The sequence below is a fragment of the Schistocerca nitens genome, chromosome 9 (assembly GCF_023898315.1).
Source record: "Schistocerca nitens isolate TAMUIC-IGC-003100 chromosome 9, iqSchNite1.1, whole genome shotgun sequence".
Classification (NCBI taxonomy): Eukaryota; Metazoa; Arthropoda; class Insecta; order Orthoptera; family Acrididae; genus Schistocerca; species Schistocerca nitens.
The window spans coordinates 68,263,073-69,416,505 of record NC_064622.1 but is presented as its reverse complement, the minus strand read 5'-3'; the positions used below and the strand labels follow the sequence as shown (position 1 = coordinate 69,416,505).

At 43.3% G+C, this 1,153,433-nt stretch overlaps 2 protein-coding genes, 2 non-coding genes and 1 pseudogene across 4 annotated transcripts; 2 read left to right on the top strand and 3 right to left on the bottom strand.

Annotated features, from left to right (window-relative positions):
- Positions 1-293,367: 293,367 nt before the first annotated feature.
- On the top strand, positions 293,368-853,080 carry LOC126202982 (nuclear pore complex protein Nup88). The gene is made up of 15 exons (XM_049937171.1): positions 293,368-293,615; positions 587,470-587,639; positions 807,614-807,739; positions 811,837-811,969; positions 833,664-833,782; positions 836,458-836,650; positions 837,278-837,441; positions 838,123-838,208; positions 838,858-839,147; positions 839,512-839,625; positions 840,762-840,841; positions 845,519-845,665; positions 847,762-847,921; positions 848,519-848,607; positions 852,849-853,080. The coding sequence occupies exons 1-15, from the start codon at positions 293,403-293,405 to the stop codon at positions 852,910-852,912; spliced, it is 2,148 nt and encodes a 715-aa protein (XP_049793128.1). The 5' UTR covers positions 293,368-293,402; the 3' UTR covers positions 852,913-853,080.
- LOC126204788 (5S ribosomal RNA) lies at positions 496,584-496,700 on the bottom strand (annotated as a pseudogene).
- A 9,469-nt stretch (positions 853,081-862,549) lies between the features above and the next one.
- On the top strand, positions 862,550-862,624 carry Trnat-ugu (transfer RNA threonine (anticodon UGU)). Its single transcript has one exon. It is a non-coding gene; the product is annotated as a tRNA-Thr (tRNA).
- A 97,229-nt stretch (positions 862,625-959,853) lies between these two features.
- On the bottom strand, positions 959,854-1,146,538 carry LOC126204013 (sarcoplasmic calcium-binding protein). The gene is made up of 6 exons (XM_049938442.1): positions 1,146,425-1,146,538; positions 1,003,140-1,003,259; positions 978,899-979,066; positions 978,565-978,705; positions 967,661-967,741; positions 959,854-960,268 (listed from the first exon to the last, which is right to left on the bottom strand). The coding sequence occupies exons 1-6, from the start codon at positions 1,146,536-1,146,538 to the stop codon at positions 960,119-960,121; spliced, it is 774 nt and encodes a 257-aa protein (XP_049794399.1). The 3' UTR covers positions 959,854-960,118.
- Positions 1,112,923-1,112,995, bottom strand: Trnag-acc (transfer RNA glycine (anticodon ACC)). Its single transcript has one exon. It is a non-coding gene; the product is annotated as a tRNA-Gly (tRNA).
- Positions 1,146,539-1,153,433: the final 6,895 nt, after the last annotated feature.

The following is a 1,153,433-nucleotide window of genomic DNA, read 5'->3' as shown; positions in this document are numbered from 1 at the left end:
ATTTTTCTAAGGGGAGGTTTCAATGTCTCCTAAAGCTCTTTTAAATTTTGATTCTAATACTGGATCCCCTATCTCTTCTAAATCGACTCCTGTTTCTTCTTGTGTCACATAACGCAAATCTTCCCCATAATAGAGGCATTGTGCATTCTTTCCACGTATCTACTGCTACGTACCAAACCTATATCAGGCAGCTGGCCGCAGAATTTCATAATTGCGTGACCTGGTTCAATTTGTGTCGCTTGCGGGAGTGTCAACAAGCGCGACACGAACCGACATCGCTTCATCAAGTTAGCAGGTCAGACGGAAAGCTGGACATCGGCGCTTTGCGCAAACTGGGAGGAGATTAGAAAAGCGAAATGAATGAGAAGTATCACGTCAGCTTGTTACGTGAAGTAAGAAGCCGCTTCGCTAACGCAAGAAGGGGTACCGAATATTATTACGGACCAGTCTGTTGGTGTAACAAATGTGTCAAGCAAATAGGGCGCGATATGAATCGCTGATACATTCGTATTAGGAAAGCTTATGCGCTCATTACAAGTGACGTTGGGTCAACACCAGCTGATATTTCACACTGTAAATACTCCAGTATTTGAGTTCAGAGGGGAGTCGGCCAGAAGGATCGATGGCGTAGAGTATGCGGGTACTCGATTCTCTGACACGGTAATAACGCGGGGTATAAGTCTTTTGTACTGCTGGTACTGAACACCGCCAACAGGTGCCGGAGAGATGTCTCCGTAAGCACCAGTCAGGAGTTCGGCGCTGCTGACAGCTTCCAACGCAGAAGGGAAGGCCTGGGGGTCTTCCGTGTCGACTTGGGCCAGGACACCAGCGTTCCTGACACTTTAGCGGAGCCACGGGGCCTACCTTCTCGGCTGGCCAGGGTCGACGCACTTCTCTACCACGTGACAACCGTCATCGCGGTTCAGTGGGCGGAGATGAGCCACAGTTACGGGAGGGGGTGGAGGACTTCCTAGGCCGGCGTGTACAAGCGACATACGCACGAGCCACCTTCTTCGAGCGCGTAGGGTGGAGACACAGCATCCACTTCCTGAGTAGCTGCCGGGCGCTCGCGACGCACCAGGTCAAGTAGCGGCAGAGGACCACCGTTGCATCGATATAGGAGGGATGTATTGGCGGAAATAAAGGGTTAAAATTCACACTTCTTTTACTGCGACCACCGGTGTGCACAGGCTACAACCACCTCCTCTTCCCTGAGGAACTTGCAAGTGGCGAACTGGGACAGTGCCTCCTGACATACCGTCCATCTGCCACGCCTCCCAATAGCAACCACCTGCACAGAACACCCCTCTGCATTTAACAGTGGAATCTCTGTTGCACCCTTAGTTTTACCACCCTTGTTTTTAGTTTCACTCAAGGTTCTTTTGACTTTACCACATGCTGAGTCAGTTCTTCCGACAATCATTTGTTTTTCTATTCCTTCACATTTTTCATGCAGCCATTTCGCCTTAGCTTCCCTGCACTTCTTATCAGTTTCATTCCTCAGCGACTTGTATTTCTGTATTCCTGAATTTCCCTGAACATTTTTGTACTTCCTTCTTTTATCGATAAGCCGGCCGGTGTGGCCGAGAGGTTGTAGGCGCTTCAGTTTGGAACCGCGCGACCACTACGGTCGCAGGTTCGAGTCCTGCCTCGGGCATGGATGTGTGTGATGTCCTTAGGTTAGTTAGGTTTAAGTAGTTCTAAGTTCTAGGGGACTGATGATCTCAGATGTTAAGTCCCATAGTGCTCAGAGCCATTTGAACCCTTTTTTTTTTTTTTTTTTTTTTTTGTCGATAAACTGAAGTATTTCTTCTGTTACCCATGGTATCTTCGGAGTTACTTTCTTTGTATCAGTGTTTTTCTTTCCAATTTCTGTGATTGCCGTTTTTAGAGATGTCCATTTCCCTTCAACTGAACAGCCTACTGAGCTATTCCTTATCACAGCATTTGTAGCCTTAGAGAACTTCAAGCGTAACTCTTCATTCCTTAGTACTTCCATATCCCACTCCTCTGCCAATTCATTCTTGCTGACTAATCTCTTAACTTCAGCCTACATTTCGTCATCACTACATTGTGATCTGGGTCTATATCTGCTCCTGGGTGCTGTTGACAATCCAATATCTCTGCCTGACGCTGATGTGATCTATCTGAAGTGTTCCCGTACCTCCCGGCCTGTGCCAAGTACAGGGTTATTACAAATGATTGAAGCGATTTCACAGCTCTACAATAACTTTATTATTTGAGATATTTTCACAATGCTTTGCACACTCATACAAAAACTCAAAAAGTTTTTTTAGGCATTCACAAATGTTCGGTATGTGCCCCTTTAGTGATTCAGCAGACATCAAGCCGATAATCAAGTTCCTCCCACACTCGGCGCAGCACGTCCCCATCAATGAGTTCGAAAGCATCGTTGATGCGAGCTCGCAGTTCTGGTACGTTTCTTGGTAGAGGAGGTTTAAACACTGAATCTTTCACATAACCCCACAGAAAGAAATTGCATGGGGTTAAGTCGGGAGAGCGTGGAGGCCATGACATGAATTGCTGATCATGACCTCCACCACGACCGATCCATCGGTTTTCCAATCTCCTGTTTAAGAAATGCCGAACATCATGATGGAAGTGCGGTGGAGCACCATCCTGTGGTACGTTTAGCTCCCTGCTTGCTTTATTCGTCGACTTCCGCGGGCTACGCGTGAAACTTGCCCGCACGCGTTCAACCGTTTCTTCGCTCACTGCAAGCCGACCCGTTGATTTCCTCTTACAGAGGCATCCAGAAGCTTTAAACTGCGCATACCATCGCCGAATGGAGTTAGCAGTTGGTGGATCTTTGTTGAACTTCGTCCTGAATTGTCGTTGCACTGTTATGACTGACTGATGTGAGTGCATTTCAAGCACGACATACGCTTTCTTGCCTCCTGTCGCCATTTTGTCTCACTGCGCTCTCGAGCGCTCTGGCGGCAGAAACCTGAAGTGCGGCTTCAGCCGAACAAAACTTTATGAGTTTTTCTACGTATCTGTAGTGTGTCGTGACCATATGTCAATGAATGGAGCTACAGTGAATTTATGAAATCGCTTCAATGATTTGTAATAGCGCTATACATCTCTTCCTCTTGTGATTCTTGAACAGAGTATTCGCTTTTACTAGCTGGAATTTATTACAGAACTCAGTTAGTCTTTCTCCTATCTCATTCCTAGTACCAAGCCCATATTTACCTGTAACGCTTTCTTCAGCGTCTTCCCCTACAACTGCATCCCAGTCCCTCAGGACTATCAGATTTTCATCTCCCTTTACGTATTGCATTACCCGTTCAGTATCGTCATATACTTTCTCTGTCTCTTCATCTTCAGCTTCAGCTTGCAAAGTCGGCATTTATACCTGAACTATCGTTGTCGATGTTGACTTGCTGTTGATTCTGATGGGAACAACCCAATCACTGAACGGTTCACAGTGACACGCTCTCTGCCCTACCTTTCTATCCATAACGAATCTTACTCTCGCTATACCATTTTCTGCTTATGTTGATATTGCCCTATACTCACCAGACCAGAAGTCCTTGTCTGCTTTCCATTTGACATCAGTGACGCTCACTATATCTAGATTGAGCCTTTACATTCCCTTTTCCAAATTTTCTAGCTTCCCTACTTCGTTAAAGTTTCTGACATTCCACGCCTCGATTCGTAGAACGTTATCCTTTCATAGGTTTTCAATCTTTTCCTCAAGGTCGCCTCCCCGTTGGAAGTCACCTCCCGGGGATCCGAATGGGGAACTATTCCGGAATCTTTTGCCAATGGAAAGGTCGCGAAGAAACTTTTTCAGTTACAGACCCCGTCCTGTGGACACACGTCATGTGTCTTAAATGCACTGGTTTCCAGTGCCTTCTACATCCTCATGCTGTTGATCATTGCTGATTCTTCCACCCTTAGCGGCTGTTTCCCACCCCAAAGGCAAGAGAGTGTCCTGAACCTCTGTCCGCTCCTCCACCCTCTTGACAAGGCCGTTGGCAGAATGAGTGTGACTTCTTATGCTGGAAGTCAGCTGCAGCCAATGCTGATTATTGTTCCAAATAAAAGCGGTGGCGGTGTTCGAACCTGGGACCGAGGACGTCTTGATTACAAATTAAAGACGCTACTGCCCCCCCTTTTTTTTTGTTTACCTCATTTTGTTCTGGTAGGACGTCCCATGACACACGTTCAAGTTCGTCGTTGATTCTTTCACTCAGCTTTTTTCATTTATTTTTATGTTTTTATTATTGTTACAGAGGGCAGCTAGCGCCGTGACCAGACCCACTGAGCTACAGTGCCGGCACCCCTTGACCACGGGTATGTCCTTATTGCCACACGCGTGAAAGATCTCTTGAGCACATCGTTTGGTGAGGACGGCGTGCTCAGCGGCCACTTCCATCGTGCTTGGCCTCCCAGGTCCCCAGACCTCAATCCGTGTGGTTGCCGATGACATTGTAATTCTGTCAGAGACAACAAAGGACTTGCAAGAGCAGTTGAACGGAATGGATAGTGTCTTGAAAGGAGGATATAAGATGAACATCAACAAAAGCAAAACGAGGATCATGGAATGTAGTCGAATTAAGTCGGGTGATGCTGAGGGAATTAGATTAGGCAATGAGACACTTAAAGTAGTAAAGGAGTTTTGCTATTTGGGAAGCAAAATAACTGATGATGGTCGAAGTAGAGAGGATATAAAATGTAGAATGGCAATGGCAAGGAAAGAGTTTCTGAAAAAGAGAAGTTTGTTAACACGGAGTATCGATTTAAGTGTCAGGAAATCGTTTCTGAAAGTATTTGTGTAGAGTCTAGCCATTTATGGAAGCGAAACATGGGCGGTAAATAATTTGGACAAGAAGAGAATAGAAGCTTTCGAAATGTGGTGCTACAGAAGAATGCTGAAGATTAGATGGATAGATCACATAACTAATGAGGAGATATTGAACAGAATTGGGGGGAAGAGAAATTTGTGGCACAACTTGACTAGAAGAAGGGATCGGTTGGTAGGACATGTTCTGAGGCATCAAGGGATCACCAATTTAGTTCAAAAATGGTTCAAATGGCTCTGAGCACTATGGGACTCAACTGCTGAGGTCATTAGTCCCCTAGAACTTAGAACTAGTTAAACCTAACTAACCTAAGGACATCACAAACATCCATGCCCGAGGCAGGATTCGAACCTGCGACCGTAGCGGTCTTGCGGTTCCAGACTGCAGCGCCTTTAACCGCACGGCCACTTCGGCCGGCTACCAATTTAGTACTGGAGGGCAGCGTGGAGGGTAAAAATCGTGGAGGGAGACCAAGAGATGAATACACGAAGCAGATTCAGAAGGATGTAGGCTGCAGTAGGTACTGAGAGATGTAAAAAGCTTGCACAGGATAGAGTAGCATGGAGAGCTGCATCAAACCAGTCTCAGGACTGAAGACCACAACAACAACAACACATCGATTGTGGAGGTACCTGAAGTCGCAAGTCTACCGCTATCGTCCGGCCTCATCAGGATAGCTGAAAGACAGCATCCGAACAACCAAGCTGAACATATGTTTTAAAGAACATCATCTTTGCTGAAAATGGTTCTGGTAATTATTGCTTTTGGTCATATGAAGCGCCAATTGTTGGTCATTTTTTGCACTTTCTTTGGTTTCTATAAAATACCAATTCACTTCAAGCATGTGTGTCAATTTTTACCTCTCTTTCTACATTATTCCGTTGAGAATCGAATTCTTAAATGTTAATAGACTTTTGGGTCACCGTGTCTGTGAACACGTGCTATCCTGCGGCTAGTGGAGCCCTTTGGTCGGGCACTCCTGCAGGGCAAGTGCGTCCCCTGAAGTTGCCGATCGAAGGCGGCGATGTGTCGGCGACGTGGCACCGCCTGGGGGGGGGGGGGGCGGCGGGGGCGGCGAGGGCGGCGGCCGTCTAATCGCATCAGCATCGACGGAGCGCCGCTGGGCTGCGCCGGTGAGCGTCCACCATGATTGGGGAGTGAGGCTGAAGCCTGAGGAGCGGCCGCCAGCCGAGCAGAAGGGGCCGCCCACGCCCCACGCAACAACGAGCGTCACAGCGTCAGCCTCTTCGCTGCCGCCGCCGCCTCCGACAGCCAAGGCGGGAGATCGTGTTAACACCAACTAACAGCAGACATCTTTGATTTGCAACAAAAATAGAAAGTTCTGTCATTTGGACCAGGTGATGCCCCACGAATAGTATTAGGAGAGCTGCTCAGGAAGTAATTATTTATTTATTTAGGTCTTACTGTTGTGTTGTTGTTGTGGTCTTCAGTCCTGAGATTGGTTCGATGCAGCTCTCCATGCTACTCTATCCCGTGCAAGCTTCTTCATCTCCCAGTATCTACTGCAGCCTACATCCCTCTGAATCTGCTTAGTGTATTCATCTCTTGGTCTCCTTCTACGATTTTTACCCTCCACGCTGCCCTCCAATACTAAATTGGTGATCCCTTGACGCCTCAGAACATGTCCTGCCAACCGATCCCTTCTTCTAGTCAAGTTGTGCCACAAACTCCTCTTCTCCCCAATTCTATGCAATACCTCCTCATTAGTTATGTGATCTACTCATCTAATCTTCAGCATTCTTCTGTAGCACCACATTTCGAAAGCTTCTATTCTCTTCTTGTCCAAACTATTTATCATCCATGTTTCACTTCCATACGTGGCTACATTCCGTACAAATACTTTCAGAAACGACTTCCTGAAATTTAAATCTATACTCGATGTTAACAAATTTCTCTTCTTCAGAAACGCTTTCCTTGCCATTGTCAGTCTACATTCTATATCTTCTCTACTTCGACCATCATCAGTTATTTTGCTCCCCAAATAGCGAAACTGCTTTACTGCTTTTAGTGTCTCACTTCCTAATCTAATTCTAATCTAATAATGACTAGCATGTGGAAAAGGGAGGAAACGAGCGTTTTGAAAGAATTAACGTAGGAATTTTACTCCATTTCGTAAATCTTGCAATCTACGAGGCAGCTGCAGCCGACAACTGCCGCTGGAATACGTTGAGGCACACGTACCGTACGCACAAGTCCCATAGTTTCTGAGCGTTCGCCAATACGTTGAAATAGGCACGGTCAAGGTTGACGTTCGAAAGCACGGTCCCCATGCCAACGGCCTTATATGCCCTTTCAAATCTTGAAGCTTCGTTTCGTTTCCTCCTCGCCTCCTGAGTGCTTACCTTTCTGTCAGGCAATGCATAATAAGAAACTGAACAGTTTAAAAGGGAATGATAAACATTAAAATTCAAAATAAAATAGAAATCAATATTAAATAGATAAAAAAATTGGCTCGTCTGTATTTAGCATATAAGTTGCTCATAAGCCTGTAACAACATCTCTAAAATTTTGATACTGTGATTATTGGACACTTGCTACACAATACAAAGAAAATTAAGAAAACGGAGGATATTCTAACAAATATTTGGTTGAATTTGTAGCTCTTTCCTTAAACGGAGGCCTCGCCCACTTCACCTAACACAAAAGTTTCCGGCTTTCACTTGAATAATAACACTACGAACACGGAACTTAGAACGTCACCCTAACTCATAATAGAACTCCTAACTATCTAGAAGTTACTTTAGACAGGACTTCAAGCTATAATGAGGAACACCTGGCAAAGACAGCTGTAAAACTCCGTACAAGTAACAATATTGTATGGAAGGTACGTAGCGTCATATGGGGCTCTTCTGTATCTGCATTACGAACAACAGTTTTACCTCTGGTTTACTCAGTAGCAGAATATTGCTGCCTCATTTGACTTAACATCTCCCCTATGAAGCCCGCATCTCGTGGTCGTGCGGTAGCGTTCTCGCTTCCCATGCCTGGGTTCCCGGGTTCGATTCCCGGCGGGGTCAGGGATTTTCTCTGCCTCGTGATGGCTGGGTGTTGTGTGCTGTCCTTAGGTTAGTTAGGTTTAAGTAGTTCTAAGTTCTAGGGGCCTGATGACCATAGATGTTAAGTCCCATAGTGCTCAGAGCCATTTGAACCCAACCCAACCCCTATGAAGAAAACAAACATCGAAGTAAATCACACAACGCGTACAACTACAAGTCATAAGTCGTTTATCTCCGTCACGAGTCAATCAACAGCTTCCTTTTCATTTTTTCTCTGAAAACATAGATATTAAATTACTTTTCTCTAGAAAATTATTTTTTTCGGAAGCTATACGCTTAGAAAATAAATTTGGATATTGCTGAATACTGAAAGAGCGCCTGGAAACATACTGGAAATGTGGCTCCCAAGAAATTCTGATATATCTCCAAAAAACGTACTAGCTTTGATCTCCCAAGAAAATCCTGGGTAATTCTAAATGAAATTATAAGCAACCACGGCAAATACAGAGACTCATTGTATAACAGGAAACTGAAGACGTCTCCGAAGTGCGACGGTGGTGCAGAAAGGCAGACAACCCGGCATATAGTGAAGACATCTTCACTAAAAGCCTGCAGGGGACAATTTGAAGCTCTCCTGAATACGACTGATATTTCAGTTGACTATATTTGTAAACCAGGTGTTTCTTTACCGATGTTGTTCTTAGTTTATGTTCATTCATGTTAACCGTAATAATGTCGTATGAAAAATAAATTAGGCCAGTGTGAGGACAGTATGTTTATTAAATAGGGCTAGAGAAACTGGTAACAGATAATGAATACGTCTTTTATTAAGAATTATATGCTCTGGGATCGTATCAGAGCATGGTACTATTGCACAACTATTCTACCCACCGCCTACGTTAAGCTGCTTGTAAAAAATAGTGGAAAGGGCTCAATATTATCTGTTGTAGTCTTCAGTCCAGAGACTGATTTGATGCAGCTCTCCATGCTACTCTATCCTGTGCAAGCTCCTTCATCTCCCAGTACTTACTGCAACCTACATCCTTCTAAACCTGCTTAGCGTATTCATCCCTTGGTGTCCCTCTACGATTTTTAACCTCCACGCTCTCCTCCAGTACTAAATTGGTGATCCCATGATGCCTCAGAACGTGTCCTACCAATCGATCGCTTCTTCTACTCCAGTTGTGCCACAAATTCCTCTTCTCCACAATTCTATTCAGTAACTCTTCATTAGTTACGAGATCTACCCATCTAATCTTCAGAATTCAACTGCAGCACCACATTTCGAAAGCTTGTATTCTCTTCTTGTCTAAACTATTTATCGTCCATGTTTCACTTCCATACATGGGTACAATCCATACAAATACTTTCAGAAAGTACTTCCTGACATTTAAATCTCTACTGGATATTAACAAATTTCTCTTCTTCCAAAATTCTTTTCTTGCCCTACGTTCTATATCCTCCCTTCTTCGACCATCATCAGTTATTTTGCTCCCCAAATAGCAAACCTCATCTACTACTTTAAGTGCCTCATTTCCTAATCTAATTCCCTCAGCATCACCCGACTTAATTCGACTACATTCCATTATCCTCGTTTTGCTTTTGTTGATGTTCATCTTATACACTCCTCTGAAGACACGTCCGTTCCATTCAACTGCTCTTCCAGGTCCTTTGGCGTCTCTGACAGAATTACAGTGCCATCGGCAAAACTCAAAGTTTTTATTTCTTCTCCATGGATTTTAATTCCTACTCCAAATTTTTCTTTTGTTTCCTTTACTGCTTGCTCAATATACAGATTGAATGGCATCGGGGATAGGCTACAACCCTGTCTCACTCCCTTCTCAACCACTATTCTCCTTTCATGCTCTTCAACTCTTATAACTGTCATCTGGCTTCTGTACAAATTGAAAACAGCCTTTCGCTCCTTGTATTTTACCCATGTCACCTTCAAAATTTGAAAGAGAGTATTTCAGTCAACATTTTCAAAAGCTTTCTCTAAGTCTACAAATGGTAGAAACGTAGGTTTGCCTTTGTTAATTTATCTTCTAAGATAAGTCGTAGGGTCAGTATTGCCTCACGTGTTCCAACATTTCTACGGAATCCACACTGATCTTCCCCGAGTTCGGCTTGTAACAGTTTTTCCATATGCCTGTATAGAATTCGCATTAGTATTTTGCAGCCGTGACTTATTAAACTGATAGTTCGGTAATTTTCACACTTTTCAACACCTACTGTCTTTGGAATTGGAATTATTGTATTCTTCTTATATTCTTATATTATTTACAGCACCTGAACTCAACAGACACATTGCGTTTCTACTTCAGGCCTGCTTGTCAACTCTGCTGCACATTCTGCTGTCCAGCAGATCGTAAAAGGTCTAACTCTCCACGTCCTTTGCCTCTTCTTCCACATAACCTTGTCAGGCTTCTGTAAGACATTATTTATTGCTTAATAAATGCCTCAACAAATGTTTTAACATCTTTTTACTACACCATCCGTCTCCTCCTTCCCACTCTTCGCAGGACCTTTTAATTCTTTCCGCTCTCCATGCCACTTATTCTTCAGATCCTCCACCCTCTCCATTCTCAGAAGCCTTTATCCTTATTCTGTCTTTTGTCTATATTGTTCACTTTTCAGTGTCATACAGGTGGATACAGCATACAAAACATTTTATCAATTTCTCCACAAATCTCCGGCCATAAAAATAATGAATTCTCTCCCTTTCTTACAAAATACATGTTTTAATTTTTTGTAGTGCCCTTCCTGTCGCTTTCTGTCATGCTTTTCAAGTATTTAAAACTTTGTACATGATCTCAGTTTTACCCTTTCAGCATCATATTTACCAGTTTATTTTTGAGATGGCCAATCAGAACGTAATAACAGTTTTAAAACGAGGTCCAAGGGGACATGGAACGGCTCGCCAAGGATCAGTGAAAGCAACTTTCGCCCTTTATTTTATACACTTTATTTAAACAAGACCGAAAAATTTTAATAAAGGGTTTGAAAACAAACAAATAACAGGTGTAGCATTGGTGGACTGAAGTTCTGCATACGGCACCGTCAACCATAGGAAGCTCATGGAGAAACTATACTGTACATTTAAGGATCATCAGTTCACAAAAATCATTGAATCTCTGCTGCAAAACAGACAGTTCTATGTAATGCTGGACGAAAAAAAGGCGATGGCGTCGACAAAAGAACGGTCTCGCCCAGGGCAGTGTGCTGGCCGCCCTACTATTTAACCTATACACCAATGATCAACCAACACCGGAACTTACTACCCATTTCTTGTATGCCGATGATCTGGCCATTACAGCGCAAGGAAATAGCTTCGAGGAAGTAGAAGGGAAATTAGAAAGCTCGCTACACGTAATGTCTGAATATTATAAAGAGAACTCCCTCAAACCAAATCCATCTAAGACACAGGTTAGCGCTTTCCACCTCCGCACAAAACAGGCAAACAGGAAGCTGAACGTCACCTGGAATGGCAACAAACTGGACCATACGGACAAACCAACATACCTTGGTGTCGCGCTGGATAGATCACTGACGTACAGATATCACTGTGAAAAAACCTGCCAAAAAGTTGCTGCCAGGAACAATATTTTAAGAAAACTGACGAATAGTAAATGGGGAGCCAGTCCGACTGTATTACGAACAACTGCTCAAGCACTTTGCTTCTCCACGGCAGAATATGCATGCCCTGTATGGTCTCGATCCACACATGCCAAAAAAGTCACTACAGTACTTAATGAACCATGCAGGCTAACAACAGGATGCATGAAACCCACTCCACTTGGGAAAATATACAAAGCAGCTGGAGTATCATCTCCTGAACCCCGAAGAATTGCGCACGAACATACAGAAAAATTTAAACAGATTTTCGACGAGCGCCACCCGCTGCATGGTTCTTCATGTGGACGTAGCGCACTTAAATCCCGCAAGAGATTTCTCAATAGTGAATTGGAGCCTCCGAAGGACTACCCTGCCTCACGAGAAATACCCAGCGGCAGTACATCAAGCTGGAAGATTTGGAGAACACTGAACCGCATCAGAACAGGCGTAGCACCAGTTAAAGCAAACCTAGTCAAATGGGGCTTCAAGGACGAAGGAGACAACAAATGCGACTGTGGTGAAGTTCAGGATATGGAACACCTTCTACAGTGTTCCATCTGCCCCACAAGGTGTACCCTCGACGAACTATGCCTTCAGAAGAGAGAAACATTGGACTTGGCCCGACATTGGGCTGAAAGGCTTTGAAACAAATCTCCGGACACGAAAAAGTAAAGTAAGTTTAATAAAATAACGTTTCCATATTTTAGTAAATATAATAACAAGGTCTGAAGAAATTAAATTAAAAACACGTAGGGTAATTACAGGCGTACTAAAGCGCTTGAGAAACGTTTGCAACTATCCAGTGCTTAAAGGTACATAAGAGAAAAAAAACCATATAAGAGACTCTCTAAAAATGTGTTTTCAAATCCTTTAAAACTCTCAATGTGTCCAGAATGTTTAGCTATAAACAAGCAACAGGAATTTTGTAAAGGTATTAACCATTTAAGAAAAACAACCATTTAAGGGACACCTCAATGTGTTTTGAAGACAAGCTTCCCATTATGTACAATTACTTTAAAATATTAAGGTCTCAGTGATTCTGTCCCGGCGTAACACCGAGCGCCGGGACGTCGGCCTGGAAATTAACCGAACCAATAGAACGTCGACTAGGACGACACCACGACAGGAGTGGCACCTATACGAAGATAATGTAGGCGCCGCTCCAGCTGGATTCAGCCGCACTGGAAGACGAGTAGTCATCCTAACTCTTTAGTCGTGTCTTATGTTCTGCTTGCATGTAAATTGTATATATCGAAGGACACTGATTATTGGCGTGTAGCCAGTTGCTTGCAACACCTGTTGTAAAAAGGCAAAGTTAAGTATTGTCACTTCAGTTAACTGTAATAAACTCCATGAATAAGATTTGCTTGTATGTTGTCTAGCTATCCGAGGAAACAGCTCCCTAGGCACACTATGCTACACGAATGGGCAGGTTCCCACAGATTCCACCACGCTTAATAAAACCTTAAACTCTCTTTCAATTAAACAAACACGAAAATTCTTAAGATATTAACCATTTAAGAAGTAAACAACCATTTGAGAGACAATTTTACAAATGGTGCGTTACATAACACTCGATTCGGTTAGCCGGTTGCAGAGGCATCGTCCCTCGGTTGTGGCAGATCTGGGCGCCCTTCCACACCGTCAGACCGGCGTCCTTTTCTGCAAGGCGTGGCCCTCACGCCTGCAAAATTAGAACACACTATAGCGTGTGTTAACGGTCGGTTCCATACCACTTGCCCAAAAATAGTTCTAGCAAACACAGGCGGGAGGGAAATATGAGTCCGGTACGAAATAGCTCAGTGCCTTTGTGAAACTACAGACTGTATGAAAGCACCGAGCTACCAGAAGCTCAAAAGGGAACGGGCAGAAACCAAGACTCGCAACCCCCACGCGGCCGTATCGAACCAAACCACAGGAGAAACGCTGTGGAGACACAGAACAACTCAAGAGATGGCACACAGACGCAAAGGTTAAACCTACTTAGGTCAACTCTGGAGAAGACAGCTACCTGCACGGTTCAAGGGTGGAGTTTAGGGATACACACCCGTTATCTCAAAAAGGTGGAGTTTAGGGATACACACCCGTTATCTCAAAGATGTCAGGAAATATCTAGAAGAGAACGCCAGGCGAGGCTTCAGATTAACTGAGTAAACATGAAGCAACTGCTACCAAGGCGACACTATCCAGGGTCATTCTTTCAGGAATTCAGCTAAGCCACCAGTCAGAGTTTTGGAACTGCGATCAAATTTGTGTCCGGGATCACAGCACTACAGCCACTCCACCGAATACCAGAAGTTAAAGAAGATCAGTAAGTAGTGGAAAGTGGCCAGGGCGGACGATGATCCCTTTCAACCGAACGCAAACACCTGTGGGCCTCTCGCTCTGAAAACCTTTCGGGCATCCTCCTGTCCATTCCAGTAGCCGCGTCTTAACTCCCGCTCACATTTCTGTCAGACGACCAGAGCCGTTCTATCAGACTCCCCTGCATCGATGACTGCGGCCGCAGTACTGCAGATCGCGCTCTCACGCGGCCACTGTTGCCGAAGTCGAGCTGCTGCCTCGAGGCCAGCGCCTCCACCAGAACCAGAACTTTTCAGAAGCGAACAAACAAAGAGGATTCGGAGGAAGTTGGGCCATATGGCTTAATTTTACTAACTTCTTTTATTTCTATGGATTTTCATTCCACAGTTCTTTGCCGGCCGGGGTGGCCGAGCGGTTCTAGGCGCTACAGTCTGGAACCGCGCGACCGCTACGGTCGCAGGATCGAATCCTGCCTCGGGCATGGATGTGTGTGATGTCCTTAGGTTGTTAGGTTTAAGTAGTTCTAAGTTCTAGGGGATTGATGACCTTAGAAGTTAAGTCCCATAGTGCTCAGAGCCATTTGAACAGTTCTTTCTGTTACGGGGTACTAGTATGAATTAAACCCCACGAATATTACGTAAGTATTATTTAAGTGTTCTGGAAGTTACAGCGTATATACACTGTGGTGGAGCGAATGGTCTGATTTTAAGCTATTCGGCTTTGTCCTAGTATGTTCTCCACTGTGCGATAAGAACCGGTACGCTACTGAGATAGGTATCCTGCGAAGAGTCGTAAACGAGTTGCGTGTATTCCTGTTTCCCACAGCTGAAACAAAAATTCTTACTTGACACTGTGATGTCTTGAAGATGCAACTGATGAAATAATTTAACCAAGAAAGGATTCATATATTGACATCTCATTTGTAATTCAAGCACAAAATAATAATGTTTCAGCTAAATATTATTGTTTGCTTCCTCCAGCAGCCATCATAGTTCGAAATCAGCACAGTTTTACAAATTCTTTCTCTACCAAACATCAGCCGGCCTAATCTAAGATACTTTAGCTCTCTTAAAGCGGAAAATTTAACACGCCAGTCGCCACCTACTTTTTGAGTACGAGTGGCACTGAAACACCCGTTAAACAGGAACAAATGAGGCAAATAGCTGTCTAATATTCACTCAGACGTTCAGTTTTATACAATTTGAATCAACCACGGTCTCAGTCTCTCATGTAATAACTTACAGTTTCTCCACATATCAAGAGGCTCTGATAGAATGGGTTAAAAAATTGTGGTAAGATCTTATGGGACCAAACTGCGTAAGCTTACACACTACTTAATCTAACTGAAACTAACTTACGCTAAAAACAACACACACACCCATGCCCGAGGGAGGACTCGAACCTCGGACGGAGGGAGCCGCGCTGACCGCTTCCCCGCGCGGCGATAGAATGGGACTCATCCGATATCCGACCCCAAATACTGTGCCGGACTACCTATACGAGTATGTCGAGTAACATAGTGCCGATTGCAAACGAAACACTACCTTCTCACCCGACAGTGCACCCAATCATGGACAGAACACTTAAAAAATGTAACAGACCTACTAAGGAGACTGCCTACGCTACGCTTGTCCGTCCTTTTTTAGAATACTGCTGCACGGTCTGGGATCCTTCCAGATAGGACTGATGGAGTACATCGAAAAAGTTCAAAGGAAGGCAGAACGTTTTGTATTATCGCGGAATATGGGAGAGAGTGTCACAGAAATGATACAGTATTTGGTCTGGACATCATTAAAAGAAAGGCGTCTTTCGTTGCGACAGAACCTTCTCTCGAAATTCCAATCACCAACTTTGACCTCCGAATGCGAAAATATTTTGCTGACACCGACCTACATAGGGAGGAACGATCACCAAGACAAAATGAGGGGAATCAGAGCTCGTACGGAAAGCTGAAGGTGTTCATTCTTTCCGCGCGCTATACGAGATTGGAATAATAGAGAATTGTGAAGGTGGTTCGATGAACCCTCTACCAGGCACTTAAATGTGATTTGCAGAGTATCCATGTAGATGTAGATGTAGATGTGCCTGAAAAGCAACCTTCTGGATGCGTTCAATTTATATTGTTCCAAGAAGGATCAAATTTACCTCAGATTTTCCCTTCAGTAGATAAATATTTAAAGAACAAATCGCATAAGTTTTTACTCTCTATGCTAGTAAAGATAGCTTACAAGATTTCTTCAACAGAACTTTGAGTAGCTATTGTGCTCTGAAATGCGCTTTCTGTCGTATCTGCACCCACTGTAGCGGGTCGGGGTTTTGTGACACTACAGTAGTACAAGTTTATATGACTACTAGCTCTGCAGATGACGAAGAAATTAAAGAAATGTATGATGAAATAAAAGAAATTATTCAGATAGTGAAGGGTGACGAAAATTTAATAGTCATGGGTGACTGGAATTCGGTAGTAGGTAAAGGGAGAGAAGGAAACGTAGTAGGTAAATATGAATTGGGGCTAAGAAATGAAAGAGGAAGCCGCCTGGTAGAATTTTGCACAGAACACAACTTAATCATAGCTAACACTTGGTTCAAGAATCATAAAAGAAGGCTGTATACAAGGAAGAAGCCTGGAGATACTGACAGGTTTCAGATAGATTGTCTAATGGTAAGACAGAGATTTAGGAACCAGGTTTTAAATTGTAAGACACATCCAGGAGCGGATGTGGACTCTGACCACAATCTATTGGTTATGACCTGTAGATTCAAACTGAAGAAACTGCAAAAAGGTGGGAATTTAAGGAGATGGGACCTGGATAAACTGAAAGAACCAGAGGTTGTAGAGAGTTTCAGGGAGAGCATAAGGGAACAATTGACAGGAATGGGGGAAAGAAATACAGTAGAAGAAGAATGGGTAGCTCTGAGGGATGAAGTAGTGAAGGCAGCAGAGGATCAAGTAGGGCTAGTAGAAATCCTTGGGTAACAGAAGATATATATTTAATTGATGAAAGGAGAAAATATAAAAAAGCAGTAAATGAAGCAGGCAAAAAGGAATACAAACGTCTCAAAAGTGAGATCGACAGGATGTGCAAAAATGGCTAAGCAAGGATGGCTAGAGAACAAATGTAAGGATGTAAAGGCTTATCTCACTAGGGATAAGATAAATACTGCCTACAGGAAAATTAAAGAGACCTTTGGAGATAAGAGAACCACTTGCATGATCATCAAGAGCTCAGATGGAAACCCAGTTCTAAGCAAAGAAGGGAAAGCAGAAAGGTGGAAGGAGTATATAGAAGGTCTATACAAGGGCAATGTACTTGAGGACAATATTATGGAATTGACAGAGGATGTAGATGAAGATGAAATGGGAGATACGATACTGCGTGAAGAGTTTGACAGAGCACTGAAAGATCTGAGTCGAAATAAGGCCCCCGGAGTAGATAACATTCCATTGCAACTACTGACGGCCTCGGGAGAGCCAGTCCTGACAAAACTCTACCATCTGGTGAGCAAGATGTAGGAAACAGGCGAAATACCCACAGACTTCAAGAAGAATATAATAATTCCAATCCCAAAGAAAGTAGGTGTTGACAGATGTGAAAATTACCGAACTATCAGTTTAATAAGTCACAGCTGCAAAATACTAACGCGAATTCTTTACAGACGAATGGAAAAACTGGTAGAAGCGGACCTCGGGGAAGATCAGTTTGGATTCCGTAGAAATGTTGGAACACGTGAGGCAATACTGACCCTACGACTTATCTTAGAAGAAAGATTAAGGAAAGGCAAACCTACGTTTCTAGCATTTGTAGACTTAGAGAAAGCTTTTGACAACGTTAACTGGAATACTCTCTTTGAAATTCTGAAGGTGGCAGGGGCAAAATACAGGGAGCGAAAGGCTATTTACAATTTGTACAGAGACCAGATAGCAGTTATAAGAATCGAGGGGCATGAAAGGGAAGCAGTGGTTGGGAAGGGAGTGAGACGGGGTTGTAGCCTTTCCCCGATGTTATTCAATCTGTATATTGAGCAAGCAGTAAAGGAAACAAAAGAAAAATTTGGAGTAGGTATTAAAATCCATGGAGAAGAAATAAAAACTTTGAGGTTCGCTGATGACATTGTAATTCTGTCAGAGACAGCAAAGGACTTGGAAGAGCAGTTGAACGGAATGGACAGTATCTTGAAAGGAAGATATAAGATGAACATCAACAAAAGCAAAACGGGGATAATGGAATGTAGTCGAATTAAGTCGGGTGATGCTGAGGGAATTAGATTAGGAAATGAGAAACTTAAAGTAGTAAAGGAGTTTTCCTATTTGGGGAGCAAAATAACTGATGATGGTCGAAGTAGAGAGGATATAAAATGTAGACTTTCAATGGCAACGAAAGCGTTTATGAAGAAGAGAAATTTGTTAACATCGAGTATAGATTTAACTGTCAGGATGTCATTTCTGAAAGTATTTGTATAGAGTGAGCCATATATGGAAGTGAAACATGGATGATAAATAGTTTGGACAAGAAGAGAATAGAAGCTTTTGAAATGTGGTGCTACAGAAGAATGCTGAAGATTAGATGAGTAGATCACATAACTAATGAGGAAGTATTGAATAGGATTGGGGAGAACAGAAGTTTGTGGCACAACTTGACAAGAAGAAGGGATTGGTTGGTAGGACATGTTCTGAGTCATCAAGGGATCACCAATTTAGTTTTGGAGGGCAGCGTGGAGGGTAAAAATCGTAGAGGGAGACCAAGAGATGAGTACACTAAGCAGATTCAGAAGGATGTAGGGTGCAGTAAGTACTGGGATATGAAGAAGCTTGCACAGGATAGAGCAGCATGGAGAGCTGCATCAAACCAGTCTCAGGACTGAACACCACAACAACAACAAAAACATATTGAGCGTCAGTGACATGACAGAGGGGAGCATAGGTCATTCTTTGGTCAGGGATTGGGAATGGGGGGGGGGGAGAGGGAAGGCGACACTTTGTGGGCGATGGAATGGGTTCTTTCCTTGGCTCTGTGCGTGACGTATGAGTGAAACGTTGGTGGCTCCACTATAGACATTTATTGACACATAAGATCCTTTAAACAAACAGAGTAATACAATGTGTTTTAACTCGCTCACTTTCCTGCAGGAGCGGTGCGGCGCAGAGTCGTAGTGTGCAGCTTCCAGTGATCGCTGATACGGCTACGTCTCATGCTGCAGTGGAACGCCAGGAGGCGTATTTTTCCTTTCAGTACCGTGCCCGTGACTCTCTGCGGCGGCGGCACTGTCTTCTCCTAGTCAATTCGCTCGTTGCGTTATTAACAAGCGGCTACGGCTTAGTGCGGAGTGCTCCATCCCGGAATCGAACCAGCGACCCTAAGGTTCGGCGTCTTCTGGCGGAGTTCGCCATCCTCTAGGTTCACAGGTGAGCCATTTGGTGAGGCCGCAGTCCCTTCGTCCCCAAAAGCCACGTGGGTAAGTAACACACGAACTTCTTTCTGATTCCATCTTTGTGTGAACCTACTGGCGTGGTACCGACAACTTCTTCTATCTACACCTACATGGTTCCTCCACAATTCACTCTTAAGTGCCTAGAAGAGGAATCATCAAACCATTTTCATACTACTTCTCTACCATTCCACTCTCGAATGGCGCATGGGGAAAGGGAACACCTAGATCTTTCCTTTCGAGCTCCGATTTGTCTTATTTTATGATGATAATCATTTCTCCCTACGTAGGTGAGTGTCAACAAAATATTTTCGCATTCGGAAGAGAAAGTTGGTGTTTTAAATTTCGTAAATACACTCCTGGAAATTGAAATAAGAACACCGTGAATTCATTGTCCCAGGAAGGGGAAACTTTATTGACACATTCCTGGGGTCAGATACATCACATGATCACACTGACAGAACCACAGGCACATAGACACAGGCAACAGAGCATGCACAATGTCGGCACTAGTACAGTGTATATCCACCTTTCGCAGCAATGCAGGCTGCTATTCTCCCATGGAGACGATCGTAGAGATGCTGGATGTAGTCCTGTGGAACGGCTTGCCATGCCATTTCCACCTGGCGCCTCAGTTGGACCAGCGTTCGTGCTGGACGTGCAGACCGCGTGAGACGACGCTTCATCCTGTCCCAAACATGCTCAATGGGGGACAGATCCGGAGATCTTGCTGGCCAGGGTAGTTGACTTACACCTTCTAGAGCACGTTGGGTGGCACGGGATACATGCGGACGTGCATTGTCCTGTTGGAACAGCAAGTTCCCTTGCCGGTCTAGGAATGGTAGAACGATGGGTTCGATGACGGTTTGGATGTACCGTGCACTATTCAGTGTCCCCTCGACGATCACCAGTGGTGTACGGCCAGTGTAGGAGATCGCTCCCCACACCATGATGCAGGGTGTTGGCCCTGTGTGCCTCGGTCGTATGCAGTCCTGATTGTGGCGCTCACCTGCACGGCGCCAAACACGCATACGACCATCATTGGCACCAAGGCAGAAGCGACTCTCATCGCTGAAGACGACACGTCTCCATTCGTCCCTCCATTCACGCCTGTCGCGACACCACTGGAGGCGGGCTGCACGATGTTGGGGCGTGAGCGGAAGACGGCCTAACGGTGTGCGGGACCGTAGCCCAGCTTCATGGAGACGGTTGCGAATGGTCCTCGCCGATACCCCAGGAGCAACAGTGTCCCTAATTTGCTGGGAAGTGGCGGTGCGGTCCCCTACGGCACTGCGTAGGATCCTACGGTCTTGGCGTGCATCCGTGCGTCGCTGCGGTCCGGTCCCAGGTCGACGGGCACGTGCACCTTCCGCCGACCACTGGCGACAACATCGATGTACTGTGGAGACCTCACGCCCCACGTGTTGAGCAATTCGGCGGTACGTCCACCCGGCCTCCCGCATGCCCACTATACGCCCTCGCTCAAAGTCCGTCAACTGCACATACGGTTCACGTCCACGCTGTTGCAGCATGCTACCAGTGTTAAAGACTGCGATGGAGCTCCGTATGCCACGGCAAACTGGCTGACACTGACGGCGGCGGTGCACAAATGCTGCGCAGCTAGCGCCATTCGACGGCCAACACCGCGGTTCCTGGTGTGTCCGCTGTGCCGTGCGTGTGATCATTGCTTGTACAGCCCTCTCGCAGTGTCCGGAGCAAGTATGGTGGGTCTGACACACCGGAGTCGATGTGTTCTTTTTTCCATTTCCAGGAGTGTAGATCTCGCCGCAAAGAAAACCGCCTTTTTTTCTGTGATTGCCGCCCCAATCCGCGTACCATATCAGTGACACTCTCACCACTATTGCGCGATAACACGAAACAAGCTGCCCTTCTTTGCAGTTTTTCGATGTCCTCCGTCAGTCCTACCTGGTAAGGATCCCACACCGCGCAGCATAGTTGCTAAGACACTGCAGCACATTATGATGTCCGCTGACTAACCATCGGTCCGTCCGTCCAGGCGACGTTTCTTCGTCCCCCTCAAAGTACCCCTCATGCCCGTTTGTCGGAGGTTTTTATTAGTTGTTTTCGCCAACGTCGCGAAGTTTCTAGGGGGCAGCTACTCACTCTGCGGTAGTTGATCTATGCTTCTCACGTTGGGCAGAAACGTGACCATCGTCGACACACGTTCCGGCTTGCTTGTTTTGCCTCTATCCTGGCGTGATCGGGCATGGCCCTACAGTCCTCCACATAGCCAGATATGCCACGCACGTGAGTTCAGTATGCTGACAGTTCCTGGAACATTCACGGCCGATGTGCGAACTGCACTGGTCGTCGTTCCCCTTCGAAGCATTGCCCATCTGCTTAGTCGTTGATCTGTCGAAGTGCTGACTGCTGCTACGCAAACTCCGCTTGTCATTGGCCTCCTTGTTGGACTGCTGCCGCTTCCGAATATTGTGGCTTAACGTCTCACAGTCTCTAAAACGTTTCGCTTAATCTGTAATAAGTCACTACGTATTTTTCTGCTGGATCTCTGCTTTGAATAACCATGAATACGACAAACGTATTATACAAAAAAAGGTTCAAATGGCTCTGAGCACTATGGGACTTAACATCTAAGGTCATCAGTCCCCTAGAACTTAGAACTACCTAATCCTAACTAACCTAAGGACATCACACACATCCATGCCCGAGGCAGGATTCGAACCTGCGACCGTAGCGGTCGCGCGGTTCCAGACTGAAGCGCCTAGAACCGCTCGGCCACTCCGGCCGGCCGTATTATACACAACCATAAATAACGCATAATTATTATACGTAGTTGTTATACACCCTACACCACTAACAATACATTAATTTCCTGGAAACAGGGCACATTTTTGTCAGGTTATAGAGAGAATATGGTTCTGTAATATCTAGATCACAACTTATTTCTAAATAGTAAAATAAATAATAAATATACTACGTTTTCTACCAAAATCCAAAATTTTTGGGATAACTTTGAAAATATTGGACATAATTCTATAAAAGCTTCCAAACGATGTTTTTACGCTTAACACCCCACTATTTCATTTCACCTCTCTAGCTTCAGATTTCAGTGGATCTAAAATTTCGGTAAAGCGTCGAAAACTTGTAAAATACTTAGCAGAATGCTACATAAACTGCTACATAATGCTTTTATACCGAAGCACGTGTGCTATTAAAATTTCAGCTTTGTATCTTCAGATTTTAGCGGCATGTTGAACTGAGGAGGTTCAAATTCTAGATTAATTACGTTTACATGCATCTAAACCATGTTAGTAACAAATTTTAAACTAGAATGAAATTTTCACTCTACAGCGGAGTGTGCGCTGATATTAAACTTCCTGGCAGATTAAAACTGTGTGCCGGACCGAGACTCGAACTCGGGACCTTTGCCTTTCGCGGACAAGCGCTCTACCGACTGACCTACCGAAGCACGACTCACGTCCTGTACTCACAGCTTTAATTCCGCCAGTACCTCGTCTCCTACCTTCCAAAAGCCAAAGGTCCTGAGTTCGACGCTCGGTACGACACACAGTTTTAATGTGCCAGGAAGTTTCAAATTTTAAACTATCAAAGATTTTAGCAGGCTTGAAAAGTCCCCTTAGAAAAATTATAAAATGACAGTGCGGATAAACCTCTTACGTTATTTGATTTTCAAACAGCTGAGCAAAACTGAACGTACTCAGACATTTCTCTCTTTAATTATTCTGATCATCACTAAACTGAAACACATTTTTTTAAGCGCAACGCAATCTGACTTTCAATAATCCCTACAAAAGAATGGCCCTGGCAAACAATAACCTATATCTTTCATGAATCACTTACCTCACAAAAATCTTCGTTACTCGAACTGCTGCAATACAGCGAGTGCCAATACCGCCAACTACATAAAAGATTTTAACTACTGAAGGCACTAACTACTGATAGGCATAGTTAGCAAATGAAAAATTTTGATAGAGAACAAAGAATGTATTTACCTTAATAGTGTTCAAACGTCATATATATATATATATATATATATATATATATATCAGTTCATGACATCCAGTCTTACAAATTTCCTTTTTCTGACGGACACACGTCGAGATCGTCCGCTCTTAAAACTCTGCCATCTCTCTCCCCACGTCCACCACCAGTGCTGGCGGCTCCCCTCCAACTGCACAACGCTACGCGCTGTTAACAGCCAACTGCCCAACACTGCACTAGCGAATATTACAACAATGCCAACCAGCCACAGACTGCACACAGCACAGTCAGTGATTTTACATACAGAGCGCTACGTGGCGTTACCAACACAAAAACCTACTTACAGGCTGTTGCGTAAGAGTATGGCGAAACGTCCAGACAGTAGTTTGTGCTGTTAGTTCATTGGGGAAGATGGGCGGAGATAGTCCCACTGCCTCCCGGTTTTAATTCGCACCTGCTATCCAACGTACTTGCTCCCCAACAACCTGCTGATAACGGTTCACTTTTTAAACCATGTCCTCAGTGTAATTTTATGTCCTGGTCATCTGCCTTCTGACATGCTCGGATTTACGATCGCTGGGAGATCCGGAAGGATCATGGAATCGCAGCTCTTCCTCAAATGGTTCAAATGGCTCTTGGCACTATGGGACCTAACATCTGAGGTCAACAGTCCCCTAGAACTTCGAACTACTTAAACCTAACTAACCTAAGGACATCACACACATCCGTGCCCGAGGCAGGATTCGAACCTGCGACCGTAGCGGTCGCGCGGTTCCGGAGTGAAGCGCCTAGAACCGCTCGGCCACGACGGCCGGCCAGGTCTTCCTCAGAATCCTTTTTATGCCTTGCCTGCTTACAGACAATACTGACTTCAGGTGGCGAGGGCAATGAACTGCGCCGTTTGGGACATCCCGCGGGATGCGCCGACCTGTCAAGAATGAGTCAGAGCCGGCGGTGCGCGCTGCCGCATTAGCGGCACACGATTAATCGCAATCAGTCAGCGCTGCCCGTCCATTAGGTAATCATCGCCGCCTGCATCTATCTCTCTCTCTCTCTCTCTCTCTCTCTCTCTCTGACGCTTCGACACAGAAAAACGGCGCAGGCCGGCGCGGATCGCGTGACCCCCTTCCTGCTTTGGGCGCAAAGCTCGCGCCGCTAATTGACGCCTCTTCCTGGCGCACTACGCGCCGTAATGGAGAGACCACGCCAACATGCAGGCGGGGCTGCCTCCAAAAACAGAACGGGCAACGTGGCAATAACGATTTCTCGCATGCCTTCAACACGCACTTCATCGTTCACGATATTACATTCTCTTATGCCGACATGGAATAAACATCTTCTCTGTCAAACCACGTTGTTCGACCACTTTCTAGACTTGTCTATAAGCTGAAGTCGCCAGAGGTATGGGGATGCTGGAATAGAGGCTGCGGGGCGGGGCACAATGCAGTACATGGCTGCAGAGAGACGCCGCTGTAGCCTGTGAACATTTCATTTTCCTTTGCCTCAGGCGGAGAACAGGCCGCTGTGACCGCGCGGTTCTAGGCACTTCAGTCCGGAACCGCGCTGCTGCTACGGTCGCAGGTTCGAATCCTGTCTCGGGCATTGATGTGGGTGCTGTCCTTAGGTTATATAATTGCGTAGGCTTCCGCGGCCAGAGTCAGTCGACATAAAAGTTTTCTGGGTTTGGTACCGCGTCATAATGTAAAAACTACTGCTGCTGGAGAAAAACCAACGTTTCGGCCACGATTTCGGCGGCCTTCTTCTGGGTCTAATGGTGCGTACTAGCTATGCAGTGGCCTTTATATTTTGTTGTTAGTGTTCACTGCGCTTGCCATTACGTCATAATTTTAAAAGGTAGTTGGTTACAATGGTCACTTAAGGAAGAAGGAGAGGGAACTTTATTTTAACAGTTTACTGCGGTGGAGGGAGAACGTGACCTTCGTCGTCTATTGGCTCTTGTGTTATGTGCCATGATTGGTGGTCACCGTTGCGAGGTGCCGGGGCTAGCAGTGTATTTATCACTAAATTCCACTAGAATCCACATGTGTAAATCATGCTCTAAGCCCCCCCTATTCTAACTCCGACTTTTGCTGTTGCACAAGGATAAAAAAAATACGCGAACTGACTCTAATCAACCCTGCCAGTGGAGTAGAAGAGAGTTTGGCACCTGCAATAATTTAATTTGATAAATAAGTTAAATAAACAAAAGTTTCATTAGCATAGTGAGGAATGATAGGGTTGCTCTATCGATTAACAGAATGAAAGTTCTGTCCAAAATAACAATAGGATTTATTAAGACTAATCACAAAATAATAAACAAAAACACAAACATTTACAATAAATCAAATTGGCTCAAATTTGATACTCATACAAACACTGTAAAGGTGAAGTTGTCCCTGAACTAGATTGTGAGGTTTAAGACGAAGTGGTATGTGGAGCCAAATTCCTTGCCACTCAAATCTGAAGGGAGACAGACAGCTAACCTAACAATAATTGCTGCTACTCAAGACAGAACACAGAAAAAAAACGAACAGGCGCGCTCTGCTGAGCTCTGATTATCACCTAGGAAAATCCCTATCTGCCGGTGCTGCGGACATACATTACCAAAACTGTCTTCTTGGCTGCCAGAACACGATCTGGCGTACCGCAGGCGAGGGCTGGTTGCTTCGACGTCCTCGACCGAAAGGCGACTGCCGACCACCTAGAGCACCCGTACAGGCCGAACACACAACATTCCCGCCCCCACGACAGTGGCCGTGGTTACGTTCCAATCAGCAACTCGTAAACCGGCGGAAATTCCACTCCATTGCCGGAGCACTACCATTCCACCAATGGAGATTCTTGGCGCCAAGTTCTGTGCTGATTTTGCTCCGTCACGGAGCTATGCCCTGAGCAAGCCAATCACAGTTCCTATTTTGCAGAAAGCGCGGGAATTTTCCCGCCACAGCTGCCTGGGTACATAATTCATTCCCACGCCTCGCTGGTAGCCCGCCAGAAAGTGTTTTCGCTAAGCTTCTGCGAAGCAACGGAACCTCCAGCCCAGCCGCCACTTCCGGCTCCCGCGGGCGCGTCTCCTGACAATGTCGGCGTCCGGAAAGCATTCACTCGACCCCCCACACCTGTCGGCCTACCCTTTCAAAGTCAGAAGAGCCCGCCTGTCACTGGACCACCCGGGTGGCGAGAGACGCTGCATGGGAAGTCCGCGTGTGAAGGAATATCAACCCTCCACCGCATGCAACTAGAGAGGAGAATCGTAAGATAGAAATATGAGAGGGGGCTCATGCCACCTCTCACCGTTGAATGAGAAGTTTTCTGCTGTTTACCAACTGCTGGAAGTCGGCCGCGTGGCGGCAGTTACTCGCTGATAGTGCTCATGCCTCGTGTTGGCAGTGCGGTCTGTTGGGCTCTGACTGCTGGCAGCCAAGATGGGGCAAGCCTGAGTCCATCCTCCCTGTTCGTGTTGTTAGGGTGTTGGAGTATTTCGATGGCCTCTCTGCTTTTGCGTTTCGTCATAATTGGCTGCTTGGCCAACACACAGGCTTCGCTGAATTTTATTTCTTTTCCGCAGTCATGGTGATGTTCTGCCACTGCGGATTTGTTGTGTTGCCCTAGACGAATATAACGCTCGTGTTCCCGAATGCGTGTTGCCATTGGCCAGCAGTCTCGCCGATGTATACCTCTCCACATTCGCATTCCACCTTGTAAACGCCTGCAGTGTGTAATGCATCCACCTTGTCCTTGGTGGAGCCTAGCACGTCCTGGATCCTGCGACCACAATAAAAGAAAGGCTGCACCCCAGCGCGGTGAAGGTGTTTGCCTATTCGGTCAGTAACATTTTTCACATAAGGTAAGCGCACTGTTGCCTGCGGTTTGTCTATTTCTTGCTTATCTTTCTTACTTGTGTTCGTCGACAAGGCTGTGTGGATCGACTTATGGCTGTGCCATTGGCTAGAAACGTTGTGCGTAACCTTTTAAGCTTAGGTGTGATGTTTTGAGCATTACTTAGGCGCTGCGCACGGATTGCCAAAGAGCGGATGACAGACTTCTTCTGCGCTGAGTGGTGGTAGGATTGGGCGTGCAGATACCAGTCTGTATGTGTAGGCTTGCGATATACTCTGTGCCCCAGTGTGCCCTCCGTTCTTCTGATACACTTCGACGTCTAGAAATGGGATAGCACCATTCGTTTCTACTTCCAGAGTGAACTGTATCTTCCCGTGCATATTGTTCAAATATTCGTGAAACTTGTGTAGCTCCGTTTCACCATGAGGCCATATAGCGAACGTGTCGTCCACGTATCTGAACCATCAACGTGGGCGTAAAAGAGCTGAACCGAGGGCCGTTGCTTCAAAGGCTTCCATGAATATGTCGGCTGCCAGCGGAGATAGGGGAGACCCCATTGCTACGCCGTCTGTCTGCTCGTAGTATTTTCCTTGTCATTTGAAGTACGTTGAAGTAAGGCACAACCAGGTCGCATATGTCTGGCGGGGCATGCTCCTGAAGGATGCGGATAGTTTCATCTACTGGCACGTTCGTAAATAGTGATTTCACGTCAAAGCTGGCCATGATGTCCGTAGGTAAAATTGTTTCTCCCTTTAGGCGTTCTATAAAGTCTGTCGAGTTCTTCACATAAGAGTCCGTCTTGCCAACTAGACGTCTTAGTTTGCAGGCCTCAAAGGACAACTTTCCTTATGTATCTTTGGAACACCGTAAATTCTAGGAGAGACTGCTACTCTGGGAATAAGACCCTTGGCTGTTGTTGTTGTTGTGGTCTTCAGTCCTGAAACTGGTTTGATGCAGCTCTCCATGCTACTCTATCCTGTGCAAGCTTCTTCATCTCCCAGTACCTACTGCAACCTACATCCTTCTGAATCTGCTTAGTGTATTCATCTCTTGGTCTCCCTCTACGATTTTTACCCTCCTCGCTGCCCTCCACTACTAAATTTGTGATCCCTTGATGCCTCAAAACATGTCCTACCAACCGATCCCTTCTTCTAGTCAAGTTGTGCCACAAACTTCTCTTCTCCCCAATCCTATTCAATACCTCCTCATTAGTTATGTGATCTACCCACCTTATCTTCAGCATTCTTCTGTAGCACCACATTTCGAAAGCTTCTATTCTCTTCTTGTCCAAACTAGTTATCGTCCATGTTTCACTTCCATACTTCCATACTCCATACAAATACTTTCAGAAACGACTTCCTGACACTTAAATCTATACTCGACGTTAACAAATTTCTCTTCTTCAGAAACGATTTCCTTGCCATTGCCTGTCTACATTTTATATCCTCTCTATTTCGACCATCATCAGTTATTTTACTCCCTAAATAGCAAAACTCCTTTACTACTTTAAGTGTATCATTTCCTAATCTAATCCCCTCAGCATCACCCGATTTAATTTGATTACATTCCATTATCCTCGTTTTGCTTTTGTTGATGTTCATCTTATATCCTCCTTTCAAGACACTGTCCATTCCGTTCAACTGCTCTTCCAAGTCCTTTGCTGTCTCTGACGGAATTACAATGTCATCGGCGAACCTCAAAGTTTTTACTTCTTCTCCATGAATTTTAATACCTACTCCGAATTTTTCTTTTGTTTCCTTTACTTCTTGCTCAATATACAGATTGAATAACATCGGGGAGAGGCTACAACCCTGTCTCACTCCTTTCCCAACCACTGCTTCCCTTTCATGCCCCTCGACTCTTATAACTGCCATCTGGTTTCTGTACAAATTGTAAATAGCCTTTCGCTCCTTGTATTTTACCCCTGCCACCTTCAGAATTTGAAAGAGAGTATTCCAGTTAACGTTGTCAAAAGCTTTCTCTAAGTCTACAAATACTAGGAACGTAGGTTTGCCTTTACTTAATCTTTCTTCTAAGACAAGTCGTCAATTCTCGAGGCCGCGATAAAGGACAGCAGCAAACTTTTCATTCGACGGTGACCACCAATCATGGTACATAACACGAGTGCGAACAGAGAACGGAGGTCACGTTCTCCCTCCACCGCGGTAACCTATTAACATAAAGTTCCCTTTCCTTCTTCCTTAAGTGACCAATGTAACAAACTACCTTTTAAAATTACGACGTAATGGCATGCGCAGTGAACACTAACAACAAAATATAAAGGACACTACATAGCTAGTACGCACCATTAGACCCAGAAGAAGGCCGCTGCAATCGTGGTCGAATCGTAGGTTTTTCTCCAGCAGCAGTAGTTTTTACATTATGACGCGGTACCATACCCAGAAAACTTTTATGTCGTCCTTAGGTTAGTTAGGTTTAAGTAGTTCTAAGATCTAGGAGACTGATGATCTCAGATGTTAAGTCCCATAGTGCTTAGAGCCATTTGAACCTCCGTTACGGAGGTGTCCGTCATCCCACTCAAGTCGAATTCCGCTCGCTCGGCGGTTTAGTCGCTGTGCTTTGCCGAGGACGCAGGCCCGTTTTCCCGTGGCCCGGTCTCGACAGCCACGGCGAGGCACGCAACCCCAGCTGCGAACTCTTCAATGATGACCGCGCGCCGGCCTTCGCTGACAAGTCGCACTCGCGCCACACCGACCCGCTCTCGAGTCGGCGTAAAGCGGATGCTGGTGAGTGGAACTCCTCTGGAAGCAGCCGGGATGCGATCCCCCTGCCTCCGGACAGGAGTCGACCGTGCTGCAAGGCGCGGTCTGGCCCGCTGTGGGCTGGCTCCGAGTCCCTTCAGAACTCAGAGGGTCCAACCATGGCCACGCCACACACTGGAACGGCGGTCTCCGTCGGAAGCTTCATATGGTCACCCGTGTAACACCGCACCGTCGTCCAAGAGAACCATGACACGTGACTTCCCCCTATTTATACTCGGCATTGAGCATATGTCTTCGAATGCACCTACTCAAGCCACGCACTGACACGCATTACATGTAGTAGTTTGATAATATAATCTAATATTTGAACAGGGGAGGTGGTTTGAACAGACTACATTACATCAGCGCCAGTGCGCTGGTTTCGAAGGCGGCTTGCAACAACAGTTACATGCAGCTCACCCGCTCTGCTAGCCTCGCAGTCTAACATGCTGCTTCCCGAGCGGGAGGGCGTCCTTGTCCCTGTGAGGCGTAGCCCCTTCGTATCGCTCCTGTCACTTGTTAGGCATGAGTCATCGACAGATGTCACCAGCTGACATGGACCTGAGTTACAGAGCTGCACGTAGTTACACTAGTAGGCAGCAGAGGTCAGCAGTTGACGTACAGTGCTAGCAGTCGTAGTCAAAACAATTTTGTAAAGTTATGTTTGATTACTATTTAATGTATTTGCATAATTATAATTGTTTTATATGTGTAGTAATTAGCAGTGTAAGTGTTGCATGAGTGAAGAAGAACAGAAGTAAATGAAAATTGTTTTGTTTATTCACGAGGTACCAGTTAAACCACACAGGGGATTTACTATAATTAAATGTGCAGTCAGTTTATGGTACTAATAAATCGTGAGTAGAACACAAATTAATCGGTAATTTCAGAAGGAGTAATTTTATATTTGATACTTTTCTAAATTTATTTATTTAGCAATTGACATAGAAAGAAATGTTTTACTATGGTTGGTCATTGAAGTAAAGCGCGGGTTAGCGCGGGATAATACTGCAACCTGATTTGCTGTTTGTGATATCAGCCAATCAGGAAAATGCAGGCTCGCGCCAATCTATGCTGGGAACAAAGCCTTTGGTGTGATCTAGGGGGGGTCGGGGCTGAGGGTTCGAACTAGTAACATCTCATTGAAAGCAGCTCCGACGAAAGTACTGTAAAATTGCAGAAAAATGCTAATTACAAGTTAGAGAAATAGTACAAAGTGTTGTTAAGTGAACCGTATAGTGGAAGTCGTGTGGAATTTCGGACGGAATATCAAAATTATTGCTTTTGACTGTTACTTTAAAACCGCGTGGCGTGTTGTGCGATCTAAGACTGGAACAGGTATTACGTGTAGAGCAGATTGCACAACATTTGAGCGAGCATTTTCATAACTAAACGATCCGGTGAACTCTATTAACTTCGGTAACGAATGTAAATACCATAAACTGCCTACGTGTGTGATTGTGGTGTGCGTGGGAACTTTACATTGTGTTGCCACTTAGTACTGACTTGGCAGTATTAACTGTGATCTTTATCGTAAAAATACACCTGAAAATTTACATTGCCAAGTTAAAACTTTTATTTCAGTAGCAAGCCACATCCCGTTTACCGGACAATTCTATGTATGTTGCGACCTGCAGTAGACAGTAGTGGTCTAGTGTTTTCTACTACAACTTTTAGCTAGATAAATGAACATTGCTGGACACTGGCAGGGCCGTAAAAAGTAGCGTGCCGCGCCACACTCGGCACGAATCCACCCGTTGGATTAGCGTCGAGGTCCGGTGTGCCGGCCAGCCTGTGGATGGTTTTTACGGCGGTTTTCCATCTACTTCGGCGAACGTGGGCTGGTTCCCCTAATTCCGCCTCAGTTACACTATGTCGGCGATTGTTGTGCAAACACTGTCTCCACATACGGGTACACCATGATTACTCTACCACACAAAAATTTGGGATAACACCCGTTTGGTATGAGACGTTCCCAGGGGAGGGGGTGGCGGTGGGGGGGGGAGGTGTCCACTGCGGGCCGAACCGTACAATAACCCTGGGTTATCGTGGGGCGGCGGTGGGGTGGGTGGACTGCTGTGGCCTGTTGTAAGCTTGTGAATCATCGAGGGCTTCGGTGGGACGAAGCCTCTTCGTCGTTTCTAGGTCCCCAGTTTAATACACAATACATGCAGCCGTCTGAGCACGCTGTTTCGACAGCTCTTACGCCCATGGCTCGACATACCTTGCTACTTCATGTTGCACAAAGTTATTATCAATATGCCCACCCCTAACTTAAGAGCACGGCTGTAACCCACTGCCGCAAATTCACACGAAAACTATCTTCTGCGGTGACGCCGCTACAGAGGATGCCTTCGCTGGGGAAAATATTAATCACCCGCTTGAAAGAGCAAGTCCGTTGCTCTGGAGCGTCGTAAGCGTGCTAGAACTGGTAGCAGGTGGTCATGCAGACCCCCACCGCAGACGTGACTAACAACAGTGAACTGGTGCGTGTATGTGCGAGGCAGTCGGTTGTATAACGGTTGAGTCACACCTGTTTTCTCTATTTCCCCCTAAAATATTACATCCGAATGTAAGGCTAAGATAATGAGTTTCAGTTGTTTGCTGGGTGAAGGGAGAAGGATGACAAATGGGAAGAAAAGCCTTTTATTAATCATTTTAGTGAAAATCTCTTTCATATCCTCGCCAAATGTCGTCCGAGATGATGCACAGCTTTTTGCTCTGTGGAGAGAAGATACCTGGATGCCGCATGTGAAAATCGAACATGGGAAACCGCCTAAAATCCTCACTCATACTGGGGCTCAGTTCAGCCCCTCTCTCACAAGCTAGTGCGCTACGAATAGGCGGTACGAGCAGATGCAGTCGTGTTATTCAAATAGTTACGTGTTTGAAATATCCTTACTGCTGATTGGACCGAGTAGCAATAGAAGTTAAGAAAACTACATTTTCTCCGCATGTATGAGCTACAGCCCAACCACCAAATTGACTTCTTACACCACTTTCGCCGCTACTGCTCAGTCTGTACGACGAAGAAGCAATAATGGAAATAAAACAAAGGTTCAGGAGTGGAATTAAAATATAAGGTGAAACGATATCAATGATAAGGTTGGCTGATGACATTGTTATCCTCAGAGAAAGTGAAGAAGAATTACATGATATGCTGAATGGAATGAACAGTCTAACGAGTACAGAGTATGGATAGAGAGTAAAGTGACGAAAGACGAAGGTAGTGAGAAGCAGCAGAAATGAGAACAGCGGGAAACTTAACATCAGGTTTGATTATCACGAAGTAGATGAAGTGAAGGAATTCTACTACCTAGGCAGCAGAACACTAATGACGGACGAACAACCGACCAGTGTGGTGGAGTGGTTCTAGGCGCTTCAGTCTGGAGCCGCGCGACCGCTACAGTCGCAGGTTCGATTCCTGCCTCGGGCATGGAGGTGTGTGATGTCCTTAGGTTAGTTAGGTTTAAGTAGTTCTAAGTTCTAGGGGACTGATGACCTCAGATGTTAATTCCCAGAGCCATGTGAACCATTTTTGAACGGACGAACAAGGAGTACATCAAACTGATACCAGCACAGGCAAAAAGGGAATTCCTGACCAAGAGAAGTCTGCTAGTATCAAACATAGGCCTTAATTTGAGAAAGAAATTTCCGAGAATGTACGTTTGGAGGAAAGCATTGTACTTTAGTGAAGCACTGAGTGTGGGAAAACCGGAACAGAAGAGAACCGAAGCATTTCAGATGTGGTGCTACAGACGGATTTTGAAAATTAGGTGGAATGGTAAGGTAAGCAATGAGACGTTGCTCCGCAGAATTGGCGAGGAAAGTAATATATGAGAAATACTGATAAGGAGAAGGGACAAGATGATAGGACATCTGTTGAGACATCAGGGAATAACTTCCATGGTACTAGAGGGAGTTGTAGAGGACAAAAACTGTAGAGGAAGACAAAGATTGGAATATATCCAGAAAATAATTGAGGACGTAGGTTGCAAATGCTACTCTGAGATGAAGAGATTGGCACAAGAGAGGAATTCGGGGCGCATCAAACCAGTCAGAAGACGGATGACCCAAAGAAGAAAAAACAAAAACATCCGAATGTAAGGCTAGGATAATGACTTTGAGTTGCTTGCTGAGTGGCCGGAGAAGGATGACAAGTGGGAAGAAAATCTTTTTATTAATCATTTTGGTGAAAGTCTGTTTCACGTCCTCGTCAAAGAGCTTCCGAGTTGATAGCTAGCTTCGCGCTCTGCGGAAAGCAGAAACCTGGATGACGCATGCGGAAAATCGAACATGGGAAACCACCTAAAATCTTTACTCATGCTGGTCTATATACCAGCCCACAATCGTTCATCCGTGGCTAGATTCGCGTCCCATTCTCGCAAGCTAGTGCGCTGCGCATATGCCGTACGAGCTGATACAGCCACGATAGTCAAATAATTATGTTTTTGAAATATCCCTTGAGCTGCAGCTAAACCAGCAAATGCCCTTCTTATGTCAGTATTATCAACCATTCAGCACTAATATGGGACTTGTTCTCTATAAAAATAACAGGGTCGAGAAACTCCGCTTGATATTAAAGTGAGAGCGGAGTAAGAGACGTTATCTGGCGCGTGCGTAATAAGAGTTTGATTGTATACGTCTCGCGCATGCGCGCCCCCTCTGTGAGGCAAACCGCGAAGCCCTCGCGGTCCGCAGCCTCTAGTCACACGACGAGGCCCATACAACGGGCCTAAAGTGAATTTGGTTCAAATGGTTCAAATGGCTCTGAGCACTATGGGACTTAAGATATGAGGTCATTAGTCCCCTAGAACGTAGAACTACTTAAACCTAACGAACCTGAGGACAACACATTCATCCATGCCCGAGGCAGGATTCGAACTTGCGACCATAGTGGTCGCGCGGTTCCAAACTGAAGCACCTAGAACCGCTCGGCCACACCGGCCGGCTTAAAGTGAATTTGCTACAGCTTGTTTAATAGAAGTGACAAAACCTTATGGTTATGGATCAAGTTTTATAAAGTTGACTTAGGACATGGCTTGTTTTAGGAAAGCATTTAAATAATATTTTATGTAAGTATTACACGTTGCATCCTGTAGGATGACCATATCTAACATAATTTACTAGCACATTATAATATTAACTTTTTGCAGGTTCTGAAGAAGACATTATTACTAACGTTGAAACCTAGGTAAACGATAAAGTTAACCTGCAACTGTAGGCTGTATGTTCTTATATAAACAATATCAGTTGCTGTCGCTACATAAAAATGTTAAAAAACAGCTACGTTTCCTCTTTTTCCCCGCTTCTCTTCCGCATGTGCACACAGTGCAATTGTGGTACATGCAACTGCTGTTGACAACAAGTTGTTGTTGTCAGCCATCTTGAACACTGACGAAAAATATGACGACAGTGTAATATCCCTTTTTAGCGCCACGTCAAATATGTTTGACGAATATTTGATCACATCTATGATCAAATCTTTGACAAAGAAATTAGATAGTGTAATACCGGCCTTAGTCAGTTAGTTAGATGTTCCATAGATCTGTGCCGTGACCTCCTGCGATGCTCTTGCTTTCACGTCGTTTTCTCTGTCTAAACGATATGCTTTGCGGACGCTGGTTGGCGAGAGTGCTCCCCATATGCGAGGCCCGGCGCTCTGCAGAAGGAAGGAGCAGGCAGAGGGTCTGCACGGGCCTTCGTAGGGGGATCAGTTCCCGCGCGACTTGACTGCTGTGCCGTGCTGGCAGTCAGTGGCTGCTGGCGAGCGGAACTGCATGTGGCTGCAGTCACAGTAAACGTAGGCCCTGTTCAAGAGTCGTTCCGCCTCTGCGCCGTGACGAGACCCCCAGAGTTTGGCCTGGCTTCTACATCTACGCCCGCTCCCTGGATTAATTTTCAAATGGTGAGATCGTTTTCAAACCGTGATCGCTCCGTGTGGCCGCTCTGTTTGTTCGAAGGTTGTCTAAATCGCTTGAGTGTTGAGTCTGCATCTCTGTTAATCGCGAGTGGAATTAACTGACTTGTGCACTGACTGATTTTGCTGTCAGTTCTTGTTGCTGTCCGTTGCGGCCAATATTTCCCAAATTTGTAACTTAACTGAGTGAACTGCTACTTTCACGCTTTGTCAATGAACTACTCGACTGCGTGCTAAACGTTAACTTTCGACTGAATTTAAATTTCCCTGTGACGCTTTCCGCCTGTGGGCTGTTGTTCAAAGGTCTTTCCGAAAGTAATGCCTCCAATTTTTATTCATGGAAGCTGCAGGAAATAAATAAATCCCAACAGCACAGCTAAACAGAGCAATATTTCAGCTACAGACTGTCATTTTTGCACTTAATCACCACCATTCTTTATGCATTTTGCCAACGATGAACCACAGCCAGTCGGGAACAGCGCGACCGCTACGGTCGCAGGTTCGAATCCTGCCTTGGGCATGGATGAGTGGGATGTCCTTTGGTTAGTTAGGTTTAAGTAATTCTAAGTTCTAGGAGACTGATGACCTCAGAAGTTAAATCCCATAGTGCTCAGAGCCATTTGAACAATTTGAACCAGAGCCTGCAGTCAGCACTTGCAAAAATTGGAGCCAGCTGAGGCTCATAACCTCCTTACAGCTTTGACAATAGCATCTAAGTCTTGACAGTGTTCGCCATGTAGTCCATATTTAAGAGGACCAAAGAGATGGAAGTCTGAAGGCGCTAAATCTGGACTGTACGGTGGATGTTGTAAGACAGTCCAGTCGATTTTTGCTGTGGTCGCAAACCTAGTGTGGGGCCTGGCGTTATCATGTTTCATGCGAAAGTTGGTCTTCTTCTCTGACCTTACCCTGGAAATTTGGGCTTTTAGTTTAGTCAGTGTCGTCTTCTAGCGTGCTGAATTGACAGTTTCTCCAGGTACAGGACATCCAAGAAAATCACACCGTCGCTATCCCAGAAGACTGTGCATATAACTTTGCCTGGAGACGACTGCGTCTTGATTTCCTTCTTTGACGGAGAATTCGCATGTCGCCATTTCATGGACTGTCTTTAGGATTCAGGTGGCGATGCTATTTAGAAAATTATCACCTTCAGCTTCATATTGGTCCATCAGATCCCGACAAATTTCCATTCGAAGAGTTTTTTGTTCTTCTGTAAGCATCTGCAGGACCCAACTCTCACAGACTGCGTGATAACCAAGATGTTCCAACATTGTTTCCAAGGCATTACAGCCGACATTCAGCTTTTCACACAATTGTCTGGTCATTATGCGCCGATCAGCATGGATGAGATGATCAAGGCGCTCTTCATTGCGGGGGGTGACAGCTGTGCGGGGTCGAACGCGCCGTGGCTTGTCATGCTCACACTTTTCACCACCTTGAAAATGCCGTACTCATCGCCTCACATTGCTCACGTCTGTTGTATCGTCGATTGATTTCTATCGGCGAAATTTCCTTAGTTGGGAGGAATTCAATGAGACTTCGCCGTTTATTACGCGCGTCCATATCAGATTCCATTCTGGAACACTCTTCTGGTGGCATCAATTACCACAGAACAACGGAACCACCTGCAAGGGGAAATAGGAAGGTTCAAGCATTATCATTACACCAACGATATCTGGCGCGTACATCAAAAGTCACTACAAAAAATAGGAGCCACTACTTTCGGAATGACCCTCATAATTTGTTGAAAACATTGTGCCGTCAAAGCGTGGTATTCTTAGTACACACATCAAAAAAAGTTTTGCATCACGTCGGATCAGAGAGTTCCGGAACCCGTACAGAAAGTTGCAATAGAGGTCAACATAAACATCATTTCCGCCCTTTTTATTGTTCATGAAAACCACACATTGCATGTTGGACCACCATACAGCGAGACCTTCAGAGGCGGTGGTCCAGATTGCTGTACACACCGGTACCTCTAATACCCAGTAGCACGTCCTCTTGCATTGATGCCTGCCTGTATTCGTCGTGGCATACTATCCACAAGTTCCTCAATTCACTGTTGGTCAAGATTGTCGCACTACTCAACGGCGATTCGGCGTACATCCCTCAGAGTGGTTGGTGGTTCACTTATTCCATAAGCAGGCCTTTTCAATCTACCCAGGCATGTTAGATAGGGTTCATGCCTGCAGAACATGCTGGCCACTCTAATCGAGCGATGTCGTTGTCATCAAAGAAGTCATTCTCAAGATGTGCACGATGATTGCGCGAATTGTCGTCCATCAAGACGAATGCCTCACCAATATGCTGCCGATATGGTCGCTCTATCGGTCGGAGGATGGCATTCACGTATCGTACAGCTGTTACGGCGCCGGCCCCACATAATGCCACCCCAAAACAGCAGGGAACCTCCATCTTGCTACACTCGCTGGACAGTGTGTTTAAGGCGTTCAGCCTGACCGAGTTGCCTCCAAACATGTCTCCGACGATTGTCTGGTTGAGGACATATGCGACACTCATCAGTGAAGAGAACGTGATGCCAATCCTGAGCGGTCCACAGGGCATGTTGTTGGGCCCATCTGGACCGCGCTGCATGGAGTCGTGGTGGCGAAGATGGACCTCGCCATGGAAGTCGGGAGTGAAGTTGCGCATCATGCACCTATTGCGCACAGTGTGAGCCGTAACACGACGTCTTGTGACTGCACGAAACGCGTTATTCTACATGGTGACATTGCTGTCAGGGTTCCCCCGAGCCATAATGCGTAGGTAGCGGTGATCACTGAAGTAGTAGCCCTTGGGCGACCTGAGCGAGGCATGTCATCAACAGTTCCTGTCTCTCTGTATCTCCTCCATGTCCGAAAAGCAACAACCGTTGGTTCACTCCGAGACGCCTGGACACTACTGTTGTTGAGAGCTCTTCCTGACACAAAGTAACAATGCGGACGCGATCGAACCGCGGATTGACCGTCTGTAGGCATGGTTGAACACAGACAACACGAGCCGTGTACTTCCTTCCTGGAGGAATGACTGGAACTGATCGGCTCAAAAATGTTCAAATGTGTGTGAAATCTTATGGGACTTAACTGCTAAGGTCATCAGTCCCTAAGCTTACACACTACTTAACCTAAACTATCCTAAGGACAAACACACACACCCATGCCCGAGGGAGGACTCGAACCTCCGCCAGGATCAGCCGCACAATCCATGACTGCAGCGCCCTAGACCGCTCGGCTAATCCCGCGCGGCGAACTGATCGGCTATCGGACCCCTCCGTCTAATAGGCGCTACTCATGTATGGTTGTTTACATCTTTTGGCGGGTTTAGTGACATCGCCGAACAGTCAAAGCGACTGTGTCTGTGATACAATATCCACAGTCAACGTCTATCTTCAGGAGTTCTGGGAACCGGGGTGATGCATAACTTTTTTGATGTGTGTAGGTAACACTGTGTGCAGGTTTTCGTTCCTTACAAGGTCAGAGTCCTGAGTGGTTCTGCAGATTACCTTTTATGAATGTTAATTTGGTTCAGGCTGTCCGAACGGCAGAATTTACGTCAACTGCAGCTGCAGTTTATTACGCAATACCGAATGTAAGAAACTTTGAGCCGAATCTTATCTCCATCTGTTTTGCTGCCTTGATGATCCTGTATTTTACCGTTGTTATGATTTGTTAAGTGAATTGTAAATTAATGTTGATTTGGTGTGTGTTATAGAAACTGTTGTCAGTGTACAGCCCGTGCTGGTTGTTGTTTCCGGTCGGGTCTTGCCCATGAAAGTCCGCAGCTCGTGGTCGTGCGGTAGCGTTCTCGCTTCCCACGCCCGGGTTCCCGGGTTCGATTCCCGGCGGGGTCAGGGATTTTCTCTGCCTCGTGATGACTGGGTGTTGTGTGATGTCCTTAGGTTAGTTAGGTTTAAGTAGTTCTAAGTTCTAGGGGACTGATGACCATAGATGTTAAGTCCCATAGTGCTCAGAGCCCCTTTGCCCATGAAATTCAGACGCTCGGCCGAAGTCGAACGCCAGCCGTCAATAGCATGCTAATTTGTGTTTACTCTTTTCAGGCTGCTGCATTATGTTATGACCATCTGATATTTGTTTTTATTCTTTTCTCTGTAAATTGCAGATTCTTTGGTTAGTAATCAAATGGTTCAAATGGCTCTGAGCAGTATGGGACTTAACATCTGAGGTCATCAGTCCCGTAGAACTTAGAACTACACCTAACTAATCTAAGGACATCACACACATCCATGCCCAAGGCAGGATTCGAACCTGCTACCGTAGCGGTCGCGCGGTCCCAGACTGAAGCACCTAGAACCGCTCGGCCACTGTTTAGTAATCAAGTTGCTCAAATGTGATAGAGACTTTTGCTGTTAAGACGATTTACATTTGAATAGTTTGAAACCTTGCTTACTATAAACTGTGTTGCCGATATTTGTTGTTATGCTTTTCTCTATAAGTTGCAGATACGTTGTTGATTAATCAGGTTGCTCAGATGCGATAGACTTTTTCTGCTAAGCCAATTTGAATAGTTTGAAATCTTGCTTGGTATAAATTATTACCGTATTGACATTCGTAAGGGATTATCACCTGGATCAAAATTCGTTCATTCAACTTACATCACAATGTTTTTTTTTAATTTTAATTTTGAAGTTAATTCTATATAATAGTAATACAGTTTTTTTTTTTTTTGAAGTTTTGGGCCGTACCTTCCATCCCTTCAACAATTATTTGCTTCATGGACTGTAAATTTTTAAAAATTTTGTTTTATTTAATCCTATAACCATGAGTATACCACCGGCTGCTTATAATAGTATTATTCTGTAACTGTGTGTGTGTGTGTGTGTGTGTGTGTGTGTGTGTGTGTTTTTTTTTACTGTATTGTCAAATTGTGGTTCAGCATTCCACTCCAGCAACGTTGAGACGTGCTCCCTATCTTATCAAGATCATTTGAACGATTCTTTTATCGAAATGATGTGTAACGGGTCAGTTAACAGGATAATCATAGACCTCGCTCATGTCGGTGGGGTGGCTTGCATGCCTCAGCGATACAGATGGCCGTACCGTTGGTGCAACCACAACGGAGGGGTATCTGTTGAGAGGCCAATGAAACGTGTGGTTCCTGAAGAGGGGCAGCAGCCTCTTCACTAGTTGCAGGGGCAACAATCTGGATGATTAACTGATCTGGCCTTGTAACATCAACCAAAACGGCCTTGCTGTGCTGGCACTACGAACGGCTGAAAGCAATGGGGAAACTACAGCCGTAATTTTTCCCGAGGGCATGATGATGGCATCTTATTGGGTAAAATACTCCGGAGAAAAAATACTCCTCCGGTCGGATCTCTGGGCGGGATCTACTCAGGAGAGTGTCATCAGGAGAAACAAAACTGGCATTCTATGGATCGTAGCGTGGAATGTCAGATCCCTTAAACGGGCAGGTAGCTTAGAAAAATTAAAAATGGGAACAGATATATTGAAGTTATTTGTACTGGGAATTAGCGAAGTTCGGTGGCAGGTGAATACAAGGCTATAAATACAAAATCAAATAGGGATAATGCACGAGTAGATTTAATAATGAATAAGAAAATAGGAACGCTGGTACACTATTGTGAGCAGCATAGCGAACGCAGTACTATAGCCAAGATAAACACAAAGCCAATACCCACAACTCTAATTCGAGTTTATATGACAACTAGAGTCGCACATGGTGAAGAGGCTGAAGAAATGAATGAAGAGATAAAAGAAATTATTCAGGTATTCAAGGTAGACGAAAATTTAATTATGATTGGGGACTGGAATTCGTTAGTAGGGAAAGAAAGAGAAGGATAAATAGTAGGTGAATGTGGACTGGGCGAAAGGAATGAAAGAGGAAGCTGCCTCATAGAATTTTGCGCAGACTATAATTTAATCATCGCTAACACTTGGTTTAAGAATTCAGAAGGTCGTGTATCTGGAAGAGACCTGGAACGCTAGACGGTTTCAGATAGATTATATAATGGTAAGACAGAGATTTCGTAACCAGGTTTTAAGTTATAAGACAATTTCAGGGGTTTATGGTCACTCCGACCACAGTATATTGTTTATGAACTGTAGATTAAAGCTGAAAAAACTGCAAAAAGTTAGGAAATTACGGAGATGGGACTTGAATAATTTGAACGAAACGGAGGTTGTGGAAAACTTCAAATGGAGCAATAGGCAACGGATGACTAGAACAGGAAAACGAAACACAGTAAAAGGCGAATGGGTTGCTTTGAGAGATGAAATAGTATGGGCAGCAGAGGATCAAACAGGTAAAAAGACCAAGTCTAGTAGAAATCCTTGGTTAACACAGGAGATATCTAATTTAATTGATTAAAGAAGAAACTTTAAAAATGCAGCAAATGAAGCAGGTGAAAGGGAATACAAACTAAAAAATTAGGTTCAAAGGAAGTGCAAAATGACTAAGTGGGAATGGCTAGAGGACCCAAGTAAGGATTTACAAGCAAATTTCACTAGGCGAAAGATAGATACTGCCTACAGAAGAATTAAAGAGGCCTTTGGAGGAAAACGAAGTAGCTGTATGAATATGAAGAGCTCCGATGAAAAATCAATCCTAAGCAAAGAAGCAAAAGACTGAAAGGTGGAAGAAGTATACAAAGGATCTCTACAAGTGAGATGAACTTGAAAGCAATATTACAGAAAGGAAAAAGAATGTAGATGAGGATTAGATGAGAGACATTATACTGCGAGAAGAATTTGACAGACTAAAAGACAAAGGTCAAAACAAGGCCCAAAGAGTACACAACACTCCATCATAACTACTGATAGCTTGATAAAATTATTCCACCTGGTGTACAAGATGTGTGAGACAGGCGAAATACCCTTCAACTTCAAGAAGATTGTAGTAATTGCAGTTCGAAAGAAAGCAGTTGTTGACAGACGTCAAAATTACCAAACTGACAGTTTGATAAGTCATGGATGGAAGATAGTAACAGGAATTTTTTACGTAAGAATGGAAAAACTGGAAGAAACCAACCTCTGGTAAGATCAGCTTGGGTTTCGTAAAAATTCAGTAACATGCGAAACGATACTGACCCTAGGACTTACTTTACAGGACAGCATAAGTCTACAGCGTTGTCTACAAACGCTATAAACTTATGCTGTCCTGTAAAGTAAGAAAGGTTTTGACAGTGTTGACTGATATACTCTCTTTCAAATTCTGTAGTTAGCAGGTATAAAATACAACGAGCGAAATATTATTTATTAAACCAGATGGCAGTTACAAGAATCGAGGGGCACGAAAGGGAAGTAGTGGTTGAGAAGGGAGTGAAACAGGGTTGTAGCCTACCCCGACGCCATTCAATTTATGTATTGAGCAAGGAGTAAAGGAAAAAAAAGAAAAATTTGGAGTTGGAATTACACGCCAAAAATAGTAAAACGCTTGAGGTTTGCCGGCGACATTGTAATTCTGCCAGAGACGGCAAAGGACTTGGAAGAGCGTTTGAACGGAATGGACAGTGTCTTAAAAGGCAGACAAGGATAATGAAATGTAGTCGACTTAAATCGGGTAAGGCTGAGAGAATTAGATTGGGAAATGAGACACTTACGGTATAGATGAATTTTGCTATTCGGGCAGCAAAATAACTGATGATGGCCGAAGTAGAGAGGACATGAAATGTAGACTGGCGATGGCAACAAAAACCTTTTTGAAGAAGAGACGTTTGTTATTACTGAATATAGATTTCAGTGTTAGGAAGTCTTTTCTGAAGGTATTTGTCTGGAGCTTAGCCATGTACGGAAGTTAAACGTGAACGATAAACAGTTTAGACAAAAAGAGAATAGAAGGTACTGAATGGAATTGGGGAGAAAAGAAATTTGTGGCACAAACTGACTAGAAGATAGGATCGGTAGATAGAACATGTTCTGAGACATTAATTTGTCACTATTTTAGTTTTGGAGGGAAGTGAGGGGGTAAAAATCGTAGAGGAAGACTAAGAAATAAATACAGTAAGCACATTCAGAAGGATGTACAATTAGGTTGCGATAGTTATTTGGAGATGAAGAGGCTTATAGGGGAACGAGCAGCATGGAAAGCTGCAACAAACCAATCTTCGGGCTGAAGACCACAACAACAACGTACACCATTAGCGTTAACATTAATGAAGACATCATTTTATTCCTACTCAAGCAACTACACTTAATTTTTTTATTTTTATTTTCTTACTGGCAACCAGTATTTAAATAGAAATTCATTAATGGAATACAAGGAGTTGTCCAGGAGAAATAATTTTAAATTATATTTAAAAACCGCTTCGCTAACTGTCAGAAATTTAATGTTGTTGGACAAACGATCAAATACTTTTATTGCTGCATAATGAACTCCTCTCTGGGCCATTGACAGCTTCAACAATGGATTATAATTATTCGTGTTGGGATCCGTCACTGCGGGTTTTAACACCGTTGTCGTGTCGCTTGATAACCCAGGGTGGGAGGCAAGGAAGGCATCAAGGCATCATTGGGTCAGAGTTTTATTCATGAACACATTCAAGAATTCATGGGCACCGAGCCTGTCCGCGAGACGTCCTCCAAGAAAATGGCTCTGAGCACTATGGGACTTAACATCTATGGTCATCAGTCCCCTAGAACTTAGAACTACTTAAACCTAACTAACCTAAGGACAGCACACAACACCCAGTCATCACGAGGCAGAGAAAATCCCTGACCCCGCCGGGAATCGAACCCGGGAACCCGGGCGTGGGAAGCGAGAATGCTACCGCACGACCACGAGATGCGGGCCCTTCAAGAAAGAGAGTGTGTTCCAAGGCAGTGAAGGGTGAAATGGGGTGGGAGGGGGTGAAGGGGGTGGTAGCGGAACAAGGAAAGAGGAGCATGGAGGGGGAACGTGGGCCCGGGACAGGGAAGCTCCGAGCCTCGGCGAGTTATTAAACCGACACGACGACCGGCGTACACAGCGATGCGTGGGTGGTAGGGGTGGAGATAGGGAGGGGGTAGGGGGCTGCCAGATGATCGCGGGGGTGGGGAGTGACAACGAGGCAGCGACGGCGGCGCCGCGGTGGCGGCAATAATAATTATAAATTCCAGCGGGCGCTGCCGCGCGCATCTGGAAACTCCTAAAATTGTATTCTAGATGATCGCGCGAGGGCATTTCGCGAGGGTCGCACTGTCGCGTAATACGCGTGCACTATATTCTCATTTCTACTGGAGACTGTGTATAGGTACAGCGCTGCGTACACGCGCGCGGGTACACACTCGCACAAACGAGCACGCGCAAGCGCGCGACTGCTGTCTGTACCCTCGCACGGCGTTTGTTTATGAGGACCGAAAGGGGCCGCTACACTGCGTTAAGGGAGGGTGGCCGCCCGCTGCTGGCTGCGAGAGAACAGAAGAGAACAGCGCCGGTTTTTTCGGCAAGTCCAGGTTTTTTTTCCCTGGTGGGAGGAGGGGGGGGGGGGGGGGGCGGAGTGGCGGAGAGCGTTCGATAAAGCGCCCAGGGAAGGTGATACGGGCAATTCTGTGGTCGGGCCGTAACCTCCCCAGGCTACGCAAGTGAACCTCCACCCCCTCCCTACAGTCCCACTTCCGCCCTCGTTAATGTGTGGCCGTCGAGCTGCCACCCGTACGAGAACGAAATTCAGATTTGAATGTTTTAAACAGGTAAATTGAGCGACGCCCTCGCGGCGGGGGCGGGCCGAAGCCCGCGGTCAGCGGAGAAGACGGGGTGGGCGAGGAAAGGTCGTGTGCGTCCGGGAGAGTGAGCGCGCGAGAGACGGACGGCCGGCGACCGCATCGGGGATTATGGTTAGTTAAGTTTATGGATATCGCATTTCCATACGTTGCACGCGTCGCCCGGCCCGACCGCTATTTTCTTTCCGCGGCCAGTGCAAACACGTAGCGGGCGGGCGGCCGTGGCCGCGTGTGCCGGCCGGACGAAAGATTGCTCCACCAGGGCCCCGTTAAAAAAAAAAATTATGTATCTCGGCCGCGGTTTATTAAGTCCGTCTGAGTTACTGCGCTACGTCTCACTGTTCCATTATAAAAATCTGTGCGGAAACAATGTGAGAATTACGACTTTGGTTCGTGGCAGCAACGGTGGAGAGGAACGGAAAAGGTGGATGAGGCTTTTTGAAAAAAGAAGTAGAAAAAAAGCAAAACCGTGCATGGTGCTTGTGCCTGAATAGCTGGGTTGCTTTTCGAGGCGGAAATGTAGCGTGTGCACTGGTGTGGATTTCGGAAATGACGGCACCGACTTTTCTGCTTTACGACGTCTGCAAGAGACTTCTGAACCTCACTTGCTGTTTAACGTCACGACGTCGTCTTCCACAAACGCAGTTACAGAGAGTCCTCAGTTGTACACTAAACATGTAAGGTGAACTTATTCTTGCAGATATTTTGTGTAGGCGGTGGTGAACAGCTTTAATAAAGGATGAGAACTGCGTCACGCAATACACAGTTCTTTTTATTCTGCTAATCGATTTAGTTGATAATCTGAGCACCCTCGGGTCCTACAAGACGTATTTAAGTGTCCATTTCACAATTACAATAATTAATAAAAATTTTGAAACATATAATTTTGATGTAGCGTACATTAACTGATCAAAAGTATACGGAAACATATTAGGGGCCATTAATACGGGTCGCGTCCATCGTTCGCCTTTATAGCTTGCTGAACTCTGCTCAGGCACTTTCATTGAGGTATCTGAATGCTTGAAGAGAAATGACAGCCCATTCTTTGTCAAGAGCCGAATATAGAAATGGTAGTGATAGCCGCTGGTGTCTCGAACGATGTTCGCGTTTTAATTGATCTCAAAGGTGATCCATTGGGTTTAGGTCGGGACTCTGGGCAGGCCAGTTCGTTTCAGGAAACAAACCGTTGACTCACAGACGCTGCTTCATAACAATGGTGCACTGTCATACTGAAACATCCATTGCTTCCCAGTTATCCCTCAACTGTATGCAGTGGGCAATATTGTCAAATATGTTCATATCCTTCCTGATTTAGCGCTTTCTTAAGCTCAATAAGGGAACCACACACTTGCGACGAAAAAATACCCCATACTGTAACACCTCCTCCTCCTCCTTTACAGCCGGCTACTGTGACCGAGCGGTTCTAGACGCTTCAGTCTGGAACCGCGCGACCGCTACGGTCGCAGGTTCGAATCCTGTCTCGGGCATGAATGTGTGTGATGTCCTTAGGTTAGTTAGGTTTGAGTAGTTGTAAGTCCAGGGGACTGATGACCTCAGATGTTAAGTCCCATAGTGCTTAGAGCCATTTGAACCTCCGTTACATGCCAATGTAATGGCATGTCACGTTGTCCAAGCATTCGCGAATCCTAAACCATTCCACCGGATTGCCACAGGTTAGAGCGTAATTTCATCACATCAGATCATTCGTTTTCAGTCATCCACTATCAAGTGGCGTATATCTTTACACCACCTCAAGTGACGCTTACCGTTAACTACAGAAATGTGTGGCTCATGAGGAACTGTGTGGCCACTGTATTCCATTCTTTTAAGTCGTTACACATCCTCAGTATTTTTCTCACGGTCACCTCCTCATTGTCAGTCCCCTCCTGGAGATCCGAATGGGGGATTATTTTGGAATCTTTTGCCAATGGAGAGATCATCATGAAATTTTTCATTTACAGGCCACATGACCTATGGATACACGTTACGTGTCTGTAACGCAGTGGTTTCCATTACCTTCTGCGTCCTGATGCCATTGATCATTGCAGATTCTTTCACTTTTTAGGTTCAGTTTCCCACCCCAGGACAAGAGAGTGCCCTGAACCTCTATCCGCTCCTCTGCCCTCTTTGATAAGGCTATTGGCAGAATGAGGGTGACTTCTTATACCAGAATTCTGCGCCCGCTAATAAATTAATCAAAATCTAAGCAGTGGCGGGATTAAAACCCGGTACCGAGTACGCTTTGATTACTATTTCTTTTTATATATTACGTTGTTCGTCATTGTTCGTTGCATTTGTTCGGAGTGGACGTCCCGTGTCACCCGTTCAAGTTCATCGTTGGTTTATTCACTCGGGTTTTTTTTTTATTATTATTACAGAGTGTAGCTAGCCCTCTCACCGAACACGCTGAGCTACCGTGCCGGCTAATTCAAAGAAGCTATCTCTGTACCACGGGATATCGATTATTCGATTCGCTGATGACATTGCTGTACTGAGTGTAAGGGAAGAACAATATGATATTGAATGGAATGAACAATCTAATGAGTACAGAGTGTGGACTGAGAGTAAATCGAAGAAAGACGAAAGTAATGAGAAGTAGCAGAAATGAGAACAGCGAGAAACTAAACATCAGGATTGATGGTCACGAAGTAGATGAAGTTAAGGAATTCTGCTACCTAGGCAATAAAATAACCGATGACGGATGGAGCAACAAGCGTATCAGATACTGGCAAAAAGGGCATACCTGGCCAAGAGAAGTCTACTAGTATCAAACATAGGTCTTAATTTGAGGAAGAAATTTCTGAAAATGTACCGGGTGATCAAAAAGTCAGTATAAATTTGAAAACTGAATAAATCACGGAATAATGTAGATAGAGAGGTACAAATTGACACACATGCTTGGAATGATATGGGGTTTTATTAGAACCAAAAAAATACAAAAATTCAAAAAATGTCCGACAGATGGCGCTTCATATGATCAGAATAGCAATAATTAGCACAACAAAGTAAGACAAAGCAAATATGATGTTCTTTACAGGAAATGCTCAATATGTCCACCATCATTCCTCCACAATAGCTGTAGTCGAGGAATCATGTTGTGAACAGCACTGTAAAGCATGTCCGCAGTGTGGTGAGGCATTGGCGTCGGATGTTGTCTTTCAGAATCTCTAGAGATGTCGGTCGATCACAATACACTTGAGACGTCAGGTAACCCCAAAGCCAATAATCGCATGGACTGAGGTCCGGGGACCTGGGAGGCCAAGCATGACGAAAGTGGCGGTTGAGCACACGATCATCACCAAACGACGCGCGTCTAGCAAAATGGGGTGGAGCGCCATCCTGCGTAAACATCGTACGTTCCAGCAGGTGTTTATCAGCCAGACTGGGGATGATGCGATTCTGTAACATATCGGCGTACCTCTCACCCGTCACGGTAGCAGTTACAAAACCAGAATCACGCATTTCCTCGAAGAAAAAAGGCCCGATAACGGTAGATGTGGTAAATCCAACCCATACCGTGACTTTCTCGTCGTGCAATGGAGTTTCCACGACAGTTCTAGGATTTTCGGTAGCCCAAATTCTGCAGTTGTGGGCGTTGACAGACCCTCGGAGCGTGAAATGAGCTTCATCGGTCCACAACACGTTACTCAACCAATCGTCATCTTCCGCCATCTTCTGAAACGCCTACACTGCAAATGCCCTCCGCTTCACTAAATTGCCAGGTAACTGTTCATGATGCCGATGGATTTTGTACGGATGGCAATGGAGGGTACGCGTAAGTGCCAACCAAACAGTAGTGTATGGAATGCCGGTGCGACGTGCGGCTGCACGAGCGCTGACTTCCCCGTGCATAGACGACCCCGCTACAGTCTCCATTTCCTACTGAACTGTCTCAACAGCATTACGCCTTGTGCTCGGTCGGCCACTACGGGTCTATCGTCTAAACAACCCGTGGCTTCGAACTTCAAAATCATTCTCGCCACAGCTGCATTTGTCAACGGACCTTTACCCGTTCGAATCCCCTTCCTATGGCGATAGGATCGTAACCCTGAACTAGCACATTCCCCATTCTGATAATACAGCTTCATTAAAAGCGCGTATTCAGGTAACCTCAACACGCTGCGACTGCTGGAGCATCTGATTCTCTCTCTCTCATTACAGCTCCTTTTATACACGATTGTCATGCGCAGTCACTGACGTTTTGCTGTCCAGCGCCATCTGTTGAACCTCTTGTGAACTTTTTTTGTTCTAATAAAACCCCATGTCATTCCAAGCATGTGTGTCAATTTTTACCTCCCTATCTACATTATTCCATGGTTTATTCAGTTTTGAAATTCATACTGACGTTTTGATCACCCGGTACATCTGGAGTGCAGCCTTGTATGGTAGTGAAACACGGACTGTGGGAAAATCGGTACAGAAGAGAATCGAAGCATTTGAGATGTGGTGCTACGGACGCATGTTGAAAATTAGGCGGGCTGATAAGGCAAGGAATGAGGAAGTCCTGCGCAGAATCGGAGATGAAAGAAATATGTGGAAAACACTGATAAGCAGAAGGGACAGTATGATAAGACATCTGTTAGGACATGAAGGACTGACTTCCATGGTACTAGAGGGAGCTGTAGAGAGGAAAAATTGTGGAGGAAGACAAAGATTGGAATACATCCAGCAAAGAATTGAGGACGTAGGTTGCAAGCGCTACTCTGACAATGAGATGAAGAGGAGGTTGCCACAGGAGAGGAATTCGTGGCGGGCCACAACAAACCACTCAGAAGACTGATGACTCAACAAACAAACAAAATAAATAAATAAATAAAAACGCATGCACTGCTGATGGCACTTTGAAACTTACGTGTGATTCTCTCCTCTGTGACACTCTGGAACTCACATGTATTTCTCTCCTCTGATTTCATTCGCTATTTTTTTACAATGGCTTCATTCGCCATTTTTTTCTTTTTTACACTGGCCCTCCGCAATGCTCGACAGTTAGTATCGGTCATGTTGTGGTGGCTTCTGCCACCGAATATATCAGGATGACCAAATGTAGCGGGAAGACACCAAATGTAGTGGCTGCGTGCCAGGAGGTGCAGTATTAAAACTCGGCGAGAACTTTCCAAATGATTTATATGCTTCCACTACGGTGCTCCGTTCGTCTCTGTCTGTGTCACAGGGTCTAGCATTCTGCGTGGTGTCTGTTTGTTCTAAGTCGTGTCTCCCTACCACATTCGCGCAACGACGCTCTGAGCGTGTTTTTTAGGGAGTTGACTAGTTTGAACCTGGGACCTGTTGCTGGTAAGGAGACGCCAGACCACACATGACATGTAGAGTTCAGAAGAGTTCAGTGAGACTAGCAATGATATAATCAAATACTTAATGATTTCAGCATTAGCTCCACTGCACTCCCTGTAAAAGAATCTTAATACTAACTAAATTTACTGGAATGGGTTCAAGGTTTTCCTATTTTTAGTTAGCTGGTAAAATAACGTCGAGAAAGTAGTTAAGTTTACCATTGTGATTTTTATTCTACTCACAAAACATTGTTTATTAATTGCACGATTGATAAAAGGAAATATTTTAATACAGGACGATAAAAACCAACTGCGTTCAACAAAAATGTGAACGAATATTCCCTGAATGGGTTTCCAAGTTCTACAATAGATCGAAGGATGACCTATGCCATATCACATCTATAATCTAGGTTTAAGTTAAATTTCATAAAAGAGAAAACTATCAAAAATGGTCTACAGTGACCCTCAATTATCTTTAATTACTTATTTAACTTGTCGTAAATTACAGTGGCTGATGTGGCTTCTCAAAAATTATGTAACAGAAAAATCATCGCGTTTCAGATTTTTAACTTCTAATAGCAAATGTGAATAGCACAAAGTTTAATTGACGATCGACACTAGCATTACGCAGAAAGGGGATGTAACAGATGAGACTTCTGCAGTTCTGAGTGAAGCCTTATGCGCTATTATGCGGCATCGCATGCGTTCATTACCTTGTCGGTGGTTAGTCAGCGTCAGGGGGCGGCAGGCGGCTCAGCTCCACACCTCGCCGTCTCGGAAGCAACTCTTCTCTAACCTCTCCTTACTACAATTTACCGAAGTTGGTTTAAGAAAAGCTATCTGGCTGTGTTTTCAACTGACCAATCAGGGTCTCAATGTTAACTTTAAGCTCCGCCTACAAAAATTCTGTCTATCCAATGGGAAACGTTATACTTTCCGTGGTGGGGCAATGTTTTTAATGTTTGCAACGTAACAGAGGCGCGTATAGTCTCACGCTAAAACTTTCAGCTGGTGTGGCCCTTTTAGTGTTATTGTAGATCTACACTGTTCTTCTGGATGGCTCTATCTTTTAACATGGGCTGGGGGGTGGTCTTGGCGGTCGGCCGGAGATGTAGGTGTCCGTCCCTTATCGTAGGGCCTTCTAGCTTAACACGGTTCTGCTCTCGGCTTCTGTTCTCGTTTCTCCCCTCGGAACTGCGTCTGTTTCACAGTGGGAAGGTATGACATGCATTTAGGCGTTCTTGTGTTAGTCTGTGGTATTCCATTTGCTTACTCGTTGATCGTATTACTTTGGTTAATTTAATGTCAGGATTTATTCGGAACTATGTGACATACTGTCGGATTTGCTATCATGTCATGGTTTTCATGGAAGGTGTTGGATTATCTCGACACCTTACAAGGGCCCCGCAACACTGAGGAAGCACCCCAGCGGCTTGTGCAATGCAATGCTGTGTCGTCCCCGCCTTGGCCGGCTCGCTGAGTTCCGATGATGTCAGGGTGGATGCGCCAGCAGCCGACTCAGCAGGCCGGCCGGAGTGGCCGTGCGGTTCTGGGCGCTGCAGTCTGGAGCCGAGCGACCGCTGCCGCTGGCTGGCTGCGGACCCCACATCAGCCTCAGTGGGTCGAACCAACAACCCGCCGTGGACTGGGACGCTGGCGCCCCATTTGTTGCAGCGTGTAGCCAGGCAGTGTGAGACGCCCCGCCGTCCAGGAGAGCTGCCACACTTGAATGAGTCTCATTGGAAAACGGCACCTATTTATATTCGGCTGTGCTCCTCTGTTTTGTCAAGTGTGCCGCTTCGTGTCACATATGCATAACACTTAGGTTGGCCAGTGGCCCTCTTCTGCCTGTGACTCGCGCCATGGAAACTGCTGTGTGCACCCTCTAGAAAAGCAGGCGGTGAGACTCGGTAGGGAACTCGTTGTGGAGACTTTTGGACAAACAGGGTTTTGAAATAGTTGTTTATTCCAGACAGGACTACCTAATACACTGGAAGCTAGTTCTAGGGTTAGAAAAAGCATTAATAATACTGTTGGAAACGAAGCCAGAGCAGAAGATCGAGGAGTGGATGCTAACCACAGTAGCAAACACTAGCAGCATCTTCAGGCAACAACTTAGTTGCAAAACAAAACATACTGAATGTGACACTGTTCACTGAGGCACTCCAAGACAGAGAGCAGACTTACGCGGAGCTGCACGGAGGCTGGAGTCGAAGAACGCGGATTCGGCACCCAGATCGTCTGACTGAGAACTCTGCCAAAATGCGGATCAGGGGTTTTAAAGAGTCGCGTGGGGGCACTCTTTTTCCCACTTAAAGCCACCCAGCCAAACCCGTAGGTCTCTTGCAGGTTCCTGCCAATCATGGTTTAGTTTTGTCCCCTCTACTGCTCCTAAGGCGGGGATGTTAATGCAGTTGCACGAAGTCCGTATTTGGTATCAACATTGTTCAGCTGAAAGCTAAGCGTAACTGCTCTGCCAAATAAGGCTTGCAACATTATTGTTATACGTTATTTAGCACCGCCCCTGGGGCTCCCCGGAATAGGGACTGCTAGGTCAACAGTTTTTGACGTTTCCGCTCTCTTTCTAACCCTTGTGAGCCTACTGACGTTGCTGTTCTCAGGGCTGGTATCAAGCTGGCTTTATACGCTAGTACGTGCCTGTTGGTTACAAAGTTCTACGGTGGCAACCCACCCCAGCGTCTAAACGACACATGATGTTACATGTTAATTCCTTGAAGAGTAACTAACGCCCTGGAACCGCGTCTGGGGGCGTCTGCGTTCTCGCAAGGCTCTCCTCTTACGGTTTACTTCATGTGACAATATCTCTCTTAGTTTCGTCTGCCCTCAGCATCGTCTCTGCTTCTACGCCTCGGGGCGCCTGTCCTCCTTTCTCACAGCTTCAAGATAACAAAAATGGCTCTGAACACTACGGGACTAAACATCTGAGGTCATCAGTCTCCTAGAACTTAGAACTACTTAAACCTAACTAACCTAAGGACATCACACACACCCATGCCCGAGGCAGGATTCGAACCTGTGACCGTAGATAGATAAGACCTCTCGGGCAGACGAAAATGTAGGCTATAAAGTCTTTGAGTAATTCGCAACTCGCGCGTCGATACATAACACTTAAGGCGTTTGTAGCCGACGGCATTCATCATTTTTCAAGGAAGTGTCCTCTGTTTTCTGTTGCGCAGAGTAAGGTTCCAGCTGCAAGTGGACTTCCGCCTCCGGGGTGACTTCCGAGACTCGGCATTTCCCCCACCGGGAGCGCTGCGTCCGTCGACGCCGACATATGAGGAGTGGCGCCGGCCGATCAGTCACTGCTCGGCGCAGATGGTATCGGGCGCTCGCCGGCCCGCCCACAATCGCGCCGACGGGAGACACGCGAGGCGTGGGCGCGTCACGCACTGCGTGTCACCGGGGCGGGCGCGCAGTTCCGCGAGCGGCCGCTTCAATTACCGCGGCGCTGCGGGCAGAGCCGGCCCCGCCCTGGCCACGCACTGATTACTGGCGACGGCGCCGGAAGTCGCGACACGGGACTGCTGCGCGCTGGCGACGCGCGACGAACGCACGAGCGCCGCGCTGCAGTCGGCGGGGAACGTGCACTCTAGGGCAGGGCTTCCCAACGTGTGGTCCGCGGACCCCTCGCCGGCCACCTATCACCAGATCGTGTAAAATAACGAGTAAAATTATTGAATAAAAATGTGAAAATCAAATTCTTTTTTTTTCTTCGAAAATCATGAGTATAGCACTCGAAAGTTGGCAATAACATTCGATCTTTGGCAATAATATTTGACAGTCGGCAACCCAAACCAAAACTATATATACGAAGACAGTAACTTGTTCTCGAAAGAACAGTTACTGTTGATGACCGTGCAGCTTTTCCCTGGAATAAGTTATGACTAACTGAAAACCTCAGCTGCCGACAGCTGTTGTTGATATACCTCGATGTGGACAGCTGAAAATATGTGCCCCGACCGAGACTCGAACCCGGGGTCTCCTGCTTACATGGCAGACGCTCTATCCATCTGAGCCACCGAGGACACAGATGAACAGCGCGACTGCAGGGACTTATCGCTTGCACGTTTCCCGTGAGACTCCCATTCTCAACTGTCCACAATTCTACATATGTATTGTACCTTATAGACATAACTATATATAGTTAAAGGCTACCCAGCCATTGACCTTCGTCTGTGCGAATGCGCACAGGTTGCCCAAACTCTTACAGGAATCGCCAAAGCGTGCGCGAGTAATGAGTCGTTCGGCAAATGTCTATAAGGTACAATACATATGTACAATTGTGGACAGTTGAGAATGTGGGTCTCACGGGAAGCGTGCAAGGGATAAGTCCCTGCAGTCGCGCTAGTCATCTGTGTCCTCGGTGGCTCAGAGGGATGAAGCGTCTGCCATGTAAGCAGGAGATCCCGGGTTCGAGTCACGGTCGGGGCACACATTTTCAGCTGTCCACATCGAGGTATATCAACAACACCTGTCGGCAGCTGAGGTTTTCAGTTAGTCATCATTTACAAACCAAAACATTGGTGCGGCTCCCGCTGTCGGAGGTTCGAGGCCTCCCTCGGGCATGTGTGCGTGTGTGTGTGTGTGTGTGTGTAGTCCTTAGCGGAAGTTAAACTTAGGTTAATAGTGTGTGAGACTAGGGACTGATGACCTCAGCAGTGAAGTCCCGTAGACTTTACATACATTTGAACATTTTCTTCGGATTTCACGAAAAACCACACACACACACACACACACACAAGACTGTTACGGAATACGCCTCCTCCTTACACAACAGTTGCCAAACAGTGGAAGTGAACAGACCACAGGCGGTAGCATGTCAACAGCGAACAAAAAAAAAATGGCTCTGAGCACTATGGGACTTAACTGCTGTGGTCATCAGTCCCCTAGAACTTACAAGGGAACCTCCCCATCGCACCCCCCTCCGATTTAGTTATAACTTGGCACAGTGGATAGGACTTGATAAACTGAACACAGATCAATTGAGAAAACAGGAAGAAGTTGTGTGGAACTATGAAAAAATAAGCAAAATATACAAACCTAGTAGTCCATGGGCTACATAGGCAACATCAAGGAGAATGTGAGCTCAGGAGCGCCGTGGTCCCGTGGTAGCGTGAGCAGCTGCGCAACGAACGGTCCTTGGTTCAAGTCTTCCCTCGAGTGAAAATTTTACTTTCTTTATTTTTGCATAGTTATTATATGTCCGTTCGTTCATTGACGTCTCTGTTCACTGTAATAAGTTTAGTGTCTGTGTTTTGCGACCGCATCGCAAAACCGTGCGATTAGTAGACGAAAGGACGTGCCTCTCCAATGGGAACCGAAAACATTTGATCGCAAGGTCATAGGTCAACCGATTCCTCCACAGGAAAACACATCTGATATATTCTATACGACACTGGTGACTGCATGTGCGTCACATGACAGGAATATGTTGTCGCCCCACCTAACTTGTACACTTGGCGAATGGGTAAAAAGATTCTTCTACCTTTCCCGATTTAGGTTTTCTTGTGGATGTGATAATCACTCCCAAAAAAGTGATGAAAACATAATAGTTTGTCACATAAACTGAAAATAAAAAATTAAAGTTCTCACTCGATGGAAGATTTGAACCAAGGACCTTTCGTTCCGCAACTGCTCACGTTACCACGAGACCACGGCGCTCCTGCGTTCACTGTATCCTTGATGTTGCCTGTCTTCCCATGAACCACTCAGTTTGTATATTTTGCTTATTTTTTCACAGTTCCACACAACTTCTTCCTGTTTTCTCAATTGATCTGTGTTCAGTTTTTCAAGGCCTATCCATTGTGCCAACTCATAACTAAATCTGAGGGGGTGCGATGGGGAGGTTCCCTTGTTAGAACTACTTAAACCTAACTAACCTAAGGACATCACACACATCCATGCCCGAGGCAGGATTCGAACCTGCGACCGTAGCAGTCCCACGGTTCCGGACTGCGCGCCTAGAACCGCGAGACCACCGCGGCCGGCGACGCAGTTGTCCTCAGTATACTCAGCATGAAGACTATTCTGTAAGAAAGAGTAGCATTTGGTCTCTGAGAATTCTACTTCATCCTCCTGAATGAGTAGGCCTAAGCTGTGGTACGAAAACACCCCCGATACTTCATACAACTCCACCCTGAACAACAGCCTCCACACGCTGCTGTTTAGAAGCCCCAATGGGGCTCATCATCATTTAAAAAGGCGCAAAGTCGTGATACGTCGGACCGCTCTTCTCATTCCCAATCAACAGATGTCCAATTTCTGTGTTATTTGGCTCAATGCAGACGTTGCGGGCCACTCGACTTCGAATATCCATTTCATGCAGTACGATACACTAGGTAGGTGGTCGTCTCCACAAACACTGTCAACGAGGTGAACGGCGGTGGAAACGTGCAGCGCGATAGGAACGCAGGCTGGTGCGAGCAGTGTTACGCTATGGGAGACATTGTCCTGCGCTTGCGTGGGACCTTCGTTAGTAATCGTAGACACGCTGACAGCTGCGAACCTCCTGCATCCCTTCTTGTTTGATTCCTTCCCCGACGGCGACGTCATCTTCCAGCACCATAACTGTCCGTGTCTCGGAGCCAGAACGCTGCTACAGTGGTTTAATGAGCACTATAGTGAACTCACACTGATGTCTCGGAGACCAGTTCGCCTGAAGTAAATCCTACGGAACCCATCCTGATCGCTATCGAGCACCATCACCGAGTACACATATCAGCCGCCCGTTATATACGAGAATTAGATGACATGAGCGGAGACTTGTAACGCCACATATTTCCACAAACATACGAACAAACTGTCGGATCCGTGATATGCAGAATCAGTGATGCATTTCATTCCAAAGACGGACAAACAAGCTATCAGGCAGGCGGTCACAATGCTTTGCTCATCAGTGTAATTGGTCTCTTGTGGTGAAAGGAGTGGGAAACTTTATTGTGATTGATTAGTGTGATGATTTTTGTTTGATTTGATTTATTACACATTTAGGACCTGCTGCCTTACATTTTATAACAGGTCGTTCATTTCACAGCTTTTCATGTAGACTACAAAACATGTTTCATATTATTGTTGCTGTCGGCAACCGCAATGAAAGTAATAATAATTTAAAAATTCATTAGAATTTGAAAGAAATAAACTACAAAAAACATTAAGATATAAAGAAGATATGATGATAGATGATAGGAAAGACCTGATTAGAAAGAGAGAAAGAAATGTTACCCTATATGAGCCAGCCTGGTCTGAAAGCCTAGGAACTACTTTCATCTTTGCAGTCCCAGTTCGCTACAGTTTAATTTACTGATTAATATTTCTAAACACTATTTACAAAAGCCGTCCGGAGTGGCCCTGCGGCTCTAGGTGCTACAGTCTGGAGCCGAGCGACCGCTACGGTCGCAGGTTCGAATCCTGCCTCGGGCATGGATGTGTGTGATGTCCTTAGGTTAGTTAGGTTTAATTAGTTCTAAGTTCTAGGTGACTGATGACCTCAGAAATTAAGTCGCATAGTGTTCAGACACATTTTTTGAGCCATTTACAAAAACACTGTAACTATTATGTACATCGTGAAAAGCGCAGTGGTGTGTGAGTATAAAGTATGTTGTTTCTTGGGGTTATTAATTAACGTTCAGATCCTGTATTACGTGTCTTGAATTTTACCTGTTACGTTGCTTACATACGAAGTGTTCAGTTACGAAAGTTACATCCCAACAGCGGTGTAATGATTGCGGGATGGATATGTCTGCTGTTTATACCTAAGCGAAAACAGGTTTACAAGATTGATTGCATTACACTGTTTATTCTCATGCAGTTTAATTATTTTACATGTTGTGTAAGGTTGTCTGTGGTACGTTTTGGTGAAAGTACACTGCTGGCCACCGTAAATGCAACACCAAGAAAGACAAGAGGTAGCACAGCAAAATTTATTTTGTAGATAACATGTTTACCAAGTATCAAATGATTAAGTTTACAGACGTCTGTGACATGTGGTTCCTGCCAGAATCAGTAGCCAGAGTAGCCGCCATTGTTGGAGATCACCGCTGCCACACGTCTCGGCATTGAGTCAAAGAGACGTTAGATGTGTTCCTGGGGTACAGCAGCCCAAGCAGCTTCCACACGTTACCAAAGATCATCTGGTGTGGCAGCTGGGGATGTAATCTGGGTCACTCGTTGAGCAACCATGGACCACATGTTTTCTATCGGCGAAAGATCCGGAGAGCGAGCCGGCCAGGGAAGCAATTCAATCTGGTTATTGACGAAGAACCTTTGGACAGTGCGTGCCACGTGTGGTCACGCATTATCCTGTTGAAATATGGCTGTGGTCGAGCCCTGAAGGTAAGGAAGGACAACTGGCTCCAGCACCTCGGATATGTAGCGCCGGCTATTTAAAGTACCGGCAATGCATACTAGAGGCGTGCGAGAGTAATATCCAATACCGCCCCATACCATAATACCCGGTGCAAGACCAGTGTGGCGGTGCATAATGCAGCTGTCCAGCATCCTCTCTCCACGGTGTCTCCACACTCGAATCCGACCATCGTGGTGCTGCAGACAGAAGCGTGCCTCGTCAGTAAAGACAATGTCATTCCATTCTGCCGTCCACATCTGTCTGTCATCACACCATTGGCGATGGAGACGTCTGTGGTTCTGCGTCAATGGTAGACGAAGCAATAGACGTCTTGCGGACAGACCACTCTGCTGTAAACGGCGTCGAATGGTACGCGCAGACACTGGATGATGCGTTACAGACGCAATGTGCTGTGCTGTGGTTCGGGATGTCACTGAGCGATCCGTCACTGCCATGCGCACAATTTTCCTATCAGCACGTGCAGTGGTGCACCGAGGTGAATGCGATCGACCACGTCGGTCCGTCGTACCCTCCTGCATCCAACGGTCACATATCCGCATTACAGTTGTTTGGTTTCGTCCAACACGACTAGCGATTTCTCTGTATGATAATCCACAATCTCGGTAAGCCACTATCCTTCCTCTGTCGAACTCGGATACTTGATCAAACGATGTTCGTTGTTGTCTACGAGGCATAATTGATCGTCTTGTGAAACAACCACAAGGTAAACACACGTGCCGAACGTACACTCGACGAAATAGCCAAGCCTTAAATGGCGCTATGAGGTGGCGCCACAGGCGCGCGTGATGTGCGTCTGCGCTGAAATTCTAATCAGTTGCATATCTCATCGCTGCAAACCCATGGTGTAAATTTCACTTGATTCGGATGCTTCCTTCAGGGTGTTGCATTTACGGTGGCCAGCAGTGTATTTGCTGTTTGAGCGTGTGTTTCGGGCGCTGTCTGTGTTGATGCATGAATTGGAACTGTTGTCTTACGTGCTTCGTGTGTCTTACATGGTTCTGTTAAACGACGTGTCTGTCTGTATTCGTCACGTAATGTGCTTTGTGACACCGTTAGCGATTTCATTTACTATTTCCCACTCGTCTTTGTCTCTTATTGCTCGTATCTTGTCATTGTTTTACTGCTTGGGTGTCTAGTGTGCCGCTCTGTATCGGTGACGGTGAAAAAGTATGTGTTCTAGGGATCCATGTTCCCCACATGTACGCAGGTGGTGCCGTGCTGTCACGGCCCTTGATATTTCCGCAGAAAAGGCAAAAACGTCAAACTCAGGGATGGCCGTTGCATCACCGTGCCGCCTGCCCCCAGCTAGACAACGCCGCTGGATCCTTCGACTATGGGAAAATTTGTAGTAAGTTCCTGCTAAGGCCATCTGTCCCTCGGCTTACACACTACTTTAACTTACGCTAAGGATAACACACACACCCATGCCCGAGGAAGGACTCGAACCTCCGACGGGGGTAGTCTCACGAACCATGGCAAGGCGCCAAGACCGCACGGCTACCCCGCGCGGCTGACTGTAGGACAAAGTAGGCAACAGCTTCACTTCCGCAAAGTAGGCAACAGCTTCACTTCCGCAAAGTAGGCAAAGTAGACAACAGCTTCACTTCCGCAAAAACTGCCTGTCGCTCGTGGGGAGGTGGGCTAAACCTAATGCGATTCACTGACTGCCCTCTGCTGACGCCGGCCGTGGTGGCCGAGCGGTTCTAGACGCTTCAGTCCGGATCCGCGCGACTGCTACGGTCGCAGGGATGTGTGTGATGTACTTAGGTTAGTTAGGTTTAAGTAGTTCTAAGTTCTAGGGGACTGATGACCACAGATGTTGTCCCACTGTGCTCAGAGCCATTTGAACCATTTTACTCCAGAACACTACAGACAGGCTTAGTAGATTTGCTGTATCTTTTTCTGTGAACAAAGCCCAGTTTTTGGTTCGCCTTCCCCACAATATTTTATTCTTGATAGTTCCAATTAAAGTTGTTAGTCACCAGAGGCAGTCCCTTCCGATCCACAGCAACCCACGTCATTAGTACCGACATGAGTCATGATCTGCAGTTGGCTGCACCCTGTGCTCTGCATGACATCCGTTCCACATCCGAGATGGTTCCCTCAAGTATCCATACGCAATGTATTGATTTTTACCAACAGTCCAAGACGGGGTGCTTCTCTCACGGCGGAGACAGCAACGGTTCTTACACCGTCGTTGTCCTAGTTAGCTATCACATCGTCTACAATTACCTTCATGAGCTTAACCTTAAAAGTTTTTAATGCAAAAAAGTCATTCATTAGTCAAGATTGAAAGTATATACATTTTTTAAAACTGATCACTAGTTTCAGCTGCATCAATTAGCCGTTTTCATATTGAAGTTTACGAGACCTTTAAGTGCCATCTGTAACAACAAAATCAAACACTTCCCACGTGCGCATAGTGACAAAGTGAGAACATAACTGCAATGCATATGTTATTCTGAAGATATTGCACCTGAACAAATATATAATGTTGACTCCATTACAACTGACGGTGTTTAATGTAGCCGAAATCAGTTATCAGTATAAAAAAATACATACTTGCGAACTTTACTAATAAGGAAATTTTTTGAATCCACAACTTTTAATAAACACTGGTAGCTTATCTCCAATGTGACTATGTCATATAACACACAATAATTCTACGATTTCTTCCCTAAAATGATTCATCTGATTTCGTAATTTTCAAGTTCGTAATATCATACTGTTACAATTTCGCTCTAACAGACAGACATCGATCTTTATTTCACAGTAGCGCACCCGACGATGCTTCTCAATTCCTAGATATGTATGGGAGTTGGATATAGATCTCCCCCATTTCTGATATAGATCTCCCCCATTTCTCTATACTTCTGCTTCTACCCCCCTCCATTCGTCCATCTCCTCCACCCCCTCCCCTCAACTCTCCCCTTCACTTTTCCCCCGCTCCCTGTACATCTCTTATACGACACTCTCTCTATCCACTTCCTCCGGCCTCATCTCGATATCCATATCTTTCTTCCCCTTCTTCATATCCATTTCCCTTTCCCTTCTCTGTGACTGCTTCATGGCAGATTAAAACTGTGTGCCGGACCGAGACTCGAACTCGGTTCCCGATGTGCGTTGTCTATTTGTCAGTCAGTCATCCAGTCAGTCAGTTGGTCGAGAAGGTATTCATCCAACCAAATCTTTCCTTGAAACTTCATGGCAGATTAAAACTGTGTGCCGGACCGAGACTCGAACTCAGTGACTGGATGACTGACGGTCCGGCACACAGTTTTAGTCTGCCATGAAGTTTCAAGGAAAGATTTGGTTGGATGAATACCTTCTCGACCAACTGACTGACTGGATGACTGACTGCTTCATGGCAGATTAAAACTGTGTGCCGGACCGAGACTCGAACTCGGTGACTGGGTGACTGACGGTCCGGCACACAGTTTTAGTCTGCCATGAAGTTTCAAGGAAAGATTTGGTTGGATGAATACCTTCTCGACCAACTGACTGACTGGATGACTGACTGCTTCATGGCAGATTAAAACTGTGTGCCGGACCGAGACTCGAACTCGGTGACTGGATGACTGACGGTCCGGCACACAGTTTTAGTCTGCCATGAAGTTTCAAGGAAAGATTTGGTTGGATGAATACTTCTCGACCAACTGATTGACTGGGTGACTGACTGCTTCCTGCGATTTCTTGTGTAAAGCGAAAATGGCTTGTCTGTAGTAACAACACATGTTCCATAATTCCTGTTAGGTATAACTCCAATTGCAAAAGTGCGATAAGAAATAATGTCCCTCTCGTTGTAGGCTTCCAATCCTTCAAGAGGTTTCTCAGTACCTCTCAAAACAGCAATTGTTAACCATGCATTACCACTGACAACTTCATTTGTAGTACAAGAAAACTGTATCTTGCAACCAACAAAAGTAATAGGTCCTTGCAATAGCTCCTGTTGACCAGTTTCATTTGGTGTCATTGAAAAAGTGTCCACTGTCTTGTACACTGGTAGTCTGCTCCTCCTCGCGTATCTTCTACGACGATAACCCATGGCTGTGTGCTACGTGCGGCTGCCTCGAGTCGAATGAGCCTGCTGCTGCCTCAGAACAGGATGTACTTCCTGCCCCCCACCGCGACTGCTAACCACAACTTCCGCCCAGTTGCGACACAGTCCTTATCACCAACTTGATTTTTGGGAAACACGGGCCTAGTAATACTAGGGCCCGTGTTGCCCGGCTGCCTCGTCCAGCGGCTAAGTCCCACTCAAGGTCACGCGCCTTACACACAGAAACATAACTCCAATACACACAGCCATGGTGTGTATTGGAGTTATGTTTCTGTGTGTAAGGCGCGTGACCTTGAGTGGGACTTAGCCGCTGGACGAGGCAGCCGGGCAACACGGGCCCTAGTATTACTAGGCCCGTGTTTCCCAAAAATCAAGTTGGTGATAAGGACTGTGTCGCAACTGGGCGGAAGTTGTGGTTAGCAGTCGCGGTGGGGGGCAGGAAGTACATCCTGTTCTGAGGCAGCAGCAGGCTCATTTGACTCGAGGCAGCCGCACGTAGCACACAGCCATGGGTTATCGTCGTAGAAGATACGCGAGGAGGAGCAGACTACCAGTGTACAAGACAGTGGACACTTTTTCAACGACACCAAATGAAACTGGTCAACAGGAGCTATTGCAAGGACCTATTACTTTTGTTGGTTGCAAGATACAGTTTTCTTGTACTACAAATGAAGTTGTCAGTGGTAATGCATGGTTAACAATTGCTGTTTTGAGAGGTACTGAGAAACCTCTTGAAGGATTGGAAGCCTACAACGAGAGGGACATTATTTCTTATCGCACTTTTGCAACTGGAGTTATACCTAACAGGAATTATGGAACATGTGTTGTTACTACAGACAAGCCATTTTCGCTATATATATTTTACTAGACCCGTGTTTCCCAAAAATCAAGTTTGCTGATAAGGATTGCGCAACTTCCGGTTGCGGTTGCGCAGTACTTCCGTGTTAAGAGTTAGTTCTTAAGAGACAGGCGGCTGGGCAACAACACGGGTCCTAGTATTACTCCGCTGCAGAGTGAAAATCTCATTCTGGAAATCTTTCCTTGAATGTCTGTGAATCGAAACAAAACATTTTCAGTAAGAAGCTGTAAAGATGAAAACTGTTGATTTGTGAGGCTCGGTAAGACTTTGTCAATCGGTGATGTTTGTTTGTGTGATACAGTCGAAAAATAATTTACCTTAAAAGTGGGGTTATAATTTCGTTCTTCGGTAATATTCGCCCCAAGTGCTGTCTTTAGTAGGAACTGATATCCTTTTGTATATTCTGCAATAAATGCTTCGATCGTGGTTCTTTTCCAGAAAGCAGAGATGCCAGTGGCTTTGGTGGCGGTGTCAATTGTGGTAGTTGGACCATTCCGCTAGTACAACACAGTCTTGGCGGTTCGTGTTGTTGACAAATATTGTTCATTGTTTTATAGTCGACGAATACAACCGCGGCGTAATCGATTGCTGGATCGTGTCTGAAGGCCAAACGATCAGTTCGAATTGTCATTTGACATTCTAAATCATTGTGAGCGTAAGCTCCAAGTGAGAGAGTTGAACTCGACTGTAACTGTTGTTCCGGAGTCATAATGGATCGCACCTGAGAAATTCTTATTCGATTTGCCTCCACACGCTGTCTACACCCTTTGTCAGTCCCTCTGACTCGACGATCATGTTTCATGTTGTTGACTTAGGTTGCGCGTACGCCGACCAGTATTTCAAAACCTCACTGGTGGCATTTTTCCAAACAAATACACCACCAACTGAAATCAATTGAATATTTGCAACACACCAAATTACCAAGAACTGACGTCAATTTAATCTTTGCAACACACCAACGATTTGATTACCACCGATAACGCACTGAAATATCGCTGTCAATCGTATTCTTTTTCGCAAAATATCAATGCTGAATGCGGAATCCCTTGGTACGAAAACATATGACAGCAGAATTTTCAAACGAACCAACCATCACATTTCTTTCATTGAGATTTTCAAACAAAAATACCATCCAAATTTCCGACTTTTCCTGTGGATTTTTCAAAATTTTCTTTCATACAAATTTGTGCTGTCACATAAACACGTGAAGAAATCAACCAAATCGATCGAACCGTTCTGAAATGACGATTTTTTTTTATATTGCGACAACTGATTTTTATTTATAAAGATTTCCAGCTGCCTATCATAGCATATAATACAGATATACTGTAAACTCTAAGGAAATAAATATTTACAGTATGTTTTCCCAACGTCTCCCACAGTATTACCACTGCTAGACAGATTGCAGCCAGGAGAGCACAATAGAAAATGTGAAACGAATCTTCATACGGTCGGAAAAAGCTCTCCAGCTACGCATACGTAACACAAGAAATATCCATTTTAATGGGACTGGCGCTAATGCTATTTGCTTATAAATCACACTCGCTTAAAATATTGCAAGCACTTCTTTCATTTCCACCGATATATCAGAAGAGCTATCGTAATATTTTGTCTCTGCATACATAATATTCTGAATTCCATAATGCACTGTAAACAACAGCACACACGGCCGCCATCCGCTGTTGTCAAACTTTATTATTATTTAATGTGCAAAAGGACACAAAACCAAAGTCGTTTCGGCCGCTTTCGCGTTTTTCTGGACAGGAATAAAAAATATCGCCCGCACAGTGGCTGAACAGTCGGTGGGGGTCGGTATTTACTCTGCCGAATTAGCGTCCGACCGAATGCTGGAATTCGGGTCTCGCTGTGGCCGGTTTAATAACTTCCGGAACCAGAGAGACTGCGGGTAAGTTCCAAACACATTTCACACGCGATTTGCAGGTCTACCCGTGAGATGAAAGCAAGTCCCTTGAACAAGTGCAAGCGGGTATGACTCTGCCTAGATTCGTACCCTAGAAGAGACAGAATCCGACGTGGCGCTTATCTGAGTTCTTTTTTTAGCCTCTTGAAATCAATTTCCTACTTCCTTGGTTATGTTTCCGATGTAGTAATTGCAGGAGAGTCATATGAACTGAAATCGAGTTCAAGGGAGCCACGATAAGTTAAACAAATGTTACGAAGATTTTGCTGCTATCGTGGTGCCACTCCGTTGCCGGTGGAGAATGAACCTCTGTCAATGCCAGTACGTCAAAAAAACCGTTAATCAAACGTTGGTAGAACATCCCTAGACAAACGCCAACGCGCAATACGTACACATATATTTCTGACAACTGTAAAATTATTATCCCTTGCAGTTCACTCGCGACGAATTTAATATTCCTTTATTAGTAGCATGACATTAGGTCCAATACAGGTTGACACCCAAAAAACAAGCAAATGAAAGTCGTACTAAACGTGACACTTCTCCTCAACAGTGGATCCCCTGCTGCAAGGAAAAAAAAATCGTTTTTTCTGGATCACTCAGATCATGTTCCTTCAAAGTGAAGTTTGGTGCACGAAAGAGCTTACAAGTGAAGTAATGAATGTAACAAATATAGAAAAATAGAAACTCGGTGCATTTGAAATGTACGACACCGAAACGAAGTGCGCAGAATAGTGCAGAGTGGAGTGATATTCGAAAAAAGGAGAGACGTATAAAGGCTGGAGGCACTCGTACTATAAAATTCTGGACTTGCTAATTTGTGTATAGATTGAACATAACATCTTAAAAAAGGCTAAGGAACATGAATGAACGGAATAAAGGACGAAGAGGTTAGCGCAGAAATGGAAGAAATCGTAGACAGAATTCAATTTAACAGAAGTCTAATGACGAAAATAAAGGAAAAGCGTCATGCGCGTATGACGTGAAGTATTAGGGAAGGCTGGTTACTAAGAACATAAGTGAATATGGGGTTGTAACTTAGCTCCACAGTTATTTAAGTAGTGTGTCGAAGACGCAGTGATGGAACTGGAAATAAATTTCTGGATTGAGTACCATACGAGATATAAATACTAATGATAAGATCCGCTGATGATATAGCCTTAATCCAGAGTGTAAGAAGGTAGAATATTAAAGACAATTCACAGGTTAAGTGGCAAAGAATTTCACACAGCATAAAAAAATGAAAAATGTGTCCTCACTTGGAAGTAAGAGTAGACGAGGTAACTACTGCATGGGATACATCATAAGTAAACTGACGCACTTAAAAAAATATTTCTTAATTGAAAAAGCTTCACTGGTGTACAGAATTGAGCTGGAGGTCTCCTAAAAATAACTTTCGTAGCACAGAATTATACGAATGTGAAATGTGGGCCGCGGAAAAATTGGAGAAGCAGAAACTAAAAGTATTTGAATAATAAAGCCATAAGAAGAAGCCTAGGTCAACGTTTTGTAGAAGAAAAGTAAACATGAACTTTCAGACTACTTTCCTTTTCCGTCATGTTAGAAGAGATAGTATAAGTCTCCAGTACATGTGGTGATAGACTTATCGTCAAAAAGGAATACTTAATTCTTAACTCCATTTTAAGGCGTAAACAGGCACCGATTTTAATGTCTATCTGAACTGCTTGAAGTGACATTTTTCTTAAAATAAATTTGTGTCTGAGTTGAAAGTTTTCTATTAAGAGTTCTTCAATGAACAATATTTAGAAATGTGAACACTATGATCTGTAACGTACTTTAATTGTACTTCCAGGATTACACATGGCTACTAACAAACATGCGTAAAATCACAGTGCATGGAAACCAATGACAAAGAAACTGTCAAACCCTAGCGTCTCTGCAAAGAACTCGTATGACCAAGATGTACCCACTGGACCCTACGCCACTGTCAATGGACCTCCAGCAGCCGAAGAACCAAACTGCTATACACAGATCGACCGACTCCAAGCCAGCCAATTATATCACAACTGATATCTACGAAGACATACAGAAGTAGCTAATTTTGAACTAGAATGAATAGTGTAGAGGAAGAATTCCAGGTGCAAAGATTAGATTGTGCGGATTATTTTCTTGGGGGTAATACTTCTCATGGCCTACACCAGAATATGAGGTGTAAGAATAAGTCACCAATTCTGTTACCATCAAACATGAAGGAGTCAACCACTAAAAAAAAGGAAAATCTTTGTGACTATTACCGTCAGGTGAGACACAGACTTTATGTCAAATTCAGAATTCATACAAACAGTATTACAGGAATTCAAATAACTTCCGGGAATTCAGCCGGGTAACACTTTCAGCAACCGCCGATATTTCGGCGGGAGAACGCCCCGCCATTTTCAAGGCAAACTGCAACGGACAGGTGGCGTACATGCAAATTTAATACCTCGGTTCTCCGACAGAAGCAGGAAAGATAACACACACACACACACACACTGAACACTAGTGCCACCAAAGATGACCAAAGTCAGAGCTATCGATAGTGAGACTATGAATTCGCAGGTGAGGCAGCATTGACTCTGTTCCTCTGTTTTTTGACAAGGGAGAGAGCCGGATTCCAAACAGAGTTTAAACAGAAACCTCCATCCCTGTTAACGAGGTTGCTCGCTAATTTAATCTCAACTGCCTCCCTAATGACACTGTCCCAATAGCTGGACGTGCATGCCAATATCTCGGTGATATTATATAACATGGGGTGACCAGTATCCAAGCAATGTTCGGCAATAGCAGATCTATTTGGCTGCTGTAATCGTGTGTGCCGTTTGTGCTCAGTACATCTGTCCTCCACGGTCCTGATAGTTTGACCAATATATGCCATGCCGCAGCTACAAGGAATACGATATACACCCGCCTTACGCAGTCCAAGATCATCCTTAACGGAACTCAAAAGTGCTCTAATTTTAGATGGAGGTCGGAAAACACATTTCACATCGTATTTCCGTAAAATACGACCGATCTTATTGGACGTGTTTCCTACGTAAGGCAAAAAGGCAGTAGAATTAGGTGTTGACTCAGAATTATCAAAAAATGGTTCAAATGGCTCTGAGCACTATGGGACTTAACTTCTATTGTCACCAGTCCCCTAGAACTTAGAACTACTTAAACCTAACTAACCTAAGGACATCACACAACACCCAGCCATCACAAGGCAGAGAAAATCCCTGACCCCGCCGGGAATCGAACCCGGGAACCCGGGCGTGGGAAGCGAAAACGCTACCGCACGACCACGAGATGCGGGTTCAGAATTATCATCAATCACCCGATGTACAGTTGGTCGATAGCGCAACGCACGTTCAATCTGTCTATCACTATAACCGTTTTGACGAAATGCAACTTCAAGATGGGACAGCTCAGCTGGCAAAGTCTCAGCGTCAGAAACGACATGTGCCCTGTGTACCAAGGTACGAAGTACCCCTTCACGCTGAGCCGAATGGTGACAACTATTAGCTTGTAAGTACAAGTCGGTGTGAGTACGTTTACTGTAGACTGCATGTCCCAATGATCCATCATCCTTCCTCCTAACCAACACGTCGAGAAAGGGAAGGCAACCATCCTCTTCCACCTCCATCGTAAAACGAATGTTCGGATGGATCGAGTTCAGATGTTCTAGAAAGACATTCAAATTCTCCCTACCGTGAGGCCAAACAACGAAGGTATCGTCAACGTATCTAAAGAAACAGGCGGGTTTTAAAGGCGCCGACTCCAATGCACGTTCCTCGAAGTCTTCCATAAATAAATTTGCGATCACAGGGGACAACGGACTACCCATCGCAAATCCATCTGTCTGCTCGTAATACTGGTCATTAAATATCTAGCATCGTGTTAGAAATATTATTCACCCCGTATGAAGTTTTACTTTTTAGAGTGATGACAATCTTCCTTATTTCAAGCCGGCAGGAGTGGCCGTGCGGTTCTAGGCGCTACAGTCTGAAGCCGAACGACCGCTACGGTCGCAGGTTCGAATCCTGCTTCGGGCATGGATGTGTGTGATGTCCTTAGGTTAGTTAGGTTTAATTAGTTCTAAGTTTTAGGCGACTGATGACCTCAGAAGTTAAGGCGCATAGTGCTCAGAGCCATTTGAATAATTTTTGAACCTTATTTCAGATGAGGATGTGAATTCATTTTTATTTCACTAAATATCTACTCCATTGTTTCTTCTGTGTACTGTTTTGCTTTATCTTTTCAACTGTATGCATCAATTTTCTCAACTATCTTTACAAAGTAATCATTACAAATGTCTGTTATATATCAACTGTCTTTGACAGTGCTTCCTTTCTCTTTGACAGAAGTATTGTCGTTTTCTGTGGCATCTTTCTCTGTGTTTCTTTTCACAGTATTCCATATTGATTTGATTTTACTGTTTCTTCAGTTTCAATCTGCAGTTCATAACCAATAGATTGTGGTCAGAATCCACATCTGCCCCTGGAAATGTCTTACAATTGAAAACCTGGTTCCTAAATCTCTGTCTTACCATTATATAATCTATCTGATACCTTTTAGTATCTCCAGGATTCTTCCAGGTATACAACCTTCTTTTATGATTCTTGAACCAAGTGTTAGCTATGATTAAGTTATGCTCTGTGCAAAATTCTACAAGGCGGCTTCCTCTTTCATTTCTTGCCCCCAATCCATATTGACCTACTATGTTTCCTTCTCTCCCTTTTCTTACTGACGAATTCCAGTCACCCATGACTATTAAATTTTCGTCTCCCTTCACTACCTGAATAATTTCTTTTATCTCGTCATACATTTCATCAATTTCTTCATCATCTGCAGAGCTATTTGGCATATAAACTTGTACTACTGTAGTAGGCATGGGCTTTGTGTCTATCTTAGCCACAATAATGCGTTCACTATGCTGTTTGTAGTAGCTAACCCGCACTCCTATTTTTTTATTCATTATTAAACCTACTCCTGCATTACCCCTATTTGATTTTGTATTTATAACCCTGTAATCACCTGACCAAAAGTCTTGCTCCTCCTGCCACCGAACTTCACTAATTCCCACTATATCTAACTTTAACCTATCCATTTCCCTTTTTAAATTTTCTAACCTACCTGGCCCCATAATATCTAATGTTCTTAGTCACTCACATAAAGCATCATTGATTCAGGGTGTATTCCAAGACAGTTTAAAATGTTCCATTGTTAGCCTCGCTAAAAGGAGAGTAACTCCACAGATGTAAACAGCTTCGGCCTAGTGTCATTCCTCACATGATTTTTTACAACAAGGTAATGTATTCCAGGGTTGTTACCTACCCATGTAGTAATGGGACCCTTGGCCAATCACAGTTTGAATTTCAAAAGGGCCCCCTACTCAGAGGGCTGCTGACACATTTACTGTACACATAATAAAAATCTTAAAATGCTAAAACATCACCAGCTGGGTTCTTCTGTGAGTTACCAAAGGCATTTGATTGTGTCAATCAGGATATTCTATCACAGAAGGTAGGTTTATGTGGAATGCAAAGTTCAGCTCGTGCCTAGTTTAAGCTTTGTTTACGAAACAGAATGAAAAAACTTACCATTTGCTTCCGAGAAATAGAAAAAGGTGCGGCGTATTACCTCCATGGGGAATCCCACAGGGTCTGATCATTGGCCCACTACTGTTTTCGTTTTATGTTTATGCTCTACCATTTTATTTGAAGCACGATACAAAATTAGCACTGTTTGCAGATTGTACAAGCCTTGTTATGAAGCTGAGTAAACAGCCATCAAAAGAGAAAACAACAAACGGTGTTTTGGTGAAAGTTACTGACTTGATTCTGCACAAATGAAGTAGCTTCAAGGTTTGAAAAAACATAGCTCATCGAGTTTTGTACTACCAAAAATATCTCACCTCCTGTTACCCTAGAATATCAACAAGCAATAATAAACAGGATAGAAAGTTCTAAGTTCTTAGGTGTGTGTAGAGCTGAAATTTTAAACTTTAAAACCGTATAGTGGACCTCCTAAAACATCTAAGTTTGGCTACTTTTACTGTAAGAATAATTGCCTACTTGGGGATATAGAAATCAGCAAGTTTACATATCTTACACATTTTCGTTCACTGATGTCTTATGAGATATTCTGAAATGGCTCCTCACTCAGTCAAAAAGTATTCATGTCATTAATGAAAGTATTACGATTTATACATACTACAGACTTGTCTCTAAGCAACTGGGAATATTAACCACAGGATCGCAGTACTTTTATTCACTTATGAAATTTGTAACTGATAATTCATGTGAGTTTGACAATAACAGAGATATTCTCAAGTACAATACTAGGAAGATAAATGATCTGCAATACCTTAAATGAACCCAGCATTGGCACAGAAACGAGTGAAGCATGCTGCTATAAAACAACTGACAATCTATTCTTGGAGATAAAATTTTTGGCAGACGGCGGACGTTTTCTCCAATATAGATTAAAGATGTTTCTCCTTCTATACCATAGAGGAATTCTTGACTAACAATAATTAGCCGTTTATCCGGAAAAAACTGTAATTGACCAGTATGTAATCACTTTTTTTTAATATGTGCTCTATGTTTGTTCAATCGCTACCTTCCACTTCATAACGTTTATCGTGAATTTCATGCGTGGAACACGGAACTAACTAACAGTACAAAATTTACAGATGGTAGAAATGACAGAGTCCAAAGTTGCGAAAGGAAAAGTGTAGTGGGGTAACGCTACTAGTAGATAACGAAATCTGATAAACATTGTTAATACAATACAATACCTTGCTAACATCGTAAGCCATTCCCTGGGGGGGGGGGGGTGGATAAGAAGAAAGGGTCACTATTTTGTGGTAGAACTCGTCCCCTGGTCGGATCTCATTCCTTTTCTGCAAGCACGGCTTTATGCAAAGTCCTGTATTGAAACGTTGGTCGAGAACAGGGTCTCCGGACCGGAATTTTTGCTTTCTGTGATATTTTTCGGTCAGCACTAATAAAATCAATTGGAGCAAAAAATTACTGCATGGAGTCACATTTTATTATTATTTTCACTGTACGTTTCGGAGGCCCATACCTCATCATCAGGTAGATTTATGTCCTTTAATAAGGCACGAATGTATTGTATGTACGCCTTTTGTGTTACATGTGGCACTGTCTTTTAGTCGTCAGAGGCTGCTCTCCACTCGTATTTACACCAGATGCAGTTGTCCACGACGTCACAAGTTCCTTTGCTGTCATATTTACATAACATATTGTCTACTATACGGAGTACATAATACTGTAAAATGTGTTCATATATTTCCACATTTAGTGTTTTCTAGAAGACAATGTGGGGACCAGACCCAACCAAGAGAAACACCCCCACACCGTATCTTCACCTCTTCCACGTATCCTCATTGGAATGCTACAGGGAACAGCGTGAGCCATCAGTCCAAATCATTTGTTTCTAGTTATCCACTGACCACTAGTGTAGCTCTCTGCACCACCTCAAGTGTCGCTTGACTACAGAAATTTGTGGCTCATGAGGAGGTGCTCGACCATTGTAGCCAATTCTTTTTAACTCCCTACGCACCGTAGAAGACAATACGATACTGCGTGAAGAGTTTGACAGAGCACTGAAAGACCTGAGTCGAAACAAGGCCCCGGGAGTAGACAACATTCCATTAGAACATTGGGGGGAAGAAATGAAAGAGGAAGCCGCCTTGTAGAATTTTGCACAGAGCATAACTTAATCATAGCTAACACTTGGTTCAAGAAACATAAAAGAAGGTTGTATACCTGGAAGAATCCTGGAGATACTAAAAGGTATCAGATAGATTATATAATGGTAAGACAGAGATGTAGGAACCAGGTTTTAAATTGTAACATTTCCAGGGGCAGATATGGATTCTGACCACAATCTCTTGGTTATGAACTGCAGATTGAAACTGAAGAAACTGCAAAAAGGTGGAAATTTAAGGAGATGGGACGTGGATAAACTGAAAGAACCAGAGGTTGTAGAGAGCTTCAGGGAGAGCATAAACGAACAATTGACAGGAATGGGGGAAAGAAATACAGTAGAAGAAGAATGGGTAGCTCTGAGGGATGAAGTAGTGAAGGCAGCAGAGAATCAAGTAGGTAAAAAGACGAGGGCTAATAGAAATCCTTGGGTAACAGAAGAAGTATTGAATTGATGAAAGGAGAAAATATAAAAATGCAGTAAATGAAGGAGGCAAAAAGGAATACAAACGTCTCAAAAATGAGATCGACAGGAAGTGCAAAATGGCTAAGCAGGGATGGCTAGAGGACAAATGTAACGATGTAGAGACTTGTCTCACTAGGGGTAAGATAGATACTGCCTACAGGAAAATTAAAGAGACCTTTGGAGAGAAGAGAACCACTTGTATGAGCTCAGATGGCAACCCAGTTCTAAGCAAATAAGGGAAGGCAGAAAGGTGGAAGGAGTATATAGAGGGTTTATACAAGGGTGATGTACTTGAGGACAATATTATGGAAATGGAAGAGGATGTAGATGAAGATGAAATGGGAGATAAGATACTGCGTGAAGAGTTTGACAGAGCACTGAAAGACCTGAGTCGAAACAAGGCCCCGGGAGTAGACAACATTCCATTAGAACTACTGATGGCCTTGGGAGAACCAGTCATGACAAAACTCTACCATTTTGTGAGCAAGATGTATGAGACAGGCGAAATACCCACAGACTTCAAGAAGAATATAATAATTCCAATCCCAAAGAAAGCAGGTGTTGACAGATGTGAAAATTACAGAACTATCAGTTTAATAAGTCACAGCTGCAAAATACTAACGCGAATTCTTTACAGACGAATGGAAAAACTAGTGGAAGCCGACCTCGGGGAAGATCAGTTTGGATTCCGCAGAAATGTTGGAACACGTGAGGCAATACCAACCTTACGACTTATCTTAGAAGAAAGATTAAGAAAAGGCAAACCTACGTTTCTAGCATTTGTAGACTTAGAGAAAGCTTTTGACAACGTTAACAGGAATACTCTCTTTCAAATTCTGAAGGTGGCAGGGGTAAAATACAAGGAGCGAAAGGCTATTTACAATTTGTACAGAAACCAGATGGCAGTTATAAGAGTCGAGGGGCATGAAATGGAAGCAGTGGTTGGGAAAGTAGTGAGACAGGGTTGTAGCCTCTCCCCGATGTTATTCAATCTGTATATTGAGCAAGCAGTGAAGGAAACAAAAGAAAAATTCGGAGTAGGTATTAAAATTCATGGAGAAGAAGTAAAAACTTTGAGGTTCGCCGATGACATTGTAATTCTGTCAGAGACAGCAAAGGACTTGGAAGAGCAGTTGAACGGAATGGACAGTGTCTTGAAAGGAGGATATAAGATGAACATCAACAAAAGCAAAACGAGGATAATGGAATGTAGTCAAATTAAATCGGGTGATGCTGAGGGGATTAGATTCGGAAATGAGACACAAAGTAGTAAAGGAGTTTTGCTATTTAGAGAGTAAAATAACTGATGATGGTCGAAGTAGAGAGGATATAAAATGTAGACTGGCAATGGCAAGGAAATCGTTTCTGAAGAAGAGAAATTTGTTAACATCGAGTATAGATTTAAGTGTCAGGAAGTCGTTTTTGAAAGTATTTGTATGGAGTGTAGCCATGTATGGAAGTGAAACGTGGACGATAACCAGTTTGGACAAGAAGAGAATAGAAGCTTTCGAAATGTGGTGCTACAGAAGAATGCTGAAGATAAGGTGGGTAGATCACGTAACTAATGAGGAGGTATTGAATAGGATTGGGGTGAAGAGAAGTTTGTGGCACAACGTGACTAGAAGAAGGGATCGGTTGGTAGGACATGTTTTGAGGCATCAAGGGATCACAAATTTAGCATTGGAGGGCAGCGTGGAGGGTAAAAATCGTAGAGGGAGACCAAGAGATGAATACACTAAGCAGATTCAGAAGGATGTAGGTTGCAGTAGGTACTGGGAGATGAAGAAGCTTGCACAGGATAGAGCAGAATGGAGAGCTGCATCAAACCAGTCTCAGGACTGAAGACCACAACAACAACAACAACGCACCGTAACTGTGCGACTAACACTTTGTAACCGACAAGTGATTCCTCCGACTGATTCCTTGTATAATGACAGGTCCGCCTCTCGTAAACCTACTGGTCAATTCCACATTTCATAGGAGTGTCCGGATGATATTTATCAGATGATGAGCAGTTGTATGCAACCCGTGATCGGTGTAAACACGACCGGAAAAGTAGCCCGTGGCTACTGAAAGACAGACCTACAGGTTATCCAAAAGCTGTAAATACAATACATACATAAAGTCACCTGATGATAGTTGAGGCCCGCTGAAACACGTACTGGAAATAATAATAACTTTGAGTGGTTACAGTAATTTTGAGTGGCAACAGTATCCTCAGTTGATGTGCATAATGGTGACAGGTAATCATAACCTACAACGTTTGCATTTAAAATTTGGGAAATTTTGAACGGACTCGATAGAACATAGTGAGACCATGACTTGTCTGCATAAAATCTGTAGGATGCGGCATTGAACAAATACTTCTGTTGTAGAACCTTATGTAAGTTGTGTAGCTAAACAAAAATTTTACTTCAAATTCTAACACCTTCACCATTCCGTTGTAAATTTCCGGACCGGGTTTCTCTGTCTGAGATTTGTACATTTATCCTTCCACACTTCTCCTGAAGGTTTATACGCACACCAAGAAAAGTTTTGCATCACCCCAGTTCTCAGAACTCCTGAAGATGGACGTTTACTGTGGATATTGTATCACAGACACAGTCCCTTTGACTGTCCAGAGATGTCACTAAACCCGCCCTAAGATATAAACAACCATGCATGAGCAGCGCATATTAGACGGGGGGGGGAGGAGGGGGGGTCCGACAGCCGATAATTCCCGGTCATTCCACGAGGAAGAAGGTACACGGCTCGTGCTGTCTGTAGTTCATCCATGCCTAGACAGCCAATACCGCGGTTCGACAGCGTCCGCATTGTTACTTTGTGCCAGGAAGGGCTCTCAACAAGGGAAGTGTCCAGGCGTCTCTGAGTGAACCAAAGAGATGTTGTTCAGACATGGAGGAGATGCAGAGAGACAGGCACTGTCGATGACATGCCTCGCTCAGGCCGCCCAAGGGCTACTACTGCAGTGGATGACCGCTACCTCCGAATTATGGCTCGGAGGAACACTGACAGCAACGCCACCATGTTGAGTAATGCTTTTCGTGCAGCCACAGGACCTCGTGTTACGCACAATGGGCTGCATGATGCGCACCTTCACTTCCGACGTCCATGGCGAGGTCCATCTCTGCAAGCACGACAGCAGATGGCCCAACAACATGCCGAATGGAGCGCTCAGGATTGGCATAACGTTCTCTTCACCGATGAGTGTCGCATATGCCTTCAACCAGACATTCATTGGAGATGTGCTAGGAGGCAACCCGGATAGGCTGAACTCCTTAGACACAGTGTCCAGCGAGTGCAGCAAGGTGGAGGTTCCCTGCCGTTTTGGGGTGGCATTATGTGGGGTCGACGTACGCCGCTGGTGATCATGGAAGGCGCCGTAACGGCTGTACGATACGTGAATGCCATTCTCCGACCGATAGTGCAACCATATCGGCAGCACATTGGCGAGGCATTCGTCTTCATGGACGACAGTTCGCACCCCCATCGTGCACATCTTGTGAATGACTTCCTTCAGGATAGCGACATCGCTCGACTAGAGTAGCCAGCATTTTCTCCAGACATTAACCCTATCGAACATGCCTGGGATAGATTGAAAAGGGCTGTTTATGGACGACGTGACCCACCAACCACTCTGAGGGATGTACGCCGAATCGCCGTTGAGAAGTGGGACAATCTGGACCAACAGTGCCTTGATAAACTTGTGGATAGTATGCCACGAAGAATACAAGCATGCATCAATACAAGAGGACGTGCTACTGGGTATTAGAGGTACCGGTGTGTACAGCAGACTGGACCACCACTTCTGAAGGTCTCGCTATATGGTGGTACAACATGCAGTGTGAGGTTTTCATGAGCAGTAAAAAGGGGAGGAAATGATGTTTATGTTGATCTCTATTCCCATTTTCTGTGCATATTCCGGAACTCTCGGAACTGAGGTGATGCAAAACCTTTTTTGATGTGTGTATGATCATTTTGGAAATGCCTCGTACCGTATGAGCATGTAAGAAAAATTTAAATTTTTGTATTTACAAAGTGAGTTTTCACTTTGAGTGGAGTGTGTAATGATCTGGAACTGCCTGGCAGATTAAAACTGTTTGCCTGATCGCGACTCGAACTCGGAACTTTGTCTTCGCGATCAGTGTTTTCGCCGGCTGAACTGTCCTGTCATGACTCATGACCCGCCCTCGCAGCTGTACATCAGACGGCAAAAGGCAAAGGTCCCTGATTCGAGTCTCGATCCGGCACATATTATTTAATCTGCTGTTGTTGTTGTTGTGGTCTTCAGTCCTGAGACTGGTTTGATGCAGCTCTCCATGCTACTCTATCATGTGCAAGCTTCTTCATCTCCCAGTACCTACTGCAACCTACATCCTTCTGAATCTGCTTACTGTATTCATCTCTTGGTCTCTCTCTACGATTTTTACCCTCCACGCTGCCCTCCAATGCTAAATTTGTGATCCCTTGATGCCTCAAAACATGTCCTACCAACCGATCCCTTCTTCTAGTCAAGTTGTGCCACAAACTTCTTTTCTCCCCAATCCTATTCAATACCTCCTCATTAGTTACGTGATCTACCCACCTTATCTTCAGCATTCTTCTGTAGCACCACATTTCGAAAGCTTCTATTCTCTTCTTGTCCAAACTATTTATCGTCCATGATGAGCTTAATCTGCTATGAAGTCTCAAATCAAGGCACATTCAACCGCAAATTGAAAATTTCATTCTGAAAACAATCCTCTAGGCCAGGAGTCACGAACTTTTTAGCTTGCGTGGGCCACATTGGAAGAAGACGAGTGTTTTTTTGTGTCGCACCTAATATACTAAACATTGAAAACAAACTGCTGAGAGAAAAAATAAAAGAAATTAAAGATGATGGTGTTGGTTTGTGGAGCCCTCAACAGCGCGGTCATCAGAGCCAGTAAAAGTTCCAGGTCTTTCCATTTCCAGTCTGGGCACTTCCCGAGTCGTGATAAGATGACGAGGACTACATAAATACCGAGTTTCCAGGCGAAGAAAATCCCCGACCTGGCCGGGAATCGAACCCGGGAGGCAGCAACGCTAGCCACTAGACCACGATCTACGGACAAAAGAGATAAGAGAGAACAGCGCCGTGTGGTGGCGTTTCAAATTGAAAATCTTCAATATCACAACTTTAAATAAACGGAATTTTATGGATTTTTTCCGATCGTATGATGGAGGTTCACTTCTCGGGCCGCACTGATACTTGCTTTGGGCTGCGTCTTGGGCACCCATGCCCTAGGCTGTGGCTAATCGATTTCTCCGCATTATCCTGCCTTCCAGGAGTGTTAGTTCATTAGTGTATGCAAAAGAGCTTCTGTGATGTTTGAAAGATACGAGCGAGGTACTGACGGAAGTAAAGCTGCGGGGGCGGTTATGAGATGATCAAGAAACTCCCGAGGCAGATGTGCACGGCGGAGATGTTTATTGTTCAGTTTCCGAGAAGGTGGCCCCGTGGGGTAGCCGCGCGGTCTGGGGCACGTTGCCACGGTTCGCGCGGCTTCCTCCGTCGGAAGTTCGAGTCCTCCCTTAGGGATGGGTGTGTGTGTTGTCCTTAGCGTAAGTTAGTTTATGCAGTGTGTTGTAATATTTCTGGCTTATTCAGCCATCATATTAGGCTCCAGGAAGCTATTCCCAGGGCAGTGGAGATGCAAGAAGCATAGAGATGGCACAATGTGGGATGAGGTGCCGGTGACAGATGTTAGCTTCGGTACCATTCCCGTGAGAAAGACCGCCTGCATGATGCTGCTGCTCTGTGATTGGCTGCTGTGTTCGGCGATAGGGCACCAAAACGTTAAACTTTAGTTGCTATAATTAATTAAACCTGTAATCCAATTTTTTTAAAATAAACATCTCTCAACAGCCAGCTATCACCAGTCATTTCAAAATTATTAAAATCAAAGTATTACTAAAACAAAAGACTGACGATATTACTGCCGATGCACTTCGGTGGCGTTCGGGTCACGCCTTGCTGGCTTGGCGCGCGAAGTGTCTCGGGCAGTCCGGCTCTCCAGTTCTGACCGTTCCAGTAGACAGACATGTTGTCTGTTATAGCAGTATTTGTTTCATGCAATTTTATTTACTACAGTTCCGACCGTCGCTAGGTACAGACATGTTGTCTGTAATAGTAGTATTTGATGCATGTAATTTTATTCTGCAGTTCTGACGGTTCCAGTAAACAGACATGTTGTCTGTGGCAGGGTGTATTTCATGTTATTTTAGCCAGATATAATGACTGTGGAAATATATGTTCAATACGCTGTGATCAAGAATAGTTTCTCGTGTCTATAACAATAAAAACGCGAGTGGCATCCCAAATGAGTTATAGTTTATTCGTAGCAGCAGTTCCTTGCGAAGTTAATTTCAGCGACATCATCATCATGAAGACAGCAGGTTAGTGAACTGTACAAGAACGTATGTATTTCACACAGGGCAGTGGAAACAACTAGGCACCTAACGTGTACTGCATGCACAGTACGAATGTGCTCAGTGACACGTCATCTGCAGTAATGCAGAGGAGGTAAAGTAGGATGAAAGCATTAACACTATCTCACTTTCATTCCTTTTTCTTGCCGTAGTGTAAACCTAGGGACTGATGACCTCAGCAGTTTGGTCTCATAGGAACTTACCACAAATTTCCAATTTTCCGAGAAGGTACATTCGGACGTACATCTCGCGATATGACGACGACGAGAAAACCATAGAAATCTGGGCTTATACCGAGGTTTACACACTACGACTTATCTTAGAAGCTAGATTAAGGAAGGGCAAACCTACATTTCTAGCATTTGTAGACTTAGACAAAGCTTTTGACAATGTTGACTGGAATACTCTCTTTCAAATTCTGAAGGTGGCAGGGGTAAAATACAGGGAGCGAAAGGCTATTTACAATTTGTACAGAAACCAGATAGCAGTTATAAGAGTCGAGGGGCATGAAAGGGAATCAGTGGTTGGGAAGGGAGTGAGACAGGGTTGTAGTCTCTCCCCGATGTTATTCAATCTGTATATTCAGCAAGCAGTGAAGGAAACAGAAGAAAAATTCGGAGTAGGTATTAAAATCCATGGAGAAGAAATAAAAACTTTGAGGTTCGCCGATGACATTGTAATTCTGTCAGAGACAGCAAAGGACTTGGAAGAGCAGTTGAACGGAATGGACAGTGTCTTGAAAGGAGGATATAAGATGAACATCAACAAAAGCAAAACGAGGATAATGGAATGTAGTCAAATTAAGTCGAGTGATGCTGAGGGAATTAGATTAGGAAATCAGACACTTAAAGTAGTAAAGGAGTTTTGCTATTTGGGGATCAAAATAACTGATGATGGTCGAAGTAGAGAGGATATAAAATATTATACTGGCAATGGCAAGGAAAGCGCTTCTGAAGAAGAGAAATTTGTTAACATCGAGTATAGATTTAAGTGTCAGGAAGTCGCTTCTGAAAGTATTTGTATGGAGTGTAGCCATGTACGGAAGTGAAACATGGACGATAAATAGTTTGGATAAGAAGAGAATATAAGCTTTTGAAATGTGGTCTACAGAAGAATGGTGAAGATTAGATGCGTAGATCACATAACTAATGAGGAAGTATTGAATAGGATTGGGGAGAAGAGAAGTTTGTGGCACAACTTGACCAGAAGAAGGGATCGGTTGGTAGGACATGTCCTGAGGCATCAAGAAATCACCAATTTAGTATTGGAGGGCAGCGTGGAGGGTAAAAGTCGTAGAGGGAGACCAAGAGATGAATACACTAAGCAGATTCAGAAGGATGTTTGTTGCAGTAGGTACTGGGAGATGAAGAAGCTTGCACAGGATAGAGTAGCATGGAGAGCTGCATCAAACCAGTCTCAGGACTGAAGACCACAACAACAACAACCGAGGTTTACCGACGATTTCCTCGCGACGCTGATGAATGGGACAGGGGTGCATGAGGAAGTGATAGCGGTATCAGGACTACTCTTCGCCACATGCGTAAGGTGGCCTGTGGAGTATCCTATATAAAAAGTTATCCTGATTCTTTACACACACGGAAGGATCCACCTTAAAGGAAGCCGGCCACGGTGGCCAAGAGGTTCTAGGCGCTTCAGTCCGGAACCGCGCGACTGCTACGGTCGCAGGTTCTAATGCTGTCTCGGGCATGGATGTACGTGATGTCGTTTGGTTAGTTAGGTTTAAGTAGATCAAGTTCTAGGGGACTGATGACCTCAGATGTTAAGACCCATAGTGCTCAGAGCCATTTGAACCATTTGTATCTTAAAGGAAAGTTTTGCCACTTGTTTTTGTTTCCGAGGCCACTTGTTATGCATATACGGATAGTTAAGGGCGCAGCGCTCGAAGTTGGGCAGTGCCTGCGTGCTCGCGCCGCGGTAAACAGCTGCGCCCGCTGTACAGTTCCCCGGGGAGAGTCGGCGTCCTCGGCAGCGGCTGGAGTCTCCAGGGCGCCGCCGGTCGTTCGCGCCTGGAGCCGGTGGCCAGCCAGCCTGGAGCCGGGGCCAGTGAGGCGGCCGGAGTGCGGATCGCTGTTATCCGCCAGTTCTGCGCCGCCCGCTCTCCGAACTCCTGCGGCCCGTATCGCCCGGCCGGCCCACGCCTTTCGACCCTTAACGCCATCCCGGCGGTCCGGTTTCGTTTCGGCCTCAGAGGCCCGGCCGACGTCAGGGGAAATTCATCGGCCGCTTCGCCCCGGCTGCCGGAGCGACGGCTCATATGCAAAACATTTCGCATCCCCGCAGTCCCCCGGGGGCCGGCCGGTCGGTTCCTGCCGCAGGCGCCGCCGCCGCACTCCAGCTTCGACGCTGTCCGGCCGTCTGGCCCCTTCTGCTCCTGCGGCTTTCGCGCCGTCCGAATGCCGATGCCGGAATGTGGAGCTCGACCTTGTACATCGAAGAAGGAATGATGGAAGGGGAAAAGATTTCCGGAGAGGAAAAAAGGAACAAGGGGACTGGACACTGTGCTAAGAACTCCAGAGACATTCACGTAATAATCCAGCTGTATGTTGTAACAATACGAGTCAAGATAGATGTAACGGAACTTGAATAGCGTATTTGCCTCTATTGCTTACGGTAGAGAAATCGATCTTTCCGTCCTGTCTGTATATTTATATATAATATTGCATGAATAAAGGCTGGGCGAGTGTAAAGCTATCGTTAAAAACGCACGCCGCGCAATTTGTTACCATTTGGTCTGTCATAATAATAATATGCTTCGAATACAATTAAAATATAACGGCGATACCTATTTAGTGTTATTGGAAATAATATGTAGTAAATTAATGAGTATGGTAGCCGGTCCTATAAAAAGAGTTAAAATTGGGCATATTAAGGTGTTTTGCTTTGTATCGACGAAGCCGATGATACGGCGTCATTTTCTTTCGTTTACTCTTGGAAATAAACAAGTAAAGAAGTGCTAATTGTGCGTTGTGAAAAAATATAGGGGCGAGTTTTAAATAACTACGGTATACAATCAGAGTAAAAAAAAGGACATTTAGTTACAAGAAATCGCGGATAGCGAAGTGTGTTCATTAAATTGAGTACACCTACAGGGTGGTCAATTCCGGGATAAATCTACACGAATCTCACGAGGGACGCGGTATTGAGACCGCTTTTTATTATTATTATTATTATATCGCGGAGAGCGGTTCCAGTTTATGAAAAGGAGAAAAACTGTATCATTATCATTGACTGTTGGTGTCGAGCAACCATAACTGTTCATCAAAAGGTTTCGATGGAACTTGGGAGTTAGGGTTCAGGCACTCGCATATACTCCACATCAGAGTGTGAATGACTAGTGAATGCGAAATAAAACTGTGAATAAAGTTAAGTTAAATAAAACAGAAGAAACAAGGCAGTTTGCTCGTATCTGTTGTTATTCCATGAACTGTAACATTTCTTATCGTTGTACGAAGCCTTTATAGACGATCGATATGACAATTTGCTTCGAAGGGATCTCGTTACGAGTTAAGTTTTGGGGACCTGGTCAAGAGGGGGTAGTTCGTAGATCCTAACTACTGCAGCTATTCTGGAATCAGGTGCTACCGTGACCGTCGTGTGTTGTCAATGACTTAAGGTTACTATATCTCATGCTCTAAGATCGACGCGCCTTTCCGCTTGGTATAACGGTGCCTCACGGTAACAACGACAACGCCGGCGACGAAGCAAGATACGGTAGACTGTCTTATGTCCAACCGTCAACACAGTCCCAGCTTTATTCACCCCTATCCATTTCCGTTTTTTTCTAACATCGCCATTGGACGATCATAAGAAAATCCAAAATGATTTGTACACAATTTTCACGTGCTTCAATGAATGGTGGTTCTATTTAAACGTAGATTAATAAAGAGTGTAGCTAGACAGCTCATTGATTAAGGTCCTGTCAATAGATGTAAGAGGACAATAGCTCAAATTCATGTCCGGCCATCCTGATTTAGGTTTTCTGTGATTTCCCTAAATCGCTTCAGGCAAGAGCTGGGGTTGTTTGTTTGCAAGGGCACGGCCGACTTCCTTTCCCATCCTTCCCCATTCCGATGGGACCGGTGACTTCGCTGTTAGTCCCCTCTCCCAAATCAACCAAACAACCAATAGATATAGAAGACTGGTGTTCAATTCCCCATCAGTCCTATGATTTATATATGTACATTATTACTTGTTTTACCCCTGGCAATGTTTCTTAATTACACTACTGGCCATTAAAATCGCTACACCACGAAGATGACGAGTTGCAGACGCGAAATTTAACCGACAGGAAGAAGATGCTGTGATATGCAAATGATTAGCTTTCCAGAGCATTCACATAAGGTTGGCGCCGGTGGCGACACCTACAACGTGCTGACATGAGGAAAGTTTCCAACCGATTTCTCATACACAAACAGCAGTTGACCGGCGTTGCCTGGTGAAACGTTGTTGTGATGCCTCGTGTAAGAAGGAGAAATGCCTACCATCACGTTTCCGACTTTGATAAAGGTCGGATTGTGGCCTATCGCGATTGCGGTTTACTGTATCGCGACATTGCTGTTCGCGTTGGTCGAGATCCAATGACTGTTACCAGAATATGGAATCGGTGGGTTGAGATCGGTAACACAGAACGCCGTGCTGGATCCCTACGGCCTCGTATCACTAGCAGTCGAGATGACAGGCATCTTATCCGCATGGTTGTAGCGGATCGTGCAGCCACGTCTCGATCCCCGAGTCAACAGATGGGGACGTTTGCAAGACGACAACCATCTGCACGATCAGTTCGACGACGTTTGCAGCAGCATGGGCTATCAGCTCGGAGACCATGGCTGCGGTTACCCTTGACGCTGCATCACAGACAGGACCGCCTGCGATGGTGTACTCCACGACGAACCTGGGTGCACGAATGGCGAAACGTCATTTTATCGAATGAATCCAGGTTATGTTTACAGCATCATCATGGTCGCATCCGTGTTTGGCGACATCGCGGTGAACGCACATTGGAAGCGTGTATTCGTCATCGCCACACTGGCGTATCACCCGGCGTGATGGTATGGCGTTCCATTGGTTACACCTCTCCGTCACCTCTTGTTCGCTTTTGACGGCACTTTGAACCGTGGGCGTTACATTTCAGATGTGTTACGACCCGTTGCTCTGCCCTTCACTCGATCCCTGCGAAACCCTACATTTCAGCATGCACGACCGCATGTTGCAGGTCCTGTACGGGCCTTTCTGCATACAGAAAATATTCGACTGCTGTCCTGGCCAGCACATTCTCCAGATCTCTAACCAATTAAAAACGTCTGGTCAATGGTGGCCAAGCAACTGGCTCGTCACAATACGCCAGTCACTACTCTTGATGAACTGTGGTATCGTGTTGAAGCTGCATGGGCAGCTGTACCTGTACACGCCATCCTAGCTCTGTTTAACTCAATGCCCAGGCGTATCAAGGCCGTTATTACGGCCAGAGGTGGTTGTTGTGGGTACTGATTTCTCAGGATCTATGCACCCAAATTGCTTAAAAATGTTATCACATGTCAGTTCTAGTATAATATATTTGTGCAATGAATACCCGTTTATCAGCTGCATTTCTTCTTGGTGTGGCAATTTTAACGGCCAGTAGTGTATTCGAGTTGCATCGTCGTTGGCGTCCGTGCTAAACAGTGCGCCACCCTACAGCTGACGGTAAAAGTCTGTTCAGACACCGGAGGAAGGTATCAGTTCTAATAGGACCTTTCCTAGGAAAGCACTATGACGTTGAAACCACCCATCGTGTCCGCCTCAGCAGCTGCAGGATCAGGTCAGCAGATTGTTAACCGAAAGGACCCATGTACGATTCCCGACCGGATCTGAGATTTTCTCCGCCTGGGGATTGGGTGTCATGTTGTCCTTGTGCTCGTATCGTCATAACTGCAACGAAAGTCGCCTCAATCACACTGTCGTACAGTCTTTCCCCTGCTAAAATGACTCTATGGGGACAAACTGAAAAAAAATCTTCAGGCTGATCACAGGTTTACCTTAAATACAATGCCTGTAACAAAGAGAAATAACCTCATAGAATGCAAATTACAATGTGTAAGTATTTAGGTAGGAAGTATAATGACCAACTCGCGAGAGACGGGCATATGAGCTAGACTCGAATCAAATCCGTGGAGTTAGATTAACAAATGATGGTCTGGTAGACTAGCCATCCTGAGGATGGTTACTAAGTGGGTTTCCACTCTCTCTTAAACAGATACTGGGCCAGTTCTCAACCTCAGCCACAATAAATGAAGAGTAAAAATATGATAACATAAGAAAAAGTTTCTAACCATTAAAGATACCCTTATGTTAACTTAAGATTGTGGCGACAGGAGGAGCATTCACCCATATATACAGGGTGTTACAAAAAGGTACGGCCAAACTTTCAGGAAACATTCCACACACACAAATAAAGAAAAGATGTTATGTGGACATGTGTCCGGAAACGCTTAATTTCCGTGTTAGAGCTCATTTTTATTCGTCAGTATGTACTGTACTTCCTCCATTCACCGCCAGTTGGCCCAATTGAAGGAAGGTAATGTTGACTTCTGTGCTTGTGTTGACATGCGACTCATTGCTATACAGCACATGAGTACGTAGCATCAACAGGTTAGTGTTCATCACGAACGTCGTTTTGCAGTCAGTGCAATGTTTACAAATGCGGAGTTGGCAGATGCCCATTTGATGTATGGATCAGCACGGGGCAATAGCCGTGGCGCGGTACGTTTGACTCGAGACAGATTTCCAGAACGAAGTGTCCCGACAGGAAGACGTTCGAGGCAATTGATCGGCGTCTTAGGGAGCACGGAACATTCCAGCCTATGACTCGCGACTGGGAAAGACCTAGAATGACGAGGACACCTGCAATGGAACAGGCAATTCTTCGTGCAGTTGACGATAAGCCTAATGTCAGTGTCAAAATGGTTCAAATGGCTCTGAGCACTATGGGACTTAACATCTGTGGTCATCGGTCCCCTAGAACTTAGAACTACTTAAACCTAACCAACCTAAGGACATCACACACATCCATGCCCGAGGCAGGATTCGAACCTGCGACCGTAGCAGTCGCGCGGTTCCGGACTGCGCGCCTAGAACCGCTAGACCACCGCGGCCTGCGTCAGTGTCAGAGAAGTTGCTGCTGTACAAGGTAACGTTGACCACGTCACTGTATGGAGAGTGCTACGGGAGAGCCACTTGTTTCCGTACCATATACAGCGTGTGCAGGCACTATCAGCAGCTGATTGGCCTCCACGGGTACACTTCTGCGAATGGTTCATCCAACAGTGTGTCAAACCTCATTTCAGTCCAAATGTTCTCTTTACGGATGAGGCTTCATTCCAACGTGATCAAATTGTAAATTTTCACAATCAACATGTGTGGGCTGACGAGAAGCCGCACGCAATTGTGCAATCACGTCATCAACACAGATTTTCTGTGAACGTTTGGGCAGGCATTGTTGGTGCTGTCTTGATTGGGCCCCATGTTCTTCCACCTACGCTCAATGGAGCACGTTATCATGATTTCATACGGGATACTCTACCTGTGCTGCTAGAACATGTGCCTTTACAAGTACGACACAACATGTGGTTCATGCACGATGGAGCTCCTGCACATTTCAGTCGAAGTGTTCGTACGCTTCTCAACAACAGATTCGGTGACAGACGGATTGGTAGAGGCGGACCAATTCCATGGCCTCCACGCTCTCCTGACCTCAACCCTCTTGACTTTCATTTATGGGGGCATTTGAAAGCTCTTGTCTACGCAACCCCGGTACCAAATGTAGAGACTCTTCGTGCTCGTATTGTGGACGGCTGTGATACAATACGCCATTCTTCAGGGCTGCATCAGCGCATCAGGGATTCCATGCGACGTAGTGTGGATGCATGTATCCTCGCTAACGGAGGACATTTTGAACATTTCCTGTAACAAAGCGTTTGAAGTCACGCTGGTACGTTCTGTTGCTGTGTGTTTCCATTCCATGATTAATTTGATTTGCACAACAGGCATGCTGTGAAGGAACAGTATCAGTCTGCTTTATCGACCTGCACTACATGACAGTCTGTACGTCAAGTTAAAACAACGGTCAACATCGCAATAATATTTTATTAACGGCCAGTTTCAATTTTTCAGAAGTCGAAAGCAGTCAGTAATAAAGTATTGTTGTGATCCAGACTGTTATTTAACCCATTTGCATCACCAAATCGTGATACTCCTCTGGACCACGTTGTTTAAATTTATGGACTGTAGATCAGGGGGAAGAACCGGTTTTCGAGTTCCCAATGTGTTGGCTGCCCTGCATGACAGTGACTGTTGTATTTGTGTTAGTGTAGTAGGAGTCTGTATGGAAGGAAGGATAGGGAGAGATAGAGACAGGAGGGGATGGATAGTGAGCAGGGGGAAGTATGGTAGGGACACAGTCGGGGGGAGGAGGAGGAGGAGGACAGAGAGTGGACGAGAAGGAGACAGGGAGAGAGTGAGGAGAAGGAAACGCTGGACGTCACGGAGAGGTGGTGGAGGGGATGGACAGAGAGAGGGGTGGGGAAGGGATGGACAGAGGGATGGGGAGGGGGAGATGTCGAATAATTTTGTGGGCGAAGGCATGGAGAAAATCCCAGTTTGAAACATAATAAATCTGCTAAATCATGAAAGCAACGGAACCCTTAAGAAGGATAAACGCCAACAAAGGGTCCAAAAGTTAGGAAAGACATTAAGAAGCGGTATGAAAAGAGACGATCAAGCAAAATCAATATTACGAAAGGCGAATGAAAAAAGTACTGTAGTTGAAATTTTTCTGGGAAAGTTTAGACATACGCTAAAGGAAATAATTACAAGACGGTAATACGACCAATTCTAAGGTTTTGTTCTAGTGTTTGGAAATCCTTGTCAGTAGGTACAACAACAGGCAACATACAAATTTAGACCCTGATTGCTACATTTCAAAGAGATCGGTACAGTCCATGTGAAAATGTAGAAGGGATGCTCGGGGAATTTAAAAAAAGACGACGCAGTTCTTATCAAACCCTGCCGATGCAATTTAGAGAACCTGTGTTCGAACAATATTATGTGACCATTATGCAGCCACCATTGTATTCTCACTGTCGTTTACGGAGCCACAGAAAAGTGACCACGACATATGTTAGACGTCAACATGCAATAACCACTTACAGACTGCAGGTGGCAGCACTGGCAGCGGAAGGTATATAAAGCGAGTCGGGGGATGTGGACAGCAGCGCAGTCGCCGTCGTAATCCGGAAACGGAGCGATTTATCTGGCGTCCAAAAGGGCATGGACGTTGGCTTTCGGGTGAAGGGTGGGAGTATTTCCAAGACGGCTAAGTTTGTAAACTGTTCGCATGCCGCCATGGTAGAAGTATAATGTGCATGGCAAAATGGCGCTACACGAAATCGGCGCCGAGGCGACTGTAGCGCACCACAGGCCATAGTTGACAGAGGTGACTGACGTCTGCGGAGAGGTGTACGGTGGAAGAGATGTGCAACTTTTGAGCAACTGACCGCCCAAACGTACCAGCGGTGTGCCGTAGGTCTCTAGAAGAGCGTAGCGTTCCAAAGGATTGGAAAATGGCACAGGTCATCCCCGTTTTCAAGAAGGGACGCCGCACAGATGTGCAGAACCATAGACCTACATCTCTAACGTCGATCAGTTGTAGAATTTTGGAACACGTATTATGTTCGAGTATAATGACTTTTCTGGAGATTGGAAATCTACTCTGTAGGAATCAGCATAGGTTTCGAAAAAGACGATCGTGTGAAACCCAGCTCGCGCTATACGTCCACGAGACTCACAGGCCCATAGACACGGGTTCCCAGGTAGATGCCGTGTTTCTTGACTTCCGCAAGGTGTTCGATACAGTTCCCCACAGTCGTTTAATGAACAAAGTAAGAGCATAGGGACTATCAGACAAATTGTGTGATTGGAGTGAAGAGTTCCTAGATAACAGAACCCAGCATGTCATTCTCAATGGAAAGAAGTCTTCCGAAGTAAGAGTGATTTCAGGGGTGCCGCAGGGGAGTGTCGTAGGACCGTTGCTATTCACAAAATACATAAATTACCTTGTGGATGACATTGGAAGTTCACTGAGGCTTTTTGCGGATGATGCTGTGGTATATCGAGAGGTTGTAACAGTGGAAAATTGTACTGAAATGCAGGAGGATCTGCAGCGAATTGACGCATGCAGCAGGGAATGGCAATTGAATCTCAATGTAGACAAGTGTAATGTGCTGCGAATACATAGAAAGAAAGATCCCTTATCATTTAGCTACAATATAGCAGGTCAGCAACTGGAAGCAGTTAATTCCATAAATTATCTGGGACTACGCATTAGGAGTGATTTAAAATGGAATGATCATATAAAGTTAATCGTCGGTAAAGCAGATGCCAGACTGAGATTCATTGGAAGAATCCTAAGGAAATGCAATCCGAAAACAAAGGAAGTAGGTTACAGTACGCTTGTTCGCCCACTGCTTGAATACTGCTCAGCAGTGTAGGATCCGTACCAGATAGGGATGATGGAAGAGATAGAGAAGATCCAATGGAGAGCAGCGCGCTTCGTTACAGGATCATTTAGTAATCGCGAAAGCGTTACCGAGATGATAGACAAACTCCAGTGGAAGACTCTGCTGGAGAGACGCTCTGTAGCTCGGTACGGGCTCTTGTTGAAGTTTCGAGAACATACCTTCACCGAGGAGTCAAGCAGTATATTGCTCCCTTCTACGTATATCTCGCGAAGAGACCATGAGGATAAAATCAGAGAGATTAGAGCCCACACAGAGGCATACCGACAATCCTTCTTTCCACGAACAATACGAGACTGGAGTAGAAGGGAGAACCGAAAGAGGTACTCAGGGTATCCTCCACCACACACCGTCAGGTGGCTTGCGGAGTATGGGTGTAGATGTAGATGTAGAAGAGGGCTATCGACATTGTCTCCCACACGACCGTTCAGCAAATGTTGCTGCGTGTGGGGATCTGCAGCTGGCGCCTGGTTGACGCATCCACGCTGAATGCTGTTCCTCGGCGCAGAGGAATTTAACGCCAATACAGCTTCTAGACGTCCACTGGTGGCGACAGATGGCCTCCTCAAATGAATCGCGGTTTATGCTCCACCGGACAGATGGCCGTTGGCGTGTATGGCATGAAACGTCGGAAATGATTTGTGTCTTTCTGGTAGTATGTCATTCTCTTGTCCGACAGAATCGTTACGAAAAATTGCTTAATACAATGTTCGTGTCACTGACTTTCCGGTAATTCCAGATGTTGTTTACTGAGGACTTCAGTCGGAAGCCTGGTGTGCTGCAGGTTTCCCCGCTAGTCTATCGTGTGTAGGCCTCTTCGCCTCTGCATAACTGTTGCAACCTACATCCTTTGAATAAACATATCGACAATTCCTTGATGCTTCTGGATGTGTCCTATCCAGCGATCACTTCTTTCAGTAAAGCTGAGTCATAAATTTCTTTTTTCCCCATTTCTATTCAGCATCTCCTTATTAGCTATCCTACCCACCAACATAATCTTCAACATTCTTCTGTAGCATTACATTTCAAAAGACACAATTGTCTTCTGTGGAATCATCGCCAGACACCACACTTGCTAGCTGGTAGCCTTTAAATCGGCCGCGGTTCGTTAGTATACGTCGGACCCGCGTGTCGCCACTATCAGTGATTGCAGATCGAGCGCCGCCACACGGCAGGTCTAGTCTAGAGAGACTCCCTAGCACTCGCCCCAGTTGTACAGCCGACTTTGCTAGCGTTGCTTCACTGTCTACATACGCTCTCATTTGCAGAGACGACAGTTTAGCATAGCCTTCAGCTACGTCATTTGCTACGACCTAGCAAGGCGCCATATTCAGTTACTATAAGAACTATATTCAAGAATGTATTCTTAACAGATAATATTGTGAATCATGTACCGTCAAGAGCGACGTTCATCATTAATGAATTAAAGTTAAGTGTCAAACTAATTATGTCCGCTTTCTGAATTCTCATTGCTTGTCATGTTCCAGACCTCACGTCAGTATAGTTCTTCCCTCCTCACGCCACCCTGCGTGAGCTAAAACGCGTGCATTTTGGCCTTCACTCGTAACACGGTGTTGGCTCTTCTGCCAACACAAAATCTATTGTCGTCCACGTTTTATTTCCGTGCAAGGCCACAACCCAACCTAACACTTTCAGAAAATACTTCCTAACACGTAAATTCACTGTTGGGGGTGTGCTTCGACTAATACAACTAAATGAAAGGTTGTTTGTCTTGTACCGTGCGCGTTTCGCTTCTTTTCATTTGTGAAAGCGTATTACATACAATAAACACGCCAAACAAAACACAGTGAACAGAGGAAGTGAGGCGTTATGTCGAAATGTATGCATAAAAAGCCGAAAATCAGACATCCTAGTACGCCGACAAATTAAGTACAACTCTAGGACGCCATACATGCGATGATAAGTCTACAAGTCGCCACTGAAAATGCGTCACAAATAAAAAGAAACGAAATGCGTATGGCACATTATAAACACCCCTTCATTTAGTCGGCACTGCAGGTCTTGGTGATGTAAGCTTGTAACCCAGCTAATACTTCATTGCAAATTACATATTTAAGACTTCTGGAAGTTTGCTGTGCTGCCTAGTCAGCAGATTAATTGTATTTTATCGTGTCTGTAAACTTTTTCATGTTACTGAGGTTTCAAGGAAGTAAGGCCCATATATTTCGAGCAGCTTCTTGAATTTGTATCACTCCCAAGCTTAGTGGTCTGGTGCAAGTTTTTACTAGAAAAATTTAATCTTCATTCAGTAATTCAAATTTGGCCTACCTCTCCGTGCAGTTACCGCAAGTTTTCCCTCTTGCATCTCGACTAATAAGTTGTGTATCCTAAGTCTACCTCCCGTCCTAGTTGTTAATGTAATTGCTTGTGTGGGGCTACCTTGCTTGCGTTATTCGTCCACGCATGCGTCACTGAGATGGTCGCGCTGGCCAGTCCCCACATCTGCGACCCCAAAGAGACACTTAGACGTCGGGCGATACACCTTCATATGTGTGACCATTTCACAGGGACTCCGTCTGTATATTGTGCCTGTTGCAAATAGTCCACGAACTAATTGGCAAAGTCAAGTTATTGTTCACTGTGGTTGGAAACTGGCTACTGGCCTTTGACATTTCTTGTAATAACTGGAAGTTATCTGTTTTTGATGTTCCAAGAAGTTGCTTACTCTGCTGTTGTACGTTCTTGCATCCGGTCTGTTACCGTGTTGATTCATAGTTTTCGAGGCCTAGTCTATCCTTAATTTTATATTGTTCTGACTCTTATTTCTCTAAGGCAATATTACTAATAAAATTTTAATTATTCTTGTAATTTTGATCTAGTTAATTTTCGTATAGGGTGCAATTTTTGGTTAAATAGTTCCACTTAATGGGCCGATTCCCTGTGGTTAATGAATCTGATCCGTATTTCTTAAAAGAAAAAAAATTAATTATAGTTTTAGTCTGAACATTAGTTAAACTGTGAACCTTGATTTTGATGTTATTAATTAGAGTCACGTCACACAGTTTTGAGATTTTCAAAGCAATTCTGGATTAATTGATGGTTTAAAGTAACCTTCTTTTAATTCATTAATTGTATTGTTGTTTTCTTTATGGTTATGATGTATACATATTTGTGTGTGAAATTAAACGTTGAATGTTGTTGAACAACTTGGGGTCAAGTCCTTCCATTAGAGTGTTTTCGTAGAAATTCCTCGGGGCGTAATTTGCCCATTTCAGAAGCCACAGCCATTCTGGCTCGAAGTGAGTGATTCTGCTTAACAGACATTTACCAACAAAAGCCACTGTTTCCACTACAGATATTAGAAGAAGCCTTTTAGTAATAAACACTTTCTTACAACAACATCAAGACGCAAGAAAGTAGTCATTTCAATAAACAAATGAAAAATGTTTAAGATAACGAAGTTGTACGAACAGTTACGATGTTCCACGAGATCTAGACTGTGCACGATAGTCACCAGTCACCGATAGTATGCCTTTCGATCTAGTTCTGTCGTAAGACCATGCTCTCAGAAATAGCTAGTTTTGAGGTAAAAGTGATGGATTGTTTCATTATTGTCAGATAACGGTTTTTACATAAATAAACGCAACATAGGGAAGTACAAGAACATTATTTCGACTAATATAGCTTCCTGCTTCATCGCTTAGAAATTCCAGAGTATCCGATGGCGCTGATATAGCTTCTGTGAGGGATATCAACTACGAAAGCTTTGGGCCAGAAGAGCTAGGAAGAAATCCTACGAGACGATCACTAAGATAATCCGAGGACGGATTCTCTTCATCACCGTACGTTTTGGATGGAAATGCACGGTCAGTCATACTCTACGGACTCCCTAACTAAACTTAGAGAAAACGTACGTGTAATTGTTGTCTGTACTTGCGAATTGGAGGACAAAGTACACAGATACTTAAGGACAAAAGAAACTTTCGCATGATGTATCACTGTCAAGTAACATAGCCACTGTACATGGTTGCTGGCAGAGAATGTGCGGTCGCAAGATCGGACTCCGGAAGGTCATGTGGCATCACCGAAAGCGAAGACCATCGTGTTCGGCGTATGGCTCAGGCGCATCGTACAGCATATGCAACAGCAATTTGAACAATATTTGGCACCACAGTGACACAACGAACTCTGATGTTGCTTCAGTGATTGCTCCGAGCCAGACGCCCTGCAGCGTGCATTCCACTTTGCCAAAATCATCGCCGTTTGCAACTTCTGTGGTGTCGGCGAGCGTTCATTAGAGGGCAGGGTGATTTTCTGTTGTGATTTCTGAGGAAAGCTGGTTCTCCCTCGGTACCAATAATGGCACTGTGATGGTCAGGAGGCCAACTGAGAACCTGCAACCAGCCTGTCTGTGTGTTTGACCAACACCGACTCAAAGGAAGGCCTCGGCCCTTGTTCGTGACGTCACGTCAGCTAGGTACGGCGAACGCCAGGTCTGTTGCAGGCATACTCATAATGGTGGTGTCTCCCTCTCTGACACAGGAAAATGTGAAACTATTGGCGGTAGTTGGCCAACACACATTGTTCTGAGAGATTTCTGCAATCAATTAATTGTGCAATTCATTATACTTCTTAACAAATAGTGTACTCCTGAACTTAAATTTCCACCTGTTTTAAGGATTTACATACAAAAACAACTTCATGGTCCAGCAGCAACAGAATTCGTGCTCCTTTACCTTATTTGTAAATCTGAGAAAGTTACGTCTGTACTGAGTTGCTTTTACAAGAAACTTTGAACATATTGGTGCTCTTCTTTAGGTATCTCGGTTGACTATGGGGTTAGGAGCACTGAATGTTAATGAAATATCTTGCGATTGTACACGTTGGGGGAGGGGGTGGGGGACAGAAGAAGAGGCAAAAGAGAGATACTTGTTTTATCAAATAAATTTTTTTTATCTCATAAAGTTTCTCCTTTCAGTTGCAAAGAGGGGAATATTTATTTTTTTCTAATGTGCGTGTTTAAAAAAGTTTAAGCTCAGCAGTATTTTCGATGTATGAAGCTATTTTGTTTCCTGTTTAGAATTCCCTTCGTTGAAAACGACAGTAATCTAATGACTGGCAACAGTTGGACATTTACACATGTAAATTAGTTCACATTTCCAGTGACGATGTCAAACGAAAATAAATAAATAAATAAAAGAAACGAGTTCATTGTAATGGGGTTGGGGTAAGTTTCGATAACAAAATGGATCAAGTAAATATAGTTACTTGAACGTAAAATTTCCGAAGCGTGCAATGGGGCAAAGCGTCTTCTCATATTGAGCTACGTTTGTTTCGACAGGATTCAGTAATACAGAAGTATGATCTTCATTTGTAGCTTTACGATAGTAAGAAAACCTTTCATCTAAATAAAACTGCAGAATCCAAAACAATACCAAACATTTTGTCCAAAAAGAAGAGATTTATAGTGATAAGCACGCCCAGGCGTTTCTGCCTGCAACAGACCTGGCGTTCGCCGTGCCCAGCTGACGTGACGTCACCAGCAAGCGCCGAGGCCTTCCTTTGGGTCGGTGTTGGCTAGACGCACTAGACGTACACCCGGAGCTAGGGTCTGGGGTGCGACCTCGTATCACGGCAGAAGCACTCGCGTTGTTATCCCAGGTACCCAGACGGCAAATCTGTACGTCAGTCTGGTGATTCGACCTGTTGGTCTGCCATTTGTGAACAGCATTGCACGGGGTATTTTTCAACAAGATAACGCTCGCCCACATACCGTCGTTGTAACCCAACATGCTCTACAGAGGGTCGACATAGGGCCTTGGCCTGCTCGATCAGGGACATAATCGGACGACTACTCCATCGTCATCCATAAACACCGTTAAACGTCCCTGTATTGACTGACCAAGTGCTACAGGCATGGAACTCCATCATACAAACTGACATCCGGCACGTGTACCACACAATGCATGCTTGCATTCAACATTTTGGCGGTTACACCAGTTATTAATGTACCAGCATTTCACATTTCCAATGGCTTATCTCGTACTTACATTAACCTGTGATCTTGCAATGTTAATCACTTAAATAAGTTACCTAGACAAATTTAATTACTCTGCATTCATTAATTTTTTGGTGTCCGGTCAATATAATTTACAAATAGTTCATATTCAATTTTTGTTTTACTAATCTTCAGTTATTATTAGAACATCATGTCGAAACCTATTCAAAGAATTGGGCATACTAACCACAGCTTCTCAGTATACTTATTCCTTAATGAAGGTTGTTGTAAATAATATAACTGTTTTTCCAACCAACTGCTTAGTACACAGTATCAATACTAGGAATAAAAACTATACAGGGTGTTACAAAAAGGTACGGCCAAACTTTCAGGAAACGTTCCTCACACACAAATAAAGAAAAGATGTTATGTGAACAAGTGTCCGGAAACGCTTAATTTCCATGTTAGAGCTCATTTTAGTTTCGTCAGTATGTACTGTACTTCCTCCATTCACCACCGGTTGGCCCAATTGAAGGAAGGTAATGTTGACTTCGGTGCTTGTGTTGACATGCCACTCATTGCTCTACAGTACTAACATCAAGCACATCAGTACGCAGCATCAACAGGTTAGTGTTCATCACGAACGTGGTTTTGCAGTCAGTGCAACGTTTACAAATGCGGAGTTGGCAGATGCTCATTTGATGTATGGATTAGCACGGGGCAATAGCCGTGGCGCGGTACGTTTGTATCGAGACAGATTTCCAGAACGAAGGTGTCCCGACAGGAAGACGTTCGAAGCAATTGATCGGCGTCTTAGGGAGAACGGAACATTCCAGCCTATGACTCGCGACTGGGGAAGACCTAGAACGACAAGGACACCTGCAATGGACGAGGTAATTCTTCGTGCAGTTGACGAAAACCCTAAGCGTCAGAGAAGTTGCTGCTGTACAAGGTAACGTTGACCACGTCACTGCATGGAGAGTGCTACGGGAGAACCACTTGTTTCCGTACCATGTACAGCGTGTGCAGGCACTATCAGCAGCTGATTAGCCTCCACGGGTACACTTCTGCGAATGGTTCATCCAACAATGTGTCAATCCTCATTTCAGTGCAAATGTTCTCTTTACGGATGAGGCTTCATTCCAACGTGATACAAAATACTGACGAAACTAAAATGAGCTCTAACATGGAAATTAAGCGTTTCCGGACACATGTCCACATAACATCTTTTCTTTATTTGTGTGTGAGGAATGTTTCCTGAAAGTTTGGCCGGACCTTTTTGTAACACCCTGTATACATAAAGATTTAAAATCATTTATTCTTGCCCAAAAAGTAGTCCAGTATTCAGCAATGCATATTTTCAATAAGTTACCAGCAACCATTAAGTGTTTAGTTTCAGACAAGGCACAATTGAAACATAATTTAAAAGAATTTTTGGTGGCCAACTCCTTCTATTCCATCCATGAATTTCTCAGCAAGTGCAATAGACCATTTTAATGAAAATTTATTATACTTTAATTTTTGACAATACTTGGTTGTAACAGGCAAGTAACTACCTACTGTGTGAGTGATGGATGTATGGAAAGCAGATGTAAGTCTTAAGTCTGTAAACAGTGGAAGTTTAATTTTAAATCTCGTACATAATTTGACTGTTCGTAACTGAGGATCATTGAAATGAACAATTTACTTTAATTTTTGACAATACTTTGTTGTAATAGCCAAGTAACTAGCTACTGTGTGAATGATGGATTTAATGAAAGCAGATGTAAGTATTAAACCTGTAAATATTAAAGGTTTAATTTTAATTCATGTACATAATTTTAATGTTTATTGACTGAGGATCATTAAAATCAATGAAACTCAACTTTTGCTAATTACATTTTTGTAATGTGTTTATCTGACATGTTCCACACCCAGGAGGATCCCCTCTTTTGTGGGTCTATGGAATGAATAATTAATCTAATCTAAAGGCAGTAAGCTGTAATCGTGCTTCCAACATCCCAGTTTGCTGACGCAGGGACACGTATTTCGATGTATTCCCGGCGAACTCCTCGGTTAATTGTATTTATACAGAGACTGCCAGGAGCAGGGGGACATTTACTGCCTCGGATGGAGGCAGCCGTCGTTAAAAGCCGTCTTTTTTTTCTGTAGCCCAGGCGCTGACCTCGCGGGTCCCAATCAGCGGAGCGCGTAGCCGTCAGGCCTGATTACAACCATCGACCGGTCGACTGCGAGCGAGTGTCGACTGATAGACTGCTGCCGGCTCGTGGGTCTGCCGTGAACACAGGCACGCACCTGTGCTGACGTCGGCAGGGGACTGGCTCTCAAAGGCGCCCAGTGCAGACTCCGACACGAGACCCGACGCCTGCTCCGGGTGTTTACGAGCCGAACGGGTAACTAGTTCACTGTCCTCTGGAAAGATTTTATTAAGGATCATTTCTTTCTGTCGGTGAGTAGAGCACACATCCTAAATGAGCTGCTCTTTGCATCAGGGGAAATACTTCTACGTATTCGATGTCGGTTCCTGGTCGATTAATGTATTCAAACCTCAAGCAGCCAAACAGGAAATTAAGTGCAAGAATTGGGGTTCACATCATTCACCATTGTTAATTAAAACATATTTACTTAAAAACAATAACCAAATTCAGATAGTGACAATTAGCAGGATTAAAAACAACACTCTGAACTTTTCAAATTTAAGAAATTACATACCTTAGTGTAGTGAAAATTTACATAAGCTAATAGCTAAAGACCAAAAGCAGTGTCTGACAGCGGTTCTTAATCTGAGACTCAAAACTTTCACCTTTACGAAACACAGATCAGAAAATGCCTCAACAAATGAACAAATAATTAATATTTGGAAACAGATGCCTCTTTAAGACATCACAGAAGCACAATTCGTTTCAAAAGGTTAAAAACTTAATAGTTATACAGGAAGTCAGAGTAACTTGCGGCTGCCTCGACACAACTAGGAAAAAAATTCTTAAAATACACCTCCAAGGGCATATAGCTAATTTAATAACGCTAACAGATGCACAAATTTATAGAGCTGCCTTCAGACAGACAAAGCAAGTTTCTTTAAATCTGGCCCCAATGAGCAGTTAACTAATTAATAAGAGAACGAGTGTGCAATTATTGATATAACTGTCACCTGCCAGTGAAAATCCTGTTAAAGTATATCCTAGAAAACACTTAATGTGATTCAGTAAGTTAACGATTAAGCATAGCAGCTCAAGAACGCCATTTAAAAAGGAAGAGAACAAATAATTAGTAATCAGAACCGACTTGTAGCAAAAGGTAAATATATAAACAAATAAATAAAAGGTGAGGGAAAGTGAACCTATGAAAACATTTAAATAACAAATAGTTGAGCAATTAGATATAGTAAGCTGTAACTAGCCCTGAAAGAGAGAACAAATTTCTTTTACTCTTCAGCTTACAAATGGCTAGCGAACTAACACATAAGTAACCTTCATAGCACAGTAATACTTAGCAGTTTCACACCCTTTTCCTTTTTACACCCGGTGAACCTCAAATGTGCCAGTTATCAACGGGCTGTTGTTGTGGTCTTCAGTCCTGAGACTGGTTTAATACAGCTCTCCAAGCTCCTCTATCCTGTGCAAGCTGCTTCATCTCCCAGAACGTACTGCAGCCTACATCCTTCTGAATCTGCTTAGTGAATTCATCTCTTGTTCTCCCTCTACGATTTTTACCCTCCACGCTGCCCTCCAGTACCAATTTGTGATCCCTTGATGCCTCAGAACATGTCCTACCAATCGATCCCTTCTTCTAGTCAAGTTGTGCCACAAACTCCTCTTCTCCCCAATCCTATTCAATACCTCCTCATTAGTTACGTGATCTACCTATCTAATCTTCAGCATTCTTCTGTAGCACCACATTTCGAAAGCTTCTATTCTCTTCTTGGCTAAACTATTTATCGTCCATGTTTCACTTCCGTACGTGGCTACACTCCATACAAATACTTTCAGAAACGACTTCCTCACACTTATATCTACACTCGATCTTAACAAATTTCTCTCCTTCAGAAACGCTTTCCTTGCCATTGCCAGTCTACATTTTATATCCTCTCTACTTCGACCATCATCAGTTATTTTGCTCCCCAAATAGCAAAACTCCTTTATTACTTTATCTACTTTATATGTCTCATTTCCTAATCTAATTCCCTCAGCAACGCCCGAGTAAGCTCGACTACATTCCATTATCCTCGTTTTGCTTTTGTTGATGTTCATCTTATACCCTCCTTTCAAGACACTGTCCATTCCGTTCAGCTGCTCTTCCAAGTCCTTTGCTGTCTCTGACAGAATTACAATGTCATCGGCGAACCTTAAAGTTTTTATTTCTCCTTCATGGATTTTAATACCTACTCCGAATTTATCTTTTCCTTCCTTTACAAGTGCTCAATATACAGATTGAATAACATCTGGGAGAAGCTACAACCCTGTCTCGCTCTCTTCCCAACCACTGCTTCCCTTTCATGTCCCTCGCGTCTTATAACTGCTATCTGGTTTCTGTACAAATTGTAAATAGCCTTTCGCTCCATGTATTTTACCCCTGCCACCTTCAGAATTTGAAATAGAGTATTCCAGACAACATTGTCAAAAGCTTTCTCTAAGTCTACAAATGCTAGAAACGTAGGTTTGCCTTTTCTTAATCTAGCTTCTAAGATAAGCCGTAGGGTCAGTATTGCCTTACGTGTTCCAATATTTCTACGGAATCCAAACTGATCTTCCCCGAGGTCGGCTTCTACCAGTTCTTCCATTCGTCTGTAAAGAATTCGCGTTAGTATTTTGCAGCCGTGACTTGTTATACTAATAGTTCGGTAATTTTCACATCTGGCAGCACCTTCTTTGTTTGGGATTGGAATTATTATATTCTTCTTGAAGTCTGATCGTATTTCGCCTGTCTCATACTTTTTGGTCACCAGATGGTAGAGTTTTGTCTGGACTGGCTCTCCCAAGGCTGTCAGTAGTTCTAATGGAATGTTGTCTACTCCCGTGGCATTGTTTCGACTTAGGTTCTTTCAGTGCTTTGTCAAACTCTTCACGCAGTATCAAATCTCCCATTTCATCTTCATCTACATTTCCATTTCCATAATATAGCCCTCAAGTACATCGCCCTCTATATACTCCTTCCACCTTTCTGCTTTCCCTTCTTTGCTTAGAACTGGGTTGCCATCTGAGATCTTGCTATTCATACAAGTGGTTCTCTTTTCTCCAAACGTCTCTTTAATTTTCCTGTAGGCAGTATCTATCTTACCCCTAGTGAGATAAACCTCTACATCCTAACATTTGACCTCTAGCCATCCCTCCTTAGCCATTTTGCACTTCCTGTCGGTCTCATTTTTGAGACGTATGTATGCCTTTTTGCCTGCTTCATTTACTGCATTTTTATATGTTCTCCTTTCATCAATAAAAATTCAGTATTTCTTCTGTTACCCTTATGATTTCTACTAGCTCTCATCTTTTTACCTACTTGATCCTTTGTTGCCTTCGCTACTTCATCCCTCAAAGCTACCCATTCTTCTTCTATTGTGTTTCTTTCCCCTATTCTTGTCAATTGTTCCCTTATGCTCTCTCTAAAACTCTGTACAAACTCTGGTTTAGTCAGTTTATCCAGGTCCCATCTCCTTAAATTCTAACCTTTTTGCAGTTTCAACAGTTTTAATCTACAGTTCTTAACCAATAGATTGTGGCCAGAGTCCACATCTGCCCCTGGAAATGTCATACAATTTAAAACCTGGTTCCTAAATCTCTGTCTTACCATTATATAATCTATCTGAAACCTGTCAATATCTCCAGGCTTCTTCCATGTATACAACCTTCTTTTATGATTCTTGAACCAAGTGTTAGCTATAATTAAGTTATGCTCTGTGCAAAATTCTACCAGGCGGCTTCCTCTTTCATTTCTTCCCTCCAATCCATATTCACCTACTACGTTTCCTTCTCTTCCTTTACCTACTGTCGAATTCCAGTCACCCATGACTATTAAATTTTCGTCTCCCTTCACTATCTGAATAATTTCTTTTATTTCATCATACATTTTGAAACGTCCCGTTAGAAAAATTATACATGACTGTGCTTAAACTGACACACAATATTTTTTTTAGCGCAACGCAATCTGATTTCATTAATCCCTACAAGAGAGTGGCCCTGACTAAATTAACCTATACGTTTCACAAATCACTTACCTCACAAAAATCTTCGTTACACGAACTACTGCAATACAACGTGCGCCACTACTGCCAGCTAAATAAAAGTTTCATACGACGGAAGGCACTAATTACTGATAGGCAAATGAAAGATTTCAATAGAAAACAAACAATACATTTACCTAAATATTCATAATATATATAGCAGTTCATGACATCCATTCTTACAAATGTACTGTTTCTGATGGACACACTGCATGGGGGCTTAATTCTATGAAATGCAAATAATTTTAATTTTTGCTTTAGTATATGTCTGTCCGTTTACGAAGTCTCGTAACGGTTGGCCCTGACTAGTATTATTACGCTATCTGACTGCATAGAACAACAACAAGGAATGAAATGGAAATTTTCATTAACACAATTAATTAATTAATTAATTAAGTCCCCAGCAACTATAAAACCTACGAAACCAAAGCACAAGTATCACTGTTCTGTGTGTGGGAGTGTGACTCAACGTACACATCTGGCACGGTTCTTCTTCAAAAGACAAGAATTTCAAATACCATTTATACTGAATTAATTAAAGAAAATACAAATACCATAATTACTCAAGAGAACCACAATTACACTCTAATCCAAGAACACAAGCCAGATGCTTTGTTGACTGAACCTGTAATGACACATTATTTAAAACATGGAAATAATGAAAAATAAATCAAGTTTCGTTACCTTCATATATTGACCAAAATCACTCTCATAATTACAATATATCTCCACACCGACTCGCTATTACCACATCTCAACAAGAACCTTTCAGCATCACATCTCAGCAAGCACTCCCCACTAGCACATCTGAACACGAACTGACTACCACGAGTCCTCGACAAGCACTCACTACTACGAGTTCTCAATAATCACTTCCCGTGGAGGCGGCGGAACAATGCTCTCTAGCGATCTCTGTCGCTGTGGCTCAGTGTAGCCACCGCGATCTCTGTCGCTGTGGCTCAGTGTAGCCACCTTTCATATGCCCTTCCTCCACGGCTAGAATTTGATGGTATTTTTGCCAGCATTGGTGGTGAAAATACCACCAAATTCGTCAAAAAAATATAGACAAAAATAAAAGATAATATTAATACGTAAATATCATATAACTAGATAAAATTTTGGCTTTGCACTGACCTTTCAATAACCTATTATATAGAATACAGTAAGCAATACAAATTCTTTCATACATGTGACTTTACATAATAGTTTACACAAGTATTATGTGGTTAAACAATTCAATCAATAGCGTCAGCAATGACGAATATGTGCAGGTAAGAGTCTCATAGCTTTCCACAAACAGTAATACACAAAAAATCAGTTTATACAAATATTCACATAAACGCTTTCCATAGCCCAAGAACAAGCAGTTGACAGTTCCAGCAGTAGCACCCAGCAATGGTCAACAGGTGCAAAAACCAATAAGTAACATTTTTTCAATAGAAGCAGTCCATCAGTGGCACCCAGCAATGTTGAGTAGGTGCACACAGCAACAGGTGACTTCATTTCAGTAGAAGCAATCCATCAGTGGCACCCAGCAATGTTGAGTAGGTGCAGACACCAACAAGTAACACTATTTCAGTAGAAGCAGTCCATTAGTGGCACCAGCAATGTTGATCAGGTGCACACAGCAACAGGTGACTTCATTTCAGTAGAAGCAATCCATCAGTGGCACCCAGCAATGTTGAGCAGGTGCAGACATCTTTTCAGTAGAAGCAGTCCATCAGTGGCACCCAGCAATGTTGAGTAGGTGCAGACATCAACAGGTGACATCATTTCGGTAGAAGCAGTCCATCAGTGGCACCCGCAATGTTGAGTAGGTGCAGACACCAACAGGTAACACCATTTCAGTAGAAGCAGTCCATTAGTGGCACCAGCAAAGCTGAGCAGGTACACACAGCAACAAGTCACATTTCTCAGCAGAAGCAGTTCCATAAAATACACTGTCACTGATCACACTGTTCATCAGAGTTTATAAGCAGAAATTAAACATGTCCTAGTGGCACCAATATTGTAGAAAAAGTACAAGTAACAGTCCATAATTTTTTTTTACAATCACTGATCACACAGTTCATCAGCAGAAATTAAACATGTCCTTGTGGCACCAGCATTGTAGAAAAAGTGCAAGTAACAGTCCATACTATTCACCATAACTACTGAGACAGTTCAGTCATGAACAATAGTTTGAATGCACATACAATTTCTTTAACAAATTATTATCAATGCTCTTACACTAAACATACAAATCATAATAAACACACAAATGATATCAGGTAATTGTCACATTAACTATTACAGTACACAATAACAGTTAACCTATAATATTTATGGGTGTCAGTGCAAGCCACAACAAACAAGTGAAATAATATTTAGGAGATAGGTTGGGATCACTTCTTTGGGATTATAAAAGGAAAACACAAAACACACTCACTCATCTTTCATCCACATTAGTGCTACTGTGTAATTGAATAGTGTTAACTGTGTAAATGCAATTCTGTCAAAATTTTATGTTCATCATGTGTATTAAGTAGTAGTGGCAGCAATGTATAACAGTCAATAATAGTTAAGTCAACGTCATAGTCATCATGTCAAGACCAATGTTTTCCAAGCCAGATCAAAATGTACGGTTGCTGAACAACTGTCAGTGTACCAAGATATGCAAATGCTTCCTCTCCCAAAAAAAAGTATATACTGCTTATTGATTTAACAAAGTGTGTGTGTAGACAATCTTCTTTGTACTTGAGTGTTCTAGTCTGCCACCTTCATCCTCCTTGTTCCATATAGACCAACAAAAAAAATATGCTCCTCAATTACTTCACCTCTTATCCACCAAACTCCAATAATCATCAGCATTACATAATCTCAATATTTCAATAATACCTCATTTACCTTACCTCTTGTCCACGAAAACTCCAATAATCATCTACTTCACCTAATCTCAATACCTCAATAATACGTCGATACATATAAACCTCAGCACCAATATCATTTCACTTCCATAACAACTCTTTCCTCTAGTCAGTCTCCTCGAACAAGTACAGACAAAATCCTAGTGCAACTTCAATTCATCATCCCATACAATCCGAAGACACAGTGTCAACACACAACCTCTGTGTAATCCATCTGACCCAAATTTTCTACTCATTATAAATTATAAGATACATTTTGGTTCGTTGTCCATCATTAAATAAAAGAAATGCATACATGACCTCTAACAGACTTAGTTATAATAACTCTCAGTAATTAAGTACGATTACGGAGTGTGAATGATCATAATATTTCACAGTGTGTACACCACTTCCAGAATCATAGCAGAAGCAAACGTGGAGTATTTTTTGTGTCAAGTGTCACTTCCTATTTCAATTGCTCACGAAAAATGCAGTGTAATAACTGTCAATGGTCTAAACCTAGTTTTGGTATGTCATGTCGTTAGCTTCCTTCCTATTAGCATAAATTTATACAGCTTCCATAAAACCTCAGCTCATGTGACTTCTATGAAGTTTCTTGTACTCATGTCGTTCGTCGAATTATAGCAGTTCATTTTCTTATCTTAAAAATATAAGGCACTGAGCGTAAGCAAAACAAGCAATAGCGAGTAAATATACCAGTAGAGAACAGAATGTCAACAAGTGGATGCAGCACAATCCCTACACGAGGCTCTGCCAAGCGAACAATCTACAATTAATACCATAGTGTGACCTAAACTCTATGTACGTACACAGTATATCAGCATTTCTATATTCTAAATTGAAGAGTAGTTATGACAAAAGAACAGAAATGTGTAAATATGCAATCCATACGCACAGCAGCAAACATGCCTTACACAATAAACAGGTCATTAGCATCACATCGACATAAGCAAATAAATGTTCATATGTAATCTTTGTAAGTAAACATGAAGGCGCAAGCAGATAAATCACAAAGTATAACTTACAAACATAACAGCACAATTAATCAGGTGACAATTATAATTTGAATAAATAAGCACAGCAGGCACATAATAGAAAAATATGACATCAGTGAAAAAGCATAGCAGCCAAGCGATGCATAATATATACAAATAACAACCCTGTTCATTAATTAATCATTGTCAAAATCAGTTAATATGCGTAAGCACGTCGCTTCACTAGTAAATTCATAGAACATGAAATTAGCACAAAGTATGAATCACGTAATCGCAAGCAGCAAATTACGTCTAAAGTACGTACCTAAGTGGAATTATGTTACCTGAAAAATAAACTCAATTAATCGTTACCTTTTTAGTTTATTAGTTTCATCTTCGAAATTACATTCTTCCTGAAATTTTCTCGATAGTAAGTCCTCTTAACGTCGGACACACACAGAATTTACCTGAAGGTCTTAAATATTTTACACACCGTATCCTGAAAAATACTGAACGTTAATAACATAATTTTTGAAGTCATTATAGCTTTATACTGAATTTAGTCGGAGAAATTAGACTGTGTATTTGTTTACGTCTGTCAGTGCATTCGCACTGAGCGCTCGATCAGCTGTAGGCGCGTGACGTAGGAAGTGATTGTTTGCGGTCAACGACTGCCTTGTGCGGCGCGCAGACTGACTGTTGCTTTGAGTACGTGCCGCCGCCAAACACAGCGCGGTATCCTTGTACTCTCTCCATGTTTACGTAAACTGTTGGTTTCTCACAAGTATGTCATTCCACAAAAATTTTTACGTTAGATATGTGATGTATTCCCTTAGAGCGCCGAGTTTTAAGAGTTCCTACTTCAACAGTGTTATCATGAATAATTTTGCGAACTCTATATGGACCGTTATAAAGCAGAAAAAATTTGCGACACAACCCTTTTCCTTTATGAGACAAACGATGAGACTTAATTAACACCTTTTGACCAACTGACAAGATTTTTAAACGACCAGGACGTTTAGCTGATTTCTCTCTTCTTGCAGCCGCAGACGCAATATTTCGTAGAGCCAGGTTGACAACTTCAGAATGCCGCAGTTTCCGTGAAGGCGGAAAAGGAACGATTTCAGAAATGCGATTTGTTGGTACTTTATTTTTTAATATCAATAGAGGCGGTAAAGAAGTTGAGTCATTAGGAAGTTCATTCAGAATGTTTTGAAAAATATGAAGATACTGATCCCAAGTTCTGTGATTCTGATGACAATAAAGACGGCACAATTTATTGATTTCCTTCATCCATCTCTCTGAAGCATTAGATTGAGGGTGAAAAAGTGAAATGAAGATTGGTTTAATTTTACGACGCCGTAGAGTACGAAGCCAAATTTTAGAGCGAAACTGTGATCCATTATCTGATATAACCTTGTCAACATGACCAACTTCTTTAAGAAAATGTTTGATGAAAGCGTTAGATACTGAACGAGCTGTTGCTTTGCGTAACGGTGTAAAACACACATATTTTGATGTTAATTCCACTGCTACGAAAATATACGCAAAACCATTAGTAGAACGAACCACTGGACCGAACAAATCGACTGCAGCCATCTCCTTTAATTTCGCTGGAATGATAGGAAACAACGGTGCTCTGTGAGAAACTGTTGGCGGCTTAGCCTTTTGACATAATTTGCATTTGGCAAGAACAGATCGAATACGTTTTTCCATATTACTGAAGTAGCAATTTTCTCGTAATTTATGAAAGCATTTTCTGGGACCAAAGTGCGCATAACTGAAATGTGTGTACCAAATCAATTTATTGACCCACTCATCAGGAATACAAACTAACCAAACAGAGTTGTCGACCGATTTTCGTTTGAAAAGAATATCATTGCGAACTAAATAATACTGTCTGATCGCTACGCTTTCCTTTCTCCTCCACTTCTCCTTAATGTCCTTCCAGATTGGATCCTTATTTTGCTCCTTAGCGATGTCCTGGAGCGAAGACGAAATAAAGTTCTCAAACGCAACACCTTGAATGTACATCAAACAATAATGGTTTTCTTTGCCGTCCTCTTCGGCACTTTGTTTCAAACCCATAGGTGCACGTGATAAAGCATCAGCAACAATATTTGAAGATCCCTGTATGTAAACAATACTAAAATCAAATTCCTGTAGGTACAACGCCCATCGTGACAATCTGCCGTGAGTTAATTTTGTCGACATAAGAAATTCCAGAGCTCGATGATCGGTGTAAACCTTAGTATGTCTGCCAAACAAAAATGTGCGAAATTTTGTGAAGGCCCAAACAACAGCCAAAGCTTCAAGTTCCGTAATCGAATAATTCTTTTCGGATTTAGAGAGAACACGACTTCCAAATGCAATAGTCTTCTGTACTACAACGCCGTTTTCTTCTCTCTCTTGAAATAAATGTGCACCTAGGCCTTTGTATGATGAGTCCGTCGCCAAACAAAAATCTTTAGATAAATCCGGATGTGAAAGAAGTGGGGCAGCAACTAAAGCATCACGAAGATGTTCAAATTCTGACTGAGCTTCCTCATCCCAACACCAATTAGAATTTTTTCCAGATAATTCACATAAACGAGGTGTGGCCAAATTGTCCAATCTAACAAAACGTCTAAGAAAATTACAAACACCAAGGAAACTACGAACATCACGTTTTGTGGTAGGAACAGCATAATTACGAATAGCGTCTAGTTTCTCTGGATCAGGGAGAATACCTTCTGTAGAAATAATGTGACCGAGAAATTTCACCTGAGAACGACCAAATTCAGATTTTTCCAAGTTCACAGTAATGCCAACTCTTGCAAAAATACGTAATAATGAATCCAAAATTTTGTTGTGCTCACTCCAAGAACGTTTAGCAATAAGAATGTCGTCAACATAGGAAGTAATATTGTCACGAAGACAAACAGGTAAAATTTCATTTAAGCTACGAATGAATGCTGCTGAAGATACAGTAAGTCCAAACGGTAATTTCCGAAACTGGTAACAGTTACCAAAGGCTAAAAAGGCAGTATATTTTCTACAATCAGGGTGGAGTTCTATTTGCCAAAAACTTGCGCGCATATCAATCGTGGATAAAACTTTAATTCCATGGAAATGTTGAAGAAGTTCATCTAAATTTTGTGGACGGTCAGTTTCAGGAATAATAATATTATTTATCTGTCTGGAATCCAGAACCAAACGAATTGACCCATCCTTTTTAAGAACAACGTGTAATGGGCTGGTATAAGGGCTGACTGCTGGCTCAATAATGCCCTGTTCTAACATGTATTGAAGTTCATTCTTAACCTTGTCTCTGTAAGCCAAAGGAATAGCGTACGTTTTCCCGCGAAATGGTGTGTGTTCTTTTACTTTAAATAAATATTGTAAGCCTTGTATAGTTCCTGTGTGATGACTAAACACTGTAGCATGTGAAGTCAAAATGTGGTGCAGCTCTTCTTTTGCAACGTCATCTGGCACTTCAGCTTTCTTAACCTTTTCATTAATTAATTCTTCGCTACTAATTATATCCTCCATCGCGTCTCTGTATCTATTGTCATTGTCATGAATAAACACACTGTCGTCATAATGCTCAACGAAAGCATCAGAAGTAAGAAACCTTAAACATTTTGTATCTGATTCAGATCTTGCTAAACACTCGAAAAATTTCAAACATTTCGGCATTCCGGCAACAGTCAAATTCACACTTCCTTCTTTAAAGTTCAAAATTGCCTTATGTGTGTTAAGAAACTCCATACCTAATATAATCTGTGTACTGAGTAATGGAACAATAATAAAATTAGCAGAAAATTCGTATCCTTGACAAATGAAATTTAGGTTGGTCTGTTGTTTAACTTCCACACCTTTTCCAGAAATAGCGCCTCGAATTGTAGTTTTAGAAATAGGTAACACAGGACAGGCAATAGTTCTTTTACATATATGAAAAACTGATTCACTAATGACGTTCAATGGGCTCCCAGAATCTAAAACTGCAGTGAACTTATTCTTACCCACACATACTTCAATAACAGGATGTAAAAATGCGTCTACATTATTTTCCTTTTCATCTAGCAAAATGTCTCTCATGTCTTCCAGGCGTACGTAGTGTAAAGTCGTAGTGTCATTACTTTCTGAACCGTCTATATTGCTGCCAGAAGCCGAAGCTGCTAGTCATTGTCGATTGTTTGCGTCACGTCTTTGATTATTCCCGACATTTCGCGGACCAATTTCTACTATTTCCACTTGTCTCTCTGAATTTCTGTCACGCGGAGGATGCCAATTAGGTCCTTCCTGTCTGTTAGATGCAAATTCTTGGTTGTGTCTGTTATTAAAATTTCTGTTTTCCTGTCTGTCTGCATAACTACTTCTTGTATAATTTCGACTGTCACTTCTGAAATTATTGTTAGACCTACTACCCTGGTTATTTCTGTAGTAAGAGTTTCTATTATTGTATGAATAATTTCTGTCTTGATGATACCGATTACTGTTTCCGTATGATTGATCATTCCGGTAAGAATTACCGCTATTATAATTGTCTGTGTAATCTCTGTTAGAACGTCTGTTATTGTCATAAGGCTGGTATCTATTGTCCTGTCTGTTACGTCTGTCATTCTCAAAGTTACCCAAATAACGTCCGTTCCGATCACTATCCCTTTTCTCTGAAAATGTATTGTAATTACTGCTACTGAAAAAATTACAAGAAGTCCCGTCGTCGTTGTCATACTCAAGTTCTTGTAACAAAGTCTTAAAAGTCTCAATGTCGTCTTTACATCTTCCAGCTAAAGCAATTTGTCTTATGGATTGTGGCAGCTTAGTTAAACAAATGCGAATTAATTCAGTCGGGCTATAAGGGTTGGAAAGGAACTGATTCTTTCGAATCATGTCTTCAAAATATTCCGCTGGCGTGCGGAATTCAGACTGTTTGAAATTACGCTGCATAATAAGACTGTGTTTGACTCTGTCTTGCGTGTTTTCGGACCAATATGCCGATAGAAATGCATGATAAAAATCATTCAGATTATTACAATCTCTAATGAGTGCACGCATCCGCGTCGCCGGTTCGTTTTCTAAATATCCACACATAAATTCCAGTTTGTGACTTAGTGGCCAATTTGGTGGGAGTGCATACATAAATTGATCTAACCATGCACATGGATGTATGTCATTCTTAGAATTGCGGAAGATCTTAAATTTCCGAACAGTCAAAATGTGTTTATAGTCAAAGTTTTCGCCTCGTGGCGACAAAGACCTACCGCGTCTGTCCCAGTCCCAATGTCGATTATTGTCAAGTTCGCGCGCCTGGCGCTCTCTTGTTGCATCCCGTAAATGAAACAAATTACTTTCTTCAAACCCCTCTGCTACCTGTGATTCTAAATTTCTTTTGCTGTCTTTTCCTACAATTTCACCTTCGATTTGTTTGACTTGCTTTCGTAATGCCTCTACTTCCCTTTTAACGCGTTCATTAAACTTTCCCTGATTTTCAACATGCTTATTTATGTTCTGGTACTCTTCGGTTTCTGCAAATGGTAATGGAGCTGTATCATCCGAATCTCTGTCCCCATGTAAACTAAGATTTGTCAATTTATCTGAAATTTCCTCACCTCTTTCCGATAAGTCACCTATTTTTTCTCTCTGTTTACCTACGTCTTCCGTAAGTGTCGCGACTCGGGTTTCAGTGTTGACACATTTGGTAGTTAACTGTTCATATTGTTGTGTTAGGTTATTTATTCTGTCATTTGGTACGGATTCCTCGATTCTCTCAAATATCTCTTCCTTATCGTGTGCACGTTGTAAATTTAACTCTGAAAATTTTTGTACTATCACGCGATCTCTTTCTTCCTGTTCTCTATCCTGTTCCCTTTGTCTAATCTCTACTGCAACTAATCTACTATTGTGAGTATTCAAAATTGGTTGTACTTCTTCTCTGATTTCTCTCTTTAATTCATCTTTCATATTTTTAAAACAAGTCCCTATTCGTGAATCTAACCGTGTTTCCATTGTTTCCATCTGTGTTTTTAATTCAGATCTAAACTGTGTTTCCATTGTTCCCATATCATTTTTTAATTCAGATCCCAAAGTTCCCATCCGTGTTTCCATTCGTGTTTCCATTGTTCCCATATCATTTTTTAATTCAGATCCCAAAGTTCCCATCCGTGTTTCCATTCGGGTTTCCATTGTTCCCATCTGTGTTTTTAATTCAGATCCCAAATTTAATATTATACCCATCAACTGCTCCATTTGATCTGGTTCGAAATTCTTTTCGCCCCTATCATTTCTCGCAAAACCAGTTTCCTTCGTCATAGCTGTATAGCCATCTGTGTTCGATACTATTCCAGAATCTTCTGTCGTTAGTCTCGAATTCTGAAAATTTTCTAATTGTGAAAAGTTTTGAATTGGTTCCGGACTATTTTCCCGACTTATTACATTGTTTTCCACTTCATTATTCAACATACTGTTCTCTTGTGTTGGCGAGTTCGCCATGTCAACAATTTCATCATTCTCACTATTCATCATTTTTGCCTTTTTCATTGATCGCGTAATCATTTACAAAACAAACAAAACTCGTCACTGTACGAAAATTACACACAATGACTCTTTATCATCAACAATACCATTCACTCGAAATGTTTCCCTCAAACACGATTAACGAACAATTGAAATAATTGCACTAAATCGTCAAACGCGTATACAAGACAACAAATCAAATTCAGAGAAAAAATACCATTATAAGAATGACAATTACCAAATCTACACATGCAAAACAGACTATAATTACTAAACTACAAGTTACTACAACAATGCTACTGTCTACTATTTTTACAATCAGAAGATTCCAAGGGACGATCCGAAGCAGTGGTCGCCACGTGCATGGGGGCTTAATTCTATGAAATGCAAATAATTTTAATTTTTGCTTTAGTATATGTCTGTCCGTTTACGAAGTCTCGTAACGGTTGGCCCTGACTAGTATTATTACGCTATCTGACTGCATAGAACAACAACAAGGAATGAAATGGAAATTTTCATTAACACAATTAATTAATTAATTAATTAAGTCCCCAGCAACTATAAAACCTACGAAACCAAAGCACAAGTATCACTGTTCTGTGTGTGGGAGTGTGACTCAACGTACACATCTGGCACGGTTCTTCTTCAAAAGACAAGAATTTCAAATACCATTTATACTGAATTAATTAAAGAAAATACAAATACCATAATTACTCAAGCCCCCCATGAACCATGGACCTTGCCGTTGGTGGGGAGGCTTGCGTGCCTCAGCGATACAGATGGCCGTACCGTAGGTGCAACCACAACGGAGGGGTATCTGTTGAGAGGCCAGACAAACATGTGGTTCCTGAAGAGGGGCAGCAGCCTTTTCAGTAGTTGCAGGGGCAACAGTCTGGATGATTGACTGATCTGGCCTTGTAACATTAACCAAAACGGCCTTGCTGTGCTGGTACTGCGAACGGCTGAAAGCAAGGGGAAACTACAGCCGTAATTTTTCCCGAGGACATGCAGCTCTACTGTATGATTAAATGATGATGGCGTCCTCTTGGGTAAAATATTCCGGAGGTAAAATAGTCCCCCATTCGGATCTCCGGGCGGGGACTACTCAAGAGGACGTCGTTATCAGGAGAAAGAAAACTGGCGTTCTGCGGATCGGAGCGTGGAATGTCAGATCACTTAATCGGGCAGGTAGGTTAGAAAATTTGAAAAGGGAAATGGATAGGTTAAAGTTAGATATAGTGGGAATTAGTGAAGTTCGGTGGCAGGAGGAACAAGACTTTTGGTCAGGTGATTACAGGGTTATAAATACAAAATCAAATAGGGGTAATGCAGGAGTAGGTTTAATAATGAATAAAAAAATAGGAGTGCGGGTTAGCTACTACAAACAGCATAGTGAACGCATTATTGTGGCCAAGATAGACACAAAGCCCATGCCTACTACAGTAGTACAAGTTTATATGCCAACTAGCTCTGCAGATGATGAAGAAATAGATGAAATATATGACGAGATAAAAGAAATTATTCAGGTAGTGAAGGGAGACGAAAATTTAATAGTCATGGGTGACTGGAATTCATCAGTAGGAAAAGGGAGAGAAGGAAACATAGTAGGTGAATATGGATTGGGGGGAAGGAATGAAAGAGGAAGCCGCCTTGTAGAATTTTGCACAGAGCATAGCTTAATCATAGCTAACACTTGGTTCAAGAATCATGAAAGGAGGCTGTATACATGGAAGAAGCCTGGAGATACTGACAGGTTTCAGATAGATTATATAATGGTAAGACAGAGATTTAGGAACCAGGTTTTAAATTGTAAGACATTTCCTGGGGCAGATGTGGATTCTGACCACAATCTATTGGTTATAAACTGCAGATTGAAACTGAAGAAACTGCAAAAAGGTGGGAATTTAAGGAGATGGGACCTGGATAAACTGAAAGAACCAGAGGTTGTAGACAGTTTCAGGGAGAGCATAAGGGAACAATTGACAGGAATGGGGGAAGGAAATACAGTAGAAGAAGAATGGGTAGCTCTGAGGGATGAAGTGGTGAAGGCAGCAGACGATCAAGTAGGTAAAAAGACGAGGGCTAATAGAAATCCTTGGGTAACAGAAGAAATATTGAATTTAATTGATGAAAGGAGAAAATATAAAAATGCAGTAAATGAAGCAGGCAAAAAGGAATACAAACGTCTCAAAAATGAAATCGACAGGAAGTGCAAAATGGCTAAGCAGGGATGGCTAGAGGACAAATGTAAGGATGTAGAGGCTTGTCTCACTAGGGGTAAGATAGATACTGCCTACAGGAAAATTAAAGAGACATTTGGAGAGAAGAGAACCACTTGTATGAATATCAAGAGCTCAGATGGCAACCCAGTTCTAAGCAAAGAAGGGAAGGCAGAAAGGTGGAAGGAGTATATAGAGGGTTTATACAAGGGCGATGTACTTGAGGACAATATTATGGAAATGGAAGAGGATGTAGATGAAGACGAAATGGGAGATAAGATACTGCGTGAAGAGTTTGACAGAGCACTGAAAGACCTGAGTCGAAACAAGGCCCCGGGAGTAGACAACATTCCATTAGAACTACTGATGGCCTTGGGAGAGCCAGTCATGACAAAACTCTACCATCTGGTGAGCAAGATGTATGAGACAGGCGAAATACCCTCAGACTTCAAGAAGAATATAATAATTCCAATCCCAAAGAAAGCAGGTGTTGACAGATGTGAAAATTACCGAACTATCAGTTTAATAAGTCACAGCTGCAAAATACTAACGCGAATTCTTTACAGACGAATGGAAAAACTGGTAGAAGCGGACCTCGGGGAAGATCAGTTTGGATTCCGTAGAAATGTTGGAACACGTGAGGCAATACTGACCTTACGACTTATCTTGGAAGAAAGATTAAGAAAAGGCAAACCTACGTTTCTAGCATTTGTAGACTTAGAGAAAGCTTTTGACAACGTTAACTGGAATACTCTCTTTCAAATTCTGAAGGTGGCAGGGGTAAAATACAAGGAGCGAAAGGCTATTTACAATTTGTACAGAAACCAGACGGCAGTTATAAGAGTCGAGGGGCATGAAAGGGAAGCAGTGGTTGGGAAAGGAGTGAGACAGGGTTGTAGCCTCTCCCCGATGTTATTCAATCTGTATATTGAGCAAGCAGTAAAGGAAACAAAAGAAAAATTCGGAGTAGGTATTAAAATTCATGGAGAAGAAGTAAAAACTTTGAGGTTCGCCGATGACATTGTAATTCTGTCAGAGACAGCAAAGGACTTGGAAGAGCAGTTGAACGGAATGGACAGTGTCTTGAAAGGAGGATATAAGATGAACATCAACAAAAGCAAAACAAGGATAATGGAATGTGGTCGAATTAAGTCGGGTGATGCTGAGGGAATCAGATTAGGAAATGAGACACTTAAAGTAGTAAAGGAGTTTTGCTATTTAGGGAGTAAAATAACCGATGATGGTCGAAGTAGAGAGGATATAAAATGTAGACTGGCAATGGCAAGGAAATCGTTTCTCAAGAAGAGAAATTTGTTAACATCGAGTATAGATTTAGGTGTCAGGAAGTCGTTTCTGAAAGTATTTGTATGGAGTGCAGCCATGTATGGAAGTGAGACATGGACGATAACTAGTTTGGACAAGAAGAGAATAGAAGCTTTCGAAATGTGGTGCTACAGAAGAATGCTGAAGATAAGGTGGGTAGATCACGTAACTAATGAGGAGGTATTGAATAGGATTGGGGAGAAGAGAAGTTTGTGGCACAACTTGACTAGAAGAAGGGATCGGTTGGTAGGACATGTTTTGAGGCATCAAGGCATCACAAATTTAGCATTGGAGGGCAGCGTGGAGGGTAAAAATCGTAGAGGGAGACCAAGAGATGAATACACTAAGCAGATTCAGAAGGATGTAGGTTGCAGTAGGTACTGGGAGATGAAGAAGCTTGCACAGGATAGAGTAGCATGGAGAGCTGCATCAAACCAGTCTCAGGACTGAAGACCACAACAACAACAACAATTACTCAAGAGAACCACAATTACACTCTAATCCAAGAACACAAGCCAGATGCTTTGTTGACTGAACCTGTAATGACACATTATTTAAAACATGGAAATAATGAAAAATAAATCAAGTTTCGTTACCTTCATATATTGACCAAAATCACTCTCATAATTACAATATATCTCCACACCGACTCGCTATTACCACATCTCAACAAGAACCTTTCAGCATCACATCTCAGCAAGCACTCCCCACTAGCACATCTGAACACGAACTGACTACCACGAGTCCTCGACAAGCACTCACTACTACGAGTTCTCAATAATCACTTCCCGTGGAGGCGGCGGAACAATGCTCTCTAGCGATCTCTGTCGCTGTGGCTCAGTGTAGCCACCGCGATCTCTGTCGCTCAGTGTAGCCACCTTTCAACACTTCCAGATTATCCATTCTCAAAAATCCGCCATCTCAGTTCCCCACATCCACCACTGCTGGCGGCTCGCCTCCAACTGCGCAACGCTACGCGCTGTTAACAGCCAGCTGCCCAACACTACAATGGTAGACAACAATGCAAACTAGCCACAAACTGCACACAGCACAGCCAGTGATTTTCATACAGAGCGCTACGTGGCGTTACCAATAACAAAACCTAAATAGCCTACTTACATTCCCCCATGCTCTCCACAAAAAAATTTACAAATTGTTTTGGGCACTGGCCAATACATATTTGTTAAACTTTTTTCACAATTACAATAACAAAGAAATCAAATGCACACACTTATTGATACAATGCTGGTCAAAAGCTAAAATTTTCTCACAGTCCATAAAGACAGTACTGATCGTTCATCACAGTAAAATAGCAGTGTTTTTCTCAAAGTCTGAGCAGTAAAAGAAAATGCACACGAAAGTAGTGGATTCCCATGCAGTCTTGAAGAAGTAGTGTTGTCCTTCCAGCGAAAAGACAGTGCTGACTCTCGACATGCAGACAGGTAATGTGCCACAACAGAGCAAACCCACAGCGGAGTCAGTCGAAGTTTTGAAGAATATTGGTAGGTAGGTCATCACAGAGCAGACCCACTGTAGTCCTGGTAGATGGTATGGTATTGGTAAGCCACCAGAGGTGCAGACCCACTGCAGTCCTTGTAGAAATAATGGTATTGATGGGCCATCAAAGATGCAGACCCACTGTAGTCCTTGTAGAGACGGCCAGCAGCCATCTGTTGCAACTGTGCAGGTGCACAATCACCATTGAAGAGTCTTGCGGAGAATATAGAAAGTCCAGAAACCACCACTTGTGCACTCACAAAGTTTCTGGAATTGACCTTAGAACCAGCAATGCTGTTAATCAGTCCCTTGCTGAGTTATTAACACACGTCCAAACACTAACAGTCCCAACTTCTCACATATTTTGCATATACTATGACCATCAGAAATTTGATGAACTGGTGTCAATTACAATTTTATAACTTGAGAATACAATAACAAAGGTACAAAATACATTATTAAAGAACATAACAATACAGATAAATTTGTAGTAATACAGGCTTTACAAAAGAATAGAAATAGACATATACAGCAGTGTTACAGGAATTATGACATAAGTGAATATATAAAATAATGAGAATAATGTTCGAAACATTAATTTCACACATGAGCATTAAAACAGAACAGAATAAATAATGTCTAAACATCTTTACAAAGAAAATAACATAGTATTTGAAAAATTCTACAACATAAATCTTATTAGCTAAACACTTAAAGACAGGAAAAAGACAAATACACAAGGATACATAAACACATAGCGGAATAATACAAAAGGAAAGACAGGGTTCGTTTTCAGGGTAACATTTCATACTGCAGTCGAACCCAAAACTTCATTTCATAGATCTTTCGTCTTATTTCGACATTTGTTTCGACCAAAAAAATCCAATCCAAGTTTGCTTTCTGTATTTATATGTTCACATATTTCTTACCTCATTATTTATTTTCCATTATCTTACCTCATCATTTATTTCCAAGAAAATCCTACCTAAACCTGTTGTACCTAAACCCTACTTTTTTGTTCATATCCTCTTTCAAAATACTTTTTGGCCAAACCATTTTCTTATAGCTTCTCAATGCATTTCTTCCAATTCATCACAACTCGTTCTCTTATATAGCCTATTCCATCTTAAGCTAACTTAAACCTAGTGAGATCAGATGCTAAACTAAGGGACGAGGCAATGCAGCAGCACAAAACAATTAACACAAACAGCAATGACAAAAAACGCAAATTGGCAAAGCAAACAGCATAAATTAGCAAAGCAAATGCAATATTACAACTAATATAAGGCAATGCGCAGCAAACAATAAAAATGAATCAGTAGTAAAACTGGCTTAACAGAGTAATACAAAGTCAAATTCAGTAACACTATGCCTGGCAAACAGCAGCAGCAAATGCAATAACTTATACCTAAATATGACATAGCTCAAGCAGTAAAATATTACAGTAAAAATAACAATGCAGATAAGGGAAATGTCTATTCACATGTTAATTTCTATGTAATTAAAGTGGTGCACCACAACTTATTCTACGAAAAATATTACCAAGTAGTTGAAAAGAAAATTATGTATGCAAGTCCTGTGAAGGGAAATGTCTTTTTGTGCTCCTTCGTTTTTTTGAAGTAGATCATAAAGTTATTATTTACTGGATCTGTAGGCATAAAATATCTATATTAGTACATCTATAAAATTTTATTTTAACCAATGCTGCAGGGCAGTTAGAAACTAGATATTAAACAAAATGAGCAAACTCTCAACTATGAAGACAATAGATGTAAAATGTTTCTCATCATTTCATTAGGCATTTTAGTAAATATCATAAATTAAGAGCTCCACAGTGTAATCATATGTTTTTAAGTTTGAGCGTGTCGTAATTGCGATGCTTTCTACAAATAAATGCCAATAGCGAGGATAATGGCCTCTTTTTTCTCCACCTGTGCCTCTGAAAGGCACACACTAATGGCTTTTTTCCAGGCGACTGTCGCGCAGCTGGGTGCTTACAGTGACCTACCTTCCTTACCGAAATATTTACACCAGTTTGCACTACAGTGACAGTCTCATATAAAAAATTTCCCAGGTCGAGAATTTGCGTTGCAAATGTGTAGAAACAAAATCCTATGAATATAACAGTGTGCAAAAAATTTTCGCATGCATTGTGATACATTCACACATTTGCACACATTTCATAACTCCTAAAGTACGATTCTCAGCTTATTGATCATAAACATACCTCAACAGCATAATAGAAATCGTCATCGTAATAATAACATCATAACAGATCAATCACATCTCAGAATCATCGCAGCTTCTTTCAATAATTTCAAGACCTTCAATAAAGTCATCTACCTCAAACGTACTTCAAAAATCATGATCCATTACCAAATACATCATTCAAAGCTCTCATAGTATCACAATGGTTCCGAAAAAATATGAACAGTTCACAAAGTGCAGACAAAATACAGTTTCATAAGTGTGAAGTTATCCAACTGTGTAATTACGTAAACATGTGTCACTGATGTAGTAAAAAGAAATGTTTCTCTCTCAGTTAAATGATCAGATAGCTGTGTAATTCTGTGTTGGAGAAATATGGTACCAATGTGTAAAGTTGTATAAGCAAATACCATATTAGCTAGGGCTCCTTGTGCTTGCCAAACGCATGGTACACAAAGTAAGCGTGTACCCCTCTGAGGATTAATGTAATTATACCCTCAGGTGTTACAGATTACAGCAATGGAATTAAATGTATCACGGAAAACCTTTGTATATTTGTAATTCAAAAATCTTTAAAAATAAATGTTTTAAGTACAAAATTAATCACTCAAATACGTGTACTGTAGCGCTAAACTGTGTGTCTTGTTGTAAGATAATCTCTGTGGAAGTATCGTAGTTATCATCCTCTGTAAGCAAAGTTCTGCTGAAATCAATGTACTTACCTCATCATAAACGCAAGTGAAATGCTTTGCGTATAAATATCGTAGTTATTATGTACCTTACCGTGATCAAGAAAGTACTATAATGTAACGTATTGTTGTGCTACGAAAAAGGCTGTCTCATTGTAGCTCTACCACAAAAGTTACTACTACAACATGTTTTACTTTCCAGAAGAATTCAGAAAAACTGTGCAGATATAAAACAGAAACACTGCAAAAGCAGCATTGTAAATGGTCACTCATTAGTAGCGTCGTGATAAAATCGTGTAGCTTTTACATAAACTAACCACTGTGTCATCTGGTATCTCACAGAAAGTACTTTAAATCCAGAATGTATTCTCAAGTAAACCAAAATGTTGCATTAAAATCTCGTCAGCAGTACTGGTATATGCTCTAAGTATGTGAGCCTTATAGTCGTTATGTAATCATACAACTAACAAGCAAGAATGTACATGCACAATAACACTGTGTCATCTGTTCACTATAACAATGCATTCGTAATTACTGTCTAAATATATTAACCAGGTTCTAGACTGGATAGTTAACTTTAAAACGTAGTTGCGTGTTAACAGTTTCTAAGTCTGACGAAGCGTACTAGTAACGTGAAGTGAAAAATCTTATAGCAAAGGCTAAGTTAAAAAGCAGATTATCTTTCAATAAACGGTTTTACATGTGAAATATGGTGTAAACTTTAACTCTTCCTACTATGCAGAGCTCCAGCTTCAATGGAATTATCATGTGGCATATGGTACATCGGTAAAGAATGCTCAAATTTTTCTCAAGGTTAGCATCTATGTTATTTTTCTCTGAACCAGCCGGCGCACGTGGCTGCCTGCGGTGCGAGTCATTGTCTGTCTCTTTGTTGGCGTGCGTCGTTATTGGGATTTGGAGGTCTAACTTCTACAAATTCACCTTGTCGAGAGGGCCCTGCCCTGTTTGAATCTCGCCAGTTCTGACGAAATTCAGGTCTGTCGTTACGATTATATCGTCTGTCGTCATGTCGGTAGATTCCATAGTTTCTTTCTTGCCGGTCACATGGTGGAGAATTTCTTCCTGAATCGTAACTGCGCGCTGAACTATAGCGTCTGAAGTTATTCTGTCTCCCTTGATAATAATTGTTTTTGTTCCCATATTGTCTGTTTCTATGTTATCTCTGTCATATTCATTACTACGGAAATGCGATCTTTATCTGTGACTATTATTACTCTGCCAGTGGTTGTCATATGGGTGGTGTCTGTTTTGGTCACGATTTGCGATGTAAGACTAGACTTGTCGTGTCCAGTTATTGTTTCTGTCGTCGCGGAATTGTGACGGATGTGACCTGTAGTGATTGTTTTCCTGTTTTCGCATCCCGCGACTGTCTGTGTCAATTTCTAATTCTTGTAAGAGTCCCTGAAAAGCTTCAATGTCGTCTTTGCAACGTCCTGTCAAAATAATATGTCGTAAATGTTCAGGTAATTTGATTAAGCAAATGCGGATGAGTTCTGAGGGGCTGTATGGGTTTGACAGGTACTTAATCTTGTGCAATATGTCTTCAAAATATTTCACAAGACTGGAAAATTCAGATTGTTCGAAATGTTTCATCATTATGAAGCTACGTTTTACTCGGTCTTGTGTAGCTTGAGACCAATATGCTGAGAGGAAGGCATGATAAAATTCTCCTTCACTGTGACAATCGTGAATGACCGATCGCATTCTTTCAGCTGGTTCATTCTCTAAGTAGCCACACATAAATTCTAATCTGTGCTCTAATGACCAGTTGGGAGGAAAACAATGAGAGAATTGATGGAGCCACGCTTGTGGATGAATGTCGTTGCCAGAATTCTTAAATGTTTTGAATTTACATGTAGTAATGAGCAGCTTATAGTCAAAATCATCGTGTCGGCGAGTAGCATATCGGTCATTGTTACATCGTGTCGGCGGTTCCATCTCAAAATTCGGTGCACCTTGCCAATTTCTTTCATAATTTCCGAAATGCCCTGTGTTATTATTTTGTGGCTTTTCCGTATTTCTAATTCCCTCTTCCCGTGTTGGAGTGCGAGTGTCTTCTGAAATATGTAATTTTTGTATTACTTGTGCCAACTGATCTTGTACTTCCCGGATTTCTCTTTTGTATTGCGTATTAATTTGTTTCTGATTTTGTTTGAATTTCTTAATTTGTTCATACTCTTCTGTGTCAGTGATGGCTACAGGTCTTGTGTCATTCAGATCATCATCTACCTTTGCAGATAAGTTAGTGAACTGATCCGAAAGTTCGGCTACTTTCTCCGATAGTGAACTGATTTCCTCAGTGTGTTTTTCTGAACCAAGTTTAAGAGTGTCCATTTGTGTTCAAATCGTATCTACTGTGTCCTTTAAGTTTTCCTGAGTTTTTGCAAGTTGCGTAACCGAAATGGTAGATGCAACTGAGTCAATTTTAGCTTGCAAGGTCTCATGATTTTCATGAACAATAGTTTGCAGTTCTTTTATGGCTAATTCGTGATTCTGTAATGTATTTTCATGCCACGAAAAAATAGGTTGGAAATGCTCACAAATTTGTGTTTTTACGTCATTACAGACTTTTTGACATTTAGATTCGATTTTATGTAACTCAGTAGTTAAATCTTCACGTGTTTGTTCAAGCGTATGTTCCACTGAGTCAAACTTTTGAAGCTTTTGTTCCATTGAGTCTAACTTTTGAATCTTTTGCTGTGTTTGTCTCTGATTTTGTTCCATTGTGTGTAACTGTTGTTGTTTTTGTCTCTGATTTTGTTTCATTTGTTGCATTAATTGCAATAATAATGTATTAGTGTCTGGAATCTGTTCCTCTATGCTCTTCGGCAGTGCATTTGCACCAGCAATATTCGCATTTTGAAAAGCAGTAAATGTGTCTTGACTTATTTGAGAAAACGGTGAGGACGCAAAACCTGAATCTACAGTATTTGCAAGATTGTGTCCTGTCATTTCAGATTCCTGAGGCGAGCTGTTGCTGACCGATCGATCGATAATGCTTCCCTGTTCACTAATTGTTTCACTGCCTACACCATTATTTGCAGCCCGCTCCATTTCCCTATGCACAATTACCAAATTACTATGTTGAATATTAGTTAATTCATTACTCGGCGGCGCTAAAACACTGCTTTCGTCTTCACTGTCATTTCTCAGTTTACTTTGCAGCCTAGTATTACGTTTTTCACACGCCATTATTGTCACAATATTTCACACAACAACACAGAAAACCACAATTTTAAGAGCAAAATAAGAAAACACATTAACATAGCATTGAAAATAATATCTCGTTAATTGCAAGCGCAGCTGCGAAATACTTGGTGCAAATCTACATGCATGCCACAACTGTTTTACTGTACAATAATGAAAAACTACAACTACAAAGGAAATTCTCTCTACAATTATGTGCTAGCAATAAACAAAGGCTGCACTAATTACACAAACTACAGGAAAAAATCAGAAGATTCCAGTGAGGTATCCTGGCAGGGTCGCCATATGAAACGTCCCCTTAGAAAAATTATACATGACTGTGCTTAAACTGACACACAATATTTTTTATAGCACAACGCAATCTGACTTTCAGTAATCCCTACAAGAGAATGGCCCTGACTAAATTAACCTATATGTTTCACAAATCACTTACCTCACAAAAATCTTCATTACTCGAACTACTGCAATACAGTGTGCGCCACTACTGCCAGCTAAATAAAAGATTCATACTATGGAAGGCACTAACTACTCATAGGCAAATGAAAGATTTTAATAGAGAACAAACAATGCATTTACCTTAATATTCATAATACATATAGCAGTTCATGACATCCATTCTTACAAATGCACTGTTTCTGATGGACACACCTCCAGATTATCTATTCCTAAAAATCCGCCATCTCATTCCCCACATCCACCACTGCTGGCGACTCGCCTCCAACTGTGCAACGCTACGCGCTGTTAACATCCAGCTGCCCAACACTACAATGGCAGACAACAATGCAAACTAGCCACAGACTGCACACATCATAGCCAGTGATTTTCATACACAGAGCTACGTGGCGTTACCAATAAGAAAACCTAAATAGCCTACATACAATTTCTTCAATTTCTTCGTCATCTGCTTAGCTAGTTGGCATATAAACTTTTACTACTGTAGTAGGCGTGGGCTTCGTGTCTATCTTGGCCACAATATGGCTATATTTTCACAATTCCAGACGGCATCGCAATATAACACGTGCGATTCATGTACAACCTACCAACATGTGGCTGACCGAATGGAGCTCGACACTACATTCAACAAGAGGATCCAACAAGACCAGTTGAGACCACAAAGCCCAAAACATTAAAATATACACAATTTAATACAAAATTTCAAACAATAATTTACGTAGCTTGAGTGAAGGCAGCTCAAGTGTAACCGGCGGCGGTATATTCCATGAAACCGGTGTACAGAGGCGATGTTAATAGCCGCAATACGATGAGCACACAGAGAGTCCAGGTACAAGACAGTCAAAGCGTGCCACAACAGTAGAAAACTGGAACAGACTAAGGGAGCGTTTAAATTCCAGTGTCATTCTCATTAACACAACCCCATGACCACTGTTCTTGTGCAGATCAACGGACACTTCAGATGATGCTCTTAAAACATTTGGTCTAAGGCGAAACATGGTTGCAATTAAAACAATGTACAGAATTACCAAATCATCGAATCCACTGCTGAAGGTGGGGAATTGAACTGCAATAACAAGTGTCTCCGGTTGATACACGTTACCGTAACCTCTTCCAAGGTCACGTTTCAAGGTATTAAGTCGCGCCACACGACTCAAATCAGGCAATTTATCGGGTCGGAGAGCTCCTTGCATAACGTGACTCCCATCGAGAAGAACCGACAGCAAATTCAGATACCCAAGATCAAACAAATGTTCCGTTTTCAGATAACACCCGTGCCCACAACTATTAAATAGACAACACGTTTAAAAGGCTACCGAAGAGTCCACGACACATCAAGTTCGGCCGAACGGCACATACTGCCAACGCTCCTCACCCTGGGGTCCGGCTTCAAAACACTGACTGCCCGTGCGATCGGCTGCCGCTCCTCGCTGCCCAGCAAGGCTTCACCAGGCCCCTGGAGATAACAAGCTCCATGGGTCATGTACGTTGAGGAGACCATGAACTCTGGATTCCCCAGTAGCTCTAAAATCATACACTACTGGCCATTAAAATTTCTACACCAAGAAGAAATGCAGATGATAAACGGGTATTCACTGGACTAATATATTATACTAGAACTGACATGTGATTACATTTACACGCAATTTGGGTTCATAGATCCTGAGGAATCAGTACCCAGAACAACCACCTCTGGCCGTAATAATGGTCTTGATACGTCTGGACATTGAGTCAAGCAGAGCTTGGATGGCGTGTACAGGTACAGCTGTACATGCAGTTTCAACACGATACCACAGTTCATCAAGAGTAGTGACTGGCGTATTGTGACGACCCAGTTGCTCGGCCACCATTGACCAGACGTTTTCAGTTGGTGAGAGAGCTGGAGAATGTGCCGGCCAGGGCAGCAGTCGAACATTTTCTGTATCCAAAGGCCCGCCCGTACATGACCTGCAACATGCGGTCGTGCATTATCCTGCTGAAATGTAGGGTTTCGCAGGGCTCGAATTAAGGGTAGAGCCGCGGGTCGTAACACATCTGAAGTGTAACGTCCACTGCTCAAAGTGCCGCCAATGCGAACAAGAGGTGACCGAGACGTGTAACCAATGGCACCCCATACCATCACGCCGGGTGATACGCCAGTATGGCGATGACGAATACACGCTTACAATGTGCGTTCACCGCGATATCGCTAATCACGGATGCGACCATCATGATGCAGTAAGCTGAACCTGGATTGATCCGAAAAAATGACGTTTTGCCATTCGTGCACCCAGGTTCGTCGTTGAGTACACCATCGCAGGCGCTCCTGTCTGTGATGCAGCGTCAAGGGTAACCGCAGCCATGGTCTCCGAGCTGATAGTCCATGCTGCTGCAAACGTCGTCGAACTGTTCGTGCAGGTGGTTGTTGTCTTACAAACGTCCCCATCTGTTTACTCAGGGATCGAGACGTGGCTGCACGATCCGCTACAGCCATGCGGATAAGATGCCTGTCATCTCGAGTGCTGGTGATACGAAGCCGTTGGGATCGAGCACGGCGTTCCGTATTAACCTCCTGAACCCACCGATTCCATATTGTGCTAACAGTCATTGGATCTCGACCAACGCGAGCAGCAATGTCGCGATACGATAAACCGCAATCGCGATAGGCTACAATCCGATATTTATCAAAGTCGGAAACGAGATGGTACGCATTTCTGCTCCTTACACGAGGCATCACAACAACGTTTCACCAGGTAACGCCTGTCAACTGCTGTTTGTGTATGAGAAATCGGTTGGAAACTTTCCTCATGTCAGCACATTGTAGGTGTCGCCACCGGCGCCAACCTTGTGTGAATGCCCTGAAAAGCTAATCATTTGCATATCACAACATCTTCTTCCTGTCGGTTAAATTTCGCGTCTGTAGCACGTCATCTTCGTGGTGTAGCAATTTTAATGGCCAGTAGTGTATTAACTACAGCAACGGTAACGTAACCCCCCCCCCACGGTCAACAATATCTTTGTCATTATTATTTTTATCGATTTTATTTTCAGAGGTATCTGTGTTAATATTGTATTTATACAGTCTGTCAGGAGCAGGGAATTGTCTATAACACAGATCTGAGGCTGCTGTAAGACCAAGCGAAATTCATCGTGCAGTATTATCTGGCGGACTCGTTTTATAGCACTTCTAGGCGTTCATCGTGGACATTTTGAACTCTTGGAAGACTCATAATAACAGACACACGAACTGTACGTTAGTTACGTGTATGCTTACTTTTGGTAGTGTATCCTCTTCCTCCGGCAATGGCAGAGTGGCTTGCGGCGCTGCTCTCTTGTCACTGATTGATAACGTGTCAAAGCGTTATGTCGTCCTTCTTCGAAGGCTCTTCCTTGCTCCATAGAAAGCAGTAGTAGTTTAATTTAAACAAACAAAGAAATACAGTCGGTATAATAAGTCGGCACCTGTTGTTGTTGTGGTCTTCAGTCCTGAGACTGGTTTGATGCAGCTCTCCATGCTGCTCTATCCTTTGCAAGCTTCATCTCCCAGTACCTACTGCAACCTACATCCTTCTGAATCTGCTTAGTGTATTCATCTCTTGGTCTCCCCATACGATTTTTACCCTCCACGCTGCCCTCCAATACTAAATTGGTGATCCCTTGATGCCTCAGAACATGTCCTACCAACCGATCCCTTCTTCTGGTCAAGTTGTGCCACAAACTTCTCTTCTCCCCAATCCTATTCAGTACCTCCTCATTAGTTATGTGATCTACCCATCTAATCTTCAGCATTCTTCTGTAGCACCACATTTCGAAAGCTTCTATTCTCTTCTTGTCCAAACTATTTACCGTCCATGTTTCACTTCCATACATGGCTACACTCCATACAAATACTTTCAGAAATGACTTCCTGACACTTAAACCTATACTCGATGTTAACAAATTTCTCTTCTTCAGAAACGCTTTCCTTGCCATTGCCAGTCTACATTTTATATCCTCTCTACTTCGACCATCATCAGTTATTTTGCTCCCCAAATAGTAAAACTCCTTTACTACTTTAAGTGTCTCATTTCCTAATCTAATACCCTCAACATCACCCGACTTAATTCGATTACATTCCATTATCCTCGTTTTGCTTTTGTTGATGTTCATCTTATATCCTCCTTTCAAGACACCATCCATTCCGTTCAACTACTCTTCCAAGTCCTTTGCTGTCTCTGACAGAATTACAATGTCATCGGCGAACTTCAAAGTTTTTATTTCTTCTCCATGGATTTCAATACCTACTCCGAATTTTTCTTTTGTTTCCTTTACTGCTTGCTCAATATACAGATTGAATAACATCGGGGAGAGGCTACAACCCTGTCTTACTCCCTCCCGAACCACTGCTTCCCTTTCATGTCCCTCGACTCTTATCACTGCCATCTGGTTTCTGTACAAATTGTAAATAGCCTTTCGCTCCTTGTATTTTACCCCTGCCACCTTTAGAATTTGAAAGAGAGTATTCCAGTCAACATTGTCAAAAGCTTTCTTTAAGTCCACAAATGCTAGAAACGTAGGTTTGCCTTTCCTTAATCTTTCTTCTAAGATAAGTCGTAAGGTCAGTATTGCCTCACGTGTTCCAGTATTTCTACGGAATCCAAACTGATCTTCCCCGAGGTCGGCTTCTACTAGTTTTTCCATTCGTCTGTAAAGAATTCGCGTTAGTATTTTGCAGCTGTGGCTTATTAAACTGATAGTTCGGTAATTTTCACATCTGTCAACACCTGCTTTCTTTGGGATTGGAATTATTATATTCTTCTTGAAGTCTGAGGGTATTTCGTCTGTTTCATACATCTTGCTCACCAGATGGTAGAGTTTTGTCAGGACTGGCTCTCCCAAGGCCGTCAGTAGTTCCAATGGAATGTTGTCTACTCCGGGGGCCTTGTTTCGACTCAAGTCTTTCAGTGCTCTGTCAAACTCTTCACGCAGTATCTTACCTTACATTTCATCTTCATCTACATCCTCTTTCATTTCCATAATATTGTCCTCAAGTACATCGCCCTTGTATAGACCCTCTATATACTCCTTCCACCTTTCTGCCTTCCCTTCTTTGCTTAGAACTGGGTTGCCATCTGAGCTCTCGATATTCATACAAGTGGTTCTCTTCTCTCCAAAGGTCTCTTTAATTTTCCTGTAGGCAGTATCTATCTTACCCCTAGTGAGACAAGCCTCTACATCCTTACATTTGTCCTCTAGCCATCCCTGCTTAGTCATTTTGCACTACCTGTCGATCTCATTTTTGAGACGTTTGTATTCCTTTTTGCCTGCTTCATTTACTGCATTTTTATATTTTCTCCTTTCATCAATTAAATTCAATATTTCTTCTGTTACCCAAGGATTTCTACTAGCCCTCGTCTTTTTACCTACTTGATCCTCTGCTGCATTCACTACTTCATCCCTCAAAGCTACCCATTCTTCTTCTACTGTATTTCTTTCCCCCATTCCTGTCAATTGTTCCCTTATGCTCTCCCTGAAACTCTGTACAACCTTTGGTTCTTTCAGTTTATCCAGGTCCCATCCCCTTAAATTCCCACATTTTTGCAGTTTCTTCAGTTTTAATCTACAGGTCATAACCAATAGATTGTGGTCAGAGTCCACATCTGCCCCTGGAAATGTCTTACAATTTAAAACCTGGTTCCTAAATCTCTGTCTTAGCAATATATAATCTATCTGATACCTTTTAGTATCTGCAGGGTTCTTCCATGTATACAACCTTCTATCATGATTCTTAAACCAAGTGTTAGCTATGATTAAGTTGTGCTCTGTGCAAAATTCTACCAGGGGGCTTCCTCTCTCATTTCTTAGCCCCAATCCATATTCACCTACTACGTTTCCTTCTCTCCCTTTTCCTACACTCGAATTCCAGTCACCCATGACTATTAAATTTTCGTCTCCCTTCACTATCTGAATAATTTCTTGTATTTCATCATACATTTCTTCAATTTCTTCGTCATCTGCAGAGCTAGTTGGCATATAAACTTGTTCTACTGTAGTAGGTGGGCTTCGTATCTATCTTGGCCACAATAATGCGTTCACTAAGCTGTTTGTAGTAGCTTACCCGCGTTCCTATTTTCCTATTCATTATTAAACCTACTCCTGCATTACCCCTATTTGACTTTGTGTTTATAACCCTGTGGTCACCTGACCAGAAGTCTTGTTCCTCCTGCCACCGAACTTCACTAATTCCCACTATATCTAACTTTAACCTATCCATTTCCCTTTTCAAATTTTCTAACCTAGCTGCTCGATTAAGGGATCTGACATTCCACGCTCCGATCCGTAGAACGCCAGTTTTCTTTCTCCTGATAACGACGTCCTCTTGAGTAGTCCCCGCCCGGAGATCCGAATGGGGGACTATTTTACCTCCGGAATATTTTACCCAAGAGGACGCCATCATCATTTAATCATACAGTAAAGCTGCATGCCCTCGGGAAAAATTACGGCCGTAGTTTCTCCTTGCTTTCAGCCGTTCGCAGTACCAGCACAGCAAGGCCGTTTTGGTTATTGTTACAAGGCCAGATCAGTCAATCATCCAGACTGTTGCCCTTGCAACTACTGAAAAGGCTGCTGCCCCTCTTCAGGAACCACACGTTTGTCTGGACTCTCAACAGATACCCCTCCGTTGTGGTTGTACCTACGGTACGGCTATCTGTATCGCTGAGGCACGCAAGCCTCCCCACCAACGGTAAGGTCCATGGTTCATGGGGGGAATTCGGCACCTATAAACATTAAAATGTACTTGTGTCGTCATAAAATCCTCCGTATGGCCCGCTGCATAATATATTTACTAATTCTCGATATAATCTGATCAGGAATATAGGATGTTTCAATAAGGATTTTACCGTTTTAAAAATTCGTATAAGTTTATTGAAAGAAGATGTATAAGATGCTGTGGTGTACGGGAAGGTGTCGTCGTTGAGTGACTGTAGGAGGTTACAAGATGACTTGGACAGGATTTGTGATTGGTGTAAAGAATGGCAGCTAACTCTAAATATAGATAAATGTAAATTAATGCAGATGAATGGGAAAAAGAATCCTGTAATGTTTGAATACTCCATTAGTAGTGTAGCGCTTGACACAGTCACGTCGATTAAATATTTGGGCGTAACATTGCAGAGTGATATGAAGTGGGACAAGCAGCTAATGGCAGTTGTTGGGAAGGCGGATAGTCGTCTTCGGTTCATTGGTAGAATTTCGGGAAGACGTGGATCATCCGTAAAGGAGACCGCTTATAAAACACTAATACGACCTATTCTTGAGTACTGCTCGAGCGTTTGGGATCCCTATCAAGTCGGATTGAGGGAAGACATAGAAGCAATTCAGTGGCGGGCTGCTAGATTTGTTACTTTTAGGTTTGATCATCACGCGAGTGTTACGGAAATGCTTCAGGAACTCGGGTGGGAGACTCTGGAGGAAAGAAGGCGTACTTTTCGTGAATTGCTACTGAGGAAATTTAGAGAACCAGCATTTGAGGCTGACTGCAGTACAGTTTTACTGCCGCCAAGTTAGATTTCGCGGAAAGACCACAAAGATAAGATAAGAGAGATTAGGGCTCGTACAGAGGTATATAGGCAGTCATTTTTCCCTCGTTCTGTTTGGGAGTGGAACAGGAGAGAAGATGCTAGTTGTGCTGCGAGGTACCCTCCGCCACGCACCGTATGCTGGATTGCGGAGTATGTATGTAGATGTAGATGTAGAGCCGGGTTTAGTGTTATTTTGTAGGGAAACACGTCCAGCCTTTTACCTTAAACTAAAGATGTTATATGTGGCTTCCATTGGTTATCCTGCACACATCCCATCGGAGGTCAATTTCTTCCCAAACTCGCTGTAGCATTGCAGGTGTAGCTTGCTCAATGGCGGCGTAAATTCTTGCTCTAAGCTCAGGTAGAGAAGCAGGCAGAGGAGGCACAAAGACGATATCCCTGATGAATGTTCCTTAAAAAAAATCGAGTGGTGTCAGGTCTGGGGACCGTGGGGACCATGCAATTGGCGTATCACGGCAAACGCATTGACCTGGAAAGCGGTCACTGAAAAAATCCCGGACGTTAGCCAGGTAGTGGGGTGGTGCACCATCTTGCACGAAGTAAACATTGCGTTCTTGGTCATCCTCATCGATCAGTGGTATCAAAAATTGTTTAGCATATCCAGTTACACTATCCCGTTGTTGGTTCTCTCACGGAAAAAAAGTGGCCGTACACTTCGTTCTTGCTCAGTGCATAAAAAACCTTCAGTTTAGGACTATCACGAATATGTTGCAATGTTTGGCGTGGATTTTCACTGCCCCAAATCCTACAGTGATGTGGGTTAGCCTTGCCACTCCCGTGGAAAATCGACTCATCAGAAAAGATGATTTTGTCCAAGAAATGTTCATCCTCATGCAATCGATTTAACATATCAGCACAGAAGTTCTTGCGAGCAATTTTATCATTGTCTTTTATTGCTTGTACGATCGTCAAATTGTACGGTTTCAAATGCAAAAGGTTTCTCAACACAAGCCAGAACAGTCGTAAGTGGGATCTGCAGTTCACGAGATGCACACCGGGTCGACTTCGTAGGGCTGCTGACAAAACGATGTCTCACTTGCTCAACGACGTCGTCAGATGTGCTTGGACGACCTGATGATTTCCCGTGTCTTACTGAGCACCCTGCTTCTACGAAACATTGAGACCACTCATAAACTGTATGCCTACTACATGGATCTTTAGCGTACTTGGTATGGAAATTACGCCGAACTGTTCTCACCAACTTCGATTCCTCAAACCAAAACACACAGCTGTCACGCTCGGGTCAGGTGAAGGCAGCCATCTTTAACGCATCTGCCGCTAGCGCTCCTTACTGTGCGATTCGGCACTAGCGAACTACGCAAGACAAAACTTGATTTATTTACCACAGTCTAACTTAACAGTCACGACACTTCGCCTCGATTTTGTTGCCTACCGCGCCAGCACCTCCCCAAGCGGCCAGTAAGTTAAACTGTGAGTTCGGCGCGATCATGAAAGCGAATAGTGGTTGTTTGTTTTGATTTCTGGAATGGTTTTTACAAGCGGGAGCGTTTGTAGCGCAATAAATTGCAGGATCAACAGGAAGAAGACACCACAGCTTTTCTTTTTTTTTTTTTTTTTTTAGGTTTCCTAAGAATCCTGAGAGGTATATACCACCATGTTACTAAACTGTATCGTCAGGATTCACTTGCAAACTACATGTGTATTAATGATTAATATTTCGTTTTAGGAGCAGAAAATGGCTTGTTAATAGCAGACGAGAAGAACTTATGAAAAAAGATCCAGTTTACCTGTATAATAATATTAGGTTTTGTTCGCTACATTCCGAACAAAACCAGTTCATGAATGCAACAATAATAAACTGGTGTGGAATGCAGTACCCACACTGTTTGACATCCCAAATAAGCCACCTAAACTAACGATGAAGAGGAAACGGCCACAAAGATTCGACAATCCATCTAAAGCTGTAAAACAGTCGTATAACACAGAAGCAGCTAGTTCAACTCTCCATGTATCAGTGACAGATTCGTTTGAATCGTCAGCACAGACCTGCTTTGACGGTGAAGTGGTTAGATTAAGTGGAGTTATTCGTGTCTTACAAAAGTGTGTGAAGTGGCAGAATGTGCAGATCGGTAGACTTCGAACAAAACTATTACACGACGGCCGGAGTGGCCGTGCGGTTATAGGCGCTACAGTCTGGAACCAAGCGAACGCTATGGTCGCAGGTTCGAATCCTGCCTCGGGCATGGATGTGTGTGCTGTCCTTACGTTAGTTAGGTTTAATTAGCTCTATGTTCTAGGCGACTGATGACCTGAGAAGTAACGTCGCATAGTGCTCAGAGTCATTTGAACCATTTTGAACCAAAACTGTTACCTGAAAATGAAAATGCCTACAGACAGCGCAGAAATTGTTATCAGAATAGTGAAGTGAACAAGGACAAACGAATGTTGAGGTCTGTAGGTATGTATTTCATTCACTTCTGTTGTTAGTCACTTTATTTCCCTTGCTCCCTTTGCGATGACATTTTTTTAGCACCTTGTTCACTGACAGATTGTTTGAAAATTATTCAAATATTTGGTTTTGCGTGAAATGTAATGTAATCAGCACATTATAAAGTTTTCAACATATTTCCTCACTATTTGGCAGTTGCTTGTCCCACTTAGAATAATATAAAGATTTAGGTCGTGCTTGTGGCAACAGGCGACAATGACAAACACAGTAGGCTTGCAGAACGATAAATGAGCTGTCGATCGCTTTCGCATGTAGAGGTACATGTCTGTGCTTCTTACCCGTGAATCTGTGTGTTTATATTCTTTTGATATCAACGTGGTAATTTGCAGTTCTGTCCAACGTCACAAGTGTTTGCTCACGAATGTGTCGTAGCTTGCCACTCGATTCATGGTTTTTGTCCATACTTGCGCTTATTTTAGAATCATTTTTGCAAACATATGCGCCTTCCGATGCTACACAAACTCTTGGAGGCAAGAAAATAACTCAAATATTTCGTAAATTACGTAGGAAAAGGATGCAAATAAACATTATGCTTACGACACGTCTGACGTTCAACTTACTAGCCGCTTGGAGCGCTAGTGTCGCTCCATCTGTCAAACGGCAACAACTTTTACACCAGTGAGCGTCCAGACTGTTATGTTAGACTGTGGTATTTACCTATAAATTGACACTACAATCACCCCTGTGTACTACGAATTAATTTATATGAATTTTCAAACTTGTAAAGTCCTTTTGAAATGCACTGTATACGTATAACACTGTGTAATGGTAATGAGGAATTGTCGAGGAGAGGCAAACGCGCCAATATAACAGGAAGCGGGGAGTGTTTTACTACACATTCTACCCCTCCGCCGGTGTGCTCCAAGGTTCCGTCCTCTCCCCTCTTCTCTACCTTCTGTACACGGCGGACATGCCGCCGTCTTACACCCCCCGGCCACCTTCTCCAGTATGCCGATGACACCGCCTTCCTCGCCCTCGCCCTCAACCTGCAACGCTCCCAACACCTTCTCCAATCCCATCTTGACCGGTTCACCACTTGGTGCAACCAGTGGCTGCTCAAGGTCAATCCTTCTAAGACCCAGGCGATCATTGTAGGCAAAACCACCCCTTCCTTCCGCCTCCTCGATTTCTATATCACCATTTATGGCCGTCCTATCGCCCTCACTCCCACCCTTAAGTAACTTGGCATGACCCTTGACCGTCGCCTCTCATGGACCCCCCATCTCCGGACAATCCAAGCTAAGGCACGCTCCCGACTCCATCTCCTCAAGCTCCTTTCTAGCCACACATGGGGTCTGGATCCCTCCACCATCCTCCACACCTATAAATCCCTCATCCGCCCTATCCTCTGCTATGCCCACCCTGCCTGGATCTCCGCCCTTCCTACCATTTACAAATCCCTTCAAATCCTAGAACGCCATGCTCTCCATCTTACCTATCGCATCCATCTCCCCTCCCCCACGCGGATCCTGTACGACCTTATTCCATTCCCACACCTCCTCCTTTTCCTCGAACGGATATGGATCCTCTATAGCTCCCGTAAACTTGATCCCCCTCACCCACTTGTCTCTCCCATCCTCTCCCACCCCTGTCCACTGCCGCGCCTGTATTCCCACATCCCACGTTCTCTCCATCTCTCCATTCTCCATACCCTCACCCAAGGTGGCTTCCGCCAACTCCCCCTCCCTAATGATGCCCTCCTCCCCTCCATCTACCCCTCCTACCAACTTTGATCCTCCTCTTCCACATCCTGTGTTTTTACCTCTCTCCCTTCTCTCCCTCCTCCCTTCCTCCCCCTTCTCCCCCCTGGGCTTCCCCTACTCCCCCATGCCTTCTTTCCTCCCCCCCCATCTCCTCTGCCACTGGCATCTAACTCCCCTCTCCCTCCTCCCCACCTTTCCCCTTTTGGCAGGTCCCCGGACTCGCACACGTCAAGTGAACATTCGCGCGCCGGAGATCATCGCCATCGGTTCTGTGTGTGTGTGTGTCGTCGTGTTAGTGCTTCAGTGTTTTCACCGCCCACGCTCCATCGTTCACATGTGTCATCTCAATCATGTGTTCGTGTACAGTGCTGGCCGTTATTTATTTTTCTACGCCTGTGAACGGCTTCGTGTTTTTTGCTCATGTGTCTACTGTTTTTCTCCAACGTTATGTTTCATGTTTCTCTGTTTTCCTCGATTCTATTTGTACTGTCTGTGGCCGAAGAGCGGCGTAATTATGCCGCTGCCGGCCCACCTTTTTATGTAAGGTGTTAAAATAACAATAAACAAAAAAAAGTATTTTACTGTCAGTGGAGAAGCAATAACAGCAGAGTTGGACTGTCAGATGAATTCAGCGACTTCGAACGTGGACTAACCATTGCATGTCACACCCAAGCAACTAATCCAGCAGGGACTTTTCAGCCCTTCTAAGGCCGCCCCAGGCGACTGGTGATGTGATTATGAAGCGGAAACGTGGAGGAACAGCCACATCTAAAGGAAGACCGGGCAGATCCCATGTACTGACGGACAGGAACCGGCGAACAGTGCAGAGCGCGGTCGTAAAAACTCGGATGAAATCAGTGGAAGGAATGCTACCGGCAGTTCACCTAGCACAAACACTGTGCATAGGCAGTTCAAAAGAACAGGGTACAGAGGTCGAGAAGCTCCTCGTAAACCACACATTTCTGCAGCCAGTGGCAAGCGACGCTTGAGGTGGTGTCCAGAGCGAACTGCGAAGGTAGAATATTCAAAATTTCTTGGTGTATGCATTGACTAAATTAGCTTACCACGCCTACTTTCATTCTCTGCTTTCGTATGACATATTCTGGGGTAACTCATCATTGAGTAAAAGAATATTCATTGCACAAAAGCGTGTAATCAGAATAATTGCTGGAGCTCATCCAAGATCATCCTGCAGACACTTATTTAAAGAGCTAGAGATCTTCACTGTAGCCTCACAATATACATATTCACTTATGAAATTTGTTATTAACAATCAGAACGAAGTCAAAAGCAACAGCAGTGTACATGGCTACAACACTAGGAGAAAGGATGATCTTCACTACTCAAGGTTAAATCTAACTTTGGCTCAGAAGGGGGTAAATTATGCTGCCACAAAAGTCTTTGGTCACTTACCTAATAGCATCAAAAGTCTGACAGATAGCTATATAGCATTAAAAGAATTTCTTAATGATAACTCCTTCTACTCATTAGATGAATTTTTGGATATAGTAAGTGGGTAATTTCCCCAACACCCACAAAAAAAATTAAAAATATTGAGTGTCATGTAATATTTTGTGTAATGTAATATCTTGTATAGACACCTTTTATTAACCTGACACGTTCCATATCATTAAGAAGTGTCGTATTCATGATCTATGGAACAAGTACTAATCTAATCTAATCTAATCTAACGACTTGGAGTGATGAAGCTCTCTACTCCACGGTAATCTGATGGAAGAAAATGTTCAAATGTGTGTCAAATCTTATGGGACTTAACTGCTAAGGTCATCAGTCCCTAAGCTTACACACTACTTAACAAAATTATCCTAAGGACAAACACACACACCCATGCCCGAGGGAGGACTCGAACCTCCGCCGATACCAGCCGCACAGAATCTGATGGAAGGGTTTGCCTTCGACGAGTGGCAACGTTACCCACCAAGATGTGTGGTGCCAAGAACAAAGTACGGACGAGGTGGTGATATGGTATGGGGATTTTTGTGGTTAGTGTGTGGTCCTCTTATTCCACTTAACAGTCGGCCGCGGTGGCCGAGCGGTTCTAGGAGCTTCAGTCCGGAACCGCGCGACTGCTGCCGTCGCAGGTTCGAACCCTACCTCGGGCATGGATGTGTGTGACGTCCACAGGTTAGTTAGGTTTAAGTAGTTCTAAGTTGTAGGTTACTGAGGTCCTCGGATGTTAAGTTCCATGGTGCTCAGAGCCATTTGAAACATTCCACTTAACGAAACGCTAAATACGGAAGAGTATTGTTTGTATCCACATAACAATGCACCGTGTGATAAAGAAGCATCTGTGACCCCACACCCCAACGTCCGACATTACTATATTCTCTGCTTCCGGCACTTCAGAAAGAATGGCCTACCATTACTCCACAGACATTCATATCTGTCATATTTTTATCAACCTCTATTTTCTTTCAATTGAATAATGCTTTACTTCACAGTATACACAAATGTTATCCGACGTACCCGGATTGCGTGTAGTATATCTAAACTCTTAGTGTCCATTCTAAAAACAAAATTATAAATCAAGCTATTGCTAGTTCTCTGACTGCTTAGCAATTTGTAAGTAGGCTGTTTAGGTTTTATGTCGGTAACGCCACGTAGCGCTCTGTAAGAAAATCACTGACTGTGCTGTGTGCAGTCTGTGGCTGGTTGGCATTGTTGGAATATTCTCTATGGCAGTGTTGGGCAGCTGGATGCGAACAGCGCGTAGCGTTGCGCAGTTGAAGGTGAGCCGCCAGCAGTGGTGGAAAAAAAATGTGTGTGAAATCTTATGGGACTTAACTGCTAAGGTCGTCAGTCCCTAAGCTTACACACTACTTAACCTAAATTATCCTAAGGACAAACACACACACCCATGCCCGAGGCAGGATTCGAACCTCCGCCGGGATCAGCCGCACAGTCCATGACTGCAGCGCCCTAGACCGCTCGGCTAATCCCGCGCGGCAGCAGTGGTGGATGTGGAGAGAGAGATGCCAGTTTTGAGAGGTTGCTATAAGCGGACGATCTGGAGGTGTGTCCGACAGGAAAAGAAAATTTGTAAAGATGGATGTCTCATATATATGATGACTCTTGAACATTATTAAGGTAAATGCATTGTTTTTTCTCTACCAAAATCTTTCATTTGCTAACTATGCCCATCAGTAGTTAATGCCTTCGTAGTTAGAACCTTTTATTTAGCTGGCAGTACAGAAATATTGAATTTAATTGATGAAAGGAGAAAATATAAAAATGCAGCAAATGAAGCAGGCAAAAAGGAATACAAACGTCTCAAAAATGATATCGACAGGAAGTGCAAAATGGCTAAGCAGGCATGGCTAGAGGACAAATGTAAGGATGTAGAGGCTTATCCCACTAGGGGTAAGATAGATACTGCCTACAGGAAAATTAAAGAGACCATTGGAGAAAGGAGAACCACTTGTATGAATATCAAGAGCTCAGATGGAAACCAAGTCCTAAGAAAAGAAGGGAAGGCAGAAAGGTGGAAGGAGTATATAGAGGGTCTATACAAGGGCGATGTACTTGAGGACAATATTATGGAAGTGGAAGAGGATGTAGATGAAGATGAAGTGGGAGATATGATACTGCGTGAAGAGTTTGACAGAGCACTGAAAGACCTGAGTCGAAACAAGGCCCCCTGAGTAGACAATATTCCATTAGAACTACTGACAGCTTTGGGAGAGCCAGTCCTGACAAAACTCTACCATCTGGTGAGCAAGATGTATGAGACAGGCGAAATACCCACAGACTTCAAGAAGAATATAATAATTCCAATCCCAAAGAAAGCAGGTGTTGACAGATGTGAAAATTACCGAACTATCAGTTTAATAAGTCACAGCTTCAAAATACTAACGCGAATTCTTTATAGACGAATGGAAAAACTGATAGAAGCCAACCTCGAGGAAGATCAATTTGGATTCCGTAGAAATGTTGGAACACGTGAGGGAATACAGACCCTACGACTTATCTTAGAAGAAAGATTAAGGAAAGGCAAACCTACGTTTCTAGCATTTGTAGACTTAGAGAAAGCTTTTGACAATGTTCATTGGAATACTCTCTTTCAAATTCTGAAGGTGGCAGGGGTAAAATACAAGGAGCGAAAGGCTATTTACAATTTGTACAGAAAGCAGATGGCAGTTATAAGAGTCGAGGGTATGAAAGGGAAGCAGTCTTTGGGAAGGGAGTGAGACAGGGTTGTAGCCTATCCCCAATGTTATTCAATCTATATATTGAGCAAGGAATAAAGGAAACAAAAGAAAAGTTCGGGGTAGGTATTAAAATCCATGGAGAAGAAATAAAAACTTTGAGGTTCGCCGATGACATTGTAGTTCTGTCAGAGACAGTTAAGGACTTGGAAGAGCAGTTGAATGGAATGGACAGTGTCTTGAAAATAGGGTATAAGATGAACATCAACAAAAGCAAAACGAGGATAATGGAATGTAGTCGAATTACGTGCTACGGTCGCAGGTTCGAATCCTGCCTCGAGCATGGATGTTTGTGATGTCCTTAGGTTAGTTAGGTTTAACTAGTTCTAAGTTCTAGGGGACTAATGACCTCAGCAGTTGAGTCCCATAGTGCTCCGAGCCATTTTTTTCGAATTACGTCGGGTGATGCTGAGGGAATTAGATTAGGAAATGAGACACTTAAAGTAGTAAAGGAGTTTTGCTATTTGGGGAGCAAAATAACTAACTGATGATGGTCGAAGTAGAGAGGATATAAAATGTAGACTGGCAATGGGAAGGAAAGCGTTCCTGAAGAAGGGAAATTTGTTAACATCGATTATAGATTTAAATGTCAGGAAGTCGTTTCTGAAAGAATTTGTATGGAGTGTAGCCATGTATGGAAGTGAAACGTGGACGATAAACGGTTTGGACAAGAAGAGAATAGAAGATTTCGAAATGTGGTGCTACAGAAGAATGCTATAGCTTAGATGGGTAGATCACATAACTAATGAGGAGGTATTGAATAGAATTGGGGAGAGGAGGAGCTTGTGGCACAACTTGACTAGAAGAAGGGATCGGTTGGTAGGACATGTTCTGAGACATCTAGGGATCACCAATTTAGTATTGGAGGGCAGCGTGGAGGGTAAAAATTATAGAGGGAGACCAAGAGATGAATACACTAAGCAAATCCAGAAGGATGTCGGCTGCAGTAGGTACTGGGAGATGAAGAAGCTTGCACGGGATAGAGTAGCATGAAAAGCTGCATCAAACCAGTCTCAGGACTGAAGATCACAACAGGAACAACTGGCGCTCGCTGTATTGCAGTAGTTCGAGTAACGAAGGTTTTTGTGAGGTAAGTGATTCATGAAACGTATAGGTTATTGTTAGTCAGGGCCATTCTTTTGTGGGGAATATTGAAAGTCAGATTGCGTTGAGCTACAAATATTGTGTTTTAGTTTAGTTGAAATGGTTCAAATGGCTCTGAGCACTATGGGACTCAACATCTTGGGTCATAAGTCCCCTAGAACTTAGAACTACTTAAACCTAACTAACCTAAGGACATCACACACAGCCATGCACGAGGCAGGATTCGAACCTGCGACCGTAGCAGTCCCGCGGTTCCGGACTGCAGCGCCAGAACCGCACGGCCACCGCGGCCGGCTTCAGTTTAGTGATGATCAGAATAAGTAAAGAGAGAAATGTCTGAGTACGTTCAGTTTTACTCAGCAGTTTCTGTATCAAATAACGTAAGAGGTTTTCCAGCACTGTCATTTGTAATATTTTCTAAGGGGACGTTTCAAATTGTTAGATACTTCCTTCTCAGAGAGTGTAAGTGTTAATGTCCTCGCCAAGACAACTCAAACAATTCACGGCACAGAGGACAAAAAAATAAAAAATAAAAAAGCATCGTGGAGAAAGAAGGCACCTCATCGTGTGATAAGCCGTTCCCGTGATCTCTTAAGCGCTTAAAACGGTTTATTAGAGTAACTAAATTATCAGATTTTCACGCTTTATTATTTTCGCACCAGAAAGAACCCTTTTTTGTGCTTGAAACGTTAAATCGCGCTTTAGAGGCCGCGCCTTAATTGCCAATAAATCCGGTAAGGAGCCGAAGTTTTAAATCTGCCATAGATTATTTCAGCGAGCACAGACGACGTGCGCTAATGGCGGAACTATATTAATACAAAAAAAAAGCCATGGCCAGGGGGCGAGTAAGAGAGGTGTAAAAAATGTGAGGTGGGCCGACAGAGGCCAGTGCACGCAGGAGGTGCGGCAGCCGCAGTAGGACCCACCTACACACACACACACACACAGCCGCGCGCGCGCGCGCTCACACACATGATGTCAGTGCGGTCGCGTAATATTGACTCTGGTGGCCACAAATCACGCACCCATGAAGTGCCCGAACCGAACCTCCAACCCACCCCCCTCCCCACTCCGCGAGCACAGGAAGATTTAGGTTGTGTGTACACGGCTATTTTCGCACCGGGGTCGTTCGCATACGCGAGAGAAGTTTGCATAAGCGGGACCGTTCGCGCATACATACACGTGCGTGTATGTGTGTTCCTGTGTGCGTGCGATCGCGCTTGCCTGAGGGACAGAGAGAGAAAGGAGAGAGAGAGAGGGGAAGGAGGAGGACGGAATTGGTCAGTGAGAGGGGGATGAAAGGGGGTGAGGGTTGCTATAAGCATCGTGTTAGGGGCTGCTCCGAAGCGCTAGCTAGCCCTTCCTCTTTTTTACCGGCACCTACAAAAAATTATATAATAAAAAAAACTGTCGGCCGCGGTGGCGCATATAAAGATTGTGTTTTATATTGTGTGTGCGGCGGTTCACTTATCACGCCGAGGCCACACGTACGGCGACCGTGATGGACGCCCGCGCTCGCATTAAAAACGATTATGGGTGCGGCGCCGGCGACGACCCGCCTCGGCGCTTATATTAGCACGCGGTCAGCTGTTATTTATCGGCGCTTTTAATGAGTTCGCGAACCTCTTTGCAGGGACCGTTGCCCCCACCCCCACCCCCTCTCCAGCGCACCTGCTTTGTCCGTCGTCCTCGCTAGTCAGTTCGGCGAAACACCTGCAATCTGGCACTGCACTGCGTAAATCTCGCTTAACTGCAGTCCCGACCTTGCACGTATTATTGCCCGGACCTTACATCGCCGGCAGAGACTGCACCGCCTAAAATACATATAGCGTCCCCAGTGCTATATTACGAAAAGACTTAAAAAACGGTATTTATAAGGAAGAGACATTTAAAAATTGAATTATATATATATATATATATATTATATAATATATATATATTTTACAATGACCCGTAAAATAATAATTTATCTGTCTAAGTTTCGAGTGCAAAGAAATATAACAAAATGATCTAAAGAGACGACAAGATACGTTCTTTTGTTAATTTTTTAGTCGTCTTCAGTTCTTCTCTTGTCTTGGTTGTGTGTAGACGGACATCTTGCGAGTGCTGGCAAATGTAAGCATATTTGTTCTAATTAAGCAGATAATGTATTGATTTAATGTCGTTGTTCACTTTTAATCCCGACTTCATGTCCGCCTTCCTTTGAATTAATCTGCATTCGAGTAATTTACAGTTCAACAATCGCAGCGGCCGATGCAGCCAACGACGCCATTACATGGCGATATTAACTTATAAAAAATTAGCGGAAGCGAAAACTCACCCGCTATTGACGCAATATACATTTTTCTCTACAGCCGCCCGACGTTGCAGAAAATACGTAGCTTTTAGGTTCTTATTTTCAGTGCCACAGCCGAGAGCGAGAGCCAGGACTCCGACTACACTGTAATGGTTAACAGAGGTAAGAAAAAATACTCTTGCGCGTGTGTGGGCCGCAATTGTAATTAATAACTAAAGATTTTTTGCTTTAAAGTGAACTGACGAACCAAGGAAATTAATATGAAAAGTTTATTCCATTGTTCAGCTTATATGCTAATGTCTTAAGATTCAGCGAGTCTAACATTCATTAACGTAACACATAATTTAAGATTAATGTTGTTAAAAAGGAGAATTTCACAAAAGCATTTAACAGTAAATCAAAATTGAATGAAATATAATTTTTATTAAGGCCCACCACGTAAGTCGGCGACAATCAAAAATAATAATAATAAAATATTAAATTACGACGGCCGACGGACGCGACATTACACTGCGAAATGAACTTGGCTTTCCCTTTATTAAAACCGCATTCTCCGACAGCTCAAAAGCTACGAGATGGCGACAGTGTGTGGCTATTTCAGCTCAGTAAAAAGTACATTGTGAAAGTTGCCTCTAACGTATGTCAACTGTCAGCTTCTACTCTAAATGTCGTGTGACTAGTGCTTGAAACGCCTGGGCATTGAGTCAAACAGAGCTTGGATAACGTGTACAGGTACAGCTGCCCATGCAGCTTCAACGCGATACCACAGTTCATCAAGAGTAGTGACTGGCGTACTGTTACGAGCCAGTTGCTCGGCCAACATTGACCAGACGTTTTCAATTGGTGAGAGATCTGGAGAATGTGCTGGCCAGGGCAGCAGTCGAACATTTTCTGTATCCAGAAAGGCCCATACGGGACCTGCAACATGCGGTAGTGCAATATCCTGCTAAAATGTAGGGTTTCGCAGGGATCGAATGAAGGGTAGAGCCACGGGTCGTAAAACATCTTAAATGTAACGTCCGCTGTTCAAAGTGCCGTCAATGCGAACAAGAGGTGACCGAGACGTGTAACCAATGGCACCCCATACCATCACGCCGGGTGATACGCCAGTATGGCGATGACGAATACACGCTTCCAATGTGCGTTCACCGCGATGTCGCCAAACACGGATGCGACCATCACGATGCTGTAAACAGAACCTGTATTCATCCGAAAAAATGACGTTTTGCCATTCGTGCACCCAGGTTTCTCGTTGAGGACACCATTACAGGCGCTCGTGTCTGTGATGCACTGTCAAGGGCAACCACAGCCATGGTCTCCGAGCTGCTGCAAACGTCGTCCAACTGTTCGTGCAGATGGTTGTTGTCTTGCAAACGTCCCCATCTGTTGACTCAAGGATCGAGACGTGGCTGCACGATCCGTTACAGCCATGCGGATAAGATGCCTGTCATCTCAACTGCTGGTGATACGAGGCCGTTGGGATCCAGCACGGCGTTCCATATTACCCTCCTGTACCCATCGATTCCATATTCTGCTAACAGTCATTGGTTCAAATGGTTCAAATGGCTCTGAGCACTATGGGACTTAACAGCTGTGGTCATCAGTCCCCTGGAACTTAGAACTACTTAAACCTAACTAACCTAAGGACATCACACACATCCATGCCCGAGGCAGGATTCGAACCTGCGACCGTAGCAGTCGCGTGGTTCCGGACTGCGCGCCTAGAACCGCGAGACCACCGCGGCCGGCAACAGTCATTGGATCTCGGCCAACGCGAGCACCAATGTCGCGATACGATAAACCGCAGTCGCGACAGGCTACAATCCGACCTTTATCAAAGTCGGAAACGTGATGGTACGCATTTCTCCTCCTTACACGAAGCATCACAACAACGTTTCACCAGGCAACGCCGGTCAGCTGCTGTTTGTGTACGAGAAATCGGTTGGAAACTTTCCTCATGTCAGCACATTGTAGGTGTCGCCACCGGCGCCAACCTTGTATGAATGGTCTGAAAAGCTAATCATTTGCATATGACAGCATCTTCTTCCTGTCGGTTAAATTTCGCGTGTGTAGCACGTCATCTTCGTGGTGTAGCAATTTTAGTGGACAGTAGTGTAGTTAGTTAGGCTTTTGACAGGTGGTCGCATTAATGTGACTGGGCCGTGTATTAGAAGCTGTCAGTCCCCGGTAGCTGAGTCGTCAGCGCGACAGAATGTCAATCCTAAGGGCCCAGGTTCGATTCCCGGCTGGCTCGGAGATTTTCTCCGCTCAGGGACTCGGTGTTGTGTTGTTCGAATCATCATCATTTCATTCCTATCGACGCGCATGTCGCCGAAGTGGCGTCAAATCGAAAGACTTGCACCAGGCGAACGGTCTACCCGACGGGAGGCCCTAGCCACACGGCATTTCACCCCTGTCATGTATGGCCTGAGGTGCACAACAGTTGCCTCGGAACCGGTTTGGATAGCGGCATTTCGCCATGCACGGTGTACTTTAAGAACGGCAGCACGCGAACAGTTTCCAAACTCACACGTTGTAACCTTCTTTAAAAAGAAAGGTTTAGGATTACTGAGGCGTGCATGGCTCGTGTTCCCGCCATCATCTATTGTAAACCCTGTTTTTAACGTACTTCCACCTCAGTACGTTAATTTAAATTACTTCTGTCACTAAGTGGCCGCTTTGCCTGACCGTGAGCGGCGTTAGCAGCGCGTATCGATATATCCCCTCTCGTAGTATCTTTGTTTGACTGCTATTACTTCGCCGTCGTTGTCTGTCGTAACCCAGTTCGGAAGGGCAGTTCGTGTCGGTAGTTCGGGTTGGGAGTTCGGGTCTTCCAGTCAGTTGGAACGCGTCTGGAGTGCAGTCCGGAGCTGCCCGTCGGGGAGTGGCAAAGTGGCACTAGGGCAGTCGGGTTGGAACGGCAGTGAGGTCTGCATCGACATGGCCCACCCGACCATTGCCGCCATGCATTACTTGAGCCGGGCCGCGGTCTTGGTGGATCGTCGGTCGGTCGCCCTACCGGACGATGCGCTTTGGCTCGCCGGTAGTTCATGGCTATGTGCAATGTGGCGCTGGTGCAGTCGGGTTGGACCGGCAGTGAGGTCTGCGTCGACATGGCCCGCCCGACCATTGCCGCCACGCATCACCTGAGCCGGGCCACGGTCTTGGTAGATCGTCGGTCGGTTGTCCTACCGACTGTGTTTGGTGCTCGAAATATGCCCCATAGATATCACGATCAAATACAGAACTGCAAGCTACTGGTTAAAGGTGGGGAGACCAGATAAGGTACACACAATAACCGGTGTGCCGATAGAGACGATACGTCACCTTAAAAGTTGGCGTTTGGATACATGGCAAGGTGAGTGGGATGTAAGTGATAAGGGACGTAGACTTCACGACTTCCTCCCTGACATAAGGGAGCGGTTGGGAATGAGACATATCGATCCCAGCCGCGGTATTGTACATTTCGTAACCGGACACGGACCTTATCCCACGCACATAAACTGCGTAAGTCTGAGGCAGGCACCTACATGCACATGTGGGGAAATAGGTTCCCCAGAACACACTGTCTTTTTCTGCTGGTAATACGCGAACAATAGACGTACACTACACTTAGACTACACAGATACAGACATAGATATATACACAGCAATAAGAGACGAAGAACAACGGGCACAATTAAACGCACTGACAAACAGTATTTCAAAAACAACACATGAAGAGTACATGCGGACACGACATTACAGACATGCCTATGTGCAGCGTAACAACAATCTCCAGAGGATGGACGGCGATACCCACAGTGACAGCGAAAATAGTGACAATGAGGAGCATCAGGAGGAGGAAGCTGAGATGTGACAGTAAATAACCAAAAGTGCTCGCGATCTAGCCAAGAAAACACCAAATGCTGTACATGGATGGGCACCTAAAGTAGTTAATACATAGGATTAGTGATAAATAGGATAAGCAACATTATTTCTCTACTAATAACCATTTGTGTGTGTACATCGACTCCCGATTTGTCTTCGTGCGTGTATAGTTACTGTTGCGTATCGTTCAGGTCTTTGTGCAAGTGTTTGTCAGGTTGTGTGTGTAGTTGGTGTTATTTCCACTGATGACCATTTGAGATGTTGGCATTCTGAAAGGAGTCGGTCGGTTGGTGGGGACCAGGGAGGATCTCCGTGCGGTGCTGTCGGCTGGGTCTGCTGCCGGTCCCTGAGCAGTGCCGGAGAGTGTGTGGAGCTCTCCGATCGCTACGAGCTTCGTGGCTCACCGACCCAGGACGCCAAGGTTGAGTAGTGGTGTCAAGTACCCAAGCCCCGTCCATTCATGTTGTGGTTCATTTCGGTGGTTCATTGTGGATAATCACGTTTGTAACCTTTCCTGTTCGAGTTCTCGTGTACCGATTGACGGGAATCAAGTCGTTGTGTCGGTCCGTTCCTGGCTGTCCCCTGGTTGGGTTCCGACGGATCAAGTATAGCTGGGCTCACCACCTGTCTCGCCTACGTGAATGAGGGCTGACCGACACCTCCCTAGAGGCTTTCTGAGTGCCGCCGGTGTTTAATTATCTGTGGTCAACTACCTTAAATTATAGGCTTATGGTTACTTGTTTTGTTTTCTTAAAATTTTGTAAATTTCATTTTTAAATTTATCTTTCAAGCGTAAACACTGCGGCCTTCTACCTTTAAAAGATTATGGTAATATATTATAAAATTTTGAGGTTTAACTGTGGCCTTCAGCCATTTGTATTGCACTTTGCACTGTTCCCTTTTTTATTATTTTATTCCTGTCTTAAATGGTTTTTTATTTTGTTTATTTTTAAGATTTCTTGTTGTTAAAATTCTGAAATTTAATTGTGGCCCTCAGCAATTTTTATTGCACCTTGCATTTGTTGCTTTTTTTTAAATTATTTTAACGCTATCTTAATTGGATTTTTATCTTGTTGATTTGTTAAGATTTCTTGATGGAGGCCTTCAGCCGTGAAAGAGCTGCATTCGGTTAAGATCCGGCTATGTGCCGCTTTAGTTGTAAAGGTTATTAAATTACAATAAATGGCAATTAGAAGGAGAAACTGACCTCAACCTTCGGCCCCTTTCCACAATCCTATTACCTGTTCTGCCCAGCGGGTTTAGCGGACGTATCAATTACGTTGAAAGATAGACTGAACTGTAGAATCGATACTAAACTCGAATTATATTGTAGCGTGTTGTGACTAAAAGTCGTGTGCTTATTCTGTGTTATTGTTAGCAAAAGCTTCATACGCTTTCATTGGGCAATGCAACTGCCAGTACCAATAACGAAATAGTGTCACTGAAACGTCCCCTTTTTACAATTTTACACAGGACTGTGCTTAACCTGACACACAATATTTATAGCGCAACGCAATCTGACTTTCCACACACAATATTTTCTTAACGCAACGCAATCTGACTTTCAAAATTCTCTACAAGAGAATGGCCCTGACTAACATTAACCTGTACTTTTCAGAAATCACTTACCTCACAAAAATCTTGGTTACTCCCACTACTGCAATACAGCAAGCGCCACTACTGCCAGCTAAATAAAAGATTCAAACTATGGAAGGCACTAACTACTGATAGGGATAGTTAGCAAATGAAAGATATTAATAGAGAACAAACAATGTATTTACCTTGATATCATGACAAATTACAAAACTCCGCCATCTCTCTCCCCACATCCACCACTGCTGGCGGCTCACCTCCAACTGCCCAACGCTACGCGCTGTTCACAGCCAGCTGCCTAACACTACAATGGCTGAGTATTACAACAATGCAAAGCAGCCACAGACTGCACACGGCACAGCCGGTGATTTTCATACAGAGGTGGCGTTACTAATAAAAAAACCTAAACAGCCTACTTACATAGCCCCCATGCTCCCCACAAAAAAATTTTACAAATTTTGTTGGGCACTGGCCAATACATATTTGTTAAAATTTTTTTTCACAATTACAATAACAAAGAAATCAAATGCACACACTTATTGATACAATGTTGGTCAAAAGCTAAAATTTTCTCACAGTCCATAAAGACAGTCCTGATCATTCATCACATTGCAGTGTTTTTCTCAAAGTCTGAGCAGTAAAAGAAAATGCACACGGAAGTAGTGGATTTCCATGCAGTCTTGAAGAAGTATCGTTGTCCTTCCAACGGAAAGACAGTGCTGACTCTCGACATGCTGACAGGTAATGGGCCACAAGAGAGCAAACCCACAGCGGAGTCAGTCGAAGTTTTGAAGAGTATTGGTGGGTAGGTCATCACAGAGCAGACCCACTGTAGTCCTGGTAGAGATTACGGTATTGGTGGGCCACCAGAGGTGCAGACCCACTGCAGTCCTTGTAGAAATAATGGTATTGGTGAGTCATCAAAGGTGCAGACCCACTGCAGTCCTTGTAGAGATAATGGTACTGGTGAGTCAGCAAAGACGCAGACCCACTGTAGTCCTTGTAGAGACGGCCAGCAGCCATCTGTTGCGACTGTGCAGGTGCACAATCACCATCGAAGAGTCTTTCGGATAATGTAGCAAGTCCATAACCACCACTTGTGCACTCACAAAGTTTTTGGAATTGTCCTCAGAACCAGCAATGCTGTTATCCAGTCCCTTGCTGAATTATTAACACACGTGCAAACACTAACAGTCCCTACTTCTCACATATTGTCCATATACTATGACCAATAGAAACGTGTGCAGTGAAATGTAACTTACAAGTTACTTAATTTGATGACCTGGTGTCAATTACAATTTTATAACATAAGAACACAATAACAAAGGTACAAAACACATCATTCAAGAACATAACAATACAAATAACAGTTGCGGTAATAGGGGCTTTACAAAAGAATAGAAATAAACATATACATCAGTGTTACAAAAATAATGACATAAGTACATACATAAAGATCAGAATAACTTTTGGAACATCAACATCACACATGAGCATTAAAACAGAACAGATAAATGTCTAAACATCTTTACAAAGTAAATAACATAGTATCTGAAAAATTATACAACATAAATCTTATTAGCTAAACACATAAAGACAGGAAAAACACAAATATAAAAGAGTACACAAACACATAGTGAGATAATACAAAAGGAAAGGATAGGGTTCGTTTTCAGTGTAACTTTTGGTACTGCAGTATTTTGCGAACAAAACCTTTTTTGTTCTTGGAGATCTCCCTTCGTTCATCATTATTCCCAAAAAGTCCTATCTGTACCTCTTTTCTGTGTTCCAACCATATTTCTTTCAAAATAGTTAGTTCTTAGTGCACAATACTCATTTTTTGCCAAATCTGTTTCTTATATAGTCTACCCCTCTTACGCTAACTTAAATCTACTGAGCTCAGATGCTAAACTAAGGGACGAGGCCATGCAGCATCACATAAAACAATTAATATAAACAGCAATGAAAAAAAAACGCAGATTTGCGAAGCAAGCAGCATTAAGACATTAGCAAAGCAATTGTAATATTACAACTAATCTAAGGCAATGTGCAGCAAACAATAAAATTAAATCATTAGTAAAACTGGCTTAACAGAATAATACAAAGTCAAATTCAATAACACTATGCCTGGCAAACAGCAGCAACTTATACCTAAACATGACATAGCTCAAGCAGAAAAAATATTACAGTAAAAATGGCCATGTTTAAAACTTACGTCACATCTTAACACTAGAGTGATGCATCACAAAAACTTACTCTACGAAAAAAATTAACAAGTAGTTGAAAAGAAAATTATGTATGCAGTTCCTGTTATTAGTCCCTTCTTATTGGTCTTTCCATTCCAAGAGCTCCTTTTTCGAAGAATGTGGGTCATAAAATAATTATTTAATAGATCTGTTGACAGAAAGTGTCCACATTAGCAAATAAATTTTTTTTTATAAAACCTATCTTGCAACACAGCTGGAAACTAGATATCAAATGAAATAAGCAACTATGAAAGGCAAAGCATAAAAATATCATTCAATAGTCATGTGACATTTCATAAGTTAGTGGAAAAATCTCTCAACTAGAGAGACAGTAGTCATAATCAGGTGTATAGACATAAAAATATTTCTCGTCATTTCATTAGGCATCCAGTGTAATCATATGTTTTCAAGTTCGACGGTGTCGTTTTTGCGATGCTTTCTACAAAAGAATGTCAGAAGCGAGGTTAATGGCCTCCCTTTTTGTTTTTCTACCTGTGCCGCTGGAAGGCTAATGGCTTTTTTTTTTTTTTTTCGGGCGGCTGTCGCCCAGGTGGGTGCCCGCGACGCATTACGTGCAGGTGGTCACTTAACTTTCGTACGGAAATATTTACGACAGCAGTTTTCGCTACAATGGCAGTGTTACATAAAAATATTTCACAGGTCAAGAATTTGGATTACAAATCTGTAAAAACAAAATCCTATGAATATGACAGTGTCCAAAAAATTTTCGTCGGCATTGTGATACATTCACGCATTTACACACATTTCATAATTCTAAAAGTACGATTCTCGGTTTCCAACATACGTCTTCACAAGGCAGAGTTCCTAACCGCTACTCATTACTCCTTACCTTATTACACATATACAAATTCGTCTACGCTTCTTCAATACTTCATCATTAGATACATAGCATAATCAAATTCTTCATATAACATTAGCTTATTAATCATAAATATACTGCAACAGCATAATACACATAGTCATCGTAATAATAACATCATAACACCTCAGTCAACTCTCAAAATCGTCGTAGCTTTCTAATTTCAAAACCTAAAAAAATTCTCTGCTCATGTCAAAAGTGTCATCTGCCTCAAACGTACTTCAAAAATCATGATCCCATATCAAACACATCATTCAAAGCTCTCATAGTATCACAATGGTTCCAAAAAATATGAACAATTTACAAAGTACAGACAAAATACAATTTCATAAGTGTGAAGGTATCCAACTGTGTAATTGCGTAAACATGTGTCACTGATGTATTAAAAAAAAACTTATCTCTCAGTTAAATGATCAGATAGCTGTGTAATACTGTGTTGGAGAAATATGGTACCGATGTGTAAAGTTGTATAAGCAAATACCATATTAGCTAGGGCTCCTTGTGCTTGCCAAACACATGGTACACAAAGTAAGTGTGTACCCCCCTGAGGATTAATGTAATTATACCCTCAGGTGTTACAGATTACAGCAATGGAATGAAATGTATCACGGAAAACTTTCTTTGTAAAAAAAAAAATCTTTAAAATAAATGTTTTAAGTATAAAATTAATCACTCAAAAACGTGTCCTGTAGCGCTAAACTGTGCGTCATGTTGTAAGATAATTCTATGAAACTGTCGTAGTTATCGTCCTCTGTAAGCAAAGTTCTGCTAAAGTCAATGTACTTACCTCATGATACACAAAAGTGAAATGCTTTGTGTATAGATATCGTAGTTATTACGCTTATTGTTGTGATGAAGAAAGTACTGTACTGTAACGTATTGTTGTGCTACGAAAAAGGCTGTCTCATTGTAGCTATACCACAAAAGTTACTACTAAAACATGTTTTACTTTCCAGAAGAATTCAGAAAAACTGTGCAGATATAAAACAGATACACCGCAAAAGCAACAAGGTGAATTGTGTCACACATTAGTAGCGTCGTGATATAGTCGTGTAGCTGTCAAATAGACTAACCTCTGTGTCATCTGGTATCTCTCAGAAAGCACTTTAATTTCAGAATGTATTTGCAAGTAAACCAAAATATTGCATTAAAATCTCAAGTTAAAAAAGCACATTATCTCTCAATAAACGGTTTTACGTGTGAAATGTGGTGTAAACCTTTGCTCTTCATAGTACTCAGAGTTTGAACAATGCAATTAACATGCGGTATACGTCGTTAAAGAATACTGGAATTTTTCTCAAGGTTAGCGTCAATGTTATTTTTCTCGGAGCCAGCCGGCGCAGGTGTCTGCCTGCGGTGCGGGTCATTGTTGGCGCGCGTCGTTAATGGGATTCGGAGACCGAACTTCTAGAAATTCACCTTGCCGAGAGGGCCCTGCCGTGTTTAAATCCCGCCAGTTCTGATGCAATTCAGGTCTGTCGTTACGAATATATCGTCTGTCGTCATGTCGGTAGGTTCCGTAGTTTCTTCCTTGTCCGTCACGTGGTGGAGAATTTCTCCCTGAATCGTAACTGTGCGCCGAACTGTTGCGTCTGAAGTTATTCTGCCTCCCTTGATAATAATAATTGTTTTGGTTCCCATATTGTCTGTTTCTATGATTGTCTCTGTCATAGTCATTACTACGGAAATGCGATCTTTCTCTGTAACTATTACTACTCTGCCAACGGTTGTTATACGGGTGGTGTCTGTTTCGGTCACGATTTGTGTTGTGAGAATAGCCTTGTCGCGTCCAGTTATTATTTCTTTCATCGCGGAATTGCGACGGATGTGATCTGTAATTGTTGTGCTCGTGGGTTCCGCGATTGTCAGTGTCAATTTCCAGTTCTTGTAAGAGTCCTTGAAATGCTTCAATGTCGTCTTTGCAACGTCCTGCCAAAATAATGTGTCGCAAATGTTCAGGCAGTTTGATTAAGCAAATGCGGATGAGTTCTGAGGGGCTGTATGGGTTTGACAGGTACTGATTCTTGTGCAACATGTCTTCAAAATATTTCACAAGACTGGAGAATTCAGATTGTTCGAAATGTTTCATCATTATGATGCTATGTTTTACTCGGTCTTGTGTGGCTTGAGACCAATATGCTGAGAGGAAGGCATGATAAAAATCTCCTTCACTATGACAATCGTGAATGACCGAACGCATTCTTACAGCTGGTTCATTCTCTAAATAGCCACACATAAATTCTAATCTGTGTTCTAATGACCAGTTGGGAGGAAAACAATGAGAGAATTGATGGAGCCACGCTTGTGGATGAATGTCGTTGGCAGAATTTTTAAACGTTTTGAATTTACGTGTAGTAATGAACAGCTTATAGTCAAAGTCATCATGTCGGCGAGTCGCATATCGGTCATTGTTACGTCGTTTCGGCGGTTCCATTTCAAAATTCGGTGCACCTTGCCAATTTCTTTCATAATTTCCGAAATGCGCTGTGTTATTATTTTGTGGCTGTTCCGTATTTCTATGTCTCTCTTCCTGTATTGGGGCGCGAGTGTCCTCTGAAATACGTAATTCTTGTATTACCTCTGTCAGCTGATCTTGTACTTCCCGGATTTCTCTTTGGTGTTGATTCAGATTTTGTTTCAGTTTCCTAATTTGTTCGCTCTCTTCTGTGTCATTAAAGACTACCGGTTTTGTGTCATTCAGATTTTCATCTACCTTCGTAGATAAATTAGTGAACTGATCCGAAAGTTCGGCTACTTTCTCTGATAGTGTACTTATTTCCTCAGTGTATTTTTCTGAACCAAGTTTCAGAGTATCTACTGTGTCCTTTAAATTTTCTTGAGTTTTTGCAAGTTGCGTAACCGAATTGGTAAATGCAACTGAGTCAATTTTAGCCGACAAGGTCTCATGATTTTCATGAACAATGGTTTGCAGTTCTTTTATAGCTGCTTCGTGATTCTGTAATGCATTTTCATGCCGCGAAAAAATAGGTTGAAAATGCTCACAAATTTGTGTTTTTACGTCATTACAGACTTTTTGACATTTCGATTCAATGTGATGTAACTCAGTAGTTAAATCTTCACGTGTTTGTTCAACCGTGGAGTCTAACTTTTGAAGCTGTTGCTGTGTTTGACTCTGATTTTGTTCCATTTGTTTCTGATTTTGTTCGATTGTGTCTAATTTTTCAAGCTTTTGTTGTGTTTGTCTCTGATGTTGTTCCATTTGTTGCATTAGCTGTAATAACAATGCATTAGTGTCTGGAATCTGTTCCTCTACGCTTTTCGGCAGTGCATTTGCACCGGCAACATTCACATTTTGACAAGCAGAAAATGTGTCTTGACTTATTTGAGAAAACGGTGAGGATCCAAAACCTGAATCTGCAGTATTTGTGAGATCGTCTCGTGTCATTTCGGATTCCTGAGCCGCGCTATTGCCGACCGATCGATCGATAATGCTTCCCTGTTCTCTAATTGTTTCGCTGTCTACACCATTGTTTGCAACCCGCTCCATTTCCCTATGCACAATTACCAAATTACTACTTTGAACGTCTGTTAATTCATTACACAGTGGTGCTGGCAAACTACGCTCGTCGTCACTATTATTTCTCAGTTTGCTTTGGAGCCTAGTGTTACGTTTTTCACACGCCATTATTGTCACAGTATTTCACACGACAACACAGAAAAACACAATTTGAAGAGCAAAAATAAGAGAACACATTAACATAACACTGAAAATAATATCTAGTTAATTGCAGCTGCGAAATACTTGGTGCAAATCTACATGCATACCACAACTGTTTTATTGTACAACAATGAAAAACTACAACTACAAAGGAGATTTTCTCTAAAATTACGCGCTAGCAATAAACAAAAGCTACACTAATTACACAAACTACAAGAAAAAATCAGAAGATTCCAGTGAGGTATCCTAGGCTATGGGTCGACATATGAAACGTCCCCTTTTTAGAACAATTATACACGACTGTGCTTAGACTGACACACAATATTTATAGCGCAACGCAATCTGACTTTCCACACACAATATTTTGTTAACGCAACGCAATCTGACTTTCAAAATTCTCTACAAGAGAATGGCCCTGACTAACATTAACCTGTACTTTTCAGAAATCACTTACCTCACAAAAATCTTGGTTACTCCCACTACTGCAATACAGCAAGCGCCACTACTGCCAGCTAAATAAAAGATTCAAACTATGGAAGGCACTAACTACTGATAGGGATAGTTAGCAAATGAAAGATATTAATAGAGAACAAACAATGTATTTACCTTGATATCATGACAAATTACAAAACTCCGCCATCTCTCTCCCCACATCCACCACTGCTGGCGGCTCACCTCCAACTGCCCAACGCTACGCGCTGTTCACAGCCAGCTGCCTAACACTACAATGGTTGAGTATTACAACAATGCAAAGCAGCCACAGACTGCACACGGCACAGCCGGTGATTTTCATACAGAGGTGGCTTTACTAATAAAAAAACCTAAACAGCCTACTTACATCACTGCAAAATACATTTAGCCCCTTAGGTACTGAATCCTCTGGTCCTGTTAGAAAATGATAACTTTGTTCGCTGTGCACATAACAAATAAATTAAAGTGTCTTACCTATAAAGCCGCAACGGTGGAACGCTATATATTCTGGACTCTCATGAAAAAAATATTAATATGCTAGCTACTGGCTCAGCGATGTGTAATGCTGGATGCAATACTTCGAAATGCACATGAAATTGTTTTGGCTGATAAATAAAAACATTTATGAAAAATCCAACTTCTTTGAAAAACACATGACCTGGACAGGGAGGCGGTACTGATTGTGGTGAATTACTAACACTGATGTTTTTAGAAAAATTACATTGCAAATTAAGTTTGTCTTTTCAAAGCATTTGACAATTGAATTTGGTCAGAAAAATACATCTTATTTACTAACTGATTTACGAACAATGAGATTTATACAACAAGTATTATCTAACCTCACTAAACCAGCATAAATGCAGATCATCATATTACATGTATCCCTGTTAACACATCTTAAAAACATTACAGAACTGAAATATCTAACTACCCTTTTTATCAAATGAGTTTACGTACATGCTGAGATTACTCAACAATTGACAGCTATCAGTCCACTTATCTATACTATCGCGCTGGCAAAACAAAAATCATAATTATTTAACATTTTTACCTTGCTCGTGAGACTACTTCTGATTACATGTTCTCGTAATTCCTTCATTAATCTAACACTTGGTGGCTTCACGCAGCACACCACAAAACTGCCTACTCCATAGTCTTTCGCTCACAGACCGCTACCTACAACTGTGCGCCAGCCCTCTCTTACTCCAACACTACAATCTCAGACCAGAAGCAGCATCTTTGACTCTGCGGTCGTACACAGACAGCAATCCGCGTTATAAAGCCTATCAGAGATATACATCGTTTGTAATATCATAGTTCCATCTTAATTTAAGTTAATATTACTGTCATATTCGGGTGTCACATACTTGTAAGCCCCAGTAGACTCCTTTCACAACAAATTTGGCATATATTTGGAAGCACTTTGTACAACAAATGTGTGGTAAATTTATCGCATTACTGATGAATAATTATCTTGAGTGTTATAAAACCATTACAGTTATGTCCTAAGGACCATTATAAAGTAACATGTCATGGTTGCACAAAAAAAATCTAACTGTATAACATCATTTAACTTGAAAGATTTAAGAGTGCACAGATGCACTAGTGTTAATTATAATTTGCCTATAATATGAGTAAAATGTCTCATAAACAAGGTTGCTGATAAATAAATCATGTAAAGCAGAATCAGTATACGATTCTAATCGTCAGAATAATAGTATGGAATTGGGCAAGGGAAAGGAAGAGTCATGGCTAAAGCCTATGAGCATGATGAAGTGACTAAATCATAAAGTCCATTTCTTTTTCTTTTGTGCAGGTTCAACAAATGAGCAGTGACCAATGTGGATTGCATTCAGTGTACTAAGACATCTGAATTCTGCATTATTTTCCTCAGGCATGTGCAATGATATAACAGGTACTCGGCAACCAATTACCAACAACCATAGTTGGCGATTATCAATATATCAGTAATGTGGTGACCATCATCAACATTGCTCTTCATAGTAGAGATTCTTCTGAGATCCAAACGACATATATAGCCACTTATGTTGAAGTATGAATACCAGTAATAAATTGCTCCAATACCATGAACAGAGGTAGGAGAATGGATAACGGAAGGTATGAAAAGGTAGCTAAGATAAGGTAATGGAACATGACCATTTCTACCTATGTCAACATCGAGCAATCTATTTGATCAGAAAAAGTTCAATATCCTAATGAAATTACAGACTGGATGAAGCAGCAATGCTTTACATCAGAGTGAATACACAAAATTGAAAGTGAACTCTGAATAAGTCAATCAGTCAATTACACATAGAATAACATAAGATGACAGAGAACATCATCTGATTCATAACATTGTACTGTGGCTCTCAGTGGCCTTGTACGTGCAATATTGAGATATAAATGTTTAAGAAAACCTAACAGTAAAATCAGGATTTGAATGGCTCCAGGTGGGCTTGTACTTTGAATACATGGAAATCTTAATAACTAAAACAATTTTAGAGAAAATGTCAATCAGAGGTTCCAAGTGCTAATTTTAGTAGCTAAAAATGTGACAGAAATGATCTTTTTGACTCAAAGTGGCCTATTTTAACATAGCATATATGCCAAAGCTGAGAAAGCATCATAAAATGTCATTTACTAATAACTGTATGTGGCACTCAGAAGCCTACTCGTATGCATAATTCATAATGAGAATATGCAATTCGATATGGCTTTAACAAGAACAAAGTGCATAAATAGCAGTATTATATAAGAGTATGGCTCTGTATGGTCTGTATGAGTGCATATCAGACAAATAGCATCATAAAATCCAAGTATGGCAATGTATGAGTGAAAACACAATATTTTTAAGTTGTGTAGCACCCTCAGGACTTCATAAATTTCAGTATAGTGAGTGACCTATATATCTAACAAGGCGCATAGCTAGAGGGAAGGATACGGGATAATGGCAGTGCACTTTATCTGTAAAAAAAATGCTGAACAGTCCATCGTCATTCGTCTTGAGTCAAGAGGTGCTATGGCCAAAGCAAAGAAAAAAATGTGATTATAGTAATATGCAAGCATAAAGGCAGGAATACTAAGAGCAATATAGCTTACTGACTAGATAAATGTAACATATCACAGTAAATTACGAGATAAATGTACAAGGATGAGGTGAATTGCAGAAATAGGGGAACCTGCATATGTGATCAGTAACCTAAAAAAAAGCACTTACACATGCTAACATAAGAAGGTAGTATTATACGCAATCTCATAAGGAATGGTGAAAATATGTTCTTAGGTGCAAAGCTTCTGTGACAGTCTTCCACAAAAACCTTCTGTCATGTGGCACAAGGTAAGACAGATATTCCTAGAAAGGACCCAGCATACACAAAATACATATTAACATCATACAATATCGTTATAGAAAAATCATCAATATAATCTTCCAAAGATTAAAATGAAGCTAATTTCAAGAAATTACAGAAAAACACAGGCAAAGAAGATAGACAGATTTGACACGGATAGCTGATGTCCAATCGAGAGTTCACTCGTTAACTGGGAAGGGTTGCAACAAACCCTGGTCAGAACAGCAAAGAAAACTGTTCCGCTTCTGAAACCGAAGAAGCATGCTTGCTGGGACAGTGATTGTGAGGCAGCAGTGCAGCAAAGACAGCATGCGAGGTAGATATGGAATGCCAAGAAAAATGAAGCTAACAAAGCTAACTTCCTTGGTGCTAGAAAACATGCTGCAAAGGTCATACGGGTAGTGAAGCGTACATTTGAGAAAATGCAGTTGGCACAAATTCAATTGCTGAGCTTTGGGAGTATGCAGGGGATAAGGTAGTAGATAAACTAACAGAAATTATCAACCAGATTTGGGAAAGTGAAAGACTCCCACATGGATCGAATTCTGCTCTAATTCATCCTCTTCATAAGAAAGGCGACAGAGCAGATGTAAATAACTATCGTGGTATCTCTCTCATATCAAGAACCTATAGGATTCTATCGAAAGCTCTGCGAACTAGGACAGAAGAACAGTTAGACCCACAGCTGGGAGAGTATCAAGGAGGGTTCAGGAAGGGGCGATCATGTGTGGAACAGATAATGAACCTCAAATCCATCCTGTCGTACCTGAAGCTCAGGAGTAAAAATTTTGTTGTGACCTTTGTGGATTTCAAAAAGGCATACGACTCCATTGATCGTAAAACTCTGATCAGAATTCTAGAAGAACTTGACCCAGACAAGAATACCAATGAGATAATCCAGCAAACACTAACCAACACAACCTCAAAAGTGACATTTGTAGGAGAAACATCAGAAGCTTTTGAAATAAAGACTGGAGGGAGGCAAGGAGACGATCTCCCACCTCTGCTCTTCGACTGTGCCCCCCTCGAAAAGGTGATTCGTGAGTGGCGCAAAGAACTGGAAAACCAAGGAATTAAAAATGGTGTTAGGCTGGGTTACAAGAAACAAAATTCTGAAATCGATTGTCCCGCTTTTGCAGATGATCTCGCAATTTTTTCTGATTCCATGGAAACAGCTGAGGGATAGATTAATGAGCTTAACGTACAAATACAGAGAACTGGGCTCCAAATTTCAGTCGAGAAAACCAAGTTTATAACGAACGTAAATTCACCACCAAGGGAGCTTGTAGTGGGTCAAGGCAAAATTAAGCGAGTTTAAATATCTCGGGGAATGGATAAGAACCACTTTATCAGAGAAAGAAGCCTTCGTATAAAGCATGAATAAAATGACATTCCATTTAACCAGAAACGTCTACAACAAAAGATCAGTGTCGTTCAATGTAAAGTTAAGGTATTACTGCAGTGTTGTCTGTCCGGAGGTCTTGTACGCTTCTGAATGCCTAGTAATGAACAAAAAAAGGCCTAATCGAAAAAATGGAGGCCAAGGAAAGGAAGATTTTTATAAAGATGTCCCATCGAAGAGAATGGGGAATATAGAAGACATCATAATCATGAACTGCATTCCCACATAGAGAAGATAACCGATACCATCCGGAAAAGAAGGATTATGTTTTATGGACATATGAGCCGAATGAGCCCTGGAAGACTCACCAATCATATGATCACCTACTTTCAGAAGAAGAAAAAATGGGTCAGGTTCACAGAGATGGAGAAAGATCTTAAAGAAGTGGGGCTCACCCGTGATGACATCTTGGAGCGTGCCCCACTCAAGGAGAAACTTACGGCCGTAGCAGTGTTTCCAAGACAAGCCAAAACCAAAAACAGGAAAGGCTTGGACCCAGGAGAGGAAGGAGCAACACCGAGAACGAATGCGGGAACACTGGGCAAACATCAGAACACGTAAAGTAAGACAGTTGAAATAACGTTTCCAAAGATAGCCCATACGAAATGAATAATCCTCATTATTGGAGAGCAGCCCAGGACATGAACACTCACCACACATCAATATTTCATCATTATTCCATAAAACTGGTGCAGCTCAGGGCATGAACATTCATTAAATAAACACTACACTTATATCTAACATAAAATGCAGAGAAAAAATATCCTAAATCTTTATAGGTAATCTGCCGAATTTACTTAGTACACTAACAGGAAAAAGTTTATAAATGTCGGCCAGGAAACAGAGTGAGGAGTGTCAATGGTGTTTAGTATTCCATATAAGTTGCTTATGTCATGCTTTCTACGTAATACAGCTCCTGCACACCTTTACGGGGGGCGCATTTCACTCTTTCATGTGCTTCTATTTATGAGCATAATGTCTCATTTAGATGCAATTAGACTTCGGTACATTGGTTGTTGCTTGCATGAAGACTTCTGCTTCCATGCTCTCGTAATTCCTACATTAATTTAACACTGGATGGCTTCACAGAACACACCACAAACGCTGCCTATTCCATCGTCTTTCGCTCACAGACCGCTACCTACAACCGTGCGCCAAGATCTCTCTTACTCCAACACTACACTCTCAGACCAGAAGCATCATCTTTGGCTCTGAGGTCGTGCACAGACAGCGATCCGCATTATAAAGCCTATCAGAGACAGACATCGTTTATAATATCATAGTTTCATTTTAATTCACATTAATATTATTGTCATATTCGGGTGCCACATACAATTGTACCCTAGCAGACGTTTCGGAAATGTTTCATACTTGGTCCCAAAGCCAATGGTCGTGCTCTTTCCGTGTTACAACGACTGCACTGTTTTCCGAGTACGCCCGACACATTAATGTGGCTGGACCGTGTATTTACCACGTCTGCAAAGTCGCGAGCACTTTCGTTAAGACAATCTGAGCCCAGTAATCGACGTCCGAGGTGAACACAGTATGTGCTCAGTCGAGACGGGCTGTCCAAGCGACGTTCTTTGGCGAGCTGTGTGTGTCGGCCAATAAGAGAGCAGCGCAGCCGGCGTCGGTGCAGCGTATTCGAACGGGACAGAAAGAATCTGGTACTGTCCTTTGACTGTGGCTTGCATGTAGACGGACAGTTTGAGTGGCAGTTGCTGCCTGCGCTTGTATGTGAATATTTGCAACGGGGAGGACGACGGTTCAATCCCGCGTCCAGCCATCCTGATTTAGGTTTTCCGTGATTTCCCTAAATCGCTTCAGGCAAACGCTGGGATGGTTCCTCCTCAAGGGCATGGCCTACTTCCTTTCCCATCCTTCCCTAATCCGATGAGACCGATGACCCCGCAGTTTGGTCTCCTCCCCCAAATCAACCCAACCCAACTTGCAACGGAATTTGCTTCATGTATTGTTACGAGCTACGATTCCTTAGATAGCGCACTGCATAGCACAGCTTGGCGTGTAAGGTGAGGGCAAACAATTCACGTCCGTGCTGAGCCATTATACAAGATAGTATTCAATACGTTTCGGTTCACATAGGCCAGAATCCGTTTTCTCTGTAGTATATATATGAATCACAGGCTAACTTTATAAATCCCCTCTTCATTCAGCTAACGATTCTTGAAATTTTTGTCAGTTTCTTGAACATTTTGTGGGTAAATTATTTGTTGTGCAGTGGTTCAGGATACCACATATTTCATGTCAAATTAACAGGTGTTCTTTCATTCATAAGACCCGTATTGACTTGAAATAATGAGCAATTTGCGCACGAATCTTTGTGCAACTGATTCATACAAGAGGGCGTCACTCTTTCGTATGAATCAGTTGCACAACGATTCAGATTCACGGTATCCAGTTTTATGGCACTATGCCATAAGCTTGTTGATACGATAAAAGCGTATGGGGCCTGAAGATGGCAAAGTGAATTGCCGAAACTGGTAGCGTTCGAAATAAAATAACCTAAAGTATACGGCTGTTGGTAAATTTTATTGAATTGAGAAGTACGTACCAGCCGATGTCTCCTGGCCATAAGCCGGCCGCTATGGCCGAGCGGTTCTAGACGCTACTTGTCCTTAGGTTAGTTAGGTTTAACTAGTTCTAAGTTCTAGGGGACAGATGACCTCAGATGTTAAGTCCTATAGTGCTCAAAGCCATTTGAACCATTTGAACCTGGCTATAATGGACCGACAGAAACTCCAGGAGTTGTCATATTTGTGAAATAAACGCGTGTCAGGTCTGAAATCATGTTAAACCAATTGGTGATTTCTGTTGTAGAATTCAGTTACTAAGATGACGAGCCTAGAGTTCGAAAATGATGAAGAAACAAGATAGTAAAAGAATACAATAATTTTTTTATCTCAGGCAATTGTGGATCTTTAACTTCAGATACACTATATAAAACAGATGAAGGTCTGTTTTATTGTCATCATGATGGCCAAGGTAAGAAAGTTTCTAGAGACGCGTGCACCTTTCTATACCATTACACTGAGAAGTGTGTCACCAAAAACATAAGAGAGCTCCACTTGTTCAGCAATGCATGCGAAGACCAAAATCGGAATCATACGGTTACAAGAACGTCATTGATCTTAACAGAGAGTGATAGATCTAAAAAAATCTATCATTAATTCCCCATTAGAGGGCACTCTTATCTACCACCTGACTGTGAGTTTGGTGTCGTGTAAAGGAAGTTGCAAATGTAAGACCAAATGCTCACTGCAGATCAATATACCGTATGCCACTTATCACCGAATCCAGCAACGTTGGTCGCTTTAAAGTTTATTCAGCAAAAACAAGCGAAATAGTGGATTTTAAATCATGGTGGATCCCGTTATGCAAAAATCTCGCCATATCAGATGAAACCATGGGAAAAAGGCACTAGAAAAGGACAAAGTATTGTTTGCTCCCCAGCAGTCTGCCCTGAGAGTCCAGGAGCAAGTGGTTCCTAAGCCCCAAATCGGAAAACTCGAACCCCACACCGCAACATTACAGAAAGCCAGGACGTATTTTTTCAACAAGAACATTGGGCTTCCTCAAACAGAAGTAGACGATGGGAAAGCTCCCATAAACAAGGAAAAGAAATATCTTTTTGGAAAATAGTGTGTTACAGATCCACAGGGTCAAGTCTTTTGAAATTAGTAGAAAAGACAGACTCCCACAGGAGCGGGTGAATTTGACTGGAATGTGACTAGAACTAGTTATCTTTTTTAACACATGTGGTATTTATTTATGAATAAACTGAAGACAGTTTTCTGAACAAGCGGCCAATCATCTTTTCTAACATGTTTTGTGTTCATTTCTGCACCAAATTACGGAGGATTTCTGAATACTTAAGAGCTATAAAGTTAACATTTAACATATTTGTTGGCTTAGCTTCAAAAGCATTAAGAAACAGTAAGTCCTTTCGTTATCATTTAAAAGTACTTAACAACGTGATTATTTACGGTAATAATGAATTTTACTGTGTAACATTACGCACAGGACAGACGTATTTACCTTATATTATATTTATTGCACTCAGAATACTGTCATTCCTTAGTGACAAGTTCTTATTACTACGTAATTTTAAAAAGTGCCTTCTGGAATATCCGCTATCTCATTTATTGCTGTAAGAGGAGAACTCCAGGTGATAAAAATAACCACTGCAGCTACAGATATTTTTCAAACAAGTTAATATTAGCCTTCCACAGTCGAGAAAATGAATTGTTTTACACGGCAGAAAGAACTTCACCATTAAATTTCTGAACAAATTATGTGGAATGCTTTTATTTTTCTTTCTCGTGAATTATTTATCAGTCGTGAATTGTGTCGTTTAAGAAAAAGTGATTCCATTCAGACTAGCAGAGAAACCAGTTTTTGAAATGTGTTGCTGTAGAAGAAAACTCCAGACTAAATGTGTAGATCGAATAACAAATGACGAGGAATAGTATCGAATTCGGTAAAAAAGAAATTTGCGGCACATCTTGACTAAAAAATGGGATCGGTTGATGGGGCACATTCTGATACATCAAGGAACTGTCAGTTTTGTAATGAAAAGTAGTGTGGGGTGCTAAGGATCGTAGAGGGAGACCAAGGCTTGAATAGCATAAGCAGATTCAAGTGGATGTAGGGTGCGATAATCATTGCAGATATGAAGAGGCTTATACAGGACAGACTAGTATGAAGAGCTGGAGCAAACAAGACTTCGGACTGAAGATCACAATACAACAACAAGAAATTTACAAATGACCTCGAGTCTGTGAAAGATGAGAAACATTCGCGCCGAACGTCATCAAGCACAAGTTCATAAACGATTTCGAAAGTGCGTTAAATACCTCACGAAGATAGAATGCAGACAATCCGAGATGTTCGTGAAATCGTTGGAATTTCGTACGGAACACATCTGTGCATTCTAGCCGATGAATTGAACGCAAAACGAATTGCAGCGAAATTCGTTCCGCGACTTTTGAACTCTGACGAATAAAACTACTGTGTTCAAGGGTGCACTAAACCGCAAACAACAGTTCGAGCTGATTCAGATTTCCTATCCAGGGTCATAAGTGCCGCAGAATCAAGGTCGTACTGTTATGACTTTCGACCCTCATACAAATCAGTAATGTTCGCAGTGGAACACACGATCCTCTCCGTAACGAAACAACTCGCGCGACGTTCGAGGCAACATCAACGCTTTTCTTCTTCTCTTTTATCTAAGGAACTCCGTCTACACTCCTGGAAATGGAAAAAAGAACACATTGACACCGGTGTGTCAGACCCACCATACTTGCTCCGGACACTGCGAGAGGGCTGTACAAGCAATGATCACACGCACGGCACAGCGGACACACCAGGAACCGCGGTGTTGGCCATCGAATGGCGCTAGCTGCGCAGCATTTGTGCACCGCCGCCGTCAGTGTCAGCCAGTTTGCCGTGGCATACGGAGCTCCATCGCAGTCTTTAACACTGGTAGCATGCCGCGACAGCGTGGACGTGAACCGTATGTGCAGTTGACGGACTTTGAGCGAGGGCGTATAGTGGGCATGCGGGAGGCCGGGTGGACGTACCTCCGAATTGCTCAACACGTGGGGCGTGAGGTCTCCACAGTACATCGATGTTGTCGCCAGTGGTCGGCGGAAGGTGCACGTGCCCGTCGACCTGGGACCGGACCGCAGCGACGCACGGATGCACGCCAAGACCGTAGGATCCTACGCAGTGCCGTAGGGGACCGCACCGCCACTTCCCAGCAAATTAGGGACACTGTTGCTCCTGGGGTATCGGCGAGGACCATTCGCAACCGTCTCCATGAAGCTGGGCTACGGTCCCGCACACCGTTAGGCCGTCTTCCGCTCACGCCCCAACATCGTGCAGCCCGCCTCCAGTGGTGTCGCGACAGGCGTGAATGGAGGGACGAATGGAGACGTGTCGTCTTCAGCGATGAGAGTCGCTTCTGCCTTGGTGCCAATGATGGTCGTATGCGTGTTTGGCGCCGTGCAGGTGAGCGCCACAATCAGGACTGCATACGACCGAGGCACACAGGGCCAACACCCGGCATCATGGTGTGGGGAGCGATCTCCTACACTGGCCGTACACCACTGGTGATCGTCGAGGGGACACTGAATAGTGCACGGTACATCCAAACTGTCATCGAACCCATCGTTCTACCATTCCTAGACCGGCAAGGGAACTTGCTGTTCCAACAATGCACGTCCGCATGTATCTCGTGCCACCCAACGTGCTCTAGAAGGTGTAAGTCAACTACCCTGGCCAGCAAGATCTCCGGATCTGTCCCCCATTGAACATGTTTGGGACTGGATGAAGCGTCGTCTCACGCAGTCTGCACGTCCAGCACGAACGCTGGTCCAACTGAGGCGCCAGGTGGAAATGGCATGGCAAGCCGTTTCACAGGACTACATCCAGCATCTCTACGATCGTCTCCATGGGAGAATAGCAGCCTGCATTGCTGCGAAAGGTGGATATACACTGTACTAGTGCCGACATTGTGCATGCTCTGTTGCCTGTGTCTATGTGCCTGTGGTTCTGTCAGTGTGATCATGTGATGTATCTGACCCCAGGAATGTGTCAATAAAGTTTCCCCTTCCTGGGACAATGAATTCACGGTGTTCTTATTTCAATTTCCAGGAGTGTATATCACCAGACCGCCACGGGTAAGTTCTACTGTGATTTTTGAGGAGACAGAGAAGATGTTAGACGCAAGCGGCCTGAGAGTTGACAGAACAAAGACTGGTTGTTGCATCACAACAAAGCAGCTGCAGAATTCCCCGCAAAATCCAACACGACAACTCTACCTCAACTACTACTTGCTTTACACTGACGTGACAAAAGTCATGGGATAACTCCTAATATAGGCATAGTACAGCAACTCAATGTTACATAGACTCAACAAATCGTTGGAAGTTCACTGCAGATATATTGAGGCATGCTGCCTCTATAGCCGTCCATAATTGTGAAAGTGTTACGGTACAGAATTTTGTGAAGAACTGACTTCTTCAAACCACACGCCAACAACTGTGACCCTGTGAAATGGAGGATTGTCATCCATAAAAATTTCATCGGTTCCATCGTTATTTGGGAACATGAAGTCCATGGATGGCTGCAAGTGGTCTCCAAGTAGACGAACAAAACCATTTCCAATTGTAAGGTGTATGCTTCACCGGCGATGGGCGAGGCATGACAGAATCTCTGACCAGAGAGTAGTTTATTGTTAGTTGTTGCTTGTCGCGAGTCTGCGCTTGTCTGCGCGAGTCTGCAGTAGTAGTCAGTCGGATACAGTAGTAGTCGGTCGGCTTTAGTAGCGAGTGGACGGTTGTAGTCGGCGGGAGTCGGCATGCGTCGGCTGTGTGCTCTGCTCGCGACTCTGGTCAGGATTCTGGACGATGAGTATTGTTGTAGAAGGTAAAGAAGCAGCATTGCGCATATCTAATAATGTATGTTAATTGTAATCTAATTTGTTCAAAAATATGCCCCAATAATAATTTTTATAATATAACGTAACTCTTTTGAAGAAAAAGCATTTATTTCAATTTAAAGAATTTTTCCAATGCATTATCATTGCTTCCAAGAATCCAAAAAAATATACGCCAGCATTGCACGAAGCTGTGTCGAAGAATGTATACATAAGAGCAGATATATAATTGCAGTTTTATTGAGGTAAGAATTTTTGCTTGTTTTATTCAGAATACAGGGCCGAAGGTCAGCGCTGCTGTCCTTATAAAATTTACCAGATATTATTATTTCTGTTAGGAGGTTACATTTCGTTCATGGTTCATTATTTAATTAATATTATTGTGTGGTTTATGGTCAATTACCATTCCTTTTAATTCTGTGGGGAGTTTACGCTTGGTTCCATTTCAAATTGTCATTCATTAATTTTCTGCGGGGAGGTTACACTTGGCTCCATTTTCATTTATTATTTAACACTTATATTTTCTGTGGGGAGGTTACACTGTAATTACTTTATAAGTGAAACAACAATACTGCCACAATGAAAAATATGTAAATAGCTAAAACACTTTATACAACTGTGAGAAATAACAATTATGTAATAAACATAATGAAATATACTCCAAGCAAAAAGAAGTTGTACAGTATAAACTCACAAAAAGGTTATAACCATTCAGTCAAATTTTTAATAAACTACCCTTAGATGAATTAGGTAACATAGGCCACAGCAATTACAAGCAAGCATGTTATTCCAGTAATAAGCCGTTAAAAGTCTAAAGTAATCTCTTATTCGCTGTTACAATTAACATAAGACACCTTGCCTAAGAGCAGAAAATTAAATACCTGCTCATTTCAAATTAACTTATTGATATTCATCTGGAGTATTTGCATCCATTAATGTTGGGAAAAAAGCCTTAAGCAAAGGAAACAGTAATGGCACCATTCTCTCTCCCAAGAGTACATAAACAAACAACATAAAAATCTCTTCAGTTATGCAATGCACATTTGAAAGTTCTTTCTATTTACTTCTGAGTAATCAAAGACCTACATCATGCCCTCTTCTGTGAGTTTATGGTGGTAAATGAAGATACATTTGTAGGCCAGTTTCTTTTATTATATCAAATAGAAATAATAACCACTATCATATTATTAAGTGTTCAGGGTGAGAGTTGTACAGTATGACTTTCAGTCACAAGACTCCTGAAATGAAGACAGGCAGTTTGTAGTGCCAAAAAAAGATCACTGGTATTGTGATACAGCTTCTGTCCACATATGCACAGCTTCATAGAAGTTCAAATTTTTGATACATCAAGTTCATAAATACCGTTAAGTCTAAGCCCACAGTGCATTTGGAACTGAAATACATAGTGCTGTGTGAAAGCTAAACTACTACTGCTACATCATTTGTTTTGAATGTTCTAGTCACACAGGATCATAGGGTAACTTTAGGGGGAGGAGACTGTGACAAGTTGGAACTCTGAGTAAGTGTGCAAGAGGTTTGTGGGTGGAATAACTGGCAACACTGTGTTGACAATAGGCAGGGATCTTGATACAAACCCTGACCTGGCAGACAGTTTGAACTTGTCACATACATTTGTCAACTACAGCTGCAACATGAAATATAAGAATTTGCCATGCTGTTGTTGCTGCTTTTAATAAATTTATTTTACTGTTTTTATATATTAGATCAGTTTTTGTTGAAATTGTTTAATAAATTTAGGACATTAGTGTGTGTAAAAGTCTCACTGCTACATTAGTATAGTAATCAATTAACAGATTACAGAGAATAAGAGATAGAAGTATTTAGTAAGGGTTTTCTAGAATAGCGTCTGGATGTACTTCAGAACTGTTGCAGTTGAAATATTTTTGAGTTTTACATTACTACAACAACTATTGTTGTGATTATTAAAAATCTCACTTAAAGAATCCATAGTCTTACAGATATACACTTCTTCACAGTGCATGTCCATTTTTCTCAATTGATGTCACCACCACCTTCAAATAATGTGTAAAAATTATCACTGATACACTAACTTGAGCTGCTATATATGAATTTTGTGTTTATTCATCCACATATTGGCAGTGACAGTAACTAGTGACAGTAGGATTAATGAGCACAAATAAAAGAAAGCTATTCTGGTCATTAATGCAGAAATAAACCCATTTTAGACCTATACTCTTGATTATTCCATATCCTAAGTAGATCCCAATAAATTTCACTTGCAGCAATGAATATAGTAATTATTGGCACTCATTGCCCAGTTACAAACCATCAGAAGTCATCATTCAAAACAGAAGCTAATGAAAGGCATTGTATTAACATAATTCACTTAATTATAATAATCATTGGCATCATAGGTAATCTTATTACAATAAACAGTGGCATTCATTGGCCAGTTACAAAGCATTTTTTTTGTATTATTCAGAAGTCATTACTCAAAATGAGTTAATTATTGGTATAGCATTTATACATAATTAATCTAATTATAGTAATCATTGGCATCATAGGTAATCTTATTACAATAAACAGTGGCATTCATTGGCCAGCTACAAAGCATTTTTTTGTATTATTCAGAAGTCATTATTGAAGTGACATACTATTCAGAGCTGATCAGTATTACTGAGAACTCTCTTAAACTAGTAGCATTATTTGGGACTGGTAATTCCTTTGTTTGTTTTTGAGTTATTGCTGCAAATGAAGATGTGTAACGTCATTCGTCATGAGTCAGCTGTAGCAAGGTTATGAAACAAGTAGAGTATATGTGATCACATTCATAAACGACATAGGTTTAATAAACAACTATTTATACCACATTAATTTCATGAATAATTTCTCCTTCAAAATATACAAAATGGATTATGAAACTGAAAGAAGAAACGCATATTATGCTGAAAAGTAGTGAACTTCGAATTAACAGGTAGTGAAATGTGTATAAAAATATATATGTTCTCTAACTGTCCTTTCCAAAACCTTCAGTCATCATACCATGCGATATAAGACATACTGTCAAAACGAACTGCAACAAATACTTAAACAACTACATAGCATCTCTTAACTAACAGCAAATATATAAACTTCATCATTATTTTCATCTGCAAAGAAAACCTTCATTATCCATATCACCATAACTCCATTATTATCATCACCTGTAAAGAAAAACTTCATTATCCATAGTAGCATATTTTTCATTATTCATCACCATTCATTATCATCTGCAAAAAAATCACTTCATTATTCATTATACAACTATTCCTTATTTCTAGCATGTCTCATCACTAAAACTAAGATGTGTAGTTCTGTCTGACAGCCTGCATAAATCGCCTCGTATTCTGAAAGAAAAAATTAGTTAAGACTACTATTCTACGATGTGTATAGTATATTCTTGTTAATGCTTGTTAATTCTGATCCATTTACTCTTCATCACGAGGTATTGCATCCTCTTTCGTTCATTCCGAAGGTGAAATAACCATTTCTGTTTAATTTATTTCGTTTACACGTTATTTCTTTCTGAAAATGACGAACAAAGATTAATGTCTTGCATTTAATTCATATACCCATTAGATAAAAACTGGTTTATAGTAACATAATTGAGCATACAGCATAGCATGACAGAAAACGTAATATGTTAAAAACATTGACAGTGTGAGAAGCAAAAATGTACACAGTGTATCACAATGTAGCAGCAAAAAAAAGTAAAGTAGTTACGATGTTTAGCTATCATAAGGCAAAATGTTAAAGTCAACTGGTGTTTGTTATATCTTAAATATTTCATAGTTCATACAAAGAAAACAGCAAAACAATCATACATACATAAAAATGGAAAATATGCACGGTCTTGGGTGTATAACCCAAGAAATGTGATCTTGTTTGTGTACAGCTTGTATGTTGTGTAGTTAATAGAGGCGAGAATTGAAGACTTTAATAGAGAGAAAATTTGATAAAATTAATATATCACTAGATAGAATTGCATAATTATTCGTAAGATACGTAATTTTATCTGGAAAATGTGCACTGTCTAATGTGTAACGACAAGAAAAGCGACCTGCTAACCTTACCTTGCCGGACACTTGCCAAGAAAAGAAAATGCGATAATCATCAGTAAGTAGTCACATAAATATAATTGCATAAGTGGTCATAAAATGTGTAAGTTCATCTGGAAAAATATGCACGGTCTGGTATGTAACGATAAGAAAAGCGACCTGCTAACCTTACCTTGCCGGGCACTTGCCAAGAAAAAATGCGATAATCATCAGTAAGTAGTCACATAAATATAATTGCATAAGTGGTCATAAAATGTGTAAGTTCATCTGGAAAAATATGCACGGTCTGGTGTGCAACGACAAGAAAAGCGACCTGCTAACCTTACCTTGCCGGGCACTTGCCAAGAAAAAATTACAATAATCATCAGTAGGTGTTCATGTGAATATAATTGCATAAGCGGTCATAAAAATTAGGAAATGGCATTACATATTAAATCATAAAGTATTTTCATTCAATAAAAGGTTTGACGTTCGACACGTGGTGGTTCCCTTTGGTTTTTCTGGTTCTCAAAGTTTCAACGTGTACTACATTGGGGTGAGGAATGCTGCGAATCCGATATGGACCTGCGTATAGAAGCTCAAATTTACTGCATCTACTCTTTCCTTTGTTGGATAAATAGTGTGTACGTACTAATATCTTCTGTCCAATGTGAAATTCACGGCGTGTACAAACCTGTTTTTGCTGTCTTCTCCGGCGCTCTGCGGCACGTTTGATGTTGTTCAGCGCAATGTCAATTATTTCATGGTTTCGTAGTCGACGAGATGTAGGAAAGGTTACTAATTCTTTAATTTTGTTAGGTGGTTCAACATTTTTCAGTATAACAGACGGAGATAGCATAGTAGATTCATTCGGTATGGGATTAATTACATCTTGGAATGAGAGTATGTGTGTGTCCCAATCAATATGTTTTTATGGCAGTAAATTCTACACAGTTTACCAATTTCTTTCATTAATCGTTCACAAGGGTTCGAAGAAGCATGGTACCTGGATATATATATCGGAGAAATGTTTCTAGCTCGTAACATACGTGTCCATATAGCAGATGGAAACTGTGGTCCATTGTCGGAAATTACTTTCAACACATGCCCTACATGAAATAGAAAATGTTTTACAAATGCTTTCGAAACAGTTTTAGCAGTAGCTTTGCGTAACGGAGTGAAGGTAACAAATTTTGAAGTGGTTCAGCAGCGAGAAAGATGTAGCAAAAAACTCTATTACTTCTGGGAATCGGACCAAAAATGTATACAGCGGCCATATGTCTCAATTTAACAGGTACAATGGGATGTAATGGAGGAATATGTGAAGTCGTATCTGATTTAGCTTTCTGGCATGTTTTACATGACGCTAAAACTCGTCGAATACGCTTCTCCATGTTGGTAAAATAAAAGTTCTGTCTCAGTATAAGAAAACATTTTCTAGCTCCGTAATGTGCGTAACTTAAATGAGTATACCAGATTAATTTGTTAACAAGTTCGTCAGGAATGCATAATAACCAATTGTTGCTGTCAGGTTTAGAGCGGCGAAACAGAATGTCATTGCGTACAGTGTAATGGTTTCTAATGGTAACATTATTCCTATCTTGCCAAAGGTGTTTAATCTCTTTCCATACGTTGTCTTTATGCTGCTCTTGTGCTATGTCTTGTAATGACGACGAAATGAAATTTTCAAATGCAACTTGTTGAATGTACATGACGCTGAAATTTGCTTTGCAGAAGTTGGTAGCGATGTCTTGCTGATTGTTGTTAAGAGAACGGGATAGTGCGTCTGCTACAATATTTTGTATGGCGGGAATGTGAACAATTGTAAAATTAAATTCCTGCAAATAAAGTTTCCATCTACTTAATCTGTCGTGTGTAAATTTAGCGGAAAGTAAAAACTGTATCGCTCTATGGTCTGTGTAAACGGTGGTATGTCTTCCATAAAGGAAATGCCGAACTCTCGTAAAAGCCCATACAACACACAATGTTTCAAGTTCAGTAACAGAATAATTTCGTTCAGCCGGTGACAGAATGCGACTCGCAAAAGCTATGTTTTTAATTACTGTACAACCATCTTCTTCAATTTCCTGAAAAATATGTACACCTAAAGCGGTGTTAGAACTGTCGGTGGTAATGGAAAAATTTCTGGTAAGATCTGGGTGCGATAAAAGTGGTGCATTCAACAAAGCATGTTTCAAATAAAATTCTCGTGAAAAAGATTCTGCGTATCAAAAGTATCGCTTGCGCTACTGGAATATGCAACCTGTACTGTACCTAGTCAAATTCTATTTGACGTGTTATTATTTTCGGGAGGATGCTGTGGTATTTCCACTATTTGTACTGTTCTGTTATTTCTTCCTGACGTCTTACGTTCTGGATGATACCTACTGTCTGGTTCATTCATGATAATATGTTGTTGCTGATGTTCTTGCTGCTGATAAGATCGACTGTTATTAAATGTACGCTGAAAATTGTGCTCATTACTTTTACGTCTGTCATGATAGTCATTTCTATACGGTGCATTGCGATAGGAATTGAAATAGTGTGTTTTCTGTACGTACTGATTCCCTTGTTGCTGTGCGTTACTATTTGTTGAGGCCGACGCTATACGTGTACGCGGCGAAACATTAAAGCTTGGTTGACCTTGTAGACGGCATTGTTGGTTAGGTATGCTAACCGGCTGGCTTTCATGCTGTTGCGGTGAAAAAACTCTATTGTTACTAAAATGTGTTAGCTATTGCTGATTATTTTGACGATAGCTGAAAATGCTGTACATACTGATGATTACAATTTAATCTGTTATTAAAGTTCTTGTGGTTATCATTTCTGGAGCGTCTAATGATAAATTGTCACTTTCGGTAAAAACTTGTCATATCGGGTTTTCTTTACACTTTTATTAATACTAGGTAGAGCAATAGTTAAAGAGCTGTTTTGATAGATATAAAAGATAGTAGAAGAGAAGGCAGCAGTGCAGAAAACTAAAGATGAAACAGCACTACTACGGCTCGGGGCCCTGTGCACGCTATGGCACATATTCGTAAAAGTGTAATGAATCCCCTGAGGTCAATTACGCGCTACAAATAAATTTCAGCTTTTGCGTTACAGGCAATGCCGGTGAAAATTCAAAAATAAATTGCTCTATCCATGCTAATTGTAGTTTCTGCATTACAGGTAATGGCGATGTTGTTGTTGTGGTCTTCAGTCCTGAGACTGGTTTGATGCAGCTCTCCATGCTACTCTATCCTGTGCAAGATTCTTCATCTCCCAGTACCTACTGCAACCTACATCCTACTGAATCTGCTTAGTGCATTCATCTCTTGGTCTCCCTCTACGATTTTTACCCTCCACGCTGCCCTCCAATGCTAAATTTGTGATCCCTTGATGCCTCAAAACATGTCCTACCAACCGATCCCCTCTTCTAGTCAAGTTGTGCCACAAACATCTCTTCTCCCCAATCCTATTCAATACCTCCTCATTAGTTACGTGATCTACCCACCTTATCTTCACCATTCTTCTGTAGCACCACATTTCGAAAGCTTCTATTCTCTTCTTGTCCAAACTGGTTATCGTCCATGTTTCACTTCCATACATGGCTACACTCCATACAAATACTTTCAGAAACGACATCCTGACACTTAAATCTATACTCGATGTTAACAAATTTCTCTTCTTCAGAAACGATTTCCTTGCCATTGCCAGTCTACATTTTATATCCTCTCTACTTCGACCATCATCAGTTATTTTACTCCCTAAATAGCAAAACTCCTTTACTACTTTAAGTGTCTCATTTCCTAATCTAATCCCCTCAGCATCACCCGATTTAATTTGACTACATTCCATTATCCTCGTTTTGCTTTTGTTGATGTTCATCTTATAGCCTCCTTTCAAGACACTGTCCATTCCGTTCAACTGCTCTTCCAAGTCCTTTGCTGTCTCTGACAGAATTACAATGTCATCGGCGAACCTCAAAGTTTTTACTTCTTCTTCATGAATTTTAATACCTACTCCGAATTTTTCTTTTCTTTCCTTTACTGCTTGCTCAATATACAGATTGAATAACATCGGGGAGAGGCTACAACCCTGTCTCACTCCTTTCCCAACCACTGCTTCCCTTTCGTGCCCCTCGACTCTTATAACTGCCATATGGTTTCTGTACAAATTGTAAATAGCCTTTCGCTCCCTGTATTTTACCCCTGCCACCTTCAGAATTTGAAAGAGAGTATTCCAGTTAACGTTGTCAAAAGCTTTGTCTAAGTCTACAAATGCTAGAAACGTAGGTTTGCCTTTTCTTAATCTTTCTTCTAAGATAAGTCGTAAGGTTAGTATTGCCTCACGTGTTCCAGTATTTCTACGGAATCCAAACTGATCTTCCCCAAGGTCCGCTTCTACCAGTTGTTCCATTCGTCTGTAAAGAATTCGCGTTAGTATTTTGCAGCTGTGACTTATTAAACTGATAGTTCGGTAATTTTCACATCTGTCAACACCTGCTTTCTTTGGGATTGGAATTATTATATTCTTCTTGAAGTCTGTGGGTATTTCGCCTGTCTCATACATCTTGCTCACCATTTCATCTTCATCTACATCCTCTTCCATTTCCATAATATTGTCCTCAAGTACATCGCCCTTGTATAAACCCTCTATATACTCCTTCCACCTTTCTGCCTTCCCTTCTTTACTTAGAACTGGGGTGCCATCTGAGCTCTTGATATTCATACAAGTGGTTCTCTTCTCTCCAAAGGTCTCTTTAATTTTCCTGTAGGCAGTATCTATCTTACCCCTAGTGAGACAAGCCTCTACATCCTTACATTTGTCCTCTAGCCATTCCTGGTTAGCCACTTTGCACTTCCTGTCGATCTCATTTTTGAGACGTTTGTATTCCTTTTTGCCTGCTTCATTTACTGCATTTTTATATTTTCTCCTTTCATCGATTAAATTCAATATTTCTTCTGTTACCCAAAGATTTCTATTAGCCCTCGTCTTTTTACCTACTTGATCCTCTGCTGCCTTCACTATTTCATCCCTCAGAGCTACCCATTCTCCTTCTACTGTATTTCTTTCCCCCATTCCTGTCAATTGATCCCTTATGCTCTCCCTGAAACTCTCTACAACCTCTGGTTCTTTCAGTTTATCCAGGTCCCATCTCCTTAAATTCCCACCTTTTTGCAGTTTCTTCAGTTTCAATCTGCAGTTCATAACCAATAGATTGTGGTCAGAATTCACATCTGCCCCTGGAAATGTCTTACAATTTAAAACCTGGTTCCTAAATCTCTGTGTTACCATTATATAATCTATCTGATACCTTTTAGTATCTCCAGGATTCTTCCAGGTATACAACCTTCTTTTATGATTCTTTAACCAAGTGTTAGCTATGATTAAGTTATACTCTTTCATTTCTTCCCCCCAATCCATATTCACCTGCTATATTTCCTTCTCTCCCTTTTCCTACTGACGAATTCCAGTCACCCATGACTATTAAATTTTCGTCTCCCTTCACTACCTGAATAATTTCTTTTATCTCGTCATACATTTCATCTATTTCTTCATCATCTGCAGAGCTAGTTGGCATATAAACTTGTACTACTGTAGTCGGCATGGGCTTTGTGTCTATCTTGGCCACAATAATGCGTTCATTATGCTGTTTGTAGTAGCTAACCCGCACTCCTATTTTTTTATTCATTATTAAACCTACTCCTGCATTACCCCTATTTGATTTTGTATTTATAACCCTGTAATCACCTGACCAAAAGTCTTGTTCCTCCTGCCACCGAACTTCACTAATTCCCACTATATCTAACTTTGACCTATCCATTTCCCTTTTTAAATTTTCTAACCTACCTGCCCGATTAAGGGATCTGACATTCCACGCTCCGATCCATAGAATGCCAGTTTTCTTCTTCCTGATAACGACGTCCTCTTGAGTAGTCCCCGCCCGGAGATCCGAATGGGGGACTATTTTACCTCCGGAATATTTTACCCAAGAGGACGCCATCATCATTTAATCATACAGTAAAGCTGCATGTAAAGCTGCATGTCCTCGGGAAAAATTGCGGCTGTAGTTTCCCCTTGCTTTCAGCCGTTCGCAGTACCAGCAAAGCAAGGCCGTTTTGGTTAATGTTACAAGGCCAGATCAGTCAATCATCCAGACTGTTGACCCTGCAACTACTGAAAAGGCTGCTGCCCCTCTTCAGGAACCACATGTTTGTCTGGCCTCTCAACAGATAACCCTCCGTTGTGGTTGCACCTACGGTACGGCCATCTGTATCACTGAGGCACGCAAGCCTCCCCACCAACGGCAAGGTCCATGGTTCATGGCGATGAAAGTACAAAAATAAATCGACGTATCCAGTTCAATGCGTGTACCTGTGCTCTGTTATTTTCAAATACCTAAGATTTTTTTACACATACAAATTGCTTATAATCAACGTTCTCGTCACTGAATGTGTGAACAGATTCACGATTGCATAAGAATCTGTTTGTCTGTGTCACTTCTGATTTTAAGTTGCGTAGTCTCTGTAAATTACTTAAGTTACACTGGCTGTGTGAGTGTGACAAATGTTCGGAATGTGCCGTATGCTGTGATGTATTAAACGCTGAAACATTTTTCATCTCTGTTACCTCTTGCTGTAAAGTTGACAATTTTCTACATAATGTATTATTAGATGAATCTATCTCACTGATCGTCTGCTGTAAATTTTGGAATTCAGGTGTTTGATTAAACGAAATCGGCGAAGTATCGTCTGATTTGCTGTCATTATTACTTTCAATAACGTCAATACCACTGGCCAATTCATCATATTTTTCAGTCAGTATTTTTACCTGATCATCGTTTTTAGTGTCAGAAGCATTAATTTGTTTTTTTTATTTATGTGTAGTTTCGTTCAATTTTTTAATGTCAGCTTTGATGACATCGGAATCCCGTGTTAGTTCTAATTGTTCAAGTCTGTCGGTCACTGTCTGAAAGTCTACTGTGTGTGTATCTGTTTTTGATTTAAGATCGGAAATTTCATCGCGCAATTCGGTGTTCAACTGTTTGATGGTATTAATTTCGTCTGATACAGTAGCAATATTGTTGTCTACGTATGTTTTTGCTTTCGCAAACAATTTACGTTTATCTTCCTGTCTCTGTGCGGTAACTGTTTCCATGACTTGTCACTTTACTTTATTCTGTTCCTGTATAAATTTACGGAAACGCGTTTCACTGTTTTGTAGGTGGTGATTAAAACGTTCGTCAATTTGACTTTTCATAGCTGATATTTTATTCTCTTGGGTGATAGGCTTGGGAGAAAATTATACCTACAGTTCTCCCATGAGTCCCAGAAGACCACATGTTGCCAAGAAACAAAGGAAAATGTTTCTGATAATTGTGTGATGTTCTTTTATTAATGTAGAATCATGGCCACATTTCTTGCTTTTGCTAACACTGATAACAAAAACCTATGAGTGCCATGTACAAGCAGAAGTCAAACAAGAATGTTAAAAACCAATATTTTTGTACTGATCTACAAGAAATTCATTATTTTTTACTGTTTTCCATTGTATTTGAGATAAGTTCTCCAATGTATATAAAATGCTTGAATTACTTACAAAATGTGCTTAACAGTAGCTTATGTTTACATTGGCATACTTTGTGATCAGAACTGCTCCTTCCAGTAACTCCTTTGAGTAGCCTAAATATGGAATCACAGGCAGTGATGTGTAATGAGTATTGCGGATAGAAAGAGACTTGCTGATTGCAATTAATTAATGGGAAATACAAGGCCTTACCTGTTGCAAAACTACTTTTTCAGAAAGTAATTGAAATTTTGTTTGAGGCTGAAGATGGACATTTATGAAATCGGAATAATGGTGTAGGTGTAACCATTCAGCACTAGTACTTGAAGTACGTGCCTTGACCATATTCATAAAATTTCAGCATAATAATCACTGAAGACAATGGTTTTATATTTTGAAAAGGAGTAACACCATATTTTCCTTGGTTGGGGGATGTGAAAAGGGGGAATCCACTTTTCTCCAGTTTTCACTGGGTTGTATTTTTGAGAATGTGATTGATAGAATGCATATCTGAAATTGATCATGCATCTTTACACTGGTGTAATGAAGACATTTGCATGTCAGTGCTCTATTGACACCTTTGGACAGCAATATAATTAAACACTGTGAACTTAAATAATAATTACATGATACTTTGAATTTTACTTACAAGCTTGAAACTTTTTCTAGTGTGAATAAATCTCAGCAAATTGTATTTTCAGTAAAGTTTTATTCATTGCTGCAAGTGAAATTTATTGGGATCTACTTAGGGTATGGAATAATCAAGAGTATAGGTCTAAAATTGTTTTATTTCTGCATTAATGACCAGAATAGCTTTCTTTTATTTGTGCTCATTAATCCTACTGTCACTGCCAATATGTGGATGAACAAACACAAAATTCATATATAGCAGCTCAAGTTAGTGTATCAGTGATAATTTTTACACATTATTTGAAGGTGGTGGTGACATCAATTGAGAAAAATGGACATGCACTGTGAAGAAGTGTATATCTGTAAGACTATGGATTCTTTAAGTGAGATTTTTAATAATCACAACAATAGTTGTTGTAGTAATGTAAAACTCAAAAATATTTCAACTGCAACAGTTCTGAAGTACATCCAGATGCTATTCTAGAAAACCCTTACTAAATACTTCTATCTCTTATTCTCTGTAATCTGTTAATTGATTACTATACTAATGTAGCAGTGAGACTTTTACACACACTAATGTCCTAAATTTATTAAACAATTTCAACAAAAACTGATCTAATATATAAAAACAGTAAAATAAATTTATTAAAAGCAACAACAACAGCATGGCAAATTCTTATATTTTATGTTGCAGCTGTAGTTGACAAATGTATGTGACAAGTTCAAACTGTCTGCCAGGCCAGGGTTTGTATCAAGATCCCCGCCTATTGTCAACACAGTGTTGCCAGTTATTCCACCCACAAACCTCTTGCACTCTTACTCAGAGTTCCAACTTGTCACAGTCTCCTCCCCCTAAAGTTACCCTATGATCCTGTGTGACTAGAACATTCAAAACAAATGATGTAGCAGTAGTAGTTTAGCTTTCACACAGCACTATGTATTTCAGTTCCAAATGCACTGTGGGCTTAGACTTAACGGTATTTATGAACTTGATGTATCAAAAATTTGAACTTCTATGAAGCTGTGCATATGTGGACAGAAGCTGTATCACAATACCAGTGATCTTTTTTTGGCACTACAAACTGCCTGTCTTCATTTCAGGAGTCTTGTGACTGAAAGTCATACTGTACAACTCTCACCCTGAACACTTAATAATATGATAGTGGTTATTATTTCTATTTGATATAATAAAAGAAACTGGCCTACAAATGTATCTTCATTTACCACCATAAACTCACAGAAGAGGGCATGATGTAGGTCTTTGATTACTCAGAAGTAAATAGAAAGAACTTTCAAATGTGCATTGCATAACTGAAGAGATTTTTATGTTGTTTGTTTATGTACTCTTGGGAGAGAGAATGGTGCCATTACTGTTTCCTTTGCTTAAGGCTTTTTTCCCAACATTAATGGATGCAAATACTCCAGATGAATATCAATAAGTTAATTTGAAATGAGCAGGTATTTAATTTTCTGCTCTTAGGCAAGGTGTCTTATGTTAATTGTAACAGCAAATAAGAGATTACTTTAGACTTTTAACGGCTTATTACTGGAATAACATGCTTGCTTGTAATTGCTGTGGCCTATGTTACCTAATTCATCTAAGGGTAGTTTATTAAAAATTTGACTGAATGGTTATAACCTTTTTGTGAGTTTATACTGTACAACTTCTTTTTGCTTGGAGTATATTTCATTATGTTTATTACATAATTGTTATTTCTCACAGTTGTATAACGTGTTTTAGCTATTTACATATTTTTCATTGTGGCAGTATTGTTGTTTCACTTATAAAGTAATTACAGTGTAACCTCCCCACAGAAAATATAAGTGTTAAATAATAAATGAAAATGGAGCCAAGTGTAACCTCCCCGCAGAAAATTAATGAATGACAATTTGAAATGGAACCAAGCGTAAACTCCCCACAGAATTAAAAGGAATGGTAATTGACCATAAACCACACAATAATATTAATTAAATAATGAACCATGAACGAAATGTAACCTCCTAACAGAAATAATAATATCTGGTAAATTTTATAAGGACAGCAGCGCTGACCTTCGGCCCTGTATTCTGAATAAAACAAGCAAAAATTCTTACCTCAATAAAACTGCAATTATATATCTGCTCTTATGTATACATTCTTCGACACAGCTTCGTGCAATGCTGGCGTATATTTTTTTGGATTCTTGGAAGCAATGATAATGCATTGGAAAAATTCTTTAAATTGAAATAAATGCTTTTTCTTCAAAAGAGTTACGTTATATTATAAAAATTATTATTGGGGCATTTTTTGAACAAATTAGATTACAATTAACATACATTATTAAATATGCGCAATGCTGCTTCTTTACCTTCTACAAGAATACTCATCGTCCAGAATCCTGACCAGAGTCGCGAGCAGAGCACACAGCCGACGCATGCCGACTCCCGCCGACTACAACCGTCCACTCGCTACTAAAGCCGACCGACTACTACTGTATCCGACTCACTACTGCTGCAGACTCGCGCAGACAAACGCAGACTCGCGACAAGCAACAACTAACAATAAACTACTCTCTGGTCAGAGATTCTGTCATGCCTCGCCCATCGCCGGCGAAGCATACACCTTACACAGTCAATGATCGGTTCAGTTGGACCAGAGCACCCAGAACATTCCATGTAAACAAAGCCCGCACCGTTATGGAGCCACCACCAGCTTGCGCAGCGACTTGTTGACAATTTTGGTCCATGGCTTCGTGGGCTCCTCGCTACACTCGAACGCTACCATCAGCTCTTGCCAACTCAAATCGCGACTCATCTGAGCAGGTCACCATTTTCCAGTCGTCTTGTGTCCAACAGATATGGTCACGAACCCGGGAGAGTCGCAGCAGGCGATGTCGTGCTGTTAACGAAGGTACTCGCGTCGGTTGTCTACTGCCATGGCCCATTAAATCAAATTTCGCCGCACTGTCCTGACGGATACGTTCTTCGCACGTGCCACATTAATTTGTGTGGTTATTTCACGCAGTGTTGTTTGTCTGTTATCACTGATACCTCTACACTGAATAGGAGGGTGTCGAGGTCCATATACGAGGGCTATTCCGAAAGTAAGGTCCGATCGGTCACGAAATGGAAACGACTATGAAAATCCGATAAAGCTTTGCACAGATGTGTTGGGTAGTGTCTCTAGTATAACCCCAGTTAGCATCACGTCGCTCTTCTCATTTCTGAGCTCGCAGTGAGTGCGTAAAGATGTCTAGAAAATAGTGTCTGCCGCCAAGTACGGGGGCCTGGTGAGAAATTTCCCCTGAAGCTATGCAGCTAACATTACATAACTGTCGTGCTGTTTCGTCTTCAAGACAATTCTCAGCCGCATTCTGCAGGGGCAATGAAGATGCTCCTGCATCGTTTTCAAATGGAAATGTGAGATTACCCACAATACAGCCCGTAATTGTCTCCCTCTGAGTTTCAGCTCAGGTCACATGAACCGCTGGTTATGAAGACAACATTTCCGCACAAGACAACGAGCCGTAGGCCAGCGTAGAGAATTGGCGGAGAGCACTGGCGGCTGCCTTCTATAGCGAGGGTATGGGAAAGTTGGTACAACGCTACGATACACGTCTAAGTCGGGTCGGCGACTATGGAGATAAGTAGCTGCAAGGTGTATCTAACTGTTGCAAATAAAACATTTTTGATTTTTACCGTGGTTTCCATTTCGCGACCTATCGGACCTTACTTTCGGAATAGCCCTCGTACATGACACTGATTAGACCTCTGATGACGTACGCAGCTCCCGTCTGGGGATATGCAGCCCCTACACGACTGCGCCGCCTGCAGATCATAAAGAACAAAGTGCTACGAATCATTAGGAACGCTCCACGCTACACACGCACCGTGGATCTTCACCATGAATACCGCCTTGATACCCTCAAGGAAGTATTCAAAAAACACGCCACACGACTATACAGGAACTAGAGACAACCCTTTCATCCTCACTCTGGGAAACTACGATCACAACCATAGGTGGAAGCACAAGCGGCCACAGACACTGCTAGCTAGGGCATAGCCACCTATGGTAAACTAACATACACTAACAAGCGACAAACGTCGGCAAGCCCCTGCATATCAGCAACACTGACTGGTAATTACCAGCTGCTATTAGAGCCGACCAACAGGCCACAGCAGGGACACCGACGAGCTCTCCCACTGACGCACAAACAAACCGCCAACGTCACCCTACACTGTGCGTCCGATATATGACCTACCGGACACAAAAACGATAATAAACCTGACTGTTGCAGGTTGCTGACGCTGAACGAGGACTCTACACCAGCACCCAGCGCCAGCCTCCGAGCAACACAACCGCACAACGCCAAGGTATCGGCTTACATGATACCCACTACTAACAAAGCCTACCCTTGCACGACCTATCGCAGGTAGCAAGACAACGGCTACTGCTCTTACCAGCCGACCTAACTATCGCAGAGGTTTTTTTTCCCTTGGCTCTTGCCTAGGCACTTTTTTTCCTCTGCCCTTCAAACCGCTACCCTTCGTTCGATTTCGACCGAATCTATCTCCAGATGAGCGCGTATTAATGGTTAACCTTACTCGCGGTAGCGTTCTCGCTTCCCGAGCACGGGGTCCCGGGTTCGATTCCCGGCGGGGTCAGGGATTTTTCCTGCCTCGAGATGACTGGGTGTTGTTGTGTCGTCTTCATCGTTATTATTCATCCCCATTACGGTCGGAGGAAGGCAACGGCAAACCACCTCCATTAGAACCTTGCCTAGTAAGTCGGTGCGGGTCTCCCGCATCGTTCCCCTACGCTCTGTAAAGAAGCATGGGACTTCATTTCCATTTTGCCATTTAACCAGACGTACGCAAACATCGCAGTACCCACATCCTGCGACACCTCACTTTAGTGAAAACTAACCCTTATGCACAGATGGCAGTAGACCTATTGTGTTGCTGTTGTGGGCGTGGAGGGGCACCACCTCTTGTAAAAAATAAATAAATAAATAAATAAAAACTCTACGCAAACGCCGCTACCTTGGGTCGTTAAGTGAGGGCCGTCGTCCGCTGCGTTATCCGTTGTGAGAGGTAACGCCTGAAATTTTATATTCTCGGTAGACTCTTCACACTGTGGATCTCGGAATACTGAATTCCCTAACGCTTTCCAAAACTCAATGTCCTATGCTTCTAGCTCCAACTACCATTCCCGTCATGCAGCCATAATCGCAACGGAAGCCTTTTCCCATGAGACCTGAGTACAAATGACAGCTCCGCGAATGCACTGCCCTCTTACAACTTGTGTACGAACTACTATGGCCATCTGTATATGTGCACATCGCTATTCCATGACTTTTGTCACTTGAGTGTACCTAGCCCGTGCGATTTCTTCCTTTTCCCAAAAATGAAACTGAAGCTGAAAGTGCGGCGTTTTGACTGCACGGAAGAGATTCAAGCGGAATCACGACTAATTCTGAGCATGATTCGCTCAGAAGAGTTTCCAGCATTGCTTCTAACAACATAGAAGAAGCCGGAAGTGTTGCTTACAAGAAGCGAGGAGTCTACTTTGAAGGTGATGTTAGAAATCAAACAGTAAGTTCTCTGATTTTTACGGGAATATTTTCGGAAATCTGGCGCTGCATCTCGTATTGTAGGAAGAATACGCAACTACATTTGCAGGATGTCAGGCTATACAGGACGCGAAATTTAGTACACAGAGCTGCAGCCACGAGCGTCAACAATGACTCTGTCCCAGCTGAGCATCAAGCTGAGTTTGTACGATAGAGAAGGGTACGTAAATCTATGCTACTTCTTCAACTCTATGACAGAACTGGTGTACTGTAGACGCTGAGGAGTGAAGTAGAATTACAGGATCTTGTGAATGGACTGAACAGTATAACGAGTAGAGAATACGGATTGAGAGTAAATCAAAGAGAGACGAAAGTAATGAGAAGAAGCAGAAATGAGAACAGCGAGGAACTTAACATCAGAATTGACGAAGTTAAGGAATTCTGGTATCTAGGAAGCAAAATAGCGGATGACGGACGGAGCAAAGAGAACATAAGAAACAGACTAGCACTCGCAAAAAGGGCATTCCTTGCCTTAATTTAAAGAAGAAAATTCTGTGAATGTACGTCTGGAGCGTAGCACTGGGTGACACGTGGACTGTGCGAAAACGTGAACAGAAGAGAGTCGAAGCATCTGAAAAGTTGTGCTACAGAAGATTGTTGAAAATTAGATGCACTGATAAGGTAAGGAATCAGAAGTTTCTTCGCAGAACAGGTGACGAAAAATATGAGGAAAACATTGACAAGGAGAAGGTGCAGGGTGATTGGACACCTGTTAAGTCAACAGGGAATAACCTCCATGGTACTTGAGGGAGCTGTAGAGATTAAGAGCTGCAGAGAAAAGTACAGATTGGAACACATCCAGCAAATAATTGAAGATGTAGGGTGCAAGTGCTACTCTGAGATGAAAAGGCTGCCACAGGAGAGGAATTTGTGGCGGGCCGCATGAAACCAGTATCGAGGTAGATGAGGAAAGCATCGACTTCATACGAGATAAGATCTTCGCAACAATTGCTCAACAGTGACGGGCTCCCATAATTAATAAAAGACATTTCCAGTTCACTTCATGACAGTTATACACAGTCTTAATTACAACATAGGAACAAAGACGTATACGGTGTAATATACCGTTAAAGGATGTGTTATAAGGTACGTTATAATGCTCCTAGTGTATCTTGGGACATGATTTGTTCTTATGTTAAATTCATCAGTGATACTAATGCATTCAATGCAAAATGCTTCAGTTTTAGATACTTGAAAATGGCACAAGGAAGAAATTGTACAATCGCACAGCAAATAAAGGAAATGTCAGCTGACAGCATCGCAAAATCATTTAAAACACCCACCGCAGCTGCAGGCCTTGTCACAATGAAGATTATATTCAGAGTCATTAAAATGAGCCAAGTTATAAAGTAATAAAAAGGCTAAAATGTCCGACGTGTCTGAAGTGTTGTAACGGCCTTCCTCAGGATGTAAAGTATTTAGCTGGGGAATGAGTGCTTCAATATGCTGTGTTTATATATGTCTCATAATATTATCGACGTCAAATGGAGCCAAAAAAGCTAAGAAATTTGACACTCGTGGTGTTATAGACCGTTAGAAACGCATTATACAGAGTAATTCTAAAGTCATTATACATTTTGTACTTAAAGAAATTTTATTAACCAATATGCTACTGCAACTTACGTTACAATAGGACATAATTTCAGTACATTTCAATGTGACCACCTTTCATGTCTAGGCACACCCCCTAGCGCTCCACTGTAGACCGAAAAACTTGCCCAAGCTTATCTAGTGTAATCTCAGCAGCAGCTGCGGCTCGAATCCGCTGTGTTACGTGTTCAGTCCTGCAGATCTTCACCTGGTAAACCTTAGACTTGATAAACCCCCATGCAAAAAAGTCTAAGGGTGTCAAGTCAGAAGAGCGGGGTGCCCACATCCGTGGAGAGGCACGACCAATCCACCTGCCGGGAAATACTTGATTCACATAATCCAAAACAACGAGGGCAAAATGTGGTGCGCCATCCTGTTGAGGAACAACAGCATCCGTAATCCCGTCAGATATCAACTGGGGCTCCAAAAACTGTTCCAACGCATCTAGGTATGTGGTTCCAGTAACGGTTTGTTCTGCGAAGAAGAAGGGCCCGTACACTGTTGACCTGGTTATCCCTAACCACACATTCACTTTTGTTGTGTCCAGTTGCCACTCCTGCAGCACACGTGGTTGTTCGTCTGCCCAGATCCTGCAGCTGTGTCTGTTCACATGTCCACAGGTATGACATGTAGCTTCATCACTGAACAAGACATTTTGCATCAGATTATCATTTTCCACAGCTTGTAGCAGGTCATGACACATAGTTGCGTAGTCCTCCGCTTCAAGCTTATGTACGACCTGGATATGGTACGCACGTTTGTGCAGCTTGTAACGAAGAACTCTCCGTACAGTGGTTTGAGGAATACCAAGCTCCCTACTCAGTCTCCTGGTAGATGCGAAGGGCTACGTGTGATCGCATCCTCCACATTTTGCACGGTGTCTGGCGTTATGGCCGGCCTCCCTGGACATTCTTCATCTGCAACACTACCAGTACGCTAGAATTTATTGACGAGGGTCTTGATAACAAGCCTGGTAGGGCCTGTTTTCCGGAATCGACGGGCAAAGTCTGTCCGAAGACGTGCAGAAACAACAGCGATTCTTTCTTCTTTGGTTAGCATTCTGTCGCAGTACCTGCAAGAAACAAATATTCCGTTACTATATCACTGAAATCTACAGTGACTTACTATATCACTGAAATGTATAGTGACTTTAGAATCACCCTGTATTGAAGATCACACTCCCCAGCTAACTTAGTCAACGCCCTGACGCAGATACACATGCAGCCCGTAAGCCTTTGGGTTAGACTACGTCGTTCTGATTATCGTCTCCATCCACTTCAACGTATCAGCCCCGCTCTTTTTGTCCTAAGTTACAATGGCACTGCTTTCAGTCATTGTTCTGTCTCGTTAAGTGACAAATTTACTTTAGGATCTTGTTCCGATGTTGCGTCCCTCATCCACGCTCACAAGTTAAAACTGTCACGTGAAGAAGGAGGTAACACGACGTCATTAATAAAGAATAACCATTTAGAGGAGTTGTTCTTTTTCAGCGGCTTAACAAAGACCTTTTAGTCAACATCAGAGTGTTACAAATGTGGCCAACTCTAAATATTCGAAAAACCACATTCAGATATTTTTCATTCTTCTGTCGAATATCACCCATTCAACCAGACTATAATACGTGAAGATTCGAAGCAAAATATTACCCAGTTACATTCTGATGGGAGTCCTATATTTACTCGCACGTCTACGCACACCATTCCCCAGCCTGGCCCCCTCATACGCTCTTCCTCCCTCTCCATACATACACAGACAAAATCATATTGTTAATACAACACTTTAAACATTATATTACTACTGATCCACTAACTATTTGTGTGTTTTGTGTTGTTACTCACAAAGCCTTCTTACCAATGGGTAAACTACGACAAATGTTTTAGTGACACTGCACTTTGTGAACGTTTGGTCGTCAATGCATCTTATGACGTATCGCAGAGATGAAGAGCTTATATCTTACTAGGACACCAACCAACAGACGTCCTAGAAGAAGGATTGGGAAAAATTATTGAACATCATTTTGTTACCAAGTACTCTTTAAAACAATTTACCAACTAACAATATCAAGCTCAACTAAGAAAACAAAGAAAACATATTACAGATTAAAACTGAGCTTTCACCTTTTAAAAAAAAGCATTAAATGTGAAACACCAGAAGCAAACAATCTAGATATTCTTTGTATTTTTTGACAAAATAATACAATTAATCTAAACAATAAATTTCAATAATTTGCCTTGAAAGCCGTGCTGAGACACACCATAACCTGAACATTGCCATTAAGTAAAAGTGCGGCCCCACGTCAGGTCTGGTCACAAACCCGGAGACAACACGTCGGACCCCAGACGTAGACATAGGGACCCAGCTCCTCAGCGACAACAGAGCTCTCTTGATCAGTGATCAGGCTTAATGAAACCAAAGCTTTTGCCCCGGCTCTAAAAGAAATCCAGAAACTACTGTTAAGATAAAGCACCACTGAATATTAACTCGCTTCGTGATAGTGGTTGAAGTTAACAAGTTCGAGCGAAATACACACTTACAGTCGGAATTACTACCACCCAAGGATCAAAATTACTAGTATCTAAAACAGGGCGCGGTTTTGAGCGCGAGTACTCGCGTCTGCTCAGGCACGTGCTCGCGAGCAGGTGCAAGGTCACGGAGTAGGGAGGGAGGGGAGGGAGGGGAAATGCGCGCGCATGTTTGAATGTGATCTCGCGTTCTTAGCAGATTTAACTAGCCATCTGAATGCTTTGAACATTTTACTACAAGGCAAAGATCTGCTAATTACTCATTTCATAGATAGAATACGAGCTTTTAAAATGAAATTGACACTTCGGGTGAGTCAGCTGGAAACAGGAAACCTAGCTCATTTTCCTAAATTATCATCCATGCAAGATGTCCACAAAGACTGTGAACATTACTCACATAGTTTAGTTGTATCAGCGCTTTCAAGATCTGACAGCAGTGATTTTGATCTGTTCTCTCCATATTCAGCGAATAGATTCGTCCTGAGCTGCAGCAAGAAATTATTGACCTGCAGTGTGACAGAGAATACAGAGACAAATTTCAGAACAAGAAAAACATTTTGGAATTCTACAGACACTTCCCTCAGGATAGATTTCCTCGTTTGCACAAACTGGCGGCTACAATAATATCAATGTTCGGTTCCACGTATGTTTGTGAAAAGCTGTTCTCTGCAATGAAATGTAACAAGACGCGCCTGCGAAATGCATTGTCTGATCGAAATTTAAACTGCACGCTGCGCCTAAAATGCACAAGAACAGTTACTCCGAACATAGACGCAATTGTAAAGGGCAAAAAGTACAAGTTAACCGAGAATCCCACACCTCAGTGGCACCTTTTATTGTGTAACAGTTCACAAATTAATGCGAATGTAGAGGCATACACTAAGCTAATAAAATTATGTGGCGTGAGTACATTCTCCTTTATTTGTTTCATTTGTCGCAGTAATAATTCGTGAGTGATATCCCTGCAGGTGGCCGCGGATTTACATTGACTGGCGGCAGCTGTTGTTTGCCCCACATGACTTTCCCCACTCTCCGCTCTGGTCCGGTAGTGGGGGTAGCGTGCTCGCGCTGCTCCGTGCTCGCGCCTTGCTGCTCACAGCTTGCTCTGCGAGCACGTATGTTGTGAAGCCCTGATCTAAAATGTAGAATCAATATCACCACAATATCACCTTTAAACTAGCATCAATAACCCAAGATATACCAGTGACCTATTGTTAGCTTAAGGGGGGTTTACTATCTTTAGCCCGAAAGAAGCATGTTCTTTGAGAATTTTTTTCTCGCGATGTGTTATATATATTAATGTCAAATTTTGTCAAAATGTTTATTGATATTTCCTCTACAAAGCAGAATTTTTTCGACCGGAAATGTCGAAGAGTAAAGGCGGAAGTGCCGTCGGAACGAAACAAAATTTCGATGTAGACCTCCACGCGCGGTGTGTCACAGGTCATCCGGCTCGTCTGAAATAAAAATTGAGTTGCATTAGCGAAGTATATAACATTCTTTAGGAGTTGTACCTCGCATAAGCTATTTGGGCCATATGAAACAAAATGGCGGCCATTTGAAAAAAAAATAGGGGATTTTCATCGATTTTTCGACTTCGTTCGCCAAGTAAAAATATTTATAGTAGATGGATCGGAATAAAAGTGGTACAACTTCTAGACAATTTAGTTAGCTTCGTCGGAAACAAACAATGATGCCAATCGGTTCAGTAGATTTGAAGTTACCATACCGCGCGATAAAAAACGTCATTTCGAGAAAAACGGGTGTGAAGCTTTAACTACATATAAATGCAATATTATGGAATGTAAGTTCAATCTGCTATTCCGCGTCCATAAACTAATCCTTCCTGTTCCCCGCAGAGGGAGTTCGGCTCGATCTGGGCCATCCTGCGCTGCTCTAGAACCGCTCGTACGGCCGATGACAAGCGGTTTTCGGCCAGTTGAATCCGGTGGGCATCCGAATGCTTGGCGAACTGCGTCGAATAGAGTCCCAGGATGACGTCCATCGTTGTCATGGTCTTCAGAATGGCTGAATACCCTTCGTTGAAGCTGCTCACTGCCAGAAAAGTCGCAATCTCCACAGTCGTCGCACCAGAATGCAAATGTTTGGGGCCTAACTTCCAAACACACGCGTTCAAACTTTCATTTGAATTTTGTGTGTTTCCTCCCAAGCAGCGGTACAACAACTCGTCCTCCGAAAGAAAAAACTGGTGCGTGAAAAAGGCCGATTTCAGGCAGGTGCATTTTTTTGTTCAACTGCGAATAACAAACATTACCGTTCCGTGTTCGGGAAAACCATTCCAGGGGTGGATTCTAAACACTTTTATGGATCCAAAAATGCAATTTTTTTAAAACAAAATCGGTCTTTTGAACCAAAAGATAGTAAACCTCCCTGTAATGATCAAATCAGAGACTCTTAAGAACTTCAATTGTCCTCGTGGAATTTTTTTAGCACAGTGTACATACAATGTAACAGAGGCAGGCATCATTTAAGCATCATATGAAAAAATGCACTTATCTTTCTTAAAGTTTGTAGTGGTATCTAAGGGAACAGGCCTCAAGGCCTTAAAACCAATCACCCAAAAACCACAGTGTGCACTTTACTTTAAACTAGGAACCCAAAATTTTTTAAAAACATTTGCTCTAGGCATATGTAAATTTCCCCACCCGAGCGAGTTAAGCACGTGCCGCAAATCCGTTCGAAATTACATTACGGATAATTGGGAGAGTGAGGCGCAATCGAAAATTGAAAAACGAAGCAGAAGGCCAGCGCCAAGCTGGTTCAAGCACAACCAACAGCGAGCGATGAGCGTAGGGAAGCGGAACCGGGCTCTTTCCTCTATCAAGGAACCCAAAGAAGATGCTGACTCACTGCCCGGCAAAATCCTGCGGTGAAGGCGTTCCGTGATCTTGTGCAGAAGGGGACGCGAGAGATGGTCTTCGCCGAATCGCGTCAGAGTCTCCGGGAGGAAGTTGGGTAATGCGCGAACAAGTACGCCAGGACAGGACTAGGGCGGTCCTGGTCCAGCACGGAGAACGCCGACCGCCAGCGTCCACACCAGGAAAACAGTGCTCCAGCAATCCTGACCAAGTGCTCTCCAGGAGTTCCCTACGTTCCACCGGACACACCATCCACCGTAACCGACCAGTTCCGACTGCCCTTCCTCTTCCAAAAGTCCACTTCCTCTCTTCCACCAGAGAGAAAACCAAAAACACTAACCGGCAGAGGCAGTGTTTAACCCACCGGGCGCAAGCTATCGACTCGACACATGCCTGCGCGGGGTAGCCCGCGGTCGAGGCGCCTTGTCACGGAACGCGTGGTACCCCTCCCCCCCCCCCCCTCCGTCATAGGTTCGAGTCCTCCCTCGGGTATGGGTGTGTGTGTTGTCCTTAGCGTAAGTTTGTTTTAAGATAGATTAAGTAGTGCGTAAGCTTCGGGACCGATGACCTCAACAAAATGGTTCAAATGACTCTGAGCGCTATGGGACTTAACTGCTGAGGTCATCAGTCCCCTAGAACTTACAACTACTTAAACCTAACTAACCAAAGGGCATCACACACATCCATGCCCGAGGCAGGATTCGAACCTGCGACCGTAGCGGTCGCGCGGTTCCGGACTGAAGCACCTAGAACCGCTCGGCCACCCCGGCCAGCTGACCTCAACAGTTTGGTCCCATAAGAACTTACCACAATTTTCCGAATTACCACTCGGCACAGGGCTCATAATGTGTAAAATCTTAAAATAGGCAACGTATGACCGAAAGTGGCTGTGATTGCGCATAAATAGACAAAAAGACCCGTTATTATATAACTGCACGATTGCAGAACAATCATTGGAAGCTGTCACATCCATAAAATATTTAGAACAGCGCGTAAGGAGTAGTTTAATGCGGAACGACTACATACAACTAATTACAGGAATGGCAGATGCCAGACTGCGATTCAATGGAAGAATCCTCAGGAAATGTAATCCACAGAGAAAGAAAGTAGCTTACAAAACAGTGGTTCGACCAATACTTGAATATTGCTCGTCGGTAAGGGATCCATGGTAGATAGGACTGATAGATAGTACAGGAAATCCAAAGAAGAGCAGCTCGTTTCGCTACCGGTTCGTTTAGTAAGCACGATAGTGCCTGCCATTGTGGCCGAGCGGTTCTAGGCGCTTTAATCAGGAACCGCGCTGCTGCTGCTGTCCCAGGTTAGAATCCTGCCTCGGGCATGGATGTGTGTGTTGTCCTTAGGTTAGTTAGGTTTAAGTAGTTCTAAGTCTAGGGGACTGATGACCTCAGATGTTAAGTCCCATAGTGCTCAGAGCCATTTGAACCCAGCACGATAGTTATCATGGAGCGCCTCAGCCAAATACAGTGGCAGATGCTGCAAAACAGGTGTTCTGCATCACGATGCGGTTTACATTCCTAGGAAACCGGTGAATAACGCGATGGGACGTTTCCTCAACAGCCAAAATACTAAATTCTACTACCAATGTCTTCCGTCACTCCACCACGTCATCCATTGTTTGGAAAAAAGTGCCACTTTAAAGGATGAACATGTAAAGAACGGCTAACACTGTCACTAATTTCATGATCGGAGCCAACACTGCCTATTAGGCGTACCAACGGGTTGGTGCTGACGGTAACTCTCCCTCTCTGACCGAGAAGAAGAATTAGATTGACAAAGAAAATTAAATATGTTTTGAGAATGCGAGTGTGTAGACTAGTACTGCGCTCCCAGAATAACATACTCTTAGTTCCAAATTCACGATTGTGCGAATATTAATTATTACAGGGGAACCAGCTTTACACGCTCTTCGACATAGTACCTCGTAATAAAGGAATAACTGCAGGTTCTGGTAAAGTTTGCTAACCGTTAGTAGCGAGCGATATGCCTGAGATGTAGAAAATGACTACTAATTGTTCGTCGACAAACCTTTTATTCCTGAAAGTATTACAAGTACTTGCAGGCACCAGAAAATTTCGTCTGTCAGTTGCGAAAACGTTGCTAAATAGTTTTACAATAAATATATGTACACTATCCCCAGTTAATTAATTCCATTATTTAGTATTTTATCCATCCTCAGCAACTGAAGTCGTGTTCGACGAAATAATAAGCAACCAGTAATTTCTTTACTGGTTTCGGACAGTTAGTGCCCTTCTTCAGAAGGTTATACCCATCACATGGGCACTTAGCACCATTCAGGAGAAGGTTATACCTATCACATTAATGCGATAAGTATAATCTAATGAAGAACGGCACTAAGTGTCCGACACCAGTAAAGAATTAAATATCATTTATGGAACTGATTGCTTATTGTTGTTGTCGTGGTCTTCAGTCCTGAGACTGGTTTGATGCAGCTCTCCATGCTACCCCCCCTGGGCAAGTTTCTTCATCTCCCAGTACCTACTGCTACCTACATCATTCTCAATCTGTTTACTGTACTCATCCCTTGGTCTCCCTCTACGATTTTTACCCTCCACGCTGCCCTCCAATACTAAATTGGTGATCCATTGATGCCTCAGAATATGCCCTACGAACCGATCCCTTCTTCTAGTCAAGTTGTGCCACAAATTTCTCTTCTCTCCAAATCTGTTCAATACCTCCTCATTAGTTATATGATCTACCCATCTAATCTTCAGTATTCTTCTGTAGCAACAGATTTCGAAATCTTCTATTCTCTTCTTGTCTAAACTATTTATCTTCCACGTTTCACTTCCATACATGCCTAAACTCCATACAAATACTTTCAGAAACGACTTCCTGACATTTAAATCTAAACTCGATGTTACCAAATTTCTCTTCTTCAGAAACGCGTTCCTGGCCATTGCCAGTCTACACTTTATATCCTCTCTACTTCGACCATCATCAGTTATTTTGCTACCCAAATAGCAAAACTCCTTTACTACTTTAAGTGTCTCATTTCCTCATCAAACTCCAGCAGCATAACCTGATTTAATTCGACTACACTCCATTATCCTCCTTTCGCTTTTGTTGATGTTCATCTTATATCCTCCTTTCAAAACATTGTCCATTCTGTTCAACTGCTCTTCCAGGTCCATTGCCTATTATTTGGTTGTAATTATTATTGTCTAATAATCACAAATGGTTACACACCCAATGGGGCAGGAGAGAGCAGGCCAGCTGAGGAAGAAGACGAGAATGACAGTCTATCAAAGACAAGTGATGTACAACTTACCAAAATTCAGAGATAACATTATGTTGATTTTTCTCGCAGTTATTGAGATGTACATTAAGTTTGCCTTATCTGGCTTTGTGTTGTGTACATAGTTCCGCGCAGTCAAAGCATACACAACTTTCCCACTAGAGCGCGCCCCGCTAAGCACAACAGCGCAGGCGCAGCACTCGTCCGTCTCTGCACTACGAGATGGCGGTGCCTTAGAGACGGACCAAATTCTGCTTCCGCCGATCCGCGTATTCATATGTAATGTAACCAATGAGATTGCTGCTAATGTAGAACTTTTTCTCCTCGCGGATCACACTTGTGCAGTGATACCTGAATGCGTGATGTATTATAACGAGTGTACAGACCTCCGATTAATTAGTCTGCATTAGTCTGTACCAGTCTGCATTTGTCTGTACCAGTCTATAGTCAAGTTTCAGTCTGTGCCTAATAAGATTATCATATTCCTGTACATAGCCATGAAGAGAAATGTATAGACTCTTTGTCAAGTATGAGAGATATGTGAGAATAAGATTAACGTTCCAAGACCAAAGGAACTTCAGATTGTCAATTGTAAACAGCATCCAGAATCAAGTTACGTAATGTCTAGCCATGAAGAGAAATGTATAGACTCTTTGTCAAGTATGAGAGATATGTGAGAATAAGATTAACGTTCCAAGACCAAAGGAACTTCAGATTGTTAATTGTAAACAGCATCCAGAATCAAGTTACGTAATGTCTATGCTTTTTATTATTTTAATAAATGTGTGTGGAAATTAATCAAGTTCTGTTTAAAGTTGGTCACCGTCAATCTGCTACTCTAAGCGTGCAAGTGGCATTTCTATCGTCTGACCTAACGGCAGAAGACAAACACGCCACGATAAGACCACAAGACATATTGCTGACACTCGCCTACTTCGTTAGAGCGACAAGTCAAATAATCTGATGGTGTGAGTACTGAAGGTCTTACAGTACGCACACCACACTTTGCATAAAAGGTCACTGCATTACTGATATTAGAGAGCATTTATAATACAAAATATATAAAACTTTAAGAATCGTTTGACATACACAGGAAAAGAAATCGATGCGTCGTTAGAAGGTTTAGAATCTCTTTTTGGTTGAGGAGGATCTGATTGTGTGTAGTGCTACGCAGCAATTCGTCAATGTTGCTTTCGGAAAAGAGATATCTGTGTCAGGGCGGGCAGAAGACGAGACGCCTCCGATCGCCCAGTAGCACCTACACACACACACACACACACACACACACATACAAGCAGGGGAGAGACAGCTGACAGATCGCGGCCGCCGACGAAACACTTGGGGCGCCCATCTGGAGGGCCTGCAAGAAAGACGGCGGCGATAGGTGCCGGCGCGGGGGCGGCGGATCCATTAATATCGGCCGCATCGACACCTGTGCCCGCGTCTTTATCTCCGTCCCGCGCGGGCAGGGCCCGCAATCCGCTATCCGCTATCCCTCCTGACCGATGATTCGGCCGGCCCGCGATCAATCACTGCGAGCGCCCCGTCTCCGGCGTCAGCTGTGCTGCGCCACACGCCGCTAGCGGCCCAGCCCGAGGCCTCGCTACGCTGCACCCGTCTTTACACCTCTCTCTGTACTCAGGGTGGTGGGACAATATGTGGTGAAATTTGGCTCGCTGACCATCTGACAGAGCGAATACCTCTCTTGTATTCGACGACGATTCGATTCCCTGCCAACCTGCTATAGAGAGCCGAGCGGAGAAACCCTGCGTAAAGGCAGGATAGCTTTTGGAAACCTGCGATGCGTCTTCGTCTCTAGTAAACCATTATTAGATTTCAGTTACACTACTGGCCATTAAAATTGCTACACCACGAAGATGACGTGCTACAGACGCGAAATTTAACCGACAGGAAGAAGATGCTGTGATATGCAAATGATTAGCTTTTTAGAGCATTCACACAAGGTTGGCGCCCGTGGCGACACCTACAACGTGCTGACATGAGGAAAATTTCCAACCGATTTCTCAAACACAAACAGCAGTTGACAGCCGTTTCCTGGTGAAACGTTGTTGTGATGCCTCTTGTAAGGAGCAGAAATGCGTACCATCTCGTTTCCGACTTTGATAAAAATCGGATTGTAGCCTATCGCGATTGCGGTTGATCGTATCGCAACATTGCTGCTCGCTTTGGTCAAGATCCAATGACTGTTAGCAGAATATGGAATCGGTGGGTTCTGGAGGGTAATACGGAACGCCGTGCTGGATCCCAACGGCCTCGTATCACTAGCAGTCGAGATGACAGGCATCTTATACGCATGGCTGTAACAGATCGTGCAGCCACGTCTCGATCCCTGAATCAACAGATGAGGACGTTTGCAAGACAACAGCCACCTACACGAACAGTTCGACGACGTTTGCAGCAGCATGGACTATTATCTCGGAGACCATGGCTGCGGTTACCCTTGACGCTGCATCACAGACAGGAGCGCCTGCGATTGTGTACTCACAGACGGACCTGGGTGCACGAATGGCAAAACGTCATTTTTTCGGATGAATCCAGGTTCTGTTTACAGCATCATGATGGTCGCATCCGTATTTGGCGACATCGCGGTGAACGCACATTGGAAGCGTGTATTCGCCATCGCCATACTGGCGTATCACCCGGCGTTATGGTATGGGGTGCCACTGGTTACACGTCTCGGTTACCTCTTGTTCCCATTGACGGCACTTTGAACAGTGGACGTTACATTTCAGATGTGTTACGACTCGTGGCTGTACCCTTCATTCGATCCCTGTGAAACCCTACATTTCACAAGGATAACGCTCGACCGCATGTGGCAGGTCCTGTATGGGCCTTTCTCGATAGAGAAAATGTTCGACTGCTGCCCTGGCCAGCACATTCTCCAGATCTCTCACCAACTGAAAACGTCTGGTCAATGGTGGTCGAGCGACTGGCTCGTCACAATACGCCAGTCACTACTCTTGATGAACTGTAGTATCGTGTTGAAGCTGCAGGGACAACTGTACCTGTACACGCCATCCAAGCTCAGTTTGACTCAATGCCCAGTCGTATCAAGGCCGTTATTACGGCCAGAGGTGGTTGTTCTGGGTACTGATTTCTCAGGTTCTATGCATCCAAATTGCGTGAAAATGTAATCACATGTCAGTTGTAGTATAATATATTTGTCCAATTAATACCCGTTTATCATCTGCATTTCTTCTTGGTGTAGCAATTTTAATGGCCAGTAGTGTATTTATTCACAATGTTTACAAGTCGACGTTTTCCGCACCAGGCTCGGCTGTTGCTCATTCACCTGCGTGTTGGATTCTAGCTGACACCTGTCCAACCACCCCAGCGGCTGCGCACCCACGCCAAGATGTCAGCGAGCCTGGTGCCGCGGCTGACTGCTGGCGAACAGGCGCGACTGTTGCGTCCTGGCTACTATGGTATCATCGGACCCACTCCGAATTCTACCAATCCGCGATGTCCCTAGTGCCGGTAGTCGATTGGTCGTGTGATCCCCGCCCTACCTTTGGTAGGTGTCAGCACCCGAAGGCGCTTGTGTGTTGAACAGGAACCCGGACCCCGAGAGGCCCTTTTGCTGGCTTCCGCATTGAAGCCCGTCACTGGCAGCAATCATCGATGTGGTGCTGTCGAAAGACGCCAGTTTCTCCGTCAGTAGATAATGGGCGGCGAGCAGCATGAAGTTGATCAGTTATTCAAAATGACAGTCACAAATGCATTATTTATTTTGCCGCCACCGGTTTCAACCGGCGATGGGGTCATCCTCATGGCAATTTACACTGTAAAGTTATAATATTAGTAAGTCGTTTCCGAAAGTATTTGTATGGAGTGTAGCCATGTATGGAAGTGAAACATGGACGATAAATAGTTTGGACAAGAAGAGAATAGAAGCTTTCGAAATGTGGTGCTACAGAAGAATGCAGAAGATAAGGTGGGTAGATCACGTAACTAATGAGGAGGTATTGAATAGGATTGGGGAGAAGAGAAGTTTGTGGCACAACTTGACTAGAAAAAGGGATCGGTTGGTAGGACATGTTTTGAGGCATAAAGGGATCACAATTTTAGCATTGGAGGGTAGCGTGCAGGGTAAAAATCGTAGAGGGAGACCAAGAGATCAATACACTAAGCAGATTCAGAAGGATGTAGGTTGCAGTAGGTACTGGGAGATGAAGAAGCTTGCACAGGATAGAGTAGCATGGAGAGCTGCATCAGACCAGTCTCAGGACTGAAGACCACAACAACAACAACAACAAGTTATCATGTACGTAATCTACAAGCAATTAGTCAAAATTACATAAATAAACGGATTTTATACTGCTGCAAACGTCGTCGAACTGTTCGTGCAGATGGTTGTTGTCTTGCAAACGTCCCCATCTGCTGACTCAGAGATCGAGACGTGGCTGTACGAAACGTTACAGCCATGCGGATAAGATGCCTGTCATCTCCACTGCTAGAGATACGTGCCCGTTGGGATCCAGTACGGCGTTCCGTATTACCCTCCTGCACCCACCGATTCCATATTCTGCTAAGAGTCATTGGATCTCGACCCACGCGAGCAGCAACGTCGCAATACGATAAACCGCAATCGCGATAGGCGACAATCCGAACTTTATCAAAGTCGGAAACGGGATGGTACGCATTTCTCCTCCTTGCATGAGGCATCACGACAACGTTTCACCAGGCAACGCCGGTCAACTGCTGTTTGTGTATGAGAAATCGGTTGGAAACTTTCCTCATGTCAGCACGTTGTAGGTGCGGCGTCAACCTTCTGTGAATGCTCTAAAAAGCTAATCATATGCATATCACAGCATCTTCTTCCTGTCGGTTAAATTTCGCGTCTGTAGCACGTCATCTTCGTGGTGTAGCAATTTTAATGGCCGGTAGTGTATAATGAAACATTGTGGTGAAATTTAACAGTTTATTATTTACTGTTTTTATTGTGTATTGAGTTCACGAAAAAGTCCCCTACGTCGAACTAGAAGTTTCCTAACTTTACTGGATCACATACACTATTCGCATTTTCACTTAAGTTAACCATTGCTCTTTAAGATTTCGTTCGGCCGCATTGAAGAAAAAATATAATTGTTTCATAATTGCACGATATTAGCCGTAGAGTAAATTCTACGCTCCCCAACTTACCCAAGCGTGGGGCTGCACCCCAATCCCTATTTGCTCACCCGACGAGAAAATTTTGCAGATTAACCGTCTACGTGACTTTTTTGCGGGCAGAAAAAACTCATCCCAGCCAGGGTTGCCAGGTCCAATAAATATAAAAGCCTTACTCAGAGCTATATTTAGTGGAACATTTATCCAAAAAGCCGCTCTAGCTATTTCAAAAAGAAATTGAGGTTTTGGGTATTTTCAATCGTTTGTAAATAACCAGTTACAGTCAATTTGTGAAATCAACCTTAAACTAAAAAACAATAAAAAGAAGTCACAATTTGGCAATAACGATAGCAACTAAGTGCCCAGGCTTCTTAATTACTTAGTCATCTTCCAAAGAAAATTTTACGCCAAAGTAAACTCGTCATTAAGCAAAATAAACAATTATCTATTATTCTAGGTCGGAAAACGGAAATATATTCAATAACACTGACCATTTCAATTCAACTTATAAAGAAGTATTAATGGAATAGCCTCGTGATGCGAATTGAGGAGCTACTCGACCGAATAGTAGCGGCTCCGGTCAAAGAAAACCATCATAACGACCGGGAGAGCTGGGTGCTGACCCCACGCCCCTCCTATCCACATCCTCGACTGAGGATGGTCCCCGTGGGCCACTCGTGACATGAAGACAGAGTGCTAAGAGCTGTTAGTTGGCAAGGCGCACGAGTCACTCCTCGTCACATCATCTCCCACACTTGCTCGTCCAAGTCCAGGGATGGTGCTGGCCAGGGAAGTTGCCACACGTCTTGCTGAGCACGTTGAATTCCAGGAGCAGTGTCGTACGATCATTATCCTGTTTGAACACCACATCACCTTTGTGTTGCAAGAACAGGTCTAACAACATTCTGCACATACCGAGTGCTATGTATAGTCCTCTCCAGAAGCAACGGAGGTGAAAGAGAATTGCAACTTATCGCACCCCAGACCCATGTTGAACGAATGCACTCTACGAGGCAACATTCGCCTGTTTTACGTCGCATGCGCAAACGACCATCACTTGAGAGCAGACAGACTGTGCCTTCATTGCTGAAGTCCACGGTGCGCCATTCCATCTTCCAAGCGATCCCCCGAAGGCACCAGTCGAGCTGTGCTCGCCGATGCTGTGGCACGAGTGGAGGACGGACTAGAGGAGTGCGTCCCAGTAGTCCCACTACTAACAACAGGTTTGCAACAGTTCGTGTCGACACGTATGGGCTCACAAGCCCTCTTATCTGCACTATGGTAGCTGTACGGTTTCCTGCTGGTAGCCTTACGACGATCCTGCCGGGCGTCTGTGCAGCGTGGCCGTCCTAAATTTTCACGTGACAACTGATACGCGCATCGTTGTACAATAGACGCATGGGACATTCCATTTCAGAAATAGTTAGGGAATTCGGCATTCGGAGATCCACGGCGTCAGGAGTGCGCGGAGAATTATCCAACTTCAGGCATCATCTCTCACTACGGACAACGCAGTGGCTGACAGTCTTCATTTAACGACCGAGACAGCGGCAGTTGCCTAGAGTTCTCACAAGGGAACCTCCCCATCGCACTCACACTCTCCTTTGTCTTACATATCTTGCACATGGACTACTCAGTTTGTATATTTTGCTTATTTTTTTCATAATTCCACACAACTTCTTCCTGTTTTCTCGATTGATCTGTGTTCAGTTTTTCAAGGCCTATCCACTGTGCCAACTTATAACTAAATTTGAGGGGGGTGCGATGGGAAGGTTCCCTTGTCAGTGCTAACAGACAAGCGACACTGCGTGAAATAATCACAGAAATCTATGTGGGACGTACCACAATCGTATGCGTTAGGAACGTGAGGCGAAGAAATTTGTCGTTAATGGGTTATGGCGGCAGACGACCAACGCGAGTGTCTTTGCTAACAGCACGTCATAGCCTGCCGCTCCTCTCCTGGGCTCGTGACCACATCGAATGGGCCCTGGGTAACTGGCAGACTGTGGCCTTGTGAGATGACTCCAGATGTCAGTAGGTAAGAGCTGATGGTAGGGTTCGAGAGAGGCGCAGATCCCACGAAGCGATGTACCCAAGTTGTCAAAAATGGTTCAAATGGCTCTGAGCGCTATGGGACTGAACATCTTCGGTCATCTGTCACCTAGAACTTAGAACTACTTAAACGTAACTAACCTAAGGACATCACACACATTCACGCCCGATGCAGGATTCGAACCTGCGAAGGTACCCAAGTTGTCATCAAGGCACTGTGCAACTGGTGGTGGCTCCATAGATGTGTGAGCTGTGTCACATGGTATGGACCGGGTCCTCTGGTCCAACTGCCTGCAAATGGTTACAATCAGCTATTTCGATACTATCTACAACCATCCATGGACTTCATGTTCGCCCGCATCTCGTGGTCGTGCGGTAGCGTTCTCGCTTCCCACGCCCGGGTTCCCGGGTTCGATTCCCGGCGGGGTCAGGGATTTTCTCTGCCTCGTGATGGCTGGGTGTTGTGTGATGTCCTTAGGTTAGTTAGGTTTAAGTAGTTCTAAGTTCTAGGGGACTGATGACCATAGCTGTTAAGTCCCATAGTGCTCAGAGCCATTTGAGCCACTTCATGTTCGCAGACAACGATGCGCCACTGTTGTTTGCGTTTGGTTTGAAGAAATTTCTGGACAATTCGAGCGACTGATTTGGCCACCCAGATCGCCCGACATGAATTCCATGGAACGTTTATGGGATATAATCGAGAGGTCAGTTCCTCACACAATCCTGCCCCGGCGACACTTTCGCAATTATGGGCGGGTATAGAGGCAGCACACGACCACACCGCCGCCCGAGAGATCGATCCGCCGGGAGCGATTCTCTCGATAAACAGAAGAACGGCTGTGTTAGCCAAAGAGTACATAGCCAGTCGCAGTACTTATGCTCGCCGCGAGGCGCTGCTAGGCCACTTCATGTGCAGCAGGAGAGTAGTGCAGTTGTGCCAGTCTAAAGTTCGTAGCCGCGTTCAGTGGTCAGCCAGCGCCTATGTTGGTCATCGTCTGCAGCTCAGTCATTGCTGTCACCAAGTCTTTGTAGTTCCGTTCCAAGTTAGTCTTCAAATTCACCGGATTCGACATTCAAGATTACGAGAGATTGATTCGTCACTGCAAGATTTGTGGCTTGTAAAATTATGTCATTCGACAGACGCTTAGTCTAGTCGCGTCTTCTAAAATTGTCAACCAACTGATCACGGACTAGAGCAAAGTTAATTAATAAATACTTTCTCATTTTGTACTCCTGCCAATTACTTGTGTTTTCCTGTTGTAGCTACCAAGCAGTCTTGGTATAGCAGAACCCACGTTTCCACCTCCTTGGCTACCTCATATTTGCCACCTCATGTTGATGGACTCGATTATGGTCGAAGATGGAGAGCCATCACAGGGGACATCGAACGACTTGTTGAGTCCATGCCATGACGCACTGCTGCACTACATTGGGCAAAGGGAGGTCCAACATGGTATTAGGAGGTCTCCCGTGACTTGCGTCGTCTCAGTGTATACGGATCCGTCTCTAGTGACATCCAGTCGTCGATTCCGCATTACATAGGGCTGTCCGGATAGTTTTGATCGCTTTGAGGGAAATGCAGTAACCTATCTGATCAGGAAGATTCTCTACATCGATCTTTTCGAACAAAAGAGATAGGTAATTGATTTATTTTTGTAGTGAGCCGCTACACTATTGGCCATTAAAATTGTTACACCAAGAAGAAATGCAGATGATAAAACGGGTATTCATTGGACAAATATATTATACTACAACTGACATGTGATTACATTTTCACGCAGTTTGGGTGCATAGAACCTGAGAAATCAGTACCCAGAACAACCACCTCTGGCCGTAATAACGGCCTTGATACGCCTGGGCATTCAGTCAAACAGAGCTTGGACGGCGTGTACAGGTACAGCTGCCCATGCAGCTTCAACACGATACCACAGTTCATCAAGAGTAGTGACTGGCGTATTGTGACGAGCCAGTTGCTCGGCCACCATTGACCGGACGTTTTCAATTGCCGAGAAATCTGGAGAATGTGCTGGCCAGGGCAGCAGTCGAACATTTTCTGTATCCAGAAAGGCCCGTACAGGACCTGCAACACGCGGTCGTGCATTATCCTGCTGAAATGTAGGGTTTCGCAAGGATCGAATGAAGGGTAGAGCCACGGGTCGTAACACATCCGAAATGTAACGTCCACTGTTCAAAGTGCCGTCAATGCGAACAAGAGGTGACCGAGACGTGTAACCAATGGCACACCATACCATCACGCCGGGTGATACGCCAGTATGGCGATGACGAATACACGCTTCCAATGTGCGTTCACTGCGATGTCGCCAAACACGGATGCGACAATCATGATTCTGTAAACAGAACCTGGATTCATCCGAAAAAAATGACATTTTGCCATTCGTGCACCTAGGTTCGTCATTGAGTACACCATCGCAGGCGCTCCTGTCTGTGATGCAGCGTCAAGGGTAACCGCAGCCATGGTCTCCGAGCTGATACTCCATGCTGCTGCCAACGTCGTCTAACTTTTCGTGCAGATGGTTGTCGTCTTGCAAACGTCCCCATCTGTTGACTCAGGGATCGAGACGTGGCTGCACGATCCGTTACAGCCATGCGAATAAGATGCCTGTCACCTCGGCTGCTAGTGATACGAGGCCGTTGGGATCGAGCACGGCGTTCCGTATTACCCTCCTAAACCCACCGATTCCATATTGTGCTAACAATCATTGGATCTCGACCAACGCGAGCAGCAGTGTCGCGATACGACAAACCGCAATCGCGATAGGCTACAATCCGACCAGTATCAAAGTCGGAAACGTGATAGTACGCGTTTCTCCTCCTTACACGAGGCATCACAACAACGTTTAACCAGGCAACGCCGGTTAACTGCTGTTTGTGTATGAGGAAACGGTTGGAAACTTTGCTCATGTCAGCACGTTGTAGGTGTCGCCACCGGCGCCAACCTTGTGTGAATGCTCTGAAAAGCTAATCATTTGCATATCACAGCATCTTCTTCCTGTCGGTTAAATTTCGCGTCTGTAGCACGTCATCTTCGTGGTGTAGCAATTTTAATGGCCAGTAGTGTAAGATGTCTTTCATTATGTTCAAATTTTAATGGTCAGCAGTGTACCTGTGGAAAGCCTCGGTGAACAGACGCCCGGAGCCTCAGAATGTCGTGGGCAGGCAGAGGGGGCGCAGCCGCAGCGCCGCCGCCGCCGCCGCCGCTGCCGCCGCCGTGGGCGACCCCCGTATCACGTGACGGCGTCGTCGTGATGGCGTCGCGTTCCCGGCCACGGCCACGGCTGCGGCGTCGGCGTCCAGTAAATTGTGTGTTTAATTACCGTCGGCCGCGGGCTGCTTCCCTGGCCCTAATTTATTGGTCAGCGGCCGCTGGGGCGGAAGGACCGCCCACCCCCCTCCTTGAAGGAGCCGTCCGAGGAGCGGCCACGATTTACACAGCGCAGCCGACACAGCCGGGCAAACAGGAGCGCGCCCTGTGCCCTGCCGGGCTGCCTACCCTGGGGAGGGCGCCGCCTCCTCGCTCCTTGATTAGTTATTAGTTACGTCTCGCTGGCCACAGCCTCGTTTCTCGGGCGATACACGTTATAGATACTTCCGGATGCACTCAAAGTAGTGCAAGACGAGAAGTGGACACCTACAGAGGCGCGACGGAGAAACTCTACAGGGTGAGTCAGAAGGAAAGGTATACGTTTTGAAGGGTGATAGTGAGTCTGAACAAAACCTTAAATGGAAATTCAGGGTGTCCGAAAAGTCTTTCTCTGATTACATAAATTGATAACTCAGTAAGATACAAATATGAAACTAATGTCTAATTGTTTAAAAACTATCAAAGTTTTTTTCTTAGGTTCGCAGTACATAAGTAGTGGATGAGGTGCAGTGCCCAAGAAGCCATGTTAACCAATCAGGAGAAGGCATAATGTGTCCTGTGGTACCATGATTTAATATTTTTTTTGTCACGGTCGCCAAATTTAATATTTTTTTGTGGTATTCAAAAAATTTAAAAACCTCTCTCACACCGGCCTGATTTAGCTTCACTGATCAGGATAGTAAAAAACATGCGAATGTTAAGGGAATTTCCATTCATAAAGCAGGCTTATCACACTCACACAGTTCAATACTGTTCTATCCTGATTAAATTGAGCTTAACTTAAATTCCATAAGGCAGTGAAGCAATTTCGAAGTCTCTGTGCGACGAAAATTGTCAGTCGATCTCCTGAAAACATTTGTAATAATTATTAACTTTCGGTGATCACATGGGGAAGACTGGAGATCTGCTGGTAAGACCGTGTTAGCCTATTTATTTCAAGTAACTGGATATCTTGAGCATAAAAAACGGCAGGTTCGTCCAGTGTAAATCAGACGTTCCCCACTGATCCAGTGCAACACAGCGTAGTAAGCAGACACTGTCAATAATAATCAGTTAAATAATACGCGAACACACTTACTTTAGTTTAGTTCATGTATTAAATTCCTTCTCATACAGAACCTCATCAAGATGGCGACTAGCTCAACAATACATACATATTCATCCTCCTTCTTTCACGGCTAATCGGCAAGCATTGCCTCATTCTTTTCATAAGAGAAAACAGATAGCAGAGAAGCTATTCCATAGAGTAAATGGACGCTCCAAGGAATAATAGGGCTTGAAACTGCTTTGCATTGATAATCATCGTATATTAAAGATTAGGAATCGGTAAGATAAGAAGAGATATTTCAAGATATGTACTGAGTTATGTAATTTATAAAATTTCTGAAAATATCGCGGAGAGACCGCTGCAAGAGACATTACAATGAGACACGATCATCAACCACAGTGCAGAGACACTTCCAGACAACATTTGGAAGGAATCCACCTGGTATGAGAAGTTCAAGAACACAGGATCGGTTTCTGACCTTCCGAGGTCTGGACGATCAAGAACCTCAGCAGACAGGGTGGAAGCTGTAAGGCAGTCTTTTCTGCCAAGTCCGAAGAAATCGGTGCGCAGGGCCTCACGTGAATTACAGATGCCAAAAAGCTCTCTTCATGGCATTTATAGTTTCGTGCATACAAAGTGCAAATCGTGCAGGCCTTGTTGCCCAATGACAGTACACGTCGATATGAGTTTGCGGTCGAAATGCTATCACGTATTGAGGACGATGATGGTTATCTCAGACGAATTGCCTTTTCCGACGAAGTGACCTTTTTTTGCCAGTGGAGTAGTCAATCGCCATAATGTGCGCATGTGGGGTTCACAACCTCATGGTGAGGCCATGGGGTGCACCAGAGACAGTCCAAAGGTGAATGTTTGGTGCGCGCTATTGCACGATCGAATTGTCGGGCTATTCTTCTTCGCTGAGGCTGCCATCACATCTGCAGTGTATCTGGACATGTTGCAACTGTATGCTGTTCCTCAGCTGCTTCAGTATCACCCCGATGTCTTGTTTCAGCAAGACGGTGCACCGCCTCATTGGGGTTTGGACGTCCGTGCCTATCTCGATATGACCTTTCCTGGGCGATGGACTGGTCGTGATGGGCCAACGGTTTGGCCTCCACGCTCTCCTGACATAACCCCATTAGACTTCTTTTTATGGGATTATGTCAAGGACGAGATCTACCGAACACGTGTACCAGATCTTGAAACCCTGCGGCAACGGATAACCACAGTCGTTGAATCGATCCCTCCAGTGATGTTGGCTAATGTGTGGACGGAAATTGAATATCGCCTAGATGTTCTACGTGCTACCAAGGGTGCTCATGCGGAAGTTTACTGATGTGTGAAAAAAACGTTGATAGTTTGTAAGCAATTAGACACCATTTTCATATTTGTATCTTACTTCTAGCCTGAGTTATCAATTATTGTAATCAGGGAAAGACTTTTCGGACACCCTGTATGTCCTATTCCAACTGGTTTCCAAGATAGAACACATTTAATATAATTTCTGTACGTTTTTCTTGAATAACTCGAAAAAATCACAGTCCAGAGAAAACATGTCGCATTATAGAATTAAACTACGTTATATTTCCTACAACAAAAGCTCCTTTTCATTTTTTCTCTAGGGCTAGTAGTTTGCTCGAAGAGCGAGAGAGAATACTGAAAATATCGTGCGACGGCATGCGCTGTACATTAGGTAGTTCCTGTAGGCCTGTCTGAGGTAGTTTCCCGACTGACAGACCACAAGTCTCCGGTATCAAGACTGTCCATCTCAACTTCCTACTGTGGTATGTTGTTGACAATGATAATGTTTGAATAATACAGAAAATAAATAACAATGCCGGCCGGAGTGGCCGAGCGGATCTAGGCGCTTCAGTCTGGAACCACGCAACCGCTACGATCGGAGGTCCGAATCCTGCCTCGGGCATGGATGTGTGTGATGTCCTTAGGTTAGTTAGGTTTAAGTAGTTCTAAGTCTAGGAGATTGATGACCTCTGATGTTAAGTCCCATAGTGCTCACAGCCATTTTTTTAAATAACAATGCCGGCCGCGGTGGTCTCGCGGTTCTAGGCGCGCAGTCCGGAACCGCGCAACTGCTACGGTCGCAGGTTCGAATCCTGCCTCGGGCATGGATGTGTGTGGTGTCCTTAGGTTAGTTAGGTTTAAGTAGTTCTAAGTTCTAGGGGACTTATGACCACAGCTGTTGAGTCCCATAGTGCTCAGAGCCATTTGAACCATTTTTTTTAAATAACAATGTACATTAAATGTGTTCTACACTTGCGCTATTTGATTGAAGACTTGCTAGCAAACTTAGCTGTGTGTCGCTGTATGGGCTGAACCAGAACTCCGACAAAAATTTGTCGGTTTTTCGGAGGCATTTTGTGAGTATTTTGGAGTAAGGAATCTATTGTCGCTGGCAACTAGCCACAGACTTTTCGCATTTCATTTGATTTCTTACCGCCCCCCTCCCCTATCTCCATTACACAAAAATATTTAAACCGCAGTGCCATTGTCGCCGATATGTGCTGAAGGTCTTGTTTGGAAACTGTAAGGGTACAACTTTAGGGAGGCTATATAAATATGTAACTTTCATTATATAACGCATTACGAGCCCTATGTACCAATGTTTTTAGAACCCGTTCCTACGTCTCGGGTGGTGGCAGCTGTCAGGATGTAGGTATAGGTCAGTCTACGTCTTCTTCTGGTGTACGCTGTGGCTCAAAGTGCCCTCCGTTCTTCTTCTTACTAGGACGAACAGAAAGGGGAGCATTCCATCCACTTCCATTAATGTTCTGATGCCTGCAACTGAGATGAGGAAATCATTCAGCTTGGCTCTTCATGTGACCATATGACATCTACATACCCGAAAGATATATCCCACAACGAAATTACTTTTGGGGCAGGCGGAACGAGATGCTGCCACCATGTGTCTCTGGGCAGGAACCAAGAACGGTGCAGCAAATCGACTGTAGAATGGCCGGGGGGGGGGGGGTTAGCAGATAGGAGGGAGTGAATGGGCAGAGGGATGGCAGAAGAAATGAAAGCGCCACGCAGAACCTCAAACAGTCACTTCATTGGTGTGCCCGATGGTGGAAATGCCCGCTGGACACCGATATCTGGCCGTTTGCCGTTATATATTTTTTTTCAATCTGGCTAGCTTTGCCAGCTGGGACAATTCAGCTGAAGAAAAAAATCTCGAACAGAAAAATCAGGCAGTTTTAGACACCTAGAGATACTTGCCGAAGTTTAGATTAGTAACGTCTCAGCAACAAATTCCACTGCTGACACATTACATATCCAAAATTTCGTTTCAGCTACACCTACGATAAGCAGCAGTACAAAATATTAGAGAGCAACAGCATTAACGATTCTTTCGGAAGTAAGTACCATGACAGATATACAAAAAATTGTCATTAATTACAAACAGATGCAGATATATCCACTAACAACGCCATGTATTTGAAGATAACTTGGTAATGGCCTTTGAGCCAAAATAATCTTATAGCACCAAAAAAGGAAATATCGTAAAAAAGTCTTTATATATAGCAGTGTTTTGGCCTACTAAACATATAATTTCATTAAATATGTTTTATATTTTGGAAGAGGTGTATAATGTTTAAGAATTTCAACTCAAAAAGTGATACACTTGTAACAACAACAACGCTGTACTATTGTACATATAAGTAAATTTTTTTTCCATCTGATTTTTCGATAAATTAGTGTAATTGATGTTCTGATTTCATTTGGTTTTTTTTTTTTTTTGTTTCGAGTCATTGTGTTAAGAAAACTGTAAATAAGTTTCAATGTGAATATTAATGTTTATGTCAAATGTCAAGCAATATTGTAATAGAATTGAAATGTAACAAATGTTGAGACTGTTGTAAGATGTTTAAAATTGTAACTGTGCGTCTGGTCCATACGTAGGCAATGTGTTAGGATATGTAGAATGCAAAACCTCGGGTGAATACCCTGTCTGTAAGGGAGCGGTAAATGGTGGATGGCAGGCGAGCGCGGGAAAATGCACACGGGCGCTGCACGGCACAACGGGCTCAGCAGTAGTAGTTGGAGTTTGGCATTGGTCTGAACAACACGTTCTGGAGCGAGGAGGCTCTCCTGGAAGACGTAGTTTCATTGAGCCTCGGGTATGTCGTTCCAACGCCCACACAGCATGGCAAAATTCCATAGGCACTAAATGGAAAAGTACTGCGACGCTATGAAGAAATAAAGTGCCGATACGTCAAGAGCCATAGCTGTGGTTGTATGTGTGCTCTGTACCTCGCCATCTCGCCGCCCGCCAACCGCCGCATCGATACAAGCAGGTTGAAACTTTTAGTGCTGTATTCGTATGGACCAGAGAGTGAACTATTGAATAACACTTAAATTTTACCAGAACTTTCCTATCATTTAATTATCCTCACAACTAACCTAGATAGGGTCCTTACCAAATGTTGTGCAATCCGAGTGTCCCGAAATGAAAAATTAAAATTTGTGTTAATAATGATTACTTGCAGACCTAGTTATGTTAGAATGGTGTTTAAAGAACTGTTTTGTTAATGAACCAGTAAATGAATAACGAAGGTCTAACGAAGTTGAAAGATAACTTTAATATTGATATAGTAATGAAGTTTAATTATTTCGAGACAGATATAAAGGTATTTAAATGAGCAGTAAATAAGATAAAAAGAGTAGTAATTCACATACTGGAAATCTTGAACGCATGATAATTTCAGTAATCAATTTTTTTAATATAATAATCATAACAGTTTCAGGGTCCCCCCCCCCCTTTTATTCATTTGAATTCTGAAGTGTTCCACTTTGGTTTGACCAGCAAAAGTTAAAGTCAATATATATGTCTAAATTTATCAGTGTTTTATCTTTATCAAAATTGACATTTTGTGTGTGGTTCGAAAGTGCTATTTCTAGGGTAACCTATGCCAGATTTTAATCAGATCAATAGACAGTATGAAGTTTTGTAGTATACATTATAGTGTAGTTTTATGTATTCATGGTTTTTCAATATCAGTACAGAACGTGAAACTATCAGTTCAATAGATTTTCTGGTTCTAAAATTTTACTATATTATGCAGTGTTACTACTTGTTGCTTTGCACGAATATCTGCCAACTTGTACAGGGAAGAAACTCAGTTAATGCCTAATTAGGCTGGCGACCGTATTATTAACAAATTGGTAGCATCTTCTGTGTTGCTTTTTGTCCGTCCTGACGTGTAGTTGCATTTCGGACTTACTTGACGTATCATTGTTATCACAGAGTGGGTGTAAGTCTGATTTGCCACCATTCAGGTACACGCGGTCAATATCTGTACAAAAATCCTGTCTCGTAAGGTGAACCCAACTCACTTACCATAGTACAGGCTTTAAGGAGTATTATGTGCCCCACTTGCATGTTACAAGTGGCTCCCGGTGACCGGACATCCAGTTGTTGTCGGTCACAAATTAACGTGAATACCGAACAGTGGATGTTCAGTGGCACGAATTGCAATATTATTTAGTAAAGTAAATAGCAGTGAACGTCAAGTACGGTAGTGAGGTGTAATTTGCGTTCAGTATGGACAAGAACGTAGACACAGTAGATGGGACGAGCGTAATGGAAAATGCGGCTGGGAATGACAGGAGTGTACGCAGTCAGATAACAGATGGCGTTAGCGGAAGACAATTGGCGTACATACAATATCACGAACATGTTTACGAACAGATTGAAATGTCGAGATTGCCTAGAACACAGCAAGGAATAAAACAGGAAGTAGAGGATGACTTTGTAGATGAGAGTGGGTATGTGAACGAATCCACTGAGATGTTTGATTCACCACAGATAAAGAAAGAACCGAAAGAAAATTTTGATGTAGGATCGGAACACACCGATTTCGTAGAACAAAACAACGTGAAAATTTTAAGCATGAACGATTTATTTGAACAATTAACCAAACAAATTGCAGGACAGAATGATCAGCTTAAAATACACGTTGACGAGCACCTTAAAACACAAAGTAATCAGCTCAAAACACAGAATGATCAGCTTAAAACACACGTTGGTCAGCTTAAAGCACAGGTCGAAGAACAAGGAATTAAAATTAGTAAACAAATAGAACAGGTAGAACAAAAAGTGGGTAATTTAAGCTCTGTAGTAAATACTATGAAGTCTGAAATTGACACAATTAATAAAAATATGAATACTATGCAGGGGGAAATTGACAACATTAACAGTAGGTTTGATGTTGAAATTCTCAACAACCAAGAGAAAGTAGAGCCTCTAGTTGAAACAAAAGTAGACGAAAAAGTTTTCGGTCTTAAAACTGAGATCGTAAACGAATGCCAACATGGAATATCACAGTTGAAAAAGGCAGTTTCAGACACTGAAAGAGATTTAGGCGAAAAAGTTACCGGATGTGTACAAAAGTGTGAACAAAATGCATCGAAAATTCAAGGCAAAATGTTCGATCTCGAGAGTAAAATCAACGATAGGCATGGCGTGGTCTGTAATGGCACGCCACTTACGAAGCTGTTGGAAGGTGAGGAACGCTTCGATCCCGCCAAAAAACAGAACGGATGGCATCCGTTAGATTTCATCAAAAATTGCGAGAGGATGTATCCTAAACACTTGTCTGGTCAGGAAAAGATAAACGTAGTAATTAGCGCCTTAGCAGGTGATGCTAAGCGCTGGGGAATTAATTTGAATACCGAACTAATGACGTTCGAAGAGTTTAAATAAAAGTTTACGGAAGAATACTGATCCGAACAAAAACAGGATCATTTGTGTCGCGAGTTTATGATGGCCAAACTTCATGATAACAGGGGCAGGAATTTTTTGAAAGATTTCTGCAAATATTGGTACCAAAAGTTGACACACTTAAGAGGGAGAAGATCCGATTCTGAAATCATATTGGAGCTATATAAAAAGCTTCCAGAAGATTCGAAGAGATATGTGGGAAGCAATCATCGCAGCTTCCAAGCGTTTCTCGAAAGGGTCGAAGACGAAGACCACTGGCGCGAAAATCGTGCCAATTATCAGAATTTTAGTAACAGAAATAATCGCAATAATGACGAGAGAAATGACGGCGATGGGTTTTGCGTCAACATGATACAGAGAGGTAGAGGCAGAGGAAGAGGAAGAGGGGGTTATCCAGGTCGCGGTAGAGGGTACACCGCGCAAAATAATAACGACGCGGGAAACTGATTTCCGCGAACGTTGCGGGCCAAACGGAAGCGGACAGAACATACCGGCCCCGATTTAAGAAATGTTACCGGACCGACAGTAAAGTTATGAGACAGCTTAGAGACAGGCGTGGAACGACGCAACGTGTTGTTGCGAAACAAGCGTCAGGTGCGAGCGCAGATGACTCATCTTCGCCGCGCAGAGTGCTACATGTTAACAGGCGAGTGGAGTATCAGAGGGCAACGGCCCAGCCTAGCAGAACAGCTGTTCAGAGAGAAGCCGCTAGCAATGCGGCAGAATTAGGTGCAAACATTGCCGTAAGAGCTGGCGAATACAGTACGAGTGGTAATTCCGTGGCGAAGGAAATAGTAGATGGAACAGTGGATACACAGAGAGGTGCGGTTAGCAGTGTTAGCAATGAAGTAAATGGCGAGAATGAATTAGCAGAAGTAACTGATTGGCGTGTGCAGATCGACGATCTGTACAAGGGCCTCAAGCAGTGTGAGTGGAAGGATTTTAAGGAGGAGTATGAGGCAAGGAGGTTAATTAGTGAAAAAGGAGATAGTAGGGACGTCGATAAGGTGACGTGGCCCGAATTTAAAGAGGAGGGAGTAAATAGCGCCGCGCAAAGTACGCGTGCTGTCGATAGGACGAAGGTTAAAGATAGAAAGGAATTGGAGGATGAAATCCTAAGCATTGACGAGGAAGTAACTTCTGTTAATGATCCGCCAACAGTACAAGCTGTTACCGAAATTCCCCGTGGGGAAGGGGCAGGTAATTACCTACGAGTAACGGAAGTCCACGAGGATTACGCTAAATATGAAGTAACGTGGATGTGAGTAAAGCTGATAATGAGGTCGTTTTGTCAAAATAGGATACTGAGTTAAAATCAAAGCCTGACGAAAATGCAGAGGAAGAACTTAGTGCCTGTCTCAGAAAAGCTTTTATGTTGGAACCTGAAAGCGATCCAAAATGGTCGGATTCTGACGATAGTTCAGATGACGAGTATTTCGGTACTAGTGAAAATAATGGGAATACAGCTAATTGCGATATCGTACCTACTGATGACGAAGTTTCAAAACAAAACCCAGATGTTGAGACTGAACACAGAAAAAAGGAGCCACCGGACGACTCAGTGTCAATGTTACAAAGATTTCAAGTAATTAATGACTTTGAACTCCCGGAACCAAAGAAACCGCCAGATATAGGTGATGTGAATGTCAAAAGCATATCTTGGGACGATGTTATCGTCGACCCGGATTTGCTTAGGGAAGATCACAACAATGAAAAGCATTTGACGGTTAAACAAACTATAATACCAGTTGAAATTTATAATGTGAAATTGCAAGTACTTCTTGATACTGGATCTCAGATAAGTGCAGTCTCCCAGTCGTTTTTCGAACACATCTGTGATAAGCCTGGACTAGTAATTATGTCAGTGACGGGTGTAAAAATTGTTGGTGCTACTGGCAAGACTAGCAAGCCAGTAAAGAACCAGATTTTGGTTGAATTTAGTATAAAAGGACAAAAGTTTGAACACGATTTTTTGGTTGTGCCAGACTTGAGTACTGAAATGATTCTGGGTATAGATTGGCTAGATAAAGAAAAAGTTATTATTGATTGTAGCCAGGAATTGATCAAAATTAATAATGCATCTATGAATTTGGAATTAAAATATGAGGAAAATGGGAAGGTGTTCGATTCAGAAATTGGTTCTTTATTATTGGAGATCGACCAAGTGTATGATGGTTTGACAAACATGTATGAATTGTACCATGTCCAGAGGTTAATAGATGAGAGTGACAGGCAGGGGCATGAATTTAACGAAATTGTGGAAAATTTGAAGGAGATATCTCATGATCAGAAAATAGAATTGCTTGATCTTTTAGAAAGTAATAGCACCGTATTTTCGGACAAACCTGGCCTAGTTAAGAACTTTGAATACCAGACTGAGACATTAGAGCATAAACCTTTCTTTGTAAGACCGTTTTCGGTACCCATATCAAAGAGGCAGGCTGTTCAAGTGGAAATAGATAAAATGATAGAATGGGGTATAATCGAACGGAGTAGCAGCGAATATAATAGTCCCCTTATCATCGTGAATAAAAGGGATTGGGGAGTAAGAGTAGTCATTGACGCCAGAACTTTGAACAAAATTGTAAAGAAGGAAATAGACAGACCTGAAAATCTGGACGAAATGCTCCAAAAATTTTATAATGTGAAGTACACTCCTGGAAATGGAAAAAAGAACACATTGACACCGGTGTGTCAGACCCACCATACTTGCTCCGGACACTGCGAGAGGGCTGTACAAGCAATGATCACACGCACGGCACAGCGGACACACCAGGAACCGCGGTGTTGGCCGTCGAATGGCGCTAGCTGCGCAGCATTTGTGCACCGCCGCCGTCAGTGTCAGCCAGTTTGCCGTGGCATACGGAGCTCCATCGCAGTCTTTAACACTGGTAGCATGCCGCGACAGCGTGGACGTGAACCGTATGTGCAGTTGACGGACTTTGAGCGAGGGCGTATAGTGGGCATGCGGGAGGCCGGGTGGACGTACCGCCGAATTGCTCAACACGTGGGGCGTGAGGTCTCCACAGTACATCGATGTTGTCGCCAGTGGTCGGCGGAAGGTGCACGTGCCCGTCGACCTGGGACCGGACCGCAGCGACGCACGAATGCACGCCAAGACCGTAGGATCCTACGCAGTGCCGTAGGGGACCGCACCGCCACTTCCCAGCAAATTAGGGACACTGTTGCTCCTGGGGTATCGGCGAGGACCATTCGCAACCGTCTCCATGAAGCTGGGCTACGGTCCCGCACACCGTTAGGCCGTCTTCCGCTCACGCCCCAACATCGTACAGCCCGCCTCCAGTGGTGTCGCGACAGGCGTGAATGGAGGGACGAATGGAGACGTGTCGTCTTCAGCGATGAGAGTCGCTTCTGCCTTGGTGCCAATGATGGTCGTATGCGTGTTCGGCGCCGTGCAGGTGAGCGCCACAATCAGGACTGCATACGACCGAGGCACACAGGGCCAACACCCGGCATCATGGTGTGGGGAGCGATCTCCTACACTGGCCGTACACCACTGGTGATCGTCGAGGGGACACTGAATAGTGCACGGTACATCCAAACCGTCATCGAACCCATCGTTCTACCATTCCTAGACCGGCAAGGGAACTTGCTGTTCCAACAGGACAATGCACGTCCGCATGTATCCCGTGCCACCCAACGTGCTCTAGAAGGTGTAAGTCAACTACCCTGGCCAGCAAGATCTCCGGATCTGTCCCCCATTGAGCATGTTTGGGACTGGATGAAGCGTCGTCTCACGCGGTCTGCACGTCCAGCACGAACGCTGGTCCAACTGAGGCGCCAGGTGGAAATGGCATGGCAAGCCGTTCCACAGGACTACATCCAGCATCTCTACGATCGTCTCCATGGGAGAATAGCAGCCTGCATTGCTGCGAAAGGTGGATATACACTGTACTAGTGCCGATATTGTGCATGCTCTGTTGCCTGTGTCTATGTGCCTGTGGTTCTGTCAGTGTGATCATGTGATGTATCTGACCCCAGGAATGTGTCAATAAAGTTTCCCCTTCCTGGGACAATGAATTCACGGTGTTCTTATTTCAATTTCCAGGAGTGTATTTAACCAGTCTGGACATGACCGCCGGATACTGGCAAATCCCATTGAGCAAAGAATCCCGTAAATATACCGCTTTTCTATTCGCCGGGAAATGCTATCAGTACAAAGTAGTGCATTTGGGCTTAGCACTTCTGTGGCGGTATTTATTAGGGCACTGGACTAACCATTTACGTAGATGACTTACTGATTGCTACTGAGGAATGGCAAGAGCATTGTGAATTATTGCAGAAAGTTTTTGTTGCTCTACATGCAGGAGGCATGACACTTAAGTGGAAGAAATGTGAATTCGTGAAGTCGGAAATAAAGTTTTTGGGGCACATTATTACTACTACCAGTATTGGCAAGGACCCGGAAAAGTTAAGTGCAATAGCAGGGTGTCCATCTGCTGGAAAAAGAAAACAGTTGAAAGCCTTTTTAGGTTTATGTGGGTTCTATAGAAAATTCGTCAAGGGGCAAGTTTTTAATAGTCCTCATTTGAATAATCTACTTAAGAAAAATAGTGCTTTTGCGTGGACTGAAGGGTGCATGAGAGATTTTGAAAATTTAAAAAGTGAACTTTTGAATGACAATATTTTTCATCACCCCATACTGTCAGAACCTTTCCACATGAGTACTGACAGTAGCGCTTATGGAATTGGTATAGAAGTTTTCCAAGAAATCTGTGATGGCAAAGAAATCGAACACAGGACTATCGCATTTGCAAGTAGAACTCTAACAAAATACGAGAGAAACTACACTATATCAGAAAAGGAGGCTTTAGCCATTATATGGGGATTAAAGAAATTTGGGAATTATCTGTGGGGCAATAAGCTCATCATACATACTGCCCACAAAGCTTTAACTTTTCTTAAGGATTATCGTTTACTTAATGGCAGGTTAACTCATTGGGCTTTGTACCTACAACAGTTTGATTACGAGATTTGCTATGTTAAGGGTACTGAGAATTACGTGGCAGATGCTTTATCTCGATTGCCTAATGGTATGAGTGAAGTGCCCGATGAAAATGGTGAAGAGGGTACTTTTCAGATAAGGTATATGAAAGAAGTTTCAGGAAAAAGGAAAATTGAGCAAATATGTAAAAAACATGAGGTACCATCAGAATGAGGATCCAACATGGAAATCTGTGAAGGTAAATTTTGACAGTGTGCAGTATCCTCAAATTAAGAAATACTACAAAATCTTTAAAGGCATTTTATATAGGAGGAAAGATTTAGTCACTGAGGAATGGAGAGTATGTTGGCCACACCAGTTTGATACTGATGTCATAGACTATTTTCATTTAGCATTGGGGCATAGTGGGCCAAAGAAATGTTTGGATAAATTGAATAATATAGTAGTGATTGCTGGTAGTGTCAGTAAGAAGGTAAATGAACGAATTAAGTCGTGTGATGTCTGTCAAAGGGCCAAAGTATCGAACAGAACTAGTAGAGGTACAATGCAAAGTACATTACCTGAGGACACCCTAGAATTATTATCAGTAGATTTGTATGGTCCCCTCCCAAAGACTTCAGGAAATTGTGCATATATTTTAGTAATTTTGGAAGTATTCTCAAAGTTTGTGAAATTATACCCCTTGAAAAAGGCAACAGCAAAAGCTGTATTTAGTAGGATGGTCGAATACTTCAGAACCATCGGGAAACCCAAGGCACTCCTATTTGATAATGGACCCCAGTTCATATCCAGAATTTGGAAGGAAGGAATGGAGCAAATTTGTGTGGAGGTTAAATATATCTCAGCCTACCACCCAGCTAGCAACCCGGTTGGAAGGTACATGCAAGAAATCGGGAGATTGTGTAGAACGTACTGCAGTCATAACCATAGAGCCTGGGGCAGATTTATATTGAACTTTGAGAATGTCATGAACACAGTACATCATGAAACTACTGGGTTCCCACCGGAAGAAATTTTGTTAGGCAGGAGAAGTAAAAGTTCAATCGAGGAAAAACTAGAGTTTCCACCTTGTACAAGCTTGGGGTTGAGTCAAAAGAAAGAATTAGTCAGAAAAAGGGCAAATCAAAAAGCTGAATCTAGATCAAAAGACATGATAAATATCTGAAAGTTTCAAAATTTAAAATTGGGGATTATGTTCTTTTAAAAACCCACAAAAAATCTAGTGAACTGAACCATGAAATTTCCAAATTTAAATACATTTATAATGGACCGTATATAATACAGAACATTCCACACGATAATGCTTACTACCTGATCTACCCAAAATCCAAGAGACCTTTAGGTGTAAGAAACGTTGTGGACCTGAAACTGTATGTTCCTAGGAGTGAGTGACCTAAGTACAATCAGAAAGCAATCTGCAGTAAATGTGCTGTATCTTATACTGAAACTATTTTATTCTAAATGTAACAAATCTTTGTAAATGTATGTATACCAATGTCAGTGTGCTAATTTACTTATGTGAGTTTCAGATTACCAAATGTACTATACATGTAAAGATGTATGGAGAAAAGGGCTGAAAAGAAAGGGTAAATGCTGCAAGCCAAATAAAAGATGGGACTGTCAAACACCAAAGAGGGCAGATAAATAGTCAAAGGAGAATTGTAAGTGTGGTGCAGGTGATGTGATAAAAAGATGCGAAATGGACTGCCCAAATCTGAATAATAGGCAGCAAATATATATAGTGATTTTCTAAATAGTATTGTGTGTTTATTAGTAAATAGGGGAATGATTGCCATTCAATGCAAGCAGCAACAAATTGTTTTATAGTGTATATAGGTATTTGTATATGCTTTGAAGTTAAGTGTTTGTGTTTCAGATTTTGAATTTATTTCTCTGAGAAATTTAATAATAAGTAATTTGCTAATTTAAATTATATTGTGATAGGAGGTTGGACTGTGCCAAAGGTACTTAATTAATGATAGGTAAATGTTCTCGATATATTAAAAATTATAGACCTATATGATGTTAGTGAAAGGAAGTTTTGTGATATAAAATTTTATGATGGCACATTCACACAAAGATTCAGAACCCCTGTATAAATACAAAGTTCAGTGTTCCCATCAAATTTGCACTTAGTGAAATTTACTGGAAACAGGGGCATGTGTAACAACAACAACGCTGTACTATTGTACATATAAGTAAATTTTTTTTCCATCTGATTTTTCGATAAATTAGTGTAATTGATGTTCTGATTTCATTTGTTCTTTTTTTTTTTTTTTTGTTTCATGTCATTGTGTTAAGAAAACTGTAAATAAGTTTCAATGTGAATATTAATGTTTATGTCAAATGTCAAGCAATATTTTAATAGAATTGAAATGTAACAAATGTTGAGACTGTTGTAAGATGTTTAAAATTGTAACTGTGCGTCTGGTCCATACGTAGGCAATGTGTTAGGATACGTAGAATGCAAAACCTCGGGTGAATACCCTGTCTGTAAGGGAGCGGTAAAAGGTGGATGGCAGGCGAGCGCGGGAAAATGCGCACGGGCGCTGCACGGCACAACGGGCTCAGCAGTAGCAGTTGGAGTTTGGCATTGGTCTGAGCAACACGTTCTGGAGCGAGGAGGCTCTCCTGGAAGACGTAGTTTCATTGAGCCTCAGGTATGTCGTTCCAACGCTCACGCAGCATGGCACACTATATTATGCAGTGTTACTACTTGTTGCTTTGCACGAATATCTGCCAACTTGTACAGGGAAGAAACTCAGTTAATGCCTAATTAGGCTGGCGACCGTATTATTAACAAATTGGTACCATCTTCTGTGTTGCTTTTTGTCCGTCCTGACGTTTAGTTGCATTTCGGACTTACTTGACGTATCATTGTTATTACAGAGTGGGTGTAAGTCTGATTTGCCACCATTCAGGTACATGCGGTCAATATCTATACAAAAATCCTGTCTCGTAAGGTGAACCCCACTCACTTACCATAGTACAGGCTTTAAGGATTATTGTGTGCCCCACTTGCACACTGTTTCTTTTCTAGTCTACGCTGGTAACTGCATAATTAAATACAATGTCATTTTAAAGCAGCTTATACTCTCTAACAGTTGCAGTTTTTTCGTCACTGTTACTCTTTTTCTTTCAAAAATACAGACATGTTTTGCGATTTTATATCGTATTTAGGTCATGTTACCCTACAGACAGACTGGAGCGTAACAGACGCCTTCCTAAGTCTGCACATAACTGTAGACAATATTAATACAAAATTGTGCCTGCTAATATTCATATAGACGTTTTGTATCGACAAACTACCAGGTGCCACTGAATTTTCCCACCGACGAACGGCACACGTCATTCACGACGGAGAACAGTGGAGAGAGAGAGGAGAGAGAGAGAGAGAGAGAGAGGGAATGTGGCTGGGCTGTTATTAGCCGGTAAACGAAAACAGGCTCAGGCAGCCAGATAATCGGCCCCTGCGACCGTCATTCTTTCCCCCGCCGCGCCACTCTGTTTTTTAACCTCGCAAAGCACGGGGGAGGAGTTCAAAACCCACGGCAACGGCGGCAGTCTGTCACTTCAAACAGCTCTGCCGCCCCCTCCCCGTCCCCTCTGCCCGTCTATCGGCGGAACCGCGGCGGCGGACGACGACAATATCGCCGCCGTCGATTGCTCGGCTGTTTCCGCGGCAGCAACGGCAGACGCCGGCGCCACCTGCGCCGCACCCCCCGTTTCACCCCTTCCCGATCCGGGCGCCACCCCCGCCCCTGCTGTCCCCACCCCCGCTGGCGCTCCTCGACCCCCTACAGAAGCCGTCGCCGTGGCTCCAAACTCTCTGTCGGTTCTCTCGCTAACGCTGCCGCCAGTCCGCCCACCCCCCGCATATTAAAAAGTTGCCAAGATCGATTCTGCGGGATTAGCAATTGAGCCCCGTTAATGCCGGGTCTTTGTGCCTTGTATTAAATTTCGTTGCCAAGATTGATCGGACCGCGAGTGGAGCTGCTTATTAAAACACGGGTTGGGGCGGCAACGCCGGCGCACAAAGACACTGCAGCAACTCGCGGACGCGGGGGAAACCGGAGAGACAAATAAAAAAAAACAACGACACTTCTTGCAATTAAACCTGCGTGTCCCTAATTCACTCATTTCTAAAAGTAATATATTTTGCCGCCGATCTCTCGCACAGCCGTGCTCGTCTCTGTGTCACGTTCGTTCCGCGCAACTCCCACCAAAGCAGGCTCTTCTGCCCTTCCCTTTTATCATTTATTTTTTTCATTCTAACCTCCTTTTAAGTGGATTTTCGTGCTTTTTTTCCAATAAAATTTCAATTTGCATTGTCTGGGAGAGGAGATTGGAGCCGTTAATTTCGAATTCTCTTAAGAAATATTGCGCGCGTAACATTGCGGTTTTCCTCTGTAATCCCCTGTCTTCCCCGCCTCCATCCGCTCCAAATCCCCGCGTCACATCCTCTCGCGCGGCGCACGCCTTCAGCCTGCTTTTCCGACTCGTATGGCAGACTTCATGTAATGAATAACACGACTAATCGCGAATTATAATGAATCTTTATACGGCAGCGTCCTCAGAGAACTTTTAAAAAAAGTAAACAAAGAGAAAGCTAATACGTGAAATAACAACCCCGTAATAAAAGTCACAGGGAAACATGGACTTCAAACATCTGCGTACAATAGTGGCATTAATTCTGGACGCTTTGCAGAGATTTACTAAATATTGCATTCAGGAGTGGGAAATTTTTAGAAACAGGGGGATTCCATTCCATGTTACAAGAACTGTAAAGGGTTCTTATAAAACTAACAAAATAAAAATAAAAGTACCAGGCAACAAATATTATGGCTGCAAAAAAAACAAGGAGTTAGAGAATGGTGTCCCCTCTTACCCACTCTTTTGTAATATGTATGTCGACGATGTTAGCTTGGGTGCCGGCAATGAAACATTTTAAAATTAACGATGTGGATGTTAATATACTACTTTTTGCAGCCGATCTAGAAGTTGTTAGTCACAATGAAAATGATTTACAGGGAGCTGTCTTTAAGTAAAACAGCCGGAGAAGACAATCTGAATGCTTCCACCACAAAGACAGAATCAGTGGTATTTTCAGGACACCAATCCATGAGAATTAAGACTGAAATTTGAACAAACAGATCATAGAGCATATTAATACATTTAAATATGTAGGAAGCAGTGTTATATACAGGGCAAACAATGAAGTACAAAGTAAGTTATAACTATTTAACTATTACTGTGGAACTTTACACAGAACACTAGGAAAGAAAATTCACAGAAATGGTTCAAATGGCTCTGAGCATTATGGGACTCAACTTCTGAGGTCATTAGCCCCTAGAACTTAGAACCAGTTAAACCTAACTAACCTAAGGACATCACACACATCCATGCCCGAGGCAGGATTCGAACCTGCGACCCCAGCGGTCTCGCGGTTCCAGACCGCACCGCCTAGAACCGCACGGCCACTCCGGCCGGCTCACAGAAATACTCTACTAAAGTTGTAAGTAGGCTGTTTACGTTTTTTTTATTGGTAACGCCACGTAGTGCTCTGTATGAAAATCACTGGCTGTGCTGTGTGCAGTCTGTGGCTGGTTTGCATTGTTGTTTGCTATTGAAGTGTTGAGCAGTTGGGTGTGAACAGCGCGTAGCGTTGTGCAGTTGGAGGTGAGCCGCCAGCAGTGGTGGATGTGGCGACAGCAATGGCGGAGTTTTGAGAGCGGATGATCTGGACGTAAATTTGTAAGACTGAATGTCATGAACTGCTATATATATTATGACTTTTGAACACTATTAAGGTAAATACATTGTTTGTTCTCTATCAAAATCTTTCATTTGCTAACTATGCCTATCAGTAGTTAGTGCCTTCAGTGGTTAGAATCTTTTATTTAGCTGGCAGTATTGGCGCTCACTGTATTGCAGTAGTTCGAGTAACGAAGATTTTTGTGAGGTAAGAATTCAGGAAAGGTATAGGTTATTGTTAGTCAGGGCCATTCTTTTGTAGGGATTACTGAAAGTCAGATTGTGTTGCGCTAAAAATATTGTGTGTCACTTTAGTGAATGTCTGAGTACATTCAGTTTTGCTCAGCTGTTTGAAAATCAAATAACGTAGGGGTTTATCAGCACAGTAATTCATTAATTTTTCTAAGGGGGCGTTACATTTGTCGACCCTTAGCCGAGGATACCTCACTGGAATCTTCTTTTTTTTCTTGTAGTTTGTGTAATTAGTATAGCTATTGTTTATTGCTAGCGCGTAATTATAGAGAGAATTTCCTTTGTAGTTGTAGTTTTTCATTGTTGTACAGTAAAACAGTTGTCGCATGCATGTAGATTTGCACCAAGTATTCCGCAGCTGCGCTTGCAATTAACGAGATATTATTTTCAATGCTATGTTAATGTGTTTCCTTATTTTGCTCTTCAAATTGTGCTTTTCTGTGTTGTTGTGTGAAATATTGTGACAATAATGGCGTGTGAAAAACGTAATACTAGGCTCCAAAGTAAACTGAGAAATGGCAGTGAAGACGAAAGCAGTGTGTTAGTGCCACCGTGTAATGAATTAACTAATCTTCAAACTAGTAATTTGGTAACTGTGCATAGGGAAATGGAGCGGGCTGCAAATAATGGTGTAGGGAGTGAAACAATTAGTGACCAGGGAAGCATTATCGATCGATCGGTCGGTAACAGTTCGCCTCAGGGATCCGAAATGACAGGACACAATCTTGCAAATACTGCAGATTCAGGTTTTGCGTCCTCACCGTTTTCTCAAATAAGTCAAGACACATTTTCTGTTCGTCAAAATGTGAATGTTGCCGGTGCAAATGCACTGACGAAAAGCATAGAGGAACAGATTCCAGACACTAATACATTATTATTGCAATTAATGCAACAAATAAAACAAAATCAAACACGTGAAGGTTTAACTGCTGAGTTACTTAAAATCGAATCGAAATGTCAAAAAGTTTGTAATGACGTAAAAACACAAATTTGTGAGCATTTCCAACCTATTTTTTCGCGTCATGAAAATGCATTACAGAATCACGAAGCAGCCATAAAGGAACTGCAAACTATTGTTCATCAAAATCACGACACCTTGCAAGCTAAAATTGACTCAGTTGCATCTACCGATTCGGTTACGCAACTTGCAAAAACTCAGGAAAACTTAAAGGACACAGTAGATACGATTTCAACACAAATGGACACTCTTAAACTTTGTTCAGAAAAACACACTGAGGAAATCAGTTCACTATCAGAGAAAGTAGCCGAACTTTCGGATCAGTTCACTAACTTATCTACAAAGGTAGATGATGATATGAATGACACAAGCCCCGTAGCCTTCACTGACACAGAAGAGTATGAAAAAATTAGAAAATTCAAACAAAATCAAATTCAAATCAATACACAGTACAAAAGAGAAATCCGGGAAGTACAAGAACAGTTGACACAGGTAATACAAGAATTACATATTTCAGAGGAGACTCGCGCTCCTACACGGCAAGAGGGACTTAGAGATACGGAAAAGTCACAAAATAATAACACAGGGCATTTCGAAAATTATGAAAGAAATTGGCAAGGCGCACTGAATTTTGAGATTGAACCGCCGAAACGAAGTAACAATGACCGATATGCGACTCGCCGACATGATGATTTTGACTCCCCTAAGTTGTTCATTACTACACGTAAATTCAAAACATTTAAGAATTCTGGCAACGACATTCATCCACAAGCATGGCTTCATCAATTCTCTCATTGTTTTCCTCCCAACTGGTCATTGGAGCACAGGTTAGAATTTATGTGCGGCTACTTAGAGAATGAAACAGCTGTAAGAATGCGATCGGTCGTTCATGATTGTCACAGTGAAGGAGAATTTTATTATGCCTTCCACTCAGCATATTGGTCTCAAGCTACACAAGACCGAGTAAAACATAGCATCACAATGATGAAACATTTCGAACAATCGGAATTTTCTAGTCTTGCCAAATATTTCGAAGACATGTTACATAAGAATCAGTATCTTTCAAACCCATACAGCCCCTCAGAACTCATCCGCATTTGCTTAATCAAATTGCCCGAACATTTACGACATATTATTTTGGCAGGACGTTGCAAAGACGACATTGAAGCTTTTCAGGGACTCTTACAAGAACTGGAAATTGACACTGACAATCGCGGAACGCGAAAACAGGACCACAACAATTATAGGTCACATCCGTCACAATTCCGCGATGACAGAAATAATAACTGGACATGACAAGGCCATTCTTACAACGTAAATCGTGAGCAAAACAGACACCACCCGTATGACAACCGTTTTCAGAGAAGTAATAATTACAGGGAAAGATCACCTCTCCGCAGTAATGACTATCACAGAGACAATCAGAGAAACAGACAATATGGGAACCAAAATAACTATTATCAAGGGAGACAGAATAACTTCAGACGCAACGGTCCACCACGCAGTTACGATTCCGGGAGAAATTCTCCATCACATGACCGACAAAAAAGAAACTATGTAAACTACCGACAAAACGACAGACCTGAATTTCATCAGAACTGGCGGGATTCAAACAGGGCAGGGCCCTCTCGACAAGGTGAATTTGTAGAAGTTAGGTCTCCTAATCCCAATAACGACGCGCGCCAACAGAGAAACAGACAATGACTCGCACCGCAGGCAGCCAAGTGCGCTGGCTGGCTCAGAGAAAAATAACATAGACGCTAACCTTGAGAAAAATTTGAGCATTCTTTACCGATGTACCATATACCACATGATAATTCCGTTGAAGCTGGAGCTCTGCATAGTAGGAAGAGTAAAGACTTGCACCACATTTCACATGTAAAACCGTTTATTGAAAGATAATCTGCTTTTTAACTTAGTCTTTGCAATAAAATCTTTCACTTCACGATACTAGTATGCTTTGACCTAGAATCTGTTAACATGCAACAATGTTTGAAGTTAAATATCGAGTCAAGAACCAAGATAACTTATTTAGACAGTAATTACTAATGCATTGTTATAGTGAACAGACGACACATCGTTGTTATTTGTACATTCTTGCTTGTTAGTTGCACGATTACGTAACGACTATAAGGCTTACATACTTAGAACATATACTGCTAATGAGTTTTTAATGCAACATTTTGGTTTATTTGAAAAGATATTCTTCATTTGCAGTACATTCTGTGAGATTAAAGATGACTTAGCATTTGGTTTCTTTGACAGCTACACGATTATATCACGATGCTACTAATGTGTGACACAATTTACATTGTTGCTTTTATGCTGTATCTGTTTTATATCTGCACAGTTTTTCTGAATTCTTCTGGAAAGTAAAACATGTTGTAGTAGTAACTTTTGCGGTATAGCTACAATGAGACAGCCTTTTTCGTAGCACAACAATACATTACAGTATAGTACTTTCTTGAGTACTGTAATGTACATAATAACTATGATATATATACGCATTGCATTTCGCTTTTGTCTATTACGAGGTAAGTATATTGACTTCCACAGAACTTTGCTTACTGACAACGATAATTACGACACTTGGCACATTTTTTACCAGCGCTACAGTACACGTATTTGGGTAATTAAATTTGTACTTAAAACATTTATTTTTAAAGATTTTTGAATTACAAAGATACAAAGGGTTTCCGTGATACATTTCATTCCATTGCTGTAATTTGTAACACTTGAGGGTATAATTACATTAATCCTCAGGGGGTACATGCTTACTTTGTGTACCATGTGTTTGGCAAGCACAAGGAGCCCTAGCTAACATGGTATTTGCTTATACAACTTTACACATCGGTACCATATTCCACTAACACAGAATTACACAGCTATCTGATTATTTAACAGAGAAACAAACATTTTTTTTAATACGTCATTGACACATGTTTACGCCATGACACAGTTGGATAACTTCACACTTATGAAATTGTATTTTGTTTGTACTTTGTGAACTGTTCATATTTTTTTGGAACCATTGTGATAGTATGAGAGCTTTGAATGATGTATTTGGTATGGGATCATGATTTTTAAAGTACGTTTGAGGTAGCTGACACTATTGAAATGAGCAGAGAATTTTTTTTAGGTTTTGACATTATTGCAGAAAGCTACGACGTTTTTGAGATTTGACTGAGGTGTTATGATGTTATTTTTACGACGACGATGTGTATTATGCTGTTGAGGTATGTTTATGATCAATAAGCTGATGCTATATGAGGAATTTGATTATGCTACATATTTATAATGATGAAATATTGAAGAATGTCGACAAATATGTATATGTGTAATAAGGTAAGGAATAATGAGTAGTGGTTAGGGACGCTGATTTGTGAAAAAGGATGTTGGAAACCAAGAATCGTACTTTAAGAGTTATGAAATGTGTGTAAATGCGTGAATGTATTACAATGCCGACGAAAATTTTTTGGACACTGTTATATTTATAGGATTTTGTTTCTACACATTTGTAACGCAAATTCTCGACCTTTGAAATTTTTTATGAGACTGTCACTGTAGCGCAAACTGCTGTCGTAAATATTTCGGTAAGAGAGCTAAGTGACCTTGACGTAATGCATTGTGGGCGTCCAGCTGTGCCAGCCGCCTGGAGAAACAGCCATTAGGTGGAGAAAAAAAGAGGTCAATATCCTCGCTATTGACATTTCTTTGTAGAAAGCATCGCAAATACGACACGCTCAAACTTGTAAACATATGATAACACTGTGGAGCTCTTAATTTACGATATTCACTAAAATGCCTAATGAAATGATGAGAAACATTTTACATCTATTGTCTTTCTAGTTGAGAGATTGCTTATTTTGTTTAATATCTAGTTTCCAGCTGCACTGCAGCATTAGTTAAAATAAAATTTAATAGATGTACTAATATAGATATTTTATGCCTACAGATCCAGTAAATAATAATTTTATGATCTACTTCCAAAAAAACGAGGGAGCACAAAAAGACATTTCCCTTGAAGGAATTGCATACATAATTTTTGTCGTTGACTGGGTAACTTGTTTAGTAGTGTAAGTTAAGGTGATGCATCACTCTAGTGTTAAGATGTGACATAGGTATTAAACATGGCCATTTTACTGTAATATTTTTTCTGCTTGACCTTTGTCATATTTAGGTATAAGTTATTGCATTTGTTGCTGCTGTTTGCCAGGCATAGTGCTACTCAATTTCACTTTGTATTACTCTGTTTAGCCAGTTTTACAACTGATTTATTTTTCTTGTTGCTGCACATTGGCTCATATTAGTTATAATATTGTAATTTCTTTGCTAATTTATATTTATTGCTGCTTGCTTTGCCAATTTGCATTTTTTGTCATTGCTGTTTGTGTTAGTTGTTTTGTGCTGCTGCATTGCGTCGTCCCTTAGTATATATATCTGAGCTCTGTAGATTTAAGTTAGCTTAAGAGGGGGTAGGCTATATAAGAAACTAACTATGGAGAATAGGAATACAGAAAGCATGCTTGGATAGGATTTTTTTTTGCAGGAGCATATGTTGAAATAAGAGGAAAGATCTATAAAATGAATTTTGGGTTGGACTGCAGTACCAACTGTCACACTGAAAACAAACCCTGTCCTGTCCTTTTGTGTTATTACGCTATGTGTTTGTGTACCTTGTGTATTTGTGTTCTTCCTCTCTTTATATGTTTATCTGATAAGACTAATGTTGTAGAATTTTTCTAATACTCAGCTACATTCACTGTGATGAGGAATACTGTTATCCTCAAATATAATTTGCATTTATAATATGTTATTTACTTTGTAAAGATGTTCTGACATTATTTATTCTGTTTTGTTTTAATGCTCACGTGTGAAGTTGATGTTTCGAAAGTTATTCTAACCTTTTATGTATTTACTTATGTCATAATTCCTGTAACACTGATGTATATGTTATCTCGATTCTTTTGTAAAGCCTGCATTACCACAAATGTTATCTGTATTGTTATATTCTTTAATGATGTATTTTGTACCTTTGTAATTGTATTCTCATGTCGTATATTTATAATTGTATAGACACCAGTTCTTCAAATTAAGTTTCATTTCAGTGCACACGTTTCTGATGGTCATAGTATATGCACAATATGTGAGAAGTTGGGACTGCCGGTGTTTGCACGTGTGTTAATAATTCAGCAAGGGACTGGTTAACAGCATTGCTGGTTCTAAGGACAATTCCAAAAACTTTGTGAGTGCACAAGTGGTGGTTTATGGAGTTGCTATATTGAATGCAAGACTCTTCGATGGTGATTGCACACCTGCACAGTCGCAACAGATGGCTGCTGGCCATCTCTACAAGGACTACAGTGGGTCTGCTTCTTTGATGGCCCACCAATACTGCAATCTCTACCAGGACTACAGCGGGACTGCTCTGTGATGACCTACCTACTGCCTACCAATATTCTTCAAAACTTCGACTGACTCTGCAGTGGGTTTGCTCTGTCATGGCCCATTACCTGTCTGCATGTCAAGAGTCAGCACTGTCTTTCCATTGGAAGGACAAGACTACTTCTTCAAGACTGCATGGAAATCCACTACTTACGTGTGCATTTTCTTTTACTGCTCAGACTTTGACAAAAACACTGCAATTTTACTGTGATGAATGATCAGGACTGTCTTTATGGACCGTGAGAAAATTTTAGCTTTTGACCAACATTGTATCAATAAGTGTGTGCATTTGATTTCTTTGTTATAGTAATTATGGAAAAATTTTTCAAATCTGTATTGGCCACTGCCCAAAACAATTTGTAAAAATTTTTGTGGGGAGCAAGGGGGCTATGTAAGTAGGCTGTTCAGGTTTTTTTATTGGTAACGCCACGTAGCGCTCTGTATGAAAATCACTGGCTGTGCTGTGTGCAGTCTGTGGCTGTTTGGCATTGTTGTAATATTCTTTTCCAGGTTCGAATCCCGGCAGGGTCGCCATATGTAACGTCTCCTTAGAAAAATTAATGAATTACTGTGCTGATAAACCCCTACGTTATTTGATTTTCAAACAGCTGAGCAAAACTGAATGTACTCAGACATTCACTAAAGTGACACACAATATTTTTAGCGCAACACAATCTGACTTTCAGTAATCCCTACAAAAGAATGGCCCTGACTAACAATAACCTATACTTTTAATGAATTCTTACCTCACAAAAATCTTCGTTACTCGAACTACTGCAATACAGCGAGCGTCAATACTGCCAGCTAAATAAAAGATTCTAACTACTGAAGGCACTAACTACTGATAGGCATAGTTAGCAAATGAAAGATTTTGATAGAGAACAAACAATGTATTTACCTTAATAGTGTTCAAAAGTCATAATATATATATAGCAGTTTATGACATTCAGTCTTACAAATTTACGTCCAGATCATCCGCCATTTCTCTCCCCACATCCACCACTGCTGGCGGCTCACCTCCAACTGCACAACGCTACGCGCTGTTAACATCCAGCTGCCCAAAACTACAATAGCAAACAACAATGCAAACCAGCCACAGACTGCACACAGCACAGCCAGTGATTTTCATACAGAGCGCTACGTGGCATTCCCAATAAAAAAACCTAAACAGCCTATAAGGTTGTGGCGATACCAGCGCTACTGTATGGATGCGAGAACTGGACTCTTAAGACGAGAGATGAGAGACGTGTGGAAAAACAAGTTCCTTAGACACGTGGCTGGATACACTTTGTTGGATAAAAAGAGGAGTGATGACATCCGCGCTGAACTGAATATGCAAAACATAACTGGCATAATAAAACAATATCAGTTAAAATGGAAAGAACTTATAGACCGTATGCGAAGTGCAGGAATCGCTAAAGCTGTAAAATAATATACACCAAGAGGCAAAAGATCTTTAGGAGGACCACTGAACAGATGACTTGACCAATTTCGAAGGAGACAGAACGAACCAAAAGGCGCAATCCTTGATGCAGATGACGATGATTTTATTCTAGCTGAAATATGCGTTATAATTTATAATAAATTTTCATGAAACGTTCCCTGATGTCCGCTGTTCCAAATTTGAGATGAAATATAAAAATTTAATTACAGTAAAACAAAATGCTTACAACCCAATAATTTCAGAAAGTTACAGACTGTTTAGTGCAAAAATTATTGCTATTTTAGATAACATGGTTGGAGATAAAACAGCGATTTATTACAGATTATCACTTAATGTAACAGTCAAGATCGTAAATAAACATTTATTTAAAAATGACGTCCGGTTTCACCGTTAACGCTGGCCGCCTTCACATCTAAAGCACCATGTGGCTGAAGTTCGCAGTGCACAGAATGTTGGCAAGAAGACACTATCGTTTACTGAAGTATCCGTTCTGTGCACCAACCACTTCAACCATATGGTGCTTTAAATGTGCCAGCACTAAAGGTGAAAATGGTCATCACTTTTAAATAAATGATTAATTACGATCTTGACTATTCCATTAAGCGATGTCTTACTGTTATGTCTCTCAACATTTCACGGAATATCCTTTTGATTTAATCACTGTCTCGATTCTGTGCAGCACCGGATCTATCAAACGTCGGAGATGTCTGGCTTGATAACTCTGAACTTGACTCTTGTTACCGGGATTCCGTCTTGGAACCATAATTTTCAGTGAAACAAATAGATGATAATCGGAAGGAGCCAAGACTGGAGAATAAGCCGCATGCCCTAGTATTTTCCAACTGAACGCCTCGATCGTTTGCCTGACCCGTTTTTCTGTATGTGATGGGGCATTGTCATGGAGCAATATGACTTTGTGTTGTCTTTTTCCATATTCTGGTTGTTTTTCACGTAATTCTCGATTTAAATCGATCATTTGCTGTTGGCAGCGATCAGTGTTAACGGTTTCACCAGGTTTTAGCAGCTCATAATGGATGACACCCTTCTGATGAGAAGGCTAGGATTCTTAAAATATGTCAATTTTTCATTATCTATCACTATTCGATGGAGAAACGACTTTCTTTTGTGTCTGGCGAGCAGCATTTCACAAGTGGTCTAGCGTTTTGCTTGCTGTCGTTCATTCAGTTCATGCGGAACAAATTTTCCCACATTCTGCACCTTTTCCATAGCTTTCTGCGTCGCATTCAATTGCTGCTCGAGTTCCTGTTGAGTTTGAGTATCATCTTCATCCCATAAGGCCTGCAATTCGTTGTCTTCGAACTTTTTCGGTGGTTTCCGCGCTCGTCGATTCTCACGTCAAAATCACCACTTCTGAATTTTTTGAACCACTCGAAACACTGTGTTTTCTCAAGCGCACGTTCGCCGAAAGCTTCGACAAGCATTCGATGCGATTCTGCAGTAGTTTTCTTCAAAAAATAACAGAAAACCAATGCTGTCCGCAAATCGTAAATCGTAGGCACAAAACTCGACATTTTTATGGGTTTGAAACAAGTCCAGTTAAGAAACTTGGGTTACTGTGTGTTGACATTCGCTGTCAGCCGTTACAAGAAGCAGATGGCGCTGCAGATACAGATACCTAGCGCCATCTATAGGGAAATTCTGGTTTCATATTTCTATACCCGGGATATCGTCTACACTTCTGCTATCATCAGTGATTTTGCTGTCCAAACAACAAAACTCATCTACAACTTCTATTTTGTCGTTTCCTGATCTAATTCCGTTATTTTAATCGACTGAATGCCACTGTCTTTCATTTACATTTGTTGATGTTAAATTTATAAACCATTTTCAAGTGACTATGCATTCTGTTCAACCCTTCTTCCAAGTCCTTTGCTGTCTCTGAGAAATTTACAAGTCATCGGCAAACCTCTTAAGTTTTCATTTCTTGTCCGAGAACTTTAATTCTCTTTCTAAATGTCTCCTTGGTTTCCCTCTCAAGTAACACTAACCAGAGTAAAAATACATAGTACTATTAAGATAATGACGAGTATGAGCGTGGAGTGAAGTAGGCTGCAATTGTTGTCTAATAAACAGTTATTTTAATTATAAGCGCATTTGATTAGTTACTAAATATAATACAGTACATTTCACTATCTAGTAAATTTCAATGACACATGCTGCAAACGACAGTAAAAGACACAAACAGAAACATGGAATAATTACCGATGGCTTTTCACTAAATTTGCCACCGCTAAAATAGAAATTCTAGATATAGGGAGAGGGGAAGGGGTGTTACAATAAAACTAAATTTATGAACAATAAAAAACTCTCTTAACAATCATCAGCAACAAAACATCTCTCAGTCTTGGGCCACTTCTTTTTAAAGCATCGAAAGTTATTTGTTGCACTCTAAATGCCCGACCTTAAAACTTTGCAATTCGTTCTGCCACAAGCTCCAGCCCGCCACAATAACTTTTATTTTTTCCAGCCATCTTCCCCTTGGTTTCTTTCGATTCTCACCTCTTTGCAGGGATCCATTTCAAATTATATAAAGTAGCCTCTTCTCTGATAACCTCCTCGTGTGATCGTGCCATGGTAACTTGCATCTGTTCTGTTGCATAAATGTTATCAGTACTATTTTTCTCATAAATTCATGCTAATATTATTTCGTATAGTCAGTTACCACCATCGTCTCCAATTTCCACACTGATTACACTGGTCCAAAAGGGATTTTCCTTTTTTTAGAAGGAAAAGTAGACGAATAATGCAATTAAAATTGTCTCCTAGTTCAGGGTCACAAGTAATTTGCGACTTTATGGTACACGTATATTGCTGTCATGATCAAGAAGATACATACGTTAATTGAATTTACCTAGTTTACTCACAGCGTTTCTTTGCCTTCCTCTACATCTATCTGTAGTATCCAGCACAAATCAGGCGACGTAGTAATAGTCCACAGTCCTGTGGACCACTGTTCGATGAGAGAAATGTCCAACAGCTGACATATCTGTGAGCCAATAAATATTCCCTTTGGGAGCTTCACTTTGCTACGTCATGGAAAGTTCTTAAACAAATACTGAAATGCTGCTTTATCCCGGTGCACAGCCTTAACGAATGCTGTCATGAGACCCAGCTTAATGTGCAATGTTGGGAGAACAGTTCTGTTCGGCTTCACTAGAGGTTCTTCGACAATATTTTTTGACCCAGGTACCAGAGCTGTTCTTGAAGCCCATTCCCTCTTTGTGTAGCGTTTTTCTCTTACGCGACCATCCCACTTACACAGGTAGCAACAGTACTTAATATAGTCTCCTTGCAAATCCAACAGCATCACAATGACTTTGAAATCTCCACATACCAGCTATTCATGCTTATTGTAATTAACACAGTTTACAACACGATATAACTTCTTTTAGCTAAGGCAGCATAGGTGACAGGGCTGAATGGCCTTTCATTACTATTGTGTAACGGCACCGCATTCAGGCTTGTTCTCGAGCCGTCTACAACGAGGCTCCACTCGTCTTGTTTGAGTGTAGTGTTTAGGTCTTTCAACAAACCTCCAATGTCTCTGCAAAATGGAATGTCGCCTTCAGTACTGAAATGACACTCAAGTATTTTTTCTGACGCTTCCGAAACTCAGACACTTGTGCTGTGTCAGCGACCAGATTCCACTGCCGTAGTCGGGAGGCCAAGTGATTGGCTGTACGCCTCAGAAGATGTAATTCATAATCAGATCACGAAGTTCACAATGTATGGTTTCGGGTGGTTCTCCAGACGATGACGATGATTTAAATGTAGGGTCAGTGTCACAGATAGATGGGTGAACTTTCATATGTTGACTCAGCATCATCCCTATCACTGATTCACTATTCAATGGTGGTACATATGGGGGAACAGAAACTGTCAGTTCTTCGCCACGTGCCACAAGGTGAATGACAGGACTTTGAATATTTCTCTTCCTCTTAGTATTGACTCATTTCTTTAAGGGCGGTTTTTGTAAACTATCGTCTCCAGTTTTGTAAAGGCCTCGCCGCAACTGCTGTGGAGACCGAGTTGCCACTGTTGTTACTGAAGGCCGAGTTTGTGAAAAACGGCTTTTGGTGCAGTACACCCCTAAGACAATTTCTCCCTGCCACCATTACACAGCTGTGCCGCAGAGTCAGGTAACAGGATAGGATAACGATGGTTCTACAACGCTCCAACAACTTAGTAACAAAGTCACAAATGAGTTAAAAGGTCTACTTATCTTTGTGACTTGTTGAATGGTTAAGTCTGCAATCCTGCTTGTAATGTGACACAAGAAAAGCCCTCAACGGTTAATTGCAAATAATCGTAGGTAAACTTGACAGTACACAGCAAATCCAATTTATAACTACTGTCTGTTCACTTCTAAGAGTGTCCGCCCCCGGTAGCTGAGTGGTCAGCGCGACAGACTGTCAATCCAAAGGGCCCGGGTTCGATTCCCGCTTAGGGACTGGGTGTTGTGTTGTCCTACTCATCATCATTTCATCCCCATCGACGCGCAAGTCGCCGAAGTGGCGTCAAATCGAAAGACTTGCACCAGGCGAACGGTCTACCCGACGGGAGGCCCTCGTCACACGACATTTCATTTACTTCTAAGGGTTCACTAAACGACATTCCCTGTCTATGTCAGCTCTGGAAGATCATCTATGGCGAGAGCTGCTCTACTATCTTCCGTGTAGGCTACTGTGCGTTGGCCAGCCATTGGCGGATTGTACTCGGCCGGCAATTGGCCGAGGCGAAGTCGATATCTTCATCTTCAGCGCCGCCCGTGGCGCTGGTGGTACTCGCGAGTCTCTATGACACCGGCACCAGCTCGCATCTTTGCGCCTGTGGTGCTTTTGCCCTGTCTTTGTCTTGTTCGGACGACACAGCAGAGGTACCATACGAAACTAGCCATCTGATGTATGATTTGTGGCTTCACACCAAATAGCAGACACAACAAACTTGACAGAGATGTTTTTACCATGCGCCCAAGCATTCAGTGTAGCCAAACACGAGGTGGAACTCACGCGTGGAGCCCACCATTTATCTTGGCCTTCATCTCGACACCCGAAGTACAAGGCGTATACTCGTTTCACTGTTTTATTAAATGTTGTCAGGTCTGTTACTGCACGTGTGGCGTATTTTTGTGGAAGTGTACTCGTGCATAATAACACAGTTAATCAATTATAATACTTCACCTTGCAACACTTACAGGGTGAAAACTATTTAAACCGACAAACTCTGGGAGGTTGTAGTGGACATCAAAACAAATATTTTCGCTAGTGTCATTTTTTCCTATGAGGAGTATTTAAACAGGCAGAGGAAGATTTCTCTGGTGGCAAATTAATTAAACGAACAAACACTTTTCCATTTTTTATGACCAAGAGACAACACATTAACACAACCCAATTTCAATTACAGTTGATTTTCAAAAATGCTTCCATTGACACGTAAACAAAGGTTACGCCGTCGGACCATGTTGTCTGACACGGGCAAAAACCCCAGGAGTATCCTGAATTGTTCCTGCTGCTGCTACTGTCCGGGCAACCAGATCCTCTTCTGATGCAACAGGAGTTGCTTAAACAAGGTTGCGCATCTCTCCCCACACAAAAAGTCCAGAGGTGACATATCTGTGGATCGAGCAGGCCATGGTACAAGGCCACCTCTGCCAGTCCACGTTTCTGGGAACCTTCGGTCCAGGAATCGACGCACAAGACGACTGAAATGTACAGGCGCCCCGTCATGTTGGAACCACATGCGTTGTCTTGTAGGGAGCGGGACGTCTTCTAGCAATTCTGGCAATGCTCTGGCGAGAAAATTGTAATAGTGCCTGCCACTGAAAGGCGTAGGTAGCAGATACGGCCCAATTAAACAGTCCCCAACAACACCGACCCACTCATTAACGAAGAACCGCACTTGATGAGCGCTGGTAACTGTAGCATGTGGGTTATCCTCACTACAGACATGAGAATTGTGCATGTTGAAGACTCCATCACGCCCGAACGTTGCCTCATCAGTAAACAACACAAAGAATGGAAATGTAGCATGCATTTCACACTGTTCCAGGTACCACTGCGAAAACTGTGCTCTGGGTGGATAATCAACTGGTTCCAGGTTGTGGACACGCTGTAAGTGAAATGGACGTAACAATTGCTCTCGAAGGACTGTCCTTATATTCGTCTGACTCGTCTCCATGTTACGTGTAATTTCACGAGTGCTGATTGAAGGATTCCGCTCCACATGCTGCAAGACAGCTTCCTCAAATTGCAGCGTTCTTACCGTGCGACGGCGTCCCTGTCCAGGTAATCTGCTAAATGACCCGGTCTCATGCACACGTTGGTACACAGCAGAAAAGGTCGTATGATGCGGGATACGGCGATTAGGATATTGTTGTTGATAAACCCTCTGTACAGCTCGTCCGTTTTGGTGCGCTACGTAGTACGCACCAACCATGTTAGTGTACTCACTCCATGTGTATCGCTCCATTAGTAAACAGAGAAAATGCACTACTTCACTGATGGACAGCAGTTGCCTACAACTGAAGAGCGTAATACGCCCTCTAACAACTGAAGATAGTAATACGGCCTCTAACAACTTTAGAGCGTAATACGGCCTAAACCGGTTTAAATAATCCTCATAGGAAAAAATGACATTAGGGAAAAATATTTGTTTTGATGTCCCCTACAACCTCCCAGAGTTTGTCGGTTTAAATACTTTTCACCCTTTATATCGATAGAAGTAGATTTATATTATGTAACTGTGTATCTGCAATTATGGAGTGTGTATTCTTTGTTATTTAAAGTCCTTGATATGTGACAGGAATCTTAGAGTTTTCTAATGTATATATTAGAAAAGGAAAACGATTAGTTAAAATCATAAATTATTATAATATGTGTATGTTCACAAAAAGAAAACGTTTATTGAAAGCTGGTTCATGCTTAGGGCACTTGTATCTGTAATATATTCTTCCGCAACGGAAGTGGCATGGCGCGATGTAAAAGTTGGGTTTGGCGGTCGAACTGAGCGGCTCCTTGGTGTGAATGGTAGGCAGTATGTGGCTAGCTGTAGCACGGTTCACTTCGACGGTGCCAAGTGACGCAATTGGAAGCTGCTTTGTAAAGGAGTTGCCTCGGTTGTGGATCTGGCTATTATTAGGTATTCTCTGCAAAAAGAAATGGCTCTAATATGGTAAAAATCCGACCTCAAGAAGAGATTTATGGAGCACTCGAACATCAAGAACCGTGAGTACAGTTAGCCGCCATGTCGCTTGCCACCAGTCTTCGCTACTACTTCACTAACTTCATACATTCAGTTATGTATATGGGCATGGACCAGTAAATTTGTGTGTGGTTTTAATAATAAGCGCAAAAGCAAATTTGTGTCCAGAACAATATTTTCTATCCTGATCACAAATCTATACAGGGTCCTCACCAAACTGCTGTTAAAACCGAGTATCCTGATTTAAATGAGCAATTCTTGCATTCAAGTGTTTAGAAGTAATTTTTGTTTAATGTAAAAGGAGTAGTAAAAGTTAAAGTTAAAACAACAAAAGTCAAGTTAGATAGGATTTGCTAAAGTATCCTTAGTTTATTACAAAATATAGTTTTGTAGGAATACTGTGCAATATTGTGTAAATATTATTGTCTAAAATAACGGCTTCACAGGTGATAAAAAGGCAAATAAGTTAAGCTCATTTTCAAAAATAGTGTGGTTTCGATTTCTATCATGAATGGTTCCTTTTTTGAAATTAATTAAGTCCAGTGTTGTGTTTTATTGCCTTACAAAGTAAATTATGAATCACTCCAAGCGAAGTGAATGATTATCATTTTGAATTAGTCTTTTTTTTTTACTGTAATAATCAGAGAGAGTTGACCAGAGAAACTATACCAGTTTATGGGTCCCCATCATATTCTCTACTTATTAGGAAAAAATTGGACTATTGCTGTTGCCTAGAAAAACTGGTGTATGTAGAGGAGTTTAAACTGAGTGTTTATGATATTATTCATCTTTATTTGTTTTTGTTTTTTTCATGTCAGTTAAGATAAAAGCCCCTCATGTCCAAATTTAGTTCTGCACTTCATGCAGTAACATTTCAGTATTTCATTAAGTAATGATCTTGAGTGTAGCTGTCATTAATATGAGCTTGGTGCAAATTTGCTTCCTATAATTCACTGGTGTGTGCGTTATTGGTAACTGCTGCTACACACAGTTCAGAGTGCACTGTGTCAGTTTGTATCCTGTGTGCTATTCAAAGGAAAATATCAACGAAAGTAATTTCAATAACCAATATTCAATTTTCTCAAACATATGTTTCCAAATTAATGTGCCTAATTGGGCTGGCGACAGTGCATGAATTTTTTTTTTCATCCACTTATGATTTTACCACTTTCATTAACTCACAAGGTTAAAGTCCATTTAGGTTTTTTTTCTGTTAATTCGAAATTATAGTCCGATACCTTTGTTCATTAGTCCCACGCTCGGCCAAAATTCGAAATCCTCTCAGAGGCTAACATTAGCGTGTTTCACGGCAAGTTAGTGTTATACGTGGCTTTTCCCGTAAAAGGACTAAAGGTTAATCTGTTAGGGAAGAGTAACATATACTTTAGTGTTATAAGCTCACATACATTCACTGTGAACCGCCACGAGACTGGTTTCAGTAAAAAGTGAAAGAGCACGCAGCCGTGACAAACGACAATTAAAACCGCTTCTGGTTTCTATGGCAGAGCAATGCTTGTCACAATGTCTTTGCGTGAAGTTCTTATAATGCACAATAAGTGTGACTTTGAAACGCAAACATCTTATTTACTTGTAACCCTGAGCCAGGAGACAATTTTAACCTTGGTGTTCGTGTTCATCGGATCTAAATCAATAATATATAGCTACTTTCATTCCTGTAAAAAAATAAAAAGTGAAAATTTATGGTCCTATGTTATTCTTGTTCCTTTTTTTCAGTATTCTGTAAAAAAGAATATAGCTGTATCGTTATTTTTTTCCTAATCTATTTGAGCTGTTACCTATGCTATTAGCGTGACCCCCAGATAACAGAATTGACATTTTTTTCCATTCCTTACCAAGTCTTCGTCTTTTTCAGGTCCCCAATTAGTAAATATTTTATTTTTTCCATTTTAATTTCTAGACCCCAACAAGTACATTCCGTAAGTTTTCTCATTATATATTCAATATCTTCTAGATCTTCAGCTAGGATAACGTGGTCGTAAGAAAACACTAAATCCATACTAATATCATAAATGCGGAAGCAACACCATCTTCTACCGCTTCACGGCGAAACTACTTAACCGCTTGTGGTGAAATATGGCGAGATAGCTTCAAAGCAAAGGAAGGACATAGGCTGCTTTAGAAAGGGTGTAATACAAGTTATTTATCGAATTGAAGAATACTAAAGAGAATGAAGGAAAATGTTTACTCTATGAAACAGCTGTTTACTCTTTGACTTTTGAACTTATATTGGTTGATATCTTCTATACAATACTATTCAGCGGAATGAATGTAATGCTTATACCATCCTCAACGTGTTTAATCCACACTTCCATTTCAATATTATTAAGTGCAAAAATAACTCTGTTACATTTTCACGATTGAACAGCTTAAGCGATTTTGATGAAAGTTGGCATGGGGACAGCTTCAACTCTGTGGAAGGTCATTGGCTACTTTAAAAGGCGGGAACTAGGTACTGGAACATCTCTTTTTACATCAGTAAACCTGAAACGTGTTAAAAAATTATTAAATTCGTTGCATAGTGTAGGCCCATATCTACTTCAATAGCACGATGGATAGAGAAGTGCTCTTGCCCATGATCCCACGCCCCCACATGCATTGTTCGACAGCGACGCTGCGCGTCCTGCGTTGAGGCAGGGGAAAGCGGTGGGGGAGGCGGGGGGAGGTGGTCAGCACATCACGAACGACACTCGCCTGAACAAGAGATTGCACTTACAATCCCTTACTTACCATCACTCATCATATCAAAACTATTGATATGCGAGTGGAGATGTGGGTAACCGCTAGTTTGTACTCGTATACAAAGTGAACCAAAATTCGTGCACTCGGATGCCATAGTGCAGCTCCTTACATAGTAATAGTACAAAATGTCCGCCGGCCGGGATGGCCGAGCAGTTCTAGGCGCTGCAGTCTGGAACCGCGCGACCGCAAAGGTCGCAGGTTCGAATCCTGCCTCGGGCATGGATGTGTGTGATGTCCTTAGGTTAGTTAGATTTAAGTAGTTCTAAGTTCTAGGGGACTGATGACCTCAGAAGTAAGTCCCAAAGTGGTCAGAGCCATTTGAACCGTTTTTGAACAAAATGTCCCGAAGACAATTTCATCCTGTGCGTACATTCGGTAGAACATCGTCGTCAAGGCAGTTTAGCAACACAAATCACATATCCTCATTCAATAATGTGTAGTAGCGTTGCACAGTTATGCGATAGGTGGCGTTTTGCGCTAGAATACCTGAATTAGAGAGTTGGTGCATCCTGCACATCCATTTGTGTCGTAAGTCCACAGGAATTTCATTCATCAGAGGCCGCTGTGATTTACAGTTGTGAGAGCAGCTTCTGAGAAATCTAATCGCGAATAGGTAGCAATGTCTGCTAACCCAGAATCTCTTACTTCATTTTCTTGCTACGCAGAGGGAGACAGGTCGCCCTCTTTCCTATTCTTGTCACCAACTGTGGCAGAGTTAATCTCTGCTGGTCCTAGCTGAGGCACTATCAACTACATAAACGTTTCCCCTCCTTGAATCACTATTTCAGGGTACGTGGAGGGATATGTTAATGAATTGAGACCACAGAGTCTTTAAATATTCAGTGAAATCTTTGGTGCTAACGGATAATTGATGCTTACCTGAGATCTTGATCGCAGTGCGTTTCATGCCGGAACATGAATCTGAAAGAGAGCGAAATTGTGCTCCGGCTTGTAACCAGTAATCGTACTGTGAACTAACTTGCTCTTTCGCATCATCTAGTACAAATCATCTAGTACTAACTCTCTGGACGTAATAAAAGAGAAAGACCAGATTTCAGTTGTTGATTACAGACAAACTATAAAAGAGAGAAACACATTGCGTATGTCACTGGATAGGGGATGGTTGAGAGTTTTCAGACATTTGCGCAGTTGTTTGCTTATAACTGGTATACAACTTGCTTCAAAGTTGGTTGTCTAAGCAAAGAGAAGAGCACTGGTCGGCTCCGCACCTCTGATGAAAACGTCAAGCGTATCCGAGAAGTTAGTATCAATGAAACTCTCCAACAGCCGTGTAACTGAGGTGCTACACTACTGGCCATTAAAACTGTTACATCAAGAAGAAATGCAGATGATAAACGGGCATTCATTGGAAAAATATATTATACTAGAATTGACATGTGATTACATTTTCACGCAGTTTGGGTGCACAGATCCTGGGAAATCAGTACCCAGAACAACCACCTCTGGCCGTAAAAACGGCCTTGATACGCCTGGGCATTGAGTCAAACAGAGCGTGGATGGCGTGTACAGGTACAGCTGCCCATGCAGCTGTAACATGATACCACAGTTCATCAAGAGTAGTGACTGGTGTATTGTGACCAGCCAGTTGCTCGGCCACCATTGACCAGACGTCTTCAATTGGTGAGAGATCTGGAGAATGTGCTGGCCAGGGCAGCAGTCGAACATTTCCTGTATCCAGAAAGGCCCGTACAGGACCTGCAACATGCGGTCGTGCATTATCCTGCTGAAATGTAGGGTTTCGCGGGGATCGAATGAAGAGTAGAGCCACGGGTCGTAACACATCTGAAATGTAACGTTCACCGTTCAAAGTGCCGTCAATGCGAACAAGAGGTGACCGAGACGTGTAACCAATGGCACCCCATACCATCACGCCGGGTGATACGCCAGTATGGCGATAACGAATACACGCTTCCAATGTACGTTCACCGCGATGTCGCCATCGCAGGCTCTCCTGTCTGTGATGCAGTGTCAAGGGTAGCCGCAGCCATGGTCTCCGAGCTGATAGTCCATGCTGCTGCAAACGTCGTCGAACTGTTCGTGCAGATGGTTGTTGTCTTGCAAACGTCCCAATCTGTTTACTCATGGATCGAGACGTGGCTGCACGATCCGTTACAGCCATGAGGATAAGATGCCTGTCATCTCGACTGCTAGTGATACGAGGCCTTTGGGATTCCGTATTACCCTCCTGAACCCACCGATTCCATATTCTGCTAACAGTCATTGGACCTCGACCAACGCGAGCAGCAATGTCGCGATACGATAAACCGCAATCGCGATAGGCTACAATCCGACCTTTATCAACGTCGGAAACGTGATAGTACACATTTCTCCTCCTTACACGATGCATCACAACAATGTTTCACAAGGCAACGCTGGTCAACGGCTGTTTGTATATGAGAATTCGGTTGGATACTTTCCTCATGTCAGCACGTTGTAGGTGTCGCCACTGGTGCCATCCTTGTGTGAATGCTCTGAAAAGCTTATCATTTGCATATCACTTCCTCTTCTTCCTGTCGGTTAATTTTTGCGTCTGTAGCGCGGTATCTTCGTGGTGTACCAATTTTAATGGCCAGTAGTGTATTTAATTTTGACGGCTACCGGTTTCGGCACACCACCACGCCATCTTTAATCCCCATATGCATCTCTCCAAATAGTGTCATATAGTGCCATATATCTCTGGATGTCGTGAATTCAACCGTTTCACTTGTCTTCATTCGAAGACTTGATTGCAACTTGAAGACTTGATAGTTGCTATCAAGTCTTCGAATGAAGAACTGGTGAAACGGTTGAATTCATGACTTCCAGAGGTATATGGTACTGTATAACATAATCGTTTATTTGGAGAGATGAATATGGGGCGTGAAGATGTCATAGTGGAACGCTGATACTGGTAGCCGTCAAAATAAAATAGAATAACATCCCAGTTACATGGCTGCTGGAGAATTTCATTGATATTGTCCCTTGTCCATAATGGATCAACAGAGATATCCGAGATGCCTTCACACGGGGCCCTCGATAGTCTACAAGACTGGCAGGCCAGGAACTGCAACTTCCTCAAACAACGGTGTGGCGTATTCCGAAACGACGCCTGCATATGGAGCCTTACAAGTTGAAGATACTGAAGCAATTATTGCGTCCCGGCGACCATAACAGAAAGTACGAATTTTACATTTCAGCTCTTCAAGATATGGAAAAGGACACTTTTTCCGGACGACTCATTTTTTCGGACGAATCGACGCTTCATCTATCAGGTAAAGTAAACCACCGTAATGTAAGAATTTGGGGGTCATAAAATCATGGTTCAAATGGTTCAGATAGCTCTGAACACTACGGGATTTAACATCTGAGGTCATCAGTCCCCTAGAACTTAGAACTACTTAAACCAAACTAACCTAAGGACATCACACACATCCTTGCCCGAGGCGGGATTCGAATCTGCGACCGTAGCAGTCTCGAGGTTCCGGACTGAAGCGCCTAGAGCCGCTCGTCCACCACGGCCGGCATAAAATCCTGGCGTCGTTGTCGAACATAAAAGAGACTCGCCGATATTCAATGTGTTTTGTGCCCTTAATGTTCACAAATTTAATACACCTTTCTGTTTTGTGAAGGAAACTGTGACAGGAATGTCATATCTCCATATATTACACAACTGGTTGTTTCCTTAACTTCAAGAAGATTCCAGTAATTTCATTTTTATGGATGACGGCGCCCCGCCTCACTTTCACCTTGAGATGCGGCGTTATCTTAACAACACCACCCCACAACGCTAGATTGGAAGAGGTGGACAACAAGATCTTGCCCATTGCTTTTGGTGTCCCAAGTCATCAGACCTCACACCTTCCAAGTTGCTTCTGCGCCGGTACATAAAAGACAGTCTCTGTCCCACCTATATCAGTTGCTCTTCAAGACCTCGGAAGTCGAATTGTTGAAGCTGTCGACGCAATAAATATGGACAAATCGATTCGTGTGGAATGAAATGGACTACCGTTTCGACGTTTCTCGAGCAACGCATGGTGCTCATGTTTGGTGTATGGCATAGTGTCTGTCCGAACATAAGACTTTGAGCCTTCCTCTGTCCAGAGACAAGCGCATAGTTTTTAATAAACAACTGAAATCTGTTCTTTGTTTTTGAATCATCCTGTATGTTCACACATACGGTCTGTTTTAATTTTTAAAAAAACGGAGCTGCGGACATAAACATCATGTGATGATTAAGTACAAAACAAATCTACAACAAATGTTAGTGAAACGTAAGAGGAGGATAATACAAGCCAGAGATAAATTCTGCCGAAATTTTTACAAAGGTACAGACGGTGTTTAGGAAGGATAGATTGCATGCAACCGGTGGTGGGGTGTTCGTCGCTGTTAGTAGTAGTTTATCCAGTAGTGAAGTAGAAGTGGATAGTTCCTGTGAATTATTATGGGTGGAGGTTACACTCAACAACCAGGCTGGGTTAATAATTGGCTCCTTTTACCGACCTCCCGACTCAGCAGCGTTAGTGGCAGAACAACTGAGAGAAAATTTGGAATACATTTCACATAAATTTCCTCAGCATGTTATAGTCTTAGGTGGAGATTTCAATTTACCAGATATAGACTGGGACACTCAGATGTTTAGGACGGGTGGTAGGGACAGAGCATCGAGTGACATTATACTGAGTGCACTATCCGAAAATTACCTCGAGCAATTAAACAGAGAACCGACTCGTGGAGATAACATCTTGGACCTACTGATAACAAACAGACCCGAACTTTTCGACTCTGTAAGTGCAGAACAGGGAATCAGTGATCATAAGGCCGTTGTAGCATCCCTGAATATGGAAGTTAATAGGAATATAAAAAAAGGGAGGAAGGTTTATCTGTTTAGCAAGAGTAATAGAAGGCAGATTTCAGACTACCTAACAGATCAAAACGAAAATTTCTGTTCCGACACTGACAATGTTGAGTGTTTATGGAAAAAGTTCAAGGCAATCGTAAAATGCGTTTTAGACAGGTACGTGCCGAGTAAAACTGTGAGGGACGGGAAAAACCCACCGTGGTACAACAACAAAGTTAGGAAACTACTGCGAAAGAAAAGAGAGCTTCACTCCAAGTTTAAACGCAGCCAAAACCTCTCAGACAAACAGAAACTAAGCGATGTCAAAGTTAGCGTAAGGAGGGCTATGCGAGAAGCGTTCAGTGAATTCGAAAGTAAAATTCTATGTACAGACTTGACAGAAAATCCTAGGAAGTTCTGGTCTTACGTTAAATCAGTAAGTGGCTCGAAACAGCATATCCAGACACTCCGGGATGATGATGGCATTGAAACAGAGGATGACACGCGTAAAGCTGAAGTACTAAACACCTTTTTCCAAAGCTGTTTCACAGAGGAAGACCGCACTGCAGTTCCTTCTCTAAATCCTCGCACAAACGAAAAAATGGCTGACATCGAAATAAGTGTCCAAGGAATAGAAAAGCAACTGGAATCACTCAACAGAGGAAAGTCCACTGGACCTGACGGGATACCAATTCGATTCTACACAGAGTACGCGAAAGAACTTGCCCCCCTTCTAACAGCCGTGTACCGCAAGTCTCTAGAGGAACGGAGGGTTCCAAATGATTGGAAAAGAGCACAGGTAGTCCCAGTCTTCAAGAAGGGTCGTCGAACAGATGCGCAAAACTACAGACCTATATCTCTGACGTCGATCTGTTGTAGAATTTTAGAACATGTTTTTTGCTCGAGTATCATGTCGTTTTTGGAAACCCAGAATCTACTATGCAGGAATCAACATGGATTCCGGAAACAGCGATCGTGTGAGACCCAACTCGCGTTATTTGTTCATGAGACCCAGAAAATATTAGATACAGGCTCCCAGGTAGATGCTATTTTTCTTGACTTCCGGAAGGCGTTCGATACAGTTCCGCACTGTCGCCTGATAAACAAAGTAAGAGCCTACGGAATATCAGACCAGCTGTGTGGCTGGATTGAAGAGTTTTTAGCAAACAGAACACAGCATGTTGTTATCAATGGAGAGACGTCTACAGACGTTAAGGTAACCTCTGGCGTGCCACGGGGGAGTGTTATGGGACCATTGCTTTTTACAATATATATAAATGACCTAGTAGATAGTGTCGGAAGTTCCATGCGGCTTTTCGCGGATGATGCTGTAGTATACAGAGAAGTTGCAGCATTAGAAAATTGTAGCGAAATGCAGGAAGATCTGCAGCGGATAGGCACTTGGTGCAGGGAGTGGCAACTGTCCCTTAACATAGACAAATGTAATCTATTGCGAATACATAGAAAGAAGGATCCTTTATTGTATGATTATATGATAGTGGAACAAACACTGGTAGCAGTTACTTCTGTAAAATATCTGGGAGTATGCGTGCGGAACGATTTGAAGTGGAATGATCATATAAAATTAATTGTTAGTAAGGCGGGTACCAGGTTGAGATTCATTGGGAGAGTGCTTAGAAAATGTAGTCCAGCAACAAAGGAGGTGGCTTACAAAACACTCGTTCGACCTATACTTGAGTATTGCTCATCAGTGTGGGATCCGTACCAGATCGGGTTGACGGAGGAGATAGAGAAGATCCAAAGAAGAGCGGCGCGTTTCGTCACGGGGTTATTTGGTAACCATGATAGCGTTACGGAGATGTTTAGCCAACTCAAGTGGCAGACTCTGCAAGAGAGGCGCTCTGCATCGCGGTGTTGCTTGCTCGCCAGGTTTCGAGAGGGTGCGTTTCTGGATGAGGTATCGAGTATATTGCTTCCCCCTACTTATACCTCCCGAGGAGATCACGAATGTAAAATTAGAGAGATTAGAGCGCGCACGGAGGCTTTCAGACAGTCGTTCTTCCCGCGAACCATACGCGACTGGAACAGGAAAGGGAGGTAATGACAGTGGCACGTAAGGTGCCCTCCGCCACACACCGTTGGGTGGCTTGCGGAGTATGGATGTAGATGGATGTAGATGTTGAAGTGCAAAATGTATGCTCGAAATACATTCAACTAAAGTCATATGTGTTCATAACTTTTGTTGAAATTATTTCAAGCATAAATTTTGCTCATATCTTACATTATTCACCTCAGCACAAAGCATTCAAGAATAAGGGAACTCTCTAAACGAAACTCACGAAGTGTATTTTTCTTCCATTTTTCATTCAAATCGGGGTCGGATTTTTCTCTGCCTCGTGATGACTGGGTGTTGTGTTATGTCCTTAGGTTAGTTGGGTTTAAGTAGTTCTAAGTTCTAGGGGACTGATGACCATAGATGTTAAGTCCCATAGTGCTCAGAGCCATTTGAACCATTTTTTTTCACTCAGATCACGCATTCAAAAAAATCAAATTAACAATAGAAACTGAAGGATAAACCATGTACAGGTAATACTATGAAGCGAACCTACAGACTCTGCAACATCCTGCACACACTCGCCATGAAGACCTCGGTTTCACACAATTTACAAAATAAAATCACCTCGAAACTGAGTCAAGTAATCCTAGTTTCTGATACATGAGAGAGTATTCTGATCTCGTAGAAGCACCACAGATTCCGCTCTCAGTCATACCTGGTCAGACAAAACAGTTGCCGCCCGCTGTGGCCGTGCGGTTCTAGGCGCTTCAGTCCGGAACCGCGCGCCTGCTACGGTCGCAGATTCGAATGCTGCCTCGGGAATGGATGTGTGTAATGTCCTTAGGTTAGTTAGATTTAAGTAATTCTAAGTTCTAGGAGACTGATGACCTCAGAAGTTAAGTCCCATAGTGCTTAGAGCCATTTTTGAACAAAATAGTCGTGGCTCACTAGCAACCATGTGACAAGTAAAATCTCGAATTTACGACGCATTTCTTCTCCAGGAAGTTACGAGCACACCACACAATGCAAAGTATCAAATTACCTAACAGTTACGAATTAAGAGTCCGAGAAGCGGGCACAAAAACAGCTTCCAAAGGAACATGGCGTCAAGCTCCGAGTGAGCACGCTAATTTACAAAACATTGTATGTACGGAAACACATAAAACATTGCAAGACAAAGACTTTATGAAATAAACGAGAAAGGTAATATCAAAAGTGACTAGCAGCCGAGGGCCACGTGGGCTTTGAAGGGGTCTCACTCATGAGATTTCAACTCGCAATTTCTGAATCACATTATGAAATTCATTCCAGTAATTAAACGGAGAGGAGACTTTTTTCTTTTGAGTTATCAGGTATGACTGTTTCATGCTGCCCGTCACGAATTTCTTTCCTGCGCTAACCTCTTTCCCTGAGAGTAGCACTTGAGCTCTAGGTACTCAGTTATTCGTTGAATGTATCCCAATCTCTGTCTTCCCCCGCAAGTTTTACCCTCTACAGCTCACTCCAGGACAATGGAGGTTATTACCTGATGCCTTAACACATGTGGTAACGTCCACTCCCTTCTTCTTGTCAACATTTTCCATATCTTCCTTTCTTCGCCGATTCTGCAGAGAACCTCCTCATTCCGTATCTTATCAGTACACTCCACTGTTTATGTATGAGAAACCGGGTATGAATGCTCTTAAGTTATGCTTATTCAAGTCTAATTTATGAGCAAATTCTTTAAGCCTACTCTTACTGGCTATAATTTATGATCCAAATACTGGCTGCCTGCCCTCCCCCACTCCTTTAGTCCAATTGGGTGATCATATTGGTGGGATTTGACCCCAATACCAGCCTCTCCCAACCCACACACACAACTCATTCTGATCTGATAGCTATCATCGTGTGATGGACTCATCATTCATGCTCTGTACGTCGCTCGATCGGTATGAAACAGCAGAGATGAGCCAGAGCCCACAAGCAGTAGATAAATGAAATTCAAGTGATGTTTCCAATTTCGTTTTCGCAGTTTCCAGCAGAGTATTGTGGCCAACGGCATTTTCCGCAAGCACTCCCTCTGATTTTTACAGCTTCAAACGATTCTCTGCAATTCTGCGAATTTTCTCCCAGAATTCCAATATTCACTTTTTAAGATCATCGTCTAAAGACACACACAAAGATCTTCGTAAACATGAGAATTTAAATGTTCAACAATTATCACCACAGTGCATTATATAAGCAAATACGTATCAAGTCGTTTCATCGTTAGGAACTTGTCCCTGCACTATTAGTGTGATAAGAACAATTGTCTTCACTTCATGATATCACTATCAGACTGTCTTAGAGGACTCTGATACTAGAAGATTATAGTAGAGTCGTAAATAACGGTGAGTAATCAAAAAAGTTCAACTAGGGACATTTCTGTAGACAAGAACATACGAGGTGCGACAATAAAGTAATGAGACTGATTTTCTTTGCAAGATGTGGCAACCCTGCAGGCTTGCATAGGCACAATATCTTTGACTTTGGTCTATAAGCTGCTTCTAGTCCAAGCGGCACAGCGATGCAACTGCTCAGTCGTGAGTTGTGCTGTAATAAGTTAACACGTGTTTGTGTCTCTAGTCACGGAAATGGAACCGCATAATATTGCGCAACGGTATGCCATTTCATTTTGCGTTAAATTGGGTGAAAACGCGACAACTTACGATAAGCTTCAGAAGGCTTTTGGAGAGGAGGTTATGTCAAGAGCTCAAGTTTTTTGCTGGCATAAAATGATTAGTGAAGGCAGAACAAATGTTGAAGATGAAGACCGCAGTCGACGACCATCAATCTCACGGACGGATGTCAACTTGGCCAGGGTGCGTGAACTCGTACGATCTGATCGAAGATTATCCGTAAAAATGATTGCAGAAGAACTGAACATCAATCGAGAAACGGTTCGTCTAATGATAACTGAATATCTTGGTATGAGAAAGATTTGTGCAAAAATGATCCCCAAAAATCTCACACCACAACAGCGAGAATCACGGGAAAATGTGGCAGCCGATCTGTTAGAGCAAACAAAAATTAATCAAGAATTTTTGAGCCGTGTTTTCACTGGTGATGAAAATTGTTTTTTTCAGTCCGATCCAGAGGCAAAACGCCAAAGCTCGCAATGGCGCTCAAAGGAATCACCCAGACCAAAAAACGCATGTCAAAGTCAAAAGTGACATGTATGCTTGTGTGCTTCTTTGATTCCAAGGGAATTGTTCATAAAGACTGGGTGCCTCCTGGACAAACTGTTAACCAATATTACCACAAAGAAATTTTAGAAAGAGTTCGTAAAAGAGTTCTTCGTGTCCGTGCCAACATTGTTGATAATTGAATTCTGCATCACGATAATGCGCCATCCCATACTGCTCTGTCAGTACAGCAATTTTTAACCTCAAAACAAATTTCAGTACTACCACAGCCACCTTATTCACCAGATATCGCTGATATGAAACTTCCTGGCAGTTTAAAATTATGGCAAAAGTCCAAACTTCGAGTCTCTGTCCGGCACACACTTTCAGTCTTCAAACAAAAAGTATGTTCCGCGATCCGCTTCATATGTGCAAGCGACCACTGCACCATTCGTCTGTAGCCACTGTGAGAGCCAGCCTGCCACTGCCACGGCCACCACTGCTGCTGCCTCCGAGTCTGACAGAGGTAACGTGTAGAATGATTCAACAGCGCGCCCAGCTGCAGGATCATGCGGGAGTGGGGGAAGACTTCGGCCGACACATGCATAAGCAAGGAGGAGATGGCATAGACAACCCTTTGTTCCAGTCGTCAACGCTGGCCACCACAGGAGTTAGCCCAAGCCAGCAGTATTAAACGAACTCTAACACTCAAAAAACCATAAATAATGCTTAATAAAAATCGCTCTAAAAGTTTCTTTCATCTTAGCGATCTACACTGTTCATACACTACGTGCCCAAAAGTATCCAGACATATACTAGAGGACATTAATACACTACTGGCCACTAAATTTTCTACACCAAGAAGAAATGCAGATGATAAACGAGTATTCATTGGATAAATATCTTATACTAGAACTGACATGTGATTACATTTTCACGCAAATTGGGTGCAGAGATCCTGAGAATTCAGTAATCAGAACAACCACCTCTGGCCGTAATAACGGCCTTGATACGCCTGGGCATTGAGTCAACCAGAGCTTGGATGGCGTGTACAGGTACAGCTGCCCATGCAGCTTCAACACGATACCACAGTTCTTCAAAAGTAGTGACTGGCGTATTGTGACGAGCCAGTTGCTCGGCCACCATTGACCAGACGTTTTCAATTGGTGAGACATCTGGAGAATGTGCTGGCCAGGGCCGCAGTCGAACATTTTTTGTATCCAGAAAGGCCCGTACAGGAACTGCAACATGCGGTCGTGTATTATCCTGCTGAAATGTAGGGTTTCGCAGGGATCAAATGAAGAGTAGAGCCACAGGTCGTAACACATCTGAAGTGTAACGCCCACTGTTCAAAGTGCAATCAATACGAACAAGAGGTGACCGAGACATGTAACCAATGGCACCCCATACCATCAAGCCGGGTGATAGCCAGTATGCCGATGACGAATACACGCTTCCAATGTGCGTTCACCGCGATGTCACCAAACATGGATGCGACCATCATGATGCTGTAAACAGAACCTGGATTCATCCGAAAAAATGACGTTTTGCCATTCGTGCACCCAGGTTCGTCGTTTAGTATACCTTCGCAGGCGCTCCTGTCTGTGATGCAGCGTCAAGGGTAACCGCAGCCATGTTCTCCGAGCTGATAGTCCATGCTGCTGCAAACGTCGTCGAACTTTTCGTGCAGATGGTTGTTGTCTTGCAAACGTCCCCATCTGTTGACTCAGGGATCGAGACGTGGCTGCACGATCAGTTACAGCCATGCAGATAAGGTGGCTGTCATCTCGACTGCTAGTGATACGAGGCCGTTGGGATTCCGTATTACCCTCCTCAACCCACCGATCCCATATTCTGCTAACAATTATTGGATCTCGATCAACGCGAGCAGCAATGTCGCGATACGATAAACCGCAATCGCGGTATGCTACAATCCGACCTTTATCAAAGTCGGAAACGTGATGGTACGCATTTCTCCTCCTTACACGAGGCATCATAACAACGTTTCACCAGGCAACGCCGGTCAATTGCTGTTTGTGTATGAGAAATCGGTTGGAAACAGTTCTCATGTCAGCACGTTGTAGGTATCGCCACCGGCGCCTCCCTTGTATAAATGCTCTGAAAAGCTAATCAATTGCATCTTCTTCCTGTCGGTTAAATTTCGCGTCTGTAGTATGTCATCTTCGTAGTCTAGCAATTTTAATGACCAGTACCGTATGTATACACAGCCCAAATCACATACTGTATTTTAAAAAATTGTGACTGGTGAGATTGAGAGCTGAGTGTGGGATCTGCAGTGCATTGTGTTTCATGTGTTGCTTGAGGCATTCCCGACGGACTAGTTGTAAATATGATACGTTGTTGCAGTACCTGTGTTACTCTGCGATGAAAAGTTCCTTTGAACTTTGCATCGTAATCAGAATAACGCTGGTATTTACCTGCCGATACCGGGCATGCGACTTTCAAGTACGACGTCTGACCTGTACGGGAATATACATAACGGATGTACGAGTGCAGGTCGCAGACTCGTGGTTGACGAAGTGCGGAAGTTTGGGTCTGGCCGTGGGTCGTTCACGGATAGCCAAATGGTGGCAATCTCCTCGGAATGCCGATGTCTAATACTTAGTTTTTGTAATGTATTTCCTACAGTCGGCCTTTGTCTGTGGTGAAGCGCACACGCCTTGTTTGCTTGTCGCGTGTTGTGCTGCCTGCGTGCGAACGCGGCCTCGTTTCCTTCCGCGTAGCGGCTTGTCGCAGAGTCCGACTTCATTTACCATCATGGCGTTTTCTTACCGCCGAGCCACAATTAAATTAATTTTTCCGTTAGATTATGAACAACCGAAACCGCATGACGTTGAAAGTTTTATACGGGATGAAATGGGTCTACAGCCACAAGATTCTCGGGATACATTTTTCGATCCTCAGTGCTACTGTGTACATAAAGACGGCGAATGACGATCTGTGCGCAGACGTTGTGCGGCGCCACGCTAACGATCTCAAGTTTCGGTTCTCCGACGGACTGTCGTGGTTGACCAAGCTGGTTTTGGCCTCCGGACGTTGCGGGTTATCGAACTCTTGTTTGAAGTACCGGCGCCGGCCGCTGTGACCGAGCGGTTCTAGGTGCTTCAGTCTGGGACCGCGTGACCCCTACGGCCACAGGTTCGAATCCTGCCTCGGGCATGGATGTACGTGATGTCCTTAGGTTAGTTAGGTTTAAGTAGTTCTAAGTTCTAGGGGAGTGATGACCTCAGATGTTAAGTCCCATAGCGCTCAGAGCCATTTGAACCATTTTTGAAGTACCGGCGGACGTTGTGGTGGCCGCTTTTAAATCTTGCGGCAAAGTCGTAAGTCGCGTGGCTGAAACGTGGGAGACGTTCGAAACGTACCGTGTCCTCAATGGTGTCCGTCAGATCAAAATTAACTACGGAAACACGTGCCTTCCTTCTTGGTTATTGCCAGCTGCAGAGCTGTCGTCATTTACAATGGCCAGTTGAAGTTGTGGCCACGAAAGCCGCGTCCATTCTGAATGTACCCGACGTAGAATGGTTCAGTCGCCGATGGGAGACGCCGCTCCTGCTGCGGCGCCCAATGTGTTACCTTTGTCCTATGCGTCTGCGGCGGTGCTGCCTGCCACGCCCCCTCTTTATCAGTCGGTACTGGTGCCGGCTCCTCTCGACGACGCGATGGACGGTTCACCTAGCTCTCCTACACCCTTGTCGGAGGCAATGCAAATGAACGACAACCGTCAGCAAGCACAAGCTGTCTGTCCCGACCACATTGTTGTTGATCATGGAGCTCTATCTACCTCCGCCTTTCTGCCATTTGGCCACCCGACGCGGTACAGAATGTTAGGAAGCAAAGGTCGCCGAGGAAACGGAAGAGACAACGCCGTACCCCTTCTGATGAGTGCGTCCATCGGAAGCCTGCACATGATGACGACCCTGCTACTTATGGTACGCTGTCCTCTGGCGCCCTGACACCTTACAACCCGACGTCTTTCCTCCATCCATCCCCATTGAGCGTCCACCTCCTGACACCGACCTTCCCCTGCCTGAATCTGATGTGGTTGCCTCCCTTTCTGTGTCTGACGCTACCTGTGGGCGCACCTCTGATAATCCACTGAATCGATGCTGAGCATGAACATTCTGGACGTATACAGAACGATGGACCTCCCTTGGTGGGTTCGGCTCCCTCCCCCTCACAGTGAGGGCCTAACAGGGAGTTCCCTGTGCTTCCCCCGTGTTTGAATCGCCTGTCCTCTTGGCGATGGCTGCTTTTCAGATTTATCGCATAGCTACAATCAATATCAACACTATTTGCGTACGCCGCAAACCAGCTTTACTCCGTGACATGCTGTATGCCGCGGAAGTTGACGTTGCTCTCCTTCGGGAGGTGCGTATTGCAACTTCTTATGCTCCCCATGGTTTTACAGCATATGTCTCTCATGCTTCCCCTGCTGGTAGTGGGGTGACGATTCTCTTACGTGACGGTATCCAGCTGGTTACCCCCTGATGCCAGAGGTATGACTCTCGCGTTTAGTGGCGTCAGGATCGTCAATCTCTATGCGCCATCTGGTTCGGGTCGCCGCCGCGAACGTTCCACCGTCGTCTCAGAGACAGTCACGCCTCTCTTCTTGGGTCTGCAGGATGCACCAATCACGGGAGGCGATTTCAACTGCACCCTGGTGCCCAAAGACCAACTACCACGTCACTCTCCGTGCGTGGCGCTAGCGACAATTCTCCAGCACCTCAGCCTAGTGCATTCTTGGAAGCATGTTCGTGGCGACCGTCCGGGGTTTATGCATTTCACTAGCCATTCTTCCAGACGATTCGTTCGTGTTTACATCTCCCGCCATATTGTCAGTGGGGTGCAGGCTGCTGAAGTCCGGCACACTGCGTTCTCTGACCATGACGCGTATTATCTGCGCCATCAGTCTCTGCCGCCAAAGGGTGTGGCGCGGTCGTCGGCCATGGAAACTGAGCACCTTACTTCAGCCGACTACCGGCAGCTCACCGACACGACGTGGGCAGATTTTGTCTTCGACGCTGCGATGCCTGCCGGTGTGCCCTGTCATTGTGGGTGCTCTGTGCAATGCCTGCTCTCTTTCAGGGCCTTGACTGGTTATGGAAGGGAGGTTGCGGCGTGGCAGCAAAGGAGTCACAAATTCTATTTCACCATTCTCCGGGAATATACTATGATGCCGTATTCGCCAGAGTGCCAGGCAATGGACAATCCTGCCAAGCCACAGCTCACGTCCCTCTCTCGCCGCTACTTTGAAGGAGCTATGGTCTTGGCGCGCACAGTGCGCACACGATGGATTAGTGCAAGAGCGTCGACCTATGTATCATATCATAGCGGGACGACGCCACCGTCGGAGCAATTTGATTAATGTTCTTACGACTGTTGACGGGCAGCGTTTTGATACCCAACAAGATATCAGGTCTGCCCTCCATGCACATTACGTTACGGTGTACTATGAACGACGTCACCTCCCTGCCAACATTACGACGGTCTCCAGACTCTCCTTTGGCTCGGTTCCCGTGGATGCGACGATGGATCTGAATGCTAACATCACAGAGGAAGAAGTCCATGACGCTATCCAGGCGGGCTCCACGAACAGGTCGCCTGGCCCTGACGGCCTCCCACTGGAGTTTTATCAGACATTTCGTCCCCTTCTGGCGCCAGTGTGGACGCCAAATTGTCAGGACCTTATGTCACCTCTCGTGCCGATTCCAGGCGGTTTCCTCGATGGTTTCCTCATTCCCATCCACAAGCCTCGGGGTACCTCACGGATATGCTATTACGGCCCCTTGACGTTACTCAACAGCGATACATAGATCTTTATCCGGCTGTTGACTGGGCGACTTAAACGAGTAGCTCAGTACATGTTTTACCCCCGATCAGACTTCTTTGGGAGGTACCAATGACATCCGCACTGCCCTCTGCCGCTATCGGGACATAATCGCTCTTGCTCACGCTCGTCATATGCCTGAACTTTTGGCAGCTCTTGACTTCAGTCAGGCGTTCGATCGAGTCGATCGCGACTTTTTGGAAGGGGTGGTCCGCAATATGGGCTATCCTGATACTGCCGTCGACGTCGCAATGCGTCTCCTTCGTGGAGCTACTTCTCGTGCGCTCTACAATGGCCGTCTTACTCCTCCCATCTCGATCCGTCGATCAGTGCGTCAAGGCTGCCCACTCTCTGCACCGTTGTATTCATCCGCCGTGGAACCGTTGCTATGCAGCCTCCGACAACGCCTCTCTGGGATGTCTCTCGGTGACCGTGTATTAAGCTGCACTGCATATTTAGACGATCTCGTCATCGTTCTTCGTACCGGTGCTGAGGTCAGGGAGTCTCTGGCAAGGGTTACCACCTACAGCGAAGCTTCTGGTAACTGCCCTCCACAAATCGAGCGCCATGGCTATAGGTGTGGAACATCCTGAGGACAGTGCTGCTCCTTTGCATGTAGCTGATACTCTCCGATGCTTAGGACTCGATTTCGGAAGTGATCTGCGGCGGATAATTGCCCTCAACTGCTGACTTCTACTTTCTCAACTACGAGCTGGGATCTTAGATCGCCGTTTACGAGCACTGCAACGCACACAATACGTAAATGTATATTTGGCGTCAGGTATCCCCCACGTGGCACAGACACTTCCTATTCGGCCATCTATGGACCACCGCATGCTAGCGGCATTGGGTTCGTTTGTTTGCCACGGCTTTCTGTTCAAGATAAGGTACGGAAACCTCACCCTCCCGCGGAGCATGGGCGGTTAGAGTCTGTACCATGTGCCTGACAGAGCGGTAGCCGTTTTCATTGGCTCTCACATGAAGTTGTGGCCCCGTAGTCCTACGTGCCTTACCAGCGTATTGCTGGAGGCCCTTGCACTCCACTCTCTCTCATCACCTATCTGTTCGGAAGTCTCGCCGCCCATTTTTTACTTCCGCCACTTTTTCCTTGAACTGAGCTTCGTCCGTACTGTGATACTGCCGGCGCAGTTGACATCCACAAAGGCGATCTGTGGTTTCCTTCAGCAGCACAGGTCACCGAATTTGGTCGAGGGGAAGCTTCCCCACGTCGACTGGCGTGCCGTTTGGTGATCGGTTTGCGCTCCCTATCTTCACACTGACGTCCAGTCTGCATGGTACCTTACTGTCAATGGGAGGCAAGTGTGCCGCTCACGCCTTCACAGGATTCACACGCAGACAGCCCGTTGTGTGTCGACTGTGATGTTATGGACACGGACGAGCACCGCCTGGTGTGCAGATCGGCGAGAGGTGTCTGGTTCTTGGTGCAACAGATGCTGTCCCTAATTACCCGTACAACTCCTCATCAGATGCCTACTCAACTGCTCCTCTTTCCGGACGCGGGATACTTCCCGCAAGCGAAGACGAGCTCTGTGAGGTGGATTTGTGGACACGCAGCACACTACTTGTTTGCTGATGGCGAGAAATGTGTCCTTGACTTTTGGCAGTTCCTTAATGAACGCCAGTGTGCAGTTGTCCGAAATCCAAAATACAGAAAATTTTTCTCCAGTTTTCTCTGCAGTGTCTTCCTTAACCCATCCCAGAGCTGGGGTGTTCCTATCATGAACGTTGATCCCCACCTCGTCCACACTTAGAACCGAAATGTTCACTAGTAATCGGAATGTTCCTCTTAGTCAGCCGGCCGGAGTGGCCGAGCGGTTAAAGGCGCTACAGTCTGGAACCGCACGACCGCTACGGTCGCAGGTTCGAATCCTGCCTCGGGCATGGATGTGTTTGATGTCCTTAGGTTAGTTAGGTTTAAGTAGTTCTAAGTTCTAGGGGACTTATGACGCCGGCCGGTGTGGCCGAGCGGTTCTAGGCACTACAGTCTGGAACCGCGCGACCGCTACGGTCGCAGGTTCGAATCCTGCCTCGGGCATGGATGTGTGTGATGTCCTTAGATTAGTTAGGTTTAATTAGTTCTAAGTTCTAGGGGACTGATGACCGTAGAAGTTAAGTCCCATAGCGCTCAGAGCCATTTGAACCAACCATTGGACTTATGACCACAGCAGTTGAGTCCCATAGTGCTCAGAGCCATTTGAACCATTTTTCCTGTCTGACATCTTCCTACGCCCTCCTCCTCGGGTGACGCCAGTTTCCTGATATTCTCGGTGGCATTAATGCCAAAACTAAATAAATAAATAAAATAACGAAAAGAAAAATAAATAACGAAACGATGTTCATTGTACCTCTACTGAACGTTCCTTGTGCTTTCCTTGGTATCTGGAGAGTGGAAACGGGACATCGTGGCCAGGCCTCGGGTTGAGACCTCTCCCCACTTTGCCCTCAGACCTCCCTTTGCGCGCCGGGAAGGTTCCTTTAAAAAAAAAATAAAAATGGTAAGGCGACCGCTCGCGATTTGCGGGAAATCCGGATTCGAGGCCCGGTTAGACAAACATTTTCATTGTCGTCATTCTATTCTTCAGCTGATGGTTTTCCTCATTCGCAATTACGAATTCATTTAATGCAGTTATAAAATGGTTCTAGGGCGAGATGTCGGATGTCGTTGTGAAAACTCCACAATATTTCGTTTCGTCAGCGCAACTGATCGAGATCTTCAGGTGCGGCGAATACATTGCTCAGACTACTGTTCCTCTTTTTTTTTTTTTTTTTTTTTTTTTGCAGCCCGTAGAATGAACAACGACAATCCACACTTCTTGGTGTAAAATAGGGATGTTTGTTCACTTTATTTATTTGTTAAACTTTTGGGGTTAACTTACCAGGGTCTTTGTATTGGTCCGTAAGATGCCCCCAGCTAATGCAGTAATTCATATTTTCATTTTAAGCTCAGGCTGTGACCGCAGCCTCCTGTTTATGACAGTCAGAGAAGACACGGTGAGGGGCGTCAGTCATACCGCCCCAGCTCCCTCTGTCAGGAGCCTGTCTGCCGACATGGCCACGTTGGCGTACCTGCGTCCTCGACATTGTCAGCCAAACATCTATGTCGCTAATGCAGAGTCATCCCTCGTACGACCAGCAGTTCTTTTTTTGTGGTCGCTGTGATTTTAACATGGCCAGTGCTGGTGTCCCCATGCCGTGCTGACTTGGTGTCCTGTGTCCCTGTTAAGCAAATTAATAGAGCTGCGAATTTCCAACGCTTGTTTAAGAATGCTGTCCAGTAAGAAGAGTCGATGACAGAATTTCAGTGTTTTTGTATTCCGTCCAATGTCCTGTACTGAGGCACTGTTCGGCCACTGCGGGCTGGCTGGTCCAGGCACGTGTATCGTCGAAGTTCTACACATCTGTCCTCTATGGTGCTACAGGTTTGTCCAGTGTCTTCTTAAGCCAAGACCACTTTTCACTGAGCCTAAAAGAGCTTTGAGTTTCATTGGACACGAAAGACACATTTAATTTCATATTTCTCCAATAATCTCCCTATTTTCGAAGAAACTTGTGGTGTGCGTACTGTAAGACCTTCGGTACACACACCATTAGATTATCTGACTTGTCGCTCTAACGAAGTAGGCGAGTGTCAGCAATATGTCTCGTGGTCTTATCGTGGCATGTTTATCTTCTACCGTTAGGTCAGACGATAGAAATGCCACTTGCACACTTAGAGTAGCAGATTGACGGTGACCAACTTTAAACAGAACTTGATTAATTTTCACACACATTTATTAAAATAATAACAAGCATAAAAATAACTTAACTTGGTTCTGGATGCTATTTACAATTGACAATCTGAAGTTCCTTTGGTCTTGGTACGTTAATCTTATTCTCACATATCTCTGATACTTGACAAAGTGTCTATTCATTTATCTTCATGGCTATGTACAGGAATATGGTAATCTTATTAGGCGCAGACTGAAAATTGACTATAGACTGGTGCAGACAAATGCAGACTGACTGATCAGAGGTCTGTACACTTGTTATAATACCTCGCGCGTTCAGGTATCACTGCGCGAGTGTGATCTGCGAGGAGAAAAGGTTCTACGTTAGCAGCAGTCTCATTGGCTACGTTAAATATTAATACGCAGATCGGCGGAAGCAGAATTCCCCCCCCCCCCCCAAATTCTATAAGTCCCTCCAGATCCTTGAGCGTCATGCACTCCGCCTCGCCTTCCGTATACGCCTCCCGTCCCCCACGCGGATCCTCTATGATCTCATTCCTTTCCCCCGTCTGCTCCTATTCCTCGAACATATCCGCATCCTCTACACCTCCCGCCGTCTTGAACCCCCTCACCACCTGGTTGCTCCTCTCCTCTCCGATCCCCGCCCCCTGCCACATCTTCACCATTGTGTCCCCCCTACCCTCCATCTCTACACTCTACATCTCCTTTCCCAAGGTGGCTTCCATCAACTCCCCCTCCCGGATGATGCCCTCTCTCCCTCCATTTATCCCCCCTATCAACTCTGATCCTCACTCCCCCTCCTTTCCTCTGTCCTTTCCCTGGGCTCCCTCTTCCCCCCATTCCGTCCTGTTTTCTCCCCACTACACCTCTCCCTCTCCCTACCTCCCTTGCCCCCCCCCCCGAGTCCTTTTGTATTCCCCTCCTCTGCCTACCCCACTCCCTGTCGCGTCTGCCCAGCGCCCCCCACCCCTCTTATGGGTCCTCATCCTCCATCAGCTCCTTTCCCGGTTCCCCCCCCCTTTTTTATTTTCCCATCATCTGTCCAGTTTCCCCCCACCTGCTCTCGGCTGTGGTCTGTCACATTTGACAACTTTTTAGTGCAGTGTTCCAGTGACTGTTCAGTGTTGTTCGTCTTTCTCGTGTTGCGAACAGAAACCATGCTGTCGCTGGGTGTGAATTTTATGTCTTTTGCAAACGGAAACCAGACTGTCGCCGTGTCTTTTTAATTGTCTGTCTATTGTTTTACCTGTCTGCTTTGTATGTATTTTCTTAGCGTCATCATCCCTCTGTTCTTTGTTTTAAGTTCCACGATTTCTGTTCGCCATGTTACTCTTTAAGTCTCCGATTTTATCGCCTGTTTTTATTATTTATTCTCTTCATCTTTCTAACAAAGTCTGTCGGCTGAAGAGCGGCATACTAAGCTGCTGCCAGCCCGCCCCCTTCGGGGGGAATTGAAATTCAATAAAGGAAAAAAAAAATCAGAATTCGGTCCGTCTCGTAGTGCAGAGACGGACGAGCGCTGCGCCTGCGCTGTTGTGCTCAGCGGGGCGCGCTCTAGTGGAAAAGTCGTGTACGCGCTGACTACGCGGAACTATGTACACAACAAAACTCCGCCGACTTGTGGCAAAACGACCATTCCTCTTTGTTCATCACTTTCTTCCAGCTCCTCAGTTTTTCTCTAACACGAGCCGGACGTAAGGCATGAAGAATCTCCCGTTCAGAATATCCATTCTGTAAAAATAAGTTACGGAGGTGGCGTGGCTCATCAGAGAAGCTGTCAGAATTCGATCTGGCTAGTGGTCTGTGGACCAGCGTCCTAAGCACGCCACCTCGTTGTGCAGGATAGTAGCAGCTGGTGGCCTGTAAAGTCCGCGTGTGTAAGTTTAAGGTACACTGTGTGACGCAGCTGCCATCCTCTTTTTTCATCACCAAAACGTCCAGGGACACTAGTTCTCCACTTTCTTCCACCGCCATCGTGAATCTTATGCCTGAATGAAGAGAATTTAGGTGTTGTGTTTCATACGGGGCGTACTGCAGCATAATATTCTCAAGGAATGGCTCTGAGCACTATGCGACTTAACTTCTGAGGTCATCAGTCGCCTAGAACTTAGAACTAATTAAACCTAACTAACCTAAGGACATCACACACATCCATGCCCGAGGCAGGATTCGAACCTGCGACCGTAGCGGTCGCTCGGTTCCAGACTGTAGCGCCTAGAACCGCACGGCCACTCCGGCCGGCTATTCTCAAGGAATACAATCACGATGCAACAGTAACATTCCGAATTGCTTAGCGTGTTTCGTCTTTGAAATAACGTCTCAACATAAACAGAAACAGGGTAAAATAATGTGATTATCCTCCAGAGCAGCGCACAGTTCACATGAAAGGGGCAGGATAAGACGGTTTTTCATCACCACAACACCTCAAAGATGCAGCAAATCTATACTAAAACGAGATTGCCTACACCACACTTGTTCCGCCTCTTCTCGACTACTGCTACACGTTACGGGATTATTGCCAGATAGGACTGACCGCTGACGCCGGAAAAATAGTTCAAATAAGGATAGGACAGTGCCAAGAATGACAATTCTTTCCTCCGTAGGCATGCTCACCATTCAGCGGTCGATTTGCTTGATTGTTCTTATTCGTTTCAGTGAATAAAAAATATGCACTTCAGGTAAGATTTGTGAATGGATTTAGCGAAGTTCCGATGGATGGAACTCGAATACACGGCCAAAATTGACAGGTACATCTGTAACGGTACCTGATCAAAAGTATTTCGACACCTATTAGTGGATGTTAATGTGGACAAAATGCGTCACTCTTCGTTGAATCTTGTCTACTTCTTCTATTACCCTGAACTGATAAAGGTCCCAGGATAGCGAGCAATGCTTAAAACTCGATCGGACATTTTTTTGTAAGTCACCTCCTTTGTGAATGGATTACATTTCCTTAAGATTTCTCCAGTGCATCTTAGTATGGCATCTGCTTCTCCTACTATTTGCTCTACGTTCTCATCACATTTGAGTGCACCCCGGATGGTTACTTCCAGCTGTTTTACGATTGCTGCTGTTTCTAGTGATTTTCCATCAGTAGTGTAATGGAACAGTAGCGGATCTCTTTTCCTATTTATGCACAGTTCATTACATCCACTGACATTCAGCTCCAACTCGTTTCCCTACATCAGTCGTCATTTCTCTGCAGGTCTTTCTGTAAATCGCTACAGCCTACTGGTGTTGCATCCCTGCCGGCCGAAGTGGCCGTGCGGTTAAAGGCGCTGCAGTCTGGAACCGCAAGACCGCTACGGTCGCAGGTTCGAATCCTGCCTCGGGCATGGATGTTTGTGATGTCCTTAGGTTAGTTAGGTTTAACTAGTTCTAAGTTCTAGGGGACTAATGACCTCAGCAGTTGAGTCCCATAGTGCTCAGAGCCGTTTGTTGCATCCCTCCCATAGAGAACATCATCACATGGGAACAGCTTACATCTAAACGCATATTCAGTAAGGCAATGTACAATGCATTGAGGGAGGTATATCATAACAGTGTTATCGATTTGCGTTCCTTTTCCACACACGTACTGATCAAGGAAAAAGTTATTATATTATCTGTAAGTATCATAATCTCTTTTATCTTGTTCTTAAGGTCGCGACGCCAGATATACGATGGTGACAGCATAATAGCAACACAGTTTTCGTTAAACACAGTTTCTTGAAATTTAACCAACAACGTTTCACGAGAAAAACGTGATTTTTCTCTGAGCTTTTCTTTCAGAGTTTTTTTTTTTTTTTATATGGATTACAGCAGCCTTATGACACTTCCTAACCCAGTCACAACTAATCACGTAATGCGGTTTTATTAGTAGTAGTGTTCTGTAAATCACTTCTATCGTGGATAATTGCATTTCCTTAAGATTTCGTTCAGCCAGGTATCTTTTGTTATTTTTTGTACCCATTCCACTTTAAGTTGCATTAAATGCGTACTCCTTGGTATTTTACGGCAGCTACTGTTTACAGCAACAGCATAATAGAACAGTACTAGTATTCTTCTCCTGTATATGCATAATATGTAACATTTATTTAGATTTTTGGACAACATGGTTGTTGAGAGAAGCAGCGATTAGTATGAATAATCAATAATTCAAGAACAGTCTTAATCTCATTTATAAGTATTATTATACCGCCAACCGGTTTCAACCCGACGTAGGGGTCATCTTCTATTGGTCGACTGCTGGTGGTGTCACTCCTGTCTACAAAACGACAGGAAACTATCAGACAGGAGTGACAGCACCAGCAGTCGACCAATAGAAGATGACCCCTACGTCGGGTTGAAACCGGTTGGCGGTATAATAATAATAATAAATGAGATTAAGACTCCAGAATTAGATTTTCACTCTGCAGCGGAGTGTGCGCTGATATGAAACTTCCTGGCAGATTAAAACTGTGTGCCCGACCGAGACTCGAACTCGGGACCTTTGCCTTTCGCGGGCAAGTGCTCTAACAACTGAGCTACCGAAGCACGACTCACAGCCGGTACTCACAGCTTTACTTCTGCCAGTACCTCGTCTCCTACCTTCCAAACTTTACAGAAGCTCTCCTGCGAACCATGCAGAACTAGCACTCCTGAAAGAAAGGATATTGCGGAGACATGGCTTAGCCACAGCCTTGGGGATGTTTCCAGAATGAGATTTTCACTCTGCAGCGGAGTGCTAGTTCTGCATGGTTCGCAGGAGAGCTTCTGTAAAGTTTGGAAGGTAGGAGACGAGGTACTGGCAGAAGTAAAGCTGTGAGTACCGGGTGTGAGTCGTGCTTCGGTAGCTCAGTTGTTAGAGCACTTGCCCACGAAAGGCAAAGATCCCGAGTTCGAGTCTCGGTCGGGCACACAGTTTTAATCTGCCAGGAAGTTTCGAGATTAAGACTGTTCTTGAATGATTGATTTATTTAGCCCCAGCCTCTGTACCAGTTCCTGATCCTTTGCGTTTATAAAAATTTTGAAAAATGCATAACTGTGCTATCTGTAATAATGTTATTTTTATTGTGCTACAGGTCTCGGTTTTGAACCATCATGGACGGCAGGAAAATTATCACTGATATATTACATGTCTTACATGCTTTAACATAAGTTACCACAGGAAATCATACCTGCCAAGATAATATACACAAATCAAAAGAAGTTTTTCATCGCCTCGGTTCCGAGAGTCCCGGAACCTGCACAGAAAATTGGAATAGAGATCAACACAAACATCATTCCCGCCCTTTTTATTGCTCATGAAAATCACACATTGCATGTTGTACCACCATACAGCGAGACGTTCAGAGATGGTGGTCGCACCGGTACCTCTAATACCCAGTACCACGTCCTCTTGCATTGATCATGCCTGTATTCATCGTGGCATGCTATCCACAAGTTCATCGAGACCCTGTCGGTCCAGATTTTCCCACTCCTCAACGGCGATTCGGCGTAGATCCCTCAGAGTGGTTGGTGAGTGACGTCGTCCATAAACAGCCCTTTTCACTCTATCCCAGGCATGTGTGCTGGGGTTCATGTCTGAAGAACAAGCTTGCCACTCTAGTCCAGTGATGTCGTCACCCTGAAGGAAGTCACTCACAAGATGTGCATGACGGGGGCGCGAATTGTCGTCCATGAAGACGAAAGCCTCTCCAATATGCTGCCGATATGGTTGCACTATCGGTCGAGGACGGCATTCACGTATCGTACAGCCGTTACGGAGCCTTCCATGACCACCAGCGGCATACGTCGACCCCATATAATGCCATCCGTAAAAATCAAGGAACCTCGACCTTGCTGCACTCGCTGGGCAGTGTGTCTAAGGCGTTCACCCTGACCGGGTTACCTCCAAAAACGTCTTCGACGATTGTCTGGTTGAAGGCATATGCGACACTCATCGGTAAAGAGAACGTGATGCCAATCCTGAGAGGGCCATTCGGCATGTTGTTGGGCCCATCTGTACCGCGCTGCATGGTGTCTAGGTTGCAAAGATGGACTTCGCCATGGGCGTCGGGAGTGATGTTGCGCATTATGTAGCCTATTGCGCACAGTTTGAGTAGTAATACGACGTTCTGTGGCTGACGCAAAGCATTATTCAACATGGTGGCGTTGCTGTCAGCGTTCCTCCGAGCCATAATCCGTCCATAATCCGTAGGCAGTGGTCATCCACTGCAGTAGTAGCCCTTGGGCGGCCTGAGCGAGGCATGGCATCGACAGTTCCTGTCTCTCTGTATCTCCTCCATGTCCGAACAACATCGCTTTGGTTAACTCAGAGACGCCGTGTTGAGAGCCCTCTCTGGTACAAAGTAACAATGCGGACGCGATCGAACCGCGGTATTGACCGTCTAGGCATGGTTGAACTACAGACAACACGAGCCGTGTACCTCCTACCTGGCGGAATCACTCGAACTGATCGGCTGTCGGACCCCCTCCGTCTAATAGGCGCTGTTCATGCATGGTTGTTTACATCTTTGGGCGGGTTTAGTAACCTCTCTGAACAGTCAAAGGGACTTGTCTGTGATAGGATATCCACAGTCAACGTCTATCTTCAGGAGTTCTGGGAACCACGGTCATACAAAACTTTTTTTGATCTGTGTAAAATCAAAAATTGTAACAAGATGAAAAACCGGTAGCAAAATAAAATAACATTATTACAGTCAGCACAGTGTTACGCATTTCTTAAAGTTTGTACTTGCAGTTGACAATCGTCTATGCAAGATGCTCAGTTTATTGGCAAACCGTTGCAATTCGCTACCGTCCAGCAGGACTGCTAGCTTCTTCTTACAGATAACCGCAACAGCTGTGATCAGCCTTTGTGTATTACGATAAGCAACATACAAGTACACGTGCTTTGCTCACCTATCTTTACTCCCACTCAAAAGTCCACATCTAGGGAAGAAATTTGAAGGTGTATACGTAGTAAAGTGACGCTTATATCCTAGTTTGAGTTGTATAAAGCATTCTTAAACAGTAAAGAGATACACACTGCAAAACCCCAAACTAGCTGCAACGTTTTGATGACTGCTCAGACAGGAATCACTGACTGACTTGCGAAGTGTTCTGCTCGCTCCTTAGAGAAGCACACCACTACCTAATTACAATCTGATATCATCTCCCTCCTGTATTGTCCGTAATCTTATTTGACAGCATGTGCTTACATAGTTTATTCGGCCCATGCAGGATATAATTTGGATGAATAACTTAGAATGCTTCATCATCTACTCTCTATTAGAGTATACACACTTGGCGTTAACTCCATCTCATATCTACTACAATGGTGTACAAATCTTAAAGAAGAAAATAACTTTCGCGTGATGTGTGACTGCCTAGTAACATAGCTCGATGAAACTGGACCTAGATAAAATGAAATGCTACATTATGGTACAGAAAGAAACTGAAAAAAAATATTCAAAGAGAGAAACAAAACTGATAGTTTTATTCACAGACAATAATTATACTGAAGCCACTGCAATTTGTGATGGTCCCCTGAGCCTTATAAACGGTAGGACATGGTTCTTTCAAAATGGTTCAAATGGCTCTAAGCACTGTGGGACAACATCTGAGGTCATCAGTCCCCTAGACTTAGAACTACGTAAACCTAACTTACCTAAGGACATCACACACTTCCGTGCCCGATGCAGGATTCGAACCTGCAACCGTAGCAGCCGCGTGGTTCCGGACTGAAGCGCCTAGAACCTTTCGGCCACAGCGGCCGGCCATGACTCTTTACAAGGAGTGTGACCACCACGGAGAGCAACGCATGCTCTGTAACGTCCTCCCATGTTGACCATGAGGTTGGTAAGGAGTTACTGTGGTAGGGCAATCCATTCATCCAGCAGTGCGGGATGGTTGCTGGTGAATGTGGACGTGCTATAGTACGTCTCCCCAACGCATCCCACATATGCTTGATGGTATCTAAGTCAGGGGACGAGCAGACAATTCCTTTCAGTTAATATTCTCCCGTTCCAAGAGCTCCCCTACCTGCGATGTTCAGCACGGTCGTGCAAAACAGGGCAGCTCGTTTTGTATTATCACGTAACAGGGGAGAGAGTTTGGCAGATATGATACGCGAGTTGGGATGGAAGTAATTAAAGCAGAGACGTTTTTTGTCGCGGCGAGATCTATTTACGAAATTTCAGTCACCAACTTTCTCTTCCGAATGCGAAAATATTTTGTTGAGCCCAACCTACATAGGTAGGAATGATCACCAAAATAAAATAAGAGAAATCGGAGCTTAAACAGAAAGGTTTAGGTGTTCGTTTTTCCCGCGCGCTGTTCGGGAGTGGAATGGTAGAAAGATAGTATGATTGTGGTTCGATGAACCCTCTGCCAAGCACTTAAATGTGAATTGCAGAGTAATCACGTAGATATAGAAAAGGAAGTCAGTGCTGAAAGCAACCTTTAAAACCACAAATGGAGAAGGCGTACGGTGTCATAACAACGTTGATCAGCAAGTGTACCGTGTGCAAAGATTTGGTGGTCAGTACACCTACGCACATTGCGTCTCCCATCAGCATAACACTGGGCCACCACAACGATCGTTTTGTACAATGTTAGATGTACCTTCATATGGCGAGAGGTGGGAACACGTAATGCACCAGGAACCCCCATGATAAACCAACACTTGTACAAAATAGTGTTATTGGGCAAAGTGTTTACAATTGTATAAAGTCATTTTGTCAAACACTATTTCCCTGTGTTGCCTACATCTATAAGGTGTACAACTTTACTTCCGCCGTTTGCCGATAGGTGGTGACAACGGTAAGTAGCGGTCGAAAGAAGCAGGTTACAGACGTGAGGCAGTTAGCGTGGACCTCAGTCAACATAACCTCTTTCAAACATTAGTCGATTTGTGTCTGCATCATAAAGTTGTTCTTCATTGAAAATGCCAGTTTACGTGCCTAATTCTCGTCATTTGAGGGATGAGTTAGTTTTGTTTCAATATCAAGGGAACACTGGCTGAGTCTCATCGAATGCTCTCAAGTACGTATGGTAAGGACGCTATTCGTGAAAGAACGTGTCGTGAGTGGTTTCAACGCTTCAAGAAGGGTGATTTTAACGTCGCAGACCGGGATAGTGATGGAAGAGAGAATGTTTTCGAAGATGCAGAATTGGAGATATTTCTGAGTGAGGACTAGTGTCAAACTCAAGAAGAATTGGCACGATTAGTGGGAGTGACACAGCAAGCCATTTCGAAACGTCTCAAGGCTATGGGCATGATTCAGAAAGAAGGAACTTGGGCCCCGTGTGAGCTGAAACCAAGAGACGTTGAACGGCGGTTGTGTGTTTGTGAAAAGTTGCTTCAGAGGAAAAAACGGAAGAGATTTCTGCATCGCATTGTGACCGGGGACGAAAAATGGTTTCATTACGATAAACCTAAACACAAAAAATCATGGGGATATCCCGGTCATGCTTTCACGTCGACGGCCAAACCGAATATTCACGGCTCCAAGATCATGCTCTGCATTTGGTGGGACCAGCTCGGCGTCGTGTACTATGAGGTGTTAAAACCAAGTGAAATAATCACAGGTGCTCGTTATCGAACGCACTTAATGCATCTTAGCAGAGCATTAAAAGACAAACGGCCGCAGTACGACGAAAGGCACGATAAAGTGATTTTGCAGCACGTCAACGCTCGATCCCACGTTGCAAAAGAGATCAAAACGTACTTGTAAACGTTAAAATGGGAAGTCCTACCCCACCCGCCGTATTCTCCAGACATTGCTCCCTCTGACTATCACCTGTTTAGATCAATGGCACATGGCCTGGCTGACCAACACTTCCGATCTCATGAAGAAGTCACAAATTTGCTCGATTCGTGGATCGTTTCAAAAGATGAACAATTTTTTCGACGCAGGATTCGTACACTGCCCGAAAGATGGGAGACAGTAGTGGCCAGTGATGGAAAATACTTTGAATGATACAAGTGTAACCAATTTGTTTCATTATAGTCTCAAATGTTGGAGAAAAAACGGCGGAAGCGAAGTTGCACACCTTGTAGGATCTTTAGAGTATATACTAAGCTTTGACAGCTTCATTTCATCACTGTTTTGTGTTATTGTTATACAATAAAGTCTTTGCCTTTGTTAAACAGTCATGGGACGACATTTTATAAGAATCAGTAAGCATACAGCTGCGTGTAAGGTAGCTGTCAGGTATTTAACATTTTAATGTACTCCTCCTCCCCAGAGCCAAGGTCCTTTAGTTTACACAACGGCTGACTTTATAATTAGCATTGGTATGTGTTCAAGGAAGTTTTTTCTGGGTAGACATCTGGAGGAAGAAGAATATATGCTCCTGCAAACATGTTGTATATACTCTGGCTTGGTGAGGGAAGCAGAATCACTGTTGGACGCGAAAGGAACCAACCCACACCTGGCAGGATGGCGAATTCTTGCACAAAGGTCTTTATCGGTCATTGCATATATATAGACACAGATAATACGAAAAATTCCGGATGCAAATGGGGAATACGGGATATCTACAGTTACTGCACGTATTATAGGAAAGTAGCCACATATGTTATCATACTTGCAAAAAAATCTTATTCTCAGGGAGTTTACTACAGTAAGGAACATATGAAAACTGAGTTTATAAATCTCCAGCGGAAAACGCAATAACTGCTGTATTTGTCGAAAAAAGTTGTCACAAAGAAAAACTATAGGCAGTTACTCGATAAAGAGCAGGTCATTACAACGTGCAAGCAGGGCTTACAAATTACTCTAAACACAGCATATACAAAAAATCTGTGTACAAGTGGTGGATATAAGATATCTCCAAGCACTGTAACTACTAACTGAGAATTGTGTACTTGAAGAAAAATCATGAATTCGAGGGCATTTAGCACATGCACATTAGTTTATATGATACTTGAGTTGTATGAAAGATAGGAAACTTTTAAATGTTCTGAACAGTTTACGTAGCAATAGATGTAAACAACCGTAAATCACATGGTAATATTAGCTAAAAAATGCAGTGTAATTACATACACACAAAGCATGTGGCTGTTTTCATATCAAACTTTTTCCACTCCATTAGGTTGGCTAGTACAGCAACCGAATAAAGAAAAGTAGCTTTTTTCTTAAAAATGATGTACTGCATATCAGCATTCCATATCAAGACAGATGGGCAACTCTTAATATCAGAGATATGATTACAACTTGATCCTAACATATCCTTCAAAATAACTGGTTAACATTAAGGAGCCATGATTTTAGTGCTAAAACGTAGAAGTAACAGAAAATACGACCATTTGTCGACATACACAGTCGTCCATAAGGTTCAAAAAATACCATTTTATTCCTTGCTCAGTGCTATTGCTATCACATTCATCTACTAACAAGTGCTTTGCGATGTGGGAATAGCCCACCAGCTCCAACTTGTACACTCCGCTAACCTAGTAATCACTTGAGGCTGCAATGAGATGTATACCATGCGGATATCAGACTATGTTTCACAGTAATTATAATTCGTTGCCCATGCCTACATGTCAGGATCCTTTAGTAATGCTACACTTATTTTACAGAGACACCTAGTAAAAGCATAAAACAGTGAAAGTACTCGGAATTTGTGGTTGAAGTTGTTAGTACTAGATATAAGAAAGGAATGGCACCACATATCTATACCTTAATTGAGGAAAGGCGATACATTCTAGAGACTTGATGTCAAGACGAAACTATAATTTCTTCCACACAGAAGCAATAATGTGAGAGCAAGAGGTATGTTATCAAAAAATGGTGAGCACTGCGGATTCTTCCAAGGAAATCTGGAAACACCATATAAAATTGAATTGGCCAACATCAAGATCAACCAGCTGCCTGGATTATTACCACAGCTTCGAATAGATGACGATTTGCTTATGGACGTGGATACAACATAGGAATTTGCTACAATTTTTAATAAAATTCAGATGTGTCAATACCAAATATCGAATCACGACTTCTCTGTGCAATAATTGGACTACCATGGGAATAATAATGTTATTGTGAACAACGATAAGACTGTTTAACATGGATGAGGTCAAGCTGTATATTAAGGAATTACAACAAATTTATTCGTCAAAACTCAACCCCAGGAGCGAACAAAGTTATCAGTAGCCATATTATCAATTTTAAAATGTGCTCTGACACACATCTAGTAGAAACTTTAATATCTTCCTTCGCTAAAGAACACGACCTTAAGCTAGAATTTATAACCATGGAATGAATTGTTCATGTCTGACCTTGTGAAAAACTGCCTAAAAGTATTAAATGCCTGTGATATGGAAGTGTAACATGAAATTGAGAGAAAAATTTTCTCAATCCAGAACATTATTCGCCACAGTACTGTCAAATATAGAGATATTACCAAATTAGTAAAGGAAAATATGTCCCGTAGTGGGCTGTAACACTCAATTAATTGCTCACTCAGCTGATTTCTATGTACATACATTCATTCTTGCTACATAGATCACGAATACGACATTTCGTAATGATGTGCAACATGTCCCTTTAACATGTTTTCTTTACACAATTTTTTTTACTGTTACTACTTCATATCTAAGAATTCATCTATTGAGTAGAAGAATTTGTCATTGAGAAATTCTTTTAATTTGCTTTTAAATGTTGTTTGGCTATCAGTCAGACTTTTAATACTATTTGGCAAATGACCAAAGATTTTCGTGGCAGCACACTTCACCCCTTTCTGTGCCAAAGTGAAATTTAATCCAGAATAGTGAAGATCATTCTTTCTTCTAGCGTTATAGCTATGCACTTTGCTGTTATTTTTGAACTGGGATGGGTTATCAATGAAACATTTCATAAGTGAATATATTTATTGCGAAGGTACTGTGAATATCCGGAGTTCCTTAAAAATGTCTGCAAGGTGATCTTGGGTGGGTTCCAACTATTATTCTGATTACATGCTTTTGTGCAACGAATACTTTCTCTCTTAATGACGAAAATATGATGCCATATGAAAGCAGTGAATGAAAATAGGCATAGAAGGCTAATTTACTGATATGTTTATCACCAAAATTTGCGATAACTCTAATAGCAAAAGTAGCTGAACCTAACCATTTCAGCAGATCATCGATGTGTTTCTTCCAATTCAATGCACACATTAAGAAATTTTGAGTACTCTGCCTTAGTAACAGACTTCTGTTCATAGTCTATATTTATTAATGGTGTTATGCCATTTACTGTACAGAATTATATAAACTGTGTTTTCTCAAAATTTAGTGAGAGTCTATTTGCAGAGAAGTGCTTAATAATTTTCTGAAAGACATTATTTGCAATTTCCTCAGCTGATTCTTGTTTATTGGGCGTGATTACTATACTTGCATCATCAACAAAAGGAACTAGCTTTGCATCTTCAAGAATACAGAGTGGCAAGTCATTAATACATATTAAGAACAATAAGGAACCCAAGACTGAACCCTGTGGGACACCATTCTTGATAACTTCCCAGTTACAGGACTTTGCTGGTTTTTGTAGTCTATCTGTACTGTTAATTTCAAACTTCTAATTCTTCCAGTTAAGTATGAATTAAACCGTTTGAGCACTGTCCCACTCATACCACAATACGTAAGCTTATCTAGAAAATTTCACGATTCAAACAATGAAAACCCTTCGAGAGATCACAAAATATCCCAATGGGTGATGTTCAGATATTCACTGCATTTAATATTTGATCAGTGAAAGCATATATAGCATTTTCTGTTGAAAAGCCTTTCTGAAAACCAAATTGACATTTCATTAGTAGTTCATTTTTACAAATATGTGCTGCTACTCTTGAATACATTACTTTTTCAAGACTTTTGGATAAATCTGTCAGAAGTGAGACTGGCCAGTGGTTGTTAGCATCAGATCTATCCCCTTTTTATGGTGGTGGTGGTGGTGGTGGTGGTGGTGGTGGTGGTGGTGGTGGTGGTGGTTGTTAGTGTTTAACGTCCCGTCGACAACGAGGTCATTAGAGACGGAGCGCAAGCTCGGGTTAGGGAAGGATTGGGATGGAAATCGGCCGTGCCCTTTCAAAGGAACCATCCCGGCATTTGCCTGAAACGATTTAGGGAAATCACGGAAAACCTAAATCAGGATGGCCGGAGACGGGATTGAACCGTCATCCTCCCGAATGCGAGTCCAGTGTGCTAACCACTGCGCCACCTCGCTCGGTCTCCCCTTTTTATGCAGTGGTTTAACAATACCATATTTCAATCTGTCTGGAAAAATGCTCTGTTTCAGTGAGCTACTGCATATGTGGCTAAGAATCCTACTTGTTTCTTGGTAACAAGCGTTTAGTACTCTGTTGGAAATGCCATCAATTCCATGTGAGCTTTTACTTTTCAGTGAATTTATAATTTTCAAAAAATGGTTCAGATGGTTCTGAGCACTATGGGACTTAACTTCTGAGGTCATCAGTCCCCTAGAACTTAGAACTGCTTAAACCTAACTAACCTAAGGACATCACACACATCCGTGCCCAAGGCAGGATTCGAACCTGCGACTGTAGCGGTCGCGTGGTTCCAGACTGTAGCGCCTAGAACCGCTCGGCCACTCTGGCTGGCATTTATAATTTTCCTTATTTCAGTAGGAGAGGTGTGTTAATTTCAGTTTTATCAAATTGCATAGGTACTGACTCTTCCATATACTGCCTTGCATTTTCTAATGAATAGCTGGATCCTATTTTCTCTACATCACTTAAAAATGATTATTAAAGATGTTTACTACTTCTGACTTCTTGTTAACAAACTTTTCATTATGTCTGATAGAAATACAGTCTTCCTGTGCTCTCAGTTGCCCTGTTTCCCTTTTAACAATATATTGGTGTCATTGTCAAGTACCTAAAATAAAACCTACCAACTTGTAACACATTCTAAAAAAACACTTCGTACAATGTTATATTTAATTTATGCCATTATGATCTTACATGTATGGTATATGTATTTAATGCCTGTTGTATGAATAATTAAAAACTTTTTGATGACTGTGATGGGAGTGATATTCCATGTAAATCACCGACTCTGCATTTTTATAAATATTCAGTGAAGGTCTAGCCATCATGAAATATGTATATATTACTTATGGCCATCCCCATCTAACTATGGAATGCGCAATGTATACATACATACATATACATATGTTATTACATGTCAGACATCGATTTACTTATCAATGGATATGCAGACATATGTCTTTTCTATGGTAAACGTTTAATTAATTTTTATTGTGAAATGTATCAGTCCAACTAGAGCCTTTTGATAATATAGTTACCTGTTTTGAATGTAAAATTGACAGGATATTCTGATGTAATGGAAAGAATATAATTTAATGGATGGATTAGCCGAATGTAACAGTATTTTCGTTTTACCTTTTACAATCTATGGCATACTGGGTCTTATGTGATTGGTTTTAGACGTTTGTGTGTCTTGAGTCACCTGTTCCCTGTTTTGGTATGTGTGAAGTTTTACTTTTTTGGTGCACCAGCAAAGATTGTTAAACAATTCCCCGATAAAGATTTCGAGTATAAAAACACGTATTTAGTGCTATTTAACTGTTCTGTAACAGCAGAAAAGTACATATTTCTCATACTAACAGTATGCATACAATAGTAAGCACAGTTTCTGCAGCCTGCCCTTAGTAGATCTGCTGCATCTTGTAAGCGTCCCGGTAATAAAACGTGGCACTGCTGTGACATACAGCAATACACTTTGATTTACACGATACTTTGGACATCAGAGACATAAAATATAATAAAAGGTTTAGGATGTGCTACATGGTTTACATTGCATTAGAATAGCAAAGTCATAGATGCTATGGTAGGGGTAGCAGAAAATGTTATATATTTATACACATTTAAAGTATGTAGCTGGTTTCTGTTAAAGTGAAACATCAACATTCTACATTTAGACAGGTAATACCTAGATTTGTCAACTCTTAATATGATGGCTTTGATTACATCATGATTATTCGTTGATAATGCTTCAGAGATTTCAGCGATTTTAGATGAATACTTTACAGCTTTGACTAGCACTGTGGATATGGCCAGTCTCCAATGCTAAAATCTAGAATGCTACAGGAAAGTTGTCCGAAGCAATCCTGAATGAAGTAATACTACTTGTGTAATTTAAGCATGTAGTCACAGAGCACATTTTTTTTTGTTCAGAAACTCAGTGTTAATATGCTAATATGTGTAGATATTTTTGAATTTGTTGTGATGTAAATTCTGATTTGTATCACATAAAAATTCACGTGCAAAAAAAAAATCAGCAGTAGTACCGTTCTTAGAGAAAAAGGAGCTGGTTATGGGAAACTCTGAACTTCAGAGTAGTATTGAACCCAATAACAAAAAGAAGTATGAAGTATAAATCTATACATTTTCAGAGTTAAAAGGAAAGTAGAAGGAGTATGAAGTAAGGGAACCAGGAACAGACATTTTGGAGGCAGATGAACAGATGATGGTGGAGAAGGTGCTATCCTAATGGAAAAGTGTAAGGGATTTCTTTGGGCTTTGCGAAGCTCCACAGTTGAGCAACTGTGTGCACCTGAGCTGTACAGGACAATTCTTCCTTTTCTTGTCCTATTATCTTTCCTTCTTGTTTGAGCTATAGTTGTTTTTCTTTTTAGTGTACACACAGGCATCAGAAATATTTCCATGAAGTAATAGGTGGGGATGTTATTGAAGTGGCAAGAGAACATGCCAAGTTAATAATAGGGGGACATAGTATGATGAAATGTAGCATGAAAGAAGTGAAGTACTAAAGTTAGATCATTGTGAATAGAGGTCTGAAGTTTAGGGAAATGAACAAAGTTGATTTTAAGCAGAAATGAGGCATAAGTCCAAATAAACCAGAAGACTGGTAGCAATATTCTGAGCTACTTATGTATTAATAGTGTTTCCACAGTTCAATATTAAAAGGTTAAATTAAGCCTACATATAAAGGAAATGCAGCTTGAAACTAAGGTAACAGTACGAAATGTAGGATATGTACAAGGACGGAGTTCTTGTGTACAGAACATGAGTGTTATGTGTCGTAAACAATTGATTAATCTGTAAATATTATGCAGCAGGCTGAGGAAACAGAGACTGAGCAGCACAGAGCGCCAGTATAGGTGGAGAATAGCTTTTGCACATATACAGTGGGTTAAAAATCTATCCAATGTATAAGGGGATGACTGTACGCATCAAAATAACAAAAAAGCCTTATGACCATGACAATGCAAACTATATTCTGACATAACCACTTGTTCAGAGGAGGTGCTCAAGATGATGTTCATTCATCTCAGCATATGCTTCTGTTCTTAGGTGTAAGGACTTAAGCACTCTTTGAAATCCCCCTTGTTGGTTCTGAATGTGCTGAGATGCACAGAAGACACAATTGTGAAATGTCTGAACGTCGTTTATCAGAGTGGCATGGAACAATTACTTCATGTGTTTCCATAACCTGAAGTCTAGTGAATTTATTCCCAGGTAACGAATAGGCCAAAGCATGGGACTTTCCCGGCCAATCCACCAGTTTTCAAATGTCCTCGTCAGGTGCCGACGCACAATGCAGAGAAAATATGCTTTTGCGCTATCAAGCATAAACAAAGTCTGCAGTTTGTCCTGACATGGCACATCCTCTAGCAAAATAGACAGTATGTCCTTCAGAAAGTGATGATAACCAGCCCTGGTTAATCTCTGTGCTAGCACGTATGGCCTTAGTAATCTATCTCCAAGAATGCCTACCCACACATTGATTGGTAATCTATCCTGATGCCTTGCTTCTTGAACCACATGGGGATTTTCATCGCCCACACATGCTGATTAAGGAAATTTACACTGCCATCTCATGTAAACACCTTACTTCAGTAAACAAAAATTCGAAGGCAAATTGTGGATCTACACCAAACTGCTGCAAGAACCATTGGCAGAACTGCACTGTGGCAGATCGGTCTTGTGCCCTAAGGGCCTGGACGCGCTGAACGTGGTACGGACACAACAGCTGCTCATGAAATACCACCCAGACACCCCAGAGGATGACTAACACCTTCAGATGCTGCTATTCATCACACACTGGTTTCAGGATTGTAGGCCACTGCAACTAGAACACTCTCCTCAATTTCAGGCATGCGAACTTAATGAGGCCTTCCACTGTCCACTTCATTGGGTGCTACAGAGCCTGTTTTCCCAAGACGTGGGAACGATCAGCTGAACAGCTTAACAGATGGTACCCAGCATGTTGGAAATCGTTCAGTGTACAGGCTCTCAGGTTAACTCCATCTGCTAAACCACAGCAGTAAATCATGTCTGCCATTTCCCTTGTGGAATAAAAGGCCTCCATTGCTAGGTAGTGTCAGAGTACCTGCAAGAGAGTAAATGTGTTGTACCACACCATAAACATCATAATAACATGTACTTTAAACGTGACCTGTAAGTACGCTAAATATCACAGTATGCATCCGGAAATAGAAGAAACGTATGTGAACGCAAACGGATGTAACAAGGCTACAGAACAACCACACAACATAAACGGAACAACTCACTGCAGACCACTGAGCCAACCAGTGTTCCCATCGATACTGCACAGCAGTATCCCTGTAAGCTGTTGACCCTGGTATGATACGGAGCGCGGATGCAACAATGGTGCTCATATCCGCAGCCATTTTCGTGATGCCTTTCTACCTTGTAGTATTCCATGCCAGAGGTTGTAATTAACGTTAAATTTCGGGTAGTCGTCTTTAGTAGAACAAGTAATGCATTACCATCCATGACATCACAACAGCACCTCCTATGAACATGTGTCCATGTCCTATATCAGAACGTATGCCTTGTAGGACACTTGATCATAAGACATTTTTATCTTGTTTTGATGTATACTATCATCCCCTGAAATATTGGGTAGTTTCTTTAACACCTTGTATATGCAGAGGTCTAGAGATTAAGCACCATGAAAGTGCCATATTCAGTCGATAAGATTAGAATGGTACAATAACTGATGGAGAAAAGTCGATGCAGTTGAGAGTTGTAGTCATTAGCCGGAATATACCGTGATGATTACTAGTGGCAAACTTCCAACGTTTTCCTGACCGTCCGAAAGGCTATCCTAGAACAAGGGAAACCTGGCTCTAGGTCGGAAACAAACTTTTTTATGTGACAAGACAACTGGTGCCCTTTTGGCACCATGGCAAGGCCAAAATCCTGAGATTTGTAAACTAGCCAACAACTGAAAAAGAGAGCTATGGAGTAAGGATTGCAGCAGGTAGTAGCAGTAAAGAGGAAGGAAGCGACATCGTTGCAGATATGCAGTACACGGCAGTACCGTCCCGTGTTCTGTGTTATTGATAGACTTCAAGGTGAAAAATCAGATTCAGTCTCCCTATGTCTTTTTGATCACTGTACCAACACTAATGTGTGAAACTGTATAGTGATGCAAGAGCAGAAGTGTTAAATACTGTGACAGAGTAACAGAGAAAACTATACACAGACAAAGACATCATCTTAGTGTAATTTGGTGTGTTATAATTAAGCTTGGTGATAGATACATTTTATATGGAATTAAAACTGATGGTGATAAGTATCATTTGATGTTTCCTTGCAGTCAGCAGAGTTAAATACTGATGTAATTTATAAGAAATTGTTAATGCTAGCAAAGGGAATATAACCACCAGAACCCAAAAAAATTGAGTACAGAAAAAATATTTTGGTTAAATCACAGTGAAATATAGCTACATGATAGAGTAATAACAGAAAGAGGAATTTATGATATTGTTATTCGGAACTCATGAAAGTTTTGGAAACAATGGGTGGGTGGGGGGGGGGGGGAGAGGGGGGCCAGACATGGCAGTGGAATGTCTTTCCAGCCACGGTTGCAGAGAAGAGCGTGGACGCCCATAAAAATGCAAGTGAGCATGACGGGAATTCAGGCTAAGACTTCTGGAAGTTTGAAGACTGGGATAAAATTACTAACAGGGAATGAAACGAAAATACCGCAAAGCTTGCAGGAACAGTTATGCCTCAGTTAAGACCTCATTGAAAAGTCCAAGGGAACCTATAAAGTTACGAATTATCATAGTTAGGATGGAGGAGAAATTACGTCAGGTATCATTCTGAGAGCGTCCCCAGTGCAGCCGTCAATTTAAGCTGATATCATATTAGAAGCATTAATATTTCTAAAGTGGGTGGTCTGTCACTGTAGTCCAGGATGGGCAGCAGTAGAAGTGATGCGTCACTGTTAGTGAGAACGTGGTTGGCATTGGTATAGCTCACGTCAGACATGCGGCAAATGTCAGCTCCAGTTCTGTGGCCTTATAAGCTTTGTTTTTGATCATGTCTAATGAAGTACCGTTGCGTAAGAAGTGAATGTGATTGGTGTCGACAGAATACATACTGTATTTACCTTTGACAGTCTACACAGAAGAGGGTAGGTAGCAAACAAAGTTTATGCTAAGGCAGATGATATCACTGCAGCTCATGTCGGTGAGTAGGATGCTATCACTGTCCCAGCGTTGTGACTTTATCGTCGCAGATGACTACTTGCTCAAGACGCTGGAATTAGGTTATTTTCATGTGTCTTGAAGACTGTAATGTTATTAGTTCCCTGCAGATCCTACAGAATCCTGGCGCTGTGGTCTGAAGTACCACCTCGCAGACAGCACAAATGATTTTCTGCACAGTAAAGCAGAGTTGTGGCAGCTTAGAATTGTAAATCCGTACGTGAGTAACTTTTTCTGTAGTAGTGTCGTGTTGAGAGGAAAGATTTACGGTTCTGATAAAAGCACTCGTAATTTTGTGCAACTGATGTAACTAATGTACCCCTACAAAATAGGGGGACACTGGGCTTCAACAATATATTAGATTTCACCAGATTTGTCTGTTGTTCATTTATGGGTGGACCAAGTATTTTGTCTTAGAATAACTCATTATCAGAGTTCATATAGCGGAGCACAACGTACTAGCAGGAGCACTGTAGTCAACGTCAGGTAAGTTTAACAAGCCGAAATTGTGCGGATGGCCCTTGAAGATGCAGGACTAACAGAAAGATCCGCATTTCAATTGAGTCACACACCTCTGCTAGGTTTCCGCTTCCTGGTACTGTTAGGTTGTTCACGATACGTTGTTGGTTAGGATTTAGACTATGGCTATTTTTCTCTCGATGACAGTTGTCAACCAATATGCTTTGTTTCGATTATTACCAAAAATGGAAAATCAGATTAAGTTCAAATACGAGAGGAAGTAATGCAGAATGTTTCAGACTAGCTTCACTTACGAAAACGTATATTTTCTGTTCTTTCTCCCCTTCTCAATATGCTGTCTATAACTTTTTTCTTTTTAACAGTGGTGTCTCTACGGACATACCATACAACAAAGCAAGTTTAGTTAAGCGGTTTTGCCCACCGTGGTTTTCGACAAAGTATTTATTAGTTACAGTGTGGAGAATGATATTTCTGCTGTTGCAGTTGACGCGGGAAGAGAAAAAAGATCAACATTAAAAATTTACTTGAAGGGAAATTTCTGGAGTGCAACATAGCAAACACTCAACTGCACTGCTTGATGGAAGTGTTTTGTTTGCATCTTACCTTTTCCATTTTGGCACCCGCAGCTTCATTTCTACCTTCAGTTGAGGAATACAGTCACTTTCATCACCTCATTCCCACTCTAGTACTTAGTTGCCACAGTTTCTTCTTTCCTAATCACTTACTCCATGGACCTTGTTGAAGATGAGCAGACTTTTGGTAGAAGTGTACACAGACTGTAGAGACTGACAACATTTTTGGAGGATCTGTTTTTTAGATCGGGGTTTATTGTGCCAAGCATAGGGATAAACATATTCACCCTAAAATAACATTCCATAGCACATGGAGTAGCGTTAGGCCTGTTAACGTGTCGAGATGTGATACTTTGTGTTTGAATGGTGCTTTCTGTAATATTCGCATGTTTTATGGTCTTGATTATATATCAGGCTGAACTCTGCAACCATATTTCCTCGTTTTGTTTCTAAAACTGAGAAAATATCAGTCAAGATCGCAGTTGCATTGCCAACATCAATAGTCTCTTGTTGGAAAAACCTACAAAGAGGCACACGAGAGGTATGCTGAATTCTCCACCACTGTTTGCATGTAAAAGGGTCCTAGTTGTTACGCTAGAAGTGTCACTTGAAAAATTTGCCCACTGCTATATTTCCTTAGGACATGAAAAGCTTTTTTTCAAAAAAAAAATATTTTTGGAGTAACGTTACAGACAAATGCCTTTCATCCCACATGGTTTCATACATGGGGTCTAGCTGATCCCCTATATGCTTTATGAGTACAGCATTTCTTTTTGGTGAAAGTATAAAAAACAGACAACTTCTTTAACGATCACAATTGAATTCTGCGCTAGTTGCACGTCAGAGCACCTGGTAAAGACAAGTCAGAGCATCCATCGACTGCAATACCAATGCATTTACCAAGAGCGAGATTAAAACTTCTCATAGTACTTACCACAGTTTTACCTAATTTTTCTCTAGTCATTCAGGGATCTTTATTCTTTTCATCTGTTTTTTTTGTCACAAATGTTGGCATTTTTGTCACGTTCAAAAGACTCCCCTTGGCTACTGCCACTTTCACAAGTTGAAGAGTGATCTTTGTTTACTTTACACCTGTGCTGAACTTTGAGAGATTGTTCCCACAGATTTTTTTCTGTCTTCCGCAAATTGACAAAACATATGAAATCTTCTTTGATCATATCTTGGTAAACAAATCTCAGAAAATGGTCAAATGAGTTTTGTGAGTATTATCAGTGGTCCCAAAAAGCCGAATACTGTAGAATCAGTTTTCTTTGGTTCAGTGTAATTTTTGCGAAATAATTTCTTCGTCACCGCATTCAATCAAATACTTTTGTACAGCTTCACTGAGAAATGTAGCTATCTCTTTTAATATACTGTGTGGCTAATACAATATCTCCACATTATTCGAGACGAAGTTTCACAGGATTTTCGAGTTACCTTTATTTGACGGTTTGGGCGCATTTTCATGAAAAAGAACCATCATCCCGGTGCCCTCTAAAAGATATATTCTACCTACCAAGAAATACAACGTGTTGCAAAGGAAATGAAAGGTTTTTTCGGTTTATATTTGCTCTTTATATTCTGTACATGTTCACTTGGCTTTCTGTGGATTTCTTGGAGTTTTGGTAAGAAACCAAACGTTCGTTAGCACGTTGTAAAGCTTCCTGACGACTTAACGTTTTGTAGTGTTTTTTGAAGTATTCATCTTTTCCTAGAAACTTAGAGAATTTTGCTTCATTCCTCTATGACGACAACCCTAACGAGCAGGCGCAAGAGAAATATATACCTTGCAAAACAGGCTGTGTTTTGATTGTGACAAAGATAACAATGATTTGCAGTTATCTAAGTATTCTCTTTCCCAAAATCTATTTTCAGCCTTCCCTCTCTTGTTGTGATTAGAATGCGGAAATTTGTATTCAGCAGGAGGTTCCCAGTTACTGTGATGTATGTAGCAAGTATTCTGTCTGAAGTATTTGTTCGAATATATAGACTAGTCTCGTTTTCATAATGCCTGAAACCGAAGTTTAACCTGTACGTAATGAAGCTGAAGGACATCTGATCTAATCATCTTGGACCTGCGATGTGTCGGTCGTTGTAGGCTCTGAATCCTCAACATGTTCATTTGGTCTGGAACAAGAAAGCATATGTAGCGTTAAATTCATAAACGCTATGTGTTTAGCCCTGTCACCAAACAGACATGTATGTACGCATCGCAGTTAGCACCCCCAAGTAGCTACTGGTCTACATGAACGCCCAGAGTTTAGCACAGTTGACCAATGACGCATCCAGAATTTTTCCCTGCGGGGGAGCTCGATAAAAAATTATGCTCTATATCTTGCGCTTTTCAGAACATTATGCTTTCTGTAAAAAAGTAATTGACTACTTAAGTTTCCTATTTAGGATAAAAATCCGGCAGCACGTAATTTTATTTTGAATTCTAATTAGAATTGTGGCTAATCTGGTTATTTAAGGCTAAGGGTAAAATGGTAATTATGCATACGTAATGAAAAGGCATCATTGTCAAAGTGATAAAATACTCGTAAAAGGAGACTTGCTGTGATATATAGTGACATGAACGTAGCGTACCTAGATGTCACGTATAAATCAGGATAACCAAATACATGTGTGCCAGAAAATTTCCACATATTTATTGAAGAAAACGAAATTATCAGAAAAAGGAAAATATTCAAGGAAGATACCATTGTTTTACATAATTATGTGTAGCTATATTTATGACGGTTATGTAAACGAAATCACACACACACACACACACACACACACACACCACACGTCACACTAAACGACGCACCGACGCACGATCTGATGGATATTCGGAATAACTCAAGGTAAGATATGCTACAATTGGCTCAAGACGACTCATTACATCAACAAATACTTTCGCCCGTGAAAGCTCACTTTTCTCTGCCTAAGCAAATAAAATTAATTTAATTTTGTCAGTTAGTCTGATCCATTTAGCACCTAAAGATGTTGGGTGGTCATCACAATACTCTGTGCTTACCACGTACGGTGACTGACTCAGAAATACTCTCTACTTTCTATTTTAACTTTACAGCCGCAGCTTCAAAAACAGTCCACTGTGGACGAAAACGTACAACTGGTAAATAATCTCCTTTAATAATTAATAATTAATTCCGAAATTAATATAGGAACAAAAAATCATTGGTCCACATAGCACGTGTGGAACCGCAGTCTTATGCTATGGTAGACTTACATGACGTCTTCTGTTTCTTAGACAAGGAAGCTGTTATCGTTTAAACTCGTTTCATGACGCACAAAACCGAAAAACTCGACACCATCTGGACGGACTGTCTGGACAGGCTACTGAATTCTGTGTGATCCAACAACAGCAGCAATTAAAATAATGGGGGCAATGCAAATGACCTGAATTGGTGTTGGGCCGACGCGAATCTCCCGCTGCCGTGGCAGATCGGGAAATCGTGCTAGTATTTGGCATGCACGATTGGAGAGCCGAACAGGAGGAGGAAGCACATGCTACTGGTATATGAATATAGTACATTCTCCCAGGCCCACAAAATATGGTGGCTAGGGGAAATGATCGAATCTACTGACCAACACTTTAAATCTCCTTGCTTAACTTCCGCACTGATTCGCATTTGAATTTAGTTTTACCTCTCGGGGACGAGGAACGAGAGGCGATCATCCGCTCCGCCCCCCCCCCTCCCCCCCGATGAATGCATGAAAATTACTGATAGAATTCCTTTATGAAGTATTGTGACACGTCAAACTGCAATAGCGGGTCTCCACGAGTAAATAAAGAATACGTTTTCGGCAATATCTCGGATACTTCCTTCCTTGTCAACATCGAAGGACTAACAAACTACAATGAAGAAAAGAGTCGATGAATTGCTCTAGTTCCTGAATGTAAATTCCAGTAATTTGTGTAGCAGGGGTGAGGTCATCTGAGAAATTCCTAACTGTTCGAATGAATAACAGTCTGTGATAGAAATGATACGACTTCGGATATGGCCTGCAATACTGTTTTCACCTGTCATACATGTTTAGTGACGCATTACACTGTATTCCTGAGGATTAGAAATTGAAGCAGTAACTGTGAAAATGAATTTACAAATGCTGGTAAGTCGCGTAAGTTATACATATCCAGATGGTATTGAATCCTTTATTGTGCTCATGGTCGAAAATCAAGACAGGTTTAAAAGATGCTGCAGGTGAGGTGCTGAAACCAATGGAGAAAAGGAGGAAGAGCAGACGATAGTTTAATGATAGGTGTGTAGATGCAGTCACCAAGAGAAAAGCAGCGAAACTGTTATGGCTGACAAACGAACAGGATGAAAGAACAAGGCTGGGATACATGGAAGCAGCTAGAGAAGCAAGACAAGTCCTTCGAACACAAAAGCGAGAGTTCATAAACAGTAAAATAAAACTAGCAGAAGAAGACTGGACAGTAGGAAATACAAGAGACTTTTACAGGACAGTCACGTTCTTCAAGAAACGATACAATTCAAGGATTGACGTGATCGGAGGTCAAAATGGTTCAAATGGCTCTAAGCACTATGGGACTTAACATCTGAGGTCATCAGTTCCCTAGAACTTAGAACTACTTAAACCTAACTAACCTAAGGACATCACCCACATCCATGCCCGAGGCAGGATTCGAACCTGCGACCGTAGCGGTCGCGCGGTTCCAGACTGAAGCGTCTCGGAGGTCAAGAAGGACAATCACAGATGAAATGAAAGCTATGGAGGAATGGAAAAGGTACTTCGAAAACCACATGAATGTGGATATAAACACCATACGTGCTACAACAGAAAATGAAGAAGAAGAATCATATAGAGAAAACAGAGATACTGTACCAGTGGGGGAGTATGAACTACCAAGAATGGAAGAGGTAAGAGCGACCATAAAACTGCTAAAGAGGGGAAAGGCACCAGGAATAGATGCCATACCTGCAGAGATGCTGGAGGAGGGAAGAGCTACTCTACAACTGAGACTATACCACTTAATCTCCTTTGTTTGGAAGAAGGAAAGGATCCCAGAAGAATGGAAGGAGTCTGTCATCTGCCCTATACTAAAGAAAGGAGACCCAATGAGATGTAGCAACTATAGAGGAATCACATTACTATGTGCAGCTTATAAGTTCTTGAGCACCTTGTTACTAAAGCGACTGACACCACATGTCGAGAAAGTATTGGGATTCCAACAAGCAGGTTTCAAAAATGGAAAAGCAACTGTAGACCTTTTACATACAATACAGCATGTGCTAGCAAAGAGCTGGGAATTCCGCAAAAATGTTTACTACCTTTTTGTGGACTTCCAATAAGCATATGATCGTGTGAATAGACAAGCAGTATGGCAAGGACCCGAAAGGGCTCTAGTTCCAAGAAAACTCATAAAACCGACACAGATATACACCCAGGAGATAACATGCATGGTGAAAGTAAATGGAAACATATCAAAGAACTTCAAGGTGAGAACTGGAGTGTGACAAGGAGACTGCCTCTCCCCTCTTCTGTTTAACCTGGTACTGGAGGGAGTCCTGAGGAAGGTAGCAGGCCTAGAGACAGGAATACAGCTGGGAAGAAGGATCAACACCCTAGCCTATGCGGATGATGTAGTTTTAATAGTAGAGAAAGAGCAAGACCTGGTTCAGATGACAAAAACATTAATGGAAGAGGCAATGAGAGCAGGCCTGAAGTTGAATATGTATAAGACAAAATACCTCGTAGTTAGCAGAGAAAATGATGAGAGACCCCTGAAGATGGAGGACAAAGTCTTTGAAAGGGTAAAAGACTTTAAATATCTTGGGGCTATAATCAATTAAAGGAACGAGATAGACCAGGAAATTAGCGCACGAATACAAGCAGGAAACAGGACAAGGTTTGCTCTGGGAAAGCTGTTAAAGTCCCGGCTCCTATCGAGATCCTCAAAGACCAAGATCTACAAGACAATCATACAACCTGTAGTCTTATATGGAACAGAGGCCTGGACCATCAGGCAAAAGATGGAAAGAAAACTCCTGAATTTGAGAATGCTATCCTCAGACAGATTTTTGGGCCAGTGAAGGATGGAGATGACTGGAGGAAAAGAAAGAATGTGGATTGCAGGAGCTATACAAATCGATTGACATCGTGGCAGTGATCAAAGAAAGAAGGCTGTAGTGGTATGGCTATGTAATGTGCCGAGAAGGCCAGATCATCAGGCAGGTAGTGGAGAAAGATATTAGAGGCAAAAGACCACGGGGAAGACCACGACTCCGATAGATCGATCAGGTCAGGGAGGATATGAGTACGCTGGGGCTGTCTGAAGAAGAAATGCATGGTCCGAGGACGCTGAAGGAGGCTGATTAGTGAGGCCAAAGACTGATTGCGGTTTGTGTGGCCACCGCAGTAAGTAAGTATTGTGCTCATGACACGTTTCGGGCATAGCTCATAATGAGATGGCTTGGCAACAAATAATAAAGAGTAGTGCAAATAAAGATATTATACAATACGGTTTTACCAAAGAAATGAGATTACATAAATCTCAAATGAAATTAATTGCGCACAATTTTGAAGAGCCATCATACCATCTAGGATCATTATGCGCTGACAAGGTCGTTGAATAATGTAAGTACAAACGTCAAGCAAAACATGTGCCGTCGTATACAAGAAGTAGACGTAGCCAGTAGCTACGTGACAACGCACCGCTAACGGAACCATAACATAGCGGTACCAGCTTTGTAAACGCTCCGTTAGCAGTACCTTGACACTGTAGTTGTCTGCTGCTGGTTAGGCCTACTTCTTGTATACGATGGCACGTGTTTTGAATGACATTTGTACGGACATTATTCAACGTCCCTGTCAAATCATATACAGTAATGACCTTAGATGGAATGCACTTATATTATTCAAAATTTGTATAATTAATGTGAGATTTATATAAATTCATTTCTCTGGTAAAGCTGTATTTGCAGTTCTTTGTTATCAGGTCATCTGATGATGTGGCTGTGCCCGAAAGGCGTCATGAGGACAATAAAGAACTCAATATCATCTGGTTCCGTATTACTTGTGCGACTTCCCAGCATTTTAAAATTCACTGTCATGGGTACTGTTACTATGATAGCACACCTCTACCAGGAACTCAGGTCCGTTTTACAAATTATAAATGTAGTTGTTCTTTAAACAAAACTATTTCTTATACTCACAGAAGGAAGGTTTCTTCGTTTACAAAAATATTAAGTGAATCTCTAATTAAAAGTTACAATGAGTCTTTCTTCTCCTTACTTGTGACTTCGGATAACCTGTATAGCCATCGGGAAAAGTATAATGTTTTTCCTCTGTTCATTATCGTTGGCAATCATGTAGATTTAGACTCATTTCTTTAGAGAGCACTGGACAACAGTTGGCTTCTGCTGATTTCCGTTGGCAGCACTGCTTGGCACGCACGTTGGAGATAGAAGCCAAACAAACATGGCGCTTCCCGCGGATAGGCTCGGTTTGTCAAACCATTATCTTTTTATAACATTGCGCGAACATCTGAAAAAAGTAAATTGCAAAACACAGAACATTTTAGAATGCAAGGACGATATGCTTTACGTGTGGAATCCCGAGGAAAGTTGTGTATTGACGCTGAACTTGAAGCTTTGCAGAGATGAAGAACCGGACAGACCGCTCATGCATCAGGTAAATAATTGTTATTTATACGTTGTAGAGGTGCCAGATTTCCCCGGAATGTCGTTTCATCCTTTATAACTGTGTGTGATTACAGTACAGTCTCGGGAACTGCGTACATACGCATTGTTTACAAATCGTGCTAGTTGTTTACAGTTCTCAGTGTTATGTTATCTTTTATACAGTTGCGATGGAAAGGCATATCGGTTGTTATGACTGTAATATCAAGGATAATTTATCAAAGGTCAATTGTTTTCTGTGTATTTAGATTTTGCACTTATTTTGTCATTATGTGTGTCATTCGTGATTACGATGGGGGCAGCGAAAAGTATTCAGTTGTTTGTCGAAAGAAGCGTATTTATATAATAATAAGGTGTTTCTGTTGAATGAACTACTGTTAGTTACAAAAATTCGACGTTATGAATACTTTGATGGGTGTTACACAACAAGTAAGGTAACTGGGCGATATTTATCTCTACTTTACTTGTTGTAGCACCATCGGTTGTGTAGTAATTCCCGCTCTGTACTGTTGTTATTTTGTCAACTACTTGCTGTTTATTCCTGTGTCTTGAACTTCATAATGAAAAAGCTACTGCCCTAGATAAACATTATAAGTGGCAGGATTTAAATGTCAGTTGCTCACTTTTAAAGCTAGAGCTTGCTTTTCAACTAGCACCATGTGTAATAATTATTTTTATAATGATTAAAGGTTATTGTAACTGTTTTGTAAGTTGTTCAGTGTGATTTTTCTACATCTCAGCAACAGTACAGTCTAAAAATACAGTGTTATTTTTATTCTCAGCTAGATAGTAGTTTTTAATTGCATTTCTGTTGCATTTGTAGCATGAAACATAAAAAGGGTAATATTTTTGGCCTCATAGTCCTGTTACCTTATCTCATAATAGGTCTATTAATGAGAAATAGCCTGTGAAGCAAATTTGTGCTGTGAATGAGATCACACACAGAAATAAGCAAACAGAAAACATATCTACATGTAAATACAGTTTCCTAATTCAGAAATATGCAGCTGCATGGAGATTCAATAAACTAACAAAATAAAGCTTCGTAGGTGGTAAAGGTGATATGTGAGGCTAAAGGTTTTCGTATGTCATGTAGTAGGTGTCTTGCCTCTGCCCATTATCATGTGCGTTATTTGGATAATAGTTTAAGGGCATGAGTGAACTTCTGTTGTGGAACTTCTTACAGAAAATAAAGGAACTCTTCTTAAAGTGGCATAGGAATACCTTGACACATGATTTTATCAGTTTTATTGCCATTGGAATATTTCTAAAGGTGTTGTACATTATATATATATATATATATATATATATATATATATATTAAGGAGTAGAACTGTTGCACTAAGTAGCCTAAATAATCTTACATTTAATGTTATGACAGAAGTTTACTTGAAACATTGTTTGTAGGTCATAAAACAATAGCCAGCATTTGAATTTAGCTTTTTTTAAAATCTTGGTTAGGAAAAATTATTGATATGATAAATAACCAAGCTGTAAATTATTAGTCACACATTTTACATTTTTACTCTGAAAATCGTTATACTATTTGGCAGATGGAACAGTTTATTGTTGACAAATATTATTAATGGGGGTGTCAGTGGAATAAAAATGTATTTGTGTTTCTGTTTCATCCACTTCATGAGTTGTTTTGTTTATGTTGCCGTGAACACCACGTTTTATCATTCAGTGAGTGATGTTCAGTGCAAGTAGTTCACCGTCACTCACATATGGTCTTACAGTTGCTTGTACATGCATGATGTGGATGAGACTTTTTTTCTGCTGTGCAGCACCTAACCATGAAATTTACTCCTCATCTGTTTGCCCATTTTACTGAATTTGTGATGCTTAGAGGTATACCGTACCTAATGTTGCAACACAGACCGAGCTTCATTTTGAATTTTTTCCTTGCATTAGCTATATTGAGGGAAGGGTGGTGGTGTGGATGAGAGTAAGTAAAATGAGAGTTTCTCTGTACACTAGTGATCACCAAGGGAAAGTGATCAAGATTGTGATTGCATATCAGTAGCAAAGACTTTATTTTGCATAGTGGTCCTTACAGGAGCTAAGTTTACTTGTTCTGCCCATACGAGTCCTGCGTGGCAGAAAGTTCTTCGTGTTTTCGTTTTCCAGTTGTGAATTGTTCGTGGGAAGAAAGACTGTCGGTAAGCTTCTGTGTGAGCTCCAGTCCCTCTAATTTGATCTACATGGTCTTTTCACGAGATATGCGTAGGACAAAGCAGTAGGCCTATATTGGTTGACCCTTCCAAGAACATACTCTCTTGGAAGTTTACAATAGGAATGTTCTAAGCAAAATTATATAGGGAGAACATTTTCTTTATAAACCATCTGTGTACTTTTAACATCCAGTTGCTGGATAATGTGGCCAAGTAGAAACCTGTTGATATGCTGTAGAGTTGATTCTGTCCCATCCTTCAAGTCAAACAATAGGTACCCACACTTCTAAAGTACGTAAAATACTGTGTTGTGCTGAAAAACTGCTGGTTATGTGATCTTCCGTATTTGTATTAAATATGTAAAGCATCATTAGCTGGAGACATTTTTCCAGAGAGACCGAAATATCCCTCCATAAAAGAGATGACAGGCGAGATGTCATTATCTACCAACCTCTTTCACTACTGACACATTTTTCCAAAGTTTCTGTGGGGGTGACCTATTCTAGAATAGTAACCCAACTGAGAAACAATAATGTTCTCAAAAATCACAGTTTGGATTTCAGAAGAGGTGCTCTACTGGGAGTGCCACTTACACCAACACTCACCAAATTTTACAAGTGTTAAATAAAAAGCAATGCTGGTTTTATTTTCTGTGACCTATCCAAGGCATTTAGCTGTGTGAATCACAATATTTTCCCGCTTAAACTGAAGTTTTATGGAACTGATGGTATAGTCATCCTGTGGATATTATCACATTTAACAAAAATAATGCAAAAAGATGAATTTAGTAATTCAACCATTGTAGTCAGGAGAGCTTATTATACCTGGCAAGATATCACATATGGGGTACCTGAAGACTCAATCTTGGATCTACTATTGTTCCTCATATATGTAAACAACCTTCCGTCTAATGTGCTACGACCAGGATTATTTCTTTTTGGGGAAAACTAGTATTGTAATCACAGAAGATATGTTATACAGTCTTTTTAAAAGCCTCACTCTCAATTTTAAAAAGACACAACATATTCAGTTCTGCACATCTGGAGATACTACACCAGTGACAAGTGTAACGTATAGTGAAGAAAGAAGGAATTGGATGGCAACTTCAAAATTCTTGAATGGCCATTTTGATGAGGATTTAACCTGGAAAAAGGACATTTTGGAACTCCTAAAACAACTTAGTTCAGTCATGTTTGCACTTAGAACCATTGCAAAGCCTGGGGAGAGAGAAGCCAGTAAGTCGACATATTTTCATGTGGTAGTGTCATATGGGGTAATGTTCTAGGGTAACTCATCTTTAAGAAAGAAAGTCTTCAGTGTTCAAAAACTTGCTGTGCGAATAGCATATGGTGATCACCCATGATCGTCTTGTAGACATCAAGGATTTATGCATTTTGTCTACTGCTTCACAATATATTTATTCCTCGTGAAGTTTGTTGCAAATAATCCACTGCAGTCAAGAATGAACAGTAAGATACATAATTACAGTAACCAGAAGGAAAAAAAATGACATTTATGGCGTCTCATTAAGATCGTCTTTAGCGCAAAAAGGGGTGCACAATGCTGCAACCACAATTTTTGTTCACTTACCTAGTGATGAAGAATTTCTGACAGACAACAAAGTGAAATTTTAAAACAAAGTGGAAAAATTTCTCCTTGACAACTCATTTTGTTCCATAGAAGAATTTTTATTATTGTAGCATGTAAATGGTGGTGGGTAGGAATCACTGACTCATAAGTGCATACTCTTTTTTAGTCATGCAAATAATCCATGGAACATGAAACCAAGTACCTCTGGGACCTTTTTTATTATAGCAAAGCCATTCACCCTTAGTAGCTATCAAAAATAAATTATAGCATTTGTTGTTTGTTTTGCACAAATTGTCAGAGCTACCTGTAGTTTCATCAAGTGTGCAGATTGAAAAATCTGTGCTGTATGATAGTCCCATTGCCTAGAATTTGTTGTTACCATTGAATGTGAAGCTGACTGTTACTACTTAATGCTGAAGAATTGTGAAAACTAATTAACTTCTTATTATCATACATTTGTTTCTGTTCTACTCAAGGTACAACATGTATTCTTCTTGTTTTAGTAAGTGGAGGCAAAAGTATATACATTTTAAACCTCAGCACATGTTAAGGGTTTTAGGAAAGTATGTCTGATTATAGAAATGAGTTAAATATGGTAGGAAAGTTTTGGCAGAATGTAAATAATTTAGGAGTAAAAGGGACCACCACCCCCTCCCCCCCCCCAACACACACACACACACACACACACACACACACACACACACTCTCTCTCTCTCTCTCTCTCTCTCTCTCTCTCTCTCTCTCTCTACTACATAGTGCTGATTGTGTGTCCAGGCATTACCATGTAGGGGCACAGACATATGGGGGGGAGGGGGGGGGCACTCAAGGATTCTGCTGTTCGGTGAGTGGTCTCTTTTTAAATTATATACAGATGAGTTTTAGTTTCTTATTGTATTCAAAGCTGATACACTGATCACATTTTTATTGTTTTATCCCTGCCCCTTATTGTGCTCCATCTTTTTACTGCTGGAACATCTAGGAACTGTTTATAAACAAATTAGTTATTTTTCATGATTTTGCACATTTGACAGTCATTCTATTGTATATTTGTAGGTTCCATCTGCAATCAATTATGTGAGTTATGTATTCATGTAGCTAAAAAATTACTTTATCCTTGTTGTCTTGATGCCATCCTTCCTATGTTTTCATTTGGTGGGCAGGGGGTGTCCTTCCACTCTTGCAGCCCTACCAATAAAATTAAATTTGTCAGCTGAAACTGCAGTATTTTCACCATGTCACTAAATAGGCAGCAACTCGCTTGGTGAAATTTGTGTTTGCTTGCAGGCGCGTTGAAGTGATGCATACATTTCTGGGCATACATCATGATTATAGTTTCATTATTGCCCTCTGTTTCAACTGCTACCCCAACTGTGGCCAGAATGTTACAAGAATGTGAAATCCTCCACCCAGCAGACTGCCTTAGAATGAATGTATGTATGTATGTCTTAAAACTTGGAGACATTCTGGAAGATCCCATAAAGGTGACAGGTTGTACAGTGACTTTGGGAAGAAAGTATCATTCTTTTAACCTTCGGATTAGATGAGTAAAATCCAACCTAGGTGCATCGATCATTCTACAACAATAGATAACTGATCAAATTGAAGATTGAACTTGGAATCTCAGTCAAATTATATGTTGAGAAAATTGGGAATATACTACCTATGGTCCTTGTTTCTAATGAAGGCGAGATCATATTGGTGCAATTTCGTGTGACTTATCTTTCCCAGTAGACTTCAGGAAAGAAATTGTATACCTTATTCCCATGCATTGGTCATTTATTGACGGAAATAGGAAGGGTGCATTGGGTTCTGGAAAGTCCACTGTGTCGTTTAGCTGTATACTTTATTTCTTTCTATACTGGACAATAAATTGTCATTTTTCATCATCACTTTTATACAGTTTTTCAAACATCTTTCATTTTTTTGGGTTTATGTCAGTGTATATAGGAGATGAACAAAAATATGGGAACACCACAAGAACTGCACATTTGAACATAGATGTAAATGCTAGCGATTCCTACAGGGGGAGAGGGGTGCTGCTGTAATTGACCACAAATGGCACCTGTACATTGCAAGTGTCAGTTGTGGTTAGAACAATATTCTGTGTAATTGGGAGTGCATTGTGTCAGAGCTAAGTGGATTTGAACCTGGGTAAAGTGTTGATGCTCTTATGGTGGGTGCTTTCGTAACCAAGGTAGCCGATGTGTTTGGTATTTCAAGAAGCACCGTAAATATCGTCTGGTAAGTCATAATGTGAATGAAAATGTGTTTTGACTGATCACATGTGCATGTACCCTGCAAGCTGCTGTACAGTTGCTTGGCGGAGGGTATCACGTACTGCTGCTAGTCATTCCCTGTCCTGCCTGTTCCACTCACAGATAGAGTGAGGAAAGATAACTGACTTAAGCGTCCGTACAACCCCTAATTTCTGTCATTGTATCTTCATGGTCTTTATTCAAAATGTATGTTGGCAGCTGTAGAACCGTTCTGCAGTCAGCGTCAAATACTGCTTCTCTAAATTCCCTCAGTAGTGCCTTGTGATCATGATAGATCATCATTGAAGACGATTGTGATGAAAAGTAAGAGGATGACGGCTGCAAAAGTCACTGCAGATATGAAAGTCGCACTTGCAAACCCTGTCGGCACCAAAATAACAAAATGGTAGCTTGCAGTATGAATACACATCAGTGATGCAAATGCCTGTAACAGAAAAACAAGATGCTCAAGCCATAAGACTGGACTGCAGGGCAATGGAAAAAAGTCATTTGGTCAGGTGAGTCTTGTTTCACACTGTTTCCAACTTCTGGTCAAATTTACATCTGAAGTACCGCATCTCAAGCCTATGATGCAGACTGCTTGCTGCCAAGAATGTAACATGAAGGTGATTCGGTGATGGTTTGGGCAGCCAGTTTATGGTGTTCCTTGGGCCATGTAGTGACTCAGCAATATAGGATTACTGCCAAGGATTATGTGGTCTGTTGGTATGATCAGGTCCATCTCATGGTACAATATTTATTCCTCAGTGGCAGCAGTGCTATGTTTCAAATTGACAGGGCCCCTGCTCACACAGCTTGCATCATTCAGAGCTTTTTTTGTGTGTGCTGAGGGATAAATTGTTGCATCTCCCCTGACTGTCACAGTCACCAAATCCCAGTATTAATGAGCCTTTGTGGTTTACTTTGAAGAGAAGGGTGCACGATTGCTATCCACCTTAACTTGCAATTGTTTTGCAGGAAGAATGGTTAAGATTCCGTCGAAAACGACACTGGACCTGTATTTATCCATTCCAAGACAACTGGAAGCTGTATTTAATGCAAATAATTTTTGTACATCATACTGGGCATGGTAATGTGTCGTTTTTGGTGTTCCCTTATTTTTGTCCACCACCTATAAATAGATTGTGACATAAAATTCTAGGGAACCAAAAGGCAAAGTGAATAATATGTACTGTAAAATTAAATTCCTTTGAAAAGTATTTACAATTACATGTCTGAAATTAAAATCCAGTTTTTACAAGGGCTGTTATGAATAAGAAAGGATGTCATAACATTCCACAAAATAATGTGCAACAGAATGTGAAAAGCCTTACTGAGCTATTTAGGTGAGCCATTTTTTCAGGCAGTGCGGTAACTTTTTGAATAGTGAACAGAAGTACTTAAGTATTGAGGTCATAAGAAAGCAGACTATATAACAAGTTTCTTCAATGATTGGAGAAGAAATTGATTATGTGCTGCTGAAGTCATTTTGGAAAATTTTAAATGCCAAGATTTAAATTTGACTCTTAAAAATATTAACTGGCCAGAATTTTACCTATAAGTTATTCTGTGTGATTTGAGCTTAATAATGTGATAGGCTGTTTGCCTCACAGAAGGCAACTTAAGTGCAAATGATTTGTGGATTTTTATATACAAATGAACACTTGCAAACATTGGGAGATACAGTTAAAAAGAGAAGAAGCACGGCAGTGGTGTGAACCTGTCTCCATGGTCAAGGTCACTAGACGCACCCTTATGCAGTAGCACTCGACCCGGGGGTAAGCTGGTTCGAATCCTGGTGTTGACAAAAAATTTCATTGACAATATTTGGCTTGAAAGGGGATGAGAGGTGGTGGTGTAAACTTCCTGATCATCAGACTTTGTGGCAGTTTCCTGGTTCAAATACCAACCCTCTCCAGAGTGTCTCATGAAGTGAAGACTGTGACTCTTTTGACTGTGATCCGTCAGTCGGTGGGGGACATTAAGCTTGATGGCCCCCTCCGTATTATTCACAAGCAGTGCCACCACTGGGTCGCACCCTCTCCCTTCTATCATCATCATCATCATCATCATCATCATACCACACACACACACACACACACACACACACACACACACACACACACACACACACACTTCGTATATATTTTAATAATCAAACATATAGATACAGGCTGATAAATTCTACTTTGCAAAACACATTATCATCCCATTTCCATAGTCCATGCAGCGGAAGATGAGCCCTCACAGTTTAGTGATTCTTTGGGTGAGTGCTTCGTGCAACTATCACAACGAGTGTGTCATGTGATTTTGCATACGTGAGTATGTTAATACCTGAGTGCTGCAGCTACCGAATAGATGACTTGTTTTCAGCTACATACCTTCAGTATCTCCAGCAGCCTTTTGTGCTTCACAGTTAAAATTGTGCAACAGTGCTGCCTACTATCAGAGCTCTCTTCTGCCATACAAAGTATAATTATGTTTGAGAGAAATTTCAGCTGACCAGTACTAATAATTGTCAATTTTTGTTTACTAGTTAGATGACTTTCTCGGGCATAGTCTGAGTGCCACGACCACAAGATGAAATGTGCAGTGGATATTTAAGTTTGTGATCAGCGTTCTCTGTAGTGAAAGATTAAACAGATCAACATATTACTTAGGTAATGCTAGTTGCAACAAAGCCCATTCTCGTCGTCAAAAACTAATGATGCACCCATTTTCTCTGTACTGGCCATATGGGATGTTAAAGTAATCTTCCCTCTTATTCATATAATTTACGGCTTCTCAAGCAGTGTGTCACACATACTACATCATGATTGCACTGAATTATAAATGATTATTGCATAGAGGGCATGGGAATGTCAGCATGACATCTTATAGGTCAAATCAGCCATTCTTATTTTTGAGGTTCGTAGTCATATGTTTACTCGTCTTTCCTCCTTGCACTGGTAATGTATCCAGGTGCTTAACAGCTCGGTAGTTTTTTGTGCTTTTCCCCACTTGCTTACCAATTGAAACAACTACACACAAATGTAAATTGCTGTGTAAAGGTAAAAACTCTCATGGTTTTTATACAATCATTAGTTGTGTATAAGGAAACTGAGTGCATCCCTTTCCTGACCTATCCACAACAGAAAAATTTGTCACTGGGTATTGAACGCAGGGGGCCTGCATCAGTAGCCAATGACATGAGCCACTGTTAAAGTCCCAACAGTGTATGTTTTAGAAAGAGGCAAGAAACGTATTACTTCCATCCACATGTATCTAACAAAATTACAATGACAGTAAACTGAGAGGAATTCGAGCTCATATGGAATATTACATACAGTCACTGTTTCTGTGCATCATTTGCGGGTAGAGAGAAGACAGTGATACATACACACAAAATTCAAACTTTCGCAACCAACAGTTGCTTCGTCAGGAAAGAGGGAAGGAGAGGGGAAGATGAAAGGATGTGGGTTTTAAGGGAGAGGGTAAGGAGTCATTCCAGTCCCAGGAGCGGAAAGACTTACCTTAGGGGGGAAAAAGGACAGGTATACACTTGCGCGCCCGCCCACACACACACACACACACACACACACACAAGCTTGTGTCTTTGTATGTGCGGATGGATATGTGTGTGTGTGTGTGTGTGTGTGTGTGTGTGTGTGTGTGTGTGTGTGTGTGTGTATACCTGTCCTTTTTTCCCCCTAAGGTAAGTCTTTCCGCTCCCGGGATTGGAATGAATCCTTACCCTCTCCCTTAAAACCCACATCCTTTCATCTTCCCCTCTCCTCCTTCCCTCTTTCCTGACGAAGCAACCGTTGGTTGCGAAACCTTGAATTTTGTGTGTATGTTTGTGTTTGTTTGTATGTCTATCGACGTGCCAGCACTTTCGTTTGGTAAGTCACATCATCTTTGTTTATATATATATATATATACAAGGATGATTTGACTTATGATGTGACTTACCAAACGAAAGCGCTGGCACGTCGATAGACACACAAACATACACACAAAATTCTAGCTTTCGCAACCAATGGTTGCCTCATCAGGAAAGAGGGAAGGAGAGGGAAAGACGAAAGGATAATCGCTCTTTTCACTCTATTAAATTTTGGTTTCCATAGGAGCTCCACTCAGATTACTGATAATGATGATGATGACAATGATGTACATTAAATGCTCTAAATTAAATATAGATGTGACTCATTGTTCAGATTACGTAAATCTTCAAATATGCTCAAGCAAATGGAGAAATTTTGTGTTTGCATATTGTAATGAGCAAAAAAAGGAGGCGCAGTGCATTACATGCAGTCTGTACAGATAATTTACTGTGGATGTTTTTCATAGTAATAGCAATAACTGCAAGATTAGCCTAGTCCCTGATGCAATGTGTTCAGTGTCGCACTAAGACATATGAAATATTTGTGGGGCCTGTATTCACAATATTTTACTAACATTAGTACTGAAACTTCCTGGCAGATTAAAACTGTGTGCCCGACCGAGACTCGAACTCGGGACCTTTGCCTTTCGCGGGCAAGTGCTCTACCAACTGAGCTACCGAAGCACGACTCACGGCCGGTACCCACAGCTTTACTTCTGCCAGTACCTCGTCTCCTACCTTCCAAACTTTACAGAAGCTCTCCTGCGAACCATGCAGAACTAGCACTCCTGAAAGAAAGGATATTGCGGAGACATGGCTTAGCCACAGCCTGGGGGATGTTTCCAGAATGAGATTTTCACTCTGCAGCGGAGTGTGCGCTGATATGAAACTTCCTGGCAGATTAAAACTGTGTGCCCGACCGAGACTCGAACTCGGGACCTTTGCCTTTCGCGGGCAAGTGCTCTACCAACTGAGCTACCGAAGCTGTGGGTACCGGCCGTGAGTCGTGCTTCGGTAGCTCAGTTGGTAGAGCACTTGCCCGCGAAAGGCAAAGGTCCCGAGTTCGAGTCTCGGTCGGGCACACAGTTTTAATCTGCCAGGAAGTTTCATATCAGCGCACACTCCGCTGCAGAGTGAAAATCTCATTCTGGAAACATCCCCCAGGCTGTGGCTAAGCCATGTCTCCGCAATATCCTTTCTTTCAGGAGTGCTAGTTCTGCATGGTTCGCAGGAGAGCTTCTGTAAAGTTTGGAAGGTAGGAGACGAGGTACTGGCAGAAGTAAAGCTGTGGGTACCGGCCGTGAGTCGTGCTTCGGTAGCTCAGTTGGTAGAGCACTTGCCCGCGAAAGGCAAAGGTCCCGAGTTCGAGTCTCGGTCGGGCACACAGTTTTAATCTGCCAGGAAGTTTCATATCAGCGCACACTCCGCTGCAGAGTGAAAATCTCATTCTGGAAACATCCCCCAGGCTGTGGCTAAGCCATGTCTCCGCAATATCCTTTCTTTCAGGAGTGCTAGTTCTGCATGGTTCGCAGGAGAGCTTCTGTAAAGTTTGGAAGGTAGGAGACGAGGTACTGGCAGAAGTAAAGCTGTGGGTACCGGCCGTGAGTCGTGCTTCGGTAGCTCAGTTGGTAGAGCACTTGCCCGCGAAAGGCAAAGGTCCCGAGTTCGAGTCTCGGTCGGGCACACAGTTTTAATCTGCCAGGAAGTTTCATATCAGCGCACACTCCGCTGCAGAGTGAAAATCTCATTCTGGAAACATCCCCCAGGCTGTGGCTAAGCCATGTCTCCGCAATAGCCTTTCTTTCAGGAGTGCTAGTTCTGCATGGTTCGCAGGAGAGCTTCTGTAAAGTTTGGAAGGTAGGAGACGAGGTACTGGCAGAAGTAAAGCTGTGGGTACCGGCCGTGAGTCGTGCTTCGGTAGCTCAGTTGGTAGAGCACTTGCCCGCGAAAGGCAAAGGTCCCGAGTTCGAGTCTCGGTCGGGCACACAGTTTTAATCTGCCAGGAAGTTTCATATCAGCGCACACTCCGCTGCAGAGTGAAAATCTCATTCTGGAAACATCCCCCAGGCTGTGGCTGAGCCATGTCTCCGCAATATCCTTTCTTTCAGGAGTGCTAGTTCTGCATGGTTCGCAGGAGAGCTTCTGTAAAGTTTGGAAGGTAGGAGACGAGGTACTGGCAGAAGTAAAGCTGTGGGTACCGGCCGTGAGTCGTGCTTCGGTAGCTCAGTTGGTAGAGCACTTGCCCGCGAAAGGCAAAGGTCCCGAGTTCGAGTCTCGGTCGGGCACACAGTTTTAATCTGCCAGGAAGTTTCATATCAGCGCACACTCCGCTGCAGAGTGCAAATCTCATTCTGGAAACATTAGTACTGTTGAGAGAACACTGTAAAATTTTGTAAAGATCAGTCAATGTGCTTTAATTTCTGATGTTTTCATTTGTATTCTCAGTCACAGTAAGCCTATATGTGTATCCAGTAACTGACTGGTGTTTCAGAAGTATAGAAGGGAAAATTGAAGAAAGTGTTTAGACAATGCATCTGTGCTGGAAATATTTCATTTCGTGCAATCAAGAGAGTGCTTGTAGGGCAGTATTTGCTAAGTACACTACCATCCTATAGTAAAATTTAATAGTATTCTAATAGTTATTCCTTCTAATGATTGGCTTCTTTCCTGACCAGGGTATTAAAGAACTATTAAATGTAGACTAAACAGGGTGTCATAGTTTTGGAAATGTCGCTGGCGGGTTTATGTTGGTTGATTATGAGTGTGATCTGAAAGTTCTGTCCACCCAGAAATTCACAGAAGGACTTACGGAACTTTGTGTGTTTGGCACCCTGATGTAAAAATCACTATTTTTTTGCTATTCAAGTGCGTCCTTTTTTTTATAAGGAGGGGGGGGGGATATGGAGCCGTCTTCTAGTTGAATGCTAGAAATCTCAGGCGCATATGTTGCCATTGGTTGCCTCATTGTCCATAAAAGAATGTCCCATTTTCTGTGATATGTTGTAACAGTTTTAATTTTGACTATTTACAACAAATTTTACATCAAATTGAAGATTAACTAACCTAGTCTTTCTTATACAGATGTGCAGTTTGTGCACCTTTAGTTATACAACAGATGTCCAACCTAAAATTCAAATCTTCGCACACTTATAACAAGTCTGAAGTAATGGAAGTAGTAGTCTCTTCTGCATCTCAGGTGTGGTAAATCGTTAGGTGGTGGCTGAATGTAGAAATGACGCTGAATGTAGACATGACCTGTTATAAGCCCCCTAGAGAAAAAATTGTATGGCATGGTTCAGCCACATTTTTACTTATTGCGAATCATGGGGAGAGAAAAATACAGGAAGTTTTTTTGCATATTTTCATGTGGAATAATGTTCTGAGGTTACTCATCTTTAAGAAAGAAAGTCTTCATTGCTCAAAACTGTGCTGTAAGAATAATATATGGTGCTCACTCATGATCATTTTGTACACATCTGTTCAAGGAGTTGGGTATTCTGACTACAGATTCACAGTATATTTATTTGCTTGTGAGATGTGTTGTAATTCAAAGTTTATCGAGTTAGTTGAGTCACATTTGAGCAGTTTCTTCCTAAAAACTTAAAGACTTTTTCATTTGCTGCATCCAGTTCCCACCAGGCTCACTTTTCCAGTTTGCGTATTTTTTCGGAGCAGTATCAGGTTCCTTAGTGGCCTTTGTAATTCGTGCTTTTACTTTATACCACTATCCTGATCTGTTTCAGTACTCGTCTTTCATCGTATAGCTATCGGGTCTTTAATTTAGCCTGACGAATAGTTTTATACAGGGTCTTTCAGCGCAGTGGTTACAAATTTTCAGGAGACACAGAGAACACCTAGACGTTGGAAAATCGCAGAGCAATGCGTAATCGAAAACGCTTTCTGTTGAATTCCTACCTAGTCGTCGAATATGGGGCGTGCAGGAAACCTGCTTTTTCGGATCTCTAGAGAACATTCAAACAAATCGTATTAATGAGCTTCATTACGAAAGGAAAAAAATACAATACTTAATTTTGTGCTGTACAGATGAGTCGCAAGCAAAGGACGACAGACAAGATAAGAAATCCCTTCAGTATAACAGTTCCAAGTTTGAGCTACGTAGAAAGTACGAGGAAAGTAATGAGTTTTGACGCTTCTATCTAGTTGCTAGTCTTCAAGGTGCTTTAGAACGTCTTTGTTTAGAACTGGGCTGCGGCCAGTCGGGTTTATGTCCTCTTCGCATAGAGGCCCCTGCTGTCGCGTTGTCGTCCTGGAGAGGTGTCGGTCAGCGTGCGGTTGGCTGACGTCTTCTTCAGCCCTCTCTGATCTCTCGTTCCCCATTGGCGTGCCGGCGTTTGACTTTACGCCGTGACACTTTCCTGGCACAATAGTGACGACACCAAACACAAGAAAGGATGGGCACGAACAGAGTGAGAAGACCGTTTTGTATGCTTCAAAGGGAACCTCCCCATCGCAGCCCCCTCAGATTTAATTATAAGTTGGCACAGTGGATAGGCCTTGAAAAACTGAACACTGATCAATCGAGAAAACAGGAAGAAGTTGTGTGGAACTATGAAAAAATAAGCAAAATATACTAACTGAGTAGTCCATGTGCAAGATACGCTCATCAAGGATAATGTGAGCCCAGGAGCGCCGTGGTCCCGTGGTTAGCGCGAGCAGCTGCGGAACGAGGGTTCCTTTGTTCAAGTCTTCCCTCGAGTGAAAAATTTATTTTCTTTATTTTCGCAAAGTTATCATTTGTCCGTTCGTTCATTGACGTCTCTGTTCACTGTAATGAGTTTAGTCTCTGTGTTTTGCGGCCGCACCGCAAAACCGTGGGATTAGTAGACGAAAGGACGTGCCTCTCCAATGGGAATCGAAAACATTTGTTCGCAAGGTCATAGGTCAACCTATTCCTCCACAGGAAAACACGTCTGATATATTCTAAACGTCACTGGTGACGGCATGTGCGTCACATGACAGGAATATGTTGTCGACCCACCTAACTTGCACACTTGGCGAATGGGTAAAAAGATTCTTCTACCTTGTCCGATTTAGGTTTTCTTGTTTATGTGATAATCACTCCCAAAAAAGTAATGAAAACATAAGAGTTTGTCACATAAACTGCAACAAATGAATGCAACAGTTTCACAGTCGCACAGTTTTTCCTGTGCCCTGTCAAACCATATGTTTTTAACGTTTTCAAGTTTTTCCGTGTGTAGACCGTCAAATCCTGCGTATGTCCAAGCAACTCTGAACATGTCCTGGAATTTTGGAGAGCGAAGTTGATTATATAAAAAATTAAATTTTCACTCGAGGGAAGACTTGAGCCAAGGACGTCTCGTTCCGCAGCTGCTCACGCTAACCACGGGGCCACGGCGCTGCTGAGCTCACTCTCTCCTTGATGTTGCCTATCTTGCGCATGGACTACTCAGTTTATATATTTTGCTTATTTTTTTCATAGTTCCACGCAACTTCTTCCTGTTTTCTCGATTGATCTGAGTTCAGTTTTTCAAGGCCTATCCACTGTGCCAACTTATAACTAAATCTGAGGGGGGTGCGATGGGGAGGTTCCCTCGTTAGTACAGCAGAAAGAAAGAAATAAGAACAAATATAGGCAACGATCGTCATCAAAGAATGTGTTCGAAGTTGCGACCCCGGACCGTGTTACAGGCCTCACATCTCCAGCGCCTGGAAGATCTTACTTTCTGGAAAATAACGGGCGTGCGACAAGTGTGTCAACAAAAGCCGTCGCAGCGTTTTAGCTGTACTAACAAGGGAAACTCCCCATCGCACCCCTCTCAGATTTACTGGTAAGATGGCCCAGTGTATAGCCCGTCAAAAACTGAACTGTATCAAAGATGAAAACACGAAGGAGGTGTTCCAAACTGTGAAAAAAGAAGCAAAATAGAAACAGTGAACGGTCCACGCTTACGATAAGCAACATCGGCGTCATGGTCGTGTGTTACGATGTTGGACTGCGAAGTGGTAGAAACGTGTTCAAATTTGGCTTGCGTGTGCCCTCAAAATTATGAACTGGCCATACGGTCATGGACGAATCTGTTCGCTGTACTTGTGTCTGTGTCGTGGTGTACATCCGTTTGCAGCAGCGAGGTGTAAGGAAGGGACCTCCAGACGTATGTACCTCCTATTTGGTCTATCCACATGCCACATGTTATGACTCGCATTACGTTTTGGAAGCTTTGACTCTTGAATTTCTTTTTTGTAGCATAGTTCACACCCGTTTATTTGTTGTATTCATTTATGTGAGAGAGCTAGGCGGTATGTCGCCTGCTCTCACTATTCATAACATTTACTTTCATCTACATCTACACTCTGCAAATCATGTTTAAGTGCCTGGGAGAGGATTGATCGAACCGCCTTCACAATTCTCTATTGTTCCAATCTCGTATAGCGCGCGCCGGCCGAAGTGGCCGCGCGGTTCTGACGCTGCGGTCTGGAACCGCGAGACCGCTACGGTCGCAGGTTCGAATCTGCCTCGGGCATGGATGTGTGTGAAGTCCTTAGGTTAGTTAGGTTTAACTAGTTCTAAGTTCTAGGGGACTAATGACCTCAGCAGTTGAGTCCCATAGTGCTCAGAGCCATTTCAACCATTTTTTCGTATAGCGCGCGGACAAAAGCGAACACCTATATCTTTCCGTGCGATTTCTGATTTTCCATATTTTATTCTGGTGATCGTTTCTGTATATGTAGGTCGGCGCCAGCAAAATATTTTCGCATTCGGAGGAGAAAGTTGGTGATTGAAATTTGGTGAGACGCAATGAAAAACGCCTTTGTTTTAATGATGTCCACCCCAAATCCTGTATCATTTCAGCGCCACACTCTCCCCTATTTCGCGATACTACAAAATGTGCTGCCCTTCTTTAAACTTCAATGTACTCGGTCAGTCGTATCTGGTAAGGATCCCAAACAGCGCAGCAGTATTCTAAAAGAGGACGGACAGGCGTAGCGTAGGCAGTCTATTTCGTAGATCTGTTACATTTTCTAAGTGTCCTGTCAATAAAAGGCAGTCTTTGGTTAGCCTTCCCCACAACATTTTCCATGTCTTCCTTCCAATTTAGGTTTTTGGTAATTGTAATTCCCAGGTATTTACTTGAATTTACGGCCTTTATATTTGACTGGTCTGTCGTGTAACCGAAGTTTAACGAATTCCTTTTAGCATTCATGAGGATGACCTCTCACTTTTCGTTATTTAGGGTCAATTGCCAATTTTTGCACCGTGCAGATATATTTTCTAAATCGTTTTGCAGTTTGTTTTGATCTTCTGATGACTTTATTAGTCGATAAACGACAGCATCAACTGCAAACAACCTAATACGGCTGCTCAGATCGTCTCCCAACTCGTTTATGTAGATAAGGAGCAACAAAGGGCCTACAACACTACCTTGAGGAGCGCCATAAATCACTTTTGTTTTACTCGGTGACTTTCCGTCAGTTGCTGCGAACTGTGACCTCTCTGACAGGAAATCTCGAATCCAGTCACATAACTGAGACGATATTCCGTAAGCACGCAATTTTCTCTACAAGCCGCTTGTGTGGTACAGTGTCAAAAACCATCCGGAAATCCAGAAATACGGAATCAATTTGAAATCCCTTGTCAGTATCACTCAGCACTTCGTGCGAGTAAAGAGTTAGGCGTGTTTCACAAGAACGATGATTTCGGAACCCATTTTCTTAGAGGTAATTCATAATGTTCGACAGTAATATATTCTTACCACATGACTCATATTCTACAGCCAGTATATAGTATGAGAATTGCCATGACTACGGAAGGAGAACAGATACATCAATAAACGGACGGAAAGTTCATAATTATGTGGAAAGAAAGGACACGATTGAGATTTGACCACGAATCTGCCGCTCTGCAGTCCAGCATCGCGGCCACACAACCACGACGCCATGGCTCTTGCAGTTTGCTTGATGTTGCTTGCATATCTTGAGCTTGGACCGTCCACTGTTTCTAGTCTCCATATTTTTTTCATAGTTCAGTACACCATCTTCGTGTTTTCATGCTTGATCTGTGTTCAGTTTTTGACGGGCTATCACTAAAGCTGAGGGAGTTGCTATGGGGAGCTTCCCTTGTAAGCATGTTGTTGTTGTTGTTGTTGTTGTTGTGGTCTTCAGTCCAGAGACTGGTTTGACGCAGCTCTCCATGATGCTCTATCCTGTGCAAGCTTCTTCATCTCCCAGTACTTACTGCAGCGTACATAATGAAGATGTTTTCTCATATGTTCTTGGCTTTCCTACCTTGTGTTTTTTGCCGTCACTACCATTCCAGGAAAGCATTTCCGACCATTCACTTTACGAAACCGTCTACCTCTAGTATCTAAGTGAAGGGATATAGCAATTGTGCTGACTAAATCAACTGGAAGCTGTTTCACAGACACCATATTTAGCTGGGCTAACAAATCAGCTTCAGACCTTAACATGTAAATGAGACAGCCAAAAGCGGTGTCCGAAATTTGGTTTTTGTCTTTCCGAAGATGGTCGCATGTGAATGTAATTATAGATTCCTAACATAGTTTTCACAAAACTGGCCGTATTTAGTGCTATAAACGTCAGCAGCAATTAAAAAATGACAACATATTTGCCTTTCTTTAAAATCCTGTGGACCCTGGGAGGTATGAGGACAGTTTATTTACGATTATCCTGTTAAGCTACACAAATTAGAGGATTTGAAACGTCTAAAACTTGCGTGGAATGGACTAACTACATTATTTAACGTACCAAATAAGCCACCACAACTGAAGCTGAAGGAAAAACCACACAGATGTGATGTTGTTGTTGTTGTGGTCTTCAGTCCTGAGACTGGTTTGATGCAGCTCTCCATGCTACTCTATCCTGTGCAAGCTTCTTCATCTCCCAGTACCTACTGCAACCTACATCCTTCTGAATCTGCTTAGTGTATTGATCTCTTGGTCTCCCTCTACGATTTTTACCCTCCACGCTGCCCTCCAATGCTAAATTTGTGATCCCTTGATGCCTCAAAACATGTCCTACCAACCGATCCCTTCTTCTAGTCAAGTTGTGCCACAAACTTCTCTTCTCTCCAATCCTATTCAATACCTCCTCATTAGTTACGTGATCTACCCACCTTATCTTCAGCATTCTTCTGTAGCACCACATTTCGAAAGCTTCTATTCTCTTCTTGTCCAAACTAGTTATCGTCCATGTTTCACTTCCATACATGGCTACACTCCATACAAATACTTTCAGAAACGACTTCCTGACACCTAAATCTATACTCGATGTTAACAAATTTCTCTTCTTGAGAAACGCTTTCCTTGCCATTGCCAGTCTACATTTTATATCCTCTCTACTTCGACCATCATCGGTTATTTTACTCCCTAAATAGCAAAACTCCTTTACTACTGTAAGTGTCTCATTTCCTAATCTAATTCCCTCAGCATCACCCGATTTAATTTGACTACATTCCATTATCCTCGTTTTGCTTTTGTTGATGTTCATCTTATATCCTCCTTTCAAGACACTGTCCATTCCGTTCAACTGCTCTTCCAAGTCCTTTGCTGTCTCTGACAGAATTACAATGTCATCGGCGAACCTCAAAGTTTTTACTTCTTCTCCATGAATTTTAATACCTACTCCGAATTTTTCTTTTGTTTCCTTTACTGCTTGCTCAATATACAGATTGAATAACATCGGGGAGAGGCTACAACCCTGTCTCACTCCTTTCCCAACCACTGCTTCCCTTTCATGCCCCTCGACTCTTATAACTGCCATCTGGTTTCTGTACAAATTGTAAATAGCCTTTCGCTCCCTGTATTTTACCCCTGCCACCTTCAGAATTTGAAAGAGAGTATTCCAGTCAACATTGTCAAAAGCTTTCTCTAAGTCTACAAATGCTAGAAACGTAGGTTTGCCTTTTCTTAATCTTTCTTCCAAGATGTGATGATAAAACATCAAAAACAATAAAACTGTTTACAATGCAGAAGAAGCCAATTCCATATCTTTTGCTGCATCGAGGCCACAAACGGCATGAATCTTCAAGACATGTGTTTGAAGAAAAAGTAAATACAGTAACAAAAATATTCCTTTGTTACAGAGTCGAATGGAGTGTAAGAATATGTGTATCATTAGACCCCACACACAACTTTTGTGGCAAAGGAAGGGCCTATCACAGTAAGAACAGATAGCAAGAGAAGTATATACTTCTCTTGCTTTCAAGCAGAGAAAGTAACACACATTCGAAAATATTTTTTGAGGAATAAGCTGTAGCTTATGTCCACGGAATCAGTGAAATGCGGCTGTTTTAGGCCCCGATAATTTGTTAATACTTGGAACCAAAACTATAGTAGCTGTTTCTTTAATGTAGTAGAAAAATAATTAAAAACAAACATTGTTTTCTAACCGATGACTTCTCGGGCGGTCGTATCGTTCCAACTGATAGACGGGAACAATTTCAGCAGCAGTGAGTGTCGCCGACTGCGTATGTTTGCAAGTCTCTATGGACGCAAAAAATTCTAGACTGAATGGAAAAAAGCTAATCACGCACTTATTGTGCAGTAAATTGTGCTCCTTTATTAACAGTTTTGTACTCTGTACGGTCACTGTTTCAAACAAAATAGTCGCAGTGCTATTTGGAAATCTTGGCGCTGTTAGTATGCCAAGTGCGGCAGTACATCGTTTTATGCTTCCTACTAACGGCGTCAACAGTCGCAGCGAAATGAGTTCTTCTTTTGGAAATGAAGCACTATTTCCTGTTTCTCCATTGGAGGTGTTTGGAAAGAAAAGACTAAAAAATTGTTTTATATATATTTTTTTAATTTTATGGTCTGTTCCCCTTATCTAGGCTGTTGGCCAGGGGTACTTGGGAAGCGCAGGGATGTGGGTAGGGGTGCGGCGAGGAATAGATATTCCACATTGTACAAAGAAAGTAAGTTTACCTCCAGATGCAAATTTTTATTTCCTCAATTAGGTAGTTTCTGGGTTTCACAAAGTCGCAATTTTCAGATTATTATGTTGTGAAATCCCGAACGTCGTATTTCAAGGGATAAAAATTTACTTCTGAAAGCTGACCTTTTTTTTTATGAAGGTAAAATTAAACAGGTGCAGGATAAATGCTGAAACCAGTACCACTGCCAAGATTCTCAAGATGTTCCGCAGTTCTAACTTACACAACTCGTAATTCTTACCGAACAGATGCTGCGGTTGAAGTGACACAGAAGTATCAGTGTTCCATAAAACCGCGTTACAGAGACGTTTATGCACATCTGAGGTGGGCTGTTACTCTCATTTTTCTGTCACTATTTTGTAACTCTCTCTCTCTCCTTTTTCGGTGCTGAAGCCAGAACAAAAAATACTAATGCTACAGTTACACACCCCTCAAAAAAAAAAAAAAAAAAAAAAAAAACTGTTGAAGTTTATGTTAAGGCTAAAGGAATTGAACTCATCTGCGCGAGCTCTTTATCCTTAATTTTCAACATGTGAACTAACAACAAAGACAGAAACACAATCTCCTCCTCGGAAGTTAAGAATGTAAATGTGGAAGTAACAATGTTACTGAGATTACAGTGGACGCACTAAAAGTTGTCTGATTGGCCCCTGGTTTCGGTCGTCACATGCCGATCCCGCTCGAAGCACTTTGCGTTGATTGGTTTCTGTTCACGATTGTTGCTAGCGTCAGGGTTTCCTGAACAGTGGCTATTTTTCTTCTAATCATTGCGTTGTATCGCAACAGTTGTAACTTAGTCGACATAAAAGTTTTCTGGGTATGGTAACGCGTCATAATGTATAAAATACATGTAAATATACATCATGACGCGGTACCATACCCAGAAAACTTTTATGTTGACAGACTCTGGCCGCGGAAGCCTACGCAGTTACATTAGCTGTAGTTTAATTTACGTTATTTGCTCCAAATAAGTATCGCATTTGAAAATGGATTGTCTCGTAATGCGTATTCTCGAATCTGTGTTATATCTGTGCTAAATTTGTACCTTATGAGTCAGCAACTCATCGGCAATTAGGAGCGCTAAGCTGCAAATATGTTAGTGTTTCCCCCATCACGTATTTTAGGCTAGCGGTGACATACGTATACACTGCTTAAAATTCATGCAGGTTGCAGCTGTTTTAATTTCTTATTTTGTAATTTTTCTTTTTTGTACAAAAGTCTAAATTTTTGCCTACGTCTCTACATTTTGGAAAAAAGTTCACATGCGTAGGGACGTGCCACTACTGTTGGCAACTATGATGCGTTAGACTGTGGCTCTTAACTATGTTGTGTTGTATGCTGTGTGCCAATTATTGTTTGCGAATGTACTTTCTCTTGTGTTGGCTTCCGTTCACTCATGCATAAACGGGGCTTAACATGATAGCAACGTGAGATTTAATTGCCACCATATTGGTAACTGCGTTGATCGAAAAGCTATCAGATTCGGCGGCTTTGTTTCTTCTCGTGTATTCAAAATGAGGATGTAACTTTTTTTTAAGTTTTAGACCTCGTGTCAACATTCGCCGTTGGCAAACGTGACTGGCTGTGTGATGATAGTTCAAAGATGTAGTTTTACTATCGTAAAATTTGAATCTACACACTCATTTGTTATTATATGACTTGGTCAGTACCTTATTTAATCTTTATATCCTCGATTTGTATTTAAAGTAAATGTGTGTATGAAAGATGGTTTTATGGCGAAAAAGCCAAACCTAATATAATAATAATAATAATAATAATAATAATACCCGTGGAGGCCCGGGAAAAGAATAGGCCTCCGGTATGTTCTGCCAGTCGTAAAAGGCGACGAAAAGAACAAACCACTAATAGGGCTAACCCCCCTTTAGTGTGATTAGTTGGTTCAGGACAGAACTAAAGAAGCCTCGGACAAGCGCCGTCATGGTCGGGGACGACGCTTGAACCCTATGCCCGCCCACAATGGTAACGACACTGCTAGCCAACTGGAAAATGATTTAAATCCAAATAGAGGTGTTTTGCAGGATATGCTTCCTGCAACCACCCTAGAAGGAAAACAAAGACAGAGGATGAGATGGTCACATGAAGTTAATCGACACCTCATGTTCTGTTATTACCAAGCAACAAACCTAGAAACCAACACAACTGGATACAGATCACAAGTATACACAACATTTATTACCAGATACCCAGAATTAAAATTTTGAACAGAACAACGACTAGCTGATCATATCCGTGTAATAATCAAAAATAACAGGATACCCCAGTCAGAATTAGAAAACATCAAACAACAAGTACAACAAATACTGGAACAAAATAATGTGCAATCAGAAAAATAAGAAGAAAATACAGTAATTGACTCAAACATCCCAGAACAAACAAACTAAGAACAACACGCATCAATTAAACAATCAGAGGATAACGAAATCTTAAGACAGCCACCAGAACAAGCACAAATAGAACATGAAGTGACACACATGTTAGATAAAGCAGAAAAATTTCAGCTAACATATATAGAATACAAAGACACAAATACAGACATTAGACCATTCTTGCATAGACCACCAAATAACCCACAACTCGAAACAACAATAACAACTATCAACACAATCATACACAACAAAATAAATGAAAATACAACTATGGAAGAGTTACAACTACTGGTTTATATAGGAGCACTTACTACACTAAATATACACACTAGGCAGAGATCAGAACAAACCAACACACAGAAGAAACCCACAGAACCAGCATGGTAACACAGGCTACAGATCAGAATAGAAAAACTGAGAAAAGACATCGGACAGCTAACACAATTTATAAGAAATGAAATCTCGGAAAAAAAACGAAAAAGGTTAGGTAAAATCTCACAACAAGAAGCGACAGAGCAATTAGACGAAAAGAAGCAGAAATTACAAGCATTAGCCAAACGACTCAGAAGATACAAAAAAAGTGAAAATAGAAGGAAACAAAACCAAACATTCAACACAAACCAAAAGAAATTTTACCAGACAATAGATAACACACACATTAAAACAGACAACCCACCAAACATAACAGACATGGAACACTTCTGGAGCAACATATGGTCTAACCCGGTACAACATAACAGGCATGCACGGTGGATACAAGCAGAAACAGACACATGCAAGATGATACCACAAATGCCTGAAGTGATAATTTTGCAACATGAAGTCACCCAAGCAATTAATTCTACTCACAATTGGAAAGCCGCTGGAAATGATAAAATAGCAAATTTCTGGTTAAAGAAGTTCACCACAACACATTCACATCTAACTAAATTATTTAACAGTTACATTGCAGACCCATACACATTCCCTGATACACTTACACATGGAATAACTTATCTGAAACCTAAAGATCAAGCAGACACAGCGAACCCAGCTAAATATCGCCCCATAACATGCCTACCAACAATATACAAAATATTAACTTCAATCATTAAACAGAAATTAATGACACATACAACACAGAACAAAATTATAAATGAAGAACAAAAAGGCTCTTGCACACGAGGATGTAAAGAGCAACTGATAATAGATGCAGAGGTGACATATCAAGCTAAAACTAAACAAAGGTCGCTACACTACGCATACATTGATTACCAAAAAGCTTTTGATAGTGTACCCCACTCATGGTTACTACAAATATTGGAAATATACAAAGTAGATCCTAAATTGATACAGTTCCTAAACATAGTAATGAAAAATTGGAAAACCACACTTAATATCCAAACAAATTCAAATAATATCACATCACAGCCAATACAGATTAAGCGTGGAATATACCAAGGAGATTCATTAAGTCCTTTCTGGTTCTGCCTTGCTCTGAACCCACTATCCAACATGCTAAATAATACAAATTATGGATACAATATTACTGGAACATACCCACACAAAATCACACATTTGCTATACATGGATGATCTAAAACTACTGGCAGCAACAAATCAACAACTCAACCAATTACTAAAGATAACAGAAGTATTCAGCAATGATACAAATATGGCTTTTGGAACAGACAAATGTAAGAAAAATAGCATAGTCAAGGGAAAACACACTAAACAAGAAGATTACAAAAGCAAAATATAGACAAAGACTAACAACAATACTGAAAACAGAATTGACAGCAAGAAACAAGACCAAAGCTATAAATACTTATGCCATACCAATATTGACCTACTCATTTGGAGTAGTGAAATGGAGTAACACAGACCTAGAAGCACTCAATACACTTACACGATCACAATGCCATAAATATAGAATACATCACATACATTCAGCAACAGAAAGATTCACATTAAGCAGAAAGGAAGGAGGAAGGGGATTTATCGATATAAAAAACCTACATTATGGACAGGTAGACAATTTAAGAAAATTCTTTATAGAACGAGCAGAAACTAGCAAAATACACAAAGCAATCACTCATATAAATACATCGGCTACACCACTACAATTTCATAACCACCTTTACAACCCTTTAGACCACATAACATCAACAGATACGAAGAAAGTAAATTGGAAAAAGAAAACACTTCATGGCAAGCACCCGTATCATCTAACACAGCCACACATCGATCAAGACGCATCCAACACATGGCTAAGAAAAGGCAATATATACAGTGAGACAGAAGGATTCATGATTGCAATACAGGATCAAACAATAAACACCAGGTATTACGGCAAGCATATTATTAAAGATCCCAATACCACAACAGATAAATGCAGACTTTGTAAACAACAAATAGAAACAGTAGATCACATCACAAGCGGATGTACAATACTAGCAAATACAGAATACCCCAGAAGACATGACAATGTCGCAAAAATAATACATCAACAGCTTGCCTTTCAACATAAACTTTTAAAACAACAAGTTCCTACATACAAGTATGCACCACAAAATGTATTGGAGAATGATGAATACAAATTATACTGGAACAGAACCATTATAACAGATAAAACAACGCCACATAACAAACCTGATATCATACTCACCAATAAAAAGAAGAAATTAACACAACTAATCGAAATATCCATACCCAATACAACAAATATACAAAAGAAAACAGGAGAAAAAATTGAAAAATACATCCAACTGGCTGAGGAAGTCAAAGACATGTGGCATCAGGATAAAGTTGACATCATACCAATTATAGTATCAACTACAGGAGTCATACCACACAATATCCACCAGTACATCAATGCAATACAGCTACATCCAAACACATATATACAACTACAGAAATCCGTAATTATTGATACATGTTCAATCACCCGAAAGTTCCTAAATGCAATATAACACATACCGTACAGTTAATAGGAAGTGACGCTTGATCAAGGTCCGCGTCACTTTCCATTCTCAACCAGACTTAACGTCTGAGAAAGTAAAGAAATAATAATAAAAGGTGTACAGTACTATTCAAAGATTCTAGTCAAACATTATTCTTACTTTATAGTATAAAATCATTGACTAAATACTTCAGAAGAAACGTGGCTGCAGATTTTCACCTCCGTCCTTTACACTGGATGCGGCCTTGTAATTACAGTTCCTCGTCTTTTTGTTCCAGAATCTCTGTCAGGTATTTATGATCTTGGTATCAGATTTCATTTATCACGACGAGGTAATTGTTTCGCTTTTGGTGTGGCCGCCGCGGGATGGGCTAATTACTCAATTAGGGAACCTGGAGGTGTTGTCAGTCTCACGGCACGGTTGGCCATCTTGTATTGAGTATAAAGTCCTCATCATTCTTAATCACACGCTCCATTACACCTATCGAGTCATCAGCTCGGGGTTGCGGTATCAGCATTTCTAATTAAATGATTAATTACCGCGAAATTTCCTTTTATTTCGAAGTTCAAAGGTAAGCTTCTTTGCATCTGAATGTTCAGAAAAACGGTGCGTGCCTTTGACAGAACGACGTTCGTGTGTCTTCCGCCAAAAAGATGTACTTTTGTGTTCTGAAATATTTGCAGTAAGGTACGTGTCTTTAATAGTGATACAGCGCGCTGTAAATCTATAATATGTATCTGTTAAATTATCACCGTTGGCTTCTGATGCTTCACATGTATTTCTCTCTATTGACAAGGATAGTGAAGAATCGGTAGTTCTTGGAAGCATGACTGCAAAGACAGTTATGAAAGTAGGTACTTCTATTTAAAATTCTATGTGAATTATTTAGTGACCGCGTGTGGCAGTGTAAATATCGCGCGACGGCGAGTAACAGAGCACTCTCAACTGCTTAACAGGGATAAACAGAACAGGGTATTGGAAAGAATTGAACGTTGAGGATTGATAGCACATCTTTCTCACCATGCTGCAATTAAATTAATAGTGGGTCAAATGAAAGGGAATTGCTGTCGATCCCGTAGTGATTATTACATTTTTTTTTATAAACTTCGGCGTCATTTCGTAATTCTGCTCGCTAGCTAATGAATAGATTTGCTGGGTGTCTCTTCATAATTCACTGATTGTTGATTAATTAGTCTGCGACGTAAGTATTAATATTAGACTAACATGTTGCGACCATTGGGTTAAAACATTTTGAAATGAAGCTGTTACTTGCCATAAGTGTCAAGTCGGCACTAAAAATTTTGTGGACCATAGCCATAATGTACATATGCACACGTTAAGCCGGTAAGCTACTGTGTGTGTGTGTGTGTGTGTGTGTGTGTGTGTGTGTGTGTGTGTGTGTGTTCCGGGGAGGAGAGAGGGAGGGGATAGAGCGGGGGAGAGATTGTTAGTATATGAAAAATGTGTAAAAAGAAACCTGCCGCCAGTCACGTTTTTAAATTTCCAATACGATGGCCAATATCGTGCTAATCGCTGGTGTACGCTCCAACTACCTTACGCCAATTGTGATACCTGGCGTTCTCTGCTTGATGTTCGCCTGATGTTCTAATGTGCCATGTGGCATATTTTATGAACTGAATGTTTTATGAAATTTTACAAGGCAACAGAATGAAGAGTTGCCTTGAATGCTGGACACTTATTACAGGTTTATGCCCATTCTGACCGTGATAAATTAATTATGAGAATACACGGTGTTTGTGTTTCTCGCATGCGGCATGAGAAGAGCTAAAAATTGCTGCGAGCCATGCCGCATGCAGTGTGGTGTAATGGTTAGCGTTGTTGTCTAGCGCGATACGGGTCGTCAGTGCAAACCCGACCACCACCAGTTATTTGTTATTTAGTATTTATCATTTCTGGAAGGTTCTCGAAGTATTTTATGTTTATATGTTCTGGAATATTCGATGTTTGTGGAAGTAGCAGCACTCTTCCCCCCCCCCCTCCCTCCCGCCCCCAGGAGTTCAGTTCTGTTGTTACTGTAGTCGATGTTCGCGATAAATGTGTTTTCAGTGCTAAGTGTTGTATTTCATTGAAGACACTGCTTTTGGATTTCGACTGTTGTGGTTACGACATGACAATATGCTGTGACGGTGATTGCCACCGAAACTAAAATAGACAAGCACGATCTTTCTAGGTTCTGCAATTCCATTAATTTTACCAAATAATGCTCTTAAATCCTACAGTCTTTCCTTAAGTATCAATTTTGTAATAAATTCGAAGGCTCTGTTTCTTGCTGCACGCTCATTTCCTTGTAGGATCACTTTCCGTTTCCCATTTGTACGGATCGATAACAGTGAAGAATCCAGACTTCATCCACTCTTCTATTTCCCTATAGACGTGGCCCCTTGTGGGACGCTGTGTCTTCCGAAATCAGCCATCGGCTTTCAGTACTTCTGAGATTGGCTAAAGCCTTCGTATTAACTCCCGTATCCTTGAGATATTTGAAACTATTTCCACAGCCTACAAGCAATGACACGATTTGCAAAACTTGTTTTCCTGAGGGGAATCTTCATTTTAAAAGTTGATCCGACACTGTTCAGTTCTTACCAAGCCATCTAACAAAAGCGTTAAGAAACTTAACTGATAGTCATTGTTCATGCAGCACATCTCTCTTTATTCTTATATTTATTATTGTCTGGTATTCAGCCTTTGTTGAATTACTGATTCAGTAATTGTTGAAGAGTCTTGCTCTATAGTTCGATTAACCGAGGCAAATGAATTACACTACTGGCCATTAAAATTGCTACACCAAGAAGAAATGGAGATGATCAACGGGTATTCATTGGACAAATGTATTATACTAGAACTGACATGTGATTACATTTTCACGCAATTTGGGTGCATAGATCCTGAGAAATCAGTACCCAGAACAACCACCTCTGGCCGTAATAACGGCCTTGATACGCCTGAGCATTGAGTCAAACAAAGCTTGGACGGCGTGTACAGGTTTAGCTGCCCGTGCAGCTTCAACACGATACCACAGTTCATCAAGAGTAGTGACTGGCGTATTGTGACGAGCCAGTTGCTCGGCCACCATTGACCAGACGTTTTCAATTGGTGAGAGATCTGGAGAATGTGCTGGCCAGGGCAGCAGTCGAACATTTTCTGTATCCAGAAAGGCCCGTACAGGACCTGCAACATGCGGTCGTGCATTATCCTCCTGAAATTTAGGGTTTTGCAGGGATCGGTTAAAGGGTAGAGCCACGGGTCGTAACACGTCTGAAATGTAACGTCCACTGTTCAAAGTGCCGTCAATGCGACCAAGAGGTGACCGAGACGTGTAACCAATGGCACCCCATACCATCACGCCGGGTGATACGCCAGTATGGCGATGACGAATACACGCTTCCAATGTGCGTTCACCGCGATGTCGCCAAACACGGATGCGACCATCACGATGCTGTAAACAGAACCTGTATTCATCCGAAAAAATGACGTTTTGCCATTCGTGCACCCAGGTTTGTCGTTGAGGACTCCATTGCAGGCGCTCGTGTCTGTGATGCAGCGTCAAGGGTAGCCGCAGCCGTGGTCTCCGAGCTGATAGTCCATGCTGCTGCAAACGTCGTTGAACTGTTCGTGCAGATGGTTGTTGTCTTGCAAACGTCCCCATATGTTGACTCAGGGATCGAGACGTGGTTGCACGATACGTTACATCCATGCGGATAAGATGCCTGTCATCTCGACCGCTGGTGATACGAGGCCGTTGGGATCGAGCACGGCGTTCCGTATTAACCTCCTGAACCCACCGATTCCATATTCTGCTAACAGTCATTGGATCTCGACCAACGCGAGCAGCAATGTCGCGATACGATAAACCGCAATCGCGATAGGCTACAATCCGACCTTTATCAAAGACGGAAACGTGATGGTACGCATTTCTCCTCCTTATACGAGGCATCACAACAACGTTTCACCAGGCAATGCCGGTCAACTGCTGTTTTGGTGTATGAGAAATCGGTTGGAGACTTTCAAAAAAAAAATGGTTCAAATGGCTCTGAGCACTATGGGACTCAACTGCTGAGGTCATTAGTCCCCTAGAACTTAGAACTAGTTAAACCTAACTAACCTAAGGACATCACAAACATCCATGCCCGAGGCAGGATTCGAACCTGCGACCGTAGCGGTCTTGCGGTTCCAGACTGCAGCGCCTTTAACCGCACGGCCACTTCGGCCTTGGAGACTTTCCTCGTGTCAATACGTTGTAGGTGTCGCCACCGGCGCCAACCTTGTGTGAATGCTCTGAAAAACTAATCATTTCCATATCACAGCATCTTCTTCCTGTCGGTTAAATTTCGCGTGTAGCAATTTTAATGGCCAGTAGTGTAGTAATAAAACGTAGCTTCATCACGTCAAAGGAATTGTGATTTGTTTGCTTTGTAATGTGGACGCCATTTAGCTTCTTAGCTGACAAGTTATGGTGAAACAGTAATAGGGTTCAGGAGAAATTGTTTCTAAATTCTTGAGCCCGAACCTTGGTTCTTACAGCTCTCTACAGCTGTGTGTTGTGCAACACTATAACCGTTATTTACAGTCTGATTATGAATCGGGCGTCAGCTGATGACGTTTACCACAAAGGCTTTTATATTACTATCGACCACCAGAAAAAAATAAGTTGAGAGTATTTCATTTCTCATGCCAATTTTTCGCTGCCTTGTGGCTAATCGAGGACCGAAATGTCCCGAGAATCATCTTGTGGGTATCACGCCCGTTCTCAGAAATGGATGAAAGCGGCTCATGACGCTCGGGGAAATGTATAACTATTGTTCATCTGATACGAAATTCCAAAAAAAAAGAAGAGAAAAGACCCTTTCGCAAAGCACGGGAAAGAGCAGCCGAACAAATATACGGCGGCATTAAAATAAAGGCGAAAAAGAGCGCGCTTTACGGGCGGCAATAATCTAAAATGTAGGCAAGTATATTTCAAACCCACATCAAAAATCATGACTGACAGGGTGAATGGAGCGCGGCTCGCACATCTGAAAGACATAAAATAACGCCGGAGCTGAATGCAGTGTGGGAGGCGAGGGAAGAGCGAGCAGAAAGGAACTATTCCCAGACTGCGGCAGCAGAAATAAAGAGACTGGTGAGCGTATAGAATGCCGGCGAGTATTGTCTATAGAGCGGCGCCACGCCGCGCCGCCATGTTCGCAGTATATATATACGGGAATATTGGTCTCTGAATTCACATAAACATTCTTGCCACCCTCCCTTACCAACTCTTAAGGGAAGGCTCCGCGCTCGTCGCACACCCCGCCGCCCCCCTTTCAATATTACCCCCTTGGTGGTGAAAAGTAGCGACGTTCTTCCTTATTTTGCATATGAAAGGTGACAAATGTCTGTATTTCGAGCACGGGGGAGGAAGGCGAAATAGTCTCGCGTACTGGCGCGCATGTGTATGTATGGGAATAAGATGCACGGCGGACGCCTCGGTGAGGAGAGAGGGAGAGGTGGAAGGGAGGGGTGGCGCGAATTTGGGCCGAATACGAAATCGCGCGGAGGGGAGCGACGTGCGTCTACCGTGCACACGTGTCTTCGCTGAGGTGTAGAGGGCGGGGATGTGCTGGAGTCGGAATGAGATGGCTCAGGCAGTAAACACCGGGCACGCGCCACACGTGGGAAAGAATTCTGCGTTTGAAACGGGCCCAGAAACAGTCAAGAAAGCTGCACTTTCGAGATCGGAATGCAATGAGAGGGAGGTGGCGTCGTAGAATTTCCGCAAACTACATATTTACTTCCGCTGTGTCTCCTAAAAGAGGAAGCCGTATGGCATTGTTGCCTGGGAAACCCCGAAGGCCAGGTTCTGCCGCGTAATTGGAAAGTTTTTTTCTGTCCTTCGCGCACATTAGTACCTTTGCGTCGCGAAGTGTGACAGCGATGTGTTTAAGTGTAATTGTTAGTCTTGCTATGTTTGTGCTGTATGATAATAAGAGAAAGGAGAGGGTGAAATCTGGTGCCGACACGTAACCTACTCCTCTCCAATAGTATAAAGGGGCAGCCGAGCTCAACGTCCACATCCAATGGGCGGATCACCATCCAAAGCGTCATGTGTCCTAGCTTCGTGAGACATTGCCTAGAGGTTTGGAATTTAACCAAGGACATTGACGTCTCTTCTGGTGATCACGAACTTTACGCCAAAGCAGCCAACAGCACGTAGTTACAGCAAGACGATTGCCCGTGCAAGTACTGGCCACGCCCGACGTTGCTTAACTTCACTTCGGTGATCGGGCAAGAACCGGTGTACGAGGGGGTCCTTTGAATTGTGCTGCAAACCAGTCATCTGTATCCCTTCGGGCTTTTTCAAAGTTTCAGAAATCGCATGCCATTGAGATGTTTCATGGGGTTTGGGATCAGATAATAGTCTGAGGGAGCCAAGTGAGGTGAACTGGGTGGATGGTTGAGGATTTCAAAGTGAAGGTTGCCAGTTTTGCTGCGCGGTAGCCGCTTCTGAGGACGGGCATTGCCTTGCGGAAGCGAGATTCCTTTTCTCGGCTTTCCTCGACGTTTGGAGACCCAGTTGGTGCTTCAGTTTGTCCAGAAGTTCAACAAAGTACATTGTCCTGATGGTTTTACCAAGTTGTAAGTAGTCATTAAGTAGGAGTCCACCTTTATTCCAAGACAGAGATGCGACCAACTTGTCTGCTGATCGTTGTAGTTTGAACTACTTTGGACATGGAGAACCATTGTGCCCCCACGCTTTGGGATAGTTCTTTGGTCCCTGGATCATAATTGTATAGCTATCTTTCGTCCATGATGACGAGATGACACAAAAATCCCACAGGACCCTTCCGAAATTGGACTGTGAAGCAATCCCTCGTCCACATCTTTGGTCTGGATTGAGGCATTTTGGAACCTGTCTGGCTGAGAGCTTTCTCTTGGCCAGAATCTCGTGATTAGAATGACCCATACGTTCTAGGTATCTCATATCTTTTTGGCAGTTATTCTCCGATCATCAAGGATATGGAATGAGCAGCACCCACAGTTTCCGGAACTGTGACTTGAATTGGTCTTCTAGGACTCTCTTCATCTTCAGTGCTGAAATGCCCTGTTTTTAATGCAGCAACCTAATACTTGATAGTGGAATATGAAGGGCATTTACCACCCAATGTAACCAGGCATATCATCATAAATTTGTTTGGTCGTGTTACCTTAAAATACTTCATCTCATCTGGACTCTCTTTCACTGCGAATTCTGTTTTCTTATGCACAGAAAAATAAAAACCAATGTTACTGCTACGCAATTACCACCACATGTAGTGTAAAGAACTAGGTTTAATACCAAAGCATCATAATTAATCTATATCAGTTTTAACTAGGAAGATCTTACCAGTATCCCGCCCTATTCAGAAAGGTAGTGCCATTGACTCTCTGTCTCTTGAAAGTGGTGGAATCAACGATACGTGCATCCGTTAGAAAATAATGATAGACCATGAATTTCAGGTAATCTAAATTACAGATGTACGACGGGTGATTTTATACCTTGGCACGCGCTGCTGTAAGGGGATCGTTATTGCCCTGATTCCAATATATAGTGTTAATCAGAACTGCATCTTTGACATTAGTGTACGTTTACAAGAAGGGTTTTTTTTTCATGTGCTGGGTGGAGAAAAACATCCTGTTGATAATGTCAAAGCAGGTAGGGAATTTCGAATATAGCGAAATTTTCCAAACAACCATGGGTTGGAAGAGCATCGTTGTACATTTGCGGTCGTTAAGCGTCAACCAATCAGAGACAAGCACATTGAAGAGAGTGCATCTAAACTAACTTGCCCCGGCTTATACCTATTACGCCAAGGAGTACAGTTACTAATTAAATTAGCTAAAGTTATTGGATTCATCTGAACAGCCAAAGCTAGGTAAATTTTAAATTTCTTGGTATGACTGGTTACGCTAGACGCAAATTTGCTGTTATTTCTATTGGGTAAAGTTGGCAAGTCAACTACGGTAAAAGTACCTTAATGCTATTATGTCTGCTAAGATAATAAATAAGCTGTATTGCAGAGACAGCACTACAGCAAGGTGGTGACATGTACTGTAAGGTGCAATGGTTTTAAACATGGAATCTAAAGTTCACGTGTTTCAATTTCTCTAATGCATAGTGAGCATGAATGTAGATTTATTTTAACATTTACTGTAGCAGTAAGTGTGAACGAAGATAAGTGGAAAAGGAAACAGAAATTAAGTTTTAAACAGTTTTTTCTGAGACCACGTTTTTTTACAGCAAATACACGAAACGTCTGCCTCTTGCATTGTTGATGTAGAGCCAGCGCGGTACTGCAGCACACGCGAAAGTGCGTTGGAGCTCAACAACCATAGCATAACACAACGGCAGCTCAGGGTGCGTACGTGCTTGCTCCCAAAGCATCCGATCTCAGTACCCGAACATACAGACTTCGGAGGACGGTCGGCGGAATCCATATAAGGGTTTTTTTTCTGTCGAATCGGGCGACTTGCTCACACGCAAAACAAGGATTGCGAGAAACTTTCAAGTTTATTACAAGAAGGAAGAGATTTGGAGGATCCTGAAAATGAGAAACGTAACACGGATATGTCTGTGGAAATGTATGGTCCGAAATCGCGCGCGTCCCTACTCATGACGATCCTTGTCGTGGTTGTGACGTTACAATGTATTCTATGAACCTGGCACTTCATTTACACAAGTTCTGCCAAAAATAAGCTGTAGGGTCAGTATTACCTCTTGTGTTCCTGCAAACTGATCTTCTCCGCGGTCGGCTTCTGCGGCTTTCCATTCTAACCGATATTTCGCTTGTATACAGACTTGTCAGCCACTGCCTTTTATGGAATTGGAATTATTACAATCGTCTTGAATTCTGAGGGTATTTCACCCGTCTCATACATCTTGCACCCCAATAGCTTTGTCATGGCTCTCTCTCCCAAGGGTCTCAATAATTTTGATGTAATGTCGACTGCCGCAGATATCTAGTCTCAATTAGTTTTTTTCAGTTCTCTGTCAAAATCTTCTGTCAGTATCGTATTTCCCCATCTCATATTCATGTATTTTTGCTCTTCCCTTTCTGTGATATTGTCTTCAAATTATATCCCTTGTATAACCCCTCTATATATTCCAATTACAGACTTCTTCTTGCATGCCATCTAAGCTCTTAATACCCATACAGATGCTTCTCTTTTCTCCTAATGATTCTTTAATTTTCATACAAGCCCCATGTATCTGTCCATACTCATACAAGCTTTTACAGTCTTGCATTTTTCCTCTAGCCATTCGTGCTTTGTCATTTTTCTCTTTGTCAGTCTCAGTTTTTGTGCGTGTAAATTGCCTTTTGACCATTTCACTTCCTGCGTTTTTTTTATATTTCCTACTTTAGTCACTTACATTCAATATCTCGAGCGTTACCGAAGGATTTCGATGGATCTGTAGCCGTTCGTGTTTTGTTGTGTCACTCACCCTTGTTTCAGTCAGTCGTTGCCTAATACGCTTCCTTTGAAACTCTGACAAACCTCTGGTTCTTTTAATTTATTTAGGTGTCTTCTCCTTACACTGAGGTGACAAAAGTCACTGGAAACGTCCTAGTATCGTGTCGGACTTCTTAGTACAGCAACTCGGCGTGGCATGGACTCAACAAGTTGAAAGTCCCCTGCAGAAATAATGAGTCATGCTGCCTTTGTAGCCGTCCATAATTGCGAAAGTGTTGCCGGTGCAGGATTTTGTGCACGAACTGACCTCTCGACTGTGTCCCATAAATGTTCGAGTGGTGGCCAGATGATTCGCTCGATTTTGCCAAAATGCTCGTCAACCCAATCGCGAGCAATTGTGGTCCGGTGACATGGCGCATTGTCGTCCATAAAAACTCAACCGTTGTTCGGGAACATGATGTCCAGAAATGGTGCAGATGGGCTTCAAGTGACCGAACGTAACAATTTCGAGTCAGTGATCGGTTCAGTTGTACCAGAGGACCATGTAAGCACATCCCGCACCATTATTGAGCCACCACCAGGTTGCACAGTGCCTCGTTGACGACATGGGTCCATGGCTTCTGGGGTCTGCGCCACACTCGATCCCTACCATCAGCTCTTACCAACTGAATTTGGGACTAGGCAACTAACATAAAGTGGTCTAGTGAGGTCACGAGCTAGGAAAAGCGCTGCAGGCGATGTCGTGTTGTTAGCGTAGGTACTCGGGTCGGGCGTCTGCTGCCATAGCCCATTAACTCCAAATTTCGGCACACGGTCCTAACGAATACGTTCGTCGTACCTCCAAGTTTGATTCCTGTGGTTATTTCACGCGGTGCTGTTCGTCTGTTAGCACTGACAACACTACGCAATCGCCACTGCTCACAGAGCCGGCCGCTGTGACCGAGCGGCTCCAGGCTCTTCAGTCCGGAACCGCGCTGCTGCTACGGTCGCAGGGTCGAATCCTGCCTCGGGCATGGACGTGTGTGATGTCCTTAGGTTAGTTAGGTTTAAGTAGTTCTAAGTTCTAGGGCAGGGGTCTCCAAACTTCGGCCCGCGAGCCGAAACCGGCCCTCGACGGCCGGCAAACCGGCCCGTGTTAGCTGGCCGGACATCTCCGGTATCCGTCCCGCCAAATATTTGAGGTGGTACCTGTACTGCCAACAATTGAGTTTCGAGGCCTATCGCGACCAATACACCGCGACATTGGCTCTGTTACTCGCTACAAGACTACATAACTAAACTTATTGTTGCGCCGCTTGAAATAACAATTCGTTGACATACTCTACCTCTGTTACGTCTTGCAGCGCCGCTTGAAATAACAATGCGTTGACATACTCTACCTCTGTTACGTCTTGCAGTAATGGTGTTGATAACAATGATTTTGAGATTTCGTTAACTTGGCAGGACGCTTCCGTGAAGAATGTGCAGTGACATACTTTTTTGTCGGTGAAATTCGCCAGAATTTCGGTCGGGTACGTCCACCAATCAAAATTATGTAATTAAATAAAAATCGTAGTTCGTTTCAGTGTTAGCTATTCCCGCAAAGTTAGATTTTTGCGATTTCATCTTTCCCTTAGCCTTACATTACGGTGATCATGGAGTGCTAGGGTGCTTTAATCCCACTAGGTATATCTTGGCCTTTATGACTTCGTGGAGGAGTCAATGTGGCCCGCGGACTAAAAAGTTTGGAGAACCTTGTTCTAGGGGACTGATGACCTCAGCAGTTAAGTCCCATAGTGCTCAGAGCCATTTGAACCATTTGAGAGGCAATGCCTGATGTTAATGGTACTCTCGGCACACTCTTTTCACTGTCGATCTCGGAATATAGAATTCCCTAACGATTTCCGGAACAGAATATCCCATACGCCTAGCTCCTAGTTATTTTAGCGTCGTAAAACAAACAAACAAATAAACAAACAAACATATGTCTAGCCCCGACTACCATTCCGTGTTCGAAGTCTGTTAATTCACGTCCTGCAGCCATAATCACGTCGGAAACCTTTTCACATGAATCTAGTAAGCACAAATGGTAACTCCCGTCAGTGCACTGCGATTTTATACCTTTGGTGTACGCGATACCGCCGCCATCTGTATTTGTACATATCGCTATCCCATGACACTTGTCTGCTCACTGTATACTAGGGATTATTGATTCGATTTTTTAAGGTGTTGGCGGAGAGGGGTGGAGACCGCTGCCGGCCGCCGGCGACATCGGCGTCTGCAGCGAGCCGAGGCGGTGACCACGGCGCCGCCCCCCCCCCCTCCGCCCCCACGCCTGCCGCTGCGGCAGCTAATCTGATTGATGCGGCCTCTGCAGGCCCGCCCCCTTCGAACGTTGCTCTCCGACGACAATTACCGCCTCCTTTTCCCCTGCTCCTTAATTCTGCCGGCGCTCGTCCCGCTTGATTACTATTCACCGGCCTCTACTTTTGTCCGTCAGTTAATTCTATTTTGCGTTGCAGTTAATTTGCCAGCCGCCTCGTGTTGTTCCTCGTAGTCTTCCTCCCGTTCACTCTCAAGGAACATAGAATAAAAAAGGTATGCCAGATTGGCTTAGTGCGCTCTCATTGGTCAGCGACTTGTTACGTCACCCGGCAGCCAGACGGCAGCAGTCTCCGTTTGTAGAATATGAGAGATTGCAAAATAACTGTTTTCACGTCTCTTCTCATATAACGTAAAGTTTCGCGCCCACAGGGTTGAACACACTTCATGTTAATATTATATACAAGGTTTCCGAAGGAAATGCGTTAAATATTAGTAGCAATGATGATATATCGCCACGCTAAACTAGTGGCCGATGTTCGCATCCGCATTCATGCTCGTGTTTTAGGCATCTGTCTACGGTAAATGTTTTACAGTTGGGTACTGCCGATTTTACACATGTTTTTGTAAATAAAAAGATAGTAATCTTCGAACTTGCCTTACAAAGCTGATGCAGAAGCTACGTCGAAGATGCTGAAGGCGACGCTGACCAGAGCCGATTCTTCCTTGCCGAATTCCGTTTCATTGCATCAATTTTGGCTCTTTTGTTTAAATGTCTAATCCGTAAAAAAGTTCTTGTTCTGACATATAACTGAACTATTTTGCTATTAAGTTCGGGAAATTTCGCACTTATATGATCTGCTAAGGTTGCCATGAGAAATATTTGATCCATGAAAAGCAGCAAATATAATTTCTAACTCACGTATTTTAGCAAACCAATCAGTAGAGGGAGAAATGAGGTCCCCTTTTGAAATAATGGTAATCCAGTCTTGCTTCAGACTTAATTCTGTATCAACAACACACTGCCCTGCTGTATTTCCCAAAGAACTGTCAACGTTTTTGCACTTGAATGCTATATATCCTGCTAGATATTTTAGAGAATCGTCATTCACGTCTTCACTGGTACACACTGAATCATTGAGCTCGAAATCTAAGAGCAAGTTTTCGTCATCTGTAGCGACGTCAAATGATTTATCAGTTACTCTTATACATAATTCACTCGAGAGGAAACGTGCAAAATCTTCCTCAGTTTCATCAGCTGGTGTCGGGTAGTTTTCAGAAGCAGAATTCTCATTTCTGTCGTCTGAAGTCGAAGCACCAAAAGACAAAGGTATTTCACTTGCACTTCCAGTCAGTATCAATAAACGAATTCTGTTTTTCACCTCGAAAGGAGTGGGATTGATGTAGAAGACACCAAGGCCACGGCTTCTGGAAAAGAAATTTTCCAGACAATCTTGATTAAGTCTGGCTGTCAATATATAAGTAGCTCCGGAATTTTTCATATCATTGTAAAGTCCAAAAAGTGAATTTATTGATATAATGAATCCCTTCTGAAATGGGAGAAGACTGTTTCTTTTTCGTAGTCGCATACTAGAGCTTTCAAGAAATCTTTTTAGAGAGTTTTCCTGACTTCTGATATGAAACCCGTAACCACTTCTAAGGGGAGCTTTCTCATCTTGAGGGTATCTCGAATTCAGCAAATCGAAAACATCGTTCACGAGCTCGATGAAGCTTCCTTCGCGATCTTTATGCAGAACATATCTCACAGCTTGGGCAGTGCGACGTGAAAATATCTGTGCAGCCCTTCGGACATTCTGATGGTCACGTCCACTAACGTTAAGATGAACCTCCGATATGTGGTGATTGATCGAAAGATCGCCTTTCTGATGTCGAAGAAGATCTTCTATAACCATTTTTGCTATCACAGTACCATCAGGCAAAGTGATTCAGTCATCAAGAAAATGATTTCTTAATAACTTAAGCAAATGTGGAACATTAAAAATAACCCAAACTTTTCTGCTGTGATCAACAGGGTTTGAAAAGAATGTCTTGGATGTAGACACACCAAGTTGCTTCCACACATTCATATTTTTTGGTCCCATGTCACACGTAACAGCTACAATACGGATTCCTGCTGTTTCAACTTCTTTTATGACATTCTGCAACGAATCACTAGACATTGCAACATCAGAGTCATAATACAGGGGCTGCTTCCATTTTGAAAACAAGCTGGGAACCATGACGACTTGGACATTGTTGTGTGGTCCGAGTACTACATCGTCGGACGAATCGTAAGTCACATGACCGTCAATGCTCATCTCGTCGGAGCTTAGGACACCAATCGCCTCTAATGATGTGAACATTTCTGACCTACTTTTAATCAACTCCAAAACTGGTTTCAAAATACCCGGTCGGCACTGGAATTGTTTCGTCCATGTCTGGAGTGTTGACCTGCAGGGAAAAGGATAATTCTTTCTCCTCAGGTAGGCATATGCTTTAGGAGACAAAGCTCTCAATGTGAGAGCATTTGCAATGTCCTCTGAGCACCACTTTACTTGCTTCCTCTTCTTTAACAGACAACGAATTTGTCCTGGTGTGAAACACTGAGAAAGTGTACTTCTCACATCCGAGCATACACATTTGTGCTTCTTAGTGTGAGACACATTAGGTTTTATAGATGAAGCTTGCTTTATAACTTCTTGCATGGACTTAATTCTTTGTTCCAGTCGAACATTTTAAATCTTCAAACTAACCAATTCTTTCTTCAGTGCTTGAATTTCCTGGTCTTTAAGTGAAATTAGCGGATCAGTAGTAACATCTGTGTTGCTGGATTTGTCCAGCTTACTTTTCTCGGGAGATAAAGTTTTCAACGTTGAGAGAGCTCTTTTTTTTTACTGTTCTAGTGTCACAGCGACGTTCTCTCTCTGTTAGAACCCTACCGGTAACATCCGTGGTGCTGGGACCTGGAACTTCGAATTCATTTCCGTGCCAGTTTGGTAATTTTAGAGATGGAACAGCATTATCCTGTAGCAGTTTCCGTGTAGGTAGACCTAACAATTCACTCTGCAAGTCTCGTTTGTAATCGCTTTCACAAAAATGTTCAGAACAAACTCTTGCATTATTAACATTAATTTTGTCCTCTCGTTTACAACGAGCAATCCACTTACGCTGTAGTTCAACATTTTTTGGAAAACGATGATAAATTACGCCTTCAGTCTTACGTCCACTATTACTACATTCAGCAACTGCACAATACGACGTATTTGTAGACATAATTCCAAGAACGAAGCTACAAGACTCACGGAACAATTCCTTTCCAACTGAACACTCGGCAGGGCAAGAATTACACACAAACTAACGTGTAACACGAACTCGCATGCACGCCTTCGATAGAAACATTAAGCGACACCGTTGTAAACAAACTGTAGTAGCTGCCAGGTGACGTCACAGCTCGAGATTCATCATGGCGGATAAAGGAGTGGGAGGTCGCATTTGCACTCCCGTGTTCACTCTCTTCTGCTTCTCGTGCCACGCGTGGTGGGACTGTTAAGGGGGGGGGGGAGGAGTAAGCGGATAGCAGAGTGCGTACGCGGCCACAGCGCTTGTCGGTACTGTCAGTTGCCGGGTACGCTACTTATTGTCTCGCCTGTTAAAGTAGTTGATACTGCACCAGTAAATCGCAAAAAAATATTAGTCACCATTTTATGTCATTTAATAGTCACTCCAGTCTGTGGAGAGAGTTCTATAATAAGTCTGTGAGAAGCGACTCCTCATGCTTTCCTGGCGCATGTATTGTAAATAGTCTTCAGGGGTTCGCCGCCGGAAGACGTTATGCAAATTCTACAATATTTCCTCGGAGCAACTGTACGTCATCTTCAGATGGCTGAACCTTGCTGATGGCTAGGTACGACTGGCGGTATCCGCTCGTGTCATCATCCAGCAAAGACCGTCAGGCTGCAAGAATATGTGGCTGGTTTTCTTAACACCTCCACATTCTGTTACATCTCGACTGGCGTCCCCAAATCACCTGATTTGAACTACACAGAAAATTTATGGAGCATGTTGGAACAGCGGGTAAAATGCTGCCATCAGTGCCTCTTCATCTTGGTGAAACTGCACAGTCAGATCCTCAGCGAATCGGTTAACATGGATGTGGCATACCCGCACAGCCTTGTAGACTCAATCCCTAACCAGATCCAGGTGATTATCAAGTCCAAGGCAGAACTGCAAGGAATTAAATGACATATTTTAAGTACATGTTTTTGCTGCATTATTTATTTACTCATAGTGATACGAGGTGCATGATGAGCTCATTTCAGTGTTCTACCACTATCAAGTGTATCTATGAAGATGGCATTATATATATATATATATATATATATATATATATATATATATATATATATATATATATATATATATATATATATATATATATATATATATATAACGTTGTTCCTTATGTCTATGTTAGTCTATGAATACATATGGCACCTTATGCTTATGTCTTAGTTTGTATGACGTGGTCCATACGGCATCTTGAATGGTAAATGTCGGTTGTCTTTTTGTTATGATATGATATAATATAATAATATAATGATACGTGCCTCTGTATGTAGAACACGAGCGCGAAGAATGCGCAGGCGCGGAAATCAAGCGTGCGCAATGATTGGCAGATAGATGGCGCCATACTCAAAAGCCCTCTTCCGGAAATCGCAGAGCGTCCCTCCTGTGCGTGCGCTGTACGCTATATTTACTAACAGTGCGGCCAGATGTCATTAAAAACCTTGCTAGACCAGTTTTATGACAGGCCTGTTATCGAAAAATCTTGATTTTTCTCGTCGTGATTTAATAGCTGCCAATGCAAGGTTCCACGCTGTTCTCATTTCAAATCCCGCATCTCTGCTGATGAGATTATCAGCTGTACGGATATGCATTGCTTCCTCAATGGCGCAATCTGAGAAAGATGACGCTGACGACAAAACTTCCGTCTGGCCATAAATGTTGCGATGTCCTGCATTCAGACGGTGTTCTACAACTGCCGATTTCTCCGGTTGGCGTAGGGTTGTATGACGCTGACGTTCATCGCAGCGTTCTTTTACTCGCCTATAGACTAATGACCTCAGAAGTTGAGTCCCATAGTGATCAGAGCCATTTTGTACTCGTCTATATATGCCGCTCCACATTGACAAAGAATCCTATACGTACCACGTTTCGTCAGGCCAAAATCGCCCTCATCGAACACAGCAGGTTTCTCAGTTTTGCAGATGGATCGAAAAACACACTTAACGTCATATCTTCCGAGGATTTTTCCGATTCTTCACGACATGGCACCAAATATTTTGTGGAGTTTGCACAACATTATCCATGGACAAACCCGTGAAAACTATTTACAGGGTGTGAGAAGTTAAAATTAAGGGTGCAATTCTTTTAGCCTTTTCTTTTTATTTAAAATGTGCTAAGATCGCGATTTACGTCATCGGGGTCCATCGCATCCCGGCGCTCGAATGGAATGCAACAGATGTAATACTGTAAAGTTACCGACAAAATGTGGGTCCTGTTAGTTTCGGATAGTATCACAGAGGGCAGTAATATCAACTAAAATACTATTTTCAACAAGGTTTGTCTTCGTAGCATTATTCGTTTGTGGTAAACAGCCGGCCGCGGTGGCCGAGCGTTTCCAGGCGCTTCAGTCCGGAACCGTGAGGCTGCTATGATCGCAGGTCCAAATCCTGCCTCGGGCATGGCTGTGTGTGATGTCCTTAGGTTAGTTAGGTTCAAGTAGTTCTAAGTCTAGGGAACTGATGACCTCAGATATAAAGTCCCATAGTGCTTAGAGCCATTTGAACCATTGTTTTAATGGTAAACAGTATGAAAGCACGAGCTTGTCTCGCGTCTGCTCAACTAGTCGTTTCGCTTCTTTTATATACGAAGTAAAACTTGAATGCTTGAAAATGACAAACTAACGTAATTAACATACGGGTAGAAGAGGTTCGAAAAGCGAACTAAGTTTTGCAAAAAACGTTTCGGTTGGTAAGCGGAAGTCAGTTCATCGATTTAACTTCGTCAAAATGACATTTTTTCGGCATTGGCGAAACCAAGTCCAACTGTACAGTGCAGGCATTCCGATTAAAGGTTTGGCCAATTTTAATATTGAAAAAGACAGATTGCGACTTTAAACGCTTGTTTTAAAACATTTTTCAACTTGACGGGACCTATGACTCGTGAAATATGCACTGATGAGCCAAAACATGAGGACCACATGTTTGTCCGTGTGTTGAACGAAATATATCACTGATTCTGCGTACACGGATCCGACAGTTTGTTGGTAGGTTTGTGGAGGTGAGTGCCGTTAGATGCCTATGCACTGGTCATGTAATTCGTGTAAGTAACGGGCAGGTGATTTGCGTACGCGGTGATGGCGACCGATAGCGACCCAAATGGGTTCCATAGGATTTACATCAGGCGAATTTGGCCGCCGAGACATCAATGTGAGTGTAGCAAGGTTCTGGCTCCGAGAGAGAGACAGTTATACTGCTGAAAGATGACATTGCTGTCGGGGAAGACATAAGAATGAAGGGATGCAGTTGGTTCGGAGCTGTTTTCGATCACTACCACAGGTCCCACAGAAGCGCAGGAGAATTTATCTGATAGCATAATACTGCTCGCACCAGCCTGAATTCGTGGCGTGCTGCACGTTCCGAGCCGCCGTTCACCTTGATGACGGCGTTTGTGGAGACGACCACCGACTTACGGTTCAAATGGCTCTAAGCACCTTGGGACTTAACATCTGAGGTCATCAGTCCCCTAGACGTAGAACTACTTAAACCTAACTAACCTAAGGACAACACACACAACCATGCCCGAGACAGGATTCAAACTTGTGACTTTAGCAGCAGCGTAGTTCCGGACTGAAGCGCCTGGAGCCGCTTGGCCACAGCGGCTGTCCCACCACCGACATAGTGAAACAAAAATTTGACTCACACGAAGAGTTGAACATTCTCGTTGACCGATGGTCGAATCTCGATGGTCCCGTGCCCACTGAAGTCGGAATTGACGATGTCGTTGGGCTAGCATGTTAACACATGGGGGTGGTCTGCTATGGAGCTCCATGTTCAACAATGGACGATGAACCAGAATGCGTCCACCAGCATTGTGCTCTTTCGACAGAGATGCCACAGATCACCATCTATCATACTCTACAGAGCAGACAAGCCTCCGAACCCCACGTTCTGTGAAGAGTCGTTGACGTCCAACTGTTTAGCGCCTAGAGGTAGTGCCGCTGCCCTAGCTCCTTCCGTAGGTGCTCACGACAGTAGCACGTGAACACTCGACCAGCTTCGTCGTTTTCGTGATACTCGTTTTCAGGGTCTGCATAATACGAGGTGCATTCAAGTTCTAAGGCCTCCCGATTTATTTTCTAACTAACTACTCACCCGAAATCGATGAAACTGGCGTTACTTCTCGACGTAATCGCCCTGCTGACGTACACATTTTTCACAACGCTGACGCCGTGAATCCATGGCAGCGGCGAAGGCTTCTTTAGGAGTCTGTTTTGACCACTGGAAAATCGCTGAGGCAATAGCAGCACGGCTGGTGAATGTGCGGCCACGGAGAGTGTCTTTCATTGTTGGAAAAAGCCAAAAGTCACTAGGAGCCAGGTCAGGTGAGTAGGGAGCATGAGGAATCACTTCAAAGTTGTTATCACGAAGAAACTGTTGCGTAACGTTAGCTCGATGTGCGGGTGCGTCGTTTCGGTGAAACAGCACACGCGCAGCCCTTCCCGGACGTTTTTGTTGCAGTACAGGAAGGAATTTGTTCTTCAAAACATTTTCGTAGGATGCACCTGTTACCGTAGTGCCCTTTAGAACGCAATGGGAAAGGATTACGCCCTCGCTGTCCCAGAACATGGACACCATCATTTTTTCAACACTGACGGTTACCTGAAATTTTTTTGGTGGCGGTGAATCTGTGTGCTTCCATTGAGCTGACTGGCGCTTTGTTTCTGGATCGAAAAATGGCATCCACGTCTCATCCATTGTCACAACCGACGAAAAGAAAGTGCCATTCATGCTGTCGTTGCGCGTCAACATTGCTTGGCAACATACCACAAGGGCAGCCATGTGGTCGTCCGTCAGCATTCGTGGCGCCCACCTGGATGACACTTTTCGCACTTTCAGGTCGTCATGCAGGATTGTGTGCACAGAACCCACAGAAATGCCAACTCTGGAGGCGATCTGTTCAACAGTCATTCAGCGATCCCCCAAAACAATCCTCTCTACTTTCTCGATCATGTGGTCAGACCGGCTTGTGCAAGCCCGAGTTTGTTTCGGTTTGTTGTCACACGATGTTCTGCCTTCATTAAACTGTCGCACCCACGAACGCATTTTCGACACATCCATAACTGCATCACCACATGTCTCCTTCAACTGTCAATGACTTTCAATTGGTTTCACACCACGCAAATTCAGAAAACGAATGATTGCACGCTGTTTAAGTAAGGAAAACGTCGCCATTTTAAGTATTTAAAACAGTTCTCATTCTCGCCGCTGGCGATAAAATTCCATCTGCCGTACGGTGCTGCCATCTCTGGGACGTATTGACAATGAACGCGGCCTCATTTTAAAACAATGCGCATGTTTCTATCTCTTTCTAGTCCGGAGGAAAAAAATCGGAGGCCTTAGAACTTGAATGCACCTCGTGATAATCTGTCCTTTGGCAAAGTCGCTTATCTCAAAGTATTTCCTCATTTGGAATGCATTTCTTCGTTACAGTGATCCAACATCCGTGTCTGTTCCGCTTATATACTTCTATTACTGCGTCTTGTGGCCGCAACGCCACTAGGCCGTATCCAACGTTGCGGTGGGCAGTGGCCATAATGTTTTGGCGTATCAGTGTACATGCAATTGTATTATACTTCTCTGCAATTTGTGAGTCGGCGTTTTTTCTGCTGTCGTACGTAGGATTTTTGTGATGTACTTTAATTTACAGTTTTGATACAAGTTCTTATATCGAATTTTTGTCGAAAAATTTGACTTTTATTTCTGTGTGTCACCGTTTTGTTAAAATCTATTTCTTAGATATTCCTATGTAATACGTTGAACAATATCACCAGTTCCAAAGCACTTTCTGAAATGTTGTCCTAGGTCAGAGGTTCCCAAACTTTTGTTTGTCACGCCCCCCTTCTGCCGAAAAGAAAACTTCCGTGCCCCCCCCCCCCCCAAAAGAAATAGAGATTTTTATTAATTATCAAGAAACTATTGAAAAATTTGTGGTGGTGACGTCATGTAACATGGTGGGCTGTTAATGTATCGAGTCGTAGTTATTACGTCATCAGTCTAGTCTGGTGATTATAAACCACTCCTAAAGTAAAGAAAGTCCTTGGTAAAAAAGAAAAATATTTGTGACCTTTGCAGATTAGTGGATGCGAGCCATTATTTTAAGTTGAGTGTAGCTTATTACTTTCACTCATTATCAAAAATAGTCACTCAGTCACAGTGTTAGCGAACATCACTGATTTGTACGCCTATAGCGCTCCCCATTGTCATTGCGCATAGGTTGGCATTTATGTCAACGACGACAGTTACCGAACGGTGACAAAGGCCCAGTTCCCAGAACCAGACAAAAAAAAATAAGTTTTATGAAATAATTTTGCAGAATACACAGAACTTTAAAAAATATGAATAAAACAACTTCCTTACCTTGATTACATTCCCATGCTGCACACAATTTCTTCACCATTATACGATTTTAGGACTACTCTTCGCTTGCCGTATCTAGGATAAACTTTCGCTGTGTCTTCATCCAGAAGAAATACATTAGTAGTTGGAATAACATACCACATGTAACATCAGAATCCATAAGTATCACACGCAGTATATTTTATATTGTTTCTTCGAAATAGTTTTTTATAATTTTACAGTATTACCTACATGTAAGGATAGTTAGGAGGAAAATAACAAGTTCACTTAATTATCATAAAAATATTATTTCCACACACATATGGCAAGAAACAAACAAATAAATCAATGTGAAGAATGAGTTTGCATATTTTTTACAAGATGTTGAATTCTTGGCTGAATAGTAGAAACTGCGCAACGTAAATCATTGGCAATACTGAGGTTGCTTCTAAGCTTATTTTGTAATGTCACTACCGCTGAAAATGCTGTTTCGCACAAATAAGTGCTTGAAAATGGTAAATACAGTTTCAGTGCTTGTTCTGCTGTGCTGGGATACACCGTGAGATATTTCACCCAAAATAAAGGCTTATCCGTCTTCTCAAAGTCATTCTTCGCTGCAGAATCATTTTTAATTTATAATGCTTCCTCTTGTAGTCTTTCTGGCAACACATCCACATCAACGTGAAATGGATCCGTCGCTAACCTATAATAAATTTTATCATCACACCTGTTAGGGAAGTATCGTTCGAATTCACCAATGAGGTGCTGCAAATGGTTCGATATTTTACTCTTAGTATCAGTATCCTTAAAATCGCTTTGAAATCGGGCTTCTTCCAGGGTTCCAAACAATCTGGGAAAGCAGGAATAATTGCAGGCTAAAATTTTACGTTTCCATACTTGCAACTTATCGGTAAACGCTTTGATGGCATCCCGATGAAAAACTATGTTTTACTCTCCACCTTGTAATTTCAAATTCAATATGTTTAAAGATTCGAAAATATCTGACAGATAAGCCAATGCAACATGAACACCAGGCTTTCTAAATTTCACATACAATTCAGTTTGTTTGTTATTTTCCAAAAACTGCATGACTTCGTCTCGAAGTTCAAATAATTTTCCTAGCATATTTCCTTCAGAGAGCCAGCTTTCTTCTTTATGAAATAAAAGTGTTTTATACTCTGCTCCCAAGTCTTCACAAAGAGCCGTAAATAACCTGGAATTTAACGCACTCTTTTTAATATGATTCACGATTTTGAGCCGGCCGAAGTGGCCGTGCGGTTAAAGGCGCTGCAGTCTGGAACCGCAAGACCGCTACGGTTGCAGGTTCGAATCCTGCCTCGGGCATGGATGTTTGTGATGTCCTTAGGTTAGTTAGGTTTAACTAGTTCTAAGTTCTAGGGGACTAATGACCTCAGCAGTTGAGTCCCATAGTGCTCAGAACCATTTGAACCGTTTGAACCACGATTTTGATCCACAATTTCAAGACATCATTGAGTCCCTTTGGAAGTATCTTAGCTGCCAATGCTTGGCGGTGTATTACACAGTGGATAGCAGTAACACTAGGGTTTTTTCTCTGACCATCTGCACGAATCCTTAGCGACATCCAAGCATTGATGGGGCGCCATCTGTGCATACACCTATCAGTTTCTGCCATTATAACTCATTTTTACAAAAGAATTCAGAGACGGCTGCCATTATATGAATTGCTTTTGAAGTTTTCTTTGTGGAAAACAGCAACTCTTCTTTAATTGCTTCATTTTCTACATAGCGAACGAAAGCTAGCAGTTGGCAACATTTCGCAACATCGGTACTCTCGTCTAACTGTATTGCGAAAAACTGCGATTGTTTGACGGCCGTAACTGATTGATTTTGTATGTCTTCGGCCATATCATCAATCCGACGTTTCACAGTATTGTCAGAAAGCGGTATTTGTGAAAGTTTTTGTTTACTTTCTGATCCAAGAACAATATCAGCAGCTTTCAACAAACAGGTTGACTAGTGTCTCTCCGATAATATGGCTTTTCTTGGCCCTTGAAATAAGTAGCGATAACTCATACGAGGCTTCCAGTACCATTTCTGATGTCTGAGCGAAGGATCCAGCAGTGTCCAACTTCATTCGTCTCAAATTATCACATTTTGCAGCGAAAAATTCCTTCGGCTTCTCTTTCAATGCACCATGCTTTGCCCACAAATGGCGTTCCAGACGAGAAGGTCTCATGGAATCATTGCTCAATACCTCATAGCAAATAACACATTGCGGCTGGTCAACACCATTTTTTTTTGTATTTGATATAATCATCATTGTATTTACGTTTTTTCGCGACACTCATGGTGAAGTAAAAAGAAAACAAGAAGTTAACAGTATAATTTCGCACTAACACTGATTTTACTGAGGCACAACTGTGAAAGATTCATCGCGATTTCAGCAAAATCCAATACATCAGATATGTCAACAACTGCAAGCAACAGACTGAAATAAAGGAAAGCTACTGTCGGCTGTCGGCACCTCAGATGACTACCTGTGAGGAGCGGGGCGAAGAACGGGGGAAGCCCAGCCGCAGCGCAGGTAGTCAGTGCACTGTCTGTCTGCGACCTGGTGGCCGAGCAGGGCTCTTGCTGGGAGAAACGGGCTTTTCCCGGATTAGGGTGGAAACAGCCCACAGGCACCTTAAGAATGTGCTGTTCTGAGCAGTGCAGCCTGGGGTTTTATGCGAAAATCGTTTTCGTGCGCTTATCTTTCGTTACTTATAAACGAAAGTTTTGAGATAACATCAATGAATTGGTTGTCAAATTTCCCAGCAATTAAGTAAGGTCATAGATACACCTCACACATAGCTGCAAACTGCACAGTGCCAAGCAGTAATCTCTGTACTCGTACCAAAAGAAGCCATTGTCGCAGCAAAGGACGTATTTCAAAAAGGCAGAAGAAAAATAACTGTTTTGTCAGATAAGTAATCCGAATGAAAGAGCTGTAGTACTGACCGTTCGATAAAAAAAATAGCCTCACTAATAGACTTCATTGTCTATCTAGCTTGGTTATGTTTCATTGTTAGGAGTCACGACAGTGTTTCCAGAACGGCGTGAAGTACTCTGCTCAGAACGAACACTTGTACTTGTTTCGCATTCACGTCGTGCACATTTTTCTGGTGACAAATGGCATAACCCTGGCGTCCAAATTACGAACCCGCCAGTTCATTTGAAGCGTATACAGTGTATTAAAATCACTGTAATCACATCACATGGGAATCCGCGGGTTGACAGGGTAATAAAACGGCATTTTTGCAGTTACGCAGTATAAGTAATTATTACTCTGATGAACATAGCCTACTACGACTTAAAGTTATAACATGATTACGTTCAGTTCATGTGTACAAATGTATGGAATAGTTAATACCTGACTTTTCTGTTTTCCAGTTGTCAGAAGTAAGTTGCTTACAAATCTGATATATTAGAATTAACGCATATCGTCTTCGTAATTTTGAGAGTTTCTGTGTGTGACATTCTAAACGTGTTCTTCAAAAGCTGTAAGTTCTAGGATAGGTTATTGAGATAGGAATGCGGGAAGTGGGACGCCAAACGATTGCATTTAGCACCATAATCTATCATTAATACCTGCACATTCATTTTTATTAAAAATCGGTATTAAAAAGAAATATTAAGTTTATACTGCTAACTCCACCCGCGCCCCCCTTGCAACATCATCACGCCCCCCAGTTTGGGATCCTCTGTCCTAGGTTGAAAATTGTGGCATTCAGAGCTCCCACCAACTGGAATTTCATTCTGAAAAAGCCTTTAGTCGACGTCATGTAGTGTGCTCTGGGTGCAAGTTTCTTACCTAAAAAAAGTACGTAATACAGTCTTAAGGGTGTGCTCTGAAGATCTGACGTCCGTCTTGTAATTTGTTTGTTATTTTATTGTAAAAAATTCGTGAATATCGATTGCAAAATCGAGCATCACCCTTGTCTGTCCCCTTTACTATCTTTTGGTTAAAAAAATTGATTTTTTAAAAATTGCATTTTTGGATCTATAGAATTGTTTAGAACCCACCCCTGAAACTGTATTTCCGAATACGGAACGGAAGTATTTGTTATTCGCGGTTGAACAAAAAAAATGCACCTGCCTGAAATCGGCCTTTTTCGCGCACCAGTTTTTTTCTCTCGGAGGACGAGTTATTGTACCGGTGCTTGGGAGGAAACACAAAATTCAAATGAAAGTTTGAACGCGTGTGTTTGGAAGTTAGGCCCCAAGTATTTGCATTCTGGTGCGTTACACTTCCGTCCAAGGATACATTCCAGACAAATAGTCTCAGAAAAAAGTTGAAACTTAAATTTCTCTTCTGAGATCTAATGACAGGGAAGTCGCATTCGCAAAAAAATTGGTTCAAATGGCTCTGAGCACTATGGGACTTAACATCTGAGGTCATCAGTCACCTGGAACTTAGAACTACTTAATCCTAAATAACCTAAGGACATCAGACACATCCATGCCCGAGGCAGGATTCGAACCTGCGACCGTAGCGGTCGCGCGGTTCCAGACTGAAGCGCCTAGAACCGCTCGACCACAACGGCCGGCTCTCATTCGCAACTGAGACCATGGTACCAAGGTTTTGCTGTTACCGTTGGCGTTACCGTGGCCTAGCTTCTTTCCAGTGTCATTATGAGGGCCTCCCGTCTTCTCCTCACACTTTTTTCTAGCAACCTGCTTTATCTTGTGCAGGAAGTGTCGCAACGGTATTAGTTTCTGTTCTTTTACATCTTAAATGGATTTCCTCGCAACAGCGTCACGCATTTCGTTACTTGGTACGTTGATCCTTCAAACTTCTAGGCAGGTCAGTATCAAGTAGGCTATTAGATGGCTTGAGCATCCCTTGCTGACCTTTTTAAGCAAGGTGATTGCAGATTTGGAGTCGCACAGAAGAAGAGGCGTGCTTGTCTGTTAAAAAGTGAGAATACTTTGTAACTTTCGAGGTGGCAGTGGGCACTGCAGCAGCGTCATTATTCAGTTTGTCTACCCCTTCGAACTTGTTGAATGTTTTTTCTCGGCGCCTACCAGCCGTAAGACGCGATCGAGCACCGTCGTGCCTCCCCCTTGCGGGCGGGGGCTGAGGTTGCGCCGGATTAGCCGCCACTGCCGGCTCCTTGTGTATTAGTTAACATTCAGCCTCCGGCTTGCGGAGTCGCCCGCGGAAGTACTTCTTCAGGCGTAATCTTCTGTGTCGGGTTAAAGAAGTGGGAATGACATGCTAAGGTTCTCTTTGCTGGGCTCGCCCCCCTTCCTGCACGCTCCTTGCCGGCTTTGCCTCCCCAGTAACGAGTCTCCCAGCGGCGTGACCGAGCCGGCTGTTGGGGGAGGGGGAGGCGCCGGTTTAGCCTCTTCCCTCCCCCCCTCCCGCCCTCCGTGCTCCTTCGGCCCCTCTTAACCCCCTTTCCCGACGCAGCCATCCACCGCGTGTCGCCACTTAAACCCTCGCGTGCCACCGCCCCTTCGCCCACCCCTCCCCTGCCGCCACCCCCGCGAGCCTTAGCAAGTGTATTTGGACGTGCTTCCCATTTAAACACTAGTTAAAAATGCCATCAAGGGTCGACTTGAGGACGAGTCTCATTACCCTGGGCCGTCTGCTAGACAGCAGCTGCCGCCCCCGCTGCTGTGTCCTCTGCCCAAATAAAAATTGCAGCAGCGCCGACGGCGGAGGCGTCGTGCTGGCGCCATCTTGCTCAGCAGTTGAGACGCCGACGCCGTATGGTCGCAATTACTGTGTACTGCCCAGCAGACGCGCCTGCCTGTTCGTCTTCCCGCGCCGTCCCAGCGACAGTTTAGCCACATTGCTTTACGGCCGCTAGCTGACTTGCATCGAGGCCACAAGTGGGGCGAAGAGACCGCACAGTGTCACGTTTGTGTTACAACGCCCTGTCGCAGATGTTCACTGTTACAAATACGAATGCTCCTGTATTTACTTTTAGCCTCCCCAAGCCTCTCTACCAACTGTCTGGAATGTCTGCTATTCACAATATACATAAATAACCTTGCAGTTGCCCGCATCTCGTGGTCGTGCGGTAGCGTTCTCGCTTCCCACGCCCGGGTTCCCGGGTTCGATTCCCGGCGGGGTCAGGGATTTTCTCTACCTCGTGATGGCTGGGTGTTGTGTGCTGTCCTTAGGTTAGTTAGGTTTAAGTAGTTCTAAGTTCTAGGGGACTTATGACCACAGCAGTTGAGTCCCATAGTGCTCAGAGCCATTTGAACCATTTTTAACCTTGCAGATGACATCGGAAGTTCACTGAGGCTTTTTGCGGATGATGCCGTAGTATATCGAGAGGTTGTAACAATGGAAAATTGTACTGAAATGCAGGAGGATCTGCAGCGAATTGACGCATGGTGCAGGGAATGGCAATTGAATCTCAATGTAGACAAGTCTAATGTGCTACGAATACATAGAAAGAAAGATCCTTTATCATGTAGCTACAATATAGCAGGTCAGCAACTGGAAGCAGTTATATCCATAAATTATCTGGGAGTAGGCATTACGAGTGATTTAAAATGGAATGACCATATAAAATTAATCGTCGGTAAAGCAGATGCCAGACTGAGATTCATTGGAAGAATCGTAAGGAAATGCAATCCGAAAACAAAGGAAGTAGGTTACAGTACGCTTGTTCGCCCACTGCTTGAATACTACTCAGCAGTGTGGGATCCGTACCAGATAGGGTTGATGGAAGAGATAGAGAAGATCCAACGGAGAGCAGCTCGCTTCGTTACAGGATCATTTACTAATCGCGAAAGCGTTACGGAGATAACAGATAAACTCCAGTGGAAGACTGCAGGAGAGACGCTCAGTAGCTCGATACGGGCTTTTGTTGAAGTTTCGAGAACATACCTTCACCGCGGAGTCAAGCAGTATATTGCTCCATCCTACGTATATCTCGCGAAGAGACCGTGAGGATAAAATCAGAGAGATTAGAGCCCACACAGAGGCATACCGACAATCCTTCTTTCCACGAACAATACGAGACTGGAATAGAAGGGAGAACTGATAGAGGTACTCAAGGTACCCTCAGCTACACACCGTCAGGTGGCTTGCGGAGTATGGATGTAGATGTAGATTATTATTATTATGTTCGATTGGACCTCATTGGATCACAAGATTCAGTTGTCTGTGTTTCCTTGCAGCTCTCGTTTTAGGATTCCGTGTCTCTGTCTGTAAAAAACGAACCCTAATAGGATCACTTTCTTGTTCGCCCGTCTGTCTGTCTCTTAAGAACTCTTTTTCTTCTGAACGGGTAGTCATATCAAGTCAAATCTATGTCATATATGAATATCTATGGTCTCTCGGATGTGTAAAAAATTTAGAACTCCTAAGTTACTACAAACGATATACTGGGTGATCAAAAAGTCAGTATAAATTTGAAAACTGAATAAATCATGAAATAATGTAGATAGAGAGGTACAAATTGACACACATGCTTGGAATGACATGGGGTTTTATTAGAACAAAAAAAAAAAATACAAAAGTTCAAAAAATGTCCGACAGATGGCGCTTCATCTGATCAGAATAGCGATAATTAGCATAACAAAATAAGAGAAAGCAAAGATGATGATCTTTACAGGAAATGCTCAATATGTCCACCATCATTCCTCAACAATAGCTGTAGTCGAGAAACAATGTTGTGGACAGCACTGTAAAGCATGTCCGGAGTTATGGTGAAGCATTGGCGTCGGATTTTGTTTTTCAGCATCCCTAGAGATGTCGGTCGATCACGATACACTTGCGACTTCAGGTAACCCCAAGGCGAATAATCGCACGGACCGAGGTCTGGGGACCTGGGAGGCCAAGCATGACAAAAGTGGCGGCTGAGCACACGATCATCACCAAACGACGCGCGCAAGAGATCTTTCATGCGTCTAGCAATATGGGGTGTTTCTAATAAAACCCCATGTCATTCCAAGCATGTGTGTCAATTTTTACCTCTCTATCTACATTATTCCGTGGTTTATTAAGTTTTCAAATTTATACTGACTTTTTGATCACCCAGTATAAGAACATTTATGTAACATTTTTGACACGCTCAAACTTTCTCATCAAAAGCTATAAAGCTATAGAGTGCTTCACGTTGACCTAGAATCATAGAAATTCGGCAAGTTGCACGGTTTCATAGTACAAGTAAAGTAAAAAAGAAATGTTAAACTGTAATTATCTCTCATAAAAATATCCTTTTGCCATTAGAACATACGTTGCATTCATTATCTGTTAAAAGCATAACAAACGCACATTACTGCATGAAAACATAAAATGTAAATTGTAATCGTGTTCTAATTAGTTAAAAAAATGTTTTACTGAAACTTCTCTCCCTCTGCATGTATAAATTGAACACCGCTCCTCGCTTCTTTTTGTATGTCCCGGTTAGTGCGAGGAACTACTGTAGAAATTTTGATACGGTCTTGCAATTCCTGGGAACAATATCTTGCCAGTATCAATAACAGGCAATAATCGTGGAGATTTTAGTTTCCCATGGTGCATAGAGAGTCTGTATACCTAATTAAGTTGTACAGAACCCTCAGTGCGCGAGATCTACTCGCACGTGGCCAGTTTTGTCCGTGAATTACTCTTCTTCCTTCAGTCCATTTTCTTTACAATGTCGTTCCCAGTTGCACTTCCCATCTATCAGTTTTTTTGTCTGTACGCTTTTCTCTCTAAAACTTTGTAGGAGTTTATCTGTGCCTATTTTTCCTTCGTGATTCTAGAGGCCAGTTCTCAGTAGTTCCACGTATTTTAAGTTTTTGGGTAAGTCTTGTTACTGGGAGTCTACGGATGCATTCATAAAATGTTAATCTTCTTTTTTTCCGTATGTCTGACGATACTGTTTAATTTTTCAGATGTTACAGCGGTTTTAGTTTGTAGCCATCTTCTCTTCAATTTCGATGAAGAATTTTGAGTTCCTCTTTCAGGACTTTTTCCATGACGCCTTTCTTGTGAAGTATGAGAGTTTCGCTAGCATACACTGCTTCTGATTTGATAAGTGTTGTGATGTCTCATTTTTGTGTGTGTCTCGAGAGACATTTTTGTTGTAGATGTGCCGGCCGGAGTGGCCGTGCGGTTCTAGGCGCTACAGTCTGGAACCGAGCGAACGCTACGGTCGCAGGTTCGAATCCTGCCCAGGCATGGATGTGTGTGATGTCCTTAGGTTAGTTAGGTTTAATTAGTTCTAAGTTCTAGGCGACTGATGACCTCAGAAGTTAAGTCGCTTAGTGCTCAGAGCCATTTGAACCATTTGTTGTAGATGTGAGTTCCTCCGTAGGCCTTATCGAGTTTCTGTAGACAAACTCTGAGGTGTATTTTCTCTTCCAGTAGATCCTACAATCTTACAATCTTTGATGTCGAGTGAGTCCAACATGGAGTCGTTGAAGTAAGGTGGTGTAGTTAATTTGGTCCATAACGAAAATATTTACATCCGTGACTGTAAAACTACTCAGTGATATATAAATGCATCCTTCGATCACAAAATAACGTTTATATTGTTTTCCAAAGCTGTAGACACGCCTTCAAGTGCTGGTTACAATTACACGGCATTTTATGCATTGACTTTGTTGTTAAGTAAAGATTCCTTATTTACTATGTTTATTCTATGAATTTTGGATGTACCTTGAGGTTACAGATTTTCTCTTGATGCCAACACTTGCAAATCTATTTTCGCACATTTTTAGAAGCTCAGTTCTTATGCTTTCGTATTTACGTTTTTTTATTTTTTTATTTTTTTTAAATCACTGCTTGTATGGTAAGGATATCTAAGATATACAGTTCTACTTGTTGCTATAATTACTTTCTTTCAGCGTCGATTCTGGAGCGGTATCACCAAAGTATTCAAAAGGGTTCACGTATTATTATTGTGGTTGTCCAGTTTCCCTTTAGTCAAATGCATTTCTGTAAAATAATTAAATAGTCTTGTTATATATTATTATTATTATTATTATTATTATTAAAAGTAAAGGTAAAGCTGTCCTATAACTTGACCGCCACATAGCTTTACGGAGCGAGGTCGTGTTTCTTCTGTGTTATGGGCTATCTAGTGACCTCATAACACACATTACGGAAAAACTCTGCTACGACGCATGACGGTCAACTTCGCAGTCAATGCAATAATACAAACTGTGGTAACAACTCATAATGCTCATGAAGATCTTATTCCCTTGGTTTCACACGATCACAGCACTGAGCTTTTCAGCCAGTTTTTTGGGTACCTGCATTGTAACGTGGACTGTTTACCGCGGCGCAAGTAGGTATTCCTCACGTGAGAAACATTGCCAGAAGCGAAAGAAGCGGTCAGTAACAGAAAAAATGCTCAGTACCAGCGAAAATCGAACGCCGAACATACGTGTCGGTAATCGGACACCTAATTAATCACACAACCACACACTTTATTATTATTATTATTATTATTATTATTATTATTATTATTATTATTACCCTTTCTTTTCTCAGACGTTATGTCTGGTCAAAAACGGAAAGTGACGCGGACCTTGATCAAGCGTGACTTCCTTTTAACTGTACGGTATATGTTACATTGCATTTAGGAACTTTCGCGTAATTGAACATCTATCAATAATTACAGATTTCTGTAGTTGTATATATAAGTTTGGATGTAGCTGTATTGCGTTGATACTGGTGGATATTGTGTGGTATGACTCCTGTAGTTGATAGTATAATTGGTATAATGTCAGCTTTATCCTGATGCCACATGTCCTTGACTTCCTCAGCCAGTTGGATGTATTTTTCAATTTTTTCTCCTGTTTTCTTCTGTATATTTGTTGTATTGTGTATGGATATTTCGATTAGTTGTGTTAATTTCTTCTTTTTATTGGTGAGTATGATGTCAGGTTTGTTACGTGGTGTTGTTTTATCTGTTATAATGGTTCTGTTCCAGTGTAATTTGTATTCATCATTCTCCAGTACATTTTGTGGTGCACACTTGTATGTGGGAACGTGTTGTTTTATTAGTTTATGTTGTGTGGCAAGTTGTTGATGTATTATTTTTGCTACATTGTCGTGTTTTCTGGGGTATTCTGTATTTGCTAGTATTGTACATCCACTTGTGATGTGATTACTGTTTCTATTTGTTGTTTGCAAAGTCTGCATTTATCTGTTGTAGTATTGAGATCTTTAATAATATCTAGCTGTAATATCTGGTGTTTAATGTTTGATCCTGTATTGCAATCATGAATCCTTCCGTCTCACTGTATATATTGCCTTTTCTTAGCCATGTGTTTGATGCGTCTTGATCGATGTGTGGCTGTGTTAGATGATACGGGTGCTAGCCATGTAGTGTTTTCTTTTTTCAATTTACTTTCTTCGTATCTGTTGATGTTATGTGATCTAAAGGGTTGTAGAAGTAGTTATGAAATTGCAGTGGTGTAGCCGATGTATTTATATGAATGATTGCTTTGTGTATTTTGCTAGTTTCTGCTCGTTCTAAAAAGAATTTTCTTAAATTGTCTACCTGTCCATAATGCAGGTTTTTTTATGTCGATAAATCCCCTTACTCCTTCCTTCCTGCTTAATGTGAATCTTTCTGTTGCTGAATGTATGTGATGAATTCTGTATTTGTGGCATTGTGATCGTGTAAGTGTATTGAGTGCTTCTAGGTCTGTGTTACTCCCATTTCGCTACTCCAAATGAGTAGGTCAATATTGGTATAGCATAGGTATTTATAGCTTTTGTCTTGTTTCTTGCTGTCAGTTCTGTTTTCAGTATTGTTGTTAGTCTTTGTCTATATTTTGCTTTTGTAATCTTCTTGTTTAGTGTGTTTTCCCTTGACTATGCTATTTTTCTTACATTTGTCTGTTCCAAAAGCCATATTTGTATCATTGCTGAATACTTCTGTTATCTTTAGTAATTGGTTGAGTTGTTGATTTGTTACTGCCAGTAGTTTTAGATCATCCATGTATAGCAAATGTGTGATTTTGTGTGGGTATGTTCCAGTAATATTGCATCCATAATTTGTATTATTTAGCATGTTGGATAGTGGGTTCAGCGCAAGGCAGAACCAGAAAGGGCTTAATGAGTCTCCTTGGTATATTCCACGCTTAATCTGTATTGGCTGTGATGTGATATTATTTGAATTTGTTTGGATATTAAGTGTGGTTTTCTAATTTTTCATTACTATGTTTAGGAACTGTATCAATTTAGGATCTACTTTGTATATTTCCAATATTTGTAGTAACCATGAGTGGGGTACACTATCAAAAGCTTTTTGGTAATCAATGTATGCGTAGTGTAGTGACCTTTGTTTAGTTTTAGCTTGATATGTCACCTCTGCATCTATTATCAGTTGCTCTTTACATCCTCGTGTGCAAGAGCCTTTTTGTTCTTCATTTATAATTTTGTTCTGTGTTGTATGTGTCATTAATTTCTGTTTAATGACTGAAGTTAATATTTTGTATATTGTTGGTAGGCATGTTATGGGGCGATATTTTGCTGGGTTTGCTGTGTCTGCTTGATCTATAGGTTTCAGATAAGTTATTCCATGTGTAAGTGTATCAGGGAATGTTTTTATGTGTCTGCAATGTAGCTGTTAAATAATTTAGTTAGATGTGAACGTGTTGAGGTGAACTTCTTTAGCCAGAAATTTGCTATTTTATCTTTTCCAGGGGCTTTCCAATTGTGAGTAGAATTAATTGCTCGGGTGACTTCATGTTGCAAAATTATCACTTCAGGCATTTGTGGAATCATCTTGTATGCGTCTGTTTCTGCTTGTATCCACCGTACATGCCTGTTATGTTGTACCGGGTTTGACCATATGTTGCTCCAGAAGTGTTCCATGTCTGTTATGTTTGGTGGGTTGTCTGTTTTAATGTGTGTGTTATCTACTGTCTGATAAAATTTCTTTTGGTTTGTGTTGAATGTTTGGTTTTGTTTCCTTCGATTTTCACTTTTTTTGTATCTTCTAAGTCGTTTGGCCAATGCTTGTAATTTCTGCTTCTTTTCATCTAATTGCTCTATCGCTTCTTGTTGTGAGATTTTACCTAACCTTTTTCGTTTTTTGTCTGATATTTCATTTCTTACAAACTGTGTTAGCTGTCTGATGTCTTTTCTCAGTTTTTCTATTCTGATCTGTAGCCTGTGTTGCCATGCTGGTTCTATGGGTTTCTTCTGTGTGTTGGTTTGTTCTGATCTCTGCCTAGTGTGTATATTTAGTGTAGTGAGTGCTCCTATATAAACCAGTAGTTGTAACTCTTCCATAGTTGTATTTTCATTTATTTTGTTGTGTATGATTGTGTTGATAGTTGTTATTGTTGTTTCGAGTTGTGGGTTATTTGGTGGTCTATGCAAGAATGGTCTAATGTCTGTATTTGTGTCTTTGTATTCTATATATGTTAGCTGAAATTTTTCTGCTTTATCTAACATGTGTGTCACTTCATGTTCTATTTGTGCTTGTTCTGGTGGCTGTCTTAAGATTTCGTTTTCCTCTGATTGTTTAATTGATGCGTGTTGTTCTTAGTTTGTTTGTTCTGGGATGTTTGAGTCAATTACTGTATTGTCTTCTTATTTTTCTGATTGCACATTATTTTGTTCCAGTATTTGTTGTACTTGTTGTTTGATGTTTTCTAATTCTGACTGGGGTATCCTGTTATTTTTGATTATTACACGGATATGATCAGCTAGTCGTTGTTCTGTTCAAAATTTTAATTCTGGGTATCTGGTAATAAATGTTGTGTATACTTCTGATCTGTATCCAGTTGTGTTGGTTCCTAAGTTTGTTGCTTGGTAATAACAGAACATGAGGTGTCGGTTAACTTCATGTGACCATCTCATCCTCTGTCTTTGTTTTCCTTCTAGGGTGGTTGCAGGAAGCATATCCTGCAAAACACCTCTATTTGGATTTAAATCATTTTCCGTGTGGCTAGCAGTGTCGTTACCAGGCGGACGGGCATAGGGTTCAAGCGTCGTCCACGACCATGACAGCGCTTGTCCGAGGCTTCATTAGTTCTGTCCTGAACCAACTAATCACACTAAAAGGAGGGTTAGCCCTATTAGTTGTTTGTTCTTTTCGTCGCCTTTTACGTCTGGCAGAACATACCGAAGGCCTATTCTTTTCCCGGGCCTCCACGGGGTTTATTATTAGGAGTATGTTGACTTACAGCCTAATTCATCTGGCACACCATAGTGAGACAGAACCGACCATTGATGAAAACCACGTGAACGCCCGACACATTATATTGTGGCTAATAGTGCTGATGGTATCTTACAGTATTCGGAGCTGAAACTTCTATTTCAGAAAAGTGTTAATACTTTCTGTGTCCCGTTATGTGGGGAAAGTTCTGAGCATTAAACATAGAGAAAACTACGCGGTCTCCCCTCTTTATTTAATTTAGTAAGACGCCTCAGAAGTCTTATTTTACTATCGTAAACCGTTTATAATATGAGTGGGACACGCAGTATGTATTCGGAGGGGAAACTGTTTTGCTTTTGCAGTAAATGAAACTACGGCATATTACTCCCTATTATTCTGTTAGTTCAGTGGGTTATGCGGTAACCAAAAAATCAAAGGCGCTGGTCCATGGTATGGATATTTTTCATTATTTAAAATCATTTATACTGCTGGCAGTGCTTTGTACACAAGTTTCACCAAGTTCAATTTTCAAGGATGGCGCCGAAAGGAGGAGATACAATTCTCGATTCGGCCTGTAGCTTTGTGAGGGTGTTAAAACCTTCGGGGTTGTTGCTTTTTTGTCGTTGTTGTCGACTACAGTCCGAAGACTTGTTTGATGCAGTTCTCCGCGCTAGCCTGCCCTGTGTATTTCTCTTCTCGTTTGCATAACTATTGCAATCTACATTCTTTTGAACCTGCTTTCAGTATTTGTGCTTTTGTCTCTCTCTACAAGTTGATGCCTCAAGGTGCATCCTGTCGATCAGTCCATCCTTTTGGCAAGTTGTGCCATAAATTTGTTTTGTCCCCAGTTCTTCGGGTTAGTGGCCTTTATGTTTATGACGGCGAGATGTCAGCTGCGTGCGATGAAGTCTTCCACTATGCAGATCTGGAGCCACTCTAGTAGGAGGGTTCCAACTTCCTCTCGCTGTGTCGCAGCGAAGGTCCGTCTCGATTTGGTCCGACGGTACGCTTCTGTCCTCCCGTGGGAGGGACTGCACCAGCCTTTATCCTCTGCCGCTACCGCCTGTGTTTACAGGAATGCCAAACACGGCCAACCGCGGCCTGATCACAGAGAGGCACAGTGGGATTAATTTGGATGACCCGTTCTTATGCGAAGGCGGCGTCTTTCGTTCACTGAAGACAGAGTGCTCACAGTCGCTTTATTGCTCTCCGAATGCGGTGTTATTCCTGGGAAAACAAGTGCTCCTAGTCGGTGTTCTCTCGGGCGTTATACAGCGGACAGAGGTCGTATTTACGTTCCACAGTCCGCTGACGCCGGAGCATCGGAGATTACCACAAGCCGTATTTAATTGCCCCGAAGAGGTGAGTGTTCAAATGAATGTACCGTGAGTAGAAAGGCTAGTGTATTCTAACGACAGGCGTTTAAATACTGCCTTAAAGACCAGTGTAAGCTATCTGTCATACAGAAGAATAAACCGCGTGAGCCAGAGACGGGAAAGAAAACGATATGCCAGTAGTGTATAAGATCGGTCGAATCGGGTCGGGAAGTGAATAGGACCAATTCTAGGAAAACCCGCCTTGTAGTCAACTACGGAGTGTTAAAGAAAGCATTACTCTACAGTGACTTTTGGATCTTGATGTATAAGTTAAGTGGAGGACATTGCCAGGTTCCTTCATTCCTGCATTGAAGTTGTGGAAGATTTTCCGGCGAATCGGGTCAGTACAGTGCATTTGAAAAAGGTTAATATTAATTTATTTATTATCTGTTTCCGGCTGTGGCTTAGTCAGGTTAAATGGTAAAGAAAAGAAAAGAGAAAGCACATGTTTCTAATATGTGTTAGATTTGGATGTGCGTCCCTAATCCACTTCTCCCCCTCTCTCTGTCCATTTCTTGTAATCCCCCCCTCTTTGCCCATCTCCTCCTCCTTTCCCCTCTCTGTCCACTTTCTATTCCCCCTTTTCTCTCCCCCTCCCCCCCCCCCCCTCTCTCTCTCTCTCTCTCTCTCTCTCTCTCTCTCTCTCTCTCTCTCTCTCTGACCTAGAGCGTCGTTTATTGTTACTGCGTATTCAAATTCTGTGCAGTATTCAAATCATAAGCCGGTAAGCCATAAATACAACTTTCCCGCTTGCTGACAACGTCCAACTATTATATGTTTTATATTTACATCCCATATACATTAAAAATATATAGCCTGTGTCCATCCGTATGTTAATTAGCGTATTGTGTGAAAATTAAAGTAAACCGGTCAAGATTTTTCTGAGATTTTTGGAAGGATAACGTTTCCCTTTTAAGTATTACATATTTATTTTTATCTTATATATTTAACAATAAATGTATAAAAACATGCGCGTATTCGAGTGCAAAGTTTCGTTAAAATTTCAAAGCAATCGGCGAAGAACTTTCGGAGATTTACGATTTTGTACAAACGAACATTTACATTTTTATTTATTTCCCGTATAATTATTAAGTAATATATATATATATATATATATATATATATATATATATATATATATATATATATTATGCGGCGCTCTAGTTGGTATATAGAAATACGCGCGTATGCGAATGCAACATTGTGTCAAAATTTCAAAGCAATCCGTGAAAAACTTTGGGAGATATACGAGTTTGAACAGACGAACATTTACATTTTTCCAGAAAGAGATTTTCACTCTGCAGCGGAGTGTGCACTGATATGAAACTTCCTGGCAGATTAAAACTGTGTGCCCGACCGAGACTCGAACTCGGGACCTTTGCCTTTCGCGGGCAAGTGCTCTACCATCTGAGCTACCGAAGCACGACTCACGCCCGGTACTCACAGCCTTACTTCTGCCAGTATCTCGTCTCCTACCTTCCAAACTTTACAGAAGCTCTCCTGCGAACCTTGCAGAACTGGAAACATCCCCCAGGCTGTGGCTAAGCCATGTCTCCGCAGTATCCTTTCTTTCAGGAGTGCTAGTTCTGCAAGGTTCGCAGGAGAGCTTCTGTAAAGTTTGGAAAGTAGGAGACGAGATACTGGCAGAAGTAAGGCTGTGAGTACCGGGCGTGAGTCGTGCTTCGGTAGCTCAGATGGTAGAGCACTTGCCCGCGAAAGGCAAAGGTCCCGAGTTCGAGTCTCGGTCGGGCACACAGTTTTAATCTGCCATGAAGTTTCATTTACATTTTTATTTATATAGGTCTGTTTATTTTTTATTTGCTTTTGAAATGGGTAAATAGAAAAGAAAGACCAGTTGTTTGTGGACCGAAAATTACATGCTAATCTTATCGTGAGGTGGAATTATTCCCGATGCCTGACTCCCTTCTACGAAGCCAATTATAGAGCGGAAAAGATTACGCAACAAAGGTAAAAGGTGTTGAAACAATCTTTAGTAAGGGACAATAAAGATCAACAAATTCCGATTTGGAAACATTTCCAGTGGTAAACGGATCAAAACGATTACAGGAAATGGGCTTCATTCTACAAGCGTTTTCTGAGTTAGACATTTGGGAGAAACAACAGGTTAAGAAGGAAATGCACGTATAGGATGAATCATCACAATCATCCGAAGGAACAGATGAAGATAATGACATATCTTGTGAGCTCTGCAAGATTAAATACGAAAATCTAAGATCTGCGGAACATGTTGACTGGATTCAGTGTGAAGCAACGGCAAGGAATGGTGCTGTGAGAAACGCGTTCTTGCAGTGGAGGAGAGGTTTATTTGTAGAACATGTGTTAATTTAATTAGATACAGACATTTTTGTACTGAACGTGTAGGCTGGGCTTATGATCCTACTCTCCTTACTTGAAGATTAATTTTGTAAAATATGAACTGCATTTATGTAGTGTTGTATATTAGCATGTGTAGGAAAAATGCGTAGTTGTTGTCTTGTATTTAGACTTCATAAAATTTTGACCCGATTCATTCTACCTTGTGCAGCATATCCGACAGCTGTTACTGCTGTTTTGTGCAGAATACAGATTTTTTATCACACACACACACACACACACACACACACACACACACACACACACGCCTGTCTCTGTGGAGCTGTGAACCTGTATTGATTAAAAGTTTGGTGGGTTGTAGTTAAACCTGGTTCCCAAACAGCGAAAACTCGAAGCACAAATTCCTTTGTGGAAAAAGATAAGTTTTATGTGGATCTAATGCAGTACATAGAAAGGAAACTGTGAACAGGATCCGAAGGTTATTGATTCCTCGAGTAGCCGGTGCAAATGCGGTGTTCAGCCAGCAATGATTTAATTGTTGAAGGAAACTAGTGTGCCTTTGATGTCAAATGCACCTTCCATGTGCACGCAGTTTGTTTTGTATTAAACAACATTTTCCGTGCTCTCGCGAAATTTTATAGTTCAGTGCTTTCTGTAAGAGCAGCACATACTTCACACTCCCCAGAAGAGCTGTCTTTTGATGTTTCTTCGGGATTTAGTCTGGCACTGACTCTTTTTTCCGGTAATTTTTAGAAGTGCGTACTCGTTCGTTTGCTACAATGTGATTTTCTAAATTTACATTCCTCATACGGCTTTGGTTCATTACAGTCATTGGTAAAATATTTAGACCGTTTTGCTACTTCATATTCATTCGACATTTCCACTGTTGATTTAAATCATTTTCTTCTTTGTTGCAGGTACCTTCACTGCATAACTCCCTGCTTTCTTTCGATGTTGTCCTGTCTCTCCTTCTGCTGCTGGAAGAGTAAGTTCGTAAAAATTGAAGATATTCTTGCAGTGATACGCTTGATCCTGGTAACGCAAATTAATACATTCGTTATTGAGATTCTTACGACCTTCTCGTACCGGCCGGTTTCTCACGCTTGTTAAGGCAAATGCTGGGCTGGTTCCCAAATTCCGCCACGGAGAATACTGTACACAAACAGGTAAAATGCGTTAACACACAACAATGTTTGCACGACTCAAAGACTGATTGTGCAGCGGAGTTCGGTCGCTTAGGTTACCTTGACGACGTGGCGTCAGGAAGAGCATTCGGTCATAAGGTTAAATTAAAAGACCCCGAATCCTGAAAAAGCGGGCTTCTTACTAGACAAGGACTAGACAGAAGGAAAGAAAGTTATTTAGTGACTTCCACTCTGTTGTTTTACTTCTTAAATTCGAGAATGTTTTGTACTGTATTTTACTCCGAGCAAGTATTCGTGCGGGGCTCCAACTTGTAACATTTTTCTGTGCTGCTTGGTGCTGTATATAGTATAAAACTTGTCGTGATAGTTGTCTGGAATATTTTGAGCCGTGTTCTTGTTGTTGTGTAAGTAGCCAACAGCAGAGTGTAGTTTGGTATGCCCCTTTTTCTGAAGTTGCGTAAGTTCGTTGAGGTTATTGTGTATTCATTAAATGAGATTGCTGCCGTCTCATACACATGACTGGGGGCAAGGGCAGAGGGTAGACGTAAACAATCAGTCCATTTGTAAAACCCCGTTGTGTGTGTGGTACCGGAATAATGGGATGCTCAGACTCCGTCACATACCCATTATGACCCAAAGATCAATTTTCAATGCCCAACGGAATCATTAACTCAGAAATTACCCTAACATGGAAACCTTAGGTGGAGAATTGCTATAAAAGCCTGGTGAATGATTATTTTTACTCAGTCTACGAATAATAATATTAATAATAATAATAATAATAATAATAATGAATTAAAGTAAAATGGTTCAAATGGCTCTGAGCACTATGGGACTTAACATCTATGGGCATCAGTCCCCTAGAACTTAGAACTACTTAAAGCTAACCAACCTAAGGACATCACACAACACCCTGTCATCACGAGGCAGAGAAAATCCCTGACCCCGCCGGGAATCGAACACGGGAACCCGGGCGTGGGAAGCGAGAACGCTACCGCACGACCACGAGATGCGGGCTGAATTAAAGTACAAGCTACTTCAAATGAAATACAAATAAAATTTAACTGATGTTTTATTATGTTAAAAGCAATGATACAGAAAGAGCCGTGTGTTGTCGCATTTGAAGAACCAAATCTCGCTCATCAGGATTCGGACACCGTGAGGTGTTATCCACCTTCTGAACTCAAGAATCCTCGACGTCTAAAACGTGTGACCTTTCACCTTCCACATCCAAACCTCGAGTGTTCATCTTCACGTGTCCGCTCCCGACTCTGGTGTTTGTGCCGCTCCGGCCGCAACCACTGTTCAGGAAAAATGTTACTCGTTTCCGCCAACAGCGCGAATACCGACACGTTTAATGAATTCCCATCACATAATGTCTTCAGAAGCGGATCAATAGGAGCACGTTTTCCTCGACAGTTTGCTTCAGAAATTCCAGTCTCAGGTCAGTAGGCGGTGGGCGAATCAGAGCGTTGTTTATACACTTCTCAATTTGCGGAAGCCTGCCGAGCGTAACGGGAACTGCGCGAAGCATCGCCACCAAACGCGCAGGCCAGGACATTCCGGGATGTGGGATTCCCAACATAAATTATTTGGTGGCATCCAGCAGTTGAGACTGCCGCCGTCAGACTTCTACAGAACCGAACCGTGCCGAACACCGCGAACCCCGCCGTAGCTTGACTGACAGAGGAGTTTGGTGAGCCCTCTCAAGGTGGCTTCTTGACACTCGTAAGTCAGAACAAAGCCTCTGAATGCCGTGCGGACTCATCTGCCGCGAACTCACGCATTCGTGGAATGGAACTAAACGCCTCGGCCTATAACCACAGCAGTTTTCTAAAATACATCCCCCAGCATTAGGTAACGCAATGAGCATTTTAGCATGGTGAAACTAAAGTATCCTGCTTATCGCCAGTCGTAACAAGAGGCAGATGAATTTAGCATAGGAATGGTGGGAGGCAGGACGGGCGGCTTGTAATCTTTCATAGTTTCGCGTCAGTAATGTCTCTGTGATTTGCTATTTTTGCTGTGTTTATCAGTTAGACAGATGTATAAAGTTTTATTCATGTTGCCGAGTATCACAAATATTTTCTACCTGAAAAATTGAAGAGACAAGAAACGAATTACTTCGATTTTAGTTGCGAAACTACATGGACGCAAAAAAGTTTAGAAAAGACGCTATTTCTGTACTCTAAAGAAAACGTCGTTTTCTTTTGGGTTATATGGCTGACACGGTTACTTGGGTTTCAGAGCATTTTCAGTTTAAAAATCCATCCATCCTCTACTAAAATGTGCAAGTGAAACCCACAGAGCATAGAAAACACTAACAATAAATATTATGAATGAAATTCGCCAACAGCCGTGTAATTGAGATTTTATTTCATTTTGACTACCAGTTTCCATTGCACCATCTTCAGGCCCCATACGCATGGCTCAAAACGAAATGATATTGCCATACAATGCCGTTTATTCCTGGAAGACGTGAATTCACAATTTCCAGTAATATATCGAGAAATCAGGACTTCCAGGAATATATGGCCCTGTATGACAATATCATTTACTTTAGAGAGATGCATATGGGGCATGTAGATGGCATAATGGAATGCCGATACAGATAGTCAAAATAAAATAAAATAACGGTTCTAGGCGCTACAGTCCGGAACCGCGCGACTGCTACGGTCGCAGGTTCGAATCCTGCGTCGGGCATGGATGTGTGTGATGTCCTTAGGTTAGTTAGGTTTAAGTAGTTCTAAGTTCTGGGGGACTGATGACTTCAGATGTTAAGTCCCATAGTGCTCAGAGCCATTTTTTAAAATAAAAATAACATGTCCCCTGTTGATCGTGGTTCAACAGAGACTAACAGTACATGTGAATTACGCGTGACATTGGCCTAACGCCGAAATTGCAATAGCAAAAGAAAAAAATAAAAGAAAAAAATAAAAAATGCTTTTACAGCCTTTTTTAAGCGGAAAATGAAGCCGCTTAAACACTTCTTGTTGCTCGTTTCCTGTGTCCACTACAACCCTCCTGTGGAAGGTGCCATCTGCTGCCAGGAGTTCTCGCAAGTCCGTTTGCAATACGTGCTGGAAACAGCTATTGTCGCGGGGAAGTCAATAGCGTAGTAGGCTCCGACAACTGCCAACTTAGGCGACTGAAGGAAAGACCAGCTCTGGGCTAGACAGAGAAACCTCCTCTTCCACCAGATGTTGGGAGCTGCCTCTCGATGTCCTAATAGCCAAGATGGCGACACAACCGCGCAGCTGCTAACGACATGTTAGCCATCAATTGCTTGTTAGACCTGTTGACAGTCGAATAAAATTGTTGCAACAGTCACGCTACCAGCCGCGTCGCCTTACGTTGTCTCTTAGCTGTTTACCAAACTTACTTTCGCGGAAGTAGTAAATGCAGATTGGGCGAATCGTAGCGTTATTGAGCTGGAACGCGAGCGCTCTACCTCGCAGTGAAGAGTCCCCCCGCATGGCGCGCGCCCTGAGGCGACGGCAGCGGCAGAAGCCACGGAGCCCTCGCCGGCAGGAACCCTTGCCGCCGCCGCCGCCGCCGCCGCCGCCGCCGCCGCCGCCGCCGCAGCCCCTGTAATTGCCGTTCTTTGTGCTGCCCGCATGAGCCGGCCCGCCAAGCTATCTGCTACAGCGCACACACTGGCGCGCTCGCTTAGCTTAGCTAATTGTTCCTAGCCGGCCGATTGTTTCTCTCTTATTAAAGTTTTCTGGGCGGACGAACAGAACTGTTAGTTGGCCGGCGCACCCCTCGCGACTGCGGGTAGCGGCCGCTATGCGGGGCGCGGTCCTTCCGATGATGTGGGCACCCCCAACAGCCGGTGTTTAGAGTCCCCTTTGTTCTCGGCGCACTGCTTGACGAACGCGGCGGCTTCCAGGTCTCCGCGCGCTCGTCTTTGGCGTTATCTGGGCGTGCCACTGGCGGTGCGATTCCAGTCTCGTATTTTCGGTGCACGGTCATCGTGAGACTGGTCAGGCCGCAGCGAAATTTACTGGAGACAAGAGATACTTCGACGTAGACTAAACGAGTAGTGATACGATTGGCTGATATTCGTGATAAAATGGTGTCCTGTTCATTTCTCTGCCTTAAAGATTAATCAATAGACCAACATGCCGAATGGTCGCCGAGACATCAACGCAAGTTCATTATAATGGTCCTAAAACCACTGTAGTTCGATTCTGTCTACAAGACACGGACATTTATATTGCTAAAAGATGATACCGCCGTTGGGGAAGACATCAAGCTTGCAGGTGGTTCACAGCTGCCAGGTCTTTGATTACTACCACAGGTCCCATGCAAGCGCAGGAGAATCTCTAGCATAACATAATACTGTGCCCACCAGTCTGAGTCCGTGGCGCGCTGACATTCCGAGCCGCTGTTCGCCTCGATGACGGCGTTTGTGGAGACGACCATCGACCTAGTGTAGCAAAAAATGTGATCAACCCGAAGAGCCGACACGTTTCCATTGATCGACGGTCGAATTCCGATGGTCCCGTGTCCACTGCAATCGTAATTGATGACGTCGTTGGGTCAGCATGTGACCTGCTGCAGAACTCTATGTTCAACACTGTATGATGAATTGTGTTCTCCGAAACATTTGTGCGTGCACCAGCATTGTGCTCTTTCGGCAGAGATGTCACAGATCACAATCTATCCTACTTTACAGAGCAGACATGCCTCCGAACCCCATGTTCTTTGATGAGCCGTGGACATCCAACCATTTAGCGCCTAGTGGTAATTTCACTGCCCTACCTTTTTCCGTAGATGCACGTGACAATAGCACGTGATCACATAACCAACTTCGCTGTTTACGAGGCACTCGTTCACAGGGTCTGCCTAATAATAGTTTGCCCCATGTCAAAGTCGTTTATCTCAATGGATTTCCCCATTTGCAGCCGATATCTTCGCTAACGTGATCGCCTGTCTCTTTCTGCTCCGCTTACATACTTTCGTTCTCGCGTTATGCGCCCGCAACGCAACCAGGCGGCCTCCAACGTCGCGGGGTGGGTAGTGGTCACAGTGTTTCAGCTTGTCAGTGTATTTATATTTGTGGTGTCTCTCTTGTCGGGCATGTCCGCAATAAACACACCATACATACAAATACGTATAAAGATAATTGATTCGGTACCTCTATAGTTAAAGTGAAATGGTTCAAATGGCTCTGAGCACTATGGGAATTAACATCTGAAGTCATCAGTCCCCTAGAACTTAGAACTACTTAAACCTGACTAACCTAAGGACATCACACACATCCATGCCCGAGGAAGGATTCGAACCTGCGACCGTAGAGGTCACGCGGTTCCAGACCGAATCGCCTAGAACCGCACGGCCACACCGGCCGGCCTAAAGTGAAAACAAAATGCTTTCTTCGTTGCACCGTAACATTCAGTGCTGGGGAAAGAGATTGTCAGATTGAATCGCAGTGAGGTGTTATCTGGTATTTGAGTAGATTAGAGCGCATCTCCCGAAAATCACGAGTCGTCAGTACTCATGTGCAGGTACGTAGACTGAACTTAACAAGAAGGTTTTTGCTGCTTGCTTCCCTTAAGATAAAAATTCGCTTTTTCTATGCTTTTCGGTTAACCCCATGACGAATCATTCAACTTTGGCCATACAGCTATATCCACGTTGTCCATTTTCAATTGGCTAGCATTCTTCGATATTTCACAACGCAGTTCGTATACCGTTGGACATTACTTTGGTTGCTCTCCAAGCTTAGTTTATAATTTGATGCCATTTGCTCAGAATTTAAATACTGCTATCGTAATATCGGCTGCAATTCAATTTTTTAAAAAGCTTTAAATTGCATTAATTTCCAAGTATTTATCCAGTGCATCGATAATTTACTCATGGTCTAAAGAAATATTTAATGTTAAGGGATGTAGTTCTGTTTTGACTATTATTCGTACAGTTATGGAGATAGTCTCACTGTGGAATCATATAAAGTCTGTAGTGCCTGATGAAACGCAAGAAATGGCAAACTCTCCATCAAGAATTGCACTTTTCTGTTTCTTTCAAAAATTTTGGTCAAGCTGTGGCGGGCACACAAGTGTTGTTACACCTTACTATGCGCTCGATCGAGTTAACACAATCGATTAAATTAATAGGAGTCTATTGGCATGTGTGACAGGACTGTTTCTCACGTTCCAAATATATCGAGGGATCATTGTGTTTTTGGTTGGTGCGAACTCTCTTCAATTGAAGAGACAGGAAATCTCGAACGAGGTAGCGCTGTAATTTGCGACACTTAAAAAATGGTTGTGGTTGTAGATGTTCATTTTACATACCCACTGTGTTTGTTGGTTTGTAACTAACGTTCCAGTCTCTCTGTTACTATTCATTACGAGTTTAGATGCCTACTAATGCCGTTTAGTCTTCTAAGTGTTAAGTAATAAGAACTACGGAGTATGTTCCTTAGAAAATTGCCAATTTTAAGTCATGGTTTGAGCGCTTCTGGTTTTTTTTTTTAAATCCTCAGTAAACAAACGAAGAAACATGCTTGCTCGTAGACTTAAATGATACGTGTAGTACAATATATGCTAAATGCGATTTTGTTCCGATCACAAAATAAATGTTATGACGCACTCTACAATTTTATAAGCAAATAAATTTGGTGGTATCCTTTATGGATGACTAACTGCAGCTGTGATTTACACTGACGGTTTATTAGGAGTGTAAATATGGCTCGAAAACAATTTAACGGTGCAGTAAATCGTATCAAAAATCCAAGAAAGTGACCGTTTACATGTTTATTCCCAAATAAATCACATAATCAGTTTTACCCATTTTAGATAACCAGATCACTAGTCAGTGTAGAGCGCAGCGAGTGAGAATCTTACAGTGAACGGCGGTAAGTCGATAACCAAAATTTAAATAAAAAATAGAAAGGCAGAACATTTACCCAATGTGCAGCAGGCTTGGTTGCGTATTGCGGGTGTGCGACTTTGTTGGTCCTCCCTAACTGTCATTTTTCGAGTGTTAGGACGTACTTCTGGATCTTTTTATCGTGAAGAATCCGACATTGGAATTGCTCCAGTGTTTTGAACTGCTTACGAGGGTTGCCACTTATTTGTCGGAAACACTCCAACTGCAACATAAAATACGTGCCCCCGTGGAAAGTGTATGAAATTATTCGATTGTGAAGAACAGAAATTACTCCCCGATTTGGTGTAGCATATAATTATCCGGCGTTTAATCTCTTCCGCGGTCGAGCAGCGGCGCAGTTCTTAAGCGTCTCCCCAGGCCCTCGGGGAACAATAGCGGCCTCTCCTCGGAACGCTCTGAGAACGGAATTTGCTCTCCTCGTGGCCGCGGAGAGGCCGCAGCCGCGCCGCCGTCGAGCGGACGATCGCGACCTAATTGCCGCGGGCCCACCTGCACGATCTGATCCCGCGACAATGGCGCCGCCCTCGCCCCGTCGCCACCTCTGTGACCCGCTGTCGAGGGTTTACTCGACGCTGCGAGCTGTGTAATTGCTCCCCCGCGCCACCTCGGCGCCGCCGGGCATCGTTATTACGCTGGCCGTTTCTTTTATTCATCCGGGCAGCGCCGCGCACGAGTGGTCGCTGCTAAAGATTCCTCGAACAAGCGGGCGGCGGGGGCGCGCCGGCGCTCGAGTGACGCCCTCCAGGGCCAAGTGGCCGCCCCCACGGCCCCGTGTTCGGGCCCCAATTATCTCGACGCCCGCCCCGCGGACTCTCGGCAGCGCCCTTTGTTCTCTTCGACCGAGCGAGGTGGCGAGAAACGTAAGACGCGCGGCGCTCGACCCAGCGACCCGCAGTGGAGATTCTTACAATTTGCACCGCCCGAGAAAAACTGGATTTACAATTTGGTGGTTCCTCTCAACTCCACAGAGAGTGCTTTATCAGAATATGGCGTCATTTCGCTGCCACCTGGTGCCACCAGTGGTGTCATCAGAACGCTAATCCAGCTACACTGGGCGAAGCAAGTAAAACAGGTCCTTCCAACTATGCGCAGAAAGAGTAAGTACGAGGTGCATGAGTTCTAAGGCCTCCGATTTTTTTTCTAATTAACTATTCACCCGAAATCGATGAAACTGGCGTTACTTCTCGACGTAATCGCCCTGCAGACGTACACATTTTTCACAACGCTGACGCCGTGAATCCATGGCAGCGGCGAAGGCTTCTTTAGGAGTCTGTTTTGACCACTGGAAAATCGCTGAGGCAATAGCAGCACGGCTGGTGAATGTGCAGCCACGGAGAGTGTCTTTCATTGTTGGAAAAAGCCAAAAGTCACTAGGAGCCAGGTCAGGTGAGTAGGGAGCATGAGGTATCACTTCAAAGTTGTTATCACGAAGAAACTTGCGTAACGTTAGCTCGATGTGCGGGTGCGTTGTCTCGGTGAAACAGCACACGCGCAGCCCTTCCCGGACGTTTTTGTTGCAGTACAGGAAGGAATTTGTTCTTCAAAACATTTTCGTAGGTTGCACCTGTTACCGTAGTGCCCTTTAGAACGCAGTGGGTAAGGATTACGCCCTCGCTGTCCCAGAACATGGACACCATCATTTTTTCAGCACTGGCGGTTACCCGAAATTTTTTTGGTGGCGGTGAATCTGTGTGCTTCCATTGAGCTGACTGGCGCTTTGTTTCTGGATCGAAAAATGGCATCCACGTCTCATCCATTGTCACAACCGACGAAAAGAAAGTCCCATTCGTGCTGTCGTTGCGCGTCAACATTGCTTGGCAACATGCCACACGGGCAGCCATGTGGTCGTCCGTCAGCATTCGTGGCACCCACCTGGATGACACTTTTCGCATTTTCAGGTCGTCATGCAGGATTGTGTGCACAGAACCCACAGAAATGCCAACTCTGGAGGCGATCTGTTCAACAGTCATTCGGCGATCCCCCAAAACAATTCTCTCCACTTTCTCGATCATGTCGTCAGACCGGCTTGTGCGAGCCCGAGGTTGTTCCGGTTTGTTGTCACACAATGTTCTGCCTTCATTAAACTGTCGCACCCACGAACGCATTTTCGACACATCCATAACTGCATCACCACATGTCTCCTTCAACTGTCGATGAATTTCAATTGGTTTCACACCACGCAAATTCAGAAAACGAATGATTGCACGCTGTTCAAGTAAGGAAAACGTCGCCATTTTAAGAATTTAAAACAGTTCTCATTCTCGCCGCTGGCGGTAAAATTCCATCTGCCGTACGGTGCTGCCATCTCTGGGACGTATTGACAATGAACGCGGCCTCATTTTAAAACAATGCGCATGTTTCTATCTCTTTCCAGTCCGGAGAAAAAAAATCGGAGGCCTTAGAACTTGAACGCACCTCGTATATCGAGGCGCGGTTTTCGCTAAGTTACAGCGGGCAGTGTGGCGAATTGTCTGACGTACGCAAGAGATTTTTAACATTTATAGCTGTTGAATAATTAAGACACGTTATTGACGTGAAAACGTCTATTCGCTCGTCAGTTGAACATTCCCGTGTTACAAAATACCGTCAGATTTGAATCGCTAATAACTACGAGACCAATACAGTGTAAACAGTGTTTGACCCCGCAACAGTCTTTCGCGCAGTTCTTTTTTGCCTGTGACGTCAACGTGCCACTGTAGGCACACGCTCGTGATTGTTACGAATTAGCTATTTGGGAAGTTACAAACTGATGTAGACTAGGAACACGTTTAGCTGGGGCTTTGATTTTTGCCTGGGACTTTGATTCTCGTGTCATTGTGAAGAGACTGCGAAGCAGTACTAGGACACAGAGCGACGCAAAAAAATTCTCCGCAATATAATTGAAAATAGGCATTAAATTGAAAAGCACATGTAATGAAAGATGTTGTCTCAGATGACTCGTACACACACGAAAAAAAACGTTTTGCATCACCTCGATTCCGAGAGTTCCGGAATCTGTTCAGAAAATTGGAATAGAGATCGACATAAACATCATTTCCGCCCTTTTTATTACTCATGAAAACCACACATTGCATGTTGTACCGCCATACAGCGAGTCCTTCAGAGGTGGTGGTCACACCGGTACCTCTATTACGCAATAGCGCGTCCTCGTGCATCGATGCATGCCTGTATTCGTCGTTGCATACTATCCACGAGTTCATCAAGGCACTGTAGGTCTACATTGTCCCACTCCTCAACGGCGATTCGGAGTAGATCCTTCAGAGTGGTTGGTGGGTCACGTTGTCCATAAATAGCCCTTTTCAATCTATCCCAGGCATGTTCGATAGGGATTATGTCTGGACAACATGCTGGCCACTCTAGTCGAGCGATGTCGGTGTCCTGAAGGAAGTCACTCACAAGATGTGCACGATGGGGGCGCGAATTGTCGTCCATGAAGACGAATGCCTCGCCAATATGCTGCCGATATGGTTGCACATCGGTCGGAGGATGGCATTAACGTATCCTACAGCCGTTACGGCGCCTTCCATGACCACCAGCGGCGTACGTCGGCTCCACATAATGCCACCCCAAAACAGCAGGGAACCTCCGCCTTGCTGCACTCGCTGGACAGTATGTCTAAGGCGTTCAGCCTGACCAGGTTGCCTCCAAACACGTCTCCGACGATTGTCCGGTTGAAGGCATATGCGACAGTCATCGGTGAAGAGAACGTGATACCAATCCTGAGCGGTCCATTCAGCATGTTGTTGGGCCCATCTCTACCGCGCTGCATGGTGTCGTGGTTGCAAAGATGGACCTCGCCATGTACGTCGGGAGTGAAGTTGTGCATCATGCAGCCTATTGCGCACAGTTTGAGTAGTAACACGACGTCCTGTGGTTGCACGAAAAGTATTATTCAACATGGTGGCGTTGCCGTCAGGGTTCCTCCGAGCCATAATCCGTAGGTAGCTGTCACCCAGTGCAGTAGTAGCCCTTCGGTGTCCTGAGCGAGGCATGTCATCGTCAGTTCCTGTCTCCCTGTATCTCCTACATGTCCGAACAACATCGCTTTGGTTCACTCCGAGACTACTGAACACTTTCTCTTGCTGAAAGCCCTTCCTGGCAGAGATTAACAATGTGGAGACGATCGAACCGCGGTACTGACCGTCTAGGCATGGTTGAACCACAGACAATACCAGCAGTGTACCTCCTTCCTGGTGGAATGACTGGAACTGATTGGCTGTCGGCTCCGTCTAATATGCGCTATACTCATGCATGGTTGTTTACATCTCTGAACAGTCGAAGGGACTGTGTCTGTGATACGATATCCACAGTAAATGTCTATCTTCAGGAGTTCTGGGAAACGAGGTGATGCAAAACTTTTTTTGATGTGTGTACATCCGCTCAGAATTATACAAAACGCAAGTCAGAGGAAAGCATCGTAAGGAATCCAAAAAGGCCTTAAATACCCAGTGCCGATTTAATGCGAGAGATACACCAGCGTCGAAAAGAGGGTGAAAAAAATTGCGCAAATGAATTACTGCACAGCTGAACACTACTGAGAAAGTTTGGAGAACCGGCATGTGAAGCTGACTGCAGAACTGTCCTACTGCCGCCAATGTAGATTTCGCGCAGGGACCACAAAGAGAACATACGAGAAATTAGGGCTCACACGGAGACACATGGACAGGCGTTTTTCCCTCGCTCCGTCTGGAAGAGGAAAGGAAAGAACTAATTGTGGTGAAGAATACCCACCCCCACGCATCGTACGGTGGCTTGCGGAGTATGTATACAGATATAGATTGGGCGTATTGCAGCCAGTGACAATGCAGACGTCTGGAATCATGTGCAGGTGTCGTTGGAAGGCAATAAAGAAATAATAATATAGACATAGATGGCAACGTGACAGCTCCAGACAAGTACGTATCGCGACCGCCAAATATCGTCGTGTTGTCGACCGACGTCGACTCTCCGGGCATCCGCGGCCAGTGGTCAGCACATTGGACTCGAACTCTGGAGGACGAGGTTCACTTCCGCGTACGGCCATACTTATTAAGTTTTTCGCGATTTCCATAAATCACTCAAGGCAGATGCCGGATAATTCCTTCGAAACGGCGCAACCGACTTCCTCCCCAGTGCATGAAACATTCCGAACATGTACTCCGTCTCTGATGACTCGACGTTAAACCCTGATCTTCCTTACTTCCTACGTCGGTCATCAGTGCGCGTACGTTGGAACTTGAATTCGATGCAGTATGATGTGTAAGTGTGATGCTTAAGCTACAACAGACCATTGATATCATTTCTTCCTGACGTTTTCACGAAAAATCTACGGCGCGGACCCAAACTGCCCACACACAATCTTTGTTTCCTTAGAGCTAGTTGTCAGGGATGGGGTCGTACCTTTGGCTGGTGACTATGACTTTGTCTTCCTCTAATCATCCTAAATGGGTTGTGTACAGGACCAGCCAAGCTAAAAGGCGCGAGTAGTTTTTCCCATTACGGCCAATGTTTTCCTACGCCCGATGGAAAGAAACGCCCGGAAGTCCTGGCAGGAAGAAGCACCTTAGAGGAAGTACTGTTAGCTAGAGCAGAAAACAGTTTTAAAAAATGTGGATGATTGGCTGAAAGGCGAAATTTTAAATAACATAATAGAGCTTGCGAAATCGAGGAGCTGGCAGAAGACCTTCGTGGGTTTAGAAGAAGTCGTCCGCCCTCTGGGACGCAATGGCTGCTTGAAGGTTTGCACTTGGGAGTTAGCCATCTTTTGAGATCAAAAGAGTTGCTTTCCAGACATGGAAAGACTACAAGAATGGGACGTAAGTTCCCAGGCGCGGGCATGGAATTCTATTCAGTGATTTTCCGGTTTTTCTAGGTGAGTGTTGCGCTTTAGTGAGCGTGCAAATGCCAAGTAGACACAGACCTTGTATCAGATTGCTGTTTCAGTAGCTAGCCGAAGGTGCAGTGCAGTGAACGAAGCGAGACTGATGAGATTTAATTGATGCCAATAAAGTGCATCTATTTCCCTGGAATTTTTGAGTGTGTTATTTTGAGTTTTGTTATATGGGGAGCAAAATAACTGATGATGGTCGAAGTAGAGAGGATATAAATGTAGACTGGCAGTGGCAAGGAAAGCATTTCTGAAGAAGAGAAATTTTTTAACATCGAGTATAGATTTAAGTGCCAGGAAGTCGTTTCTAAAAGTATTTGTATGGAGTGTTGCCTTGTATGGAAGTGAAACATGGACGATAAATAGCTTGGACAAGAAGAGAATAGAAGCTTTCGAAATGTGGTGCTACATAAGAATGCTGAAGATAAGATGGGTAGATCACATAACTAATGAGGAGGTATTGAATAGAATTGGAGAGAAGACGAATTTGTGGCACAACTTGACTAGAAGAAGGGATCGGTTGTTAGGGCATATTCTGAGGCATCAAGGGATCACCAGTTTAGTATTGGAGGGCAGCGTGGAGATTAAAAATCGCAGAGGGAGGCCAAGAGATGAATACACTAAACTGATTCAGAAGGATGTAGGTTGCAGTAGGTACTGGGAGATGAAGAAGCTTGCACAGGATAGAGTAGCATGGAGAGCTGGATCAAACCAGTCTCTCCAGTAGGTACTGGGACATGAAGAAGCTTGCACAGGATATAGTAGCATGGAGAGCTGGATCAAACCAGTCTCTGGACTGATGACCACAACAACAACAATTTTGCCCTTCTCGCTTTGTTCTTTATTGCTCATTTCTTGTTACAGAAATTATCGGTGGAAGTTGCTAGCGGCCAGTTGGAGGCGGTGTACGATTTGTTAACGAAGACATTTCCCAGGCTGGGATCGGGTCTCTGCACCTTTCTGAAAGTAGTAAGGTAGCTACAGGGCTCTCAGTCTGTGCGAGGTTGGTTGCCTTTATTTTGATAGTGTAGCATTGCTGAGAAGTAATCTGAGAACTAATCCACCAATAAACACTTAGGAGTAGATGTGGCAGTGCTTGGTGTAATTCGTCTCGATTGCCCCACGTCGTGTAGACTGCGTAGAATATGTGTATGCTGGCCGCAGCTGTGAGTGGGACATCGTGTGAGGCCCCGGAAGCTCTGACGACGAATGAAAGGAATGTTTGACGACATAATTACTTCTTGTGGGATCTGAGAGTACCTTCAAAGAGGACTTCGACGATAACATTTGTGGATTTGATCAAATGATAAGATAAAAACGGTACAAACGTCTGCCCCTACCTCAGAACGACATGCCGCACAAAAAATCTCCCCTACTGTACCAAACGTAAGCAAACAGTTTTACTTTCATCCTTACAAAGTAGCAGTGATGCGACATGTAAATGTTCAAGACTACACAGAGTGCATAACACTGTCCGAACAAAGGTGATGACTTAAGATTTATGACTTGGTACTATCGTCTCCTACAGTCTTCAGGAGAGAACTGGGCGGAATACAGTGGTGAGGACCCAGTTACGCTCGAGAGCTCCAGCAAAATATCATTGATAACACATTTATTAGGCTGTGGAACAGGTTTGTCTTCCAAAGCCACAGCCGGTCCGGCGGAGTAGCGCCCCGTCAGCGGCAGTAGGTCGGCCTGTGCCCGTCTTGCAGTACCGCCAGTACTGCGAAACGTTGCTTTAAGGAATCGAGCAGAATCACACCTTTCGCATCCCAGAATACTGTGGCCACAACCTTTCCTGTGGAGGGTGACACTTTCGGAATTTTTCCTCATTGGTGAACTGAGATGCTTTCACGTCACTGGAGCTTCCTTGGATTCTGGGTAGAGTGGTGCACTTATGTCTCGCAGCCTGTGATAAATGTGAACAGAAACTCATTTCCCCTCTCGGGCGTACAGCATCAGGTGATCGAGGCTGATTCCCATTCTTGCACTCTTGTGATCTGGGGTTATGTTTCTCGGCACACATCTTTCGATGGCCCAACACATCATGGAGCATTTGGTGGTGCTGAGCGCGGCCAATATGCAGTGTTGTACCACGACCGATACCGCTATGCGCCTGCCCTCTAATACCACGCCAATGCTGTGTTGTAATTCGTGGCTGCTCGAAAAATGCACCGCACTAAGGACGCAGGCCGGTGCTATGCTATAGGGGACACTCACCTGGGCTCCCATGGGACCGTTTGTAGTAACGGAAGGATTCATGACAGCTGTAAACTAAGTGGACGTTATTGCGGACAACTTGCACCCCTTCATACGAGATGTCTTGGCCGAAGGCGATGACTTGTGCCAGCAGGACAACTGTCTGCATCACAAGGACAGAGTCGTGCTTAAAATGGTTTGACGAGTATGATGGTGAACTTACGTTGACATCTTGGCCATCAAATGTGCCTGATGTGAACCTGAATGAACACAGCTGGGACGCCCACAAACCACCAGCCCTCAGCTTAGGTGAATCGCGTGACCTGTGCGCAGACATCTGGCACCACATACCTCCGGAAACCCACCGAGCACTTGACGAATCCGTGGCACCCAGCATCGTTGTTGTATTGCCATCCAAAGGTATTTAACAGATGACCATACTGTTTTGGTTCGTCAGTGTATGAACTGCACAAGCCACCCTACAGTTTATGGCGGTGGATATTTCTGGCACCACTATGATTGGTTTCCTTTTCTTTTTTCACTCAGCTATGGTGTTACGGAAGAAGAACTGTTGGTCAGGCTCCGTATGAGCTTTTATTTAGCCCTATATTTGGCAAATGGTGAAAATAAAAACAAAAAAAATTTTCAGTGCTTATATTTATTTATTTTGCTTAAAGAAATACAAAAATTATAAAAATTATGAAATGTTGCTTGCAAGCAACATTGCCAGCAGTAGACCACATTTATACATATTATAGAAGAAAAGTGTTTGCCAATAATCTCAAGCAAAAGATTTCCTGTAAGTGAATAATTTAATTTATGTACACATTTATGCATTCCTGCTGTGTAATAGAACTGTTTCATTTTCCCTTCTAGTTCTTCTTGCAATGGAATTTTTGGAAACAGTTCCTCTTTGGAACGAAGCACAATACTAGATTGCATTTTGAACACGACTGTAGAAAATCCAGATCGACAATAACGACAACGACAACGACGTTTGGCACCGTATACAGGCCAATACTCCATATTATCAAATCGGACATCTTGTGTAACAGTCGGAGCTGTTGGCTTCCTCCTCTTATTTTGTGGTTGTGTTACAGGGTGTGGTAGATAAGTAATGAGACTCAGTCTAGAAAAACAAATTTATTGATCCAATTTGTACAAAACGTTGATATTCTTCAAAGTACTCGCCTTGGGCGTCGACACAATGTTGCCAGCGCGTTTTCCAAGCTTCATAGGCCCCACTGTAGTCCGTTTGAGTTATCCCAGTTAGTGCCTTCGTGACAGCACGTTGGATGTCCGGAATATCGTCGAAACGATGACCCTTCAGGTATCTTTTGACCTTCGGAAATAGGAAGGAATCAGGAGGACTCAAGTCGGGGCTGTATGGTGGCTGTGGCAAAACTTCAACTCCAATTCGGGTCAAGTAGGAGGTCACGAGGAACGCTGTGTGCGCTGGAGCGTTGTCGTGGTGGAGACGCCAGCGTTGAGCAAGGTCCTGTCGCTTCCGTTTGACGGCTCTATGCAATCGCTGAAGGACTTCTTTGTAGAATTCGGCATTGACAGTCTTCCCCTGAGGGACAAACTCTTTGTGAATTAACCCCCGCTTGTCGAAAAACACAATCAGCATTGTCTTGATGCGGGACTTTGACATTCTTGCTTTCTTCGGCCGCGGGGATGCCGGTGTGTGCCACTCCGTGCTCTGGGCTTTCGTCTCCGGGTCGTACTGGAATGTCCACGATTCGTCGCCTGTTACTACGTTGTCTAAAAAGTGTGGATTATTTTCCAAATCATTCAACATCTCACGGCAAACGTCCACTCGTTGTTGCTTTTGTTCGGCGGTGAGCACTCGGGGAACCAATTTTGTGCAAACTTTCCTCATCATCAAATCTTGCGTAACAATTTGGTGAACCGTAAATTTATTCACGGAGACCTCATCGGCGATCATTTTGAGACTTAAACGACGGTCGGAGTCCAGGAGTTCTTTCACGTTGGCCAACGTTTCATCTACACGACTCGTTGAAGGGCGTCCAGATCGTTCCATGTCTTCAACGGATTCCCTCCCGTTTTTAAATTCATTAAACCACCGGAACACTTGAGCTCTTGGTAGGGAGTCTTCTTTGTAGGCCTCCGTAATCATAGCAAAAGTTTCCGAAGCAGTTTTGCCCAAGCGAAAGCAAAATTTGATTGCATACCGCTGTTCTATCGAGCGATCCATCTTCAGCGTTTTCACAAGTGTCACGGGCACACAAACAACGTAATACGCGAAGCTCGACCCTCACTGCACCAGAGCTCCGACGCGACTGCGAACCGGTTCTATTGTTAGCTCAGATCCCCCACCACGTGACGTACAGGTGGTGACCGCCCTGCGAGCGACTGGGGCGCTGCGCGGCGGCCAGTCTCATTACTTATCTACCACACCCTGTATGTCTATTGAGGGCCTTCCTACTTTCCTTTTCTCTGAAAACATCAAACCATTGGCAATATCTGCCCTGAATGACTTCAATGAGGTCTTCTTGTCCAGAGATTCTCTTCGAAATACCAGCCAGGCATTTACAACACTCAGATCTAGCATAAATCCAAACAATCTCATGTACCAACACCTAGTTTTCATTGGTACTCTGTAGAGCTCTATCAACATACCAGCAAGATCAACTCCTCCCATATGCTTGTTGTACTGGCGTACAATACTGGGACAGGGCACATCAATTCTTCTTTTTTCATTGCTGCCCCATCATTTTACTGTTGAGAGTGGTTGGACGCCACAAAATGAGCTTGAAAGTGTCACGATTTTATTGTTTTGAATATTCGCCATAAGCATATGTAATATACTAATGGCACATGTCCCAACTATGGGCAATGTTGCTCACAGACAACATAAAGGTTTTATACTATTTACGTAATTCAAAACAAAGTAGATTGAAATATTTCTGATGTAAACTCACCTCTGGGTATTTCTTGAAGAAAATGTGCTAAGATTACTGCCAGTTTATTGAAATCCACTCTTGCGGAACCAAAATAAGACACCCCTGTTGCTCACACGAGGAGATCTCTGTAACACCACTGCATAAACTGCCATCTCGTGAGGAAAACCGTGAACTATTACAACAACTGGCAGCGTGTAAAGGAACGTTGCCTGGGGGCAACAATGCAAGTAAAAGGTGCTGGGAAGTGTTTGTTGTCCCATAGGACCTATGTAAATTTGATGTTACTTGAGAGCAACACTGCCAAATAAAGGGTTAGTGCGCTTTTCCCGTCTGGCAATTTCCGAAGCATATGCTGTCTGACTTCTTGGAGGTACGCTCCTGGAATTTCAACAATAAACTTCTCCGTAATGTACAACACTTAATTTGCAGCGACTGACAGTTGAGTTTCCTAGCCGTATTCGTAAAGGTCTCGTGCTTAATAAACGAACCGTTGAAGAAACGCGACGTTCATCTTTTGAGCTTATCGCTCTCCTCTGTTAATTGATGTAGTCTAACAGTCCATCATTTTTACGTGCAGTAAGTTACATTTATCTACGTCTAGGGTCAACTGTCAGTTCTCACAGCAAGCATAGATAGTCAGCAGGTCTTCTTGCGCTTTGCTAGTTTCTTCTGGTGCTGCAGCGTTGCCATGCATATCATTTGATTCTCTTACAATGTGAAGTTCTGTAATCTTAATTCTTTGTGGTTTCATATGTACCCAATCTATGGCACAAAAGTTCATTTCAGTCACTTAGGTCTTTCTCGGCCGTGCAATTTTGACGAACGCCATTGCTTTTCCGCAGGCACGACTAGCCACTCGGGACTAGCTCTCGGTGTTCGCCGAGTTAACAGAAATTTTAGTGCGGTGTGCCACACAATGTTGTGATGAATAATGCAGGCGCCCCTAAAAGAGGCGAAGCGTAGCGTAGGGGGCTGCGCGCAAACAGCTGGGCTGGCCACTTAGCCTCGCCCGCAACACTTGGCGCGTGTATTCTCCAGCCGATACATAATTAACGGTCCGTGCCTGTATTATGGACGAGGCGGGACTTGTATTGCCCTTCTGCAATACGGGATCCCCGGTTTGTTTATGCGAGTTAATTACTTCTCAGCATTTGCTTGTACGACTCATACGAAATGCTCTGGTGTAAGGCCCGTTTCGCTTGTTGGGACGCATGCACTGCTCTGTATAACTTAGGCCTAACGTTCGCCAACGCAGATCGTGAAAGCCTGAGCGCCACTAGTTATGTACAAATATCTCCTGTTTCTACTACTCAACATTTCCCCCAATCAAATGAGAATTTGTTGTAGCCACAGTTGCATAAAATGAAAATTTTGTCTGTTGGGTGCTCTGTAACTTGCGTAACTTTAAGTTCACAACCATAGCATTGATTTTCTGCACCTCTCTAAGCAACATGATCGTTGGATCCACATTTGCAATTACAGACATGTATCGTGCCCTAAGTCCTGCGATCCTGCGGTATCTGCCTCATGTTCGTTCCTCTGTGTCATCTTCCATTTTTAACCCACTCCCAAAGATTACAATATGGCGTGCAGGAGAATTTCATGTCTCAGTATATGCTCCACTCAAATGCGTTATCGCTAATCATCTCCGAAAGCTACGTCATTTTAATTAATAAATATTTATATATTGGTGTTAATTACTATAACAATACTAAAAACTTAGAGGAAATGGCACGTAACTCATGTAGTAAAAAATGCACGGTGTACCTAAGATTAAAACAAACCAAATCTTCTTACTTCAGATGAGATGAGTACAAGCTGAAGTTTGAAAACGCGGAAAAAGGATGAAAAGGAGGTATTGGATCCATGACACAATTTTTCAGTAAAGCCAAATTTATTTGCAGATAGTCAAGCAATTTACAACACAGAGCTCGCTCATCAGTATTGTTTGTTCGTGCGGAATAAAATATGTACAACACATATTTAACGAGGCTCTAAAAGAGAGAGGGAGAAGAAAGAAAATTATGACATTAGAAGGCAACTTTCCAGATGTTCCAGAGATGGGTTTTAAGGGCTTGTAAAAGTACACACAATTCATTATGTAGGGTCTAAAGCACCTTGCGTTAAAAATAAGTGATGTGCATAAGAAGTCAAATTTTAGACTATTTGTGTTGTCATTGCATGAACGTTGAAAAATAAAGCAACGCAAGTTACAACAGTTTAATAAACTTTTTACTGTCATTAGCGTGGCGTATAAGTTTCAGGCAGCAGAATTGCGCTTAGATAAGCAAAAGTTTGCACGGAGGTAGATATACTCAGCAATAAATATAGGCCGGCCGAAGTGGCCGTGCGGTTAAAGGCGCTGCAGTCTGGAACCGCAAGACCGCTACGGTCGTAGGTTCAAATCCTGCCTCGGGCATGGATGTTTGTGATGTCCTTAGGTTAGTTAGGTTTAACTAGTTCTAAGTTCTAGGGGACTAATGACCTCAGCAGTTGAGTCCCATAGTGCTCAGAGCCATTTGAACCATTTGAATAAATATAGTTTTTGAATGTCGAAAACGAAAACGTGCCTTAATGGAACGAGGAAGAACTGGACGCTCCGAAAAAATGTCTCCCAGCAAACGCTGTTCATAGCTTCCATGTCCAAAACGTAACGGCAGAAGAGACATATGATAACCTTCGTAACGTTTCGTAAATATCTGCCAACTTGAGCAGGTTATAGCCTTGAAGTGGTATGATAAAGTTATTGTGGAATTTGAATGGCAGTTTTCTTGTTGTCAGCAGATTATACGGACTCGATCAGAGAAAAAGAGGATTGTTATGGAATTAGTGTCTATAATGTAATAAAAAATATGTTTATATACATGGAATTAATGAGATTAATTTTTCAGCGCTCGGACAAGCACAGTAAGATGGGCTGTGCTCGTAAATGAGCACATATTAGTTCTGCATGGACGAAATAGTCTTTCTCTTGCTGTAGATTTATGCTTACCAATTAATAATACAACGTCCGATCGCCGTATCCTCCTACAAAATCTTGACCGTGTCCATGATATGGTAATCGAATCTTCGTGATAATTCCGAAGTACAGTACTACTTGGAACAATAACTCAGTTTTTCACTAACGAATTATGAGTGTATTATTATTGACACACACAAAAAATACAGACTTTTCACTTATTCCCATAATCAAAATGGCTACCGCCGATTACGCTCTGAAATAACGTGCGTTTACCTCCGTTCATTGGCAGAGAGCGTGTCCTTCCTCTTACCGAGGCACAGGGAGAAAATTCTTATGTTTTTAACATTTGAAAATCAAAAATACATGACGGTAGGCGCAGGCTCTACGCTGGGCTACGGCTTCACATTTTCTCTTTGCCTTTAAAGAAAACGAAAATATGAAAGCAAGAAATGTAAAAGGTACATCATATGCCCCGTAAATGCCTTAAGATTCTTGCAGTCCTCGTAGCTTGTCTTCCCCTTTGGAGCTTTCCTCTTCACTCTCATTCGGGATCACGACGATTCAGATCCCCGTCCGGCCATTCGCGTGTCAGTTTGCCATGGTTTCCCTAAATCGTTTAATGCAAATATTGGGTTGTTTCCTTCAAAAAGGACACATTTCATTTCCTCCCCCAGTCCGAGCTACTGCTGGATCTCATACGACCTCAGCTTCGATGCTGTGGTGATACCGAATTTTTCTTCCTTCCTGTTAAATATTTCATTCATACGGTGAACACACATTCCGTTTTCTTACTGAATAGTATCTAGAGTATCATTTAGTTTAAAATTTGGAACAAAAAGCTGCGACAGGGGCTCGAATCCGGATACATGCCTTTCGTAGGCCGTGCGCTTCTACCCGTTCTGTCTGAGCGCTGCTCAAAAACAGAATCAAAAGCTTCAACCTCCTGTTGGCTTCTCTCCATACCTTCCAAGCATGACAAGAATCTCCCTCGCGGTGCGATAGGACCGACACCCATGGGGAAAAAGGATACCGCACAGTTCGACTTAACCAAAGCGTGAGAAACATTGCTAATATGTAGACTGAAGGGGGATTACTGCTGTCAGCTTCAGTTGGATATTACGCGGATTCAGCGGCGACGAGCGGAAATGTGTGTCGGACCGGGATTCGAACCCCGCCCGACAGTGCGCATTCATATAATTGATAAGGCTAGCTGTGCAGTGGATCCCCTTTCTTCAGTGCGAATGCACAAATACATCCTACCTTCTCTTGGAATCTCTGAGTAGCGAACGGAAGTTTAATGGACAGGGGCTGCGGGTTGGTGGCGCCCGGTGAGATTGTGGATCGGCCGTGAGGCGTACCGAGGTACTCCGTGCAGTTGCGGTAACGCTGTGTCCCGGATGGTAAAGAGGTTACCGCACCTGCCTAGTAAACAGGAGATCCCGGGTTCGAATCCCGGTCCGTTACACATTTTCGCTCGTTCTCGCTGATTCCGCTTGATGTCCCGCTGCAGCTGATAGCAGTGATCCCCTTTCAATTTACTTATAATGTTTCATAGCTGCGGATTCTGCGTGGTATCTGTCCTTTCGGACAAGCGTTCATATAAACATCACTGAAATTGAAACTTCCTGGCAGATTAAAACTGTGTGCCGGACCGAGACTCGAACTCGGGACCTTTGCCTTTCGCGGGCAAGTGCTCTACCAACTGAGCTACCCAAGCACGACTCACGCCCCGTCCTCACAGCTTTACTTCTGCCAGTATCTCGTCTCCTACCTTCCAAACTTTACAGAAGCTCTCCTGCGAACCTTGCAGAACTAGCACTCCTGAAAGAAAGGATATTCCGGATACATGGCTTAGCCACAGCCTGGGGGATGTTTCCAGAATGAGATTTTCACTCTGCAGCGGAGTGTGCGCCGAGTCGTGCTTGGGTAGCTCAGTTGGTAGAGCACTAGCCCGCGAAAGGCAAAGGTCCCGAGTTCGAGTCTCGGTCCGGCACACAGTTTTAATCTGCCAGGAAGTTTCATATCAACGCACACTCCGCTGCGGAGTGAAAATCTCATTCTGGATTACTGAAATTGTACATTTTTACTGCTTAGCGGAATATATGTGGCTCAGGGGCCAAGAGGGTAAACGGCAGATTGCAAAGCAATACCTCGTGGGTCGATTTTCTTCCGTTACTTGTTGCTTCTGTCATTTCCGTCAGTGTGTGTGTGTGTGTGTGTGTGTGTGTGTGTGTGTGTGTGTGTGTGTGTGTGTGTGTGTGTGTGTGTGTGCGTGTGAGTGAAAAATTCCCAGTAGCTCCGTGATTAGTAGTCCACCTAAAACTGCAGGTCCCCCAATAACTGGTCATTTCGACGTCTGAGGAAGGCAAGTGCATCCCACCTTCAGCATGGCCTCCTAGGAAAAGGCTGTGATATTCTGACTTATTTACAGATTGATGATAGCTTTTACGTTACTGAACCAGAGGCAGAATGAAGCTGTGAAATTCACAGCCCACGAATTGCGGGACTTCAAGGTCAAGTCCCGATCCCGGGCACGGTAGTAACTGCTCTCAAATCCTCGTTGCAGTGTACTCTCCGCTGCAGAGGAAACTACGAGATCTGCGTATGAAGTAGCGACCCTCGTGACGAGAGCGTTTGTGAGCCAGCAACCGGCATTGTCTCCGTCCCCTTCATACTGCCCGCCTTTGACCGAGACTCGGTGAGGACTATCAATGTCCGCATGCGGGTCCAGCTGCTCGACCAACTGACCGAGGAACGTCGAAGTCCCCCTGTCGCTCAGACGCGGCGACGCAACTAACGGGGGCGAGTGGCGATCATGCGGGCAGTTCAGCTCTCCACTCCGCAAGCTCCCCCGCCAATACACACCGGTTAGTGGACGCCCTCTTCTGACTGCAGCTGTCTTGAACACGCATACTGGACTTCGATGGTATTTTGCACCCATCTTTCAGGAACTGACACGTAGCAGACACTTAAAAAAAAATTCTTTATTACAAACCATAGTAATTACACAATGTTAACCCACTTCCTTATCTGATTAGTGGGTCATAATAATTATACAACTGATATAATTATGTTGCAGCTAATTACAATTACAAGTGAGCTACAGTTGGTATTACATACAATGGGAATTTAATACGAAAGCACAAAGGATTAAGAGTACAGAACTTTACATTATAAGGGAATCAATATGATATGCGTGGCAACGCTGCAGCACCAGAAGAAGCTAGCAAAGCGCAAGAAGACCTGCAGAGTATCTATGCTTGCTGTGAGAACTGACAGTTGACCCACGACGTAGATAAATGTAACTTACTGCACGTAAATAGGCGGGATGATTCACTACTGTTATACTACACCAATATTTAATACCTACGGCTTATATCTATTTCTTACAACTAGTTCCTATCGCCTGCAGCGTCACATGTGTGCCAGTGAGATATAAACCTACTTTGATAGCCTTGCTCATCGAGCTAAACCCGAAGAGCGTGCCCCTGGCACTGGGCAGGCCACGATGTTTATTCGCTGCAGTTCCCTAACTTAATTTTCCTAAACTAAGTCCTACATACTAACTTATCCTATGTCATATCCGGTGCATGTCCTTATCGGTAGCATTGACCCCCACTCCCCCTAATCCTGCACGTGGCGGATTCCAACTATGATGGAAAATCGGCCAGTCCACGCACAGGCGGTATGGGAATAGGGCTCGGGACGCAATCGGTGTTGGTTGTCTCAGTTATTTAGTTCATGCCCCTCAAGTACTCTGTTAAAACTTTCCGTAATACCTCGTTAGCCAATGTATTTAGCAGTTGGAAAGTGTCTTCACGACTAAGCAGTTGGTATGTGTCATGGTTTGGAAGTCTGTCTCGAAATGTAGTCGCAACATCATTGAAGAGGGGGCACTGGTAAACCACATGGTCGGGAGTAACCTCTGACACGCCACAGTCACACGCGGGTGTAGCACTCTTCCCAAATCGACATAAGTATGTCGGGTAGGGTCCATGACCAGTGAGAAAATGGATCAGTCCTTGTGTTGGCTCAAAATATTTCATATCCAAGCGCTCCCTCACATCTGGTACGAACTGGAAAGTTCTACGTCCATTTTCTTCTACCTCCCAAGACCCCTGCCAAAGTTCCTCCCCTCTTTTCCTTATTTCCCTTTTGTCCTTCACCCTCACGCCCATGATGTCTACAATTTTCTCATAATTCCCCTTTTTTGCCCAGTACCAAGCCGCTTGTTCCCTTATTTTGATGTCCAGTGGTCAGAGCCCCATTATCACTAATAGGGTCCCCCTGGAGATGTTCTGAAGGCCCCCACAGATCTCAGTATCATACTTCTCTTGAAGACACTTATAGTATTTGGGACGAGAGAGATAGAGAGATTTAGCATATGTGAAATGATGTTGAAGTACTTCCAGCTCGCGGCACTTTCTCACTATCCTTGAACCATATACTCTGTATTCGGCATAACAGGGAAACCGTTGACACCAGAAAGGACCAGATTTCCAAGCGGAGATCATTTGAGCGTCCTAACATTGAAATGGTAGCACAGCAGCATCGCCAAGACACGTAAATACGTGTATGAGGTAGGACTGCAAAGATTAAATTCTCTGGCGTATAATTGTATATATAATATGAAAAAGGTTTTAATCGTCTTGAGGTGGAAGCTCTTCTGTCCACGTTTGCTTATAAATCGATTTCTGTTGGAGAGGGTCCGCCGTGAGTAAAACGCAATTTTTCTTTTACTTTTTATACCCCAGATATGTCCCGGTGAAGTTTCTGCGCCATCATTAGGTTCTTTATTGCCTTTCCATAAAACTAACGAATGTTGAAAATTAGGTGGGGTGATAAGGTAAGGAATGAGGAGGTTCTGCGCAGAATCGGAGAGGAAAGGAATATGTGGAAAACACTGGCAATGCGAAGGGGACGGGATGATAGGACATCTTTTAAGACGTTAGGGAATGCCTTCCATAATGCTAATGGGAGCCGTGAAGGGCAGAAACTCTAGAGGAAGACAAAGATTGGAGTACATCCAACAAATAATTGAGGACGCACGTTGCAAGTGCTACTGTAAGATGAGATTGGCACAGGAGAGGAATTCCTGGCGGGTCGCATCAAACCAGTCAGAAGACTGAAAAAAAAGGGCAGGAAAACGCTCTTTACTACTTGTACACATATAAATTCGAGTTTTTAAGACAATATTTATACATTTTAAAAACAAAGTTTTCTATGTATACCTTGTTACCGCATGCTGCGGATTTCATGGATTTTTATGTTGCGCCCTCAGCGTTGTGTTTACTCGACCCAGTACACCTCTGTGGCGTTCGCCTAGCGACAAGAGCTTTTAGAACGAGTCCAGTGACCAGCGTCCTTGTGGAAACCGGAGTGCCTCCATTGCAGGTTAGGCATGCAGAGCTGCTGGACAGTTACATAGCACACGTTCGCAATTCTCCTGCGCATCCTAATTACCGTCTCCTTTTCCCACCCACGGCGGTTCATCCCTCGCATCGGCGGCCCATGTCAGGGCTTCCAATTGCGGTTCGTGTCCGATCCCTTCTTTCTGAACTGGAGTCCTTGCCTTTACCACCTATACTTGAGGTCCATTCACGTACACCTCCAAGGAGTACACTTAGGCCGCAGCTTCGCCTGGACCTTTCACATGGCCCTAAGGACACAGTTAACGCCGCGGCTCTCCGCTGCCACTTCCTCTCGTTTCTTGACAAGTACCGAGGCCACGAAGTGGTTTACACCGACGGCTCGATGGCTGATGCTCACGTCGGCTTCGAGTATGTCCATGGAAGACATACTGAACAGCATTCCTTGCCCGATAGCTGCAGTGTTTTCACTGCCGAGCTGGTGGCTATATCTCGTGCTCTTGAGCACATCCGTTCATGCCCTGGGGAGGCGTTTCTTCTGTGTACTGACTCCTTGAGCAGCCTACAAGCTCTCGACCAGTGCTACCCTCGTCATCCTTTGATAGCAACCATCTAGGAGTCCATCTATGCCCTGGAAAGGTCCAGTCGTTCAGTGTTGTTGTCTGGATCCCAGGTCACGTCGGAATCCCAGGCAACGAACTTGCCGACAGGCTGGCCAGACAGGCTACGCGGAAACCGCTTAAGCCCGTCTCACACGGAGCAAGGTTCGCCGCAAGTTTGCGAGATGGCGTGCTTGCCTGCCGGCTTGCAGGGAAAGGAGCCGGCTATCTTCCATGCCGAAGCTCTCCCACGGTGCAAGATCGGCAGCTAGTTGTGTTGTGATCGGCTGCATGTTGTATCGAACGAAGATGGCTGCTTCAGGTACAGATGTTCAGAGCAAACTGGCGTTATTAGCTGTTTTGATGCTAAACTATGCAGAAATGCACGTTAATGGGAGAAGAAGAAAGAAAGAATGGATGAAAAACTGGATTAAGAGGAGAAACGCTGGAAATGGTGCGCTCTTCATGCTTCATAAAAAGTTGAGGTTAGTTCGCATAACACCTACTTTTGTTTGAAAAGTATCACCATTTCATTACTGTTTGACTTTATAAATATACCAATAACGACTGTTATATACGACTTTATTTTATAGGATAGAAGATCGTACATCCTTTGCAAATTTTATACGAATGGATGTATTGGTATTTTGCTTCAATCGCTTCCTTGGACCACTGCAGTGCCATTATTTAATAATTATAAGAACTTCCTAGCGCACCTCACAACAGCAGAAAAGCTGCTATCGACAAAGGCTTCCCGCCCAAGCTATCCGCGTCTGACGTCACAAACGAAACGCCTCATGATTGGCCAACGCAGGTAGCATGCAGGGAACCTTGCAAGAAAAATAGCACCGGACCTATCCTGGAAATCTTGCAAGGTTCCCAGCAAGGTAGCCCGCTAGCAGACGACGGAGCCCGCAAGGTAGCCGCCGCGCGAGCCAGCAAGGAAACTTACAGCGTATCTTGCTCCGTGTGAGACGGGCTTTATGGAGATCGGCTTCTCTGCAACTGACCTGCATTCAGTACCACGCCGCAAAGCTTTGCGGCTTTAGGAGACGAAATGGCATAACCTCAGCACGCACAACAAACTGCGACTACGAATGTGTGGTAGTCGTCCATGCGGGCCTCTCGCAGGGACTCTGTGGTTCTCAGCCGGCTCCGCATTGGCCACGCTTGGGTGACACACGGCTACCTCATGCACCGTGATGACCCACCTCAGTGTCGGTGCGGCTCCCGGCTGACAGTGGCCCATATCTTGGTGAGCCGTCCTTCTTTTGCTGCCCTGCGACGGAATCTTCAGTTACCGGAATCATTGCCATTAATTTTAGCTGACAACGCCTCATCGGCTAATTTAGTTTTACGTTTTACACGCGACGGTGGGTTTTATCATTCTATATAACTTTTAGCGCATGTTCTTTGTCCCTTTGAGTTCTCCACTCTAATGCTTTTAGGGTGGATGTTTTAATGTGTCGCAGAGTGGCTGCCTTTTCCTTTTTATTCTCGTGGTCGGCCAGCCACGGTCATCTGCTCTCTTGTTTTTACCCCCTTCTACCTGTTCCTTGCTTCTCTCTATGGTTTTCTTTTCCTGTTTTTGTCCATAGTAGTGTTGGTTGGCCTTCTGGTTCTTCCTTTCTCTTGTTATTGTGCTGCATGTCTCCTTTCTTTTCTTCTTTCCGTTGTGTAATTATTTTGCTGGGAACAAGGGACCGATGACCTCGCAGTGTGGTCCCTCCCCCCCTCCCCCTCTTTTAAACAAACCAACCAAACAACCAGCGTCAGGCCTTATCGATAGTGAAATATTAATGAACAAGGTGAGCAAGTTGCGCTAGCTTTGTACCTCTCTCATTTGACCAGGGAGGGATGCAGGATTCCAAGCATAATTTAAACAAAAACCTCCATCTATAAGGTCGCTTGCCAGTTGAATAATCTCAGTTGCTTCCTTTAACACTATCCCAATAGCAGGAAGTGCACGCAAGAATCTCTGTTGTTATATATATATAAACTATTCCATAGGATGACCGGTACAAAGGCAGTTTTGTGCACTTGCAGATGTCGTAGACACCCGCCAACCGCCTTACGCAAACCAATACCGTGCTTTAAAGCTCCGTAAAGGGCTCTGATCATAGATAGTGGTCGAGAAACATCCTTCTTACCCTGTTCCCTCAGATTGCTATTAATCCTGTTAGAAACACTACCTGCATTAGGCAAAAAGCTACAGAATTAGGCTCCACCTCATTATCCTCAGCATTCACGGTTTGACGATAGCGCAACGAAGTCCTGACCTCCGTCGCTTTATCCGTTATGGCCATAGATAATTTCGAGGTGGGCTAACTCAGCTAACACAGTAAAAGGAAGGTCAGCGTTGGTCGTAATATTGATGGTTTATTGATAGCAAAATCGCTTTTCAATCACATAGTGCATCATCTTCAGTGCTGTGGTGTACAAATCAAACTCATAGGCACTGGTATCAAGTTATCAGTAACCAAAACTGAGAAACGATCAAATGGTTCAATGGCTCTGAGCACTATAGGACTTAACATCTCAGGTCATCATTCCCCTAGAACTTAGAACTACTAAAACCTGACTAACCTAAGGACGTCACACACATCCATGCCCGACGCAGGATTCGAACCTGCGACCGTAGCGGTTGCGCGGTTCCAGACTGAAGCGCCTAGAACCGCTCGGCCACCAGCGAGAAACGATCCTTTTAATTTAACATATATGGTCATTGTTCACACAGCACTCCGTGGAGTCGCCAATCAGCCAACACAGTTTCATGACCTGAAATGACCAAGGCTGTATGAACCAAGGTACGCATAACCAAATTGTGACAACTATTTGCTTGAAGATAAAAGTAAGTTGAGTTGGGTTCCTGGAAATGGAATTTCCCACTGCACTAAATCCTTCTCTCTGAGCAACACATCAAATACTGGAAGTCAGCCATCATTTTTCATCTCCAGAGCGAAGCAAATATTCGGCGAATTAGATCGACGTGTTCAGTAAAGCTGTGCAAATTCTCACTGCAACGAGACTAGTGAGGCGGTTGTCGAGGTCATTAAGGAGTTCTCGAACGTTCCAATGAAATTGCCAAACCGAAAATATATTTACTGTCTGAGGACGCGCATTGGGCAGATTGGTGGCCTCAAAAATATTGTCAGAATGTTTGAGCGTGTGTGGTCGAGTATTGACGGTTTGACGATATTCTCAACTGAGATGTGACACAGCTTCATGAACCAGCCACACCATGTTGGTGTGTACTGTTTATTATTTCAGTTCATGCGTATCATACCCTCATTCAATTTTTTAAATACTCTTTTGAAACAAAATACTTTAAGTAGGCCTATACCAGGGTAGTCGGTGAATTTGTCGCTTTAGGACGGTGAGTAGATGATTCACTATGGTATTGCTTTGTTTATTAAGACACATTGTTTTCCTGTTGCACTACACAGGTGTGAAGCATATGTAAAAAAATTCTACTTCATACATAGGGTGTCCCAAAAAACACCTACACTCTCTAGGGGCAGGTTCCTTATACAGAAATAAGTAAAAAATATCTAGTAAACATGGTCTCTCAAATGTATACCGTAAGAGACATGAGGACTTGACCTTCTTTGATACTACGAAACATATCTCTTGTACAGCAAGGTCTTTGCTTTCCATATTTTGGGAGGAGAAAGTATTGACCAAGAAAAGAAAAAAAATGTTTGGTAAACATGGAATCTGAAATGCATTCTTTAATAGCTATTAGCACTTGTTCATCTTCACTATAGCGAAACACGTCTCTTGTACTCAACAGGTGGTCATGTCTTTTAAGATATGCGCTTTAGAGCCCACGTTTACTATAAATTTTTTTCTTGTGTTGGTGTAAGGAACCTGTCCCTAAAGTTTGTCGGTGTTTTTCTCTTCCTTTTGCAGTGACTAGTAAGAGCTCTACGAAATGCGTCAGTCTTGACATATTCTCTAATTGTGTTTGCAGATATAGATCACTAAACTTTAAGCGTTCGTATGTCCTGCCTGTTGCCAGACCCTAACCGCTCATCGACTGCGATCGCTTCTCCCATTAACGCATTTTGCTTCTCAACCTTATGCCTTGTAAACAATGATAAAGTGTTGCACAGTGCAGGAATTGTGTGAAAGTGTAAGAGACCTTTCGGGTCCGTGGTTTTAATTTCAGCATGCAACAAGTCGGTTCTTTAGAGCAATTCTCAGACCAATTTCCTCTCTTTCATTGTTTTCAATTTTTGTTGCCAGCTATAGCTAATAAGCCAAGAGCAGTGGTAACATCGGTTCTCTTCAGGTCGCCGAAGTTAAGCGCTGTCGGATTTGGCTAGCACTTGGACGGGTGACCGTTCGGGTCTACCGAACACTGTTGGCAAACAGGATGCACTCAGCCCTTGTGAGGCCAACTGAGGAAGTGCTTGATTCAGAAGTAGGGGCTCCGGTCTCGTGAACTGACATACCGCCGGGAGAGAGGTGTGCTGACTACGTGCCCCTCCATATCCGCAGCCAGTGATTCCTGTCGTCTGAGGAAGACACGGCGGTCGGTCGGTACCATTGCGCCTTCCGAGGCCTGTTCGGACGTAGCAGTAGCTAATAAAATTTCGGAACACTCTTGGGTGTTCGACGTCATTCTTGAGGTTCTTAAATAGCGTTACCAATTGACGTCCGACAACATTGACAATTTTTTGTGGTTTAACAGTCGGTTGAAGGTTTGACAAAGTAATGTTGTTAGTAAATGTCCAACATGCACCCGGCTGCGTTCCACGAACCTCTCTCAACATACTGTGAGCAGGTAGACATGGATATATCGTGCATCCACAACACAGCGAGTCGCAGATGTTACCAAGGTTCCACAACTGGTGTCTAGTGGTTACCGTTCCTGCCTCTGGATCACGGCCTCCCGGTTTCGATTCCCGGCCGAGTCGGGGATTATCTCCGCTCGGAGACCGGGTGTTTTTGTTGTCCTCACATTTCATCATCATTCAGGAAAATGGCGAGACTGGACAGTGAGAAGATGGGAAATTTGTATGGGAACTGGAATGAGATTTTCATTCTGCAGCGGAGTGTGCGCTGATATGAAACTTCCTGGCAGATTAAAACTGTGTGCTGGACCGAGACTTCCGTCCACCATTAAACATGATGAATCAAGACTCGAAATCGGGACCTTTGCCTTTCGCGGGCAAGTGCTATACCAACTGTGCTACCCAAGCACGACTCACGCCCCGTCCTCACAGCTTTACTTCTGCCTGCGAAAGGCAAGTTTGAGTCTCGGTCCGGCACACAGTTTTAATCTGCCAGGGAGTTTTGTATGGGAACTGATAACCACGCCGTTGAGCACCCCACCACGCCACTGAGCGCCCCACAAGCCAAACCTCATCATGTTGTTACCAAGGTTCGTGAAGGTATTGCCCTCTGATGTGGTGAAGGTGACAGACTTTTTATACTCTGGACCTCCATGTTCTTACCGTATCTTGGCGATTTTGAAAACGCCGGAGGTGATTATTAACAACTCTGTTTGTGGGGTAGTTGCTGTGCCATTCCATCCGGCAATAGAAGACACGAAGGAATTCTGCGACCAGTGGTAGCCGTCAGCTGGCCCAATACATTCTTGCATGGCAGAGTGGTCGGAGACGAGCACAGACTGCACGGCCAGATCAGGGAGGGCCTAGGGGGAGCTTGTGTGCGTCCCGAGGGGCAGCAGCCGCCGCCGCCTCCGCTATATAGACGTTGCCGAATAGCTTCTGTCTTAACTCAATTTAGATTAAGTGGCGGCATTTGTTGGCACCGGCCCCGCGCTCCGCCCACGCACTTCCCAGCATTTTCTAAATCGGCGATTTCTCTTCGTCGCCTTTATGTTCGAGTCCGTCCCGCCGCGGCGTCCTGGCCCCCTAACTAAGCTACTCATTTTTCACACCCGAACTTGCCACGAAGGCGAAACTTTTTTTTACGTCCTCCCTTTCCCTGAAACGGGGAAAAAACTTAAAAAACTGCGAGCGATCCCGACCCCCGTTTCCATCTTATACTGTGAACGAAAAACAAAATAATTTATCAGGTAGGCCTTCCACTACTTCAGCGGAGATGCGCTCGCGCTACGTGAGTGGGAGAAGCGTCGAAAATATTTCAGACTTTAGAGCGACAGCCAATTTTCGCTTCCTCTCGATAAGAACTGCGAGTTTCGAAGCGGGGAGTACGGCCGGTGAAGATTTGGTATCTGTAGCTTTCTGTTTACCTCGGGTACGGTGAGAGAGAACGTCTTTTATTCCTGTTAGTTCGTTTTTCGTCAGAATGTAAATAATGACTGTCGTAAACATGATTATGGGCTACATTTGACTACACTTTTTGGCATTGTAATACGCAGACACTGGCCTCGTCTTTGGCGAAACTGGGGTGCAACCCCAGACCACCTGACCTTACTGAGATTACATGATTTCAGATAAATGATGGTACTGTTACCAGAAGGACACCACTGCAGGTCCACTCCCCCTTCAGTAATTCAGGGAGCCCAGAACTTACTTTCGTACATTTCTCCAGTGATAACTCCTTGCTCTCGCATTCTGGAGGACGACGGTTCAAGTCCCCGTCTGTCCAGCCAAATGTAGATTTCGATTGGTTTCCCACAATTGCTTAAGGAAAATGTCGGGACAGTTAATATGAAAAGCACACTGCGGACTTCTTTTGTTGTCCTTCCAAAATCCATGCACGTGCTCCGTCTTTAGAGATCCGAGACGTTAACCGCTACTCTTCCTTTTCTTTTTCTAACGTTCCTTCATTTTCGAAAGTTATCAAATGCAAAAATTGATTGCCCCCTCACTTCTGTTTTCTGGTAAATATGTTATGAGTACGTGAAATAAATGGTCTAGCGAAATGTCCTTTAGTGCACACCCCGTGGTATACACATTGTGAGGAAAGGGCACGCCCTTTCAGTCTTGACGGTTGGGTAGTTGCGACAAGTTCATTGCATAGTCCCGATAACGCACCGGGTAACTTCATTTCGCTTTCAGATCCGAACGAACACGTGATTCGAAAGACTTGCAGACCCAGTTGTAAAAATACGTTAGATAGCAAGCATAGAAGAAAGGATCATATTCACGTTCAGAAAACATTTAGAGATTGATGTTCATTAAGTGGTGCAGGTAACGAAACGCATAATCAAGACAACTCTCAAGATTCATTAAGATCGTCCGGATGCACTCTCTCACCTGAACTCTTTGCGGGAATCCAGCGTGATGCGACCAGCAATAGGTATGGTCGACAAGGAACGCTACGTAAGTAGTGTGCGACAAGATGAGACGGAAAGCTTGCTCGGTTAGCCGAAGCGGAAAGCGGATAATCTGGGTTCGAGTACCGACCCGGCGCAAATTTTCACTTCTCGCCTCTGACTTTATTTCAGTCCCCAGTTGCGGCTGTTGTCAGAATTTATCTTATTCCATCTTACATATTTGAAGATAAAGCAAAAATGTAGTGTTGCCCTACTGTCCTCAGTTTACGAACAAATTTTCTATAATTACAAGCCAATTGACGATACAGTTTGTGGGCGACACGCGGCCCATCGCTTATTGCCACTTGTTGCTAAAGAGTACGACTGACTGGGATTCGAATCGTCAGATTTAATTAATAATGTCATCACTTTAAAGATAAAGACTAGCCCGCGCGGTTAGCCGTGCGGTCTGACGCACTGCTTTCCGGGCGGGAAGGCGTGCCGGTCCTCGGCACGATTTCGCCAGGCGGATTAGTGTCGAGGTCCGGTGTGCTGGCCAGTCTGTGGGTGGTTTTTATGGCGGTTTTCCTTCTGCCTCGGCGAGTGCGGGCTGGTTCCCCTTATTCCGCCTCAGTTGCACTATGTCGGCGATTGCTGCACAAACACTTTCTCCACATCATTATTCTACGACGCAAAAACTAGGGTTACACTCGTCTGGTGTGAGACGTTCCAGGGGCTCCACTGGGGGGCCGAACCGCACAATAACCCTGAGTTCGGTGTGGGGCGGCAGTGGGGTGAGTGGACTGCTGTAGCCTGTTGTGGGATTGTGTACCACTGAGGCTAGGCGTGGACGAAGCTTCTCCGTCTTTTCTTGGTCCCCAGTTCAATACGTGGGTAAAACTAACTGCGGTGGTGGTGGTGGTTCCAGCGCTGTAGGGACATAAATTAAATGAAGGTCATTAACGAGCAGTTGCTTAATATGGGTAAAGGTAGCTAATCAGGCAAGGAGTCGTGTTGCATAAATAAGCAAATAAATGAAATTCAGATGAATGACTTCTTCGCCCTGAGTTGTTTACAGTTGCCTATTAACGGGAAAGAAACCGCCAGTTACTTTGAGCTGTTCTAGATAGAAATTGTCGTGAATAAACTAAATATTGCATTGAGCTATGTCGCCTTGCAAATGCACCGATAGGTACCTTTCGCACACGTCGTGCTGCTTCCGGTCATGATATTCGGACTACAGGGTTTGCGCTTCTTGTGCGGCAAGGTAGAGAAAAAAATATCCAATAGCTTGTACTCGAGCATGTCCATTCAGCTATTTTATTTATAGTATTTAATTTACCTGATCGTTTTCTAAATTACACGGTCTCATCTTCTGTGATTGTAACAGTTCCTTTCATTGCAAGATTTCGAGTACATAAGGTGATCCAAAGGCCGTACATCGAAAACTAACATAATAACGTAAACAAAAAAATGTACCAAACGTACATTACGGAAGTTTCACTCCTTTGTGTACACAAGAAACGGAACATCTTATTTTTTCTATAACCTACTGATGTTCGATGTGGTTACATTTTGGCTCAGTTTACACTCAGAAGTTTTCGGTTGTGTTGGAATACCGCAACGAGGACAGATGATGAAATTTTTAATTTCAGAATCGTTCGTTTGATCTAATACATCACTAAAACAGCTGAATAGGTTATCAGATGTCAATGTGTTAATGAAATACAGCGGGATGCTGATGAAACACTCCAAAATATGTGTTGTGCCATGTTGACTTAATTTGCAAATCCATTTCGGTAATACATACAGTGTTGGGAGCGTATACTCGGGCACATTGTATTTTGATGGCGAAAGAATAATTATTCCTTTAATGTCGCCTGGAATGCGACATTCTTCACAAATTAAGGTTTTAGAGCGAGTTGATGGTTGGAAAAAAAAAAAAAAAATTCTGCGTAATATCTGTAAACCATAGACAGTAAGAACGCCGAAACTAAATGTTTCCAGTGAAGGTAGTAGGCATACAGGTATCAATAGTATACTTAAAGGATCGAATCTACCCTTACTCTGTTTGCTTGAGCGGTGCAATATCGCTGACGGGAATGTCCCAGCATTCTAGAATGGACATGTTGGCACCTGAAGACCTTTCAGCGTGAAGAGATGAGTCAGTCGAGTCTGAGGAAGCCAGCAGGGCTGGTCCCGAGAGCTCGGAGTGCGTAAGAAACTGAGTTAGTTTTGTGATATTGCGAAATGTTGTAAGTAGAGCCGGAGCATGATTGCAGAGCAGCTCCCGAGTGTGTAAAAGTGATGGTTTTGAAGTCAGATTTAAACTTCGTATCGACAGACTTGTTACGTAATGAATATGCGATCGTACGGTAATGAACCTGCAGTGGTAAACTCATACAGGCCCCTGATAAATGAGACTGCGTTCGTAGAATGAGCGCAATCGGAACAAGTAGGGACGTTTTATGTGAATTTAAAGTGGAATAAAATTGACTGAGTCGTACAGACGTGTTCTCTTCATTATTTATATAGTATTTTGGAAGGGACAGAATCGTAGAACAGTGTAGGAGAATAGATAGGGCCATGCTTCGTAGGCTCGGGGTCAGATCTGTAATTAAAAAATGGTTCAAATGGCTCTGAGCACTATGGGACTCAACTTCTGAGGTCATTGGTCCCCGAGAACTTAGAACTAGTTAAACCTAACTAACCTAAGGACATCACACACATCCATGCCCGAGGCAGGATTCGAACCTGCGACCGTAGCGGCCTCGCGGTTCCACACTGCAGCGCTTAGAACCGCACGGCCACTTCGGCCGGCTCAGATCTGTAATTAGTAGTGTATATACTCGGTAGTAAATTCCCTCTCTATAATGGGTTACTTAGTGATATCCAAAGCCCAATTTTCCGACCATCAGGCTACAGCAAGGAGTAATCAACTAAAAAAAGCATATAAATATTACGGGGGCTTACAAGTTCTCGCGCATTCATCAGATGGTAATACTGCTGTGGAAGAGAACAGCGTCGCAATAAGACAACACTAGAACTGCTTGCTTGCTTGTAGCTCACGCGGAACTTTGTCGTCTTTCCCCCTCCGGGAAGACCTGAGGAATTGTGGGCGGAGGGATGGAGAGAGAGAGAGAGAGAGAGAGGAATCCAGGCTGCGACGGATGCGAGGAAAATTGCATTATCAGCGCGCCGAGGTCCCCACGGGCGGCGCTGATCAAGACAAATACCGATACATTGTTTACCGCGGGGCGGGGAGTCCCCCGCGGCCGGATTATTACACGTCGGCCCTGATGACCGCGCCGGCGCGCCATCACTCTGCGCTCTGTGCCGCTCGCTTTTCTTCATCTGGGATCTGGGGGAAGTCCCGACCCGCCCAGCCGCTGCCTGTGGCCACTTCCTGTCTGCTGCTAGCTCACCTAATTCCTTCAAGTGCCGACAGCGAGGCCGAGGCGACCAACCGCTGCAACGAGAGAACATTGCTCGGCGGAAGCCCTCTACGCCTTCGCTGCATGAGTCGCCGCATACTGTGTATAGTGGGAAGTACTCATTCCCCTCCCTTTCTCTTTCCCGTTCCATTTGCCAACCAAACTCGGAGAGATTGATTACCTTTTTTATTTCCTTACGACGTATTCACAAAAACGTTTCACAATACGCAGCCGGTTTCTTTAGAATTGGTGATCACGAAGTGGACTAAGTTAAGGAATTCTGGTACCTTACAGGCTAAATAACCCATGATGGACGGAGCAAGGATGACATAAAAAGCGGACTAGCACTGGCAGGAAGGGCATTCCTGGACAAGACTAGTGTCAGACATAGACATTAATTTGAGGTTGAAATTTCTGAGACAGTATGTTTTGAGCACTGCATTTTACGTTAGTGAATCGTGGACTGTAGGAAAACCGGAACAGAAGAGACACGAAGCATTTGGGATGTGGTGCTACAGAAGAATGTTGAAAATTGCTAGACTGTTGTAGGTTCTCTGCAGAATCGGTGAAGAATGGAATGTATGGAAAACACTGATAAGAAGAAGGGACGGTGTGATATGACATCTGTTAAAACACCAGTGAATACACTGCACTCGCATTCGGGAGGACGACGTTTCAATCCCGCGTCCGGCCATACTGATTTAGGTTTTCCGTGATTTCCCTAAATCGCTCCAGGCAAATGCCGGGATGGTTCCTTTCAAAGGGCACGGCCGACTTCCTTCCCCGTCCTTCCCTAATCCGATGAGACCGATGACCTCGCTGTCTGGTCTCCTTCCCCAAAAGACAACCCAACCCCAACCAGTGAATAACTTTCATGGCACTAGAGAGAGCTTTAGAGGGTAAAAAACTGTGGACAAATACAGAGATGGCAGTACATCCAGCAAATAATTAAGAACGTAGTTTGCAAGTGCTACAGTGAGATTAAGAGGCCGGTACAGGAGCGGAAATACGTGGCGGCCCGCATCAAATCAGGCTGAAGACAAAAATCGGTTTCAACCTGCCAACAGTCTTCCTCAGACTGTCAATCGATAAAAAAGAAGAGAATCATTATAGAACATTGAAAAACTGCGATGTGGCTACCTCTATAATGAAGAAACAAGAATAAAATTGTAAAATGAGATTTTCACTCTGCAGCAGAGTGTACGCTGATATGAAACTTCCTGACAGATTAAAACTGTGTACCCGGCCGGAGTGGCCGTGCGGTTCTAGGCGCTATAGTCTGGAACCGCGCGACAGCTACGGTCGCAGGTTCGGATCCTGCCTCGGTCATGGATGTGTGTGATGTCCTTAGGTTAGTTAGGTTTAAGTAGTTCAAAAATGGCTCTGAGCACTATGGGACTTAACAGCTATGGTCATCAGTCCCCTAGAACTTAGAACTACTTAAACCTAACTAACCTAAGGACAGCACACAACACCCAGTCATCACGAGGCAGAGAAAATCCCTGACCCCGCCGGGAATCGAACCCGGGAACCCGGGCGTGGGAAGCGAGAACGCTACCGCACGACCACGAGCTGCGGAAGTTTAAGTAGTTCTAAGTTCTAGGCGACTGATGACCCCAGATGTTAAGTCCTATAGTGCTTCAGAGCCATTTGAACCAAAACTGTGTGCCAGACCGAGACTCGAACTCTGGACCTTCGCCTTTCCCGGGCAAGTGCTCTAACCATCTGAGCTACCCAAGCACGACTCACGACCCGACTTCACAGCTTCAATTTTACCAGTATATTTCAGTGACGGAACGTTACCTTTGCGTTATCGAACATAACTAATGGAACGGTGGGTAGAAGTCGATGTTTTACGAGAGTAAGAGGAGTGAGTGGTTGAGCAATAATTTGTGACGGTTCTAGCAGAATGTTATACGAGTGAGAAGTCAAACTTTGTGAGTGACATTTTTCACTTTTCAGTGCTTCTGTGTTTTCGGTGCAGTGTTGCTTGTACGTAGACATGTTCCGATTGTCAAGTCATGGAGAAAATATTTCAGTCATTCGTTACAAGGTGACAGTTGGTCTTTGTGCTAAGCAGTGGCTCACTCTGGCTTTGTAAGTGCCGTGGGTCAAACTCTCCTCCATTTGGTTGATATACAGCTTGTGTGATAACTAGAGTGCATATAAGCTTTTGTTTGCATCAGTAAACATCTTTGTATCGGAAGGAGACAAATTGGGTTTCAAAAATAGTAAGAAAAGTAAAAAGGCAGCATGACTGCAGTGTCTTATACTAATCCATTTGAAATAGCTTGTAAAAATTCTTACTCTGAAACAGAAGAATGGAAAAGTTTATTCAAAAGAGGAAAGACGATGGCTGCTGTATGCTGTACCGTACTTCATCTGTAAAATCAGCCGTGTCTGTCAGTTGAAAAACAGAAAACCTATTGGCAATGTTGCCATTTTTTTCTTAACAGTGCGGGGAGTTTTGCAGTAAACTTATCATCATCGTTTCACAAGAATGGGGATGTGTAAAAAAAATCATTAAATTAAAAAACATCAATACGGAAAGAATTTTTTTCTTGGATTTAATTTTGTTATTCAGGTGTGAAAATTTAAGAGATGTGATACAGGGTTTTGGTCGGCTATAGTTCTACACGGGAAAACAGAAGTGCTGTTTTTTTGTTTTTGTATTATTACAAATAAAATGTAGTGCCTCAGTATTAATGGCGTTTGAAACAAAATCCTTCTTGTTGGCACTTAGAATCAGTGAGTTCCTTGATATGGGATGTGGGACGTTCTTAATAAATTATTTATTTTCTGATTTGTCTCATTAGTTATTGCAGTGATCAGGCGAGCAGCAGAGAATACCTTCTCAATTTTTTGGATACAAATAAATTATGAACAAAAAGAGATACACTGTCTTTAACAAATATGAGATCTGACATTTAGAACGTTTGGCCTTTTGCTTCTTCACACTAATATTGGTGGTGGTGGTGATTATGTTTCAGGGCACTAAACGGTGAGGACTTCAGCGCCATTTCCCTCCGAAGCGTACTTGACGAGTGTGGCCGATTTCAGGGATTGATCGTCGATAGTATGGTCAAATGATACCTTGGTTATGTTTGCATGCGTTGTATTTCTGTGTGGTCAGACTTTTTACCAAACGTTGATCAGATCCGAACCAGACGGCCGCGGTGTTTTCGGTACACGAACGCTCTTACTGCTGCCAACCCACAACATTATAATAATGTACTTCTAGACAGATGTCAAGACTGTAACTCAAGCAGGTCCTTTTGACGGTTTTATTATGCATTCCTCAATTTAAAAATGGCTACACGGCCAAAACTGTTTAGCAGTGGAGTATCCAAAGTAAAAGAATATTTTAATTCAGCCAACGACAGCCAATGCGGCAGATTGCCGAAAGTGAGAAAATTTGTATCAACAGTTTCGCTTCTGACATCTCGTTATAGAGAACTGTGTAGTGGGTCCTGTTAAGCTGGGTACTATTGTAACTACGGTGTTACGAAACCGACGGTCTGCTGCTACGACAGCTGCTCGGTCGCGTTGGTGACTTTATTGAGAAGTAAGCCAGAAATGCATTACCTTGCTGTATCAGGGATTCTTCGATACTGTCGCCTGGTTCTGCCTCTAGCGCTAACGAGTTTATGGGAAATACACGGCTCGTAGTTTCCTGGTTACTTTTACTGTCGCACTGTGCACGGAACAGCTGAGGATATTAGTCCGAGGGAAAAAGGGAAGCAGAGCACGGTGGAAGCACCTGCAGCCGTTACTCCATTATTGATCACGTTGGGCTAGGAAGGAAGGAAGGTTGCTTTCCGCGGCGCCCATCTTCGGCCGCAGGACGAGCCGCTCGTAAAACCGGGAAAAGGATTAGGTAATGTGTCGGCAGCACTCAAGTATCTGATGACAGTAAAGGCTTCCCCGGCCAGGCGCGGCCGGCGGATTGAGTGTTTTCCGGCAGCTATTACGGGTAATGGCCAATGAAAGCGGCGGTAACATCGGCTCTGGGACCCATCACGGAGCCGCAGCCCCCCCCCCCCCCCCCCAAAATCCCGAGTGCTGGGCTGGGCTGCGAGAGGATCTCGATCCGGCAGCTCACTCGCCCAATGCGCACGTGCGTGTCGCGTCGTGCACGGCGCAGGCGAAAAGTGGGCACGGCGTCTGGCGTGTCCTGACCACCGCTCGCTCGTGACGAGAATGTGATTGGCGCAGTAATATCATCGTGGATACCTCCCCCCTGCCCCCCCCTCTCTCTCTCTCTCTCTCTCTCTCTCTCTCTCTCTCTCTCTCTCGTGTGTGTGTGTGTGTGTGTGTGTGTGTGTGTGTGTGTGTGTGTGTCATATGTATATAGGTTGAGCCGCGTAGAATACGACACGCTTTTATTTCGTGAGCGGTTCAAGATAACGAAATGAGGTTTTTGTCAAATGACGGTATGGAAAGGGATAAGTAATTTTGTTGCATGTGTAATCTGCTTAACTCTTGTATCTTTTGCGATGTTAAATAAAGTATGGTGTTTCTTCCATAGGACCACTTTTAACGGCATTCGAAAGCTCTAGAAAGTAAGAGTACGGCACATTTTTGTTAATTTGCACGTTCAAACGTTTAGCAAAAATCTCCGAGAAATGGGCTCAAATTTAAAGTCGTATTGAGGATACCTCGTATATTCTCCTGATGCTCCGTCACCATTATTATTGTCGCCGTCGTCATCACCAACTACTACTACTACTACTACTACTACTACAAAGAGGCTTCACCGATCCCTGTTTTGTATCACCCTCAAGTAATATTCCATATCCATCTTTTCTTTGGGAGTTAGAGCTGCCTTTTTCCTTGTTTTGACTTCTACGAGGGGCTGTCAATAAGGAATGCGACATCTTTTTTTCTCAGCCAATTTAAATTTTAAAAAAATCGCGCCATTTGTTGCGGGACATCTTGGAATATTCCCGCTTCAGCCCCAGTTTCGTGAAGTTTCGATAGGTGACGGCGCCTTTCGTAATCTTCATAATGGCGTCTATAACGGAGGTACGTTCCAAGCAGAGAGCTGTCAGTTTCTTTTGGCGGAAAACCAGAGCATCGCAGATATTCATAGGCACTTCAAGAATCTCTATGGAGACCCGATAGTTAACAAAAGCACGGAGAGTCGTTGGGCTAGGCGTCTGCCATCATCGCGCAAACCTGTCCGATCTCCTGCGTGCCGGCCGGCCGCACGCAGCAGTGACTCCTGCAATGTTGGATCGTGCGGACACTCTCATTCGAATTGATAAACGGATCACAGTGAAACAGCTCACTGAACAACCGGGCGTCTGTGTTGGTAGTGCTGACACACTCTTCCACCACTTGGGGAGCTATTTGCCCGCTGGATTCCTCGCCGTCTAATGGAAGACGATAAAGAACAACGAAGGACCATCTGCGGAATTGCTTGCGCGTTGCGAGGCTAATTGTGACCATTTTTGTCGAAGATCGTCATAGATGCAACACCTCGAACGGAAAAAAACTGCAATCGAGATTTGGAAAATAAATACACACACACACACACACAAAACCATTTTTATAATATGTATGGATTTGTGGAATTTTAGAAGATTGAACTAGTCTCATTCTTGCAGCAGGTAATTTTGTTTTTTTAATTATAGTGTTATGTCCGTATACAATTAATTAAGGAAACATCAAATATTATCACTTTACAGGTTACTGAATGTTTAGCTGAGTGTTTGGGGGGGGGGTCTGAGAACTAAAAACAAATATTAAGTATCCTAATAACAGTCATAGGTGGAAAAGATTAATAAATAGTTCATTGTACTTCTCCTGATGATGAACCGTAAGTAGCATCCGCAAGGATTCTGTCGCAGACCAGCTTATTATAAAATTACATGTCTGAGGCTGGCATGTAGCTTTTGGGGAACGTAAAGACATCGCTATATTTCTCAGATGTAAGTGGCAGAGGCCCTTTATAAACCTTATCCTCAGGAAAAGTCGTCGATTTTGAGGCTTTCTTAATCACCGAAACCATGATAGGTAAGTTGTGTAATAATACACAACAGCGAACTATTACTCGTGTCCAGTGGAGTGTCAGAGAACCTGTACTTTGAAATAATGAACTTTATATTATCAGCACTCTTAATGCTAGACTGAAAACAGCCTTTTTTGACGGGACGAAAAGTGTAAAATATATCGTGTGTAACATCAGCCACAGAGAGCTTCTTGCATGTGTTTCATATGCCAGAATCTCACTACTGTTTCGTGCAATGACAAGGAAAGCCTTGGACATGTCTGCTACTTGGCCCAAACATATGACGTTGACAGGTCCACATCGTATGCTATTTTGGCTTGGCTCCATAGACAGGTCTAGTTCTTACATCATACACTACTGGCCATTAAAATTGCTACACCAAGAAGAAATGCATATGATAAACGGGTATTCATTGGACATATATGTTATACTAGAACTGACAATTGATTACATTTTCACGCAACTTCGGTGCGTAGATCCTGAGAAATCAGTACCAAGAACAACCACCTCTGGCCGTAATAACGGCCTTGGTACGCCTGGGCATTGAGTCAAACAGAGCTTGGATGGCGTGTACAGGTACAGCTGCCCATGCAGCTTCAACACGACACCACAGTTCATCAAGAGTAGCGACTGGCGTATTGTGACGATCCAGTTGTTCGGCCACCATTGACCAGACGTTTTCAGTTGGTGAGAGATCTGGAGAATGTGCTGGCCAGGGCAGTAGTCGAACATTTTCTGTATCCTGAAAGGCCCGTACAGCACCTGCAACATGCGGTCGTGCATTATCCTGCTGAAATGTAGGGTTTCGCAGGGATCGATTGAAGGGCAGAGCCACGGGTCGTAACACATCTGAAGTGTAACGTCCACTGACCAAAGTGCCGTCAGTGCGAACAAGAGGTGACCGAGACGTGTAACCAATGGCACCCCATACCATCACGCCGGGTGATAGGCCAGTATGGCGATGACGAATACACGCTTCCAATGTGCGTTCACCGAAATGTCGCCCAACACGGATGCGGCCATCATGATGCTGTTAACAGCACCTGGATTCATCCGAAAAAACGACGTTTTGCCATTCATGCACCCAGGTTCGTCGGTGAGTACACCATCGCAGGCGCTCCTGTCTGTGATGCAGCGTCAAGGGTAACCGCAGCCATGGTCTCCGAGCTGATAGTCCATGCTGCTGCAAACGTCGTCGAACTGTTCGTGCAGATGGTTGTTGTCTTACAAACGTCCCCGTTAGTTGACTCAGGGATCGAGACGTGGCTGCACGATCCGTTACAGCCATGTGGATAAGATGCCTGTCATCTCGACTGCTAGTGATATGAGGCTGTTGGGATCCAGCACGGCGTTCCGTATTACCCTCCTGAACCCACCGATTCGATGTTCTGCTAACAGTCATCGGATCCCGACCAACGCGAGCAGCAATGTCGCGATGCGATAAACCGCAATCGCGATAGGCTACAATCCGACCTTTATCAAAGTCGGAAACGTGATGGTACGCGTTTCTCCTTCTTACACGAGGCATCACAACAATTTTTCAGCAGGCAACGCCGGTTAACTGCCGTTAGTGTATGAGAAATCGGTTGGAAACTTTCCTCATGTCAGCACGTGTAGGTGTCGACACCGTCGCCAACCTTGTGTGAATGCTCTAAAAAGCCAATCATTTGCATATCACAGCATCATCTTCCTGTCGGTTAAATTTCGCGTCTGTAGCACGTCATCTTCGTGGTGTTGCAATTTTAATGGCCAGTAGTGTATATTCTAACAGTTTTCAACCTACACAATGACAGTAAAACTTATTTTCGGCCAAAAGTGGACACATCTGATAATTGCAGTTCTTTAACGTCACTGTCATTTTCTGGTGTATTTAGATAACACTAATTTGCTACATCCACAAACAGGTACATCGCTCTTGTTGTAGATAATCTATTCCCGCCAAAATCACTCGCTCGTCTACAAAGGTGTGTTTCCTAGGAACGTGCGGCGCCGCACATATTGGAGGAAATTGCGATTTTGCAGGAGAACGAAGATAGATGGGGCACGGTGGTGGGGCTGCTGCGGTGCCTGATATTGTTATACGGCCCGGCGCTGCCGGCTGATCGAAGCGCTGGCGCCAGTGACCGAGCAGCGCCGCGCGCGCTGCACGTAGCCGGCCGCTTAGAGCGCGACAATATGCTTCCGCCCGCCGGAGCCCATAAAGAAAGCCCTTCGCCGCCGTCATAATCTGTTTTATACCGCGCCGCTGATGGCGCCCTAACCCCGTTACGCCCACCTACTTGTCAATAAGCTATCGCGCCAGCGAGGGGCACGTCGACACTCGCTGCTCCGCCGCGCGCCGGGAACAGCCAATAAAAGGCGGCGTTAGACAAGTGTATTATTGCCGCCGGATTTATTAGGCGCGCCTTTATCCCGGCCGCCCCCGCTTCCTGCCCTACCTGCGACCCGGGCGCCGTCGTAAAACGGCGTGCGCCGGTCTTCCGGACCGCAACGTGTTCCGCCACTAGAGAGCCGCCAGTGGTGCGGCATTCCAAAATATGTAAATGGGCGCCACGCTCGCAAACTGGCCGCGTCTTCCTCGTATCTGGTGTCGTAGACGTCGTTTATGATTTGCGCCGCCACGCTGGAAGAACTGTTTATAATACCGTACGGGCTTAACGAGTGCACTCAAATAGAGAGGACCTCTTCTCAAACTGCGGGGAGAGGGGGAAAAAAATAACGTGTCGAACAAAAGAGCTTGTTTAGAGTGTGAGCCACCTTAGCCGTCAACCGAAAAAAAAGAAAAGGAAAAAAGTTCGCATCGATAAGAATAAAGTAACAAAGGGTGGTGCAATAAGAGTGCAAGATATGAATTCCACACTTTTTTGCTGTCACGATTCGATTGGTCGATAATTGTGACAGGTCGATAATTGTGACAGGTCGACTGTAGACAAAGCGTTAATAAACAACTTGTGCCAACAGATCACCGTGTATCGAGGAGAGTTCGCCAGTCTGATCTTGTGAACAATAAGAAGTGAATGCTGATATGTGGAGAAAATCGTCTTCAGCGACGAGCCCCATTTTCACTTCAGTGGATTCGTTAGTAGGCGCTGTTGCCGCATTTGGGGTGTAGAAAGTTCACAAGTGACTGGGGAGAGGGGGGGGGGGGGAATGCATCCACGACGTGTCACTCTTAGGTGTGTGTTATAATCTGGAGGAGCCATTGGACCATTTTTCTTTGGAAACGATCCAGGTTATTCATTTAACGGTATAGCTAACGTTATTATAACATGATAACCCAGTTCTTTGCTCCTCAGTTGGAAGATACTGCTCGTGAAGACGTATGGTTTCCCCAGGACGGCGCCGCTTGCTACACCGCCCATAAAACAATGACGATCATGCACGACTTACCCTAGTCATATCACCTCCCATTTCGGTGATCAGGACCAAGTTTACGCCAACAAGACTACAACCACGCAAGCAACAAATGCCGAAACTGACCGCTGTACCATCGAGACACCACGGCATTTATGCAAAACTGTTATTGAAAATTTCACCAGAAGAGTATGCGTCTGTCCCCAAAGCCGTCGCGGTTGATTGACTAGATGTGTTCTTCCATATCTAATTGCCAAATGTCTGCTGCTGTTTTGCTGCTGAAAACCATACTTCCCTAAAATTTAAAGCATCTGCTATATTATACACTACTCGAACGATGGCTTTTTCTGTGCTATGTGTACTGAGATGTGGAAGTAAGTGTGAACTTTTTAACTGCCGTTCGACGGACGCTATAAAGGAAAAGATTAATGATGTGGCTATTCAAGTGCATTGTACTGAAACACGTCGCAAAAAAGGCGGCTGCCGTGAGAGTATCTGGACGTAGTTCTTTGATATGTTTTTTGCCACGTAAGCAGCGGCTGTAGAGTGGATTCTCGGTAACATTTTGGTGCGACATTGGTGACATACCCGACTCGCTTTGGAGGAGATGTAGGTTCTTTCAGACGTCCGGCTATGAATATGCTGTTGACACGAAAAAGAAGTGTTGGAGTTCTTGCTTTGCGAAGCGTACGGTCGGTTTCCTTTCGCATCTCTGTTTGTTCCGGACTCCTGCAAACTTAAATCACTACGTCGTGGAGCGGATGTAATACCGTAGTCTTCTTCTTCGTTAATATTTTGATTTAGATACTGTATGGTGTGTCTAAGTCATTGCATGTTTATGGCGGGATGACTCCTTCAAACAGGACAACCCGTGACTGCTTCCGTCACCGCTGTCCAATGCAGTTAGTACCCCATCTCTAACGACCTTGCGGCCGAGGTAAACTTTGAATCAGCCCGTTCACGCTTCATCCATTTTGGGACGAACAGGTTTCTGTACCCCTGTGCCCAACCTATCTATCCATAATATTTCCCTAAATAGCTTCAGGCGAATGGTGACGAAGTTCCTTTCTCCTTTGAAAGTGTCACTCTGAAGGAACTCCTGACGTACAGCATCATTGTACAAACAGTAAGGCTCCTGCACACTGTTGGCAGCTCTTTAACATTTGGAGCGCGGTATTGTGTCACCAGGTGGCACGTGTACGTCAAGATGCGCGGAAAAAAAATGGCTTGACCGCAGAGAAGGAAGCATTGTCAGTTCACTGTTACAAAACAGATACAGGTACATCTACTTTGATTTACATGAAAGTGAAGTAATATTTTAAGCATTGGAATGAACTGCTTGCTTCTGATTAACGTACTATATTCTTAAAATGTATTACAATTTATTTTTATACATTTTTAAGGACTATATGATGCTACTCAGGAGCAAGTAGATCATTCCAGTGATTAAAATGTTACTTTATTTTTATGCAAATAAAAATAATGTACATGATTTATAAACGTAAATTTGTATACATACATCACGTTCAGCGATCCCCATATTTGTCGGAAAAATACTGAAATATTTCTTCTTTTTCTCTTTTAGCATTGCTAAATGAAGAGTTAAATAGTACATGGTCATTTATTTTCACCATAATTATCTTATGTAGTGCTCTTTTTGTAAATATCTCACGGACGACAAGTCGTTAATGGCTCAACTTACTCTTTCCCACCATTCATTCATTCATTCATTTCTTGCGTCACCATGTAGATGTTTGGAATGTGATCCATAACATTGGCGCCCAGTCTCCTGAACAGTAAGTGAGCATAGTCTTCTCTGCTCCATTTTCTCATCATGTCACGACGTTGACACTACCTGCCATCATCGCAGGCCGAAACGTCTTTTTACGCAGCGACCGCACCGCGACTTGTGGGGTGTCCGCGTCAGAGAATGCTGTTAATATTGAGGAAAGACGAAACAAACAAATAAAAACTATTAGCAGGAGTTACTTAAATTGCAGGGGTGCAAGACAGTGCGAATCGCCAGTGTAGTAAGGAGGCTGTTCATATTATTTTGAGAATGAAAACGTGGTCCAGGTAGACAGTATTCTTTTTATTATCTATGCGATTGGCCAATTTCAATCTTTGGTCATTTTCAAGCACTTATCTTAAGCGTCCAGCTTCAGTCTACCTGTTACAGTTTCCAATACACCGCTTGCTCGGAACGAATGGTTCCATATCTAACGCTTTAATGCACTGTCTACTTTACAAATAGTTCTGTCTTATTGTATCAGTCTTCTTGTACTCGGAGTTACGTATTTACTTAACATACAATTATCAAAATACGTTCTTCTCTGTTAGCACTTTCTGCCGTCGACTGCCTTGAATTAGCCTTGTGGTGGCTGAGCGTCAGCGATTATGTTATTATAAAACTTTTCATTTTCAGTCTCAGTCGCAAAAGTTTGGCAACTAATGGCGGTTTCGACGTTTAACTCCTTATCAGATACTCGGCGCTTGATCCGTCTTCACTAATCTTTCGCAACTGAACATGCAGGCAGAACAAGTGCGTGAAGTGGAAACAACAGGTAATCCGACAAAAGCCGCGCGCGCGATGGCACATTCAGTACGGAGACCGGCGCCAAGCGGGCACTGCTGCGGTCCGTACACGCGGCGCGCAATCGAAGTCCAAAAGCCAACGATTCAAAAAAACTGTTTATCGGGATCACCGTGCGGCGCGAGCTAGTGAACGCTTCAACAGCTGGCGCATTGAAAAGTGACGGCGCGAGTAATCCCGCGGCATTGCCGCGCCCGGTCTCTCTTTTTTCTCCTTTTTTCATGGCACTGCCAAAGCGGTGGATGAATAAAAATGTGGCTGCAACACGGCATGACCGGGTGTGAACGTTGGGGGGAACTAATAAATCTCAGAATGGGGAAAGCTGCCCCGCAGTTCCGCCCATAAGCCAAGCGGCTTTTACTGTTGCTCTAAATCCGATACGTTATAAATGGCACGCCAATAAATAACACGGCGAGAATAAAAACGAAAAAAAGGGGGGACGGTGGACCTGCGCCGTGTTATTGGATGGAAGGGAACAGTATTTTTAATGTCGGTTTATAAACTGTTGGGCCACACAACGAAATAAGCTGCGTTAGTAGATGAGCGAAGAGGGTGCCAGGGAGGGGATTGCCTCGATATAAAAGGGGACAATAAAAAGAAATTTCTTCGCTGTTCTACAAATCAAGAATTTGTAGGTCTGTAACTTGAATGCAAACATCATGTAAAAGAAAATCGAGGTAAAAGTAAACTGATGGCCCACAAGGCCTAATAATGATAAATACAAATGATTTTCACTCGATGAAAGTCTGACTCGATTTCCACTTGTTTAAGTACGTGCGAAGAGATCTCTGTGGTCCTAAAACAAGATGTCAATTCTCTGCTGTAGCAAGAGTCAGTTGTTAAGATACTTCGTTTATTCGCCCATAAATATTTGACCGAAGACTATAGATCTCGCTCACGGATGTCCACTATTTAGTGATAAATTAATTTAAAAATATGTGTAAGTCGTATGGCATGTTTCTTTCGCGTGTAGTCACCTTTACTTCGCGAAGTTTTGTGTGTGTGTGTGTGTGTGTGTGTGTGAGAGAGAGAGAGAGAGAGAGAGAGAGAGAGAGAGAGAGAGAGTTTGTGAGAGACTGAGGAGAGATTTGGAATTCAGTACATGAATTTATATATGTTCTGTGTGTGTGTGTGTGTGTGTGAGAGAGAGAGAGAGAGAGAGAGAGAGTGAGAGAGAGAGAGAGAGTTTGTGAGAGACTGAGGAGAGATTTGGAATTCAGTACATGAATTTATATATGTTCTCTACTCCAGCTGATGTTATCTTCATGTTCAGACTTTGCCAGTATAAGGCGTTCCACCTCCACCCATTCTCATTGTGTCAGCTTCTCTGTAATCTCTGGTCCATGCCTTCAAATTACTCCGGGAACGCCTGACCGTATGTGGGTAGGATAGAATAACTTGTCGCTACGATTAAGACATTGAGCGCATACTCGATAAGTTCAGATAACGCGCCTCCGTCCTTATTTAAGTTTTTTGTGAGGCGACTAATCACTTAAGACGAATTCCGGAATAGGTGCCCTACGCCAGGAGGAGGCAACAGGTCCCAGTCTCGATCGTGGTGCACCACTAGCATCTTGTCGTGAACACAGTATGGGGCCTCCCTCTGTCACGGAATTTCTTAAATTTGGTCTTTGAGGTCAGGCCTACCTCCTCTTCTCTCGGGAGTTTCGTGTATCATCTACGACCTTTCTCAAGCTGATTGTAGAGATACTCCGGATATGTGTTTGCAGCTGTCCTCTGGTGCGGCTGCTTGGCCTCCCGTCAAAGTTTCCAATCCATATTTGGAGTACGTGTTGGACAGCTGCAGTTAGAACACGAATTTCTTAAATACACACCAGGTGTCAGCGAATCAAATTGCGTTCGAGACGCGACTGTCGCTACTCTGTCGAAAGTCTTTTAGGTTTTACCTGTGGAGGGGTTCAAGAGATGTGCGCTGCCTTCATTCGGGATACGGCCATTGATGGGACTACATGGAACTTTTTTTGGAGCGCCCGAAATCACCGCCAGCGGTCTGAGATGATGACGCGTGCCCGTGTTGCAGGCCGCAGCGAGCGCGTTTGGAGGAGGGCGATATGCGTGCAATACATGTATGTAGCGGCGCTGGGCGCGTTTCCTCGAGTGTGTTTTCCTACCACTCGAGCGCCGAAAAGAACTCGCCGACAGAGTCGGTGGGCAATAACCGGACGCGCTCCACCACCGCGGCTACTGCTACGGTTGCGTGCGTGTCCGTCTGAAACACGTACGGGGGGGAAGGAGCCCGCCGCAGACCGCCTGTGCACTTTCATGGAGCGTCGTTCAAACGGAAAACAGCGGCGAGTTTCCTCGCCAGTCCGGAGTGTTTACACTGGACACAACCACGTGATCGGACTGAAACAGCAGTCATCATCTTCTTCTTTTTTCTTTCCTTTAACTAAATAATATTTCGACAGTATGTTGACAGAGCACTGAAAGACCTGAGTCGAAACTAGGCCCCCAGAGTAGACAACATTCCATTAGAACTACTGACAGCCTTGGGAGAGCCAGTCCTGACAAAACTCTACCATCTGGTGAGAAAGATGTATGAGACGGGTGAAATACCGTCGGACTTCAAGAAGAATATAATAATTCCAATCCCAAAGAAAGCAGGTGTTGACAGATGTGAAAATTACCGAACTATCAGTTTAATAAGTCACAGCTGCAAAATACTAACGCGAATTCTTTACAGACGAATGGAAAAACTGGTAGAAGCCGACCTCGGGGAAGATCAGTTTGGATTCCGTAGAAATGTTGGAACACGTGAGGCAATACTGACCTACGACTTATCTTAGAAGAAAGATTAAGGAAAGGCAAACCTACATTTCTAGCATTTGGAAACTTAGAGAAAGCTTTTGGCAATGTTGATTGGAATACTCTCTTTCAAATTCTGAAGGTGGCAGGGGTAAAATACAGAAATCAGATGGCAGTTATGAGAGTCGAGGCGTATGAAAGGGAAGCAGTGGTTGGGAAGGGAGTGAGACGGGGTTGTAGCCTTATTCAGTCTGTATATTGAGCAAGCAATAAAGGAAACAAAAGAAAACTTCGGAGTAGGTATTAAAACCCATGGAGAAGAAATAAAAACTTTGAGGTTCGCCGATGACATTGTGATTCTGTCAGAGACAGCAAGTCCTGTAATCTGTCAGAGACAGCAAAGGACTTGGAAGAGCAGTTGAACGGAATGGACAGTGCCTTGAAAGGAGGATATAAGATGAACATCATTAAAAGCAAAACGAGGATAATGGAATGTAGTCGAATTAAGTTGGGTGATGCTGAGGGAATTAGATTAGGAAATGAGATACTTAAAGTAGTAACGGAGTTTTGCTATTTGGGGAGCAAAATAACTGATGATGGTCGAAGTAGAGAGATTATAAAATGTAGACTGGCAATGGCAAGGAAAGCGTTTCTGAAGAAGAGAAATTTGTTAACATCAAGTATAGATTTAAATGTCAGGAAGTCGTTTCTGAAAGTGTTTGTATGGAGTGTAGCCATGTATGGAAGTGAAATGTGGACGATAAATAGTTCAGACAAGAATAGAATAGAAGCTTTCGAAATGAGGTGCTACAGAAGAATACTGAGGATTAGATGGGGAGAAGAGGAGCTTGTGGCACAACTTGACTAGAAGAAGGGATCGGTTGGTAGGACATGTTCTGAGACCTCGAGGGATCACCAGTTTAGTATTGCAGGGCAGCGTGGAGGGCAAAAATCGTAGAGGGAGACCAAGAGATAAATACACTAAGCGGATTTAGAAGGATGTAGGCTGCAGTAGGTACCGGAAGATGAAGAAGCTCTCACAGGATAGAGTAGAATGGAGAGCTGCATCAAACCAGTCTCAGGACTGAAGACAACAACAACAACAACAACAACAACAATGTTATATAAAACCCCAGTCCGCCTCCGTAGCTGAACGACCAGCTTGTCTGAGGGCCACGCGGAGGCCCTGGGTTCAGTTCCCAGTACTTATAATAGATTTTCATTGGTTACTGGACTCTGACGGCTTACAGTCAGCCACGTGAGGCTTAGTGAATGACAGTTGTTAGCAAGTCCAAGGTTCGGAGAACTGACAACGACCGAGAGAGCGGTGTGCAGGCCATACGCCCGTCTATATAGCGTCCAAATGATGCAAGTGGCAGTCGGTGACGCAGTGACCCTTCGGCATAGCGTAGTTTTCAAGGAGTGATCGCTGAGTTCGGTTACCAGAGTACACTAATCACGATGGCCGGGCATCATTTTGTAGCCTGCTCAATAAAAAAACCCATTCCAATACCTTTACCGCTATGCAACCTCACATTACACTGTCCTGTGGAATAAAGTACCTTACCGCAACAGTAACCGCAGTAATTTTTCCTATGGAGCTCGAAACACAGGACATGGAACTACCTTACGCTCTGATATCTACCAGAAATTCGCCCAGGCAGGCAGAGAAAGTGTCCCGAGTTTACTACGCAGCTCAGTGACGAGTGAACCTTAGATGGCTGACATCAGCAGCTTAGACGAGTCTTCACTGTGTAAAGAGGTTCTGCGAGCAGCGTCCGATTTCATTATATTTTTATGCACTATCGCTCCCCGAGGTACACAATATCGTGACAGAACTTTTCACCACCCTTGTTTCACGAAGACGATCCATGTGTCCCACCATGTTAACGGGATGTAGATACCTTACCCCTAACAACTAATTTATATTATTCAGTTGTCATCTTGAAATGAAACACATACGAGGTGCGGCTAGAAAAAAACCGGACTGATGCTGGAAAAAGCATTTATTTACAATTTCATGTTATCTCCTTCAATGTACTCTCCTCCTCGGTCTCTACACCGCTCCATACGAATTTTCCACTGTTCATAGCAATGCTGCAGATCATTTTCGGTAAGTCCATACATTACTTCCGTCGCTTTTTCTTTTACTGCTTCAACAGTCTCAAATCTAGTTCCTTTCAAAGCTGACTTGACTTTAGGGAGAAGAAAAAAGTCACAGGGAGCCAAATCAGGTGAGTAGGGTGGATGATCTAAGATGGGAATGTTGTGTTTTGCCAAAAACGTCTTCACTGACAACGCACTGTGAGCTGGGGCATTGTCTTGGTGAAGGATCCATGACTTTTTTCTCCACAAATCGTTCGTTTCTCCGTACTCGCTCACGTAGGGTAGCCAGGACGCTAATGTAGTAATGCTGATTCACTGTTTGTCCCTCTGGTACCCAATCAATGTGCACAATCCCTTTGATGTCAAAAAAAAACAATCATCATTGCCTTGAATTTCGATTTTGACATTCGTGCTTTTTTTTTTTTTTTTTTTTTTTTTTTTTTTTTTTTGTCGTGGAGAATAATAACATTTTGTAAGAAGGTAGGATCACTTTCAATGTTTTCCAGGATGTCAGAACAAATCATTCTTCGGCGTTCCTTCTGTTCAATTGTGAGACACTTTGGAACCATTTTTGAACACACTTTGTTCATGTTGAAACTTTCATGAAGAATCTGCCTAACACTTTCCTTGTCAACTCCTGTTAACTCAGACACTGCTCTGATTGTTAAACGGCGATCTTGTCGAACAAGCTTACCGATTTTTTCAATGTTTGCATCAGTTTTTGCTGACAATGGTCTGCCAGTGCGAGTGTCATCACTGGTGTCTTCGCGGCCATCTTTAAATCGTTTAAACCACTCAAACACTTGTGTTCGCGATAAACAATCATCGCCGTACACTTGTTGTAACATTACAAACGTTTCACTTGCAGATTTTCCTAGTTTGAAACAAAATTTGATGTTAACACGCTGGTCTTTCTGTACACTCAACATTTTCCGACGCACAGACAAAACGTCAACTACTTAAAACAGACGCCACGGGCAGACTGAGTGCAGGAGGCAGATGAAACTCGAGCAGTAGGCGGAGCGAGAGTCACGTGACAGGCCACGCGACTTTCAGCCTTATTGCATTCGTTTTATTGTTTCACCAGTACTAGTCCGGTTTTTTTCTAGCCACACCTCGTAAGTGCCTAAATACATCACTTAGAAAGGAGTAAGTGAGATAGTTAGGCATGCACTAACCGAATCTCTATCAATAGTGGTCCAACTAAAACATTCATATTTCTTTACGTACTACACGAATATGTAAAAAAATGCGGGTTCCAATTAAAAAAAAAACCGCAGTTAATATCCGTTTGACCTATGGCAGCGCCATCTAGCGGGCCAACAGCGCCATCTGGTTTCCCCCTTCAAGCTAGACAAGTTTCGTTTTTTGTAGTTTCTTCTTTTGACGCTTATTTCGTGAGATATTTGGCCCGGTCACGATCAGTGGTCCACCCTGTATATTGTTTCAGGGTATCATCTCACTGAAGATGCCTTGAAAACGCGGTGTTTTTGGTATGAGCTGTTCTGATAAAATCACGGGAAACGACATATCGGTGGTAAAGGCTATTCATATTCTACACTTGCGTGGTATTAAAGTACGCCATATCAAGGTACATGTTCGATGAAGATAAATAAAAGAACTCACGGGTTTTGGAAAATTGGAAATTCGTAGTAAGGTCTTACGTGACCAAACTGCTGAGGTGATCGGTCCCTCAACTTACGCACTACTTAATCTATGGTCAAAACACACACACACACACACACACACACACACACACCACCATAAACATTTAATGAAAGGCAACTCCAGTTGCTGATATATATACTTTGAATGTACGATCGGTTTCGGCCTTCCATTCCAGGAAATTTTCAAGTGGATTTGAAAATTCTCCTTTTTTTTATTTTCAGAATTTTCATTCTTGGGGAATGCCAGCCCATTCTTTACGGAGTGCTGCACTGAGGAGAGGTATCGATGTCGCTCGGTGAGACGTGAGACGAAGTCGGCGTGCCAAAACATCCCAAACGTGTTCTGTAGGATTCAGGTCGGGACTCTGTGCAGTCCAGTCCATTACAAGGATGTTATTGCCGTGTAACCACTTCGCCACAGCTGTGGCTGTCCTCGATCGTGTTGAAAGATGCAGTCGCCATCCCCGAATTGCTCTTTAACGATGGGAAGCAAGAAGGTGCTTAAAACATCAATATAGGCCCGTGCTGTGATAGTGCCACGCAAAACAAGGGGTGCAAGCCCCCTCAATAAAAAAACACGATCACACCATAACACCACCGCCTCCGAATTTCACTGTGGGTACTACACACGCTGGCAGTAGACATTCACTGGGCATTTGCCATACCCATTCCCTGCCTTCGGATCGCCACATTGTGTACCGTGATTCGTCACTCCACACAACGTTTTTCCACTGTTCAATCGTCCAATGTTTACGATCCTTACAGCAAGCTAGGCGTCGTTTGGCACTTACTGGTGTGATGTGTGGCTTACGAGCAGCCGCTCGACCATGAAATCCAAGTTTTCTCACTTCCCGCCTCGCTGTCATAGTACTTGCAGTGGATCCTGATGCAGTTTGGAATTCTTTTTATGTGATGGTCTGGATCGAAATCTTCCTTCCTATTACAGATTACGACCCTATTCAACTGCCCACGGCCTCTGTCAGTCAACAGACGAGGTCTGCCTGTACGCTTTTGTGCTGTACGTCTCTCTCTCTCTCTCTCTCTCTCTCTCTCTCTCTCTCTCTCTCTCTCTCTCTCACACACACACACACACACACACACACACACACACACACACACACAACGTCCAATGACTACTGAGGTCGCTGATATGGAGTACCTGGCAGTAGGTGGCAGCACAATGCACCAAATATGAAAAAAAGTATGTTTTTGGGGGTGTCCGGATGCTTTCGATCACATACTGTACCAGCAACTGTAGGCCTTTCATTAATTGAATATACAGTTGCAGAAAAAGGAATGTTCCGAACGTGGAGAAATTAACAATAAACATTACGCGGCGAGGCGCTTTCGCGGGTGTTTGAAAAATATAAAGTGCATTGGGCTGGAACTACTGCCTCAGAAGTTCCAAAGCAGTTCTGAAATTCGCGCAACATGCTTCACGTTGAAATACGAAGCCGAAAACTTCCTCTGTACTAGCTCGTTTCTGTGCGTGAACCAATCACATTCGAAACCACCTTTTTCGTGTTAAACGTCGAGAAACACGTACCTTGTGAGGAAGGCATGCACCTGCGTGTTGCGCGATTTCCTCTTTAACATACTGTGCCATCGTCATCCGGCGATAGCCCCCGCAGCGCGTTCCTCGAGGGACGGAGCAGCTGCCGGAGTAATCTTAGTCCGGACACGCGGCAGCGGCATCGGCAAGAAGCCCCGGTAATCCCGGACGTCGGGAACGGAGCTATCGAGCCGATCCGGCCGGCAGCCGGCGGCTGTTTGCGTGGCGGCCTGATCCGCCCCTAAGCCTCGTCCGGCGCTGCTTTCCGATCAACAGGTAGCGCGCACGGCCCGTGGCAAGTGTTCGCGGGCCCAGCGATAGGCTGTTTTTGAAAGACTTTTAGCAGGTGGAGCTAAAATTTGTCGGATGTGAATCTGCGCCTAATTGACCCGCGCAGATCGCGAACCAAATGCGGGACACGGGGGAGGAGTATTCCTTGGATGGAACCCGCCTCGCCGATTAAAGACGACGTCAGGCGGGCCGGACAGCGTGGACGTGGTTTTTAGGGGGTTTCCCACACCCAACTAGATAAAAAGCTGACTGGAGCCCACGTGCCGCCTCAGATAAGCATTGCGTAAATACTTAGAAAACATTATCACAAACACTAGAGATGTATTGGACGCAGACATATGGGGTACATATATTCCCTCCTGGAGAGAGTGGTGGCGTGAAGAAGGCGTCCGACGACCAAATGCCACTAACACTGCCGCAACCGATATACAGGGTATCATCAGCCAGTACCTACTGCTTTTATGCAACCAGCAACGCCTTCAAACACCACGTGCAGATTCTCATATTCTCTAGCTCACTACATGCAGACTATTAGTCCTACAGAAAAAATGAACAGGACCTTTTTGTTGGAAAATTAATGTAGTTAAATTTTGTATTGGGATACATTTTCGCTAGAGGCCGTAGTTTTCGAATTATTCAAGACAACCCGGGTTCCCGGGTTCGATTCCCGGCGGGGTCAGGGATTTTCTCTGGCTCGTGATGGCTGGGTGTTGTGTGCCGTCCTTAGGTTAGTTAGGTTTAAGTAGTTCTAAGTTCTAGGGGACTTATGACCACAGCAGTTGAGTCCCATAGTGCTCAGAGCCATTTTTTTATTCAAGACAAACGTACAAAAGTGACCTTGAAATGAGTTTTTCTTGAATAATTCCTAAACTGTGGCCTCCAACGAATCAGATTCGAAGAATATGTCAGCCAATCGAGACCCATTCCAGTGGCCTCTGGGTACAGAGAGCCATAATGCGGTCCCATAAGTGCTCCTGTACGACATCATACACTCTCGTGCTTCTATGGGGTCGAGCTCCGACTTGCGTGAACCACATCTTGTCGGAATCAGGGTTGCTTTACATAATGGTGATGAAATCATTTTCCAAAATCTTCATGTACCGTCTGGTAGTCACCGTGCCATCAAGGAATCGCACCGATTATTCCGTGCCTGGACATTGCACACCACACAGTCACCCGTTGACGGTGAAGAGACTTCTCGATCGCGAAATGCGGATTCTTAGTCCCCCCAAATGCTTCAATTTGCTTATTAACGAATCCATACAAATGAAAGTGGGCTTCGCCGCTAAACCAAACCATATGGTTATACTAATTCCGATCACGCCCCGCGGCCAACCGCGCAGTTTGAACGTCCTAACACAAACTGATCAGAAGTTATGACGATTTTATTTCATATAGTTCAATAATTGTCACCCTGTAGATACTTCATCAGTCTTGGGAATCGAAGAGTTCCGACGTTTTTTGCCTGTTACTCATATCCATAATGGGAGGAATTCCAAGACTTCGAGAATGGGAAATTTTTTTTTCATGTGATATAATCATAAATCAACCATTTTTAGATTTTTTTTCCTTCACCTGTACTGCGAAAACCTGTTTCTTGACAAGTTTCATGATTATAGGTAAACGGGAAGTACCATACAGATTTTGATGAGTGATTTTGCGAATATCAAAATATGTGACATAAATGGTGGTATCTTTTGATTGCTTTGACCCAAAAGCTTAAAATTTAAACGGCGCCAAGGTACAATACATCTTATTATATGACATAAATTTTAACTTGATACGTCAACCTGTTCCTGAGAAAATGTCATCGTAATAGACGGACAGACAGACCATCGGTATAAAAAATGATAAATATTTTTTTCGTGTGATACAATTACAGATTAACGAACTTCGATTTTTTTTCCTTTACTTGTACTGCGAAACCTGGCTTCTTGCCAAATTTCATGATTTTACGTCGGCGGGAAGTACCCTATAGGGTTTGGTGAGGAGTATCAAAATGTGACACCTTTTGATAGGGTCTATAGACCTTAGTATACGACATAAATTTCAGCTTGATACGTTCAGCTGTTCCTAAGAAAAAGGGGCGGACTGACAGACAATAGAATAGTCCTGTAAGATTTCCGTTTTTACCGACGAAGATACAGAACCCTAAAAAGGAAAAGAAAGAATGCGCACCTGATTAATCACACAAGGATGTTTCGACATACACTTGCGTATAGCTGGCCTGTCTCACTGACCGTTACCACAAAGAGGAAATAGAGAAGTTTGCAAGAAGAGGAGCGCCTTTCGTCGCGGGTTCGTTTTATATACACGATAGTCACGGGGATGCTCACTGAAGTCCAATGACAACGCTACAAGAGAGCTCTTTTGCACCATAGTGCGGTTCACTGTTAACATTTCGTGACCTTACGTTGTCAGAAGAGTCAACCAATGTATTGCTTCCTCCTATGTGTATCTTGAGGAAGGACGGTGAGGATGAAATTAGAGACCCGAGCTCATTCCGATGCTTGCGTACAGTCGGTATTGCCGCGCACTGTTCGCAATCGCCACACACCGTAAGGTGGCTTGCGTAGTGTAGATGTGGATGGGATCGCCTTCGCTGTTAAGGAAGGGCAGAAACACAGCAGTCAGTCGCAGTACCACTGTTTTTTTTATTATTATTCTTATATTATGTCCACATTTCTTATATCCAGATTTGAGCTATAAATAGCCATCTTCAGTGCATTTGTGTGAGTTACTATCCAACAAACTCGCAGCAGTACATGTCACCATATGAAACTACTAGTGCAGTGGTTCCCAACTGGTGGTCCGCGGACCCCCAGGGGTGCGCGAGCTATGCCAGAGGGGTCCGGAAGATGCTATTAGAATAAAAAATATATTAAATATACTTCGTATGATAACGGATTTTTTGTTTTGGCCGCTCAATATTTTTTCAATAACGAATATGTCAATGTTTTTTCCAAGTGCCAAAAAAAAGAAAACGTATAAAAGACTCTCAATTTGGCTTTTTTAGGTACTTGATACTGGGATATGACAAGGTACCTATCATGCTCGATGAGGTGGTCCTCCAGAAAATTTTGTTGGGAACCCCTGTACTAGTGACTAGGCGGAAAACTCCTTCGCTATTTACTGGGTGATCAAAAAGTAAGTATAAATTTGAAAAATTAATAAACCACGGAATAATGTAGATAGAGAGGTAAAAATTGACACACATGCTTGGAATGACAAAAAACAAACACCCCATATTGCTAGACGCGTGAAAGATCTCTTGCGCGCGTCGTTTGGTGATGATCGTGTGCTCAGCCGCCACTTTCGTCATGCTTGGCCTCCCAGGTCCCCAGACCTCAGTCCGTGCGATTATTCGCTTTGGGGTTACCTGAAGTCGCAAGTATATCGTGATCGACAGACATCTCTAGGGATGCTGAAAGACAACATCCGACGCCAATGCCTCACCACAACTGCGGACATGCTTTACAGTGCTGTTCACAACATTATTCCTCGACTACAGCTATTGTTGAGGAATGATGGTGGACATATTGAGCATTTCCTGTAAAGAACATCATCTTTGCTTCGTCTTACTTTGTTATGCTATTTATTGCTATTCTGATCAGATGAAGCGCCATCTGTCGGACATTTTTTGAACTTTTGTATATTTTTTTTTTGGTTCTAATAAAACCCCATGTCATTCCAAGCATCTGTGTCAATTTGTACCTCTCTATCTGCATTATTCTGTGATTTATTCAGTTTTCAAATTCATACTGACTTTTAGATCACCCGTTATTTTTCATTGAGATTTCCTGAAATAATCCTACGAAGTTTTTACGTCAGTCAGCTGATCCGTGACAGGGTAAGAAGTGTCAAAAATGGTTCAAATGGCTCTGAGCACTATGGGACTCAACTGCTGTGGTCATTAGTCCCCTAGAACTTAGAACTACTTAAACCTAACTAACCTAAGGACATCACAAACATCCATGCCCGAGGCAGGATTCGAACCTGCGACCGTAGCAGTCGCACGGTTCCGGACTGCGCGCCTAGAACCGCGAGACCGGGTAAGAAGTGTCGTCGTAGTGATAAAGGTACATATGTAGTGCACAGGGCGCTACTGAGAAAGAGAGCTGAAGTTCTCATTGATTTCATGCAGGTAAGGAACAAGCACTCGGATGGAGTTATGTTATACAGGGTATTACAAAAAGGCGAGGCCGAACTTTCAGGAAACATTCCTCACACACAAAGAAAGAAAATATGTTATGTGGACATGTGTACGGAAACGCTTACTTTCCATGTTAGAGCTCATTTTCTTACTTCTCTTCAAATCAAATTAATCATGGAATGGAAACACACAGCAACAGAACGTACCAGCGTGACTTCAAACACTTTGTTACAGGAAATGTTCAAAATGTCCTCCGTTAGCGATGATACATGCATCCACCCTCCGTCGCATGGAATCCCTGATGCGCTGATGCAGCCCTGGAGAATGGCGTATTGTATCACAGCCGTCCACAATACGAGCACGAAGAGACTCTACATTTGGTACCGGGGTTGCGTAGACAAGGGCTTTCAAATGCCCCCATAAATGAAAGTCAAGAGGGTTGAGGTCAGGAGAGCGTTGAGGCCACGGAATTGGTCCGCCTCTGCCAATCCACGGGTCACCGAATCTGTTGTTGAGAAGCGTACGAATACTTCGACTGAAATGTGCAGGAGCTCCATCGTGCATGAACCACATGTTGTGTCGTACTTGTAAAGGCACGTGTTCTAGCAGCACATGTAGAGTATCCGTATGAAATCATGATAACGTGCTCCATTGAGCGTAGGTGGAAGAACATGGGGCCCAATCAAGACATCACCAACAATGCCTGCTCAAACGTTCACAGAAAATCTGTGTTGATGACGTGATTGCACAATTGCGTGCGGATTCTCGTTAGCCCACACATGTTGATTGTGAAAATTTACAATTTGATCACGTTGGAATGAAGCCACATCCGTAAAGAGAACATTTGCACTGAAATGAGGTTTGACACACTGTTGGATGAACCATTCGCAGAAGTGTACCCGTGGAGGCCAATCAGCTGCTGATAGTGCCTGCACACGATATACATGGTACGGAAACCACTGGTTCTCCCGTAGCACTCTCCATACAGTGATATGGTCAACGTTACCTTATACAGCAGCATCTTCTATGATGCTGACATTAGGGTTATCGTCAACTGCACGAAGAATTGCCTCGTCCATTGCAGGTGTCCTCGTCGTTCTGGGTCTTCCCCAGTCGCGAGTCATAGGCTGGAATGTTCCGTGCTCACTAAGACGCCGGTCAATTGCTTCGAACGTCTTCCCGTCGGGACCCCTTCGTTCTGGAAATCTGTCTCGATACAAACGTACCGCGCCACGGCTATTGCCCCGTGCTAATCCATACATCAAATGGGCATCTGCCAACTCTGCATTTGTAAACATTGCAAAACCACGTTCGTGATGAACACTAACCTTGTGATGCTACGTACTGATGTGCTTGATGCTAGTACTGTAGAGCAATGAGTCGCATGTCAACACAAGCACCGAAGTCAACATTACCTTCCTTCAATTGGGCCAACTGGCGGTGAATCGAGGAAGTACAGTACATACTGACGAAACTAAAATGAGCTTTAACATGGAAATTAAGCGTTTTCGGACACATGTCCACATAACATCTTTTCTTTATTTGTGTGTGAGGAATGTTTCCTGAAAGTTTGGCCGTACCTTTTTGTAACACCCTGTAGAGACAACCACAAATTTTGCAGAGGGATTTGTTTGACGGCGCAGCCTACCTGGCGGGAGGCGGGACGGCTGCGCCGCGCCAGCGCGACAGGTAGCGGCCAGCGGCCTCTGCGGCCCCATCCGGCTGTCGGCGACGCCGCGGCCGCCGCTGCGGCGTCCCTCACGCTCGATTGCCGGACACGGCGCCGCCCCCTCATCGCATAGCCGCATACATATCGGACAGGCCGCATCCGATCATTAATTCGGCGACCTCGCCGCCGCCGCCGGCCGGTAACAAATCAGTGTTGCTCGGCGGCGGTGTCGCGCGCGCCCCGCATGCATAATGCGGCGCCGGGCACTGTCGCCGGCCCGCAGAATGGCCGCCCCGAGGCCTCGCGGCCGCTGCAGCCGCCTCACAGATTGCGGCCTCCATATGCATACCGCGGAATTCGCCGCTGTAGTATTAACGACCACCTTATCTGTTACGACGTCTGCTCGCCCCCACCGGTGCTGTCGAGCTTTGTTGATATTGGTAATATTTGCCACGGCGGTACCGAGCAACATCGTGTGATCGTATTATAGTAATGCACAACACAGTCCCACTCGAACACTAACATTTATTCAGTCGTGTCGGTTTCTGAGGTCAGTGCTGCACAGCTCCAGTGTACGAGTTGCTGATCGTAACTGACCGTAAAATAGTTCATTGAAACTATATGCATGCCTGCCAACTCCCCCAATTTAGATGGGAGACTCCCAATTTTCGACTTTTTCTTCCGCCTCCCAATTATTCCATTATTTCTCTCGATTTTTGCTAATTAACGTCAAACCTAAGAAATTTGTTTTGAAAAAATTTCAGTTTTTTTTTGCCAGTGGTGCTCTAGTCAATTTTAGTCTAGAACTACTGACAGCCTTGGGAAAGCCAGTCCTGATAAAACTCTACCATCTGGTGAATAAAATGTATGAGACAGGTGAAATACCCTAAGACTTCAAGAATAATATAATAATTCCAATCCTAAAGAAAGCAGTTGTTGACAGATGTGAAAATTACCGAACTATCAGTTTAATAAGTCACAGCTGCAAAATACTAACCCGAATTCTTTACAGACGAATGGAAAAACTGGTAGAAGCAGACCTCGGGGAAGATCAGTTTGGATTCCGTAGAAATGTTGGAACACGTGAGGCAATACTGACCCTACGACTTACCTTAGAAAATAGATAAAGGAAAGGCAAACCTACATTTCTAGCATTTGTGGACATAGAGAAAGCTATTGACAATGTTGACTGGAATACTCTCATTCAAATTCTGAAGGTGGCAGGGTAAAATACAGGGAGCGATAGGCTATTCACAATTTGTACAGAAACCAGGTGCCAGTTATAATAGTCAAGGGACATGAAAGGGAAGCAGCGGTTGGGAAGGGAGTGATACAGGGTTGTAGCCTCTCCCCGATGTTATTCAATCTGTATATTGAGCAAGCACTGAAGGAAACAAAAGAAAAATGTGGAGTAGGTATTAAAATCCATGGAGAAGAAATAAAAACGTTGAGGTTCGCCGATGACATTGTAATTCTGTCAGACAGCAAAGGACTTGGAAGAGCAGTTGAACATCAACAAAAGCAAAACGAGGATAATGGAATGTAGTCGAATTAAGTCGGGTGATGCTGAGGGAATTAGATTAGGAAATGAGACACTTAAAGTGGTAAAGGAGTGCCGGCCGGTGTGGCCGTGCGGTTCTAAGCGCTTCAGTTTGGAACCGCGTGACCGCTACGGTTGCAGGTTCGAATCCTGCCTCGGGCATGGATGTGTGTGATGTCCTTAGGTTAGTTAGGTTTAAGTAGTTCTAAGTTCTAGGGGACTGATGACCACAGATGTTAAGTCCCATAGTGCTCAGAGCCATTTGAACCATTTGGTAAAGGAGTTTTGTTTGCTATTCGGGGAGCAAAATAACTGATGATGGTCGAAGCAGCGAGGATATAAAATGTAGACTGGCAATGACAAGTAAAGCGTTTCTGAAGAAGAGAAATTTGTTAAGATCGGGTATAGATTTAAGTGTCAGGAAGTCGTTTCTGAAAGTATTTGTATGGACTGTAGCCATATATGGAAGTGAAACGTGGACGATAAATAGTTTGGACAAGAAGAGAATAGAAGGTTTCGAAATGTGGTGCGACAGAAGAATGCTGAAGATTAGATGCGTAGATCATATAACTAATGAGGAAGTGTTGAATAGGATTGGGGAGAAGAGGAGTTTGTGGCACAACTTGACTAGATGAAGGGATCGGTTGGTAGGACATGTTCTGAGACATCGAGGGATCACCAATTTAGTATTGGAGGGCAGCGTGGAGGGTAAAAATGGTAGAGGGAGACCAAGAGATGATTACACTAAGCAGATTCAGAAGGATGTAGGTTGCGGTAGGTACTGGGAGACGAAGAAGCTTGCACAGGATAGAGTAGCATGGAGAGCTGCATCAAACTAGTCTCAGGACTGAAGACCACAACAACAACAACAACAACAACGTATCGATGTTTAAGAAACCACGAAGTGCGCCCGACCTGTACATCAATTATACTTGTCCTCTTTCCGTATTTCCATTTGTATTTTTATAGCCTTTATATAGCTATGTGACGTCATAGAGAAAGACTCAAATCAGTCTTGAGTTTATACAAAAATGAGCCGCAGCTTTTTGATCATTCATATCTCCTGGTTTTAAAAACTGAATCTCCAGATTTTTTTGTTTTTGAAGGATAGCAAGTATGTATATGGTTCCAGAGACGTTTTCAAGACTCTCATACATCTACGATTATACGCAGACCGAAGCACGGAGTGAAAATTTGTACCATGGCCGGGGTACAAGTTTTCAATCGACGCTTCAGTCGTACGTGTAAATGAAAAATATTTATTAAAGTTATTGCGTCTTACCTAGATGCCCAGTGAACTGAAGAAGAGTTACAGAATGTGGATTGAGATTAAACGGAAATAAGACGAAACTAATGAGGAGTAGCAGAAATGAGCTTAGCGACAAAGTTAATATCAAATGTCGTAACCTTGAAGAAGATGAAGTTAAAGAATACTGCTACCGTGGAAGCAAAAAACACACAAATGTAGGCTTTCGCGACCGCTATTTGCCTTTTTGCTGATACGTGTTTTTTTGAGCATAAGGCCGTGCCCAAAGACATTACTCTCTGCCTAATGTTTCATCGAAGGCTTTAACGACACGAAAAGCAGTTACATTCTCAAACAAGCCCAGCAAGCGAAACTGTTTACATCTGCCCACGCAGCAGTCTGTTCCTAGCATCATCATGATGATGCAGAGGGGCCATAGGAATCCATAAGCATAAAACCAACTTTAATAGAAAAGAAAAACGATTGGAATCTGAAATGTTGTGGGCTGTAGTGCTGAATAAAGCAAACAGTCTTCCCCACTACAAGCTCCATAGCACACATCGGGCCGATTCCCCGATCTTAGGTAGCTGGCCCACGAGAAATACGGGCCCCGCGGTGAACTTATGACGTCATATTAGTCGGCTTGTCCGCCATACTTCGCGATCGCTCTGCTCCGTGCAGGGCCCACGGGAAGTCAATAAGTAATTGAAAAGGTATCCACCAAAAGTCATAAGCTGGGGTCGCGTGCTGTCGAGAGTTTGCATGCGTTTAAGCGCGTAGTTAAAAATTATTAAACTCGTCTAAAATAGTTACTCGCTCCACGCCGAAGATGGCTGCTGGCATTCGTAACACATGCACTGTCACTGTCTTTTTCGTCGGCTTCGGGAAGCGGTGTGATGATGACACGAACCATCAGTTGCGTGGATACGTGTCAACAGCTCGGCTAGATGAACTTTTTTGAGACTGCAACTGCTTTCTGAGGCTTAAAGCCTCTAATGATGCCGCCAGCACTGGAAGGCGGAACGTTAGCCAGGCAAGTACGCGCTGGACCATGGCCTTACGTCCATAAAACAAATATCAGCAATAATCCAAAATAACTCATCACAGACGAAGCGAGGAGGACATGAAAAGCACACCAGCACAGGCAAAAAGGGCATTTCTGGCCAAGAGAAGTCCGCTAGTATCAAACATCGGACTTAATGAGTGGAAGACATTTCTGAGAATATAGTTTGGAGTACAGCATTGTATGGTAGTGAATCATGGACTGTAGCAAAACATGAAAATAAGACAGTCGAAATTTTCGAGATGTGGAGCTATAGAAGGATGTTGAAAATTATGTGGATTGATTATGTAATGAATGAGTTGTTTTCCGCAGAATCGGCGAAGAAAGGAACATGAGGTAAATACTGACAAGAAGAAAGGACTGAATCATAGGACATGTGATAAGACATCAGGGAGTAACTTCCATCGCATTAGAGGGAACTATTGAGTGTAAAAATTGTTGGTGAACACACCGTTTACCATTAGGACTGTAAAATTGTGTCCAAGACAGCAGCGGTACCTCTCCGTAAGCAATTTGTTGTGCTTTCAGTTTTTCCCGCTCGCCCAGTCTTCCGATCACATAACGATAGCGTCGTAGTTGATTCTCGCAGTTTCAGTTCTTCCTTGAAAATGCTGCGAGTCTCTCTTCAGCGGTCTCTGATTTAATGAAGTAAACGTTCCGAATATTGTGAATGAAAGGGTGCGTATAGTTGAATCTTACGTTTGTAGTGGCCCATTTAAGATGATTTTCTGAAGCCTTTCATGAACAAATCCTGAAGTCTAATATTACTGCAAAAAGAAATGTTCAGAAGTCGATTATAAAGTGGCGTTCCAATGGAGATGTCTCTATTTCAAGGGGTAACCGTAAGACGTAAGTTCGAACTTCGAATTTTCTTTGAAACCAGTGCCATTACAGACGTTTATCTTCAAATTTTCGAGAATGTCTGCTCTCAGATTATCGAACACATATAGCTATTGTTGCTTTTGACAGCAAGATGGAGCCACGTCTCGAGCATCGCTCTCTCCTACACACGAAGCCTTCACAGAAGAGCGCAGAATAAGCAAAGTTTTGGTCCGCTTCGTTCGGCGGACTTGGGTGCTTGTTATTATTTTTTATGGAGATAGTGATTCCATTTCGAATCCATAGTCTTTCCGAAATTGGTAGTTTCCGTCTTTAATCAGTTTGTTAGCTTTTCCTTTTACAGGTCTTATGTTCTTTTTCGTGTAGCACATTTATTGAGAATGACTGTGCGTTTGGGATTGTCTGTTACGAAATCTCCAAGTTACAAAACGCCTCTGCTTTACGATTCACTTTCGTTCTTGTTCATACTGTTTGAGCGATCGTAAGTACCCTTCCTTCCGAGGATCATTGCTTTTATTTTCCTGATTGTTCTGTTGGTTGATTAGCTTTTTACACTTGGCTTCCTTTTATTAGGTTTTTTAACGTAAGTACGTCTTGTGTTTTGTTAACCGGGTAGCAAGTGTCAATGTCTCTGTTACTGGTTCTTAACTTTTATGAATTGCCACGGTAACAGGCTTCCATTGAGTGCAGCATGATTTGTGTAGTACAAAACCGGTTTCAGGATATACACTCCTGGAAATGGAAAAAAGAACACATTGACACCGGTGTGTCAGACCCACCATACTTGCTCCGGACACTGCGAGAGGGCTGTACAAGCAATGATCACACGCACGGCACAGCGGACACACCAGGAACCGTGGTGTTGGCCGTCGAATGGCGCTAGCTGCGCAGCATTTGTGCACCGCCGCCGTCAGTGTCAGCCAGTTTGCCGTGGCATACGGAGCTCCATCGCAGTCTTTAACACTGGTAGCATGCCGCGACAGCGTGGACGTGAACCGTATGTGCAGTTGACGGACTTTGAGCGAGGGCGTATAGTGGGCATGCGGGAGGCCGAGTGGACGTACCGCCGAATTGCTCAACACGTGGGGCGCGAGGTCTCCACAGTACATCGATGTTGTCGCCAGTGGTCGGCGGAAGGTGCACGTGCCCGTCGACCTGGGACCGGACCGCAGCGACGCACGGATGCACGCCAAGACCGTAGGATCCTACGCAGTGCCGTAGGGGACCGCACCGCCACTTCCCAGCAAATTAGGGACACTGTTGCTCCTGGGGTATCGGCGAGGACCATTCGCAACCGTCTCCATGAAGCTGGGCTACGGTCCCGCACACCGTTAGGCCGTTTTCCGCTCACGCCCCAACATCGTGCAGCCCGCCTCCAGTGGTGTCGCTTCTGCCTTGGTGCCAATGATGGTCGTATGCGTGTTTGGCGCCGTGCAGGTGAGCGCCACAATCAGGACTGCATACGACCGAGGCACACAGGGCCAACACCCGGCATCATGGTGTGGGGAGCGATCTCCTACACTGGCCGTACACCACTGGTGATCGTCAAGGGGACACTGAATAGTGCACGGTACATCCAAACCGTCATCGAACCCATCGTTCTACCATTCCTAGACCGGCAAGGGAACTTGCTGTTCCAACAGGACAATGCACGTCCGCATGTATCCCGTGCCACCCAACGTGCTCTAGAAGGTGTAAGTCAACTACCCTGGCCAGCAAGATCTCCGGATCTGTGCCCCATTGAGCATGTTTGGGACTGGATGAAGCGTCGTCTCACGCGGTCTGCACGTCCAGCACGAACGCTGGTCCAACTGAGGCGCCAGGTGGAAATGGCATGGCAAGCCGTTCCACAGGACTACATCCAGCATCTCTACGATCGTCTCCATGGGAGAATAGCAGCCTGCATTGCTGCGAAAGGTGGATATACACTGTACTAGTGCCGACATTGTGCATGCTCTGTTGCCTGTGTCTATGTGCCTGTGGTTCTGTCAGTGTGATCATGTGATGTATCTGACCCCAGGAATGTGTCAATAAAGTTTCCCCTTCCTGGGACAATGAATTCACGGTGTTCTTATTTCAATTTCCAGGAGTGTACGTTTATAATAAAACTGGAAATTTAAGATATTTCTATGTTGTGGCTGTCCCGTTTGTTCACTAGTGAGGGCTTTATTTTCGTGAAAATCGCTAGTGTTATGTCACAGACGATGCTCCGTGGTATTCCAGATAGTCGTTAAATTCTGCCACTGGCATCGCTGGTGCGATCGACTTGACCATTTATTTTCTATTGGGGGGAATATGATGGGTGCAAAGCACTGTGTATAAATAGACGCTGTAGAGCGAGAAGGATAGTACGGACTGTCTGCGTTAGCAGTGCATATCCAGCTGCGACTGTGGTGGACCTGGCTTAAACGCACTGCCTCGTCTCTCTCTCTGTACCTTTATTTTTGCCCTTCACACAACGGTTTCACTGTGGTGCGATTTTTATTGCATACCAATGGAAAGAGAAGCAAAAGAGAGCAAGAAAAAGCAGAAACGGCTACACTAGCAGCCCCGCGCTGGCGATTACAGCGATAGCCTTTCATTCAATCGCGCACTGCGGTGTGGGACACACACACACACACACACACACACACACACACACACACAGACGCACCTCGCATTTCACTGCTTCGTTTCATCGACTCCGAAAATTGAAAAGTACTTAATGATTCTTTGGGTAATTTAATCTTTCAGCCTTTCCCCTCTGCAGCTGGCATTTTTTTAGATAATCGATCGCTATGTCTCTCTCTCTCTCTCTCTCTCTCTGTATCACATAATCTATTCCAGTTGTACGCACACTGTTGTACACATCCGTGTATGGAGGTGCACGTATGGCCTGCCCTGTAAAGCCACACAAAACCCCTTGTATTCGTTTTTAAATGGTTCGGCACCGAGCATTTATATTGTGCGTCTCTCCCTCCCTCCCTCTCTCTCTCTCTCTCTCTCTCCCTCTCTCTCTCTCTCTCTCTCTCTCTCTATCTATCTATCTATCTCTATCTATCCCTCCCCCCTCCCCTCCCCCTCCCCGCCTTGTATTTGCGTGTTGCCATTGTCGTAGTGTTTTGTTTTCCTCCTTTTTGCAGGCGTCGCGCTGGCAACGTGTCGAGTTTTTAAAACCTGTTGACGACGAAGGTTTCTCGCTCTTATGGCGACTTTATCATTTACAAGGCGGGTGCTTTGTACCATATGTTGTGCAGTAGTGTGTTTTACTTGCAATGTTTCTCCACCTGAGATTTACTTATAGCGCCTGGCTCAGTGATTATTTCGACCGACTGTCCCTGTGCGGCTAGTTCAAATACATGAATAAAAGACGGTCGCCAGATTCCTGTCACTCGACGAGTCCTCAGAAAGATTACCGCCCACATCACTCTAAATGGTATTCACGTAAATTTTCTGGACGGAAAGGCAGCTGTTCTATCCTACTTGCAGGATTATACAGCAGTATTGTGACCGTGCGTCAATTCCAGAATTGGAAGGTTTACTGGTTATTCGAAAGAATTTATTGCACTTTTTGGAAGGCGATTGCCAAATACTTGTCTTTTATGATAACTTCTGATTCATCTTAGACTATCAGCACGGTATCTGCATACATCTAAACAAAGCACGAAGCAGAAATAAGTGCACAAAATCCAGTCAGTCATATGTAAGTGGTATGAATTATTACTTACAAACGATCAAATATTAATCACGCGTCATAGCATATCATGTCAGTATGGTAATCGGTATAAGTACCGCCTCATATGAACTGCTGAACGCGTGCTGAACCAAACAAAAAGTGGTATGTCCAGTTTGAAATCGCACGTACAACTGATCAACAACGATGTGTAAACATATCCAAGAGTATAGAATCAACTATGTATGTTATGAAGACTAAACTAAGGCAAAGACGTAAGTATTTTTTTTCTTTCTTCTTCTTTTTTTTCCGTGCATTCCTTTGTTTCACTTTTACATCTGAGATGTTACTGTTTTCCTTTTTCATTATATTCTTGTACAGCTGGATTGTAATTTTATAGAAAAAATTTTCTGTTCATGTGTCTAGAGTCAATTGTTTACGTAACATGTTTAATAACTTGTAACAGTGAATTCATGAAGAAGCATTTGTTATACCTTTTCTTTGCTTTGTTCTTCATAACAAATATCTTTGGTTCGGTGGTCTTTTATATGTTTACACGTAGCTGCTGCTCAGTTATAAGTGTGATTTGAAACTGTAGAAACCAGCTCTTGTTTAAGAATATCTGTTCGGTTCTGTAGATGGGGCATTTACTATGTGGATTGCCATGTTGATATGATATGAGATGGCATGTGATTAATATTGTAAGTATTAATGTGATTAAAACTGTAAGTATTAATTTATACTATCTGTGTGTAATTGACTTGCCCGCATCTCGTGGTCGTGCGGTAGCGTTCTCGCTTCCCACGCCCGGGTTCCCGAGTTCGATTCCCGGCGGGGTCAGGGATTTTCTCTGCCTCGTAATGGCTGGGTGTTGTGTGCTGTCCTTAGGTTAGTTAGGTTTAAGTAGGCCTAAGTTGTAGGGGACTGATGACCATAGATGTTAAGTCCCATAGTGCTCAGAGCCATTTGAACCATTTTTGTAATTGACTTGGCTGTATGTTTTCTAGTTGTTTCTTGTTTTGATATATACAGAAACCGTAGTGATGGTCTAAAATGGAACCAGAAGTTACAATAAAAAACGGTTAAATAGCTGCCTATCATGCAGTTAAAAATTTTATGGGCATGGGGAGTCTGGTAAGAACTGCGTATATTCCCAAGGAATTGAATGCGCGAACTATAAAACGTACAGAATTCCTTCACTGCGGGAGAAGTCAAAAGAAATAACGCTCCAGGGTTTTGCTATCCAAGGAGAGTTTGCCTGTCTACTGCAACCTGCTTTGCTGCAGCGATTGTGACCTTAAGTGATGCTTGGGACCGGCATTGGAAGCGGAGGCTCGCGTTTTTTAGTGATGGTACGCATACATGTCTAGGAGTGGGCTATTATTCCACTACGAAAACCATTGGCACTACTACGACATTTAGCTTCAGAATGTCTTTTGTAATCTGCAACCCCCCCACCCCCCACCCCATGTTGCCACGCTCTTCCCTCGGTCTTTAACTGGTTTGAAACTCTTTCTGTAAATTCGTAATATGCCGCACACTTTCCTCGAGCACCAAAATGATCATTCCTAGATTGTTCAGGATGTGTGCTATCAAGCGATCCACACTCTTAGCCAATATTGTCCCATAGATGAAATAATTTGATGAAATAAAAGAGTTTTAGCTTTGCGAGAATCCTCATGTGTACATTGGCAGATCAGGGGACAACTCCAATATCTATTCTGCAGTAAAATGAAATTTCTTAATTTCGTTTCCAATTGGTCTCTGTTCATTTCCATCTCGGTCCAAGGAGTTTTTGTCGCTTACCCCTTCTTTCATGTCTGGCTCTGATTTGTAAATGTTGAATTATATTGTGGTTCGGGGTCTTCGTTCAACTTTAGAGTCCCTATAACTTCCTAATTTCTATACGATAAGTACTGCAGTCATACAGAAGTGTTTAAACAATATATTAGCCAAAAAGACTGAATTATTTACTGTCTGTACTGCCCATCAGGTTGTCACTGGAGTATACTTACAACCAACATAATAAGCGTTATGCCATACGAGTACAAAGTTGATAACATTAAATGTGTAATTGTTGCACAATGAAATAGTAATATAGTTTATGACATAAATAGCCTTATTATTTTGATATGGTACGTTCAGTATATATTGTGCGTTATTATTTCTGTTAGATTTCGTTATTATTTCTGTTAGATTTCGAATGTGAGCGAATATTTCGATTATTAAACATGAGAAAAGTCAAAACAATTAGGGGATCGGGTGAGATATCATACACAATAGACATGAGGTAACGTATTTTATTCAGATATCGTTTTAATTGTAATTTGTGTGCGATACAGTACAATTTGCTGTGTCAGCTCTTTAGTTGAGGTTTACATGGCTTTTTCGTAGAGCGAGGCACCATGGGGCTACCATAATAGTGAAACTGTCATCCTCGTTGCTCTCTAATACGGTGTGTGATCGCCTCGGACGGCCAATAAAGTTGCACATCGGTGTGCCATGGACAGTATTAGGGTATCAATCAGCTCTTGAGGGATATTTGGCCATTCTTCCATGAGTACAATATCCAGCTCTGCAACCATTGTGGGAGGTGCTGGCCTGGCTGCAATGCGTCTGCCAAGTGCATCCCAGACATGTTCAATCGGGTTTAAGTCCGGTGAACAAGCTGGCCACTCCATTCGTTCATTTCCCTCAGCTTCAAGCATGTTGTCCACCAGTGCAGCTCTGTGGGGACGAGCGTTTTCGTCCACCAGAAGAAACCTTTCTGCTATAGCACCAGCGTAGGGCACAACAAAAAGTCGAAGGATCTCGTCTCTATACATCTGAGCAGTCAAAGCGCCGTTGTGGGGTCCGTACGTCCGCCAATACTGACTGATTCCCACACCATTCGTTCATCTCCATGATATGGTGATGTTACCTCATAAGCAGATTGTTCCAAGTTCCACGTTCTCTCCAGATGAGGGAACGACGATTGTCCGGCTGAACATAAAATCTTGACTCATCTGTGAACAGCACCCGGCGCCGTGCGTTACCACTCGAATCCTGATGTTCCTCCGTCCAGTTTCTGTGGGCTAAACACGGTGTCGTAGTTTTAATGTGACACACGCAATAGGCCTCCGTGCGTAGAGGCCACATTCCCGAAGGCGATTTCGAACTGTCTTTGTTGATATTGCGCGTCTTGTTGCTACCTGGATGGTGCGTTGCAGCTAAATTGCATTCAGCCTCGTGTCTCGACGGGCTGTTAACCGGAGATAACGGTAATCTCTTGCTGATTTTACCCGTGGACGACCTTGGTCTTGCCTTCTTTTAACGGTTCCTGTTCGAAATCGCGTCCATGTCCCGGAAATTACACTCTGGGACACTCCAATAGCTGCAGCCACCTTCCTATGTGTCTGTCCCGCTTCCAATCGTCCTATGGCTCTCCATGAAATAGCTTCGGGTAAGTCACATTGTTGTTGCATTGCACTACCTGCTCACTATACTATCTGAACCCATCTGCTTGTGTAATTCGTTTAGTCGTGTAAAAACAAGTCAACAACAGCTGCCTGAACCGTCAAGTTGGGCGATTCACAAACAACAAGCCAAGTACACACATGTTATTCCAAAACGTTATCGTGGAAGTACGGGCCAGGAGGTACTGGTGAAATAACACACGCTGCTAAGGTTAACTTTTTATTTTAAAAGGCTTTCTCAATAATAAATTTTTAAGTCTGGCATTTTAAAAAAAATTCAAAAACAATTTCGAATAGCTGACAAATTATCATTATGAAAAGGAGATTGCCAGGTATGACGTTAATAACTTCCCAATCATATTTTACACTTGTTATATCTATAAGAGAACAATTCCTTTAGTTGTCTCTTGCCAGTTAAATAACTTATATTACACGTGTCAGTTGTTACAAGATAAATGTGAATAATCCAGCACACAAACCTTCACATTAAAGGGAGTTCCCAAAAAAAAAAAAAATTTCCTTAGCTCGGTGAGGGTGTGACACGTGTAAATGGACCCAAATCAGAATAGGCGGAATAGTTGATGGTCTACAGGGCCACAGCAGATCAGCCCCAAAACTTCCATTACAAGCCACCAACTCCCCGAATTACCCAAAACCAGAAGATGTAACAAGGGCGGTGCTTGTACAGACCCCGAACCACAGAGACACGCGACACCGACCCTAAAACACCCAATCGAGGTGTGAATGAAACGGCCCGACCAAGAAGCAATTATCACATTCCCGCGGACAGGCAAATGAAAAATGTGGTGGGAAGACCCCAACAAAACCACTGGTGAAGAAACTCATACACTTCACTAGAACTTGAGAAACCCCTTAACTAACAATGTTACGTAAAAACAGTACTCAATTTGTCACACCCCACCACAGCGCCGGGAATACGTTGCACTTCCAAATGCTCGTCAGAGCCAACCGCTGCCAGTGGTTTCAACGGTCGATAAGATCTCCTGATCTCCTGCACCGCGGCTTCTAAGCTTCATAAGCCACGTACATGCGGGTAAGGCAGACTTAGCCCCTGACAGCCAAGAGGTCAAGCAAAGCACGTGGCGAGCAGTTGACGACCCTCAACAACAGGCAACAGGGCCACGCTCGCGCCACCACCTCTCTCGGTCACCACCCTGTACGTACTCCTCGATCGTCACGCGACCGTACACTTACCCTAGTGATCCAAACAGCGTGTCAAACCGAAAGCGCCGCCGCAAACACTAGACGCGAAGCGAAAGCACTACGCCTGGCGCGCTTTTCGAAGAGCCAGACACAACTACGGCTCACCCCCTCTGCAGCAACTTTCCGTTATTACCACTATCTCGGTGACTGTAATGTTGTTGTCTCCACTCCGTAAAACCGACAGAAAGACGTCGAACCATTTTAGTTCATTCTGCCGATGACAATACTTCAGAACCTAGACATCTCAACTGATCCCCTAATTGTTTTGACCAGTGTACATAGAGGAATCAATCAATGAAACGCACTGTTTGAACGATAAGATCAATAATGTTGTGTCTTGTTCATACAGCATAGACACAATGAGGTAGCTAGGTGCACGCTAAACTAACGCAGACGGGCTTGAAGTTCTGGAACATGAGACTTATTAATGAATAAGAGGAAAAATAAGTAGATGCGTTTAATACTTATCTTTATTCTCTTGTTGGAATACATCTCTCTTGAATATTAGTAAGCTATAAGCACTGATACAAATGGCGCCTTGCTAGGTAGTAGCTATGGACTAAACTGAAGGCTATTCTATCTGTCTCTCGGCAAATGAGAGGAAAGCTTCGTACGTCTGGTCGCAAGCTATGTCGTCCGTACAACTGGGGCGAGGTCTAGTCCGTGTCTTGTGACCTGCCATGTGGTGGCGCTAGGTTTGCGATTACACAGTGGCGACACGCGGGTCCGACATGTACTACAGGACCGCGGCCGATTTAAGTTACAACCTAGCAAGTATGGTGTCTAGCGGTGACACCACAAATTTTACGTTTGTTTAAGTTCAAAGATAAGGAATCAATAAATAATGATCATCATATACGTTGAGAGGAAGAGAACAAGGCAACCTTGGTTCATGAAATTAGCACAATAGTTAGTATACTATGTTTCAAATATTGTTCTAATGAGAATACCCGAAAATTTTATTAAACGATGCTAAGAATTTCCTTTTACGCAAGTCAGTTTGTTCGTTCCAAATCGCGTTAGGATACGTTTTATGTGCTCATAGATCTCATTTTCCTCTAGTATATTGTTTTTCCCCATCTTAGCAATGGGTAGAAATTGTGTAGTATCTGTTAGGTTTCCAATAACATTATGTCCTGAATCTCGTAAGTCTGCATTTAACGTCATGTCTGTGTGCGATCATTCTGACGCACCTCACGGAAAGTCTGTTGAAGGATTGTCCGGTCTGATCTATATAATTATCGTGGCATGGCCTAGAAATGATTTTATAAACACCTGATGTAGCCTGTGCATCGACACAATCCTTGGTGAGTCTCAGTACGTGTCTAAAGTTGTTCGCTGCTCTGAAATTTATATCTATGTTTATGGTTACAAACAGGTGAGAAATTTTATGCGACACTGTTCCAGTATAAAGTATCACAGAACATTTCCGCTAATTAGCCTTTTTTTTTCATTTCTGGGCGTAATTTCTCTATATACAGCGTACATACTTTCTGTCCTATAAATGCTTGTTGTGTTAGTGCTGAATACTGTAGTGAGCACTCGAGAATGGTAAATTCCGAAATTGGACAATAATAGAGCCATAAATAATTCAATAGTTTCGTCGAATGTGTAGGCTAAGCCTGTCAAAGGTTGGAGGAAGACAACGACATACCATCTGAAATGGTACCGTGCTTTTTATTTACGCGATGTTCAAACCATGTAGATGAAGGCTTTGCCTTTATTCTAATGACAGGTTAATCAGCAGTGGCATACGTCGCTGTAGACGTATGCCACTGTATCGAACGCCGGCAGCGTGTGACGCAAGAGATACAGTAGCGTATCCGGGCGCGTCGCCTGGAATATTGGAGGCGCCTTGAGAGGAAGGGAAGGGTGGACCGCGCAGGCCCCGAGTTTGTCGGGCGGCCTGGCGTCCAGGCGCTGGTGCGCGGCCACAGCATCGGAAGCGAGATGATTGATGAACTCATCGATCCTCTTCCAGCGGCAACGCCAGCCAGGGCAGGTAATTAGCGGCACCGGCAATCAATACGGAGCACGGCACGCCCCCACCCTCGCCAGTGTCGTATCGCATCGCGTCTTGAGGCGGAGGCGTTCATCAAAGGGCCATCCGCTCCGCTCCCTAGTTCCAGCGGTGGCGCGACCCTTCCGCACCTGGCCTCCTGCACCTGTTCCACAATTCGTGGTGTGTTCTGTATTGATTGCAACCTTTTGGTCTCCAGAGCCCAGGTGCATACCAATAGTACAGTTAACTGTTCCAAAAGTGTCTCAGATGTAGGCTGAAAATAATGAGAAATTTTGTGCTTCGGTCGTTTTCGTGGAATTAAACAAAAGCCAGACATCATAACACAGCTGTAACACAAACCACACAAATGAACTTACACGATATTTCCAACCTCTCATTCCACAGTGTCTCACGCTGTCACATTTTGGGATAAACCATAAAGCCAAGAGGCCAAGAGCGTTACATAAATTATTTGTGGTGTGAATTAAAGAATGTCTTGCAGAAGCCTGTTCAGTGTAATCGCTAAGCAGTCTATTACTTCTCAGTGTATTTATGTCTTAATGAAATCCCTCTTCTAAATCAACAGCTCGGTTCACGGAATCAATACCAGAAATAAGAACATTCTTAATAAGTACTTTACACTAAGGTCATTCATTCTGGTACAGGGTGTACATCGTTCAGAAATTCACATTTCCGATAGGTTACCAGCAAATTTATGCATCTTGTTTACTAATAAAGTACATATTGAGAGTGCCCTAACGATTTATTGATATCCTGCATCACTGATAAGTTTCTTAATTGCTCCGGCTGATATGTGTATTATTAATTATCTCACGAACCGTGGCTAGGCGCCCTACACCACACGGCTACCCCGTACGGCAACGTTGTTTGGCCGTTGGCACAAGTAGCCAAAAGGCGTATTGGAATCCTTAATAAAAAAAACGTGATTTCAGAAAAAAAGTGTTGGATTACTAATTGAACGCTTCTCGTACATAAAATCTCATTTAGCTGCATTATACGGCTTTGGTAAATTACTGTTTCCGACATAATTGATTCACGTGAGTTCTTGTGTTTTTGCGTGATCTTTTTGTAAATGTTGTTCAAATAAGAATAGTTGGTAGTGAGAATGAATGTCTCAGAACCGTCATGTGAATAAATAAGCAAAAAAATCCTGAAAATGGCTGCAGTGCGATTTATTCAATGATTTGTTTATTTTGGATAGCGTATGGTATTCCATTTGTAGCGATGGCGTTACGGATGGAATACATTATGATTTTTGACGAGGACTGAAGGAAAGAAATGACTGGAGTCTTGTTGAAGGAAAAGTTCCAACACTCAGTTAAATTGGAACCCCATATGCGAGTAGGCGCCTATTAACCATATATTTCTCCTGAATTCTCAGTTTGAACATTGCTGAGAGATTCGGTTAGAAGAATGTACCACTTTCAACCCCATCGATATAAAAGTTCTTGGCATATTCAAACGTTGTGCAAGACCGGGAATGGAACCTGGTCCACCGCCTTTTTGCAGGCTGTGCTGTGTCGTGCCGTGCTTTTGTATCGACTCTGTTTTAATTTGTCGCAAAATTCAATTACAGTGTACACGGCGCCGCATGGTAAAAGGTTGCTCCTGGAAATTGACTAAAGCGAGACTCGCCCCGGTGGCGAAGCTAAGGAGAGGGATGGCGGCCGGAGCCTTTTGTGTGGCCGGCCGCCGTCTGGAGTGCAATAAATTCCGGGAAATTCGATGCGTGCGGTGGCGGCGGTGGCGGCGGCGGCGGTGCACGGAGCGGCGCAGACAGCGATTATAGCCGATAATGCCCCGGCGCTGATATATCGCGCGCGCCGCCGGCGGATACCGTGTTAATTTAATTTGCTGATTTCAATTAGCGGCTCCGGAGGTGAGTTGTAGTGTGTTTATGGGCGCGCGCTGGAATGCCCCGGGAGTTCATTGCGCCATTGTGCGCGCCGCGGGCCGCTTCTGCCCGCGCGATTTGTGGCCTCGGGCCCTGGCTCCCCAGCCCTAGCTAGAACACTGGCTAGCAGCGGTTCATTTCCGATATTCACTGCAGGCGCCGGCAAATTGTATCCTGCTGATTTACTACTGGCTGCCGAGTCAAGACACTGCCTAAGCAAAACGTACTTTAATGGCCTTGTACTTTCTAACCTGCAGAACGTTTTGCTGTAAGCTATATTCCTGCTTAGCCGTTTTCCCAGAAAGCTGTCCTTTATTCTAGGCACCTTCTTTCTGAGTATGTGCCTTCCCAGGTAGTTCTAGGCAGCTTCTTTCTGACCGACTACTTTTCGTTTTTGCTGAGTAGCTGATTTTCTTGCCAACTATCCATCTGGTACTTCATCCAAAGTACTTAAATATCTGGTTTCTACATGTGTTGGAAATATTAATAGGGAAAACTGAATTTTTCTTGAGTAATTATAAAAAAAATGGTTCAAATGGCTCTGAGCACTATGGGACTTAACATCTGAGGTCATCAGTCCCATAGAACTTAGAACTACTTAAACCTAACTAACCTAAGGACATCACACACATCCATGGCCGAGGCAGGAATCGAATCTGCGACCGTAGCAGTCGCGCGGTTGCGGACTGAAAAGCCTAGAACCGCTTCGCCACCGCGGCCGGCGAATAATTATACATCACGGTTTTTGACTGCTGTAAGTCACTGTTATTAAGATCAAATTTTTTTCCCTGATGTTTCATTTTAACACTTTTTTTCCATTTCAATCTTATCTTTTGAGACAGTCAACAGAAGTATTTCTGAACCACTTCTTGAAAATCGTGAATTATACAAGTATACCCTTTTATAGTCTACAAGCTGTAGGCTATTTTGAATATCGACAAGAAAGCATAAAATCTGTTAGATCGACAACAAATTCTCAACATTAGACAAGCTTTAGGACAGGGCCAGAACTGTTCATTTCGGAAATAGTCATTGATAAATGACTTGTTCACAGTATGTTTAAAACATTCTGAACAAGAAAATGAGAATCCCTCACAAAAGCATCTGCAAAGTGAAACAAAATTCGCCAAAGTATAGTGACACATCTCGTTAATCGATATATCTAATTTTTAGAGGTGGAGCTACCTATTTCGAATCGTGGTGGAATAATAAATTTTGTTCAACAGTATACAGCTGCATATAGTTCCTGACAACCAGACTATTTGTGTCATACTTCAAGGTCATTTATAAGGACTGATATGACAGCGAAATAAACAAAAATTACATATGACGTTTAAGTTTCAGAAAAAAATAATCAGCAGAAAATATGAGAATGTAACAAGTGCAAAACAATAGTTTTTTTGAAACTGACACTGCAGTATTTCGGACATACTACGCCTTTCAACAGGAAGTCGGACATTAGTGGCTGCATGTGCCCGGTTAGCATGTTTGGCGAGTAATTAGGACTAAGCGCTGTAAATCACAGCGACGATCAATTCTATTTTTCCGCCGATTCCTGTTTGCATCCAAGGATATGGGAGAGACATCACAGGAAAATGGTAATGTTATAATGTGCTGGAACAAGATGAAGAAAAACAGGAGGATAGGAGGAGGGAGAGGAAAACCAAGAAGCCCCTGATTAGAATCCATTAGCGTCATGTGAGGAACTGTGAAAGAAACGAACAGAATCGTTCCTCTCGGTAACACGAATCGGAAACGACTTAAGGAAATGTATCAACACGAGCACTCGCATCGTTTTATCGGAAACTATTTTTAGTGGTGTTCTGGATAGTACTGAGTGCGGCAGCGGAGTTTTTTTGTCGTATTCGTGTCCGAGTGTCGTTAGGCATGTTCGGCCGCGCAGCTGGCCCCAAATGCGCCGTTCGCTTAGGGACGTCCGCTGACCTTTCCGGAGGAACCGCGTGGCGGCTCCCCGACAATCAAGACGCCCACCACGTCACCCTGACGGATTGATGGAATAATCGATAGGCTATTTGTGTATCCTCCTGTGGCCGCGCCGGAGGCTTGTTGTGCCGCCTGTAATCAATAACGCCCACCCACACCCGCTGCCGTTTCTGCCCCTGCCCGGCCGATACTCCTTATTGGCGGGGCCACGGATGAGGGAGGAATGATAAAGCAGCGTCTGGGGGCCGCCGAGTGAGGGTGAAGGAGCGCTTGTCACGGCAGAGGAGCAAGACGCCAGGACAGCTCCTTGTCAACACGTGTCGCCGCTCGTAAAGAACCCTCAGCAAATGCTGTGTGGCGGCGTCTTTACTGCCGTCTACACCTCTGCAGGAGGTAATGCGTGCAGCACTCGAGCGTGCCCCAGTCTCCTGGTATCGTACTAGAGGGAAGAAGATAACCAGTCATCCATACTTGAGCTCGTATTTTCTTACCAACTTGTTAACCTTTCCGTTTACGTGTGTACATTTCGTCAGTACTACGCCGCCATAAGTGATCATCGTAGCGAGGGAGATAATTACCATTGTTAGCCTAGACGTCCAATGAAATATGGCCCACCGTAGAACATAGCGAATCTCTCGCTTACCGCAAAGATCCAAGCGACTGAAAAAAGCACAGATGATTCTTTTATATATTAAGAGCTAAAGAACGGACCCGCAGAATTACAGACCAATGTCGCTAACATTAGTTCGCTGCAGAATCCTTCAATATACTCTCATTTAGTTTGCCCTTTCCACTGCGGCTTTTGATGAAGGGCAACAGGCAGACTCCGTATTTCTAAATTTCCGAAAAAGCATTTGATACGATGCTCCACTGCCCCGTTGTTAACGAAGGTACGAGCTTATGAAATAGGTTCCCAGATACGTGAGTGGCTCTAACACTTCTTAAGTAATAGAACTCAGTATGTTGTCCTCTACGGAGTGTGTTCATCAGAGACAAGGGTATCGTCAGGAGTGTCCTAGGAAAGTGTGATAGGACTGCTATTATTTTGTTTATACATCAATGATCTGGCGGACTGGGTAAGCAGCAGTTTGCGGCTGTTTGTTGGTGATGCTTTGGTGTACGGGAAGGTGTCGTTGAGCGACTGTAGGAGGCTACAAGATGACGCAGAAAACATTTCTAGTTGGTGTGACGATCGGCAGTTAGCTATAAATATAGAAAAATGTGAGTTAATGCTGACTAGAGAAAAAACAAACCCGAACTACACCGTTAGTAGTGTCGTGCTTGACACAGTCACGTCGTTTAAAAATCTGGGCGCAACGTTGGAAAGCGATATGAAATGGAGCGAGCATGTGAGGGGAAGCGAGTAGTCGACTTCGGTTTATTGGGAGAATTTTAGCAAATTGTGATTTATCTGTAAAGGAGACCGCATGTAGGACGCTGGTGCGACCTATTCTTGAATACTGCTAAAGTGTTTGAGATCCGTACCAGATCGGATTGAAGGAGAACATCGAAGCAATTCAGGGGCGGGGTTCTAGATTTGTTACCTGGAGGTTCGAAAAACACGTTAAGTGCTACGGAGATCCATCAGAAACTCAAATGGGAGTCCGTCAAGGCAAGGCGACGTTCTGCTCTAGGAGCACTGTTGAAAAAATTTTGAGAATCGGCATTTGAAGCTGACTCCAGAATGTGCTACTGCCCCCGATATATATTTCGCGTAAGGACCACGAAGATAGATGTGAGAACTTAGGGCTGATATGAAGGCGTATAGAAAGTCGTTTTTCCGTCGCTCTATTTGCGAGTGGAATAGGAAAGGAAATGACTAATAGTGGCACAGGGGGCAGTACGCCATGCACTGTACGGCGCCTTGCGGATTATATACGTAGATGTAGATCGTCCACTGTAGCTAATGATGTCATGCACACAGTGTTATGCTGGGTGCCACAAGAGAACACTCATCGACCCTCTCGCATGTCTACGAGGATACTCCGTACATCCATATCGTGGTTATTAGGACACGAGGTCCGCGAGGAAGGTGATGTGCTCTGCCTAGGTAGCGCTGCAGAGAGGAGCAGAGTTGTCTATTTCACGCAGTGCGGCCCGTCGACGAGTGGAGTGACCGTGGTCTGAAAGCCGAGGAAAAGCTAATGATCCTCCAGGTCAGGCCAGGGATGCCTACGAAGACGCTGCAAGCTCGGGCAGGATGTTGCGGTGGAGACTCAGTGGGGGCATCTCTCCTCAGAAGGCGTCTCGAGTTGTTTCTTGTGACGCTCTGCGGCGCCGCCGATTTAATTCCGCCTGCAATTAACGAGCAAGTTCTGTGTACTACTACCGACGCGAGCCGAAAATGGAGACAGAGACAGAGAGAGAGAGAGAGAGAGAGAGAGAGAGAGAGAGAGGGGGGGGGGGACTGCCGGCAAGGCAAGGGTTGAAGGAGGCAGAGGAATTCTTACTTGAGCAGGCAGCAAGTGCCACCTGCAGATTGAGCCAGATTAGATTGCAGGCCCGCCAGCCGTAACGAACCGCCCGCTAGCGGCTCCGGACATTTGTCAACCGCAGCCCAGATATCACGTCCCGCAGTAATTAAATTGTCCCCTCCCCCGCACGGCCGCAGTTCTCTCTGCGCGGGAGAGAGGAGCCGGCTTTCGGTATTTATGTTTGCTGTCTGTCGTTGGCTGGCGGCAAGAAAGCACCGGGCCCGGCCCGGGTAACCGGAGCCACCGCATTGGACAATCCTGCGGCAGCGGTGGCGCAAGATACCGCTTCTCCGCCGATAGCCCGCCTCCAAGACGTCCGCTTCTGCCGCGCAGCTGCTAGCCAGCTCATCTGGCAGCGACTAGGATTTCAGGTACCTGTTAGTGTGAAGGAGGTTTTTGTCTAACAATCAGGGGACTGTACAGCTTATTCATCAAGATGACTCAAAAAATGTTGTAATATTACGTGGCAGTGTGATTAATAATAAATGCACCAAAATGCCTAGATCCCCCAGTAAATTCAGCTACGAAAAACTTCGATTTGTAACTTATAGGTAGACTGAAATCAGCTGAACTGAAAGAATCTGAAGAAAATGTAATGTAATCTGTTCTTCTGAAACGCCGGATGGAGTGGCCGAGCGGTGCTAGACATTACAGTCTGGAGCCGCGCGTCCGCTACGGTCGCAGGTTCGAATCCTGCTTCGGACATGGATGTGTGTGTTGTCCTTAGGTAGGTTAGGTTTAAGTAGGCCTAAGTTCTAGGGGACTGATGACCACAGCAGTTAAGTCCCATAGTGCTCAGAGCCATTTGAACCATTTGATCTTCTGAAACTTGAGTTCCGACGTTTTTTCCAACAACTTACGGCAGTGCAGCCGGGCGACTTTTTCGACAACAGGCCTATATTTCGACAATTGAACATTTGTATCATTCGAGCTTGAAAAGTCCTATAAAGAAAAAGATTCAATGCACTTGCGGGAATCGCAGGGTGCCAGGTGTAATCCGACGGCGAGTGCGTAGCCGGCGTCAGGATGGCCGCGACCACCGAATGGGATGTGAACACAGCAGCATTACATTGTATTGTAGCCAAGTGTACCTAGTTTAAAGAAACGGAAAGCTTTCTGAAGTAACAGCGAGCACAGGGCTACAGGAAGACTTTCAGAGAGAGGTGGTCTGGAAAGGGAACCTATACGTCATGTGAAGCCAATTGCAGAAACCCAGTATATGCACATATCCCTCTCCCCTTCTACCCATCCTGTGGAAAGGTACTAAGGACGTGTGCAAATTAGAGCCAATGAGTAGGCAGCAAGCCTTGAGCATCGCGTCATGTCAAAGATAGACGGGAAGGGGAAAGGCCAAACAAAGCTTAGGAGCACGGTGCTGCTTAAGTGACTCTGAGAGAAATGGAGACTTAGTCAGAGCAGCCGAAAGCTCGCAAAGGGCCTAGTGTTGAGGAACTGTGTTTCTTGTAGAGTAGGTACAGTACCAGTTAACAATGATATTCGGTATAGACTGAACGGTGCCATCAAATCACCGTCCCTGCATAAAGAATTTATCTTTTTGGTTACGAAGCTCAACCAGTAAGAGCAGCAAAATAAACTAAAGCTTGCTCAATCCGGAGATTGGTTTGAACACTGCGGTGCGTTCTGCTCTAGGCATGTCCCAATTAGAAATAGTATGCCAATGTCTTCCCCCAACTTTTGAACAGACCTTTCCAGTCAGTTGCTGGTGGACCTGCAGTTTAACGTGGGTGCCCAGCGGCGGAGCACCTTTGCATTTCTCACATTAATAAATCATGGTCATAGATGAAAGAGGCGATAAGTGACCTGCTTAGGGACTTTAGGAAGGAAGTTACACATGTCCCACACTAGGACCATCGTGCAGCACGAGTGGCGGTCCGCTTCGGCAGCTGCGCGGTTAGCACCCATGGATTAATTACCAATTGAAGGGGCCCGGGTTCGATTCCCGACCGGGTCGGAGACGTTCTTCGCTCGGACTGGGTGTTGTGTCGTCCGCTGATAAAGTCATAATTGACATTCCACTAATGAGATGGCTGAATAGGTACATTCCAAAAACCAACAAATTAAAAAATATTTATAAAAAAGAGTAGCACATTGTCAGGATGAAGTGCATGTACCAGGTTCAGGTTTTCAGCAGATTTAGTTCTGCTGCAGTACAGAGAACAGGTGCGTAACACTATGCGAGTGAAATGGCGCGACAACTGGAAAAGCGACGCCAGAGCTGAAGTACACAGGACTGTACGATTGTCGAGGGCAAAACATCTAAATTACACACAGCTTCACAATGAAATTCTGGGGGTACAGGGAACAAACGCAGTGTCGCGTCCAGCCGTAGTGAAATGGTGCCATCAATTTGACGAAGGCCGAACAGACGTGTTTCATGGTGATGGGGAAGGAAGCCGTTGGATATCGATCACAGACGACAATGTCCAGGCTATCGAAGAGCTGAGCCACAGCCGTCTCAGAGTAATGAGGAAGTTTATACAATGGTTCGAGAATGGTTCCCGCCGGCCTTTTGTAGCCGAGCGGTTCTAGGTGCTTCAGTCCGGAACCGCGCTGCTGCTACGGTCGCAGATTCGAATCCTGCCTTGGGCATGGATGTGTGTGATGTCCTTACGTTAGTTAGGTTCAAGTAGTTCTAAGTCTAGGGGACTGATGACCTCAGATATTAAGTCCCATAGCGCTCAGAGCCATTTGAACCATTCGAGAATGGTTCCGTTACCAAGAAGCGGATCTCTGTAGTCGACGGACTGAACGATTCGTATAACGTTCTTATCGTTGTTCACAGAGACTTGGTGACTATTTTGAAAAATAGTATCTTGTAACTGTGTAACTTTGAAGCATGGTGTGGCATTCAGTGAAGGTTATTTCGACTGCCATAATAATGGGTAACTTACTTTTCGAAGCCCTCTCGTAGCACTGATCGAAGACTGGACCCCGGACCAATGTATTAGTAGTGATATATTCACTGAGCATGAAAGAATAAGGAACTAAAAATTTAATTTCTCAGGTAAGAATTATTCATGGAAGAATGATAATTGCTCCATTAATGGTGAAGCTCCATCTTGAAGTGATAAATTTGATCATGTTGCGATTGTAAATTTCTAATAAAAGGTCAAACCTTCATTTGTAGAACACAGAGTATTTTGTACGATTAGTAGTTGAATCTCACAGCAATCAGACTGGGTCGAGACTGGGGCAGAAGAAACGCAAAGAGCCGATTCTAGTAGGGAAAAATATTAACGGAAAGTACAAAGAATTACTTGACCCAAAGTCTGCTGCTATAGGGTGGTTATAATACTGTAACAGCCAACGCCAAGCTGGTTGCAAAAGGAACTATTGGTACGACATGTCTTAAGTATGGTTTAATTGCCATCGTAAGAAATAATGTGGATTGCAAGGGTATAGCATTTCAAGAATAAATTTTCGGTCGGCACCGGAGTTTGCATCGATATGAAACTTCCTGAGGGATTCTAACTGTGACTAGCACCAGGATTCGAATATGGGACCTTTGCCTTTCGTGGACAAGTGCTGTAACCACGTGAACTACCAAAGCACGACTAACAATCCGCCCTAAATAGCTTTACTGCCACCAGTACCTCGTCCCCCACAGTTCAAACTTCAGTTCTTCTCCATGCCTTGCGGTACTAGCTTTTCTGGAAGGAAGAATGTTTCGAAAAAAAGGCGTAGCCACAGCCTTGGGGATTGTTTTCAAAATGAGTTTTCACTCAGCCGCAGTGTGTGCGCTGATTCGAAACTTCTTCGCATATTGAAACTGTTTTAATCTGCTAAGGAGTTTCGTTTTAGCGCTATGTGGTATCGAATATAAAATCAGAAGAAACTATGAGACGTATATGACTAAGGGCGATGTGGCAGTTCCGGTTTGAATAAGTTCCCTAAACCAAAAGGTTGTGGCTACGTAATCTTAGAAGTGGGACTGAGCAGCAAAGAGGAAAATAAATTCTAAATTGATGTGAAGTACTGTAAAGAATAGACACGAGGAGAGGACGCTGAGTGAGGAGGCCAAGGCAGCCGATAAGACGCTCGTCTCGCATCCGGGAGGGCGACAGTTCAAACCGACTCCAGTCGCCCAGTTTGGGTTTCCCGTGGTTCCCCTAAGTCACCCAAGACAAATTTCAGCATGCTTCGTTCGAAAAGCGTGTGTGAAACTTTAATTTCTGACACTAGAAACAATGCAACACACATTGTGCAACAACAAGTATGAACACCGAATGGTTGTACGCGTATGCTCTTGCTTGTATATTTGAAGCGGCACACGTCATCCGTATGAACTAAATTACATCAGATTGTCGAAATCGTAGGCACTATTCTTTTTCTTTTTACTGTGCTGTGTGCATAAATTGTACGATTTAAACATAACAAATTATGCTTATTAAATTGCCACAATATAGACGGCTACCTTTATCAATGAACTATGAATCTTGACTGACAGTTTTTTGACTTTGGATTGCGACCTTGCACTGTGATCAGCTTCACGAAAATCAGTCATCTCTTTTTTACGGGTAATATAATTAGTCGAGTAACACATACCTGGAAGCGATTACGAAAATTGTGTTCGTGATACGTTTTCCACATCAAATAGTACAGTCATCAGTAATAAGAGCTTTTACTGTCCCTGGAAAAAGGCCATTTTCAAGAAACACTTTAATCAACCGAGTTCACCTCCTGGGTCACAACGCAGATGGGTAGAACAAGATGTTATGCCACCCGTCATCCCAAGAAAGTAATGCTGAATTATAGAAAATGGCATACTACATCGGTTATTAGGATGTACCTGGGACACGCTTATAATCTGAGCTATCTCCATAGGCTAAAAATTAAATACGTCCATATACCTCGAAGAGTCCTTTCAGAAGAGCCAAAATCAGCCATATCATTCTGGCACAGGAAAGAACAAGAGGAGCTACACACGGAATATGGAAACCAAGGAGAAATATTTCGCACTTGAGTATCTGTAGCCGGCCGGTGTGGTCGTGCTGTTCTAAGCGCTTCAGTTTGGAACCGCGTGACTGCTACGGTCGCAGGTTCGAATCCTGCCTCGGGCATGGATGTGTGTGATGTCCTTAGGTTAGTTAGGTTTAATTAGTTCTAAGTTCTAGGCGACTAATGACCTCAGAAGTTGTCCCATAGTGCTCAGAGCCATTTGAACCATTTTGAGTATCTGTTTTAGTGCACGGACACAATAACAGCATTTACGAAAGATAATCTACCTGCTTATCTTAGGCAAACGTTACTGTACCATTTAATAAATAACCAGACAGTATTCGAATATTAAGCCATATAGAGCGAATCTAAAACGAACTTCAGTCGTCATTAGTCATCGAACATTTAACACACGTCTTGATTCTTTGACTTTAGCGTTTTATGTTCACTGTTTCAATGATTGGTAAAGAGGGCATTAAATAAATCGTCCTCTTGCATCACTAACCACCTGTCATGACTGCTATCCGTCCTTTCTAATGACGACTTTCTTTTTTGTTTTCAGGTACGTTGGATGACTGAGTATTTACGTCTACCTCCGTAAGGTAAAAATATTTGAGCATCTACATCGTGTACTATAAAAATAAGAAGATTTAATGCGTAATTGTTTTTTTTAATGAAATAGTAGCCTTTCCCCCACTGCTTCACCTGCCTACATATACGTCACATGTATTGCGCACATCTCATGGTCTATCTTCTTCTCCCCACTACTGTTGCCCATCACCTCCTTGCCTCCCTTTTTTCTGTCCATGACCATCATCCCCTCCCACTGACCATTTCATCCTCCCTTCTCTCTGTCGATCCCCTCTTCCCCCTCTCTCCTTGTCCATCCCCTCTTGCCACCCTCTCTCGCCGACCATCCCCCCTGCCCCCCCCATCTCTGTCCATACCCTCCTTCCCCTCTCTTTCCGCCCCTGCTCTCTCTCTCTCTCTCTCACACACACACACACACACACACACACACACACACACACACACACACACAAGTACAAGCACCTATCCATCCCAGTCTTTCCCCACGTATCCAGCCCCTGCAAAAGATGTCGATAAAGCAAGCTGGTAGTACACCCACAACGTGCCTCTCATGCAGCACAGCATATATGCCAAGGATTTGCACACACTTTTTGTCCCATGATGTGTAAGCTGCCATGCAAAGCAAGCCGACACTACTCTCACATAACATGCCTGTTGTGCCAGGCAGCCTGTGTGTCAAGGGCTCGAAGCCTGTTTCTTCTCCATGACGGGTAGGTTGGTCTGTAAAGCAGATCGAGAAGACAGGTCGTTACGGTTCCCACACAACACACCTGTGAGGCTGCCATGCAAAGCAGATCGATAAAAGGAAGGTCAATACTATTCCCACACAACACACATGTCACACAGGGCAGCCTGTATGATAGGGGTTTAAGTAACACACATGTCTGTATCTCTGTAAATATTAGAGAAAGAGCCTTAAAAACCCTCCTTTGTTGGTCGTCTTGTGGCAAGAAATGTGTGTGTGTCAGATTTGGCCAATTTTCGTCCATGGGCCTTGGAGTCGTTCTTACAAATACTTACTACTTAAGCTCAGCTACACGCGCGCGCGCGCGCGCGCGCGCGCACACACACACACACACAGAGAGAGAGAGACTAGCTTAGTGTCTGCTTCTTCGCTTTTGTAGACTGTTTGGCCTGCGAAGATTTCTTTTGTTTTTATTTAATCGAATTTTTATGTTGTTGACAAAATGCAACACCTTCTAATTTTTCACGCTAATTGAGACCATATAAGCATGGTTTCTTCCGAATGTACCTGTAAAGCGAGTGTGGTAGCTAAAGTCCAAAGTTTTTGTTAATGGTGCCTTTTGCGTTCTTTTGGAGATATTTACATAGCAACTTCCCTTCCCTAACAAATATTTCATTATATCTGACCAAGAATCAAAATACGAAATTTCATAAATTTAGCGTTAAATTTTTTTAATGAAACGAAATATTTTATGAAAAATTCACTTCCTTAAGGGTTGAATTTCCAGAAACACTGAATGACACATTTTTTATTTGTAACCGAGAAGTGTTCATAGACGTAGCTTCAAAAATATTTTATTAGTTCTTTAATAATAAAATATTTTCAAAAAAAACTTTCACCCACTGTTTCACTGCCATAGGGTTAAATTTCCAAAAATTCTGGAACACGTATTTCTTTATTTCTGACCGAAAAACCAAATGCCAAATACCAGTTTTCGTAGGTCTAACTTTAAAATTGACTTAATAGCGACATTTTTCAGAAAAAATAACTTTCATCCCCTGTTCCACTCCCCTGGTCGAATTTCAAAAAATCCCTTCTTAAGCGACGCCTACAGTAAAAGGTCGAAACCTCCATTGAATATAATGCGCCCGTTGACGAGAACCGGTGTTCTGGAAAAGCGGCAGCCTCCTCGCGCCCCAGGCGTACTGAGGAAGTGCTGCTAGTTCATCGGGAGGGCACGTACTGAGGCGGCACGCCCCGGCGCACTCGGCACACGCTACCCGCCCCCGCCCCCTCCACCGACCCGCGCGCGCCATCTTTTACTAATCGGAATTCAATTAAGCCATTAGGAAGCTGTGCGGCAGTTGGCGTGGAGCTTGCGGAAGTGGTAGCGGCGGCGGCGGCACTAGCTGCGTGGGTCCCTCCGGTTCGAGCGGGACGGAGATAAAGGTGAAAGCGGAGGAAGGCCGCGAAGAGGGAGAGGCGGAGGCCGTTTGATTTATCGGGCGGGTTCCTGCCGATGACAACACCGCCTCCATAGGTTAATAGCGCCGGAAAGACGAATCGCGTTGCGGCGCCGCGGGCGGAACTCCTAGCGGAGAAAGGGAGGAACCAACTGCGCGCCGCAGACGCCCGACACGTATAGACGGCCAGGTCGCCCGCTTTGTTTGTTTGTAAACAAGACGCGCGCGGGCACAATGGGTGTCGGTGTTGTGTTTGCCGGCGACGTACACGAGCCATTGAGCGGTTCTTGCTCCGCGAGTTGTCGACGACGCGTTGGCGTCTCAGAACAGGCCAACTCGCGGTCCAACTCCACTACTGCCGAACGACTGCTCACGCTCCCCACAATAGCCGATAAGGCGTGCTTCATTCACAGCGGCTGCCTGGAGGTGACAGCGGCAGCGATTTAGGTCACTTACGAAGGTCAGGCCACTAACTTGATGTACGGTGCAGCCAGACGACTTCAAGGGTATCCCCGGGAAGTGTGTAGGGACCCACACTTTTCATGCTGTATATTAACCTTCCCACCACAAGGCGGTGTGGCATCCAACACGTCTTGTTTGTTTTTCATTGCACAGGAAACAGCGCTAGTGTGCGCTACTGTGTGTTTTGCATGTAATCGAAATGAACGGTTCTAGGCGCTGCAGTCCGGAACCGCGCGACTGCTACGGTCGCAGGTTCGAATCCTGCCTCGGGCATGGATGTGTTTGATGTCCTTATGTTAGGTTTAAGTAGTTCTAAGTTCTAGGGGACTGATGACCTCAGATGTTAAGTATCATAGTGCTCAGAGCCATTTGAACCATTTTATAAGGGGAAAACGTTTTTCAGCCAAGTGTCGAATACGACACAGCCTTGTGACATGTGTCCCGATATTTCACCTTGTGGCACGAAGACTAATGACCTGGAGAAAATCGTAACGTCACACTTTCTGCAGAGGTACTGTCGGGGAAAAAATGCATATATTGAGTCAGATCTTCGTAACATTTCCAAGTGGCACAAAGATTGACAGCTGCCTTTAAATGTTCAGAAATGTAAAATTTTGATCTTTCCAAAAAGCATAACCGTTGTCTTTTATCACTGGAATATCAGTGACTCACAGTCAGAATCAATAAACTGGGTGTAACAGTTCGTAGTGATATGAAATCATCTCACATATTCAGTCGTCGGTAAGGTAGATGGCAGACTTCGGTTAATTTGCAGGATACTGGGAAAAGAAACTGACGGTACAACGGTGATTGCTTACAAAAGACTTGCGCGTCCTATCTTAGAATATTGCTCAGGTGTGTGGGACCTGTATCAAATAGTAGGGGTGTTGAACGTATGCAAAGGAAGGCAGCACGAATGGCCACAGTCTTGTTCGAGACGTCGTAAATGCTTAAAAATTTGAATTGGCCGGTGCTTGAAGATATACGACACGTATCGCTTGAAAGCCTGCTTACAAAGTTTCAGAAGCAGCGCTAGTAATACACTACAATCCTCGACGTATCGTTGACATAGGAACTATTATTCTGGCCGCGCTCAAGATGTGAACGGATCGGCAAAAAGCCCTAAGAAGTGATCACTGGGAAGTACCCTCTGCAATGCACTTCACAATAGTTAGCAGGATGCAGATGAAGATGGCAGACGCACAACATGGGTTTGATGTTGTCGGCAGTTTCAATCTGCAGTACTGCGGGTTGTATAAACCGGCTGTTACAAACTGAAAACTTGTGGCGATACTTCATAAATATTTTGCTTTCGTCGAATAACATGCGTCATGTGCACTTCAGTGAAGTTTTTAAATTCCAGTTCAAACATAATTAAGTAGTATTCTTTTTATAATTACATACACCACTAATTTTTTATTATCATTGATGATTTTTAATTGAAGATACAGGTTTGTCCATGGGAAGCTAATCACGGAAGATATTACCCTATTTTTATATTGTACTTAGCGAACCGTTTACAGGCGCTGGCTGACGAGTGATGGAATCTGCAGCTCTCTCCTTTGACGACGAAAAGGGTTCAATATGAAAATGCCTACTTTTGGCAGAAAAATCAAGACTGCTACCAAAGATTACCTTACGAAACAGTCATTCGGCCTTTACTTTTGTTCAGTATGGGATCCCTACGAAATAGCATTAATAGAATGGGTACAGAAAATCCCAAAACAAGTTATGCGCTTCATCGCAGATTCGTTTAGTAAGCTAGGCGGCGTTAAGGACATTGCCAGTCTCCACAGGAGAAGCGTTGTGCATTACGGAGAAAGTTACTGTTAAAATTCCAAGGCCATGCACACACGAAGATTCAGTGCACAGATGTGAAACATGGACGATAAATAGTTTGGACAAGAAGGGAATAGAAGCTTTCGAAATGTGGTTCTACAGAAGAATGCTGAAGGTTAGATGGGTAGATCACATAACTAATGAGATACTGAATAGGATTGGGGAGAAGAGAAGTTTGTGGCACAACTTGACTAGAAGAAGGGATCGGTTGGTAGGACTTGTTCTGAAGCATGAAGGGATCACCAATTTACTATTGGAGGGCAGCGTGGAGAGTAAAAATCGTATAGAGGGACCAAGAGATGAATACACTAAGCAGATTCAGAAGGATGTAGGTTGCAGTAGGTACTGGGAGATGAAGAAGCTTGCACAGGATAGAATAGCATGGAGAGCTGCATCAAACCAGTCTCAGGACTGAAGACAACAACAACAACAACAACAAGAACAACATGTTCTCCCACAAACGTCTTTTGAATTACCATTCTGGTAAAATAAGAAAAATGTGATACAAAGGCTTAACAACAGCTGCTTTTTTTTCCTGTCATTAGCGAACAGAAGAGGAAATTACAAAACAGTGTTAGTTTCGATCACAGTCGCAAACAAGTTTCACACCAGTCGCCGGCATCGACGTTTGTCATCTTCAGAAAGTCATACCTATTTTGGCTTTTTATTCGCCTGGCGTTATTGTCTTTCAATAATCGCCGGCAGCTGGTCAACTTCCTAACGGGAAAGGGTGAGGGGGAGGGGGGGGAGCACTCTAACCGTGCGTAAGGTGGCGTACTTAATCGATATAAACTTGCGATAAAAATTATCTCGTGAATGAAACATCCCGAATGATACAACTGACTACAAGTATGTATTCCTGCATCATTAACTGAACATCGTTGGATTTCAAAGTTATTCTCTCTCATTCTCGTTTTGTACTTTATGTGAAATTATTCTGCAGTGTGGTGGGCAAATCGTTCGCTGAAGATGGGTGATGGTTGTAAGACGATCCCAGTTAACGTTGCGTCACAGTGAGACCTACCTCTCTTATATTGTGAACTTAACATAACGTTCCATATTACTCGGTTAATTGAGCGTGACCTGTAAAATGTGCGTCGAGTGCATACTATATTCACACGAATGTAAATTAGCAGATGATCAGCGGGAAAAAATAGTTCTGAACGATCACAATTTAAAGAAATTAAATTCTAGACCAGTTTAATTAAATCCACAGAAATCAAATAACAGAAATGAATGGAGATGAGTTAAGTTTACCTCAAAAACATGAAATCGTGAAATGCTCTGAGAGGTGCCGAACCTCCAGTATACTGAATATATCGTGACAAATGTCAGTGTAACTGTGTTCTTGGTATCCATTTCGAACACTACATTTGGAGGTTGGGAAATGTGGGTTGAATTCAATCCTGTAAGCCACGGTCGTCCACCAGATTCTCCCCCGTCCAATCAACCCCAATCTCCCAATGATACTGTTTTAACTTATCGCTTTGCATAACCTCCTGTTATAATTTTCGGAAGTAATAGCAGCAAACATCAGTGACAATGCTTCAGGTCTGGAAGCGTGTTCAGATAGCCTAATGGTTCAGGTGATTGCACTCTATAAGCTGGAGATCCGATTCGAATCCCAGCCTGGCACAAATTCCCATTTTTCACGACATATTCAGAAGTATGCCTGAGATAAACACTGACGGAAAAAATCGTGTCACCAAAACATGGTTAATGTAGAGTAATGAAATTTCGGGAATACATTTATGTAGATAACTTTTTAAAGTGATTAACATTGCAAGATCACATGTTAAAGTAAGCGCGAGACAAGCCATCGCAAACGTGGAATGTTAGTACATTAATAACTGGTGTAACCGCCATAATGTTGAAAGCAGGCATGCATGCATGCATTGTGTTGTACAGGTGCCAGATGTCACTTTATGGGTTGGCGTTCCATGTCTGTTGCACTTTGGTCCGTCAATACAGGGACCCTGCAGTTGTTGTCCGATGTTATTAGGCTTGTGCTCGATTGGAGGCAGATCAGGTAATCGAGCTGGCCAAGGCAACATGTCGACACTCTGTAGCGCGTATTGGTTTACAACATCTATATTTGGCCGCGCGTTATTCTGTTGGAAAAATACCCCCTTGAATACTGGCCGTGAATGACGACACAACAGGTCGAACCACCGGGATTGATGTACAGTTTTGCTGTCAGGGTTCGTAGAATAACTGCGAGAGTGGTCTTGCTGTCATACGAAATCGCACACGAGACAGTAGCTCTAGGTGTAGGTCCAGTGTGTCTAGCACGAAAACAGGTTGGTTCAAATGGCTCTGAGCACTATGGGACTTAACATCTGAGGTCATCAGTCCCCTAGAACTTAGAACTACTTAAACCTAACCAACCTAAGGACATCACACACATCCATGCCCGAGGCAGTATTCGAACCTGCGACCATAGCAGTCGCGCGGTTCCGGACTGAAGCGCCTAGAACCGTTCGGCCACCGCGACCGGCTGCAGGGCGTGAACTGACCTCCTGGCAACCAACACACGATCGTCACTGTACCCGAGACAGAACCGACTTTCAACAGAAAACACAACAGACCTTCATCTTGCCCTCCAGTTAGATCTCGCAGGACACCACTGAAGTCGAATGGTGGTAGTTTGTGGTGAGTGGAATGCACGTTAGAGGACGTGTATCTCGGAGCTGTCAGTGACGTAACCGATTTGTAACAATTCGTTGTGTGACTGTGGTGCAACTGCTGCTAAGATCGCTGCTGCAGATGCAGTACGGAACGCCAGAGCCATACGCAGAACACGTTGGTCTTCGCTCTCGGTAGTGCCAAAGAAGGACCATCCAGCTACTCGTAGCCGTATTACGCGACCTGGTTCAAATTTGGTGTCATTGTCGCCTTAACGTCAACTCGGTACGTCCAGTCTCAAAGGTGAATCATGCTGACGTCCGTTACAGCGTTGCAGTCTCATCGTGGCGCTACTAGCGCCACTCTTATGCGGCTGGCACAAAATTTGAATAGTCATCATCTTTCAGATGTAGAAACACGCCTTCCAACTTTCGTTTATGTCGCGCAACTCCTTCGCAGTGTTGCTATTTTTTCCGCCCCTGTTTGTGACTGATGGCTGCTATAGCAGTACGAACTGCATTTGATTTAGGTTGTCGTTAGTTTCCCCAGTGCACTTCAGGTGAAACATGAATGGTATCTTGCAGAAGGCCACGGTCGATATCCTTCCTTCCCCTGTCGTGGCCGCTTCAGTCTGGCGCTTCAGTCTGGAACCGCGCGACCGCTACGGTCGCAGGTTCGAATCCTGCCTCGGGCATGGATGTGTGTGTTGTCCTTAGGTTAGTTAGGTTTAAGTAGCTCTAAGTTCTAGGGGACTGATGACCTCAGATGTTAAGTCCCATAGTGCTCAGAGCCATTTGAACTTTCCCGTGTCCCACTGACCTGTTTCTCCCCGCCTTTTGATCTCATTGTGGACTGAATGTCAAGTGGTGCGTGTCTTCGTCCTCTTCGTCGCGCTGTAGCAGACACGGCCCTCGGAATGAAGTCGTGGAATGCAGAGCCTCCGTCACAGGCAAGTCGACGGCCGTGCATCGATCGCTTCTAACGCCCGTGGTGACGAATGGCGGTGAAGCGGCAGTTATCTGGCGGGAACACCCGTGCTCGCCTAATCAGGCGCGAGTGCGGCCGCCCCTACCTCACCAGAGTCATCAATTCGACTTTCCAGCCGCCCTGCCGTGATGGGCGCGGCGTCGCCGCCACCGCACAGCGCAGCGGGGCCCAAATTGTGACTGATATACGACTGCGAATTTTTCATCGGAAAATATACACGCGCGTGTACGTCAGATATTCCCGGCGCAGAAATGTCGCGCTGGCATTTCCGCCTACGTGAGCGAGTGGAGGCGTCGTAAGCCGCTCTCCCGTGGCCGGCGATTGCGCCGACTCCCCCCCACGGCCCGGACCACAATCAGGGGTCCGCAGTTTCTCTCTGCTTCTCTCGTAAGATAAAATTTTGACGTGTACGTCCCCGTCGAAGTCTTTATTCCTTTTTTCCCGCTCCGCCGCTCACAGCCGCTGATACACTGTTGGTATTTCTGGTGTCTTTCCTCCTGGCACCTCTGCTCATCTTTGACCCAGAAAAGTAATGTTCAAGACTTATTTCTTCACCTACGATCCTCAACAATTCGTTTGTAAATCTCTGTCATTGTTACGTGGTCAGGCCTAGTGACAAAATCCGCTGTAACAAGTACAGGTGTTGGTCAAGACTGTACTATCTGGCACAGGAGAGATTGTTTGTAACATAGTGCAGTTATTTTCTGTTTTTTCTTTGTACAAGTCTGGGAATGTTGTGATGGGCATCATTTTCGTCGTTGACTGTCAGTTTAATTCTAGTCACCAACATTTCAGTTTCGACTTCATGGTTATTTTCAGGTTCAGGATTTTGTCCCTTCAAAGATGTAGTGACCATAGCTGGTGCAACTGCTCTTTGTTGTAATTGCGTTGCTTGCTGTTACAGCTAGAGCAGCATGTCGCCACCACACTAAGCCAATGATATTACCGAACGCAGAACGCCATGGTGGCACTGCAACAAATGGACTATGTGACTCCTGGGGCGTGTGCTCAAGAGGCTGGCCCCGGTGTTCATAAATAGTGGGCGTCCAGCCGGCAAGTAGCATCGAATGAGCGATAGGGATGGGGAAAACCGGCCGGTTAAAAGCGATACCGGTATTTTTGTTTTTTCGGTATTTGTTTGATCTCGGTGATAACAGGTCTTTTTTTATTTTTTACTAATAACTGAGTAACGAAACCGAAATTTCAATTACCCGTAGCAGAAGTGCTAGAATTGTTTATTCAAAAACTTTTTTTTAAAAAAGGAGTAATTTTTGTTCGTAAAATTTTCATTAGTTTCAAATAGTGCGTTATTATAGAAAGTGGAAAAATCGATCAGTGTTATTTTGATAACAATGCCGACAGAAACAAACATATTGCACAAAAATTGGTACAGCATTGCTGAGACTATAATGAACGTGTTGCCGTGTGCCATGGCTTAAGGCACGTGTGTACGTGCAGTGTGCAAGACTAGCGCCACCTGGTCTGTGCGGTAGTTTCTCGCTGTCGCCTGGCATCCGTTGTATTGCAGAATGGCACAAACCCAAGTCTAGAAATATTTCTACGAAGTGATGTAGGAATGTAGTACAATGCTCCATTTGTTTTAAAAGTTTAAGATTTGTCTTCCACTTCTATGAAATAATAAAAGAAGAAAAAAATATGGTAACATTAGTAATTAAAACACTTAACAATTCGATCTACACAATATGCCTTTATTCCATGTAGCCCATAAAAACGTACAAATTAACCCGAAAAACGGAGTTCTTCGATCTCAGCTGTCACCCTTTGGCTCTGACTATTCGTCATGTCCAAATAGTGGTATGATCCTCGATTACAACATGATTTTTGAGCAGAGTTTCAAAAAATTAAAATCAGTAGAACACTACGTGTGATTTTTTGCGGTATTCGACCATTTACCAATGTTCTAGAAAAGCAGCGAACGGAAGACGGACTAAGTTGTCTTCTATTTGCCTGTTTAATATTTTGATTCTATGTATCTTGAATAGAATTGGGGAGAAGAGGAGTTTGTGGCACAACTTGACTAGAAGAAGGGATCGGTTGGTAGGACATGTTCTGAGGCATCAAGGGATCACCAATTTAGTACTGGAGGGCAGCGTGGAGGGTAAAAATCGTGGAGGGAGACCAAGAGATGAATACACTAAGCAGATTCAGAAGGATGTAGGCTGCAGTAGGTACTGGGAGATGAAGAGGCTTGCACAGGATATAGTAGCATGGAGAGCTGCATCAACCCAGTCTCAGGACTGAAGACCACAACAACAACAACATCTTGAAAATCAGATAATCAAAATTTTTCAGTTGTTGTTCGATTTCTACTTTTAGTACAGGAAATTGCAGGAATAGAAAACCGAAAAGCAGTTACTTCAGAAACTGGTTATTTTGATCAGTTTTGATAGCACGCTTAAATCGACGTGGAGAGAGATCAGTATAACCGAAAACCGGTTGTGTCAGCGATGACTGCCTTGGCTAATGAGCGACCTCTGTAGAACGGACTACCGGCGTAAGACCGTCGTCGCTCACCTTCGATCCCCTGGAACAACTGCCTCCGTTCGCCATCCTATGTGACTGTCTACTTGGAGATCCAGCCACAGCACAGTTGCCCGAGGATCGAACTTAGGCTCACCCAGCTGCCGATCCGCTGGGCATCCATCGCCCCCATGCGCCGCCTGCCGGACGTGTGGGCCAGAATTCGCGCCCCGGATGTTACGCTTCCATCATTCCTCACAACTGGGGCAGGCCTTCCGCCCGCCTTAATTGCATCATAGCAGCGCCAGCATCTGACGTAGCGCGCCGCCCGGCCTGGAATGCCTACACCGCAACGGCACGTCGCTCCTGGGCCGCACTGGGCGTAGCTTGTGCAGGCATCTTGACTACGCACCGGGCACCGAGGGCCGTGGGTTCGACGTCCACCCACTGCATATGGGCACGAGTCTTCTGTGTAAACTGTCGTGAATAAGTAAGTCAAACAATTGTCTCGAAGCTGAAAAGTGACTGGAGCTGCCTCGCCTATCCGCTAGAGCAGTGTTTTTCAATCTGTGGGACGCGACCCGGGGAGGAAGATGGGGGGAGGAGGTTTGCAAAAGCCTTGGTAAGGGGGTCGCGGTAGCAGGAGAAAGCAATTGCAGCATTGCTGGTAACGCGGCAAAGAATATAATTATACATCTCTGCCTGCAGCAGAGCACTGCAACCTCTTTTCACATTGCACTCGATCAGATTAGTATCATCATCATCATCATCATCATCATCAGTGGTCTGCCTAAAGGCAGGTTTTCACATGGAAGTTCTCCAGGCTGTCCATTCTTCTGCCATCCCCTTCAGGTCTGCATAATTTCCTCTTCCCTTTATGTCGTCTATCACATTGTATCTCCTCCTTCCTCTCAGTCTTCTCCCACAAACCAATCCTTCCAAAGCATCTACTAGCCAGCACTCCCTTCTCAATGAATGTCCCAACCAGTTCTTTTTCCTTTCTCTTACAACCTTCAGCAGACATCTTCTCTCACCAACCCTTTCCAATACTCTTTCATTACTCACTCTTTCCATCCAGCTTATTTTCTCCATTCTCCTCCACGTCCACATCTCAAATGCTTCTAACCTTTTTTCATCGTCTCGTCTCAGTGTCCATGTTTCTGCCCCATATAGTGCCACACTCCAGACAAAACATTTGCCAAGCCTTTTCCTTAGTCCTTTATCTAATTTGCCACATAAGAGTCTCCTCTTTCTGTTGAATGCCACCTTCGCTATGGCAATTCGAGTTTTCACCTCCTGGTGACATCTCAAGTCTTCAGTTATTGTGCTTCCGAGATATTTCAATTGACTTACTTGGCTAATGGTAGATTGTCCTATTTTAATATTGGACAGTCTGCGTCTTGTACTGATGACCATACTCTTTGTTTTTGCTGTGTTTATTTGCATCCCATATTCCACACAAGCTTCATTCATATCTTTGAGCATGTTATTCACTGTCCGCTCACTTTCTGCCACTAATGCCATGTCATCAGCAAATATTATACATTCTATTCTCTTACCACCAATACATATTTCTCTTTTTCCCATCTAAACTTTTCGCAATAATCTCTTCAAGGTATACATTAAACAACAGTGGGAAAGGCATCAACCTTGTCTAACACCTCGTCCAATGCTGCTTCCTTCTGACATTTCATTTCCAATCCTTATCCTTACTTTCTGGTGTAAATATAGATTCTGTATCAGTCGTCTATTTCCAATCTACTCCTTTCCTCTTCAAGATATCCATCAGCTTGTTCCACTGCTCTGTCAAGAGCCTTTTCTAAGTCTATAAAGACAGCATAGATTTCTCTACCCTTTTCCGTATATCTTTCCCCTATAGTTCTTAGCAGGCCAATAGCATCTCTTGTTCCTTTTCCTCTTCTAAATCAGTAGAAAGAAAATTAAAAACGTTTCCTTTGAAATCGCTGACATACTTTTATGATGGTTCTGGGGTCGCCAGAATGTTTTTACTTGGAAAGGGGTCGCGTATTCAAAAAGTTGAAAAACACTGCGCTAGAGAACCCATCCGTCAAAAAATCGAAACTTTACCGCTGTTGGATTCCTCCACGTGAACTGCGACTATAAAAAGAGTCGAATGTCATTGTTCGCTGAGAGACCCCTTTGGGTAGATTCAGCCACATAATCGGAAAGGATTTTCGTGCTCCGCGCACAGTGACTCCTTATCTCGCGGTGTGTAGTACCTTACGCGTATCTCTCGAGTACAGATGCCAGTAACGGAGATGCATATACTGCGGTGTCATGTAAATGTGATGAGAGAGTGAAGAATGTAAAATCCCTAACCAGTAAATAGCCTACTCCATTCGAATAGCACTAAGGGAACGTAGCTAAAACGACACGTTTTCGAGACATCCTCAAGTTGCTGTTGCCTCCGTGTACTCGATGAAAAAGAAAGCCCACAAAATACGACGTTTAACGCCGTACACTATGGTGGCTCGTATGTTTTGCTTGTGACGGAAAACGATGTCGCATTTCACTGGCCACATTGCTCTCCACATGGAAAATATCTGATACGCCATATTCTTGATTTCACGCTCCGCAGTGTAGTGGAACGTGGAATTCCACGCTGTGACGTCAGCAGCTCCTCGTCCACGTGTGTTTTCACGTCCTGTGAGAGGAGCTGGAAGCCCATCGTGAAATGCTCGCCTAAGATACTGACAATTACAGCGGCATCAATAACGTTTATTTATCGCAGAAAAGGGAAAAAAGACTGCCGCATTCATTATAAGCATCTACCACTTACACTGCATGCGAAATAACATCGCAGTTGAGATAACTAATGCAAACCAACTATTTATTTTTCTCCTCGCCTGGTGAGGGGAAGAAATTCGCATTATTCTCGTCTTTATCGTAAAAGGGTGGGCCCACTAGTCTTCCGTATAGGAAAGAAAGAGGCCTTGTTAGGGAAAAAAATGTCGTAAATAATGTTTCGATGCGTCTATATTTCGTGTGCGGCGGAGAGATGGGCTGCGGAAGGGGAAAGCGACGCGCCGCCTTGGGAGAGACGTTCTTCACGAGAGACGGCCGGTTTGAGTAATTGGCGTAGCGGCGCCTGCTCGGGGAAGAAAGCGCCGATGATATCGGCAGAGGGCTCCCTTCCCCTCCACTCCAGGGCGTCGCCATACTTCAGACGTGAAGAACCGCGACCCGTCTTTTTAGGCAGCTGCCATCCCACAGAGCCGAACAGTTTCCATAGGATAGCCTCTCCTAATACGAGGTGCACAGCGATCAGAACAACAAACGATTCTGTATACATACAGGGTCATACGTAATGAATCTGTCAACATCATTAACAGAAACATGCCGAATGGAAGAAGTAATTTCAGTCATGCAATACAACTACGTAAATAGGCAATTACTTCAGTGTGTAAAACATCGGTAGACCTCATTACAACTTGAAAATAACTTTCGACAAGCGACCCCCTCTTGCCTGCCTGCACTGCTAAAAGGGTCGCAGGGAGTGCTTCCAGAACACCGAATGGAATGCCAAGTTTACTGTTAAGTCACCAGTTTTTTATTTCCACAAGAAGTTGCGAAGATTCAAACCTCCATCATCAGGTGGATTTATGTGGATGTACCTGGCATGTATGTGTGTGTCTAACGACTTTCGAGCAACCTGTGGCACTATTAGAGAGAAACAAAACATGATTTCAGTATATGACGCAAGACTATGGGCCAGGTTCTGAAACAGTGTTTTGTTTCTCTCTGCTAGACAGTGTCAGAAGTTTCTCTAAAGGTGTAGCACAACATATACATGACATATTAATCCCTATAAATCCCCCTGATGACAGAGGTCTGAACCTCCGAAACGCGTTTCGGAAATAAAAATCAGTGACTGGTAACACTAAACTTGTTGTTTCATTCGATATCAGTAACAGTCACGGTAAAGCGTAAGCACATACTTTTGCATTTAAAGTCTCCCATAACACGCTATAACATATCCTGTGGAATGGCGCTTATTTCACAGCAAATCGCAGTGTTGCATTGACATTTAAAGTCTCCCATAACACGCTATAACATATCCTGTGGAATGGCGCTTATTTCACAGCAAATCGCAGTCTTGCATTGATCAGTGGTCCGCAAACGATTAGTAAACGCCCAGTCCTTCACATAACTGCATAGCAAGTAACACGGAGCTGTTAAATGTGGGGAACAGGGTGGCCGTGTCACATCGAAAACCGGGATATCACAAGGTTTGGAAACTTTTGCCAGAATGTACATGGGCGTACTGTGTCACCCGTTGCACCATCCTGCTGAAACCAGATACTATCCAGCAATCAGCATGCCTGCAATTCCAGACTAAGGAGTTTCTGCAACATTTAATAATACCGGCCGCCGTTCACTGTTGTCCGAAGTCATCTCAGAATAAAAAAGTAATACTTAGCGATAACCACACACATGCCTACTGCACACCATACCAAAATTTTTGAAGTCGCATGGACTTTTCATGTAGACGTCGTGGATTTTCCCGAGACCAAAGTACTTTCCTTTTTTAGCATTTCCAGTCATGAGAAAGGTTGCTTCATCGTACGTCAACAGTTGATATAGAATCAGTGGTTCTCGATGAATCATTGCAAGAATGTTAAGTGTAGTTGTCGAGTCAATTCCTGAACCACGTGCTGTTTATACGTCTGAAACATAAAATGATGCAGTAAGCGACCCAGTCAACATCACGACAGTTGTCATGCTTGTTTATCTCGTTGAGCTGAAAGTTCGGCATAGTGTTCAAATGATACGCGCTCTCGTTCCACACGGTCTCACACATCCAAACATTTCTTCTCCGGCCTGGTGACTGGCGCTTCAAAGCACTACCAGTGGCTCTTCACCTGAGAATACAGTACATCTCGGGTAAAACCAAATGCCGATCGTTGCTGTTCCATCGCACTGTCCGCTGAGCTGTCGTGACAGAATCACTTCGGACAAAATGCTTCCACCGCTGCAATTCGCATCACCATAGCATACTAATTGCCTCATAACCACATGTTACGCGATATACGTATGTACAACATTTAACTCGTTTTTAATCAGAGTTGCCAGCTGCAGTTGGTAGATGCGGTACTTCGAATGGTTCAAATGGCTCCAAACACTATGGGACTTAACATTTGAGGTCATCAATCCCCTAGACTTAGAACTACTTAAACCTAACTTAACCTAAGGACACCAAACACATCCATGCCCGAGGCAGGATTCGAACCTGCGACCATAGCGGTCGCGCGGTTCCAGACTGAAGCGCCTAGAACCGCTCAGCCACTCCGGCCGGCAATCGTATACTTCAACCGGACACATGCCATTCACCTTCAGGTGAGCCACCGAAGTCTTCGATGGCTCACGTGAAGACGACAGATAGGTGTCCAGTGGACTGAAGTTAACGACGACCGGCTGCAATCCCGAAATCTCTTCGAAAATTTAATTCGCCGGGAAAATTTTACATTTCACATTATCTGTATTCCTACACGGTAGACGAATGGGAATGAGAGAAATGATTGGCCGTATCTCAACACGTACCGTTCTTCTAGTCGGCCTCAGTAGCTCACTGATCAGCGTGTCTGGGCTGCTATACACTACTGGCCATTAAAATTGCTACACCAAGAAGAAATGCAGATGATAAACGGGTATTCAATGGACAAATATATTTTACTAGAACTGACATGTGATTACATTTTCACGCAATTTGGGGGCATAGATCCTGAGAAATCAGTACCCAGAACAACCACCTCTGGCCGTAATAACGGCCTTGATACGCCTGGGCATTGAGTCAAAAAGAGCTTCGATGGCGTGTTCATGTACAGCTGCCCCTGCAGCTTCAACACAATACCACAGTTTATCAAGAGTAGTGACTGGCGTATTGTGAGGAGCCAGTTGCTCGGCCACCATTGACCAGACGTTTTCAATTGGTGAGAGATCAGGAGAAGGTGCTGGCCAGGGCAGCAGTCGAACATTTTCTGTATCCAGAAAGGCCCGCACGGGCCTTGCAACATGCGGTCGTGTATTATCCTGCTGAAATGTAGGGTTTCGCAGGGATCGAAAGTAGGGTAGAGCCACGGGTCGTAACGCATCTGAAATGTAACGTCCACTGTTCAAAGTGCCGTCAATGCGAACAAGAGGTGACCGAGACGTGTAACCAATGGCACCCCATACCATCACACCGGGTGATACCCCAGTATGGCGATGACGAATACACGTTTCCAATGTGCGTTCACCGCGATGTCGCCAAACACGGATGCCACCATCATGATTCTGTAAACAGAACCTGGATTCATACGAAAAAATGACGTTTTGCCATTATTCGTGCACCCAGGTTCGTCGTTGAGTACACCATCGCAGGCGCTTCTGTCGGTGATGCAGCGTCAAGGGTAACCGCAGCCATGGTTTCCGAGCTGATAATCCATGCTGCTGCAAACGTCGTCGAACTTTTAGTGCAGATGGTTGTTGTCTTGCAAACGTCCCCATCTGTTGACTGTGGGATCGAGACGTGGCTGCACGATCAGTTACAGCCATGCGGATAAGGTGCCTGTCATCTCAACTGCTAGTGATACGAGGCCGTTGGGATCCAGCACGGCGTTCCGTATTACCCTCCTGCACCCACCGATTCCATATTCTGCTAAGAGTCATTGGATCTCGACCCACGCGAGCAGCAACGTCGCAATACGATAAACCGCAATCGCGATAGGCGACAATCCGAACTTTATCAAAGTCGGAAACGGGATGGTACGCATTTCTCCTCCTTGCATGAGGCATCACGACAACGTTTCACCAGGCAACGCCGGTCAACTGCTGTTTGTGTATGAGAAAACGGTTGGAAACTTTCCTCATCTCAACACGTTGTAGGTGTCGCCACCGGCGCCAACCTTGTGTGAATGCTCTGAAAAGCTAATCATTTGCATGTCACAGCATCTTCTTTCTGTCGGTTAAATTTCGCATCTGTAGCACGTCATCTTCGTGGTGTAGCAATTTTAAGGGCCACTAGTATAGTAGCACTTATACACACTCCGCGGAACACAGTCCGGGAAATCCTGGTGTGAAGTGAAAAAAGATGAATTTTCTAGAGCTTTCCGTGTGTCACTTTAAAAACTGTTTCTGCAAATAAGACTAATATGGAAACTTAATGCAGATTATCCAGAAGACACTGGTGCCAGTTACGCTTTTGTAGATTGGACAGTTTACGAGTTGGAGTTGGAGGAGACGTAAGATTGCGCGTGTGTTCTGTGCCGTATGTGGCAACTATGCTCAGCGCCTCCACTTGTTACTGCCGAGGCGTCAATCGGGAAGTCATTCTGAAAAAGAGTGTAGGGATCACACGCCCCCTTAACACGCAGGCGGTGGAGAGGCGGCGCGTAGTATGCGGTCTCACGAACGATCCGCTCTTTGAAAAGCAGCTAATACGAAATCAGCCGGCGGTGACTGGGTGTGTCCCCTTTGCGTTTGAGCCCTGCTGCGGCCACAAATCTCGCCACGGCTGTCGTGAATGCCTCTAATTGTCACCAAAGAGTTGTGCAGCGGGGCGGGGCGCCGCGTCGCTGATTTATCGCCCCCGCGTTGTCGAGGCCGCCGAAGAATTAGTCGGCGCCTCTAGCGGACGGACGGCCTTCCGGCAAGCCGTGCCGCGCCACTCGCGGCCCGAACGGTTATTACCGCGGCCGCTTTGATGTCGGCGCGCAAATTACCGCCTCCTCTTTTTAATTGTCCATCGTTTTAAGGCGGCGTTCTGTTTGACAGGTATTTCTCTCATATAATTATCATCTGGGCGTGGTTCATTTGCCTTATAAGGTTTCATTATCTCCCTGCCCTCTCGCCGCCTTCTCCCCTCGGCCTGCTGCCATGTCACGGCCCTCCCTAGCCGCCCCCCCCCCCATTTCGAGCTCCTGCCGCTCCCTTTCCCTCCCCCTTTTTTTTGTTTAACTCATTAATTAATTATAATTTTAGCGTGACGTGTGTCCGTGAGCATATAGATATTAGCTTCTATCATTGTGGCTTGCCACACCCAGTTTGGCCGTGTCACCCGACGCTACAGTCACGCTCAAATATTTTTACACTTTCTAAAATTAAAACCGTCCGGTTTATTTGTGGCCGTGCATCAGCGGGACTTCTTGTTGTAGTGAACCTGCCTGCACCGGGACACGCCCAAAAGCCCTACCGTTGCAGTCGTAACTCTTTTGATCGTGTCACGAATGCAACTGCAGTTTCATTTATCTCTACTGATAACTGTAAATGTATTACTACATACCTCGTCACAACATTACAGTGAGTAACTGAATAAGCGGAGGTATTAAACACACACGGCGTCCTTATGCTGCGGTAGTCGAAGCGCGTTAAATACGTGCACAGAAATTAATAAGTAATTAAGAATTATTCGATTTATTTGTGTATGTTTTGGGACATCCATTCCTTTGACTCTTACATCTTACAGTACGACACTTATATTCAGGATGACGGCGGTTCAAATTTGCGACTGACCATACAGATCTAGCTTTCCGTGTTTCCCGTAAATCGCTTAAGGTGAATGCCGGAATGGTTCCTTTGAAAGGGGACGGGCGATTTCCTTCCCCAATCCGAGCTTCTGCTCCAACTGTAATGACCTCTTCATCGATTGGACGTTAAACCACAACTGTTTTCCTCCCTTATCGATATTTTACCCTCTACAATATTCGTCACATAACAGCCGGTTAGTCCTATTCGCTGTTTATCATCATTCTTTTGCCTTTTGAAGTTTTTCTTACGTCTTCTCGGGAGTTGTAACGTCTCTTTAGGTTATTTTGAATTCGTTCTTCCGTATAACTCCTATTGTTCTGTAGATGCCGAAATATTTCGGTAGTAGGACTCCGTGAGCTCTCTTGCGTCAAAACCTATTATTTTTCAATTAACGGGTGGATTCCTTGACTCAACCGAAAACTCCATTGCCTGTTCACTATACCTCACGGAGAGTATCTCCAGACTCGTCGTGCTCGATCCTCTCTTGAGGCATTACTTTTACGTTCTTCCTCCAAGTTGTCTCTCTGTACATGTTACTTTTTCGCCATTGTCTCTTGTTAATGGGCGAGGTAACCATTATACACGATTTTGTAATTTGTATCCCATTATCGATTGTTCCTTTTTTTTTTTTTTTTTAGTTCGTATGGTCAAAGATTCAAGGCGTCATTATTTCTATTAAAGGTGGAGCAGTTGTTAACGAGGAAATAGCTAGTGTGGAATTGGGATATTTATTTGCAAAAACGAGATTACCTTTTTATCCTGTCTTAACTGTCGCAACACGAACATTATAACAATTTTGGATGTGGCATTCGAAGTTTCTCAAGACATTATGAGAACCATAATCGAAGTAAAGCCTGTGAACAACAGGTCAATTACAATTGCCTTGAAACGTGTACGTAAAACGTACGCATTAATTAACACCCATGTACCTAACAACCAAGAAAGTAAAACAAACCCAGAAAAAAATACATAAGACTTGGCAGGCAGCAGAAAATACAATTTCTAAAATTCCAAAACACAATGTGACGGAGCTTTTAACGCGCAGTTAGGGAAAGCGAGAAAATTCAGTAAAACAATTGGTGACGTCAGTGATAAATCAGAACGGAAAGAGACTTGTGAAACTGTGTAGAAATTTCACCCTCAAAATTGTGTCAAACCATTTTAAGAGAGAACTTCCAAACTGATCATATTGCAATTTCGTAATCACATCGCAAGGAAATGTTAAATGTTGACTTACGCAAAGCAGCAGATACTGACTCAGACCATTACCTAATCCGAGTAAAAATAAATGTAAAATACCAGAAATTCAGCAAAATGTCAGTACTTTCTAAATTTGGTACTACTAAAATCAAACCATGGCTGTTAACAGACTAACTCGACAAAGCGCAAGGATGAAATTGGTAACAAATCAAACAGAAGCTCATCAGAACTGATCAAAACGTCATCTACAAAGGCTGAAAAAGTCATCTACAAAGACAAAAAACCGCTTGGTAGAATGAAGATACGAACAGGCGGTATAATCTCGATACAAGACATTCAAAACATAGAATAGTAACAGATCAGAAAAAGTACATGAGTGTTTCTGTCAGGTAGAAAAGACGCTACAAAATCTGGCAAATAAAGACAATATGAGAACAGTCAACTCCGTGAAATTAACGAAGATGTCCATTAAAAAATGACAGGACTTTTTATAAAATTTTTAAAACAAAACCTTGCTTCAGGAAGGCAAATGCAAATATCTGTAAAAAAAAAACTAATTTCCCTGAAACCACAGAAAGATTTTTATCAGAAATTCGAGCAGGCCCAAAAACTTGAAGGCAAATCATGTAGGTCATGCAAAACGTTTAGCATACTAAGAAAATTCCGGATGGCTAGAAAATTACATCTTTACACCTCCCACATAAAAGGTGAGTAGAACTAATATTTATAATTATAGAGGGGTTTCCCTTCTTACTGTCCCATACAAAATTCTATCTCTCTGTCTCCAAGACAGAGCACAACAACGACTTGAATGCAGATTTGGTGAATATCAAGCACGCTTCAGACCAATATGCCCAGAAAAAATTTAGTTCTGAAACTAATACTCAGGCATCAAAATATTTGTAGTAAAAAAGTACTTTGTACGTTCATAGAGTGAAGAAAAAGGTATGCGTTAGTGTACCGTTACTTTCTCTTCCAATTCTGAAAGAACAGTGCCTAGACCTCAAAACGACTGCAGTTACTAGCGAAACAGTAAATGATACAAAATCTCAGGTATATATCAGGAGAGAAATTTCCGGAGCAGTTTTAAATGGGAACAGGAGTGAGACAAGATATTGGACTCTTGCCATTGAATTTCAACTGCGTAATTCAACAGTGGCGAAAACTTCCATGAGAGCTTAAAACTGACGAAGCAATTAAATTAGGAAAAACCAAGACTGCTTAGCTGTTGCAGACTACCGGCGATTCTATGCCAGGGCACTGAAACAGCACAAAGACCAATAGAAATTCTTAAAGAAACATCAGAAAGAGTAGAAATCCAAATGTCATTTGAAAAAAGAAAATACAGGTTTAGCAATTATCTGGCGCCTAAACGTCTAAAAACTAAAAACCGATAAATCCAGAAATTTTCTCGGTTCCAATATTTAGGCGAAACGGTTGAGGAAACTGACCTATAAAAGATTGGTTACGAAATTCGTTGTCACAAAGTGGGAAAAGCTTTCAAGCGTACGGAAGATATCTTTAAAAAAAATGCTGCTCCGAACACACCACACTGAAACGCTACAACACAGTCGTCAAACCAGACTGTCCTTATGGGGCTGAAACACTCCGTTTTGAAGATTCCAAAAAAGAGCACCAAAAGTAATAAGAAAAATTCGAGGTCCAATTTCTACTGAAGAAGAAACATACAGACTAAGTGCAAATGATGAAATTGAGAAATATACCAGCATTTATTCGGATATGAAAGAAACGCAGGCCATAGTTCTGTGGGCTTAATGAAAGACTGTTACCAACCAGGTTAACTATACGGATTGTGGAATTGTATGGAAACTGCACTAAAGCTAAATTTCAAAGAAATTGAATGGTGCAGTAAAAGAAGAGTGGAAGGAAGCAGGATAAACACAACTTTATTTATAGACATAAAAATTAGGCCGAAAATTGACTGATCAGTTGATGTGGCAGAAAAACCCAAGGTGATCGGATTAGCTTGATCTGACGAGCGAAGATGAGCCCATTGTAAGAGAATGAAAGTAACATGGGCAAAAAGAAAAGCTGAAACAAATCTCTGAAAATGCTCAGTATTGCACATTGCGTGGTCCAGTAGGGCCCAAACATGATGAACAAAAACAACGATAATAATAATAATAATAATAATACCATTTACTGGTACTATTACACGTGCAGTACGTACCGACACGATACGTGTTTACGGGGTTGTTAATGGTGTTGCTCTTTCTGACGGGAAGCAGCAAAGTGCGGGATTCTAGAGTTGTTTCTTGTGTTTACAGCTGCTTTCTGAGACTAGACTGGAAGAGTTCTCAGTACGCGCAGTTCTTCTGAAGGCGCACCTGGTGGAATAAAAGGATCAAGAAGAAGTCATTCTTCTGGTAGTTGAACGTAGCGTTATGAGTGCTACTGAATTTCTTCCACGTTAGAGACTTGGAGGCACAGTAAGTCAGGATGAAGCACATACTTTTGATAAACAGCAGATGTAAAGTGCTTTCTCAGGCTATAAGGCTTGACAGAATTTTGTCGCTAATCTTCTTCTTTATGTACCCTACTCGATCTTTTAAATAGTGACAGCCATTTAGAAGAGAACCATCTTCCTTAAATTATAATTTATTGCTTCTGGCTCGCCCAAGACCCGTTAAAACGAATTTTCCACCCACCCATCCTTGAACTCACTGCATCACCCATTAAATTTGTGAGCAACAGCGGACATAGTTAAGGAGAAGCGCGATCTATAATAGTTCACCATAAATTTGTGTTGAGCGCCATAACAATATGAGGCTGTTTTCGGTTCACCCCTACTGGCAATGTGTCGCAGTATTTTATAAAATGCCTGTGGCATTAGGAGACAGAGTACGTTATTGTGCATGAATTTCAATTTTTTTTAATTATATGTCTTGCTTGAGTTTTACCAGTGTGATTTCTCCTACTGATAATTATTTCCGTATTATTAATTGTAGTTTTGAAGGTGGCTGTTCGATAACTGAAACAAATTATGTAACTGCTTCTTAATATTGCGACCAAGACAAATTTGTATGTGTAATGGATTATATTTATCTCTTTATACTTCGTTATTGTTGTAGATTTTCATATCATTACATCAAATTCATTTGCTATATCGAACATATAAAGTAAGGCCGGCATTTAAAATCGACACCCATTCCAATGAAGGGGTTCGAACCTGTCATATAAACTTAAAAGTCGACGACGATGCCCATAGATTGAATTACTTTGACTCTATTAAAAGAAACATGAATTCAGCGGATATGTAATTTTCGTACAGTCTATGATTGTAATTAGTTGCCTTACTGCCTTAAAATTCTCGTGTCTGGGCACATCACTTCTCATTTTGCGAATTGACGCGATGGGAAACCCGAAAAATATGACACTTGGCTGCATTAGAACAATTTATTAATTTATTACCGTTTTCGGCCACTGACCATCATGTGGCACGGAAAAATTGGGAACTGCAAGTCACATATCGATTATGCTGAACCATCCAATCGTTTTAAACTGTCAGTTTCATGAGCAATAATATAAAGACCAACACTTTTCGTACAGCAACGACCTGCCTCATGCACGCACAACAAAATGGAAATGAGCGTTGGAAACAGGCCATTGCTGAATTGTCCTGACTAGATATGGGCAGATTCAAGTTGTTTGTGCATGAGGCAGGTTGTTGATGTATGAAAAGTGTTAAGTCTTGTATGTTATTGCTCATGATACTGACAGTTAATACGATCGCAATCGACGTGTGACTTGCAGTAGCCAATTTTTTCGTGCCAGATGATGTTCAGTGACCGATAACCGTAATAAATTAATAAATGTGTCATGAATTTCCTGGAACATATATCCGCTGCTGACATTTTCCTGAAGGAAACATTTGAAACACGAAAAAATTTTATTGCATTGATACGCTGCGATAATACTGATTTGCATAGTTGTCTCCCTGTTCTTCCTCAACGGAGAACTTCATTTGAAATCGAAGCAGTGGTAGATATAGGGTGGTTCCTGCAGTCGACAAACATTTAAATTGCTGATGGCCGATTGGTGTCTCCAAAGTGTAGCATTCTTTGTGGCAAGAACAGACATGCTTCGAAATAGTGTACGGAAGTCACGAGGACGGAGCACCGTTTCTTTGTCGTTTGTTCACTTTACCCACGCGCCTCCTCTGAAGGACGTAGCTGGTCAGGAGGACTGAGCGAGGTCAGAGATCCCGCGGCTGCGTAATGCCTGCTGGTTTCGCCCCGGTTCATTCCGACCTCCGTCCCGGCACCCCCTCCCCTCCCCTCCCCTCCCTCGCCCCTTGCCGGACCATTTCCACCCCCCCCTTCCCCCCCGATTCCGCTTCACCTCCGTGCAGGGCCCTTCTTATTTCACGGCCTTACCCTTCTTTCGGTATTTACTCTCGGGGATAATCAAATGTAGTTTGCATACGAATCGCATCACTGAGCCTTTGGTGGACGATAAAGGGGTAGCGGGAGCCATATCTTCAATGCATGTTGGATTCTAGTTTTAATCGCGCCGCCACCATCACCTCCTCCTCCTCCTCCTCCGTCTCTCTTCCTCTTTCTCCTCCTCCACACGGCTTCCTCACGCCGCGGCCATCTCTCCAGCTTCCTGTATCTGCAATACGAATAATGGGTATTACTTGGAACAAAAGATAATTGTAAAGGATGGCACGAAGACAGAGAGGGAGAGAACCTCTGCAGAATTACGACCGGCCTACACTGGCGCTGCTCGCGGGAACAGAGAGGAACGAAATTGGAGAGAGACGGAAAAATAAACACACATACTTATCTCTCGAGCATTACTCAGAGTGGCGGCTGTAGGGAAAGGAGTCGAGAGTAAAGGAATCAAAAAAGCGAAAAATACCGAGGCTTCTCTTTCTCATGGAGTGACGCACCCCTTTTGTTCCTCCTATCTCAAATTCGGATCGATTAATTACTATCTTCTCCCTTGTCGGGGACTCTCCCGCTACGTCGTTTTCTTTTTGTGCGAATGAAATTTATTTTTACGTGGCGACCGTATTAAGGAGCGGCTTGGGAGTCCCAGGGGACAGCGATAGCCTCCCGTTTGTCCTTTTGTTTCGAGCCTCTGGCTCTACGTCACTTTCACGATTCGACTCCATTGCCGCGGAGACTGATAACGCACCATTTCGTGACTGTTCACGACCCTCAGTACAAACAGGGGTTACGACCGGGAGGGATTCTACTACCCTCACCCAATCATACAGTGAAGCTTACCTCACGGTTGGTATCCCAGTCGTATTATAAATGATTACCTAAAGCACAATTAAAGGATTTTTTAAAAAAGTTCGTGTGTGTGCGTTTGTGCGCACGCGAGAGAGAGAGATAGAGAGAGAGAGAGAGAGAGAGAGAGAGAGAGAGAGAGAGAGAGACTCCATTTACAGTTTCATTGTTGAAGACCTCTAGTTGCTCGGCAGAAACAGGTTGACGGGTAATGTTTACATCATTGAAGTACAAGACGACGTTTAGCCAATATTTAGGAGTAGGGTTTCATGTGTATTTCCTTTTTGGTTTAGGGTCACGGAAACTTAATGTTTAGGGAGTGGAAACATAAAAGTAGAGAACTTGTTGTGGGAAACGTGTATGGACCTCATGTGGCACTCAAGAATACCTTAAGTTCCTTTAAGGTGTGACCGTTCGTAATGAATAAGTAGCCTGTATATACACACATAAAAAAAAATTAAAAAAATACATCACCTCGGTTCCGAGGGTTCCGGAACCTGTACAGAAAAATTGAAATAGAGATCAACGTTGTACAGGATGGCGGGTATGGGCAGGCGGTGGGCGTTATGGAATAATAGAGTAATTTTTAGAGAAAGGCCATTTATTGGCTAAAGCATGATGAAAAGGGGCTACATAGGCCAAGGGAGGTGAGGGTGAGCCAGAGCTTACAATTTGGCGAACATTGTTCGCGAAGCTACCGAAAGTGGTTGTCTGCCAAAACTAAGTCCACAGTGCCGCAGCACCGGGAGAAGCGGGAGATGTTCTGTGCTACAGGGCGCGCATCCGACTCGCGGGTGAGCAAGAATACAAGAGAGCGGGCCCGGCGACGGGCGGCCGGGTATATTCGACGCACCACGCGGCTTCCTCCACCCTGATTGGTCAGGACCGAGCAAACCGTGCGGGCGGCATGGAACTTTCCAGAGCGTTGCCTGCTAAGCGACGCCTGGGGCGGCGTTACCTCGTAAGCACATCAGAGAGGCGCGTGATCAAGGTGCCCTTCGTCGGTGCTGACTTCCTGTTACTAGACCGTGGGACGAAAGAATTTACAGGCAGCTAACACTGCCGGCCGTGGCTTGGCCGTAATGGAAAAATGAAGTTAGCGGTTTGAGGCTCATATAATAAAGTAAAATCTCTTATTGTCTGGCTCATCCTTTACAACGTAAACATCATTTCCGCCCTTTTTATTGCTCATGAAAACCACACACTGCATGTCGTACCGCCATACAGCGAGACCTTCAGAGGTGGTGACCACACCGGTACCTGTAATACCCAGCAGCGCGTTCTCGTGCATCGATGCGTGCCTGTATTCGTCGTGACATACTATCCACAAATTCATCAAGGCAGTGTTGGTCCAGATTGTCCGACTCCTCAACGGCGATTTAGCGTAGATCCCTCAGAGTGGTTTGTGGGTCACGTCGTCCATAAACAGACCTTTTCAATCTATCCCAGGCATGTGCGATAGGGTTCATGTCTGGAGAAAATGCTGGCCACTATAGTCGAGCGATGTCGTTATCCTGAAGGAAGACATTCACAAGATGTGCACGATGTCAGCCGAATTGTCGTCCCTGAAGACGAATGCCTCGCCAATATGCTGCCGATATGGTTGCACTATCGGTCGGAGGATGGCATTCAGTATCTTACAGCTATTACGGCGCCTTCCATGACCACCAGCGGCGTACGTCGGCCTCATATAATGCCACAACAAAACAGCAGGGAACCCCCACCTTCCTGCACTCGCTGGACAGTGTGTCTAAGGCGTTCACCCTGACCAGGTTGCCACCAAACACGGGTCCAACGATTGTCTGGTTGAAGGCATATGCGGCACTCATCGGTGAAGAGAACGTGATGCCAATCCTGAGCGGTTCATTCGGCATGTTGCTGGACCCATCTGTACCGCGCTGCATGGTGTCGTGGTTGCAAAGATGGACCTCGCCATGGACGTCGGGAGTGAAGTTGCGCATCATGCAGCCTATTGCGCTCAGTTTGAGTCGTAAGACGACGTCCTGTGGCTGCACGAAAAGAGTTATTCAATATGGTGGCGTTGCCGTCAGGGTTGCTCCGAGCCATAACCCGTAGGTAGCGGTCATCCACTGCAGTAGCAGCCCTTGGGCGGCCTGAGCGAGACACGTCATCGACAGTTCCTGCCTCTCTGTACCAACTCCATGTCCGAAAAACATCGTTGTGGTTCACTCCGAAACACTGGACATTTCCCTTGTTGAGAGCCCTTCCTGGGACAAAGTAACAATGCGGACGCGATCGAGCTGCTGTATTAACCGTCTAGGCATGGTTGAACTACAGACAACACGAGCCGTGTATCTCCTTCGTGGTCGAGTGACTGGAACTTACCGGCTGTCGAACCTCGTCCATCTAATATGTGCTGCTCCTGCATGATTGTTTACATCTTTGGGCGGGTTTAGTGACGTCTCTGAACAGTCAAAGGGACTGTGTCTATGATACAATATTCACATTCAACGTCTATCTCCAGGAGTTCTGGCAAGCGGGGTGATGCAAAACTGTTATTGATGTGTGTTTGAGACACTCATCCTCCCTATTCAGTCAGCGAAAACGCTAAATATTTGTTAATGAAAGGCAAACACGTATTCGGAATGAAATATCCTTGAAGTTTTATGAGTTTGTTTTATATTTTCTCCCTCGTTATACGTTTTAATAGGAGGAATAACATTAATAAAACAAAGCGGCGTGAGGTGTAATTTTGTGTATTTTACCATTTTGGAACTAGGGTGGATGAGTAGCCAGAATTAATTTTTGAAGGTTCAAATGGCTCTGAGCACTATGGGACTTAACATGAGGTCATCAGTCCCCTAGACCCTAGAACTACTTAAACCTAACTAACCTAAGGACATCACACACATCCATGCCCGAAGCAGGATTCGAACCTGCGACCGTAGCAGTCGCGCGGTTCCGGACTGAAGCGCCTAGAACCGCTCGGCCACCACGGCCGGCAATTTTTGAAGGGGTGAGTAAACTGTCAGTTACTTTTGCCTATTCGTAGCTCGCGAAAATATACGAGAACTATTCGTAAAGTAACTCTCGTTTATATTTTTTTAATGTGATTATAGTTACAGTATTTGTTTCACAGGACTACGAAAATACACATTCTAATTTATTGTTCCACCTTGTTTCTAGCCGTATTGGGACATACGTAGTGGCGTTTGGCGACATTTGAGAGTCCGCAGTCGTAGAATTCTGCCGCCTTCACCAATCTGGTAAATTTCTGATAGCCCAGATCTTCGGTAATGAGTGAAGAAGGTGTGAGACAGGTGCCGTATATTAAAAAATGGGCGAACCAGTGTCCATGATGAAGGTAAAAGTGGTTGACCGAGTATCTTGAAAGCAGATCTGATTCGTTTGGTTGATGAGAGGGTAAGAGAAAGCTGCAGATTCACCATCTTAGCCTTCGTGTTTATTTTCCACAGCTTAGTCCCTCTATTCTGTACAGAGTGATTACCGAAGATTTGGGTTGCTGTAAATTTAATGCCAGATGGGTACAGGTTGCGGAATTCTACGATTACTGAATTTCAAAATTACAACAAATGTCTCAATGCAACTGGGAGCAATACGGAAAATTAAATTGGTGTGTGTACTTTCACAGTAAAACAAATTCTGTAATTTCATTAACATTTTTTTAATAAACGGACATTACTTTACGTGCAGCCCTCGTAGATGACTACACACGGTACGCTTCAGAAAACAAGAGAATTGGTTATATCTGTGCAAGTTGCCTGCCGATGTACATAAAATTGCTTAGAAAGGAATATCTGCATATTTAGAACGTATTCTAAATTCAAGTAGATCATCGAGAATTCTGATTGGTAAATGTAAATGGTGATAACAAAGGTTGTTCCCAGCATTTGCACATGTCTCCCACCAAGTGCTACAGTAGTTAGCTATATCTCTAAGAACGTACTGAGGATAAATGGTTGATACGAGTATACCAGACGCTTCCTGTAACTTACATAATAGTGTGTGATGCTTCATATCGTTAAAGGATAAATAATCATGGACGTCCAGTTTCATTACTGTGTCTGCTGTAGATTTTTTCCTTGTGTCGCATTATTACAGGTTGCCATCTCGTTAAGTCTTTACAAGAACATCTACAACTGCCGATATGCTGTCCGGTATATCGGCTCAAATTCCACAAATAACTGAATTCCCATAGAATTCCTGTTATATCGAAAGTGATAATTATGTAAGAATACTTTTTTCCCTTGCAAACAGGTATGTAACGTCTTTCTCTTCGAACTTCTAGCTCCTATTTTGTACGTCACTCAGATCTTTTTGTGAATGTGCTTATAGTTACGAGATTCATTGCTGAAGTGCTCTCTATAATGTTCTCGGTGAATTATTGTAAATTTTTCGTGATATTGCTAAATCAGTTACTTTGCCAGTCCCTGGTCGTAAACGGTCACTAGCTAAACAGGGCAGATTTGGAACGTCCCAAACCCATTGATAACGTATTTGAATCATCTGTGCACCTGGTATTTCCTAGCAGAATACAGGGCAATGCTACATTCCTTCGTATTTTAAGGTTATGCTTAGTAGGACTTGACGAACAGTGGACATCAAAGTGAACAGTTGTAGAAAAATATTTTGTAATATTTTTGTTGTAGCCTTCACACACTATCGATCGAACCAGCATCCGATACATAATATTCTACAAATTATAATGTATTATATTTTTAGTAACTTAAAGACATAAATAAGTCACACATTATGGAAGGCCAAGTAACTTACATTGAATTATGCACTAGATTTCTATGTACCATAGACACATGACATATTTTTCAACACAGTCACTATTTTTCGACATAGTCACTGTAAACATAGTTTGTATAAAGAAACGTCAGAATGTTGTACCAGTCGTTCAGTTCATCGACCATAGAAATCCGCTGCTTGGTCATGGAGTTATTTAAGAACTAATGTGTGAACTTACTCATAGTCGGAAAATCTCTTTTCCTCAGACGTTCTTTCAGCTTGCCGAAAAGATGGAAATAGCATGGTGCAAGATTTGGACTTCCCAGTTGCCTTTACCTCTCACGGCTGAGCGGCATTGGTCAAATTGTTGGCACCACTTCGCTACGGCCGGATATTTCATTGATATACCGCCAGAATTTCAAGGTAAAGCTGTGTGCGAGTTAGACATTTTTATCCTAGAAAGTCATACTGACCCGTGTACTTTAACTTTGCAGTACGAGGGTCATACGGAAAGTGAAGAACGCTTTTTAGCAGAAATTTTTATTTCCATATAATTAAACAAAACTGTATTTTACATACAATTTGATAACCAAGCTACTTTTCTACATAGTCACCGTTCAAACTTTGGCATTTGTCGTGCCGTTTTACTCGCTTTTCTATACCTTCTGCATACTTAGTCCGGACTGTATGGCGGATGTTGAAACATTTCCCATGAAACCGCTAAAGTATGTCCTGTGTCATTCCCGCCGCATGTGGACATGCGTTTCGTTAAGGAGTATTCCGCGCCGCTTGTGTTTATCGGTGCGCCGAAGTCGTTGAAGCGTCCGACATTAGGCTGCTGCATTTACGGTCTTACCTCTAGGCAAGTAGTCGATGAGCAGGACACCCTTACAATCCCAGAACACCATAGCCGTAATCTTTCTGGTGCTCAAAATTTGTTTTGCTTTTTTCGGTTTCCCTCGGCACTGCGAATGATGCTGTTATATTGGCGCCTTGTTTCTGGTGTGAAATTTGATCTCCAAGTCTCATCACCAGTGACCATGTGATTCACAAATTTATAGTCATCCTTTTCATAGCGACTGAGAAATGTCAATGAATCTACCATTCGTATGCTTTTGTTTTCGTTTGACAAATTTCGAGGGACCGACCTGGTACATACTTTTTTATAGCCCAGATCTGCTTTAAACAATCTCATGAAACAAAGTTCTTGAAATGTCTGGAAAGAATTAGTGTAGTCTACTAAATTTGAAACACCTGTCTTCTTGGATTTTTATTTGAGTTCTCGGTTTCAGTCGATCAGTCACTACTGAGGGTCAGCCCGAGCGATTTTCGTCGCGAATACCCTTCCGTCCACCGTTAAACATGATGAATCACTTCCGAACTGACACTTCGTTCATCACATTACCGTAGACCTTAGCTATCTGTATATAAATTTCGATGGATCGGACTTTTTGTGCATTTAAAAGGCAGAAAACACTGCGCACCTCACACTTGGCGGGATTGTCAATTTTGTCACTCATTTTAAAGTCTCACAGCTAAGCAGTAAGTTGCATCGTAGCTGCCGCCGAAGCGAAGCGCATGAGTACTGTAACACTTCTGACACTAAATATAACTGGGTTTTCTCTTTTGATGCTAGTCATTTGCCAGGATGAGCATTACTGCAAAGGGCATTTGATTCTAAAGCATTATGTCGGGTGAAAATACTAAATAAATTAATTTTTCTCTCTTAACATCATGTGGGCAGGGTGGGTTCTTCCTTGGCTAGGGTATGAGGTAGAATGAAACATCATTTTTACATAAGATAACTTTTATTGAAAGTTTTGTACAACTGTTTCCTTACTGGATGTTCTGGCTCGGAGAGCGGCAGCTGTGTCGTTTGCGAAGCCTTCTGCTGCGGCAGCGGCGGCGTCTGATTACGCGTGGCGGTGTGTATCTCGTGTCGCCGTCTCGCCCAGTTGACTGGAGACCCCGCATCGTGCTGTGGCCCGTTTAATTATTGAGAACGAAGTCGTGAATCGGATGGTGATACCTTGGATGTGGCGTCCCAGTGTTTCTCTTCTCTAAGCGGCCGCGTGTGTCAGTGTTGTGCGTCGGCCAGCGGAGCGGCGCGTCGGTGGAAGGCCAGTGCCCCGGACTCGAACAACGGACTCCTTCTTGCCAGTCATCGGCTGCCAGGTCTTCATCCCAGCTCACAGGTGACTGTTGATGTGAGGCCGTCTCCTTCCCGTCCTCACGAGTGACCCGGGTACGTAAAAATCAGTCTTCAAATACCTTCTGTCTTCTGGCGGCGAGGCTGCTGCTTGCTATTCCATTACAGCGGCGGACTTGGTGCTTCTCTGTACGATGTAGTCTCTTCTTGCGTGATGGTCTTCAGCACCGAAACTGACTGAAAACTACTGCTGCTACTCTCTCTCTCTCTCTCTCTCTCTCTCTCTCTCTCTCTTCTCGGGCCCACTTCGTCTCGCGTATTTATTCACTTCAGTTCACTGGAAGTGAACGACTTCACGGTCGTTGCCTCCTCTGTTACGTTGAAAAGCTTCTCGATAATCTTCTTAACGTCGGTCATTGGCACTTGGAATGTAGGCGAGGGCCTGTGATCACATGTGACAATTGAGAAACACGTGAGCCGGTCGGGCGATGGCTTCTCCGGAATGTGCTGACTTCACGGTCATTGGCTCTTCTGTCCCTGCTGCTCTGCCCGCTGTTTGCCAGTGTGTAGTTCTTCTAAACTAAACTAAGTTTTCCACTTATTTTCTAATTTCTACTTCACTTCACATTGGTTTCACTAATTTATTTACCTATCTTAAGTACCACTCAACAGTACCAAAGTCAGTGGTCATTGGCGGTAGTGGGGGGGGGGGGACGCGATCACGTGTCGTAACAAAACGTACTTTACCTGCCGAATGACGCTTGTATGTCACCGGCCGCTTGGTAAAAGTATATAATAGCGGCCTTTGACCTCAGCTACCACGAGAAATTGAGGCTGACGTGGCCGTGCAGGGGTATGAACTTTCTTCATCCTTTGCACGTCTTAACCACTGTGACGCAGGAAGCTGCTCGATTGTGCTGCGCCTTTCTTTAGCGCAAATTAATCCTATTTGGGCCGGTCGAGCAATCCACAGGGATGAATTTGCAAAAAGAAGCACTCGTTTGGCGCGGTGCTCGGTTTCTTGTGCAGGACGCTGGCTGTAACCGGTCCGCTCGCGAGAGGCGGGCGCGAGGGCGCGCAGATGATACAGATGTGGCCCGGCGGCGGTGGCGGCGGCACAGTACGGCAACAGTACAGGTTTAATCTGTCCCCGCCGCCTCGCCCCACCCCGTCCCACTGCGCGCTGGTCGGCGCGGTACAGCCTGCGCCATAATTACTGCGAGCCGCGGCTGCAGCCGGGGATTGCCTGCGCAGTTGCCCCCCACCCCCACCCTACCGCCTGCCCCCTCCTACAGTCCCATCTTTAATTAAGAAGCGGTCCCCAGGACCTCGGAGCCCCGGCCGGGAGCAGAACAAGACGATATCGAGATTCGGGACGGCCCGTTTGTCTCGGAGACCGACGTCCAACGGTCCCTCGCAGCCACTGCCGGCTGCTCCTCCTCCCAACGTCGCCTCCGGTATTCCGTGTTGCCTCCGCAGGGCACGCTGCACAAGATTCATACCGCGTGCTAGAGTGAGCGGTGACGTTGCTGGCGGCTCCTAGAGGTTCGGACGTCATGCGAACAGAACGCAGCATGTCATTCTCAATGGAGAGAAGTCTTCCGAAGTAAGAGTGATTTCAGGCGTGCCGCAGGGGAGTGTCGTTGGACCGTTGCTATTCACAATATACATAAATGACCTTGTGGATGACATTGGAAGTTCACTGAGGCTTTTTGCGGATGATGCTGTGGTATATCGAGAGGTTGTAACAATGGAAAATTGTACTGAAATGCAGGAGGATCTGCAGCGAATTGACGCATGGTGCAGGGAATGGCAATTGAATCTCAATGTAGACAAGTGTAATGTGCTGCGAATACATAGAAAGATAGATCCCTTTATCATTTAGCTACAATACAGCAGGTCAGCAACTGGAAGCAGTTAATTCCATAAGTTATCTGGGAGTACGCATTAGGAGTGATTTAAAATGGAATGATCATATAAAGTTGATCGTCGGTAAAGCAGATGCCAGACTGAGATTCATTGAAAGAATCCTAAGGAAATGCAATTCGAAAACAAAGGAAGTAGGTTAAAGTACACTTGTTCGCCCGGTGCTTGAATACTGCTCAGCAGTGTGGGATCCGTACCAGATAGGGTTGATAGAAGAGATAGAGAAGATCCAACGGAGAGCAGCGCGCTTCGTTACGGAATCATTTTGTAACCGCGAAAGCGTTACGGAGATGATAGACAAACTCCAATGGAATACTCTGCGGGAGAGACGCTCAGTAGCTCGGTACGGGCTTTTGTTGAAGTGTCGAGAACATACCTTTCCCGAGGAGTCAAGCAGACCGTGAGGATAAAATCAGAGAGATTAGAGCCCACACAGAGGCATACCGACAATACTTCTTTCCACGAACAATACGAGACTGGAATAGAAGGGAGAGCCGATAGAGGTACTCAAGGTACCCTCAGCTACACACCGTCAGGTGGCTTGCGGAGTATGGATGTAGATGTAGATGTAGAAGTAGAACAGTTAACAAAAATAACGGTTGAGCAAATCGGTAGAGTCACAACAGCTACATAATAATCGCTATGATGCTCGTCATAATCAGGATGCGGAAAGAAACAACTTGCCGGCCGGTGTGGCCGAGCGGTTCTTGGCGCTTCAGCCTGGAACCGTGCGACCGCTCCGGTCGCAGGTTCGAATCCTGCCTCGGGCATGGATGTGTGTCATGTCCTTAGGTTAGATAGGTTTAAGTAGTTCTAAGTTCTAGGGGACTGATGACCTCAGATGTTAAGTCCCATAGTGCTCAGAGCCAATCCAACCATTTCAAAGAAACAACTTATAGTTTTGTATCCCGCCTGGAAGGCGGCGCGTGGGTTGGATCAGGAAAAGGTAAAACACGTCGGTACTGCTGTATGAATTTAAATCCCCTTTACTCAGGCAATGAGAATACATAACTTGGGGTACGAAGCTGAAGCGAAGTTTCCTGGCTGGCTGTACCTGATGAAATGGGCAGAATCGGTAGCGATGCTCGTAGAGCTCTCCAGCGCCGGCTAGAGGGCGCTGTCGTCTGTGTCGGTCTCGAAGTGCCAACTTAACTGGCACCTAATCCGTGGCATCGTAGATATCGATACTACATATAGTAAGGTCAGAGCAGAGTAGATAATGTCCAGTCGAGCAAAATTTGTCTCGCAACAGCAGGGCGGAAATGCACAGTTGTGGAGAGTGACAGCTTAGTAACGATGTGCTCCTAAAACAATTGACCAGAGCGGATTAGCAGCACTTTAAGATTGTTCGCTGCGGGACAGTTTGGTCAATGGACGATCTAAGTAAATGCAGAAAGACTCGGACAGACTTTGTCTTGGTGTAATCAATGGCAGCTTTATTTATATGTGGCTTTTGCAAGCAGAATCTACCAGGGAGAAACTGATTTTAACAAGAGGAGAAACCTTTTCACATCCAGCTCGTTATATGAACATCCCACAGTGGTCTAATAAAGACTATCGTTTGAGTGTGCTGATGTACGGACTTGAAACATGGACACTCGGAACAGTAGAAAAATACACAGTAGTAGCCATCGAGATACGGAGCTACCGCAGAATGCTAAAGATTTCCTGGGTGGACAAGGTATCAAATGACGACAGGCTCCAAAGCTGTGGAAGAAAAGCCGTGTACTCGGTGTGTTTATACCATCTTCAGTGGGTCGTGTGCATGACAGGTGTCTCCATTTATGTATGGTTCAAATGGCTCTGAGCACTATGGGACTCAACATCTGAGGTCATCAGTGCCCTAGAACTTAGAACTACTTAAACCTCACTAACCTGAGGATATCTCACACATCTATGCCCGAGGCAGGATTCGAACCTGCGACCGTAGCGGTCGCGTGGTTCCAGACTGAAGCGCCTAGAACCACTCGGCCACAACGGCCGGCTCTTGCTGTAGTGGTCTTCATTCCGAAGACTAGTTTGATGCTGCTCTATCCTGTGCAAGCCTGATCGTCATCCAATAACTACTGCAACCTACATCCTTCTGAATCTGCTTATTGTATTCATCTCTTGGTCCCCCTCAACGAATTTACCCCCCTCCCCCCCCCCACACACACACACACGTACACTTGCCTCCATATTAAACTGGTGATTCCATGTCTCAGAATGTCTCCTATCAACTGGTCCCTTCTTCTAGAGCCACAAACTTCTTGTGTATCCAGTTCTGTTCTGGTTTCCAGATGCCATCGAAACAAGGATGGAGCGTTTGAAATGCCGAGGATAGTGTCGTCGTGCCGCTTGGGATGGCGATTGTCGGTGAAACAACCGCTTTTCGGTTATATCGATTATTTTCACGCTAGTTTAACCTGGCCGCCCAAAATAACCGATTTCTGAAATAATCTTTTTTTTTTCATTCTTATTATTTCCCTTAGTAAACGTAGAAATCGAACAGGGATCGAAAAATTTTGACTCTCTGTTTCAAGATACATGTAATCAAAATTTTAAATAGGCAAGAACTCTACAAAAAAATCACCTGTTTTCTTCTATTAATTCTATTTTTTTGGAATTCTGCTCACAAATCATGTTGTAATCAGGGATCATGCCACTATTTGGGCTTTACGAATAGTCAGTGCTACAGGGTGAAAACTGATGTTGAATGTGGTGTCACCGCTAGACACCACACTTGCTAGGTGGTAGCTTAAATCGGCCGCGGTCCATTAGTACATGTCGGACCCGCGTGTCGCCACTGTGTGATCGTAGACCAAGCGCCACCACACGGCAGGTCTCGAGAGACGTACTAGCACTCGCCCCAGTTGTACGGACGACATTGCTAGCGACTACACGTACGAAGCCTTTCTCTCATTTGCCGAGAGACAGTTAGAATAGCCTTCAGCTAAGTCCATGGCTACGACCTAGCAAGGCGCCATTAACCATATCTAGAGAGAGTCTCACTTGTATCATCAATGAATGCTGTATACAAAGGAATTAAAAGTTAAGTATACGAGAAGCTCCGTTCTTTTCTTTATAGCTTTCATCACGTATCCTATTTCAGACCTCACTCCATCCTTCGTGAGTTAGCGCGTGCATCTTGGCCGCCTCTTTCAATTAGTGTGCGTAGTGTTGGCAAGTCTGCCGACACTACATTGAAGAACACTGTTTCTCGTGTTAATTTGTCCATTTTCAGTGGCTATAAGCAGATAAAGGCGTATTTTGTAGAAACAGGCAACAAATCAGTTAATTTGTGTCTTTATGGTATCCTATGGATGAATTGTTAAGTTTTTAATTTATTATTGTTACCGTAATTTCCTTCATCTTTTATTTTTTCATAGAAGTGGCAGAGAAATCTGTAATCGTGTAAAAGCAAACGAAGCATTGTACTTCATTCTTACGCCACTTCGTAAGAATATTTCCAGACTAGCATTGGTACCATTCTGCAGTACAACGGGTGTCTGGCGGCGACATTTTGATACTACCGTATAGACCCAGGTGGGGAAAAGAGTTGCCCACTGCACACACGTGCGTATCTTAAGCCACGACACATGGCAACTGGGGCAGCAGTATTCTACCAGTTCTTATGTCACGCGTTTGTTGCTCGTTTCTTTCGATATTGGTAGTAAAATAACATTGATATCTTTTTCCCATTTTTTGTAATAACGCGATATTTCAAACCTACGCATACTTTAGCTCGGCTATTAGTTCAAAATAAAAAGACACCTGTTATAACCGAGATCTAATACCGAAAAATGCAAGATATTCGGAACCAAAATAACGGTATCGGTTTTAACCGGTCGGTTTTTCCCGTTCCTACCTGCCGCCAGACAGCAACCAGTAAACGTCGACCTCGCTACCAACAGTTGCCGTGGAGACGGTAGCAGTACACGCGTCCGCCCTCTTCCCTTTCCGCTGGGTCGTCGGCCGGCGCGCGGTGGCGTTTATCGGAGCGAGGCGCGCGCATCTACATAACTAGTACCCGCCGCGCCCACCTGTACCTAGGCGGCTGGCGTCTCTTCACGGCCGCCGGATCAGCCACTGCCTGGGCGCCCGGGTGGACCTCCGTTATCCTCTGCCTTCCGCTCCTTTCTCCTCGCCGCCACGCCCCCGCCTCCCTCACCCCGCGTGTCCTTTTTATTTTTGAGCGGCTCCGCCATTCGTATGCAGATTTTCTTGAACGTTCGCATCCGCGCGCTGATTGGTCTGTCTTCCTTCCTTCAGCTCGCCGAGACTTTTTTATTCTGAAGCCGTTGTCGTTAAGACTGTCTCCATTGCGGCGTGGGCTCTCTCACTGTTCCAGCAGTCGCGTCCAGTTAAAATTTTTTGGAGGATACGACTCCCGGACGATGTTTCGCTTCTTTTCGAGCAACGAGACCCTCGGATCCTTCCTGTGTCCGACTGCGCCAAAATGACGCGCCGTTTCTTCTCGCACTAAATGTGTTCCGGAGCGCTAAATCTCTCGAGTACTTCATTGCTGAAGACGTCTGCGCTATTCACTGGAGTACTCCCGTAACACTGTGCTATGAGTAGACGACAAAAATCTCCACCGTGAATAGTTCCCGCTAAATAGTGCACGATTCATTAGCTTTTCGTTTAAGTGTGTGAGTACATTGCACACGCCGGCCGCGGTGGTCTCGCGGTTCTAGGCGCGCAGTCCGGAACCGTGCGACCGCTACGGTCGCAGGTTCGAATCCTGCCTCGGGCATGGATGTGTGTGATGTCCTTAGGTTAGTTAGGTTTAAGTAGTTCTAAGTTCTAGGGGACTGATGACCACAGCAGTTGAGTCCCATAGTGCTCAGAGCCATTTGAACCATTTTGAACATTGCACACGTGGAATACAAAAAATTTCTGTAACGAGTTACTTGCTCAAGAGCATGTGTTTCCCATCACTCAGATAATATCTCTTTATAAACTCTGAATGCACATCTGCAGATTTTATGTGTATAAATGAAAAAGTAAATATTCGTTTGTACAAAATCGTAAATTTCCGAAAGTTCTGCACCCTTGATTTGAAAATTTGACATAACGTATCGTTCTAACACGCGCGTTTTTGTTTACTGAAGCGCCACACGGTATATAAGTACACACACAGGCGCGAAAGAAACTTGTATAGGTATGCGTATTCATACACAGAATATACAGATAATGTAACCAAGCAGAAGACAACGCTGCGGTACGCAACGCCTATATGAGACAGCAAGTGTCGGGCGCAGTTGTTAGATAGGTTACTACTGCTACAATGGCAGGTTATCAAGATTTAAGTGAGTTTGAGCATGGAGTTGTAATCGGCGCGCGAGCGACGGGACACGACCTCTCCGAGATACCGATGAAGCGGGGATTTTCCCGTACGACGATTTCACGAGTGTGCCGGAATGTCAGGAATTCGGTAAAACATCAAATCTCCGACATCGCTGCGGCCGGAAATAGATCCTACAAGAACGGGACCAACGACGACTGAAGAGGATCGTTCAACGTAACAGAAGTTCAACCCTTCCGCATATTGCTGCATATTTCAGTGCTGGGCCATCAACAAGTGTCAGCGTGCGAACCATTTAACGAAACATCATCGATAAGGGTTTTCGGAGCCGAAGGTAGGAAGAGGTCGCCACCATCATACTAGTCGAAGAACGGTTAAAACAAATGCGGTATTCTAAGAGATCCTGGAACTACACTTTTCCCTGCATAAGTTAATTAATCTTTTTTTATTTTTATTTATTTATTTATTTTTTTCACCTCGTAATTTGACTGGTTGACCGGTGTCTTTCAGGCAAGCTATGGTCTTCACTTTACATATCACAATGTCGCTGTTACCACTAATTTTTTATCTCTGAACATCGAGGCGAACCACCTCTGACAGATGATCGCCGAGTATTTTCCGCTTGTTAGAAGCCTTTGAAGTGAACTGATTACTTGGGAAACAAGCGAGGAAAGCGCAAATATTGCGTCACCTCGTCGGCAGTGGCTGGGCGCGCGATAAATCGAAAGTTAATGCGCGGTATCGGCGGCGACCTCAAGTTCCGGCGAGTGCTGCAGCGCGGCCACCTTAAAGTTTGTTTATGGGCCCGGCTGAGGTTCAAGATAAGCTAGTTATCCAAGTTGTGATGGGATAGGGAAGTAGCAGGTGCGAAGTTTGCTTGTTTAGGCGCGAAGACTCTCAAGACATTGGCTATTCCTCAGCGGTGGGCAGAGCGCCGTTACGCGATTAATGCATGGCTATCAGCCCGCCCAAAGACAAACTCTGGCGAATTGTCCTCGGCCGCAGAGGAGCTGCCGAGACGCCTGTGCACTCGTGAAATTCTGGCGAACTAGTCTGCAAGCGGCGAGGGCGAGCGTGTACCAGCCACCAGCCGCGGACAAAACACCTGCAGAATCCTGCAACACACACACACACACACACACACACACACACACACACACACACACATTCCACCATTATTGCAATTGTCAAGCAGATATTCTTCGATCTCACTCTTGGCCGCATCGATGCGTGTACAACGTACGCGGCCACTTACTAACACCTCGATGCAGAAGAAACTAGACTACTCGCGTTACTGAAGGGTTGTCGGTCGTGGCGTTTTAGTACACGGCTGGTTTTTGACCGTGAACTTCATCGTTACGCAGTGACCAAGTCACTGGCATTGGGCAAGCAGTTAAGGACATATGTGTTCTTACGCTCTACCAGAAGCCAGAAACTGCGAGGGCTCCAGTGCAGCCGCAAGGAGATTGCGCAAAAATTTGAAGCAAATGAAGGAACACATCCGGGCGATATACTACTGAAATGAGTAGTATGTCGTGGCCAGCCATTTGCACGGCTTTTGCCGGCCGAAGTGGCCGTGCGGTTAAAGGCGCTGCAGTCTGGAACCGCAAGACCGCTACGGTCGCAGGTTCGAATCCTGCCTCGGGCGTGGATGTTTGTGATGTCATTAGGTTAGTAAGGTTTAACTAGTTCTAAGTTCTAGGGGACTAATGACCTCAGCAGTTGAGTCCCATAGTGCTCAGAGCCATTTGAACCATTTTTGCACGGCTTTTGTAAACAAAATTCTGTGTTCAGTATCTAAAATTCTTCGTATGTACAAGCACTTTTCGCATTTTTACAATAAAAGAGCAGTCTGGACAAGTGAATACACTGAAAATAATGGCGCACCCTGAAAGATTATCCGAATGGGACGGAAATCCATAGATGTGATTTACATGCACAGACAGACAAATCATTACAGTTTCTGAACAATTGGACGCTTTATTCAAGAGAAAGATCTTCACAAATTGTGCAAGTCAATAACGCATTGGTCCACCTCTGGCCCTTATGAAAGCAGTTATTCGGCGTGCCATTGATTGATGGAGCTGTTGGTTGTCCTCCTGAGGGCTATCGTGCCGAATTCTGTCCAATTGGCGCGTTAGATCGTCAAAATGCCGAGCTGGCTGGAGGGCTCTGCCCTTAATGATCGAGGCGTTCTCCATTGAGAAGGATTCGGAGACCTTCCTAGCCAAGGTAGGGTTTGACAAGCACGAAGACAAGCCGTAGAAACTCTCACCGTGCGGAGGCGTGTATTGTCTTGTTGAAATATAATCCCATGACGGCTTGCCATCTAGAGGAACAGAACGGAGTGAACATTGTCGACTTACCGCTGTGGTGTAAGGTTCCACGAATGACAAGCGAAGGGATGCTGCTCTGAAGAGAAATTACATCCCATACCATCACTCTTGGTTGGCGGGTGACAGTCAGATTGGTACCCTACCGCCGTCCGGGACGTCTCCAGACACTTCTTCGGCCTGTAATCTCATTGATGGGAGTAGAATTGTCTTCTGTGATGAGTCCTGCTTCGAACTGAGCCCCGATGACCAGCGTGGATGTGTCTGGAGATGCCCGAACAGCACCTGGATACCAATGTGACTGCCGCCCGCCGTATGGCCCGACATCCGGGAGTGATGATCTGAGGTGCCATTTCTTTTCATAACAGGACTCCTTTGGTTGTCATCCGCGGTAAGTCGTCGATATTCTACCCCGTTTTATTTCCCTTGATGACATGCCATCCTCCTGAGTTTACACATCAGCAAGATAATAATCGCCCGCGCAATGCGAGACTTTCTACTGCTTTTCTTCGTGCTTTTCAAATCCTACCTTGGCCAGTGAAGTCGCCGGACCTCTCCCCAGTTGATAGCTTTTGGAGCATTATGGGCAGAGCTCTCTAACCACCACGTGATTTTGACGATTTAACGTGCCAGTTGGGCATAATTCGGCACGCTATCCCTCACGAGGATATCCAGCAACTCTGTCAGTGCCAAGTCTGCCAAACCTTGTATTAGGGCCAGAGGGGGACGAACGCGTTATTTATTTGCTCTAATAGTGAAGCTCATCCTCTTGAAGAAATCACCCATTTTTTTAAATGATGATCATTTGTTTGTCTGTACATGTACAACAAATGGCTCTGAGCACTATGGGACTTAACTGCTGAGGTCATCAGTCCCCTTACATGTACAACACATCTGTGGATTTCCAATGCATTCGGATAATTCCTTCGTGGGTTCTTGTCTTAGACTGAACATTGGTTCAGTTAAGTGGCGTTCGTGACCTTCCGCTGCGTGCAGTGACGCAGGAGTTTATCCTGGGCTGCAGATTCCTTGTCAAAAATTGGACTTCAACCATTCAGTCTGCCCTTAACACCCTTTCCCGTCCAAAATATTTCATAAATGGATCAACACATGAGCAATTGAACTTCGTGCAGTTTTACCTGACTTTCGATGTCTCACGAACTGAACACCTCATTACAACAGCACTTATCAATTATCGTGGTGAAACATTCCCAAACGATATCAATGAAAAAGTGCTAAAAAAGACGCCGAAACCAGTTATTTCGCGGAAATCCTCTTTCACACCGTATCGATTGCCATTCCGTTTTAATTATATTCTTTCTCGTAAGATCATAATTTTTTTCTAAATTCCATAGATAAAAAGCTTACTTTTTTGTATCTGGTTCAGTTTACGGTGTATGCGGACGTACATAATATAAGCTGTAACTTCATCATATGACTTAGCGTCTTTCATGTTATGCATTTTGCGTTCGAGGAGGCGGAAAAAAGTATTCAAAGTTGACGGCAGAAAAATACCATGCGCACTTGTTTCGAAATGACACTCTAGTATGCGGAAGGCAACTGTGTCTTAAAAATGTTGTGCGTGGGGCAGTTCTAAAGTTCTCAGTGTTACCCAGGTCTCCAGACTTACATCTGCAAACAAACAAAATTCAGTTACGTGTTTTTATATTTTCTAAGTGCTAATTAAAATTTAATTACTACCCCTCATAGATAAGGCCCTTCATCTCAGGAGATAGCCTGTCGTTTGTTCGATTTAATCGTGTTGCCAGTATTGGTCGCACAGTGGAAGTCCGCTATAGACGGTGCCAGGTGCGGATGACACTGTGATGTGCCTTTCGCTCGGTTTTGTTGTTTTGTTCGCGTTGGGCAGTGATGTATACTGCTATTTGCGTGGCCGATGACACCGCCTCGCCTCGGCGCGCCGTCCTCGTTGTCGGCGACAAGTATCTCGGGCGCAGCGCCTGAAAAGGATGAGTAAGAGGGACAGAGGGCGCCGTATAAAACGGCCCAATCTCCCGGGAGCACGCCACCGCCGCTGGCCGGTCACGCATCCTCCTCGCTATCACCTTCCGCGCAAGGAAAATGGGCCCATAATTTCTTTCCGTGGCGTGCGCAGGATGAAACACGGCGGCCGACTCAATTACTGGTCTTTGATCCACTGTAATTACTTTTCTTGGCTGAATATTTCGTTTCATTACTGACAGTCCCCGTGCTGTCATCGTATCCGGTGCTTCTGAGAGAAATAACTAAGTAACCTGAGCTGATGACACGGCATGGCTGGTGGAAACCGCCCTCCAAACATTCTCGTTTCTCCGTCACCCACCTTGTTTCCACATTCACTGACTGGTACAGGAATCGAATCGAAATTCTAAGTCAGTCTCTCACGGTCGAATTCATTGTATTCCAAGCAGAAGGTGGCATTCGTGACATCAATTCAGAGTAGTGTCATAATGTCATTTCGTGAATGTATTCATGCAGCAATGGTCAAAGAGAGGATGGCAATCATTTTCCTCGTACTTTGGAATCCTGTTCCTCATTCTGGTACCTGTATTTACGTTGGAAATGTACGGGGCTACTATAAATTATTAATTCGTTTTCAGATATCTGTATTTATCAAAGTATTACATGTACAGGTATAACTGGCAGATGAGCAGAGCTGTGAATTCACCAAGTTCGCATTTTGCGCTTTACAAATGTTCCACGAGTGCTCCTTGGGTCGCACGACACAGGTCCAAGCGGCAGTCAGATTCGTTCCATGCTTTATGTGGCAACACCTTGTCAATAGTCATCACAGCAGCATTGATGGTTTCTCTGAGCTGTTCCAATGTTCTTGGTAGTGGAGGTACTTAAGCACAGTCCGTAATATGTCACAAGGGGGGGGGGGGGGGGGAATAGAGCCCCATCATCTTCACGACTCTGCCACATTCAACGATACGGAAGTTCTTTTTTTAAGGTAGCGACGAACATCGATTCTCCAGTGAGGTGGTGCTCCGTCTTGTTGGAAGATGAAATTCTCAGAATCAGCAATCAGTTGGTGGAAACGACATTTACAACATATCAAGGTAAGAGGTACCTGTCACAGTCTTCTCACAGAAGAGAAAAGGCCTATACAGTTTCTTCTGCAATAGTGCACAGAAAACATTAACGTTCGGCGAATCTCGTTCATGCGTCGCAATTTCATGAGTGGGTGTTCTCAGCGTCTCATTTTCTTACGTTGTGACGATTATCCTTCCCAGGTAAATGGAAGGGTGCTTCGTCGCTGAATATCAGGTTGGAGACGAAATATTCATCCTCAAGTGCTTCTTGCATTCTGATGCAAAATGGAAGGTGCCGGCCATAATCTCCTACTTTTAATGTTTCACAAGCTGTAGAAGGTACGTCGCAGAATCTTCCACATATTTGGATACAGTATTCAAAAGTTCGTAGCTTGTGCATACCGTTGAATTTTAAGGACTACTCTCATCCTCTCCACGGTTGCAGATGGCACACTTGGTCGACCGGTATTGTCGACGCCAACGCACAAAGCCCTGCTTACATGGCGGTTCTTTTGCATCATTGTTTCCGAATGCACAGAATGTACACTGCAATGTTAGAACAGATAAAAATCTCGTACTTTCTAACACACAAAAAATCTTTTCTTCCTTTGATGATGTCATTTTGTCAAGACACCGCAGTAGCAACACCAGCCGATGAACACAACACAAACTGTGAGTTTACGGTTCTGTTCGTTCGTAAGTCATATTTGTACATCTAATACTTTGGAAAATATAGGGCTCTGAAAACGAATGAATCAATTATAGCAAAAGCAAGCTCTCCGTCTTCAGGCCATCCAATCCTCAGTTGAGGATGCGGATAGGAGGGGCGTGTGGTCAGCACACCGCTCTCCCGGTCGTTCGATGATTTTCTTTGACCGGAGCCGCTACTATTCGGTCGAGTAGCTCCTCAGTTGGCATCACGAGGCTGAGTGTATCCCGAAAAATGGCAACAGCGCATGGCGGCTGGATGGTCACCCATCCAAGTGCCGGCTACGCCCGTCAGTGCTTAACTTCGGTGATCTGACGGGAACCGGTGTATCCACTGCGGCAAGGCCGTTGCCAATCAATTATAGTAGCCCTGTATTATGATTCTTGATGTGTCCTCTATTTCATCTGAAGACAGTATGGTGATACCGACCAGCGGCTGGGTGAATCGGTAATTGCATTGTGCAATGGTGTAATTCTTGTGGTAAGAAAATAAAAGATTAAAAATAATTCATCAAATAATCTCAGTTGAAATTTTATCCTTTCCCTTAGTCTGCTTTCGCAGGCAGTCCAACATGTTTCCTCGTTTTGTACCGACTCACATAGCGCAGGATTGTACAGTAGTAGCGAATCTACCCAGAAATGCGCAAGTGATGCTCCCTCCCTCACTCTCTCTCCCTCACTCCCTCCCTCCCCTCCCCTCCCCTCCCCTCCCCTCCCCTCCCCTCCCCTCCCTCCCTCCCTCCCTCCCCCCTCCCCGTGATGTACGCCCAAGTGAATCTTAAGTACCCGAAGATGAGGAAAGCGATGATAATGTGACGTGGATCGTAAGTAAGTAAGTTTATCTTGATACTGATGGTGACTTTCATGAAGTTACCGTAGTCTGCCCCTGAACTAAGATTCTCGTTTCTTCACATACCGCTCGACCAATAATGGAATTCGAATGTTTTCGCCCAGAGGCAGTACAAAAGGTGACTCCACTAAAAAAATAAAAGATTGAAAGATTTATCATCGCAAGAAGTGAAGGCACTTCTCGGAGTAATATGAATGCGAAGGTCGAATCGGATGATTATTTTACCGAAGACTGTCGTGGCGACCAGCATTCTTCTAGGATGTATTGTTTCGCCTTACAGATAACAACTGCGGCTATTACCTACCCAGGAACAGCTGGGAAGAAAGTGATTGGCAAAAAAATAGGAATAGAAGTAGTTACTGGATGAAATTTGTAGCTTCATATATTTCAGCCATTGTTACCGCACGCTGGTGAACAGCATGGCCAAAGAAACACGTGTGAGGGATGGAGCGCGGGTGCCAGGCGTCGTACGGCATGAACCAGCCCAGAAGCCTGGGGAAGGCTGGTGCTCGCCGTTAGGCTGTCAGCCGGCAGGAGGCGCGACAAGTACTGGCTGGCTGCCCGCGGGCCGTTTCTGCTCCTCCTGCTCCGGCGGTTGGTGGGCACCCACGCCGAAGACGGCAGCGCGTAATGAGACACGCCGGCTGGGGGATTACACTCGGTATTAACGGCACGGGGAGTGTTTCTCCAAGGTGACGCATAAATACGGCCCGATTATTGTCGTCCGCCGCAATTACTGGGCCTGCGAGGGAAGGGGGGTGGGGGGGGGCGTGAGAGTGAGTGTGAGGGGCGGCGGCTTCCGCCACGCCTACGCCGAGCGCTCCCTTTACCCTGTGCGGCCTCTGTATCCGTCCGTCGCGCCTATCGACGTACCTGTCGCTTACTTGGGACGGGCAGTAGCAGCGAAAAAAAACATTGTAACGTTTACTTGAGTGGGCCCAACGCTGGGTGCTAAATTAGTTGTGGTTTTACTGGCCCTGCAGTGATAAACCGCTGTTATTTGAGTCTCCTGTCAAGTGAGTCTAGGCGCTACAGTCTGGAACCGCGCGACCGCTATGGTAGCAGGTTCGAATCCTGCCTCGGGCATGGATGTGTGCGATGTCCTTAGGTTAGTTACGTTTAAGTAGTTCTAAGTCCTAGGGGACTGATAGCCTCAAATGTTAAGTCCCACAGTGCTCAGAGCCATTTGAACCAATGAGTCTTCTTAATGATTGCTGGCACAAAACCACAGAAGTTAAACCAACAACGACCACATTTAAAGAGCTGGGAATCATATGTAAGGTGGTTAAAAAATTGTCACATATTCCTCCAGAACGTAGTATTTTTTAAAACTGGAAGAAAAGTGCCCATAATGATGCGCCCGGAAACCAGCACCGTGCTCTGTCCCGAAGAGCCAATAGGGACATATCGTCCGTCTTGTCATCCTTGGCCAGAGACATAATGCGGATGCGGTATGGAGGGGCAGAGGGTCAGCACATCGCTGTCCCGGCCGTTGTCGGCTCCCTTGACCTTGGAGCTGTTACTTACCACTCAAGTAGCCCCTGAGTTGACATCGCAACAGTGAGATAGTATCAGGAATGTACACAACTGGCCATTAAAATTGCTACACCACGAAGACGACGTGCTACAGATGCGAAATTTAACCGACAGAAAGAAGATGCTGTGACATGCAAATGATTAGCTTTTCAGAGCATTCACACAAGGTTGGCGCCGGTGGCGACACCTACAACGTGCTGACATGAGGAAAGTTTCCAACCGTTTTCTCATACACTAACGGCAGTTGACCGGCGTTGCCTGGTGAAACGTTGTTGTGATGCCTCGTGTAAGGAGGAGAAATGCGTACCATCACGTTTCCGACTTTGATAAAGGTCGGATTGTCGCCTATCGCAATTGCGGTTTATCGTATCGCGACATTGCTGCTCGCGTTGTCGAGATCCAACGACTGTTAGCAGAATATGGACTCGGTGGGTTCAGAAGGGTAATACGGAACGCCTTGCTGGATCCCAACGGCCTTGTATTACTAGCAGTCGGGATGATAGGCATCTTACCCGCATGGCTGTAACTAATCGTGCAGCCACGTCTCGATCCCTGAGTCAACAGATGGGGACGTTTGCAAGACAACAACTACCTGCACGAACAGTTCGACGACGTTTGCAGCAGCATGGACTATCAGCTCGGAGACCATGGCTGCGGTTACCCTTGGCGCTGCGTCACAGACAGGAGCGCGTGCGAAGGTGTACTCAACGATGAACCTGGGTGCACGAATGGCAAAACGTCATTTTTTCGGATGAATCCAGGTTCTGCTTCCAGCATCATGATGGTCGCATCCGTGTTTGGTGACATCGCGGTGAACGTACATTGGAAGCGTGTATTCGTCATCGCCATACTGGCTATCACCCGGCGTGATGGTATGGGGTGCCATTGGTTACACGTCTCGGTCACCTCTTGTTCGCATTGACGGCACTTTGAACAGTGGACGTTACATTTCAGATGCGTTACGACCTGTGGCTCTACCCTTCATTCGATCCCTGCGAAACCCTACGTTTCAGCAGGATAATGCACGACCGCATGTTGCAGGTCCTGTACGGGCCTTTATGGATAAAGAAAATGTTCGACTGCTGCCCTGGCCAGCACATTGTCCAGATCTCTCACCAATTAAAATCGTCTGGTCAATGGTGGCCGAGCAACTGGCTCATCACAATACGCCAATCACTACTCTTGATGAACTGTGGTATCGTGTTGAAGCTGCATGGGCAGCTGTACCTGTACACGCCAACCAAGCTCTGTTTGACTCAATGCCCAGGCGTATCAAGGCCGTTATTACGGTCAGAGGTGGTTGTTCTGGGTACTGATTTCTCAGGATCTATGCCCACAAATTGCGTGAAAATGTAATCACATGTCAGTTCTAGTAAAATATATTTGTCCATTGAATACCCGTTTATCATCTGCATTTCTTCTTGGTGTAGCAATTTTAATGGCCAGTAGTGTATAGCAGCCCAGACACGCTGATCAGTGAGCTACGGAGGCCGACTAGAAGAACGGTACGTGTTAAGATACGGCCAATCATTTCTCTCATTCCCATTCGTCTACCGTGTAGGAATACAGATAATGTGAAATGTAAAATTTTCCCGGCGAATTAAATTTTCCAAGAGATTTCGGGATTGCAGCCGGTCGTCGTTAACTTCAGTCCTCTGGACACCTATATGTCGTCTTCACGTGAGCCATCGTAGACTTCGGTGGTTCACCTGAAGGTGAATGGCATATGTCCGGTTGAAGTATCGCGGAGCGAAGTTTACGACGACCGGCTGCAATCCCGAAATCTCTTCGAACAAATACAGATAATTTTAAACAAAGGGTAATGACTGCTACATTACATATACGTAATTTACAGAACTTTCAAGTTGGTGTTAAAGCCGGTAAAACAAGTAGCTGAATGAAAGCTCGTTTATCATTGTGTAATTTTCACAGTCGGTTGGGTACTGCGGGTCGGCGTCGGCCATTACACTTTGTCAATCGTAAACTACAATAACTACGTGTAACAGCAGTAGAGGCACCAGAAGATGCAATTGAAAATGTTGTGGAACTGGTAGTGCGAATCTACAAGGACTTTAATAAATATAGCTACTGTGGATTAACACGCTTTCATTCTTTTATATGTTCATCAGTTTTACGCACCTTAACATCTGTATTTCATTGCTTGAAAGTTCTGTAAACTAAATATACGTAGAAGAGACACTACAGGCAGTGGTGCAGGTGGTTACTACGCCATCCTGACACATCCTTCAGGCCTTCTTGGCAGTGAACCACGCACTCTTCAGATCCGGTCGGACTTCGCCACAACCATTGGTCACAGGCTCCTGTAACGTCTGCACATTGTTGATGGGTTGGACGTATACCTTTCCCTTTAAATGTTCGCATAGCCAGAAATCGAGTCGATTTAGGTGCAGCGAACGGGAGGCAATGCTTACGGACTTCCTGGAGCAATCCATCGCCCATGAAATGTTGCGGTGAGGTATTTCCGCGCGATCTACAGAAAATGGGATGGTCCCCATCATGTATAAACTACAGTCGTGGTCTTTCTGCGAGGGCAACATTTTCAGTAGTGCAAGTAATTCATTGCGCAGGAATCTGCGATACACAGCACCTTTTTAATCTGTCTGCTAAAGTGTAAGGGCCTATGAATCTGTCAACGACTATCCCTCCCATTGCATTGATACTGAAGCAATCGAGTGCCTCATCTCAGTGATTGCTCGAGAATTTGCATCTCCCAACATAAACGTGTTCTGGCAATTTACTACGCCGTATCTTTTGCATATTGCATCATCTGTAAATAAAATGCAGGCTGTGGACTGCGGATCTTCAACGGCCTACATCGCAACAGGTATTGTTTTTTCAGACAGATTATTATAGGAATTTTTCTTACGGAATTGACGCATACTATCATATGTAGCAATATGTGTCACCTTTTTTGAGCACCCTGTATATTAAAACAAAGAGCATTTTAATTTCTATTTTCTGTGGAATAAAAAATATAGAAATTGTCCCTATACATATCATCGTCGCATAACTAGGACGGATATTCGTTGCACGCTGATGATTCCATGAGGAGCCCTGATGCATAATCCATTAAAAATGATTGTCAGCTAATTGACGTGTGGCCCCTACTGAAATGCGAGATATCCTCCTTTGTGCTATCGACAGGTAACTCAAGTTTCGTTATAATTTTTAAGTGGAATATACTAGAATTGATTTCATTCTTTTACGAATAGATCACTGTGAAGAAGAAGGAAGGGGAGGAGAAGGATAAAAAGAAGGTGAAATAAGAGGTTCTTACACAGGTGAGATACAAAACATTCACCGGGGCTCAGAAGCTCGGTATATGCGTTCAGGAATTACATGGCTGATCGAATCACTCCGTAGTCGTTGTTGGTGGTGGTGTTGTTGTGGTCGTCAGTCTCGAGACTGGTTTGATGCTGCTCTCTATGCTACTCTAACCTGTGCAAGCTTCTTCATCTCCCAGCACCTACTGCAACCTACATCCTTCTGAATCTGTTTAGTGTATTCATCTCTTGGACTCCCTCTACAATTTTGACCCTCCACGCTGCCATCCAGTACTAAATTGGTGATCCCTTGATGCCTCAGAATATGCCCTACCAAGTCAAGTTGTGCCACAAATTTCTCTTCTCTCCAATTCTATTCAATACCTCCTCATTAGTTATGTGGTCTACCCATCTAATCTTCAGCATTCTTCTGTAGCACCACATTTCGAAAGCTTCTATTTTCTTCTTGTCTAAACTATTTATCGTCCATGATACACTTCCATACATGGCTACGCTGCAAACAAATACTTTCAGAAACGACTTCCTGACACATAAATCTATACTCGATGTTAACAAATTTCTCTTCTTCAGAAACGCTTTCCTTGCCATTGCCAGTCTACATTTTATATCCTCTCTATTTCGACCATCATCAGTTATTTTACTCCCCTAATGGCAAAACTCCTTTTCTACTTTAAGTGTCTCATTTCCTAATCTAATTCCCTCCACATCACCCGACTCAATTCGACTACATTCCATTATCCTGGTTTTGATTTTGTTGATGTTCATCCTTTATCCTCTTTTCAAGACACTGTCCATTCCGCTCAAGTGCCCTTACATGTCCTTTGCTGCCCTTGACAGAATTACAATATCATCGGCAACCTCAGAGTTTTTATTTCTTCTCCATGGACTTAAATACTCGCTCCAAATTCTTCTTTCGTTTCCTGTACTGCTTGCTCAATATACAGATTGAATAACATCGGGGATAGGCTGCAACCCTGTCTCACTCTCGTCTCAATCACTGCTTCCCTTATCTGGTTTTTGTACAAATTGTAAATAGCCTTTCGCTCCCTGTTTTTTACCCCTGCCACCTCTGGAATGTGAAAGAGAGTATTCCAGCCAACATTATCAAAAGCTTTGTCTGAGTGTACAAATGCTATAAACGTAGTATTTCCTTTCCATAACCTAATTTCTAGCAGAAGTTGTGGGGTCAGTATTGCCTCACGTGTTCCAACATTTTCGGGAATCCGAACTGATCTTAGACAAGGTCTACCAGGTTTTCCACTCTTCTCTAAAGGATTCGTGTTAGTATTTTGTAACCGTGACTTATTAAACTGACAGTACGGTAATTTTCACACCTGTGAGCACCTGCTTTCTTTGGAATTGGAATTATTATATTCTTCTTGAAGTCTGAGGGTACTACGGCTGTCTCATACATCTTACTCACCAGTTGGAAAAGTTCTGTCATGGCTGCCTCTCCCAAGGCTGTAAAAAGTTCTAATGGAATTTTGTCTACTCCTGGTGTCTTGTTCCGTCTTAAGTCTTTCAGTGCTTTGTCAAATTCTTCTGGCATATCATACGTCCTCTTCCATTTCCATAATATTGCCCTCAAGTACATCGCCCATGTATAGGCCCTCCACATACTCCTTCCACCTGTCTGCTTTCCCTTCTTTGCTTAGAACTGGTTCTCCATCTGAGCTCTGGATGTTCATACAGGTGGTTCTCTTCTATCCAAAGCCCTCTTTAATTTTCGTGTAGGCAGCATCTATCTTACCCCTAGTGATATCCTTACATTTGTCCTCTAGCGATCCCTGTTAGCCATTTTGCACTTCCTGTCGAGCTCAGTTTTGAGACGTTTGTATCCCTTTCCGCCTGCTCCATTTACTGCATTATTATATTTTCTCGTTTCATCAGTTAAATTCAGTATCTCCCCTCTTTCCCAATAATTCTATTAGCTTTCCTCTTTTTACCTGCTTGATCCTCCGCTGCCTTCACTGTTTCATCTCTGAAATCTACCCATTTTCTTCTACTGTAGTCATACTTGAGAAGAAAAAAATCAAAACTTTTAAGTTTTAGTGAAACAATGGCACAATTTAAACGGATTACAGTATATACTCTTCATCCAAAGTGGCGCACTGGCTCAGGCAGTGAAAGTACACAACCTGTTGAGTAAGATCGTGGTCAGGTTAATCAGTAGAAAAATGTGTTTGACAACAAACGAAAACATGTACACACATCATATATTAACAAAGAAAAATACAATTACAATTAATAAACGTCCAATCACCCGCACCGACGATGATTGCTCGTCACCTCCGAGAAAGGCTTGAAACCAAGTAGGGGCCTATTCCGCGTATTCACCTGAAAGAGACCTCCAAATGCGTCGATTTTGCGTCGACAGGTATTTCAAAGTGATCTCTTCTCCTTGCAATTTCTTTTCTATGTAAGACCATACATTTTCAATAGGATTAGCGTCAGGCGACTGTGAGGGCAAATCCAGTACCTGCACACCTTTCTCCTTTTCTCAGTCGCTGCAAAGGTTTGCTGCGATGCTTCGGATCGTTGACCTCCCCGCAGTATCCAATCTTCATTTTTGTCGATGAACCAACGTTTAGCAGTCGGCATTAAACATCTTTGATAAACGCGACGCGTAAGCTGCACTCCTGCCGTTTCTTGTGTATCTCAGTCAAGAATTCAAAATAAACTTATGCTTTCTTGGCCATTGCATGAAGGACAAAGGTTTCCTGTGTTCGGCTGTGAAAGAACTAAGGCAGTATCTTTTACCATCAGTGAGTAATGCCGGCCGCGATCTTTCTTGACTGAATTTATTTCTATGGAGAGAGGTTCTGTCCCGTCCTTTTGGATATCCTGTAGTTTGTCAATATCATTTCAGGGGCGGTGCCTTCAGAAAGATAATTGGAGAGTCTCTTCCCTATGTAGCCCCCTTCTTTTCCTATAATATTTATTGTAATGGGTATCAGGACTATTGTAATTGATATCAGAGACTAGGGTTGTATACGAAACACCTGAGACAAATGTATTCCTTTGTTTTCTATTTCCTATGAAATGTAAATGGCTAGGCCTCCCGTCGGGTTGACTGGTCGCCTGTTGCAAGTATTTTTTTTTTTTTTTTTTTTTTTTTTTTTTTTTAAGTTGACACCACTTCAGCGACTTGCATGTCGATGTACATGATATGTTGATGAAGACAACACAACACCCAGTTTCCGAGAGGAAAAAATCACCGATCCAACCGGAAATCGAAACCAGCTTCCTTGCGTTGCATTGTGCCACACTGACCACTCAGCTATTGAGGCAGACTTCTATTTCCAATCATTATTATTAATTATCTCGATGGAAACCTGCTGCTTCACTACATTACGTGAGAACTGGAGTGCATATGTTGTTAGTGCTGTGTTATTCAGCTTTTCGTTACCGGCTATATGTCTGCACCGTATCCCTTCCCGCCGGCGCGTATTAAAGCGTGCTTAATAAAGTGTGAGGGCGATTTTTTAAAACACGGTGGCCGAGAGTGGATTGAATTGGAGCACGCAGCGGATAATTGGGCGGGCATCAGCAGCGAGGCAATCAGTGATGCGGCGCCTGTCGGAACCGCCCGGCCCTAATGTCTCCTTGGCGTGATGCGAGGTGTGGCCCGCAGGCCTAATTAAGCGACACCTCGCGATGCGTGTGGCCGGCCGGGGCGCCACTTCCGTGCGCGACGCGGCTGATCCGATCAGCCGCAGCGAGGCCTCCGCCCACCGTCCCACCATCACGATCCTCGGCTGACAGCGCACCAGAGTTTTTGGAGACGTCGCCGCGCTTTGCGAGCAACGCTGGACTTCTTATACTGTCACGGTCGCCAGACTGCCAGTTCTGTCTTGGCCGACAAACCGTGTGCGTTTTTGTTGCCGGGGTGGCCGAGCAGTTCTAGGCGCTACAGTCTGGAACCGCGTGACCGCTACGGTCGCAGGTTCGAATCCTGCCTCGGGCATGGATGCGTGTGATGTCCTTAGGTTAGTTAGGTTTAAGTAGTTCTAAGTTCTAGGGGACTGATGACCTCAAAAGTTAAGTCCCATAGTGCTCAGAACCATTTGAACCACTTTTGTTGCAGACCGATAATATCGAATTATAGTCGTAGAAACATTTGGAAAGTTTTGAAAATTCAGATATTAAATCCAACGTTTGATTTCTTTAGCATGATCACTGGAATGATAAACTGCGGGGATGAAGGATCTCATACACAGTAGAATCGCTTCGATGTTTAAGTACTCTTCCAAATTGACCTTTCTTCCCAACACTAGCTATAGCATTTTTAGTTCTATTATCGTCAAATTCATGGTTTAGAACGTTTGACTATTGTAATTTTTATTAACATCACGACGCCATTATCCCTACGTTAATTTCATGTCATTAAATACTTGATTCTGTAATGAATCGAATTCCTGTGTATAAAATAGCTTCAAACTTATGATTGATTTACAAATGATTTAAATTTTTGACGTTAAGCATCTAAGCGAGAGAAAGTATAGAGAAGGTTTGAAATTATGTTCAGAGTCGCTAATGCCGTCATTATCAAACACTGGTTGATGAGCAGAGGTTGGGTAATTTGCACTACGTTATGAGCGAAAACTAGTTCTTCACGCATCATAACGTTTATGACGTCGTATTTCCCGAACTACGAGTCGTTCAGTGATATTTCTATGGGTGCAGGATTCTTCTTACACTCCTGTCAAACATTCCCAGGCCAGTTTCGTGTTTAAGTGCTCAATGCTTTGGTAATTGCTGGACAGACGCTCTCACACGCGCAACATTTCCTGGGTTTGTTTTAGTCCGAGGTCGGCCAGTAGATTTTAATTTCAGTGCATAACCCGATGCTTCATAGTTCGATACACAAACTCGAGTAGTTTGTGTATCACAGAATCGGTTTTACGAACAACACGATGCTCGCCTACGCAAGCCATTGCTCGTACTGAGAATGGCACGTACACCGCTGTAGATGTATACACCCACCGCTTTAGTGCTCCCACAAGTCATTGGCCTTTCCAAATACGGGAGGTCTTTGTGCCGGATCCTGTAGAATGTAGAGCCCAGTTTTGCTCTGCGGTACATCTATGGGAAAATACGTTCAAATACTGCAGTTCTTTAGTGTCTTGTGAAATGATTGTTTCTGTGTTTTGAAAACAGTAAGCGCAGGAGCGGAAAAAAGACGTGCATTCTAAACGTTGCGATGCTCAAGTTTATTTTTCTTTTAGTGGTGGCACTAAACACTGCGCCACGTAAGGACTGGAGTGTTCATTAAAGCGGGTATCGATTCTGCAGTGAAGCCCGCGACGCTGGAATGCGGAATGAATAGCTGGAACGACCTCCACGGCCGTTTAAAGCGTCAGCGCTGCCGTCCCGCGGGCGCGGCGTCGCCAGCGCGATATATTTGTGGGCGGACAGTGTCAGTCAGAGAGACGGGCGGCCCGTGGAATGCCACACCACCGGGGCGACGCGACGCCGCTGCCGGTCAGCGCCTGGGGGCGCGGCCGGTCTGCGAGATGCTGGTCTCCGCCCCCCAGCCATCTGCTACTGTGCACGGCCCCGCTCTGCCGCGGCGCCGAAATTATTTCGTGGCAGCCGGGACGGCGTGAGGCACGGGGCTGTAAATTCTGCCCGCCCGGCCCGGCATACCCCAGAGGTCGGCACGCCGCCGCCGCCGCCACCGCCGCCGCCGGATAATGTGTTATTAATGAAGGACAAGAATTTCATTAAAGATTGTTTGTGTATCAAAATGTCCAGTAAATTATGTTTCCTCTCTCTCCTCGCTCTCCGTTTGCCACCGTTTAATGATAAGCCCTTTTAAATGAGGGGAGGAGCGGGAGGCGAGCTAGCCGAGGGTTGTCTCGAGGGGCGGAGCCCGTGTGGTCCTGTCTTGTCCTGCGTCCTTTGCGGGGCAGGTCGCTAATGCCAGATGTGTCATTACTGTAAAATGCGTCGGGCGTCAGACGCGAGACAAGATAGCTGTTGGGAACCTGTGAAGCGTCAACGACGCCAGTTAAACATTATTAGAGTTCAGTGACTTACTCACAGTGTTTGTAAGTCGCCGTCCTTCTGCAACAGCCTCGGCTGTTGTATAATTCAGCTGCGTATCGGATTCTAGCCAGGTTCAAAATGGCTCTGAGCACTATGGGACTCAACTGCTGAGGTCATTAGTCCCCTAGAACTTAGAACTAGTTAAACCTAACTAACCTAAGGACATCACAAACATCCATGCCCAAGGCAGGATTCGAACCTGCGACCGTAGCGGTCTTGCGGTTCCAGACTGCAGCGCCTTTAACCGCACGGCCACTTCGGCCGGCTTCTAGCCAGGAGGTGCTGTCAGCAACCCCGGCAGACCGGCGGCGGCTCAGCGCCGAGTGTTTATCGCGCCGGCTGCGGAGTGTACTCGCCCCACTCCGAGTTCTACGTTAACCCAGCCGCGATGTACCGCGTGTCGGTAGTCGTGTCGTCAACCCGTGATAGGTATCAGCGCCCGAAGACGCCTGAGAGTTGAACGGGAACACGCACCACAAGAAGCTCCGTTGCTGGCTTCTGCGTCGAAATCCGCACCGCTCTGCGATGTGGTGTTGTCGGAAGACGGTCAGTTTCTCCGTCAGTAGATGGTAGGCGGTGAGCAGCATCAAGTTCACCTGGTGGTGGCCCACGTCTTGGGTATGTCTTCGTCTAGTTCATAGATAGTGTAGGAGCATCTAGGACACACGTTCACGACAGTACCGTAACCAAGGAATCGATTGCTATTATTGTGAATGCCATCGATCCCAATGATCAACTCATCACAAGACCTGGAATATCAACAAAAGTAAAACAGTGGTAATGGGGTGTAGTAGAATTAAATAAGGCGATGTTGATGGAACTAGTTTAGAAAACGAGACACGAAAAGTAGTACACAGGTATTGCTATCTGGACGGAAAAATAACTATTTGGGCAACAAAATACCTGATGGTAGCAGAAATAGAGAAGTTACATCAGAGTGGCAATAGCAGCTAGAGCATTTCTGATAACTCTTTTTTTTTTTAATTAAATATAAACTCAAATATCAGAAAGTCTTTTCCTGGCATTTTAGACGGAAGTGAAACATGAAACAATAAAGTATTTCTTAGAAGAAAACAGACATTTGAAGTGTGCGCTAAGAGGAAGAATACTGAAGACTATGCGGGTAGATCGAATAACTAATTAGGAGTTACTGAATCGAAATTGGAAAAAACTAAACTTTATGGCACAAGTGGACTAAAAGAAGAGATTGATTGATAGGACGCATCATGAGGCATCAGTGAGTGGTCGATTTGGTAATGGAAAGAAGTGTGCTAAAAATTGTAGACTCAGGCTAAGACTTGAATACTGTCAGCAGTTTCAAACGGATGTAGGCTGCAGAGAGAAAGGGACTTGCTTAGGCTAGACTATAGTGAACAGCTGCATCTAACCAGCCTGTGATCAGAAGACCACAACACTTGCTGTTAGATCCCCAAATTCATTACGTTCTTTACGATCTGGTGCTCAAGATATTTCATATGAAGTCACAATAGCTATAGTTTAGTCAGCTTTAATTACTGGAATTGTTAAGTTTACTTCGTATTCGTGAAAAGTCGGCTTCTACAATGGTGTTATTTTTTAAGTAAGAGGAAAAAGTGTAGATTATATCACAACGGAGTATTGAACAAGAGGAGTTGACGTGTCTTGGTCTGCGCAGGAGTACGAAAAAAAAAAAATCCGGATAAGTGTGAGTACGACTCGCCCACCGAGGGTTCCGTAAAAAAATCATGTTTACAGATAGCTAACACATCCCAGGAATCAAGAATCTCGATTTCTGTTTGTTACCGATATACAATGAAGAGCCAAAGAAACTGGTATAGGCATGCGTATTCAAATAGGCAGAATATGACGCTACGGTCGGCAAAGCCTATGTAAGACTACAAGTGTCCGGCACAGTTCTAAGATCTGTTACTACTGCTACAATGGCAGGTTATCAAGATGTGAGTTTGGACGTGGTGTTATAGTCGGTGCACAAGCAGTGGCACACAGCATCTCGCAGGTAGCGATGAAATGGGGATTTTCTCGTACGACCGTTTCACGAGTGTACGGTGAATATCAGGAATTCGGTGAAACTCAAATCTCCGTCATCGTTGCGGCGGAAAAAAGATCCTGCAAGAACGGGACTAACGACGAATGAAGAAAATCGTTCAACGTTACAGAAGTGCAACTCTTCCGCAAATTGCTGCAGATTCCAATGCCGGGCCATCATAAGTGTCAGCGTGCCAGCCATTCAAGGAAATATCATCGATATGGAGTTTCGGGGCCGAAGGCCCTCTCGCGTACTCTTGGTGACCGCACGACAGAAAGCTTTACGCCTTGCCTGGGCCCGTCAGGACCGACATTGGATTGTTGATGATTGGAAACATGTTGCCTGGTCGGACGGGTCTCGTTCCAAATTGTATCGAGCGGATGGACGTGTACGGGTGTGGAGACACCCCATGAATCCACGGACCGAGCATGCCACCAAAGGACTGTTCAAGCTGGTGGAGGCTCTGTAATGGTGCGGGGCTTGTGCAATTGGAGTGATATGGGAATCCTGATACGTGTAGATACGACTCTGACAGGTTACACGTATATAAGCATTCATCACCTGCATCCATTCATGTCCATTGTGCATTGCGTCGGACTTGGACAATTCCAGCAGGATAATGTGACACCCCACACGTCCAGCATTGCCACACAGTGGCTCCAGGAACACACTTCTGAGTGTAAATACTTCCGCTGGCCACCAAACGTCCCAGACATAAACATTATTGAGCATATCGGGGATGCCTTTCAGCGTGCTGTTCAGAAGAGGTCTCCATCCCCATGTTCTCTTACTGATTCATGGATAGACCTGCAGGATTCATGGTGTAGATTCCCTCCAACACTACTCCAGACATTAGTCGAGTCCATGCGACGTCGTTCTGCGGCACTCCTGCGTATTCGCAGAGGCCCTACACGATATTAGGCTGGTGTACCAGTTTCTTTGGCTCTTCATTGTAGATACAGGCCAGATATAAGTCAACCCGCTCCTGAGAAAAAGGGCTTTAGCAGACTGACACAGACGCAGTCGGATAACAAATGATGATAGAATATTTTTTTCGTGCGATGTCATTACAAATTAACAATTTTCAGATTTTTTTCTTTTAGTTTTATCGCGAAACCTTGCTTCTTGCCAAATTTCATGATTCTAGGTCCTCGGGAGTACCCTATATGTTTTGATTAGTGAACTTGCGAGTATCAAAATATGTGACATAAATGGCCTAACTTTTGATTTCATTGACGTAGAAGCTTTAATTTTTGACGTTGTTAAGGGACTGTTGACATTAATATATGACATAAATTTCAATTCCGTACAAGAACTCATTCGTGATAAATAGGGTTTTTCACAGACGAACGGACGGACACTAATGTGATCCTGTAAGAGTTCCGTTTTTTCGGATTGAGGTATGGAGCCCTAAAAAGGAAAGTTCAGTTGGCACCCAAAGTATTGTAAGGATTTTGTTGAAGTAGACGGAATTAACTCTACTTTCCCTCCCAGATAAAAGACTGATTCGTGCCAGAATTGCAATGGGACGCGAGTGCGTTTAGTTTGCCTTCCGCGTGGCTCCAGACCGGAGCAGCAGTAGCAGCAGCAGCAGTCGGGCGTGTTCGGCGCTCCCCACCCTCAGGGAGGCGCAAAGCTGTGACGCGGCTGCAGCCAGCTAGCCGCCTACGCCGCCCCCGCAACAGGCGGACGGACGGCCGGCCGGCCGGCGCGGCTCTGTTCGCGGCGTTCCACAGGCCGCTTCCCTTCCCTTCCCTTCCCTTGCCGGCTCGGCTGCGCGGCAGTAGGCGATTTATGGTCGCGGCCCGCTAACGGTATATTAAACCGCCGTAAATACACGCTAGCAAATGGCGACAACGCGCCCCGCCGCGCCCTACCCAGCCGCCATCATCGCCGCTTCCCGATCTTTTCCGCTCCCTCCCACCCTGCGTGCGCTCTACGTCGTGTTTGTGCACGCTTCCTGTCCGCTGTCCCTGAGCTCAGAGCCATTGCGGCCACGTATCCTTCCTGCGCCAGTCACCGGACTGACGAATGAAACAAGCATGCTTATACTTACTTCGATGCGATCTTAAGCCTGGTTTTCCGAGGAACAGGAATTTTACGCCGCGCGAAGAGGTCAGGGTTTCTTTATTGTTATTATTATTATTATTATTATTATTATTATTATTTGCAACTATTTCACTGAAAACTATACCTTTTATAAGCACGTAACACAAAACAAAAACCTCAAATATATACAACCACAAAACAGTTTTCATATATTCTAGTGAGTTACAATGCAAGTAAATTATGGAACCTCACACAAATCATTGTCTCGTTCTGTATTATTTGTTGTAATAGTGCTGCTCATCAGTAAGGTCATTCAACCGCGCGACTGCTACGGTCGCAGGTTCGAATCCTGCCTCGGGCATGGATGTGTGTGATGTCCTTAGGTTACTTAGGTTTAAATAGTTCTAAGTTCTAGGGGACTGATGACCTCAGATGTTAAGTCCCATAGTGCTTAGAGCCAAGTAAGGTCATTCGGTGAAAAACGAAATGCTCCAGTGGCAATGTCGTAACGTGACCAAGAGTTGTTGTGGACCTGTCAGTGGTGGACCTCGGGAACGGAGCTAACGGCAGGTCGAGTGACTCATCATGATGATCTAATTAACTGGCACCTTATTGACGCTGTGGATTTCACACTTCCGCCTCTGTGACCATTCGAAAAATTATAATCTTGGTCTGCGTAATGGAATCTGTCTGGACGTTTTCCACAGTCATAGCCATGATTTTGAATAACATGTCTATTTTATCCTCTTGTGGTGGTGGCTTCGGGAGCTCTTCTAGGCAGTTTGTAAAGTGAAGTCTGTGCTCTTGCTTCTCATTTAAATATTTAAGTAGGACGACAACTTTCCTTCCTCCTTTCGGTCGAAGGAAGTTGGCATGCGGCTAAAAGAGGTGGTTCCGACATTTGTTGAGATTCGGGGGAAAGTGTTTCGGATTCAAATTATTTCTGGATATTTATCATCAGTGTTGTTGCAGAGGCTATTATTGGTTTCCGCCGACACGCGAGGGCACCTTTCCATATTTCCAGTATGCGGAATAACGTGTGAAAAAAGCGTTTTTTTCATCTTGCATACCTTGTAGAAATCCCAGTATATCCCAGTAGAGGGCTGTCTTTCTTTGCAGCAGATTCTGTGATACCTTTTTCTTCTTTTCTGTCTGTTCTGTGGCGATCACGGATACTCTTCCACCGTCATTGGCACTCCGTCACTAGAACGCCTGGTGCAGTGCATTCGACGCGTTCGGAACCAGTGGTCCTATCATGTTTGACGTAAAGCGCTGGCGCACTACGCACTGCTCTTGTGTCCGAAAACACCTTCAACCTTGGGTCACTGCTGTGTGGACAACGCAGTAGGCCGGGCGCATTACGTACTACGCAGAAGAAAATTCCTGCTCCTCGGAAAACCTGGCTATAACTAGGTGCTTTCTGAATATTCTACGTGGTGGAGAAGTAGAAAGCGCTCAGTATTTTCCCCGCATACTTTGTTCGACACGTCATGACAACAGCATAGCACGCAGCCGGAATCTCGTGTAGTTTAGAAGTTCCAACCGTACAGAAGCATTTAATAACATTTTGAAAAACATTACCTTTACTTCATACATTTTACTGTCCGTATTACAGTTGTGTTGAATCTCAAAAGAAAGCGATTTAACAACAATTGCAAGGAGTCAATATTAACCCATAAATACTCAGGCTGATGTACTGCATAAATCACTTCTCCTTTTTGCTTATTCTCTGAAGAAACTTTGTTACTGTACCTTGGCGATTCACCTGTCAAGACCTTGGCGATTCACCTGTCAAGTCAATGAAGTTGGTAAACTTGGCTGCTGTGCTTTCATTCCCACATGGTGCAATCCACCAATGTACAATACGTGGAAAACATCCCGTGACGTCACCTGTTGCAAGCAGTACACCACGCGAGTGTTTTTTTAGCGGCTGTTAACAGCTTTGTCAGTAAATTCGTCCTGGTGAGCTATTTATCCCTCGTTCGTACAGAGTACATATTATCATGGAGTAACTTCATGTTTGTGCAATGTTGTGTAAATATATTTCCGCGTGGGTAATCATTTTATAGCAATTTTGGTCAATTTTTATTATGTATTTTGTCATTATCGTTTTACGTTGAAGGGAACATGAAAGCGTGCTTTATTTCTACTGCAGGACTTCGAGTAAGCGAAGTATTTCAGTGGAAACTATGGAAGTGTTGCATGAATAAAATCCAGACACGGACGATGGGAGTGAGGAGGCAATAAACTTCAGTGACCATGTGGTAGATTCACAACACAACACTACTTCAGATGATGAAATTAACCAAAAGATCAGAAAACAAAAAGTAGTAAGTCCCCAACCTGTCATAACATGGCAAAAACGAGCTCCAAAAATAAAGTGAAAAACTTTACTGGCACCTAAACCTTATACTCGGGATATACACAATGAAGTTTCTTCAATATGACGATGACAGTGAACCCTGGTCGTCGGGTTGTTGAAGGTGTAGCATCATTCGTGTGTGGTGTGGCATTGTCATACTATAGGAGAGGGTACTCCATGTGTGGACGAGCTCTACGAATTCGAAACTCGATTACAGCACGCTTTGTTTCTCACGCACCGACATAGGTAAGTTACACGACGCCGTATTACACGCTACAATTCGGAGCCCTCTTGTGGCAGAGGGTTACAAATACGTAGACATGAAGAATAAAGACGTAGAATGTTAAAATTGTTTATTTTATTTTAAGTGCTTTAAGAATTTCACATTAAAATTGAAGGCATTACTTTTCAGCACACTTTCCTAAATTTGCCAGTGATACGTTTGTGTGTGTGTGTGTGTGTGTGTGTGTGATAAGTTATAACAAAGAACTTGAGTCACTAATTGTGTCAACACCATTATTTAGAATTATAATTTACATATTCTTCAATTTCTATACAAGTGACAGTAACATGAGTAATTCTGATCATGACACTCACACACACAATCACGCATAATAGCCAGCTTTTGGTACCTAAACGAACCAGTTACTGAAACGGTTACAAAACGGATCATGCGTGACAGAATGCTCGCTCAAATTGACCACTGAGAACGTTTAGTTCGCGGTCAAGACTTGCATAAGACGCCAGGCGAATTTTGGATAGTTGAAAGTCACAATTTACACACAAAAATCGGAATTTTGCGTGTTCGTCTTTCTCACACGTTCGCGCTTAGTATGCGGCACTCCACGATCAAGTTTTGTTCATTATTCGGTCAAGTTTTGTTCATCATTCCGCAAAATTATTGCATCGATTCAGAGCTAATGTTCGCGTCTGAACATGATGATGGCTGAGCTCCGCTGTGGGCCACAAAATACCCGCGAACGTACTGTTCCGTGATTGGATGATATACATCATAGCCAATCGGGCACCATTAGTAAACCGCGCCTTCCCGCTTCTTTTATTACGAACCAATCACGACTTAGTAATATTTATTAGCAAGTTAATACAATACATGTATAAAGCCACAAATATCGAAATAGCTCCCTGTGTAAATAACTGAGGTTCGCAGGAGAGCTTCTGTAAAGTTTGGAAGGTAGGAGACGAGATACTGGCAGAAGTAAAGCTATGAGTACCGGGCGTGAGTCGTGCTTCGGTAGCTCAGATGGTAGAGCACTTGCCCGCGAAAGGCAAAGGTCCCGAGTTCGAGTCTCGGTCGGGCACACAGTTTTAATCTGCCAGGAAGTTTCATATCAGCGCACACTCCGCAGCAGAGTGAAAATCTCATTCTGGAAACTGAGTTACTGTAGTCCGCAGCTCGTGGTCGTGCGGTAGCGTTCTCGCTTCCCGCTCCCGGGTTCCCGGGTTCGATTCCCGGCGGGGTCAGGAATTTTCTCTACCTCGTGATGACTGGGTGTTGTGTGATGTCCTTAGGTTAGTTAGGTTTAAGTAGTTCTAGGGGACTGATGACCATAGATGTTAAGTCCCATAGTGCTCAGAGCCATTTGAACCATTTTGAGTTAATGTAAAATCTTTGTTTTTCCAAGTACCATAAACTGGCTAGTTACACTCTGCAAATTTCCCCTGTGAGTATGGTTATCTGTCTTTGTTCTGACATAACTCCCATGCTACCATTTATTAGTTAATAGAAATAACAATTTTCGTTTACTACATTATTTACATTCACATCTTCAGCCACATTAATAACTAAACGTATTAAATGAGAAATAATTAATAGAAGATATAACATTTATAAAATATAAATAATTTTTTCCGAAATATATTATTAAAAATTTTATGGTCGGTAAGATGCTGTCACCATTCGGCCGCAGCCGTAACTACATGAATCAGGCTACTGGAGCAGATCGTACATCTGTTACGAGATCGCCATGACTCATCTCTGCAGAAAGCTGCTCGCTCGTATTAACTGATGTGCCCGCGATGTAAAGGCACTACGTCCCAAACAGTAGTGAGCCAAAAATTGATCCTCGTGGAACGCCATTTCATTTTTCTGCGCCATTGTAACTGCGCTGGACCGAAGACTGAACCTTTTGGAACACTGTTTTCATTTCAACCGGTGTTTACGTATTTAGCGGATGCGCCGCCAAACAAGTGAGTGTGAGAGCACTCATCGGCAAGGTGTGGGCGCGACGCAGTCGGCGCGGCGTCGCCTGCAGATTGCCGCGCGTCCGCTCTCTGTCCACTAATAAACTCGGCGGGCGCGGCCCTCCGCCCCGCACCGGAGGATAAGTTAGAGGCAGCTGGCAGGAAAGCGCGCACCGCCCACATGCATAATACATGGCGCACATATGGGAAGCCGCCGGTGATAATTTATTTCATACTTCGTTATCGTATTAATAAGCGGCTCTGCGACTCCGCGCGTCCCCGAGGAGAGGTTTGTCAGCATCCGGATCCCGCAGTCTCGCCCCCGAACACGGCTTTAAATTTTCACTGCAATTGAACATTATTCTCGCTTCCTGGCGCTCGCTCGCGCACGCCTCTCGTCTGCGCGCCACTGCCGCCGCCTGGCGACGGGTTTCCTTTCGCAGCCGAAATGAAGCGTCTGTGCGCGCCTACGGGCCCGTCTCCCTGTTGACAGCCCGGTAACTGTTATCTTCCGAAATGAAAGTGCCGCGTTGACAGCACCACCGAAAAGCGAGTTGTCAGCTGAATTTCCATTTCGCATATCTTTTTCTGGAAACAGCACGGTGTCTTCGTTCCGCGTGCGTGCATGCGAAGAGTTTTATTGTTCTTACACGGCTAGGGTGTTTGTCGTTCTTCAGTCGTACTGCTCATTAACTACACACAGACGCCAGTATATTGTAGCGGTATTTAACATTACAGACCAGACACTCATTGGAACATTTATTTGTAATCTTTCACATTTGGTAAGCATGATAGCGTTCGGAGATGTTTAGCAAACTCGCGTATCGTGTCGTTTCTGGAAACCCAGAATCTACTCTCTAGGAATCAACATGGATTCCGGAAACAGCGATCGTGTGAGACCCAACTCGCTTTATTTGTTCATGAGACCCAGAAAATATTACAGGCTCCCAGGTAGATGCCATTTTCCTTGACTTCCGGAAGGCGTTCGATACAGTTCCGCACTGTCGCTTGATAAAGTAAGAGCCTACGGAATATCAGACCACCTGTGTGGCTGAATTGAAGTGGAGAGACGTCTACAGACCTTAAAGTAACTTCTGGCGTGCAACAGGGGAGTGTTATGGGACCATTGCTTTTCACAATATGTATAAATGACCTAGTAGATAGTGTCGGAAGTTGCATGCGGCTTTTCGCGGATGATGCTGTAGTATACAGAGAACTTGCAGCATTAGAAAATTGTAGCGAAATGCAGGAAGATCTGCAGCGGATAGGCACTTGGTGCAGGGAGTGGCAACTGTCCCTTAACATAGACAAATGTAATGTATTGCGAGTACATAGAAAGGAGGATTCTTTATTATAAGATTATATTATAGCGGAACAAACACTGATAGCTGTTACTTGTGTAAACTATCTGGGAGTATGCGTACGGAGCGATTTAAAGTGGAATGATCATATAAAATTGTTTGTAAGGCGGGTGCCAGGTTGAGGTTCATTGGGAGAGTCCTTAGAAAATGTAGTCCATCAACAAAGGAGGTGGCTTACAAAACACTCGTTCGACCTATACTTGAGTATTGCTCATCAGTGTGGGATCCGTACCAGGTCGGGTTGACGGAGGAGATAGAGAAGATCCAAAGAAGAGCGGCGTGTTTCGTCACAGAGTTATTTGGTAAGCGTGATAGCGTTACGGAGATGTTTAGCAAACTCAAGTGGCAGACTCTGAAAGAGAGGCGCTCTGCATCGCGGTGTAGCTTGCTGCTCAGGTTTCGAGAGGGTGCGTTTCTGGACGAGGTATCGAATATATTGTTTCCCCCTACTTACACCTCCCGAGGAGATCACGAATGTAAAATTAGAGAGATTCGAGCGCGCACGGAGGCTTTCCGGCAGTCGTTCTTCCCGCGAACCATACGCGACTGTAACAGGAAAGGGAGGTAATGACAGCGGCACGTAAAGTGCCCTCCGCCACACACCGTCAGGTGGCTTGCGGAGTATAGATATAGATGTACTCGGGTGGATGGAACAGGCCAATGTAGCTTATTGCAGAAAAAAATTTTGGCATATGCCTCACTTTGGCTAGAAGCTTAAGAGTTAGAATATGTTTTAATTTTCCTCGAGACATAAATAAACACGGGTTTAGAAATCATCACTCGTACGAAAGTCAGTTCGCCCTTTTCTCTCACGATATGTTGGAATAATGAAGGGCAACAGGTAGATTCCATGTTCTTAGGTTTTAGAAAAGCTTTTAACGTCGAACCTCGCTGCAGATTATTAACGAAGATCTTAGCGTGCAGCTTAGGTTCCCAGGTATGTGAATGCCTCGAAGACTTCTTAAGTAATTGAACCCACGTGCATTATCCTCGATGGTGGGTGTTCATCATATACAATGGTAACGTTAGGAGTGACACAGTGAAGTGTGATAGGACTGATGTTTTCTGTACTCATAAATAATCTGACGGATAAGGTCGACAGCAATCTGCTGCTGTTTGCTGATGGTGCTGTGGTTTACGGTAACGTGTCAAAGCTGACTGACTGTAGGAGGGTGTAAGACGACTTATACAGAATTTCTAGTTATTGTGACAAAAGAAAGCTTGCTCTAAATGTGGGTTAATGTAGATGAGTAGGAAAACAATTCCGTAACGTTCGGATAGTGCATTAGTAGTGTACTGCTTGACATAGTCACGTCGTTTAAGTGTCTGGGCGTAACGTTGTAAAGCGAAGTGGAATTGAACGAGCGCATAAAGATAGCAGTACGGTTTATAGTGAGAATTTTAGGAAAGTTTAGCTCATGTGTAATGGAAATCTCGTGTAGAACATTAGTGCAAGCCATTTTTGAATACTGCTCGTGTGTTTGGATCCCCGACAGGTCGGATTAAAGGAAGACATCAAAGCAAGGGAAGATTGAAACTGACTGCAGAACGATTCTACTGCTGCCGACCAATGTTTCATGGAAAGATTAGGAAGACAAGGGAACTTAGAGGTCGTCCGGAGGGATATACACAGTCGTTATTGTCTCGTTCCATTTGCTAGTAGAACAGGAAAGAAAATGACTAGTAGTAGTGCAAGGTACACTCCGCCATGCACCTTGTGGTGGCATGCGGAGTATGTTTGTGAATATAGAAAACTTGTTCTCCCGATAGAGCATTTCCTTTCAAGTGAAAGGCAATTTCCACACTGAAGTGGGCGTCCAATGTAATAAATAATAATAATAATAACTTCGTGTGGCTCACTGCCCTGGTGCAAGCCTTTGTCGTAGGTTGTGTTCGAAAAATTAACAGCATAGAGACAGACGTCCTGCAAAATGATTTTTAGGTGCTGCAGAAAGTGTCATCACTTCTGTCTCTAAGCTGGTCGTAGGTTGTGTTCGAAAAATGAACAGCATAGAGACAGAAATAATGACACTTTCTGCAGGACCTGACCATTATTTTGCAGGACAATGCTCAAGCACGTACAGTGCAAGCTGTTACTGATTTGTTTGACTGATGGGGCTGCTAATTGCTATACCACCTACTGCACTCACCTGACTTAAGTCCTCGTGAGTTCAACTCGATTTCTAAACTGAAGGAAACACTTCACGGCATTCGCTTCAGAAGTGTTACAAATTCGTCGGGCAATAGATCGCGCCGCTCGAGCTGTCAACACAAATGGCACTGCTAAGAGTGTCCTATTACTTCTACATCGCTGACAACGGCTTATACACAATGCTGGTGACTACTTTGAAGGTCAGTAAAACTTTGAAACACGTATTTATTTTGTACGAGCTGTAAATATATAGTAGCCACTATTAAAGTGCTAACCCTTGTATAAAAATATAATGACGAGAGAAAATTAACAACAATTAACGGAAAGTCGTTTCTTTTTCAGGAAGTAAGAGGAAATGGAAAGAACAATAGAAAGAGAAATAACATAAATCAATTTGCCACTCTTACAAACAATACATAGAGAAGGTGATAAGTTCTAATCTTGAGTAACATCTAGTAATCTCACTGGCTGCTGTACGTCCAATTTCCTCTCCGCAGTAGCTTTAGACTTCTCGTGGATCCGGAACCAAGTGGACTGTGCAGAGTATTCCCCTTTTTTCCACCTGTGTAACAGATAAGGTACTGGAGATTCAGTCTCCCTTTCAAACTCGACTACGGATCTTCATCTGCTGGTTTTGCTGATGCTGCAGCTGCTGCAGGCGATCAGAATGGAAACAGTGAAACTTTGTGGCGCAGCATGTGGGCCTACTCTTGTGGAACATCTTAATGTCCCCTTTCACGGAGTGAATACTAACAACGGTGTGCTTCGAGGCATCACTCGTTAGGAGTTCGGCACAGTCTGCTCAAACCTGCTGACCTCTCAGCCCCAATAACAGACTCTTCAACGAATTATCATTTTTCTATTTACTTTTAGCAGCGGCAAGCAGGGAAGAGTACTACAGCTTTATTTATTTCACCGTCACAGATCGTACATTTTCACACACATCATTTTGGTTTCTGTTGTTGTTTCTTATCACAGACAGTCATATCCACGTGCGGAAGGATCAAACTGTCGCAGATACGCGTTCTAGTGAAATCTCTCGACGAGAGAGAGCGAGCTTGAATCTTCTCATTTTGAGAATATCGAAGAAGCGATCTGTTTTACTTGCTACAAACATTCGACAGCCTAGTTAGCATTAATATTTCTGTAAGACAGCCGGTTTCGACAGACTTCGCTATCATCTCCAGGTCTTAAAAACCTTTTTGTTGCGAAACGTGTAACTTACCAAACGAAAGCGTTGATATGTTGATAGAGACAATAAAAAACACACACACAAATTTCAAGCTTTCGCAACCCAAGGTTGCTTCATCAGGAAAGAGGGAAAGATGAAAGGATGTGTGTTGTAAGAGAGAGGGTAAGGAGTCATTCCAATCCCGGGAGCGGAAAGTCTTACCTGAGGGGGGAAAAAGGACAGGTATACACACACACACACACACACACACACACACACACACACATCCATCCGCACATATACAGACACAGACATTCCTGATGAAGCAACCTTGGGTTGCGAAAGCTTGAAATTTGTGTGTGTGTTTGTGTGTTTTTTATTGTCTCTATCAACATACCAACGCTTTCGTTTGGTAAGTTACAGCATATTTGTTTTTATATATATTTTCCCACGTGGAATATTTCCCTCGCTCACAGATGCTTGTTACGTCAGAAAAAAGTAGTACACAGTAGCACATCTATTTACATAAGCTGGACGTATTATAAACACTGAAAATCCAGTTTAAACAGTGTATAAGGACAGCTGACTTGCCATTCATCGCTTCAGTGTGCATGTATACATGGTAATTATATCTTTATTAGCAACCCATGTGCGTTGATGTGTGTTGTAATTTTAGGAGCTTCAGCGACCGCAGTAAAAAGAGCTGGTGCAGCTCTGAGAAGCGTCCAACGCTAGATGAATACGAACCTGTGTGTGTGTGTGTGTGTGTGTGTGTGTGTGTGTGTGTGTGTGTGTGTGTCGTGGACGTTGTAGATGCTTGTGTTACACACTGTCCAATGGCATACTGAGTTTCTTCTAATATCATGTTACAAGCTCAGCAAAGCATGGGGAAAAAATAACAGGAGATGTGATGAGTTTTCGCGTTGTCTGACTTTGTCGCTCAGTGGCGCGGTTTGGCAGCGACCTTGGGCCTTCGGCCCCCCGCAGGGGGATGACAGGCCGGACCCCGGCCTGCAGCGGACAGCGCCGGCCTTTTCCGTGTTTGACGTCGCTAATCCCCAACTTTCCGTCTCGCCGGAAGTCGAATTTCGGGGCCCATCTGAGCGGAAGCGACGCCGCTGGTTAATGCGGCCGTCGCCGTCTGCCGTATTTATTAAAACAGTCTGAGCCGGCCGGCATTATTCCGCGGGCCGCGCCCTGCGTCTGACAACCGGCAGAGGGGGCGGGCAGCGCCGGAGCTGGAGCTCTGGAGCTGGAGCGGCCCTCGCATTGATTACGCGAGTCGGCTCCCGCCCGGTGACATTAACATTCGCGGCCCGCTTGATGTATCGCCCGCAGACGATCGCTCGCGCGCTACTCCATTATCGGGCCGATCGTTTGGCCGCGTCCCGCCTGCCGCCGCGTCTCGTGCGACTGATTGAATCAATTAAAACGTGACAGCCCAGAAGTCGGCGGGGGAAAGATCTTGACAGAGTAGATGCCCGCAGCAAGTATCGGTTTCCCGTTAAGGAGTCGGGGGAAGAGACTACAGCTTCTCTCTCTCTCTCTCTCTCTCTCTCTCTCTCTCTCTCTCTTCGCCTTCGTATTCTTTCCGAATGAGCAATTCCTCCCTGCGTGCCCCGCGGATAGCGCGGACGAATTAATGTGTCGAGTAAAGTGTCACTTCCATGCTGCCCACCCGCCTCTTTGAGGCCGGCTTACACCGTAGCGCACACTGGCGGACAGAGCGTTCTCAATGGAGTAGACAGTAGCCGGCTTTCGGTCATTTGCGGCTCGCATTGTTAGGGGCACCTTCGCGTTCCGCTGGTAGTTGGTGTTTCAGCGTACCGTTAAATGAAGTTCGCGTACATTCTACTTTCGCGCGCGGGACTTAGCATTGGTATGCTATTTGCGCGCGATCAACTTTTGTCGTTGTTGCGGGAACGATGCGGTGGTCAGAAGAGAATATAATAGTGCTACTAGTATATGTAATATGCTTCTGGGAGCGAAGGCATCCACAGCATAAAATCCTGAACAAAGAGAAACATCAGCTGTATGTCCACTGGGTGCCGAACCGCGCAATAACCCTGGGTTCGGTGTGGGGCGGCGGTGGGTGGGTGGACAGCTGTGGCCTGTTGTGGGGTTGTGAACCACTGAGGGCTACGGCGGGACGAAGCCTCTCCATCGTTTCTAGGTCCCCGGTTTAATACACAATATAACTCCAAGTTGATCACTTTTACCAAAAATTTTAACCGATCACTAATAGTGAACTCTCAGTTCTGATGCATGATTGAAACTGCTCATCACTCGTTTATGTCATGAAACTAGTTATATAAAAAAAAACTTTTCTGCAGTTGCGGTATATCTTGTGGCGAAATGTTGTCTGTTAACATGCCTCATCACAGCTTATTGACGCAGCTCACGTTTGTGACCCAGTGCATATTGAGCGAAAAGCGAGGCTCTTGTTTATAGCGTGCAACAGAATATCATTTTTAAGAAACATGACAACGTGAGCTGAAGTTAATATTTGATGTAGTGTAGGGCATCCCAACCTTTTCAGCTGGTGGACCCCTTCTTCAGTCGAAAATCCATGGCGGACCCCTAGTCAGTCAAGAGCACAATAACTTTAAATTTCAGAGCGAAACCCATGGGAACTGAAAGCTTCTTAATGCAAGTTCCATGTTCCCAGTGACCCCCCCCCCCCCCCCAATCCCCAAAGTATCAATAGTCTTTGGTTTAGAGATGAATGAAAACAACTTTCAAAGATTGACTTATGAAATAGTGTACTGACAAAGCAAGTTTAACATTTAATGATGCCTGGGGCCGCATACGTGCCAGCGAGCGCTGTGATTGGTCGACAAGGCTCGCTCCGCGCATGCGTAAAAGGTTTCAGCGCATCTAGTGCCGTGAGCTGGCGTACAGACGACACCCGTATTGTTGCTAAACAGTCGATCAGAGAAGCCGCATTCCCCGGCACTAAACTGTGTATGCGTTCTCACTTAGGAACCGCAAAGGCTGCTTGGGAATGCGACCAGAAGTAAAAGTACACATGTTTTTCACACGAAAAAAAATAGTGATGAATTTGATTTTCACATTTTTATTCAATAATTTTACTTGTTATTTTACACTATTTGGTGAAGGGTGGCCGCGGACCCCCTAGAAAGAGCCGGCGTACCCGTAGGGGTCCGCGGACCACACATTGGGAAGCCCTGATGTAGTGTTTTCCCAGGTTATATCACGAGATTCCAAGTACTTCAAGGGTATACGATGCAGAATGGAATGTGAGCCGAGAGCAGTGCAGCAGATATATCGTACTATAGAAACCGTTGTCTGTACGGGTTCTCATTCTGCTGAATATTAATAAAGACAAAAGAGGCTTCATGTTGATAGGGATTAGTGAAAGAAAAAGAGGAGACCGCTCGTATGAGATGACGCACTATGTTGCCAGAGTAGGAGGTGGACGAGATACAAACCGAATTCGCATGCTATTTCATAGTCGCTGTCCCGGTACGCCAACCATCCTGGGTATGAGCGAGCGCGGTGGCGCAGTGGTTGGCACACTGTACTCGCTTTTGGGAGTAATACGGTTCAAATCCGCGTCAGGCCATCCTAATTTCTCTCTCCCGCAAAAGGTCACGGCCGAGTTCCTTCCCCACCCTCGACGAATCCGAGCCTGTGCTCCGTCTCTAATGACCTCGTTGTCGGCGGGACGATAAAACATAATCTTCCTTCCTACATCTACAACTCCGGAAACCACCTCGGGGACTGTGGCGGAGGGTACTTTGTCTGCCAGTCTCACTTCCTTTTGCTGCTACACACGCGAACGGTTCACGGGCAAAATGATTGCTGGTAAGCCTCCGCGTTAGTTTGAATCTCTCCGATTTTATCTTCGTGGTATTTTCGTGTGATATACGCAATGTATTGGTTGACACTTGCATGAACATACGCTGTCTTAACTGTTAAATCAAACGCTGTTGCAGTACGCTTCTCTCGCAGCCTCTGCCATTGGACTTGGTTTACGCTTTCGTGCCTACTAATTGAATTTGTAACGAAAAGTGCTGCGCTTCTTTGGATGTTCTCTATTTCGTCTGCCAGTGCCATCTGGTACGGATCCCAGAATGCCGAGCGATGTTCTAGTATTGGTCGAACGAGCGTTTCGTAAGTTACCTCCTCCGTTGATTGGCTGCATTTCGCGAGGATCCGTCCAGTGAATCTCAGTCTGGCTTTTGCCGTACCCACCATTTATTTTATGTCGTCGTGCCATTTCAAACCGCTCCGTAGGCAAACACATAGATACCTTGTGGAAGAAACTGCTTCCAGTGATTGCTCTGCAATCGCATAATCGTTCAATAAAGTGTGTAGGCGAACACGTAGATACCTTGTGGAAGAAACTGCTTCCAGTGATTGCTCTGCAATCGCATAATCGTTCAATAAAGTGTGTGTCTATGCACAATACGTTTCATTTGTTCATTAGAGAGTCAGTTGGCCCTCCCCGACCAAGCGTCAGTCCTCTGCAGGCCTTCCTGTATTTCGCTGTAATTTTCTAGCGTTGCACCATATTGTCTATCATCCTCTTGATCTTTTTCCAAGTTTTTTTCTTCTTTCTGGACTCCTTAGTGGCCAACTGTGCTGCATACTCTGCTTTATCAATGCGAACCTTGTCCATCCGTTAGAGTTCTCTGGCGCAGTCTGCTCCAGAATTAATTTTCATATGCTGTAGCACTTTCACCCTACCAATGTTGCCACCATTAAAAGCACCCCCACTTTAGGATCTTCATTCCAACAAAAATATTTCTTTGGTAAGCGAGTCCATACAAGATTATTGAACAATTAATTGGGATTTTGAGTCTGACCATGCGGACACTTCTTCAGTGATTCAGGATTTGGCAGGTCTCTGTAAATAGGTTTCATGATATCATGACTGCTGCTGGGATGGAATGTTTATGGCTGTATGAACTGTTTGAGTACTGGACATTGCGGTAATTGCACCATGAATCAGGTCCAGGAGGGCAAAGCTGGTGTCCTGGTTTTTCATCACTTGAGAATCTGTGGAAGAAGGTAGGCCATATTGCCTGATTCATTTCCAACGTATCCTCAGTATTATTTCTAATGGCCATCCCATAATACTGCTGTAGTTCATCAATCATTTTGTCTGTCAGCCTGCCATCAGAAAGTTTGTCTCAGAAACTTCGCTTCAACTTCGGTAGCCTGGTGCCCGTCCTCTTCTGGACATGACGTTTATAACACAGCAGTCCACAGCCCTCTATATAAAAAATTACCGATTTTATTAGATCTTGAATTAATGCCCCTAAAAAATTTAACATTTTCAACCGGAGTAGATTATATTTAAAAAAGTAAAGTAAAATACTTCCCATGTGAGTTTATAAGTTATATATATATTCCGAAAATGTGAAAAGAATTTTTCCCGTTTTAACTCCCTTTAGTGATGTATCTTCTAGAATGAAATCCGATTGTAGTGACAAAGTCCCATATGTACCAGGAGCAACAAGGATGCATCACGTGCGGATGATGTAGCGCAGGATAACATACAGAAACGTTTCTGCTTACGCAGTGAGTGGCGAAAAGTGATGGGTAAGATCTGCGACACGTCTACGTCGTACGCTGCAGAAGCCTTTGCGCTGCGTTTGTCATGTCAAAGACGTTTTTCTGACGCTCCGCCTTTAAGTCGGCGCCAGTGCGACTCGCAGTAGACCGTTGGCCACGTCTGTGCAAACGAAAGTCTTTGCGAAACGAAAGATTCGTGCCTGACGCTGTGGGCCAAGAAAATCCTAACTCTTGTGTAATCTTAGACGTGCTACGATCCATGCGTATTACGCCGATTATCATCTCACGTTCAAAGTCAAAACATCGGGACGTCATAGAAGACTCATCTTCAGTTGGGGCAAACCTTACTGGGACCACTCGGTTTGTAAGGGTCATGATTCTGTCATTGAGTCACTGATAAATTCGTTGTATTTCATTGATTCCATCCGAAAGGAGAAATTTAAGGTTGTTCAACGAATCATGTTATGCACTAAAGAGGTCTCGATCAAAGCCTTTCCTGTGCCCAGATATTACGGTCTGCGCAATTCGATTATGTTGTGAAAAATGTTTTCCCCGTGATATCCGTGTCGTTTTGTATTTAAGGAGACCTACCTGAGAGAAGGCAGGGAAGGGCATTCTCGAATAAACTACGGCGTGCCCCCGCTTCATTACAAGAATGGATGTTCTCCTGCTCCCGGTTTCATTTCGTGCGCACCCTGTCTCATTACGGGTTCGGTGCTTAAACACATCAGCAGCCATGTCATCATCATCATTTATTCGGCATCACCCTCTTTCTACAACCCCGCCGCATCCGTGTCCCGCGCCGGCTGGTTAAAGCCGAACGGACGAAGAAAAAGAACTCGGCTTAAGTTCTACACACTAAAATAAGTCTCCCTGTCCGTTCCCGAGGCGAGGGATGGAAAACCTTAATCCCTCGGCTGGCAATTATTTTACCGCTTCTCTGGAGGGAGAACATCGTGTGGAGAAATAGAAATACAAGCAGATTTGAACTGAAGTTCTGGGGGTCGCCTGTTGGTAATAATAAACTTTTATTAGTTAAGGACTTGCATCATGCAGTACACAGCTGTGCTTGTTTTTATGTTGACAATCGATTTCAGCATCCTCGGAACATAAAAGACGTTTCTAAATATGTGTTCCACTATTACAGTAACTAATTAATGAAATGCTCCGCTTTGGTATAACTTGTGAAACAACTAATCACCTGCTTCTGTCTTCCTATGTAGACATCAACATGCGTGGAACAACCCTAGTGCCTTATCTGCTGCTACAGTTGACTGATGTAGTTGATTTGCAACAGGAGACTGAAACCAGTAAGCTTTTTATTCTGTTCTCATTTGGAATTAACATGAACAAGCATAAATAACTTTCAGGCAGAAGCGAAGAAGTCTCCTCCTCCTCCTCCTCCTCCTCCTCCTCATCCTTCTTCTTCTTCTTCTTCTTCTACCACCACCACCACCACCACCACCACCACCACTGCTGTAGCACTACAGCTCTCGGGGAGCCCTGGCTTCTTCATCTATTTTCCTCCATGCTTCTCCGTATTGCATCATCAACCCACTTCCTTCTAGAGCTCCCTTTTCGTCTAGTAGCATGGATCACACCTTTCATCACTTTTTTGTATTCTACCCTCCGCCATTCTCTCCAAGTGCCCTATCCATCGTATTTTACTAGATCTCTTCGTTGTACGAGGGTTATAACTTTAATAGCGGCACCTATCTACTTACAACTTATACAAAATTGTAAAATGTATCCAACTTTTACTGTCCATCACACTACTCAACAGCATTGTGGGTAACTGGAGCAGTGTATTGCGCGACGAACCTCTGGAACAGTTCTGAAACAAACGCCATGAAGAGCTCCAATCAATTTAAGAATCAAAGTGAAGTCACAAGGGCTTAAGTTGGAGGAATGTGGTCGGTGGTACAGCACTTCCCCAGCCTCATAGATGGAACCCATCCCTCACAACTTGCGCCATATGCGCGCCAGCATTGTCGTACAAAATTATGGACTGGCCCTGCAGACAGTGTCGCCGCTTCTTTCTCTGTGTTCATTTTTGGAATACAGCCTAAGTTGAAGGGGCACTTGGTGGCACTCGCTTGGGAACCGCTACATAGATTCGTCGGGTAGTAGGTCGCTCTACTCGAACTATCAACACAACTGGCGCTACTACGGGTATCCTAAGACATCCACATCCCCGGCAACTGGCTTCACATTATGCTGGTGAAGGACAGTAAAAGTATGAAATATGTACGAGGGCTGAAACTTGAATAGTGGCAACTATTTATTTACAGCTCGTACAAAATAGATACGTGTTTCAAAGTTTTACTGACCTTCAAAGTAGTCACCAGCATTGTGTATAACCCGTTGCCTGCGATGTGGAAGTTGTAGGATACTCTTAGCAGTGCCAGTTGCGTTGACAGTTCGAACGGCGCGGTCTATTGCCAGACGAATTTGTAGCAGTTCTGAAGCGAATGCCGTGAAGTGTTTCCTTCAGTTTAGAACTCGAGTTCAACTCACGAGTGCTTAAATCAGGGGAATGCAGTAGGTGGTATAGCAATTAGCAGCCCCATCAGTCAGACAAATCAGTAACAACTTGCACTGTACGTGCTTGAGCATTGTCCTGCAAAATGATTTTTAGGTGCTGCAGAAAGTGTCATCACTTCTGTCTCTAAGCTGGTCGTAGGTTGTGTTCGAAAAATGAACAGCATAGAGACAGAAATAATGACACTTTATGCAGGACCTGACCATCATTTTGCAGGACAATGCTCAAGCACGTACAGTGCAAGCTGTTACTGATTTGTCTGACTGATGGGGCTGCTAATTGCTATACCACCTACTGCACTCACCTGACTTAAGTCCTCGTGAGTTCAACTCGATTTCTAAACGGAAGGAAACACTTCACGGCATTCGCTTCAGAAGTGTTAAAAATTCGTCGGGCAATAGACCGCGCCGCTCGAACTGTCAACACAATTGGCACTGCTAGGGTGTCCTACGACTTCCACGCGTTATACACAATGCTGGTGACTACTTTGTAGGTCAGTAAAACTTTGACACGCATATCTATTTTGTACGAGCTGTAAATAAATAGATGCCACTGTTGGAGTTCCAACTTTCGTATATGACTTATATAAGTTGTAAATAAATAGTTGCCTCTATTACGGTTCTTACCCTCGTATTAATGCTCTTAGCTCGGTGTTATAGCGTATCCTCCAAGCATTTTCCTCCTTTATTGAGCCATAGGCTGTATGCAGTATTTTTTCGCTCAAACATTCTTAAAACATTTTTGTTGTCCCCAGTCAGCGTCCATATCTCTGACTCATATGACAACTGGGCGGGTTAGGGAGTTACATACTAAGAATTTTATTGTTCTTGTAATAAAACTATTTCTGACGATTTGTAGGTGCAAAGTAGCATATAAGTGTTTCCTGTTATATTTTCGACTTCGGATTTATACCCTTACGCCCAAGAAAAAATGAATTTCACAGGAAATTTTCAGTTACTACAGAGGCATCTGAACTAGTCATAAGTGCAGCAGTAACATGGATATAATTAAAGAGCACAAACGCCGCCACTGCAACAGTAATTTCACAGAATTCAGCTGCTCGGTAGGTAAATCCTTTGTGGCAGATGCCTGCTATTCGACATTACTTTTGTCATGACCGTCGCCATTTTGAAGATCGTCATCATCTTCAATATATCAGTTGCGCCATACGTCAGTACCCTTCCGCTAACTGGTATTTCTCAAATTGTTCTACAAAGATATAAGGGCGTGCGTACATATTACCAAGGTTGTTTCGACTACGCTGCGGAAGTTTCGCTGGGAAGCCCTTGCACAAAATCCGTACAGTCCCGATCCCTCCCGATGCGATTTCCATATTTTTGGAGCCCTTAAGGATGACATTAGCGGCCGTCGATTTTCTTCGGACGAAGAGGTGCATGTCTGGGTAAAATCATGGTTCCGTTGACAACCGCAAACAGTTTTTTCATGAAGGGATTGACTGTCTTCTCTCACAGTATGATAAATGTATTAACAGTTACGGCGATTACTTTTAAAATAATTAACAGCTTGCATACTGTTTCCCATCAGTCTCGTTTACATTTGACTTTCTTTTATAAAAAAAACATGCATGTGCGTGTTTCTTAAACTGCCGCATGTTTTCCCTTACTTCGTTACCGGCAAACCATGGTCTGTCGCAGAAAAGACGTTTTTCGAGTGATATCTGTAAGTACAATACGTCGGAAATTGTTATTTTTGAGGTTTATCTTCGGGTGTCCATTTAAGTCGACGATTCTTTTTCGGAGGACAATAATTCGAAAAGAAGAAGCAAGAATTATTTGGGTGTTGCGTTTCGTTGACGACGAGGTGCTTAGAGACAGAGTAAAAGCTCAGGTACGGATGAATGGGAAAGGAAACTGACCGTGGTCATTTACCTTAATGAATTTGGAACAGCCCGCCGGTGTGGCCAAGCGGTTCTAGGCACTACAGTCTGGAACCGCGCGATCACTACGGTCGCAGGTTCGAATCCTGCCTCGGGCATGGATGTGTGTGATGTCCTTAGCTTAGTTAGGTTTAAGTAGTTCTAAGTTCTAGGAGACTGATGACCTCAGAAGTTAAGTCCCATAGTACTCAGAGCCATTTGAACCATTTGAATTTAGAACAACAAACACCAAATCGAACATGGCCCTAAGTGGATTTCACCACTGCGATACCTTCATTTGATGACATAAATGGTGATGTTTCGTGTGTGTGTTGCCTGTAGCATGATAGCAAACTGCGCAACGGCTGCACATTGCCGACCGATCGGAAAGAATAGGTCAGTCTGCGAAATATTATGCATAAAAACTGAATCTTTAACCCGGCGGCACACCCAAAAACCATACCAAAATCAAATGTACACGCCCTTTTTGTTAACCAGTTGCAGAAGGCAGAGACGAACGCGATGCCCTCCCTCGAAAGCGACATTTGTGTGCTGAATGTTTAAGCAAATGGTCCGGTCCCTGGGTAATTTGTTCGCCTCCCACCTGCCGCAGTTGGCGGCCTAATACGCAGCAGGGCTCCTTCCGAGCAAATGACCATTTGGAAAAGTTTCTGCGTAATTTTATTTAATTTTCCCGGCCGCCGGCGCCCTTCTGGGGCCTATACTTACCCCGCGTGCTTCCTTATTCTGGATATTTCGGCACCCGGCGCTGATTAAACGCGAGATACGGGGCGACGTAAAACTCTTCGCCATCTTTGTGTTGGGCCCACTTTTGTTTTATTACAAGTCGGTTAATCAGCACGGGAGAAATTACTGTACACTACTTGCCGTTATAAATTTGCATTTCAATCAGACCATTCTTGTCGCTCTCCCTTCTTGGAATTGTTTGACACTCTGTATTTATTCTTTACGTGCCCGATTTTTTTTTGGTTTCCGCATGCTGTTTCTCAACGACGACAGAGATAGGTTAGATTACCTCAGTCTGGCTAATATCACACTCCAGGCCAACATTTATAGCATTTCTATTGGATTATTGTACATTGGTGGTACTTCAGTGAACTGGTGTAAATATTTTATCTATTCATTCGTTTCTAGAAATGTTTCGTTGTGTTTCATTCGTAACAGATGTAAGGTATATGGTCCCTAGGTCGCTAATAGTTCTTTAAGCTGTACTTCGTGGGGTACCAGTGGGCTTTGAATAGTTACATCTGAATAATAAAGAATTCTTTTATTATCTACTTCTACACTCACACTCGGCAAGCCACCATATTGGTACCTTATACGACTACTATTCGTTCCCTTCCCTCTTCCACACGGGAAAAACGTCTGTCAGAATGCTTCAGTAAGATTCTTCGTTTATCTTGTTTTCTTTTCGCGCTCCACGCGCGTTGCAGTAGGATGGTTCCGCAGTCAGTAGCAAATGCTGCTTCTCTAAACTTTCTCAACGGTGTTTAGAGATAAGAACGTCGTTCTCCTTCCGGAGATAGCCATTTGAGTTCACGAAGCACCTCCAAAATACACGCGAGTCGATCGAACTGCCGGTAACCAGTGTAGCAGACCGCCTCTGAATTGATTTGATGTCTGCCTTTAATACGACCTATTGTGGATCACAAACACTCAAACAGTACTCAAGAACATGTCGCACTAGCTTTCTCTATTCGGTCTAGAGGATGTTATAAAAAGGTACGGCCAAACTTTCAGGAAACATTACTCACACACAAATAAAGAAAAGATGTTATGTGGATATGTGCCCGGAAACGCTTAATTTCCATGTTAGAGCTTATTTTAGTTTCGTCAGTATATACTGTACGTCCTCGATGCACGGCCAGTTGGCCCAATTGAAGGAAGGTAATGTTGATTTCGGTGCTTGTGTTGACATGCGACTCGTTGCTCTACAGTACTAGCATAAAGCACATCAGTACGTAGCATCAACAGGTTAGTGTTCGTCACGAACGTGGTTTTGCAGTCAGTGCAATGTTTACAAATGCGGAGTTGGCAGGTGCCCATTTGATGTATGGATTAGCACGGGGCAATAGCCGTGGCGCGGTACGTTTGTATCGAGACATATTTCCAGAACGAAGGTGTCCCGACAGGAAGATGTTCGGAGCAATTGATCGGCATCTTAAGGAGCACGGAACATTCCAGCCTATGACTCGCGACTGGGGAAGACGTAGAACGACGAGGACACCTGCAATGGACGAGGCAATTCTTCCTGCAGTTGACGATAACCCTAATGTCAGCGTCAGAGAAGTTGCTGCTGTACAAGGTAACGTTGACCTCGTCACTGTATGGAGAGTGCTACGGGAAAACCAGTTGTTTCCGTACCATGTACAGCGTGTGCAGGCACTATCAGCAGCTGATTGGCCTCCACGGGTACACTTCTGCGAATGGTTCATCCAACAATGTCCAAACCTCATTTCAGTGCAAATGTTCTCTTTGCGGATGAGGCTTCATTCCAACGTGATCAAATTGTAAATTTTCACAATCAACATGTGTGGGCTGACGAGAATCCGCACGCAATTGTGCAGTCACGTCATCAACACAGATTTTCTGTGAACGTTTGGGCAGGTATTGTTGGTGATGTTTTGATTGGGCCCCATGTTCTTCCACCTACACTCAATGGAGCACTTATCATGATTTCATATAGGATACTCTACCTGTGCTGCTAGAGCATGTGCCTTTACATGTACGGCACAACATGTGGTTCATGAATGATGGAGCTTCTGCACATTTCAGTCGAAGTGTTCGTACGCTTCTTAACAACAGATTCGGTGACCGATGGATTGGTAGAGGCGGACCAATTCCATGGCCTCTACGCTCTCCTGACCTCAACCCTCTTGACTTTCATTTATGGGAGCATTTGAAAGCTCTTGTCTACGCAACCCCGGTACCAAATGTAGAGACTCTTCGTGCTCGTGTTGTGGACGGCTGTGATACAATACGCCATTCTCCAGGGCTGCATCAGCGCATCAGGGATTCCATGCGACGGAGGTTGGATGCATGTATTCTCGCTAACGGAGGACATTTTGAACATTTCCTGTAACGAAGTGTTTGAAGTCACACTGGTACGTTCTGTTGCTGTGTGTTTCCATTCCATGATTAATGTGATTTAAAGAGAAGTAATAAAATGAGCTCTAACATGGAAAGTAAGCGTTTCCGGACACATGTCCAGTTTCTTCACATCTGTTGGTGCTAGAGGTGACTCAAGTATAAAACTTTTTTTTTCCACATCCAGTACTAAGTTCAGTAAGTATCTCTAGTCTGGTTAATATTACGCTAGGCGTACATACAGAAAGTTTCATTATTGTATATTAACCCAGAGCGCATTCTTTTGGAAAATTAATAGGAGAAAACACACACACACACACACACACACACACACACACACGCACACACGCGCACGCAAGTCACCTAATTCCCGTATATTCCTGGGATGTGGCGATGACCTCTGACGCCACATTCAATCACATCCCAGATGTGGTCAATCGGTTTCAGATATGGCGACTTAGGGGGCCAGCACATCAATTGGTCGCCACTGTTTTCCTCAAACTACTCCATCGTATGCCCGACGTTGTGACATATCGCACTACCTTAATGAAAAATGCAATTGCTGTCGGGAATCAGGATCGCAATGAACGGGTGTATGTGGTCTGCAACCAATCTACGATACTCCTTGGCCGTCAAGGTGCTTTCCACGAACTCAACTGGAGCCGTGGATGCCAACGTGAATGTTCCCCAAAGCATATTGGAGCCGCCGCCAGATTGTTTCCGTCCCACGGTACAGGTGTAAAAGGGGCTGTTCCACTGGAAGACGATGGATTCGCGCGCTAGCACCGGCTTGATGATGAAAGTATCGGGTTTCGTAAGACCGTTCAACACTCGACCACTGCGCCAACGTCCAGTGCCGATGGTTACGTGTCCATTTCAGTCGTAGTTGTCGACGTCGTGGTGTTAACATTGGGATATGCATGGGTCGTCATTAGGAGTGTCCAGTGCGCTGTATGTTCACACACACTTGTACTCTGCCCAGCATTTAAGTTTGCTGTTAGTCCCGCCACAATTCGCTGCCTGTACTGTTTTACCAATCTGTCCAGCCTATGACGTCTGACCTCTGTAATGAGGGTGGCAGCCAGACCCCACGACGTCCGGACGGGGTTCATCTCGATTTGCCACGTACTGAAGGCACTCACGACAGCACTCTTCGAGCACACAAGAAGCCGTGCAGTTTCCGAAATGCTCGCACCGAGCCTCCGGGCCATCACAATCTGCCCTCGGTCAGACTCTGATAGATCGCGCGCGCCGTCCCCATTCTGCACACGGACAGACGCTCACTGATAATGCTCATACATGCACCGTTCGTGTGCCTTAATAGCAGCCATTTCTCGCCAGGTAACGTGGCTAACGACTATCGCCTGCAGGATTTTTATCGATAGTGGGTCGGTGGTCATAATATTCTGGCTGATCATTGTATATATCCACTGGTACATGTGGCCTACTCTAGACTTCTCCCTGCATTAATATATTCAGCCTTCCGCATGACAGTTCCTCTTGGTTGTTTTTTTATCCTCGATTAGGCAGCCACCTGCGACTCGAGGTTCAAAATGGTTCAGATGGCTCTGAGCACTATGGGACTTAACATCTGAGGTCATCAGTCCCCTAGAACTTAAAACTACTTAAACCTAACCAACCTAAGGACATCACACACATCCATGCCCGAGGCAGGATTCGAACCTGCGACCGTAGCGGTCGCGCGGTTCCAGACTGAAGCGCCTAGAACCGCTCGGTCACAGCGGCCGGGTGCAACTCGAGGTCTTTCCTTATCGCGAGGAGGGGAACAAGTACGATACATATTTCAATAAATGATATTACTAATGAAAGCAACTTGTTGAACCTACACAAACAAGCAAGTATATATCATACACAAACAAGCAAGTATATATCATTTAAGTCTGCTAAACTTATACATTATGTACGGTTTGCCTTAACATGATACTAGTATTGTAAAAAGTTACCGTATTTGTAAATGTGATTTCCGCCTCTGGATCATTTAGCTCATCGGGTGCATGCAGACGCAGTTTGACGCAAATAGTATCCGTTCACTCGGTAATTAACGTACCCTCTGCCTGGTCCCCAGATAAATTAAATGTACCAAGAACAAATGTCCTTTTTTTCCTGACTCACTGTCCTGTGAAATCGTGACACATTTTTATTCTTATTATTACATTCCACTAAAATTGCTTTCTGCAAGGCGACATCAGTAATAGGAATCAAGAAGACATTTATTCCGAGACTCTAAATTTCTCTGGCTACAGAGGTAAGAATGCTTACTACCTCCTTTTTCGGAACGTTCTTTTTGCCCTTTCTTTTTCATTTCCCCCCCCCCCCCCCCCCGTCGTGTCTGAGTGACAACGTCTTCATTTACGGCCTCTTTATAAGGATCAGGCCGTCGCCCTTTTGTATTTAATTTGGTGAAACCGGACCTGCGAGGGAGCAGAAGATTCTTAAATTGCTGTAAAAGACGGAAAGAATAACACGAGAGAGTAAAAAAAATAATAATTAAGAGACATGATGATGCGTAGCTGCCCCGCCCTTTTTCCGGTTGTTACGCGCGGTGAAACGTCTGCGACATTTCGCCGCGATTTAAATTGACGCTCAGCGCGGAGGGATCTCGCGGCCCCTAGTAAGACGGGTAGGAGTTTCCGAGTTTATGTCGTCTCTGTGTGCTGGCTGTGCCTGTGACGCGTCTCCTTAATTCCTATCTCTCGGGCTGCCTTCACTCCCGAAGCTGAATTCAGAAAATATAACAAGCTTTCGTTTCAGAAACATCATAAGGATAGTGATTATAGTCATAGTTTTGCCCATTTTCGATTATTGTAGCATCTTATGCCCAGGTCCATACACTGACAAGTCCTGGCGCTTTGACATCGCCCTAAATTGTGCGCGGAACTTGTTGCCGACACGCCACATCACCACTTATTGCAGATGACTATCCTAGTCACGTGCATTCCAAAGCCACCATTAAAAGCCTTTGTTTTTTGAGTCATCAGTAATTCCAACCCCAAACACCTCACCTCAAATACAACATTCCTGCACCAACATCATCCGACAGACTCCGGTTTCTTAACTTATGTATTACTCCCCCCACACTGGTCTCTCCCACATCATACCACAAACATTTACGCTAATTGTTTCAGTATAGCAAAGATCCCATAGTATGGAATAGCCTGGTCCGTAACATAACGTACATTTTCACAGTTTCAAAAATATCTTCATGAATTATCTCTTGAAACAATTTTAGCTTCATTACTGGATCCGTAACACACGAAGGTCTGCAGTCTCAAATAGATACTTAAACTCGTACACGTTTTCCTACGTACTATTTCTCTTCATCCTTTCACTTTTTCCTCTCTCGTGTATTATATCTATCAGCTACAGAGCTGCGACAAACATATTATTATTGGGCCTTAATTCACTAATGTGGTCTTCGGAAATTAAAAGTCCATTCTACACGCTACACCCTGGAGTCAGTCCTACGACCACATGCGGGTACCACGATTCACTACTCTTAGCAGCAGACACACGGCACGTAAACAACCTTAAGATAACTTCAATCATGTGCTTACCGCTCGTCGTATGTTTCTGGAGCCAGGCCGTCTGCATTCCTTCTTACAGGTGTTTGAGCTTGCGTCGAACTCAGTAGTTAAGAGGTAGGCAAGTACTGTGATACCGTATTCATTTTCGGAAACCTGTGGCAGTTTGCCAACGCGCATTATCTTCCATTAGGTGGGTGAATTTGACCCGTTACCAAATCGGTGAATAGAGTCGTACGCAATGATTACTATCCATAGAGACTGCAGCGAAAATATTCCTCGGACCACTTTCCTCCCTGCTTTATACTACAGATATTGCAGAAATTGTCACACGATGTGTGTTCGTTTTTCGTCTCATCAGACACGTCTACATACATCCTGTCTGCGAAACAGGAAGCGTAGCTCAACCACGAAGATTACTCGTTGACAATCAGCAGCGTTCCAGAGCAAATTCTGGGCGTTTTCTCGTGTCAAAGCACAGTCGTTAACATGCTAGCAGAAACTGTATCTCTAGATCGGAATCCCATGTTACGCCTTGTTCGATTCAGTTCTCCATGGTAGTATATAATGTGAACGCTTCATCATGTAATCATATGCAACTGTATATGTCTATTTCTTGTACTGAACAGGTTTCTAGTTGCCTCGTAATTTGTTTAGTAGGTGAGCTGTTCGACTGTACACACTACATGGCCTTCACGTGCCGTATTAGCCCACTTCATCTCGGATGTATTCATAGTTAACACGACGTTTCAGTACAAAGGCGTTTTAGTCCCCTTCTAATAATCCTACATTGCGCAGACACAAGTCAAAAAACTGTTTCAGGAATCAGTTACACAACTCTCTTCTCGTTCGGAGAGTTTCGTTTCCTTGAGCCCCGAAATATCTCACGAAAGAAGAGTCCGTCGGATGTAATGGTGAAACTGTGTGCTTCAGATCACCTATAACGGTTATTTCCTCTGTGTGTTTAAAATCCTAGAGCTTGCTGTAAGTTGAATGTACTATTTAAATCTAAGAAAGAAACCGTGTAGCCCTTTTCTAGATCTTGTTCGATTACTATCATCGTAGTGAAATCTACAAAGAAGATAGTACTGAAAAAGTAAAGGACGTCGTCTTCCTTCACCAAAGTCGTCATAAAACAGAAGACTGACATCTGACTCGGGATAGTAACTACAGAGTGGTACACAACAGTTGATCTCCTACTGGCTTTTCAGATGAAATTCTAGAAGATAGTCCGAGATTTGTCGTTCTTCATCATATCTGCGGTTCATCACAGGGCTCCCGTTACGATTTGAACTTCATGATTGTGCTCCCTGCACAGATATTTTACATCATCATTAAGCTGCCCTGGTGTGTCCGTCTGTAACTAACAGGTTGAGGAACAGTCTAAAGAAAGATTGATATTCTTGTCCAAAAGAAGCCTTAGCAATTTATAAACCAGAAGTATCGTTACTGAGAATGAGCAGTACTATACCATTATTTTTAATCCAAGACATTTTAAACAGAAGTGGGGCAGCATGTGACTAGGACCAATAAAGACTCCTTCAAGCGTTCACACCGCCTAATTATAATTTTTTTCGCATCTTTACTCCCATTATGAAAGCTCTCATTTTGGACGCGGATTTGAGCCAGTGAGCGGTAAGCGTCTGTTTTTTGCATTTTGTGTTCTGGAACACAATTAAAACAAAAAAGAGAAAAATAAAAAAATCAGTTTTAAGAAATGGGAAGGTTCCGTAGTGACAGTCGTGACAGTAAATGGTTCGAAAGCGGAGATGTCTCTTATCGTGCAGGTCAAATTATATCAAGCGAAGACCTAGACACCGCAGCTTCACGTCAGACGGCGGAGGGGAGGTACACGAGGATCGACCCAAGCTGAAGGTGACGTATCATTCTGGACGCTTTTTTTTATTTTTAAATTACCCGATATTATATTGTCGCATGTCTCCGTTGCGTCACGCTGGAGCACTGTAATATTTTTCCTGTTAGGGAACGTGTATGTCTGTGTGATTTTCCTCCCGTACTGCCCCATTTATGCCAGAGCGCTTTCGCAAATCCTTGACACTTGCACGTGATGTCTAGATACATTCCTCTTGCGGTGAAATGTCCTTTTTTCTGTATTATATATTCTACAGCCGTTATTTAGCTGCACATACGTCACATTTATAATCAGTTGAGCAGGCGGTCTGATGTATGTGAGATGGAGGGGGGACGTGGGAGGGTGTTGGAGATAGGATCCGGGTGACGTACGCTACGAGCTCTGAGGCCGAAATGTTGCGGCGGAAGGCGACGGCGACGTTTCCGGCCAGAGCTGGGGAATATTTTCAGCACCACGTCAGACGCACCCTGCCCCCCTCCTCAAATCTCCTCTCTACGGCCCTCCCACCTCTCGCTGCGAGCCCGGCGCCCCGTATCGTCAGGAATCAATTTGTTCTGACATTTTCATAAAATGACTCTCATTTTGTGCTGTGGTTCTACACCATTGCCTTGCCATTTCGCCGTCGCGTTGTGGCGGGAGTGAAGGCGCGCCGTCGACGCCGAGGTGGCTGTGTATAAATCGTTACGGAAAGCATTTCCTCTACCCCTGCCCCCCACCCGGCGCCACCCACTCCAGTCCCCCCACCCCCTGCCATCACTCCGTCGTTCGCGACTGCCGCGTCGGCGTAATGACACACTATTTGTACACCGAGAAGCACTGTTGTCGTTTAAAGTTCTTTTTTCGCGTGTGTGCGTGAGGCTTCATTTTTTCCGAGGTTGTTATTCCCTCCCTTCCCCTCCTCTGCCTCTTCCCCTCCATTCCGCGGGATAAATATTCCACCGTGGTCCTTTGTTGTGACGGATGTTAGCTGCGTTATGAATTCTTGTTTGTTGATGTGTCTCTTTTTACGGCCACTCCCATCGCTGCTGCCAGCGTAGATTGATCTTCTCGCGTTTCTACGATGTGTAGTACGAAAATTTGTGGAAAAGAGCCAGTTTTATGGACAAGTTGTTCGTAATACCTTGGATCAATCACATTCAGGGAGCTGGCGATGACTCGGTCTTCGGTGCCTTTTGCACGCACGTCACTTCCGTATAAACCGTCTCTGCCCCCCTTTATAAATAAAAAAAAAAACTCCACATGTCACTAAAGGTGATATAACTAAATGATTATGCTTTGAGGTTCGTACAACTACTATTCATTTAAAAACTGGTGATTTACAAAGCCATCATAAACCATGCTAATAACTTAAAACTAATGCTACTGAATCAAGGAAGTTATAGCATAGCGCATCCCATAGTAGGCCCCTTCTATCCGGATGCTCCATCCATTGGAGCTAGTGAGATGTTTGCCAAGTCACGTGGTCTTACGTACGTTCAACCGTCAACCTACATGACACAGCAGCAAAACAGCACCAGTAATTCCCGATTTCAGCATCAAAACAAAAGAGGAGGAGGTGTAATTCCACACGTAAAGAACCTCTCACTTAGTATTTTCTAAAAGCAGCCCCTTTTTTCCCAAAATTTTGTACAAAAGTTGTTATCGCAGGTAATTTACATCATTTCCATATAAACAACGGACAGTGGAGTTCAAGCTGCGCCATGCCGTCAGACGTGGGCCTCATATTTTTCGAAACCGTTCTGTGGAAGCAGTTCAAATCAAATGGCTCTGAGCACTATGGGACTTAACTTCTGAAGTCATCAGTCCCCTAGAACTTAGAACTAATTAAACCTAACTGACCTAAGGACATCATACACATCCATGCCCGAGGCAGGATTCGAACCGGCAACCGTACCGGTCGCGCGGTTCCAGACTGTAGCGCCTAGAACTGCTCGGCCACCTCGGCCGGCGTGCAAGCACTAATAAGTATTAAGTGAACTATCGTATCGCATTAAAATAGTAATTTGTGTCGTTAAAAGGAAACATTGTAGCTTCAGCAAGTCGGGAGATAAGACTAAGTTGTTAACCGCACAGTAAAACATTTCTCTCTTTGCGTACCTTTAATCCCTGGAAAAAAAAAATTGTGTGTGGAACCGTATGTAAAATATATGGGCGTCTACATTACTTGGAGTAAAGTGTTCCGAGAATAAGAAGTCAAAACTAGATAGGTGGTTGATTGGCCCGAACGGAGAACTTCGAAATAGAAATCTCTCGCGTATCAGGAAAGTAAATCCCGATAACATTTGAGAAATAAACAGTAGGAGCAGTGTTTATGATACATGCACGTTCGTAGCGTGAACTATTTCTGTTATTGTTATACTTGAACCAAGAAAGTAGTTTTATATGCCCTCGAAAATTGTCACGTTTAATGACAATTTCACATTGACTTTTTCATGTAATTTCTAGAACAAAATTATATTTCAAACAACGAGGGCGTGCTGAAAATTAATGTCCTTTTTTTTTTTTTAATTCCAGCCGGTATCCTTTCCCTCGCGAGCATTCATTCTCATGACCCCTAGTACTGAATCCAGTCTACTGACCATTCGTACTGACCACTGATTCATGCTTCGTCTGTCGCAAAACTTCGAGACTGATTTTATTCCTGTCGTACAAGCGAAGTCAGTGCCGTAACTACAGTGGCAGCTTGAACTAACAATTGTTGTAAACAACAGATGTGCATTAGACTACTCACTTGTGAGCAGGCAGTGTTGACCAGTTGACGTGCGGCCGTAGTGTGTTAACATTACGTCACAAATCGCAATGGAGCAACGAACTAGATATTTCTAAATGAAGAGTTCAAGATATTCTCCAGAATGTTTTGAAGAAGAGAAAGGTGTGTGGAAAGTTTGCTCCGAGCACCGAGACTTCCGAACAAAATCGACACTGCCGCGACTTCATTCAAAACTGCGAACAGTTCTTCTTTGGAAGGAATCATCTCGGCTGACGAGACTTGTTATCAACACTAACCTATAACAAAACGACAGAGTGCAGAAATTCCCATGAAAACTCAACGCTTTGACGACATAACCGACATTCAAGTCACTGTAACGTTTAATTCATTTTCTGACAGTTTCACATGGTTATATGAATGTTCTGTACATGGTACTCAAGTGGGGGAATCCCATGCACAACACCTGAACCATTAGAAACCATCATCTCAACATTTCTCTGTTTTTATTAATACATTGTTGTAAATCTCCATTACAGATAAGGAATGATTCCAAGCGTAATTGCTAAAGAGGAATCGTGTTTCAAAGTCTTCGCGCTAACAAAGGCGAGAGATGATAGTTCACGTTGTGGAAAATAGCTACTGTTACAAAGAAAATGTTCACTGTCGCTTCTCAGCGACAACACTAAGTGTCCGTTTAGTGTTCGCCATCCCTGAGACGATGAAATTTCAGCCAACTGGTAGTGTTTACTAACCAGGTGTGCAGGTTAGAGTGACTGTCTCCAGACGAGGGAAAGATATTTTAGAAGCGAATCAGAGATTTCAGTTTTGTGTGGCTTACGGCCATTTTCGCGAAGCATACTACTGGATGATAAGCAACACACATTGCATACCAACGTCACAGAGTGCCAACGCCGTGCCGCCTCTCAAGGGGAGTCGCCAGTCTAAACGCTTTGGATCCGAACAGTATGAAAAAATTTAAAATTTTCATAAAATTAACCTTTATTATCGTAATAAGCAACGCACACAAGAAGAAAATGGTAAAATGTAAGCAAGCAGTTGTTTTAAGGAGGTGGTTTCACTTTGGAACCAATGAGACATTCAACTTTTGACCACCCACCATTTCATGTGATATATTTGAAAGTAGGTTAGCATTTCTCCTAAACGCAATCCCACATCTCGGAACTCTCATGAAGTCATAATGCCTAAAACAAATCATAGTCCTAAATAAAAGCAAAATGGACCTAAAATTTAATAAATGTATATCAAACGTACGTACTGCCCCAGTGGTTTCATTTCGAAACCACCCATAGAAGCAGTAGTACAAGCTCAAATGTACGTTACAATAACTTTAGATAAACTTACTTTACTCCCTCCCTCCCCCTCTGTGTGTGTGTGTGTGTGTGTGTGTGTGTGTGTGTGTGTGTGTGTGAGAGAGAGAGAGAGAGAGAGAGAGAGAAGAAAAACGCCTGATTCGAAGGAACATTGCAACGTAATTCAAAATAACACAGGCACTGCAATTTCGTATTTATCCGCCGACACAGGGCAAGCAACTTTCAAGTAATATAACTCCCCTGTACTAGAATACACATAATGGATATATGAGTAAGGTATCAGACACATGGTTATATATGGAAGTTTGGGTCCGGCCGTGATTCGTGCACGGGTAGCCGAAGCGGTTAAGGCGTCTTCTTGCGTAAAACCGGAAATGCAGGTTCGAGTCCCGGTCTGGCAGAAATGTTCATTGTCGTCATTCCAGTGTACAGCCGATGTTGGTTCTTATTCGCAACTGCGAATACGTTTCCTGAAAATAAATTATCACTGTGTAGTTGAAACTAAAAAGATACAACCATCATGATCGGAAAAGAAAGTAGAAAAGCGTGTGGTTCGTACATCTGAAAATTATCAATGTTGCAGTAAGCATATAAATTTCACTTGTTTGAAAGACCTTATGACTCAGTAGAACTGCATAACATTGTAGATGGCATAAGACAGATCACATTGCTGTGGAATAATAATGGCAAAAAACTTGGCAATTCTTGTAGAGGGAGATAACTAAACATTCTGAGCTATTCCTTAAGTGGCATTTTGATTTACAATAGATTTTTCGTACTATCTGTCATCATTGTGGATAACGTTCTTATCGCATCCCTCTGTTACTGGTTGCTCAGAAACGAGTAGATTTTTGGGACTTCCTTCGTACTAGTTTTACGTAGAATATTGGTTGAAGCTTGTGCACTGCAGCCATCAGTCTCGAGAGTTCCAACCGAGCGAGCTGACGCCGTGGTTAGCAAACAGGTGTAGCGTTCGGGAGGACGTCGGTTCAAATCCCCGTCCGGCCATCCCGATTTACTTAAGGTAACTGCTGGGATGGTTACTTTAAAAGGGCACGGCCAATTTTGCATCCTCGTCCTTCCCTAATCATAACTTACGCTCAGTCTCTAATGACCGCGTTGTGCTTCGAAAGTTTCAGATACCGACTGATCGGCCAAGGCGTCGGGGAAGAAACGTTTCTTCACAGGTGTACTACCTTTAGTCGCGCGCGCATAAGAAGTATTGCCTAGTACTCGGTAGACGTCACAGTTCGGCGGCCACTGCACCGAACTGCACTCACGTTTAGCAAGCCCCCGCGTGTGTATAAAATGGAGATTGGACCGTTTTATTGTCACTGCTGGTTATTCGGGCAGTATTCCCGGCGCTCGGCCGCTGATTTATGCGGGCCATAACACACTTGTCTTTTGGTTATTTCCTCACACTACGTGCCTTGTTTGCGGAGCGCAACTTTCGCTCTTTTGCCGCCTCAACCCTCCAGGGCGGGACTGCGAGAGGCCACGACGCCACACCTCCCCGCCTGCTTACCCATCCCTCATTTTTCCGTCTTTCTCCACCCTTTATTCTCCTCGTCGTTCCCCGTCTTTATTTGTAAGCATTCGGCTTTGTTGTGTATGTGTGTGTGCGCGCGTTTTGTGGGTGGGAACTTTCCGATATTGGATGCTATTTGCATAAATCTATAAAATTGGCAGAATGGAGTTAACGACTTGGAGCGAGCAGTTCCCCTCCACCGGCCTGGCCACACCGCACTTCTCCACCCGTTCCACCACCTCCCCCTCCCACCTCACTCCCACGTTTCCCCCTTCTGCTTTCTTCTGCAGAGTGGGGCGGAGGGGTGGATTAGGTTCTGATGCTCGCCCGCGCTATGACAGGTCGTCGGCGAACGTTCGCGACTCTGCGGCGAAGTGGTGACGACTCCAGGCGACTTTCTACGCTGACACAGAACGGCGAATTTATTCTTACTTTTGTTGACATTGGCATCTGACCGTACCACGTAACCGCATACAACACCTAATCAGAAGTTTGAGGTTTGAACATCTTTTCACACCGTTTTTATTCACCCCCTTCTGATCGCATTTTTCCGCCGTTGTCGTGAATCACAATAGAAGAAAATAAATTTTTTACTCTCGTAGATTTCGGGCGATCGCTGTAACGACGCGGCATAGAGGGATGAGCTGCTCACCTCATTTCATGAAATAATTAATTATTCACTTATCCGTTGCACAGAAAATTGGATAAGTTTTGAATAACAGCAAAGTAGAGGCCGGTTAAGATTTCGTTGTTAGTTGTTCCCATACGGCGTATTGTTATGACTGAAATCGTATAACAAAATAAATCGGGAGCCAGTTGAGATTACGAACGTAGCTAAATCTGCGTTAAAGTGTTGGAACCTCTTTACGTTTTCAGCCTTATTACACAGTCATGATCAAACTTCTTGCATAGTACAGTGTACCTTCTGCCTTCTCCTGTATACCATAAAACCATACGTTAGCCTATAAAATTACGACGGTATTCGTATTTCACATCAAGTGGTATGACGAAAATAAACAATTTGTTCATAATTATAAAATCCATGGAGAAGAAATAAAAACTTTGAGGTTCGCCGATGACATTGTAATTCTGTCAGAGACAGCAAAGGACCAGAGCAGTTCAACGGAATGGATAGTGTCTTGAAGGGAGGATATAAGATGAACATCAACAAAAGCAAAACGAGGATAATGGGATGTAGTCGAATTAAGTCGGGTGATGCTGAGGGAGTTAGATTAGGAAATGAGACACTTAAAGTAGTAAGGGAGTTTTGCTATTTGGGGAGCAAAATAACTGATGATGGTCGAAGCAGAGAGATTATAAAATGTAGACTGGCAATGGGAAGGAAAGCGTTTCTGAAGAAGAGAAATTTGTTGACATAGAGTATAGATTTAAATGACAGGAAGTCGTTTCTGAAACTATTTGTATGGAGTGTAGCCATGTATGGAAGTGAAACATGAACGATAAATAGTTCAGACAAGAAGAGAATAGAAGCTTTCGAAATGTGGTGCTACAGAAGAATGCTGAAGATTAGATGGGTAGATCACATAACTAATTAGGAGGGTTGAATAGGACTGGGCAGAACAGAAGTTTGTGGCACAACTTTACTAGAAGAAGGGATCGGTTGGTAGAACATGTTGTGAGGCATCTTAGTATTGGAGGGCAGCGTGGAGGATAAAAATCGTAGAGGGAGACCAAGAGATGAATACACCAAGCAGATTCAGAAGAATGTAGGTTGCAGTAGGTACTGGGAGATGAAGAAGCTTGCACAGGATAGAGTAGCATGGAGAGCTGCATCAAACCAGTCTCAGGACTGAAGACCACAACAACAACAACAACGAATGCGTAATAGCTTTCATCTTTTGATTACCATAGACATAATCAGTTTTGCGTTATAAGTGAGATACTTAAGTTTTACCGTCAGTAGGAATCTATTATATAGTATGTTGTATAAGTCGTGTGCAAATGAGGGACATCAGCGTATTGTCTTGAATAGTGACTACGTGAATTCTGGTATCTAATACACAGTGCTTGCTGTAAGGAAGTGTACCAAATTTTATTCTACTTCAACAACTTTCCTTATTTTCGTTGCAGTCCGACTGCTCCCCCTGCCCTGAAAATAAGACGTACTATCCATATGACTCCATTGTGAAGTTGCTTCTAGACACAATGAGGGTACCAACATAACAAACCTCGTGACCTTCAAAAAGGTATATTTGTCCTGCTAAACAACTGAAGCAGAGTTAGCAGCGGTTCATGCAGTCTGTTCTCTCCGTATGTACGCTTAAACTTGCGGTAGAAATAAGATATTTTCTACAAAAAGCTGACCAATTCTTGGAATACTAGTGTAAGTGAAATAGTATCCGCGCAACATTTTTATAATTTATTACAACAACATTGCAAAGTTTACAATCTTATGATACTTGAACAGTTACCCTCCTTTTCAATTAACTTTCAGTATCCTCAGAAAAAAGTTTTTTCCACTGAGCAACACAGCTACACTAATCTCATTATCGGAGGTAAATCAAGGACCTCTTGCACCATCCCCGAATGGACCAAACAAATTGATATCTGATCAGGCAAGATCAGCATTGTTTGCAGGATGCTCCAACACTTCGAAATTCATATTTTGAACAGTTTGAACTGTGTGGGCGGCAGTATGTGGAGGCGCTTTGTCACGCAAAAGAAAGAATATTGTTCGGCAGTAGGCCTCGATGTTTGTTTCGAATTACAGGATTCAGCTCTTTACCGTGCATATTTCTGTAATGTTGATTATTAACCCGTTTGCGACCTAATGTTTCAGAATTGGCTCTTGTGTACCCCAAAATACTGTCACCCTTACGTAGATTATTCACTCAGGTCAGAGATTTGCTCATTCCTGGCATGAGTAGTGGATGTGACTTAACGTTGTGCTCCTTCCTCGTCGTTCACGCTAGTTGGCCGGTTTTGAGTTGTTTAATCCACGGGTAAACATTTCGCTGAATCGAAACTTTGCCCCTGTATTGTCCTGAAAGTCTTCTGTGGATTTCAGCTTTAGACAAAAACAGGAGATTATAGAACGTTGTTCCTCATTGGTGCAGACGTAGTGGCGCAGCCATGTTTGTTTAGCAAGAGCGCAAAGCGAACTATAGTTACAAAGCTGTATATCTGCCGCAAGCAAAGATGACCATGCCACTCAACGGCAGGCTATGGCACTATGCCGAACTGCCAACATAAAGACGATTAGAACGAAAAATGCAAATACTTGACTCAGCCTCGTAAAAACAATTTTTCGTGTTAGCCGTGTTGGGTGGCTTTTTGTCAATAATTTAGAGGGCCTTAACCCTTTCCACTCGATTTTTTCCAATCTGTTCTTGCACTTTGCTCGTAATATTTGCTCTGAAAGCAGCCTCCATTACATATAATGAAATTATGTCAAGACTAACTAAAACTATACAACAGAACAAATTACACATACATTATAGCACTGTATATGTCATGTTTTGTCTTTCATTTCGTGTATTTCGTCACTTAGACCCTATATTTTTTCATGGTGTGATTCTTTCCGAAAAACTCTCACGGAGTTCTGTTTTTTTAACATGAGTTGCAATAGTAAACAGTTTCCCTTCTACCAGCTTTTAGCAACTTGTTACAGCGCAATACTGACGGTTACTCTTTTCATTGGATTGAGTGAAACGCAGCTACTTTGACAATCTCTCCCCATCCTCGAAAGTAGAGGGATCTTCCCCTCTTTCTTCGGTTTATGTTCCGCAAACAGAGCATTTAGAATTGCCATCTCTTGTGGCTCAACTCGAGTGTCTGGTTGGAAGTAGCATCCAGATGGTACAGAATGAAGGTATTAACTACTGCTACCTCCAACAGCCAGAAAAACATCTCAGACAACCACTTCTTTTAGTTGCCTGATGAAGCTGTTGGATATACTGGTTACTACTACTACTACTACTACATATAGACTCTGCGCGTTCATCTCTATCAATTTCTGTGTTTTCACTTTCTCTGTCACTGTTTTGTAGAATAATTACTGTTGTCATCGCTCAAGTCATTTATATCACTAACACTTTCTTCCACTATCTCCAGTATTGCTTTAGGATTGTCACGTAAATTCACCATTTTTGTTTTTATAGCACCGAAAACCGCCTGCACCCTTCGAAGTGAACTAGAGACTTGAACACGAAACAGTAGCGGTATGTGTTAAATAAATGTGTTTTCTCACAGTTATACCGCTTGCCAACAGATGTCAGAACACTTCCGTACAAGAAACTCGGCAGTGGGAGCCCCGACATGCAAAGTACGAGTAACAGCGAATTGAAATTTGTGTCGGACGAAGCCCGACATGGGTGTCTATTGCTATATTTACGCGGTAGGGGCTGCCCCGCCGGTCGAGTGCTAAGTTTTAAGAGTCGCTTACCCTGGAGTTTTCTGTACCTAAACTTTTTATTCACAGATACCTGCCTTTTTTTTAAAAAAAAAGTTTACCACAGTTGTAGTAAATATGAGCATGAATCGTCTCATGTCGCTATTTCAGTATTCTATTTGTTTAGAGCAAAACATTATATGTTCTTGTTAAAGTAGGAGTGAATTCCTCGATACGTCCTCCGAAAGAGTCTTCTGCAGTTTTCTCCTTTTGGCGGTGCTTATAATAAGGAGCTCGATCATTTGCCACTGTGCCCAGTTCCCTGAAGGCGAGGGTCCTGCGGCCAAGGCGAAATTGAGAGGCGTTGTGGAGGGGGGCAGGCGCACCACACCTCGATCTTCTCATTATATCGTTTCATTTAACGTAAAAAATTACCTTCATTTTTTAAGAAATTAAGTGGATGGAAGGAAAAGAAACCGCGCACGGGCATCTGGGACGGGACGGCCTGGAATCATCTTATGCATCGAGCTGCGATCTCGCTCTCCCTTGCCACGTTTATCGTTCGCTGCGTATGCGGTAGTCATTATGTAGCCTCTTGACAAAAAGGACGAGGAGGGCTCGAGAGGAGAAAGAGAAAACGGAGCTTCAGAAAATTGGAACTCTTTAATCCGTAATATTGCTTAATTTAAATGAACAAGGCGTTATAAATTATTGAAATTATTACTTTATAAAGGGAGATGCGGATCGTTTCAGCGCACATGGCCCCGGTGGAGAGGGAGATCTATCTGGCTGCTCCGGATCGCGCGAAGCTATTACCTAGTAATGAAATATACCCGGCATTATTTTTTTATCTTATAAGACCGTTGTCTAACCGAAAATTTATTGCCCGGATATTCGTTTACTCGGCAATTTTTCCCCTTTTTTTGCCCTATAGTCTTGCGCTATTATGGCGAATGCGGGTGAGGCGCGCTCCGCCGTTTGAATCCCAAACGGACCTTTATGCGGGCGAGGTGGGAGTCTCGCATAATTCAGCCGCTCCGGCAATCTCCATTTCCGCGATCCGCGCCGCTCTGCCCGCCAGATATGGCCGCCCGCGTTAGCGAAATGCTCCCGAATGAATAGGGCCCACCATTTCCAAATTATAATACCAGTGATGCACTTGTTAGGTACATAGCTTTCCTTAAAAGAGTCACTTCAAAAGTACTGCTTTATGTGTAATTCGTAACTAATTCAAGCAAGCAATTAGCAAAATTATTCTGGTAAATATAACGAAAAGTCTTATGTAATGTGGGTGAAGCAATTGTTTGGTTTTGTTTGTTATTGAAAAATACATAAAAACATACAGCCGTGCTGTCTTAGGCGCCTTGCCACGGTTCGCGCGGCTCCCCCCGTCGGAGGTTCGAGTCCTCCCTTGGGCATGGGTGTGTGTGTTGTCCATAGCGTAAGTTAGTTTAAGTTAGATTAAGTAGTGTGTAAGCCTAGGGACCGATGACTTCTGCAGTTTGGTCCCACAGGAATTTACCTCAAATTTCCAGTTTCCAGAAACATACACTGGGCTGGCAAAAGTCACGGTATAAATGGTTCACATGGCTCTGAGCACTGTGGGACTTAACTTCTAAGGTCATCAGTCCCCTAGAACTTAGAACTACTTAAACCTAACTAACCTAAGGACATCACACACATCCATGCCCGAGGCAGGATTCGAACCTGCGACCGTAGCAGCCTCGCGGTTCCGGACTGCAGCGCCAGAACCGCACGGCCACCACGGCCGGCCGGTTTGAGGAACATTCTGGACAGTTCGAGCGAATGCTTTAGCGACCCAGATCGGCCGCCATGAATCCCATCGGACATTTACAGGACATAATCGAGAGGCCATTTCGTGCACAAAACCTTCACCGACTACAACTTCGCAATTATGAACGGTTATAGAAGCAGCTTGGCTCAGTATTTCTGCAGCGGACTTAGGACAACTTGTTCAGTCCATGCCACGTCGAGTTGCTGTACTAGGTCGAGCAAAATGAGGTCGGTCATGGTATTGGGAGGTATGCCATGACTTGTCACCTCAGTATATCCTCTTTTATCTCTACGTGCAACGGCGTGGCTGCAAGTCATGTGGCTGTAATGAGATGGTTTCACTCACCTCATAAACCTCCGCATTTCCGCTGCGACACACGTCCGTCCAAAAGCCCGGAGACTGATTTTATTGTTCACTTATAAACGACGTCAGCGCAGTAACTGCAGTTACCAGCCTTAACTGACAACTGTGAGCAACAGATGTGCATTGGACCAGTGAGTTGCGAACAGGCGGTGTTGAATAGCGGTCGTGCGGCTTTAGTGTGTATCAACGTGATTGTGTCACAAACTACAATGGAGTAACATGTGTAAATCAAGAGTTGTTTTAAATAAGGGAAAAGTGTGTGCACCTTGACTCACGAACAAAAACGACGCGTGGACGCCTGCCGCGACTTGATTGGAATGCAAAGTGCGGACAATTCCTTTTGTAGAGAAAAAAGTCAAAGAAATGGTTAAAATGGCTCTGAGCACTATGGGACTTAACATCTGAGGTCCTCAGTCCCCTAGAACTTAGAACTACTTAAACCTAACTAACCTAGGGACATCACACACATCCATACCCGAGGCAGAATTCGAACCTGCGACCGTAGCAGTCGCGCGGTTCCAGGCTGAAGCGCCTAGAACCGCTCGGCCACCGCGGCCGCAAAAAAAAAAAAAAAAAAAAAAAATTGCAGGTTACGAGGCTACGTGTTACCAATACGAACCTACCACAGAACGACGATAGGTATTCATGTGAATGGGAGTCAATGCTTTGACCGTGAGCGATTGTAACGCGTGAGTTGAACTTCGTTCCAAAGAAGGACTTTTCTTACAATTTCCAGTGGTTGTATGAACGTTCTGTTTTTTGTACTCAATTGGGGGCACACAATGTAGAAAACCTGAAGCAATAAAACCCCAATCATAACGTTTCTTTATTTTTTATTAATCCAGTCTCTGCAACTTATTGAACTGAAGGGGGGAGGTATATTTGCAGAATAGCCAAATTACAGAACTGCTTTCAAGATCGTACTCTAATTGCAAAAAGTCTCTGGTGAACTGACCAATAATTATTATTTAAAATTCTGCAGTAATTTTACATGCGTCACGTACACCTTCTCACTCCAGAACGCAGATACACGCTTTTCTCTGGTTGGCTGATTCTAGTCTTTACCAGCGCCTGGAGTGCGTGTTTTCATATGACAAAGAAACTCTTCTAATTGACCAATCATAATTCTGAAATATAATTTGTATAAATGGCCAAAAATTATTTCCATGATGCCAAACCAACGTCTGATAGCCATATAATCATCACATTTTTCCTTTCACATAAGTGTACGTGACCGAATCCTCTATCGCAAACAGTATTTCACATGCTTAGACATTCTTAATTGGTCACAAATTCAAGATTAGTCCTTCACATTCAGTCCACACACATTCTAGTAATATACAAACTGTAATTTGTTTTCGATTACGGATAATGCATAAGCGTGTCGCTCCTGCACCCAGAGCTCCTCTTTTGAGTTAGCGCTGCCCTACATTGTGACTCGTCGCACTGTTATTAAACACGAATGGTTGCTGGTCCCTCTGGGCAGCATGTGTTCCCAAATTAATTTAACTTGAAGACGCTAAACAGGCTTTTTTTGGTAAATTCGACTGTTTTGTCGTTGCGATTAAATGATACTGCAGTTTTAGCTCGCACCCGCCTACCTGTACATCTGCACCTACACTTAAATGCCTATTTCTCTGTGGCGTCGCAGCCAGTCTTAAAGAATTCCGCCCCCCCCCCCCAATATCAAGAGAAATAATTATGAAATGACAACATATAGTAAGCTTAAGTGAAGTAGTATTTAATTTTATTCTTACTGGCAGCAATATAAAAAAGCGATGCATGAACTTCGTAACTACTACCAAGATAAAATATACACTAAGATGATAATTTTGAAGTACTGTTCAAAGACGTGTACCAGTGTGAACAGATCTCTTGTCTCTTGCGCTTGGGTTCAGGTCGTTCTTGTCTCCTGCTATCTCACTCGCTCTTATCATCTTACTCTCCCTTAGGCTATTGCCTCTGTTATCAGTGCCGATACGAGGTTGTCGCTTGGCTGTGGTAATTGATGTGTCGTGATATCTTTGTCACATTAAAAAATTCAAAAAATATTTCTGCATATCGACTGTTATTTAATCAACCTTTCAGTGAAAAGTATAGTAAAAGTATACCAGTGAAAGAAAGTGAAATATTTAAATACGGAGACTTTCTCGTTTGGTTCGCGATCTTTCTATGAGCCATTTTGTGCGTGATTACCATTTAATTGTTACACTCGTTAGAACCTACAGTCATATTTATTTTTCGAAGTCCCATAATCTTTCTGGTTAATGTTTTCCGAAAATGAAAAAAACATATCATTGTTTCGTTCCTGTTCTTATAACGTTGCCGCCGAAGATAGCATTTTCAATAAATAATTTACCTAATTTCAAGTTTGCTTGTTATTAGATTTTATAGTTAACTTAAGTTTTACATAATGTTAGAGGCAGTAACGTTATATCTCTACCGTTCCATTCTCAGATAGCTCGGGAAAACGCTTCTTTCCGAGCGAGCTCTAATTTGTCTTATTCTGTCGTGATGATAGTTTCTCCCTATGTAGGCGGGAGAGGAGAAAGTTGGTGATAGCAATTTCATGAGAAAATCTCGCCGCAACGAAAAAGCGTTTATTTTAATGATTGCCACCTTAAGTCGCGTAACACACCTGTGACAGTCTCTACCCTATTTCGCGATAGCACAAAACGAGACCCCAACAGTTAAGTGGTTAGCGTGTGCGACTGCTACGCGGTCGACCCGGCTTAAATTTCCAGCAAGAGTAGGGATCTTATTTTCCTTTGGGGAATGTTGTGCAATCAGCCTCCTGATGCCAACAGTGGAACTACAGTAGCGGCTCGCAGGTCTCGAAAGCAGGCAGAAGCCGGAGGAGCGGTGTGCCCGACCCCATGCCTTTCTGCGAGAGGCGTTCAGTAAATAATGCAACTCATTTTTCTCTGCCAGTTTCGGTTGAAATAATGCGAAATTTGTTGTGGAGCATCGTCGAATGTTCCCGCTTGACGGTTTCATGAAATTCTGACAGGTGGCGGCGCTGTACGTAGCCTTCAAAATCTCGTCTCTAACAGAGGGGCGTTCCAAGCAGAGAACTGTCATTGAGTTTCTTTTGGCGGAGGAGTATCGCAGTTATTCATTGGCGGTTGCAGAATTTCTACGGAGATCTGGCAGTGAACAAAGTGACAGTGAGACGTAGGACGAGGCCCCTGCCATAATCGCAACAAGGTCGCGCAAACCTGTCCGGTCTTCCGCGTGCCGGCGGCCGCCGACAGCTGTGACTCCAGCAGTATTGCAACGTGCATACACTCTCATTCAAGGTGACCGACAGATCACAATCGAACACCTTGTGCACAGTATTTATTGGTAGTACTGATGCACACGTCCACCAGTTGCCAGCCTACAAAACGTCACTGGACTGTTTATTTTTGGTCTGCGCACTTCACAGCTTCTGTGGGTCTTCTGTGCAAGAACACCAAAATGAAAATCTCCGCTCGAAACAACCTAATTCGCAAACTAGCGGGGACACAGCGGGGATCACATCCACAAACTATTCGCTGTTCTGCAGTGGCACTTTGCTTTTCTACTGCTGAATATACTTCTCCAGTCTGGTACAGGTCATCTCATGCCAGACAAGTAGACATTGCTCTCAACGAAACATGCAGGTTGATCACAGGTTGCTTAAGACCTACCCCAACTGATAAGCTCTACTGCCTGGCTGGAATAGCGCCACCATGGATACGCAGAACAGTGGCTGCCAGCAAGGAGAGACTGAAAGTGGAACAGGACAGTGCCCATCCACTGCACGGACATAATCCACCACAGCAACGGCTGAGATCGCGAAAGAGCTTCCTGAGAACATCCGAGAAGCTCACCGTTTCACCAGAGAAGGCAAGGCTGGAGTTATGGAAGAAGTCGACGCCTCACCTGCAGACGCCAGAAGCTGAAGAACTACCACCTGGACACAACGAGAGTTGGCTGGTGTGGAAATCTTTGAACAGATTACGATCAGGAGTTGGACGATCCAGAGAGAATCTGAAGAGATGGGGCTTCATAACAGAAGATACGACCTGTGATTGTGGAGAAGAACAAACCACAAGCCACATGCTCCAGTGCCTTTTGTGCCCTACATCGTTCACGAAGATTGATCTCCTGCAAGCCACTCCAAGCGCCTTGGAGGTTGCAAAGTACATGTAAGATAAATACAATATATATATATATATATATATATATATATATATATATATATATATATATAATGTGTACATATTTCTTGATGTGTATGGCTACTGTAAATTTGTATGTTTCTGATTCGAGAATAAAATTGGACTGTTCTTCCTCATCCAGCCTACATCCTGGATGTCACACTCGCTGACTTCCATCAAATGGTTCAAATGGCTCTGAGCACTGTGGGACTCAACATCTGAGGTCATCAGTCCCCTAGAACTTACAACTACTTAAACCTAACTAAGGATATCACACACATCCATGCCCGAGGCAGGATTCGAACCTGCGACCGTAGCGGTCGCGCGGTTCCAGACTTTAGCGCCTAGAACCGCTCGGCCACCCCTGCCGGCCTGACTTCCATCCAAACATCCCAATGAAGGATGCACACCCCGGGAAACAGTATGGGGAAGATGGGGAGGTTATTAATGCGGCAAGATGTTGGCTGCGACGTCGACCTCTAGAGTGGTGTCATGAGGGCATACAGGCCCTATCAGAGAGGTGGGCGTAAGGGTGTCGCATTGAGCGGCGATTATGTTGAAACATAGGGTCTTGTAGCGCAACGGGTGGAGAATAATATGGTGTACCGGAATCCTGAACAAAACTGACCTGTTGTAAGAAAAGCTTTTGTTGTACTACTTATTGAACGGTCCGCGTATACCGCATTTGAATGACGCAGTGGCTGACAGGGCGGTCGCTCATTGCCGAATGGCCCGCCAGGGCCAGTTGGCAGAGCTGGCATAGAGTTAATACCTACAGCGACGACGAAAGCGCGCAAACTAATTGATAGCGGCTGGCCGGAAACACAGACTGTCTTATTAGCGCGCTGATTAACAGCGTGTGTCGACAAGAGCGGCAGCCCCGCCGGGTCGCGGACACAAAGTAAAAAGCAAAAAGGAAAAAAAAAGGTACGTGTTTGGCGTCGTGGTCGTGTTTGCTCTTCGTGCTGGGCGCGCTTCCGCCGTTCGTGACGGAGCTGTTCCGCCGCCGAAACATTACGCGGCCGCCGCAGTCCGCGCCCAATTTATCCGCTGCGACCCGCGCACGCACGCACGGTCCGGCATCGCAGCTCATTACGCCGCCACGCGAAACCTGCGCGTATATACCTGCGCGGGCCTCGGGGCGCCGAACGGGACAGCGCGCGTAATTATGAGTCGGCTCCGCCCCGCCGCCCGATCCCGCCTTATCGGCGAACTCGTATCGCTGCCGCAGGGACAGCGGGGCCCCGTCTTGCGACTGGTATCGGCCGACTTGCCCGAACTTCGGCAGCCGAGACTTGCCTGCGCTCTTTAATGGCGCAACATGTACAACTTTTCCGGCCTCGTTAAATCGCCAGGCCCGTACTTCCGGATAATAGCGTAGCAAAATCAGGGCGTTCTTGTTCGCTGTTTAATTACCTCGGAGGAAATGTTGACGGCGACATCTCCTGTCCCTTTGCGGCTAGCAGACGGGTACTTGCTGCAGTATCAATAAGCGCGACTTTCGCAGCGAACTCTGTGATTATCGCCTAAACTGCGCTTTAGATTTTGCTTGCGATTACTCTTCTAACGTTGATGTTCCCTTTTAATATTAAAGACTACTTGGATAATCAGCGCTGCCCAATTTTCAGAGAGAGTCATAAAATGTTAATTATAACCTTATTGTATCTGCAGGAGATCCACAGTTGGCCGTGCGGGATTAGCCGAGCGGTCTGAGGCGCTACAGTCTTGGACTGTGCGGCTGGTCCCGGCGGAAGTTCGAGTCCTCCCTCAGGCATGGGTGTGTGTGTTTGTCCTTAGGATACTTTAGGTTAAGTAGTATGTAAGCTTAGGGACTGATGACCTTAGCGGTTAAGTCCCATAAGATTTCACACAAATTTTGAGGGCCACAGTTAAGCAACACAGGCGTGCAATGCGGACTGCCGCCGCTCTAGCTCCCTGGTGACACCACCGCGGCGGATATAGGTCAATTCGCAGAATTGTCAGCCACATCACCCACAGCCGCCATTGTGCCGTCGATCTTCAACTACTCAAATTAAAACTCGGAAAATCAATACAGAGTGACATTTATTAAGACGCTAATACTACATTTATCTATAGTATGTTACGAAACGTATCATAAGAAAATCTTCATAGGAAAGATAACACCATTAAGTTCCAAGGCATGAAAAATTTACAAGCAATAAGCCGCTACGGCAAGACAAAGTTCATGACGTTTCAACTCCACTTAAATTCGAAAGCAACACCAGATGGGTTACCTAACACTTAATGCCAGATATGTACGTTACATCCCACATTTCACAGCGATAACTACTAACAGGACATATGTGGCGTCGAAACGAGCGCAGCTGAGAAGTATTCAAACACAGGTTTTAGTGTGAACCTTTCATGTGCTTCCAGTCGTTCTATTTCTACATATTTCTATATTGTAACTTTCTACACAGGGCCCACTGCACTCTTATTTGGTAATTTTCGCTTAGTACCATTAATAGCAGTACTAAAATCTGAAACTAACAATAGCATTACTAAAATCCAAAGCTACAATCTAATTCATTCAGTAATAACAACCTCGCCCTTGTAAGAACACTTCCAGTACAACGCCACTGAGTATCGCTGAATTGGAGTCAAGTGATGGCGATGCAAGTCCTAATGACTGACTGGTTGTATTCGGTTCATGAGCGTATGTAAAGATCAGTATTCTTGCTACGCGGGGCACGTTAATTGCTGAGGCTCTCGCGACCACGACACAGAACACCTTTAAAAAAATATATAAAGTTAGGCAACTAACTTTTGTCTGTCTGCAGGTATGTGTCTGCAGTGCTGGTACACAATGAAGTACGGCGGCACGCCGCTAGGGCAGCCAAAAAAAAAAAAAAAAAAAAAGGTGCAACCCTTTGATTAACTAAAATACCCAATTGGTTCCTGTAACCTTCTGGATTGGCCTGACACCGCTGCAATATTTCCGTTGCTGCGGAAAACGAATTATCGCACAGCACCCCTCTTTGTGTGTGAGCTGCGTAATTCTATTTGGACTCCTCTGTCAGCATTCTGCGGGACTGTAGCGCTGGCGTTTTAGCGTGTACCTCCAGTACAGACATGTACCTGCAAATAAACAGAGTGATAATTAAAACTATAACTTTCAAATGACTCTGAGCACTATGGGACTTAAGATCTATGGTCATCAGTCCCCTAGACCTTAGAACTACTTAAACCTAACTAACGTAAGGACATCACACAACACCCAGTCATCACAAGGCAGAGAAAATCCCTGACCCCGCCGGGAATCGAACCCGGGAACGCGTAAAACTATATGACTTCTCAGATTGTGAAAAGAATGAAATCAGTCCATATTGTAATATCTTCGCATTAATATTAATTCAACGCAAAAACTGATTATTTGCAATATTTTGAGTTTCCTCTCCAAGTGCAATAATAAATAAATCCGTGGGGGAAATTACTATGGAACAAACAACATAAAGTTGCCCTTCGGGGAAACACGAACATTTCAGATCCCCTGCGATTATCGTGAATGGGAGCACAGTTCTACTCGATCAGTTCTGCTTTCATTTTACCGTCTTACTTCCTGTACCCCCTATTTCATCCTAGGAGAGCTAGGAATGTCATAGTCTCGCTGTTTCCTTATACTGGATACTTCGACAAATACTGTGTATAATCTATTTTGTCAAAAGGCCACTTCCCCATGAGAAATTAGATCTGTCTCACAAGGCCACTTCACGTAATAAATTAGATCATTTTTTCTTCAAAGTTATGTTAATAAGTACGTGAGATTTTCGTTTGGGTGGTAGCTGTTTCCTGTGGACATTGCCTCCAGGTGTGCATAACCATAAACTAGCATTACTAAACAGCATTCCCAGGCAGATACGTAGTGTAGCCTTCAAATGGTTCAAATGGCTCTGAGCACTATGGGACTCAACTGCTGTGGTCATAAGTCCCCTAGAACTTAGAACTACTTAAGCCTAACTAACCTAAGGACATCACACACATCCATGCCCGAGGCAGGATTCGAACCTGCGACCGTAGCGGTCGTGCGGTTCCAGACTGTAGCGCCTTTAACCGCTCGGCCACTTCGGCCGTAGTGTAGCCTTCACTTATTGTTAGCGCAAAGGGAAATTGCATTGGAATGTACAAACTGAAAAACAGGGCTTTGAGATGATGTCACTGTGCGCGGTGCAAATAAAACGACGTGTGGTATACATAATTAAAAGAGTAAACATATTATTTATTTGGGATGGATCCTTAGCGAACAGGATAGAATAGAATCGAAAATGAGATTAAGGCAAGAATCGCAGCAGCAAATTGAGCATATTTTGACGTGCGGAACGTGCTGTGCGGTAGAGCCCTCCCGAGATGTTTTAAAATCAGAATATACCAGAGTGTAATTCTCCCAGTGGCTCTGTACGGGGCGGAAACATTTAGAGTGAGGAAAGCAGACGAACAGAACCTGATAGTCGTCGAGAGAAAAATATGAAGGGAAATATTTGGCTCCAAGAGGGACTCCAACTCACAGGACTTGAGGATCCTGGAAAAAAAGAAAAAGAATAAAAACAGGAACTAAGAAGATTGACGTGGTCAAGACACCTAGAAGAAGAAAGACTACGACGAATTGCATTCTCAGGATCCCTGACAGCAGAAGGGACTGAGGAAAGTCACGGCCTAGCTAGAATGATATCGACAACGATACGGAGGCGATGGGCCAGAGAAAAGGAGAGTGGATCACGAAAGCCAGGAACAGAAATGATTGGAAGAATGAGAGAACACATAGGGCCACCAAGGCCAAACCGACCATTAAGAAGAAGAAAAAGTAGAGAGGAGGAGGAGAAGGTGGTGGTGGTGGTGGTGGTGGTGGTGGTGGTGGTGGTGATGATGAGACACGGGGTTGAAACTGCAGTGTGTTTTAGAGATGTTGCTGCATATGCTATCCTATGAATTTCTTATTATTAAGGGAAACAAAGAGTTTGGTGTACGAGGCACTGATAGACATGAAAGGTCTCTGTTGGATTCCTTTCATGTTAATTTCTTAAATATGTTGTCATTTACGGCATACATTCCACTTCTAAATTTACTGTGGTGTTTCTATCTGGGAGGAGACTGAGCAGTGAAACGTGTTACTTTTACACATAAACAAGAACGATCTGTCACACTACTACACTTTAAAACACAGTTTATATAATTCATGTCACACAGTCTCATACGGAACCTACATCCGCTTTCTTTTATATACTGTATATGATAAGATACTGTCATCCCCCTTCCCTTCTGTGTGAGAGGATGAATGAGCAAATGTATTGCTAGTTGCATGCTTGATGGTAGCAGACAAGCCTCTCTGCTAGAGAACAGTAGGACCAACGTCGGAACAGGTAGCTACGCTTTCTAAAAGCAGAAAGGTTTCTATTCTTAGTATGGTCCTGTCCGTCCCTTGTCATGTTGGTATAGGGAGCTGCCGCTCTGGTCACTTCCGTTTGCATTTGTGAAGCACGCTCGGTAGGAGCCCAGCAGGTCAGTCTGTCCGCGGCGAGCGTCTGAAGTGGTAAGATCTCCGGCTAAGCGCGTGTCTGCTAAGTCCGTAGGACAATGGATTTCTTAAGTTCAGCCTAACTGAAAATTTAATCACCTTTATTTCAGGTTTAGCTCTAAAATATCTAATGTTATCTTAATTGCAACGCAGTGTAATTCGCGCGTGAAGTTCAGAATATCTTCCGGTAGTTGCTTTGTCACTACTTTGTGAGTAAAGTGGAACCACGTGTTGATCAGTAACTCTAACTAAGATCATCAATCTTAAATGCGAATGTGCGTGAGATTATAACGTCTCGTCTTGACAATATTTTTCAATATAGCAACTTTTCTTTATGTTCAACCCACGTGGGGTGTACTTTGTGAGACCAGTACCACGTGCTTATACAATTGTTTGACACATCAGGTTAATAGTAAGACGTTAGCAACCAGTTCGAGGTTTTTCTTTTGTAAATTGCTTTTTCGATCTAATTTATTTTAATTATCAAAATTATTGTGGAGTTACAGTCTTTGTGTAAACCAAGTTGACCACGTGAAGCATGTGGTGTAATCATCAAAGTAGCCCTCAGCTATTCTTTTCGGTAAGATTTCGCGGAGAGTTAGTATGAATTTAGTATACCAGTGTGTGGTAATTACATGACGGACAGGATTGCGCTACGAACGTAACTTTGGGTGAAAATTGAATCGGTTGGTAGTGGTTAATTTCCTCTTGCATATGTTTCAACGTTCTTCGTGTGTTATTTTATGAATGCAGTGTTGTATGCAGTCTCCCAATCTTGGCTCCATATTTGATGTGTTCTGTAAGATTACAAACTCACATTTTCACAAGCCTAAATAAGGCACTAGTTTAGTTATGAATCAAGTTTAATATGCTGAAATTTCAATGGTCAATGTTAAAATAAATTTCCAAATATAAACTGATTTATTTCTTTTTATTTAAATTCTCACCGGTTGTCGTATGACTATTAAAAGATTATAATTAATGTTAGTCTGGTTGGGAATTTGGTAAGCTAGACTGGATACCTGGTGAAACAGTTACTCAGTAATGCAAGGTTAACTTCCCCAGACAGCTCACAGCTTTTAACCCGCTTTTATTGTCTATCAGCACCGCTTTCAGAAGAAATTAAAGCAACAACATTACAGACACTGCAGAAGAGCTAGTTGCCCACTTGGTTGAAACTCCGCCCATTATTCGTGAAACGTCTGGTCGTTTTAAGCGTGTTAGACAAAAATTTGCACGCAGATGCCAGTTTTGCATTAATGTAAACGGACGACATTGTCATCAATATTTCTTAAACAGTATTCATCACACGGCAGTTTGAACACCGTGTCTGAACATCACTAGTATTAACGCCTTCACTGACCCCTAGCAGCGAAACGGTGCATGTGTCACATTTTGGCAATTGAAAAAAGTATTTCTTTTCATTTTCTCCACTTCTTCTTCGGCTTTAAACCATGAACTTGATTAGCAACAGCTCGCCATCCTTTTATATGTTCAGCATTCCTGTTCGAGAGGTGTATTGGTGGTGGAGCTGATATCTTCCACGATCTGGTTTACGTAGTCCATTCTCCGTCTGTCTCTTGTGTTCTTATTGTATGCTTTTCTGCTTCTCCGAGTGCCCATGTTTCACATCCGTACAGCAGCACATGTAACGCGTTTTTTAAGACGCACGTTGCACAAACGGTTCAAACCAAATATTGGGAACACGAATTATTAGGATTTAGAAGTAGCTGGCTCAGTTAATTATTCTGTGACCGTGAGTTTTAAATATCAAGGGTGAGCCAATCTTGTTGTCACTGGCGAATATGAATTCGTAATATAGCCAGCAGGCTCTATATGATTACTACAATCAATAGTCATATCAATGAGGTAGCCAATGGTGGGTGCACAGATCACATCCAAGCCAGCTAATTCTGATCATGAAACAAAATTCGCCGACACTTCTTAATTTTTTTTTTCGATCAAACCATTACAACTTTCTATTCAAAGTAATTCACAAAAAAATTATTCTCTCTCTTCACAGACTGAAAACGTGTTTATGAGGTCTTTCTTTAGATTTCTCACTCTGCAGCTGAATGTGAAAAAATTTCTTCTCTTCTTAAAAACAGACTTTGACTGGTAGACTCGGCCTGCGATATTCTTCTTTGATCTTCCATCTGACGTGATATTACTCCCTAAGTAGGCGAAGGATTCAGTGCTCTACAGTCACTCATTGTTAAGTGATCCTTGGGCAATGGTGTTTTTTTTTACTGTCCACTAAGATTTTTGTTTTATCTTTATTAATTTGCATGTTATAGGCACAGTGTAGGATGGTTTCAGTCTGTTCTGCATCTTCCCATAACACTACATTATCATAATCAAATCTCTATATGTCAGTGGATGTTAATTCCTCGTACAGCTCCTAGTTTCTCTCCCTGAGTTCATCAGTTGTCCTCTGAATATGTCCATTGGAAAAGACGGGAGAGAGTGAACAGCCCTGTCGTACATCCTGCTGAATAGTAGCTTCGTCTTGATGTTCTTCACATCTTATCGAAGCCATCTCTTCTCTACACCGTCTCTGTATCACTCTTCTAACCTTAAACTTCATGTTACACTACCTGTGTATCTCAAAAAGTCGTTGCCAGTCTATCCTGTCAAACACTTTTTCTAAGTCGACGAAAGCAGTGTGTGTGTCGTTAGCCTTCTTTAGTTTTCGTAAGCCGATTTCTGCTTGTAGGGTGGCCACACTACTTCTAAAGCCGTATTGGCCGTCCGTGATCATTGCACAACCCTGCCTTCGACGCTACCCACAATGGAAGAGCTCAAGATCTTGGAAGCATGTGTCAAATTTTGGAAACGTAGATTTTATACACTCTGTATAAGGCGCAGGAGGAAATTTTTATTATCTCGCAAAACTTTCAAGCATTTCTACTGAGCAGGCCGCGGTGGTCTAGCGGTTCTAGGCGCGCAGTCCGGAACCGCGCGACTGCTACGGTCACAGGTTCGAATCCTGCCTCGGGCATGGATGTATGTGATGTCCTTAGGTTAGTTGGGTTTAAGTAGTTCTAAGTTCTAGGGGACTGATGACCACAGATGTTAAGTCCCATAGTGCTCAGAACCATTTGAACCACCATTTGTACTGAGTCCCAAACGTAGGCAGTTCCGCATCCACCTTATGCCACAGTTTCAGTGCTCAAATATTTCTATCTTTCCATTTGCGAAAGAAGCCATGGCTTAAAGAATGTCGTGGCACTTTACTGCAGAAGAAAACACGCTTCGGTATTTTGTTAGAAAAAAAAATCGGATCACGACAACATTTATAACAGGTTTTGGTGTGTCTCAACGACAAAAAAATACGGTTTTGGGAAACCTAAGCCGGTTACAACTGTAAAGAAAATAGCCATCTGAACTGTTTTTGTTTCTCTCCCGGAGAGAGGTACACTGGGCTGCAAGTCGGAGGGCCATGCTCACTCTGATTTAGATTTAATTAGCGTGAGGCCCAAGAGACGTTAAACCTGAACCTTCATTTTTTCGTGATAAATAAGCCACAGATGTCAAAGGAACTACGTTTTTTACGTACCATTCTGCTAATTGTGCGTACATAAATAGAATAAGGAAGGCAGATTAGAGTTTAACGTCCCGTCGAGAACGAGGTCATAACATCAAGGACTATGAGAGTTCAGTTGCGCCGTGGTCCCGTGGTTAGCGTGAGCAGCTGGAGAATGAGGAGTGATAGATGGATTTTGGAAACGACTTCGAAGGAATTCGGCTCCTTTTAAAAGGAAACATGTCAGCATTTTTAGTAAGCGAGATAAAGAAATCACGGAAAACCTAAATGTGGTTACGTAATAAAATGAGACACGGGCAGCTTTCGTTTTGATATTGTTTCATTATATTGTAATCTGTTTCGGTGACTCAGTACACCGTACACCTTGCGATATAATAAAACAACATCAAAAGGAAGGCTGTAGTTTTATTTTATTACGTAAGTGAACGGCCGAAGTCACATAGACCGTCAATTACAAGGACGGGCAAACAAAAACTAAATCTGGTTGAGCGTCGTCTTCCCCAGTGCGAGTCCTTTGCGCTGACTACTGCGCCACCTCGCTCGGTACACGAATAGAAATAGGATAATCAAGTGTGCTAGAAGCGTAACCTCCAAGTTTTTGCACGAACCCTCCTATAAAGTCCGACAATCTCACTGTGTTTCTTCCACTGTCTATAATAAAGGTAAAACAGTTGCTGCAGGGCAGAGATACAAAATGACGTAGGCGAATGAAAAGTTTTCAAGTTAAAACGACAATTTATTCGCACTCCAAATTAAAGTGTCTGCGTTTAGAACATCGACACAGGTGCTCAAAATTAGTGCAACTTTACCTTAACTGCCATAAGTCGGATGTAACTGTTGTAGTAACACCTTCCGCTTAATCACATAAAAAGTTTTCTAACATGTTCGCCAACTCGCCACTCATCAGGTAGACGCAGAAGCACAAATCCTGCGTTCAGGAACCTGAACAGCCCCCTTCTCTGTCCCGAAAAAAAAAAAGCCCGTTCCAACAGCCAACTACATTCCGCACATTCACCGTTACGAGTCTTACAAAAGCTGACGCGTTATAGGTGGCAGATACCTCTTTATTTAAGAAATAAAACAAAATTGACAGTCGAAACTGAGAAGCGCTCGTTGCGAGGGTAGTGAGTGAAGTTTCCTGTAGTTCTCCGCGGTACAGTGCGCAGTGTGGCTCGGTTCCTTAGCCTCGCCGCGGGGCGGGGTCGTTCGCCTGTCCGGAGGTGGAGGATGGAAGGGAACATTTTTTTTTTTTTCTTCGCTGCCCCCCGGAAGACGATTTCATTTCTTGGTGTCAGCACTGGGCCGCCTGACGCGCCATCAGCGGCGGGCGGCCAGATGTTATCGGGTGGCGACTCCTGGGGAATCTGCGCGACAGAGATAAAAGCCGGCGGATCTCGCAGCCGTCAAAGTGAAGCCGCGATGAGCCATCAGGGCGCCTTCGACCGTGTCTGAGGGCGGCGGCCGGCCCCCGGGGAGGCTCCGTGTGATGTGGCCAGATGACTGCTGCGGCCGAGGGCGTGGGCTGGCCAGCCGCGCGTGAGATGACCTGCGTCCGCCTTGCCGGCACCTGCGGGGGCGGGCCGCACACGTGGCGCTCTTGCTGCGATTAATCGCTGGAGTTATTCTCTCTGTGAGAGCGGGGGAGGAGGTGTCTTTCTGACTGCTGCCAGGCACGTGGGTATTAAGGGAAATGAAGCGACAGATGTAGTATCCGAGGCGGCGTGTCGCCATAATCAGATAGTTCAGTGGCGTACTCCTACACGCTATCCCTTTACTGTTGAAGTATAGAGTCAGGGATAGACTGGAAGAAGAGGGGCTGCAAGTGACAGACACTAAGCTGCGTCAAGTAAAGCAACAGTTCGGCCATGTGGTACCTACGATATTTCAGCAAGCGACCGCTTGCAGTCATGAGATGAGCTGATGAAATGACCCATTGGGAGCCGTCGCGTTGCTTTTCTCTCTACCTCTGCACGGGCACTGCGTGGTAGTATCAATCTCGGACAACGGAACCCCGACGTCTAGGAGATATCCAGCCAATGTGGCAAGACATCTTTAGGTCAGGCAATGCTTACGGTCGAAGATCGTTGTCGAGACCACGAACGGCGCACCAGATTGCAGCAGCCTGACAAGTCGGTAGTCGCAGAACACTGCCTGTCGGAATCGCATACTGACCATACTGAGGTCCTGAAACAGACGTCTAACGTCTGGGACTGTGTCCTTAGAGAATCAATCGAGATTGGAGTAAGCAAACTACTGATCAATCGTAATAGCGGTTACATTCTTAGTAAGGCCTGGGAATCTGCACTTAGGTTGATTAAAAGGAGGAGGAAGATACTGTAGGGAAGCAGCTTACTCACGCCGTATAAAATTCACATCAGTCTTTCAATTGTGTGCCAGCCTAGTCCGCTGTAACTATCTCTGACGTCATAAATGTTGCGCAATACTTTAAAAATCAAGTAAATAACCTGAAACGTTTCTAGCATGTCAGGAGTAATACTAAATCAATGTGTGTTGAATATCAGTTCAATAACTTTAACCATTTTCGAAATTTGGACTTTTTTCTGTAAAAATCATTGGCGCAACAGAAAAGAGCTAGAAACTTAAAAATTTATATTTAGATTCCTTTTTCATAATAATTTAGTAGAAACAGTATTCTGGATCTCACAAATTAAAATTTTAGTTGAAATTCATGATTTTCTGGTTTTTGTCTTAAAAATTAAGGAAGCAAGATAGATTAAGTAGGCGAATAAATAAAGCTAGGATATTTAAATTTAAGTAGAAGGGAGATCCGCTATAATCATAAAGATGTAAGAAGTTTCAACTGAATAACTATAGCGATAGTGTATCTCCAAAGGGCAAGTTCAGAGCTCATCTACTGCGTGTAGTGTAATTAAATTAATTCTCTCGCCCAAAATATTTGACTTAGCCACGTCAGACTTTTATTATGATTACTTACCTGTGTGCTGATTGCACATTTAAATTGAGAGCTTCATCGGCCATCAGCAAAGGAAGCAATGATTTATTCGATAACTTGAAGTGGTGCATTACTAGCCCAGCGGCTAGTCGGGAGAGCGGATTTGATCAGGCGTTCCCTTAGCCGTCCGCACCGCAGCTTTATATATAAGATCGCTGCGCAAAAGAGAAAGGCCCCAGTTTTCTCCAGACGCTGATTAGCGCACCACCTGTGCCGGGAGTCGCGTCGCGTCGCGTCGGTATCATTGCTATAAACAGCCTCGGATGCCGTAATAAGTTACTAGGGATACGCGTAACCATGAAATCGTTTTCGAGTGAAGTGTTAATTCTGGGATGACTTTAATAATCTATCTTCAGTTTGCGTATGTCGTATTTTCACATGTCGCTGCGGGACAGACATTCTACCATTGTTTAGCGTGGCGTTTGATGAACATTATCATCAAATTATGACGAGCGTTCACTTAAACATTTAATTTGAACAGTTATAGTTGCATCAGCGCATTAGACTCTGAACTGCTCTGGTAGTTGGATTGTGTGGATTCTTTTTGGTCTGTGACTTTCAGAATATAGTGAACATTTTAGAGAGAATGGTGTTTTGATTATGAATCCCAAACAATCTCCTAATTCCTCAGAGCCATAAGCTGTAGCTATAAATGTATTTCTCAGATGAAGTGGGCACTAGGAATTCTAATTACAGGCTTCATGTTTTGCTAATCACTTTCTGGTTGTCAATATTGCAGTTAGAGAGCCAGTGTTGAGAACGGCAAACAACAGTGTAAATACAAAACAATTATAATAACAATTATTCCACCCGCCGCCCCACAATACGCTACAACGAACTGAGTGCGGGGCAGGCTTGCTGTCCGTCAAGCAAACACTTTCTCCGTGTGACACGTACTTCAACGGCTGTTCACGAACAGTGCAGGCTTCTGCTAACAGAATGCTATTTTTACTTAATATGGCAACAGGTATCTCCGAGCGCATATCATCCGGCGCAGAATTCGTCCGTATAGCTTTGAGCGTCCGTGGTAGCGGCCCGTTGCGACGTTTCCCTCGCCACCGGGGGGCGATCGGCTCGGTCCGGCGAGCCCGCGGGAGCGATTCAGCCGGGACGGGGCGTCAAATTGCCGGCGGGAAGAGCGCGCCGGCGACTTCTTTTTTTTCTTTTTTCCTCTTTTGCCGCCGTCGTGCACCGTCTTTTTTAATCAATAGAGCGCCGGGGGTGGCGCACCGAACAAGATAGCAAACGCTAGCGTGGCGAGGCGATGAAACCAATCCCCGGCGCCTCGATACGCGCCACACCAGATTGCCAGCCGCGGGGAACACTGCACAGATTGCTACGGCAGCGGCCGCCGGCGCGCCGCTTGCTCTGCCGCTGCGTTGGGTTCTGGCCCGTTCCGTTCGGTAGCAGCCCAGCCCGTCCCATAGCCACAGTGTCCGAGCCTCCAACTGCTCACATTCTGCAGGGGGAAGGGCTTATGGAGCACTGACGTATCGCTCTATTCACACACGGTATCTTTCAGTTAGCACATTGCTGGCTGTTAAAAGTGCACCCCATAGAGGCGACATGCAAGAAGCACCAAATTGTAATAGTGCGTACTAAATGTCTAGATATATTAATCATTAACCTATCAACAGACCTGCACAACATATACAGGGTGTTACAAAAAGGTACGGCCAAACTTTCAGGAAACATTCCTCACACACAAAGAAAGAAAATATATTATGTAGACATGTGTCCGGAAACGCTTACTTTCCATATTAGAGCTCATTTTATTACTTATCTTCAAATCACATTAATCATGGAATGGAAACACACAGCAACAGAACGTACCAGCGTGACTTCAAACACTTTGTTACAGGAAATGTTCAAAATGTCCTCCGTTAGCGAGGATACATGCATCCACCCTCCGTCGCATGGAATCCCTGATGCGCTGATGCAGCCCTGGAGAATGGCGTATTGTATCACAGCCGTCCACAATACGAGCACGAAGAGTCTCTACATTGGGTACCGGGGTTGCGTAGACAAGAGCTTTCAAATGCCCCCGTAAATGAAAGTCAAGAGGGTTGAGGTCGGGAGAGCGTGGAGGCCATGGAATTGGTCCGCCTCTACCAATCCATCGGTAACCGAATCTGTTGTTGAGAAGCGTACGAACACTTCGACTGAAATGTGCAGGAGCTCCATCAAGCATTAGGCACATGTTGTGTCGTACTTGTAAAGGCACATGTACTAGCAGCACAGGTATAGTATCCCGTATGAAATCATGATAATGTGCTCCATTGAGCGTAGGTGGAAGAACATGGGGCCCAATCAAGACATCACCAACAATGCCTGCCCAAACGTTCCAAGAAAATCAGTGTTGATGACGTGATTGCACTATTGTGTGCGGATTCTCGTCAGCCAACACACGTTGATTGTGAAAATTTACAATTTGATCACGTTGGAATGAAGCCTCATCCGCAAAGAGAACATTTGCACTGACATGAGGATTGACACATTGTTGGATGCACCAGGTGTCCTCGTCGTTCTAGGTCTTCCCCAGTCGCGAGTCATAGGCTGGAATGTTCCGCGCTCCCTAAGACGCCGATCAATTGCTTCGAACGTCTTCCTGTCGGGACACCTTCGTCCTGGAAATCCGTCCCGATACAAACGTACCGCGCCACGGCAATTGCCCCGTGCTAATCCATACATCAAATGGGCATCTGCCAACTCCGCATTTGTAAACATTGCACTGACTGCAAAACCATGTTCGTGACGAACACTAACCTGTTGATGCTACGTACTGCTGTGCTTGATGCTAGTACTGTAGAGCAATGAGTCGCATGTCAACACAAACAACGAAGTCAACATTACCTTCCTTCAACTGGGCCAACTGGCGGTGAATCGAGGAAGTACAGTACATACTGACGAAACTAAAATGAGCTCTAACATGGAAATTAAGCGTTTCCGGACACATGTCCACATAACATCTTTTCTTTATTTTTGTGTGACGAATGTTTCCTGAAAGTTTGGCCGTACCTTTTTGTAACACCCTGTATATATCAGTAATGGCATCTACAGCGGTTCGATAAATTCGTGCTTCAAGACAAATGCAGATAGTAGCCAAGCGTGCAGGTTGCGCTGCTGCATTTGGTCATGAACTGTTCGTGTGCAACGTTCTCAACACGTGCCAAGTGTCATTCGTGGTCAGAACAATTTTTTGTGTAGTTATGAGTTCAGTATGTCTTAGCTAAGCCGAAGTGTTTGCCACACCATATAGAACTTTTAAAGGGAGGAGAGGGAAAGGAAAAATACACCATCTGCTAAGCCACAACCATTACTGAAGTGTGTGTTGAGTGATTGTGACATACGGTCATTGAAGAGGTTTCTGAGGAAAAATAAGGGGACAACAGTTGGAAAAGTCACTGCAGAACTAAATGTCACACTCGCGAACCCAGTCAACAGGGAGTGAGTTTCTGGAGCAGGTTATTGCAGGACAAGCTGGAATTCCATAAGCACTGATCAGTGATGCAAATGCCAGTAGCGGAGCAACGTGGTGCCGAAGCCATAAAACCTGACCTATCGAGCAGTGGACGAAAGTGCAGCACTCCATGAAGAATGGGCTGCCATTCACCAAGGAACCTTCCAGCACCTGATTGAACGTATGCCTGTGAGAGTGGAAGCTGTCATCAAGCTTAAGGGTGGGCCAACACCATATTGAATTCCAGCATTACCGATGGAGGGCGCCACGAACTTCTAAGTCATTTTCAGCCACGTGTCCGGTTACTTTTGATCACATAGTGTAGGAAGTGCGAGAAAGACTAAGCGAAAATGATGCAGGAAAAATTCGAAGGAATTGAAAGAAGTGGTCCTCGGAAGAACTGAAGCACAACATATAAAATTCAAAACCACCATTGGTGAAACGAAAACCAAGGGAGTAAACATTAGGAGTGCACTGAGAATTCCACTGTTGTGCGCACGTTAGAAAGTGGATAGGTGAAAAGAGCTCTTTGAAGTCTTGTGTGACGAGAAGGGCTCGTCAGTTAACTTGAGGAAGGAATGGTAGTCGATATGGAAGACATAGGGGATTCTGTATTAGAGTGCAGTAATTTTTTTTCGTGTTAGTCAGAATTTGTCCTTTCTTTAAGCGCAGTGAAGGGACCATACCTTATCCGTGGAAAACACCGCAACCCCGCACTCCATCTCCTCCGTACTATACGTGATGGCAAGTAAAGTTCTCCATGTATTGGCCAAGCCCATAGGGGTGCACTAAGTTGCCGCAGGATACAGCCTGATTATCACTCCAAATCATTCGTTTCCATTTCGGTTTATGGGGAGTTCCTCGACCAGTGTAGCCAATGATTTCTAACCTCTTAACCAGAGTCGTTGTGCTGGCCGGACTGCCGGTAGCAATTTGATATTGACGAGTGATTTAATTCGCCGATTACAGGAGGTATGTGTGCTTTTCTTTTACTTCGCGATTCCACTTCACGGTGATATCACCAACAGTGGACGTCGCCAGCTTTAGAAAGGTGAAATGTCCCTCATGGATGTGTTACTCAGGTGACGTCGAATGACTAGTACATGTTCGGAGTTACTGAGCTTTCCTGGTCGACCCATAAGTATACAAAGAAACTAAATCAGAATTCACTGTAGTAATTTAAAGAAATTATGGAAAAAAAAGATAAGCAGTTTTGAGGGGGGTATGAGAAAATACACGGGTACGTATAAGCTAATGTATGAGAATCGAATCAAAGTTTGCACTTGTTGTCGTTATGTTATAGGCTATAATCTGAAAGATTTTCAACTTTTTTGCCAAATAATGTAAGACATTGCTGGATACTTGTAGAACATATTGTATGACATGAGGAACATTTTCTCAAAGGTTACTGTACTTACCACCTTCAGAATTTGGTACGTTATTCTTAGTAATTAGATGAAAAAAATTGTATATCAGTTTTTTAATATCAGTCTTAATACTCTCGAAACAATTTTTTAAATTTGTGCGTATGACTTTTACTTCACAAAAGTTTAAATAAATTTTGTAATATTGCATTTTGAAATATTTTACACCACAAGAAGTTTTGTTATAATATGTTCAAAGTCTGTAGCAAATTTCACCTTTTTATCTGCAGTTGTTGAGCCAATGATGTTCCTTATACGCCAAAAAATGAAAGTTGCGGGAAATGCAGAAAAAAGATTTTTTTGGCATTAATACAAGAAATAAGTGCCTAATGTTGGAAATTAGCATACATTCGATCTTTTTGGTCTTCATGTAGCTCTTTTCTTCTAGTTCTGGTCATTGGCGTGCCCTCTTAGCAATATGCTTCACTGACGTTACAGAGTTATCAAATACGCACATCATCAGTAGGTTTTCAGTGAACCTCATAATCGTCCTGATTCTTCCAGTATTACCATAATTTAACACCAGACAAGCATCATATAGGAAATTTTAACAATGGTAGATGAGCAAAATGTTGTAATTTCTAAATGATGTTATTAAAGCTTTCGTTTGGGTTTTGTGTTCCAACGCGTGTGCATTTCTTTAATAAATCGTAATTAATCGCATCTTTAACGGACTCACTGCCTTCTATACCCCAAACAAGGGCAGAGTCTTGTACAAAAGGGGGCTTGTCACTGCGCATTGGTTGAAACATATGGCTTTTACATCATTTTAGCACGAATTTAGCTCTGAAAATTCGGGGACCTTATTTTTAATGTGCTACCAGAACTATCTGGTGGCAAAAAAATTCAAAATTTTTGAGCCATTTTAGATACACCCCTCCCCCACTTAAAGATAATTGTGCGGCGTAGTGAAGTAAGAACATAAATTCACAGTAGTAAAATGTCCTGTCAGACTACGGGATGCAGAACCGGTAGGTACAGATTTAAGGGCAGTTAGACGAGATGAGTATATCAAACTGCTGTCCGGCGGGGAAGAAATTTCCAGCTCGTGAGTAAATGGTTCAAATGGCTCTGAGCGCTATGGGACTTAACAGCTGAGGTCATCAGTCCCCTAGAACTTAGAACTACTTAAACCCAATTAACCTGAGGACATCAAACACATCCATGCCCGAGGCAGGATTCGAACCTGCGACCGTAGCGGTCGCTCGGTTCCAGACAGAAGCCCCTAGAACCGCTAGGCCACTCCGACCGGCCCCGTGAGTAAATGATTGGAACTGACTCTTTAGCGGCACTGTTTTGATGAGTTTCTGGGCACAAACTGCATGATCTTGTGCTTTCACTGATTTCACTAATCGTAATGACGCTTTCTGTCACGGATGTAATTATGAAATCGTCAGCGACGATTCGTTTTCGGTTGCAAATTACTGCGGGGAGCGTCCGCAAGCTTATGCAACGGTGACGTGTTGCTGCGCTATACAACCAGAAACAACAAACGAGTCACGAACGTAAGCAGGCGCCTCCGCATTATATAAATACGATCTTTGTGTAATTATTCTCCCTAAATTACCATTGTGTATCCGAAGCGCAGGTAAACACTGCAGTACTGCATAATAATAATTTTTGAAGCTCGTTTTCGACGCATGTCAACCTACAGACAGTGGCTCTACGCTCTGTAAATAATTTCATTGCACCGAGAGTGAAAACTTGTGATAACAAAATGTAAATAACACTTTTGGAACGGAAGTGAAAGTATTTCGCCAGACCGATTCGTGAAGTGTGTTCAGTGTGTCCCAGCCGGGAGAACACGGAGAGATGAAAAACGGAGTCCGGTTCCAATTATAGTACTGAATGCATTACTGTGCTATCAGTCACCTACTGTCATATGAGCATTGTTCGAAAATTCTGCACATACATCGGCTTCTCATTGCAGTTGATGAGGGAATTTAAACGCAGAACCATCATAACCTGAAGAAAGGGTAACATTTATACTCTGGTTATTAGCAACTGCAGACATTTACGTTAGTGATTGTTTCGCATTTCAGAAGCTCATGTATTTGATGTCTGCAGTGACATATGCGAGGCACAGCAAGGATTGTATTAAAAGTTTGTATAAGGAAGATAACATAAACAAAATACAGTTAATGAAATGTGACATTATAATCTGTTACGTAATTTGCTAGAGGGCAGGTAGCGTGGTACGAGGTAAACCATTTTTATTTATAATAAAAAATATCTAAAGTAACAGTGGGACATCAGCATGTGATTGCAGTTACTGTGAACGTAACCAAGATCAGGTCTTTTCTGTATTTTTAATTTTAATTAGCATAATATACACACATTTGCGCTTGTTTACTTCAGATTTATTGCGCTTTTCAATTTTAATAAAAATAAATTCAAAGCCTCTGCTTCTTCACTCCGTTCTCGCCTGATCGAACCTATCGTCTTTCTCGGATTCCCGATTGGAGTTTTGAGTGCTTCGGCAATCTTCTACTAAACGTATTCCTTCTTCTTCGTCATTTGTTCTGTGGATCTCTTGGATCTTAGAAGCATCTGTGATATCTATATTCTATTGTCTTCAGACCACTTCATAGCTGTCGCTGATAATGTCAACTACAGAAGTAGACAAGATAGCAGACGAAAGGTTTCTGTATTGCTAGCGCTGAAGCGGAGAGGACGCGAACTTTTGTTGATGGTTCGCTAAAAGCCCGACAACCAGCGGAACAGAAGGGAACACTAGCGAATGCGACCCGAACTCGACCGATTGCAACTCCCTGGCGCTCACCTACCGTCTGCACCATAGAGACATCTCGTTCGCAGATGCTCGCACACACGTGTTCGCTCTGGTGTAAACCTCGCCTAATACATACAATACTTGTTTCGCCTAGCTTGCACTCACTACCCGGTACCTGTACCGTCAAATAATCTCTCCTCGTATTATTCACAACCGAGCGAGGTGGCGCAGTGGTAAGACACTGGACTCGCATTCGGGAGGACGACGGTTCAATCCCGCGTCCGGCCATCCTGATTTAGGTTTTCCGTGATTTCCCTAAATCGCTCCAGGCAAATGCCGGGATGATTCCTCTGAAAGGGCACGGCCGACTTCCTTCCCCGTCCTTCCCTAATCCGATGAGACCGATGACCTAGCTGTCTGGTCTCCTTCCCCAAACAACCCAACCCCGTATTATTCAGATTGTTGTAAAACGAAACAACCAACGTTTATAAGGAGTCCTGCTGGTGCAGTTCGTGCTGCCCATATCTTCCCATTCCGTTATTGGAAACGACTGTTGTTCACCCCTACCGCCAGTCGGTAGCTGATAGGCCCTAGTTGTATTGCGAATAATTAGACGTCATTTGTTTCTTTTACAGTGATTTGTAAGTTGCAACGTCCATTTTAAATACCAATAAATAAATGTTCGACCGATTCTAGAGTATTGCTCGTCGATGTGGGATCCTTATCGGGTAGGACTGATATAAGAGATAGAGGAGATCCAACGAAGAGCGGCGCGTTTCGTCACGGGATCCATCAGCCCGCGCGAGGCGTTACAGAGATATGCATGCGGAGACCGTGGCCTGTTTCTCCGACAAGTGGCATGGGATGTCGCCGTGCTCTATGATTCGTCTACGGTGACGTTACAGCCCCGCCCCTTGGTGCCTGCGCTTTTCTAGCGAGTCAGCGTATGTATTGGCGAGCCACTGCAGCAACATGTCAGTAAGTACCTGAAGATGGCGAGCAGCTGTCTCGGGACCAATGAAGTCGTGAACAAATTCCAGTAGCAGACACTGCAGAAGAGGCTTTGTGCATCTCGGAGAGGATTATTACAGAAATTTGAGAGAGTATTTCCGGGAAGAGTCGGAGAACATGTTACTTCTTCCCATATGCATCTCGCGAAACGACAATGACGAGAAAATTCGAGAAATTAGAGCTAACACAGAGGCTTACCGACAATCATTCTTCCCAAGCGCCATTTGTGAGTGGAACAGGGATTTGGGGATCAGTTAGTGGTACCACAAGTACTCTCCACCACACACCATCAGGCGACTCGCAGGGTATTGATGTAGATGCGATACAAAAAGTAGCGGAATGCCTCTACCGTTAAAAGTGCGCGGCCTGCCGCCCCTTCGCTTCCCCTCCCCTCCCCTCGGAACTCTCGGTCCTCATTTCGCTCCCTTCGCCCATCGCCGCCTTAGCGTGGGACGTTTAGCGCCGGTTTTTGATTGAAAAATACAATCCAATAGTTACGCCGTAGCGCGCCGAGCGTCTGTAATACGGCCCGCGGGATTGTCTGCTGCTTTGCAATTCATTGCGTGCATTGATTGCATAAAATAAATAACCAAAGTCTGCCAGCTCTTCCTATTCGGGGAGCAGATTCCCAACTCTGCAAGAAATGTAATACCCAGCGGCATCGGCAAGGGGCAAGGAAAACTTTGAACGAGATAGCGATTTTTTTTTCCCTTGAGTGCGTTGTGAGTTAAGATGCTTCCGCTAAGTCTTGCCATCAAATTTTTATATTCTTTTATTATTTACGTGAACACAGCAATAGACGCCAGTTTATTGGCTTCGAAACTCAAGAGAGAAAAAAAGGCAATATTAACAAGCAGCAAACGTGAGGACTTCAGTTTCTTTTTTCTGATCCCCAACCTCCTCTCTCTCTCTCTCTCTCTCTCTCTCTCTCTCTCTCTATATATATATATATATATATATATATATATATATATATATCCCCTCGCGCAGGCGCGTATAGGTACGTTGGCATGGACGACAACGGCATACCCATCATTCGTCCATTTCCCCGTGTGAAACCTTACTTTCATACACTGTTGTTGACGGTAATGTAACATTGTCTTCCAATCCCTGCCGTCTCAGAGAGTTTTGAAATTGTTGCCGGGAACGTATGGTAGACGCCATTCAATATCTAATACAGTCTATCCAACACTTGCCACCTAATATGTAAACAAAATTCATATTTACACTCCAGTATTGCTTTACCGTATTCAACTTATTGGTAAGCCTATAATTCACCCTTATAAGGAGGCCTCCTTATCAAAGAGGTCGTTTTGTAGACTTGCGTCGCTGTGTGTCTGAGGACTTCTCTTTATCTACTGAGGCTATAGTAAACGTTAACCACGACTGTCGGCAACGCCTAATCTGAAATGATACTGTCTGTGTGCGCACCTAACACCGTTAGGCATGTATGCATTATTCCTGTAAGAGTCTGTAAACTGTCTTTTAGGATGTCGCAGTCTGGCTTATAATACCATAATTCTTCCAACACAGATGCTGCAGCACACACATTTATTTTATTTCCTTAAAAGGTGAAAACCAACTCACCCAGTCTTGCATCGTTTGGTACTAAGAATGCCAGTCAGAGGTCGCCGGGATAGAATCTGATATGATTCCATTCCTGATTTTTTTTTCCTTAAAAAGAAAATAAGAAAAGAAAAAAGCCCTGAAGAGCAATCATAGGCTGTAAACAGTTTCCTTTATTTAAAACTTCGCCTTTCCTTTTAAAAAATGTCATCTACACTACATTCTTACACACAGATGTTGCACGTAAATGATAGGTACTTAACCTCAGTTTGATGTTTTGAATCTTTCTTAGACTCTAGACCAGATACAAGAATACCTTGGTGAAACGGATTTGCACCTTGAAACAATTTACGTTCGCTCATCTTTAATTTCACATAGTTCAGCGGCTTGGTGTGGTTTACTATATGTTATGAACTTCCACCATGTACGCCCGTTAGAAGAACGGCATGTAATTCCAGTTTAGTCATATCCTTGAACTCTAAATTTCCCCAATTTATTGCTGGAGGCAATACAAACTTTCTCAAGAGCGCCTTGCTCTTCAGAATATGTTTTAGATGCCGACCCATCATTAGTATTGCGTGCCAACAACATACAGACAGCTTTGATTTTCCACAATTTCTAGTTTCGTCAGTCTTGTTTCACATGCCATAGATGAAACTTGGCATTACAGAATATTTGACTTCAACGTATTAACTGCAAATTTGTTCACTTGCTAAATCGGGATGGAGAAGGTAACGTAAATCACATAACTGTTCATAGCTTATGGAAAATTATCTTTCAGCCATAGCTCGAGGACGTCACACCACAGATCCAAATGTTCGTGATGAAGTTATGAGACGGCCATGGGATTTTTTTTTTTCGGTCGTTATTCGCACGTTTCTCACGATATTTGTTGAAACGTAAATTTCCTAAACTGCAACGTTGTTTGGAGTGCAGAAGTCTGGTGAACTCATTTCCGGGCTGTAGGGAGGATGCGGCAGCACTTCCCATCCGCATTCGCGCAGTTTTAAGACTACAGCTTTGCCATTAGGCGGGCGAGTGTTGTCGCGGGGAGTGAGTGGCGCAGCCTCGAGCAACTGAGGAAATTCCGAAAGAATGGAACCATATTCCGGACTTTGTTTATAAGAACTGTGAGGAATGGTTTTCCAGAAAATTAAGGTTTTCAAACTGAACAAGTATGGTATTATGAGTACACTGTCTGACCTTTATTTACATGGAACTACAGAAAAGATTCAATAATGATGATAATACAGTAATCGATCAGAAAAGTATTGACAGTAGGTCTTAAAACAGCAGTACACACCTATCGAGTTTGTGTGTGTCACAAAGACAGAAGCAAAAGACCAAAAAAATCAGAGTTTAACGTTCTGTCGACAGCAAGGTAGGCACACGTATAGCGTGGCGTCTGTTGGATAAGGAAATCGACCGCGGCATGTTAGAGGGGCCTTAGCGGTGGCTAGGGTGATTTAGGGAGTTACAGAAAACCTAAATCTAAATGGCTGTATGGTGATTAGGGATGGGCAATACGAGAGTCATTTCGTAAATAATGCGTAGGTTGGTGTTACTGTCGAGTGTTTGATCACCAACGAAAATTACGTTACATCTACATCATACTCCGCAAGCCACCTAATGGTGTGTGGCGGAGGGTACTTTCTGTACCACTGTTTAATCCCTCCAACCCTGTTCCACTCGCTAATGGTGCGGTTGTAGTTGGGGGCTTGAGGAAGAAGCATGTGTTTTCGTTTTTTCGGTTTATATTGTACGATAAAATTTGGAAGAGATAGAAATGGATCCTGCAGGGGTCTCGGCTACTGTACCTGTTGAAGACCAGAAGTCGTACATCAAGATAGAAACTTTACGCGGCAAAATCACTACAGAAATCCCCAGTACATTAAGTGAAGTTTATGGTGAGTTCACAGTGGACCATTGTACAGTTTCTAGACGATAATCGAATACCCGAAAGGCCAAAAACGTGTACAGATCAACGAAGTGACAGATGCTCTTGAAGAAGATCGCAGTGCGACTTGTGAGAAACTTTCTGAAGCCACGGGGATACCCTCAGTATCAGTATTCCGTTACCTTTCTGTGGAAGAGCTTTCTACCACCGTTACCCAAGCCGTTTAATAGGCTGGAGAATCCAGAAGACAAGTACACATCACATTCATCGGGACTATATCAGGTAATGAATGCACTATTGTCTTCAAATCAACCGTCAGCGTTTTCTTCATTCCTGGCCTGGCTGCCACTCTTTTATTGTTTTTCATAACGGGGCCGAAAGAAAATAATGTCGCATAGACGCTTGTGTAGTGTCGTGACACATTGTCTCAGACGATGGACTTGCACTCGGGAGGAACAGAGTTCAAACCACCGCTAGAGATGGCGGCTATCGCCCAAAGCCACAGTCAACATTTCCAGTGTGGTGTTGCACTTTATTGCATTTTTCAAACAAAAGTTAGTGCAAGTTATCGATCCATCTTTTTGGAAAGTAAAAATTCGCGGAGCACTCGAAAACACGTATAACCTTTTCGACTGTCAACAGTAAACTAAATAGTCAAAAAGCTGAAAATGTTAACATATACCAACAAGATAAAATAAATTGAAAATCGGATGCATGAAGACCGCAAATTCAAAAAATTTCTGTTACTTTTTGATCACACTTTGTATGTCTGGTAAAAGGAAGACGTCGAAGCGATTCAGAGGCGTGCTGCTAGATTTGTTACCGGCAGATTTTAACATCAAGCGAGTTCTACAGAAATGTTGGGTGAACTCGAGTGGGAATCCCTGGTGGGAAGAAGACGTTCTTTTCGGAAAACACTATCAAGAAAGTTCAGGGAACAGTACACGTCGCATGTGGAACGCGAAGAGAAGATAAAAGAAATCAGGGCTCGCATGAAAGAATATAAGATAGTCGTTTTTCCTTCGCTCCATTTGCGAATCGAACAGGGAAGCAGTGGTACGAGGTACCCTCCGCCGTGTTCCGTATACTGGCTTGCGGGGTAGCTATGTAGATACAGAAGTAGAACATACGTAGGTAAGTGTCGTACGCCGAGAACGAACCAGATGTACCGTTCCTCACACATCTGTAGGACCTCCTTTTAGTGTTCACCGGCCAAAAACGGCATTGTTTGCGCCGCAATAAGCAACTTCCGCACATTCGTTCTTGCGATCAGCGGCATCAGGGCATAATCAAGACCGTGGAAAGAAGAGTTAGCCATTCGTCGGAGCGTTGTGTGCTGCTGAGCGGCAAGGAAAGTCCTCTGCGAAAGCTTGCAAGAATGTGTGAAAATCGTTCCTTGCAGTAGCCTCCAGTTTAGTGCTCTGTAGTGCCTGTCACCTAATGTATTTAAGACTAATAATAAACGAAATAAATCACTTAACTTTCAGTTTTTAAAGAATTTACTTGAACCCACACCGGTCTAGGTTATTCATGGACTCTCACTCGAGATGAGGCATTTCGCTAAATCGATGAACTAGACGAATGCCAGACGATTCCCGCTACACCGGTCTGACGGAATACTTTCATCATCATCCACGTTCCAAGCCTAGTGCTTCCCCTCTAATACTGTCGTCGTTGACGTGACGTTGAACTCGAATTTTTCTTCCTTCTTGTCTTCCACAATATCTCTTACATAAACATGGTTAATTAATCCAATCTCGACTGGCATTACCTGCAAACAGTTAGCTTGTTGAAGCAAGATGCAGTAACGTAAGCGTAGTAAATATTTTCGACTACCAGATACTCTATGTGCCTGTTTCATAGGCTTCGCTCAACTCGATGCTTGTCACTGCATTATCTTACAGATGTGTCACTAAATGGCCAAAGATGAATTACGTTGAAAGTGTGTGTTTTGGAGACTGTGAGTGTACATAGCTCATATGCGACAAAAGCACAGTAGTTGTTTTTCATTAGGTCTCCACACACAGGTTCGCCGTAGGTGCCGTTCCTGTATTCGTCAGTGTAACATCCTGTTGTTTCTGCCACGCGTTAGCGGCGTATTTATTAAGCTAAAAGTGACACAAAAAAAAGAGGGAGACGCGTCCCTGGTGAGAGCGTGGTAAATATAATTAACTAATTATTATAATGTATCATTAGGGGAGAGAACTGAGATGCGTGGCGGGCGGCACGCCCACGAAATACTGTCACAGTAGAGAGTTTATAGTTTTCTCATCACGAAATGCATGAAAAACATGTAGTTACTAGTCGCTGTCCGGTGTCAACTTGCAGGCATTAGTTACTGGTAAACAGACATCGTGCTAATTAGTCTGTTGCCATATGGAAGAAGTTAACAAACTTTAAAATTCACAAACGAAGGAGAATACCGAGAATGATCGAATCAAGCTGAGATAATTCAGAACAGTTACAAAATTAACGCCGTTAGTAACAACAGCAGTGTCAGTTCAGTGCCATACACAGCAAATAAGCATTGGAAGTAGATTTGCAAATCACATATTGCCACTAGGGGCAACGTCTTAGTGAGACGGGACTGTCTTTCCTTCCTTTCCTCCTGCCTATTATAAAGCGGGTACCAACTTTAGGCAATATAAGTTTTCATGATATCACATAGTGGTTTAGAACAATACAAATCCCTGCGTCTTAATTGCAATACGCTTAATTACTCTTTGTGGTTTTCAGAACAATGTTGCTTCGTATATCCCACCTAAACAATTCAAAAGTAAGATCAATACATTGTGCGGGAAGGTCACTCGGAAAACTGGAAATTCTAAAGAGAAAGAGGATGGTTTGGTTACTGAATAATATGACTAAACAAAACCTAGTAGTACATACATAGCAAACAGATTTAATCTTCAATTACTAAATCTAATTTTACATTTCGCATGTAATCTTCCCACTTATCCCACGATACTTCGCCCCTTTCTTGACTGATCACTCCGAAGGAGAATTTAGGACAGTTTGTGGAAGCATTATACGACCTTATGATCATGCATTTCATTGAATCGCATCGTAAAGAGCCTCCCGCTAAGAATAAGTGGCGCTCATTGTTGGTTACAAACCAGTATGGCTCGAAAGTTTCGTCGGGTGCCTTTTCTCTGATTTTTCAGAAAATTTATTAAATTTAGTTTGTGAACGACGGGTTCTGTTCACATTGTGCGTAAATAGCACAAAACCGAAATAGGTTCCACAACACAATTTTTTTAATTTAGTGGAATAGTTAATTCTTACCTGTTCTTGTAATGTGTTCATTATGGCGATAATACCAGCAACTGGTTATGCGACATTGGTTACTGGGAAGTAGAGGCACTACCCAATTATAAATACATCTCTACTCCACCTTACGTAGATTCAAATATTTTCATTGTTCTTATCGACCAGTGTTGGCCGGTAAGACAAGTGGCTACAACAAGCCAGATGCAGCTATGACCGTTAGAAGTCAACGATACTGGTGCAGTTACTGTTACAGCAACTGCTGTAAAACACAGAACGAAACAAACCGTGAAGTCACAGACTACCAATAGCAAAGACGGATATCTGGCATGTGAAACGCATGTCATATGCTGTAACTGCAATGTGCGTAAAAAGAGAGGACAAGATCTCTTTAGCTACCCCATTTTGCCAAACCGTGTATTTACATCTAATCTGTGGTTAAGTACTCCTGCTTTTATACTGTATCTTGTAACTCGTTATTTTGAATAACGTATGTATTGACTGATATAGTGCTGTAGCACATCATTCGGAAAATGACAGACTCAAGTGTTTTCAGACGCCGAAAATTACACGTAGGGTCAAATTACGGTTTTCGTGTTTCGAAATGTAGTTGACAGAAACATAATAACGAAGAAAATATGACGGTATTAGGCCAATTAAAGATGGATGAGAACCCGAAAGGTGACTTGTCATCAAGAGAGCTATAAATAATGTGACTAGTAATTCGATACAGAGCCACAGAACTTAGCCATCATTATCGTAGGTACATTAAACTTATACGTGAGCGACTGTGGTAGTCCACGTCTACATGATACAATTCACAATTAAACGCCTGAAAGAGAGGGTTCATCGAACCACCTTCAAGCTATTTCTCTACTGTTCCACTTCCGAACAGTGCGTGGGAAAAAGAACACTTAAACCTTCCCTTGCCAGCCTTGATTTCTCTTATTATGATGATCATTTTTCCGTGCGTAGGTGAGCGCCAACAGAATATTTCCGCAGTCTGAGGAAAAAGTTGGTGATTGAAGTTTCATGAGAAGATCCTGACGCAACGAACAACGCCCTTGTTTTAATGATCGCGACCCCAATTCGCGTATAATATCAGCGGCACTCTTTACTCTATTTCACGATGTATAAAACGAGCTGCACTTGTTGGAACGTTTTCGATGTCCTCCGTCAATCCTATCTGATACGGGTCCCACACCGCGCAGCAGTACTGTAGAGGAGGGCGGACAAGCGTAGTATAAGCAGTGTCTTTAGTATTGTAGTAGACCTGTTGCATTTTCTAAGTGTTCTGCAAATCAGTCGCTGTCGTTCGTTTGCTCTCCCCGCAACATTATCTGTGTGATCGTTATCCGTAATCGTAATCCCTAAGTATTTACGAGCGTCACTCCAGAAGAAAAAAATGGCTCTGAGCACTATGGGACTTAACAGCTATGGTCATCAGTCCCCTAGAACTTAGAACTACTTAAACCTAACTAACCTAAGGACATCACACAACACCCAGCCATCACGAGGCAGAGAAAATCCCTGACCCCGCCGGGAATCGAACCCGGGAACCCGGGCGTGGGAAGCGAGAACGCTACCGCACGACCACGAGATGCGGGCACTCCAGAAGAAATGCACACTATTTTTGTAAAAATACAGTTCTCATTCTGCACGTGTGAAAATTTTACGGTGTGTAGATACATCCTTCCCACTTGTTTTCTAACTTAGTTCAACTTGTTCCCGTGAGTGGCGCCATCACAGCATGTCTTCAAGATGGCTGCTACAATTGACGTTCGTCAGAAGCAACGTGCTGTCATAGAATTCCTGTGCTGTGAAAACGAGACAGTGGGAAACACCCACAAGAGGTTGAAAAAGGTGTATGGAGATGCTGCTGTCGATCGCAGTACAGTTAGTCGGTGGGCGAGCAGGTTAGGCGATGAAAGCGGGCACGGCAATATTGAGGATTGTCCTCGCAGCGGCAGGCCTCGTACTGCACGCCCCAGTGTGCAGAGAGTTAACGAACTGGTGACTGCTGACAGACGCATCACAGTGAACGAATTGTCACGCTAGGTTGGGACAGGGGAAGGAAGTGTTCGCAGTATACTGAAACTGTAGGGCATTAAAAAAAGGTTTGTGCCAGATGGGTTCCCAGGATGTTGACAAGGCTCACAAAGAAACAAGAAAAACGGCATGCAGCGAACTTTTGGAACGGTACGAGAATGGTGGAGATGAATTTCTTGGAAGAATTGTGACAAGTGATGATACATGGTTCAATCATTTTTCACCAAAGACTAACAGGCCATCAGTGGAGTGGCATCATGCCAATTCACCCAAGAAAAACAAATTCAAAACCACACCTTCTGCTGGAAAAGTTATGGCTACGGTGTTTTTCGATTCCGAAGGACTCTTACTTGTGGACATCATGCCAAGTGGAACCACCATAAATTCTGATGCATATGTGACGACACTGAAGAAACTTCAAGCTCGACTGAATTGTGTTCGACCACATCGACAAAAGCAGGATGTTTTGCTGTTGCACGACAATGCACGGTCACATGTAAGTCAAAAACCCATGGAAGCGATCACAAAACTCGGATGGAGAACACTGAAACACCCGCCATACAGTCCTAACCTGGCTCCATGTGACTATCATCTCTTTGGGAAACTGAAAGACTCTCTTCGTGGAACAAGGTTTGACGATGATGACTCCCTTGTGCACGCTGCGAAACAGTGGCTCCAACATGTTGGTCCAGAATTTTACCGTGCGGGTATACGGGCGCTGGTTGCAAGATGGCGTAAGGCAGTTGAGAGGGATGGAAATTATGTGGAGAAATGAAAATTTTGTTACTAAAAGATGTATCTACACTCTGTAAAACTTTCAACCATGTCGAATAAAAGATGAATTTTTTAAAAAATAGTGTGCATTTGTTTTGGAGTGACCCTCGTAGTTGGATTTACAGCCGTTAGGTTTGTGTGTTTTATCTGGTAAGCGAAATTTAGTGGATTCCTTTTATTACTCACGTGGATAAGTTCAAAGTTTTCTTATTTACAGTTAATTACCACTTTTCGCTACGTTATATGAAGACGGTATCTGTCCTTTCGGATATGTCTTGCAGCTCTCGAAGAATGAAATTGCATTGAAATCCAGACCTTTAGCTGCTTACAGGCGTTGATTCAACGAGGTCAGCTGAAAATGTGTGTCCCGACCGGGACTCGAACCCGGGATTTCCTGCTTACATGACAGACGCTCTATCCGACTGAGCCATCGAGGACACAGAGGATAGTGCGACTGCAGGGACTTACCTGTGGCACGCTCCCCGTGAGGCCCACACTTCCAACTTACTGTCGACACACTACATTTGTAGTGCCCCTGCCCACTACACTCATTACTCGCAGCAGTCAGTCTACCGATTTTGCAACTAAATGCAGGTTTTTTTTATTTATTTTTTTTTCACTAAGGACACAACGGCGCATGTTTCCTACAGACATGCAACATAATTTTGAAAGGGAGGGGAAGGTGTCTGCTGACATGCTCATTATCCGATCTTCCAAGGAAATGGTTCAAATGGCTCTGAGCACTATGGGACTTAACAGCTGAGGTCATCAGTCCCCTAGAACTTAGAACTACTTAAACCTAACTAACCTAAGGAGATCACACACATCCATGCCCGAGGCAGGATTCGAACCTGCGACCGTAGCGGTCACGCGGTTCCAGACTGAAGCGCCTAGAACCGCACGGCCACACCGGCCGGCGATCTTCCAAGGACTGTGCTTAAATATACCTTGCTTGTGATGATGTTTGCTTATAACGGTAATAATGTTGGCAAACTCATAGAGAGAGTAGCAGTACCCATGCCAGAAGAAAGATTGTTAGTGCGATGTTGTGAGGTTAGTGTTTTGGTGGTGTTGTTGCAGACGCTGCAGCCGACAGACCCTCCGATCCACGAGGTGGAGCTGCTGCGGTCCAACCAGACGGCGACGCAGCTGGCGCTGGTGGGCCCGCACGGCATCTCGGTGCTGGAGCTGCCGCGGCGCTGGGGCCGCGGGGGCGGCTTCCTGGGCGGCAAGCCGTCCGTCACCTGCAGGTAGGGAGCAGCGCAGCGCACCACTGTGGTGGCCGGTCGCTGGACCACGGCTCGTAGCTGAACTCTTAAGGCGTCCTCTCACGGGACGTGGAAACGTTCGTGGACAAGGAGCTGGTCACGTCACAGCGTCACATTGCGAAGCGTGGAAGGAGGAGTCTGTCGTGTCAGTTTTTTGCCTCGTGGAGAGGAACATGGCCAGTAAGATGCGACGTCTGTTTTATGCCGCAAGCAGAACTTAGCAGACACCACACTATGTTACGTCATACTGAGCTGAACTCCGTGTTTGGTGGTTTTTTGCACTGTCCAGTCACGTCAATGTGACCACCTGTCAAAAGACTGGTTAATCACATTTTGCAGCGCGGACTGCTGCGAGACTTCCAGGAAGGGAGTAATTGTCGTTCTGGAAGTTACCGACAGCGATGTGGAGCTATACCGACTGCCATTGCTGTGGTCAGCTGCGCTAGGTTTCTCAGCTGAGGATCCACATGGCGCGATCGAATTAGTTCCCACGGACTCTCAGTTGAGTTTAAATCCTAGAGTCTGGTGGCCAGTGGAGTACGGTAAACTCACCCTGCTACTCTTCGAACCACGCACGTACACTGCGAGCTGTGTGACACGTTGCATTGTGCTGCTGGTAGATGCCATCGTTTCGAGGAAAAATGAGCCTGTAGGGAGGGGAGGGGGGGGTGAACATGGTCCTCAAGGACAGATGCAAACTTGCGCTGCTCCATTTTCCTTTCAGACATTTCATGCTGTACACGCCAACGGTTATCTGTCCGATGGAGGCTAAAACGTGATTCATCTGGAAAGGTCACCTGTCGCCACTCAGTGGACGTACAGTTGCGGTAATGGCGTTCAAAATCCAGCCTTCGTCGACAGTGAACAGTACTCGGGAAGGATGCGTGAACCAGGCGGTTGCTGGCGGGGGAGGGGGGGGGGGGCCTTGGTGCACCACGCTTGCCTGGGCGCCGGTTTTGATAATGGCATTTTGCCATGCACGGTATACTTTAAACACTGTGGCACACGAATAGTCTACAGAATTAGCTGTTTTGGAAATGCCGGCCGAAGTGGCCGTGCGGTTAAAGGCGCTGCAGTCTGGAACCGCAAGACCGCTACGGTCGCAGGTTCGAATCCTGCCTCGGGCATGGATGTTTGTGATGTCCTTAGGTTAGCTAGGTTTAACTAGTTCTAAGTTCTAGGGGACTAATGACCTCAGAAGTTGAGTCCCATAGTGCTCAGAGCCATTTTTTTTGTTTTGGAAATGCTTCCACCCTTGACCCAAAAAAATGTTCCAATGTGTGTGAAATCGTATGGGACTTAACTCCTAAGGTCATCAGTCCATAAGCTTACACACTACTTAACCTAAATTATCCTAAGGACGGACACACACACACACACACACACACACACACACACACACACACACACACACACACACACACACACATATCCATGCCCGAGGGAGGATTCGAACCTCAGGCGGGACCAGCCGCACAGTCCATGACTGCAGCGCCTTAGACCGCTCAGCTAATCCTGCGTGGCATCCTTGACCGAAAAGCCAATGATGATGCTCTTTTGGAAGTCTGATAAATAGTTCCGTTTCTGCTTTACAAGAATTAGCGTAAGAGAAGTTTCTGAGGATGTCGGCATATCGGTCGGCTCGTGTCATGCAATTTTTTCGGTTGTTTTTGGCGCGAGACGTATGTCAGCGAAGTTTGCCCCAAAACTTCTCAATTTTGATCAAAAGAACCGTCGCATGAGCATCGCTTACGAGCTCTTCAATGACGTCAGTGATGATCCTGATTTGCTTAAAACTGATGACGGAACATGGGTTTACTGTTATGACGTCGAAATCAAAGCCCAATCGTCGCAATGGAAGCATCCCGGAGAGCCAAGACCGAAAACAGCTCGCCAAGGTCGATCAAATGTCAGAGTTTTGCTCAGTGCTTTTTGAATTGCCGTGGCGTGTGCATTATGAATGTTTGCCTTAAGATCGTACGGTCAGTAAGGAGTATTACCGTGGCATTATGCGCCTATCGCGAGAAGCAATACGCAAAAAACGTCCGGAATTATGGAAAACAGTTCATGGCTTTTGGATCACGATAATGCACCTGCCCATTCAACGTTGCTTGTGAGAGATTTTTTGGCGAAAAACACCCCGACAATCATGCCTCAGCCACCATATTCACCGGATTTGGCCCCCTGAGACTTTTTCCTGTTTCCAAAACAAAAGAGAGACCTATGAAAGGACGAAGATTATCAATGATTGAGGAAATATAAACTGCATCGTTAGAAGTACTCAAGGCTCTACCAAAAAGTGCGTATGAGAAGTGCTTCGATGATTGGAAGAACCGTTGGCACAAGTGAATTGTAACTGAGGCGGATTACTTTGAAGGAGACAACATAAATATTGATGTATACACAAATTTTTTTTTTCATAAAAATATAAAGTCACCTTACTTTTTGAACACACCTCGTATATATGAATGGTGTCTGTTCTGTAAGACATGTCTAACAGAACAGACACTACTCGTGATGGCGTCGCTGGTGGGGAAAGAAAGAGAAATGATGGGTGGGAATTGACTTCAGCTGCATAGGACATTGTGGCAATGCAATGACGAAAGTTGAATATTAATGCCGGGACCGGACATGTCGGGCAGTACAGACACCACTTACATGAGCGCGACAGCTTCGTGGCGTTTATTTCAAAATGGCTCTGAGCACTATGCGACTGAATATCTGAGGTCATCAGTCCCCTAGAACTTAGAACTCCTTAAACCTAACTAACCTAAGGACATCACACACATCCATGCCCAAGGCAGGATTCGAACCTGCGACCATAGCGATCGCGCGGTTCCAGACTGTAGCGCCTTAATTTGGTCGGCGGACGCTGCATTGGAACATGCGATAAACTGAGAATTTGGATCGGACGGAGAGGTGTCCGGATGACCGAGGTGGTTAAGGCAACCGTTCTAGAGAAGCAGAGCATTCGGATTCGAGTCCCGGCCCGGCACAAGTTTTCAATTTTGACCGGTGTATTACGTCCAGCTGGACGTCAGGAATTTCCCACAATTCCTTTCCCCATTCCTTCCTCATCCTCTATTTCACATAAATTATGTTTCTCACAGTCCATATTTCGTATGTGAGAACGTCGGGCGATTCGACCGAAGAAAAACTGTTTTGAATTTCATCGATCTTCGTGTGAAGTCAGTACGTTCGGGCGATGAGATCGGCTGCAGTGTGGCCGCGCACGTAATGGCGCATTTGTTTGAAATGGTTGGCCAGTGTCGGTCGTCGGCAGAATTCACCGATGTGGGTGCCACTGTATGCGCATTCTGAGAGATTCGCGATTCTGCGATCACTTCTAGCGGTAGATTCAGCCGTTCGCTCAGAGCTGACTGAAGATACTGCTTATCGCTCGCCAATAATCAGCTTGTTCATAATATCCATTATCAGAAAATTTAACCAACTTTCTCGTATTTCATGTAGGGTTGGAAAAAACAGACCGGTTAAAACCGGTACAGGTATTTTAATTCCGCATAACCGGTATTTTTCGCTATTTGTTTGATCTCGATTATAACAGGTGTTTTATAATTTTTGCTAATAACCTATTAAAAAACCGAAATATCCATTAGCGATAGAAATAGTGCACATTTTTTTGTTTTTAAATTAACCGGTTTTTTTAAACGTGAGTAACTGTTATTCGTTAAATGTGCATTTATTTGAAATAGTGCGTTCGTTATTATAGAAAATGAGAAAAGCGGTCAGTGCTATTTTAATAACAATACCGACAAAAATGAGCAGCAAACACGTAGCATAAGAATTAGTACAGCATTGCTGAGACAGTAATGTCCCTGTTGCCGTGTGTCGTGGCTTGAGGTACGCGGGGACATGCAATGTGCAAGACCTGCCTCCACCTGGTCTATACGGCAGTTCCTCGAATGTCGTCGCCTCACACGCGTTGTGTATTGCAGAACGGCAACAACCGAAGTCTGGAAATATTTCTATGAAGTGAAGTGATGTAACAGTATAGTATAATGATTCATTTGTTTTAAAAGATTGAAGATTTGTATACCGTTTTTATGATATAATAAAACTGGAAGGAAATTACGGTAACATTGAAAAATTATAAACCTAACACCAATTCATTCATAGTATACAATAAAAAGAGACAGTAGCAGGTCTGTGCCTGTCTCTACGTAATATGTCTTTATCTGCTTGTACAGCTTGGAAACCGGCAAAGTTCTTCAACCTCAGTTTTTAGCCTCTGGCACTGATTATGCGTATAATGTCCAAACAGTATTAGGATCCCCGATTACAACATGATTTTTGAGCAGAGTTTCGAAAAATTAGAATCAGTAAAAGAACACTGATGATTTTTTGCAATATTCAGCCACATGCCACTTTCCGGGAAAATCAGCGAATGGTGGACACACTTAAGTTTTCTCTTATTGGCTTCTTTAATATAACAGTTTAATTCTGTATATTTTTAAGCTGAGGGAGTCAAAATATTTCAGCCTTTGTTCTATTTCTACGTTTGTTACAGGAAATAACAGGAATAAAAAACGAAAGTCTTGTTATTTCAGAAACCGGATATTTTGAACGGTTTTAACAGTCAAGCTGCTGTAAAAAGAGGAAAATCGGTATAAACGAAAACCGGTTGCTTCAGCGATAGCCGCCATCTGTGATTTCCTGTCGCACCCATTATTATTACAATCGAACATCGAGAACTATCAGACTCGCGTGGCCGCCATGTAATATCTCAGGGTTAAAATGAGCGCGGATACTGTGGCGGTTCTGGTATCACTGATTACGCCGGGCTCGAAGAAACGTGCAGCGTGTACTGTCTCAGAGGGGGGCAGAAGTTGTGTCGATTCCGGATGCATAACAGCAGTCTGCATTATCCTGTGCGGGGCGCGTTAAGATGACTCGCTCTCCGGGCTCATTCACACGTAGGAAAGGCGCGCCGAGGAAACGGCTACATATTATTTAACATGCATAACTGCGGCGCCTCGCTAAGTTTCGTCTGTACTGGCGTCGACTGCGCGAGAGGGATTGCGGTCGCGCTCGGGCCAAGAAAATGCTGCGCAAAGCATTTTGCGGTGGCGGTTCGTCTGCCGTTGCGCGTGTTTGCGTCTAAGTCCTCTCCCTGAGAGAGAGAGGGAGATAGAAGGCAAGCGGGAGCTTAGCCCGCGGCGGTGCCAATTGTTGGCAGTGGGTCGGCCATGTCGCCGTTGCGCGGACTGGAAATTGCCCCGTAATGAGCAATCTTTCTAACACCCGCAAGCCCGCCGGAATCCCCTATATTATAAGAGCTTATGGCAACATTAAAACAATATTCCCAAGTCCAATAACGGCGATTACATAATCCGGCGGCCAGACTTTGCTTCGCTCTCGGCAGCCTTCGCGCCCGCCTTTTCGCACACGAATACAAAATAAGTGCCGCCCGACGCTCTAGTGTAACCGCCTTCGTCGCCTTGCCCCCTCTCCTGACCCCTTCCATCCCCCAAACAACCTAACCACGCCCAATCCGCCTCCTTCCGAGCTTCGCGACTTCGCTGGCATGGCTTGCTGGTGGAGGATTTAATGGCCTTCTGCAGATATTAGCGCTCCATGTGCAGATTCTCATACCATGTCTCGGCTGCCGTCCGTCTTGCAGACAAACTTCTTTAATCGCCTATACAGTTTTTTTTAATTATTTTCCGAGGGTCACTCCAAAAGAAATGCTCACTATTTTTTTTAATCCATCTTTTATTTTATATGTTTGAAAGTTTTACGGTGTGTAGATACATCTTTATGAACAATATTTTCATTTCTCCGCATAATTTCCATCCCTCTCAACTGCCTTACGCCATCTTGGAACCAGCGCCTGTATACCCGCACGGTAAAATTCTGGACCAACCTGTTGGAGCCACTGTTTCGCAGCGTGCACATGGGAGTCATCATCTTCAAACCTTGTTCCACGAAGAGAGTCTTTCAGTTTCCCTAAGAGATGACAGTCACATGGCGGGTGTTTCAGTGTTGTCCATCCGAGTTTTGTGATCGCTTCCATGGTTTTTTGACTTACATGTGACCGTGCATTGTCTTGCAACAGCAAAACATCCTGCTTTTGCCGATGTGGTCGAACACGACTAAGTCGAGCTCGAAGCTTCTTCAGTGTCGTCACATATGCATCAGAATTTATGGTGGTTCCACTTGGCATGATGTCCAGGAGCAAGAGTCCTTCGGAATCGAAAAACGTCGTAGCCATAACTTTTCCAGCAGAAGGTGTGGTTATGGTTTTTTTTTTTCATGGGTGAATTTGCATGATGCCTCTCCATTGATTGCCTCTTCGTCTCTGGCAAAAATGATGGAGCCATGTTTCATCACCTGTCACAGTTCCTCCAAGAAATTAATCTCCACCATTCTCGTACTGTTCAAAAAGTTCGCTGCATACCGTTTTTCTTGTTTCTTTGTGAGCCTTGTCAACATCCTGGGAACCCATCTGGCACAAACCTTTTTTTAACGCCCACACTTTCAGTATTCTGCAAACACTTCCTTCCCCTGTACCAACCTAGCGTGACAATTCGTTCACTGTGATGCGTCTGTCAGCAGTCACCAGTTCGTTAACTCTCTGCACACTGCGGCGTGCAGTACGAGGCCTGCCGCTGCGAGGACAATCCTCAATATTGCAGCGCCCGCTTTCATGACCTAACCCGCTTGCCCACCGACTAACTGTACTGCGATCGACAGCAGCATCTCCATACACCTTTTTCAACCTCTTGTGAATGTTTCCCACTGTCTCGTTTTCACAGCACAGGAATTCTATGACAGTACGTTGCTTCTGACGAACGTCAAGAGTAGCAGACATCTTGAAGACATGCTGTGACGGCGCCACTCACGGTAAGAGGTTGAAGTAAGTTAGAAAACAAGTGGGAAGGATGTATCCACACACTGTAAAACTTTCACACATGCTGAATGAAAACTGTATTTTTACAAAAATAGAGTGCATTTCTTTAGGAGTGACCCACGTATATTGCAAAGTGGAAGTAATTCTCTACCTTCCGAACAATTCTTTAGCCATCGGCAAAGAGAAGTGTCTTTATGTGTTTGTTTCCTGGTTCTACCGGACACATCGTTTTATTTGTATGCTGAGGTGACAAAAGTGATGGTATACCTCCTAATATCGTGTCGGACAGTGTTTCGCCCGGCGTAGTGCAGCAAGTTGATGCGACATGGACTTAAGTTGTTGGAAGTCCCCTGCAGGAATATTGAGCCATATTGCCTCTATAGCCGGCCATAACTGCAAAAGCGTTGCCGGTGCAGCATTTTGTGCACGAACTGCCTTTCGATTATGTCCCTAAAACGTTCTGTGGGATATATATTGCGCGATCTGGGTGGCCAAATCATTCGTCGGAATTGTCCAGAATGTTCTTCAAAACAGTGGCGAACAGTTGTGACTCGTCGCACAGTCGTCCATAAATATTCCATCGTTGTTTGGGAAAATGAAGTCCCTGATTGGCTGCAAATAGTCTCCAAGAAGCTGAACGTAACCATTTCTAGTCAGTGATCGGTTCATTTGGACCAGACCACCCACTCCATTCCATGTAAACACTAACCACACCATTACGGAGCCACCACCAGCTTGCACAGTGCATTGTTGACAACTTGGGGTCCATGGCTTCGTGGGGTCTGCGCCACACTCAAACCATATCGCCATCTCTTACCAACTGAAACCGGAACTCACCTGAGTAGGTCACGGTATTGCAGTTGTGTAGTGTCCAACCAATATGGTCACGAGCGCAGTACTGGCGCTGCAGGCCATGTCGTGCCCCCACCAAAGGCACTCGCGTCGGTCGTCTGTTGCCATAACCGATTCGCGCAAAATTTCGCCGCTCTTTTCTAGCGGATACTTTGTCGTACGTCCCACATTGATTTCAGTGGGTATTTCATGCAATGTTGCTTGTCTGTTAACACTGACAACTCTGCACGAACGCCACTGATCCGGGTGGTTAAGTGAAGCCCGTTGGCCACAGCGTTGTTCGTGGAGAGAGGCAGTGCCTGAAATTCGGTATTCTCACCCCACTCTTGAAACTGTGAATCTCGGCGTATTGAATACCCCAACAGTATTCGGAATGGAATGCCCCATGCGTCTAGATCCAATTACCATTCCGCGTTCAAAGTCTCGTAATTCCCGTACTGCAGCCGCAGTCGCGTCGGAAACCTTTTCACATGAATCACCGTAGTACCAATGACAGCTCTGCCAATACGTTGTGTATGCGACACTACCGCCATCACTATGTGAACATTTCGTTATCGCCGACCGTTGTGGCCGAGCGGTTCTAGGCGCTTCAGTCCGGAACCGCGTGACCGCTACGGTCGCAGTTCGAATCCTGCCTCGGGCATGGATGTGTGTGATGTCCTTAGGTTAGTTAGGTTTAAGTAGTTCTAAGTTCTAGGGGACTGATGACCATCGATGTTAAGTCCCATAGTGCTCAGAGCCATTTGAACCATTTCGCTATCCCATAACTTATCACTTCGTCGTACTATGCGGTTAGGAATTACTATTGATGTGTTTGTATTTTGTGTATTATTGTGTTAAAGTCTTATTCTAAATTGCGCTGTATGTTAAAAAATCTATGTTATTTAGTAACCGATTTAACATGGTACAGTAAGCGGCGACTATTATACCATAAGAGGTGTTTCTTTGGTTTGATCTGTGTTCAGACACTGCCTAAATGGATCGTTTACGCATAGGTGCCACGCTGTGAACCGCAGCAGATCACCGACGGTCGAGTTGACTCCGCAACCAGCGTCCTTACAACTCTGCCGCAAAGGGCAGATTTCGCCACAATCTTTGCGCTCGTTTATCGCTCTACACGGAAGATCGCGGCGAGCGGTGTGCTCATCACTAATTCGAATCATTTTTCGGTCCCTGCGGAGAGGCGCGGGTCGCTCGCAGAGACAGACGGGGGCGCGACACGCGATGTAAAGCCCGCTCAGCCATTTATCCCGCGCGGCGCCGCCGGCACTAATTTTTCTGCTCGCCCGCGACTGTTCGCGCGACCCGGCCGGGCCAGCGCCGTTTGCTTTTACTCTAATTGCAATCAAGAGCTATTAACGGGCGGTGCAATTAAATTAATACGGCTAATATGCATATGTTTTATCACTATTTTCGTGTTTTTTATCTGATTGTGGCGTGTCGGGCCGCAGTAAGGACGCGACGCGTCTCCGGCGAGCACGGAACGCGACAACACCCAGCGCGCGGACGTCGACGCCGCACGCCATAGTGGCGAAGCGTCGCGTGTGCCCGTAGCGGCCACTAAGCGTGTTTACAGTGATGCCGATCGGTCTAAAAAGTTACTCCCTTCTCCAGCCAGCCAACCATCCGCCGACGCCCTCGGGCGAACATACCGCTCACCCTCCAAGTAAAAACGCTTCATTCGTTACGCATTCGATTTTTAACTGACGAAACAAAATACTGGATGTTTCCGCAGGAGGGTGCAAAAAATTTAACAGGAGATAGAGGATCCTCAGCTGAACAATTTGAGGTAGGGAACCTGGAATTGGAAAAGCCTGCTTAAGTAGTTAACAGCAATAAAATCACATTATTGTGTACCTTTTTATTTACGTTAGTTAACTGCAAATACCATCATTGGCACAGTGAACATACCAAAATATGCTGAAACTGGCTGCGATCAACCTCAATGCAAGCATGATATCGGCGAACAAGGTTGTGTTTCGAATCAGATCACAGGCGGCTACAATTCCGGCAACTAATTCCATCTCCGTATCCACTTAGGTCTCATGCACAAGTGGCTTTAGATAAGCCCATGGAAATAACAAAAAGTATTCAGGCCAAGTAACCACACAGGCCATGGAATAGGACCTCCCATTCCAATCCAGCTACCAGGAAATACTGTACCGGAACTGCTCCCACGTATTGTACTGTACGTCTATGAATAGCGCTGAGTAATGAATGGGTCTGTCGTTGATTCATAGCACGTTCTGTCATGGGGCAATGTAAATACGATACAGCAGAGCCACCTTATGGACAAGTACAGTAAACGAAACCTGCATCATGAGTTCCTAGTAGTCGGGCTCGTCCTCCCTGTTTCGTTGCAGGAAATAAAGATTGTACATGTAAATAAACAGCGCATTACGTGTAAACTTGTACGCATGTTAGTTGTAAATAAGCTGGAAAACACTAGTGTTGGACAAAGTGGTAGACAAGCTTTCTTCCATTATCTCCTCAACCTATCTCTCCGACCTCAGGTTCCCCACCTCAAACTGTCCATTGAGGCGTTCTCTGTGTCCTGCTACATTTTAGCACGCTATTGCGGAAACACCCTGTATATCCGGATGATGCAAGATGTGACTGAAAAGTTCGGTAAACGGTCTCAAACAATAAAGGAAGTTGAAAGAAATTACCTTTACTGGCCTTCAAAGTAATCACCGTTAGCTACAACACACTTCCGACATCGGCTGTAAAGCTCTTGGAAACTCGCAACGTACGCCTCTTCTCGGTTCGCTCGAAACATCATGGTCACACGCTGTTTGATATACGCATCATTACAGGAGATACTCCTAAGAACTGGTGCTATACCGGGGATGAGAACTGTTGCTACGAATACAATCGAGACAAGAAGCGACAGTGAATGGCATGGTGTTCATCGTCTTCGTGTTGGATAAGACCTTTCCTGTCCAAAAAGGCGATGAATCTCGTCTTGATCTTAGATTTTCTCAACAAGCTCTTTTCGGCAGGCGGGGAAGACAATGAACACCGTGCCATTGACTGTCGCTTTGTCTCCGTGTCGTATTGGTAGCTCCAGGTCTCACCTACTGTAATGATGCGGATATCCAACAACGCGTCACCACGGGCCTCGAGCGATTCCACAAGAAGCGTTTACTAAAAGTCTGCAACAGCTTCACAGCCGATGGCAGAAGTGCGCTAGTGTAGCTAGTGCTGATTACTTTGCGGGTCTGAGACAATTCACCGAACTTTGTACGAGGGTTGGAACTTAAATAGTGGCAACTATTTATTCACAACCGATACAAAAAATGGTTCAAATGGCTCTGAGCACTATGGGACTTAACTTCTAAGGTCATCAATCCTCTAGAACTTAGAACTACTTAAACCTAACTAACCTAAGGACATCACACACATCCATGCCCGAGGCAGGATTCGAACCTGCGACCGTAGCGGTCACGCGGTTCCAAACTGAAGCGCCTAGAACCGCACGGCCACATCAGCCGGCCACAACCGATACAAAAGAGTTACATGTTTGCACCTGTTACGGTCCTTCAAAGTAGTCACCAGCGTTGTGTTGAACCCGTTGCCAGAGATGTGGAAGGAGTAGTATACCGTTGGCAGAGCCTCTTCTGTAGATGGTGCGAATGGAGTGGTCTACTGCCTGTCGAATCTCTGGAACAGTTCTGAAGCGAATGCCACGAATTGGTTCCTTCATCTTCGGAATCAAAACAAAGTCACAAGGACTTAAGTCCGGGGAGTATAGTGGATGGCACAGTACTTCCTAGACCCATCGACCGAACAGAGCAGCCACAGCTTGCGCTGTATGCGCTCGCGCATTGTCGTGCAAAGTGATGGGTGGGTTGCGCAGAAAGTGTCGCCGCTTCTTTCGCAAAGCTGGTCGCAGGTGATGATCCAAAAACTAACAGTAATACAGTGCATTGACGTCTGCCGTGGAGGAACGTAATGCGTTAGGATAACACCATCATAGTCGTATACGAGAATCACCATAACTTTGGACCGCTCCATTCGCACCATCAACAGAACAGGCTCTGCTAACGGTATACTACGCCTTTCACATCGCTGGCAACGGGTTCTACACAACGCTAGTGACTACTTTGAAGGACAGTAACAGGTGCAAACATGTAACTTTTTTTGTATCGGTTGTGAGTAAATAGTTGCCACTATTGAGGTTCCAAACCTCGTATTTCTCTCGATATTATCACAGACTTTTATTCTCGCCGCAATCAAAAATGATCTCGATATTTCGATATCCGTTGATACGTCACCAGTAAAATTGACTTTGCAGATAATAGTATACGCCGAAGCGGATATATTCAATAATAATTACGTGTGTAGATAAAAGTTTAATTTACTTATGCAGTACAAGCGATCGATAATTACGATTGTTATTGCTTACTCATTGTTATTACCCATTCAGAAACGAGAGTGCTGCTGTAGTGGCCTGAATACAGTAAAAGTAAGGTGACGTCATTGAGGTTTGAACCCAAAACCATTGGTACGACGATCTAACGCTCTACCAGCTTCTCCACGGAAGCTATACCTAACAGTGACACACAGTTATGCTTTTCATGTGCTGCGTAGTTCTGGTGTTACTTTTAATTAACGTTTACGTCCGTTCTGCTTGACGGCAGCACATAGTACGAACTAAATCGGAGTTTTGGTTGATACTCTATCGACATACGACGTTTGATACTGAGATCTGGGTGTTAGAGTAGCCCGTGGCATGTTACCATTGGCAATGGAGCTTGCTGCAGCTTCCCTACTTTAGCATCAGTGGAATGGAAGGGGATAACACGTTCGTCGGAAAGCCTCCTACACTGACGGCTGTACCTTCCGCTGACCGGCAGAACGGGCTGCGTCTTAGCTGTGGAGGAAGGGATGGAGGGTATTCCCCCTTCGCTATTAGACGTCAGGCGGGCGACAACCGAGGCAAAACCCGACCCGGCGACTCGCAGGCCCTCGGCTCGGCAAGAAGCGGCGGCTGCGGCTAAGCCCGAGACGAGCCTCCCACGCAGCAACCAATAAAGCGACACTGTGCCAGGAGGGGAGGGGAGGGCACTCCCACTCACCCGCTGCTGCTTAATATCGCCCGCGTGCCATTACCGCAGACCGGCGGCAAACAGCCGCCGCAAGCGGCGCCAACGGCCCTGGCAACAGCGAGATACGTCCGTCTTAACATAATAAACATTAGCAAAAATCCATGCTTTAAGCTTTGATTCGTTGCGCGGGCGGTTGGCGCGCGCCAGATAAGAAGCGCCTCCTCGTAAAACTAAGTCCCCGTGCCGCGGCGCCTCCTTACCCTTACCCGCGCGCGCCTTGCTTAATGTTAACGACGTTTCGCTTTTAATCTCCCGCGCCGCTGTTAACCGCTCCCAGACTCCGCGCCGCTTCTCGCCACACTAAATATTAGCGATCTGCGGAGGCAGCTAAGGCGACGCCGCAAAACCTGCAAATCCGATTTGCCCGCCGCCGCTTCTGCCACGCACCTCGCTCTGCATTGCGACAACTGCGCGGCTGACGTCAGACTGACGTGTCGAACTTTGCTCCCGTAATTACAACCAGTTTTTACTGCTGGCCCCAGTAGAACACGAATCGTGCACGTTTTTCTGTCGCGTGAACTCACGTACTAGCTTTACTGCGTTACCATCGATGGATTAAAAACGTACACATTTGCAAAGCGTACACTCTAACAAAAAAAAAAAAGGGACGAAATTTGGTAGATGCGATGTACATTTACATACGAATAAATGGTTACAAATTTAGAAAAATTGGATGATGTATTCAAGAGAAAGACCATCGCAAATTGAGAAAGTTAATAACGCGTTGGTCCACCTGTGGCCCTTATGCAAATAGTTATACGGCTTTACATTGATTGATAGAGTTGTTGGACGTCATCTTGAGGGATATCGTGTCAAATTCTGTCGATTGCTCAGTTAGATCGTCAAAATTCTAAGCAAGTTGGAGGGTCCTGCCCATAATGCTCCAAACGCTCTTAGATGGGAAGAGATCCATCGACCACGGTGGCCAAGGTAGGATTTGACAAGCACGAAGACAAGCTGTAGAAACTCGCACGAAGTAATGGCCGCTATCGACAGGGGATCTCAAGTTGATTCCGTATTTATAGATTTCCGGAAAGCTTTTGACACCGTTCCTCACAAGCGACTTCTAATCAGGCTGCGGACCTATGTGGTATCGTCTCAATTGTGCGACTGGATTCGTGATTTCCTGTCAGGAAGGTCGCAGTTAGTAGTAATAGACGGCAAATCATAGAGTAAAACCGAAGTGATATCGGGTGTTCCCCAGGGAAGCGTCCTGGGACCTCTGGTGTTCCTGATCTATATACATGACCTGGGTGACAATCTGAGCAGTTCTCGTAGGTTGTTCGCAGATGATGCTGTAATTTACCGTCTAGTAAGGTCATCCGAAGACCAGTATCAGTTGCAAAGCGATTTAGAAAAGACTGCTGTATGGTGTGGCAGGTGGCAGTTGACGCTAAATAACGAAAAGTGTGAGGTGATCCACATGAGTTCCAAAAGAAATCCGTTGAAATTCGATTACTCGATAAATAGTACAATTCTCAAGGCTGTCAATTCAACTAAGTATCTGGGTGTTAAAATTACGAACAACTGCAGTTGGAAAGACCACATAGATAATATTGTGGGGAAGGCGAGCCAAAGGTTGCGTTTCATTGGCAGGACATTTAGAAGATGCAACAAGTCCACTAAAGAGACAGCTTACACTACACTCGTTCGTCCTCTGTTAAAATATTGCTGCGCGGTGTGGGATCCTTACCAGGTGGGATTGACGGAGGACATCGAAAGGGTGCAAAAAAAAAAAGGCAGCTTGTTTTGTATTATCACGTAATAGGGGAGAGAGTGTGGCAGATATGATACGCGAGTTGGGATGGAAGTAATTAAAGCAGAGACGTTTTTCGTCGCGGCGAGATCTATTTACGAAATTTCAGTCACCAACTTTCTCTTCCGAATGCGAAAATATTTTGTTGAGCCCAACCTACATAGGTAGGAATGATTACCAAAATAAAATAAGAGAAATCAGAGCTCGAACAGAAAGGTTTAGGTGTTCGTTTTTCCCGCGCGCTGTTCGGGAGTGGAATGGTAGAGAGATAGTATGATTGTGGTTCGATGAACCCTCTGCCAAGCACTTAAATGTGAATTGTAGAGTAATCATGTAGATGTAGATGAAACTCTCGGCTTGTGCGGGCGGGTATTATCTTGCTGAAGCATAAGCCCAGGATAGCTCACCAAGAAGGGCAACAAAACGGGGGGTATAATGTCTCGACGTTCCGCAGTGCTGTAAGGCTGCCGCGGGCAACAATCAAAGGGCTCCTGGTATGAAACAGACCATTACTCGTGACTATCGGGCCGTATGGCGGACGACAGTCAAGTTGGTATACCACCACTGTCCCGTCCGTCGTCAGACACGTCTTCGCTGGTCGTCGGTGCTCAGTTTGAACCAGGATTCATAACTGAAGACAGATCTACTGCAGTCAATGGGATTCTAGGTCGAAAGTGCCCCACACCACTGCAGAAGCGCTTGTTGAAGTACAATGGCAGTCAGTGCTAGGGGCGTTGTGAGCTCAGCCCCCTTCTACGAGCCGCCTATCAGTGATCCTTGTGCTCACTAAGCACCATTTGCATGTCGGATCGATGATAATGATGAACCCGGGACTCTGAGTGCCTCTCTGACTATGGCTCGGGCCTCACGTTCTGTCTTCTCTGTAGGTCGATCATTTCCTTCTTGACGCTGTGATCGACTATGATTCATCTACCAGGTGTACCGGTATGAAATGAGCGTTTTTTTGTTAAAATGAAACACTAATTTTGAATTGAAAAGTAAAAACATTTTATTCAAAGTACTGACCATTGATTTCTATACATTTTGACCACCTTTCTGGCAATTTGTGGACACCACGCCACTAGAAATGTTCGTCTTTTGAAGTAAACCAATCAGACACCCAATTTTCGACTTCTTCGTAGGAATCGAAGTGTTCCTCAGCCAATTCGTGTCCCATTGATGAAAATAAATGGTAGTCGGAAGGGGCCAAGTCTGGTGAATATGGCGGGTGGGGTAGCAGCTCCCAGCCAAGTGTTTTGATTGTATCGTGAACCAGTTTTGCTTTGTGTGCAGGTGCATTGTCGTGTAAAAAATTACTTTGCCATGTCTTCTGGCCCATTCTGGTCTTTTTTCGATCAATGCATAGTTCAAATTGATCATTTGTTGTCTGTAGCGATTAGTATTCACAGTTACACCGGGTTTCAGAAGCTCAGATACACCACACCTTTCTGATCCCACCAAACACAGACTCTGCAGTCTTCTTGCCGAATCGATCTGGTTTTGCAGTCGATGTTGATAGTTGTCCCGGATTAACCCATGATTTTTCCCGTTTAGGATTCTTAAAATAAATCCATTTTTCATCGCCAGTAACAATTCGATGCAAAATTGATTCTCTTTCATGTCTTTGAAGCAAAATTTGACAAATGATTTTTCGGTTTTCCATGTGTCTTTCATTCAATTCATGTGGCACCCATTTTCCACACTTTGGATCTTTCCCATAGCTTTCAAACGGTCAGAAATTGTTTCTTGTGCAACATTTAGCATTGCCGCCATTTGCTTCTGACTCAAAGTATCATCTTCATCCAATATTGCTTGCAATTTGGCGTCTTCGAACTTTTTTTGGTGGTCTTCCACTTTCTTCATTTCTTACATCAAAATCATTAATTCTGAACCGTTGAAACCATCTTTTGCATGATGCTTCTGATAGAGCATGATCACCATATGCCTCGACAAGCATTCGATGCGACTCTGCAGCACTTTTTTTTTCAAATGAAAACAAAAAAATTAATGCTGTCCGCAAATCATCACTTTCTCGTACAAAATTCGACATTGTTATCACGATGAAAACATATGATGATGTTTGTTCCATGACTTGATGTATACTAAATATCTTTGACAGATGTCGTACCAACGAAACAAAAAAAAAATTAAGGCTCGTTCACAACAAATGTTCCTTATCGACACATTTGTATCTTAACGCTCATTTCATACCGGTACCCCTGGTATTCTTGCCAACATCGTCGAATAGTGGCACGCTCCTACACAAAGGTCGAGCGGTTCGCCGATTACTCCAACCGGCCTTTTTGAGCCCAGCTACGCGTCCCCTCTCAAATGCGGACATCAGCGTATATTGTTCACACGCCTATGTGCGAGTCCAAGCTACTGTCCAACTGAGTATACGGAATGAAATTCGCGAAGTCTTTAATGCCCTGGTATCGACATGTCCCCTGTTCACCATCCCTTGCCAGCTGCGCGGTGAAATTGCGCTGCAGCGTCACATATTCATCCATCGGCCAACAACGTTTACAGTTTTGCATATTCCGTCGATACCTGTATGAATATCAGTTTGTGACCAATTTGCACAACTCTTTCGTGGTGCATCTTTCTTTTGACTTGCAGTGTATCAATTTCACCATCGAAACAATTCTTAAGCGGATAAACGTAAGTTATCAGGAATTTTGAAACTACACACAAATGGTTCAAATGGATCAAATGGCTCTAAGCACTATGAGACTTAACTTCTGAGGTCATCAGTCCCCTAGAACTTAGAACTAATTAAACCTAACTAACCTAAGGACATCACACACATCCATGCCCGAGGCAGTATTCGAACCTGCAACCGTAGCGGTCGCGCGGTTCCAGACTTTAGTGCCTAGAACCGCTCGGCCACTCCGGCCGGCAAACAATACACACATCGCTGTGTTAGACTTACAAGGGAACCTCCCCATCGCATCCCCCTCAGATTTAGTTATAAGTTGGCACAGTGGATAGGCCTTGAAAAACTGAACACAGATCAATCGAGAAAACAGGAAGAAGTTGTGTGGAACTATGAAAAAAATAAGCAAAATATACAAACTGAGTAGTCCATGCGCAAGATAAGCAACTTCATGGGCAATGTAAGCTCAGGAGCGTCGTGGTCCCGTGGTTAGCGTGAGCAGGTGCGGAACGAGAGGTCCAGGTCCTTGGTTCAAGTCTTCCCTTGAGTGAAAAATTTGCTCCTTTTTTTTCGCAAAGTTATGTTCTGTCCGTTCGTTCATTGACGTCTCTGTTCACTGTAATAAGTTTAGTGTCTGTGTTTTGCGACCGCACCGCAAAACCGTTCGATTAGTAGACGAAAGGACGTGCCTCTCCAATGGGAACCGATAACATTTGATCGCAAGGTCATAGGTCAACCGCTTCCTCCACAGGAAAACACGTCTGATGTATTCTATACGACACTGGCGACGACATGTGCGTCACATAATTGTCTGAAAATAAAAAAATTAAAATTTTCACTCGAGGGAAGATTCGAACCAAGGACCTTCCGTTCCCCAACTGCTCACGCTAACCACGAGACCACGGCGCTCCTGAGCTCTAGTTGTTCTTGATGTTGCCTATCTTGGACATGGACTACTCAGTTTGTATATTTTTCTTATTTTTATCATAGTTCCACACAACTTCTTCCTGTTTTCTCGATTGATCAGTGTTCAGTTTTTCAAGGCCTATCCACTGTGCCAACTTATAACTAAATCTGAGGGGGGTGCGATGGGGAGGTTTCCTTGTTAGCTGTTCATAGACATAGCGGTTGTTTCTGTGGACTGACATCACTTAAATGTTACCTAAAGGCAGGAAAGACATCAAAGACGTTTGTGAGAGAATCATACAATCGAATTTTTATCCTTTAAATATTTGTCTTCTGTGTTTCAAGGGTGTGGAAGGGAACAATTCTGTAATGCACCTAACTTGTTGTGGAACAGCTGTAAACGGGTTGGTTGCTGGTGCGTCGTCCGTGATGTATGCCCGTGGTCCAAGAAACTTTTCGGTCCCTGATGTTCTGTCCAGAGCTAAGCTGGACATCTTCGGAGGTGCTCCTGGCGACTGACAAGTCGGACTTCAGAAAGTGACATAAATACTATGGACGATGGGCTTGGTCGAGTTTACCCGTGATCAGCAGAGATAATCCTTGTCACAGATATAACTGAACTATCGACTGTCGCCTGTCGAGAATAAAAACTTGCGTATCGATTTTGAAGAGCCACTGTCATATATCATCAAGTTTAATGGTTTCGTCTTTTCTGTTAAAATTATCCCCTTGTTTGTTTATTTCGACGGCTTCTCTATATAGTTGTGGATAATAGTTTCACTGTAGATAAAATTATGGTTTTGGGAAACTTCACTTCCTGGTTTCCTGACTGAAGGGCGTGCTCTGGGATCGAGAAGTCTCTTCACCCTGTGTGGTGTGCAATGTCTAGTCACGGAATAATCGGTGTGATGTTCCTCGATGGCACGATGACTACTGAACGGAACGTGAAGGTTTTGGAAGATCATTTCATCCCCATTATCCAAAGTGACCCTGATTTTGACAGGATGTCGTTCACGCAAGACGGAGGTCGGCCCCATCGAAGCAGGAGAGTGTTTGATGTCCTGGAGGATCATTTAGGGGACCGCGTTCTGGCTCTGGGGTACCTCAGATCACTGGCATGGGCCTCGATTGGCTGCCATATTCTGCGGATCTGAACACATGTGACTCCTTTTTGTGGGGTTCTATTAAAGACAAGGGGTACAGCAGTAACCCCAAAACATTTCTGAGCAGGAAACAGCCCTTCAGGAGGTCATCGACAGCATCGATGTTTCGACACTTGAGCGGGTCATGCAGAATTTCGCTACTCGATTGCGCCACATCATCACCAGTGATGGCAGGCATATCAGACATGTCATCTGTAATGACGTTTACATGTTGAATAAAGTGTGTGCACACCTTAGTTTGTGACTAACTTGCGTTTCTTTTCATATAGTTCACTATTTGTCACCCTGCATGTCGCTCTCCGACGTCGGACTCGTGAGTCCGCAAGATTCTGCGTTGCCAGGAGCACATCCGAAGATGTCCATTGCAGCTGTGGTCGAAACATCAGGAACGGAAAAGTTTCTTGGACCCGCGGCCATACAACCCAGAACACTGGCAGCAAGTAAACCAACCAGTCGTGAAAGCCTTCGTTATAGGTAAATAGGTTACCCAATGTACCTATCCCAACGTTCGTTAATCCCAGGAGCGAATCCGGTACTGTTGTTTGCGTTACGATTTCCTAGCTGATCTGAGAAAACACAGAGTTTGTTATCTTACTGCGTACATCTGAATTTTGCGGTTTTCGCCTTGATCATAAGGAATTTCTGTTATATACTGCCAAAGGTTTGTCTCCATTTGTTGCACCATTGAGCGGGGATTACGAAAGTATTTGTAGATTATCTGATGTTTACTGCTACGAAAGACGAATACTTCGGCGCCTACTACTACAGATAGCAAGAACAGTGTTCGAATTGTTCGTATTCCGTAGTAGTGATCATCGGGGTAAGTGGCCACCGATTTTCGTTGTCACTGACGATGATTGTCACAGCAGGAGAAGAGGCTGCTTCCCCCGTCGGAGGTTCGAGTCCACCCTCGGGCGTGTGTGTGTGTGTGTGTGTGTGTGTGTGTGTGTGTGTGTGTGTGTGTTTCGCCCTTTGCGTAAGTTAGCTTAAGTAGTGTGTAAGCTTAGGGGCCGATGACCTCAGCAGTTTGGTCCCATAAGACCTTACCACAAATTTAAAAAAAAAAAAGGCCGCACAGGACGTGAACACCGACACCGGCCATAGAAGCGGGCATTGTGTGATCAGTTGGTTGTAAAGGCACGCGTTTTAACCATGTGCTGCAGTTTCTACCACACCGTGTTCCATAAATTCTGCCATGCAGGCATGTAAAACAAACGGGCAGCAGCACCCACTGCAGTTAATTTCTGCAGATCACTCTAACACCCCGTTACACTAGTGATCATCTACTCACATTGATAAATATAGGAATTGTTTCTAGATTATTTAAGCAGCTACTTTGGAAAAATAAAACACTGCTCTACCGTAAAAACTACTTAGGTCTGTTTTTGTCTGATATTTCAAACTAAGCATTATGTGACTTCACACTGAACTCTTATCAGCTGTCGCTATACTAGCAGCAGATTTATAGGATGTTTAATACAGATTAATGTTAATTCTAATTTACACCCCCGAGTCGAAATAGTGTGCTATAGGAGTGGCTGTTAAAACGCTCTTACTAATGTTGAATGGAATTGAACATTTGGGGATTTACAATTTCGTGGCTGATGAATGCTTGCAAGAAGTTAGACATTTGTACCAGTATTTATTTATTAAAAAAAGAAAAATCTTCAGATCTGAATGCTGCACAGGGATGCGTAGTATATAAGGAAATTATTTCTACCTATAATATTGTAGTGAATTTCACATTTCACTTTCCAGTCTCAATTTATATAGAAATACCATTATGGAGTTAATCTGTTGGCACATAGCTGTTAGAATCCCGAAGTCCTAGAGCAGTCTTCAGTATATTTTTTTTCCTATTATCTTCGCTCCATTGCCCCGGAGGATTATTTCGTAGGACACTACTGAGTAAAAGTATGCAAACTAATGTGTCAGTCTCATCCGCAGGTCAGTACATTATTTCTAACGCCAGTCAGATGGTACTGAGCTTTTTAGTTAACTTATCTACTTGCTGTTGTCATCTCAGTTTATTATCCATCTGGATGTCTAAGAACTTAACGCTGACGTGAGAATCATTTAGTGTGTGCACCAACTGTTTCTGTTTCTCGTTACTGTAAGTAATTTTCATTTGCACAGTATGAGTTTTTTTGTAATGTTAAAAGTTACTTTGTGAATCTACCCTGCGTAGTGAACAGTCGATGATGATTCGGAAGTCCAGACGGTCGTCGTTTACTCCATGCAAGATTTTTCTGCTGATCACCTACCAGACGTCTTCAGTGCAACCGACGAAGACTGTCTACTGTGTATGACAGGTCAGTTGACGACAAGCGACAAGTAGCCAGTGAAAAAGAGTTAAGCAGTTCGCTCTGAAGCCGTTGTAAACCTGTTTCACAAATATCCTAGTTGTGTGAGAACGTTGCGTCCTTACCAGTATAACTGTATCATAATCAGACATTAATTTTTGAAGACTCCTGCAATGTTTTTCGTAAAAAGTTTATGTCGATTGACACCGGGATAGGACGAAGTACTGAACCTTGCGGGACACAATATTTAATATTTCCCTATTCTTCATCCATGTTGTTGTTGTGGTCTCAGTCCTGAGACTGGTTTGATGCAGCTCTCCATGCTGCTCTATCCTGTTCAAGCTTCTTCATCTCCCAGTACGTACTGCAGCCTACATCCTTCTGAATCTGCTTAGTGTATTCATCTCTTGGTCTCCCTCGACGATTTTTACCCTCCACGCTGCCTTCCAGTACTAAATTAGTGATCCCTTGATGCCTCAGAACATGTCATACCAACCGACCCCTTCTTCTAGTCAAGTTGTGCCACAAACTCCTCTTCTCTTCAATTCTATTCAATACCTCCTCATTAGTTATGTGATCTACCCATCTAATCTTCAACATTCTTCTGTAGCACCACATTTCGAAAGCGTCTATTCTGTTCTTGTCCAAACTATTTATCGTCCATGTTTCACTTCCATACATGGCTACACTCCATACAAATACTTTCAGAAACGACTTCCTGACATTTAAATCTATACTCGATGTTAACAAATTTCTCTTCTTCAGAAACGATTTCTTTGCCATTGCCAGTATAATATTTTATATCCTCTCTACGTCGACCATCATCAGTTATTTTGCTCCCCAAATAGCAGAACTCCTTTACTACTTTAAGTGTCTCATTTCCTAATCTAATCCCCTCAACATCCCGGGTTCCCGGGTTCGATTCCCGGCGGGGTCAGGGATTTTCTCTGCCTCGTGATGGCTGGGTGTTGTGTGCTGTACTTAGGTTAGTTAGGTTTAAGTAGTTCTAAGTTCTAGGGGACTTATGACCACAGCAGTTGAGTCCCATAGTGCTCAGAGCCATTTTGAACCCTCAACATCACCCGATTTAATTTGACTACATTCCATTATCCTCGTTTTGCTTTTGTTGATGTTCATCTTATATCCTCCTTTCAAGAAACTGTCCATTCCGTTCAACTGCTCTTCCAAGTCCTTTGCTGTCTCTGACAGAATTACAATGTCATCGGCGAACCTCAAAGTTTTTACTTCTTCTCCATGAATTTTAATACCTACTCCGAATTTTTCTTTTGTTTTCTTTACTGCTTGCTCAATATACAGATTGAATAACATCGGGGAGAGGCTACAACCCTGTCTCACTCCCTTCCCAACCACTGCTTCCCTTTCATGCCCCTCGACTCTTATAACTGTCATCTGGTTTCTGTACAAATTGTAAATAGCCTTTCGCTCCTTGTATTTTACCCCTGCCACCTTCAGAATTTGAAAGAGGGTATTCCAGTTAACGTTGTCAAAAGCTTTCTCTAAGTCTACAAATGCTAGAAACGTAGGTTTGCCTTTTCTTAATCTTTCTTCTAAGATAAGTCGTAAGGTTAGTATTGCCTCACGTGTTCCAACATTTCTACGGAATCCAAACTGATCTTCCCCGAGGTCGGCTTCTATCCGTTTTTCCACTCGTCTGTAAAGAATTCGCGTTAGCATTTTGCAGCTGTGATTTATTAAACTGATAGTTCGGTAATTTTCACATCTGTCAACATCTGCTTTCTTTGGGATTGGAATTATTACATTCTTCTTGAAGTCTGAGGGTGTTTCGCCTGTCTCATACATCTTGCTCACCACATGGTAGAGTTTTGCCAGGAGTTGCTCTCCCCAGGCTGTCAGTAGGCTTAATCCATATAAGTGAGATAATGTGATACTTTTATTTTCGTAGTGGAACGTGATGGCAGGACAATGTTCGTTTAGTTGTACCAGAACTGAGTATCTGAGAGGGGGGATACAGGCGGTGTATTCACACCACCCGGCCGCCGGTGTTGGCCAGCTATCGGGAACCCGCCGGCCGGGCCGCGACGTTCCGCTGGTCTGGTCTGGGGCGCTCGCTTCTTGCCAGCCGCGCACCCTCCGCCTCTTCCGCGGTTAATTTAGCTAATCAACACTTTTGGAAACTCTATACCGACGCGCCGCCGCCAAGGCCCCAACATCCACTTAGAATAATGCGACATCGTTAAATTCTCTTTTAAGCCGCTCCCTTCTGCCCCACCGCCCACTTCCTTTTCCTCCCGCCCCCCTCCCCCACTGGCCCCTCCCATCCCCCCCACCTCCCTTTGGTGGCAGACCATCTTCAACTCTTTTTTTTGTTTTTTTTCCTTTCCTCTCCCTGCCCCCAACACCCCTCGGTCGTCACCCGCTTTCCGCGCTTCGTTCTCTCGACAGCGTTTTCTTTCATTCGTTATCCCTTTTTTTGTTTACTTTTTATTTCTCGCCACGCTGTGTCTTCCCACAGCCGTTTCCGGCCGCCCCGTGTTCCTCTCTTTTCTTCACCCCTTCCTTTCCGCTAGCGTTCGAGCCCCCACCACCCCACCCCCTCCGCTGGTCGAACCTCTACACAATCTATTGTCGCCCGCCCGCAAACTGTACACACCCTAGCAGGGCGAGGTGCGGCGAGAGACCAACGTATTACACTTTCTTAAAGTTCGGTATTAGCAGGCAATAACAGAACGAGCGGTGAGACTCATTTCTTTCGCGCGACCGCAGGGCAAACTGCACTGCTACCTCTCCCTTCTCACACCACCTCTCTGGTTTCCGCGAGGCGGCGACGGAGAGTAAGGTTCGGTATCTGCGCCGGTATTTAGGGCTCCCGAAAACTCCTCCTATAACTGCTTCATTTTAATGTGCCGCGGCGGCGGCTCTAAGAGAGAGTGCCTGGGAGGTGTGGGGCGAAGCAGAAATTATGTAGCGCCGGGCCCGTAGAACTGCGCCCTACCCTTTCGTTTCGCTCCTTCCTTCCCCAAAAATGAGTCTTGAGGGCTTTATTTACGGTATTAAGATAATTGCTATCCGTGTTTTAACCACGACTGTTCATTAAAAGATTAGATATTTGATACGGCTCGCCGTGTCGGAGTGTGTTGTGTGGTGTAAGCAGCTGCAACTCGAGTACAAGCAGGCCGACTTAAAAATGCGAGATAAGGGTTACTGCCCTTAATTGTCCCCTTGTGTTGGTGGCCGGCTAGCGTAGTTTAATTACTCGCGTGTTCGTTTCGCGCGAGCAGTTGTTAGTGCTAAGGGGGTGGCGGCCGACCTCGGGGTGTACCTTTCTGCTCATGCACTGGCATTCCCAGCCCTTGTCTAATTTCCGGTTATCATGTTCACACACTGAAGGGCAAGAACTCGGAAGGAAAATAACTGGCCCCACTATTATCTCCATGCAAGAGAAGGAAAAGACATCGAATGAAATTCGAGATGGCAGACTATGATCATGTACAGTGTCAAAAAACATATTTTGGGAGGTAGTAGTAGGAACCAAACCAAGATAAAAATGTCCAGTAAACATGGGCTCTAAAATGCATACCATAAGAGCTGTGAGCATTTGTTCGTCTTCGCTACTGTGGTGTCACCGCCAGACACCACACTTGCTAGGTGGTAGCCTTTAAATCGGCCGCGGTCCGTTAGTATACGTCGGACCCGCGTATCGCCACTATCAGTGACTGCAGACGAGCGCCGCCACACGGCAGGTGTAGAGAGACTCCGTAGCACTCGCCCCCAGTTGTACAGCCGACTTTGCTAGCGATGGTTCACTGACTACATACGCTCTCATTTGCAGAGACGACAGTTTAGCATAGCCTTCAGCTACGTCATTTACTACGACCTAGCAAGGCGCCATATTCAGTTACTATAATCTGAACAGAGCGACGTTCATCATTGATGGATTAAAGTTAAGTATCAAACTAATTACATCCTCTTTCTGAATTCTAATTCCTTGTCATGTTCCACACCTCACGTCAGTATAGTCCTTCCCTCCTCACGCCATCCTGCGTGAGCTAAAACGCGTGCATTTCGTCCTCCATTAGTAACACGGCGTTGGTTCTTCAGCCAACACAACAGCTACTGTTAAAGACATCTCTTCTGCTGAAGCCCTTCGCTGTTACTAACGACTTACACGGCGCTGTAAACAAATTGGAACACATTATACTGTTACTGTGAAACAGCAGAGCCTGTAGACATTTGTTTCTTTTTCTATCCATTCTACCACGTCTCAAAATCTGAAATACTGTTTCCGTAGCCGAGATCGCTAACGCACGCCTTTGCGATCCCGCTCGACTCGCGGATAAGCTGGTCCCAGTCCTTTTAGCGAATAAAATTTTCATTGCCAGTATTCGACCCGCATGAGGAGGAGAGGTGGTGGCGTAAAGTTTCTGATCACCAGTTTTTGCGCCAATGTCCTGGGTTGAATTCCAAAACGCTCCGCAGTGTCGCATGAAGTGAGGGCGAGTGACGCCGTTGATGGTGATCCGTGCGTCGGATGGGGCGTTGAGCTCGGCAGCCTCCTTGGTTCTTTCCCAGGGAAGCACACTGCGTGCCGGCGACGAGTTTCAACCTCTTCTATTCCCTTCATCCATAAAAACGCAAATCCAACACTACACTGTACAAGTACTCGTCACATCCTTCCACACGACACAGGTACGAAACAGGTCGGAGGAAGACGACGAAGAACCACCTCTACTACGACCTTGACACGAGCGGCGGTGCAGGATTCCTGCGTCTGCTCCCCCTACGCCCTTTCCCGGAGAGTGGAACTGTTCCATACGACATCTGCATCTATACTCCGCAGGACATCTTGCAGAGTGTGGCGGAACCACTGTAGTTCGCCACTTTTCTCTTTCATTCGCTAATGGTTGGGAAGAACGACTGCCATACGCCTCCGTGTAATGTCTCTCATTTTTCCCGTCGCGGTCGTTTTTTGAGATACGTGTGGGACTGAGTAATATGTTGTACGACTCATCTTGGGGCGTACGCTCTCCGGATTTCAACTGTAAATGGCGTTTGTTGAGCCTCTCCGTAAAGCTTTGCGTCTTGCCAAAACGAGCGCTCACTGCTGTTAATCCTGTTTGGTAAGGCCTCAGGCTGACGAACAGCATTCCAAAATTGGTCGAACGAGTGTCGTGTAAGTCAGTTCTGTCTGACGTGAATTACATTTCCTTCACCTAATGGCATCGTATTTAAATACCATACCGCAGTGGTCGTCAAACCGAGGCCTGCGGGCACGTGCGGCCCGAAACAAGTATTCGTGCGGGCCGCAGTTCTCAGCCAATTTGTCTTGCTCAGTAACTAACAAAAAATACTTGCAGGGACACATATTTTTAGATGTGCTTAATGTTATTTGCCGTTCGTGAATTCGGCCGCGAGCTAAGTTTGCCGCTTACGTCAGGGCCAGAGTGATAACGTAGCGCGGCCACTGCAGGATTAATACAACTGGGAGAGGGGGGGGGGAGATAGGTTAGTGTTTGTCTTCCAATTTGGACAACTCACGAGCGTGCGCCACTTGCATCGATCAGCAACTACGATATACATGTCAAACGGAAGCAACATGGATTCGTGAATGAACATTACAGAGACGATGATCTTCATATGTCGAACATGTTTGTAGCAAGTAATATGAAATCAAATTAGACTGTTCTAGTGCAATGCAAAGAGTAAAAGTAAAATGGCATTAAAAGCATTTAGTAAACATTTGGGATCGTGTCTTATATTGCAGTTACTGGTATTAGTGGGTATACTATACTAATTTATGTAGACTACCAATAAATAATAAGATCGGTAGGAGAAGGTGTGGTAAAGTGGCCAGGATGGGGAAAGTGGAGGCTCGTTCTGTTACCTATACCAAAAACTTTTTTTTCAGTCATCCGACGTAAAAGAAGTAATTTATATTACTTTTTGTTACCTCAGTTATACGGAAAGTAATAACTTTTTTTACCATTTCAATGTTTAAACATCGTATTTTGCTCTACAAATGTAGTTCCTTGTTATTTATCTCAATTTGATAGTTTCTTTTGTGGATCACTGATAGAAAAGAGGCCTTACTACTCGTTGGGAAAAGCGTCTAAGGCATTCACTCCGATATGAGTTAGTTACTCCCAAAAAACATGCGTAATACAACAGGCAAAACTGACTTCCAAACATTTTACATACAAGACTACCATCCGTGATTCTATACCTCTGTGATAATTTTTTATTAATTGAGCTATATTATTTAAAATGTCTCTGTTCTATTTGGCGTAATACAAAAATCCGATTGAAAACGGTCTGCTGCAACCGCTTGGAATTCTTTCAGACAATAGGGCGTGAGGACGCCTAGAAAATGTGCCCGGAAATCAGAGAAACAAACATGGGATCCTGTTGCTTTGGTACTGGCCATAGTAGCCGCTTGGTTTCGGAAAACTGATAAGTATTTAAGCCTTCATAAAAAAATGCATGTGTATCCTGTATATTATTTTCTTTTCCACTTTAAAATATCTGGTGTGATATCTTATAATATGTAGATTCAAAATGTGTAAATGGTAAGCTTCTATCAGTAACCATTGTAGGTAAAAATTGAATTTCTCTTTGAGTGGCCCCTTAAAATCCCACCCCCGCTCCTTCGTATGAGGCCCAAGGTGTCGCTCCACAAAGTCAATAACAAAAAGAGTTTGACGACCAATGCTCTACCGGTTGCTGTGATATCAGATTTAATACCTATCAGCTAGTATAACTGCTTTAGGTGTCGGGTAGTAAGATTGTTGGTATGGTAGACCTCCAAACAGTCTTCTAAGTGTAGAACAACACTACACTTTCTGCACTGCCATCCGCTTTCACTGCGACTACGAGTGCAGTTCGTCCTTTGATGCGACTGGTTTAAGACCATTCCAGACGGCCGGAGTGGCCGGGCGGTTCTAGGCGGTACAGTCTGGAACCGCGCGACTGCTACGGTCGCAGGTTCGAATCTGCCTCCGGCATGGATGTGTGTGACGTCCTTAGGTTAGTTAGGTTTAAGTAGTTCTAGGGGACTGATGACCTCAGAAGTTAAGTCCCATAGTGCTCAGAGCTGTTTTTTTAAGACCATTCCAGTGAACCTTAGCCTCACGCCTGTTTTCCCTGCAGCTACTTTTGTATGACTATTTAACTTCAAATCGCTCCTTACAGTCACTCCTAAATATTTTACGGTTGTTACTGTTTCCAGTATTTTACAGCTTTTGTTTTTATAGAATAATAATAGATATTACCACCTACACGTCAGTACATTGCATTTTATTTATTCCGAATTCGAAAATTAAAAAATACTTCACAAAGAAAGTATCAGTGTTCATTATACTTGCTAAATAAAATTCGAGATGTTTATCATGCCAGAAATCTTCCTTTACAACTACTTATTGCAGTTAAACACGCTGTCGATGTCCAAATCCTTAGACGCTTACCTCCAGCTTCGTCTGTAACATGTGGGGGGGGGGGGGGGGGGGGGAGCAATTTGCCGTTTCATTGTTGTTGGATCAATCCCACCATTTTAAGAAAACAACGCAAAACTTTAATCAGAATGAATGGAGATTAGTACCCTTCTCTTATGAAATTTGAATCCATCGTCTCTTTCGGTGAGCGATGTCGTTCGGTTGCGATTTTGTTTATTAAGTGGCGTACAAACACGTCTTGTAAGCGTCGGACTGAGTTCCTGAGCGCTAATGGCGTTTAGTTTCCATCAGTGTACGGCAACTGGCGTGCGACTCTAAATTCAAAGAAAGTTAAACTATTCGGAGATTCTGTTGTTACTGTAATGGAAGCCAATTGCCTTCAAGCTCTGTTTTTAATTTATTTTGATGCTTATGTCACGTATGTTTTATTGATTTGAAGACAATTTTGTCTCATCTTCAGCTGTCTTAACACAAAACACGCAAGCGATCACATAAATTATATTCAACATCTAACTATATTGATCAGTTATTGATCAGTTAACATAATAGCCTAACAATGACATAATAGTCGACTAAAATAATTACAAGTAATGTGTGTTGGATTTACATAAAATATTGTCGATTGAACAAAATTGTTTTTATAGTATTCCCATATCTCAAGGAAACACATGTAAGAGTATATATGTACTGTAGTATTTTTATTGGCATTCCCAGTTAGAACCCCACATAATGATTCTATATATACTCTGAAATGTCTTTTCTGTAGATACGGTTATATCGCAACTACTTACACAATTGATAATATTTTATGTAAAACCCACAGCTATTGTTATCTGTAATTATTTTATTTCACTACTTTGTCGTGTTTACATAGATGAATGGTAACCAAAGTATACTTTAACAGTATATGTAGGTAGATGATGACTGTATTATAGGCGATCCCAATTGTGATTTCTGTTGCAAAGGTGCCTGTAGATCAGATAATGTTGTCTCGAAATCGGTAGTTACATATGAAATATCATTAAAATAAAAAATATAGCGGCAAGAAAATTAATTTCATTTGAATAAATGCTTCTGAAAATGTTCAGTGGGTGCACATTTACGGGTTTTGGAATCTGCTGCAGATTCAACTAATTTTCCGTCTTGTATCTTTTTTAATATGTTGTTTATTGACAATTGTATTCATGTAATTCAGTGTGGGCGACACAGTTTTCTGCGATGCATATGAAGTACGTTAAACTCTCTGCGGATGGCGTATAATTGCAACGACCGGGGAAGCTTGAGGGTCACCCTTTAGTTGGAGTTGCATCTTAGAAAGAAAAAAAAAATATTAAAGACAATATGACACGCTATACGAAGGCTGAATGTACGAACTGTTCGATCAACATCTACACTCTGCAACCCTCTCGTGTATTATGTGCATCCAGAGCCAGTTGCATTGTATCAATCCGTACTTACATTCGCGGGTGGTGCCCGGAGAAAAAGACCGCTCGGTATACATTTTTATCCGACAATCCAGATCTAGATTTTCCGTTGTTTTTTGCGTAAATTGGTGAAGGCTATTGCCGAGATGGTCCCTTTGAAATGATATAATGAGTTCTTCATGGTCCCAGAATTACAGTAGTCAGTCGGACAATTGTTTCGTAAGTCACATTGCTACGTGATTTACTTTCCATTAGCACATTGTTCTTGTTGTACCTTAATTTGGTCCGCATGGATACTGGACTCGTACGGACTCATTCACAGGGTGGTTCAGCTGCCACTACCAATGGGTTTTATGGAACCCGCAACGCCTTCAAATAGGACTCGCAAAATTTCCATATTTTCTCGCTCGCTATGTGCAAACTATTTGTTCTACTGAAAAAATGAACAGGACCTATTTGCAAGAAATTTTGTGTATTTAAACTTTGTACTGGGATGTGTTTTCGCTATAGGTCGTAGTTTTTGAATTATTCTACAAAAACATACAAAAGTGACCTTCGAATCCTTGTTTGTTGAAAATAACTCGAAATCTTTAGCCTCCAGCAAAAAAATTTAACGACATTAAATTTTCTATAAAAATATTCTGCTTCTCTTTTCTACAGGACTAAAAGTTCGCTCGTATCGAACGTGAGAATACGAAAATCTTGCGCGTGTTCCTTTAAGGCGTTACGGCTGCGTAAAACCCAGTGGTAGGGGTATCCGAATCTCCCTGTAGATAAGCGTTTTTCCTTCGCACTCTTTGCGAGCGGAATAGGAAAGGAAATAAGTGGTGGTGTGGAACAGGGTACTCTCCACCACGCACCGTACGCTGTCTTGCGGAGTGTGCATGTAGATGTAAATACACCCTTGACGAAACCTAACGACTGCCTCTACTTCTTGCTCTGTGATCATGTAGCCAAACAGCGTCGGTATCTTTCGCACTCTGATTTCATTACATTTAATTTTACGGATCAGCAGCCAGATTTTATGAAACAATGGTCAGCTTCAGCTGTTCCTCCACGAGCGGTCAAATGTTTGCTCCGTGTAAAGGGTCACATGTTGACGAGCGCATATCTAATAATGCTTTTGGTGGAGGGGAAAGATTTCTGCATCCGGTCTGTGTTTCACACAACTAAGCTCTAGTCATCGCAGTGTAACCAGGCACAGTATTGCTCGGGACTTTCGGCGGCAGCATAAATCCCTGGCGTCCATCCGCGGCGCGTATCAGTCGCTGCCACCACAACCCCTAACGTACGCGGAGGGTCCCGACGCGGAACACGGAGGGTAAAAAAAAAATTAACATTTTTTTGTACATCGTAGTTCATTTTTTTCGATGAGTTTGCAACAGTTGTTTTTATCTTTTCAAGCCATACGCGGTTTGCATGTAATTTTTCCTTATTTTATAGCCCACGGACCGCGCGGCGGCAGAAGTTCAGCCCCCAACCCTCGGTGTTCGCCTGTATTGGCTATTCGCTCTATCTTCCTCGCACTCCGCCACGCCGCGCCGGCACACAAACGCTCGCACGTAGCGTATGCGCCGTGCAAGAGCGGCAGGAGCAAACACACACACACACACACACACACACACACACACACACACACACACACACACACACGCACGCACGCGCGCGCCGTGTGGGGGGAATGGGGGAGGGATAGTATTGCCCGTTCGTCTGCGTCGACCAGCCGATAAGAGGTGTGTTGCCTCTGCACTGCCAGAGCAGAATACCGGCACACTATTGAGTAACGGCGTCAATGGCCAATGACAGCGCGGGCGGCCCATCGCCGGATATCGGAAAGTTATATATCCTAGCGGTTCCCCCCTCACTCTTTACTCACCGCCGCCGTTCGTCCGTCGGCTGTTCGGCACCTCGCGCGTTCACCTCGCGTGCCGGGCATGCAGATACGCAGATAAATACTTGCTGGCGGAGGTACCGCGCGCCGTACGTGTAGCAAAAGAGCGTAAAAAATGTCCCGGGGCTACATTTGCCGGCGTAATCGCCCTGCGCGCGGCCACCACCGCGCCCGCGATAACTTGTGTATAAACAAGGGCCGCGCCGCGGCCGTGCTGCAGCCGTCTGGTCAGTTGGTCCGCCCGCCGTGCGTTATTGCTATTACTAGTATTTCTGCCGCGCACCAGCTGACGTCAACACGGGTCTGCACGGCTGGCTGCTCTACTCTCGTGCATTTGCCTCCACTCTCCCGTTCCACGTTTACTGCCCCACCCCACTCACCCTTTGACTCCGTAGCGGAGCCAGATAGTAAATTCTCTTGTGGACCCCTGTTCGCGCCGACATGCAACGGTTTGCACAAAAGTATTAACAATAACAATTATTTTATTGGTGAGAGGATTGAGCTTGGAGTAATGATACTTAATTTCATTTGCCACCATGAATTACCACCTTTCATTATTGACAGTCTGTTTTCCTTATTCGCTTTCGGCCAAATAGTGATGAAGGTGGTGTATTAAAAACGTGTTTGATGTAACCCCAACATGTGGATGTTACAATTTTCCTTTGAAGCCAAAATTAGTTCTCGGCTTTGAGAAACCTTTTCGTGATTTCAGCTCTGGCGCTTTTTAAAGCTCGGATCTTCTTCCTCTTCTTGTTAAGGCAGTTTTTGTTTGACCGGTTCTACTACTGAATTTTGCGTTATTATGTTCTCTTCAGTACTTTCAAAGTTTTCTCAACGCTTTCACCAAAAGGCTTGGTACTGTGGTTAAGACGCTCGATTCGGGAGAAATGAGCTTCAGGTCTCCATCCCGCATTTAAATTTTCCGTTATTTTTCTTTGTTCATTGCTTGCTCGTCGTCGTTTGAAACGAACACGGCCTATCTCCGAAACTCATCCTCGTCCAACCGAACTGTACCGACGTAAATGACCCTGACCGCCCTTCCTTTCTCCCGTCACTTCTTTCGATAATTTTCAAATATCGCAGTTGCATAGATGACATAATGTATCTAACTTCATCCTCTTTCTACCAAATAATGAACTTTTCCAACGATATGTATCGGTACGTCATCATGTTGGGAAACGCGATCTCCAACTGCGAAGAGTGAATAACTGTTGAACGATCGGGCCACGTAGATGGTTACAGACAGTCAGTTTTACTGTGACTATTGTACACTCTGCAAACACGAAAGCCTTTCATAGTTGGAATAGTGTGGACTGTTACTCTTCCAGTAAAGTAAATACACCCAGCACAAGCGAGTACCGTAAAAGTAAATTCGCTGACCACCTTTTCGGCTTCTTACTCCACAGAAGATTCAGTTTTTTTTAATTTTTTTTCTTTTTATTTTTTTTTTCTTCATTCACTTTGTTTAAAAGGGATCTCGCAATATTACGCAGTTCTCGTCGCACTGTTTTCACTGACACTGTGTTCTATAGATGCAGTTAAACTGCGCAGTCACTATCTTGTCTGTAGTCTTCTTATCAGAGACAAAATAATTTGTAATGGTCTCCTGTCTCTCTCATGAACATCAGTTTTTCTTCCACTGTTATGTTTAGCTGAGGACGTTTTGCTATTCTCTTGACATCAAATACATCATCTGTAGATAAATCTTAGAGAACTGGAAGTGTGCTCAGGTGTTCACAAACTGATCGAGTACCGACGATTTGGCCTCGTCGGACTTCTGATATGTGGTAGATCGAAGAACAGCTCAGCGGTCAAAGAAATACTGTCAGTTGACAGCACATTCAGTGGCGGTGTACTAAAGGAAGAAAGGACTAAAATAAAAATTTTGTTTCCCTGGAATTCCGTACACAGGCAGCCTGAAACTTGAACCGTACGTCAGGTTAGCCATTTAATAATATTGATATAAAACTGTAATGTATATTCACCATCCGACTGTGAGCGCGCGGAGGCGTACACCAGTCATTCTTATCGCGGTCCATCCGTGAATGGAACGAGAATAAATATGAAGATGTGGTACAAAAATGTCCCCTTTGCTTCACACTTCAGTGACTGGCAGAGAACTGATGTAGATGAAGTCTTACCGAGTTGTTCGTGAGAAAACTCACAACTGATAGGCAAGATTCTCAGCACTGATTTAATTCTCACGTAGTTCCCACTCGGCATCTTCAGTGTTGATTACGTCAGCTACGTTGCCCATATCAAAACCGGAAATAGCGTAGAGCGCCTTCAGCGTCAGCAGTTGTTCTTAATAAGAGCACAGCGAAAATTATCTACCGTGTGTACTGAGTGTATTACACAGCACTCGTGATAAAGCAACAACGCCCACCCCACACTAATCACCAAAGCTCTCGCCATTTTTGGTCACTCTGTCCGTACAACGCAACATGCTGAAAGCGCACGCCCACCTTCCGTTTTATGCGCTCCGTACACGAATGCTCATTCGCGTGTGAGTGCAGCACTTTCACTATTGTTTTAACTCAGTAATTTGTTATCGCCACGAACGTGCGGTGGGGCGATGTGTTTTGCCGCAGTTCCGTGCCGTGTTACAACGCGCGAGGCGCAACGCTCTCTAATTGAAAGTGTAGCCTCCTGTCCTATCCCGCTGTCGGTTAGCCCCTGGCCGCTAGGCTGACCCGCGCAGCAAAGGGAGGGCACTGCGTGCGACAGATAACGCTTCAACAGCACGCGAAATGTTCTCTCAAGTAGTTGCTTGCCGTATGCAGACTGTCACTCATTTTTCATTCGTATCTAGGATGCAGACAGTTTCTCCCCTCCCCCAGCAACACTCGCGCTTGGGAGTTAGAATATAGAAGTATTAAAACACGTTGCTGCTCCTTGCTGTAACTTGCACGTAAACTACAAGAACGATAAGTCGTCTATTACGCAACATTAAATATAAACGCTGTAGTACAAATCCTTTGTTGAAGGACTGAATCTTGGATGAAAAAAGAAAGGAGGATTACAGAAAACGAATGAGAGAGTACATGGTGCAAGTTCAGCTTAAAGAAAGACGCTGTTGAAATAATACGGCCCTCGGCTGACCGAAAAGAAAAGCTGCAGCCCAGTGCTGGAATGACGCCCTGCACAGCAAGACGCTGCATGGACAGTTTTTGGAGCAAATGGAAGGCAAAAGAGATGGTGAAAGGACCTGGTTTTGGCTGGCAAACGGAACTCCAAAAGAGGCAACTGTAGGACCGATTCTGGCTGCAAAGGAGCAGGCCATCAGAACTAACGCCATCAAATACAAAATCAAGAAGTGAGCAGAATATCCCAAGTGCAGACTTTGCAAAGGAGCTGAGGACACAGTTGAGCAGATATTGAGCTGTTGCACAAGTATCGCTCGGGCTGATAATGAGCAGAGACACATTGATATTACACTAATGATCCCCTGGAGCTTATGCCAAAATTATCATCTGCCGATGACTCGTGATCTGGTAGGAGCACAAGTCAGAAACAGTTGTTGATAACAAACTGGCTGAGTTACTGTTTGACATCAGACAGATTAAAAGCTTGAGCAGCACAGCTGTGCAGAGAAAGGGGGTATGGGTAATAATCCTTGCCATCCCAGATGATGGCATATCAAAATGGAACTCCACTGACTGTGGTATAAATCACTGAAAAGTGTTTCTAGATACACTTAGAACAGTGTCAACAGATCGCAGTTGGCTCTTGAAAACCATTGACACTGATAAAATATCCATTTGCCAACTACAGAAAGCCATTTCACTGAGATCTGTACGATTTATTCGCCAATACATTTCACTGTCCGAGACGCTTTGAAAGTGTCCGACTAATGATAAGATTCGAAATCCAGCTTACCGATCTCGTTTACTGTGTTTGCTGTTGCAAAATCCGTTGTTCGGGAGAGTTTTCAAATGGTCTGTGCAGAAGCGAGAAATTAACCTTTTGTAAACGGAAACAGCAAAAAAACAACCCTTTATTCGAGATAGAAAACACTTCTCATTTTACCAGTTTCGTGATTTCTTATGTTGCGGTTGCTAATTACTGTGCATCATCGAGAGAAACGATTTTGTGGCGGAAAAAGATTACATGTTCATAGAAAAATGAATTACAGTTACAACATACGTCAGGTGAAGAGATGCTCTACGGCTTTAAAGATAATACTTACAGCCTTTGTTGACATTTGAGGGCGGTCTCCGCAAGATCAAGTGTTGGCTGAAGAGACAACTTTTTTTAAAAAAATTATTTTTTGCAACTTCATTAAGGTCTGCCCTCTTGATTTTCTATTGCAGGTCGTTTGGCACAGTAGTAGCGCCATATTATGTGTAATCAATTATTGTTGAAATTACAATAATAACATTATTTGTAGGAAAACAAAACGTTTCGTATAATGTGGTGACGATAGTAAAATAAAATAAAATAAAATGACTTGGAATGTAACTGGCATTAACCCTTCACCAAGGATAGAAAAACATGAGTCCCATCAATGTGCTGTTATTTTGTTTCTCATCTTTTCCCCACATTCATGAATTCATTAATCTTTCTGAAGTCTTTGAATGTAGCCTCTCTTGTCGTGTTTCTGTACAAGTTACTACACAATATTTAGTCTGCTCGGTTAGTGCTATTCTGATTCTTATACTACGTTCTACACACTAATTATCTAAGAATGTACAGAAAAGTCAATTACACACTGATAACATTTAAATATAAAATAACAAATTTTGCTGGAAAGAGATCAAACAAGGAGGTTAAAGAGCTCTGTGTGCACTGATGCACATAATTCTCGGTATCGTAGAAGGTTGTACAAATCTTTAGAAGAAACTTGCTCCCTAACGTCAGCCATAAGTGGACACATTTGTGAGTGACGTTTCAGAAATTTAAACCAATATTGCGGGTATTGAACCATGGCCACTAATGAGATGTACCATGATGTGGATTGGATTCAGATGTATCCTTCCCGTGCAGTTCGGGAACATGCCATAAACTCTTCTATCATTTGTAAATTCGCTCCACTCAAGTTTACCTTCCAAAATTTTAAGGTACGTTAGTCTGGAACCTGTAATTTGATAGACGTTACCTACATCTTCTCGTCATAGGCAGTACGACGCTGCCTGTCGGAAGCGATATGTCTATATACTGACTCCATAGCATTGATGATGGCGTTTACTATGCACTGCGTGCAGCAGTATTTTGTGGTCTGCAGTGCTGGCAGGGACTACCATGCACACAATTGTTACTGCCTTGTGCGATACTGTGTAGATAGGCGTAGTCGTGTGATTTTTATTCTTTATTTATTAGTGGCTGTATTTACGTACGAGCTGCACCCTAGAAGAAACTGCAGGTCGTGTTTTGCACGTATTATTGTTTTTTTATTATTATAATAATCATCAACATCGTTATGATACATGGTACATTAATAAAGTTCTTTCCTCCTTTTATAAAGAGCCATCTGTACAGTTGCAAAAGCCAACAATACCTTATACTACTAAACCGCTTAAAAAGAGGAAAAAGACTAAATGAAAAGACGGTGATGTAGAGGACGAGGAAAGGTAGATGAAAGGAAATACTGAGATTGAGAAAAGAAGTTTCCTATGTAGCTGCGAAAAATCGTCGAAAATAACGCAAAGAAACTAGCAGCATTGATAAAAAAGGGTAAGATGATTTGGAACATAATGCTAGATCTAGATAGTAATTATTGTGTTATTGTTTTACGTGCACTTGATTAATCCTTTAACTGCCAGCGACGTATGTATCCGTGCTGAATCGTCGCGCCTCGAGAGCTAACGACGTTCATATGCGACAGGAGCTGAGCATGCCAGGGGTGCGAACGTCGGATACATACTTTTAGAGATTGTCGTAGGAAATGGTAACACTACAACACTTGTAGCACCCCAAGCGGTTTGGAGGATCAGTAGTGGTTACTCGGTGGGACTCTGACGGCAGAAGCGGCAGTCTGTCGGTCACGTGACTCGCTTTGTATTACTGCGTTGTGTTCGAGCCTGTGTAAGGGCGTGCTGTCTGACGAGGAAATAGAAACTATTCTCGTGTAAAGTGGTAATGAGAAAGTGTTTCCTCTTTCTTCGTCCAGCCGGCCGCGGTGGGCGAGGGCTTCTAGGCGCTTCAGTTCGGAACAGCGCGACTGCTACGGTCGCAGGTTCGAATCCTGCCTCGGGCATGGATGTGAGTGTTGTGCTTAGGTTAGTTAGGTTTACGTAGTCCGAAGTTCTAGGGGTCTGATGACCTCAGATGTTAAGTCCCATAGTGCTTAGCGCCATTTGAACCATTTTTTCTTCGTCTATAACTGAGGACACTGTGTCTCTATATTCCCGTCCTTGTACATATCATGGACCGTCAAACTAATAGCGAAACATTTCAACCAAAATATGTATTGTATTACGCTAGTCTATGGTTGCAGTGGACAAATGCGACGTGCTACTTAGCCCAACGGAATGTGTTCGCAAAATACTGAAATGGTTACCAAAAAAAATTAGACGTGTGCCGGTTAAATTCCCACGTTATTTACAGGGAAAGAGTACATCAGTAGGCGAATTTCATCTCAGCCTCAGTCGTGAGGTTTTAAAGACATACTACGAAGGAAAGCATCAAGCGGTCATCGATAAGACGAGGAAAATCCATTGCAGCTTCGCAAAAGGCAAGCAACGTTGAATCATTAGTAAAACGACAGGCCTGTAGAGAGAGATGCATTGTGTGTAGCGACAGGAAAAAGCGAAAGGGATTGAGTTACTGCTGTAAAGAATGTGATGTGAGAGCGTGTTGGGCCTTGCTTCGAAATATATCACACAAAAGAAACTTTCTTCGTTGTGCTTCTTCGTAATTTTGTCACGTTTCAGGAACTTCACCGTTTCGTAAACTGACATACGGCCGGGAGAGCGGTGTGCTGACCACACGCCTCTCCGTATCTTCATCCAGTGACAGCTGTGGGCTTAGACACAGCGGCCGGTCGGTTGGACCTTCATGGCCTGTTCGGGCGGTGTTTAGTTCCAGGAACTTTAACAACATAAAATATTCAGCGTACACTAGTATAAGAAATTATTGGCGAGAATAAAAACAGAAGTAGCGTGCGACGATGAAAAGGCGCTGCCGTGCTATATGACGTATCGTGCCTAGCAATGGAAGAACAGCCGCGTGGAACGGCCCGACAGCACACGGACGTGCGCACTGTTACTAGCGCGCTCAGCAGTAAATGGGCTAAGGGCAGACCACCAATCGCAGTCCGTGACTACGGAGCGCTGCAGCAGGCCCGGCACTCGGCGCTGCACTAATAAAATGTGGTCTCCTTCATTCTAGCGTCCGCCCGATAGCAGAGTGGTCAGCGCGGCGGTCTGTCACGCCAAGGAGGCCCGGGTTCGATTCCCGGCTGGGTCGGAGATTTTCTCCGCTCAGGGACTGGGTGTTGTGTTGTCCTCATCATTTCATCATCATCAGTGGAAGGCAACGGGAAACCACCACTGGAATCACTTCCGTAGACGCTCATTCGGTGGACCTGTCTGACGAGGCTTTCCCCATGACAAGACCTGCCGTAAGGCAGAACACAAAGGCATTTTTTTTTTCATTCTAGCAGATGCAGAAGCTGGTCTTCATGATTTTGACAAGCCGGTTGTCATCCACCGGCTGCGTCTGAGGTCCACTTCTTTGTCTGGCACTAGGGATCCTATTGACATGATGCTGTGTTGCATTCCTCCGTTGGCACGAAAAATGTCAGCGGTAAAGAGAATCAGCAGGTTTAGTGTGTTTGTTGTGCTATCCTGCGAGCCGTGTAGTACGTTACTGAGCGAGGTGCAGCACGCTCGCTGACAGGTGGTGGAGGGAGTTTCACGCCCAGAGTGTGTGGGCGGGCTGGGGCGTGGCCACGTGCCGGCAGATGGAGCGCCGCCGGACCGCCGCCGATTTATTTATTCATTAATTAATTTGTTCCTCGTGGCGGCGGCCCTCTCAGATTGAGTCCGTGCTCTGCCTCCTCGGACGCTGCCCACGTACAGTCGCAGGCAACGCTCTACGCTCGGGGCTGCTTCATCGCTTGCGCTGAATTACATGTTGAGACCACTACTATCGTATTCCACAGCGACCACTAGCTTACATATAACCAAGAGCCATAATAAAATGTTTCGCAGCTAAGTAGTTCGAGAAATGCAACGGGCAGTCAGATGAAAATGAGGCAAATGGAAAAAAGTAAGTAAACTCTTTGTTATTTCAGAAGTAATCACCATAATTGTTACGACATTTATACCAATGTGGGACAAGACAGTCAGTACCTTCATGAATAGATGTTTGCGGTGGTACCCAGGGGTGCACCTCTTCGCGCGTGGGTAAATCGACTTTGCTGTTCTACAGGTATCAGTAAACAGTTCTGCAGCGTTGGGCTAGCACAAGTTTGCATTTGAAAATTAAACTGCCGACGTCTTTCCAGCCTCGGAGGATGTGTCCCGCATAAGGAGATGGCAGGCGAGGCATGAAAACGTGCCTCACACCTCGACCTACTGTCCATAAAATCTATGTCGCCGTCGGCGCACTGCACACCGCTTATTGCCATGCATACTGTGGTATTCGTGTCATATCATTTATGGGAAACGTCTTCCTGTTCAAATGTTCCTAGCTTGTTCTTCCTGTCTAGGGGAGGGTGGGGATTATTGTGACAAATCTACGAAACCCCTATTTTTATGAAGATCTCAATTGCTAGAAAACGCCTATTGTAAGACTGTTCGGAAGAACTATCTTTTTTGTAGATTTTGTGTTTAATATAGCTTTATCGAGCTAAGATGATGTATGTGTATCGTAACAGCTCGTGGCTTCGGTGATGTAACAATCTAGTGCCGGGGGGGGGGGGGGGGGGGGGTAAGTTGTCACAAATTCTTTTCTAAGGCACATTTGCGTATATTTATGTAGAACTCAAATACAAATGATGACGTGCACTGTGTGCTGCAGGTCATACTGAAACAGGGACGTAGCTGACAAGAAATTTCCTTTAATAAGTATCTAAATCACTAAACTCTTAAAATTCGCCGGCCGTTGTGGCCGAGCGGTTCTAGGCGCTTCAGTCTGGAACTGCGCGACCGCCACTGTCGCAGGTTCGAATCCTGCCTCGGGCATGGATGTGTGTGATGTCCTTAGGTTAGTTAGGTTTAAGTAGTTCTAAGTTCTAGGGGATTGATGACCTCAGATGTTAAGTCCCATAGTGCTCAGAGCCATTTGAGCCATTTTTGTCTTAAAATTCGTAGTCTCGTTTGCTGTTAAGGCAAACTCGATATGGATAATCTTTGGAACATTTTGAATGAGCCTCTCTCTTGCATTGCATACTCTGTACCCATTGTTGTCCACTTTTTGATATCAAGCATGTAAAACACATAGTCTCTTCGGATTCATCACTGGGACCCGAAGGTAAAATATCTCATTCTTTACGTTCTCTGCTTCAAACACGCATGCACCCGTGCTTTTACGGCTTACATAATTTTCTTTTGTGTATTTTACCATTTATTCCTTCAGCTTCTCGTTATGATTTTTCTGTCTCTATCGAAGTCTTCATTGGAGAAATAGTTAAAGTCTCAGATTTAATTTCTTTTATGTTCGACCCTCTTAAATCTGGATCTGTAGTCGTAAATCTTCCGGATGGTGGGCGTTGCAGCACAACAATGAACCGCACTCTCTTGTAGCCCGCTGCAGGCAATGACAACGAAGCGCCTACTAAAGCACCTTGCGCCGCATTGTGGGATTCCCGTGCTACACACACACTCCCAGTATTTGTCTCAGTGTGCAGTTTAAATATACCCTGATTGCTGGTAAATGTTTCTGAAGTTACAGGATTCACTGTAAGACGAAATGTGTAGTTCTAACAGACCAGTTAAAAATGTTCAACATTTAGAATCCAGTAAAAAACAGAGATGGAGGAGAGGCTAGATGAGCTGAAGGCATGCTTACCACGGTATGTAATTGATGCGGCAGTTGTAGAGCCAGAACTAAGTTGCTTCTTTTGTCGGTGGGTGAGTCTTTTGTAATCCATAGTAAATAGAACCCAGAAGCGCAGTGGGGTCGAAATATTGGAATGGCAGACTGTTGAAGATAGACTAAACTATCACGACAAAGCCTACTTATAAAGTTTTTTAGAACCGGCTTTAAATTATGACTTCGGGGACATACTAGAATTCCATTACGTATCGCTCCGGAAGGGATCGTGAGGGCAAGATTATGTTAATTACATCGCGCACGGAGGCATTTAAGCAGTCTTTCTTCCCACGCTCCATAGGTGAATGAAATGGAAAGTATTCCTAATAACTGGCACATTCGGACGTATCCTGTCACGCACTTGACGGTGGTTTAGCGGAGTATAGATGTAGGTGTAGTTTGAACTCTCAGTCCATTCTCTCATTCTGTCCTCCTCTTTTGTTATTTCATTAATCACAACAGGTAACTGCCACCACACTTCCTAAAGTAAATTTAGGCTTCATTTGTTTATCATTCTGAGATGATATTACGACAGTACAGGATATCCAAGTGTAATGGACATTGAGTTCAAAATGGAGGAAAGAAAATGCACTTGTAAATACGAGGACGTTCAGTTCTGAAAGCAAGCTGGTTTTGTTCAGGATTCCAATACACCATATCATTCCCCACTCTTTTGGCCACAAAATACAATTTTTCAACACAGTCTCCGTTCAATGCGACGGCCTAGCTCCACCTTACTGGTCGACATCAATAACCTCTCCATCGTCCTCGTACTGCTTTCCGCAGAGTACATCCTGTATTGGGCGAAACACATGGAAGTCGGAAGATGCGAGATCCGAGCTATAGAGTGGATGGGGAACAGTCCAGTGAAGTTTTGTGAGCTCCTCTCGGGTGCGCAGACCAGCAGAGACGTCCAGTTGAGCAGCGACATGCTTCAATGTGATCCATCGTTCACCTCGAATGAGTGTGTCCGCACGTTCCAATGTTGCAGGAGTCCAGCTTTGTGCGGGAGAGCCGGCCGCAGTGGCCGTGCGGTTCTAGGCGCTGCAGTCCGGAACCGCGGGGCTGCTACGGTCGCAGGTTCGAATCCTGCCTCGGGCATGGATGTGTGTGATGTCCTTAGGTTAGTTAGGTTTAAGTAGTTCTAAGTTCTAGGGGACTGATGACCTAAGATGTTAAGTCCCATAGTGCTCAGAGTCATTTGAACCATTTTTTGTGCGGGAGATAGAGCAGATTTCGGCGACATCGTTGCAGTGATGCCAGATGCGTCACCCAACGACACACCACGCTTTTGCCCACTGCCAGGCCTCCGTAGACATTCTGCAAGCGGCTATGAATACATGCGGAGCTCTGATTTTCCACCAAAGTAAACTTAATCACAACTCTCTGTTTGGAACGTACCACCGTTACAGGCGCCATTTTGAAGGCTTCGTATAACCGAAATTGGCCGAGAAAAAAGTGTTTCATTAGTTATTGAACACTCTTCGTAGATGTATCGTAGCTCCGGATTGTAGCGTGGAGGCAAATTGTTCACATCGCATAAAGCTGCAAACTGTTTGTCTTGGTTGAGATTTTCACTCTGCAGCGGAGTGTGCGCTGATATGAAACTTTCTGGCAGATTAAAACTGTGTGCCGGACCGAGACTCGAACTCGGAACCTTTGCCTTTCGCGGGCAAGTGCTCTACCAACTGAGCTACCCAAGCACGACTCACGCCCCGTCCTCACAGCTTTACTTCTGCCAGTACCTCGTCTCCTACCTTCCAAACATTACAGAAGGTTGTGCTTGGGTAGCTCAGTTGGTATTCTGTAAAGTTTGGAAGGTAGGAGACGAGGTACTGGCAGAAGTAAAGCTGTGAGGACGGGGCGTGAGTCGTGCTTGGGTAGCTCAGTTGGTAGAGCACTTGCCCGCGAAAGGCAAAGGTCCCGAGTTCGAGTCTCGGTCCGGCACACAGTTTTAATCTGCCAGGAAGTTTCATGTTTGTCTTGGTGTCTTTACTAATAACAACTGATTCTCAGAGGAATTGTGACGGATTTGAAATGAAATTAATTCTAGTTTAGTAAACTACGTTTTGGAAAGGCTTACAACCCCGTCTCCCCATGCCCTGTTTGTGTTCGAGTTGCACTACCGAGGCTCTACGAGACACCTGTTAATGTCCGTGATTAACGGCGGGGGACTAATCCTCGCGACAAATCCGCCAAGAATGCGCTGGGGATACCTGCGGCTGGGCGCCCGTTAACACCGCAAACGGCCGCGAGATACAGACCGTCATTAACCAAGTTAAATCAGACTTAATCGCAAATATAATTGCGCCATTATGCAAGAATACCGGCGCAGGCATTAAGAGGAGGACCGCGCGGGGCAGTTAAACAGTCTATTTGTCTGATGCGAAGTTTAGCTGCGATGGCGCTCGCCTCGAACGAATTAGGAATAATCATCGTGTGCAACTTGGGTCGGAAAGTATGCAGTATTCCTCGAGGAGGCATTCCGGTAATTGATGTTAACGGCACAACTTTGTTGCCCGCGCCGCTTCGTATTTGCGGATGCTACTGATTAGCGGTCTGCGCCGCTGCAGATAGATGTGACGCACTGACCTCCGTATTCCCGTTACGCAGCGTGCATTCTGCCCCCTTTTCATTCCTGCACTGGTGTCTGTAGAAAGCAGCCTGTGTGTTTTCAGCTATTCATTACACAGTATCTTCACATGAGTTTGCCTTCTGTCATACGTGTTTGATCCTTTACTATTTTCACAGAAATTATTTCATCGACGTGTTATGAGCGATTTCCTTCTTTCTTCAAATATTAAGATTTTTGAGAGTGAGATATAATTGCCAAGTCCTTGGCCTGTCAGTTTCCAGCAGTGAAACAATCGTTTCAAGGAAATGTCGGGACGGTCCTTTGATAACGACACGGCCGATATCCTTCCTCGTACATTACAGGCTTGTGCTCCGTCTTCTGTTGCCTCGGCTTGGGCGGTATCTTAAACACCAAACTTTGTTCCTGTGCGGATCACATAGATGTTCGACGTTTAAAATTAAGGGCTAAATAGTCTTGGCTTGAGACCCGTCATTGATCTTTTCTTTCCGTGTAGAAAACAGCTTTTTTTTATAATTATTTACGGTCCTTGGCCAAACTTGTTGCAATTCGGCTAACCAAAAGTCAGTATAAAGATAAAAATAGTCTATCTACTCGCTCAGATATCATACTAGTAACGAAACCGGAGCCGACAAAGAAACGCAGAAATACTGATGAATTCCGTTTTCTGAAATCGCTTTACTGAGAAAGAACAGACCTGTTAATTCGTCAGATCACCCTACAAACACCAAAATGAAAAATGAGGAAAATGATTCTGCAATGAGTAACTAAAATCACTCTCGCCTGAGGAAAATCGAACTGTCGGGATAGCTGCACGATTCAACGTCAGTTTCGCGAAATACAAGGGCAGTTCGGAATGTAAGATCCGTTCGGGCGCGAAATGGAAGTCACAGTGAAAACCGGATGGAGCTCTGCACAGATGTGTTGGACAGTAACCCTCTTACGCCCGTCACGTCGCGCTTTTCAGTCCTGAGCGCGCGGTGAGCCTAGATAATAGTGTCTCCCGCCAAGTACGAGGGCGTGCTTAGAGATTTCATGCAGCCACTATAACATAACTGTCACACGTTTCCTTCTTCATGACAAAACTCGGTCTCTCTCTGCAGCGGCAATGAAGGTGTTCCGGCAGCGTTTTCGATGGGAAGTGTTTGATCACCCACAATGCAGCGCATAATTGGCTCCCCTTGAGTTTCATCTCTGCTGACACGAACCGCTCGCTATGAAGACAACATTTTGGCACAGACAACGAGCCGTAAACCAGAGTAAAGAAGGTGAAAAGCACGGGCTGCTGCCTTCTATGGCCAGGATAATGTGAAGTTGGTACTACGCTACGACAAATATCTGAGCTGGAGCGGCGACAATATAGAGAGGCAGCTGGAAGGTGTAGCTAACTCCTGCAAATAAAACGGTTTTTATTTTCGCAGTGGTTTCCATTTCGCGACCGATCGGACCTTAGATTCCGAATAGCCCTCGTAGCTTGATCCCGTTTGCCAGTTGTTCATCGCTGAAGCGGAAGGTAAAAAAGGCACTTAACTGGAGTTATTCAGGAGGGTTGCCGGACGAATGCACATTTGTATAGGCCTATAACGCTAATGGCGGTCTGTTCAGCGAATTACCGGGCAATTTTTATGCTCACGTAATGTGAATGACATTTCCGAAGACCAAGAACCGCTCCATGGGAATCAGACGAGTCCCGATACTCGATCATGTCAAATTCAGCTCCTGGACTTTCTATTCAATTCAGGTCTTTCGCCTGGTGAACAAAATGCTTGTGTGACTGGGTTGAACACTTATAAGCCTGCAGAAGTTATCAGGTTGTCAGATTGGGAAGTATCTTCGGATATACGCCAAGGGGGATCTAAATGGTCTTTACTGTTCTCGATGAGGCTACTAGCTATCGCCGCTGTGGTATATAAGGAACGCGTTACACCAGATCATTGTTGTGGTGTGCAAGGAGATCTCCAATCGTTACGCGCATCGTGTAAGGATTGACACTTCGCACTAAACACGAACAAATGTTCAAATGTGTGTGAAATCTTATGGGACTTAACTGCTAAAGTCATCAGTCCCTAAGCTTACACACTACTTAACCTAAATTATGCTAAGGACAAACACACACACACACGCACACACACACACACACACACACACACACACACACACACACACACACACACACACACACACACATGCCCGTGGGAGGACTCGAACCTCCGCCGGGACCAGCCGCACAGTCCATGACTGCAGCGCCTCAGACCGCTCGGCTAATCCCGCGCGGCCCCGCGAACAAATGTAACACATTGTGCCTAAATAGGAGGAGAGACCCATCGTTATTCGTCCACACGATTGGTAAAATTATTGAGAACCTTACTAACTCTTCCACATTTAGGAGTATGCTTCAGAAATAATCTAATGTGCAACTAGTTGTAGGAGATGCAGATTTCACACTGATATTCATTGAAAATTTCCTGTGGAAATATAATTCACCCACGCTGAAGACATTGTACAACAAATGACTAGTTAGTACTGACCCCAGCATAAGGTAAGACTGAATGAGGAGATTGAGACGCTGTATAGAACTATTACCCAAATTTAATTTTTCTCACAGTAATAGGACTTTCCCTGATTTTATTAGTGGGAATCAGCCACTTGTTCCAGAAAATAATTTTAGCACCTTCTTTTTTTTGGTCAAATTCACATTTTTATTTAGTATTTTATGTCGTGACTGTATGAATAGTTTTGTTTTCGTGTGAGTAAAGGGCATAAACGTACATGTAGACATAAATAACATGTAGACATGAATAACACAGGCCAACGATGGAAAAACTTTTTTGCTGAAAATACCTTATTCTTATGTTTTTTAGAGTGCGAAATCCAAATATGATACTTACAAAACTGTATCACCCACCATTTTTTTCACATTTTACAGTTTTTAAAGAATTTAATGGCTTTTATATAGTTAAAATAATTTTAAAAAAGAGGTGTATTGAATGTAGATGACGTTGGTAGCACTGCTGAAAAACATTTGCTGACAAAAAAAGGTTGATTCTATTTTTGTGTTAAGAGATGTTTTGTTTACTGTCAACCTAACCTCACTTTCCCGTTTCCTGTACATGTGCTCAGTACAATGTCTAATCGTTGTTGTAAAAACTCTGCTGACAGTTTTTGTTATATTGGTTTGTGTATCATACTTTGGATCTAAACTTGGTGATCAAGATAAATCATGGGCGCCACATGAGGCAGGTTATGTTTGTGTTGAAGATCTGAGAAAATGGTTCATAAAGGAGAAAAAAGCCTTTAGATTTGCTGTTTCTATGATATGGAGGGAGCCAAGAAATCATTCCGATGATTGCTTATTTTTGCAGTGTTGCTATTACTGGTCATAATTCGAAAAACAAGAAGGTAATAAGCTGCCCTAACCTTCCGTCCTCATTCCGACCAGTAGGGCGTGGAGTAGATTTGCCGATTCCTGATCCACCACATGATTTAGATTCTATTCCAACAGAAGTATTTTCTGATGTACAGTGTGATTTAGATGAACCATATGATGATGAATTCCATTGTAATACAGAAAGTCTATAGCCCAAATTGTTTACTCAGACCGAGCTTAACGATTTGGTTAGGGATCTGGGCTTAACGAAAGAAAAAGCTGAATTGCTTGGCTCTAGATTAAAATAAAAGAACTTATTGGCAGTTGGAACCAACGCATACATGTATAGAAAGAGAGAGCAGCAATTTTCCACATTTTTTCAACAGGGAGTTGATTTAGTGTACTGCTCAGACATTCCCAGTCTGATGAATTAGTTTGGTATTGAATACAAAAAGGAAGACTGGAGGCTGTTTATTGATTCATCCAAAACTAGTTTAAAGGCTGTTTTATTACACAATGATAACATGTATGCATCTCTACCTGTTGGACGTTCTGTACTTATGAAAGAAAGCTATGAAATCCTAGAAATGGTGCTAAATAAAATAGGCTATTCTGCTCGTGATTGGATGATATGTGGCGATCTAAAAGTAACATGCCTGCTCCCTTGGTCAGCAAGGTAGCTTTACCAAATTTCCATGTTTCTTGTGTGAATGGGACAGTAGGGCTAGGGATCCATACTGGTCTTTAAAACCAGGTGAGAAGAACATTCTACACAAAAACCTTGTAGATCCAAAAAAAACGTACTCCTACCACCTATACATATAAAGTCAGACCTAATGAAACAGTTTGTAAAGAAGATGGACCATGCTTCAAGTATCTCTGCCAAAAGTTTCAGAAGCTAAACTAAAAGAAGGCGTCTTTGTCGGACCTGACATTAGAAAATTGATGTTTGATGTTAACTTTGAGTCCACAATGACCTTGAATGAGAAAGAAGCATGGGTATCACTCAAGCAAGTTCTTAGGACATGAAAAAGACCAAGAATATGTTTCTATTATAGCTACAATGTTAAAGATGTTTAAAACTTTAGGATGTTTAAAACTGGAGGGTGTTTAATGAGCCTGGAAGTTCACTTTTTGAACAGTCACCTTGATTAATTCCCGGACAATATGGGAGATATTAGTGAGGAGCAAGGAGAGCGTTTTCACCAGGACATTAAAGTGATGGAAAAACGCTATCAAGGCCGCTGGAACTCCAACATGATGGAGGACTGCGTTGGTCACTTCACCGAGAAGTTCAGCTAAGCGACTCATCGTAGAAAAAGCTACACAAGAAGCTTAAAAAAAAAAAAGCGAAAGAAAATACAAACCAATTCCAGCTGACAAGTGAAACATCTACTAATACATATCATTTTTTGAAGTAGCTTACTGTAAATAAAACCATGCTTATGTTGCAACAAAGCGTTTTATTAATTTCCCCATTTATCATATAGCATAGGATTTTTATACTTTATGGAGTAATAAAAAGCATATTGTTCGAAAACTATGGGTGATAAAAAAAGGCTAGATTTGGATTCAGCTCATAAAAATTATAAAGATCAGTTATCAAAGTAAAAAAAGTATTTCAAAAAAAATTTTCATTGACCTGTGTAATTTTTATTATCCATTTTAATATGTTGATAAAAAACCACTGTCTCTGTGTCGTTGCCACACAATAATGCAGTTGTCTGATATACACCGTCTGCCCAAAAGGTTCCGAGGCTAATTTTATTCACGGCCAATAAGCGACGTCGTCACAATTACTACGGTGGCAGTTCGAACTAACACCTGTGAATAACGTATGTGCATTCGACCAGTCAGTCGTTAACAGACAGTGTTAAATAATGGACGTGTGGCCGTAGTGTGTCAACGTTTTATTACACCAATCGCAATGGAGCAACATCTCTAAATCATGTGTTTCAGACATTCTCCAGAATGTTCTGAAGAAGAGAAAAGTGTATGCAATTTGCTCCACACACGTTGGCTCCCGAACAAAAACTACGACGCCTGCCGCGATTTGATTGAAACGCAAAACGCGGACAATTCTTTTTCTGGAAATTCAGCCCAGCCACTTTTACGATCTTTATATGGGCTTAGGCTCTTGGTGGCCAGGGGATTGAGCTTCTTTTGGAGTAAGAAATCGTTGCTAGGCTACTTACAAGTTAATGTCTCGACGTTAGCCACACAACGTGCATCTGCGTTGGTGCATAGACGTGGACGTTTGTCTTCCGTCAATGGTAGATACCGGCACCAGGTAGATGCCGTGTTCCTTGACTTCCGGAAGGCGTCTAATGAATAATATATGAGCGTGCGGAATATCAAACAAACTGTGTGACGGGGTCGAAGAATTTCTACCAAACTGAACGCAGCATGTTGTTCTGTATGGAGAGAAGTCTTCAGACAGAAAAGTGACTTCGGGCGTGCTCGGGGGAGGGGGGGGGGGGTGTTACAAGAACATTACTTTTTAGAAGATATATAAATGACCTAGTGGATATCGTCAGAAGTTCCATGCTGCTTTTTGAGGAAGATGATGAATACAGAGAAGTTCCGATGCTAGAAAATAGTAGCGAAATGCAGGAAGACCTGCAGAGGATGAAAGCTTGGTGCTGGCAGTTGACCCTCAATATACAGAGATATGATGTATTACAAATAGATAGATAAAAAGCGTCTTTCCTGTGTTATTACACGATTGCTGAATAATTGCTGGAAGCAGCTACTTCGTGATTTACCTAGGAGTATGGAACGACCATATAAAATTAATCGCAGGCAAATCATGTGCCAAATCAGATTCATTGGAAGAATCCTGAGGAACTGTAGTCCACTAAGAAAGAAGGTAACTTAGAAAACACTAGTTCGACCAGTACTTGAATATTGCTCGTCAGTCTGGGACCCGTGCCAGACGTGATTGAGAGAGGAAATAGGAAAGATGTAAAGAAGAGCTGCACGTTTCGTTACAGGCTTATTTAGTAAGAGCGAAAGCGTAACGGACATACGAGAACACGGCAAGTGCCGTAACCCAATTTCCCAGAAACTCCGCTCTGTAGAAGAGGGACCAAATGAGCGAACACGTGTATTAGCTTATCCGTAGATACTCGACCGTTTCTGAAAGAACGACCGTCAAAGTTTTGTTTTCACCGTGTAAGAAACTCGATTATTACTTTCATTTTTGTTCTTCATTTATATACCAAGGTCTGTAGAAATAACAACAATTAAACAATTTTTTCAGCCTTCAGTTGCAAGGTAATTTTATTCGTTTACCTAGGTTTCGATTCCAGTAATGGAATCTTCTTCAGAACAAAAATTAAATTATTTTGTGAGCCAAACTCTGGCCATGTCACAGATTAAAAATTAACATTAACGACGCATAATCATAAGATTATGTCAGTCAAAATTAACACCATTGAGGCGAACGTGGACGCTACGCCGGCCAGAAATAAGGACCACACGTAAGCTTACGTGTGGTCCTTATTTCTGGCCGGCGTAGCGTCCACGTTCGCCTCAATGGTGTTAATTTTGACTGACATAATCTTATGATTATGCGTCGTTAATGTTAATTTTTAATCTGTGACATGGCCAGAGTTTGGCTCACAAAATAATTTAATTTTTGTTCTGAAGAAGATTCCATTACTGGAATCGAAACCTAGGTAAACGAATAAAATTACCTTGCAACTGAAGGCTGAAAAAATTGTTTAATTGTTGTACATTTCACAGTTGCTGACACGCTGCAATATGTTAAAGATTTGTAAATCTGTAGAAATAACTACACGAACGAATTTCAGTGTATATTGATACAACGTTGTCTTTATTCGTCTGCAAATTGGGTCAGATGAATGAATTGTTTCTTTCCCAAATGAGATTCATGCGAAGAAATGTCACTGTGGCAAACATGCTTTCGCGCGATGCTCGTTATGTTTGGAATATCTCTGTTTCGAATGTTCCTACGATCTGCATTATCCAAGGGAATACACCAAATGTTATTGAAGACATACGACAAAAAAACGAGAAAAATATAAGAACGGATGTGCGAGTGGAATGTCAGAATATGAGAAATCAAAAAGATTGTAACCCCTCGACACACACACACACACACACACACACACACACACACACACGCGCGCGCGCGCGTTATAAATATGTATCACTTATTGTGGATTCCACTTATTGTCAATATGTAATAATGTAAATGTAGTAATCGGGTTTAGAACACAGGGCGCAATATCAAGAAGCTGCGCCGCTACTACAGTACCACTATGTCATCTGAGGATATCGTGCGCTAAAAGGCACATATAGTACCTCGAAAATTTTGACCGCCGTTTTTTACGAAGCGGTAGAGTACGTATGAATAAGCCGAGACAAGTGTTCGCTTATTTCGACTCCTCTTCCACTGAGCGAAGCTCCTGGAAAATCGGGTGATGGCACTTGCTGTTTGTCCGCAGCTCGTCGTCGTGCGGTAGCGTTCTCGCTTCCCACGCCCGGGTTCCCGGGTTCGATTCCCGGCGGGGTCAGGGATTTTCTCTGCCTCGTGATGGCTGGGTGTTGTGTGCTGTCCTTAGGTTAGTTAGGTTTAAGTAGTTCTAAGTTCTAGGGGACTGATGACCATAGATGTTAAGTCCCATAGTGCTCAGAGCCATTTGAACCATTTTTTTCCTCGTCACTGAACTCCAGTGGCAAGTGCTGTAAGAGAGGCGTTCTGCATCGCGGCAGAGTGTAGTGTTGACTTTTGCGAGAACGTACGTTCCCAGAAGTGACAACCTATATTCTACTTCCTCACTCGTGTATCCCACGAAAAGACTGTGACGATGACGAGAGAGAGATTCAGACCCACACGGAAGCTTACCAGCAACCGCTCTGCCCGCGAACCTTACGCGGCTGAAAGAGGAAAACGGTAAAGTGAGGCTGACACACATAGTACCCTCCGCCACACACCGAAAGGTGGCTTGCCGAGTATAAATGTGGATGTAGGGGTAGGTATGGAGGCCCAACGGTGGCAGTGGGCTTTTGGAAGCGTTTCTATTGTAGGCCAGTAACAGCGTAGGCTAAATACCCACATTTAATGTGAAGGCGACGCTGTAGTCCGTATTGGACGAGCAGAGGGTTGAGAAGCACATACGGGAATTATTTTAGTACCGTAAAGCCGTGAAGGAACGATGCGTACGCTCTAGCGCGATAGCGCGACGCGCAACATCGGCGGCTCCTTGCGAGCGCTTCGGCAGTTAATTAATACAAATTATAGATGGCGACCGCGCCGGCGCGCCCTTGAGCCGGGCGGTCGCGTTTCCGCCCGATCCCCGCCGCCGTCGCTGTCTTTGAGGATTGCTGATGAACCCACTTTCCGGGGAGCGCCGATAATGAATAAAGTATAGAAGGAAGAGTGATGGGTAAGCGCGCCGATTGGCTGACAGCGGCGGGGTCTGCAGGGCCAAGGTACGGCGGCCGCGCGGGGAGGCGAAGCAGCAATTTTAATTGAGGATCAGCAATTTCTTTTCCTCCCTCGACTTTTTTTTTCTCCTTTTTCGGTCCAGGTCGGCCGTTCGTTCGTTCTACCGGCCACTCGCTCGACCACCCTTCGCTACGCCCTGCTCCGCTTCGGTAAGGCGCCCACCCAATCCAGCTGCGGCGGTCATTAGCGCGGCTCGCAGGTTAATCTTGCCACCGGGCCCGCCGTAATTAAAAATTAATAAAAGAAAACTGCGATTTAGACTTAATTTTGCGTGTCGATTTCGCCGGCGCAAGACAGCCTGCTTCTCTCTTCTCTCTTTTTTTTTCTTTTTTTTCCCCTTCTGTGAAGGGGTAAAAAAATTCCAATTCGCCTGTTCGGTTGCGGCAGACTTACCGATACAGTTCCTGTAGCGCAGCGTTGTCCTATCCCGAAATGTTTCGGGGAGAAAAGTGTGACCCGGCGAAGACTTGGCCATTTCCAACCGTAACGTACTTTGGTGTGTGCCTCAAACTTGGAGCTAGTCTACTATTCTGTAATCTTTTATCCAGCTTTATTAAAACATTTTAAGACTTGTGTGATTTTTTTGCGTGGGGCCCATATTTGCACCCGATTCCCTTTATTGCTATTTTTCAGAAGAGAAATAATTAATCCTTGTTTTGAGTCCTGCTATCATTTCATAAACTTGTAATAATTCCAAATTAATTCGGTGAATGCGAATTCCTTGGCATCAGCTGCACTAGATGCATACGAAAATTTGTATCGCACCGGCAATCAAAGCCGGATTTCCCGGTTATCGCGACCAGTCGTCTTAACCCCTTCGGATATCCGTGCACGCTCCCTGAATTGACCCAAACTTCCATATGTCATACTGTCTACATCCTTATATCCTAGTCCACTGAGTTCACCACCTAACGTTCGCAACATTACTTAGATTGCAGAAACAGGAAAAACAAGACAACGAGGAATCGAGATTAGTGTTGTTATCGTTGTGTGCCCGCCCACAGACACTGTTGACCACACACAGCTGTAAGAAATAATTGGATCAACAGTGTCTGTGGTTTCAGACACGTATGTAAGTTTTACAAGCCTGAGCGGGCACACAACGATAACAACACTGGTCTTGTTTTTCCTGTTTCTGCAATCTAAGTAATATTGCGAACATTATGTGATGAATTCAGTGCACTATGATACAAGGATGTAGACTGTGTGACATACGGAAGCTGAGTCGGTCTGTGAGCGTGCACCGATAGCCGAAGTGCTTAAGGCGACCGCTCTCGGTAAACGGGAAATCCGGCTTTGAATGCCGGTCCGGCACAAATTTTCGTATGTGACTGTTGGCTAGGAGACCTATAGCCGATGCCAAGGAATTCGCATTCGGCGAATTAATTTCGAATTACACCCATGGTGGCGATTGTTCTGGGAAACCTGGAATTCTCAGGGAATTTCGGGAATTTCATAAAATCTCAGGGAATTGTCTTTTTAACCGAGATCACTAATTTTAAAATACTTAATATTCCAGAGTGTGTTAATTGTATGAATATTATTCTATGTAAATTATCGACGTCAAAAAGCCGGGGTAAAACTGCTAAGCTACAGCTTATGGCTGGTGTAGCACAGATGAGAGGAAAGAAAAATCGTTATTGTGGTATGCCACCACGCGCCCGCCTTCCTCGCTCACCATTAATTTATGAAGAGCTTATTGACACCGTCTTCCTCCTCACGCCTGAAGTTCTCACAGACCTTTTTTTTTTTTTTTTTTTTTTTTTAAGTTTGAGTAGCCATCTTGTGGATGGTCAACGATTTCTTTTCTTTGAGACATGCATTTAAGGAAAACTTGTTACAGTTGTTAGTGAAGGTAAAAATACAGAATTTTACTTAAGGAAGGTAACTTCAGCAGGGTGTATACGACCCGGAACATCCGGTAAAAACCCGGGAATTTTTTCGTCCGGGAAAAACCCGGGAATTTTTTAGAATTCCGGGAATTTTTCATTGTTTTAGTTACCAGTTAAATTTTTGTGATTTTTGACTCGTAAGAACCAATACTCTAACGAAGGATATTACTGCATCCCGCTTCTGCAGAATAATACTGCAGCAACAAAACATGAACGAGAGGAGAAAAAAAAAACAAAAATAAAACTTAATTCGCAAAGGAAGTGCGCCATATACAACAACAAAACACAGTGCTCATACAAGCGTCTGCCAACCAAAGTGTGTCAAAGGCTTTAGGAAGAATATGCAGTGCTTCCTAACAACAAATTGCCTCCGATGAGCTTGACGTGACAGCTGTTTACATTAGATTCATTGGAGCAGTTGCGGGTGGGCTCTTGCGCAGTTGAGTCGCGTATGAGTAGCACCTTCTCCTGCTTCTGGCTACAGATGTGTGGCTGGGCGCCACTATCTGAATTGCTCCGGTTCGGAAATATCGTAGATCAGGGCCTGATGCACAGAGCAGTCTGAGTTGTAGTGGGGAGGTGGGTAGTCTCCACGTGACCTGTGTTTACGTTTAGTGATTTTGCTGTTTCCTCTTCGTTTATTGCTCTCGCATTAAATGAAAACACAACGGATTTCTGTGGCCGGGAGCTAGCAAATGAATTAAAATACGTTCGCATATTTACGGAAGGCTAAAATATGGTGTTAGTTTCAGGTTTTATTTCCACCTTTCTGACAGTCGAGCATTAATCGCCTGGCAGAACAATGAGGTTATTTTTGTCGGTTTGCTAAAGAGATTTGGCTTTTATTAATCTTTTGCACTGAGGCAGTCAATTTATTTGAAACGAAGTGTTTAATTTCACATTGTTGGCTGGTTTCAACTGTTCGCTGCATTTCAAATGCACGTTTTCCATCTTCTAGCTCGTATGGCATTATGCCATAATAAAGAACCAAACATGAGATAATGCATTTTAGTGTTGTTCATGAAATTCCGATGCTCTTGAAGTTGCCTTTGATGTCTTGTTTCTTTTATGACATAATGCAAGATCTTTTAATGTATTGCACGTACGAGCATGCGGGCTTCCTGCATCATCGTAGCTGCGCAGGCGCAGTGACGCCTGTTATCTGGCGCTCTCTGGCAACTGCTGAAACGAACCAATTTCTAACAGGTCACGGAAAAATATTGCGAATGGTGGTTTGAAAAATGTTACTTTCAAAGTAAATTTCCTTTTACGCAAGATGAACTATGTGCGAGAATGTACGATGAATTTCTTAAATCACAGAGCGTTTGACTATCGTTTAAAAACCAACTCTTTCAGGACGACCATCTAGAAGAATTTAGAGTCCAGAAGATCAGACATTTACGTCGTTATTAAAAATTTTACTGGCACATTTGTGTGATGTATCTTAAAGTGTAACACGCGCCAAAAGATCAGCATTGTATGTGGAAGCTTAGCTTCTCTTGCAACTTATTAATGTTCGAGACCAATATTACTTGTGAAAGCTTTGTTTTTCTTGTAGCAACACTACATTTATTAATTTAAACCAGTAACTTTTCTTTTTTGTGTGTTCGCACTACTTAAGAGTGATCTTGCTATTGGTTGACTACGTCACGTGTCCTATGCTGTCATCAGCTGGCGAGATCACGTGACATGAGCCGGGTTTCGTTTTCTAAATTGCCGCAAATTCTACATCTGTGTAGAAAACCATAGACGTTCGCAGGATTGATAAGTTTTACTGTGCCGAGGAAAAGTGTACTGTCACTTAACACGGAAAAAGTGTATTTTCACCCGGGAGAAAGAGTATTTTCAGCGGGGAAATGCGGGAAAAATCCGGGAATTTTTTTTCCTTGTCCATGTATACACCTTGTTCAGGTACTAAACACAAGAGGATGGCCTTATTGAAGCGCTTCCCTGTTAATTTCGCTTGACAAGGCTGTTCGAAAATTGAGTGATTGGCCAGGAGAAGGTATCATTTGACAGGATAAAAAGAAATGAGTAGAGAAAAACAGTGATGCATACTGTTGGTTGAGAAGAATGTCTTGGGCTTTATCGGTGGCAGCGTGCAACGGCAGCCAGCGCTATTGAGCTCGGTAATCTTGCGCGCCGTTTATTAAAAACGCCGGCGCGTGACCGGACCAGCGGCGCGGGGGCGGAGAGCCCAAGGGCCCCGGCCGGGCTGTCAGCGGCACGTCCGCCGCCCACGCTGCAGCCCTGCCCTTCCCTCTCCCTCGCCTCGCCCCGTCCCGTCCCTTTTTCTTTTCGTCGTGTTTGATTTCAAAGGGTAAGCGGGTATGTATCTCTGATAATCCACTGGCTGCGAGCCCGGCCCGTGTGTGTGTGCGCGAGCGCCCGCGCCCGTATTTTATCGCCTCGGGCGGCTATGGGGGTTAAGTAAGTAACGTGCCGCCAACGCCGCCGCCGCCGCCGCCGCCGCGCCCTCTCCCTGTCCCTGTGGGCGCGCGCGTGTTGGTGCCCTCATGTCCCCGGCGCCGTGTGTGTGAGAGGGTCGGAAAAGGGATTTCAGAAATGTCTCTATCTCGACGTTATGACGTGGGGACCCCTTTTCCCTAGCCGGCCCGCCTGAGCGTCTCTGATATATAACATCCACCCTTGCACGGCCCGCACGCGCACACGCGCCCGCGTTCCTCATTATACTCCGCATAAGGGAATTTAATGCATGGAAGGCCGGCTGGCGTATCAGGCGCGCCTAATCTGTAGGCCACGTACAGGGCGCTGAGCCAGTCCGCTGCTGGCTGGCTTGGCTGGCTGGCTGGCTTCTCCGCGCTGCCCGCCCGACTTGGCTCTCCTCTCTGCTACGCGCCGCCGCCCGAAAAATTAAAAGAGGAAAACAAAAAGTGTCGCGGATTAATAAAGTCGCCGTGTCGTCATTGTCTGCGCAGGCGTCCCCCGAGGAATACGCGGCCCGCGCGTGAAGAGCCTACGGGCAACTCGGGCTTAGCGTTCGGTTTGAAGAGTACAGTTTTACGCGGAGAATTTGTGTTATACGGTGCGTGAAACGACCTGTATTCGAGTTAATGTTGCCAACGGTCTACATCTAAATCCATACTCCGCAAGCCACCTGACGGTGTGTGGCAGAGGGTAGCTTGAGTACCTCTATCGGTTCTCCCTTCTATTCCAGTCTCGTTGCTCGTGGAAAGAAAGATTGTCGGTATGCCTCTGTGTGGGCTCTAATCTCTCTGATTTTATCCTCATGGTCTCTTCGCGAGATAGATGTAGGAGGGAGCAATATACTGCTTGACTCCGCGGTGAAGGTATGTTCTCGAAACTTCAACAAAAGCCCGTACCGACCTACTGAGCGTCTCTCCTGCAGAGTCTTCCACTGGAGTTTATCTATCATCTCCGTAACGCTTTCGCGTTTACTAAATGATCCTGTAACGAAGCGCGTTGCTCTCCGTTGGATCTTCTCTATCTCTTCTATCAACCCTATCTGGTACGGATCCCACACCGGTGAGCAGTATTCAAGCAGTGGGCGAACAAGTGTACTGTAACCTACTTCCTTTGTGTTTTCGGATTTCACTTCCGCAGGATCCTTCCCCAATAAATCTGTCTGGCATCTGCTTTACCGACGACTAACGTTATATGATCATTCCATTTTAAACCACTCGTAATGCTTACTCCCAGATAATTTATGGAATTAATTCCTTCCAGCTGCTGACCTGCTACATTGTAGCTAAATGATAACGGATCTTTCTTTCTATGTATTCGCAGTACATTACACTTGTTGAGAGTAATTTCTTCCGTATTAGTATTTTTATGGCTCAGCAGTTTCCATTCCGAGTTAAAACACGGTGTCCATAAATGTTTACCCTCATAACAAAACAATGTAATTCTTTGTTGCAAACGAACGGTTAGCGCAGTGGTTAGCACACTAGACTCGCATTCGGGAGACAGACGGTTGAAATCTGCCTCCGGGCGTCCTGATTTAGGCTTTCTGTGATTTCCCTAAATCGCTTCAGGCAAATGGCGTATGGTTAAGAATGAGATTTCACTCTGCAGCGGAGTGTGCGCTGACATGAAACTTGCTGGCAGATTAAAACTGTGTACCGGACGTGACTCCGCAATATCCTTTCTTCCAGAAGTGCTAGTTGTGCAAGGTTCGCAGAAGAGCTTCTGTGAAGTTTGGACGGTAGGAGACGAGGTACTGGCAGAATTGAAACTGTGAGGACGACTTGTGAGTCGTGCTTGGGTAGCTCAGTCGGTAGAGCACTTGCCCGCGAAAGGCAAAGATCTCGAGTTCGAGTCTCGGACCGGCACACAGTTTTAATCTGGCAGGAAGTTTCGGCGTATGGTTCCTTCGAAAGGGCACGGCCGCTTTTCTTCTCCATCCTTCCCTAATCCGAGATTGTGCTGCGTCTCTAATCACCTTGTTGTCGAAGGGGCTTTAAACACTAATCTCCTCCTCCTCCTCCTCCTCCCCCCCCCCTCCTCCGCTGTATGTGTACAATAAATGCAACATGTTTTATACCACGTGTGGTTCTACTCATTAACTTTTGAACCTTACATAAACAGTTAGTACAGGTAAAACAGTTCAACATTTAAATCCTATAAACATGTGCACCCATTGTAACACGCAAAATATCAAGCCTACATTCAATCTGTTGCCGCACATTCTGCAACGGCATGAGGATTTTTCGATCCTGTGATCCGGACATTATGGTGGTTAACTGAGACATAAACATGAATTGTAGCCTCCTCGGGAAAATACGCATGCTGCAAGAAATCATTTTCCTCGTCCAAACGATTCAGCATATCCATTGCAAATTGTGCACATCTTAGGCGATCACCAGGTTGTAATGCCTCAACAATTTGGACCTTGTACGCATACAACTTAGACGTTTTCCAACCATTTTATGCAATGTACTCCTTGGCATTTGAAGTTCCTGCGAAGCTTGTCTAACCGATTTCTCTAGCGATCTCGTGAATGCGGTTTGAACTGGGTCCACAGTCTCCTCCGAAGCAGATGACCTGCCGCTGCTTGTCCGACCCCGTTGCTAAAAAGGTTTCCATCCATGTTCTGATTAACTTGACATCAGGTGCTTTCTTTCTATACCGGGACACAAACTTTCGCTGCACGATAATAGATGATTTGATTTCTGCTAGCCACGCAACACATTGAGCTTTCTCCTGGGGGGGGGGGACCTTTTTTACGATACAGCTCAGACAGCGCTCATGGTGGTGAAATGAGATACAGCTGTACTGTAACTTCACGGGTTCCCTAGTAGACCTCTAACGAAAACAAACGTTAGCATCGAAAATATAATTAATACTTAATCTTGAAATCACAGTAAACATTTGTGGACACCCTGCATATCCATGGCTACAAGTATGCACAAATAAGAAATGCGCTGCCCCATGCGGAAGTCTGTTGTTCATAACCACACGCGAGCATATTACAGTACTGTAATAAACTTCAACCCATTCGCTACCTTCGTGCTGTGACGGCAGACTTCTGTCTCAAATTATCACATCACATGGACTAGGAATATAAAGTCCGATCGTCATAGTCTTCATAATCTTTATGCATTCTGGAAGTCACGTTTCTCGAAGCAGCTTTGCGCAGTGAATCGGCGCTTTCGTTATATTTCTCGTAATGGTAGTTGGATGAAGCGGCAGTTCCTTAGAACTCATCACCTCACTTGGCTGTCATATCAGTGAGGCACTTTGTGGTCCTCAAGAAACCATTGTGGTATCGTCCAAGGACCGCGATGCCACACCGAAGTCGACAACGCGCATGAGTACCACAGACATTGAAGCGCAGGCATTTCCACCGAACAGAAGAAGAGCAAGCAAGAACACGACTTGGATTCAACAACCAACGACTTTGCTTGCTTTATGTGGACATCAACAGCAGTCTTGGGAAAACGTTTCGCGCCAAGAATCGTATTGCCATACAGATTTAGCAATAGTAGGGAGTTGAATTGGCAGCTCTAATTCTGTATGATTACTGCTGTCCAGCGATCAACGATGCAGCTTTCTCACTTGCAAAGCCTCGTACGCTCCAGATATTGCGTACATCAGTACAGAAATGTACTCCACGCCGACCCTAATTGTCGTCATGCACTAGAAAATTCAGATCGCTTGCCGGGTGGCACTTTTAGTATGTGTAAAACAAAAGAGAACAAATCATTCCCGAAAGACAGACCACCCATTTCCGCGGTGTGATTTTCCAGATGCCGACAAACGCGATTTTATAATTTAACTGGCGAACCCGGCAATGCTTCGCAGTTGCTAAATATGTATGGGATTTGGCCCTCCCCACGCCCTTTGCCTTTTTCTATGTGCCCATTTTCTCATCCCCCCTCTCCCCATATCTCTGTGCATAATCTCAGCACCCCCTCCCCCCCCCCCCTCTCTCTCTCTCTCTCTCTCTCTCTCTCTCTCTCTCTCTCTCCCTCTCTCTCCCTCCCTCCCTCCCTCACTCCATCTCCTTCTCTATGTCCATTTTTGTCTGAATGTTCAGTAGAGCACCGTGTAAAAATTTGAAGTAACTCCATCAAGATGTTTTCGAGATTTTCCGTAACAACGATTCTCCTTTATATATCAGATATGTATTTACATTTTTTTAATATATAGAACTGTCAAATTGATTTTTTTTGTATGAAAACATGTGATACCTGAACTGTCAAACTAGACGCCATTTTGTTTGCTTTCTTCGTCGTACCAAAAAAAAACCGTTACCAACAACAATTACGAACACAACAAAAAAAATTAAAAATTAGTCGAGCCGTTCTCAAGTGATGATCTTTCACAATTGTTTTTACTTTGTGACTTTTCCTTTGGATTTTCCAAAACATTTCTTTCGTACAAACCTTTTCCAGGCGGTTATAAACACAACAACAGAAAGATCAACGATATTGGTCAAGCCGTTCTCAGGTGATGATCTTTCATACAAGCGGTAATTGATTTTTCTTTGTGTAGATCACTGCACTTTGAAGTTTCGAAAAGTATTCATTTTTTCATTGAAAGTTCAGAACGTGATCTTCTCGTCGTCGTCAGTCCGAAGACCGGTGTGATTCACCTCTCTACGTTATTATACCCTGTGCAAGCAACTTATCTGTTCAGAACTGCTGCAACTTACATCTATTTGAACCAGTTTAGTCGAGCCAACTTTTGCCATACATTTCTTGTCTTGTCGATTCGATTCAGTACCTCTTCATCACTTACACGACCAACCCACGTCATCTTCAGCATTCATCTGCAGCATTATGTATCAGAACCTCATACTCTTGGCTCAGTTCTTTATCGCCCGTGTAAGGGTACGCACTAGACAGCTACTTTCAGAAAATACATTCTTAACACTTAAAATTTGTATTTGATCTAATAAGTTCCTACAGAACGAGGTGGAGCAGTGGTTACCATACTGCACTCGCATTCGGTAGGACGACGGTTCAAACCCGGTCCGACCATGCAGATTTAGACTGTCTATGATTTCCCAAAATAGCTCCAACGCAAATTCCGGGATGGTCCCTTTCAAAGGACACGTCCGATATCTTTAACTACTTCTCGGTTTCTAATGACCTCGATATACACTCCTGGAAATTGAAATAAGAACACCGTGAATGCATTGTCCCAGGAAGGGGAAACTTTATTGACACATTCCTGGGGTCAGAGACATCACATGATCACACTGACAGAACCACAGGCACATAGACACAGGCAACAGAGCATGCACAATGTCGGCACTAGTACAGTGTATATCCACCTTTCGCAGCAATGCAGGCTGCTATTCTCCCATGGAGACGATCGTAGAGATGCTGGATGTAGTCCTGTGGAACGGCTTGCCATGCCATTTCCACCTGGCGCCTCAGTTGGACCAGCGTTCGTGCTGGACGTGCAGACCGCGTGAGACGACGCTTCATCCAGTCCCAAACATGCTCAATGGGGGACAGATCCGGAGATCTTGCTGGCCAGGGTAGTTGACTTACACCTTCTAGAGCACGTTGGGTGGCACGGGATACATGCGGACGTGCATTGTCCTGTTGGAACAGCAAGTTCCCTTGCCGGTCTAGGAATGGTAGAACGATGGGTTCGATGACGGTTTGGATGTACCGTGCACTATTCAGTGTCCCCTCGACGATCACCAGTGGTGTACGGCCAGTGTAGGAGATCGCTCCCCACACCATGATGCCGGGTGTTGGCCCTGTGTGCCTCGGTCGTATGCAGTCCTGATTGTGGCGCTCACCTGCACGGCGCCAAACACGCATACGACCATCGTTGGCACCAAGGCAGAAGCGACTCTCATCGCTGAAGACGACACGTCTCCATTCGTCCCTCCATTCACGCCTGTCGCGACACCACTGGAGGCGGGCTGCACGATGTTGGGGCGTGAGCGGAAGACGGCCTAACGGTGTGCGGGACCGTAGCCCAGCTTCATGGAGACGGTTGCGAATGGTCCTCGCCGATACCCCAGGAGCAACAGTGTCCCTAATTTGCTGGGAAGTGGCGGTGCGGTCCCCTACGGCACTGCGTAGGATCCTACGGTCTTGGCGTGCATCCGTGCGTCGCTGCGGTCCGGTCCCAGGTCGACGGGCACGTGCACCTTCCGCCGACCACTGGCGACAACATCGATGTATTGTGGAGACCTCACGCCCCACGTGTTGAGCAATTCGGCGGTACGTCCACCCGGCCTCCCGCATGCCCACTATACGCCCTCGCTCAAAGTCCGTCAACTGCACATACGGTTCACGTCCACGCTGTCGCGGCATGCTACCAGTGTTAAAGACTGCGATGGAGCTCCGTATGCCACGGCAAACTGGCTGACACTGACGGCGGCGGTGCACAAATGCTGCGCAGCTAGCGCCATTCGACGGCCAACACCGCGGTTCCTGGTGTGTCCGCTGTGCCGTGCGTGTGATCATTGCTTGTACAGCCCTCTCGCAGTGTCCGGAGCAAGTGTGGTGGGTCTGACACACCGGTGTCAATGTGTTCTTTTTTCCATTTCCAGGAGTGTATGTGGGACTTAAACCCTAATCTTCCTTACTCCTTCGTGTGACAAATTCCTCTTTTTCAGAAAGTTCCCTTGCTACTGCGAGTGTACATTGTGTATCCTCTGAACTTCTTCAGTCATGTTATTTTGCTGTCCAAATACCAAAAGTCGTATATTACTTTCAGTGTCTCAGTTCCTAATCTAATGGGGCTCTCACATGATCAATAATATTGTCAAACTGCCAGTTTATTGACTGTCGGAGGGCGCGTATTGCCTTATTGTCAGTACTGGAAATATTGACGAGCAGTATTGATGGACCTCAAGATACTTTCAGTATTGTCAGTACATACTGAACGTGTGAGGTGAAATTTTGACTGTTTGGCAATATTCACATGTTGGCAGAGCTTCAGAAACAAGTCACGCGGTGTTGGTGTACACTGATTATTGAGTAGATCATACTTCAGATTCAATTTTTCAGGAGTCTTTTAACAGGAAATAATTTTAATATGCCGATGTAAGGATAATCATTGCATATGCCACATCAGGGTGGTTAACGGAGGATTGTGTGTGACTATACTTACTTCATTAACGTGAAAATCTAGCGTAGATTTGCTTCTTACATAGCAGTTTGGAAAAACCTCCCATTTTGAAAAATACCTCGTATATCTGCAATGACTTATAAGAGGTCTTCGAAATACATGTCAGTTTCACCAAATTGTCACAAAACGTAAAGAAAAACTGGTTTAGATTGAATGCCTGAACAGGTCCTTGCCAAGCAGGTTTAATTGCATCACAGATTTCCACAGAATTTTTCTAATTGTGCTAGTTGATATTACAGAACTAAACTTCCAACATAGAATGACCTGCCTGTCGCCGGAAATCCGTAAGTTACTCCTAATCGCTTGTCGACTGCGATTTCCTCTCTCGTTAACGTAATTTGCTTCTCTCTTTTATCTCGTATCAGTGCTAATAATGTGACTACGATGCTGGACTCATCGGAAAATAATTTATGAAATCTTTCGGATCTGTGGTTTGGACTTCAGTCAGTAAATTAACAAGTGAGTAATCGCTCTCTCTTTTTTTCCAACCATTCTCGGACCCATTTCGTCTTTCTCCTTGTTTTCTGTTGCTTGTAAGCTAATATAACTGCAGCGCACGCATTCTTTTAGGTGTTCGACGTCTTAACCTTGTAAAATCGCAATGTCAACTGACAGTGAGAGGTCTTTTCAATATATTGAAGGTTTGAAAAACTAGAATTGTCAATAAATATTGAAGTGTGCGGGGCCCATAACTCCCTCAGTAACACCTAATTTAATTCGACTACATTCCATTACTCTTGTTTTACTTCTATTGATATACGTGTTGTAAGCTCTTTTCAAGGCACTCATCCATACAGTATGCTTAACTATTTCTGATGATCATTCTACGACCACTATCACTTAGTATTTCCCAGTCTGTGCCATTCACTTTCCTGATACCATATCTTCCGTTATACGATCATTTGCCGTTGATTGGGGAAGAAGGTAATACAGTGTGTCGCTGGCGACCTGTGAGGGAACGTCGATTGGTAGTCAGCCAGGCTGGTTCGCGCGCTGCTGGGCCAGCCGCTCTTTCCCTTTGCGGCTATCAGATCTCGTTCCACGGCCGCGCTCAGCTGCTGCTCCCCATCCCCTCCACCTCCTCTCCTCCCCTCTCCCGGCCCTTTTCGTCCACCGCGTAGGCACCGCCCCCCTTTTCTCCGTCGCTGATGAATCATTAAATATAGACGAGCAATAAGGTTCGGCTCGCCGGCCAATGAGGCTAGATGAGGTAGAAGGCTGGCTTGGTGTACAGTCCCGGCGCAGTCAAAGTCGGCCGCGCAGTCTCTGCTCCCCGCCGCACGAGTTCCGCTTTTTGCAGTGTCTGCTGACTGAGGTGCAGATCACAGTTGGCTGTGCCAGCTTTCGTTGACAGTCAGACCGACACGTGGAATATAGTAACATTTGGGGCCTTGACGTCTTCGTGATCAGATGCTTCGAGGTTACCTACATAGGAAATTTTGGCCAACAGGCTGCATTTGAAAAGGTTTTTATGTAGTTAGAAGTACGATCTCACGGATATTGTAATGCTTACCGAAGGAGAACCGAAATAGCTATATTTACATGACCTTCGTAACTAAGAAACTAAGAACTATGCGATATGAGCTATGTCGGGCGTATTGTCGCAGTTAGATCATTTCTGTCTGAAGTTCGTAAATAAGCAACTTCAGAATTTCGCCAATTCCAAGAAAAATAAAACTCCGGCCGTAATTAAAATGAAGAAGAGATTTTTGACGTGTTTCAAAAAATCATAGAGTTCTATAGCGTTTCAGAATTTTTACGTGGTTTTTATATAAGACAGATAACTTTATGCTTCATACTCGTTACGAGTTAAATTGACAAAATTGCGACAAAAAACCGCCTTTTTCCGAACGTTGCACATAGCAAACGGAATGCGGTATGCGACATTGGAAAGATCCTTTTCTGAGATAGCTATTTTGTTAATCAATAAAAAGATATCTCTTGCTGTTCCATATAAAACTATAGAATAGAGAGAGAGATTTTTTTGATGAGTAACAAAATAGCTATCTGGGCAAAGGATCGTTTCAGTGTTTCGCATCGCATCCCGTTTGCTATGTGCAACCCTCGAAAAACGGCGCTTTTTTGCCGCAGTTTTGTCAATTTAACTCGTAACAAGTATGAAGTTTAAAGTTCCTCTGTCCTGTATGAAAATCACGTAAAAACTTTGAAATGGTATAGAACTCTATGATTTCTTGAAACATTTCAGAAATCTATTCTTAATTTTAATTACGGTCGAAGTTATCTCTTTCACCGAATTGGCGAAATTCTGAAGTTGCTTATTCATGAACTTCAGACAGAAATGACCTAACTGCGACGCTACGTCCGACGTAACTCAGATCGTATAGTTCTCAGTTTCTTAGTTAGGGGGGTCATTTAGTAAACTAGCTATTTCGGTCCTCCTTCGGTGAGCATTAAAATACGAGCACCTTGTTCGGCTTTCTGTGCTGAAAACTCGTGTGCGGCGTGACAACACATGTGCCGCTTACCGATCAGCTGTTACGGTTTAAATTTCCAACGGAAGTAACACGGATTAGTGAATGCACATTATAAAGATGCTTAGCTTCACTTACGGTGCGTCTTTTCAGCAAGAAAGATTGAATTAAATTAAGTTGTTGTAATAGAACACAATGAGTAGAAGAAAAACGACATTCAAAACATAAAACATTTGTGATCGTTTTTTATACTGCATAATGCATTTAAATGCAAGTGAAGTTACTGTTATTAACACTACGACTGCCAACCCCGTCAAATGACGGGACGCGTAAATTCCGATAGACTGACGGACTTCTCCTCCGGCTTTTTGTATACGAAACCACCTATATAGACGGACTCCATCGGTCTTCATTGTGTTGCGAGGGACTTGTAATTTCTAAAACAACCGCTTATTGTGCGAAGTCAAGCTGATGGAGGGCATGACTTCACGTTGTCTAACGGACGACGAAATTTTGCGTGAATTGGATCAAGATTTTGCTGACGATAACAGTGAGAAAGACGGTATCGACGATTTATTTGATTATCCTGACTTCGTGCAGGGTTTATATGGCCTGCAGTCAAGGTTTTAATCATATTATTCACCCGCTCACACGGACAGCAAAACACCATTTCGTCAGACAGTTACAGTGTCACGTCTGTTGGGATCGCTAAGGATGGAAGCAGTTTCAAACAAAACAGTCTATACGAATCGTTACGAATAAGGCCAACTTTTAACGATTGTACTTGGAGGGGTCGGGTAATTTAATATCAGCTAGTCTGTTGGGGGCTCATAAAATACTAACTTTTGCAGGATACCAGTTAACGCCGGCCGGAGTGGCCGAGCGGTTCTAGGCGCTACAGTCTGGAACCGCGCGACCGCTACGGTCGCAGGTTCGAATCCTGCCTCGGGCATGGATGTGTGTGATGTCCTTAGGTTAGTTAGGTTTAAGTAGTTCTAAGTTCTAGGGGACTGATGACCTCAGCAGTTAAGTCCCATAGTGCTCAGAGCCATTTGAACCATTTTTGAACCAATTAATAATAGGATCGGTAAATGTGGGACCCGAGGTACCGCCCCACAATGTCAGTATTAGCTCTTGCCTTGAAAAGTGTGACGACCACTGCGTTAGGGTGTTTGATTCCAGTACCGAGGGGTATTGTTAATCGCACGACTTACTGCTGCTAGGCCAGTGATTATCTGATGGTCCTCGCTGTCATGAGAGAAACCAACGGTAGTGCATCCAACTCTGTGCACCCTGTGGCTCGTTTTATCCGTATATTAATTATTAATTAGAGCCTTCTCTGAGGTTTGCTAAGACGTAAGAATTTTTGCCAGACGTATAGGCGCTGAATCGTACCAAGGAGAATTTCAGATTTACTGCGTCATTTTTGTAGGAGAAGTAGGCTTTAAAGCAGTTTCCTATCGCCGCCGAGAGCGGAGCGGTCTTGTGGCTGCGTGTATCAGTACTTGTCGCCGGACATTAAACGTATGATGCCGACCAATTGAAACTACGCTATAGTCGTACGGACTCTTGAAACCAGCTGTGCTGCAGCTAGGAGTCCTTTGTCTGTCGGCGCAGAGAAAATGAATTGCACTGAAGTTTGTGCGCCGGAAACAGGTATTGAGAAGCGGCATTTACCTCGGCATCGTCATCGCGTGAGGCCGCGAGTCGCTTGCGGATTTCCACGGAGGCCGGCCCGCGCTAGTGCGGCTTATTTATTGCCGGGAAAGTTTATACGTGTCATTAGGCGGGGAGGCACACGCGGCCGCTACTCCCGCGAGCCAATTCCCGATGCAGATAGCTACAAATTGTTTATTAATTACCCATATATCACGGCGGGTGGCGCGCCGTGTGGCCGTGGCCGCCGCCTCCGTGGTTGGTTGGTTGGGGGGGGGGGGGGGTGGGTGAGGTGGTGAGTTCTTCCCAAGAGGCAAGAAGCGAAGGCACAGCAGCGGCATACGGCGGGCCGAGCTATCTCCCAGTCAGGGCCGCGCTATAAATCCGCCGCCAGTACATCTTGCAAGCTATTAAAACGACGCAACACCTGTGTTTTATGGCTCCAACTTTCCGATTACACCGGCCAAGTTTACATTAAGACGCCGGCGAGAGTGTGTGCGCGCACGCGCGCCTGCCAGGCGGACTACGGGTGGAGGGAGGAAGGGAAGGAAGGAAGGGACACTTTGGAATACCTAACAAGTTTGGGCGCCGCCGCGACGCCACGCTGGCCGCTGCCGCCGCCGCGTCCACTAACCGTTACGGGACCGTTGCTAAGAGACACGGAAATCCTCGCCGTGACAGCCACTATACTCCGGTCTGTTCTCCTACAAAACACCACAGCAGTTTGGACAAAAAATTGTCGGTGAACTCGGCGCGTCAAATTTGGAAGGAAAGAAGAGTTTAATCTAGCCTCTCGTCTACAACGAGGTCATTAGAAGAGACAGAGCACAAGCTCGGATCAGGAAAGATTGGGAAAGAACTTGGTCGTGCCCCTTTGAGAGGAATCATCCCGACATTTTCCTTAATCGATTTAGGGAAATCACTTTAAATTTGGATAAAACTGCCTCTATCATGGTCGCTACAGCGTGACACTATAATGAGGGTATACTGGATCGTATTAAGATTAACTGCAGTTTAAAGGCATTTTTTCCCCACGGAAGAGATGGCAAGTGTAACACTATCACAGCAGGCAAGGAGAATGAATGTTCGAAATGTCGTCCATCATAGTATGCTCAGGGTGAAGCAACATGGGATTTACAGATGAAAGTCTATTGCGATATTGAGATTATTATAGACAAGTTCTCAGTACGGGTAAAGTCACCAGCGCGGTTCGAGCTGTGTATTAATATTTAAACAGTAAATGTAAATAATACACGATTCACTTATTCGTGCCCAGCGTTGTAAGTGAATCCCCACTGTCTCTGTTCCAGTTCGATACGGCTCTTGTTCGTCCGACCGCTCTAACGTTAATGTGACTATCTGGTGCGTTGTTTGATGAGTCTGCCATGTGACCCTACCTACTTGCTAGCCTCTCGTACATCGTCTTTCTATACTGTGCATTAAAACATATCAACAAAAAAAATAAACGTGGAGAGGGATGTGGCACAAACGCCATAAAGGGGCTAAGTCTCATTGTCGTGGAACTGGCGAGGCTCACTCTTTTTTACCCAGCGGACGTTATTTGATTGGCTGGATTACGTCACGGAGATGGCGCGGGCTGATGTGACGCCTTCTGCATCCATAGATTACATTTTCGCCTACGGTCTAGCGTCGCTTTCAGCGCTACCGCTTACATCGGGCTGTAAACTATGAGAATTTTTCCTCTGTGATCTTTCTTTACCAGGTGCATGTTCCCATGTATTGCTAAGTGCATAGACGGCGCCTCTATTTAAGTTCTCATCACACAGTCTAATTTCATCTGCTTCCCTGATCAAAGAGTCCCAGTATTTCGATGCGTGGTCTTAAATTCTCGTTTATTCAAACATAATCTTGTGTTTATTTAACAAGCTGTACTCCCTACTGTCGATGTAAATAAATGTGTCCAAAATTTAATATTTTCTATCTCGTTTTTAGGAAAACTGGTTTTGTTTATTCATAACGACTGCCTTAATCCCGTTGGGTTCACACAATCAACATTGACTTCGATCTCATGAGACTTTTATGTTCAGTCACAAGGCTACGCTTCTTTATCGTGGACGTATTGCAGACCTCCCTCCGTTCCTCTCTTGGCTGAAAGCGTACAAGATTTATCTGTCTGTTGCAAAAACAGCGTTAATTTCAAGCCATTGTAATCTATGTCGTCATGTGTATGATTTTGCTTGTGTCCTTTATCTTCTTGTGCTCAGTTCGTATGGCTGTTGAAACTTGGGGAGGTCTGGTGTATACCGGAAGTGCAGCACGATCTACTGATCACCCAGGGAGCAGGAGACTGTGTACGGGTCCCAGAGCGACTGCAGTAGAATAAATAGCTTCTCGGTGTTCAGTTGCAACATATCGATCTGAATTTAGGTTATTCTCATTACTTCAAGTATCTGAACACCAAAGCCAGCTACTCTGTCTGAATCTCTTTCTTTCACGGTCACTTTTTCATGGGAAAGAATGCTTACTGTAGCTTGTGAGCAGCTAAAGTCTAAATTTGTGCATGCATGAAAGGTGCAGCCATTTAAATTTAAACTAAGATACAAATTTTACAAATAGATTGATTTACAAGTATTGACTAAAAAAATTAGAAAACTTGACTTCAAGTACATTAAGAAGAACTATGCGCAACATAACATACTTCTTTTTCTTTTTACAGTTCCTAAAGATGCAGAGTGTTCTAGTGTGAGTTTTCTGTTGTAATTAATTTCCTCAGAAAATTTTCCTGCAATTTAGGTCCGGTTTACGGATCTTCCAGCTGGATCGATATACAGGACTATGAATTAGTGTGTTAGTTATTTCGTGTTAAGTGAAGTAATTGGTCTGTAGACATATTGGTGTTCTTATTGCCTTATCTGTTTTAAAATTAAGAAAACGATGAATGTTTTGTTACATGTGAAATATTGATCGCCGTATTCTTGCGGTGAATCACCTTGTGTGCCAAATGAAATCACGTTACGCTCCATTGTCACCGGAAATCGACTCTTTATTTCTGCCCATCTTGAAGGGAAACCTGGCAAATCTGCCTCCATCGAATGGGATTTAGATAACATTACTGGGGTCAAATCTTTTTAGCTAAGTGGTAATATACTTTGCCGGGTAACGTCAACATACACAATGGAAGGAAAGACATTAGCTGCCAGTGCGCATTGATTTATATCAAATTAGTGTGGATGGGGATTCGAACCCGAGTCTCCTGCTTACTACGCAGTTGCGCTAAGCACTACACCATCAAGACACAGTGGTCACCACAACCGCATGGCGCCTTCCGTCAGACACGAATTCTCAACCTGTACCACACTCTACTGATTTCGTGCTTCAGGTCATTAGCCTCGTTACTCGCGGCATCTCGCTGATTCCCGTAGGAGTACGAGCTTGCTGCACATCTGCACTGAAGGGATAATTGGCCGTCATCACCTTGATTATGTATGTGGTGTCTTTTCATTTGGACGTTTCGGAAAGAACAGACACCACACATATAACACGAACAGACTGCGTGGCTGGCCTTGTATATATTGATTACTGCCGTCCCTTTCACGTCCAGTATTGGGCCGCGTGTAGCGCTCTTACGCATTCCAGTGCAGCGAACAGGTAAGTTCCTCGCTATCTGCCACGGAGCACAGCAAGTGTTACACCGGCGCCTGTGCAGCAGGTACTGTCGGCTGCGCCTCCTCCGTCCGTTCATTGAAGATATTGTTCCCCCCTCTCCCATTTTAATTGCTGTTTTAATGGCGTACCAAGTTGTGTCTTTTGTTCTCGCCGGCGTGTGCAAAATAAACTGCTAAACAAGTTCTTAATTTACGTTTACGCTCTTCTATACATCTTTGCAACTACAGCCTAATGTGTGCCATAAATTTACGCGTCTTTTTCCCTGCGAAACTTTAAATTATTTATTAGACGAATAAATTGCGGGTCTTTGTGTGTTATTGCGCACGGCACGGCCATTCTTCAGCGTTGCCTCAGGAGCGCCTCCATGCTATGCCCCTGCGGAAGACAACAGCTTTCGTTGACTGCGCGATTTCTGATACGAGTAATGGTCTCATCGGTAATTGATAACTTGCACTCCGCATATTTGATCATTTCCCTCTGACTTTTCACGCGGTGGTTAGCCTATCCAGCCGGCAGCGGGCGAAGAAAATGGCAGTTTACGACATACCAGCCAGAAATTCGAACTTAGCGTCAGTCGGTAATTCAGCGATTCCTGGAGGTAAATGTCACTTGGTTTGACCTTTAGAGCTACCAGATCCGTTTAATGTCATCTAGGGACACAATTCATCGACTGTATTCCATTAGGATTTCGAGTCTGTCACTGTTGAGCTTAAACGACGCAGATTTCAGACTCAGCAACACGGTTATACGTTTCTCGTTAATTTCTTTTATAGATATGTGCGATGTTTTCACATTTGTAAGCTGAGTGACCTCGTGTTCGATAGTTCTCCGGTCCTATATTGTATAACAACGGCTGTGGGTGACTTGTTAAGTGTTTTTGAGAAGAAGAGTCTTAAAAGTTCCTTCAAAGAGCGTGGTTAGACCTTACTGTACTATTTCAACTCAGAAGACTTCGAGTATAGCAGCATCCTGTTTTTAACTTAACGAGCGCCGAAAAACGGTATCAAATAACACTGACAGTTTTTGGTATCGATACTGACATATAAGCATTTTTAACCCAGTTCCTATCCTCATGAATACATTATTACTATTTATTTAGCTTTCTATAGATGGCAGTGACAATATTTCACAGTTTTTGTTTGTCTAACATGGCACTGTCAGCTGTGAAAAGATAACTGTGTCACACTAAAAGATGAATGATGTCGGAAATAGAAATAGCAGTTAAGTAGAGAAATGGGAAAATTAAACAATATCCCAGTGTCAACTGGACCTGTGGTTTGTTCACGACTTCCCCATAGTCCGTGCCTTTAACTCCAAGTTCAGTTTCATGTTGTAAATTGTTGTTTGCTACTTCATACTGGATCTTGCAAATTCCTGTAGCGCCACATTGCAAATTTCTCGGATAATGGTTTAGTGAAATGTGTGAGTGCAAAGTGCGACAAGACTACGTGAAAATGAATCTTGCAGCTGGTTGTAAGAAGGGACTTTCTCCAGGTTAGTGTAGATCGTAGGGCGCAGAGCTGTTCGGTGGTTACATTTATTTGCGTCCGCGAGTAATCTTGGCATGCCACGTTATGGTGTGTGGCGGAGGATACCTTATGTGGCGCTACCAGTTTCCCCCTTCATTGTTACGTTCCGGAATAATGAATGGAAAGAGCGACTGCCGATGAACCCCCATATGAGATTTAATTTTCTGATTTTTGTCGTTCTCTTCAAATCGCGAGAAGTACGAGTACGTGAGGAGAACAAATATGTTGTCCAATTCTTTGTGGAACGTACGCTCTCGAAAATTCGACAACAAACCTCCCCGCGATATACAACGCCTTGTTGGCCGTTGTATAGACACAATAACACAAGTCTAAAATTTGTAACTTGTAATTTTTTCTTTGATCATTTTAAGTGAGTCTAAAAATTTTTAATAGTTAATTCAGGAATGCTAAGGGATTTCCGCTTGTCGTATAAGGTAATGATGAGGATCCAAAAATTCGTACCAATCACACACATTGAAAAAAGCTTTATTAAAAACAGCATGGTAACATAAGGCACTCCTGACATTATAATGAAGTAATAAGTTCTTCAGGTCTAATACGAAAAATAAATCGTAATTTCTCTTTTTTCCCCCCTCAGATCCCCGTTGGGTTTCCTTCTGTACACTGCCAGAGGACACTCCCTTTGCAGTATTCAGCAGTAGTCAGCGATGATGCTGACATCCCATCGGCCCTGGTATCTTCCTTCCATATGTTTGTTTTGATGGAACCTTTCTCCCTGTTCCTCACTCACAGCCCACAGATGCTTTATAGAAGTTTCCGAACGTCAGGCCTGACGAAAACTGCTTTCTTTCATCTTAGTTTCCAACAGCCACGGTAACTTACTTGCCACATACTTAGAGGTGTCACCATCTTCTGGTAGTATGTAAATAAAGTGTTTCATAATGCCAAGTTTTATGTGGGCGCAGAAACCTTTCTTCCTTCTCTCTCTCTCTCTCCCTCACACACACACACACACACACACACACACACACACACACACACACACACATTCTCTACCCCCCTCCCTCCCTCCCCCCGAATCGAACAGTATGTTTACCCTTCAAACTTCTGGCGATCTGATTGGCCAGATTTTTTTGAGACCAGTGCTTGTCTTCTGCATGATTGCCTCACTTGCATAGGAAGCAGGTATCCTTCCTCACCACTTGAACACATTCGATTTATGGCCCATAACTTGTTCTGAAACCCAACCTCTACGCCAAAGTACGTAAAGTACACTTCTTTGACAATGTCTGACATTTGGAACACAGTGTTGTGTTGTAAATCATTTATTCACAACCGGCTTCGGTCACAGACCATCTTCGTAGCGGAAAAATATCTTTTACAAAGGCAACAACACGTGACGTGAAGAACATTGATGATTTGAAAAACTTCAGAAGACACAAGTTCTCTGCATTACGTCACTGACTCAAACAACAGCAAGTAGAGTAGTCTACATGCGGTTCTTTGAGTCATTGCTATACTGCTGAGTACTTGTGTTTTCTGAAGTTTTTCAAGTCATCATTGTTCATTTCATGTTTAAAAGCATGAATGTCATGTGTTGTTGCCTTTGTAAACGATATTTTTCCAGCGCGAAGATTGTCGGTTGCCGAAGCCAGTTGTGAATAAATAATTTACAAGACAGCACTGTGTTCATCATGCATTTTTCCAAATATGTTGATGATAACTGTTGCCTGATGAAAATGCTTGAAAGTGTCAGCTAGTTGGGTGCTGCCTTTTCGCTGCAAGTTTCCCACAGATGTATCAGAAGTGATCAAGAGAAGTAATATAAGCTCTTGAAGCTATGAAATTCTCAGAAGCAGGCACCAGGCGACTTACCACTCGTTGCTATAGTTGGCGAGTAAAACGGCATGTAAAATGTATAGGCTTCTGAAATATGCAGGTAGCTGTATCATAGACTATAATGCTCAACATCATTTTGGGTTACAGATTACACTGCAAACCTCCACAAAACAATACTGGCGTTATTTTAACAATTAGATAGCTACATGTAGCATATCCCACAGAAATTCTAAATTTGTGTAAAAACTGCATATTCAAGTACTTTACTTGAAATCAGGATCCGAAAGTGCACGAGAATAACCCTTTTCATGTAAGAAAAATTTCATTGTCAACTAATGTAAGCGGGTGTAAATATGGTAAACATTACTATTGATGACAAAAGTGATACCTGGTGTAATTTGCGTTTGTTTTACATTCGCCTCTCAGCACTTCCGTGGAGGCGGCGACGTTCCGTCCCTAGGACTAGGAGCTCAGCGGACCCCACTATTTAGGAAACGACTATAATTGCTCGTCAGTCCATGTTCTAATTACTTTACTGGTACTGTCTCGTTCATTCCTTCCCACTGCCGCTGTATCTTCTCATTGCCACTACCTCTCTCTTCCTCGTAATCGTTGTAATGTGCTCTGTCTCTCATTATCACTGGCTCTTCTCATTTCCACTTCCTCCTTCCCGTTACTCCTCTCCAACTGGCACTGTCTTCAACACTCTCTTCCTAGCACAGTTTTGGCACTATCAACTGTGTTCCACCGCCCTCTCTTTCGTGGCACTGCCATAGTCTCTTTCACTCTTTCTATACCTTAGCCACTGTCTACTGTCATCCAGTATTTATTACTTTTCCGCCTGTTTCCCACTACCACTGTTTCCTTCCCTGTCCGCATAAAAAAGCGGCGAATATGTTCGCAAGCCACAATTTTTGGGAAAGTTTTTAAAGTTGCTGAGGTATTTAGAATGAGGCTCCTGATACTCCACTTTTAAACCCAAATATATTCGCCTTTTCTGTGCTCCAGTCGGAGCATTTTTTCTCCCGTTTCCACCTTTTCCTTGCTACAGCATCGCACGTCAGTCATAAGAACAGAACTTGATAGGCCAATTAAAATTTGGTAGTTCACTTATGTGACGCAATTACGCAACACGCTATAATTTTTTACCTCAAAACTGATTTTACGTGGATGAAAATTTTGCATGCGCTTCAATACAACAACATGGGGTTCCCAGAACACTTCTGGTGATAACGGGGCCACTTAGCAGCATCTTCCTCCGTGCTATTTCGCTTTGTAAACTACGTTTTCGCCTCACGCCGGATTTTAGTATAAAAGTAGGGTAGTTTTGAACCCTAGTACTCGGAAACGGACAAAGATAACAAACATTTTGAGGGTATTCGAGATTGGTATCTGAGGAACACAGCGTAAAAAATTGAGTCATTTTCTATGCTAGCCATATTGGAATCCGCGGCTCCGTTTTGGTACCCGAAAATCATGGTATTGAGATGTCTCTCGATAACGGATAAAGTTTCTTGTAAACGGGAAGATCGCACTTCTAGATAAATGCCTAGAGATGATACCGTTAAAATTTCAGCAATTTACTGGGGTCAGTTATTTAGATATCCAGTGGTGACGGTAAAAACTGGTGAAAAACTCCTTTTTTTTCGGGTTTTCTCAGGAACAGCCTTTGAAATAAATGGTGCCTCCATAAGCCACTTGCGGAGCACCGTAGAACACATCTAATACAAAAACCGATTTGCGCTATTTGCAAAGCTGGAGGAAGTACATAATATTGAAATAAATGTTCAAATGTGTGTGAATTCCTAAGGGACCAAACTGCTAACGTCATCAGTCCCTAGACTTGCACACTAGTTAAACTAACTTACGCTAAGAACAATACACACACACACATGCCCGGGGGAGGATTCGAACCTCCGGCGGGGGGGTCGCTCAGACTGTGACGTGGCGCCTCTACCCGCCCGGCCACTCCGCGCGGCTAGTATTGAAACTTTAACCCTGTACTGTAGGGTATTTACAGTAAGACGATCTGTCCGTTAAGTATAGAAATGGTCCCTAATCCGAGGTACGAGCCCTGGGAAAATCCCGTTTTTATGCGTGGCGTTTCGGAAAATATTGGTAACTCATGCTGTCGCATGTGTACCGATTAGACTCATTCTTGATTGTTCTGATTTCGATAAACGTAAGAAAATAAGCAGGAGAGGGCAGGGTAACGTTTTACCTATAACACACTTGGTCTACCTCGCGTCTAATTTGCAATGTATGGAGGTGTCACCTTCGTGCCTGTCCTGTTTGTTAAATGTAAAAAAAGAAATACAGCCTGTATAAGGTGGTGACGTGGTGAGATAGAGCTGCGCCCCCGTGCCCCGCCGAGACAAAGCCGTACGGTATCGCCGCGTCCCGGCGACCCATAAAGGCGGGCGTCGCGACGCCGGCGCCAGCAGCGGCAGCGTCCTCCGGGCAGCCGTTCCGCCGTTTTTACGGCGCGGCGCGCGCATGTCAGGCCGCCGAATCGGGCCCGGGCACGCCATGCGGCGCGCCGGCACCTGTCCCCGGGGCCGGCGAATAAAACAGCAGCAGCAGCCGTAGCCCCGGCCTCGCAGGTTTCTTTAATTTTACAGCCGGCGCCGGCTATCGGCGCGGCGACAGTCATGCATCTTGCAGCCGCGCAGCTGCCTTGTGGGACCGCCGGGCCCTCGTCCGCGTCCCTGGAGCGCCCTCACCACCGCCACGCACGAAATACGCGGCCCCTCCGCTGGATCCGGGTCTCCTGCGTGACGTCATATGGGTCTCGTGCTGCTGGCAGCCCGGCAGGCTCGCTGTTGCCATGTGTCACTTGCACCACATCCAGAGTGACACGGAGCGCTTGCGCCATTGTTGCTGGAGTGCAGACACCCCCTCCCTCCATGCCCTGCGATCACCATCATTCCGCCCCTGACTGGCATCTTTTCTTCCCAGGCTTCTTCGATAAGCACTCACTGGGTTCGGGAAACACTACAACATTTCGATATCGTTATGTCTTCATCTACATCTACTACTTGGTTCAAGACTCATAAAAGAAGGTTGTATACATGGAAGAATCCTGGAGATACTAGAAGGTATCAGATAGATTATATAATGGTAAGACAGAGATTCAGGAACCAGGTTTTAAATTGTAAGACATTTCCAGGGGCAGATGTGGACTCTGACCACAATCTATTGGTTATGAACTGTAGATTAAAACTGAAGAAACTGCAAAAAGGTGGGAATTTGAGGAGATGGGACCTGGATCAACTGAAAGAACCAGAGGTTTTAGAGTGTTTCAGGGAGAGCAGAAGGGAACAATTGACAGGAATGGGGGAAGAAATACAGTAGAAGAAGAATGGGTAGCTCTGAGGGATGGAGTAGTGAAGGCAGCAGAGGATCAGGTAGGTAAAAAGACGAGGGCTGGTAGAAATCCTTGGGTAACAGAAGAAATATTGAATTTAATTGATGAAAGGAGAAAATATAAAAATGCAGTAAATGAAGCAGGCAAAAAGGAGTACAAACGTCTCAAAAATGAGATCGACAGGAAGTGCAAAATGGTTAAGCAGGGATGGCTGGTGCAAAATGGCTAAGCAGGGATGGCTAGAGGACAAATGTAAGGATCTAGAGGCTTCTATCACTAGGGGTAAGATGGATACTGCCTACAGGAAAATTAAAGAGACCTTTGGAGAAAAGAGAACTACTCGCATGAATATCAAGAGCTCAGATGGAAACCCAGTTCTAAGCAAAGAAGGGAAAGCAGAAAGGTTGAAGGAGTATGTAGAGGGTCTATACAGGGGCGATGTTCTTGAGGACAATATTATGGAAATGGAAGAGAATGTAGATGAAGATGAAATGGGAGATAATGATACTGCGTGAAGAGTTTGACAGAGCACTGAAAGACCTGAGTCGAAACAAGGCCCCCGTAGTAGACAACATTCCATTGGAACTACTGACGGCCTTGGGAGAGCCAGTCCTGACAAAACTCTACCATCTGGTGAGCAAGATGTATGAGACAGGCGAAATACCGTCGGACTTCAAGAAGAATATAATAATTCCAATCCCAAAGAAAGCAGGTGTTGACAGATGTGAAAATTACCGAACTATCAGTTTAATAAGTCACGGCTGCAGAATAATAACGCGAATTCTTTACAGACGAATGGAAAAACTGGTAGAAGCGGACCTCGGGGAAGATCAGTTTGGATTCCGTAGAAATGTTGGAACACTTGAGACAATACTGACCTTACGACTTACCTTAGAAGAAAGATTAAGGAAAGGCAAACCTACATTTCTAGCATTTGTAGACTTAGAGAGAAAGCTTTTGACAATGTTGAGTGGAATACTCTCTTTCAAATTCTAAAGATGGCAGGGGTAAAATAGGGAGCGAAAGGCTATTTACAATTTGTACAGAAACCAGATGGCAGTTATAAGTGTCGAGGGACACGAAAGGGAAGCAGTGGTTGGGAAGGGAGTGAGACAGGGTTGTAGCCTCTCCCCGATGTTATTCCATCTGTATATGGAGCAAGCAGTAACGGAAACAAAAGAAAAATTAGGAGTAGGTATAAAAATCCATGGAGAAGAAATAAAAACTGTGAGGTTTGTCGATGACATTGTTATTCTGTCAGAGACAGCAAAGGAATTGGAAGAGCAGTTGAACGGAATGGACAGTGTCTTGAAAGGAGGATATAAGATGAACATCAACAAAAGCAAAACGAAGATAATGGAATGTAGTTGAATGTAGTCGGGTGATGCTGAGGGAATTAGATTAGGAAATGAGACACTTAAAGTAGTAAAGGAGTTTTGCTATTTGGGGAGCAAAATAACTGATGATGGTCGAAGTAGAGAGGAAATAAAATGTAGACTGGCAATGGCATGGAAAGCGTTTTTGAAGAAGAGAAATTTGTTAACATCGAGTAGAGATTTAAGTGTCAGGAAGTCGTTTGTGAAAGTATTTGTTTGGAGTGTAGCCATGTATGAAAGTGAAACATGGACGATAAATAGTTTGGACAAGAACAGAATAGACGCTTTCGAAATGTGGTGCTACAGAAGAATGCTGAAGATTAGATGGGTAGATCACATAACTAATGAGGAGGTATTGAATAGAATTGAGGAGAAGAGGAGTTTGTGGCACAACTTGACTAGAGGAAGGGGTCGGTTGGTATGACATGTTCTGAGGCATCAAGGGATCACTAATTTAGTACTGGAAGGCAGCGTGGAGGGTAAAAATCGTAGAGGGAGACCAAGAGATGAATACACTAAGCAGATACAGAAGGATGTAGGCTGCAGTAGGTACTGGGATATGAAGAAGCTTGCACAGGATAGAGTAGCATGGAGAGCTGCATCAAACCAGTCTCAGGACTGAAGACCACAACAACAGCAACATGTGTTCATCTACATCTACTACCTTATCCAGTAGTACCGAAGCGACATTTCATTACCGGACTCTAAATTACGGAGGGCTTGATTTGTCTCAACTTTTTAAAATTGCAAGTCCCTTCTTCAAAAAGTTAGCAAAGATGGTTTGCAGCAGTTCTTCACCAAGCTTGTCCCTTGTAAACTCTTTAATCCCTGCACAACCGCTGCGACCTACATCTATTTGAGCCTGTACTTGGCCGTTTGTCTCCCTAAACCCCTTACGCTACCTGTTGACTATTCCTTGATGCCTCAGTGTGTGCCAATCGAACCCTTGTTTCAGTCAGTTTGTGCGATAAATTTATTTTGTCCTCAGTTCGATGCAGTACCTCATTTGTTACTCAACCCACCCGTCTAATCCTCGCCCTTCTTCTGTAGCACCACATTCTAAAAGCGACTGTTCTCTTCTGGTCTAAACTCCTTATCATTCACGTTTTAATTCCGTACAAGGCTACATTACAGAAATGTGCCTTCACAAAATGCTTCCTAACACTTAAGGGGAGACGGAAGGTAATTTTTATCTCTATTCTGCCTTCGAAAAGGCACACTTTTCAAAATAACTAAAGTGTTAAAATAGTGAAATTTTTACTGAACGTATATAAGATGCCTGCATTTACAAGTAAAACGAACAAAACACCTCTTCTGGATTTGAAGAAAATTTTTTTAAATTCTTTCACTAATAAAATTTCATTTTTTTAAATACAATATTTATTATTAAGCAGTTTCTGTTCGAATCGTGGTTCTCAGTTTACTTGTAATACCTTATTACCATCGTGAGTACAAATTGGCCAAATTTTCTATCTAGCTTCTTTTGTGCATTGTAAATTATCAATTCCTGCTTTGCGCATTCTGTCTTTATCTATTTACACCAAAGATTTCGCAGTATTTCCACTTCATTTTATGCGCAATACTTCCGAGACATCCAGTTTTTTTGTTACACCAACATTGAAGCATAAAACAGCATCAGAAACACCAAATTTGAGGGTTGTAATCTGAACAAATACAATTTTCGGTAACTGAGTGCAGATGGCGAAATACACACATTCATTTAAATTTTGCCTTTCCAATGACGACATTTCTTCAGCAAAGTACCTTTACAAAGATCTCTAAATATAGGTTTAGTTTCATTCATTACTGCTGCTGATGGATGTTTTTGCTCATACGTTGCACTTCTCGTATACTTGCCCCAACTGTCAGAATCACAGTGCTGAGGGTTTTCATTTGTGGAAAGCTTATGGAAAATGATAGCCCACACAGCTTTTTTCATGTTTTTCAAATTCTCAGCATTTCTTCTTATGTTGTTGTTGTTGTGGTGGTCTTCAGTCCTGAGACTGGTTTGATGCAGCTCTCCATGCTACTCTATCCTGTGCAAGCTTCTTCATCTCACAGTACCTACTGCAACCTACATCCTTCTGAATCTGCTTAGTGTATTTATCTCTTGGTCTCCCTCTACGATTTTTAACCTTCACGCTGCCCTCCAATGCTAAATTTGTGATCCCTTGATGCCTCAAAACATGTCCTACCAACCGTTCCCTTCTTCTAGTCAAGTTGTGCCACAAACTTCTCTTCTCCCCAATTCTATTCAATACCTCCTCATTAGTTACGTGATCTACCCACCTTATCTTCAACATTCTTCTGTAGCACCACATTTCGAAAGCTTCTATTCTCTTCTTGTCCAAACTGGTTATCGTCCATGTTTCACTTCCATACATGGCTACACTCCATACAAATACTTTCACAAACGACTTCTTGACACTTAAATCTATACTCGATGTTAACAAATTTCTCTTCTTCAGAAACGATTTCTTTGCCATTGCCAGTCTACATTTTATATCCTCTCTACTTCGACCATCATCAGTTATTTTGCTCCCCAAATAGCAAAACTCCTTTACTACTTTAAGCGTCTCATTTCCTAATCTAATTCCCTCAGCATCACCCGACTTAATTAGACTACATTCCATTATCCTCGTTTTGCTTTTGTTGATGTTCATCTTATATCATCCTTTCAAGATACTGTCCATTCCGTTCAACTGCTCTTCCAAGTCCTTTGCTGTCTCTGACAGAATTACAGTGTCATCGGCGAACCTCAAAGTTTTTACTTCTTCTCCACGAATTTTAATACCTACTCCGAATTTTTCTTTTGTTTCCTTTACTGCTTGCTCAATATACAGATTGAATAACATCGGGGAGAGGCTACAACCCTGTCTCACTCCTTTCCCAACCACTGCTTCCTTTTCATACCCCGCGACCCTTATAATTGCCACCTGGTTTCTGTTAAAATTGTAAATAGCCTTTCGCTCCCTGTATTTTACCCCTGCCACCTTCAGAATTTGAAAGAGAGTATTCCAGTTAACGTTGTCAAAAGCTTTCTCTAAGTCTACAAATGCTAGAAATGTAGGTTTGCCTTTTCTTAATCTTTCTTCTAAGATAAGTCGTAAGGTTAGTATTGCCTCACGTGTTCCAACATTTCCACGGAATCCAAATTGATCTTCCCCGAGGTCCGCTTCTACCAGTTTTTCCATTCGTCTGTAAAGAATTCGCGTTAGTATTTTGCAGCTGTGACTTATTAAACTGATAGTTCGGTAATTTTCACATCTGTCAACACCTGCTTTCTTTGGGATTGGAATTATTATATTCTTCTTGAAGTCTGTGGGTATTTCGCCTGTCTCATACATCTTGCTCACCAAATGGTAGAGTTTTGTCATGACTGGTTCTCCCAAGGCCATCAGTAGTTCTAATGGAATGTTGTCTACTCCCGGGGCCTTGTTTCGACTCAGGTCTTTCAGTGCTCTGTCAAACTCTTCACGCAGTATCTTATCTCCCATTTCATCTTCATATACGTCCTCTTCCATTTCCATAATATTGTCCTCAAGTACATCGCCCTTGTATAAAGCCTCTATATACTTCTTCCACCTTTCTGCCTTCCCTTCTTTGCTTAGAACTGGGTTGCCATCTGAGCTCTTGATATTCATACAAGTGGTTCTCTTCTCTCCAAAGGTCTCTTTAATTTTCCTGTAGGCAGTATCTATCTTACCCCTAGTGAGACAAGCCTCTCCATCCTTACATTTGTCCTCTAGCCATCCCTGCTTAGCCATTTTGCACTTCCTGTCGATCTCATTTTTGAGACGTTTGTATTTCTTTTTGCCTGCTTCATTTACTGCATTTTTATATTTTCTCCTTTCATCAATTAAATTCAATATTTCTTCTGTTACCCAAGGATTTCTATTAGCCCTCGTCTTTTTACCTACTTGATCCTCTGCTGCCTTCACTACTTCATCCCTCAGAGCTACCCATTCTTCTTCTACTGTATTTCTTTCCCCCATTCCTGTCAATTGTTCCCTTATGCTCTCCCTGAAACTCTCTACAACCTCTGGTTTTTTCAGATTATCCAGGTCCCATCTCCTTAAATTCCCACCTTTTTGCAGTTTCTTCAGTTTTAATCTACAGGTCATAACCAATAGATTGTGGTCAGAATCCACATCTGCCCCTGGAAATGTCTTACAATTTAAAACCTGGTTCCTAAATCTATGTCTTAGCATTATATAATCTATCTGATACCTTTTAGTATCTCCAGGATTCTTCCAGGTATACAACCTTCTTTTATGATTCTTGAACCAAGTGTTAGCTATGATTAAGTTATGCTCTGTGCAAAATTCTACAAGGCGGCTTCCTCTTTCATTTCTTCCCCCCAATCCATATTCACCTACTATGTTTCCTTCTCTCCCTTTTCCTACTAACGAATTCCAGTCACCCATGACTATTAAATTTTCGTCTCCCTTCACTACCTGAATAATTTCTTTTATCTCGTCATACATTTCATCAATTTCTTCATCATCTGCAGAGCTAGTTGGCATATAAACTTCTACTACTGTAATAGTCATGGGCTTTGTGTCTATCTTGGCCACAATAATGCGTTCACTATGCTGTTTGTAGTAGCGTACCCGCACTCCTATTTTTTTATTCATTATTAAACCTACTCCTGCATTACCCCTATTTGATTTTGTAGTTATAACCCTGTAATCACCTGACCAAAAGTCTTGTTCCTCCTGCCACCGTACTTCACTAATTCCAACTATATCTAACTTTAACCTATCCATTTCCCTTTTTAAATTTTCTAACCTACCTGCCCGATTAAGGGATCTGACATTCCACGCTCCGATCCGTAGAACGCCAGTTTTCTTTCTCCTGATAACGACGTCCTCTTGAGTAGTCCCCGCCCGGAGATCCGAATGGGGGACTATTTTACCTCCGCAATATTTTACCCAAGAGGACGCCATCATCATTTAATCATACAGTCCTCGGGAAAAATTACGGCTGTAGTTTCCCCTTGCTTTCAGCCGTTCGCAGTACCAGCACAGCAAGGCCGTTTTGGTTAATGTTACAAGGCCAGATCAGTCAATCATCCAGACTGTTGCCCCTGCAACTACTGAAAAGGCTGCTGCCCCTCTTCAGGAACCACATGTTTGTCTGGCCTCTCAACAGATACCCTTCCGTTGTGGTTGCACCTACGGTACGGCCATCTGTATCGCTGAGGCACGCAAGCCTCCCCACCAACGGCTAGGTCCATGGTTCAATGGGCTGTTTCTTCTTATGGCCAAGCCATAATAATCCTGTAATCTGTATATTTCAACATCTGTCAGGCGACCTTTACTACTCTCGAAAACTATATCAAACACAATTGGAACGATGAGTGTCGATAGTAGATACAGGGTAAAAAAACGTGACACCTCATTGTTTAATGAAGCAAGAAATAACGTACCAGAAATAAAAGAAATATGTGGATTATCTCTGCATGGTGCAAAAAAAGGCGGCATGGCATTTAAATGCCAGGTCGCACAGAGTGTCAGGAAACCCATCGCAACTCACGAAAAAATTGCCGTATTTATATGAAACAAAAACTGTTTTACGCAGGAAATAGCGCAAATTTCAAATACGTAAAAATCTAATAATCGATTTTTGAGCCGGTTTGCCTTCCGTCTCGCCTTTAATTTATAATCCTTTCGTAGGCGAATGCCTAGGACTGTTAAAAATTTCAAAAAAGGCATGCTTGTGGGTGGTGTCAGCTGTAAGTTATATGATTATTCTCCACCAGTTTCAGTTATTACAACCACCTTCACAGGAGAAAAACAATGTACACCAATGGATCAAATGTACTTTTTCGTCAAATATGACGCAACCAAATGTACAACACGCATAACCGTCATAAGACTCTGTCTTAACACAGTCATTATGAACTTTCTGGGCCTTGCCACAATTACTGTAAATCTACGGGAAAAGTCTAGAGCATATGTCAAATGGGTGGCTATGGCGACTCCACGATTGACATAAAACTGAAATGAACAGCCACAGAGTACTGAACGACTTAGACCAGTGAGACTTGAATTTGAATGGAACAGGGATGTAGACCTCATTGGCCACCTATATCAATGTATTCTGGAGTTTCCCCGAATTGAGTTTAGTCAATGCTTGCACGACTGGCATTGCTGTAGGCCTAATTGTAAGTTACAGCACGTTTACGTGGAGTATGTTCAAACAGACCCTTATGACAGTTACGTATGTTCTACATTTGGTTGTGTCGTATTTGTCGATAATGTACTTTTCATCCATTGCTGTACTCTGTTTTTCGCCTGTGAAAATGGTTGTACTAACAGAAACCGGTAGAGAACAAACACACAATTGTGCAGCTGATGCCAAAAATATGGTTTGCTTGTGTAAAAAAAAAATTGTTTGAGGCTAACATTTTCTTAAATAGTTTTCTTGCCATTCTAAGTCTGCGTTTTGTACTCTTCCTGTCATCAGTTATTTTCTGCCCAGATAGCAACATTCGCTTACTCTTTTTAGTGTCTCGTTCACTGGTCTAATTCCCTCAGCATCATCTGGCTTAATTCGTCAACATTTCACTAGCTTTGATTTACATATGTTGGTCTTCACGACCTCTTCTGAAGACACGATACATTCCGTTGAACTGCTGTGCCACATCCTTTACCGTCTTTGTCACGACTGTACTGTAAGCCTCAAACGGCAAGAGTTTTTATTTCTTCTCCGTTAATTTTTTTCTTTTCCTAAATTTCTCTGTGATTTCCTTAAAACCTCGTTCAATACACAGACTGAATAACATCGGGTAGAGACTACTACCCTGTCTCCCCCCCCCCCCCTCCTCCCTTCTGAGCTACTGCTCACCTCTCACCTCTCATGCCCTTCGACTCTCATAATTGCAGTCTGGTTTCTGTAGAAATTGTAAATAAAGTTCTACCCCCTGAACTTTATCCCTGCGCCCGTCAAAATTTCAAAGACTGTATTCCAGCCAGCATTGTCAAAAGCTATTTCTAAATCTACAAATGCTACAGACGTAGGTTCGCCTTTCTTCAGACTATATTCCAGGATAAGTCGCAGAGTCAGCATTTTCTCGCATGTTCCAGCATTTCTCCGGAATCCAAATTGATCTTCCCCGACGTCGGTTTCTACTAGTTTTTCCGTTCTTCTGTAAAATTCGTATCAGTGTGTTGCAGCCATGACTTTAGTAGACCAATGGTTCTGTTGTACAACTGTCAAAACCTGTCTTCTTTGGAATAGGAATTACTACATTCTTCTTGAAGTCTGAGGGTGTTGTACAAATTTCATATAGTTCTGTCATAGGTGGCTGCCCTAGGGATTTTAATAATTCTTTGAGAACGTCATCTACTCCAAAGGCCTTGCTTCGAGTTACGTCTTACAGTGCTGTGTCACTTTCTTTTCGCAATATCATATCCCCCATATCATCTTCATCTGCTTCCTATTTCCTGTGGCAACTAATATGTTTACATGGATCAATAAAATAACACTCAAGTGCAATTTGACCCAAGAAAACCACATATTGCGCTTTCTATACAGGTATTGAGAAGAAGCTTATCTGGCTTATGTCGATATTGCCGATAGTTTATTTTAGCCAGTAGCAGAGCTCCTTCGTAAGGTATCCCAGATTATTTGCTAAATTCAAATGTGTACTGTTATGTAAATATTTCAGATTTAAATAATTAACCCAGTCTTCCGGTCAGTTTTCACTAAATACATAAATTAATTCTGTCCTTCAGAATACATTTCTTCCAACCGGCTCCTGCCCAATCTATTACGAAAGCCATGCGGTATTAAAGACATGTGTCTGTTGAAGATGGCCTGAAATCTGTAGATATACCAAGCCGCGGTAATATTTGAGGTGACGTATACTCCTCGAAAAGCAAACACACTCCATTGAAAATATATCCTGTAGCTAAATCTATTCTGTAGTGCTGCTCATTGATTTCTGTGCCTTGTTCCAATCTCTTCCCATTGTCCCCGACTTCTTTGATACAATTATTCCCTATTAAACATGTTACGTCCCATATATTATATTATCGGTCAACATGTTATCGCCCGTCTTGATGATGTGGAGGAAAATCTTTCTTAGCCTTCGCATCATACTTTAAATTGGTGCTAAACTTTTTTCTTCACCTTCTTATCCAAACTTCACTGAACTTTTCACGCCTGAAATATATCACAAATTCTACTCTTATCCTCCTCCTGCATCTGCACATAAGCTCTTTTTGCCGAAGGTAGTCGCCTCCGTTTCATATAATGCGTAGTTTCTGATTACTCTTTCATTATTATCATTGAGGCTTGAGAATACGATAAATTAAGTTTTCAGTTCGATCAAGGCAGCGGTTCTTGATTTCTCACCACTTCCCCCACCCCCCTCCCCCTTTTCCAAGGATGGAAGTGGTCGCGGACGTATCTTTCATTAAGGGGTAACCCCAATTTTTTGTGTTTTGCTACAGTATGTAACTTCTTGGATACTGCTTCTAGTCGCATGGCCGGTTGTTACAATTGGCAGGTGAATCCGTGTATACACTTTTACGGGGTATTCAGAAAAGTTACCTAAAATTTTATTTGATGATTTTGTATCTTTCCGATCACTTCCCGTTCAGCATCGTTTGAATTACAAGGATTAATCGTGTTCGTCAAAGATACAAGGAGAAAGGCAGCTAGTGCAGTTGCAATTAGTTTTTACACAGGGTGCGAGCACAGTTGATGATTGAACCAGATAATTAGCGATGCTGGCACCTCGTCTCTCATCATAGATCAAGGAAATATGGCACTATTGCGTGGCGCACGTTTTTGCACTAGATCACGCGGAAACAAGTAGTTATTGCGTTTTGGATAATCATCTCTCCGTCCAGTTCTGTGGCAGTGCATGATTTGCCGGCAAACGCCTGTCTCATACATACAATGAAGCAAGTACCACAACGGTGAAGGCAATGAACTCTCATGCAGATGTAGGGGAGTTGAAACCTCGCCCAGCCATTTTTTTTTTCTTCCTCTGTAGTTTCTCTAATCACTATAGTGGTGAAACCTTGCCACATCCAAGGCTGTGATGTCATTGTGGTAATAAAATGTTCAATCACAACACAAACCATGAGCTGTCAAAACATCATTCGGATGCTACAATGCTGATCAACAAACACTTGATTTTTTTCCCATACAAATGTTTATTGCTCTATCTTAATGTTTATATGATCCTTTTCAAAACACTCCCCACCTACTTGAATGCACTTTTCGTAGTCTCTGTGCCAGTCCTCGAACGCATGGTGCTGGCCATTCTTTGACAGGTCCTTGAGAATCGTCTCACTTTTCTTCAGCACTGCTTCAGAGTCCTCAAATCGAATACACTGGACTCGCATTCGGGAGGACGACGGTTCAATCACGCGTCCGGCCATCCTGATTTAGGTTTTCCGTGATTTCCCTAAATCGCTCCAGGCAAATGCCGGGATGGTTCCTTTCAAAGGGCACGGCCGACTTCCTTCCCTAATCCGATGAGACCGATGACCTCGCTGTCTGGTCTCCTTCCCCAAACCAACCAACCAACCAACCAACCAACCATCAAATCGAATAACCTAGAGCTTTGCCATTAGTGAATGGAATATTAAAAAAATCACAGGGTGCAATATTGGGGCTACAAGATGTATGTGGTAAATATGTAATTTTGAATTGAGACAGAAAATGCATGACTTGATTTGCGGCGTGAGTCCGCGCATTGTCATGATGAAGTCGCCATCCAGTCCGAGAAAGTTCTGGTCCTCTCTCGGCTATGGGCTTTCTCATTGTAGCTAATACTGACGTGTAGTATGCTGCTGTACAGTAGTGTGAGGGGGAACTGCATGTTGGTAAATCATCTCCATCAGTTTTCGTGCAGATGGAACAACTTTCGCCTTTTTTGGTGTTGGAGGACCTGGCAGTATCCACATTGTGCTCGTTCGTTTTCCTTCAGGGCCATAATGATGCAGCATGACTCCTCATCGTTGATAATCGATTCCAGAAACGCAGCACCTCACTGCTAGACTTCTTTCGCACAGCCTTTTCGGGAATCAACATATGTGGCACTGCCATATGAAATTCTCCACACTTCGCTGAGATTACGTATTGTTATCCGCAGATTACGTATTGTTATCCGCCGATCCTCACGGATAACAACAGTAGCTACGTTGACGTTCACTTCAGTCACAGCGGAAGCCGAAAGACCAGGCCACCTTTCTTATCATAGGCAAGTCGATTTTCTATGAAGTCCTTGAACGACCTAAACATTGTTGCACGAGGTAGCGCATCTTCACCATGCGCTTGCTGCAGCTTTTCGTGTACGAGAGTGCTGCCGCCTCTGAACGTTATACACAAAAACCCGCTGTTTTCAAACATTTGTGGTACAGATAGGAAACTGTCATACAAGAAAAAAGTCAATCGCAGTGGTTGATCAGCCGTCATATTTTTTCACAGTGGTCATTGTAGTTGCAGAAACTCGCAAGTGACTCGATTTGAAACAATTTCATTGATCGTCGAATAATATTTTACCCGAGTGTAGTTCTGTTTAAAATTAATTGTGCCGTTGAAGAGGAAGCACTCGTTTTAGATGCCTTTTCGTGTGTTACAGATTCTCTTTTACTCCGGGTTGAATATTGGCCCAGTACTTTAAGTGAAGGCCTACGATTGCGTTGTCGGTTTCAGTAAAATTCTTCTGGCTATGTGGCCGCGTAATGCTGTAAAGCGAAACAACTTTTCGGTGACTATTGCAGATCATAAGATGTACTTACTGGACCAATTAAAGCGCAGCGGTACGATTCTTCGTCTACCCCGGCTCTCCTTTGTCTCCTATTTTCTGTGTCATAATAAGAGAGCATATACAGAGCTACGCAATCGGTCGATCTTAATACGCCGCTGCTGGCATTTCTTACGAAACGGTGGAAAAATTAACACTTTGACGCTGCCACACATCCTGAAGACGTTGTTCGATTTCGCGCTTGAAATTTTACTGTTCAACGAATCTCATGCCACTCTTCAGGTAAGAATGTCCATAAGCAAGTAGGTAAAGCAGGAGATCCAAGGTGTAGAGATGTTCTGTAACGGAATGGCACACGCTGATTGCGTCCCCCGCGTGGCACGCATCATTTCTGCCGGGGCGTACTTACACGTGTTGGCTTTGAACGCTTGCTGCGCTGACAACTCGAGGATGCCAGTTTAAGGAGAAGAGGGGGAAAAAAATACAAGAACAAGTCTCTGGATAGAAAAAGAGTGAGGAAGGGGGATGGAGGAGAATCTGCGCTGTCCCCTCATCGCGTTAATCAAGCAAATTTCCATTTCGAGCCGTTTAGCCTCAAGGCCAGAGGCGAATGAGAGACGGCAAATTGAGCACAGGAGAAAAATCTGGGGCCCTCGCGCTCAGGGGAAGGCGGGAGCGAGGCCGAGACAGAAGCAGCGAGCGGTCCCATTAAATCATAATTTTCTTATGTGGTCCAATCCCCTGGAGAGCCCCAAACAGCGTCCTCCCATCTTGTTGCCCGCCACTCGCTTGTCCTTCGGGCAGGAGGGGAGATTCCGCCGCAACCTCGTGGTGAAGCTGCGTTTGTTGCCCATAGGTAAGGTTAATTTCGCTAAGTATGACTCGCTGATTGATAGGCAGATGCGGTTGTTGCGGGCGAGGGGCCGGGGGGAGTGTTTTAAGGAAATAAGTTGGCCAGCCTGGAGCGAGCAGATTGGCCGCCGCCTGCTCCGGCGAGGTATTAGTAATTTAGCGGCCGAGATTTTTGTCGCGGTCCCCGCGGGGCAAAGCGAGGCGAGGCGCCGTAATGAGGCATACCGAACCTCTACCCTGCTCTGCTCTGCCCTGCCGGGCCCAACCACCCCCGCATTAATTATACGATGCACAGCCGCCACGAAATCGCCGCTTGTCGCGTAATGGTGGCCGCCCTGCGCCCTGCCGCAAGAGGGCGAAGCGCGCGTGCACGTCTGCGTGTAGGGGGCTGCATCGGTGTCTGGCGTCGCTCTCCTCCGACTGACGGGGGCCTTTGTCAACCAGAGTCAGAAGTGCCACGGCCGCGTTTAGGGTGTACACCCACACCCATGTGAACCAGTGGTGCAGGCTGTGACGTCGTTGGCATTCGTTACATCATATACAAAGGAAATTACATATATATTTTATATATTTTTATTTTTAATTTATCAGCATGCTTCTTTCTCTCAGGGATATTGTCTTTTCTTATCACTTCTACTTACGTGCATAAGTAAATATGAAACGGGTCCTTGAAGGGCCTCAGTTATTCATGTACCAACTTCAGATTTTGAACGTGATGGCTAAAATATAGTTGCCGTTAACTGAATTGAATGTAATTTTGTTAATTTCTATTTATTGATTGCAAAGCAAGGCTTGAGAGAATTTCGATTGTTGCCGTGGAGCGGCCAAGATAAAACTTACCGAACTCATGGAATCTGTATAGTTTAAAAACACGAACTTTAACGTAAATTAATTAGCTGTTGCAATTTAAAGAGGTTCTTATAACGAAATCTCCCGCATTTACAGTTACTGTTAACACTGAAAAATAAATTAATACTTCGGCGCGTAATGGCCGACCAGAGGCTGCATCGGAAGATGAGCTTCTTGCAGCGCAAATTATTGAAAAAATGCTTATTAAAGATAATTAGCCACTGTGAGCATTTGAGGTGACAACTATTACAAAGAAATTCATTTTGTAATAATAATAAGTTAATTTTAGCAATAAATACGAATAACTTACATAAAATATGTGTAGCCGCTCAATGGCTGCCTTCCGTATAGCGAAACAAAACAGTGTGTGTACCACAAAATACGTCCTTCCTCCTCGGCCGTACAATCGCGTCTCTTTCGATCCTTTTTTATTTTCATAGACGTTAAATAAAGATACTATCGCTGCATATCAGTTGTTTCAAGAACATTAACTATATCTTTTACACTAATTATATTCATAAAATACTTAATTGCGGTTTACAACCATTAAAAATGTCAATATTTATGTGACGTACCGTCACAAGGCCCAACCACAGGGAATTTCGTGGCGACCAGCCTGTAAACATAGCATTTGGGAACACTCTTTGAATTAAAAATCTGCAACACACCGTTATTGTTTATTTATTTATGCTGTATACAAGGCGTTGGTTTTAGCTTGAGACAACTAAATACGAGGGGCGTTTGAAATGTCCATGCAAAAATAAAAACTACTTACGTGTTTGGGGTACATCTTTTTTATTTTTCGACATAGTCTCCTTTTAGAATTATACACTTCGTCCAACGCTGTTCTAATTTGTTGATCACTTCTGAATAATAGGAATTGTCCAAGTCTGCAAAATAGCTATTAGTTATTACAATCACCTCCTCGTTTGAATAAAATCTTTGTCCCGCCAACCATTTCTTCAAATTGGGGAACAAATAGTAGTCCGAGGGAGCCAAGTCTGGAGAATATGGGGGGAGGGGGGTGAATTGGAATCCTATTTCTATTAATTTTGCGACCACAACTGCTGAGGTGTGTGCTGGTGCATTGTCGTGATGGAAAAGGACTTTGCCGTCCGATCGCCGGCGTTCTTCTTGCAGCTCGGTTTTCAGACGGTCCAGTAACGATGAATAATATGCAGCTGTAATCATTTTACCATTTCGCAGATAGCCGATAAGGATTATCTCTTGCGAATCCCAAAAGACAGTCGCCATAATCTTTCCAGCCGAAGGAATGATCTCCGCCTATTTTCGTGCAGATTCTCCCTTGGTAACCATTGTTTAAATTGTTGTTTGGTCTCAGTATTATAGTAATGAATCCATGTTTCATCCACAGTGACGAAACGACGCTTGAAGTCCTGCGGATTCTTCCTGAACAGCTGCAAACCATCCTTGCAACACTTCACACGATTCCGTTTTTGGTCAAGCAGGAGCAATCGCGGAACCCATCTTGCGGATAGCTTTCTCGTGTCCAAATGTTAATGCAAAATGTTATGTACCCGTTCATTCGAGATGCCCACAGCATTCTCACGCACCTTAACTCTTCTGTCGTCCATCACCATATCATGGATTTTATCAATGATTTCTGGAGTCGTAACCTCCACAGGGCGTCCAGAACGTTCAGCATCACTTGTGCCCATATGACCACTCCGAAAACTTTGAAACCACTTATAAACTATTCTAATCGAAGGTGCAGAGCCACCGGAAAGTTTATCAAGCTTCTCCTTAGTCTCCTGAGGCCTTTTGCCTTTCATAAAGTAATGTTTAATCACCACACGAAATTGTTTTTCGTCCATTTTTTGACAATCACTTGACTTACTTGATTCACACGAATGCCAAACACAAAAGAAGTAGACCAATATGGCTGAAACTTGGTGTGCGTTCTTTCCAAAGATGCTACTAACTAAACATGACATCGATGCGCGCAGCCATCTCTCGGACTTTGCACGGACTTTTCAAACGCCCCTCGTATCTCGAAAACGACGCATCGCACGAAAAAAATGTCCTAGACGGAAAGTTAATGTTGATGAAGAGTAGATATGTCAGTGCTACAGCAGGCCATCTTATAATCACGCCCCATGCGTTGGTGGGGACAACTCTGTATTTTCAAATGGAAACCCTCAATTTTATTGCATATTCGTATTCTACGCCAAAAAAATACGTATGGTACACTCAAACCATTGTTTCCCCTTTCATGGCAGAAGGCGGTCTAATCGACAGATATCAAGTGTCCATGTTTCTGCAATTAAGAACCGACATATTTGATTCTATATTTCACTTCATATGTAAAAGTAAACCTTTCTGTTCCAAATGTTAATACTGATGATCAGACATTAAATGAGTGCTGCAGATGTGATTGTACGGTACAATATGGTTAGCCGCATTCGGGAGGCGACGGTTCAAACGCGCGTCCGGCCGTCCTGGTTTATTTTTCCCTTGATTCCCCTAAATCGCTTCAGGGAAATGCCAAGATGGTTCCCTTAAAAGGGCACGACCGTCTTCCTTCCCGATCCTTGCCTAATCTGATGGGACCGATGACCTCGGGTCGGGTTTTGCCCCCCCCCCCCCCCCTCAAAATCAACCAACCAATATGATTAGCCGTTTGAATTTCTGCTTGAAGCTAAGTTAAGCGTGATCCAGGGACAACTAAGTGGATGTAATAGTTTTCCGTTGCCATCGTGCTTGATTTCGGTGAGTCCCCCTACGTTTCACCATTGGGATGCTTGGTTTCGAGGAGTATCCATGGCATGTGTGCCTGTCACTATCACTACATGGGCATTTTACCATATTACAGTGGTTTTGGTTGCATCAGTATCAATCGTTAGAACACAAAGTTTTTCCTTTAAATTGTAAAGGAAATGTAGAATCAACTGCGTCGCTTGTTAATCACAAAAACAGGCACATTTGATATTTGTCGATTACAGCGCCACCTACCACGAATGGGAAACAGTAGTTTGATTAAACCGTACGTATTTTTTTGGCGTAGAAACCGAATATGTAATAAAAATGAGGGACTACCATTTGAAACTACAAAGTTGACCCCGCCCACGTGGGAGGTATACCACAGACAGATATCCCATTTACGAATATTAACTTTTCATGTAGAAATATTTTTTCTTCTTACGGTGCATCGTTTTGAGATATTTAGCTGTCTCAAGTTAGACCGAACACCCTGTGTATTCTTCCTATTCGCCTACATTAGGTTGAGAAGTAATGATCTGCGGCCCTGGAGAGTCGTAATTATTCTAAAGCATTTCTTCGACAGTCAGTTGTCATCCGTTGTAACCAGAAATCCGGAGAATGACATTCTTCTTATGCGAATGGTGTATTATGTTCTCGACATGTTCGTAAAGTTCTCTGGTAGGTCGTGGCTTGGTATGTTATACCGGACGAAGATAAATTTGTTGGTACAACGGAGAATGTTCGGTATGCCCCAGTGGATACTATAACACATGAAATATTAGTCCACTTTATTGCAGCATAGATAAGAAGAATTACTTAACTTTGTACAATCCACTTCCACAAGAGTATTTACAACTGTCCCTGAACAGTAACGTATTATTTTGAAACTGACAAAGTAAAAGTCTTTCACACAGAGCACATTTAGCAGTAACATCGATGTTGAGTTCTGCCTAATACATTGATCACACAGCTGACCTAGAAGAAGACCGTACTGACGTCTTAGTAGATGAGATGATCGCGGAGTGGACTGAGCATTACTGTGCTCGGCCGTGAGTGGAAGACCAGTTGCGGCGGCGTAGCGAAACGTTTCTGGGCGTGGCTCCGCCGATGTCGCTCATACGTCGATGCGGCACGCAGTGACTTTTCATGTAGTTACGTTGCGAGGTACTAACATTACTTTGGCACCTCGCTCTTCGAATGACACCACATGTTATATTCTGTTTCTGTTGTCCGTGGGACAAGTATGCTTCTCACCACTATTCTAACATTTTAATGATTCTGTTTGTTCCATTTTTCCGCGCCAGTTTTAGTGTTTCGGCGCCGTACAGAGCCTCATGTCTCGCTACTGTGTTGTAATGATTAATACTGTGTTGTAATGATTAATTTTGGTGTTCCACAATAAAGCTTTCTTCTTCAATGTGTTCCTTGTGTCCTGAAATGTAATGTTCATCTTGTTTCCTCTTACCTCTGGACTATCCTCGTTGTTGTTCATGCTTAGCCACTCACATAAATATCTAAATGAGCTGACTTTCTTGATTTTGTTTTGATTTATGAGTAATTTCTGTGGACAATGTTTAATGTTTGTTATAAATTGTATCGTTGGAAAAGAATTTTGTAAACCGATTTTTCCCGCTTGCTCACAGTTACATTTACTATTTGGATTTCGGCATTCTTTGCTGTGTCTGTTATCAAGGCAGTGTCATCTGCCAATGCCATTCGTCGGATTTCCTCCACTCTTTGATCACCTTCTCCAGGGCGCAGTTGAAAAGCAAAGGTGGCAATCCATCCCCTCTCTGACCCCTGTTTTTATCTAAATGTTTTTGGAGAATGCTCTACGACACCTGATTGTCGATTAAGTATTTGCTAATTAATCGTGGACAATGTTGGTGGTTTTTGGATCTAAACGGAATTCTTTCATAATATTGACGAGAGATTGTCTATCAGTGTCGACATACGCTATTATTTTAATTTCCACTAAATTTTAGTGCTCGTGCAGTTGACTCCGCCGTCTTTTGATTCTGAGCCAGTCATCATATTCTGTACTTTCATTTCTGCATTTTTCTGGTAGTATGGCTGTACAGCCTAGCTGTATATGTTTAATATTAAAATATTCAATGTCATACTGAAAGTAATATAGAAAGTCCGACAGCCGATCAGTTCCAGTCATTCCACCAGGAAGGAGGTACACGGTTCGTGTTGTCTGTAGTTCAACCATGCCTAGACGGTCAGTACCGCGGTTCGATGGTGTCCACATTGTTAATCTGTGCCAGGAAGGCCTTTCAGCAAGGAAAGTGTCCAGGCGTCTCGGAGTGAACCAAATCGATGTCGTTCTACAGAGAGAGAGGAACTGTTGATGACATGCCTCGCTCGGGCCGCCCAAGGGCTACTACTGCAGTGGATGACCGCTACCTAGGGATTATGGTTCGGAGGAACGCTGACAGCATCGCCATCATGTTGAATAACGCTTTTCGCGCAGCCACAGGACGTCGTGTTACGACTCAAACTGTGCGCAGCAGGCTGTATGATGCGCAACTTCACTCCCGACGTCCGTTGCGAGGTCCATCTTTGCAACCACGACACCATGCAGCTCGGTACAGATGGGCCCAACAACATGCCGAATGGACCGCTCAGAATTGGCATCACGTTCTCTTTACCGATTAGTGTCGCATATGCCTTCAACCAGACAATCGTCGGAGACGTGTTTGGAGGCAACCCGGTCAGGCTGAACGCCTTAGACACACTGTACAGCGAGCACAGCAAGGTGGAGGTTCCCTGCTGTTTTGGGGTGCCATTATGTTGGGCCGACGTACGCCGCTAGTGGTCATGGAAGGCGCCGTAACGGCTGTACGATGTGTGAATGCCGTCCTCCGACCGATAGTGCAACCATGTCGGTCGCATATTGGCGAGGCATTCGTCTTCATGGACGACAATTCGCGCTCCCATCGTGCACATCTTGTGAATGACTTCCTTCATGATAACGACATCGCTCGACGAAAGTGGCCAGCATGTTCTCCAGACTTGTACCCTATCGAACATGCCTGGGATAGATTGAAAAGGGCTGCTTATGAACAACGTGACCCACCAACTACGCTTAGGGATATACACCGAATCGCCGTTGAGAAGTGGGACGATCTGGACCAATAGTGCCTTGATGAACTTGTGGATAGTATGCCACGACGAATACAAGCATGCATCAGTGTAGGAGGACGTGCCACTGGGTATTAGAGCTACCGGTGTGTACAGCAATCTGGAGCACCACCTCTGAAGGTCACGCTGTAAGGTGGTACAACATGCCTAGTTTGGTTTTCATCAGCAATAAAAAGGGCGGAAATAATGTTTATGTTGATCTCCATTCGAATTTTCTGTACAGGTTCCGAAACTCTCGGAACCGAGGTGATGCAAAACTTTTATTATTTGTGTATTTAATTCAAATTACCCTATCGCGATATCTTGTTAACGGGTATAGGTATCTGAAAAAAAAATTCCCCTGTCGTTGGAGTTCATGAATCCACGTCTGGAAATAGGCGATACATATTTTTTTTTTTTAATTCCTGGCCTAGATGCTAGAATATGGCTTTCGCGAAAGTGAATTGATTTCAGACTGGCAAAATTCTAGTAACCATTCGTTTAAAAGTCTTGCCGATTTTGGCAGCTAAAATGTGACGGGGATGTGCTGGCCACTTCGTGGTGTGCGACTCGAGATTGCAGCATAACTGAGGCTCTAACGGACTGGCTGTATGTGCGTGGAGCCACTTCAGACTCACCTGACTAAGGTAACTTCTGCAACTTAGATTTGCGGTCAACGTATAAGAATCGGTCAGCGACGCACACGCCCGCCGTAAGTTTTTTTTCAGACGATGCAGTTATTTATAATGAATTACTGTCTGAAAAGAGCTGTACAAGTATACAGTCCGATCTTGCCCAGATGACTTGGTGCAAAGATTGCCAACTTGTTTTAAATTTTCAGAAATGTGAAATCTTGCAGAAACGCCGAAAAGTAGTACTTTATGATCATAACATCATTGAGTCACAGGTAGAATCACTTATCGCATACAAACACCTGGGTGAAACGGTTAGTAGGGATATGAAATGGGACTATCATATAGTCTCAGTCGTAGGTAACGCACGTCCCAGATTTCGTTGATTAATAGAATATAAGTGAAATGCAATCGGTCTGTAAAGGACATTGCATACAAATCAATCGTAGAATATTGCTTTAGTGTGTGGAATCCGCATCAGATAAGACTGACGGGGAGTGTTGAACGTATCCAAGGAAGGACAGCCCGAGTGGTCACTAGTTTTGCCAGCAAACACTTGAAGACAGACTATCCAGTGAAAGCGTACTTGGGTTAGTTTCCGGAAGTAACTTTAAGTGATGAATCTATTAAGTACTGCGACCCCCTACGTATTGCTGTCTTAGGGGCCTAAAGCAAAATTTGATTAATTACAGCGCCTACAGAGACATAAGGCCATCATTTTTCCCGCGCTCCGTACGCGAATGGAACTATAATTTCTGGTACAGAGGGAAGTACCCTCCGCCCTGTACGTCACAGTGGTTTACAGAGAATGGATGCACCTGTAATGCAGATAATAATTCTCATTCGCCTACGAGATTAAAATGTGACATTCATTGGTAGGACAATTTCGTATCTAAGGTTGAAGAGATAACAAGTTGCGCTTTATTGCAATAATATTTACAGATAGTCCTAGCGACGCGCAACCAGCTGAAGGTGGTGGCAGCAACCGTCCCCTCTTTATTAGTTTCAAAGCTAGAGATGGCTAAATTTGGCCAGCAGGTAATATAGACTATTTTGTTCGCGCAACCGCTAATATTTATTACGAACCAGTTTACAAGGTTTCGGGCCTTCATAGGTGATATGTGACCAATCCAGTCATTTGTCGCCCGATGATGGCCTTATAAGCCGAAAAGTTATGCGTAATAAACATTAGCGGAACAAAACGCACTTAGATTGCTTTTCTTTTCAATCTTAAATATAATATTGTCAATATGAAAACTTTGTATAATGCTCTATTTTCAGTGTTATATTGTGAGAAAATTATACGCGTAGCCTGTAATCTACTACATAGATATTACGTCTTGTATATCTCATATCGTTTGCTGTGTGTTGCAAGGTCTTGATGTATTTTGAATTACCATTTAATTTCTGTAGTTTTTGAAGATTCCTTTTTTCACACTGCACCAGAAGACACGAATGCCACACGTCGAACAGTAACAGTAAAATACTGGTTTCTGAAATGCGAAACCTAGGTCACGTGAAATAAAAAGGTATTTTGTGTCGGTTTCCACATCCGCCAACTAAAATATTTGAGAATTTTACCGGAATTAAGTTTGTAAGTGTCACAGATCGATGTGTGGAGCGGCGCAACAGAGGATGTGGACCGATGGAATTTTAGACAATGTAACTTGCATATCGCAGTTTGATAACCGATCTCAGTTGTGATTGATCTGAAAAACTCGTTACTTATTGTACGAGTATGAATGACTGCAGGCTCCGCGGACACATACCGTAAAAATGAACATTGAAATTTAGTAATGAAGTAACACCAATGGCGAATGGATGCCGCGTTGATGTGTTTCGTCTTCCCTGCGAGAAGTGCTGATAAATAAAACTCGTAATACATTAAATATTGAGATATACATGTGATCTGGCGAATTAATAAAGAAGCAGCACGTTAGTAACTGAAAATATCTTGGTATGTTAAGGATGATTAACAGCTAGAGCCCACAGTGCTAATATTCTTATAGCTGGAAGCAGAGAGACAAATGTGAGCAGCCAGGCCTATCCCAGCTGCTGCAAAAAAAAGTTTAAGGCTACGCCTTCTTTTATTACACAGATAGCGAAAATATGAACATAGACTCTTTGGTCGAAAATCTGTACACAAAACTTAACATAAAAATATTTTTTTAGAAAGGAGTTCTACATTGTGAAACATGTGTAAAACTTGTGTAACATTTATCTCTATAAAATGAGCGACAGACTTCTGCTAAAATTTCGTGAGCTTCGGATGAATTGTCGTCGCCGATAAATTACCGAGAAACAGAGAAATGGAAACCGGCCTGGTGTTATACATCAGCCATTTGAAAGCAGCACAACTACTTTAAAAAGCCGTATAAAGAGGACTGCTCCGTACATGAAGTTGACAACTGACTAACCTTACTGTTGGAGACGAAGCACATGGTTCAATATTTTCGTAATGATCAGATGAAAACTTTTATTTTCAATACAGCCCTCTAAAAATATCATGAATCAGCTCTGAACTCATAATCACGAAATGGCGTCCTTCTTTGAGAGATTACTCACTGCTAATCTGTGGTTTTTTTCATGTGGAAATATGGTGATTTGTACTTTCTAAGTTGTTTTTGTGATTACGGGGCGAGGGATGTTAAATCTGGGACATCTTCATATACCAAAAACTTGTGTTCCTAGCAAGTAACTTATTTCAGTTTTTATTGAAATGTTTAATGTGTGCCAAGCTAGTCATCGCAGAGATAATCCGCAGCTCGTGGTCTAGTGGCTAGCGTTGGTGCCTCTGGATTCCGTGGTCCCGGGTTCGATTCCCGGCCGGGTTGGGGATTTTCTCTGCCCGAGGACTGGGCGTTTGTGTTGTCCTCATCATTTTATCATTATCATCCGTGACGGTGGTTAGATTGGACTGCGTAAAAAATTGGACAGTGCCCGGGCGCTGATGACCGCACAGTTGAACCAAACATCTTCGCAGAGAAATATGTGACACGGGGAAAGTTCATTTGACAATGTAGACATAAAGTAAGACTTGATAAAAAATAAAAAAAATTCGCTTTTCTCCCCAATCCAACCGCGTTTCCTTTACTAGTCGCTCGATGTGTGGTACTCTGGCGGTGTTGCGCGTGCGGGCGTCGGAGCATCTCACAAGTCAGTCGATAACAAGAGTCCTGACGGCGAGGCGCCCCCTGTTGCATACGAGGAAGCAGCTCCTTTGCTACTAGTTGCGCGGAACGCCGCACCGCGCGGCGGCAGCACTGTGCGGCAGTGGTCAGCCTCGCGCCGGACAACTGCGAACGTGGTGTGCTGCTGCCGGCAAGGCACGTGTTTTTCTGTTGGTCTCATAAGGGTACGAGTATTTTCTCTTGCCGCCATCCAAATTGCACCAGATGCTACGAAACAAAGATCAGTGTTACTTGAGATAATGAATTTCTTTGTTCGTGTTGAACAGGCAGCCATGTGGCTTACGCACACACTCCTTGCAGTGGAGGTTGAACAGAAAAGTGTTCTAACCATCTGTCTGACCGACAATATATAGATTATTCGTAGTTCATTACATTAATTGAAGCTAGCGCTTGGATGATTCCTTAGATGAAGCCGCTATCTATTTTATTCTCCATCATCGTCCAACTAGACAGTTGTATTTGGCAGTTCAACAACAGATTCCAAGCCCACTTTCGTTTCTGAACTCGGCTATCACGAGAAAATAAATTTTCACTGTTAAGACTGCGAGCAGGAACATGCATACTAACGAAACTTTGTAAAAATTAGAGTTGCACTCTATCAAAACTACGATTCGCTAATTTTGATGCAGTACAGAAATGACGTAGTAAATGGTACGATTATCGATGGTAGTGGTAGCATTGGTAGGGAAAGAAACACAAATGAATGTCTTGCAAAGAAAGTGGGAACCGACAACATCTCTTTGTTCTTTCTTTGTTTAGTTGTTTGATGTGCACGTAATTAGAACCGCGCATCATGCAGTGTTAGTCCATTATGTATTTTACATCCTTTTTCAGAATAAAAATTTCAATTTATAAGTAATAAAAATTAGTTCATCTGGTAACTTCTGCTCTTTTATGTAACCGAAGCAATTACTTTTGATGCAAATATTGTTTACATATCCAGACATAAAAATATATGTACAGTAACGTTGTTGTTGTTGATTTCTTTATCATGATCAAAGGCAAGAGTTACCTGTTATTATCGATAAATGGAAAAGTTGTTTATGAATAACAGAATCATATAAGTACGATGAAGTATTGAAGCTGTTTTTCATATATTTTTGTTTTGCTGTTTTTTATTTCATATTTTTGTTGAGGAAATTGCATTTTCTAGCGCTATATGATAAATCTCTATTGTTTCCTTTATTTTTACTACAGCATCCCTCTGTTTCACGTTACAAATCAACAACTTTCGAATAAAGCCTGAATTAAACACTGACAGTATCAGTTTTGCTACAAACACGGTAAAACCTACTAGGAAAATTACCGTAGTATACACTTATCTACGTAGCCTATCTTAGTTTCACAAATCTAGCTAAAATTAATGCCCTCTCCAACCAGTGATTCCTGCCTCATTGACGAGAAATTATACATATATTAATAGAATGCGACAAATACAATAATCCAAGAACAGTTACACTGTACAACAGTTTAGAAATTAAGTATGATTTTTATCTTGGAGTACGTTTTAGTTCCAACCACAGGTCAGCTGCCAAACGTATATTGTGTTTCATTCGTTTTTGTAGAAGAGAATTTTAAAATTCGAAAAGGTTTTCTTATGTTTCATATTAGTTTTTACAGCGCCCAGTGTCTGACCAATGTTTCTGCATTATATAATTGACGCCATGTGTTGGGAACCGTGACTCTTTTGTTGTAATAAATAAACAAACAAACACCATCTGGATCATAGTTTTTATTTACCGGCTAATGCACATTAGCTTTACACAACTGTTGATAAACTGCACTTTGTAGCACCAGATCTGAAGATAATGTGCAGCACAGATTAAAACGGGTAGTCACTAAATGAGAAGTTGCGATTCAGGCGGTGTTTGTTTGTTTCTGCATTAATTGTCAGAATGAGGTGGTCCACTGATCGCAGCAGGGTGTTGTCCGTAAGACGTTGAGTACGACTTTAAGCTACGAGCATGCGTTTGAAAGTGGGTACACTACTTTTTCTTCTGATTAACCCTTATCTACACGTCAGTTACATAATAAGAATGTGAGTTGCTCTGCCATTGTTGAGTAATGATTATAAACAAAAATTTCCAGTCGCAAGTGGTTTGTTCGTTCATCCATAACCGGTTGCAACCTTCAGAGAGGCTGCTATTACTCAAATCACAAAAGAACGTGCACAGTTGGGTAACAGTAGTACGATAGCAACGATAACACAGAGGAAATTTACGAACAAGATCATAATGAAGTCATAGTAAAGTAAACCAAAGACGTGTACTAGATTCCTATAATTCTGTTGAAGCACAAATAACGATAGAACCATATTAAAGTCAGAATTCTAACTAATGAAATTATATTTTTGACCACGGCGTAAATGTAATTGAAGTCAAGGTGAATCGCTTGTTGTTTGGTTTAAAAGCGAACATACCCGTATTTTTCTTGGTTACTGAACATACATTTATGTAACTAATGTCCTTTGTGTGAATAAGTAAACACTTATAGGTAACGGTGTGTGTGTGAATTAATAACGTGTTGGTTCTTGCTACTGCTGTTGAGTTATAGAGGGATCAGAAGGCATCTGCGAATAGTTTTCTTTCCTTTACGCGAAAATGAAATAGCTCGAGTAAGAATTAAAAACGTACCACAGTCACTGATAGTCAAATTCGGATTCACGATTAACCAATCGTAAAAATTTTATTATTCGTCCACCGTTTACTCATTCATAAACAGAGAATAGGTAAAACACGTAAAAGGAAATCAATAAGTTGGCAGGTGACTGGAAACCCCGCCGAGAGACATCAGCATTCGGAGCGTGTATTGGAAATTATTCTGTACGTTAACGATCTTTTTACTGTATAGGCCGTGGCTCGCCTGGCTTGTATTCTAGGGGAGACGTGTGAAGCAAATCAACAAAATGTGCAGGTGCTGCAAATAATAATAAATCATATGACAGTATTTTTCGACGGAATGACTCTGACGCTTATTTACCGCATAAGTTTCAACCTCCACAACTAACCTTCCCCGAACGAAATTCTAAGCCCATCACAATAACTGCCCGCAAATAATTTATTCTCTCCCGATCTGGGGATGTTCCAACCGTGCACTTTGAATAAAAGGCGGCTGCAACGGTAAATATATCGTTTTGGGATTTTGTGTTAATCTGCAACTTGCTCAGAGTTGTCATTCTTTTGGATGATACGTAATACTTTACTTCAGTTTTCAGGAATTATAAGGTGATTTTCAGAACTTATTTTTCTGCCGAAGTCGGGCGCGACCGCCGGTGATGAAAAATGCTTGATTCTCGGATTCATCGCGTTTTGAATTCTCGTGAATCGTCGTCGCTCTCCCCCGTGTTCTCCGTCCTCTTGAAACTCGAAGCCCACTAAAGCAGATACCTCCCCTCGCGTCGTTTTCGATTAGCTTTATCCTCTTGCAAGCCCTTAGTGGCTCTCCAACTTGGAATAATTATTGCTCAGCTCGAAACTGTTGAGCATCGAGCACCACTCGGCGGGATAAAACACACTGCTATACAGGGCTGCTGCTGCTCGCATTAATGAGTTGCCGTCTTGAGCGCTACAGTCCTCTCCCTTAACTCTCACATTCTCTCACTTCTCTCTCTCTCTCTCTCTCTCTCTCTCTCTCTCTCTCTCTCTCACACACACACACACACACACACACACACACACAACTGTGACTATACAGGGTGATTCACGAAGATATGCAAGTATTTTAACATGTTATTCTAAAAGTAAAACTAAAGGAAAAAAGTTGATATAAACATATGTCCGCAAATGTTTAGTTACGGAGTTACGGCTAATAAAAGATTTTGCCTGAAATTTAGCAACTTAGCTAATATGAAGCCATCGTAAAACTCTACGAGGTTAAAGTAAAGCACGATTTCCATTTATTTTGTTGTTATTGGTCTGGTGAATCTAATAAAACATGTCCCAGACGTGTAACTGCAGTAGTTTTCCAGAACATCGAGAGAAGCAAAGATTGTTACACAAGTAATTATTTTACTTTCCATTTAGAATGTAGAAACGTTTATGTCATTGTTGGCAACCGTTAGTGTGTTGTTTCAGTCGTTTCCTAACCTTGAAACGAGTTAGTTTTCTGTATTGTTCAGTGAGAGAACGTAATAACAACAGTGTATTTAAATGAAACCACATAGTAACTGTTGTAGTTCGTAGATTATTTATGAAATAGGGGTGCCTTTTAAATCTACGACAGAGGAATATGCCGATATGGTGTTTATTTATGGCAAATGCGATGGTAATGCTACGACTGCAGTTAACGAATATCTCGTACGTTATCCAACTCGGAGGATTCAGAATGCACGAACCGTTAGTGGAGTATTTGGAATGTTACGGGAGACAGGTTCTCTACCTAGCGTTCATAATAATCAGTACGAGCGCTCGATATGTGAAGATGATCAGGAGGATATTGCGGATTCTGTTCAGCGTAGCCCGGGTACCAGTGCTCAACGATTAGGCATTTCACAATCTATGGTGTGGCTTACATTGAAGTATAGTAATCTGTATCATTACCATAAACAAAAAGTGCATGATTTACATCCGGGAGATCCTGCCTTTCGCTTGGCGTTGTGCAAGTGATTAAATACTAATCGGCAAATACATTTTATGTACTGATGGGGCACTGTTTACTCGAGATGGTATAAACGGTTTACATAACGAGCGCGTATGGTCTGAAATAAACCGACATGCAACAGTGCAAAGCAATTTCCAGCAGCGATTTAACATTAATGTGTGGTGTGTGGTATAATAAACACACACTTCACTGGGCCATTTATTTTCCCAGAACGTCTAACGGGCGAGACGTGCTTACAATGCCTTCAAGAAGAAATGCCCCATTGCTACGCGATTGCAAATGTATTTTCAATATGACAGCGCTCTCCACATTTCACCAACGCCGTTACTACCCATTTAAATGAATATTTCCCCCAGAAATGGATTGGTCGTGGTGCTATACGTATGCGGCCACCCAAACCGCCCGATTTAACACCAATGGATTTTTGTGTATGAGGATGGATGAAGATATAGTTTATGAGGCCAAAGTCAATACATGTAAGGCATTACTTCCTCGCATTATGAATGCAATAGACGAAATTAAGAACAACCCTGTGAAACTGAAACGAGCAACAAAATCTGTTCATACACATACAGCTAAATGCATTGAATTCGGTGGCGGCATTTTTGGACATTTATTGTGAATGTATTGTGAAATTGTATGTACACTGTACAACTTCCTTAACACTGACCTTTGTTTTTTCCGGTTTAACATGAATTCACGTGTGCTATGGTAATAATGAAAGCAGATTATCTGACACTTTCATACAATTTCAGCTAACATTATTACTATCATTTTTCCACAATCAATTTCTCTTCAGTTTCTTTTGAAAACTTTGTGTAATTTTCTGGAATTTAAAAAGCAAATTCGGCCAAGTAGTTAATAAATTAAAAATTTTACGAAATTACTTCTATGCTTCTCTCCATGTTCTGGAAAACTACTGCAGATACACGTCTGGGACATATTTTATTAGATTCACCAGATCAATAACAACAAAATAAATGGGAATCGTGCCTTACATATCTCGGCGTTCTGACAGTTCGATCCGAAGATTACAGTTAACAGTACATCAGTGCACTATCTGTTCAAAAGTATCCGGACAGCTATTAGTGGACAGTAATAAGCGATGTGTCCACCCTTCGCCTTTGTGATAGCTCGAGCGCTGCTGGGAAGTTTGAACGAGGTATCTCAATGTCTGTGGAGGAATGGCGGCCCATTCTTCCTCAAGAGGCGAAACCAGAGAAGGTAGTGATGTTGGACATCGCAGCTTGGAGCGAAGCCGACGTTTTAACTAATCCTAAAGGTGTTCCATTGGCTTCAGGTCGGGATTCTGGACACATCAGCGCATTTGAGGAATGTTATTGTCCACAAATTATTGCCCCACAGGCGCTGCTTTGTGACAGGCAGTACTGTCAAACAATCTTCGTCTTCAAACTGTTCCTTTACTGTGCGCAGTACAAAATGCTGTAAAATGCGTTCATATCCTTCTGAATTTGGCCTTTTCTAAAGCGCAATAACAGCCCCCTAGTCATGAAAAACACCTCCACACCGTAACACCACCTGCTCCGTACTTCCATGAGGTCTGATATCTTGCGTTCCGCAAGGTAGTGTCATAGGCCCTCTGCTGTTCCTGATTCACTTAAATGGACTAGGTGATAATCTGAGCAGCCCCCTTAGATTGTTTGCAGATGACACTGTAATTTACCGTCTAGTAAAATCATCAGACGATCAATTCCAATTACAAAATGATCTAGAGAGAATTTCTGTATGGTGCGAAAAGTGGCAATTGGCACTAAACAAAGACAAGTGCGAGGTCATCCACATGGGTACTAAAAGAAATCCGATTAATTTGGGGTATAGGATAAATCGCACAAATCTAAGGGCTGTCAATTCGACTAAATACCTAAGAATTACAATTACGAGCAACTTAAATTAGAAAGACCACATAGATAATATTGTGGGGAAGGTGAAACAAAGACTGCGCTTTGTTGGCAGAACACTTAGACGATGCGAAAAACCCACTAAAGAGACAGCCTACATTACACTTGTTCATCCTCTGCTGGAATATTGCTGGGCGGTGTGAGATCCTTACCAGGTAGGATTGACGGAGGACATAGAAAAAATGCAAAGAAGGGCAGCCCGTTTCGTGTTATCGCGCAATAGGGGTGAGAGTGTCACTGATACGATACGCGAGTTGGGGTGGCAGTCACAGAAACAAAGGCGGTTTTGTTTGCGGCGAGATCTATTTACGAAATTTCAGTCACCAACTTTCTCTTCCGAATGCGTAAATATTTTGTTGACGCATACCTACGTAGGGAGAAATGATCATCATAATAAAATAAGAGAAATCAAAGTTTGAACGGAAAAATGTAGGTGTTCCTTTTTCCCACGCGCGATTCGAGAGTGGAATCGTAGAGAAGTAGTACGAAAATGGTTCGATGAGCCCTCTGCCAGGCACTTAAGTGTGAATTGCAGATTAACCATGTAGATGTAGGTCTGCGTGGTCTCCGTTTAGCTTCTATGTTCCTTCACATTTCCACTTCACAATCACGTCGCCAGCGGTCGACATGCACAGCTTTAGAAAGGTTGAAATGCTCCTGATGGATCTGTTACTCAGGTGAAATTCAATGACTAGTAACCGTTCGAAGTCACTCAGATTTCCTGACCCATTTATTCTGCTTTTATTTCTTCTCTAATGATTACACAATACTTCCCGCCTCGTTTTATAATGGTTGTCCGCCTCTCATAACGTCTTGTAGTCATTTCCACATTGCACAGAGGTTTTGACCGTATAAAGCTTGTGTCCTTCTCAAAGCGAAAACTAGTAAAATTACGTGTAACTTGTGGTGTAGGTTAGTTAGACGTTCACCAGAAGCAGATTCTCGGCGCTTCTCTTAGTTCGTTCAGTCGTACTATTATGACCTAGTATGTGATGCATTCAGGTGAGAACAACTGTATAGAGATATTCTTATGAGTTTGTAATGTAGTTTCCAAGTGATTTATATAAACTGCTTTGTTTCTTTTTAAACTGCCTTATGGCGACTTTCTAAAATTTTAAATACGTTATGAATGTCTGTCGCCCTAGCCTGAGAAACACAATCCAAACGCACTCTGTCAAGAATTATTGAGTCAATTCGGAGACACAGGCTGATATTTTTCAGTTTTCTTAAACATAGTTAGTATTGCTCCTTTCCGGAAACGCTGCCACAAAACGGGTCGGAAGAGTTCTCCCACAAATGATACTGACATGAGAAGTTCGCATGCTGTAAGGCAGCACGATTCTTAACCAACGCACGGCGAGGTATCACAAAAAAAGATCCACCTCGGATACGTAGGCGGAAGACGGAAATACGTAGTCCGAGCGCGCAAGTCCAACATTTTAGGAAATTATCTTAATTGCATGAAGCGCAATAACGAACACCCTCGCAACGTAAAAACTGGGCTCGAGTTTCAAGGAAACGGGGCAGAGTTTTACTTTTTCTTTAAAAAAAATTATTCTCATAGTCGGCACACAAACTTAATAACAATGAAACGCGCACGGTTAACTAAAGACGCTACTTATATATATACGGCCGCGGGAGGCAGCGCTGCTCGCTTTGCGAATCCCAACACCGCTCTTAAATAAAAACTTGGCGGTGCAAACACTCGAAATAAGATACGGAGATACTTAGCGCTCGCGAGGGCTAAGACGCGTTTAGCTGTTTACGGGGGCGCGCCAACTTGTTCAGCCACTTCTGCGGTTTTCTGGAGGCGCGAGCGCAGGATGCGGGGGCGGAGGGGGGGGGGGGGGGTGCCGAGGCGCCTGCGAAGGGTTGCTCGGTTACAGCAACAACCGGAGATACGGCAGCCACGCCCGCGCCGCCTCGTACGTTTGCCAGCCTTTTCTTATTACGGACGCGGCAGCGCTACGGGCGGCCTCCCAAGTTTTCGTTCCGCGTATTTTACACATACACGCGCCGGCGACATACGCTACACCGCCTCCGCAGCGCGACGGCTGCATGAGACACAAGGTCGCGGGATATCGTCGCCGAGATTAACGGCTACAAATTTACGGTACTGTAGAATTCACAGTAATTATACGAGGAATATCCAGAAAGCGAGGCACTGCCTGACAAAAAAAATGACGTACTCGGAAGGGATGGTCGGATGTCAGTGTAAATCATACTTGTGCATACCGTCGGCGGGTACGTAAATCATCAGAGTTGTTTTTCTCTCTGACAGTGTACTGCTGTTGTTTCTGTTTAGCGTTCTTACCAGGCCGAGCACGGTATACGAGGCTGATTTGGTAAGTCTGGTAAAAAAAAAGCGAGAAAAATGTGTGTTTCGTAAGGTAATGTCCAAGAATGATTGCCTATCGAAGTTGGAACGCTCCAAACGATACATATCGAAGTTGCGATAGTAAATCGATTATGGAGGTCTCGTGGCGCGCGTTACGAGTATGTTTCAAGTTGTCACTAGAGAACGACAAAAGAAAAGCGTGTTAGAGAAGGACTGGTAAATTGAAAGGAGACGACTTACCTTAGTCGCCGTCGGTGTTACCGTCTTGTGAGAGTCCGCTCGATGTATAAGCTGCAGGGACAAGTCCTTTTTTGCCATACCCGGGGTATATTCTGCCAATATCGCTTAGGAATATCGGCCGAGTGTCGCATGCGTCGACTTCTCCCTGGAGACGCAAGTTGTGAAAGTATAGGTACTGGAATAAATAGGGTTCGTCCCTCTGTCCTGACGGCCTTCTCTTTTTATGGTTGACTTGACAGACTTCCACAGGCGTTCTACGTTCTGGGTATGGACACTGGCTTCATCTGAAGAGATAAACTCGACAGAGTGGTTCACAAATTCGTGCTCGAACCCTTCAGCTTTGAGACTGTGGTATGACTGAAACCCGTCGGTGATAACTTTTGTTCCTGGCAGTATGAAATGCTTTATAAGACCCACTAGAGTCACCTTGTCTCGCGACAATACCCTGACAACCAAACACTTGCGTGAGTCCCTTTCTATGCCACCAAAAACCCAAATATGATCTACTTCAGTTTTAGTAGGCCGTCCTCTCTGATTCTTTCGCCTAGCAATGTGAGACTCGTCTACTTCCACTATTTTATGAGGTCCACCAATTGGCACACTGTCGTGTGTCACTATGACGTAGCAGACTTCTCGGCAAAATCCGAAGTAATCACAGACGGTATTCGCTGATAGCCCAGTTTCTGATGCTGTGGCTTGCACAGTGTAATCACGAATCCAGCACGACATAAGAATTATGCTCGTCTCAATCGATAATTTAGAGGACTCGAACCATGTATTTTTCCTGATGCTGGTTCGCTTTCCACAAAGCACGCAATGAAATTGCAATGGAATCTCTGTGTCCGCACTCCTCTTACGCAGTTTCACAGACTTGGCAGCACCACAGTCAATACAGTATCTCGTGACTTCGTCGGGCAGAAGTCCATATTTCCGGGAAAAAGTCAAACATTTGTCTACACTGCTTATGCATGGGATGAGAGTTCTCCATGTGAGGCAATCCGCAAACGAAACTTGAGAAGCCCGTTCAGTCGCACTTTGACGAGTCATTATTCAACATATTGAAGTGATGGAAGCTGAAAAAAATGAATTAATATTTGTGCCTGCGCTGGGACTTAAACACAGGTCTCCCACTTACTAGGCAGCTGTGTTAGCCATTACATCACCGTAGCAGTGTATGTAACAAGCACAGCTGCACGAACTACCCTAGTCCAGTGCCCTCCCTAACACAAACTTCAGTTCACGCCTTCAGCCTGTTTTTTCCGAAGCTCTCCGGTGTTGGAATAGCGCCTCAGCTTTGTAAGTAATGGGGAGATCCTGCCGTACCCCAGGTGTAATTGCTCTATAGATCTTATATAATTAGATTTTCCTTGAGTCATATGAGTCTCAAAAATGATTCCATTTATTTTAGTATTTATTTTGTTCTTTCTTTTTAAACAGATCATCTGACGATGACTTTCTTATAAATTTAAAGCTAAAAGAAGCTGATGCGGTGCTTATGAATTGAATATGACTTATCGTATTAGCAGTTTAGCTGCGGCTGTCGATGGGTCCCTTTGTAGTGTTAAGAATGCAGTCTGTTTATTTATGTGTATCAAGATTATCCGAATTTATTGTGATAAGTGTATTTTACATAGAAATGTGAAGTATAAGATTTACATATATTTAGAGCCAAGAACGTAATTAAACAATTAGTGTGAAGTATCTTTTTTTGTTAAGCCTCACTAAACTCTGAGTGATCTAACGTAGGCCATTGGTGCTACTTTAGGTTTTTTTCCCCCTTTTTCAGTATCGTCGTCAGACTTGACTGCTTTGGTGAAGCCCGCCACCATTTTATCTCCTCCGACAGCCTCTTCATCTCGGACGATGTACGTATGTATTAAACTGGGTACCTAGAAACGACGTAGAGGCTTCGTCCCGCCGTAGCCCTCAGCGGCTCACAACCCTACAACAAGCCACAGCAGTCCACCCACCCGCCCCACACTGAATCCAGGGTTATAGTGCGATTCGGCGCCCAGTGAGCGCCCTCCCTCCCCCTCCCCCCTCCGCCCTCCCGGGGACGTCTCATACCAGACGAGTGTAACCCCAAATGTTTGCTTGGTAGAGTAATTATGGTATACGCGTACTTGGAAACGATGTTTGCGCAGCAATCACCGACAGTGTAACAGACGGAATAAGGGGAGCCAGCCGGCATTCGCCGAGGTAGATGGAAAACCACAATAAAAACTATGCACAGGCTAGCCGTCACACCGAACCTCGACACTAATCCGCTGGGCGGATTCGTGCCGGGAATGGCTAGCCTTCCCGCTCGGGAAGCAGTGCTTTAGATCGCGCGCCTAACCGGGCGGGCATCTAAGACTAGCACTTGCACCCAGAGTCCTGGTATTTGCAGGACATATTTCAATCTCCGCCTTTCTCGATCTTTCCCTCTAGTTCCACGGAAAATATTCCTTCATGTACCACCATCCTGTCCCTGTTTCTAATTTTTTTTCACATAATCCTTGTTCGCCGTTGCTACAGAGTACCATCTCATTATTTTTTATTTAAATCAGTCAACTAGGTTTTGAGGATTCTTCTTTAAAACTGTCTCGGGCACTTGGATTACCTTCTTTTCCCATTTTCCTACAGAATGGCGAACCTTTTGTTCGACACTATCAGAGTGGTCTTGGAGAGCAGTTCAGTTCAGTTTTCCTGTTCTACTTTGCATCTTATGTTGTCCAAGCTTAGTCAGTCGTGCGATAGTTTTGTTCGAAGGTCAGAGAAATTCTTCTCGTCGCCGGCTACAGAAATTCTTCTCGTCGCCGATTACATGGTCCCCGATTTTGATGGTAACGTTGTCGATTTCTGCTGCTCCTTAATACTTCAATATTTCTTTGGCTTACTCTCCATCCATTTCTGTGCCAAACAAATTGTTCGTTCCGTGTGATGGCTCCTGTAATTCTTTACTTTAAAGAGGACAGCAATTTCATCACCGAATCTGATGATATGGTTTCACCATGTGTTTTAATCCCACATCTGAACCTTTCTCTTATATGGTTCATTGCTATTTCGATATACAGGTTCAACATTGCAGTAACTTGTATACAAGGCTTTCATTTTTATTGGTTTCTCTTCGGTTTTGTACTGATTAACCTATTTTTCCCTAAAGTGCATATCAGTTTCCGTCTGAGGAATTGAGACATATGGCATCACTTTACCCTGTCGAACACTTTTTGTTGGCCGCCATATACTATGAAAGTGTCTAGAATTTTCTTGGGGCTTGTTACAGTTTTGAAGCTTGACGTCATAACTGCTCTTTGGTGCCCTTAATTTTCCTAAAGCAGAAATGATAGTCAAATTAAAGATGCTCAGTTTTCAGTTCCATTCTTCTGTACGACAGATAGTAATAAAGTTTTGAGTATAGCATTGAAAAAAATAGTGCTTCATTGAAAAAAAAAGTTCAGGTGCTGTAACCTTCCGGGGGAGAATTGTGTTTTAATTTAAATTTAGACCTCTTAAGACGCCGAGCGGTCTAGGGCGTCTTGTCACGGTCCGCGCGGCTTCCCCCGTCGAAGGTTCGTATCCTCCCTCGGGCGCGTGTGTGTGTGTGTGTGTGTGTGTGTGTGTGTGTGTGTGTGTGTGTGTCGTCCTTAGATTAAGTTAGTTTAAGTAGTGTGTAAGCTTAGGGACCGATGACCTCAGCAGTTTGGTCCCATAAGACTACAAATTTTCTTATTAAGACGTTATTTAACACACATTTTTGTCAGATACCGATGCGGCGTACCGGCGCGTACCGTAGGAAATCAGTCACTTTATTTGGTGCATCTACAGTCCTAATACAGTACAAACAAATTTCCGCGCCAAAGTGTCATAGGACGCCGCTAGCCAAAACACATCTGCTCCCTATGAGTGGGCCGCAACTTCTTGTTTTGGCTCCTCAAGTGGCGTGCTATGGCACTGTGGCTCAAGGTTGTTAATGTATACCAGGACTGCAGTCATTTACCCGCAAATAAAAAAAATAATAATAAATATAATTACGTAACGTAATTTTTCTAAATGGGAATTACAAATTTTTGACTACGCCTCCTATAGCATACGTCGAGCGACTTATTGTGTGATCTGTTCAGTTGCTTGTGTGGTCACATTAATTTACGCTTAGTCAACTTCGCGATTGTGTGAATGATATTCTCACGAAAGTCCGATGGCGTAGCTTCTGTGTCGTAGGTTGTATGCAGTAACTTGACTTTGTTGTACATGGGATAATTCCATGATGAAGTTACAGACTTTTAGGGGTGATGGAGAAGGGTAAATGTATAAATTTCAGGTTAGGATATCAGCGGTCCGGAAACAGCTGAGTCGAAAGTTATAAGCGAAAATCGCTCTGACACCACAGGTACTAGGCCTCTTCTACTGCAGGCTATTTTTCCCATATTTTAGGAGGAGATTAGTATGGACAGAAATAAGAAAAAAAAGTCCGGTAAACATGCGCTCTAAAGTGGATATCTTAAGAGCACTTACTCATCGTTGCTACCTTGCAACCTAACTTTGCTGCTGAACAAGTGCCCATAGCTCTTAAGGTATGCATTTTGGAGCCCATGTTTACTAGATATTTTTTGTTGTTTTGGTCCATACTACCTGGTCCCAAAATTTGGAAAGCAAAGACGTTGCAGTAGAAGAGGTCCACTGTCAGAGGTATCGGAACGATTTTCGCTTATAACTACTGACCTGTCTTTTCCAGGCCAGGTGCCCTTAGGTCAAATGCATACATTTACCCCTCTCCATCATCGCTGAAAGTTAATATCATCATCACGGAGTAATCCTTTACATTTCGGTCTCTCTCTTCCCATATCGGTTTTACCCTTACGGTATTATAAACTGCCGAGGTACCTATTGCCATGATCTCTTAACAAACGTCTCTTCTTCTAGTTCGCTTTCTCCACATTCCTTTTTTCGCCGATTCCGCGAAGAAGCTAGTCGGTTCTTAGCAGTGCTCGTATCTTCAGCATCCTTTTGTAACCGAGAAGCCGCACTGAATGTTTACAAACACCATCCGCTGCGCTGTAAAGCGCTTTTCCGACACCCGCTGCGCCTTCTGTTAGCAGAGTTCTCTGCTGCACACGGGGCGAGTTCTGTGCCGGGAGACGTCGGGGCCGTCGCAGCAGCCCAGCACGTAAGACGCCTGCCGCCGGCGTCCGAGCGGGGGCAGCCTATGTACCGGCGCTGATTAGCTTAATCAATATGGCCTCCCAGTGTGGCGGGTCAGGGCGCGCGCGCTAAGTGTGAAGTTGTGTCGGCGGCGCGCGCTGACAAGTTCTCCGCAAGACAATTAAAACGGCGTCGCGCCTAATCAGCCGGCTCCCTGCGCTTCCTCCGCGCCGGCGTTACCGTCTTCGCGGAATCACGATTTACCGTGCATTAAGGCCCGAGGTGACGACGCCGCCCGCACTCAGCGTCGCGGACTCAGACGACGCCCACTTCGCCGCCACCCCCACTCCCGCCGCCTTCCAGCGCCGTGCAAGCCGTTACTTAATTCTAATTTATAACGACGACTTTTATTCCTCGAACTAAGTCATAAAACCCCCTTCCTTCCTCCTCGCTTACTTCCTTCCCTCTCGTCGGTGCGTCGCGGAACGGCCAAAGTTTTCGCTACACTTCGGAGTGCTGCCGCTGCCGGCTTTAGGTGAGGAAATAAATAAATATATTTAGCGACGCGACTCTCTGCCGCAGAAGCGCAGACCGTGTCTCTGCAGCATCAGTGCCCTGAGAACTGGCGTGGCGCTCTGAAGGGCGCGGGCGGCTGCGAGTTGCTGTGGATGGGTACAAGGTGGCGAAACGCCGGCGAAAGTGCGCCGCGCTATGCGAGATAATCTCGGTTATCACACGCGCGGAGTTGTTTCCGTCGTTCCTAATTACGCTCGTGCTCTAACGTCACTTCGCGACTTCCCTTGACACTGTGCACATGTGTGAGCTCTTCCTCGAGTTGAGACGCCGTGTCCTACGTTGGACTCGCTGCTGAAAATTCGCTGACGGAACCCAAGGCAAATGCGCCTTAACCACTTGCAGATGACTTAAAACTCGGAATTACAAATGTACAAATTATAATAAATAATGCAGCCCATGACGAAAATGTCGCTCAAAACATTGAACAGGATTCCGAACCCAACACACTTACAGTTCAGTAAATGGGGATTCTCGGAAGAAAGACAACGTAATTCTCGCGAGAATCTGTTGGGTAGGTTCAGAGAACCAGTATTCCAAGAAGACTCTACTACTAGTAAGCTACTGTCGTTTTGGTTTCGTCCTGAAGTCCTGACTTTTTGGTTTCAGTGAAAATTTTGCGTTAAAAATAAAATGTTTTGGCGATGCGTTTTATGTTATTCGATAGAGATTTATGTGCTCTACAAAATACTGTTTCGTGTTTTTAAGCTGATGCACTTTCTAGTTGATGGGAATACTCTCTTTCAAATTCTAAAGGTGGCAGGGGTAAAATACAAGGAGCGAAAGTTTATTTATAATTTGTACATAAACCAGATGGCAGCTATAAGAGTCTAGGGGCATGAAAGAGAAGCAGTGGTTGGGAAGGGACTGAGACAGGGTTGTAGCTTCTTCCCGATGTTGTTCAATCTGTATAATTGAGCAGGCAGTAAAGGAAACAAAAGAAAAATTCGGAGTAGGTACTAAAATCCATGGAGAAGAAATAAAAACTTTGAGGTTCGCCGATAACATTGTTATCAGCGTTTTCTGAAGAAGAGGAATTTGTTAACATCGAGCATAGATTTAAGTGTCAGGAAGTCGTTTCTGAAAGTATTTGCATGGAGTGTAGCCATGTATGGAAGTGAAACATGGACGATAAATAGTTTGGACAAGAAGAGAATAGAAGCTTTCGAAATGTGGTGCTACAGAAGAATGCTGAAGATTAGATGGGTAGATCACATAACTACTGAGGAGGTGTTGAGTAGGATTGGGGAGAAGAGGAGTTTGTGGCACAACTTGACTAGAAGAAGGGATCGGTTGGTAGGACATGTTCTGAGGCATCAAGGGATCACCAATTTAGTATTAGAGGGCAGCGTGGAGGGTAAAAATCGTAGAGGGAGACCAAGAGATGAAAACACCAAGCAAATTCAGAAGGATGTAGGTTGCAGTAGGTACTGGGAGATGAAGAAGCTTGCACAGGATAGAGTAGCATGGAGAGCTGCATCAAACCAGTCTCAGGACTGAAGACCACAACAACAACTTTCTAGTCTTTACAGATCATTTAAATACAATAAGGTATATCAGTGTAAAGGCATGGGTATTTGCAGGAAGATTAAGATTGTCGGTTGGAATAGTTGTGCACAGTGTATATGGAATACTGTGAAATCTAGTATACTGACAAATGCAGTCAAATGGTATCGCATTTTCTCTCAGCAGTATTTTATATGATGATGAGGTCCCACACTCCGAGGAGCGTTGGGGACGATGCAGGAGACCCGCACCGCCGACTAGGCAAGGTCCTAGAGGAGGTGAAGGCCTAAAGGATTCGGCTGATAGAAGGTGGAACTCTGTATAAGCTCTGTGCTGTCCGGTGTTAGTTGTGCCTGCGTGCCTTTACTGCAGATAGGAAAGACACCGTTAGTGACAGTGAATTCTATGAACGTAAATCACGATTGAGACAAAGCCACTCAGAAAGGTTATCATGTGAGGAAAAAGCAGAAACCTCCGTGATCATCTAACTGCCAAGATGATGAACTGTTCAAGTACAGTGAATTTCGCGCACGGTGGGCAATGTAGAAAGTTATCTGAGGCATAGAAACAGTTACTTTTGCGCAAACCAAGGGGCCACAAACCATTATTTTCGTCAGCTTGTTGCTGATTTACAGTTGCCAGTCCGTACCAGACATGCACGGCAAATTTTGTCTTGCTTTCAAGAAACGACTGAAGAAACCTTCTCTAACACCCAAATATAAACAGGCTAGAATGAACTCTGATATGTACCGAATGGATTGGAATGTATGAGGACCTAGAGGACGAAATTCTAATGTATCAGCAACATAATGCATCTGTGCATATTTCTGCTACAACAAAAAAAAAGTCGTTTGAAGACAAAGATATCATTATCTTGCTCTGGCCTCCACGCAGCCTGTATTTGAGCCCCGTGCAAAATCTTTGGGGAATGCTTGTAAGGCGTGTTTATCGTAATGGAAGGCAACTTCTGGCCGTACGTAAGCTGAAAAGAGCGATACGAGAGGAGTGGCAGACAGTTTCACTCAAAGAGGTACAAGCTCTAACTAAATCAATGCCGAAACAATGTTTTTAGATAATGAGAAAGAACGGGGATTGGACAAAGTACTAAAAGTGCAACAACAGGAGAGTGAGTGCGTCCATACCAATTACTATCCAGGAAATTGCAAACGCCTTATTTTGTTACTCGTGTCATAAAAGATGTATCGATGACTTCCGTAGTAAATTCGATACATGTGTGCTTCAATGTACTATTACTTTCGTGAAACTCTGCGTGTACACCCTATTCCACTGCTGTAGTCAGTCGACACAAAAGAGCATTTTCGACAATTCCTGCCTTTTTAATCGAGTTGCCAAACCCACATAAGCTACTAGAAAGATTTGTCTCTTACTACGCCTCAAAATTGGTATAAAAGATTCGAAGACGGCAGTTTCGACCTCAAGGACATGCACTACCACCACGAATTGGTTGATCGGAACCAAACAGCGAATGCGGAACTTTGCGTCCAACAGACGCAACGATTCAACAACGCTATCCAGCAGAAAGACCTGATCGGCGACATGGCGTTCACCTGTAACACGACACCATCACATTGTCGAGGACGCCATTAAAATGCCTGTCTGGCAAGTGCTGCCATATTTCCGTATATTTTCCTGACTTGGCGCTCTCCCATTTCCATCCGTTCCGATCTCTCTCGAATGCATTGCATGGCGTCTCGCTTAATAATGACGTGGAATTGAAGGCTTGGCTGGACGATTTCTTCGAATGCAAGGCAGGTGATTTCTATCGTCGATACACTGAACAGCCTGTTGAATGTTGTGAAGATATTGTAAACAACAACAGAGAATACGTTATTGATTAATTTGTTGTTCATTCCTTGTTTATTTTTGTGTGGACCTAAACTTAAAGAGAAAAAGCACCAACTTTATGGGCCAAGTAACATATCTGGCGTAGGGATCGTGAGAATAAGGTAAAGAGGTGACACGTCACGTACAGAGGCATATAGATGGATATTTTTCCCCTCGCTCACTGTGGCTGTGGAATAGGAAAAACGATGTTGTTAATACGATGTACCTTCCTCCATGCTCTTTACAATGGCTTGTCGAGTGCATTTGTAAATTTAGATTTAGTATTTTCATCGAAAAAACACCATTCCTACTGATGAAGAATGGTGTAAGTGTACGGTCGCTTTTGGGAATGTTTAACGCTACTGAAAATTTTACGGTGGACATCGCTTCATAGCTTGCCCAGAGGATGCACACCTGCAGCTTACCATATTTCAGACTGTGTTTAAGTTCGAGTCATTGACTCCAAAGGCATGGGAGCACCTTACCGACAGATCACACCTACAGTACAGCGATGAGAGAACGATCAGTGACGAGATCGATTCTGGAGAACAGCGTGCCAGCAGGAGTAGGAGTAGATCCTTCCAGAAGGCCTGCACCGCATGGAGATCGTAAGGATTGTTCCACTAGCTCTGACAAATAAACAGATGACAGCTAAAGGCAGGATGAATGCTTGGCAGTACGTAGTAAGCATGGTAAACCATGATGTCGTAACCTTCACGACCAGGGTACGAAACGGCATTAGCGGGGTAGTGGAGGACCTGACAATACTGTTCACAAAACAAACTCCTTGAGGGAATGTACGTATGCTTGCTTGGAGGCCTGGTCTTCTAATCTATCACCCGTAGAGAACGTCTGGAATGCGACGGGAAGACTTACTTTTTCATACCAACCTCCAGCCAACAATCTTCATAAACTGATGCAGCAGGATGAATTTCGAAGCCTGTTTGCGTCCATGTTGCAACGAATTCAAGAATTTATTCGTTACCGTGGTGTCACGCCTCATACTGGTCTTGATGGTGGCCGTCAGTTCAGAGTTTCGTTTACATTATGTTGTGAACGTTTAACAGGAAAGCTTCTGTAAAGTTTGGAAGGTAGGAGACGAGGTACTGGCAGAAGTAAAGCTGTGAGGACGGGGCGTGAGTCGTGCTTGGGTAGCTCAGTTGGTAGAGCACTTGCCCGCGAAAGGTAAAGGTCCCGAGTTCGAGTCTCGGTCCGGCACACAGTTTTAATCTGCCAGAAAGTTTCAAGTTTGATATATATGGGAATGGTTCTTCATAGTTCTGTCAGTGTATTTTCTAAGCTTGTATGCGTTGTGCGAACTCCTCCTCGTATCAGAAACTACAGACAAATTCCTGACAGTTTTGGAACTCTCCAAGGGCACTGACTAGTCGACAAAATTTCGGAAATACAGCGGCGAGTGGTCGACTTGCTGCTAGTGTGCCTCTTCCTCTTGGGACGCTGTAGTTACCTGCAGATCAGAAGGGTTGTATGATGCGGTCGAACCTGAGCTACCGTCGACGAAGAGGTCATTAGAGATGGAAGACTCTCTCGTACTTGGGAAATATAGGGGAATTCAATCGGCCTAGGCCTCTTAGAGGAAGCATTCTGCTTTTCTTAAAAAACCGATTTACTGGAATCGAGGAAAAGCTAAATTTGAAACGCCGCCCTGCCGAACACGTGTCCAGTGTTTCACCACTGCGCCAGTTCGTTATGTAGTCATTGTGTAACCGTGAGGGTGAAGCGTATTTTTTCGTCTGGTCGGCAGTGTGACTGCAGATATGATGTTGCCGACAGCGGTCACGGCAATGAATATCATGACGACGATGACGATGACGATGATGATGGGATGATGGCGTCCTCGGAGTAAGATGAGCTCTGTCGCGGCCACCGCCCGAGGCGAGACAACGAGGTAATTATGGGAGCTACTTTGATCCGCCGAAATATTATTTTGGTTTGCTCTTTGCGGCGTGTGCGCGCTACAGCGGAAAAGGGGCGTTGTCGGGCGGCGAATCGGAGCCCTTTGCGCCTGTGTCCGCGCCGCGGGTACACGCCGGGCGGCCGGCGGATGTCGTGACCGGCGTACAGCGCCGTCATTAGCGGCCTCTGCTGCGCCCTACTACTGTGCCAGCCCGCCTGCAGCTCCCAGTCGCACCATTACCACGTCGCCCCGGCAAGCCGCGCCGCTATACCTCTGCCCGGGTAGCGCGCCTCCGCAAGTTCACTGTCTGCGTTGCGTAGCGCAGCGTTGCAGGTCGTATCGGAAAGGGCGAGGGGCTGGGGAGGAGGGAGACGGCAGGGGAACTTACAGCGAGGTGCCCTTCCGTCAGTGAATTCGACTGGCGTTTCGCAAGAGTGCCTTCCTTGTACCCGTCTCATAAATGACAACACCGGAGAGGTGAACTCGAAAGTGGTGAATAATTTCACATATTTACTACATGAAAACAACATTTCCCTCTAGAATAATTTTCAGTAATTGACTATTGCTGTTGAAATGTTGAGAAACCGCTTATCTGTGTGTCGTGTTTTCTTTTACTATTGAAGGAAACATGTGCTGTATCGTGTGTGTGATACAGAGACGAGCGAGTGCACCGTGCCTTTCCCAGTTCACTGCTAGTAGCGACACGTCACCTTAACGCGTCTGCACGTAGCGCGCAAGTGTTGCACCACAATTAAGTATAAAATTAAAAGTCAAAATTTACGTTTAAAACTGTATCACATATTTTATTGTAATAACCTTTCAAATATCAATTCTTTATACAACAAGACTTGATAGTTTCCGTAAAAATGCCGTTTTAAGAAAAAAATAAAAATAAGTGGTGCTAAATAATAAAGCTAGAAAGCCAGAATTCCGTCAGAATGTGCCTATGGAGCTCATAAATAACTGGTACAAGTTTCAAAGCTAAAGAACGAAAAATACGACCAGAATCCACGTTTTTAAGAAAAATGGAAGGCACTAAAAACTGGACTTAGAAACGTAAAAATTTGTTTTGTGCTTCAGTTCACCATAAAAATCATAACTTAGAGACCATTTTAAGCTACCTCTTATAGTTTTTGAGCAATTTAACGAAAACCAGATTTGTAGCTAAAATATACCCAACTGTAGTAGATTAAGTACCTGTATTTTAATAGTAGAGAACTTGGATTACACCATATGATAAAACCTACTAAATAATAGAATTATACTAAACTTTAGAACTTTAGTAACAGTAACATTATACACGTTCTAGTAAAGGTATGGTTCAGAGGTAACGATCTATCGTTAGTCCCACTATAAAAATTCTAGAAGGCAAAGTTTTTGTTCAAGCGTGCTGAAACTTTTTCCGTGCTTTCAAACAACTTATCTGAATACAAGTAAAAATTAAGAAGACTCTTAATTAATTCATGACTATGTTACTAAAGGTTCTGTGTCCGAGAAAGCGGTCGTTCTGAGGCTGCTGCCGTGTGTTCAGGCAGTAGACAACAGATGTTACCTCGGCCGTCCGCTGCGGCACCTGTGTAAATACAGCCCGAGAGGCAGGAGAAGTTTCACTTCGCGCTCTGCCTCGGATGACGTCAGAGCCGGACTGTTGACGAATCTTGCGGTGAAAACGGATAGTGAACTCACGAGGACTGTTCACCACCCTGGATCGCTTAGAATTCGCCAAAGTAACTGTTAGTGTGCCGTCCGTGATAATTACAAATCCGCGTGCAAGTGGCGACTATTATTTCCACTTTTATGGCGAGCATTTATGTTGAACATTTGTCAGAGCATTAGTCAGGGCGAAAGACAAGTTGGTAGGAACATAGTGTAGAGGTCGCCTCTGAACTTATAATAGTGCTGCTTAGAATAGAAAGTTTTACTGTCAATTGAACATAGTTAATTTCAAAGTGTTGTACGCGAGAAACTTTACTCAATATATGTATGAACTAGAACTTTATACTTTCATTTAAAATCATAGTCCTGATCCCGATAATTAGAAGGAGAATAGAAACATTTCTTTCAGTGGGCCGGAACAGAAAGTGGCCGTGCTGACTGGAAACTTAAGTCTGTATGTTTTCCTTCGCTTTCTGGCTGACCACAAAATTAGTTGCCAGGCTCCTGTGAGAAAGACGGCGTAAAACAATCTTCATAATTTTTACCCACCGCCCCACACTGCTATAAGGAAAAAACATATCTCCATCGAAAAAACACAGTATCTAACGAATATTAAAACACGTCCCAAACAGATGGCATTAGAAGGTGCAAAAAATGAGAAACTGAGACAGTGATTTAGTCCTTCGCCTCAACTTTTCACTCTGTATTTCGAATAAGCACTTACAAAAATAAAAATGGAAATGCAGCATGATAGGATATCAATGATAAGATTCGTTCATGACATTGCTGTCCTCAATGAAAGTGAGGAAGAATTCGGAATGAACAGTCTAACTGAGCACATACTATAGACTGAGAGCAAACCGAAGAAAGACGAAAGTAATGAAGAGTAGCAGAAATAAGGGATTAACATCAAAATTGGGGACCACGAAGTAGACGAAGTTAGGGAAATCTGCTAGCTAGGCAGCAAAATAACCAGTGACGGACGGAGCAAGGAACACATCAAAAGCAGACTAGCACTACTAAGAAGGGCATTCCTGACCAAAATAAATCTAGTGGTATCAATTTGTGGAAGAAATTTCTGAGAATGTACGTTTGAGCACAGCATTGTGTGATAGTGAAACATAGACTGTGGGAAAACCAGAACAGAAGAGAATCGAAACATTTGAGGTGTGGTGCCACAGAAGAATATTGAATATCAGGTGTACTGATAAGGTAAGAATGAGGAGGTTCTCCCCAGAATCTAGAAGGAAAGGAATATGTGGAAAACACGAAGAAGGAACAGGATGATATTACGTCAACTAAAACATCAGGGAATGACGTCCAAGGTACTGGAGGGAGCTTTAAGGGTAAAAACTGTAGAGGAAGACAGAGTGGAATACATCCAGCAATAATTGAGGACTTAGGTTGCAAGTGCTACTCTGAGATGAAGAGGTTGACACAGGAGAGGAATTCGTGCCAGACCCCGTCAAACCAGTCAGAAGTCTGATGATTAAAAAAAAAAAGAGAGAGATTTAAATATCTAGGAGTACTGACGGAAAAGAAGCAATGGGAGTACTAACCAGCAAGATGAATATACTATACAAAATCACTATGAACATCTACAATATGAATGTAAGAAAAGTATTAATTAGGTGGCTATGACATGTGGAAGGAAGGATTCTCATTGAGAAATTCGCACGCCGAGGAGTAGTGCGCGGTTTATATGCAAGATGAGCGAACCAAAAACAGTACATCCATAAGAAACGGACTCTCTGAAAAAGGAGATATATTTTCTTCGGACACAAACGTAGATTGAGCCAAGGGAGATTAACATAACAAATATGGCAGTTTTACTGTGAGTACGCTTGATGCAAGAGGTACAAAGCTGTTTTGGCAAAACAATGGGAATACTTGAAACAGGGATTTTCAACGTGTAAATTTCAAACTGAAAACCACAGATACCACAGGTATCGAGGACAGAATTAGCTAGGGCGAAAACGTCATAGACATAGCAGCGAAGGAGTTTATAAGAATTTGTGACAATGCAGAATACTGGAAAGGGCAAAGCAGAAAAGAAGCTCATCAAAATAGGATGGGCGCTCCAATACTTACTTCAAACAATACTGATTGCAGTCACTAATCTTTGCCTACCCACACTGCTGCAAACGAATGTACTTCGGCACTTTAATTCTTCTTCGTAAATGTGCACTTTCTCCTCCCTTTTAGGTGCACGCACTATGACGGAATTTTCTTGCAGTCCCTGTCAATTATTTAGAGTTATATACGATGAAATTTTTAGCTGTATATCGTAAGTGCAGTAATATGTATAAACAAAAGAGTAAAAATGTCCTTGTGTGCTTTTGGTAAACTAAGAAGAGCTTCCAAGTTTCGGATGCGTTTGCAAAGAAAAATTTACATCCAGTGTGTGTTACCAGAATTGATGTACAACTGGACGTCGACTTTCAGCGCAAAAACCATTGAAGAACTATAGGTTTGGAGGGATGCGCTTTGCGAATTACTGTGAGAGATATGGAAAAAATTAATGTACAACGGAAACGACTGGAGTGGAAGAAATAATACTGACCGTAATGAAAATGAAATGGAGATGACCTGAGCATATAGCTGGTGGAAGGACCAAGGAAGGTCTTCGTTGGATTCCAGGAGATGACAAAACACTAGACGACGATCTAACGAAAGGCAGGTTGATCACATTAGAAAAAAGAGCAAAATCGATGCTTACTGCTGAAGACTATAATTAGCAGAAAGGTCTAGAGATCTTTACTTACAGTGGACATGAAATTGGTGGTGGTGGCGGAGTGGAGAACTACAAAGTGCAATGGGGCTCGAATTCGAGTGAAACACAGATGTTGATATCGTTTCCCTATCCGTATTTTTGTATTCCGGTGTTTCTCCGAATTGCTCGTAGTCAGCGCTTGGAGGGCTGCTTCTAAGATGGCAGCCGGCCGGAGTAGCCGAGCAGTTCTAGGCGCTTCAGTCTGGAGCCAAGCGACCGCTACGGTCGCAGGTTCGAATCCTGCCTCGGGCATGGATGTGTGTGATGTCCTTAGGTTTGTTAGGTTTAAGTAGTTCTAAGTTCTAGGGGATTGATGACCTCAGCTGTTAAGTCAGATAGTGCTCAGAGCCATTTGAAGCATTTTTTTCTAAGATGGCACGGCCGATTGTGTAAATCCCTAGTCGATTTATGATCTGTAATTTCTGTGCTGCCATTTGTGAGGTTCCTTTTTAGTCAGAATGTATTAATAAATTCGTAACAATTGGTTTTCTTTTAGTGTTGCGTCTTATGTACTAAGCGCCGGAAAGATCAACATGAAGACAGTTACTTCACGAAATCAACGAGCAGTCGTAGTTGCACTCAGTTTTTGGCACGACTAAAGTGAAATTAAGAGACGAAAGGGAGACCTGGATAGCTGAAAACTGCACCATCTGGAGAACTTCCGCAGATGTTTTATGCCCAACCACAAGCGACAAGAATTGTCGATAATATCAACAATTTCGGCAGCGTCGTTCAGGTTCGTAGATATGGAGAGCTAAGATTTCGAAATTTTTATGTATTAACAACCATCACTTGACAGGTACGTCGCATACCACAAGTAAGAATAAATAATACGCTCCAGCCGCCTGATAACTGAGGACACAGGCTTGAGACGTGGCAATGTGTTGGACGGCGGCTTGTGACGTGGTCAGTTGACCGCCGCTGATACTGCGTAGTCGGCGGCGGCAGCGCTGCAGGCGAAGGAGAAGCGAGCGGAAAGTTGGCTTCGAGGGTGGCGAAGATGGTCGCAACTTTCCAGCGGCCGCCCCTGGAGCCGCGAGGAATGATTATCTTAACAGAATTTCCGTGTTTTTGGCCAAGTGTGAAAAATCGCCAAGATTTAAAGGTTTTTCTCCTAATTAGATTTGGCCCTTTATTTCCAACAGGGCCGCGAGCGCGCGCGATATTATTTCAGCTTCATTATGATGCACGACCTTCTCTCGCTAACCAGGCTCCTTCACCTCCCTCCTTCTCTCTCTCTCTCTCTCTCTCTCTCTCTCTCTCTCTCTCTCTATCTGTCTCTGTGCCCCACCACCTTTCCACCCCCGCAGTCAGCAAATTTTCGCCTTCGCACTCCATTCGTGATGAGGCGCAGACTCGAAGGTGTTCGCTTTCGGTTGCGGCGTGCGTATGCCATTTCTCAGATACTAATCTTGAGTTCAACGCATGTTTCGTTTTTGTTGTTATAGAAATTTTTGATGAATGGGTGGGGGAGGGGGGACGGGGGGGGGGGGGGCTGGTGGAGGAGCAGCATACCATATGATACTTCCGGTTACGTACCTTCGCCCAGCAAAACAGAGAAACGAAAGCTCCATGCATAGCCGTATCCAGATAAAAGATTGTACGCGGTCATCAGAAAAATGTTATTTTAAACACAAGATTTTCAGTTACTTGTCAATATTTTCTTCTTTGTGTGGCTCCATTTAAAGATTACTATAATTCTTTCCTACAAGGGATAAATAAGTCACTCAAGTACATCCACGGGTAGTAGTTAGTTACTTAGCTGCACGTCCTACACATTAAATCTGCGATGAACACTGTGAATTAGAACACATAATTGAACAGCAAATGCATATATTTGTTCAGAAAGTTCCTGTTCAAAAATTTTCTGAGACTGGAGAAAAACAACATGGGAGTAAGGTGAGAGCAGAGTAGAGGACGTCGAATCAGGTGAAATTTTCTGGATTTCCGTAGTTCCGAAATGCACCGTTGTGGAGTTACAGCCATAAAAAAAAACACCAATGAACAACGAGCGCGCGGGAGTGTATCTAAACTGTTTTGCCCCAGTTAATACCCTTTACACTATTGAGCTCAGTTACTAATTAAATTAGCTGAATATAAAGGGTAGAGCTGAAGAGCCAAAACTACGCAAACTGTAAATACCTGTCCGTAGCTGGTTACTTTGGACGCAGATTTTCTGCGAAGAGTACTGGTTAAATCCTGGCTGTTAAATCTGCTAAGCTAACTCTACAGTAATGCTATTAAATTTAGATAATAAGCTGTACTGCAAAAACCGCCCTACAGTAACGTAGTCCATATGTGGCGCCGTAAGGCGCAATGCCACGATTATTATTAACGAAATCAAAAAACTGAATGTTTAATTTTTCCTAATGTACAGAGAGCATGAAGTAACTTGTGTTCCGTCAAATACAATTGTTCAATATGTGTGAAGGAGCGCAATGGTGAGGAATAAAACAGAAATTAAAATTTACGCGTTTTCTTGTGGTAGATTGTAGCATGTTTTTACGCTCAGAATCTGTGGCCCAAACATAGGTGCGAAGTTGATGCCGTCCACGAAATGATCGGCGCAACGTCTTGAAAATTCCTTGCCTTAGCGAGTGTCTGTCGCGACATGAAAAACACTTGAGACAAGCTCTTGGCGAGAGCTGATTCGCTCGCGTTCATATCTGGTTGGTGGCCGTTTTATTGCCCATCCCGAAAAGGAGAGCGACAAGTAATTAGGAAAATTTTAAGTACAAAATATATTGAAAAAAGAAGATGTAAGCTAAGAGCAAATTAAGATATCGAAAACGGTACCAAGATACAAAAGGAATGTAGCCAACCACATTAACTAGAGAGGTTGTGGACCTCTACGAAAGTCACACAAAAGATAAAATCAAAACAATAAAAGAGATCGATGCAGTAAGAGGAGAGCTGAACAAAGTAGTGATACACCAGACAGAAATATTTTTTAGACAGAAAATTCACGACTGGACACTTATCGTGGCAGGAAAACCGAAGGAAATTGCAACAGGTTAGTCTGACGGGCGGAAAATATCCCGTTCTCAGAAAATGAAAGTAATATGGGCACAAAAAAGCAAAAACAAAACAGTTCTCATAACACATCGAATGGCGCAGTAGGGCCCATACGAGTATATATGGAATTGTGTGTGTTTGGGGGGGGGGGGGTTGTATGGTGTAGAGCAGGGCTTGCCCAACGTGTGGTCCGCGGCCACCCTTCACCAAATCGTGTAAAATAATGAGTAAAATTATTGAATAAAAATGTGAAAATCAAATTCATCATTATTTTTTTGTGTGAAAAAATGTGTACTTTTACTTCAGGTCGTATTCCCAAGCAGCCTCTGCAGTTCCTAAGTGAGAGCGCTTACACAGTTTAGTGCCGGAGAATGCGGATTCTCTGATCGACTGTTTCGCAACAATATGGGGGTCGTTTGTGCGCCGGCTCACGGCGGGAGATGCGCTGAAACCTTTTCCCCAGGCATCATTAAATGTTAAACTTGGTCAGTGCACTGCCTATTTCGTAAGTCAATTTTTGACCTTCAAGTTGTTTTCATTTATCTCTAAACCAAAGACTTGATACTTCTGGGTGGGGGGGGGGGGGGGATTTTCGACTGAAGAAGGGGTCCACCAGCTGAAAAGGTTGGGAAGCCGTGATGTAGAGCAAGACTTCATTTTGAATCACGTGTAACGTAATCGCCTAATAATCAGACCAAGGCGCCCACGGTTTTTAATCCTAGGAGGGTAGTGGATGCGCCGTTCGACTACCTCTCTGTCTAGCGATGTAACGCTACGGGTAGGTCTCGAAACTCATCAGCTCTATTAGTAAAATTTCTTATAGCAACGAAAGGGTCTAGATTTCTACAAGGTATTTGAAAATCAGAATAACAAGCATCTGCGATAGAGGTAATCGTGTCATAAATCCGTTATAGTTCTTGAAGGAAAACTACCCCAAAAATGGGTCTTGCTGGACAGAGAAAATTCGAACTTCTACATCTGCATTTATATTCCGCAAGCCACCCAACGGTGTGTGGCGGAGGGCAGTTAACGTGCAACTGTCATTACCTCCCTTTCCTGTTCCAGTCGCGTATGATTCGCGGGAAGAACGACGGTCTGAAAGCCTCCGTGCGCCCTCGAATCTCTCTCATTTTACATTCGTGATCTCCTCGGGAGTTATAAGTGGGGGGGGGGGGGGGGGGTAGCAACATATTCGATACCTCATCCAGAAACGCACCTTCTCGAAACCTGGACAGCAAGCTAAACCGCGATGCAGAGCGCCTCTCCTGCAGAGTCTGCCACTTGAGTTTGCTAAACATCTCCGTAACGCTATCACGCTTACCAAATAACCCTGTGACGAGACGCGCCGCTCTTCTTTGGATATTCTCTATCTCCTCTGTCAACCCGAACTGGTACGGATCTCACACTGATGAGCAATACTCAAGTATAGGTCGAACGAGTGTTTTGTAAGCCACCTCCTTTGTTGATGGACTACATTTTCTAAGGACTCTCCCAATGAATCTCAACTTGGTACCTGCCTTACCAACAACTAATTTTATACGATCATTCCCCTTCAAATCGTTCCGCATGCACACTCCCAGATATTTTACTGAAGTAACTGCTATCATATAATCATACAACTTAAGGGAGTGTAGCTGTAAGAATTAGAACTGCGTCCCACGGACGGAGCTGTGGGCGTGCAGTATAATGTAGTGCGGCAGTTAGTGCTTCTGGACGAGTGGCTGATAAACCGGGCCCGCTGGAGAGCCAATTGCGCGGCGGAGCACCGGCGGTGAGGCACGACCAGCGCCTCTCGGCTGCCCTCGTCGACCCTCGATGGCCCTAATTAATGCCCTCGGCAGCGCTTCTTCATTAGCCACGGACACGATCGCCGCCCAAACTCGAGATCTGAGCGCCGCGCCGGGCGGGGGCTGGCGACTTCCCGCGCAGCGTGCCCTGGCCTGCTGCGCCTCCCGCCGTCGGCTCCCGCGAGGAGAACGCGGCAAGTGCCGTAACCCGATTTCCCAGATACTTCGCGTTAGGAAGAGGAGTCAAAGTAAGCGAACACGTGACTCGGCGCATCCGAAGATGCCGACCGTCATAGTTTTCGATGCAATTTAGAAGCCTTTTGGCCCACAGTAAGCTCAGTCGAACTGGTGGCACAGTGACTAGCGTTGTGGACTCTCACTTTTGCGTCCATGTTTGAATCCCAATGTTGTTGTTGTGGTCTTCAGTCCTGGTTTGATGCAGCTCGTCATGCTACTCTACCCTGTGCAAGCTTCTCCATCTCCCAGTACTTCCTGCAACCTACAACCTTCTGAATCTGCTTCGTGTATTCATTTCTTGGTCTCCCTCTACGACTTTTACCCTCCACGCTGCCCTCCAATACTAAATTGGTGATCCCTTGATCCCTCATAATATGCCCTACCAAGCGATCCCTTCTTCTAGTCAAGTTGGGCCACAAATTTCCCCTCTCCCCAATTCTATTCAATACCTCCTCATTAGTTACGTGATCTACCCACCTAATCTCCAACATTCTTCTGTAGCACCACATTTCGAAAGCTTCTATTCTCTTCTTGTCTAAACTATTTCGTCCACGTTTCGCTTCCATACATGGCTACACTCCATACAAATACTTTCACAAACGACTTCCTGACACTTAAATCAATACTCGATGTTAACAAATTTCTCTTCTTCAGAAACGCTTTCCTTGCCATTGCCAGTCTGCATTTTATATCCTCTCTATTTCGACCATCATCATTTATTTTGCTCCCCAAATAGCAAAACTACTTTACTACTTTGAGTGTCTCATATCCTAATCTAATTCCCTCAGCATCACTCGATTTAACTCGACTATATTCCATTATCCTCGTTTTGCTTTTGTTGATGTTCATCTTATACCCTCCTTTCAAGACACTGTCCATTCCGTTCAACTGCTCTTCCAAGTCCTTTGCTGTCTCTGACAGAATTACAATGTCATCGGCGAACCTCAAAGTTTTTATTTCTTCTCCATGGATTTTAATACCTACTCCGAATTTTTCTTTTGTTTCCTTTACTGCTTGCTCAATATACAGATTGAATAACATCGGGGAGAGGCTACAACCCTGTCTCACTCCCTTCCCAACCGCTGCTTCCCTTTCATGCCCCTCGACTCTTATAACTGCCATCTGCTTTCTGTACAAATTGTAAATAGCCTTTCGCTCCCTGTATTTTACCCCTGCCACCTTCAGAATTTGAAAGAGAGTATTCCAGTCAACAATGTCAAAAGCTTTCTCTAAGTCTACAAGTGCTAGAAACGTAGGTTTTCCTTTCCTTAATCTATTTTCTAAGCTAAGTCGTAGGGTCAGTATTGCCTCACGTGTTACAATATGTCTACGGAATCCAAACTGATCTTCCCCGAGGTCGGCTTCTACCAGTTTTTCCATTCGTCTGTAAAGAATTGGCGTTAGTATTTTGCAGCTGTGACTTATTAAACTGATAGTTCGGTAATTTTTCACATTTGCAACACCTGCTTTCTTTGGGATTGGAATTATTATATTCTTCTTGACGTCTGATACCTCTTGCTCACTAGATGGTAGAGTTTTGTCAGGACTGGCTCTCCCAAGGCCGTCAGTAGTTCCAATGGAATATTGTGTACTCCCGGGGCCTTGTTTCGACTCAGGCCTTTCAATGCTCTGTGAAACTCTTCACGCAGTATCATATATCCCATTTCTTTGGCATTTTCATGGTTTGCAATCCTTTTTAAATTCTCGCGTTCTTGTATTTTATTATCATACAGGGTATTCGGAAATTCCCGTTACACACTTGTAGGGCTTGTAGAGCGGAATGAGTACATGATGTTTTGAATAGGAACTCATGCCCCAGAAAAGTTATAGGCACCGGCGCGTGTAAATGTGTGTATACGAGGTACAGGGTGATTCCGTGATGATGTTATAAACTTGCTAGGATGATCGAGAAGGATAAATGTATCAGTTTGAGGTTAGGGTCCTGTACTGGTAACGAACAAATTCGAAAGCTAAAATCGTTCTGGTACCTCTGACAATGGAACACATGTACAGGTACTGTTCTTGCTAAGATTGTAGGATAGGCAACTTTCGGAGGTGACGGTATGGACCAAAACAAGGTAAAAGTGACCACTAAACATGGGCTCTAAAATGCGTACCTGAGGAACTACGAGTCGTTGTTCATCTTCGCCAGTGTGAAACACATTTGTTCTATTGAAGAAGTGTTCATAACTCGAAGGATATACATTTTAGAGCTATGTTTACTTGACGTTTTTTCCACACCTACCCTATATTCTTAGCAGCAGGTACTCGTATCGGTACATTTTCTCGTATTCCACTGTAGAGGTCCCAGAATGATTTTTTCTTCTAGCTTTCGACTCGTTCGTTTCCGAACCACGCGCCCTTATCTTAAATCGATACAGTTATCAGTTTCCATCATAACCGTCACGTAATCCTCCTGTGTATACATAGATTTACAGCCGCCGGCGCCTTAATTTTGACGCTCTATAGTGTCGATGTATGACGTTTTCGGTCATGGGCTCCAATTCGGAATATTATATACTCACTCCGCCGTACAAGTCCTAGAACTTTGTAATGGGAATTTCCGAACACCCTGTATCTGTTCTTATCTCATATAGTTCATCCTCATGTTTGTTCTTTAGCAGCATTTGGTGCGTTCACGTTAATGATGAACCAAGATACACTACAGGAATTTCAGCGAAAAGCTTTCCAAAATATTTTTCCATCTGTTTATTTTTATTTTTTTATTCATTCGACATATACACTCCTGGAAATTGAAATAAGAACACCGTGAATTCATTGTCCCAGGAAGGGGAAACTTTATTGACACATTCCTGGGGTCAGATACATCACATGATCACACTGACAGAACCACAGGCACATAGACACAGGCAACAGAGCATGCACAATGTCGGCACTAGTACAGTGTATATCCACCTTTCGCAGCAATGCAGGCTGCTATTCTCCCATGGAGACGATCGTAGAGATGCTGGATGTAGTCCTGTGGAACGGCTTGCCATGCCATTTCCACCTGGCGCCTCAGTTGGACCAGCGTTCGTGCTGGACGTGCAGACCGCGTGAGACGACGCTTCATCCAGTCCCAAACATGCTCAATGGGGGACAGATCCGGAGATCTTGCTGGCCAGGGTAGTTGACTTACACCTTCTAGAGCACGTTGGGTGGGACGGGATACATGCGGACGTGCATTGTCCTGTTGGAACAGCAAGTTCCCTTGCCGGTCTAGGAATGGTAGAACGATGGGTTCGATGACGGTTTGGATGTACCGTGCACTATTCAGTGTCCCCTCGACGATCACCAGTGGTGTACGGCCAGTGTAGGAGATCGCTCCCCACACCATGATGCCGGGTGTTGGCCCTGTGTGCCTCGGTCGTATGCAGTCCTGATTGTGGCGCTCACCTGCACGGCGCCAAACACGCATACGACCATCATTGGCACCAAGGCAGAAGCGACTCTCATCGCTGAAGACGACACGTCTCCATTCGTCCCTCCATTCACGCCTGTCGCGACACCACTGGAGGCGGGCTGCACGATGTTGGGGCGTGAGCGGAAGACGGCCTAACGGTGTGCGGGACCGTAGCCCAGCTTCATGGAGACGGTTGCGAATGGTCCTCGCCGATACCCCAGGAGCAACAGTGTCCCTAATTTGCTGGGAAGTGGCGGTGCGGTCCCCTACGGCACTGCGTAGGATCCTACAGTCTTGGCGTGCATCCGTGCGTCGCTGCGGTCCGGTCCCAGGTCGACGGGCACGTGCACCTTCCGCCGACCACTGGCGACAACATCGATGTACTGTGGAGACCTCACGCCCCACGTGTTGAGCAATTCGGCGGTACGTCCACCCGGCCTCCCGCATGCCCACTATACGCCCTCGCTCAAAGTCCGTCAACTGCACATACGGTTCACGTCCACGCTGTCGCGGCATGCTACCAGTGTTAAAGACTGCGATGGAGCTCCGTATGCCACGGCAAACTGGCTGACACTGACGGCGGCGGTGCACAAATGCTGCGCAGCTAGCGCCATTCGACGGCCAACACCGCGGTTCCTGGTGTGTCCGCTGTGCCGTGCGTGTGATCATTGCTTGTACAGCCCTCTCGCAGTGTCCGGAGCAAGTATGGTGGGTCTGACACACCGGTGTCAATGTGTTCTTTTTTCCATTTCCAGGAGTGTACATAGTAGACAAATAATGGGAACCTTATTTCATTATACATTGGAGAACTTTCGTGTAGTAATCTTATGGTCGTGGGTAGATGAATAGAAAACAAAATTAAAAATAACAATTGGTATCCGAAAATAATGCGTAAATGTGTGAAGCCATGACTGCAGCCACTTTGCCACCGCTTCAGTTCGATTATCTACTCGCTAAATGGCCCATACAGTACCTAGAAAACTTTGAGCGTCGTTTTCTCAGAATCTGTCGGGTACCTACGGATAAATCGAGACACATGTTCGCCTATTTTGAACCCTCTTCCATTGAACGAAGGTTCTGGGAAACGGTGTAGTGGCACTTGCTGTGTTCTCCTCCAGTCAAGAGACTGCTTTATGAACACAACGGCTGATTCTGTCACGCACAAATAACGACAGTGTTCTGCGCCGGCCTCACTTTGGTACGTTCACCGACTTGTATGCTCTACAAGCCACAGTGCGCTGTACCAGGGCCATTTCTGCCTTTCCTATTCCAGTCGCGAATGAACCACGGAAAGAGCCGGTGTTGGTAAGTCTCCGTCTGAGTTCGTATCTGTCTAATTTTACCTTCATAGGTGGTTTTTTTCCCCTTCGAGATACACGTGAGAGAAAACAATATATTGATTAACTTACTAGGAACATACGCTCTGGAAATTTCAACAGTAATGCCCGCCTAGATGCACAGCGCTTTCTTATAGCAACTGCCACTGACGTTGCCGCGTTGGCCGAACATCTTGACGCATTCTGTACTGAACGAACCTATTTTTGCTTTGGATATTCTCATTTGCTTTATCATTCCTATCCCATAAGTGCCCCAGACTGTCGTACAGTACTAAAGTACCAGTCGAACGAGGATTTTGTAAACTACCTCCTTTCCTGAGGATTCCTCCTGTGAACCTCTCTGAAATCTGTCCTATCTGCGGTTGGTTTCATGTGATCGTTTCACTTTCAATCGCTCCTTATGCGTTCTCCTTGATATTTAATTGAAGTGACTGCTTCCAGTGATCGTACATCTATGTTGCAGTTGTAGAGTGTGGGACCGCGACAGCTCGATGAACTGTAACAATAATGTTCCAACAGCCGTTATTTTTAAAGCTTTTTATTTAGGCTACCAGTTTCGTCTCCGCAATAGTCATTTCAGGCCCTATAGCAAGAACGGCACAAAGCATCCAGTCGTACATGTATCTGTAACAAGGAACCTTTATTTGCGCCTGCTTTCCGTAGAAGACTTCGCGAACAAGTGTGCTCTTCACATATGTAACAATAACTGTCAGCTAAACACCCAGAATGTCCAGTCAAAGATCTGTGGCTGGTCATTCTGGGTGTTTGGTTGACAGTTGTTACATGTGTGAAGAGCTATGCGTTAATACGGAACCGATTAATGCTGGAAAAAAATTAGTCCCAATTTTGACCACTATGTGCAAATCTGGCAGTGTACAGCATCTCGTCGGCGTCTCCGGTGCTCGTATTGAACAAACTGTGTAAGTGGCCGTGAACAATATCAACATTATGCCTTTCTCATTTGTTTGGGGTTATCTGGCGACGTTCCGTTTCTAGTCCATTACATATGGAAACATACGTCTTTCTTGCATTCACATCTGACCAGCATAATTCGGCTCCACATTAACGCATTAGAATATCTACGAAGTTTCGCTGCAATACGATAATTACAGTCCACAATGGGCATCTGTGAGCAGCTGCACTTTAATTATAAGCACTTATTATATGCAAATATAACAGAAGTAGCGCTCAGTTGCTTAAAGTAAAACTGCGTTTCGTATTGTAGTAGCACTATCTGAAAAGAGAATAAAGTGAGTTATGTATGTTACTTTCTGGAGATGTGTTTTTAAGGAAACTAACGCAATAGTTAACAACAGTACAGGACGGAAACCCGTCTGGTGTAGCGAGATGTATGTACCTACGTAGAGTGTATATATAAACAAATGAAAAGAAGTAGGTACGAGTGTAATTAACCACTGTACATTTATTTAGTGCATGATTGTAGAACAGTGTTATACTGTCCATTGCAGTAACTAAGTAACCGACCTTAAAAAACCTAGTATATGAAAAAAGTCGATGCCGCCGAGAGGAGGATATAGAGCTTTCGTATTTCTCATATTACAAAGCCTATACAGAGATGTGGAGCTCAGGTTGACGCCGTGTTAATCGACTACTGTAGAGTCTTCGACACAGTACTTCACTTTCACACATTTGGTAAGCTGGAGCTTATCTTTTTTATTCTTCTACTCAGCTCTGTTATACAAGGATGACGATGCTGCAACGCTCTTTTATAGCGCCGTCCCCATCTGCCTATTTTAATTTAATCGCACACCAGATCACAGCGTCGTTCCAGATTTATGGATCTTTGTGGTCACCGTGTCGATTTAAGGAAACATATACGCCACTTCGACTTCAGTATTTGTATGCAGTATACTCCAACTGAGCATAGTTGAGGACTCCATTAGGGAGTTCGTTTAAGGATGGTTATTGCTCACGGTCAGTTACTAAGTTAGTCGTGTCTTTTGTTTATAACTACTGTCTGGTTTCCATGGCAACCTGCGCGAGAGAAGAACATTCAGACAGGACACGTTCTGGTGATCCTGGACCTACTGCCGATTCTCTTTTCCCTGCGCAACGGAGATAAACCGCATGTGCCCCATGGTCGCTGAGAAAGTGAACTATGAAGGAGAACACGGCAAGTTCAAATATGGCTCTGAGCACTATGCGACTTAACTGCTGAGGTCATCAGTCGCCTAGAACTTAGAACTAATTAAACCTAACGAACCTAAGGACATCACACACATCCATGCCCGAGGCAGGATTCGAACCTGCGACCGTAGCGGTCGCTCGGTTCCAGACTGTAGCGCCCAGAACCGCACGGCTACTCCGGCCGGCAACACGGCAAGTGCCATCACCCGATTTCCCAGTAACTTCCCTCAGTGCAAAAGGAGTCAAAATAAACGAAGACGTGTCTCGGCTTACACGTAGATACTCCACCGTTTCTGAAAAAGCGACGTCAAAGTTTTCGAGGTACTTTGTGTGTCTTTTACCACTCCATATTCTCAGACGAAATGATGGCTCAGAGGTTAGCGTCGTGGCTTCTTAATTTTGCGCCCCGTGTTCGAAACCCGATTATTGTTTTTATTTGTTATTTTACTTTATCTTTATTGTGTTCATTTATCTGCTTATGTCCGTAGAAGGTTACTACACGAATGTGTCTTACCAAATTAGGGATATAAGGGCGTTATATGAATCGGAAAATCACAACTGGATTTCACAATAAGCGTCAAAACATTTATTATGTAGTATATTTGTGTCTTATATGTTGAGGGGTTACAGTCACAGTCTCATATCAGTTCTCGTATTTTATTCTTATGTTTAATCTTCAGGAAGGTGTGGTGCATTACCTTGGACGATACCAACCATAGGAACATTCGGAATGAAGATATTCGGAACATCACGTGCATCAAGCGAATGCGGGTTTGCCACAGTGACATTCTTCGTGTGTGTCTCACCGGGGAAAGAAACGTCGTTAAGACCAGAGACGATTTCACGTGCTGGCAATAATTTCGCGGCAGACCATGCATACCGGATCACTCTTTCGAAAACTGATACTTGCAGTTGATGATGAATCAAGATACACTAAAGGAATTTCACCGAAAAAAATTTCAATTAATTTTCTGATTCTTCTTCTTTTTTTTTTAATTCGTTCATCTGATACGGAATTAGTAGACTATTAAGGGCAACGTTGTATCGATATACACGGAAAACATTCGTGAGGTAATCTTTTACAGACAAGGATATGTATATGAAAAACGAAAATAAAGTAATAATCGACTTTCGACCACGGACGCAATATTCAGAAGCCACGACGCTAACCACTGAGCCACCATTTCGTTTGGAGTGATGGAAGGCACGTACAGTACCTCGAAAATACCTCGAAAACTTAGACCTACCTTTTTTTTCAGAAACTGTCGAGTATCTACGGATAATCCAAAACACGTTTTCGCTTCTTTTGACCCTTCCAGTGAGCGAAGTTTCTGGGAAGTCAGATTACGGTACTTGTCGTGTTCTCCTTGTAAGTCTTTAAACTATTGCTACTGTTTTTGTTTGAGTGGCAGGCTGCATCGCTGCCTCTAAATGTGTGGTCTGTTAACATCATGCGTGACTTTCGTACCTGTAGAGCTGTTTAGTTGCAGTTATGGCGTAACAGGGAACCGCACTTCGCGTATGGAGGACGTAGTGCATTTTAACATGCAACAAGCGGAGGAAGTGTTCAGGGGCGCGAGTGCGACTTTCTGTGGCGGCATTGCGTATTGTGTGTGTGTGTGTGTGTGTGTGTGTGTGTGTGTGTGTGTGTGTGTGTGGGTGGGTGAGGACGGGGGGTGGGGGGCACGCCGCGGGTGCTGCTGCACGCGCTAAATTATACTTTTAATACGTGCCGACCGCCTCCGCCTCGGGAACAGCCTCCTGGACCCTGTAGAGTTTGCTTTTCCTTTCCACGGTTGTCCGCCACAAGCCGCTGTACCCGTGTGCGTTTCCCAGTTTTACCGCAACCCCTAAGGCGCTGACACGACGCCTCCTACATGGAAATGCCGTCATTTCTATATATATATATAAAAAGCTGAGGACTCCGGTCCCAGACACTCACAGAGATGACGGAGTTAGTGGGGGAGGGGGGCGGAGGCGGCCGCAGCACACACACGGAGGGGTGGGTTGGGGTGGACAGACGGGGTTGTTGCGAAGTATAGGACGGCACCCCCCCCTCCCCATATCCCCAAAAAATAATATAAAAAACAAAGACGGGTCCGGCAAGGGAAATGAGGAAGGAGCAGATATGAAATCCATATAAGAGTGTGCACGGCTGAAGTCTAAATACACATCCCCTTCCACCGGCAGACACCGCTTGTGTGCCCTCTTTGAAGCGAGCACGCGCGCGCATATTCGGCAGAGTGAGGGCTGGCTGGATACGGCCGTGCCTCTTTCCTCCACTTTTTAACATGGGAGCCATCATTAAGGAATGTATTCGTATTCATAACGCACGGAAACGCTTAGCTCACAAGCCCGCCCCTGCCTCCCTCTGCCCCTCTTCCTCCTCCTCCACCTCCTCCTGCTATTCCTTTTTTCCTCCCTCGCCTCCCCTCCCCTCCCCTCCGCTCCTCGTATCCTGTGTTTTCCGGAGCTCGCGTGTGAGTCCGCGGGTGTGTGTGTGTGTGTGTGTGTGTGTGTGTGTGTGTGTGTGTGTGTGGGAACCAGAGCCTGACCGCTACACGCGCTTTTGTTTTTAGACATGTCCGAAGCCAACCGCAAGCGATTTTTTTCTCGTTCGCCCTCTTCTCTCTCTCTCTCCCTCTTTTTTTTGTGCCCTCCCCTTCCCCACGTTATATTATATATGTATTTTGCATCTCGTGGAGATGAAATAAGCCCGGCCGCGGGGTCGGAGCAACTAATAACCAGAGACGCGGGGCTCGCTTGCTGCTCCTGAGCGAAAGAAAGCCGGCTGACCCGGCGTGGTGTGCGGTCAGCGCACTTGCGCCCCTGTGACGAGGCGGGATGGCGGGAGACAACGCAGACTTTGTCCTCGCTCGCACCGGAACGGAAACACACTGCCACAGTACTGCCGGCCGCCGGCTCTGTTGTTCCACTCAGCTCTTTCCAGTCTTCACCTGCCTGTCTCTGGCACCTCACTCTTAACGCCGCGCGCATGCCGAGCTACTCGAGAGAGTTGACTTCGTTACCGACTACCTGTCGATAGCGCAGTTCCGCACACGCGCTACACTGAAGGTACGGATGCTGACTGCACTTGGCGTTTGCGAGCTTCGAGGGCGGAGAGTACTCTTTGTGTCTAGGCTTGAGCACCTGTTTGTTATTCAGCGCGACTGACTGTCTTATGGGGGGGGGGGGGGGGCAGCATTCGATTCTCGGTACTGCCAGGGATCTTACCTTGTTGGGAGGACTGGAACGGGGTGCACTCAGCCCCGTGATACCGATTGAGGAGCAACTTGACAGAGTAGTGGCGGCTCCAGGTCATTAAAACTGGCAGCGGTGTGCTGACCGCTGTCCCCATACCCCCACATATCGCATCCAGTGACGGTATTACCAGAGGATGACACGGCGGTCGGTCCGTCCTATGGCGGCTGCCAAAGGGCCTATGGGCGGAGTTTTCGGATCTATCTGGTACTACATTCGGTATTTTCAGTGCAGATTCAGACGCTGGGGATGTACATCCGCATATACATGGCTACTCTGCAAATCACACTTAAATACCTGGCAGAAGGTTAATCGAACCACTTTCACAATAATTCTCTATTATTCCAGTCTCTAACAGCGCGCGTAAAAAATTCGCGATCTCCGATTTCCCTTATTTTATTATGATGATCATTTCCGCCTTCGTACGTCGACGTCAACAAAATATTTTTATGTTCGGACAAGAAAGTTGGTGATTGAAATTAGCGAGATACGTCTTTGTTTTAATGATGTTCACCCCAAATCCTGTATCATGTCTGTGACTCTCTCCCCCTCCCCCTTCTTATTTCTCGATAATACAAGACGTGCAGCTCTTCTTTGAACTTCCTTGATGTACTCCGTTAATCCTATCTGTTAAGGATCCCAAACCGCGAGCAGCACTCCAAAAAAGGATGGAGCAGCTTAGTGTAGACAGTCTCTTTAGTAGATCTGTTTCAGCTTCTAGGTGTTCTACCAGTAAAATACAGTCTTTGATTTGCTTTCTCGACAACATTTTCTATGTGTTGTTTCCAATTTAAATAGTTCGTAATTGTAATTCTAAGGTGTTTAGTTGAACTTCCGGCCTGTAGATTTTATTGATTTATTGTGTAACCAAAGTTTAACGGATTCCTTTTAGCACTCACGTGGATAACGTCACACATTTCGTTATTTAAGGTCAACTGCCAATTTTCGCACCATGGAGATACCTTTTCCAAATCGTTTAGCGATTTGTTGTGACCTGATGACTTTACTAGACGATAAACGACAGCATCGTCTGCAAACAACCTAAGACCGTTGCTCATATTGTCTCCTAAATCGTTTATATAGATAAGGAACAGCAGAAAAGGCTATAACACTACCTTGGGGAACGCCAGAAATCACTTCTGTTTTACACGATAACTTTCCGCCAGTAACTACGAATTGTGACCTCTCTGACAGGAAATCACAAGTCCAGTGGCATAACTGAGACGATATTCCGTAAGCACGCAATTTGATTACAAGTCGCTTGTGAGTTAGGGTGTCAAAACCCTTCTGAAAATCTAGAAATCCGGAATCCGTTTGAAATCCTTTGTTAACAACCCTCAGTACTTCGTGTAAGTTATGAGCTAGTTGTGTTTCACAAGAACGATGTTTTCTAAATCCGTGTTGACTGTCAATAGACCGTTCTCTTCGATGTAATTCATAATGTTCCAACAAAATATATGTCCCAAAGTCCTGCTTTATATCGGCGTTGAGGATACGGGCCTGTAATTTAGTGGAACACTCGATTGCTTATCTTGAATATTGGTGTGATATGTGCAACTTTCCAATCTTCGGGTACGGATATTTCCTCGCGTGAGCGGTTGCATACGATTGCATCAGCATGTTCTGAAAGGAACCTAGGCGGTATACAGTCAGGACCGGAGGACTGGCTTTTATTTAGTGATTTAAGTTGCTTCACTACTCCGAGGGTGTCTACTTTTAAGTTGCTCGTGTGGCAGCTGTTCTTAATTCCAATTCTGGAATATTTACTTCGTGTTCTTTTTTGAAAGAATTTTGGAATGCTGTATTTAGTAACTCTGCTTTAGCAGCCCTGTCATCGATGGTCTTTCAATTACTATCCCGCAGAGGATGCTTTGATTGTGTCTTGCCGCTAGCATAGTTTACGTAAGACCAGAATCACTTCGGATTTTCTACCAGGTTTCGAGACAAAGTTTCGTTGTCGAAACTGCTATAAGCACCTCGCATTGGGGTCAGTGATAAATTTCGAGCTTCTGAAAAAAAATCTCCAATACTGTAGTTTTGTATTATTACATACGAATGGAAAGAAGGAAAAAAAAAAGATTTCGGTATCATCCATGCATCCAGAAGGACGTAAACTGCTGTCTGTCTGTAGCAGCGAGGCGGTCATACGGATTATCTTCGCAAATATGTGGTTGGCCAGATGAATATTTGACTAATAGAACTACTAGAACGTAGTACGTTATACTGGGCAGCGCATGTTACTAACGAAAGTGACAGCAAGTGTGCCCCAAGAAAGTATAATAAGAAGCCTAACATTTCCAGTATACATAAATTATTTAGCAAATAAGATCGGCGCCGCTATAAGATCGTCGCTGATGATGCGGTTGTGTACATCAAAATATCACAGACGATCGTAAGAAAATGCAGAAATACTGGAACAAAATTTGTAGTTAGTGTAATGAATGGCAGCTCACTGCAGTGTGGATTGATGTAAGATAATGACTATAACAGATAATGAGAACAGGTAGCATCTGATTACGATATTAATGGCTTAGCGATACGAAGTGAGACTATCGCATTAGGGATATGGGAATGGAAGACGTAGATTTGTTGTAAGGGTTCTGAGAAAGTGTGGCCCATCTAAAGGAAATCTCATAAGACGCTGGTGCGTCAAATTCTAGAATATTTTCGCTAGTGGAGTCTCTTGATTTGGATCGTAAGGCATTGGCAAACTCGATTATGGTTTACACCTTAGTCCTCTTTTTTGTGAAAATCAGAGGAATCTCATTTGTGAGGCTAAATAGCGTTAAATTTTGGGAGGCTCCCAGTCCCGTGTCGTTTACTGCAAAACTTTTTCCCTAATCGTGACCCAGTGTAGGTCGAATATTGCGGCTCGGAAGGGATGCCACATTTACTAGTAAATTAAATGGACACTGCGCTGTTTCAGTTCTTGAAGACATGTATACAGAACAATGAGTTTAACCAAGAAAACAGTGTGTCAGGCCCTGTTAGTCCATTAACGCAGATTATCACTGAATAGTTCGTAAAACAGACGAAACGGTTTCTAGCACAGTGGAAGCTACGTGATGCACTCCCTGAAAACTTATCCGAGCTACTAAACTACAATCGAATAATATGTATCGAGGACATACTCTCGACACAAATAAATAAAAACAACCAAATCAGCTTAGATGCCGGAGTTTTAAAACACTGGAAAACAAGATTATTGCTGTTACGTCTAAACTTCTGTCTACAGTGAGCTACGAAAATTAGTCGTATTTAGCGGATGATGTGAGCTCTTCATTCCACCCAACAAACGTTATAGTCGGGAAATCGATATACTCACTCTCTCTAAGTGAATATTATTAAAAAAAAAAAAAAAGATTTTACGTGACTGACAGACTTGTGTAAATGACCTGAAGACATAGCTAGGAAACCGTGTGATAAATGTGAATTCTCGGGCCGGCCAGTGTGGCCGAGTGATTCTAGGCGCTTCAGTCTGGAACCGCGCGACCGCTACGGTCGCAGGTTCGAATCCTGCCTCGGGCATGGATGTGTGTGATGTCCTTAGGTTAGTTAGGTTTAAGTAGTTCTAAGTTCTAGGGTACTGATGACCTCAGATGTGGTGTGAGTGCTCAGAGACATTTTTTTTTTATTCTCGTCGCTACAAACAAGCCTACATTCGATTTAATACATATGAGCAGTCATCTTATTCATTGGAAGGCGAAGCGGCGAGACGAGGGAACTTGAGCAGCTGTGTCGCGGGGTGTACTGAGGCGTCGGCGCCGCTAAGTGTCAGCTGAGTACGCAGCTCTCGGTAATGACGATGGTGAAAGTCGGCTGGTCAGTTGGCGTGTCGCTATTAGGCCGTCCCCCCACCTTTTCATTGGAAGTACCGTTGCTGCACTTGTGAAGACAACGAAACTGCGTAAATGAACCTTTTTTACTCCCTCCAAGGCGCGGTTGCTACTTCAGTACTGGGGGTGTGTCCGTCTCCGCAGTTGGTGCTGGCTGAAATGAACGTCACTAGAATCTCACTTTGGTGCCGGTTGCCACACCGACAACGTAATGCGCTGACGAGAAAAAATACTTGGTTGTTATTGTTTAAATATCCCTTAAATCAACAGCATCGTCTCTTCGCACGTATTCAAACTCGTGTCAGGTACGATAAGTCGGTAATACCGAAAAGAAAACATGTACGTTATCCGCTAGGTGGCGTTTGTAATTCGCGGGCAATGAAGTTGGGAGTTAAAAATTTTGTGATGGCGGCAGTCTTACAAATTTATGTAGCAACAGTAAAAGTGACTAATTTAACAAAGCATGCATTTAGTAGTAGGTTAACGGGTGTGATTTGTGCGCGTGCTTTCCGCATGAAGAAAGCGTTTATCCGGCAAATTATGCCTCTCCCTTGCTTATGCACAATTTATCACTTATTATCACCATCAGTTAAGACAACTCGCAATAAATGGAATAGAAATTCTCTGAACAACCTGCTACGATCATGTTTAATGGTCGGATTAGCTACGACAGCAGAGCGGTCAGAACACTACTGAACGCTCATCGGCTGTTAGGGAACGCATGACGTAGGTGCGCAGAACAGGCCTAAACTCGATGGCCGTCGTTCGTGACTCCCAACTATAGTGGTGAGGTAGCACGAATATGCCGAGCGATTCCATCGCTTCAAACACTACAAAGTTATTTCCTGCTTTCGAGTCCGTGCGAGGATGCCTATAAGTCACCTCGATGATCTTTCATGTTCCAATGATGGACCAGTAACATAAGAAATGTCACCGTAAGCCATGTGGACTATCTTTTGTTTCCATACTCATGTTGCCCGGAAGCATTTTACCCCATTTACTGTGCAGATTTTTTTAATGTCTTGTTCATAAATTAAAGAGCGTCTTCTACGCATTTTATGCCAGTCCTAATACAACATATATGTGATAATAAAGTTAAGTCCACTCGTGTGTGTGTGTTTTTTTTTTTGTTTTTTTTTTTTTTTAATACAGCTGATCAGCGCTTGTCGTGACTGTCAACGAAGAAAGAATATACAGTAATAGTTTATCTTGAGCATAGGTATAAATGACTGAGTTGTAAATTGAAGCATGTGGATTGTCTATTGATTTTTACATTTCCCTCTCTCAGAACAGTTGCTGTACTGTGTCTTAAAGATAGGACCTGTTGCCGCGCGGGATTAGCCGTGCGGTCTTGGGCGCTGCAGTCATAGGCCGTGCGGCTAGTCCCGGCGGAGGTTCGAGTCCTCCCTCGGGCATGGGTGTGTGTGTTTGTCCTTAGGCTAATTTAGGTTAAGTGGTGTGTAATCTTAGGGACTGATGACCTTAGTAGTTAAGTCTCATAAAATTTCACACACATTTGAACATTTGAACATAGGACCTGTTGGAAAAGAATGACGCAGATCATAATCTACGTGTAGTACTGGTAAGTCGTCGTCTTAGTCGAAATTTTGAACAGCTATGACCATAGCTGTTGAACTGAACGGCTTTGTTTTCCTTTGTAACCCACCGTAATCGGCACCTCATCGTATATTACTGCGTTCGGCATGCTACGCAGCTCGTTGTTGTCCAGCATTGAGACGGGTTTGCAGTGCACCGTTTGTAGATTTTGTTAGTTCTGTTTTCAATAGAATGGATAGTGTTTTCAAAAGAGATTGTAATATCAGTTTGAACAGGAGTATAAAAAGATAATAGTAATTGATTTAAATCAGGCCATGCTAAGGGAATTACACTGAGCTGACAATAGCCAAGGTACAACGATAAGTAAATACAGTCGATTTTCAAATATACAGACGGCGATAGAATCACGTACACAAGGTATAGCCGCCCGCTGTGGCCTAGCGGTTCTAGGCGCTTCAGTCTGGAACCGCGCGACCTCCATGGTCGCAGGTTCGAACCCTGCCTCGAGCACGGATGTGTGTGATGTCCTTAGGTTAGTTAGGTTTAAGTAGTTCTAAGTTCTAGAGGACTGATGACCTCAGAAGTCAAGTCTCATAGTGCTCAGAGCCATTTGATTTTTTCTTTTCATTGCGCGGAATTAGCTTCCGACAAAATAAATTTGAAGTTAAGTTCAACAAAATCTGTTGAAAATGTTGCATTCCAGAGAGAGAAAAAGAAACTCGCTCGGAAAGTTAAAGTCCATGAAGTACAATCTAAACAAGTATATTCTCCAACCATATACGAGATGACCATTGGAATAATTCCAAGTCCAGTATCGCAACTGTTCACAAGCAACAAAACTGCTGTACTATGGCCATCGAAAATTTCAGAATAGAAATAGCTCCCGCACTACGGTATCAGTGAAAGTCCATAAATAATGTCCCGCACATAACTTAACATTGTCATCTAGTCTGTGCCTCAACTCCTTAAATTACACTAGCAAATTCTTCGAAACGCTGAACATCAGCATTTCATAGCTAAACTAATCAAGGGTATTGTATTGTATTGAACTGGGGACCTAGAAACGACGGAGAGGCTTCGTCCCCGCCGTGGCCCTCAGTGGGTCACAACCCCACAACAGGCTACAGCAGTCCACCAGGGTCATAGTGCGGTTCGGCGGCCCCCAATGGACACCCCCCCCCCCCTCCAAATGCCTCACACCAGACGAGTGTAACCCCAAATGTTTGCGTGGAAGAGTAATTATGGTGTACGCGTACGTGGAGACAGTGTTTGCGCAGCAACCGCCGACATAGTGAAACTGAGGCGGAATAAGGGGAACCAGCCCGCATTCGCCGAGGGAGATGGAAAACCGCCTTAGAAACCCCGGCACACCAGACCTCGACACTAATCCGCCGGGCTAACTGCGCTGGCTATCATGGGTAGTATTTTATACGAAAACCCGCTTGGAAATTCCGCAAGCAGCCAGTCGGCACTAAAGCGACGACGACTAATTGATTATTAGTCGACCACAGTATTAGTGAACCTAGGAGTGAGGACGCGTCGCTGGATTTATCGTTGAGTCAGCACGTGGTTGGGGTTGGTATATGCACAACTGACCTGAAAACATTGACTTTCCTTAGTCACTACTGTACTGGTTTACTGTAACGTCATCGCGTTTTTCATAACGGCCAAGTGTTACAATACCGTGGTTGAGTAGCAGATGCGCTCCGTCGAGTGTAGCTGATCTCGTAAACGTTATTTGTTTACAGTCGCCTAACTCTTACATTTCCAAGGAGGAGATAATTTTTTCTGGCGTAGGGGATCGCCTGCTTTTTCATTTATGTGAAATGTATCTTCCTCCTAAGAAAGAGCAATTATGGTATTTCATTAAATATCAAATGTAGCGGGTTCATAGTCGCCATTAACAGTTACAAGAAAAAAACTTCCCATTTTCATAAAGTAAAATTCTAAAAAACATTCAATGTTTCAGAATACTTTCTAATTACTGGAAACGTTTCTAAGTGCAAAATTATTTTCCTTAAACTGCGTAATATGCAATTGCTATACTCAAAACGTAGTAATTTACTGAATTTCGAGGCCAATATTCTTTTCTGCAAAGTGGAAAGTTGCGGCATTGTTTCCCTTTGATTCTGTAGCTGTGAGCGAATTTTCACTGTCCTAACTTCAATATCAACACTTTTAACCCTAGAACATTAAAGGGGGCAAATGTTACATTGCTACTGGTTCATCGTAAGGTTTACAAGCACTTTATTCAAACGAAGTTATAATTTATAGGCTATGCATTAGTTAATTAACATTATTAGATTCCCAGTTGTATGTTACATATCAAATTAAGGACAAAATGTCCTGTTTTATGCCCTACTAAGATCGTAAATTTTACGAGGGTTTAGTAATCTAGGGCTGATATTTAAAAAAGTGTTACAGATGTTCAGAAACGACTCCTCTATAGGTCTGTAGTTATAAAGGGAGTAATTTACAAATACTTTTTATGCTATGGGAATGTCAATTCTTTTTATTTTTATCTGTTCGAGATCGCACATTAAAATGAATTTGCGTATAAATTTTGTGCTGTGTTTGGGGGGGGGGGGGGCGAGCGAGAGGGGGGCGAGCGGTTGTTTACGTTTCTTAAATTACGTTGTACATTTTGTTAAAGTAAAAAATCCAGTTGTCTGCGTGGTTAGTATGTAGCGATAGTTTCACTGAGATGTATGATATTTGTAAACCTTATGACACACTCAACATCTTAGCTAGTGTTGACACATACCGGGTGCGAAGAAAACAATTTGACTAGAAGTATAGGGCAGAAAGATAGCATCAAACGAAGAAATTGGGTACATTTACTAGGGGTCGGAGTTGAATATATTCGGTGCTAAGTCAGCGTGAAAACGGTCGACAGTTTGAACATTTGCCACAAGATACTTACGTCAGTTGAGTGGTGGCAAATCTGTACAATAGGATATTCGTTTTTCATTTACTTTGTTCTTTTTACGAGATACTGAAACATAAAACACGGACACGTGTTTGTTTCATTTCTGTTATAAGGCACATCACCTACGTACAGTACACGTGTATGTTACGCTTCAAGTTTTTCTTGTTCTCATCGTGACGATTGATTAGTCCAAACATTTTGTTTACGTTTACATTTTCCGTGAATTATATTTCATTTTGAATAAAGTCTTCCATATGTCAGATTTCGATTACGTTCTTGTAGCGCCGAAAATATGCAGTTGCAACCCTTAGTTCATATACTGAAATTCCTTTGATGCGTTCTTTCTGCCCTACACTTTTGGTCAGATTGTTTTTCCGCACCTGTACAACCATCACGAAGACAATAGCTTTCTGCATTGGTACATTCAGCCCACTTTCCGTCGTTAGTGAAGTCCAGTGTATAGTAGTTACATTCACAACAGTTCCATTTTATATCACAAGTATAATGCGTCAGAACTGAGTAAGGAGGTGTATGTTCGCTAAACGCTCATAGGCGCGCACACACACACACACACACACACACGCACACGCACACGCACACACGCACACGCACACAGTGCTTGTTAATCTCATTCATTTGTCGTATTATTGTTTTGTCCCGTGTTAATAGTTCTTAAGTACTCTTCCTGACAAACAACTCTTTTCATCGACATGAACGAGGTTAATTTACAAGCTTCTATTATAGCCATGAACTGAAGCACCTTGTAATCAGCTTCAAGAATTTCTCTACGTCGTACATTATGGCAGTGCATTTACTGCTCTGTCGCTACTAATACGAATCGATGCAGATGGAAATGACGCATTTAGCCTTGCCGTGCACTCTTATTAGCGTATTCAGTCTTGCCCCACTACCACCGTCCCACAACCAGACCACTCGAGATCGGAGTTAAGAGCAATAATGGAGGGACCAAGTGTGCTCCTCGAGATGGAACGTTGATGTGGCAACGAACTCCGTTTCATTTGATTATTTTTTCATAGATCCCAGCAGGACCTGGGTCCCCCTCGGTATTTTTATTGTATATATTGTTCGAGTGGATTCGTAGGTTTATTTTTCTGCAGTAAATGGATTGGATTATGGAACGGGCTTCCTACTCGCTCCGCGCGAGTCTTCGTGTTCGCGTCTACCACAGAATTCCCTCACCACGTCTCCCTGCTCCCCCTTCTCTCGCTACTCCACATCTCGCGACCGCCGGGGCTCCTCTTACGTTTGAAATGTCTTTTTTTTCTTCTTTCTTAAAAAAGAAAACGGACACGGGAAAATATCTTTCTTTTTAGTTACGCAATGTGGACGGGTCCACATCCTCGTTTGAATACGTGCCTCGTCCGCCCCTATATCAGTTCCGAGCTACGTCTTCATCCAATCCTAGATGTAAAATAAAGTCGTTATTTTCGTAACAACCCTTTCCAGGGCCCGCTCCGCGTCGCCGGTGGCTGCTTTAACTCCTACCGTCGCACGGTCTTCCCCCGTTACTTTTTCTCTTGCTCCCCTCTTTTTTTTCCTACTTTGTTTTTAATCCGTAATCGGCGGTTCCCTCTGTCTTTTCCCTTTTTCTCTTGGTCGTTCCGGATCGTTGGTCCGGCAGGGAGCGTTTTAAAACCAGGAGGGAGTTGGAGCGAGCGAGCAAGGGAGAGAGAGAAAGAGAGAGATAGAGAAAGCGAAGGCTCGGTCGGCCATGCCAGGACGGTCGCGGAAAAGTAATTAGAAATATGGCGAGATCCCGGTAAATGGTGTGTTAAGACCGGCTTCTGGGAGGGGGGAGGCGAGGGTGGCACCCGCGCCGCTAGCCAGCGGCCAACCAGCATTAATGATTGCCCCGGCGGCGGCGGCGGAGGCGGCGGTCCACCACCAAGATTGCGGGCTGCGCCGCGCTGGCGACATCGCGCCCTTACAAATCGCCCTCATCCACAGCTCGCCCCCCCCCCCCCACCTCCCCACCCCATCCCCGTCATCCGCTGGAAAGATTATCTAGCGCTCGACCGCAGTCTTCAGCGCATACGCAAAGTCGCCAACAGTCATCCCAGAACTGCACAGTTCGCGTTTCGTGTGTAATCATACTGTGCATCCTAGGGCGTTTATAAAACATTCGTGAGGGACTTCGTTCGGGCCTTTTTCTTATACTCCGATGTGACAAAAGTCATGCGATACCTCCTAATACGTCGGACCTCCTTTAGCCCGCCGTCGTACAGCAACTCGACGTGGCATGGACTCAACAAGGCGTTGGAATTTCCCGGCACAAATATTCACTCGTGCTGCCTCTATAGCCGTTCATAATTGCGTTTGTGTTGCCAGTGCAAGATTTTGTGCACGAACTAACCTCTCGATGGAATTCACATCGGGCGATCCGGATGGCCAAATCATTCGCTAAACTGTCCAGAATGTTCTTCAAACAAATCGCGATAGGTTGTGTCCCGGTGACACGGCGCATTGTCACCCATAAAAATTCCATCGTTGTTTTGGAACATCAAGTCCATGAGTGGCTGCAAATGGTCTCCAAGTAGTTCAGTTGGCCCAGAGGATCCAGTCCAATCCATGTAAAGACAGCCCACACAATTATCGAACCACCACGAGGTTTCACAGTGCCTTGTCGATAGTTTAGGTCCATGGCTTCGTGAGATCTGCGCCACACTCGAACCCTACCATCAGCTCTTGTCAGCTGAAATCGGGACTCATCTGACCACGCCACGGTTTTCCAGTCGTCTGGCGTCCGACCGATATGGTCACAGGAGAGGCGCTGCAGGCAGTGTCTTGCTGTTAGCAAAGGCACTCGCGTACGTCCCGCATTGATTTCTGAGGTTGTTTCACGCAGTGTTGCTTGTCTGTTAGCACTGGCAGCTCTACGCAAATGCCGTAACACTCTGTCGGTTAGTCAAGGCCGTCGGCCACTGCTTTGTCCGTGGTGAGAGGCAGTGCCTGAAACTCGGTAATTCCCGGCACACTCTTGACATTGTGTATCTCGGAATACTGAGTTCCCTGACGATTTCCGAAATGGAAGTCGCAAGGGTCTAGTACGATAAAAGTTTATTAATTCCCGTAGTGCAGCCATAATCACGCCGGAAACCTTTTCATATGAATCACCAGAGAACAAATGACAGCTCCGCTAATAGAATGTCCTTTTTTATCTTGTGTACGCGATACTACCGCCACGGTAATGTAGACCTCCAGCTGTGTTATAGATTACATTTCAAGGTTGAGGTAGCAAGGTTACGTGTAAAGCTCTCTCTTGGAGTTGAGACCAAAGGTGTTTACACACGAGCCATTGGACACGCATAATGCATAAAACACGTAAAAATCCATTCCGGATGCTTGATACAGTTACATGAAATGTGTATTAATAAAAACTACGACAAAAAGTCAATTGCAAAAGACAGATAAAGCAAGATAAAGGGCAAGCAACTGTATGTGCGTCTCCGGATCTTCTTAAGATTTATACTTTCCAAAGATCGCAGTATAGCAGCTATATTCGTGCTACCTCTAAGTTAGATCTTGTCCCTCTTAGTCCCAAAGCGATTTTCTTTGCCGTTTTAATAGCATTGCTGACATTTTCGGGTCTTCGCAGACTTTTGGACATTTTAATGTAAGCTTGCCGGACAAACAACGAACTGCTTGCGTTAGTGCCCTGTAGATTGTGTACAACTGGTACCAGGAAGTTACCCTCCACCGCTGATGTAACACACAACAGTGAACTAGTGTGCCTATCTATCGTACGGATCACTACAACAAGATGGGTAGATGTGACAGAACGGTAGAAGGGAGAGCTATCTCATTCGGACATACTGGTGAGCACACCTTGAATAAAGTTGTCCTATTTATTGATGTATCAGCGTGGACCATCCAAGGTGTCAACAAGGAATGGTGTACCAATCTCAGTCATGTAACAACGCTTTAGAATAGTAGTCGTAAAAAGATGCTCAACTACACTGTCAATGACAATTAATTTCAAACCTGTCAGGATTTGCTGCCGTCAGTGAATGTAGGTTCATCTCAACGAGTTTTCCGAGTGAATAGTGCACCCACTGAGCTATCCAAGCACGACTCACACCCCGCCCTCACAGCTTTACTTCCGCCAGTACCTCATCTCCTAACTAGCAGACGTCACAGAAATTCTCCTTCATAACTTGCGAGACTAGCACTCCTGGCAGAAAGGATATTGTGGAAACATAGCATAACCACAGAATGTGGGATAAGCGCTTTCTAGAAACAGTCTCCCAGACTGTGGCTCAACCATGTCTCCGCAATATCCTTTCTTCGAGAACTGCGAGTCGCGCTATGTATGGAGGAGATTTTGCGAGAAGTTTGGAAGTTAAGAGCTGAGGCACTGGGGGAAGTAAAACTGTGAGAGCGGGCCGTGAGTCGCTCCTGTGTATCTCTGTCGATAGACCACTTTCCCGCGAAAGGCAAGTGTCGCAGGTTTGCGTCACAGCCCAGCACACTATTTTAGTTCGTCAGTGAGTTGCTTCAGATGAAGAAACTTCCTTGCCGAATTTAGGCCATTATCAAGGCGAGAGGGGATGTTGTACGGTGCTAGCGTGATCTCTGCCGGGGAAGACTATTTCTTTTGTCTGGTGAGCGTTGTAATTAGTATATTCAAAGTAAGAATACACGTGTTGGGACACTGTGTATTTAGCGGCGATCTTATCAAAACTGTTCGAGGAGGCCATTACGAGCGAGTCCGCCGTACCAAGCCCCTGGTGGGCCATGGTGCCACCGGGGAAGAGCGCCTGCCCTCCTGGACCGGCGGCGCCCGCGTTGCGCAGCGCCTCGCGCGGTTGCCTACCTGGTAGGAGCCGGCGACTGCACTCTTAGCGGCGACGAGGGACGCCGCATGCAAATGGCGGCGACGCTTTTCAGATTGCGGCCGGCGGCGAGGAAACCTCACGCCGGCGTGGCCAGATAACGTCAGGAACCTTCCCCCGTCTCGCCCGCGGAAATAGAAAGAGCGCTCGGCCGAGCGAGGGGTAGGCGAAAAAGGGACGAAAAAAACAGAAGCGGCGGTACAGTTGGTTCTGGCCAACCCCTCCTCGCGGGCGTCACACACGGCCGGCCGGCGCGTCTCGCGGCAACCGGAGACGATCTCTGACGGTTGTCGCACTTCGGTTAACCGCCGGCCCGGCCCTAATGGCGGTTACGTAATCTAATGAATTCACCGCTCCGCCGAGGAGGCGGCCTCCGCAACTCGCGAGGAATTTATGTGCGGCCGAGGAGAGGCGCGCGGGAATTATCTTAATTTCCTCTTCCAGCGAGTTGGCTCGCCGCACCTCTGATAGATTCCTTTCGAGGGAATAAAAATGGGGAAGCGGACCCATCCCATGCCTTTTATCTCCACGGCCCTAGCCACCTCTCATCTCATCTAACTTGGGCCCGGCCACGTAGCGGAATGAGTGATAAGAGCCTTCCAGTTCGGCTTTGGCTTTTTTGTGATTGCTGCAAGTGCGGTTATTCGTCTTAAAATGTGCAGTGTCGTCAGTTGAAACAGTATCACGCGACGAACGAACGACTGTATCCTAGTTCTTTACTGTTTCTAGCGGTGTCCACCTTATTAATTAAATAGCTGTTTCTGGTCGCGCGTTACTGTGTCTCAGTCTGGTTAAATGGAAAAGCAAGAAATGAGAAAGCACACGTTTATAATATCAATGGGTACTGGATATACGTTCTTATATCCTCCTCCCAACTGTTTCTGTCCATCTCCCCCACCTCTCTTCTTTGTCCATCTCTCTCTCTCTCTCTCTCTCTCTCTCTCTCTCTCTATCTATCTATCTATCTATCTATCTCTTACTCTCACCATCACCTTCTCCCTCCTTTCTAGGTCCATCTTCCGCTCTCCTTCTCTGTCATCTCCTCTTGTCTCCTTCTCAGTCCATCTCCTCTTGCCCCTTCTCTCTATCCACCTACTTCCCTCTCTCTATCCATCTCCTCTTTCTTTATCCACCTCTTCTCCTTCCTCTCTCTGTCCATCCCCCCTTTCCCTGTACGTCACTTCCAGCCCTGTGTCCATCTTTAACACCTCTTCTCTCTGTCCACCTCCTCAACCCCCCACTCTCTCTCCTTCTCCTGCCCCTCTCTTCGTCCATTCCTTCTCCCCCTATCTCTGCCTATCTCTTCCTTATCCCTCGATGTTTGTCCACCTCCTCGTTCTCCCTTCTCTCTCTCTAAGTCATGACACTCACCCCAATAGCAAGGTTGTAGTTCTTACCCATACAGTATATATTTCTAGATTGTAACTAACATATGTACCAAATTTGACTGAAATCATTTCAGGGGTCTAGGATGAGGTGTTCAGCCGTGGCTTTGCTCGCATGCGCACATGTCAAATATATTTCACACACATTTAATATATTTCACACTTATTTTTGTACACTTTTTCACCTATATGTCTAACGAATTTCGCCCTGCAGTTTAGTTTTGACGCAGCTTTATTTTTATGAAGTCCTGTATCCTGAACTATATGCAGTACAATGATATAATTTTGCAGGTACATTCAGCGGCATATGCAGATAGTGTCTGCGAAATATGTTACTAATAGTTAGTAGCGACGAAGTAGTGAATTGAAACGTCGTGCATGTTGCGGCAGTTTTTTTTTTCCGCATTCAGTGTTTATGACATCGTATCTCCCGAACTAAATGTCGTACAGTGATGTCATTTTTCTGTACATGTAGTGTGTATGTCAAAACTGTCTGCAAAATGTGTCAGGAATACAGTTTAGTAGTAAGGAAGTGATAAACTAAAAAGTAATTCTTCATGTGGCAGTTTTATTGCAGGAACAGTGAAAATATAGTTAGCGACAGACCTTTTTCCTTTCATCATTTTGTGGGGGTTGTCAACTAGAAAAAGTTTCGTAAAGGTCCGAAATTATGGAGTAAAGTTTTTGCAAACCTCTAAGAGCTCTCATGCGTAAGTGCTTGATAACTGAAGTATGGGTAGTCTCGCGTCGTGGATGACTCTACCTTTTCATTCCCGTCCCCAACCCTGTGATAGGTGGTTGGTTCTTACCCCCACAGTTTGGTTGAAATCGATACATTGGTGTAGGAGATGTGGAACATACATACATCTTTATAATTTTTCTGGATTTGTGTGGATATATATGAAGGAAGTAGGTATATAAGAACACGCGCGTATTCTTTACAGTGTTGTCTCAAAATTCCGAAGCAATCGGTGAAGATCTTTCGGAGATGTAAATTTTAAAGAAACGAACATTTACATTTTCACGTAGATTTAATCTATAATTATTATTTATCTATCTATATATTATACATGGCACTCTAGTAGATACACAAAAACACACGCGCATTCGAATGGGTTATGCATAAACGAACATTCAAATTAAAAAAAAAAAAAGTAGATTGTGGAGCTCTGAGTCCCACATGACTGTATTCTCTCAGAAAAGAATTATCTTCTCGCAGTGCATTATCTGCTGATTTGAAACTTCTTGGCAGATTAAAACTGTAAGCCGAACTGGTACTCGAACGCGTAACCTTTGCCTGTCGAGGGCAAATGCACAACTGACTGAGGTATTCAGGCTTGATTTTTATTTTTATCCCGCCCTCCCTGCCTATTTCCGTCGTTACCTACTTGGATAACCCATTTCTTTCCAGTATCCCTTCTTCCAGGAGTGCTAGTCTCGTAAGGCATGCAGGAGAACCTCTCTGATGTGTGGAAAATTTGAAAGAGATACTGATGAAATTAAAGTTGAGGGCGGTTCGTGAATCTTATTCCCTAAATAACGATTTGCAGTAGATTTACGTCTTTTCTCGTCATGCAAGCGAAGACAAGTAAAGTTATCGATTGCAAGGCATAGTGCCAACCAAAATAACTAAAATCTGAAAACATGCTACAACTTGTCTGCCTGATAGTGACGCATACGATGCAAATTATAACTCCAGTTGGTTGCTTGAGATGCCTTTATTTTTTAACGTGTGGAACTATACATACTCTTTTGACCGATATGCGCTATCCGTTAACACCACTTTTGTATGTTCGCCTGTGTTTCAAAATCTTGCGTTTCCCGGTTTTATAAGTGTGTGTGTTTTAAGTCACAGAATGTGTTCTCACAGAATATGTTCAACTAGGTTTGTTTGTCTGGATTGGACCCCAGGGATTGAACTTAAAAATAAAAATGGCTGCATTTTTTGTGAAATCCAAAATTGTCGAATTACCACCCGTCAGTATGTCAGTTGCATGAATCATGTGTGGATCTTTTATGTTGTTAAAATATGGCTCTGTCGAATGTGCTACGAATTTTCTAACGATGCTGTAATAGCACATTTATGCGTATATTCGATGAAATCAAAGCGATGATGTTACGTCATACGTGCACAGTAGTATGCCACATAGTGGCCATGCACAGGCACTTGATCCTTACGTGAGGCAGCTCCGACGCTACTGTCAAGTTAGTGCCATGCGTTTTATACGCTAGGGATACTAGCCTGCTGCGGATTCATCGGCACATGGATTGTTTACCTGTCGGTTTGTCGTGTAATTTGTTCTTCGTACGAGTAGTTAGTGAAAACAGTCTACACGTTGTCTTAACAAAGCGCGTTAAACAGCAGCAAACATAATTTTTTAATTGAAGTATTCACGACTAATGTCTCATTTGTGGCCGGATGGCGCCAGATCAACAAGGTGATTTAAAACTAGTTGAACTACATCCCCGATGTGGCACACGTAGTGCCGGCAGACCCAAGTGCCTAAAGCTCCCCTGCGTGTCTGGTACTCAGCTGTGGAGGCAAAACTCAACTCGATCGAACAGAGTAAAGCTGGGTACACAATGAACCTGCCAAGGCCGTATGTATTAAACGCCTATGTGCTGCGGAAACGGGGAATCTGCCCCAGCACTTACGTATCTGGGAAACAGTCCCCACAATCTGTGTCCACATCGTGTTGTGTTTTCGGATTGTAATTACTCCTGTACTTCATTATAAAAGCGGAACAGGAACAGAAGTAATGAAGATCTGTAAAAAAAAATTGAATAACTAAATGTAACGATGACCAAACGTTAGATGATGATTTATAGCAGTCTACTTCAGATGAATGAAAATGGCACATGTAAGAGAATTTTCGAAGATGCCAGTCCCAAAAACTCTCCCCGGTGCAAGCGGCTCCAAGAAACCAAAAGTCGTCGGGAAGAAATTAAGACCATAGAACATGAAATTATGAACAGAGATGCGTTTCGAAAGAACGTTTTAAATTTGTGTCTCCAGAGAAAACTTGTGCAAAATGGTCAGAATTTCGGATTGAATGAAAATGTATTGCAAAAACTGTGAGTTAAATCAGAAGCAGTTATTTACGTGGCCGTAGGAGTCCCATATTAAGTAAGAAATATACGGAAAGACAGAAAAGGAGTGCAAAGTATTTGATGGTTTGCACCAGTTTAGAAGAGACGTAGAAACTAAATATTAAACTTCACTTTTGTATGATAAACTCTTAATACGTCGATAATCACGGAGAACGGTTTAGGTTTCAAGAGAATAAAAATCTGTGATCTGAGAAAGGGTACTTCAAATGAGAAATGAATTGGATTTTATATCACTTAAAGCTATAAGCTGTAAGCAACACTGCTAAAGGCGTTTTAGCAAATGGCGAATTGCATGTAGCAATTAAAGGGAATCGCTGGAGGGGGGGGGGGGGGGTGGAGGCGGCAGATAGAATCTCTAGAAGGTAGGGGTTCTGGGAAGGACTGAAACCGGGAGAAAAATGAAAATGTATGTATTGAAATGTGTATAACGCGCCGTTACAAGTGGCTTACGAGAACTGAAGACAGAACTACAAAGCATAAAAGGCGTGATTAAGAGATAAATACACAGCCTTTTCCCAGGAATGCAAAATTAAACATGACAGTGAAAAAAATCGAGCTAAATGTATCAATATCAGGAGTAGGGAGGGACATTAGTGTTATTCACAGAAGAACAGAACAGAGAGCGAGCAGACGACTAGGACTTCCTGTGAGTAAAATCGTTGCGGAGCGACTGATTTAATATTTTCGGCTGTAGTAAGGTTCCAGGTTTCTGAAAATCAATCTTACTGTTCTCAATTGTGTTAAAAGTTATGTTTAGAAATTATAGAAACGTAGGGGCACATTTTCGTTGTTTCTCAACCTCACCTATTGTTTATGAGCCGAGTCTTCCTATGATGGGTTCTGTAGTCATTTGCAAGAAAATCACAAACATTTACTAGTTCACACTTTCAGCGCTAGGGGTGATTGTGCGACTGCAGGATTAAGTGGATAACTTAAGAGTGACTACGACCCTCCGTGGAATTAAGAGGAGTCAACAAAGACCAAAGTCAAACAACGAAGATATTTCAGAAGTTGTGTAACTATTTCGCAGTCCTTTACTATGAAGCGTCAATTGCAGTCGATAAGGACGTTATTGTGAAAAACGAAATACGGACCTAAACTTACTCGAGTAGTAGTTAGCACAATGACGCTCACCTGTTGCCCCACAGAACACGCTGAAGAAGTGAAGGAAGTGCAGAATTACGGAATGACGCCATAGAGGACAGGAAAGCTATCAATATCGAAGAAGTAGGCTGCCCAGGTATATAGTCGCAGTTTGAAAGAGCTTTGAAATGAACGAAAACAGAAACTGCATGTGGCGACAATATGCCTTAACTTTCAACACGATGACGGTCGAGGCTAAGAAACATATAAAGCTTTAACAAAATTCCGAAATAAAAATTATTCTCCCCCTCCTTGAAATTGTGACGTGAGGATAAATGCGAAAAAGCCCGCGCGGCGCGAACTCAGTCATATTCTGAGTGCTCCAAAATTTTGGGAAGAAGTGCAGAAAAAATTAACCGAGAAGCCGCACAGGTTTTTCATTCACGGTAGTCGTGAACCAGTAGTATCTTTACCCTCGCACAGTAATCAAAATAGTGCTGAGTGTACCAATGTATATTAAAAGTATTTGTAAAGCTGGACAGCGAATCAACCGTATAAAAATGAAACTACATTTTGGAAATACCGGGGAGAGTAAAAGGTAAAAGCAGAGGTAAATGAACAGTTTACTCGAACAGTATTTTGAAATGTCTGTGAGCGTCGTGGATAGATAATCTGCTATAGAAGTAATGCTCTGTAGGAAATGGAATTACACATTCCATTTAACCGTCGTACCACACTCTTTGATTAAAGCCAGCAACAAACGTTTGGGCGTTGGAAGTTTCGATAGTAAGCCATTCGTACCAGCAATTTATATCCATATATGCCAAGTACTTTGTTTCATATTTTGCGCGTTCTTGGATGCTTGGTGGAGGGTATAGTCTTGCACTAGAAGTTGGGTTATTCTAACTTAAGCTACTGGGGCAGACGTATGTTGATACGGATGGACAGTGATTTGTTCCGCAATGGAAAACTTTTTCCTGACTTTCTTGATAATTGCTTTTCTAGTTTACCATGCTTGTATGGCAATTGCCATATGTTTGTGACTAGCTGAAACAGACCCCATGCCGCTTTGCATGTGCAGAAAATGCGTTGTCCAAATTGACCATCAGTTTTGAAGTATAGCATACTTGTGCAATTACTCGTATTTTACGCTGTGTGGCAGAAACTTTAGTAATGCTGTGTGCTTTTCGGATTAACAATCAGTTACCTGCAGTAGTAAAAGAAAGGCATCTGTTAGATGTTACCTTGATCTCTGGCCATCTATTTGCAGGCACATTACATTAATAATTTCGTCACTAGAGTTCGCTGTAGACACGGCCGTTGTTTTAGCATCGGCGAGGATTGTGACATCTTCTTGCTGTACAGCGTTCCTACATTTCATTGTGCACACTCTTCATAACGCAGGAGAAATAAATAAGAATAGAAATATTCTTAATTTTTGTTTTCCCTCCAAGAACTCCATAAACAGAACCAAATTCATAAACACTGCTTAAAGTGTGTACAGATGTTAGTGATAATTGTTACAGAGAGTCACGTAACGGGTGATTACAAAGTACACCTATATGAATATTGCACAATCCGATAAATGCAGTAAAATTGTGGACACTGGGGACAAATGGGTAAAGCTTTTGAAATACTGATCATGCTAGTAACTCTTAAGGGAGACGTTATTTGGCCAAGAAGTGTGGATCGATATGGAGAAATTACATTTGCCTGATATATGTACAAGGATGCTGAAAGGTGATTCACTTCTAATGGGGAGTCATGTACAAGCACGAACTCCAGATGAAAAAAGCGTGTAACGAATTCCTCTGAAAGCTGAAAAAGTGTGTCAAATTACCGCTTACAGAACCCTAAACAATCATTTTCAGTGTCTAGCTGGCAACATAAATTACATCTAAAACTAGCATACTAGTGTCCGAATTTATACCTTTCGAGGAAAGTGCAACAGAGAGAAGTTAGTATGGAGAAATTGACGCTAATTTTTCTGGACAAATTGCAAGCTTTCACAACCGCATTCATTTACGGGCGAAGTTTCTTGTACCTTCGCTACACTTTATGTATGTTGTAATCGTGCAATCTTCGGTGAACGCCCTCAGACATGTTCACGCTTCCCTCTGGAGAATCGCCTTTGCAGCAGAGTGTTTTATCTGGTCGTGTCACCAACTGTCTTCACTGTCGGCACTCCCTCAGCCTACCATATGTTCCTACCCGTTCTTATTCACATTGTATCAATTTCAGACCTTCCAGTTTCTCATTTACTTCTCCATAGCGGTGTCTGTGCAGTGGTTCAGAAGAAAACAGATTTAGCAATTCGTATGATAAGGGGAAGTGTTATTTTTAAACTGAATAGAAGTTGTTTATAGCGCGTACTATTGTCCTGTCCAGTGTACAAGGAGCCAAAGAGTAAGTACCAAAGGAGCCCTCGGCATATTACATTTCCTTGTAGACAAACACTTCTCCTGGTAGCGTTGTACAGTCAAATACTGGTGCGCCTAGTAACGGAAGGAGCATTAAAAAAAGCATTCTGAAAAGTGGCACTGAATGAAATGGAAAAGACAAGTGACCCACCAATGCAAAATTTCGAAGGAATGTACAGCGCTCTATAAATGTAACATTGCTACGAGACTACAATTCGCCCAGATTGAACGTGTTGCGTAACACTTGTTCAAAGATGGATAAAAGGAGATGACGATATCGGGACAAAATAGAAACTGTTAACAAGCAGGGGGTCAATAGAACGACAGCATAAACTTCTAAATTAAGAAGTTACACGAAAATGTAGACATACGTAGAAATAAATACATAAGAAATTAGGGAAAAAACTGAAATTTTGCAGCCACATTCGAGGAATGTGGAAGGCGCAGAATGAAAAAAAGTGCTTGCTTCGAAAAATTTTGGAAGTGTGCTTAATGCACGTACGGAGATACATGCAACCATGGAGGAAATTCTGTAAATAAGGAAGAAAAAAGGGGGACAAACTTAAAAAGCAAGGAGCTTGCTAATACAAAACGAAGTATACAGTGGACCAAGTGGGTAACAGAAGAGAGGAAAGACAAAAATGAAATGCTGAGGGTATATTGGATAAAGCGCAAAATTGACGTAGCCTCTTAAATGTGGTCTTTAATTGGTCTGCCGTACACAGTATATGAAAAGTGACAACAACGGTGTACGTTGTTTTGACCCCACGCACGAATCTTGAGAAGTGTCTGCTCTGAATGCTGCATAGAGGACCAGTGTGATATAAACGCGATGGTTTTGCACCTGCCTCGCCAGCTGCCTATCAAAGCCAAGAAAGGAGGGAAAGCAAAGCAATAACTTTGAAGTTAGACCGTGTGCGGACCTCTCAGTTCACTTCTACAGTTCCCATTCGGCTGCTCCCGTACGACGCGCTACAAAAGGCAGAAGAAAAAAGAGAGGAGTGGTAGCCACTCGTCGCAGGAAAGAGGGCAGGCGCCGAGTCCAAGATGGCGGGCGGCGAGTGTGTGTGTGTGTGTGTGTGTGTGTGTGTGTGTGTGTGAGCGGCGGCGAGTCAATACCGCCGCGCTGGTCAGCGGCCGCAGGTGGCGTGGCCGCCATGTCTCCCCGCTGTCTCCTCTCGCGAGACGCAAGCTCTCTCTCCTTCTGACTGCAAAACACGACGTGGGGACCTACTTGCGAGAAAAGCTCCATTAAGATGCACCTCAGGACGCTCTTAACGTCAACACACACGGCCACTCCCTGCTCTTTTTTCTGCGTCGCCGTCGGCAGCCTGTCGCTGCTGCAAGTTTTCTGATGTCGTCTGTCCACTTAGTAGGTCGTCGTCTAGGTCTCAAAATTGGCTCTGAGCACTATGGGACTTAACAGCTGAGGTCATCAGTCCCCTAGAACTTAGAGCTACTTAAACCTAACTAACCTAAGGGCATCACCCACGTCCATGCCCGTAGTGGTCGGGCGGTTCCAGACTGAAGCGCCTAGAACCGCTCGGCCACACCGGCCGGCTATCTAGGTCTCAAATTACCTCTTCAGTCCAGCAAAGAACGTAGTTGGTCTCATAGGCGTCCGCGAGGTGGAGGGCGGGGAGCAGGGGCATTTGTCCCCTCTTGGAATCTAGTGAGTAGAGACTCTTTCTGTCACGGCAACATGAATTTTATTCATGTAAGATGTGGCATGGCTGCTAGGAAAGGAGAGAAGCTTTATTAACAGTAATACACTATCGGGAAAAAAATTGATACGCCTGGTAAGAGGACGGTGATTTTGATCCGATGACGGCGTATGCCACCTTGGGGATAGTAGATGTACTGATAGTGGTTTCAACGTCGTCCATCAACAGATAGTGTATTAGCATACTACCAGAGAGCCATCCGTGTCTACCCTTTAATAGGGAATGCTCACAGCCGGAAGGCCCATTGTGGTGCAAACCTGTGAAGCAAGCAGGCAACCATGTCACAGACCATGGAATTCGGAATCCTGCTGGCTCTGCAAAGCGGCGATCTGTGACAGATGTAACGGGGACTACACATCTGGTGTAGCCCAAGTGTTTAGGAGCGCAACGTTCAGCGCACATTGTTCAAAATCGGGCCACACAGCAGACGTCCAATACTTGGCTCACCTACGCCATCAGTTAAGATTGTGGTAGACACTGTATCATTGTGATGGGCCTTAGTCGTTGGATACGTATCGCGTGGTCGGATGAATCGTGTTTCTTGCTGCACCAGAAGATCGCCGTGTTTGGATACGCCGTCATCCATGCGAAAAGCTGCCCGAAACGTGCAGCTCACCGTCACGAAGTTATCACCTTCACCATAATACCAGCGCGGTCTAAGGTGCCTTGCGACGGTTCGCGCGGCTCGCCCCGCCTAAGGTTCGAGTCCTCCCTCGGGCATGGGTATGTGTGTTGTCCTTAGCGTAAGTTAAAGTTCGATTAAGTAGTGTGTACGCTTAGGGACCGATGACCTCAGCAGTTTGGTCCCATAGGATCTTACCACAAATTTCCAAAATTTCCAGGCTGGTGGTACCTGTCCCCATCAGTATTTCTTTCCAGACAGAAAGTGATTCTGTATCAAGTGTGGGTGAAATCGGTCCAGTGGCTTAGGAGGAGATGTGGAACATACGTACATACATTTTTACACTACTGGCCATTAAAATTGTTACACCAAGAAGAAATGCAGATCATAAACGGGTATTCATTGGACAAATATACTAGAACTGACATGTGATTACATTTTCACGCAATTTGGGTGCATAGATCCTGAGAAATAAGTACCCAGAACAACCACCTCTGGCCGTATTAACGGCCTTGATACGCCTGGGCATTGAGTCAAACAGAGCTTGGATGGCGTGTGCAGGTACAGCTGCCCATGGAGCTTCAACACGATACCACAGTTCATCAAGAGTAGTGACGCGTATTGTGACGAGCCAGTTGCTCGGCCACCATTGACCAGACGTTTTCAATTGGTGAGAGATATGGAGACTGTGCTGGCCAGGGCAGCAGTCGAACATTTTCTGTATCCAGAAAGGCCCGTACAGGACCTGCAACATGCGGTCGTGCATTATCCTGCTGAATTGTAGCGTTTCGCAGGGATCGAATGAAGGGTAGAGCCACGGGTCGTAACACATGCGAACAAGAGGTGACCGAGACGTGGAACCAATGGCACCCCATACCATCACGCTGGGTGATACCCCAGTATGGCGATGACGAATACACGCTTCCAATGTACGTTCAGCGCGATGTCGCCAAACACGAATGCGAACATCATGATGCCGTAAACAGAACCTGGATTCATCCGAAAAAATGACGTTTAGCCATTCGTGCACCCAGGTTCGTCGTTGAGTACACCAACGCAGGCGCTCCTGTCTGTGATGCAGCGTCAAGGGTAACCGCTGCCATGGTCTCCGAGCTGATAGTCCATGCTGCTGCAAACGTGGTCGAACAGTTCGTGCAGATGGTTGTCGTCTTGCAAACGTCCCCATCTGTTGACTCAGGGATCGAGACGTGGCTGCACGATCCGTTACAGCCACGGGGATAAGATGCCTGTCATCTCGACTGCTAGTGATACGAGGCCGTTGGGATCCAGCACAGCGTTCCGTATTACCCTCCTGAACCCACCGATTCCATATTGTGCTAACAGTCATTGGATCTTGACCAACGCGAGCAGCAATGTTGCGATACGACAAACCCCAATCGCGATCGGCTACAATCCGATCTTTATCAAAGTCGGAAACGTGATGGTACGCATTTCTCCTCCTTACACGAGGCATCACAACAACGTTTCACCAGGCAACGCCGGTCAACTGCTGTTTTTGTGTATGAGAAATCGGTTGGAAACTTTCCTCGTGTCAGCACGTTGTAGGTGTCGCCACCGGCGCCAACCTTGTGTGAATGCTCTGAAAAGCTAATCATTTGCATATCACAGCATCTTCTTCCTGTCGGTTAAATTTCGCGTCTGTAGCACGTCATCTTATGGTGTAGCAATTTTAATGGCCAGTAGTGTATAATCTGTGTGGATTCCAAAGGCGGATCAATACGCTAATGTTTTCGCTCATCAGTGTAAATCGTTCCAAAGGCGCTCCGGAATGGTTTCTTGTTTTGTTACTCTCGCAGTAGGCCCCTACTTGTATGTGTCTTAGAGTTCTCTAGTCTCACAGTGCGGGCAGGTCAGTGAGCATAAAAAAAAAAAAAAAAGGAAAATGGTGCGGCTATGTTTATGATGTTCACTAACAAAAGAATGGTTCAAATGGCTCTGAGCACTATGGGACTTAACAGCTGAGGTCATCAGTCCCCTAGAACTTAGAACTACTTACACCTAACTAACCTAAGGACATCACACACATCCATGCCCGAGACAGGATTCGAACCAGCGGGCGTAGCGGTCTCGCGGTTCCAGACTGTAGCGCCTAGAACCGCTAGGCTACTCCGGCCGGCGTTCACTAACACCATTATAATTGATCCTCATTTAGCAATGAAAGGCGATTCTCTGTGTCGGCTACCTTAATCATCATATGAGACGCCTAACACGCATAGCAATGATAAAACTTTGAAAGACGTCTTACGTCTAAAGGTATTAAAACCATGTAGCTTCTGCAGTGAGCTACAAAACTAACGAAGAAAACTGTCTGTGAAGATCAACTATACCCTTACTTCATCGCTTAAAAACTTTTATTAGAGTTGTAATTTTTATACGTAAATAGTGAAATATGTATGACATCCTGGTTTAGACTACTTCTTGCAGTTATTTCAAAATAATTTCATAACGAAGATGACATTCGTTATTTGCTACGCAGACCTAAAACCACTAAAACAAACATGTTGCGTGATACTTCTTGAACGTGAGTTTAAATACTTATTGCAAACTTTAAAACTGAACAACATAGAGATCTCGGTTATTTCTGACCCGACATAAATACGAAGTAGTTTCTTGCTGTGAAGTAAGATAATTGATGGTATGGGAAACACAAACATTTATACGGAGCAGTTAATATACAGTGCTAGACTTGCTGGGAATGTGAAAGTGGTGCGCTGCTGCTGGAACTCGAAATAACGTTCTGTGGAAAATCCAGAAATAGACGCAGTAACAGTATTATGGTCCTGATTTACTGTTCAGCTGTATAGTTTGTTAAGGAATAGAGATGCTTCGAAGAGCACAAAAACGTGGTTCGTGTAAAGTCAATTAAGAGCTTTTCTGCTGACGAGTTCGAATGTCTGAAGCTGAACGGCAGCGAATCTGATACATCACATGTTGTGGACGTACAGTGGGGACTTCTTGACGCGGAGGTGACGAAAAATCTCTGAATTAAATGACAGCGGTTATGCAAACTGTCAAAGGGTATATAAAAGGAATTTAGTGAGTCTGGCGTGTAGGAATGACTTGTTTTCCACTTGCTAGAATGAAGATGCAACTCTTACTTGCTAATATAAATTACTTTTGTTTTTCAAGAGAAAACTAGTTTCTACAAGAGGTCGTTGCTCAGAGTAATAGCAGAGCTGTGCACACGTTTCTCGATGTGGAAACCAAACAAAATTCTCACATTCTCACATCTCTCTGTGCAAGGATAGATACGAATCAGAATTAATGTAATTTAAGTATTTGTCTAAAACTCTTATCAAAAACAATCTTGTACTCCCAGTTCTCATTGAAATAAGGGCTCACTGTTCATAGCACACACATTCCGCAACATTTGTAGGTAGCATAAGTAACATACGAAGAATTTACTTTTTTTCCGAAAAAGATATTGAACCCTAGTCCTGTAAATTATTCTTCAAGTAGAGGATCAAAAACCACGTATGATTATTTGTTTTTATGAACACATGTGGTGGCAATGGGCTTATTAAGAGTCAACGATCGACTGTACATTAAATACTGTCTCCTTGTGGAACTATTAATTTTTTGTAACACGAGTTTAGTTGCATAAAAATGTGAGAAGGAAGTTTAGTTTTCTTTTTAGTCGATACTATTCTCCAAAGTCTGACCAAGAAGTATCGAGACTGGATTAGTAAAAATCACAGAAAAAGGATAGTGGTTTTAATGCTGTAAGTGTCCGCCCCTGGTAGCTGAGTGGTCGGCGCGACGGAATGTCATACCTAACGGCCGGGTTCGATTCCCAGCTGGGTCGGAGATTTTCTATGCTCAGTGACTGGGTGTTGTGTTGTCCTTATCATCATAATTTCATCCCCATCGACACGCAAGTCGCCGAAGTGGCGTCGACTCGAAAGACTTGCACCAGGCGAACGGGCTACCCGGAGAGAGGTCGTAGCCACACGGCATTTCCATTTCCACACTTCAAGTGTTCTACATACTCTGCCTTCACTTGAGTACAATAGACACAAAGTTTATACAACTGTATGAAATAATCAGAAAAGTCCTTCTTTGGGATGTTGCTCAACTCGTGCGTCACTTTGGCTCGAATGTTGACTGTGTCGTCAAAGCGCAGACCCTTCATGTGAATTTCTGCATTGCGCCATTTTGTGGCACGTTCGTATGCATAATATCAAGTCTTATCACTAATAATGATTTTTTTTTTTTCATGTAGATGATAGTCCGGATTTTGCATGTCAATCAAGTCACAACAGGCGTCGTTTTTATTCGGGAGTCAAGGTCTGCGGGACAAGCATTGCACACGCTGTTTTTCTTCCTCAAAATATTCTGGAGAATGTCTCGAACAATTGGTTTAGAGACTTAGAGATGTTGCACAACCACTACCTCAGACTGCCTGCTCACAATTGACTGGTTGTCGCACACCTGTTGTTTACACTTTTTACTTCAAGCTGCCGCCCTAGTTACCGCACTGGCGTCACTTATACGCCGGGAGTAAAATTAGTCTCGGAATTTTTTGGACGGACATTGTAAGTTACATGTAGCTACGTAACAGAAAAAAGTTAAGAAGCGTCTAAAAATCAAAAACTATGCAAAAACTCCCAGATAGGGTATTTTCAAGTATGTGGCACATGTAGAGATGAATATTTTTGTAGACCACTTATACAAAATATTAATAGTAAAGTTCAAGCTTACCACTACTAACATTTTGTCAAAAATGATACGTGTGCGTACCTGCAAACTCTCCCGATTCAGGTGGGAGACTCCCGAATTCCCGCTTTTCCTCCCGTCTCCGGATTATGCTATTATTTTTCACAGGTTTTGCAAATATCGTCAAACCGAAGATGCTTGTGTTTAAAACCCACCTTTTCAGTTTTTTTGACCCGTGTGCTGAATTCCCTCGCTCACTAGTAGTTTCTAAGCAATATATGGTTGGAAGTTTATCGAAATTGGGAAGTGGCGCACGACTTGTACACCGATTGTCACTTTTTCCTCTTTCTTGCTCAGACTGTATACTCGTGTTGCTGAGTGTTGTGCTCTGTTTGGACTTGTGTTTGTGTATTATCATTGTGCTTAAGTTTCAAAAATGGCTCTGAGCACTATGAGGTCATCGGTCCTCTAGAACTTAGAACTACTTAAACCTAACTAACCTAAGGACATGACACACATCCATGCCCGAGACGGGATTCGAACCTGCGACCGTAGTGGTCGCGCGGTTCCAAACTGAAGCATTGTGATTAAGTGAAATCGCTTACTGTACGATGTTTTTGTAGTCGGTATAAATCTTTAGAGTAGATGGTATGAATGTTACTTTGTTACACGAATACCTGAAAAGCATTATTTTGGGTAATAAGTTGTTTCACTTGTATCTTATTCGTCAGATTCTTAGTATTTTGATCCGGAGTTTTGTTTTTCATTGTGACAAAACATCGTAATTTTGTTTTCTTGAAGCAATATTCGGAACAGTTTCCGTGCGTTACCGATTCTATGAAAAGTCTGTTGCTAGCTTTTTGTACTTTTTGCTGATGTGACATTTGTATATCACATGATGAAAAAAGCTGTTTCAAAACACGCGGAAACAAAGAAGCACCAAGAAAGTGTTGATAGTGTGAATAACCAAAAAACATTCCAACCTATTACCTGGGGTACACTAGGAATACGGAATCAATTTTTTGGATAGTTTTAATGTTTCCATTTGTGTTTTCGTAGTCCTTTTACATAAAGGAAGAGTTACATCAGCTGCTTAGGATTATACTGAAAATGAACCGCATTTTTTTATCATTCGTACTTCCTTTTTTTTTTTTTTTTTTACTGGATCTCTTGATTTTTTGAAACTTTGGCAGGTTTGCCAATGTGCCACTTTACTTCGCCGCCAGCCACGTATTCTCGATATACCGCTCGCAACATTCTGTTTTATCGCTAAGTGTCGCCACCTAGACAGAGCAGCGACCCCGACGCCGCTGCGAGCGCGGACTTCTCCCGTTCCGCGGAAGAGGATTTTTTTCCCTCCGCTGTGCAGGACGCCCACCCCCCTGCGTCGGCCCCGCCTCGTGATCGGAAAACAGCCAATCGGGCGCCGCCGATAAAATACACCGGCGACCCGGCGCCTCTCTCTGGCCCGTTCTCTTTTTCGTCCCTTTTTTGTGGAGGCGGCTCTCGGCCGATCCGATCGAGCGTAACTTGTCGAAGAATCGCCGGCGACCAATAGCGGGACTGCGATAAAAATAAACCTCGCTTCCCTGGCGTGCCGTGCCCTTCCCTTCCTCTCGGGCTCTCCTTCCCCTCTTTTATCCCGGCTGGCCCGGTCCGGTGTTGCTCGCGGACGGCAGGGGGCGGTGCCCGCCGCCCACGCTCCTGTTTTATTGGGCAGCCTTCGGACCGTCCGCACGGCACCTGCCGCGCTGCCGCCGTATGTTGTCCGCACACCTACACGAGTCGCTGCAGATCTCGCACCTGTCGCAAGTGGGATCTTACGTGAAATGCATGGTGCGCCGAAAAAATTCGTCAGTAATATCATAAAACAAGGAAAGTAAAAGGTGAAAAGTACCTAAAACGTATATTCCATTTGAAAATATAAATTACGCGGTCCAGTCGCATTAACGTGACAGTCGCCTATATTCTACGTCGACGTGCAGTAACTACTCACGGAGGGCAGGTAGCAGCACTAGCAGTGGAGAGTATACAGGGTGTTACAAAAAGGTACGGCCAAACTTTCAGGAAACATTCCTCACACACAAATAAAGAAAAGATGTTATGTGGACATGTGTCCGGAAACGCTTGATTTCCATGTTAGAGCCCATTTTAGTTTCGTCAGTATGTACTGTATGTTATCATGATTTCATACGGGATACTCTACCTGTGCTGCTAGAACATGTGCCTTTACAAGTACGACACAACATGTGGTTCATGCACGATGGAGCTCCTGCACATTTCAGTCGAAGTGTTCGTACGCTTCTCAACAACAGATTCGGTGACCGATGGATTGGTAGAGGCGGACCAATTCCATGGCCTCCACGCTCTCCTGACCTCAACCCTCTTGACTTTCATTTATGGTGACATTTGAAAGCTCTTGTCTACGCAACCCCGGCACCAAATGTAGAGACTCTTCGTGCTCGTATTGTGGACGGCTGTGCTACAATACGCCATTCTCCAGGGCTGCATCAGCGCATCAGGGATTCCATGCGACGGAGGGTGGATGCATGTATCTCGCTAACGGAGGACATTTTGAACATTTCCTGTAACAAAGTGTTTGAAGTCACGCTGGTACGTTCTGTTGCTGTGTGTTTCTATTCCATGATTAATGTGATTTGAAGAGAAGTAATAAAATGAGCTGTAACATGGAAAGTAAGCGTTTCCGGACACATGTCCACATAACATATTTTCTTTCTTTGTGTGGAGGAATGTTTCCTGAAAGTTTGGCCGTACCTTTTTGTAACACCCTGTATAAAGCTTGTAGGGGAGGGGTGGGGAGCACACAGAAAACAGTGCAGCAGACGTTGTCATAATGCAGAAACGGAACGATTTATCTGACGTCCAAAAGAGCATGATCTTTGCCTTTCGAGCCAAGGGAGGATGGATTTCCGAAACGGCTAAGTTTGTAAACTTTCCGAGTTGCCGCCGTGGTTAAAGTATACCGTGTATGGCAAATTGGCGCTATCCAAACTGGCCCCGAGCGTGAACGACGGGTGTGGAGATGTGTACGGGCGAAAAGATGTGCAACTGTTGCGCTACTGACCGCCGAGAGAAACCGAGGCGCTACCAGCAGTGTCTCGTCAACGACCGTTCAGCGAACGTTGCTGCATACGGGCATCTGCAGCAGGCATGGTTCGTTCCCTTATGGTAACAGCTGTTCATCGGCCACGAAGGTTGCAATTTGCACGCCAATAACTCAAGTGGACGTCCACTTAGTGTCGAGAGGTGGCCTTTGCAGATGAATCGCATTTTACGCGCCATCGGACAAATGTCCCTTGGCGTCTACGACGTGAAACGTCTGGCGGCAAACACCCTGCAACAGTCTTCAGAGTCGAGGCCGGAGGAGGGAACGTTGGGGTCTGCGGAATGTTTAAGTGACATTCCCTGGGTGATCTTGTCATCTACATCTACACCCATACTCCGCAAGCCACCTGACGGTGTGTGGCGGAGGGTACTTTGAGTACCTCTATCGGTTCTCCCTTCTATTCCAGTCTCGTGTTGTTTGTGGAAAGAAATATTGTCGGTATGCCTCTGTGTGGGCTCTAATCTCTCTGATTTTATCTTCATGGTCTCTTCGCGAGATATACGTAGGAGGGGGCAATATATTGTTTGACTCCTTGGTGAAGGTATGTTCTAGAAACTTCAATAAAAGCCCGTACCGAGCTACTGAGCGTCTCTCTTGCAGAGTCTTTCACTGGAGTTTATCTATCACCTCCGTAACGCTTTGGCGATTACTAAATTATCCTGTAACGAAGCGCGCTGCTCTCCGTTGGATCTTCTCTATCTCCTTCATCTACCCTATCTGGTACGGATCCCACACTGCTGAGCAATATTCAAGCAGTGGGCGAACAAGTGTACTGTAACCTACTTCCTTTCTTTTCCGACTGCATTTTCTTAGTATTCTTCCAATGAATCTCATTCTGGCATTTGCTTTACCGACGATTAACTTTATATGGTCATTCCATTTTAAATCACTCCTAAGGCCTACTCCCAGATAATTTATGGAATTAACTGCTTCCAGTTGCTGACCTTCTATATTGTAGCTAAATGATAAAGGATCTTTCTTTCCATGTATTCGCAGCTCATTACACTTGTCTACATTGAGATTGTTGCCATTCCCTGCACCATGCGTCAATCCGTTGCAGATCCTCCTGCATTTCAGTACAATTTTGCATCGTTACAACCTCTCGATATACTACAGCATCATCCGCAAAGAGCCTCAGTCAACTTCCGATGTTATCCACAAGGTCATTTATGTACATTGTGAATAGCAACGGTCCTACGACACTCCCCTGCGGCCACCTGAAATCCCTCTTACTTCTGAAGACTTCTCTCCATTGAGAATGACATGCTGCGTTCTGTTATCTAGGAACTCTTCAATCCAATCACACAATTGGCCTGATAGTCCATTTGCTCTTACTTTGTTCATTAAACGACTGTGGGGAACTGTATCAAACGCCTTGCGGAAGTCAAGAAACACGGCATCTACCTGGGAACCCGTGTCAATGGCCCTCTGAGTCTCGTGGACGAATAGCGCGAGCTGGGTTTCACACGATCGTCTTTTTCGGAACCCATGCTGATTCCTAGAGAGTAGATTTCTAGTCTCCAGAAAAGTCATTATACTCGAACATAATACGTGTTCCAAAATTCTACAACTGATCGACGTTACAGGTATAGGTCTATAGTTCTGCACATCTGTTCGACGTCCCTTCTTGAAAACGGGGAAGACGCAGCGGATCAACACAATTATGCATCTATCCTAGGGGTCCATGTCCTCCCCTACATTCAGTTTGCTTTCCCTCGGCACGACTACATCTACCGGTAGGACAATGCATCGTGTAACACGGCTCGCAGCATACCTACGTGGTCTGAAGAGCACCAGGATGAATGTTGCGCACTTCACTGTGTAACAGACTCCTCAACTTAAATGCAATCAAGAATCGATGAAACCACCTCGATTGAGCCATGGGTCCCAAACCGACAAGCCTAAGGCAGCTGGCTACCACACTGGAACCGACATGGTTCCTTATCCCTGTCGGTATCTTCCAGAACCCCATTGACTCTCGTCCTGCACGTCTCGCAGAGGTCCGCGCTGCAGAAGGTGGGTCTTCAGGTTTTTGACAGGTGGTTACATTAATGTGACTGGACGGTGTATGACACTTCGTGGTGTCACACTGCGCCTGCCCACCTTTCCGCTAACAAATGGCACCCAAGGTAGGTGATGCCATATCGTGTGGCCTTGAAAGCACCGCACTCGATCCTACTTGCAGTTGTCAGTAAAGCAGCCACATTCAACACAGGTTAATCGAAGTTAGTCATGTGGATGTAAGTGAGCAGAAAGGGTAGTGTGACAGTCGTAACAGTGGGAGGAGCCCAAATTCGACTACTTAATTGCTGTATATACTGCATTCGAGGTTTACAAGGGAAGAGAAAACAAATATGAAGCACTGAAATCGGGAGGAAATAGTGCACTCGTGTCAGTATCGGTTCACATATTGTCAAGCATCAGTTAAAAGAAAAATGTAGTCAGTAAAGTAACAGGATTGGCCACGGCGTGCCAAATTTCTCGCGGACCGCGTACAGGCTTTGCTCGTTCCTTCCCGGAAGTACCCTGCACAGCGCTACATTTCTTTTAGTAGTGCAAAAAGAATGGTTCAAATGGCTCTGATCACTATGGGACTTAACGTCTGAGGTCATCAGTCCCCTAGAACTTAGAACTACTTAAACCTAACTAACCTAAGGACATCACACACATCCATGCCCGAGGCAGGATTCGAACCTGCGACCGTAGCCGTCGCGCGGTTCCAGACTGAAGCGCCTAGAACCGCTCGGCCACAGCGGCCGGCTTTAGAATGGCAATGTGGCACATTGCGGTCGGCATCTCTCTTCAGTTCGACAGAAAGGCGGTATCAACGGTATTTGTTCGTTGGTATGATGGACTTTCACAGGTCCAGTGGCAGTTTGTACAAAGAAAGATGTAGTCTAGCGATCTCTCGTCACAAGCCTTTAAAAATCAATGGGAATAACAGATTAGAGGGATGAGAATTCTCAATATGTATTATGCAGTCGCATAAGTAAAGGGTACAGAAAATTTGCTATGAAACGACATTACAGTGCAGAATGAATTTAAAGATTTAGATGACAATGAAAGAGCAAAAAATTATAACGGTGGACAAACGCAATCCATTGTTCTGTACATCAAGAAGCACTTTGTGCTAAATTCGTAAGCATGCAGCACGTGAAGGAACTGATGTTGTGAATAGTAAAATTTCTGAAGTCGCATGCGTTATTTCACTGTCAGTCCCAACGGTCTTCGACGGTGTATTCAACAATTTCCTTTCCAGTGGCCCTGTAGCTTGCATGGAAACTTTATAACTGCGAAATATGTTGATTAAGTCAAGGGGCAAAGCTGGAAAGATTTTTTCGATTCAAAACTCGCTATTGTCGAATTAATGAACGAAAAATGAGTCCAGTAATGAAAATTAGAACATTCGGAATCGATTGCAGACCTTGTATTTTAAATGGACTTGACTGCACGCCACCCATACTATGACACTGCAAGGCGAGAAACACCTGCTTTCTGATTTGATGCGGGTGCATTTAAAAACAAAATCGGGTTGTAGAAGGGACACATTCTGACAAACTTACAGTCCATCTCCCTAAGCTCATAAAGAAAACATGATGTCTAAAGAATGCATTGTGACCTGGGATGAATAACAACGATAGTTTCGTAAACGTTTTGAGGACATTCCCAATCTTGCATCGCTTTTCGAGCTGTTTTAGAGACCGTTGCATTTTGAGTTGAAGGCGCCGCTGGCCCATAATTGCTACTGTATAGAGCGGGAATAATGTTAAGTAATTGCCACCTCATCCTCGTCTTAGAGGCAAACAAAAAGTCTGGAGGTCGGGTTTATTTGGTTTTAAGTTATAGCCTGATTTCTCAACAAAATAAATGCAATATCGCAACTGTCCACCAGGCCCATACGTGAATTTTATGTCAATAAGACATGTTAGGTAACAAAGAATCTCTGCTCAGGCCAGTGTACAGTGTTAGAGTTAAAAGAATCTTTGCTCATTCAGTGTATAGTACGAGACATAAATGCAACTAAAAAGGAACCTGCGACCAAGTTCCGCGGTTGACAGAATAATGGTAAATACAATTCTTGCCTCATTAGGTACGTGTAACGTCCTTCCTCCATTATGTAGGAACGTTGTAATTGTATACTGGCGGAACACAGTCCCTTCTCTCTCTCTCAGTATACAATGAGGCGACAAAAGTCTCAGGATATCTCGTAATTTTGTGTCGGACGTACATTTGCCCGGCGTAGTACAGCAACTCGATGGGGCATGTTCTCAACAAATCATTTGAAGTCCCCTGCAGAAATAATGACCCATGCTGCTTCTACAGCCGTCTACAATTGCAAAAGTGTTACCGGTGCAAGACGTTGTGTACGAATTGACGTGTCGATCCCGTTCCGTAAATGTTCGATGGGATTCATATCGGCCGATCTGAATGGCCGAATCATTCGCTCGAATTGTTCTTCAAACCATCACGAACAATTGTGGTCCGCATGGCGCGTTGTCATCCTCAAAAAAATCCATCGTTATTTGCGAACATGAAGTCCACGAATGGCTGCAAATGGTCTTCTTCAGTCAATGATCGGTTCAGTTGGGCCAGAGGACCCAGTCCCATTCCATATAAACACGGCCCACGCCATTGTGGAGGTGCTACCAACCAGCTTGCACAGTGCCTTGTTGACAACTTGGGTCCACGGCTTCTTTGTGGGGTGTGCGCCACACTCGAACTCTATCATAACTCTTACCAACTGAAATCGGGACTCATCTGACCAAGACACGGTTTTCCAGTCGTCTAGGGTGCAGCCGATATGGTCACGAGCCCAGGAGACACGATGCAGTCGATATCGTGCAAAGGCACACTCTACAGCTGCCATAGTCCATTGACTTACAATTTCGCCGCACTGTCATAAAGGACACGTTCGTCGTACGTCCCAGATTGATTTCGGCAGTTATTTTACTCGGTGTTGCTTGTCTGTTAGCAGTGACATCCCTGCACAAAAGCCGCTGCTCTCCTCTCGGTCGTTCAGAAAGGCCAGCGTCCGCAGCGTTGTCCGTGGTGGTAGGTAATGCCTGAAATTTTATATTCTTGGCACACTATTGACACTGTGGCTCTCGAAATATTGAATTCTCTAACGATTTCGGAAATGGAGTGTCCCATGTGTGTGGTTCAAACTACCGTACAGTGTGAGTCAATTCCCGCCGTGTGGCTATAATCACCGGAAACCTTTTCACGTGAATCGGCTGAGTACAGTTGAGAGCTCCGCCAATGCACTATCCTTTTATACGTTGTGTACGGGATATTACCGCCATCTGTTTAATGTGCATGTAACTATCCCATGATCTTTGTCACCTCAGTGTACAAAGTTGTGAGCTTGCAGCTGTAAGTGGTTTTAAGTCACTTTCCTAACCTGAAGGATCGTATAGTTGCTCGGAACAAAAGTACTAAATCTGAAGTGTTCCAAATTTTTGAAATGTTTTATAGCCCTTTCAGACCTGGACGTTTTCTGCAAGAAGTATACTTTTGCTTCATGTGGTAGTGCTCTGATGTGATTTTCTTAATCATTTTTGATGCAAGATTTATAAAAAATATGTACCCTTTTTCAAAACATACATTGTATACTTGGTTTCATTTTATTGACTAAAATAACTAATTACGAAGTATTCCCTATTTAATAAGTAATAAAATGATCATTCACTAATTACGATGGAAAATAACTAACAATATTCAGTTATACAGTGGAATGCAGCGAACCAACCATATCCACGTATTCCGGTGGTCAAGATCTGCTGCGCATTTGTTGATAAGCTATGTGACCAAAAGCATCCGGACACCTGGCTAAAAATGACTTACAAGTTCGTGGCGCCCCCATCGTTAATGCTGGAATTCAATATGGTGTTTGCCACCACTAGCTTTCATGACAGCTTCCACTCTCGCAGGTTTATGTTCAATCAGGTGCCGGAAGTTTTCTTCGGGAAAGGCAGCCCATTCTTCACAGAGTGCTGCACTGAGGAAGAGGTATCGTGACAGTCGGTGAGGCCTGGCACGAAGTCGGCGTTTCAAAATATCCCAAAGGTGTGCTATAGGATTCAGTTCAGGACTCTATGCAGGCCAGTCCATTACAGGGATGTTATTGTCGTGTAACCACTCTGCCACAGGCCGTACATTATGAACAGGTGTTCGATCGTGTTGAAAGATGCAATCGCCATCCCCGAAGTGCTCTTCAACAGAGAGAAGGAAGAAGATGCTTAAAACATCAATAGGCCTGTTCTGTGATAGTCACGCAAAACAACAAGGGGTGCAAGCCCCCTCCATGAAAAACACGACCACACCATAACACCACAGCCTGCGAGTTTTACTGTTGCCACTAAACACGCTGGCAGATGAGGTTCACCGGGCATTCGCCATACGCACGCCCTGCCATCGGATCGCCACATTGTGTACCGTGACTCGTCATTCCGCACAACGTTTTTCCATTGTTTAGTCATCCATTGTTTAAGCTCCTTAGACCAAGTGATGTGTCATTTGGTATTTGTCGGTCTGATATGTGGCATATGAGCAGCCGCTCGACCATGAAATCCAAATTTTCTCACCTCCAACCGAACTATCATAGTACCTGTACTGGACTCTGATGCTGTTTGAAATTCTTGTGTGATGGTCTGGATAGATTTCTGCCTATTACTCATTACGACCCTCTGTCTCTGTCAGTCAACAGACGAGGTCGCCCTGTACGCTTTTGTGCTGTACGTGTCCCTTCACGTTTCCACTTCCCTATCATATCGGAAACAGTGGGCCTAGGGATCTTTAGGAGTGTGGAAATCTTGCGTGCAGACGTGCGACACAAGTGACACCCAATCACCTGACCACGTTCGAAGTCCGTGAGTTCCCTGGAGCGCCCCATTCTGCTCTCTCACGATATCTAATGACTACTGAGCACGCAGTTATGGAGTACCTGGTAGTAGGTGGCAGCACAATGCACCTAATACGAAAAACGTATGTTTTGTGGGTGTCCAGATACTTTTGGTCACACAGTGTATTTTCATATTGATGCCCAACAGTTGGCAGTATTTGCGCCTGTTGAAAAAGTTTAACATTTGCAAATATGTACCTCAGGTTTGCGTGGGGAAAAATACTGCTGTTGCAGCTAAAATACAGTAAAAGTACACAATTGTAGCGACAGGATGTGAAAGGGATAGAGATTAACAAGGCTTCAGCGATTTCTATCGTGCAAACATCGTAGTTACGCTTGTTATGACTTAACGGCAGGATGTTTCTAAGTTCTGCTTATTTAAAACAAAATTTCAGTAATATTGTTTTATTCCCTTTTTAGCTTGTGACTATGTAAATCGTTCATAACTCTTCATTTGTCTTCGCCTCCTAAGACTACTTTCTCTTGTTTCAGGTAAGAGGTAGCCTCCGTAAGGAAAATTAATCTCAGCAGGCGAAGAGTGGGCTGTCTCGTAAGTACCTAGAGTTAAGGGAATTCTAATGTTACAAACTTCATGTTTCATATGTATGCAAACCACGAGCCACAGAAATAGGAAAAACCCATTTTGTATTCCATAGGATTAATTGAGTAAAAGTAGTCGAGCATAGAACGTGCCATTACATAATTCAAAGGATGCAAGTAAAGGATTAAAAAAACACGAATTGTGAAGTCGTTGTAGTAAGTAGCGCAATACAGTATGACCCAAATGCAAATCATATTCGCGATTCCATTAAAACTCGTGGATAAGTCTGTGATGATTGTTCGGCAGTAGTCTACAATGGATAATGGGAACTCAGTAACAGTCGGCTGTTTTCGTGGCTCTTCCCTTTTTACTAAAACAAAAGGATATAGTGTCAAAGAATGTGTACACCGCTAATATTCGCTTGACCGTTAAAGCTGTTGTAATTCTTCACCATAACATAACGCAGCATAATGAGACGATATAAACCTATTACCTTGCTTTATAATGAATACCGTACTCCGGTTTACAAGAGCTATCGATGGTCGTTGTACGGTAGACGGTTGCATATATTTCTGTTTACATCGAAAAATACGTGATAGTGCAAAATATTCACCCAAGTGTGATGGCCTGGTGAGAGATTTCGCCTGATGTTGTGCAGACCACATAACATAACTGTCATGCGTTTCGTTCTTCATGACAATTTTCGGCCGCACTCTGCAAGGACAATGAAGATGCTCTAAAATTATTTTTCGATGTTGTGGTGTGTTCACGCCACCGGTCACATTTTGTAGGATATGCATTATTAAAATTATTCTTTAGCATTTGTTCGACGAGTGCTAAGAGAGATGTGTCGTTTACTGAATTCGGTACAGAATTGCTGTCTCACAGATCTCCGAAATTCCACTCAAGAGATCAAATACATAACACTCGGAAGTATTACAACAAACAAATAAGAACTTTGGACTTTTAATTCGGCGTCGCGTAAGCGTCGTCTTTGCCACTGTTAGTAACCATGCACAGCTTGTCTGACGTGCAAGTGTGCTGTTGTCGCCCAAATATTTCGGCATGTATTTCACTGACACAGACTTGTCGCGTCAACATTTGTTTTTGCTTTAGAACACATGGATTATGGGTAAAACTGTATGAAGTTATCTTTAACTAGCTTTTCTTACGGGGAGAACGTCATACATGTCGTAAATAACATGTAGTAGTACATCTTCTTCTAATAAATTAACGGCTGTCGTTAACTCTGCTCATCGTGGTGGATACACTGTTAGAAAAAAAAGTCGCTAAACTCGGAAGAAGTTATAAAGTAAGGACTATAAACTTGGACAAAAATAGGTATGAAATACAACTATTCACAAGTTACAGCCAGCGACATTAGAAATCGTTCTCCAACTGAAATTATCAGTGAACCAAACGCTAGGCTTACGGCAGCACTGCTGGCTTGCCATCTCGTTTGTGTTTTTTCTCTTTTTTCTTTTAAGTTACATCAACTCTTTGATTAGTGTGTGCGCACAAAAGCGTCAGTTGAGGTCTCTCGACTGTCTAGGCTCGGACCTACCTGACCCAAATTTAAACCAGGCGCGTAGTTAACATTACGGGAAGGAGGATACATGTGACTAAACTGTATGCTACATGGGTATACAAATGATTGAAGCTGGACCTTCTGTAATATTTATGTTTTATTCTCAAAAACGTGCAGCATGTTGGGAGCGACGCACTTGAACTGTTCCCGGGTTTGCAACGGTCTTTGCTGTCAGTGCAGTTACTGAGTTTCGTTTTCGTGATGCCTTGAGTACTGTGGTAGGTAGTATCGTTGGATTTGTTGAGTAGCGATTGAAATCGTGTCTGGTCTGTCTGCTCTGATCATTACCCACGAGTTCTGTGTTCCCGGCTCCACAGACTTCGCTTTTCCCTCTTCCGCCGGTCTTTTGCAGTCGTCGACGGTCTTCACATTAATTTCCCTATATCGCCAATCGCACCATCCGCATAAGTGAAAATCTCCGTTGTCCTTAATCCTTCCCCTGCCGCCATAAATTCCAATTCCCCGCAGTAATAAGCCTCGGTCGCCATTAATCGTTCCTACTAGTCCCATCGTACAAGTAAGAACAGCACGAAATTGAAAAAAAAAAAAAATGGAGGAGGAAGAACAGTAAAAACTACAGAAGCCGCCTCCTCGACGGCGCGCTGACGGAATTGGGGTGGAAGAGGGGATGAGGATACAGATATGCAGACGGGGATACAAGATCTGTGGGAGGGGGGGGGGGAAGGGGGGAATGTAAAAAAGAGGAGAAATTGCTGTACGAGGGTCGCAAGACAAGGACAGGATCGTTAATTTGTAGCGCTGGTAGCCACTCGACGGAAAAACGCGCCATATCAATAAACCCACACTTCGACTGCTTTCAATTAAAAAGAAAGACTTACACACACAGAGGCGCGGTGCGGTACTGGACAGCAGCCGTCCTCCCCCCACCCCTCAAGAGAGGGGGAAACAAGAACGCACGCATACAGTGACACATGGACGGCCGCGGAGCGAGGGAGAGCAGGACGGTGGAGGAGGTGGAGACGGAGCAGGCGCGCGCTCCTCGCCGCCTGCCGAAGAGAGAGCAAAAATTGCGAGAAAGCCGCGTGGAAGACAGGAATAAAACGCCCGCCTTCCTCTCGCGTCCCTTTCGGCCGTTTTCGCCCCCCTCCCGGCCCTTGCGGCCGTCGGCGGGCAGCGCTTTATTTTTCGGCGGTCGCCGGGGATTGGCCCGCGCCCTAAGCTCTCGCCTCTGATCTTCCCGCTCCTCCACCACCTCCTCTAGCCGGCGCTCCGCTATCGGGTTGCCATGGATACAAATAACCAATTTAAGTAATCTGCTTCTATTGTATAATTTATGATTTTGGGCCGGCGCGGGTGGAGGCAGAGTGCCGGCGGCCCCCGGGCTGTCCGGATCTGCAGAGGGAGGAGGAAGGAGATACCATCGGAAGGGCCGGCCGACCGCGGGGGCGGCGGCCGGGGGGCGGAATGGAGTTCTTTCACAGCGGCCGCCGGTCAAGATCCACCCCCTGCGGTCGCGCGTGTATTAGCGGCCGCCCCCGCAACCCTTCCTCCGCGTCTTTCTCCCGGATAGAGCGATTATGCAGAACGGAGCGGGCCCGGGCGCCGGTGTCGTATCGTGCCGTGCCGCGCTGCCTGGGCGCGCAGTTTCAATATCGCGCTGTCGCCTTCTATTCTCCGGTTGCGCGGCCGTGGCCACGTACTGCGCGTTCCGCCGTTGCACAGGGGCAACGTAAAACCTGGCCCGTACTGGGACGGGGATTTTCTGATGGATAATGGCGCACTTTTGGCTAGTTCGCGTACCCTGACAGGCCAGACCAGGCCTCATTGGAAGACTTGGAAAAACTGAGGTCCAAAAGTCGAAATTCCACTTCACTGAGGGGCCACCTGAAACACTGAGCAGGCGACAGTTCGTCGCAACGCTTTACCTCGTGCGCAACAGTAAATTTGTAAGGCTGCAGGTGTAGGTCATTTTTACGTAAATGACGTATGGCTTTGTTGGCCGGGATGTCCGACGGGGTGGGTTCAGCCGTCTGTTGGGAATGGTGTTACACTACGCGCACACTCATCTCCCGCCGTCCGGCTGTGTGAGACTTACGTATGTATTTGTAGAGTGTAGGTGAGTCTAATGGAACCGTGTAATGTGTAATATTACGCGTGTGTCGTATGACGATGTTGAAAGAAGGGACAGAGTGAAACCCTGTGCCAGCACATGATCCACTCCTCTCGAATAACACCAAGAGGGCCGCCCAGCTTAACTTCCTGATCCGACGTATGGATAACCATCAACACTGTCACATTCTTGAAATAGTGCGGAGAGCTTGGAAATTTAATCTAGGACTTGGGCACAAAGACTGTTGATCACGAACTTCACGCCACCACTTCTCCACCCCTTGCCCGCCAAATACACTGTCCAGTTACACTGATGTGATCACGTGTCAAAAGCCTGAATAACCAACTTTTGCAGCGCGGACCGCTCGATACCGTGCGGGAAGAGTGTAACTGAGGTTGTGGAAGGTACCGCCAGGGATGTGGAGCGATGCTGATTCGAGTGCCGTGGCCAGCTGCGCATTGTTTCTCGATTGAGGATCCATGGCGCGAGCAGCTCGACAGGTTCTCGATTGGGTTTAAATCCGGTGAGTTTGGAGGGTTGGGTTGGGTTGTTTGGGGAAGGAGACCAGACAGCGAGGTCATCGGTCTCATCGGGTTGGGGAAGGAAGTCGGCCGTGCCCTTTCAAAGGAACCATCCCGGCATTTGCCTGGAGCGATTTTAGGGAAATCACGGAAAACCTAAATCAGGATGGCCGGACGCGGGATTGAACCGTCGTCCTCTCGAATGCGAGTCCATTGTGGAGTTTGGAGGCCAGAGCTAACCTCATAATTGTGTTCTTCAAACCGAGCACGTATAGTGCGAGCTGTGTGACGCGTCGTACTAACCTGTTGGTAAAAGCCATCGTGCCGAGGCTGAAGAAACTGCACGTTTTACTGGACATGTTCCCCAGGGATTCAGGCAGACTTGTGTTGATCCATTGTGTCTTCCAGAATGACGAGATCAGCCAGGGAACGACACAAAACATTTCCCAGACCATAATGCTCCCACCTCCGGCCTAGACCCTATCGTCAATTGTTGCAAGGTGTTTCCTTTCATGCGTTTCCATCTCTCTGATGGAGCATAAAGCGTGATCTGTCTGAAAAGGACACCTGTCCCCAATAAGTGGATGTCTAGTTGCAGTTGGCGTGCAAATTTCAGCCTTCGTCGCCGATGGACAACCATCAGCATTGGTGCATGAACAAGGCGCCTGCTGCGGAAACCCAGACGCATCAACTTTCGCTGAACGGTTGTTGAGCAGACGCCGTTGGTAGCCCCTCGGTTCATCTGGGCGTCCAGCAGCTCAACAGTTGCATGTCTTTACGCTTGTACCTGTCTCGGCAGCCATCGTTCTCCCCTTCATCTGTAGCCCGTTGTGCACCACGGTTGCCTCGGCTACGGTTTAGGATAGTGCCACTTTGCCAACCACGGTATTCTTTAACCACGGTGGCATGCGAACAATTTACAAAACTTAGCCATTTCGAAGTCCGTTTCCACACTGCGATGAGGACTGCAATGTTTTGTGCGTCCAATCGACACGCTTCATATACCCTCCACTGTTAGTGCTGCCGTCTGTGATTAGTTTGTTTATACTATTTAGTTTACATTTTGGAACGATTGGACGGTCCGAAAGAAAAATTTATAAACATACTGTATCACATACGCAGCTGAGCACGACAGCACTACAAAAGTTGAAGCTGTATAAGATTGTGGTTTGTAACTGAAATAAAGACGTACTTTCGTCGGTGTATTAACATAGGTTGTAGATCTGAACATGCACTCCGCAAGCCGCAGTACAGTGGATGGCGGAGGGTACCTCGTATAAGTATAAACTCTTATTCTCATTGTCCCTAGCGAGATAGACATCCGTGGCAGCGCGATTGTTACACATTCTCGTTTGGATACAGCTGTTTTAAATTTACTCAACAGCGTTTCTTGTAAACTTTCTTACAAGGATTCCCATTTAAGTTCCCCGTATATATCTGCTGCACTTTCTTGTGCGCTATAGTGTGTTTTTGTTTTTCCGATCCTAGCAACGCGTCGTGCCTACTCCATACGAATTCCAAACTCTGGAACAGTACTCTACAGTTAAGTGCACTTGAGAGCCTTGCAAGCCATTTGCTTTACAGAAGGATTGCATTTTCCCAGACTACTCCCATCAAAACTAAGTATTCCATTCTCCTACTCTAATAATGACATTATATGATCGACCCATTTCACATCGCTTTTTAACATTATCCCTAAACAATTTATTATACGTGACATGCTCAAGATGTTCACCGTTAACCGTGTAATCTGAGACTAACTGGTTTTTTTCTCAGTTTTATGAATTCTAAGATTCTGTACCTCTGTTAGGACAAATTTCATCGAAACCAAAACATTTTTAATGTTTTTAAATAATTATCACTAAGTAATCGTTCAACTGTACGTACACATAATCATTCAAAATGACAGTCACAACCGCATTATTTATTTTACCGCCAACCGGTTTCAACCCGCGATGGGGTCATCTTCAGGACAATTTACACCATTTGGTCGCTCGCTGGAGTCGTCACCCTGCCTGTGCACGGTTGGTAACATAGACCAAATGGTGTAAATTGCCCTGAAGATGACCTCATCGCTGGTTGAAACCGGTTGGCGCTAAAATAAATAATGCGATTGTGACTGTCATTTTGAATAATTGATTATAAGTAAATTAATCGCTCTTTATCTCCATACAACTATGTTGTCAAAAACAAAACAAAAAATTGTGCGTACACATCTTGCGCTGTATTTGCTATCAATGTCGGCGCTACGGTGCACTATCTTCAGGCCCATCTATGTTCTGGTGCTGTCATTATCATAAGCAGAAAGGGAGAATAATAATCGTGGACTTCGATTAGTTTTGCCCTGTTATCGAGATATATTATGGCGGTTGCCCGGTTATTAACATGTTTATCCGGTTCATCGAGGAGGGATCTTAAGTATGTACATTCGAGTACCGAAATCGATAGCAAATAAAACAAGACCTTTAAATACAGTTGAAGGACACTTTCAAACTCAGATATCTACATCTCAAATGTCTAGGGGTGATAGGAAATAACTTTTGTTAGAGACACAATATTCGCTGACACTCCAAGGAGACGCTAGGCCTCTCTCCACTGAATTCTCCAGACGTGGGACGACGAGATTTCGCCGAACTAGTAGGGTTTACTAACCAGTATACTGCATCTGTATAATACCTACCCCAGTAAATTGATAAAATGGTTGTCAACAAGAAAAGCGTAAGGGTCTATTCTCCTCACTCAGCATATAAAATAAGCGTTTTTTGTTTTTGGAAAAATTAATGACCCAATCAACGTAATCTTTTTGCACATTTTTATTGATCCTTGGACAACTTTTTTTCATTCTTTAAATAAATCCAGTCATTATTAAGCCCCGTATCCGAGGAGCTAAAGTTCCTGTTTCCAGAATGACGTGTGTGTATGTCGGAAGTCCTGCAGTCTGCAAATCTTGTTTGAACCCAAAAAACAAAACTGTTTTTTTATCTTTGATATTGCGCACGGATTAATTGCACAGTTGTTTTGAAATTTGAAAAATAGTGTAATGGCGGCCGTTTGATACATAGATCTAGTTTTGTCTTGTTTGTTTGGTCACGTTTTTCGCAGTAACTAATGATTAAATTAAAATACAAAAAAATAGCCTGTTACTTCTTGCGGACACGCGAGGAGTAATTCGGCCAAATTTCAGAAAGACATCTTTATTACTGTGCCCACAGTCCATTCCGTCAGCTTGAAGAGCAGTGTATCGATAAATGCGCGTTTAAAGATAAAAGGATGATTTCTGTCGGATTACAAATGAATTTGTGTGAAAATGTTCATAATGGCAGCCAGCCTGCTATGCCGGTACCGTACAAGAGTCCTTCACGACCTCGGCACCTTGCCGCTCCTCGATTCTCGCGGAAGTCTGGGCGCCAGCGCTTCGCACGAATCGTGCAACCCGCGGCGGTGAACGTCCTGCAAACGATCATTACCACGATCGGCGGCTAATGTTTGGGCGTGGTGTCCATGTTCGACCCTCGTGATTCACAGCGTTTTAAAAAGGGGTTTGCAACCTTCACTGAAAGTTGAAGCTACCATAAATAAAACACGATATTGCTGTGGTTCTAGAGACGCAATTGATGTGTCTTGGAACGAATTGCCCGATGGCCCATACCGACTGGCATTGGTGTGTACCATCAAATATTTCACCAAGGGTTGTCGAGCGTGTCAACATTCCATTCCCATCTGCTCTCCGACGCGCCATAGGGAACCCCAGAGCTCTCCAACTGAATGACGCATAACTTTGTTCCTACGTGTGATATGAACTCGCGGCTTTGTAGCTTTAACCCTTTCGTGGGCAAAATTATTGAGCACTTTTTTTTAATGAATGAAGAGCAGATAATAGTTAACAGATAGGTATATTTATCATACAGATTATCAAATTTGCTCCAACTGTGAAAGTGAGGTGGGAAGTATTCTTCCCACTGCCCTTCCTTGGAGTTAAATGACAAAAACTTTTTCAATATATGTCATATTCATTTGATAAATTTACTTCTCTTGTTACAATGATTGTTCACAATTACTTGCCATGAAATTTTCTGAAACATGGGTCTATGCAAAGTGGTATTCGACTTTGCTCCAACTGTGAAAGTGAGGTGGGAAGTATTCTTCCCACTGCCCTTCCTTGGAGTTAAATGACAAAAACTTTTTCAATATATGTCATATTCATTTGATAAATTTACTTCTCTTGTTACAATGATTGTTCACAATTACTTGCCAGGAAATTTTCTGAAACATGGGTCTATGCAAAGTGGTATTCGACTTTGCTCCAACTGTGAAAGTGAGGTGGGAAGTATTCTTCCCACTGCCCTTCCTTGGAGTTAAATGACAAAAACTTTTTCAATATATGTCATATTCATTTGATAAATTTACTTCTCTTGTTACAATGATTGTTCACAATTACTTGCCATGAAATTTTCTGAAACATGGGTCTATGCAAAGTGGTATTCGACAACATGTACAAACACAGCGAGTGCTCTTTTCCGCAGCTTTGGTACTACAATGACGGCACGTCCAGTAGGTTTCTCCTAAAATGGGTTGATGCTCCCCAACAGCCACATGACGAAAATCTTCCGGTACTTTACCCATTTTTGCCAGAGAAACAGGTTTTTGTCCACGCCTTTTTTGGGATGAGAAGCCAGCGATCAACTGTCTGGCTAGATGGATCCTGTATGTGAGCTGATCATGCTGTCCACTTTCTCTTTTACTTATTTTCCACAGGATAAAACTGTTCACTGCAGCAACGTCCACCAGGAAATAAAATATTCTGCGCCACCATTTTACAGAACGTCTGCCAATAGCATACCTTTCTCGTGATTGATCAAACTTATCGACACCACCCATTATTTTGTTGTATTCTGCCACAACTTCAGGACAAGAAATCTCTGTACTAGTACCATCCTTGTTTTTCCTTTTCACTGTGGCTGTTTCTTACGGGTCATGAATTGAGGACAGGAAACTGACTGGACGGTTATCCATCCAATTCACTGCAGAAATGGCTCCTTTTACTTCAAACTGGAATTCTCCTGGTTCCAATTTTACGTTTTCCTTCATAAATTTGGGTAAATCAAAAGTATTTACCTTAAACTATAGCTTTGAGGAAGAAGTCACAAAATGTCACGCAAACAGCACTGAAAGGCTGCTGTACAGAGCAACACTCTGCCATGCAATGCCTCTGCGCGAAGGTACCGCAAAAACGGCGGCAACTTTCGATTGGAAGTAGTACCCTATACTGTTCACTAGGTGGTAGCACCGTACAGAGGTGGGAACTGTGAATCCCACGGGACTAGGAGCGAATTCATTGTAGTGGGAAGCATATTTCCCATGGCTCATGAAAGGGTTAAGGAAGTCATAAAACGGAAAATCGATTTTTTGAAGCTGACTGAGCAGAATGGACCCTTCAAACTGAGTGTCTCCAAGTGGAGAAAGATACACTGATGGGGAAAAAATCGCGACACCAGAAAATAATTAATGCAGAATAATGAAATTTCGGGAATACGTTTGTCGAGGTAACATATTTAAGTGATTAATATTGCAAGCAAACGCGCGCACACACACACACACACACACACACACACACACACACACACGCACGCACTCATGCCCGAGGGAGGACTCGAACCTCCGGCGGGGGGGGGGGGGGGGGCGCAGTCCTTGACATGACGCCTCAAACCGCGCGGCTTGCAAAATCACAGGTTAATGTAAGCTCGAAATAAGACATTGAAAATGTGAAATGTTGATACAGTAATAGCCGGTGTAACCGACAGAATCTTGAATGCAAGCATGCTAATGTGCATGCATTGTGTCGTACAGGAGCCGAATTTCAGTTTGTGGGATGCAGTGCCATGCCTGTTGTACGTGGTCGGTAAATACAGGGACGTTGGAGTTGTCGTCCGATGAAGAACCAAATGTGCTCGATTGGAAACAGATGTGATTGAGCACACCAAGGCAACATGTCGACACTCTTATAGAGCACGTTGCGTTACAACTGTGTTATGTCGGCGAGCGTTATCCAGTTGGAAAACAACCACTGGAATGCTGTCAATGAATGGCAACACAACAGGTCGAATCGTCAGATTGACGTACACATTTTCAGCCAGGGAGCCCTGGATTACCATGAGAGTGCACCTGCTGTCATACGAAATCGCACCCCAGACCATAACTCCTGGTGTAGGTCCAGTGTGTCCAGCCCGCAGACAAGCTGGTTGCAGGCCCTCAAATGGCTTTCTTCTGAGCAACACTCGGCCATCACTGGCACCGAGGCAGAACTAGGTTTCATCAGAAAATGCAGTTGACATCCACCCTGCCCTCCAATGAGCTACCGCTTGCCACCACTGGTTACAAATGACGGTGATGTGGGATCAGTGGAATGCAAGTTACATGGCGTCTGGCTCGGATCTGTTCTTAAAGTAACAGATTTGTTACAGTTCGTTGTGACACTGTGGTACCAACAGCTGCTCAAACTGCTGCTGCAGATGCGGTACGATACGCCAGAGACATACGCCGAACACGATCGTCTTGCCTCTCGATAGTGCCACGTGGGCGTCCGGAGCACGGGATTCCTGCTACCGTAGAGTACATTCCCGTGAACACCGGTGCCAGCAACCATAAACTGCGGCTACATTCCTGCCAGGTCTTTCTACAGTATCGCAGAAGCAACATCCTGCTTCTCGTAGTCCTGTTACCCGACCTCGTTCAAACTCATTGAGAAGTTGATAATGGAGCTTTGTCGCCGTAACGGTATTCTTGACTAACGTCAGCTCACCACGTCCAATCTCAAAGATAACTAACGCTCACGACCGTTATAGCTTGTATTTAAAACAAATCTGATTTGCATTCTCATAGCGGTGCGAAATTTGGCTAGACGACATGTTTCAGATGTATAAACACGCCTACCATATTTCGCTTATGTTGCGCAACTCCTTTTTGGCATTCCGATTTTTTTCCGTTTGTGTGTTTTAAAGCGAATCAAGAACTTTTAATTTTCCTCTTTCTACCGCCTTCCACACGGAGTAGATGACAGTACTGTAGGCAACACGCGCTGTAGGTGCAAGCCGTCGTATGCTGATAGCCTCTTTCCTCTCAGAGGCATAAACAAACGTAAAAGTTGTTCCCCATGACGTGATTTATCACCCACAGACGTCTGTCGCAAAGACTTTGAAACATCCTCTATATACGAGGGTAATCCCAAAAGTAAGGCCTCCTATTTTTTTATAAGTACAGAACTCTGTTTGTGTGGCAGTCGGTCACATTGTTATGAAGAGTGCTTCACGCGCTATGTGTAAACATGCGCACGCCGCACTAACGCGCTCAGCCGTGGCTTGGCAGTCGTTGAGAATGGAGCTCCCGTCGGATGTTACCACCAAGTGCGAATTGCGCGCAGCTTTTCGGTTTTTGAACGCAAAGGGCACTGCGCCGATTGAAATCAATCGCCAATTGACGAAAGTGTACGGTGAGTCGTGCATGGATGTCAAAAATGTTCGTAAGTGGTGTAAAGAATTTGCAGCTGGTCCGACCGAAATTCACGACGAACAAAGGAGCGGGAGACCATCAGTTTCTGAGGAGACAGTGTTGAAGGTTGAGCAAAGCATGCGTGAAGATTGGCGAATCGCCCTGGATGATCTCTGCACGTTGGTCGCTGAAGTTTCCCGAAGCACCGCTCACAGAATTTTAACGGAAACATTGAATTACCGGAAGGTGTGCGCAAGATGGGTGCCACGCATGCTGACTGAGGACCACATGCGGCAACGAGTTGATGCTTCCCGCGCATTTCATCACCACCTTGCAGCCGAGCAGGACAACTTTCTGGACTCAGTTGTCACGGGTGACGAAACCTGGGCATACCACTTTACACCTGAGACCAAGCAACAATCACGCCAGTGGCGGCATCCTTCTTTGCCAAATCCGCGGAGCTGGCAGAGAGCTGGTATGACATGGGCATACAGAAACTGCCACAGCGTCTACAAAAATGCAGCGACAGAAATGGTGATTATGTCGAAAAATAATAGCTAAATGTTCAAGCTGTAAACTGATGTAAGCCATTGTAGAAATAAACAGGTCTATGTACTTATAAAAAAATAGGAGACTTTACTTTTGGGATTACCCTCGTATAATAGCTGACATCCAAAAGCTTTCTCAATATATATGAATCCTAGACAGACTGATTGTTCACAATCCTTGCTCCGTTCTTTAATTTCGTTGGCCAATTGCATTTGGACCTGACATTAGATAATCAATATGTAACAATGAAACGAATAGATTTTTAAAGCAAAATAATTAAATAGGGGAAACAAGATTTTCCATAGCGCTTGTAGGAATGGAGAGGTGTAATTTAAGACTAGACACTAAATACTCGTCGGCTTATGAAGCAAGGTTGTAACCTTCAGCGGATGCTGTTTAACATCGCCTTTGCTGGTAACCAAATTACCAATTACGAAAATGAAAATAATTTGTAAAAAAATAGAAAAAACCGTTGCTTTCAAAAATATGCATACATTTAAAACAAAGGTACTCATATTTCTTAACCAGTCCACATCTACAAGTATGCTTTCCAAACCACTGTGAAGGTCATGGCAGAGGGTACTTAGCATGGTAGGAGTACCACACGTTAGAGTTTCTCCTCGATCCGTTCGCGCACGAAGTCAGAACACTTGTCGTCGTTAAACTTCTGGGATCAGAAAGTAAACTACGTGATCGGCAAACTATCTCAGTGTGCTGCCCACAGTTACAGAGAAGAGTCACGCTTCTTTCTGGTGACTTTTTGGAATAGCGTACTAGGTCCTTTCACTCAAAAATTCTTCAGCCTAATGACGTATTCGGAAGTGTGATATGAAATCTGTTATCTTACAGTCTGAAGAAAATCGCGTGTGTAAGATCGAGCCGCGTTTCGCATTACTTTTGCTTCCTAAATCCGTACTCATTTGTGGGTAGGAGGTTAGCTGGTACCCAGCAATATTTCTTCATCCCCTTTCGTTTTCCCGTATTGTATTTTTTTTAAATAGATGTGAAATTAGATTGTTGAGCAGTATATTTATGGCAGATGAATACCTTGTCCACACTTGCACCACTTCCCACGGACAGAAGTCACTATTTCTGCCTGTGAAGTTACGAGGTTCTCCGATTGGATGCAGTGATCTCCAGTTGGGTCCCTATCATCCTCACAGGTCCGCTGTTCTAAGCACCCGGCCTCTGCCTGTTCCGTGTTAAACGCTTCTTACAGCAAATACACTCCTGGAAATTGAAATAAGAACACCGTGAATTCATTGTCCCAGGAAGGGGAAACTTTATTGACACATTCCTGGGGTCAGATACATCACATGATCACACTGACAGAACCACAGGCACATAGACACAGGCAACAGAGCATGCACAATGTCGGCACTAGTACAGTGTATATCCACCTTTCGCAGCAATGCAGGCTGCTATTCTCCCATGGAGACAATCGTAGAGATGCTGGATGTAGTCCTGTGGAACGGCTTGCCATGCCATTTCCACCTGCCGCCTCAGTTGGACCAGCGTTCGTGCCGGACGTGCAGACCGCGTGAGACGACGCTTAATCCAGTCCCAAACATGCTCAATGGGGGACAGATCCGGAGATCTTGCTGGCCAGGGTAGTTGACTTACACCTTCTAGAGCACGTTGGGTGGCACGGGATGCATGCGGACGTGCATTGTCCTGTTGGAACAGCAAGTTCCCTTGCCGGTCTAGGAATGGTAGAATGATGGGTTCGATGACGGTTTGGATGTACCGTGCACTATTCAGTGCCCCTCGACGATCACCAGTGGTGTACGGCCAGTGTAGGAGATCGCTCCCCACACCATGATGCCGGGTGTTGGCCCTGTGTGTCTCGGTCGTATGCAGTCCTGATTGTGGCGCTCACCTGCACGGCGCCAAACACGCATACGACCATCATTGGCACCAAGGCAGAAGCGACTCTCATCGCTGAAGACGACACGTCTCCATTCGTCCCTCCATTCACGCCTGTCGCGACACCACTGGAGGCGGGCTGCACGATGTTGGGGCGTGAGCGGAAGACGGCCTAACGGTGTGCGGGACCGTAGCCCAACTTCATGGAGACGGTTGCGAATGGTCCTCGCCGATACCCCAGGAGCAACAGTGTCCCTAATTTGCTGGGAAGTGGCGGTGCGGTCCCCTACGGCACTGCGTAGGATCCTACGGTCTTGGCGTGCATCCGTGCGTCGCTGCGGTCCGGTCCCAGGTCGACGGGCACGTGCACCTTCGGCCAACCACTGGCGACAACATCGATGTACTGTGGAGACCTCACGCCCCACGTGTTGAGCAATTCGGCGGTACGTCCACCCGGCCTCCCGCATGCCCACTATACGCCCTCGTTCAAAGTCCGTCAGCTGCACATACGGTTCACGTCCACGCTGTCGCGGCATGCTACCAGTGTTAAAGACTGCGATGGAGCTCCGTATGCCACGGCAAACTGGCTGACACTGACGGCGGCGGTGCACAAATGCTGCGCAGCTAGCGCCATTCGACGGCCAACACCGCGGTTCCTGGTGTGTCCGCTGTGCCGTGCGTGTGATCATTGCTTGTACAGCCCTCTCGCAGTGTCCAGAGCAAGTATGGTGGGTCTGACACACCGGTGTCAATGTGTTCTTTTTTCCATTTCCAGGAGTGTAGTTGATATGGATTGTTACCGTGCATTTCTTGTCGGCAACCACCCTGCTATTAAAAATCACTTAAATTTTTCAACGCTGTTCTTAATAAAACGGCTTAGTCGTAGCTGGTTAATAGCCTTCGTTGGGAAGGTGCTAATACCAGCGGCATTTCATGTAAAGTATTTTTGTTCTGAAGACCAGAAATTAGCTAAGAGTCAATACTCGAACTGTTGCTAATTTAGTGATCTCATTAACAACTGAAATTTTCGGCGCATGCCACATGAACAGTTTTGGTTAATATAACATTTTCACGTGAGGTTAAGGACAGGGATGTTGAAGTTACTACAGTTTTTTTAACAATTTATTCGAACTACGGTGCACAGCAGGTATGTAATTATTAGGTGACGTCATTGTTTATTTTGCCGTAATTATGCGCAGTAGACTACCGCGTACGCCTCACATGAGTGACAGGGGCGTAGGAGTCGCGGATATGGGGCCATCCATCTTTATGAAACTTCCTGGCAGATTAAAACTGTGTGGCGGACCGAGACTCGAACTAGGGACCTTAGCGTTTCGCGGGCAAGTGCTCTACCATTCTGGATCCGTATTTATATTTTCCATTGTTTCCATAAATCTCTTAAGACAAATGCCGTGACAAGTAAACATGGACTCTGAAATGGATACCTTAACAGATATGAGCACTTGTTCAATAGAAGAAATGTGTTTGACAGTAGCGAGGATAAACAAGTGCTCATAGCCATTAAGGTATCCATTTTAGAGCCCATGTTTGCTAGATTCTTTTGCTTCGAACGATCGTTCTTGTCACATCGCTGAATATCTACCATTCACCCTGTGACACCCTGTATAGCTCATCAATAAAAAACGTAACAAGCTTTAATAATGTAACAAATTGCCTTCGCTCTTGACATGGCGGTTATTGTGATAGCTTGACGTGTGTGTGAAATATCGGAGCTACTAGCATTGCTAAGACGTCCTGTACGTCGTAAGTTGGTACTGCGTATTTACCGACGTTAACTTCTAGAGATCTATCCGATGAGATCCCCGTCAAACAGAAAATAAATTACTGCAAGACAGAGAGATTGCAAATTCCAGAAAGAGAGTGATTTAAAGCCAAAGGAGTCGATGGCGCTCCTTTTGCGATACATTCACGTTTTAGCTACCTCCTTTCTTAGCACAGCCTTTTCTGGTCGTTATTTGAGCGGTTATTGGAACGTCTTATTTGTGCCGATAAAGCGGCGAGCCAACATCTCTTCTTTGTTAAGTAGAAAGTGGCATTCAGGGTACGTGTGAAGAAGAGGAGAAAGAAGAAGAAGAAGAAGAACAACAACAACAACAACAACAACAACATGATAAAGATGACATCCCTGCAACATAGATTGTACATAGGTTTAGCAACAAAGTAAAATGTAGATGGAGAAGCTTTCTGTAATTTTTTTAGTCTGCCACATCACGAACGTTGAACCATAGAGGTCGTAAACCATTATTTCCCTTCATTTGTATTCCGGCCAAGACCATCGTGCCGCCTCTCTTCGCCCTTTTTCGGTGCTAAAGACCAGCCTCACCAGCGGAGATTACTTGCTCACCACTGTGAATCGGACACCCCATAAAAAAAGCAGGTAATTTTCGCGTCTTAACAAAGTGTGCAGCGGGGCATGAACGGTTCGTCTGGGGGACTTCCTCATTTCTGGACGGCGGGCCCGCTATCGGTATGCGCATCGTACTGCGAACAGCGACGGAAGCGGACACACACACACACACACACACACACACACACACACACACACACGTGCATGCGTCGCCTCTGGGGTGGGACGGGACGGGACGGAGGACGGAGCGACATGCAAATGTCCGAGTAAACAAAAAATATATAGAGGCCGAAGGGAACGCGCACAAAAGGAATCAACCGACAGAGGAAAAAAAAACCACACACGAGCAGCCGCGGATCCCCCGCGTTAATAGGGGTGGGGGAGAAAGACCCGGGCGCTAAGAAATGGGGACGGCGACCGGGAAATCCATTTATCACTGTTTTAAATAGCGGGACAGAGGCTGGGCGGTGCGGCGCGGGCTGTCCCCTCCTTGCCGGACAGAGGCTCCCTCAGGCGGCCGGGGGTGAAAGTGCAGCAAGAAATGGCCGCAGCCCGCGCGCGCTCTGCCCGAGTCTTCAGCCCCTCGCCGCTCCGCCGCCCTGTTAAAATCTTTGAGCTCCTGCGTCCGCCACTTGCCGCGGGGGCATCGATCGGCGGCAGTTCGTCTCGGTGCCAAGTGCTTGGTATCTTCACAATAGAAACATTTCTGCTTTTGTGAGGGGGCAGTTAAATAAAACCCGAACGCCGGGAGACGAGACGATGAATTCCGATTTCGTAGAACGCAGTCGGCCGCTGACTGATCCACAACCGCACCCGCTCTTCCACTTCTGCGCCCGACTGAAACTGAGTCGGCCGGTGTGGCCGAGCGGTTCTAGGCACTTCAGTCTGGAACCGCGCGACCGCTACGGTCGCAGGCTCGAATCCTGCCTCGGACATGGATGTGTGTGATGTCCTTAGGTTAGTTAGGTTTAAGTAGTTCTAAGTTCTAGGGGACTGATGACCTCAGAAGTTAAGTCCCATAGTGCTCAGAGCCATTTTTTGAACTGAAACTGACGTCCGTGCATGTCTTTCTTCAGCTCCATCGAGCCAGGTGGCGCAGTGGTTACTACACTGAACTGTCGTTAGGGAGGGACGACTGTTCAAACCCGCGACCGGCCATCCTGATTTAGATTTCCCATGATTTCCCTACAACACTCCAGGCAAATGCCGGGTTGGTTCTTTCGAAAGGTGCCCTTTCGACTTCCTTCCTCATCCTTCGCTAATCCGATGGGACCGATTACCTCGCCGTTTGGTCCCCTCCCTCAAAATCAACTAACCAATATTCAGGTAGCCAAAGATGTGAAAACTACAAGATCGGGGCTGTACGGAAGATGTGGCAGTGTTTCCCAACGAAATCTCTGAAGCAGTGTAGGGCCGGCCGTTGTGATGATTCCGTCCGACAGTATTCCTGGGGGGTCTTGACTTTATGCCGCGTCGCAGTTTCAGCAAAACGCCTTCATAGTGCTGCGCATCGATTGTGGTTCGACGCTGGAGGAACTCACGAGCAGAAGCAGCCTGCAGTCGAAGAAGGAAGTCATCAGGACCTTACCGGAACTTGTGTGAACAGTTGTCGATTTCTGGGGAGGGAGACGTGTGATTTTCCCACTGTTGGCTCTGCCGTTTGCCCTCGGACTCGAAATGGTCATGACTTCGTCGCAGAAGAGTTTCTGTGAAGTTTGGATGGTATGAGGCGAGGTACTGGTGGGATTAGAGCTGAGAGAACGTGTCGTGAGTCGTGCTTGGGTAACTCAGTTGGTAGAGCACTTGCCGGCGAAAGGCAAAGGTCCCGAGTTCGAGTCTCGGTCCGGCACACAGTTTTAATCTGCCAGGAAGTTTCATGTTACACTCTTCCTTGCTGCCGCCATATAGAACAAAAATATCAACATACAGAATCCGCCAGGGAAATGTATACACTCTTTTTCAGTCTCTATCGAGATATCGATATTGTTCGATTTGAGTTACTGGTGTGTTGTAGTATGGTCTTTGGCTAGATGGTAGTACTTTCATCTCGGTATGGCTGGAACACGCTTGACATTCGAGCAACGAAAATGTATTGTGAAGTGATATTTCAAGTTTTATAATGCCGTGGAAGTGCAACGCCTGTGGAGGCGGGAGTTTGAAACAGAATTGCAAACCCGCCTAATAATTAAACGCATCATTGACAAGTTTGAATAGCATGAAACGATTTGTGATAATCACAAAGGAAGACAGCGTACAGCTACAAGTCCTGCTTCGTCGACTCTCGTGTTGAAAACGTTTGTTAATTCTGCACAGAAGTCTGCTACGCAATGTGCACGTGAAGTGGGGGTTAGCAGTACAAGTGTACGAAGAATTGTGAAAGTTGCAAAGCTGAAAGTTTACATTCCACGATTACTGCACGCGATTAATGATGGCGATCCTGATCGCCGAATACAATTTTGCCAGTGGTATCTGCAAATGGTAACTGATGACGAACAGTTTGTGATGAAGGTAGTGTGGAGTGACGAGGCACAATTTAAACATAATGGGACCGTGAGCAGGCATAACAGTGTGTACTGGGCACCAGGAAATGAGCATGTTTATGTGGGTAAAGTGGTCAAATTACCAGGGGTTCATGTGTGGTGTGGAGTATCATCTAAGGGCTTAGTAGCACCCTTTTTCTTTGATGCTACTGTCGCTGGAGAAGTGTACCTGGAAATGTCACACACATCAATTTTGCCAGGTATACGTGCGCTTTATGGAGCTTATGACGAGGTTTTCTACCAACAAGAGGGGGGCGCCACCGCACTACCAGCTAGCCGTACGAACTTTCCTGGACGACAATTTTCCGGCGCATTGGATTGGACGAAGAGGGCCCATTGAGTTTCCTCCACGGTCGCCAGGTTTAACACCTATTCACTTTTACTTGTGGGGAACTGTGAAAGATGACGTCTGTCGCCGTCAGCCACGCACGCTGGAGGAACTTCGCCAGATTACAGCGACATGTGCAGCGATGTCCACTGTAACATTGACTGACGCAGTTTCGGCGACGGCTCGTCGCTCTGTTATGTGTACAGCCGCCAACTGTGAACATTTTGAACATTTAAAGTAACCATGTGCTAAACTGAAGGCTATACAATAGTGTGATCAATTATGAAATGTAAAATAAACACATAAGTAATATTTTTCGTTCCTTATAGCGTGTGTACATTTTTCTGGCGGACTCGTGGTTCATACTCGAAATGAGACGTAAAAAATTCGCTAAGAGGGAAGCTGGGGGGGGGGGGGGGGGCTGGCACGACCACACCGCGTTTTGCCAGTACACTTGCTATCACTAAATTTGAAGTAATTAAAACCCAAGTCGAAAGTTAAAAGGTTAAAAATCTCCTCGACTTCATCGGATGAGCTGGTGCTAAGTCTGCTTTAAAGAACGATGCCACATATTTTGTCTGTAGGTATATTAGTATACGTATTGCTTACGTCAAAGATAGCCATCTGGGTACCTAGTGGGATGCTGGTATCCTGAAGAACTGTGATTAAAACTTGCCGGTTTTTTATTACTGTAGACTCCCTAAAGTAAAGATAGTCTTTTAGAAAACCTGCTATAAATTTCAGACTTGAGGATCCACTCTCATTGTCTGCTAACGCAATATCTTCACATTAGATGATGGAGCTTTTAAGTGTTCCGAAACCGGTCGTGTACACAAAATAGGACTGTTGATTCAGTAATTGTTGTGCGGTTTCTTAATTTTACAAAGTGGCCTTACAGAGTTGCGGCTGCCCCATGACAAGAACTCTTTGTACAGTAGTTGTATACCACTTTACTAAAAAATAACAGTTTCCATCAGACAACGGACCATACTGAGGTATAGAATGACGTGTCTTACAGGACATGAGAAGTTGTATCTCCATCAGTGCTTAATTCGAACTACATCGAAACCACAGCAAAGTATTCGTCTGGAGTGTATCATTATACAGAAGTAAAACGTGGACGAGAATAATTTCAGACAAGAAGAGCTTTTGCAACATGGTGCTGCCGAAGAATGGCGGAGATTAGATTGGTAGATAGGATTACTAACGTGGGAGTAACAGTATCGAATTGGGCAGGAAAGAAATTTATGGCACAACTTGACTAAAAGACGGGATCGGTTGATAGGATACATCCTGTGGTACCAAGTGAAGGTCAATTTGATAATGGAGGGAGGTATGGTGTAGGGGGTGGGGGGGGGGGGAAGGGTAAAAATTGGAGGAGAATACCAAAGCTTGACTACAGTAGGCAGGTTCAAACGGATGTAGGGCGCAACAGTTAAGCTGACAAGGAGAGTTCGCCAGTGGTGGAATTAGCTTTCTGCAACCACCTTATGGTGGTGTAGGTTAAGAACCCAGTTATCACACCATGAAGCCATTCATCCTGCTGGGTCCTCGTTTACGAGTAAAAGCCGAAAAACAATTTTGCCTGTTGTCTAGAACATTAAAGTAACACCGGATTTTCGACTGCTACCGTAGTGTAATGGATATTGTAACAGACTGGAAGGCTGAAGATGGCGGGCTTGAATCCTGTCACGGTCCTACAAAGTTTGTTTTATTTTTAAATTTATTTTTCTTCAGTTACTTGCTTCAAATGTAATGTCTTTAAATTTTCGAATCCTTTACCAAGTCAACCATTGTATTAACTTTCTTATTCATTCTCATATTGTCTTGCTGTCATTCTTTTGATTTGAAATCTTTGTCCGTATGGTTTTAATTCTTCATATGTATCCATTGTAATATTTAATCATTTAAAAATACCAATCAGGCGACTAAAAAACCCAATAGTTATTAGCATTCATACTGATTGTGCAACAGTCACAAAAATTTGTTTTTCGTTGCGAGATGTACAGCTTTTTAGTTGGCAATCGTCACACAAACATTTGAAACACAGATTGTTCTCTCGCAATGGACAAACTATAAAATCTATCTTTCTACATCCACATAGTTCTTCATCAAATTCCTCCATTCTTTCGTCATGACATTTACTGGTTGATGAATTTGCGATGTCGGACATTTTAAATGCCACACTCACAAAAAACAAATGTGTGAGGAAAACGCAAAAAATAAACAAAAAACTGATTTGTGATTGGTAACTGCAAATCCACCAGTGATTCTGAGCCCAATGGAGAAATGAGAACAAAAAAAAGTTAATACAGTGGTTAAAACTACTTAGCAAAGGATTAGAAAATTGAAAAACATTAGATTTGAAGCAAATAACTGAAGAAAAATTATTTTTTTAAAAAAAGAAATGTATAGGAACGTAACAGGATTCGAACCCGCCATCTTAAATTTTCCAGGTTGTTGCGCTAGCCATTACCCTGCTGTGACAGGCGAAAACACTGGTGTTAATTTAATTCTCTTTTATTCGAAGAAGCGACAGCCCACCTACACCACGATATTGGTGGTTGTGAAAAGTCGATTGCATCACTGGGGACCTCTGCTTGTGAGATGAAGACGCGTAGGCTAGCGTGGAGAATTGGGTCAAACCAACGTTCTGATTGAGGACAACAGCAGCAACGCAAGAGATGCGATTATATCTCGGAGGCTGTATGGACGGTGTACGGACATTTGCCACGATTTTACCTGCTCCGAAGGGTTGAGTCCCTTGTCTCCCCCTCCCCTTCCTCATCCTCCTCCTCCTAATCGCTTACTGAGCCTTTCCGCTGGTTTACTTAACATAGAACCAGAATATCTTTGGTTTTTCCGCCACATTTCTATAGAGTGTTTCGTTGTGGAAACTATTAAATGCATCTCGCATTGAAATCGGCACCAAATTTCGAGCCTCAGTAAAACTTCGCCAGTCTGGGAGATTTTGCGTTCGTCTAAATTATACTTGCCTTTTTCGGTGCTCCTGCAGCAGCTTTCTGTCGTGTTTTGTGTACCATGGGAAATTTATTAATTTATTTGGTATGAATCTCTCGTGTGCTGTTGATACTGTTTCTTTGAACTTAAGCCACATATGGTCTTCACTTACATAGTTTGGAAGGATTGGAGACTGTCTCTTAGAAAGACGTCAACCGAAATTGTGGTTGCTTTTGTAAATAGATGTATTTCTCGTTTAGTTTTGGTGAATTTCTTTGTTACGGAATTGAGCCTCGCTACGATTGTGTGTCAACTAATCCTTGTATCCGTCGTGATGCTCAGGATTATTTGTCGCTAAGAGGTGAAGTGTGTTTTCGTAACCATTTACAATTTGAATGGCCTCGTGAACTAATTGTTCAAAATAATTTTAAAAAAAGCATTTAGAACAATTACGGAAGTTGTTTTCTATCTACAATAGGGTCTGAAAATGTATTTTTGTCAACATACGGAAGGTAGATTGAAGTCACTGCCAACTATAATTGTATGAGTAGGCTACATATTTGTGATGAGACTCGAGTTTTCTTTGAAATGTTCAGCAACTGTTTCATCTGACACCAGGGGTCAGTAAAAGGAGCCAGTTATTTATTCCGGTTGTCTAATATAGCCTCTGCCCATACTAAGTCGCATGAACTATCTGCCTCAATGCCGCTTGTGAGCTGGAACGCACATTACATTATTTTCCCTTAAGTTGTGCTTCTTTTTTCTGTTGTAGTGCAGATCATTACAAGTACGGCTTTCCCCTACTAAACCTAGGATGCTTTCTCTGTGACGCTGTAAATACCAGAGCTAGACAATGTAGAACAACAACGTACGTTACAAGCATAGCATTCTGTATTAGTTCATTTCCATATTTCTAAGATTTCAAAATTGTACGTCGACTTTAGATGACATGTCAATCATAGATTTTCTTATCTCTATTTAGTGAACGTATTTTCAGTCATGTTTTGAACATTGTCCCGCTGCACTTTACTAACTAATGTTTCACCGCATATCGCGTTTTAGAGAGTAAATTAATATGGAGTATGTCGTTCTTCTTTTCACACATTCACATACCCATTTCTTCTATCCATATTGTCTTTTTGGCATGCAGTTGTAGTAATTAAAGTAGGCACAAATGCAGTGACCGAAAAGAAATGATTGGCGTACATTCGCATTCTCTTTACATCGTTCTTTTCTTGTTGCTCCCACGGCGATGGACTGTTTCTATCGCAATCAGTAAGCGTGAAAGGAAGGTACCGTACAGACAGAGGGATCTATATTTATACTTTGCAGAATTAATTACATACTGACATAATCGTCGGAATTGCTTTCGCTTCCCAAAAGATATAAATATTTCGATTTCGGAAAAGAAGCTCTGTATTTCGCCAAGATGTCGAAGAAGAAGGTCCCTTACGTACTGGTTGCATCGAGTAAGATGTGGAGACGGCGGTTTGAAAGCGGGCAGAAGTAGTACGAGGAAGGGCGCCCCTTACCTGATTGATCGCCACCTGGCGAAGGGGCAAGTGTGGCAAATGTCCGGCGTGGCAGATGTACAGCGTGGCAAATGTCCGGCATTCGTAGGGACACAGCCCGCCCGGGAGTCGCCGTGCTGTTGTCAAATTGCATTTCCTAGACGTAACTGAATGCAAGCCTCGGTCGAGCTGTCAAGTAGCGCGCCGCATGCGTGTCTGCTGTCGCGCTGCTACAGAGGTGTTGCATTGAGTTACGTTAAAGGAGTGCCATTGGAAAGCGCACGGACACTGCCGCTCGGCTCGTGTCGTCACAGCTCTGCACTGTAAGCGCAAAGACTTTCCCTGTTGTGCGGTTCGGTGCGGTGCGGTTCAGTTCATTTCGAATCGAGCCGTGCGTGGCTCGCGGAAAGAGTCGGGCAGTAGGTCAGGATGGATATCGATCGCAGAGCACCAGGTCTGATTCGTGGTTGGGTGAGTGGAGAGGCGTGGCACGCTGACTCACGCAGCGTCCGCGGTTCCCCCCAGGAGCAAGCAGGAGTAGCGGCGGCCGCATACCAGAACTCGCCTTTAGGCTCTAAACGACGTACACCAATAGAGACCGCGATCGTCCATTTGGCATCCTCTTCTGGGTAAAGGCTCCCTCAGACCATTTCTATCCATTAACGTCATCAGCGATACACATCTGTGCTGTTCCTCCATCTTTTTTGAAGTCATCCATCGACCGTCCATCCAGTCGTCGTCTCCGCATATTCTTCTCTCTCGTAGCAAAAGAACCCCCTTTAGAACGTCCACTGTCCATCTGACTGGCTACAGTCAATGCCCACTTTTTTTTTTACATACGAAGCACAAGACCCCGACGAGTGGCTTCATTTGTTCACGGTGTATTTTAGAGTAGAGCCTCCTTTTTAATTAGGAGACACTTTGAAACATCCCCTTTGAAAAATTAATGAATTACTGTGCTGATAAACCTCTACGTTATTTGATTTTCAACCAACTGAGCAGAACTGAACGTACTCAGACATTTATCTCTTTACGTATTCTGATCAACACTAAACTGACACACAATATTTTTAGCGCAACGCAACCTGACTTTAAATAATCCCTACAAAAGAATGGCCCTGACTAACAATAACCTATACCTTTCATGAATCACTTACCTCACAAAAATCTTCGTTACTCGAACTACTGCAATACAGCGAGCGCCTCTACTGCCAGCTAAATAAAAGATTCCAACTACCGAAGGCACTAACTACTGATAGGCATAGTCAGCAAATGAAAGATTTTGATGGAGAACAAACAACGTATTTACCTTAATAATGTTCAAAAGTCATTATATATATATATATATATATATATATATACAGGGTGTTTCAAAAATGACCGGTATATTTGAAACGGCAATAAAAACTAAACGAGCAGCGATAGAAATACACCGTTTGTTGCAATATGCTTGGGACAACAGTACATTTTCAGGCAGACAAACTTTCGAAATTACAGTAGTTACAATTTTCAACAACAGATGGCGCAGCAAGTGATGTGAAAGATATACACTCCTGGAAATTGAAATAAGAACACCGTGAATTCATTGTCCCAGGAAGGGGAAACTTTATTGACACATTCCTGGGGTCAGATACATCACATGATCACACTGACAGAACCACAGGCACATAGACACAGGCAACAGAGCATGCACAATGTCGGCACTAGTACAGTGTATATCCACCTTTCGCAGCAATGCAGGCTGCTATTCTCCCATGGAGACGATCGTAGAGATGCTGGATGTAGTCCTGTGGAACGGCTTGCCATGCCATTTCCACCTGGCGCCTCAGTTGGACCAGCGTTCGTGCTGGACGTGCAGACCGCGTGAGACGACGCTTCATCCAGTCCCAAACATGCTCAATGGGGGACAGATCCGGAGATCTTGCTGGCCAGGGTAGTTGACTTACACCTTCTAGAGCACGTTGGGTGGCACGGGATACATGCGGACGTGCATTGTCCTGTTGGAACAGCAAGTTCCCTTGCCGGTCTAGGAATGGTAGAACGATGGGTTCGATGACGGTTTGGATGTACCGTGCACTATTCAGTGTCCCCTCGACGATCACCAGTGGTGTACGGCCAGTGTAGGAGATCGCTCCCCACACCATGATGCCGGGTGTTGGCCCTGTGTGCCTCGATCGTATGCAGTCCTGATTGTGGCGCTCACCTGCACGGCGCCAAACACGCATACGACCATCATTGGCACCAAGGCAGAAGCGACTCTCATCGCTGAAGACGACACGTCTCCATTCGTCCCTCCATTCACGCCTGTCGCGACACCACTGGAGGCGGGCTGCACGATGTTGGGGCGTGAGCGGAAGACGGCCTAACGGTGTGCGGGACCGTAGCCCAGCTTCATGGAGACGGTTGCGAATGGTCCTCGCCGATACCCCAGGAGCAACAGTGTCCCTAATTTGCTGGGAAGTGGCGGTGCGGTCCCCTACGGCACTGCGTAGGATCCTACGGTCTTGGCGTGCATCCGTGCGTCGCTGCGGTCCGGTCCCAGGTCGACGGGCACGTGCACCTTCCGCCGACCACTGGCGACAACATCGATGTACTGTGGAGACCTCACGCCCCACGTGTTGAGCAATTCGGCGGTACGTCCAGCCGGCCTCCCGCATGCCCACTATACGCCCTCGCTCAAAGTCCGTCAACTGCACATACGGTTCACGTCCACGCTGTCGCGGCATGCTACCAGTGTTAAAGACTGCGATGGAGCTCCGTATGCCACGGCAAACTGGCTGACACTGACGGCGGCGGTGCACAAATGCTGCGCAGCTAGCGCCATTCGACGGCCAACACCGCGGTTCCTGGTGTGTCCGCTGTGCCGTGCGTGTGAACATTGCTTGTACAGCCCTCTCGCAGTGTCCGGAGCAAGTATGGTGGGTCTGACACACCGGTGTCAATGTGTTCTTTTTTCCATTTCCAGGAGTGTAGAAGACAACGCAGTCTGTGGGTGCGCCATTCTGTACGTCGTCTTTCTGCTGTAAGCGTGTGCTGTTCACAACGTGCAAGTGTGCTGTAGACAACATGGTTTATTCCTTAGATCAGAGGATTTTTCTGGTGTTGGAATTCCACCGCCTAGAACACTGTTGTTGCAACAAGACGAAGTTTTCAACGGAGGTTTAATGTAACCAAAGGACCGAAAAGCGATACAATAAAGGATCTGTTTGAAAAATTTCAACGGACTGGGAACGTGACGGATGAACGTGCTGGAAAGGTAGGGCGACCGCGTACGGCAACCACAGAGGGCAACGCGCAGCTAGTGCAGCAGGTGATCCAACAGCGGCCTCGGGTTTCCGTTCGCCGTGTTGCAGCTGCGGTCCAAATGACGCCAACGTCCACGTATCGTCTCATGCGCCAGAGTTTACACCTCTATCCATACAAAATTCAAACGCGGCAACCCCTCAGCGCCGCTACCATTGCTGCACGAGAGACATTCGCTAACGATATAGTGCACAGGATTGATGACGGTGATATGCATGTGGGCAGCATTTGGTTTACTGACGAAGCGTATTTTTACCTGGAAGGCTTCGTCAATAAACAGAACTGGCGCATATGGGGAACCGAAAAGCCCCATGTTGCAGTCCCATCGTCCCTGCATCCTCAAAAAGTACTGGTCTGGGCTGCCATGTCTTCCAAAGGAATCATTGGCCCATTTTTCAGATCCGAAACGATTACTGCATCACGCTATCTGGACATTCTTCGTGAATTTGTGGCGGTACAAACTGCCTTAGACGACACTGCGAACACCTCGTGGTTTATGCAAGATGGTGCCCGGCCACATCGCACGGCCGACGTCTTTAATTTCCTGAATGAATATTTCGATGATCGTGTGATTGCTTTGGGCTATCCGAAACATACAGGAGGCGGCGTGGATTGGCCTCCCTATTCGCCAGACATGAACCCCTGTGACTTCTTTCTGTGGGGACACTTGAAAGACCAGGTGTACCGCCAGAATCCAGAAACAATTGAACAGCTGAAGCAGTACATCTCATCTGCATGTGAAGCCATTCCGCCAGACACGTTGTCTGTCAGAGACTACGCCATATTATTGCTACGCATGGTGGATATGTGGAAAATATCGTACTATAGAGTTTCCCAGACCGCAGCGCCATCTGTTGTTGAAAATTGTAACTACTGTAATTTCGAAAGTTTGTCTGCCTGAAATGTACTGTTGTCCCAAGCATATTGCAACAAACGGTGTATTTCTATCGCTGCTCGTTTAGTTTTTATTGCCGTTTCAAATATACCGGTCATTTTTTAAACACCCTGTATATATATATATATCTCACGATATCCAGTATTACAGATTTACTCTTTCTGGCGGACACACGTCCAGATCGTCCGCTCTTAAAATTCTGCCAACCCTCTCCCCACATCCACCACTGCTGGCGGCTCACCTCCAACTGCGCAACGCTACGCGCTGTTAACATCCAACTGCCCAACACTACAACAGCGAATTCCAACAATGCAAATCAGCCACAGACTGCACACAGCACAGCCAGTGATTTTCATACAGAGCGCTACGTGACGTTACCAACATAAAAACCTAAACAGCCTACTTACAACTTTTACAGTAACACCTGCAATCTCTCGCTTTTAACCCTAGATTACGAAACCCTCGTAAAATGCCGGAGTTGTTGACTTCCGTCGTTGATCCGTATGTACATGTTTCGTGTACCTTACTGCAATCGCAGTACGGTGTAAAACAGGACATTTTGTACTTACTATGGTATGTGACATAACCATTGGACATCTGATATTCTAATTAACTGAAGTATTACCTGTTAATAACAGTTTGGTGTCCGTCGATGTTACACGTCAGTAACTGGATTCGATCTTATCGACCGACATGAGATCAGTGATCAAAAAGTGGTCCGTTGCATTAAATCTACAACGGATCACTTTGCAAGCGCTGTCATTAAACTATTGTAAAAAATATATTCCTTTACACTAAAAGTCGATATCAGTACAAGGCATTCCTCTCAGCAACATAATTATAGAATAAATTCTGCAGGAATGATATTACATGTACTTCTGATGGACGACAAAGAAGTTTGGTTGCTCTTCTATCTATGGAAACAAAACAAATATTAAAAGTATTTCAGATTAGTGTTTCGTTCTTTTCGTAGCTGGAGGAACACTGATTCGGAATTTATTCCCTTCTTTCGTTGATTATGTTATGTTTTCAGCCTTAATTATTGTATTTAATGATGTGTTTCATACATATGTGTGTAAAAAAAATAAATTTTAACTCAGTTTCTTTTACGCGTGGGATATGGTAGACTCTATACAGCAAATGATGTTAAAATTTCCCGTCGTGACCAAAAAAAAAAAATAAAAGAATCGAAACAGAAATTTACTGCGATGTTTCATTATATAAAACATTAAAAGGTTACAGTCACGGTTGTAATTACAGTGTAGAAATGATATCCTATTTGAAAATGCCCACAAACTACCAAATATTTGGGAAAACTACTTTGTGACGGTCGACGAAAGCTAAGCATTTGTCACATTCTTCTCAAACTATTTCCTCAGATTGTAAAACGGACTTTCTGCCCATCTCGTCATGACATCCCTAGTAAACCACAGTGTGGAACTTTGACGTTTCCCGAGCAAAGGGACACTGCTGATTTCCTTCTCCATCTTTGCCTAACCCCTACTCGACCGAATAGTAGCGGCTTCGGTCACGAATACCATCATAACGACCGGGAGAACGGTGTGCTGACCCCACCCTCCTATCTGCATCCTCCACTGAGGATGACAGCGGTCGGATGGTCCCGGTAGGCCACTCGTGGCCTCAAGACGGAATGCTTTTTTATCTTCTTCTAATCCATGTTTGTGCTCCATCTCAAATGACAGCGTCGTCGACGGAACGCCAAATCCTAATGTTCCTCATCAACATATAAATCTCTAAATCGCTGCAGAATAAAAATTATAACAATCAATTTCTGTCCGATTCATATGACGAATCAGTGGTGGCAAAGGGGAGCAGTAGAGAGCACAACAAATAATTTGAGGACGGTGGGTACGGGTGCTACTCGAAGATGAAGAGGTTGGCAGAGGAGAGGAATTCACAGTGAGCCACGTCAAACCAGTGACAAAAAAAAAGAAATTTAAAAAATATATAAATCATGTTCTGGTGTTTCTGCTCTACTGTTTCCTATTCGCCGTTTTGCCACTGATAATCCATCGCATGTTACAGCCACGTCAGTTAACGGTATTTCTCTATTAGAGTAATGCCAGAGTTGTTGGCTTCCTTCTGCTTATGTACATGTTTCGTGTACAAGATAGCGTTACGCCCAACTATTGCTGTAGTTATGCGGCCGTATCATTGATAAAAAAGATTTAAAGCTCGACGGTGCCGTGTATCTGCGTTGAAGGTATGAACACATATTATTGTGCATTTGTTGGTTATTATTATGTAGTCAGTGGTATCGTATTGTACAAAGACTGCGTCCACATTTACAGGGTGTCCCTATTAAGAGTCGTACGGCGCATTTGCCCAGATGTAACGGCAGAAATATGCAGTTTCGTTTTTGCTTTATGTAGCTGGAGTCAACCCAAACAAACTGTTCATCGTGTGTATCTTGCGACGTCCAGTGTCGACGGAAACCGACGGTTTGTATCCCGCTACAAGCAAAATGATTTCAAAGCGTAATTTTACTTGCCCATTCGATAGACCCGTTTCAAATTAGTCTAGAGCGATGTTAATTTTATCAGTATGTACGAAGGGCGTTTGAAAAGTCCTTGCAAAGTCCGAGAGAGGACACCGCCAGCGCTTATCGAGGTCATGTTTAGTTAGTAGCACCTGTGGAAAGAACGCACACCAAGTTTCAGCCATATTCGTCTATTTCTTTGTGTTTGGCATTCGTGTGAACAAGGAAGTCGAGTGATTGTCAAATAATGGACGAAAGCGAATTTCGTGTGATGATTAAACATTACTTTATGAAAGGCAAAACTCCTCAGGAGACTAAAGAGAAGCATGATAAACATTACAGTGACTCTGCACCTTCGATTAGAGCAGTTCATAAGTGATTTCAAAATTTTCGGAGTGGCCATGTGGGCACTGTGGGCATCTCGAATGAACGGGTACATAATATTTTGCATAAACATTTGGACATGAGAAAGCTATCCGCAAGATGGGTTCAGCGATTTGCTCAAGCTTGACCAAACACCGAATCGTGTGAAGTGTTGCAAGGATGGTTTGCAGCTGTTTAGGAAAAATCCGCAGGACTTTAAGCATCGTTTCGTCACTGTGGATGAAACATGGCTACATTACTGTACTCCTGAGACAAAACAACAATCTAAACAATAGGTTACCAATGGAGAATCTGCACTAAAAAAGGCGAAGACCATTCCTTCGGCCGGAAATGGTTATGGCGACTGTCTTCTGGGATTCGCAAGGCATAATCCTCATCGACTATCTTGAAAAGGGTAAAACTATTACAGGTGCATATTATGCATCGTTATTGGACCGTTTGAAAACCGAGTTACAAGAAAAACGCCGGGGATTGGACCACGAAAAAGTCCTTTTCCATCACGACAATGCGCCAGCACACACCTCAGCAGTTGTTGTCGCAAAATTAATGGAAATAGGATTCCAACTCGTTTCACATCTCCCCTATTCTCCAGACGTGGCTCCCTCGGACTACTATTTGTTCCCCAATTTGAAGAAATTGCTGGCGGGACAAAGATTTTATTCAAACGAGGAAGTGATTGCAGCAACTAATAGCTATTTTTCAGACTTGGACAATTACTATTATTCGGAGGGTACCAACAAATTAGAACAGCGTTGGACGAAGTGTGTAAGTCTAAAATGAGACTACGTCGAAAAATAAACAAAAAAGGTTTACCGCAAACACGTGACGTGAGTAGTTTTTATTTTTGCACGCCCCTCGTATTAACAGTCCAGTAAAATATGAAGAATAACCGGTACTGAATCAGCGACAGCATCGCCCTGGCCTGTGCTGACTGATGAGGTACCGGCAGAAGTAAAGTTGTGATGACGGGTCGTTAGTCGTGCTTGTGTAGCTCAGTCGGTAGAGCACTTGCCCGCGAAAAGCAAAGGTCCCGAATTCGAATCTCGGTCCGGTACACAGTTTCATATCAGCGCACACTCCGCTGCAGACTGAAAATTTCAGTCTAGTTTCGCGGATTTACAGACCACAAATGTTATGTATCAAATTGTTGTTCTCGACCTGCCCTAGTTCACTGTGGTGTGTTGTAAACGCTTATCGTGTACACGCCGTGTACAGTTATTGATCGTAGGGGGAAATCCTGTAGATGCCAACTGAGTTGCCGCAGAACTTGGCGCACACGAGCGGACGGGACAGTGATTGTAGCCAGGCGTCACGAAACAAACGCGGCGTGCAGTAGGCCGCGTCCAATCGCCCCGGATCCCGCGCAGTTAAATATTCTTCCTCTCCCGGATTGAGAGCCCGGGCCGGCTGCGCGGAATGCCTACTAATGTAGCTTTGCTGCGGCCAGCGTTCGCCCGAGACGTATTTCACGGCCCGGACCCAGCGCCGGAGACCATTTCAATTTTTATAGCCGCTACCGGCTAAAGGGCCGCCGCTGCCGTTCCTCCACCCTCGGTCGGTCTTTCCCTTTTTTTCCGCTGCCACCCCACCCCCACCCTGCTCCCCGTCCGACGTCCTCGCTCGCCCCGAGGAAGCGTTCGTTCGGGGATCAAGGATTAAGCTACACCGCCCCCGCCCCCCCCCCCCCCCCAAACCCTCTCTACCCCCCTTCCCGTGCAGGCAGGCGCCCCATCCCCGAGTCTGCGCGATTTTTATTCGGATTTTTGCGGCTCCACTCGCGTGTGTTTCTGCCGGCGAATTCTCCAGGGGTTGGACGGACTGCGGTAGGCGGGGAGAGGGGAGGTCGCAGAAAAGGAGGAGAACACCGCGGTATTGTGCGGTCTGAGTCCGCAAGAGAAGTCGGTCGGCTCAGCGCGCGCTCACACACACACACACACACACACACACACACACACACACACACACACACACACAAAAGGGGTTGCGCGGGACGAGGAAAGGGGTGGCGAAAAAAAAGAACAGGAGAGCGTTCGGCGAATTGATTTTATATTTGGTTATTGCGGTATTTAGCGGAAATTGGATTGGGATTCGAGTCTGGCCGGCGGGGCAGCCGACCGAGGGGAAACCTCGATTTATGGTGCAGTGGCTCGTTTTATTGCCGAGGATATACAGTTGCTCTCGGGATAGCGGCGGAGCGCGCCGGGCTAATCTTGAAAATAAAATGCGCCGAATACTTGACTGCCCGTGACGGTAAACGTACACTCGCTACCTTGGGCAATAAAACGCCGTAGCTGTATTTCTTATTCGGTGGCACGTTAATTGCGCACCAGGAAAGAATTAGGGCGCCAAGTGTATCGCATTTCGACCGAGATCGGCCACCGGCCCGAGGGGGACCCTGCAGAGTTTGGTTTTTAATCCGGTCCGCTACTACCGGTGGGGGCTCCGGCAGTTCGAGACCGTTCCCTGGGATTCATGACCGGTCGGTATTTACACCCGTCGAGCTGCAGTTCTCAGCCGATACCCTCTGGACCTCTTTAGTGCTTAAGTACTCGCTGTAGCGCATTGCCTCTTAAACTGTTGTCGAAGCGCAGGCAGTGGTGTGTCTCAGCGATAAGCAGAGAAAGAAACAAGATTACGGTTTATTGCCTCTTAAACATCGGGCTCGTTGCTGACAAGAACCCCTAATCCCTTGGACAAGGTTGACGAAGAAATTCATAGTTGAAATTCGTCAAGGAACTGTCTCGGCATTCGCCTGAAAATACTGTGGAAATCACGAATTCTCTAAATCAGGATGGTCGGCCGTGGATTTGAACCACCTTTCCTGTATACTTCACAAGACTGTCAGACACTGCACCCCCTCGTTTAGTCTGTCGAGGGCACCTGAATCCGCTGATATTTGGCAGGTAAAAACGTGAAAATATGAACATAGCTTACCTTTGACTGCACAGGTGCGCCTTTTTCCTTTCCGTGATGATCAGTGCCGGGACTGATCGGCAGCAGTCAAGTTCGCTGCGGAACTCCACTCTTCTTTCATAATGTGGTCTATGTACCTGAGTCCCTGATATCTCTTCAGACGTCCAATACGTTGCACACTTCTTTGGATAGCTGATTTCCACAGGCATTTCTTCTCGCCCATTCTTCTAAGGACGTTTTAGTTTGTAAACGTGTCAGGCCACTTTGTTTGGAACATGTCACACACATGCTGCTGTAACACAAACGCATCAGATGAATTAATATTAGTAAATATTAATTATAATATTAAGTCCTCAAGAAATTCAAATATATTACAGGCTTGCTAAATCTAAGATCAGTTTTGGAATCAGCACAAAAATTCCTTGAATATGAGTCACTTTACGCACAAATTCGCAGCCATTTTAAATTTTGTAAAAATTAATTTATTTTATTTTGCTACGATGGTACAACTACTTGTGGAAAGAATAGTGCAATGCTAGCATATTAATATACTTTCCGACTAATTAAATATATCAGAGAAAAACTATTTTAAGCTAATACTAATGTAAATAGCGCAAGCCTTCAGGCAGTTTAATTCTACTGTGGAGGACATATTTATACTTTTTTGTGACTTCACACCCTTTAAACTGGTGAGGCGAGGTATGTCTATAAGTAGATTCTTGAGACGCGCGCAAAAGCTGTTCAGAATATGTCGACACTAGGTAGGCCGTGTAGACCTACTTCACTTTTAATCCTATGAATGTAACACAAATGTAGGTTGGCAACAGTGTGAGAACATGGCCGATGCATGTTGTTACTGTGAACTCTATTTACGAAATGAGTGAACTCTGGGACCAAAATCCTCGAATGAATTGCAGCCAGTTTAATTCGTTATATGTTATGGATATAATCTATAAGTTGAATTTGTGGTTTCATTGAGTGGGGACTCAGAATTTGATTTTTTGACGACCTGAAGTATAGAAAAAGTCGCAACCTTTACTGCAAAAGCTGAGGGTTGTTCAGCGAGCTATGGACAGATGCACAATAGGAATCAGTAGAAGAGACAGGAAAACAAGTGAATCACGGAACAGACTGGAGTGGAAGATGTCGTTATGACGGCGACGCAAGTGAAGCAGAGATTTACCAGGCTAATGGATAGTCCTCGCATATGGACCAACGGCATTCTCTATCGGTTTGGGACTCGAACAGGGCCCTTTCGGTTAGCAATCTGCCGCACTGCAGCTACCGAGGCGGACTTGGCCGGGAGAGCGTTCTGGGCTGAGACACTTTCAAAATTCTTTCGCGTGAAAAAATATCAATATCAGTAATCTTGGTATTTGAAAAGTAATCCTTATTGAGTCCGCGGTCGCTGAACTCGATGCCGCTCGGCATGGGAAGTGGTCAGTATCCTTCCCAGTGACGAAATTTCGTTACAAGAATAACGTTAACTATGGGCGGTAGGCGATAAGGAGCACAGTTTTTGATTTTCCGCCAGAGTCTTACTTGAATTCCAAACTTCTCCGTAGTGTTCCAGGCAGCCATCTCGGAAGTCACTGTAGATTACGATGCGACAGTCGGTAATGGCTGCCTCCTGGCACTTTTACGTTAGGATTGGACTATGTGGTGGCTGTTGTCGTCTTCTCGCCTCCACTCTAATCAAGAAAAAGAGACAAGACAGTTCGCTCAACAATTACTTATCGCAGTCAGTTACACTGAAAACAGTTACATTAAGATGCTACAGTTACACTCGCCAAGGAAAGTTTCCAGTGGGCTCAAGTGAAGAAAGCTTTCTTGCTTTTCGACGACTGAATTATCGCTGGGAACCGCCCAGCCAACAAACGGTTTCCCCGCAACTTTACTGCGCCTGTCTTAACGTAATGTTTTTGATCATATTAGTGTATTCCGTTTGCCTTAACTCACAGATACACTCGTTAAGCATTTGTAAGTAGATTCTGGTGGTAACAGTTAGGTACCTCTTCTTAAATACACAACGAGGCTTGTTAATTGTGCGCAAGATACACAACATAACGTTTTCTGCCGTCAAGTCATCCAATTCTCCTTGAAACGACGTGATCTGTACAATTTTAAGCCAGTGATTAAATAGGTTACTTAGATGCAGCTGCGTGGAGGCGGAAGGGGGACTGGGCAGCACTCTAGTTAGAAGCTCCGATTTACTCGGCAGTTAGTCGGGCCCGCTAACTAGCTGTACTCCTGTCCGATGAGTGCCCCCATCCTCTGCTCCGAATACTCGTCGATCCCTACGGCAGTACGGGAGACAGTCGCTCCCGCCACCCCCAGTTTTAACTGGCCTCACATGCCTATGATAGAAGTAACAATAATAATAATTTGTCTACATCAGTGCTTACAGAGGGAGGCCACGACGTTGGGATCGCGGATTTGCTTCAAATTTTGTGCACCTTTAATAGGCCAGTAAAACAACATGATTTGAAAGTAGTTATGTGCACTACTCTGCCAATTTCCAGAGAATCGCAAGAGAAGTTATACGCGTCTATTATGTAAGTCATGTACCCGTGGAAAGATGCAGGCGGTAAGAATCCCTTGTGGTCACGTGGTTAGCGTTGGCGCGTGGCAAGACGGTCGTGGACGATGTAATGGTTCGAATCCGCAAACACTTATTTTTTTAATCTATATTTTTTTCATCACTGGCCTCGTTGACAGTTGAAAAGTACTATAATGTAAAAAACACGTATATTTGCATGAAATTTAAATTTATGTTTTCCATGTCTATATGACAAATAACATCCTCCAACGTGTGATGTGGAGAGCACAAGTAATTCTACATTACACTGGCACACTGTGACGTACTGTATTACTGATTGTGAATAACGTCATTCTCATCATTATATATCGCGTTTGCATTTAACCTTTCCAGGCCTGTCCTTCGTCTTTGGAAATGTAATTACAAATAGTAATTAGTCAAGTAACATATGGAATTCACTACAACTTCATGAAAATGTTGGTGGGTTTTGTTTCATTATATTACCTCTGAAATGTCTTTCTAGTAATGAGACTAGTGATGAAAAAAATAAGTGCTACCAGGATTGAAACCGTCGCTTTGTCCATGACCCATGGGCGAACGCTAACCACGTGACCACGAGGAGTTCTTACGGTCTGCACCTTTTCAGCGGTACATGATTTACATAATAGACGCGTAAAACTTCTCTTGCAATTTTTTTCGGAATTGCCTGTGTAGTACACCTTACTACTTCCACATTATGTTGTTTTAATTGCCTACTAAAGGTGCACAACGTTGGAAGTAAATCGGTATAATAATAATAATAATAATAATAATAATAATAATGTCGTGTGACGAGGGCCTCCCGTGGGGTAGACCGCTCGCCTGGTGCAAGTCTTTCGATTTGACGCCACTTCGGCGACTTGCGCGTCGATGGGGATGAAATGATGATGATTAGGACAACACAACACCCGGTCCCTGAGCGGAGAAAATCTCCGACGCAGCCGGGAATCGAACCCGGGCCCTTAGGATTGACAGTCTGTCGCGCTGACCACTCAGCTACCGGGGGCGGACTAGTTAATCTGTGAGCCCAACGTCGTGGCCTCCCCTTGTTAGTATATCGCATTAGCCTAACTGCCAAGAACTTGAATTTCAGAGAAGCGGCCTACAGAATTTCAAAAGCATTTATATATTTGAGAAGTGTCATAGAATTGATTTAAGAACAACAATAGCAACAAACTCTCATTCACCAGTTTCTTAATGTCGCTCTGCAGTACTATTGTGAATATAGGTCTGTAGACTGTGGTGGAAAATACTCTTTCCTTGAGTCATTTTCGGCTGCCGGCCAGTGTGGCCGAGCGGTTCTAGGCGCTAGAGTCTGGCAACGCGCGACCGCTACTGTCGCAGGTTCGAATCCTGCCTCGGGCATGGATGTGTGTGATGTCCTTAGGTTGGTTAGGTTTAAGTAGTTCTAGGGGACTGATGACCTCAGAAGTTAAGTCCCATAGTGCTTAGAGCCATTTGAACCATTTTCGGCTACGATCAGGTAACATGCGCTTTCAGTTAAACTGCGGGTGTTAGTTTAAGAGGAATTGCACCTTATGGAAGCCATTTGGTAGATTTGTTTTCTTCACTGGATTTGCTTATTTGGTTTCTGCAAAACGGTTGTTACATGTTAACCTCTAAAGAAACTTTTGGTACAAAATATTTACTTTGCTATTTTGCTATTATTGGGGAGGCGGTGAAGGGGAGGGGTCTTGCCCTTTTTGTCGTGGCTCACTCGAGTTCCTGTGTCTTGCCGGTTGTGACTGTGGACTCAGGAACCGTATCGTTGCCAGCAGCAGCAGCAGTAGGCTGCCTGACGCCCATCCCCGTCGACAAGAAACTGAACTCGATTTTGTAGAGTTCCTTGCCATTGTCGAGATTCTTAGTTTTCGTGTTACTGTATTCTCCTAAACTTAGGTGAGAAATTGAGTAATTTGACATAAGGTGTTTCACTATTTTGTGAGGGGGTCCCGCGGCCGCCTCAGCGCGCCTCGGATCGGCTGACCAGCTGTGGTTCCCGCGTGTTTCAGGTGCCGCGGCGTGGACCAGCGGCACTGGCTGTGCAACCAGCACGTGGAGGTGCGCGCCGCGCAGTGGCACCCCGGCTCCGACGCGGACTCGCTGCTCGTCGTGCTCGCCTCCAACAACACCATCCGGTAAGGGGCGCGCCGCTAGCGTGACCGTGTCTTCCACAGGCTCGGTCCGAGCTTCAGCTCCGTACAGCCATCACGTGAAGAAAATGGAACAGCGGTATCCCATAACATTGTGTGCTAAACTTCGGCACTCCTCTAGTATGATACCTTTGAAAAGTTGAAACAAGCCTATGAGGTACTTTCCTTGTCAAGAGCACAAGTTTTTCGCCGGCAGAAATCATTTTTCGAAGGCCGAGAACACGGTGAAGATGAACTTCGCTCAGGGAGACCTTCAGCTTCAAAAACCAACGAAAACGTGTCTGTGTTTCTGTGAGATCAGAACGAATTTGTTCCTCCAAGACAAACTGTCAACCAAGTGTTTTACCCAGATGCCCTAGAAAGGCTCCGGAAAAAGGTGAATCGGGTGAGACCGTAAATTGCAGACAAGTGGATTCTGCATCATGATAACCACCCTTGTCACACAGCCACTTCCAGCACGGAATTTTCGACCTCAAAAGGCACTCCTCTTATTCCACAACCCACGTATTCACCTGATCTGAGTCCTTGTAACTTTTGTCTTTTCTCAAAATTGAAAAATGGCTTAAAAGGGCGTCATTTTGGAACTCTGAAGAACATTAAAAAGAATGTGACTGACATGTTACAGGCCCTACCATTTAAGACAAATAGTTCTGCTACCAAAACTAGGAACAACGACACCGCCAATGTATAGCTGCGGAAGCGAACTACTTTGAAGGGGACAGTATTGTTGTTTGGAAAATGAAAACTTCGGTAGATAAACATTCTCATTACTTTTCTCACACACCTCGTAGCTCTCTCTCTCTCTCTCTCTCTCTCTCTCTCTCTCTCTCTCTAGCATCGATTTCTAAAACGTCGATACGTGAAACCCAAGTCGCGCTTTTCTCATATGATATCCTGAAAGCCATTGATGAAGCCAGTGGTCGCAGTATTTCCGGACTTCCGAAAAGCACTTCACTCATTACCTTACATACACTTATTATCGAAAGTAAGATTGTATGAGGTATCAGGCGAGATTTGTGAACGGATTGAAGTTGTTTTAGTAAGGAGGACAGATAGTGTTACATCGACAGAAGTGTAAGTAACCTCAGTCGTGCTGTGGGAAAGTGTCTTGGGACAGTTGCTGTTCAGTCTCTATGAGGGATGTTCAAAAGAAAGGGTACGAAGCAATAATGTGGATATGTTTGAAATCTTCATTGAAAAGTAATCCCTAGAGGCCTAAGCACAGCTATTCCACTGTTTCACCAGCCGAAGGATTCCCTGTTCCCAGAATCCCTGGAACTAGTCCTCCACTGTGTCCTTCAGTTCGTCGTCAGAGTTGAAGCGATTCCCTTTGAGATTTTTTTTCTTTCTTTTAGTGAACCAAACACATGTGAGTCGCAGGGCGACATTTCCGGGCTGCAGGGCGGATGTTCAAGCTGCCCGCACTTGAACTTTACCGTTACGCTTTGTATTGCGTTGTAGACTCGGATCAAAACCACTCTCTCCGTGAACAACCCTGGCTGTCGTTTACCCTTGATGCACTTGAGCAAGTTACAGTGTGTCTCACAGTACACTTTACCGTTAATGTTTTTTTTCCGTGTTCGAGGAATTCGACGAGTATCGGACTTCGGACGTCGAAAGAGGCTACTGACACGACAGATTTGAATTTTTTAGAGGGAGGTGACGACACTTGCTTCCACTGCCGGCCGCGGTGGTCTCGCGGTTCTAGGCGCGCAGTCCGGAACCGCGCGACTGCTACGGTCGCAGGTTCGAATCCTGCCTCGGGCATGGGTGTGTGTGATGTCCTTAGGTTAGTTAGGTTTAAGTAGTTCTAAGTTCTAGGGGACTTATGACCTAAGATGTTGAGTCCCATAGGGGGAAAAAAAAAAAAAAAAACTTGCTTCCACTGAGTGCATACATCACTACCTTATCCCAAAGCACCATACTCAAATTTCAACCGGTTTGGCTGTTAAGACTTTTCGCGCCTTTTCATTTGAACCCTTGTGTACCAGTGACCTGCCAGACAGTATTAATAACGTCAGCCTTTTCGCATTTGAAACAGTTTTCTCTGTTGAAGTACTGTCTGAATACTTCTCATCACGTGATTGAATATTTGTGCAGCTCTTTTTTAAGTGGTGCAGAGATTCGCAACGTGTGTTAAACGTTCAGAAATGTTATATTGTGCATTTTGCAAAAGGAAAAAAAATTTAAATTCCTCTGAGTACGCTAACAGTGATCTACATCTACATCCATACTCCGCAAGCCACCTGACGGTGACGATGCACAGTTAGAATCCTGAGTGTAATAGTTTGTATGGATACGAAATGGAATGACAGCATAGGCTCAATCGTAGCTAAAGCAGGTGTCAGACGTAGGTTGATTGGCAGGATACTGCGAAAATGTAGTCAGTCTAGAAAGCAGTCCGCTCACAAAACGTATGTCCAATCTGATAATTTTGTTCAAGTGTATTGAACCAGTACCGAATGGGACTAACAGGATACATTGAACGTATACAAAGGAGGACGAAACGAATAGTCTCAGATTTGTTTGACACACGCCAGAGCGTCGCAGAGATACTAGAGAACCTAGATCGGCAAACGCTTGAAGATAGATGCTAGTTAACCCGCAGAAGGCTACTTACAAAATTTTAAGAAGCAGTATGAAGTGTTGTTGTTGTTTTGGTCTTCAGTCCTGAGGCTGGTTTGATGCAGCTCTCCATGCTACTCTATCCTGTGCAAGCTGCTTCATCTCCCAGTACCTACTGCAGCCTACGTCCTTCTGAATCTGCTTAGTGTATTCATCTCTTGGTCTCCCTCTACGATTTTTACCCTCCACGCTGCCCTCCAATACTAAATGGGTGATCCCTTGATGATGCCTCAGAACATGTCCTACCAACCGATCCCTTCGTCAAGTTGTGCCACAAACTTCTCTTCTCCCCAATCCTATTCAGTACCTCCTCATTAGTTATGTGATCTACCCATCTAATCTTCAGCATTCTTCTGTAGCACCACATTTCGAAAGCTTCTATTCTCTTCTTGTTCAAACTATTTATCGTTCACGTTTCACTTCCAGACATGGCTACACTCCATACAAATACTTTCAGAAACGATTTCGTGACACTTAAATCAATACTCGATGTTAACAAATTTCTCTTCTTCAGAAACGCTTTCCTTGCCATTGCCAGTCTACATTTTATATCCTCTCTACTTCGACCATCATCAGTTATTTTGCTCCCCAAATAGCAAAACTCCTTTACTACTTTAAGCGTCTCATTTCCTAATCTAATTCCCTCAGCATCACCCGACTTAATTCGACTACATTCCATTATCCTCGTTTTGCTTTTGTTGATCATCTTATATCCTCCTTTCAAGACACTAACCATTCCGTTCAACTGCTCTTCCAAGTCGCAGTATGAAGTGAAGACTAAAAAAGTACTCCAGTTGCCGCCCTCCCCCTCCGGTACCACGCCCGCAGGGATCGCAACAATCGTCGGTGCGTTCTGGTATGGGAATGTTTTCGTGGCATTCCCTGGGTGATCTCGTCATTCTGGTACGCATAAAAGGTCAACACAAGTACGCAACTATCCTTGAGGACTATGTCCACTTCTGCATGAGGTTTGTTTTTTCGCCGAACTATGGCATCTACCAGCAGGACAATGCAACATGTCGCTCAGCTCGCAGAGTACGCGCTTGGTTCCAATAGCACCAGGATGAGTTTACCCCTGGCCGCAACCTCACCGGATTTAAACCCAATCGAGAATCTGTGAGACCACCTCGAGCTGGCCACTGCGCTGCTCTCGGCGTGGCTCCAAATCCGTGTAGGTACCTTCCAGAACATTACTGACTCTCTTACTGCACGTGCGCGACGCTAAATGTGGTTATTTAGGCATCTAGCAGGTAATCACATTAATGTGACTGGGCCGTATAAAAGCACAGCGTGAACTATCAGCAGGAGAGCTTCGCTGGAGTACAGCTAGTCAGAGCATTAGATTGCCTCAGAGAGAATGGAACGTATTACCATGGAGGTATATTCTTACCTCCATGCGTATTAGCTTGTCGGCGGACAGTCGTTGAATCACAGATTTTGCTCGCACGTGGTTTTAGGGTCTACGACACGCTGGAAGGAGAGCCGGCGCTGCACAACGTGTGGGTGGTGGGCCGGATGCCCGCCTCTTCGCTGCCCTTCCTCGCCGCCCTGGGAGACACCGCCGTCGACTTCACGTTTACACCGCCCGAGGTAAGCCTCAAAAACAACGCTTCTGCCAAACAAATTGTCCTTCATAGTTACGTACGTCACTTCACATGGCGTTAAAAGCTCGTGAGCTTAAGGTAGCAGCGTATCACAAGTAAGGTGGACGTGTGATTGGAGCTATAATGAATAACGTATGTTGTTTTTCATAACAGCCTGTGACGATTAAACTGTCTATAACCCATGAACATCTGTATGTTGTGTGTTGTTTTTCATAACGGACTATAGCGATTAAATTAATTCATCTGTATATTGAGCAAGCAGTAAAGGAAACAAAAGAAAAGTTCGGAGTAGGTATTAAAATCCATGGAGAAGAAATAAAAACTTTGAGGTTCGCCGATGACATTGTAATTCTGTCAGAGACAGCAAAGGACTTGGAAGAGCAGTTGAACGGAATGGACAGTGTCTTGAAAGGAGGGTATAAGATGAACATCAAAAAAAGCAAGACGAGGATAATGGGATGTAGTCGAATTAAATCGGGTGATGCTGAGGGAATTAGATTAGGAAATGAGACACTTAAAGTAGTAAAGGAGTTTTGCTATTTGGGGAGCAAAACAACTGATGATGATCGGAGTAGAGAGGATATAAAATGTCGACTGGCAATGGCAAGGAAAGCGTTTCTGAAGAAGAGAAATTTGTTAACATCGAGTATAGATTTAAGTGTCAGGAAGTCATTTCTGAAAGTATTTGTATGGAGTGTAGCCATGTATTGAAGTGAAACGTGGACGATAAATAGTTTAGACAAGAAGAGAATAGAAGCTTTCGAAATGTGGTGCTACAGAAGAATGCTGAAGATTAGATGGGTAGATCACATAACTAATGAGGAGGTATTGAATAGAATTGGGGAGGAGTTCGTGGCACAACTTGACTAGAAGAAGGGATCGGTTGGTAGGACATGTTCTGAGGCATCAAGGGATCACCAATTTAGTACTGGAGGGCAGCGTGGAGGGTAAAAATCGTAGAGGGAGACCAAGAAATGAATACACTAAGCAGATTCAGAAGGATGTAGGCTGCAGTAGGTACTGGAACATGAAGAAGCTTGCACAGGATAGAGTAGCATGGAGAGCTGCATCAAACCAGTCTCTGGACTGAAGACCAGAACAACAACAACAACAACAACAACAACAACGATTAAACTGTCTATAACCCATGAAGATTTGTCTGCTGTTCTAACCTTGTTGATACGAGATTGTGTGTTGGAGAAATGTATGTAATAATGATTTAGTGACATATGTGACTAGGCTGTACTTTCACTTAATACCAGTTAGTACAAGTATGTGTTGAAGAGCTGCACAGACCTGTAATGAAACAGTGTGCTGGCTTCGTCGAGCTGTATGCTATACTGAAAGTTTACAGTTTTGATCATCTCTGTCTTTTAGCAACCGTGTATAAATTTCAGTGGAGAAATAACATAGCCAACCGGTTGCAGATAATTGTTCAATACGTTTACTACCTTGGTTTCGACACCTCCAAGGGCGTCTTCATCAGCATGTAAATTTAAAAGTCCTATAAAATAATGTATAGAAAAATAAGTTTGACAAAACATTAACCAAGATGAAAAAATGTTGTAACATGGAAAGGTTACTTACGTAAAGTTACTTTGCGAGAAGGCAATAGTCAAAGTTTTGAGCAGACATACACAAGTCAAAAATTAAAAACGTTCCAGCCTTTGGTAGGTACATTCTGCAAGGAACCTCAGACTGAGCGGCCCGTGGCTTACATTGCTGCCACGAAGTTGCGCTTTTTATCGTTCCCGGAGAGTGACGTGTGCCCACTTCAGACATCACATTACAAATAATCGAATTAAACAATTGTTAATTATAAAAACAAAATTCAAAGGGTGAGAGCTTAACGTATTTTTGAAAATACGAATGAAGTACAGCTGAGAGCCATCTATTAGGCTTTAATGAAATGCCCATTCATAAAGTACAGAGCATTAAAGAATGTTTGTACAAACAGCTGCACGGTCCAAAAACATCTGCATGAAGGAAACTTTAGTAGTACACATCTATATGAGATTTGAAAAAAAGATGTCGAAAATCCACCGGTTAGTCCCTCAGCCGTTAGGGGTAAAACCCAATGGGACTCGGGGCAAGTAAGGCTAGCAACCTGCTTCCCTGGTACTTTAAATATGATGCTGGCAACAATCAGAGCAAAATGCCTCGGACCTTTGGAGGTGACGGAGTCCCACCTCTAACTGACAAACCAAGGACTCTTAAGATAAGACTTGGCAAACAAATGGTAATGAGATGGGGAGCTATTAATATCAATGGGGGCTACTCGGGGAAGAAGGTAGAGCTGGCAGAGGCTGCAAGTAAGATGGGGCTGGATGTTTTAGCTGTTAGTGACATTCGGGTAAGGGGTGAGAAAGAAGAGGAAGTGGGAGAATACAAGGTCTACCTGTCAGGAGTCAAAGTAGGAATAGCACAATGGGGTGTAGGGCTTTACATCAGGAAAGAAATGGAACCCAGCGTAGTTGCAATAAGGTATGTAAACGATCGACCGATGTGGATAGATTTGACAGTGTCTAGCAAGAAAATTAGGATTGTGTCAGTATATTCGCATTGTGAAGGGACAGATCAAGATAAGATGGATAGTTTTTATGAGGCACTCAGTGATGTCGTTGTTAGAGTAAAGGACAAGGACAGTGTTCTGCTCATGGGTGATTTTAAGGCCAGGATTGGAAATCGAACAGAATGGTATGAAAAGGTTATGGGTAAATTTGGAGTGGATATGGAGGCCAACAGGAACGGGAAACAACTCTTGGATTTCTGTGCCAGTATGGGCTTAGTAATCACAAACTCCTTTTTTAAACATAAGAACATTCACCGGTATACTTGGGAAGGCAGGGGAACCAGATCTGTCATTGACTATATAATAACAGATCAGGAATTCAGGAAGGCTGTGAGTGACACATGTGTATTCAAGGGATTCTTTGATGACACTGATCATTATTTAATCTGCAGTGAAATTGGGATTGTGAGGCCGAAAGTGCAGGAGGTCAGGTCCATATGTAGGAGGATGAGAGTGGAGAAACTTCAGGATAAGGAAATCAGGCACAAGTACATAACAGCGATCTCAGAAAGGTACCAGTTAGTTGAATGTAGTCAGTTACAGTCATTGGAAAAGGAATGGACAAGGTACAGGGACACAGTACTAGAAGTGGCTAAAGAATGTCTTGGAACAGTAGTGTGTAAAAGTAGGAGGAAGCAAACAGCTTGGTGGAATGACACAGTCAATGCAGCCTGTAAAATGAAAAAGAAGGCGTATCAAAAATGGCTACATACTAGAACTCAGGTAGACAGAGAAAGTTATGTTGAAGAAAGAAACAAAGCCAAACAGATAATTGCAGCATCCAAGAAGAAATCTTGGGAAGACTTTGGAAACAGGTTGGAGACTATGGGTCAAGCTGCTGGAAAACCATTCTGGAGTGTAATTAGCAGTCTTCGAAAGGGAGGTAAGAAGGAAATGACAAGTATTTTGGACAGGTCAGGAAAACTACTCGTGAATCCTGTGGATGCCTTGGGCAGATGGAGGGAATATTTTGAAGAGTTGCTCAATGTAGGTGAAAATGCGATCAGTAATGTTTCAGATTTCGAGGTAGAACGGGATAGGAATAAAGCGGGTGGGGTGGATGAAATTAAGTCGGAACTCATCAAATACAGTGGAATGTCAGGTCTTAAATGGCTACACAGGATAATTGAAGTGGCCTGGGAGTCGGGACAGGTTCCATCAGACTGGACAGAAGCAGTAATCACACCAATCTTTAAACATGGAAACAGAAAAGATTGTAACAACTACAGAGGTATCTCTTTAATCAGCATTGTGGGTAAAATCTTCTCAGGTATTGTTGAAAGGAAAGTGCGAGTATTAGTTGAGGACCAATTGGATGAAAATCAGTGTGGGTTTAGGCCTCTTAGAGGTTGTCAGGACCAGATCTTTAGCTTACGGCAAATAATGGAAAAGTGTTATGAGTGGAACGGGGAATTGTATCTATGCTTTATAGATCTAGAAAAGGCATATGACCGGGTCCCTAGGAGGAAGTTATTGTCTGTTCTACTAGCTTATGGAATAGGAGGCAAACTTTTGCAAGCAATTAAAGGTCTTTACATGGATAGTCAGGCAGCAGTTAGAGTTGACGGTAAATTGAGTTCATAGTTCAGAGTAGTTTCAGGGGTAAGACAAGGCTGCAACCTGTCTCCACTGTTGTTCATATTATTTATGGATCATATGTTGAAAACAATAGACTGGCTGGGTGAGATTAAGATATGTGAACACAAAATAAGCAGTCTTGCATATGCGGATGACTTAGTTGTGATGGCAGATTCGATTGAAAGTTTGCAAAGTAATATTTCAGAGCTAGATCAGAAATGTAAGGACTATGGTATGAAGATTAGCATCTCCAAAACGAAAGTAATGTCAGTGGGGAAGAAATATAAACGGATTGAGTGCCAAATAGGAGGAACAAAGTTAGAACAGGTGGACGGTTTCAAGTACTTAGGATGCATATTCTCACAGAATGGCAACATAGTGAAAGAACAGGAAGCGAGGTGTAGCAAAGCTAATGCAGTGAGCGCTCAGCTACGATCTACTCTCTTCTACAAGAAGGAAGTCAGTACCAAGACTAAGTTATCTGTGCACCGTTCAATCTTTCGATCAACTTTGTTGTATGGGAGCGAAAGCTGGGTGGATTCAGGTTAGCTTATCAACAAGGTTAGGTTACGGTATGAAAGTAGCTAGGATGATTGCAGGTACTAGTAGATGGGAACAATGGCAGGGGGGTGTCCACAATGAGGAAATCAAAGAAAAACTGGGAATGAACTCTATAGATGTAGCAGTCAGGGCGAACAGGCTTAGATGGTGGGGTCATGTTACACGCATGGGAGAAGCAAGTTTACCCAAGAGACTCATGGGTTCAGCAGTAGAGGGTAGGAGGAGTCGGGGCAGACCAAGGGGAAAGTACCTGGATTCGGTTAAGAATGATTTTGAAGTAATAGGTTTAACATCAGAAGAGGCACCAATGTTAGCACTGAATATGGGATCATGGAGGAATTTTATAAGGGGGGCTATGCTCCAGACTGAACGTTGAAAGGCATAATCAGTCTTAAATGATGATGATGATGATGATGATGGAACTATAGGCAAGAAAACAGTAAAAAAAAAACAGGGATCAAAAATTCACGAGTAGTCGATTAAAGCCACTGAAAAAATTTTTGTTAGCTAACTGTATCTGTTCGTTGAGGATGAGGCCATCTTTCTTCGAAATATGCTTAAAAATCTACAGCTCTTCGAGCATGTCGAGAATGTGACAGCCGAGAGCAGCAGCGTTTGCGTAGAGTTGTCAGCGTTAACAGACAAACAAGACTGCTTGAAATAATCGCAGAAATCGAGGTCGGATGTACAACGAACGTGTCCGTCAGGACAGTGGCGTGAAATCTGGCGTTAATGAATTTCCTCAATACTCTTCGGTTTGTGACAGCTGATCAGCAAAGATGGAATTATGTACATTAATGCCTCTTTTTTCCAATAAATGTTTCTTATACCTGACACAGATCTTCCAGTTTGTCCTATATAACAAGAGGACACGTATCAAAAGTGATTTTATAAATAAGTTCCTGAACTGTGTTTAAGAACAACTCTGGACTTGAGATTGTGAATAAGATTTATCTACAAGTTATTGTTAGTGGTAAAGGCAACTTAGTATTCACATTTTTTTTTTTTTACTATAAGACGACCAGCTCCATAAGAAATAGTAGGATGATACAAGATGACAGACAAAATTTCAAGTTGGTATAATGTACAAAAATGTAAGTTAGTGAGGATGAGTAGGAAAAACAAACTCGTAACGATGGGATATAGCATTAGCAGTGTTCTGCGTGACACAAGTCAGGTCTTTTAAATATCTGTGCCTAACATTGCTAAGCGATATGAAATAGAAAGAGCATGCGAGGATTGTGGTACGGAAGGCGAATGGTCTACTTCGGTTTACTTGGAGAATTTTACGGAAGTGTGGTACAACTATAAAGCAGATCGCAATACACTGTGTGTTCAAAAGCATCAGGACACCCACAAAAACACATGTTTTTCATATTATGTGCATTGTGCTGCCACCTTCTGCCAGTTACACTATATCAGCAACCTCAGTAGTCATTAGACATCGTGAGAGAGCAGAATGGGGCCCTCCGCGGAACTCAAGGACTTCGAACGTGGCCAGGTGATAGGGTGTCACTTGTGTCATACGTCTGTACGCGAGATTTCCACACTCCTAAACATCCTTAGGTCTACTGTTTCCGATATGATAGTGAATTGGAGGCGTGAAGGGACACGTACGGGTCAAAAACGTACAGGCCGACCTCGTCTGTTAACTGACATAGACCGTCGGCATTTGAAAAGGGACGTAATGTGTAATAAGCAGACATCTATCCAGGCCATCACACAGGAATTACAAACAGCATCAGGATCCATCGCAAATATTATAACTAGGCTGGAGATGAGAAAACTTGGGTTTCATGATGGAGCGGCTGCACATAAGCCACATGTCACGCCGTTAATTGCCAAACGACGCCTTGCTTGGTGTAAGGAGCGTAAAAATTGGACGACTGAACAGTGGAGAAACGTGTGGAGTGACGAATCACGGTGTACAATGTGGCGATCCGATGGCAGGGTGTGGGTATGGCGAATGCCCGATGAACGTCATCTGCCATCATGTGTAGCGCCAACAGTAGAATTCGGAGGCGGTGGTGTTCTGGTGTGGTTGTGTTTTTTCCCTCGCTCTGTCGGTGAGTGAAACAGGAAAGGAAACGATTGGTACAGGGTTCCCTCCAACACGCACAATACAATGGCTCGCGGAGTATGTATGTAGATGTAGTGCTGTGTAGCGGGCAGTTCAGGTTATGATCTGTTGTTTTGCGTGGCACTATCACAGCACAGGCGTACATTGATGTTTTATGCACCTTTTTGCTTCTCACTGTTACGAGCAACTCGGGGATGGCGATTTCGTCTTTCAACACGATCGGGCACCTGTTCATAATGGACGGCCTGTGGCGGAGTAGTTACTCGACAATAACATCCCTGTAGTGGACTGGCCTGCACAGATTCCTGGCATGAATCCTATAAAACACCTTTGGGATGTTTAGGAATGCCGACCTCGTGCCAGGCCTCACCTACCGACATCAACACCTCTCCTCAGTGCAGCACTCCGCGAAGAATGGGCTGCCATTCCCCAAGAAACCTTTCAGCACCTGAATGAACGTACGCCTGCGAGAGTGGAAGCTGTCATGAAGGCTAATGGTGGGCCAACACCATATTGAATTCCAGCATTACCGATGGAGGGCGCCCCGAACTTGTAAGTCATTTTCAACCAGGTGTCCGGATACTTTTGATCACATAGTGTAGGACGCTAGTGCCACCTGTTCTCGACTGTTTGCGATCCGCATCACCTCGGATTAAAGGGAAGACATCGAAGCAATATATAAGCTGGCTGCTAGATTCGTTACCTGTGGGTTCGAACAACACGCAAGTATTACTGAGATGCTTCGGGATCTCAAATGGAAATGTCTGGAAGGAAGGCGACATTCTTTTCGAAGAACACTATTGGGAAAATTTAGGGGGCCGCCATTTGAAGCTGGCTGCAAGAACGATCCTACTGCCGCCAACATACATTTCACTTGAGAACTACGAAGATAAGATACACCAAATTAGGGCTCATACGGAGGGATATTGACAGTCTTTTTCCCTCGCTCTGTCGGTGAGTGAAACAGGAAAGGAAACGATTGGTACAGGGTTCCCTCCAACACGCGCAATACAATGGCTCGCGGAGTATGTATGTAGATGTAGTGCTGTGTAGCGGGCAGTTCAGGTTATGATCTGTACTAATTCCGCTGTTACACGTCGATTATTAATTTGTTTATGACGCATGAGGCAATACTCTTTTATCTCCCCTCGTATTAATCATCTGCGCTTAAAAGCAAAAGCAGCTGGGTCTGATATTGGTAACTGTCTGAATGGACACTGTATTACAAAGATTAGAAGCGGAAAAGAGTATAAAGTCAACCACGGAAGTGCCTCATCGCTTACGACGGCACCAGCGTTGAGCATCGACTGGCCATTTATACAGCTGTCCCCTCGTAATTCGAAGATTTCAGCCGGCTTTGACCAACTGCGGAAAGAGTATCGAATGCCGGCCGAACAACAAACGAATTGCTTCGCTGTCAATTGTGACGCCGCTTTGTTTATTCAAATTACGAAAGCGTCAGAAGTGGTGCTAGGTGGAGGGAGGGCGACAGCAACGGACGCGGTGTGGGAAATCGTGCTCGCTGTGGTGAGAGAGAGAGAGAGAGAGAGAGAGAGAGAGAGAGCGCGAGCGCGAGCGCGGAGGGGGAGTCCCAATTTGCAAGCACCAAAGCACCTCAGTTAATTCCTCTCTGTCTCCCTAACCGTCCAGGCTCGGTTACCTACCTGCCTAGTCTGTCTTTATTCTGGCCCCTCCGTTGTTTTTCTTTCTTTTACGCCCATTCACGAGTGCTAATGATGAGCGTTTGCTGCAGCAGTGATCGGCAGCAAGTTCCGCGCTCGTCTTTTTTTTTCCCTACTCCTTTTTTTTTCGGTGCGGTTGAGCGCAGGAGGGATAGGGAGGGGGAGTTGCCGCCGGTTGTCTGGCGGGAGTCTGTGCCAGCGCTCCAATCGAAGGGGCGTTTTAGCGTGGCTGCTGCGGTCGCCGCGGGCGTGTTTTTCTGGCCGTCAGAGACGGATTGATGAATTAAACAGCAGGGCCCGCGGGCTCTCTGCCGCGGCCTCCTTGGCCCTTTGCGAGGGACCGGAACACAGGCAGGCAGGCAGGCAGGCAGGCAAAGGGCCGCGGCGTAGGTAGGCCAGCAGGCGCCGATAGGTGCGCCAGATAGAAAAAATAAAAGCCTCCCTGTTTATAGACGCCCACCGCCACACGGATTTCCCTGTCTGCGTTTCCTCGCCGCCTGTTTTCTCGCCTAGCGCTCGCTGTACGAGGCAGTACTTTCCGACAGTCGTCACACAAACATCGAGCGTTCTTTTTTGTCTCTTAGAGAGCGGTCGTTTACCAGAGGATTAGAATTACAAGAGTGGTCAGTTTTCTCGCGCCCTTACAGTGAACAACTTCAACGTGTATGATGCTAGTCTCTCTGATAGACTCTTCATGACATCGTGATGACTGGGTGTTGTGTGATGTCCTTAGGTTAGTTAGGTGTAAGTAGTTCTAAGTTCTAGGGGTCTGATGACCATAGATGTTAAGTCCCATAGTGCTCAGAGCCATTTTCAGACTCTTCATGATGTTGTTGTCGTTGTTGTTGTGCTCTTCAGACCAAAGACTGGTTTGATGCAGCTCTCCATGCTAAACTATCCTGTGCAAGCCTCTTCATCTCCTAGTAACTACTGCAACGTACATTCCTCTCAATTTGGTTACTGTATTCATCTCTTGGTTTCCCTCTACGACTTTTACCCCCACGCTTCCCTCCAGTACTAAATTGGTGATCCCTTGGTGTCTCAGAAAGCGTCCTATCAACCGATCCCTTCTTTTAGCCAGGTTGTACCACATTTCTATTCAGTACCTCCTCATTAGTTCGTATGTGATCTACCCATCTCATATTCACCATTCTTCTGTAGCACCATGTTTCAAAAAGGACTTCCTGACGCTTAAGTCTATACTCGACGTTAACAAAGTTCTCTTCCTTAGAAACGCTTTTCTTGGCATCGCCAGTCTACATTTTATATCCTCCCTACTTCGACCAACATCAGTTATTATGTTCCCAAATAGCAAAAATCATTTACTACCTTAAGTTTCTCATTTCCTAATGTAATCCCCTCAGAATCACCTGCTTTAATTCAACTAAATTCCATTATCCTCGCTTTGCTTTTGTTGATGTTCGTCTTAAGGCCTCCTTCAAGATAATGTCCGTCCCGTTCAACTGCTCTTATAAGTCCTTTGCTGTCTCTGACAGAATTACAATGTCATCGGCAAATCTCTAAAGTTTTTATTTGTTCTCCCTGGATTTTAATTCGTACTCTAAATTTTTCTTTTGTTTCCTTTACTGCTTGCTCAATATACAGATTGAATAACAGCGGAGACAGGCTACAACCCTGTCTCATTCCCTTCTCAACCGCTGCTTCTCTTTCGTGCCCCTCGACTCATACAACTGCCATTGGTTTCTGTTCAAATTGTAAACAGCCTTTCGCTCCCTGTATTTTACCCCTGCCACCTTTAGAATTTGGAAGAGAGTATTCCAGCGACATTGTCAAAAGCTTTCTCTTAAGTCCACAAATTCTATAAACGTAGGTTTGCCTTTCCTTAACGTAATAAGAAACAGGATCAATTAACGCCTGGCACACAGTGCTTACTTGACTGTAAATGATCAAACAGAGCTTTTCTTGTCTTAAAAGTCGCCTACTTTTTTTTTTCCTTTGCTCTGAGTGTTCAGCTACTTCTTAATGCGGAAGTAAGTTTCCTGTAAAATCAACGTAAGTGCTGATAAAAAGTGAATACCATAGGTCAAGTTCTAACCTACTCCAACAGCACAAAAACTGACAAAAATTCGCAGCATAACACTCCAGGACGCTATGTTATGACATCTAAAACAATCACTTGAAATCGGCTTAATAGCGGAAATAAGACTCGTCGTATGTAAATAACGAGCTAATAAAATCAAAGTGAAAAATATATACTATGAAACATGATAGTTTTTAAGGAGATTAAAAGTGAGAACTTTAAAGCGTTGCCACACGTACGAGGTCCGTTTAAAAAATACTAACTTCTCTTAAGCTGCGACGAAGCGTCCTAGTGACGTGGTGTTGGTACCACTGTTTAGGTCGGTTCGTATCTCATCGAGCTTACGAGGTTGTATTTCAATGAATGCTGGTACTATTCTTTTAGTGTCAGTAGTTTCTTTTTTTGTTGAAATTTTATCGTGTTCTACAACACGGCCAGAGTACTTCAGTATCTTTACAAAATATCATAAAACTCAGAAAACGCGGACGATGTCTTTATGGGACACGTTGACCCTAGTAATTAATTTACAGAACACAGCCGCAGGTGACGGTGTGTTCGATTTATTTCGGCCGGTTTCGCATGTCAGACGCGACCTTCGTCAGAAATTCAGCTCCTTTGTGGCGAAATGCTCGAGTTAAAAGCACAGCTCTGCACTATCGTCAAAACAAAAATTATGAAATTTCCTCACGTAGTTGTAATAACACACAATATCAACAGGACTTCTCGTCATGTAGCAGGAACAAAACATTACTAAATAATCCATTTGGCGCCGGGTATTCTCCTTTTATGGTGCAATAATTCATCTGTTTGTGGAACGCCATAAGTAATGTTGCCTAAGAGGTAGAAGTCTTGCTGATTTACGGAAATGGATGCCTTGTCTCCATACTAAATCACCGACTGCTCTATAGATGTGTATACAACTCGTAGCTATGATAGTTACAGCTGATGCAGGGAAATGAAGTATCAGCTTCAGCTGAATAAAGAAATGAAAAATTGGTAGCAAGAGTTCTATTTACTTTACACAGATAGCATGACATTAGCACCACCAAAAGAAAGTCGCAGAAAGCGGTGTTCAAGTTACAGCAGCAACGTTAAATGTTTCGTGAAAGTGGGGAAAATATGTATGGAAAAGTTTGAGCTCAAGAAACAAGCGGGTGGAAACAGGACTCGAGATTAATCTCAGTGTTAACGAATGATTCTTCCTTTTCAAAAATGGCAGTACATCATTTGAAGATATTACTCGACAAGGAAAACGTTCAGCTCATTTGGTGGTTCTCTCATTAAAAAGAATAAAAACAAGTCAAAGAAGTGGTGCGCGCCAACATCGTCTGCAGAATAGGTTGACATTTTTGACCTAAAAACTGAACATGCATCGAGTATCTACAAAACTGCAACAAAAATTATCGTCGCAATGTTTGTGAAAGCATATCCACATCCAAAAACATTCCCTATACAGCGTTAAAACGATGTTGCCAGTTTTTTCGATATCACTGGAATTGTGCAGTTAGAATTTTTCATCTCAAAGCAGCTGTGCTTTTGTGGAGGGGCGTCTATCCTATTAATTTTGTGGAAGGGAGATGGGTGAAGAACGCTATGCACAATTTATTACAAAATAAACCTAAACACTTTGTTTATTAATCACGAGACACACTAATGCTACTACATTATAATAGTTACCTACAATTTTCCTAATTGAGAGATTATAGTTTGTGTCAGATTTGTACATATTAAACAGAGCGAGGTGGCGTAGTGGTTAGCACATTGGACTCTCATTCGGGAGGGTGACGGTTCAAACCCACGTCCAGCCATCCTGATTTCGGCTTTCCGTGATTTACCTAAATCGCATCAGGCAAATGCCGGGTGGTTCCTTTGAGAGGGCACGGCCGATTCACTTCCCCATCCTTCCCTAATCAGATGGGAGAGATGACCTCGCGGTGTGCTCTCGTGCCCCAAATCATCGAACCAACCATTTGTACATATTATTTTGCAGTCAGACAGGTAGCATGACACCCTGCTACCTGTTATAAAAACATTTAAGTACTTTTTGACATTGGCTGGTAACACGCGGAAAAACAATACAAACCACACGTACAACAGTTATGGAAACCTTCAGAACCTATAGCCATCTGGCATTTTTAGTTTAAAGAAGAGAATAGTGCCAAACGGCGAAGCAGTTTTGCGATAAATGGCTCGAGTTGCAATTGCTGGCAGTGTCCATTACATGTTCTGTATTGTGTGTGGCAGGGCAGGATAGGGGTTCGTTCTGCGAAGTCGATAAATTCCATTTTTTCCCAACGCGGGAAGGAAGTGAGGGCAGTAGCTGCCGTTAACCTGCATCTTGCAGGGTGCTCCCTTCTTTCAAGGTCAGTAACCGTCATTACTATGCAGTTGTTCTGAAAATGATGAACGAGATAATTCACAAAGGACACGACATGTGCCCCCAGCGGCCACTGTTTTCAGGCCTTGCAGTGTAGCTTCTTTTTGATTCCAAACTCAGAAATAGTACCGAAAGAACGCCGTTTCGACAGACCGTGTGAACAAAGATGGAGAGTACTTGGAAAAACTTTAGCCTACGGCTTCTTGCGTGTTGTTTGTAAGTCTAGTAACCTGCAGTTAGATTAACGGAAGAGAGAGGAAAATTGCAGACGGATACTCATTTGTCAAGTTGGCACGAGGGTGCCAAGGGAAGTATTATACAACCTCGAGTTAGAGGATTTAAATAACTTTATATTCAACGTACAAAAGAAGGTAGTTATTTCCACGCAGTCGGGCACGATTCGTCGTATATCAGACAAAATTGTCTGATGATGTTGCAGACGATACCACGCAACGTACTGAAGTGTCCAACCTAAGAAGATTGCTACGATACAAGGCGCCGGCCTCGGTGGCTTCCCACAGATTTCTCGGCGCAACTAACGTTGTCATCTTCATCATGTTCACCCAGTTCAGTGCGCCTCCGCACAGTTAAAGGAAACTATATTATTAAAGTGCTGGGAAGTGGATGTGCTCCGCATATGATCATAACCACCGGGCGACGTTTACACTTAAACAATATGCAGGGGCGGATCATGAGTGTACATTCTGGGTGTTTACAAATTTTTAGGTTGAGATAAATTTGAGAGTGTGAAATAATTAATAGCGTCTCCTATATGTTATGATTATCAACAAGTTTATACAGCACTGCCAGTAACAATAACAACAGTAACAATAATACGCATAAATTATCTGACAAAAGGAACAATTGTTTTTGTGGAATTTTGTTGTTTTGTACATAAATAAGTACAGTTTAGGGCAATAACGAAATAATGTGTGAGCTTTCGCAACTCTCCATTTCGAGTTTTTGTTCAATTGGCTCTGAGCACTATGGGACTCAACTGCTGTGGTCATAAGTCCCCTAGAACTTACAACTACTTAAACCTAACTAACCTAAGGACAGCACACAACATCCAGCCATCACGAGGCAGAGAAAATCCCTGACCCCGCCGGGAATCGAACCCGGGAACCCGGGCGTGGGAAGCGAGAACGCTACCGCACGACCACGAGATGCGGGCTCGAGTTTTTGTGTAAGTGGGAGTTTTCGTGTTTTTTTTTCGAACAAATGTACAAGATTCCTAACAGATGTATTCACGAATTTTCTTCCGGGCTGAAAATCAGATATTCTTACGCTGCACCCACATAACTTGTGCTAACTGTACTCTTGTTAAAAGTTCGCTTGTAGTCACGCTCGTTTGATTTCGTCAATCTCTCAAGCAAAGGATCCGTTCTCGGAGGCGCTAGTCTCTTTGCGGCTAACTTCCCTGGTAATTTACTTTTCTGTTCCCAGAATAAGATATTCAATCTGCAGTGGAGTGTGCGCTGAGATGAAACTTCCTGGCAGATTAAAGCGATCTGCCGGACCGAGACTCGAACTCGGGACCTTTGCCTTTCGCAGGCAAGTGCTCTACGAACTGAGTTATTCAAGCATGAGTCACGATCCGTCCTGACAGCTATACTTTTTTGTTAGCATTCAACATAGTTCATGTTTACACTGCACAAAAAAGCCGTTTGTGGAATTAATGAAACTCAAGTAGAAATTTTTACAAACATGGTCACTTGACTAGAATACAAATGAGGCGCTGAGATCCATAAGGGCCTAAAGCGCACCGCTGTCGATCCCACATTTAAGAGAATATCAGAGAAACCAGTGATACAGCTATTCTTGTGCTTTCATATATACAGCGCGGGCCTACGGCACGGATAAACCTGACTGATCATAAGACCAACAGATTTCAGAAGCATGAATAAATGCCATCTCACAATCGACGGTGATGTGCTTTAGGTCCTTACGAGTCTCAGCACCTCGATTGGAGTACTGTGTGATAAAATGCATAACTTAATACACGGTAACTCATTCAGAAACCCACAAAATAAGTTTACTGGCAGTACAACTTTGACATATACTGACGTCCTATCTTATTTTACAGCATTATGTAGTGAGTGAATTAGCGTATCTGAGGGGTGTGCCATCATCGAGCAGGATTTATACCGAGTTAACGGGGCTAAACGTCCGCCGCAGCTTGCTACCACCTGGTAGCACTGGCGTAAACTTTTAGTTGAGTGAACTGTGGTAGTTTTTTTTTTTATCAAACCTGTATGTATTTGGCCCGTAAGGCAATTACGTCACACGAGTTGCGCATGCGCATAAGGTGCTTAAAACGTGCAGAACTGATGGTTTGCTCGTGGCCCTGACGCCAGGTTTCATGGAGTCTAGGGTAGCAGTAGCGCGGTACATATTAGTGCCGTATCTTGCAGATTGCAGCATCTATGTTACATTCAACAGCATTCAAAGAAAAATAACCAATAAATCCGCAAGGTGTGGGAAGTTAGGGTGTTCACTTGCACTTGTGCTCTTACACGGCAGCCGCCACTAACAATATGGCTACGACAATGTCAGTGTGCTAGCAAACATAAAATCGAACAAAGGTTGCGACTGAAAAGTGTGAATATGGGCCGACAGTCAAATAAAGTCTTCCGACTTTTATCGAAACAACTATTCCCGTCAGCCAACGCGCCGTATTTTCGTAGAGAGAACAATTAATGTCTGTGAGCGTGTGGGGGGAACACTAGTTGAAACAGAGTCGTTAAGCACCGGTAGTGTAAGAAACGAAATGTCCCCTGCCCGGCGAGTTGCATTCTCTGACCGTTAACGAACAGAAAGAGATAACTTCAAACGTCCGCCGCCCTCGCGAGCAGACTTCGGCCCCGCCTTGTATTAAAGAGAAGTGTGCGTGTCTTTTTATAACATTAGAGCGACAGCGCAATTCGGATCTCTCGACCATAATTGCCAATTATGGGAGAAAACTCATTTGCAGAGGAAATTGTAAAAGTTGCATTTAGAAAAAGTTCAATCGCAATAAGCTTCTCCCGTGCCTCCCTCTTCTTTCCATCCACTCTTCTTCCAATCCAGCCGCCCCCACCTTTTCCCACCGCTCGCCCCCTACCCCTCGACAGCGCCGACCCGACCGCTAAACTCTGGCCGCGTCATCTATTTTCGTTTGTATTGGATCGAGGAGGACGTCTGATTTAAAAATTACGATGTCTCGAGGACCTTCCCCCGAAGAAATAAGCGGCGTAAAACAAGATAAAAACGCCATCATCTCCTGATATCTATATTCCACTCGATTCCCCGCCCCCCAGCCGCCCTAATTTTCTGTGCCGTCCAATTCCCTTGGCGGTCGGTTTCCTCGGCGGCGCTGCCCCTCGCGAGCGCGCTGACGACACCACCGCCTCCCCACCCCCGCGATCTTAAACCAGAATTCTCCAATTGAAACATATTAATTTTCTTCCTGATTAGCCATGCACCGCACGGGTCCTCAAGCCCGGCCCCTCCCCTCCCGGATACCGGCAGAGTTATTGAAAAGTCCCAACTTTACGGGTCTTAAAAAGTCCGCCGCAGCCTTCTGGCGCGCCTTATAATTCTATCAATAAGGCAACGGCCGGCAACTCGCCCGCCTGGAACCCCCTCCCCCCCGCCACCACGCTCTGAAACACTTTGCTGGCAACTCCTCCAGACGAAAGTCGGAAAGGGTGGGTAGCAGGAGGAGGAAGGGAGATTTTCAACGCCATTAAGTCCATGCGCCATTAGTTTTGAATTTATTAATCTTTGAAATATTTTGTCTAATTGATTGCCTGGTAACAGTCGCGGTGCCCCCGCCTCCGCCCTGGCCGTGGCGTGCATTTTTATCGCTTCTGTTCCCGCTTCCTTCCGCTGCCATAAAGGACGTTATTTATAACTTGCAGAAACGGCGATCTGTTTGCGCCAGGATGAAGAAAGGGAACGCGAGCCTCACGCCTTGCGGTCCGGAAATGTTTCCGTCATTATTCCCAGCGCATCTGATCGAGCGTGCCAAGGGCTGCGGGTTCCAGGCTTTCCGAATACTTTCCTGTGCACTTTTTTCGCAAAATATCTAACCCATTGCTTCAGCGTACATGTGAAGCTTCATCTTTCTTTGTTAAGCCAGGCCAGAGTGGCTGTGCGATTCTAGGCGCCACAGTCTGGAACCAAGCGACCGCTACGGTCGCCGGTTCGAATCCTGCCTCGGGCATGGATGTGTGTGATGTCCTTAGGTTAGTTAGGTTCAATTAGTTCTAAGTTCTAGGCGACTGATGACCTCGGAAGTTAAGTCGCATAGTGCTCAGAGCCATTTGTTAAGCCAGGTTCACACATGTAACTGAAGTGACGTCACAGCTAGTGGCGTATGGAGTGGCACAGCATGGTCTTACTCATGCAACTTCGGTTATGCCACAAAAAGTTCAACTCGATTCTACTTTGTGACGCCATTGGCCTTTCCCTGCCATTGAATAGCACCATTCGACTGCTCCCCAGTGACTGTATTTGGAAATAAGAGTATTCTGTCGCAGTTATCGCGGAGGAATTGCTGCTGTACCCAATGCGATTTCAGTGTGAATAAAGTCGAAACAGTGGTTAGCAGTTACACACTTTCTTCACAGATTTTTCATCTAGAAGTGTGTGTGTGTGTGTGTGTGTGTGTGTGTGTGAGAGAGAGAGAGAGAGAGAGAGAGAGAGAGAGAGAGAGAGAGAGAGATTGGGGGGAGGTTACATGCAGTATTTGCAATTGAAAGATGTATCCCACAGTCTCGAAAATGTGACCAAAAGGGTGAGTCTTACAAACATTGTGGCCTGAGAGACTGAGCACTGTATACATTGTGGATTTATGCAGGAAATGCCCCGGAGCGTGATTTTAGCCTTATTCGAACTGCCTACATCAAGACTACAGTAAGATTCTAAAATCCTGGTGAGTGGTGTGTCTGCAGATGAATTTACATCCCAGTTGTTGGTTGGTTTGGCATAGTTGACAGTATTTTCGTCTTATAGTGTTATTTCTGTTGTAAAAGTGTTTGTGGCATATAATTTAATACTGCATGAAGTCTATCTTCAGATCCAACATTTGGTTTTCGTATTCCTTTTGGTTAACTTTTGTCACAGCTCTAACGCCCTAACCTGCTCTATAACATTAATAATGGAGCACGATAGCACAGTGGTTAGCACGATGGACTCACATTGAGGTGGACGACAGTTCTAACCCGCATCCAGCCATCCTGATTTAAGTTTTCTATTATATCCCTAAATTGTTTAAGTCAGTACCAGGATGGTTGCTTCAAAATAGCGTGGCCAATTTCCTTCGCCATCCTTCCCTAATCCGAGCTTGTGTACCATCTCTAACGAATGAGTTGTCGACAGGACATTAAATACTAATGTGATTTCATTTGCCATCATACTGAAAGCTGTACAACAGTATAGAAGTCTCCTGTGTGAATGGTAACACATGGTGCCACTACAGAATGCCATGAGCGGTGGCATCACATTACTTTTGTGTGGGAACCCAGCTTCGCACTTGTAGCAGCTACAGTATTTCACCAAATATGTAACTAATTTGAAAATTTACTGACTGACACAACCCAAAATGGTACCCTGGAAGTGGGATTTCCAAAAGAAACAAAATTATCTGAAACGGTACTATAAGAAACTGTAGTAGGACCACTAATGTTCTCGGTATACATAAACAGTCTATCAGAGTGAGTCAGCAAAACACCCAGATTGTTCACTGGTGATCTTATTACTTGCTGGAAGGCAACACCACTGGACTTTTGTAACAAAATCCAGAACAGACAATTTACAGTCCAGGATCATTGTGTCTGTCGGCATCTCGATGCCTCCTCTATTTTATTGAAATGGAGAATGGACTCAGACGATTTCCCTTTGGTCTGTTGAATAGCAGCTTGACTTCGATAAACATCAGGCAGTGTGCATAAACAACAGAAAGAACTGAAGTGTAACAATTGACAACAATGGTGGTAAAATTCTAAAGCATGTGATGGCATTCAAATAGGTAGAGGTAAGGCTACAAAATGATATGAAATTGAAGGACCACCTGAGATCAGCAGTGCAGAAAATTAATGTAAGACACATTTTTCTGAAGAACTATGATAAAATGCAGTTCAAATTTTTAGCAAGACACACAAAAAACTGTTGTGCTCTATTTTACAGTGTTATTGGCGAGTCTGCTGGTAAAAGCAACTTCCACTTACTAATGTCAAATGGAATAATTTTCTGGGACATTTCCAGCCATAAACACAAACTATTCATTCTACTGATATACTGCATGTTGCAAGCGTATCCTCTGGAGTTCACCCTCAAACCGGAGAAACCAGGCATACTAACAACATGCTCATATGAGACCTTCCTCTTATGAAGTTTGTTGTGAATAGCCATATTTTGAAATGAGCATTCATTAATACAGCAGTAGGCACAAAATGAGCTTCCACTATCCACAACTTAAAATTTTTCTGCCACAAAGGGACCAAAATGGGCAGTAAAAAAAAAATTTTTGTTGCCCCCCTGTAGCGAATTAAAGGTTTTCACAGACAATGAAAACAGTCTTAAAAACAAATGGAAATCATGAAATCATTTTTGTTTGAGAAGTACTCAAATTTCATAGATTAATTTCTGTTTTAAGTGATTGAGTAACGTTATTAAATTCTATTATAAATTAGAATTGAAAGTCCACTTCCATAAATGATGAACATATTGTCACATTTTCTTTGACAAAACTTTCATTATTTGCAAACCTACTGATAAATTCCACATTATAGCAACCAGTTACAAATATGATACCCAGCACATAAAAAAAAAAAAAACTGAATGTAACAAGTTAAAACTGTGTGCTGAACTGTCTCTTGAACTCAGATTCCTGGCATTCATAACACTGAATAACTGCACTATCAGTGCATATGAAATATGAATGAAAACTAGTTACAGATTTAAACTTTGATTTGGTCCTTGAAGTATGCACAGATGAGATACCTGATAATGCATAAAACTTGAGACCCAGTTCAGTGCGCAATTGTAACTTTTTACAGGTGTTCTTTATAAGAAAGATTAAGGCACTTTTGGTATCCACCATTGTTCCTTCGACTGTTTTACTAGTAGAACCTGATCAGGAGTAGCTAATATTAGTACAAAACATCCTCCTCCATTTACTGTATGGTAGCTAACTTAGAATATAATATGTAAATGTGTAATCCTTTATCTTTTTAGAAATGCCCCTTAGGAAATTATTGCAACAATCTGCTACTAGGCTGTTTCACTAACTAGGATCCCTGAAATATATCATATGGAAGGAATGATAAGTTTTGCCTCCCTTGAGGAATCTTACCATCATTCAGTTGATGTGCTTTTACTTGATGCAAATTCTAAATCGAGAAAACCAGTTCAGAGCAGGTCCTCTCGAATACGATTCCAGTGTCCTAAACAATTTTGTAGCTTTCCATAGTACACAGAGACTCAGTGTTTTATTGCACTAATGCATTCGGTATGTTTTAAATTTCCAGTGTTGAGAAGACATTCCCTCCTTATATTTCATAATTTTCTGTCCTGGAGAGAGTAGTAGGCTAAGGAAGGTTATGTGTAACATTCCTCTGGCAGAATAGTTAGTATAGGAAGAACACTTGCTCAGTTGTGCAAGATTTGTGGAAATTGAGCCTACCTGGGATTCACCTTGCAGATTCGAGGAAATTACAGAAGCCCTAAACCTATATGAAATAATTTTGAAAAATTGCACAACGTAACTTAAGGAAGGTTATGTGTAACATTCCTCTGGCAGAATAGTTAGTATAGGAAGAACACTTGCTCAGTTGGGCAAGATTTGTGGAAATTGAGCCTACCTGGGATTCACCTTGCAGATTCGAGGAAATTACAGAAACCCTAAACCTATATGAAATAATTTTGAAAAATTGTAAAACTACATTGTCAGAATGATTTCTGTCCAATTTTTTATATCCTTTAAATTTGTATTATAGGGTTTTAAGGCAGCTGTTATGTGACATAAAGCTGCTTGTTTGTAATTTTCTCCAAAGAATTTTATATAATTTAAAGTATGACATATATATGTTACAGTTGCTGTCTCCCATACTAAAGGTTAGCAATATAATTGTCTTTTAATACTTTGCACACAGACTAATATTGGTTAGGAATTTTTATGAACAAGATGGTGTTTCAGGGAAAACGAACTGTTTCATAGATTATTCATCCTCAGAAATGATGGAAATTTCACACTTCATGAAATGATTATTGAGAGTGCAAAATATTGGAAATGCTTTAGGGCAATTCTGCCAGTTAAGATTTATTGTAATGATTATGTTTTCCGAAGACATCTTAGTATTTCTTCCTATTGTGGTGTGGGAAGAGGCAACAGTTATATAGGAAAATATTCAGCTACTGACAGTCACGAGAATTTTCTACACTCAGTGATCATGCTGCATTACATACTCCATACCACGTATCCCTTATCTTCCACAAGCTTCCTGTTCCATACCACATGTGTAATTATATGAATGCACATACCCTGTTGCAGTCATCCTGCGGTTCCAAGACTTGAAAATCTATAAGCTTTCGGATGTGTTCTGCTTGAAAACAAATCAGTTTGTAAATGCTAATATTTATTACATAACAAATGGTGATGTTTTTGTGGCCAGCTCTTTAACTATCTTTAGACTGGCAGTAGGTAGTGTCTGTGGTTGTATCTCAGTTAATATCATGGTGCTTATTTTGTCTTGTATTTTGCTAACAAATGACATGTTATCATGGTTTTCAATCCTTTGTTTCAGGAAACTACCTCACAGATAACTGGTGGTTGCAATACATCTCCTTCTCTTCAGTGGCCCATCCTTGTTTTATATGGCAATGGAGATGTGTATTATGTTGTAACTTCAGTGGACTCAGAAAGGTGACTGAAATCATACAGATAAATTACATGATCATTGTTACATAGTCAGTCCTGCATGGTACAGTGTGTGTATTGCATCACAAAAATATTTTTGAAATCATGATATTTCCAAGTTTATACCTGAATTGATGTTATCTGAGTGTACGAACAGTTTTCTTAAGAAATCTTGAAAGATAATGTTTTGTATGTCTTTCATTGTTAGCTCAGCTAGGAATAAAGAGATAATATATTGACTCACTAACATCAACAGGCTTTGGTTCCTCCACATGTCAGACACTTGAGTCTTTCTTTATTTAGTCATTCTGAATCTTATCTTGCAGTCATATTTTGAAATTAGTTATGAAAATATTTGTTATGAGGAAAGGTTTCTTGGTAGTATTTTTAATCTTTCATTGCTGTAGGGGAAAATTCAGAGATTCAGATACAACCACTTCATAGGTAATACATCTCTAAAGGACTTTGTCCGATAGCTTAGTCTGCTCCCTGCCATTTAATGCCCCCTCTTCATGGTTGGTAACAATCTCTCGTATTTCATATTGTTGTTGTTGTATTTGTAAGTATTTTCCTCTTTGTTTCAACAAGAGGCCCTATTAACTATCTTATCATTGTAAGATACACACTCTTTACACTGTTACTTTCTAATGATACGTTTGTAGAATATATTAGCAACTATTTTGTAGATTAATTCTTTTTGAGAATCAACATTTCTTGTACAAGTAACTACTTTTATTCTTTGTGTGAAATGATTATATATTCACATTGTCACAGAGTTTCCCATGGCTAACACATAATGAACAAAGTTAAGGTAAATACAACATTTCCAAAGGGAAATGTTCTGTTGTGAAAAAAAAAGCAACAGATGCCATAACATACAATCGGTTATGTGAAAGTGATTACTCTGAATATTACATAATTAAAATTGTGGTTCATACTTAATGAAAAGCCACATCTCCACCCCACCCCCCCTCCTCCCCAATTCCCTCTTCCTCCCCTCCCACTCCTTCCCCTTGCCCATATCAATTTCCAAGTCTGTATCAGCGTCCCTCTTCTGCCCATTCACTTTTTTTCCATTTCAAATATATTTATTGTTGTGTTTGTTTATGCATCACAGTTTTCAGCTGCAGTATCGTCAAACAGTTTATGCTATATCTATATTTGTGACTGCTTTCTGAATCTTTGTTTGCTTTCACTGTTGATTTGCTTCCAGAAATATCAGCCTGTAATGCAATGTTCACATAAAGGAGATGTTGAGTTTAAGATAGACACAACAAAAAGTCTGTTACACATTTGAGCTTTTGACCACAATGTCTTCGCCTAAAGTAGACGTCATATGATCCATTGATCATTTCCATAATTTTTTTGTAAAATGATGTGGAATGAGTCAGCTTACAAGCTAGGTATAAACAACTTGTTTGTAATTTCACCATTTACAGATTAGTTATATGAACACCAGCTTAAATTTGATAAAAATGAACATTTCAGTTTTAAATACACTCCACTTTCACTAAGCAACATAAGCTACCAGTTTTTAATCAAAAATTCAGATATGGAATACAAGGAGTTGTCCTGAAGAAATGATTTTAGGCTAGATTCACAATTTGTTTTGCTATATGTGCCCTTCATCATTCGTAATCTATGGTGAAATAAAAAGTAGAAATGACAACCCAGCATTTACAAAACATTTGCCTTACTATCCAAGAAATAGTTAGACAGGCTGATATTAGTGTATAATTGGCCCTCAAGCTCCTGAATAACTCCACATGACTAAGTGTTGGTCTGATGGATCCCTGTTTGTTAACTACTGTTCGAAGGAAGCCTGCTAATCACAATGGATGAAGTAAACTATAGGAGTAAGCAAATTTCCCTCCACCTAAGAAGACAAAGGTGCACTGACTTGTCGGAAAGTTATGGTGTCTGTCTTGGCGACTACACACAAAAGGAACTGTCCATTATTTGAAGAATTACCAAAATCTTTAGCCCAGTCTGTTGCCTAAGATGTAGCAAAATAGGTGAGGAATGATAGCGAGAGGTGTGCAACTCCTGACTCCTGCTTGACAGTGTTTTTGCTCTCACTGCTCAATGAACTGTTGGTCTTTGTTCATATCTAGACAGTGAAATCGTTCTTTTTCACCATACCTGGCACCCACAATTTTTTTTTAGTTCAAAAAGAGAAGTAACGACCATGTTGACAACATTTTGGCAGTGATGAGGTGACTGTTGGAGTGGAAAACTTTTTCCAGAGCTGAGTGGTGAACTTTCAGATTGTAGATCACTGTAAAGGTATGTAAATTTGCAGGGAACTTATGTGATGAAGACAAATAAATAATAAAAGTTGAAATTTCTCCCTTCCCCCCCACCCCCACCCAAAGCTGTAATCTTAATGAAAGCCCTTTGTATAAACTACAGGCAATAACTGATAAGTAGTAATAGAGAGATAATGAGGTGGAACAATTACAGCAAAGACATTTTGCTTGGAAGAGTAAGGAAAAGAAAAAAATACAAAACATATGGCAGACAGTGTAATCAGTATACTTCGTGTAGATACTGGAGAAGGAGAAAAATTGAAAGAAATAAAATGTGAACTCTTGCTTCCCAATCCATGCTTCTTTGTTTTATTTCTGTTGCTCTTCCTGAATCTGTTTGTATAATCATTGATTACTTGATCTTATTTTCAGCTTCAAAAAACCATTGCTGCAAGGTCCAATATCAATGTTTCCACCTGCTGATGATAATTATGGTGTGGACTCCTGTTCCATTCTTTGTCTCCAATGTGTGCCTCCAGTTGTCGTGATTGCATCATGCTCTGGAACCTTGTATCACTGTTTTCTGCTGAATAATGATGCAGAATCTGATAATGAAGATGACAAGGTAATTTGTTGTTCTATTTTCTCTGTCCTCCTTTTAATTTCATAGTTTGTTCCATTGTTTGAATGTATCAAAGATGGTGCTTACATGTGGATCATCAAAATGAAAATAGTAACAAGAATAATAATGTAAAATACTCACAAAACAAACTTAAAATAACTTATCAGTCAGCAAAAGAAAGGTGAGAGTGCCAGTCCCAGTCTATAAGCTCATGGTGATTTTCTTCTGTGCAGAATTGTTTGGTACATTCTCAGTTGAGACAATAATCGATGATAAAAATGGCTGGATGCAGGAGAACCCTGCCAACTAAGATAGAAAGAATTACTGGCTAGAACTGGTAGCAATATTAATGATTGGACGCCAAACTTCAAAACTCTGTCAAAAAGCACAAGTAGTGGAATTTTTGCATTTTGTATGTCGTTAGTGTGTTGCTGTGTCTGGCACAGAACGTGTTTAGAAAGTATGAACAATATTCTCACAAAGTTGACTAGTAATAGGATTAAATGCATACTGTGGCTTATCCTGTGGATTACGTGCATTTTGTAAAAATAAGATAGTTGGGACATTTACTGAAATAAAAAAAAAATCATTGCTGGAAAATGTAAATAATCCTGTTTAATTATGTTACAGTCACTGGTGTCACAGGAGAGCTCGGCATACACCATTCATCCTGCTGATGTGAGTCTGCATGTGTTTGAGGCTGTTGAATTAGAGCTTGGATTGGCACTGAATGACTCTACTGATACCTACACATGCCCCATCTACTTACATGCTGACTGTATCTCAGCTTCAAGGTGATTTCTTACTGCCTGTGTTTAATAATTCTTCAGATTATAATGTGAAAGTAGAAAATGTTACTGTCGTATATGAACAGAGATTTACTGAATGTGAAGCATTTAAACTGCGAAATTTAATTTTTGAATAACAGGGTGCAACCATGAATTTTTACATAATATGTAAGTGTTATTAATTACTGTTTAGTCTTATGCTTCATAGATAATCATACCAATTGTAAATGTCCCACTGTTACATGAGTGTAGAGTATAGGATGGTTTTTTTCCTTTAGTTGTAACGAAAAAATTTCAGGAAGCCACAGCAGCGCCGGCCGCTGTGACCAAGCGGTTCTAGGCACTTCAGTTTAGAACCACGCGGCCGCTACGGTCGCAGGTTCGAATCCTGCCTCAGGCATGGATGTGTGCGATGTCCTTAGGTTAGTTAGGTTTAAGTAGTTCTAAGTTCTAGGGGACCTCCGATGTTAAGTCCCATAGTGCTCAGAGCCATTTAGCCACAGCAGCGAAAACATAAGTTAGTGACTACAGCAGTTGGTTTTGGCTTGGTGATATTATATTTAAAAACCAGGGTAAATTTTTTACCTATTTCATGGTCATATGGTTGTTATGGTTGTTTTTCAAGATTTTGGGATCTATTCTTATTTGCTGAAACAAGCTTACAGAAGTGATATTTTTCTGTTTCAGATACTTTTGCAGTCATGATACCGGAGTCCATGTTGTCTTCATACCTACCGTTTCTCAGCTTGATCAGTTTCTAGATTGTGATGATGGTAAGAACCCTCAGTCAATAATCTGCTTTTGTTATAGGTGATTCGCCAGTAACATTTTATTACATTATTTGTGCATAGGTAGCTATGGAAACTTGTAACAAAATTCTGTTACTCTATTTTTTCCAGCCTTGGGTCACCTAATTGGTATCGTCCCTTAAAAAGAAATCATTAAATGATTTGATGAGTGAATGTCTTGCCTGGTTTGTGCAGTTATGATTACAATCACTTTAGTATGCATCCTTTTGATGAATTACTGTGTAACATTTTCATACCAAAAGATGATGGTTTGCTAAGTTGTCTGAACTGGCCGGCTGTAAAGATACAATAAGAGAATTTTGTTTTCAAGACAGTCATTGTGTTTCTGTTGGTCTTTTTTATTTTAACTTGATGTTGCACGGTTTCCTCATATCATAAAATAGGAAAATGGTTGCAGTTGTGTTTGGAAACTCTAAACCTCTTAAAATACAAATCCTACAAAAGTCCAGTGACTTTTTCCATAAAAATAAAATTACTTCATAACACTTTGATTTACTCTTAACACTAAATTTAAAATCATGTGTTAATAAGCTAAAACCTGTCATATTTTGTGTAGTGAATGTATCTGAAATTTGAATTTCAATTCTTTAATAATGTCCAAAACTTTTGTCAGACAAACTGCATCTGTGCACGTCAATATTGTCACAAAATGCTGTGGTGGAGTACGCAGTGTGCACTCGGGCTGCAGCTTCCTCGTCAGAAACAGGCATACCACAGGAAGGGTCAGTGTTGCCTGTTCTTGGGTTGGTGCAGACACCTGGAACACCAGTTATGCTTGTTGCCCTTCTGGCTAGTGGAGAGGTTATCAGCCTTACTTTGGCCTCGATTCCCCTGCCACTTCCACTAGAGTCTGCAGATAGACTGGAATCTACAAAAGAAAAAACTGAATCACCACTCAAAGCAGTAAGTTTATACATCTTAGGACACAATAGACAGCTTGTTATATGTATTGTGTCTCTTTGTTTTGTTTCATCAGTCTTTTGGCACAAGGCTGTAAACCTTTGTTACTGAATCCTTAAGCGAGAGAAAATTGTATGAAAAGAAAAAAAAATATGTTATAGTTATGTATTTACAATTTAAATATAATAGTTCGTTGCATACCTACAACATGTATCACTTGATTTATTTGGTTAATCTTAGTGAAAAGGATGTATTGGTTATTTTTCTAGTAGGTGTAGTTACGTATGTAGCTTATAATGCCCCTGAACTTGATCACCAATTAGCCTGTCCTTTTAATTGTAATTTCAACATTTTCTCTCATTTATAGATGCTGAAAGAACCTTTCAACATGCGTATTACAAATATGTTAAAACATGATGTAACACAGCCAATCCTGAAACTGGGACCTCAAGCAAACACTACACCTCAAAAGTATATGGAGGTATTTACTAATTCACAGTTTTGATACACAAATTAAAGTTTTTATTGCTTAATGTAATTGACAACCAGCTTTATTACTAATATGAAGGCGTTACTTGTTCATCAATGTAGAATCTTGGTTCTGTGTTAGAAATATGGCTATTGCACGGTTGAGTGTGCTTTAACTTGTTATTATAAAGTTAGAAACTTAAATATACGCTGCACTAGTTGAGTTTACTTTTTATTTATGCATATTTACCAGGGTGTTTAAAGTAGCCTGTTGTGTCATGTAACATGCAGTGTGCAAAAAAACTATGAGTTCAAAATTTTAGAATATTTAGAGGAGTTAAAAAGAGAATTTTTTTAATGTTACAAAAAGTCACAGGTGCACTATTTCCAAACTAGGGGTCCACAAGATTTTGCTGCTAGACATGTTCAGAGTCAGTGTTCTAACTGTGTGATGAATATTGTTTTAGAGATTTTGCTGCTTGAAACAACCAGATGTTTCATGAATAATGGCTACAGCTTAAGTCAAACAGGTAGTCCACTCTTCTGGAGTGTCTGTTGGTGTCACCTATCCCAAACTCACCATATAAAGAAATCCACAGGAGGTATGCAACATCTCTAAAACAATATTCATGCTGCAACAGTTCAAACACCATGTCTGAACATCAATTGTGTCAGGCCTTTCATAGACCACTAGCTTGGGGGGGGGGGGGGGGGGGGGGGGCTGGTGTGCCTGTGACATTTCTGTCCTATAAAACAGTGAAAACATTGTTTCTTTTTATCTCATCTGAATGCACTCAAATTTCATATACATAGTTTTTTTACACCCTGTGTAAATATTTCCACTAGCTCCAGTCTGAAACAATCCAAATATTCTGTGTGTTGTATGTTACATTCAGTTTCAGCCTTTGTGACCTGCAATTCTTTTCCCAATTTTTCCATTGTTCCTCTATACCTAAAATTTTATTTGATAAAACACACATTCTGTTGGGATTAATGGCCAGTTGGACCAGTTGTGTTATTGAAACTTACTTCATAGTTGACATTGCTGGTTTATTTCAGCAATTTTCAGTATTATTTTGTAGATTTATCTCGACAAAACTATTCCATTTAAATTTATGATATCAACATACATGCTTTTCGCAATTACAGCTTGTAAACCAGAGTACACAGCTGTTGCGAGAAGAATATTTTTTGAAGCATGACCAAGTCCGAGAAGAAATTGATAAACGGTATGTTGCATTTATCGGCCCATTTCAAGTCACTTTAGCTCTGTGAAGTGAAAAAGATAAAACAGTATTCAAGTTAATTTACCACTATGTTTTCAAGTTAATGTAATGAGAACTGATGTGATATTATTAGCAGTTCATAAAGACACACTTGTAACTTGCTGTACCACCAATAGACACTTTTAAAAGTGAAAAAAACTATATCTTTTGGACCTATTATTTCCTTCTTGAGGAAGGAAAAAGGTGCAGGTTGGTAAAGGTTGCATGTTTCCCCTTGATTCCACCACAGGAGGGCTCCTCCATCGTCAAGTACGAGAGTCATGAAACTCCTCTTCACCTTTGCTGACCTATCCCTCTTTCCCATAGGAGGAGGGAGCTAATAGCTCCAAAAGCAAGGATTTTTTTCCATTTTTAATTATTTCTGTCGAGAGTACTATATGTTAAAATTAATTTAGTGTTTTCAGGACTTTTATTTTATTTCTGAAGTAAATAGTTGTCTCTCATTCCAAACTTCTTTTTCAGTGTCAGCCCTTGTTATTTATGGGATAATATAGGTATCATATTTCTTTCACTGTTTTCTATACAAATGCATCTGGCTAATGGCTTCAAGATAATGTTGTTAAAATACTTTGCACTGTACTTATCAGTTATTGCTTGGTAGTCATACTGCTCTTTACTATAAAATCAGATTCTTTTCTTATAACTGTCAATTTAGCTTTGAAAACATGAGTCCCAGGAATAATATTATATACTAAATACAGACTGTGAAAAATCATGTGCGTAAGAGTTGTCAAAGAAACAAGAACATGGCAAACAGTTGTGTAGAAGTATCAAAAGAGGATCCACCTTAAAATTTTAAAACCAAGATTTCTGTGTTATGAGACAACAGCAATTAAAAGACAAAACTGTATCAGAAAAATGCTACAAGTCTGAGAAGCACAGAAAGAACGACAACTTCCAAAATGGAGAATGGCATTTGTGATACTTAATTCTTGCTTCGACTATCCTGTACCCAAATCAAATCCGACCTTTTTTCCCGATTTTCATGGTCCAGAAATGCAACTGCAGCTTAGAGTTAAGATCAGAGCCTAAGGCAATTCCAAACAATGCACTAGAAGCTGCCGTAAGTAGTTATTTTGCCACATATGCTGTTGTGTTCGTTTTTAGAGTGTTGCATCTTTTTTATTTTTTATCATGGGGAAAATTCAAATTTAATTTTGCTTATCTCTGAAATTAGCAGTTTTTCAAATTCTCATAGCAAAACAAAAAAAAAATTCTTTACATACACACTATCAAAACAGGTGCTCTTAAGAAACTTTCACAAGTTGGCAAGCATGATAAGTACAGTTTTACATTTTGACAGTTCCAGCTCTGTTCTTAAGCTGTCAGCACACTTCAATGTACATCAAGCCCTTTAACAGTGCTGCCATTGTTTTCTACATAATAATAATAAGTGTTTCATTGCCGTAATTTAATTATGTATTCATGAGTACAAATAAGTTCCACATTTGAATATGAGTGTCCTTAAAAGTGAACTTTCATGAAACCATGTTACTTCCATAAGAGATTTCTGCCATAGCAAATGACTGATATGAGTCATATGTTAGCCACACTGCAAACAGTGGGTGAAACCTTTCCACAGCAGCAAATCCCTCCTAACTTCATTTGTGTTTCTTCTATTGATCCAAAGGCTGTTTGTCTCAGGTTTGCAAGTGGATTCACCAAGCGTGGAAATTTATCCCGAATAAAACTATCTATCACACATTTTTAAAAAATGCTGTGTTTCTAACATGCTTGATGCCACAAAGGATGATGCTCTCTATGAGGAGAATAGTGACAAGGAATCAAGTGATGATGACTCAAAATCATCTGCTAATAATTAAAGAATATTCAGAAATTCCTACTACGAACTTCTAGGACTTGTAGAGGGGAACTCATGTCTAAAAACATAGAGCCATTTGAAAACATGTTTGCTAGGTAGGTATGCAACATGACATCAGTTACATTGGATCAGCTGACGCCATTTGGTGTCTATCCTACCTCTCTGACCTGGTTTGAGCCTCTTTCATGTGTCTGAGAGTGTTAGAGCAACATGTTTGAGTACATATATGCAGAATACACTGACAAGATCCTTTGAAATGGCAAAGCTTACAGTAGCGGAAGAAATGCTCGTCGCCTTTATCAAGATCGTTCATCACAGCATCCAACAGCTTTGAGGAGGGGTACCTTCACTGTCAGCAGGCTTGACTGAGGTGCTACAAGAAGACACTGCATACCTGAATCAGAAGGTACCGTACTGCATCACATTGAAGAGAGCCTGTCAGCAAGTCCAGAAGCAATTTCTTTGGCTATTAATGAGTGAAATTGTATAACAAGTGATGTACTGGGTCACACCTAATCAGTTACTTGTAAAAGTGGTACGTTTCTGGACATGGCTTCCAAAAATATTATTTACACACATTGCTCTACAATTCCAAGAAGTTTGTACCAGGAATTTCAGAACACCCTAGATGCGTTTATGATAGTTCACTTTCCATTTCTAAGTTATTTTCTTTGTAGATCCTGCCAGTCAATGAGCCTGTGCTACTACAAATGAGAAGATATGATGTATGTTTCTTATGTGCATGTGTATGTGGTAGCTATTTACGTCTTTTTGTTTGTTATGTGTTGTAAATTTGCATTCATGTTTGCCACATTATTTGAGGTTTCTCTGTCAGTTTGGTCTACCGTAAGCCTGTTTGAGCATCTTCTCTGGGGATGGGGGGAGGGGGGAAGTGCTCTTCTTGTTGGCTGATGTCCTTAGGAGGGAGGATTTATACTGGCATTTCACCAAGCATATAAGAAATCTTGAAAAATACCAACTGTTTTTAAGCATGCGGCAGAGGGAGACTCGCCTGATATTGCCACTCACCTTCTAACTGTATGTGGTTGCTAATTATGGCCACCTGTTTTCTAGGTGGCCGTGCCCTTACCTGTTTGTTGAACAACATGGATAGACATAGGAGACACGGCTGGGGAAAGATTTTCTGCATTATAACAAAGCTTACAGTTCGCCGTTTGTACTGACCACTTGTGTTGGAAATGATTCTGTGTAGACAAATTATATTGTTTAGAATGTTAAAAAAGGTAATCTAATAAAGCACACTGTTTGACATCTAACAAAAAACTATACAAATCAGTGTCTTGAATATGTAGTCTGCTCTTCACCAAATTTATATTCTTTAAATCAGTAGTGATCCTCTGTCAAGCCAAACTGCAACTTTCTTGGATGAAAACACTATATTTCATTAAAATAAAGAAATACATTGGATGACATTAATGTAATATGGGAAGACTGACATATGACTCACACATGTAGCGCTATCATCTGTAAAATTCTTAGTGGCCCCAGCTACCCTAGTTCTGCTCAGAATATTTTGAGAGATATCATGAATTCTAACTGCTGTCAGTGTTTGTAATGTAACTAATAGGCTAAATATAAATCCCCCCTCCCCCACGAAGTTTCGTTTCTGAGGTTCAGCTTGCATTTGAGGTCTACTTACATTTGGGTAAATATGGTAGATGTTATTGTTGACATATAGTTGCAGGATGAATTCCTCCTCCCTCTTCTATTTTTCTGCAAACTGAATTTGCCTTTAGCCGTCCATCGGGCACATCAGCTCCTTAAGCATCATGTCTCCAACAACATTATTTTCCTATAATTCCTAACTGTATTGGTGTTTGACTAATAACTTTATAACTGCATAACACTGTAATCATCATGATCTCAATAGCACTTTAACACTTCTATTGTAATATTACTCCGTAAAATTATAATTATCCCATCTCTTGCAAACACTAGAAATATTCTGAGCATTAGACTATTCTGTTATAGCAATGTTCTGTAATACAACGTGTCATCCAGCCATAAGCATGTTACTTCATGAACTTCATGTAGACTACTATTTAACACTGATATTGTGTTTCATCTAGTCTCTGCGTTATGCAATTTGCTGTTGACAATTTCCTGTTATACTTTGTATAGCAGGAACAGCAGAATCTATTCAGTTCACAATTCATCCCCCATTCATTCATCATGTTCATAGATCCCATCTTGAAGAAGAATCTCCGGTGATGTGGAATGAGTCAAGGCACACATCAACAAAGTGTCTGTCTGAAACTATTTAATGATTATTGTTACACTACTATAAACCATTTGAGCTTAATGTAACAGCTGAGTACAAGGCAGTCTCTGTATGAGAGCCACATCCTTCACTACCATTCTGAAAAGTATTTGTAACTGTGCAGTACCTATTTTTAACAGTATTTTCCAAGAATTGAAGATGATCATTGACACTATAAGTTCTTTTTTTATTAGGAAACTACTTCTGTTCTACATATGAGTAACTAAGCTTCTTTTAACTTTATTATTACTATTGTTATTTACTAAAAATGAATAAAAACTGTGGCATATTGTTGTAATGAAAATGGCAACCAGCCTTACTAATATGTATTTTCTGTTGGTTTTTTCCAAGTGCTGACATATGCTACCTTGCTGTTAATAATAAGCCATTCACATTACCCTGTCCTTATAGATAATACAAAATTTAAACCTTATTCAGAAACATTATTATTATTATTATTATTAGTAGTAGTAGTAGTAGTAAACAAAGATATTTCATAATACTTGTTTACATGCAGGGCACGAACACTGCGTTTGATGAAGGAAAGACAGTTAAAAGAACTTGAAAATCTTGAACAAGAAAAAACACAGCTAAAACAAGCTGCAGAACAGTTAGCTGAAAAGTATGAGGACACAAAGGACAAACAGGAGGAGCTCAGTAAAAGGTAAAATAAAAAAAAAAATTTATATTCTGGACGAGTTAGTAATGATTTGGAATTAAATTGTAGCGTCAGTCTAATATGTTGTTGTTATTATTCTCAGTATTTCAACCAGCCTTGGTGATAACTGTTAAAACCAAAATGAAACAATGGAAAATCCGGGGTGGAATGTAAGAATGCAATGAAAAGAATAGTTGCTACTCACCATATAGCAGAGATGCTGGGTTGCAGAAAGTTCCTTCTGCAGCTCAATCTTTCGGCTGTATGATGAGTAGCAACTGTCCTTTTCATTATATTGTTAAAACCTAAATGAAATTTACTTTGGTACCACCGTTGAGACAACCAAGTACTAAAGCTGAAAAGAATTCTCAAAATGACTAATTACTAGTGTCTGCTAAATAATGTAAATGTCGTGTGACGAGGGCCTCCTGTCGGGTAGACTGTTCGCCGGGTGCAAGTCTTTCAATTTGATGCCACTTCGGCGACTTGCGCGTTGATGGGGATGAAATGATGATGATTAGGACAACACAACACCCAGTCCCTGATCGGAGAAAATCTCCAACCAAGCTGGGAATTGAACCTGGGCCCTTAGGATTGACGTTCTACCGTGCTGACCACTCGGCTACTGGGAGCAGACTAGTGTCTGCTGATAATCGAGAACTGTCATAAAATTTTTTCTGACACGTAAGCAAGGTACTGCAATAACATTGCCAATCTCCTACTTATGAAGGTATACCAAAGTGAAAAACTGACTTCCTCTGAGTAGTTAGAGCAGATTTACTTTAAGTGAAATAACTTTATGTGTTACTTTAATAAATGGTGGGTCATACTCTAGCAATGTGGTAGTGTATTCTTATAGCTGGTGTTCTGCTTCCTGTTTACCACTTGATCTCTTAAATGCAGCACATTGTGAAGATTTTTCAATGCAGAGGGCCAGGCGAGGGAGGGGATGGGGGTTAGAGAAAGAGAGAGAGAGAGATCACTCATAAGTGGTCAGTGCCACTATGATCATGAGTGGGTGCATGGGTGTGAGTGTCTGTTACATGTGTGGGAGAACTTGCATGAACTGGAAAAAAGAGTGATGGCGTGAAAGCTAATAAAGTCTCTGTACTGTTGCATGGGTCTACGTATGTCACATCAGTCAATAGCAGGTTGTGCTGGTACTGTTGTGTTTGTAGCAGTAACAGTCCAACCATGGTAACCATGTAAATCAGACTTCGTTTGTGAAGTGAACAAAGTACTGTATGCTGTAAAATATCTGGAAAATTCAGTAACCAGGATAGCAGGCCAATAGACCTGTATTATCCAAAAAATAAGACAAGTTTGCGGTTACAAAGCTCATTATCAATGATGCTCATACATTGTACTATACACATTTTATGAGAAATACCCTTTTTGTTTTGTGATATTGGTGTGATGGCCTTAAGAGAGTAACAAGCTGCAGTCTGCAAAAAATGTGTGTCCAAGTTTTACAAAAATATTAATGCTTCTGGGAGGCAATAATAGAGTTGTTGTGTTGCAGGTGCAACACCATTCTCTCTCTCTCTCTCTCTCTCTCTCTCCCTCTCCCTCCCCCTCTCACCCCTCCCCTTCCCCCTCCCCCACCTCCCATCCACCCACTATCCCTCTCCAAAACATATAACAAACATCTTTGTAACAAGCCCCTCTCCCTCTCCAAAACATATAACAAACATCTTTGTAACAAGCAAACACAAAGAAAAACATAATTAACTTCTACTCCCCGTTTTTTCTACATAACTTAAAAAATAAAAAACTTTTGACTTAAATTATGATTTCATTTGGGTGCTGAGGAAGTAACTGCATTTCTTGCTGGCAAAAATACGTGCAGATGACAAGCAAAACTCACTAAACATTATATGCATGTAAAAGTGTTACTGGTTCCTTACAAGGTTATGGCTGCATTTTCTTATTTTTGTTTGTTATGATAAACTTCTGTCTTTCCAATCAGAAATTTATTTTGCGCATAGAACTGCCATATTTTCTCTTAACATAATTCATTATGTAATGCCCTGGATGTTCATCTGGAACGATAGTGTTACTAAATTTTTCTGTTATAAAAATAATTACTGTTCCATTTTCAGGGCAGAAAAGATTCTTCGTCAGGTCGTCCGATGTCAGCCTTTGGTGTCTGCTGCTGAGAAAAAATTAGAGAGACAACTTAAAGAAGTGGAAGAGAAACTCAAGGTTTACAAGAGAGCAATGAAGCAAGTAAAAGCAAAGGAAGCCTATCACAAAGAGCAGGTTGTTATTGTTAAGCTTTGTAAGCTTTTAAAAATCAAAATAACCTTATTTCTGGATGCTTTCATCAGTGGCCACGTACTCTGTAAAAAGTATAATTTATTGATGTGATATAGTAAAGTTGTTCTCAGATCCCAGTACTTTGGATTTGTGTACCGAGCGAGGTGGCGCAGTGGTTAGCACACTGGACTCGCATTCGGGAGGACAACGGTTCAATCCCGTCTCCGGCCATCCTGATTTAGGTTTTCCGTGATTTCCCTAAATCCTTTCAGGCAAATGCCGGGATGGTTCCTTTCAAAGGGCACAGCCGATTTCCTTCCCCATCCTTCTCTAACCCGAGCTTGCGCTCCGTCTCTAATGACCTCGTTGTCGACGGGATGTTAAACACTAATCTCCTCCTCCTCCTCCTCTTTGGATTTGTAGTCTGGCACATGTGGACTGAGCCACATAGTTTATTAAAAGTGGACACTGTACAATAATTTCACAGTTCTAATAGTAGCTAAGATTAATAGCACTAAAATGTATTTCTAATAGTAGCTAAGATTAATAGCACTAAAATGCATTTCATATGCGTGGTTTAAAATATGTTGATGATTTCAGGTGTTGCAGTGGCAAGCCCAGCTGAAGGAGAAGGAAATTCAACTAGGACCAGGCCGAATAAATAATCTGAAAGTAACTCTCAAGCAAATGTAAGTGTCATCCCTCTACATGATATAAAATACAATTAACTGTAAATGAATCACAGCCTCCAGTGTGAATTGCTATTTGATAAACCAAAGAAGAAAACATGTTTATCTTTTTATTTCATCAAACATTCTCCTTTTTTTCTAAAATTTGGTGGAATACTTTTTCCAAAACCAATTTCTTAGGCTGGACATAATGTATTAAGTTTTGGTATTTAGTAATGTTATTTTTTTAAAATTAAAACAGTCGTGATTGCATAAAAATAGACACGTCTTCACTGGTCATCGGAGCTCGATTTGAAATGGACTGAAGACAGTTCTACACCAGCCAATGAGATTCCAGGTCATACACATGACTGGAGAAGCCCCCGCCAGCGGAGGGATACAAACCTGACTATCGCCTGTCATACAGCCCGAAAACCAGGAGTAATTATCTATGGTGCCATTTCTTTTCATAGCAGGATCCACTTGGTTGTCATTTATGGCACTCTTACAGCACAGTGATAGGTCATTATTCCACACTCCATTTTATTGCCTTTCATGGCAAGTCATCCGAGGTTTACATTTCAGCAATGCAATGTCCGCCCACACATGGCAAGAGTTTCTAGTGCTTGTGTTCATGTTTCCCTCCAACCATCTCAGGCTTTTGATGACCTGTTGCACCAGTTGGATAGAATTTGCACACTATCCCTCAGGAGGACATCCCATAACACTATCAGTCCATTCCAAGCTGAATAACTGCTTGTGTGGATCAACATGTTACTGACATGCTCAATTTGTGAAGTTCTTTCCTTGAATAAATCATCTAATTTTTCTGAAATTGTAATGATTTGTTTGTCTGTATGTGTACAGATAAATTTCATTATACGGAGTAGGTGTGTTCCATGGATCACCACACATACCAAATTCATGTAAATCAATAGTTATTTTATGTGTAAAATATGGGGTTAGGGTATCATTTACTCCCTGTTAAGTTTAACATAAGAGTCATACCTTCAAGCAGGTGTTCGTCAGCCAGGCGAGAGGTAATGCAGCTCTGTAACACTCGTCATGCTGACATGATTCTCATGTGGCATCACTGACACATTGCTATCTAGGTCCATCTGTTGTCCAGTGTTTGCTCTCGTTTTTGGTTTCAGTAAAACCCAATTTCATTTCAGGCATATGTCAATTTTTACATCTCTTCTTACATTGTTCCATGAATTAATGTATTTCCAAATGTTAACTGGCTTTTGGGTCACCCTGCTTGCACATAAATTCATGAGTGTCATGTTATCATGTGAGGATTTCCAATTGACAGTTCTTCCTTACGACTGTAAGTATTAATTTTATTACACAAAGAGCACATGTGAAATAAAGACAGTACGAAGAATGAAAATCAGAAATTTTTTTAATGTGATTGAAGTTTCATCAGTGACATCATTACATAGAACACTCTCAGTTTACTTGTTATGTCAAATCTGGATGAAATCTCAAGCTTTCAGTTAAATCTTCCATCACCTTCACAGTCTCACCATCAGTGCAGACGGGATGTAATGATGATGTACGCTGACCAATCACAAGCCATCTATGGGCTACATATGGTCACAGCAACATAAGCTGTGAGAGTCTTTTGTTCCTATTTCCCTGCCACCACCTCAGCCGAGCTCACTGCAGTGTTAAAGTCAAGCACCATTGTTAACATGTGATAATTGTGTGTGTGTGTGTGGTTTTTTCCACAACATCTGAAAAAAGTCATTGTCTAGAAGTTAAGCAGTTTATCATTCATTCTATGCACCTCTCTCTCTTTTCTACACTCCTGGAAATGGAAAAAAGAACACATTGACACCGGTGTGTCAGACCCACCATACTTGCTCCGGACACTGCGAGAGGGCTGTACAAGCAATGATCACACGCACGGCACAGCGGACACACCAGGAACCGCGGTGTTGGCCGTCGAATGGCGCTAGCTGCGCAGCATTTGTGCACCGCCGCCGTCAGTGTCAGCCAGTTTGCCGTGGCATACGGAGCTCCATCGCAGTCTTTAACACTGGTAGCATGCCGCGACAGCGTGGACGTGAACCGTATGTGCAGTTGACGGACTTTGAGCGAGGGCGTATAGTGGGCATGTGGGAGGCCGGGTGGACGTACCACCGAATTGCTCAACACGTGGGGCGTGAGGTCTCCACAGTACATCGATGTTGTCGCCAGTGGTCGGCGGAAGGTGCACGTGCCCGTCGACCTGGGACCGGACCGCAGCGACGCACGGATGCACGCCAAGACCGTAGGATCCTACGCAGTGCCGTAGGGGACTGCACCGCCACTTCCCAGCAAATTAGGGACACTGTTGCTCCTGGGGTATCGGCGAGAACCATTCGCAACCGTCTCCATGAAGCTGGGCTACGGTCCCGCACACCGTTAGGCCGTCTTCCGCTCACGCCCCAACATCGTGCAGCCCGCCTCCAGTGGTGTCGCGACAGGCGCGAATGGAGACGTGTCGTCTTCAGCGATGAGAGTCGCTTCTGCCTTGGTGCCAATGATGGTCGTATGCGTGTTTGGCGCCGTGCAGGTGAGCGCCACAATCAGGACTGCATACGACCGAGGCACACAGGGCCAACACCCGGCATCATGGTGTGGGGAGCGATCTCCTACACTGGCCGTACACCACTGGTGATCGTCGAGGGGACACTGAATAGTGCACGGTACATCCAAACCGTCATCGAACCCATCGTTCTACCATTCCTAGACCGGCAAGGGAACTTGCTGTTCCAACAGGACAATGCACGTCCGCATGTATCCCGTGCCACCCAACGTGCTCTAGAAGGTGTAAGTCAACTACCCTGGCCAGCAAGATCTCCGGATCTGTCCCCCATTGAGCATGTTTGGGACTGGATGAAGCGTCGTCTCACGCGGTCTGCACGTCCAGCACGAACGCTGGTCCAACCGAGGCGCCAGGTGGAAATGGCATGGCAAGCCGTTCCACAGGACTACATCCAGCATCTCTACGATCGTCTCCATGGGAGAATAGCAGCCTGCATTGCTGCGAAAGGTGGATATACACTGTACTAGTGCCGACATTGTGCATGCTCTGTTGCCTGTGTCTATGTGCCTGTGGTTCTGTCGGTGTGATCATGTGATGTATCTGACCCCAGGACTGTGTCAATAAAGTTTCCCCTTCCTGGGACAATGAATTCACGGTGTTCTTATTTCAATTTCCAGGAGTGTATTAGGAGTGAGTGTGTGTTTAAAAATGTTCATTTCATCCCTATTATCATGAAAGGAGTGTCTGGTGCTGCAGTCCACATTCTTCAGACAAGATAGGTCCCATGGGAATTCACTATATAATGTAATTACATCTCAGTAGTTTATGGAAAGAAACCAGCAACTCCCACATTAATTTCCCACACTCCTCTGCTTGTGAAATATTTGCTGGAGGAAAGTTGCCAGCATCACTTAGATACCCAAGGCAACATTAAATAGTTTCACCTCCAGAAAGCTTTGTGTGCACGAAAATAATTATAATTGCCCTATGCACTCATCAAACACTGGTATCACATGTCTGCCAGTCCCTCTAGGCCACCACAACTAACAGCTGCCAAAGCAATCTCATTGTTTTTACATCTAATGCGTATCTTCTTATGTTTCATTTCAGAACATACCCCTGTAGCTGCTCTATAATATATACGTAGAGACAGACGAGGTTATTACAGCTTGATGTGATTCACCTTTCATTGAGTCGAGTGGTAGGAGACAACTGCTAGCCAAGCATAGTTCTTGCTTGAGAGCCAGGTGTCTGCTGTGTTGCCTGTGTCGTGCACAAATGCAGATCCTTGTCAAGCTTGGCTGGCTGCATGCTAGCAACACTGCTTCCTGCTATAGCAGTCTGTCTGTCAAAAAGTTGTTTTATTCCAAGCAGAAATGTGTGACCTATTTTGTAGCTGACTCCGTTTTTCCCTTCCTTTATTCAGAAGACAGCGAAGTTACTGTTATTGATAAGTGTAAAATTTGACCATATCATTAGCTTAATGAACAAATACAAAAAAATGTAAATCAATAAAAGAGAGAGCTTTAGCCTGATTTTCAAGTAAATGTACTAGAAAAATAATAGATTGTTCAGTGTATTAGCTTTTCATTATTAATTAATTACCTTCAGATACTAAATAATGCAGTTCAGTTACCTTTCTTTGACAATGTTTTTGTGTGAGCAGATGGAATTTATTATTATACTATCTGAGTTTGGCTCATTGGACACTTTGTTTTCATTACAGGGAAGATAGCATTGGAGAACTAGTCAAGACGATTAATTTTATCAAGAAGGAACTGAATACATGATTGCTAGTTTTCACTGTTAATGAAATTTCTGTGGTGTGCAAAGAATTGCTGTGAAAATATTTATTTTAGTACTAATAGTATGTTGTGTGGTTGAAAGCATTACTAAAGTGCAACGTATTTCGTATTTTGTATGGCACACTGATTTTGTACCAATTGTATTAAATTATTTTTCTAAGAAATAAAATGCAGTTGTTTTGTTTTGTGAAAGCAAATGTTCTTGGCTGCTTCTTTTCTCAGACACAGTGAAATGTGGACAAATACTTTCGAAGTGTCTTGCAAATGAGTCACATTGTACCTAGCTTTTTTTCTGTATTACAGGTATACCATCTTCTGTATTCATTTTTTTTCTTTCTATCCTGTTCAGTAAATTACACAAAGACATGATAATGCATTGTCACATAACTCAGATAACTCCCTAATAGCCATATTGAAGTGATAAAGTCTGAATTTGTAAAAGGAAGAATGCTGTCATGGAGTAAAAACTTAAATATTAATCTGAGACATTGAATGGCTGGATATTCTGTTCCGGCCATATTTTTGTACAGAGTGGAGACGTGTGCCTTCAAAATAAATTTCTTGGCTTCTATTTAAATGTGCTCCACTGCGGAATGTTCATTTTCCTTGGACTGATCATCTTGCTAATAAGGACTCCTTTGACCATCAAGAACGGCAAGAGAATTAATTTCAGTTGTAAAATGTACATCTTGGCCATGTAATACTATTCTTATCCAAGACATAAGTTACAAGTAACTGTCATGACATGATAATTTAAATTCTACTACAGAAGTTAAAACAACCTCTTCAGGGTTGCCAAATACAGTTTGGTCCAAAGGTATAAAAAAAGAGTATCTTTGCAAATGATTTTCCATTTTGCACTGATAATGCAGTGATGCTGGTGTCATATCAAACCCAATAGAGGTGCAACAACAGAAGGAACATCAGATTTAATACAAGCATTCAGAGGAATTACTTTATGTAAAACTGCATATTCACAATGCATGGATTTGCATTTTGACCAGTAGTTGAATTGGAAATTATGTATTATAGATCTGAAATGCTCAAGTTCAATGACATATTCTCTGTGCATGACTGTTTATTTTTCTATTAAAAGTATCTGAAAGTTGGCTTACTTTGCATTCTCCTTTACCATACTAAGACAGAAAAAAATTTCTGCAGCACTTCTGCATTAGACTCGAAGTATTCCTTACAAGGAAACGTTGTGCAAAGATATCATCTAGAGTCCACCCTAAAACCTCATATAAACAGCTACTTAAACAAAAAAATCTAGCAGAGGTTGAAAATACCACTTCAGTTGTACATTCCTCCAACAGGATTGTTTGTTGTAAAAAAATCTAACCTAACAACAACAGCCTGACAATACATTTAAAAAATATAAAATTATGATACTGGATTGCTGACCAGCACTTATCTTTAGGAGAAATGCCATTACAATCAATGGACATATTTAAAAGGGCATACACTATCCTAGTTTTTGAAACTAATAGTTCCGTGTCCTTCCTCAGGAAAGAGAGAGGATAGATTGGGGAACTGACTGTCATCTGACAAAACAAAATACAACGCTTGTGTGGCGATTGCCAGAACTACAAACTATTACACTACCAAAGATGAGACAACTCCGTCAGTTAGTTTGCCAGTTATGGACTTTTAAACAGTGGATACATTTTTTTGGACTCCTCTGTACATAAATGATGTTGAGCATAACATTTGAAGCTGCATGGCACTTTATGGATGATGCTGCCGGATATGGAAACACTATGAAATTGTAGCAAAATGCAGGAGGACTTGTTGAGGATTGACACTTGGTACAGGGATTGGTAATTAACCCAGTGTAAACAAATGTAACATAATGAGCATTAATAGGTGGGGGTACAACAAAGAAACAGTACTTTATGATTTCCATATAGTTGTTGGAAACCATTGCATGCATTAAATATGTGGGAGTACAGAGTGATTTAAAGTAGAGTCACCATATAACACTAATCATGGAAAAGGCAGACTACAATATAGATGATATGTGACACAGTGTGGTTTACTGCTAAAATTTCAAAAGCGTATGTTCCTAGAAGGATCAACCAACTTCCTCCTAAGTATATCTTGAGATGGTGTTAAGAGTACAGAGTTTCAGTGTGATATGATATGGAGTCCTGCCAACTGTCAGTCTTCCTGCACACCTTTCACAACTGGAACAAGAAAGGGGGGTGGGGGGAGGATTAACCAAGCACTCTCTGACATATGGCATAAGTTCATAAGGTGACTGGGAGAGTAAAAACACAGATGTATGTTGAAGCAGAGACTCACTCACAAATGGTGTCAGCTCACTAACTACTGCTCCTCTTCTATCTTTAGTGTATACACATACAAGTATAAACATGTAAATGCTCATCTGCACTGGTGTGGTAACACTGGGTGTGGAGACGGCAAAGTGGAGTGTACAATGTTGGGATGCAGAGGAGTGGGCTAAAAAATGACCAGAGAGGAAAGGTTGAAGGCAAGGGAATGGAAAGAGGGTGGCTGAAAATAGGACTGTTAAAGGCTCAGTCTGGGGGGGGGGGGTGTTGCAGGATGGTAGGATATGTTAAGGATGTCTGAAAGATAGTTCACACCCATTCCATTCAAAGGACCTGATGCAGGGGGGAGGGGGTGGAGGGGTATCCAAATGGCATGGGTGCTGAAATATTTGTTGAACTTATAGATGTTATGTGCAACGTGTGGAGCTATAGAGTGGTTGAGTTTGTGGTTAGCCACAAATTGGTGGCGGCCTTTCACGAGAGTGGAAATCTGGTTAGCTGTAACATCCATATAAACATCTCCACAGTAACTATATCACAGCTGGTGGATGACTTGTCTGCTTTCACACGTCACCTTGCCCCTGCTGGGCTATAAACTTACTTTGAGGACACTTGGTGCCCAAGATTTGGAACAGGAGTGAATATAAGAATCCACTAGGATATTGTATAATTTTGGATAAATGGTGTAATACCACTTTGGGAGTGGAGACAATATCTTTTGTGGGTATTCCTCAATAATAGGCATGACAAGAATTTGTGAAAGCTGTGGGGAATGTGAGCCACAATCAGTGGCTGGATAGTAGTGGAAACAGGAAATCTGTTTATGTGCTGCTGGACAGTGTGTTGTCATCACTAACAGTTCTACCAAGATTGTCAACAATTTAGATAACTCCTGCTTTTCACTGCAGATGCAGTGTCCATGGGTACCAGGCTAATATGATGAAGGTATTTTTTGAAATGGGAAGGGTTTCAGTTATCGGAATGGATATTATGGTGAGATGTTGCTGTCTAACAGGGATGATTTCTATGAATTCTCTCGGTACACAGTATAGTCTGTTACTAAACTCGTGAACAAGCAGTCACATGACAAGGTGCTTTTACAAGCTGTTTCACAATGTTGCACTGGCCCTTCTGTGACATGCACTTTAAATTAGCAGTGGCACAATGTGCAGATACATATGGGCAGAATTTGTTTTTAAATAAGTGAGTCAATACTGTATGGCATGTAGAAGACAGTTCCCTTCTTATGAAACATAGTGTTGTAAAGTAAATTACATTAATGTAGAATTGAAAGTCATCCATCAGGATTCATTCGTCTACTGTAAATATGGAACAGAATGAGTGTTCATCTGAACACAAGTTCATGTACCATCTCCTTTTAAACTGATGGATATATTTCAATAGGATTTTCAATAAAATAATCTGTAGAATTAAAGGCTTATTCCTTTGTTGTGTTTCCTCTAAGAGGGAAAAGTTTCCTTTGATGAGCTGCACTGTGTTGAAATGCAATAATTCTTTCTATACGAAGAGTGTTAAAAACATGGAAAAATGGTAATTTCACATACTGTGTAAGTCCAATTTGCACAACTTTTTGTCACTGAGTTAGTAAATAAGTTTTAAAAGTATTTATTCAAAATTAGGCATATCAGATATTTAGTCTTATTGTCACTATCAGAAAGTTTAAACATGTTTTGGTAGTTTCAATGATTATTTATTTTATATAGAAATGGATCATAGAATTTGTATTTAATTTTGCGATAAGAAGGGAATATAGTTTATCAAAGTTTTAGAACTGTTACATATTGCTTTTTCTGAGTCTGTTATGAATAAATGGCTTATGAGTGGTTTAAGCATTACAAAGGAGGTCATGAAGACATTGGAGGTGACAAGCACCATGGACACTCCAGCATATGAGCCAATGAAATTGTGGAAAAAGGTAAAGAAATGATTATGATCGATCACCAAATTACATTCAGGGAAGTGGTTGATGATGTTTGCATATCAGCTTGTGACGAAGCAAGCTGGAATAATTTTAATTTCCCTCTTGTTTTACCATCTGCCTCCTTAGAAGTCATGAGGCTTTTTGAAGGTTAAACAATAGTGCATTGGTCAAATAACTGTGTAATATTGGGGGTTGTGAAAAGTTAAAATAAAAGACAGTCAAACGCAAGCGTGCCTCTGTTGTCTACACCATTTAAAGCAATCTGTGTTGTACTTCCACAACCCATTTTTCAGCCAGTGTAGCAACGCAGTACGTCAACACCAAGGACAACAAACGAAGAAATAAATAAAGCATGCGAGCACTGCATCAAGCTGCCTCGTGCCATGAAATTGTTTCAGATGTTTTGGGTAAATTTTGTATCAAAATTGTTGAATTTATGACAGAAACAGAGATTAATACAAGTTACTCAGGAGTCACTAGATGAAATCAAGAACAATGCAGAACTACTAAATTGGATCATAACAGATGATGAAATGTGAGTTTATGGATATGATGTTGAAAATAGAGCTCAATCGACCCAGTGGAAGTATTTTGGATTGTTAACACTGAAAAATGTTTGAAAAGTGCAGTCAAATGAGAAGCTTATCCTCATTGTGTTCTTCAATTTGAAAAGTATAGCTCTTGCTACAACGTAAAATGATCCACCCAAGTTTCACAGTTACAAAAAAAACTGTCTTTCTCCCTCAATTTCCTTATTTGTGTCAACTGTTTGCATTGCCAGTCAGTTACATCAGTTATGTCATAGATGTCGTCCTCATTAATCCTATCCCATAGAGAGTCTTGTGCAAAACACCCTTGTGCCGAGGAAAATGTATTTTTTATTTTACTGAAATAAGTAATTTGCAGAATATCACCACTATTTTGTTATTTATGTAAAAGTCCTCCACCATTTATCAAATTACCATTTTTTTTTATAGCTGTCTGTAACAAACGGTTTTCTCTCAAAATTCTCAAATCTCTTATTTTTAGCAATCCCATTAAACCATACAGTTTATATTTGTCTTCCTTTCCAATATGTCCTGTTGTGGCAAGGCTGACTTTTGTATACTAAATTGCAGTGCTTTTATTGGGACTGGCAATATTATCCAACAGTTCTTTTTGTGTCAGCTCTTTAATACAAGTTGTGGTCACATTAGAGATGACCAAACACTCTTTACTCTGCAAGTATCTCTTCTTCATATTGTAACAATATGAGAGAAGGAAAGTTGCCACTCACCATATAGCAGAGATGCTGAGCCGTGATAGGCACAATAAAAAGATTCAGACAATCATAGCTTTTGGCCATTAAGGCCTTTGTCAACAGTAGACACACATACACACACGTGCACACACACACTCATGCAAGCACAACTTGCACACACATCTGCAGTCTCAGAGAGCTGAAACTACACTGCGAGCGGCAGCACCAGTGCATGATGGGAGTGGTGACTGGGTGGGGGTAAGGAGGAGGCTGGGGTGGGGAGGGGGAGGGATAGTATGGTGGGAGTGGCAGACAGTGAAGTGTTGCAGTTTAGACGGAGAGTAGGAGAGAAGGTGCAGAGGGGGGAGGGGGTAAGTACTGGAAAGGAGAGAAATAAAAATGAAATTAAAAGACGGTGTGGCAGTGAAATGATGGCTGTGTAGTGCTGGAATGGGTACTGGGAGGGGGCTGGATGGGTGAGGACAGTGACTAACGAAGGTTGAGGCCAGGAGGGTCACAGGAATGTAGGATGTATTGCAGGGAAAGTTCCCACTAGCGCAACTCAGAAAAGCTTGTGTTGCTGGGAAGAATCCATATGGCACAGTCTGTAAAGCAGTCATTGAGATGAGGGGTATCATGTTTGGCAGCGTGTTCAGCTACAGGGTGGTCCACTTGTTTTTTGGCCAGTTTGTCAGTGGCCATTCACACGGACAGACAGCTTGTTGGTTGTCATGCCTACATAGATGTGATAGGTAATGTTAGTGAGCAGACTGGAGTAGGTGGTGGTAGATGTGTGGGACAGGTCTTGCATCTAGGTCTATTACAGGGGTATGAGCCATGATGCAAAGGACTGGGAGCAGGGATTGTGTAAGGATGGACGAGTATATTGTGTAGGTTCATTGGACGGTGGAATACCACGGTAGGAGGGGTGAGAAGGATAGTGGGTAGGACATTTCTCATTTCAGGGCACAACGAGAGGTAATCGAAACCCTGGCAGAGAACGTAATTCAGTTGCTCCAGTCCTGGATGGTACTGAGTTACGAGGGGAATGCTCCTCTGCGGCCGGACTGGGGGACTTTGGGAGGTGGTGGGAGACGGGAAAGATAAGGCACGGGAGATTAGTTTTTGTACAAGGATGGGAGAATAATCACGGTCACTGAAGGCTTCAGTGAGACCCTCGGTATATTTAGAGAGGGCCTGCTCGTCACTGCAGATGCGATGACCACAGGTGGCTAGGCTGTACGGAAGGGACTTCTTGGTATGAAATGGGTGGCAGCTGTCGAAGTGGAGGTATTGCTGGTGGTTAGTAGGTTTGATATGGATGGAGGTACTGATGTGGCCATCTCTGAGGTGGAATCAACATCTAGGAAGGTGGCTTGTTGGGTTGAGTAGGACCAGGTGAAGCAAATGGGGGAGAAGTTGTTGAGGTTCTGGTGGAATGTGAATAAGGTGTCCTCACCTTCAATCCAGATAGCAAAAATGTCATCAATGAATCTGAACCAGGTGAGGGGTTTAGGATTCTAGGTTTTTAGGAAGGATTCCTTTAGATGGCCCATGAATAGGTCAGCGTAGGATGGTGCCATGCGGGTGCCCACAGCCATACCACGAATTTGTTTGTAGGTAATGCCTTCAAAGGAGAAGCAATTGTGGGTGAGGATATAGTTGGTCATGGAGACTAGGAAGTAGGTTGTTGGTTTGGAATCCACAGGGTGTCTGGAAAGGTAGTGTCTGATAGCAGTAAGGCCATGGGCATTAGGAATGTTAGTGTACAGGGAGGTAGCGTCAATAGTGACGAGCAGGGCACCGTGTGGTAAAGGGAGAGGAACTGTGGAGAGTCGGTCGAGGAAATGGTTGGTATCTTTTATATAGGAGGATAGGTTCTGGGTAATACCGGTAGGTTGAAGGTGTTGGTCTACGAGAGCAGAGATTCTCTCAGTGGGGGCACAGTAACCGGCCACAATGGGGCGTCCTGGGTGGTTGGGTTTATGGACTTTAGGAAGCATGTAGAAGGTGGGAGTGTGGGGAGTGGTTGGGGTAAGTAGAGAGATGGACTCTGGGGAGAGGTTCTGGGATGGGCCTAAGGATTTGAGTAGTGACTGGAGATCCTACGGTGGTGGATCCTTTGTCTGCAGGTGGGATTATAAGATCGGGATCAGTTTTTAGATGGTGGACTGCGTAACCCTCCTGGTCTCAACCTTCGTTAGTCACTCACTGTCCTCACCCATCCAGCCCCCTCCCTGTTCCCATTCCAGCACTACACAGCCATCATTTCACTGCCACACCCAGTCTTTTAATTTCTTTTATTTTTATTTCTCTCCTTTCCGCTTCTTACCTCCTCCCCCCTCCGCACCTTCTCTCCTACTCTCCGTCTAAACTGCAACACTTCACTGTCTGCCACTCCCAATATATTATCCCTCCTCCTCCCCACCCCAGCCTCCTCCTTACCCCCATCCAGTCGCCACTCCCATCATGCACTGGTGCTGCCGCTCGCAGTGTAGTTTCAGCTCTCTGAGACTGAAGATGTGTGTGCAAGTTGCACTTGCGTGAGTGTGTGTGTGCATGTGTGTATGTGTGTGTACTGCTGACAAAGGCCTTAATGGCCGAAAGCTGATTGTGTGAATCTTTTTGTTGTACCTATCGCGGCTCAGCATCTCCGCTATATGGTGAGTAGCAACTTTCCTTCTCTCGTATTGATACATTCCATCCTGGATTTCCAATTGTTTGATCTTCTTCATATGGTGCACATTTTTCAGCAATGTAGTATGCTTATCCATCACTAAATATACAAACTGAGCTGACTGATGCTGGTAACTAAAATCACATAACGAGAACCAATGTAATTCACCATACACTACCCTGCGCAGCTAGACATGAAATGGCCAACTGATTTTTAGTGCCCCTGTAGTGCAGTCGCAAGGTTCTTCCAGGAAAGGCCACATCCCCTAACAACAGCACTGCTCTGTTGTGAGTTTACCAATAGTCTGCAACCATTCTGCACGTAATTTGAATGTTATTGAGCCCCACTGGTTGAATTTTGAACAAAGAATATAATGTAGCTTCATTACCCTGTCATTCTGTAAAAAATAAGTACTCCATTGGGTCATATCTTGGAGGTGCTCTGCTAGAACACATTTTGAATGTACAGGAGTTTTATCAGAGCTGATTCTGCCCAGTGGACAGATGTGGCCTCACCTCACTATGTACACCTAGAATTGTTCAGCGCTATCAGAGTCTGGCGAAGATGGGGAGAATTCCTTCAAGTCACAACAGTAGTGAAAAGTGTCGAAGCAATAGGATAGGACAGACATTATCTCAGAATTCTGAGGTTGATATAATGTTATTAGTGTAGTATGTATACGTAATATGTATAACATACATCTGGTAGCAGATATCAACTGCTTCACAATCCCGTGAAGGACAATCCTGTTTCAGAGAGTTAGTGAGCGTACCTACACAACCTCTTGGTTTGTCCTATCTCCTTATCCAGGATCAACCATGACCTTACCACTGATCCTATCCACATTTACTAAATCCTTTACATTTTCCTTTATAGTCCCAACCAACAGGAGAAAGCAATAGGAAACCATTCCAGTGGTACAAAACTGTGAGCATCCAAAGGAATATACACAAGACTGTGACTTGGAACATATAAGGGTTGTGCCAAATCGGAAAATTACAGATTTTGGGAAGGGAATACTAACAAACTAAAATCAAAATACTAGGATTAGCAGAAACTAATTGGAAAGGCAGTGGACATATCAGAAGAGTGAATGACAACACAGTACATTTTAACTATATATGACGGTAGTATCTGTTCCCGAAAGAGCAGTTACCATGGATGACCATGCAGCTTTGCTAGAAATGAAATGATAATTAAATGGACACCCTAGCTGCAAACAGGCGTTGATGTACTTCATTGGGGATATGTTGAAAATGTGTGCCCCGACCGGGACTCGAACCCGGGATCTCCTGCTTACATGGCAGACGCTCTATCCATCTGAGCCACCACGGGCACAGAGGATAGTGCGTCTGCAGGGACTTATCCCTTGCACGCTCCCCGTGAGATCCACATTCCCAACATGTCCACAACACTACATTCGTAGTGCGCCTAATAGATGTTTGCCCTGCAGATGCACTATCCACTGTGCCCGCGGTGGCTCAGTTGGATAGAGCGTCTGCCATGTAAGCAGGAGATCCCGGGTTCGAGTCCCGGTCGGGGCACACATTTCCAACATGTCCCCAATGAAGTGTATCAACGCCTGCTTGCAGCTAGGGTGTCCATTTAATTATCATTTCATTTCTAGCAAAGCTGCATGGTCATCCACGGTAACTGTTCCTTCTGGAACAGATACTACCGTCATATATAGTTAAAAAATACGGCTTCCCGGCCATTGACCTTCTTGTGCGAACGCACACGCTATGCCCGAACTCGTATGGGACTTGGTAGATTAATCTGCCACGAGTACTGAGTATGATGGGCAAACATCTATTAGGCGCCCTACGAATGTAATGGTGTGGACATGTTGGGAATGTGGATCTCACGGGGAGCGTGCAAGGGATAAGTCCCTGCAGACGCACTGTCCTCTGTGCCCGCGGTGGCTCAGATGGATAGAGCGTCTTCCATGTAAACAGGAGATCCCGGGTTCGAGTCCCGGTCGGGGCACACATTTTCAACATGTCCCCAATGAAGTACATCAACGCCTGTTTGCAGCTAGGGTGTCCATTTAATTATCATTACAGTACATTTTTCTAGTAGATGAGATAATTCCATTAATGCTATCACCTTGGAATGCTGCAGTGATTGAATACAAACCTGTCAGCCACCAAATGATACGAGCCAAAATTCAACAGTAGGCCTTCGGACAACTGATTGGCTGGTTACTTTATTAATTGGAAACTTACTCAGGATTGTTGCTAACAGCGATGGTCAAAACTGTAGATCTTGCAAGTTAAATGTCACACAGGCATATGCACCAACTTCAGCAGCTGATCATTAAGATTTGGAAGAGTTTTATGAGTCTCTTTTCAACCATCTTGAATCACTAGCCAAAAAGTACCACAGTGCAAGAACATTTTTAAGCTGAGGTGACTTAGCAGATGAAGTACTTTTCTGTCGAGGTTTAGGCAAAAGGATATTGATTGACTCTTTTCTGTCAGGAAAAAAAGTTTATCACTGACACCTGCTTCCAACAACATCCATGAAGACTTTGCATCTGGAACTTACTGTTATCAGTATGATGATTCTTTGATTAGTCTAAGATGGAAATTAAGCATTGAAAACATTAGGAATCTTCCAGATGCCGACTGGGCTTCTGACAATTAGCCTCTGTGTCTTGAACCAAGAATGAAACTGTCAAAATGTAGAGGTACACCTCCAAAGACAAGAAGACTAGAGCAAATGGCTGAAAATGAAATTTTTCGGAATTGAGTGCAAGAAAAAAATTTCAACCAGTCAAATAATATGACATCCCCAGAGGTATGGAACTTCCTGGAGGGGACATTAGTTAAAACTGCTCAGGAAGCAGTCAAGAGTAGCATAAAAGTGAAGAATGAAAGTAACTGACTTACTGATGAGACCATAAAAAAATCATTGAATACAGAAAAGTTCTGAAGACAAAAGAACTGCCTGGACTGCAAGTTATCTGAGTTAATGCAGAAAAGTTGCTGGAGAGACAAGAATAATTATGTCAGTGAAATGTGAGAGTATTGAGAAATTCTGGGACTGCAATGAGACCAGGAGCATGTTCAGTGTAATAAAGGAATCAACAAGATCCTTCAGATCAAGAATGTGGATTATAGAAAACGAAAATGGCACACCTCTAACCAATATGGAACTAGCAGCTGACTGGTGGAGAAATACTGCAAAAAGTTTTACACGGATAACAGTGGAGAACTTGGCCATGCAAACATTCCAGAAGAGAAGGAACTTAAAATTTTAAAGCAGAAGTTCAAAAAGCTGTAGCTAAATTCAAAAATAATTTGGACTTCACCTTATTACTACCGAAATGATCAAAGTGTCTGGAGATCTAGGTTTGGGGCGTGCATGACACATGTAACAGTGTATGGGGAAATGGAACATGGATAGAAAACTGAACATTGTTGGTAATAACAGCATTGTGAGAAACTACAAAACAATTTCTTTGGTTTCATATGCAAGTAGGATTCTTCTAAATGTCGTCCATTAATGCCTGAGAGTGTACATAGATAAAGAAATACCACCAGAGAAAGCTGGGTTTGTGCATAATAAAGACCGTGGGAGCAGATTCTCAATGGCAGATAGCTAATTCAGAAATGTAGAGAATTCAGTATCCCTTTATTTCTTTGTTTCTTGGACTATAGCAAGACTTTCGACCGTGTTTGATGGAATGTACTGTGGGGTGTACTAGCAGAAATGGGTGTTCCTGGTCACCTTGTTACCCTTATCAGAAATCTGTGTTCTGATAGTAAGGCAGTAATCAGACTAGGAAAGACAATTTCAAGTTATTTTGAACCATGTAAAGGAGTTAGACAATGGTGCATTTTATCATCAGTTCTGTTTAACATCTTGAAGAATATTTTGTGAGAAAAAGTCTTCAAGGCTGGACTGGTGGAATCCATATTGGACGATGAAGAACCAGCAATTAAAGAAGTGCTGATAACACCACTCTGTGTGCAGAATCACTGTTGGAAATGAACAAACTACTGACTATGGTGAAAAGAGAAAGTGAGAAACTTTGGTTGTCAGTGAAAAAGAAAAAACCAAGATCATGATAATTGATAGAGGTGAGTCACAGCCAGCTACTGATGAACTATCAGAGTATGAAATAGTTGACCACTTTGTCTACGTAGGCTCTGTGGTTCAGAAATTGGGTTGTTCTCCACAAGAAATATCCCATAGAATTGCTCTGGGTAGAGATGCTGTATTGCAACTGACAGTGATTTGGAAAGATCAAACTCTAGACTTACTAAATCGAGAGTGGTGAAATCTCTGATGTTTCAGTTTTTCTTTATGGGGCTGAAAAATGGACTACAACTGAAAGGGGCCACAAAAGAATTATTGTTGTTGTGGTCTTCAGTCCAGAGACTGGTTTGGTGCAACTCTCCATGCTACTCTATCCTGTGCAAGCTTCATCATCTCCAAGTAATGACTGCAACCTACATCCTTCTGAATCGGCTTAATGTATTCATCTCTTGGTCTCCCTCTACAATTTTTACCCACCATGCTTCCCTCCAATACTAAATTGATGATCCCTTCAATCCTCAGAACATGTCCTAACAAAACCGATCCCTTCTTCTAGTCAAGTTGTGCCACAAATTCGTCTTCTCCCCAATTCTATTCAGTACCTCCTCATTAGTTACGTGATCTTCCCATCTAATCTTCAGCATTCTTGTGCAGCACCACATTTAGAAAGCTTCTATTCTCTTCTTGTCTAAACTAGTTATTGTCCATGTTTCACTTCCATACATGGTTACACTCCATACAAATACTTTCAGAAATGACTTTCTGACACCTAAATCTATACTCGATGTTAACAAATTTCTCTTCTTCAGAAACGATTTCCTTGCCATTGCCTGTCTACATTTTATATCCTCTCTATTTTGACCATCATCAGTTATTTTGCTCCTCAAATAGCAAAACTCATGTACTACTTTAAGTGTCTCATTTCCTAATCTAATTCCCTTGGCATCACCTTATTTAATTCAACTAAATTCCATTATCTTTATTTTGTTTAGTTGATGTTCATCTCATACCCTCTTTTGAAGATACTGTTCATTATGTTTAACAGCTCTTCCAGGTCCTTTGCTGTCTCTGACAGAATTACAATATCATTGGCAAACTGCAAAGTTTTTATTTCTTCTCCATGGATTTTAATTCCTACTCCAAATTTTTCTTTTCTTTTCTTTCCTTTACCTCTTGCTCAATATACAGACTGAAAAACATCAGGGATAGGCTACAACCCTGTCTCACTCCCTTGTCAACCACTGCTCCCATTTCGTGCCCCTCGACTCTTATAACTGCCATCTGGTTTCTGTACAAACTATAAATAGCCTTGCACTCCCTATATTTGACCCATTCCACCTTCAGAGTATTCCAGTCAACATTGTCAAAAGCTTTCTCTAAGTCTACAAATGCTAGAAACGTAGGTTTGCCTTTCCTTAATCTATCTTCTGAGATAAGTCGTAGGCTCAGTATTGCCTCACGTGTTCAAACATTTCCACGGAATCCAAACTGATCTTTCCCGGAGGTCGGCTTCTACCAGTTTTTCCATTCGTCTGTAAAGAATTCGTGTTAGTATTTTGCAGCTGTGACTTATTAAACTGATAGTTCAGTAATTTTCACAGCTGTCAACACTTGCTTTCTTTGGGATTCGAATTATTACACTCCTGGAAATTGAAATAAGAACACCGTGAATTCATTGTCCCAGGAAGGGGAAACTTTATTGACACATTCCTGGGGTCAGATACATCACATGATCACACTGACAGAACCACAGGCACATAGACACAGGCAACAGAGCATGCACAATGTCGGCACTAGTACAGTGTATATCCACCTTTCGCAGCAATGCAGGCTGCTATTCTCCCATGGAGACGATCGTAGAGATGCTGGATGTAGTCCTGTGGAACGGCTTGCCATTTCCACCTGGCGCCTCAGTTGGACCAGCGTTCGTGCTGGACGTGCAGACCGCGTGAGACGACGCTTCATCCAGTCCCAAACATGCTCAATGGGGGACAGATCCGGAGATCTTGCTGGCCAGGGTAGTTGACTTACACCTTCTAGAGCACGTTGGGTGGCACGGGATACATGCGGACGTGCATTGTCCTGTTGGAACAGCAAGTTCCCTTGCCGGTCTAGGAATGGTAGAACGATGGGTTCGATGACGGTTTGGATGTACCGTGCACTATTCAGTGTCCCCTCGACGATCACCAGTGGTGTACGGCCAGTGTAGGAGATCGCTCCCCACACCATGATGCCGGGTGTTGGCCCTGTGTGCCTCGGTCGTATGCAGTCCTGATTGTGGCGCTCACCTGCACGGCGCCAAACACGCATACGACCATCATTGGCACCAAGGCAGAAGCGACTCTCATCGCTGAAGACGACACGTCTCCATTCGTCCCTCCATTCACGCCTGTCGCGACACCACTGGAGGCGGGCTGCACGATGTTGGGGCGTGAGCGGAAGACGGCCTAACGGTGTGCGGGACCGTAGCCCAGCTTCATGGAGACGGTTGCGAATGGTCCTCGCCGATACCCCAGGAGCAACAGTGTCCCTAATTTGCTGGGAAGTGGCGGTGCGGTCCCCTACGGCACTGCGTAGGATCCTACGGTCTTGGCGTGCATCCGTGCGTCGCTGCGGTCCGGTCCCAGGTCGACGGGCACGTGCACCTTCCGCCGACCACTGGCGACAACATCGATGTACTGTGGAGACCTCACGCCCCACGTGTTGAGCAATTCGGCGGTACGTCCAGCCGGCCTCCCGCATGCCCACTATACGCCCTCGCTCAAAGTCCGTCAACTGCACATACGGTTCACGTCCACGCTGTCGCGGCATGCTACCAGTGTTAAAGACTGCGATGGAGCTCCGTATGCCACGGCAAACTGGCTGACACTGACGGCGGCGGTGCACAAATGCTGCGCAGCTAGCGCCATTCGACGGCCAACACCGCGGTTCCTGGTGTGTCCGCTGTGCCGTGCGTGTGATCATTGCTTGTACAGCCCTCTCGCAGTGTCCGGAGGAAGTATGGAGGGTCTGACACACCGGTGTCAATGTGTTCTTTTTTCCATTTCCAGGAGTGTATATTCTTCTTGAAGCTGAGGTTATTTCGCCTGTCTCATACATCTTGCTCACGATATGGTACGAGTTTTGTCAGGGCTGGCTCTCCCAAAGCTATCAGTAGTTCTAATGGAATGTTGTAAACTCCCGGGGCCTTGTTTCGAATTATGTCTTTCAGTGCTCTGTCAAACTCTTCACACAGTATCATATCTCCCATTTCATCTTCATCTATGTCCTCTTCCATTTCCTTAATATTGCCCTCAACTACATCTCCTGTTTATAGACCCTCAGTATACCACTTATACCTTTCTGCCTTCCCTTCTTTGCTTAGAACTAGTTTTCCATCTGAGCTCTTGATATTCGTACAAGTGTTCTCTTCTCTCCAAAGGTCTCATTAATTTTCCTGTAGGCAGTATCTATCTTACCCCTAGTGATATATGCCTTTACGTCCCTACACTTGTCCTGTAGCCATACCTGCATAGGCATTTTGCACTTCCTGTCAATCTCATTTTTGAGATGTTTGTATTCCTTTTTGCCTGCTTCATTTACTGCATTTTTATATTTTCTCCTTTCATCAATTAAATTCAAAATCTCTTCTGTAACAGAAGGATTTCTACTAGCCCTCATGTTTTTACCCACTTGATTCTCTGCTGCCTCCTCTATATCATCTCCGAAAGCCACCCATTCCTCTTCTACTGTATTTATTTCCCCCATTGTAGTCAATTGTTCCCTAATACTCTCTCTGAAACATGCTACAACCACCGGTTCTTTCAGTTTATCCAGGTCCCATCTCCTTAACATATCATGGTGCATCACATTATACACGCTGTTGCATTCGCTATGCAACTGAAGGGTGTAGTTTGACAGAAATGATGAGCTGTTTAAATTTGAATCTGTTAAATATTTTGTGGAGATAGTGTGACATTGTTTTTGTGTTATTGGGTTAGTGTAAACTCTGTGAGGTGACAATTTGCCTAGCTGAGTAGCAGATCTACAATTTGAGGAAAATGGAAGACCCGATAGTCAAACAGAATATACAAACAGATCTCAAGCAACAATGTCAGTTTAGAATTGAACAAACTACAGAATATTGTACAGCAAATAAAAGAAAAGTACATGAAACCAGAGAGAAAGAAGAGAAAGTCATGGATGACAGATGAGATGCTGAATCTAATGGAGGAAAGGAGATTAAATAAAGGCAATCCAATGGAATACAGGAAGATAAATATGAACATCAGAAGGAAAGTAAGGGAGGGAAAAGAAAATGAAAAAGTGGAGCAATGCAAGGAAATCAAGTTTTATCAAAGTAAATATGATAGAAATGAGTATGAACAGTCACAGCTTCAATAAGTGTCCTTTTATATATATATATATATATAAGGTTACCAGATTCGGTCTGTTTTAGACCATCTTCAGACACACACCATGATGGCAGATGGTGGCTGTGAACAGAGCAGGGACTACACCTCCTTGAATGCTAACTGCAGTTAGCATTTGTGGAAGTGTGGCACCTGCTCCATTCACAGCCACCTTCTACCATCATGGTGTGAGTCTGAAGATGGTCTAAAACAGACTGAAACCAGTCACCTTACAAAGCAGGGAACTTGATGGAGGAATTACAAGACATGGAAAAAATACATAGAAAATTTATTTCATGGCACTAGATGTGCTTTTAATTCAAGTACAAATGAAATAAGTCGCACAGATATACTACAAGTAGAGGTTCAAACAGCCATCAGTCAGATGAAGGATGGAAAGACTGTGGGACCAGATAAAGAGAAGCAGAGTTCTTAAAATTTTAGAAACCATTCTTGATTGGAGCACAGTGATCTGCATAAAATGCTAAAAATCAATAAAAACAATCTCAATCATGTTTTCAGAATTTTTATTTGCTAGCAGCCGGTTTCAGCCCTTTCCTCAGACCATCTTCAGGCTTATCACTGCCATTACAGCTGCTGGAGGTGGCAGACGGAGGGAGATCCATATAAGTGCAGTTACAATACTATGGGTCTCGCTCTGTCTGCCACCACCAGCAGCCATAATGGCGGTAATAAGCTGGAGGGTGGTCTGAGGAAAGGGCTAAAAGTGGTTGGTAGAAAATTAAAAAACTGAAAACATATTCAAGACTGTTTTTATTGATTTTTAGAGTTCTTAAAATTGATGGATGAAAATCATGTAAAATAAGGGAAATTTTCAATCAAATTTATGTGTATGGAAACATTCCATTGGAGTGCCTGAAATCAAAGTTCTGCCCAAAAAGCCAAATGCCAAACAATGCAGAAATTCAGTTCTTTAATGAGCCATATCTCAGAACTGAAACTTCCTGGCAGATTAAAACTGTGTGCTGGACCGATACTCGAACTCGGGACCTTTGCCTTTTGCGGGCAAGTGCTCTACCAACTGAGCTACCCAGCACAACTCACGCCCCATCCTCATAACTTTACTTCTGCCAGTACCTCGTCTCCTACCTTCCAAACTTTACAGAAGCTCTCCTGTATGAGAGCTTCTGAAACAATCACTGATTTCACCCTTTAACAGAAGATACTAACTAGTAATAGTCAAAATAATTTAGAAAATCAATTACATACACAAAACTAAGCACAAAATTAGATCTGGTGTTATATTCTTCAATACTGAGGGCCAATCTTTTTCTTTTATGAAAATGCAGATTCTATTCACATATACTAATGGTAAATAGCTAAAAGTAACAAAACAAATTTAATTAAGCAGATGGCAAAACAAGAGAGGAATTAAAAATATCCCAGCTTTCCTCGTCACAAGACATGCGAATCATCAAGAACCTGTACTGGAATCAAACACTGGTGTTGTTTGTTAATGGAGTACACACTGAAGTAGTCAAAATTCCCATAGGAGTAAGATAGGGGTGTAGCTTGTCATCCATAGTATTTAATATGTACTCAAAATTCATATTTAGAGAAGCCCTGGAAGAAGCAGAAGAAGGAATTTTGATAAATGTAATAAGATTAAGCAACATTCAATATGCTGTTGATACTTTTATATTTGTTGATCCTATTCAAGTGTCACAATTATTAATGGATAGAATTATAAGAATCAGCAGTCAGTATGGAATTGGGGTAACTCAAGAAATCTAGGATTGCACTCAGGAAAGAAAGCAAGAAGTGTGTTTCAGAAAATGAGTGCTGTCTTCAAAAGCCATAACCTAACTCTAAGAAAAAAAATCAGACTTTTGCACTGCTATGTATATTCTGTCCTCCTATATGGTGTGGAGACGCAGACCTTAAATAAAGTCATGGATAAGAAGCTGGAGGCCTTTGAATTGTGGCTTTATTGGTGGATTCTGAGAATACCTTGGACCCAGAGAATGACAAATGTAGAAGTTTTGAGAAGAATGAACACAACACCTAAATTAATCAAGATAGTGAAATGCCAAAAGTTGCAATGTAGTAATAAGTTGCAATATCTAGGACATATAATGTGTAATACAAATAGATATAATTTGCTACAAAAAAACACTTAAAGGGAAAATCGACAGCAAAAGAGGCCCTGGAAGAAGACGAATCTCTTGGTTTGTCAACCTTACATGCTGGTTCATTATGTCTCCAACAGAACTATTCCATGTTGCAACCAACAAGAGAAGAATAGCCAACATGTCTACCAGGCACCAAAAGAAGAAGAAGAGTAGTAGCTGAATAAAAGAAAGGGTATATTTGTGTTATATGCCAGTAGGCACATGCAGCATGGCTGCAGAGGCTCCTGATTGCCTACAAGCCCTGATGCAGAAAGTTAAGGATTTAAATACCAAGTTAAAGTCAACTAAGGACAAATTAATTAATACAGTAGAAATCAAGTTAATTAATTTAGAAAACACTTTGACAAAGATACCTAAGGAGCTGAAGAATGAAGTAGATAACCAATGTGATTAAGTTCGAGAGGAAGTCGAAGAGCAGCTTCAGGAAATAGCTGGCAAGATAAACAACTTAGGTCAGTCTGCCTTAAAGGAATTTAAACAGGTAAAGGATCAAATCTCAGAGACCAAATTACATGTTATGGCATTAGAAAAATGCAAAGAATTTGGGGAAATAATCAGAACACCAAAGGCTTCATCTAATTTGGAGGAATGGTTACAGGAATTTGTAAATCATACAATATGAGAGAAGTAGAATTAACTAACACTAGCCCTCATTCTAAGGAAGCTCCAGCAGACAACAAAAGGAATTAGGATCATTGTGTAGAACTTACTGTCCTATGAAACATACACTATGTGATCAAAAGTGTCCGGACACCACTAAAAAAATACATTTTTCATATTAGGTGCATTGTTTTACCAAACCAGGTACTCCATATCAGCAACCTCCGTAGTCATTAGACATCATGAGAGATCAGAATGGAGTGCTCCGCAGAACTCACAGACTTCGAACATGGTCAGGTGATTGGGTGTCACTTGTGCCATACGTCTGTATGCGAGATTTCTACACTCCTAAACATCCCTAGATCCACTGTTTGTGATGTGATAGTGAAGTGGAAACGTGAAGGGACACCTACAGCACAAAAGCGTACAGGCTGAACTCTTCTGTTGACTGACACAGACCACCAACAGTTGAAGAGGTTTGTTATGTGTAACAGGCTGACATCTATCCAGGCCATCACACAGGAATTCCAAACTGCTTCAGGATCCACTGCAAGTACTATGGCAGTGAGGCGGGAGGTGAGAAAACTTGGATTTCATGGTCGAGCGGCTGCTCATAAGCCACACATCACCCCGGTATATGTCAAATGATGCCTCACCTAGTGTAAAGAGCGTAAACATTGGACAATTGAACAGTGGAAAAATTTTGTGTGGAGTGATGAATCACGGTATACAATGTGGTGATCTGTGGCAGGAGATGGGTATGGTGAATGCCCAGTGAATGACATCTACCAGCGTGTGTAGTGCCAAGTAAAACTCGAAGGCAGTGATGTTATGATGTGGTCATGTTTTTCATGTAGGACGCTTGCACCTTTTACTGTTTTGCATGGCATTATCACAGCACAGGCTTACATTGGTGTTTTAAACACCTTACTTCCTGCTGTTGAAAAGCAATTAAGGGATGGCGATTGCATCTTTCAGCATGATCAAGCACCTGTTCATAATGCACAGCCTATGGCAGAGTGGTTACTCGGCAATAACAAACCTGTAACGGACTAGCCTGAACAGTCCTGACCTGAATCCTACTGAACAACTTTGGGATGTTTTGGAACGCTTATTTCATGCCAGGCCTCGCCGACCGACATCAATACCTCTCCCCAGTGCAGCACTCCGTGAAGAATGGGCTGCCATTCCCCAAGAAACCTTTTATCACCTGACTGAATATATGCCTGCGAGAGTGGAAGCTATCATCAATGCTAAGGGTGGGCCAACACTATACTGAATTCCAGAAGTACCAATGGAGGGCACCACGAACTTGTCAGTCATTTTGAGCCAGGTATCCGGATACTTCTTCATGGCATCATTAGGAAAGTGCAGTGACACTTTGCTCTCATCAAAAAAGCAAAAAACAAACAGTTATTTGTGTAGAGAATTCAAAAAGCGAGTGATGAAAGGTATATTGTGTATAAAGTGCAACTACTGGCTACACGAAAAGTGTGCGAAGGTAAACCTGAAGTTCATCAGCGACGATATTTCATGGACATGCCAAGTTTGTTTACGCACTGAAACTTTTAAATACAGTAGACTCAAAAAATGAAGTTATAAAATTCCTACAACAGGATATTGAGGTGTTAAAAACAAAAAATATAAACACAAAGAAAGAAAATAATAGGTTTATAAGTGAAAAGAGACAAAAAAAGTCAACAGGCCAAACATCAGCAGATAAATATAAGTGGGAGACGGTGACATACACCAAAAGAAGAAACAAGCCCAGAGCTGTACAAGATAGCGAGTTTCTAATAATAGGAGATTCGCTATTGAAAAATATTGCTGTCCCCAACTGTGAAAACGACGTGCAACCTGGGATTAGAGTGCAACAACTCGGCAAACATTTCAAAAATATTGCAAAACAAGCGGCCACAGAACAGGGAGTACACAAACGAAATTACAAAGGTGTTTTTATACATGTTGGAACAAACTCACTTAAAAGCAACAGCGAAGATGAATTAGTGAATGAAACAACAAACATGATTCGTGCAGCAAGAAGTCTTTGTGAAGAATCCAGGCTCATTCTTGTAAAAAGGAGGTCAGTGAGTGACAAATACATATCCAAAATAAACAGTGCCATCAAACAACAGTGTGATTGTCTCGGTGCTACTCGTTTAAATAGATTAGGTTTGGTAACACTCATCAGAATGTATGCAGATGTATGTAAAATTATTAGGAACAAGGGAAACTAACATTATATAGTGGGGGTGAAAAATCAGGAAATTGGATATCCACAAAAAACAGTGATAACAAAAAAGAATATAGGAAAAAAACAAACATAGAATCAGGATATTCAGTTATAAGAATAAATCACCAAAATATAAAATACATAAAAAATAAGGTAACCCAATTGGAAATAATGATAAATGAAGAAACTCTTGACATTCTAGCTCTGACAGAACATGGTCTAAATGAGCATGAAATTCTGAATCTTACTGTTGCAAATTACAATGTAACAGCTAGTTCATGCAGGAGGAATAGTAAGGGTGGTGGAGCTGCTATACTAACCCATAACAATATAAACAGAAACCATTATAAACAGCCTTGACTTTTGTAAAAAATATAACATTGAAAATGTAGTCGAAGTAACAGGACAAAAAATAGTTTTAAGTAGTTCCTCACTGTACATCTTAAACATCTACAGACCGCCAAATGGGTGCATAGAAACTTTCATTGACAACATAGGAGAGCACTTACACATCATCCTAAGCAAGAACTGTGCACTTGTACTACTAGGTGACCTAAACATAAACACATTGCAAGACACCAATGACAGTAGGGAGCTCCTAAACACAATGAAAACATATGGCTTATACAGTGCAATAGCTACTCCAACACGAATAACTGCAAATTTCTGCACTCAAATAGATCACATCTCCACAGACTTAAGGGACTTTCAGTACAAAAGCGTAGTTATAGAAACTGCCCTGTCAGACCATGATGCAATAAAAATATGTCTAAATCATATCACCACAAATGACAAGACACAAAAAATGTGGGAAAAAAGAAGTTTAAATGAGCAAAACTTAACAGCCCTTAGGATTAAACTTGGAAAAGGATGGGAAATACTGGAAAAACACTCACCATCAATGGATCATAAAGTGACCTATTTTATTGACACACTTTCCTACCATCTCAATATTACATGCCCAGTAATAAAAACTAAAGCCAAAACCACAAATAAAAACAAAAAATCAATAACAAAAGGCATTTTGGTCTCTAGGAACAAGATAAAAATGATGAACAGGATGTATAAAACTAGCATTGATGAAAACTGTAAAGAGTACTACAGAAAATATAAAAGAATGTATGCTAAAGTACTGCAAGCAGCCAAACGACTAGAAGCAAACAAGTACATAAATAGTGCTGATAATAAAAGCAGCTGGCCAGTGTGGCCAAGCGATTCTAGCGCTTCAGTCTGGAACCACACGACCGCTACAGTCGCAGGTTCGAATCCTGCCTCGGGCATGGATGTGTGTGATGTCCTTAGGTTAGTTAGGTTTAAGTAGTTCTAAGTTCTAGGGGACTGATGACCTCAGATGTTAAGTCCCATAGTGCTCAGAGCCATTTGAACCAATAAAAGCAAGGCTTGTTGGTCTATTATAAATACAAATCGCAAACCCTCTAACTCACAGGAACAGAGTAAAATACAGTTCATGATCAGCAAAAAAACTATAACTGAACAGAATAAAATCGTAAATCTCTTCAATGACTTGTGGCGTTGATAGGTCACATCGACCACACAAATTACAATCTTTGGAACATTAACTGCTCTGATGAGCTGCCATGTTTAAGTCAGTCTGCCTTTGCACTTCACACAGTGTTCATGTGTATCAGTTTTTATGGTAAAAATATATCTAAAAACAAAGATGATGTAACTTACCAACCGAAAGCATTAGTATGTTGATAGAGACACTAACAAACACACACACACACACACACACACACACACACAAAAGTCAAGCTTTCGCAGTCAATGGTTGCTTCATCAGGAAAGAGGGAAGGAGAGGGAAAGACGAAAGGATGTGGGTTTTAAGGGAGAGGGTAAGGAGTCATTCCAATCCCGGGAGTGGATAGACTTACCTTAAGGGGAAAAAGGGACAGGTATACACTCGCGCGCGCCCACACACACACACACACACACACACACACACACACACACACACACACACACACACACACACACATATATATATCCATCCGCACATATACAGACACAAGCAGACATATACAAGTTTTTATGGTAAGATATATGTGTATATAGAAAACTTGGGAACGGTTTATTACGTATATTACGATCTGTATCCAGAATTCCATATTGGTGATCCTGGACAAAAATGTTCTGTGTCTTCCGCGACTTCCACGCCGGTCGTATTGAATCAACAGGTTTCATGACCAATGCCATGGCTACAGCACTGAACATTCTTTATGAAGATTTGGAGGCCCAGCTCTTACGACCAGGCCAACACAACCTTCCACCATTGGGTACTTTGCAGCCAATGGACAATGATCTATGATCTTCAACGAGGACAGACTCTACTTTAGCAACTCCACAATGACTGAGTGCTATGCAGTTACGTCAAACAATGGACTCAGGCTTTATTTCACCGGATTACACACAACAACAAGTGAAAAGTGAAGTGGACGATCTACTAAATAGTGTGACAATTGATCACTCGTACGAAGTTCAAAGGGAGCGAAATTTGCACATGTGCTTTGATCCTCTACATGCCACGATGTCGGTTACAGTAGTTCCATATGCAACATTGCCATTTGTGCAAAACACACATGCAGTCAACTATTACCAAGCTATGCCAGCCTCGCCTTCCTCACAGATCAGTAACAGACATTTTTATGCATCCAGTTAGCCACAACAAACCACTGGATCGGCGGCCCAGTTTCACAACCACGTGGGTATGAGTGCATCCAACATAGCCTCTTCACCCAGCAACGTTGTACTACAACAGTGCGACCGCCAACAGGTTTCACCAGTGTTTTATGGTCCTACCACAAAGGGTGCATGGCCAGGCCAGTGTGCACAGAAAACGCTCGTTGTTGTCACTTTAAGCTCCAGGCCATGCCCCCTACCCCCTCTCACCGACGGCGGGGGCCTCAATTCCGACCATACAACCGCTCGACCACTCACTCCTTCCATAGTACTGTCTGCATCTGCCACGCCGGCTTCCGCATCATTTCTGAGTTGGACAATGTCAGTGCTGTTCCTGCAATTTCCGGTCCAGTTTACGGGCCCTCATTACGCGCCACTCCTCACCCGTTCACTCCCACGGTACTGACTGTGCCTGACGTGTCGTGTTTTCAGGGGTCTTCAGAGACATAACAACCAGCCATTGTTCTGAATGTGTGTGCTAGTAACATTTCTGCTCTGATGATGCCGGATCCCAGCATGATCTCTTGTGCAGCAGGACCGCAGGCCTTCCAAGACATGCTGAAGCCACCTTTGTCTCCACCTCCAGGCCGCCTACCCAAGCTACCTCCCCTATATGAGGACAATCCAGTTTCATGGTTTGCACTGGTGGAGCACCTCTTTGAGCTGCATCAAGTGACTGATGACAACTCCAAGTTCCTATGTTTGGTCACACACCTTCACGACAACTCAGATTTAATTTGTGATCTCCTACTTTCGCCTCCACTACAACCGAAGTACGAGTTCGCGAAGAAAATGATATTGGACTGACTTGCCTGCTCGCCACAGGAATTGATAATCAAGATTCTGTACAAGGAGCACCTGGAGGACAGCACTCCATCACAACTTTGGTGCCGCCTCATGTTACTCATTAGTGAACACATGATGCCAGATGTCACCCTGTGGGCAGTATGGTCTGTCAAGTTACCTACTGACCAACAGATACACCTACTGCCACACTCTTTTGAGTCTATCGGTTCTCACCTACACATCGCAGATCAGCTGTATGCGCTCCTGCACCAGAAACACCCAGCTCATCCACCATCGATGTGTGACACTACACCTCCTGTTACCAGGAGTCTGCAGGCAGGGGCAGGGCCCGTTCCACTTCCATGCCTTCTAAGCCACCAGGCAGTACTCGTTCACTCTCTCCTTTTTCCGAGCACTCAAGAATCGCCCACGCTCAGTACGTCCTGATTTATGTCCCAGAACAGATCAATAAGGACAAGCCTCCCCCGCTATCAAAATCACAATCACCGCCACCGCCACATCCGGCTCATCGACAAGATTTTTGGGGCTGAGGCCAAGAAGTGCAGATTACCTTGCCAACACCTAAATGCCCCCGCAGGAAGTAAGTGACGCTGAGTCCTGGGGGGAACTTCACAGGCGTCCCCTAACATTGCGCTCCGTTCACTCATTCCCTCAGCTGAGCGGTCATTTATACGTGACAGACATTTCATTACAGTTTATCTACCTAATTGACACTGGTGCTGACGTATCTATCATTCCTCGATTGTTGGCTCCTACTGGCTGTCAACACATCAACGTTACAAACTGTTGGTTCTGTGAAAATGATGGTGCACCTATCCCCTTCTCTGCGTGGACCTTCTACATCGCCAACATCGACGAACCAATTCTCGGTATGGATTTTTTGTCCCATTACAAGCTCTCCCCAAACGTAGTCCAGTGTTCAGTGTTACACCACCCGTCCAACACTCAGATACCTTGCTCCGGTACCCATTCTCCTCGTTACATTTCTGCTGCAACATGGGATTTAGTTCGCAAGTGTTCCACCCTTGCAGGCAAGATTGTGACCTGCGTCACTAACCTACTTTCAGAATACAACTCAGTGGTGCACCTCCGCCGGGAGAATGACGAGCTGAAACAACACATTGCTCACACTTACAGCGAGCTCGCTGCATCCCGCACCTCACTGTTGAAACTGCAGTCTGCAGTTCCTTCACTGGATCGAACTTCGTCATCAAGCATCAGTTCGAACACTCATCAGGTTAGTTCAAAAACATTCATTGCTTGTGACGGTTTGTGTTCAGTGACCTCCGCACTGCCCAAGCATCCACTACGCGCAGTGCCTCGTGTTTCAAACAGTGTCTCTAATAACAGCCGCTCACACAGCATGATGACGCCCACTACACAGGCAGCCGCCCCGCTTGTTGATAAACATTCCCCCTCTCCCGCGCACCAGCCATGCAACTCGGCGACCATCACTGTCACTTGCGCAACGCCAGCACCTCTCTCACCAGCGCCAGTTGCCCAAGGCAAAGTTAACAACAGACAGTCGCTACGCGCCCCACTCCGCTGCGTGCGTAGCCGAACTCTACAAACAAGTGCATGTTGCGCTCGCGTAATAGGCATGTGACTTTCATGCTGCCTTTTCCTACTCGCGCTAATGGCTATGCCTCATTGCATCCCACTCGTCCCAAAACTCCACGTCAGAACATTACACAGCCTCATGTGCAGTTCTCAGTCTCTTCTGGCACTGACAGAACAACAAACAAGATAATCACCACTGCCGGCCCTCCTATTAGACACACGGTTGGACATCTCAACCCCATTAAGTTGCGCACGGCATGGCAGCAAATTAACGAGCTTCTGGAGGCAGGCATCCTACAGCAATCGGTCTTCACCATTTCACCTCATCACCAAACATGATGGTTCTTTTTGAATGTGTGGCAATTACAGATGTTTAAATGCTCGCACTGTCATGGACAATTACCCCATGCCATACATAAACGATTTCACCCACATGTTATCTGGCTCCACAATCTTCAGTGTGATTGACTGCAAACGTGCTTATCACCAGATTCCCATAGCGCCGGAAGACGTTCCAAAGACTGCGATCATCATGCCGCTCGGTTTGTTCCAGTACAACTTCATGCCATTCGGTTTAAAGAATGCAGCACAAATGTGGCAACTTTTCATTGACTCAATCTTACGACAATTCGTGTTCTGCTTCGCATACCTGGATGACACATTCATTTTCAGCAAATCGACTGAAGACCACGAAGATCATTTATCCCAGGTCCTCCAAACTTTGGCATCCAACAGTGTCGAGGTCAACAAAGAAAAGTTCCAATTGCATCGGTCTTCGGTGACATTTCTGGGTTACACTGTCTCCGCAGATGGAATACAGCTTCCCAAATCCCTCGTGCAGGCTATCACGTCATTGCCACCTCTAGCTATGTACAAAGAACTCGGACATTTCCTAGGTACTATAAATTACTACTGCCGGCAAAAACCTTCTGCCGCTGCCATGCAGGCCCCACTGACAAATTCGCTCTCTGGCAAACAAACTTCAGGTGTTAAACCAGTCCGTTGGACTGAACCCATGCTAGAGGCTTTCAGGGCTCTTAAAACAGCTTTAGCTCATGCAGTCGTACTCGCCCACCTTGATCCGTCTGCCGATTTGTTCATCACTATGGATGCCAGCGACGTCACAGTTGGAGCAGTATTAGAACAGAGCAAAGGTGACACAGTTTCACTGCTCCATTTCTTCTCCATAAAACTGTCTACAGCACAGAAGAAATGTTCTGCTTTTGATAGAGAGCTTCTGGCAGTGTACGAGGCCATCAAACATTTCTGCACTGACATCTTGGGCCATCCTTTCTTCATTCTTACTGATCACAAACCGCTGGCGGATGTCTTATGCAACCCGCCAAAGGTTTCCCCCCGCCCCTCCCCCGCCCTCCCCCCCGACTCCACCGACGTTTCCTCCACTTCGACCTGGTCTCTCAATTTACTACGGACGTACGCTACATCAAAGGCACAGAGAACATCCCCGCTGATTTCCTCTCAAAGATCTATGCCATTTCAAGAATCGTTGATTTATCCGACCTCGCCGCTCTGTAGGCTTCAGACACGGACACTCAGGTTCTACTCGTGGACCCGCAGTCTTCACTTGTGTTTACCAAGCCTAAGTTCCCTGGCATTTCGGATGAAGTGTGGTGCGTCTCTTCTACGGGCATTCTGGGGCCTTTGCTCCCGCCCACGCTGCGCCGATAGGTTTTCGACACCTTGCATAACCTCGCCCACCCCGGCGACCGAGCCACCACTCGTCTCATCACCAAGCGTTTTGGTGGAAAGATGTGAAACAGGACTGTCAAACATGGGCACGCAGCTGCATTTCCTGTCAACAAAACAAAATAGGACGTCACATGTCTCCACCACTCGGCAAGTTTGACATCCCTAAGGGATGTTTCCGTCATGTACATATCAACCTCATCGGTCCCCCGCCTCCCTCGGAGGGCCACAGGTATATCCTGTCCAATATATACGGAATGTCTCTTTGGGTGGAAGCTGTCTTCTTACCCAACATCACAGCAGAAACTGTGGCCAAAGGATTCGTTTCTTCTTGGATCACTAAGTTTGGCTGCCCATCCACCATCGCAACCAACCAGGGTCGACAGTTCGAATCTGCACTTTTTACAATTCTCTGTAATCTTTGAGGTATTAAAAAGATCCATACGACAGCCTACCACCCGCAAAGCAACAGGTTGGTGGAATGATGGCACCACACCCTTAAAACTGCACTCAGGTGCTACGACTGTCTCTGGTCTGAGGCACTTCCTTGGGTGTTTCTGGGCCTATGTTCTACACTTAAACCAGATTTACATGGGACAATTTCCGAATTCGTTTTCGGCGAAAACCCAGTTTTACCTGGGGAACTAATTCTCCCCCAAGATCCGGGGAGTCCCCCTCTTTCCCAGACTTTATAGAAAGGATACGTGCACACTTTAGAAACACCTGGCTACACCCACTTGTCAGCCATTCCCCACCTGACAGTTACATGCCGACCCCACTCAGCACTTGCTCACACGTCATGCTCAGGAACGACTCTGTCAGACAACCCTTACACCCCCTTACCTCGGCCCCTTCGAATTTCTCCTGAGGGGCGAGACGATGTTCGACATTATGATAAAGGTCACCCGCAAACCGTTTCTCTACACAGGCTCAAGCCTGCCTTCGTAGACTTCGACACCCCTCTGCCATCCCAGTCGGACTGCCTGAGCACATGTTCTTTTGACGAACCTGCTAATGAGTCCATTCAACCTACGGTTGGGTTTTCTCCATCCAATGAGTCACCACCGCAGTGCACAGGTTCCTCAGGCATGTCATCATCATCATCCCCATTCACAGGTTTTGAAGACATTTCAGATACTAGAGACACAGGCTTCGTTTTATGCTGCAACATACCAGCTGACCGATGAACTGTCAATTATGGTGTTAGATAATCGTGTGCTTGTACTGCTCACTGACAGCACATACCCGACCCTCACCAAGGAACTCAACGTCAAGATAGTGCACAGCTTGTCCCTCCACAAGAGTGCGACCCATCATGTGTTCGAGCTTTCATTTCTTCGGACGGCTCAGTATACATTCAGGGAAGGCACATTCACACACTGCCTCCTCTAACCATAGCGCTACTGCTGAGTTGGCCAGCGCATCATTCCTCCCCCACCCACTGGTTTTCGGACAATGAGTTGGACCGGCGGCCGCCTGCCGCACCTTCGCATGCTGACCTGATGGAGATAGAGCTTCAGGTCGTGCGCCTGCCTCCTCGCACCACTCACATTGATGCCAACACACACACGACCCCCCCTCAGGGCTCATAGTCTGCACTCCGTGCTGCTTGGGGGGGGGGGGGGGGGGGGGGGGCGAGCTGTATGGCATTGGTAGGTCACATTGACCACACAAATTACAATCTTTGGAACATTAACTGCTCTGACGAGCTGCCAAGTTTAAGTCAGTCTGCCTTTGTACTTCATGCAGCGTTCATGTGTATCATTCTTTATAGTAAAATATATGTGTATATAGAAAACTTGAGAACTGTTTATTACATATATTACGATCTGTATCCAGAATCCCATAGACTATTTTGCCACAGTAGGCCAAAAACTAAAAGAAGAAGAAGAAAAAAAAAAGAAATAGCAAAAATTACAAAAACACATGGAAAACATTTATTAATCACCATGGAATAACAATTGCACTTTTCTCAGTGACAGAAGAAGAAACACTAAAGATAATAAAAAACCTAAAACAAACAAAGTCATTTGGAATTGATGGAATATCAAGTATAGAAATTAGACACTGTATGCAGGAACTCAAGAAACCTCTTACACAACTAATCAACTCATCATTCCTGGAAGGCACATTTCCAAAGTGCTGATAAAACCAATACATAAAAATGGGAAAGAATACAATCCACAAAATTATAGGCATATAGCTCTTTTACCAGTCATATAAAAAATATTTGAACGAGCTTATGCACAGAGACTTGTTGCTTTTCTGATGAAATATGAAATAATCAACAAGAATCAGTTTGGCTTCCAGAAAGATAAATGCACCATAGAAGCAGTAATAGATCTCATTGAAAATGTCATAACAAACTTGGACTCTAAAAATAAATGTGTAGGAGTATTTATGTATCTAACAAAGGCATTCAACTGTGTGGACCACAAAACTTTAGTAGAAATATTAGGACTATATGGCATAAGAGGAAATGCAGGAGACTGGATTCTCTCATACCTGACAAACAGAAGCCAATATACTGAAATTACAAAAACTCTTGGTGAAAAAATAAGATCTAAAACAAGAATTTTACCCTACTCTGTGCCACAAGGCTCCTTTCTTGGCCCAATACTCTTCATTGTACACACAAATCACATCCCAAATATGATTAGCTATGGTAGTATAGTTACCTATGCAGACGACACAACTCTTCTGTTCAAGGATAAAGACACAGAAAAGCTAGAAATAAAATCCAATGTAGAAGTAAATAATGCCATCCAAAGATTTACTGAATTAAACCTGCACAACAATATTATAAAACACTTTGTGTAAACTTCCAACTCTGAAACTTTCACAGTGAAGATATCAATGTATGCATAGATGAAAGCAGAGCAGAGAACACCAAATGTACAAAATTCCTTGGAATAATTATTGACGAAAATGTAAACTGGGATAAGCATGAATAATATATAAGGGAGAAACTCAGCACAAACCTATATGTCGTGCACAAATTCAGCTGCCTAAAAGAGGCAGGCCTTATGAAAACAATATACTATGCATTAATTCATATGACATTAAGTTGCGGCATAATTTTGTGGGGAGGTACCTCGAAAAAAAACATTAATAAAGCATTTAAATTACAAAAAAGAGCCATAAGAATGATAGCCAACCTTAAATGTAAAGATTCATGTTAACCAGCCTTTAACGCTCTCAAAATACTAACATTACCCAGAATATACCTACACAAACTCCTCTGTTGGACAAAATTCAAATATTCTGCCAATACTAGAGATAACAACACACAACACAACCATAACGCAAGAAAACAGAACCTCTTCCATGAGCCTACATACAACACCACAAAATACAAAAAAAAGTCTTCATACACTGGACCAAAAGCACTTGAAAGACTTCCTTCAAGCTTGAGAGAAATACGCAATAAAAATATTTTCAAAAAATGTCTCAAAAATTTTCTAATAGAAAGTTGTTATTACAGTGTTAACGGAAATGGAAATGTCATGTAACTAGGACCTCCTGTTGGGTAGACTGTTTGTCAGGTGCATGTCTTTCAATTTGATGTCACTTCAGCAACTTGCATGTTGATGGGGATGAAATTATGACAATTAGGACAACACAACACCCAGTCCCTGAACGGAGAAAATCTCCAACCCAGCTGGGAATCGAACCCGGGCCCATAGGATTGACATTCTGTTGCACTGACCAGTCAGCTACTGGGGGGCAGACAGAGTGTTACTGAATTTATGTGCTCTACAGTTCAAAACAATTGCTGTACCATTATTGTATCAAAAGAAAAATTGTACAAATCTAATTTAATATGAAATAGCCCTAGAATAATTTTGTAATAAACTATATTTTTGTTAAACAGTAGACAGTAAAAAAATGTACCAGTCGGTGCATGAAATGAAAATATATCTTGATCCATAAAATGTACTTTGTCAAAGGATAAATAAATAAATGTCAACATGGTGTACTACATGGGCACAACTAGTAGCAGAATTTCAGGTAATCCTAAATGAACTGCGGCGTACGTCAATGGGATTAGCTCTAGTAGAGATTATGACATAAACATTTATAGCAGAACCCTTGTTGAAAATGTTTACCTGGCCATTATCACCAGAGACTGACATGCATGAGAGGGTGCAGCAGAACCTTCATACATAGGCACAGAAAAGAATCAAGGCTTTTAATATTAAAGCTATTACATCTAGTTTCCAAATGGATGATCTGGTATTAGTGCATGATTTTCATCATAGCTCAAACTTAGAGGAGGACACAAATAAAGCTTTCCCTCCTTACGGGGGACCATTCAAAGTATAAGACATACCACCCCAAAAACAGTATATTTGGTAGACACTGACACAGTACAAAATAAGGGAGCATACAATATAGACATGCTTAAAACATTCAAGGCCTCAGGAGGGTTCATGTCCTTTATGAATTCAGTGGAGTGATTACCATCAGTTGTCCCAGTTAAACTGTTTCCATATTTCTCTCTCTAGTTTCCTAGGAAACAATTTTTTTCTTCCTCAACTGTTCTGGTATCTTTTAATAAATATGTTTTAAATATCTTTTAATAAATATCTTCTGCTATCACTTCTTCCACAAAAACAATAGTAAGAAGATGAAAGAGAACTAAGCTTGACGTGAAAACAACCGTGTAGGCCCCTACTTCTACAGCAGCTACATGTGTAGCCTCTAGTGTTTGTTTCGTGACTACTGAACTATTTTTTTAAGATAACAGACAATCAATTAGTCCATAAACTTAACTGTACCACAGATTAAATTTATCATTAATATATGACAGTTAATATTTCCATGCCATTTATTTAACTGCATGTTACCATGTACACGTGCTACATGAAAAACTAAGAATAAGAACGATTTTAGTTTTATTCTCAAATGATAGTATTAGGAGTTGGAGGAAAATATATTACTTTAAAATATACAGAAAAGTGGGATAGGAGGTGGTAAGGGAATCCGTCTATGGGGCACTTTTGTCATATTTTTTTCTTCAATCCTAACATACCTGTCTTTTTGTTTCCTTTTATTTCTCCCTCAGGAGTATCAAATCTATCATCCCTCTGTCCATATGTGAAATCCCAATTGCAGGATCCTTTCTCTTTACAGTTCACATAATTGAAGTTACGGCCTACAACACTAGGACTGCACTGGAGAGTATTTCACGTATGACGACAACAACCGACTGACAGAATTTTATGGAGTATGGTGTTAGTCACACCACATGCTGTAGGGGAGGAGAGTCCATGGACGACATAGAAGGCTAGGAAAATTGATGGCATGCTACCATGTGTAACAGAATAAGAAATGGTATGCTAAAGAGTCACAAGCTAACGAGAAGGTGTACTGAGCTACCTTCACCAAAAAGTATGTTATGCAGGGTAGGAGTTAGACCATTCACATTGTTGTGACTCACCGATCTTTCAAAGTGCTGCCGCACAATTACACACATCATCTACATGCGGCGCTGTCTGCGAGCCATGCAGCAACTGTGCCACCTAAGCGGCCGGCCAGCCAGATGCCGCTAGACTTGGACTCAGTGCTGATTTCACTGTTACAGTGTACACACGTCTTACTTTGTTTACTTGATCCGTGATTTACATGTATTGTGTCGTCCTAGAAATATATTTGTTCAACTTGACGTTACAACAATTGGTGACGAGGTAGTGAATTTTTCTTTTTCATCGTTGAACCACAGGTTTCCATGGCTACTTTAGAGCAACTATTGCAAGGTCTCGTTGAACAGCAAACGCTTCTCACATCTGCGATTAGTGATTTTGTCGCGGTATCCAATGCAGGGCGGCTTTCATCATTGTCTCTACCTCCTTTCCTCCTTACGACGAGATGGCGGAAGACTGGTCTGATTATGAAAAACGTCTTCAACAGCACTTCTTGGCATTTCATGTTGCGGATGACCAAACATGTAAGTCTCTGTTCCTTTCATGGATTTCACCTCAAATGTATCGGTTGTTGTCGCAATTGGCTCCTTTCAAAGATCCTGCATCTTTGTCCTTTGCTGAAATGTGCTCACTTCTGTCTGTATATTTTCAAAAGCATACGCATGTGGTAGCCTCTCATGTTGTCTTTTATCATTGTCAAAAACAACCGAATCAATCCTATTGCACTTGGGCTGCTGAACATCACAGCCTCAGTCGAAAGTGTCAATTTGTTACTGACATTCACAAAGAATCCTACGCCGATTCCATGGTACGGGATGCTATTATCCGGTCGGCGCCCGACAAAGAAGTTAGTCAACGTGCCCTTCAGTTGGCAAATCCGACTCTAGATGAAGACCTATCCATTGCTCAGTCTTTTGAAATTTCTCGCGGCGCTGGAGCACAAATAGAGGCATGGGGTGACATCGGGGAAGTACAACCTCTGTGCGCTGTTGACAAAGCGTGCGGCTTGTCCCCGCCGGCTGACGTGGCCGCAGTATGCTCCCAACTGCAGCCTTGGCCTAACCATAAACAAACCTCTTAGAAACTGCAGCAAAACCCACGGCAACTTCCTTCATGTCCGCGGTGTTTTACGAAACATTCACGGGAGGATTGTCCCCAACGTTGGGCCATGTGTTACACATGCAAAAAGAAGGGTCATGTGTCATCCAATTGCAAGTCTGACCGCATACCTGACATTCATGAACGTGACACTGATTCTGCTTCTTTGTTGTCTGTCAATGGTACTACTTCCCTTTCAGGGAAGTTATTCCTCACTGTCCAAATCCTTGGTCGGGATGTTCGCATGCAGGTGGATACTGGTTCTGCTGCCACTATCATCAATTCTCAGATGTATCTTCAGTTGGGTTCTCCACTCCTATCACCTGTCACTAGGCAATTATGGACGTACAATAAACAGAAAATTTCTCTCTTGGGACAATTTAATGCTGAGGTATCTTACAAATCCATTGTTCGCACTGTTCCCATATTTTTGGTCGACCATAGTAATGTGGAGAATCTTTTCGGTTTCGATGCCTTTCGCGTTTTTGGGTTCTCTATAGATGACTCTGTCAATATCGTCTCTGATGCTATTCCTTATGCTCAATTGGATTCCTTGTCGACGATGTTTTTGTCCCTTTTTTTCTCCTGGGTTAGGCCATGCAGATGACTTTGAAGCTCATATCACGCTCAAACCCACTGCTTGGCCTACATTTTTCGGGCTCGGCCCATTCCTGTGACCCTTTGTGATCGGATCAAATGGGAGCTGAATCATCTCACTGCTACAGGGGTCTTGCTTCCTGTCACTTCCAGTGAGTGGTCCTCTCCTGTTGTCATTGCTAAGCCCAATGGTGATATTTGTCTCTGTGGCGATTTCAAAGCCACTGTAAATGCTCAATGCCTCATCGACACTTACCCTATGCCCCGACCTGAAGAACTGTTCACTAAACTTGCTGGAAGCCAGTATTTTTCTAAACTTGACCTGTCAGAAGCTTATCATCAACTTCCTCTCGACGCTGCTTCCTGGCAGTTCCTGGTCCTTAACACACCTTTCGGTCTCTATCAATACCAATGATTGCCATTCGGGGTTGCCATTGCCCCTGCTCTCTTTCAGTGATTCTTGGAACAATGATTTCTCCCTGTCCCTGGGTGTATAAATTACATGGACGACATTGTTGTCACTGGCTCCACCACTGAAGAACATCTTCAGAATCTCCGCACACTTTTTCATGTCTTACAGACTGCCGGTCTTAAGTGTAATCTTCAGAAATCAAAACTTTTTCAGGCATCTGTCACGTACTTTGGGTTTCAATGCTCTCGGGATGGTATTCGTCTGCTTCAGCAAACTGTCGCTGTGATCGATGCCCTTCGTTGCCCTACATCTGTTAAGAAGCTGCAGGCCTTCTTGGGGAAAATAGCATACTATCACAAGTTTTTACCATCTGCGGCTTTGATGGCTCAGCCGTTGCATTGCCTGTTGCATAAAAACGTGCCTTTTCACTGGTCCGCATCATGCGATGCGGCTTTCCAAAAATTGAAGACTATGCTGAAAAAGGCCCCGTGCCAGGCTACTTATTGACCTGGCCAACATCTTGCTCTTGCCGTGGACGCCTCTCAATACGGGGTTGGTGTAGTCCTTGCGCACCATTTTTCTGACGGTTCTGAACAACCCATTGCTTATGCCTCCAAAACGCTCACGGATGCCCAACGAAAATATTCTCAAATTGAAAAAGAAGCTTTGGCCATTATTTATGCTCTTCATAAGTTTGGTGTTTTTCTCTATGGCTCCAAATTTCATCTTGTTACGGACCACAAACCACTTGTTTCCTTGTTTCATCCATCAACGTCGCTTCCCGACAAGGCTGCACATCACCTCCAGTGTTGTCTCGTTTCAATTATGAGATTCATTTCCGGCCGACGGCTCAACATGCGAATGCTGATCCACTGTCTTGCCTTCCCATGGGTCCTGATCTGGCATTCGATAGGGACAAACTTTTGTGTTTCCACCTGGATGTTGCCGAGCAGCGGGTTGTGGATGGGTTCCCCATCACTGGGGACCAGCTGGCGGCTGCTGCGGGTTCTGATCCTACCTCTCCCGGGTTTTACGCTGTATTCAGAAGGGTTGGCCAGATCATCCGTCCGCTAAGACTTCTGATCCATTGTGGAACTACTACGCTTTGCACTATCGCCTCACGGCTAGGGATGGTGTTATCCTCCTTTCCACCAACAATGCTTTGCCGCGTGTTGTGGTACCTGCATCTTTACGTGCTTCGGTCTTGCGCCTCCTTCACCAACTGCACTGGGGTGTCTCTCGCACAAAATCTCTGGCACGCCATCATGTGTTCTGGCCCGGCATCGACTATGAAATCGCACATATGGTCACTGCCTGTGGCCCTTGTGCATCACAGGCTGCTGCCCCGAAGTCATCTTTGTCACTGTGGCCTTCACCTGATAAGCCCTCGGAGTGTATTCATGCTGACTTCGCGGGACCTTTTTTAGGTACTTATTGGCTTCTCGTTATTGACGCCTACTCTAACTTTCCTTTCATTGTGCGTTGCACGTCGCCTACCACCGCAGCAACCACCAATGCTCTAGCTCGCATTTTCTCTTTGGAAGGCCTTCCCTCTACTCTTGTTACTGATAATGGTCCACAATTTGCCTCTTCCGATTTTGTGGATTTTTGTGCCCGTCACGGCGTCATGCATGTCACGGCCCCTTCGTTCCATCCACAGTCAAATGGTGAGGCTGAATGACTGGTCTGCACATTTAAGGCTCAGATGAGGAAACTCCTGACTTCTTCTGCTACCGATGATGTGCTTCTCCAATTTCTGACTTCTTACCATTTCACCCTCATGGGCGACCACAGCCCGGCTGAGTTCTTACATGGCTGACAGCCCCGCACGCTACTTCATCTTCTGTGGCCTTCCACCTCACGGCTGCAGGTGCCTTCGCTTGGCCGGTTCACCTCCGGCGACCTTGTATTGGTACGGGGATATGGCAGGCGGCCAAAATGGAGTCCTGGCCGCATCTTACGACACTGTGGCCAACGCCTGTATGAAATCCAGATGGACATGGGTGTTGCAGTGCGTCATTCAGACCAGCTTCAGCCTCATGTGCCGGCAACACCTGTTCCGAATGCCGCTACACCACCTTCGGCTCTACCTGATGCTTGGGATCTGGGAATCTCTCATTACTCACAATGCAGTCCTCTTACCATCATCTCGGTCCCAGCACAAGAACTGATGCCACCAGGAGACATGCCCGTGCAGGAACCAGATGACCATCATCTGTCAGAGCAAGTCTACCCGCCTCCTTCTCCTACGGATGCCGACACATCACCCATGTCTCCTGTTATAACAACCGGACTTGCCGCAATGGGGAGATTGGGGGCATGGGGCCCCAGCAGATTCGACCCCCACGTCTCCTGTCATCTCGAACCGTTATCATCGGGGACACTTCCGTCTGTACGGGAAGACTCCTGCTTGAGACTTTACAGCCAGTCAAACAATACCTATGGACCTTAGCAATCTACAGGCCACCTTCATCAAGATCAGTGAAAAAAATTCAAAGGGGGGAAAAGTGTTGTGACTCGCCGATCTTTCAAAGTGCTGCCGTGCAGTTACGCGCGTCCTCTACATGCGGCGCTGTCTGCCTGCCATGCAGCAGCCGTGCCACCTAAGCGGCCAGCCAGCCAGCGGCCGCTAGACTTGGGCTCAGTGCTGCTTTGACTGTTACAGTGTACACATGTCTTACTTTGTTTACTTGATCTGTGACTTACATGTATTATGTCGTCCTGGAAATATATTTGTTCAACTTGACGTTACAACACACATATGTTCACAATGAAGGATTTTACAGAAGAGGAGATGATATGCTAACATTCTACTAGCATATTAAAAGGAAGTATGTTGAATACACTCAAATAATCAAGTTTTATCTAAATCTAGTAGATATGAGAGAGTGAAAGATAAGAAAGTATGTATCAGTAAGCAGAAGCAGAATACACAGGGGTGAGAATTACGTGTATGTGGTGTTGTTACACATGTTATGAACAAGACTAACAAGTAAAAAAATATAAATTTTAAAAAATATTATGGGAAGGAAAGTTGCCACTCATCATGTAGCAGAGATGCTGAGTTGCAGGTAGGCACAACAAAAAGATTTTCACACTTAAAGCTTTCGGCCAGTGGCCTTTGTCAACAATAGGTAAACACACACACACACACACATGCAAATGCAACTCACATACACGACTGCAGTCTCAAGTAGCTGTAACCACACTGCGAGCAGAAGCACCAGTGCGTTATGGGAGTGGCGACTGGGTGGGAGAAAGGAGGCGGCTGGGGCAGGGAAGAGGAAGGATAGTACGGTGGGGATGGTGGATAGTGAAGTGCTGCAGGTTGGGCAACGGGTAGGGGAGAGGTGGGGCAGGAGGGGGAGGGGCAGGGGGGGGTGGAAGTAGCAGAAAAGGAGAGAAATAAATAAATAAAAAAGGAGTTAAAATGCAGAGGTAAAGAGTAATCAGGTAAAGTCAATGTAAAATTGTTATGGGGAAACTTCTCATTTAAAGTGAATAAAGATTGTAGAAAAAGGCTAGTAGCTGTGTTTAATGATGAAATTAAGGTGAAGCGTATCCAAAATCGCAAAATAGGTTTAGGAGAAGAAAAGAACAGGCAGATCCTTGATCAGGTGAATCCATGGGCAGAATGACTTGTACTGATTTATGTAGGTACTGTACGAAAGGTGTAAGGATAGGCACACCCATGGAAGGGATGGTCTATAGCTTAGTCATTGGGGGAATGACCTGCACCATTTTTGTGTGTGTGTGTGTGTGTGTGTGTGTGTGTGTGTGTGTGTGTGTGTGTGTGTGTGTGTGTGTGTGTGTGTGTGTGTGTGTGAAGGGAGAAAGGGGGACACCTGCATCTATAATACTACAGGGATTTGACATAGTGTCTGGCCTTAGAATGAGTGAAAGTACAGTTAATACATAAGTGTAAAGTTGATAGTGACTGATTGTCATGATATGGAAGTTTTCTCCTAATTAGCTATGAAACTGAATAGACCTACCCAGTAACAAAGTAAAAGGATGGTTTGGAGCAGAGATGTTACACACAAGTTAACAAGAGTCTGTTCTGAGACTTGACTCTGAAGATCGTATAGTAGACATATGCCCGACAGGCAACTCCCCAGGTAACAACATAAGAAAGTTTTGGAAAGTACGTTGAAACTCACATACACATAATAATTTCAAATCAAATAAGACTGTAACTCTCCAGTAATAGATAAATGAAAAGAAATCTAGATACCACAGCTAATAGCATAAATACACAAACCACAATAACAAGTTTTAACAATTATTTTATTTAATTCTTGTCAAGAACATTCATATACATATTAAAATGATATATCTATCTTTGTAAAAAGAGTGGTCATACTGTATTAGATAAACAGAAGAAGTAAGTGAGATGAACACTCATAAGGTAACACTACATAGTTAAAATTAAAAGAGCAATACTAAAAATAGAATCAATTAATGGGAACTCCAGGTAGGAATATCAACTAGGAATATCAACATTGTAGGAAGAGACAGGTTGCTACTTACTGTAAAGAAGACATGTCAAGTTGCAGACAGGCACAATTAAAAGACACTCACATAAAACTCTTACTGACACCCCCATTCCCCCCCCCCCCCCACACACACACACAAGAAAGCACACCTCACTCAGCCATGCGGTCTAATGCACTGCTTCCTGAGCGCGAAGGCATACTGGTCCCTGGCGCGAATCTGCCCAGCGGATTAGTGTCGAAGTCCAGTGTCCCGACCAGCCTGTGGATGGCTTTTAAGGCAATTTTCCATCTGCCTCAGCAAATGCAGGCTGGTTCCCCTTATTCTGCCTCAGTTACACTGTGTCAGTGTTTGCTGCACAACCACACAATAACCCTTGGTTCAGTGTGGGGCGCTGATGGGGTGGGTGGACTGCTGTGGCCTGTTGTGGAGTTGTGAACCACTGAGGGCTATGGCGGGATGAAGCCTCTCTGTTGTTTCTAGGTCCCCGGTTTAATACATGCATACATACTACATACATACACCTCACTCACACATGACCACCAACTCCAACATCTTGGACTGGAACTCCAGCATCTCAGACTGGAATGCAACATCATGTGGAATGCAAGCAGCAATGTGGAGGGGCAGGGAAGGGGAAGGGATAGTAGTGTACAGGTGGGGGGAGAGATGAATGCTGTCTGGTGGAGGGGGCAAGGACTAGACTGCCAACAGACAGTTGTGTGGCAGGGAGGTGGAGAAGAAAAGAAGTGGGGACATATGGGTGGATGCGTTGGCTCAGGGCTGCAAACAAACAGGGTGGGAGATGAGAATGGGGAGGAGATGATAGGACAGAGGGGGTGGAAACTGTTGAGTGGAGGGTGTGGGGACAGTATGTTACCATAGGTTGAGGCTGGGACAATTATAGGAGTGGAGAAATATGTAATATCAGCATGTGAGTGATCTTGAATGGTGCAGAATTATTGGTTCTCAGAGAATGAATTTGTCATACTATGACACTGTGGTTTGTACAGGGCACATTGCTATGACAGTAATGCATGCATGGAATCAGTGGATATAAGAGGGCTGAACACAGTGACAAGTGAGTATTGGACCATACAATGTGACCAGAGTGCTTGATGACCAGTACCTTGTCCACATCCTTGTGGCAAACAGAATAACTTAGTCCACAGTGTTGGCTCAATGTTGGAGCACTACAGTGGATGTGGACATGTCTGCATCAGTGGTTCAAAGATGTCTGCTGAAGGCTGGAGGGGCAGCACACAAATGTTTGTGTTGGCTCCCATTGACTAGAAACCACTGACACCTCAGACTGCGATGAGCACATGAAAGCCATGATTGGAATGCTGAATGGGAAAATGTAGTGTTTCCTGATGAATCTTGCTTCAGCTTTTCCTACATTGATGGCTGCATAAATGTTAAAAGCTATCATGGTGAATGCAATCAGGCTGTCTGCATTGATGAGCAGCATAGCAAACAGACACCAAGTGAGATAGTTTTGGGGATTACTGGCTATAAAATGCAGTCTTTCCTTGTGCATGTTGAGAAAAATCCGAACAGCAGCCTCTGCCCTAAGCAGGTTTTTGAGCCTGAGGCAAGGCCCCTCCTTAGGCAACTCCACATACCATATTTCGGCAGGACACATGTGGCAAGGAATGTGCACGCCTCCTTTGAAGTCAATCATTATCGTTGCTTCCCTGGCCTGAATGTCCACCTGACGTGTTGCCCATTGAACATGTCTGGAATATGACTGGTTGGCAACCTGACAATTTTAGTCCATTCAGAGCACCTTTTATCCATACGGCTGAAGACTATAATGCACGGAGAAGTCTGGAGGAAGCAATTATCAATTAGATGATGCCAAATGCTGATAATTATTGTAATGATGAAGAATGTTCATTACATAAGTTTTGGTAACAAGTGATTATAATTAAATTGATGATGTTCTGAGAAACATTTTAGTTACGTCTGAGCCGTGGTAAAAATTGCTGTTTTGAAGAGCACTCCGCAGCGAATAATGTGAAGCAGTCGCCCTCCGTTTCTGGCGGTGACACCACTAAGGCAATCGCAGCTTTGGTGCCTCCCTCTGGTGGGAAACAGGAAAGGTTGCCTGTTCACGCGCATTTAAGGGGGCTATGAGTTCGCCAGTCAGTAGTCGGAGGCAGTTGGTCAGCCAGGGCAGTCTGTCAGTCTGGGCGAGTCTGGTCAGTTGGTCAGCCAAGTTAGTCTGGGTCTATCTGTCGTCTGCATTGGTGAGGCGGTTAGTGTCTGTCGGTTGTCTGGGGTGTTAGTATATGTTAGGCCGCCAGTCTGCTCGAGTTTGCTCAGGCAATGGGCATCGGCAGTTGGATCGATCGGTTGGTCGGTCGCGCACTGGGACACAAGATGAATTGTCTGCCTGGAGCATCGGCGCATGTGAGGTCACCATGTGAGTCCTGTGGGCAGTGCCATATAGAAAGGGGTAGTGGCTTTGCGGCCAACATGAGAGCAACAGGAATCAACCCACGACATCGGTCTGGCCGGGGCGAGCTGCGACGCTGTGAGACGGGAGATCGGCGCGCATTCCTGCATCCGTTGAAGTGGCTGACAGCGGACGGTTCGGGAGAGCATTGGGGGTGCTGCACCAGGTCTTCACCAGAAATCACAGTTATTAGAAGTTAAGTGATCTGTGATATGTTGTTTCAGTTACTTGTTAAATTCTACTTGTTTTTGCTCGTTTGTCTCTCGTCTGCATTTGTTAGGCAGTTAGTGTCTGTCTGTCTGTCGGTCTGCCATACGTTAATAGGTGCCTCTGTCATATTTGTCAGATTCGGTGTTAATGAATTTATTGCTTAAAGGCCGAATTCTTGAAATATGTTTTTATCTTGCCTATCATTTTGCGAGGTGGTATATGTGTAATGTAGAGCATGTTGTACATTTTATGTAAGTCTGCATTTTATGGGTTTTATTTAAATAGTCATTTTAGGTTACAAGGTTGCCACCCTTCCAACGTAAGAGTCCCTAAAAAAAATAATAATAATAAATAAATAAAAAATTGCACTTTCGGTGGCAAATAATTTGAGAGTTGTACCATTTCCATCCCTCTTACAGGGTGCATAGTTTACATGTTTGTGTGAATTGTTAAAAATTATTTTATTTAAAGTAATCTGGTGTGTTGCAGATTTGCACCAGTGTACTCTTTCAGAGGTTGTTGTGAGCGGTCATAACTACAGCCGTGTTGAAAGGGAGCATGCAAACTTCTCAGCCCGAAGGCTCATACTGTTAATATTGTTCTTTCCGCCTCTAAATAAAATTGTAACTTGATATTTCAAGGGTGCTTTTCTGCTTATAATTTTAAATCTGTTTTTGAAAAAGTTTTTAGGAATAAAATTCACATTTGTTAAAAGTAATTTCATTTTCCATCCGTTACTTCCTGGCATCTACTTCCACGCTCACCTAGTGCGATTAAATGTGCTAATGTTCTTGATGAATCAATAGTAAATAAAGTAAATTCTTTAAGAAAATATTTTGAAAGTAAATTCATGGTTTAACGTCCATTAATTGATGAATCATGGAGTAGGTTGCACAAAATAATAGTTCCACTTTTTATCACCAGGTGAAAAAAATGACACTGCAATTAGTCAGAATGTGGTGTGGCTGCAGGGAAAGGAGAGGAATGATCAAACACATTATAACAGTGGTTCTGGTATATTTATTAGGATATGGTCACAAGTTACAACATGGGGTCAATATGGTCTCCCAACTTAGCAACATGCTGCACCCATACCACTTCATGGTCGACAGTTGCTCACTGCATATCCAGTGTAAACAGAGTGATATGTTGTTGTATGTTATCCTTCAGACCAAGAAAAGTCCAGATACATCCCTAACAAACACAGTCTTTCAGATATCCCCACAACCAAAAGTCACATGAATTTAGGTCAAAGATCTGGAAGACCACACATCTTGAAACTGCCTACAGGTGATGCAGTCATTCCCATAGGTTTCTCAAAGCAAATCTTTCACCTGGCAAGCAACATGTGGTGTCACATCTTGCATGAAAATAGTGCTGTGGATACAGTTGTGTTCTTACAAAGCTGGGATTATGTATTGCACTAGGAGGTCCTTATAAAGTGTTGCAGATGTCACTATACATGTAACAGGCCAGTGAGGCATCACCTCCTCAAAAGAAAAGTGGACTGAGAAAGAAGGAGCACGTGCATCCACACCACACCATAGGAAAAGCTGAGTACAATGGATGTTCCTAGAAAACATGCGGTGTAGTAGAACCCCATGTACAACAGTTCTGTACATTCATGGACAGTGCAGAGTATAATGTGCCTTGTCCCTCCTAATAATATTTCCCAGCCACATGTTATCCACTTCTATGCATGCCAAAAAATGAAGGGCAGAGTCATGGTGTTTTAGTGTATCTTGAAGCTTCATTTGGTGAACATTCTGTATCTTGCAGGGATACCAATGTAAAATGCACCACAAAGTCTTTTGAACTGATGACTAGGGGAGGGACAATTCCCATCACACGGCTCAAGCACTGGCTGCAGAAATTGAGGCACGTGCTGCCTGGTTGGTTATAGCTACAGCAACTTCGATGACAACTGCCACGGGAATGTGCCGCTTCCCTCTCCCTGTTGTACTACCTAATTCACCTGTTTCTTCAAATTTCTTGATCATATTCATTAGGCCATTTATTAACATGAGGCCTCTTATCAGCCTTTTCTATTTATTCTTGCCACACAGTGCTGCTATTGCAATAAAACACCTTTACCAGCAGTGGATGGTCTTTCTTCTCAACAGCAATTTTGTTTCATATGGAAAACTTCTGCCTTCATTAACCCTTTATGTTAACAGTCATTTCACAAAAGATATCAACATGTGTCGTCAAGAGACAAACAGCATATTGATGTCAAAACAGGAAACATTTCACATTCTGACTGCTTACAGTGCCATATTTTCCCCTCGTGGCAGAAAGTGGAACACTTATTTTTTCCAACATACTCTGTGAGCTCACCAATTAATGAACATACCTATAATGTTTCAGGATTCTGTGATGTATACAGACAGCATTGCAGCACTCAAACACCATCAGTTTAATTATAACCAACTAGTGTATAGCAATTTTTCCAAAAAATTTAGTTACTGTACGATTGATAAATTATCTATGAATAAATTATAACAACAATATTGTGAAAAGGAAAGATTGCTACTCACCACAAAGAGAAAACACTGAGTTGCAGACAGTCCTCCTTCAGAAACAGAAAAGACATTCACACAAGCACAAGCAAAACTCTTTCTCTCTCTCTCTCTTTTCTTTTTGACACACACACACACACACACACACACACACACACACACACACACACACACACACACACACAATTTATCAGTGATGAATATTAGTCACCAGTGAGTGAGCAAATAATATGTAGGAAGCTAACTCTCACTGGTTCATATCTTCAGGCTAGCAGTTGACAATTGACATCATCCAGCCCATCATGAGAGGGCACTTCGAACCTTGGTTCATAGAGCCCACATCATCTCAGACCCTGAAAGTTTTTTAGCTGGGTTATCTCGTCTCAAAGTCATCTTTTACCAGAATAGTTACAGTGAATGACAGATCACACATTCATCATTCAATCAATCAACTGTGAATTGGGTAAGTGATGAAAATAACAAGGTGGCACCCAAGTCTATGGGCTGTTTGCCTTGCAGAGCTAGCATTTCCAGCGTGATTGGTCATATTCTGCAGAAACACATGAAGTGTGTTTTTCAACTCCCATCAAAGAAGAAGGCTTCTTAGGATAAGTAAAGGGTGACATGATTTGTGTAAGGCGGGTGTCTGCCATATCCCTTGGAGTTGTGTTGTCATACGTTGGTTAGACCATCAACTGCAAGGCACTGATGTACTGCGTGTAAGTGTCACACCTGCTTACAACAGCTGAGAAAATGTGCTATTGAAGAACATTGCCTTGGTATTGGTCATCCTAGGGAACATAATAACACAGAGATTCTAGCATGCAGTTCTAGCTATTGGGATTGTGTTATTAAAGAAGTGACCTTCTAATTACAGGAAGTTTTACTTAAATTCTGCCTTGAATCCTACTCTCTCATGATCAAACAACAGAGGGACAGACACAATGCCACTTGCTCACCAATTGGTGATTAATATCAGCTTTCAATAACTTTTGATGTTGGTCATCTTTGGCCATTTGGAGGTGATAGCTGTTCACAGTGAGCATGTCACATGCCAGTGGATGCCCTGCATACATCTGTGCCATGAAAATGACAGGGCATGCATCTGTCAGAATATCAGTGCTTATCAGAGAGGCCACCTGACTGTGTTCCCATAAGCTGTTTGAATACTTTATACATCGAGAGATACAGAAGTTTCACATAGATTGTGCTGTAGTGAAGCTGTTCACAGGTTGTTAAACCATAGTCTTTCCTCCTATTCTAATCCAAGCAAAGATGCTCATGCGTGAATTAATAACTATTTTGTTGTAAGGGGGCATATGACATGCCTCAAGTAACCCTCAACAGAGTGATTAGTATTGTGGCAGATTTAGGTTGATCAGGGTCCTCAGTACAGCAAAATCAGGCCATGCATCCCCCCACCCCAAAAGAAAGAAAAGCATGTATAGTAATGATATATGTTAACCATATTTTTATACAAATAAAAATATGTACTATTAATGTTTTACCTCCACTATAGACACAAAAGAAGTGCAGATATTGGCTGCACGCAGGCAGTGATTGCAATCAATGGCTCAGTGGTCAGAGTGTCTGACTAGTAAACAGGTGATCTGGGTTGCAAGCAGGCGTCGATTGAAATCAGTGGGGAAAGTTGAACATTTGCGCCAGACTGGGATTCAAACCCAGGTCTCCTACTTACTAGGATGATGCTCTTACCACTGAGCCAGATTCAGCAATCATCACAACTGCATAGACAACCCCAGCACACTGCCCATCAGAACCAAGCACTCAACTTATCCACACACTACTAATTTAGTGCCCCTTGCCCATTATCCTCATTATTCACTGCATTTCACTGATTACTTTAAGAATCAGTGTGGCCAAATTGATGAAGAGTGCAGAGTGGTAGGGCTTGAGAATGGTTCAGGAGAGGGGGCCCAGCGAGATGGAAGCTCATAGCTGCTGGGCATAGTTTGGCTACTGTAGAGTGATGGCTCTGTCAGACAGGTTGGAGACACAGCCAGCATGACCCAGGAGTGATGGTGAGTTGAGTGCTGGGGGCCCTCTGTTGTGGCCAATATCTGGCCCAGCATGGAGGAACTGGATGAGATACAGAGTGCAATTCTGTGCAAAGGACTGCTCTGAGGCAAAGGGAGCTCCGATTAAGGGACTGTATATTTTGGTTGGCATTTGTCCCAGAGCAACTCCTGATGTGAACTTCCTCTGGGTGGCTGGGTGACATCATTTATAGTGCCTAGTGGAAGAATACTGGTGGTGGTCAGTGAGCATCAGATCGCTGGCGAAGAATTGATGATTGTAAAGACAGAACTATTTATGGCACCTCTGATGCCTCTAGCAAGGGAGCTGGTGCTCCTTGTTACCGTGTCAGCTGTGTAGATGTTGTTGATGACAAACATGGTGTGCTTACATTGCCATCATATTGTTTATCCTGCATCTCCCGCGGTGGTGTTGCCAGCAGCATGGAGAGGTGGCCGTCTACAGGTCACATCTATGTTGATTAATGGTGGATCCCACGGGATACAATAATTAAGCAAGTGCAAAAGAGATACTCATCCAACTCCAGTGGCAAATACCACAAAGAAAAGCACTGTGCATTGTGGTGTGGTTCATTGTTAAAATTATGAAAGCATATGTTCCTAGAAGAGAGTTAATCATCGCATTGTTTCCTATGCCGTATATCTTGCTAAAAGTCCATCAAGATAAAATAGATGTATCTCAGCAGCAGTTTCTTCTCCCATGGATTATTTGGGACTGGAGCCTCAGTGTAGATGTACTACATTGTGATACTCGCTGAAAAATGGGATGTGGAAGTACAACACTGACTACTTTAAATAATGTAGCTGACAGGTACACACTTGTGTTTCACAGTACTTTACTTTCACTTTTCACCCCCCCCCCCCCCCCCCAATAAGACACAGTTCTATATGGCCAGTGCACTATTGTTTTAACTTTCCATGAGCCTCATTAATAGTTTGCAGGCAAACCACCACATTCTGCTACAATAGTTTACTATTGAATGCCTATGAGCAGTGAAAACCTAACCATGAAGTTCACAGTTCTTGAAGAATAATCAGGTACATATGGAGCAGACACTGTAATTGTTTTAACACACAGCCTAATTATGTATCACTTATTTCACAGTTAAGTTGAAGCAGTGATGTTGTTCTAACCAACATAGGTTTCTCGTCTGAAACTCAGCTGTGGACTGACTGTCTCGGGACCAAAAATCAGGCCCTTATATGTCCTCACAACAGTAGATCCTGAAACTACAGCTTGTTCGGAGTTTAAAAAATGTTCAAATGTGTGTGAAATCTTATGGGACTCAACTGATAAGGTCATCAGTCCCTAAGCTTACACACTACTTAACCTAAATTATCCCAAGGACAAACACACACACCCATGCCTGAGGGAGGACTCGAACCTCTGCAGGGACTAGCCGGTTCAAAGTTTAATTTACAGAAATTACAATTAAAACTTAACTCATTAAATTAACTAAATACATTGAAAAATTGATTCTTTTTAACAGTTTCTTCCACTACAAGAGTTAGGTTGAATTATTTGTTTAAATCATGAAATTAACATATATCGTTATGCTAACAATACTTTTGACAAACTGTTAATTACTTTGGAATTAATTAAGGGTAGGCTTTGCTAACATGTTTTCGAACTGAGCCAAATAGATCCTTTAAGAATACTGTTAATTGTTCCCCCAAATGTTTATAATTAGTACAGAATTTATATTTGTTTATACATCAACAATAGAATTTAATTTATGAAACAATCACTGATTTCACCCTATAATGAAAGTATTAACTGGGAATAATCAGAATAAATTAGAAAAATCAAATACATACATAAAACTAAGCCCAAAATTAGATCTGGTTATATTCTTTAAAACTGAGAGCCAACCTTTCTCTTTTATGAAAATGCAGGTTATACTCACATATGTTAATGGTAATTACTTAAAAGTGAAAAAAATCGAATTTAAGGAGGCAGATGGCAAAACAAGAGGGGAAGTAAAAATATCCCAGCTTGCTACGTCATGGGGGGGGGGGGGGGGCGGACACAGGGGAGCACAAATTACCCTCAACTCAGCTATGTTCTGTAAGATATCTTATGGAGTACAGATGTGAATGTACATGCTTCCAATTATTTTGAGTCATTACAGTAGGACAAATCAGCATGTTATCGAGAGGCAGTACAGGAGATCACATTTTTCCAGTCTGTAAATGCAGTTGCAAAGGTGGCAGGAAAAGATGGTGAAAGAACACTCATAGAAAGTGCAAGCAAACATGCTTCACTACCTTTTGCTTATATGTAATCTTCCAACAGCCACATTCCCTGTTTGTGAATGCTGTAATACTATATTACAGTAGGAGTTAAATCAGGAATTTCAACAAAAATTAACAGAATTTCATTGTATTGTTAAATGTGAAAACATGCTATTGGTGGGCGCACATGCACATGTGCCCGCGCATGCCTCCCCCACCCCCTCCCCACACACCCACACACACACACACCCACACACACAAACTGCACAGCTCCACTATGCTGGCTTAATACACAATGCCGGAACTGCAGTTCTGCAGGTAGACTGGGGGGGGGAGTTGTGTCAGTTGGAGGGGAGGGGGGGGGAGGAAGAAAGGAATTGAGGAGCAGAGGGAGGGTTGGGGAGGAAGGGTGGCTGATGACTCAAACTTCAAGGAAGACAACAGATGTAATGGCTAGCAATTTGACATACTGGTGCCAGAACTGTTTAGTTTGTGCAGCACACAATGATGATGACATGCAATAGTGGATTAGGGCAGGTTGACAGAACAGAGTCCAAAGGAGAGACTGTGGGGAAGAGTGTATGAGTGCCAAAGAGATTGAGGCCAGGAGAATTATGGGAACAAAGAGCACTTTGCAAGTATAACTCCCATCTATGTAGTTCAGAAAATATAGAACTGGGAGGAGGATTCAGATGACATGAGATGTGAAGCACCCAATGACTATGATCATGTTGTGCTCAGCAGCTTGTTTTGCCATTGGGTGGTCCACTCTGCTCTTGACCATCGTTTGGCAGTGGCCATTCATTTTGATGAGGAATTGGTTGGTAGGCATGCTCACATGAAATGCTGTGCAAAAATTGCAGCAGAGCTTGTATATGACATTACTTTCACAGATTGCACTACCACTGATGAAATAGGCTAAGCCTGTCATAGAAATAGAGTAGGATGTAGGATGTGCTGAGTGGATTGGACAAGTCTTGTATCTGTGCATTGTTGTGTCCTCATCATTGGATGCAACCGGAGCTGATGCCCTGAGACAGTTTCCAACATGCGCTGAAACTTATTTTCTCTAGCTTGATGGTTTGTTTGTTCAAGAGCATTAAAATGTTTGCCTGCCTTTTACTCAAAACTGAATGTACTGTTCTCTGTTATAAAAAGTTGAACTGAAATTACTAATGCAAACAATGTGTCTCAGTGTATACATTTACATAGAGACAAAACTAACTGGCTTTCACTGTGCAGGAAATTAGATCAAAACTGTTACTCAAAAACCACTACCAAAAACAAACAGTGCCTTGCCAAAAAATTGAAATTTTGAAATTAAATAGCAACACTATGGTACACACTCTGATTAAAATCTGAATTACAAAGAAAGTGCATACAATTTGCGTGATGGAAACACGAGATGAGAAACGAAAGGTCAACAAAATATGGAAAGAATTTCACCCGAAAAATTACAGCATAATCAGCAGCAACAGCACAGAATGAAGAAATCACACCAGCTAAAATATGCTAAAGAAAAACTAAACAACTAGCAGAAAGATTGATTTTCTCATACTAAAAAAAAACTTCTTACTTGAAATGAAGATATTAATCCATTCATTGTTATGACAATGCTGTATTTTAACTCTTATTTCACAAGAACATAAAACTCACAGAAAACCAAAAACTTTACTTTCCTTACAAAAGTCTTACAAGAGAATGCTTTTACGATTATGCAAATTGAAATGAATTAAACTGAACTGACCTAAACTGAGGTGGGGAGGTGAACTGCTCCGTTGCAAGAATTGCTAACATTATCAGTACACACCAGCAAAAATTATCACCTCAAAAACATATCCATAATGCAAATCCATTCTCTCTGGTCCATAAATGCTGTATCAGTAAGTCCTCTCCCAGGAGGCACCGCCTTATCATAGCACTGTCTGTGCAAGCGGGAGAGTTTGTGTGCTTCAGTGAAGCAGGGAGTTATGCCAGTGGTAGCGTAGCTACTGGCAGGTCCAACCTAACCAGACAGGCCTCAGCAGAGAAGCCAGACCAAATGTGCCTTACAACAACCTGTCTTTCTTTCCTTTCCTTACCCATCCCTACTTCCTTCCGCTTCAACCTGTCCCAGGGGCTGAAACACCTCAGCACTTTGCACACCTCCAGTTGTCCTAGACACTATGCCACTGGGACACAAGATTACAAAGCTGTCAGGGACCATGTGATTGTTGTTGTGCAGGAACATTTTCTCATTAAAAAAAATAACATGCACAGGCACCTTTTGGAGGACATACCAGTGCCAAATGATGTTTTTGCCTGCTAACGGCACATTCTGGTGGAAAAACTAAGTGATGCATAGAAAATCACAGTGCAGATAACAACACAGTCCTTCATTCGCTAGCCAAACAGAGTGTTACACCTAATCTGAGAAAAGTGTGCATTAATTGTTTTACCCCTGGTGTGGTGTTTGCCTGCTCTATTTCTTCATTGATAGTCCTCGGTGTTGACGTACTGCATTTTTGTACTGGCTGAAAAATGGGGGGTGGAAGTGCAACACTGACTGCTATTAATGATGTAGCTGACAGTTGCACAGTTGTGCTTCACAGTTCTTTACTCTCATGTTCACAACCCACCAATATTAAACAGATATATGGCCAGTTCACTATCGGTAAACTTAGATAAGCCTCATTAATAGCTTGCAGGCAAACATCAGCAGACTGCTACAATAGTTTCTGTTGAACATCTATGAGCAGTAAATACCTAACCACACAGTTCACTATTTCTCAAATACACTGAACAGACACTGTCATTGTTTTAACACATGGCCTATTCATGTTACACTAATTCCACTGTTCAGTTGGCACATTACTCTAATTGATACAGACTTCCCATCTGAAAATTGGCCATGGACTGACTGTCTCTGGACCAAAAATCGGGCCTTTATATATCCTACAATAATAGGCACTGAAACTATATATTGTTCGATGTTTAAGTTACAGAAATTACAATTAAAACATGACTCATTCAATTAACTGAGTACATTGAGAAATGCCTCCTTTTTAATAGTTCCTTCTATCACAAAGGTTAGGCTGAATTATTTGTCTGAATAATGAAATTAAAAGATATAGTTATGCAAACAATGCTTTTGGCTGGCTTTGCTAATATATTTTTGAATAGAGCCAAATAAATACTTAAAGAATCCTAGTAGTTCTTCTTCAAAATGTTTATAATTAGTACAGAATTTATAGTTGTTTATAAGTCAACATGTAGGGAAGCAGCATACTCACGCCTTATAAAATTCACATCAGTCTTTCCATTGTGTGCCAGCCTAGTCCGCTGTAACTAGCTCTGACGTCATAAATATTGCGCAATACTTTAAAATGAACTAAATAACCTGAAACATTTCTAGCATGTCAGGAGTAATACAAAATCAATATGTGTTGGATATCAGTTCAATAACTTTAACCATTTTCGAAATTTGGATGTTTTTCTGTAAAAATCATTGGCGCAACAGAAAAGAGCTAGAAACTTAAAAATTTATATTTAGATTCCTTTTGCATAATAATTTAGTAGAAACAGTATTCTGGATCTCACAAATTAACATTTTATTTGAAATTCATGATTTTCTGGTTTTTGTCTTAGAAATTAAGGAATCAAGATAGATTAAGTAGTCGAATAAATAAAGCTAGGATGTTTAAATTTAAGTAGAAGGGAGATCCGCTATAATCATAAAGATGTGAGAAGTTTCAACAGAATAACTATAAAACTATAGCTATAGCGTATCTCCAAAGAGCAAGTTCAGAGCTCGTCTACTGCGTGTAGTGTAATTAAATTAATTCTCTCACCCAAAATATTTGACTTAGCCACATCAGACTTTTATTATGATTACTTACTTGTGTGCTGATTGCACAATTAAATTGAAAGCTTCATCGGCCGTCAGCAAAAGAAGCAATGATTTATTCGATAACTTGAAGTGGTGCATTACTATCCCAGCGGCTAGTTGGGAGAGCAGATTTGATCAGGCATTCCCTTAGCCGTCCGCACCACGGCTTTATATGTAAGAATGCTGTGTGGGAAAAGGAAGGCCCCAGTTCTCTCCAGACGCTGATTAGCGCACCACCTGTGCCGGGAGTCGCGTCGTGTCGCGACGATATCGTTGATATAAACAGCCTCGGATGCAGTAATAAGTTACTCGGGATACGCGTAACCATGAAATCATTTTTGGGTGAAGTGTTAATTTTGGGATGATGTTAATGATCTATCTTTAGTTTGCGTATGTCGTATTTTCACGTGCCGCCGCAGGACAGACATTCTACCATTATTAGCGTGGCGTTTGATGAACATTATCATCAAATTATGGTGATCATTCACTTAAACATTTAATTTGAACAGTTATAGCTGCATCAGCACATTAGACTCTGAACTGCTCTGGTAGTTGGATTGTGTGGATTCTTTTTGGTCTGTGACTTTCAGAATATAGTGAACATTTTAGAGAGAATGGTTTTTGATTATGAATCCCAGACAATCTCCTAATTCCTCAAAGCTATAAGCTGTAGCTATAAATGTATTTCTCAGATGAAGTGGGCACTAGGAACTCTAACTACAGGCTTCACGTTTTGCTAATCACTTTCTGGTTGCCAATATTGTAGTTAGACAGCCAGTGTTGAGAACGGCAAACAGCATAAATACAAAACATTTATTCTATTATTCCACCCGCCGCCCCACATATGTTGCTAATCGGCAGGGAAACAAACTGAGTAAAAGTGAAAGTGATTTTTAAATATTCGGATTCGGAAGTGAAATGCGACATGCAACTGAGCAATGGAACAGTGATAGACAGTGTTACGTGTGCATGTTGACGACGCAATTGGATTAACAACGCATCTGGATTGACGGGGTTGGCGCTGAGTCTAGCTGCACTGCTGGCATCGCGAGAAGTCAGTCTCGCCGCACCGCAGTCATCCGTCGGAGCAACCGGAGCCGCGTCTGCTGTTGCGGGCTACGCCCACAACACAGCAGTTGTTGAAGTGCCGTCTGCAGTTCAACGTGCCGCATCACATTAGTAATCCTGGTACGCCGTGTCAGCAACGCCATACGTCGTGCAGAAGGAACTAAGTTAAGTGAAAAGCTGTTAAAACTTTTACTAACCTGCACTAAAAGACTGTCGGCGATGGAAGGAACTGTAAATCCAGACAACGGTTCAAGTGTAAATATGCATGAAAATAGTAATGTTAAAGTGAAATCCGAACTAGTGTCTCCTGACAGTAGTGTGAAAAAGGGCAACGATTCAATAGTAGAGACCTAGAGACCCCTGTAGTAAAGCAGAAATCAGAAAGTGTTAAGTTATTGGATGATAGTTTCTCTGATGAATTAAAAATGAAACAGTCATCAGAGATGGTAGAGTTTAAAAAGGAGAAGTTAGATATGACTGATCAATCAGAAGTTTCATTTAGTTTTGATGATTCTGGTGTTGGAGCTAGTTTTTCATCACCTGAGTGTGATAAAAAGCCAGCTAGTGAGCAACCCAAAGATACTGGTGCTATTGATTTAAATGTAATATTACAAGCAATAGCTGCCAGTAATGCAAAAATGTCAGCCAGTAATGCTAGAATGACAGCTGAGTTAAAATCTGATATAATTGAGGTAAATAACAGGATTGTGGCCAGCCAAACCAATTTTAATAAACAGTTTGAGGCAATGGACAATAAATGAGAATCCAATAAAGCTGGATTAGAAACTTCCTTCAAGACTGGCTGCAATAAGTTGAAAGAGGATCTGGACAGTTTAAATTATAAAATTGATTACAACCATGAGGATATTAAGAAAAAGGTTGCCCAACAGTTATCTGAGATGTATAAAACAGTAAAATCTGAAGTTGCTGAGGTTCGCAAAGACTTCCAAATGGAAGATGCAAAGCTGGAGCACGAGTTAACAGAAAAGATCATGGCGGAATCTGAACTGTGCTCAGATAGGTTTAAAGATGTTAATATAAAAGTAAATATATGTCAAGCAGACGTAGATGCAATCAAAACTGATACTACTCATATTGTGCAAAGAGTAGATAATGTTGAAATGAGAGTAGAAAATATTAGTACTAACATTGTTAACATTGAGAGTAAAGTAGCTTCAGTAACTTCTGGTAATGGTAATATACAACAAGTTGTAGCTGCAAACGCCGCATTTATCGGATGTCGGCAGTTCTTGTGGTTCGGTCCAGATAAAAAAAATCCACCCGCTAGATTTCTGGAACGATTTTGAAGATGTGATTCCACCAACTTGGTCTGAACGAGAGAAAATCTCATTTATTAGAAGCCATTTAGCAGGTGACACCATGCGTTGGTCAGCTGATGTTATGATGAAGTGTGAAACATTAGAGGAATTTAAAACAGCTTTCATTAATGAGTATTGGTCTAGCAATAAGCAAAATGAAGTGTTGAGAGAATTTTGGAGTGGAAAACGCTTCAATGCAGGCAAGGAATCTATTAAAGAGTTTGTCAGGTCATGGATCTCACGATTGTCACATTTGGCCGAAAAGCTAAAACCTGAAATGATAATACTAGGTCTTGAAACCAAACTGCCATGGTATTGGCAAACTAGAATTATATCTGCCCCTAGAGACAATCTGGATCGTTTCATTGAATATTTGGTGCGTGTAGAGCGTGTGGCTGCCAATGAGGAGCAAGCACGTAATAAAAGAAATGCTAATAACACTAGTAGTAATTTTAAGAATGAGCAGAATGGCAATGTAAACATCAGAACAGTAGGTGTTCGCCATCCTAAGAAAGGTAGGAATTGGAGAAATAATTACCAGAACCAACAATGGCATCCAAATGATAGTAATTTTGTTCCTAACAAAAATGTGCAAGTAAACAACAATGTTGAAAGCAATGCTGTGCCAGTTAACTATAATGCAAATAAAGGTAACAGTAGTAGGCAGAGGCTGGAAAACTAGTTTCCGTCTATGAGGATACTGGCGCTCACCAGGCGGTTGCTTTTCCTAAGCCAGTAATTACAGTAATTAGTATGACAGATCAGAATACTCAAACTGAGGATTCGGATGATGGGTCGGTAGCACCCAATGATACTGCAGAAATATTAAACCACTCACAGTATTTGATAGATACTGTGTTAGAGACGCTTTCTAAGTGGGAAGAGAAAGAGAAGGCGCAGCAGTGCAACAGTAGGGAAGAGCTACAAAATACTGAATTGTCAGGTGAAGACGCAGAAGAAATTCATGCTTATATTTACGATGAGGATGATGTGCTCTTATCTAAAGTGCCTGTGCAGGATGTTGATACTGTACTAATAGATTTAGGACAGGAGGTAAGTGAGAATGTAGAGGATAGCTTGTTGGGGGTCGATGAACCCAGTAGCTGTGACCAGTTGTCACTGGAGAAGAAACCCGACGATAATAGTGAAAGTGGTTTAGCTGTAACTAGTGTTATGCCCAGTCTGGAGGCGCAGAATTGCTCAGACTACAGTAATTTGGTTCATGTTCAGCAAACTAAATGTAATGAAGTCATGCGGTGTTTCGATTTAAAATTAATAGACTGACTGGAAAAGGCAGCTGAAAATGTAGTTCAGGAAACCCCTACACACTTTGACCTAAATGTAATGAAGACAGATGTTGATCACTTTCGTTGGAGACAAATCCAAAAGGAACTATTGGATGAGTTTGAGGAACCACCTGTACAACCTAGAATAAGCCATCCTATAATAATAGTGAATATGTTGGGTATCAATGTACGTTGTCTCTTAGACAGTGGAAGTGAGGTGAGTGCGATATCTCAGTCCTTCTTTGATGCATTACCTGGTAAAGACAAGCTTACAGTAATGAGGGTATCAGGACTAAGAATAATTGATGCTACTGGCAAGGTGTCAAAAACGGTAAAGCAAGAAGCTTTACTGCCCTTTAACATTAATGGTAATTTAATTGATCATCCATGCTTAATTGTAAATAATCTCAGTATTGAGGTTTTAATTGGCATAGATTTCTTGTCAAAATATCAGAGTGTTGTTGACTTTGAAAGAAGCCAGTTAAAAATGGTCTTGTCGATAACCAGAGTAATTATGGTACCTTTCATTGATAAACATGTAGTAACTAATGATGAAACTTGGGAGCTGCCTATACGAGTTCCGAAAAATAGGAGATATTGGGACGAAGGTGTTAATCTTAGTAAAAGTAAGCTAAACACAGAAGAAGAAGAAGAAGCAATTATTTTGGACAAGATAGATTCTAAATTGCAGGAAATTGGTAAAATTTCAGCTAATCAGAAGGAAGAACTGAGACAGGTTTTAAAAAGGCATAATAAGGTATTTTCAAATCGACCTGGCGTGGTCAAAGGTTACGAATGTCAATTAAAGGTGAAACCTGGCCAAGTGTTTTTCAGGAAGCCATACCAAATACATGTAGCTAGGAAGGAGGCGGTTTGAAAGGAGATACAGAGAATGCTAGAGTGGGGTGTGATTGAAAAAGCGGTCAGTGAGTACAATAATCCTCTTGTTGTTGTATCAAAAAGAGACGGGAGTGTCAGAGTGGTCTTGGACGCTCGTTGGTTGAATGAAATAGTGGTTAGGGAAAGTGATAGACCACAGAACATGGATGAGTTATTGCAAAAGTTCTGGGGAGCAAAATTCTTAACTTCTATGGACATCATGTTTGATTGTTGGAATTTGCCACTGGCGGAAAGTTCAAGGAAGTACACAGCTTTCTTGTACGAAGGAGTTTGTTACCAATACCGTGTGGTACCTTTCGGACTTAATATCTCTGTTTGTGCCTTCATACGTGTGATGTGCCATGTCTTAGGACCAGCCTTAATTAATAAAATCACAGTCTACGTAGATGATCTGTTAATAGCAACTCCTACCTGGGAAGAACACACAGTTTTATTAGAGGAAGTGTTAGAGGCTATTGAGAGAGGTGGCATGAAACTAAAGATTGAAAAGACAGAGTGCATTAAAGAGGAAATAGGTTTCTTGGGACATATGATAAGTGGAAAAGGTATTCTGCCAGACCCAGGCAAGCTAGCAGTCAATGAAAAATTTGAGGCTCCCAGAAACAAGAAGCAGTTGAGATCGATGTTCGGTCTTTTAGGCTTCTATAGGCATTTTGTTAGTGATCAGGCTTTTAATGCACCCTGTCTTCACCTCCTGCTGAAAAAAATACCCCTTGGGTTTGGACAGCAGAATGCCAACAGGTGTTCGAGGTGCTTAAACAATCTTTAATTAATAGTCCTATTTTACATCATCCTGATTTTGAAAAACCATTCTGTATGTCTGTTGATGCTAGTGGCTATGGTATAGCTGTGGAGATATTCCAAGTAGAAATAGAGAACGAACAAGAAGTGCACAAGACTATAGCTTTCGCAAGTCGATCTTTACAGGCAGCAGAGAGAAATTATGGCATCTCAGAACTGGAAGCATTGGCAATTGTATTTGGGGTACAGAAATTTGAGCAGTATCTATTAGGTCACAAGATAATTGTTTACAGTGACCATAAGGCGTTGACCTTTTTAAAGACCTGTAAGTTGAGGAATGCTCGTTTGGTAAGATGGTCATTGTATCTCCAGCAGTTTGACCTTGAGGTTAGATATAATCAAGGGAAAGACAATCTGGTAGCTGATGGGTTATCTAGAAGTGCGGAGCTATGTGATGACACGGGAATTATAGCAACTGACCTAAGTGAAGTACGAATGTTTGCGTTGCACGAAGTAAAGGAAGAAAGTGCATTAAAGATGGTGATTAAGAACTTGAGACGTGATGACACGGGAATTATAGCAACTGACCTAAGTGAAGTACGAATGTTTGCGTTGCACGAAGTAAAGGAAGAAAGTGCATTAAAGGGGGTGATTAAGAACTTGAGACGTGAGCAGAATGCAGATGACCAGCTGAAATTAGTGAAGAGCTATTTAGGAAATGTGAACTATCCTAAGGTTTCACAATACTATTGTCTGCATAAAGGTATTCTGTTTAGAAGGAAAAATGTAGGAGTTTCAGAGTGGAAGCTCTGCTTTCCCTCACAACATGTAGACTTACTAATCAACTATGTACACCTGAGGTATGGGCACTACGGTGCAAAGAAGTGCATTGCCAAATTAAAAGAGAAGGTTGTGTTTGACAACATGTACCGCCGTGTTGCCAAGCATCTAGCATCTTGTGTAGTGTGCCAGAAAGTCCGTGCTGCTAACACCAGAATACAAAGGGATATGGATTTAGTAGAGCCAACTGGAAACCCTAGAATTACTGGCTTGTGATTTGTTTGGCCCTCTTCCTGCTTCGAGAGGTAGGTGCACCCATGTTTTTGTTGTTGTGGATGGATTTAGTAAATATGTTAAGCTATACCCAACTAAAAGAGCAAATGCAATAACGTAGAAAAGTTGGAAAAAGATTTCTTCATGAACGTTGGTGTTCTGAAGAATTTGCTGTCAGACAATGGGTCTCAATTTACTTCTGATAGTTTTAAAGAAGGTCTGGATAAGGCCGGAGTGAAACATCTGAAAATATCTGCGAATTTCCCCCAAGGAAATATGAGTGAACGTATTATGAGAGAATTGAATAGGCTTTGCAGGACTTATTGTGCTCGGAAACACTCAAGTTGGGCAGAGCATATGAAGTATTTTGAGAATGTAATTAACAACTTAAGGCATGATGCAACTGGTTTTGCGCTTTGCAAATTGATGTTTGGCCAAGAACCACATAATGTGATTGCAGATATGGTAGAATTCCCTATTCTAAGAAAAGAACATTAGAAAGAAAGAAGCGACATGACGCAAAAGCTGTACCCACCCGTTTTGAAATAGGTCAGTTAGTCCTTGTCAAAACCAAGGAAAAATCAAAGAAAATAAATGCAGAAACAAAGAAATTCATGTTCGTATACCAAGGACCTTTCAGGATCATAGGAAAACCATATGCCAATGCATATAGGCTAGAGTACCCTAAGAGTAAAAAGCTATTCGGTCTCAGGAACATGATCGACCTAAAGAAGTTCATAGATAGTGAATGAATTCTGTAGGGAGGAGGTTGATCTGTAACCTCTACACAGTATGGCAGCTGTGCAGTCCCAGCTGTGTGAGATCTTCTTTCCTTTTCAGGTCTCACTCATTCTTCATCTTCCCACAAACAATAGAATTTAAGTCATGAAACAATTACTGATTTCAGCCTATAACAAAAGATATTAACTAGGAATAGTCAAAATAAATTAGGAAATTGATTACATACACAAAACTAACCACAAAATTAGATCTGGAGCAATATTTCTTAAGACTGAGGGCCAACCTTCCTGTTTTATGAAAATGTAGATTATACTCATGTTGTTGTTGTTGTTGTCTTCAGTCCTGAGACTGGTTTGATGCAGCTCTCCATGCTACCCTATCCTGTGCAAGCTTCTTCATCTCCCAGTACTTACTGCATCCCACATCCATCTGAATCTGCTTAGTGTATTCATCTCTTGGTCTCCCTCTACGATTTTTACCATCCACACTGCCCTCCAATGCTAAATTTGTGATCCCTTGATGCCTCAGAACATGTCCTACCAACCGGTCCCTTCTTCTTGTCAAGTTGTGTCACAAACTCCTCTTCTCCCCAATTCTATTCAATACCTCCTCATTAGTTATGTGATCTACCCATCTAATCTTCAGCATTCTTCTGTAGCACCACATTTCAAAAGCTTCTATTCTCTTCTTGTCCAAACTATTTATCGTCCATGTTTCACTTCCATATATGGCTACACTCCATACAAATACTTTCAGAAACGACTTCCTGACACTTAAATCTATACCCGATGTTAACAAATTTCTCTTCTTCAGAAACGCTTTCCTTGCCATTGCCAGTCTACATTTTTTATCTTCTCTACTTCGACCATCATCAGTTATTTTGCTCCTCAAATAGCAAAACTCCTTTACTACTTAAAGTGTCTCATTTCCTAATCTAATTCCTTCAGCATCACCTGACTTAATTCGACTACATTCCATTATCCTCGTTTTGTTTTTGTTGATGTTCATCTTATATCCTCCTTTCAAGATACTGTCCATTCCGTTCAACTGCTCTTCCAAGTCCTATGCTGTCTCTGATAGAATTACAGTGTCATCGGCAAACCTCAAAGTTTTTATTTCTTCTCCATGGATTTTAATACCTACTCTGAATTTTTCTTTTGTTTCCTTTACTGCTTGCTCAATATACAGATTGAATAACATCGGGGATAGGCTACAACCCTGTCTCACTCCCTTCCCAACGACTGCTTCCCTTTCATGCCTCTCGACTCTTATAACTGCCATCTGGTTTCTGTACAAATTGTAAATAGCCTTTTGCTCCCTGTATTTTACCCCTGCCACCTTTAGAATATACTCATTTATATTAAAGTAATTAGGCAAAAACGGAAATAAAATGAATTTAAGGAGGCAAATGACAAAACAAGAGAAGAAGTAAAAAGACCCCAGCTTGCTTTGTCACACTGGCACTTGCAAAAATATTTCAAAGTGTGAAAATGATGTACAGTCTTTTTACATGATACAGAATTACATCCACAAAAAAAGAATACACAAAGATATGTAATAATTTACATAAAAATGTTATATACACTTACGCTAGACATAGATAATCATGAAAATTCAAACATTGAGAATAAACTGTTAATAAAAAACAAGCAAAGAAATCACATAAGACACAAATAAGAAATCTACAAAGTAAGAAACATAGAAGTGTAATAACAACAAATCCACACATGTTCTGAAGAAATCAAAAACATATTACAACTCAGCAGCTTTACATCAATCCATGAAAATCAAAGAAATATAACTTATCATTAGAAACATTTATTCTTTGGTACCAAAATTATCTTTACTATAAAATTTCAGATATCTGCCTTGGATTCATCATCATGTGTTTAGGGAAGGGGAAAGGGAGCTGTCATATAGTCATGTGTCAACAAGTCATGTTCACCCAAAATTGTCAGACTTCCCCATGCATGCATCAAATATGTACTTCATCACTTATGACATCCCCATGCATGCATCAAGTATGTATTTCATCACTTCAAAAATTCATCAAATTATTTCCATCCTTCAACTTCTTAAATCTCGCAGAACTTACTTCTAAAACCTCTCATCACTTGCATTTTCCTAAAATTTCATTTTTCAATCATATAACTTCCATAGTACTCAAATTAGACCTCAAATATTGCTCAAACTTCATACGTAGACTTCAGGATATCCACATTATTAGAACCATAAACTCAAAACCTTTTTTTGTCACCCATGCAATTCTCAGATCATTACCTCATGTAAAACCATATTCTTTTCTCAAACCTTAAATCTTGCATCATCACTTCAAATCATTTCTTTACCTCTCATTTTCTCAACTGTGTTCAACCATCATCTTAACTTATACCCCTGTAGCTTATTGCTAACTCATGATTTTCTAAATTACATCTATTACTTTAAGTATGGAGATCTCACTGACATTAGAGTAGCACATCAGACTCATTCACACAACATAAAAAAAGAGCAAAGCATCTAACTACAAGAAAAAGAAGTGCCAAGCAAAACTATACAGAATGGCATCTTAAAAAATTTCATTAGTAATGCAACTGGACACAAAGAAACACTGAAAAACACAAAATCATAGAAAAGTAAGTTGTCATAGCACATGCAACAGTGTGTGGCATTGACAGGTCACATCAACCACGTAAAGCATGATCTTTGAACTCTAACTGCTCTGATGAGCTGCCATGTTAATGTTCCAGTCAGCCTTTGTACCTTGTACAGTGTACACGTGTATCTTTCTTTGTACTGAAATATATGTATGTATAGACATTATGGGAACAGTTTGTTGCATATACAGTTATCCGTATTCCCATTTCCCATATTGGTGACCCCAAAGTTTCTATGTCTTCCGTGACTTCTGCGCCAGCTGTGTGGAATCAACAGGTTTTATGTTCAACACCATGGCTGCCTCATCCAATGTTTTATATGAGGATTTGGAGGCTCAGCTACTACTACCAGGCCACCAATCCCCTGCCAACAGTTGTTTCACCACTAACGGACAGTGATTCGTGATCTCCAATAAAGTTAACATCAAACTTTGCAGCTCTACAATGGCTGAGTGTTATGCCCTTACCTCAAACAATGGACTTATGTTTCATGTCGCCGGACTGTGCACGCCAACATGTGAAAGGTGAAGTGGATGTTTTCCAGAATTGTGTAACGATCAATCGCTCGTGTAGTGTTCAAAGAGACCCAAATTCGCACATGTGCTTTGATCCTCTATGCACCACAATGTCGGTTACAGTAGTGCTGTGTGCAATGCCGCCATTCGTGCAAAATGCACATGCGGTCAACTGCTATCAAGCTATGCCAGTTTTGCCTTCCTCACAATTTAATAATGGACATTTTTATATATAAAGTTCACCAGGCTCAACCACCAGATCAGTCTCCCAGTTTCTCGACCACGTGGGTTCGAGCACAACCTGATGGTGCTTTGCCATCCAGAAATGTTGTACCATGACAATGTGACAGCAAGCAGGTTTCACCAGTGATTTATGGTCCTACCACACGGGGTGCATTCCCGATGTGCACAGAAAACTCTCACTGTTGCCACACCAAGTACCAAGGCCCCCCCCCTCCCCCCTCAGTCACAGCCCCTGATTCCGACCATACAGCAGCTCGCTCCTTCCACAGTACCATCTGTGCCTGCCGCGCTGGCCTTCAGCATCATTTCTGATGTGGACAACTTAAGTGCCTTTAAACTCCGGTCCAGTTTACGGGCCGCTCATCTGTTTGTTCCCACGGTACCAACCGTGCCTGCCACGTCATGCTTCCGTGACTGATCAGGGACATTGCAACTGGCCATTGTTTGGGACGTGTTTGCTAGTAACACGCCCACGCCAGTAGTGCCGGGCTACAGGACAGCCTACCCTAGCACGGGACAGCAGGCCTTCCGTGATATGCCGAAGCCACCTCAACACCCCCCACCCATGGCCGTCAGCCGAAGCTGCCTCCTTTATACGAGGACAACCCCGTTTCGTGGTTTGCTCTTGTGGAGCAAGTTGAGTTACATCAGTTGACTGATGACAACTCTAAATTTCTACCACACTCCTTTGAGTCTATCGGCTCTCGCCTTCATATTGCAGGTCGGCTCTATGCACTACTGTGACAAAATCAACCGGCACACCTCTCACCACTGGTTGGCACTATGCCACCTGTTTACCGGCTATCTGTGGGCAGAGGCAGGGCTCATTCCGCCTCCACGCCATCTACACCACCAGGCAGTACTTGTTAGCTCTCTCCTCTTTCCGAGCACTCAAGAATCGCACATGCACCATATGTCCTGGTTTACATTCCGGAACAAATCAATGAGGAAAAACCTCCTCCATTGCCACAATCACCACTACTGCCACATCCAGCTCATTCGTAGTGTTGGTACCACAAGGTTTTCTGGGATGAGGCCAAGAAGTCCAGATTACATTGCCAGCACCCAAACACTGACCGCAGGATCTAAAAGATGCCGAGCCCTGCGGGGATCTTCACAGGCGTCCTCAAACATTGCACTCCATCCACTCGTCCTCTTGGCCATGGGGTCGTTTATACATGACCAACATTTTGTCGTGGCTTGTTTTCCTAGTCAACACAGGTGCTGATGTGTCCATCATACCTACTTCGTTGGCTCCTCCCAATTTTTCACTGATGAAGTCGCTTCTGCGCACTGTCAACGAATCAACATTACAAACTGTTGGCTCTGCTAAAGTTATGGTGCATCTATCTACTTCTCTATGTTTCCCATGGACTTTTTACATCGCTGACATTGATGAACCAATTCTTGGTATGGATTTCTTGTCCCATTACAAACTCTCCCCAAACATAGTCCAAGTTTCAGTGCTTCACCACCCTTCTGACACTCAGATACTGTGCTCAGGCACTTATGCTCGTCGTTCTGTTTCCGTCGTGACACGTGATTTGGTTCACTAGTGCTCCACCCTCACATACAAAAGTGTGACCTGCATCATTAATCTACTGTCAGAGTACAATGTAGTGGTGCAACTCTGTCAGCAAAATGACAAGTTGAAAGAACGCATTGTTCACACTTTCGGCGAGCTCACTGCAGCCCGTACCTTGCTGCTGCAACTGCAATCCACAGTTCCTTCAACTGATCAACCTTCATCAGCAGACACCAGCACAGACACTCATCAGGTTAGTTCAGAAACATTCATTGCGTGTGATAATTCACGTTCAGTGATCTCTGCACCCGCCACACACCCGCTACGTGCAGTGCCATGTGTTTCAAACAGTGCTTCTAATGACAGCAGCGTGCATGATGCGAACACGCCCACCACGCAGGCAGCTGGCCCACATGTTGGTAAACATTCCCCCCTCTCGCGTGCCAACCACGTGATTCAGCAGCCATCACCATGCCCCGTGCGATGCCAACGCCTCTCTCACCCACGCCGGTTACTTAAGGCGAAGCTAACAACAGACCGCCGCTGCGGGCTCTGATCCGCTCCATGCTACGTGCACAGCTGACCTCTACAAATAAGTGCTCGCCACACTCGTGTAATAGGCTTGTGACTTTCGTGCTGCCTTTCCCCACTTGCGCTAACGGTTATGCCTCATCGCACCCCATTCGTCCCAAAACTTCATGTCAGGACGTTACTCAGCCTCGTGTGCAGTTCTCAGTCTCTTCCATCACTGACAGAACAACACATTAGATAATCACCACTGCCGGCCCTCCTGTTAGGCACAAGGTTAGACACCTCAACCCCATTAAGTTGTGCGTGGCCTGGCAGCAAATTAATGAACTTCTGGAGGCAGGCATTCTGGAGCCATCAGACAGCAATTGGTATTCACCAATTCACCTCGTCACCAAACACAATGGGTCTTTTCGAATGTGTGGTGATTACAGATGCTTAAACGCTCATACCGTCATGAACAATTACCCATGCCAAACATAAACGATTTCACCCACATGTTATTGGCCACCACAATCTTCAGTGTGATTGACTGTAAATGTGCCTATCACCAGATTCCCTTAGCGCCGGAAGACATTCCAAAGACTGCTATCATCACGCTGCTCAGTTTGTTCCAGTACAACTTCTTGCCATTCGGCTTAAAGAATGTGGCACAAACGTGGTAACGTTTCATTGACTCAATCTTACAACAGTTCGAGTTCTGCTTTGCATACCTGGATGACGTCCTCATTTTCAGCAAGTCAACTGAGGACCACGAAGATCATTTATCCCAGGTCTTCCAGACCTTGAACTCCTATGGTGTCGAGGTCAACAAAGATAAATTTCAATTGTGCCAGACTTCTGTGAGATTTCTGGGTTACACTGTCTCCACAGACAGAATACTGCCTCCCAAACCCTGCGTGCAGGCTATCACGTCATTCCCACTCCCAGCTACTTACAAAGAACTCCAACGTTTCCTGGGTACTATAAATTACTACCGCCGACATCTACCTTCTGCCTCCACCAGGCAGACCCCTCTGATGGACTCGCTGTCCAGCAAACAGACTTCGGGCCTTAAGCCAGTTCATTGGACTGAACCTATGCTAGAGGCCTTCAGGGCTCTAAAGACAGCATTAGCTCATGCCGTTGTACTCGCCCACCCCGATCCATCTGCCGAGTTGTTCATCACTACGGATGCCAGCGACATCATGGTCAGGGTAGTATTACAGCAACGCAAAGGCAACACAGTTTCACCCTTTCATTTCTTCTCTAAAAAACTGTCTACAGCACAGAAGAAATACTCCACTTTTGATAAAGAACTTTTGGTGGTCTATGAAGCCGTCAAACACTTTCACCCTGACGTCGAGGGCTGTTCTTTCTTCATCCTTACTGATCACAAACCACTGGCAGACACCTTCTGCAACTCTCCCGAGGACCCACTCCCTCAGCGTTTCTGCCACTTCAACCTGGTCTCTCAATTTACTACAGATGTACGCTACATCAAAGGCATGGTTAACATCCCCGCTGATTTCTTTTTGCGGATCAATACAGTCTCATGCATCGTCGATTTATCTGACCTCGCCACTCTCCAGGCCTCTGACGAGGAATCTCAAGCTCTCCTCACGGATCCTCAGACATCACTTGTGTTTACCAAAGCCAAGTTCCCCGACTTTTTGGATGACGTGTGGTGCGACTCTTCTACCGGCACTCTGCGGCCGTTGCTCCCTCCCACGTTGTGCCAACAAGCCTTCGACGCCTTGCATAACCTCGCCCACCCTGGTGACCATGCAACTACATGCCTCATCACCAAGTATTTTGTTTGGAAAAATGTTAAGCAGGACTTTCAAAACTGGGCACGCAGCTGCATTTCCTGCCAACGCAACAAAATCGGATGCCACACCTCTGCCCCTCTTAGCAAGTTTGACATTCTGCAAGGACGTTTCCGTCATGTACATATCAACCTTATCGGTCCCCCGCCTCCCTTGGAGGGCCACAGGTATATCCTGTCCACTATATACGGAATGTCTCTTTGGGTAGAAGCTGTCTTCTTACCCAACATCACAGCAGAAACTGTGGCCAAAGGATTCGTTTCTTCTTGGATCACTAGGTTCGGCTGTCCATCCACCATCACAACCAACCGGGGCAACAGTTCAAATCTGCACTTTTTACAATTCTCTGTAATCTTTGAGGTATTAAAAAGATCCATACGACAGCCTCCCACCCACAAAGCAACAGTTTAGTAGAACGATCGCACCGCACCCTTAAAACAGCACTCAGATGCCATGACTGCCTCTGGTCTGAGGTGCTTCCTTGGGTGTTACTCAATCTCCATTCATCCTTTAAACCTGACTTACAGGAAACCATCTCTGAATTCATTTTCAGCGAGAACCTGGTTCTACCTGGGGAACTTATTCTGCCTCAAGCACCTGAGGATTTCCCCACCTCCCCAGACTTTATTATAGAACGCGCACCCACTTTAGACACACACGGCTACACCTACCTGTCAGTCATTCCCCACCAGACACTTACGTGCCAGCCTCACTCATCACATGCTCCCACTTTATGCTCAGGGATGATTCCGTTAGACAACCCCTGAAACCCCCTTACCTCGGCCCCTTTGAAGTAGTCTGGAGGGGCGAGATGATGTTCAACATTATGGTTAAAGATCGCCCGCAGACCGTTTTGCTACACAGGCTCAAGCCTGCTTTTGTGGACTCCGGCACCCCTCTACCATCCCAGTCGGACCATCCAGACGAATTTTCAATTGCCGAGCCCAATAATGAGTTAGCTCATCCCATGGCTGGGTCTTCTCCTTCTGATGATTCGTCACTGCAGTTCGCAGGTTTCCCAAGCATGTTGTCAAAAACCCCACATGCAGGTTTTGATGATGTTTCATCTACTGGGGAGACATGCTCCCCGACTTTCAACTTGCGCTGCACTGTACCACCTAACCGCATCGACTATGTGTCGATTGTCACTTTTGACAACTGTGTGCCCATGCTCCTTACAGATACTGCGAACTCAACACTCAACAAGGAACTAGATGTCAAGATAGTGCATAGCCTGTCTCTCCCCCGAGAGTGCAATCCATCAAGAGTTCGTGCATTCAACTCCTCGGATGGCTCGATCTGCATTAGGGGCACGTACGCTCGCACACTGCACCCCCTCCCCACACCTCTACTCCCGTGCCGGCCAACGCATAGTCCACCCCCACTGGCTGTCTGATTATGATATGGACCTGCAGCCCGTCACCGCACCTTCGCACGCTGCTCTGACTGACATGGAGCTTCTGGATGTGCACCTGCCACCTCGCACTACTCACTCCAACGCCGACGCCCACATGGCCTCCCCTCAGGCCTCATCACAGGCCATACTCCGTAGTGTGGGTGGGGGTGGGGGGACGACTGTGTGACTGTGTGGCATCGATAGGTCACATCGACAACGTAAAGCATGATTTTTGAACTCTAACTGCTCTGACGAGCTGCCATGTTAATGTTCCAGTCAGCCTTTTTACCTTGTACAGTGTACACGTGTATCTTTCTTTGTGCTGAATATATGTATGTATAGACATTATGGGAACAGTTTGTTGCATATACAGTTATCCGTATTCCTGTTTCCCATAAGTGTATCACATCATAGAAAAACTTGGTTTGACCAGAGCAAAATGTAGTGCATACCATCATAAATCAATCTCCCTGTCAAGTAAAGAAAGATGACATTGAAAAGTAAACAATAAATATTTGATTATCTATGCTAGCTTAATTAGATTGGTGTCTCAAGGTGCTGCCTATACTAAATATGTGTTGTATAATAAGTTAAAAGTGTTTTCTGAAAAATACTGTTAGTAATTACTAGAATTTTGCTCTTTTTCTTTGTGACAGATTTCCTCTCTCATTTTTCATAGTTTTTGAGTAAGTCTGCCCCATGATCTTTCAGAATGTGATCATTTTTCAGAAAAATTTTATCATCATGAACTTTCACGATGTCTGGCGAAAAGAAAAGGTAAAATATCAGTACCAAGTGATAAAATTATTTTTAAGTTTACAAAAGTATCTGAAGGAAAATTGCAGGAAATACTGCTGTCATGCAAACAAAACATCATCCACAAGAAATGTGGTCAGTAAAAACAACTAAGTGGCAAACCAAATTCCATCTAACATTTTACTAACTCATACATTAACTCTTCCAGGTGTTCAAGCAAAAATTTTCATATAGAGTGTGTAAAACATTTCACGTCATTCATTTCATATCACATCAACGCTTACTCACTTCTTAGCTTGCAACCTACCAAATGTACCATTCTTCCAACAACGTGTGTCAACACAAAACAAAGTCCCTAACCATCATTACCTCAAATACACTCCTGGAAATGGAAAAAAGAACACATTGACACCGGTGTGTCAGACCCACCATACTTGCTCCGGACACTGCGAGAGGGCTGTACAAGCAATGATCACACGCACGGCACAGCGGACACACCAGGAACCGCGGTGTTGGCCGTCGAATGGCGCTAGCTGCGCAGCATTTGTGCACCGCCGCCGTCAGTGTCAGCTAGTTTGCCGTGGCATACGGAGCTCCATCGCAGTCTTTAACACTGGTAGCATGCCGCGACAGCATGGACGTGAACTGTATGTGCAGTTGACGGACTTTGATCGAGGGCGTATAGTGGGCATGCGGGAGGCCGGGTGGACGTACCGCCGAATTGCTCAACACGTGGGGCGTGAGGTCTCCACAGTACATCGATGTTGTCACCAGTGGTCGGCGGAAGGTGCACGTGCCCGTCGACCTGGGACCCGACCGCAGCGACGCACGGATGCACGCCAAGACCGTAGGATCCTACGCAGTGCCGTAGGGGACCGCACCGCCACTTCCCAGCAAATTAGGGACACTGTTGCTCCTGGGGTATCGGCGAGGACCATTCGCAACCGTCTCCATGAAGCTGGGCTACGGTCCCGCACACCGTTAGGCCGTCTTCCGCTCACGCCCCAACATCGTGCAGCCCGCCTCCAGTGGTGTCGCGACAGGCGTGAATGGAGGGACGAATGGAGACGTGTCGTCTTCAGCAATGAGAGTCGCTTCTGCCTTGGTGCCAATGATGGTCGTATGCGTGTTTGGCGCCGTGCAGGTGAGCGCCACAATCAGGACTGCATACGACCGAGGCACACAGGGCCAACACCCGGCATCATGGTGTGGGGAGCGATCTCCTACACTGGCCGTACACCACTGGTGATCGTCGAGGGGACACTGAATAGTGCACGGTACATCCAAACCGTCATCGAACCCATCGTTCTACCATTCCTAGACCGGCAAGGGAACTTGCTGTTCCAACAGGACAATGCACGTCCGCATGTATCCCGTGCCACCCAACGTGCTCTAGAAGGTGTAAGTCAACTACCCTGGCCAGCAAGATCTCCGGATCTGTCCCCCATTGAGCATGTTTGGGACTGGTTGATGCGTCGTCTCACGCGGTCTGCACGTCCAGCACAAACGCTGGTCCAACTGAGGCACCAGGTGGAAATGGCATGGCAAGCCATTCCACAGGACTACATCCAGCATCTCTACGATCGTCTCCATGGGAGAATAGCAGCCTGCATTGCTGCGAAAGGTGGATATACACTGTACTAGTGTCGACATTGTGCATGCTCTGTTGCCTGTGTCTATGTGTCTGTGGTTCTGTCAGTGTGATCATGTGATGTATCTGACCCCAGGAATGTGTCAATAAAGTTTCCCCTTCCTGGGACAATGAATTCACGGTGTTCTTATTCCAATTTCCAGGAGTGTATCATAATGTATATCATCATACTACTCATCATAAACTTCATCATACATCACCACCAAAATATAGCCACAATGGTTTCAATGCACAAATAACCTCATATCTCATAAAACTTCATCACTTTTCCAATACAACACTAGAAAAGTTATGTCATTAGCTGCTTGCTAAGAAAATTACTTACAGTAATACTTCCATTCATCATTCTAAACCAAGAAATCTGAATAATGTTTACTGCTGTTACCTAACATATTTCATGGAATTGTATACAATACTCTCAGTATACTTGTTTACCATGTACCAACTTAGCAGAAAACAAAATTTCCTTTGATGCATAATGAGCTACATAAAATTTCATACATATCACTATCTACGGTATCGGGTATTGCCAACATAGTATTTACTCAACAAATTGCTTTCTGTGTGATATGTGATGCATTCTGAATTTCTGTGTACGTGGTGTTTCAACTTCAGTTACCTTCTTGTGTGCTTTTTTTTTTTTTTTTTTTTTTTTTTTTAATTCTGAAGGGTCCATTGTAGAGAAGGAAGAATTAAACTAAGAGACTTACCTTTACTTGATATCAGATGAGATTTGACCAAAACTTGTTGTCCTACATCGAATTTCCTGATCTGTGCCTTCATCTTATGAGATTTCCTGCACTATTCAGCTGTGTTTGCAATATTTGTTAAGGCTAGTTGTATGATGATGGTGTCCTCTTGGGTAAAATATTCCGGAGGTAAAATAGTCCCCCATTCGGATCTCCGGGCGGGGATTACTCAGGAGGACGTCGTTATCAGGAGAATGAAAACTGGCGTTCTACGGATTGGAGCGTGGAATGTCAGATCCCTTAATCGGGCAGGTAGGTTAGATAATTTAAGAAGGGAAATGGATAGATTGAAGTTAGATATAGTGGGAATTAGTGAAGTTCGGTGGCAGGAGGAACAAGACTTTTGGTCAGGTGACTACAGGGTTATAAACACAAAATCAAATAGGGGTAATGCAGGAGTAGGTTTAATAATGAATAGGAAAATAGGAATGCGGGTAAGCTACTACAAACAGCATAGTGAACGCATTATTGTGGCCAAGATAGACACAAAGCCCATGCCTACTACAGTAGTACAAGTTTATATGCCAACTAGCTCTGCAGATGATGAAGAAATTGATGAAATGTATGATGAGATAAAAGAAATTATTCAGGTAGTGAAGGGAGACGAAAATTTAATAGTCATGGGTGACTGGAATTCGACAGTAGGAAAAGGGAGAGAAGGAAACATAGTGGGTGAATATGGATTGGGGGAGAGAAATGAAAGAGGAAGCCGTATGGTAGAATTTTGCACAGAGCATAACTTAATTATAGCTAACACTTGGTTCAAGAATCATAAAAGAAGGTTGTATACGTGGAAGAATCCTGGAGATACTAGAAGGTATCAGATAGATTATATAATGGTAAGACAGAGATTTAGGAACCAGGTTTTAAATTGTAAGACATTTCCAGGGGCAGATGTGGACCCTGACCACAATCTATTGGTTATGAACTGTAGATTAAAACTGAAGAAACTGCAAAAAGGTGGGAATTTAAGGAGATGGGACCTGGATAAACTGACTAAACCAGAGGTTGTACAGAGTTTCAGGGAGAGCATAAGGGAACAATTGACAGGAATGGGGGAAAGAAATACAGTAGAAGAAGAATGGGTAGCTCTGAGGGATGAAGTAGTGAAGGCAGCAGAGGATCAAGTAGGTAAAACGACAAGGGCTAGTAGAAATCCTTGGGTAACAGAAGAAATATTGAATTTAATTGATGAAAGGAGAAAACATAAAAATGCAGTAAATGAAGCAGGCAAAAGGGAATACAAACGTCTCAAAAATGAGATCAACAGGAAGTGCAAAATGGCTAAGCAGGGATGGCTAGAGGACAAATGTAAGGATGTAGAGCCTTATCTCACTAGGGGTAAGATAGATACTGCCTACAGGAAAATTAAAGAAACCTTTGGAGAAAAGAGAGCCACTTGTATGAATATCAAGAGCTCAGATGGAAACCCAGTTCTAAGCAAAGAAGGGAAAGCAGAAAGATGGAAGGAGTATATAGAGGGTCTATACAAGGGCGATGTACTTGAGGGCAATATTATGGAAATGGAAGAGGATGTAGAAGAAGATGAAATGGGAGATACGATACTGCGTGAAGAGTTTGACAGAGCACTGAAAGACCTGAGTTGAAACAAGGCCCTGGGAGTAGACAACATTCCATTGGAACTACTGACAGCCTTGGGAGAGCCAGTCCTGACAAAATTCTACCATCTGGTGAGCAAGATGTATGAGACAGGCGAAATACCCTCAGACTTCAAGAAGAATATAATAATTCCAATCCCAAAGAAAGCTGGTGTTGACAGATGTGAATATTACCGAACTCTCAGTTTAATAAGTCACAGCTGCAAAATACTAACGCGTATTCTTTACAGACGAATGGAAAAACTGGTAGATGCCGACCTCGGCGAAGATCAGTTTGGATTCTGCAGAAATGTTGGAACACATGAGGCAATACTGACCCTACGACTTATCTTATAAAATAGATTAAGGAAAGGCAAACCTACATTTCTAGCATTTGTAGACTTAGAGAAAGCTTTTGACAGTGTTGACTGGAATACTCTCTTTCAAATTCTGAAGGTGGCAGAGGTAAAATACAGGGAGCAAAAGGCTATTTACAATTTGTACAGAAACCAGATGGCAGTTATAAGAGTCGAGTGGCATGAAAGGGAAGCAGCGGTTGGGAAGGGAGTGAGACAGGGTTGTAGCCTCTCCCCGATGTTATTCAATCTGTATATTGAGCAAGCAGTAAAGGAAACAAAAGAAAAATTCGGAGTGGGTATTAAAGTCCAGGGAGAAGAAATAAAAACTTTGAGGTTCGCCGATGACATTGTAATTCTGTGAGAGACAGCAAAGGACTTGGAAGAGCAGTTGAACGGAATGGACAGTGTCTTGAAAGGAGGATATAAGACGAACATCAACAAAAGCAAAACAAGGATAATGGAATGTAGTCTAATTAAGTCTGGTGATGCTGAGGGAATTAGATTAGGAAATGAGATGCTTAAAGTAGTAAAGGAGTTTTGCTATTTGGGAAGCAAAATAACTGATGATGGTCGAAGTAGAGAGGATATATAATGTAGACTGGCAATGGCAAGGAAAGCGTTTCTGAAGAAGAGAAATTTGTTAACATCGAGTATAGATTTAAGTGTCAGGAAGTCGTTGCTGAAAGTATTTGTATGGAGTGTAGCCATGTATGGAAGTGAAACATGGACGATAAATAGTTTGGACAAGAAGAGAATAGAAGCTTTCAAAATGTGGTGCTACAGAAGAATGCTGAAGTTTAGATGGGTAGATCACATAACTAATGAGGAGGTATTGAATAGAATTGGGGAGAAGAGGAGTTTGTGGCACAACTTGACAAGAAGAAGGGACCGGTTGGTAGGACATGTTCTGAGGCATCAAGGGATCACAAATTTAGCATTGGAGGGCAGCGTGGAGGGTAAAAATTGTAGAGGGAGACCAAGAGATGAATACACTAAGCAGATTCAGAAGGATGTAGGTCGCAGAAAGTACTGGGAGATGAAGAAGCTTGCACAGGATAGAGTAGCATGGAGAGCTGCATCAAACCAGTCTCAGGACTGAAGACAACAACAACTGTTGTGTGATATCTTTGTGCCACAATTTTCTGGTGAGAGGGAACTGTATGTTGTTATTTGATTTTGCCTGGTGGCTGTTGGTATTTTAATACTAAGACTGGTGGCAAAGAAGTTGAGTCACGAGGAAGCTCATTTAAGACATCTTGAAATAAAGTTATATATTTGTCCCAGTTTGTGTGTTGACAGTGGCAGTACAGTCTGCACAACTTGTTAATCTCTTTCATTACATTTTCTGATGGATATGAATGTGGAGAATATAATAAAATAAATATTGGCTTGATCTTGTTTCTCTTTAATGTACATAGCCAAATGTTGAATCAAAACTGAGGACTGTTGTCTGATATGACCTTGCCAACATGTCCTACATGCTGTAAAAAGTTCTTAATGAAAGCTGTAGGCAGTGTCAAGCTGTTGCCTTACACAAAGTGGCGAGTGATACAAATTTATACGTCAACTCCTTTGCAACAAAGACATAAGGAAAACCATTTCTTGATCTAACTAGTAGCCCTAGTAAATCTATGGCTACTAATTCTTTTAGCTTACTTGGATAGATGATTTGAAACACTGTGGCAAAATGTGAAATGGTGGAAGGTTTGGCCTTTTGACAGTGTTTACATTTTGCAAGTAATTTTCATATTCTTCTTTCCATGTTGTTAAAATAGCATGTGGTCCATAATTTGTGGAAACACTTCTGTGGACCGAAATATGCATAGCTTATGTGCATGTTCCATATCAGCTTGTTGACAAATTCCTCTGGAATACACATCACCCAAAGTGCACTGTCTACAATGCTACATTCGAAGAGAATACCATTTCTGACCAAACAAAACTGTGTGGTGGCTGTACTTCTCCTGGATTTCTATTTTTATTTGACACCATTCCAAATGGGATCTTGATTTTGTTCTTCTGCTATGTTGAGTAATGAACTTGAGATAAAATTTTCAAAAGCTACTTTTTGTTGATAAAGCAAGCTAAAATTTGCATCTTGTTAACAGCTAAACCAATTGGGGTACGAGATAAAATATCAGCAATGATGTCTTTTCCTGGAATGTAACAGATAGTGAAATTATATTCCTGCAAGGTTAGTGTGCATTGATGTAATTTTTCATGGTCTAACTTGGAGGTCATTAAAAACTGTAACACTTTGTGGTCTAAATAAAACTTTTGTATGCTTGCCAAGTAAACAATACCTAATTTTTTTAAAAGCCCAGACAATGGCTAAGGCCTCTAATTCTGTGACTGAGTAATTTCTTTCTGATTTACTTAACACTCTACTGGCAAATGCAATACTCTTTTGGACAATGATTCTATCATCAATATGCTCTTGGGAAAGATGGCCTACAAGTCCTATTTTGGAAGAATTTGTAGATAACCAGAAATCATTCAAGAGCTCAGGATGAGCTAAAATAGGTATGGTAAGCAGTGCCTCTTTCAGTATATCAAACTCTAATTGAGCTTGGTCATTCCAGTGTCAAATGGTGTTTTTTGCCTGTCGAAGAACATAATAATGGTGCAGTCAAAATTTTCAAATTTGAAAATCTATGGAAAAAATTTACTATTCCTAAAAAGCTTCTGACTTATCATTTAGTAGTAGGCGGTGGGATTGCTCTGATTGCTTCAAGTTTTGCAGCGTCAAGTGCAATACCTTCTGGTGAAAAGATTATGGCCTAAAAATTTTACACACATCTTACCAAAATGTAATTTATCCAAGTTTACTGTCAAACCTGAATCTTCAGAAATGTGCAACAAATTTTCTAATATTTTGGTATCTGTTGATCAAGATCGTTCTGCTATCAAAATATCATTAACCTAGGTGGTAATTTGTCTCTTTAGTTGGTCTGGAAGAACAGTGTTTAGTCCATGAATGAATGCTACTGATGAAATATTTAAACCAAAAGGCAATCTACAGAACTGGTACCATGACCCCAGCATAAAAAGGTTGTGTACTTCCTGCAGTCAGGATGTAACTCTATCTGCTAAAAACTGGAGCATAAATCTGTAGATGACAATACTTGTATGCCACAGAAATTTTGTAACAAATTCGTCAAGTGTCTGGGGTCGGACTGTTTCCAGAAGAATGATAGTACTGATCTGACTTGAGTCCAGGGCCAACCTAATTAAACCATCTCTTTAGTCAATGATGTCCAATGGACTGTTGTAGGAGGCGGCAACTGGCTCAATAGCACCATTTTCTAACATTAACTGTATCTCAACCTTCACCTTTTCTCAGCAATGAACCGATGTTACATAAAGTCTTACATAGAATTTGTTGTGCTTGCTAACCTGAAACCAGTACTGAAATCCCTTGATAGTGCCAGGTCTACTTGTAAAAATTTGCTTAGTTTTTTTCCCGTCATGTTCATCAAAATGCTCTGGTTCCTCAATATTTTGCTGGATTAATGTACTTAAACTGATTGCCTGATAGTAACTGTCATTGTTTGTACAATGATAAGCTGTATTAGTATCAACATAATTGGGTGAGCATTGAAAAGAATCATTATACAACAAACATAAATGGTTAATCTCTTCTTGTGGACTTAACCAATCTTAAATGACATTTTAAAACAACATGTTGATTCAAAATTGTTAGATTGATTTCTGCATCATTAAAGTTCATTATTGGTTTGAAATGATTACAGAAACTGACACCTAAAATTATTTAAGTAGAGATCAATGGCACAAAGAGAAAGTTAATAGCAAAACTATTTCCCTGACAAGTAAATTCTAGAAAGGTCTCATGTTTAACATCAACAGTTTTTCCCAAAATGCAACTTGCAGTTTAATTTTCCTAGGAGGTAGTTTAGGGAAAAATATTGTTTTTGTACATTTATTGTATGCTGACTCACTGATAACTGATATCACACTGAGTCCAAAACTGCAGCAAAAATATTATTAGCACTGCACATACTGATTACAAGTTGTATAATTTGTTTTGGTCCAACTTCATTTTCCTGAAGCAGAATGGCCCTAACATCTTCGAATTGCATGAAGTTAATAGTTTAGCAGCAGAGTCATCTGTTCGCTGCCTTTTCCCTTCAGCTGCCAGGACCTGAAGTCATTGTTCATTCCTTTTACCCCGTCACTGACTGTCATTAGGTATTGGTGATCTAATTCCAACTATTTCTATCTGCCAGTGTGATGGTGGTCTACTGGAGTTCTACCATATAGATTTGTTTTGCTGACTTTTATTCTGATATTTGTTGTTGCCTGAATTTCCATAGCTATGCCAGGTGTTGTTTTGACCCAACTTATTACACTGCTGATTACATGAATGTCCATGATAATTATTGTGTTTGTTATTATATTTACGACTGTTTTTTTTTTTTCCAAAACGATGTTTATTTCCAGAATAAGAATTCAAATCGTGGCTTCTGAAACTGCGCCTGTCTTTGTAGTTGTTTTGGTGTCCGATTTGCTTGCCTTAAGGATGGTGTCTATGGTCATGTTTGTGACTGTTTTTATCATGAAATTTATTATATGATCTACTATCGTCATGTTGTGAGTATAAGCAATCATAATTATCAAACTTGTAATCAGCTGATTTTCCTGTTTGAGTATGATCATTGTCTAATTCTAACTCTTGCAAAAGGCTCAAAAATACTTCTAAATCGTCCTTACACCTGCTTGCCTAGATTATTTGACATAAAGGGGCAGGTAATTTCATGAGGCAAATTCTAATTTACTCAGGTGGGCTGAACGGATGGTACAGGTATTGATTCTGCACTATCATGTCCTCAAAATACTGTACTGGACTTGAGAATTCCGATTGTTCAAAGCTGTTCAACATAATTATACTGTGTTTGATTCTATCCTGTTTTGATGTAAACCATTATCAGTTAAAAATGCCTGGTAAATGTCCTCTTCTGATTAACAAACTTTTATAATTGATCACATTCTGACTGCTGGTTCATTTTCTAGGTATCCATGTATGATTCTAGCTTGTGTTCAAGGGGCCGATTTAGTGGTAACACACAGATAAATTGAACAAGCTATGTCCTAGGATGCATTTCGTTAGTGAAATTTTCGAAAACCTTGAACTTTCACATTTTGTGGAATTGCATATAATCAAATGTATCTTGGCACCTTTGCGCAGTGTTTTCACAGTTGCACCAAGTGCTCTGTTCTTTGTCATGTCCTGACGTATGAAATGGTTCATGTTGGTAATCTCCCAGGTGCCATAATTTATTATTGTCATCTAGGTTTTCATGTGTGGACATGTGTTATTAGGTATAAACTCTTGTCTACAGCTATTATTGTTCAATTTTTCTTCAATAGACAAAAACTGTGAGTGTACAGTTGCAATGTCATTCTTTTGTTGTTTATTGATTTTTATCTTATTTTCTTGAAATGTTTCAGATATTGGTATTCAGCTGTGTCCACAAAGTGTACAGTCCCTGAGTCATTGGAATCTCAGTCACAGTCGGCAGCCAAATTTGTCATTTTTGTGCATATTCCATCTTTTTTTTTTGGAGATGTTGCTTGTTTATTCTTCCTGTACTTCAAATCGTAAGTGTAAGGGTTTGATTTTTTCGGTAATTTCTTTGACATTCTGTTGTAATAATGTAGTCTGCTCTTTTACCTTGATAACTATCTCATTGGGGATGACCTTGCTAATTTTTGCCATTATTTCTGCACGGTCAGTATTTTGTGTGTTTTTAATTTGCTTAATGTCAGTTTCTAAAACTAATCAGTTAGTAATACCATCAAACATCCAATCTGCTGGAAACAAATGATGCAAGACCTGAATCTGTGTTATCCAACTGCATATCCATATCTGTGTTTCCAGAATGAGACAAGAGACAAGATTCCAGGAGGAGATGAGGTACTGGTAGAAGTAAGGCTAGCCCAGTCAGTAGAGCACTTGCCTGCAAAAGGCAAAGGTCCCAACTTCGGGTCTTTGTCAGGCGCACTGTTTTAATCTGCCAGGAAGTTTCATATCTGTGTTATTCACTGTTTCCAGCCCGGTTTGCGTATTATAGAATAGCAACTTGTCAGCTAGTGATTCTTGTTCAGTTTGACTATTATCACTTGTTTCAGATTTTTTTTTCTGTTTCAGATATAGGCACATTTCCCTGTATTTGTATAATTAGATTACATTCCACGTCATTTACTGTATTGATGCTAAATGGTAACTGATCATTATTAACTGAGTTAGATGACATACTTTTGTTGTGTTGCATCAGGATCTGTTGCTGTTTGTCATGCGCTGACGCATCTGGTATTCATTGTGGTAACAAAGTGAGATTGACAACCATTATACTACAAATGTTAAAATTGTAATATGGTTTATCACGCAGAATAAATTTCTAAAAAATGATGTAACCATTGAATAATGGCAATGAAACACGTGATGAAACATTGTCACATGTACTGAATATTTGTCACACATAATAAATATCCATCACATGCCAAGTACACGAAAACATAGAAAATTTCACATGAAACATTTACACAAAAAATAGCTGTAAGGAAAGAAACATGAAATTATTAGTACACAAAACATGCGCTGTGCTGTGTACTGAAGAAAACGAAAAAGAAATTATCTGACAGCTTTTCAAAAGTGCCAGTGGACAATCAGAAGTAGCGGTAGATAAGTGAATGTTACTTGCTCTGACTCGATCATTCATTCATTATGAGCATAAACGTGTTCGCCTGCTTTTTACTGTTGTTACAAAAACAGAAATTACTATTGCAGACACCATGCCTCACTGCCCACATTTATATAAGAGACAAAGATAATTGGCATTCATTGTGCAGGAAATTAAATAAACAATGTTATTCAAAAACCACAACCAAAATCAAACCATGCACTAAAAAAAAAAAAAAAATTGGAACACTGAAATTATGCAGCAACACTATGAAATTCACACTGTTCACTGAGCCATTAAAAATCTGAATTACAATGGAAATGCTTAGAGCTTGCACAATGGAAACGTGGGACAAGAAACAATGGAATTTGGAAAGAATTTCACCTGAAAAATTACAGTATAATCCAAAGCAACAGCACAGAATGAAGAAATCATACCAGCTAAAATATGCTACAGTAAAACTAAATGACTGGGAGAAAGACTAAAAAAAACTTCTTACTTCAAATGAAAATATTAATCCATTTGTTATAATGACAACGCTGTATTTTAAACTCTTATTTCACAAGAACATTATGGGATTCTGGATACGGATCACAATATACGTAATAAACAGTTCCCAAATTTTCTATATACACATATATTTTACCATAAAGACTGATACACATGAACACTGCATGAAGTACAAAGGTAGACTGGATTAAACATGTCAGCTCATCAGAGCAGTTAATGTTCCACAGATTATAATTTGTGTGGTCAATGTGACATATCGACGTCACACAGCCCCCCCCCCCCCCCATGGCCGTGGCCTATGAGCCCTGAGGGGGTGTCGTGTGGGTGTCAGCATCAGCGGAAGTTCCACCTCCATTGGGTCGGCGTGTGAAGGAGCGGCGGGTGGTCGCTGGTCCCACTCGTAATCTCAAAACCAGCAGGGGGGATGATGAGTTGGCCAACTCAGGAGTAGCGGTATGGGAAAGGAGGCAGTGCGTGAGTGTGCCTTCCCCGAATGCATACTGAGCTGTCCGAAGAAATGAAAGTTCGAACACATGATGGGTCACACTCTTGTTGGACGGACAAGCTGTGCACTATCTTGACGTTCAGTTCCTCGGTGAGGGTTGGGTTTGTGCTGTCGGTGAGCAGTACAAGCACACAATTATCTAACACTATAATCGACACTTCGTTGATGCAGTCAGGTGGTACATTGCAGCACAAAATGAAGGTTGGGGCGTCCATGTCTCTAGTGCCTGAAATGTCTTCAAAACCTGTGAATGGGGATGATGATGACATGCCTGAGGAACCCGTGAACTGTGGTGGTGACTTGTTGGATGGAGAAAACCCAACCATAGGTTGAAAGGACTCATTAGTGGGTTTGTCAAAATAACATGTGCTCGGACAGTCCGACTGGGATGGCAGAGGGGTGTCGGAGTCTATGAAGGCAGGTTTGAGCCTGTGTAGAGAAATGGTTTGCGGGCGATCTCTTATCATAATGTCGAACTTCATCTCGCCCCTCCGGAGTACTTCGAAGGGGCCGAGAAAGGTAGTTGTAGGGGTTGTCTGACAGAGTCGTCCCTGAGCATGAAGTGTGAGCAAATGAAGAGTGCGGTAGGCATGTAAGTGTCAAGTGGGGAATGGCTGATAGGTGGGTGTAGCCAGGTGTTTCTAAAGTGTGCACGCATCCTTCCGATAAAGTCTGGGAAGGAGAGAGAATCCCCGGGATTTTGGGGGAGAATTAGTTCCCCAGGTAAAACTGCGTTTTTGCCGAAAACAAATTCGGAAATCGTCCCCTGTCAATCTGGTTTAAATGTAGAACGTAGGCCCAGCAACACCCACGGAAGTGCCTCAGACCAGAGACAGTCATGGTACATGAGTGCAGTTTTAAGTGTGCGGTGCCATCGTTCCACCAACCCGTTGCTTCACGGGTGGTAGGCTGTTGTATGGATCTTTTTAATACCACAAAGATTACAGAGAATTGTAAAAAGTGCAGATTAGAACTGTCGACCCTGGTTGGTTGTGATGGTGGATGGGCAGCCAAACTTAGTGATCCAAGAAGAAACGAATCCTTTGGCCACAGTTTCTGCTGTGATGTTGGGTAAGGGGACGGCTTCCAACATTCGGTCTATTGTGGACAGGATATACCTGTGGCCCTCTGACAGAGGCAGGGGACCAATAAGGTTGATATGTACATGACAGAAACGTCCCTTAGGGATGTCAAACTTGCTGAGTGGTGGAGAGGTGTGACGTCCTATTTTGTTTCATTGACAGGAAATGCAGCTGTGTGCAATTTCTTTAATCTCTTTTGATAATTTATTGGACAATTTTATTCCTTGGTAGAAAATGCTGTTTTGAGTTTTGTGTTTATTTTTTCTTGGTAAATTAAGTTGAGCCTATCTCTTGTTGCATGGTGATGGACAGAGCTGTTGTGCAGTAATTACAAATGTGATTTTTGATGTGTACAACTGACTGGTAAATGTATTCACATGGAGCAGTTAAAATCCCAAGTGTTTTGAACGGATCTTTACAATGAGCTCAACTAGTATTTTTGGTTATTATTCTTATGGCTCTTTTCTGGAATTTGAAAATTGTGTTCATATTCTGTGTGTTTGTTCCCCAAAAAAGGATGCCATTGCTAAGAATTAAGTGTACGTGTGTATAATATGTAACTAAAAGACACTGCATGTTACACACTGATGATAGGATTCTAAGGCCATAACATGCTGATGACATTCTGTTTGCAAGTACCTTTGTGTGTTCACAGCACTTCAATTGAGAATCAATATTCATTCCTAGAAATTTGCATTTGTTACACAGTCTATAAAGGTGCCATCTACATTTAATTTAACATTGTCATTCTTCCTCTTCAAACTGAAATTCATGGCATTAGTTTTCTTTATGTTCAATATCACTTTATTGCTTATTGACCAATCACAAACTTCCTTGAGAGTTTAATTTGCTTTCTCAGCAAGGAGCTCGCTTGTTTTCTCAGTGATTATAATATTGCGGTCATCAGCGAAGATAATTTTTTCACCATGAGTAACGCCACTGGGAAAGTCATTGATGTATATCAGGAACAGTATTGGTCCTAATATGCTACCTTGTGGAACCCCTATATTAATGTATTTTGATTCTGATAAGTAATTTACTAGTATTTTGAAGTATGCGTTATCTCTACTCTTTGTACGCTATCTGTTAGGTATGATTGAAACTAGTCATTAGCTACCCCTGTTATTATAATGCTTCTAATTTATTTAATAGAATCTTGTGGTAGACTGTATCAAATGCCTTAGAAAAATCCACACTCATCTTTATCAAGAGCATCAAGTACAACTTTTGTGAATTCTACTATGGCTGACTTCATATTTTTGCCACTTAGGAAACCAAACTGTGATTTGCTTAAAAGATTGTATTTATTTAGGTAATTCTTTAATCTGTCTTTCATACTTGCTTCTATTATTTTTGAGAATACTGACAGCAGGGAAATGGGCTGGTAATTTTCTATGTCTTCTGCATTACCTTTCTTAAGCAAAGGTACAACTTTTGCCTGTTTTAACTGCTCTAGAAATGTCCCTGATGAAGGATTCATTTATTATATTTGTTAAGGGATCTTGTATAATCCCTATGCATTGTTTCAGTACACACACTGGAACTTCATCTAAGCCTACTGACTTTTTATTTTCTTAGTTTTTGAACAGTTTTATTGGCTTCATTCTCTGTGGTTAGAAGTAACATCATTGTATTTAGTGCAACATTATTTACAGGTGTTACATTTGCTGTAACTTCTCTACAATACTTGAAAAATGCTCATTTACATAGTTTGCTAAGTGTTGTGGCTCATTTATTACCTTATCTTCCCTCCCTTAGCAGTATGTTATTCTGCATTTGTTTGCCTTTCCCCATTTCCTTTTTTATAACATCCCAGACGGCTTTGCTTTTATTCTCTGCATTATATATTATTTTGTCATTAAATGAATTTTTTACAGCAATCAGCATCTTCCTATAGATCTTTTTGTATCTATGATAGAAATTTAAGAATTCTGGATCATTGTGAATCTTTTTCATGGAACTGAGGTGTTTGGGAGGACTTCTTAATACCTGATGTTATTCATATGTTTTTGTGAGATATTGATACAGACATGCATACTTTTGGAAATGCCTTTTCGAAGTTCAATTTAAACAATATGGAGAATTTCGTATTCACATTGGTTTCCTTATATGCTTTATGCCAGCTTTGTTTTTCTAGCCCTTTTGAAAAATCTTTTATTTTGATTTCTGGTAGATGTCACTTGAGGGATTGTAGTTTAGGGAATGATTTGATGCCTGATTTTACTGTGGTTATTTGACAGAGATGGTCTGATAGTCCGAGATCTTTTACAGCTATGTCATGTTTTTCCCTGTCCACATTTGTGGTCACATGGTCAATTACTTACGCAGTCATTGTAGTAACTCTTGTTGCACTATTGACCAATAGGGACATGCCAAAACTTTGAAGGATATTCATGAGGGTGCTGCTGGATTTATTTACAATATTTGTGTTGATGTTAATGTCAAATGGTTCAAACGGCTCTGAGCACTATGGGACTTAAATTCTGAGGTCATCAGTCACCTAGAACTTAGAACTAATTAAACCTAATGAACCTAAGGACATCACACACATCCATGCCCGAGGCAGGATTCGAACCTGCAACCGTAGCAGTCATGCGGTTCCAGGCTGAAGCGCCTAGAACTGCACGGCCAAACCGGCATTGCTGACCTTTGTACTTGAGACTTTATCTAGAACTTCTGTTAATTTATTGAAAAAAGTGTCCACACTACCACTGGAAGAACTATACACGCACAAAATGATTAATTTCTTGGTGATATCAAGCACTGTTAATTCAATAGCTGATATTTCAAAGTTTTTGTCTTCACTTACTGTTCTGAGGTCATGCCTTGATTTGAACTGTGTTTTTTTCTGATATAAATGCATGATCCTCCATCCCTTGAAGTAGTTCTGCAGTAAGAGTTTGCCATTTGGCAACACCCCAGATCAAAACACTGGCATCTCATAGATTATGTGATTGTGTGGTCTAGAGATCAATGTGATGTGAGGATCACAAGAACTGTAGCTGAGGCTGATGATTTCTGGACAGATCATCAAATGGTCCGTTCAGCAATGGCTCTACAAGTGCCACCCGAATGGTGGAAGCAAAAGAAACAAGCAAAACATCTGCTAAATCCTGAACAACTAAAAGATAGAGGACCAAAAGAAGTTCCAGAACACTGTGGACCAAAAGTTGCCTGCTGAGTACTCTGACAATGTTGAAGAACACTGGTCAATACTGATAACCATCATGCTTTCGGCTTGCCAAGAATCAACTGGATTCATTGAAAGGAAACTTCAAGACTGGTTTGATGTAAATGATGATGAAATTCAAAGCATGTTAGATATAAAAAAAGAAAGGCCTACAACGCCTGGCAAAATGATCCAAAATCAGTTCACAGAAAACAAGTTTATCTCCATGTCAAAGCTAATGTTCAAGGGAAAACCAGAGCTCTCAAAAACCAATGATGGACTAAAAATCAGCCAAAATGGAAAATTTAGCAGCAACCAACAACTTCAGAGCCTTTTTCACTGCCACAAAAGTGACCTATGGCCCCTCCACAAAAGGCCTAAACCCCCTTTGATCTAAAGACGGTACACAACTTTTTCAAAACTCAGCATCTAACAGCTCTTGGTGGAAGGAGCACTTTGAAGAAATAAACAGAGATTCAGAGGTGCATGAGGGCATTTTTACAGAAATACCACAGAAACCCATTCAGGACCATATGAGTGATGACCCTTCCCTTCAAGAGGTTGAGGAAGCTATCCACCAACTGAGGAATGACAAAGCACCTGGACTGGATTGAATCCCAGCTGAACTATTTAAAAATGGCAGCACCGAACTAACCAAAAACTTTCGTATCTTTATCACCAAGATAAGTGACGATACCTGCAGATCTCCATGTCACTGCTGTTATTATTATATTTAAAAACGATGATAAGACCCATTGTGGAAACTATCGAGGAATATCACTACTCTCAACATTTGGAAAGATCCTTTCTAGGATTCTCTCCAACCGACTACTTCCTCTGGCTGAAAAAACTCAACCTGAAACTCAGTGTGGCTCTAGACATAATCGAGAAACATTGGATATGATTTTCTGTGCAAGGCAATTGCAAGAAAAATCTAAAGAACAGAACCAATCCCTGTACATGGTATGCATAGACCTTGTTAAAGCCTTTGACTCTGTTAATTGACAAACACTCTGGAAAATTCTGGCATCAAATGGATGTCCTGAAAAATACATCAAAATGCTTCAGCTTCTACATGACAACATGAATGCCGCTGTCCTTGCCTGCAACGGACCTGGAGAAACATTTAAGATTACCACAGGAGTCAAGCAGGGATGTGTTATTCTCATTATTTGTGGGAACCATACTTCACCTTGTTAAGGAAAACCTACAGTTGGGTGTTGAAATAGCTTATAGGGCTGATGGTAAGCTATTCAACCTTAGCAGACTCTGAGCTAAAAGCAAAATAACCATAACAGCTGCCACCGAACTTCAGTACACTGATGATAACATTATCTTGGCAAACACAGGTGAGGATCTACAAATTACCCTAAATGCATTCAGTTTGGCATACAAATCCACTGGTATAGAGCTAGACGAAATGAAAGTCCTCTATCAGCCAGTCCCAAATCCCACTGCAGCAGTTCCAGTTGTCATGCTTGATGGAACACCTCTAGAGATTGTAGAGTATTTTCCATACCTGGGAAGCCATCTTTCTACAAATTCAGACATAGATGCAGAAATTCTACACCGACTAAAGTGTGCAAGTACTGCATATGCTCGTCTTTTGACAAGAGTATTTGATAACAATGATTTGAGTGTTAAAACTAAGCTTATAGTCTACCAATGCCATTACCATGCCTACACTTCTTTATGGATGTGAAACCTGGACCACGTATAGGCATCACTTAAAGTCCTTAGAAAAATACCACCAACGCTGCCTAAGGAGGATACTGAAAGTAAAGTGGCAGTATTGGTGAATGAACAACAGCACTGAAGCAAAAATTGTCAAACATTAACTTCACTGGGCTGGTCATATCATCTGCATGCCAAACTCCTGTCTCCCGAATCATATCACGTTCACCCATCTGAAGAATAGCCGACACAATCAGGGAAGGTAAACAAAACAATATAAAGATGTCCCCAAGTCAAAAATGACAAAACGTAAAATAAACACAAATGATCGCGAAACTGCAGCCCTGGATACATCCAAATGGTGACAAATTGTTCACCAAGGAACACTTAATTTTTAAAAGTAGAGACAATTGCAGAACAACAGGACGACAGATTGCAGAAGAGAACAGGAGCTCTTGAGAGGAACAAACCTGTTACATAATTCAGTCAACACCAACTGGGTATGCCATTACTGCGGGAGAATCTGTGGCTCCAGAATAGGACTATTTAGCCACCAAAGAATTTACAGATAACATTACCATAAGACATTTCATACTCATTAATGAGTAAATGTCTATGAATGGATGACATCAGTAAGTCCTTCCATCAGAGTAGTAAGTCCTAACAATTTTCCTTAGCAAACTCCTCCAATACCCACTATGAAAAAAGTTCCTCCAGCTTACTACATGTCCAACATTCAACTACTCTCCACTCTAAAACTTAGTCAAAAATACACAAGTTCAGAGATACTACAGTCACTGACATAAGGTGACTATTCCACAGATGTCACATGTGACTGCTTCACTCTTGTAACATGAAATTTACACTCATTCTAAATCTATTCACAAATAGATGTACAATACACCTATATATGTCCATGTTTCAGCACCACGGGCAGCACTTTGAAGTTCACTGCTAACCACAAGCGTAGCTCAATCAGCAATCTCCACATACTATCACCAATGAGATGGACTTCCACGTCGCGATACACGGCAGCTGCAGGCAGTAATGAACAGTTCATGTTCGGCGTTGATGTATAGCAGTATAGCAATTCTATCTAGTACGGAGTTTGAGGGTTACTGTTTGTCATTGCAGAGAGAGAGAGAGAGAGAGAGCGAAAGTGAGAGAGAGAGTGGGGAGGGGGGGGGGGGGGGGGAGCAAACTTTATTTTAAAAAAAAAAGTGTAGAGTTGAGCTTTGCAGGGAACCCCAAGAGATGTGGGCATGTGCAAGCACTGTGTATTGAATATAATTATTGTGCACAAGAGTGTTGCTAATTAATTACAATGTTCAAAATGCTATACATATCGTATCTGAAATTCAGGCTTTATTTTCAGTTCCTTATCATTACTTCTAAAAGGAAACTTGTTACACTAAACCTCAAGCATAAACTCAAAATTTTTGGTACCACGAACCATGGTTTTTTGCAGAAAGACATTACTGCTGATTACAATGTCAGACAAGCAACTATTTATGACAATGGAAATAAAGGTGATGTTATTCAATGGTACACAACCAAAATGGAGAGTGAGTTGGGAAAACAGAAGGTTATGTGAAAGAGTGAGAATGAAGAACTGAATGTAGTTGTATATAGGTGGTTCATATGACATCGCAACAAAGGATTTTCAGTCAGTGGTCTGATAATAAAGAAGTTACATTTAATAAACAACTTGGCAGCAGTAACTTGTTTGCACCAAGCAAGGGTTGGCTACCAACTGAAAAAAAAAAAATCAGGGGCATGTGGCAGCTACAGTCACTGGGAAAAGATGCACAGTTGATGAAAAAATGCAGCAGAAGCATTTTTAATAATGATACAGAAGTTAAGAGAGGAAGATGATTTAGCTGCAGATGCCTTGTACAATGCTGATGAAACTGGCCTCTTTTACAAGTTGGTTCATACAAAAATATTAGCAGCCAAGACTGAGAAGGAAGTTCATAGGTACAAAAAACATCACCTGACATTAATGAGTGTTGTAACACAAATGGGAGTCATAAACCACAACTCATGGTGACTGGGAAATCCAAACATCCATGCTGTTTTCAACACAGTGACAGAACTACTCTGCCAGTGTAACATTGTGTTCAGAAGAAAACGTGTATGGACAGATAAATATTCTTTTAGTGATTCCATGAAACATTTTTACCAGGTGTGAGAAAAGAGCTGTAGAAGGAGAACCTTTCACTAAAAGCTACCATCATAACTGACTATTTGGAACAGTGTTCCTGCTTGCATATCCTGTTGAGTCAGTGTTTCATAGCTTGATGCTAGTGAAATAGCTGAAAACTGGTTTCTATGATCAAATAAGTGATGTACACTACATATTTTTTTATGGTTAAGTGGCTCTTTCCCATTTATTACCACTGTAAATAATGCAATGAACAGTTCGTTTCACACTCAGAAGTCTTATACTTCTATCTCCAAACATAACCATAATGACATAATCTCAGTAAAGTGACAAGATAATCAGTGAACACAATAACAGCTTGACACAGTCATAGCATGACAAATGGAAAAAGTGCACTTGATAATGTTTTCAATAAAGAAAGAATCAATTGGTAAATTAATCACTGTACGTATTCAGATTTTACATGGTAGCTAATCGGACACATACTTTGCAAATACATGGAATTGTTACATAGGCATTACATCAGTGCTTGCCAGTCACAGACTTTTCCACTGCACAGATTTACTTGAGTTAATTCTGGCAACAGACTTGACAAAAATGTTACTCATTTATCAGATTGACAAGTACTGAGGATTTTGGGTGGGGTTTGAATATTTAAACACTGGCATAAAGATGTTTAGTGATTCCAGAAATTACATAATCATCTGAAAAATGACGGAGTTAGATTTTGCTACTCAGAAGGACTATAAATATTGGCAGCAATTTAGAGAAAGAAAACTGATGTTCTATGGATCGGGGCGTGGAATGTCAGATCCCTTAATCGGGCAGGTAGATTAGAAAATTTAAAAAGGGAAATGGATAGGTTAAAGTTAGATACAGTCGGAATTAGCGAAGTTCGGTGGCAGGAGGAACAACACTTTTCGTCTGGTGAATACAGGGTTATAAATACAAAATCAAATAGGGGTAATGCAGGAGTAGGTTTAATAATGAATAAAAAAATAGGAGTTCGGGTAAGCTACTACAAACAACATAGTGAACACATTATTGTGGCCAAGATAGACACGAAGCCCATGCCTACAACAGTAGTACAAGTTTATATGCCAACTAGCTCTGCAGATGATGAAGAAATTGATGAAAAGTATGATGAGATAAAAGAAATTATTCAGATAGTGAAGGGAGACAAAAATTTAATAGTCATGGGTGATTGGAATTCGACAGTAGGAAAAGGGAGAGAAGGAAACATAGTAGGTGAATATGGATTGGGGCTAAGAAATAAAAGAGGAAGCCGCCTGGTAGAATTTTGCGCAGAGCATAACTTAATCATAGCTAACACTTGGTTTAGGAATCATGAAAGAAGGTTGTATACATGGAAGAACCCTGGAGATACTAAAAGATATCAGATAGATTATATAATGGTAAGACAGAGATTTAGGAACCAGGTTTTAAATTGTAAGACATTTCCAGGGGCAGATGTGGACTCTGACCACAATCTATTGGTTATGAACTGTAGATTAAAACTGAAGAAACTGCAAAAAGGGGGGAATTTGAGGAGATGGTGTAGCACCATAGCTCTAATGTTCTACTGATTTATTTTGCTTTTGTTTCATTTAATGTTACATCGCTGAGCTTCTGTAAATGTGTGTGATTGAATCGATAACATAAAACTGTATATTTCTTTCTTTGCACAAACTTTGTTGTCATGGTTTGGTTCTATGAAATTTAGTATATCAGTCGTTTAAATGCTTTGTCCCATTTGGAGGGAACAAAACTTACTGTATATAATTGTAATTTTGTGTGAATAATTTTTTGTAGAAATGTCTATATGTGCAAATGTTCTGTTTTGTTTAAAATGATTGTTTACTGTTATGTAAACTGTTGATCCTCACTTAGGGTTCTTAGTTAGTTTGTATGTAAAAGGTGTAGTGGTTCCCCTCGGGAACGGAACTGTGTAGCGTGCGCAAATTGTGGTTGGCCTAGGTAGGAAAGGTGGAACTGATAGTCAGTCGGGGACGAGCTGCGAGTCGGAGACGAGCTACGAGTCGGGAACGAGCTACCAAACCGTGCACTGCCATGTAAAAGATGCATATTGTGCTGGTTCTGAGAGAGGCATTTTCTGCTTCTTTCCAATGCCTCGGATGGATGGATAAATAGCTGGAACTATTCTGGAATTTGTATCTATCATCGCCACCAAGAAATGACAGAGTCCAGCAATTCTGCCTGTAATTCCACCTACCAACATGCAGTTGCCACCACATTGCGCAATCATTACATCGGAATACTACAATGATGTACAGTGAAGGATCAGCTTAATGGATGTGTTAGTGTGTTCAAATATAAGGTAAATTTTATCTGAATTTATGTACCTACCCTGATTTTTTTTCCTCATCATAACACCTCTCAGGTTCCTCTCCGTTTGAGCTAAAGTGATATCCAAGTGTCCTTACTAAAAGAACATTAAAGCCCAATATTTTGCTCACTAATGCCTCTTCAGCATAGTAAAAAGAAAGTTAAAATTAATGTGGCAAGAGAGTGAGTTAAAGTAAATGTTGTTTGCTGAAAATATTCCTATTAAAACTGCTTATTAAAGTGCTGTTGCTAACTTCAAAATTAAAAGTTCTTAAGACTGAGGCTTATAAATCAAATGATCACATTGTTGTCTGTATTAAATTCAAAAAGGTGAGTCAGTTTCTTGCAAATTTTGTCAACATTGTGTTTCGCTGTAGTAAAAGTGAGAAAGCTGCAGTTGTGAAACGTTATATACTCATGTTTGCTAAGTATTTGTCTCTCTTGTGTATTAGAAGTGCATATTAATAGTAATGTTATAAAGACCATTCACTTTGTGCAAGCCCTGAAAGTAATAGTGTGTTTCGGTATCTGTTATAATTTTGCAAATTGTTTCTGCTGCTCTGTTAGTTCCAATCTTACCGTAAACATATGTATGTGTAAGAGTTCACTCCACTCGCGTGTGGCAAAGTATAGGTTGTGTTGGTCCGTTATAGTTACTTATATCTACTTCCTTAAACGAGAACGTTAATCTTTCTCTTGCCTAATTAGGCTGGCGACCGTTTTCCTTATTCTATAAACAGTATAGCTAGGCAAAATTTTGTTTCTTACTGTTCAAATATTTACGCAATTCTGACTTTCACTTCCGATAAGCCAACTCCGTTAGGTACAACGCGGTCAACATAACAAAATTCCTCTCAGAGGGTAACACTGATCTGTTGCTTTATACCATTATTACTCTAACAAAATAATTCTGATTTGCAAATTGCCTCCAGTTTCGAGGTTATGGTATAGCAGTAGCAGACAGGAGTGTTATAATGGGACCTGGATAAACTGAAAGAACCAGAGGTTGTAGAGAGTTTCAGGAAGAGCATAAAGGAACAATTGACAAGAATGGGGGAAAGAAGTACAGTAGAAGAAGAATGGATGGCTTTGAGGGATGAAGTGGTGAAGTTAGCAGAGGATCAAGTAGGTAAAAAGACGAGGGCTAGTAGAAATCCTTGGGTGACAGAAGAAATACTGAATTTAATTGATGAAAGGAGAAAATATAAAAATGCAGTAAATGAAGCAGGCAAAAAGGAATACAAACGTCTCAAAAATGAGATCGACAGGAAGTGCAAAATGGCTAAGCAGGCATGGCTAGAGGGCAAATGTAAGGACGTAGAGGCTTACCTCACTAGGGGTAAGATAGATACTGCCTACAGGAAAATTAAAGAGACCTTTGGAGAAAAGAGAACCACTTGTATGAATATCAAGGGCTCAGATGGAAACCCAGTTCTAAGCAAAGAAGGAAAAGCAGAAAGGTGGAAGGAGTATATAGAGGGACTATACAAGGGCGATGTTCTTGAGCACAATATTATGGAAATGGAAGAGAATGTAGATGAAGATGAAATGGGAGAAGAATGGGTGAAGAATTTGATAGAGCACTGAAAGACCTAAGTCAAAACAAGGCCCCGGGAGTAGACAACATTCCATTAGAACTACTGACAAAACTCTACCATCTGGCGAGCAAAATGTATGAGACAGGCGAAATACCCTCAGACTTCAAGAAGAATATAATAATTCCAATTCCAAAGAAAGCAGGCATTGACAAATGTGAAAATTACTGAACTGTCAGTTTAATAAGTCACGGCTGCAAAATACTAACGCGAATTCTGCACAGACGAATGGAAAACCTGGTAAAAGCAACCTAGGGGAAGTTCAGTTTGGATTCCGTAGAAATATGGGAACACGTGAGGCAATACTGACCCTACGACTTATCTTAGAAGCTAGATTAAGAAAAGGCAAACCTATATTTCTAGCATTTGTAGACTTGGAGAAAGCTTTTGACGATGTTCACTGGAATACTCTCTTTCAAATTCTAAAGGTGGCAGGGGTAAAATACAGGGAGCGAAAGGCTATTTACAATTTGTACAGAAACCAGATGGCAGTTATAAGAGTCGAGGGGCATGAAAGGGAAGCATTGGTTGGGAAGAGAGTAAGACAGGGTTGTAGCCTCTCCCTGATGTTATTCAATCTGTATATTGGGCAAGCAGTAAAGGAAACAAAAGAAATATTCGGAGTAGGTATTAAAATCCAAAGAGAAGAATTAAAAACTTTGAGGTTTGCCGATGACATTGTAATTCTGTCAGAGACAGCAAAGGACTTGAAAGAGCAGTTGAATGGAATGGACAGTGTCTTGAAAGGAGGATATAAGATGAACATCAACAAAAGCAAAACGAGGATAATTGAATGTAGTCGAATTAAGTCGGGTGATGCTGAGGGAATTAGATTAGGAAATGAGATACTTAAAGTAGTAAATGAGTTTTGTTATTTGGGGAGCAAAGTAACTGATGATGGTCGAAGTAGAGAGGGTATAAAATGTAGACTGGCAATGACAAGGAAAGCGTTTCTGAAGAAGAGAAATTTGTTTACATCGAGTCTAGATTTAAGTGTCAGGAAGACATTTCTGAAAGTATTTGTATGGAGTGTAGGCATGTATGGAAGTGAAACATGGACAATAAATAGTTTGGACAAGAAGAGAATAGAAGCCTTTGAAATGTGGTGCTACAGAAGACTGCTGAAGATTAGATGGGTAGATCACGTAACTAATGATGAAGTATTGAATAGGATTGGGGAGAAGAGGAGTTTGTGGCACAACTTGACAAGAAGAAGGGATCGGTTGGTAGGACATGTTCTGAGGCATCAAGGGATCACCAATTTACTATTGGAGGGCAGTGTGGAGGGTAAAAATCGTAGAGGGAGACCAAGAGTTGAACACTAAACAGATTCAGAAGGATGTAGGCTGCAGTACGTACTGGGAGATGAAGAAGCTTGCACAGGATAGAGTAGCTTGGAGAGCTGCATCAAACCAGTCTCAGGACTGAAGACCACAACAACAACAACAAAAACAATTTAGTTTGTGAAATATGTGAGGGTTTTGAAATTTGGAAGAGTTCACGAAACCACTTTCGCATCTGTGTTAGGAAAGAGAACCTACTTACGAGTACAGCTGGCATTTTGAAATGTATTGTACATTATGATAAATTATGCCAAATCCTAATTAGTTACTTAACTAATTAGTTAAATATGTCATTTTATTCATAAAAATTATGGCAACTAAAGTACAATATGTTGTTGTTGTTGTGGTCTTCAGTCCTGAGACTGGTTTGATGCAGCTCTCCATGCCACTCTATCCTGTGCAAGCTTCTTCATCTCCCAGTACCTACTGCAACCTACATCCTTCTGAATCTGCTTAGTGTATTCATCTCTTGGTCTCCCTCTACGATTTTTACCCTCCACGCTGCCCTCCAATGCTAAATTTGTGATCCCTCGATGCCTCAGAACATGTCCTACCAACCGATCCCTTCTTCTAGTCAAGTTGTGCCACAAACTTCTCTTCTCCCCAATCCTATTCAATACCTCCTCATTAGTTACGTGATCTACCCACCTTATCTTCAGCATTCTTCTGTAGCACCACATTTCGAAAGCTTCTATTCTCTTCTTGTCCAAACTAGTTATCGTCCATGTCTCACTTCCATACATGGCTACACTCCATACAAATACTTTCAGAAACGACTTCCTGACACTTAAATCTATATTCGATGTTAACAAATTTCTCTTCTTGAGAAACGCTTTCCTTGCCATTGCCAGTCTACATTTTATATCCTCTCTACTTCGACCATCATCGGTTATTTTACTCCCTGCAGTTTACTCCCTGCAGTTCATAACCAATAGATTGTGGTCAGAATCCACATCTGCCCCAGGAAATGTCTTACAATTTAAAACCTGGTTCCTAAATCTCTGTCTTACCACTATATAATCTATCTGAAACCTGTCACTATCTCCAGGCTTCTTCCATGTATACAGCCTCCTTTCATGATTCTTGAACCAAGTGTTAGCTATGATTAAGTTATGCTCTGTGCAAAATTCTACAAGGCGGCTTCCTCTTTCATTCCTTCCCCCCAATCCATATTCACCTACTATGTTTCCTTCTCTCCCTTTTCCTACTGACGAATTCCAGTCCCCCAGGACTATTAAATTTTCGTCTCCCTTCACTACCTGAATAATTTCTTTTATCTCGTCGTACATTTCATCTATTTCTTCATCATCTGCAGAGCTAGTTGGCATATAAACTTGTACTACTGTAGTAGGCATGGGCTTTGTGTCTATCTTGGCCACAATAATGCGTTCACTATGCTGTTTGTAGTAGTTAACCCGCACTCCTATTTTTTTATTCATTATTAAACCTACTCCTGCATTACCCCTATTTGATTTTGTATTTATAACCCTGTAATCACCTGACCAAAAGTCTTGTTCCTCCTGCCACCGAACTTCACTAATTCCCACTATATCTAACTTTAACCTATCCATTTCCATTTTTAAATTTTCTAACCTACCTGCCCGATTAAGTGATCTGACATTCCACGCTCCGATCCGTAGCACGCCAGTTTTCTTTCTCCTGATAACGACGTCCTCTTGAGTAGTCCCCGCCCGGAGATCCGAATGGGGGACTATTTTACCTCCGGAATATTTTACCCAAGAGGGCGCCATCATCATTTAATCATACAGTAGAGCTGCATGTCCTCGGGAAAAATTACGGCTGTAGTTTCCCCTTGCTTTCAGCCGTTCGCAGTACCAGCACAGCAAGGCCGTTTTGGTTAATGTTACAAGGCCAGATCAGTCAATCATCCAGACTGTTGCCCCTGCAACTACTGAAAAGGCTGCTGCCCCTCTTCAGGAACCACATGTTTGTCTGACCTCTCAACAGATACCCCTCCGTTGTGGTTGCACCTACGGTACGGCCATCTGTATCGCTGAGGCACGCAAGCCTCCCCACCAACGGCAAGGTCCATGGTTCATGGTCCTGATCTTCAATGTTATTTATTTTTTAAGTCAATTAGTTTTGTGAAAATTGAAATGTGTTACTGCAAAGTTGAAATGTCAGTCTTTCTTGAGGTGTATGTTAATTTATCTAAATAAATGAGATAGCCCAATAGAAAGTTTTCATGGTGAACTGTAATACTGTTTTCAATTAGGTCTAAGTATTGATTAATATATTTTCCAGTAAAACTAAATGCAGCATTGGAATCATCATGTTAAAAATATGACCTTGAATAATTAATTTAGGTGGGGAAATGTGTAGGTAATGTTTTTAAATATTTGAGTACCTACCATATGTACATCAAACAATGGAAAATCCAGGGTGACTAACTACCATATGCATATTACTTACAGAAAATAAGAAAAATAAAAAAATAAGTAAAGAAGGATTTTGTTATCAGGAGAAAGAAAACTGGCATTCTACGGATCGGAGCGTGGAATGTCAGATCCCTTAATCAGGCAGGTAGGTTAGAAAATTTAAAAAGGGAAATGGATAGGTTAAAGTTAGATATAGTGGGAATTAGTGAAGTTCGGTGGCAGGAGGAACAAGACTTCTGGTCAGGTGACTACAGGGTTATAAACACAAAATCAAATAGGAATGCGGGTAAGCTACTACAAACAGCATAGTGAACGCATTATTGTGGCCAAGATAGATACGAAGCCCACACCTACTACAGTAGTACAAGTTTATATGCCAACTAGCTCTGCAGATGATGAAGAAATTGAAGAAATGTATGATGAAATAAAAGAAATTATTCAGATAGTGAAGGGAGACGAAAATTTAATAGTCATGGGTGACTGGAATTCGACAGTAGGAAAAGGGAGAGAAGGAAACATAGTAGGTGAATATGGATTGGGGCTAAGAAATGAAAGAGGAAGCTGCCTGGTAGAATTTTGCACAGAGCATAACTTAATCATAGCTAACACTTGGTTCAAGAATCATAAAAGAAGGTTGTATACGTGGAAGAATCCTGGATATACTAAAAGGTATCAGATAGATTATATAAAGGTAAGACAGAGATTTAGGAACCAGGTTTTAAATTGTAGGACATTTCCAGGGGCAGATGTGGACTCTGACCACAATCTATTGGTTATGACCTGTAGATTAAAACTGAAGAAACTGCAAAAAGGTGGGAATTTAAGGAGATGGGACCTGGATAAACTGAAAGAACCAGAGGTTGTACAGAGTTTCAGAGAGAGCATAAGGGAACAATTGACAGGAATGGGGGAAAGAAATACAGTAGAAGAAAAATGGATAGCTTTGAGGGATGAAGTAGTGAAGGCAGCAGAGGATCAAGTAGGTAAAAAGACGAGGACTTGTAGAAATCCTTGGGTAACAGAAGAAATATTGAATTTAATTGATGAAAGGAGAAAATATAAAAATGCAGTAAATGAAGCAGGCAAAAAGGAATACAAACATCTCAAAAATGAGATCGACAGGAAGTGCAAAATGGCTAAGCAGGCATGGCTAGAGGGCAAATGTAAGGACGTAGAGGCTTACCTCACTAGGGGTAAGATAGATACTGCCTACAGGCGAAGTACCCTCAGACTTCAAGAAGAATATAATAATTCCAATACCAAAGAAAGCAGGTGTTGACAGATGTGAAAATTACCGAACAATCACTTTAATAAGCCACAGCTGCCAAATACTAACACGAATCCTTTACAGACGAATGGAAAAACTAGTAGAAGCCGACCTCGGGGAAGATCAGTTTGGATTCCGTAGAAATACTGGAACACATGAGGCAATACTGACCTTACGACTTATCTTAGAAGAAAGATTAAGGAAAGGCAAGCCTATGTTTCTAGCATTTGTAGACTTAGGGAAAGCTTTTGACAATGTTGACTGTAATACTCTCATTCAAATTCTAAAGGTGGCAGGGGTAAAATACAGGGAGCGAAAGGCTATTTATAATTTGTACAGAAACCAGATGGCAGCCATAAAAGTCGTGGGGGCAGGAAAGGGAAGCATTGGTTGGGAAGAGAGTAAGACAGGGTTGTAGCCTCTCCCCGATGTTATTCAATCTGTATATTGAGCAAGCAGAAAAGGAAACAAAAGAAAAGTTCGGAGTAGGTATTAAAATCCATGGAGAAGAAATAAAAACTTTGAGGTTTGCCGATGACATTGTAATTCTGTCAGAGACAGCAAAGGACTTGAAAGAGCAGTTGAATGGAATTGACAGTGTCTTGAAAGGAGGATATAAGATGAACATCAACAAAAGCAAAATGAGGATAATTGACTGTAGTCGAATTAAGTCGGGTGATGCTGAGGGAATTAGATTAGGAAATGAGACACTTAAAGTAGTAAAGGAGTTTTGCTATTTGGGGAGCAAAATAACTGATGATGGTCGAAGTAGAGAGGATATACACTCCTGGAAATGGAAAAAAGAACACATTGACACCGGTGTGTCACACCCACGATACTTGCTCCGGACACTGCGAGAGGGCTGTACAAGCAATGATCACACGCACGGCACAGCGGACACACCAGGAACCGCGATGTTGGCCGTCGAATGGCGCTAGCTGCGCAGCATTTGTGCACCGCCGCCGTCAGTGTCAGCCAGTTTGCCGTGGCATACGGAGCTCCATCGCAGTCTTTAACACTGGTAGCATGCCGCGACAGCGTGGACGTGAACCGTATGTGCAGTTGACGGACTTTGAGCGAGGGCGTATAGTGGGCATGCGGGAGGCCGGGTGGACGTACCGCCGAATTGCTCAACACGTGGGGCGTGAGGTCTCCACAGTACATCGATGTTGTCGCCAGTGGTCGGCGGAAGGTGCACGTGCCCGTCGACCTGGGACCGGACCGCAGCGACGCACGGATGCACGCCAAGACCGTAGGATCCTACGCAGTGCCGTAGGGGACCGCACCGCCACTTCCCAGCAAATTAGGGACACTGTTGCTCCTGGGGTATCGGCGAGGACCATTCGCAACCGTCTCCATGAAGCTGGGCTACGGTCCCGCACACCGTTAGGCCGTCTTCCGCTCACGCCCCAACATCGTGCAGCCCGCCTCCAGTGGTGTCGCGACAGGCGTGAATGGAGGGACGAATGGAGATGTGTCGTCTTCAGCGATGAGAGTCGCTTCTGCCTTGGTGCCAATGATGGTCGTATGCGTGTTTGGCGCCGTGCAGGTGAGCGCCACAATCAGGACTGCATACGACCGAGGCACACAGGGCCAACACCCGGCATCATGGTGTGGGGAGCGATCTCCTACACTGGCCGTACACCACTGGTGATCGTCGAGGGGACACTGAATAGTGCACGGTGCATCCAAACCGTCATCGAACCCATCGTTCTACCATTCCTAGACCGGCAAGGGAACTTGCTGTTCCAACAGGACAATGCACGTCCGCATGTATCCCGTGCCACCCAACGTGCTCTAGAAGGTGTAAGTCAACTACCCTGGCCAGCACGATCTCCGGATCTGTCCCCCATTGAGCATGTTTGGGACTGGATGAAGCGTCGTCTCACGCCGTCTGCACGTCCAGCACGAACGCTGGTCCAACTGAGGCGCCAGGTGGAAATGGCATGGCAAGCCTTTCCACAGGACTACATCCAGCATCTCTACGATCGTCTCCATGGGAGAATAGCAGCCTGCATTGCTGCGAAAGGTGGATATACACTGTACTAGTGCCGACATTGTGCATGCTCTGTTGCCTGTGTCTATGTGCCTGTGGTTCTGTCAGTGTGATCATGTGATGTATCTGACCCCAGGAATGTGTCAATAAAGTTTCCCCTTCCTGGGACAATGAATTCACGGTGTTCTTATTTCAATTTGCAGGAGTGTATAATGTAGACTGGCAATGGCAAGAAAAGCGTATCTGAAGAAGAGAAATTTGTTAACATCGAATATAGATTTAAGTGTCAGGAAGTCATTTCTGAAAGTATTTGTATGGAGTGTAGCCATGTATGGAAGTGAAAAATGGACGATAAATAGTTTGGACAAGAAGAGAATAGAAGCTTTCGAAATGTGGTGCTACAGAAGAATGCTGAAGATTAGATGGGTAGATCACATAACTAATGAGGAAGTATTGAATAGGATTGGGGAGAAGAGACGTTTGTGGCACAACTTGACCAGAAGAAGGGATCGGTTGGTAGGACATGTTCTGAGGCATCAAGGGATCACCAATTTAGTATTGGAGGGCAGCATGGAGGGTAAAAATCGTAGAGGGAGACCAAGAGATGAATACACTAAGCAGATTCAGAAGGATGTAGGTTGCAGTAGGTACTGGGAGATGAAGAAGCTTGCACAGGTTAGAGTAGCATGGAGAGGTGCATCAAACCAGTCTCAGGACTGAAGACCACAACAACAACAACAAGTAAGGAAAAAGAAAATCTAATTATTATCAGGAGTTGAAATCATAACATATGGAATAAGTGCAAATTAGTATGTTCTGAATGCTACCAGTCATTCTTTAATGTGTCTCTATAAGAGTACAGTGGTATACAAGCACTCTTTCTTCCACCCAATGTGACAGCTATCATTTCAGGCCATGGACCAGGGGATGTTGAAGTCATTGAAACATCATTATCAAATGCCACCTTTTTGGCTCCTTGCTGAATGAATACGAAAATGACTCTACTGAGACTATACTGAAGGTGTGGAAAGCAATTAACTATCTGATGTTGCTTTCCAAACAGCAGAAGTATGGGGATAAAGTGGAGGATGTTACCATAATGAGGAGCTGGAGGAAAATGTGGCCATCCCCTCATGAAGTCATGAAGCCAGTACTGAGTGACAGTTACGAATCAGTCGATTTGAAATCATTGATTGCTGACACTTTGTGGATTGACATGTTCTGCAAGTTTCCAGAAGGAGAAATTAATGAAGAACGTGCTGCTAAATGGCCAGACAAGGTAAACTGTGAGATAGGTCAAACTTTTAACACATGAAAAACAATCAAAAGTTTGCACAAAAGTAATGATCAAAATGAAGTATAAGAAGAAAGGGGAGGAGAGAGTGTGAAGGTTTCTCACACTGCTTGTGCTGAAGCTGCAGGCATCTCTCTGGAGTATATAATGCAATAACCACATACATGCAGTACCAAAGTAATGTTTTTAAAGCATTTGTGTGATAAAGAATGCTGCCATCATCTATCATCATTCTGACAAATATAAGTTCAGGACATGTTCCATAGTGATTAACACTACCGTATATGTACACACTGATGACTTAAGTTTTATGTGAAAAGCAATGTACCTTTGGGTTTAATAAAGTATGCCCCGAAGGTGTCTGAGCTAAATTACAGACACTCAATAATTCAGCACTTCCAATGAAATGGCATCCATATGTGCAGGGAATGGCTGGATTAACAAGAGTGTAGAGTAATTCTCAACTATGAGTGTACTGGGAATTCTACTGAGCATAGATGGTGTTTTGATGTAATCTGAAGCACAGATGTGGTCCTCGCATGAGAATATTAATAACTCAGAGATTGTTGGGCTATGTGGTCCTAGACCTCTACATATTTGAAGCTGGTTTGGAAACAAATTTAGTTGAGTCATTGTAAAATTGAGATATATCTATTTTGCTTCTTGGATGGGAGAACAGTCGATCTTGACAGAAGTTTGTTTAAAGAAATTAGCTACTGGAATAAATGCATGAGAATGGGGAAAGATAGTGTGGTGTCACCACCAGACACCACACTTGCTAAGTGGTAGCCTTTAAATCGGCCGCGGTCCGTTAGTATACGTCGGACCCGTGTGTCGCCACTGTCAGTGACTGCAGACCGAGCGCCGCCACGCGGCAGCTCTAGAGAGACTCCCTAGCACTCGCCCCAGTTGTACAGCCAACTTTGCTAGCGATGGTTCACTGCCTACATACGCTCTCATTTGCAGAGACAATAGTTTAGCATAGCCTTCAGCTACGTCATTTGCTACGACCTAGCAAGGCGCCATATTCAGTAATTAGAATGAATTCTGAACAGATAATATTGTGAATCATGTACCGTCAAGAATGATGTTCATCATTAGTGGATTAAAGTTAAGTATCAAACTAATTAAGTCCGATTTCTGAATTCTAATTCCTTGTCATGTTCCAGACCTCACGTCAGTATAGTTCTTCCCTCCTCACACCAGCCTGCGTGAGCTAAAACGCGTGCATTTCGGCCTCCTCTAGTAACACGGTGTTGGCTCTTCAGCCAACACAACAGATAGAAATGTTACAACTATTCTGATGTAAAAGTGTATAGTTTAAAGAATGTGGTCTTAATGGAAAACAATTTCCATGGAGTGTCGATCAGATTGTACTATGTATTAATTACCATCTATTTAGTTAACTGCAATTAACAATTGTTTAATTGTCAATAATAGTTATAATTAAAGAAAGCTAGTGACTTAGCACAGTACTTTTGTCATAGAGGACACAGAAAATAGCTGTAAAATTATGTGAGACTCCATTTTACATGTGCACTTGTTCTAATACTGTCTTGTAAACTGTTTCCTGTATATCAGGATCCCTACTTATGAATCAGTAAAACTCAGATAACTTCAGGGCCTTTGTGTTTGTGTCTATTCACTGCCACTCTTAGTGATCCAACCAAGCAATCTATAGAAACACAGTAGCAGATGTTGTTGACCAGCATGTTCTACTTTCCTGGCTAGTGTTATGATTGTTTCTACTGGAATGATGCAAGAGTTCCTTGTCAATCACAGGTTCTACCTATGACTCATATATAACACTTCCCACAGAGAGTGTAAATGCTTCATATGAAACACAAAGCATACAAGTAGTGGCTGCACCACAAGAAGACAGGGCTTGCTAACTCTGTACAGTTCCTCTCCCCAGGTCAAGTTTCTGGCTGTGTAAATCAGGGTGTATGTTATTAAGCATTTTCTTTCAGTCAATAAGGTGTAATGGAACTGGTCAGCGCTACTATCTCTCTCATGTATTGTAGACTATGATATTCACATTAAATTCAAAACACAATCAATGAAATCAAAATCATAAATCTGATAACATAATCCACATTTATATTGTTTCATAAACAGAAGTAATATATAAAATTAACAGAAGATTAATTTCCAGTTTAATTTGAAATTGTAATTATATTTTAAAAATTACTGTCATTATTACTATTTGTATAATAATTTATTCTGAAAAATTTATAAAAGAAGTATTCAGTTGTGTATGGAACTCCTTGGATGTAAAAGATTTATGTATTATAAAATCGTTGAACTGTGACTTCTATGTCTTTGTACCTGTTGATTTGCATAACAAGTTGTTAGTGAGTTATGGCCTGAGCTGTTGTGAAGTGGCTTTCATGAATTGATATGAAATTATTATACTCAAACAAAAGTATTGTATCAGAATGGAAACCGAATTTGCGACATTTTACTGAAATGTGAGGTGAATAAAATAAAAGTGCTGATGAACAAATTTAATTATGCAGTGTCCAAACTGCCAAACTCAAAAGAACCCAATCATACAACAAGACATCATTGTTTTCAATGAGCCATATTTTCAACAAAGATTCATGAGAAACACTTGAGTATATTTCTAGACTTAAATACTATTTTGAACTTCCTTCTTGCTTAAAATGGTTGTACAAACTTAGCAATATTATTCCCAATAAAGTGCACAAGAATAATTGGTGATTTTTTATTAGCAACATAGGAGTAGTTTGTAACAAAGGGAAAAAATTATTATTTTGATGAGTTCTGCACAACACATAAGCAGTGACAAAACCTAGTAAGCCAAAACATTCAGGAGAAAACATATTTCACCACTGAACAGGTCGCTATCAGTATGTAGGGTTTTATGATTTAGTTGGTGAGTTTCAGCACTTGTTAATTTTTATGTTAATATTCATGAAAAATGTCATCCAAATGATTTGAGTGAAGTCATATATTAACAATAACAAAAACAAGAAATTGTTCTCCATGAGCACTGAAATAAAACATGGACTATATACTTTATTTAGTCTCTTTGTCACTTACAGACCATCCATTATCTCTATGTCTTACAAAACATGAAATTACAAAATATATAAAAATAGGAAATACACCCAATATATTGGAAGATAGATTTTTTTTCCACGTAATGTGTTGCTTACTGTATTTTACTCAAGACATAAAATATTTAAAACTGTATATAAAATGTTGGTTTTGCTTATCAACAGCTTCAGCTTCTGTGTAAATATCTCTTTTTAAATACTGCAATACAAGGTGATGATTCACTCAAAAAGCATTACGCACATAAAGTGTCTAAAAGCCTTAGATGGGAAATGACTGCCCACTCTAACAGATCAAACTAAAAGAGTTAAGCTGTGAGTGCAGGACAATCTCTTTACCAAATATTAGAGATGGTGTCCACTTTGACATAAATGATCACTTTGCACTTAAATGCAAATGGCAGTGAATACAGCTCATTAAATATTAAGGTATAACATACCTTAATTCACCACAGCCAATCATCCAGTAACCCAAAAATGCCTCACCTGTCTTCAAACACACATTAATGTATGTACTTAATAATGATTGAGAAGATGAAGCATTCCTCTTTTCAAATGAGAGACAGACATTACAAATATGTGAATATTGCTGGTTTATGAAATTTACACTGCTCGGCATTACTCACTTCCTTTTTAACGTGCCTGTTCATCATTCATCACTTTATCTTTAAGGTCTATTCCCTCAATCATAATTTCAGCCCATCCAAAATTGTCCACTATCGTAATAATTACACACTATTATTAGAAGTCCTGCACCACCTTCACATTAAAATAAAATTTGTAACATCACCTAGTATTGTCCATATTATTAATATATTGCATGTGAATTATGCAGTTAGAATATCCTGATTAACACAATTTCTTTATCAAACATAATTTTACAGATTATATCAGAAAATACATTTAATATATACGGATCTGGTTGAGACTTTTACTTTGGTAATGACAGAAAATTTATCATGGCAGTCACACTATTTCAACACATTTTCTGAATAAGATGTAATTGATGCTCTGAACAGTTTTTATTCCTTAGTCTCTGATGATCCAATTACGTTTTCAGAAAAAAATGTTGTGTAATTTTCTTATCTATAAATTTGCAGAATGTAATATCCTTCTGAATTCATTGCTGAACAGTGTCTTGAAATTAAACAACTAAAAATTAGTTACTCTGTAGTTCATTACACTATAAAACATTATCCTACATTTTAACATATATCCCACAGTGTGAAGATCACAGTCTCTTCACTTTACTCTGCCTCTAGAATGTGGTAATTTTCTGGTGTCATATTTGTTGTCACAAGGCAACAGTAACTTCTCTCTATTATTAGCTGAATAAAAACTCAGCATGACAAAAGTACATTCGTCAATGACAAGCTTGTCGAATGTTCAGGTTTGCATTATTAAAGTTATTACCACCATCATTATCAGTTCTTGCCAGATATTTCAGCATATTAAGGCTTGATGAGAGGACCCCAGAAGTATTTACTTGGCTTTGACTCATCTTCTGTGATAAAATACTCCCTTCCAAGCCTAATAAATTCCTCATCACTAAGATGTCCATCATGGTTCAGATCAATAGCAGTGAAGCTCTCAATTGCTTTCTGAAACAAAACAAAAAATATTTTCTTCTGTAAGGTCTTCAAAGCTTCTCTCTCTCTCTCTCTCTCTCTCTCTCTCTCTCTCTCTCTCTCTCGCTCGCTCTCTTTTTCTCTCCGTGTGTGTGTGTGTGTGTGTGTGTGTGTGTGTGTGTGTGTGTGTGTGTCCTTGCATGGAACAACACTGATTGTCTAGGAGTGATTGCTGAACAGATGTGTGTTGTGGGGATAGGGAGGGGGCAGAGAAAGGAAGTGACTGAGGATTGGGGCAGCAAGAAGAAGGGGAGGTGCTGAGGTAAAACCATGGATAGCGAAGTATTTTGAGATGGAAAGATTGAAGGCTCTCAGCAACTGCTGAAAATGTCGGCAATGATTCCAAAACTGATGAGAAATGAGAAAAAAGTGAGTACAAAGATAGTGACAAAGTGGTAAAGGAGAGGTAAATGGGTGACTGAGGAAGTGACTTAACACAGTCTTAGGCCAAGTGTGCTGGAGGATCAGTTTCCACTTGCACAGTTCAGAGGAGCTAGTAGCTTACAATTTAGGAGTGTGTAATGACAGGTGGGAGAGGGCGGGGGGGGGGGGGGGGGGGGGGGCGAGTTTCTATATGGCATGGATATAGAAGAAATGTGAAATACAGAAAGGTGGAACAAATCAACATTACTTGATAACACGCTTAGTGCAAATAGTATTTTTTTGGTTTTTTCTACCTCATACACTATGTATGTACAATAGTTACCTGAAATATCAAAATACTTTCATGGTATATTGTAGATAATTTCATTTAATGCAATATCCAATAATACCTCAGGCACTCCAATTTCCAGTCCACAAATAAATATTTGTTGCAGTTCATTCATTCATTCATCCATACACTCGCACACACACACATATCCATCCACACATATACAGACAGCACCTTCAGAATTTGAAAGAGAGTATTCCAATCAACATTGTCAAAAGCTTTCTCCAAGTCTACAAATGCTAGAAACATAGGTTTGCCTTTCCTTAATCTATTCTCTAAGATAAGTCGTAGGATCAGTATTGCCTTACGTGTTCCAACATTTCTACGGAATCCAAACTGATCTTCCCCGAGGTTGGCTTCTACCAGTTTTTCCATTCGTCTGTAAAGAACTCGTGTTTGTATTTTGCAGCTGTGACTTATGAAACTGATAGTTCGGTAATGTCTGCTTGTGTCTGTATATGTGTGGATGGATATGTGTGTGTGTGCGCGCGAGTGTATACCCGTCCCTTTTTCCCCCTAAGGTAAGTCTTTCCGCTCCCAGGATTGCAATGACTCCTTACCCTCTCCCTTCAAACCCACATCCTCTCGTCTTTCCCTCTCCTTCCCTCTTTCCTGATTAGGCAACAGTTTGTTAGGAAAGCTTGAATTTTGTGTGTATGTTTGTGTTTGTTTGTGTGTCTATCGACCTGCTAGCACTTTCGTTTGGTAAGTCACATCATCTTTGTTTTTGGATATACATACATACATACATCACGTCCCACACATCACATCATGGAGAACAGAAGCAATCAGGGATGTGGAATGAGTCATGTTAATGCATTAACCCTCTCATTGCTTCAGACATGCTCTTTGCATTCTGTGCTGAGGCGTCTTTTGTGATGGCTGTACTGCTCGCCAAATGCCAGTTCCTGTGCTGAGAGATGGCATTCTGGCCAGTAAAAAATACTCATCATCTCATTTTTCAAAAACTATTACATGAAAAAATGTGATTTTGGCTCATCTTACAATCTGATTATCTTCAAGTGATGTTGTTGTTGCGGTCTTCAGTCCAGAGACTGGTTTGATGCACCTCTCCGTGCTACTCTATCCTGTGCAAGCTTCTTCATCTCCCTGTACCTACTGCAACCTACATCCTTCTGAATCTGTTCAGTGTATTCATCTCTTGGTCTCCCTCTACGATTTTTACCCTCCACGCTGCCCTCCAATACTAAATTTGTGATCCCTTGATGCCTCAGAATATGTCCTACCAACTGATCCCTTCTTCTAGTCAAGTTGTGCCACAAATTTCTCTTCTCCCCAATTCTATTCAATACCTCCTCATTAGTTAAGTGATCTACCCATCTAATCTTCAGCATTCTTCTGTAGCACTACGTTTCAAAAGCTTCTATTCTCTTCTTGTCCAAACTACTTATCATCCATGTTTCACTTCCATACATGGCTACACTCCATACAAATACTTTCAGAAATGTCTTCCTGACACTTAAATCCATACTCGATGTAAACAAATTTCTCTTGTTCAGAAACACTTTCCTTGCCATTGCCAGTCTACATTTTATATCCTCTCTACTTCGACCATCATCAGTTATTTTGCTCCCCAAATAGCTAAACTCATTTACTACTTTAAGCATCTCATTTCCTAATCTAATTCCCACAGCATCACCCGATTTAATGTGACTACATTCCATTACCCTTGTTTTGCTTTTTTTTATGTTCACCTTATATCCTCCTTTCAAGACACTGTCCATTCTGTTCAGCTGCTCTTCCAGGTCCTTTACTGTCTCTGACAGAATTACAATGTCACTGGTGAACCTCAAAGTTTTCATTTCTTCTCCACGGATTTTAATTCCTACTCCAAATTTTTCTTTTGTTTCCTTTACTGCTTGCTCAATATGCAGATCGAATAACATCGGGGAGAGGCTACAACCCTGTCGTACTCCCTTCCCAACGACTGCATCCCTTTCATGCCGCTCGACTCTTATAATTGCCATCTGGTTTCTGTACAAATTGTAAATAGCCTTTTGCTCCCTGTATGTTACCCCTGCCACCTTCACAATTTGAAAGAGAGTATTCCAATCAACATTGTCAAAAGCATTCTCTAAGTCTACAAATGCTAGAAACGTAAGTTTGCCTTTCCTTAATCTATTCTCTAAGATAAGTCGTAGGGTCAGAATTGCCTTACGTGTTCCAACATTTCTACGGAATCCAAACTGATCTTCCCAGAGGTTGGCTTCTACCAGTTTTTCCATTCGTCTGTAAAGTATTCGTGTTAGTATTTTGCAGCTGTGACTTATGAAACTGATAGTTCGGTAATTTTCACAGTTGTCAACACTTGCTTTCTTTGGGATTGCAATTATTATATTCTTCTTGAAGATGAGGTGTCTCATACATCTTGCTCACCACATGGTAGAGTTTTGTCAGGGCTGGCTCTCCTAAGGCTATCAGTAGTTCTAATTGAATGTTGTCTAGTCCCGGGGCCTTGTTTTGACTTAGGTCTTTCAGTGCTCTGTCAAACTCTTCACGCAGTATCATATCTCCCATTTCATCTTCTTCTACCTCCTCTTCCATTTCCATAATATTGTCCTCAAGAACATCGCCCTTGTATAGACCCTCTATATACTACTTCCACCTTTCTGCTTTTCCTTCTTTGCTTAGAACTGGGTTTCCATCTGAGCTCTTGATATTCTTGCAAGTGGTTCTTTTTCCTCCAAAGGTCTCTTTAATTTTCCTGTAGGCAGTATCTATCTTACCCCTAGTGAGATAACCCTTTACATCCTTACATTTGCCCACTAGCCAATCCTGCTTAGCCATTTTGCACTTCCTGTCGATCTCATTTTTGAGACGTTTGTATTCCTTTTTGCCTGCTTCATTTACTGCATTTTTGTATTTTCTCCTTTCATCAATTAAATTGAATATCTCTTCTGTTACCCAAGGATTTCTATTAGCCCTCGTCTTTTTACCTACTTGATCCTCTGCTGCTTTCACTATTTCATCTCTTAAAGCTACCCATTCTTCTTCTACCATATTTCTTTCCCCCATTCTTGTCAATCATTCCCTAATGCTATCCCTGAAACTCTCTACAACTTTTGGTTCTTTCAATTTATCTTGGTCCCATATTCTTAAATTCCCACTTTTGTGCAGTTTCTTCAGTTTTAATCTACAGTTCATAACCAATAGATTGTGGTCAGAGTCCACATCTGCCCCTGGAAATCTCCACGCTTCTTCCATGCATACAACCTTCTTTTATGATTCTTGAACCAAGTGTTAGCTATGATTAAGTTATGCTCTGTGCAAAATTCTACCAGGTGGCTTCCTCTTTCATTCCTTAACCCCATTCCATATTCACCTACTACACTTCCTCCTCTTCCTTTTCCTACTATCTAATTCCAGTCACCCATGACTATTAAATTTCCATCTCCCTTCACTATCTGAATAATTTCTTTTATCTCATCATACATTTCATCAATCTCTTCTTCATCTGCGGAGCTAGTTGGCATATAAACTCGTGCTACTGTGGTAGGCATGGGCTTCATATCAATCTTGGCCACAATAATGCATTCACTATGCTGTTTGTAGTAGCTTACCCGCATTCCTACTTTTTTTATTCATCATTAAACCTACTCCTGCATTACCCCTATTTGATTTTGTATTTATAACTCTGTATCCACCAGACCATACGTCTTGTTCACCCTTCCACCGAACTTCACTAATTCCCACTATATCTAACTTTAACCTGTCCATTTCCCTTTTTAAATTTTCTAACCTACCTGCCCGATTAAGGGATCTGACATTCCACGCTCCGACCCGTAGAACGCCACTTTTCTTTCTCCTGATAACGTCGTCCTTAGCAGTCCCCGCCCGGAGATCCAAATGGGGGACTATTTTACCTCCGGAATATTTTACCCAAGAGGACGCCATCATCATTTAACCATACAGTAAAGCTGCATGCCCTCGTGTAAAATTATGGCTGTAGTTTCCCCTTGCTTTCAGCCGTTCACAGTACCAGCACAGCAAGGCCGTTTTGGTTAGTGTTACAAGGCCAGATCAGTCAATCATTCAGACTGTTGCCCCTGCAACTACTGAAAAGGCTGCTGCCCCTCTTCAGGAACCACACATTTGTCTGGCCTCTCAACAGATACCCCTCTGTTGTGGTTGCACCTACGGTACAGCTATCTGTATCATTGAGGCACGCAATCCTCCCCACCAACCGCAAGGTCAATGGTTCATGGGGGGGGGGGGGCTTCAATTGATAAAGAACTGAATTTCTTTAACTGAATTTCTTTAACTGAATTTCTTTTCATTATCGATCATACTTATTGTGCTGCATCAAATTACATAAAATATTGCACAAAATTTTAAAGATCTCACAGAGGAAAAATACATGGCATAAACTTTGTGTATGGTTGATTTTAGTTAGTATATTGCAGCAAATCTAATATAGATAAGATATTTAAATTTTATTTAAAATTGACAGCAGAAGGATATCTCATTTTGCTCTCGAGTTATGGGGTTTTATATCTGAGGGGTGGTCAGGTGCAATGCATCTACTCACATCCTTGCACACCAAGAATCATGTGATCATAAAAATTATCATATCTTATAAAAAAACTCAAGGTGTTGAAATGAGGTTTTTTTTTTGCAAATGTTAGAACACAATGATACACATATATTGTATGATAAATACTTAAATACTCAAAACTTTTTCATTCAGATATGGAAGTAACTTGCTGCAGTTGTGACAGGTCAGCAATGAGGATGCATTCAGATGTTCATAGCACTGTAGGAAAACCCAAGAGGCATGCAGATACACATCCTTAACACCTGGGGAAGGGAGTAACAGGATATGTATACACACCCACAGCAGTGAAAGGGTTAATAAGCAGAAACAGGTGCAGCAGAATACTTCTGTAAAGGAGGCTAGCAACAAATTATGATAGTGCTCATCTACCACACTAATAATTAAGGGTATTGCTTCCATGTACAGTTATACATATTGGCAAAAAAGCACCTACTTTGGAAAAAAGCAGCTACTTTGAAAAAAAGCCAAGGCTCTTCTTCTCCTACTACCCAGCAGCTGTTATCACCTAAATATTCAGAGCATTTATGTAACACTATACAGACCACTATCGGATGTCTACATACTGAAAAAGTCAAGATATATTTATATTCTTTTAAAATCTTCACTTCTTTATGAATTGTATGGTTAAGTTAAGTACTAGCATCCAGATATTCTGATAAGATATTGTAGGGTTGGCTAATAATGTATTCTTTTACTTTAGTTTTGAATGTTCAGGGATTTTCAATTTTCTGAGTGGTCTGTTGGTTATGTGCTGCAGACTCTTGCACAATGTTGTAACACTCCATTCTGAATATTATTTCATTGTCATATCTGAGCCTTTTAAGAATGTCAGCTCCCTTAACACAAATCCCAACCACTGTTCTTGTACACTGTTTACATCTTAATTGTGGCAGCTGACACCAAATGTACAATTAACTTGTAAACTGTGTATAAGAACAGTGGTTTACCATGATTTGTGTTGAGGGTGTTGACACTGTTAAAAGGCTTGGTACGACAATGACATATGTACATTGAGTGGATTTTTAAAGTTTGACACATGCTGAAGCAGTCTTTTGCAATATAACATTTTATAAGTATGGTAAGTCCAATGATGAAAATAAATAATTTCTACATAATGTCTTTCAAAAAACTCCTGTTATTGTTCACTAGAAATTCTTGTCTTCTCTTTATTAGTTGCCTTGTTCTGTTTGACTTTTCTCATCTTTTGCAGTTTACTAAAGAATTTTTGTTAAATGATTCCTGAAATGCTAGCTTGTTCCTCACTTTAATCTGGTTTATTCTTAAATAAATATTCATTATGTACATTTCTCATGTCCTACTGGATGAGTTTACATACAGACTGTGGTGTCACCACCAGACACCACACTTGCTAGGTGGTAGCCTTTAAATCGGCCGCGGTCCATTAGTATATGTCGGACCCGCGTGTCGCCACTGTCAGTGATCGCAGACCGAGCGCCGCCACACGGCAGGTCTAGAGAGACTTACTAGCACTTGCCCCAGTTGTACAGCCGATGTTGCTAGGAATGGTTCACTGACAATCACGCTCTCATTTGCCGAGACGATAGTTAGCATAGCCTTCAGCTACGTCATTTGCTACGACCTAGCAAGGCGCCGTATTCAATTAATATTGAAATTATACTTTTGTATCGTCAAGAGCGATGTACACCAATTATGGATTAAAGTTAAGTATTACATCATCTACGTACTTTATTTGCAATTCTGAAGACATTGTCCTGTTCCAGACCTCACGCCAGTCAGCGTGTAATTAAACGCGTGCATTTCGGCCTCCTCTAGCAAAATGGTGTTGGCTCTTCTGCCAACACTACACAGACTAAAAACAGAATATAACTAGATTTTGAAAAAGAACAGAAAGAGTTGACTGTATCTTCCCAGTCTTCCAGGCGGTTGATAAATCTGTTGCTTACTATACTGGAATTATCAATTCCAGAGGAAATGTGAAGCATGTCATCCATAACTCTCAGTTTGAGCAAACATAAGGAATCACAATAGAGAGACTATTGCTCAATACATGAATATCCGTGGTGTTCAACACAACCAGCCACCATCAGTTTCTTACCTCTGGTCCTAGGTTCAAGCACTGAAAGAAAAATTTGAATTCTTCGACAGATATGTCACCACTCTTGTCCTTGTCAATAGCCTGAAACAAGAAGTGCTGTTAAATTTCCTCTGATGGAATTTCATTGAATTGTTTACATTCAAGCTGTTCACTCAATTAGACAATCAATGTTCTGAGCTTGCACTACTGAAAACAGAATTACAGAATAATTATGGCAGATTTGGTAAAGCATTCTGCAATGATAAATGATACATAAGTACTACAGTGGGATAAAAATTTCTAGCTACATTTGATCCACTTACAAACCATAGCTGCATCAAGATGTGAGAAGTTACCATGTGTAATCAGTAGAAGAATAGGAAAAATTCAACAACAGTTGTAAGACTGGTCATCTGTAATTAGATTGTGAGGTAATTAGAGAGAGTTCAGTTTCGATCTTGCTTCTGGTCAGTTTTTATTCCGAGCTGTAGAGAAGCACAGCTTGTGGTTGAAGATCCAATGGGATGTTATGAGAGCTCTCTGGAAAGTAAAATCCATTTTTATGTAGCAAGAGAAGTAGCTGGGGAGGGGGGGGGGGGGGGGGGCAGGAGACATTCAATACACTGTACACTGACTCATGCAGTATGTCAGTGTGCTTAGACTTGTGATAGTGAGAAAGCCACATTTCTTCCCAGTCACCTGCAACAGCCTTTGAAATTTAATATTGCAATTGCAAATCCCACCAATTGTGAAATTCGTTCTGTAATATAGTTTTCAGTGGAAAAAAAGAACAACTTACTCTCATCTATTGAAATTTATCATGAAGATTGCGTTGTATGTGAACTAAGTGTTCCGTGAAGGTGTTAAAAGAAAGGATGAAAATTCAAGAAGACATCAAGCGTGTATCTGTTTGTTGTCAACTATGAACTACTACAGAAAATTGATGAAAACCTTGTGAAAACCTGTATTACATGATATCTTTAGTGCCACACAACTTTCTGCAGTTTTCTATGAGTGTTTTGAATGAGGTTGTGACTAAATGATTAGTATACCATAAGTTCCTTGCTTGTTGGGTTCCAAGCATCCTTTCAGAAAACTGCAATGTCAATGAATTACTGCTTGTCTAGATTTTCTTATCCTTTATGATGTGGAAGGAAAAGCCCTACTGAACAGAATTATGACTGATGGTGAGAGGTAGTTTACCAATGGCAACATGGAGACACAATGTCAGTCAGTGGTGTGTGTTTCTATTGCCTCACACATCAAACCAAAAAACACAAGCCAAGCTTTATAAGTCCATATGGATACAATTTTTTGAAACAGTAATTCTTTACTGTATGTGTGTTTTATGGGATGTGAAAGGACAATCAATACCGAATCTTACTGTGAGCTATTAAGAAAACTGAGAAGAAAATAAGCTACACTTAGTCTTGACTATGGGTATCATGTTTTTGCACAGGAATGTAGACCATGCTTTATATTGTTACCATTTCTTATGGCACTTTTGTCCTTGAAAGCCTTGTTATTATATCCTAAAAAGGTTCTTTATGTCATATACACTCCTGGAAATTGAAATAAGAACACCGTGAATCCATTGTCCCAGGAAGGGGAAACTTTATTGACACATTCCTGGGGTCAGATACATCACATGATCACACTGACAGAACCACAGGCACATAGACACAGGCAACAGAGCATGCACAATGTCGGCACTAGTACAGTGTATATCCACCTTTCGCAGCAATGCAGGCTGCTATTCTCCCATGGAGACGGTCGTAGAGATGCTGGATGTAGTCCTGTGGAACGGCTTGCCATGCCATTTCCACCTGGTGCCTCAGTTGGACCAGCGTTCGTGCTGGACGTGCAGACCGCGTGAGACGACGCTTCATCCAGTCCCAAACATGCTCAATGGGGGACAGATCCGGAGATCTTGCTGGCCAGGGTAGTTGACTTACACCTTCTAGAGCACGTTGAGTGGCACGGGATACATGTGGACGTGCATTGTCCTGTTGGAAGAGCAAGTTCCCTTGCCGGTCTAGGAATGGTAGAACGATGGGTTCGATGACGGTTTGGATGTACCGTGCACTATTCAGTGTCCCCTCGATGATCACCAGTGGTGTACGGCCAGTGTAGGAGATCGCTCCCCACACCATGATGCCGGGTGTTGGCCCTGTGTGCCTCGGTCGTATGCAGTCCTGATTGTGGCGCTCACCTGCACGGCGCCAAACACGCATACGGCCATCATTGGCATCAAGGCAGAAGCGACTCTCATCGCTGAAGACGACACGTCTCCATTCGTCCCTCCATTCACGCCTGTCGCGACACCACTGGAGGCGGGCTGCACGATGTTGGGGCGTGAGCGGAAGACGGCCTAACGGTGTGCGGGACCGTAGCCCAGCTTCATGGAGACGGTTGCAAATGGTCCTCGCCGATACCCCAGGAGCAACAGTGTCCCTAATTTGCTGGGAAGTGGCGGTGCGGTCCCCTACGGCACTGCATAGGATCCTACGGTCTTGGCGTGCATCCGTGCGTCGCTGCGGTCCGGTCCCAGGTCGACGGGCACGTGCACCTTCCGCCGACCACTGGCGACAACATCGATGTACTGTGGAGACCTCACGCCCCACGTGTTGAGCAATTCGGCGGTACGTCCACCCGGCCTCCCGCATGCCCACTATACGTCCTCGCTCAAAGTCCGTCAACTGCACATACGGTTCACGTCCACGCTGTCGCGGCATGCTACCAGTGTTAAAGACTGCGATGGAGCTCCGTATGCCACGGCAAACTGGCTGACACTGACGGCGGCGGTGCACAAATGCTGCACAGCTAGCGCCATTCGACGGCCAACACCGCGGTTCCTGGTGTGTCCGCTGTGCCGTGCGTGTGATCATTGCTTGTACAGCCCTCTCACAGTGTCCGGAGCAAGTATGGTGGGTCTGACACACCGGTGTCAATGTGTTCTTTTTTTTCATTTCCAGGAGTGTACAATTATTTGGTATTGTTTCATTCTAGTTCTTGTAATACTTTGTAATCTATGCTATTGTCAACTTCTTTTTTCCAGATATAGAACAATATTTGTTTTGTAAGCATGTTCTCATTCATTCAGCAGAGGTACCCAAGAATAGTAAGCTTAACTTTGCCATTATTTCTGATACTTTGGTAGATCATTTATTTTTTAGTATTATTATTGTGATAATAACAATAATTATAAAGTATCTCTATAATATGTTAACTTGAAAGTACCAAGAATGGGCACAAAATGGGAAAGCTGGCAACCACAGCCTATTGTTAGAAATCATTCCAGCAAATACTTGGAATAATCTGAGGAAAACCGAGGCCACTGATTCCACACACACATCACTTGCAAGCAGTATTCCCTTTACAGTCCGAATTATAATGGTATTGCAAGTTCATTCCTGTAGGCCATTTGTTCAGTGCCACTTGAACACACCTTTGATGATGAAGCATACTGGCATTTTCTTTCACCTTTCTGCTTTTTTTTTAATAGGTTGCTAGTGACTAAGGTTTATCTAACAGTCACTTTTATGGCCCCAGAGTTGTACACACCTTTCAAGTAGGGTTTCTTTTCATTTTATAACTTTTAGTTTGCAACATACAGCCAGTTTATTCATATGGCCAGTACACAAATCTTGCACATCGTGGATAATTGTTTTTGTACACATCTTGGATGTATTGCGCTAGATGTGATTATCTGCAGTGACATCTTGTATCATATCTCTAAATAATGCATGCCTATAATCCATAATTAGAATTTCAGTCCAAGTGACATCTGCTGCAAGAGCAGTTTCTTTGGCTCCATGATCAACAATTCATTAGTGATAATTCCAATATGTGGTTTCTTCCAGGTGATGATAACAGATTTGTCTTTTTCACACATTGGTAGCAGCACTTCACTGATCCTGTATACAATAAGGTTTTCTATCTCCTGGCACTAAAGCTCTTTAGAAATGAAATCTTGAGGCATCAGGTGTTCTGCCAGATATGTGTCATCCATGTACAATACTTCAACAGTGTGACTTGTGTTCGCCAGGCAGTAGAGACTCTATGGTGACAATATATTGGCATTTTAAGAAGCTGGACAAACTCTGACAAAGCAAAGGGTTGAGACACTATGGGCAGAAGAGGTACAGGAATATCAAGAAGCTGGGCAAGCTATGACAAAGGAAAGGATTGATGAAGGAAATGAACCACGTTGTTGAGACATTGTGCAAGGATGACACTGATGTCTGGCAGAACACCCAACATCTCGCAGTGTAAATCAGGAAGGGTCAAGAATTACTTCTTTAGAACTCTTAGGGCCAACAGCGAATCACTGAGTTTAATTTATGGAGCTGTTGTCTCAACAAACATAAATGTACAGCTTCTAGTATGGCTACAAATTCCTCATTCATGAGGTCTGTGTCTGTTGAATAAACCAACTTTGGGTTGTAGAATGCCCTTCCAATAGAGCTGGTAGTTTCAAAGCCTTTAGTGAGGATATTGACTATTTGTGGATTCTGTCTTAAAGACTGCACCGTAATGCTGCTATTTATGTCAGCACAATATTCAGAAGAAACAACAGATATTAGCTGGAATGGTATATTAAAGATTTTTAGTTGAGTTAGCTTTCCCAGAGATCTCCTGAATGTGTAAATATGTTTATACTAGAGGAGCAATAATCCTAGCTATCTCAAAGTGTCCAGTGAAGCATTTTTAGTCAAATTTGAAATAATTTGTCTGAGGTTATTTGATACATTTGGAGCTCTTTTAAAAAGAAAATTGGCTTGGAGTTACAGCTGGAGTTTTGGGTGCTTAAACTAACTGTGCTTTGGCTGGAGAGGAGTGGACTGGACTGGATTGCCCCCACAGAAACCTGCCACTCTGTATTGACAGTTGTTAATTCTCTCAAAACAATTTTCCAATGCAGGTCCATAACAGATACGCCTTTAACCCTTGGACAGGTGCACGATCTGTAATGTTACCAAGGTAAACAAATAAGAACAGAATCACAGTTTAATCTTAATTTAATCAAACAATGATGAAATAAACTTACATTATGCGAGCTAAATCACTGTTTCACTAAACAATAGTAAAATTAAAATTAATTATATAAATAGTTCATTATACATACAAGTGTTATCCCATATTAATGACCCATTCGCAGCATTAAACAGTGCAGTTGCATCAGATCCCAGCCAGCTGTTTATTCAATTGCTTATTATCTCACAGACAACTGCCTCACTGTGGGACTGCACTGCTAGCTTGGAATCTGAGTCATTTTCTTGCACGGACCATAAATATTTTCTCATCTACCTCACTGTTTATTTTACATTGCTACTGCTCACTTGGACATTTGATAGCATAACATAGCAGTGTGTTGGGTGAAGCAATAATGAAAGAATAGGTACAGGCTTGCAATTGTAAAACAACAATGGAACAGTACAAGACAATGTCATTTGTGACTGGCTCACTTTATATGTAGGCACACTCGCTCAAGGGTTAATGAATGACTGGGTGTACCATCTACTGGTAGGGCTATGGAGCTGACCAGATGCTCAGCCCCACCGAAATCTTATCACTGATATGATTACGTTGGTAACTACTCTGTCAGCATGTGACTTATGTGCATCTCCCACATTAATAGATCATGAGTCCTATTTCACAATTTCTTTACAGGGACATGGCACAGTTAAACTACCTTAGAAAGAGTCAGTGCAAGTTGGAAAAAAAAACTACAGGAAAAGTTAGCTGCAGGGAGGTTCCATAGGCATCTTTCTTGTAAGGCATTGTTTGAGCGCAGATATTGTAGTAATCAGTTGAATCCCACACCCTTCTGGAGGTACACCCTTGAAGTAGAAACATACATCATACTGAAGAACTTTCACCTTCTCTAAGAATATACTAAGTATGTCAGGAGTGTAAACATTGAACAAGAGGGACACCAAAACTGTAACTTTCAGGAAATCTGTGTTCTTAGTTCTTGTATATGCCTTTTGATTCATATGACAGGAAGCAGTCAGAGATAAAAGACAATAACCATTCTGTAAAACCATGAGGCAAATTTTGTTACTTTAATGTCTTGCCACTGGGAGAGCAACATTCTTGTATGTCCAGAAACACTGCTAGATAGCAGACATTTCTGCAGAAATAGAGTTGAATTTGACTTCTTTCAGGCCAGTCTTTTTGGATGTTACAATAATTAGAAATGTTGTTGTATACTGCACAAGTCTGTAAGGCTCAAAATAAATTTTCTTTTGATCAGCTTCTGTAACTGTTCCATTAACCAACTATAAAAGGGCTAGGACAGGTGAACAATCACATCATTATTGACATATTGTTTGCTTTACCATGGTAATTTGTTTGTTTAGTGGTTTTTGTTAGAGATAAAGAACAGGTGTAATAAACTGTGACCAGGTCACATCTTCAACAGTATTATTGATAAGGCACATTTTCAAGCATAGAAGAAAGTTACTTTATATTCCTTTCCTGTGTGTTGTGTGTCTTCGTATATTCTTATAGGGTACAAAGTGGCACAACCTTCCCAGTAATAGTCAGACAGCTTTTCTTCATGAATATCATACTCCCCTGATATATTAAAACACACTGTATTCAATGATATAAATTTTTAAACATGGTTGTAGACAGGAAGGAGATAAAAATATTCAACAACTATAATTTTTTAAAAAATATAGTTAAGTTCATCAGTAGTGGCAAAGGGTTGTATTTATTTGCTACTGTAAAGATTAATTAGCTTACAGTTTTCAAGTTTGTCTCAAATTTTGACAGTTAATATTTTTTAAGACTTGCTGTAGCTTAGTGGTGTTGATTTTTATTAAGTTTAACACAATTACTTCTTGCATGGCCTCAGGATGCACAACACATCAAGAGACAACATACAATCAAACAGGCAGTTGTGAAATGGAAATACAAACTATGAACAACAAGAAAATGACTTCTTTATCTCATAGCTTGACTGTTTCAAATCTCTTATTACTGGAGGACAGCTGGTACAATGTATCAAAAGGAAGAGTCTCTTGAGGAAACTAAATTTATGAAACAAAATTGCTACCCTGTACTTACCTTCAGGCTAGTTGTCAGTACTGTCAATAGATATGTATAGCAAGCAGTACATGCATTATCCTAGCTTTCAGAACTAATATTGCGTTTGTTGGGAAGGAGAGAGTTGTAGGCTGGGGAAAGTTAAAAAGTGAGGGCAGGTTACTCAGGCCATGGGACAACAGGGATCCACGTATTTTGAGGACAAGTGAAGAACTCTCTTCTCCCTAAGGACGGAACTATTAATCCCGAAGGCTTGGTAACTGTGTGTACTTTTATACACTATGTGATCAAAAGTATCTTGACACCCCCAAAAACATATGTTTTTCATATTAGCTGCATTGTCCTGCCACCTACTGCCAGGTACTCCATATCAGCAACCTCAGTAGTCATTAGACATAATGAGTGAGCAGAATGGGGCACTCCGCGGAACTAACAGATTTAGAACATGGTCACTTGTATCATATGTCTGTATGCAAGATTTCCAGACTCCTAAACATCCCTAGGGCCACTGTTTCCAATGTGATATTGAAGAGGAAACTTGAAGGGACACATACAGCACAAAAGCGTACAGGCCGACCTCATCTGTTGACTGACAGAGTAATAGGTAGACACCTATCCAGACCATCACACAGGAATCCCAAACTGCATCAGGATCCACTGCAAGTACACGACAGTTAGGTGGGAGGTGAGAAAACTTTGATGTCATGGTCAAGCGGCTGCTCACAAGCCACACATCATGCCAGTAAATGCCAAATGATGCCTCACTTGGTGTAAGGAGCATAAATACTGGTTGACTGAACAGTACAAAAATGTTGTGTAGAGTGACAAATCATGGTACACAATGTGGTGATCCAATGGCAGGGTGTGGGTATGGCAAATGCCTGGTGAACGTCATCTGCCAGCGTGTGTAGTGCCAACAGTAAAAGTCAGAGGTGGTGGTGTTACGGTGTGGTCGTGTTTTCATGGAGGGGGCTTGAACCTTTGTTGTTTTGTGTGACACTACCACAATACAGGCCAACATTGATTTTTTAAACTCCTTCTTGCTTCCCACTGTTGAAGAGCAATTCAGGGATGGCGACTGCATCTTTCAACACGATCAAGCAGCTATTCATAATGCATGACCTTTGGTGGAGTGGTTACAAGACAATAACATCCCTGTAATGGACTGGCCTGCACAGAGTCCTGACCTGAATCCTATAAAACATCTTTGGGATGTTTTGGAATGCCAACTTCATGCCAGGCCTCACCGACCGACATCGATACCTCTCCTCAGTGCAGCACTCCATGAAGAATGGGCTGCCATTCCCCAAGCAACCTTCCAGCACCTGATTGAATGTATGCATGCGAGAGTGGAAGCTGTCATCAAGGCTGAGGATGGACCAACACCATACTGAATTCCAGTATTACCAATGGAGGGTGCCACAAACATGTAAGTCATTTTCAGCCAGGTGTCCAGACACTTTTGATCACATAATGTATGTATCTGTAAGTGGTACTGAAATTTGTCTTGAAATTAAGTACTGGTCAGCAATTCTGTGTCATAATTTTATACAGAGTGAGCCAGAATTCCACTGAAAACTTCAGAGGTTGCTCAGGGATACCTTCTGAGTATTTTGGTGCAAGGACCTTTGGTCTCTGGCAGCATATTACAGAGTGTGATTATTATTTATTTGGTTTGTTATCATGATCACCCTTTTTCCAGTGAAAATACCTTTAAAAATGTGAAGAAGCCTGTTATAGGCAATAACCAAAATCTATAACACACAACACGGAGTTATGCAACAATCCTCAGATGCATAAGTACCTCAGTGTAATTAGTGTCACTGAAAGAACAGCTCATTACTGAACACACGTTTGAGAGTGAAGAGACACAGTGCATACTATAATCATTTTCAATCTTCTGCAGATATTTTCAGTGTGATACAGAACAAAGTTGACTGGGAAGAGAAACAAAAAGAAATGCAGTAATTCTGCAATGAGCTGACTGAGACCATGGGTTCCTTAGACCAAAATATTCATAAGGAGTCCCTGAACAGTTTCTGAAAGTTTATCAGTGGAGTTCTGCTTCACTTTATAATTATTATAATTAAGAAGGAAATATCATCTGAGAAAGTTATAAACTCTCAAGGAGACAGAATGGATAATAAGTATAAATTGCTGAGAGGCAAAATTCCAAGTGAAAGGCATGTCTGGAATGTAAGCAACATTTTGGAAAAAAAGCTCGTAAAACATTTTTAAACAAAAACTTATTTCTAGAAGAAAGAGCACTTCTTAAACTGTTTTTCTATATATTTGTCACCATCGTTCAGGCATTTGTCACAGCAGGACACCAACTTTTTTATATCTTCTTCATAGAAAGATGCCACCAGTGAAGACAGCCACTTCTGAAAACAGTTTTTTGCACCATCATAGCTGTCAAAGTGTCTTCCTCCAAAATCACTCTTCCTGTTCAAGAAAAAGTGGTAGCTGGAAGGTGTGAGATGGGGGCTGTATGATGGGTTATTGAACTGCTCCCAACCAAATTGCTGAGTAATCTTTTGAATGACACAAGCACAATGGGAACGTGCATTGTCATGAAGCAACATGTCTTGACTCAGCATTCCATGCCTTTTGTTTTGACATGTATGCTGGAATTTTCTCAATTTTTTTCATGCCTTTTGTTTTGAACTGTATGCTGGAATTTTCTCATTTTTTTCCATTGTAATATTGCACTGACAATTTGACCTATGGGAAAGAACTCATTAAGCAGAATACGCTGCCTGTCTCAGAACACAGTGCACATGTTTTTTTGTGCTGACAAAATTGTTTTGAATTTTTGTCTTTTGGTGCATAATCAGTACCGCCACTCAATTGACTGTTGTTTTGAGTCTGGAGTGACATGAGCAATCCAAGTTTCATCACTGGTCACAGTTTTGTTACGAATTAATCTCCCTCATCACTGCATTGGGTAAGAAATGTCAAATCACTGCCAAGTCGCTTCATTTTGTGGACACACTTAAGCATTTTCAGAACTCAACGGGAATACAATTTCTGAAAATTTAAGTGATTGACAATCTTATCCAAAACTGTTTATGAAATTTGTGGAAACTCATCACAAAGCATTCTTATTGTGAACCATACTTTGCTAATTTTGTCATTCAATTTCTCAACCAAACTGTCATTGATGACAGAAGGCCACCCACCCCATGCTTCGTCATAAACATTGGTTCATCTATAATTGAATTGTCTCACCCACTTTCTCACCATTCCACCAGTCATTACATTTTCACCATAAATCTTTACAAGATGAAGTTCAGCAGGCTTAAAATTATTTGCACTCAAAAATCATATTACAGAATGCACTTCACTGTCTGTGGGCTCAGAGCCCATCTTAAACATTTTGAAAAATCAGCAACAAACACAACAGAATCCAGCTGTAATGGTGTCAATCGGAGGAAATGATCCAGAGAGATGACTGAATGTGCAGAAGAGCAACAACAGTGCTGTGGTGGTGTTGGAACAAAACGGTACTACTTTCCAGACACCACTCATACAACACAATTTCCTACCTTTTTCCACCTCTTTAAGATAAGTACTGGTCAGTAATTCAGTCTTCTTCTTATACAGTATTCATTTTCATGAAGCAATTTAATTCACAGTGTATCTGTAAACCTTTTCACAAAATATAAGGAAAGCGTCTAAGTGTTCTCTGACTTGAATGTCGACATTACAGTCAGTTACTATATCAAGTACCAAGGTATGACTACTGTAGATAACAAACATTTATGAAAAATTTCATAACAGAAAATTGTGCAAATGGATTACTTTTGTAATTAAAAAGTTGCAAATTATGCAAACAGCACATGAAAATGTGTTAGTGCATAACGTACCTTGAAGAGATGCGGAAGAAAATGATGTGATTTCCTTTTAAGGGACTTGTCATTGATCACATGATGCATATTCTCCAAATATTGTTCTGTGGTAACCAAGTTATATGGGTGTGCAATACCCCATTGCTCTTCCCACACCACCTGGGAAAAACAGATTTAGTATCAGCAATAACAACAGCATTTTACTCCATACAAACAGTCTTAAGTTATTTCCAGATGTATTTCTGTAATGCTAATAGCATCTGTAGTTTCATGGGATTGCAGTGAAGAAGTATCTAAAGTCAATTGTTTGACTAGCTTTGTGTTGAATATTGTTAAAAATACTTAATAATACCTGAAGAGCTGCTCTGAACTCTTCTTCCTGTTTCTTTGTCAGATGTCCCAGGTTAATGAATCTGTCTGCCAAAATATTAAAGTCATCCATTGATACTACACCATCATGATTCAAATCAATGAGTCCATGAAACGTCCGAATTTTTCTTCGCCAAAATTCTGTGTTACCCTACAGCAAAAAAATAATGAAAGTTTTATTTTGAAATGTTAACAGAATATAAGTTACATAATTTTTAAGAAATTTGTCTGAGTGGACAATACAAGAGAAATATTGTGAAATTGGTTACACTGTAAATGATAAATGTGACTGTGAACAAATACAGACCTTGTAATATATTTCCATGCGCTCAAATCTATACAAAGCTGTGAATGAGCAAGACTTTATTTTTACCATAGGACAATATAAAAAAATAAGATTTACTGCACTTTGGACTGGAAAAATACAGTAATGCATTTAGTTAATCTGCCTTGCTTTTCTTTGTAGGATACAACTTCTTTCTGACATTTCAGCATTTTCTGCGCATTTAAGTAGTACAAAACAGTCAAGAATGGGCCAATGAGAGTAGCAAAGAGGCTTTGACCATCATCAATATATCCTGTTATAAAAAAAACTAAGTATCTGAATTTGTAAAAAATAAAAAATGAATGGCTATATAATTTCTGTAAGAGAAAAACAGGCTCATTAATGCTGATGTATTTGATAGCAAACACACATTATTTATGGCAATAAAAGCCAAATTCCTGTTACATAAGCATTTGCATTCCAGTAATAATAAAGACTGTTCTGCCACATACCTTTCTAAAAGAAATTGTAAAATAGGGGAAAGGCGACCACTCACCTACAGCAGACTGATGTGTGGCACACATGTGTATGAACAGAAAGCACTACTGACACTTGTTTTTGAGCTCTTGCTCTTTTTCTAAAAAAAGGTACACACATTCACACACACAGAAACCCGAACGCATAATCCTGTGGCTACGAGTCTCACCATGGTTTCTTTCCCTTATTTCACATATTAGCACCTTATAAATTAACATTTTGTAATAGTGTGTTGCGCAATCAGTGAAGTACAATACTGCTTAGATATGTTTCAAGAGCCTTTCCTGTATCAAATTAAACTTTTTTTCTTGTTTATTAATATATTGATTGGAAACAACACATATTTATTGATTATCAGTACAATTATACAAAATTAATGTTGGAACATGTTTTTTGCACAATGGACCTTTCTCTCTGCAGTGAAGTGTGTGCTGTTTTTGAAATTTCTTGTCAGATTAAAACTGTGAGACAGACCAGGACATAAACCCAGAACCTTGCCTTCCTCTGGCAAAGCTCTTAGCAGCTGAGCTATCTTTGCATGACTTAACAACAGATGGTAATCATGCTTTTTAGTCAACTTATTCACAAGCCGGCATCACCAAAATTTATTATCCATCTGGATGCCTATAAACATCATACACAAAGCCTCATTTGATGTTTGCCCATTGACCTCTACTTCTGTCATCTGTAAATCATTTTGATTTGCTTGGAATTGGATAATGCCATTTTTTATATTATTAAGAGGTAAGCTGTTGTCTGTGAATCAATCCTAAGCCTGTTCCATTATTCTCCAGTCTTTCTAGGCAGTGTGTTTAGGCAGCTTATTAATACACTTATGTTAACAGCAAACATTATAGTTTTTGAAGGATCCCTCATTGTCCTGGATGAATATGTAGACAAGAACAGAAACAGCCCAATTACCAAGCCTTATGGTACATTTAATCTTATTTCTGATGCATCATTTGCTAATGTGTTTTATTTAGACTGCTCCCCCTGTCCCTTTTCTGCCTAACCCTTCATTTTATTTCACACTGTGTTTGTTCAATTAATTTCTAGTATCAAAATTTAATTGCTTTTGGCTTCTGCTTCACCACTTTTCACACAATCCCTATTTCATTTCCATATGATGCACCAGACATAAAGATTCAGAAACTTCTCTTTTGATTATATGTCAGTATTTGAAACCAGCAGAACACTTACTGACAAAATCATTATCTGATGGTCCCTATTTGCTTTTCATGTTCCTTTGTTTCGGCAATTTTCTGTTATCTTGCATCTCAGATGGGTGAATTTAACTACAATGCCTTCCCTAATATCGATTACTTAATAAATCACTCCTTGCTACTATTTTTCACTAGCTCTGTATTTGCTTTGTTAACCATTAATCAAAATCCTGTGCCAAGTATTCTAACCATTACACAGTTCTCATAAAGTTTCTTTAGTTTTTACCAGCAGGACTATTTTGTCTGTTAATCTTAGCACTGGGAAATGCTTCTTTTGAAATATCTATTTCTAATTTGAAATGTTGTTTCCTTTCCACCATTTTTTCTGTAACATACATACTAAACAACAGTGGCAGTAAGCTGAAATGTTACTGTTGTAACTTCCACACACAAATGACCTAGAATGATAGTACAACTTTATTGGACTGTAGCATGTACACCAATCACCGTAATATACACTGAACATAATAAGATAAGGCAAATGTATGCAAGCAGTAATAACATAATAACTGAGCATGAGTATAGCATGGCAGGGTTTAAATAGCCACTTGCCCATGGGGGGGACCGAGAGAATGCATCAGTTACTATTTGCTCTTTCACAGCACACTCTCATGGAAGACAACAAACTGCTAATGTGCCTGACTTTCCAATGTGCGCACATTACTACATTCCTCTCCCCTTGGGGAACAGCTCAGATTCACAAGATGTCCATGGCTTCTTTTTCTGTGAGACTCTCACTGAGATGATGTGCTGATTCGAGGGGAAATGGTTGAAAGTACTTGGGGCATGGGTAGGCAGCAGTGCAGTCCGTCTTTTCGTAACAACCCATACAGTAGGATTCCCCTGCAGTTGACAGCTCAGGCAGGGGAGACGGTTCTGGTGTGGACAGTGGCTGCACTGGTACTGGTAGCGGTAGCGGTAGCGGTAGCGGTATTGGAGAAGCTGTGCCACGTTCATCCACTGGTGATGGATGACCCCTCATATGTCACAGCAGAGACCCAGCAGACTCAGATGACCCACTGGGTGATGGAGGCTGGCGTGGCACCGTCAGTGCCCCAGCCAGGGTTGTCTGGTCGTCCACGTGCAGGTGCATCTGGTTGTGATGATGTGCACAGAGACCCTCCTCCATATGGACATCATAGAGATGATGGCGGGAATCCATTTTGGGTGATAACCAAACCCATGTGCCCAGACAGCCACCCCAGGCTGGAAACAGGATGATGGCTGCACAGGTTGGAGTCCCTGGCAGGACCACAGGAGATGCAGGTGTGGCCAGGGTTGACAATCTTTGAGCATTTCTGTTGGGCTGTTGTTGCCGAATGGCATGAACTGACAGGAAGACAGAAACTGATCTCAGGCAACATCAGGCAGGGACTGAGTAATGTATTTTTTGATTTGCATTTTGAATGTTCTAACTAACCTTTTGGCCTCACAGTTGGACTGTGGGTAGAAAAGCGGGGGGAAAATGTGGCAAAACACGTGGGCATTGCAGAAACAGGCAAACTCCTCCGACACAAACTGAGGCCTGTTATGAGAGACCAATGTTGCTGGAAGTCTTTTGATGGAAAAAAACTTTTGACAGGGCTGCCATGATGGCAGAGGCCAAAGTGGACAGGTAATGAACAGCATGTGGGAACCGAGAGACTGCATCAGTTACTATTTGCCAGCATGCCTTAAGGAAAGGGTTGGCAAAATAGATGTGGAGACAGTCCCGGACCTGCAAAGGCTGCAGCCACAGAGAGACTGTTGCTCACAGGGCAGCTTGCTGTGATGCTCGTTGAGAACATGTCATTACCAAATGAGTGATGTCACTGTCCAAACCAGGCCAAAAAACATGACAGTGGGTTAATGCCTTGGTGTGTGACACCCCCCAGTGATCAGCATGCAGCAATTGCAGGATCTCCGAATGGAGAGCAGAGGGAACCACTATGTGAGGAGCTGAATAATCCATATAAAGAAATAGAACACCCCCAGTGACAGAGAAACAATGCTGAAACGCATGGTGGTTAGGGCCTCAGGCCAGCCATGCTATATGCAATGTACCACTTTCCGTAAAATCAGATCAGTAGCACTAGCCTGCATGACCAAGTGATTGGGAAACTGACAACAGTTCACTGAGCGCGTTCATCAAGTGGAAACAGAGTAACTCCTCCTGATCAAAAACTGGCTCAGACTGGCTGGAAGATGGGAGAGCACGGCAGGGTCCACATGTTTAGCCATACATAGCAGTTGTACCGAGAGAGGAACAACACCCGACGTTGAAGGTGATGCATTGCTTTGTCTGGCAATGACACTGAGGAGTTAAAGAGCAAAATTAACAGCTTGTGATCTGTGAGGAGATGGAATTTTACACCGTACAGGAAAACATGAAACTTCTTTAAGGCATAAATAATGGTGAGGGCTTCTTTCTCTTTTTGTGAATATTTAGTGTGAGCCAATTTAAGCATCTCTGATGCATATGCAATAGACCGCTCAGAGCCATCAGAATATTTATGAGCTAACACTGCCCCCCAGCCCATGCTGGGCTAAATCTGTTGTTATCACTAAATATTGACCCGGTAGGTACGTTACTAGGCAAGATACAGATTGTAACATAGATTTCAGTTTGGAAAATGCCATTTCACACACCAGTGACCAGTGGAAAGATATCCCCTCAGGCAGCAAGGCATGTAACAGCTGTGCAACCAACACTACCCCTGGTAAAAACTGATGATAATAAGCATTCTTACCTAAAAAGACCTGGAGTTCCTTGACCGATGTAGGACACAGAACGGACATTCTGACAAAGGGGTCTGATACCAGCACTAGACACCTAGAACCCAAGATAAACAATAGAAGGGTGAGAGAAGCAGCACTTTTCCAAATTCTGTTTTAACCCGGCGGCCTGTAACATTGAAAAGAGCATATGTGAGCTGTTGAGATATTCAGCAGTGGAGGAGCCAGACACCACAATATCATCAACATAGTTAGCACAAACAGGCACAGACCCTGTGAGTTGTTCGAGAAATGGTTGAAAAATTGCCGGGGTGCTGGCCACACAAAATGGTAACCACAGGTATTGATACAAGCCAAAAGACATGTTAATGTCCAAGAGCCATTGAGAGTCAGCAACAACGGTAAGCTGCAAATATACATTGGAGAGGTCAATCTTGGAAAAATACTGGCCAACAATGAGCTCAGCAAAAAGTTCATCAGGGTGCAGCAAGAGATATGTGTCAATGGTAGACTGAGCATTGACAGAAACTTTGAAATCGGTGCAAAGGAGTAACCGTCCCAACATCATCTTGACAATGACTAAGAGGGTAGCTCATTTGCTGGATGCAATTGGTTGGATGACCCAGAGGCCCAGAGGTGGTCGAGCTCTGCCTTGACCTGGTCATGGAGAGCCGTCTGCACTGGACAAGCCTGAAAGAAATGGGGTCGGTGGCTGAAGGTTTCATGGTGATGTGGGCTTTGAAATTATCGGCACAATCCAAACCTGCAGAAAACAGGGAAGAAAATTCAGAGAATTAAGTGTCAAGTTGTGTATAAGGCACATGACCAGAGACAAGACTAATTTCATCAGAAATCGGAAATCCAAAAAGGTTAAAGATGTCCAAACCTAACAAATTTTCAGTGAGTGATTATTCACCACCTGAAAAGTCAGTGGGCGAACCACAGATTTGTATGTGACTGGGGCCAAGAAACTACCTAACATCAGAATGATTTGTTTATTGTAGGTGACTAATGTATGTGACAATGGCACTAAAGGGGGAGAACCAAAGTCCATGTACATTTGAAAGTTGAATAATGACACGGCAGCACCAGTATCAACTTGCATCTGCAAAATTCTTTGATAAACCTTGATATCAATAAAAAGCTTATTGGGTGCAACAAAGATTCATGACACACAACTGAAATCCATCTCGACATCTGTAATAGGCTGTTGGAATTTTGCATTACAAACAGGAGCAATGTGGCCCATTTTGTTGCACTGGCAGTAAACTGTTATATCCTAGCCAGTAATGCCACCCGAGCCCGCTGCCAAAAGGTTGGCAGCATCAAAGTCCGGACGCCGTCCGCATAAGCAGCGCCAGCGAGACAGGAAATCGCCGCAAGTCTGCGCGCGCCACCGCTGGCTTCTGGTTTCTTAAGCGCTGGAGTCGCGAGCGCTAGGACAGTTCTGTATTCGCCGCTCAGTTGTATACTCGCCACCGAATTGTGTACTTGCTAGTCAGTTGTGTGTTCATCGCAGCAGATTTGTTGTTTGTCGTCAGCCGACGCTGACCTAGCCGCTCCGACTCGAACTAGACAGATCTCTGCAGACACGGAGTTCACTACTGTGTTTCTGTATCTTCGTTAATAAAGATAAGTACCGACTTTTATTTAATCAGAGTGTTTGGGTTTTCATCTTTCTGTTCACTGTTCCAGCGGACCGGTCGGCCCGCTATTAAAAGTGTGGCGGTGACTTCGTAAGCCGTTTCTACAGCGAATTGTTTGTCGCTACGAACGCCGCCACAAAACTGGCGACGAGGGCTTCCGAACTCGTGTGCAGGGCTGATTCAACTTGTTTCTGGTTATACTAATTATAGCGATAAAATTTTGGGGGCTGGTTTAATTTGTGTTCACTATGTCTGCCGAATTACAACAGTTGATCTTGTTACAGAGTCAGCAAATACAAAGTCTGGTGGAAGCAATCGCCAAACAAGCGGCTAATCCTCCAACACAAAAGGAACAAACACAGGCAGCACCGCCTTTCCGTGCTTTTGATGCATCAAGAGAAGAATGGCGAGAATATTTCGCGCAGTTGCAGGCGCACATGACAGTCTACAAAATCACGGGTACTGAGCGGCAGCTTTATTTAATTTCCACTGCAGGCGTGGAAGTCGATAGACTACTTTGTAAGTTGTTCCCGGAATCCAAGCCAGAAGCTTTAGACTATGCCGTTGTTGTTAACAAGCTTGCTGAGTATTTCGAGTCGCGAGTTCATGTGGCAGCAGCCAGATTCAAGTTCTTCAGATTAAAGAAACTGCCACATCAATCTAATAAACAGTGGTTAACAGATTTACGGGGCCTCACCCGTCAGTGCCGATTTAATTGTGTGTGTGGAGCTTCCTACAGTGATGTCATGTTACGAGACGCTATTACTCAAAACATTGCAGATTCTCGTATTCGTGCTGCTATCTTAAAGTTGCCTGACCCGTCATTAGAGACTGTGATGAACATTATTGAAGCTCAAGATACTTTTGACTATGCTGAGTGTGAGTTAGATCAGCCATGTATTTCTCAAATTGCCTGTGCTAAGCAAGTTATGTCACGCCCGCGGCCCCACCGGCAGAGTCAGACTGTAAACACTAGCCGGCCGCGTCATGTTAAACACATTCGTCAGCCGCGTGTGCAAAATGATAGAGTTAAGTCTTGCCCTAAGTGTGTTCTTGCTCATCCTCGTGAACGTTGCCCGTTAAGAAACGCGGTTTGTCACTTTTGTCAAAGGAAAGGACACATCCAGACTGTTTGTTTGCGTAAACGCAAGAACAATTCTAGTGCTGCCCAGCCCATGGATATTCATGTTCTTCAAAGCCAGCCCGCCCAGAAGGTCGCGTTTAAAGACTCTTCCACGGTTCGTGTGGGTAATACACTTGTTCGCAATAAGCCACCCACCCAGCCCTCTGCTATGCGACCCAAGCGTAATTCAAACGCTGTAAACAGTAATGTACAGACTGCAAGTGAAGCGGGAGTTGTTGTTCCACCCGCCCAACCCACGAGTTGTCGTAAGCAGCGAACACGCGCTAAACGCGCTGATTTTGTGTCTTCCGCCTCCGCTGCACCGATCCAGAGACAGTGTAATAAACTATTTGTGAAGCTACGCATCCAGGATAAGACCTTCAATTTTCAATTAGACACTGGTGCGTCTGTGACTCTCATAAATAGTGCTACGTATGCGGCTATCGGCCGCCCTAAACTTTCAGCGGCAAAACATTCTTTGGCTACTTATAGTGGAGAACAAATTCCTGTGTTAGGTGTATGTAGCGTGCCAGCCACATTCCGTGGCAATACAAAAACAGTTTCATTCACAGTGCTCCGCGCTACAGACAGTGTAAACATTTTCGGATTAGACTGTTTTGACTTGTTTGGCCTGTCTATCCAAGACAATGTGTTGCAAATTAATTCTGTTGTTGTTCCTCAAGACAGCATAACCGATTTGTGTAAACAATACAGTGACATATTTAAAGACGAACTAGGTTGTGCTGCGAACTTTGCCGCTCATATTACGTTAAAAGATAATGCTCAGCCTCGATTTTTTCGTGCTCGTCCAGTGCCTCACGCCCTTCGGGCACCTGTAGCAGATGAACTTCGTCGTTGGCAAAACAACGGTGTTATTCAACCCGTTTCAGCGAGCCAGTGGGCTTCTCCCTTAGTTATTATAAAGAAACCGTCTGGCAAGTTACGTTTGTGTGCTGATTTTAAGTCGACAGTTAATCCTCAGACTGTCATTGATTCTTTTCCTTTGCCTAGACCGGACGAGCTGATGGATAAGTTAGGGGAAGCTCGTTTCTTTTCCAAAATTGATCTCCGTGAAGCATATTTGCAATTGCCCCTCGACGAGCAATCACAACAGTATTTTGTCATAAACACGTCGTTGGGGTTGTTCCGTTTTCTGCGTTTGCCTTTTGGTTGTGCGTCAGCTCCAGCTGTTTTTCAGCGTTTTTTGTCACAACTTCTGGCTAATGTGCCATCGTGTTGCAACTATTTAGACGATATTGTTGTGTCCGGTCGGACGCCTGCTGAACATTTCCGTAATTTGGAGTGTTTGTTTACAGTGTTGTCTCAGGCAGGCCTACGTTGCAACATCGATAAATGTTCATTTTTCCTTACGGAGATGGAGTATCTGGGACATGTTATTTATTAATGCTCAAGGCATTCATCCCTCCCAGTCACATTTGGCAGCTATTCGTGATTTGCCCGCCCCTCGCAATCTGCCTGAATTGCAAGCAGTTCTTGGCAAATTGACATATTATATTAGGTTTATACCTAATGCATCACAGATTGCTGCACCGTTGCATCGTCTCCGCCGTAAGAATGTTCCGTTTGTGTGGTCAGCTGATTGCCAATCAGCCTTTCAGCAGCTTAAAGAGGCTTTATTGAATGATCGTTGTCTGGTCCATTACGACCCTAACAAGCCTCTGGTGTTAGCTTGTGATGCCTCTTCTTTCGGCCTCGGTGCTGTGTTGTCTCACCGAGTCGGTAACACCGAACGTCCTATTGCGTTCGCCTCTAAATTGCTAAACAAAGCTCAGTGTAATTATAGCCAATTGGACAAGGAAGCGTTGGCTATTGTGTTCGGTGTCACAAAATTCCATCACTACCTCTATGGTAGACCATTCTATTTAGTAACAGATCACAAGCCCCTGACGTCACTGTTTCATCCGTCTAAACCAGTTCCTCAGCGGACAGCTCAGAGACTACAACGTTGGGCTCTTCTGTTATCACAATACCAGTATGAGATACTGTATCGCCCTACAGCTCAGCATGCAAACGCTGACGCGCTTTCTAGATTGCCGATTGCTGCGGATGATGTCTTCGATTCCTCTGACGACTCTTGCCATCAGATTGACGCCGATGAGCATCAATCCCTCCGGGATTTTCCGATTGATTATCGTCAGGTGGCACGTGAGACAGCTACGGATCCTCATCTGAGTTTACTATTACGTTTTGTTCAACGTGGTTGGCCGTCCAAGGCAAAGGACATATCGGATCCTGTGGTTCGTCGCTATTATCCGCAACGTCATCTGTTGTCCGTTTCGCACGGAGTTTTGCTGTTACGCACCGAGAATGACCAGCTTCGTGTAGTGGTTCCCCAAGTGCTCCAATCCAAGGTCCTCGACTTGTTGCATCAAGGTCATTGGGGAGTGGTCCGCACCAAGCAGCTTGCCCGCCGTCATTGTACATGGATCGGTATTGATAAGCAGATTACGCAGATGTCTACAGATTGTTCGACGTGTGCCGAACACCAAGCTGCTCCGCCTCAACGCTATTTTGAGTGGGCACGCCCTGCCGGTCCCTGGCAGCGAGTACATATTGATTTCGCTGGTCCATATTGGAATTCTCGTTGGCTCATCGTGATAGATGCATTTAGTAATTTTCCGTTTGTTGTGCCCATGCAGTCTACAACGTCTGCACAAACTATACAGGCGTTGACTTCAATTTTTTGTATTGAGGGTCTTCCAGAAGTTTTAGTGTCTGACAATGGTCCACAATTTACCTCTGCTGAATTTGAAAGTTTTTGTTCTGCCAATGGCATTCGCCATGTTCTTACTCCGCCGTTCCACCCTCAATAGAATGGTGCAGCGGAACGTTTTGTACGCACATTCAAGGATCATATGGACCGCCTTCGTGCTACGCACTCTCGTCAGCAGGCCCTCATCACGTTCCTGTCGTCGTACCGGACCACGCCACGCGACGGCCCTTCGCCTGCGGAGCTTCTCCACGGCCGTCGTCATCGCACCCTACTACGGTTGTTGCACCCCCCGGATCGACCCGCCGCTTCTGAGCATCGCACGCGTTTTCAGCGCAACGACGCCGTTTTTTTCAGAGTTTATCACGGTCGCCGTCGTTGGGAACGTGGTACCGTGATAAGTGTCCAGGGTCGCGGTTTTTATACTGTTCAAGGTGCTACTGGGATGCACAGGAGGCATCAGAACCAGTTGCGCCGCGCTGGCCGCCCGGATTCTGCCGCTCGTTCTTTGTCCACAGATTTGGTCCGCGGCGGGTTCCAGCCGCGCCTTCCGACTTCGCTGCCGCCCCCAGGGCAGCAGCAGCAGCCGTCGCCGCTACCACGCCGACAGCCCGTCCCGTTGATGCCTCCCGCGCAGCTTCATCCGGGAGCGCCCCAGGTGGTTGCTCCGGCGCCTGCGGTCCCTCTTCAGTCGCCACCGCCTTCGGAGCTGATGGACGTCGACCCCTCAGCCGGGCCGCCTTCCCAAGCGGTGGCTGTGCAGCCTGTCCTGCAGCCGCTTTCCTTGGGCACCCCCAAGGAGTCTGACACCGCAGCGCCTTGTCCGGCGCCCACTCGGCAGCCGTCGACGCAGCGTCAGGAGACGCTGCCTCTCTTCGTGGGTCCCGACGCCCCGTCGCGTCCAGTACCAGAAGCTGCGCCCGTGGTCACAGGCGTGCACCCTGACCTCGGTTTTCCGTCGGTGTTTCCCGAGGCCCCGCGCAGCCAATGCTGGGGTGCGGACCGGGGACTGCCACCGACAACAGTCTCCGCCCCGGTCTCTTCTGCTACGCCTGCGGCCAGACCCCTTCCCCGCCGTCGACGCTCGCCACGTCATTATTCAACGACGGTGCGGCGATTTGGGGGGGGGGGGGGGAGGAGTGTTATATCCTAGCCAGTAATGCCACCCGAGCCCGCTGCCAAAAGGTTGGCAGCATCAAAGTCCGGACGCCGTCCGCATAAGCAGCGCCAGCGAGACAGGAAATCGCCGCAAGTCTGCGCGCGCCACCGCTGGCTTCTGGTTTCTTAAGCGCTGGAGTCGCGAGCGCTAGGACAGTTCTGTATTCGCCGCTCAGTTGTATACTCGCCACCGAATTGTGTACTTGCTAGTCAGTTGTGTGTTCATCGCAGCAGATTTGTTGTTTGTCGTCAGCCGACGCTGACCTAGCCGCTCCGACTCGAACTAGACAGATCTCTGCAGACACGGAGTTCACTACTGTGTTTCTGTATCTTCGTTAATAAAGATAAGTACCGACTTTTATTTAATCAGAGTGTTTGGGTTTTCATCTTTCTGTTCACTGTTCCAGCGGACCGGTCGGCCCGCTATTAAAAGTGTGGCGGTGACTTCGTAAGCCGTTTCTACAGCGAATTGTTTGTCGCTACGAACGCCGCCACAAAATAAACAGCCCACCACTTAGGAAATCCAGCCTATCATGAGTGACAAAACACAATGGACAAAAGGGAAGCATGGAGCGCTTGCATTGTTGTTTATTTTCAGGCTTTCTGTGCTGCTGCTGTGACCGTGGCTGCTGCATTGAGTTGGGTCAGCTGCCAGGATGTTTTGCTCATGCACGGACCGCTGCCACTATATCGTCCCCCTGTGGATCGTCTGAGAAACGGCAACAGCAAGTGGGTTAAACTTCTGCAACCTTGCACCACAATTCAATTTGAGCACCTGCAGCCTTCGATATCTCAGATTGTGCAACGGTCAGAACATCGGAGGGGGTTTCACATTGAAGGATCCGTTCACGAACCTCACGATTGAGAGCCAAACAAATGATTGCATCATCAACCATTTGGTTGGCATATGACTCCTTATGTCTATCAGTGACAAAGTGACAACAATGGCTTAAACCGTGAAGCTGAGCTGCCCAAGTCTTATACGAATGTTCTAGTTTCTTGCGACACCATTAAAACTTGACTTGAGCAGCAGATGTGTGTCTGTTTACATTAGTATTTCGAAAGAAGGTTGCACATGTTATCAAATGAGAGTGAAGACTGTTCCTGCAAGCGGGCCAATTCGCAAAGGAGTTGATACATGTGAGGTGATAACCAAAACAAAAAGAAAGCATGGCATAAGGCAACATCAGTCAATCCAAATACATGAAAATACTGCTGCAACCATTTTTCATAGGCTTCCCAATCTTCACCAGACTCATCATAAGCTGTAAATGGTTGGGGGATAAATGACTGGGGTAATGACAGGCAAAACAGAAGGTGCAAGGGGTGACGCGGCAGGTAATGTAGACAGAGACAGACCGGAACAGGCCAAAACAGAGGCATGCATTTGCAATACCTGGGTTTGACTCCCCCTGTTGACTGAGATGCTGAAACGCCACAGTAAGAACCACTTGTTGATCAACCAGCCAGCATAAAAACTCATCAGCAGCACTGTCAGACATCTTAGGTGCAAGGGAGGGCCAACCAGAGACTGCAAACCGCCCAGAGAACAAAACCACTCTCATTGTCACTTGTGTTGTAACTTGGACACACAACGCAACCACAAATGTTAGAACAACTTTATTGGACTGTGGCACATATGCCAATCACCTTAACATACACTGAACACAGTAAGATAAGGCAAATGTATGCAAGCAGTAATACCATGATAACTGAGTGCGAGCATAGTGCAGCAGGGTTCAAATAGGCACTTGCCCATGGCGGGCTCTATTGGAAGTTCACAGTATTGCTCTTTTGTGGCACATTCTCAGGGATGACAACACACTGCTAATGTGCACAGCTTTCAAGTGTGCGCGCATTACTTCAGTTACCTAACACGTTTCTTTCAAGGAAATGGGGAGAAGTAAAAAGACTGTGGGTCTGTTAGTGGCATAGTGACTGTGTAGTACTTCCCTGTTCCCACTTCATCCTTACATGGTCCTCTATTCCACTAATGGAACCACAATCTTTTTACTTCTCTCCTTCCCCTCCCCTCCCCCCTCTCCCCACTCTACCACTGACCTACTGACTGCATCTAGCTGCCGTACCCTCTCCCCACCTCATCCCTATATTTTCCCGCAAGCAGCACTTCACCGTCCTCCACCACTACCCTGCTATCTCTCCCCCTCTCCATCCCAGCCTCCTCCTTACCCACAACACCCAGATTGCTTCTCCCATCATGTGCTGCTGCTCACAATCTGATCTCAGCAGCCAGAGACTGTGGTCATTAGCCATCTGTCCTTTCCGTAATACTGTCACTAATTAAAATTAACATGATGCATTTTGGCAGCACCATCTCTTCAACGGCCTTATTCTTAACGTTTTACAATTTCCACTCTCACATGAGTCAATTTGCGTACATCAGGGACAACCACATGAGATTTACCCCACATTACTTCAGAAATCTTTCTCCTATCTCATGTTTTTCTTCAACACCACATTATTCATATTTATGTTACAGCATTCCAGCTTTCCAAGACCATCAGACTCCCATTCCCTCTCACACATTTCATCAGTTCCTCATGTTCTCCGTGTATTACATCAAAAGAAAAATTCACTTGGATAAACTATAATTAAAAGGAGACAGAATGGCTGACCAATATTAAACCTCAGGTTGCAAAATTCTAAGATACATAAAAATATGGCAACAAGTAGTATATGTGATATGTGTGGTGTCACCGCTAGACACCACACTTGCTAGGTGGTAACTTAAATCGGCCGCGGTCCTGTAGTACATGTCGGACCCGCGTGTCGCCACTGTGGGATCGCAAACCTAGCGCCACCACAAGGCAGGTCTCGAGAGACTGAGGAGACCTCGCCCCCAGTTGTACGGACAACATAGCTAGCGATTGGACGTGCTAAGCCTTGCTCTCATTTGCCGAGAGATAGACAGTAGAATAGCCCTCTGCTAAGTTAAATGGCGACCACCTAGCAAGGCGCCAATTGTATCAGTGCCAATAGCTTACGAGTATGCAGGAGAGATGTATTCCAACAAGAGAATAAAGTTAAGTATTAAAAAGGCTACGTATTTTTCTTTAGTGCATTTATAAGTCTCATGTTCCAGACTTCACGCCCGTCTGCGTTAGCCTTGCGTGCCCTATCGGCTACAGCATTGTGTCTGGGCTGTATGGTCTAGACACAACAATATGCACAGCAATTGAGTTGATAGTTCTTTCCTCTTTGTTGTTCTTTTTCTTAAATCTGTCTAAGGTTTTTTCTGTCCTTCATCATGGACTGTATTGTCTCACCATCAAGCTCATTTTTGCTGTCCGCAACCCGCACCTCGTTGAGGAAAAAACTGAGCAGCAGTCACAGATGCCCGCAGGCAGGCAACTAGCATCGGATGGGTGCTAATTGGTTGCCTACCTGCAGGAGCCTAGGGCTATTTCACAGATTTTCTCTGTAAAGATGCATTTTTACAATTCTCAATAAAAATGGTTTGGTACCACTGATGGTTTTGCCGAACTGGGCAGTGTTAGAGGGACACCTTGTTGTTATTTTCAGACTGTGTCGATCTCGCACTCCTCCATGATCATCTCACAGGATGGCGTGAAACAGGAGTATTGAATAACTGATTCAAATTCCGTTGAACGGTTTTCAACTGTCACTTAAGTTTCCACCCTCACACCAGACCGAAAACTCCGATCACACAGAGCCACAAAGAGGTGAAATCTCATTCAATAGTATTGCTAGCACACTATGTCCTTTACAGAATGGTTGAAGCATCAAGGTGATGTCAGCAGTATCCAAGACTGTCAAGAATGTCTTCCTGTTGCTCGTAAAACAGCAAACTGTCATTCTCGACCACGAAAGGGAATGAACGTCCCAAGGAAAGGGGTGGCTTCATTGACGCCCTTTATGCCATCGCCTAAGGCCTTTCGTATGGATGCTGAGCGGCAGTGTGTCTCAAACGTTTCCTTCGGCCACTCATAACAAAGCGGTTTGATTTCAATTCTGGGTGTCGCGTTTCAGATCTCCATAGCAGAAGCGTCAAAAAAAAAGGTGTGAAATGTGGGTAAGAGGGTCTGTGACGACATTCCTATCGCATGGCACGACCACGGTGGAGTTAGGCAGAATTGCATTGAAATTTGGTGCCAACGTTGCCACCCATTTTACGCATCACATGAACTTCTGAGCCCTGATCTTTTTTCGCATGTCGACACATTGTTGTTCGAAGCATCGTCGAGCTCGAGGGCGGCGTCTCAGGGCGCCTCGCGTTTGCAGCACTAAAGAAGAATGTTGTAGGCACCTATGAGCCAAATTTCAAACTTATGCGTAGCAGTTGGAGACAATTACAGGATTTCGAAAAAAATAGTCTTTTGATTCTCTTGGGCAGTGCATGTTTTTCCCCAAAATTAATAATGTATTAATTTTTTCAACATTTTTCCTGACTTCACTGGACAATTTCAAATACAACAAAAAATTATGTGGTGTTCTAAACAAAGTGCGGAGTGAAGGGTTAAACTGATTCGGCCTTGCGTTATTTTTGGTACAATTGTCGAGGTATTAAGCTGTTTGTTGCGGCGAACAATGTTTAAGGCAGATGCACTGAACGTCGTGGTAACGAGAGAAGGCCAAAAGAACTTGAATTTGTTGAATTGTACTATAGTAATGGAGCACTAAGCCGAAACTGGTATGTTTTGACCAAAATTCTGATTTTTTTCCCCCTATACTGTCATTCGAACGTATCCCTGAATTCCCTAAATATCGCAGTTTTTTGAGAGGGATATTCAAAATAATACGATTGGATATTTTTAAGGAAGAAATTTGCCACTGACAGTTTCATTTGGAGATGTATCGGCAGATCATAAGGCATACCTGTTTCGGAGATTTTACGCACTCAACTGTGACAGCAGACACAATTCTTGGCTCTCCAGTGCACTGAGATGTCTGACACGAAGAGACGAACAATAGAAGAAAGTGTATCTCGTCCCCATTTCCATTTAGGAATCGGTAAGGTACGCGATGCTGAATGTTCGAGGATGGTTTGATTAAGTCTGTTAATTTCCATAAGAGAATGGAACATTTTTGTTGCGCTTGATTATTCCAAGGACAGTATAAAGAAGTTCAACAATATACAGCGTACAGGTCATTGTTGTCAGCCATATCAATTGGTATGTATGTCGACTGCACTTGGAAATACGGAGTTTTATGCTGTAATTAAACATTTTCATTTGAAGGGTTGAACTGCCACGCATATCAAAACAGAACTGCAAGTTCACGCGGACTCTGCAACATCACTGACGACCATTTATTTTTGGATTAAATGAATTTAAAAGTGGTCGGGCAAGCACCAAAGACGAAGCGCGCTCCGGCCGTCCAAGTGAGGTCACCATAAAGCGAACCGCTGACAAAATCCATGACATGGTAACGCAAGATCACAGAATAAAATTCGTGGAACTTCTGAGACTGTAGGCATCTCAACTGGGCGAGTGCATAATATCCTGCACGCAGAACTGTCTACGAAGGTGTGTGTGAGGTGGGTGCCGCGAAGGAGGTATGTTTGGAATATGGTAGTGGAAACCCTGGATGAAGAACAAGTGAAGCCAATGTTTTTGCCCCTTTTCTCAAGGAATTTGGCTGTTAGTGTCACCATGATAAAAAATTTCAACAAAGTGTGTTGTGGTCCAAGTATGGCTAATGCTTACGTATCAAAAGTCACACAGGTCACACATGTTATTTGCAATTTTAAATCAGAAGTCAGTGACATATAACTTCAAATATCTGGGCTGATTCTTTTGATACGTGAACGATTTTGAATTTTGCGCTAAAAATATCGAAAAATCTGCTGGCAGAATACAAAACTATCACACACTATAGCGTCTTCCGTTACCACCTTGGCTCATCTGCACTCGATGGGGAGATGAGTACTTGGTTGAAAGCTGTCGTGTTTCTGTAATAGTTTTCAGGCTGCGTGCACATTTTTAGATGTTTTGCCAGATGAACTTCATTTCGTACACGGTCCCTCCAACCTGAAAACAGTCGTGAGAAAACTGGAGAAGCAATATTCTGAAAGTTTTTTGTATATAGCTTTCTGAATGAGTGACTGAAGTTGGCCATTGTCTTCAGTGAAGTGTTTCAATATACCGGGTGATCAAAAAGTCAGCATAAATTGGAAACCTGAATAAATCACGGAATAATGTAGGTAGAGAGGTACAAATTGACACACATGCTTGGAATGACATGGGGTTTTATTAGAACCAAAAAAATACAAAAGTTCAAAAAATGTCCGACAGATGGCGCTTCATCTGATCAGAATAGCAATAATTAGCATAACAAAGAAGACAAAGCAAAGATGATGTTCTTTACAGGAAATGCTCAATATGTCCACCATCATTCCTCCACAATAGCTGTAGTCGAGGAATCATGTTGTGAACAGCACTGTAAAGCATGTCCGGAGTTGTGGTGAGGCATTGGCGTCGGATGTTGTCTTTCAGCATCCCTAGAGATGTCGGTCGATCACGATACACTTGCGACTCAGTTAACCCCAAAGCCAATAATCGCACAGACTGAGGTCTGGGGACCTGGGAGGCCAAGCATGACGGAAGTGGCGGCTGAGCACACGATCATCACCAAACGATGCGCGCGCAGCAGATCTTTCACGCGTCTAGCCATATGGAGCGCCATCCTGCATAAACATCGTACGTTCCAGCAGGTGTTTATCAGCCAGGCTGGGGATGATGCGATTCTGTAACATGTCGGCGTACCTCTGACCCGTCACGGTAGCAGTTTTGCTGTCCAGCGCCATCTGTCGGACATTTTGTGAAATTTTTTTTTTTTGTTCTAATGAAAGCCGACGTCATTCCAAGCATGTGTGTCAATTTTTACCTCTCTATCTATATTATTCCGTGGTTTATTAAGTTTTCAAATTTATACTGACTATTTGATCACCCGGTATTTTTTTCAATGCACGAGTGCATTCCCTTGGGCGGTTTGTGACGTAATTACTTCTCGGCCTATCTGCATACATACTTCGCAAATCACTGTTAAGCACTGGGCAGAGGCATAACAAATTTTTCGCTTTTTGAACTGACAACTTTTTAGCACCTTTTTCGTCAGATCATTGCACCTGAACTTCCTTGTTCTATCTGCAGCGTTGTCCTACTTGCTAGATGCTTTCCCCCTGCAGCGGTTCACGCTGCTCCGCGCCCCCTGTTATTCACTTCCCGTTGTGCCGCGCGGCGTACGTGCCGGGGCCCGCGTGCTGCTGAGCCCACCTACTCTGCTGCGCGTCACCTGCAGATAATCACCCATCTTCACAGCCTAGAACTGAATCGTTCACCCAAACACTGTTGTACCTAACAGAAAGCAAATTTTACAGGGTAACAAAAAACTTTTTCACGCTTACTTATTCTGGCCTTCTGGACGCAGGCAGTATGTATGATGTCAAATGCCATTCCACAAATTGTTATAACTGTTCTTACACAACTGCTCATGTTACTTCTGAGAAAACAGCACCATTTTAATTTTCTGGCCAATCAAAGTTATTTTGAGAAAATTCAACAAAACAAGTCAAACAGACACTATGTTTAATGCGGCACAAATCTGCATTGGTAGCAACAGAAGACACTGAGAAATGTAACACAATTTCTGCTGGAATTACTTTGAACATACAGTGTGCTGCACTAAGACATGCAAATATTTTAATATGTTATTGTACAAGTAAAACTAAAGAAAAAAGTTCATATAAACATAGGTCCGCAAATGTTTAGTTAAAGAGTTACGGCTAATAAAAGATTTTGCTTGGAACTTAGCAACTTCACTAATATGAAGCCATCGCAAAACCGTACAAGGTTAAAGTAAAGCACGATTTCCATTTATTTTGTTGTTATTGATTATCTGCAGTAGTTTCCCTGAACATCCATACAAGCAAACACGTAATTTCGTAAAATTTTTAATTTATTAACTACTTGGCCCAATTGCTTTTTTAAATTCCAGACAACTGCACAAAGTTTTCAAAATAAGTTGTAGAGAATTTAATTTTGGAAAAATGATGGCAATAACGTTAACTGATACTGTATGAATGTGTCAGATAATCTGCTTTTATTAATACCACAGCACATATCTGAATTCGTGTTAAACCGGAAAAAAGAAAGCTCAGTGTTAAGGAAGTTGTACAGTGTGCATACAATTTCACAATACATTCACAATAAATGTTCAAAAATGCCTCCACCGCGTTCAATGCATTCAGCTGCACGTGTCTGAACAGATTTTGTTGCTTGTTTCAGTTTCACAGGGTTGTTCTTAATTTCATCTGTTGCATTCGTAATGCGAGCAAATGGTTCAAATGGCTCTGAGCACTATGGAACTTAACATCTGAGGTCATCAGTCCCATAGAACTTAGAACTACTTAAACCTAACTAACCTAAGGACATCACACACATCCGTGCCCGAGGCAGGATTCGAACCTGCGACCGTAGCAGTCGCGCGGTTCCGAACTGAAGCGCCTAGAACCGCTCGGCTAATGCGAGCAAGTAATAATCTTTCTTTCCCTGGATATTCTGGAAAACTACTGCAGATACACGTCTGGGAAGTGTTTTATTAGACTCACCAGACCAATAACAACAAAGTAAATGGAAATCGTGCTTTACTTTAACCTTGTACAGTTTTGTGATGGCTTCATATTAGCGAAACTTCATGCAAAATCTTTTATTAGCCGTAACTCCGTAACTAAACATTTGCAGACCTATGTTTATATGAACTTTCTTCTTTAGTTTTACTTGTAGAATAACGTAGTAAAATATTTGCATATATTCGTGAATCACCCTGCATACCTGGTTAGTTATACAGGGTGATTCAAAAAGAATACCACAACTTTAAAAATGTGTATTTAATGAAAGAAACATAATATAACCTTCTGTTATACATCATTACAAAGAGTATTTAAAAAGGTTTTTTTTTCACTCAAAAACAAGTTCAGAGATGTTCAATATGGCCCCCTCCAGACACACGAGCAATATCAACCCGATACTCCAACTCGTTCCACACTCTCTGTAGCATATCAGGCGTAACAGTTTGGATAGCTGCTGTTATTTCTCGTTTCAAATCATCAATGGTGGCTGGGAGAGTTGGCCGAAACACCATATCCTTAACATACCCCCATAAGAAAAAATCGCAGTGGGTAAGATCAGGGCTTCTTGGAGGCCAGTGATGAAGTGCTCTGTCACGGGCTGCCTGGCGGCCGATCCATCGCCTCGGGTAGTTGACGTTCAGGTTTCATAACTAACCTTTTTCGTAGGACTCTCCATACAGTTGATTGTGGAATTTGCAGCTCTCTGCTAGCTCTGCGAGTCGATTTTCCTGGGCTGCGAACAAATGCTTGCTGGATGCGTGATACATTTTCATCACTCGTTCTCGGCCGTCCAGAACTTTTCCCTTTGCACAAACACCCATTCTCTGTAAACTGTTTATACCAACGTTTAATACACCACCTATCAGGAGGTTTAACACCATACTTCGTTCGAAATGCACGCTGAACAACTGTCGTCGATTCACTTCTGCCGTACTCAATAACACAAAAAGCTTTCTGTTGAGCGGTCGCCATCTTAGCAGCAACTGACGCTGACGCCTAATCAACAGCGCCTCAAGCGAACAAATGTACAACTAAATGAAACTTTATAGCTCCCTTAATTCGCCGACAGATAGTGCTTAGCTCTGCCTTTTGTCGTTGCAGAGTTTTAAATTCCTAAAGTTGTGGTATTCTTTTTGAATCACCCTGTATAATTCTGATAAAAAAAGCAAGAAAAATGTTGTTTCTTAAGCAACTCACTTTACTTATCGGCATAGTTTCCTTCGAGGGATACATACTTTGTTCAGCAATCCTCCAGATATTTCATCTCATCGTTAACTGCCACTATCATTTTCCCATTTGATCAAAATTTCTTCGCAGCATGCCAAAAGTTCAAGTCAGAGTACAGAAAGAAGTCACTTGAGGCTAAGTCTGTTGAATAGGGTTGATGAGGATCCAATTCAAAGTCCAGTTCATGCACTTTCGCCATTGTTGTTGCTGATGTGTGGGATGGTGCATTATCCTCGTAAAGGAGCACTTTTTTGCGTGCCAACCTTAGTCTTTTTTTCAGTCAACGTAAGTTTCAAACGGTCCAACAATAAAGCATAAGAGGGTCCAGTTATAATTTTGCCTTTTTGCAAGTAATCTATGAGGTTTACTCCTTGGGAGTCCCAAAAAGTACTGACCATTACCTTACTGAAAATTTATCTTACCAGTTAACGAAACGGTCTTTGCCTTCTTCGATGCTCTTTCAGCAGCCTTTGTCCGTTGCTTTGACAGACGCTTTTACTCTGGTGTGTAATGGTGGCTGCAGGTTTCATCAAAAGTCACAAATCGGCGCAAAATGTCTAGTGAATTGCGATTAAACATCGCCAGACATTGTGTTGAAACGTTTGCCAGATGCGCTTTTAGGCGATTAACGTTTTCTCCGGCGGCGATGGCATCTTGCAGGAAGGTAACTAGAATGAGATTTTCACTCTGCAGCGGAGTGTGCGCTGATATGAAGCTTCCTGGCAGATTAAAACTGTGTGCCGGACCGAGACTCGAACTCGGGACCTTTGCCTTTCGCGGGCAAGTGCTCTACCAACTGAGCTACCCAAGCACGACTCTTTCAGGAGTACTAGTTCTGCAAGGTTCGCAGGAGAGCTTCTGTAAAGTTTGGAAGGTAGGAGACGAGGTACTGACAGATGTAAAGCTGTGAGGACGGGGTATGAGTCGTGCTTGGGTAGCTCAGTTAGTAGAGCAGTTGCCCGCGGAAGGCAAAGGTCCCGAGTTTGAGTCTCGGTCCGGCACACAGTTTTAATCTGCCAGGAAGTTTCAGGAAGGTAACTTCTTGTGTCACAAAGCAGCAGTGGCTCGAGGATCGTAACTGCAAACTCATGCTTATGTCTCGGCTACCCAATCCGCCTGATCTGAATTTGATGGAACTCATCGGGCACGTTGCTGGGCACCAGCTCCACGGTCACAAACCACTTGCCCGTAATTTACGAGGATTGCGTGACCTTTGCGTAGATGTAGCTATCTGGTGCCACATACCTCCGGAAACCTACCAAGGACTTGTCGAAACTGTGCCACGGAGATTCGCTACTGTACTTCACTCCAAAGGCGGATCAACAAACTCTTACACTGATGGCCATAATGTTTTGATTCGTCATGGTAAACACGCATTTTAGTAGTTGCAAAGACGGGTTTGAAGTAACTTAGAATCAGAATTTAAGAGACCTTTGGAAGACTTAAGATCAAATAAGGCAGAAGGGATAAATAACATTCCATCAGAGTTTCTAAAATTATTGGGGGAAGTGGCAACAATACAACTATTCACGTTGGTTGTAGAATGTACGAGTTTGGGGATATACCATGTGACTTTCTGAAAAATATTATCTACACAATCCCGAAGACTGAAAGAGCTGACAAGTGCGAGAATTACCGCAGAATCAGCTTACAGCTCGCGCATCCAAATTGTTGACAAGAACAACACACAGAAAAATGGAAAAGAAAATTGAGGATGTGCTAGATGACGATCAGTTTGGCTTTAGAAAATGGAAAGGAACCAGAGGGGCAATTCTGACGTTGCCGTTGATAATGGAAGCAAGACTAAATAAAATCAAGACACGTTCATAGGATTTGTTGACCTGGAAAAAGCATTCGACAATGTAAAATGGTGCAAGATGTTCGAAATTCCGAGAAAAATAGTGATAAGCTATAGGGAGGGACTGGTAATATACAATATACAGGGTGAAAAGTATTTAAACCGACAAACTCTGGGAGGTTGTAGGGAACATGATAACAAATATTTTCCCCTTATGTGATTTTTTCCTATGCGGAGTATTTAAACCGGTAGAGGAACTGTGCTCTGGGTGGATATTCAACTGGTTCCAGGTTGTGGACACACTGTAAGTGAAATGGACGTAACAATTGCTCTCGAAGGACTGTTCTTACATTCGTCTGATTCGTCCCAATGTTACGTGCAATTGCACGAGTGCTGATTGAAAGATCCCACTCCACATGCTGCAAGACAGCTTCCTCAAATTGCAGCGCTCTTACCGTGCGACGGTGTCCCTGTCCAGGTAATCTGCTAAATGACCCAGTCTCAAGCAGACGTTGGCACACAGTAGCAAAGGTCGTATGATCCGGGATACGGCGATTCGGATATTGTTGTTGATAAACCCGCTGTGCAGCTCATCCGTTGTGGTGCGCTACGCAGTACGCACCAACCATATCAGTGTACTCATTCCAGGTGTATCGCTCCATTAATAAACAGAGACAATGCACTGCTACATTGGTGAACAGCAGTTGCCTACAACTGAAGAGCGTAATACGCCCTCCACCGGTTTAAATAATCCTCATAGGAAAAAATGACATTAGGGAAAAATATTTGTTTTGATGTCCCCTGAAACCTGCCAGAGTTTGTCGGTTAAAATACTTTTCACCCTGTATACAAGAGCCAAGAAGGAATAATATGAGTGGACGACCAAAACGAAGTGCTCGGATTAAAACGGGTGTAAGACATGGATGTAGTCTCCCCGCCTCCCCCTCTTCCTACTGTTCAATCGGTACATCGAAGAAGCAATGATGGAAATAAACGGAAGATTCAGGAATGGAACCACCCCTGTTGGCACCTTCCAGGTCATTCTCTCCTCCTTCAAGTCTCGCAACAGTCCGAGCTGCGAAAGTTGGTTATTGAGGGTGGCCACATCAACGTGACTGGACAGTGTAAATCTTTAAGCACGCTCGTATTTGTTGTCACAAGGACAGTTTCGTATCGACAGCTATGGTTACCTTTTCCCTGGGCCGGTGCTCGTCATCGGAGTCGCTGTCGGACTCCGAGTCTGAGAGGTGGCGCTCTAGGGCGCTGGGCCGGCCGGCCGCCTCCTTCCGGTACAGCCGCGCCGGGAAGCTCTGCAACAAAAAAGGTAGGCAATACGTGAAACTTCTGTCTGCTGCATCGTCATCAGCTTAACGTCCGTATTACGCTGTAAAAGATCATCGGCAAACGTCTTTGTCAAAGGTATCGTCAGACTTCTTCGAGGTATTTTCTGTGATTTGTCAAAGGCATTCGATTGTGTGAACCACAACATCCTTTTAAATAAATTAGAATTCTATTGTGTCACGGGCAGTGCTGCAAAATAGTTCACGTCATACCTCGCTAACAGGAAAATAAGGGTGTCAATGCAAGGGACTAGTGAATTAAGTCATCAGTCATCATCAGAATGGGAAGAAATTACATGTGGTGTCCCACAAGGATCCGTCTTAGGGCCATTGCTTTTTCTTGTGTACATTAATGATATCTCACCAGTTACACTGCCAGAAGCAGAGATAGTTTTGTTTGCAGATGACACAAGTATTGCAATAAATAGTATGTCGAGTGTAGTTTTAGAAAGATGTACTAATGATATTTTCATGGATATTAATAAATGGTTTAAAGCCAACTCACTGACATTAAACTTCGAAAAGACTCACTATATGCAATTCAGAACCTGTAAAAGGTTTCCACCCAGCATATGCATAAAGTATGAAGAAGAGCAGGTAGAAGAAGTTGACAGTCTTAAATTCCTGGGATTACAACTTGATAATAAATTCAGTTGGGAGGAGCACACCACAGAACTGCAAAAACGCCTTAACAAATCTGTATTTGCAATTTGAGTGTTAGCAGACATAGGCGACATAAAAATGAAAAAGCTTGCATACTTTGCCTACTTTCATTCCATAATGTCATATGGTATAATATTTTGGGGTAACTCTTCAAGTCAAACAAAAGTTTTCAGAGACCAAAAGCGTGTAATACGTATTATTTGTGGAGTAAATTCACGGCCGTCCTGTAGAAACCTCTTCAAAGAACTGGGTATACTAACTACTGCCTCTCAGTATATTTACTCCTTAAAGAAATTTGTCCAACATAATATATCTCTTTTTCCAACAAACAGCTCAGTTCATACATACAATACCAGGAACAAAAATGATCTGCACAAAGACTTAAAAGCACTTACTTTAGTTCAAAAAGGGGTCCACTACTTAGGAACACACATCTTCAATAATTTGCCAGCAAACATAAAAAATTTAGTTACAAATAAAGATCAGTTTAAAAGGAGCCTGAAGGACTTACTAGTGGCCAACTCCTTCTACTCCGTTGACGAATTTTTTTAATAGAAACAAATGATGTACTGTATATATTCATACTATTAGTATTGTTATTTCAGCTTTTTATAAAAAAAAATATTGACATGTTCTACATCCACGAGGATCTCCTCAGCACGGATCTATGGATCAAAAAACTAATCTAATCTAATCTACTTCACACTACTGTAAAATTTTTCGTCGTCGTTGCTCCGGAATGGATGCCGAACAGTTACTCGTCAATACAGCATCACTTAATAAGTGCTAGTGAGCGCGTTTCTTAAAGTGAAAAAGAAATGGAAACAATTGTTGGTAAAACTGTGGATAGGTGTTATTTTGTCCTATTTTCCGATTGCAGTAAACCACAAAAAGACGACGGCAGGGGGAGAGGGAGAACAACGCACATCCAAAATCGCATAAAATACCTAAGAAAATATCTCCACTTGATAGTAAGAGTAATTCTTGAAACGTGTCATACCGAGGCAGGATTCGAACCTGCGACCGTAGCGGTCTTGCGGTTCCAGACCGCAGCGCCTTTAACCGCACGGCCACTTCGGCCGGCCGGAGCTTTATCAAATACGTAATTGGGACAGCGTTTCGTTATTTAAATCATGAATGCCATGTCTGCTAAGTATCATCTTATGGTTCAGTTAAAATTCTTAGCAACAGGCGAAAGCTATTCCAGCTTGCAATATACTACTCATATGCCCCAGTAATTTCGCGTATTATTCCAGAAACACGTGAACAAATATACATATACACTGAGGACCTAAAGAAATTGGTATAGGCATGCGTATCCAAATACGGAGTATGTAAACAGGCAGAAGACGTTGCGGTCGGCAACGCCTATATAAGACAACAAGTGTCTGGCACAGTTGTTAGATCGGTTACTGTTGCTACAATGGCAGGTTATCAAGATTTGAGTGAGTCTGTACGTGGTGTTTTAGTCGGCGCACGAGCGATGTGACACAGCATCTCCGAGGTAGTGAATAAGTGGGGGTTTTCCCTTACGACCATTTCGCGAGTGTACCGTGAATATCACGAATCCGGTAAAACATCAAATCTCCGACATCGCTGCGGCCGGTAAAAGATCCTGCAAGAACGGGACCAACAACGACTGAAGATAATCGTTCAACGTGACACAAGTGCAACCCTTCTGCAAACTGCTGCAGATTTCAATGCTGGGCCATCAACAACTGTCAATCATCGATATGGGTTTTCTCAGCCGAAGTCCCGCTCGACCTTTACGCCTCACCTGGGCCCATCAACACCGATATTGGACTGTTGATGACTCGAAACATGTTATCCGCCGGCCGCGGTGGTCTAGCGGTTCTAGGCGCGCAGTCCGGAACCGCGCGACTGCTACGGTCGCAGGTTCGAATCCTGCCTCGGGTATGGATGTAAAATACAGGGAGCGAAAGGTTATTTACAATTTGTACGGAAACCAGATGGCAGTTATAAGAGTTGAGGGACATGAAAGGGAAGCAGTGGTTGGGAAGGGAGTGAGACAGGGTTGTAGCCTGTCCCCGACTTTATTTAATCTGTATATTGAGCAAGTAGTAAAGGAAACAAAAGAAAAGTTCGGGGTAGGTATAAAAATCCATGGAGAAGAAATAAAAAGTTTGAGGTTCGCCGATGACATTGTTATTCTGTCAGAGACAGCAAAGGAATTGGAAGAGCAGTTGAACGGAATGGACAGTGTCTTTAAAGGAGCATATACGATGAACATCAACAAAAGCAAAACGAGGATAATGGAATGTAGTCGAATTAAGTCGGGTGATGCTGATGGAATTAGATTAGGAAATGAGACACTTAAAGTAGTAAAGGAGTTTTGCTATTTGGGGAGCAAAATAACTGATGATGGTCGAAGTAAGAGGATATAAAATGTAGATTGGCAATGCCAAGGAAAGCGTTTCTGAAGAAGAGAAATTTGTTAACATCGAGTATAGATTTAAGTGCCAGGAAGTCGTTTCTGAAAGTATTTGTATGGAAGTGAAACATGGACGATAAATAGTTTGGACAAGAAGAGAATAGAAGCTTTCGAAATGTGGTGCTACAGAAGAATGCTGAAGATAAGGTGGGTAGATCACGTAACTAATGAAGAGGTATTGAATAGGACTGGGGAGAAGAGAAGTTTGTGGCACAACTTGACTAGAAGAAGGGATCGGTTGGTAGGACATGTTTTGAGGCATCAAGGGATCACCAATTTAGCATTGGAGGGCAGCGTGGAGGGTAAAAATCGTAGAGGGAGACCAAGAGATGAATACACTAAGCAGATTCAGAAGGATGTAGGTTGCAGTAGGTACTGGGAGATGAAGAAGCTTGCACAGGATAGAGTAGCATTGAGAGCTGCATCAAACCAGTCTCAGGACTGAAGACCACAACAACAACAACTGTTGAAAAAAAAAGATTCCTTATGGTAAGCCATTTCTTTGACTTCTCCGTATCTAACATTGAACCACAAAGCATTTATTATTGAGCATATCTGCATCGGCGCAGACCTCTTCCTAGCCGGCCGCGGTGGTCTCGCGGTTCTAGGCGCGCAGTCCGGAACCGTGCGACTGCTACGGTCGCAGGTTCGAATCCTGCCTCGGGCGTGGCTGTGTGTGATGTCCTTAGGTTAGTTAGGTTTAAGTAGTTCTAAGTTCTAGGGGACTGATGACCACAGCAGTTGAGTCCCATAGTGCTCAGAGCCATTTGAGCCAACCTCTTCCTATTTGGTTTCTTTGTAATGGACAGCAACACAATGCTGTCCTTATCGCCACGCACACACTTCTTCGGGCTGCGTTCTATTGTTTGTAAATAAGGAGCCGCAGCTGTTTGATAAAACGAGTCAGGATCCGTGGGCAAACAGAACTCCGGCGTTTGACGTGCTTCAGACCACGGCGTGGTCTTCCGTGACGCACACACGCTGTTTAACAACAGATAACCAAGTCCTCACTTCGGCAGTCTTAGACTACTAACAAATTTTGTTTTCTGTTACCACACATGTCCACTGAAATTCCGATTGTCACTGTATTGATTCTCCTTTCTGCGCATCATGTCCAGTGCTAGATAATAAAAGCTATTGGCGCTTCCCACGGGATGCTGAGTAGACTTTGGTTCAAATGGCTCTGAGCACTATGCGACTTAACTTCTGAGGTCATCAGTCGCCTAGAACTTAGAACTAATTAAACCTAACTAACCTAAGGACATCACACACATCCATGCCCGAGGCAGGATTCGAACCTGCGACCGGAGCGGTCGCTCGGCTCCAGACTGTAGCGCCTACAACCGCACGGCCACTCCTGCCGGCTGAGTAGACTTTCTCCGTTGCACAAACCTTAAAGGAAACAATTCTGTAACGATATACAGCTTTGTTCACTACATCAGATTGGATCACTACATCGTCATTATCAGCAATTCGATGTCCACGGCTGGATAAAGCTCTGCTCTGGATTTTTCCCTGTAGTAAAATCTTCAACTACGAGGAGACTTCGAAACGTAAGTTACACGTCATCATGATAGGCCAAACAACATTTATTGAATGCTGCACTACGCTTCAAGGTGACGCAAACTAATGAGACTATTTTTTGTATGTTGTCACCAAGCTTCTGCAGACAGTGGTCGGAACACGATAACAATGGTAATCAATTCAAAAATATATACATACGTAAACTCAAAAATGTATAAATAAGTAAATAAAAAATAAATAAAAATAGGAAAAGTACAAAAAATGGTGCAAATGGCTCAGCACTATGCGACTTAACTTCTGAGGTCATCAGTCGCCTAGAACTTAGAACTAATTAAACCTAACTAACCTAAGGACATCACACACATCCATGCCCCAGGCACGATTCGAACCTGCGACCGTAGCGGTCGCGCGGTTCCAGACTGTAGCCCCTAGAACTGCTCGGCCCCGTCGGCCGGCGTTTACGTATCTCTGTATTTGAATACGCATGCCCATACCAGTTTCTTTGGCTCTTCGCTGTACATACAGTTATTGTTTTGTTCACAGCAGCTGTCACTCCAAATCACAAGTTTCCAATTGTTACCTGTTACACTAACGGTATTTGTAGTGCACTTCAGAACATAGAGCAGATGTGATGCAATTTTTTAGCTCCAGGAGACCCTTCACCCTGATGCCACTATCACATTATTACCTCAGTGTTGTCATGAGCATCAATACAGAAGTCGTAGAATGAAAGCTGGCGTAAGTACAGCATATTCGAGTGTGTAAGAGTTGTAACAGTCGGCCGCAGTGGCCGAGCGGTGCTAGGCGCTTCAATCCGGAATCGCGCGCCTGCTACGGTCGCAGGTTCGAATCCTGCCTCGGGCATGGATGTGTGTGATGTCCTTAGGTTAGTTGGGTTTAAGTAGTTCTAAGTTCTAGGGGACTGATGACTTCAGATGTTAAGTCCTCTAGTGCTCAGAGCCATTTGAACAAGTTGTAACAAACAATACTTGTTGCAGATCGACTGCTAATGTAGAAGTGCTACTTCCGTAACAAGGGCCGCGCCTTATAGCCGCGTGGATCAGAGCGCCTAGCCACTGTTCGCGCGGCTACCCCTGTCGGAGGTTTGAGTCCGCCCTTGGGAATGGGTGTGTGTGTGTGTGTGTGTGTGTGTGTGTGTGTTGTCCCTAGCGTAAGTTAATGTAAGTTAGATTAAGTAGCGTGTAAGCCTAGGGATCGATTACCTGAGCAGTTTGGCCCCACAGGAACTTACCACAAATTAAAAAAAAAAATTCCATACCACAAACAATATGGCAACTATTACGTTCGCGCATTAAACTGATGTGATTCAACGCTGACTGCCAAGAACGCTTAGAATGAAGAGTTATCACCAGCGCGTTCTGTTCGTCACTGTTACGATTCATTAAATACGTCATATGATGAAGCGCTTTTCGTAAAATTACTTGCATGGATGTAGCTCCTTTAGAGCGAATAAAATTAATTTTGAAAAAAAAAAATGGTACTTAGCACATTTAGAATGTTAGGTCTGTAAATAATTGTCTGGGTCATTGCTACAAACAGAACTGGTAGGACACATTGACTGTAAATTTTGCCCCTCGGACACATCGGTTGTTTGGTTTTGAAATCCCTGCTTACTTTGTCACGAACCCTTCGTGCCACTTTTTTTTTTCTCTCTCTCTTCTGTTCACTCTCTTTGCTGATCCAATACTTATCTTCAAACTGCATCAAACATAAAACTTACTCAGCTGGTTCTGTGATTCCATTGTTGATATAGCGTAGTTTGGTTTTCGATTTGCTCATTGTAATTTAAGTTCGATATATAACATCCTGAATAAAGTCTGAAGGTGCCGAATACACAATGGATGCCATTGTTTGTTGCTTACAGACCAAAAAAACTGTTGAGAAAATTATTTTCAATATGGTTTTTGCTACAGTTAAACCATAATCTGTAGCGATACATATATTTGTACTGTACCACGGAAAAATTGCCCGTCTGCGCGATATACAGGGTATTCTGAAATTCTCGTTACAGACGTCTAGAGCGGAATGAACGCATAATATTTTGAATTGGGACCCATGCCCGGAAACGTTTCTGCGCTACAGCCCATTGAAAACATGTTTTCTGGGTAGGTATACAACAGGGTAGTCATAGTGGCGGGGTGGCTACGTCGGGCCACCTGACGTCATTTGACGTCCCTCCTGCCCCTCTGACCTGATTTGAGCCTCATTCATGTGTGAGCGTCAGAGCAACACCGACATGAAGCTCACAGTAATGGAAGAGCTTCTCTTCGCTTTTATCGAGATCGTTCGCCACAAAGTCTGACTCCATCGCATACAATGTTCGCAATGTTCGCCACACTAATTCCAATTCCAAGGAAAGCAGGCGTTGACAGATGTGAAAATTACCCAACTATCAGTTTAGTAAGTCACGGCTGCAAAATACTAACGCGAATTCTTTAGAGACGAATGGAAAAACTGATAGAAGCCGACCTCGGGGAAGATCAGTTTGGATTCCGTAGAAATGTTTGAACACGTGAGGCAATGCTGACGCTACGACTTATCTTAGAAAATAGATTAAGGAAAGGCAAACCTACGTTTCTAACATTTGTAGACTTAGAGAAAGCTATTTTATTAGATACGTCGTAGGGTCAATATTGCCTCACGTGTTCCAGTGTTTCTACGGAATCCAAACTGATCTTCCCCGAGGTTGGCTTCTACTAGTTTTGCCATTCGTCTGTAAAGAATTCGTGTTAGTATTTTGCAGCTGTGACTTATTAAACTGATAGTTCGGTAATTTTCACATCTGTCAACACCTGCTTTCTTTGGGATTGGAATTATTATATTCTTCTTGAAGTCTGAGGGTATTTCGCCTGTTTCATACATCTTGCTCACCAGATGGTAGAGTTTTGTCAGGACTGGCTCTCCCAGGGCCGTCAGTAGTTCCAATGGAATGTTGTCTACTCCGGGGGCCTTGTTTCGACTCAGGTCTTCCAGTGCTCTGTCAAACTCTCCACGCAGTATCGTATCTCCCATTTAATCTTCATCTACATCCTCTTCCATTTCCATAACATTGTCCTCAAGTACATCGCCCTTGTATAGACCCTCTATATACTCCCTCCACCCTCCTGCTTTCCCTTCTTTGCTTAGAACTGGGTTTCCATCTGAGCTCTTGATATTCATAAAAGTCGTTCCCGTATCTCCAAAGATCTCTTTAATTTTCCTGTAGGCAGTATCTATCTTGCCCCTAGTGAGATAAGCCTCTACATCCTTACATTTGTCCTCTAGCCATCCCTGCTTAGCCATTTTGCACTTCCTGACGATCTCATTTTTGAGACGTTTGTATTTCTTTTTGCCTGCTTCATTTACTGCATTTTTATATTTTCTCCTTTCATCAGTTAAATTCAATATCTTCTGTTACCCAAGGATTTCTACTAGCCCTCGTCTTTTTACCTACTTGATCCTCTGCTGCCTTCACTACTTCATCCCTCAAAGCTACCCATTCTTCTTCTACTGTATTTCTTTCCCCCATTCCTGTCAATTGTTCCCTTATGCTCTCCCTGAAACTCTGTACAACCTCTGGTTGGCACAACTTGACTAGATGAAAGGCATCGTTTGGTAGGACATGTTCTGAGGCATCAAGGGATCACCAATTCAGTATTGGAGGGCAGCGTGGAGGGTAAAAATCGTAGAGGGAGCCCAAGAAATGCATACACTAAGCAGATTCAGAAGGATGTAGGTTGCAGTAGCTTCTGGGAGATGAAGAAACTTGGACAGGATAGAGTAGCATGGAGAGCTGCATCAAACCAGTCTCAGGACTGAAGACCACAACAACAACAACAACAACAGGGTAACCTCACGGTTATCAGGCGCAACTGTGGTTATCCAAGGAGACGCATTTAAAGGTAACCCGTCAACCAGTACACGACCAATTTCTTTCGCTATTAATGCGTGTAATTGTGAAACGAGTAATCTACTGAGTCACACCTAGTCAATTACTTGTAAAAAGGGTCGCGTTACAAACATTTTTTTTTCAAATGGTTGTAGCACGAAAATGCTACGTTTCCGGACGTGGGTTCCAATTCAGAATACTATCTACTCACTCCCCTCTACGAGCCCTAGAAGTTTGTAACACGAATTTCCGAACACACTGTATTGTGGAGTACGACACTAGACGTTAATGATTTTTGATAGTAATAAAGTGAAACTACAAGGAATTTTTTTTGTGTTTTGCTTTGTAGCATGAACGACACGGGGATCGGGAGAGAGCTGACGGCTGTTCCCCGCTCTCCACGGGAAACACACGTCGCTGGATTCAAGTGTGGCAATATTTGTCATCACACATTTTTGATGTCCTGCAGTATCTAGGCACTTGGAAATAGTGCCCCGAAACTGTACCTTAAAAGATAAAAACACCAAACGTTGCGATGTGATAGTGTGGAATCACTCAATAAATTTTAGTAACTGTGGATCCCTGTTCGAAGAAAACAAATCGTAAATAGCGGGTGGTTATAATTAAAGCGCAGCTGCTCACTGACGTCCAGAGTAGGCTGTAATTATCGAATGGCGGAGAAAGTTGATAGGTATTCAAATGCGTTAATGCGGAACCGATTTTTGCTAGGAAAAAAAATAGATCCAATTTTGGCAACCAAGGGCAAACCTGGCACCGTGAATGCAAGAAACACGTATAGAAATGTTTCCATATCTGATGGATTGGGAAAGGGACAAGGGCAGAAAAGGTCAAATAAGCGAGAAGGGCATAATGTTTTTTTTTTATTATAATAACAGATTCTTACGCAATTTGTTCAACATTTCCACACGAGGACCGGAGACGTCGACAAGATGCTGTACATCCCCAGATTTGTACCTGGCGGTCAAAATAGGAAGTAAGTTTTTACAGCGTAAATCGATTTCGATTCAACGCATTAGCATACCTGATGAGTTTCGCTGCCATACGATAATTTCAGCCCACAGTGGACCTCTGTGAATACCTGCACTTTAATTTATATCCAACCAGTACCACCTTCAGTTTTGTACTTTTAACACTGCTAAATATATGACGTTTATGACACGTCTTCCATCATTATACGGTGGGAGCAGGAAGCTATAGCAAAATGAATAAGTAAATGGTCACTGATGGTACATCTGAGACTCGAATAATTTCTACAGAGTAAGGTGTCTCTCTGGTTAAAGTACAGGTCCACCGTTCGAGGAGAATTTATTAGCGGCCTGGTTAAACAGCTTACTGTAATTATATAGAAACGTCGCAAATGCATACGAAGAGGATGTGACACGCGTATCTCAGGAAAAGGGGTCAGTGACTGAACGATCCGTCGAGAGCCGTTAGGGCAGTGTTTCCTTGGTCGGCCTATTGCCCAGAAAGCAACGAATGCGCGACTTCGTTCCAAGTGGTGCAAACAATGCTGTCAATGATTTGTGGAGAAGCGGATCAAGGTTTTGTGGACGCGGTGAGTCACCGCCTATGACGCACCCACAATCAGACGGGCGGATGCCAGGGGAAGAAAGTTTAGGCGAGAGGGATATTCAGTAGAGGGCGGTGATGTTATGGAATGACAATGTCTTCCTTGGTTTGGACTCCGATTACTGGCAGAAGTTTGGGAAAGTATTTGATACAACACCATGCTTCTCATACAGACAATATGGCCTCTCATGTATCACCGTGAAATTGCTTAGGTTTACTGAACTGCAATGTAAGTAAAACCACTGAGATTTGCTACAGAAAGCCCTGACCTCCACTGCTCGGATATCATTTGCTTGGCAAACCAGTGCACTCGAAAATACAACTACAACTATGGGCACTTAGCACATGCTACGTAGAACGGAAGGAAACTAGTCTTCAGTGTATCAGAATGTAGAACGAAAACTACTTAGAACGACACACGCTGTAATGTTGCCGGAAATCAAGTTCTTACTTACACACATGGGTTCTTTGGAACGAGAACCCACAAGAGTCCATACGCTTTCCACGTCATGGAGTATTTTACAAATGGTTCAAATGGCTCTGAGCACTATGGGACTCAACTGCTGTGGTCATAAGTCCCCTAGAACTTAGATCTACTTAAACCTACCTAACCTAAGGATAGCACGCAACACCCAGCCATCACGAGGCAGAGAAAATCCCTGACCCCGCCGGGAATCGAACCCGGGAACCCGGGCGTGGGAAGCGAGAACGCTACCGCACGACCACGAGATGCGGGCAGTATTTTACAAAATTAATAACATTACACAAACGCAAAACTATTATAGCAAGGGTAGAAACAATGTAAAAACGCGGCAGTTTAGTGATGAGATTACGATTGGGATTAAGCAATAATCCCTTCATCAAAATGGGATTCCACACACGGGTGCCCACAGAAATTTTTCCAAGAGGGGGGCATTATTCTAAAATTTCTGCTTTTTTATAGAACTGATACACTTAATTTGAGAAAGTATATTTCCCCAAGAACTAAATTTAACAGGAATTACAAAAAACTTAGCGTGTCTTAAACGATTTATAGATACCATTCTACGTTTTTAAGTAGAATACTTTGAAAACACAATGGTAAGCAAGTTTCATTAGTATAAGCGAAGTGTGTATCTCTAAATTATTAATATGAATACGAAAGCTATTGTTTTCGTTTAACGATCTCAAACTACATAATTTTTGTGATTAATTTCAGTATATCCGAGCTATTTACGCAGATTTTTTTATTAATACACCAGTTATGTTAGGTTGTCATTGAAAATAATCCGAAATCAGAACGCTGGAGAAAATTGTATTGAAATGTGACAAAACAAACGAGTTAATGCTGGCAAATTAATACTCCTCTAAGTGTAAAAACGGAAACAAATTTCATAAGAATAACAATCAAATCATTGCTATAAATGCTAGAGGATCTTGTAATGTACCCCTATATTTTCAGATTGCAGGAGAGGCAATAGCCCCCTTGAGTCACCCTTTGCGGTCACCTATGACTCCGAATACTTTTTTAATAAAAATAATAATCTCACCAACTGCGACATAATCGCGTGTACAAACAGTGATACAACACTGTAAAATGCTTTATTATTCCAGTCTCTGATCACAAATGAATTCTTTAGACGATGACCGGTTTCAGCCTGTAATGACCATCTTCAGATCTAAAATATATACATCTAGTGAGTAGTGTGTCTTTTAACATAAAACAGCAATATGTATCACAATATACTGTCATACACCATGGAAATGTACAGATAAAATATGGTATAATGTACCTTTTTTACAACATGTCCTAAAGTGATACGGCCATGGCATCGTCAAAAAAGGTACGTTATACCATATTTTATCTGTACATTTCCATGGTGTATGACAGTATATTGTGATACATATTGCTGTTTTATGTTAAAAGACACACTGCTCACTAGATGCATATATTTATATATTTTAGATCTGAAGATGGTATTTACAGGCTGAAACCGGTCATCGTCTAAAGAATTCATTTGTGGTCAGAGACTGGAATAATAAAGCATTTTAAAAATAATAATGATGTACATCCAAGGTCTGTGACAAGACTTATAACAGCAGAAAGAGGACGTAAAACATGGGAGACAACATATAAGATTTATAAATTTTTATTCACAAATAGCGGTCTGTCACTGTTGAATCCATTTTTAATGTTAAAAGTGCATTTCGGTGAGAAATTTCGATCTTCAGATGGTGCATTGTGGCCACTTCATTGTGTTACTCTCTGTCACGTTATTTCGATATAGATAGGGTAGAAGAGAATAAATTCGACGGAAATTTCATAGAAGGTAGTTTGTGAAATGCTAGGAAATTCAGTTATTATAAATAATTGGCCTTTGGTATCACGTTGACTTTTGCAGTAGATAGAGAAGTGCATAAAATTACCTCTTTTCTCACAAACAAAGAATCCAGAGATATTTGTACTTATATGTATACAGTGCTTTCTTATAAGCGAAAATTTTGTGCGATATTTTTAGCTGGTTACAGAGATAAGTTACAATGGACTTAATAAAAAAGCCGCGTTAACTATGACACATACTTGGCACTAGGTGCGAATGCATCGACTAAAATACATTACTGATGTACACGGCCCATTTACATTAATGTAACCACCGCCTATGTTCGACGTCAGTGTGCAATAACACCAGCAGTGTAGAGTATAGAAGGCTTGTCGGGGTGATGCGGATAACAGTGCTGTTGCTGTCATAATGCGGAAGCGGAGCGATTTATCTGACGTCCAGAACCGTTTGATCATCTGCTTTCGGGCCAAAGGGTGAAGCATTTCCGAAGCGGCTAAGTTTGTAAACTGTGCCCGAGCCGTTCAGTCGTCTCCTTGACATCGCTAAACGTAAACCTTCGACATTGCTCCAAATTCGTCTGTCGATATTAACCCAATGAAATGAAATGAAATGTCGTGTGGCTAGGGCCTCCCGTCGGGTAGACCGTTCGCCTGGTGCAGGTCTTTCGATTTGACGCCACTTCGGCAACCCAATGAGATGAGACTTCAATGGCTTTGCTAAAGGCCCGAAAAGTTACAAAACCCATGCTAAAAGACTAGAAAACATACTATCTACCTACATTAGAGTTAAAAGTACTGAAAGACTTATCTCAGTTTAAGTATACACCAAAAATAACAAAAAAAAATCCGTAAAACCTTTAGCGCCATGAAACGACTGTCGTTATGTGAACACGTCGCCTCTGCCTCCTACTTCTACCATCTTCCACTACGCTGCAGCACTGTCTCCCGTTGACTGCAGCGCTACTCAACTGAGAAAATGTTGCTTTCGGTGTTGGCTGGTACGACGGTATTTCCCCCGTCTCCCCTTACTCAGAAAACAAACCTCAAATGTTGGAATATATATTATTGGTGCTGTGCTATTTAATACGTCGCTTAAATATCTAGGCGTAACATTGCAAAGCGGTATGAAATGGAACGGGCACGTAATCTCGGTAGTAGGGAAGTCGAATGGTCGACTTGAGTTTATTGGCCGAATTTTAGGGAAGCAGAGCTCTTCTATAAAGGTGCTCTCGTTTAGAACGCTAGTACGACCCATTCCTGGGTACCTCTCCAGTGTCTGGGATCCCCAGGAGGTCGCATTAAAGGAAGACATCGAAGCATTTCAGAAGCGTGCTGCTAGATTTGTTACCGGTAGGTTCGATCAACAAGCGAGTATTAAGGAGACGTTTAGTGAACTGAAACGGGGAGATGTACTGATCTGGCATTTGCGGCTGATTGCACAACGGCCCCACCGCCGAAGACGTACATCTCAACATCTCACATAAGGACCGCCGCGACAAGATAAAGAGAAATTAGGGCTCGCACGGAGCCATACAGAAAGTCGTTTTAACCTCATCTCCATTTGCCGCTATCGACAGGGGATCTCAAGTTGATTCCGTATTTCTAGATTTCCGGAAAGCTTTTGACACCGTTCCTCACAAGCGACTTCTAATCAAGCTGCGGGCCTATGGGGTATCGTCTCAGTTGTGCGACTGGATTCGTGATTTCCTGTCAGGAAGGTCGCAGTTCGTGGTAATAGACGGCAAATCATCGAGTAAAACTGAAGTGATATCAGGTGTTCCCCAGGGATGCGTCCTGGGACCTCTGCTTTTCCTGATCTATATAAATGACCTGGGTGACAATCTGAGCAGTTCTCTTAGGTTGTTCGCAGATGATGCTGTAATTTACCGTCTAGTAAGGTCATCCGAAGACCAGTATCAGTTGCAAAGCGATTTAGAAAAGATTGCTGTATGGTGTGGCAGGTGGCAGTTGACGCTAAATAACGAAAAGTGTTACGTGATCCACATGAGTTCCAAAAGAAATCCGTTGGAATTCTATTACTCGATAAATAGTACAATTCTCAAGGCTGTCAATTCAACTAAGTACATGGGTGTGAAAATTACAAACAACTTCAGCTGGAAAGACCACATAGATAATATTGTGGGGAAGGCGAGCCGAAGGTTGCGTTTCATTGGCAGGACACTTAGAAGATGCAACAAGTCCACTAAAAAAACAGCTTGCACTACACTCGTTCGACCTCTGTTAGAATATTGCTGCGCGGTGTGGGATCCTTACCAGGTGGGATTGACGGAGGACACCGAAAGGGTGCAAAAAAGGGAAGCTCGTTTTGTATTATCACGTAATAGGGGAGAGAGCGTGGCAGATATGATACACGAGTTGGGATGGAAGTCATTAAAGCAATGACGTTTTTCGTCACGGCGAGATCTATTTACGAAATTTCAGTCACCAACTTTCTCTTCCGAATGCGAAAATATTTTGTTGAGCCCAACCTACATAGGTAGGTTCAAATGGCTCTGAGCACTATGGGACTCAACTGCTGAGGTCATTAGTCCCCTAGAACTTAGAACTAGTTAAACCTAACTAACCTAAGGACATCACAAACATCCATGCCCGAGGCAGGATTCGAACCTGCGACCGTAGCGGTCTTGCGGTTCCAGACTGCAGCGCCTTTAACCGCACGGCCACTTCGGCCGGCTACATAGGTAGGAATGACCATCAAAATAAAATAAGAGAAATGAGAGCTCGAACAGAAAGGTTTAGGTGTTCGTTTTTCCCGCGCGCTGTTCGGGAGTGGAATGGTAGAGAGATAGTATGATTGTGGTTCGATAAACCCTCTGCCAATGACTTAAATGTGAACTGCAGAGTAATCATGTAGATGTAGATGCGAGTGGAACAAGTTTAGGAATGGTTAGCAGTGGTACAAGTAATCCTCCTCTAAGCACCGTATGGCGGCTTGCGGAATATGTATACAGATGCAGAAATTTATACGTGTTTAGTTGTTCGTGGCAGTCCTCAACCGATGCCAGTTCCTGTGTTTTGTTGTTGATTCGGTGGTTTTCGGTAGATTAGATTTTGTGCTGGAGCAAGAAGGCTGCTTTTATACACATTTTCCACTAGACTATGTCTGTTGTTTTCTTTATTTGCACATGATTTCGAAGCCTTTCCTGCCTGAAGATGAAGTAATAAAAAGGTAGAAAATCGATCGCAAATATGGTAAATAAACACGCAGATGAGTGGAAAATTAGTGTGAAGTAACTGTGCGCTAGTAAACAAAGCTGATTTGTTAGTATTGTCGGTCAGGTAGAGCTACAGAAGACGAGGGACGGGGCGAACGTACGAAGGACAGTGGGTCAGCGGAGGAAGAGGAGGGTGCAGTCCAAGGTCAGCCGGTCCCAGCTGAAAGCGCTTCCCCCTCTGCAGCCACCATAACCGCCGCCGCTGCTGCAACCCGCAGGAAAGCATTTCATTCCACTTGCAGCTCGTTACGTCGTCTTACACCACAGGCGGACTACGTGTTTCAATACACGCTGCGCTCTGCTGTGCATTACAGCACCGAATTGCTTGACCAACCAGTTTCACTGCCAGTGGATTCTCCTTACGACCTCCGCAACGTTGCTTCATATTGAAGTGAAACTACCGTTAACGGCGTCAGTTTGGCTCACTTAATAGGTCAGAACATACACTGCATACCTTCTTACATTGTATGCAACGATTACATCACATTTCACACCAAATTCTCTGCTATTTAACCAGCTACAAACGTAAACACGATACTAAGACCGATTACTGCTCAAAGTACCCCTTCCCTTTCCCCTCTAGACTCCGCGGGCGCTAGTCACATGGGGACACGGTATCAAAAGAAAAGTACCGATTCTTTAATAAAAATATTAGGGTAGATTCTAGCGGCTTCAATTTCTCCATCACTGTTTTGAAAAATGTTTCTACAGGGTGTACATTAATAAAACCGACAAGCTGCAGGGACGGATTCCTGGCTGGAAATAGAGAAAAAAAGGTCCTATGAACATGAGTCCGGAAATGCATGGTTACCGCGGTAGATGGCGCTGACGACTGAAAGTTCCTCTGTCCTCTGACCACGTGCCGTGTGTTCCTTGCATGGAGGTAGAATAAGGGGAGATGGCGCTACAGACACGCTGTACGTTGTTTTGAAGCCAGTGGGCGGCGCCTGGCGCCATCTTGGATTCCCCAAAATCATTAGCAGGCGAGTGTTTAGAATTCCTTCTTGTTAGTTATTTCTGTCGTGTGCACGCGATATTTATTTTATATAGTAAATGCTACACTGTTTTAAGGAACAACACAGCATAAGCAACGAAACTTCAAACGTTTTTCTGGTCTTAAATGCGTATTCGATACAGTAATACGACACGAAAATATGACGCTTCTGGCCTCAGTACTGCAATTCCTTTTTGTTTATACCCTTCAAAATGGTTCAAATGGCTCTGAGAACTATGGGACTTAACTTCTGAGGTCATCAGTCCCCTAGAACTTAGAACTACTTAAACCTAACTAACCTAAGGACATCACACACATCCGTGCCCGAGGCAGGATTCGAACCTGAGACCGTAGCGGTCGCGCGGTTCCAGATTGTAGCGCCTAGAACCGCTCGGCCACCCCGGCCGGCATTATACACTTCGAATAACCGAGAAGAGAAGTATGTGCTATGAAAAGCGTGCTTTCGTAATTCATTTCTATTCACTTTCATTGGGTTTGTGTCGATAATTGATTTGTATTCGTTGCATTTTCAAGTCAAATGCAAATTTTAAATGTTCAAGTTTGCAAGAAACTTGCATTATTTCCTTTGGTGTCCCATAGATGTATGCAGGGATGATATAAACAAGCCAGCTGTCATGTCAACAAAGTGAAAGATTCGTTAAATTACGAAGGAAAAGAACGGAATTTAAGATTGTCAGGCCCATTGTAGTTAACAGATCTGCTTTGTTTTTAAATTGTACCTACCAAGTGACATTCAGTGTGGCAAATAACAGCAATTTACAGGGTAACACGACAACACATTGATTAATTTAATGATCTAAATAACCTGGACATAGATAGGGAACTTTGCTTTAGCAAATATGTAAGTCTTTAAGTACTTATAATTTAACCACTGAGACAGGTGTTCCACACATTTTACTGAATATTTAACTACATGTAGTTACATCACTTATATATAAAATTATTGCATTTTAAAACATTAGTCCCCATTTCCAGGATATTTCTTGCCAGGACTTTTCAGTTATTTGGGAATACTCAAACAATGAAAACCAAGTGTATTGCTCACCTCCAAAGAGCTCTTCGCGTTGGATTGATAGGAAATCTAAAGTCAAATCACAGAAATAAAACCATACTGTAAAACTTTACAGTGCATCACAATTTCAAGTATATATAAGAAAATAGCGCTTAAATGAGTCCACTTACGAATGAAATGTGATTTGTTTAAACTTTAGACTACAATCAGAACGATTAGTACACCAGTAAGCGACACAAACCGGCATTTTTTATCAAAACATTTCACGACTACACGGAATAAAACTACCAGAAGCGAATGTTTTGGGGTAGCTAACATGGCGGATCTTCACTTGGGTCGGCTTCAAGTTTGTGACGTCATGACAACTCTTATTTTTACCTCCATGGTTCCGTGGGTGTCGCCGACTGTGTGATTGACGCGGCGTACTCTAAGCAGCAGAAGGGCCCGGTATTCATGTCGGGAACAAGCCGAGATGATATTTGTGTACGGCCAAGCAGATGGAAACGGTCGAGAGGCAGCACGGCTATACCAAAACAAGCAACATCATAGACACCAACCACATCACACAACATTCGAAGCCCTTTTTGAGCGTTTGTGTGAGCATGGGTCCTCTCAGACAGACGACCGTGCAAGGAGGCGGCGGATAGTGCGTACACCGGGTATAGAAGACCTGGTCCTACAGGATGTTGAGACGAATCCTAGTGAAAGCTCCAGGGTAGTGGCCCGCCAACATAGCGCAAGCCAAAGTACGATTATGTGTATCTTGCATGATAACCGATACCACAGAGAGCACTTTGAACGTATGTTGTGACGTGAATGCGATGCAGCTCTGCACTGTGTTCTGGGATGATTTCTGGACACATGTCCATATGACCTTTAATCCTTCATTTCTAGTCAGGAATCCATCCGTGCAGTTCGTCGGTTTTGTTGATGTTAGTCCTATATAACAGAGAGAGCTAGTCCATTTTCACAAGTTTTAAGTAGAATAATCAGTCAGTGTTTTTGTTTTCGTTACAAATTACGTTTTTTTTTCAAATTTGGAACTTTATTCTAACAAATATGTTAAGCTCTATGCAGTCTCCTATTATATTGTTAAACAGATAACGTTAGCTTGTTGCTTCTGTAGTGTTTTCTCAAATGCTTATTCACGTTTGTTGTATTTCGCGAGGATTTCAAACTTTAGGAACAGATTTTGCACTTCACTTAATTACTGTCCAGTTTATCAAAACACTGCCGTATTTCTCTTTTATTAGCGACCATTTTGTTTTCTAATTAAGTAATTGCCGGCAGGTGTGGCCGAGCGGTTCTAGGCGCTTCAGTCTGGAACCGCGCGACCGTTACGGTCGCAGGTTCGAATCCTGCCTCGGGCATGGATGTGTGTGATGTCCTTAGGTTAGTTAGGTTTAAGTAGTTCTAAGTTCTAGGGGACTGATGACCTCAGATGTAAGTCCCATAGTGCTCAGAGCCATTTGAACCATTTGATTAAGTAATTATTGCACTTAGATTGGTATAAACAGCAACACAAAAACCAGCAAGTCGAATAGTGGAAACAAGGGGACTCCCAGTGAACGAACTGCGAACGAAACTTTACTAAACTTTCATCAAAATTAAAAATGTTGTTAACTATTAAAAATTAATCAAAAAATATACGTGTGCTTTCAAGCAACATTTCTGGTTAAGATAAAATCACCATATGAACGTAATGTAGCTCTGCAACGCTTGTTTACCAACGAGGCACAAGGACCTTAATCGTACTGTTCGTAAACCAGGCACGCTGATAACAGTGCATGTGAACGAATTAAGTATCTGAAAAGTAAAATGTTCACTAGAACGACAACATACCTCGCAAGTTTTGAAACAGTTGTTGCAGCCATGTAAGTGAAATAATTCGCCATATTTTGATGCGTCATTTAAATGAGCAATAATTCCTCAACGCCTCAAGCGCGCAGTTGTAAAATCATTGTATAACAGCGAAGATGAGGCACAAGTTCGTAACTACTTGTCCAGCCTCACAAGCTTTAGGAGGAACTAATGCATGTCAGAATTCATAATTATCATGATCAGAAAAATTTAATAGGATTTCAAAAAGAGTTTGTCAATGAAAAATGCAATAATTGCTTTATATCTTGAACTCCACCAATAAAAAAGTGTGGGCATTTATAATATTCAGTGATAATAAAACAGTTTGTTTGCTTGTTTTAGTTAGCAGTCCATGTCAAATTGGCTACGAGAAATTCCAGCATATCAATAGTGTAGAGAATATACAGGGTAGAAAATTTGATTGAAAGCGCATTTGTCTGGAGATTGAAGACAAGACCGGAATGCCACGTATCTTAATAGCCTGCTCGACATCAAGGGGCACATAGGTTGCAAATTTCCTGTTACTGAGGTGATGGGACGGGAGACAGATGAAGTTGGTTAGGAGTTGGTCAGAGCCACTCTAATTGACAGGGGGAGAGAGGTGCACGTGTACATGTCCATGGTTGCCGTGGGAGAGAATGGATTCTGCCGAACACCGAGGAGACGTTGACTGATTCGCAAGAGAAGATGTTACTGGGGGATTTCCTGGGTTTAAGGAGGATTCGGGCGCTTCAGTGGATGCGCGATCACTCAAATTCAGCTGCCTACGGAAAATAGTGGAGTCGTCACTTCATGTGGAATGTGTTTGGTCCTGTATTCTGCTGGAGCTCAATCTTTCAGAACTAAGGGTAGTATCACAATTCTTAATTCAAAATTTTCCCAAAAATCGTGACGTCTGTTTACACGACCGTAACAAACTAGCAACTAACTGTTGGTCGCGCTTATTTTGTTACCTCGCAAGCCTTGCATTAGAGCAAAAGCGAAATGAATTGTTTCTTGTATAGCACCTTGTAATGGTACTTGAATTACGTAACCATTAGGGCACCTCACCTCAACCTCTCGATACCAGCAATATTCTACTGTGTTTCTGTAAAATAGTTAACATATTTCTGTGACAACATTCAGATTTGATTTCATTAATGTAGAGGTACTTCGATACATCGATATGTATATATTGCAATGATATTATTCTTATGTGTATTCTTTCTTTTGTCACTATGATCATTGACGTACTTGTAACTCTGATTTTTGGGCGCGTAAGCAGTTATTAGAGAGTCGAGCTTCGGTCGTCATGTTAAGAAGACGCAAATTGTAGTCAGTTTATGAAATGAGAACTTTAACAATGAGGAAGATATTTTCAAGCATGTTTTATATTTTGAAGTGATGTTTTGGAACGAGTTACGTGATATTGCAACAAAAGTAATAAAAAAGAAGTGTAACTTAAATTCGGAGTGCTGATTACTTTTTTTACATCATCATTGTCCTAAGTTGCAAAAGTTTAATCTTCAAGAATAGTTTATGAAACACATCTATAAAACTTTTGAATATCGCAGAATAACACCTAGGCCTCTTTGCACCCGAGCTTGGAATCATCACTACCTAGATTTTCGACGGTTGAGCCATGAGTTCACAACGAGGCCAGCGTGGGAAACACGAAAAGATGAGTGCCTAGTTTATCCATTATTTCAAGAAATGACTTTATTAACTGTGCTCTAATGACACCTGCCACATAATATAACTTTGTTGTTGCCCGAAAATGCACTATTTAGCAGCGTGAGCAACAGTACAATCATAATTAATTTTTCACCTTTGTTGTGGTAGGGCTGTTGAAACCTGTACTGTCGAAAATAAATTGCCGTTTCATAATGTGCGTGTTTAGAAGAGCTAGTGCCTGGATGTTCTTATTCTACGGCTGATTTACTACCTCTTTGTAAACACGCAGTGCACCTTTTGCAGGGACAATTCCCGCGTTTACCCAGACAGGTGTTTGGAAACCAAGTAAGGCTTAATCATACTGACCGGAGGTAAGACGAAGCGGTTTCCCCTCACGAACTCGTTTTCGCTATGTGTCACTAAACACCTTCGACGACAGAAAAATGTCCATAACTTACGACAGAAGGCGTATTATGAGATATCTCAGACAAACAAAAGCTTCCGTCATATTGTCATTGCTTTAAAACAAACAACTTGGGCGAAAATATGGTCAAATCTAGTGCGACGTTCCCTCTTCGCACATAATTTGTCACTTATATTGATGAGCCGCGTAACATCTTTTTTTCGCTGAGGTGAAGAGCGTGGCGTCGTAGGGAGATAGGAACCAGCTCGAAGTAGAAAACGCGCCGGGGAGAAGATGCTGGAGTCCCCCATGATGTAGGTCAGACGAGATTGGAGCCGATAAAGGCTGGTGCTCGCGTCCACGTGTCTGCCGCGTGGGACCGGGGTTCACTGACCCCAGTGGCCGCCACGCAGAGGGTCCCACCGTGGCGGCCGCAGCAGCGGGCGTGTCAAGGTCGACGTCTACACTGCCGTGATCGCACCGAGCCAGGTGGCACGGTGGTCAAGAAGCTGGACTCGCACTACGGAGGACTGCTGTTCAGATCCCCGGCCGCGTCTCCAGATTTAGGGCATTTGGGCAGGCGTGGCTTCAGACCCCACCTGAATATCCAGATTTAGGTTCCCAGTGGTTTACTAAAGTCGTTTAAGGTACACTATGGATATGGGTGTGCCCACCCTTGGCATTTATGATGACTTCACCTCCGCTGGGGACAGTTTCAGTCATGTCTCTGAATGTTTGTGGAAGAATGGCAGCCCATTCTATCTCAAGAGGCTAAATCAAAGAAGGTAGTCATGTTGGACGCAGGGGTCTGGATCAAAGTAAACGTTCTAACTCATCCCTAAGGTATCCCACTAGGTTCAGGTCGAGACGCTGTGCAGAGCCTATCCGTTTCAGGACTAATATTGTCCACAAACAATTGCGTGAAAGATGCTGCTTTAAAGGAGGCTGCATTGTCTATGTCGATACAGTCAGTCATTGTTTCCGAACTGTCTCTGTACTGTACGCAGAACACAGTGCCGTATAATGTGTTCATATCCTTTCGCATTGAGGGTTTTCTTAAGAGCAATAAGGAGACCACACTAACCACGAAAAACGTCCGCTTACCGTAACACCACCTCCTCCGCACATCATTGTTGGCGCAATAACAACACAACGTCTAAAATGTACTCTTTTAAATATCTAGGAGGAGGATGGATAGCAAATAATATGAAAGAAAGACAGCAATAGGCCACAAAATACATAAAATGGAGAGGGTCCTTCAAATAATAAGAAACAGGTATACTAAAAAATCTTGGATCGCAAACGCGAAACACCTTGTGACAATGATCAGAGCAGAAATATTCTGTGTGGTGGAAGCTCTTAAACTGACCACGAAATGAGAGTTCTAAATATTAGGAAAGACTGAAAGAAGAAGTCTCAGAAAAATACTAGGATCAAAAAGTCGAAATTTGTCTTAAATTGCTGAACTCTCATACCTTACATCTCGCCAAAAGTGTTTATTGGCTGGAAAAAGAAGGTGCCAATGGAGGGTTGCAGCATCACGGATCCCACAAGGATCAGTACTGGACCTATTACTCTACTCACTATTTGTTAATGGTGTGTCAATTATTCTCTGCCACTGCAGATATACGCAGACGATATTCAGTTATATCTAATTGCAAGTCCAACGAACCTGTGCACAACCAATCGGCATGTAAATCCCGATTTGCTTGCCCAGTCAATTCGGGCGCAGAGCAGACGTTTGAAACTTAACCCATCTGAAACGCAAGTAAACTCAAAAAAATGGCTCTGAGCACTATGGGACTTAACTTCTGAGGTCATCAGTCCCCTAGAACTTAGAAATACTTAAACCTAACTAACCTAAAGACATCACACACATCCATGTCCGAGGCAGGTTTCGAACCTGCGACAGTAGCGGTCGCGCGGTTCCAGACTGTAGCACCTAGAACCGCTCGGCCACCCCGGCCGGCCGCAAGCAATCTCAGTAGCTCATAAAAGACTTATTACCACTCAGTTCGGAAAATATCTTCCACAATTTATCCTAAACGTCACAGAAATAACCTCTTCCTCTTCTTCAACAAAAAACTTGGGAATAATACTAGACCATCATTTAGACTGGACTGAACACGCAACTGCAGTCTGTAAGAAGGTGTCAGCGTCACTTCACTCACTACAGAAATATAAATATAAAAAGTAAAGTATTTCTTTTCTAGCTTAAGTAGCGCCTGGTGGAAACAGTAACACTCACCTTAGTTGAGTAAGCTGATTCTATCCTCAAAGGGCTTTTGTAAAAACACGCACGCAGGCTGGAACTGGCGATGAATGGTTGTTTACTATACGTTTGTGACGTACGCTTTCTCGGCCATATCACAGCAAGGCCGATAAGTGTAGAGACTATCATACTCTATATCTGCTCTGTCCTTTTCTCAATATTGCACTCTCTCCTATTGGTCTTCAACTCTTACTTTACTACATCAACAGCACGGCAGAAATATTCGTTCTCGACAAAGTGACATTCTTTCTGTACTATCGCACAGCATGGCCATGTTCTGTAAATCACTTTCTGTATCAAAAACCAGACATTGGGACAATATTTCTCAAAGTAGCAGGGAAATTAAAGTTCCTTCAAAGTTCAAAAGACAGCTAGAGGTCCACCTTCTATCACAGTAGCCCTCTCCTCCTGCAGCTCATTTTCGTCAGTCTACCTCCCCCAGAACTTTTCTCTACCCCTTATCCGCAGAGTTCTCTATGTATATTCTTTTATTTCCTAACAGCCACTGTCACTGTCATTTCAATCTCTTCCTTTATCCATTCCGCTTCAGATAATACTGACCATGACTACAAATGTGCTAAGCTAATCTGTATCACTCTAAATGCCCTCTACTACTACTACTATTATTACTATTCTTTCCTTTCTCAGACGTTATGTCTGGTTAAAAATGGAAAGTGACGCGGACCTTGATCAAGCGTGACTTCCTTTTACTGTACGGTATATGGTGCATTGCATTTAGGAACTTTCGGGTAATTGAACATGTATCAATCATTACAGATTTCTGTAGTTGTTTGGATGTAGCTGTATTGCGTTGATGTACTTCCCCCATGAACCATGGACCTTGCCGTTGGTGGGGAGGCTTGCGTGCCTCAGCGATACAGACAGCCGTACCGTAGGTGCAACCACAACGGAGGGGTATCTGTTGAGAGGCCAGACATGTGGTTCCTGAAGAGGGGCAGCAGCCTTTTCAGTAGTTGCAGGGGCAACAGTCTGGATGATTGACTGATCTGGCCTTGTAACATTAACCAAAACGGCCTTGCTGTGCTGGTACTGCGAACGGCTGAAAGCAAGGGGAAACTACAGCCGTAATTTTTCCCGAGGACATACAGCTTTACTGTATGATTAAATGATGATGGCGTCCTCTTGGGTAAAATAGTCCGGAGGTAAAATAGTCCCCCATTCGGATCTCCGGGCGGGGACTACTCAAGAGGACGTCGTTATCAGGAGAAAGAAAACTGGCATTCTACGGATCGGAGCGTGGAATGTCAGATCCCTTAATCGGGCAGGTAGGTTAGAAAATTTAAAAAGGGAAATGGATAGGTTAAAGTTAGATATAGTGGGAATTAGTGAAGTTCGGCGGCAGGAGGAACAAGACTTTTGGTCAGGTGATTACAGGGTTATAAATACAAAATCAAATAGGGGTAATGCAGGAGTAGGTTTAATAATGAATAAAAAAATAGGAGTGCGGGTTAGCTACTACAAACAGCATAGTGAACGCATTATTGTGGCCAAGATAGACACAAAGCCCATGCCTACTACAGTGGTACAAGTCTATATGCCAACTAGCTCTGCAGATGATGAAGAAATTGATGAAATGTATGACGAGATAAAAGAAATTATTCAGGTAGTGAAGGGAGACGAAAATTTAATAGTCATGGGTGACTGGAATTCGTCAGTAGGAAAAGGGAGAGAAGGAAACATAGTAGGTGAATATGGATTGGGGGGAAGAAATGAAAGAGAAGGCCGCCTTGTAGAATTTTGCACAGAGCATAACTTAATCATTGCTAACACTTGGTTCAAGAATCATAAAAGAAGGTTGTATACCTGGAAGAATCCTGGAGATACTAATAGGTATCAGATAGATTATATAATGGTAAGACAGAGATTTAGGAACCAGGTTTTAAATTGTAAGACATTTCCAGGGGCAGATGTGGATTCTGACCACAATCTATTGGTTATGAACTGCAGATTGAAACTGAAGAAACTGCAAAAAGGTGGGAATTTAAGGAGATGGGACCTGGATAAACTGAAAGAATCAGAGGCTGTAGAGAGTTTCAGGAAGAGCATAAGGGAACAATTGACAGGAATGGGGGAAAGAAATACAGTAGAAGAAGAATGGGTAGCTCTGAGGGACGAAGTAGTGAAGGCAGCAGAGGATCAAGTAGGTAAAAAGACGAGGGCTAATAGAAATCCTTGGGTAACAGAAGAAATATTGAATTTAATTGATGAAAGGAGAAAATATAAAAATGCAGTAAATGAAGCAGGCAAAAGGGAATACAAACGTCTCAAAAATGAGATCGACAGAAAGTGCAAAATGGCTAAGCAGGGATGGCTAGAGGACAAATGTAAGGATATAGAGGCTTGTCTCCCTAGGGGTAAGATAGATACTGCCTACAGGAAAATTAAAGAGACCTTTGGAGGAAAGAGAACCACTTGCATGAATATCAAGAGCTCAGATGGCAACCCAGTTCTAAGCAAAGAAGGGAAGGCAGAAAGGTGGAAGGAGTATATAGAAGGTTTATACAAGGGCGATGTACTTGAGGACAGTATTATGGAAATGGAAGAGGATGTAGATGAAGATCAAATGGGAGATAAGATACTGCGTGAAGAGTTTGACAGAGCACTGAAAGACCTGAGTCGAAACAAGGCCCCGGGAGTAGACAACATTCCATTAGAACTACTGATGGCCTTGGGAGAGCCAGTCCTGACAAAACTCTACCATCTGGTGAGCAAGATGTATGAGACAGGCGAAATACCCTCAGACTTCAAGAAGAATATAATAATTCCAATACCAAAGAAAGCAGGTGTTGACAGATGTGAAAATTACCGAACTATCAGTTTAGTAAGTCACAGCTGCAAAATACTAACGCGAATTCTTTACAGACGAATGGAAAAACTGGTAGAAGCGGACCTCGGGGAAGATCAGTTTGGATTCCGTAGAAATGTTGGAACACGTGAGGCAATACTAACCTTACGACTTATCTTGGAAGAAAGATTAAGAAAAGGCAAACCTACGTTTCTAGCATTTGTAGACTTAGAGAAAGCTTTTGACAACGTTAACTGGAATACTCTCTTTCAAATTCTGAAGGTGGCAGGGGTAAAATACAGGGAGCGAAAGGCTATTTACAATTTGTACAGAAACCAGATGGCAGTTATAATAGTCGAGGGGCATGAAAGGGAAGCAGTGGTTGGGAAAGGAGTGAGACAGGGTTGTAGCCTATCCCCGATGTTATTCAATCTGTATATTGAGCAAGCAGTAAAGGAAACAAAAGAAAAATTCGGAGTAGGTATTAAAATTCATGGAGAAGAAGTAAAAACTTTGAGGTTCGCCGATGACATTGTAATTCTGTCAGAGACAGCAAAGGACTTGGAAGAGCAGTTGAACGGAATGGACAGTGTCTTGAAAGGAGGATATAAGATGAACATCAACAAAAACAAAACGAGGATAATGGAATGTAGTCAAATTAAATCGGGTGATGCTGAGGGAATTAGATTAGGAAATGAGACACTTAAAGTAGTAAAGGAGTTTTGCTATTTAGGGAGTAAAATAACTGATGATGGTCGAAGTAGAGAGGATATAAAATGTAGACTGGCAATGGCAAGGAAACCGTTTCTGAAGAAGAGAAATTTGTTAACATCGTGTATAGATTTAAGTGTCAGGAAGTCGTTTCTGAAAGTATTTGTATGGAGTGTAGCCATGTATGGAAGTGAAACATGGACGATAACCAGTTTGGACAAGAAGAGAATAGAAGCTTTCGAAATGTGGTGCTACAGAAGAATGCTGAAGATAAGATGGGTAGATCACGTAACTAATGAGGAGGTATTGAATAGGATTGGGGAGAAGAGAAGTTTGTGGCACAACTTGACTAGAAGAAGGGATCGGTTGGTAGGACCTGTTTTGAGGCATCAAGGGATCACAAATTTAGCATTGGAGGGCAGCGTGGAGGGTAAAAATCGTAGAGGGAGACCAAGAGGTCAATACACTAAGCAGATTCAGAAGGATGTAGGTTGCAGTAGGTACTGGGAGATGAAGAAGCTTGCACAGGATAGAGTAGCATGGAGAGCTGCATCAAACCAGTCTAAGGACTGAAGACCACAACAACAACAACTGGTGGATATTGTGTGGTACGACTCCTGTAGTTGATAGTACAATTGGTATAATGTCAACTTTATCCTGATGCCATATGTCCTTGACTTCCTCAGCCAGTTGGATGTATTTTTCAATTTTTTCTCTTGTTTTCTTCTGTATATTTGTTGTATTGGGTATGGATATTTCGATTAGTTGTGTTAATTTCTTCTTTTTATAGGTGAGTATGATGTCAGGTTTGTTATGTGCTGTTATTTTATCTGTTATATGGTTCTGTTCCAGTATAATTTGTATTCATCATTCTCCAGTACATTTTGTGGTGCATACTTGTATGTGGGAACGCGTTGTTTTATTAGTTTATGTTGTATGGCAAGTTATTGATGTCTTATTTTTGCTACATTGTCATGTCTTCTGGTGTATTCTGTATTTGCTAGTATTGTACATCCGCTTGTGATGTGATCTACTGTTTCTATTTGTTGTTTGCAAAGTCTGCATTTATCTGTTGTGGTACTGGGATCTTTAATAATACACTTGCTGTAATATCTGGTGTTTATTGTTTGATCCTGTATTGCAATCATGAATCCTTCCGTCTCACTGTATATATTGCCTTTTCTTAGCCATGTGTTGGATGCATCTTGATCGATGTGTGGCTGTGTTAGATGATACTCGAGCTTGCCATGTAGTGTTTTCTTTTTCCAATTTACTTTCTTTGTATCTGTTGATGTTATGTGATATAAAGGGTTGTAGAAGTGGTTATGAAATTGCAATGGTGTAGCCGATGTATTTATTTGAGTGATTGCTTTGTGTATTTTGCTAGTTTCTGCTCGTCCTATAAAGAATTTTCTTAAATTGTCTACCTGTCCATAATGTAGGTTTGTTATGTCGATAAATCCCCTTCCTCCTTCCTTTCTGCTTAATGTGAAACTTTCTGTTGCTGAATGTATGTGATGTATTCTATATTTGTGGCACTGTGATCGTGTAAGTGTATTGAGTGCTTCTAGGTCTGTGTTACTCCATTTCACTATTCCAAATGAATAGGTCAATATTGGTTTAGCATAACTATTTATAGTTTTTGTCTTGTTTCTTGCTGTCAGTTCTGTTTTCAGTATTTTTGTTAGTCTTTGTCTATATTTTTCTTTTAGTTCTTCTTTAATATTTCTATTATCTATTCCTATTTTTTGCCTGTATTCTAGATATTTATAGGCATCTGTTTTTTTCCATCGCTTCTACGCAGTCGCTGTGGTTATCCAATAAGTAATCTTCTTGTTTAGTGTGTTTTCCCTTGACTATGCTATTTTTCTTACATTTGTCTGTTCCGAAAGCCATATTTATATCATTGCTGAATACTTCTGTTATCCTTAGTAATTGGTTGAGTTGTTGATTTGTTGCTGCCAGTAGTTTTAGATCATCCATGTATAGCAAATGTGTGATTTTGTGTTGGTATGTTCCAGTAATATTATAACCATAATTTGTATTATTTAGCATGTTGGATAGTGGGTTCAGAGCAAGGCAGAACCAGAAAGGATTATTATTATTATTATTGGGAAAGTTTTGTAATATCTTTGGTACGTGTTGTTCCTGGTCAGAAGTAAGAGAGGGCTAAGCAATTCATAAATAAAAGCAGCAGTGAATGAGAATACAGATTAAGATCTAATACACAACTATAGCTGAAAGTTGAAAAATTAGGAGAGGTAATGAGAAAAAGAAGATTAAAATTATATGGACACACAGACACGATGAATAATCACAGAATAACTAAACAAAAATGTTTGATTTACCAAAGAATTATAAATCGAAAATCACGTGACTGATAGGAGTTGGAAGAGAGATCGAAAATGTGGGAGTCGACATAGACACAATAAGAAACAGGACACTTTGTGGAGACGCAACAGAAAAGTTTTCAGGACAGAAAGAACCTGGACAGAAGAAAAGAAGAAACAACATTCTCGATCTCGAAGAATAAAAGAAATGTGGGCCCAAAGTAAATAGCAGCTGAAAACAATGAGACAGAAGCAATGTTGATTCATCACACCCGCTAGAAAGGGTTCATAGATTTAAAAAACTAACAGTAGTAGTAGTAGTAGTAGTAGTAGTAATATCAGTAGTAGTATAGCAGTGTATAACCGATATTGCAATATCGTCAATCTTATTAATATAGTGTCAAGTAACTTCCTCATGATATAATATCATTATTGAATGCGAACAATGATATATGAACAGAAATGCATGGCAGCAGCGCAGAACAAATGACATCTTTAGAAGTTAACTAATCTCGTGAAGGGTGAGTAGAAATAGAATCAAGTTAGCAGAGGACGTGAAAAACGAGAAAAAAAATTATTGGGATAAGAAAAGCTGTGACAGTGTTGGCGTTGCTACAGAAGTACACCTTCGTTCGCTGTAGGTCTGAAAGAAGACTGGTGGGATGTGCTGAAAGGGTAGCTACACCGAAAATAAAAACTTCCTTCCCACCAGGCCTTAAGGCCCAAGTGTACAGATCCAGCACGTGTCATCCCAGCGTACATGCGTCGCTGATAGCGAATGTTGTTGTGGTCTTCAGTCCTGAGACTGGTTCGATGCAGCTCTCCATGCTACTCTATCCCGTGCAAGCTTCTTCATCTCCCAGTACTTACTGCAGCCTACATCCTTCTGAATCTGCTTGGTGTATTCATCTCTTGGTCTCCCTCTACGATTTTTACCCTCCACGCTGCCCTCCAATACTAAACTGGTGATCCCTCGATGTCTCAGAACATGTTCTACCAACCGATCCCTTCTTCTAGTCAAGTTGTGCCACAAACTCCTCTTCTCCCCAATTCTATTCAATACCTCCTCATTAGTTAAAGGATCTACCCATCTAATCTTCAGCATTCTTCTGTAGCACCACATTTGGAAAGCTTCTATTCTCTTCTTGTCTAAACTATTTATCGTCCACGTTTCACTTCCATACATGGCTACAGTCCATACAAATACTTTCAGAAACGACTTCCTGACTTATAAATCTATACTCGATGTTAACAAATTTTTCTTCTTCAGAAACGCTTTCCTTGCCATTGCCATTCTACATTTTATATCCTCTCTACTTCGACCATCATCAGTTATTTTGCTCCCCAAATAGCGAAACTCCTTTACTACTTTAAGTGTCTCATTTCCTAATCTAATTCCCTCAGCATCACCCGATTTAATTTGACTACATTCCTTTATCCTCGTTTTGCTTTTGTTGATGTTCATCTTATACCCTCCTTTCAAGACACTGTCCATTCCGTTCAGCTGCTCTTCCAAGTCCTTTGCTGTCTCCGACAGAATTACAACGTCATCAGCGAACTTCAAAGTTTTTATTTCTTCTCCATGGATTTTAATACCTACCCCGGACTTTTCTTTTGTTTCCTTTATTCCTTGCTCAATATACAGATTGAATAACATCGGGGATAGGCTACAACCCTGTCTCGCTCCCTTCCCAACCACTGCTTCCCTTTCATACCCCTCGACTCTTATAACTTCCATCTGGTTTCTGTACAAATTGTAAATAGCCTTTCGCTCCCTGTATTTTACCCCTGCCACCTTCAGAATTTGAAAGAGAGTATTCCAATCAACATTGTCAAAAGCTTTCTCTAAGTCTACAAATGCTAGAAACCTAGGTTTGCCTTTCCTTAATCTTTCTTCTAAGATAAGTCGTAGGGTCAGCATTGCCTCACATGTTCCAACATTTCTACGGAATCCAAACTGATCTTCCCCGAGGTCGGCTTCTATCAGTTTTTCCATTCGTCTGTAAAGAATTCGCGTTAGTATTTTGCATCCGTGACTTATTAAACTGATAGTTCGGTAATTTTCACATCTGTCAACACCTGCTTTCTTTGGGATTGGAATTATTATATTCTTCTTGAAGTCTGAAGGTATTTCACCTGTCTCATACCTCTTGCTCACCAGATGGTAGAGTTTTGTCAGGACTGGCTCTCCCAAGGCTGTCAGTAGTTCTAATGGAGTGTTGTCTACTCCGGGTGATGGCGGATATGAAGGGGCATGTGGTCAGCTCACCACTCTCCCGGCCGTTGTCCGTTTTCGTCACCGGAATCGCCACTTCGCAGTCAAGTGCCTCCTCAATAGGCCTCAAGGGCTGAGGGCAACCCGCTTGCCAACAGTGCTCAGCAGATCCGGACGGTCACCCAACCAATTACTAGCCAAGCCCGGCAGCGCGTAACCATGGTGATCTGACGGGAACCGACGTTCTACATCTACGTCACACTCCGCCAGCCACTTCATGGTGTGTGGCGGAAGGTACTACTGGCACTACTAACTGGCCCCCCACCCTGTTCCACTCGTGAATGGCTCGTGGGAGGTATGATTGTCGGTAGCTTCTGTATTGGCTCTAACCTCTCTAATTTTCTCTGCGTGGTCATTACGCGAGATGTACGTGGGCGGAAGTAATATGTTGTTCGGCTCTTCCCGGAAAGTACTCACTCTAAATTTCAATCCTGAACCTCTCCGTGATGCACAATGCCTCAATGGAGTTCGCTGAGCAACTTGATAACGCTCTCGCGCAGACTGAACGATCCCGTGACGAAACACGCCGCTCTTCGTTGGACCTTCTCTGTCTCTTCTATCAGTCCTATCTGGTAAGGATCCCAGATTGATGCATAATGCTCAAGAATTAGTCGAACAAGTGCTCTGCATGCCAGTTCCTTCGTGCATGAATTACATTTCCCCAAGATTCTTGCTACGAATCTCAATCTGGGATCTACTTTTCCTACTATTTGCTTCACGTGGTCATTCCACTTAAGATCGCTCTGGATCGTTCCTTCTAGATATTTTACGGTAGATACTGTTTCCGTCAGTTTCTGATGAATAGCGTAGTTGTACAGTAGTGGCTTTCTTTTCCTATGTATGCACAATATGTCACATTTATTTACGTTCAGGGTTAACTGCCAGAGCCTGCACCATTCATCATAAGCTAAGGGAATACCTTCACGGTTCCTTGAGAAGCACTGCAGTTTATTTCCTGTTGACACTGTCGCCGTCTCTGATGGCCTCAACATCGGTGGGTCGTTATCTTTCACTTCACTTATTTTCATATAACGTTCAAATTACGATCTTCAAATACTCAGGCAGACAATTTACTAAGTATAACCATTTGTTCAGAATACACAACTGCTACTGACAGCAAAACGTAATATTTGTTTCCTATAGCTTGTCCCGTCGGAAGGGGCCGCTGTTTTCAGAGTTTGTCAAATTACTTTTTATTTTAACTTGGGGGGTCGGATCACCTTCGTGTTGCTACAGTCCTCAGTTAACATTGGGTTTGGAGGGGAGGTAGGTGGGGGGAGGGGGGGGGGAACGGAAATCGTGTGCGTCATCTGTCTGAAACGTGTAAAATTTTTTTGTGTGAGTTATCGGTTGGCATAGCAGAGAAACTCATCAGTCTCATAAAGAACTGTCTGAACGAAACACGTGCAAAGGTGAAGATGGGAGATCGCGTAACTGAGGAGTTTGAAATTGTGACAGGACTCAGGCAAGGAGATGGGTTGTCCCTTATCCTGTTCAACTTTGCCCTCGAGAAGATCGTACGCGAGACCTTCCAAGAGAACGAAGGGATTGAAATCGAAGGAAAGATACTGGCATACTTAGCTTATGCAGACGACATCTGTTTACTCTCTAGGTCGGAAGAGGAGTTGGAGCAAATGACCAAAGCACTGAAGGAGGCTGCCAGCAAATTTGGGCTAAACATAAACGAAGCCAAGACAGAGTACCTCTTTATGACGCGTGGTCATTGTCAGATTGCTGATCATCTACAATCACTGCAGGTTGGGGACCAGTCCTACAAGAGAGTGAAAGGATTCAAATACCTACGGGTACTTTTCACTGAGAACTCGTCATGTGAAGCAGATATCAATGTCAGAATACAAGCAGGAAACCCATCTTACCACAGCCTAGCACAACTGCTTCGGTCCAAATCTCTCTCCAGACAGTTCAAGATTCGACTGTACAAAACCCTGATCCAGCCTGTTGTTCTATATGGCTGTGAGACATGGAGTATCCGGAAACAGGACTTCCGTAAGCTCCTTGTCTTTAAGAGAAAAGTGCTTCGGAAGATCTTCGGTCCGGTTCTGGATGCAGGTACAGGGGAATGGAGGATCAGACACAACCAAGAGCTTGAGGAACTATACCAGCAGCCCAACATAGCAGGAAATGTCAAAGCCAAACGAACGCAGTGGGCCGGCCATGTGGCCCGGATGGAGGATCACAGATGGCCTCGGAAGCTCCTGGATTTCACACCTACAGGAAAGAGACCGCCAGGGAGACCCAAGAAGCGTTGGGGGGATGGGCTCCATGAAGATTTAAACCAAGTGTCAATAGATGTGGACGAATGGCGGATAGCAGCAATGGACAGAATACAGTGGAGGAGGAAACTTGTAGATGCGTGCGGTCCACTGGGCCTAATCACGTAGTAGAAGTAGTAGTAGTAGTAGTAGTAGTTATCGTATTTTCTGAGACGAAGACTGTGGCGCTACGGTCGCAGTTTCGAATCCTGCCTCGGGCTTGGGTGTGTGTGATTCCTTAAGTTAGTTAGGTTTAAGTAGTTCTAAGTCCAGGGGACTGATGATCTAAGATGTTAAGTCCCATAGTGCTTAGAGCCATTAGAACCATTTTGAAGATTGGGGGACCAGCCGAGAATTTGCGTAAACGAGCGTGGGAAACCGATTAAAACAACACTCCAGCTCGCAAGTGTACCAGAGCAACGGTCGTTTAGCCGACGTATGGATTGGATACGTGCCCGATCCACCCTCAGTGTCACAAGATAGCGTGCTACGCGTTACGGACAGGTTGTTGAAAGAAACCATAGTGACATTTTAATTATTTTACTCTCACACTCTAAGTAAATAACAGAAAGAGAACATTTTTGATTAGGCTTTACCGTGACTGTTATTGATATTCGAACGAAGTAACAAGTTTCCTGTTACCAGACACCATCATTTCCACAACCCTTTTCGAAAGGTTAATAAACCTGCGTCACCATGTGGATTAATAGGTGGATTTATGTGGATTAATATGGCGTGTATGTGTAATTTTAGGACTGTGGGGTAACCTGTGGCACCGTCGCCACTGGTCAAATGCTCCTTTTCCTGTCGTGTCACATCAAACGCACATCACACTTTGTAACAGTTATAGGGTTTAAAAAGTATGGTGAGGATGGCGTGTGTGTGTGTGTGTGTGTGTGTGTGTGTGTGTGTGTGTGTGTGTGTGTGTGTGTGTGTGTGTGACGTGACGTGACGACAGGAAAAGGAGTCTCTGGCCATTGGCGACTGTGACTCAGGTTACCCTCTGTCTTAACACGACACATACCTGTAATATTAATCCACATGATGATGGAAGTTTATTAACCTTCCGAAACGGATTGTGGAAATAAATCAGCAGTGACTGGCTACAGTAAACCTATTGTTTCATTCGGTCTAAGACGCTGCAGTCACGGACTGTGCGGCTGGTCCCGGCGGAGGTTCGAGTCCTACCTCGGGCATGGGTGTGTGTGTGTGTGTGTGTGTTTGTCCTTAGGATAATTTAGGTTAAGTAGTGTGTAAGCTTAGGGATTGATGACCTTAGCAATTAAGTCCCATAAGATTTCACACATATTTGAACGTTTTTGTTGTTTCATTCCGTAAACTACGGAGTTACGACAAGAGGCGGAAACCAAACCAGCCTGCTTACTCTCGCCACTCAAGAAGCTTTCTCTGCTCGCCATTTGTTGAAGCAAGTAAACGACCGCCAATTTTAGAAACAGGGATTTTCTTACTATCAGAGCAGATCGACAAATATCTTTATTTATATACTGGACTGGAGCACTGGACACACTGATCCACTAGAAACTAAAGAGTAATATAAAATCCGCGTATTTGTTTCCTGCTCTAAACAAGAAGTAATAGTAGTACCCCATTATGTAAAGCTGTCACCAGCCTAAGAACGAGTTAAACTACACGGCGCTTTACTGGAAGTGATCCTTCGTAGTGTGTTTTACCATATTCCATCTAACGAATCGACCGACCTGGCCTATTAGTTACAGAGGATCTGAAATCCAAACATGTAGGCTGCCAGAGGCAAAAGCTACGTCAAGGGCCAGAAAAAATTTAGCAGGCCAAAGAATTTCGAATCGTTGAATTTGGAATCTGTAACTAATCCATTACACCTTGGAAGTAAAGTGTACAGGGTGAACACCACCCACAAAATTCTGGAGGTTGTTAGGGATACTTTGCTATGGGGACTCCTTAATCTCCAGCAAATCGTTCCAGAGTGATAATGTAACATCGATTTGTTCGGTTTGTTATCAAATGGTTCAAATGGCTCTGAGCACTATGGGACTTAACTTCCGACGTCATCAGTCCCCTAGAACTTAGAACTACTTAAACCTAAATAACCGAAGGACATCACACACATCCATACCCGAGGCAGGATTCGAACCTGCGACCGTAGCGGTCGCGCGGTTTCAAACTGAAGCGCCTAGAACCGCTCGGCCACGCCGGCCGGCGGTTTGTTATCCTTATTACCTTTATTCCTGTGAACAACTTAACAGTTGTGAAGAAGTCTACAATTTGCAATCACCAAAACGTACAGCACAAAACAGAAAATAATGAAAAAACTCTCAGGTGCAAAAGTACTGTGACGTGTGGTTGCCGTCGCTGCGGGAAGACCTCGTCAGAGTGTCGTCGTTCCATGCTTGCATTGGATTCGGTGAAGCCGTGAACCAGGTACACATTGACTAACGCGTTCGTCAGTAGACCTACCCTTAGTAGATATTGCAGTGGCTGTGTGATTCTGAATACGATGCAAAGTTCCTTTGGACGTTCATGCATGTCGGAAGGAACAGGCGCTGCGACTACAGCCGTTATGAAACACATTAAATGTATTTGCAATTGTCAATACGGACAACCATCAGCTGTGAATGGAATGACGACATTGAAAATTTTTGCTGGCCCAGGACTACAAGCTAGATTTTCCTCTCATCGAGAGTGGTCTCCTTACCATTTGGGTATCCGTGCACCTCTCAGGGCCACACCCAAACTTCCATATGTCGTCAACCATGCGCCCACAACTTGTACATCCATTATGTAAGAGGTGCATTCAACTTCTAAGGCCTCCGATTTTTTTCTTATTAACTACTCACCCGAAATCGATGAAACTGGCGGTACTTCTCGACGTAATCGCCCTGCAGACGTACACATTTTTCACAATGCTGACGCCATGATTCCATGGCAGCGGCGAAGGCTTCTTTAGGAGTCTGCTTTGACCACTGGAAAATCGCTGAGGCAATAGCAGCACGGCTGGTAAATGTGCGGCCACTGAGAGTGTCTTTCATTGTTGGAAAAAGCCAAAAGTCACTAGGAGCCAGGTCAGGTGAGTATGGAGCATGAGGAATCACTTCAAAGTTGTTATCACGAAGAAACTGTTGCGTAACGTTAGCTCGATGTGCGGGTGCGTTGTCTCGGTGAAACAGCACACGCGCAGCCCTTCCCGGACGTTTTTGTTGCAGTGCAGGAAGAAATTTGTTCTTCAACACATTTTCGTAGGATGCACCTGTTACCGTAGTGCCCTTTGGCACGCAATGGGTAAGGATTACGCCCTGTCCCAGAACATGGACACCATCATTTTTTCAGCACTGGCGGTTACCCGAAATTTTTTTGGTGGCGGTGAATCTGTGTGCTTCCATTGAGCTGACTGGCGCTTTGTTTCTGGATTGAAAAATGGCATCCACGTCTCATCCATTGTCACAACCGACGAAAAGAAAGTCCCATTCATGCTGTCGTTGCGCGTTAACATTGCTTTGCAACATGCCATACGGGCAGACATGTGGTCATCCGTCAGCATTCGTGGCACCCACCTGGATGACACTTTTCGCATTTTCAGGTCGTCATGCAGGATTGTGTGCACAGAACCCACAGAAATGCCAACTCTGGAGGCGATCTGTTCAACAGTCATTCAGCGATCCCCCAAAACAATTCTCTCTACTTTCTTCGATCATGTGGTCAGACCGACTTGTGCGAGCCTGAGGTTGTTTCGGTTTGTTGTCACACGATGTTCTGCCTTCATTAAACTGTCGCACCCACGAACGCACTTTCGACACATCCATAACTCCATCACCACATGTCTCCTTCAACTGTCGATGAATTGCAATTGGTTTCAGACCACGCAAATTCAGAAAACGATTGATTGCACGCTGTTCAAGTAAGGAAAACGTCGCCATTTTAAGTATTTAAAACAGTTCTCATTCTCGCCGCTGGCGGTAAAATTCCATCTGCCGTACGGTGCTGCCATCTCTGGGACGTATTGACAGTGAACACGGCCTCATTTTAAAACAATGCGCATGTTTCTATCTCATTCCAGTCCGGAGAAAAAAAATCGGAGGCCTTAGAACTTGAATGCACCTCGTATATTCCCATAAAGGTGAGGCATTTTACTTCAATCACCCTTGGCCGGTGTCGGCAGATAAGTAAGGTATTGCAGTGTCTGTGTTATTCCGAATTACGACCCAATGTTCCTTCGGACGTGCTGATACCGAGCAAGCGACTTTCAATTAAAATGTCCCACCTGTAAGGGAATACACATAATGGATGTACGCGTGCGTTGTAGACGCATTGTTGACGACATATGGAAGTTTCGGCCTGGCCCTGAGTTGTGCACGGATAGCCAAATGGTAAGGCAACCGCTCGCGCTAAGCGGGAAATGCGGGTTCGATACCCGATCCGGCACAAGTCTTCACTGTCGTCATTCCATTCTGCAGCTGATGGACGTCGATATTCGCAACTGCGAATACATTTAATACACCCGTACTGTTGTCTGTTACTGTTTACGCAGAAGTGACACTGCCTGTTCAACATGCCCGAGACAGAAACGAAGAGTACTAACTGCATGTTTGAGGGCGACATGTTAAGTGAGGGATTACTGCTGGCAACAAGTACCATGACTGAATGGAACAGTTGTAAGAGTTTTGTTTTAAACAGAAAATTGTAAATTTGTTAATATTTTGGACGCCACAAGGAAAAGTATCGCTTCAATAGCATCTGAGCAATAACGAGCAACATCTCTGCCAAAGAGGTTGTGCTGTGAGAGACCTTCGCTTGCGAGTGTAGTCAGTCTTAGAATGAAAGAAAGAGAGAGAGAGAGAGGAGTCGAGTTGTATCTTGTTATGGAGTAAGATGTGATTAGGCGGTGCTGTGTAATAACGATAATTTTCTTATATTATTTTTCATTTACGGAAAGATATTTTGTAAACATATTCAGAAGACTTCGAAAGGTACTGTAATAGAACACTTGCCGAGACATCCAAACGTAGTAATTAATGTAGTCAGGGATTTAGATTTAGAGATTTTTGTAATAACGTAGCAATGCATGATTTACTGACATTTCTTCAAAGATGGATGTCATTCGTGTTTGTATGAAAGTAAAGAGAATTTGTTCAGGTTGTTCCACTATTAATGAAAAGTGAATTTTTAATATTCCAAGTGTTAAAACAATTTGTCTTAGTGATGCAAAGTTTGGTTAGAACAGATACTTTGTTGTTTTTCCATAGATCAGCATTTGTCTCTTTAAATGGTTCAAATGGCTCTGAGCACTATGGGACTTAACATCTATGGTCATCAGTCCCCTAGAACTTAGAATTACTTAAACCTAACTAACCTAAGGACATCACACAACACCCAGTCATCACGAGGCAGAGAAAATCCCTGACCCCGCCGGGAATCGAACCCGGGAACCCGGACGCGGGAAGCGAGAACGCTACCACACGACCACGAGCTGCGGACTTGTCTCTTTATTTCGAGTTTCACATATACAGGGTGTTACAAAAAGGTACGGCCAAACTCTCAGGAAACATTCCTCACACACAAAGAAAGAAAATATGTTATGTGGACATGTGTCCAGAAACATGTTAGAGCTCATTTTATTACTTCTCTTAAAATTACATTAATCATGGAATGGAAACACACAGCAACAGAACGTACCAGCGTGACTTCAAACACTTTGTTACAGGAAACGTTCAAAATGTCCTCCGTTAGCGAGGATACATGCATCCACCCTCTGTCGCATGGAATCCCTGATGCGCTGATGCAGCCCTGGAGAATGGCGTATTGTATCACAGCCGTCCACAATACGAGCACGAAGAGTCTCTACATTTGGTACCGGGGTTGCGTAGACAAGAGCTTTCAAATGCCCCCATAAATGAAAGTCAACAGGGTTGAGGACAGGAGAGCGTGGAGGCCATGGAATTGGTCCGCCTCTACCAATCCATCGGTCACCGAATCTGTTGTTGAGAAGCGTACGAACACTTCGACTGAAATGTGCAGGAGCTCCATCGTGCATGAACCACATGTTGTGTCGTACTTGTAAAGGCACATGTTCTAGCAGCACAGGTAGAGTATCCCGTATGAAATCATGATAACGTGCTCCATTGAGCGTAGGTGGATGAACATGGGGCCCAATCGAGACATCACCAACAATGCCTGCCCAAACGTTCACAGAAAATCTGTGTTGATGACGTCATTGCACAATTGCGTGCGAATTCTCGTCAGCCCACACATGTTGATTGTGAAAATTTACAATTTGATCACGTTGGAATGAAGCCTCATCCGTAAAGAGAACATTTGCACTGAAATGAGGATTGACATATTGTTGGATGAACCATTCGCAGAAGTGTACACGTGGAGGCCAATCAGCTGCTGATAGTGCCTGCACACGCTGTACATGGTACGGAAACAACTGGTTCTCCCGTAGCACTCTCCATACGGTGACGTGGTCAACGTTACCTTGTACATCAGCAACTTCTCTGACGCTGACATTAGGGTTATCGTCAACTGCACGAAGAATTGCCTCGTCCATTGCAGATGTCCTCGTCGTTCTAGGTCTTCCCCAGTCGCGAGTCATAGGCTGGAATGTTCCGTGCTCCCTAAGACGCCGATCAATTGCTTCGAACGTCTTCCTGTCGGGACACCTTCGTACTGGAAATCTGTCTCGATACAAACGTACCGCGCCACGGCTATTGCCCCGTGCTAATCCATATATCAAATGGGCATCTGCCAACTCCGCATTTGTAAACATTGCACTGACTGCAAAACCACGTTCGTGATGAACACTAACCTGTTGATGCTACGTACTGATGTGCTTGATGCTAGTACTGTAGAGCAATGAGTCGCATGTCAACACAAGCACCGAAGTCAACATTACCTGCCTTCAATTGGGCCAACTGGCGGTGAATCGAGGAAGTACAGTACATACTGATGAAACTAAAATGAGCTCTAACATGGAAATTAAGCGTTTCCGGACACATGTCCACATAACATCTTTTCTTTATTTGTGTGTGAGGAATGTTTCCTGAAAGTTTGGCCGTACCTTTTTGTAACACCCTGTATAATTTAGCTTTCCTGAGTTTCCCAGTAACAGAACTTTAATTGACAATGATCATTGCAGTAATGAGATTTATTGGTACAGAAGTTTTGTGGATGTCTCTATAGTTTAAAGGACGCATTGCACATCGCGTTTCTAGTAGTTTAAATTTTTATTTTTTAACTAGAATAGCAGCAGCAGCCGCAGTATTTTGGAGATAGCAGCAGCACATAATCTATTCGATGCGCAAAAAGGTAGGCCGTTAATAATCTTCGTCTGATACAACCAACATTTCAACACTGACATACATTTCAGACAGGGCATTTGTGGTAGTATTTATATTTCTATTTTTCTCGCAGTCAGATTGCTTGTATTATTGCTAACAGGACAGTTTTCTTAAATTTAACAGAACAGGCTGTACTCTCGCCATGAGCTTTTGCAGTACACGTTTAATGTTGCATTTCTGATTAACTTACGCATTGCTGATCACTTTTCAAGAATTACCAGATTACTTACGAACTTGAATACGAGCTTAACAGTTTCTCTAATCACGAATTCAACTTCACATTACCAGGCATGCAAAATACCAATAAATATAACCATATAATACCACATATCTAAAACGAAATATCCACTTTACAAAATTTTGTTGCCAAGCAAGATACATAGCGGTGTGGTCGACATTTACAATGTTGTGAAGTTATTTTCAGTGCAACACGAATACAAGGACAGAGGTGGTAAGAAATCAATCGAAATGTTGTTAGTCTGTAACGCGCCACCGGAGACCACGCCAAAACACTATGAAAGCATCCTTGAACAGCCTCCGAAATTTGTCAGTGGACTTCGGGTTCAACTTCGTGAGCCAGAGCTTTCAGGAAGCACAAACCCCGCCACCAGAGATAGTCACTGTCGTATTTTCATACAAACGTAGGTGGCCACCTGCAGGCCTACTGAACGAAGGAGCCGACCACATTCTTGGCACGGAACAATACGCTCAGGGACTGGGGCGGGACATGGGTGAAAAAAACAACTTCGTGGGGTACACGGTTTGGTCCCTAATCCCTTGAGCTGACGGCTCACATTACCTTTCTGACGGCAGGTTGAGGGCAGGGGAACGAACCACTGGAGGACAAGTGGAAAAAATGAACAGAATTTCCAGAATCCTCCCCCCCCCCCTCCTCCTCCTCCAAAAGCCTTTCAGGCGCCAAGCGCATTTGACGGTTGAAAAGCTCGGACAGTGTTTCTTGTCTGAAGGAAGAGGTCCCGAAGAACAAAGAACAATGATACTATCCATCGAGAAGTTTCTCTGATAGCGTCGGTGTTAGTGGAAGTAGTGAGGTTCGAAAATAGAAAAACTGTCCACGTGTAAGTAGGACGCGAGCACTGAGGATTCCGTACTTAATTATGTACCGGTATCTAGACAGTTCATACACTCCGGGAATCGAGAATCTAGACAATTTTTACTTGTCATCGACATTGATACTGGCAAGATATCGTCCCAGAGATTCCAAGCCTTTCGAGAATGTTTTAATTTCAAGTTTGAAGTCGAATAACGGATGACAAAAGAAATATTTTTTCGTGTGATACTACTACAAATAAACAATTTCTTAATTTTTTCCCTTTGCTTGTACTGTGAAACCTTTCTTGTTGCCAAATTTTATGATTCTACGTCAAGGGGAAGTACCCATACGTTTTTAATGAGTGCGTTTGCATGTATCAACATATGTGGAATAAAAGGCGTATCTTTTGGCTGCATTGACTTACAAGCTTCACTTTTTTACATCGCCAAGGGTGTGTAGATCGTAATACGGGACATAAATTTCAAATTGAGACGTCTACGCGTTCGTGAGAAAAAGGGTTTTGAAAACTTGGACATACTACAAAGTGTTCGTATAAGGGTTCTGCTTTTACCGATTGTGGACGGAACCCTAAAAAAGCATATATGAAGACGACTCAGTCTGAGAGTAGTTTGGAAGAAGCGATCAGTTGCAAGATTTGATACTATTGAAAACAGATTAGAAGAGAGATTTTGAAAATATGAACTTGCCGTATTACTGCTATAGATTAGCAAGGACTGTACTGCAGAGAAGAAATATTTGTGTATCATGAAGTAATCATCGGGGAAGCTGATAATTAAAGTCACACATGACGAAGTGATACTAAATGAAAGACGAAGTTTCGGGTCAATACTGTCACAATTACATACTTAATCTGCAAATAACTAAGAAGTGTGCGTTAGAGTGAATTTTTCATTGTACCACCGAGCGTGGTGGCGCAGTGGTTAGACACGGGACTCGCATTCGGGAGGACGACGGTTCAATCCCGCGTCCGGCCATCCTGATTCAGGTTTTCCGTGATTTCCCTAAATCATTCCAGGGAAATGCCGTGATGGTTCCTCTGAAAGGGCACGGCCGACTTCCTTCCCCATCCTCCCCTAATCCGATGAGACCGATGACCTCGATGTCTGGTCTCCTTCCCCGAACAACCCAACCACAATCCTCATTGTACCATGTATTTAAGTTTCTCCTCGTTCAGTTCACAGATGGGGCGTGAGTAGAATGGTTGCCTTGCGGCCTGTGTGACATCTTGTCAGTTCTGCCTTGACGGTCTCCGCGAGCTAGACGTGTAACGAGCTAGTAAGTCAAGTGAAGTCGTACAGCCTGAATGGCTGGAACACCACAAAGGGCAGTTTCAGCTGCCTAATTTGAAAAGTTATCCCTATCCTCCACTTTCGCAGGCACCTTTCCTTCGCAAAATATGAGAGGTGTGTGCGAGAGTGTCTCTGTTAAATGTAGATGACTTTAATTTTTGAGGACATGTCTCACTTGAGTACAGCGGTCTATTTATTAATTAAACATGAATATAAGCAGTGACAACCGCGATAAACTTTTCTTTTTATATAAGGTTACCAGTTTCGGTCTGTTTTAGACCATCTTCAGACCTACACAATGGTGGTAGATGGTGACTTCGTTCACAGCCACCATGGTGTGGGACTGAAGATGGTGTAAAACAGAGCGAAACTGCTAACCTTACATAAAAAAGTTTATTGCAGTTGTGACTGTTCATATTCATTTTTATGTAAGATTACTTTAATGGTGTGTATGTGTAGCGTAGTGTGATGTTCGTGTTGGAGATGATGAATAGAAGGAAAAAGATGAAACCTATTGCCGGCACCTGCCTACTCCTCTGAATAGCACCAAAGGGGCAGCTCAGCTTAACGTCCCCTTCCGACGGACGGACCACCGTCAGCTGTGTCGCATACCCTCATTTCATGAGGCGCTGCGGAGAGGTTTGGAATTTAATCCAGGATATTGCCGCAAAGACTGGTGACCAGGAACTTCAAGCCGCCACCTCTCCTGTCCCCTCTGCCGTAAAGGCAAAGGGAAAATTGTCAACGGCGCACGGCATACCCGGATGGTCAACCTTTCAAGCAATAACCGCGCCCGACGCTGCTCAAATTCGGTGATCCAACGGGAACTGGTGTAACAACCACAGCACGGCCGTTAACTGTAAGGAGCTGAAGTACCGGGTGATCAAAAAGTAAGTATAAATTTGAAAACGGAATAATGTAGATAGACAGGTAAAAATTGACACACATGCTTGGAATGACATGGGGTTTTATTAGAACCAAAAAAAAACGAAGTTCACAAAATGTTCGACAGATGACGCTGGACAGCAAAACGTCAGTCACTGCGCATGACAATCGTGTATATAAGCAGCTGTAATGAGAGAGAGAATCAGATGCGCCAGCAGTCCGAGCATGTTGACGTTACCTGAAACGGCGCTTTTAGTGGAGCTGTATTATCAGAATGGGGAATGTGCTAGTTCAGCGTTACGGTCCTATCGCCATAGGAAAGGGGATTCGAACGGGTAAAGGTCCGTTGACAAATGCAGCTGTGGCGAGAATGATTTCGAAGTTCGAAGCCACGTGTTGTTTAGACGACAGACTCCGTAGTGGCCGACCGAGCACAAGGCGTAATGCTGCTGAGACAGTTCAGGAAGAAATGGAGACTGTAGCGGGTTCATCTATGCACGGGGAAGTCAGCGCTCGTGCAGTCGCACGTCGCACCGGCATTCCATACACTACTTTTTGGTTGGCACTTAGGCGTACCCTCCGATGCTATCCCTACAAAATCCATCGGCATCATGAACTGTTGTTACCTGGCGATTTAGTGAAGCGGGGGGCATTTGCGGTGTGGGCGTTTCAAAAGATGGCGGAAGAGGACGTTTGGTTGAGTAACGTGTTGTGGACCGACGAAGCTCATTTCACGCTCCGAGGGTCTGTCAACGCCCACAACTGCAGAATTGGGGCTACCGAAAATCCTAGAACTGTCGTGGAAACTCCTTTGCACGACAAGGAAGTCACAGTATGGGTTGGATTTACCACATCTACCGTTATCGGGCCATTTTTCTTCGAGGAAATGCGTGATTCTGGTTTTGTAACTGCTACCGTGACGGGTGAGAGGTACGCCGATATGTTACAGAGTCGTATCATCCACAGCCTGGCTGATAAACACCTGCTGGAACGTACGATGTTTATGCAGGATGGCGCTCTACCCCATATTGCTAGACACGTGGAAGATCTCTTGCACGCGTCGTTTGATGATGATCGTGTGCTCACCCGCCACTTTCGTCATGCTCCGCCTCCCAGGTCCCCAGACCTCAGTCGGTGCGATTATTGGCTTTGGGGTTACCTGAAGTCGCAAGTGTATCGTGATTGACTGACATCTCTAGGGATGCTGAAAGACAACATCCGACGCCAATGCCTCACTATAACGCCGGACATGCTTTACAGTGCTGTTCACAACATTATTCTTCGAATACAGCTATTGTTGAGGAATGACGGTGGACATATTGACCATTTCCTGTAAAGAACATCTTTGCTTTGTCTTACTTTGTTATGCTAATTATTGCTATTCTGATCAGATGAAGCGCCATCTGTCGTACATTTTTTGAACTTTTGTATTTTTTTTTTTTTTTTGTTCATGTCATTCCAAGCATGTGTGAATTTGTACCTCTCTATCTAAATTATTCCGTGATTTATTCAATTTTCAAATTTATACTGACTTTTTTGATCACCCGGTATATTCGTAGATTCATCCCGGATAACGCGTTCTCTTAAGCAAGCTTTTGAGCGACGACAAACGCCCTACTGCCAGTGTCTGTCTGCCATCTGATGTTTTACGAAATTTCTAAACTAGCATGATTCCGGCAACCTTACTTTGAATGTTATCAGCTGGTCACTGGGACTCATTTCGTCATTTCGAAGCGGAACTCATCACTGAAGGCAATCTAACGCAGTCAGTGAGATTCCAGGATTCCAGGACTAAGGCGTGCCTGGAGAGCCCCAGACATTGGTGGGATACCAACCTGACTCAACATGGCATACTGCACGACAACCAGGAGTGGTTGGTGGTGTGGGGTGCCATTTCTTTTCAGACCAGGACCCCTTTGGATGACATCCGCGGCGCCGTTATAGCACAACGATATTGCACGCGCGTTTTCTTGCCCATCATGGCAAGTCATCCTAGGCTTACGTTTCAGCAAGATAACGCCCGCCCGCACACGGCGAGAGTTTCTACCGCTTGTCTCCGTGCTGCTTGCCAAACCCTACCTTGGCCAGCAATGCCGCCGGATCTCTCTCCAGTTGAGAACGTTCGGAGCATTGTAGGGAGGGAGGGCTCTACAACCATCCCGAGATTTTGATGATCTAACGCGCCAATTGGACAGAATTTGGCACCACATCCCTCAGGGGGATATCCGACAACGCTAGCAGTCAACGCCAAGCCGAATAACTGCTTGCATAAAGGCCAGTGGTGGATCAAGGAGGATGCTAAGTTCACCGGACTCGGATACGATGTGACGTCATTATGACGTATACACGCTACATCGAAAACGATAGAAACCGTATTTCGACTATTCGACTTTTGTGAACTTTCGAGAGATTGTGACAGGGTAGCGCTGTGCTCTGCGCCATTCGTTTAAATGTGTTTTGCGTTCCTTGCGTTTAAATCGTGTATTGTACTGTGTCTGTGTCCTGTGCGTTGTTTTTCGTTTGCTCGTCTCTAATTATGTGTTCAGCATTCGAGAGACTAATGAGAGAATAGCTTACCACCATGGAATGCTTTGACACTGCATTCAATCATTTCATACGTCAATCAGTATTAGACACTAACCTTTGGTCAAGGTTACATGGAGAAATCCACTTCCCCTCGTATTTCATCTCCGGTCGACGATTTTTCTTCAACAATGCCTCATATTTTTCTTTTTAAGTTCGAAATTCAATCATTCTACACATCAGTCATTACTGGACACTAAGGTACCTGTCTCTGCGGTCCGAGTGTAAAATTACTTGGAATTATGGTTGATAAAAGACTATCTTGGGGTGGACATATAAATTACTTAGCTAACAAACTTGCACGAGTACTCTTTCAGCTATATAAATTAAGAAAAAAAAAGTCAGCAAGAGTATGCTGCTACAATCTAATATGTACTGACAAGACCAATTGTATGAAACCATACTGAAATGTTGATAATAAATAAATATTATTTTCGGCGTAAGCATTCAATACAACAATCACACAATATAATCTGGTTGGGACATAAGAAGACTTCACTTTTTTACGTGGTGTTTTCAAGGCCACGGTCAGGAGTATTTCTATCAATATCCAGCTCTTTTATTTTGGCGAAATACATATACGCTACCACACAGAGCTGCTTTCAGAATCGCACGTGTCAAAGCAAGCCACTAGCTGACGACAGTTTAGAATCTCGAACGTTCGTAAAAGTCGATAGGTGTGTTAATCGACTAAAGCATATATACGTCATAATGACGTCACATCATATCCAGGTTGGGTGAACTTAGCATCCTCCATGGATCAACGCTTTACTGACTTGCTCAAATTCTGAACCAATTTTTCTCTTGAATAACTCATCCAATTTTTCTGAAACTTTAATCATTTGTTTGTTTATACATGTACATCACATCCACCAATTTCCACCCCATTCGAGTAATCCGTTCGTTGTGCGCCCCCTTTCTTTCTCTTGGAGTGTGCAATATAGCCGTCGCGTTATCGTCAAAAAATACACATAAAATCAGCTTAGCATTGTAACAGGTCCATGACTAAGGATTTTATTGCTGGTGCACTCGAGCAGATGTAACTTCGATGGATTGATCACGCGTTGCCTGCGATATGTAAACTATAAGAGACTCTCAGACCAGAGAGCAGTGTCGGCAGCAGTAGTGGTAGTAGCTCGCAGTCGGGCAGTTGGGTCAGGTCGCTCTTAGAGAGCAGTTGTCTAGTTGTATAGCTCACAGAGAGCACTTGTGTCCTGTATGGAATTACCGAGGCCGGTCGTGGAGAACGATGGCGGTGCCTGAGCGATGTAGTATAAGGTAAAAGCAAAAATTATTATTTATTGTCACGCGCATATGTAATTTGCAACAACTCAATTTGTACTATTGTTATATCAAAGTCACATGTAAATAATTTTCAATAATTTTTCAATAATAATCTTTCTTATAAACATAACTTTTGACAGTCATTCATCTGAATTTGAAGTTTTTACTAATTTCTCCTATCCATAGTCATGCCAATTATCTTAAATAAAATCAGTCGTTTTTCATACACAACAGAATCCAGTGGCCAGCATTGCACTGGCCTGTGCCAGGAAAATTTCTTGTAGGAGCAGATATATACGCGTTATCCGGCGACATAATTGAGGTAAGAATTTTCAGCTTATTCAGAATGACTTTTCAGGGCCATGAGGCAGCATTGCTGACGTCTAGATTTACCAGTTTAGACTCACAGTTAATTATTGAAAGGTTTTATGTTGGTCACATTTTTATTGCGAGGTTAGTCACTATTTTTATTCCGAGGTTACAGAAATAAACTGTTAGGAGGATACAGCAACGTCGGACATAATTAAGATAGGCTGTAAACTAAGCCACATTACCGGCAAGTCATCCTGTGAACAACATCAATGTTCATAAAGTGAGGTACAGTTAGCACAAAAATGTGGTTGTATCACAAACTCGTTACACATCACTACTGTAGCCCAACACGTGTGTTTCCGCACGAGCCGTGATTCCTCTCGTCTTGGCTTCGCGGTCCTTACATGATATTAGTGGCAGTAGATTCGTTCTACAGTCTGTCGAAAATGATGTTTCTCTAAACTTTGTCAATGGTGTTTCGGAACAGAATGCCTTCTTCCCTCCAGGGATTCCCATTTGAGTTCATGGAGCATTTATGTAATAGTCGCGTGCTGATCGAAACGAACAGTAACAAATCTAGAAGCCCGCCTCCGATTGCTTCGATATCTCCCTTAAAACCGATCTAGTGGGGATCCCAAATACTCTAACAGTACACAGGAATGGGTCGCGCAAGTGTTCTGTATGTGGTCTTCCTTACAAATGAGCTACACTTTCCAAGAATTCTACCAGTAAACTCAAGTCGGCCATTCGCCTGCCTTACTTCGGACCTTAAGCCCACGTTCCTTTTCATATCGCTTTGCAACGTTATGGCTAGATATGTAATAGATATGACAGTGTCAAACTGTTTTCGAACATTGCAGGATTGTTTTTCTTCCCATCTGCAATAACTTACGTTTTCCATATTTAGAATAACCTGCTTCCATTACACGAAATAAAAATTCTGCCCAGTCATTCTCTATCTTGCCACAGTCACTCCACGACAATTTGACGTACAGTACAGCGTCATCAGTAAGCAGTCGCAGACTTGGTAAATTGAACAAATCTGCATTTGCAGCCCATATTGCTGAAGAAAACCTTTCAGTGAGAAACATTGAGAACAACTTAAAATTTTTACGTCTAGCAGAAAAAGGAGCCACCATGAATATATTAGAAGAAATAGAAATACACACATACAAAAACAGCACCCCAGACTATATCCTTAATGAACAAACAGAGTTACCTAACACCCCTTTCCGGAAAAACTTTAAAAAAAAATGGTTCAAATGGCTCTGAATACTATGGGACTTAACATCTCAGGTCATCAGTCCCGTAGAACTTAGAACTACTTAAACCTAACTAACCTAAGAACGTCACACACATCCATGCCCGAGGCACGATTCGAATCTGCGACCGTAGCGGTAGCGCGGTTCCAGACTGAAGCGCCTAGAACCGCTCGGCCACCAGCGGCCGGCTGAAAAACTTCCAAAAATTATTTTCCAACCTCCAAAGCAAATAATATTAGTACGCCTATCTGCAGATCAAGTAGCAAATTTATATGTTACTACAATTCTCATGATGCTAAATGTAATTAAATAATGTACTATTTTACCTATACAGTAACAAAAAAAGGAACAACTTTATAATTAATGTAAAAGTATCAACTCAAAAAATCAATGTCTCTATACTAGTGTAAAATGCATTTCAGTTGCGTAATTGAAAATATGATCCTTTCCAAACGTAGGACATCTTCAAATGCTACGATATATCATAGCATCTTTGATAATCATATGTTTTTAAGCTCTTTGTATGTATCTAAATATGTGGTGCGTGGTAGAAATCTTCTCAGTGATAAATCTAAAGTGTTCAGCGAGAAAATTTACGTGTGCAACAATAAGAATGCAGTGGGAATGTATTCACATCTGTTGGACGAATGTTACGAAAACAATCACTCCAAACCGACATTTCACGTAAGTCACATGCAACGAAAATCTGTAACGCAACCATCTGTGTGTGGCGTGCTTATAATTATGTATTATTTATATTTTAGGACAATTGATCTGTAAAAAAAAAACACACCACATGTTATAAGGAAAGCGTGTAAACCGTCTGAAGATGAATCACAACGATTCGAAACCGGTAACGGTACCCTTTGAATAAAGGAACTGAAAGTAAATTTGTGGCTGTTTGGTGTCCCAACAACGTCAACATTTGCCTTCAAATAACAGCCACGGTCTCCAACCATGTCATCATATGACAAAATTGCATAGTCGCAGACTGCTGCTCACCCTGTTCGTCAGATCGTTTGTGTACATTGAGAACAAGAGCGATCCTATCTTCCCCCGGGCACTCCTGACGATACCCTCGTCTCTGCAGAACCGTCACAGTCCGGGACCTAAATAAGTCTTCGAGCCGCTCACAGATGTGACAACCCAGTCCCATGCTCGGGTCTTCGTTAACAGCGTTTGGAATGTATCTTCTCGAATAATTGTGTGACGTCCTCCCGATCGGACATGATGAACACGGAAGAAAATAACGAAAGACATGATACACCACTGGCCATTAAAACTGCTACAATACGAAGATGACGTGCTACAGACGCGAAATTTAACCCACAGGAAGAAATTGCTGTGATATGCAAATGATTAGCTTTTCAGAGCATTCACACAATGTTGGCGCCGTTGGCGACACCTACAACGTGCTGACATGAGGAAAGTTTCCAACCGATTTCTCATACACAAACAGCAGTTGACCGGAGTTGCCTGGTGAAACGTTGTTGTAATGCCTCGTGTAAGGAGGAGAAATACGTACCATCACGTTTCCGACTTTGATAAAGGTCGGATTGTAGCCTATCGCGATTGCGGTTTATCGTACAGCGACGTTGCTGCTCGCGTTGGTCGAGATCCAATGACTGTTAGCAGAATATAGAATCGGTGGGTTCAGGAGGGTAATACGGAACGCCGTGCTGGATCCCAACGGCCTCGTATCACTAGCAGTCGAGATGACAGGCATCTTATCCGCACGGCTGTAACGGATCGTGCAGCCACGTCTCGATCCCTGAGTCAACAGATGGGGACGTTTGCAACACAACAACCATCTGCACGAACAGTTCGACGACGTTTGCAGCAGCATGGACTATCAACTCGGAGATCGTGGCTGCGATGATGTACTCAACGACGAACCTGGGTGCACGAATGGCAAAACGTCATTTTTTCGGATGAATCCAGGTTCTGTTTACAGCATAATGATGGTCGCATCCGTGTTTGGCGACATCGCGGTGAACGTACATTGGAAGCGTGTATTCGTCATCGCCATACTGGCGTACCACCCGGCGTGATGGTATGGGGTGCCATTCGTTGCACGTCTCGGTCATCTCTTGTTCGTATTGACGGCACTTTGAACAGTGGACGTTGCATTTCAGATGTGTTACGACCCGTGGCTCTACCCTTCATTAGATCCCTGCGAAACCCTACATTTCAGCAGGATAATGCACGGCCGCATGTTGCAGGTCCTGTAGTGGCCTTTCTGGATACAGAAAATGTTCGACTGCTGCCCTGGCCAGCACATTCTCCAGATCTCTCACCAATTGAAAACGTCAGGTCATGGTGGCCGAGCAACTGGCTTGTCACAACAGGCCAGTCACTACTCTTGATGAACTGTGGTATCCTGTTCAAGCTATATGGGTAGCTGTACCTTTACACGCCATCCAAGCTCTGTTTGACTCAATGCCCAGGAGTATCAAGGCCGTTATTACGTCCAGAGGTGGTTGTTCTGGGTACTGATTTCTCAGGATCTATGCACCCAAATTGCGTGAAAATGCAATCACTTATCAGTTCTACTATAATATATTTGTCCAATGAATACCCGTTTATCATCTACATTTCTTCTTGGTGTAGTAATTTTAATGGCCAGTAGTGTACCTGATTATCCACAGCAGAGAAGTCTCGAATATTCTGGAGGAAACGTGGTTGCTCATTTCACAAGCTGAAATACAGAACAAGGGATGTGCAGAAAAAGGAATCCGCGACTTTCCAGACGCTGCATTTGCTCGAAGTAACAGATTTGCAATGGTCCTGAAAGCTCTGAGAATGATAAACCCTAACAGGTAGCCAGGTATAAAGATGCAAGTAATCAACACAAGCACAGCACTCCACCGATGTTGAATAACGTGCTAACAGAATGGTGTCATTTGTCTTTTCACTGGAAAAATCATTGTTGGTTTATCTGTAGGTACGTATATGCTACTGGTAATAAGAGATATCAGCATAGTTTGCAGCATTACAAGGTGTGCGTTCCACACAAGCTGTTTCGAATCATATGCGTGCGTTTCTCAAGAGAAATACTGCTTTTAGAATGACAATTCTACGCTTACTCAAGACAAGCACTGCAGGACATACATAAAAGCTCAAATCTCATAACAAGAATATTTTTATTTTATGGAAAAAGAAAACTTAACGCTAGCAGTTTCCACAATTATTATCGAACATAAGTTTATTTGCTTAAAGGAGTTATCGGTCCAGATGTTTCACTGATTATTACAATACTCCGGCGGACTCCAAATTTTCTGCTTTTTGTAGGCGCTGTTGTAGACGAGATGGCATGGCATGCCCTGATCTTCCTGCAAACTGTGGACAGGTTCACCCCGCTCATTTCTGACGTGATAACCAAATCAGCGTGGACGTTCACGCTTTTTAAATACAAGTAAAAGTTGTACCATAGTTGAAAGGTAATTTAGAAAGAGGGGGGCGGGGGGGGGGGAGGGAAGAGTTCTTTCTGCCAAGCACGATTACAAGCCCAAACATTTATTTTTAGCATGATGCCAAAGTTAATACACTACCGAAGATAATATCACACTGTACATACGGGCATCGATCTGAATACTGAAGCATTTGTAGAGCAGTTTAAAAGGAAAAACTTGCTGCGGATTGTAGTTGGAACGGGAACTTACCCTGTGACTGAACACGAAACTGTTTTCCGTACAACTTCGAAGAAGTTTCTGCTGCAGTATTTTTCTCCCAGGACCCAGGCAGACGCACTATCTCGTATCCTACAGGTCCAGAGGTGATCGAGATAAGCGGCACTTACTGCGGAAGTCGTGAAGGGCCGAATAAAGTACAGATATCCGCTTTCAACGGGGCAGCAGATGCACGGCCTACACAGTAACGAAGCTGCAAACAGAAGTATCTGGACAGCTATGAGCGGACATTAATGTGGGGTGTGTCCCACCCTTCGCCTTTATGACGTCTTAAGCTCTGCTGGGGACAGTTTTAACTAGGTGTCTGAATGTCTGTGGAGGAATCTTAGACTATTCTTTTTCGAGAGCCGCAACCAGAGAAGATGGTGATGTTGGCCCTTGGTATCTGGAAGGAAGACGACGTTTTAACTCATTCCAAATACGTTCCATTGGGTTCAAGTTGGGACTCTGGGCGGCCAGCCTGTTACAGGAATGATACTGTCCACAGACGATCGCCTCACATTTAGTGCTTTATGACTGGGTGCATTGTCGTCCTGAGGCAAATAATCATCGTCTACGAACAGTTCCTCTAGTGGACGCAGTACACGACGCTGTAAGATGCGTTCACATCCTTCAGCACGTAGCGTTTTCTTAAGCACAATAAGGGGACCACATCCTAACCACGGAAAACACCCCCATAATGTAACACCACTTCCTCCACACTTCGATCTTGCCGCTACACGTGATGGCAGATAACATTCTCCAGCCACATGCGAAACCCAAACCCCTCCCATCAGATTACCCAAAGACTGGAAAGCTGCACAAGTCACACCAATATTCAAGAAAGGTAGTAGGAGTAATCCACTAAATTACAGGCCGATATCGTTAAAGTCGATATGCAGCAGGATTTTAGAACATATATTGTGTTCGAACATTATGAATTACCTCGAAGGAAACTGTCTATTGACACACAGTCAGTATGGGTTTCGAAAACATAGTTACTGTGAAACACAATTAGCTCTTTATTCACATGAAGTGCTGAGTGCTATTGACAAAGGATTTCAGATCGATTCCGTATAATTGGATTTCCGGCAGGCTTTTGACACTGTACCACACAAGCGGCTCGTAGTAAAATTGCGTGCTTATGGAAATATCGTCTTAGTTATGTGACTGGATTTGCGATTTCCTGTCAGAGAGGTCACAGTTCGTAGTAATTGACGGTAAGTCCTGGAGTAAAACGGATGTGGTTTCAGGCGTTCCCCAAGGTAGTGTTATAGGCCGTTTGCTGTTCCTTATCTATATAAACGATTTGGGAGACAATCTGAGCAGCCGTCTTCGGTTGTTTGCAGATGACGCTGTCGTTTATCGACTAATAAAGTCATCAGAAGATCAAAACAAACTGCAAAACGATTTAGAAAAAAAAATATCTGAATGGTGCGAAATGGTTCAAATGGCTCTGCGCACTATGGGACTTAACTTCTAAGGTCATCAGTCCCCTAGAACTTAGAACTACTTAAACCTAACTAACCTAAGGACATCACACACATCCATGCCCGAGGCAGGATTCGAACCTGCGACCGTAGCGGTCACGCGGTTCCAGACTGTAGCGCCTTTAACCGCTTGGCCACCCCGGCCGGCTGCGAAATGTGGCAGTTGACCCTAAATAACGAAAAGTGTGAGGTCATCCACATGAGTGCTAAAAGGAACTCAAACTTCGGTCACACGATAAATCAGTCTAATCTAAAAGCCGTAAATTCAACTAAATACCTACGTATTACAATTACGAACAACTTAGTGGAAAGAACACATGGAAAATGTTGTGGGGAAGGCTAACCACAGGCTGCGTTTTATTGGCAGGACACTTAGAAAATGTAACAAACCTACTAAGGAGGCTGCCTACACTACGCTTGTCCGTCCTCTTTTAGAAGACTGCTGCGCGGTGTGGGATCCTTACCAAGTAGGACTGACTGAGTACATCGATAAAGTTCAAAGAAAGGCAGCACGTTTAGTATTATCGCGAAATATGGGAGAGAGTGTCACAGAAATGATACAGGATTTGGATTGGAAATCATTAAAAGAAAGGAGTTTTTCGTTGCGACGGAATCTTCTCACGAAATTTCAATCACCAACTTTCTCCTCCGAATGCGAAAATATTTTGTTGACACCGACCTAAATAGGGCGGAACGATCACCACGATAAAATAAGGGAAATTAGAGCTCGTACGGAAATATATAGGTGTTCATTCTTTTCGCGCGCTATACGAGATTGGAATAATAGAGAATTGTGAAGGTGGTTCGATGAACCCTCTGCCAGGCACTTAAATGTGATTTGCAGAGTATCCATGTAGATGTAGATGCCGCGTTTCATCACCGAAATCACTCGTTTCTATAATAGTCATCCGCTGTCCATTGGCGTCGCTCTTGGCACCACCGCAAGCGTCGCCTAGCACTGACTAGACAAAATGTGTGGTTTATGAGGAGCTGCTCCACCAGTGTACCCCGTTCTTTTTAACTCGCTCTTCAGGGTCACTGTGCTAGCTGGCTGCTGGTAGCAGCACCTTGGAACCGACGAGTGATTCCTTGCGCTGATTTCGTGCCATTGTTTACAACTGCCCCCGGCAATGCTCAGTGGTCCCTGACCGTCGGTACGTGAGGCGAGGCTGGTCTTGCTTTAGCTCTGGTTCTTCCTTCGTCTTTTAACTTCACAATCAGATCATCAACAATCGACCAGGACAACTTTAGAAGTGGTGAGATGGCCCTGATGGATTTGTAACTCAGGTGACATCCAGTGACTAGTCCACGTTCGAATTCACTGAGCTCTCCTTGTCGACCCATTCTGCTGTTCCTGCTTGTATGCTCACAACACCCCCCCCCCCCCCGCCACCTCTTATACTGGCGGGTCCCCCTCTCTTAACGCCTAGAGGTGAGGTCAATTTCGCATCGCATCGGAGTGTCCGATGCATCTGGTCTGATACCGTTTTACCTGTCTCTCGTAACTACTCTCATTAAAGCTTATTTTTGTATTTATGTTCATCGACACGTAGAGGGTTTAGTGTATTCTTAGTTTCGTCCGTTCAAACGTTTCTAAGCAAATTCTCGCAGGATAGCTGTTAAAAGCAAACAAAATTTCAAGTCAAAGGAGCTTCCAGTTTAAAGTCCTCTTCATATTGTAAAGGTCTTTAAAAACGACTGCGGTATGCTGCATTCTTATTGCTAAGAAATTCAGCTCTCCTTGTTTTCCGATCACGAGTTTCAGAATGAGAACGTCCTTACAGAAGAACTTTTTCCGCTCTGTCAAAAAATCGCAAGTATTTCGGTCTTCCACCCATTATTTTGCTGGGTACGGCCAGGAAAAAAAATATTAGGTTTTAATTTCCAAAGACGACGGGGTCAGACAGACATGGAGCACAAACTAGGAGTGGGGAAAGATGAGGAGGACGTCTTTTCAAAGGCACCATCCCTGTACTTAGCTTAAGCTGTTTAGGGAACATACGTAGCCGGCCGCAGTGGACGAGCGGTTCTAGGCGCTACAGTCTGGAACCGCGCGACCGCTACGGTCGCAGGTTCGAATCCTCCCTCGGGCATGGATGTGTGTGTTGTCCTTAGGTTGGTTAGGTTTAAGTAGTTCTAAGTTCTAGGGGACTGATGACCTCAGAAGTTAAGTCCCATAGTGCTCAGAGCCATTTGAACCATTTGAACATACGTAGAATTTAAATCTAGCTGTAGGATTGGCATATGAGAGACTGTTGAAAGGTGGCTACACTGAGCCACAGCGCCAGAGATTGCGCCAAAGAGTATTATTCAGCCGCCTCCACTGGCAGTGTTTATTGAAGATGTGGTAGTGGAGAGTGCTTATTGAGAAGTAGCAGAAGGCAGTGCTTGTTGAGATGTAGCAGTGGTGAGTCGTTGTTGAGAAGTTCCCATGGAGAGTGCTTGTTCAGATGTTGTCATATTGTTTTGATGGGCTAGACACCAGATATTGTTGGATTGGGGATGCTGTGATGATCAGAGTGTGCTTTTCGTCAATATATATGAAGGTAAAAAATTCCTTTTTTTATTATTTCAATGTCTTAAAAAATAATAAAATTATAGTATTTCTGGGTTTTTTTAATCACTTCAGTATAAATGGTGTTTAAAATATCTGGTCTTATTGAGGAAGAACCGTGCCAGATGCGTATGTTGAATCACACTTCCACACACAGAACAGCTACACTTGTGTTTTGTTGTTTCGTAGGTTTTATAGTTGCTGGGGACTTAATTAATTAATTGTGTTAACGGAAGTTTTCTTTCATTCTTTGTTGTTATTCTATGCAGTCAGATTGCGTACTAATACTGGTCAGGGCCAACCGTTTACGAGACTTCATAATCGGACAGTCACCCACTACAATTAAAAATATTTGCATTCTATATAATTAAGCCCCCATGCACGTGGCGACCCTGCCAGGATCGTCCCTTGGAATTCTTCCTTCTGATTGTAAAAATAGCAGACAGTAGTATTGTTGTAGTAATTTGTAGTTTAGTAATTGTAGTCTATATTGCATGTGTAGATTTGGTAATTGTCATTCTTCTAATGGTATTTTTTTTTGCAGAATTTTATTTTTGTTGTCTTGTATACGGGTTTGACAATTTTGTGCAATTATGAAGATTTCAATTGTTCGTTAATCGTGTTTGAGGGAAGCATTTCGTGTGAATGGTATTGTTTGTGATAAAGTGTCATTGTGTGTAATTTTCGTATAGTGACGAGTTTTGTATGTTTTGTAAATGATTACGCGATCGATGAAAAAGGAAAAAAGGATGATTAGTGAGAATGACGAAGTTGTTAACATGGCGAACTCGCCGACACAGGAGAACAGTATGATGAATAATGAAGTTGAAAACAATTTAATAAGTGGGGAAAATAGTCCGGAACCAATTCAAAATTTTTCATAATCAAAACATTTTCAGAATACGAGATTGACGACAGAAGATTCTGGAATAGTATCTAACACAGATAGCTTTACTGCTATGACGAAGCAAGTTAGTTTTATGGGAAATGTTAGGGGCGAAAAGAATTTCGAACAAGCTAACATGGAGCAGTTGATGAGTGCAATATTAAATTTGGGATCACGGTTAGACTCACTGGGATCACAAATAGGAACAATTAAAACAGAGATAGGAACAATTACAACTGGTATGGGAACAATGGAAACACGGTTAGACTCAGTGGGATCACAAATAGGAACAATTAGAACTGAGATGGGAACAATGGAAACACGGTTAGACTCACGAATAGGGACATGTTTCAAAAACATGAAAGATGAATTAAAGAAAGAAATTAGAGAAGAAGTACGACCGATTTTGAATGCTCACAATAATAGATTAATTTCAATAGAAATCAGACAAAAAGAACAGGATAGAGAACAGGAAGAAAGAGATCGCGTGATAGTACAAAAATTTTCAAAGTTAAATTTACAACGTGCACACGATAAGGAAGAAATACTTGAAAGAATCGAAGAATCTGTACCATATGACAGAATAAATAACCTAACACAACAGTATGAACAGTTAACTACTAAATGTGTCAATACTGAAACCCGAGTCGCGACACTTACGGAAGACGTAAATAAACAGAAAGAACAATTAGGTGACTTATTGGAAAGACTTGAGGAGATTTCAGATAAATTGACAAGTCTTAGTTTAAATGGGGACAGAGATTCGTATGATACAGCTCCATTACCTTTTGCAGAAACCGAAGAGTACCAGAACATAAATAAGCATGTTGAAAAACAGGGAAAATTTAATGAACGTGTTAAAAGGGAATTTGAGGCATTACGAAAGCAAGTCAAACAAACTGAAGGCGAAATCGTAGGAAAAGACAGCAGAAGAAATTTAGAATCACAGATAGCAGAGGGGTTTGAAGAAAATAATTTGTTTCATTTACGAGATGCAACAAGAGAGCGCCAGGCGCGCGAACTTGACAATAATCGACATTGGGACTGGGACAGACGCGGTAGGTCTATGTCGCCACGAGGAGAAAACTTTGACTATAAACACTTCTTAACTGTTCGGAAATTTAAGATCTTTCGCAATTCTAAGAACGACATACATGCATGTTCATGGTTAGATCAATTTATGTACGCACTTCCACCAAATTGGCCACTAAGTCACAAACTGGAATTTATGTGCGGCTATTAAGTCCTCAGGGGATTCACTACACTAAGTGAATATGTGCCGTAGCGTGCACAGGGCCCCGAGCTGTAGTAGTGATTTTTCCCTTTTAGTTTTCTGCACTGCTGCCTACTCTTTTACTATTCTTTGTATCTATCATAACTACTCTTCGACTATCAATCTATCTAGAGAGTCGGTAAAGAATAACCGGATATGACTATTTTACCCAAAAGTGATTTCGGAAATTACCGTTTGGACTTACTATATCTTCTGCAACATTCATTCGTAGTTTAAACGAAATTTTATCTGTTTATCTTCGTGACAATATTTCTTCATATGTTGACGACATTCTTATTGCTAAACGTTCTTGGAGTGAGCACAACAAACTTTTGGATTCATTATTACGTATTTTTGCAAGAGTTGGCATTAGAGTGAACTTGGATAAATCTGAATTTGGTCGTTCTCAGGTGAAATTTCATGGTCATATTATTTCTACAGAAGGTATTCTTCCTGATCCAGAGAAACTAGACGCGATTCGTAATTATTCTGTTCCTACCACAAAACGTGATGTTCGTAGTTTCCTTGGTGTCTGTAATTTTCTTAGACGCTTTGTTAGATTGGACAATTTGGCCACACCTCGTTTATGTGAACTATCTGGAAAGAATTCTAATTGGTGTTGGGATGAGGAAGCTCAATCGGAATTTGAACAACTTCATGATGCTTTAGTTGCTGCTCCACTTCTTTCACATCCGGATTTATCTAAAGATTTTTGTTTGGCGACGGACTCATCATACAAAGGCCTAGGCGCACACTTATTTCAAGAGATAGAAGATAACGGCGTTGTAGTGCAGAAAACTATTGCCGATCTGTTCTTGCCAAATGCAAATTATGTCAACAGGCTAAGCCGCCAACTGTTTCTCACAGAGCACCGTTGTTTCCTCTCATTCCAGCGAAATTAAAGGAGATGGCTGCAGTCGATTTGTTCGGTCCAGTGGTTCGTTCTACTAATGGTTTTGTGTACATTTTGGTAGCAGTGGAATTGACATCAAAATATGTGTGTTTTACACCTTTACGTAAAGCAACAGCTCGTTCAGTATCTAACGCTTTCATCAAACATTTTCTTAAAGAAGTGGGTCATGTTGATAAGGATATATCAGATAATGGATCACAGTTTCGCTCTAAAATTTGGCTTTGTACTCTACGGCGTCGTAAGATTAAACCAATTTTCATTTCACTTTTTCACTCTAACGCTTCAGAGAGATGGATGAAGGAAATCAATAAATTGTGTCGACTTTATTGTCATCAGAATCACAGAACTTGGGATCAGTATCTTCATATTTTTCAAAACATTCTGAATGAACTCCCTAATGATTCAACTTCTTTACCGCCTATATTGATATTAAAAAATAAAGCACCGACAAATCGCATTTCTGAAATCGTTCCTTTTCCGCCTACACGGAAACTGCGGCAATCTGAAGTTGTGAACCTGGATCTACGAAATATTGCATCTGCGGCTGCTAGAAGAGAGAAATCAGCTAAACGTCCTGGTCGTTTAAAAATCTTGTCAGTTGGTCAAAAGGTGTTAATTAAGTCTCATCGTTTGTCTCACAAAGGAAAAGGCAAATTTTTTCTGCTTTATAACGGTCCATATAGGGTTCGCAAAATCATTCATGATAACATTGTCGAAGTAGAAACTCTTAAATCTCGGCGCTCTAAGGGAATACATCATATATCGAACGTTAAAATTTTTGTGGAATGACTTACTTTTGAGAAACTAACATTTATACGTAAACATGCAGAGAATACAAGGATACCGCGCTGTGTTCCGGCGGCGGCACATACTCAAAGCAACAGTCAAGTCTGCGGGCCGCACAAGGCAGTCGTTGACCGCAAACAATTACTTCCTACGTCACGCGTACCTACAGCTGATTGAGCGCTCAGTGCGAATGCACTGACAGCCGTAAACAAATGCACAGTCTAATTTTCTCTGATTAAATTCAGTATAAAGCTATAGTGACTTGAAAAATTATGTTATTAACGTTCAGTATTTTTCAGGATACGGTTGTATAAAATATTTAAAACCTTCAGGTAAATTCTGTGTGTGTCCGACGTTAAGAGGACTTGCTATCGAGAAAATTTCAGGAAGAATGTAATTTCGAAGAAGAAAGTAATAAACTAAAAAGGTAACTATTAATTGAGTTTATTTTTCAGGTAACATATTTCCACTTGGTACGTACTTTAGACGTAATTTGCTGCTCGCGATTACGTGATTCATACTTCGTGTTATCTGATTTACATTATTTTTTATTATGTGCCTGCTGTGCTTATTTATTTAAATTATAATTGTCACCTGATTAATTGTGCTGATGTGGTTAGGTATGTAAGTTATACTTTGTAATTTATCTGCTTGCGCCTTGCCGGCCGAAGTGGCCGCGCGGTTCTGGCGCTGCAGTCTGGAACCGCGAGACCGCTACGGTCGCAGGTTCGAATCCTGCCTCGGGCATGGATGTGTGTGATGTCCTTAGGTTAGTTACGTTTAACTAGTTCTAAGTTCTAGGGGACTAATGACCTCAGCAGTTGAGTCCCATAGTGCTCAGAGCCATTTGAACCATTTTTTGCTTGCGCCTTCATGTTTACTTATTAAGATTACATATGAACATTTATTTGCTTATGCTGATATGATGCTAATGACCTGTTTATTATGTAAGATACATATTTGCTGCTTTGCGTATGGATTGCATATTTATACATTTCTGTTTGTTGTCATAACTACTCTTTAATTTGGTATACAGAAATGCTGATATACTGTGTACGAACATGGAGTTTAGGTCACACTATGGTATTAATTATAGATTGTTTGCTTGGCAGAGCCTCGTTGTAGGGATTGTGCTGCATCCACTTGTTGACATTCTGTTCTCTACTGGTATATTTACTCGCTATTGCATGTTTTGCTTACGCTCAGTGCCTTATATTTTAAGATAAGAAAATGAACTGCTATAATGCTACGAACGACATTGGTACAAGAAACTTCATTGAAGTCACATGAGCTGGAGGTTTTATGGAAGATGTATAAATAGGAAGGAAGCTAACGACATGACATACCAACACGAGGTTTAGACCATTGACAGTTATTACACTGCATTGTTCGTTAGCAATTGAAATAGTAAGTGACACTTGACACAAGAAATACTCCACATGTTTGCTTCTGTTTTGCCGTGATTCTTGAAGTGGTGTAGACACTGTGAAAAATTATGATTATACACACTCTGTACTCGTACTTACTTACTGAGAGTTATTCAAACTAAAGGCTGTTAGAGGTCATGTATGCATTTCTTTTATTTAATGATGGACAAGGTAACCAAAATGTATTTTATAATTCATAATGAGTAGAAGATTTGGGTCAGGTGGACTACACAGAGGTTGTGTGTGGACATTGTGTCTTCGGATTGCATGGGATGATAAATTGAAGTTTGCACTAGGATTTTATCTGTACTTGTTCGCGGAGATTGACTAGAGGAAAGAGTCGTTATGGAAGGGAAATGATATTGGTAATAAGGTTGATATGTATCGACGTATTGAAGAGGTATTATTGAGGTATTGAGATTATGTGAAGTTGATGATTATTGGAGTTTTGGTGGACAAGAGGTAAGGTAAATGATATTGATGATAAGGTTTATATGTATCGACGTAAGAGGTATTATTGAAGTATTATGATTATGTGATGCTGATGATTATTGGAGTTTTGGTGGATAAGAAGTAAAGTAAGTGAGGAGCATATTTTTTTGTTGGTCTATATGGAACAAGGAGGATGAAGATGGCAGACTAGAACACTCAAGTAGAAGGAAGATTGTCTACAGACACACTTCGTTAAATCACTAAGCAGTATATACTTTTTTTTGGAGAGAGGAAGTATTTGCATATCTTGGCACACACTGACAGTTGTTCAGCAACCGTACATTTGATTTGGCTTGGCAAACATTGGTCTTGACATGATGACTACGACGTTGACTAACTATTATTGACTGTTATACATTGCTGCCACTACTACTTGATACACAAGTTGAACATAAAATTTTGGACAGAATTGCATTTACACAGTTAACACTATTCAATTACACAGTAGTACTTAATGTGGATGAAAGATGAGTAAGTGTGTTTTGTGTGTTTTCCTTTCCTAATCCCAAATAATTGGTACCGACCTATCTCCTAAATATTATTTTACTTGTTTGTTGTGGTTTGCACTGACACCCATAAATATTATAGGTTTACTGATATTTGTTTATTGTAATAGTTAATATGACAATTATCTGATATCATTTGTGTGTTTGTTATAAATTGTATGTTTAGTGTAAGAGCATTGATAATGATTTTGTAAAAGCAATTGTGTGTGCATTCAAACTGTTGTTCGTGCTTGCACCTTGTTCAACATTGCTGGGCGCCACTGATGGAACTGTTTCTACTGACATAATGTCACTTGTTGGTGTCTGCACCTGCTCAACATTGCTGGGTGCCACTGAGGGAATTGCTTCTACTGAAATGAAGTCACTTGTTGGTGTCTGCACCTGTTCAACATTGCTGGGAGCCACTGATGGACTGCTTCTACTGAAATGATGTCACTTGTTGGTGTCTGCACCTGTTCAACATTGCTGGGTGCCACTGATGGACTACCTCTACTGAAATGATGTCACTTGTTGGTGTCTGCACCTGTTCAACATTGCTGGGTGCCACTGATGGACTGCTTCTACTGAAATGATGTCACTTGTTGGTGTCTGCACCTGTTCAACATTGTTGGGTGCCACTGATGGACTGCTTCTACTGAAATGATGTCACTTGTTGGTGTCTGCACCTGCTCAACATTGCTGGGTGCCACTGATGGACTGCTTCTACTGAAATGATGTCACTTGTTGGTGTCTACACCTGCTCAACATTGTTGGGTGCCACTGATGGACTGCTTCTACTGAAATGATGTCACTTGTTGGTGTCTGCACCTGCTCAACATTGCTGGGTGCCACTGATGGACTGCTTCTACTGAAATGATGTCACTTGTTGGTGTCTGCACCTGCTCAACATTGCTGGGTGCCACTGATGGAACTGCTTCTACTGACATAATGTCACTTGTTGGTGTCTGCGCCTGCTCGCCATTGCTGGGTGCCACTGTTGGAGCTGTTTAATTACTGCTGATGAAATGTTATGAGACTGCTATTTGCACCTGTTGACCATTGCTGGGTGCTACTGCTGGAACTGTCAACTACTTGTTTATTGAACTATTGACAAGAGTTTATGTGAATATTTGTATAAGCTGATTTTTTGTGTGTTTACTGTTTATGAAATGTTATGAAACTCTTACCTATACTTATTCGTCATTGCTGACGCTATTGATTGAATTGTTTAACCACATGATACTTGTGTAAACTATTATGTAAAATCATATGTATGAAAGCATTTGTATTCCTTACTGTATTTTATATATTAGGTTATTGAAGGGTCAGTGCAAAGCCAAAATTTATTTAGTGAAGTGATATTTACTTATTAATATTATCTTTTATTTTTGTCTGTATTTTTTGGACGAATTTGGTGGTATTTTCACCACCAATACTGGCAAAAATACCATCAAATTTTAGCCCGTGGAGGAGGGGCATTTGAAAGGTGGCTACACTGAACCACAGCGCCAGTGATTGCGCCAAAGAGTATTATTCAGCCGCCTCCACTGGCAGTGTTTGTTGAGATGTGGTAGTGGAGAGTGCTTATTGAGAAGTAGCAGTAGGCAGTGCTTGTTGAGATGTAGCAGTGGTGAGTCGTTGTTGAGAAGTTCCCATGGAGAGTGCTTGTTCAGATGTCATATTGTTTTGATGGGCTAGACACCAGATATTGTTGGATTTGGGATGCTGTAATGATCAGAGTGTGCTTTTCGTCAATATATATGAAGGTAAAAAATTCCTTTTTTTTATTATTTCAATGTCTTAAACAATAATGCCTCTTGGTCACAGGTTCAGTCAACAAAGCATCTGGCTCGTGTTCTTGTATTAGACTGTATTTCTGGTTTCTATGTGCAATTATAGTATTTCTGAGTTTTTTTAATCACTTCAGTATAAATGGTGTTTAAAATATCTGGTCTTATTGAGGAAGAACCGTGCCAGATGTGTACGTTGAATCACACTTCCACACACAGAACAGCTACACTTGTGTTTTGTTGTTTCGTAGGTTTTATAGTTGCTGGGGACTTAATTAATTAATTGTGTTAACGGAAGTTTTCTTTCATTCTTTGTTGTTATTCTATGCAGTCAGATTGCGTACTAATACTGGTCAGGGCCAACCGTTTACGAGACTTCGTAATCGGACGGTCACCAACTAAAATTAAAAATATTTGCATTCTATATAATTAAGCCCCCATGCACTGTCTTCACAAATGAGAGTCCAGTGCGTTTACAGCATCACTTCGTTCTTTTCAGAGTCAAAGAGCGTGATGCTGCTGTTACGCACTGAAGTATGAAACTAATACTTCACGTTTACAAAAAGTTGCTTCGGGCAAGGAGACTGTACGAACTTCCACTTGCTGATTTGATCCGTATAGACAAGGTGTGGAGTGCATGGCTAGAACTTCAACATGGGTAAAAAAGATGACGCAACTCTCAACTCTCTCTCTCTCTCTCTCTCTCTCCCTCTCCCTCTCTCTCTTTCCAAGCATTAGTCCGACTGCTGGGGTCTGCTGATTAATCGGATGTGGCATGTTAATTTTAAGGGGTGGCCGCATGCCCTTCCCGTCGCCACCCGGTACCACCCAGGAAGGAATGAGTGTACCCCAACTTTCTGCATCTAGTGTAATCCATGGAATAGTGTGCATGTGTTCAGATGACTGTGAGCCGTGTAGCTGAGGCGTAACGTGGGGCCCAGCCCGGTATTCACCCAGCGGGATGTGAAAAACCGCCTAAAAACCACATCCAGGCTGGCCGGCACACCGGCCCTCGTCGTTAATGCGCCGGCGGATTCGATCCGGGGCAGGCGCGCCTACCCGAGTCCAGGAAGCAGCGCGTTAGCGCTCTCGGCTATCCTGGCGGGTGACGCAACTCTCAACTGTTTTTGAGAAAATCGAATTTGAAAATTTAAGACTTACGTATAAGCTCCGTACAGTCACTTGTATCACAGGAGTCCCCAGCACCCAAGCGAGTAAGCACGTAGTTCTGTAAGCGCGAGTTCTCTGGGTGAATCTAGCTGCTAGTACTTATTTTTTTGATTACGACGTAATGCTAACAACACGTTTATTGCGACTCTTCATACATCAATATCTAATGAAACATTTATTATTTTCACAATCTGTATCCTGACACTTGGTTCAAGAATCATGAAAGGAGGTTGTATACGTTGAAGAACCCTGGAGATACTAAAAGGTATCAGATAGATTATATAATGGTGAGACAGAGATTTAGGAACCAGGTTTTAAATTGTAAGACATTTCCAGGGGCAGATGTGGACTCTGACCACAATCTATTGGTTATGAACTGTAGATTAAAACTGAAGAAACTGCAAAATGGTGGGAATTTAAGGAGATGGGACTTGGATAAACTGACTAAACCAGAGGTTGTAGAAGGTTTCAGGGAGAGCATAAGGGAACAATTGACAGGAATGGGGGAAAGAAATACAGTAGAAGGAGAATGGGTGGCTTTGAGGGATGAAGTAGTGAAGGCAGCAGACGATCAAGTAGGTAAAAAGACGAGGGCTGGTAGAAATCCTTGGGTAACAGAAGAAATATGGAATTTAATTGATGAAAGGAGAAAATATAAAAATGCAGTAAATGAAGCAGGCAAAAAGGAATACAAAGGTCTCAAAACTGAGATCGACAGGAAGTGCAAAACTGCTAAGCAGGGATGGCTAGAGGACAAATGTAAGGATGTAGAGGCTTATCTCACTAGGGGTAAGATAGATACCACCTACAGGAAAATTAAAGAGACCTTTGGAGAGACCTGAGTCGAAACAAGGCCCCGGGAGTAGACAACATTCCATTAGAACTACTGACGGCCTTGGGAGAGCCAGTCATGACAAAACTCTACCATCTGGTGAGCAAGATGTATGAGACAGGCGAAATAACCTCAGACTTCAAGAAGAATATAATAATTCCAATCCCAAAGAAAGCAGGTGTTGACAGATGTGAAAATTACCGAATTATCAGTTTAATAAGTCACAGCTGCAAAATACTAACGCGATTCTTTACAGACGCATGGAAAAAACTGGTAGAAGTCGACCACAGGGAAGATCAGTTTGCATTCCGTAGAAATGTTGGAACACGTGAAGCAATACTGACCTTATGCCTTATCTTAGAAGAAGGATTAAGGAAAAGCAAACCTACGTTTGTAGCATTTGTAGACTTAGAGAAAGCTTTTGACAATGTTGACTGGAAAACTCTCTTTCAAATTCTAAAGGTGGCAGGGGTAAAATACAGGCAGCGAAAGGCTAATTACAATTTGTACAGAAACCAGATGGCAGTTATAAAAGTCGAGGGGCAGGAAAGGGAAGTAGTGATTGGGAAGGGAGTGAGACAGGGTTGTAGCCTCTCCCCGATGTTATTCAATCTGTATATTGAGCAGGCAGTAAAGGAAACTAAAGAAAAATTCGGAGTAGGTATTAAAATCCATGGAGAAGAAATAAAAACTTTGAGGTTCGCCGATGACGTAATTCTGTCGGAGACAGCAAAGGACTTGGAAAAGCAGTTGAACGGAATGGACAGTATCTTGAAAGGAGGATATAAGATGAAAATCAACAAAAGTAAAACGAGGATCATGGAATGTAGTCGAATTAAGTCGGGTGATGCTGAGGGAATTAGATTAGGAAACGAGACACTTAAAGTAGTAAAGGAGTTTTGCTGTTTGGGGAGCAAAATAACTGATAATGGTCGAAGTAGAGAGGATATAAAATGTTGACTGGCAATGGCAAGGAAAGCGTTTCTGAAGAAGAGAAATTTGTTAACATCGAGTATAGATTTATGTGTCAGGAAGTCGTTTCTGAAAGTATTTGTACGGAGTGTAGCCATTTATGGAAGTGAAACATGGACGATAAATAGTTTGGACAAGAAGAGAATAGAAGCTTTCGAAATGTGGTGCTACAGAAGAATGCTGAAGATTAGATGGGTAGATCACATAACTAATGAGGAGGTATTGAACAGAATAGGGGAGAAGAGAAGTTTGTGGCACAACTTGACAAGAAGAAGGGACCGGTTGGTAGGACATGTTCTGAGGCATCAAGGGATCACAAATTTAGCATTGGAGGGCAGCGTGGAGGGTAAAAATCGTAGAGGGAGACCAAGAGATGAATACACTAAGCAGATTCAGAAGGATGTAGGTTGCAGTAAGTACTGGGAGTTGAAGGAGCTTGCACAGGATAGAGTAGCATGGAGAGCTGCATCAAACCAGTCTCAGGACTGAAGACCACAAGAACAACAACAACAACAACATCCTGAAAAAAGGAGAAAACAACTTTACTATGTAAAATGGAATTAAAAAAGGATACACTAGAACTTCAAAATCAAATGGTTCAAATGGCTCTGAGCACTATGGGACTCAACTGCTGTGGTCATAAGTCCCCTAGAACTTAGAACTACTGAAACCTAACTAACCTAAGGACAGCACACAACACCCAGCCATCACGAGGCAGAGAAAATCCCTGACCCCGCCGGGAATCGAACCCGGGAACCCGGGCGTGGGAAGCGAGAACGCTACCGTACGACCACGAGATGCGGGCTACACGAGAACTTCCAATCAAATCACTACACTCATTTTATTTACATTACTGTGTCTACAGCTGTTACAAGTATAACCTGTAACCTATGGAGCACTGCATGAATCATCATGATAGTGATCGCAGAAACATGGAAAACAATAATTATTCCGGCGAACAACGACCGATGACCTCGCTGTTTGGTCTCTTCCCGCAAACAACTCCCAACCGGCGTACAACATATGTAATGAACGCCGAATTTTTGCGTGTTCGTGTTTTTTTCTATTGCCAGACAAGCTTAGTTTACATTCATCAACGTTCTTTTTCATCACATAATTTCGCGGTGAACCACGCATATCGAAGCATTTCATCAAATATTGGTACAGACAACCGATGGCGTACTATTGATTGAATTTTTATACTGCCTTCTCTAGAAGGTGTCTCTCTATTCTTTTCGATGCCGTACGCGCATTTTTGTAATCGTTTTGTAAGGTACTTTTTATGACCGTATACATAAACCTCGCAGGGCTACATAGCGGACAACGTTTTGGACGTTTTGGTGGAATTACTTTAATACTGCACTGGTCAGAACATCTCCTTTCTGAAAAGTTTAAGTGGAATGAAAAACAAAAGCAGTTACCTGCAAAGGGATTCGATAAACAGACGTCTCCCTTATTAGGGCGTATAAATTTTTCAAACTCGATTTTCTCGAAAACGCTTGAGAGTTGCGTCTTCCTGTTTACAAATTTTGAAGTCCTAGTCGTGCACTACACACCCTGTGAATATGAATCAAATTGGTGAAAGTTCTTACTGTCCCCTTGTGAGAATTTGTTTGGTGACATATTCAGTTCTTGCCGCTCCCGATAGTTCGTAACTGACGCTAAGAATGGACTAACAGAACAGTTAGGCACGTTGGAGGAAAGCGAGGAGAAAATGACAAATTACTTCTTCATGCAGTGTTCATTTGGCGTACCGCGGTTCTCTCATTATGAGTTACAGTATTTCGAGAATTAAGAGCCAGACCCCTATTTCATCTCATGTAACTAGTCAATGCACATCACCGACGCACACGCGAGGATCACTTGCATACCCCCACGACTACCGTTTCCACCTTCATAAACGATGCTTGCAACGTTCCTACTACTCACGAAAATATTATTAATTCAGTGCCTACGATTGGACTGGCAGTGGGGACGAGGTTACCATACAGCGCATATCCGATGAGTGGCGACCTTCCATTGCCCTTCTGTTGGAATATGCCTTGGTAAGGTTAAAGGCAATACAATATACTTTCATGTTTAACGAGTAGGACCTTTAATTTAAAGTTACTGTTTTTTGCCTATATGACCATGCACACTCCTAGCGTATCAGTCACTCTCACGAAGTGAAAATGCTATGACAAATATTTCTCATTGGTTCAAATGGCTCTGAGCACTATGGGACTTAACATCTGTGGTCATCAGTCCCCTAGAACTTAGAACTACTTAAACCTAACTAACCTAAGGACAGCACACACATCCATGCCCGAGGCAGGATTCGAACCTGCGACCGTAGCAGTCGCGCGGTTCCGGACTGCGCGCCTTGAACCGCGAGACCACCGCGGCCGGCATTTCTTATTGACCAGAATGAGATTTCACTCTGCAGCGGAGTGTGCGCTGATATGAAATTTCCTGGCAGATTAAAACTGTGTGCCGGGCCGAGACTCGAACACGGGACCTTTGCCTTTCGCGGGCAAGTGCTCAGCCAAAAGCTGTATTTCTGTCATGCAAGCGGACCATTTCAACGTTCGACTCCATATGGGTACAAAAAGAATACCAATAAAATACTACCTGAAGGCCAGACTTTATGTATTATTTGTGGATTAGAATCAGATGAGCCTGAATGTAGACTCTAGGATCTCCTCAAACTGCCACGCTGCTTTTTTTAAAGTCAGTAGCTGGAAGATTAATGAACAGTTAACAATATCTATGTAAACACTATGCCAGGGCACCTGTTGAATGCCTTGTTGTTACCAAAGGCTTCGGGCTGTTTGCAAGTCTCAGTTCGTGTCCTTCAAAAGCAGCTCGCCTGATGCTACGTAAATTGCCAGATAGAACGTTAACCACCCTCCAAGATCTTTCGCTTGGTAAGCACATGCATTAGCCGCAACACTCTCCGTATGAATATTCATGCCGAGTGTATACACAATACTCCGTTTAAAACTCGAGAGAAGTAGGTAGCATGATAATGTAAGCAATCAATAATCAATCAGTGACGCCCGCTCCCCCCCCCCCCGCGCTCCACCCCTGATTATTTGATTATTTAAAATTGGAAGGAAGGATTTAACGTCCCGTCGACACTTAGGTCATTAGAGGCGGAGCACAAACTCGGAATGTTTCAAGGATTGGGAAGGAAACCGGCATTTGCCTGGATCAATTTAGGAAGATCACAGGAAACCTAAATTTGGATAGCGGGGCGCGGATTTGAACCGTTGTTCTCCCGAATGGATTGTTTAAACTTAAAGAAGCGCACTTCCCCGTGTAAAACCACTTGAAACGTTATGACGTCATATTTCCTGGATTATGTGTCGTGCAATGATACAATTTTTTAAGTACATTCAGTGATATATGAGGACGCTGTCAACAAAATGGGAAATGAAGATTGGTTGGTCGGTTTTGGGGAAAGAGACCAGACAGCGTGGTCATCGGTCTCATCGGATTAGGGAAGGATGGGGAAGGAAGTCGGCCGTGCTCTTTCAGAAGAACCATCCCGCCATTTGCCTGGAGTGATTTAGGGAAATCACGGAAAACCTAAATCAGGATAGCCGGACGCGGGATTGAACCGTCGTCCTCACGAATGCGAGTCCAGTGTCTAACCACTGCGCCACCTCGCTCGGTGGGAAATGAAGAGTTGGTAGTAAAGAAATAATAAATTAAAACGGTATGAACAGCGAAAATGTAGTAACCGATGAAGTCTTCATTATTTTGTGGAGGTTGGCAACGGGAAAATGTTTTGAAAAGCTTTGAAATGATGTGTAATATTCGTTAAGTGTCGCCAACTGCTCTCATTCTGAAATATTGTATCACACAACTTGGGTAATTTGCACCATGAATTACGCTGCCTCCAGACATATAGTTTCTAAAAGTAGTACTTGGCATTAATAGAAAGGTTTAAAGTACGATTACACATCTTAATGAGTAAATTTTAATAATTATCTATGTTTCAGGTCCACTGGGGGGGAGGGGGGGGGGAGAGAGGCCGCACAGATTCTTTTGATCAGGAGCGTCAGGAGTCCTAAATATCCCTCCTAATTATATGAAATAATAAAAAACAAATCTTTGCCGTTAGATAGGCAACGTGCAACTGGGAGCCTGCACGGCTTTTGCTGTTTGGTACAGCTGGACGCATACAGCAAATTTTGTGTGTTAGCTGAAGACTTTCGGGAGACCATATCAATGACAAAATTTTCATTATACAAATTATTTCTGATCATCTATCCTCTTCTCAGCATTGCTGGCATACTAATACGGAATATAATGCGATGGTGAGAAACAAATATGAGTTGTTCTCGTTGCACGTGATTTCATAGCAGTTCGGCAAAATTTTATGGTCCCGTAATTAATGCGGTTTCTACTTTTTGGCTGTGAAAGATCATTCTTATGGAACTGGGCAGGTGACTATAGTTAGCATTAGAAAGGAGTTGACTAAAACTATGCCTTTTTAAGACAATAAATAATCCACACACGTCCATTTGCAGTACATTTTGAGGTTGTAGCTGCTCTTGAGTGAGGATCAGAGAAAATTAATTTGTTCTTTTTTCATGGAGGAACAAAATTCATTCGTACAACTGCGTGACTACACCAGAGGAAAGTCGTAAGAAAAACCAAATTTTTACAAAGACCCCAGGAAGATCAAAGATTCTAATTAAATTTGCTACGTGCCAACAGAAAGAACTTTCAATGCCAGATTTTAAAGAATCAACTGGTAAATGTAATTGGCGATAACGAAAAACTGGTTGTAAATTAACATGCCCGGTTATTTCGTTAAGTTTTAACTGGCCTTGAGTAGACAGCACAGATGCACGCAAATATGCTTAGAAATTAGGTCAGTAACAGGACTTAAAATCGAATTAAAATTTGTGAATCTGGGTTACAGGTACAGGAGTATATAGGAGAAGCTACAGTGATACGGACCACTACTCAGTGGTAACTAAAGTAGGGTTTCGAAAATAAATGGTTTAAGAGCTGAAAATATGTACCCACTGAAAAAAAAGCATGCGAAAAATTGAGCCTTAGGGAAAAGAAAGTCTTTTCGGGCGCTAGGGTGCTGCTCGGTGGATAGGTATCAGGCTACAAATACACTCATGTGGTGCATGCAGCTTTCCGTTTTTTTCACAATGTCAGTGATCTGTCAAAGTGAAAAACGTCCAGCTGCGTCGCGCTTCAGAGACCCATGTTAAAACGTTGGTTTTCCTATAACTGGTCGAATAAGACAGTTCAAAGATCGCAGGAAGGCAAAGATATACCGTGTCGAACAGGACGATGCCTAGTAAAGCTCTGTGCTGGCCAAACGAACGTTCGGATTGATGATAGCTTCTCTACTCCAGCAACGACTTCGGAACTACGTGGTCCTAAGGCCAGTAAGTTCTTACACTGAAAATGATTAGCGAGGATTCCAGTCTAACATACAGAAGTGATACGAACAAGGAAAAAATTACCCAAAAGTAATCAACTGAAACGAAACAATGTACAAAGCAAGCGATTATATCGTAAATGGTTACAAATCAAGCAACAGCCAATGATGAGGTCTACCGACCAGAGGCAGAGGTAAAACAGTAGTTAAGAGCAGTTTGTAGCGAGAACAAGGTCAGGTTCTTTTCAAACGTCGACGTTATGTCCATAACAGACAATTTTTGACATGTTTTCGTTACGGATGAGACTGAATAGAAAAAATATATGAGGTGGGTTCGAAACTGGTGAAGAATCGTCGGTAGAACACTGCAGAAAATGGACATCAGAGATCAGTGTGACACGAAACCGGAAATTTTGCAGTGTGACGTCAGTATTAATGCTGATCGTTTAGAATTTTGGCATCTGTTACTATAGGTTATCCTATCCCCCTTGAGCTGACGGTAATTTTAATTAAAAAGAATTAGACCAGACACGTTTAGCTTTTATTTACAAAGCATCTTCCGTGGTTATTCTGTAAATTGGATACATACGTTCGTACATTTTTTGATTGTTTTAAATTAACAACAGCGTTTTCTTTATAAAGTCAGTCTGCAAGCTACTTACGGTGTTTCTTTGCATAATCTGCTACCTCTCTTCTTGCTAGCAGTGGTTGGCATCGACAGGCTTCATTTAACATCTGCACTTGGCAGTTTTGGCATTCTGCAGTATTTCCTGCGCTTCATTACCTACACTTCACTTTCTTAAACTGTTTCTCAATTCGTACTGCAACAGTGTTTATGTCTGTCCGTTTGTTTTCGTTCACGTTGTGAGTGTCCCCAACCTGTGAAACTATTTGTTTTAATAAAAGCGAAACGCGTCTGGCGTGATTCTCTTTAATTAAACTGCAGTCAGCTCAAGACGGATGACCTATAGTAACAGAGTTTAACAGCTGCTGCGGAAGATGGTGACGCAAACAAACTTAGAATTTTGGGACTTTGAACCAAAATTACAGGAAAGTAAGGCAAGAAAGATAATTTAGGCAAGAAGCTTTTTAAAAGCCCACAGGCAGAAGCTAAGTAATATATTATTACCCTCAGTCAGTGTTAGAAATACTATGTACAGTAAGTCCCATAGAGTGGATGGTAGATAAGGTTCAGTTCCATCTTACCAGATCGATCCAGTAGATTATTTGATCACTATAGAGAAGATCGAGTGCATGTCGGCCTTTTATCTAGTTTCAGTATGTTATTTACTTATATCTCAATTCCCTCAACCTGGAGAACCTCTGCATTCATGGGAATAGTAAACGCTTCACAAAAATGTGCTTTGTACTGGATGATTTCAAGTTGCTGGACGATGGATATGCACATTAACAAGTGGTACACATAACACAGCCTAGTGATTCTTTGAAACAGGGATGGGGGGAGGTATTTTATGAGGTTCCGATGGTCGTTACCCAACAGATTAAAGTGTACTGAAAAAGGGAAACAACATTTCTCTTATCTGGGGAAGTCAATAGGTATATGGACAGGATATGGGAAGTTCCGCGCAGTTGGGATCGAATGTGACAACCCAAATGTAGTGTGTGTTCTGTGTAACGTCTAAATGACATGTGTTTGCTTCGTTTTTCTTCGCCTAGAGAGCTGTTGTAGGATGTCAGTTCTTGAGCTTTCTGGCTCGTTGTGTGCTCAAATTGGTTCAAATGGCTCTGAGCACTATGGGACTTAACTTCTGAGGTCATCAGTCCCCTAGAACTTAGAACTACTTAAACCTAACTAACCTAAGGACATCACACACATCCATGCCCGAGGCAGGATGCGAACCTGCGACCGCAGCGGTCGCGTGGTTCCAGACTGTAGCGCCTAGAACCGCTCGGCCACTCCGGCCGGCGTTGTGTGCTGCTACATCCTCAATGAGCGGTTATATCAGGATTCTTCAATTGCATAGAATTAAGTAAGAGAAGCCACCGAGACTAATGAAAATGTTAATTAATTAATGGGTAGAAAAGTTTGATATTAATTTCGGTTTGTGCTTCGTGGGCGATGATAATTAGGGTATAATGCTTTTCAACAGGCAAAGAAGCACTTTTCCACAATTTTATCGAGTCAGTTCTTAATGATCTAAAAGGTGGCGATTTCTGTTAAAACCAAGAGTTTGTGCGATATAAGCCTGACCTCATAAGCAGTGATACACTTGCAAGGTGACATGGTTGGTGAAAAGTCACTGGAGCCTGCCAACCTAAAATCCAGAATGGTCCTTTCTGAACGTGCTTCAAAGACTCAATTATGTTAGGCAAAAAAAGTAGGATGGCTATGATGAGGTTTCAAATAACCAGAGAAGAGCTGTCGTCCCTACTTTTTAGCTGGCTTCGAGAGAACACCACACGCGCTTCTGCAATTCGTATAGCAGCTTATATGTCGTATCTGTAGAAGTTTACCTCAGTGCTGAAGCCTCACAAGCTAAAGAAAGGCTGTCGATTTACAATTCGCAGTTGTTTTATAATTTTATTGCTCGCTAGTCGTGGCAACTTGTTTCATCCGTGCCGCCGCTCAGGTAATGCAAAATGTTCTACTGTTGTTGTATCTTGCCCCATTATCTGTCGTTTTCTTCACCTCTTGGGAATTTTATCCTCCATTTACCCGAACAATGTCTGCTGAAATGTTGATTAACTTAAGAACGCTTTGCTATCTATCGTGTTGTGCTTGCATTTGTCAAAAAGTGATCAGGATTGTAAATTCAGCTGAAGATATAAATGTATCTGTTGATTCTACTCTGAATAATACTTTTTTTTTTGGTCATCAGTCTACTGACTGGTTTGATGCGGCCCGCCACGAATTCCTTTCCTGTGCTAAACTCTTCATCTCAGAGTAGCACTTGCAACCTACGTCCTCAATTATTCGCTTGACGTATTCCAATCTCTGTCTTCCTCTACAGTTTTTGCCCTCTACAGCTCCCTCTAGTACCATGCAAGTCATTCCTTCATGTCTTAGCAGATGTCCTATCATCATGTCCCTTCTCCTTAACAGTGTTTTCCACATATTCCTTTCCTCTCCGATTCTGCGTAGAACCTCCTCATTCCCTTATCAGTCCACCTAATTTTCAACATTCGTCTATAGCACCACATCTCAAATGCTTCGATTCTCTTCTGTTCCGGTTTTCCCACAGTCCATGTTTCACTACCATACAATGCTGTACTCCAGACGTACATCCTCAGAAATTTCTTCCTCAAATTAAGGCCGGTATTTGATATTAGTAGACTTCTCTTGGCTAGAAATGCCTTTTTTGCCATAGCGAGTCTGCTTTTGATGTCCTCCTTGCTCCGTCCGTCATTGGTTATTTTACTGCCTAGGTAGCAGAATTCCTTAACTTCATTGACTTCGTGACCATCAATCCTTATGTTAAGATTCTCGCTGTTCTCATTTCTACTACTTCTCATCACCTTCGTCTTTCTCCGATTTAAGACTTTTATCTGAGTAGTATTGTAAGCTCCTCACATGTCCTTTATCTCTAATATTAGCTTGAACTGTGTTAATTGTGACTAAGCAAAAGTCTGGGGTTAATTACACCTGCCAGTAGGAAATGGGGGGCGAAGACTTGTTCACGGTCAAGACAGGAAAAGATGTCAGGCAGGTTTAGTAGGAATTGAGAGGTCAGGGGAGAGAATACAGGTTTTTATGTGTCGATGGTGATCACCTGTTTTTTTCGGTTGTTTCGTAAACCCACACCTATAACTGTAAGGAGGATGGCGTTTTGTTACAGGTTACAGTTCTTAACAACGTCGAACTTTGGCAGAATTCAGGAGACGTACTACTTCAGTCACCGAGTATATCGCACCCGATCTGCCAGAGAGCGCTTGGCAAGAATGTAGCATCTCATTACACATAGGGTCTCGATAAAGTGTAAATACTGAAAACAGTCCCCTCTCCGCCAAGCGCCGTCCTAGGTTCGATGTCAGGCACACGCGCGGCTACCCCGCCCGGTTTCACAGCCGTGTCGACACCTTCTTTTTGCACGAGCGACGCTGAAATTGCAGCGATTAACCTCGATATGCACACAATGTGACTTTTGCTCCTAGCGAGAGGCGAACGGCGAAGGCATGCGTGCCGTAGCACCGGAGACGTAATGGCTAGCAATCTCACTTTCGTTTCGATTCGCGAAACTGCTAGCGTAGGTGCTCAGATGATTCCTATCTGCGAACGTGGAACGCTTGTTCTGCCTCGCCTGTGAGGGTTATGTACACGAAAGAAATGAAGTTCTTTTCCAGTTCCTTAGAATCGTCTGTGAAGAATGCAAATAAAAAGTTTTAAACGCTACAAGCACGGCCCATCATTACGAGGTGGTAAGAATCAACAAATGCCTGAGTCCAAATCCATAGTGTCATTACTGTTAAAAAATTTATTGCGATTGCAATTTCGACACAGTTCATTTTCTACCATTCTGAAAGGAAACAGTCACCTTTCTCATGTTGAAATCGTCGATTTTTACTATACACGTGACCCAATGAGATTCCAGTTTTATACCCCGTCGGAGAAGTACTTTTAAACCTGATTCTTTACTATTCACTAATGTAACAGCAATCTTGGAATAGCGATTTGCACATGCAAAATGGCGGTAGTATCGCGCACACAAGGTATAAAAGGGCAGTGCATTGGTGGAGTAGTCATTTGAACTCAGCTAAATCTGGGACATTTCCTGACTGGCTAAAATATGCAGATGTTAAGCCTCTATTCAAGAAAGGGGATAAAGAGATACCATCAAACTACGGCCCGATTTCACTTTTGCCAGCATTCTCAAAAATTTTAGAAAAAGTAATGTACAGGCAGCTTCTCAACCATCTGACCACAAATCACATATTATCAAGAACACAGTTTGGATTTCTGAAGGGTTCTGATATCGAGAAGGCTATTTACACGTACAGTGAAAATGTACTTAATTCATTAAATAACAAGTGACAAGCAGCAGGTATTTTCTGTGATTTGTCAAAGGCATTCGATTGTGTGAACCACAACATCCTTTCAAATAAATTAGAATTCTATGGTGTTACGGGCAGTGCTGCAAAATGGTTCAAGTCATACCTCGCTAACAGGAAACAAAGGGTGTCAGTGCAAGGGACTAGTGAATTAAGTCATCAGAATGGGAAGAAATTACATGTGGTGTCCCACAAGGATCCATCTTAGGGCCATTGCTTTTTCTTGTGTACATTAATGATCTCTCATTAGTTAAACTGCCAGAAGCTGAGTTCGTTTTGTTTGCAGATGACACAAGCATTGCAATAAATAGTATGTTGAGTGTAGTTCTAGAAAGATCTGCTAATGATATTTTTAGCGTTCTCGCTTCCCGCGCCCGGGTTCGATTCCCGGCGGGGTCAGCGATTTTCTCTGCCTCGTGATGACTGGGTGTTGTGTGATGTCCTTAGGTTAGTTAGGTTTAAGTAGTTCTAAGTTCTAGGGGACTGATGACCATAGATGTTAAGTCCCATAGTGCTCAGAGCCATTTGAACCATTTTTGAATGATATTTTCATGGATATTAATAAATCGTTTAAAGCCAACTAACTGACATTAAATTTCGAAAAGACTCACTATATGCAATTCAGAACTTGTAAGACGTTTCCACCCAGCATATGCACAAAGTATGAAGAAGAGCAGATAGAAGAGGTTGACAGTCTTAAACTCCTGGGATTACAACTTGATAATAAATTCAGTTGGGAGGAGCACACCACAGAACTGCAGAAACGCCTTAACAAATCTGTATTTGCAATTTGAGTGTTAGCAGACATAGGCGACATAAAAATAAAAAAGCTTGCATACTTTGCCTACTTCCATTCCATAATGTCATATGGTATAATATTTTGGGGTAACTCTAAGTCAAACAAAAGTTTTCACAGTGCAAAACCGTGTAATACGTATTATTTGTGGAGTAAATTCACGGACGTCCTGTAGAAACCTCTTCAAAGAACTGGGTATATTAACTACTGCCTCTCAGTACATTTACTCCTAAATGAAATTTGTCCTAAATAATATACCTCTTTTTCCAACAAACAGCTCAGTTCATACATACAATACCAGGAACAAAAGTGGTCTGCACAAGGACTTAAAAGCACTTACTTGAGTTAAAAAAGGGGTCCACTACTCAGGAACACTCATCTTCAATAATTTGCCAGCAAACATTAAAAAAATTAGTTACAAATAAAGATCAGTTTAAAAGGAGCCTGAAAGACTTACTAGCGACATTCTCCTTCTACACCATTGACGAATTTTTAATAGAAACAAATGATGTATATATTCATACTATTAGTATTGTTATTTCAGCTTTAAAAAAAATTGAGCATGTTCCACATCGACGAGGATCTAGTCAGTCGGACCTATGGAACGAAAAAATAATCTAATCTAATCTAATCTGACGGGAGTTAACGGACTCTGAACGCGGATTGTAGTTGGAGCTAGTCGCATGGGATATTCCATTTCGGAAATCGTTCGGGAATTCAATATTCCGAGATCCACAGTGCTAAGAGTGTGCCGAGAATACCAAATTTCAGGCATTACCTCTCACCACGGCAACACACTGGTCGATGGCCTTCACTTAGCGACCGAGAGCAGCGCCGTTTGTGTACACTTGTCAGTGCTAACAGACAAGCAACGGCGAGTGAAAGAACCGCAGAAATCAATGTGGAACGTACGACGAAACGCGTCCGTGAAGAGAGTGCGGCGAAATTTGACATTACTGGGCTTTGGGATAAGACGACTGACCCTGGTGCCTTTGCTGACAATGCGACATTGCCTACAGAGCCTCTCCTAGGCTCGTGACCATATCGGTTGGACCCTAGACGATTGGAAAACATTGACCTGCTCAGATGTGTGCCGATTTCACTTAGAAAGAGTTGATGATAGGGCTCGAATGTAATGTAGATCCCATGAAGCCACGAGGCCAATTTGTGCAAGTTGGTGGTTGCTCCGTAATGATGTGGGCTGTTTACGTGGAATCGGTTGGATCCTCTGGTCGAGCTAAACAGAGCATTGACTGGAAATGGTTATGTTCGGCTAGTTGGAAACCATTTTCGGCCATCTCATATTCCCATAAAACGATGAAATTTGTACAGTATGTCACCAGATCACAGTTGTTTGCAATTGGTTTGAGGAACATGCCAGACAATTCGATAGAATGATTTGTCCACCCAGATCGCCTGACATGCATCCCATCGAACATTTATGCTGCACTACGCCCGGCAAAAGGATGTCCGATACGATATTAGGAGGTATCCCATGACTTGTGTTATCTCTCCGTATATTTTCCACATTGACTATGCGTAGCCGCAGTATGACGTAGTGTCGAAAGTGCTGCTACAAGGGAGAGTTAATACTGTATGAACCTGCTGAATACGTTTCTCTTCCTGGCACAAGCTTCGTCCACTCGGTCCATGAATCATTACATCGGTTACGTTCATACCTCCTTGTTGTTGTTGTTGTTGTTGTTGTTGTTGTGGTCTTCAGTCCTGAGATTGGTTTGATGCGGCTCTCCAATGTACCCTATTCTGTGCAAGCTTCTTCATCTCCCAGTACTTACTGCAACCTACATCCTTCTCAATCTGCTTAGTGTATTGATCTCTTGGTCTCCCTCTACGATTTTTACCCTCCACGCTGCCCTCCAATACTAAATTGGTGAGCCCTTGATGCCTCAGAACATGTCCTACCAAACGATCCCTTCTTCTAGTCAAGTTGTGCCACAAACTCCTCTTCTCCCCAATTCTATTCAATACCTCATCATTAGTTATGTGATCTACCCATCTAATCTTCAGCATTCTTCTGTAGCACCACATTTCGAAAGCTTCTATTCTCTTCTTGTCCAAACTATTTATCGTCCATGTTTCACTTCCATACATGGCTACACTCCATACAAATACTTTCAGAAACGACTTCCTGACACTTAAATCTGTACTTGATGTTAACAAATTTCTCTTCTTCAGAAACGATTTCCTTGCCATTGCCAGTCTACATTTTATATCCTTTCTACTTCGACCATCATCAGTTATTTTGCTCCCCAAATAGCAAAACGCCTTTACTACTTTAAGTGTCTCATTTCCTAATCTAATTCCCTCAGTATCACCCGACTTAATTCGACTACATTCCATTATCCTCGTTTTGCTCTTGTTGATCTTCATCTTATATCCTCCTTTCAAGACACTGTCCATTCCGTTCAACTGCTCTTCCAAGTCCTTTGCTGTGACAGAATTACAATGTCATCGGCGAACCTCAAAGTTTTTATTTCTTTTCCATTGATTTTAATACCTACTCCGAATTTTTCTTTTGTTTCCTTTATTTCTTGCTCAATATACAGATTGAATAACATCGGGGATAGGCTACAACCCTGTCTCACTCCCTTCCGAACCACTGCTTCCCTTTCATGTCCCTCGACTCTTATAACTGCCATCTGGTTTCTGTACAAATTGTAAATAGCCTCTCGCTCCCTGTATTTTACCCCTGCCACCTTCACCAAAGCTCCTATGATGAACAAATACACATCAAAAGCAAATTCGAAACCTTCGTTACACCATACGTTTATCACAGTGATGAAGATACCAAGGCGCGCGACGTATCCTGACGAACACACAGAATCCGAGTCAACTCTCCAGCAAGGCATGAAGACTATTTCCCTTAGGGCCCTGATGGTGGTTTCAGTTTCTCGCGCCGTGGATAGATAGAGGACGCAAGCAGTGTTGGACGTGCTGACCCAGGACTCACCCAATTATTTATTTATGCTTTCTGATAACTGAATAAATCAGGGCCCTCAAGCCCTCTTCATCCCCATAATTAAGAATCCTTAAAGATTCTCTGTAAAATAATTACAAATATAACTAATAATAATAATTGGAAGTGAAAGATCGGAAAATAATGAGGAAAATCCTAGGACCAAGAACTAAAAATGGTGTGCATTATCCAAAACCCAATGCAGAAATATATAAAAAATATCTCCAAAATAACAGACACAATGCGCATGAGAAGAATCCAATTCATGGGGCATTTAGAAAGAATGGACTCAAAACAGGTTACGCACAAAATCCATACAGTTTTAAAGAACAAAACTACAAGACCGAACTGGTACAAACAGACGGAAAAAGACCTGAGAGAATTAGGGTCTCCAAATCTACATGATAGAAATGAAATCAAAAAAATCACGAACACACGGGGTTTTGAGGAAGAGGAGAGAAAAACTAACCGTCATACGTGGTCTACGCAACGAAAGCTAGCCCATTCGTTGTTTATGAAGGAATACTGGGCGAAAAGGAAGGCCAACAAATGTTGATTACGCGTGGTCTTAAGTGATCCATCTGCGAAGAAGAAGAAGAAGAAGAAGAAGAAGAAGAAGAAATAAGTATTATAATTTCAGTTGTATTAACATGTTGTTGAGCATATTTCTCTCAAAACATTTCTATCAAACGCGTAATGATGTAATAACAGACAGGTCAATTCAGCGTAACCCCATACTCTGAGAATTAACGCAGGGGAGCGGTTGCACGAATCCTGCATCGCAGTTATAGGCAATGGCGTAGGGGAGGTTGGCCATTGTCTTCCTCTGGTCTGTTTTGAAGTGTCAAGCGTGTATCTGTGTCGTGTGGACGGCTGTGGTGAGTGTCTGTACGGTGTAGTGTTGGGCTGCTGTGCTATGTATGAAAAAGGCAGAGCGTGAAACCTGACGCTGGGTCATAGCCAACCACCAACCACGGACGGATCACATCAGTATCGTCACATGCCTTCACTTCACTGCGAAGAGGTTTGAAATTTAATCCAGGACATTGGCGCAAAGACTGGTGATCAGGAACTTTACGCCACCGAATACTGGCAGTGAAGATTTTCCACCACTAGGGTTCGAACCGGCGCACCTCCGAATCGAGCGCCACCGCCCGAGCGTACGTTAGCGACTTTGGCTGCTTAGGCGAGTTAACAGATAGATCTACAAATAAAAAGAAATTATAATAAACAACGCGACGAGACCCATAAGGCAGTGCGACGCTGACCAACCGCCGTGTCAGTCTTTGCCAAATGACGTCATTCGGATGCGGCATGGATGAACATCCGGTCGCTACCCTGCTCTCCCAGCCGTTGTCGGCTGTCCAGACATTTAAGCCGCCACTTCTCCTCAGTGAGCGACCCCAGGCTGAAGGCACCCCGTTCCATTCCTCCCACCAAGGAAAAGTCCCAACTTCCACCGGGAACTGAAGCAGCATGGCAGTCAGAAGCGATTACCGCTCAGCGACGGAGACGGGTGGATAGAAAGGTATGGCAGCTGTAACTAAACAATAAAACTGAAGCAGACGTTTACAGGCCGCGTGAAGAGCGAGGAAGGACAGGTAAAAGTCAGTAGCAGACATATGAAACACTATCACGTCTACCAAAACTTTTCGTTTGTCACAAGCAACGAGTCATCCTATACAGTTGGGGCATCGCGTAGAGCTGAAGTTGTAAGCGTATTGTCATATCGCTGGCTTAGTTGTGGAGTATCTTTGCGGGCAGCCGCGTCTGTAGAGAGTCGAGCACGGGACACGAAACTGTTACGTTGTGTAGTGTGTAGCTATGCATGCAAGAAGCATTGTTAGTATTCAGGTTGAAGTGTTGCTACAAGTGCTACTACAGGAAAGTGATTAAATATGGAAGTAATTCAGAGGAAAGTGCGTCAAGATGTAATTAAAAATGAGCAGTGCCGCCGGTAACGTATTTGTGTATCCTCTCGTTGCGTGTCGCACAGCATCAATCATCCGCGCCGTGTTCCGCCTCCCAGAATGAACTCATGTGAATCAGTAGAAATTAGTTACCATAAAAGAGTGTAGTCAAATGCCAGCGTCTTGTAGCGAGCGTGAGGAAGTGCGTTCGATCATCGCGTTTCCGCATTATCAACAATCAGCCGCGCCGCGACGGTTACGCGCATGCTCGTACAAGTGAGAACGGAGAACTTAAAAATTAACTTTACGAACAGTGTGACATGGAGGACTATTACCAGATATCTGTATGTGTGACGAGCGTAAGAACTTCCGTTCGATCATTCGGCTTCCGCATCATCAACAATCACCCGCGTCGTGTCGGTTACGCGTACGCTCGTCCGAATGATCTTATTGGACTGTTAATCATCAAGATTGTTAATCGGGATAAACATTTACGAATTAGAGTGTAAACAGTGCAACCTGTGATTTCCATATCGTCTCAGAATATACGAGGGCGGTTCAGAAAGAAACCTCCGATTGGTCACAGTGCGGGTTGTGGGGGGAGTAGCGACGCCATCTATGCGTTCACGCACTCAACAGGTCAGTCGGCATCAAGCCGTGGTCGAGTGAACTTCGTACCTGCGCTAGTTTAGTTTTTGTGGCAGTTTGAAATGTGTGCTGCAATAGAAAACCCCGCCAAATGTGAAGTGCGTGCTGTCATAAGGTTTTTTACAGCCAAAGGATATTCTGCAGCAGCTATTCATCGTGAGCTTTGTGCCGTGTACGGACCAAGAGTTATGAGTGAAGGAGTTGTCTGTGAATGGGTACGTTTATTTAAAAGTGGACGAGAAAACGTTCATGATGAAGAGAGGAGTGGTAGACCATCATTGGTGGCTGACGAACTCGTTCAGACAGTTGATGCAAAAGTTCGTGAAAATCGACGTTTCTCAATGTCGGAGTTGTCTACTGGTTTTCCACAGATTTCTAAGACTCTCTTGTACGAGATAGTGACAGCAAGATTGGGTTACCGTAAGTTCTGCGCACGATGGGTGCCCAAAATTCTTACCGACCACCACAAAACTCAAAGAATGGCCTCTGCATTAGACTTTCTGTCACGTTATGAGGACGAAGGAGAACCATTGTTAAACAGAATCGTGACCGGTGACGAAACCTGGATTAAGTACGTGAACCCTGAGACAAAAGAACAATCAAAGATGTGGGCACATTCAAATTCGCCTACCAAACCAAGAAAAGCCTCGCAAGATTTTTCTGCCAGAAAACTGATGGCAACGGTGTTTTGGGATGCCAAAGGGGTGTTTTTGGTTGAATTCATGGAACGTGGTACGACCATTAATCAAGACGTGTACTGTGAAACAATAAAAAAGTTACGACGGGCTATACAGACCAAACGCCGTGGTATGCTGACTTCCGGTGTCGTTTTTTTGCACGATAACGCCCGTCCTCTCTCTGCTCGCAGAACAACGGCCCTTCTTGAGTCCTTCAAGTGGGACGTTATCAACCATCCACCTTACAGCCCAGACCTGGCGCCAAGTGATTATCACCTCTTCATGCATTTGAAGAAATGGCTCGGGTTACAGCGGTTTGATGACGACGAAGAGCTCAAAGATGCGGTCACAGGCTGGCTCCAGGCACAAGCGGGTGATTTTTATGCAGAAGGAATTTCAAAGCTTGTGAAGAGATACGATAAGTGCCTCAATCGCTATGGAGACTATGTAGAAAAATAGTGCAAAGATGTAGTTGTAAGATGTATATATTAAAATATTTTTATTTAACTTGGTGTATTTTTTTAAATCAACCGGAGGTTACTTTCTGAACGGCCCTCGTAGATGTTCATACCAGACATAGGACAGTGTTGAGTTTTAACGTTGAGTGGCTCCCCTAAACCCGCTTGCATATTTCGATAGATAATTCCAGGCAAGCCAACAGCAGTGTGGAGCAGAACAGTACGATCGCCGCGGGATTCTCAGGTACGTGGTGTGGACAGGGCGCACGGTCAAGAAAAGCAACGGTCACGAAACGAGAAGTCAGTTTAAAGTACCCCACCCATTTGTACTTCCGGGCGTGTTACAAAGTGTCAAATTTTCAGCAGAGTGACTAACTGATAAGTGGATGATCAGAAGGACGTTCCACACCTAATCTACTGAACTGCCGTCAACAGACAGCTTTTTAAAAACACCTTAAAACTCTATTAGAACCGATATGGGTTCCTTAATAATATCTTATAACTGATGATGATCGAAGTAGGGAGGATATAAAATGTAGACTGGCAATTGCAAGGAAAGCGTTTCTGAAGAAGAGAAATTTGTTAACATCGAGTATAGATTTAAGTGTCAGGAAGTCGTTTCTGAAAGTATTTGTATGGAGTGTAGCCATGTATGGAAGTGAAACATGGACGATAACCAGTTTGGACAAGAAGAGAATAGAAGCTTTCGAAATGTGGTGCTACAGAAGAATGCTGAAGATAAAGTGGGTAGATCACGTAACTAATGAGGAGGTATTGAATAGGATTGGGGAGAAGAGAAGTTTGTGGCACAACTTGACTATAAGAAGGGATCGGTTGGTAGGACATGTTTTGAGGCATCAAGGGATCACAAATTTAGCATTGGAGGGCAGCGTGGAGGGTAAAAATCGTAGAGGGAGACCAAGAGATGAATACACTAAGCAGATTGAGAAGGATGTAGGTTGCAGTAGGTACTGGGAGATGAAGAAGCTTGCACAGGATAGAGTAGCATGGAGAGCTGCATCAAACCAGTCTCAGGACTGAAGACAACAACAACAACAATAATATCTTTCCGAGCCGAGACTAAATCGTCCCCTCCCCCACCCATTTGCCTGTGTATTGTTCTCCGCTTATGGACAAATTTTCCCAGGACGCAGACCTCATCTGGTCATTATCATTTTAGCGGTTTCCGGCGCTACGTTTGAGCTGAATGTCCCAACGTTTTGGATATCAGATCGCAGTATTCCCAAACCATACAAGGGCCATTTCCAGCTATATGTTTACATATTTATTCTGGTTACGGACCACAAAATTTTAGTATCAATTTATTACATTCCGTCAGTAATGACCATCTTCAGACCTGACTCCACATTTTTGTTTTTAATCACACCGAGTCGCCACATGTAAAAATGATACAGTCAAAGTAATAAGCCATACAAAGTTCATCGTATTTATATAAAGGTAAATACCACACTTTGTTGACTCTATACGCTTGGCTTGCTGTTACGCATTCGCACAAAGCAGGGCAATCACTTTAATATTCGAACACTATGGTATGTTAACCTTGTAGCATCATAGCTTTATTCGTAACAAAACATATAACCAAGTATTATATTCCGTGATGTGTCTTGTAATTAATAAAAGCACTCCGTCTTCAGGCCACAAGTAACCCATCGGGACCATCCGACCGCCGTGTCACCCTCAGTTGAGGATGCGGATAGGAGGGGCGTGTGGTCAGCACACCGCTCTCCCGGTCGTTGTGATGGTTATCTTTGACCGGAGCCGCTACAATTCGGTCGAGTAGCGCCTCAATTAGCATCACGAGGCTGAGTGCACCCCGAAAAATGGCAACAGCGGATGACGGCTGGATGGTCTCCCATCCAAGTGCCGGACACGCCCGACAGCGGGAACCCGTGTATCCACTGCGGCAAGGCCGTTGCCCCCTTGTAATTAACAGCATAAAGTTTACTAAGATTTCGTACATAAGTTCTTTTATAATACAGTTTAAATATAACTCAATCCTATATTCACGTTACTTTAATATTCGGACACTTTGCAGAACTAATCATTTCAAGACAAGATTTTGTGGAACATTAAATGTTTCAGTATCTTGTCGGGTAGCCATTCTGTTTTATCACTTCTTTCAAACCCTGCGGCATACTGCAAATGATCTTTTTTAAATAGTCCGCATGTAGACTGTCCCTTCTTCTTTTAATCGCTTCAGAGTTTCCTTGGACGATACTGGTGTTTTCTAATACGTCGCTCCAGTTCTTCCCACACATTCTCAATGGGGTTGAGATCTGGTGATTGAGGTGGTGGCTGAAAGACTTTGGGGCAATTGTACAACAAATATTCCTGCACAATGCGAGCCTTATGTTTCGGGTCATTGTACTGGTACAACTTAAACGTGTTTGATATCCCCATGTTCAAAATGTTCAAATGTGTGAAATCTTAGGGGACGTAACTGCTAAGGTCATCAGTCCCTAAGCTTACACACTACTTAACCTAGCCGGCCGGTGTGGTCAAGCGGTTCTAGGCGCTATAGTCTGGTATCGCGCGACAGCTACGGTCGCAGGTTCGACTCCTGCCTCGGACATGGATGTGTGTGATGTTAGGTTAGTTAGGTTTAAGTAGTTCTAAGTTCTAGGGGACTGATGACCTCAGAAGTGCTCAGAGCCATTTGAACCATTTACTTGACTTAAATCATCCTACGGACAAACACACACACCCATGCCCGAGGGAGGACTCGAACCTCCGCCGGGACCAGCCGCACATATCCCCATGGTTTCAGCACTTTTTCGTAAATTGTTCTTTAATATGTTCAATCAGACATATTTGTCCATAATATTGTCGATGAACGCCAATCCGCCCGGTCCAAATATCGATATACAGCCCCAGACAAGAACGCTGCCACCTCCATGCTTTACACTGGCTTTAACATTTGTGACTGTAAACACCATCAGACCGAAAAACGTTAAATTTGCTTTCGTCGGCAAAAATGACGTCGTTCCACCATATTTAATCCTTCGTATACTTTCCCTGGCAAAGTACAGTCTCTTCTTTCGATTCTGTTCATTCACATACGGTTTCTTCCTGGACACTCTTTCATCGTAGCCACTTTCATTCAATGCTCTGCGAATCGTTTGAGGATGTACCATCTTGCCAGTCCTGTTTAGCAGCTCACGTGTTAATCTGGGTGTACTGAGTGCAGGATCCTTCTTTATTTTCCGTATTAGCTGCCTCCAGCTTCGGTGGCTGGCCCTTTTGCGGTATAGAGTCGATACAGTCCTCATTTTTGAATCATCTGACGATATCTGCCACAGTACTCTTACTTACGTTGAGTGTGGCAGCAATTTGTCTACATGATTTATCTTTCGCGTTGTGAAAAATCACAAGCTGTCGACCTCAAAACTAGTATTAGCTTTGCGTGGCATCGCACTGTCTGGACAGTAGACCGCGCTTGTAAAAACACACTTCTGACTGGAAGTATTTATTTCGGTGCGAACGGTGAAAACAAATGCGGCACTGCCATCTGTCCGGATATTAAAGTAAGGTGACCATCGAAGAGTGTTTTATTTAAATCGTATTATTTAACAAGTGGTATACGTTATATAATCATCATTCATACTATTATTTACTAGACATCTACCTTCATATAATACGTGGATATATTAAATTTTTCTTTTATTCAGAATACCGTTATGACGCAGCAAATCTCTTAGTGTCCGTATATTAAGTTTCTTCACCGTACTTGAATCAAGATGGCCAGACAACCGAGCAAATCATATATCATTCGAAAAATTTCATCTCGGATATGTAGCAGAAATAAAAACTTTGAGGTTTGCCGATGACATTGTAATTCTGTCAGAGACAGCAAAGGACTTGGAAGAGCAGTTGAACGGAATGGACAGTGTCTTGAAAGGAGGATATAAGATGAACATCAACAAAAGCAAAACGAGGATAATGGAATGTAGTCGAATTAAGTCAAGTGATGCTGAGGGAATTAGATTAGGAAATGAGACACTTAAAGTAGTAAAGGAGTTTTCCTATTTGGGGAGCAAAATAAATGATGATGGTCGAAGTAGAGAGGATATAAAATGTAGACTGGCAATGGCAAGGAAAGCGTTTCTGAAGAAGAGAAATTTGTTAACATCGAGTATAGATTTAAGTGTCAGGAAGTCATTTCTGAAAGTATTTGTATGGAGTGTAGCGATGTATGGAAGTGAAACATGGACGATAAATAGTTTGGACAAGAAGAGAATAGAAGCTTTCGAAATGTGGTGCTACAGAAGAATGCTGAAGATTCGATGGGTAGATCACATAACTAATGAGGAAGTATTGAATAGGATTGGGGAGAAGAGAAGTTTGTGGCACAACTTGACAAGAAGAAGGGACCGGTTGGTAGGACATGTTCTGAGGCATCAAGGGATCACCAATTTAGTATTGGAGGGCAGCGTGGAGGATAAAAATCGTAAAGGGAGACCAAGAGATGAATACACTAAGCAGATTGAGAAGGATGTAGGTTGCAGTAGGTACTGGGAGATGAAGAAGCTTGCACAGGATAGAGTAGCATGGAGAGCTGCATCAAACCAGTCTCAGGACTGAAGACCACAACAACAACAACATGTAGCAGTTTTAGTTTTTTTTTTAATCAGCTCTTAACAACATTGTAACCTCTGGAAAAACCTATAAATATATCTATCAAGTACTTTTTGTCAGAGCTTTTTTTCAATGTACAACGCTAGGGATGTGATTTGTCAAAAGTAGTTCTACCATCTCAGAAGCCATATTGTTTTCGTGGGGTTTTCTAGCCATCTTTACAAGTGGAACTTGATGAGACGTCCGAATATCTTACCCGAACACAACACAGTACAATTGTCCAGGATCTTTTCCATGCTTCAAGATGACCCTAATATTTCAGTTGTCCAATATTCTGGAATAATACCTTTCTTCCAAATATCGTTGAAGATGCCCACGGGAACGCGTTTAGCGCTGCCTGACAAATTTCTGATCATGAAATAATGAAACTGGTCGTATCCAAACGCCATGTCCGTTGATTATTTCAGAACTTTGAGCAATTCGTTGATAGAAAACGTTTTGACAAAATTACTACGATGGTTGTCAGCGGTGTCAGACGAAGTGAATTTGGCCGGGTCTCACATTGCCGGGGAAGGAGTCACGGTCAACCAATTCTTCTGTCCAGGTCCGTAATTCGCAACTGCCCCGGTATCGTTATCGTGAGAGGCAACAACTGCCCAAATCTGACCGTGGGGGGCGTTTTTTTAATAATTTTTCGCAAAACATCTTCCATTGTTCTTTATTATAGGTCTTCGCAAAGCTTTTGACCTTCAACAAGCATTGAAAGTAGGTTAACTGCGCATTTCGCAGAAACTATAATGCTCAGGAATTGTTACGCGGCACATTATTGACGCAGCAAATCACATGACATCGCGTCAAGTCACTTACTGTAAAACAGTTGTTCTTCGAAATTCAAACTACACTGATAGCACTACGAGGATAGGGAGAAAGGTACTCAGCCTGACAAACAAAAGGCGTTGCCATTACTGAAACTTTTTTATGTTTGTATATGTTGCGCAAAGACGTAATTCAAATATCAGCTTGATCTAAGGAATAATATTGTTAACGCGACTTTTTAAAATCAGTCATGCCGTATCTGTAGCGCTCAAATGAATACTCTGTATTACAGTCCCACATCAAAGCTGATGAAGGTTTAAATCGCGTCTCCTCCTCGCGCATTCAAAGGTTAAGAAATGAAAGGCTGGTTTCAACCGTGGCCGCACTTTTCTGGCATGGCATCGACGTGAAGCGCGTCGTAGAACTGCAGACAGGGATGGAGACGTCCAGAAAGTGGACTATAAGTACAGGGCTATTACAAATGATTGAAGCGATTTCATAAATTCACTGTAGCTCCATTCATTGACATATGGTCACGACACACTACAGATACGTAGAAAAACTCAAAGTTTTGTTCGGCTGAAGCCGCACTTCAGGTTTCTGCCGCCAGAGCGCTCGAGAGCGCAGTGAGACAAAATGGCGACAGAGCCGAGAAAGCGTATGTCGTGCTTGAAATGCACACACATCAGTCAGTCATAACAGTGCAACGACACTTCAGGACGAAGTTCAACAAAGATCCACCAACTGCTAACTCCATTCGGCGATGTTATGCGCAGCTTAAAGCTTCTGGATGCCTCTGTAAGGGGAAACCAACGGGTCGGCCTGCAGTGAGCGAAGAAACGGTTGAACGCGTGCGGGAAAGTTTCACGTGTAGCCCGCGGAAGTCGACGAATAAAGCAAGCAGGGAGCTAAACGTACCACAGCCGACGGTTTGGAAAATCTTACGGAAAAGGCTAAAGCAGAAGTCTTACCGTTTACAATTGCTACAAGCCCTGACACCCGATGACAAAGTCAAACGCTTTGAATTTTCGGCGCGGTTGCAACAGCTCATGGAAGAGGATGCGTTCAGTGCGAAACTTGTTTTCAGTGATGAAGCAACATTTTTTCTTAATGGTGAAGTGAACAATGTGCGAATCTGGGCGGTAGAGAATCCTCACGCATTCGTGCAGCAAATTCGCAATTCACCAAAAGTTAACGTGTTTTGTGCAATCTCACGGTTTAAAGTTTATGGCCCCTTTTTCTTCTGCGAATAAAACGTTACAGGACACGTGTATCTGGACATGCTGGAAAATTGGCTCATGCCACAACAGGAGACCGACAGCGCCGACTTCATCTTTCAACAGGATGGTGCTCCACCGCACTTCCATCATGATGTTCGGCATTTCTTAAACAGGAGATTGGAAAACCGATGGATCGGTCGTCGTGGAGATCATGATCAGCAATTCATGTCATGGCCTCCACACTCTCCCGACTTAACCCCATGCGATTTCTTTCTGTGGGGTTATGTGAAAGATTCAGTGTTTAAACCTCCTCTACCAAGAAACGTGCCAGAACTGCGAGCTCGCATCAACGGTACTTCGAACTCATTGATGGGGACATGCTGCGCCGAGTGTGGGAGGAACTTGATTATCGGCTTGATGTCTGCCGAATCACTAAAGGGGCACATTTCGAACATTTGTGAATGCCTAAAAAAACATTTTGAGTTTTTGTATGTGTGTGCAAAGCATTGTGAAAATATCTCAAATAATAAAGTTATGGTAAAGCTGTGAAATCGCTTCAATCATTTGTAATAACCCTGTATGTAGTATCGTTCTTTCGGCGATCAAAGTGATGCGATACGTAAACTAGAAGGTGTATTGTACATGTGCGGTGTAAAATTTGCAAATGGCTGATGTAAAAGTTATGGGTATACTTTACATAGCTTGCGTACGCCTCGAACACAGTCTTAGATTGCCATCTGTCATCTCAAACGTCTCTTGTTGAGTTATCGTCTTGCCACTCCTTTCTGGTGGCTCCATGCCACCGTCCTGCCACTCTTCTGCTCTTCGTACCGTTTTGCATGGAGTAGGAGTCGCAACTTCTACTCCGAGCTACGAAATGACTTCGAATGGCATATCACTTGAATTCTTCTATATTTTAAGTTCATTACTATATCCGTGAGTGAACCTTGCATCTCCAGGATCGGAGTCTTGTGCTCTACTCGCTCGACCACCAACTTGTAGTTGTCAATGTTGCCACATAGGGAAGTCGTTCTTAGTTACTTTTGGCGAGAAGATATTAGATGAGTAGGCTGTGCGAGTAATTTCCGACAGAAAGTCGGGCTATGCACTGCGCAATACAATTAAAGAGTCACTTTTTCGAAATGCAGTAATTGTCCCCCATTGTGACGCACAAAATTGAAATTTGGCTCGAAGATATGTACAACTTTCCTTAGTAAGAGTGCAAAAGCGTGGGGTTCTATGACGTCACCCTCGGGCTCGCCGACGCTTCGGACAGCAACTTGTCGACACACGCGGAGAAAAGGCCGCAGCTCGGAAGTTCACGTGGCGTGTAATACAGGTGAATGATGTCAGATTGACACAAAATTTCGCAACAGTTCTGCCTAACGCCATCGCGTCACACGATGGGAAGGTCTTCACAACCCCACTTATCCGCATTTCGCAATTTTTCGGAGTTGAACCAATATTTGTGTGTGTGTGTGTGTGCGTGTGTGTGTGTGTGTGTGTGTGTGTGTGTGGTCTTCTGACTGGTCTGATGTGCCAATCTTGTCGTCTTAGAGAGCCACTTGTACCCTAGAACTTCAATTATTTGTTGACTGTATTCCAGTCTCTGTATTCCACTATAGTTTTTTTACCCTCTTCTGCCCCGGGAGTAGACAACATTCCATTAGAACTACTGACGGCCTTGGCAGAGCCAGTCCTGACAAAACTCTACCATCTGGTGAGCAAGATGTATGAGACAGGCGAAATACCCTCAGACGTCAAGAAGAATATAATAATTCCAATCCCAAAGAAAGCAGGTGTTGACAGATGTGAAAATTACCGAACTATCAGTTTAATAACTCACAGCTGCAAAATATTAGCTTCGAATTCCTTACAGACGAATGGAAAAACTGGTAGAAGCCGACCTCGGGGAAGATCAGTTTGGATTCCGTAGAAATGTTGGAACACGTGAGGCAATACTGACCTTACGACTTATCTTAGAAGGAAGAATAAGGAAAGGCAAACCAACGTTTCTAGCATTTGTAGACTTAGAGAAAGCTTTTGACAATGTTGACTGGAATACTCTCTTTCAAATTCTGAAGGTGGCAGGGGTAAGATACAGGGAGCGAAAGGCTATTTACAATTTGTACAAAAACCAGATGGCAGTTATAAGAGTCGAGGGGCACGAAAGGGAAGCAGTGGTTGGGAAGGGAGTGGACAGGGTTGTAGCCTCTCCCCGATGTTATTCAATCTGTATATTGAGCAAGCAGTAAAGGAAACAAAAGAAAAATTCGGAGTAGGTATTAAAATCCATGGAGAAGAAATAAAAACTTTGAGGTTCGCCGAAGACATGGTAATTCTGTTACAGCAAAGGACTTGGAAGAGCAGTTGAACGGAATGGACAGTGTCTTGAAAGGAAGGTATAAGATGAACATCAACAAAAGCAAAACGAGGATAATGGAATGTAGTCGAATTAAGTCGGGTGATGTTGAGGGAAGTAGATTAGGAAATGTAGTAAAGGAGTTATGCTATTCCGGGAGCAAAATAACTGATGATGGTCGAAGTAGAGAGGATATAAAATGTAGACTGGCAATGGCAAGGAAAGCATTTCTGAAGAAGAGAAATTTTTTAACATCGAGTATAGATTTAAGTGACAGGAAGTCGTTTTTGAAAGTATTTGTATGGAGTGTAGCCATGTATGGAAGTGAAACATGGACGGTAAATAGTTTGGACACGAAGAGAATAGGAGCTTTCGAAATGTGGTGCTACAGAAGAATGCTGAAGATTAGATGGGTAGATCACACAACTAATGAGGAGGTATTGAACAGAATTGGGGAGAAGAGGAGTTTGTCGCACAACTTGACAAGAAGAAGGGACCGATTGGTAGGACATGTTCTGAGGCATCAGGGGATCACAAATTTAGCATTAGAGGACAGCGTGGAGGATAAAATCGCAGAGGGAGACCAAGAGATGAATACATTAAGCAGATTTAGAAGGATGTAGGTTGCAGTAAGTACTGGGAGATGAAGAAGCTTGCACAGGGTAGGGTAGCATGGAGAGCTGCATCAAACCAGTCTCAGGACTGGAGACCACAACAACAACAACAACAACACTGCTCCCTCTAGTACCATGGAGACCACAACAACAACAACAACAAAAACAACAACAACACTGCTCCCTCTAGTACCATGGAAGTCATTTTGCTGCCTAGACAGTAGAAATCCGTCACATCGTGATACCCAATTCTAACGTTACTTCTCTCTCTTCTCATTCCTGCAGCTTCTCATTACTTTCGACTTCCTTCGATTTACCCTCAATCCATATTCTGTACTCATTAATCTGTTCATTCGATTCAAGAGGTCCTGTAATTTTTATTTCACATTCACTGAGGATAGCAATACCATCATCGATTCTAATCACAGATATTTCCTTTCACCTTGAATTTTAATCCCGCACCTGAGTCTTCCTTTTGTTTCCGTTATTGCTTCTTCGATGTATAGATGGAACAGCAGGGGCGAAAGATTGTCTTACACTCTTTTTAACCTGAGCACTTCGTTCTTGGTCTGCCGCTCTTACTGTTCCATCTTACTTCTTGTACATATATGTTACCAGTCTTTCCCTGTAGCTTAACGCTACTATTCACAGAATTGCAAATATCGTGCACCATTTTACATTGTAGAACACTTTTTCCATGTTGACAAATCCTATGCTAGTGTCTTGATTCTTCTTCAGTCTTGCTTCCATAATCAATCGCAAGGTCAAAACTGTCTCTCTGGTTTATTTATCTTTCCTAAAGCCAAACTGCCGCCCCCCCCCTCCCCCATCGTGAACCATGACCTTGCTGTTGGTGGGGTTGGTTGCGTCCCTTAGCGATAGCGATTGCCGTACCGTAGGTACAACCACACAGTAGGGGTATCCGTTGAGAGGCCAGACAAACGTATAGTTCCTGAAGTGAGGCAGCAGCCTTTTCAGTAGTTTCACGGGCAACAGTTTGGATGGTTGACTAATCTGGTCTTGCAACATCAACCATAAAGGCCTTGCTGTGATGGTACTGCGAACAGCTGAAAGCAAGGGGAAACTACAGCCATAATTTTTCCCGAAGGCATGCAGTTCTGTACGGCAAAACGATGACGGCATCTTCTCGAGTAAAATATTCCAGAGGTAAAATAGTCTCCTATTCGCATATCGGGGCGGGGACTACTCAGGAGGATGCAGTCATCAGGAAAAACAAAACTGGCGTTCTACATATTGGAAGCCTGGAATGTTAGATACCTTAATTGAGCAGGTAGGTTAGAAAATTTAAAAAGGGGAATGGGTAGGATGAAGTCAGATATATTGGGGATTAGTGAAGTTCGGTGACAGCCGGAACAGGAATTCTGGTAAGGTGAATTCAGGGTTATAAATCCAAAATCATCTAGGGGTAATGAATAGGTTTAATAACGAAAAAGAAAATAGGAATACGGGTAAGCTACTATGAACTGCATAGTGAACGCTTTATCGTAGTCAAGATCGATACGAAGCCCTTACTCACCAAAGTAGCACAAGTTTACATGCCAACTAGCTCTGCAGATGAAGAAATTGAAGAAATATATGATGAGATAAAAGAAATTATTCAAAGAGGTAAGAGAAGCGAAAATTTAATTGTGATGGAGGACTGGAATTCGATAGTAGAAAAAGAAAGAGAAGGAAAAATTATAGGTGAATAGGGGGAAAGGAATGAAACAGGAAGCCGCCTGGTAGAATTTTGGACAGAGCATAATTCAGTCATAGCTAACATGTGGTTTAAGAATCATGAAAGAAGGTTGTATACGTGGAAGAGACCTGGAGACACCGGAAAGTTTCAGATTGATTATATAATCGTAAGACAGAGATTTTGGAACCAGATTTTATATTGTAAGAAATTTCCAGGAGCAGATACGGACTTTGGCCACAATTTATTGGTTATGAACTATAGATTAAAACTAAAAAAATGCAAAAAGGTAGGAAATTAACGAGATGGGACCTGAATAGATTGAAAGAACCAGAGGTTTTTGCGAGGTTCAGAGGGAAAATTGGGCAACTCTTGACTAGTATGGGGGAAATGGATAAAGCAGGAGAAGAATGGGAAACTTTAAGAATAGTGAGCGCAGCAGAGGATCAAACAGGTAAAAAGACGAAGCCTGGTAGAAATCCTTGTACAACACAGAAGATAATGTAAGTGATGAAGAGAGGAAATATAAAAATGTAGCAAATGAAGCAGCCGAAAGGGAATACAAACTTCTAAAAAAATGAGTTTGATGGGAAGTGCAAAATGACTAAGCAGGAATGATTAGAGGACAAGTGTATGGATATAGAAGCATTACTAGGGGAAAGTAGAGGCTGACTACAGAAAAATTAAATAGACCTTTGAAGAAAAGAGAAGCAGCTATATGAATATCGAGAGCTAAGATGGAAAACTGTGCCTAAAGGAAAGAAGGGAAAGGGTCTATACAAGGGAGATCAACTTGCGGGCAATATTACAGAAATGTAAGAAGACGTAGATGAAGAGGAGATGGGAGACATTACACTGCGTTGACACAGCTCTGAAAGACTTAAGTCGAAACAATACCCCGAGAGTAGACGACATTGTGCCAGACCTACTGATAGCCTCAGGAGCGCCAGCCATCACAAAACTATTTCATCTGGTCTCCAAGGTGTATGCGACAGTCGAAATACCCTCAGATTTCAATAAGAATGTAGTAATTCCGATTCCAAAGGAAGCAGGTGCTGACAGGTGTGAATACTATCGACCTATCAGTTTAATAAGTCATTGTTGCAAAATACTAACACGAATTCTGTACAGAAGAATGGGAAAACAGGTAGGAGCCGACCTTGGGAAAGATCAGTTTGGATTCCGGAGAAATGTGGACACACGTGAGGCAATAGTGACCCTACGACTTCTCTTAGAAACTACGTTTATAGCATTTTTAGACTTAGAGAAAGCTTTTGACAATGTTGACTGGAATACTCTCTTTGGAATTCTGAAGGTAGCAGGTGTAAAATACAGGAAGCGAAAGGCTATTTACAGCTTGTACGGAAACCAGACAGCAGTTATAAGAGTCGAGGGACATGAAAAACGAAGATTGAGAAAGGTGTGAGACATGGTTGTAGCCTAGCACCGATATTATTTAATCTGCGCATTGAGCAAGCAGTAAAGGGATCCAGAGAAAAATTTAGAGAAGGAGTTCAAGTCCAGGGAGAAAAATATAAACTTTGAGATTTGCTGATGACATTGTAATTCTGTCACAGACAGCAAAAGACTTTGAACAGCAGTTGAACGGAATGGGCAATGTCGTGGAAGGAGGATATAAAATGAATATCAACAAAAGCAAAACAAAAATAATGAAATGTAGTCCAATTAAATGAGGTGAGATTAGGAAACGAGACACTTAAAATAGTGGATAACTTTTGCTATTTCGGCAGTAATACAAATTATGAAGGCCGAAGTAGAGAGGATATAAAATGTAGACTGGCAATGGCAAGAAAAGCGTTTCTGGAGAAAATATATTTGTTAAAATCAAATATATTCAGTGTTACGAAGTCTTTTCTGAAAGTATTTGTGTGGAGTCTAGTCATGTATGGAAGTGAAACACGGACGATTACAGTTTGGCAAGAAGAGAACAGGAGCTTGAAAATGAGGTGCGACAGAAGGATGCTGAAGAATAGATGCGCAGATCACATAACTAATGAGGACGTACTGAATAGAACCGGGGAGAAAACAAAATTGTGGCACAGCCTTACCAGAAGAACGGTTTGAATGGTAGAAGACATCCTGAGAAGTTAAGGGATCGCCAATTAAGTATTGGGGGGGAGGGGGGATGTGTGTGTGTGTGTGTGTGTGTGTGTGTGTGTGTGTGTGTGTGTGTGTGTGTGTGTGTGTGTGTAGTGGAGGGGGGGGGGTTAACTCGTAGGAGACCTAGAGACGAATACAGTAAGCAGATTCAGAAAGATGTATGGTTCAAATGGCTCTGAGCACTATGGGACTCAACTTCTGAGATCATTAGTCCCCTAGAACTTAGAACTAGTTAAACCTAACTAACCTAAGGACATCACAAACATCCATGCCCGAGGCAGGATTCGAACCTGCGACCGTAGCGGTCTTGCGGTTCCAGACTGCAGCGCCTTTAACCGCACGGCCACTTCGGCCGGCTTCAGAAAGATGTAAGTTGCAGTAGTTATTCGCAGATGAAGAGGCTTGCACAGGATAGAGCAGCATGTAGAGCTGCACCAAATCAGTCTTTGGAAAACAACAACAATAACAACAACAACGGTAAACTGGTCCTCATCTAACAGATCATCAGTTTTCTTTTCCATTTTTCTGTATATTATTCTTACCAGCAACTAGGTTGCATGAGTTGCTAAGCTGATTGTGCGATAATTCTGGCAATTGTGCGGGTAACGTTTCTCCGAAAGTATGATGCTATATCGCCAGTCTCGTGCACAATACTCACCAACGTTAATAGTCGTTTTGTTGCCACGTCCCTAATAATTTTAGAAAACCCAATGGAATGTTATCTGTCCCTTATGCCTTATCCGATCTTAAGGTCCCCAACTCTGTTTTAAATTCTGACTCTAAGAGCTGCTGGTAAACCTTTCGGGATGTGAGGACGTCATCCAAGGAACTCTTCTGTTCCTGATGGTCAGTTACAGAAGAGTTCTTGGACCACGACCTCACATCCCGAACGGTTTACCAGCAGCTATGTCAGGCGTTCGTGAAAGCCTTCATCCTGTGATTCGACTGTAATGCTGGGTCTCCTATCTCTTCACTATCGACTCTTTTTTTTCTTCTATCACGTGATCAGGCAAATCCTACACCTCATAGAGGATTTCAGTGTGTTCCCTACACCTATCTGCTCTCTCCTCGGCATTTTTCAGTGGAATTCCCATTGCACTCTTGAAGCTACCACTACCTTTCGGTTATTAAACTGTCACATATGGAAGGGGAACAGGAAATTATATTTGGCTGTAAGGTGTGTACAATCTTCCTCTGTAGAGGTGCAAAAGGGTGGAGGCCTCCAACGTCACCCTCGGTCTCGTTGACGCTTCAGACAGCTTAGGTGTTGACTCATGCGAAAAAAAAGGCCAGAGCTCAAAAGTGCACGTGACATATAAGATGGGTTAATGACGTCAGATTCATGCCAAATTTCTCAAAAATTCTGCCCAACGCTATCGTGGACCTGAAGGTCGCAGCCTGCCCCCTCTCTGAGTCCACCCAAAAAGTCCTCAGGGGTGGCGTAAAGGGCGTGAATGAATCCAACTCTTTATTTGGAGCGTTGATTCCCACATATTTCGCCGTTGAAAACGACATTTCGCAATGTGATGAGCAATATTCCGACGTTGCTGACAACGTGCGGTACTGTTGAGACCCCCGGATGATTCAACACTCCTCTCAGGACATCGGGGCTACAGCCCTATCGAATGTCATCTGACCAGTTTGGAGAACGGTCGTAATTGTTGCTCTGATATACAGGGTGTTTGATAAAGAACGCCCTAGTTTTAAGTTTAATGGGGAGATTAATGAAAAATTACATCAATGGGTACATATCATGAAAGAATTCCTTCAAGTTTTGTTTAATGTTAGTAGACTTCAACGTGGGATCCATTTGTTGCCCTGCAAATATCGAGACGATATTCCACTTCTCGCCACGTATTCACCAACATTTCAGGTGTAACTGTCCCAACTGCCGCGACGATTCTTTCCAGTAAATGATTGATGTCTCTGATCTTTTCACTGTACATAACTTTTCTTATGTGGCCCCAAAAGGAAAAGTCCAGTGGCGTTAAGCCTGCGCTTCGTGGTGGCCAAGGTATTGGGCCAGTCCTGCCTATCCACCTTTCTGGGAAGCGAGTGTCAAGAGCCGCACGCACATGGTTACTGTGGGGGCGCCATCTTGTTGGAAAAACACAAGCCCCTTTTCCGCCACAATATCGCCCATTTGGGGAAGGCATACTCTCTCAACATGTCACAGTAAACGTCCCCGTTTGGTTCCTTGAAAGACTTTAGCCAATGACGGATAGTTTTTGCTGTGGGTGGTTCACCATCATACTGCCGTCTAAAATTACGTTGCACTGTTATAACTAACTCAGTTTTTACAAGCCAAATAACACACAGCTCTTTCTGTTGCGGAATACACATTGTTTCTGAGTTGCTCTGCACTGCACTGCACTGCACGCACGATTGGATTGGACTGAACTGAGGGAACAGAGGAAAACACAGCGCTGGTACCGTCTCAAGGTCAAGCAGACCTGCCAGCTGCAGGAGGGGGGGGGGGGGAGGGGGGCAGACTTAGATAGTTGATGAATCAAGCACCACGAACTAGAATAGTATATGTCACTTTTCACAGATTCTAGGGCACATTAAAACTAGGGAGTTCTTTTTCAAACACACTGTACAGTGTAGAACCACTAGTGACCATTCAAAACCTTTCGACGAAATTCGAACGTAATCCGAAGCAGCAAAGGTATTTGTACTTTTTCAGCCCTCACATTTCACGCCCTTCTGTGGCGTGATCACAGGGACGCGCACATTGGAAAGTGCGTCAATAAAACGGCAAAGGGCTCTCTAAGTACCCCCAGTTCTTCAACACTCTTGTTACAACTCGCTCACCTTTGCTAACAACATTAAAAATGTGCTACGATATCCATTCAGGTAATAGGTGTTCCACTGCAGCTTTAGCGCCTGAGGGCAGGTAACCCCTTCGACACCCCCTACATTCCATATGCCAGCGTGTGTCCACCCCTTACTGTCTGATGCGTCGCCGAACCCGAGGGTGACGTCGCAACATGTCACTCTTTTGCCCCCTTACAGGTGAAGTTTGTAGGCACCTTTGAGCCAAATTTCAGACTTACGCGTCGTAATGGGGGACAATTACCGGGCTTCAAAGAAGTCATGCTTCCTGTTGCCCATCTAGTATCAGAATTAAGGACTAGGGATGACAAAGTATGTTAAGGAACAAAGCATAATTCATAACAATTCTTTTTGACACAATTGTATTGTAAACTGCTGAGAAGCGAAGAAACAAGAGAAGTGTCATCCAAACATTTCAGTACACTGACGTTCATTTGCTAGGGAAAATACGAAGGTTGGGACTTTAATACTGGCAACTATTTATTTACAGGTATTGCAAAATAGATACTTGTTTCCAAGTTTTACTGACCTACAAAGTAGTCACCAGCATTGAGTATAACCCGTTGCCAGCGATGTGGAAGTCGTAGGATACTCTTAGCAGAGCCAGTTGTGTTGACAGTTCGAGCGGCGCGGTCTATTGCCCGACGAATTTGTAGCAGTTCTGTAGCTGTTGTCTCTATGCTGTTTATTGTTGGAACACAACCTACGACCAGGTTAGAGACAGAAGTGATGACACTTTCTGCAGGACTTTACCATCATTTTGCAGGACAATGCTGAAGCAGGTACAGTGCAAGCTGTTACTGATTTGTTTGACTGATGGGGCTGCTAAGTGCTGTACCACCTACTGCACTCCCCTGACTTAAACCCTTGTGAGCTCAACTAGATTTCTAAACTGAAGGAAAACACTTCACGGCATTCGCTTCAGAACTGCTACAAATTCGTCGGGGAACAGACCGCGTCGCTCGTACTGTCAAGACAACTAGCACTGCTAAGAGTATCCTACGACTTCCATATCGCTGGCAACGGATTATACTCAATGCTGGAGACTACTTTGAAGGTCAGTAAAACTTTGAAACACGTATCTATTTTGTACGAGCTGTAAATAAATACACTCCTGGAAATTGAAATAAGAACACCGTGAATTCATTGTCCCAGGAAGGGGAAACTTTATTGACACATTCCTGGGGTCAGATACATCACATGATCACACTGACAGAACCACAGGCACATAGACACAGGCAACAGAGCATGCACAATGTCGGCACTAGTACAGTGTATATACACCTTTCGCAGCAATGCAGGCTGCTATTCTCCCATGGAGACGATCGTAGAGATGCTGGATGTAGTCCTGTGGAACGGCTTGCCATGCCATTTCCACCTGGCGCCTCAGTTGGACCAGCGTTCGTGCTGGACGTGCAGACCGCGTGAGACGACGCTTCATCCAGTCCCAAACATGCTCAATGGGGGACAGATCCGGAGATCTTGCTGGCCAGGGTAGTTGACTTACACCTTCTAGAGCACGTTGGGTGGCACGGGATACATGCGGACGTGCATTGTCCTGTTGGAACAGCAAGTTCCCTTGCCGGTCTAGGAATGGTAGAACGATGGGTTCGATGACGGTTTGGATGTACCGTGCACTATTCAGTGTCCCCTCGACGATCACCAGTGGTGTACGGCCAGTGTAGGAGATCGCTCCCCACACCATGATGCCGGGTGTTGGCCCTGTGTGCCTCGGTCGTATGCAGTCCTGATTGTGGCGCTCACCTGCACGGCGCCAAACACGCTTACGACCATCATTGGCACCAAGGCAGAAGCGACTCTCATCGCTGAAGACGACACGTCTCCATTCGGCCCTCCATTCACGCCTGTCGCGACACCACTGGAGGCGGGCTGCACGATGTTGGGGCGTGAGCGGAAGACGGCCTAACGGTGTGCGGGACCGTAGCCCAGCTTCATGGAGACGGTTGCGAATGGTCCTCGCCGATACCCCAGGAGCAACAGTGTCCCTAATTTGCTGGGAAGTGGCGGTGCGGTCCCCTACGGCACTGCGTAGGATCCTACGGTCTTGGCGTGCATCCGTGCGTCGCTGCGGTCCGGTCCCAGGTCGACGGGCACGTGCACCTTCCGCCGACCACTGGCGACAACATCGATGTACTGTGGAGACCTCACGCCCCACGTGTTGAGCAATTCGGCGGTACGTCCACCCGGCCTCCCGCATGCCCACTATACGCCCTCGCTCAAAGTCCGTCAACTGCACATACGGTTCACGTCCACGCTGTCGCGGCATGCTACCAGTGTTAAAGACTGCGATGGAGCTCCGTATGCCACGGCAAACTGGCTGACACTGACGGCGGCGGTGCACAAATGCTGCGCAGCTAGCGCCATTCGACGGCCAACACCGCGGTTCCTGGTGTGTCCGCTGTGCCGTGCGTGTGATCATTGCTTGTACAGCCCTCTCGCAGTGTCCGGAGCAAGTATGGTGGGTCTGACACACCGGTGTCAATGTGTTCTTTTTTCCATTTCCAGGAGTGTAGATGCCACTTTTAAAGTCCCAACTCTCGTATATACGAACAGCAAAACATACTTGTAAGCTGTAAGGCAATACATAGAGAAAAATAATGAAAGGGAAATTTGGGGAGGCTGAGAAAATTAGCCAACAATTTGCAACTGACGGTTTATTGGAACACTTGAGCTAATTTCGACAATTTTCAAATTGTCGCTCGTACTGTCAAGACTGTAAGGCAATACATAGAGAAAAATAATGAAAGGGAAATTTTGGGAGGCTGAGAAAATTAGCCAACAATTTGCAACTGAAGGTTTATTGGAACACTTGAGCTAATTTCGACAATTTTCAAATTGTCTTCTTCACAAGGCGTAATGTATCATCAAAAATTGTGATGCAGATGAAACTTTATTAATATTGTAATGAGAAATTGTTCTTGCGAAAAGAACCTGCTCACAACAGACTTTTTTAAAAAGAAAATAACGTAAAAATCTGTAATTTACTCCTTTTTCACCATTAAAAAATGTTATCTAATGAAAATTACTTAATGAATTAATGGCCTGTATTACATACTGTGTAGGCATTCGCTCTGTTTATTTGATCTGTTGAACAACCTAAATCATACTTCTCATTCAAATTTTGATTTGTCTTCTGGGCGAACAGTCAGTGGAAAAAGGTGCTAGTTCCACGGAACTGTTGCAAAAACAAAGCAGAATAATGAAAAATAAAGACTAGGAAGACGCAAAGGGACGCAATGTCAGCATACGAGGGCACTGTCATTCATCGTCGACAATTCAACCTTGACGTCGATTTTCCGTTCCGTTCCGTTGGCCGCCTGAGTGAATGTGAATGCACTGTGGATCTTTTGGCGTTCCGTTCCTTGAAGTGTGAATCTATTCGCATCTTCAGCCCGTTGAGCTATAGCCTCTGCACGACGGCTGGCGCTCTCGTGGAACTCAATAAACCCGTGAGCCTTAGGACGTCGATTTCTCGCAAATGCTTGAGAAGCGCATCAAATAACAGTAGCGTTTGTTACACCCAAGTATGTACCAGAATAGAGCGAAATATGAGCAAACTCTGTGACCCTTCTGGAGTACAGCGAGGTGTAAAAATTCATGGTTCAAATGGCTCTGAGAACTATGGGACTTAACAGCTATGGTCATCAGTCCCCTAGAACTTAGAACTACTTAAACCTAACTAACCTAAGGACAACACACAACACCCAGTCATCACGAGGCAGAGAAAATCCCTGACCCCGCCGGGAATCGAACCCGGGACCCCGTGCTCGGGAAGCGAGAACGCTACCGCGAGACAGAATGGTAGGACTCAAAATTCATGGGACACATACAGATGGCGGTAGTATATGTACACAACGTACTAGCAGAACTGTAATTTGTACTCAGGTGATTCACGTAAAAAGGTTTCCGACGTGAATACGGTCGCACGAAGGGAATTAACATACTTTGAGCGCAGAATGGTAGTTGGAACTAAGTACACTACTGGCCATTAAAATTGCTACACCAAGAAGAAATGCAGATGATAAACGGGTATTCATTGGACAAGTTTATTATACTAGAACTGACACGTGATTACATTTTCACGCAATTTGGGTGCATAGATCGTGAGAAATCAGTACGCAGAACAACCACCTCTGGCCGTAATAATGGCCTTGATACGTCTGGGCATTGAGTCAAAAAGACCTTGGATGGCGTGTACAGGTACAGCTGCCCATGCAGCTTCAACACGATATCACAGTTCATCAAGAGTAGTGACTGGCGTATTGTGACGAGCCAGTTGCTCGACCACCATTGACCAGACGTTTTCACTTGGTGAGAGATCTGGAGAATGTGCTGGCCAGGGCAGCAGTCGAACATTTTCTGTATCCAAAAAGACCCGTGCAGGACCTGCAACATGCGGTCGTGCATTATCCTGCTGAAATGTAGGGTTTCACAGGGATCCAATGAAGGGTAGAGCCACGGGTCGTAACAAATCTGAAATGTAACGTCGACTGTTCAAAGTGCCGTCAATGCGAACAAGAGGTGACCCTAAACCAATGGCCCCCCATAGCATCACGCCGGGTGATACGCCAGTATGGTGATGACGAATACGCGCTTTCAATGTGGGTTCACCGCGATGTCGCCAAAAACCTATGCGACCATCATGATGCTGTAAACACAACCTGGATTCATCCGAAAAAATTACGTTTTGTCATTCGTGCACCCAGGTTCATCGCCGAGTACACCATCTCAGGCGCTCCTGTATGTGATGCAGCGTCAAGGGTAACCGCAACCACGGTCTCCGAGCCGGTAGTCCATGATGCTGCAAACGTCGTCGAACTGTTCGTGTAGATGCTTGTTGACTTGTAAACGTCCCCATCTGTTGACTCAGGGATCGAGACGTGGCCGCACGATCCGTTACAGCCATGCGGATAAGATGCCTGTCATCTCGACTGCTAGTGATATGAGGCCGTTGGGATCCAGTGCGGCGTTCCTTATTACCATTCTGAACCCACCGATTCCATATTCTGCTAACAGTCATTGGATCTCGACCAACGCGAGCAGCAATGTCGCGATACGATAACCGCAATCGCGATTGGCTACAATCCGACCTTTATCAAAGTTGGAAACGAGAAGTACGCATTTCTACTCCTTCCACGAGGCATCACAACAACGTTTCACCAGGCAACGCCGGTCAACTGCTGTTTGTGTATGAGAAATCGGTTGGAAACTTTCCTCACGTCAGCACGTTGTAGGTGTCGCCACCTGCTCCAACCTTGTGTGAATGCTCTGAAAAGCTAATCATTTGCATATCACAGCATCTTCTTCCTGTCCGTTAAATCTCGCGTCTGTAGCACGTCATCTTCGTGGTGTAGCAATTTTAATGGCCAGTAGTGTATATGGTAAATTCCATTTCGGAAATCATTAGAGAACTCAACATTCCAAGATCCACACTGTCAAGAGCGTGTCAAGAATACCAAATTCCAGGAATCACGTCTCACCCCGGACAACGCAGTGGCCGACAGCCTTCACTTAACGACCGAGAGCAGCGGCGTTTCCGTAGAGTTGTCAGTGCTAACAGACAAGCAACACTGCGTGGAATAACGGCAGAATCAAATGTGGGACGTACGACAAACGTATCTGTTAGGACAATGCGGCGTAATTTCGCGTTAATGAGCTATGGCAGCAAACGACCGACGCGAGTGTTTTTGCTAACAGCACGACATAGCCTGCAGCGTCTCTCCTGGGCTCGTGACCATTTCGGTTGGACCCTAGAGGACTGGAAAACCGTGGTCTGGTCAGATGAGTGCTGATTTCAGTTGATAAGAGCTGACAGTGGGATTCGATTGTGGCGCAGACCCCACGAAACCATGGACACAAGTTGTCGACAAGGCTCTGTGCAAGTTGGTGGCGGCTCTATAATGATGTGGGCTGTGTTTGACTTTGCCCTCTGTTCCAACTGAACCGATTATTGACCGAAAATGGTTTCGTTCGGCTACTTGAGGACCATCTGCAGCCATTCAACGATGGAATTTTTATGGATGACAATGCGCCATGTCACCAGGCCACAGCTGCTAATTGATTTGAAGAACATTCCCGACAATTCGAGTGAATGATTTGGCTGCCCAGATTGAACCACATTGAACATTTATGGGACATAATGGAGAAGTCAGTTCGTGCATAAAATCCTGCACCGGCGGAACTTTCGCAATTATTAACGGCTCTAGAGGCAGCATGGCTCAGTATTCATGCAGGGGACTTTCAACGACTTATTGAGTCCTTGCCACGCCGAGCTTCTGCACTATGCAGGGGAAAAGGAGATTCGACATGGAATAAAATGATCGCATGGCATTTATTGGCCGGGATATCCCCTTCGGGATTCGACCGACATATTGCAAGTCCTATTTTAATTGACGCCACTTCGGCGACTTGCGTGTCAATGATGATGAAAAACACACAACACCCCGTCCCCTGCCGGGAATCGAACCCGGGCCTCCTTGCTCGGTAGGCAGTAACGCTACCGCTGCGCTACGGAGGCGGACATGATATTAGGAATTATTCCATGACTTATGTCACCTCAGTGTATGCGTCCCTATTGTGACTCGACCTTCATTCGCTGCGCGTTGGCCCCTACAGCTACGGCAGTCTTGATGGCCATGGAGGACGCAGTTATCCAGACTCAATTTTTGCGTCGGCGTGCGCTATTCGATACACACACTGCAATGCTTTCGCGAGTTGCAGAGAAAGTTGCGCCGTACCGATTCCACTGCACCTGGCCGGGACGCAGTTAAATGTCACAGCAAACGATGTTATTAAGGCTCGTTGAAATTCTAGGGCAAATTCTCGAATGGGAGGCCGGAGTCTTAATTACCCCACAATGCGGCCTTAATAACAGCAGCACTAGCGCAACCAGTGGACTGGTCTTGTAAGAAGCGTGGAAGTTTTCGCCGTTCTCTATTGCAAGGCGGGAACCGGCTACATGGGAGATTACACTCAACCTGTTAGTGCCCACCGGTCCAAAGCTCTGCGCTCGCATTACGGAGGAACCGAGCTCAAATGCCTATAGTGCTCTTCTGATTTTAGCCTATGTTAATAACGACAAATCGCACCATAAGAAAGCTGGGCCTTAGTTTTTGTTTTTTTTTTTTTTTTTTTTTTTTTGTGGCAAGACAACAGATTTCTTGTACTGTCGATTCCAGAAAGAAATGTTGCAACCTGTATGCTGTCGTGGTTAATCTTGATTATATATAATTAGAAACAACATTAATGACTATGCCAGTAACCTAATCAACTGTACTTGTTTATTCGCTTATTTAACCTGCCCAGACTTACGCTTTAAAGTTTTGTGACATGCTAAGCTGTTATTTCTTTGACGTGTGCCATTGGAATGAAAACTATAGGCTCTCCCAAAACGAGTCAGGTGTGCACTAATCATCAGAGGCTGCTACCAAGGTAGTTGTGTGTGTGTGGTGCAAACAATTTTTTTTTTTTTTTTGAATAGGCAGCATTTCAAACGCAACGATTCTCTCCTTTACCGGTGTCCCCAAAATCCATGATCGACTTCCTTACAATACTGTGCCCCAAACGTACGTTCCGGTCATTTTCTTTCTCAAGTTAGGTTCAAAAAATGTTTCAAATGGCTCTAAGCACTATGGGACTTAACATCTGAGGTCATCAGTCCCCTACACTTTATAACTACTTAAACCTAACTGACCTAAGGACAGCACACACATCCGTGCCCGAGGCAGGATTCGAACCTGCGACCGTAGCAGCAGCGCGGTTCCGGACTGAAGCTCCTAGAACCGCTCGGCCACAGCAGCCGGCTCTCAAGTTAGGGTTTATGCTTGGTACTATTAGACTTCTTCTGGCGAGGAGTACTCTCTTTGTCTGCACTAGTCTGCCTCTTATGTCCTGATTGGTTGGTCTGCTACGACTGATTTTGTTTCCAAGGTTGCAAAATTCCTTCATATAGCCCACCAAATGGTCCCAAATTTCGATGTAAAATTTCTTGCTAATCTCATTTCTGGTGGTCTTCAATTACTTCGTCTTTCATTGGTTTACTCTGAATCCATATACAGTGAGGAGACAAAAGTCACGTGATACCTACAAACATCGGGTCGCACCTCCTTTTGCCCGACATATTGCAGCAACTGGATTTAACATGGACTCAACAAGTCGTTGGAGGTCATCTGCAGAAATACTGAGCCATGCTGCCTCTATAGCCGGCCATAACTGCGAAAGTGTTGCCGGTGCAGGATTTTGCGCACGAGCTGACCTCTCGATTATGCCCCATAAATGTTCGGCGGGATTCGTGTAGGTCGATCCGGGTGGTCAAAATATTCGCTCGAATTGTCCAGCATATTCTTCAAACTAATCGTGAACAATTGTGGCCTGGTGACATGACTGCTGTCGTCTATAAAAAGTTCCATCGTTGTTTGAGAACTTGGAAGTCCACGAATGGCTGCAAATGGTCTCCAAGTAGCCCAACCCAGCCGTTTCCAGTCAATGATCGGCTCAGTTAAACCAAAGACCCCAGTCTATTCCATGTAAACACACTCCGTACCATTATTGAGCTGCCATCCGCTTGCATAGTGCCTTGTTGGCAACTAGGGTCCATGGCTTCTGGGGCCTACGCCACAGTGGAACCCTACCATCAGCTCTTACCAACTAAAATTGGAAATCATCTGACCAGGTCGTGATTTTCCTGTCGTCTAGTGACCAACCGATACAGTCACGAACCGAGGAGAGGCGCTGCAGGTGATGTCGTACAGTTAGCAAAGGCACTCGCATCCGTCGTCTGCTGCCATAGCCCATTGAAGCCTCATTGTCCTACCTGATACGTTCCGTCGTACGTTCCCCATTGACTTCTGCGGTTATTTCACGCAATGTTGCTTGTCTGTTAGCACTGACAATTCTACGCAGACGCCGCTGCTCTCGGTCGTTAAGTGAAGGCTGTCGGCCACTGCGTAATCTGTGGTGAGAGGTAATGTCTGACATTTGGTATCCTCGACACGCTCTTGACACTGTGGATCGCGGAACAATTAAATTCGCTAACAATTTCCGAAATGGAATGTCCCATGTGTTTAGCTCCAACTACTATTCTGCTTTCAAAGTCTGTTAATTCTAGTCATGTGGCCATAATCACGTCGGAAACCTGTTCACATGATTTTACTGTCAAGGGAACCTCCCCATCGCACCCCCCCCCCCCCCTCAGATTTAGTTATAAGTTGGCACAGTGGATAGGCCTTGATAAACTGAACACAGATCAATTGAGAAAACAGGAAGAAGTTGTGTGGAACTGTGAAAAAATACGCAGAATATACAAACTGAGTAGTCCATGGACCACATAGGCAACATCATGACAGTGTGAGCTCAGGAGCGGCGTGGTCAAGTGGTAGCGTGAGCAGCTGCAGAACGAGAGGTCCTTGGTTCAGGTCTTCCCTCGAGTGAAAATTTTACTTTCTCTATTTTCGCAAAGCTGTGATCTGTCCGTTCGTTCACTGACGTCTCTGTTAACTGTAATAAGTTTAGTGTCTTTGTTTTGCGACCGCATCGCAAAACCGTGCGATTAGTAGACGAAAGGACGTGCCTCTCCAATGGGAACCGAAAACATTTGATCGCAAGGTCATAGGTCAATCGATTCCTCCACAGGAAAACATGTCTGATATATTCTATACGACACTGGTGACGGCATGTGCGTCACATGACAGGAATATGTTGTCGACCCACCTAACTTGTACACTTGGCGAATGGGTAAAAAGATTCTTCTACCTTGCCCGATTTAGGTTTTCTTGTGGCTGTGATAATCACTCCCAAAAAAGTGATGAAAACATAAGAGTTTGTCACATAAACTGAAAATAAAAAATTAAAATTTTCACTCGATGGAAGATTTGAACCAAGGACCTTTCGTTCCGCAGCTGCTCACGTTACCACGAGACCATAGCGCTCCTGCGTTCTTGTTGTCCTTGATATTGCATATCTTCCCATGAACTACTCAGTTTGTATAACTTGCTTATTTTTTCACAGTTCCACAAAACTTCTTCCTGTTTTCTCAATTGATCTGTGTTCAGTTTTTCGAGGCCTATCCACTGTGCCAACTTATAACTAAATCTGAGGGGGGTGCGATGGGGAGGTTCCCTTGTGAGTTCAAATGACTACCCCGCCAATGCACTGCCCTCTTATAGCTTGTGTACGCGATACTACCGCTATCTGTACATGCGCATACATGATTTTTATCATCTGAGCGTATGTACTCCGCAGGTTGTGCTTTCCATTCCACAGGTCTTGCAATTCTTACCTAGTTTCACGAAGATACCCTTGTCGTCAGCGAACGTCACATTGATGTCATTTCATCACGAATTTTAATCCCACTTCAGAATCTTTCTCGTTTTTACTTCGTCGCTTCTTCAACATACAGTTGAAGTAGCAGAAGAGAAGGAATTGAACACTGCTTTACGCCCTTTTTTAATCCGATTGTGGATCACTTATGCATCACTCTCCCATGAGAACAACGCGGTGAGCCCCGTGGAATTCTGAAAGTTTGCAGAGACTGAAGGAGGAAAGTTAAGAGTCAGTCCGTGAGGTATAGTCTGATAGCGCAGCTAGTAGAAGAATAAACACGAAGCAGGTAACTGGAGTTCGAACCCTCTTCCGGCACACAGTTTTAACTCTCCTAAATTTACATGCAGTTTATCCTCTACTAAAGAGTAAACAAACGGCACCTCCAATCCTGTGATCATTCGCGCGGATCTTCTGCGGTGCGCGGAAAAGCAATTTGACGAGAAATGCAGGAAAAAAAAAAAAAGGCCCAAATAGCTCTGAGCAGTATGTGACTTAACATCTGGGGTCATCAGTCCCCTAGAACTCAGAACTACTTAAAACCTAACTAACCTAAGGACATCACGCACATCCATGCCCGAGGCAGGATTCGAACCTGCGACCGTAGCAGTCGCGCGGTTCCAGACTGGAGCGCCTAGAACCGCTCGGCCACACCGGCCTGCAATGCTGGACAGAAAGACAGCATCAAGCAAAGGAATCTGAGTATAGGAACTAGGGGTCGCTGTAGCATATTTACTATTTACATGCATCAACATCAACTCCGGCTGCGTCACGGTCTTCAAGTCTGAAACGTGTTCGTGTTTGCTAAATGTAAACAAACTGCACTCTGCTCACTGTCACTGGGTGAGATTGATGTGCAGAGCAGAATGTCGGTTTTAAGTACCCTTCCATCGTACACAGTAACTGCAGTGGTCCGACTAGAGTAGGTACCAACGGCTGAGTGAATTTTGTGAAGAAACGACATGGAATACGGTTTCACCTGAAATGACCTAAGTGACGTGCTCTTGGCCTAAGGCACTGCTCATGGCAATTCAAGGGAGGCTCGGAGGATTTACAAGGAATGTTATCCAGGATGCAGGCTTCCTCAGAAAAAACACTTTTGTGTCAGTTGACAGAAGAATGAGAGATAGGATCTCTGAGGGCTACAGTTGAGCTTGACGAAGATTGCGTAGAGCAAGATCCAACGACAGATAGCAGTCGAATCGCTCTTGACGTGGAGCAGTGTCACATGTGGATTGTCGCTCATGAGATTGGTGTACATCCTCTCCAGCGACGGAAGGCACAAGCTAAGGGTCCGGACGATTTCCCTAGTCGTCTGGAATTTGTTAACTGCTTCTTACAACGAGTAGCATCACAGCCGCATTTCCCTGAACGTGTGTAGTTTACGGACGAGGCTCTCTTTACCCGTGAAGGCATTTTCAAGTCATACAACAGCTACGTTTGGGCACTACATAATCCTCACGCAACGAATGTCCGTGAATTGTGCGGGAATTGTGAATGACTCGTCAATTGGGACCGAGCGAGGTGGCGCAGTGTTCAGCACACTGGACTCGCATTCGGAAGGACGGCGGTCCAAACCCGCGCCCGGCCATCCTGATTTAGGTTTTCCGTCATTTCCCTGAGTCGCTTCATGCAAATTCCGGGATGGTTCCTTTGAAAGGGCACGGCCGATTTGTTTCACCATCCTTCCCTAATCTGAGATTATGCTCCCTCTCTAATGAACTCGTTATCGACGGGGCGTTAAATACTGATCTCCTTCTCTTCTTCCTCTCACCGGGCCCTATACGTTATCTCAAAGGTTGAGTGCTCACACGTACCTTGTGTTGTTGCAAGTTTTGCCTGCAATCCTGGAGGATGTACCGCTTGGAGTTAGGCAGAACCTTTGGTTCCAACATGACGGCGCAACTCCACATGTTGCACATGCTGTTCGAGAACATTTGCTGGCACATGGATCGGACACGGTAGGAAACGCGGTGGCCTCTACGTTCGCCAGACTTGACACCGCTGGAATTTTTCCTCTGGGACACCATGAAAGACTGCTCGTGTGCACCATCAGCTGCGAGTGGACGGTAGTTGGTGGATCGCACTGTGGTAGCAGCATAAGTGATTCATACTATACCTGGTGTATTTCAGAGAAAACACCAATCCCTTCATAGCTGTAGCGTTATACGCCAGAGTGGAAACGGTGGTCAGTTTGAACATTTGCTGCAACATACTCGTGTCAGTTACATGGTGGCCAGCCTGTATACAAGAACATACTCCTTTTCCATTTACTTTCACCATTTTAGGACTTATAACACGAAACATGGACGATTGTCTTCCTTTCTAAATAAGTGGTGTATGGTACGTCAGCTAAGTACGAAACACGTGCACGAGTATGTGATGAAGTTTTTCTTATTCTCATCCTGACGATTAGTTAGTCCAAACATTTTGTTTACGTATATATTTTGTCTGAATTACTTTTCCATTTTAAGTAAAGACGTCCATATATCAGGTTTCAGTTACGTTCATGTGGCGCCGAAAATATGCAACTGAGACCCATAGTTCAATGCCAAAGGCCTTGTCGCAGTGGCGACACCGATTCTCGTCGGATCATCGAAGTTGGGCGCTGTCGGGCTGGGCCTGCACTTGGATGGGTGACCATCCGGTCTGCCGAGCGCTGTTTGCAAGCGAGGTGCGCTCAGCCCTTGTGAGGCTGCTTGACTGAGAAGTAGCGGCTCTGGTCTCGTAAACTGACAAAATGGCCGGGAGAGTGGTGTGCTGACCACATGCCCCTCCATATCCACATCTAGTAACGACTGTGGGCTGAGGATGACCCGGCGGCCGGTCGGTACCGTTGGCCTGTTCGGGCGGAGTTTAGTTCAGACTTCTAGCTCAAATACTCAAAGCCCTTCGTTTTATGGAGTCATTCTGCCCTACACTTCTGCTCAAACTGTTATTTCTACACCCTATTTGTGTATGTTATTTCAATCTCACTGATTCCAAACACGTCATTATCAATCTAGGCCTACAAATGTTTTGCAGGCTAAAATACAGTTTCATCCGGACTCTCCCAATGCATCTATCATCAGGTTTCTTTACCTTCTGTCTTTCAATTGTTTCATTCCCACCTATATGAGTAGCATTACTGGCTGCAGCTGAGCCGCATTAATCGCGTAATGAACTCCACCAGCAGCTAGTTTCAAGTCTTCATCAAGTTCTGTCTAGTCATGACTACAATTCTCGTGTTACAAGTTTTTGGTACAGGAAGTTTGGCTCCCAATGGCTGGTAAAAGCTACACAGAGCTGCATAACGTGTGACTCTGTTGAAAGGAAGAACGGAAAGCCGGTTAGTATTTAACGACCCGTCGATAACGAGGTCATCAGAGGCAGAAAACAAGTTCGGACTGAACAAAGATGGCAAAGGGAATCATTTCAAAGGCATTTGACGTAAATCACGGAAAACTTGATTCAGGATTAACGCACGGGTGTTTGCGCTACCGTTTCCCCGAATGCGAATCCAGAACGGTACTCGAGTTGGTATACTTCTTTGGTTCTTCCGACCTATTCACCGGTTCATTATCCTGTTACGTTTAGTACTACTGCTTCGCAGTAACTACAAACCACCGAGTAAGCTCTGCATCTGTATGGCATTCGGCGACGAAGCCACACTACTAACAATAGCGTTAACCGAAATAACCATTAGAAATGTCGGAAAATATTGTTATGTTTTACAGTGTTGTTGGAGTCTTTCACAGGCTAAATAACGCGCTTACAAGAAAAATTGCCGGAGGTTCGAGTCCTCCCTCGGGCGTGTGTGTGTGTGTGTGTGTGTGTGGTCCTTAGTGTAAGCTAATTTAAGTTAGAATAAGTAGTGCGTAAGCCTAGGGGCCGATGACCTCAGTAGTTTGGTCCCATAGTCCTTACCACAAATTTCCAATTTCCAAGAGAAATTTTAAACACTATTATTAATTTTAAAGTAATTAACTTCACTCCAGTTTTCAAGTAATAAATTGTCAAGTTGCTACAGGAAAAACCTGATTGCAATATTGTATAATTAGGGGGCGACGAATAGGAAGCGAGGGGAGAATTAAACATCTCATCAACAGCGAAGCCATTAAAGGCTGACAACCATCCAGGTTGGACTTGGATGGGAGAAGAAAACTTGGGAGTCACCATGAAAGCGAAATGTGGGCGGACGACGATGGGATCTGAACCATCTCATCCTGAAAGTGAGACTAGCAGCCTTACCAGCGTGTCAACCTCCACTGTATAGTACATAATTTTAAATAACAAATGTAGTCACATCTCCGCCCATGCAGCATTTACGTCATGTAGTGTACACTTCTTACCACAGCTTCACACCAATTACATGTACATCTATGCTTTACAAACCAGTGTGAAGCGCATAGCAGAAGGTACAGACTACAGTACCAGTAGTTAGGGTTTCTCCCCGTTCCATTCACTTATGGAGCGCAGGATAAATGATTGTTTAAATGCCTCTGTACGGACTGTTCAAAATGGCTCTGAGCACTATGGGACTTAACTTCTGTGGTCATCAGTCCCCTAGAACTTAGAACTACTTAAACCGAACTAACCTAAGGCCATCACAAACAGCCATGCCCGAGGCAGGATTCGAACCTGCGACCGTAGCGGTCACGCAGTTCCAGACTGTAGCGCCTAGAACCGCTCGGCCACTCCAGCCGACGTACGGACTGTAATTAATCTAATCTTTTCCTCACGATCCCGATGGGGGCGACACGTAAGGAGTTGTAGCAAGTTCCTATATTCACCATCTAATGCTGGTTCATGAAACTTTAGGGATAGTTTGCGCCTGTCTTCAACTGTCTGCCAGTTCTGTTTATTCATCATCTCTGTGGCACAAACTACCATGTGACCACGCTCGCTGGCCTTCTATGTATAAGTTAAATACCCTCTGTTAGTGGTACTTGGTACTGGTAACACACAGTTGAGCAATATCCTAGGATAGGCCGATCGAATAATTTGTAAGCGATCCCTTTTGTAGACTGTTTTTTTCCTAGTATTCTATCAATGGACCGAAGTCTGTCACCTGCATTACTTACTATGGAGCGTATGTGATTGTTCCATTTCCTATCTCTACAAAGTTTTACGCCGAGGTATTTGTATAAGTTGACCGATTCCAACTGTGACTCATTGATATTGCAGTCATAGGATATTATGTTTTTGGAAATTTGTGATAAGATCTTACAGAACCAAGCTGTTGAGGTCACCAGTCTCTAGGCTTACACACTACTTAATCCAACTTTAACTAACTTACGCTAAGGACAACACACACACACACACACACACACACACACACACACACACACACACACACACACACACACACATACCCGAGGGAGGACTCTAACCTCCGACGGGGGGAGCCGCCCGAACCGTGATAGGACGCCCCCGACCGCGCGGGCACTATGTTTTTCCGTTTGGTGAAGTGCACAAATTTACATTTCTGTTTAAAGCAAGTTGCCAGTCCGCGCGCCAGTTTCAAATCTTGTGAAGATCCGACAATATTTTTGCAGCTTTTTTTCAGGCACTACTTGATTACAGAAAACTGCATAATTACTAAACGTCTGAGGGTACTTTTAATATTGTCTACAGGAGCATTAATTTAAAACATCAACAGCAAGAACCCCAACACACCAGACGTTGCTTCTACACTTGCCGCTATCTATCCACCCAAAACAACAAGCTGTCTTCCTCACCAAAAAATCCTCAACCCCGTCACAACTTCCACGTGAGAGTGTAGTTTTGATAATAAGCACAGTTGTGCATCTGCCTGACTGCCCTGATCCGTAGTATTTTCTCAATCCATGCTGGCTAGCAAGGAGGATGCCATTATGTTCGAGATATCTCATTATGTTTGAGCTCAGAACATACTCTTATATTGTAAAATAAGTGGATGTCAAGCGTATTATATTGTACAATGCCGGCCGGTGTGGCCGAGCGGTTCTAGGCGCTTCAGTCTGGAACCGCGCGACTGCTACGGTCGCAGGTTCGAATCCTGCCTCGGGCATGGATGTGGTCTTTCCGCGAAATGTAAGTTGGCGGCAGTAAAATTGTACTGCAGTCAGCCTCAAATGCTGGTTCTCTAAATTTCCTCAGTAGCGATTCACGAAAAGAACACCTCCTTTCCTCTAGAGACTCCCACCCGAGTTCCTGAAGCATTTCCGTAACACTCGCTTGATGATCAAACCTACCAGTAACAAATCTAGCAGCCCGCCTCTGAATTGCTTCTATGTCCTCCCTCAATCCGACCTGATAGGGATCCCAAACGATCGAGCAGTACTCAAGAATACGTCGTATTAGTGTTTTATAAGCGGTCTCCTTTACAGATGAACCACATCTTCCCAAAATTCTACCAATGAACCGAAGACGACTATCCGCCTTCCCCACAACTGCCATTACAAGCTTGTCCCACTTCATATCGCTCTGCAATGTTGCGCCCAAATATTTAATCGACGTGACTGTGTCAAGCGCTACACTACTAATGGAGTATTCAAACATTACAGGATTCTTTTTCGTATTCATCTGCATTAATTTACATTTATATATATATATTTAGAGTTAGCTGCCATTCTTTACACCAATCACAAATCATGTCCAAGTCATCTTGTATCCTCCTACAGTCACTCAACGACGACACCTTCCCGTACAACACAGCATCAGCAAACAGCCGCACATTGCTATCCACCCTATCCAAAAGATCATTTATGTAGATAGAAAACAACAGCGGACCTACCACACTTCCCTGGGGCACTCCAGATGATACCCTCACCTCCGATGAACACTCACCATCGAGGACAGCGTACTGGGTTCTATTACTTAAGCAGTCTTCGAGCCACTCACATACTTTGGAACCAACCCCATATGCTCGTACCTTAGTTAGGAGTCTGCAGTGGGGCACCGAGTCAAACGCTTTCCGGAAGTCAAGGAATATGACATCCGTCTGGTACCCTTCATCCATGGTTCGCAAGATATCATGTGAAAAAAGGGCGAGTTGCGTTTCGCAGGAGCGTTGCTTTCTAAAGCCGTGCTGATGCATGGACCGCAACTTCTCTGTCTCAAGGAAATTCATTATATTCGGACTGAGAATATGTTCGAGAATCCTGCAACAAATGGTTCAAATGGCTCTGAGAACTATGGGACTTAACATCTTAGGTCATCAGTCCCCTAGAACTTAGAACTACTTAAACCTAACTAACCTAAGGACATCACACACATCCATGCCCGGGGCAGGATTCGAACCTGCGACCGTAGCAGTCCCGCGGTTCCGGACTGCAGCGCCTAGAACCGCACGGCCACCGCGGCCGGCAATCCTGCAACAAACCGATGTTAAGGATATTGGTCTATAATTTTGAGGCTCCGTCCTTCTACCCTTCTTATATACAGGCGTCACCTGCGCTTTTTTCCAGTCGCTCGGGACTTTACGTTGGGCAAGAGATTCGCGATAAATGCAAGCTAAGTAAGGAGCCAATGCAGTAGAGTACTCTCTGTAAAACCGAATTGGAATCCCATCAGGACCTGGTGATTTATTTATTTTCAACCCATTCAGCTGCTTCGCAACCTCAGGGATGTCCATCACTACGTCCTCCATACGGGAATCTGAACGAGACTCAAACGGCGGTATGTTTGTACGATCCTCCTGCGTGAAAGATTTCTCAAATGCTAAATTTAAAATTTCAGCTTTCGTTTTGCTGTCTTCCGTTGCCAGGCCAGACTGAGTGACTGGATGGAAGCCTTCGACCCGCTTACCGATTTTACGTAAGACCATAATTTCCTTGGGTTTTCAGCAAGATCTTTTGCTGAGGTATGGCGGTGGTAGTTTGCAGTGATGCGATTATTAAATTGGATTTTCGTATGTAAAGGAACATTTGAAAACGGACTTCAGCGTTTCTGCTTTTGCTTTGCTGGGTTCGGTTTGCTCTGACACATTATGGGATGTCAAGGATCGGCAATTTAGAAATGGAGAGAAGTGTGGGGGTTAAAAATGGTACAGGGGGACCAAGAGATGAATGCAAGATGAACCACAGGTGGCTCAGTTGTAATGTTCATCGCCTCAACAACTCTCCCTGTCTTCCCTCCCCCTTCAACAAAAACTTACCAAATTCCTGACAAGGATTAGAGAGAATCGTTCGTGTCTTTTAAGAACGGCATTTGCTCTGTCTTGCTGGACTGGAGAACTGTTACCAGACGGGACTACTTGACACCGCCGGTGCACCAGAGGCCTTGGGGAAGCTTAAGGAACACCACTTCCCCTGTTGCCACGTTGAAGTTCCCTCCCCTGGTGAGACGTCAGACGTTTGCTACCTGTTGCTACAAAGGACTGGTACAGGACGCGGAACAACCTGTTGACATCGGCCACCTACTTCCAGCAGTAAACAGTACAGTTCTCCCCGCGGCAAAGCAGGGGACTTCCAACAAAACGCGCAGTTGGCCTGTATCCTATACGCAATTCTGTCAGCAATGTAGCATTTGTGAAAGGTTTATTTTTCTCTTTGGAGAAGACGTCCACTCGATAATGACGCCGATGGACTTGCAAGTATTTGGAAATAATGACGGAAGAAGCAGTACTCCAGAGATTTTTATTTATATTTTTACCTTGTGGAACGGAAGCCTTGAAACACAGTAGTTCAATAATCTGTGTACAAGTTTATTTCCTATCTGTAAAAGGAAATTTCTCTCAGTTTCTCCGTTTTCCTCTTCTATTTAATTTAACTTAGTAGTAACAATACCAGTGCAAAACCATTGAAGAGTACTTTCAGATGAGTTGGGGTAAATGGTTGATATATAAATATTAGAGTGATCAGTCGAGCAAGGAAATGATCGAAACGTCCATACGATACTCCAGAACGTCACTTTCAAGAACGGCAGATGTTCATTCAGACTTTTCTGATGTGTTAAATAGCCTCAGCTGTAACAGCAGTAAAGCAGGCACTGTAAGCGTAAATAGTTCTGTTGAGCTAGATACATTTTGGGTCCATTTGTTGACTCACTAACCTGCCTGGTAATGGAAGTACGATATTGGAACGTACAGTACATCCCAAAGCGTGATCAAAAATAAACGGACAGCAGACCATTCCAAAATGAGTACTTATGCGTAGGAAACAAATGGCCTACTATGAATATTTCAGGTGTTAGGAGGTCATACATGAATGAATTGTACGAGCCCCTTAGTAAAAGTCTTATTATATTTTTATTGTTTGTGCTATCTTAGCAACTGAAATAAGTGTTATCTTAGCAGTTAAGAATCTTTGGAATGGAAACAACTGAATGTGAAAGCGCTTTAAGTGATGTTGTTTTAAATACTGTGCTCTGCGTGCCAGACAAATACACATTCAGCAAAAATGTAAGTAAGGACATCAGTGAGATAATTTAAAACTACCACTTAAAGCATACACTGAAATAAATTAATCTTTCTGTAAAGCGGTAAAATTCGATCCATAACCTCACTGCCAAATGCAGCTGTAAACTATCTGAAGATTGCAGCATGCTACAGAGCGCGTCGTGCTAAAAAATATTAATAAAATAAGTAACTGAAGTAGAAAAAAAGTTTTATAAAGCACTTGTGTTTCCGCAGAAACAGATGCCTGTCGCAACGGTGCTGACGACAACATCTTGAAAAACGAAACAAATCTTCACTGAGGTGTCCACGGTGCATTTTACAGCTGATCAAAGTTCATGCCTGGTTGTTGAAAATGGGGTACTACTCATTAGCGAAACTTGCAGTGATGTATTTACTGTATTGTACAGGAACATATGGGCCCATGAAGCCGAACGAATGTACATTTATTTATTTTTTAAAAAATCGTTCAGTTTTCTGGGCACAATATCAGACTCATACAAAGTTTTGAGGATCAGTGGATATAAATTCAGTTGTTTTAACCACTGTAACACAAGGCTTTAGACCTAGTAACAGCATCGGTCACGCGAATTTTTATGAAATATGACATTTCTATGTCCCCGTCACCAATCGTGAGGACGACCGCTAGAATCCGCGTCCTGCCAGCCTGATTTCAATTCCTCGTGATTTCCCTAAATCGCACCAGGCGACTGCTGGCGTGGTTGCTTTGAAAGGACACGACCAATTTCCTTCCCCATGCTTGAAACATTTCTAGCTCGTGTTCCGTCTAGTGACCTCGATGTCGACAAGACGTTAAACTCTAATCTTCCTTCCTTCACAACCACCACCACTGTTAGTAACGGACAAGCATAAAAAGATGACTATTTTGCAAACTGACAGTGCTGTGAAACCATACAGCGCTGCCATAGCACGCCCAAAAAGAGGTGGCCGAAAAGATGGAAGCAGAAACCGTTTAAGAAAATGATTAAGTCATTGTCTCTTCTAAGTTTGGCTCAAATTTAGTTTACTATACATTCCCGGTGTTCGTTTCAGAATGATGAGCAAAGCGTAAACTGTTTTGTAAACGGCTCAGTGACGTATTGAACGCTCACGTAGAAACGGAGTTGCAGCAGCCGTCTGTTTATAGACATAGCGGAACAGTAGGACTTGGAAGAGCTCACATAGCGGACAAGATAACGTTATCGAACGACAAGGCGTGACCGGGTGGCACAATTCAGAGAGGGGAACGGGGGATGCTGCTTTTGTAATGGGTCCCAGAAACTGTTCTCCAAATCCACATATCACTGTTAAGTCGGCGACGGAGGTACTTCCTCATGAAATCATATATTAAAATTTCTTTCCGTTTTATTTACAGCGAGTGTTCAAATGGCTCTGAGCACTGTGGGACTTAACATTTGAGGTCATCAGTCCCCTAGATCTCAGAACTACTTAAACCTGGCTAACCTAAGGTCATCACACACGTCCATGCCCGAGGCAGGATTCGAACCTGCGACCGTAGCGGTCGCGCGGTCCCAGACTGAAGGGCCTAGAACCGCTCAGCCACACCGGTCGGCTACAGCGAGTGTGATAAGGCTATTTCGCTTGTATACCTTTATGGGTGCTCTATTTAGTTTGACTTCATACCGTCTGCGCCAGAAAGATGTAATAGGAGGGCACTATTAATAGGTATCGTGCTGTAATCTGCTCTTGGCTGAAATAAACCCTTCCGTCTGAGAGGGAGTGTGCGCTGTTTAGAATTTTTCTTGCGGATTAAAACTGTTTTTCTTTTCCTTTTTTTGTGAAAGACATCATGTTAACGACTGTGTCTGTTAAACTTTTTATTTCCACTATTGCAATTTCGGCCTTAGGCCATTATCAAGTGCAGATGTTTTGGCTTTAAGCCATGTCAACTTTACACACGCTGGCACATTTATATGTCGTTGTCATCTGCTGTTATATACATTCGTAACGCTGCTAAGTAGTGCGAGCACACATGTCCACATATACTACTTAGCAGCGTTACGAATGTATATAACAGCAGATGACAACGACATGGCCGGCCGGGGTGGCCGAGCGGTTCTAGGCGCTACAGTCTGGAACTGCGCGACCGCTACGGTCGCAGGTTCGAATCCTACCTCGGGCATGGATGTGTGTGATGTCCATAGGTTAGTTAGGTTTAAGTAGTTCTAAGTTCTAGGGGACTGATGACCTCAGAAGTTAAGTCCCATAGTGCTCAGAGCCATTTGAACCATTTGACAACGACATATAAAAGTGCCAGCGTATGTAAAGTTGACATGGCTTAAATCGAAAACATCTGCACTTGATAATGGCCTAAGGCGGAAATTGCAATACTGGAAATAAAAAGTTTAACAGTCACTGGCGTAAACATGTCTTTCAAAAAGTTTACATGACTGTGAATACGAGTTATGAAAAGTTGATTAAAACTGTGTGCCGGACTGTGACTCGTACCTGGATTCTCTCCAGCCTTGGGCAGTGTTCTTCTGGACAGTTTTGTGCTGACCACCGCTTACAAGGGTCTCTATCCTGTTTTCCAAACTGTACGGAAGCTGTTCTGGAGTACCTCGCATTAGTAATACTCTTGACAGAATCTTTCAACACGCACTGGAGCATGCTCTGTGAAGGTTGTGAGTACACTTGGAAGGCTCCGTCAGTTTAATCTATATAATGTATTTATTATACATTTAAGTAACCTTAAATACTTTTTTAATAAAACATGGTTTATAAAATCTTTGACGACGTACTGGGATACCTTCACGATATGCAGTAGTGTGTCCCTCGAAACGCAAGCTTCCAGCATTGAATCCCCCATCAAATCTTTACAGTCGGTCTGGTGTTAAAAATACGCAACTGTATACAAATGTATATAAATGTAAAGCTTTCCACTTCGAGACACGATGGTCTTCCCTCTCGGTAGTGACATGTGCTGGTTCGGAGCCCTCTTCTTGCGACTGTACATTCTCGTGATCACCGCTGCCAGCAATCATGAACAGTGGTTCATTCCTGCCAAGTCTTTCTGGAGTAGATTAGATTAGTACTTGTTCCATAGATCATGAATACGACACTTCGTAACATGACACTCATTTTTTTTTTTTTGAGTTTGGGAAATTACCCACTTACTATATCCAAAAATTCATCTAATGAGTAGAAGGAGTTGCCATTAAGAAATTCGTTTAATTTCCTTTTAAATGCTATATGGCTATCTGTCAGACTTTTGATGCTATTAGGTAAGTGACCAAAGACTTTTTTGGCAGCATAATTTACCCCCTTCTTAGCCAAAGTTAGATTTAACCTTGATAGTGAAGATCATCCTTTCTCCTAGTGTTGTAACCATGCACACTGCTATTACTGTTGAATTCGTTCGGATTGTTAATAACTAATTTCATAAGTGGAAATGGAAAAAAGAACACATTGACACCGGTGTGTCAGACCCACCATACTTGCTCCGGACACTGCGAGAGGGCTGTACAAGCAATGATCACACGCACGGCACAGCGGACACACCAGGAACCGCGGTGTTGGCCGTCGAATGGCGCTAGCTGCGCAGCATTTGTGCACCGCCGCCGTCAGTGTCAGCCAGTTTGCCGTGGCATACGGAGCTCCATCGCAGTCTTTAACACTGGTAGCATGCCGCGACAGCGTGGACGTGAACCGTATGTGCAGTTGACGGACTTTGAGCGAGGGCGTATAGTGGGCATGCGGGAGGCCGGGTGGACGTACCGCCGAATTGCTCAACACGTGGGGCGTGAGGTCTCCACAGTACATCGATGTTGTCGCCAGTGGTCGGCGGAAGGTGCACGTGCCCGTCGACCTGGGACCGGACCGCAGCGACGCACGGATGCACGCCAAGACCGTAGGATCCTACGCAGTGCCGTAGGGGACCGCACCGCCACTTCCCAGCAAATTAGGGCCACTGTTGCTCCTGGGGTATCGGCGAGGACCATTCGCAACCGTCTCCATGAAGCTGGGCTACGGTTCCGCACACCGTTAGGCCGTCTTCCGCTCACGCCCCAACATCGTGCAGCCCGCCTCCAGTGGTGTCGCGACAGGCGTGAATGGAGGGACGAATGGAGACGTGTCGTCTTCAGCGATGAGAGTCGCTTCTGCCTTGGTGCCAATGATGGTCGTATGCATGTTTGGCGCCGTGCAGGTGAGCGCCACAATCAGGACTGCATACGACCGTGGCACAAAGGGCCAACACCCGGCATCATGGTGTGGGGAGCGATCTCCTACACTGGCCGTACACCACTGGTGATCGTCGAGGGGACACTGAATAGTGCACGGTACATCCAAACCGTCATCGAACCCATCGTTCTACCATTCCTAGACCGGCAAGGGAACTTGCTGTTCCAACAGGACAATGCACGTCCGCATGTATCCCGCGCCACCCAACGTGCTCTAGAAGGTGTAAGTCAACTACCCTGGCCAGCAAGATCTCCGGATCTGTCCCCCATTGAGCATGTTTGGGACTGGATGAAGCGTCGTCTCACGCGGTCTGCACGTCCAGCACGAACGCTGGTCCAACTGAGGCGCCAGGTGGAAATGGCATGGCAAGCCGTTCCACAGGACTACATCCAGCATCTCTACGATCGTCTCCATGGGAGAATAGCAGCCTGCATTGCTGCGAAAGGTGGATATACACTGTACTAGTGCCGACATTGTGCATGCTCTGTTGCCTGTGTCTATGTGCCTGTGGTTCTGTCAGTGTGATCATGTGATGTATCTGACCCCTGGAATGTGTCAATAAAGTTTCCCCTTCCTGGGACAATGAATTCACGGTGTTCTTATTTCAATTTCCAGGAGTTTTGTGAGGCTACAGTGAAGATTTCTAGCTCTTTAAATAAGTGTCTGCAGGATGATCTTGGATGAGCTCCAGCAATTATTCTGACTATACGCTTTTGTGCAATGAACACTCTTTTACTCAATGATGAGTTACCCCAGAATATGATGCCATAGGAAAGCAGAGAATGAAAATAGGCGTGGTAAGCTAATTTACTCAGACGTATATCGCCAAAATTTGCAATGACCCTATCGTAGGAGGAACTTCCAGCTTCTCGTAGCCCTATTACACGACCTTATTCAACTCAGTGAGGTGTTCGTAAAGGCATCTTTGTTGCCTTAAAGGCATTCTTGAGTAAGATCAACTCACCCTTCGAGCGTGTATTTAAATCAAACATGGTTTACATCCTCATGGCGGCACTACTAGCGCTACTCTTACGCGACTGGCGCAAAATCTGAATAGACGTCATGTTTCAGATGTAGAGTCAGGCCTACCAACTTTCGCTTGTGCCACACTACGCCTTCCTGTTGCTGCGTCGTTCTTCGTACGATTTATGATCAAATGCCAGTTAATAACATATCGTCGATTAAAGCCTCCAAAACATCGTAACCTAAATTGCAAAATCGTTATGTAGAAGTTCAGCGTAGTTGGTCGAGATGCCGAGCTATGAAGCAATGGGAAAGGTTTCTCGTTTTGCTCTGTCGAATATTTTTTCGCCCCTACGTTTTCTAGAATGTGTGGGACTTCCTTATTAAATTAGTACAAATATTTGCAAACAAAGCGCCACGAAAAATTAGTCGATTTGTGATTGCATCGTAAAGTTATTGTCGATTGATTTTGTCAATTTACGAGCCAAATTCTTGTCGTTGGCGGAAATTTTAATTTTCTGCTTAAACCCTTAACTACTATGTTCATTCACAGGAACACAATTACTATGGAGGGGTCTCACAGACCGCATTTTTCTATTTTATATATCAAACCAGAATTTTGCTGAATATATAGTTTCTTGTCTTCCAGTCATTCATTACACTCCTTAGAGGTGGCTTTTGTAGAAATTTGATTTTTTTTAAACACTGCGGTATTTTAAACACTTCGACAATTAAAACAAAGCGAAAACTGGAGTGTATTTTTATTTTATGAGTTACGAAAATAACAGCAAATAGTTAGCTCTCTACTCACATACAGATTTTCATCAGAGGTATTATATTACAAATAGGCAATATAACTAGGTGGAAAAATCCGACATGACTTACGATAAATTGTGTGCGAAGTCAGCTTTCGGTTTACGACTCACTTTGCGACGTAGAGCAAATATTTCACTCCATAAGTCAACGAATGGAGAAACTTTGCCACCATTTTACTTCTAAAATTACAAGTAAAAACTAAATACTTGTTCTCATGTGCCACTGAGTCATATTTTAGTCAATTTCCACCTGCAAACACTTCACGCAGACCTTCCTGGAACACTCCAAACAAATCGTAACACCACGCTGTTGACATGGATACCTTGTTTTTTCCTCTTCAGACGAGGAGGGCAAAAGGTGCACGTTTTTCGATTTTCGAATTCTTCTTTCAGTGTCTGAGGCTCATCTTGCAAGTGAAGACATCTGTCTAACATAACACACGTTGCACAGAAGGCCCAGCTTTCCCCGCCACGGAGAAACGTAGCATGCAATAAAAACGCGGTACGCAAACACTATGGTACGTCTGTGAGACCTCTGAAGGCTAATAATTACGAAACAAAGAGCAGCAAGAATGCTGGCACGTGTAGCTTGACAGCCAATAGGAAGGTACATGGAAGAGTCCATTTGGCTTTGAAGGGGTGTGGGAAATGTCTCGACACAAAAATTAGTAGCGGTCTGAGAGACAGTCGATAGTAGTTAAGGGTTAACATGAAGAAATCTGCGACTGAGGCTCAGAAAATGCTGTGGGAAAGAGAAAGTTTCCAAAGCTAGTGAATCCGATGGAAACAATTACAGGAGATGATAAGCTCACGCTGAAGTTGTGTGGACTATCTGTTTAGTATTAAATTGTCTGACGATAGCCTATGAAGCATAAAGCCGGTTTATAATGAACAATTAAATAATTATTATAGTGGAACATTAATACTGTTTATTCAAGTTTTAATATGTCTATGTTCCTCCAACGACCGACGGAATATTCCATAAATCACACGAGATCGCTATCGAAAGCAACTGATGCGTTTCAGCCGACCACTGAAAAGACAAAGGGCCACACTCCAGCGATAGGTGATTTTGCAGCCTGACGGTGCTCGACGGCAGGTCAGAAAACTCGTCAAAAAATGGTACGTCTTACCCCACCCGTCGTATTCTCCAGACATTACTCTGACTACCACGTTTTTCGATCAATAACACACGACCTGACTGACCACCACTTCCGGTTGTTCGAACGAGTGCAAAATTGGATCTATTCATGGATCTCCTCAAAAGACGCTCAGTTCTTCTCTCGCAGGATTCGTATGCTACTCGCATGACAGAAGAAAGTAGTGGCCAATGATGGTCAGTACTTTGCATCGAAAAGTTATTGTAAGTTTCTCATAATAAAGCCTCAAACTTTGAGAAATCACGGCGGGAGCTAAGTTTGAGACCTCTCTCTCGCGAGTGAGCTTGTCCGATGCTGTGCTGTACTATAAGCTCACGTCCTCACTGTCGATGCAGACAACTTTCCTTTGTGTCTTATAAGACGTTGATGGATATTGAAGTTTTCCGTTATGTATACTACGGAACAACATAACCAGCGTGTGGACATGCGAGGAAATGTGCGTTTTAATAGAGTTGACGTAGAAATTTTACGCGTGTCCGTTGTGTAACAGATAAACAATATGTGTGATTTGCGAGCCAGATACAGCCGACGGCTGCCGCTGGATAGCACTACAATGGCAAAGCAGGTTAACGCTTTCGCTGGCCCTGGGGGATATACTGCACTTCTCACTACATGCATTCTTTACAACGTTTACGGGACATGTGTTACCGCTTCTGTATGCTCTTGGCATCTAGTGGCAGTCCGCCGTACATTCTTTCTGTTTGCTGTGAAATATAGCCTTCAGGACTGTGGGAAGTATGTATCCCTCCAAAAAAATGTTTTAATGGTTCTAGGAAAGTATGGTTACCAGCAAAGTAGTTTCCGGAAGGGGCTTCGGAAGTATGCTTACCACAAAATTAATCTGTCATTTGTGGTCTTTGCGAAGCGTACTTACCACCAACTTAGGGGTACTTCTTACCACCTTTGTCTATGCCTGAAATCTTGTGGTAGTATACTTCACCTGGTGTATGAAAACTGATACAACAATCAGTTTCTGTTTGTTGTAGGATCGCTACTGTTGTCGGGACACACTGCTTCGCTTATGCAATATACATTATTGTGACATGTATCAGCTCTTACCTTTATTGCATGATAAAGTTTCTAGGATTCTTTTCACGTTGTAGAAAGTGAATTTTAATATCGGCAACATGTATTTTTTACAATAAAGTAAAAGAAAATATAAAATAAAAACAGAACACACTTTTCATTATTGTTTTGCGTATAGTGGCAACACATGGCAGCTCACAGAAAGTGGAGAATCCATTTACCACCATATTTTTAATACCCCACAAAAGTACCAGGGTGATGGATGTACAACCACAGTTTTTAGACCTAAATCACAAGAAAATTATCAAAAAATAAATATAGTCAGTGATCACAATTCTAAGAGGATAGCAAAAAAATTATCTTCATTGAATTGCTACAAAAAATCCGCCCGTGAGAGGGTTAACCAACACGATTCATGACACGAGACGCTGGATTTCCCGTCCGCGTCCACGTCAATGTTAGCTGCCTTGTCCCGTGTGACGATCAGGTTCGTTCGAGATACTGTTGCATCCACGCGAATACTTTCGACGCAGGCATTCTCCCAGTTTCCGTGGTTTGTGATTGGGAGAAAACTAATCGAGCTGCGGCCAATGGACGGTTGCAACTAGTTTCGACTGATCACAGGAAATTCTTGTGACTGGCTCCAACGCCTTTAATAAGCCTGCTCCAACGCCTTTAATAAGCCTGCTCCAAAGAGATCAGCGCGCGCATGTGCAGAGCAGTCTCACCGAGCGAGATGGTGCAGTGGTTAGCACACTGGACTCGCGTTCGGGAGGACACGGTTCAATCCCGCGTCCGACCATCCGATTCAGGTTTTCCGTGATTTCCCTAAACCGCTTCAGGCAAATGCCGGGAAGGTTCGTTCCAAAGAGGACGGCCGACTTCCTTCCCCATTCTTCTCCGTTTGGACGGAGACCGCGCTGTTTGGTCCCCTCTCCCGAATCAATCAGCGACCAACAAAAAGTATGCAATTACCAAAACGTACAACACTAAACAGAAAGCAATGAGAAAACTGGTGCAAAAGAAGTGTGATGTAGTTGCCGTCGCTGTGGGGAAAGCTCATCAAAGTGTCGTCATGCCATGCTTGCATTGGATTTGGTGAAGCCATAAACCAGGTACACATCGGCTAACTCTTCGTCAGTTCAAATGGTTCAAATGGCTCTGAGCACTATGGGACTCAACATCTTAGGTCATAAGTCCCCTAGAACTTAGAACCACTTAAACCTAACTAACCTAAGGACATCACACACACCCATGCCCGAGGCAGGATTCGAACCTGCGACCGTAGCAGCCCCGCGGTTCCCGACTGCAGCGCCAGAACCGCACGGCCACCGCGGCCGGCTATCTTCGTCAGTAAACCTACACGTACTGCGATATTGCAGTGCCTGTGTTATTCTGATTACGATGCAGTGTTCCTTTCGACGAGCGAGCTTGTCCAAAGGAACAGGCAGTGCGACTACAGTCGTTATGAAACATTACATGTATTCACAGTACGGACAACCATCAAATGAAGAATGGAATGACGTCAGTGAAAATTTATGCTGGACCGGGTCTCGAACCCGGATTTCTCGCTTAAAGCCTGGGGTGTCACAATCAAAAGGATCTTACTATCTTTTAATTTTCTCTCTTCCATATAAGGATACAATCAGAATAGCCGATAATTGGGGGGCACATACTACACTCATTGCTATAAATGACACTCGCACATTAAGTTGGCTCCCTTTACAGGAGAGGTGACGCTCAGAGAAATAAGCATGCTATGCTGATTGATACACGTACAGGGTGAATCAGGAGGAAAGGTACGTGTTTTGACAGGTGATAGCATTAGTGATTCTGAGCATAAAGGTTGGTGTGGATAAAGCCCTATTCCGAATGGTTTCCGAGATAGAACACTTTTAATGTACATTTCTATTTATTTTCTGCATTATTCATTGTCATTGTTTACAAGGTACTGCAGTAATATAGAGGAAGCTGAGACGAACATTTTGATACAGGACGCTTGTGGTCTATCAAGTCGGAAAACTACCTCTAACTGGCCTACAAAAAGCACCTAAGCTACGGCGCACTCGCGTCGCGCGAGATTTTCAGTATTCTCGTGGTCTCTTCGGCAAATTAAATGTAGCAAATTTAATTTAATTGCGTTCTGAGACACGTGCGGTTTTCGAGTTATTAAAGAAAAGCTTATGAAAGTGATATTAAACGTGTTTTATCTCGGAAACCATTCGCAATAGGCATATGTCCACATGAAGTTTTTTGTCCAGAATCACTAATACTATCGCACCTCAAAGCTTGTACCTTTCCTCTTGACTCACCCTGTATATTAGTAGAATTAAGCTGCATACCAAATTCTTAATCAGTGGGTACACTGCGGCCACTCCCCACCAATTAAACCAACGATAATTTTTCTTCAAATTACATAATATCCGGCATTTGTAACGTTTGGATATTTACTAAATTATTGTTTGTTAATATTGGTACTAATTGGTAATAAATGAGATAAGCTGATCAAATTTTATGATCATATACATATAATCAAAATATGTCAAAGAAAACAGGATGTTGATGAGGAAAGCGGTGTCACGAGTAATTACGAACGTCTTCAGTCAACATTTTCTATCACTGGTTCTCCAAGAAATGCTGACCACATGTGGGAAAAAGGACCGTTTCATTCAATTTGATTTATCAAACACTACTGGCCATTAAAATTGCTACACCACGAAGATGACGTGCTACAGACGCGAAATTTAACCGACAGGAGGAAGATGCTGTGAAATGCAAATGATTAGTTTTTCAGAGCATTCACACAAGGTTGGTGCCGGTGGCGACACCTATAACTTGCGGACATGAGGAAAGTTTCCAACCGATTTCTCATACACAAACAGCAGTTGACCGGCGTTGCCTGGTGAAACGTTGTTGTGATGCCTCGTGTAAGAAGGAGAAATGCGTACCATCACGTTTCCGACTTTGATAAAGGTCGGATCGTAGCCTATAGCGATTGCGGTTTATCGTATCGCGACATTGCTGCTCGCGTTGGTCGAGATCCAATGACTGTTAGCAGAATACGTAATCGGTGGGTTCAGGAGGGTAATACGGAACGCCGTGCTGGATCCCAACGGCCTCGTATCACTAGCAGTCGAGATGACAAGCACCTTATCCGCATGGCTGTAACGGATCGTGCAGCCACGTCTCGATCCCTGAGTCAACAGATGGGGACGTTTACAAGACAACAACCATCTACACGAACAGTTCGACGACGTTTGCAGCAGCATGGACTATCAGCTCGGAGACCATGGCTGCGGTTACCCTTGACGCTGCATCACAGACAGGAGCGCCTGCGATGGTGTATTCAACGACGAACCTGGGTGCACGAATGGCAAAACGTCATATGCATAATGGTCACATCCGTGTTTGGCGACTTCGCGGTGAACGCACGTTGGAAGCGTGTATTCGTCATCGCCATACTGGCGTATCACCCGGCGTGATGGTATGGGGTGCCATTGGTTACACGTCTCGGTCACCTCTCGTTCGCATTGACGGCACTTTGAACAGTGGACGTTACATTTCAGACGTGTTACGACCCGTGGCTCTACCCTTCATTCGATCCCTGCGAAACCCTACATTTCAGCGGGATAATGCACGACTGCATGTTGTAGGTCCTGTACGGGCCTTTCTGGATACAGAAAATGTTTGCCTGCTGCCCTGGCCAGCACATTCTCCAGATATCTCACCAATTGAAAACGTCTGGTCAATGGTGGCTGAGGAACTGGCACGTCACAATACGCCAGTCGCTACTCGTGATGAACTGTGGTATCGTGTTGAAGCTGCATTGGCAGCTGTACTTGTACACTCCATCCAAGTTCTGTTTGACTCAATGCCCAGGCGTATCAAGGCCGTTATTCCGGCCAGCGGTGGTTGTTTCTTGGTACTGATTTCTCAGGATCTGTGCACCCAAATTGCGTGAAAATGTAATCACATGTCAGTTCTAGTATAATATATTTGTCCAATGAAGACCCGCTTATCATCTGGATTTCTTCTTGGTGTAGCTGTTTTAATGGTCAGTAGTGTATTAGATGTTTTTTGTTAAGACTGCAACTGTCATTCACTCTTTAAATGTGGTAATGCAACACTGCACCACTTACGTATTTTTTCATGTTTCGCACGACGCAATTCGAGAATTTCTCATCATCATGATCAAATATTTACATTAGTATTTTTGTGTCGTGCTGCCTGTCTTGTGCTGTAGCCGTCTTTTTATGGTTATAAGATACTTTGTCTTCTCCATTATGCAGAAAACAAGACACACGCAGCCCACCATTCTTGCTGTTTGTGAAATTTCACAGTGTGTGAGTGTGTGTGTGTGTGTGTGTGCGCGCGCGCTTGTGTTTGTGTGTTCTGCATAATGTAGTAGGCACAGTACTGTACATTAACCTCAAAAACACAATACAGCGCCAGAGAGGCACAACACATCTACATCCACACTCTGCAAGCCACCTCACGGTCTGTGGCGGAGGGTACCTTGAGTACCTCTATTGGTTCTCCCTTCTGTTCCAGTCTCGTATTGTTCGTGGAAAGAAAGATTGTCGGTATGCCTCTGTGTGAGCTCTAATCTCTCTGATTTTATCCTTATGGTCTCTTCGCGAGATATACGTAGGAGGGAGCAATATACTGCTTGACCCCTCGGTGAATGTATGTTCTAGAAACTTCAACAAAAGCCCGTACCGAGCTACTGAGCGTCTCTCTTGCAGAGTCTTCCACTGGAGTTTATCTATCATCTCTGTACCGCTTTCGCGATTACTAAATGATCCTGTGACGAAGCGCGCTGCTCTCCGTTGGATCTTCCCTATCTCTTCTATCAACCCTATCTGCTACGGATCCCACGCCGGTGAGCAGTATTCAAGCTGCGGGCAAACAAGTGTACTGTAACCTTCCTCCTTTGTTTTCGGACTGCATTTCCTTAGGATTCTTCCAATGAATCTCAGTTTGCCATCTGCTTTACCGACGATTAATTTTATATGGCCATTCCATTTTAAATCACTCCTAATGCCTACTCCCAGATAGTTTATGGAATTAACTCTTCCAGTTGCGACCTGCTGTACTGTAGCTAAATGATAAAGGATCTTTCTTCTATGTATTCGCAGCACATCACACTTGTCTACACTGAGACTCAATTGCCCTTTCCTGTACCATGCGTCTATTCGTTGCAGATCCTCCTGCATTTCAGTACAATTTTCGATTGTTACAACCTCTTAATACACTACAGTATCATCCGCAAAAAGCCTCAGTGAACTTCCGACGTTATCCACAAGGTCATTTATATATATAGTGAATAGCAACGGTCCTACGACACTCCCCTGCGGCACACCTGAAAACACTCTTGCTTCAGAAGACTTCTCTCCATTGAGAATGACATGCTGCGTTCTGTTATCTAGGAACTCTTCAATCCAGTCGCACAATTGGTCTGATAGTCCATATGCTCTTACTTTGTTCATTAAACGACTGTGGGGAACTGTATCAAACGCCTTGCGGGAGTCAAGAGACACGGTATCTACCTGGGAACCCGTGTCTATGGCCCTCTGAGTCTCGTGGACGAATAGCGCGAGCTGGGTTTCACACGAAAGCCTTTTTCGAAAGCCATGCTGATTCCTACAGAGTAGATTTATAGTCTCCAGAAAGGTCATAATACTCGAACATAATACGTGTTCCAAAATTCTACAACTGATCGACATTTGAGATATAGGTCTATAGTTCTGCACATGTGTTCGATGGTTCGATGTCCCTTCTTGAAAACGGGGATGACCTGTACCCTTTTCCAATCGTTTGGAACGCTACGCTCTTCTAGAGACCTACGGTCCACCCCTGCAAGAAGGGGGGCAAGTTCCTTCGCGTACTCTGTGTAAAATCGAACTGGTATCCCATCAGGTCCAGCGGCCTTTCCTCTTTTGAGCGATTTTAATTGTTTTTCTATCCCTCTGTCATGTATTTCGATATCTACCACTTTGTCATCTGTGCGACGATCTAGAGAAGGAACTAAAGTGCAGTCTTCCTCTGTGAAACAGCTTTGGAAAAAGACATTTAGTATTTCGGCCACACAAAGACCACACAACATACTTACGTAAATATTTTCACTTGACAACGAGAATAAATTCTCGAAACGCGTAGTGCCAAGTATGAAAAAAAAAAAAAAAAAAATACGTACCCGGTGCACTGTTTCATTATTTACATCAGAAACATTTGAGCAAAGCGAAGAGACCAGAGGTTCAACTAATGCTACAGGTGGTCAGGCAACGAAACGCGCAAATCATGCTTCCGAGTAAGAGTTCTGCGCATGTGCAATAGAGTCAGTTTGAAAACGATTCCATTCGGCTTCGATAGCCTTAAGCCGTCGGCACACGGACCGTGCATCCGAACGTTGAGCGTGCCGAGTTTCTGACGTCATAGAGTGGAACAGCACGTTCGGGAGTCTTTCCGAACGTGCAGAGCAATATCTGGCATGTCAGATATTCTGAGCGTGTGTCTGAGCGTTGACCAATGAGAGAGCACAGCGCCATCCACGCCACAAGCACGCCGTCTCCCTTCAGTACATAGTTGTGAGGTGCCATATTGGCATTCATTTCAAGCCTATAGGTGTATGTATATATGCCGTTTCTGAGCACCAGCAAATTGAGAATCACTGGAAAACCCATTGTTAACTGTGTGATTCGTTCCAATAAAATAATGAGCAACATCATATTCGTGGCAAAAGAATTACTGTACCTTGCGTATTGAGAGTAGGCTATTTGAAGGCAGCGCAAACTGAAGATGCACCCAAAACGTATTGTTCTTGGTACAATTTGTTATAATTAAATTTCAATTAGTAACATATCTACGATTAAGGTTTTCAGCAAGGCGTAACACAATATGATTAGACGCATACAGTTTGATGTTGGTTTACCGTAATGAGTAGAGTCACTGTCCTGTACTCAGCTGTTAGTTGAGGCGGTGGTTCGCCTCTTGACGCTACCAATCCCCCCCCCCCCCCCCCCTAACATTGGCGTTTTTATTGGGTTCTGATACTTTAATATTAGGTTAATATAAATATATACTATAATATTTGATGTTATGTAAATAATAAGTTCACCTTTTTTGAGGGGTGACTTTGTTTGATTGGCTTAATCTAGAGGACAGCTTGTGCAACTTACATAAAGATATTTTGCTCCTTTTTCTTTTACGCTTCGTAATTCACATGTTGCAAAGATTCTGCTACTGGGTAGGAACAGTGATCAAGCAAGACTGACCTTGGGGTTTCACTAAAATGTGGGAATGATAAAATAATGTTTATCTTATGCGGAGAAGTATTCCAATTTTGCAATGCACTGTTTGTAATGGAACTTTTATAAGCCTGTGTCCTTATTGACTGGACATGATACTTTCCTTTTCGTGGACGATGGAGTAAATGTGCGTTTTAATAGAGCTAGCATGGGAATTTTAGGCACGCCTGTTGAGTAAACAGTGTGATTTACAAACTAGAAACATCCCTCAACTACCGCTGGAGTGCGTTGCGATCGCGTATACCACGTTGGGGCGCACGTACCGTATGCACAAGTCGCATCGTTCCTGAGCGTTCAGCAGCACGTTGAACTTGGCACGCTCAACGTTAACGTTCGACAGCACGGTCCGTGTGCCGACGGCTTTACTCGAATGAACCTGATTGCTTAACAGTGTGGAGGGAGCTCCGTCGGACAGCCGCTCTCTGACCGCCGCCACAGGGTCTTTGTCTAACAATAAGCCATCTGGCCAGGCTGAGTCCTGCGGTCCCCTTCCTTGGCCACCCCTGTCCCCCTGTCCCCCGCTGACAGCGGACAAGGCCCGTAACTGCTGCTGGGACTGCACCCCCCCCCCCCCAACCGGCCAACGGTTCCGATGCAGGAAGTGAGTGCAGCGGCCACCCAGCAGTGTGTTTATAGGAGCCAGCGGACGTTCGCCTCAGCAAGTATTATCTGTCACCGAGTAGACAAGCATTGTTTACAGGCGGCAGCGCTGCGCTTTGGCTCTCTAACAGCTTCGACGCTCCTTGTGTGCTCAAAGAAAGGGAGCAAGATTAGGGTTCGACGTCTCGCAGCCGCAAGCGCTAGCATAATAACGGGTCACTTGAACCCTTCCTTCCGTGCCTCGCGAGAAAAACCCTCAAATGTCCAAGGAAACGCTTATGATTCATTATCTTCGATGAAAACCTCTCACTCCTTGCTTAGTGCAAGAAATAACTCGGCGAGCACGGTCGCCTTCCCCTGACACCTGAAATATTCGGCTAAAACACGTCCCCCGCCGACACACTGATTTCGCGAGCTCTATAACCGCTCCACGAAATTGTTCAACATTTAGGCCTTCGACCCAACCAGAGTGATGGGCAGAATTCAAACACTTTCAATGGCCCATTCCATTTCTGACTAATAGAATTCAGTTGAAGCCGCTTCTGATCAGGACCCGTTGGCTTTTACAACTGCGTCCAGCACGAGCCGACAGAGGTTTACAGCAAATGGTGTGTTAAGGTGGCCAGACAGATAACTGCAAACTTGACAAGCAGGTATTGTTAAGAGTTTTGTGCGAGCATGCACGAATACCCTTCTCTTCTACACAGTCCAAGCAAGCTCGCTCAAATATCAACCTGTGCTAGCAATACGTAGAGCTCGAAGGAAGATGATTGGCTAGTCCGCAGCTCGTGGTCGTGCGGTAGTCTTCTCGCTTCCCGCGCCCGGGTTCGATTCCCGGCGGGGCTAGGGATTTTCTCTGCCTCGTGATGACTGGGTGTTGTGTGCTGTCCTTAGATTAGTTAGGTTTAAGTAGTTCTAAGTTCTAGGGGACTTATGACCATAGATGTTAAGTCCCATAGTGCTCAGAGCCATTTGAACCCTTTTGATTTGCTAGTTTCGGCTGGTTTTCCCTTTCCGGTACGAAAAAAAAAAAAAAAAGAATAGAAGAAGAGAAAACAAAGAGTCTGCTTTCAAGATGTATCCACATGACTGTTATGGTTATTTCGGGGTAAACAGAACAATCTCTATCATGACACCAAATAATAAAAGAGCAACGCACGACGAAGGAATTAAAGAATGGAATGGATATCCTTAGATGTGATTTACATGTACAACAAACATATGATTACAATTTCACAAAAACGGGATGATTTATCCAAGACTAAGAGCTTCAAAAACTGAGCAACTCAGTAACGCGTTGGTTCACCTCTGGCCCTTATGAAAGCTATTATTCAATCGTGCCAAATTCTGTCCAATAGGCACATGAGATTGTGAATATCCCGTGATGGTTGGAGGCCCTGCCCAGAATGCTCCAAACGTTCTCAACTGGGGAGAGATCAGATGAAATTACTGCCCAAAGTAGGATTTGGAGAACACGAAGACAAGCAGTAGAAGCTTTGACCATGTGCGGCCGGGCATTATCTTGTTGAAATGTAAGCCCAGGACGGCTTGCCACGAAGGACAACAAACCAGGGCGTAGAATATCGTCGCCATACCGATATGCTGTAGGGGCGTCGTGGATGATAACCGAAGGAGGCCTGAAAAGAAATAGCACCCAAGACCATTACTCCCTGTTGTCGGGCCGTACTGGTGGCGACAGTTAGGCTGACATCCCACTGCTGTTCGGGGCATCTCCAGACACGTTTCGCCATTTCGAAGCAGGACTCGTCACAGAGGACAATTCTACTACACTCAATAAGATTCCAGGTTGAAGACATTTATCGAGACCCTGGACAGCGGGACACCAACCTGACCGTCGGCCACCATACGGACCTACAGCCAGGAATGATGGTTTGGGGTGCCATTTCTTTTCATAGTGGGACCTCTTTGCTTGGCATCCGCGGCGCCTTTACAGCCCCGTTTTGATGCCCTCCGCGGCAAGGCACCCTGGGCTTACATTTCAGCAAGATAATGGCCGCCCCCACACGGCGAGAGTTTCTACTACTTCTCTTCGTGCTTGCCAAACTCTACCTTGGCCAGCTAGGCAAGCGGATCTCTTCCCAACAGAGAACCTTTGGAGTATTACGGGCAACGCCCTCCAGCCATCTCGGGATTCTGGCGATCTAACGTGCCCTACTGGACAGAATCTGGCACTATATCCCTCAGAACGACATCCAACTACTCTATCAATCAATGGCAAGACGAATAACTGCTTGCGTAAGGACCAGAGGTGGATCAACACGTTACTGACTTGCTTAATTTCCTTCTTTTGAATAAATTATCCAGTTTTTCCGAAACTGTCATCATTTCTTTGTCTGTATATGTACATCAAATCTCGCGATTTCCGTCCCATTGCCTTTGGGTGTTTTCATCTATACACATCTGTAATACGCGATTGTTGATTTGAGTACTTTCGCTCGTCCTTCAATTTTTCCCGTACTGCAATCGATTCCAGGAGAATTTATCGGTTTAATAATGACAAGTTTCTTTAAGAATGGATGGTATTTTGTGAAAATTTTAGCATATGCAACGCTCCTCTTTGAATTGCCGTGATAGCCTTTCGATTTCATGTTGTGAAGGAGGTTTAAATGGTTCAAATGGCTCTGAGCAATATGGGACTTAACAGCTGTCACCAGTCCCGTAGAACTTAGAACTACTTAAACCCAACTAACCTAAGGACATCACACACATCCATGCCCGAGGCAGGATTCGAACCTGCGACCGCAGCGGTCCGCGCGGTCCCAGACTGAAGCGCCTAGAACCGCTCGGCCACTCTGGCCGGCTGTTGAAGGAGGGCTAGTTTTCGTATACTCGAATAAACTTGTCCACCTTGATTTGCTTCAAGTTTCTCGAAATAGGATCGCTAGGAAGGTTGCATTAGAACTAACTTTTGCTACGTATTTAATACGCTTGCACGAGCTTGCATGATTTAAAGTCGATGAAGCGTCAAGCAAGTCCTACATAATGCACAAAATTGCGGCACAGACAGTCAAGAATGCTTGCTCGTGCACGTTTGTCAGACTTGCAGTCACGTGTGTGGCCGCCTTTGCACACTGATGACAAGTCAGTCGTAGCCGAAAGTGAAGAGGAATCTAGTCGCACGTTTATTGAAACGGAGCTACTGTTGCCCGACTGCTATAATACTGACACATACCGTACTAGAAGAGACACAAGGCGATGGTGTGGCAGGATATTGAGAGCCGCTATCAATCACAATGTTGTTAACTTGCTTATATACGGCAATGTCCTGACTGATTGACTGACTCATCAAGGCCCAGCCCAAACCGTTCAAGACAGTCTTGAACCTTGGAGAGAGTGTTGATCTTGGACTGTAGGCGTTGTTTAAGAAGGATTTTACGAAAGTGAATTGGTATTTGACTTCTTGGTTGGATATAAAGAAATCTGCGTTAGGGGTTGAAAGTTTCTATGGAAATATCACGACAAGAACGCAAAAGACATGATCAACGAAAACCTTGGACTCCACCTACCAGAACTGCTTTTTGGTCAGAAATTCATTCGGAAAAGACCCTTGTACTATGGCTTTCATTAGCGTGTAAAGTTTAAAAGGTGTTGCAGTTTGTAAACAACATAAAAATTCGATTAAAAAAAAAAAGAAAAAAAAAAGCAAATCTGTGCATACCGCACAGTCTGCGTGAGCGAAACACCGGGCGCTAAGCTACTTATTTAATATTGCGACATATTTCGAAGTACGATCCCATCATCAGGCAAAAAAAGGTAATATAAAAACATTTAACATGAAAATACATGGTTTTATCTTGGCAAGTATTCTGGTCTACTCTGTTAATCAGAAATTGCTGTATTCTTGTGTCGTATTGAGTTTCTTCCATTCGCTGTGGCTATCTGTTTACAAACTTGTAAAGAACACACAGAGTACGCTGCAAGAGGACAAATATCTATGATGCACAGAGAAGTTCAAAATACGTGCCTACATAGAAAACAAAGATCTGTGTGGTTTCATGTCAAATTTTTTGTACTGCCTTTTTTTGTGTTTGAAGGTAGGGCCGTAATTGAAAACATGTTGGAAACTGTAACGAGTAACGGTCCCTGAAAAACCTGTTTACTCACACTCTCTTTCTGAAAGGCAGCAATCGCCCGGGTACAAAATACGCGTCGCAAAGTAAATGACTGCAGACTTACCTTGCTGAAGAGGCGCTGCTGCTCCGCCACCAGACGCCTGGGCGTCACGACGCCCGCCGACGCCGCCGCCTCCAACACCGCCCGGACGCCGGACCTCACCAGGAAGGAAGCCATTGTTGCAGGGAGTCACGAGTTCACCACCACACCTAACACGCGCGATACCTGTAGCGTCTGGGTCGGGACGCAACGCTGGAATGAAGCCCGGCCAGCGGACCCGCGCCGGCTAAGCTACCAACCCCGCCGCAGCCACCAGTGCGCATGCGCGATCAACACGCCGCGTGGTGGGAACCGGCGGAAGGGGGAGGGAAGCAGTACAGTGTCGTCTTATGATTGGGGGGCAAACGAATCAAACGCGTCAGCCCAGATCACAGGGGCATGAGTATACGATACACGTTACATTCTTTTTCAAATGGCTCTGAGCACTATGGGACTTAACTTCTGAGGTCATCAGTCCCCTAGAACTTAGAACTACTTAAACCTAACTAACCTAAGGACATCACACACATCCATGCCCGAGGCAGGATTCGAACCTGCGACCGTAGCTTTCGCGCGGTTCCAGACTGTAGTGCCTAGAACCGCTAGGCCACTCTGGCCGGCTGAATGCGTGTATATCTGGGACTGATAAACAAGATCAGATGTTATCGTATTATTTATGTGAACTAAAGACTATCCGCTGGCCGAAAAAACTATTCTTTCATGTCAGTGACATGCTAGTTTTCAATTCTCTATATCTGTACAACAAACACTCAGGAAATAAAATTACGTTGATCGATTACAGAATGAACATTATAAAGGGCTTCCTTCCACCAATGGACGTTCCACGAAATGTGAGCAAGAAACATCACAAACACACACACGTTGTGCAAAAGCGGGAAGCTAGTGCAGGGAAGAAGCTAGTTATGGGGAAGCGGTGTAAGAAGTGCGCGGAACAAGGCAAGCGTCCTGATACACCATACGAGTGTACAACCTGCCCAGACAAACCTGGATACTGCTTGAACAGCTTTATAATTTCCCAGATTTTTGCGAAAGAATTTGTTGTGCTAAATTTGTTTTAATAGCACCGCAACTGAAGTGATGGGGGACACGAGAGAAGCCTCCACGTAGGGTGTGTTTCGCTTACTAATTTCTACACATCCGGGCGTCCCCTTTTAATTTATTTAATCGTGTCTGAGCTACATCTGTAATTAATTAATACGCTACATATACTAGATTACAAATACAAGTAAATGATAGTTATTCATTCATATATACATTCATGATCTTCACATATTGTAAGTCGTCATTATTGTCTAAAGCAAGGCTCATATCTCTCTCCAGTGTTCGGCACACTTCACTGCAGCGTCGTTGGCCCACCACAGGTCTTGGAAAGTGCATGGGGCCAGCAAAGATGGACAGGTCAGCAGGTGTGTCATGGTTTGTTTTCCTCCACATTGGCAGGGCTCCTCTTCGGCGTATCCCCACTTGATCAGGTTATCATGTGATCTTCCCATTTGACATCTAAGTCTATTTAGGCTCTTCCAGACTCTCCATTCCAATTGTGATCCAGCAGGAAGTTTTTCTTTAATGTTCCAACTTTTCAGACTGCCTTTATCCAATTTCTGTTTCCACATTGATTCTCTAGTTGTAGACTGACTTTTGATTAGTGGACGTTCAACTTTTATGAAGTCTTTCCTAGATTTAAGTCTTGCCTCCGCTGGCTGATGTGCGTACAGGGGATGTCTTCTATCTTCGCACTGCCTGCTTCGTTCGGCCATCGCCAACGTTTGCCGTCTGATCTGTGGGGGGGCTATTCCAGAACACATATAAAGGAGATCACGGTTTGTAGGCTTCAGGCATCCCGTGATTAATCGACATGAGGCATTCAGTGCTGCGTCTAGCTTCTGAGCATGTGTCGATCTTCTCCAGACGGGGCATGCATATTCAGCTGGAGCAAAGCACAATGCCAGGGATGATGCACGTAGAATTTCAGGGTTTGCTCCCCAGTGTGAGTTGGTAAGTTTACGGATTATGCCGTTCCGTGTGTTGACTTTCGCTCTAGTTTTTTCTACGTGTTTCTTGTAAGACAATGTTCGATCTAACGTGACTCCAAGATAAACTGGGTTTGGGCAGTGTTGAAGTTTAACTGAGTTCCATTCCAATTGTAATTCCCTGTTTGCTTCCTTGTTGTTTAGATGAAATAAACAAGTCTGCGTCTTTGCTGGATTAGGTCGAAGCTGGTTCCCGTTGTAATAATCAGTTAGTACTTCTAAGGCATCTGTTAGGTTTCTCTCAATCTGTTTGATTGATCTAGATTGGCATGCAATGGCTACATCATCAGCATAGATAAATCTTCTTGTCGGTCCAACTGGTTGGTCATTTGTATACAGATTAAAAAGTAGGGGGGACAAAACACTACCTTGTGGGAGCCCGTTCTTCTGGTTCCTCCAGCGACTTCTTTGTTCTTGAAATTCCACATAGTATCTTCTGTTGGAGATCAGTGATCTCACAACTTCAGTAAGGTGGTAGTTTCCCGTCATTCTGAAAATTTTTCCCAGGAGGATTTTGTGGTTTATCGTGTCGTAAGCTGCTGATAAGTCGACAAACACCACGCCAGTTTTTTCTCCCTTCTCAAATCCGTCCTCTATGTATTGTGTTAGGCAGAGGACCTGGCCAGTGCAAGATTTACCTGGTCTGAATCCTGCTTGTTGTGGAATGATTTGCCTGTCTAGTTGTGGTGCTATTTTATTCAAGATAAGACGTTCATATAGCTTGAAAGGGCAGCACAGCAGCGATATTGGACGATAGTTCTTAGCATCATCTCTTGGTTTACCTGGCTTTGGGATAGCTACTACCTTGGCCTTCAACCATAGCTTAGGTATCGTCTTGTTTGACCAGCAGAGATTATAGAGTTCTAAAAGCCATTCCTTAGCTATGGGCCCTAGATTCTGTATAAATTCATTAATGACGTCATCGGGACCCGCGGCCTTCCTGGGTTTCAAGGAACTGATAGCAGCTTCCAGTTCTGTTGAAGTGAAGTATGGCTCAGGTGGTATTTCAGTCACTTGTGGCCTCTTATATGAGGTGGCAGTCTTACTGTTCCTGGTTGGTTTACCATTCAAAAGGAGCTGATGTGCGATTTGGTTAGCTGTTACGGAAACCTGATCCTTGGGGGCTGCCGGGTCGCTGGACAATCGCTTTATGAGGTTCCAAGCTCTTCTGCTACTGTGCTTCATGTCAAGACTCTCCAACGTATGTTTCCAGGACTCTTGTCTGTCTTTGCTTATAGTTTCAATTAGCTGATCCCCAAGTTTTATGGTTTCTTCACTGAAAGGGTCCATGCTGTACTGCTCCAGGTATTCGTTATATATTTGTTTCATGTCGTTGGAAACTCCAGGAATGTAGAGTGTTCTGCAGCCTCTAGGTATGCTGAGTCTTGCTGATCTTTTAACAGCTTGGACGAACTTTCCGTAGTTTTCAATGTTTGATGGAAAATTTACGATTTCCATGTCTAAGGTGTCCGCAAATTTTTTCCAGTTGGCCCTTTTGAAGTTAAAACGTCTTTTAAAGGGTACTTCTTGTGGCAGTATTACTGGTCTAAACTTTAGCATGATTGGCCTGTGTTGGGTCTTTGGGATAGGGTTGAGAACGAATTTGTTGCATGACCCGGACAAGGTTTTGGAAACAAATATGAGGTCTGGGTTATACCCTCTCTTCCATCTTGCACTGTTGAATGACGCAGGCTGTTTCTGATCATGGATGAGATTCAGCTCGTGTTCTTCTGCCCAGCTTTCCAGTAGTTCTCCATCCTCATTTGTGTCTTGATAGCCCCACACTCTATTGTGACAGTTAAAGTCTCCCATTATTAGCTGTGGGTGACAGACATGTTGGCTGAAAGCAAACCTTTCCCCTGGCGGTTTATATATTGATGACACCGTAATGCTTCCGATAGTAACAGAAATGATTTCCGTGTTGTTAACGGTGTAAACTTGAATGTTGGATACTTTGATTCCATGCCGAATAAACAGAGCACTTCCATATTGGTCGTGAGGGCACTCCTTCACCAAGGTCATCCCAGGAATATTTGGACGGCGTTGTGATGGCCCTCTATGTGTCTCCTGGAGGCACAGGACGTCGCAGGAATGAAGTTTACATGTGTTGGATATAAGTTCTTCTTTTTAAGATGATATGCCCTCGATGTTGAGAGATATGACTGTCAAACATGGCTCTGAAAAGGGCCTTTTCTTCGTTTTAGATTCTGAATACATGTCGTTTTAGACGTAGCTCAGTGTGTGGAAGGATCTGCCGGTATTTACCGTTGCCCAGGGGACGCCCGACTGTACTTGTACAATCTTCTGGGAGGCTCCTTCCTTGTCCCCCCGGGCGTCCCCTGGGCGTCTATGATAAATGTAGACGGCTAATTCTCTCATACCAGGAGCAAACATACTACTAAACTGAAGACCTCTGTCAGAGACAATCTTAAAAATTCGCATTTGAAGTAAATATAATTTCAAATGAATCCAGTTTCCTGTTTCCTTTTTTTCTTTCTTAAGAATTTGCGTTTGGAATCCAAATTTTTCCTGAATGCAGTGGATTTGTTGCTTGTTTGAACTGTATTTTTTGTTACATTATCAACAAATCACGAACATTTGAATGACGCCTGTGACCCTTATAGGTGTCAGACAGCAAACAGACTTTAAAACATAACCACAGTACAGTCGAAGCTTATTTGAAGTGATGCATTTAAGGTGTCATCATTAAGTCGGTATAGAACATGATCCTACAGATCTCACAAGGCCTTGACGTCAGCCTGTAGCTCAGGTGTGCTTAGGAGCGTCAGTTACGAGCGGTACCGGCCCTTTCGGAGTGTTACCGGCCCGCACTAGCACGTTGCCGGGCCGTTCTGGAGACCTGCGCGCCTGCACCGATGCCGCAGCGAAAGTGTTAAAGGCCGATTCACACTGGACATCAATGGAACATAGCGGAACGGGACTTCTACATCTACATTTATACTCTACGACCCAATGTGAAGAGCCTGGCAGAAGCTACATCGCACCGTACCAGTTATTAGGGTCTATCGGTCTATCCCATCCAATCCACGTACGGAGCGCGGGAAGAATGGTTGTTTACATGCCTCTGTGGGTGCTGTAGTTAAGCTAATCTTGTCCTCACTGTCCCTACGGCAGCGAGGGGGTTATAGTACATGCTCAGAGTCGTCATTTAAAGCTGGTCCTCTAAATATTGTAAACAGACTTTCTCGGGATAGTTTCCGTCTACCCTCAAGACTCTACCAGTTCAGCTCGTTCATCATTTCTGTCGCACTCTCCCGCACGTCGAACAAACCTTTGACCGTTTGTGTTGCCTTTCTCTGTATACGTTCAATATCCCGTGCTAGTCCTATTTGGTACGGGTCCCACACATTTGAGCAATATTCTAGAACCGGTCTCACGAGTGATTTCTGAGCAATCTCTTTTGTAGACTGATTGTATTTCCATATTATTCCACCAATAAACCAGGCTCTGCTACCTGCTTTATCCACGGAATCTATGCGGTCGTTCCATTGCATGTCCCTGTCCGCCCCCGGTAACTGAGTGGTCAGCGCGTTGCCGGCACGGTAGCTCAGCGTGTTCGGTCAGAGGGTTAGCTGCCCTCTGTAGTAAAAAAACTGAGTTAATAGATCAACAACGAACTTAAAAGGGTGTCTTACGACGTCCGCCCCGATCGGATGCAAAGAACGAAAAAACGAACAAAATGAAATTAAAAAAAAAGTGGTCAGCGCGACAGAATGTCAATCCTAAGTGCCCGGGTTCGATTCCCGTCTGGGTCGGAGATTTTTCTCCGCTCAGGGACTGGATGTCGTGTTGTCCTAATCATCATCATTTCATCCCCATCGACGCGCCGGTCGCCGAAGTGGCGTCAACTCGAAAGACTTGCACCAGGCGAACGGTCTACCCGACGGGAGGCCCTAGCCACACGTCATTATTATTATTTATTGCATGTCCCTACTAAGAGTTCCACCCAGGTATTTCTATGAGTATAAAGATTCCAACTGTGTCTCACTGATATTATATTCATAGCATACTAAGCTTTTTTTTTTTTCTTTTTGTGAAGTGCAGTGTTTTACATCTCTGAACATTTAAAGCAAGCTGCCAATTTTGCACCACTTTGAAATCTTGTCAAGGTATGACTGAATATTTGTAAGTCTTGTTCATACTGTACTTCGTTGTACATAACTGCGACACCTGCGAAAAAGCTGAGGTTACTGTTATTATTGTCCGCAAGAGCATTTAAAATACAAAATGAACAGCAAGGGATCCAAAACATTTCTCTGGAGTACACCGGACGTTACTTCTAGGAGCACACGCCGTTTAGCGTGGAGGAGGTTCTTCTGTTAGAGGTATCTCATTATGTTTGAGCTAAGAATGTGTACTAAGATTTTACAACAAATAGCTGTCAAGGATATTGGACGGTAGTTATGCGGATCACTTCTGCTACCCTTCTTGTAAACAAGTGTGACCTATGCTTTCTTCTTTTTTGTTCGAGGGATCTACGATAGATTATAGTTTACAGAATGGCTAACTCAGCTGCAAATTAGGTGTAGAATTTGATAGGGACTCCATCAGGCACTGATGCTTTATTGTACAAGGTGTACAATTTTGCTTCCGCCGTTTGCCGATAGGTGGTGACAACTCTAAGTAGTGGTCGAAAGAAACAGATCGCAGATGTCAGGCAGTTAGCTTGGACCTCGGTCAACATAATCTCATTCAAACATTAGTCGATTTGTGTCTGCAACATAAAGTTGTTCTTGATTGAAAACGTCAGTTTACGAGCCTAATTCTCGTCATTTGCGGGAGGTGTTACTGTTTTGTTTCAGTATGAAGAAAACAGCGTCTGAGTCTCATCGAATGCTCTCAAGTACGTATGGTAAGGACGCTATTGGTGAAAGAACGTGTCGTGAGTGGCTTCAGCGCTTCAAGAAGGGTGATTTTAACGTCGTAGACCGGCATAGTGGTGGAAGAGAGAATGTTTTCGA

Coding starts and splice junctions, on each gene's coding strand:
- LOC126204013 (XM_049938442.1), bottom strand. CDS start 1,146,538: ATGGCTTCCTTCCTGGTGAGGTCCGGCGTCCGGGCGGTGTTGGAGGCG. Junction 979,067..1,003,139: donor AGCACCGGCCCAGGGAAAAG/GTAACCATAGCT, acceptor TTTTTGCTGTAG/GGTAACACAGAATTTTGGCG. Junction 967,742..978,564: donor TTCTTCCGCATCTCTTCAAG/GTACGTTATGCA, acceptor TTCTTGTTTCAG/GCTATTGACAAGGACAAGAG.
- LOC126202982 (XM_049937171.1), top strand. CDS start 293,403: ATGGCGCTTCCCGCGGATAGGCTCGGTTTGTCAAACCATTATCTTTTT. Junction 807,740..811,836: donor GCCTCCAACAACACCATCCG/GTAAGGGGCGCG, acceptor ACGTGGTTTTAG/GGTCTACGACACGCTGGAAG. Junction 811,970..833,663: donor TCACGTTTACACCGCCCGAG/GTAAGCCTCAAA, acceptor CCTTTGTTTCAG/GAAACTACCTCACAGATAAC.